This window comes from Pleurodeles waltl, chromosome 4_2, assembly GCF_031143425.1.
Source record: "Pleurodeles waltl isolate 20211129_DDA chromosome 4_2, aPleWal1.hap1.20221129, whole genome shotgun sequence".
Taxonomy (NCBI): Eukaryota; Metazoa; Chordata; class Amphibia; order Caudata; family Salamandridae; genus Pleurodeles; species Pleurodeles waltl.
This window is the reverse complement of record NC_090443.1, coordinates 461,815,146-462,968,578: the sequence shown is the minus strand read 5'-3', so window position 1 is coordinate 462,968,578 and position 1,153,433 is coordinate 461,815,146. Positions and strand designations below refer to the sequence as shown.

Here is a 1,153,433-nt window from a genome sequence, read left to right as displayed (position 1 = left end):
CACACTGACATGTTAGTTATAAAAACACTTCCTTGTCCTAATACACGCAAGAGGGAGATTCCGACCAGGGAACCACAACTAGACGCTGACTGCCTTGCTGCAGATGCTGAACCAGATCACAGGCCTTTGCTCAGGTATGAGGGTTGATGTCTTCCCGGGGAATCTGAAAGGCAAGTTAGTAGCTTAACATGCTGTGCTCGAAATATAACTTACTGAGAGAGAATAGAACCTATTAACACCATGATAGCGTTGTTCTTATGTTTCACTCTCATCGTGACTATTTCAATCCTACTGTGTTGTATGGTTCTGGTTATTGCGGCTCACGCCTTATTATCTAAAATGCAGTTGTTTTATTAAAAACAATATATAAAACTTAAACTGCCTATGTCATTTGTATATGAGATCATACTGTAAATGAGAGAGCTGGTTGGGACCTGAGTGACCACGACTTCCCTGAGAAGTTCTAAAGATGTCATGCGCTCGGCTGCCCAATTATCACTCCCCCTTGGGAGAGATGAGGCACTGCTAGTTAGCCGGAGCAAAACCGGATTGAGGGTGACAGAGGTCCTTCCAAGTGGGTCAGACTCAGTCCCCCACACCAGGAACGATCCTGCTACCTTGAAATCCAGTAGTCTCATTTAGGATAATGAGAGCCCACGCGACAATGCGATGGTGCAAGGGTGCCTGCGTTGGCAGCTAAATTTAGCACCAGTGCAGGGCGAAACGCAGGGGTGCGCCCTATTCCCTTAAATACGGTGCATCCTTGCGTTTCTAAAGTGGCACGGCGCTGTCAATTTTGGCACAGCTCTCAATTTTGGCGAAGCACCGAGCTGCGCCACTTTTCTTTAAATCTGGCCCTAGATGTATTCATGTGATAAACTTCTTATCCAGGTGCCCCCAGGCGGTAACGAAGGATTTAGAATTTCAGAGCCAAACTCCTAATCCTGGGACCGTGCTGTGTGATTGTGAGCCTTTCGCTTCATCTCTTCGACATTGCTCAGAAACATTACAGGCAGGACTAATCCATTTATTATAAAACAGTAAATGAAACATCTATGGGGAAATCAAAAATTCACCCACGATGTGAATGACACCTCGCTCTGACCATGAAAGAACAAATTCATCTCAGCGCTCGGGGAAAACCTGTGACAGGCAATGTTGGTTCGCCTCTTACGCACAGATGCGTCGAGTCCCCCCAGACAACAGATTCGCATCTTCGAGATAAATGATTCCGGTCTGTCACGTTTAATTAAAACCCGGTCCTTTGGCAATGCTTCTCAGCCCTCGGCGGAGCATAGCTCCAGAGTGACATAATCGAGCTGGGTGACTTCACTTCGGAAGCGGCAGTGGGGAGCCCACGGTGAAAGGAGCAGGTTTGTGAGAGCACCAGCCGGGGCTTGTACCGGGAAGTGCGACGCTGTCCGTCTACTCCTCCCATGAAGGAGCGCGAGGGATCCATGCCACACCCGCTAATGTACAGGTGCATCATTGGAAACCGTTCTAAACAGTGCTTAGTTTGTAAACTAAAAGGTGCCGGTGCCCAAAGCCTTCCTCTTACTAAACACGCGGCTGCTGCATATATATGTGCGAGCATAGCATACTGAGGCAACGTAATCCTGAAGCCATCTCGGGCCTCTTTAATCCATTAAGAGCCACTCCCTGCCCCTTTAGCTCACTCTTGGAGCTTTCGTCTTTCTCCCATTGGGACGCTTTTTCGTTTTTCTCATCCTCCGTCTTTCACATTTGTGTCTTTTGCTCGCAGTAAATGCTTGAGGCAAAAGATTAAGCCACGGCCCTCAAAAATAAGTGCAGGTGCACCGGAAACAATAAGCACAAATTAAGCACTGGTTCTAAAACAAACTACCATTTATCAACCCCAGCTCGGGTTTGGATCAGCTCTAGTGCAAAGGGTTTCGGGGCCATCAGCTAAATGACATTTTGCTGTTTAGGTGACCCCTTTGTCGTTGCTCAAAGGCCTTTTTTGGAAACCATTTATTGCCAGCTGGCGTCTCTCGCTGTAAAACAGCGGTGCCTGTGTGTAGTACCGTTAAAGTAGTTCTGGCCCTGTTATCACTACAGAGCGAGCGTGGATTGGAAAATGGATTCGAAGCCAGATGATTCCCTCCTGAGCCCCATCACACTCTGGTGAATTTCTCCTGGTCACCAAGTGACACTTCACCCGTCATATGCAGGACCACTGGAATTATGCGGCAGGGGTGGGACAAATAATGCAGCATTATGCAGCACATTGTGTGATAGTACTTGTTAACACTGTCTGGGCATTAGTTGTCCTTACTGGTACCAGTTAAACATGCAAATGTGGCAATAAACTACAGAAAGATGACCAGCCGACCTTTGCAAAGGGCCTTCCACTTCGTGGCAACACGTGTCGCTGCATTTTTACTAACTTTTGAGAAGTTTAAGCCAGAAACATTTTTCCACTCTACTCGTGCTAAAAGTGTTACTACAGCCTGGAGTGGAGCCACTCCACTCCTCGCCTCCTGGAAAATCTACCAAAGCTTAGGGGCAGACAACCACTACATCCCTCTGCTGCTCGAAGAAATACCACAACTTGGAGTAACCTACTACTCCACCCATTTTCTGCTGGAAAAATAAATACGACTTTGAGTAGATAAGCACTCCACTCCTCACCTGCTGGAAGGCACATCAAAGCTTGGGAGTAGACAACCACCCCATCCCTCCACTGCTGGAGGAAATACCACAGCTTGGAGCACACTACCACTCCACCCCTTACCTGCTGGAAAAAATAAATAATACAACTTGGAGTAGACAGCCACTCGATCCCTGACCTGCTATACGGAATACCAAATCTCGAAATTAACAACTATGATTCTGCAAGAGATACAGGTGCTTGGAGAAGACAACTGCTCTATCCCTCACCTGCGGGGATACATACCTCAGTTTGGAGTAGGCAAACACTCCTTGCCTGTAAGTAGTCATACTAGGCTGAAGACAACCACCACTTCGATAGCATGACCCCAGTATTCCTTACTCCCCACTTGTAGGAGTACATAAGCAAACAATGTTACCCATAACTTGTAGGAAGAAGTCCTTTGCTAGCAATAATCAACAATTCTATCCTCCTGCAGGTAGGTCATTATTTCGGGTGTCAACACTGTGGCATACCTATAGCAAAGCATACATCTGAATGCCTGTAGGTGGAAAACACCCTAACCCCTACCAGTAGAAGGAGCTCACCGCCATTTGGAGAAAGCAAGCAGTTTCGGACTTTCACATAAAATTACCTATCAAGCTTCCAAAAAAGATGCACCATCACTTTTCAGAGAACATTCCACTTCTTGCAGACATCCTTTCACCCACTTTATAGGAGGATTGCTTACTGTTATTATTCAAGAACCTTTTCAGTCAAGTAGCTGGATTTACCAGATCATGTAGATATTTCTTAATTTCGTGGTTCCATGTGCACTCCAAAGAGAAGAGCTATAAAAAATGTAAATTGTCCAGTAGAACACTCCACCAAGAGCAAGGATTTCTCAGCCCCCAGATCCCAACGGACTCACACAGTCAACATTCCCTACATAACATTCCATTCAGGCATCACAATACATACAGGCTGAACAATAACAGAGACGCAGGGCAAAGATAGGACACTTACCTGAAGATTAACCTCACCTAATATTAGCTAACAGCAGCAAGAAACAGTCCAAATCTGGTTCAATGACATGAATCTGAATGGATTTGAACTCCAGCTTCCACCCAGTGCCAAGTCACTAGGATTCTAAATGGATGCTGACTACACTCTTGAGACACACACTACCAAAAAAACACAAAAAAAACTGCATCATACATGCTTTCTCTAATAAAGAAAGAGACGTCATTCCTCTCAGAAAGCGACTTCACGGCTGCAGCTCAAGCCCTCCTTCTCTTGCATGTAGATAATAGCACTACCCTTCTCCACCATGTTATGTCAGATTACTCTACACTGTCCCTCCTTAAGGGCATCCTACACGTTGCAGCTCACCTCATCAAGGACCTTATGAAGTATAACTATGTTCTCCCACCATTATGGGACACCATCAAGGCCAGCCTTAGCACTGTTGGCACCCTGAGCCACATGTTTGTTGGCGCCCCCCAGTGACCACCTTTACTATGAGTTCATGAGTTTCCTAAGTATCACCCTTTAACAGTGCATTTCAAGTCTCCATACCTACTCTCTTTCAGATGCATCTAGTTAGTTTTATAGCACCACTCATACAATTGTAGGGTGTCAAATCACTTTATATTGCACACACATTATTCACAGACAATCAGTCATAGTTATGTAAATCGTTGTATAAGGAATGTGACATGACAGCGAACTACAGGCTGTAGGAGTCACGTGTCATCCATACTGGTAGGCTGTATAGTTTAAGAGGGCTTGGTCTGGAGAAGCATAAACTCAGAATTTAAAATGTAACACCATGGTTGTGGGTTCTCTTTAATAATAAGAATTGACTTCTGCCCAAATGAACACTTTTTGCAACATTAGGGTAATGAACGACTGGGAATAAACCATATCACTCTAATTTATATCTGGCAGTATGCATGTAGTTCTTGGAGTTAATAGTTCACTGTTCCTTATTAGGATTTTAACTTATAAACTGCAGGTAACAAAAGGACCTCTCTGACAAAAAGTATTAAACTACTGACCTATTTGTGATCTGCATGGTACATGTTCTTTGCAGCAGACATATTAACCCACTGCACTACCTTAAAACTTCCACTAAAGAGAACTCCAATCTCTCTCCAGGTAAAACATTTACCACCAGAGTTATCTGGATATATTTATTGTTGACTGAAAATTGCTGGAGGAAAGGAACGCTGTAGCAGGTGCTTCTAAAACCATAATTTACCGGCAAACACGGCGCCCCCACCTGAAGTCAGCACCTGGTGCAGTAGCACCGATCGCACCACTCTAGAGCCGGCCCTAAGCCCCATAACTCCATTTGCTAGTACACACCATCTTTAAAATGAGCTGCATCATCTACAACAATATCATGACTGGCACTGCTCTCTATTTGGCTGACAAGCTGACCATCTCTGATGGCTCTCTGCACGCGAACATGATAAAGCTGGAGATCAAGAAGTGAAAAAAGAAAAAGAAGGCACTATGCCTCCTCCATTTATTGATCTGCAATGACACCCAGTATCCATGAGAACTGCCCCCACCATGATCAGGGTTGGATTGGCAGGGAGGGCAATCGAGCACTGCCCGAGGGGCCAGTGGCGGAGACCACCTAGTGGGCCATTTTCCATCTGTGGATATTCAGCACCACATACCAGGGCTGATTTCTCTAACAGACTGCTGCAGCTAAAGGTGAGAGGTAGTCTGGAAAAGATACATATCAGGCCCATTAGTTGTTATTTGCAGAATGATCGGGCAGCTGCAGGGCGCACGTCATGCGGTGCCTTCCATTACCGGAATCAAAAGGTGACAGCAAGCTTCTGAGAAGGTCAAATAACAGGGGTTTGGTGTGGTGAGGAGGCTTCTGCCCCCCACAGAAGGTCACAACGATTGACTCAACAAGCCACAGGTGCCTGTGCCACAGGTGCCTGCTGCCACTTTTTTTCTGTTTGAGATTGGCAGGTTCATCCAAATACTGTGCAATGGAGTGAGAGAAAAACACACCAAGAACTGCAGACGTTTAAAATAAGTTTGCAATTTAAAAAAAATCTGAATAGAAACAGACAAATATAAAACACAGTTTTGGCAGTGTTGCTGTTATAAAACAAAAAAAGTATTTCACTCTCCATCCTGGAGTGACAAGAGAAAGGGGAGAGAAAAAGGAAATGAGAGACAGGGAGCTGAGCGGGCAGACAGAGTGGGGGAAGAGAAAAGATAGCATGGAGAAAAGCTTTGAATGATGGATTGATACAGACAGAGTGAAGAAATGGAAACAAAAGTGAAAAGAAAAGGAGATGGCAAAGGGACAAAAGGAGTGAACAGTGAATGATGAAACAAAGGGGGGATGGAGACAGGGCTGGCCTTGGGCATGGGTGAGCTGGGCTCAGGCCCAGGGCGTCCAGGTTTAGAGAAGCACACAATGAGCTCACCTAATCATTATAATAATTATTTTTGTTATTTCAACGAGCTCCTGTTCATTAACTATGTCAAACTTAACATTCTCTTCAGTTGTCTTCCTCCATTTTCTCGTCCCCTCCCTTCTCACTCTCGCCCCCTACCAAGACTTCTCACCACCTGTAATATAGCATATAAACAGGTGACTCTGGAAGGGGGGGGTGGTGGTTGGAATTGTGTGTCCAGCTGCGATTTGACTGGCCAGTGAACACAAAACACCCCATATTAGGATCATCTGCAGTAATAGTGTTGAAGACAAGGTCGGGTGCATTGAAGGTGGCAGGACATAGACTTTTCATAACCCACTAATGCCCCCTTTCCTCCGCTTGATCTTGGCCCAGAACAACCGCTGCTAGGGATCTTTTGATGAAGGTAGTGCTAAATACACCACTAAAAAAAGGTAGAAATTGAATTGTGAGGGGAGGGGAGGATGGAAATTGATGACGGAGGAACATAGAGACCCCAGATTTGATTTGGCTCAGTGTGCTTTTTGAGCAAAGGCCGGCCTTGGAGGGTGATATGTACTGGAATAAGTGTTTCCAGTCTTGGACGATGCTTCAAAACTTTAAAAATAATAATTTACCACACAAGTCTGCCCTAAATAAGTTTCTGATGTTAATGACACACTGATTCATGAAAGGTGTTGATCCACAAATGTGGGCCACTTTCTTTTGGGTGCCCGGGCCAATTTTGAGTCCCAATGCGACCCTGACCATGATCCAGTTTAGGAAAGAAAACTTAAGGCACACTTATTTTACATACAATAACTCTCCATTGTCCCTGTTAGAAACCAGATACCCTTCCAATAACATGCTGACTGAGTCTTTTCCTTCGACCATGTACAGAACTCTAACGTCCTTTGGCTAGGTTTGCCTACTTTCTGATGGCAGCCAAATAAGGGCCCCTCTTCCCTCAATCAAACGAGGAATTAATGGTGTAATTTGGAGAAAGACCCTCCAACTTTGGAAATTCATTGCAGCTCTTCCATAAACTCAGTGCAGTAGATAACTAGTTTGCTCAGATGTGTCTGAGAAGCAGTGGCGTGCTGCTGGGAAAACAACTAGAACACCATTTGAACTCCTGATGATGGTCACAATATTCCTATAGCCTTACAGCCGAAACTAATGGTCTAGGGTTCAGTAGCAGGAGGTACAATTGCAGCATTCTGAAAAGTTATAGTTGAAAATGTTAACATGTGAAACTGAAGAGCATACACTGTGGGCATAGGAGAGTTTAGAGATACACCTTCGGATTGAAAGAGTGAAGTAAATGTATGTAAATGTACCACAGTGAAGCTACTCACAGAAAGTGCACACATGCAACTTACAGTGGACTAAGGGACATATTTATGAAAAAGTGGCACATCATTCTAGCACCACATTCCGTCCCCCTAACAATACCATGTGTGCACTGTGTTTACAATGCGGCCCACCATGGCCGTCGTTTCCACATTAGCATAATAATTTATGGCGTGCTTTGCTGGATTAGCGTTATAAATTATGGCGCTAATGCAGCAAAGCACAGGGAGGCCCAATGTTTTCAAAAGGAGCGTCATCTTATCACCTGCCTTAGGTAGGTGTTAATAATGAAGCTAAAAATGGCCTAGCGCTGGGATGCCCTAGGTTAGCTATGCGCTCTATAAATCCATAAAACTAAACTAAACTATAGTGAAATCTAGTAAATTTAACTGTGCCATTTCTCTGCGCCTCTCTATGTGGGAACACCCCCCTTGTACACATTATGCCTGGCTCAGACATACTGTGGCACAAGGGTTTACAAAGTGACGAAATATGGCACATGGGAAATGCCACCTCAATGCTATATTTGCATTAAAAAATGACACAAATGTGCACAAGGTGACACTAGGGGTATTATAAATATGCCCCTAAATTACAAGATAGAGGCCCTCATTACGACTTCAGCAGTCTTTTAAACAGACCGCCAAAGCCACAGGTGACAGAAGACTGCCGGTGCTGGTGGTCCACCGACTGCCATATTACGAGTACTGGAGGATTTCCACCACAGTTTTTGGAGGAAATTCTTCAACAGTCGTGCTGGTGGTCAACTGTGCAGAAGCGCTTTCACTGCCATCATGCCAAAAGGACTCCACCCGCCATATTACGAGTAGTAATGCGGCGTGGCGGTATCCTGATGGCGGGGCACTGCCAGAGGTGGAAGCACCGGGTCCTGTTCCCTGGCGGAAGACCTCCTCACTGGACAAGGTAAGTCAATCATCCGACAGGGGAGGGGGATGGGAGGCTGGGGGGTGCTGTGTGCACGTATGTGAGTAGGTGTATGTCTGCATGTGTGTATGCGTATGTGCATGCATGTGTGAATGTAAGTGTGAATTCGTATGTGATTGTTGAAGTGAGTGCATGTTGGAATGTAAGTGTGAATGCGTATCTGCTGGTGCGAGTGAATGAGTGTATGTATGCGTGTTGGTGAATGAGTGTATGTATGCATGTTGGTGAATGCGTGTATGTAAGTCTTGGTGTATGCATGTATGGAAATCTTGGTGTATGCGGGGTGCGTGTGTGCGTTTATGCGGGGAGGCGGGTGCTGTCACGGAAGGGAGGTGGGGGAGGGGGTTGCTGTCACGAAAGGGGGGATGAGGGAGTATTGTATTTGCAGGGGGTGGTTGGGGGCGTCGTCTGACGGCGACCGGAAAGGAATTTCCTGTCGCCGGCAGCCTTTCTGTCAGAGTTTTTGTGAGGTGCTACTGCCGTGGAAACCGTGGCGATAAGCCGACTCATTATACCGCCGCTGTCTGCAGTGGACAGCCGGCCCGGAGGTGCTGTCATCCGGCCTGGCTGTCCTACCACCTTGGCAGTACCTGCGGAGATATGGCGGTTTGCCAGAGGCCAAACCGCCACACTTCTAATGTGGTGGTCTTCACCACTGGCCATTCGGTGGTGAGATAACCATGCGGCCCTGGCGGTCTTCGGACCGCTAAGGTCGTAATGAGGGCCAGAGTCCTTCCCTCACAACCACCATTTTCTTTCTCCAATCATGGACGGCCTAAATGGCAGTTCTTCCATAACTACCTCCTTCTCGATAATACTGGACATCGAATTCCTCTCGATTGAGTTACTGAAATCCATATGGGCGAGGACCGCCATGGAATGTATGCGGTTATTTAATAAATGGCAAATGCCTGTCTTCTGGGGTCAAAAGCACACGCCTCGCTCCCGCTCCGAGGCTGAACATATCCAATCCTTCTCAGTCTTGACACCGGCACGTCAAGGCTCCCAGCTGGGATTAGGCGAGTTGAGGCCTGTCCTCCTGCTGTTAGCTTTTCTTCAAGTGAAGCAAAAATAAAAAGTTCATCTCGTCATCAGCAGGTGCCCAGGAGCTGCTCATATGGTATGCTATCGATGAACGCTTCACCAAAGCATTCTTTATTTCCGACAAACGTCCAGAACATTTTACAAACCACAGCATGTACACCACATTACCGCAGCTTCTCGTAAGATCCAAGCTGTGTGAAACTGAATTCTAATGTTAGTTATGCAAGACCTACCACCACATTCAGCCTCAAACAAATGCCTGAAAATGCAGCAGTATTATGTGTTACCCGTACTCCTTAAACTACAGCCTTCAGTGCTCAGAACACCCAGAACGCTTCTAAAATACTAGAATGTGCCATTCTTAATTGTGGGGATTCCTTGTCAAAGCAGTGACATCTTGCCAAGTTCTCTGTCCATTTGTAGTTTGGTATTCCCCTTACTTCCGTTCTTTCGCCTGATGTTCCGGTAGCTGGGTGCCACTCGCGTTCCTCTTTGGTGACTACGTTGCTGCTACTTTCAGGAGGGACCCACACCGCGCTTCCTTCATATCTAGGTGTATTTATCAACAGAGGTTCACTGGCATTAATGTATGTAACTTATGCACTAGGGCGTACGCACCTTAGCCAGTAAGATTGGCGGTGAGGAGTGGGGGTTTTGAGCTTCAGATTTTCCAACAATCAGACTGGGATATAATGTTAAGATACAATAACCAACATTTTTGAGGACTTTCAAAACGGAGAGGGAGAGAATGTGTGTGCGTGTGAAAATCCTAGGCGAAACCCGACAGACATCTCAGCATAGCCGACTGAAAAAGCCCATAGTCCTGTACCCAACTATTTATCAGAAAGTACATTTCGAACCTATACTCCTGCTGATGCAAACCCGGTGCCTTCTCCTTCCATTCGTAATTTTCTCTGAAAGTTCAATTGAAAATAGTGCAAGCCCCTGTCTCGCAGATCCCAAAGAACAATGGCATTAGCACTGCTTTTTGCTTATAGACAATAACGTACTTTTCCGACTTACCTGTGCCTTACAAGTACACACTCTTAGTAGGGGGTGTACAAATCTTGCATAATTTATTTTTGAATAATTACGCAAAATACTCTGTATAAATGGTAAAGAAATGGTAACAATAGGCCTTGCAGGCAGCTGTTCTGTCAAGACAAATTTAACTAGGGAAGGTACAGACTCAAGCCGGACATCCTAAAATAAAGCCAGCAAATCGAAAGCAAGAAAATGTGTGTTACAAAGCCAATGGTGAGCAACAGGAGAATACATTCCTAGGTCAGCTTTTTGAATGTCCTTTAGATTTCCTTAGCAAGCCAGACAGCTGCACTGTCTGGTAGGCTGTGACCTAACAAGGAGAAAATTATGTACGGTTGTGTATGCCTAACATTGCTGCTGGAAAACAGATAGTTCATAACTTCTTGGCTGCCAGAATGTCCCCTAATAAATACACTGATTTCCCAATATCAGAAACCCTGTCTGTGCTATGAGATACATCAATCAACAGGAAATTGTCTTCTGTGTAGTAACAATAAGAAACCAAAGGCTCGGTGAGATTAAACTAACTCGGGTGAATTTGAGAAACTTTGCCCACGCTCATGTATTCAGATTTTGCAGCGTAAGTTTAAACCATTGTCTCCTTCTAGAAAGAAACAAATCAGACACCCACTCACTGAGCCTTGGCTAGGTGATGGATGACAAAGCTTCCATCATGCCAGGGCCAATGACAAAGCACTGAAAAGCAGTCAAATAACACTCACAAAAAAATAGATATTTTCCAGCTTTCAAACTTCAGGACAATTTTAAACTGGTCTTGCCTCAGTGAAGCTATTGAAGCCTCTGTCTATATCACATTAACCACATTAACGAAAACCATATGCTAGCACCAACCAGTATTCAAGGCAGACTTCAGTGCTGAAACATCTAGGTTGAAAGGGCTGGATGACATTCTCTCCATCCTCCATGTAGACAATTCTGTCCTGCTGATTTTACCAGCTATCAGCTGCTTCAGTTCAATCAAATCTCCGAAATTACTAAATTTTCGGGGGAATAGCATGAGATTCAGTTTAATATTAATAAACATGGGTACTACAGTTCATCAATACACTGATGACATAGATATATTTATAGATGGCCTCTGTAAAATATATCCTTACTTGGCGTACTTGCATTACTTCTATTCAAGCATGCGTGGTGGATAACTTACTCATGCTCAATCCTCAGAAAACTGAATTTTTACTTATCACTTCTAAGCACCAGAACAGTTTTGATCCAGTTCTCCTGACTGAGCAAATATTCATTCACTTTATCTAAAAAAACAGCACCTGCAGTTATCTTTCTGGGCTTCACCCTCAACAATATCTTTCCTGGGTCTGCTCACATAAATAAGGTATCCACATCAGCTAATCACTTCTTACATGGGCTGCCTCTTGAAAAAGATCACGTTTAAAAGGGGCTGCATGGTTTACAAGGCAGTACACTGGAAAAATACTCTAACTGGCTCACTGCTTTGTGGAAAGAGGCTTGAGGATCAAGGATTCCATTATGGTAGTCTATGTTATGTGTATATGTAAAGTGCACTATCCCTCGTGGGAGAATCCTGATGCTGAGCAAATGTGTGTGTGCCTAGTCTGCCTAGGGCAAGGTGGGTCAGTTGATGAGTCATGTCTTCCGTTTCATGTGAAATTCAACAAGAGAGGAGGAGGCTCTGATGTGTAGCAGGAGGTCGTTCTATGCTTTAGGAGCAATGGACTTATAATCTGTTTCTGTGTGTGTGTGTAATGTGCATGAGACATTTGACCTGGGTACATTTATGTCCTGGGAGCAAGTGGAGCTCTATATAGTGTGGTGTGATGTCAGTCTTGCGTGAGAGGTTGAGCATGAGTCTGACTGCCAAGTTCTACATAGTTAGTAGTCTTCTGATGAGTTGTGTGGCAATTTTGGTGTACAGCATGTTTGCATAGGCCAACTTGCTGATGATTAGGCATGGCAGTGTTTCTGGTATTTCTTGGGTATCATTTGAAAATCTTCCTAAATATCTTCAAGGTGTGGAAGCAGGATGCTGTGACAGCAGTGACTTGTGCAGTCATCTCCAGCTTGCTGTCTATGATGATTCAGAGGTTCCTCGTATGGATCCTGGGGAGATCCAGGAGGATGAAGGCCACTATACTTGCTCTGTCCAGTATCATGAGGATGTCATTCTTGATAGTGATAAGTGCTGTTTCTGTACTATGGTTGGGCCTGAAGCCTGACTGCTTGGCATCAAGGAGTTTGTAGTTGAGTGGGCGGTGAGATGTCTGCAGAGGAGCTCCTCTAAGACCTTGGCAGTGTACAGTAGGCATGCGATCGGTCTGTAGTTGGAGAACATAGTAGGGTAAGAGGTTGTTCCTTGTGGATGGGGGTGACAGTGGCTTGTTTCCAGGCACCAGGGAATGTGGCTGAGTTGATGAAGGCACTGTAGATGCATGTAAGAGCTTTGCTGATAGGTTGGAGTCCTTTGTTTCAGGTATGGGGTGGTGGTAATCCGAAGGGCTACCTCAGTGTATGGGCTTCATGGTAGCTCCTGTTTCCTTTGTGGTGAAAGTAGACCACAAAGCCAGGGTCATCTCTGCAGCCAAAATAGGGAGTCAAGTTGCTGGAGTCATATTGGTTGAGGGTCAACATTGCCATATACAGAGGTGATCTTGTTACAGGAGAATCCAAAGAGTTTGTTGCAGTGGTTTGTGAGGGGATAGGTTTGGGGGTGATGGCTGCAGGTGTGACAAAGTCTTTAATGATTTCCTTTCTGCTAATAATGTTGGGGTCAATGCTGGTGTTAATGTGGTCTATGAATGCTGTGCACTTGGTGATCTACATCTCTAAATATTTAGAGAACTGTAGACCTCCTTTCTATTGCATAAATAAGATGCAACATTGAGGCAGTGATTCCTTTGCCCTGATGAAGATCACAGACCAGTATCAGCGATTCTTTCATGGTTGAAACATATCAGCACAGAGAATGGTAATGTAACTCATAATGGTTAAGCATTGACACAATTATAAACAGTTGTTTTTATTGTACTAAGGGTACCCTGTAATAAAAGGATAATTATGGAGTATACCCTTAGGTATTTTTAACACTATCTGGACACCTTTACTGTCCAATTTTAAGATTTACCTAAGAACTCCCAGCCTTTGGTTGAGTCCACTGAAGTGGTGTTATTCTACTTTGGTGTGGGGGGCGACACCTATGATGAAACATGCCTGTTAGAAATAGGTTTTTTGGTTGGAAGTCAGGTTGCCCCATGTCCAAGCAAGGACCCTCACCAGGGCACTGGAGAAACACACCTGATTAAACCCCGCTCGCCCCCTTGGTAGCTTGGCATGAGCAGAAAGGCTTAACCCAGAGAAAATGTGGAAAGTATTTGTACCAACACACAGTAATATTGTGAAAACACTACAAACTAACTCAACACCAGGTTAGAAAAATAGACAATATTTATCTGAGCAAAACAAGACCAAAATGACAAACATCCAACATACACAAGCAAAGTTATGAATTTTTCAAAGATCAAACTTCAATATAGCGCTTAGAAACACAAATGCATCGAATTGGTGATATCACGGCATCATGACAGAGTCGTTCCCAACAATCCGATGCTAATGGCGCCGGTCAGGAGTCACCAGGTACAGTACCTTGTAAAAGTTAGGAAACAAGCCAGTACACGGAGTCGGAGATCATGGTGTCACTGGATCCGATCTAGTGTCGGTTCCTGTGCTGCGGAGCAGAGGCAGCACGAAGAGGCATTGGGTCCTGGCTGCAGAGCGGTGAAGATGAGGCGTCGGCGGTGTGAGGCGTTGGATCTGCGCACTTTCGGCAGAGTCAATATCCAGCAGTCATGGCATGGTACGGCGAAGTCAGGTGTCACAGATGTAGGTGACAAGGCACTTCAGGACTCACAGAGTCGCTGACTTTAGCAGGGCTGCTGCGGCATCGGGCCTGCAGGGTTGAACCACTCCAGTGAGGATCCTGGCTTCAGTTGTAGGCAGAGTTGCGGAATCAGGCAGCAGTGTCAGTCCGGGGTCGTCCAAAGTCGGTGCATTTAGTTTTTCTTGGTTTTACCACCAGCTTCTCCTTTCAAGGGCCCAGGGTCTGGATTAGGCACCACTTGGCAGGAGTCTCAGCAGAGAGTCCAGGTGCTGGCAGAGGAAGTATTTGATGGCCCTGAGACTTCAAAACAGGAGGCTACCTCAGTCAAAGCCTTTGGAGATACCTCTCGAGCAGGAATATCCAGCAAAGTCCAGTCTTTGTCCCCTTTCTCAGGCAGAAGCAGCAACTGCGTGATAGCCCAACAAAGCACAGTCACAGGTAGTATTTCTCCTTCACTTCAGCTCTTCAGGTCTTCTCCTGGCAGAGGCTCTTCTTGAATCCTTGAAGTGATCTAAAGTCTGGGGTTTTGGGTCCAATACTTATACCCCTTTCTGCCTTTGAAGTTGCCCAACTGTCAGTCTGACTCAGACAGGGAATCCACAAACAGGCAGAGTCACAGAATGGTCTAAGAAAGAAAATGCCTACTTTCTAAAAGTGGCATTTTCAAACTAACAATCTAAAAACAAACCTCATTAAAATATGTATTTTTAAATTGTGAGTTTAGAGACCCCAATCTCCCTTTTTCCTATCTGCTCTCAAAGGGAAAGTGCACTTAAAAGATATTTAAAGGCAGACCCCATGTTAACCTATGAGAGAGATATGCCTTGCAACAATGAAAAATGAATTTGGCAGTATTCCACTGTTAGGACATGTAAAAACACACCACTACATGTCCTACCTTTAACATACACTGCACCCTGCCCATGGGCTACCTAGGGCCTACCCTAGGGGTGCCTTATATGTGTAAAAAGGGAAGGTTTGGGCTTGGCAAGTGGGTACACTTGCCAAGTCAAATTGTGAGTCACACACAGACATTGCAGTGGCAGGTCTGAGCCATGTTTACAGGGCTACTCATGTGGGTGGCACAATCAGAGCAGCAGGCCCACTAGTAGCATTTGATTTACAGGCCGTAGGCATCTCTAGTGCACTCTACTAGGGACTTACTAGTAAATCAAATATGCCAATCTTGGAAAAGCCAATTACACATTCAATTTCACATAGGGAGCACTTGCACTTTAGCACTGGTCACCAGTGATAAAGCATCCAGAGTAGCAAAAACAGCAAAAACAGAGTCCAGCACACAACTACAACCTGGGAAACAGAGACAAACAGTTAGGGGAAACCTCGCCAAAGATGCCCGGTTTAACAATGCCACTGTAAGTTTTGGGTGGGAAGAACCCTTAGATATCTTTTTTGATGTAGGATAATTTTATGGATATGGATCTAGGCAACAATCGTGATGGGATACCAGCCCAAGAACATTTGGGATAGATTGCTAATATAAGGGTATGCCAGGGTCTGTTTTGTCTTTTATCTCTCTTTTAGTTGAAGAGTTGCATTTTAGGGGAGCCAGCCTGTCAGCGCATACAGCAATCCATCTTTTGAAGTTCTTGATGGCTTTGAACAGGCAGTTGATGTGATCTGGCCAGAGTGCGGAGAAGGTGGACGTCAAGTCCACTTCAGGGATGTTTTTCCAGCTACGACAGGCAGGCCTGGTGGTGGTAGGTTTGCAGTGGTGCAGAATGGGGATGCTGAAACTGATGAGGGAGTGGCCTATCCAGGTTAAAGGTTGTGTTTTGTCAACTGTGTTGTTGATGAGGGAGGTGAATTTTGTGACGAACAGGTGGTGTCTGGATATGTAGGTGGGTCTGGTCATGTGATGGGTGAGGCCACGTGTTTTGAGTATTTTTGGGGGAGGGGGCATAGAGATCTGGTCAGTACGATCTGGTCAGTATGATCCGTGGAGAAGTGTGGCTCAATGGTTAGAGCGGCAGACCCTGAAGCAGAGATCTGGCTCAAGACCAGGGTTCAAGTCCCGCTTCGGCAGGTCTTGGGCTCAATTCCCCTTGACCAGATAATTCTCGCCTCAGTGCCTAATCTAATTCATGGGTCCCACTCTGCAACTCTGGGCAATAGCTTGCTTAATCTCCACAACGGCCCCAACAGCGCTTGGATGCCTGGCTTCACCCTGGGTGTGCTCAGGAGTGGGCGCCTCACAGGGAAAAGCCAGGAGGGGTTCCATAGCGGTATGAGTACAGCGCCTTGAGACCCTAACGGGTGAGTAGTGCGCTATACAAGTGCTAATTACATTACATCCAAGCGAACGTTCAAGTCTCCAAGGAGGATGAAGATACTGGAGTCGATGATGAGAGGTGCAATGAACTCCATGATGTTGTTGCCTGGTCTTGATCTCTATACTAGGGATCTCTGCAGACTGAAATTTACTGTAATTTGTAGTTTGAACATGAGGTTTTCCATGTAGCTTCTGGGTGTGTCTGTGGAGGTGAAGCAGCTGATGCTATTCTTGAAAATGATGGCACTCCATCAGTGGTTGTCTTGATGGTCCTGCCTTGTGGTCTTGTAAATGGTGGGGATAGCTATGGTGATGCCTGGTGATGAGGCTGGGGCCAGTCATGTTTCTGCAAGAAAGAGATGTGGGTCATGGTTCTATAGCAGTTGCCAGATTTATGTTGCGTATTTTGTGAGTGATCGGGTGTTGAGGACCGTGCATGAGAGTGTGGGTTTCTGTGTGGGTGGTGTTTGGTTTGTATGTGAGTGGAGAGAGGTGGATGCTGTTGGTGCGGGAGTGGAGAGAGGTGTGTGGGTAAGTGCATGAGTATTTGCAGAATATGCCTTGAGTGTTGTGACGTGCTTTGCTCCAGCGGTGCAGTAAGCAGCGGCTAGTGCTGAGGGCTAGGAGGGTTGCGGCAGAGCAGCAGAGGGTGGGCATTAAACCAGAGGTACAATCCAACTGCATGGAAGGGAGCACAGCTTCGATACACCAATGGCGAGCCCGCTGCACGTGCCTGCTATTCATCCACACCCGCAATTAAGTAGGTACTGGGAGGGGGAGGATCACAGGGGCTGGTGGTGGAGCTGAGGTGGACACAGAAGGCAGGAGGCAGGAGATCAGGAAAGCAGGAAACAGGAATGCTGAGGGAAAGAAGACCGGGAAAAGATAAGGAACAGCAGAGGAAGAGGCATAATAACTGGTACAATTAGGACAAAAGGCACAAAACGAGGCACAAAAGCAGGAAAAAGAGGCATTAAAAAATGGGCAGAAAGATACAACGGGGAGGCAAGAAGCAAACCATCTAGAAAGAGAGAGAGGGAGGTGCTAGGCATGAGTGTCAAGGACTGTCAAGGTGTTGGAGCCGGATGAACAGGTAAGTCCTAGTGCCAGGAGGAACCTGCTTAACATTAAGTATGTCTTAGGAGGGGGTGTAGTGCACGGGTCACTGGACAGGGCTATAGAATGTGTGGGAAGCAGAAACGTGGGACAGCGGGAAGCAGGAGCTCTAGGAAAGAGAAAAGAACAGGAAAAATCAAGAGACAGTGCAGAGTAAGGTGCACAAAAATGGACACAATTAGGACACAAGGCAAGCAGCAAGGAGTACAAAAGCAGCAAAAAGTGGCATAAAAATGAGACAGAGAGAAACACAAAGGAGAACCAAGAAATGAAGTAAAAGACACAAAGGAGCGGTATGAAAACAAAAGGCACAACGAGAGGTAGAAATATGGACAAGGAGGTACAAAGAAGAGACAAGAAATTGAGAAAATGGTACAAATGAGTGTAGGAAAGTACCATCTTGCCTGGCACGTTACCCCCATTTTTACTTGTGTGTATGTTTGTTTTTGCCTGTGCCACTGGGATCCTGCTAGCAAGATTTCTGGGCAACTGCAGCTGCTGCCAACCCTTAGACAGGTTTCTGCCCTCCTGGGGTCTGCGCAGCCCAGTCCCAGGAAGGCAGAACAAAGAATTATCTCTGAGAAAGGGTGTTATACCCTCTCCCTTTGGAAATAGGTGTGAAGGGTTGGGGAGGAGTAGCCTCCCCCAGCCTCTGGAAATGCATTGAAGGGCCCAGTTGTTGCCCTCCATGCATAAGCCAGTCTACACCGGTTCAGGGATCCCCCCAGCCCTGCTCTGGCGTGAAACTGGACAAAGGAAAGGAGAGTGACCACTCCTCTGACCTGCACCTCCCCAGTGGAGGTGCCCAGAGCTCCTCCAGTGTGTCCCAGACCTCTGCCATCTTGGATGCAGAGGTGTGAGGGCACAATGGACAGCTCTGAGTGGCCAGTGCCAGCAGGTGCTGTCAGAGACCCCTCCTGATAGGTGATTACCTCTCTCTGTAGCCAATCCTCCTCTGAGGGCTATTTAGGGTCTCTCCTGTGGGTTTCTCCTTAGATTCCGAATGCAAGAGCTCACCAGAGTTCCTCTGCACTTCTCCCTTCGACTTCTGCCAAGGATCGACCGCTGACTGCTCCAGGACACCTACATAACCGCAACAAAGTAGCAAGAAGACTACCAGCAACATTGTAGCGCCTAATCCTGCTGGCTTTCTCGACTGCTTCCTGGTGGTGCATGCCCTGAGGGCTGTCTGCCTTCACCCTGCACTGGAAATCCGGAAGAAATCTCCCATGGATTGATGGAGTCTTCCCCCTGCTACTGCAGGCACCAAACGGGTGTTTCACCAGTCCTCTGGGTCCCCTCTCATCTCAACGAGTGTGATCCCTGGAACAAAGGAGCTGGATCCAAGTGACCCCCACAGTCCAGCGGTCCATCTGTCCAAGTTTGGTGGAGGTAAGGCCTTGCCTCCCCACGCCAGACAGTAATTCTGTGTACTGTGTGAACTGAAGCTGCTAGGGCTTCTGTGCACTCCTGCAAGGATTCCTTCATGCACAGCTTAGCCCAGGTACCCACCACTCCGTCCTGCATTGCCCAACTTGCTGAATTCACCTCCAGCTTTGTGGGACCTTCTTTTGTTTTGCAGAGTCGACCGTCGTGTTCAGCTTTCTTGAACACCTGATAAAGTGCTTTTGCTGGTGCTTGCTTCTTCTGCATGGGTTCTCCGTGTTGCTGGGCGCCCCCTCTGTCTCCTATTCCAAGTGGCGATCTCCTGGTCCATCCTGGGCCCGGGCAGCACCATTTATCCTCAACCGCAACTCTTGCAGCTAGCAAGGCTTGTTTGCAGTCCTTCTGCGTAGAAACAACCCTGCGTCCTCCAGCACTTCGTGGGACATCTTCTGACCAAAGGAGAAGTTCCTGGCAACCTTCCGTTGTTGCAGAATCTTTGGCTTCTTCCACCCGGAGGCAGCCTATTTGTATCTTCATCCGGGGTTTAGTGGGCTCCTGCCCCCCTGGACACTTTTGTGACTTTTGGACTTGGTCCTCTTCCTTTGCAGGTCCTCAGGTCCAGGAATCCGTCTTCAGTGCTTTGCAGTCAGTTGTTGTTCTTGCAGAATCCCCTATCTCGACTTTACTGTCTTTCTAGGGTAGTAAGGTAACTTTACTCCTACTTTTCATGGTCTTGGGGTGGGGTGTCTTGGACACCTTAGTGTTTTCTTACACTCCCAGCAACCCTCTACACACTACAGTAGGCCTGGGGTCCATTTGTGGTTCGTATTCCACTTTTGGAGTATATGGTTTGTGTTGCCCCTAGGCCTATTTTTCCCTATTGCATTCTATTGTGTTCTACAGTGCTTGCACTACTTTTCTAACTGTTACTTACCTGTTTTTGGTTTGTGTGTGTATATTTTGTGTATTTTACTTACCTCCTAAGGGAGTATATCCTCTGAGATACTTTTGGCAAATTGTCACTAAAATAAAGTACATTTATTTTTGGTAACTCTGAGTATTATGTTTCTTATGATATAGTGCTAAGTGATATAAGTGGTATAGTAGGAGCTTTGCATGTCTCCTAGTTCAGCCTATGCTGCTTTGCTATAGCTACCTCTATCAGCCTAAGCTGCTAGAACACTTCTAATCTACTAATAATGGATAACTGGACCTGGCACAAGGTGTAAGTACCACTAGGTACCCACTCTAAGCCAGGCCAGCCTCCTACAATGAGACTCTGAAAAACTGACAGAGAGGCACAGAAAACAAAGGATGCACACACACAGAGCCAGGTTGCAAGGAAGGTGCAGAGGCACAGGAACAGGCACAACCAACAGAGCACAGAGCAAATCTGAAGAGGAGCAAGAGGGAGAGAGAGCGAAAGAAAGAGAGAGAGAAAGAGTAAAAGGAAGAAAGAGCAGCCAGGGAGGAGCTAGGTAGAGCGTGAAGGTGATGAAGCAGGGTGCATAGGTAAGTCCTAGGGCTATGATGAACCTGCTTACATCATGGAAACCCCAACATTCAGAAATGCTTAAGCTATGTAACAATCTATCTCAAGTGCCCCTACAATCCTTTAGAGTTTCCTCCCTACCTCCTTTAGAAATGAACCCCTTCTGTTGCTTTCAGGAACTAACTGGGTTTATTGCTTTTCCATTCACACTGTGTTGGTACGGGAAAGTCCTCTGGATGGTAATGGGCATGTAACCCTGCCTTGAGTGCCTAACTGTACTGATGTCTTGATCCCTAATGCTGATTTTTGTTATCATAAATAAATACGGATCTTGTGTGTGTTCTGTGGCACTGGTCTGTCTCGCAGGTTGGGGTCTCATTGGACAGGGAGGGTCACACAAAGTGCTACCCTCATAGTGGTGGAAGGCTAATGCCTTTACCAAGAGTTAAGCGGCATGGCGGGTTTTGACCGCATAGTGAGTAGTGATCTGCAGAAGTGCAGAAGTTATTTTTAGCCTATGTCACTCGAGTTAGGCCCACAGGCTCGCTCACTTTTTAAAGTTCTACTGCTGTGTGCTTAGCTCAATCTTGGCCTTCATCAGTTCGATGTGTATTGTTGTGCAGTGCAGGAGTGGTGACTCAGCACTGGTTGTATGTGTGCCTGGGAGGGTACAATACGAGGCTAGAGCAGTGCTGTTCAGTGCATGCCTTGTAAGTGCACGGACTTGGTGTATGTGTACCTGCAAGGGGTACAGTACTTGAAGAGTATAATGTTGTGCCATACAAAAATGGTGAATTTGTGTGCTAGCTGCATGTGTGCCTGAAGTGGCAAAACAGAAAGGCTACAGTAGTGAGCAGTGTGCGCAAAGTGAATGTGTGTGCTGACTGAATGTGTGTCTGTGGTGGCACAATACATGGTGATAACAGTGCTGAATAGTGTGTGTTAATACACTGAGTGCAGGTGTGCCTGTAATTTTAGATTATATGGAGGACCATGGGTCCCATTTTGGGATGCCCAGGTCTGCCTTGTGCAGATGGTAGAGGAATCCCCAGACAGAATTGTGTTTTGCTTCATTCCTGTGAACTGGATGTGACACACTGGAGGAGAGAGAGTGAGGCCCACTTTGTAAATTTCAAACGGTGCTTCTTGATCAGTGAGATAATACACGGAATGGGCCTACACACTTCTCAGGAAGGAGCTGGGGCTGATGAGGGGTTTATAAAGAGTGGTTCTGAAAACCCAATATTAACATTTTGATGCACATATCACTGTGGCTGACATCCAGCTGTGAGGTCTAGTGGCTCCCACCACCTGTGTTGTGGGAATATCAGTTTCTGCGTTCTCTCCTGCTGTGACAGACAGCTTTTAAAGAGGGAGGGCAGGGGTAGGTACTTCAAAAGATGCAGAACCCCAACATAAAACTTCAAAGACCCCAACCCTACATTACAATTGGTGTTTGGAAATTAATTATAAGAAGAATAAGTGTACACCCCCAGAAATAGTCATCTGCCATGTAGTGTGAAGTGCTGTGTGAGGAGAGCAAGCTCTGCAACACATCTGCAAGTGACCAGGACTGTGAGCCAAGGTCTGCTAGCCTCCCTGTTGGGTGAGGGGACATCACCAAGGGAAATCAAGATTACCTGATCTGAAGCCTGGACACCAGCACATGCCTGCTTTCTTAGAACAGTGTGCCCTGTGAGGAAGTGAAGAGTGTTGGAGGAAGCGAGGTCCAGTGGGGAACCCTGTCAAGTGGGCTCCGAAGCCTGTTAGTGAGGATTTGGGTGTATTATATGATATGGCTGTGGGGCCATATTGTGGAATACACTAGCAAAAACTGTTGTAGGTCCAGTTAGGCTCATTTGAACAACCTTAAGCTTAACCCTGGGTAGTTATGGCTTTCTAACAGCAAGGCTTGCACAAGGATCTTAGGAACATATGTACAAATGTTTTTAGCATGAAGTGGGCCATTTGTGAATGTTAAATGGCCTTTTGCCATGTATGAACCATATTTTGCATTTCGGTAGCCAGTTACCGAATTGCAAAATAGGGTTTACAAGTCAGTATTTGGAAAGGGCGTGTTAAGGGCATTTCTTTCTAGTAGCGAGTCGCATGGGGCAACAAATGAATGTTTTGTGACTGGAATGATGTAGCAGAACATTAATCTTTTACTGACTCCATGAAGGAGGTGGTATCCCACTCGCAAATTGTGAATGTGGGTGTCAATATTTTTTAAGAGAAGGCAGAGGAGCCATGGACCACTGTCTACTCTTAAAACATGAAAATAAAACATTTTTATTTTTGTTTCTGTAATGAATCCTATTTTTCTCTAAGGAAAACAGGGTGCATTACAAAAATATGCTTTATTTAAAAAGCAATCACAGGCATGGTGGTCTGCTGATCCCAGCATGCCACCATCCCTGTAAGTGCGGAGCATTTCTAATGGGTTGAAAATTGTGACCTACCGCATGAATATTGGTGAAGCAGGTCCCTCCCGACTTATTTGGGAATCTCTAACAGTGTTAAACACACCGTAGTACATCACATTTTGCAACTTCCTAATTGTGAGTTGCAAACTAGGAACTCACAAAATGTTTTAATCGTACAGGTGGCCCTTAGTGTAAAGAATTTAACAGTAGCAAATAATTAAATAAGAAAGTCACAAAACATGAAAGAACCAGGAGAACAGTTTATGAAAATAGATTAAATATTTATGAATATTTAGGGACCTTGATAAGCAAAAGTCCAGGGGATACAGATTTTTAAAGATATGATCAACTTTAAATACAAACACAAACAAGCATTGGTCAATAAATATTTTGTAAATGCTTTAAAAAAGTTTGTAAATGTTAGTATGGCTACACCAGCCTGGTTAGGGTGACCAAATCCGACAGGGTGAAGGTCAGGAAGGCCAATGGAGTACATTTAGACAGTTATATGGCCACCAGTGTGTCTTCCAGTCCTGTTCCAAACTTCACAGCATGACTGCCGTAGACAATGATGGAGTGGTCCTGATGTTGGGGTGCAGGATGAAAAGATGCTCAAGGATGCTCTGGTTGCTGTGCGGTCAACGGGGGCGCCTTTGTGGTGAATCTTTGGTCCACAGGTTATGTGAGGTGACTTTGGCCGCAGAGGTTGGGGTCCTGTGAAGTCCTCTTTGAGCCAGTAAAAGGACAGCTGCTGCTGAACTACTGGGCTCCGAACAGCGCGTAATGCAAAAACCTTTGGTGGAGACTGATGTCCCTTTTGAGCAAACATTCTGGACTCTGCCCACCTTCAGTGGTCCTGCTGATTTAGATGCAAATTGTGGCCGGATCGGTCTCTTAGTACACCCAGTGGCTGGTAGCTATGAATCTGCTGAAGTGGCTATCAACTTGCAGGTTTGGGCTTCTTCAGCTCTTTTGTCCTTGGAGCTGCTTCCAGAGGATCAATCAACTGATCCTTGGAGCCACTGCTTTGATCTAGGGCTGAGGCATGACATTTTCCCACACCCGGGGCCACAGGCACAGTCCAAACTTTGCTAGCCCAAAGTGTAGCAGGTGCAGTGCAGCAGACTGTGCAGCCTTTCTTTGTGTCGGTCCAAGGGCAGCAGGGCAGTACTTCTTTGGCCTCTTTTCGAGTTCTGGTGTTATGTGACATTGAGGGTGCCAGGGATGCCATATTCATCCCATGAAAGTGCCCTAAGGGGGCCACACGGACACTCAATAATGGGCTACTAGGTCCCCTCCCTTTAAATGACATGTTTCCAGTGAAGTGTGGCCTATGGCAATCCAAAGATGCATTATTCTAGTCACCCTCAAGATGGCTTATCCTTCTTTAGACTGTGAGGAGCTTGGTAGCCCACCCTACAGGTGTGACTATCTGGGGACAACATGCCCATGGGAAAACTGGATTCTGTAGTGGTCTTCCCTCTCTTGCCCTGTCTCCAGCCTGTCTACCTGAACAAAGAGGAGCCTCTCAGGAGTGTTATCACCATTTGCTCACCAAAGGCAGCTTCCCTCTGAAGCTCGCCTCTTGGGCTAACACCCTGGGCGGCTTCCTTGCCCTGTTATGGATATTTATTGATCCCAAGCCTGGAAGTCATTCAGACTACTCCCCAGGCAGGCAGAAAGCTGTATTTTGGCCAGTGCTCATGTGAGGCCACTGGATCAGATGGGTCACAGAGCAGCAACTTTATACACATTGCAATTCTTTACTAGTGAAATTAAATTCAACCTGACCCTCAGGTCGGGTTTTTAATGCCATGATTAATTTGATAATTTATAGTACTCAGTTAGGTAGCTCCATTCAAAAGTTAGCCAGGCTGGGATGCCAGCCAGTAACCCTGTACTAGCCAATTGGGATGCTAATCTTTCCACAGCAAAACAGCAATTTAGAGGTGTTGCTGCTACAAAATATATAGAAAGATATGTCATACAGCTCCCTGCCATAGGGCTTTGTAGGCCTGCCTTAGGGGAAACTTACATATATTGTCAAAGGAAGTAGTTAGTGGCTTTGCCATTGGTTTAAATGGCAAAGGCGAACTAGCAGTGTAAACACTGCCCTTCCAGTCTTCAGTTGAACGTTATACTTTGTCACACTCAGGGTGGCACAATCAGTGCTGCAGCCCTGGGTGGACACTCTAACATGCCTTTGGTACTCTAGGTACTACATAATAGGTCTTTATAAGAAAGTCAGTACTTGCCAATTGGGAATAGCCAGTTTGACATACACTTTGTGAAGGGTTAGAGCACAGCACTGAAGTATGGATAACAGGCCTCAGTGCACACTCAGAGTTGCAAAACCAGCATCATCAATCCAAAAAGATGGGGGTGAACATGCAAAAAGAGGAATTTCCTTAAACTCTGCCATGTTGTAGTGGCAACCCTGTATTCGAGAAAGGACCTCCGTGATAAGGACTGCTATGCAGTAAAGGCCAAAGCTTTGTGTGGCAGTTGTGCTGCAACCCTGTTTGCCAGGAGATGCTGCCGGGAGTGATTATTCTGTGCAGACCAAGCAGGAGCCCACATACTGAGAGCAACGGTAACCCACAGGTCACTTTAAGCAAAAAGCAGTGCATCTGCTGCATCTGACCTGACCCTGTTGATCAAGTGAGTATGCTGTGGAAGTAATGCTGCCTCAGTGGGATCGAGATCTGAAGCATCAGAATCACCCACACCTCCCTTTTCGGGAGCTTGGAATCCTGCCCTGCTGCGGGAGAGTGGAAATGCCTATGATCGCTGCCAGAACATGACTGCTAAGGCTCAAAGAACAGCCTGCTCCTGCTGAGTGCTGCTATGACACTTGCATGCTGCCAACACACCTGAGTAGGACAGGAGACAGTGGCCAGGGCACCCTCCAAGATGCTGCACGGTTCCTTTCTGCCAGAGCGGATAAGACTTGTGACCAACCTACCGGGCTTCAGGGGAATTGCTGCTAAGAGGCCTTAACTTTTGAGTTAAAGGACTACTAACTGGCTTTCCCTTGGTGCAACTGTAGGAGGCTGTCCTGGTTTGTAGTTGGTACCTTGGGTACTTACACCTTATACCATCTCCAGTTATCCCTTATTAGTGAAGTAGTAGTGTTATAGCAGCTTAGGCTGATAGAGGTAGCTATAGCAGAGCAGCTTAGACTGAACTAGGAGCTTGCAAAGCTCAGGCAATACCACTTATAGTTACACAGTACTTATACACAAGTAAAGACAATACTCAGTGTTACCAAAAATAAAGGTATTTATTTGGGTGACACAGTATCAAAAATATCTTAGAGACAATACTCCTTCTGAGGTAAGTATTATACACAATATATACACTAGACACAAAAATTAGACAAGTAAATAGTCATAGAACAATGCAAACAATAGGAAATGCTATAGAATGCAATGGAGAAAATAGGTCTGGGGCAACACAAACCCTATATTAAAAAAGTGGAATGTGAATCACAAATTCCCCTCTAGACAAGTGTAGTGTGTGCAGAATCGCTGGGAGAGTAAGAATACAGTAAAGGTAAGTAAATTACCCCACCCCGGATCCCAGAAAAGCAGGAGTAAAGCACTGCAGGTTTCCTTAGGACACACTACACCTCATGATTGGGATATTGCAGTAACCAAATAAGTCTGCAAACAACAACTGCTGGATTCCTGGACCTGAAGACCTTAAAAAGACGGAGACCAGGTCCAGAAGTCGAAAGAAGTTCCAGGAAGGACAGGAGCCCCTGCAAACCCAGAAGAGGGTGCAAAAGAAGAGTCCCCGGTTAGTCGAAGACTGCAGAAGTGCATCCTAGGAAGATGCCAGCGGGTTCTTGCATAATGCAACAGATGTCCCACGACGTGAAGATGGATGCAGACGTGATTTTGTGTTGGAAGTCACCAACAAGCCTTGGTTACGAAAAATATGCGTTTTGTGTCAAAATGGCACTGGCTGGAACCAGGCGGGACCTGGGGGCCTCAACGCTATGTGAGGAGGAAGAGGGGGCTCTCAGCACTTTATAGAGCCCTTAGGATGCTAGGCAGCAACCACGGGAGTCCCAGGACATGGGGACAAAGGAGGTGCAAAACGTGGTTGGTGCAGCACAACAAAAGAAGGTCCCACGCCGCTGGAGAGCAACTCAGTGAGTTGAGCATCACAGGATGGAGTGCTGGGGACCTGGGCCAGGCTGTGCACTAAGGAATGTTGCACATAGTGCACAGATGCCTCAGGAAGTGAAGAAGACAAAGTACACAGGGGTAGCGTCGCTCTCAGGAAAGGCAAGGTCTTACCTCCTCCAAATTGCGCCAGCAGGACCTCAGGACAGTCTATGTCGATGTGGTCCAACCTCAATGTCCTTAGGAGCATGCTCATTGCTGTGAGAGGAGTCTAAAGGTACCAGTCGTTGTCATGGAAGGTGCCTGCTTGAGGAGGGGAGTGACTCCGTCACCCCACAGGAGATCTCTCAGTCCTTCTGGTGCAGGGTGAAGACAGGGAGTCCCCAGACCATGCACACCATGGAAACTGTTGCAGTTGCTGGCTGAAGCTGAAGTTGCAGAGGTAAATGGATACTTTGTTGGTGTTACAGCGGTTCCTGGAGCAGGCTGCGGTTGATCCGAGGTCAGAGGATGAAGTAGTAGTTGCAGAGGATTCCTGAAGGAAACCTGCAAGCAGAATCTGATTAGAACCCACAGGAGAGACACTAAATAGCCCTGAGAGGGGGATTGGCTACCTTTTCAGGTAAGGACCTATTAGGAGGGGTCTGACATCACCTGCTGGCACTGGCCACTCAGAGCCCTCCAGAGTGCCCACACACTTTGCAAAGCAAGATGGCGGAAGTCTGAGACACACTAGAGGAGCTCGGGGCAACCACCCCTGGGGTGGTGGTAGACAGGGAAGTGGTCACTCCCCTTTCCTTGTCCAGTTTCACGCCAGAGCAGGGGTCAAGGGGTCCCTGAACCGGTGTAGACTGGCTTATGCAACGAGGGCACCATCTGTGCCCTTCAAAGCATTTCCAGAGGCTGGGGGAGGCTACCCCTCCCCAGCCTGTAGCACCTATTTCCTAAGAAAGAGGGTGTAGCACCCTGCTCTCAGAGGAACTGCTTTGTTCTGCCTTCCTGGGACTGAGCTGCTCAGACCCCAGGAGGGCAGAACCCTGTCTGTGACGTGGTAGCAGCTGTAGCTGCAGTGCAAGCCTCAAAGAGCTGGTTTGGCAGTACTGGGGGTCCATGGTGGAGCCCCTAGGATGCATGGGATTGGCTCCCCAATACCAGATTTGGAATGGGGGACAATTCCATGATCTTAGACATGTTACTGGCCATATTCAGAGTTACCATTGTGAAGCTACATATAGGTATTGACCTATATGTAGTGCACATGTGTAATGGCGTCCCCGCACTCACAAAGTCCTGGGAAATAGTCCTGAGCTATGTGGGGGCTCCTTTGCTAGTGCAAGGGTGCCCTCACACTTAGGGCCAGATGTAGGTAGGTAACATTTTGTGAATCGGAAGTAGTGACTCCATGCAAATCGCTATTTCCGACTCGCAAAACCAAATGCAAGAAACACTCACAATGACAAATTGCGAATTGCAGAGGTGTCGCACTGTATTTTGCGACCTCCGTTTTTAGCGATGTTGCAGTTTGCGACCTCGCTAAAAGCGAACTCGCAATTTGCGCGAAGGGTGTGGTCCGATGTCACAAATTGCGACTGCCTCGCAAATTGCCTGCAGGTGCAACATAACAGTTGGGAAACCCACTTCCTGGCTCTTGGTGATGACATCAGAACCAGGAAGTCACCAAATAGAACTGGGAGGAGGGAGGACCACACCCATCCCAAACTGCTGAGCCACACCCAGGGGAGAGGAGCTGCAGCAACCATGGAGGAGACAGGCAGTGCTGGCAGGAGGAGAAAACTGAAATTCTCAGACAAGGAGTTGGAGGTCCTTACAGAAGAGTACTGCCTGCACAATGACAAACTCTTCAGCAAGGCAGCAATGAGTGTCCCTGACACTCAGAAGAAAAGAATATGGCAACAAATCCAAGAAAAAATCAATGCCATTGGGGTAAGCCACCGCACCCTAGAGGAAATCCACAAAAGGTGGTATGACCTGCGTTCCAGGACCAAGGAGAGGGTTGCGGAGTGCTTGAGGGAGATGAGGGGCACCGGAGGAGGCCCATCCACCGTACCACCACCCACAGCCCTGGAAACTATGGTGGAGCAGACGCTGGAGCCAGAGGCCGTACTGGGCATGGGAGAAGTGGACAGTTCCGCGCCTTGGACATCAAAAAGTGAGCATCATGAGATATGCTTTGACACCCGCAAATGCAGCATACACACTATCCTAGTACACAGCAGCAGGCACCCCCAGGCTAGCTCCATTCCAGTCTACCAACCTCTAGAATAGTGCATTATGGGCAATGTAGTACAGTGGTTCAAATATAGGCAAATGTTTATTATGAGGCATAAAACAGATGTGCAAGACTGACAGTGTATTCCCTATGTCCCACAGGTCTCCCAAAAGGCAACCCCAGCAGCGAACACATGCAGGGAGAGGTACATGGGCCAGATCCACAGCAGGAAACTGCCAGTGATACAGCAGGGCCCAGCAGAACACCACCAGAGTCCATGGAAGATCGAACGTAGGACATGGAGGCAGCAAGGGTAGCACCAGGGCCCAGCCCCACAGAGAGGCGCACAGATCCAGCAGGCGCCTTGCTACTCACACCACATGTCTGTCAAGGCGTACTGTCAGCCTGCTGGTTGAACTAGGTCATTTCGCAGGGGATGTGGCACGGGGTCTTGGCCACATCAGCCATGCGGTAGACCTAATGGAGACCAGGCAGGCTGCAAGGGGCACAGGGGATACCCCGCAGGACAGCAAGGAGGGCTCGACCATCAGCAGTGTGTCTGCCAGCGATTCCTGTGTGCTGTGGAGTAGCAGTGCATGGCAACAGTCAGGGGACCGACCAGGAATGAGCCATGGTGGCCGCAGTAGGAGGAGGATGTGAGCCACCAAAATGTACTCTTAATAAGGCCCATGCATTTAATGTTTCTTACATGACTTTTGATAATTCAAGACTGTGGCATACAGCACTATTCTAATTTTTTCATAGTTTAGAAATAAAAAGGTTTTGTTTGTGTGACTACACAACTTGGCTATGTGTGTCTGACATTAGTGAGTGTGGTCACGGTTGCCACGTACCTGCCAAAGTATTGGGCTGCAATGTGGTTTCGTCTCTGTCTGCCCTTATTTGCGATGCTTCTAACCCTAGGCTGTCGGTGTGGTAGCTTTTGCTCCTCATCCTCAGTGTGTGTGTTTTCAGGGGTGGGATATAGCCCACGTCTGGTGGCAATGTTGTGTAGGATGGCACAGGCGGCAACTATCTTGCATGCTGTTTCTGGGGCATACTGGAGTGCACCTCCACTTTTGTGGAGGCATCTGAATCTTGCCTTTAACGAGCCAAAGGTCCTCTCCACTACAGTTCTGGTCCGCCAATGTGCACTGTTATATCACCTCTCGTTCTGATTGCCTGGTGTTAGATACGGGGCGAGTATCCATGGTCTCAGAGTATATGCACTGTCACCTGTTTGACAAAAAAGGCACATTTTCAGGGCATCACAGGGTTACACAGTGACCTGTATGTATGGCTTCAGGGTGTAGTCAGCAGTACCTAATAGATATCCGTCTCCAAACTCCCCATGTTCTAGGCGTTGGTGTAGCCCACTGTGCCTGAATATGTATGAGTCATGTGCACTCCCTGGATATTTAGCTACAATGTCAGCAATGACATTATGGACGTCACATACCACCTGGATGTTTAATGAGTGGGTACATTTCCTATTGCGGAACACATATTCCAGATTTGCAGGAGGGCAAATTTGTATATGTGCCCTGTCCACACAACCTATTGCATGGGGAAAATTGGCAATTCTGTAGAAGTCCAACTTGGTGCTGTTCATTTCTGCCTCATTCCTGTGTAGGTATATATTTCTGGACATGTGTGTTAGTATGGCATCTAGGAAACATCTGAAGAATCGTGAGAGTGCACTTTGGGATACCACACCTGCCACAGCAATCACCCCCTGATAGCTACCCGAGGCCAAGAGGTGCAGTGAGCATAGCACTTGCACATGTGTAGGGATGGCGCTGCTGTGCATTGTCTGTCATTCAAGCTGAGGATTCAGTAGTTCAATTAAGATTACAGCACTGCTCAGTCTATATTTGTCATATATCTCCTCCTCAGTTTGTTGAAATAGTGTCTGCCTGGTTCGGTATATCCTCTCCTGTCTCTGCCTCCTCCTCCTCTGCTGGGCGGCCTGGACTCTCCTCCTCCATTTTGAGTCACCCAGAAGCCTTCTGGGTCTCCTTTTATACTTTGGTTCTGGTTACCACCTGCTCTGAATCAGTGGTAATCTGGATGTGCAAAAAGGGCTTTTTGCGACTGGTCGCAATTTGCAACTGGCTTTTGCATATGGTTTGCGACTCACAATTTGTGACTTCCTATCTGCCGGTCGCAAAATCAGGTCGCAATTTTTGCGAGTCGGTGCTGAGTCGCATCGCTATTTGCATTCCAGAAATGGGATTTTTGCATCCAATTTCGGATTTTGCGAGGTCGCAAATAGCGATTCTGGCCATTTGCGACTTGCAAAACTTTGCTACATCTGGCCCTTAGTAACTTTGCACCTAACCTTCAGCAAGTGATGGTTAGACATATAGGTGACTTATAAGTTACTTAAGTGCAGTGAAAATGGCTGTGAAATAACATGTGCATTATTTCACGTAGGCTGCAACGGCAGGCCTGTGCAAGGGTTTGTCAGAGATGCCTATGAGTGACAAAAGAAATGCTGCACCCCATATGGATCTCCTGAAACCCCTATGCCCTGGGTACCTAGGTACCATATACTAGGGACTTATAAGGGGGGTCCAGTCTGCTAATTGAAATTGGTAAATTAAATCACTAGCCTACAATGACAAATTTAGAAGCAGAGAGAGCATAAGCACTGAGGTTCTGATTAGCAGAGCCTCAGTGACACAGTCAAGCACAATACAGGCACACACATTAGGCCATAAACTATGAGCACTGGGGTCCTAACCAGCAGGATCTCAGTGAGACAGGCAAAAACACACTGACATACGGATAACATGCCAAGGAAGATGGTACTTTCCTACAGGAACCACCAGTGAATGAGGAATTAACCTCCGACCACATTACAAGCAACGGGTATGACAGGGACTTGTCAAAGAAAAACTAGAATGTTGACAACAAGGGTGAAATGTGTTGTTTTCTGTGAATGCAATAACCATTCTTTGAAAGAGAGTTAGAAATAAAATACTTATTTTTGTATAGAAGTAAATCTTTGGCTGGATATTGATTTATTTCTGCTGCTGCCTGCTCTTGAGTTATGAGCAGTGTTTGCTAATTTGTATCCACATCCCACCTGCCCCCCCCTCCCTGGAGTGAGCCTTAGACTGCTCGTTCACATCTACCACTGAGAGTCAAGTGCAGAAGGGGGGCTTGGTCCAGTTGCTCAGAATTCATAGCGGGTTGGGCCTTGGGATATCAGGAGTAAACAGCCTTAACACCACAGTTGAACCCAGTAGTCCCTGTGTGCCCCATGGACCTCTGAAATGGGCTTTGACACACCACTGCCCTTCATGCCCTAAGATAACTATAACTCTTCCCTTCACAATGAACTGCTAATTACTCCACATAATACATCACTCATGACATTTTCTATGGCAGCATTCATAATATTGCAACACTTGCAATTAAACTATTGATGAGGAAGATGTGCATGTCCTTGATCACAATGAGAGGTGCTATCTTTAATGCGTGATTTAAAGTGCATAAATATTACATCACACTACACAACAACATCATACAACCTGAAAGTGCTTGTGCTATTATTAACAATCTGAATAAAAACAGGCAAATACCTAGTGGTTTAAATATTTCAGACTAAAAATTACCCAGATAACTTGCCAGAGTTGGTCCATATTTTCAGTACTCATAAATTACATATGAATTACACTCCGATCAACATAAATATCAAAATTTGCATATAACTTTTCTAGTACTTTAATTAGCCTGGAATCACGGTGAGTAAATACTAAAATATCTAAATACATATCATTCTCAAGTTACTAGAAATGCAAAACACATTGAGCTCCAGTTGGCAAACTTTTCTACATCATCTTTCAATATTCCTCTATCTTAAACTTGAATAACACTAAGCATGCAAAGTGGCATTATTATCTTCAGATATTCTTCTTAGACCTGTTGTTTCAATCATGTGCTGTCCAAAAGTGACTAGGTACATAAACTAAAAGTGGTCAATATGGTAAAACTTTAAAAGCATCAACTCCAAAAGTATCACTGATATAATTTACTCCTCAATAGTTAAAAGAAACGGATGGCAGGATAGAAGATGTGCATAGAACTTCTCTTTTATATTCAATCCCCAGGGGTTCTTGGTGTTCAACTAGATAATAAATTGAGACTCCAATTGTCTGAGGATTCTTTCACTTTTTCTCCTCTATTACTTCTGGGAACAGCATCAATTACAAAATACATCAGAACGTTATCATTATTGCTATGTTTCACTTCAAAATTGCGGGCACCTGGATAAGCCCTATCCTTATTTTTGATTGCTCTTATATTTTTCAGAAAACTTCTAGGCACTGGTGGAGCTGTGCTTCCTACGTACATGAATTTAGAGGGACCTTTTAAAATATATACTGCATACTCAGTTTTACAGTGGTAATGTCCTCTAATCCTCTTCTGAGTATAGAGAAGGGTGACTCGCACTTTATTATATTGACTCCATACTGAACTTTCTAAAGCCTTTACTTTCTCCAAACCAACTCTTTTTTCTCACATATTCTACTAGGTTATCCTTTGTAGACATTGCTCTCCTAAGGTAATTCCTGGCTTCTTGGGGGCTATATTACCAATCACTGGATCATTTTTCACTAAATGTCAGCATTTCTGTATTATATCATGTATTGCTTCTTCTTGTTAGCTGAAAGTAGTTGTTAACCTAAATGGAGAGGTTATTTTGGTGTGTTTCTCCCTTCCTCTTTTAAATAGCAATTGTTCCCCTGTGCCTAATTTTGTTATCCTCTTTGCATCCTCCATACATCTATGAGTATCCCCTCACCTGGAATATGTCAAAAAGTTCTACTAGGGCTCTGCCTGCCTCCTCTTGTTCAGGAATACGTCTCACTAAATTTTGAGGATGAAAACCTATTGCATGAAGTAATGCATTGTCTGCTGTTGGCTTCCTGAAGAGTATGGTCCAAAATTTTTAGTTTTTAACCATTTCGGTTAAATTTAAACAGTTTATTGCTTTATCACTGATCGTACATGTAAAATAAAGATTTAACACATTAGTACTGATTTTTTCTTCAAACAGCTTAGCACTCTCTATTGACCCCTTTCAAATCACAAAATGATCATCAATGAATTGACACCAAAATACCACACATTCTGTCCATTCAGTCTGATATTTTTCTCGGAGCACCTGCTCCTCCCAACAACCCTTATGCAAATTACTATAGCTGGGGATAAAGCAGGTGCCCATGGCTGTACATTTGACTTGGCGGAAAAGTTCATTATTAAACAAGGAACAGTTGTTCTGTAGACATTTACAAATTACGAGTAGTAACATTTGTGCATGCTTCCACAATTGTACTGGCCCGGAGCTTTAAAAACATTCTACTGCTCTCAACCTATCTTCATGTTGTATGTTTGTGTTTAATGTAACTACTTTAATAGTCAATAATATCTACTCACTGCCCCAAGGAATGTCAAAGATTTTTTTCAGAAAGTCTCCTGTCTCTGGTATATAGGAGGAGTGATTTCTGACAAAACCTCTCAAACAATGATCCACATATTTCGATGTGTGTTTAAAAGCACCCTCAGTGCTGAAATTATTGGGTGATCTGGTGGATTTACTTTGTTATAGTGGATTTTTGGAATTCAAGAAAAGATAGGTGTCTTTCTTTGGATGCTCAATTCATAAAAACTGATTTTAATCTTGACTCAGAAGACCCTGATTACACAATTCTAATAAATCCTTGTTATGTTTGGTTCTTAAAGTTGACATTTTGTTACTAGAAATTCTTACATGACATGACTCATTATTAAACTGTTTACACACTTCATTTAAATATTTAGCCACTGGCTAAAGGATGAGATTCCCACATTTGTCTGAATTTATGATCACACAGTCTGTTAAACTGCAGAGCTTGTTAATCAACTTATAATTTTCCCTCAGTACATAATTTTCAATCTTTTGCTTACATTCTGTTTTTAATTGGCGTGATGATTTGTGGAGGGGGTAGGGTTCTGATGGGGTGAGGAGGATGTGGAAGTCAGTGGGTTTGGGCTCAAAGTTCTTGTAGATGGTGGATATCTTGCTGTAAAATGGTCAGATATAGCATTGTGGGGTTCCTTGAAGGAGGGATCATGTTCTCAGTGGCCACAGGGACAGCTGGCTTGTTTGATGGATCTGCGGATCTTGATGTGATCCAGGTGGTGAAGTTCTGGGCTGCTTGTGCAGGTTGGTTGTGGGGTTGGGGTGGGTGGTGTTGGAGGTGCCTATCTATGGGTCAGTGTTACTTTGTTCTAACTGCAGAAGGGGATGTTGAGGGAGCCAGTGGCAAAGCATGGGGATCCAGCGATGGTGAAGTGGACCATGGAGTGGTCACTCCAGGTAAGTTCTGTGGCATGGCTGAATCTGACTCTGTCCCTGGCTGTGGAAATTGGGTCCAGTGTGCATCCGTGTTAGACCTGGCATCTTTTGGCATAAGTTCCCCCAACTTTTTGCTTTCTGACATCCTGTTTTGACTATGGGCCTATGTACTGAACTTTGTTTTTGCTATCTTTAGGACAATTTTTTATTGCTGACCAGTTCTAAAATGCATGTGCTCTGCATCTAAAACATGGTAATATTGGCTTATTGATGATTGGCATATTTGAATTACTATTTGAGCTACTGGTAAGTCCTTAGTAAAGTGCACTAAGTGTGCCATGGGCCTGTAAGTCCAATACTACCAGTGGGCCTGCAGCACTGGTTGTGCCACCCACTACAGTTGTGCCACCCACTACAGTAGCCTTTAAAAGATTTCTCAGGTCTGCCATTGCACAGCCTATGGGTGCAGTTTAAACTGCTGCTTCGAGTTGGCGTTTTCTTACTTTAACCTTTTGGTGCCTTAGTCTGTCTCTAAAAACATGTCTGGGTTTAGATGACAGCTACATTTGTTTATTCTCTCCAGACAGCCACAAACAGGAAGGGCTGGATAGTCATGCTGGGCACACATATGGAGAGGTAGTTCACACTTAAATCTGAATAAGTTGTGTCTTGCCCTCACACAAAGGGCTGATTACACCCTGCTGATAGTCGGGAGCCAGGGCTGGGTTGAAAGGGATCCTTGTTCACTTCAGACAATTCTTCTGAAGTTATCACTACATCAAAGGATTTTGGGGGTATAAGTACTGGGCCTCTGACACCATATACTCAGAACACTTCTGGACTGGAGACATTCTACCAGGAAGAAGGACTGCTGTGCTGCCAGGAAAGACTGACACTTTGCTGTAGGCTTTGTTGTGCTGGCCTACTGCCTGCTGATTCTTGCCTGGGAGTGAGAGGACTGGACTTAACTCTCTACATCCTGTGATCTAAAGTTTCTCCAAGGGCGTGACTAAGCTTGCCTCCTGTTTCTGAAGTCTCAGGGATATGAAAGACTTCACCTGCATATTGCTGCCAGTACCTGGGCTCCTCTGTTGTGAGTCCTGCTGTGCTAAGTAGTGCCAAATCTAGTCCTTGGCCCCTGGAGGTGACTGTGGTGCTGCAACACAAGAAAGTGACGCATCGACACCGGAGCATTAACAGGAACCAATGCATCCCTCTGCAGAAATGATGCCTTACTGGTGCCTGCACTGAAGTCGCGGACACCGCTCGTCGGCTGCACAAAGCAAGGACCCTAACTTACAATGCAACACCTACTTGGGCTACACAGCACCGATGCATCAAAACTGATGCACATCACTTCTGTACATCAAAACATCAACGACATTGCCCAATCAGGAACTGGTGCATCACCTGCAATAGTGACACATCCCCTCCTTTGGATCAACACATCGTCCCGAGCATCGATGCAACCAATGTACTGTCTGTGGGTTTGTATGACTCCTGTACCCAGCCCACTCTCCTTCTCAGTTCAGACTGAACTTTTGGAATTGCAACGGTCCAGCGGAACCAGATAGTCTTGGTTGGAGCTACTGACTTCTAAGCAATGCATTTTGATTTCATCTTTCAAAATCAATAGCTGGACTTGTGTATTTTGGATTTTTGCCGTTCTGGTCTAGTTTGACAGATAAATATTGACTATTCTTCTAAACTGAAGTAGAGCCCTTTTGTGGTGATTTCAATGTGTTACTGTGTGTATGCACAAATACTTTACACATTACCTCTTTAGTTTAGCCTGACTGCTCTGAACCAAGCTACCAGAGGGTGAGCACAGGTACACGTTTAGTGTGTTTCTTACTTGCCCTGAATAGGATGCGGTCCCTACTTGGACAGAGCGCACACTTCTGACAACTAGAGACCCAATTTCGAACAGTCTTGCTCTGTGTGGTGGGTCAGAGAGCAACTGGATGAGACCAATGCATTCCAGAATGTTGGTGGAGTTAGTGTCTGTGGTGTCATGGAAGTTCAAGGAAGATGTAGCATTTGTCCTGATGGCCAGTGGGTTGATAAACTTGGTGAAGGTGTCGCACAAACCAGTGCGTGGGTCAGGGGATCTGTAGGTGAGTGTGCCTCTTATGGTCGTTTTGTCATCAGGGTGGTGTTGGAAATGGAGGTGTTCCATGGTCGGTTTGGTGGTGTCTTTGGTGGTGGTGTAGTGGATTGTTTCTTTGTGTATGATGGTGATGCCTTCTCTGTGTTTGTTAGTGCTCTCCCTGTGTATCATCTTCTAGCCATTGGGCATTGCGATGGTCATGCTGGGGAGGTGGAGGGGTTGAGCCAGGTCTCTGTGATGAAGATCAGGTGGGGGGCAAGAGTGGAGATGGTATCCCAGACTTCGGTGGCATGTTTGCAGAGAGATTGATTGTTGAGCAGGATCCATCGAAGTGCTTCCGGGGTGGTTGCAGTCAGCAGAGAGGGAGAAGTGTGGGTTTCTGTGGAGGCAGGAGGTTCTGGGTTGCAGGTGAAGAGACAGTGGCAGCAAGTAAAAGGACCTGCCATTGAGTGAGGAGATGCAAGGAAGCAGTTGATGCAGGTTCCGGGGTATAATACACTTAAGGAAAAGATAATACTTTGCATAAAGGAAATACTTGGCAAAAAAGCTGGACTTGACATTGGTATCTGGTATGCCCAAAGTTTAATTTTCAAGTTCTTGAAGCTCCTTTATTAGTCAGACATCAGCTATCAATAGCTGATGTTGTTGATTGTCACTTGTCTCCCAACACTTTTCTTCACATTTTGCATCATAAAGAATGTATTTAAACTTCATTGCTCTCACAACTTGTCATCTTCATTGTTTTCACAAATACAAACTCATTGTTCTCACAAACTCAAAATAATCTATCCTTGTTTGTGTGTAATTCATAGTCCGTTCATGGTAATAAGATAGCCCCGGTGACAAAATATCTCTTCCTCTTTCATTAAAGTATTATTAGTCAAATTTATAATTGCGTTGCTATCACTTTCTATTGATACTTTGTCCATTTTGTTTGTTTTCCTGTTTGTCTGTTCTTTTTTTCTCATTTCATCTTGCCTCTTTCCTCTCTTACTCCTCCTTTTTGAAATGTCTGTTTCTTTCTCATACTCTTGGGCGCAGATTGAGGTGACTGTTTGTAAAAAATGTAACTCATTCAAAACAGTGGGGGCTCCTCCCTTCGGTCTCCCTACTGCCCCTTTTTTTATATCAGTATCCACTTCTGAATTTAGCTCACTGCTCTGATCCACTTGTGATTATTCCTGTCTTTGTCTATTTATTCCTGTCAATCTTTGGGCCTGATTTAGAGTTTGGCAGATGGGTTACTCTATCACAAATGTGACGGATATCCCTTCCGCCGAATTGCGATTTCCATAGGATATAATGGAACCATAATACGGCGTACAGGACATCTGTCACATTTGTGACTGAGTAACTCCATTCTCCAAACTCTAAATCAGGCCCTTTGTCTTCTTAAATTACCAATTGTTTTTTGGGGCTAAAGTATACATTTGTCCGTTATCGTAATCTGTTTTATTGCACCTACATTTTTGGGCTTTTCTGGTATCAATAGACTCCTCCAGTTTACTGAAAACCATAAACTGTTCTGTTTATTTCTCACATCTCTTGATCCACCACACTGATAAGTGGTGACTCCCATATCACAATTACCACACCTTAGTTGTCATCACGCATGACATGGAAACACTTCCAACATAGAAACCTAACGTAGACAACGCCTTTCTAACCATACACGCTGCACAGCGTATCTTTCTGCCTTCCATAGGGGTAGTAAGCAGTATTTAATGCTGCAATACAATAAAAACATGTACCTTGATGATGTACATTTTTTCAACATATGGAGATGTGGTGTTATGAATTACAAATCTAGACTTGCCACTGTATACTTACCTTCACAAAATTATGGTAATCGATTTTTTGACTGGACAATATTTTTTATCCTCAATATTCTGATACCCCAAGTAGCTGAAATGAAATATTACTATATGCAGATGGTTGAGAAGCATGTGAGAGACAGATAAGAGATCTCAGTAAGGTCATCAATAGGCAGGTGGCCAATGTGGCCAATGTACAAAATGCATCATCAAGGCTTGCTCCAGTACCCCTCTTCTTGACACATTTGGCAGATAGCCCACAGCTGAACACACACAATATCTTGTCAAGTTCAACTTTTGTATAAACTGACGTGGAGGCATCCGATGAAGCACAGACAGAGAGGAACACTAGCGGCGCAGTGAGGCATCTTCAGTGCCTCCTTACATTTCCGTTGCAAAAGAAAGTGATTTAATGAAAATGAAACCTTGCATTCTTGGTCTGCTGAGCCAGGAAACGTGATGAGATCAGAAAAGCAATTGTAAATTATTTCCTGGGGCTAAAGGAAACCTCAACAAGTTTTGAAACATGATACTTTCCTTATTAAGAATGTTTATTTTCCTTCTGCTTACATGTTCTCTAGCACAGCAGACCACTGGCAGATGTCTCCCTTGTCTGGATGACTCAACGCAGCAAACAGATCAGGTTAAAATAACCACAAACCCAGTATACATCCGGGAAGCAAGACAATATCGATGTGTTTGGTTAAAAAACGGGTACGAACGATGTAGGGAGAGGGGGCATTAAATTTGCAACGTCTCCTTGGTATTCTTAGATGCTCCACGCACGTGCTTCTCTCCTGCATCCAGCATTTTTCATATGTCAGATGTTTGTCAGCAAAGGTGTTACTTCATTTGTAGAGGGCTACGCCTAAATGAGGAAACACCCACTTGACATTACATGAGTGAAATGTGCTCATGCATATTGCAAAATAAGGCACACAAGGATCTGTTCACCCTTCTGTACTGTGGAAGTGGGTTCACTGCGATCATAGGACATTCGCATTATCTGACTCCTGATTGTTCCAATAATCTTAATCTAATCAGATTTAGGGCCTCATTCTGACCTTGGCGGGCGTCGGAGGCTGCCCGCCAAAGTACCGCCGTCAGAATACCGCTGCGCGGTCAAAAGACCGCCGTGGTAATTCTGAGTTTCCCGCTGGGCTGGTGGGCGACCGCCAGAAGGCCGCCCGCCAGCCCAGCGGGAAACCCCCATCCACGAGGATGCCGGCTCCGAATGGAGCCGGCGGAGTGGAAAGGGTGCGACGGGTGCAGTTGCACCCGTCGCGATTTTCATTGTCTGCTATGCAGACACTGAAAATCTTGGTGGGGCACTGCAGGGGCCCCCAGGGGCCCCACGACACCCGTTACCGCCAACCAGGTTCTGGCGGTCAAAGCCGCCAGAACCAGGCTGGCGGTAAGGGGGTCGGAATCCCCATGGCGCGCTGCCTGCAGCGCCGCCATGGAGGATTCCTCAGGCCAGGGGAAAACCGGCGGGAAACCGCCGGTTTCCCTTTTCTGACCGCGGCTTTACCGCCGCGGTCAGAATTGGCCTGGATGCACCGCCAGCCTGTTGGCGGTGCATCCGCGGTCCCCGGCCCTGGCGGTCCATGACCGCCAGGGTCGTAATGACCCCCTTAATGTGGCACAAACCTAGAACATGAGAATGAAAAGGGGACCCTTGTCAGATACAAATTTTTTCCAGAAGTGACAAACCAAGTGTTTTTCAGGTGTATACTCTCTCTTGTCAAACATATCCTTTATTAATTCCCTGCATAAGAACTAATGGTGCACAAAATGTGCGTAATTTTCTTTTGCGTAAATAAGTGAACTTCAAAAGACATTAAGTGAAATTCCATCAAAACTAAACCAGCGTTTAGCTCTGTATTTCAGCGTGAAATACGTCCTTGTGACTATTTCCAATTCTTAGATGCATTTTGAGCTAAAAAATAGCGTACAAATACTAGTGTTGTGAAGAACAGACACTCGTATTCTGGTTATTTGCATTGACACCCATGATCTAGCACCATGTGCTGTAAGTGTGCAATTAAGGGAATTTTACTTAGCAAGTATTATGTGAAATTCCCCAAAAATTACCCAAATTATGCGAGATTACACTAGCATAAAGGAAATTTTGTTCAGGCCTATTTACCACACTCTTCTTGACCTAAACACCACTTGTAAATTGCAATGTATCCTGAAGGTAGAATAGAAATGGTTTGCAACCCATAACTACCATTATGTGCCTACCTTTCTCACCCAATTGAGGCAACTGAAAGGGAAAACCAAACACCACAGTAAGAGTTTTAGTGATTGCCAGGATGTGGAATAGTTAAATCTTGACGACTTTTGGTAAAATAGTAATGTACAACCCCTTTTTTCTGGTTTCGATGAACTCTAACAATATTTGGTTAATATCTTTACTCTGCAGAGGTCCATAACATCTCTCCCTTTTACAAAGATAGTCAGAATATCACTGGAGATTTTGGTTGCTTTTAGCAGGCTAAACCTAGTCGGTGAAACGCACAGGACCTTCGGTGTTTGTGTGAACCTTCTAATTCCTCATGGAACTGGTAACTGCTGATACGAGCCCAAATGGGAATTAAAGCATCCCGCTATGGTTCCTCAAGTGCGATTGGTAAAGAGGGCCTGATTTAGAGTTTGGAGAAGAGGATACTCTGTCTCATCGGCAACAGTGTACCCTCTCTACCAAACCCTTGGTCCACCTGCCCGATTTACAGGAGGGTGGACCCTCAGAATTTTGTCGACAGAGCCAAAATAGTGCTGTGACGGCCCAATGGAGCACTGGCCGTCAGAACTTTTGCTGATTCGACCGCCTGTCTGATTTACTGTGTGCGGTTGAATGACCAGTTTTCAATATCTGCTATCACTGGGTAAAACCTGGTGGTAAGGGTTATTGAAAGCATTTAAATGACCCCCACACCATGGGAGTGTTTTATTTAAAAAAAAAAAAAAAAAAAAAAAACTCCTGCTTTGGGAGTTTACTTTTATAAAACCAAAAACATGTTAAAGACTTGACGAATGTGTTTCATAGTACAATTCATCAGACTTTGAAAGCATTGACAGAAACTGCCATGATGGCTGTACCTGACTAAGACTAGAGATGTCTACAGGGCCTGCATCATCTCTAACTGCGGAGAACGGGTACTTGGTTAAGGTGGCAGACTACTTTACTGCATCATCTTAGTAGAGTACAAATGGTATTTCGCGCTCTAAATCAGGCAGAGTATAGTGGAGACCTAGAAGACAGAGGGCATTTGTTTTTCCACTGTGGTGTTCGTTCTTACTGAGTGCCTTTATGTGCATTTAGAATCTGTGGGGCAAGTAGATACCTTATGCAGGCTCCTCTTCTCACCAGTGGGCTATCTGGTTGAAGAGCTGGGGGCCTGCTCTTGGTGTGAACATGTGGGTTTAACAAGCGCTTTTTGTCTCAGTGTAACCAGTAGCATAACAAAACTTTAGGAGCTCAGTCAGGGGCCTGCTGGCGCAATGTTACGCCACTTTGCGTAACCATTTAATATGAAGAGATTTCAAGTGTCTTCAAAATGCTTCGCAAAATAAGCTGTAGGGAGATGCTTGCTACTTGAGTCTTTGGAGTAGGTCATAATTCAGTTTATATTGGGACGAGCTGAATGTACATTTGGAATATGTATTGTGTTTTGCCATTTCGAGCATGCCTATGAAATCAAGTTCTCCATAAGAAAACATATCACCCTTGACTTCAGATGTAAAGCATGCATCTTCCTTTCTTGCAGGTTCCTTCTCTTTGCATCATACAGTCTGACAAATGACAGCATATAGCTACCCTAAGGGGCAACGAGTATCAGAAAAGATATCACACTCCCTTCACTCCAATGACTTCACAGACTTAACTCTTCATCCCACTCTTAGAACCTCGCAGCCTCCTGGTCGTTGTTGAATTGTTAGAAGAGGAAAACACAACAAAAACACAGAAGGCAAACAAGGCTGTTAAGCCCATGCTCATTTACTCATCCTGCTATAATTTTCATGGCCACACTGAACCTAAGAGTAGCCTGTACAGGGGCAGTGGTCTCAAGGGCTAAAAAGGAGTAGGAGCTCCTGTGCATGCTGAACGAGTCTCTGTGTTATTCTCACTCTGCCAAGTGAATTTTGTCATTCACTACACCATATTAACCTAATCTTTCCAGTCTTCTATCCACCCACCAGCAATCACTTCTGTTAAAAGAAAGCCGATTAGAGGGGTTAAACCAGTCACAAGTCAAAAGAAGAGAAAGCTAAAGCTGAGGAAATATAACCCGCTATTTCCACAACCTCGCCATTACGCACATACAGTATCGTTGACGTGACGCTAGCGTGAAGGTCAAGTTCCTCTCATGGCGGCGCAGTGGGTCCTGCCGTGTCTGCTTAATCTGGCCAGCGACGCCTTCAAGCACACAACGAAGTGGGCATCGCCTTGGAAAGCACAGAGCCCCTTTTGTGGCGCAAGCATTCCACGACCAGAGCCCTTTGGAAACGAGACGACAGACTCTACTGCCAGCCAGAAAAGGAGCCATTGTCTCTCATTGACCCCTAACCCTTCCTTATATGGAGAATGACAAAGGGCACAGATTGTCATGGCACAAAGGTCTGGAATAGCTTCGCCAGCAATGATCTAACTACGTCCAATTCCCGGGTCAGGCCCTTTAACCCCTCACTGCTCTTTGTGGTCAGCAGCAAGAGTTCACTTTTGTTGGTTGCCAACAGACATGACAAGCGGTAAACCAGCGTGAGAGGGAATATGTTAACTGGCTCAAACGATGCTCACTGAGCAAAGGGAGACTTTGGCTGATAGGTGCAGGGAGCGACCTGGAATCACCCAGGATGGGTAGGCAAAAAATATGACTAATGTCTGCAGCCACATGAAGGAGCTTCATCCCTCTGTGGGTATCGACATTCTGACAACGCACGCCATGCCACACAGCTCCCACCACACCACACTGGACATTCCTGAGCTTAGTATGGAAATGGTTGTTTACTCCTGTTATTTCTATGTCCCCAGCGAATGAAAAGCAGAGTAGAAATACTGTGGCATGCCACATATATATGCCCAGCAGTATTTCTATGCCTTCCTTAGTCACCCATATAATTAGTTCGAAGGCAAAGAAACATTTGTGTGTATTAAAAACGAACCCTTAATATTCCAAGGGAGTATAATTAATGATGCAGACGCATTTACATACGGGCATCGCCAGTACACGAACCACACAAACAGGTGTATGCAATAGACATTAACCGTGAAATCTCATGGAGCACAAGAGAGATCATCCGAATTTTACTTCAAAGGGGTCGTCCAGCGAAAATGTTATATCGTAATGAATCACCAACAATAAGGGTTCTGGAACGTCCTTTTGTGGTGATGTCTGTTTGGGCTGGAAAATGTGTGTGATGTAACTCACTAGATGGCCCCTTTCACTAACCCCATTTTAGGGGCGGTGGGCAGGAGCGGCCATTGCTCTCTGAGGTAGAAGATAGTTTTCTGAGCCTTAATGTTGCCAGTCTATTCTTAGTGCGTTGGCAAGAGTTAGGTGTAGGAGGCTGGCCTGGCTTGTAGTGGGTACCAAGGGGTACTTACACTCTGTACCAGGTCCAGTTATCCCTTATTAGTGTAGAAGAGGTGTCTAGCAGCTTAGGCTGATAGAAGGTAGTTATAGCAGAGCAGCTTAGGCTGAACTAGGAGACATGCAAAGCTCCTACTATACCACTGGTGTCATATGCACAATATCATAAGAAAACACAATACACAGATATACTAAAAATAAAGGTACTTTATTTTTATGACAATAAGCCAAAAGTATCTCAGTGAGTACCCTCAGTATGAGGATGCCAAATATACACAAGATATATGTACACAATACCAAAAATATGCAGTAATAGCAAAAGGAAGTAATGCAAGCAATGCAAAGTTACAGTAGATTGCAATAGGAGCACATAGGTATAGGGGCAACACAAACCATATACTTCAAAAGTGGAATGCGAACCATGAATGGACCCCAAACCTATGTGAGCTTGTAGATGGTCGCTGGGGCTGTAAGAAAGCAGTGAGGGTTAGAAAAATAGCCCACCCCAAGACCCTGAAAAGTAGGTGTAAAGTGCACCTATATTCCCCAGAGAGCACAGAAGTCGTGATAGGGGAATTCTGCAAGGAAGACCAACACCAGCAATGCAACCAAAGTGGATTTCTGGACGAGAGTACCTGTGGAACAAGGGGACCAAGTCCAAGAGTCGCGACAAAGTCGAGATTGGGCAGATGCCCAGGAAATGCCAGCTGAGGGTGCAAAGAAGCTGCCACCGGATGGTAGAAGCTGTGGATTCTGCAAGAACGAAGAGGGCTAGAAACATCCCCTTGTCCCATATCGTGAAGAAGCTTTCACAGGTGTTCCCACGCAGAAAGACCACAAACAAGCCTTGCTAGCTGCAAGGGTCGCGGTTAGGGTTTTTGGATGCTGCTGTGGCCCAGGAGGGACCAGGATGTCGCCACTTGGATGAGGAGACAGAGGGGGCACCCAGCAAGTCAGGGAGCCCTCACAGAATCAGGCAGCACCCGCAGAAGTACTGGAACAGGCACTTAGAAGAGGAGTGAACCGGAGCTCACCCGAAGACACAAAAGGGAGTTCCACGACGCCGGAGGACAACTCAGGAGGTTGTGCACTGCAGGTTAGAGTGTCGGGGATCCAGGCTTGGCTGTGCACGAAGGAAATCCTGGAAGAGTGCACAGGAGCCGGAGCAACTGCAAATCACGCGGTACTCAGCAATGCAGTCTAGCGTGGGGAGGCAAGGACTTACCTCCACCAAACTTGGACTGAAGAGTCACTGGACTGTGGGAGTCACTTGGACAGAGTTGCTGAGTTCCAGGGACCACGCTCGTCGTGCTGAGAGGGGACCCAGAGGACCGGTGATGCAGTCTTTTGTTGCCTGCGGTTGCAGGGGGAAGATTCCGTCGGCCCACAGGAGATTTCTTCAGAGCTCCTGGTGCAGAGAGGAGGCAGGCTACCCCCAGAGCATGCACCACTAGGAAAACAGTCGAGAAGGCGGCAGGAGCAGCGATACAAGGTTGCAGTAGTCGTCTTTGCTACTTTGTTGCGGTTTTGCAGGCGTCCTGAGCAGTCAGCGGTCGATCTTTTGGCAGAAGGTGAAGAGAGAGATGCAGAGGAACTCTGATGAGCTCTTGCATTCGTTATCTAAAGAATTCCCCAAAGCAGAGACCATAAATAGCCAGAAAAGGAGGTTTGGCTACCTAGGAAGGAGGATAGGCTAGCAACACAGGTAAGAGCCTATCAGGAGGAGTCTCTGACGTCACCTGCTGGCACTGGCCACTCAGAGCAGTCCAGTGTGCCAGCAGCAATTCTGTTTCCAAGATGGCAGAGGTCTGGAGCACACTGGAGGAGCTCTGGGCACCTCCCCTGGGAGGTGCAAGTCAGGGGAGTGGTCACTCCCCTTTCCTTTGTCCAGTTTCGCGCCAGAGCAGGGCTGGGGGATCCCTGAACCGGTGTAGAGTGGCTTATGCAGAGATGGGCACCATCTGTGCCCATCAAAGCATTTCCAGAGGCTGGGGGAGGCTACTCCTCCCCAGCCCTGACACGTTTTTCCAAAGGGAGAGGGTGTAACACCCTCTCTCTGAGGAAGTCCTTTGTTCTGCCTTCCTGGGCCAGGCCTGGCTGGACCCCAGGAGGGCAGAAACCTGTCTGAGGGGTTGGCAGCAGCAGCAGCTGCAGTGAAACCCCGGGAAAGGTAGTTTGGCAGTACCCGGGTCTGTGCTAGAGACTCGGGGATCATGGAATTGTCTCCCCAATGCCAGAATGGCATTGGGGTGACAATTCCATGATCTTAGACATGTTACATGGCCATGTTCGGAGCTACCATTGTGACGCTATACATAGGTAGTGACCTATGTATAGTGCACGCGTGTAATGGTGTCCCCGCACTCACAAAGTCCGGGGAATTTGCCCTGAACGATGTGGGGGCACCTTGGCTAGTGCCAGAGTGCCCACACACTAAGTAACTTAGCACCCAACCTTTACCAGGTAAAGGTTAGACATATAGGTGACTTATAAGTTACTTAAGTGCAGTGGTAAATGGCTGTGAAATAACGTGGACGTTATTTCACTCAGGCTGCAGTGGCAGGCCTGTGTAAGAATTGTCAGAGCTCCCTATGGGTGGCAAAAGAAATGCTGCAGCCCATAGGGATCTTCTGGAACCCCAATACCCTGGGTATCTCAGTACCATATACTAGGGAATTATAAGGGTGTTCCAGTATGCCAATGTGAATTGGTGAAATTGGTCACTAGCCTGTTAGTGACAATTTGGAGAGCAGAGAGAGCATAACCACTGAGGTTCTGGTTAGCAGAGCCTCAGTGAGACAGTTAGTCATCACACAGGGAACACATACAGGGCACACTTATGAGCACTGGGGCCCTGGCTGGCAGGGTCCCAGTGACACCTACACTAAAACAACATATACACAGTGAAATATGGGGGTAACATGCCAGGCAAGATGGTACTTTCCTACATTAGGGCGATACTCTTATGAACAGCCTGGGAAGTGAGTTGAGAGGATATTCAAAGATCAAATTTACTCAAGATGTGCTTGTTTTCCGAATGGAACAAATAGCATTTTATCTGAGCATCCAGAAAACAAAGTACATCTCCCTGGCTGATGATTTGAAGGACCCATTAATCTCAAGTGATTGTCGTCTAACCCTTTAGAAACAACAATGCCTTCCTTTCTATTAGATAGTTGTGTTCTATAAAGGGCAAATAAAGTGACGAAAGCTATGGGAGGACTGGCCATTCTTCCACTCAGGACTTTTCCCAGTAGGTTTCAGGGCTGCTTTCAGAACAGAATGAGCATCCATGACACAACCATGACCTCCGCTCTTCTTGAGGCTTCCAGCTGTTAGGGGCTGCTTTGAACATTCTTGCCAGAGCTGAATTGGATCACAGTCCGGCCTTGGTGGGTGCAGAGAAGAAATGGAAAGACTCAAGAGTTTTCTTCCTCTAGTAGTGTCCCTCTCCCTTTAACCATTACAGCAGGGCTTGACAGATTGATGAATCTGGCTCTCTTCAAGCTTGAGCTTTGGAGTACATGTTAAACTGCAGACTGTTGGTAAAACTGTTCTGCAGGTACAGCCAGACCCAATGAATGAGCTGTTTAAAATGTTCTAATGTATAAAAGGTATTTTCTGTTAGAGCTGTTCCTATTCAAAAAGGAATATCCCTTTAATTTTCTTGGAAATCATCAGAGAGCCTCGTAGAGCGCATCTCAGTGTGTCTCAGTATCACAGCAAGAGAGACCTGGAGTAGGTGACCTTATTCATCTTATCAAAATCACAGATAAGAATCCGGTTAGCTGGGCAATAATTGTCTCTCACCCATTGGGAATTGGGCCCTTCACGTGGCCAGGAAGCCTGCTGGTGACCACATCAGCTATTCCCCACAGGGCATAGCCACAGCATTCCAGCAAGCAGGTGGCATTTCCTGTAAGAAGAGATACTTCTGTAGTCAAAAATCTCACCACTGATGGCCTCCAAATGCAGATCTATATCTACTAACATTGGCCTACACTTGTGAACCACCTCTCCACTGGCACCCAAGCAGGCTGCTACAATACAATACAATAGGAGGTGTACTGGAAGCATTCCATTTTAGTACACATTTCTATGCGTAGACAAACTCTGAAGGATCCCATGTATTGTATGTGTGCTGTGCTGTGCCCTGTAGCACAATGTAATGCTTAGGATGTTGGAGAAAAAGGTAAAGTGCTTCTGTCAAGCTGGTTTGGCTTCTCAGATTGAAAGAGATAATTTTACTTACTCACCTCCAGATAAGTGAACAGTCTATTCCTTTGACACGCCTTGTTGATCTTGGGAACAAGGAGAAGACAGGGTGAGGATGATTGGAAAAATATAGAAGGAACAAACCTGCTGAATAGCTGCTTCATTCACCCGGTAGAGTACCTAGGCATGTAGCAGGTATACAGGCATGGAACTAGTGAGTTAAGCTTGGAGAATTAGTTGAAGAGTCAGATCTTCAGCTTCTTGCCAAAATCAAGAAGTGAAGAGGGAGGTAATTTCAGGTTTTGGGTGTGATGTATGAGAATGTTAGGGGGATGAGTGAGAGTGAGGCTGAGTTCAGGTGTCTGGTGGGTTGTTGGAAGTGAAGGCTATTGTTAATGTATGTTGGTCCTGTGTTGTGCAGTACTCTGTATGTATGAGTGAGGAGTTTGAATTGGCACCTTTTATGTATGGGGAGACAGTGGAGCTCTCTGAGATGTGGTGTGATGAGGGTGGGTCATGGGTGGTCTAGGACCAGTCTAGCTGCTGCATTTTGGATGGTCTGGAGTCAGAGGAGGAGGTAGTTGGAGATTCCGGCATAGAAATGTGAAATGTATATTTATTTAGCGCGGCCTATAAACCGTGAGGGTCTCAAGGCGCTGTCCATGGGCACAGGCAGATTAAGTGATTTGCTGAGAATCACAGAATGTTATGCCAATGCTGAAGCTCAAACCTGGATCTCCAGCTCCCGAGGCGGTCACTCTACCGCTGCGCTACATCATAGTCTACTCTGCTTGGGATGAGGGCATGTGTGACGGTACGTCTGGTATTCCGGGGTAGCCATATGAAGATTTCAAGAAGCATCAGGAGGATGTGGAAACAGGAGGAGCTGACTGCATTGATCTGTGCTGTCATGTTGAGTTTGTCATCGGTGATGAATCTCTGGTTTCTTGAGTGGCTAGTTGGTGTGGCTTTGAGCTCTGGTGGCCACCAGATGGAGTCACAGGGGGAGTTCTTGTTCCTGAAGATCAACAGTTCTGTCTTGTCAGAACTGAGTTTCAGGAAGCTGGCTTTCATCCAATCTGCTATGTTGCTCATGCAGTCCAAGATATTGGACCTGGTGGTGTTATACTTGTTGGACAATGGTAGGATGAGTTGGGTGTCATCGGTGTAGGAAATTATGAAGATGACATATGCTCTGATGTTGGTAAGAGGAGTCATGTAAATGTTAAACAGAGTTGGGCTGAGAGTGGACCCAAGGAAGACTCCACATAACAGGTTCTTGGATTCCAACATGTAGGGTGGTAGTCTGACTCACTGTGTTCATCCTGGGAGGAAGAAGGATATCCAGGTGAGGGCCAGTCCTTGGATGCCTTTGTTCTGCAGTCTTCTGATGAGGGTGTAGTGTGATGCTGTATTGAAAGTTGTGGAGATGTTGAGTAGGATATGGGCAACAGTTTCTCCAGAGTCCAGTATTGTGGGAATTTTGTCAATGCCCACAACGAGGGCCGTTTCTGTGCTGTAGTTGCTTTGAAAATCTGTTAGGGTGTGGTCGAGTAGGTTGTGGAATTTGAGGTGGTTGGTGAGTTGTTGCCTTCTCTATCACTTGGGCTGGGTACTGGTTTAGGGAGATTGGTCAGAAGTTGCTCAGCTCGCTGGGGCCGGCTATTAATATTTTGAGCAGGGCCTTAACTGCTGAAATTTTCCAGTCTTCAGGGAAGGTAACTGATGTGGTGGAGGAGTTGATGATATGGGTGAGGATTTTGCTGATCTGTGGTCTTTCCATGTTGTAGATGTGATGAGGGCAGGGTCCACTGGGGCACCTGAGTGGACTGTTTACATGATTGCTGTGGTGCCTTCCTCGGTGTGTGGTGTCCAGCAAGTTAGATGTGTTCCTTGGTTGGTGGTGGATAGGTTGGTTATGAGATCCATAGGGTTGGGTTGTTTGAAGTTGCTGTAATTTTTTTGACTTTGCTGTGAACAAAGTTGGACAGATTGTCACAGAGTTCCTGTGATGGTGCAAATAAGTCTGCACAGTTCTTAATCCACTGGTTGAAATGAGTGATTTCTTTGTCAAGGTTGTCTGTGGTGATGGTTTGGTTTGTTTCAAGGACATTTTCCAGTACACCTCTGGTATTGTTCTAGTTACAGGTGGACAGGTTGATGCCAGTGGGTGTATTGGCTTGAGTTGTGGAGATTTGAAAGTGTATTATAGAGTGGTTGGTCCATGTGATCACTGAATTGGAGTTGTACTTGATTTTGTTGTTGATGATGAAGATTGTATTCGAGTGTCCTGCAAAGTGTGTTGGGTCTATGATGAACTGGAAGAGTCCAAAGTTGTTCAGGCTCTCGAGGAGGTCTAAGGAGCAGGGTTCTGTGGGGTTTTCAAGGTGGAAATTAAAGTTGCCGAGCAGTGTGAAGTCTTTAGAGTTGATGGTGAAAGAAGCCATGTAGTCTGTGATGAGGTTGCTTAAGTTGATCTGTGGTTTAGGTGCTCTTTATGCTAGTGTTCCGTTCAAGGCTAAGGTGTTGTTAGGCTTCAGACAGAAATGCATTTGTTCCATGAAGGGGTGTCAGTGTCCACCAGATGTGGTGCATTCGAGGCTGTCCTTGTAAGTAATTATGAGTATTCCTTCTGGTTTGTGAAGGCGGTCTTGGCATGAGCTCTTGTAGCATGCTGGGTAGGCCATAGTGATGTCGGGAGTCAAGGCTGGGTTGAACCAGGTTTCCTTAAGGCAGAGGCCGCCTGGCGTGCTGTTGCTGAGGAAATTCCAGATTTCAGTGGTGCTTTTGCTGAGTGAGTGGATGTTGAGAAGCATGCTTGTAAGCGGTTGCTGAGATGCCAGTGTGGTGTGTTGTGTGGTGATAGTCCGAGTGGGGGTGTTTGTGCAAGGGGTGCATGTGCTGATGTGTTGCTGCAGGTGAAACAGCAGTGGTAGCAGGCAAACAGTCCTTCCATTGTGTGGGATGTGGTGCAGCGGGTGGCTTGGTGGTCTGGGTTGAGCGATCGGAGCGTTGCTGCAGTGTAGTCGTGGGGCTGTTTGGACCAGGGGTTGTGGTGTGGGGCACCATCCAGGTGCAGATGAGCTTGCCTTTGGTATGCCTTTAAAACAAATACGAATACTTTTGTAGAGTGTGTGTTTGTCCATTGCAAACTAGAGTGGGGCCTGAGATGATTGGACAGATGGAGGACCCCTGCGGACCAAAACCTCAGTTTTATAGGAGCCGAGTTTCAGACAATTAGAAGACATCCAGTGCACAACAGCTTTCAGTTCACTGATGAAATTGGCTGTTGCAGCACCACCTGTACTATCCAATATCAGTGCTTAAAATGAGCCAGTGGTTGCATGTGGGGCACTCTGGCATTTATTTTTCTTAATCAGATTTTGAACCACAACCAGATAGAGAAAAATACAAAAGGTGGAAAGTAGGAGGAAGAGAAAGATGCCAAAACATTGACAAAGGGAGAAAGTAATGATAAAAAAGAACGTGCAGGAATGAGTTTGGTTTGACAAGCAGGCAGTGTCTGATGATAGATTAAAGATGCATGAGGGGGAATCATGACTGCAGACAAGTTGTTCGGAACCAAGGCCTTCTGCAGCATCAGCAGCAGCTTCTGAGCAAAGGTTTGGACCCTGGCACTTACTATTTTACAAACTAAGCAGTGACCAATCTCTAAACTATTTGAGTATCAACAGCGTAACATACACAGGACAGTTGATAATCCTTAATTTATTTAATCAGTGGGGCAACATATACTTTGAAAAGAGCTGGACTGAGGGAAATATCACTGTGGGACTTCACACATTAGTGAATTATCTAGCAATCTAAATGGATGCATGATAACATGAGGAAGCAACGTAACCAGTGAGAAGCAAGCCAACACACCAATCTCCACCAGTCTTTTTAGCAGCAAGGAATGATAAGGTGGTGTATAGGTCTAGAAGAAGGCCTTCCATTTCACCATGGTCCAATATCAGTCACAATTCATTCCAAAAGTGCAACTTCAGTGCCATGGAAGGGCTGAAGCACTGCATGAGATGAATTTAAATGTGAATCGACAGAAATGAGCTGAGACAGCTAGCTGCTTATTGACAGTTTTTCCAAAACTTTGCCAAAAAAAAAAACAGAACAGAAATAGATGGAAGCTGCTAGGGGTAGAAGGGTCTTAAGACCTATTTTGTAGTAATGGAACTACACAAGCCTGCTACCAAATTAATGGTAGCAAGCCAGACTCAAATGAAGAAATAATCAGCAGGCTTAGTAATTGCTTGATATATAGGGCTAGCACGTAAAATATTGTGGCTGAGCACAGGTCATTCATAGAAGTTGATTTGATGAACTTTAGTATTTGTAGAAACTTGTCCACCTTGGTGGGACTAAATTCAGCAAGACAGTGAGCAGTGTAGATGTTTCCCATTGATGGTGAAGGAGGAGCTTTCTTGAGATTGATAGATATTTTGAATTTTGTCCATAAAGAAAGTGAATAGAGTGCCGCATAATTCTTGTGAAAGCGTCCCCCCCATAGACTGATTGCTTAGCACTTGAAAATTCCCTACTCTTAGTGAAAAACATCCTAGAGGAGTCACTGCTTGGAAGAAAACAAATGACCACAACAAAGAACATCAGGAAACTACAACTCATCCAAAACGCCACCACCAGACTCGTCCTGAACCACCCCGCCAGGAACACATCTTCCAAAACCTAAGGATCCTCCATTGGCTCCCAGTGTAGAAGCAAATCAACTTCAAACTACTCACCCACACATACAAGGCCCTTCACAACATCGGACCGGCCTACCAGAACCATCACATCTCATTCCATAACCCCGCCAGACCCCTCTGCGCAGCCCAGAAGGCGCTAGGTACCGTCTAATTCATCCGGAAAACCACTGCCAGAGGAAGATCTTTTGCCTAAGTCGCAGCTGAGAGCTGAAACAACCTGCCCACGTACCTCATACAAAGCCCATCACTCAACATCTTCAGGAAGAACCTCAAGACATGGCGCTTCGTATTAGGCCCAGACCCACCACCAGCACCTTGTGAACCTCATGGGTAAGTAGCTGCGCTTTATAAAAACTGATTGATTGACTGATTGATTGACTTGCCTATCTATAGCATTTTACCGCATACTTATATGTGTTTTTATCTGTTAGAGAATAGCGCTTGTGTTGTTTCCATTCCAGAGCTTTGCACAAACGTTTAGCATTTGATAGTTCTCGGGAAAACCAGGCTGCTGGGGTTGTCTTGAGATGAGAAGTGGAAGTGACTATCGGATCAACTGCATCTTATGCAGCACTAATCCAGGCATTAAAAGTACTGTGGTTATTCCGAACATTTTATTTGATAGTATTTGTGATTTTTTGTTAGTTAAACAGTTACCAATTGTCACAACATCAATAGTCTGGCACACGTAAATCAATCCATACCTTCTGTCTGTCAACTAGGCCAGGAGTCTCCAAATTTTTCTTTAATAAATAAAAGCTACTTACGTTCAATGAAAATTATCTTAAGCTACTAATATTAATGTAATAGTGGTCAAATCAGACAAGATTACATTAGCGACCACAGAATGCAAAATTACTATCAGTGATCACCCCTAGTTTATCAGGCAGGGTTGCAGTAGTCATTTATAAAAGCATTTATGAATTTAGCAGGCCTTTACATGAGTAATACATAACAGCTATGGCTGCATCACCCCTCACACCAGTAATAACTCTCCTGGAAGCCAAATGATTTATCACTCAAATATCAACTTTAAATATGAATTGAAAATTCATCCTTTGTTCCAAACATCAGCTTAGTAGCTCTGAAAATACATTCTTTTTCATCTTGAATACACTCTTTTAAATTTTAGTCTACATATAATAATTCAGCTAACTCCAAACAAAAGATTCTGATTTAGTAGGCTGGGTGGCAGGCAGGAGAGCTACTTATAGGTAGCTGGAGAACTTCCAGTAGCTCACGAACTGCTCGTTGGAGAGGACTGAGCTGGACTCATTAATTTTATATTTCAAACAAATATTTTGTAGCTGCTACAACTCACAATAGGCCCATGTGCCTATCCTAATATATTCTGTCTCCCATACCTCATGTATACCCCAGACACTTTAACATCCTTCATTTCAATTTAACTGGGAAGCTGTTCCAGCAGGGCTCCTCAATACAGTGATGCCAAATATACATCAGATTTGTATTTTCCTACTGGGAGTTGTCAGTGAGGATCGCCTCTGATTTGTTAATCTTTTCTGCCCAGTCCGTCAGATCCTTTGTTGCTCCCTCATCTGTACTGACCTCGCTCATTCCATAATATTTTTTCCCATGCACTTTTTTGGGGCCTTTGGGAGGTAGCCAGAGTATTACTGTGAGGCGTTTCACCAGTAGGAGGCCCAATGCTGTGAATTTATGTTGTGGTTTCCTTTTTTGGAGTTCGAGTATAATACCTAGCCCTCAGTATCTGATTGTTGCCTGTTGTCAATAGAAGTCATGGCAAACCTTCTCCCCAATATTTAGATATTGTGCATAATATTTGTGCATGTCCAAGTAATATGTAGGAATGTTTCACGTCTACCCCCGCATTTTGGGCAAACTGAAGATCTGTTAGCGATTATCTTGGGCAATCTGGAGGGTGTCAAGACGGTACGATTTAAATAACTAAAATGCATTCGTTTTAATCTGGCGTTGCAAGCTGTTTCCTGTACTTACGCAAAGGCTTTTTCCCATTCTGCATCCCTCAGACATTCCTGTAAATCATTATCCCATTACTGTCTCGCTTTTTATGGTTGCTGTCTCTAAACATGATACCAGCCTATGACCCTACCCTATTTCTAGCAAAGTCTTTCTTGTTCTGGAGGTGAGCAGTATATGGCTGGAAGTCTGTTCAAATCTCTCTGATTGTTCTGGTAAATATGTCGAACTGGAGTAATGCCCAGGCCTGACACAGAAAACCTCCTGTCCCTTCTCCAAAGTGATGACTTTGTTTCAGGGGAACAGCTCCTCAGAATTTGCAATCCACTTTCTCTCCAGCTAGGCATTGACATGGCTACTCTTATTTGTTGGAATTGCTGTAACTACAATCTCTGGAGTGATCGGAAAAAATTGATGTAATCTCAAAACCATTTAAAGTGCAGTTTCCATCTCTGGCACTACATTACGTATAACATGAGCGCTCCCCTCTTGCAGGCTTCCTCTATTCATCAAAGAATTTTTCTTCATCCAAAAGCCACTGGGAGCCTTTTCTCCCAATTCTTCTCCTTAAGTGCACCATTTTGCTGCGTGTTGGAGCTATGTAGCCATATAATGAAGCTCCAGGTCCAATAGGCTGGCTGAATGCCCACTGTTCTTTATCTGGCTCTAAAGTGTCTAGTTGAAATTTGCATCTTTTCCTGGTTCACACCAGAAGCACCAGGAGGCTGTCGAATCCTTTAAGGGTTGATCTCAGAATTGGACACAAGGGGCTTCATTACAAGACTGGCGGTCACTATACTGCCAGACTCGTGGTGGCGGTCATTACAACCCTGCCGGTTGGGCCACCAGGGAACCAATAGCTCACCCAGGATCAGAGATCCCAGTGGTCTGGAGGTAGGTGGTGGTCCTAATCCACCAGGGCAGAGCTGCAAGCAGCACTGCCCTGGGGATTACAACCTCGTACTCTGGGAGCCTTTCCATGGCGGTAGCACTGCCATGAAAAGGCTGGTGGAAAATGGGTGCAGGGGGCCAGAGGGGGGGCCTGCACTGCCCAAGCACCTGGCATGGACAGTGCAGGCCCCACCCCACCCACCACCATTGCAGTGTTCACTGTCTGCTTTGCAGACAGTGAACATTGCACAGAGTGCTGGTGCACCTTGCAGGCTACAGCATTGCTGCTGGCTCGATTACAAGTCGGAGACAATGCTGTAGCCTGTTTCCCGCTAGGCCAGTGACCTGGCAGGAAATTCTTAGTAACTCCAGAGGGGAGGTCGCCGCGTAGGCTATGGCCACCCTGTTGGAGGTTTGGCGGATGGTGTTTTCCCTCGGCCAAAATTAAAATCAGAACCAATGCCCATCATTACGAGTCTGGCGCTCGTGGGAGCAGCAGACTTGTGGTGGAGATTGGACAGCCACCAAAGCAGCAGTCTGGCCTCCACATCGTAACCCCGGTGGAGCCACCATGGTTTGACTGCCGACACCGCCAGTTTGGTGCCAATCAACAACCTGGTAGTGCCAGTGGTCTTAATCCACCAGGGCAGCGCTGCAAGCAGAGCTGCCCTGGGGATTACGAGTCCCCTCTCTGCCTGCTTTTGCATGGCGGTCCCACTGCCATGCAAAAGCTAGCAGAAACCGGGTGCCAGGGACCACATGGGTCCCCATGGAGGCCCCTACACTGCCCATGCACCTGCCATGGGCATTGCAGGGGCCCCATGGACAGGCTCATGGTGCTTTTCACTGCCCGAATTACAGGCAGTGAAAAGTGCGACTGGTGCTGTCACACCCAAAGCACCGTAACATTGCTTTTGGCTTGATTACGAGCCAACGTCAATGTTGTGGTGAGTTTCACACTGGGCCAGTGGGCAGAAATGCTGTTTCCACCTGCTGGACCAGCGGAAATTTCATAATAGGGCCAGTGGGCGGAAAACCGGAGTGGCAGTTTTCCAACCCAAAGAGTCTGGCAGGGGGCCTCTGCCGCCAGCCAAATTCTTAATGAGGGCCAAGGTGTTTTGGCTTGTATGCAGACAGCATGAAAGAAACACTACTTTAGCAATCACTACTTCTTCCCTTATGGAGACTGGGAACAATATTCTCAAGTTGAATCGAAACCCTCCGATTCCTCAGTACTCGCCTCCCCTCTGAATGTATCAGATCCCCAAATAGTAAACTCATCCAGCTCTCACTGTATATCTGTCACCGGGAACACACCAAGTGTTTTCCCTACCATGCTTACCGCGGGTACAGGGCTGTTTTATTTCTGTTAATGTGCAGTCCAGAAAGGGCTTTCAAAGTTGTCTAATTCTTGTTGAAATAGGGGGTGGGGGACAGAGATCTGTAACAATATCTATATCTCTTTAAATTAAATAGATATGTGTGTGCGCAGCACCCTGTGCGACAGTCATTTTTGGCACCTGCCCACCAAATGACCACCTTCTTGGATTCCGTCACTACCACCTGGCAAATGTGCCCCTCATCTCTCCATAGCCCCCCTCAAACATACATTAATTTGTTTTAAAGAGCTTTTAATGGCTGGCTTTACTAATCCACATAGCTGTCCACATAAAATATAGTTCTGTTCTTTGCATCAGATGTATTAACCCTCTACGCTACTGTATGGCGAGTCAAAGCTGCCGCTAGACAAAACTCAGATCTCTCTCTCTAGCAAGAACATTAATCACAGGAGTTATCTTGGCATTTTAATTGTTTCCTGAAGGCTGGACGCACAAGGAACTTTTCAGTTACATAAGTTATTGCTAAACACAGTACCCCCTGAGGTCAGTGCCCCCAAATCCAGGTCAACACCCAGTGCAGCTGCACCGCTCGCACCGCCATAACGCCAGCCCTATATATATATATATATATATATATATATATATATATAGAGTGAGAGAGAGAGAGAGTTTTCTCATCAATAATTTTACTGCGAATGCTACAGTGATAATATAAATGATGTCAAAGATGATGTCTTGAGTGATGTAATATCTTGGGTAATTAGCAGTGTATGGCAAGGGCTCGAGTTATAGTTACATGAACGCACAAGTTATTGTTACTTGAAATAACACAAATTATAACAGCTGAATGTCTACAGTTTTGTGCATGACAAAATCTGAACCTAACTATAACGTCCCTGTAACCTATGTTTTTTTAGTGAATTTGTGAAGTTTTTTTAAATTCTATTTTCTAACTATAATGGCCCTGTAACCATTGTTTTATTTCAGTGAATTTCTAGTTTTAAAAAAAATGTTAAGTAAGCCTATTGTAATGCATGGTGGGAGGGAGAGGGTTGGACACAGGGCCTGGCTCCCTAATTTCCTCATTTACTGCAGTATCCTCAGTAGAAAATCCTTTCAGTTTTCCTCTGCAATTCAGTCAAGATGTCATTCAGATGTGGCACACTTTTGGTATAAATTCAAAATGTTAGCACGCGAGGTGCTCATTAGAATACCGTAAGCTGATGGTCACCAGGGAGTTAACTGGCAGTCTGCTGCTGGTGTTGAAATTGCATGTTTTAGTCTTTATGTCAGTATGTTTTAATGAAATAGCAGAGAAACATATTTGAGAACTCACTTAAAATGCACTACTTTTTCTTTCTACAGCACAAACCATAATTTATATGACAAAATGAACCCTCTTGTACTGTCCCTTTCTAAATTAAGGGCAGATTTTATGAAAATTGGCACTGCACAGAGTGCTGCACCACTTTTGTTGTGCCCCTGAGGTCCCAAAATCTCTGCGACTACTTTGTGAAGATTAAAAGCACGTGCATGGAGCTACAGAGCTCTGATTGGCTCTAAAACAGAGAGGGCCCCACTCAACCTATCACACCAAGGGGACAGGGCACCGTGTCACAGTGATAAAAAAAGTAGGAAGTGTTGGCAGCCAGGAAGTGTTGGCAGCCATCTTGGGGCTCGGCTTCAGCCGAGTCCCAGACAAAAATGTAAAAAAAACAAGGGGGTCATGGTAGAGTTGCCCTGACCCCTTAGCTTTGGTGCTGCCCCCCAAGCTAAAAAGCATTTTGTGTAACTTTTTACCACTATTTGTGCTTGATCCAAGGAACCAGGTAAAATTAAAAAAACAAACAAGCTTGGGATTCTGTGCTTTTTTTCAATAAGCCCCGGATGGGCCAGGTCCCGGGGTATTGCTTCTCTGATGCAGGGGGGCACCTGAGCCCCCCCCCCCGCAGCCCTGGGGAGAAACACCTCTCCACGGCTAAAACGTTATTAAATGTCCAGCTGCCCTGAGAACCTCCACCTCCCCAGGGCTTTGCAGTTATTGTGTGTGGCGTGGTCCGCCTTGCCCTCTCACAGCCCAGTGGACTGCCACCTCCCCATGGCATCCATGTAATGGTTTGCGGGGGCCGGGCAAAGAAAAAAAACAAGAAAAGAAGGTCGGTTTCGGACCCCCACAGTCCCTGGGACCACCACCTCCATGGGGCCATTTTAGTTGGAGGGGGGCCGTGTGGCCCCCTTCGAGGAGCCACTGATGGCTCTGGGGAGTGCCACCCCCCAAGGCCAGCTCCTGCTATGTGCTGGGGTGCCTACCCCCAGGACATAGCTGTTTGCTGTGGCTTGTCTGCAGCTTTACAGCTGCACCCAAGCCACAGAAAATACTCTTTTCGAACCAAGGGGGAGCTGTCAAACAGTTCTCCCTCACTGCAAGCAAAGGTTTCCTCTGTGTCCGTGCTTACAGAGATGCAGGCAGGAAGCCAGTGGAAACGATTGCTCTCACAGAGAGGGGACTGCTTTAGCAGCTCCCTCTCATTGACAGCAATGCTGGCTCCCACAGGAGTTGGGAAGCCAGCTGGGACCATGTGGTCCTTCAGACTCCCCCATTGGTCCCCACCTTTGTGACTGGGTGCCCTGGAGGGTGCCCGGATCACATGGCTGGGCCCCAGGGGATGAGGTCCCCGGGGTTGTGATCGGCCTGGGGAGGGGGGCCACGTGGCCCCACTCTGCCCACAAAAAAATTATGTTTATTAGACCACGCCCTGGTGGGATTTGGTTCCTGGGGCTGAGATCGGCCTGGTGAGGGAGGCCATGCGGCCCACCTCCCCAAAGATAAATAAATATATAGGCTGGGGTCTCTGGGCCGCGTTCCACCTGTGGTGGGGTCTGCCCAGCCCCCTCTTCCCAAAAAATTAAATAGTTAGGCTGGGGACCAGGTGATGGGGTCCCCGGGGCCAAGAATGGCCAGAGGAGGGGGTGCCACTCGGCCCACTTCCCCAAAAAACATTAAATATTTAAGATAGGCCCTGGGGGATGCGGTCCTTGGGGCCGAGATTGGCCTGGGGAGGTGGGCTGTGTGGGGTTGGGTTGTTATAGGCCAACCCCGCTGCACACGGCCAAAGACACAGTGCAGTGTTTGGTGGTTATAGGGATTGGCTTCAGGGCCTGGTCTGCTGCCAACCACCTCTGCGCACAGCCGATTAAAGGGATGGAAGAGAGAGAGAGATTGCTATTGCAATGGTCTCTCCTTACAGTGGCTTCAAAGAGTCAGACTAGCAAGATCTTTGTAAAGAAAGTTATAGTTACGTTTGGATGCAGAGCAGAACAGAGTCACTTCTAACTTAATGGTCAAGGTGTTGTTCTGTTACTCAGTGGGCTGAAGGTTCAAACCCTGTTATTGCTTGGCAGTGTGTCTCTTTATTTTCTAATGTTTTTACTGTTAAACTTTCCTAGTGATGGAACATTGAAGTCTTTTTGACCGGAAAGGCTGTGGGTTGAATGTCATAGCTAAGTCTCGACACTGAAATGTAAGAAGTCACCTCTGGCCTAGTGGTTAAGGTCTCAAACATGCACTCTAAAGATTAAGGGATCTATTCTAGTTGAATCTGTGGCCATTTCCTGCATTAGTTTCTTTTCAACTACAAATATTTAAGTTACATACTGAAAGGTGATCTCACTCTTTTGAATTGACAAAAACATTTTTCTTTTCAATTTGTCAAGAAATATCTCATTCTAAATATATAATTCATGAAAGCCTACATCACTCTCTCTCTCACTTTCTCTCTGTCTCTCTCTGTCTCAGAGTTGGGTGGTTAGGGGTGTTGGCTGCAGGGACTGGTCACAGGCCAGGCCCTGCGGCCAACCTCACTCTGCACAGCCAAATGCTGTCCATGGAGCAAGGTTGAGTGGTTATAGGGGGTTGGCCACAGGGCCTGGTCGCAGGCAAGGCCCTGCGGCCAACTGCTGCCGTACACCGCCTTTAGCCGTGAGCGGCAGTGGATGAGTTAAAATATAGTAATGAAATTTACTGTACGTTAAAAAAATTCACTGAAAAAAACATTGTTTGCAGGGACATTATAGTTAGGAAATAAAATTAAAAAAACACAAAAATTCACTTGAAAAAAAACAAACGTTACAGGGACGTTCTGGTTAGGCTCAGATTTCAACCGTAGAGAAAACTAGATAAATTCACCTGTTACAGTTAGAGTTATCTCAAGTAACTATAATTCATGCTTTAAGGTAGCTATAACTTACACCCCCACCATGCACTGCTAATTACCCCACAAATTATGGCACTCAATACATCTTTGATGACATCATTGATAATACAAATGTAATATTTTCAGTAAAATATTTGACGAAAAAACTGTGCCTGGTGGGGGCACAAGGCTACCACTGCTGTGACCTGATGACCTGTTGGCCAGCGAAAGAGGACAGAGGTATATGAGACTTTTTGCTTGAAAGCCCTGTGGTTTTCCCTACCCTACAGAAGGGTCTAACTGGCCTACAGACCCATTGGGTAATGTTAAAAAGGCTTCTCTGACAGATCAGTGTATTGGTGACTTTTTGTGGGCCAATTTAACGGTCTGGTGGGTCGATTTTTACTGTTTCTTTCTCTGACATTACTTCAAACATTACCTGCGGAAAGTACAAATGCATACAGTCTCCAATACCTTGCAAAACACCAATACAGATTGTCTTTACAAATTTAAGGCTGCTTTGGTTTACAAATGACGACCACTTTTTTAGCCAACTAATTCATGAATGTGGTCCACTTTTAATGTGGTGCCTAGGTCTATTTTCTGTCCCAGACAGGCCTTGTTCTGAAGGGAACTAAAACGTTTGCGTGCCAGTTTATGGCAGTGCTCTTGCTCTGCCAAACTCAAAGCAAGGGCTTAATATTTTTCTCTGCTGTAATGCCATCATGAATAGAAAAGCTCAGTAAAATGTAGGCTTGCAAAGAAAAAGTCTGCAAATATTTTACTGCATGAAATTACAATGCAAATATGCAGGTAGCTTGAATCTTACTTCATATGACCTATTAACTAGTGTGAAACTAGTGTGAAAAGTTTCTCACTAGTCATAAGGGCTTTAAGTAGGATATAAAAACTGTGGGAGTTTCTAAAAGGGGTGTGGTAATCTGGTGCAGTCATGGGAGTGGCCTAAATCATGATAACTAGAATTGTGTGCTTAAGAAATTAATAAAGTCACATTCAGCAAATGGTAATAAAAGACCAAAATGGTATATTTATGTACCATATACAATAAATTCAACAAAGCATATGCAAATGTAGGAATATAAATGAGAGCAAAATCGATGGTAGGCTTTTCTGAGTCCTTGCGGCCTTTCCTAGTAAACTATTATTTGATGCAATGTCTTGCGTTTTCAGTAGCCTTCCTCTTTCGATTCCCAGGCCCACATTCATTTACAGTTGCATATTCAAGAGCAGTCTGCATATGTTTTGGGTAGGTTGCTATCCACTATCAGGCCCCATAGATCATCTAAAGGCATCATCAAAGCACTTATCTGGTAGATTAGTCTCTAGCTTTAATTCCTGGTTCAACTGTTTGGTCCCTTGGACAAACTGGAATGGCATGCTGAGTGGTAATCAAACTGACATTAAAACATTGATGACAAATTGAGTTCATTATGTGACCTGTGATACCTGATTTAGATAATCTTAGGAAAAATATAATTGGCAAGCCATTAGTTAGTGCTCATTGTCTTCTGGAGAAAAAGTATCATATGTTTTATTAAAGTTCGAAATACCAATGTATCAAATTAGATTACTGCTACTGTAAATAATACAATTTAGAATGCCTCACATTGTAATCTTTTTTTGCAGGGAGGAAACAGGTGTTCACCCTTCCCCTCTCTCACCACCTCCAACATTCGTTAGCCTCCCCCCACCATCCTCTCTGACCCAAGACCTCATGCCAAATAGATGACATTTAGCCCCAATTGCTGTGAAAATGGTCCCTTTGTTTTACCAAGTTTTCTTTTGCGGTGGGGGAGGGAGGAGCATGAATTAGCGGAAGAGATAGGGGAAAACAAGTGACAACTCTGCACAAGCAAGTATTTGTCGTCCCCAAGGAGCCCTGACAGGAGAAAGAGGGTGCTGCGTTTACCCAGTGAGTTGGATCAACAAAATAAATGTTTTACGCGAGAGACAGTTAAAAAAGGAGAATTGTCAACTTTTGTGGAAATGGTCGGAAGCTTCCACCCTAAATAGACAGTTGGCAATCCTTCAACACATCAACCCTTTTATGGTGGGCCAAATGCAGATAGGCTACTCAAAATCATTTTGAAATCACATACTGGTTAGAGGTCTACAGCTTCCAAGCGCTATGTACATCGTGGATATGTAAACGTCCACTTTGAATACTCTGTATTATCCCATGTCCTTGTGCCTAGGCTTTTGTCAAACTTACCTAAATTTATAGTTTATTAGATAAACTAAGTGTTATTTTAAACATAACAGTAAAATACAGAGAATGCTCAACAAGAGAAAACAAGCATTTTCCTTTTCGTTACCATTCAACTGGTTCAGACATAGGGGGTCATTCTGACTCCCGCCGGCGCAGTAACCGCAGGGCCGGCGGGAGCCGCCAGAATACCGCTGCGCGGTCAGAAGACCGCCGCGGTTATTCTGAGTTTCCCGCTGGGCGGGCGGGCGACCGCCAGAAAGACGCCCGCCCGCCCAGCGGGAAACCCCCTTCCACTGACATTACTTCAAACATTACCTGCGGAAAGTACAAATGCATACAGTCTCCAATACCTTGCAAAACACCAATACAGATTGTCTTTACAAATTTAAGGCTGCTTTGGTTTACAAATGACGACCACTTTTTTAGCCAACTAATTCATGAATGTGGTCCACTTTTAATGTGGTGCCTAGGTCTATTTTCTGTCCCAGACAGGCCTTGTTCTGAAGGGAACTAAAACGTTTGCGTGCCAGTTTATGGCAGTGCTCTTGCTCTGCCAAACTCAAAGCAAGGGCTTAATATTTTTCTCTGCTGTAATGCCATCATGAATAGAAAAGCTCAGTAAAATGTAGGCTTGCAAAGAAAAAGTCTGCAAATATTTTACTGCATGAAATTACAATGCAAATATGCAGGTAACTTGAATCTTACTTCATATGACCTATTAACTAGTGTGAAACTAGTGTGAAAAGTTTCTCACTAGTCATCAGGGCTTTAAGTAGGATATAAAAACTGTGGGAGTTTCTAAAAGGGGTGTGGTAATCTGGTGCAGTCATGGGAGTGGCCTAAATCATGATAACTAGAATTGTGTGCTTAAGAAATTAATAAAGTCACATTCAGCAAATGGTCATAAAAGACCAAAATGGTATATTTATGTACCATATACAATAAATTCAACAAAGCATATGCAAATGTAGGAATATAAATGAGAGCAAAATCGATGGTAGGCTTTTCTGAGTCCTTGCGGCCTTTCCTAGTAAACTATTATTTGATGCAATGTCTTGCGTTTTCAGTAGCCTTCCTCTTTCGATTCCCAGGCCCACATTCATTTACAGTTGCATATTCAAGAGCAGTCTGCATATGTTTTGGGTAGGTTGCTATCCGCTATCAGGCCCCATAGATCATCTAAAGGCATCATCAAAGCACTTATCTGGTAGATTAGTCTCTAGCTTTAATTCCTGGTTCAACTGTTTGGTCCCTTGGACAAACTGGAATGGCATGCTGAGTGGTAATCAAACTGACATTAAAACATTGATGACAAATTGAGTTCATTATGTGACCTGTGATACCTGATTTAGATAATCTTAGGAAAAATATAATTGGCAAGCCATTAGTTAGTGCTCATTGTCTTCTGGAGAAAAAGTATCATATGTTTTATTAAAGTTCGAAATACCAATGTATCAAATTAGATTACTGCTACTGTAAATAATACAATTTAGAATGCCTCACATTGTAATCTTTTTTTGCAGGGAGGAAACAGGTGTTCACCCTTCCCCTCTCTCACCACCTCCAACATTCGTTAGCCTTTCCCCACCATCCTCTCTGACCCAAGACCTCATGCCAAATAGATGACATTTAGCCCCAATTGCTGTGAAAATGGTCCCTTTGTTTTACCAAGTTTTCTTTTGCGGTGGGGGAGGGAGGAGCATGAATTAGTGGAAGAGATAGGGGAAAACAAGTGGCTCCGAATGGAGACGGCGGAGTGGAAAGGGTGCGACGGGTGCAGTTGCACCCGTCGCGATTTTCAGTGTCTGCATGGCAGACACTGAAATTCTTGGTGGGGCCCTGTTACGGGGGCCCCTGCAGTGCCCATGCCATTGGCATGGGCACTGCAGGGGCCCCCGGGGCCCCACGACACCCCTTACCGCCATCCTGTTCTGGCTGGAACAGGATGGCGGTGAGGGGGTCGGAATCCCCATGGCGGCGCAGCGTGGAGGATTCCCCAGGGCAGGAGGGGACCGACGGTACACCGCCGGTTTCCCGTTTCTGACCGCGGCTGTACCGCCGCGGTCAGAATGCCCAGGGATGCACCGCCAGCCTGTTGGCGGTGCATCCGTGGTCCCCGGCCCTGGCGGATTTTACCGCCAGGGTCCAAATGACCCCCATAGTTACTTAACTAAAAACACATCACAAAAATATTTATTGTAGCCTCTGCCTGTCTTTTGATCACGTATAGAGCAAGGTGGAGATTTTGCGCCAAAACCAGCAGACACACAATTTTGTCATTCCTGTCTATTCGTACTGCAATTATTGGATTTTGAGGACCAGGATTTTCACAGTCCTACTCGACTGGGGTGTTCAGTGCTTATTATGATCTAATTATAAGGAAAACTCGATTATCTTTGTCTGTATTTGCCTTTCTTCACTTTAAGTGGGCTGATCCCTCGAACTGCAGCAGCACTTTTTGTAAATGTAATGAAAGTTGCATTGAAATGCACAGGGGCCTCCAAAATAGCCCTCTCAGATTGAAGGCAGAATCCAGTGCTGTCTCTGCCAAGTGCCCCACATGGCTCACCTTCTCCCATGCTGTGTCTGCCAAGGGATAATTCTAGTTCGGTTGGAAACACCACCACTTCCAACAGGAAAGGCGATATTCACAGGATCTCACGTGGCTGCTGCAGGAGGCTCCAAAGTTACTCTAGTCACGTTGAATCGAACAAAGAAAGGTGGCATGGCTGCCTGGCCTTTATGACACCAAATAAAGTGTTTCGTGTGGCTCATATAGTGCTGATGACCTATGTTTTTTCGGCCTGCCCTACAGTTTGCTTTGGCAGGACCGGGCATTAAAAGGACAGGAAATTGAAACAAACGCTGATAAGAACCTGATCAAGGCCCCCTTTTTAAAACTGCTGGTGCTCAGATCCGGGAAGACCCAGTCTACTTAAAGCTCTGTTAGTCAGGTAAAGCACTAGTGAAGGGAAAGCAGGAAACCTTTCATCCGTTGTCTAGGCTAAAAATTGGGACTGATAGCAGGCATTCTGGATGAATAAAAAATGTGCAAACCACTGCTGAGAAATTTCTCCATCTATGTATTTTTTCCATAATAACTGTTGGAGCGTAAAAGTTTAGTAATGTTTTTAGTGACCCTGATGTTAGCATCAGGTGACATTTATATTCGCATTTAAAAGCCCAACATAGAGAAAAAGCTGCATTGACATTGTATTTTAAAAGTGCTCACGTTTATTATCATGGTGGGCATTGTGCCTACCAGAATTGACAATGCGCTAACGAGCCTAAAATGATGTTGAAGTATATTTTATACATTAGCATAACTGCTGGTAGTGAAACAAATTTGAGTTATAATGTTTAATGTGATTTACTGGTATAAAGTTATGTGCACATAAAAATAAATGCACTTCTCTGTCATACTTTATGTAATTTTCTAACAAAGATTGTAATTATTAATGAAATGTTTTTACATATTTTGATGACATATTAATAATGCTGAATTTATACGTTTGCATCTTATGTGTCTTTTATTAATAACAATAATAATGCATTATATTGTGCTACATAACTAGGCCTGAAGAATTTTTATTTGCAGTCATGTTGAAGTGATCAATCATTTCTTTTACTCTAACATGAATTTTTCCGCTCAGTTGTTTCTCATGAATGGTAAAGAGTCCTGTTGTTTAATGTACAAGACTTGTTTCCAACTGACCTTGATTCTAGGACATTTAGACCTGGCGATTGAAAGCTAGAGTAGTGGATACTGTTAACCCTGGTTCTCAAGAGAACTTTTGAAATTGTCTTACTCTATCAAAAAATGCATATTGCAGAAAGTGATGTACAAAATTGTTATAGTCTTTTGGATTCAGTCAGAAAGGAAAGCTAGCTTCCTACCAAACCTGAGAATTTTCTGTCATGTGTGTCAAATTCTAGTTGGACATTGCCCTTTTGCATGATGTGGACTCATCTAACTGACCAATCAAACTGTTTGGAGTATTTTTATTCAGGGATGGACTTTTTAAGTTTCAGTCAGTTCCCTTTAGAATCTTGTTCTGTTTACTTGCCGCTTGGATGTTTCCTGATTTCTCTGTACATCCCGTGTTCTGCACTTTCCCCTGATGATGCTTCCTAACTGAGATTGCTGATGATCTACATGCTTTGCTGATGAACCTGAATTGAATACCGACCATGGGAGAGGTATATTCTAATGCAAATGTTATTTTCTCCCGACCAATATTTTTTTAGCAGAAGTTAACATGCTGACACCTGCCTATTTTTAGTTAGTTTAACTTAGCCAGAGATAGATGATTTTCCAAATTATTTTTGCCTTCCTTTTTGATATTTGCTTGCATGTGATAGCCCATTTCCCCACAAACGTGTCCTATTTTGGTTAGCAGTAAGGATGACAAATGTCTAAATCCTGATTTCTAAATCTTTGTAATCTGATTTAACTAGTGTATTCACAGTCTGATTTGGAGAATGTTTCTGTGTCTCAAATTATCTCTTTATTAGTATGCATTATTATTCTTGAATGTCTAATGGTGTTGATGATGAGTAGATTAAACTTGTTTCTTATATTTGGTCAATCCATGTTTTTTATTTATCTTTACAATTTGATTTTGCACACTATTTTCGTGACTTTGGTTTGTGGTTGTAAAATAAAACGTTGACATCTTAATTGATTGGAGTTTTCTTCCACAGCCACATGGGTCCTGGTGTTAAAGGTACTGCTGAGTTTGAATTGATTGTTTATGTTTAACCAGACTCCACACTGGTTCCAAAGAACCCGTCGACCTTGGGGAAGCATTTTTGTATCCTTCAAAAGATGAAAAGAATGCATTAACATAACATAGAACATAGAAAAGGAATATACAAGCCACCGCTGTTCTTTAATGGACTTCTTGAGTGTGAAAGCATGGTCAGGAATCTTTTTCCACTGGGATCAAAATTTATCACCCAGCTTGTAACCAGGGCCTCAGGCTGCAAAATATATATCCAAAAGATTTCCCAAAACTCTTAGCATTTCTTATTTTTTGTTTGATGGTCAAGAAATCCATGAAAGCAAATACAATATACAAAACATGATAAAAAAACGGAAGCGATGAAACAATATTAGCAGATAGTTAGAATAACACAGTTCTACAAGCTCATACAGCCTACTTTAAAAACTCCCCAGTGTGCAGAATAACTTCATCATGAGATAGCTGCAGTAAAAATCTAAGAGCAGGCCTACATTGTCTAACATAATAAAAGTTATTTTTTTAAACTGGTGTTAAAAAATGTTTTGTGTACCTGAGATAAAACTTGCAAAAAAAATGTAAAATGCAACATTGATTGACCTGAATTTTCATCACAAGGACAGGGCTTATCAAGGTTCTTCACAAAGCCCTATGGGAAGCATAACAGATATTTATTAGGTTCAGATCTAAATCAAAATAAAAGAGAATGCACCCAACAATCCTGAGTGCACAAAAGGTAATCATTCAAACAATAAGAGTCAGTCAAATTTAAATATACAGCAACACTAGTTTTAACTTCTGCATCTCTTAAGCGCCTAGAATGCTCAAAGTCATAAAGTGCCTTCTCAACCTTCTTTTTGCTTAAATTGTTACAAGATATAGGGTCCAGAAAGGCAGACTCTTCTCCAATATTACAGTACTCAGACTTTACATATGCCAGCCAGGGGATGTGAAGTCCTCTATCAAGAAACAGACAATCCCAAATTATATTTTTTGTCAAAGCAGCCTTCTCATTCCTCCAAATTGCAAGCTATTGATATTTAATTGTTTTTCTGAAACAAACTTCCAAAGTGGGAATTTTCTTTTGAAAAATGTGTGAACCCCACACCCTGGAATTTACCTCACCCCCAGAGTATGAGGATCAGTGATATTTTTTACCTGTCCCTCACCGCAAGGTTTCCCCATTTCCTGGCTTTTCCTGTTGTGATGGAGAGGAATAACAGGTATTTCACTGTCAACCCTAAACAGGGCGGAGAGTATAATGTCCTTCCTCCGATGGCCCTACTCCGTCAGGGCATTAAAATAATTATTCAGCCAACAGAGCCAACTGGGGCTTGTTTACAGAATATTTAAGATCTGTCCATCTCTAAATCAGGTGTGAGGACCGAGGGTTTAGAGGGAAGTGCACTCCATTGCACTTGCGATGAAGTACCCTTGCAGCCAATCTCTAAATCTGGCCCTAAATCGGCTGGTGCTTACTCTCCTGGACTAAGTTCAAGAAACAGGTGAGTGGGAGAACCACACCTGTAAATGAAAGACACTTTATACCTGGCATCCACTTCTGGCTTTCTTGAAGGGGACCTCTCCAATCTACTTTGGCATTTATCATGCTAACTGAACAAGGGGAACTGCTGCACTTGATCACTGCTTCTATATAGGTCCCCACACTGGACAGTGTGAAACAGTGTTCAGCTGAGTGACCCATCCTTGGTCACCCAAACGGGACATTTGGGTCTTGCAGATGCCCAAGATCACACACTTACTGGCGGGGATCAAACTGGAGGATGTACCCCGTAAATAACATTGATGCCAGCCTTGCCATTTAATTTTGCTCGGAAAATTTGTTGATCCTTATATAAATATGGTACTTGATCACACATTGGCATATGTGGTGCATCTCATCATTGGAAGACAACACATGGCTGGCATATAAAAATAGGGATACCTAGCTCACTGATGGTTCTGCTATGACCTCTGGTCGCTTCACACTAGTCTTTATTCAAGGCCCTGAAATGTATTGGTTTAATAGCAACCAGCAGTGGTCAGGCCATTGACAAAGTTGACCACCTTTAGGCAATCAACAATCATGCTGAAGAGCAATTTCTGATAGGCAATCAGATGTTTTCTTTGCAGTAAAAGTAAGAAGCAGATACTTGAGCAGGGCGATGGCTATGGGATCACTCATGCTATAAGCTTGGGAACAATGGCTCGACCTTACTTTCATTAGTCTCAGGTTGAAATCAATAGGGCCGTCGATATAGGTACGGAGAAGCTTGGGACAAATTTTACTTTACTTTCTATTCCATCACGCATGACACATATGCTGGGCTAGAATAATTTCTCATAGGGTCAAATGCTGCAAGTCAGGGAAAGTCAAAGATTCAACCATTGGTAATATTTCCCTTTCTGACAATGCACCAACTACTTTAGTGCTCACAGGGGCCCGTACGCTTAGTTCGTGAAAAATCTAGTGACTCATTGAAAATCTAATTCATAAGCCAGTACTCTGCAAGGAAATCTGGGAATCTATCCACAATTTCCTTATAGGCATTGTCAGGAAGAACATGACAAAACCAATGTTCTGGAAGAGACTTGGAATAAGCTCTAAGAGCTAAACAAAAATGCTCAATGTGAAAGGAAGGCTTCTTGCAGCCCAACTGAAATAGAAGGTAACTTAGGAACAAAATGAGAAATAAATGAAAAGGTTGGGGAGCCATACAGGGTGGAACGATATATTAGATACGTTCTATGCCTTCTGTCAAAGACTGTATGATGAGGAGGCTGCTGTAGTCAGCCTGGATGAGGCGAAATTAGACTGAGGTCTTTCTGAGAACCAAGAGTCATCGCTAGACTGTCAAATCACCTTGGAGGAGGTGATCTGAGACATTAATAGGTTAAAATTGGGTAAATGCCCATGTCCAGATGGTCACCCTAAAATATTTATAAAATATATTTATAAAATATGTGAACGTCTCAGACCCCCTTTTTCCTTTATGCAGAGCAGACCTCTCTGAAGTACAGACCTTATGCTTTAATTTGTATGTGGCTTCATGTCACCACACCTCTCTTGACCGAACCTTCTACAGAAGTTCTGTTATGCTGGCTTTTCTCTGAGATCCCTCTAATATTAGAATAGTTAGGAATCTAGATTCAATGGTTTGGCAGGAGAATTTGATTTTGGATTTCAATCATCAAACGCTTTTCTTGATTTTCGGCATTGTCACTCTTGAAATATGGGTAATACACATGTTAATTAGATTCATATTGCGCGATATTTTATCTCTCCTTTAGTGATGCTATATACTCATAATATGGTTCTGAGACTCATTTATGTGTTAAGTTTGACTTAGAGTCTGTAATAAAGCCCTTTAAAACATCTTGGCCCAGATTTAAGAGGGCCTTGCGCCATTGTAATGCCACATTAACGTCATTTTTTTATGCCACTGTGGCATTAGAAGGCCAAACACGCCATGCCGTATTTACAAAGTCATGCAATGCATGCATTGCACCACTTTGTAACCCCTTTGTGCCACATTATGCCTGCGCCAGGGGCCTACCCCCATTAGGGGGGGGCTAAAAATGGCACAAGGAAATCTAAGAGATTTTCTTGGGTCATTGTTTTCAGCCCTTTTAACACCTGCTCATAGCAGGCGTTAAAAGGAGGCTTCCATTGTTTTCAATGGGCCACTGAGTGCTTTGCAGGATTAGCATCAAAAAAAATTATGCTAATCCTGCAAATTGCTGGACTAGCATAAAAAATGATGACACTAGTACCCCTTACTACTGCCATGGTGCACTATATTTTAAATACAGAGCACACATGGTGGCGTTAGGGGGTGCTAAGGGGCACAAGAAAAGTGGTGCTGCACTAGGTGAAGCGCCTCTTTTGATAAATCTGCCCCTAAGTTGGTCTAAGAGATGGAATGTGTGACCATTTGGTTGCTCTGTAATACATTTGAATTATTTGATGTGAGTCTCTTCACCCCTCAAAACAGAGGAAGAATATATACATTGGACTCAAGACTTGGAGATAGAGTCCAAGCTGAATTAACCCCTTCCTTTACGCTCCTGTATGCAGGGCCAGATTTACTGAAAAGTCACACACCTCGGTACCTCGCCAAAAGTGGCAGTGCCTCGCTGGGTCACTTTAGAAATGCAGGGATGCCCTTTATTTATTAAGGGGCACCCCTGGTTTACCCCCTGCCCGGCGCTAAATTTAGCTGCCAACACAGCCATCCTTACACCATCTTGCAAGGATGTCTGCGTTGAGAGGTTTGATTGTTTATGTGCAGGAAGGTGTCCATTCCTGCACATAAATAATAACTGATGGCATACTGGCACTTCTGTATGTGCTGAAGTTTCAAAGCGTCATTTTGAAATTATTGTTTATGTGTAGGAAGGGACACCTTCCTGCACATAAACAATCAAACAATAATGTCTGGCATTTTGCTCTTTCTGTCCATGCTGCAGAATGCAGCACACATAGAAATAGCAAAAAACGAAGAAGAATAAAAGTATTCCTCCTCGTTGCGCCTTGCTAACGCCACCCCTGGGGAGGCGTTGTATTTTGGCGCTGCCTCAGGTTTACAAAAATGCGTAAATCTAGGGCAGCGTCAAAATGCAATGGGTGTTGCTGTGGCATACCCACAGCAGCACCCATTGCATGCACCTTCCACACAAAGTGCTGTGTGTGAAGGGGCCATATTTACAAGATGGCCTTAAACCAGAAAAAGCAGCTTAACTCCACCTCGTTAATATGGTGCATGGCATAGTGCCACCAGAGCATCACGTAAACTGACGCTCAGGTGGCGCTAAGGGGTCATAAATATGCCCCACAGTGCTTAAATAGGCAGGGACAGTCAGGTACTGTGTACTTGAATGTCTTTTATTTAAAAGGGAGAGTACCAGCACTTTTCAGTGGAAATGCAATATTTTAAGTGGGACAGAACCAGCACTTCTTGGTAGCCAAGAGGTGCTGTGAAATAGGAAGTATCTATACTTCTGTATTTACATTTCAAGCAATGCCCAGAGCACAGAAGGAGGACTGACGCTCAATGGAGGTTCCTTGTTTCCTAAAAGAAAGATTAAATCATTTGAATCAGTCAGTAAACATTAGGATTGCCAGAAACTGAAATGTTCCCTTGCTTCAGGTAAAACTTTGAGTCCTGCAACCTTCGATCAGGGGCAGGACAAACCACGGTATCATCGAGTTTGACAGCTTTCTGAAACATGGTAGCCATGATAGGCAAGCAATATCTGAGGCGTACCAGCGGATTTCGGAGGAATGGTTGAAACGTCAATGATAAAACATGAACATCTATGCACGATGTCTGACAGCGAGGAAAACACAACATAAACATCTCACCTGTTGTTATCAAACCCCAGGGACATGATCAGACTGGGGTAAGACAAGGACGAATACATGTTGGGGAGCATTTGGGACGGTGACAACCCTCTAACACATAGGTCTTCAAACTTTTTGATGCCGGACCCCCTCTTAAACATTTTTAGGTGTAAGGACCCCCTTCTGATAAAAATGTCTAGAACCTGGTACTCCTCATCATCAACAACAATAATAAACGTCCCCCTTTCCCCATTTTACTGTGAGGAAATAATATTAAACAGTGTTTGCCAGTGAGTCAGTGAGTGTGGGGGAGTGGTCAAGGGTGTGGCTAAAAACAAAGGTACTCATTTATGAGGATTTGGCATATGACAGTGCCACAAGTCTTCTTGCTACACTGCCCCAAGCCAATACAAAAGGGCAGGAATGCACCGTATTTATGAAATACAGTGCATTTCTGTCCTTTCCCCATGCACTGGCGCATAATTGTTGCCTAGCGCCAATATAGGCAGGATAGCATTTGTGCAGGAAGGAGCACCTTCCGGCACAAAAACAATCCAGAGAGGCATTGTACCCCTTTCTATATGTGCGGCAAATAGCAACACACATGGAAAGAGGAAAAAACAAGGAGAAATGAAAACATTTCTCCTCATTATGCCTGCTCTGGGGGGGGGCGTAAGGTTTTTGTGTGTTGCATGGGAACACCCACCACTACTCCCATGGAACGCCTCCTCGACGCAAAGTAAGGCAATGCAGCAGCTTGCGCTGCTTTGCTTTTCTCCGTATCTACGATGCCATTCAAAGCCACTCAGGGAGGCTTTGCGTCACCTCATAGGTATGGTTGAGAGGCTTGCGCCTCTGGAGCGTCAAAAAAAGTGATGCTCCAGCAGTGCAAGCCTCTCATAAACAAACCCAAAATATTCTCTACGTTTTTATTTTAGGTCTTTCACTGTCAAGTAGCTACATATAAAATAACAGCCAGCTTAAATGAAAAATAAATAAAAGAAAGTTGTTACTCATTGGTAAATGAACTGTAGTGCATTATGAAACCTCTATTAGTTAATGCACTGCAGAGGTCTGCGTGTAACCAGAGAGCGACAGAACTAAATCTTGGTTAGTGCAGTTGAGAATAGTGACTTCTGTATTTTTAGTGCCACGAGGTCACAGCCTGTCTCAGAAAGCACTGTAAATATGTAAGGCATTATTTTATATTTGCATTACACACAGTATAAGATAGGCCACTACAAAAAGGTTTAAGCTAAAACTGTGGTTCCAAAATGTAGATTTAAGTAATATCAGAGGATATGCAATACCTTTTTTTTTTTAATAGCTGTCCCTTCAACACCTCCAGGTGAAGTAAGCACTGTGGAAATACAATGACAATTAAAAGCACGCACTTCACAGCGCAGTTGTTAACTCTTTGCACTACCCTCAATAAATATTTGTTGTCGCAAAGCTTTGAGTGATTCGATCATTTAAAGCTGCTCCCAAGCACCCTTTACATTTGCAGATGAGCTCGTAGAGCACATTTGCATTTAATTCAGGAAGCAGACGCCCTGGGAAGGCCTCCTTAACTGTCTGTGCGGCTTTTGCGGGGAATGAGCGACCCCCTTTCCAGGACTCCACGGCCCCCCTGGGGGTCGCGACCCCCAGATTGAAGACCTCTGCTCTAACATTTCCTCAAGCTTTGTTCAAAGCTGTGTAGATAGGGGAATGGTGTTTTACAGGAAGAAAACAGTGTTCGAAACAGATGCACCATATGAACAGGGAGTTATCGTTCCATTCCTTATTTTCAAGTGAAACACTCTCCTAACTTGCAAACGGGTGAATACTTAATTTTGGCTGTGGTGTTAGCAACTCAATCCATATTAGCTCTGTGGGGAAGCACTTCGGGATGGAATTCAGGAAATGACTGGTTTGGCTGTGGAATGTCTTAGTAATGGAAAACATTATATACTCATTGGAAGACAAGTCATTTGGAGCCCACTGATAGCCCCTTTTGTTTTTCCTCTTTCTTCATAGAGTTAAGGGCGACCACACGCCTCTGCTTCCTCCGAGTACTACACATCATCTTCTCAGAACTGTCCTAGCTCCTCTAGACCAGATGACCACAACAGTCCCATGGTCATTTTCATTCTTGTCATGAACTTTGGAAAAAGTTGTAAATAAAATGTGACCTTTAATTTGGTCTTGAGCTGTTTTTTAGTTTATCATCTGACAAGCACCTTGGAATGTTGTGGTATGTGGGAATGGGGAATTAATTAGTAGCTCCAGGATTTCATTGATCTACGTTCTCCCTAACCAGTTGGTTATAGATGACGGTGTGTGCACTATAAAAACGAAAAAAGTTAATCCCAAATTATGAGGCACGAAACTGCAAATTATATGGTTCATTATGAATTTAAAGGGAAGTAATTGTGCAATACATATGTGGCATTGCTGTCTAGCCATTGTGACATTTGAACACACGGATACACATCCCAGTTCAGAGATATAAAATGATAAAGATAGTTTAAATAACTGTACATATTCACCAGATCCTATTCAAACTGTTATTCACTGAAAAATAATAGCTCTGTATTGCATGGAAGCACATGAACATTATTGTATTAACACATTTATGCAAGGGAGCCATTCCCCCCCCCCTCCCGACAACCACACACACACACACACACACGCTTTAGAAGTTGAGTGGGTGAGGATGTCACTGCACAGTTCTGTGTAATATGACACATTTAAGATGCTTTATGGCTCCTTTGGCTTTGATCACAGACCCTGGTCTGCCGGATACTCATAAACAGATCTCTTGCAGTGGAAGGAATGAAAGAAAGGAGTGCTGGAGAGAAAGATAGACGATTAGATAAAAGGAGAGAGAATAGATTAATACGGAGATAGATGAGTGGATAGGAGGATGGGGAGATGGCGGGAAAGAGAAGGAATGATGTATAGCAGGATGGAGAAATGATGGGTTGAGATGTATGGATGTAGAGTTGCATGGTTGCAGAGATGAATGGAAAAAGAGAAGGACGAAGGGATGGGTGAAGACAAGGATTTATGATAGATGGACAGTATAGAGTGATTTTGGAGGGCAAGAAGTATGGTAAGATGGATGAATGGACAGAGACAATATTGAAAACGGATGGATGGATGGAAGAAACGTAAAAGGGAAGCCTGCATGTTAGTTAAAGCTGAATAGGGAAACGAGAAGGGTGGATAAAAGGATGGATGGTATGACAAATCGAAAAGGTAGAGAAACAATGGCGAAAGTAGGAAAAAAAGTGAGGGGCATTGTATTTTTCTAGCTACTCCCTTGCATTTATGTTTGTATCTGTGTATGTACACACGTGGATATTTAGAAAGCGCAAACCTAACCAGGCACAACGGAGCACTGTACAAGTATTACAATTAGTGATCTATATTAGGGTGGAGAAGAGAAGAGCTGCTGTGCTCAGAGTGGGAAGGTAGGTCTTCTCAAGTGTTTTGCTGTAGCATTCTTTACAAAGATGCATCTTTGGTGTTTTCTGAATTAAAGCAGTACTGATGGTCGCAGAGGTGTGAATGGTGATTGCCTGTTTCCTGTTTTGTCTTCGTAACCTTGGTCCTTGGCGGACTGTAGTCTGTCAGTCAGAGTGGCTGAGGACAGTACATCCGCCACCATGACGCACTAGAGTCTGCCAAATTTAGGGATCACTGCTGTCCTGATGTGAGCGCTGTACCTTCAAGAGGTAGCGCCGTCATGGGGGTTCCTCTGAAGGTGCAAAATACTTTGGTGGGTGTCTGCCATCCGTTATGACATTATGGGGCATATTTATACTTTTTGGTGCAAAACTGCACTAATGCAGTTTTGCACCAAAAAGTTTAGCACCGGCTTGCGCCATTCCTGAGAACCAGCCGGGCGCAATATTTAGAGAATGGCACAAGCCGGTGCAAAGGGTGGGCTAGCGTAAAAAAATAACATTAGTCGGTGGGGCTCGCGGTATGCGAGAAGGGTGTTTTGCACCAAAAAATGGCGTTAGGCTGGTTAGAGTAAAAAAAGATGACTCTAACCAGCCTAGCGTCATTTTCTGAAGCAAAACCATCCATACCACATGTCTCCTGTCTTAGAAAGGCAGGTGTCATGCCCACCACCCAAATGGCCAGCACAGGGGACCAGTGTCACCTGGGCATTGCCATTGCACCCTGTGCCATGCAGGGGGCCCCAAGTGGGGCCCCCGATGGCACTTTCATAAAAAAAAAATGATTTTCCTATACTTAACTGAGATGGGTTCCCCCATCCTCCAGTGTCCCTCTGGTGTGGATGTTCCTGGGGCTTGAGGAGGGCACCTATTGAATCATTCCATTGTGTTTAACCATGGAAATGGGTCCACATGTCCCTTAACGCCTTGTCTGACCCAGGGGCTGAATAATGGTGCAAAGCAAGCTTTGCTCCATTATTTAGCCCCTCCTCCCACCCGTGCGTCATTTTAGCATGGGGGAATAACTATGGGGCTAGCACCATTTTTTAGATGGGAATACCTACCTTGCATCTCACTGATGCAAGGTAGGTTCACACATCTAACAAATGGTGCAAACTCCAATATTTTGACGTTACACATGTCTAGCGTAAAAATATAAATATGGAGTTAGTTTTGCGCTGAGTTTGCATTAAAAAAAAATTACGCAAATTTGCCGCAGATGCCCCTATGTGTTTCAGACATAAAATCCCAAGTGGAAGTTTATTTGTTAAAAAACAAAAAAATAATAACCCCCACAGCCAGGGAGATTTTTTCCTGTGTGTGGCAGTCATTATTTTAATTTTCTGTCCATGGGTCTTCTCCTGGTAGTGACGGACAGAAATCAAAGCCATTACATCATTAGCCCTTATTGCTTTTTCCCACTTGCTGGCAGAGGCAACAGGCATTGCCATCAGAAAAGTGACAGTCCGCCAGACTGAAGATTGTGCAGGCAGGCCAAGGATTTGGCCAAAAGGGTACTCTGTCAGATTTGTTGCTGGTGAGGTGCCTTGGGTGAGGAGCATTGATGATCGTAAGCAGTGGCAAAAGAGTTAGTCCACTAAATACTTTGATTAAGGATAATTATGGGATGTCATCATCACAAAAGGTGCTTTTATGGCATTTAGGATATCAAAGATTTCTTTGAGAGGGAAAAGATAGAAGGATGACTATTGCAGGGTGTTGTGTGTTCGGGTGAGTTGAGGGGAAAAGCAAAGTTGGCGTTGCGGATGTGCTGTTAGAACTTCAGTATTTTTCACTTAAGAAGAGGATGATGTTCCACTTGCTTTACAGGCACGGGGTTAATGCCATCCTTGGTTGTTTTGAAGAGAACTCTGGATACATTGATTCCATTAGTGCAGTATCTGACATTGGCTGACATGATGAATTGTATGTGTGTTGAGCAGTGATTTTAGTGGGAGATCCTTGGGGATCTGCTTTTCTTTCATTTTCATTATAGTTTGCAAATTGTTCACTTATTGTTCCTATGTTATTTAAAGTACTGTGAGATAGAACGTTTAAATCTGAACTTGTGTGCCTGGGTTTTAATTGTTGTACGGTTTTCCAAGAGTGTATTTCTGGAAGGGTAGGAGGATTATAGATGGCAGTGGCTGGATTTGTGATATTGGGTGAGATCAAAGTTTGTCATTTAGCTTGGGCAATGAGAAATCCTTGAACGATCTGATGGTTTCCATTCATGTCTTGGAATAACCTTGGTGTACTGGTTGGGCTTGACAGAAAGTAAAGTAGGTGGCAATGTGGTCAGTCCACTCCAAGAGTGTGGTGTCTTGCAATGAATGAGTGATGGTATTGAGAGGACAAGTTTGACAATGTGGCCCTTTACATTGATTGATTTAGTTACTTTTGCCTCACATTATACTGATAAGGTTGTGGCGGGTTTTCCTTGTTTTCTTTGTGCTGGAACTTTCAGTGAGGTGGTCTCCTAGAAGGGTGGTGACCGAGTGCTGGGTGGATGATGAGGTCTTAAAATGTATCTATGTGTACCTCCCCTAGTTAAACAGATCAGAGAAACAAAAAATCTATCTACAAACTTCTTGTAATGAAACATGTAACACATATATTCACTACATCCCAGTTATGTTCTAAAGCATGTCTTATGTGTTGTGTTTCCTGTCTGTTTCCGTATAGAGCCTAAGGAAGCATCTGAGTCCACTTAAAACAGATGGCAGAGCAGCATTTTATGCTTACTATGTCTCAGTATGATCTGTCATAATTTTCAAGACATCAGACCCTAACAAATAATTGCACTGTCTTTGAGAGTCTTTGAAAGCCAGGATGCCATCAAAATAGTTGCTGTTTTGAGAACAATGTCTAAATTGACTTCCTCTATTAGAACTTAGTCTATGATGTAAACATGAGTTTGTAAAAAATGAATGAAAACATCTTTATTGTGTTTGATTTTCTTAAATATATACAATACAAAAATATCATTTCGGTTTTTGAAAATAAAACACGGATAGAATTATAGTCATAGAACTAATTTTACCAATGGGAGTCCACATTGATTTTGCTATGATATACCATGACTTCCAGACGTATAAATTTCGTAATAGGACCGGCTTTGTATCTAAGAGGAGCCTTGAAAGGAAAAGACTGCAGCATCCGATAGTTTTAACTAAGTCTAGATTGGCACATGTTTAATTTAATTCTGGAAGATGTACCATTTGAATTTTGGATTTCGGCAGCCAAATGACATTGTCTTGGTTTTTGTGCAATTGATTTGTAAATTATTGTCAACTTTAATATTGTACACGCTGGTCAGTAGGCTTTGGAGGTTGATTTGAGACTTGGAGAGGATGACAAGATTGTCAGCACATGGGATCATGTTGCTTGCTATTTTCGAGGCTTTGCCAATAGTCTACAATAATATAGTTAAAGGATCTTACTTTTATACATTAAATAATAAATGGCCCAGAATACAACCTTGTTTTAGGTCATTATGAGCCAGGTTTAAGAAAAGTGGAGCTACACCCAGTGCAGTGGCACTTTTCTTATGCCCCTTAGTGCCCCCCTAATGCCACCTTGTGTGCGCTATATCTAAGATACAGCACACCATGGCAGTAGTTCGGGAAGAAGAGTCAACATTTTAATGCTTGTTCGAAGCTTTGCAGGATTAGCTTAAAAAATATTGATGCTAATCCTGCAAAGCCCATTGAGGCTTATTATAAACAATGGTGTGCCTTCTTTTAACCCCTGCTCTGAGCAGGCGTTAAAAATGCTGAAACAAAATGACGCAAAGAAATCTTTTAGATTTCTTTGCGTCTCTTTTTGGCTCCCCCAAAGGGGGGAACGCCCCTTTTGCATACATTATGCCTGGCGCAGCCATACTATAGCACAAAGGCTTACAAAGTGCGCAATGCATGCATTGGCCTACTTTGTAAATTTGGTGCAGTGATTTTGGCCTCATTGGGCCACATTAGCGTAAAACAAAAAATGACGCTAATGTGGTGCAAGGAGGTGCTAGGTGCTCTTAAATCTGCCCCTATATCTTTTATTTTTGGCAAACAGCCTCTGTAATTGGACAGTTTAACTTGTCCCCAAGTCTCACTATATAAATAAACTAATATGTCTAAAAGGCCTTTGTCAATTCTCTGATTCCAGTTTGCACAACAATTTGGTCCTGTCAACTTTGACGAAGGCCGTAAAGAAATCAATAAAACATGCAAAAGATTTCTGTCCTTTGCTCTGCAAGTTTTCTCTATCAACATTTTTAATGCTATGATGTTATCTGTTGTGCAACAGTGTGGGTGAAAGCCGGTCTCATGTATGTGATTGTCTTTGTTGTTTCTGCCCAGGTTTACAGCTAGTGTGACACGTTTGCTGGAGATTTTACCATCTGTGCCTTATAATGCAATGAACTGTTAGCAACTTGGAGAGTCTGTTGAACTTCTTTTTTTAATAAACTGGGTGGATAATGGCATTCTTCCAAGATGGTAAAATATGTCCTGTCTCAATCACTTAGTTGATAACTATGCAGGGGTGGCTCCTCCATTAGTGCTGGGGAGCAACAGCAGCGGCAAAACCTTTACAAGAAAACAATAATAATCTGTCTTTATTATCATTTTATTGTAAAGGGATGGGGCCACGGGGTGATGAGCAGTGAGAGGGAGTGCACAGCACTCCCCCTCACTGCGCATGTATGTTTGGCCGGCTGTCTCAGGCTGGCCAAACACACATGCGCAATGTGCTCTCTCCAGCCGGGGAGAGTAGGCACAGGCTCCCATTCTGCTTGGGAGCGCCCTGGCTAGGCGCTCCCAGCCAATCCTAATGCTGCTGTGAGCCGCATCAAGTTTGGCCACAGGTTTAAGAGAAGTGGTGCTGCACCCAGTGCAACTCCACTTTCCTTGCGCCCCTTAGCGCCCCCCCCCCTAATGCCACCATGTGTGCATCGTATCTAAGATACAGCGTACCATGGCAGTAGTTAGGCAACTAGTGTCAACATTTTTTATGCTAGTTTGGAGCTTTGCAGGATTAGCGTGAAAAATGTTGACGATAATCCTGCAACTCCCATGGAGGCCCATTGTAAACAATGGTGTGCCTCCTTTTAACGCCTGCTCTGAGCAGGGGTAAAGTGCTGAAAATAATGACGCAAAGAAATCTCCTAGATTTCTTTGCACCATTTTTTTGCCCCCCCTCATTGGAGGTCGCTCCCTTCGCATACATTATGCCTGGCACAGGCAAAATGTAGCACAAAGGGTTTCAAAGGGGCGCAGTGCATTTATTGCGCCACTTAGTAAATAGAGCGCAGCAATTTTTGGTGTCGTTGAGCCACATTAGTGTAAAAACAATGATGCTAATGTGGTGCAAGGCGGCCCTAGTGGCTATTCAATCTGCCCCTGATGTAGCAGGGTGGCCTCTGTTTAGATGAACTGCCTTAACTAGTTGCAGATGGTTCTTTAGGCCAACTGGATTTTTAAATGAATTGGATTCTCAAGTTTTAGAACAGATCCTTTCTTCAGATTTTAATTGCTAGAAAGTTGAATATCCCCTTAAGAACATTATAACAAATAGAAATGGCCAAGGTCACATTACCCATCCGCGGTTAACGTCATGTAAACTTTCATGGATACATTTTTGATCCCAGTTTTTTTTGCAGTCAGTTATCCAAGATGGCGTTCCAGACAATTTTCTTCCCTTTTCTAATCACATGTTCGTCACACCTGTAATGCATATCAGTGTCTACAGCTGTGTTTTTTTTTTAACCAAAAGTGATGTGTTGCAGACTATTATTGCTTTTCGACATAGTGATGATACGATAATGTTTTATGACATTGAAATCCGCGAGCTGAACAAATGTATAATCTATTGTCGTGTTTTTTTTGCCCATTAGCACTGAAAAGTGTTGGAGTTGGTTGGTCATTTGTAAATCATCCATTCAGGTGTGGCAAGCTGACAGAAGAGAAGGTAGTGCTTATTATTGTACTTGTCTAGCTGGACCTTGTCCGGGCAAATACTGCAAATACTGCACGACGAACTGACATAACCTCCTCAGAGCTGTCTATGTTTTCGTCTTCTTTCCCAGAATTGTTGCAGTCCCCATTCAATAATAGCGGCGCGTTTTTAATGGACTCGACCGAAGTTTCAATTTGCTCTATGAATCATTAAATCTTTCCTGCATTTGTTTCATTGTAGGGGATATGTACACATTATTTATGCATATCTGGAACTTATTACAAAACTTAATACGATTACAATAATATTTTGTGATTTAAAAAGAAAGCCATAATTACCCAATCTTTAATTGGTTTTGAGTAGTATTGAGAGTCTACCACTGGGTCTACCCATTGGACCTTTTACAGATGCTACTTACATCAAGAGTGACATAATTTTGGAGGATATTCTCTGAGGCTTTTCATTTTGGAGACAAATTATGTGGTATGTGTTGTAAAATGCTAGTACCCTCATTCATTGTTGTCTGGCGTTCTAAACCTCTAATATTCCAAGAACAGATCTCCACATTAACCAGCAATAAAACAAGCATTTTCAATGCAACGGGTCTTGCATTTGTTCGAGTTAGAGCTATTTGCGTTGTAAAGCAAAAAAACTCAGCGCGATCGCGCTATGTAAAATGCAGCGCAATCGCTAAACACGGAAAAGGCATGACGTATGCATGCCTTTCACAAATGAAAGCAAGCGGATTTTGAAAGGCAAGCCCACGAACCAATGTAGGTGACTGACGTGGCATGGGCGTGGTTTGAAGCCCAAAGAGAGATTACAGAATGGGCGATTACGGAATGGATTACAGAGATTACAGTTTTGCGCTCGCCCATAAAAACATGTTCATGACAAAAAAGAAATCCTTTAAAAAAATTGTTTTCCTTATGCGTACCTATGTAAGGCATTTGTTTCCTGCTGCCTCATACAGTTAGAATTTTAAACTAACTAAGAAAAATTGTTACCTATTTAAATTAAATGAGAACGTTTTTTGATGGTGTAATGCACACTGCTTTAATTTATGATCAATTTGATAACCTTTTCCTTAAACGCTAATTATCCAACAGATTGTGAATTAGATGGCAATTCCAGCAAATTCGTATGTATATATTAAGTGATATAACCACACAATCACGAGTTTCGAAAGTCACTGGATGCAGATACCAAGGGAGGTATAGGGATATAGTGATAGAGGAAAAGGGAAACGCCCTGAAGGCCAACTCTGGAAAAACGAAGTCGTGGGCAATGAAAGCGGAACTACTCTTTCGTTAACCACGACTTCGTTGTTTTGTGCCTTAACCACGCATGTGCTGAACAACGCACATGCGTGGTTAAGGCACAAACAAGGGAGTCGGCTGAGGAGGACGACGCGACGAGTCAGGTAAGTGGGGCGGGGTGGGGGGTTGGGGTTTTAGTTTTAGGGGCGGGGTGGGGGGTCGGGGTATTTTTAGTTTTAGGGGCGAGGGGCGGGGCGGGGCTAGGGGGGTTGGAGTTTTAATTTTAGGGGCGGGGTTGGGGTCGGGGTATTTTTAGTTTTAGGGGTGTGGGTGGGGGGTTAGGGTTTTAGGGGCGGGGATGGGGGGGCAGGTATTTTTAGTTTTAGGGGTGGGGCTGAGGTGGGGTTTTAGGGGCGGGGATGGGGGTCTGGGTATTTTTAGTTTTAGGGGCGGGGTGGGGGGTTGGGGTTTTAGTTTTAGGGGCGGGGTGGGGGACAGGGTATTTTTAGTTTTAGGGGTGGCGGGGTGGGGGTTGGGCTTTTAGTTTTAGGGGCGGTGGGGGTCTGGGTATTTTTAGTTTTAGTGGCGGGGTGGGGGTGGGGGGTTGGGTTTCAGTTTTATGGGCAGGGGTGGGGGGTCGAGTCAGGTAAGTGGGGCTGGGGTGGGGGGGTTGAGGTTTTAGTTTTAGGGGTGGGGGTGGGGGGTTTGGGGTTTTAGTTTTAGTTTTAGTTTTAGGGGCGGTGGGGGATCAGGGTATTTTTAGTTTTAGGGGAAGGGGGGGTCTTAATTTTAGGGGCGGGGGCAGGGGTGTGGGGGTTGTGTATTTTTAGGTTTGGGGAAGGGGTGGGGCGGGGGTGGGGGTGTTGGGTTTTTAGTTTTAGGGGCGGGGTGGGGGTCGTGGTTGGGTATTTTTAGTTTTAGGGGTGGGGGATTGAGGTTTTAGTTTTAGGGGCAAGGGTGGGGGGTCGGCGTATTTTTAGTTTTAGGGGAAGAGGTTGGGGTTTTAGTTTTAGGGAAGGTGGTGTCGGGGCGGTTTTGGGGCGGGGGTGGGGGGTCGGTGTACTTTTCATTCTAGGGGCGGGTGGGGGGTTGGGGTATTTTTAGTTTTAGGGGCAGGGTGGGAGTCAGGGGTTTTAGGTTTAGGGGCGGGGTTGTGGGGTAGGAGTATTTTTGTTTTAGGGGCGGGGTGTTGGGGTGGTTTTAGGGGTGGGGGTTGGGGTAGTTTAGGTATTAGGGATGGAGTGGGGGTTTGGGTTGTTTTAGGGGTGGGGGTTGGGGTGGTTTTAGGTTTTAGGGTGGGTTGGGGGGTCGGGTAATTTTAGGGGCGGGGTTTAGGTTTAGGGACAGGGTGGGGGGCTCGGAGTAGTATTAGGGGTGGGGTGGTTTTAGGTTTTAGGGGTGGGGGTTGAGGTACTTTAGGTTTCAGGGATGGGGTGGGGGTTGGGGTTGTTTTAGGTTTAGGGGGTAGGGTGGGGTTGCGGTAATTTTAGGGACGAGGTGGGGGGTTGGGGTAGTTTTAGGGGCAAGGGTGGGGGGGTTGGTGTGGTTTTAGTGGAGGGGTGGGGGGGTTGCAGTCATTTTTAGGGGTGGGGGTGTGGGCCAGGGGGGACACATGCTGGAACAATGCATGCCTATCACTAATGCCTTTACCAGGAATGCCTTTACAACGAAAAATCGTTGTTAAGGCATTCGTGGTAAAGGCATTAGTGGTAACAAAGCAGTCGTTGTTCCGACCTCGATTCATTCCGACATACATTCAGAGGAAAATGGTAAAGGTAGGGGTAGACAGGCAGGTGGGTAAAAATGGGAAATGGCTCGGAATTTGGAATAGGTAGATGGAAACAGAGACAGTGGTCAACAGAGTCGCTGGAATATACGTGGGGGTGGGTAAACATCAACTATGGGGTGCAGCCATTCTGTACCTCTAACATTACAAATCAGCTGCCACCAACCATTAAAACCCCTTGGTAAGAGGCTCAATGCTTGTTAAGGAAGATTTACAGATCGGTCTTTAGAGGGTCTCCACTTTCAAGGAGCAGCTTAAGCCTACACTGGGAAAAACTAAAGCGAGTATTTGGATGGTCCCCTGGGCATGGTCATTGGGCATAGTGGCATGTAGGTGGGCCCAAATCAGGCCCCCCTATGCCACTTAAAAAAAACTGAAAAAAATACTTACCAGAACTTACCTTTACTTCCTTGGGATGGGTCTCTCCATCCTTGGGTGTCCTCCTGGGGTGGGCAAGGGTGGCAGGGGGTATCTGCCACAGGTCCCTTAACGCCTGCCCTGACCCAGGCGTTAAAAAACGGCGCCCATCAGGCTGCGCGCCATTTTTTAAGGCCCACCCCTTCCTGTGCGTCAAAATGATGCCAGAGTATAAATAAGACGCACAGGCCTTAAAGTCATTTTTTGGAAGGGAACGCCTACCTTGCACATAACGCAAGGCAGGTCCCCCCTTCCAAAAAATGATGCACATGGTGGGATTTTGACATCCGCGGGGTCGGGCGTCAAAGTATAAATATGGGGCAGGGTTTGCGGCGAATGTGCATCAAAATTTTTGACGTACATTCGGCGCAAGCAGAGTATAAATATGCCCCTTTATCTCTCAGTTGCAATTTCCAGGGGGAGCAGTATGCAGTATCCTCAGCAACAGACAAGCAAGGATTTTTAAAGATTGCAGCAAAGTGTAATTTGGATGTTTGAGTGTCTCCCTCCCCTGGCACCAATGCCTTTATTAAAGCTGATCTGATAGAGTCTGAAACCCTATTGTGGCCATTTTCTGCGGTGACAGGAGACAGTAGCCTGCAGTAGCATAAATGTAATACGTGCTCTAACCGCTGGAGCCAGTGCAATAGAGGATTGGAGCTAATTGGTACATGCCCGCTCGGTGCAGTGAGTCAGTGGACCAGCGCATCCGCTTGAGGATCAGTTTCTGACTCTATGACTATAGGTGTAAATTCTAGTGGGTCCACTCTGTCATCTTTTCAAGGATGAATGCACTGCACCACTCTACAATACTCCATTCTGCACCACTCTATGCCACTGCACTCTATGCCACATGAGTCCACTCTGCACTCTATGACACTGCACCACTCTGCATTACTGCACTCTCTGCCACCCTATTGTATGCCACTCTACTCCACAGCACTCTACGGTGGAGTTGATGCAGTAACGTAAAGGTCTCAGTTCCTGCAGTTGGATGGGCTGTTGGGAAGTCTTGTGTTTTATTTGACCGATTATAGAAATGCAAAGCCCGCGTTCTACTCCCTTCTTCTATATTTGGGCAAAAAAAATGTGTGATTGTCGGTAACTTGCTTTAACTTCCTGTGCCTCATTTGCTTTCTGTTCGAATCCGGGCGAGCTTGATGACAGGGTGAATACTGATATTACTATATGTGAAAAAATTAACTATTCTGAGGTTGTAATGGCTAAAAGCGATGCTTACCTCTCACTTTTCCTCTACTCTGCACCACTGTACTCTACACCACTGCTCTCTGTGCCACTCTACATCACTGCACTGACACTCTGCTCTGGAACATTGCACTCTCTGCCACTGTACTGTACACCACTCTACTCTGCATCACTCCACTCTACGCGACTGCACTGTACAGTACTATACTCTACTCTGCACTGCACCACTCTACACTACGCCACTGCACTCTCTGCCACGCGAGTCTACTCTGCACTCTATGCCACTGCACCACTCTACACTACTGCACTCTCTGCCACTCTATTGTATGCCACTCTACTCCACTGCACTCTATGTCACTCTACTCTGTCCCACGCCACTCCATGGCACGCCAAGCCACTCACTGCACTCTACGCCAATGCACGCTACACAACTGCACTGTACCCCACTGCACTGTACTCTGCACCACTACGCCACTGCTCCTATGCCACTCTACTCCACTCCACACTGCTATGCCACTAAGTTTTAGCCATGCTGAACAGCAGCCACTCTGGTGTATAACATGGCTAAAACACATTAGCAAAGCCAATAACTCTTTAGTCACCGAGACCTACTGGCTTTGACAATGTTTGTTAGTACTATAAGGTACCAATGTCCCTGAAAGAACTGTGAATGTGTGAGTTCTTATTTTAAACATGCATTCAACGCCTTGTCAGGGGTAGTAAGCACTATATAAATACAATTACATCATAATATAGGCTGCTACAAAGTGTGCAAATACATTTCGGTTACATTTTAAAAAGTGCTCCTCAAATACAGATTTCAATAATATGCAGTTTATACATAGTTCTAACATTCTTTATAACACTCAATTAAAACCACACACTCCACAGCTCACCTTGGAACACCCCTAAGGTACCTCTCTAAAAGAAAATGCCTTTGCCATCAGAAAGCTTCCAGTGACTCCTTTGGTGAAAGTCAGTGCAGGTTTTCAAGCCCCTTTCCATTTGCAGATTGCCCACATTTGCATTTCTTTAGGGGAGGAGACACCCTGGCAAGAAGGCCTTTTCTTATCTGTCAGCCCCTCCCTCCCTCGGAGCACAGGAGACCCCCTGCCTTTCAGTCTAGCTTCGGAAACTAACCTGCGGTCATTTCGCCTTGCCTCCGTTGTCCTTTTGGTGAAAGGCTAAAATTAAGGACAAATGCCGTCCGTTAAGCCTTTCATCACGGACAACGGACGGCAGGGCGAAATTACGGGCAGCCCATGAAATTTACGGACGGGTGGTCACCCTAGTTACTGGATCATTGCCAGTAATTCACTACTGCACAAGCCCGACCTGGTGAGCCCTTCATTGGTGCGATGCTACCGTGTCCGACTCCCGTGGGGATCTAGGGGGGAGACGTACAGCGGGTGGGGTGCCTGGTTAGGATATACTGAGGTGTTGACTAAGGTGCGGGCTAGGTTAACAGTGCCCTTTCCTTCTTTCTTGCACAACTTGGTTGGTGAGCCTTTTCAAATTTAGTAATCTTCAGCTGCACAGCAGAGTTTTTAGAAGGGTCCATATCTTTGTAGGTGGAGGAGTATACAGAGGAGGAGGCGTTGGCAGCGCAGAGGTAGAGGTAGGCACACGAGTACTGCATCACTTTAGGCCTTATTTATACTTTTTTTAGCGCCGCATTTGCGTAATTTTTTTAAGCAAAAGTGGCACAAACTTACAAAATTCAATTACATTTTGTAAGTTTGCACTGCTTTTGCGTCAGAAAATTATGCAAATGCGGAGCAAAAAAAGTATAAATCAAGCCCTTTGATTCTTTTGGGCTTTTTTGTTGTAACTGTCATTTTGTATTACCTGGTGCCCTACAAGTTTTGACGTACATATTCCCTCATTGCCATTTGGAAGTAACCCTAGACCAAGGGTACTCACAAACATTTTCCCAGGGGCCACAAAGTTTGGTCTGTGGTGCGACCAAGGGCTGCATTGATGCTAGTTGCGTGACGATCAAAGGGAGGAGGGGCTCTGGGTGGAGAGTGGTTGTGGCGTTATGGTGGGGATGGGGGCAGCAAAGCATATAGATCTAGTGGCTGAATCGCACAATGTGAAACCAGAAAACCTGGCATTAATCTCAGCTTCCCCACTTTACAAAATTGTGTGATCCTAGGCAATTGTTTTATTTCACATTCCCTTCTTTTTCTTCATTATTGTATGTAGGAGAACCTCACAATGCATGACTTCGGTATGAGTGCTGTGCAAACCCTTGTCCTGTGTTTGATTTAATAAACTATGGAGTTGTTCATGTATAAAAGCAAATCAGGCCAATCAACGAGTGCAGGTAACTGACTTGCCTCTTAGTTCACTATTGGCATTGTTATCAAGGTGGTGGGAAGAATGAATGTTTCTGAATTTATGTTTGCAATCTATCGGTCTAAAACAATACTTCTATATGCACTGTTATAACCTTATGTACTAAGATGAAATGGTTCTGCGTGTAAATGAAATACACTTTTGGAATTTTTAAGAACAGTTATCATAGTTGTAGAAATTTTCTGCAACATTTCTGAAAGAATGAAAGTGTTCCTGCAGTTAAAGCGGTGCAGGACAACTTCCTTGCTTCCTTTCTTTATCTTCAATAATGCTTAAATAAAGTATCCCCTGTTGAGTCTAGTAAACAGCATCCTAGTGCTACTGCTGCCCTGAGGGCCGCATGTAAAGGTCAAAAGGGCTGCATGCGGCCCCCGGGTCGTACTTTGAGTATCACTGCCCTAGAATATTCCCTGCTATCATTCAGGTACCCAGGCTCAATTTTACTCTGTCTCTTACGTAGTACTACCCAGGCACTAAGGGGCATATTTATACTTGTTTTGCGCCGAATTTTCATCATTTGTTTAACGCATATTCGGTGCAAAACTAACTCCATATTTATACTTTGGCGCCAGACCCGTCAAGCGCCAAATTTATGAAGTTAAAGCCACTTTTTGGACGTGGAAACCTACTTTGCTTCAATGAGATGCAAAGTAGGCATTTACATGCATAAAAAGACTCTATGGCCATAGCACCATATTTATACCCCCGTGCTAACACATAGGAGGGAGGAGGGGTCAAAAAATGGTGCAAAGCTTGCTTTGCACCATTTTTTAACACATCGGTCAGGGCAGGGGTAAGGGGACCTGTGGGCCTATTTCCATGGTGGAACACCATGGAATAAGCCCACAGATGCCCTCCCAGGCCTCAGGGACATCCCCACCCACACCAGAGGGACAGCGGAAGATGGGGGACCTCATCCCAGGTAAGTTAAGATAAGTATTTGGTTTTTTAAAGTGCCATTGGGGGCCCTGAAATAGACCCCCTACATGGCACTGGGTGCAGTGACCATGTCCAGGAGACCCTGGTCCCCTGTGCTGGCCATTGGGGTGGTGGGCATGACTACTGTCTTTTCTAATACAAGAGTCATGTGGTATGGATGGTTTTGCCTCAGAAAATTACTCTAACCTGCCTAACGTCATTTTTTGATGCAAAACCCACTTCTTCCATACCTCCAGCCGCACCCAACTAACGTCATTTTTTTTTATGCTAGCCTACCCTTTGCACCGGCTTGCACCATTCCATAAATATGGTGCCCGGCTGGTGCACAGAAATGTCCCTTCTCTCTGGACCACCAGATTCCAGGGTTGAGTTTATATCGTAGCACCCCTTCAGGATTCTCTTTGGGAGGCCTGGGAACTTCAGATTCACCTGACCCGGAAGCTTTTGTGAATTCCTCTTGCAACTTACCAGCCCACTATGTGCGCATTCCTGAATCTCTCAAATGTTGGATAGGATTTTATCCCCCATTTCAGCTCCCCTTAAGAAATCAGTAAATAATTCTGATCACATTCAGGATACTTTAAGTTCGATGTTGAAAGCAAAGCTGAGATATAAAAGTGATGTTGTACCTCTCCACCTAGCAAGAAATCTCCCTAACTCACAGGAAAAATAGAGTCTTGTATCACATACAAAAAATCTGAAGAATCGTCTGCTCAGGCGGGAGTCAAGATTACTCCACCATCCCTGGAGATGAAAGATAAATTTTAAAATTGTGGTTCGCAAGCTGGCAAGTTCCAAAGCATGATTTCTTCGAGGGATCTTGTTTCTCAGGAGAAATTCCTGTTCCCCAATCTTAGCAATTCCTCATGTGAAGGTCAAGGCTGCCTGCTTTATGACTGATGCTTTTCCAATCTTTGGGTTTAAAGAAGTGCCTAAGCGCCTAAAAAGTCAGCAGGAGAGAGTTTGGAGTCTGCATGTCTTGAAAGGGAATACCGAACAAGGAAAAGCCCACCTATGAAAAAAGAAAAAAAGGAAAAAATGGAAACGAAGGATCCGGAAAAAGGGACCAAAAAGCTATGTTTCCAAGACATAATTAGGAGCATTTTGGATGGGGCCCCTGCAATTAAATCTTCTATGGTTAATTCTAAACCTCCAATGAGCCCAGATGTTCACTCTATATCTCTCTCGCTTATACAGAAAGTAACTTGGCTAGAGTTGCGAGCAAAGAGTCAACAGAAGTTTCATCCCCCATCCGTGTCCTGACACCTGTGACAATTTAAGTTAACAGGCGGATTGAGAAGATCTTTACCTGCCACAAAAACAGGTATAACATTGATCCCTCTAGTCTTGAGTAAATCACAGTTCTGCAAGATCAAACTTGTAGCTATCTAAGAATGAAACAGTATCCTTGTTTTGTTCCCTGTTGAAGAGAACAGTAACTTTACAAGCAATAAGATGGTACCTTGAAGCATCTTAAAGTCATCAATGTCTGCAATACATGCTAATAAGAAGGAGCGATTCAAAATCACATCATGGTCAAAGAGAGCCACAAAGTCTAGAACCGTCTAGTTAATAGCGGGGAATATCGTGAGACTCCATTATCTCTGTCCCTCTTGGGGTTTACAGCAGGTAGACTGTACAAAGAAAGAATCTGCAGGTGGGTTAAAATTAATTGTCTTACATCTAAGTGCCACTGGGCTTCTAATAGGCTTTCTGACCCTAGTTTCAAGTCCTTGTAGACCTCAGTAAAGGGTAGAGTGAGGCAAATAGTTAACTGTGGTTCTTGGTGGTTGAATTTTGTATCGCCATCAAAGGAAGAGGATGGTTCTAATTGGACCAGCTTCCTAAACGCTGTTAATGCAGCGGGTCTAGTGTTTATACCAGAAAGTTAACAATTCTTTAACACTGTCTTTCTATAATATAGCGGGTCTTTTGAATAATTCTGAATAATGTACGTTTTTAAATAGTCTAAAGGCCGATAAATTTGCATCCAGGAATCCTGGTGTTCCTCTCACTTTCTTTTTGAGGTTTATTATGTTTTATGCAGTAATGCGATTCCTTCAAGGAAAGGAAATGAGAAAGGAGAAATAGCCATCTTGATAAACAATAAACTAAAATGGACTCATAGTAGCTTCTTGGATCCCTCTAATCTTTTTCAAGCTAGAAAAATGTTCCAGGTTGAGGGTAAGCAGAGGTCTATATTAATAGTAAATGTGTATATCCCTCCATACCGGCTTTATAACACCCTTTAAACTAAACTTTTTTCATTTATACGCGAGGCCTTATGCTTAGAGGAAGACCTCCACAGTGTGTTAGTGGGAGATTTAAATTGTAAAGTTTTGAATCACCCCCTTAACCTATTACCATATGTAGACAAGTAAGAGGCTTTCCAAATCCGACCAAAATGCTTCCTCCCTAAAATAAAAACAGATAAGAGAGGCTGCCTGTTCCTCAGTCTGCTATGGAAGAATGATGGCCTCAATTTAAATGTCAGAATTGCATCTGGTTCTCCAGCCCAATTTACCCATAAATCTCCCACGGGGTCCTCCATAATTGATAACCTAATCACATCATATTCCACCTGTAATCTTATTTTGTATCTAAAAGCTATTGATACCCCTTTTAGCGATCATAGAACTGTAGTATTCTCTTCAAACTATGGTGTGCCCTCAATTGGTTCATGGAGTCTTGATGGCAGTATGTCCCAGTTTGACAAAATGACACAGAGATTGCATTGGTCATCAACTAGGATAGGTAATATTAAAGAGTTATTGGAAAGGACAATTAGTGTAATAGGCCTATGGAAGGAAGATATTGGTGATATTATGAAGTGGATCTCTTCCTCTGGTTTCGAAGCAAGGTCACGGTCCATCACAAATGTCAGTGTTGGCGGTTACTTTCACTGAATTAAGAAATAAACAAACTAGTTAGATCTCAATTTGTCTCCTTCATGAATGAAAGAGCAAGGCTACTATCCTTGCTTAAAAGGAGAACATATCATTTAAAGACTGGCCTAAAGCAAAGTGGATCAAGTTAAGAGAGGCTGCCTCCAGGAAAAACATGTAAAAATTCTGGAAAATTATTACAGATTGCAGTGATGCAAGAACAATTTCTCACCCTTTAACCATTAGTGAGGTAGTTTAGGGCAGTTTTATCACAGAATTATATAGAGGAGAACCTCACAGTTTGTATTCATATTGAAGACATCCCTGGTGATTCTGAGATGATCTTAGCAAGCTATGGTCTGCCCTTTTTGGGTGAGATCAAGCCCTCAACTAGGGCAATGCAGTCCTCAGGTGCAATGGGCCTGAACGGGGTCCCGATCGTAGTCTTGAAAAGGGGAATAAAATTATGGGCACTGATTCTGTTTCCTTTGATTACTTTTTCCATAATGCATGTGTTCCACCTTCATGGACTGGAAGTGTCAATATCCCCCTTTTTAAGAAAGGAGATCGACATATCCCCATTAATTAATGACATATCGCACTTTTAGATGCTGTGGGTAAACTTTTTGCCAGAGGCATCTTGGAGCACTTAAATTCTGGGGCTGAGTGTAACAAGATTATTCCGCTAAAGCAATGTGGTTTTAGTAAACAGCACTGTACTCTGGACAACATTGCCACTTTGCAAGTTAATACTGACACATATGTGTCCATCATGTAATACCTTGAACACACTGCTGCATTCATTGCCCTTTCCACAGCTTTTGATAAAGTTGATTGTGCAACTTTGCAGGAAAAAATGTCTAAGCTTGGTTTGCTTAGTATTTTATAATGTTTATTAATTGCCCTCTATTCTTCTACTTGGTGCCAGATTTTGTGAGGTGGCGATCAGGGATTATCTAGTCTTCCCTACAAAAAAGGCTTGAATCAAGTGTGTGCTTGTGGCACTGCTTTATTCCCTTTACATATCTGATCTTCCTAATTTGTTAGCTGAAAGTATGGGTTTTCCACCAAGTATAGCTGGACGCACAGTGAGTTGTTTGTTGTATGCGGACAACATTGTGATCCTTGCCTTAACCCCTAAATGTCTAGCTTGACACCTAAGCTCCTTGCAACATTTTGTTGATGCACATTTTTTAAATATCAATTCATCCAAAAGTAAGGTGTTATGCTTCTGGGGGAAATGAGGGCTCGTGGACACTAAGGGGCTTTTTTCTTTGTATGCAACGCAGTCAGTATTTTATTAGTGCGTTGCTTCCTTTCCTTTGCGACTCTCTCCTGCAGGGTGTGTGGGCCTGTTAGAGCCCTCCTCCTAACTTTAGGGACGTGCCATCTTGGGAGATTCACAGGTTAGCAGTCTAGCTAATAATCTGAGGTCATAGGGCTTTCATACCAGCTGCTACTTAATCAGCAGGGATGCGGTTGCGCAGCGGACGCAGGCAGCGGGCACGCCACTTGCGCGCGAAGGCGTGCCTAAGGCAAGCCCGTTTGCGCCCATCCACATCCGTTCAGGTCCGGGGGCAATTTTATTTCTTACTCTCCACATACACTTCTTGAATTGGAAGGTAAACAGCAGTGTAAGCACAAAGCAAAAGTTTCCCCTGGTAATCTGTAAGGATGAGTATGTGAACATTGTCAATGGCGTTTAAGGTCAGCATCTAACTTCACTTCCTCTCCCCCTCTCTCTACCTACCTCAAGTGACACAAGAGAATCATAAAGAGATAAAGCCTTCTGATACTAATATGATGACCTATGCTCTGATTCACACGCATTCTTTGATTAAACACAAGACTGACATATTAGACTTAATCTACCAGGAAAATTGGACTGTCTGTTTGGCACAGAAACCTGGGCTAAGGCAGACTCTTGTTCTGATTTTATTGCAGCAACCCCCCCTGGATATTCTTTTCTAAGATTGGATAGAACTACGGGGACTGGCACTGATTTGTAGGTCCACTCTTAGCTGCTGCTGGGAATCTCTAAAGGTGGCATCAGAAATTTGTGAGGGTGCATGTTTTAAAATTCGTCAGAGAAATCTTACACTTTTTAAAGGGCTGTTAATTTATAGACCCCCGGGCCCCTATTCTACTTTTTTACAGCATTGGCCATCTATTATTAAACCAATAACTATGAATTCTAGATCTATAGTACTGGGGGATTTTAACATTCATTTTGATGATAGTCAGGATCCCCACGTTGCTGATTTTCTTGCTTTTATGGTAGATTTTGACTGGACTTTGAAAATTACGTCAGCCACTCACAGGGCTGGCCATATACTTGATGGAATTTTTGCCCGTTACAATGATTTTGTTATTACAGATAATAGGGCATTAGATTGGACTGATCACCATCTTCTCAGTTTTAGAAAGATTAATCTCTTTGCCTCCCAGTCAGTTAACCCTCTCCCCCTAATGCCAGTCAGGCATTGGAACAGTATTAAAGAGCCTCAACTTAGGCCTGCTTTGGTCTCAGGTAGGAAAGCTGTTGAGAACCTCCCTCTATCGGTCTTAGAAAAATGTAATCAGGGGATCAGAACAGCCATGGACCAGCTGGTCCCCTGCAAACCACCTCGGTTTCTGAGGAGGAAAAAGGCTTACTGCCCGTTGTCCACGAAAGATGTTAAAAACTGGCAGAGAAAATACTGTCAACAAGAACAGAAAAGGAGGTTAGACCCTACTCCTATGGAAAAGGCAAAACTCAGAGCTATCCTTAGTTTGTATAAAAATGCCATTAATATTGCTAAAATTGAATACTGCTCAAGTAGAATTGAGGAAGCTATTAACAGTCCTAGAGAACCTTTTAGAGTAGTACGCTCTATCACCATTTCTGACATGCCTACAGATTTTGAGAATTCGCAAGATTTCTGCAATAAGGTTGCAACCTTTTTTTAAAGTAAAATCTAACATACTCAGGCAGACTTTCCACAACCCGCAGATACTTGTGATTTAAATGAATCCTCGAATAAATTCTTAAAGAGTGATAGCCTTATATTGACAAACTTTCAGCCTCTCTACTTAGAGAAGATTAAAAAACTTATGACAACCATTAAATCTGGTTCCCCTAGTGACCCCTGTCCACCTCATATTCTACAGCTTGTCCCGGATCTAGTCTCTACTGCCCTTGTCCCTATATTTCAGGACGTTTTGACCTCTGGTGTGTTTCCTTCCTCTTGGAAGGAAGCGGTGATGATTCCCTTAAAAAAGAAACCAGATGGTAAATGTAATGACCTTAAGAATCTAAGGCCTATTGCTTTATTGCCTTTTCAATCAAAGATCTTTGAAAAACACATTAATGAAGAATTGGCCACGTTTCCTGAAGACTCAGGCAGTTTATATCCTACACAACATGGTTTCAGATAGAGCCATAGTAAAGAATCTGCCCTCATTACCACTTTGGATACTAACCGGAAACAAGTTGAGGAGGGAGTAAGTACCATTCTAGTGTTCCTAGACTTATTAGCAGCGTTTGATACCATCTCTCCTCAAATTATGACACATCACCTGCATCACGAAGGCATTAGGGGCACTGCTATAGACATTGATGTATCCTGGGGAGTGCAAAGTAACAGTCTCTCAAGTCTCTCCAGTGGGTGGTTTGCCCACTGCTTTATCCTGGGGAATGCAAAGCAACAGTCTCTCAAATCTCTCCAGTGGGTGGTTTGCCCAACTGCTTTATCCTGGGGAGTGCAAAGCCACAGTCTCTCAAGTCTCACAAAGTGGGTGGTTTGCCCACTGCTTTATCCTGGGGAGTGCAAAGCCACAGTCTCTCAAGTGGATAACAGTCTCCACTGGTTCTGGAGGGGGCCTGGTGTCCAGAGTGCTTCATCCTGCCAAGGACTGAGGTAGTGGATGTATCTCTCCACTGGTTCTGGAGGGGGAATGGTGCCCAGAGTGCTTGATCCTGCCAAGGACTGAGGTAGCGGATGTCATTCTCCACTGGTTCTGGAGGGGGGCTGGTGCCCAGAGTGCTTCATCCTGCCAAGGACTGAGGTAGTGGATGTATCTCTCCACTGGTTCTGGAGGGGGCATGGTGCCGAGAGTGCTTCATCCTGCCAAGGACTGAGGTAGTGGATGTATCTCTCCACTGGTTCTGGAGGGGGCCTGGTGCCCAGAGTGCTTCATCCTGCCAAGGACTGAGGTAGTGGATGTATCACTCTACTGGTTCTGGAGGGGGCCTGGTGCCGAGAGTGCTTCATCCTGCCAAGGACTGAGGTAGTGTATGTATCTCTCCACTGGTTCTGGAGGGGGCCTGGTGCCCAGAGTGCTTCATCGTGCCAAAGACTGAGGTAGTGGATGTATCTCTCCACTGGTTCTGGAGGGGGGCTGGTGCCCAGAGTGCTTCATCCTGCCAAGGACTGAGGTAGTGGATGTATCTCTCCACTGGTTCTGGAGGGGGCATGGTGCCGAGAGTGCTTCATCCTGCCAAGGACTGAGGTAGTGGATGTATCTCTCCACTGGTTCTGGAGGGGGTCTGGTGCCCAGAGTGCTTCATCCTGCCAAGGACTGAGGTAGTGGATGTATCTCTCCACTGGTTCTGGAGGGGTCTTTGTGCCCAGAGTGCTTCATCCTGCCAAGGACTGAGGTAGTGGATCTCATTCTCCACTGGTTCTGGAGGGGGCCTGGTGCCCAGAGTGCTTCATCCTGCCAAGGACTGAGGTAGTGTATGTATCTCTCCACTGGTTCTGGAGGGGGCCTGGTGCCCAGAGTGCTTCATCGTGCCAAAGACTGAGGTAGTGGATGTATCTCTCCACTGGTTCTGGATGGGGGCTGGTGCCCAGAGTGCTTCATCCTGCCAAGGACTGAGGTAGTGGATGTATCTCTCCACTGGTTCTGGAGGGGGCATGGTGCCGAGAGTGCTTCATCCTGCCAAGGACTGAGGTAGTGGATGTATCTCTCCACTGGTTCTGGAGGGGGTCTGGTGCCCAGAGTGCTTCATCCTGCCAAGGACTGAGGTAGTGGATGTATCTCTCCACTGGTTCTGGAGGGGTCTTTGTGCCCAGAGTGCTTCATCCTGCCAAGGACTGAGGTAGTGTATGTATCTCTCCACTGGTTCTGGAGGAGGCCTGGTGCCCAGAGTGCTCCACGTGCAGTGTGGCTGGTACAATTCCCTCACCTGGGTGTGTGTGCCACAAGATTTGCGAGGTTCAGGTGGCATGATACGCCATGGAGGCAGTGACATACCCCACACTGCTCCGGCTGCACCTTCCACCTCCAGGTGTAAACAGTGATGGAAGAAATGCCTCATGGAAGCTGCCCAGGGTCCAGAAACTCTCCTCCAGCCTCAAACGACTGACCACTGGGGATGGTAGCCATGTCAGCGGTGGTGCCAGTGTCCGAGGACGCTGCGGGGCCAGGGGCGGTGCTTGTGGCGGGGTCTAATGCGGCGGTGCTTGCGGCGGTGCTGGCAGCGGTGCTGGCCGTGGTGCATGGGTCAGCACCTGCAGAGGGACAAAGCAGGATGTTTCCTTCAGCCTCGGATGGCTGACCACTGGGGGAGAGGCTGGGGACTGTTGCTGAGGCTGTAGACGTGCCGGGGCGGTGCAGGTGGCGGTGCTTGCGGCGATATCTGTTGCGGCGGTGCTTGCGGCGGTATCTGTTGCGGCGGTGCTTTCGGCAGTGCTGGTGGCGGTGCATGGGTCAGCACCTGCAGAGGGACACAGCAGGACATTTCCTGTAGCTTCGGACGGCTGCCCGCTGGGGAAGAGGCTGGGGACTGCCACTGAGACTGTAGACGTGCCGGTGCAGGTGGCGGTTGTGGTGTTCGCCACCGTACAGGTTGGCGTGGTCGTGGACAGAAAGTGTGACACTGGTCCCTCAGTCGGTGCCACCATGCCCTCTCCTGACCTGCACTTCAGCTTTTGTCCCTTCCCCAGCTTTGATGGTGCCGCAGTTGTCTTGCCACTATCCCCTTTGGTTTTTGCTGAGTGGTGGCAGGTATTTTCAGCTTCTCCCTCTGGGATGTGGGCACCTTTTTCACCTTGGCAGGTGGCGGAATGTCCTTGCCCTCACTACGTGGCACACTGGCATCCCTGATGTGTGGCGCACTCGATGACCTCGCAGTTGCTGGCACCACTGTGGCTGGGGATTTGGTGGCTAAGGTGCTGGGCTGAGACCTGGAAAGCCTGTCCCAAGGGAAGGACGGGGGGAGGTGTAGAGAAGAGGTCAATGTTAGCCAGGAAGAGTTTTTTAGACACACTGGGATGGAAGATGGAGGGGGTTTGGGAGTGGAGGTAGAGGTAGTGGTTGTAGGAGGTGTACGTCTGCTGAATATGGGTGAAGGTGCATGGGCCGGAGGCTGTTGTGAGGTGGATGGCTGTTGGGTGGGTGTGTGCCTGCGTTTGTGTACTTTGGGAGGAGGGCTCACTGACACACTGGGAGAGGACACTGGGGATGTGTGAATGGTAGTGGGGGTGGTGATTGCACGTGAGCGGTGCGTGGTGATGGGCGTGCTGGTGTTGGAGGTAGTGGCTGAGGATGTATTGCATGCACGTGTGAGTGGAGACGAGACAGGGAGGGAGGAGGAGGACGTGGAGGAGGGTGACACAGTGGAGGCAGTGGATGTTGCTGTGTCTGCATGGGGATGGTGCTTGTGTGAGTGCCTGTGGGATATGTGGTGCTTATGTTTGCCTGAGCCACTCCTGTGTGTTGATGAGTGTGCATGCTGGTCTGATGGTGTGCTTGGGATAGGCTGAGGTACAGGGGATTGGTTGGGGTGGTGGAAGTTGGAGGGGGGAGGCTGTACACAGGAACAATGGCTGCCCTCAGTGCTGAGGCCAGAGCCTGAAATGCTCTCTGTTGGGCTGCCTGCCCAGAATGAATGCCCTCCAGGTATGCATTTGTTTGTTGCAAATGCCTCTCTACACCCTGGATGGCATTCACAATGGTAGATTGCCCAACAGTGAGGGATCTCAGGAGGTCAATAGCCTCCTCACTGAGGGCAGCAGGGCTGACTGGGGCAGGGCCTGAGGTGCCTGGGGCGAAGGAGATGCCCACCCTCCTGGGTGAGCGGGCACAGAACACACGCTGAGGGGCTGCTGGGAGGGCGGTGCTGGTAAGGGGGGTGGCGGCTGTACCTGTTGATGCGGTGGGTACAGACATGCCTGCCACCGCAAGGGAGCTCCCATCAGAGAAGGAGTCGCTGTCACTGCTGTCTGCTCCTGTCACCGTCGTGGAGCTCCACTTGCCCTCTGTCCCACTGGTGGCTTCAGACTCCGTTGTTTTGCCCTCCAGGGCCAAGTGGGTTGCGGCTCCCTCCGGCTCCGGTGCCAATGCTCCACCGCCTGATGATGCTATTGCACACAAGAACAGGGAGACCGCAAAAAGGGGGGGAGACAGAAGAAAGACATGTTCAGTGCATGCAACGCCACTACCGTTGGCAGACACAACACACAGGGAGCAGCCATGCACTAACAGTTCCTAGAAATTTCAGCTGACCATGGGGTACAAGGCCTAAGACCAATTGCTGGACACCTGGAAGTCACAGGAGCCTGACTAGGTGTAGATGGCTCTTACCACTGGTGGGGTTGGGGTGCCACATAGCCTGCCTCACAAGGGACCTTGCATACCAACTTCGCCCTGGCCTAGGGGAACCCACTGCCCACCTCCCCCAACCACACACCTCGTTATGCGCGCAGAGTCAGCTGAATGAGAGTGTACTCACCCCCTTGTGGCTGCTGTGATGCCCACAAGCGCCCATCCAACTCCGGATATGCCACCGCCAGGATCCTGAACATCAGGGGGGTCATGGTGCGACGGGCACCCCTCCCGCATTGGGAGGCCATCCCCAGCTGGACCTATACTGTCTTATTGCTCCAGAGGCGCAGGTCCTCCCATCTTTTATGGCAGTGGGTGCTCCGTCTGTGGTAGACCCCAGGGTCCGGACGTCCTTGGCGATGGCACGCCAAATACCCTTCTTCTGGTGCGCGCTGACCTAGAGGAATGGTACAGGGGGAAAGGAAATTAGTTACCCGTCCGGACCGTCATACTCATTGCCCCCCAGTTCCCGCCCTGCCGCACATACACTCACCATCCGCACATGCAGACCTCAGCCCCCCCCCATGTATCTTCCATCCACACCACTCAAAACAGGAATTGCCTATGCAGCATACTCACAGTGTACACACCTGTTTGTCTGGAGGACCGTACAGTTGCGTGTACTGGGGAAGGACTCCTTCCACTAGTTTCTCCAACTCCTCCGAAGTGAAGGCAGGGGCCCTTTCCCCAACCACATGATCCATTGTCGCTTCCAGACTGAGGTCACAGCAGTACTTGCAGTGTAGGTCCTCTCCTGTTGAAGATCAGGTATCAAGTGAGTGAACAGACAAAAAATGGCAGTCATGTCCACGGCGGTGCGTACCGTCACCGCCGGGGTTCATTGTCTTTGGCTTCTGGGACCCATAGGGTCCAATGTTAACCAATGCAGAATTGCGCCGCGGTCTTCAACCGCCCACCGCGACGGTGTACAACGCCAGCGCAGTTACCTCATATCCCCTTGTCCCACCTTACAGGTCAGGCAGCCACCATTTCAGGAGGCCACATGGGATGGATGTGAACTGCATCACACCTATCTAGGCCGGGAATATAGACAGATACCGGCACATTGCGGATTAATAACGTTTCTGAAAATAAGACATTATGATACCTCAGTGTTGGGTGACTCCCTGCTCGCTGTTCTCCTCCATAGGGCACGTCCGCTGCGGCAGGTGATGAGATGGCGGCATCCTCCAGTGTACAGACCCCTGGTGGACCTGTCGACAATGGAAGAGAGTCAAATGCAGACTTGATCGTGCAACAATCCAGGAACTGTGTGCCCAGTTGGAACCGGACCTGATTTCAGCTATCCGCCATCCCACAGGAATCCCCCCTCTAGTGCAGGTCCTGTCTGTGCTCCTTTTCCTGGCAAGTGGGTCTTTTCAAACAACAGCGGCCATGGCATCAGGGATGTCCCAGCCAATGTTCTCTAACATGTTGTCCAGAGTGTTGTCTGCCCTTCTGAAACACATGCACAGCTACATCGTTTTCCCTCAGATGGAGGATTTGCCCATAGTGAGAGGTGACTTCTATGCCCTGGGACATATCCCCAACATCATTGGTGCCATTGATGGTACACATGTGGCATTTGTACTCCCCGCAGAAATGAACAGGTGTACAGAAACCGGAAGAGCTACCATTCTATGAATGTGCAGATGGTGTGTTTGGCAGACCAGTACATCTCCCATGTGAATGCCAAGTATCCTGGCTCTGAGCATTATGCTTACATTTTGAGGAATAGCAGCATCCCTTATGTGATGGGCCAACTCCAGAGGCACAGTGTGTGGCTAGTAGGTGAGGCCAAGGTCCCAATACAGTTGACATACGTGTCTGGGTATGGGGCTGTCCCTAAGGGTTAGTGTGTGTCTACTAGTTGTCCCTTGACATTTGCAGGTGACTCTGGTTACCCCAACCTGTCATGGCTACTGACCCCAGTGAGGACAAGGGCAGAGGAACGCTACAATGAGGCACATGGGCAAACTAGGAGGGTGATCGAAAGCACCTTCGGCCTCCTGAAGGCCAGATTCCAGTGCCTCCATCTGACAGTTGGTTCCCTATACTACTCACCGAAGAAGGTGTGCCAGATAATCGTGGCCTGCTGTATGCTGCACAACCTGGCTTTGTGACGCCAGGTGCCTTTTCTGCAGGAGAATGGGCCAGATGGTGGTCTTGTGGCAGCTGTGGAGCCTGTGGACAGTGAAGAAGAGGAGGCAGAAGAAGAGGATATCGACAACCGAAACAACATCATCATGCAATACTTCTAGTGAGGCAGAGGTAAGAAGATGCCACTGCTTCCCACATCTCATTCTATTGTTGGAACTAGCATAAGTGTGTCATTTCCATTTAGTGTATAGACCCTGACTTGTCACTTTGACTTTCCATTTCACAGATGTGGGTCCCACTTTGTGTCATCTGCTATGTTTACTGCTGGCCTACAGCTGTGTTACATTGGTATGTGAACAAGTAAACTGACATTGCTATATTCCATAGGTACTGCAATTACACATTTTTGAAAGCACAGACTGACTCCAGATTGTTTTGTGATTGAAGTGTGTTTATTCCTGTGCTAATAAGTGGAGGGGGTTGTAAAATGGGCTGGGGGGATGGTGGAGGAATGTCCATAGCAGAGTCCAGTCTATTTGTTCCACAGGTGCATTGTCCAAAGGGGAAAAGGAAGTGGAGCAATGGCAGTTTAAGGATGGACAGGGTGACATAGTGGGACAGAAGGGTGACATTCAGGGGGGTCTAATTTCCTGGTGGGGGTCTTGGCAATGTTCTCTGTCTTGTTCCTGGATCTCAGGGACCGTTTGCGGGGTGGTTCTCCATCTGAAGGGGGTGGGGTGCTGGTGTCCTGTTGTTCCTGTGGCTGTGCCTCCTGTCCACTAGCGCTGGCGGTGGTGGAGGGCTGTTCATCGTCCAGGCTAGTGTCAGGGTCCCTTGTTGTGCCACTGTGTCCCTCCTGGTGTTGACAAGGTCTGCCAGCACCCCTGCGATGGTGACCAGGATGGTGTTAATGGACTTCAAGTCCTCCCTGATCCCAAGGTAGTGTTCCTCCTGCAGCCACTGGGTCTCCTGAAACTTGCCCAGTACCCTTGCCATCGTCTCCTGGGAAAGATGGTAAGCTCCCATGATGTTGGAGAGTGCCTCATGGAGAGTGGGTTCCCTGGGCCTGTCCTCCCCCTTTCGCACAGCAGTCCTCCCAGTTTCCCTGTTATCCTGTGCCTCTGTCCCCTGAACTGTGTGCCCACTGCCACTGCCCCCAGGTCCCTGATTTTCTTGGGTTGGTGGGTTTGCCTGGATTCCCTGTAGTGGTAGACACACTGCTGATTGATGTGTCCTGGGGATAGAGGGATGGGCCCGCTGGGTGGGTGCTGTGCTGGTGTTTTCTGAGGAGGGAGGCTCTGTGTTGGCTTGTGACAGTGTCAGAGGAACCGACTGTCCCGAGGTCCCAGATGGGCCGGGCTAGTAATCTTGATCCAGTTGTGCAGAGCTGCTGTCATCACTGTGGGCCTCTTCTGTGGGGGGACTGGATATGTCTGGCACCTCCTGTCCGGTGACGTTGTGTAGGTGTCCTGTTGGGGTGTAAATTCATAATTATTGTATCTGTCTGTGCCATTGTGTGCAATGGGTGGTTGACCCTCTACTCCAGTGCTTGCATTATTGCCTTGGTCCTTGTGTGATTGGTGATTTTGTGGCATGAGTGAGTCTCTGTAGTGGACATGCTTGGGTGATGGGTGTCCATGCATTGGTGTTACATGCAGGGCTTGCTTTTGGGATGTGTGGGTTGTGTTGGTAGGGTATCTGTGGGTTGTTGGGGTGATGGGTGTGAGGGTAAGGGTGGGAGTATGTGATAGCATGCAGGTGGGATGTGGGGGATAAGGTAGTAAAGATTTGCCTTACCAGGGTCCAGTCCTCCTGCTACTCCTGCAAGGCTCTCAGGATGCAGTTTTGCCAAGACTTTCTCCTCCCATATTGTTAGTTGTGGGGGAGGAGGAGGGGATCCATCGCAAGTCCTCTGTACAGCAATCTGGTGTCTGGAGACCACGGAACGCACCATCCCCCGTAGGTGGTTCCACCTCTTTCTGATGTCATCCCTAGTTCTTAGATGCTGTTCCACTGCGTTGACCCTGTCGACAATTGTGCGCCATAGCTCCATCTTCCTTGCAATGGTGGTCTGCTGCACCTGTGATCCGAATAGCTGTGGCTCTACCTGGCCGATTTCCTCCATCATGACCCTGAGCTCCTCCTCAGAATACCTGGGGTGTCGATGACGTGCCATGATGTGGTGTGGGTGATGTGTGAGGTGGTGTCTGTTGTGATGTGTGAGGGGGTGTGTTGGTGTGTGTTGTTTGAGGTGCGTGGATGTTGTGTGAGTGATGGTGTTGTGTGTCTGTGGATGCGGGTGTTGTTTTAAGTAGTGGCTCTCTCTGGCGTGCTTTCAAAATTCTGGTAGTAAGGTTTTGTGTGTGACGTGGGTGTGTGCTTTATATTGGGTTGGGTGTGTGGGTGTGGTGTGTCTATGTGTACCAGGTGTGTGTATTTCAAATTGTCCAATGTGGTTGTGTTTTGTAAGTGTGTGTGTATTTTGAGCGCGGCGGTGTGTACTGCCAATGGATTACCACGGTGGAAAGACCGACGCATTGATTCATGGGTCGGGATAGTTTGGGCGTATTCCTGTTGGCGTGACGGTGGCGGTTTTGTTATCGCCAGTTTATCACTGACCTTTGGTGTGGCGGACTTGTGTGGGTGTCTGTACTGTGGCGGATTCCGGGCTGTGGGTTGTAATACCTGTAGCGGAATTCCGCGGCAGCAGAGGTATGTTGGCGGTCTTCTGCATGGCGGTAAGTGGGATTTACCGCCAGGGTTGTAATGAGGGCCTTAATCTCCCTTGTTCCACTTTGGCCAGTGCTACTCTGAGGCAACTACACTGGTTACCTGTGAAAAAACGTGTTGTCTTTAAGACAATATGTTTAACACATAAAGCTCTACTGTATATACCCGCAGCCCTGAACGTTTGATCGCAGGGCTTTGCTGTTATACCCCTAGCCGTCAGCTTAGATCTGCTGACTACAACTTGGCCAACGTACTACAGACTCGGAAGGCCAGATGGGGCGATTAGGCTTTTACAGTGGCGGCAGCAAAACACTGGAACATGCTCCCTTCCATGATGAGGAAAGAACAGGATTTCTTGGCTTTTAGAAAGAAGCTAAAAACGTGGCTCTTTCCACAGTAGACGTGACTAGGCTTTTCTTCCATCTGCTTTGTCCTTGGTGGCTCTCTCACTTTGGTTCCTAGCGCTTTGATACTTTAGCCGGAATGCACTTTATAAATACGAAATACATACATACATGCATACATACATATTGTCCTAAATGGCTAAGACCTCCCTTTTTAAGAATCTCAGCACTTTCAACTGCAGAGGCCTTTTATTTAGTGCCCAGTCCACCAAATAAAATGTTTTGTATCCATGTTTTTAACTTTTTTTAATGTTTTTTGCCTCTGTATTTATCAAATTTTGTGTTGTTTTTATAGTGTTTTAAGCGGTATTAGTGTATTGTATTTTTTTTCTTGTGCATGTTTCTCTTTTCATGTGGAAAACAATAACTGGTGCCTTCGCCATACACAATTATTTACTCCACGTTATATCCTTGATGACATATTCTATGCCATCGTTCATATTCTCACTGTAACATCTGTAATAAAATTATTGATGAGACAACTGTGCATGGTGAGGCTTTGAGGCATGGTTAGGGCGCAAGTTTTAGTTACTTGAAAGTACTCTAACTATAATTGCTGAATTTCAATGCTTTTGTATGAGTAAATTCAGAATCTAACTGTAATGTCCCTATAACCTTTGTTTTTTTCTGTGAATATATATATATATATATATATATATATATATATATATATATATATATATATAAATATATATATATATATATATATATATATATATATATATATCCTGAAGCAAGACTGGGTTAACGTAACACTCAGCTTCCTAGTAAACGACGTGCACTCCGGTCCGTTGTACTTACAACACTCCTCTTTATTCTAATAGAACAGCAACTGCAAAACTCCCCTAATGCGTTTCGGTGCGGCTAGCGCCTTGATCATGGGTGAAATAAATACAAACACCTAACGTTTTTAAAGAAATTTCAAGTGTGAATAACAATGACGGACAACACTATCTCCCCACACAGGCTGGAATTGCGGCAGACAGCTTGTAATAGCAAAGTCCCACATTTCCCCATGCAATGTAATTCAAATGGAATTTCAAGTTACATCGTACTGGTTCATGTTGTGTCAATAGTGTTACTGAAACTAATAATAATAAGAACAATTAATAATCCAGTTTGTTATTTAGTGAAAGCATTCGGGCTTTCATCAACATACATTCTCTTCCTTCCAAAAAATATATATACATAAATAAGAGCACAAGGCTGTCAAATAAATTACAAATTACCCCACACAAAGGGGATTTTTCCAGAAATATAGCCAGTCATGTCAATCATCATAGATCCATTTAGATCATTCAAATTAAGCTGTGGCCATCTTAGAGTATCGAGTTCACCACATTTTCATTTTTCCATTATTTCATGATGGGGGCCAAGAGAAAGAGGGGGCCAAAAAAAGTGTGCTTCCCTTGTTAATTCCCATAGGAGTTTTGAACACGACTACAGCCCGAACTGCTGGATTGACTTACACCAAATTTGGCAGAAAGTTAGCTTTTGTTCCGCAGATTACGCTTTTTGTTGTTTGGTGTAAATCCGTTCAGTCGTTTAGAGAAATTAAAAGAAAAGCAAATTTGTATTGCTTGGGCTGTGGTTCCTCCCCAATGACTTTGCGAATGATAACAAGCTCATGCAGAGCTCTGCAGTGTAGGAAAAGGGTCTCTTTTGACATGGTTACTCCCTCACCCCCCCACACTTTTTGCCTCACATCTGATGCTAACTTGACTGAGTGTGTGCTTGGATCCTGCTAACCAGGCCCCAGCACCTGTGTTATTTCCCCTAAACTGTACCATTTCTTTCACAATTGCCACACCTCTGGCACACAGCTCAGTCTCTTGTAAAAGGTACTAGTGGTACCAAGGGCCCTGTGGTCAGAGAAAGCCCCCAAGGGCTGCAGCATGTATTATGCCACCTAAGGGGACCCCTCACCAAACACATGCACACTGCCATTGCAGATTGTGTGTGTTGGTGGGGAGAAAAAGGTAAAGTCGACATGACATCCCTCTCTAGATGCTATTCACACAAACCACTGCCTGTGGCATAGGTAAGTCACCTATCTAGCAGGACTTACAGCCCTAAGGCAGGGTGTACTATACCACAGGTGAGGGCATAGCTGCATGGGCAACATGTCCCTACAGTGTTTAAGTCTATTCTTAAACCCTGTAAGTGCAGTTGAGCCATAATGAGTATATGGGCTGGGAGTTTGTCACTAGAAACTCCACAGCCCCACGATGGCTTCACTGAATGCTGTGAAGTTTGGTATCAAACTTCTCCACTCAATAAACCCAAACTGATGCCAGTGTTGAATTTATTGTAAAATACACACAGAGGCCATCTTTGAGATGCTCCCTGAAATTCACCCTACTCTCTAATGTGTGGCTGACCGGTTTATACCAGCCTGCCACTTCCAGACGAGTTTCTGACACCATGGGGTGAGGGCCTTTGGGCTCTCAGGTGTCAGTGACAAAGCCTGCTCTGGGTGGAGGTGCTTCACACCTCCCCCCTGCAGGAACAGCAATGCTTCACTGTGAGCCAAGAGGGCTCATGCCTTTTGTTTTGTCTGCCTCAGGGCACTCCAACTAGTGGAGATGCCCACTCCCGTACCAGGTCCCACTTTTGGCAGCAGTTTCAGCTGGAAAATGTGTAAACACCAGGAGGAGTGTCCACCCCAGCTGAGACCACCCTTAGGGTGCCCAGATCTGAGGTGAACCCTTTCTGGCAGAATCTACCATCTTGTTTTGGAGGGTGTTAGCCAATAGGTTTAGGAAAGTGCCCCTCCCCATTGGGAGTGGGCACAAGAAGGGTGTAGCCAACCTCAGGGTAGTAGCCACTGGCCAATGCCCTCTGACCTCTGTAATGCCCCTAAATCTAGTATTTAGGGGCACCCCTAAACCCTACTCTTCAGATTCCTGGTGATCTTAAAGAAGAAGAAGGACTGAAGAGCTGCACCAGCAATGAAGACTCCATACAACAACTGTCTTGACCTCCGCCCTACCGGCCTGTCTGCAGCTTCAAGACTCCTGCTACAAAAAGGCAACACATCCTGCAGGACCAGCGACCTCTATCAACCCTCAGAGGGCTGCATGCCTACCCAAGAACCAAGATCTCCTGAGGACACTGGCCCTGTCCACAAAGAAACCTACAATAAGGACTCCAGACTCTCCCTAGTTTCTGCCCACTCTGCACCTGACACCGACGGCCCGAGTCTAGGTGGTCCTCCTTTCCGGAGAAGGTCCCCAGGCGATTCTGACCTCAAGTACATCATGGGTTGACCCCTTCTGACCAACATGATGATGCCTGCAGCCTAGATCCAGAGGACACCTCTGACCGTGACCGGCTCTGGTAAAGATTTCCTGACACCTAAAGTTACCTCTGCACCGCAGCCCCCTGGCCTTGGGGAACCCAACCAATGGTCCAGGAACATCCAGTGGGTTCTCTACTTACCTGTCCAGCCATTGGTCTTATTCAGCGGCCTCTCTGGGCAACGTCGGCACCACTCTGTGACCCCCGCCAAGTCAGAGCAAACACAATTCCGCTCCCAGCAAGGGAGAGCTGTCAAACAACTCTTGCTTGCTGGGAGCAGAGGTTTCCTCTGTTTCTCTGCCCAAAACACAGGAAACAATTTCTCTCACAGACAGGGAGCTGCATGTTTAACAGCTCCCTGTCTGTGAGACCAATGCCAGCTTCATCAGGAGACAGGGAGACATCTGGGACCGGGCGGGCCTTGAGACTCACCCACGGTCTCATTGGATACTGGGTGCCCTGGAGAGCACCCAGGAGAGATGGACAGGGCTTGGGGAATGGGGCCCGAAGGCCAAAATCAGCCCAGGGAGGGGGCTGAGGAGTCGCCCCTCCTTTTAATTAAGGCCAGGCCCTGGGGGATTGGGTCCCCAGGGCTGAGATAGGACCAGGGGATGGGATCACAGGGGCCAAAATAGGGGAGGGGGGGCGTGCACCTCCCCCCTTCATTGAATAGAAGTGGGCCCCAGGGGATATGGTCTCTGGGGCTGAAATAGGCCGAGGAGGGTGTGTGCCCCACTTTCCCCATTTAATAGTGGTGGGCTCTGGGGGATGGGGTCCCTAGGGCTGAAATTGGCTGGAGGAAGCTGTCTGCATGGCCCCTCTCCTGGATAATGTGTATACTTATGATGATAGTTGTGTTGACTTATGATGATAGATCTGTTGATGTATGTTTGTGGGTGTGACGGGATATGATAGTTTGTGTAAATGGTGTTGATTGAGATGACCTGTGATGGTGTGTATGATGGTCAATGATGTTGTTTGTGTCATCATGTGTAAGTGGGTGTGTTCTCGTTTTATGGTTTATGATCTGGCATATAAGGGTGGGCGTGTAGAGAAAGATGGTTGATGTGTTGGCCTTTAACTACCTATGGTGCCTGTTGTATAGATGTATAATGGTGGGTGTGCTGAGTTATGGTACCTGTATGAACGTATGATTGTTAGTTTGTTGTATGATGTTGTTTGGGTAGATATATAAATATAGAGTGTAGTATGATGGCAGTTGTGTGGAGGTATGAATGTGGGAGTCTTGCCATAAGATGATGGGTGTATTTCGTTGTATGATGGTCTGTATCTTTTTTTTTTATATTGTCGTGAGTATGGCCCCAATCTATGTTGCCCCTCTCTGTGTCCTCTGCCTACCCTGCATCCTTTCTTTGTGCCCCTCCAGCCAACAGCCCCTGGGGACTTATCTGGCTGTAGCTCCTGTGTGTGACATCTACCCCCACGCCAGCTCCTCTATATGCCAGAGGCATGCCTCTCTCCGTACTCCTGGTGCCCTGCAGACTCCATGTGCCTTTAACACCTACATAGCGTCTCCCTCCACACCCTCAGTATGCCCCTCCTACCCTGCATCCTGATACTCTTCAGCTCATATGCCCTGTCACTGCTGATCAGTGTACCCATTCGCCCACCTACAACCTTTCCGTGTACCCCCACCCGCCAGCCCTCCAGCCCATCTGCGTGCTACCAACCCCTTCTTTTCCCTCTTTGTGCCGCCTCCTTCCCATCTACATTCGATCTTTTTGCCCCTGTGTACTTGAGTCTGCTGTTGGGGCTCCTGTCTGCTGGCCTGCCTTGGCGTCTGTGAGCCTCTCCCACATCCTGTAGCAGCTCTATGTGCTATTTTTGCAAAGTTCGGAAGATATTTAAAAAAACTCTTGAGTCCGGACATTGTCGGGGTATTTCTTTGACGCCCCAATCCATGGGCTTAATTAAAAAATACAAAAAATGAAAAAACTCTCCCGAACTATGCAAACACACACACTATGCAAATAAAGCATCTGTATATACATAAGCAGTATCAGTTTACAAACACACAAAGGCACATGTAGTGTGAGTCTACGCACACGATAGGGACACATATATATGCTAACACACCACATACATAATAAATACAGAATATCAGGTCACACTTTGAAAACCCAAATTATGCGTGACATGCCGTATATAAACGTAGCATGCACACTCACACAAATACTTTGGATGCTTATGCACATCATGTATTTTGGAGCTTACACACTTATAAACGTGAACATATGGTATGCATAAGTTGGATACAAACACACGGTATACACACACTGACTCACAAAAACACTGATAGTACGCATGTACAAAATACACAAGGAAAACCTTTGCACACATACACACGCAGTGTATGCAGACACACAATAGTTATAAAGAGAATGTACTCATACGTGTTTACAAACAAAGTATGCATACAGAAGGCCAATATAAATGTATGGACACACAATTTATGCTGCACACAAAGTATGAATCTAGACACATTGTACACACACTTTGTATACACATACATTATTTATTCAGCTAATATACACCCGAATACAGAGTACACATACACTATACATATACGCAATGTATACACACAGTCCCACACTCAAAGAGCATTGGATTTCCAGGAGAAGAACTTACAGCTTGTTCCAACAAGCCTAAGTATGCCAGAGACCGTGGAAAAAATGCGAGACATGAGAGTGTGTACGGTCTGGCCGCTCCCCGAGGCGTCTCCACATCTGCACGCGAGCTCGCCGTGGTACACCTCACTTACCGCCACTGCTGAACCGTGGACAGGCTTCCCCCGTGAGTTTCGAGGAGCAGTGGCACCGCTTCCGGTTCTCCACAGACATGCCACTTCTGTGCCCACGTTAGTCACTGGGCACCTTGGGGTTCGGGGAGGTACATCACGTTTCTGAATATCATTATATTAAGCAAGCGCCCAGTGATGTGTAAATGTGACAGGGGGCTCTAAAGCTCGAGATTTTGTTTCTGAACAGCTTTCAGATTGTAAAATGGTGGTTTACCAAATAGAAGTAATATTTATGTTTAATAAATTGAGTTTAGAGCAGAGGTCTTCAATCTGTGGGTCTCGTTCCCAGCCCATCGTTAACTTTCATTGATTGAGTATCCTGTGCCGTGAAAGGACGCTGCACAGACAGCTAAAGAAGCCATCATGCCCAGGGGCTGCTTCCTGAGTGAAATGCAAATGTGAGCTCCGAGTTGATCTACAGATGTAAATGGTAAAATATACAAAGGTAAAGGATGCTTTGGAGCTGTTTCTGGATTTTATTGATTGAATCACTCAAAGCTTTATGATGACAAAGATTTGTTCTTTTTGAGTGATAGTGCAAAGAGTTAACAACTGTGCGGTGAAGTGTGTGCTTGTAATTGTAATTGTATATATATATAGGGCCAGATTAATGCTGGCCTTGCGACATTCCAATGCCCCATTAGCATCATTTTTTTACGCTAATATGGCACTGGAAGGGGAAATACACCGTGCTATACTTACAAAGTGGCGCAATGCTTTCATTACTCCACTTTGTAACCCCTTTGTGTCACATTAAGCCTCCGCCAGGCATAATGTATGTGGGGGGGGGGGCGTTTTGGTGCTAGGTGGGCTGTAAAAATGGCACAAAGGAATCTCTGAGATTCCTTTCTACCATTTTTAATGGCATTTTTTAACACCTGCTAAGTGCAGGTGTTAAAAAGAGGCTCCCATTGATTACATTGGGCCTCTGGGTGCTTATAAGGATTAGAGTCATATTATTTTATGCTAATCCTGCAAAGCGCTGGACTAGCGTAAAAATGATGACACTAGTCACCCTAACTACTGCCATGGTGCGCCGTATTTTAAATACAACGCTACCATGGTGGCGTTAGGGGGTGCTAAGGACAGCAATAAAAGTGGCGCTGCACTAAGTGCAGCGCCACTTTTCATAAATCTGCCCCATAGTGCTTACTAACCCTGGGGAAGTATTGATGGGACACCTACAAAAAAATTATTACATATGGTCTGGTATTACTTAAATCTACATTTTGCAAATGTTATCTGTAACCTTTTGTGCATTTTGGAGTGGCCTATCTTATACTGTGTGTAATGCAAATATAAAATAATAACTCACATTTTCACAGTGCTTTCTGTCACAGACTAAGAGCTCATGGCACTAAAAATACACAAGTCACTATTCTCCACTGCACCAACCAAGAGTTAATTCTGTTGCTCTCCGGTTACAAACAGACCTCTGCAGTGCATTAACGAATAGAGGTTTCATAATGCCGTACAGTGCACTTACCAATGAGTAACCACATTCTTTTATTTATTTTTCTTTTAAGCTGCCTTTTATTTCTTATGTAGCTACATGATGGTGAAAGACTTAAAAAACTTACAGAATATTTTGGGGCTATCTGTGAGAGGCTTGCACTGCCAGAGCATCACTTTTATTGATGCAGTGGCGGCAGAAGCCTCTCAGTCATACCTATGAGGCGATGCACAGCCACCCTATGTGGCTTTGCATGGCCCTGTAGATATGGAGTCCGTCAAAGCAGCGCAATCCTCTGCGTTGCCTTACTCTGTGTCAAGGCGGCATTCCATGGGTGTTGCAGTGGGTGTTCCCACGCAACACCCAGGGATTTTGGCACTGCCCAGATTTACAAAATCACATAAACTGGAGTAGTGCCAAAACCTTACACAGGCAGAATGAGGAGAAATGTTTTCATTTCTCCTAATTTTTTCCTCTTTCCATGTGTGTTGCATTCTGCTGCACAAATCGAAAGAGGAAAATACCTCTCAGGATTGTTTTTGTTCAGGAAGGTGCCCCTTCCTACCCCAAAACAACCCTGCCGACATTAGTGCTAGGCAGCAATTTGTACGCCAGCGCAGGTGGGAAGGGCAGGAATGCACTGTATTTCATAAATACGGTGCATTCTTGCCCTTTTATATTGGTGTAGGGCAGTGTAGCAAGAAGACTTGTGACGCTGCGCCACGCCAATTCCTCATAAATGGGGACCTTTATTTTTAGCCCCACCCTTGATCACGCCCCCACACTACCTGACCTTTGGTTTGCTAAACACTGTTTCATATTATTTCCTCACTGTAAAAATGATTTGCAGTGGGATTGGGGATGTTTATGATTGTTGATGATGAAGTGTGCCAGGTTCTAGAATTTTTTGTCACGAGGGGGTCCTGGCATCAAAAGTTTGAAGACCTCTGGTTTAGAGCATGGTGCGGAAGTCGGTTGATTCTTGGCCTAGCATGGAGCAGGTATTGTCTGCAGATGCCCCAACACTAAATGACAGAGTATGTAAATCATGTGAGGTATGGCCAGGGTGGTAGGTTACTATTAGTGAATGGATGGGTTGGGGGGGCAGTACTTGAAATGGATATTCTGAATTGCTGGTACGGACTATCCCAGAGTACCTGTCTTCTGCTGAGTATCGCAGTACTCTGGCATTAGAAGTATTGTATCTCTACTGAGAAGTGCAGGTACTCTCCCTCTCAAATGAACGAAGTACAGATACTGAGTACCTGACAGTACTGGCCCATTTAAAGAACTGGGAGAGGGCACAAATAAATTGGGATAAGTGAATGATTTAACTTCACCCAGCATGTTTGTCGAATTTAAGCAACCTTATGTTGGGGAAGCTAACAAGGGTTTAAAACTTTGATGAAGTAACGTTTCGCCATCCAAGCCCTGCACAACCTGCTACAGGATGCTCCATCCGTAAATGGAGAGCTATTGTGTGAGAATAAAAATGGCCTCAGTGCAGCAGCGGCTGCTGCAAATGTCAATGAGGGGCAGGGGAATAACGGAGGAAACAATGAAAAAAGAACACTTACTTTTCCTGCCATTCACGCAGACTCCTGCCACCTCGCTCTTTGCTCCTCTTCTTGTGGTGTCCCCGCATTCACTGGGACACCAGCACAGACTCCCCAGCAATCCTGGTGCAGCTTTCATGCTAAACCTAGTATGAAAGCAGCGTTAGGATTGGTCTGAGCGACTCAGGCACAACCCTGGGGTCTGCGCAGTTTCTCCAGCCTGGCTGTGTACCCAGCCGGGCTGGAGAAATCTAAATGCGCATGTGTGGTTGGCCGGTCTGACGTGGCCTGAAAAACACACATGCGCATTTAGGTGCACTCGCCTACCCTGCCTGTCCCTTCACTGCTGGCTGAGCTTGCAGATAAAAAATAAAACAATAATAACCTATTGTCTTATTTTTCATCTCCTGGCTCTTAGCAAGGGGGGTGATGCCCCTCCATCATTGTGGAGGAGGCGCCCCTGCCTCAGTGTCCCAAGTATGGTGGAGAACTGTTTGGAAGCTGGGGCAGTGCAAACAGCTGGAGAAGTCTTGGGTGGGTTTTCCGGGGGCTGGAGCTCCAGCTTGACCTTGGCATGGTGACAGAGAAGAGGGGGGGCGTGAGCTGAAAAGGGACGTGCAACAATGGCTTAATACAGCATGGACGGTGGATCTCAATGGTGTGTTCCACTCCCATGGCAAAATACCAGAATGAGGAAGTTCCCATCTTAATCCCAAAGGGAGCAGATCATCTCCAAGTGAGCCCACCAGAACCCCAGGCGGGACCAACAATGATTTGTGCCTGTTAATATGCAGGCCTGCCATCATGCCAAAATCTTCCATGTGGGCTAGAAAAGCCGGGGAACAGCAGATAAAACAATACATCAAGTATATCCTCAAAATGTAAGGATATCTGGTGCATGACATCCCCCCCACAAGTATACCATAGTCAATCATAACTTTCCAAAGATGCAAAGCAAGGTGCTCCATTGTTAAGGCAAAAAGCAACAGCGAGAGCAGACATCCCTGCCGGGTGCATGTATGGAGTTTTAAACTGAAATTTCGACCTGGCGAAAGAAATCTTTTTGCCGGGCTCAAACCTTCTTTTTTATTGCATATGTCACCCCTAAGGTAGGCCCTGGACAGCCCCAAGGGCAGGGTGCATTGTATTTAAAAATATGTACATGTACTTTTACATTTTATATGCCCTGGTAGGGAAAACTCTTAAGCTTGTTTTTTACTACTGCAAGGCCCACCTCTCCTAGAGGATAACATTGGAGTTACCTCATTACATTTTATAAGTGTAATTTCCAAAAGAGAAGAGATAATCCCTCTGGAATGGTAATTTCATATCCTAATTCATGTTGCAGTCAGATTTTAAATTACTGTTTTGAAAATGCCACTTTTAGAATGTTGCAAAGCAAGAAAAAACAGTACTGATATTGATTTTCAGCCTAATTCATGCAAATACGCGAGCACACAAATCAATTGACATGATCACTTTTTTATTCTATTGTTTTCACTTTCATCGAATAATGGAGAGATTGCATTACACACAATGCAGCATACATTTTTAAAGACATACAATGACATACATACTTCATCAACCCAAACAAGGGAACCAAGTTTTAGAAATATACAACCTGGGTCCCTTTATAATGCCTGATTAAGAAGTGTTCTTACCTACCCCTAGTCAAGGTTCAGTGAAGGAGCAAGGGCCTATTGAATATCTAAATGTTGGCTCCTCCAGGTTTAAAAAAAAAGAAATTGAGGACTGTGATACAATTTTCCATCTTCAACGTTTAGTTTTTTGAGTTGATTAAATATTTCATTGTGTTGACCTGGCCCTTATGCAGGATTATCTGCACACTTTTTGCATTCTTCCTCCTATTTTATTTAGTTGTTTTAGTTGGCTTTAGGCCTCTGGGCACTTTACCACTGCTCTCTGTCTAAATTGTATTGGTGATTGGTTTGTCCCTGATTAGCATATCTGATTTACTAGTAAGTCCCACGCAGAGCTCAGCAAGTGTGCCCAGGTCCTGTAAGTCAAATGCTACTAGTGGCCCTGCAGAACTGATTGTGCCACCCAAGTAGCCCTGTACACATGTCTCAGACCTGCCACTGCAGTGACTGTGTGGGCAGTTTTAAACTGTAATTTCGACCAAGCAAGTGCACCTACTTGGAAGGCCCAAATCTTCCCTTTTACTACATGTAAGTCACCCAAAAGGTAAGCCCAAGAAAGCCACTTGGGCAAGGTGCAGTGTATTTAAAAGGTAGAACATGTGCTGGAGTGTTGTACATGTCCTGATATTGAAATACTGCTAAATTCGTTTTTCACTGTTGCAAATCCTATCACTCGGACAGGGTACCATGGGGATTGCCTTGAAATATCTTTTAAGTGTAATTTCCTATTGGGAACAGATAGAGATATGGAGTTTGGGGTGTCTGAACACACACACATTATAAAACCATCCTTTGGTGAAATTGTTTTTTGAACTGTGTGTTTGAAAATGCCACTTTTAGAAAGTGAATCTTTTCTTCCTGAAACATTCCGTGCCTCTGTCTTTCTGTGGAATGCACACCTGGGTCAGGATGACAGTTGGGCTGTTTGTGAATTCACTCTAGACAGTCACACAAAGGGAGCTGAGGTGTGCCCTGCATTTTCTGATGGGCCTTCATGAGCGCTGAGCTAGAGTGGTGTTAGGAGTTGACACTTGCACCTGAACAGGCCTGTGCCTGTCCTCACACAAAGCAGTCTCCAGCCCCCTGGACTGTGTCTGGAACCAGAGCAGAGAAAGGCAGGGTCTTGTGCACTACAAAGACTTCTCGTTGATGTTTGCCTACTTCAAAGAAAGAAAAGGTTATAAGTACTGGAACTCTGACACCACAGAGTTAGAATCCTTCTGGACTGGACTGAGGACATTCTGCTAGGAAGAAGAGCTGGATGCTGTAGGAGAGGTTGCTACTTTGCCTGTGGCTTTGCTGTGTTGGCCTGCTGCTTGCTGCTTCTGTCCTGGGAGTGAAAGGGCTGGACTTTGCTTTCTATATCGTGCTTCTAAAGGTTCTCCAAGGACGTGAACTGAGCATGCCTCCTGTTAAGAAGTCTCAGGGACATCAAAGACTTCATTTGCCAGCACCAGGGCTCGCTTGCTGAGAGTCCTGACTTGGCAGGTGGTGCCAAATCCAGTTCCTGGGCCCTTAGGAGTGAGCTTTGGTGCAACCAAGAAGAAATCAGGCACATTGACTCCACAGGGACTTCGGACCAGGCGCTGCTCTCCAACTCTGTGCTGCAGCGTGCACCAGAGCCATGGTCTTCACTGAGCGCAAAGACAGTGATATGCAACATAGGACCGATGCTGCTGCAGTGCCTCTGAAATCCAGCCACAGCGTAAGTCCGAAGGGCTGGACGTCCATGACACCCAACTCCAACTCCACCGCAGCACCTGCGGCCGGTGGTGTGATTGCAACACCACAAAGTTGATGCCTCGCATCTTGACCTGCTGGATTCATCGACCCCTGTCGGGTTGTAAAGAACTGATGCCTCGCTACTGATTCCACATCAACTCCCCTACAACCGTAAGGAGCTGATGTATCACCTCCTCTGCCTAACAGTAAGGAACCAACACCTTACCTCCCCAGTAGCAGGGAGAAACCAACGCTGCACTGGTTCCAGCACTGCCTCATCTCCCCGACTCAGTGCAACGTCTTTGTTTCCTCATCATTTTCCAAAGTACTGTAGCTGGGGTCTGTGTGACTCCATGGCCGGTCCACACTCCCTCACAAGTGCCGTTGGACTATTGGGATCAACTCCGCCAAGACGCTGTGATAGCCCCACTTGGAGCTTTGGTGTTTTTAAGCACTATACTAAGATTTAATATTTGAAAATTCCTACCTTTACGTGTACATGTTGGATTTTTGTTGTTTTGGTCTTGTTTTACTCAGATAAATATTGGCTATTTTTCTAAACTGTCGTAGAGTACTTTTATGGTGTTTTCACTGTGTTACTGTGTGTGTATGTATGTGTGTGTGTGTGTGTACAAATACTTTACACATTGCCTCTGAGATAAGCCTAACTTCTTGAGCCAAGCTACCTAGGGGGTGACCAGGGCTTATCTGAGCTGTGTGACTCCCTTATACTGACTAGAGTGAGGATCCCTACTTGGACAGGGTGCAAACCAATGTCAACTAGAGACCCCATTTCTAACATTGGTGATCAGCGGTGAGGATAGGTCTTGTATTTGGATTTTACATACAATGATTGATGTACACTACTTCCATATTGGAAACCATTACATACCAGCATACTATGTTTCTCTTTCTGTTTTGCCCACAATCATGTCCCAGTCTTGTAAGCCAGCAGCTGTAGCTGCAGATTTGGTGTTTGAGCAGGAGAGGTTTGAACCCTTTATGATTCCTCAGAACAAAGTGTTCTACAGGAGGTTCAAATGTCCTTTTAAAGGCCTCACGAGGAAGGAAGAGCTGCAAAAGGCACAGAGGGCCTGGTTGGCAGCCAGGGAGGCTGGTAAGCACACAGAGAAAGAGAATGATGTTGTGGAGGAGGAACAAAGTCTGCACCTAGGATGGCTGGAGGAACCAGCATCGCCTGTGAAGCAGGGTGCCAGCCGTAATGGTGAAAGGGTTCCATCCAGAGCTGGCAGCAGGCTTCCTCTCCAGGTCTGTCACCAGAGGAGCTGGAGAATAGGCAGAGACCCAAGAAGCTCGAGTTGGAGCTGGTCAAGCTTAGGTTAAAGCAGGAGAGAGAAAAAGATCTGGAGAAAATGAGACTGGCCCTTGAGGAGGAGAAAGCTCTTTTAGCTCAGTAGCTCAATCTGATGGAGCTGGAGGCCAGGAAGGCTCAGTTCAGCTCAGATGGTGGCTGCAAAAGTATCATGTCCAGTACTGAAGAAAAGGTCCACATACCCAGAGACTTGGACCCTCATTATGATCTGGTGGTCCATGGACCGCCAGACTCACGGTGGTGGGCGGACCGTCACAGTAGGGGCGGTCCGCCCGTCCTATTATGACTGTGGCAAAAATGCCACGGTGGAGACGCTACCACCGCCAGGCTCCAGCCACCAGGCAGCCTGGCTGTGGTGGCATTTCAGATCTGACAGGGCAGCGCTGTAAACAGCGCTGCCTTGCAGACTATGAGTCCCATTCCGCCAGCCTTTTCATGATGGTTTACACTGCCAGGGAAAGTCTGGCTGAATGGGTACCTTGGGGCCCCCCTGGGGGCCACTGCACTGCCAATGCGCTTGGCAAGGGCAGTGCAGGGGCCCCTTTTCACAGCCCCGTCGTGCATTTGACTGCCTGAATTACAGGCAGTGAAATGTGCGACGGGTGCTGCTGCACCTGCCGCACTGCCACATTGGCGCCAATGTAAAGGCCCAGCAGGAACATCATTATAGGGCCGGCGGGGGCTTTGCCGTGCTGGCAGTCTTCCGTCGACTTCCAGCCCGGTTATATAAATGGGTTCAGGCATATGAGGTAGCTCCAGAGGTGTGCGGGGTCCCTGGGGAGGATTGGCAAACTGGCACAAGGAGTCATATTTCTGATGGTAGGAGGGACATTCTACTGGCTCTAGAAGGGAATGACAGAGAGAGGTGTACCTCCATGGAGGAATAAATGGTTAGGACATACAGATTAACTAGAGAGGAAGGTGGATGAGTTTGAATGGCAATCAAATACTATCTCACCAGATGGGGGATAATATGGGGTACTTTTTCAAGGCACTGGATGGTTGGGTGAAGGGTAAAATGGCTAACACATGTTAGGGGCTCTACGGTTTGATTGCAGGAGAGCATATGTTCAGTCACAGTTTTCCAGGGTTATGCCAACACCTGGTGGAGTGTGATTTTTCTGACCCCAGGGAACTTGCACTGCAAACAGACCTCTGGTGAGTGCCAGAGGGTCTCAAGAGGCTTTGGGTAATAATCCTAAGGAGAGTGGCCCATGTTTTCCCCATCACATTGAAGGGGTGGGTGGCAGTGATCCAGACAGGTTCCAGTGTAGTAGATGTGCTGAAGGTTCCCATGTCCTTTCCAGCAGTAGAAGAAGAGGTGGGAGTCGGCAGAGGACCAGGGTGCCATATCTTCAGCCCCGGTGATTGGATTGCTCTCAGAGAGGACACACTCAGGGGGAGCTGGTCTGTACCAGGAGACCATCCACTGAAGGGAGTCCCATAGTGTCAGGAGAACCTGAGGGGTGGCTGCCACAAGTATACCACCAGTTCTGGTGTCTGGCAGTACCACTCCACAGAGGGGGCGGGAGACAAAGTCCAGATGGAAGGGTGAGAGGGGGAGACTGTCCACAGTGGGAGGACCAGGGGGTCAGGGGTTGCCTGCTCTGAGATCAGAGCACCCCAGTAATGACCCAGATGATGCTTCTTTTGGCCTGGAAGGTCTTGATACTCAGTCAGATGAACAGGGGTTTGGAGACCTGCACCAGGAAGATTCTCACACAACACACAAGGAATGCATTTCCTTGGGGGATGGTTGTACTCCACCAGAAGTCCGACTTACCAGGCACATGCTCAGCCTAAGGGTACAGACCCTGGTATGGGGGTTCCAGGAAGGCACTTCTTAACTGGTTGGAAAATTGTGCATGATGGCTGCCACAGGCACCCTTACAATTCTGGAGTCTTGGGGTATCACTTCCAAAAGGAGAGTGCAGAGCCCCGGGAAGAAGGGCAGGGAGAGAAAGGACTCACCCCTGACTCCTGTCTGGCCTAAGGGTACAGACCCTGAGCTGGAGTACCAATCTCAGGATACCACTCCTGAACTGGTGGGAAGGACAATGGACCAAAGGTGCCAGTCACATGGGGCTACTGCCCCCTATTCTGAGAAACTACAGAGGGTAGACCTAGCTAGCATCACTGACAGCTGTCAGTGGCATCTGTGGGCTGCTGTCCTTGTGGACAGAGTTCCCCAAGGGTTGGGGACAGGAGTCACACCCTGAGGCTAGAATGGGCACACCACTACACTGGCCATAATGGTACTGTCTGCCTACTGGGATACATCTGTGAGCAAGGTAAGGTTAGGTGCTGCACAAATGGAGTCCACAGGTAAGGAGAAGGATTCCCCATGGGTTATCTTACTGGGTCCTGAGATTATGGACAGAGGAATCCAACTGGGTTAAAAAAGGAGGTGAACTGGAAGGTGCCCCTGCTGTTGCGGGCCAGGGTCCAGGTCCTTTCGCCCTAAGCAGGAAAGTCCATCATGGTATTAATCTGTCTACCCTGCTGTAGGCAGGAAGGGGGTTGTGTTGGACCTGGCCCTTTTTGCAGGGTTACCTCCAAACATTTAGCTTTCTTCATCCTATTTTGTGTGACCTGTTTTTGTTGACTTTAGGACTCTGGGCACTTTACCACTACTGACCAGTGCTGGAGTGCAAGTACCCTATGTCTTAATTGTATTGGTGATTGGTTTATCCATGATCAGCATATTAGATTTACTAGCAAGTCCCTAGCATAGTGCATAATGGGTGCACAGGGCCTGTAAATCAAATGCTACTAGTGGGCCTGCAGCACTGATTGTGCCACCCACATGAGTAGCCCTGTAAACATGTCTCAGACCTGCCACTGCAGTGTCTCTATGGGCAGTTTTAAACTGCCATTTCAACCTGGCAAGTGCATCCACTTGTCAGGCCCAAACCTCCCCCTTTACTAAATGAAAGCCACCCCTGATGTAGGCCCAAGACAGCCCCTTGGGCAAGATGTAGCGTATTGAAAAGGTAGGACATGTACTGGTGTGTTTTACATGTCCTGATAGTGAAATACTGCTGAATTTGTTTCTCACTGTTGCAAGGTCTTTCTCTCCCAAAGGGTAACATGGGGATTGCCTTGAAATATCTTGTAAGTGTAATTTCCCATTGGGAACAGATAAAGATATGGAGTTTGAAGCTTGTGAACCCACACATTAAAAATACATCTTTTGTTGCAATTGGTTTTTGAATTGCGAGTTTGAAAATTGCACTTTTAGAAAGTATACATTTTCTTCCTTAACCATCCAGAGCCTCTGCCTGTCTGTGGAATACATGTCTGAATCAGGATGACAGTTGGGCTGTTTGTGAATTCACTCTAGACAGTCACAAAAAGGGAGATGAGGTGTGCCCTGCTTTTCCTGATGGGTCTTCCTGAGCTAGAGCGGTGGGAGGAGCTGACACTTGCCCCTGAGTAGGGCTGTGCCTGTCCTCACACAAAACCGTCTCCAACCCGCTGGAATGTGTCTGGGACCAGGGCAGGGAAAGGAAGGGTCTTATGCACTACAAGGACTTCTCTTTGAAGTTTGCCTACTTCAAAGACAGAAATGGGTATAAGTACTGGGTCTTCTGGATTGAGGAAATTCTGCCAGGAAGAAGAGCTGGACACTGTGGGAGGCACTTCCACTCTGCCCGTGGCATTGCTTGTTGCTTCTATCCTGGGAGTGAAAGGACTGGCTATGCTTTCTACATCCTGCTTTCAAAGACTCTCAAATGGTTTCGACTGAGCTTGCCTCCTGTTAAGAAGTCTCATGGACATCAAAGACTTAATCTACCAGCACCTGGACTTTCTTGCTGAGTATAATATAAGAGGGGGGAGGGACCGGGAGATTGATTGGTCCAGTGTACACTCTCCCTACAATAATGCAATATAACAAAAGTACACTGTTCCATAAAGAAGAAAAGAGTTAGAAAAGACCTGAAATATCAGGAGCAAGGACCCTCAAGCATCATAATAGATGTCTGGCATCATCATTGGGTAATGCTCCTCGTCAGGTCGGCAGTGCAATACCTGACGGGCTCCCCACAAGGAGGAGCACTGAACCGTAGTGTTCTGATAGTTACAGATGACCACGAACTATCTAAGGGGATCAGTATTATCATTTGAGCATCTGAACCCAGTGGAGAGAACAAGAAGGTTAAGGGTAAAATTGGTAAAACAGCCCTACATATATCATCATTTTAATCAATAGTCAGGGATGTAACCAAGATTAAAAACAGGGGAAAGTAATATAATGAGTATCAATGCTCCATTACTTTCGATAAGCAATAAACTAAGAGGAAAAACTACTAGGAATCCTCCTAAAGCAAGGTCAACATGTTTCGCGTCGTGTGGTCCCTGCGGATCCAATGACGCTTCATCAGGACCAAAATATTAATGTGCTCTTCTCCAATCAAACAAAATCATACTCACAAAATCGTTTGCTTGCTTAGTGGAGTAATAGGTTAAGTCACGGTCAGGTCGCCCACCCCTAAGTCGGGAACGGGCTCCTTGGTAAGTACGTCCCCAAGACTCAGCTATCAGTGTGTGCGCCGAGAGTCCAGATTCTGGACCTACCCAACGGGACGTCGAACCGTAGACATTGTATTATATTGCTTTCTTGCTGAGTGTCCTGACTTCTTGACAAGTAGTGCCAAATCCAGTGCCTGGGCCCTTGGGAGTGAATTCTGGTGCAACCAAGATGGAACCAGACACATCAACACCAGAACGAATTTGGACCCAGCACCACTCTGTGACTCCACGCTGCCCCCTGCACGGAACTGTGGTCCCTGCTGAGTGCAATGACCGCGACCTGCAACACAGGCTCAACACTGCCTCAGCACCTGCAAAGTCTTGCCACAGCGTGAGTCCTAACTGCCATGTCATTGACGTGTGTGACACCCGGCTCTGACTCTGCCGCTGCACCTGTGGCCCTGTAGTGTGATCGCAACACCACAAAGTCGAGGCTTCACATTTTTACCTGCTGGATTTATGTATCCTGCCGATCATAAGGAATCACGCCTCACCACTGATGTAGCATCACCTCCTATGCCAAGCAGTAAGGAACCGATGTCTCACCTTCCCAGTAGCACGAAGGAACTGACGCTCCATGAGCTCGAGAAACGCCTAACCTCCCTGACTCCATGCAACACCTTTTTTTCCTCAACATTTTCCAAGGTACCGTACCTGGGGTCCATGCGACTTCATGACCTGCCCGCACTCCCTTGTGAGTGGCGTCAGACTGTTGGGAATGTTGGAGCTATTGTTTTTGTAAGCTCTAAACTAAGATATAGGCCCTCATTACAACCCTGGCAGTTGGTGTTAAAGTGGCGGTAATACCGCCAACAGGCAGGCGGTAACTATTGCCAAATTATGACCATGACGGACAGATCTCCGATAGACAGCCAATGTACCACAACGACCGCCAGGACGGAAACAACAGCCACCACAGAAGTAGCCGTCTACAGCCAGGCAAAAGTCAATGTTTTGCCCACCATATTAAGACACTGCAATCCGTCACCTTTTCCAGGGAGGTACCAATGACATCAAAAGCCTGGCTGAAACTGAGCTCAGAAGCGAAAGGACTCACCATTGGAGACACAGGGAACAACCACACCGCCATGGAGCCCGAACTGCATGTCTTCCCCATGATCTTCTATGTGCTGCTCCACCAAGAACACCAACGCCGATGGTGAGTACAGACGCCTAATACACAAGGGAGGGAGGGAGGAAAAAGAGAGTGACACACACACGCACTCCCCCAACGCCATACACACAATCAGCTGCATTACGAAAAAATGTTACCCCGTAACTCGGATGAATAATGCAAGGACAAAACTATTTCGAAAAATTGAATGCAATGAGTTCAACACAGTATGAAAAATAAGTTAGGCAAGATAATAAATATATAAATATGTAGAGAAAAAGGGATACAGCCCAGTCTACAATGTTTGTAGGCCACATGGCCACAGGCCTAAGTCCAAGGCCACACATGTCACCTGCATCAACACGGAGCGAACACTGCAGGGGCATCAGTTGGTAAATAGGCAGGCACCTCAGGGGGACGGGGGCCACCTCAGCCGGGAGATGTAACAAGACCATTGGTTCTGGAAGGGGCAACGTGCCCTGTGCTTGGCCCTGGGGAGTGCAAGGCCTCCGTCTCTTGAGTAGGTGACTTGCCCACTTGCTCTGGAGGGGGACTCGTGCCCTGTGCTCTTGATCGTGGGGAGTTTTGGGTATGTGGGTGTTTTACCCACTGGTTCTGGAGGGGGCATTGTGCCCTGTGCTCTTGATCCTGGGGAATCTTGGGTATGTGGGTGTCTTACCCACTGGTTCTGGAGGGGGCATCTTGCCCTGTGCTCTTGATCCTGGGGAGTGCAAGGTCACAGTCTCTCAGATGGGTGTCATACCCACTGGATGAGCGGGGCAGGCCACACAGCAGCTCATGGAGACAGAATTACATACCGCCCATCAGAAATGACGGCTGCTCAGTGGAGGTGGTGGTGCTGCCAGTGGGGGGTGGCTCCTGCCCATCCCCTGCAACCTCGGACAGCTGTTCAGTGGAGGTGGTGGTGCTGCTGGTGGGAGGAGGCTCCTGCCCATGCCCTGCAACCTCGGACGGCTGCTCAGATAGGTGGTGGTGCTCCTGGCGGGGGAGGGCTCCTGCCCATCCCCTGCAACCTCAGACGGCTGCTCACTGGAGGTGGTGGTGGTGCTGCTGTTGGGGGGAGGCTCCTGCTCATCCCCTGCAACCTGGGATGGCTGCACAACCATGGTTGGTGGTGGGGGCTCAGTCACAATCCCTGCCCCAGGCTCCTTGCTCTTCCTGCCTGCTGGTGCAGGATCCTTGCTCTTCCTGACAGCTGGGGCAGGCTCATTTCCCTTCTTAGCAGCTGCTGCATTCTCCTCTGTCTTCCTGGCAGCTGGGGTAGGCTCTTTTCCCATATTAGCAGCTGCTGCAGGCTCCTTTGTTTTCCTGGCAGCTGGGGCAGGCTCCTTTCCCTTCTTGCCTGCTGGGGCAGGCTCCTTGCTCTTTCTGGCAGCTGGGGCAGGTCCTTTCCCTTGAGGATGCCTGGTGCAGGCTCCTTCACCTTCAGGACATGAGGGGTGGATCCTTTTCCAACACAAGTGGGTGTGGTGACGACTAGGCCCATGGACTGGGTGGCTGAGGTGATTGGCTGGGTTCTTCCTACCCTGCCCATGCGTGCAGAACAGGGTAGGGAGGGGTAGGTAAGAGGTCAAAGGTGAATAGGAACAGTTTTTTAGGGCGAGAAGAGGGAGAAGGAATGGGAGTGGAGGAAGGCATCTGTTTGCTCATTTAGGGTGCAGGTGCGTGGGCTGGATGCTGTTGTGAGGTGGATGGCTGTTGGGTGTCTGAGTGCTTGCGTTTGTGTACCTTAGGAGGGGAGACAGACACAGTGGGAGAGGACACAGGGGATGTGTGCATAGCTGTAGGTGTCTGCCAGTGAGGTGTGTGTTCTGCTTAGTGTGGTGATGGCACTGGTGATGATGCTGGTAGTGGATATTGATGTAGTGTATGCAGGTGTGGGTTTGGACATGGCTGGGAGGGAGGTGGTGGAGGAGGAGGAGTGGGAGACAGTGGAAATAGTGGATGTTGGTGTGTCTGCATCCGGATGGGGTTTATGTAAGTGCCTGTGGGATGAAGTGTGGTGCTTGTGTTTGCTTGTACCACTCTTGAGTGTTGTCTTGTGTACATGCTCGTCTGCCTGTGTGCTTGAGATGGGTTGGGGTTGAGAAGAGGAAGTTGGAGGGTGGAAACAGGGACAATGGCTGCCATCAGAGAGGAGGCCAGAGCCTAGATCGATCTCTGTTGGGCCACCAAGCCAGTGTGAATGCCCTCCAGGCATGCATTAGTCCTTTGCATTTGGGCTGCCATCCCCTGGATGGCATTCACAATGGTTGAGTGCCCTACAGAGATGGATCTCAGGAGGTCAATAGCCTCCTCACTCAGGGCAGCAGGGTTCACTGGGGCAGGGCCTGAGGTGCCTGGAGGCGAAGGAGATGCCCACCCTCCTGGGTGAGCGAGCATGGGCAACTCGATGAGGGGCTGTTGGGAGGGTGGTACTGGTATGGGGGTGGTGGATGTACCACCAGGGAGCTTTCATCGGAGGAAGCATCTGTGTCATAACTGTCCCCTCCAGTCTCTGCCATGGTGCTCCCTTCGCCCTCCGTCCCACTGGTGCCCTCACAGTCGGTGGCCTCTGCCTCCAGGGTCCTGTGGGAGGCAGCTCCCTCCATCACAGGTGCCTCTGCTTCTCCGCCAGATTATGCTAATGCACATAAGGACAGCATGACAAAACAAAAAGGAGGCGGGAGAGACAAAGGATACACTTGGTCAATGGCTGCACCAACACCACCGTTGGCGTACACAGCACCCTCACACACAGGGAACAGGCCTACGCAATATGGCATAGCACTACCAGAGAAATAGTTAGCAGCCAAGATATGGGGAAGGGCACACACCGCCAAATGCAGCACACCTGGGACCCATGCAGCCCTGACCAGTAGTGGATTCCTACGAGCTAGGTTGCAAGATTTTCCCTTCTGAACCCTAGCCACCAGGGGACCTATGCTGCAATGTCAGGCCTGACCTAGGGGCACCCACTGACATACATCCCCCAGCTGGATTACCATGAGTAAGTTGTAAGGATGGGCACTGTACTCACCCCTTTGTGGCTGCTGTGATGCCCCCTAAGTGCCCATCCAGCTCAGGATAGGCCACCACCAGTATGCAAGCCATCAGGGGGGATCAGGGTTCGATAGGCACCCCTTCCTCATTGGGAGGCCATCCTCAGCTGGGCCTCTGCCGTCTTCCGTGCCCAGCATCTCAGGTCCTCCCACCGTTTCTGACAGTGGGTGCTCCGCCTTGCCATAGACCCCCCCCCCCGGGTTCGCACGCCCTTGGCAACAGCATGCCATATACCCTTCTTTTGATGGGCTCTGACCTGCAGAGGCAAAACACACAGGAAAATGGAATTAGTCAAACTGTCCTGCCTGTTAAACTTATGGCCCACCATACCCCTTCACACCACCATTTACACACACATGGCCCTGCACACAACCAATACGCCACCCAGAGGACATCCACCTACCCCCTTACACAAGGCCTTCACACACACCACTCCATGCATTCATGCCACATGCATCATGCCCACAGTGTACTCACCTGTTGGTCTGGAGGCCCATACTGCAGTCCGTCCTGGAGTAGGACCCCATCTACCAGTCTCTCCAACTACGCCGAAGTGAAGGCTGGGGCCCTTTCCCCATTCACATGTGCCATGGTAGACTCCAGACACAGGTCACAACAGCACATGCAATGTAGGACCTCTCCTGTTGAAGATCAGGTAGCAAATGAGGGATGAGATAGAAAATGGCGGTCCCGTCTGCAGCGGTGCATACCTTCACCACCAGCGTAGATCATCATAGGCTACTGTAATCCATAGGCCCCAATGTTAACCAATTGAGAGTTGCACAGTGGTTCCCGATCGCCTCCCGCAATGGCGCACAACCTCAGCGGACTTACCCCACTTCCACGTGTTCCTCCACACAGGATAGGCGGCCGCCATTTCAGAGGGGGGGCAGGCCCTGGAAACTTGCTGTGTCACTGATGAAATTAGGACATACTGGACAAATCACACTTACCCATTACAAGTTAACAGCATGCAAAGTTCTGTTGTATCTCCATTGTTCAGTTTGTGACCGGCTCCTCACTCTTTTGCCCCATAGATTGCTACCACTGCGGATAGGATATGGAGACATACCTCCGTGTACAAACCCCTGGTGGACTTGTCAACAATGGAGGACAGGCACATTATCCCCACCTATAGACTTGACAGGGCCACAATCACATGTGTGCCCAATTTGAGCCTGACCTGATATCTGCTATCCGTCACCCCATTGGGATCCCCCCTCTTGTGCAAGTTCTGTCTGTGCTCCATTTCCTGGCAACTGGTTCTTTCAAAGTGACAGTTGGCTTGGCAGCAGGAATGTCACAGCCAATGTTCTCAATAGTGTTAACAAGAGTGTTGTTTGCCCTGATTAAACACATGTGCAGCTACATTGTATTTCCCCAGGTTGAAGATTTGGCCACAGTGAAGGCCGACTTCTATGCAATGGTACATATCCCCAACATAATTGGGACGATTGATGGAACACGTATTGCATTTGTACCCCCCCGTCAGAATGAACAGGTGTTCAGAAATCGTAAGAGCTTCCACTCTATGAATGCACACAGGGTGTGCTTGGCGGACCAGTATATCTCCCACATCAATGCTAAGTATCCTGGGTCAGCGCATGATGCCTTTGTCCTACGGAATAGCAGCATCCCAAATGTGATGACCCAACTACAGAAGCACAGGGTGTGGCTAATAGGAGAGCCCTGATTCCCACCCAGTATATGTTGGTGTATGGTATGGGCCATATGGGATAGTGTGAGGCTAAATGTTGTCCCTCAAAATTTGCAGGTGACTCTGGTTACCCCAACCTATCATGGCTGCTGACCCCTGTGAGGAATGCCAGGACAAGGGCAGAAGAACTTTATAATGAGGCCCATGGGCGAACCAGAAGGATAATAGAAAGGACCTTTGGCCTCCTGAAGCCAGGTTCCGGTGCCTCCATCTAACAGGTGGATCCCTGTGCTACTCACCCAAGAAGGTCTGTCAGATAGTAGTGGCATGCTGCATGTTGCACAAACTTACCCTGAGACGCCATGTGCCTTTTCTGCAGGAGGAGGTGGCTGGAGATGCCTTTGTGCCAGCAGTGGACCCTGTGGACTGTGAGGATGAGGAGGCAGAGGATGAGGATGAGGACAACAGAACATCAGTGATCAGACAATACTTCCAATGACACACAGGTAAGACAGTGTTACTCCGCATTTCATTTACATTTGTTTGAATTTCTGTGGCACTGGCATGCTGTTATTTCCCACTTATATGCCCACTTACTGTACCCTCTGGCAATTAATTTTGCAGATGTTGGTGACCTGACATACACTTCAGGTGTGATCACTGCAACCAGCTACAGGTCATTAATCTATGCTCATTTTCTGTACAGTTGAATTGCAATGTTTGTACCTGTTTAAATGATTACGTACTTGAAAAATTTGACATACTCCAAACTTCTTTTTTTCCCAAGGGTGTTTATTTGAGTGCTAAAATATTCGGGGGCAAGTGCAATGGGATAGGGTAATGATGGAGGAAAGTCCAGGGTATTGTTCCAGTCTGTTTGTAGCACAGGTGCCGTGTCCATGGGGACATAGGAAGGGGGCAGTGGCAGTTCAAGGTGGACAGGGTGAGAGAGTGGGACACAAGGGTGACAATCAGGAGAGTCTCATTTCCTGGCGGGGACTTGGCCAGTGTCTCTGGCTTCTGTCTGGATCACATGGAATGTTTGCAGGGTGGATCACCTTCTGCAGGGGGAGGGGTGCTGGTGGCCTGTGAGTCCTGTGGAGGGGCCTCCTGGCCACTAGCGGCAGCGGAGGTGGAAGGCTGTTCAGATGTCTGGCTAGTGACAGGGGCCTGCTGTTGTGTGACTGCCTCCCTCATTATATTGGCCATGTCTGCCAGCACCCCTGCAATGGAGATCAGGGTGTTGTTGATTGCCTGCAAGTCCTGGTACTGTCCCTCTTGCAGCCCCCTGTTCTCCTGCACGTTGTCCAGGATCTGGCCCATCGTGTCCTGGGAATGTTGATATGCTCCCAGGATCTCTGCAAGTGCCTCCTGGAGAGTCGGTTCCCTGGGCCTGTCCTCCCCCTGGTGCACTGCAGTCCTCCTAGTGTCCCTGGTGGCCTGTGCCTCTGTCCCCTGAGCCGTGTGCCCACTGCCACTGACTTCAAGTCCCTGATTGTCTTAGGTATGAGATGTGCCCTGGGGTCCATATAGAGGTGGACACACTGATGGTTGATGTGTCCTGGGGACAGAGGTATGGGTATGCTGGGTGGGTGCTGTGGTGGCGTTTCCTGATGGGGGAGGCTCTGTGGTGGTGTGTGACTGTGCCTGGGTAACCAGCTGTCCAGAGGTCCCTGATGGGCCAGGTTGGTCATCCAGATCCTGAAGACCAGAGTTGCTGTCATCACTGTGGGTCTCTTCAGTTGAGGGACTGGATATTGCTGGCACCTCCTCTCCACTGACATTGGCTGGGGTACCTGTGAGGATGTAAATCAGGTGTTATGGTTGCTGTGTCTGACATATTGTGCATCCGTGGCTTGACCTCTTTGGTTGTATTTGCTCTGGCAGCTTTCACTTGTGTATGTTAGTGTATGGTGGGATTGTTAGTTCTCTAGGGTGTGCATGCTTTAGTGATGAGTGTCCATGCAGGGCTGTGAGTGGTGTCCATGCATTGTTAGAGCATGCAGGGCTTGGCATTGGGATGAGTGAGATGTGATGGTGGGGTGTGTGGGATGTAGTGGAATGATGGGAGTGAGGGTGGGGGTATGTGATGGCTGCAGGTAGGGGCGTGATAATTGTTGAAAGTTGACTTACCAGAGTCCAGTCCTCCTCCTACTCCGGCCAGGCCCTCAGGATGCAGGATTGCCAAGACTTGCTCCTCCCATGCTATGAGTTGTGGGGAAGGAGGTGGGGGTCCACCACCAGTCCTCTGTACAGCGAGCTGGTGTCTTGCTGCAATGGAACGTACCTTCCCCCGTAGGTCATTCCACCTCTTCCTGATGTCATCCCTAGTTCTTGGGTGCTGTCCCACGGCATTGACAATGTCCACGGTTCTCCACCATAGCTCCATTTTTCTAGCTATCAATATCTGCTGCACCTGTGCTCCAAATAGCTGTGGCTCTACCCTGCTGATTTCCTCCACCATGACCCTTAGCTCCTCCTCTGTGAAGCGGGGTGTCTTTGTGGTGCCATGGGTGTTGTGTGAGGTGTTTATGTGAGGGTGTGTTGGGTAATGTGTTGGGGTGTGTGATGTGGGGTGCGTGAGTGGTGTTTAGGTGTGTATAGCATGTGGCTCTGGTTGTGTCTGTGGTCTTGATGTCTCTCTGGTCGCAATGGTTTGTATTTGTAAAGGGTTGTGGGTAATGTGGGTGGGTGTTTTTTAGTGGTGTGGGTGTGTGGTGTGTGTATGGGTGTCAGGTGTGTGTTGTTTGAATTGTCCAATGTGGTGTTGTTTTGTTTGTGTGTGTCCATTTTGAGCGAGGTGATATGTACTGCCAATGGTTTACCGTCGTTGAATGTCCACCGTGGTGATCCGTGAGTCATAATGTGATGAGCGTAGTTCTGTTGGCATAACGGGGTGGGTTTTGATACCGCCAGTTTATCACTAACCTTTGGTGTGGGGGATTTGTGTATGTGGCTGAATACTGACGGATTTGTGTATGTGGGTCATAACATGGTGAACAGATATCCGCCACTGTGGCGGTAAGTTGGCGGCAGTCAGCAAGGCAGTAAGTAGGATTTACCGCCAATGATATAATGAGTGCCATAATCTTTAAAAATGCATATCTTTACTTGTGCCTATTGGATTTTTTTGTTTTTGTCTTGTTTTATTTAGATAAATATTGGCTATTTTTCTAAACTGGTGTGGAATAGTTTTGTGGTGTATTCAGTGCATTACTTTGTGTGCGTACAAATACTTTACAGATTGCCTCTGATATAAGCCTAACTGCTTGAGCCAAGCTACCAAGGGAGTGAGCAGAGGATATCTTAGTTGTGTGACTCCCTTACCCTGACTAGAGTGAATGTCCCTACTTGAACAGGGTGGAAACCACTGCAAATTAGAAGTCCCATTTCTAGCACATTGTTTGTATTTAATAATGTATGTTGAATTGTGTGTTATACAAGCTCTCCATCCATTAGCCATGTTGGCTTGTAAATACTTGTGTCAATTGCTTTGCATATTTTGGGTTTTGTTCCAATGACAATATTATGGAAAAAAATTAAAAGTTCTTGATGAAAGTGAAAACGATACAATAAAATAGTGATCACATCAGTTGATTTGCATGCTCTCGAATTTGAATGAATTGAGTTAGAAATAAATGTCAGTACTGTTTTTCTGTTTTGCATTTTACAGAGGTCTAGCCTTAATGACAAAAAAGAGGTCCAACCCCTTGTCTATCTTACTTTTAGAAAGTTGGCATTTTATTGCCTTAGCCATTTGGTGCCAGAAGCCTTTCTCTGGGTCACACGGCTCGGTGTGGGTGACAGCTGGACTTTGCAAATTCCTCCTAGACAGCCACATGTAATAAGGAGTTTAGATGTGACTTGGTGGGCCTTCACTGGCAATGAGGAGGGAAGAGTTGGCCCAGCCCTACTTACACATGAATGGGCTGTGTCCTGTCTCCACACAAAGGGCCGAATAGCCCTTCTAGTTAGCCTGGAACCAGGGCCAGGAAGGAGGGGCACCTGTGCACTTCAATTACAAACCTCTAGAATCTTCAACCTGCTTCAAAGACACAAATGGGTATAAATACTGGACCTTAGATGCCAACTCTCCAGCACATTTGTGGACCTATTGATTCTCTGCCAGGAAGAAGGACTGCTGTGCTGCTGAAAGGACTGCCACTCTGCTGGACTGCTGCTTTTTGGAACTGCTGCCCTGCTGTACTGACCTGCTGCCCTATTGCCTGGATGAGGATAACTCAACTTAACATCTCTTGAACCCAGAATCCAGAGTGACTCCAAGAACTAGTTGGCTGACCTCCTGATCTGAAGCATCAAGGACACAACAGGCTTTCAACAACCTTGCATTTACACCTCGACTCTGCCATCTGTGGGTCTACCCTGTCAAGCAGTGCCACTCCAACCTTAGACACTTGAAAGTAAGCTTTCTGGGCAGTGCAACCCCGAGCAGAACTGACCCATCACCGCAGCTGCATGGATTGGACCGCTAGCAAAGACCTGCATTGTATCTCAGCTCTTTGGAACTGCTGCATTGCCCTGAATGTGCATTGTATCCTAAGCTCAAGCCCTCGCCTGCCTTGCAGACTGCAGCCTCGATGGCGACGGACTCTGCATTGCAGCCTCAGAGCTCTTTGCAACCAATGCATAACCCATGACTGCGCACCGCGTCCTCAATGTGGAGTTCTCATCCGAAGTCCAGCCGATAGGATCCTTGACGATGATGCAGACCCTTGCATCATGGCCTCGCTACATCTTCAAAGTGGATCCCCTCAACGCATCTTCAAAGTGGATCCTCTCAACGCTCCACAAACCAGGATTAAGGTACTTTGTTCAACTGAGATCATGAAAGCGGCCAGTGCTCCTTTGCGGTTGGCCTGAACTTGCAAATTTGTCCTGGCCCGGCACAACCAGATCTCCGCAGTTGACGCTTTGTGCTTTTTGGTGCTATCTTCACTAAAATCCTTAAAATGTCATATCTCCAGTTCTACTGATTGAACTTTGGTTGTTTTGGGTTTCTTTTACTGATTGAAATGCTTTCTATTTTTCTAACTTGAGATGGGATCCGTCTTTGTGGTGTTTTCATTTTATTACTGTTTGAAGTGTTGCAGAAATACTTTACACATTGCCTCTAAGTTAAGCCTGACTGCTCTGTGCCAAACTACCAGAGGGTTAAGCTCAGGTTAATTTAAGACAAACGTATGCCTCACCCTGACAAAGACTGTGGTTGATGCTTGACCAGGGCTCACACCTCAGTCAACCAACAAACCAATTTCTCACAACTATATTTGCTCTGTACGTTTAAATGGAGTTTCCAGCCCAAAGAACCACTATTCCTTGCTTCTCTAAAGCAGGAGACTTATTTCCATGTCATCCATCACGGTCTTAGTGCTAGCACGTGGCTACAAAATGGCCAGCTTGCGTTCCTGGTTAGGGATCTTGGAGAAAGACTACTCATTCTTTACTCAGAGCCCTGCAAACTAGGGGCACTTCCATTAGCCCATACCTAGACTGGAAGTCTAGGAAGATGTCACCATCCTGGGAATGCACTTCCTAGATGCACAGGTTTAATATGTCCACACTAGTATTACTTTCATATTCTGAGCATGCTGTGGATTTCAAGAACTTACTGATGAATATTCCAACCTTGCTGAAAGCCCCAAAGACCCCACACTAATATTCCCACTTCGCTATGAATCACTAAGATCCATGATTTAATATTCCCATCTTTCCTGGAATTCTGAAGACCACTGATTTAATATTCTGACTAATGGTGGGTGAAAAATTCTGTTCCACTGGTGGAGTTTGCAGAGTTTTCCCCACTCCGTGCTCTACGCTAAGTTCTGAGAAACTCTGTGAAGTGATGCTTTGTTAAGTTGGTGCATACGAGCGAGATTTTGGAACGCAAATGGCAGGCTGCGACCGCTCAAGATGAGAAAGCTGCTGCTCGCGTTGAGGAAGATGCCGCTCAAGTAGTAAATCTACTTGAGCGACAGAAAGAAGTTAGAACCCTCTGGCTCTCCGTGTGATGCCGTTTGCCCTAATTTTACAGAGCAGAAGAAACTCCTGGTGCTGAAAATCAGTGTGAACAGCGCAACCTATAGTGCAGCAGTTTTTCCTCACTTCATGGTGATCCGCATAGCAGAACCCTGTGAACTTCCCCCCAGGCCTAATTCTGACACCTAGAGAATGTTGTAGATCTCACTTTAATAGGTTGTCCTTGCCATGAACTGACAAGACTCCTGCTTTAATATTCACACTTTACTGTGAAGTTCAAAGACCATAATTTAATAATCTTTCCTCGTTGTCATTTTCAAAGTTCACTGATTTAATACTTTTCCCTCACTGGATTTCCCCATACAAGGTTGCTGATTAGATCCTTGGTGGGCAGACGCATATCTCAGTAGTGTGGCAAACGTGTTCTGGACCCTATTGCAAGCAAGAAAAAATATCCTGCATTCACAGACTTGACAGTGAAACAGCCATTGTTAAGGTGCACTTGCCCATTTGTCCCTGGCTCCAGTACCACTGCAACTGCTGCACTCTTAACAGCTACGCCCTTGGTTAATCTGCTATCTGACCCTGGCAGTTAACTTCCCAAACAGGAGGGATATGATTGTCTTTTGAGTGATCAGGATAACCTAGAAGGCTGGCTGTTGAATTCACTTGTCATCAATAGTTAAGACCCGGTTTTCTTTTGAAATCCCACTCCCTGACTTGCCAATCCAGATAACGAGCTATACATCTCTCTGCCAGGCACGCCAATGAATACCACATCTCTCTTCAGATTTAAAGCAAAAGAACCACTTCATCTTTGACATTTCTCAACTCCACAAACCAACGCTGGGATAAACAAACAAATGGCTCTCTTCTTCTGTGACACCAATCTCCCAAGATCAGACTTTTGGATACCCTTCAGTCTTTGCTGCCGTATTGGCCTGGGGAGCAAATGTTCTAATTTTTGTAGTGAGAGCTCTCAATGTTCTCAAAAAGGCAGAGGGAGATGCCAGTGATGTGACAGGTGTGATCCAAACTGAGCTTTCAAGAAAGTGATATACAAGCTCAGGTCTCACAATTCTGCAACAGTAACTTTTATTAATTACATTTAATCTCCCCCATGATATTAACTGGGATCCCTTCTGGAGCTCCCACTCAATTTTTTTTTCACGACGGGGTCAAATAGTGTTTAATGACACCCTAGGTTCAGGGTCAGACTGGGACAGAAAATAGGACCGTGCAACAAAATAAAAGTGCCCTCAATAGTATATTAGAAAGATAATGGGTCTCGCATTTGCTCGAGTTCGAACTATTAGTGTTGTAAATTCCTAACTGGACTTTTTTGTCACTTAAATTGAAAATGGAAAGTAAAACAGTTGACGTAAGCAAGCCAATTCAAAACACTATGGCCACCATGAGCATGTGCAGGAATGAGAGACATAGAAAAAGAAGTTTGCTCGCAGTCAAACGTATCGGCAATAATGCCATTATCCATGTAACAAGGGCAGTCTTCAAGGCGGTAACAAAACCGCCCCAAGGAGGGACAAATGTAAAGCATTTACCAATGATAACAAAGGATTTTTAAAAGGCAAGCCCACGAACGAGTGAAAGTGATGGGCATGAGGTGGTTGTAGTTAAAAGCCTACATAGACACCAACACGTCAGAAAAGTAATGCTTGTGCACTGCGAAGCTCGACCTAAAAAGGAAAGACAAGGGAATAAGATACAAATAAAAAGGAATCACATCTGAAAGGAAAACAAAAAGATGAACTGGAGGATGAAACAAAAACTGAAGGAGATAGAGAAACAAGATGTAGGAAAAAACTAATAAAATGAGGGATGAAGAAATGATTAAATTAAGGCAGGGAATAAGACTACAATGAAAGAGAGACAGGTACAAAAAACAAAATGGGAAAAGAAAGAAAGAAAGATAGATAGAAAGAAGGAAGGAAAGAAAGAAAAAAGAAAGAAAGAAAGAAGGAAAGAAAGAAAGAGAGAGTAGGTGAGTGATACGAGGAAATATTGAAGGTGCAAATTATGAAATCAAAAATGAAAGTCAAAGAGAAACTGAAAGTTAAAGAAAAAACCTAAAGAAAAGGGAAACAATGTTCTTACGGTGTGGCACTGTAAACTAACAACATAGAGCTGATCCTAGCCAGAAAGTACTCAGATGAAAAGATTACATTGTAGTTTAGCAGTGTATCCTAGCCTGAAAGAATTAATCTGAAAGGATTACATTGTAGTTTACCACTGTATCCTAGCCTGAGAGTACTCAGCTGAAAAGATGACATTGTAGGTTAGCCCTGTATCCTAACCTGAGAGTACGCAGCTGAAAAAAATATATTGTAGTTTAGCACAGTAAACTAGTGATGAGAGTACACCACTGACACTATTGCATTGTAGCTTGTTACTATAAACTAGCCATGAAAGTGTAGAGCTGAAGGATTACACTGTAGTTTGGCATTGTGCATCAGCCATGAGAATACTGAGTGTAAAGGATTATATTGTAATTTAGCACTTCAAAAGAGCAGTGAGCATGCTGAGTTGAAAGGATCACATTGTAGTTTGTTACTGTAAACTAGCCATGAAAGTATAGAGCTGAAATGGTTACACTGTAGTTCAGCACCGTGAAGAGCACAGAGCATGCATAGTGTTAAGTCGTAAACTCGCCTGAGTGTGCAGTATAGGACTGCAGTAAACTCGCTATGAGTGTGCAGTATAGAGCTGCAGTAAGCGAGCCATGATTGTGCAGTAAACAACTGTAGTGGTGTCTGCCAATGTAAACTGGTCACCAGTGAGCAGGGTAAGAGATTGCCTCTGGAGAGCTCACATAGATGGCTGAACGCCAACAGTGCATATGGGTTCCTGTGCATACAATGCATATTAAAGCACAAGTTAGAGCTATTAGCGTTGTAAATTGCTAACTGGACTTCTCTTGCCACATACACACAAAAGGAAAAATGAAAAGTAAAACAGTTGACATAAGTGAGCCGATTCAAAGTGCCATGGCCAGCATGAGCGTGAGTGCGAAGGAGACAAGCATCGGCAAATGTGCAAAAATCCATGTAACAGGGTTGGTCCACATGGTGGTAACAAACCCGTCCCAAGGAGGGACAAACAAAAAGCATTTACCAATGATAACAAAGGATTTTTGAAAGGTAAGCCCAAGAATGAGTGAAAGTGATGGGCATGAGGTGGGCATGGTTAAAAGCCCACATAGATACCAACACGTTGGAAAAGCAGCGCTTGAAAGCTGCTATGCTCAACCTAAAAATGTGGCCCATCTTTGCAAATTGTTGCATATTTGTGCTTATAAGGGTGTGCTGTGTTTATGTTTTGCGAGGTATGGAAGACTTCCTGGATTTGAGCTTGCTGCAGACAATGTTTGCTTTGATATCGAGGAAATCAGTAGTATAAACCAGACCCCAAAACAGGCCCACAAACAGCCATAAAAAAGGCTCACACACTGATCTGTGAGTCCAGCCCATATGGCATTGCCTGACTGTCCGATAGGCCAGTCCGACACAGCATAAGATTTCCAAAGCAGACCTGCGGTGTTTTGAAGGGGGGTTGTCTGGGGAAAATATACATTATCCACAGGCAAGTGGACAGGACAGGCTGTCGCTCTGAATAATCAAACAGCAACACCTTTTTCTATAGAATTACAGAAAGAATGTATCTATCAAAAATGTTCTGAGATCAAGCATCAACGTAGCAGTGAGAATATGCGTTATTACTAGCTCTTAAGCATGCACTTTAGGGTGGAAAACACATTGCCTTCCATTCTACCCAAGTCTTAAATACAGCCAGACAGACATATCTGTGAGGATTACTGCTTGATGTGGTTGTGAGTGCTTGACCTGTGATCTCAATACTCTGAAAGACATCAGAGGTACCTGCTAATCCTCAGATAAGTATCCAGCCCTTGCTTGGTCATGCTGAACGCACGGAAGCCACTGTAGCGACACTTTTTGAGACTGCTTGTTTATTGAAGTGCCTTCATTATCTGCTATTACGTCAGGTAATCCCCAACATTAGGTCCTTGTGCACTGCACACAAATCCCACACACAAAGGAAGTCAGATGTCAGGAACTGCGGCGTAGGATAAAAGTTAAGTTGGAAGTAGAATAATAGGAAGTTAAGCAACACTTTCTGCTGATGTAGCCCAAAGATCTAACAAGTTCTAAGAGATCTTTATTCCTTTGATTCATCAGAGGGATTCAATGACCAGTCACCCATTTTAGTAAGAACTACATACCCTTCAACAGCATGAGAGTTTATACAGATCCTAGGGGCTTCCAAGATCATATCATTCCAATCTTTCCTTTTTGTAATAGCTTTTGAAACAGCATTACTAAACTCCGATGGAGTGGCAGAGCTCTTTGCGAACAAGGGTACAGTAGGATAATATGTGAATGAAAGTGTCATTTAAAATTAGCAATATGAAACACAGAGGTAACAACTGTCCCTTGAGCATAAATACAGTTGGGTGTCTGTAGAGAATTATGTACATTAGTGGGTGAGAATATACCTGGATGACAGTGGGAGCAAGGAGGAGCTGTTAGGCCAGACCTCAAAGGGTGGGGGCAGCAGAGCATCTATTAAAGGTTTTAGGGAGGTCTACCGGAACTATGCATCAGGGAAGGACCAAATTATGTAGAAGGGTTTACTAAATTATACGACACGAAAAGGCAAATTATGCAGCATAATGTCGGGCGTTTTTGTGACATTATTGCCTCATCATTTTGCCATTTTTACACATGTTAACACTATCAGGGCAAAGGTTTCACCTTACTGGTACCAGTTTGACACATACACGTACAACAATAAGCAATAAAAAGATGACAAGGCAAACTTTGCAAAGGCCTTCAACTGCACAGAAACACGTGTTGCTGTGTTTTAGTCAATTGTGATCCCTTTGAGCTAGAAACATTTTTTGTTAAATCCATAGACTGTGCAGCAGATGATGGATTATGTGGTAAATGTGACAAATCTGACAAATCCACAATTAGGAAATCGGCAGTATAACACCTGCATCATTAAAAAAAGAAGGATAAATAGCAGTGATTAATACATAGCTCTCAAAGGAGTGAGACTTCGGCATAGATAGGCTTGGACCGAGCAAAATGTTAGGCCCTGTTCTGTGTGTATTCTTTCAGTTTAAATGTGAACATTTGCCGTGAAGGACAAGTCTAACAAATTATGGGTGCATACTCTGAGAAAGTGGTTCTGAGAATGGACACTTTTTTTTAAACATAATTTTATGAGGTCATGTTGATGTGCCTAATGCTGGACAGTTCCCCTTTTTGGTGAGATGCAAGGGATATAACGTATATGACCTTTCATAAATGGATTTCTGTGTAGGTGGAGCTGCTAAATCCAAGTAACAACCTATCCACGTTCTTATAGGTGCACCACACTGCCTGTGGTACAGGTGGCACACTGCTCATGTAAGGTACCCACACACTGCACGCATCACAGCTGATGCTGCTAACGCAACCACATTCAGTAAGGTACCTTCACACTGCACACACCACAGCTGCTGTTGGGGACTCAACCACATTCTGTATGGTGCCTTCACACTGCACACACCACAGCTGCTGTTGCTGACTCAGCCACATTCTATATGGTCCCTTCACACTGCAAACACCACAGATGATGTTGCTGACTCAGCCACATTCTGTATGGTGCCTTCACACTGCAGACACCACAGCTGATGCTGCGGACCCAACCACATTCTGTAAGGTACCTTCACACTGCATATAGCACAGCTGATGCTGCTCACTCGAGCCACATTCGGTAAGATACCTTCACACTGCACACATCACAACTGAAGTTGCTGACAGCCACGTTCTGTAAGGTACCTTCACATGGCACGCACCACAGCTGATGCTGCTCACTCAGCAACATTCTGTAAGGTACCGTCACACTGCAAACATCACAGCTGATGTTGGCGACTCAGTAATTTTCTGTAAGGTACATTCACACTGCACGTACCACAACTGATGTTGCTGACTCAGCCACGTTTTGTAAGGTACCATTATACTGCACACACTACAGCTGATGTTGCAGACTCAGCCATATTCTGTAAGTATGTTCACACTCCACGCACCAGAGCTTGTGCTGCTCACACAGCAACATTCTGTAAGGTACCTTCGCACTGTACCTACCACAGCTGATGTTCCTGACTCTGCCATATTCTGTAAGGTACCTTCGCACTGTACCTACCACAGCTGATGTTCCTGACTCTGCCATATTCTGTAACGTACCTTCGCACTGTACCTACCACAGCTGATGTTCCTGACTCTGCCATATTCTGTAACGTACCTTCGCACTGCACGCACCACATCTGATGTTGCTGACTCAGCCATATTCTGTAAGTATGTTCACACTGCACGCACCAGAGCTTCTGCTGCTCACACAGCAACATTCTGTAAGGTACCTTCGCACTGTACCTACCACAGCTGATGTTCCTGACTCTGCCATATTCTGTAACGTACCTTCACACTGCACCTACCACAGCTGATGTTCCTGACTCTGCCATATTCTGTAAGGTAACTTCGCACTGCACCTACCACAGCTGATGTTCCTGACTCTGCCATATTCTGTAACGTACCTTCACATTGCACCTACCACAGCTGATGTTCCTGACTCTGCCATATTCGGTAAGGTACCTTCGCACTGCACCTACCACAGCTGATGTTCCTGACTCAGCCATATTCTGTAAGGTACCTTCGCACTGCACGCACCACATCTGATGTTGCTGACTCAGACACATTTTTAAGGTATCCTCAAACTACACGCACTAAACTCAGCTAAGTTGTTAGTTGCCTCAGCAATAAATGTGCCGCAGGTGCTGTGAGGATCACTCATGGAAGGGCCTAGATTAATAGCTTTTTACCTTTGTGTGCTTTTCCGTCTTTTAAAATAAAATCGTTAACTCGGATGGACCGCTGTCACCCAGCGCATTCCTTACCCCAGCAGCACTGCTTCATGCCAGTGTGATATATGGTCTGAAAGGTGTTGAGAGACTGAAAATGGCAGCACCGTAATTAAACACAGCAAAAAGCAAGTGTCTCGCGTATATTCTCCAGAAAAAAGCTACATTCCACAAATAATTTTAGGGCTATTTTACTGTTAAGGTTCCATGTTCTGAAAGATATCTGAGGACTGTAAAAATCACATTTCGTGAATTCTCATGCTTCTGAAAAGTGCCAGTTTGACAGCTGTGGACTGTCAGGCTCTCAGGGGCATCACCAGCAATGGGAGTCATCCGAACACTCACTGCCAATCTTTCAACGCTGTGGTGAAGGTCCCCCTCGAGCCTCGGCACTTCGCTCTTCCAGAAGTCAGAGTGAATGGAGAATCGACGTGGAGATCACCTTCTGGTCCAGCTCTAACTTTCTGCCCCCTCCCCCTTCAGTTCCTGGGCCCCGTATGTACAGCTTCGACGAAAGAAAGATCATATAGTTGTGTTCTAGGCGCAGGAACAGTCAGGAGAGATGAGGTATTTTACTACCCTCTTCCCTGCACGACACACCCATTTGACAGGCTAACAAGCCTCATTTCTCTCACACTATGATTCGACGTTGCACTCGCGCGGTTACAGGCCCTGACGATTTTTTCGTCTGAGGCGTAGGCCAGATGTATTTTCTCACTCCCCATTTATTTCCCTCGACCCTTCTACCCTACTCCGTTCTTTCTTTTCTCTATAACACTCATTTCGCTTCCATTCCACCCCCTGACACACACACACATCCGCTTTAAGGCAGCCCCCACCCTGCAAAAATGTGCTGTACTAGCAACTCGCTTCATATAACATTTGATATAAGAACATTGTGCTATGGAAATCAATACACGGCCCTGACACGGTCAACATTCCAGCGCATTCATATTGTATCCTGACAAAAGTTATCTACAATATCTTTCAGTGTTTTTATAGTTTTCTGAGTTTCGCCGGAGCTTTCTGTTAAGCAGCAGAATTCTTTTTGTATGTGCTCCTGGCAGCCCAATGTCCCACTACCCTTTAGGCTGGTACTGGATTCAATAGAAACCGTTTGTAATTGGTCGAATGGAATTTCTTAAGGATAGATCAATATGGCCACACGTCAGTATATCGTACACACAAATTTTGTCTGAAATATTGTTTTTGAAATATCGTTTACAAAAATATTGTCCCATTTGGTGTTTATTTTACATTATTACCTCCAATGTGGTTATACTTTTGTGAATAAAATTTAGAACACCATAGCAGTATTTGGTCAGGATATTCTGGTACTATGTATATGAGGAAAATTAATCATATGAAGAGTTAATTTGTGGAATAGGCTTCTTTCAACTAGTGGCTGCCATACAGTGATTTTAGGAGTTCCCTACATTGGTAGGAAATAGTTTTTTGTTGGTTGAAGTAGAGAAGACTAAGAGGTGATCGCTGTGATCATGTCATTTCGGGGCAAGAAACATAATTATGTTTCTTTCTTTGGAATATTAGTAGTAAAGTTTATTTTAAGAATAAAATTGTTCCATGTATGTATTAATTGATAACAAAATAGAGCTCTGCTTAAATTCTGAAGACTGTGAGGAATCAATTTTTCTACTCCTTGCATTCTCTTGCTGCTCTATGTGACATTTTAGACGTATGCACTTGGAAAAGCATTGCAAGGAGCCACACAATCTAACATTCATCATTCTCAAACTGTAGCGTTATCATGGAATTGAGAGGAACAATAGCCCAAGCAGCTCAATGGTGTCCCTTGCCCACTCGAGTTAGATCATCAACAGACAACATGCATGAGGACATGGCACTAGTCCACCGGCAATTAGACTAAGGGCCTGATTTCGAGTTTGGCAGTCCATCGACCGCCATGGCAGCAGTGGCAGTCTGCCTGCCGTCAGGTTGGCGATCAGAATGACATATTAAGGCAGCACAGACCCTATGGTCACAAAGAAACACAAACAGGCTGGCAGAGACAGTGTTTCCGCCGGACACATGAGGTTGCACACGCTAATGTGACCGTGGCAGTCCAACCACCATGTCTCAGAAGACAGAAACGGACAGTATAAAGGGAGACACTCACCTCCAAGCATCTTGACATGTCCACTGGCGCCATGGAACCCATCCTGCACTTCTTGCCACTGCTGGTGATCATTGAAGGAGACCAAAATCAACACGTTGTGGATACCACTTACTATTAGTACACACACCTACATATGTGATTAATCTTAACAGCATATAGTAGTGTCATCGTACAAATCCTATGAGGGGCACGCTACAGGCAGCAAGCACACTTGGCATTGTGTCCCACATTGGAACCACATACCACGAAGGACTCATGCACAATCACAATAGACAACCTTTGGGCAAGTCACTCTCAGTGTATGCAACACTACAGTAAAACACACAGCCACACATCTCTGGCTAGGGACAGTGAATGCTACACAACATTCTCACACACATCACCAACAATACACAAACATCACATAAACAAATACAACTCACACTCCCACATTCCACACAGGTAGGGACTGCCATCACATGCAACACACATATGTATCAATGTGGCATTAGACACAAAGCAAAACCACCATTAAGCAACTTTGAAATGGACACACACATCATAGACAAAAATAGACAAATGGCAACATCCAGCATTATTATTGCACTATATGGATGACAGAACCAGGAACACTCAGGGAAGGAGGCCGCACTGGGGCACATATAACTTTGCATATGCCCATAAAACAACATGTGCACAGGACAGGGCCCTACATGTGTCTCAGGAACACACACTACCATACACAAATGCCACTACCATCTGCACAATGTGGAAGTACAAGTCTACAAAGCACATAAAACTCCCAATGCATGGGACATACCCCTACAGGAACCAGCTACAAGGGACAAAAATAAATGTACACATGCAGAGGCAACTACAAACCAATCTAGTATAACTGAACACACTCCATGTCTGTACTAACAAAACTCAAGCTGACAGATATCAAATGAATACATAAGCCATATCAGAGGACAAGTAAAACACTTTACATGCTCACACTGGACAAAACAAGATGAAATACTCACCATAACACACACCACACAATGCCTTGACACCACCATTGCATTCACACCCACATATACATACACTCAACATATACCTTCCTCTTGGGGGGCACCAGCCCTCCCACAAAGTAAGATAATGCAAACAAAAGCAAAAGGAGTAGCAAGCAGGCTGAAAAACACACAACTGTAGGCACACAACACAAGTCACTCTGGAACAACATTAGGGTAGTCTAGAAATTGCAGGACAAATGTGTACCTAAAACAAAACAGCTCTTTGGGTTTATTAATTAGTGGATTGAAAAAAGTTTAAGGCCATTGGCCAGTCCACATCATCCATAATAAATTAGCACAGAGTTGTGCATAAACCTAACTCCCAACTTCCAAGGAACCTCCACAGGAAGAGGCACCAAGGGGGCAGGCAGCCACCTCAGGGATTATCCAGGGGGATGGGTCGGATTTGAAATTGGAGGTTTGAGCTTGGGAGGGGTGGACTTCTTTTTGGGGGAGAGGTAAGGGTGTTTGCAAGGAGGTAGGGGAGGCATTGGAGGTAGAAGGGAGAGGTTGGGAGCTGTGTGGGGGCCTTTTGGGATTCGGATGGGGTGAAAGAAACAGGGCAAAGGTCCAGGTCAAACAAAAAAAACACGGGGATGGTCAGCAAAACAGTGTCGGGATTTGAACGTTGAGGGAGTAGTTGTTGGCTGTGTAAGTGTGGCTATCATGGGTGTGTGCTTTTGGGAGGTATGCTTGTGTGTGTTGGGTGTCTGTTGGGTGGGTGAGTGAAGACGTTTATGTGTGTTGAGTTTAGGGGGTGGAGTGCTGGGGATGCAGTGGTGGGTGGGCGTGTGTTTATTGGGGTGGTGACTGCAGGTATGGTGGATGTGGTGGATGTCAGTGTGTCTGTAGGTGTGGTGCCTGTCAGTGACTGTGGTGCCTGTGGGTATGTCTGATGTTGTTTTTGTGATGCTGGGTGTGGAGGGGGTGTCTGGGGAATTTGGATGTGTTGCAGTGTCTGTTGGTGGATGTTGTTTGTGCTCGTGCTGGTGTGTTTTGTGGTGCTTGTGTGCTCTCCTTTTAGGCGCTGAGGTAAATGTCTGCGGATCTGTTTGTGTGCTTTGGTTAGGAAGGGGAAGTGGGGATTTGGACTGGGACGTGGAAGCTGGAGTAGGGACGGTAGGTGGAGGGGGACTGACTGCCATCAGTGAGGAGGTCAAAGCCTGAAAAGATCTTTGTAGGCCAGCCATTGTACCATGAATGCTTTCCAGGAACGTGTTTGTCTGTTGGAGATGGGTCACCAATCCCTGGATAGCATTCTCCATGGCTGACTGTTCCACAGAGATCACTCTCAGGAAGAATAGCCTGCTCACTGAGGGCAGCAGAGGTAACAGGGGCTGGGGCAGAAATGCCTGAGACAAAGAGACACCCACCCTCTTGGGTGAGCGGACACAGCCCACTTGGTGGAGAGCAACAGGTGATAGAACGGGTGGTGGCAGACAAGGATGGTACTGGGGGATGCCCCGATGGGTCAGCCACCACGAAGAAGTGGCCACAGAAGGAGAAATCCAATAATGACGATGTAAATTTGGTCTCCCTCGTGGCACTCCCCCCACCCTCTGGGCCACTGGGTCTCTCTGTGTCAGTTGTCTCTTGACCCGAGGTCCTGTGATCATATACTTCCCCACTTGGCTCAGCCCCGCCTCCTTCACTTGCAGGTGCAGATGATGCAATGACAAACAGAAATAGGGTCATCACATGTCCATGAACAAACTTGAACAACAGCTCTGATTAGCAAACATTATCAAGTCAAGTAGGGCCCAGCTACTAACACCACCTAAGTGGCCCATACATGTTGCATACCAAATGCATGCAAATCAAATGAAATGTCAAAAGATGACCACAGGAAAATCAGGATCTATAAAAACTACAATGGCATGGCTGAAGTGGTGCAATCACAGTAATCAATGAACTAGTAGGAGACCTCATTACCAACAAGGTTTTTTCCACATGGAGCAGACCTCAGTTACCTGTTGTCACATAATTGTAGGCCAATGCCAAATGTATTCCCAGATTTCCCACAGAAGGGTATGCACACATCTATTTGTCACATGCATAAGGACCCATCATAAATAAATGATTCTCCAAAATCCTGCCATGTTAATGACAAAAGTAGAATAGTCTCGAGAAGGAAACAGGAAATATTCATGTCACACTGTGAGTAGCACACTTAACAAAGTGACATCTGTCCCAATAGATCGAAGGAGGTATCATTGATGTTGCTCAGATAAGCCACACATGTGGCATGGAAAAGAATACTGTAGACATCATGTGTAAGATGTCAGGGAGAGATGTCCACTGAGTACACAACAGTATGAATCATCAAGCACTAGGGTGATCACCACTAATGTCTAGCACCCCTTACAATGACATGCTCTGAGTGCTTCATAGAAGCCATTAGTCCTTTGCATGTTGGAGACAAAAAAGAAGTTGCAAGGACTAGTAGAGGTTCCTCAACAGTTTGCCCAGTGGGAAGCTATATCACGATCCTCATTTTGGTCATGCAAACCCAGATGTCTGGCTGTAGATGAATGCTTGCACTCAAACACGTGACTGAAACATTAATGCAAGCCACTCCATAATGCACACCAATAGTCAGCCAATAGACAATGGTGGCACATTACTGTATGTGTCATAACATGACATGTACCCCATTGTAAATGGCTTATTCCACATACAGATTGCTATGCATATATATGAGAATAAAGGCATCATCCCATCAACATAGTTAGACCATGCACGAAACTGCAGCTCATACATGTATACTAAAGAGAAAGGGACACATCCTGACATGTAGAGATAAGGAATGTTGGCAACAGTCAAGGCACATAAACCATGTAAATGAACAGTCCCCACTTACCAAGGGAAAGTAGTGATTCGTACCTGAATACAAAGTAAAATGTAAGCCCTGTCACAGGTATGTCAAACATCTTCACATTACAGATTACAGTGAAGCACCAGAACCCAACAGACACTGAAGAAAGTAAGCTTCTGGGTGGCAGATTCAAACATACACATTTACACAGACACATGGCTGAGGACAGTGACTCATTGACCTACTTACATTTGGCCTAGAACTCCGATGAGTAGTGGCCTGTTGCATAGAAAATACACACTCTGCAACAATAAACTGAACATGATTGATAACTATACACAGCCATTTGTGGTCCTTTTAAAGCTAGTGATTTGAGGTACCCAACCAGTGGAGTCCTCGGTCCTTGGTACAATAGGTCAAGGCACATCAGTCTAAAACACATGACATGTGAACAAAAAGATTATCTCATCTACTATGTGACACATGGCTCATCCCTAAATGTCAGGGAGAGCTGTCAGAACCTCACTCAATAACTTGGAAATGGGACAGGCAGTAATATGCCCTGTACTCACCCCCTTGTGGCTGCTGTGCTGTCCTCAAACGTCCATCAAGCTCTGGATAGGCCAGCGCCAGGAAGCAGGCCATTAGGGGGGTCATTGTCCAACAGGCACCCCACCCACATTGGGAGGACAGCCCCAGCTGGGCCTCTGCGATTGTCCGGGTCCAGTGTCTCAGGTCCTCCCACCAGTTTCTGCAGTGGGCAGTCTGCCGGCTGTGGACTCCCAAGTACCGCACCTTCCCAGAGATGGTTCTCCATATCTCTTTCTTTTGATGGGTGTTGACCTGCATGGATGCAAAAGACAAATCAAGAGATCATGTTCACCCATCCCATCCCAAATGGTAGAGTCACATACATGCCAAAAACATTAAGATTTGCCTTTCCCATTTTGTCAACACTCCCCAAGTGTGGAATATACAATTCAGTATGTCCTGGGCCATGAATGCAGACATACATTTCTCAATCTGCAGGGCAACCCACCACCCGGCTCTGGCCCTACAATGACTAGGCAGGCTTACTGACATCTTGTGGGACATGCTCTAGCAACCTGACTGAGATATGAGCCACCATGAGGCATTTCACACAATAGTGGCTTCTGAAAAGTAGACTCTTTAGGCATGACTGGACCAACACAAACACACACACTGTGAGAAAGATTTCCTGAATGCATTCCCTTCAGACGACTGGCAGAGTAGAAACTCATACAACACACATCAGTAACAATTAAGGGACTGGCCAACGTGGGTATAGAAAGTGTCTAGTCATTCCCTGTGTGGATCTTTGCAATGAAAAACGCAGACTCATACCACTTCAGGGGTGGGGTTCTGCATTATGTATCTGTACCACAGGCCACAACTTCGGACATATGTGTCCATCCTACAGCGATGGCATCCAACAAACCAAGGCATGCATTGCACTGTTTCTACTATGTGACCAAGCTACTGAGTCGCATATCATGGTCTCCCACGAAACAACAGACTCTATGCACTGTGGAAATGTCAGTTGTGTAATGAACCTGCACATGACATATATTACCTGTCGGAATGTGACAACAGGGCTCTGGGAGTAAGTGACTTGTCATGGGTCACAGACACACATTGACAATGATGCTAACTGCACTTTTGTCATAGAACAGTAACCTACCCCTATGTCTATTCCCAGTCTGATCAAAGGAAAGAGGCATTCAGGGTAGGAAATTTAAACATAGCCTCATGGTAGTCACATGACAAGATATGCTGTGGTACAGTGAGTAGGCACTGTGCCACAGTTGTATAGCCACAGTGACTCCATCCCAGCCTAGCCTAGGACTCATACTGGGAGATATGTGTGACAGGCCCTGGTCTCTGCAGGCTGAGTAGACTTTACCTAAATTACACTACATTCCCATCGCTACCATGCATTACAGTACATCATGTAGCCCACAGCAATTTGACATGTGGTGTGTGTGGCAACCTGAAGGGCAAGGAGAGTGGTGTCATACCTTACAAAAAAGACTAGCAAGGGCAGATGTCTGAAGTAAGCTCAGTGGCAACATACACATAGCTTACATTCCTCACAATTGACACATACAACATGCATACTCAACTCATGCTGATATGTATATATATGTCATGTTGTCTCACATATACAAGAATCTCAATTAAAAAGAAGTCAGTGGGTGGATGTGATGTCACCTAACCTAGGTCTGCATATCCAACCTAAGTTTGCTGAGGGAACACAGGAAACTGGAACAACACAATGTGAATGAACTCAACATATGGCACTGGCCACCAATACCTGCACATTGCCTCTCCCATTAATGCCACACAGACTGTAACAACAGGCACATAAGTGTAAAATCTGCCACACATGGGCACAATCTAGCCTGTGAGGAGGGAAAGGATAGTGTGGTACAGAGAAAATGGTGCAGATAAGGCACTTACCTTCTTCTCTGGTGGACCATAGAGCTCTTCATGTTGGGGTGAGACCTCAATCACCAGCCTCTCCAGATCCTCTTGTGCGAAGACTAGTGCCTTATCACTTGCTGGGCATGGCTTGATTGCTCCTAGATGCAGTACACAGCAGCTCAGTAGTGGAGGTCCTGCTGGCATCAGTATTGGGAGTCAACTGAGGAATCTTTCAGAGCACGAGTTCACGTCTGCCACATACGCAGTCGTCACCACCGGCGGCCACAGCCATTGGCCCAAGACGACCACTGGCAACAACGTTAGCCTATGGCTGTGTCCACAGTGTTTGCCACCATCTACGGCGGTGATGACTTCCCATGGCAGTCGCGGCTGCTTTTGAATGTTCAATGCAGTAGGTCAGGCAGCTGCCATGTTAGAGGCCAGTAACGCGGTGTTTAGAGTCATACACTGTATCACATCTAATATAACTTTGTTTTAAGCACTAAATTCTGCTCTTGTTGTTTGGTTATGTTGGTCTTACTACTCAAACACTATTGTAATATGTTGCTGGGCACATATGGAACTTTACACTGGGGCACAGTCAACCCTCATCGAAGGTCATTTTTGCGCTCAGGACATCCAGTCACATTCTGAGTGGAATCTGTGAGGCACAATGTTGCTTCCATTCCTGATTCATGATGCGTACACTAGTGTGGCAAATCAAGTGAGTTACACGTCACCCTTGCTTTTTGAGCTTTTGTGATCTACATTTTTTGCTGTGTCTATCCATTCAAAATTGTCATGTCACATGTAATCCTTGACATACATCATGTATGTTGCTGTGGACGTAATGACTAATGACAAATCTAATTTCTTGTCATGTATAGGTACCCAGGAAGAGGGAGGATGCAGTAACCACCTGTCTACCGTTCACTGCCAGACCCTGAGACCATAGAGCAAATGCACGTCATAACATGTTACCACTGGGCTAGGCAAACAATAGTGGACTTATGTTGTCAATTAGAGCCAGATCTGATTGCAGCTATTAGTTATCCAACCAGCATACCACCCATTGTACAGGTCATGTCAGTGCTGCACTTCCTAGCCAAGGGTCCTTCCAACATACAGTGGCCTTAGCTGCTGGCATGTCCCAACCTATGTTCAGTCGGGTGTTGAAGGATGCCCTTTCAGGAATGTTAAAACACCTGGACAGCTATATCAAATTTCCCTGACGTGAGGATTTAGCCCATGTGAAGGTTGACTTTTACGGTTTTGCACTTCTCCCACATTCAGTGGGGGCTATTGATGGCACACATGTTGGCTTGGTCACACCGCACGCCAATAAACAAGTATACTGTAACCAAAATAACTTCCATTCTATCAACGTCTAAGTTGTATGTTTGGAGGATTAATACATTTAACAGATCTGTGCCCATTATCCAGGTTCAGTCAATGATGCCTTCATAATGTGGAACAGCACAAACTCATAGTTGCACATACGTCCCATTCCTTAACAGGAGACTCAGCATATCCAAACCATCCTTGACTGTTGACACCAATAAGGAATCCAGCAACGCCAGGGGACGTCTGCTTCATTGAGGCTCATGGAGGAACAAGGTAGGTCATGGAGCGGGTTTTTAGGCTCCTGAAGGCCAGATTTAGGTGTCTAGACCGCACTGGTGGAGTCCTCCTCTACTCACCTGGCAAAGTGTGCAAGATCATTGAGATCTGCTGCATGCTCCACCACATTGCTCTGTTAAGGAATATCCCATACATCCCAGAAGAGGGGGATCCTGCAGTGCCACTGGGTGACCCTCCTGAAATGCCACTTGAGGATGACAGTGGTGTAGAGGAAGGAGTTGACTTGCGGGAGGACCTCGTCAATAACTATTTTTCATGAGTGTAAGTATGTCATGTGATGTAATGACTCTGACTCCGCAATGAACTGTAGTTGTCTGAATGTGTGGAGTAGAGTGAATTTGCAAGACAGTGAGGAGCTAATGCTAGCTAACATTCATCCAAAGGGTGCTTGTAAAGTTAGCCTTTGATATATCCCCACCTTGATGTAGCTGATTTGTTTGTGTCGGTCTCATTGCAATGTAACCTCATTTCCAGATGCTTGCTGTGTGATTTGTATTGTAGGAATGTTATTAAATCTATACTCCTTGTCTTGTCTTTGTCCAGGTATCTTCACCATGAGATCCCCATGTTGGTATTTCAGAGTTATGACATTGGCAGGTCTGATGCTTTTATGACATGTGACGTGGGCATGCACTGTTCCAGGCAATGTAGGTAACAGATTTGGCATGTACAAGACCTTTTCAAAGTCAGCTTGGCCATTGTTTGGGTGGGCGTTTGAAATGCACAATGTACCTGTATTTTTGGTGCTGTGTTGGGCCAATTGATTCATGTGTGTGAATATGTGGGCATGAAATATGTTGTCATCAAGAGCAAGCCAGGCATTCACCCTTCACATAGGCTAAACACTCTTCTTGTATGACCTGTATGTACCTGTAGATGTGTTTCATCATTTCATTCCACAGTGCACGTGCCACAAAACTGACATATGTTTGTGTCATACCACCAGATGCATGGTCATTGGAGTATGATGGACCTGTGATCAGGGACTGTTGTCCTGCCCTCTGTCTGTACCTCGGTTAATGTGATGTTGAAATACTTTGGTGTGGTATGTGATAAGGCTCAAGCTGGTGACCTCATTCACTTTTCTGTTTGCCTATTCTACAGGTCAATGTCTTACAAGGGCCTCCTTCTGTGGTCCGGAGGACTGTACTTTGGTAAATCTAACTTGACACAATATGAGTATGTCATTCTTGTCTTTGACGATTTTGAAAGCATATGTGCTGTACAGTGAAATAAAATGTTTTGTGTGACCAGACACTTGTACCAATGTGTTTGTGTGTGTTGTTATTAATCCTTATCATGACAATGTACCTGCTACATATCCCTCAATGCACTAGTTTATTGTGTCTTCCTCATTTGCTTCACATGGTCTTACATCTCTACATAGCAATAATTGAAACAGAAGTAAGCAGACATAAACTTTGTGATAAGTGGTATTTATTGTGCATAAGTGCATCGGGTGAAAATAAGGGACATGACGGAACATAACAGTGAGGGGTTCAGTCATGGTTGATGAAATCATTGTATTAGATGCCAACAGCATTTGAACTCCAAAGTCCAGTGTACTTCTCCCATTGGAAATGGAAGGTTGTTGAAGGACAGTCAGAAGAGTGATTATGTGGCACACAAAGGAGTTAAGTTTGGAAGAGGTCACTTGCTGGCAGTGGTGGGTGTCTTGCCATGTGACCCCCTCTATTCTTAGCTGGACGTCCATGCTTGCTGGGGCGGTGATCTGATGCTACAGAGGCAGGGGTGCCTGTTGTGGGTTCTTGCCTTTATAGGGCCTCCCTTCCACTGGCTGGCAGCAATGGTGAAGGTCCTGGTGCTGCTGGGCCAAAGGAAGGGGTATGGTGTTGCCCACAATCCATGACCAGGGTACTGCTAATCTCCCAGAACACCCCTGTTAGGGACGCTAGAATGGTATTTGTGGTCTCCACTTTTAAAGCAGCTCCTTATGCATGCCCCTCTGCAGCTGCTTGATCTTCTGGAATTCGGCAACTACCTGGTCCATCATGCCTTGGGACTTTGATTGACCCCCAAAGACTTGGCTCAAAGGTTCCTGGCCAGGGGCATTCCCCAATGCCCACATCCCATTGACCCACAGCATCCCTCCCATGTACCCTACCCGTACTGGCTTGTGCCCTTGCCACAGGATGCCCCCTACTACTGGTCCCAGGACCATAATTGCCCAAGGTTCACTGGTGGCTCAGGGTTCTGGGGGGGGGCACAAAATGGTTGCCACTGTCCTAGGGACAGAGGTTGGGGGAGAATGGCTGCCTGTGATGTTGATGCAACAGAGCTGGGATGTCTTGATGTGGACACACTGAGAGTCACGGTTGGTGTCTGACCTGGTTGCCCAGACAGGCCACCACTGTCCTCCACATCCAGATGTACAGGAGTGGTGTCGTCACTGAAGGCTTCATCCATAGGGACAGTGACAGTCTCCTCTGTGGGCTCTGCATGCCCAGTGGTAGCTCGACCTGTTGATGTGAAAGGTACAATGTTACTGGTTGTATTGTGACATCTACCTCCAGAGGTTTGCGGTGACATTTAGCAAAGACCTTGTAGTTAGTTGATTTGCAGTTTATTCTATTGTGACAAGTACCCATGGTATTGCTTGTATTGACCTCATATTTGTAAAACATGCTATTTCCATTGACTTGAAGCAGCTGCTGAATTTGGGTATTCATTGGCACCTGGAAGGATGGGTAGAAAATGCTGTCTTGCCACCAGCACAGGCAAAACAATGGCTGGGCAGGATGTGGCTTTGACCGTTTTGAGGCCTGGTTGATTGTTATGCAGGTAGACCCAGGTGTCTGTTGTATAGTGATTGAAGACACCATGTGGTCAGTTCATTGTGAATCTGTCTACAGCCAATACTATTCTGGTTAGGCATATTGAGGCCTTGTTGATCACTTATGCTGTACACTGGTTGTGCTGTCCTTCCTGACCTGAATAGTTTAATCTTGGCTTAGCAGTTTAAGGTAGAACTAGGTTGCCAGTCACCTCTCTGAGTTGATCATGATCTGTATCTTGGTCCCACACACGTGAGTGCACGTCATTTGAGAGTGTGCAGACAAGTGTTTTTGGACAAGTGACCACTGTTCTGCTATTTGGAGTCACTTGAACAGTGCCTCCTGTGAGCTGCATTCAGGTCACTCCCTCTACATCCCAACACTATCCAAATGTTATCTTCCCAGGTGAGTAAACCTCCTTTGAGAGTTCAATTACCTCGTTATCGTAAGTGTATACTGTGCTGGTGATTATAGTTAGCAAAACAGAGCCCATTGGGCTTGGCATTCAGGACACTTTCTCTAGTTCCCAACAGTAGACAAATGTTATCCCCCGAATTGGTAAACTTCATTTGGGAATTGACATCCAGTGGTGTTTTGAAAGGGGAACACTGTGCTGATGTTTGTAGTTACAGATACAGTTCATGCTGGCAGTTACAGTTATGTCACTCACTCTAGTACACATTTGACCAATGTTCTCCCCCTAATGAGCACACTTCAATTGAGAGCTGAGTGACAGATATATGTGGACAAGTGACTACTGGTCTGGTGTTTCGAGTTACAGAAACAGTGCCCGCGAGAAGTTGCAGTCAGTTACCTCTCTATACCACACACACTACACAAATGTTATCCTCCCAGGTGAGTAAACATCAATTAGGACTGACCAAACAAGGGTATTTGGGCAATTGTACACTGGGCTGGTGCTTGGAATTACATACACAGCCCCTCCTGGCCTTAGCAGTCCTGTCAGTCCATGTACAATATACACTATGTGTTAGACCCGGCATCCATGGTGTGCTCTCCCCTAACTTTTTGCCTCTGCTTCCCAGGTTGTTGCTGTGCGCTGGACTCTGTTTTTTCTGTTTTTGTTACTCTAGGTACTTTACCACTGCTGACCAGTGCTAAAGTGCAAGTGCGTCCTGTGTAAATTATATATGTAATTGGCTTTTCCATGTTTGGCATATTTGATTTACTAATAAGTCCCCAGTAAACTGCACTAGAGGTGCCCAGGGCCTGTAAATCAAATGCTACTAGTGGGCCTGCAGCACTGATTGTGCCACCCACATGAATAGCCCTGTAAACATGGCTCAGATCTGCTATTGCAGTTTCTGTGAGTGCAGTTCCAAACTCCCAAATTCAACTGGGCAAGGGTACCCATTTGCCAGGGCCACACCTTCCCTTTTTATACATGTAAGGCACCCCAAGGTAGGCACTAGGTGGGCTCATTGGCAGGGTGCAGTGCATGTTAAAGTTAGGACATGTACTGATGTGTTATTACGTCTTAACAGTGAAATTCTGCCAAATTCGTTTTTCACTGCCGCAAAGCCTATCTCTTTCATAGGTTAAAATGGGGGCTGCCTTTAAATATTCTTAAAGTGCAGTCTCCCTATTGAGTTACGGGTCTCTGAACTCACAATTTAAAAATACATTTTTAGTGAAGTTGGTTTTTATTTTGTTAGTTTGAAAATGCCACTTTTAGAAAGTAGGCATTTTCTTGCTTCAGCCATTCTGTGACTCTGCCTGTTTGTGGATTCCCTGTCTGGGTCAGACTGACAGTTGGGCTGTTTGTGGATCTCCTTTAGGCAGTGACACAAAGGGAGCTGCTGGGTTGTAGCCTGCAAATTCTGATGAGCCATCAGGGCTAGAGTGGAGGGAGAAGTGGTCACTTATACCTGAATGGGCTGTGCCTTCCCTCACACAATGCAGTCTCCAAACCCCTGGTGTGTGTCTGGGGTCAGGAATGGGCAAGGCAGGGTCTTGTGAACAACAGAGACTTTCCTTTGAAGTTTGCCAACTTCAAAGACAGAAAGGGGTATACACTGTGAACCCAAACCCCCAGATTTTTAAATTACTTCAAGATTCACTTCTGCAACCAAGAGGAACCTCTGCCAAGGAGAAGAGCTGAAGAGCTAGGGAGAAGCGCTGCCCCTGCCTGTGACTGTGCTTTGTTGGGATATCCTGCAGTTGCTGCTTCTGCCTGAAGAAGGGGACAATGACTGGACTTTGTGGTCTATTCCTGCTTGAGAAGAATCTTCAAGGGAATGTTCTGAGCTTGCATACTGTTCCGAAGTTTCAGGGTCATCAAAGACTTCCTCAGCCAGCACCTGGACTCTATGCTGATACTCTTGCCCTGCCAAGTGGTGCCTAATCCAGTTCCTGGGCCCTTGAAAGGAGAAGCTGGTGGAAAACCCCAAAATTCCAAAGAAACCGATTTTGGAGGACTCCGGACAGATGCCGCCGTCTGCAACCAAAGCTGCGGTCCTCAATGAAGTGCGACGACTCCGCAGGCCCGACACCCCTGCAGCCTCCCTGAAGTCTGCGACTCTGTGGAAGTCACTGCACCACGTCGTGACTGCCGGATATCGACCCCGCCGGAAGTACAAGGATCCAGTGCTTCACACCGCCGCCGCCTCACCTCTACCGCTCCACTGCAAGGACCCGACGCCTCTTTATGATGCCTCCGTTCCTTCTCTCCACAGTACCTGAACCGACACCTCATCAGATCCAGTGACTCCGCGATCCCTGACACTGTACACCAACTTGTTTCCTCTTTTTCAGAAGGTACTATACCTGGGGGTACGTGTGACTATGTGACCGGTGCCATTAGCGTCAGATTGTTGGGAACAACTCCGTCACGATGCCATGATATCACCTACTCAAAGCATTTGTGTTTCTAAGAGCTATATTGAAGTTTAATCTTTAAAAATTCATAACTTTGCTTGTGTATGTTGGAGTTTTGTAGTTTTGGTCTTGTTTTGCTCAGATAAATATTGGTTATCTGTCTATCCCAGTGTTGAGTCCTTTTGTAAGGTTTTCACTGTATTACTGTGGGTGTTGGTACAAATACTTTACACATTGTCTCTGGGTTAAGCCTTTCTGCTTGTGCCAAGCTACCAAGGGGGTGAGAGGAGGTTAACCGGGTGTGTTTCTCCTTTGCCCTGACTAGAGTAGGTGTTCTTGCTTAGACAGGGGGCAACCTGACTGTCAACCAAAGAACCCATTTCTAACACTATGCAAATGTTATCCTCCCAAGAGATTAAACTTCAGCTGGGGCTGTCCAAACAAGGGTTTTTTGACAATGGTGCACTGGGCTGGTGGTTGGAATTACATAAACAGGCTCGCCTGGTCTTAGCAGTCCTGTCAGTCCCTGTTCTACACACACTAAACAAATGTTATCCTCTCAGGTGAGTAACCTTCAATAGGGACTGACCAAACATGGGTATTTGGACAATTGTACACTGGGCTGGTGGTTGTAATTTTATACACAGGTCCTCCTGGCCTTAGCAGCCCCACCAGTCCCTGTACTATACTCACTATACAAATGTTATCCTCCCAGGATTGTAAACTTCAATTGTGACTGTCCAAACAGGGGTATTTGGACAATTTCACACTGGGCTGGTGTTCGGAATGACATGCACTGGCCCTCCTGGCCTTAGCAGTCCAGTCAGTCCTTTACCACACACACTATATACGTGTTATCCTCTCAGATGAGTAACCTTCAATAGGGACTGACCAAACATGGATATTTGGACAATTGTACACTGGGCTGGTGGTTGGAATTTTACACACAGGCCCTCCCGGTTTTAGCAGTCCTGTCAGTCCCTGTACTACACACACTATACAAATGTTATCCTCTCAGGTGAGTAACCTTCAATTGGGACTGACCAAGGAGGGGTATTTGGAAAATTGTACACTGGGCTGATGGTTGGAATTACATGCACAGGGCCTCCTGTCCTTAGCAGCCCTGATAGTCCCTGTACTACACACATTACACACAGATGTTATCCTCCCATGCAAGTACATTACAAATGTGAGATGCCCGACAGGGGTCATTGGACAGGTGGACAATGGACTGGTGTTTGAAGTTACAGACACAAGGCATACTGGGAGTTGCAGTCCTGTTACTGCTGGTACTGCACACAATATACAAACGCAATCCTCCCAGGTGAGTACACTTTGTTGGTGAATTAGGACACAGGGGTTTCTGGGCATGAGAACACTGGGCATGTGTTTGTAGTTGTTGAAACACAGCACCCTGGCCTTAGCAGTCATGCCAGTCCCTCTAATTCATACACTTGGTAAATATCATCCCCCCAGGTGAGTAGACTTCACATGTGATTTTCCAGCCATGAGTGTTCGGAGAAGAGGACACTGGACTGATGGTTGGAGTGACAGTAAGAGAGCCTCCTGTGAGTTGCAGTTATGTAACTCCTTGTACTACATACACAATACATATGGTTCCCTCCCAGGTGAGTAAACTTCAATAGGGAGTTGAGACACATGTGTCTATTGAGGAAATACCATTGAACTAGTAGTTGAAGTTGGAGGAACAGGGCCTGCTAGGAGTTACAGTTATGTCAGTCCCTGTACTACACACACTATACAAATGTTACCTCTCAGGTGTGTACACCTCAATGGTGAGCTCACAAACAGGGAAGGAGGAGGGAACACTCTGCTGGTGTGAGGAGTCATTATAACAGTGCCTGCTGGGAGTTGTAGTCCTGTCAGTCTCTGTGCTACACACACTGTACACAGAGGTTGTTCCCCTTGGTGAGTCTACTACAATTGTGAGTTGCCAGACAGTGGTCTTTGGATAGGTGGAGACTAGACTGGTGAGCAGGGTGATAGTAAAGGTGGCAGAGATGAGCTGTGAGCATGCATGGCATGGCATCTAGGTGACATTATTTATTGTTGTAACTGACCAGACTCCACACCCTCAGGTATTCCTGTCAATCCCTCAGGAATCAGGGTGGCCAAAACCTTCTCCTCCCAGGAAGTGAGTTGTAAGGGAGGAGTGAGGGTGCCACCACCAGTCTTCTTGGCCTGCAGCTGATGCATTGAGACCATGGAATGGACCTTGCCCCTGTGGTCGTTCCTTATCTTTCTGATGTCCTCCCTAGTGTTCACGGTGATGCCTACAGCATTGACTCAGTCAACTATCCTTGCCTACATTTCTATCTTCCTACTGAGAGAAGTTTGCTCCAAACAATTGTGACTCTATTCTTATGATTTCATCCGCCCTAACTCTTAATTCATCATCAGTGAAATGTAGATTGTTCATAAATGAAAGCAGGGAAGTGCAAAAGTGTGTAACTGGAAAATGTGTGTGCTCTGTGTGGTATGTGTTGCATGAAAAATTGAAGGGGTGCTGAGTCTATACATATGTATTTTTTAATGCGCTCTGTCTTGCTGGGTCTTTCTGTGAAAGTGCAAAGGATAGTAGTGTGTGAAGGATTGTGTTATATAGTGTGATTTTAAGGTGTGTAGAGTGTGGCAATGTGTGTCAGCTGTGTTGTTTTCAAATTCATCCAATGTGCAGTTGTGTATTACTTTGGTAACTGCGGACCGCCATAGTTCGGCTGACCGCCATGGTTGCCCGCCACTGTGACTTTGGACTTGTAATACGGCCAGTGGTTGGTCGCAGGGTTGTCGGGCGGGAGGAGAGACTGCTTATTTCCAGCCCTATGTGCCACTGATGGTCTTCCTTTTTTGGTTGGTGGTCAGCGGTCCTGCCTGTGTGACTCGTAAAAGGGTGGTCTGTAAGGCCACCAACATGGCGATCTTTTCAGGACTGTCAACATGGTGGTCTTGAAGTCCATCCGCCAAACCCATAATGATGTCCTAAGGGCACCAAGCTACCTAATACACTTACCAAATGCCAGAAAGGACAATTTTGGATCACTCTGACCTAACTGGTACCTGGACCTCAGTCCTGGAGGCCACCATGTCTTCAACAGTCCATCTGCTCCTGAAGGTTGGTTGTGAGACCATTGTATGAGGGCATGTTGAAAGCTCAAAATGCATTTGGCATCTCTGATAACCTTCACAGCACAGCTGCAACTCCATTTGCTCACTGCTGGAGACCGAAGAATTCTTAACAAACTAAGAAGCATTCTCACTAATGTTTGTTGTTCGAGGCTTGCAGCGAATGGGCACTTACAGCAATATCACTGCAAACCAACAAGGGTATATTCTTATAAAGCAGTGGTGTAACAGAACTTAGAGAGGCCCCCTTGCAAAGTACCTGTAGGGGTTCCCCTTCCCCCCCTGGACTGAGTCAGGGGCCTGTTGACCTTGCACATTGCACTATGCTGAGGGGGTCCCCTGTAGTTCACCCCCCGCAAACCATCAGTGCTGCAGAGGCCTTTGATACACCCCAGATGTAAAGTGACATCCCCAAATCTGTAATTCCGATATCCTAGCAATCTTAGAGATAACCTACATAGGAAAATGTGTGCTTTTTATTTTGCAAACATATTACAGAAAGCAGTATTTCACGCAGTTTGAAAGATTAATCATTGTTCAGGCAAACTGCTATAGTTACTATCAGAAAAGAAGCACTGCAGAATGCCTTGAAGTTCCAACCAACAACTTATGTTTCCGGCTGCTAATGAAAGTGGCTGGCTGGTGTCCATTTTGGTAACATATTTTCAGCTTCAGCACCTTGTTCTCTCCTTGTTCTCAACTGCACAAGGCATAATACCTATCTGTCTTGTTTCAGAACCTCGGAAACACCAAGTAATGTTACAGGAAGTGGTAATAGTGATAGAGCAGTTTGCTAGCTAAAAAATAGCCCACTTCTGTTCAGTATTCTATGGTTTTTCAACATATTGCTGAAATATGGGGATGGAAAGCTGCAGAAGACCTATTCCGATGGTTTATTTCACAAACATACTAACACATAGCAATCCATAGGAATCAACTTCTTGTTGTGTCAGAATGACAGATACAGCCAGTAGCCATTACATAGCAAAATGACAGATATGATTAAGTGTGCACTATTAAGTCTTCTTTGACAATATTCTTCAGTCTCTTACAATTTAGAACTATATACACAATGGTCATAGAAAAGAGCCACCTTTTTCTACTAATCTCTTTGGTGGGAGGCAGAATGTTATACCTCAAGTGTTGTCATTTGTCTTCACATTCAGTTGATGCTGTAGAAAAGTGAGCGCTTGTTGGTTCTCCAAGAAATTGTGATTCTAAAAGCATAGAATTAACACAACCATGACGTAGAATAAGCCTAAGACCATAGAAAACAAAACCATGATTTAAAATAACCTAAATAACATAGATTATCAAAGCCAAGACTAAGAAAAAGCTTATGAGGTCAGAAAAACACAAACATGACTTAGAATGACACGACTAAGCCGAGGAGTATAGAAAATGTACAACCATGTCATAGAATATGCCTAAGATCATATAAAACACAACCATGACTTAAAATGAGCCTAAGAGCAAAGATCAACACAAACATGACTTAGAATAAGCCTATGACCTTTAAAGAAACACAACCATTACTCAGAATAAGCTGAATAAGCCCAAGAACAAATGAAAAACACAACCATGGCTTAGAATAAGCCTAAGAGCAGAGAAAAACACAACCATGAGTCCAGATGGTGTGAAAGGTCACACAGATAAGTGAAAGTGCCTTGCCACTGTGGCCCTTCAATGCTTAGAATATACCTGCCAATTAAACAGGGGGTGAGGAGTAACTAAGTTATCTGTATCATTAAGTTGAATGATAGTGGCTGATTCTTGCTGAGGATTGTAACCCACGCAGAAGAGCCTGTGCCAGAAAGGATTTTTTTAGGGGACCCCAAGAGAAAGAAAAGAAAAACTCCCAGGGTGTAGTTAGAGGAGCGTCTAATTGGCAGTGAAATTAGTTTGAAATGTGTACAAAGGAAATAAGTTATTGATCAATAACTGCAATTGAATTACATGTTGACTGATGGCAATGTGAAGATGTGTTTTCACTGCAATGTTTCTCTGAATTATATGTGAAGTAGTGTAATAATTAATTGAATAAGTGAACTGTTTTTTGTGTTGTTTCAGAGTTGTCAAGAGCTGTTGAATTTTCTTTCTGTCTCTCTCTGTCCACTGCCTAACCTTTTTCTTCCAGGAGACGTTTTTGTGTGTCTATCTTTCCAGGTGTAAGTGCACATTGTGGAAAAAAGGCACATTTCACGGGTGGGGATCTCTGAGGAAATGATGGTAAGCCCACTAGAAAGTTGTTTAAACTGCTGACAGCCGAAAAAGGTTTTCACCAGATAGCCCTGTAGATAAGGAGGACACGGATTGTCTAAAATATGTAAAGTAGTTTGCGCACTAGCAAAGCCTAGATGTGCATTAAAAACAGACTGCATGAACACAGATCTGTAAGAGCAGATGAATAACTATGTTCTAGAAGTGACATTTATAAAAGAGTAATGATAAAACTAGCTTTACTAGTAAAAAGGCACTCATTATAAGAGGAGGAGGCCTCAGTAGTGAAGAAAAAAAAATGAATTTGTGTGTGAAACCACCAGGGCATGTATACTTAAAAGTAGATGATCCACCTTTAACTTATACAGCACCCTGCCATATTAGCTATCTAGCGCCTACCTGAGTGGTAACTTATATGTAGTAAAAAAGGAGTTTTAAGGATTGCCAAGTAGTTTTAAATGCCAAGTCAAAGTAGTAATAAACTGTACACAGAGGCTGCAATGGCAGACCTAAGACAGGTTTGAAACCCTACGTCTGTGGGTGGCACAATCAGTACTACAGCCCACTAGTAGAATATAATTTACAGACCCTGTGCACATGATATACTACTTTATAAAAATACTTTTAAACTACATTTGTGGTTCAATGGTAGATAACTACTTATTTGTAAAGGGTGAAATAAACATTTCTATGTTTCATTAAAAGATCATGTTTGCAGCAATAAATATATCAATATAAAATGTAAATTCGGAATAAAGACATATTACAGTGTAAAGCTACAACTTGAAGACCCTAAAATAGATTTCAATAATGACCAGGGCTAAATATGGCCTACTACCACAGAACATTCACAACATACATGCATGAAAATGATTCTTAAAATTCATTTTGCTAAAATCGTTTTTGCATTTTTATGATGTTTATAATGTCAAGTATCACTTCTGTAAACATTAGCTATGTAACTATTTCCAATAATTGTTTGCACCACTTTATTTTCATGATGCATTAAATGTAAGACAATAGAAATGCTAGGTCACATGATTAGAATTGCATTAATCTGTCAACAAAAACATTTTAAATTATCCTTTTCATAAGTAGTCTTCTTTAACCTCTTTGCATTTAATTTTCTCTCATCCTATGGTTTCAAGCACACTTTTAAGGTGCTGTTGCCTTTAAAGTGCCATTTCTTTCAACATGTGCAAATTACACATTCAAGCTTATATCTACATATCTTGTGTACAAAATAAGATAATTTTGAGTTCTAACAATCAATATTCCTGTATCTTAGTGACAAAATAAAAATGCAAATTTTAGTTTTAGGGTGGCCTAATGGCTGCAGTGTGTCTCAAGTATCCCAGCTCTTTGCCTGCCTTTTTGCACAGGAATTATGGCCCTGATTTATATTTTTTTGCGTCGCTTTTGTGTAATTGTTTGACGCAAGAGTAGCGCAAACTTACAAAACACAATTATATTTTGTAAGTTTGCGCCGCTTTTGCGTAAAAAAAATGACACAAATGTGGCGCCAAAAAAGTATAAATTAGGGCCTATATGCACATACTGGCATTATACATTTTCTTGAGCCAGTGCTTTAGCAGGATCCTTTTCCATACTGGTGTGTGTTAATGGGTGCTAGAGAGCGCACTGCCCAGAAATACAGAAAAAACAAAGTAGATCTTACCGTTACACAGACTGAAAATGTCGGCACAAAGTCATTTTCAGTCCTCATTCATGCTTCTGCTCGCGCAGAGCTCTGATGGGAAATTTGAAATAGGGTAAATCCTAAAAGGCATCTGATAACTGTGCTAAGACAGGGTATGTGAATTTACCACAACAGGTTTCAGTGTTAAAGTGTTGATGCAGAGTTTCTGTATTTAGTACTCACTAGCACTGCTGTTACAAAAAATGCTGTCACGGGTAGTTATAAGCATGTTTTCATCCAAAGTTATGCAACCAAGTAATGACAACTGTGACAGCCCTTATTTTACACCAGTATGTTAGCAGCACACTGATATAATTGATTTTATCTAAATGATTTGGTAGGGTCACACACACAACCTCGCTAGTGAAAGCTAAACACAGTAGAACTTTTATTTCTTTAATTTGTTTATTGTGGTAATGCTGAAGGGTCTACATTAGACTGTGAAAGCATGACATCAGGTCATCACCATATTTTAAATATGAGATACACATGTATATATACATGTACCTTTTTAATTGTGTTAATACAATTTGTACATTTAGTATATACCACAGGTAGTAATAATAAAGAAAATAAAAGGGGTGAGCTGGTTTGGAGGGGAGGCAATGTCTTTTCAGCAGCTTTGCTTCTATTTTCATGGTCTGCAACAGAAGCTTTGTGTAGGGAAGCTTGCAGCTGTGTCCTCATTTGAGACAAATCTCTCTGCCACACACATGCAAACAGTCTTTCTTTTGTTGTGTTAGGCTTCACCAGACCAAAGAAAAAATATGTAATGAATGCTTGATATTTTGAACAGTAGTTGAACAATATCTTAATTCCTTTGTATTAGATTTCCTAACAATTCCATGGAGGGAGAAAACACTATGAGTAATGTACAAACAAGAACATAGTAATTCAAAAGTGCAAATATAGAAAAGTAAAAAAAAAACTTGGCTCTTATAATGTCTTGGGGCTTTCAAGTGGCTAGTAAAAAAGATGGTCAAATTGATGCTGAATATATGTAAAAACTGTTAGGTTAGTAATATAAAATCATTTAATAAATGGAAGAATTTACATAGTGGTCACAATGTAACTCTGGCTTTGATTAGCCCTAATGGAACTAGCTTGGACACCACAAGTCCACTCTAGGTCCTGGAACGAAAATGATTGACATCTTGCAGTGTCAATAAAAATGAGATTAGAAGAATTAGCCGATCTCTCACTGGATTGTAAATTGCTTCAGGGACCGTCATTATGCAACAAATAAGAATTTTTTGGGCCCCATTACCACACGCCTTCAAGACTAACAAAGAACTAAAGATATTACATTTCTATTGGGACTTGTGTCTGCGTTGAGAGATGAGGAAAGATAGTGTTGGACTGCAGTTTATAAACATGATTAGAACATCGGAACGTTGGCAGCTCCATTGAAAATAATGGAGTGCTGCGGGCTTTTACAGGCCGATAAAAGCCCGCAGCGCCAACATTCCAATGTTCACTTTGTTCACAGCAACAGCTGTGAACAAAGCCTCACAGATCCCGAGGGGATTTTAATCCCTTCGGGCTCCGTAAGGAATTTGTTTTATTTAATACAACATTCTGCCCTGAGTGGCAGAATGTTCTAATGGCCTTGGAACCCGTCGTAGCGGGCTATAACGGCTATTAAAGGCCCTCTCCCTTGTTAAAGGCCCGAGCCGAAGCAGGAGCAGGCCTTTAATAGCCGGTAGAGCCCGCTACGGCGGGTCCTAAGGCTATAGTGGAATATAGATTTAAAGATGTCTAAAAACAAGGTTCTACAACTAGTGAACTGAAAGGTTTGATTAAAATAAGGCAGGATTGTTGAAAAAATGCCTTCCCCATAAAGTGATACTCGGGTAAAAAAAAGAGAGGATTTATGGAATTGCCTAATGCACATCAGGAAATGTCACCTCTGGCAGAGGAGGGAATAAAACAGCTGATTTAGTCCTTTACATCAGGGTATCATAAAAACTGTATTTTCCTATTATTCCATTGTCAAAAAGGCAATACAAGTCATACAGGATTTAAGCCAGATAAACAAACATAGGGTTCCCTTAACACCTGACACCAATATTTTCTATACCGGTAGAGTGTTCTTCTTTCTTCAGTGTTTTGAGCATTAAAAGTCCATCCATAGAGTGAGGACCTTTTTGTCTTCACCTTAAAAATACCCAGTACACTTCTTTCACTGGGAGTCCCACGGTCTATGAGCAGGCAGTAAATAAAGACTTCAACTGCCTACACCTGGAATGTGGTACCATAGTCTTGAAGTATGCTAATAACATCCTTGTGGCATTGCCATCACTTGAGGTCTGTGAAAAAGACACTGCATCTCTCCTGACAACCTCCAGGAGAGAGGACACAAAAGACTAAGGGCCTCATTCCAACTTTGGTGGGCGGCAACCGCTGCCCGCCAAGTTGTAACCGCCGTGCGGCCGCCAATGCGGCCGCACTCCTGCGGTGCCCATTTTGACATCCCCGCTGGGCCGGCGGGCGGAAACCGAGTTTCCGCCCGCCGGCCCAGCGGGGATGTGGGCTGCAACATGGGAGCCGGCTCCAAAGGGAGCCGGCGGTGTTGCGGCCGTGCGACGGATGCAGTTGCACCCGTCGCGCTTTTCACTGTCTGCATAGCAGACAGTGAAAAGCTGCATGGGGCCCTGTCAGGGTTCCCTGCACTGCCCATGCCAGCGGCATGGGCAGTGCAGGGGCCCCCAGGGGCCCCCGACTCCCTGTACTGCCAGCCTTTTCCTGGCGGTTAAAACTGCCAGGAAAAGGCTGGCGGTCGGGGACTCGTAATCCCCTGGGCACCGCTGCTAGCAGCGCTGCCCAAGCGGATTATCACCGCCGGGGCAAATGTGGCGGAAAACCGCCGGCCCCGGCGGTGCGAAATGACCCTGGAAGCACCGCCAGCCTGTTGGCGGTGCTTCCGTCATTTGACCCCCTAATTGTCAAAATGACAGTGCTGCCAAAAAAAAGAGGTGACCTACCTGGGTTATTTGGTATGCAAAGGCAGACACTGCATATCACATGACAGAATAAAATTGATTCAGGGCATGCAGTCCCTGTCTACCAAGAAATGAATGATGTCCTTCCTGGGGATGATTAACTACTGCCGCCAGCGGATCCCTGAGTACCAATCCTATGATGCTTATGATAGTTTCTCTAGCAAACAGATAGACGCTAATTACAGAGCAGGGTATGCTATTATAACAGTTGACACCGTAGGTGACAATGCAGCTCTGCCACCTGGCACGCCTGCCCAACAAGCTGAGCTGTTTGATGTAACAAGAGCATGCATCCTAGCTAAGGGGAAAACTATTAACGTTTACACTGACTCACATTATGCCTTTGGAGTTGTCCATGATTTTGGCGAGCTGGGGCAGTAATGTGATTTCATAACAACAGCAAGACGCCCCATTCAATATAGTCCTTTTTAGTGAAAGAATGTATTAAAAGACACACTACTACCTCTGAATGTAGCAGTAATAAAATGTGAAGCGCATATGGGGGCTAATCCTAAGATAACCAGAAGTAATGCCATGGCTGACACAGCAGCAATAGAGAGTATGTTACAGCCAGTGCACATGGTGCCTTCAATGGCCAAAAGTACACAGGAAATTCAGTAATTCAGAAACAATTGTTTCTAGCTGATGTGAAGGAAGCACAGCGGTCTGCAACACCAGATGGGGAAAGAGTGTGGATTGATGCTGGATATGAGCAAAACCAAGAGGAATTGTGATTTCACCCTAATGGAAGGCCGGTGGCCCCGTGCAGTATGTTCCATCCACTTACAAGGCTTGCACATCAACCCACACATATGGCACAAAGGGGGATGAATGCGCTTTACCAACCTGCAGATACATTTTTGCTTCCAAGTGAATGGATTGAAATATTTGCTGTTGTGGGTGGACCAGATTTCTGAATGGATGGAGGTATTTCCAACAAAGAAGACTGATGCTGCAACAGTTACGCAATGCATGATGAAAGACTTCATCTACAGGTTTGGGTTCCCCCAGGGCATAAAAAGTAATAGAGGGGGTGATTTTGTGGCTGCAGTTATGTAAAAGAGGTTTAAATGCTTGGGAATAGAGTGGAAAATGCATGTCCCATACCACCCCGAAGTTCAGGCCAGGTGGACAGGGTGAACTACAAAATAAGAAAAATAGATTAGTGAAGACAACTGAGGCAACAGGCCTGAAATGGCCTAGTACTATGCTACACTATTGCACGCCATAAAGGCGACACCACCTAGAACAACTGTTTTGTCCCCCATGACTTACTGTTGGGGCTGCCTATGTCAGTGGGGGTGAGGTTGCCTCTCACAGTGTCTTAAGCAGCACTAACCTTTCTGACTATGCTGTACAGTTGCTAGCGGTCCTGTGGCATCATCATCTTCAGGCCCCAACCGTCCTCAGAGCACACGTCCCCATTTTAAAACAAGAGACATCTGTCACCAGAGGAGCTGTGCAAAACACCAGACAAGGAGAAGACAGACCAGACCATTCCTAAGGGCCACGCTGAGGGCCCATCATCAGGTGTCACATGAACAGTGACACCAACTGAAAGGTGATGGTCTGCACCTGCAGAAAAATAGACTGAAGAAGACACCACAGGGCAGGCCTGTGAAACCACCCCTGAACAAGATGACTGCAGACCAGGAAGAGAAGCAGGTGACAGGACACTGTGTACCTTCACATTACTGACACTTACAGAAAGTCCCCTTGGGACTGAGTGACTAAGGGCCACTGTAGCAATATGCATTGCACAGACACAATTAGACACCTAACTATGTGTATGCTGCCTGCAACCGACTGATATCATAATGCAATAGGAAGTAGTAGCATTGAACATTAGTATATGTTTTTGTCTATGTTTCAATAATGCTTATCGTATCAGTGTATCTATGTGACAATATATGCATTTCATTTAACTGTGTAATGTCACCCAAAGATATGTAACTAAGGGCCAGATGTAGCAACTTTGCAAATTGCGAGTTGCAATTTGCGAGTCCGAGCGACTCGCAATTTGCAATGCAGAACGGTGTCTCAGACACCATCTGCGAGTCGCTATGGGGTTGCAAAGACCCACCTCATTAATATTAATGAGGTGGGTTGCAAATTGCGGCCCCATAGCGACTATGGGCACTCACGGGTATGGAGGCCTGCTGGGACCAGCAGACCTCCATGTCCGTGACTGCTTTGAAATTTTGAAATAAAGCAGTTTTTTTTTTTCAAGTGTAGCCCGTTTTCCTTAAAGGAAAACGAGCTGCACTTAAAAAAAAAAAAAAAAAAAACTTTAGTTTCGGATTTTTTCAGGGCAGGTAGTGGTCCATTGGACCACTGCCTACTCTGAAAAAATATTGGTGGGTCGCAAATGGAATTGCATACCACTGCGAGTCGCAAATAGGAAGGGAACACCCCTTCCTATTTGCGACTCTGAAATGCATTTTGCGAGTCGGTCCCGACTTGCAAAATGCATTTCTGCATAGCAAACTCCGGTTTGCGACTCGCAAACGGCGATTTTTGCCATTTGCGAGTCGCAAACTGGTTGCTACATCTGGCCCTAAGGCCCTCATTACAACCCTGGCAGTCGGTAAAAAAAATCAGCGGTAATACCGCCAACAGGGCGGCTGTAAAAAAAAGAGAATTATGTCCACAGCGGAAACTGCCAACACAGACTGCCACTTTAACACACCAACCGCCACGGCAGTAGCAACAAGCACTGCTGTGGTAACCGCCAACAGCCAGGCGGAAGACAATGTACCGCTCACAATATTACAACTGGCCTATCCACCACCTTTTCAAGGGTGGTACCAACAACCTCAAAAGCACGGCGGAAACAGTACACAGAAGGCAAAGGACTCACCTCTGGAGACTCAGGGAAGAACCACGACTCCTTGGAGCCTGAACTGCAGATCTTCCCCATGCTGATCTACCTCCTCCTACACCAGGAATACCAACGCCGGCAATGACGACCACGGTGAGTACTTCCACCTAGCACACAGGGGGAGGGGGAGGAAAAAGAGAGTGACACACACATGCAACACGCAACACGCAACACACAACATCCCCACCAACACCCCCAACACCATACACACAAACAGATGCAACAACATTACATATTCACCCCGTACTCCTCAGGAATAATGGAAGGACAAAAGGAAGTGATTTAAGTGAGTGTAATAAGATAAAATACGAGAAATACATCATCAGAAATCAAAACAGTATTTACTGATATTCAAATGGAGGGACACTGCCCAGTCCATAATGTTCGTGGGTCACAGGTCCATATCACATAGGCCATGACCCCACTCGATTCCTGCCTCAACACGGAGAGAACACTGCTGGGGCATCAGGTTGAAAATACTCAGGCACCTCAGGGTGAAGGGTAATGGGGGGGCACCTCAGCCGGAAGATGGTACAACGCCACTGATCCTGGAGGGGGCAACATACCCTCTGCGATGTCCTGAGGAGTGCAAAGCCACAGTCTCTCAAGTGGGTGGTTTGCCCACTGCTTGGTCCTGGGGAGTGCAAGGCCACAGTCTCTCAAGTGGGTTGTTTGCCTACTGCTTGCTCCTGGGGAGTGCAAAGCCACAGTCTCTCAAGTGGGTGGTTTGCCCACTGCTTGCTCCTGGAGGGTGCAAGGCCACAGTCTCTCAAGTGGGTGGTTTGCCCACTGCTTGCTCCTGGTGAGTGCAAGGCCACAGTCTCTAGTAGATGCCTTCTTCCACCCACTTGAACACTTAAACCTGTTGTGGTAAATTCACACATCCTGTCTTAGCACAGCTATTAGATGCCTTTTAGGATTTGCCCTATTTCAAGTGCCCAGTGTGCTTCATCCTGGCAAGGATGCTGTGAGTGGATGCCTTCTTCCACTGGTTCTGGAGGAGGCATTGTGCCCTGTGATGCAGATCTTGGGGAGTGCAAGGTCACAGTCTCTTACCTGGGTGTCATACCCACAAGGATTACAGTGGGCAGGATGCATAACACTCCATGGAGGCAGGACTACAGTCCATCCGCCGGCGGCGACAGCTGCACAAGGGTGGAGAGGAAAAGCTTCTTAGGGACACTGGGGTGGGAAGAGGGTGAAGGTTTGGGAGTGGAGGAAGAGAGAGTGGTTGTAGGAGGTGTCTGTCTGCTGTGTTTGGGTGCAGGATGCTGTTGTGAGGTGGATGGCTGTTGGGTGTCTGAGTGCTTGCATTTATGTACTTTGGGAGGAGGGGGCACAGACACAGTAAGAGAGTACACAGGGGACGTGTGCATGGATGTGGGGGTGGTGACTGCCAGTGAGGGGCGTGTAGTGAGAGGCGTGATGGTGGTAGAGGATGAGGATGCAGTGCATGCAGGTGTGAGTGTAGATGCTACTGGGAGGGAGGTGGAGGATGAGGAGGAGGGGGACACAGTGGAGGCAGTGGATGTTGGTGTGTCTGCTTCTGGATGGTGTTTGTGGGAGTGCCTGTGGGATGATGTGCAGTGCTTGTGTTTGCCTGAGCCACTCCTGTGTGTTGTCTTGTGTGCATGCTGATCTGAATGTGTGCTTGGGAAAGGTTGGGGTTTAGGGGAATGGGACTGGGTAGAGGAAATTGGAGGGGGGAAGCTAGAGACAGGGACAATGGCTGCCATCAGAGAGGAGGCCAGAGCCTGTAATTGTCTATGTTGGGTGCCATGCCAGAGTGAATGCCCCCCAGGAATGCATTTGTATGTTGCAAATGCCCTGCCAGCCCCTGGATGGCATTCACAATGGTTGACTGCCCAACAGAGATGGATTGCAGGAGGTCAATAGCCTCCTCACTCAGGGCATCAGGGCTAACTGGGGCAGGGCCTGAGGCGCCTGGGGTGAGGGAGATGCCCACCCTATTGGGTGAGCGGGCACGGGAAACTCACTGAGGGGCTGCTGGGAGGGCGGTGCTGGTTTGGTGGGTGGCGGCTGTACCTGTAGTTGGGGTGGCCACAGAGGTGTTCGTCACCACCAGGGAGCTTCCATCGGAAGAGGTATCACTTTCAGAACTGTCCCCTCCAGTCTCCGCTGTGGTGTTCCCCTCGCCCTCCGTCCCACTGGTGCCCTCACCGTCGGTGGATTCGGGCTCCTGGGCCCTGCGGGATGCAGCTCCCTCCATCTCCGGTGCCTCTGTTCCTCCGCCAGATGATTCTCATGCACAGAAGGACAGGGTGACAAAACAAAAGGGGGTGCGAGACAGAGGATACTCTTGGTCAGTGCCAGCAACAACTCCACAATTGGCGTACACAACACACAGGGGACAGCCCTATGCACTAGGCGATGCACTACCAGTCACAATGCTAGTCACCAGGCCATGGACAGTAATACCTAATGCCAGTTGTAGCATACCTGAGACCCAAAGATCCCTGCCCAGTAGTGGATGCCCACTAGCTTGTTTGGGGGTGGAGTGCACCAGCCCCTGCCCAACATGGAACCTACCCTGCAATATCCTGCCTGGACTAGGGGAACCAACAGGTGCACATCCCCCCCCCCAGAGACCACCCCTCCACGTGCAGGTAGTGTATTGGGAACTGTACTCACCCCCTTGTGGCTGCTGTGATGGCCTCAAGTGCCCATCCAGCTCCTGATAGGCCACGGCCAGTATGCGGAACATCAGGGGAGTCAGGGTTCGAAGGGCACCCCTTCCTCGTTGGGAGGCCATCCCCAGCTGGGCCTCCACCGTCTTCCTTGCCCAGCGTCTCAGGTCCTCCTACAGTTTGCGACAGTGGGTGCTCGGCCTGCCGTAGACCCCTAGGGTCTGCACGTCCTTGGTGTTGGCACGCCACATACCCTTTTTCTGATGGACGCTGACCTGCAGAAAAATAAAAATAGACAAAGGTATCAGTCATACCATGTGGCCTGTTACACTCATGGCCCACCATATCCCTCCCATCCCCTTACGCACAAACATTGCCCACCATATATGTAGCACACTGCCCAGGACCCCTCAACCACCCCCCTTACACGAGGCCTTCACACACAGCATTCCATGCATTCATGCCCCATGCATCATGCACAAAGTGTACTCACCTGTTGGTCTGGAGGCTCATACAGCAATCGGTACTGGGGTAGGACCCCATCCACCAGTCTCTCCAACTCAGCAGCGGGGAAGGCAGGGGCCCTTCCCCCATGAGTCAAGCCATGGTCAGTTCCAGACACAGGTCACAGCAGCACTTGCAGTGTAGGTCCTCTCCTGTTGAAGGTCAGGTAGCAAGTGAGTGAACAGATAGAAAATGGCGGTCACGTTTGCGGCGGTGCGTACCGTCACCGCCGGCATACATCACCATTGGCTACTGTAACCCATAGGGCCCAATGATAACCAATGAGGAGTTGTACGGCGGTACTCGACCGCCTCCCTCAACGGCGCGAAACATCAGCGGCATTACCTCATTTCCACCTGCCCCTCCACACAGGACAGGCATCCGCCATTTCAGGTGGGGTAGGCCATGGCACCTAACTGCGTCACAGCAGACATAGGCACATTTTGGGACTAAATATCAACATACTGTTTCTGGCACAACATGCAATGCATTGTACATTGAGGAAATGTCGGAAACTGACCTGTTGCTCATCGTTTTCCCCATAGATTACAACCGCTGAGGATGTATAGGAGATGGAGACACCCCCCAGTGTACAGGCCCCTGGTGGTATTGGCAACTATGGAGGACAGGCACATTATCCTCACCTACAGACTTGATAGGGTCACAATCCAAGAGCTGTGTGCCCAATTGGAGCCAGACCTGATCTCAGCTATCTGTCAGCCCACTGGGATCCCCCCTCTTGTGCAAGTGCTATCTCTGCTCCATTTCTTGGCAAGTGGCTCCTTCCAAGTGAGAGTGGCCTTGGCAGCAGGAATGTCACAGCCAATGTTCTCAAATGTGCTGAACGGAGTGTTGTCTGCCCTGATGAAACACATGCGCAGCTACATCGTATTCCTCCAGGTGGAGGATTTGGCCACAGTGAAAGCTGACTTCTATGCAATGGGACATAACATTGTTGGGGCAATTAATGGTACACATATTGCCTTTGTCCCCCCCCCTGGAGAAATGAACAGGTGTTCAGAAATCGAAAGAGATATCACTTGATGAATGTTCAGATAGTGTGCCTGGTGAACCAGTACATCTCCCATGTGAATGCAAAGTATTCTGGGTCTGTGCATGATGCCTTTATCCTGAGGAATAGCAGCATCCCATATGTGTTGGCTTAACTCCAGAGGCACCGAGTGTGGCTAATAGGTGAGCCCATGGTCCCCACCCAGAGTATGTTGGTCTATGGGTGTGGAGTTGGCCCGAAGGGTGAGTGTGTGGGTAACAGGTATCCCTCAAAATTTTCAGGTGACTCTGGTTACCCCAACCTCTTATGGCTACTGACCCCAGTGAGTAATCCCAGGACAAGGGCAGAGGAACGTTACAATGAGGTACATGGGCGAACAAGAATAATTATAGAGTGAACCTTTGGCCTCCTGAAGTCCAGGTTTCGGTGCCTCCATCTAACAGGTGGTTCCCTGTGCTACTCACTTAAGAAGGTGTGCCCGATCATTGTGGCATGTTGCATGTTGCACAACCTTGCCTTGAGACACCAGGTGCCTTTTCTGCAGGAGGATGAGGCTGGATATGGTTGTGTGGCAGCGGTGGAGCCTGTGGACAGTGACGAAGAGGAGGCAGAGGATTGTTGGGTAATATATATATATATATATATATATATATATATATATATATATATACATATACATATATATATATACATATATATACATATATATATACATACATTACATACATATATATATATACATATATATATATACATATATGTGTGTGTATATATATATATATATATATATATATATATATATATATATATATATATATATATATATATATATCCATATGTATGCACTACATGGATATCATACTTAGATATAGTTCTCACCTAAACTATCTCACTTCGCACTGTAAAAAGCTGTCCACAGCTACAGATGCTTCCAAATCTGACCTTGCATGGATAAGCTTCAACAGCTGTTCTGAGCCCACTTAGAAGTCACTTTGCTTTTCCTAATGTACACGTTAGCCTTGCTCATCAGGTTATTTATTTATGCCTACACTGCATTTCTGTATATGTCGAGCTGTGCCTTTGTTGCATTTCTATGCTTGCCCATGTTTGCCACTGTGACATTTTTGTTGTGCTTATGCTGCATTTCTGTACTGCATATAAGGCCCAAAAAACTGACACTCAGGGAAGAAAAATACATTTAATTTTGTTCCTGGGCAACTGCTGTGTATTGTGTGTTTCTTTCATTGCTCCCGGGAGGGTGCAAAAAGTATTAACCTAAGAATCAGCATAGAAACGCATTCATAGTATAACACCATAAAGACTTCATGTAAAGACTTCATGTAAATGAAAATCATTTCTATTGCAAAAAATTCAAATACAAGTAAATTATATGAGGCTTATAAAATTGATAGCTGTGAGTTAAGTATACAGTGATGTGTATGTGCTCTTTGTTTAATGAGATATAAGTAGGAAAACGATATTTTAGGCATATGTAATGATAAAAATGAGAATTTGCATGACACGTTTGTCACAATTTGTTTCATGCGCAAACTGGTTAGAACAGTATGCCTCTATAACCATGTAACATTGCAGAATCATGTTTTCAAGAAATCACCATTATCTCAGAGCATTAACCAAGTAATTATCATATAAAATATTGTATATATTTATATAATATTTTTATACCACAAACCCAACCAAACTGCAGGAGTGGTGTACAAGGTCAAGGATAAGTAGAAGGTCAATATGTGAGAGGAGAAATAGCTGGTTTGGGGACTGTTTATGTACTGTGATGTCATGTTTTTAATGAGCTGTGTCTTCAGATCTTTCCTAATATGGTGCAGCATTGGGGTGAACCTGGTGGAAATGGCTATGTTGGCTTTGGAAATTTCACTTAGTGTTCAATCAGGATTGTTTGTTCCAATATGACCTTCCTGTGTAAGTTTGTCTATAATTTTAGTACTCCATGATCTAATACTAACGTTATTGTTTACAATTAGCATACATGTTGGTGCTCCTTTGAATAATTAGTGTATTATAACTGCTCAATAGTGCCTACATAGGCAGACAGGTAGATGGTGCACTCTCATCAGACTTTGCCTTTTCTGATAGAAATACAAGGAGAGGCTTTGCCTCCCTCATGCTGTCACTTGGTTACACTATCTGTGCCCTATTTAGTATATTCCACATTCCCGAGTCTGATTCAGAGAAAAGTGCCAGAGAGAGAACGCAAAGGAATTGGACTCTATTTAAAATGCTCTATGAGTCTGTTAGAACTGGCATCCTTAAGGTGGTCTCCCCTGTCTTTTTTGCCTCTGCTTCCCATGTTTTGACTGTGTTCTGGACTCTGTTTTTGCAGTTTTTGGTACTCTGGGCAGCTTACCACTGGTGCTAAAGTGCAAGTACTCCCTGTGTAAGTTGAATTTGTAATTGGCTTTTCCATGAAAGTCATATTTGATTTATTAGTAAGTCCCTAGTAAAGTGCACTAGAGGTGCCTAGGGCCTGTAAATCAACTGCTACTAGTGGGCCTGCAGCACTGATTGCGCCACCCACATGAGTAGCCGTGTAAACATGGCAGAGACCTGCCACTGCAGTGTCTGTGTGTGCTATTTTAACCTGCCAATTCGACCTGGCAAGTGTACCCACTTGCCAGGCCCAAACCTTTTATTTTTATAGGTGTACGGCACCCCTAAGGTAGGCCCTAGATAGCCCCATGGGCAGGGTGCAGTGTGTGTCAAAGGTGGAACATGTACTGATGTGTTTTACATGTCCTAACAGTGAAATCCTGCCAAATTCGCTTTCACTGTTGCAAGGCCTATTTCTCTCATAGGTTAACATGGGGGTTATCTTTGAATATCCTTAATATGCAGTTTCCCTTTGGGAGCAGTTTCAAATGTGGAGCTTGTTGTTTCTGAACTCACAATTTTAAAATACATCTTCTAGTGAAGTTGGTTTGTAGGTGTTAGTTTGAAATTGCCACTTTTAGAAAGTGGGCATTTTCTTGCTTAAACCATTCTGTAAATCTGCCTGTTTGTGTATTCCCTATCTGGGTCAGACTGACACTTGGGCCGTTTGTGAATCTCCTTTAGACAGTGACACAAAGGGAGCTGGGGTGTAGCCTGCGTATCCTGATGAGCCATCTGAGCTAGAGTGGAGGGAGGAGTGGTCACTTAACCAGAATGGGCTGTACCTGCCCTCACACAAAGCAGTTTTCAATCACGTGTTGTGTGTCTGGGGCCAGGCCTGGGCAAGGCATGATCTTGTGAACAACAGAGACATCCTTTGAAGTTGGGCAACTTCAAAGGCAGGAAGGGGTGTAAGTATTGGACCAAAAACCCAGACTTTGGATTACTTCTGGAACCAAGAGGAACCTCTGCCAAGGAGAAGAGCTGAAGAGCTGGAGGAGTGCTTCCCCTTTGCCTGTGACTGTGCTTTGCTGGGTTGGCCTGCAGTTGCTGCTTCTGCCTGAAAGAGGACAAGGACTGGACGTTATGGTATATTCCCACTTGTGAATAATCTCCAAGGGCTGGGACTGAGCTTTCCTCCTGTTTTGAAGTCTCAGGGCCATCAAAGACTTCCTCTGCCAGCACCTGGACTCTCTGCTGAGACTTCTGTCCTGCCAAGTGGTGCCCTTTCCAGTCCCTGGGCCCTTGAGAGGTGAAGTTGGCAGAATAAGGACTGAAATCCACGCACTGAACACCGTGCAGGAAAAATTTCAGCACACCACCTGCAACACAGCTGACAAAAAAAGTGCCACCCGCTTCACGGCTGAAATCGACGCTCCACCTGCACAGCGGCTGGGAGATCGATGCATTGTGGCTGGAGAAACTACACAACACCCACTAGCGGCTACTGATAACAATGCAAACCCCAAGCAGCGTGATTTTCCAGCACCGTGTGGCTGGATTTCCTACTCATCATTGCTGACTGTCGAAAATCAATGGAAGACTGCACAGATCCAGGTACCCCGTCCGAAAATCAACACATTGCTCTCTTGCAGGAAATGCTAAATGGTGCATCACCTACCCAACCGAAGAACAAACGATGCACGGCCTCACTTGTGAGTAAGGTATCAACACATCACTGACTTTTTCGACACATGCGCCTCACCTGTGTGGTTTTATTTTTGACGCAAACCAGGTACTTTGTGTAAAACTGAACATTTCATTGTTTCCTGTGGAGTAAGACTCTTATTGTTTTGAAAATTCATATCTTGACTTGTGTATGTTGGATTTCTGTTGTTTTGGAGTTGTTTGATTTAAATAAATATTACCTATTTGTTAAACTGGTGTGGTGTCCATTTTGTAGTGTTTTCACTGTAATACTGTGTGTTTTGGGTCGAATACTTTACACATTGCCTTTGAAATATGCCTGACTGTTTGTGCCAAGCTACCAAGGGGGTGAGCAGGGGTTGTCTTAGGAGTGTAACTCCCTTACCCTGACTAGAGTGAGAATCCCTGCTTGGACAAAGTGCAAATGACTGCCAACTAGAGAGCCCATTATTAACATTGGTGGACAGCGGTTGGGATTGGACTTGTATTTGTACTTGACATACAGTGATTAAGTGTACACTACTGTTTTCAGTGCAGACCATTACGTGACCAGATATTGCTTCTTTTTTCTTTTTTTCTTTTTGGACTTCAATTTGTTTTGATTTGTTTGAATTTCTCTTGGGAACTCCCTGTTCTTTTTGGAACTTTGCATTTTTGACTGAACCTTACCAACATGTCTCAATCTGGGGATGCACCAGCTGTGTTTACAAAGGCTGTTATTGAGTTGGAGAAACTGGAGGAGTACACAGTGTCTCAACTAAAGCAATTTTTGTAAGAATCTTGCCTGCCAGGTAGCTGCTAAAGGCATTGAGGGCCTGAGTGGCAGCCAGGGAGGCTGAGGGGCACACAGAGGAGGAGGATGAGGGTGAGGAGGTGCAGAGTGTTCATAATGTGGTAGTGGAGGTACCTGCTCTACCTGGGAGGAGGATCTCCAGGGCAGGTAACGGTGCCATCCAAGGGTCTGACTCCTGAGGAGTTGCAGGACAGACAGGCAGAGAGTTAGAGAACAATAAAATGGAGATAGGAGAGACAAGGATGGCCATAGAGGAGAAGAAGATACTGCTTGCTCATGAGCTTAGTTTAAGGGAGATGGATCAGAAGATACAGTCTAGAAGAGATGGTGGCAGCGGTACCTCAGTGCAACCTGAGAGGAAGGTAGACATTCCAAAGGACTTAGTAAAGGATTGCAAGAGGGAGCATGACATCTATCGGTGGTGTAAGGGGTATGAGTAAGCTCCCCACATTAACATGATACCTGAAGCACATTGGGGGGGCTATGGAAGCACTTTGAGGTAGAGGGGAGGGACACTCTGACATCCTTAGGGAATCCTCAGGGGCTCACCTACTCTATTATGAAGGAAGCCCTACTGAGAAGGTATGGTCTCACCCCTGAGCAATACAAGGACAAGTTTCAGTCCTACAAAAAGAAATAATCCCAAACTTGGCTAGAACGTGTTGACTCTTACTGCAGGTCACTGGATTATTGAGCCAAGGGCAGTAAGGTGACTACTTATGAGGGGCTCTACAATTTGATTGCTTGGGAGGACTTGTATAGTCTTTGTTTTTCAGAGCTGCACCAGCACCTAATTGACAGCAAGCTGACTGAACCCAGAAAGTTGTCTCAGGAAGTGGAGCAGTGGGAAAGCACCGGGGTCCAGAAGAGGTTTAAGCAGGGACCCCATCAGAAGAAGTGGGGGAGTAAGGGTAAACAGGAGGAGTTCTCTAAAGGGCCCCAACCTAATTCCCAGGGTAAGGATTCCCAGCCCCAGATAAAAAGAAACCAAGGGTCTCTACGGTAAAACCTGCAGACAGGGGTTCTCACAAGTGCTTTGCATATGATTAGCTGGGTCACATGAAGGGGGATCCCAAATGTCCCAAGGGAACACTGGCACCCACTGGTACTCTGTCACATGGTTTGGCTAGTGCAGCTCTTGGGGAAGAGTTGGTTCCAGGTGAGTGGGAGCCAGTTTGAGATGACCTTTGTCTCACTAGGGGACAGTGAGGTGGTCTAGAGAACCCTAGTGCCTGAGAACACTAAGAAAAGCAGGCACTGGGTGACCATCAATGGACAGAGGGTGGAGGCTCTGAGAGACACATGAGTCAGTGTGACTACTGTGAGAAGTGACCTGGTGTCTGAGGAGCAGGTAGTTCCCCATGCACTTCACCAAGTAGTTGCGGTAGACAACTCAGAGTGCCTATGCTGAGTGTTGCAGGTTCCCTTGAATGGGAGCAGGGGTCTCAGGTTCAGGTTGTCTGCTTGGCAATGACCTGGAGGATTCCCCTTGGAAGGAGGTGGGACACAGATCTCACTTGAAGATGTAGGGTTTGCCTGGGTTGGTGTGTGTCCACCCGGTCAATGGTAATCCTTCAAGTGATCAGGAGACCCTGGAGCCTGAAAGAGAGGCCCAGGTGTCTGCCAGAAAGAGGAAGGGCAAGGGGGCATGGGAATCCTGCTCCAGAAGTTCCCACTCTCCGGGAGTAGCCTGAACCTGAGGGGGATGCCCCAGAGCCTATAGGGGAACAGGTGGCTGAACTGGGGGAGCTCCCTGAGCTGACTCAGTGGCAGCAGGAAGGGGGACCCACCAGGGAAGCATTCTGTGAGGCACAGAAACCATGCCCTACTCTGGAGGGTTTGCTGCAGCAGGCTGCAGACCAGGCATCTGGCAAGGAGTCTGGTTCACATCTGATTTATTGGGAGGATGGCCTCCTGTATAGTGAGCCTATGGTTGCTGAGGCTGGGGCAGGCTGTGTGCTGGTGGTACCCCAGTGCTTCAGGGCCTTCCTACTGGGCGAGGCTCATGATGTGTCTTTAGGTGGTCATTTGGAGCAGGACAAGGCCATTAAGAGGCTTGTCATCCACTTTTATTGGCCCCAAATGTGCAGGCACTCAGATGCACACAATAGGTCTTGCCAAACTTGTCAGGTAAGGGGCAAGAGTGGGGGGAAATGTAAGGTTCACCTCCAACCTTTTCCTGTGGTCAGCACCCCCTTTTAAAGGGTTGGTATTGACATTGTGGGGCCTCTGGATCCCAAGACAGCCATAGACTACAGGTTTATCCTGGTCTTAGTGGACCATGCAACCCGGTACCCAGAAGCCATTCCTTTAAGATCAATCACTGCCCCTGTGGTGAGATGTGCATTGATGTTTTTTTTTTACGTGCATGGGGTTCCCCTAGGAAGTGGTCTCTGATAGGGGTACCAACTTCATATCTACCTATTTGAAGTCCCTGTGGAAGGAATGTGGGGTAACCTACACGTTTACCACTCCTTACCACCCCCAAGGAAACGGTCTGATTGAGAGATTCAACCGCACTTTAAGGGCCATGATCATGGGCCTGTCAGAGCCCTTGAGGCATAAGTGGGACATCCTCTTGCCATGCCTTGTGTTCGCCTATAGGGAGGTGTCACAAAAGGGTATTGGATTTAGCCCTTTTGAGTTACCGTATGGCCACCCTGTCAGGGGACCTTTGAGTATGGTCTCTAGGAAAGGCTTGGAGAAACCACCAGTAAGCCCCCCAGGATGTATTCAGTTACATGCTGGCTTTTAGAAACCAGACAGTACTCGTCAGGAAGCTCCCTTTGGAGAACCTAGAAGCAAGCCAGGAAGTGCTGGTATGACTAGAATGCCACTTTGGTTGAGTTTCAGCCTGGCCAGAAAGTGTGGGTGATAGCCCAAGTGGAGCCTCGTACTCTCCAGGACAAATGGACTGGGCCTTTTGAGGTGGTGGACCTCAAGAGTAATGGCACTTATCTGGTGAACTTGCAGACTCCTAGGAACCCTTTGAGCGTCCTACATGTGAATCCCATCAAGCCTCATTTTGAGAGGACAGAGGTGACAATGCTCCTAGGAACAGATGATGGGGTGGAGGAAGAGAGTGAGCCTCCTCCTAACCTCCTGTCTTCTAAGAAGAAAGATGGGTGTGTGGAGGGTGTGAGCCTCTCCCCCTCAGTGACCCCAGAGGAACAGAGAGACTGTTGCCAGGTGTTGGGACATTTTTCCAATTTTTTTGTTCTTGATCCCAGGGGTCAATCATTTGTGTATACATGTTGTGGATACTCAGGACAGTCCTCTTGTGAAACATTAAGTTTATAGAGGGACTGACAAGGTTAGGGCCAACATTAACCCATTAGCTGCTGGGCCGTCCTCCAGTCCCCCCCCGAGTTGAGCCCTTTTTTTGGTTATTTGAGGTAGTTCACGCTTAGGCCTTCATAACGTTTTGTCCACATAAGCTATCCATGCCAAATTTGCATCCCTTTTTTCCCAACATCATAGGGATTCTAAGGGACCCAGAGTTTGTGGGTTCCCCTGGAGGAGACAGCCAAAACACAGCTAAAATGTTGTTTTGTTTTTAGAAAAATGGGAAAAAAGGCCTGCAGAAGAAAACATGTGTTTTTTCCCTGAAAATGGCATCAACAAAGGCTTTGCAGTGCTAAAGTTACCATCTTCCCAGCCTTCAGGAACAGGCAGACTTGTATCAGAAAACCACAGTTTTCAACACAATTTTGGCATTTTACTGGGACATACCCCATTTTCACTATTTTTTGTGATTTTAGCCTCCTTCCAGTTAGTGACTGAAATGGGTATGAAACCAAAGCTAGATCCCGGAGGGCTAAACACTTCTGAAAAGTATACAAAGTTCTGAGTTCAGCAAGGGGTGTAGATCCTACAATGTTTCCCTACAGAAAATAACAGCTGAAATAAAATAATATTGAAATGAAGGAAAAAAAAAACAGCCATTTCTGTCCACGTTTTCTTCTAAAACTTTTTCCACCTATGGCAGATTTTTCAGAATGGGGTGACTTGTGGGGATCTCCCTAGGTTCCGTTACCCAGAATCCTTTGCCAACCTCAAAATTTGGAAAACAACCACTTTTTCCTCGCATTTCGGTGACAGAAAGTTCTGGAATCTGAGAGAAGCCACAAAGTTCCCTCCACCGAGCATTGCCCCAAGTCTCCCGATAAAAATGGTACCTCACTTGTGTTGGTAGGCATAGTGCTTGCGACTGGAAATGCCTCAAAATGCAACATGGACCCATCAGATTTTTACATTGAAAACTGACGTGTTTTTTGGAAAGTGCTTAGCTGTGGATATTGGTGTCTATCTCAGCCGGTAACTAGGAAAACCTACCAAACCTGTGCATTTTTAAAAACTAGACACCAAGGGGAACCCAGGATGGGGTATATTGTGGCACTTTCACCAGGTTCTGTTACTCAGAATCCTTTGCAAACCTAAAATTTTGGCAAAAAAATAATTTTCCTTCACATTTCGGTGATAGAAGGTTCTCGAATCTAAGAGGAGCCACAAACTTCCTTCACCCAGCATTACTCCAAGTCTTCCAATAAAAATGGTCCCCCATTTGTGTGGTGTGGGTAGGCCTAGTGCCCATGTCAGGAATGGATCACACAATGGTCAATGTTAGTCCTTACATGAGGGCAACTGTTGACCCTGGGGTGATCCATTCATGAAACAGGCAGTAGGTACAGGCACTCAAGTGGGGTAGCATTTTTATCAGGATAGGTGGGAAACACTGGGTGGTAGGAATTTTGTGGTTCCCAGCATATTCCTGTAGTTTGTGTGACAGAAATGCAAGAAAAAATAGAGTTTTTAATCAACATTTCACCTATGCAGGGTATTCTGGGTAAGGAAACTTTGGGGAATCCACACAAGTCACACCTCTGTGGACACCCCTCGGGGTCTAGTTTCCAGAAATGTCAAGGTTTGGTAGGTTTTGCGATACGTCCTCCGAGCCCAGGACCAAAAACGCAGGTGTCTGCCTTACAAAACCATTTGTTTTGTGATAGATATTTTTGATGTCTCCACAATACGATTTGGGTGGTGGAATTTGGGGCTGAACTAAATTGGGGAGCTCCCAAGAGAGCTCTCTCTCTGTGCTTGCTGCCACATGCACCTGCTCTGTGGGTTGGGCTAACCCGCTATTCTCCCGCTGCACAGACTGTGCTTGCGAAGGGAAAGCAGGACTGTCCTCATCACCTCCCTCAGAATCACTGGAAGAGGAGTTGTCGGAAAAATCACTCCCAGAGTCTGTAGCACTGTCCTATCCCTTATATGCTGTCTCATTATCTGCTGTCTCAGTCTCTGATCCTACATCAGAGCTGTCCTCTATAACCTGAGTTAGGGCTTGAGCAGCAGTCATTCAACGAGATATCATCTCTGCTACTGGCTAAACTGTTGCTCTAAAACACTAGCCTACGTAGATAGTCACTAAATTGCTGGTGGGTGTGTGTGAGATGCGTGCATATGAGAAAGTACCTCCTTTCTAGCATGGTTACCCCCATTTTTGGCCTGTTTGTGAGTGTTTGTCAGTGTGTTTTTACTGTCTTGCTAGGATCCCGCTAGCCATGACCCCAGCGCTCATATTTAAAACCCTATTTGTCCGTGTGTTTTGCCTGTATCACTGGGATCTTGCTAGCCAGGACACCAGTGCTCATAGTTTGTGGCCTATGTGTGTGTTGTCAGTATGCTTAACTGTGTCACTGAAGGTCTGCTTACCAGAACTCCAGTGCTTATGCTCTCTCTACTTACCAAATTTAACACTATAGTTTAGTGACTCCATATTCCAATTCCAATTGGCACACTGCCCTCCCCCCCTTATAAGTCCCTAGTATATGGTACCTAGGTACCCAGGGCATTGGGGTTGCAGGAGATCCTTATGGGCTGCAGCATTTCTTTTGCCACCCATAAGAAGCTCAGATGAATCTTTCTTCAGGACTGCCGCTGCAGCTTGAGTGAAATAGTGCCCACACTATTTCACAGCCATTTTTACTTTACTTAAGTAACTTATAAGTCACCTATATGACTAACCTTCATTTACTGAAGGCTAGGTGCAAAGTTACTGTGTGTGAGGATACCCTTGCACTAGCAAAGGGGCCCCCACATTGTCCAGGGCCAATTCCCTGGACTTTGTGAGTCCGGGGATACCATTACACATGTGTGCTACATATATGTCAATACATATATGTAGCTTCAGAATAGTAACTCCAAATATGGCCCTGTGAGGTGTCTAAGATCATGGAATTGGCCCCCCAATCCAAATCTGGCATTGGGGGGCCAAACCCATTCACTCTGGGGGCTCCACCATGGACCCACAGTACTGCCAAACCAGCCCTCTGAGGTTTCCATTGCAGCTCCAGCTGCTGCCACCTCACAGACAGGTTTCTGACCTCCTGGGGACTGACCTTCTCAATCCCAGGAAGGCAGAACAATGAATTTCCTTTGGGAGGAAGGTGTTACACCCTCTCCCGTTGGAAATAGGTGTTACAGGCTTGGGAGGGGTAGCCTCCCAGAGCCTCTGGAAATGCTTTGAAGGGCACAGATGGTGCCCACCTTGCATAAGCCAGTCAACACTGTTTCAGGGAACCCCAGTCCCTGCTCTGGCACGAAACTGGACAAAGGAAAGGGAAGTGACCACTCCCCTGTCCATCACCCCCCCAGGGGTGGTGCTCAGAACTTCTCCAGTGTTTCCCTGGTGTTGGCCATCTTGGATTCCAAGGTGTGGGGACACTCCGGAGACCTCTGAGTGGCCAGTGCCAGCAGGTGACGTCAGAGACCCCTCCTGATAGGTGCATACCTCGGTAGGTAGCTAAATCCCCTCTCAGGGCAATTTAGGGTCTCTCCTCTGGGTGTTTCCTCAGATTCAGCTTGCAAGACTCCTACAGGAATCCTCTGCACCCTCTGCTTCAGCTTCTGACCGTCGAAACAACTGCAGGCTGCTCCAGGAACCCTGTAATTGCAACAAAGCATCAGGGACGACTCCTGTGAACTGCAACTTCAGCTCCAGTCAGCATCTGCAACAGTTTCCAAGGTATGCACGCTCTGAGAACTGCCTGTCTTCATCCTGCACCAGAAGAACTGAAGGAAGTCACTTTCCTGCTTCTGCAGGCACTATTCTGTGATGACAATCGGTACTCTGGGACACCTCTCCTGATGACGAGCGTGCTCCCTGGAACACAGGTGGTTGACCAACGTGACCCAGACTGTCCTAAGGTCCAGCTGACCAAATTTGGTGGAGGTAAGAGCTTTTCTCCCAGTGTGGCGACAGCACTCCTGTGCACTGCGTCTTCTCCAGCTCTTTGGGCTCCTGTGCACTCCTTCCAAGAATCCTTTGTGCACAGTGTAGCCCAGGTCCCCAGCACTCCATCCTGCGATGCTCAACTCGCTGAGTTGTTCTCCGACGGCGTGGGACCTTCCTTTGTGGTGCTGCGAAGACCGCACTTTGCATCTTCTTTGTCCCCATGTTCTGGGAGTCCCGTGGGTGCTGCCTGGTCTTCTGTGGGCTCTCTGAAGTGCTGAGAGCCCCCTCTGTCTCCTCCATCTGAGTTGAGACCCCCAGGTCCCTCCTGGGTTCAGGCAGCTCCATTTTGATGCAAACCGCATACTTGCGGTAACCAAGGCTTGTTAGCGGAATCCAGCAACGCAAACAGCCTGCATCCAACAAATCGACGTGGGACATCATCTGCACCAAGCAGGAACCCCCAGCCATCTTCTTTGGTGCTCTTCTGTACGCTTCTTCTCACCGGAGAATCCACTTTTGCACCATCTTCTAGGTTGGCAGGGGCTCCTGCCCTTCCTGGACTCTTCTTTGACTTCTGGACTTAGTCTCCTCTCTCCATAGGTCTTCAGGTCTGGGAATCCATTGGTTGTTGCTTGAAGTCTTGCTTGGTTCCTTCAAAATCTCATATCACGACTTGTAGTGTGTCCTGAGGAAACTTTCTGTACTTCACTCCTGCTTTCCTGTGCTCTGGGGTAGGGTACTTTACTTACCTTTGGTGCTTTCGTACACTCCCAGCACCCCTCTACACACTACACTTGCCTAGGGGGGAATTCTTGATTCTCATTCCACTATTTTAGTATATGGTTTGTGTTGCCCCAGGCCTATTGCAATCTATTGTATTTTCTACTGTTTGCACTATTCTATGACTGTTTACTTACCTGATTTTGGTTACTAGTGTATATATTTTGTATAATACTTACCTCCAGAAGGAGTATTGCCTCTAAGATATTTTTGGCCTTTTGTGTCACTAAAATAAAGTACCTTTATTTTTGGTAACACTGAGTATTGTCTTTTACTGTGCATACGTACTGTGTGAACATAGTGGTGTTGCAGGAGCTTTGCATGTCTCCTAGTTCAGCCTAAGCTGCTACAGCTAACTATAGACAGCCTAAGCTGCTAGAACACTGCCTACATTTACCAAATAAGGGATAACTGGACCTGGTATAAGGTGTAAATACCTTAGATTCCCACTACAAACCAGGCCAGCCTCCTATAGTGCAACAGTAAAGGTCAGTCACCTTATCTTTGCTTCTTCCCTCAATCAGCACGTTCTCTCAGGACACTAAAAAAAACAAAAAAGACACAGTATTACTACACCTTGCACATACCAATCGTCATAGCCTTTAGCGCCTCTGGCACCCAGTCCAACAATCATTATTGGTGCTCCCACTCCCATGACCTCCTCAAATTGATTCCCTCACTACCACCCAGCAAAAGTGCCCTTCATCTCTCCATAGCCCCCCTCGCATATACATTTAATTTGTATTGTAGAGCAGGTAATGGCTGGCTTTACTAATCCACTCAGCTATTTACATAAAATACAGATTTGATTTTTGCAGTAGGCCTATAAACCTTCTGTGCTACTTTATGGCATCAAAAATGCCACTAGACAAATGTCAGATCCTTTTGTAGCAGAACCATAATCACAAGAGTTACTTGACTTTTTTATTGCTGCCTAAAAGCTACAGTTGAAACGCGTCAGTTGAAGTATGTGCATTGCTTTGAAGATGCAAGAGAACTGGTGACAATAAATAAATAAAAAAATATATATATATATATATGTATATATATATATATATATATATATATATATATATATATATATATATATATATATATATCGTATTGCCACCACAGGGGGTCGCCCTGCACGGAAGCAACTCCATGTCAAGTTAATTTTTTTCAAATGTTTTTTTTTTTTAATGAACCGGGGGGCGGGGGTGCACGATTTCGCCCCACAAAGGGTAAACGTAATTTTTTAAAAATATGCTTCCGGGGGGCAAGGGGCCCTTTCCAGAGGTGCGCTGATGTCACAAAGTGGCAGATGGGGGGCTGGGGAGAGACATGGAAGCTCTTCTGTGTCCCCTGGGGTTTTTTTAAAATAAAAAAATATCCTCCGCACCAGAGGATATTTTTACCCCCTCCCTCGTGTCGCCCACTGGTCATGGCCCACACCAGAGAGGTGCGGGTGTCGGCCAGTGGCCGGCACCTAACACGTTAAGGATAAGGCCTCCATAATGTTAGCTCTTGGGTTTATTGAGTTCTCCAGTAGCTCTTGGGCTAGCACTATGGTCTTGGTCCCAAAAGCTGCTGCTCCTGGTGCCACTCCAGAACTCAGGTTCTGTATGGATTACTGGAGACTCAATGTGATCACTAAGACTGACCAGCACCCCATCCCGAGCTGATGAGCTCATTGATAGGTTTGGGGCTGCCAAATATCTAAGTACGTTTGATCTAACATTTGGATATTAGCAAATTGCTGTGACTGAGGGGGCCAAGGAGAGGTCTGCATTTTCTACCCCAGATGGGCACTACCATTTTAGGGTTATGCCATTTGGGATGTAAAATGTCCTTGCCACCTTTCATAGGCTGGTTAACCAGGTGTTGGCTGGATTGGATTATTTCAGTGCAGCCTACTTGAATGGCATTGCTGTGTTCAGCTCCACTTGGGAGGAACACTTGCAGCACCTCTGCAAAGTATTAGAGGCCCTGCAGAAGGCAGGCCTCACTGTTATGGCAAGCAAGTGCCAAATAGGGCAAGGTTCTGTGGTGTACTTGGGGCACCAGGTGGGGAGTGACCAGGTACCCCCCCTACAATCCAAGATTGACACTATTCTAGCTTGGGAGCCTCCCTAGACCCAGACTGATGTGAGAGCCTTTTTAGATCTCACAGTTTACTATAGGAGGTTTGTCAAGGGGTATGGCACTATTGTTGCTCCCTTGACTGAGTTAACCTCTAAAAAGCAACCCAAAAAGGTGATCTGGACTGAGGCTTGCCAGACAGCTTTTGATGCCCTGAAGGCAGCCATGTGCACGGCACCCTTGCTGAAGGCACCTTACTTCTCTAAAGAATTTGTCCTGCAGACTGATGCTTCAGAGCATAGTATGGGAGCAGTGTTGGTTGTCACAGCTAAATGAAGAGGGCCTAGACCAGCCTGTAGCCTTCATTAGTAGGAGGTTACTTCCCCGGGAAAGTAGGTGGAGTGCAATTGAGCGTAAAGCATTTCCTGTGGTCTGGGACTCTACTTGTATGGGACTCACTTCTGGGTTCAGACAGATAATAGGCCCCTCAGATGGTTACTATAGATGAGGGGTGAGAACCCAAAACAGTTGAGGTGATCTATCTCTCTACTGGGAATGGACTTTATGGTGGAACAACACCCTGGAACAGAACACACCAATGCTGATGGTCTGTCTAGATTCTTCTGTCTTAGTGATAAGAACTCCCATGAGGTTGGGTAGTTCCCCCACTTTCAGCTGGGGGGGGGCACATGTTGGACCTGGCATCCTTGGCATGGTCCCCCCCTGTCTTTTTTGCCTCTGCTTCCCATGTTTTGACTGTGTGTTGGGCTCTTATTTTTTTTTTTTACTGTTTTTGGTACTTAGGCCTCCTTACCACTGCTGACTAGTGCTAAAGTGCAAGTGCTCACTGTGTAAGTTGTGTGTGTAATTGGCTTTTCCATGATTGGCATATCTGATTTACTATTAAATCATCCCTAGTTAAGTGCACTAGAGGTGCTTAGGGCCTGTAAATCAAATGCTACTAGTGGGCCTGCAGCATGGATTGTGCCATCCACATGAATAGCCCTGTAAACATGGATCAGACCTGCCACTGCAGTGTCTGTGTGTGCAGTTTTAACCTGTCAATTCGACCTGGCAAGTGTACACACTTGCCGGGCCCAAACCTTCTCTTTTTATACATGTAAAGCGCCCCAAAGGTAGGCCCTAGATAGTCCCAGGGGCAGGGTGCAGTGTATGTTAAAGGTGGGACATGTACTGATGTGTTGTATATGTCCTAAAAGTGAAATACTGCCAAATTTGGTTTTCACTGTTGCAAGGCCTATCTCTCTCAGAGGTTAACATGGGGCTGCCTTTGAATGTCCTTAAAGTGCAGTTTCCCTTGTGGAGTTTGGTGTCTCTGAACTCACAATTTACAAATACATCTTTTGGTGAAGTTGGTTTTTAGATTGTTCGTTTGAAAATGCCACTTTTAGAAAGTGACCATTTTCTTGCCTAAACCATTCTGTGACTCTGCCTGCTTGTGTGTTCCCTGTCTGGGTCAGACTGGCAGTTGGGCTGTTTGTGAATTCCCCTCTAGACAGTGACACAAAGGGAGCCGGGGTGTACCCTGCATAACCTGATGAGCCATCTGAGCTAGAATGAAGGCAGGACCTCACACTTACACCTGAATGGGCTATGCCTGTCCTCACACAATACAGTCTCCAACCCCCTGGTGTATGTCTGGGTCAGGCTTGGGCAAGGTAGGATCTTGTGAACAACAGAGACATTTCTTTGAAGTTGGACAACTTCAAAGGCATCAAGGGGTATAAGTACTGGACCCAAATCCTCAGGCTTCCGATTACTTCTGGAACCAAGAGGAAGCTCTGCCAAGGAGAAGAGCTGAAGAGCTGGAGGAGGATTACTGCCCCTTTGCCTGTGCTTTGCTGAGTTGGCCTGCAGTTGCTACTTCTGCCTGAAAGAGGACAAAGACTGGACTTTGTGGTATATTCCTGCTTGTGAAGAATCTCCAAGGGCTGGGACTGAGCTTGGCTCCTGTTTCAAAGTCTTAGGGCCAGTAAAGACTTCCTCTGCCAGCACTTGGACTCTCTGCTGAGACTTATGCCCTGCCAAGTGGTGCCCTATGCAGTCTCTGGGCCCTTGAGAGGTGATGTTGGCAGAACAAGGACTGAAATCCACGCACAGGAGGCTTAGTGGGGAAAAGTGAGTTCGACGCACCACCTGCAACACAGCTGAAAAATGCCACGCCACTAGCTTAATGGCTGAAATCAAAGCTCTATCTGCACTGCGGCTGGGAGATCGACGCATCGTGGCTAGAGAAATTAGGCAGCACCCACTAGCAGCTGCTGATAACGATGCAAACCCCATGCAGCGTGGTTTTCCAACATCATGTGGCTGGTTTTCTTACGCATCAGTGCTGGGCGTCAAAAATCAACAGAAGCCTGTGCGGATCCGAGGTGGTCCGTCAAGAAATTGACACATCGCTCTCTTGCGGGCGAGGAAAATGGTGCATCTCCTACCTGACCGAAAAAGGAACAACGCGTGGCCTCACTTGCTAGTAAGGAATCGTTGCAATGCTGACTTTTTCTTTGGACGCTCGCACAAACAACTTTATTTTTGACGCAAACCAGGTACTTTGTGTGAAATTAATGTTTCCATTGTTTCCTGTGGAGTAAGACTCTTATTCTTTTGAAAATGTATATCTTGACTTGTGTATGTTGGATTTTGGTTGTTTTGTTCTTGTTTGATTTACATAAATATTACTTATTTTTCTAAATTGATGTGGTGTCCATTTTGTAGTGTTTTCCCTGTATTACTGTGTGTTTTGGTATAATACTTTACACAGTGCCTTTGAGATAAGCCTGACTGCTTGTGCCAAGCTACCAAGGAGGTGAGCAGGGGTTGTCTTAGGAGTGTAACTCCCTTACCCTGACTAGAGTGAGGGTCCCTGCTTGGACAGAGTGCAAACTGACAGCCAACCAGAGACCCCATTTCTAACAGAGTCTTTCATAGCCTATTTGAGAATCAGCTCCTGAATCACTGAAAAATTATTCTGAACCAAATATACAAAATGCTGTCCACATGGATGCTCTGCAAGTTTCTGCTAATTGAATATGCTGCAGCAGACAAGTGGCCATTGGTGGCACACACTGAACGTTGACAAAGCCACTAGATGGCTAACCTATCTTTTGAAATCATCCTGATGACAACCGTTAGCTAGCACCCTTCCCTACTTTTTTAACATCAGTCCAAAGTCTATTAGATTTCACATTGTCAGGCATTTCTTTTTCATCTTTCCTAGCTCTTTTTTATTAAACGTTTTTGTGTAGTTAGTGATATCTGTTGATTTCCTGACCCTGACTGTTATATGGAAACAAATATTCATTTTAAATGTTAGCCTCATATTCACCCATATTCAGAAGTGTATCCCTCACAACAAACATAGTTCACCAAAATAAAACTGGCACCTATTAGTGAATTAGAAAGCTAAAAATGTGGCTCATGTTTTCAAACTGGGTCAATTTTGGACTTTTGAAGACAAACAGCGCAAGTGTTTTGCAAGATATGTAAGATTGCTAGAATTTGAGCTTGCTGCAGGCAATGCTTGTTTTAATATTAGGTAAATCAACAGTACAAACCAGCCCAGCAGTCCATAAAACAAACCTACAAGCAGCCAAGCAGCAAAGCAGCCAAGAAACTGACCCGCATACTAACCTGTGAGACCAGCCCGCCTGGCCCTACCTGATTGCTCCATAGGCCCTCCCTACAATGCATGGCTTTCTTTTATATTATGCAGTGTAATTTCATGGATTTTTGTTGGGCCTTGGGAAAAACATATTTTGGGTCCCCCAGTCTGTAAATGTTGAAATTTATTACACATTTTATGCTAAGCCAAGGCCCCATAATGCCAAACAGTATAGAGTTATACAATGGAGAAATGAGGTCACACAATACATCTGAGACATGGCTTGCCTGATGTCCCAAAAAGCAGAGAATTACATTGGATAGAGAGAGAATGAGTAAGATGTAGAGCTATGCAGTGAGCGGAAGAGTGGGTAAAGTAAAGAAATAGAGGTAAGAGAAAGATCACTATTCCGGGTGGGCCTCTGAAAGCTGGAGGCTCTGGGCAATTACCCGCTTTGATCATGCCTTCAGAAACATCTGATGTAATCTATTATTTATAATGCACCTGTCAATAAAATGTAATATTTTAGTGTTTAAGTTTCTTTTTTTCAAGCATAAGAAAAAGTCTTCAACTTCAGAAGAATATAGAGGCCCATGGTCTAAAAGAAGAGGTGACAGAAGCTAAAATCTATTCACAAGTTTAATTGCACAGTTAAGGATACCATGGTCCTTGTCTTAATATGACCTTCTCTTAAGAAGGCAATACAGTAGTTTCATGACTCCAAGGTCATGTGGGGTGTTAGGTCTGAAGCCTTCAGAACAATAAGGTTACAAAATAAGGTAGGGGTACAGCACTGGCGAAAGCACAACGAGGTGTCGCATACAGCACTTAGAGGAGCAAATTTTAAAAGGACTGCTACATTCTCTAAATGGCTGCTTTACTATACCCCCACTAGGATAAGGGAAATGCACTCAGAGGCATCAGGACTCTGGCCACACTGCCAAACATCCCAGGGGGATTGGTTACATATGTGCTTTTCATGTACGTTTCTGGCTAATTACTGGGAGAAGAACTTTCAGAGTTTGAGTACTTTGATAGCCTATGAGATAGCCCCTAGCCCATTTGTGGCACTTTTGGGCATTACGCAAATCACAGATCTTCCCATTTCATCCAGACAAATGATATTTGTGGGTACTGTAATAGCCTTATCACTTATTCTTCAGGCGTGGAAATCACCAGTTCCTCCTACATACGCATTATGGGAGGTGAAAATGGAGTCTAGTAGGGTCAAAGAAAAGTTGTATGTCTAATGGATAGAAGCAATGCAAAGATATCAAGGGATATGGGCAAAGATGAATAATTTGGCCGCAGATCAGGCGGGGGGAGGGGAAGCTGAGGGTGAAGACTTAAGAAGTTTATCTATGGACATTGTGCTCCAATGAATAAGCTTAGCTTCAATGTATAAGGTATGATGTAAGTTGGATGAATATATGCAATGCAAATATTACCTGCTGAATAAAAATAAAAAAATAAAAATGTTATACAATATCCAAAATCTAGTGGTATGTGAAGTTCCAAAACATTCCTGCCCCGAACTTCGTAAAGTTTTTTCAAAACTTTAGAATGTTTGCAAACTTGACAATGTTTGAATGTAAGAATTTTTGTCCACAGGCGATGCTTGATGAAGTTTACATAACTTTGGAACATTTGTGAAGGGCTAAGATTGTAATTTTGCAAGAAAACTTGCTGTGTTTAAATTTCACCCACCCTTAAAAAAATAATGAATCAAGATGATCGCAACTGGGTGATCAACAGATAAAACGTTTTTAAAGCTCACATTTGAGTCAGAAATGGAGGCAAGATGAATTATTCATTAAAGTCAATTGCACATAACCTCTCAATTACATTTTTTTCACCATCGTTAATTCGAATATTTATTGACTAGCTCCAATAATATAAATATATCGATCATAGAAAGAGAATCTCGAAAAGGCAATTCAGATTTTTCCACACCACTATGATAAAACAAAAGAGGGCAGAAAGAGGAGTGGAAACATAATAGTCATGTACATAAAATACACTTGGTGGGTAAGTGCACTCTTCAGTTTGGCTGTTCCGAGCAGAGTAGGACGAACACAACGGGTTTTGCTCCTGCTAACAGCTACTAAACTGCTAAGAAATTGGTTGGTTCCATAAGATCTTAAGCACTACGTAAAGTTAAATTAGCTTATTATGCTGAATACTAATAAAAGTGATACTTAGGGAGTTAAAGAGATTTGAGAAACATTCATCGTTTAAAAAAGTGATGAATGAATGAAGACATGCAGTAGGAAGGTTTGAAGCTGTACAGTTGAAAAATATATAAAATTGCCTGACCCTCCTTCTTCTCCGACACCCCCGTTCCATCATATATCACAATCTGCTGGTGCAACAGGGCTTGGCAGGCTGAAGGAGGAGTACATAGCAGGGATTCTTTGGCGGGGAGCCCTGGGGCGACCGTCAGAGGACAGGTGGAGAAAGGAAAGTGAATCAATCTCACAAGTTATTGTGCAGAATGTCAGAAGAGGAGAGGGGAAGTATTTCAGCTCCAACAGCCCTCGAGCATTCTGCAAATGCGATTCCACCGTGCCAGAGTGGCAGTAACCTTCAGATAACAGAGCATGACTCGACTTGCCGCCATAAAAGAGTGTTATATTTTGCTATGATAGCCAGAGCACTGAGAAAATAAAATAACGCCTTATATGCTCCTAAATGTTTAAGGTAAGAACCCACCTTGTCTTGCCATGCCTCCCTCCACCCAAGTTGTGTCACGCCAGAACCCATGCCTGGCCCTAGCGAAAAGTGCAAGGGTGGATCCCATGACAACACGCGTGATGCCACTTAACACTGATTAGAATCGTGGGTGGATGGACATAACTATGGGGAGGTCTAGAGGATACTTGCACTGAAAATACCCCCACGTATTATGTGGGGGAGGGTTAGTGACTTGTTTTACCTCATGGTTTGGCCTATTTCTATGGTAGTTGACTAGCGAATGATTTGAGGCACGACTGTATCCTCTTTACAATATCAGTACTCTTGCATGCCAAAATCATTTGGGCCCCCAGCAGCACTTGAGTTCAGCACCAGATAACACATGCTCCACCTCACCAACTCCTGCAGCTCTGTGGAGCGCCGCCTTAGTTGCAGGGATATACAACTGCGCTCTATGGAGGTGGGTGGAGTACTTGGGGAAGCTCTAGATGACTATCCTTCAAGCAATTTCTCCTAAATACAGTTTTGGCAGACTGGTTTTTTGACTTCTATTTATGAATTGAGCCTCACCTCATCAGGGGTTTGAACTGCTATACAAATGCTTCAATACATTACAATGAGTTAGGAGGTACACTAGCAAATTTAGAAAATATATTTTACATTTGATATTATGAATACATTTTTACAATTATTGTGTTTTTTTTTTAGGTTTGTCAAGCATTGTGGTTTTTGGTCAATAAACGTATTTTGACTTTGAACTGGGATCATGTCACCAAGAGGACCGTGAAGGAAAATCGTACTTGTTAAAAAGTGAAACTGAAACCAAGAAAACTCATTAGACATCACAATGATACAATTAGTGATTTTAGAAACTAGTTCCAACATGCAGCTGTAGGTGGCTGGCCCTCTATGTAGTGGGCAAAACTAGGAACACTGTGCAGGTGGACCAGGCAACCACACGTTGGTCTACAGAGGTAAAAACTAGATCACCTAATGCTCTAATTTTTATGGTACCTTTTTCGAGCTGTTAGGCCAATCTTGCAAAAGTGCAAAACATTTGTTGGACTCACAGTATCAATCATGCGACTCACATATTCAAAGGAATATCTTGAGACCTATTTACAAAAATACTACAGATTTATATATCAATTTTAAGACCAAGATTATAAAAGTTGGTTAAGTACTTTTGGAGATATGGGCCCATATTTATACTTTTTGATGCAAACCAGCGCTGGCGCTAGTTTGCATCAAAGAACTTACCGCCGGCTAACGCCATTCCCATGCACCATGCAGGCGGCATATTTAAGGATTGACGTTATCCGGCGCTGAGGGCTGGTCAGAGTAAAAAAAAAATGACTCAAACCAGGCGGCGCAGGAGTAGGGGAAAATGGGGGTTGTGCGTCAAAAAATGGTGCAAGTCAGGTTTGAATAAAAAATCATGTCTCAAACCGGACTTGCGCCATTTTTTGGCACACAACCCCCATTGAAATGACGCCTGTCTTAGCAAAGACAGGAGTCACGCCCCCTTGCCCAATGGCCATGCCCAGGGGAATTCTGTCCCCTGGGCATGGCCATTGGGCACAGTGGCATGTAGGGGGGCCCAAATTAGGCCCCCTATGCCACTTTAAAAAGAAAAATAATACTTAGCTGAACTTAACTGTACTTACCTGGGATGGGTCCCCCCATCCATGGGTGTCCTCCAGGGGTTGGCGAGGGTGGCAGAGGGTGTCCCTGGGGGCAGGGAAGGGCACCTGTGAACTGCTTCCATGGTCAGAGACCATGAAAGTGAGCCCACAGGTCCCTTAACGCTTGCCCTCACCCAGGCGTTACAAAACAGTGCACATCAGGCTGGGAGCCATTTTTTAAGGCCCGCCTCCTCCTGTGCGTCAAAATGACACAGGAGTATAAATAAGGCGCACAGGTCTTAAAGTCATATTTTGGGCTGGAAAGCCTACCTTGCAAGTCATTAACGCAAGGCAGTTTTCTGCATCCAAAAAATGACGCACACGGAGGGATTTTGATGTCTGCGGGGTCAGGCGTCATAGTAGAAATATGGTGCACATTTTGCGCCGAATGTGCGTCAAATTTTTTGACGCGCATTTGGCAGAAACGGAGTATAAATATGCCTCCAAGTTCTTCTTTCGCAAGTTGGTCAAGGTTGTCGACGGGCACACTGTGCCAGCTGGAGAAATTCAGGCGGCTCCCCGTTCTGGTGGGAGCAGCGATTGAAAGTCTCTGGAGCTGGTGCAGGGCCACTGTGGGGCCCACTTGGAAAAGCACTGTACTGGTAAGTTTAGAGGTGGTTTCTTGAGTTCCTCTCGGAGTGTCGAGGTCGCAAGGAGTGAGGGATCCTTAGGGTATAGGAGGTTCTTTGTTGCAGGGCACAGGGTGGGCAAATGCAAAGCAAATTGGTGAGCCAGGAGCTGTGCGCAAAAATGCCCTTGGGATCTGGAGGTAGGTCAATTTAAGGGTTGCATCCAGGACAACGGGGGCACTATGGTGGGAGGTCCAGGATGTTCCTGAAGTCCCTCGACTGAGGCTTCCTCCTGGTCCTTTTTCAGCCCCGGGCAGACTGTTTTTCTTGGGGTCTGAATTCAGCTGACCAGTCTCCAGGGTATTAGTACAATTCGGCCACTGGAGTGCTCAGTGCCACCAAACACTTACAGGGATTGTCCTTGTGGTCGTTGGTGTGTCGTTAGGTCCAGCTGTGACTTACGGCTTGGGAGTTAGCGGCCGGTCAGTGAAGTGATCCTCACTGAGTTGCTGGTTCCTTCTTCGTTGCAGAGTGGTACCTCCAATCTGGAGGGTGTTTTTGGTGATTGGCGAAGCCTGGAGGTCCTCTGGGTTTCTTGAGGTCAGTCCAGTTGTCCAGCAGCTCCTCAGCGATGATTGTTGGATCCTGGGTGCAGCAGGCAGGGTTTGGTGCCTTTTCTTTGTGCAGCAGGTCCACAGTTCTCGTGCCTTGGATCTTCTGTGTGCTAACTTTCTTTGTGTCCTCTGAATGTGTTTTCTTAGTCTACGGATGTCCACTAAATTCTGAAGTTAGTGAGCATTTTAGGGGGTACCTGGTAGTGTCCAATGGGATACTTACCTTTGGGTGGCTATATCCACTATAGTGACCACTTCCTGTGGGAAGGGTCACTTCCCTATCCCTGATTGTCTATTTTCCTTCCATCTACAATGAAGGAAAATGAAATAGAGTGTCCACCTCACAGGCAACACATTAGGGGTGGTGCATGCCAGATGGGGCCACTCCTCTTATCCTTTTTGTGTTTTCCCACCTTTGCTCCTTTCAAAAGTGGAGGTTTGCAAAGGGGCTGACCATCTGCTGCTAGCAGCAGGCCTGGGGGTCAGGCTTCAAAGGAGGTAAGTACTTTGAAGCTCACCACCAAGGTTGTGCACATTCCTGAGAGAGGGGTGTTACCTCCTACATCCAGGAAGGGCATTGTTTTACACACCAGAGAGACAGGGCTCCCCCCCAGTGTTTGTAGATTGGGTGTCTGGAGGTGGCAGGCTGGATAGAACCAGTCAACAACCATGCCAGGGTAGTTAGTTTTTGCAGGGGGCACCTCTAAGGTGGCCACTGGGTACATTTAGGGATAAATCCAATACTGGGACCAGTTTGGATTGATCATTCTGAGTTGTTTGATACTAAACAACCCAGGGTTCAGAGTGGCCATCATGTAGCTGGGAAACTTGTGTTGACCAGTGTCTAGCACATGTACTAAAATTGTTGCTCTGTTCACTCACTATGTCCCAGGTTTGGCAAGGACACAGTGGGGGCATATTGCTCATGGAGTTATGCCCTCACATATTGTATGGTGCATCCTGCTGTAGGGCTGTAAGGCCTGCCAGAGGGGTGTCTTACCCATAGTAAATGCAGTGTATGGTGGACAGGGCAAACAGGCAGTGTGCTATGTCATGTTTGTGTTATAGATTTGCACCAGGACACTCTGTTTGCAATGACAGTGCTGGGTGCATCTGGACGCATGATCCTAGGGGGTGGCACAATCAGTGCTGCTGCCCTTAGGGGACATACCATAGTACCCCATGACCTATGTACCTAAGTACCCTTTTACTAGGGACTTATAGTGGCAGCTACAGGGGTGTATCCAATTGTGCCAATGCATTACAACAGTTTTAAGGCTCTGGCCCAGGGAATCTGTTTAGCAGGGGTCCTGGGCACTACAACTTTTAGGCTACATCAAAGACCAGGCAAAACGTGAAGGCTAACCTTGTCAAAAAGAGGCCTTTTCTCATAGCAGTTGGGAACGAGTGGATTGTCTCCAGTGGATTCCTAACATGGACCTAAATGGTGTTTTTAATGTCAAATCTGAGCCACCACTGTTGCTCTAAGGCTCAGCCTGAATAAAGGATTACATTGTTCCCTCATCATGTCAGTCTCACAAGTAGGATGCTTAATGTCCTGGACCATGCCATTTTTCGATTACAATGTACTCTTGCTTCATCCTGGAATATTCTCCCAAAGTCTACCCACTGGTGAAGATCTTGTGTGCAGGAGTGTGGGATGTTTTATGTGATGCCTGTAGGAGGCTGGCCTGGCTTGTAGTGGGTACCAAAGGGTACTTACACCTTGCACCAGGTCCAGGTATCCCTTATTAGTGTAGAGGGGTGTCTAGCAGCTTAGGCTGATAGAAAAGGTAGCTTAGCAGTGCAGCTTAGGCTGAACTAGGAGACGAGTGAAGCTCCTACAGTACCACTAGTGTCATATGCACAATATCATAAGAAAACACAATACACAGATATACTAAAAATAAAGTATGACAATATGCCAAAGTATCTCAGTGAGTACCCTCAGTATGAGGATAGCAAATATACACAAGATATATGTACACAATACCAAAATATGCAGTAATAGCAATAGAAAACAGTGCAAACAATGTATAGTCACAATAGAATGCGATGGGAGCACATAGGGATAGGGGCAACACAAACCATATACTCTAGAAGTGGAATGTGAACCACGAATGGTCCCCAAACCTATGTGAGCTCATAGAGGGTCGCTGGGACTGTAAGAAAACAGTGAGGGTTAGAAAAATAGCCCACCCCAAGACCCTGAAAAGTGGGTGCAAAGTGCACCTAGGTTCCCCAGAGAGCACAGAAGTCATGATAGGGGAATTCTGCAAGGAAGACCAACACCAGCAATGCAACAACGATGGATTTCCTGACGAGAGTACCTGTGGAACAAGGGGACCAAGGCCAAGAGTCACGATCAAGTCGGGAGTGGGCAGATGCCCAGGAAATGCCAGCGGTGGGTGCAAAGAAGCTGCCACTGGATGGTAGAAGCTGTGGATTCTGCAAGAACGACAAGGGCTAGAAACTTTCCCTTTGGAGGAGGGATATCCCACGTCGTGAAGAGTCGTGCAGAGGTGTTTCCGTGCAGAAAGACCACAAACAAGCCTTGCTAGCTGTAAGGGTCGCGGTTAGGGTTTTTGGATGCTGCTGTGGCCCAGAAGGGACCAGGATGTCATCAATTGTGTGAGGAGACAGAGGGGGTGTCCAGCAAGGCAAGGAGCCCACTCAGAAGCAAGCAGCACCCGCAGAAGTGCCAGAACAGGCACTACGAAGTGGAGTGAACCGGAGCTCACCTGAAGTCACGAAAGAGGGTCCCACGACGCCGGAGGACAACTCAGGAGGTCGTGCACTGCAGGTTACAGTGCCGGGGACCCAGGCTTGGCTGTGCACAAAGGAAATCCTGGAAGAGTGCACAGGAGCCAGAGTAGCTGCAAAACACGCGGTTCCCAGCAATGCAGTCTAGCGTGGAGAGGGAAGGACTTACCTACACCAAACTTGGACTGAAGAGTCACTGGACTGTGGGAGTCACTTGGACAGAGTTGCTGAGTTCAAGGGACCTCGCTCGTCGTGCTGAGAGGAGAGCCAGAGGACCGGTGATGCAGTTCTTTGGTGCCTGCAGTTGCAGGGGGAAGATTCCGTCAACCCACGGGAGATTTCTTCGGAGCTTCTAGTGCAGAGAGGAGGCAGACTACCCCCACAGCATGCACCACCAGGAAAACAGTCGAGAAGGCGGCAGGATCAGCGTTACAAGGTTGCAGTAGTCGTCTTAGCTACTTTGTTGCAGTTTTGCAGGCTTCCAGCGCGGTCAGCAGTCGATTCCTTGGCAGAAGGTGAAGAGAGAGATGCATTCGTTATCTAAAGAATTCCCCAAAGCAGAGACCCTAAATAGCCAGAAAAGGAGGTTTGGCTACCTAGGTGAGAGGATAGGCTAGCAACACAGGTAAGAGCCTATCAGAAGGAGTCTCTGACGTCACCTGCTGGCCCTGGCCACTCAGAGCAGTCCAGTGTGCCAGCAGCACCTCTGTTTCCAAGATGGCAGAGGTCTGGAGCACACTGGAGGAGCTCTGGGCACCTCCCAGGGGAGGTGCAGGTCAGGGGAGTGGTCACTCCCCTTTCCTTTGTCCAGTTTCGCGCCAGAGCAGGGCTGGGGGATCCCTGAACCGGTGTAGACTGGCTTATGCAGAAATGGGCACCATCTGTGCCCATGAAAGCATTTCCAGAGGCTGGGGGAGGCTACTCCTCCCCTGCCTTAACACCTTTTTCCAAAGGGAGAGGTAGTAACACCCTCTCTCTGAGGAAGTCCTTTGTTCTGCCCTCCTGGGCCAAGCCTGGCTGGACCCCAGGAGGGCAGAAACCTGTCTGAGGGGTTGGCAGGAGCAGCAGCTGCAGTGAAACCCCAGGAAAGGCAGTTTGGCAGTACCCGGGGAATCATGGGATTGTCTCCCCAATACCAGGATGGCTTTGGGGGGGCAATTCCATGATCTTAGACATGTTACATGGCCATGTTCGGAGTTACAATTGTGAAGCTACACATAGGTAGTGACCTATGTGTAGTGCACGCGTGTAATGGTGTCCCCGCACTCACAACGTCCGGGGAATTTGCCCTGAACAATGTGGGGGCACCTTGGCTAGTGCCAGGGTGCCCACACACTAAGTAACTTAGCACCCAACCTTTACCAAGTAAAGGTTAGACATATAGGTGACTTATAAGTTACTTAAGTGCAGTGGTAAATGGCTGTGAAATAACGTGGACGTTATTTCACTCAGGCTGCAGTGGCAGGCCTGTGTAAGAATTGTCAGAGCTCCCTATGGGTGGCAAAAGAAATGCTGCAGCCCATAGGGATCTCCTGGAACCCCAATACCCTGGGTACCTCAGTACCATATACTAGGGAATTATAAGGGTGTTCCAGGTGTTCCAGTATGCCAATGTAAATTGGTAAAATTGGTCACTAGCCTGTTAGTGACAATTTGGAAAGAAATGAGAGAGCATAACCACTGAGGTTCTGATTAGCAGAGCCTCAGTGAGATAGTTAGTCATAACACAGGTAACACATACAGGGCACACTTATGAGCACTGGGGCCCTGGCTGGCAGGGTCCCAGTGACACATACAACTAAAACAACATATATACAGTGAAATATGGGGGTAACATGCCAGGCAAGATGGTACTTTCCTACACAACCCTGTAGGAAAGTACCATCTTGCCTGGCATGTTACCCCCATTTTTCACTGTATATATGTTGTTTTAGTTGAATGTGTCACTGGGACCCTGGTAACCCAGGGCCCCAGTGCTCATAAGTGTGCCTGAATGTGTTACCTGTGTAGTGACTAACTGTCTCACTGAGGCTCTGCTAATCAGAACCTCAGTGGTTATGCTCTCTCATTTCTTTCCAAATTGTCACTAACAGGCTAGTGACCATTTTTACCAATTTACATTGGCTTACTGGAACACCCTTATAATTCCCTAGTAATTCCCTAGTAATTCCCTAGTATATGGTACTGAGGTATTGGGGTTCCAGGAGATCCCTATGGGCTGCAGCATTTCTTTTGCCACCCATAGGGAGCTCTGACAAATCTTACACAGGCCTGCCACTGCAGCCTGAGTGAAATAACGTCCACGTTATTTCACAGCCATTTTACACTGCACTTAAGTAACTTATAAGTCACCTATATGTCTAACCTTTACCTGGTAAAGGTTAGGTGCAAAGTTACTTAGTGTGAGGGCACCCTGGCACTAGCCAAGGTGCCCCCACATTGTTCAGAGCCAATTCACTGAACTTTGTGAGTGCGGGGACACCATTACACGCGTGCACTACATATAGGTCACTACCTATATGTAGCTTCACCATGGTAACTCCGAATATGGCCATGTAACATGTCTATGATCATGGAATTGCCCCCTCTATGCCATCCTGTCATTGTTGGTACAATTCCATGATCCCAGTGGTCTGTAGCACAGACCCTGGTACTGCCAGACTGCCCTTCCTGGGGTTTCTCTGCAGCTGCTGCTGCTGCCAACCCCTCAGACAGGCAGCTGCCCTCCTGGGGTCCAGCCAGGCCTGGCCCAGGATGGCAGAACAAAGAACTTCCTCTGAGAGAGGGTGTGACACCCTCTCCCTTTGGAAAATGGTGTGAAGGCAGGGGAGGAGTAGCCTCCCCCAGCCTCTGGAAATGCTTTGTTGGGCACAGATGTGCCCAATTCTGCATAAGCCAGTCTACACCGGTTCAGGGACCCCTTAGCCCCTGCTCTGGCGCGAAACTGGACAAAGGAAAGGGGAGTGACCACTCCCCTGACCTGCACCTCCCCTGGGAGGTGTACAGAGCTCCTCCAGTGTGCTCCAGACCTCTGCCATCTTGGAAACAGAGGTGCTGCTGGCACACTGGACTGCTCTGAGTGGCCAGTGCCACCAGGTGACGTCAGAGACTCCTGCTGATAGGCTCCTTCAGGTGTTAGTAGCCTTTCCTCTCTCCTAAGTAGCCAAACCCTCTTTTCTGGCTATTTAGGGTCTCTGTCTCTGGGGAAACTTTAGATAACGAATGCATGAGCTCAGCCGAGTTCCTCTGCATCTCTCTCTTCACCTTCTGATAAGGAATCGACCGCTGACCGCGCTGGAAGCCTGCAAACCTGCAACATAGTAGCAAAGACGACTACTGCAACTCTGTAACGCTGAACCTGCCGCCTTCTCGACTGTTTTCCTGCTTGTGCATGCTGTGGGGGTAGTCTGCCTCCTCTCTGCACCAGAAGCTCCGAAGAAATCTCCCGTGGGTCGACGGAATCTTCCCCCTGCAACCGCAGGCACCAAAAAGCTGCATTACCGGTCCCTTGGGTCTCCTCTCAGCACGACGAGCGAGGTCCCTCGAATCCAGCGATGCTGTCCAAGTGACCCCCACAGTCCAGTGACTCTTCAGCCCAAGTTTGGTGGAGGTAAGTCCATGCCTCACCTCGCTGGGCTGCATTACTGGGAACCGCGACTTTGTAGCTACTCCGGCCCCTGTGCACTTCCGGTGGAAATCCTTCGTGCACAGCCAAGCCTGGGTCCACGGCACTCTAACCTGCATTGCACGACTTTCTAAGTTGGTCTCCGGCGACGTGGGACTCCTTTGTGCAACTTCGGCGAGCACCGTTTCACGCATCCTTGTAGTGCCTGTTTCTGGCACTTCTCCGGGTGCTACCTGCTTCAGTGAGGGCTCTTTGTCTTGCTTGACGTCCCCTCTCTCTGCAGGTCCAATTTGCGACCTCCTGGTCCCTCCTGGGCCCCAGCAGCGTCCAAAAACGCCAAACGCACGATTTGCGTGTAGCAAGGCTTGTTGGCGTCCTTCCGGCGGGAAAACACTTCTGCACGACTCTCCAAGGCGAGAGGGATTCGTCCACCAAAGGGGAAGTCTCTAGCCCTTTTCGTTCCTGCAGAAACCTCAGCTTCTTCTGTCCAGTCGAAGCTTCTTTGCACCCGCAGCTGGCATTTCCTGGGCATCTGCCCATCTCCGACTTGCTTGTGACTTTTGGACTTGGTCCTCTTGTTCCACAGGTACCCTAGACTGGAAATCCACAGTTGTTGCATTGCTGGTTTGTGTCTTTCCTGCACTATTCCTCTAACACTACTCTTTTGTTCTTAGGGGAACTTTAGTGCACTTTGCACTCACTTTTCAGGGTCTTGGGGAGGGTTATTTTGCCAACTCTCACTATTTTCTAATAGTCCCAGCGACCCTCTACAAGGTCACATAGGTTTGGGGTCCATTCGTGGTTCGCATTCCACTTCTGGAGTATATGGTTTGTGTTGCCCCTATCCCTATGTTTCCCCATTGCATCCTATTGTAACTATACATTGTTTGCACTGTTTTCTAAGACTATACTGCATATTTTTGCTATTGTGTATATATATCTTGTGTATATTTCCTATCCTCTCACTGAGGGTACACTCTAAGATACTTTGGCATATTGTCATAAAAATAAAGTACCTTTATTTTTAGTATAACTGTGTATTGTGTTTTCTTATGATATTGTGCATATGACACTAAGTGGTACTGTAGTAGCTTCACACGTCTCCTAGTTCAGCCTAAGCTGCTCTGCTAAGCTACCATTATCTATCAGCCTAAGCTGCTAGACACCCTATACACTAATAAGGGATAACTGGGTCTGGTGCAAGGTGCAAGTACCCCTTGGTACTCACTACAAGCCAGTCCAGCCTCCTACATTGGTTGTGCAGTGGTGGGATAAGTGCTTGAGACTACTTACCACTCTTGTCATTGTACTTTTCATAAGAGAAAAATATACAAAACAAGGTCAGTGTATATACACATAGCCAAAAAGTTTTGCATTTCCTCTTTTCACTCTTTTCTAAGTGCTGAAAAGTACTTCTAAACTTTCAAAAAGTTCCTAAAAGTTTAAAAAGTTTTTTTCTGTCTTTCCAAAAAGTTCTGAAAACTTTTTTCTCTTTTTCTATCACTTTAACTCTCTCTAAAAAATGTCTGGCACAGAAAAAAATGTTGAACTGTCCAAACTTGCATATGATCACCTTAGCTGGAAAGGAGCAAGGAGTCTCTGCATAGAGAGAGGTTTGAGTGTAGGGAAGAATCCTTCCTTAGAACTGTTAATTAATATGCTTAGAGTACAGGATAAGGCCATAAGTGCCCAATCTGTAGAAAAAGTAGCTAATGGTTCTCAATCTGATCCAGGGACTCCCCCAGGAAAAGGTTCAGGAAAGAAACTTCTCAGCCTGCCCATTACTAGACAGTCTAGCATAGTTGGTACAGAGGTTGAATCACACCATACTGATGGTGTGCTCTCACATTATGCTGGTAGCCAAGCTGTTAGGGTGCCCTCTGTAAGGGACAGGTCTCCTTCTGTTCATTCCCATCATACCTCTGTATCTAGAAATGTCCCTCCCACCCACCCTGATGACAGATTGTTGGAAAGGGAGCTCAATAGATTGAGAGTGGAACAAACCAGACTGAAGCTCAAGAAGCAACAGCTGGATTTGGATAGACAATCTTTAGAAATAGAGAGGGAAAGACAGAAGTTGGGTTTAGATACCCATGGTGGCAGCAGCAGTATTCCCCATAGTCATCCTGCAAAAGAGCATGATTCCAGGAATCTGCACAAGATAGTTCCCCCTTATAAGGAGGGGGATGACATTAACAAGTGGTTTGCTGCACTTGAGAGGGCCTGTGCTGTACAGGATGTCCCTCAAAAGCAGTGGGCTGCTATCCTATGGCTATCATTTACTGGAAAAGGTAGGGATAGGCTCCTTACTGTAAAAGAAAATGATGCTAATAATTTCCAAGTTCTTAAGAATGCACTCCTGGATGGTTATGGCTTAACCACTGAACAGTACAGGATAAAGTTCAGAGAAACCAAAAAGGAGTCTTCACAAGACTGGGTTGATTTCATTGACCAGGCAGTGAAGGCCTTGGAGGGGTGGTTACATGGCAGTAAAGTTACTGATTATGACAGCCTGTATAACTTGATCCTGAGAGAGCATATTCTTAATAATTGTGTGTCTGATTTGTTGCACCAGTACTTGGTGGACTCTGATCTGACCTCTCTCCAAGAATTGGGAAAGAAGGCAGACAAATGGGTCAGAACAAGAGTGAACAGAAAAGTTCATACAGGGGGTGACAAAGATGGCAACAAAAAGAAGGATGGTAAGTCTTCTGACAAGGGTGGGGACAAATCTAAAAATGAGTCTTCATCAGGCCCACAAAAACACTCTGGTGGGGGTGGACGGTCAAAATCCTCCTTTAATCAGAACAAGGAAAAGAAACCATGGTGCTATTTATGTAAAATAAAAGGCCATTGGACAACAGATCCCAGTTGTCCAAAGAAAGGCACCACAGCTCCTACCACTACAACCCCTACTGCTACACCTAGTGTCCCTACTAATAGCAGTGGTGGTGGGAGCAAACCTACTAATAGCCAATCCAAGGGAGTAGCTGGGCTCACTTTTGGTAATTTAGTTGGGGTTGGTCTGATTAGGGAGACCACAGAGGCTACTTTAGTCTCTGAAGGGGCTATTGATTTAGCCACTTTGGTTGCTTGCCCCCATAACTTGGAGAAGTACAAGCAACTAACCCTAATAAATGGTGTTGAGGTCCAGGCCTACAGGGACACAGGTGCCAGTGTCACAATGGTGATTGAGAAACTGGTGCACCCTGAACAACACATACTTGGACACCAGTACCAAGTAACCGATGCTCACAACATAACACAAAGCCACCCCATGGCTGTTGTAAATCTCAACTGGGGGGGGGTAACTGGTCCAAAGAAAGTTGTGGTAGCTTCAGATTTACCTGTAGACTGTCTATTAGGGAATGATTTGGAGACATCAGCTTGGTCAGATGTGGAGTTGGAGGCCCATGCAGCAATGCTGGGCATTCCAGGGCATATTTTTGCTTTGACAAGGGCTCAGGCCAAAAAGCAAAAAGGACAGGGAAGCTTGGATCCTGGAACAATGGACCAAGTGCTCCCTAAAGCTAGGGCTAGTAGAAGCAAACCACTTCCTACTATCCCTCCCTCTACAGTGGATTCTACTTCTGAGGAAGAAGAATTCCCTCCCTGTGCAGAACCTACACCAGAGGAGCTGGAAGCAGACACTGCTGAGCTTTTGGGTGAAGGGGGGCCTGCCAGGGAGGAGCTGAGTGTGGCACAGCAAACCTGTCCCACATTAGAGGGTCTCAGACAGCAAGCTGTCAAACAGGCTAATGGGGATGTCAGTGACTCTCACAGAGTTTACTGGGAGGACAACCTCTTGTACACTGAGCATAGGGATCCTAAACCTGGAGCTGCCAGGAGATTAGTGATTCCTCAGGAGTACAGAAAGTTCCTCCTAACACTGGCACATGACATTCCCTTAGCTGGGCACCTGGGTCAAATGAAAACTTGGGACATATTGGTACCATTGTTTCATTGGCCTAGGATGTCTGAGGACACAAAAGAATTTTGTAAGTCCTGTGAAACCTGTCAAGCCAGTGGCAAGACAGGTGGCACTCCAAAGGCACCCCTTATCCCACTGCCTGTGGTTGGGGTTCCCTTTGAAAGGGTAGGGGTTGACATAGTTGGCCCCCTTGACCCTCCTACTGCTTCAGGCAATAGGTTTATCTTGGTGGTAGTGGACCATGCCACAAGATATCCTGAAGCTATTCCTTTAAGGGCCACTACAGCTCCTGCAGTGGCAAAGGCACTCCTGGAAATATTTTCCAGGGTGGGCTTCCCAAAGGAAGTAGTATCAGATAGAGGAAGCAATTTCATGTCTGCATACTTAAAGGCCATGTGGAAGGAGTGTGGTGTAACTTACAAGTTCACAACACCCTATCATCCACAAACAAATGGACTGGTGGAGAGATTTAATAAAACTCTCAAAGGCATGATTATGGGACTCCCTGAAAAACTCCGCAGGAGATGGGATATCCTTCTACCATGCCTCCTTTTTGCCTACAGGGAGGTACCCCAGAAAGGAGTGGGCTTCAGCCCCTTTGAACTTCTTTTTGGACACCCTGTTAGGGGTCCACTCACACTTGTAAAGGAGGGTTGGGAACAACCTTTAAAAGCTCCTAAGCAGGATATTGTGGATTATGTACTTGGCCTCAGATCAAGGATGGCTGAGTACATGAAAAAGGCCAGTAAAAACCTTCAGGCCAGCCAAGAGCTCCAGAAGCAATGGCATGATCAGAAGGCTGTTTTGGTTCAGTACCAACCAGGGCAGAAAGTGTGGGTCTTGGAGCCTGTGGCCCCAAGAGCACTCCAAGATAAATGGAGTGGACCCCACACAATTGTTGAAAAGAAGGGTGAAGTCACCTACTTGGTTGACTTAGGCACTGCCAGGAGTCCCCTTAGGGTGCTCCATGTCAACCGCCTGAAACCCTACTATGACAGGGCTGATCTCACCCTGCTCATGGCAACAGATGAGGGACAGGAAGAAGACAGTGATCCTCTGCCTGATCTCTTCTCTTCCACAGAACAAGATGCTCTTGTGGAAGGTGTAGTTTTGGCTGATTGTCTTACTGCTGAGCAGAAAGATAATTGCATAAATCTCCTAGGACAATTTTCAGAACTCTTCTCTACTGTGCCAGGCACCACTTCTTGGTGTGAGCACACTATAGATACTGGAGACAGTTTACCTGTCAAAAAATAAGATCTATAGGCAGCCTGACCATGTCAGGGACTGCATAAAGCAAGAAGTTCAGAAAATGTTGGAACTAGGAGTGGTTGAGCACTCTGACAGTCCATGGGCTTCTCCTGTGGTACTGGTACCAAAACCCAATTCTAAAGATGGAAAGAAGGAAATGAGGTTTTGTGTAGACTATAGAGGTCTCAACTTGGTAACCAAAACTGATGCTCACCCTATACCCAGGGCAGATGAGCTTATAGACACACTGGCATCTGCCAAGTATCTAAGCACTTTTGATTTGACTGCAGGGTATTGGCAGATCAAATTGTCAGAAGATGCTAAACCTAAGACTGCATTTTCTACCATTGGAGGACATTACCAGTTTACTGTAATGCCTTTTGGGTTGAAAAATGCACCTGCCACTTTTCAGAGGTTGGTGAACACAGTCCTGCAAGGGCTGGAAGCTTTCAGTGCAGCATATTTGGACGATATAGCTGTCTTTAGCTCCAGCTGGGATGATCACCTGGTCCACCTATGGAAAGTTTTGGAGGCTCTGCAAAAGGCAGGCCTCACTATCAAGGCTTCAAAGTGCCAGATAGGGCAGGGTAAGGTGGTTTATCTGGGACACCTTGTTGGTGGGGAACAGATTGCACCACTTCAGGGGAAAATCCAAACTATTATTGATTGGGTTCCCCCTACCACTCAGACTCAGGTGAGAGCCTTCCTAGGCCTCACTGGGTATTACAGGAGGTTCATTAAGAACTATGGCTCCATTGCAGCCCCTCTTAATGACCTCACATCCAAGAAAATGCCTAAAAAGGTATTATGGACAGCAAACTGTCAGAAAGCTTTTGAGGAGCTGAAGCAGGCCATGTGCTCTGCACCTGTCCTGAAAAGCCCTTGTTACTCTAATAAATTCTATGTCCAAACTGATGCATCTGAATTAGGAGTAGGGGCAGTCCTATCACAACTTAATTCTGAGGGCCAGGATCAACCTGTTGCTTTTATTAGTAGAAGGTTGACCCCTAGAGAAAAGCGTTGGTCTGCCATTGAGAGGGAGGCCTTTGCTGTGGTCTGGGCTCTGAAGAAGTTGAGGCCATACCTGTTTGGCACTCACTTCATTGTTCAGACAGACCACAAACCTCTACTTTGGCTAAAACAAATGAAAGGTGAAAATCCTAAATTGTTGAGGTGGTCCATATCCCTACAGGGAATGGATTATACAGTGGAACATAGACCTGGGAGTAGCCACTCCAATGCAGATGGACTCTCCAGATATTTCCACTTAGACAATGAAGACTCATCAGGTAATGGCTAGTCTTATTGTCCTTCGTTTGGGGGGGGGTTGTGTAGGAAAGTACCATCTTGCCTGGCATGTTACCCCCATTTTTCACTGTATATATGTTGTTTTAGTTGTATGTGTCACTGGGACCCTGGTAACCCAGGGCCCCAGTGCTCATAAGTGTGCCTGAATGTGTTACCTGTGTAGTGACTAACTGTCTCACTGAGGCTCTGCTAATCAGAACCTCAGTGGTTATGCTCTCTCATTTCTTTCCAAATTGTCACTAACAGGCTAGTGACCATTTTTACCAATTTACATTGGCTTACTGGAACACCCTTATAATTCCCTAGTATATGGTACTGAGGTACCCAGGGTATTGGGGTTCCAGGAGATCCCTATGGGCTGCAGCATTTCTTTTGCCACCCATAGGGAGCTCTGACAAATCTTACACAGGCCTGCCACTGCAGCCTGAGTGAAATAACGTCCACGTTATTTCACAGCCATTTTACACTGCACTTAAGTAACTTATAAGTCACCTATATGTCTAACCTTTACTTGGTAAAGGTTAGGTGCAAAGTTACTTAGTGTGAGGGCACCCTGGCACTAGCCAAGGTGCCCCCACATTGTTCAGAGCCAATTCACTGAACTTTGTGAGTGCGGGGACACCATTACACGCGTGCACTACATATAGGTCACTACCTATATGTAGCTTCACCATGGTAACTCCGAATATGGCCATGTAACATGTCTATGATCATGGAATTGCCCCCTCTATGCCATCCTGGCATTGTTGGTACAATTCCATGATCCCAGTGGTCTGTAGCACAGACCCTGGTACTGCCAGACTGCCCTTCCTGGGGTTTCTCTGCAGCTGCTGCTGCTGCCAACCCCTCAGACAGGCAGCTGCCCTCCTGGGGTCCAGCCAGGCCTGGCCCAGGATGGCAGAACAAAGAACTTCCTCTGAGAGAGGGTGTGACACCCTCTCCCTTTGGAAAATGGTGTGAAGGCAGGGGAGGAGTAGCCTCCCCCAGCCTCTGGAAATGCTTTGTTGGGCACAGATGTGCCCAATTCTGCATAAGCCAGTCTACACCGGTTCAGGGACCCCTTAGCCCCTGCTCTGGCGCGAAACTGGACAAAGGAAAGGGGAGTGACCACTCCCCTGACCTGCACCTCCCCTGTGAGGTGTCCAGAGCTCCTCCAGTGTGCTCCAGACCTCTGCCATCTTGGAAACAGAGGTGCTGCTGTCACACTGGACTGCTCTGAGTGGCCAGTGCCACCAGGTGACGTCAGAGACTCCTGCTGATAGGCTCCTTCAGGTGTTAGTAGCCTTTCCTCTCTCCTAAGTAGCCAAACCCTCTTTGCTGGCTATTTAGGGTCTCTGTCTCTGGGGAAACTTTAGATAACGAATGCATGAGCTCAGCCGAGTTCCTCTGCATCTCTCTCTTCACCTTCTGATAAGGAATCGACCGCTGACCGCGCTGGAAGCCTGCAAACCTGCAACATAGTAGCAAAGACGACTACTGCAACTCTGTAACGCTGATCCTGCCGCCTTCTCGACTGTTTTCCTGCTTGTGCATGCTGTGGGGGTAGTCTGCCTCCTCTCTGCACCAGAAGCTCCGATGAAATCTCCCGTGGGTCGACGGAATCTTCCCCCTGCAACCACAGGCACCAAAAAGCTGCATTACCCGTCCCTTGGGTCTCCTCTCAGCACGACGAGCGAGGTCCCTCGAATCCAGCGACACTGTCCAAGTGACCCCCACAGTCCAGTGACTCTTCAGCCCAAGTTTGGTGGAGGTAAGTCCTTGCCTCACCTCGCTGGGCTGCATTGCTGGGAACCGCGACTTTGCAGCTACTCCGGCCCCTGTGCACTTCCGGCAGACATCCTTCGTGCACAGCCAAGCCTGGGTCCACGGCACTCTAACCTGCATTGCACGACTTTCTAAGTTGGTCTCCGGCGACGTGGGACTCCTTTGTGCAACTTCGGCGAGCACCGTTTCACGCATCCTCGTAGTGCCTGTTTCTGGCACTTCTCCGGGAGCTACCTGCTTCAGTGAGGGCTCTTTGTCTTGCTCGACGTCCCCTCTCTCTGCAGGTCCAATGTGCGACCTCCTGGTCCCTCCTGGGCCCCAGCAGCGTCCAAAAACGCCAAACGCACGATTTGCATGTAGCAAGGCTTGTTGGCATTCTTCCGGTGGGAAAACACTTCTGCACGACTCTCCAAGGCGAGAGGGATCCGTCCACCAAAGGGGAAGTCTCTAGCCCTTTTCGTTCCTGCAGAAACCTCAGCTTCTTCTGTCCAGTCAAAGCTTCTTTGCACCCGCAGCTGGCATTTCCTGGGCATCTGCCCATCTCCGACTTGCTTGTGACTTTTGGACTTGGTCCCCTTGTTCCACAGGTACCCTAGACTGGAAATCCACAGTTGTTGCATTGCTGGTTTGTGTCTTTCCTGCACTATTCCTCTAACACTACTCTTTTGTTCTTAGGGGAACTTTAGTGCACTTTGCACTCACTTTTGAGGGTCTTGGGGAGGGTTATTTTGCTAACTTTCACTATTTTCTAATAGTCCCAGCGACCCTCTACAAGGTCACATAGGTTTGGGGTCCATTCGTGGTTCGCATTCCACTTCTGGAGTATATGGTTTGTGTTGCCCCTATCCCTATGTTTCCCCATTGCATCCTATTGTAACTATACATTGTTTGCACTGTTTTCTAAGACTATACTGCATATTTTTGCTATTGTGTATATATATCTTGTGTATATTTCCTATCCTCTCACTGAGGGTACACTCTAAGATACTTTGGCATATTGTCATAAAAATAAAGTACCTTTATTTTTAGTATAACTGTGTATTGTGTTTTCTTATGATATTGTGCATATGACACTAAGTGGTACTGTAGTAGCTTCACACGTCTCCTAGTTCAGCCTAAGCTGCTCTGCTAAGCTACCATTATCTATCAGCCTAAGCTGCTAGACACCCTATACACTAATAAGGGATAACTGGGCCTGGTGCAAGGTGCAAGTACCCCTTGGTACTCACTACAAGCCAGTCCAGCCTCCTACAAACCCCCCCCCCCCCAAACGAAGGACAATAAGACTAGCCATGCCCTGATGAGTCTTCATTGTCTAAGTGGAAATATCTGGAGAGTCCATCTGCATTGGAGTGGGTACTCCCAGGTCTATGTTCCACTGTATAGTCCATTCCCTGTAGAGATATGGACCACCTCAACAATTTAGGGTTTTCACCTTTCATTTGTTTTAGCCAAAGTAGAGGTTTGTGGTCTGTCTGAACAAAGAAGTGAGTACCAAACAGGTATGGCCTCAACTTCTTCAGTGCCCAGACCACAGCAAAGGCCTCCTTCTCTATGGCAGACCAACGCTTTTCTCTAGGGGTCAACCTCCTGCTGATAAAAGCAACAGGTTGATCCTGGCTCTCAGAATTAAGTTGTGAAAAGACTGCCCCTACCCCTAATTCAGATGCATCAGTTTGGACAATGAATTGTTTGGAGTAACAGGGGCTTTTCAGGACAGTTGCAGAGCACATGGCCTGCTTCAGCTCCTCAAAAGCTTTCTGACAGTTTGCTGTCCATAATACCTTTTTAGGCATTTTTTAGATGGGAGGTCATTAAGAGGGGCTGCAATGGAGCCATAGTTCTTTATGAACCTCCTGTAATACCCAGTGAGGCCTAAAAAGGCTCTCACCTGAGTCTGAGTTGTAGGGGGAACCCAATCTATGATAGTTTGGATTTTCCCCTGAAGTGGTGCAATCTGTTCTCCACCTACCAGGTGTCCCAGATAAACCACTTTCCCCTGCCCTATCTGGCACTTTGAAGCCTTGATAGTGAGGCCTGCCTTTTGCAGGGCCTCCAAAACATTCCATAGGTGGACCAGGTGATCATCCCAGCTGGAGCTAAAGACAGCTATATCATCTAGATATGCTGCACTAAAAGCTTCCAGCCCTTGCAGGACTGTGTTCACCAATCTTTGAAAAGTGTCAGGTGCATTTTTCAATCCAAAAGGCATTACTGTGAATTGGTAGCGCCCTCCAATGGATGAAAATGCAGTTTTTGCTTTTGCATCCTCTGATAACTTGATCTGCCAATACCCTGCAGTCAAATCAAAGGTGCTTAGATACTTGGCAGATGCCAGTGTATCTATTAGCTCATCTGCCCTGGGTATAGGGTGAGCATCAGTTTTGGTTACCTGGTTGAGACCTCTGTAGTCAACACAAAATCTCATTTCCCTTTTACCATCTTTGGAATGAGGTTTTGGTACAAGTACCACAGGAGAGGCCCATAGACTTTCAGAGTGCTCAACCACTCCCAGTTCTAGCATTTTCTGCACCTCTTGTTTTATGCAGTCTCTGACATGGTCAGGCTGCCTATAGATCTTACTTTTGACAGGCAAGCTGTCTCCAGTATCTATAGTGTGCTCACACCAAGAAGTGGTGCCTGGCACAGTAGAAAAGAGTTCAGAAAACTGACCCAGGAGATTTATGCAATGGTCTTTCTGCTCAGCAGTAAGACAATCTGCCAGTACTACACCTTCCACTAGAGCATCTTGTTCTGTGGAAGAGAAGAGATCAGGGAGAGGGTCACTCTCTTCTTCCTGTCCCTCATCTGTTGCCATGAGCAGGGTGCGATCAGCCCTGTCATAGTAGGGTTTCAGGCGATTGACATGGAGCACCCTAAGGGGACTCCTGGCAGTGCCTAAGTCAACTAAGTAGGTGACTTCACCCTTTTTCTCAACAATAATGTGGGGTCCACTCCATTTGTCTTGGAGTGCTCTTGGGGCCACAGGCCCCAAGACCCACACTTTCTGCCCTGGTTGGTACTGAACCAAAACAGCCTTCTGGTCATGCCATTGCTTTTGGAGCTCTTGACTGGCCTGAAGGTTTTTACTGGCCTTTTTCATGTACTCAGCCATTCTAGATCTTAGGCCAAGTACATAGTCCACTATGTCTTGCTTTGGAGCTTTTAAAGGTTGTTCCCAAGACTCCTTCACAAGTGTTAGAGGACCTCTCACAGGGTGTCCAAATAGGAGTTCAAAGGGCCTGAAGCCCACTCCTTTTTGGGGTACCTCCCTGTAAGCAAAAAGGAGGCAAGGTAAGAGGATATCCCGTCTCCTGCGAAGTTTTTCAGGGAGTCCCATTATCATTCTTTTGAGAGTTTTATTAAACCTCTCCACCAGTCCATTTGTTTGTGGATGATAGGGTGTGGTGAACTGGTATGTCACACCACATTCCTTCCACATGGCCTTTAAGTAAGCAGACATGAAATTGCTTCCCCTGTCTGATACCACCTCTTTTGGGAAGCCCACCCTGGAAAAGATTCCCAGGAGGGCCTTTGCCACTGCAGGAGCTGTAGTGGTCCTTAGAGGAATTGCTTCAGGATATCTTGTGGCATGGTCCACTACCACCAAGATAAACCTATTGCCTGAAGCAGTAGGAGGGTCAAGGGGGCCAACTATGTCAACCCCTACCCTTTCAAAGGGAACCCCAACCACAGTCAGTGGAATACGGTGTGCCTTTGGAGTTCCACCTGTCTTGCCACTGGCTTGACAGGTTTCACAGGACTTACAAAATTCCTTTGTGTCCTCTGACATTCTAGGCCAATGAAACAAGGGGACCAACCTGTCCCAAGTTTTCATTTGCCCTAAATGTCCAGCTAAGGGAATGTCGTGGGCTAGAGTTAGGAGGAACTTTCTGTATTCCTGAGGAATCACCAATCTCCTGGCAGCTCCAGGTTTTGGATCCCTTGCTTCAGTATACAAAAGGTTGTCCTCCCAGTAAACTCTGTGAGAGTCACTGACATCCCCATTTGCTTGTTTGACAGCTTGCTGCCTTAGACCCTCTAGTGTGGGACAGGTCTGCTGTGCCACACTCAGCTCCTCCCTGGCAGGCCCCCCTTCACCAAAAAGCTCAGCAGTGTCTGCTTCCAGCTCCTCTGGTGTAGGTTCTGCAGAGGGTGGAAATTCTTCTTCCTCAGAAGTTGAATCCACTGTAGAGGGAGGGATAGTAGGTAGTGTTTTACCTTTACTAACCCTAGCTTTAGAGAGCACTTGGTCCATTCTTCCAGGATCCAAGTCACCCTCTCCTTTTTGCTTTTTGGCCTGAGCCCTGGTTAAAGCAAAAATATGCCCTGGAATGCCCAGCATTGCTGCATGAGCCTCCAACTCCACATCTGACCAAGCTGATGTCTCTAAATCGTTCCCTAGTAGACAGTCTACAGGTAAATCTGAGGCAACCACAACTTTCTTTGGGCCAGTAACCCCCCCCCTAGTTGAGATTTACAACAGCCATGGGGTGGCTAAGTGTGTTGTTATGAGCATCAGTTACTTTGTACTGGTGACCAAGTAGGTGTTGTTCAGGGTGGACCAGTTTCTCTATTACCATGGTAACACTGGCACCTGTGTACCTGTAGGCCTGAACCTCAACACCATTTATTAGGGGCAGTTGCTTGTACTTATCCATATTAAGGGGACAAGCAACCAAGGTGGCCAAATCAGTGGCCCCCTCAGAGACTAACACAGCCTCTGTGGTCTCCCTAACCAGACCAACCCCAACTAAGTTACCAAAAGTGAGCCCAGCTACTCCCTTGGATTGGCTATTAGTAGGTTTGCTCCCACCACCACTGCTATTACTAGGGGCACTAGGTGTAGCAGCAGGGGTTGTAGTGGTAGGAGGCTTGGTGCTTTTCTTTGGGCAACTGGGATCAGTTGTCCAATGGCCTTTTATTTTACATAAATAGCACCATGGTTTCTTTTCTTTGTTTTGATTTGAAGAGGATTTGGGCCCACCACCCCCACCAGAGTGTTTTTGTGGGCCCGATGAAGACTCATTTTTAGATTTGTCCCCACCCTTGTCAGAAGACTTACCATCCTTCTTCTTGCCATCCTTGTCACCCCCTGTATGAACTTTTCTGTTCACCCTTGTTCTGACCCATTTGTCTGCCTTCTTTCCCAATTCTTGGGGAGAGGTCAGATCAGAGTCTACCAGGTACTGGTGCAACAAATCAGACACACAATTATTAAGAATATGCTCTCTCAGGATTAAGTTATACAGGCTTTCATAGTCAGAAACTTTACTGCCATGTAACCACCCCTCCAAGGCCTTCACTGAATGGTCAACAAAGTCTACCCAGTCTTGTGAAGACTCCTTTTTGGTTTCTCTGAACTTGATCCTGTACTGTTCAGTGGTTAAGCCATAACCATCTAGGAGTGCATTCTTAAGAACTGTAAAATTATTGGCATCACTTTCCTTTACAGTAAGGAGCCTATCCCTACCCTTTCCACTGACAGATAGCCATAGGATAGCAGCCCACTGCCTTTGAGGGACCTCCTGTACAACACAGGCCCTCTCAAGTGCAGCAAACCATTTGTTAATGTCATCTCCCTCCTTGTAAGGGGGAACTATCTTGTGCAGATTCCTAGAATCATGCTCTTTTACAGGATAACTATTGGGAATACTGCTGCTGCCACCATGGGGTCCAAACCCCAACCTCTGTCTTTCTTTTTCTAAGTCAAATGCTTCCCTGTCTAGATCCAGCTGTTGCTTTTTAAGCTTCAGCCTGGACTCTTCCACTCTCAATCTATTGAGTTCCCTTTCTAACAATCTGTCTTCAGGGACGGTGGGTTGGGCATGCTTTGACAAAGAAGAATGGTGTGAATGAACAGAGGGAGACCTGTCCCTAACAGATGGCACTCTAACACCCTGGCCTACAGAAGTCACACTCCTACTGTGATGTGAAGTCACATTAGTACCAGCTATGCTAGGTGGCCTGCTAAGGGGCAGGTTGGGAGGGTATCCTTCTAACCCTTTTCCTAGGGGTGCCCCAGAATCAGAGTGGGAACCATCAGCTAATTTCTCACCAGAAGTGCCAACTAAGGTCTTATCTTGTTCAATGAGCATATTAACTAACAGTTGTCTTGAGGGATTCGTCCCTACCCCAAAACCTCTGTCTACACAGAGACTCCTTGCTTCTTTCCAGCTAAGGTTGTCATAAGCTATGCTGGCCAGATCAAGAGTTTGGCCTGTACCAGACATGATAGAAAAGGTTTAAGGGACAGAAAAAGAAAGAAAAAGTTTTCAGAACTTTTTAAGGAACAGAAAAAAAACTTTTACAACTTTTTATGAACTTTTTGAAAGTTTTAGAGGTACTTTTCAGCACTTACAAAAAGAGTAAGAGAAGAAAAGCAAAGCTTTTTGGTTAGGTGTACATACACTGAACTTGTTTTGTATATTTTTCTCTTATGAAAAGTACAATATGACAAAGTGGTAAGTAGTTGCAAGTACTTATCCCACCGCTGCACAACCAATGTAGGAGGCTGGCCTGGCTTGTAGTGGGTACCAAAGGGTACTTACACCTTGCACCAGGTCCAGGTATCCCTTATTAGTGTAGAGGGGTATCTAGAAGCTTAGGCTGATAGAAAAGGTAGCTTAGCAGAGCAGCTTAGGCTGAACTAGGAGACGAGTGAAGCTCCTACAGTACCACTAGTGTCATATGCACAATATCATAAGAAAACACAATACACAGATATACTAAAAATAAAGGTACTTTATTTTTATGACAATATGCCAAAGTATCTCAGTGAGTACCCTCAGTATGAGGATAGCAAATATACACAAGATATATGTACACAATACCAAAATATGCAGTAATAGCAATAGAAAACAGTGCAAACAATGTATAGTCACAATAGAATGCAATGGGAGCACATAGGTATAGGGGCAACACAAACCATATACTCTAGAAGTGGAATGTGAACCACGAATGGTCCCCAAACCTATGTGAGCTCGTAGAGGGTCGCTGGGACTGTAAGAAAACAGTGAGGGTTAGAAAAATAGCCCACCCCAAGACCCTGAAAAGTGGGTGCAAAGTGCACCTAGGATCCCCAGAGAGCACAGAAGTCGTGATAGGGGAATTCTGCAAGGAAGACCAACACCAGCAATGCAACAACAATGGATTTCCTGACAAGAGTACCTGTGGAACAAGGGGACCAAGTCCAAGAGTCACGATCAAGTCGGGAGTGGGCAGATGCCTAGGAAATGCCAGCTGTGGGTGCAAAGAAGCTGCCACTGGATGGTAGAAGCTGTGAATTCTGCAAGAACGACAAGGGCTAGAAACTCCCCCTTTGGAGGAGGGATGTCCCACGTCGTGAAGAGTCGTGCAGAGGTGTTTCCGTGCAGAAAGACTGCAAACAAACCTTGCTAGCTGCAAGGGTTGCAGTTAAGGTTTTTGGATGCTGCTGTGGCCCAGAAGGGACCAGGATGTCGCCAATTGCGTGAGGAGACAGAGGGGGCGTCCAGGAAGACAAGGAGCCCACTCAGAAGCAAGTAGCACCCGCAGAAGTGCCGGAACACGCACTACAAAGTGGAGTGAACTGGAGCTCACCTGAAGTCACAAAAGAGGGTCCCACGACGCCGGAGGACAACTCAGGAGGTCGTGCACTGCAGGTTAGAGTGCCGGGGACCCATGCTTGGCTGTGCACAAAGGAAATCCTGGAAGAGTGCACAGGAGCCGGAGTAGCTGCAAAACATGCAGTTCCCAGCAATGCAGTCTAGCGTGAAGAGGCAAGGACTTACCTCCACCAAACTTGGACTGAAGAGTCACTGGACTGTGGGAGTCACTTGGACAGAGTTGCTGATTTCAAGGGAGCTCGCTCGTCGTGCTGAGAGGAGACCCAGAGGACCGGTGATGCAGTTCTTTGGTGCCTGCAGTTGCAGGGGGAAGATTCCGTCGACCCACAGGAGATTTCTTCGGAGCTTCTAGTGCAGAGAGGAGGCAGACTACCCCCACAGCATGCACCACCAGGAAAACAGTCGAGAAGGCGGCAGGATCAGCGTTACAAGGTTGCAGTAGTCGTCTTAGCTTCTTTGTTGCAGTTTTGCAGGCTTCCAGCGTGGTCAGCAGTCAATTCCTTGGCAGAAGGTGAAGAGAGAGATGCAGAGGAACTCTGATGAGCTCTTGCATTCGTTATCTAAAGAATTCCCCAAAGCAGAGACCCTAAATAGCCAGAAAAGGAGGTTTGGCTACCTAGGTGAGAGGATAGGCTAGCAACACAGGTAAGAGCCTATCAGAAGGAGTCTCTGACGTCACCTGCTGGCCCTGGCCACTCAGAGCAGTCCAGTGTGCCAGCAGCACCTCTGTTTCCAAGATGGCAGAGGTCTGGAGCACACTGGAGGACCTCTGGGCACCTCCCAGGGGAGGTGCAGGTCAAGGGAGTGGTCACTCCCCTTTCCTTTGTCCAGTTTTGCGCCAGAGCAGGGCTGCGGGATCCCTGAACCGGTGTAGACTGGCTTATGCAGAAATGGGCACCATCTGTGCCCATGAAAGCATTTCCAGAGGCTGGGGGAGGCTACTCCTCCCCTGCCTTAACACCTTTTTCCAAAGGGAGAGGGTGTAACACCCTCTCTCTGAGGAAGTCCTTTGTTCCGCCCTCCTGGGCCAAGCCTGGCTGTACCCCAGGAGGGCAGAAACCTGTCTGAGGGGTTGGCAGCAGCTGCAGTGAAACCCCAGGAAAGGCAGTTTGGCAGTACCCGGGTCTGTGCTAGAGACCTGGGGAATCATGGGATTGTCTCCCCAATACCAGGATGGCATTGGGGGTGGCAATTCCATGATCTTAGACATGTTACATGGCTATGTTCGGAGTTACCATTGTGAAGCTACACATAGGTAGTGACCTATGTGTAGTGCACGCGTGTAATGGTGTCCCCGCACTCACAAAGTCCGGGGAATTTGCCCTGAACAATGTGGGGACACCTTGGCTAGTGCCAGGGTGCCCACACACTAAGGGGGTCATTCTGACCTTGGTGGTCTTTGACCGCCAGGGTCGCGAATGACGGAAGCACCGCCATCAGGCTGGCGGTGCTTCCAAGCCCATTCTGACCGCGGCGGTAAAGCCGCGGTCAGAAAACCAGGACCGGCGGTTTCCCGCCAGTTTTCTCCCGGCTGGGCGAATCCGCCAGGGCAGCGCTGCCATGGGGATTCTGACCCCCTTCCCGCCAGCCTGTTTCTGGCGGTTGTCACCGCCAGGAAGAGGCTGGCGGGAACAGGTGTCTTGGGGCCCCTGGGTGCCCCTGCACTGCCCATGCCACTGGGCAGTGCAGGGGCCCCCTAACAGGGCCCCATGAAGCTTTTCATTGTCTGCCTAGCAGACAGTGAAAAGCGCGACGGGTGCAACTGCACCAGTTGCACCGCCGCAACACCGCCGGCTCCATTCGAAGCCGGCTCCTGTGTTGCGGCCCCCATTCCCGCTGGGCCGGCCGGCGCTAACTTGGTTAGCGCCCGCCGGCCCAGCGGGAATGTCCGAATGCGGGAAGCGGTATTTTGGCCGCATGGCGGCCAAATGCCGGTTCCCTCCTGGCGGGCGGCTACAGCCGCCCGCCAGAGTCGGAATGAGGGCCTAAGTAACTTAGCACCCAACCTTTACCAAGTAAAGGTTAGCCATATAGGTGACTTATAAGTTACTTAAGTGCAGTGGTAAATGGCTGTGAAATAACGTGGATGTTATTTCACTCAGGCTGCAGTGGCAGGCCTGTGTAAGAATTGTCAGAGCTCCCTATGGGTGGCAAAAGAAATGCTGCAGCCCATAGGGATCTCCTGGAACCCCAATACCCTGGGTACCTCAGTACCATATACTAGGGAATTATAAGGGTGTTCCAGTATGCCAATGTAAATTGGTAAAATTGGTCACTAGCCTGTTAGTGACAATTTGGAAAGAAATGAGAGAGCATAACCACTGAGGTTCTGATTAGCAGAGCCTCAGTGAGACAGTTAGTCATAACACAGGTAACACATACAGGGCACACTTATGAGCACTGGGGCCCTGGCTGGCAGGGTCCCAGTGACACATACAACTAAAACAACATATATACAGTGAAATATGGGGGTAACATGCCAGGCAAGATGGTACTTTCCTACAATGCCCTGGTCCATGTACTAGATGGTGCATAAGGGAGTTGACTGCACATTGTGGGGCATACCTGTAAAACTCGCACAACTCCTCTCTCGATTCCTGCTGAAGCTAGTGTGTTGCCGATAAAGCTGGAGAAGTATCAGTAGAGGCATGGAAGCTGCCATGGGGGCAGCAGAGACTGAGCTCTAATGAGGAGAGTAGTTAGGGCCGGCGAGGCATTGCACAGTCGGCTCAGAGGATCTGGCATTATTTCCTTAAGCCCCAGTGCAACTTCTAAAGTTGAGAGGGCTGAAACGCTATGAGAATATGAGGTCAGCCAAACATTCACAGCTTACACCAACTGCCAATCCCTTTTGCCTGAGGCTGAATCACTCTTCACTTGCACATTGCATCACCATCTGTAGCACCCAACTCTGGGCTTGAGCATGTTCAGCACGTTTTAATACGGCATCTACATTTTAGGTGGCACAATTATGCATTGCACCACCACCCAACTACACCTCAGTCCATTAAATCTTGAAATTGTATTTCTTTCAGTAAAACTGGAAACATGAAAAAAACTTACAGCAGTGATATTAAAAAAAAAGTGAAATTGCATGTGCAAGCCCGATGGATAACAGAGGCGTGGGCAACCACCATCTAAACAGCAAACACCAGCAGTTGCACCTCTGGTTCAGACAGAGAAAATAAAAAATAGTAACAATGGCAAGTTACCCCCAGAATATCTACCCTAAGCTCTCAGGGACCAAACTCTAAAGGAATATGACTGATATGTTTTAAACTGAAGTTCAATGTCCCAAGAGATTTTGAGGTTATGAGATGGTAAGCCTCCGACTACAACCATTCAGCTTGACAGACTCTCTCTACTACTGAAGAAATATTAAGACTTCAGGGGCAACATTAGGGCTAGAGGGGAGATTGAAGGATTCACAAAGAGAACACTGATTTGAAAACATGACAATAAATCCCGGTGTTGCAGGGGAATGAGCAATGATTGGTCAAAGCCTCATGACAGTCCTCTGCTTCAAGCAGGAGCCATCGGTTCAATGAGGTCCAATCGGAGAAACCAGGAGATGGGAATTGACCTGAGGACACACTTTGCATTACCACATCTCTAGGTGTTGAACCTAGAGACCCTGAATTGATTGAGCCAAATGAAAACCTACATCACTCCTACAAGGGTTCAGAAATACGGGGCAGCCAATTACCTAGACGGGCAGAAGATGAACTGTTGCTGGAACAATGAAATGCTCAATATTTAATATTTTTGGTCAATAGGCATATTTTTTCCTATAAGGCAATCCAGAGTCGGGCTGGCCTGTAGGGTAAGCAGGCAGTGCCGAATGAGCAGGTCTGGCAGATTAGTGTGTGGGCCATTTTTTTAGCAGTTTATGGGTCTGTTTTGTGACCGGATGGACCGAGTTACTGTTGATTTACCTGATATTACCAGAAACATTGCTTGTAGCAAACTAAAATGCATGCAGTCTTCCACACTTTGCAAAACATCTAAACAGTGTGTCTTTACAAGTACTTAATTTACCTGATTTGTACATGTGGAGCACTATCTACTTTACTAATGGGGGCCACTTTTATTTTGGGGCCTGGGCCTATGTTTTTGGCCCAGAATGTCCACGAGGCAGTCTGCATGAGAAATGCCTCAGTTATCCACTCATCTCTTTCCCTGACTGCAACGGAAGGCCATTTTCATCACCAGTAGGTCCCATGACACTGAGAGGGAACATTCCATGACCAGGATATTCCCCTACCCTCGGGGTGAGGTCAGCTCAAAATGTTCTGATAGGAATGTTCTGAAAGAAGCTGACAGGGTTGAATAATGGCCCAACCTTTGTTCATGTGGTTATTCACAGCCCAACGCTTGCAGCCTGAACTTGATTGTTGTAGACATAGGTGTAGTGTGAGCAAGCATTCAGATCATGGGTGGATACTGTAAGATTCTTCTGAGCTACTGTTGGAATTATTTGCAGTCTGAAAGAAACATGCAGAAACCCTAGTGGGTCCTTCCTTTGGAGGTTGATGAAATAAGTTCCCTTGAATTGACCAATAAGAAGAACTATCACTATAGGTAAAGATACAATTCATCTTGTGGTGCAAGCTATATACATAGCTAATACTATGAGTGGAGCAATGACAATTCTGAAGAGGGTCTAATTGGCCCATTGTCGTGAATTGTGAGCTGGGCTAAAAGTCACCTGTCTTTGCATCCTCTGGGCTGAATTATATTGGCTATTTTTGTAAACTGGCATGGAGTATTTAGAGGTGTTTTTACTGTATTACTGTGTGTGTGTCAGTGTGTGTGTGCACAAATACTTTACACATTGCCTTTGAAATAAGCCTGACTGCTTGTGCCAAGCTATCAAGGGGATGAGCACGGGTTATCTTAGCTGTGTTACTCACTTACCCTGACTAGAATGAGGGTCCCTACTTGGACAGGGTGCAAGTCACTGCCAGCTAGAGACCCTATTTCTAACATCCATTTTTTTTTACTGTGAAGTGATTGCCAATACCGCTGCTGCCAACCCACAGACAGGCAGCCTAGTCCCAGGAAGGCAGAACAACGATTTTCCTCTGAGAGAGGGTGTTACACCCTCTCCCTTTGGAAATAGGAATGTAGGAGGCTGGCCTTGCTTATTGTGGGTACCTGATGGTACTCACACCTTGTGCCAGGTCCAGTTATCCCCTATTAGTAGATTAGTAGTGTTATAGCAGCTTAGGCTGGTAGAGGTAGCTATAGCAGAGCAGCTTAGGCTGAACTAGGAGACATGCAAAGCTCCTACTATACCACTTATATCATATAGCACTATATCATAAAAATCACAATACTCAGAGTTACTAAAAATAAAGGTACTTTATTTTAGTGACAATGTGCCAAAAATATCTCAGAGGATGTACTCCTTTAGGAGGTAAGTAAAATACACAAAATATACACACAAACCAAAATCAGGTAAGTAAACAGTTAGAAAAGTAGTGCAAACACTGTATAATACAATGGGATGCAATAGGCCTAGGGGCAACACAAACCATATACTAAGAAAGTGGAATGCGGACCACTTAGGGACCCCAGGCCTAGTGTAGTGTGTAGAGGGTCACTGGGAGTGTAAGAAAACACTAAGGATGTCCAAGATACCCCGCCCCAAGTCCCTGAAAAGTAGGAATAAAGTTACCCTACTTCCCCAGAAACACACTAAAGTTGTGATAGGCGATTCTTCAAAGACCACAACTGACTTTAAGGCACTGAAGACAGATTCCTGGACCTGAGGACCTGTAAAGGAAGGGGACCAAGTCCAAGAGTCACGAAAGTGTCCGGGGGGGCAGGAGCCCACTAAACCCCGAGTAAAGGTGCAAAATAGTTGCCTCCGGGTGGACGAAGCTGAAGATTCTGCAACAACGGAAGATGCCAGGAACTTCTCCTTTGCACAGAAGATGTCCCACGGCATGCTGGAGGATGCAGAGTCGTTTCCACGCAGAAAGACCGAGGTTGAAGAAAATGGGTGCTGCCCGGGCCCAGGAAGGACAAGGAGATCGCCCCTTGGAGGAGGAGAAAGAGGGGGCGCTCAGCAACACCTAGAGCCCACGGAGAAGCAGGTAGCACCCACAGAAGTACTTGAACGTGGGTTCAAGAAAACTGAGCATGGCGGTCGTCTCACCACTACAAAAGAGGGTCCCACGAAGCCGGTGGTCAACTCAGCGAGTTGAGCAATGCAGGACGGAGTGCTGGGCTATGCTCTGCATGAAGGATTCCTTGCAAAAGTGCACAAAAGCCCTAGCAGCTGCAGTTCATGCAGTACACAAGATTACTGTCTGGCATGGGGAGGCAAGGACTTACCTCAACCAAATTTCGACAGATGGACCACTGGACTGTTGGGGACACTTGGATCCAGCTCCTGTGTTCCAGGGACCACGCTCGTCACGATGAGAGGGGATCCAGAGGACCGGTGAAGCAGAAGTTTGGTGCTTGCGTTAGCAGGGGGAAGATTCTGTCGACCCACTGGAGATTTCTTCTTGGCTTCCAGTGCAGGGTAAAGGCAGACAGCCCCCAGAGCATGCACCACCAGGAAACAGTCAAGAAAGCCGTCAGGATTAGGCGCAACAATGTCGCTGGTATTCTTCTTGCTACTTAGTTGCAGTTTTTCAGGCGTCCTGGAGCAGTCAGCGGTCGATCCTTGGCAGAAGTCGAAGAGAGAGATGCAGAGGAACTCTGGTGAATTCTTGCAAGTCGTTATCTGAAGAGAAGCCCACAGGAGAGACTCTAAATAGCCCTCAGAGGAGGATTGGCCACCTAGTCAGGTAAGCACCTATCAGGAGGGATCTCTGATGCCACCTGCTGGCCACTCAGAGGCATCCATTGTGCCCTCACACCTCTGCATTCAAGATGGCAGAGGTCTGGGACACACTGGAGGAGCTCTGGGCACCACCCCTGGGGTGGTGATGGACAGGGAAGTGGTCACTTCCCTTTCCTTTGTCCAGTTTTGCACCAGAGCAGGGTCTGTGGGATCCCACCACTGCCACCAATGTAGGAGGCTGGCTTGGTTTATAGTGGGTACCTGATTTCTTTTGACCTTGGCAGATGACATTCCTTTGGCTGGGCATTTGGGCCAGAGCAAAACTTGGGACAGACTTGTTCCATTGTTTCACTGGCCTCACATGTCAGAGGACACTAATGGGTTTTGTCGCTACTGTGTGACCTGCCAAGCCAGTGGCAAGACTGGTGGCACACCTAAGCCCCCCTTAATTCCACTCCCAGTGGTTGGGGTGCCATTTGAAAGGGTAGTGGTGGACATAGTTGGCCCCCTTGACCCTCCAACAGCTTCAGGCAATAGGTTTATCCTTGTGGTAGTGGACCATGCCACTAGGTATCCTGAAGCAATCCCCTTAAGGACCACTACAGCTCCTGCAGTGGCAAAAGCCCTCCTGGGAATCTTTTCCAGAGTGGGCTTCCCAAAGGAAGTGGTGTCAGACAGAGGTAGTAACTTAATGTCTGCATACCTCAAAGCTATGTGGAAGGCGTGTGCTGTAACTTAGAAGTTCACTACTCCTTATCATCCACAGACAAATGGTCTGGTTGTGAGATTTAATAAAACTCTCAAAGGTATGATTATGGGACTCCCTGAAAAATTCAGAAGGAGATGGGATGTCCTGTTGCCATGCCTCCTTTTTGCTTACAGGGAGGTACCTCAAAAAGGAGTGGGCTTTAGCCCCTTTGAACTCCTCTTTGGGCACCCTGTAAGAGGTACCCTTGCACCCTGAAGGAGGGTTGGGAACAACCGTTAAAAGCTTCAAAGCAAGACATTGTGGACTATGTACTTGCCTAAGATCCAGAATGGCTGAGTACATGAAAAGGCCAGTAAAAACCTTCAGGCCAGCCAAGAGCTCCAAAAGCAATGGCATGACCAGAAGGCTGTCCTGACCCAGTACCACCCAGGACAAAAAGTGTGGGTATTGGAGCCTGTGGCCCCGAGAGCAATGCCGGAAAAATGGAGTGGACCCCATCTCATTGTTGAAAAGAAGAGTGAGGTTACCTACTTGGTAGACCTGGGCACTGCCAGGAGTCCCATTAGGGTGCTCCATGTCAATCGCCTAAAACCCTACTATGAAAGGGCTGACTTAACCCTGCTCATGGCAACTGATGAGGGTCAGGAAGAAGAGAGTGACCCTCTCCCTGACCTCTTCTCCACCACTGAAGCTGATGGCTTAGTGGAGGGAGTGGTGCTTGCAGATTGCCTTACTGCTGAGCAGAAGGACAACTGAAAAAATCTCCTAAGCCAATTTTCTGACCTCTTCTCACTGATACCATGTACAACTAACTGGTGTGAGCACACAATCAATACTAGAGACAGTAAGATTTATAGGCAGCCTAACCATGTCAGAGATTGCATAAAACAAGAGGTACAGAACATGCTGGACTTAGGAGTGATTGAGCCTTCAGAAAGCCCATGGGCTAGCCCAGTGGTGCTTGTCCCAAAACCTCACAGTAAAAATGGTAAAAGAGAAATTAGGTTTTGTGTTGCCTACAGAGGTCTCAATCTAGTAGCCAATACAGATGCTCACCCTATAACCAGGGCAGATGAGCTAATAGATACACTGGCTTCTACGCACTTTTGATTTAACTGCAGGGTATTGGCAGATTAAATTATCAGAAGATGCTAAACCTAAAATAGCATTTTCCACCATTGGAGGGCACTATCAGTTAACTGTTATGCCCCTTTGGTTTGAAGAATGCACCTGCCACTTTTGAGAGGTTGGTGAACACAGTCCTGCAAGGTTTGGAAGCTTTTGGTTCAGCATATCTAGATGATATAGCTGTCTTTAGCTCCACCTGGGATGAGCACCTGGTCCACCTATGGAAAGTTTTGGAGGCCCTGCAAAAGGCAGGCCTCACTATCGAGGCTTCAAAGTGCCAGATAGGGCAGGGGAAAGTGGTTTATCTGGGCCACCTGGTAGGTGGGGAACAGATTGCACCACTGCAGGGGAAGAGCCAGACCATTATGGAATGGGCTCCCCCTACAACTCAAACCCAGGTGAGAGCCTTCTTAGGCCTCACAGGGTACTATAGGAGCTCCATTAAAAACTATGGCTCCACCCTCTTCCTTTGGAAATAGGAATGTAGGAATGTAAGAGGCTGGCCTGGCTTATAGTGGAAACCTGATGGTACTTACACCTTGTGCTCTGCTATGGCTACCTCTATCAGTCTAAGCTGCTAGAACACTACTAATCTACTAATAAGTGATAACTGGACCTGGCACAAGGTATAAGTACCATCAGGTACCCACTATAAGCCAGGCCAGCCTCTTGCACCGGAGCTCCAACAGTAAGCGGGAGTACCAGCAGCAGGAAGAGTACTCTATTCTGCACATAAATAGGTCAGACAACTAGCATTCATTGTCGGATGGGCATGCTCTGATCAGCAAGGACCCTGCTGCAAGAAAGAACAACTCTTCACAGATTCCAAATCTAGGAAGCCACAATTTCTCTTCTTGATCTCTCCACTACTAGAAGGAATGTGTGCTCTGACTGGCATGTTTTTTACTGAAAACATGAGCCCCGTAGGTACATTTATTATATAATTGAAGCACCAATCCTAATCTTTGAGTCAAGTACCTCTTTTTTATTGTAATGTGACATATCAATTCTGGAGGGATGCGATTGTGTGTAGTCAAATTTACACCTCTGACTCCCTCTCTAATCCAAAAATGGCAAATATCACAACATGTGTTCTCCCCACTTAAGCTGCCCTCCTTTTGTTGATCAAAGGAGATGTTCTAACTGAGCAGGGCCAGAGTCCTCACCTGATGATCTTTGTGACAGGTTTGCTCCTTGTGAGAACAGTAACCCCTACCACAAGGGTTTTTTACTGCTCAAATGGTCTTTCTGGTTTCAAATTGATGAGGCATTCCTGACAATGCTTTTCATGTAAGCTTATTTACAAAAGTCAGGCTGAGAAAAAACTGATACATCTTTAATTTAGAAACACATTTTTCTAAATTATTTTTTGACAAATAGACAGGGGAACTAGAAGTATGGGATGCTAGGTGTGGTGCAGCATTGCCAAGAATAAACACGCTGGAGTTCAGAAGGTGATTGAGCAATAAAGATGTCTTTAATTTTCTTTTTTTATCAAACTTGTTTTTATTAGGTTGAAATTTAGTACATGCAATACACTGGAAAATTTACTTTGTGCGATTTATCTTAACATGTTGCTAAATAGGTACACAGTATTTTACGAGACAGGGTCCATCATCAACACTTCCATATATCAAAGTTCCAACCATTTCCACTAGTGAATAAGGATAAGGAGAAAGAAGGTAAACTTACATAACAAAGAACAGTATACAAACATAAAATGAAGTTGGGAGATAATAAGGCCATATTCTGAATTCAATATTTCTAGGGCAGACAAAGTGATCATATATGTCTTCTTCAAAGGAAGGCTCTGGGGGAAATTGAAATTCCTACTTTATGGGCCTTTGGGCTGGGGGAAGGGATATGCCTCCACGAATGAGCCACCCATCTAAATTTGAAAAAAGTGCAGTGCTGTAGTTCTAGTGGGGCAAGCAAATAGTGGGAGGCCCCTTGACAAATATGGTACTAAGGGACCCCATTTATATTCAAAGTTCTTAAAGTCACTCGCAAAGATGTCTGCCATCCTCTTCATCATCAGTGCCCTCCACAGGTGATCATGCCATTGAGTAAACACTGGGGCTTCTTTCTTTTTCAAGGCTGCCGCTATCACCATTTTAACGGCATCTAGACACAGCCACATCACTGACCTGTCTGTCCCAGTTTGATACTGGAGAGTGTCATCTCTTGGTTTCAAGAAGATGCAATGCTCTATATTTGATATGGGGTACCCCAGCATGTTCTTGATGTGAGCTAAAATTTCATTCCAAAAGGGGCGGATCGTGGGGCAATCCCACCATATATGTCTGAGGTCGCTCCTTATCCCACACCCTTTCAGCACACATCCAAGGTAGCTGGGACTATTTTACTCAGTTTGGTAGGGTAGAGGTACCAATAGTACAGAATTTTATAGTGGGCTTCTCTCAAGGCCATAGAACAGTTATATTTTCATATGTCTTAATATAGTCTGTATCATTGTGTGTAAAGAATGTCTTCTTCCAGCTCACACCCCCAGAAGGCGTGGTGGTGGGGTCATGTTGCACTCCCTGTGGTAGATAATAGAGCATATAAGTGGGAAATAGTCCCTTTAGGGGGGCCTGCCCAGTGAATGAATTGCTCAAATTATGTATGGAAACCCTTGTGGCAGCAAGTTGATTTTCAGGCTTTAGTGCCCAGTGTCTCAGTTGTGTATATCAAAAGAGTTCAGTGTGTGGGAGATTTCTCTTGAAGTTTTCAAATGTCAGTAAGTCAGTATTGTTGAATAGGTCCGCTAGCACCAGGCATCCTCCCTCCCGTCACTTATCAAATTTCCCCCCCAGCAGGACTGGTAGATAGGCTGGGTTGTAATGTGGTGGTGTGTGCGGAGAGATAGGTCATCCATCCGTTCATTTTTGTCACCTCATCCCAGGTTTTGAGTGCGCTTTTTATTGGTGTGCTGAGCTACGCATTGCGGTGGTGCGCTGCCTTAGGCTTCCACAGATTACATTCCCTACTATGGTCCTATGCATGTGCAGCCAGTGTTTGTTGGACTCTCTAAGGGACCATTCAGTGAGTACTCTTAGTTGGGCAGCTTTGTAATATAGCTGGAAGTCTAGGAGACTCAGACCACCCATTTTCTGTGGCATGCTTAGTATTTTATGAGATAGTCTGGCTCGTCACCCTTGCCATATGAACAGTACAACGAGGGTGCTGAGAGTTGAAAATAATGTGAAGTCAACATGTGAAATAGGTAAAGTGTCATTTTTATGGCATTAATCCCCCCCACCATGTGAGGTAAAATGGTGCCCATTGTTTTAGTGTTTCTCGTATGCTTGTCAGCAGCAGGGGATAATTTGCCTTGTAAAGTTCCACTATATTTGGTGCGATTTTAATCTCTAGTTAGGTAATTTCCTTTTTTGCCATTGGAAAGGAGTGGAGGTGTCCAGTTGTTCCATCGCCGATGGGGGCATGGTCAGACTCATCATGTAGGACTTGGAAAGATTAACTTTGACTCCTGCCACCGCTTTGAAAAGTCAAAGTTCCTCCTGAAGGGAAGAGCTCGAGGAGGCAGGATCAGTCAATGTCAAGAGAGCATCATCTGCGAATCGCAATATTTTATGTTCTGTTGGCCCAAAGGTGACTCCATGGATGGTGGTTGATGCGCGACCGCATGCCGTAAATGGCTCTATACAACAATTGAGAGAGGGGTCATACCTGTCTCGTCCCACTGGACAACATAAATGGCGCTGAGCTAGTACCATTCACCATAACTCTGGAGTAGGGAGATGCATAGTTGGCTCTAATCATCATGATGATTCTCTCACAGAACCCATAGGTCCGGAGAACCTGGGTCATAAAGGCTCAGTCCACTCGATCAAATGCCTTTTTGGCATCTAGACTTAGTAGAATGGCTGGGACCTTTTTCTTATGGGTGTATCACCCATCAGATCAGCTGCGGCAGGGCTGGGGGCCCTGAAACTTCCTTGCCCAGACTCACTTGCGGCAGGAAGCCGCTCCTGCTGCTTCCTCTCGTGCCCGGAGGCGCTTATAATCTGACACTTTGGCCTCTGCGCGGGACCATTAGATCAGCTGCGGCGGGCTGGGGACTCTGGAACTTCCTTGTCAAGACTCACTTGCGGCAGAAAGCCGCTCCCGCTGCTCCATCTCGTGCCTGGAGGCGCTTATAATTGGACACTTCGTCCGCTGAGCGGGACCATCAGATCAACTGCAGCGGGGATGGGGGCCGTGAAACTTCCTTGCCCAGACTCACTTGCAGCAGGAAGCCGCTCCTGCTGCTTCCTCTCGTGCCCAGAGGCGCTAATAATCGGACACTTTGTCCGCTGTGCAGGACGCGTGTGAGCGTGCCCAGGAGAAGACCCGGCCAAGAGCAGGCCCATCTGCGCCTGTCAGGGACCAGATGAGGCCGGGCTGGGCCCCGTCTCTTGGCTTAATTAGGGGTATTGGGTTACAGTGTGGCTTTTACTGTGTTAGGCCTTAACAACAAACGTAGCTACGATGGGGAAGCGGAAAAATTCTAATGGGGAGGCAGGAGCACTTCCTGTGGACTTGGGCCAGAAATGAATAACCAGTTATCTCACCTCTGTGATGGGCACAATTGGAACCGAGATAGAGAGGGTAGAAGCTAGTCTGGGCCCAACTTGAAAGAAGTCTGGTTTTGGAGATAAAGAAGAAGTAGCCACCCTGTGAAGCCCCCCACGGCTATATCTAGGAATCCATGTGTTGTTTTGGACCAGGAGCATTCGCTTGAGTCTATTTAACTAGGAATTACTAATAACCCCCCTTCTACAAGGTCCTCAAAATGTTGTAAACCCCTGCCCTGGCCCAATATTGCTATGCCTAAAGACTACAATTTCACCTGCGAATCAGTGTTAAAAAGGGGTAAAGTAAGGCCTCAGTCAAAGATGCTTAAAAGGGCTATCTGTGAACGTGCTGCAAAGAGAAGCCATCTATCATCCCCTGTGACCAATTTAGCCAGATTGAATTTTATTTTAAAGATATCAGGCAGTTGTGCTCTTTAGTTCTTAAAAAAGTGGAATGTTTGGAAGGAAAGGTAAATGCCATTATAGCCACTGGGAAATCATCAACTCCTCCATCTCTAATGGGAGATCATTTCTTGTATGAAATTTGTGAGCCGATGTGCCCTCCAGTCCCTACTATTTCCCATCTTCAGAGAGGAGGATTAAATCATGGGCAGCAACCTTTTGATAGAGCTTCAATCCCTGTAACTAAAGAACTAAAGCGCACACAGAAAAACTATCTTATCAACAGAGGGCTGACGATCATGCGGCCTGCAAGGACTTTACACAGGCTTTGCCCCCGACAATTTCAAATATCCAGGCCCCCCACCCATGGATTTTTTCAGCTTGTGCTCTGTATATTTTAATTGTGGAAAATGTACCCAGATTGGACGCCCTGCACTCTGAGTCCTATTCTTCATTGCAAAATAAAGCTATGTATTGGGTTAGGAAGTACTCGGGTTGGAGCTCAGATCTTTCTGGAGAAATTTTAATTGTGAGAAGGGTACCATGGATAGGCCCTATTAGCAAAACTTCTCCAGGGGACTGTATTATCACTAATTTTAGGAACCCACAGTTAGTTGCCACTCTGCATCACCGTCTCTCAACATCAACTTTAGATCTGGGATCTATTAGGGTAAAATGGTTGTCACACTTTATCTCCTCACAGGCTCAGCAGTCCAGTTTTAGTAAACCTGGCAAGCAGAAACCTTGTCCCCCTCATCAGTCCAGGCCCTTTGGTCACCTAATCCCTGAGCCCTCGAACTCCCTGGAGCAATTGGATTGACCATCAACTATTGGGAACGCTCCAGGTGGAGGTCAGGAGGTAGATACGTTTTCTGCAATAAATTCATACTCCCCTAGTTTAACCAATACCTCTTCCGTTGCAACCTCTGGGATTAGCTCATGGAATGTGGAAGGATTAAGGAATAAAATGGATAATCCATATTGGCTAAGGCTTGTGGACCAATATTCATTCACCTGTTGTCAGGAAACCTGGCTTATAGATTCTCCTTATATTAATGGCTTTACCACCTATTTTGCCCCTGCAATTAAATCACCTTCGGGAAGGGCCAAGAGAGCTTTGGTTACATTTAGATTTGTATCTGCAAGAGGAGTAGTTGAACGTGTCATTGAAATAACACCACACTATCTGGTACTTCTTCTCCAACTGACTGATCCATATGATGTCTTGTTGATTAATTATTATAATAACATTTTTGATTTGTCAGACACCAGTGTGAATGATAGTTTGGAATCCAAGGTGCATAGTGACCTGAACGGAAGTAAGAAGGAAATAATGATTATTTGGACCAGTGACTTAATGCCCATTTATGTGATCCGGAACTACTAGAATATTTAGGTTTTTCGGATGAATATGACTGCCCTATGCAGCATTTTAAACACTCTCTTTATGGGAATACGCTTAATCATATGATGGCTGCTAATTTGTTGACATTTTCAACTCTGGAAATTAAGGGGGTTTCTATGTTTTTGGGGGGTAGTGTTCAATCGTCAATTGATTGTATAGTTTATTCTAAAGATCTTACCCCCTTCGTAGGGAAGTTCACAGGTGATTCCAACCTGCATGAGTGACCATAACCCCTTAACTTTAGAAATCAGGTTAGGCAGGGATAAAGGCCCCGATGGGGAGATACAGCGTCCAGTGCTAAGACTTAATAGGCACAAAGGCGTGATAACCAAGTGGGGAAAGATTGATAAACATAGTTTTTACATAGATTTTTTAAAGAACAAGAAGGAGGAGATTATGATTCCTTTGGGTGAACATGCCCCAGAACATAAAATTATTGAGGCATTTTCTGCCCTAACAAGTTACATGGTTGATAAACTACAGCACTTGATTATGAATAGAAATAGAAACCCCATTGGTTTAATCATGCATGTGCATCTGCCCTCAAAGACCTAAAGGAGACTACTAGCTCTATCCCACGTAAGCCAGTCTGCCATTAAAGATGCAAGAAGGATTTATCAGGCCACTCTTGCTGCTAGGAAGAAAGAAATGCAGGAGCATGCCTGGGAAGAGCTAATTGAGGCTAGCAAAAACAAAGATATGAAGGCTTTTTGGCAAGTGGTTAATTCCACCCCATTGGTGGAGAAAGATAATACTGTTATAGACACTGTCGTCCCACCGCAAGTTTGGTTGGAGCACCTTTCTAAAATCTTTAAAACAGAAATTAATATCTCCCAGGTTGACCTGATTGGTTCTATTGCCAGGAAGAATGCTCCCCCAACAGCTTTTTATAATTCATTAGAAGTTTCTGAGGTATTTCAGGCTATTCAAAATTGTCCCTCTGATAAAGCTCTCGGCCCAGATAGAATCTCAGCTGATATATACAAAGCTTTGCCCGAATTTTGGGCTCCTCTTCTCACCATCATTCTGAGGTCTGCTATGATGGGCCCCGTGGTAGACACCTGGAGTGAGGCGATAATCATGCCCATTTTCAAGAAAGGGCACCGAGCAGATCCTCAGTGTTATCGTCCAATCTCCCTTTAGGTAGTTCTGTTAAGATCTTAGGGCGAGTGGTATTGAGCAAGCTGGAACACTGGGAAAAGGAGACTAACTGCTTATCGAAGGTTCAGTTTGGGTTTCGAACAGGGCTGGGCACAATTGAACAGACTCTCAATCTAACACTGATAGTACAAAAATATACTAAGGTAAAAAAAGGTGTATCCATTTAGCCTTCATGGATCTATCCTGTGCCTTTGACACAGTTGGTAGACCTGAACTGTGGTCTGTTATGTCAGATATGGGGGTAGATAAAGATCTGATTTCCTTACTTAGTAGACTCCATGCCTGTACTACTGCCTGGGTCCGCTTTAGTCATGAGGGTGACCTCAGTGAGGAATTCCCATCTTTGAAGGGGGTCAGACAGGGGTGTGTGTTGGTCCCTTTTCTTTTTCTTCTCTATATATATGGCCTTGAAGATTTTTCATGTAAGATGGTGAAGGACCCGCCTCTTATTTATTCCCAGCCACTACCAGTATTATGATGTAGGAAGAATAGGAATACATCACATACAAACAAACATAAATTCCCAAATCCCAATACAAACATTTTAAGCTAGAGATAGTTGTAAACCAATGTAAGTAGTCAAAGGCTTAATACATGACATGTTAAAAAAGACAGACTGTGGGTTCAATAGAAAAGGCAGGTCATATTTAGGGCAAACAAACACTTATTACTTAGGAAACTTATACACATGCTGCATTGTTAAGTCAGCTGTGCTGAAACACATAAGAGGCCCAAGCCACATTAGAATGAGAGTTTTTCTTTAAAGCGGCACCAACTGTTGCTTTCAAAATGTTCACTTAGCACGAACATGGTGGAATAAAAGGGTGTATCCTTCCTTAGCACAGGGGTCCTAAAAACCACAAGTCATTCATATTGAGGTAAGGGGAACTGTGTAAGGGTCAGATAAGTATTTGCAAGGCAGGGCTACCATGAGCAGCATGCAACATATAGGGGGTCATTCTGACTTTGGCGGGCGGCGGAGGCCGCCCGCCAAAGTCCCGCCGTCAGAATACCGCTGCGTGGTCAAAAGACCGCCGCGGTAATTCTGAGTTTCCTGCTGGGCTGGCGGGCGACCGCCAGAAGGCCGCCCGCCAGCCCAGTGGGAAACCCCCTTCCATGAGGATGCCGGCTCCGAATGGAGCCGGCGGAGTGGAAGGGGTGCGACGGGTGCAGTTGCACCCGTCGCGATTTTCAGTGTCTGCTTGGCAGACACTGAAAATCATAGTGGGGCCCTGTTAGGAGGCCCCTGCCAATGCATGGGCACTGCAGGGGCCCCCAGGGGCCCCACGACACCCGTTACCGCCATCCTGTTCCTGGCGGCGAAAACCGCCAGGAACAGGATGGCGGTAAGGGGGTCGGAATCCCTATGGCGGCGCTGCAAGCAGCGCTGCCGTGGAGGATTCCCTGGGGCAGCGGGAAACCGGCGGGACACCGCCGCGGTCAGAATGCCCATGGAAGCACCGCCAGCCTGTTGGCGGTGCTTCCGCGGTCGTCGACCGCCAGGGTCAGAATGACCCCCATAATCTCTTGTTGTGCAGAAAGATAGAAATGGTGAATGACGTCAGTATAACTTACCCACCCATAAGGCCAACAAGTGCAAGTGCTTCTTTCCAGAGGCACCTCATTATCTTATCTGTATTGCTTGCAGTTGCTTACATCAATGCTGAACTCTTGACAACAGTTTTTTGTGGTTTTTACAGTATAAATGCTACTTGTGTTTGCACCAGAACTTTGAACTTTAGTCATGGCCTCTATGTGAGACTGCATGTTGTTACCAGCTGAAAATCGATTAAACTTACATTATTTTGTCAAAATGATTTGTTTTATTTTAATAACAGATTTCCCTCTAACAATTACTCTATGCGGACGACGCTGCCCTTATATCAAGGACAGAAAATGGCCAGCATTACTTATTGGATGCTTTTAACATTTTCATGGGAAATCTTGGCCTCATAATTAACAGAATAAAATCATTTGTGATGAAGTGTGGCCCAAAGTAATCAAACAGTAAAAGATTTGTTCTAGAAGGCGCAGAAATACTTAAAGTTACCAATTTCACCAATTTGGGAGTTCCCAATTGACGTTAATTTTAACTGGAAATTTCTAATAAATGTCCGCATTTTGCAGTTTCAAAGAGCTATTGATTTAGTTTTTCGATTTTCAAAGAAATTGGCACACAAACTAGTTAAGGAAATGCTGACTGTTTTTAAAAGTAAATGTCTCTCAATTGAGCCTACAGGTAGTGGAAAGTAAGTTTCTGAGAAGGCTGTTAGCAGTCCCTCAATCCACTCCGGCCATCTTCTGCCATGATGAAGTGGGTCTGAGGGATATAGCCGTCCATGTAAGATTGCAACCTTTATTGCTTTGGTTAAGAGTCTGGCTAAACCCTGAAGCCCACCTGTGTAGGTCCGTGATTATGAATTGTCTGTCACTGACTCGTTTTATGAACATTCCTTGGATTAGATATGTTAATCTTATGTTTTCCTGCCTTGGGGTAGGGAAATATTTCCAGCACCCCAATTCCTTACCAGGAGGGGTTAAACAGAGAATTAAGGACTTGCATTGACATTCTAACCATGATCCCAATCTAATTGGTAATATGCCTGGGGCTTTCTGCCAAAGTTAGTACTCCCTTAGCTATATCTTAATATGTTAATTTCTGAGCGGCACAGGTTCTTACTTCTATTTCGCTGGAAGTCCATACACTATTTATTAGCATTTCCAATTCAAGGCACTTGGTTTAAGAAACTCCCACCATGTGGCTATGATGGTAGATCGTGCCAAAGCACCTTTCATTTTATTCTTTTGTGCAATTTATATAGAGTTACTAGAAGAAGGTTTCTACGCCTCGTCCTTCTTCCCACAGGTATTTGGCATATTCATCTTGCCTTTTCTTATCTACAGGACCTGGGAAGAGAGGGGACAATAGAAGCGGTGCTAAATATTATAAATGCTGCTATCCGAATTCGGTAACTGTTATTAATTGTTTTTAATCTGTTATTATATTTGATATTTATTTATTTATTTTTTCTCTTTGATTATGATGTTTGCAATTGACTGTGTCTTTTATGGCTCTTGTGAGGTGAATAAAGTATGTTGATGATGATGTATCACACTGCGGATGTTGTTGTGTGTCTAACAACCCTTTATAAATCTCGATTGATCCGGGTGAACCAAATCAGGAAGCAAATCTTTGAGTCTAGATGTCAATATCTTCGAGTAGAGGTTTGCATCTAAATTCAGAAGTGCTATGGGTCTATAGGAGTTACACGCGTGGAGGTCCTTCCATGGTTTGGGAATGACCGAGCTGAGAGCCTCACCCATTTTTTTTGTAGTGACTCCTGATGTGGCTATGTAGTTAAACAGGGTGGTCAGCTAGGGCATCAGATCCAAGCCATAGGTTCTACAAAATTGTGCTGTAAAGCCATCTGGCCCTGGTGACTTGTGCGGTTTGAGGTGGTTTATCGCCATCTGTACCTCAGTCTCCACAACTGGCACCCCTAACTTATCGTTGTGTGCTGCCATGACCTTGGTAAGGTAAACATTTTCTAGACACCCTATTTGGGAGGTAATGGTGGAAGGTGCTGCTGTGTAAAGGCTTTGGTAAAACCTACCAAATATGTTTGCCTTCTCCACATCTGAATTAGTCAATTCATTAGTAGATTGTCATATGTCACCTATGTATTCTCTTTCCCTTTTCACCTGTAACTGTCTACCTAGATGTGAACCCTCCTTGTTCCCCTGCTCATACCAAGTTTTCTTTAGACATAGCATTGTACGTTCTGCTCTATTGGGTATATAGCATTCAATTTGCTTCTTAGAGCAGTCACCAAGCACTGGAGGGGTATGGTTTGGCAGTGCAAAGTTCCACCTCTAATGCAATGCATTCCTTTTTCTTCGGTCTGTTTAGTGCCTCCATTAAGGAAATACACTCCCCTCGAAGCACTGCTTTAAATGCATCCCATGTTATGCTCAGATTGGTGTCCTGAGGGTTGTTGAGTGTAAAACATTCCTGGATGGTGTTGCGTATGTCATCTCTAGAGGACTTATCTCTTATCAGGGAGGAGGGTAAGTACCATTGCGGGGTTTTCGAACTGCTTCCTCTCCAGTCTATTGTAAGCTCCACTGGGGCATGGCCTGAGAGGGTGATGGAGTGGATTGCTGCCTTATGAAGCTCCTGGACTACCCCCTGACTAGAGAACACATAATCAATCTTACATCACGGGTGTTGAGTGAGTGAGAAAACTGTGTAATCTTTACCTTTAGGATGAAGTGTACTCCATGTGTTCACCAATCCTATCTCTTTCATTGCTTGTTTTAGTGCATGTAAGAAGTTCCCCACTGGAGATCGGTGAGGGTAGGTGCTATCACGGATCACATGCCAAGTGAGATTAAAGTCACCCATCATGAACACATCCCCCTCCGCAAAGGCCCCCAGTGCCTCTAATCACCCATGTAGGAATCGTTCTTGGTTTTGGCTAGGCGCATATACTGAGGCTAAAGTGACTGGGCGTCCCCACATTTCCCCTTTTACCATAACGTAGCACCCTTCTTTGTCTGTGTGGAGGCCTGTGGGTTGGAATTGTAAGGCTTGATGAAACCATAGTGCCACTCCATTATGTTTTGTTGTGGCTGATGATTTGAAAATTTGTGGGTATTGTTTATGTTTGAGCTTATGGTCCAACCACCGCCTAAGATAGGTCTCTTGTAGCACTATTACATCATAGTGTTGATCCGTTAAGTATTTCCACATTTTATGGCATTTCGCTGGTGAGTTTAGACCTCTAATATTCCAAGTAATCAGTGTTAGAAATGGCCTTTCTGCAGGGTCAACCCAAAATTTTTGCCTTCCTCCTTATCTTTTTTCTGACCTCATTTTTGCTGGCTTTAGGACTCTGCTCACTTTACCACTGCTAATTAGTGCTAAAGTGCATATGCCCTCTTCTTAAAACATGGTGACATTGGCTCATACCCAACTGGCTTATTTAATTTACTTGTAAGTCCCTAGTCAAGTGCACTATATGTGCCCAGGGCCTGTAAATTAAATGCTACTAGTGGGCTGCAGCACTGGTTGTGCCACCCACATAAGTAGCCCCCTAACCATGTCTCAGGCCGGCCTCAGCAGTGCCTGTGTGTGCAGTTTCACTGCCACTTCGACTTGGCATTTAAAAGTACTTGCCAAGCCTTAAACTCCCCTTTTTCTACATCTAAGGCACCCCTAAGGTAGGCCCTAGGTAGCCCATAAGGCAGGGTGCTATGTAGGTAAAAGGCAGGACATGAACATGTGTGTTCTATATGTCCTTGTAGTGTAAAACTCCTAAATTCGTTTTACACTGCTGTGAGGCCTTCTCCTTTCACAGGATAGCATTAGGGCTGCCTTCATATACCGTTTGAGTAGTAGATCCTGATCTGAAGGGAGTAGCCAGGTCATATTGAGTAGATCCTGCTTACCTGCTTAATGGTGAAGTTGGATTTTATATTACTAATTTAGAAATGCTGCTTTTAGAAAGTGAGCATTTCTCTACCCTTAAATCCTTCTGTGCCTTCTAATCCATGTCTGGCTTGGTTTAGTTGACAGCTCCCTTGTGCATTCACTCAGACAAACCCCAAACACAGGATGCCTAGCCACACTTGCATACATCTGCATATTAAATGGGTTTTCCTGGGCTGGGAGGGTGGAGGGCCTGACACTTACATGTCAAAGGACAGTAGCCCGCCCTCACACAAAGGACCTGGCAGACAGGATGCAACTGAAAGGAAACCTTGTGCACTTCAAAGCCACTATTTGAAGTCTCCCCCACTTCAAAGGCACATTTGGGTATTTAAGGAGGGTCTCTGACCCTACCAACTTAAACACTTCCTGGGGAAGAGAATCTGAACCAGAACCTGCAGCCTTCCAAGAAGAACTGCCTGGCTGGCCAACTGACTGGCCTGACTGCTTTCTGAGAAGGACTGCTGCCTTGCTGTTGCCCTGCTGCCTTGCTGCTCTCTAGCTGCACTGAAAAGTGTTCTCCAAGGGCTTGGATAGAGCTTGCCTCCTGTTCCATGAAGTCTCAGGACCAAAAATACTTCATTCCTGCAAGAAGAAATCCCTATGCGGCAATAATCGACGCACAGCCTGCCATAAACGACGTACAGCCAGCACCGCGTTGAGAAAATCACTGCACGCCAAAACGGAACGACGCAGACCGACTTCATAAGGAGAAGATCGACGCAGCGCCAGGGTATTGCCCGGAAATTTTACTCACGGCCCACTGGATCGATGCACAGCCGAGCTGGAACAACGCAGGCTGACTTCCTGAGAGGAATCAACGCAGCGCCTGCCGTGCGGTTGAATTTTCCATAGAACACCCACTGGATCGACACAACCCCTGTGACTTCGTCCTGCCAGCACCAGAGTTCAACGCATCGTCCCCGGGGCATCCGAAAACCCTGCAACCCGAAGAGGATCCAAGTCCGAGTGCCGGGAATCGACACAAAGCCTTCCCTGCGTGAAAAAAACCTACGCATTGCTGCGTGCGGCCCGAGAAATCGATGCACACCTCCCTGTTTTCCACGCACCCCCTCCTCTGCGGTTCCTTGCAGAGATTTTGAACGCAAACCAGGTACTTTGTGCTTGCAAGAGACATTTGTTGCTTTTAAGAGATTAAAGACACTTTATATAATTTTAACAGTGATATATTTTAAAATATACTTATTGCATCTTAATCGTTTTGACCTGCATCTTACCAGATAAATATTATATATTTTTCTAAACACTGTGTGGTGTATTTTTGTGGTGTTCTACTGTGTTATTGCATGATTTCTTGCACAAATACTTTTCACATTGCCTTCTAAGTTAAGTCTGACTGTTCAGTGCCAAACTACCAGAGGGTTTGCACAGGATAATTTGGGTTGTGTGTGACTTATCCTGACTAGAGTGAGGGTCCTTGCTTGGACAAGGGGGTAACCTGACTGCCAACCAAAGACCCCATTTCTAACAATCAGCTTCACTACCATAATATTGTTAGTGGTACAGTTTTATCTCAGAAGCTGATATCAGGCTAGACTGCAGTCTACCCCCCTCTGCCCTTGTGACCGTATCTCGAGGCCCAACACCTGAACATAATGGATTCATTGTCTCTCTCCTCCCCCTTTATTATATGCCTCTTGTTCTCTGTAGACCAGACTGAGTCTCCCATCTCCGAAGAAAAAAAAAACATTAAACAACATAAGGACAACTTGTCCAGAACTTTGAAATCACCATAATTCTGTTAACAACAGCTTGGGATAATGCTTAATAGCACGTCACTTTGTAATCTTGTGATATTGGGCTTCGCTATTAGGGAAGTGAGGTGGCGGTAACTTGTTCATTCATTTAAACTTTGCTGCTGGAGGCATCATTAGGTGTGCACCTTTATTGTCTGTTTAGCTTACTCCTCTAACCAGACACGCAAGGAGATTAATCGTCAAGGAAGGGGGTCCTCCACCCCCCACAAGGAGGGGCTCTGATCGTGCAGATGATTGGACCTATTGAGGTATCCCAACAGAGGTCAAGCGGGTATCCCCCTTACCAGTCAGTGCCTGTGTGGTAGAGGGTTCTTTCGGGGTAACCACTGCCGGGTCTGGGGGTCTTCCCCAATCTTGGTGCGGTGGGGCCCTCCCCTCTGCTCCCTCCTGACTGAGGGATTCTAAGCACCACCATTGTCTTTGAGAGGTCAGTGACATGATGTGGTCTATTGTGTAGTTCAAAGGACAGACCAGAGGGAAAGGTCCAGCAATGCCTGACATGATCTTCCCTTAATTTGTCTGTGAATGGCATGAATTGTTGTCTCCTGGTGAGGGTGGCTGGAGCAATATCTTGGACAAAAGCACAGGATTCTCCCTGAAACATCACCTTGTCTGCCTTTCTTGCCCCTTGGAGGATGGCTTTTTTGACCCTGAAGGAGTGTAGCTTAAGGAGAACGTCTCTTGGCCGTCACTTGTCACTGGAAGTACTGCTGATCACTCTGCAGATTCTCTCTATCTTTATCTTTAGCTGTGTTCCACCTGTTATCTCCTGCATCGGGCCTGTCACAAACGCCTAGAGGTTAGGCCCCTCTGCTCCCTCCACAAGGTTCCTAATCCTGATGCTCTCTCACTGAGCCCTGTTTTCCATGTCTTCTTGCTTAAGTGTAGCTGCCTGAAGCTGCATCTGAAGTGATTGTGTGAGTGCATCTAGTTGGGTGGCACGTGCTCCCAACTCCTCAGTCTTCGTCTCTGTGTCTAGTATTCTAGAGCCTACAGAGTCCACATTTTGCCATAGTGCTGATAGATTGTCATTGAGATCCGCCTATAATTGTTCGAGTGAGGAGGCCATATCCACCCTCAGTTCCTCTCCTAGTTCCTTTTTAAAGTCTTTCAGAGAGGCCAGGAGGTCATCTTGTGTGAGAGCCATCTTAGAGACCTCATGCGGGACTGCCCCACCCCTTCGGCTGGGGCAAAGTAATTGGAGCCATTGATGATGTTGTTTTTTGGGAGGCATGTGTAGCAATAATATTAGTAATAATATTCTCTGATGACCTGCTTGTGTTCAATCATCGGGATTCATCCCCTCTTACTATAGCTTTTCTGGTGAGTCACTGCAGATCACCGCAGATCCCCGCAGATCCCGGCTGAGCCTGGGAGGGATCTACTTCAGTCCCATGATCAATTCACCTTTCCATCACCGTTGGTCTTACTTGTCTGTTGTTTCTGGGGGGGAGGCACCCCGCAGTCTTGTGCCTCGACCAGGCCCCTGTACTTCTTATCTAAGCAGTGCCTCCTATCCTCTCTTCACTTCATAACCATGGATCTTGGGAGGGATCCTCCTGCAGCCTTGCATCCTGATTAGGTCCCCTACTCTGTGTTCTGGAAGACTCCTGACATATCTGATACTTTCCGAAGCGAAATCATTTGAAGGATGTTTGGTCAATCCTCCCTTTGCGGTGGGGGCTCCAGGGGCCATTCTCCTACCTTTCCACCCCAGACTGATGCTTGTAGGCCATTTTACCCTGTGCCAGCACCCCGCTTTATTGCCATGCGGTCCTCATTTTAAGGTCAGGCACCATGCCTGACCCTCTTCTCCTGGCCTGGGATCCCACCGTAAAATTGATGGAGGGCTTTTCTCAATGGAGACATCCTGGTATTGCTGAAGAAGTCATTTTTTAAACGCTAGTCCAATAATGCATGAGTTTACAACTTCTGGTGCATCCATGAAAATGTGTGCCATGGAGCTCTATACTGTAAATACAATGCATCCATGGTGTCCTTAGGGGGTCAAAGGGCAGCGCAAGAAAACTGACACATTGGGGCCGATGCATCAGATCCTTATAAATGAGACTCTACATCTATACCACTCGCCTGTTGAATGGGCATGGCTAGTGAAATTCATACTTATTTAGCAATTTCAAAAGTAGTCCAGTGATAGGCAGGAAGATTCGTTCTTATATGCACACATACACTTTGAGATGTAAACTCTTAATCACAAATAAAGGAGGTCTATGTTTAATGCTTAGTGTGCTAATACACTAAGCAAGCACGTGCACATTAGAGAGAGATTCAAGCGAGGGATACAGCAGGAGTGGACAGTGAGGCCCATAGTTTACAGAAGTCCATCATGTAGTGCAATGCAAGATCTCAAATGGAGTTGAAAGGATACATTCAGTCAACAGCACCAGATATGAGATGAAACAATCCAACAGGCTGAGCCAAGGTATGATTGACAATTTGACTGTGAAAGCTGGCAAAATCCTGATCTAAAATGGTGACCCCATATTCAGACCAGTAGCCCTGACTCATACGAACCAATACACATATCACCAGTACACTTCATAAAGGAGCAAGGGTTTTGTCGATCAAGACAGAAAGCACATGAGAGTTGAGGCAAAATGCAGACAACAACCAAGCTCAAAATCTAGTTGCAGAAAAGTAAACATTTTCAGGGGAGTCTGCCTCCCACCCGTTTTATTTTAACATAAAGCTAGATCCACTGACATATTTGTGGCAATCGTGCATTTTTTTCCACCCCGTTACTAAAAATAAATATATAGGTATAGTGATTTAAACTTTATGGTTTTTGTAAAATGTGGATATTATAGATAAATGTTCGAATAATGCACGAAAGATTTTCATGTAATGGCAAGCAAAACAAAGGGAGACAACCCCATATAAAGCAAAGCATCGTAAAACGAACATTCCCCAGGGTAATTTGCTCATCACACCTGCCCCAATTGACACTTTTATAGAGACAAAAGATATGTGTTTCAAAGCCCTCATAGAGAAATGCCCATTTTTACTAACAGCTCTAAGCAGAATCTGGGAACTGGTTCTGCTTCAGTATGTGCAAATTAAAACAAGAGAAAAGGAGAAAATCAAACAATATTATAAATCGGAATTATAGTGTTTTCACCTTGAATAGATATAGTTTAAGTTCAGGATTTTACCAAACTGGACGTCAGATTTGCACATTTCACTGGTGACCACATATTCTTTCGCATTTTTGTGTATATGGATGTTTCGCCAGGTAAATCTAAAAAAAGTATTTGTAATTTATTTCAGAGCTTATCAGAATCAATGTTGTAGACATCTGTCTGTTAGATGTGCTTGCAGGTCAAAATACAAAGGCAGAACAAGGTTATGAGTGTTGTGCATAGAGCAAATCATGTTAAAAGGTATATGCCACAAAATATTATAACTTTTACTAATGCCAGCTAGCCTCGGAGAAGATGATGAACACAAGTGTGCATAAAAATAAACCCACATTTTATTGTGATAACGTGGCCCGACCTAAGTATTTTACTTGCACGGGGACTCGTTTTAGGCCAATGAACCTTTTGACCCTGATTGGGGACACCTCAAGACAAGATATCTATTCCGCATTTCAATCACTAGGTCAATAACCTCATCAATATTCACAATAACGAATCAATCAAATTAGTTAATTGCATTAATAAGAATTTAAACACAACATGACCTTTCAGCCATGAATAACCATACTCGATTTAGTAAGATTTATGAGATTTATTCCCTATTAGTTACACTCTACTAGCAAGTTTATTAGTCTTAATACCAGAAAACACATTAACAATGTCACTATGTGTCAACTCGAATATGACTTAAGCAAAGCAAAGATCATGAACATTAGAACAAAGCACGATGTGAACATTAATCAACTTTAGCAGAGTAGCATTAATACATTATTCAACAAAGCATAGATCCAGTCATTTGTCTATTCACACCCAATGTCAGTGAACTCCTTAACTAACCTCAAATTATCATCAGCATGTTGGGCTTCATGCAAACAATTTGAAAAACATCTAACTATGGTCTATATCAAAGAGCAGTTGGTACCTAGAAAGAAAAGGCAAACAGACAATTACAATTTCATTATCATATAGTTACCCTCCGTAATGGGTCAGCATACAGAATCAGTCTTCGTCCTCAGGACAGCAGTCGATTCGCCATCAGCCCGGACAGAACAGCAAAGTCTCAGCAAAATAGGGTAAGTAGGAATACTTCCCTCATAAGGAGGAGAAGCAAGTATTGGGTAAGGTAAACAGGGTGAGGATGGTTTAATGTATCAGAACAGCAAAGACTAAACCGGGATGTCAGAGTAACAGCAGGAGTGTCCCTCTGATGGCTGAGTAAGAGTGGCAGGATAAAGGCACCTCCTTGTGACACTTTGTTAAATTGAATCCGCCAGACAAGTCTCTAATTTCCAATTGGTCAGTATTTGGTGCACCATTTTCTCTATCCAATAGTCCGTTGATCACCTTACTAGAATTTTCACTTAAAACAGTTCTCATGCAGTTCATTAGCTCCTGTGATTTCTGTCTTCAACAGGTAGAATATCAGGTAGAAAAAGTAACACTCCTTGCTTAGTCAGTAGCTCTATTGTCTTTATCAGTTTGGGCGACCTTGTACCTGTTGCGAATTACACTGTTGCATTCAGCAAGAATGTCTCCTTGAGCAAGTCGGGTCTCATGAGAAAGAATTTACTACACACACACATCTCTAGCTTCTGGAAAAGTACAGCTTCATGTCCTTCAGGAAGACAGCACATCGCACATTAGAAAAACACATTTAATATGAGACCAGGCAGCTAGGCCCAGACCCTTGCTAAGGCCTAATGATTAATTCAACAAAACCTTAACCTATAACTCTTAATGCTAAAACAGAATCATACATTAGTACATTATTAATTCATTATTAGTCAATTTCATTAATCATCGTATATATTAGTGGCCACTCCCCGTGGGCACATTTCAAACGCGTATATTAATATTAGTCTGTCACGTTTTCTATGCAGCTTCATTACACATTAATTTGCAAGCAGTTCATGTTCATTTTTTATTATAAAAGCTACACTCTAACAGTGGCTACAAAAGGACATGTTCAGATAATATAACACGTTTTCCATTTATCTTGATTTGACTCTAACCTTCATTGCTGCATTGTTTAGAATGGGTAATAAATTCCTTCTCGTTCTTACACAAAACGAACGGCATGCCTACTTAAAGGTTTAGCTTTTCTAAAGCATGATTAGTTGATAAATTATTGTAAAATGCTATCTGAACAAGTATTTCGGGTCACGTGGCAGTCTTATATTACAAATTATTTCTATGGGCTTGCTTTGTAATTTTCAAGTCAAAAAAGTAGGTTTGGAAATGTGCATAGTATTTTAAAATCGATTCATTCGATTTACTTCTCAGAACTCCTTATTTCAAAACCATTGTCACAATAATTTATGGGAGCTGAAAATTCCCTCTGATATCTTTCCCTTTGTGGTTCAAAAGATAGTGGTTTGAGGTGGTTATGTTGCAAAGATTATTGAGATGCTGCCATTCCTCCCAGAAGTTTTTAACTTCTGCACTCTCAAAGTTGTTCTTTGTCTGTGCTGCACAGGGTCACCCAGGGACCCTCAATGACTGCTGCTTAAGGTTCTGAGTCATGCATTGCGCAATCAGGTCACCATGAAGGCTAGCAGTCTTGAGCATCACCGCAGAGGAAGTAGTGCGGGAAATTAATATTGTTGTGGAGAGCGGGGTCTCAGCTGGAAAGTCAAAAAAGGGAAATTAGCTGCCAAATGTTTACTATCCCCGAATTTTCCAGACAAAGCCACCTGGAGCCGGCCGCTAAAAATTCAAAAAGTTTGTTTGCAAAACCTACTTCTGTCACAGAAATTTGGATTTGACGCTTGAGTTGTCCAGAAGGATAAACATTCCAGCAGTGTTCTTGTTTCTGCCTGCGATCCCACTGTTGATTCGTGGCATGAGTTACATCTCCTCTCAGACACAGCAATGAGTTGGATCCCCATCAAGCTTTGACCTTCCTCCGATCGTAACAGGAAAATTATACAAGATGGATTGATGGAGTGCTCTTCAATGTTTTAAGTGCAAATATGATTGGAATATCTGCTTGAAATAAATATAAGCATTTATTAAAGAAAATACCTGCCACTGGACTACCAAAATTACCACTGCCATGGTTGTGGCACTCAAACATGCGACATGGGATGGGAACAACTCACTCATGGAATGTGGCATATTCTTACTTTAACTTTCTTTGGCTTTTGACTAGGAATAAAACCCAACTCTTGTCCAGAACCTTCATGACCGAGAAATTCAAAAAGCTGCCCTGTATTGGAATAAATCTTCCTTCTCATACAAGATGCTCACCGTCTAATAATAAGGTATTTATAAAAATTGCATAAATATATTTCCTAGGTTTCACCAAAATATTAGAGAAGATAACAGGAATTAAGGAATATATGGGAACAATGCAGAGGACCACTAGTAATCATGAGTTTTGAACAAAGAGCGGGCAGAACAATGAGTAGACGAGCTGGGCTTCGTTGTCCTCGTCTGCTATCAATTTCAATGTTTATGTAATGTGTTTTAAAACCAAGGATCTAGCACTGAAAGTAATGTATTTGTACTGTGCCTTGTGCAACAGTAGGTCTTTGTAGACTGTCTCTGCTTCTGTGCCAGACAGAACTTGTTTGGCTTATTGCCCTACCTGATGCGGTCAAGCCAGAGTTTATGCCCCAGGCTGCACTTCTCAACTTAGTGCCAGTAGGCATTGCTTGCCCTGAGGTTTGATCTTATATTGTGTATGCTGAAGACTAAGGTGTGATTTCTGAAACAAATAAAAAAAATATGATAAATTGGACTGAATTTAAATGAGCTTGTGTGAAGAACATGGTTAGTTTTAGAAGCTGTACATTTTTGTCAGGATGGGATTAAGTGAGTCCTGAGAGGGCTATCATTTTTGGCTTGTTTTGTAAGCTGAGTTCAATGGACAGATGTAGTATCCGGCCTGCTGGCATCTACTGATTCTTCACGGGCTGTGTTGATTCTCTTGGGAGTCCTCAGAGAGCCATCAGCAGGAAACTTAAAACATGTGTTAAGTGCATCTGAGGTCTCTGTGATGTGCTGCATTTGCAGTCCAAACCCAAACCAATGAGCACTTCAGATGTTCTACAAGAATGAGAGATTTGCAAAATGTTTCCACTGGTCTGGCCAGGGATACTTTTGTGCCTGCAAAATTACAATTGGGCATGGAGATTAACTCAAAGTTTTGGAGGAAGGAGAAATCACTATAGTCACTTGTTTGGGATATGTTGAGGGAGAAGAACCGGCTGTCATTACCAAACTAAATCACCCTTTTGAGCAATTGAGCGGCTGCATAGTCGCTGCCCAGGCACGTCTGCAAGGTTTCCACAGCAAAGAACCTTCAGGTCAAAACATAAATCTTTTGATTACTGCTGGACCAAAATGATTAGAACTGCATTCACTATAAGAATAAATGCTGGTGTAAATGATTGCATATTCAATCTTAATTAATATTGACCCAGACCATTCACTGCAGTTGAAAACAAAAAAAGATCCAGAGCTTCTGCTAAAATTAGAAGACATAAAAAGTAGGCCTGGGTGGAGTTTGCAGAGTTTGCAGAACTCTGCAAAGTAACCTAAAAACTCTGCCATGCTACACAGAGTTCCACAAGCGGTGGAGTGTGTCAGGTCACGTTGTTTTTGCTGATTTTAGGCACTGGGTTTTTGCCCTACACTGAAAAATCATCGCGAACAGCACCACCTGCAGCGCAAGAGGGCGCGGCTTTCTTTTTGCTGCTCAATTAGATTTTCTACTCTAGAGGCAACTTCCTCAATCCAAACAAATTTCTCAATGTGGGGGTAGCGACCATCGCAACTGGCCGCGTTGAAAAACCTCATTGGGAGGTGGTGATCTTCCTTACTCGTGCTCACCAGCTTAACGTTGGTGAGCACAAACAAGGAAAAAACTCCACACTCTAAGCAGAGCGCGGAGTGGGAAAAATTCTGCAAACTCCGCAAGCGGAGCGGAGTTCACTGCCCACCCATAACAAAAAGCAGTTTGCTATGAACGTCCTTCAAAGATCCTCATTTTTTTAAAGTCAAGCCTGGCATTAGCCAAGATTCTTTGTTTTTTAATATATATATATATATATATATATATATATATATATATATATATATATATATATATATATATATATATATACATATATATATATATGTTACAGGGATGTTATAGTTAGGTTCTGAATTTACTTGCACAAAACAATAGAAATTCAGCAATTAAAGTGAGAATACTTTCAAGTAACTATAACTTGAGCCCTAAAGTAACTATAATGCGCACCATTGCCATGCAGTTTTCTTATCAATAATGTTATTGCAATGTTGCAGTGATATCAAAGATGCCATACAAGATCTCATCAATAACATAATATGTGGAATAATTAGCTGTGCATGGTGAGGACTCACACATCCACTCACAGACCCACTGAAACCCTCACGCACTCACTCACAGACCCACACACACACACACTGACACACTCACTCACAGACCCACTAAGACACTGGCACACCTACTCTCACACCCAGACAGATACTCTCATAGCCACTTTCACACCCAGATACACCCTCTCACACCATAAAAAACCAAAGGTTACAGGAATGTTATAATTAGGCTTACATCTTAAACGTGCAAAACCATACTAATTCACCTGTTATAGTTAGAGTTATCTCAAATAACTATAACTCGTGCCCTAAGGTAATTATAACTCGCGCACTCGCCATGCAGTGTGCTAATTACCCCACAAACTACGGCACTCAAGACATCTTTTTTAAGATCATTGATAATATCAATGTAATAATTGCAGTAACATTTTTGAAGAATAAACTGTGCATGGCGGGAGGTGCGATTTATAGCTACTTAAGGCAACTCTAACTATAAGAGGTGAATTTTTATGGTTTTGTAGGGTTAGAATGTGAGGCTAACTATAATATCTCTGTAACCTTTGACTTTTTTAAGTGAATGAATGAATGAATGTAAATATATATATATATATATATATATATATATATATATATATATATATATATATATATATATATATATATGTATATCTATCTCTCTCTCTCTCTCTATATATATATATATATTTATATATATATATATATATATATGCTCACAGGGCCTGACTGAGCATCAACCCAATCCGCTCAGACCAATCCTGGTGCTTCCCTCATGCTGGATATTCCCAGCATGAGAGCAACGTCTGGGTTGGTGTAGGAAGTCTGGGAGCGTGTGCAAAGAGTGCATTGAGTGCCGGGAGTCAAGATGAGCAGAGGAACATAAAAGTACTGAAGCGGTGGCCACCATGTAAGAGTATTTTATTATTTTTCTTCTTTTTCTCCCCTCTGCTGCCCCCTGTGCTGCCACCCCCACTGCCCCCTGCACTGCCCACCCGCCAAAGTTTATTTCACAGCAGCCGCCACTGAGGTGATTGGTCTCCATTTGCTCTAATGGGGTTCTTAGCAAGCCAGAAAGTATGCAGCTTTGTATTATTGCCCCGGTACAGCTAACTCAAAGTTATTCATAAAAGTGTTATATATGGCATGCAATTTTCAGGCAATAAAGTGAATCCCAAATATAGTTCTTCCAGAGATCAGAATTAAAGATTTAAAGCTCTCAGGCATATAGGCCCTCATTACAACCCTGGCAGTAAATCCCGTTTTCTGCCATGCTGAAGACCGCCAACATACCGTTGCGGCAGCGTAATTCCGCTACAGGTATTACGACTCACAGCTCGGAATCCGCCACAGTACAGACACCCACACAAGTCTGCCAAACCAAAGGTCAGTGATAAACTGGCGATACCAAAACCCACACCGTCACGCCAACAAGAATACGCCCACACTATCACGACCCATGAAGCAACGTGGTGGTCATTCAACCGCGGTAATCCATAGGCTGTACACACCGCCGCGCTCAAAATACACACACATTTACAAAACACAACCACATTGTACAATTCAAAATACACACACCTGATACACATACACACACCACACCCAATCCAATATAAAGCACATAACCACAAACCCACAAACGCTTACAACCCAAATTTTGAAAGAAAGAAGGCCAGAGAGAGAGATTAGCTAACACAACACCAGCATCCACAGACACACAACACGATCACTTATACAACATCCACGCACCTCAAACAACACACACCAACACATCCCCTCACACATCACAACAGACAGCTCCTCACACATCACCCACACCACATCATGGCACCTCAAAGACATCCCAGATTTTCAGAGGAGGAGCTCAGGGTCATGGTGGAGGAAATCATCTGGGTAGAGCCACAGCTATTCGGATCACAGGTGCAGCAGACATCCATTGCTAGGAAGATGGAGCTAGGGCAGAGAATCGTCGACAGGGTCAATGCAGTGGGACAGTATCCAAGAACATGGGATGACATCAGAAAGAGGTGGAACGACCTACGGGGGAAGGTACGTTCAGTGGAATCCAGACACCAGATTGCTGTACAGAGGACTGGCGGTGGACCCCCACCTCCTCCCCCACAACTAACAACATGGGAGGAGCAAGTCTTGGCAATACTGCATCCTGAGGGCCTCGTAGGAGTAGAAGGAGGGCTGGACTCTGGTAAGGCAAAGCTTTACTACTATATCCCCCACCCTACCTGCATGCTATCACATACTCCCACCCTCACCCTCACAGCCATCACCCCAACACCCCACAGATACCCCACTACCACAACCCTCACATCCCAAAACCAAGCCCTGCATGTAACACCAATGCATGGACACCCATCACCAAAGCACATCCAGTAGAGAGACTCACTCATGCCCCAAAATCACTAATCACACAAGGGCCACAGCAATAATGCCAGCACAAGAGTATAGGTTAACTCACCATTGCACAAGATGGCACACACAGATACTAAGAGTTTGCATTCACACCCCAACAGGACCCCTACCCAAAGTCACTGGACAGGAGGTGCCAGACATATCCAGTCCCCCCACAGTGATGACAGCAGCTCTGCACGCCTGGATCAAGATGACCAGCCCAGCCAATCGGGGACCTCAGGACAGTCGGTTCTCCTGACACAGTCACAAACCACCACTGAACCTCCCCCCTCAGGAAACACCGCCACAGCACCCACCCAGTGGGCCCATCCCTCTGTCCCCAGGACACGTCAATCAGCAGTGTGTCCACCACTATAGGGATCCCAGGCAACCCCACTAGCACAGGACGATCAGGGACCTGAGGGCAGTGGCAGTGGGCACACGGTTCAGGGGACAGAGGCACAGGATAACAGGGAAGCTGGGAGGACTGCTGTGCGACAGGAGGAGGACAGTCCCAGGGAGACCACTCTCCACGAGGCACTCTCCAACATCATGGGAGCTTACCACCATTCCCAGGAGACCATGGGCATGGTATTGGCCAAGTTTCAGGAGACCGAGCAGCTGCAGGAGGAACACTACCTAGGGATCAGGGAGGACTTGATGTCCATCAACACCACCCTGGTCACCATTGCAGGGGTGCTGGCAGACCTTGTCAACACCAGGAGGGACACAGTGGCACACCAATGGGCCCCTGACACTAGCCTGGACGATGAACAGCCCTCCACCTCCGCCAGCGCTAGTGGACAGGAGGCACCGCCACAGACACAACAGTCCACCAGCACCCCACCCCCTGCAGAAAGAGAACCACCCCGCAAACGGTCCCTGAGATCCAGGAACAAGACAGAGAACATTGCCAAGACCCCGCCAGGAAATAAGACCCCCCTGAATGTCACCCGTCTGTCCCACCTGTCCAACTTAAACTGCCATTGCTCCACTTCCTATGACCCATTGGACAATGCACCTGTGAAACAAATAGACTGGACTCTGCATTGGGCATTCCTCCACCATCACTCCAGCCCATTTCACAACCCCCTCCACTTATTTGCACAGAAATAAACACCCTTGAATCACAAAACAATCTGGAGTCAGTCTGTGCTTTCACAAATGTGTAATTGCAAAACCTCTGGAATATAGCAATGTCAATGCACTTGTTCACATACAAATGTAACACAGCTGTAGGCCAGCAGTAAACATAGCAGAGGACACAAAGTGGGACCCAGATCTGTGAAATGGAAAGGCAAAGTAACAAGCCATGGTCCATACACTGAGTGAAAATGGCAGACGTATGCTAGCTCCAACAATAGTATGAGATGTGAGAAGCAGTTACATCTTCTTACCTGTGTCTCACTGGAAGTATTGCATGATGATGTTGTTTCGGTTGTCTACATCTTCTTCTTCTGCCTCCTCTTCTTCACTGTCCACAGGCTCCACAGCTGCCACAAGACCACCATCTGGCCCATACTCCTGCAGAAAAGGCACCTGGCGTCGCAAAGCCAGGTTGTGCAACATACAGCAGGCCACGATTATCTGGCACACCTTATCGGTGAGTAGTATAGGGAGACACCTGTCAGATGGAGGCACCGGAATATGGCCTTCAGGACGCCGAAGGTGCGTTCTCTAATCCTCCTAGTTCGACCATGTGCCTCATTGTAGCGTTCCTCTGCCCTTATCCTGGGATTCCTCACCGGGGTCAGTAGCCATGACAGGTTGGGGTAACCAGAGTCACCTGCAAATGTTGAGGGACAACTGTTAGTCACACACTAACCCTTAGGGACAACCCCATACCCAGATACCTATGTCAACTGTGTTGGGACCTTGGGCTCACCTATTAGCCACACACGGTGCCTCTGGAATTGCCTACATAAGGGATGCTGCTATTCCTCAAAATGTAAGTGTCATGCACAGAGGGAGATGTACTGGTCTGCCAAACACACCATCTGCACATTCATTGAATGGTAGCTTTTCCGGTTTCTGTACACCTGTTCATTCCTGCGGCAGGGGGGGGGGACAAATGCCACATGTGTACCATCAATGGCACCAATGATGTTGGGGATATGTCCCAGGGCATAGACGTCATCTTTCACCATGGGCAAATCCTCCACCTGAGGGAAAACGATGTAGCTGCGCATGTGTTTCAGCAGGGCAGACAACACTCTGGACAACACGTTAGAGAACATTGGCTGGGACATCCCTGATGCCATGGCCACTGTTGTTTGAAAAGACCCACTGGCCAGGGAATGGAGTACAGACAGAACCTGCACAAGAGGGGGATTCCTGTGGGTTGGCGGACAGCTGACATCAGGTCTGGCTCCAACTGTGCACACAGTTCCAGGATTGTTGCAGGATCAAGTCTGTAAGTGATAATGATATGTCTCTCTTCCATTGTCGACAGGTCCACCAGGGGTCTGTACAACAGAGGATGCCGCCATCTCATCACCTGCCCCAGAAGACGTGCCCTATGGAGGAGAACAGTGAGCAGAGGGTCATCCAACACTTAGGTATCACAATGTGTTATTTGCTGAAATGTTAGAAATTCGCAATGTTCCTTTATCTGTCCGTATTCCAGGCCTAAATAGGTGTGACGCAGTTTTTTTCCCTGCCATGTGGCCCCCTGAAATGGCAGCTGCCTGACATGTAAGGTGGGACAAGGGGAAATTAGGTAACTGCACTGGCGTAGTACACCGTCGCGGTAGGCGGTGGAAGAACGCGGCACAATCCAGCATTGGTTAACATTGGGCCCTATGGGTCCCAGGAGCCAATGACGATGTACACCGGCGGAGACGGTATGCACCGCCGCGGACGTGGCCGTAATTTTCTAACTGTTCCCTCACTTGATACCTGACTTTCAACAGGAGAGGACCTACACTGTAAGTGCTCCTGTGACCTGTGTCTGGAAGCGACGATGGCTACAGTGTCTGGTGAAAGGGCCCCTGCCTTCACTTTGGAGGAGTTGGAGAAACTGGTGGATGGGGTCCTCCCCCAGTACACGCAACTGTACGGTCCTCCAGACAAACAGGTGAGTACACTGTGAGCATGGTGGATGGCACATGATTGTACGGAGTGTCGTGGATGGAAGAGGGTGGGGAGTGGGACAGGCTAGCATGTTAGGATTGTGTGTGTATGTATGTCTGGGCCAGGGTGGGAGGTGTTTGGCAATGCGTGAGATGAAATGTGCAGGATAGAAACATCCATTCTAACTTTACTTTTCCTCCAGGTCAGCGCCCACCAGAAGAATGGTATTTGGCGTGCCATCGCCAAGGACATCCGGACCCTGGGTGTCTACCATAGACGGAGCACCCACTGCTGTAAAAGATGGGAGGACCTGCGCCGCTGGAGCAAGAAGACGGTGGAGGCCCAGCTGGGGATGGCCTCCCAATGTGGAAGGGGTGCCCGTCGCACCATGACCCCCCTGATGTACCGGATCCTGGCGGTGGCCTATCCAGAGTTGGATGGGCGCTTGAGGGCATCACAGAAGCCACAAGGGGGTGAGTACACTCTAATTCAGCTGACTCTGCGCGCATTACGAGGTGTCTGGGTGGGGGAAGTGGGCTGTGGGTTCCCCTAGGCCAGGGCAATCGTGGTAGGCTGGGTCCCTTGTTAGGCAGGCTCTGTAGCACCCCAACCCCACTACTGGTAATAGCCATCTACACCTAGTCAGGCTCCTGTGGCTTCCAGGTGTGCAGCAAATGGGCTTAGGTCTCGTCCCCCATGTGCATGTGAAATTGCTAAGAACTGTTAGTGCATGGCTTAGTGCATAGGGCTGCTCCCTGTGTGTTGTGTCCGCCAACGGTAGTGGTGTTGCATACACTGAACATGTGTTTCTTCTGTCTTTCACCCCCCTTTTTGTTTTCTCACCCTGTTCTTGCGTGCATTAGCATCATCTGGCAGAGGAGCAGTGGCACCAGAGCAGGAGGGAGCTGCATCCCACATGGCCCTGGAGGGTGAAGCAACGGAGTCTGAAGCCACCAGTGGGACGGAGGGCGAGGGAAGGTCCACAACGGGGACAGGAGCATACACCACCTCTGTGCCCACCACATCAACAGGTACAGCCGCCATCCCCCCACCAGCATCGCCTTCCCAGCAGCCCCTCTGTGTGTGTCCCGTGCCCGCTCACCCAGGGGGGTGGGCATCTCCTTCGCCCCAGGCACCTCAGGCCCAGCTCCAAGTCAGCCCTGCTGCCCTCAGTGAGGAGGCTATTGACCTCCTGAGATCCCTCACTGTTGGGCAATCTACCATTTTGAATGCCATCCAAGGTGTTGAGAGGCATTTGCAACAAACAAATTCATACCTGGAGTGCATTCATTCTGGGCAGGCGTCCCAACAGAGAGCATTTCAGGCTCTGGCCTTAGCACTGATGGCAGCCATTGTCCCTGTGTCCAGCCTTCCCCCTCCAACTTCCTCCACCCAGACCCAATCCCATGTTCCTCAGCCTATCCCAAGCACACCATCAGACCAGCATGCACACTCATCAACACACAATAGTGGACATGGCAAACATAAGCACCACACATCCCACAAGCACTCACACAAGCATCATCCCCATGCAGACACAGCAACATCCACTGCCTCCACTGTGTCCCCCTCCTCCACCCCCTCCTCCTCCATCCCTGTCTCGTCTCCACTCACACCTGCATGCACTACATCCTCAGACACTACCTCCATCACCAGCACGCCCATCACCACACACCGCTCATGTTCAATCACTACCACCACTGCCATTCACACATCCCCAGGGTCCTCTCCCAGTGTGTCTGTGAGCCCTCCTCCCAAAGTACACAAACACAGTCACACACCCACCCAACAGCCATCCACCTCACAACAGCCTCCGGCCCATGCACCTTCACCCAAATTCAGCAAACCTACACCTCCTACAACCACTACCTCTTCCTCCACTCCCAAACCCCCTCCATCTTCCCGTCCCAGTGTGTCTAAAAAACTTTTCCTGGCTAACATTACCTCTTCCCACACCTCCCCCCCTGTCCTTCCCCTAGGGCCAGTCTTTCCAGGTCCCAGCCCAGCACCTCAGCCACCAAATCCCCAGGCACAGTGGTGCCAGCAACTGCTGTGTCATTGAGTGCACCACCCATCAGGGCTGCCAGTGTGCCACCTAGCGAGGCCAAGGACATTCCACCACCTGCCAAGGTGAAGAAAGTGCCCACATCCCAGAGGGAGAAGCGGCACCTACCAGCCACCAAGGGCTCCTCCAAACCAAAAGGGGACAGTGGCAAGACACCAAGGAAACATCAAAGGTGGGGAAAGGACACAAGCCGAAGAGCAGGTCAGGACAGGGCACGGTGGCTCCGACTGAGGGACTAGAGTCACCCCTTCTGTCAACCACTACACAAACCTGTATGGTGGCGGACACCGCCACCTGCACCGCCACCTGCACTGCCACCTGCACCACCACCAACACCGCCACCTGCACTTCCACTTGCACTGCCACCTGCACGTCTGCAGCCTCAGCAACAGTCCCCAGCATCATCCCCTGTGGGCAGCCGTTCGAGGCTGCAGGAGACGTCCTGCTGTGACCCTCAACAGGTGCTGACACATGCACCACCGCCAGCACCTCCGCCACAGACACCGCCGCAAGCACCGCCACCAGCCCCGCGATGTGCTCAGACAGTGCCACCACATCTGACATGGCTACCATCCCCAGTGGGCAGCTGTCCAAGGCTGGAAGAGACTTCCTGGACCCTGCCCAGCTTCCATGCGACATGACTCTCATCACTGTTTGCACCTGCAGGTGGCAGGCGAAGCGGAAGCAGGGTGGGGTATTTCTCTGTCTCCGTGGCGTATCATGCTACCTGTTCCTAGGCAATCTCGTGGCACACACACCCATGTGAGGTAATGGGACCAGCCACACTGCATGTGAAGCACTCTGGGCACCGATCCCCCTCCAGAACCAGTGGAGAGATAGATCCAGTTCCTCAGTCCTTGGCACGATGAAGCACCCTAGGCACAAAGCCCCCTCCAGACCAGTGGAGAGATACATCCACTTCCTCAGTCCTTGGCAGGATGAAGCACTCTGGGCACCAAGCCCCCTCCAGAACCAGTGGAGAGATACATCCACTTCCTCAGTCCTTGGCAGGATGAAGCACTCTGGGCACAAAACCCCCTTCAGAACCAGTGGAGACTGTTATAGACTTGAGAGACTGTGGCTTTGCACTCCCCAGGATAAAACAGTGGGCAAACCACCCACTGGAAAGACTTGAGAGACTGTGGCTTTGCACTCCCCAGGATAAAGCAGTGGGCAAACCACCCACTGGAAAGACTTGAGAGACAGTGGCTTTGCACTCCCCAGGAGAAAGCAGTGGGCAAACCACCCACTTGAAAGACTTGAGAGACTGTGGCTTTGCACTCCCTAGGATAGACCAGTGGCCAAACCATCCACTGTAAAGACTTGAGAGACTGTGGCTTTGCACTCCCAGGATAAAGCAGTGGGCAAACCACCCACTGGAAAGACCTGAGAGACTGTGGCTTTGCACTCCCCAGGATAAAGCAGTGGGCAAACCACCCACTGGAAAGACTTGAGAGACTGTGGCTTTGCACTCCACAGGATAAAGCAGTGGGCAAACCACCCACTGGAAAGACTTGAGAGACTGTGGCTTTGCACTCCCCAGAATACAGCAATGGGCATGGAGCCCCCTCGTGCAGCAGTGGCGTTGTGCGTTCATCCGGCTGAGGTGCCCCCCTCCCCTTCCCCATGAGGTGCCTGTTTAATTTCGATCTGATGCCCCTGCAGTGCTCTCTCCGTTTCGAGTCAGGTATCTTGTGTGGGCTTCGCCCATGCATTTTGGGACCACTGGTCCAGGACAATGATTAGAACACTATCCGGACTTGTGTAGTTGGCGTACATATTTGTATATACTGATTTTAGAAGTTGCACTATCTGTTTTTTCTTGATTACACTTGTTAGAATTATTTCCTTTTGTCCTTGCGTTCTTCCAGGGGGTGAGGCGGCGTATATGTAATGTTGCTGCATGTATTTGTGTGTATGGTGTTGTGGGTGAGGGGGGTGGGGGTATTGCGTGTTGCGTGTCTGTGCACTCTCTTTTCCCTCCCCTGTGTTGTAGGTGCAGTACTCACCGTGGTCGTCAAAGGCGTCTGTCCTACTCCTGATACAGAAGGAGGAAGACCAGCATGGGCAGGACCTGTAACTCGGGCTCCATGGCGTCCTGGTTCCTCGTTGGGTGTCGAGAGGTGAGTGGTTTCCCTTCTGTGTACTGTTTCCACCGTGCTTTTGATAGCATTGGTTCCGCCCCGGAAAAGGTGGCGGATAGGCGTGTTGTAATACAGTGTGCAGTGCTTTGTCCTCTGCCTGTCTGTTGGCGGTGACTGCCGCAGTGTTAATTTCTACCGCCGTGGCAGTCGAAGTGCTAAAGTGGCTGTCTATGTTGGCGGTTTCTGCCATCGTCGTGATTCAATTTTTTTTTTCACCGGCCTGTTGCCGATATTACCGCTGCTTTAACACCGACCGCCCGAGTTGTAATGAGGGCCATAGTTTTTTTTGCCAGTTGCACTTACTTGAAGTGCTTCCAAGCAAATAATCGAAATCTTTTAACTCACTCTGGAATGTAACTGATGTAATCATTCTTTGTGTTGTTTCATATTTTCAGTTTTTTTCCAGTTCTGGTAATATCCACTGTTCCTTTTTAAACGAGCCCTATCTTTATAATTAGAGAGTGACACCCCTGCGCATGTGTAAATAACGCTTCAAAGCTGTTTACTTTGCTAAATCCAGATCTGATGTCAACACAGCCACTGCAGTTATGCAGCAAGACAGCTGCAAATAATGTGGCAGTATTGACTAATTTATGCGGCAAGAAGATGCAAATTATGTAGCATAGTGCAGCACATTCATTATAGTACTACTTCATTACTGTCTGGGCAAGTTTTTCGTCTCAAAAGTGCCCGTTTAACAAGCAAATACATAAATAAGCAACTGAAAGATGCCCAGTTAACCATTATGAATTGTCTGCCAAAACCTGCAAACAAATATCGCCACGTTTTTAGTAACTTTTGATACATTTGAGCTAGAAACACAATATTTTTGGTTAAAGTCAGCAGATTATGCAGCAGATACTGGATGCGGCAAATCCTTAATTATGGAAAAAAAGCCACGACAACAGAATCACATAATTCCAGTGGCCCTGGATATAGGAAGGGCAGATTCTCTATTTCATAATTTCTGTGGCTTCAGTAGCCACAAAAAGACTCAACCTGGATGGCCATCTTCGAGTTCTTATCAGTGAAAAGGAGTGCCTAAAATTTACAGACCTTAGAACACAAACTTGATTACCTCACCTTGACACTCTCCCAATTTCATACCACTCTATCCTACCTGCGCTCTAAGCTATCTACTGCATTCAACTCTTTTTCCCCAGACAAAAGGAACATTATTAACCACCCCTACAGTCTTGATCCCAGATAACTGAAACCTACAACAAATTCCCAATATTTTCCTGCCCCAATCCAAACATCACTCTCTCCGAAAGTGGACCCTGGCCAACAGAAATATCCTCCATAATACATTCGAAACTCTGGACACTCCTTCAACCAAATCATACACTTTGGCTCAGCATTGCATGCTTCACATTTGCAGATCAGCAATGAAACACAAGCTTGACATTTCTGACACCATTAGATACTATGAGTTATATCTATTGCTTCTCACAGAGACCTTGGCTAATGACACATCCCACACCATATTTCTCCTTCTTCTTCCTCCACACTACTCCATCATCAAAAAGTACCGTGTGAGTAGATCGGAGAAAGCATGGCTGCTATCTTCAAACACACCCTGCAATGCAAGGAGATCCCAACGGCCCGTTTTCCACACTCCAATGTCTAACCTTGGAACTGCATGTGCAACACAACTCCCCTTTCAGCCTTAGTTTCATCTAACACCTAACAGGTGCAAACTCAGCATTTATCGAAAAATACATTGATCCTACAAGTGACCAATCAGCACGAATAGACAAAGTTATCTTTCTAGTTGATTTTAATGTTCACTGGGGCAGTACAGAAGACACTGCAATCAACCAGCTTTCCACTTTACTCTTAGCAAATCTGCAATGAAGGTACTTCCACCCATTAATCCTGACACTGATGTCACTGTCTCCACTGCCCACTGCTTCAACAGTCTCTCTGTTTTGCTTAATGAAGAAGCCCCACTGCAAATCAAAAAGAAAAGACCAATACCATCTGTCTTTGGTTGAATAAGGCCTTATATGAGGAAAGAAAAACCTTGAGATCTCTACATAAGAAATGGATTCAGACTACTTCCACCACTAATATGGCATGCCTTGTAATGCAAGGTCACTTTAACAAAAGCACATATTTCATCAGAAATCAAACCACTTCAGATCACTGCATGACTCAACCAAGTATTGGCTGAAACAACTCTTTGATTTGATCATAACAGTTACCGGTACCTCTTCCCTTGCATGCTTCAATCAAACTCGATGACCCCTTCAAGAAAGCAGAATTCCAGAGTGAAATTGCTCCTATGCCAAGATGAACAACTTATCCACACCACAGTTTACAAAGGCAAGAGCACCTGGCAAACCTTTGACATTATTGGGTAGAACATCTTACTTAAACATTTCATGAAAACCAAACCCTCAAATTGCTTTATGGACCATATTCTGAGGAACATTTCCAAAGACCTTTACTGTCAGTGAGACCGGAACCTCGGGGTTTGCGCGTGTTCCCAATATGTCCACCTCTTGGCAGCTCCAAACTCTACTAACTATCATAGCACAGAGTTAAAGAATGGCCAAGCAGGGGATGGGGTTTTAGGTTGGGAACAGCGGGGAAGGAGACCTGTGGAAGCAAGAGTTAAGAACACAATAGCAAGGTTATTCACATAAATCTTCATGAACTTTGTTTTAATTATCTATGCTCTAATAACATGAGAGATCAAGAACTGTTCAATAAGTGACCTTTTTATAATCATATACTCTGAACATTGAACTCTCTCAAGTTAGTCCTTAGAATAGAAATTACGTCATAGCAAGAATCAATGAGTACATTTGTTCCCTAAGAATGAACTGCTTTAGGATTCATGAATGATACAGTAGAATAGGCAAACTGACTAAACTTGTTTTTGTTCTAGAGAGATCACACTCTGTTTGATCAGATTTTCACGATTCAATTGCCCAGAAATTATTGCGCACCTTCATGCCAGACTGCTCATCAAGACTCAAATACATGGAATGATCACGCGCTCTGCCGATCTGATATGAAAAGATGAATTGCCAAGAATGAATTGTGCACACTGTTGCCGATTCAAACATCAAGATTCAAATGCATCAAAAGGATCGCGCACTCTGCCGATCCGAACTGCAAAAGGTTAAATGCCAAGAATGAATCGCGCACACTGCTGCTGATTCAACCATCAAGATTCAAATGCCCCAAAATGATCGCGCACTCTGCCGATCCGAACTGTAAGGGTTAATTGCCAAGAATGAATTGCGCACACTGTTGCCGATTCAACCATCAAAATTCAAATGCCTCGAAATGATCGCGCACTCTGCCGATCCGAATTGCAAGGGTTAATTGCCAAGAATGATTCACGCACACTGTTGCCGATTCAACCATCAAGATTCAAATGCCTCAAAATGATCGCGCGCTCTGCCGATCCAAACTGCAAGGGTTAATTGCCAAGAATTAATCGTGCTCAATGTTGCCGATCCAACCATCAAGATTCAAATGCCTCAAAATTATTGCGCATTCTGCCAATCCGAACTACAAGGGTTAATTGCCAAGAATGAATCGCACACACTGTTGCCGATTCAACCATCAAGATTCAAATGCCTCAAAATGATAGCGCATTCTGCCGATCCGAACTACAAGGGTTAATTGCCAAGAATGAATCGCGCACACTGTTGCCGATTCAACCATCAAGATTCAAATGTCTCGAAATGATCGCGCACACTGTAAATCACAAGGCCAAAACTCAAAAGTTTCTAGAAATGGAGTCGAGGGATTACCCCAACCTCTGCCTTACCGCCCTGCTTGAAAATTAGCAAAATAATGAGGACAGGACCAGGTAAATGCCTAAGTAATCCTCTGGGACAGGAGTCCAGGAAAATGCTGCTACTCTGCACCGGGACCTCTGAATAGTGAGCACGTGGAGCTGGGCTGGGTCCCCTAAATAGACCCAAGCCCCACCCACATGCCATACCCAGCCAGGCTGCAGGAAAGGCTTGAAAATGAACAATACATTGCAAACATCATTAATGACATTTCAAGATAAATACCTGCAATGCAAAAGGTTATTATACAATATCAACACATAATGCATGAATTATTACATTGCCAATTTCTCTTCAGTTTTAAATTCCTGGACAAGGGTTACAGTTGGTGTTGAATTCCTCAAGGGTTTTCGGAATCACCTTCCACATTCAATAGGATATTGAAGAAGGATTTGGAGTCATTGGAGCTGCCTTTCCAATCGACTCTAGTGCAGTATATTGATGATTTGTTGGTTGCATCCAAAACAAGGGATGAGTGCAAGTATGATTCGATCGCCTTACTGAATCACTTGGGAAAAAACGGACACAAGGTGTCCCCAAAGAAACTGCAATATTGCCAGAAAGAGGTGAAGTACTTGGGTCATCAAATTGAGAAAGGGTCGAGGAAGTTATCCAGGGAAAGAGTAACTACATTGTTACAGATGAATCCCCCAACAACACGGAGAGATGTTAGGATGTTTTTAGGAATAGTGGGTTACTGTCGTCAGTGGATCTCGAATTTCTCAGTCATCTCCAAGCCATTGGTGAGACTGACGGTCAAAGAGGGACCGGATGTCATAGTGTTGGGAAGGAAGGAAATGAAAGCATTTACTGAGTTAAGAGAGAGCATGTGCGGGGCTCCAGCTTTAGGTATGCCTGATTACACAAAGCCTTTTGTTCTGTTTTGTCATGAACATGATGCGTGTTCTTTGTCTGTCTTGACACAGGTCCATGGAGGTGTAAACCGACCAGTAGCATATTTTTCAGCTACTTTGGACCCAGTTGCAGCAGCCTTACCGGGCTGTCTGTGTGCAGTAGCAGCAGTTGGACAAAGCCTCACACAGTGTGAAGGCATAGTGATGGGACATCCTATAACAGTCATGGTCCCTCACTTAGTTGAAATCCTGTTCACCCATACTAAAACGCAGCACATGACGAATGCAAGACTGACTAAATATGAAACGATTATATTGGGGTCACCAAATGTAACATTGAAGAGATGTACAGTATTGAACCTGGCAACTTTGCTTCCAAGTGAAAATACAGAGGTTGAAAATGTGGAAGATGTGGACCATGATTGTCTTGAGGTAACAGAAATGTGCACCAAACCGAGGCCTGATATTAAAGATACCCAATTGGAAGAAAATGACTAAATTATCTTTGTCGATGGCTCATGTTTGAGAGACTCAGTAGGAGTGCTGAGAGCCGGATATGCTGTATGCACAATTTCTGGCATCCTGGAAGCGTCTTGGCTTCAAGGAGTGTATTCTGCTCAAGTAGCTGAACTGGTCGCTCTTACTAGAGCTTGCCATGTCTCTGCCCAGATGAGAGTGACTATCTATACTGACAGTCGATATGGATTCGGAATTGTCCATGATCTTGGCCAATTATAGTCACAGAGGGGTTATTTGACTTCTTGTGGTTCGCCAGTGAAAAATAGTGAGAGAATTATTGAGTTGTTGCACGCGATTCAGTTACCTCATGAAATTGCCGTGGTGAAATGCAGCACACACCTGAAGTCGCAGGACTTTGTTTCCATGGGAAACTGATATGCGGATCAAGTAGCAAGGTTTTGCACATTGAACTGTATATCGTTTAAGGATCAATGGGAATTGTTGCCTGAAAAAGAAAACAAGACATGCACAGGTTACGCATTAAGGGTGATTGATACGTTAGAAGAATTGAGATTGTTGCAGGGTGGTGCCAGCAAGGATGAGAAGCGTTCTTGGGTTAGGATGCAATGCGTACAAAGGCCAGATGATTTGTGGGTTTCAGATGAAGGGAAAATGGTCTTGCCAAACAGTCTTTTGTCACAATTTGCAAGGTTTTACCATGGTCAAGCACATATTGGGAGGGATGCCATGATCAGGTTGTTCAAAATTGACTGGTTTAACCCAAAGTTCAGACAAGCTGCAGAAGTGATTTGCCATAGGTTTGTCATCTGCCAACAGATGAATGCGAGAAAAGGGACGGTGGTGAATTTGAGCCACATTGGGAGAGCTGGAGGTCCATTTAGCAGAATGCAATTGGATTTTATTGAGATGCCCGTGTGTGGAGGTTTGAGCTATGTGCTGGTGACTGTGTGTATCTTTAGCCATTGGATTGAAGTGTACTCTACACGCAGGAATGACAGCCTCACAGTAGCGAAGCTGCTGCTTAAGAAGTTGATTTCACATTTCGGTTTTCCGATCTCTTTAGAATCAGACAGAGGAAGTCGCTTCAACAACGAGGTGGTTAAGTTATTGTGTGCAGCATTGAACATTGAGCAGAAGTTGCATTGTAGTTACCGCCCTGAAGCATCAGGACTAGTGGAGCAGATGAATGGTACCCTGAAGTCGAGAATGGCGAAAATGTGTGCAGCCACAAATTTGAAATGGCCTGATGCATTACCTTGGGTGTTTATGTCAATGAGAAATACACCCAACAAGAAAACAGGACTATCCCCTCATGAGATTCTAATGGGTCGAGCTATGAGACTGCCCGCAGTGCCCGTAGTGCCTGCAAATGCTCTTGTGAATATCACGGATGACATTGTTTTGGACTACTGCAAGGGTCTGGCTGATGTGGTCTGCTCTTTTTCTCATCAGGTGGAAGCTACCACCCTGCCACTGATTAATGATCCAGGACACAACCTGAAAGCTGGTTACTGGGTTGTCATCAAGAAACATGTAAGGAAGACGTTTTTGGAGCCACGTTGGAAGGGGCCATATCAAGTGATACTAACGACTACTACTGCTGTGAAGTGTGCGGGAATTCCAAATTTCATCCACACCAGTCATACGAAAAAGGTGATGGGTCCAACTGATGAGGAAGTTGAGTTGTTGAAAGTACCAACAACAGAAAAGAAAGTCTCAGGGCCGGAGAGTGATCAAAAGGGAACTGAGACAGAAGGAGAGCCCGTTGAGGACAGCATGGTCACTCCAGTAAGAGACGAAGGAGAAGAGATCCAGAGGGGTGACGGTGAGCCTATCTCAACTGAGGCAGCAGGAGAGCCTAGTCAAAGGGAGGTTCTCCCAGAAGCAGACGATTATGGGAATGAACTAGAGCATTTGACAGACCCAGAAGGCGAAGGAGTTGAGGTGGAAGAGAGTCTGAGTGTCCAATCTCCTCATGAGCAGATTGCAGGTCCATCAAGTGAAAACACCATAGAGCCAAGAGAGGGCGAAAGGTTGCCACTGGAAAGATCAAAGACCAGAGAGATACTGAAAGGAGACAAGAGGCCAGAGTTGCAAGTGAAAAGGGGAGAAGTGGTTGTCGAAGATGCAATAGAGGAAGAAGTTGATACAACTAGGAGAGAAGATCTAAGTGATGGAGAGTTGCAAGGTGATCGCAAGTTGAAGAGAAAGAGAGTAGCAAACAGAAGGTACGCGGGTCCTGAATGGGCGTACGCAACGACAGCTGAATGGCAACAAGAGTGCTTGGCGTTTTGCTTTCATCGAGAGATCCCAGGTCAATACTTTGGCACCTGAGTCTGGCTGAAAGACTGAATTGGTGTAAAGATCGAATTAAAGTTGAAAATTGAGAAAAGAGATTGAGAATTTACCGGATGAGACTTTGAAAAAAAAATGAATTGACTTTGAAACCAGATTTTTACAAGCTGATAACCTGAATTGAAAGGATCCTGGGAGTGAAACTGAAAGCTGTAAATAATTGTTGAAGAAAGATTTTCGCTTGTTTTGACTTTGCTGCGAGAAAAAAAAAAAAGAAAGAAGAAAATGTTCTAACTGTCTTTCTGATTCTTTACAGATCATGGCTAACATTACACAGGATAATAGAGGTAGTAGGCGTTGTAAATATTTGGGTGTTGGTTTAGGTGTTGTGTGTATGATATTCATTATGGTTGTGGTTGTGGGTATGAAACTAATGGGTAAGAGTGGGACTAACAATGCTACAATTCCTGAGACTATTACTGCACTAACAGCTTGGGAGAGGTTTGAGCTGGATACAAGATATTTGCATGAGGGAACTAATTCGAAAGGGGAATATCAACTAACATTGCCTATTGCTTGCTGAGTGAGTATGTTGACACAATGGATGTGAAGGATTGCTTTGTATGTACACAGATTCCTGTTTCTGTACAAGAGGGGGTTACCTATCATAGTCTGCCACTAACTTATGGGATAAGTTGTAGTTTGTTACTAACAAGATTCTATAACCAGGAAGAGATTCAATACTTTTATTCAAACTATGACCTTGTGTTTTCTTATTTGCCTATAATAGAGGATTTGAGTGGGGTAGCTAGGTAATGTAGTATAAAGCTAGTTAAAGGATTCTTTGAGTCGACATTGACAATTAGTACATCTTATGCACATCGCAATAATTTGACATGCTTGCTTACACCTGTAGAGAAAAGCTTTTTAGATCACACAGAAGATAGAAGAAGGGCATTAAAGGGTAAATTAGAAAAAGGATTGCAGCAGCTGGCTTTTGCTGGTAGTGAAGGGTATGGTGCAATTAAGGAACAAGGGAAGCTAGCTTTAGATGCGTTACACGTAGGTAAGCTTTGCATATCTAGGCTGAAGTCATATTATGACAATGTGTTTGTGGGAATGAGTGAATGTAAGCATGTGTTTTTGTTTCCGAGTATATGGAGTTCATGTTAAATGTACAGGATCCGGCAATTCCGGTGGTCGATTACATATGTGGACTTAATGCTTATTACCGTCTACCAAAGGGATGATATGGGACACGTTATTTGGGGATAGTTTTCCCAAAGATATATCAACTTGACGATTTGAAAAGTTTTCCGAAATTGTCTGAATTACATCGTACTAGACAGAGGAGAGAAACTGCTGCTGGTGTAGTAGGAGACATATTTGGGGCGATAATTCCTTCAGTGGGAGTTATCTTGAACTCCATAAAGATTCAAAAGTTGTCTACTATTGTGGATAACATGTTGACACATTTTTCAGGGGCTATACTTCTGATGGATACTGAACTTGCTGCGGAGAGGGCTATGACTCTTCAAAACAGGCTTGCTTTAGACATTCTTTTAGTGAAAAATGGCAGAGTTTGTAGAATGCTTAATGAGCGTCATTGTTGTGCATATATACCAGATAATAGTAATGAGATTAGGAGTATGCTTACTAACTTGACTAGGGATAGTACAGACTTGAAGGAATTGAAAGAACCAGGTGTTTGGGAAAAGGTTGGAAAATGATTTGCTTCAGTGGGAAAATAGCTTAGTAAAATTTGGCATGGGATATTGTCTAAAATAGTACAGGGGATATTGATTGTTATAGCTTACCTATTTGGATTGTGGGTGGCATGTAAAATCAGCAAAAGAATAAAACTGAAGATGGCGAAAAATAATAAGAGGAGGGAAGAAAAACAAAGGGAAAATTGTATAGGGCAAAAACAAGGGGGAAGTCAATAAGGGAAGAAATCGAGTTGAGAGAATTTTAGGATGTAAAATTTTGGGGGAAAGTTTTGTGTGATGACAAGAGTCATCAGAGGAGGGATTGTTGGAGTGTGTTTTTTTAAGCAATATTAACATGAAAAGCTAGCAATATATTGTGTGATGGAGCTACATAGAAAATGTGTTAGCATAGAAAATAATGCACGCGTTTGAAATGTGCCCACAGGGAGTGGCTACCAATGCATATGAAGACTAATGAAAGCTGTTAATTCTGAATTATTATGCAACAATGTTTTAAATTTGTATTAGCGTATCATGATTAGAGTTGTGTGTTAAGAGTTTGTTTATTAATTAGAAGGCCTTAGCTTAGTGAGGGTCTGGGCCTAGCTGCCTAGTCTCGTAATAAACTGCATTTTCTAATGTGCAATGTGCTGTTTTCCTGAAGGACTCGAAGCTGTACTTTTCCAGAAGTTATGTGTGTGTGTAGCCGTAGTAAATTCTTTCTCATGAGAACCGACTTGCTCAAGGAGACGTTCTTGCTGAATCCAACAGTGTAATTCGTAACCGGTGCAAGGTTAGCTGGAGTAGGAGAAAACAATGGAGACACTGACTGCAGCGCAAAGTGTAACTTTCCTGCCTGACATTCCAACCGTTGAAGACATCAATAACATGGACCAATCCGCGAAATGAGAACTGTGGTTTGTAGAAAATTCTAGCAAGATGTGTGAAGAATTATTGGACAGAGATAACATTGCACCAATTTTTATCCAATGAGGAATTATGGGCTAATTAGGTCGTTTTGATTTAACAGAGGGACCCAAGAAGAAGGTGCGCAGAGAGACTGAGACTCCACTCACTCACAGAGGCTTATTACTCATTTGCTTTGTCCTAATACTCTAAACCATCCTCTACCCATTGTTACCTGATACTTACTTCTCCTCCATATGAGGGAGGGCCCTACTCCTTAGCTATGCTATATCGAGACTTTGCCCTGTCCTATCTCTGCTGATGGTGAATCGACTGATGTCCTGAGGACGAAGAATGACACTGTTTGCTGATCTGTTGGATTGGTAACTATCTGATGCAAAATTGTAATTGTCTGTTTGCCTTTTCTTTCTAGGTACCAACTGCTGGTTTGATAGAGGCCATAGTTTAGATGTTTTCCAAATACGTGTTTGTTAAAATGTTTTCCATGAAGCCCAACATGCTAATGCTAATTTGAGGTTAGTTGAGTTGTTCCCAAATATCTGATGCAAATAGACAAATGACTGAGTTCTTGCTTTGTTGAATTATGTATTACTGAGACTTTGCTAAGTTGCTTCATATTAATGACGTGCCTAATTACTGAATGAATATTCCCGATGCATTGATTAAATTGTGTTTCAATTGTTAATTAGAAGAGTTTCTGATGAGTTTTATTGCTAATCAGATTAACTGAGATGGCATTAGATTGTAACTAATAGGGAAATAAAAATCCTAACACTTAACTAACTTGGTGTGGTTATTCATGACTGGAAGGTCATGGTGTGTTCAACTTATTGATCTTGTTAAATGTTATTGATTGACTTGTTGTTTAGTTACTGTGATTATTGGTTGGTCTATTGATCTATTGTTTTGTGATGCCAAAAAGACATCTCGCCCTGGGAAGTCCCCGAACGTGGTCCAAAGGTTCATCGACCTAAACGCGTCTCCTTATAAGTTTACTTATTAAGGCTCTGACGCGCTAACAGATACACTACTGTCAGTATGCAGACAACACCCAGTTCTACCTAAAGATCTCATCCACAGATGACATCTCCCATCTTGCTGACACCTTAAACTCTGTTCTGGACTGGATAACCTCTGACAACCTAAAACTGAACCCCTCCAAAACTGAATTCTTTCTCATTTCCTCTTCGACTTCAAAACTGCCTTTACAATCCTGGATGTATTATTTCAAGATTCTCAACAGCAAACTCATCATTATTGACAATGCCAAATCTCTGGGAGTAACTCTGGTTAAAAGGTTCAACCTTCAAATCCAAATCAGCAGCATGGCCAGGAATGAGCAACGTCAACTATGCCATCTTTGGAGAATCCGCACCTACATTCCTGAGCAAGCCCGGAAATCTCTTGCTCAATCGCACATTTTCTCCAGAATCAAATATTGGAATTCTCTTCTGACTGTTCTCCCCAAGTCCCACCTCACCCCTCTGAAATTAGTTCTACATTCTGAAGCACGTTTTGTCTACGGGGTGAAAAGAAACAAACCATATTTCACCAATACTCACTGGCTCTCTGTAGAAGCCAGGGTGATATATAAGACAGCAGGCATCACCCATAAGGACTTGTATACACCCACTCCATGCTATCTAGCAAACAATTTGAATCTTTCAGGAGGCACCAGACCATCACAGAATGCAGAAGGAAGCTTGGATGCTGAAGCCTCCAACCTTTACATAAGAATGATTCGTGGCACAATCTTGCGACTAGAATATGGAGTTTAGAGCCCTTCTTCTACAAAGCCACTTTGACCAGTTGTCCCCTTAGCCAACCCTCTGCAGGATAATGTGCCCTTCCCAAGACTGAGTCCTACTGCATTACTCCTGCCTCTCTTTGCCTATCCTTGCTGCTACTACCCTTACCATCCACCTCCCCTATAACCTGTATATGATGCATGATTTTATACAAAAGAAACGAGCAATTACTTTGTTTTGATTCCCCACTTTGTATTTTTATTGTAACGTGGTCTAACACCTTTGTGTAATGTCTGCACTTTATACAAATGCACGAATAAATAAAGAAATTACACAAAACAGCCTATCTGTTTTACTTTCGGAAATCTCATATCGCCTTTACACTATCCTTTACACCCATAAATTGACTCACTTCACATGTAGGAGGCAAAACAAAAATGCCCCATGCCTCAAATGTTTCTTCGGACAGAGACATGTTAAGGCGTGTACAAAGTGGGCAATTGCCCCGACCCCCCGCCATCCAAAATGCCCTCTATTTGACCTCCATCAATTTATCTATCTAAATCTCATTCAGTTGGCCTGTGTCTGCCTCTGACTCTGTCTCTCTACTGAGTGTAATCTGGCCTGTCTTCCTCTGACTCTGTCTCCCTACTCAGTGTAATCGTATGGATGTTTTCGTGTCCTAGGCAAAACATACTTGAAATGTTTTTGGTGACGCATATTGTTTGACATCATTCAGGCTTGAAGTAGCAGGAAATGGGTAACAAAGTTGAGGTTTGTTCCAAAAAAAGAGTCCCCAAAATAAGTCCTGACCGAGGATCCTTAAGATGACACTGTTTCTGCAGTGCCAAGCAATGCTATCATTACTACTCTTCACAGAAAAAGAGAAATACCTGGCTATTCAATCAAATCGGTTTGATCTAAAAGTTTCTTCGTGGCTCCTACAGCATAATACATTTGTATTCATACACTAAATGCCTGCTTCTTCGAACAGTTTAGCTCTCTGAGGTGTTTGTTGTGTTTTTGATCAGTTTGCATCTCCCAGTGCTTGAATACTCAAAAACTGTATGAGAGGCTGTGAGAAGGTAGCCTCTTTCTAGCCTTGTTACCCCCACTTTTGGCCTGTTTGTGAGTGTATGTCAGGGTGTTTGTCACTGTTTTCACTGTCTCACTGGGATCCTGATAGCCAGGCCTCAGTGCTCATAGTGAAAACACTATGTTTTCAGTATGTTTGTTATGTGTCACTGGGATCCTGCTGGTCAGGACCCCAGTGCTCATAGGTTTGTGGCCTATATGTATGTGTCACTGGGACCCTGTCACACAGGGCCCCAGTGCTCATAGGTGTGCATGTATATGTTCCCTGTGTGGTGCCTAACTGTCTCACTGAGGCTCTGCTAACCAGAACCTCAGTGGTTATGCTCTCTCATTACTTCCAAATTGTCACTGACAGGCTAGTGACCATTTTTACCAATTTACATTGGCTTACTGGAACACCCTTATAATTCCCTAGTATATGGTACTGAGGTACCCAGGGTATTGGGGTTCCAGGAGATCCCTATGGGCTGCAGCATTTCTTTTGCCACCCATAGGGAGCTCTGACAATTCTTACACAGGCCTGCCACTGCAGCCTGAGTGAAATAACGTCCACGTTATTTCACAGCCATTTTACACTGCACTTAAGTAACTTATAAGTCACCTATATGTCTAACCTTTACCTGGTAAAGGTTAGGTGCAAAGTTACTTAGTGTGAGGACACCCTGGCACTAGCCAAGGTGCCCCCACATTGTTCAGAGCCAATTCACTGAACTGTGTGAGTGCGGGGACACCATTACACGCGTGCACTACATATAGGTCACTACCTATATGTAGCTTCACCATGGTAACTCCGAATATGGCCATGTAACATGTCTATGATCATGGAATTGCCCCCTCTATGCCATCCTGGCATTGTTGGTACAATTCCATGATCCCAGTGGTCTGTAGCACAGACCCTGGTACTGCCAGACTGCCCTTCCTGTGGTTTCACTGCAGCTGCTGCTGCTGCCAACCCCTCAGACAGGCAGCTGCCCTCCTGGGGTCCAGCCAGGCCTGGCCCAGGATGGCAGAACAAAGAACTTCCTCTGAGAGAGGGTGTGACACCCTCTCCCTTTGGAAAATGGTGTGAAGGCAGGGGAGGAGTAGCCTCCCCCAGCCTCTGGAAATGCTTTGTTGGGCACAGATGTGCCCAATTCTGCATAAGCCAGTCTACACCGGTTCAGGGACCCCTTAGCCCCTGCTCTGGCGCGAAACTGGACAAAGGAAAGGGGAGTGACCACTCCCCTGACCTGCACCTCCCCTGGGAGGTGTCCAGAGCTCCTCCAGTGTGCTCCAGACCTCTGCCATCTTGGAAACAGAGGTGCTGCTGGCACACTGGACTGCTCTGAGTGGCCAGTGCCACCAGGTGACGTCAGAGACTCCTGCTGATAGGCTCCTTCAGGTGTTAGTAGCCTTTCCTCTCTCCTAGGTAGCCAAACCCTCTTTTCTGGCTATTTAGGGTCTCTGTCTCTGGGGAAACTTGAGATAACGAATGCATGAGCTCAGCCGAGTTCCTCTGCATCTCCCTCTTCACCTTCTGATAAGGAATCGACCGCTGACCGCGCTGGAAGCCTGCAAACCTGCAACATAGTAGCAAAGACGACTACTGCAACTCTGTAACGCTGATCCTGCCGCCTTCTCGACTGTTTTCCTGCTTGTGCATGCTGTGGGGGTAGTCTGCCTCCTCTCTGCACCAGAAGCTCCGAAGAAATCTCCCGTGGGTCGACGGAATCTTCCCCCTGCAACCGCAGGCACCAAAAAGCTGCATCTCCGGTCCCTTGGGTCTCCTCTCAGCACGACGAGCGAGGTCCCTCGAATCCAGCGACACCGTCCAAGTGACCCCCACAGTCCAGTGACTCTTCAGCCCAAGTTTGGTGGAGGTAAGTCCTTGCCTCACCTCGCTGGGCTGCATTGCTGGGAACCGCGACTTTGCAAGCTTCTCCGGCCCCTGTGCACTTCCGGCGGAAATCCTGTGTGCACAGCCAAGCCTGGGTCCACGGCACTCTAACCTGCATTGCACGACTTTCTAAGTTGGTCTCCGGCGACGTGGGACTCCTTTGTGCAACTTCGGCGAGCACCGTTTCACGCATCCTCGTAGTGCCTGTTTCTGGCACTTCTCCGGGTGCTACCTGCTTCAGTGAGGGCTCTTTGTCTTGCTCGACGTCCCCTCTCTCTGCAGGTCCAATTTGCGACCTCCTGGTACCTCCTGGGCCCCAGCAGCGTCCAAAAACGCCAAACGCACGATTTGCGTGTAGCAAGGCTTGTTGGCGTCCATCCGGCGGGAAAACACTTCTGCACGACTCTCCAAGGCGTGGGGGATCCATCCTCCAAAGGGGAAGTCTCTAGCCCTTGTCGTTCCTGCAGTATTCACAGTTCTTCAGCCTAGTAAGAGCTTCTTTGCACCAACCGCTGGCATTTCTTGGGCATCTGCCCATCTCCGAGCTGCTTGTGACTTTTGGACTTGGTCCCCTTGTTCCACAGGTACCCTCCGTCAGGAATCCATCGTTGTTGCATTGCTGATTTGTGTTTTCCTTGCATTCTCCCTCTAACACGACTATTTTGTCCTTAGGGGAACTTTGGTGCACTTTGCACTCACTTTTCAGGGTCTTGGGGTGGGTTATTTTGCTAACTCTCACTATTTTCTAATAGTCCCAGCGACCCTCTACAAGGTCACATAGGTTTGGGGTCCATTCGTGGTTCGCATTCCACTTCTGGAGTATATGGTTTGTGTTGCCCCTATCCCTATGTTTCCCCATTGCATCCTATTGTAACTATACATTGTTTGCACTGTTTTCTAAGACTATACTGCATATTTTTGCTATTGTGTATATATATCTTGTGTATATTTCCTATCCTCTCACTGAGGGTACACTCTAAGATACTTTGGCATATTGTCATAAAAATAAAGTACCTTTATTTTTAGTATAACTGTGTATTGTGTTTTCTTATGATATTGTGCATATGACACTAAGTGGTACTGTAGTAGCTTCACACGTCTCCTAGTTCAGCCTGAGCTGCTTTGCTAAGCTACCATTATCTATCAGCCTAAGCTGCTAGACACCCTATACACTAATAAGGGATAACTGGGCCTGGTGCAAAGTGCAAGTACCCCTTGGTACTCACTACAAGCCAGTCCAGCCTCCTACATTGGTTGTGCAGTGGTGGGATAAGTGCTTTGAGACTACTTACCACTCTTGTCATTGTACTTTTCATAAGAGAAAAATATACAAAACAAGGTCAGTGTATATACACATAAACAAAAAGTTTTGCATTTCCTCTTTTCACTCTTTTCTAAGTGCTGAAAAGTACTTCTAAACTTTCAAAAAGTTCTTAAAAGTTTAAAAAGTTTTTTCTGTCTTTCCAAAAAGGTCTGAAAACTTTTTTTCTCTTTTGTCTATCACTTTAACTCTCTCTAAAAATGTCTGGCACAGGCCAAAAAGTTGAACTGTCCAAACTTGCATATGATCACCTTAGCTGGAAAGGAGCAAGGAGTCTCTGCATAGAGAGAGGTTTGAGTGTAGGGAAGAATCCTTCCTTAGAACTGTTGATTAATATGCTTAGAGTACAGGATAAGGCCATAAGTGCCCAATCTGTGGAAAAAGTAGCTAATGGTTCTCAATCTGATCCAGGGACTCCCCCAGGAAAAGGTTCAGGAAAGAAACTTCTTAGCCTGCCCATTACTAGACAGTCTAGCATAGTTGGTACAGAGGTTGAATCACATCATACTGATGATGTGCTCTCACATTATACTGGTAGCCAAGCTGTTAGGGTGCCCTCTGTAAGGGACAGGTCTCCTTCTGTTCATTCCCATCATACCTCTGTATCTAGAAATGTCCCTCCCACCCACCCTGATGACAGATTGTTGGAAAGGGAGCTCAATAGATTGAGAGTGGAGCAAACCAGACTGAAGCTCAAGAAGCAACAGCTGGATTTGGATAGACAGTCTTTAGAAATAGAGAGGGAAAGACAGAAAATGGGTTTAGATACCCATGGTGGCAGCAGCAGTATTCCCCATAGTCATCCTGCAAAAGAGCATGATTCCAGGAATCTGCATAAGATAGTTCCCCCTTACAAGGAGGGGGATGACATTAACAAGTGGTTTGCTGCACTTGAGAGGGCCTGTGCTGTACAGGATGTCCCTCAAAAGCAGTGGGCTGCTATCCTATGGCTATCATTTACTGGAAAAGGTAGGGATAGGCTCCTTACTGTAAAAGAAAATGATGCTAACAATTTCCAAGTTCTAAAGAATGCACTCCTGGATGGTTATGGCTTAACCACTGACCAGTACAGGATAAAGTTCAGAGATACCAAAAAGGAGTCTTCACAAGACTGGGTTGATTTCATTGACCATTCAGTGAAGGCCTTGGAGGGGTGGTTACATGGCAGTAAAGTTACTGATTATGAAAGCCTGTATAACACAATCCTGAGAGAGCATATACTTAATAATTGTGTGTCTGATTTGTTGCACCAGTACCTGGTAGACTCTGATCTGACCTCTCCCCAAGAATTGGGAAAGAAGGCAGACAAATGGGTCAGAACAAGGGTGAACAGAAAAGTTCATACAGGGGGTGACAAAGATGGCAATAAGAAGAAAGATGGTGAAAAATCTCAAGATAAGCATGGGGATAAGGGTAAAACCAAAGATCCCACTTCAAATCTTAAACACTCTTCAGAGGGTGGGGATAAAACAAAATCTTCCTCTTCTTCCCAACCTGCACACATTAAAAAGCCTTGGTGCTTTGTGTGTAAAAACAGAGGCCATAGGCCAGGGGATAAGTCCTGTCCAGGTAAACCCCCTGAGCCTACCACCACTAATACATCAAGCTCTAGTGCCCCTAGCAGTAGTGGTACTAGTGGTGGGACTGCTGGCAACAGTCAAGCAAAGGGTGTAGTTGGGTTCACTTATGGGTCCATAGTGGAAACTGATGTAATCAGTCCCAAGACAGTTTCTGTCACACCTAGTGGCATTGGCCTTGCCACACTGGCTGCTTGTCCCCTTACAATGGATAAGTACAGGCAGACAGTTTCAATAAATGGTGTTGAGGCCTTGGCCTACAGGGACACAGGTGCCAGTTTCACTTTGGTGACTGAAAACCTAGTGCCTCCTGAACAACACATCATTGGACAACAGTATAAGATTATTGATGTCCATAACTCCACTAAGTTTCTTCCCTTAGCTATAATTCAGTTTAGTTGGGGTGGAGTTACTGGCCCAAAGCAGGTGGTGGTATCACCTAGCTTACCTGTAGACTGTCTCTTAGGTAATGACCTAGAGGCCTCAGGTTGGGCTGATGTAGAGTTTTATGCCCATGCAGCCATGCTGGGCATCCCTGAGGAATTGTTCCCTCTCATTTCAAGTGAAATGAAAAAGCAAAGGAGAGAAGGCCTGAAAACTCAGGATCCCTCTCCATCAACAGGTAAAAAGGGTATCACAGTATCCCCTAACCACCCTACCATTCAGGATACTATTCCTGTGGTGGGAGAAACCTCTCCTGGGGTGGCACCTGTTCCAAGGGAATCATCAGCTGGCATAGCTGGACTCCCTGAGGTAGAAGTACCTCTCTGTGGGATAACTAACATTGGTGACAAAAAGAGCACCATTTTAGTTAACATGGAGCATCCCTCCAACCCTCCCAGAGAAACTTTAGTGCAGAAACCCTGTACTGCCTCACAACACTTAGGACAGCATCCCTGCCCTAGTGTGGAGCTCATAGGACAGCATCCCTGCCCTGCTCCAACTCAAGAGAAACAGCATCCCTGTTCTCTCTTCCAGCCAAATGGACAAAGTTTTTGTCCAGCTATGGCTTTACTGAGACAGCATCCCTGTCTGGCATTTCCATCATTACAAATAGGTTTAGTGGATAATTCCCACTGCTCTAAACTAAAACTTACTGATAGAAACTCTGAAAATACATCTTCACATTGTTGGTTAGCTAAAAAACTTCAAACAGGGTGGTTTACATCCCCACAGGGAAGTAACCATATAGTGGATGATAAAGGGAGTAACCAGTCTATTGCAGAGCTACTCTCTACTTATCACCACTTAGACAATAAAGTCTCAACTGGCCAAGGTTAGCCTTATTGTCCTTCGTTTGGGGGGGGGTTGTGTGAGAAGGTAGCCTCTTTCTAGCCTTGTTACCCCCACTTTTGGCCTGTTTGTGAGTGTATGTCAGGGTGTTTGTCACTGTTTTCACTGTCTCACTGGGATCCTGATAGCCAGGCCTCAGTGCTCATAGTGAAAACACTATGTTTTCAGTATGTTTGTTATGTGTCACTGGGATCCTGCTGGTCAGGACCCCAGTGCTCATAGGTTTGTGGCCTATATGTATGTGTCACTGGGACCCTGTCACACAGGGCCCCAGTGCTCATAGGTGTGCATGTATATGTTCCCTGTGTGGTGCCTAACTGTCTCACTGAGGCTCTGCTAACCAGAACCTCAGTGGTTATGCTCTCTCATTACTTCCAAATTGTCACTGACAGGCTAGTGACCATTTTTACCAATTTACATTGGCTTACTGGAACACCCTTATAATTCCCTAGTATATGGTACTGAGGTACCCAGGGTATTGGGGTTCCAGGAGATCCCTATGGGCTGCAGCATTTCTTTTGCCACCCATAGGGAGCTCTGACAATTCTTACACAGGCCTGCCACTGCAGCCTGAGTGAAATAACGTCCACGTTATTTCACAGCCATTTTACACTGCACTTAAGTAACTTATAAGTCACCTATATGTCTAACCTTTACCTGGTAAAGGTTAGGTGCAAAGTTACTTAGTGTGAGGACACCCTGGCACTAGCCAAGGTGCCCCCACATTGTTCAGAGCCAATTCACTGAACTGTGTGAGTGCGGGGACACCATTACACGCGTGCACTACATATAGGTCACTACCTATATGTAGCTTCACCATGGTAACTCCGAATATGGCCATGTAACATGTCTATGATCATGGAATTGCCCCCTCTATGCCATCCTGGCATTGTTGGTACAATTCCATGATCCCAGTGGTCTGTAGCACAGACCCTGGTACTGCCAGACTGCCCTTCCTGTGGTTTCACTGCAGCTGCTGCTGCTGCCAACCCCTCAGACAGGCAGCTGCCCTCCTGGGGTCCAGCCAGGCCTGGCCCAGGATGGCAGAACAAAGAACTTCCTCTGAGAGAGGGTGTGACACCCTCTCCCTTTGGAAAATGGTGTGAAGGCAGGGGAGGAGTAGCCTCCCCCAGCCTCTGGAAATGCTTTGTTGGGCACAGATGTGCCCAATTCTGCATAAGCCAGTCTACACCGGTTCAGGGACCCCTTAGCCCCTGCTCTGGCGCGAAACTGGACAAAGGAAAGGGGAGTGACCACTCCCCTGACCTGCACCTCCCCTGGGAGGTGTCCAGAGCTCCTCCAGTGTGCTCCAGACCTCTGCCATCTTGGAAACAGAGGTGCTGCTGGCACACTGGACTGCTCTGAGTGGCCAGTGCCACCAGGTGACGTCAGAGACTCCTGCTGATAGGCTCCTTCAAGTGTTAGTAGCCTTTCCTCTCTCCTAGGTAGCCAAACCCTCTTTTCTGGCTATTTAGGGTCTCTGTCTCTGGGGAAACTTGAGATAACGAATGCATGAGCTCAGCCGAGTTCCTCTGCATCTCCCTCTTCACCTTCTGATAAGGAATCGACCGCTGACCGCGCTGGAAGCCTGCAAACCTGCAACATAGTAGCAAAGACGACTACTGCAACTCTGTAACGCTGATCCTGCCGCCTTCTCGACTGTTTTCCTGCTTGTGCATGCTGTGGGGGTAGTCTGCCTCCTCTCTGCACCAGAAGCTCCGAAGAAATCTCCCGTGGGTCGACGGAATCTTCCCCCTGCAACCGCAGGCACCAAAAAGCTGCATCTCCGGTCCCTTGGGTCTCCTCTCAGCACGACGAGCGAGGTCCCTCGAATCCAGCGACACCGTCCAAGTGACCCCCACAGTCCAGTGACTCTTCAGCCCAAGTTTGGTGGAGGTAAGTCCTTGCCTCACCTCGCTGGGCTGCATTGCTGGGAACCGCGACTTTGCAAGCTTCTCCGGCCCCTGTGCACTTCCGGCGGAAATCCTGTGTGCACAGCCAAGCCTGGCTCCACGGCACTCTAACCTGCATTGCACGACTTTCTAAGTTGGTCTCCGGCGACGTGGGACTCCTTTGTGCAACTTCGGCGAGCACCGTTTCACGCATCCTCGTAGTGCCTGTTTCTGGCACTTCTCCGGGTGCTACCTGCTTCAGTGAGGGCTCTTTGTCTTGCTCGACGTCCCCTCTCTCTGCAGGTCCAATTTGCGACCTCCTGGTCCCTCCTGGGCCCCAGCAGCGTCCAAAAACGCCAAACGCACGATTTGCGTGTAGCAAGGCTTGTTGGCGTCCATCCGGCGGGAAAACACTTCTGCACGACTCTCCAAGGCGTGGGGGATCCATCCTCCAAAGGGGAAGTCTCTAGCCCTTGTCGTTCCTGCAGTATTCACAGTTCTTCAGCCTAGTAAGAGCTTCTTTGCACCAACCGCTGGCATTTCTTGGGCATCTGCCCATCTCCGAGCTGCTTGTGACTTTTGGACTTGGTCCCCTTGTTCCACAGGTACCCTCCGTCAGGAATCCATCGTTGTTGCATTGCTGATTTGTGTTTTCCTTGCATTCTCCCTCTAACACGACTATTTTGTCCTTAGGGGAACTTTGGTGCACTTTGCACTCACTTTTCAGGGTCTTGGGGTGGGTTATTTTGCTAACTCTCACTATTTTCTAATAGTCCCAGCGACCCTCTACAAGGTCACATAGGTTTGGGGTCCATTCGTGGTTCGCATTCCACTTCTGGAGTATATGGTTTGTGTTGCCCCTATCCCTATGTTTCCCCATTGCATCCTATTGTAACTATACATTGTTTGCACTGTTTTCTAAGACTATACTGCATATTTTTGCTATTGTGTATATATATCTTGTGTATATTTCCTATCCTCTCACTGAGGGTACACTCTAAGATACTTTGGCATATTGTCATAAAAATAAAGTACCTTTATTTTTAGTATAACTGTGTATTGTGTTTTCTTATGATATTGTGCATATGACACTAAGTGGTACTGTAGTAGCTTCACACGTCTCCTAGTTCAGCCTGAGCTGCTTTGCTAAGCTACCATTATCTATCAGCCTAAGCTGCTAGACACCCTATACACTAATAAGGGATAACTGGGCCTGGTGCAAAGTGCAAGTACCCCTTGGTACTCACTACAAGCCAGTCCAGCCTCCTACAGAGGCTGTAACACTTTCAGTATCATTCACGATTTTACCCTGCCTTAGACACCAACAGATATTAGCAGTAATAAAGCGCTACACAAACTCTAAAGAATTAAATCGATAAAATTATTAACTTGCGTAAGGACGCAAGATCTTAGTTGACTGTATGGGCTATTCCATCCTCAGAATCTTTCCTTTGTCCCTGAAGTTCTCCTGTACTTCTATTTTTCGGCTCAGTTTAAAGGTCACTTAATCCCAATGGATCCTACTGAATTAATCGTTGTGAGCTTTTCCATGAGTCCCCTTGGTGTACCCTAAAGCAGTTGAAACCCTATACTAACTATACCCCTCAGTCTGAAGTGAGTACCCCTTTTTAGATCGTGCGCTCAAGCACTTTGACCTGTGTTGAATATTGTGGGCTTTTAACCATGCCCACTGCACGTCCATCACTTTCACTCATTTGTGGTCTTGCTGTTCAAAAATCCTTTGTTATTGTTGGCAAATGTTTTACATTTGTCCCTCTTTTGGGGAGAGTTTGATACCACCTTGCAGACTGACCCTGTTACCTGGATAATCACATGATTGCCGATATGTTAGACTGGGAGCGAACTCCTTTTTCCTTTTGTGTCTCTCCCTTGCGCTCATGCTCATTGTGTCCATAGCGCTTTGAATCAGCTCGCTTATGTCAACTAATGTTTTACTCTTCATTTTCAATTTATGTGGCAAGAAAAGTCCAGTTAGGAATTTGCAACGCCAATAGCTCTAACTGGAGCAAATGCGAGACCCATTGAATTTCAAATGCTTGTTTACTCTTTGTAATAGGTGCTGGACTAATGCACGATTATACTGTGTTGGGGTGTAGTAGCTGCCCACAGTTGCAATGCAAACTCGTCCGTGGGTAAAATACCATTGACAACTGTACCCTTTATGTTTTTAATGAATGCAAATGTAAAAAATATTTTATGACTGGAGATGTGTGAATAATCACCAACGCTGGGAGAAGTACAAGTGGGGGAGTGATTGTGATAATCACTAGTCCTGTCTTTAGGGCTACCCATAATTGATTGTGAATATTTATTTATGCAAATGGTGTACTCAACAATGGGGATTGATGCTGCCTACAGAAATGAAATGGACAGGTCATCCTCCACTACTTCTTCAGGGCCTGTCTGGTTGGAAAACACAATGCTTCTCTCCAGTGCATCAGTATAATTCGTTTTGTGGTGGTATGTAATACCTAACTTTTGCAAATTATCATGAGAGCAAGGGAAGCTTAATTTATCAAGCATCCTCTCTTAAGTGGGAAAACCTCTCCTAACACAACTGTTTGCCTATTTAACTTTTAAAAATGGCTTACATGGATTGATTCAATCACTTGAATTGATGAGCAATTGGCTGTTGAGTATCTACAAAGAGCTCTGAATAAAAGCACAATGTGGATTTGAGAGAGCAAAGTGGTTATCTAACTGGGAGGATTTTGATGGCTATTTGGGTAGCTTAGACCTTACAGTTGTAACATGAGAGCAAGAAGGATCTCTATCAGCAGACATGACAGTACAAGCCATTCAGCAGGTGTTTGACCTGTCAGCCTTAGTGTGTCCTTCCCCCAAACATTTGCCTATTTACCTCCCATTTTTGCTGGATTTGTGCTTCTGTTTGGCATTAGAACTCTGTGCACTTTACCACTGGTAACCAATGCTATAGTGCTTGTGCTCACTCCCCTAAACATGGGTTGATTAGCATTTATCTGACTGTCATATCTAATTTACTTGTAAGTCCCTTGTACAGTGGTATACCATATACCCAGGGCCTGTAAATTAAATGCTACCAGTAGGCCTGCAGCACTTATTATGCCACACACCTATGTAGCACTCTAAAACTTATCCTAGGCCTGCCATTGCAGCCTGAATGCAGTGTCAGGCTGCTATGTCGACTTGGCATTTGAACCTCCTTCCCAAGCCTTAAACTCCTCTTTTATGACATATAGGCCACCCCTAAGGTAAGTCCTCACCCCTAAGGTAGGTCCCAGGTAACCCGTAGGGTAGAGTACTGTGTAGATAAAAGGTACAGCATAAGCTTTTAAGTTTTGCATGTCCTGGTAGTGAAAAACTCCCAAATTCGTTTTTTACTACTGTGAAGCCTGCCTCTCCCACAGGAGAACATTGGGGATTCCTTATTACATCTAATAAGTGCTTATTACTAATTGAGACAAGGTCATGTTTGGTACCTATGGAGTTGTACTGATTAAAGGTTAAATCAGATTTTCACTGCAATTTTAAAATCAACACTTTTAGAAATTTGTCATTTTCCATCCTTAGCCCTTTGTGCCTGCAACCTGTTTTGGGTCACATGGTTGAATGTAGCTGACAGTTAGACATTGTGAATTCCACCCAGACGGTCACACAAGAGAGGGATTAGGTGTCCTCAATAGGCCATTACTTGGGAGGATGGGGAGGTGGAGCTGAGCACAGTCCCACCTGCATCTGAATAGGCTGTGGACTGTCTCCTCACAAAAGGCCTAACAACCCTGTATTGTCACTGCAGCCAGATTAAAACCAGGGCAGGGAAATCAAGAAATTCCACGCAGTTCAAAGAATCTTTTCAGATGCTTCTCCCACCTTCCAGCAAAAGGGCACCAAGTTATAAAAATAGGGCCTTCAAACCTACTCTTCAGTTTACTCAAGACCTGCAGAAGGACTCCCATAGGACTGCATGCTGCTGTCAGCTGATGTGCCCTCTGCCAGACTGCTGCTGTACCTCGAAGGACTGCTTTGCTGGCTGGGGTTTGTCTTGATCACTCAGAGGCCAGTCCTGCTTTGAGCCCTGCATCTACACCTGCAAACAGGACTACCAGAAGTGACTACTATGACTAGTTTGATGGATGGCCTCCTGTTCAGAGCCACAGGGACATACCAGGCTCCCACCAATTTGAACCCACTCCTATATCCAGCCTGAGTGAGTCCTGAACTCCAAAAAGGTGTCCCATCAGCCTAGGGCCCTGGATTGTGCTGCTAAATGTGCCCAGGTGGACATTTTCCAAAACTGAGGTCTTAAACAAAATTTGGCCCCAAAATGCTCTGAGAACAAGGAGGAGACCAGACCAACCTGCTCACCTATCCGCCTGAGGTGCATCGCTTGTCGCTGGTGTGCAGCTTCTCCTATTATATTTTTCTCTGCAGCAGCAAATCTGTTTCAGCTGTCCTTTGCCAAAGGGGTATTCAACCTGAAGGAACTGTCTTGGGCTACATTCCTCTGCCTCGTCCCTCTGGAATTTGGTGACTAAGTCTAAAGGGATAAATCTTCATCACAGCTTTGCTCCAGGACCATCCGAAAACTATACCCATTCCTAGAACACTCTTGAAGCCTTGCCTCGCTCAACTTCTACTTTCTCAGAATTTTTCCAAGTCCAAAGGTAAGAGCTGACTGGGCCTTATCTAATTTTTGTATCTAAACTGTGCTCCATCGCGGTCAGCCTTAACATTTGACTTTGACCTGGCCTTGTGCATCTAGATGTCCATGGTTGGCGATTTGATCCTTTAGCCGCTACATTACACTTTAAACTTACATTTTCTTTTACTTCAGTTCTACTGATTACATTTTTGTTGTTTTGGTGTCAAATAACTTATTAAAATACACTCTATTTTTCTAAAATGCATTGGGCTTTTTCTTGCGCTTTGAGATCTATCAGGGTGGGCTGTGTTACATTCATCTCACATATCATTCTCACTATAAGAAGTTAAGTAGTGATCAGAGTATATACCTGGGAGCCCGTTGGGACCTGCAGGGCGAACGGTGTTAAAGACCTTTCAGTGGCCATCGGTATATATGATCATCATCATTTTGGTCATTTGGCATCCAGCCTGGTTGAAGAAGCTTGGTATTTGCTTGTGTAACCCAACTGCTATGTAAATATTTGGCCACTGCGCACACAATTGCCTCTATTGTTTCTGCTCCCACCAAGTTGTCTACAAATTGGTATGATTCACCTCTTCCTAGAGTGGCCATTACCCAGGAAGAAGAAAAATTTTACAAAAGTCTTATCTGCACATATGCAAACCAGGCATGTAGAACCCAAGCTCCCTAAACACCTCCATTTTTGGCAAAACACCAGCATGGGAAGTGTACCAAAATGTGATTGGATAGACATTTTCCCATTTCTTGGAGCAGTAATAAAATCTAAAAAAAATTTAAACTTACAGTGCAGCTTGTGGTCCATAAAGTCAGTGGTGAGGCACCCTATTCTTTTGTTTCTCAATTGCCCCATGCATATGTCCAATACTGTTCTTTTAGCTGGGTCTTGAATGCTGAAACCTAGGTGCCTCTGAGCCTCAGAAGTTTCCAGACCCAGTCTAGTGAGCATGAGCTTAAGAGAGGATAGACACTTAATCTTCCCACCCCTAAACCATGGACACAATGTCCTTGAAAGCTTTCTAATAACTGTCCAGAGCTGGAGTTAACCTCAATCTAAACCAGTAGGCTATTGGTCTAAATCTGGCCTTCTTTGTGATTGATTTTACTTCAGTATCCCAAAGCATTGGAATGGTTGGCGTACTCACATGAAGGCTTAGGGGTAAGTTTAAAATGTTATTCTCACCTGATATTCTCACCTTATAACAAGGGTGCAAGTTCCACATGGCCCCATTTTCTATGCCATACAGGGCTCTCCTTACTGCTTTTGTTTGCTAGCTGTTAAGGGCTAGTGAAACCTGCCTGGTTGTGGAGGTGTGGAATAGTCTAAATACCTCTGAAGCATAATGGGTCAAACTAGGAGCACTTTCCTAACTTGAGGGAGCCAGGACATGTTGGAAGAGAGCCTGATACCCAAACAGTTTAATTCTAATTCAGATACCATCTGCAATCTGGTGCCTTCTAGAGTGATTTGCCCTCTAAAGGATGGGGATTAATAACCATAAATTTAGTTTTACTCAGGTTAACGCCTAAGCCTCTATCCTTACAAATGACCACAGTCTAATTCATCAAAGGCTGTATTCACACCCGGATACTAACAGGTAAAATTGGTATTCTACACTCAGCTAGCAACGGTGCATCTTCGCTACACTGCCTCATGGATGCTACCACTTAGTTCAAACAAAGGACAAATGGTTGGTGCTAACACACATCCTGCTGCACCCCATGACTGACCTTGATCTTATCTTTGAGCTCTCCCCGTTGCCCACACCAAACCTGCGCAAAAGTGTCTGAGTGCAGGCACATAAGGATATCTAAAAGTGAGGCGTGAATCCCCTTATACCTTAGGGTTTTCCACAGCCTATCTTGAGGAACTTAATCAAAGACTGTTTTTAGGTCTGCAAAGAAAACATAAAGATGTTTCTTCAGGATGGCCACTGTTTTCCAGTAAATATACAAAAATCTGAAGACTTTATCTGTAGTGCTCACCTCCTTCCTAAAACCTGCCTGCACGTTGGGTAGGGCACCTGTCTCTTCAATCGATACTTCAAGGTAGGAGAGAATCTGTCTTGCAACTATTTTCTGGGAGGCGTCTATTAAACTAACAGGCCTATAATGAAGTGGACTATCCTTTGTGCCCTTATTATGAATATGCACTATCTTGGCTGACTTTCAAGAGTGTGGTATCTCGGGCCCCCTAGGATTGCCTGGGCGAGAATGTTCAGATACACAGCCCATTTATCGCTATTTGCAATAAAGAGGTTCCCAGGGATTCAGTCCAGCCCTGCAGCTTTCCCAGGGATAGTGCTTCTGATTGCACTCATGGTTGTCTCAAGGTTTATGCCAAGGGTAAGTTCTGTGGCGGGCCTCTTTAGAGTTCTGTGTATCCAAGTTACAATGCACCACTTCCCCTGTTACGTCATAAAGTTCTGTAAAAAGTTCCCACCATATCTGGGGTTGTTTGTGATTAGTCATGGAGGTTTGATGTGGACGCCTGCCAGTAGCCACTATTTTCCAGAACATCCTAGAATCCTTGGACTTGTCTGCATGGAAAATGAGTTCCGATAAAAATGAATTCCACTGCCTCTGGGCCTTCTGCTGCACTTCACATGTCACAATTTCCACTTCTTAGGGCTGCCAATAAATAATTTTTAGTTATTTTACAGTCCTTATTAAATGAAGAATTGATAGCAATAGGGTTAGGGCAAGCTCTCCTACTTGTGTTCTGAAAGTGGTTGCTAACTGTAAAGTATATGTACTTGTGTATATCAAGGATTATTCTGATTTCTTGTTGCAGAGCTGGGAAGTTTATCTATGTCCTCCAGGGCAGTCAAGAGGGCCTTATTTAAGCTATCTACGATCGCAGGCTAATTAGCAATGTGGGTCAATTTCACATGTGTCTATTGTTGCCGGTACCAACATCTCCACTAAGGGATAAAGGGGAGAGCTTGTAGTATAACATAGTGTCAGCAATTGTGAAATGGATAGCATAATGGTCGCTGTCTGTTCTTAGGACTATCTTTAAAACAAACACCGATCTCCTTAAAGGCAGGGATACAAGAATATAATCTATCCTGCTAGTATGTTCCTGTCTATTATATATGGGCTTGCGCTTGGGGATCTGATCTAGTACAGCCATTTCAGGCCTGCAAGCCATATGCTAAAATAATCAATAGCATCTGGTAGGCGACTTCTGTGCACCTCCTAAAGAGGGATCCCCCACTCCTCGTCCTCGGCTCTACCGGGATTTGGCCCGGGATAGTCAAGGGCTCGAAAGTGGTATTTAAACCCCTTGCAACAATCAACGGGTCGTGGGATCTGGTATATCCTCTATGTGCGATGAAAATCTTTAGTGTTTGCGATTATCCCGCCTCTTTAACCCCTCTATTATAGATATTCTAAATATAAAGCGGGTGCCCCCCTTCACAGATGCGCAAACACCTTCGATATCGAAGCAGCCGGCTTCAATTGGCCTTATGTCTAAATTCATTGAAAGCCCGATTCATATTAATAAGCCCCTGGAGGGGCGACCAGTGCTTATGTATTGAGAGGCGATGCTAAAACTCGAGTAGCCCATCCTATAACCTTGTTCCACACACCGCGTCTCCCGGAATAAGCATACATCAAATTGATTTATAAACTTACCCCACTTCGGCTCGCCCTTTTTATTCTGTAAACCTGCGACATTCAAGGATAATATATTAGTACATGTTTGATGGTTACAAGCTCCAGGGGTCAAAATGCCAGACAACCATTCATCTATGCATGCCTCAGCCACACCCCCAACTTCCTCCCCAGGGATTTTGGAGGGGTCACCCTGTTTGCGATCTCCCATACCAGGGTTGCAAGAAAGTAGGCCATGATCTCGCCCCGACATGATTTCGAGGGAGGGGACCTCAGAGGAGTGAATACATTGTAGAGGCCCTTAAAAGCTCATTATCATTTAAAGTGTCAGAAACAGAGGAGGTAGTCTGCTCATGGCAGTTTGGAGGGCTGTATTGGTATAGTATTGAAGAGCCCGACGAGGGGATTCTACATAAATTCATATTCCCTGACCCCTCTACCAATGACATGTGTTTTACTCTGAGCTCTATATAATCCCGACTTTCCATTGTGGGATCATGACATCTTGTGACTGGACCATGTGGGAGTAAATTACAGAGCAACATTTATGCACATGTCTAATTAAGCAGGTACACTTATTTTTGAGCGATATCCCATCTTCCTTCACCCCAGGAGCTGGCTTTGGGACATTCGATAGATAGACAACTGGATATCGAGGCTGGAATATTTTGGGGGAGTATTTTGGGGCTTCCCTTTGATAATAATGACACCTCTCTTACATATTGGATTTGCCGTGACCTGCATACACATGTAGGATGGTCAGGCACTGATTGTCTAAACTTCTCAACCAGCATGGGCAAGGCAGGACCGACTCCATGGGGTCTGGTATTGACCATCTGGGAGAAATACATGCTTCTGTTGGAAAACTATTGGCCCTTTTCTAAACTCCCTGCACCCACCGCTCCTTTGACTTGTGCGCTCATCAATAAGTGATGAATATGTACGGTGATAAAACATAACATGTTACCCCTCTGGGGCACTGATTTATACTTTTTTTTGTGCCGCATTTGCATCTTTTTTTACGCAAAAGCAGCACAAACTTACAAAATATAATTGTATTTTGTATGTTTGCATGCCTTTGCGTAAAAAAATGACACAAATGTGGTGCAAAAAAGTATAAATCAGGGCCTGAGTGCTTTCAGAAGATTTCAGTTTCCCTCGGTCACATGTTAAATCTGACATTCGTGCCTTTAAATTGCTGACCTGGAGGCTTTTTATTACAGCTAACAATTTCTCTAATGGTGGCAAGGGGCTGTGGGGCATAACCGGTGTGTCCAAATCCTCCTTGCCCACTCTTGCTACAACTGCATACTTACCGGTGTACTCGTCCAAGGTTTCTTCTGTGGGTGGTCTTTGGTGCTCGAGGGGTGTGGTGCTTCCCTGGCACCACATCTGTTTTCCCCTGTAAAAGTGGGGTGAGTTGGTTTGCCCGCGGTCAGGTGACCGCGTTGATAAAGTTGAAGGGCAGGGGCGTGGTGGCAGGGACGCGGCGCCAGACACGAGAAGTGATCGTATCGGGATGTTCGCTGCTGCTGACGCGTGCCGGCCCGAGCATTTGAAGAACACTTTAAAAGATCGTGTCTGTGTGTTTATTTCAGACAGAAGTGCCGGCGGTCGCCGACACTACAATTTGGCGACGAGGGTGGTCAACCCTCATAGCGTAAATTGCCCTGTGGCGGCCGCAGTACCTGCGGGGCTCGTGCCACGTGGGCCCCAGCACCTGCATCGGTGTTGCCCTTTGAACTGGTGAGCGTCCAGGCCGGCAGTTGATAGCTAGCTGCCACTCCCAGGTGCTGAAGAGCAGCCAGGACTACTCCAACCGTGTAGCACATCGTGTGGCTGCAGGCCTAGTCCATTGGCCACGCCCATGTCGTCAGACCCCGCCACAAAGGCTCCTGGTGCTGCTCAGCCGAGCAGTTTACGGCCACAAGTAAAACCACAGTGTCAGAGCTGTATTGTGCCAGCCACAAAGGACCCAAAAAGAGAGGCGTTACTCCAATTAGAAGGAGTCCCATCTCCAGGTGAGCCCACCGAGGACGCTCTGCTGCCATAGAGATGGCACTCAGGTACTGCCACAGACCCCCTGTTAGTCAGACTGTCAGCCCCACCATTGTCCATCATGTCTGTTGTTCCGCCCATAGAACCGTTTGTGGAGGAAGGACCTCCTTCAGCACAAGCTCCAAACTGGAGAGACTGGGTGGCAAGAGTCATGTTATTCATTGAGGCCAGTAAAGTGGAGGACGATCAGAAACGGCTGATGATCATCCATTTAGGGAGAAAAGATATTTATAACAAATCGAAGAACCTTCCGGAAGACGCCCCCAAAACACATCACACCCTGATAGCGGCTCTGAACAAACATTTTGAACCAATGGCTAACACGGATTATGAACGATTTGTCTTCAGACAAGCAAGACAGCAACTGGAGGAGTCTATCGACTCGTTCCACTTGCGGCTGCGCAGTCTGGCCAGCACCTGTTGATTCGCTGATGAACTGGAAGAAATACAAGGGCAGGTAATACAGGGGTGCACGTCAATAAAATTACGTGAACTAATTCTGGAGGAATTAGAGAGGTCTCTAGCTGACATCCTCATGATGGGACGCACTAAGGAACTGTCAAAGGCGTGAGCGTCTCACATGGAGGCAGCGTTGCAGAGACCCATCAAGGAGGAATCTCTAAATTTGGTAGCTGCACCCACGACTAGAACAAAGCCGAGCCCGCAAAGACAGCAGCAAAAGCAATGTGGGTAGTGTGGTGGCCCACCACATCGATCAACGGAGTGCCCGGCAAAAGGAAGAAATTGTGCAAACTGTGGGAAGTTAAATCATTTTGCGAGAGTATGTCGATCAGGCAAGTCACGTACTGGCACCGCAGCAGTCAACATCACGGCAAGTAAATCGGAACACAGGAGTGACATGGACGACGATGAGGCAGAAGAGCATGTCATTCATTCGCTGTTCACCATTGGAAACGCAGCCCAGTCATCAAAAAGACTTCCCAGGTGCCCAATAAAGGTGGACACTCATGATATCCTTGCTGTTGTCGACATTGGAGCGTCTATAAACATCCTCGCTGCTAGCGAGTACCAGAGGATGAGCCCGCTACCTGTGCTCACCAAGACAAAAATCTGATTGTATGCATATGGACAAAACACCCCGCTCACACTAAAAGATGTGTTCCAAACCACTGTTGTGCATGGGTCCAACACTATTGGTGCTAAAATATATGTAGCTGAAGAAGGACACGGAATGCTTTTAGGCTGCCAGACTGCGGAAGACCTGGGAGTAGTCACGTTTGCATTTGGCATACACCAGGAGACAGTGGAAGAACTCATTGCCCAGTATCATGAGGTGTTTGAGGGAAGTGGGTGTTTAAAGAACAAAGAGGTGAGGTTACATATCAACGAGACTGTTCAACCTGTGGCCCTCAGGCACAGAAGGATAGCATTCCATCTCCGGCCCCAAGTGGAAAAAGTACTCGAACAACTTGAAAAGGCTGGCATAATTGAAAAAGTGACGGGACCAACGCCGTGGGTATCCCCCATAGTGGTGGCGCGCAAACCAAAGCAACCAGGAAAAGTCCGCATATGTGTGGACATGCGCCTCCCCAACACCGCTATCAAGCGTGAGAGACATCTGACACCCACAATAGATGACCTAATAGCAGAGCTAAGTGGGTCATGTTGGTTCTCCAAACTGGACTTACGCTCAGGATACCACCAGTCAGTTCTGTCTAAGGAGTCGTGGTACATAACGACATTCTCCACCCATGTTGGTTTGAGGCATTATAAACGTCTGAGTTTCGGGGTATCGAGTGCTGCGGAGGTGTTTCAAAACACAATACAAGAACTGTTGAGAGATCTGCCAGGCACGATAAATGTCAGTGACAACATTTTGATTCATGCTCCCATGATCAAAGAGCACCACTCTCGGCTCCGCAATGTACTACGCCGAATTCAAGAATCGTGTCTCACGCTCCATCGCAGAAAATGTGAATTTTTAACTGCCCACATACAATTTTTTGGCTATGTTTTCTCTGCTGCTGGTGTAGCTCCCTCCCCCGCCAAGGTACGAGATGTCAAGGAGGCCCCTCCCCCTACTTGTGTAACTGAGGTCCGAAGTTTTTTAGGGATGGTCAATTATTGTGGCCGGTTTATCCAAGACTTGGCGTCATTAACACAACCTCTCAGAAACCTGACTAAGTCGTCGGAACCATGGACATGGGGCGAGATTCAGCAAAAAGCTTTTGAAGCAATCAAGAATGCTCTTTCTAGTGACACTACGTTGAGTTATTTTGACCCGAAGAAGGAAACCAAAGTAGCGGTGGATGCGGGCCCTAAGGGGTTAGTTGTGGGGCTATTTAAAAAACAGAACAGTGAAGACTGGTCCCCGGTGGCATTCGCAAGCAGGTCGCTGACGGAGACAGAGCAGAGGTACTCCCAAATAGAGAAGGAGGCCACTGCGGTGCACTGGGGCTGCAAGCATTTTCATATATATGTATATGGTCGCCTGTTCTTGGTCACTACCGACCAAAAGCCTCTTATACCTCTGTTCAATGGTACTGCCTCAAAGCCTCCGCCAAGGATTGAAAAATGGATGCTTCAGTTGCAGGATTACAGGTGCCAGCTTGAATATCGTCCTGGATCAGACAATCCTGCGGACTACCTGTCCAGGCACCCCCGGGCTGCCTCAGACAACGAGATCAATGACGCAGAGGAAACAGAGGAATACGTTCAGTTGATCTCCAACCAGTCCCGGCCCAGACCTCTGTCAGTAAAGGAAGTCGTTCAAGCCACGGCTAGTGATGAATGCCTTCAAAAGGTTTTAAGAGCCGTCCGAGACAATCAGTGGTTTGTGTTAAAGAAACTGATTCCCACTTTGACTCCTTTGTCCCAAAGTGTCCTGGGGAGTTTGTATAATATTCAAGATGAGCTGACCGTCGATGCTGAAGGATGCCTCCTCAGAGGGTGCTGATTGGTGATCCCGTCATCTCTCACATCCAGAGTGGTACAATTGGCTCACAATGGACGCCAAGGAATGGTGAAAACAAAAAGTCGACTAAGATCCAAGGTATGGTTCCCACTCATGGACGAATAGGTCGAAGAGGTAGTGAAAACCTGTGAATGGTGTCAAGCGTTGGGAGAGTCGAGCCGCCCCACTCCGGTTGAAACTGAGCCAGGCCCAACATCCCCTTGGAGGTCTGCTAGCCTGGATTTTGGGAGCCTTCCCAATGGCTGACACACTCTGGTTCTAGTGGATGATTTTTCAAAGTATCCGGAAGCTGAAGTAATCTCCTCCATCACTGCGGAAGTGGTAATCCCGCGTCTTGAGAAAATAATGGCGACTCATGGTCTCATAGCGGAGATCAAGACTGACAATGGCCCCCCATTCCAGAGCAGGGAGCAGTCAGAGTACTTTGAAAGATCAGGTGTTCAACACAGAAAGATCACCCCAAATAGCAATTTATAAGAAATCGCTATTTCCGACTTGCAAAGTGCCATGTATCACATTTGCGAATCGGTAATAGTGAGTTCTTAAAAATTGCAAATGCTATTACCGAATCGCAAATTGCGATACTGGCCCCATTCGCAGCTATGGGCCTGTTGGCCCATATCTGCGAATTTTTTGCATTTCCAAAATTGCGATTTCTGGACCAGAAATAGCAATTTTGGAAATGCAAAACCCCAGGGTGCTGGGGGCCTAAGGCCCCCTCTGCTGCATCCCAAGGACATGTAAGGTGCACCCATGCCAAAAGGGCATGTGTGCTTTACATGTACAATTTAAAAATGCATTTTAAATGCATTTTTAAAATTTGCACATTGTTACCACCAAGTTCAACTTTGTGGTAATTAGCGATTCCTAAATGCAAAAATCGCATTTAGGAATTGCTTCATACATGTGCTAAGGAATCGCAAATAAGGAATCCTTATTTGCGATTTCTAATTTAGAGAGTCGCAATTTGCAGGAATTGCTATTTTAGTGATTCCTTAAAATTGCGTTCAGAATGTATGTCACACATTCTGAAATGGCATTTTGCATTCGCAAATGGGCTTTCGCACCGTTTGCGAATGCAAAATGCTTTCATACATCTGGCCCCAAGTTCCGTATGCCCTTCGATCCCTCTCCATGGGTGATTGCGAGGCGAAGTGGATCGTTGGTGGTGGCTCAACGAGGTGTGGACGTGGTGACCCGAAATGTATCATTGTTCAAGAGGTTCCACTGTTCAGAAGGGCCCCAGGTGGATGTGGAAGTTCATGCCTCCGGTGACGACCTATCATCAATTGACAACGGCGAGGACAATGAAGAGTGGTGTACAGATGAGAGGGTTGGTATCCCGCCAGTATCCCTATCCGCAGATGTGCCTCCCAATGATACATTCCCCTCTGCAAGCACAGGGTGAGCCGATAGTACGAGGTACAATTTGCGCAGTAATCCTGCCCCATCTGTGAGACTACGTGGCCATGTTGTGGATGTGTAAACTGTTTGATCTGCATTTATGTAATTCGTTCTTTTTCAATTTTTAGGAGAAATGTAGTGTCGCGCCAGTGATGTAACTGAACGCCGGGCACTACAGATCTGTGTGGTGCTCGAGAGGTGTGGTGCTTCCCCAGCACCACGTCTGTTTCCCCCTGTAAAATTGGGGTGAGTTGGTTTGCCCACGGTCAGGTGAACGTGGTAATAAAGTTGAAGGGCAGGGGCGTGGTGGCAGGGACGTGGCGCCAGATACGATAAGTGAGTGTATTGGGAGGTTCGCTGCTGCTGACGCGTGCTGGCCTGAGCGTTTGAAGAACACTTTAAAAGATCGTGTCTGTGTGTTTATTTCAGCAGAAGTGCCGACGGTCTCTTGTTGATGAATAAGGGAGCGATTTAGAAAACTGATTTACTTTGAGACAGAGATATCAATTTGACACCCCCTCAACATAGATTCAATTTCCTCAATCGAATTGTCAGCAGTATATAACAGATCTCCTTCATTACTGCATATCTATCTAATTAGTAAAGAATAGGAAGTTGCAGTGGACTGGAATGAGTATAGTATCAGATGAAAAATATGCCCTGCAGGGGTCCCAAATTATGTCAATACAAGTGGGCCTTGCAATAGCACTTGTTATGCAGCGAGGGCTCCAGACACAATTAGTTACTGAACCACTAAATAGTTTGAGTATTAAATATGATCAGAAGAAGAGTAATTATCCAAGAGTGACTCTTTTCACTCCAGAACGTGATGTCAGAAATATTTACTATGCTATTAGTTTATGCTATTAGTCTGTGAACAGGCTGCAAGGTTAAGTCCTTCATCTCGCCAAAAAGGATGCAGATTTTCACTTGTTGTCGGGTTATTTTGGTATTTCTTGGAAAGAGCTAATTGGAGGTTAAGCTGTCTGGGTATTATATTCTATATATTCGCTGAGATCTTTATTACATCAGGCGTGGGAGGGTCCCATTGTTCCTTCTTTAGGTGGTTGACTGGCTGGAGCTGTTTAGTCTCTCTGGATCCTATTTGTACACTGTCACGTAAAGCTCTTCTGGAATAGCTGGAGTATGTGAAATTATCCTGCAAGACTCTAATAAATTGTAGTGATTTTATTAGTTCATGTTGTCAAAGCAGTAATATTCTTGTAATAACTAGGCCTGGATGGATTTCCGGAACTCTGGGAAGTGACGAAAAAACTATGCACCATTGCATAGAGTTCTTGAGTAAGTTGCAATGATTTTCAGCGACAGCAGTTTCTCCTGCGCTGTAAACTCAGCGCGACCAGCATCAAGTGGAACGGCTAAGTTCTTTATGCCGTTCGAGTAGATTTTCTACTCAAATGGCAGCTTCCTCAACGCAAGGGGCACCTGTCTCAATGCGAGCGGTAGCAAGCTACCACGACCACCGGTGCCCAGAAATCTCGCTCACGCTTGCCAACTTACAGATTTCTCTTGCTCACCAACTTAACGTTGGTGAGCCATGAGAGAAAAATCTCTGCTCCATATCGCAGAGGCTTTTTCAACTCCATGAGGAGTGCAGAGACTGGTAAGCTCTTCAAACTCCGCTGACTGTGCAGAATTCTTCACCCACCCCTAGACATAACTAGATCATCTCTTTTTCTTTTCCTCTTAATATAGATTCCAGGGTCCAGGAGTCTTCCCTGCTGATATTCCTCAGGAAAAGGAAAGGATGCAGGTAAGTCAACTATCCTAATTCATTTATCTTTCCTGTATAAGAGATCCCCTTGTGTCTCATGCTCTTAACGAAGTGATAATCCCAAGAGTGAGTAGGATAATATCTCTTTTAGTAAGAAAGCTTCCCTGTTATTCCTTTGTCTCAGATATAGAGGAGAGTCACACAAAAAAATAATGTGCAATAATATAAATAAAAGGGTCCGTATTTGGGGTATCACCAATCTCCACCGCCGTGTGCAAAAATATGTGATGTCAGAGTCACTTTTCCAGGTGGTTTTTCGCAAATACTCAGAGTGATCCCTCATGAGACTTTCCCCATCCCACCCTGCCTCGCGTCCTTGAACGCACTTGTGTTAGCCACGCTTCTCCAGGAGAGTGGCTGGGATGATCACAACACCGGCTGGTTGCTGCTTTTTCGGTACAGGTGACCTCTTCCTGTCTTCGCTTGGGTCGGAAGGTTTCTTCTTCCCTTGCTGACCATGCTTGATTTCCTTCTCCAGGTGCAGCTGGTTCAGTGTCTTTGCTGGATCTCACATTCTCACAGGAATTCCCCCTTTACATGGAGCTGGCTCAGCATCCTCTGTGGATCTCCTGGGAGACATGTCTCATTGATGTTCTGTCTCTATCTTTGCAACGTCTTCCATCTTTTCTAACGGTAAAGCTAATCCAGCTCCCTCTGGCAAACAAACCTTAAAGAGGCAGGGATCCAGATTAGCCTGTGAGAAAGGGAGAAGTCTGTCTAGTTAATAAGGAGAGAACCGGAGTAAATTGTTTGCACTGTCACATATCCCCTCCCTAGGAGTTTCCTGATCATGGAAAAGGGGAAAGCGAGAAAGAAAGCCAGCATTGCTCTGATCTTTCCCCTTGCTATGCCACTCCTCAAAACGGAAAGGCTGGAGGGACAAGAACACAGACTCCTATGATTATTCCCTTTATTCCGGTAAAGCCATGTAAGGGGAGAATGGTTCATATGGAGAACAAAGGGCCTTCCTTCTAGGTAGTAACAAAGTTTTTTGATGGACTACTTAACGGCAAGACTCTCCTCTTCTTTAGTAGGATATACAAGTTTAGGGGGAAACAGCTTCCTACTAACATAAACTATCGGTCTCCCATTGACCTCATTGTCTAATTGAGATAGTACAGCACTGATAACCATCTCAGATGTGTTGGTTTGCACAATGAAAGTCGCATTGAAATCAGGGGATACTAATAATAAGCTTCAAGAGCAGAAGGTGGTAGTTGCCTATAGGGTCTGTTGGGGTTGTTTTTCTTCAGGAAATCAGTTAACGGTGGAGCCAGTTCTAAATACTTTGATATGAATCTAAATAATATCCAAGTAGACCAAGGAAGGCTCGCATATCTCTTTTTGATGTAGGGAAGGGGGTTTCAGTGATGGCCTTAACTTTCTCTTGTAGGGGCGCTAACACTTCTTTTCCCAATAGTGTAGGTTAGCTCGCTGTAACTCTGCTAAGATTAATTGAAGATGATTTAGATGTTCCTGCCACATCTTACTATAGATGATTATATCATCCAAGTATGCAGATGAGTATTTGTGGTACTGTTGTGAGAGGGAATTCATGAGCCTCTGACAAGTGGGCTGAACCCAGTGGAGGCCAAAAGTCAAAACGGTGAACTGGTATAGACCATCAAGGGTAGCAAAAGCTGCTTTTTCTTGGTTGCTGAGATTTAAAGTGACCTTCCAATATCCTTTTATTAGATCTATGGTTGTGATATGGTGTGCTTCTTCTAATTTGTTAACCAGTTCATCAACCCGGATTAAGGGATAAAAGTCCAGCTTAGAGATGTTATTAACTGCCCTAATGTCTATACTGAAGCCGATACTTCTGTCAGGTTTTGGAACCATAATCATTAGAAAACACAAATTACTGGTTGAATGTACTGGTTCTCCCATTTTAAACATATATTCCACCTCAGCCTGTAAGGCTTGTTGTCGAGCAGCCGAAACTCTATAAGGGAACTGTTTTACGATTACTCCCACTTGAATAGGAATGAAGTGCATAATTCGGCCTGGCAAGAAAGAAACAATGTCTGAAAACAGTTCCAGGTTCTCTGACAGCTCTTTTCTTTCCTCTTCTGCAAGAGCTCCATTGATCGCAATGTCCCCTATAGTGTATTGTGATTGGCTTGTAGGTACTGTGTCTCTGTACTGCCCTGGGCGGTGGGCCTAGCCACTTCTTTAAGATGTATATGTGATAAATCTTGGTTCTGGTCAGTGATATCAGTAGTTGATAAATAACTCGTCCTATGTTTTACATTATTTTATACGCCCTTGCCATTCTGCTTTTAATTTAGTACCAGACGTAGGCACTAGTACGAGGACCCAGTCCCGTATGGCATACTCCTTCCATTTCCTTCTTTCATCATAAAAGTGTTTTTATCTTATTTGGCTCTTCTCTTGATTGGTATAAGCCAAGGATCCCAACTTGCTGATTTAGGATTTAAGCTAGTTAATATACTCTAATAGGTTATTTGCTTTGTTTGGGCCTCTTTCTTCCAGGCTTCTTCGCTGATGTCAAGAAAGTTTTGAGGTGGTCTACCAAAAAGGAGTTTAAAGGGTAAAACCCCTAAGCTGCTTTGTACTTTACCCCGTAGGATGAAGAATGCCAAGGGTAAGAGCTGGTCCCAATTTTTACCATCCCCAGACATCAAGTGTCAACTTAAATGGTTTATTATATCTCTCAATGAGAGTGTCAGTCTGGGGATGGTACACAGATGTTTTCAAGTGTTTAATGTCAAGTTGACACCAGACTTGTTTCATAAGATTAGAAACAAAAGACGTACCCTGGTCTGTGAGAATTTCTCTAGGAAATCCCATCCACAAAAATACCTCTATCAGATACTGGGTAATGATCTTGGTGGCAGCAGCCTTTAATGGTTTGGCTTCAGGATAAAGAATTGCATAGTCAACTAAGACTAGCACATACCGAAATCCTCTTGTGGAATGGGGTAAAAGCCCAATAAGATCCATACCTATTCTATCAAATGATTTTCCTATGATCGGTATTGGTTGTAAGGGCACTCTGGGAGGTTGGTATGGGTTTTTTCTTTGGCGTATCTCACAAGTTTGACAATAGTTTTTAATTTCAGCGTATATGCCCGGCCAATAGAAATGCTTTAATATTGCTTGGCTGGTCTTTTCCAGCGGAAATGTGCATAAAAGACAATCTGATTCCTAAAGTCAAGAGTTAATACTAGTTGGGGTTCCTGGTCTGCCTTACTAATATGGCAGAGTAGTCCCTCCCTTATGCTGAAATAGGCATATCTGGTGTTATGATTGTCTTTATTGTCTTTAGTACTTTGCCAGGCGTGCTGGAAGAATAGATCATTTATTTGAGACACTTCAAAACATCTATCTATAGTACAAGGTTCAGGGGAAAGAAGAACATGCTGATCTGATGTTTTGTACCTTTCGTTTCCCTCTTTCTCTTTGCTTTCCACCCATTTATTGCTGATTGTGTATTTGTTATTATAGCTAAAGAGGTTGTTTTGTAGAAGGTCCATAAAATGAGGATTGTTGGTTCCGGGGATCATACTCTCAGGATGGGTGGGAAGCCCTCCAACTATAACAACACTTTCATCTCCATCTCTGTTGGTTAAAGTCACCCTAGTGACTGGATAAGTTTTAGAGTCCCCGTGCACACAACATATTCCAAAATATCTATGGGGTATGATCTGTGAAAGAAAGACCAATTAATCTCAAACAACAGACTGTCTACAACTTGAGTGTAACAGTGCTGTTACCCAGTTGTCATTAATACGTAAACTCACGTGGTAAATGGGCCCCATCTCTTGGGTATAATAGATGGAGCAAGAGACACAGCTGATGTCCATGGGTTTCTCTTCTCCTTTCTCTTTCTTTTTTCTACAAAACCTTGTGAAGTTTCCCCATTCCCCGAATTTATAGCATACAGTTTTCCTGTCTTGGTTTTGAGAGGTTCTTGCGTTCCTTCGTGCGATTTCTTCTCTGGTTTGTGTTCTGTTGATAGGATGGCGGCATTCCTATCTTTTCAAAGTCTGAAAGAGGCCCCCGAGATTGAGCTCAAGAAGAGGTAGTAGCTGAAGTATGTGAAATTATAATAAGTTGTAGTAATTTTATTAGTTCCTGTTTCCAAAGCAGTAGTATTCATGAAATGACTAGATCATCTATTTTTCTCTTCCTCTTAATACAGGTTCTGGATCCAGGAATCTTCCCCGCCAGTACTCCTGGGGAAATAGAAAGGATACAGGTAAGTGAACTATCCTAATTCATTTATCTTTCCTTCAAAAGAGATCCCTTTGTGTCTCATGCAGTTGATGGAGTGATAATCCTAAGATTGAGTAGGATAGTGTCTCTTTTAGTAAATCAGTTTCCCTGTTATTCCTTTGTCTCAGATGTAGAAGGTAATCACACACACAAAAAATAATGTGCAATAATATACATAAAAGGGTCCGTATTTGGAGGTATCACCAATCTCCACCACCATGAGCAAAAATATGTAGCATGTGAGTCACTTTTCCTGGTGGTGTTTTCCTCAGCACTCAGAGTGATCTCTGATGAGACTTTCACCACTCCAACCAGCCTCGAATCCTTGCACACACCTGTGTTCGGTACAGGTGACCACTTCCTGTCCTCACTTGGGACAGAAGGGTTCTTCTTCCCTCACTGGCCATGCAGGCTTTCTTTCTGCAAGTGGAGCTGGTTCGGTGTCTTTGCTGGATCTCACGGTGATTCCTCCTCTGCATGCAGCTGATTCAGCATCCTGTGTGGCTCTCCTGGGATGTGTGTCTCATTGACATTCTTTCTCTAGCTTTGTGATGTCTTCAGACTTTTCTTACCTCATTGAAGGGTCCATTCTCCAGGATGGTAGAGCTAATCTGGCCCCCTCCTGCTCTGGGGAATACAACTTAAAGGGGCAGGAATCCAGATTAGCCTGTGAGAAAGGGAGAAGTGAATCTAGGTAATAAAGAGAGGACCAGAGTAAATCATCCACATCGTCAGATATACAGACATGAGTTGTTAACCCATATTACTAATGCTATGTAGTCACTCTAGGAACAATCATGTTTTCACCTCTCTTTTGAAATGTAAATGTTCTTGGGTGCATCAAATCTTTGCTGGCAAGGAGTTACGGAGCTTTGCTGCTTACAGTGATAGAGAAAGAGGATCCTTATATGACTTTTTCATTGTAAGATGGTATGTTGATCCAAGATGGTAGCCTGGGGCTTAGATATCTGTTTTCTGCAATGCTTGAATTTTAATTTAAGAAATTCTTGTCCCTTTCTTTGGGAGGCTCAGTGTTTCAGGCACAGTGCCTTGAACATAGATCTGCTTGTTAGGGCCTCGCAGAATTGGTGTGATGTTTTTTCTGGAATTAAGTTGGAGGAGGAATCTTGTCACAGCATTACGAACCCATTGTAGCTTTCATGTGATGAACCCATGGGCACTTCTTAGAGGCCACTGGCATGATCAAACTAGGATATTACAAGCTGCGGGATAAGTGGTAGTTTTCATTTGGTTCCTATACATGGAAAGAGACAACATGTAGTTTTCATTGTCTGGAAGGTGCTCCTAGTGACCCCGTTTGACATATTGTGTCAGGGGTATGTTTGAATCAATGGTCACTTCTAGGTTTCTCACTTCTTTGATGTAGCTGATGTGCATCAAGTTGCCTTGGCCCTGCAGATGCAAGATTGTGTTCATGACACTGTCCTCAGTCATGTTCCGTGTGTCTTTGCAATGTTGAACTTCAGATGGTTATTCATCATCCATGCATCTTTGATGCAGAAGCAGTTGTTGAGTCTTAATTCTACAGGTCTTCTGTGCTGTCTGTTCTAAGAATGATATGTTTATCATCTGTATAGCTGGAAAATGTGATGTTAAATGATCTGATAAGAACTGTTAGGGGAATTAGGTAGATTTTCAAAAGGAAAGGACGGATGATGGATCCATGAGGAACCTCACAGTATTGGTTATGCGGTGCTGATATCAAAGGTTGTAGAAATATCATGCTTTTCCTTTCTCTGCAGTAGGAGGCAATAGACTAGTCTCTTGTATGCTGAGCCTATGTAGTGAGGTCTGATTGTGGAATAATAAATACATGTGATTTCTGATTTTATCTTCCATAGGAAAGTTTGCTCACAATTACAGCAAATACCACTGAACACATTTACATCAAACTTGGCATAAAGTAGACATTATTCTGGAAGTGTGCTTTTGTTGGGTTGGAGAAAATATGTTCAGTAATTTATTTCACGTCAGTGTTTGAAAAGGGTGCAAGGTGGGCTTGAAAAGGTTACTTTTGTATGTCTTGTCAAATGAAAAGTCATTTTGGATTTGCTTTGCACTGTTTAACAAACACGCACAATATTTGGTAGATGCTTCTCATGTTAAGCTTACTCTTACTATTATTCAATTTGTGAAAAGTGCCCAGTTAATAAGGGGAAGTAAAAAGTATACGTTTGTTCATGTTCATAACCTCAACACTGCATGATGAATCTGCACAAGGTTTGCAGATGTTTAGAGCAATTACTTTTCTGTCTGATATCTCACATTTTCTGCCAATTCATTAAGGGGAGATTAGGTAAAAGGTGAGGCAACAAAAGTGACATTTTCTGATAAATAAGTGTAATTTGCTAATAACTTTGGCACTGTTTGATGAATCTGCATGAAATATTGAAGGAAGTTACCAAGTTACACACAAAGCAGATATTACTTGTTTTGTGCAGATCCAATACATGGGAGAGGATAGTTAAATGGGTTTTTCAGAACATTTTTTGATTTGCTAAAAGCTTTAGCATCGGATGATGGATCTATATAAAACCTGGCATGGACTCGACATTTTTAGTTACTTGTAGTGTTCTAAATTGTATGCAGGTTGGTCAAGGGTGGGCACATTTAAAGGGGGCATTAAACAAATGTTTAATTGCTGATAAACGTGCCACTGTTTAATAAATCTGCATGAAATTTGACAGCCATTTAGCAGGTACAACTTTCTGTGCTTATGTAAAGGTTTGGACAGATCCACCAAAGGTGAGAGTAAAGATAAATGGGAGCAATAAAAGTGAATTCACTAATACCATTAGTGCTGTTTGAGAGAGAGCAAATTAAATATGATGTGAGAATAACATGTTTAATGCAGAACAGACAAGGGAGGAGCAAAGTTGGAGGGGAGGATGAAATACGTAAGGGCCTTTGACCATCCCCTGCTGTGCACCAGCAAACACATGTGTAGTTGGGGTTGTATGCCTACACGGGTTGAGTGCATGGCCAAGCTAAGGCAAGGCCCTATGGACAATCTTGCTTTGCACAGCCATAAGTTTACACAGCTTAGCATAGGACATGGCAGTTGAATGCAGTACCAAAAACTAACAATTCACTTAAAACCCATGTTAAACGTTACTTATGGCTCAGCAAACAAGAAAAACAAAAAAGCTTAGGGCTAGATTTAAGAAATATGGCGCTACATTAGTTTTAGCACCACTTTTCTTGTGGCCCATTGTGCCCCCCCTACTGCCACCATGTGTGTGCTGTATTCAAAATATGGCACACCATGGCACAGGGGAAGGGGCAATAGCGTCAGAATTTCTGACACTATTGATGTACTGTTCAGGCTTAGTGCCAAAATCTTTGATTGAATACATTGGCATGACCCCTTTTAACGCCTGCTCTGAGCAGGCATTAAAAATGCTGAGGAAAATGATGCAAAGAAACCTCTTCGATTTCTTTGCGCCATTTTTGAAGCCCCCTTTGCATACATTATGCCTGGCGCAGGCATAATGTGGCGCAAGGGGTTACAAAGTGGCGCAATCCATGCATTGCACCACTTTTAAAATATGGTGTGGCGTTTTGGACCATCTATTGCCACATTAGCGTCAAACAAATGACGCTAATGTGTTGTTAGATGGTGCTAGGTCCTTTTAAATCTGGACCTTAGAATTTGCAAGCTAGTGTGTCCAAGGCACAATGGACGCCATTATTCATGCTCAGTACACCACTTTGCTGATGGCATATGCTAAAAAAACATAAGGCAACGAAAAGAGAAACATGGAAGAGGGATGAGGTATTGTATTACAACATTCATTTCATACAATAGCTCTGAATTTATGGTCTTTTTTGCTTTTGTATTTGTTGAACCAAAACTAATATTTAAATCTGTTTTTAGTGAATTATGCAGTTGTGCCTGCCAATGTATAGTTACAGTTAGGTCTCCAATAACTTTGACAGCGTTTGACAAATCTTTGCGAAAACTTTCCAAAAAAGAAATTCATCCACATCAGCTCCTTCCTGGAAAGTTTCAAGATGATCTGTAAATTAGGGGTTGATTAAAAAGGGGTGCCCCAAAATGCATTTTCCCCTTGCAATTTCTCATTGGAAATGTAGTCAGCTATGCAGAAAAAATGGCTGAATAAAATTACACCAAATTTGGCAGAAGGATACATTTTAATTTAGAAAGTGTGCTTCTTGTGATTTGGTGTAAATATGTTCAGCTGTTTTTGAGAAATTGAGATTCATAGGCTAGTACTATATGAAGGATTGGTCCTGTAGGACTCAACAGTACCACAAATTAAAACATAGAGTTTTCTGAATGCCATTGAGGGCTTTTTTCTCCTATTGGCCTCTTTGGTACCAATTGACTGGCACAATAAATGTTGCAGCTGCCATTAGGGGGGATGGTCCCCTTGTCCTTAAGTTAGAAAAAAAGTATAAGGGCCATTGTAGGGGTACCCTGACACTGGCCTTAGTGTGAACTCTCCTGGGGCCCGAAGTAAAATAACATTGTGCCAAGGGTCAGAGATGTAATCAAAGATGTAAATTGAGATGTCATCAGTGATGTCATGAATGATGTCATTGAACATCTCATGAGTGATGTAACATGGAAGGTCATAAGAAGTGCATGGCTGTGGCTCAAGTTATAGTTAGATCAGTAAACAATAACTGCAGTGTCATTTTTGTTTTAAAACAATAGATGTTATATTATTTCAAGAACTCACTATAATGTCACCTAAAACTTTTTTTCAGTGCATTTCTTGGGTGTTTTGTGAGCTAAAATCTTATTAGTTTACCTAATTACACCGTCACTTAAACCTTTGTTTTTTTCAGTGAATTTCAGGGTTATTTTAATGTATGATATGTACATATAATTACACAGTTTTAGCTATAGTTGCAGCTGGGTTTCCAAAGGGAATGGATTTGTTTGGTGCCATTTGCCGAATCTTCACAAAAATGTTCTTGAAAAAAATTAATCCACCTCAGTTCCTTCTCAGAACTTTTCAGGGGGATACACCAGACGATGGATAAAAAAAAACAGTAGGGATCCCAAAATGCGTTTTCCCAGTGCCATTTTCTAGAGGAAAATAAAACAGTTCTACAGCCCAGAAGGCTAAACTGAAACACATAAATGTTGGCCGAAACCTACATCTTTACCCAGAAAGCATGTTTTTTGTGATTCAAAGTTAATCAATTCAGTAGTTTTTCAGAAATTAAGGTTCACATTTTATGTACATATAGCAACGTTATACCACAGTGCAACAACTTAGAATAAGTTGGTGCCCCAATCTCAAACATGACCTACAACATGAAGAGGAAGTTGGGGCAGTCATTCTATGTCCTGAGGACTCGTTCAAAATAAAAATAAGAAACAAGGTGGTAGGGTATGGGTAGCCTGACCACTTTGCCCCTTGTGGTTGGGGTGTTGATCCCAGATGTACATCCCCTGATGCCCTGGTATCAAATGAAAAATATTTTTTTGCTGCACAGCGTTACAGTGGGGCTACTGCGACACACTGCACAGCATCTGTGTAGTTTCACAGTAGTACTGTAGTACCACAGCAGTGTGAAGGGAAAAAAAGCAGGTCATTGGAGTGCTGTAAGAGCATGGGGTTTGGCCTGCAGTGGGGTTTTGACTGCCCATGGGTTGGTTAGGTGCTAGTACTGCAGTCAACCCCTTTCCAGGAACAAACAAAGACTATGCATGGCACAGTGTAGTCCAAGTTAAGTAAGGTAATAAAATATTACTTTACTGAAGTAGCTATAACTTGCACCCACCTTATGCACAGCTTATCCTGTCACATATTATATCACTCATGACATGTTCTATAGCATCATTATTATCATCAATGCGTCATCTGAAATTATATCATTAATGGCCACATTGTACATGGGATGGGCACAAATTATAGTTAACTCATTTAAATAAAACTTGTGAATTTCAGTGTTTCTTTTATTTTAAAATCTAATGTTTGAACTGACATTTTCACCTCACTATAACGTCACGTTAACCTTAGATTATTTTGGAGGGGTGGAGCTTGCCGAGCCAAAAGATGGCTGCGTAGTAGTGGAGCTCTGCCGGCTACCTAAAGATCCTTCATAATCCTTCGGGCTATGCCCGATTCTTCAGACCCCCTGGGGAAGCAGCTGAAGCCCAGACCGCAGGGGTAAAGATCCGACCGTCGGTGGACCCCGGCGGGACCCGGTGTGAACACCAAGCCACGAGGACGCTCAAGGCGAGCGGGCCGGGCAGCCGAGGCCTAGAAATGGGGTGGGGGCGCTTGCGCTCGCCTGAAGATACGATGCGGGCAAGTTCCCGAGGCGTGTTGTGGAGTAACTGACTGCGCCCGAGGCGAGAGAGAGGTCGCACCTGGGGGCGGCCCTGGTCGGCGCGTCGGACCTACAGAGTTCCTCGTCCTGCGCTGGTACCGTGCGGCCGCGCTCCGCTCTCGGGATGGCGACACAGTGGAGCGGACTAGGGGCGCGGAGGACTGGAGGTGAGACTACGCGGTGGGGTGGAAAGGAACGTGGAACCTACCGCTTTATCGGGCGGCCCGAGTGAATTGCTTGGAGCGAACATGGCAATGTTGCGACTGAGGGTGTTATTTTAAAACTTGCCGGCGGGGCATGAGAAGCGGGCACAATTTAATGGAGGAGGGACCTTAGACGTGCTAAATCCGGCACGCTGGCGATTTTGGTGAACAGCGGAGGGGCGCCAACTGCGGAGAGTTGCGTCTTGTAAAGAGCTGAGCCGGGGCTGGTGCCCGGGGCGGAGCTGCTGACCCAGTGGAGGGGCCCTCGGTGGTGCGGGACCGCGTGATCTGAGATATCGGAAAGCGAGTTGGCTGGGAATAAGGAGTGGCCCGCGTGGGAAAGACAACTAAATTTTGCCACTATGGGAAAACATGACAAAGCCCAGCCTAAGCTGCACTTCGAGCGACGAAAAACTATGAGCCAGGCAGGGGAGGGCACAGAGGCTGGATCATAGAGGGCCCCAGAGAGCCCAGCTCATGAAGAACAAGACCTACGACACATTCTAACAGCAATGCAACAAAGTCTAACCCAAATAGATGGCAAAATCGACTCTCTATCTTATCGTGTGGACAGAATGTCAGAAAGACTAGATAAGCAGACGGAGCGCTTGGACCAGGTGGAGATACGTGTGTCGGCCGCGGAGGATGGACAAACAGCACTAGCTTCCAGGCAACTAAAAGTGAACACGGAACTGGATACCCTTAAACATAAAATGGACGATCTGGAGTCGTGCTCTCGTAGAAACAACCTTCGTATCGTGGGACTAGCGGAGTCTACATTGATCGCAAACATGGAAAACTTTATCGAGAGCCTGCTGATACAATTGCTGGGGCGGGACATCTTCTCAGCGTTCTTCGTGGTGGAAAGGGCACATATGTCGCTAGCGGTCCAGCCCCCGCCCGGGGCTCCACCTCGCCCGGTGATAGCGAGACTGTTGAACTATAGGGACCGTGATGCTGCATTGAAGCGTGCACGTGAGTTGAAAACATTGAGATAAGAGGGTATGACTCTCTCATTGTACCCCGACTTCACACTGCAGGTGCAGGAAGCGAGGAAGCAATTCCTGCCAGGGAAGAAACAGCTTAGAGCTCTACAACTAGATTACAGAATGCTATACCCAGCCAAATTAAGAGTAGATGTAGATGGAAATACAATATTCTTCACTGATCATAAGAAATTGGAACAATTTGTGAACCGCAAGCTAGCAGATAAAAGAAACGCAGCGGGAGCAAAGCCGGGGAACAATTAATCAAAGAGCTGCTCCTAGTTGTCAAGGTTCCATTGCAGAAATTGGTTCAGAACACTAACATTGTAAAAGATGTGTATACTGTAGATGTACATTAATGCCATGTGGTTGTCGCTCATAAGGCTTGGAAGTTCCAAGGACTGGAGGTAAATCATGCGTATCTTACACGCTGGGTGCGATGTGCCCCGAGATGCAGGGATGGTCCGAAGGACACATATATTGGTAGCCAACATAACAAAACTTTTGTTGAGGCGAAGCAACATCCGCCTTCATGTGTGTTCCACTTATAGCAAAGTTGGGGTTAGGATCCAGAGGGGCAGTTTGTGGGAGGATTTTGAAAGTTACAAACAGATGGGCAGGTTGGGGTTTGGCCTATTGTGGGAGGGGGGTGGGCGGGAGGGGAAAAGTTGCAGTAACAGTATGGTTGAAATGTCGTAGTAGACAAAGCAGACATAATGCAGATGAGTACTATGCACAATCGGACTTAGAAAACCAACTTAGAGAATAGATGGCTCCAGAGCATACAACTACTGACACACAAAAGGGGCACCATAGGCTAAGGTTGATCACCTGGAATGTGAGGGGACTTAATGATACACGCAAAACTCGTGGGGTGGTGGCATACTTACACCGACACAAGGTCGATATTACAGTATTGCAAGAGACACATTTGGCCCCGGACAGACCTATGCTCACCTCGCGCAGAATGAAGGGGCAATTCTTAGCTGCAGGTTACACAACTCATGCTAGGGGTGTCCTGCTGTGGGCCTCCCGCGCATCTGCCATTGAGTTCGAGAGTGCTGAGATTGACCCCGGGGGAGATATATAGTGGCAAAATGCAAAGGCAGGGCTTTCACTTTTATATTGATAGGAATATATGGGCTGAATTACGACGACGCCCCAGTTTTATAGAAATCTTGCAGCACTGGCAACGAAATGGAGAGAACTTCCACAGCTTTGGTGCGGAGACTTTAATTGTACGCTGTCTCCTACATTAGATAGATCGGGAGGTAGGACCAGGGGCCCGGCAGCAGCAGCGCGCAATACTAGACATAATGGTGGTCTTGGGCCTGAAAGATATCTGGAGAGAGAGGCACCCCGAAAAGGGAGGTTACACCCACTACTCATCAGCACATGACTTGTATACACGCATAGATCTCTGGCTGGTCTCCCACAATTTATCACATAGAGTAAGACCCGAATTGCCCTGGCCTCGAACGTATTCGGATCATTCACCGGTTCCGATATTACTGACAGTGGGTCAAATTCCACAGCCACCGTTCTCCTGGAGATTCCCACCATACTCGCTAACAGACTCCGTGTTTAGGGAGGAACTGACCAATGCAATTAAAGAATTTTTCCAACTAAACAAAGGATCAGTTACCCGAGTGGGCACAATCTGGGAGACATTCAAGGTGTACATAAGAGGGATTACCATGTCCAAACATGCAGGAGTACTCCGATCGATACGTGGGCGACTACAATTACTTGAAGGGGAACTATCCCAGTTAGAACAAGAGCATCGTGATACTGCAGATACACGAACATTGGGTCATATTTGTGCAAAGATGCAAGAATTTCAAGAGACAGCACTATCGGAAGTGCGTCATATGGGGAAGTATGCTGTGGCCCGAGCGTATGGGGAGGGGGACAGACCTGGCAAGGTCCTAGCAAATTTAATCCGCCCCAGTCGCAAAACAAAACGGCAGCAACAGATGGTAGCATTCTCACTGACCCCGAGGATGTAGCGGCTAGATTCAGAGAATATTACCAAACACTTTATATTACAAGAGGAAGCCCTGAACCTAACGCTATGAAAGAATATCTCACTCACATAGAATTACCAAAACTTTCGGAGAGCGACAGAGAGGCTTTGGGGGCATCATTTACGCTGGGCGAGATAGCAAAAGCGCTGGGAAGCATGGCTGAAGGTAAAGCCCTGGGCCCTGATGGCCTGACAGTGTACTTCTACAAAACATACATTAATACCCCAACACCTAAAAGAGGTGTTTGAGGAGATGGTTGCAGATGGTTGCATGCCTCCATCGATGCGGGAAGCCATGATAATCACACTGCTTAAACCGGGGAAACCAGAAGAACAATGCTCCTCCTACAAGCCACTATCACTGTTAAATGTAGATGTCAAGATATACGCGAAAATCTTAGCAGAACGTCTGGCCAAAGTGATGCCCCTACTAGTAAAACCTGAACAAGCAGGGTTTGTCCCTGGCCGTAATCTAACCATGAACCTACGCCCATTATTCGGCACTATTCAAAACATTAATCCTGATATACAGGCAGTGGCGGTGTTTATGGACGTGGAAAAAGCGTTCGATTCAGTAGAATGGGACTTCCTATGGGCGGCATTGAGACGGTTCGGAATAGGAGACACCTTTTTACATTTGATAACCACATTGTACAGGGAACCCCGGGCCAGGGTCAGAGTGAACGGGGTGGTGACAGAGGCAATGGACATCACCAGGGGCACTAGGTAGGGATGCCCACTTTCCCCCCTACTGTATGCGCTGGCAGCGGAGCCTCTGGCTTGTGCCCTGAGGGAATATTATAGCCATCGTGGTCTTAATTTCAAACATTACAAAGTAGTAATATTGGCATATGCAGACGACACATTGCTATATATCAAAGATCCAAAACGTAATGCTGTGCCGATGCTCCAAGAAATAGTGCGATATGGGGCATTGTCCGGCCTCAAAGTCAATTGGGGTAAATCGTTGATGTTTCCATTGACTCCCTCCACAGTACAGACAGAGGTAGGTTTCCCGCTAAAATGGGAGATCAGGTCAGTTAGGTATCTGGGTATTAAGGTACACACCGATCCCAACATTATTGTGAGGGATAATTATGATACAGCGATAACTAAATTGGCTATAGATGTTGAGAAGTGGATACGACTCCCTCTGTCCTTGCTTGGTCGGGTAGCGTTGATGAAAATGGTGGTTTTACCGTGCTTTCTCTTCCTGTTCCAGAATATTCCAATGGTGCTGCCTAGGAAATATTTTGCTACATTGAGATCACTACTAATAAAACTGGCCTGGGCAGGCAAACAGCCCCGTGTACAATGGCGTGTGCTAACCTTGCCATATGAGCTCGGCGGATTGGGAGCCCCAGATTTTGAAACCTATAGCGTAGCGGGCCGAGCTGCTGTAGCGCAGATCTGGCTCCATGGACCAGAGAATATCCCATTTCTTAGCATAGAAAGAGAGCTGACGTTGCCTGCCCCGTAACAGGGAAGACTATACCAGACCCCGAGCAGACAATATAAAAAATTAGCCTCTCTATGGTCGGTGGCAAAGGCATGGCAAGAGATTACGGATAAACAGAAATTGCCTATGCTATACTCCCCATATGTACCGTTTTATTGCTGTGCTTGGTTCCCACTCTGGCGAGACAGCAAACTGATATCTGCCCTAAGCGAACTAGGTATTAACACATTAGGGGACCTATTTGAAAACAATAGAATGAAAAGCTGGGAAACGGTGTCTAATGAGACCGTTGATTCTACACCCCTACACCGGTTCCAGTATCACAGGGCACGTCATGCACTGGCTCAACTATTGGGTGAAGACATGCAAGAACCCCCTGAGATCGCATCGCTCTCCATGATCCTGCAGGGGAGTTGTACAAGGCATTTGGTGTCCCGCCTATACGCTTCGATACAGGAATCAAGAACTTATGAGCTCTCAAAAGCCTGGGTGGAATGGCAAAGGGACCTAGAGGTACAAATTACAGACACACAATGGCGTTGCTGCTGCGCCAAGACATGTTCTATCTCCCTAAACGGCAGACATAGACTTATCCACTTTAAATTTCTCAACAGAATATATTGCACCCCACTCCGATTGCACAGATATGGTTTGGGTGAAAATTCGAACTGCCCTAGATGTGGAATGGAGAGAGCAGATTTTCTACACATGGCATGTGTGTGTGTAAAAACACAAATTTTTGGGAAAGCCGTATTCAAAGAACTAGAAGAACGAGTTACTTACCTTCGGTAACGACTTTTCTGGTGGATACATTAGCTACCTGTGGATTCCTCACCTGATGAATACTCCCATGGCGCCAGCATTCGACGGAAATCTTCTTACTAGTCTCTGCACGTCGACGAGGACGTCACTCTAGCCCACGCGACGCCGTCTGACGTCATACAGGCAATAAGAGGTCCTCGCCGACGTGCCGATGACAGTACCAACATTTTTTACGTGCATGAGAATAATAATAACCCAATGTAATGAAAGAGCAAAGCAACATCTCTTAATATTGTAAATCACACAACATTGCAATAAAATAGCTGTAGATTTAATATAACCAATATATATATAGATTTATATATAAATATACACATATATACAAATATCATATATGCAAAATGTATTGCAACTTTGAAGACCAAAAGGAGCACACTCAAGGATTGCTTGGAGAGACCAAAAAAGCAACGGGGAGGCGGGTGCAACCGTGAGGAATCCACAGGTAGCTAATGTATCCACCAGAAAAGTCGTTACCGAAGGTAAGTAACTCGTTCTTCTGATGGATACAACTACCTGTGGATTCCTCACCTGATGAATAGAGTCCCAAAGCAGTACCACGCCCGGCGGTGGGTGCCTAAATGGTCAAACCAAGAAATCCTGCAGCACTGACCGTGCAAAATGACCGTCCCTTCTGACCTCAGAGTCCAAACAGTAATGTTTCACAAAAGTGTGAAGGGACGACCAAGTTGCGGCCTTGCAGATGTCGACCACAGGAACACCCCTGGCCAAGGCCGAAGAGGCCGACTTAGCTCTGGTGGAGTGAGCTCTAATGCCCTCAGGCGGATCCTTCTTTGCCAAAGAGTAACAGATTTTAATGCAAAGAACAACCCACCTGGAGAGTGTTCTCTTGTGGACTGCCTTTCCTCTCCTCTTGCCCACGTATCTGACAAACAGCTGATCCTCCAGCCTGATATCCTTCATTCTGTCGATATAGAAGCTCAACGCCCTTTTTGGGTCCAGGCGATGTAGTCTTTCTTCCTCCTTTGAAGGATGAGGCGGAGGATAAAACGTGGACAAAGTGATTGTCTGAGCCAAATGGAAGGGTGAAACAACCTTCGGAAGGAAAGCAGCCTTGGTCCTCAACACCACCTTATCCCCATAAAACGTTATATAAGGGGGTTTAACCGATAAGGCCTGCAACTCACTCACTCTCCTTGCAGATGTTATAGCTACCAGGAATACTGTTTTAATAACCAAATACCTTAAGGGGCAAGAATGCATAGGCTCAAAAGGGGACCCCATAAGGAAAGTCAGGACCAAGGACAAATCCCATTGAGGCATAACGAATGGTTTTGGAGGATATTGATTCAGAAGACCTTTCAAGAATCTGAGAACAATAGGGGATTTAAATAACGATGGTTGGTCTGGAAGACAAATGAAGGCTGACAAGGCCGACAAATAACCCTTAATGGTAGCCACTGCACAACCTTTCTGCGCTAGAGACAGTGCAAAAGACAAAACATGTGACAGATGAGCATGTAAGGGATCAATCTGTCTCTTTCCACACCACATAACAAATTTAGACCACCTATTAGCGTAGATAGATTTAGTGGAGTGTCGCCTGGCCGCTAAGATAACATCCACTACATCAGGCGGGAGAGAGAAGGAACTCAGGTTGCCCCGTTCAATCTCCAAGCATGTAGGTGCAGACTCTGGAGGTTGGGGTGTAAAACCTGCCCCTGCGACTGCGAGAGGAGGTCTGCCCTGAGAGGGAGACGGAGCGGAGGGCACATTGAGTGTTGGAGAAGGTCAGAGTACCATACCCTCCTTGGCCAATCCGGAGCTATTAAGATGACTTGGGCCCGGTCTTGGCGAATTTTCCTCAACACTCGAGGAATCAAGGGTATGGGGGGAAACGCGTAAAGCAACTGGTCGCACCAGGTTATCTGAAACGCGTCCCCCAACGCTCCCTGCATCGGATACTGGAGGCTGCAGAATAACGGGCAATGCGCGTTCTCCCGAGTGGCAAACAGATCTATCCGAGGAAACCCCCACATCTGGAAGAATAAACAGACTTGATGTGGATGGAGACGCCACTCGTGGTCTGCCGAGAATTGGCGACTGAGACTGTCCGCACGTACATTCAAGACCCCGGCCAGATGATTTGCCACCAAGCAAATCTGATGGTCCTTTGCCCAGGACCATAGCCGAAGAGCTTCTCTGCAGAGAAGGTACGACCCTACTCCTCCCTGTTTGTTTATGTACCACATCGTGGTAGTATTGTCCGTCAGGACCTGTACCGACTGACCACGAAGGGATGGGAGGAAGGCCTTGAGAGCCAGACGTACAGCCCGTAACTCCAACAGATTGATATGAAACACCTGTTCCTCTGGAGACCAAAGCCCTTTGATCTCCAGATCCCCCAGATGAGCTCCCCATCCTAGGGTGGAAGCATCCGTTATGACCGTGGCCACTGGTGGCGACTGCGCGAACGGCTTTCCCTGTGAAAGATTGTTGCCCGCAATCCACCACTTCAATTCCACAGCAGCATCTCTGGAGATCTTGACAGTACCTTCTAAATCTCCCTTGTGTTGAGACCACTGCCTTCGGAGGCACCACTGAAGAGCCCTCATGTGCCAGCGAGCATGCGTGACCAACAGAATGCAGGAGGCGAACAGACCGAGCAGACGAAGGACCTTGAGGACTGGAACTACCGCTCCATTTCGAAACATTGGAACCAATTCCTGAATATCTTGAATCCGCTGAGGCGGAGGAAAGGCTTGACTCAATGTTGTATCCAGTACTGCCCCTATGAACAGGAGGCGCTGAGAGGGCTCCAGGTGAGATTTGGGCACGTTCACCGAAAAGCCCAGGTCGAACAACAACTGGGTTGTTGACTGCAGATGATGCGACACAAGCTCCGGGGACTTGGCTTTGATCAACCAGTCGTCCAAGTAAGGGAATACTGCTATCCCCTTCCTTCTGAGCTCCGCCGCAACCACTGACATCACCTTTGTGAAGACTCGAGGTGCTGAAGTAAGACCAAACGGGAGGACCGCAAACTGATAGTGCTGCGACCCTACCACAAACCGGAGATACTTCCTGTGCGACTTGAGTATCGGGATATGAAAGTAAGCATCCTGCAAGTCGACAGACACCATCCAATCTTCCTTGTTCAACGCCAAAAGCACCTGTGCTAGGGTCAGCATCTTGAACTTTTCCTGTTTGAGGAACCAATTCAAGATCCTCAGATCCAGGATTGGTCTCAACTGACCATCCTTTTTGGGAATCAGGAAGTATCTTGAGTAACAACCTCGACCCTTTTCCTGCTCTGGGACCAACTCTACCGCGCCCTTTGAAAGGAGGACTTGAACCTCCTGTTCTAGCAACAGGAGGTGTTCTTCTGAACAATAAGATGGGCAGGGCGGGATGAGGGGCGGGAACTCCCGAAAGGGAAGGGCGTAGCCTTTCCCCACAATGCCGAGAACCCAAGTGTCCGTGGTGATAGACTTCCACTTGTGGAGAAAATGCTGTAATCTTCCCCCTACAGGAGAGGAGTGAGTGGGAAACGGTGGAAGCCTAAGGCTGCTTCCCCTGCTGCACCCCTCCAGAGGACGAGGAAGAGGCAGAGTGCTGTTGAGAGGCTCCTCTGGTACGGGCCCCACCCCTCCCCCTCCCTCTAAATGACCTATAGGGGAGGGAAGAGGCGGGTTGCTGGAACCTCCCCCGAAAGGAAGAGGAAGAAGAGCCACGCCCAAATCCCCGAAACCTCCTGAAAAATCTAGAAGAGGCAGAGGAAGAAGGAGCTTGCAGTCCTAACGATTTGGCTGTGGCTCTGCTCTCCTTAAATCGTTCCAAGGCCGAATCTGCCTTGGCTCCAAACAGTCTGTCCCCATCAAACGGGAGGTCCAGCAGGGTCGACTGCACATCCGCCGAAAACCCTGAGTTTCGGAGCCAGGCCTGTCTTCTTGCCACCACAGCCGTGCCCATCGCCCTGGCCACCGAGTCGGTCGTGTCCAGCCAGACTGGATAATCTGGGTCGCGGCAGCCTGGGCGTCCGAGACCACATCCAAGAGACCCTGGGGAAGCTCCGTAAATGAAGACGAAATATCATCCATCAGAGCATGGATGTACCTCCCCAGAATGCACGTTGCGTTGGTGGCCTTCAACGCCAAACTGCATGACGAAAATATTTTCTTGGACTGCGCATCCAGTTTCTTGGAGTCTCTGTCTCCAGGCACCGTCGGGAAGGAACCAGGCGCTGACTTTGAGGAACAGCAGGCTTGCACCACCAAGCTCTCCGGCGTAGGGTGTCTAGAGAGAAAGCCAGGGTCAGATGGTGCAGCTCGATACCTCCTGGCCACAGCCCTATGAACGGCCGAGGAAGACACCGGCTTCTTCCACACCTCCAACACCGGATCCAGCAAAGCCTCATTAAATGGCAAGAGAGGCTCAGCTGCAGCAGAGGCCGGATGCAATACCTCTGTCAGCAAATTCTGCTTCGCCTCTGCCACCGGCAAAGGCATGTCCAAAAAGCTCGCTGCCTTCCTCACCACAGCATGAAAGGAAGCAGCCTCCTCCGTATATTCCCCTGGAGATGAAAGGTCCCACTCAGGGAAAGTGTCCAGCCCACTGGCTGTATCCAGACCATGTAGTCCGTCTCCAGAGTCCTCAATCTCTCCCTCCTCTAAGACTCGCTGGTACTCCTGCTCTTCTAAAAGACGGAGAGCACGCCTCCTCGAATGAAGTCTCTCCTCGATACGCGGAGTCGACATGACCTCCGCCGACGTCGAAGAACGGCGCCGATCTCCAGAAGCATCTGACGCCGCGTCCGGCGCCACAGGCAGCTTCGGCGCCGAGGTAGGAGCCGGAGGACGAGGTCTTGGAGCCGATGGACCAACCGGAGTCACAGGGCAAAATCCTGACTTCGACGGAAGGGCAACCTCCGGGGCCGAAACATCCGAAGCCACCGGAGCGGCCACCGGCGCCGAGCCCACATTCCCAAAAGGGAGAAAGGGCATAAAGGGTGCCGGCCGAAGAGGCGCAGGATCACCCAACGAAAAGGCCAAGGGCCCCGAAGGACCAGCCGGAGCAGCTCCTGGAGCCATCTGCTGAAAGATGGTATACATCGCATTAAGAAACGCGGTACTATCGGCTCCAGGAGTGGGAAAAGCCGGATACTGGGGTGCCTGGATCGAGGGCGACCCCGACGCCGGCCTCGACGTCTGCGACGCCGGAGAAAACACAAGAGGCTGCACCACCTCAATCACTGACGCCTGACCAGGCGAAGTCGGTGACGCCGGAGAGGGCAACGGCGTCGATGGATGCGGCGTGACCGTGGGGCTGACCTCCCAAGTCCTCCGACGCCGAGCCGAAGGTGACCTCGAACGAGACTCCTTGCTGGAATGACGTCGTGAGTCTCTACGGCGCCGGGAGTCTCGATGACGCCGGTGAGACCTTGGCGAAGAAGACTTCTTATGATGTTTCTCCTTCTTCTTTGACTTTGCCATGAATAACTTGGCCTCACGCTCTTTGAGGGCCTTCGGATTCATGTGTTGACATGAATCGCAAGTCGAGACGTCGTGGTCGGAGCTCAAACACCATAGACAGTCGGAGTGCGGATCTGTAACTGACATCTTGCCCCCACACTCTCGACAGGGCTTGAAACCCGACTTCCTCTGAGACATTATTACCGCAGAGAAGACTACGCAGCAGACAATACACTGTAACCACAAAAGTAACAGTTGCTCCCTCAAAGATAACCGTTTCGAATGCACGGAAAAAAGGGAACTGTCATCGGCACGTCGGCGAGGACCTCTTATTGCCTGTATGACGTCAGACGGCGTCGCGTGGGGTAGAGTGACGTCCTCGTCGACGTGCAGAGACTAGTAAGAAGATTTCCGTCGAATGCTGGCGCCATGGGAGTATTCATCAGGTGAGGAATCCACAGGTAGTTGTATCCATCAGAAACTATAATTGAGGAACCAATAGATGCTGGTCCACTCTTAGCACTAATGGGGCAGGATAACCACTTACCAAAATCGACTCGCAAACTGGTGGCTATGGGTCTGCTGCTAGCTAAGCGTAGGATCGCCATGCGATGGGACCGTGGACCGATCCCTACAATAGATGAATGTCATAGAGATATGACTTATTGTAACACGCAAACAAACAATTACAGTGAACTACTCCCTCCCACAAATAAGCCAGCGAAATTTTGGGACATCTACAAGCAATACCTTATAGGGAAAGAAACAGGAGAACCAGAGGGTGATATAACTGATTGATAAAACACAGCATGGTTGCAGCTATGTGTCCATTTGTTTATATACTACTGCATATGAATAAAACCTGGAAAGTGAAAATAATCATTAGAAATGTCGCAATAACATAGTTGTATCGTATGAGTCTGCAAATGCAAGATCTTATTGTACTGCTGCACTTGTTGTATAAAAGCATAAATAAAAGGTTAAAAAAAAAACAACAACAAAAAAACCTTAGATTATTTTTTTTGTGAACTTCTTATTTTCATAATGTAAAGTAAGATATTATAACCGTAGCTAACTATAATATCGCTTTAACCTTTGTTTGTTTTTTTAGTAAATATACAATTCTGTATATATGTGTGTGTGTGTATATATATATATATATATATATATATATATATATATATATATATATATATATATATCAAACAACAAAGTTGTCCTCATGTGAAAGCGCACTCCCAATAGGTTATATAAACAAGAAGAAAAAGCAAAGTCAGCAACTCACAGTGAATTCTTTAAGCAGTTTCATTATTCCAGGACTTAGGTTATAAAATCATCCCTGGACACGTGTTTCTGGGTCAATCCCTTCATCAGCAGAGAAAAATATAAAAGTGTTTCACCCTCGTAGGTGCAGGCAGTGCTGGAAGTGTTCCAGGCATTTCTTTCTAAGTGAAAAAACCGGCATGGCTATAGCTTGTCTAATTACAGGCACTTGATTAGTCTCTTTAAATACCAGTCCGCCCCAAGTTATCTCAAGTAACTATAACTCATAGCCGAAGATAACTATAAATCGCGACCCCCCCGGGCTTAAAATGCTCCTGCACTTGTTTTGTAAACAGCCCCCGGCTTTCCCACCTCCTGGGGGCAATTACATCTTGAATTGGGGCCCCCTGGCCCCCCTTGCAGGGGGCTAGGTGGTGGACCACCACCACCCAGGGGCAGAAGTAGATATCAAATGCAGGGGGGCTGCTTGCCCTCCCACAGCCCTGAGGGCCTCCTCCTTCCCAGAGCTTTAAACTTATATGATGCAGAGGCTGCACACTGCTCCCCCCCCTGCAGCCCCGGGCACCACCACCTCCCTGGGGCTTACAATAAATACAGTGCGGGGTCTGTTTCAGAGCCCCGTGGACCACCACCTTCCTGGGCAATTAACGTTGGAGGGGGGTCGGGCAGCACTCCTCATTGGAGCCAATAATGGCCCTGTGGACCGCAACTCCACCAGGGCAGACTCCTGCTATGTCCCATGTGCCCACCCCTGGGACATAGCTGTTTGCTTTTCCTGTTTGGGTGGGAGTTAACACCAAGCTAAAACAAACAAGGTCCGCTTTTTGACAGCTAGAGCTGTCAAACAGTTCCCGCTGTCAGAAAATAGAGTTTTCATCTGTTTCCCTGCATGCAAATATGCGTGCAGGGAAACAGATGAAAACATTGCTCCCACGAGCAATGACTTCAAGGAGTAGTCATTAGCTAGCAAGATGTTTGGTACAAATGTTATAGTTACATTTGGATACAGAAAAGAACAGAGTCACTTCTGGGCTAATATTCAAGGTGTTGTGCTGTCACTCAGTAGGCTGAAGGTTAAAATCCTAGTATCGCTTGACAGTGTATTTGTTTATTTATTAATGTTTTGAAATATCTCATTCTAAGTATATCATTCATCAAAGACAAAAAAATTCTCTACCACTCTCCCTCTTACTCTCTTTCTCTCTCTTCCTCATTTTCTCTTTGTAAATCTCTTTCTCCCACTCACACACCCGCTCAGACCCTTACGCACCCACTCACAGACCCACTCAGACACTCACACACCCATTCACAGACCCACTTAGACCCTTGTTTACCCACTCATAGCCCCACTCAGACCCTCACGCCCCAGACACAGAACCACTCAGATACTCATGCACCCACTCACAGACCCACCCACAGACCCACTGAAGCTCTCAGGCACCCACTCACAGACCCATACACCCATACAGACACTGACACAGTCCACTCACAGACCCACTACGACACTGATGCACCCACTCTCACACCCAGACAGCCACTATCACAGCCACTCTGACACCCATTCTCACACCTAGAGAGACAGGCCATGGCAATATCCCACCGCACATAGCCAAAGGCTGTGCCCAGTGTGGGGTTGGGTGGTTACAGAGGTTGGCTGCAGCATCTGGCCGCAGCCAAGGCCCTGCTGCCAACCCCCTGCTGTGCACGGCCAAAAGCTGTGTCCAGGTTTGGTTAAGTATAGGGGTCGGCTGCATGGCCTGACAGCAGGCCAGGTCCTGAGACCAGTCCCCGCTGTGCATGGCCCGAAGGCCTTACGCAGCGCAGTATTAAGTGGTTGTAGGGGTTGGCTGCAGGACCAGGCTGCTAGCCAGGCCCTGTGGCCAACCCATGTCGTGCATGGCCAAAGGCTGTACACAACATGGGTTTGGGTGGGTATAGGTGTTGGCTGAATATCCTGGCCACAGTCAGTGGTTGTATTAACGTATAGTAATGAAAATTACTTTACGTTTAAAAAACACAGAAATTCACTGAAAAAAAACTAAGGTTGCAGGGACATGAATTAAAAAAAACATAGAAATTCACTTAGAAAAGCAAAGGTCACAGGGACGTTATAGCTAGGCTCACATTTTAAACGTACAAAAAAATGGAAATTCACCTGTTATAGTTAGAGTTATCTCAAGTAATTTTAATTAACTTGTGCCCTAAGGTAACTATAACTCATGACCCCACCATGCACTGCTAATTACCCCACAAATAACTGCACACACACACACATATGTGTATATATATATATATATATGTATGTATAAAATAAAATCCTGCAACAGCTGACTACAACCACCAAGGGGGCCGGTGCCAGGCTCCGGATGCAGGCTCCGTAATTATACCCAGTTTTTTCCTTCAGTTTCTAATCTTGAAAGAGAACTCAAATGGAGTATACCCTATGGGGAGCTCTTAAGAGCAAGAAGGAATTGTAGCACAAAGACTAGATTTGAGAAAGAACAGAGTAACATGATTGCAAGGTTCAGATCCAGGAGTTATCCTGGTAGCGTTATTAGGGATGCTTGCAGCAAGGTAGCAAATATTAATCGGGAGAGTATCCTATTTCCAAAAAAACGAGAAAGTGCTGAGAAGGTGATAAGATGTATTACAACCTACAATGCCGGTTCCAAAGCAATGGTAAATATTCTAAAGCAGTATTGGCATTTGATTAGAACGGACAGGGCGATAGGTCCGTTAGTGGGTCCCTGTCCGAGGATAACATATAGGAAGAGTCAATCTCTACGGGATATATTAGTACACAGCTATGAGAATAAAAGTAAGAGAGAAAGTATGGGATTTTTGAAAGATAAAGGTTTTTACAAATGTATGAGGTGTAAGGCATGCAAACATAGTAAAAATTGTAAGACATATATGCTGCCCACAGGGGAGGAGAAGGAGATTAATAGATTTATAAATTGTAATTCGGATTATACGGTGTATGTTATCAAATGTCCATGTAACCTCTGTTATGTAGGCAGCACAATTTTTCCTGTGAAGAAACGGATATTGGAACATTGGCGGGCAATTAAAAACAATGATTCCAATTATCCCATAGCTCGACATTGTAGACAATTTCATGAGGGGAAAGTTGATGGTATGATATTTTTTGGGATTGACAGGGTGGTGTTATCCCCGCGAGGAGGAGACAGGGAACGGATGTTGAGGAAATTGGAATCGGAATATATCATCAGACTCAATAGTAGAGCCCCGTGGGGGCTGAACCAGGATGAAGAACTGTATGTACATGTGGGTTAATGGGTAATATAGCAGAACCAGGCGCTGTTTATGTAAGTTGGCACCAATACCCTCGTTTAGGAAATTAATTTAAATGTTTCTTTAATTTGCAATATATAATTTTTGATGATAATGGGAAAATAGATACCATAGTGAGTAAAAAGTCTGAAAATATGAAATGATGTAAAAGTGATGTTATTTGGAAATTAATTATAGTCATGAGATTGAGATAATGAATTAATGATGGAGAAAATACTTTAAAAATTATAGAGGATTATTTAGAATTTTAGGTGTTGAGGATTGTCAATTTGAATTATAGGATTTTTTCTATGTCTAATGGGAAACAGGATATAATGAGGGGGGAGAGACGGTGCAGTTTGTATATGTTTAGTTGGAATAAGGTGGGCTTTGACAAAGACCGTTCTGGTTGAAACGCGTTAGCCCAGAACCTTTGGATTGATGTGATCGCAATAAATCAATTATTGTGCAGCAGTACAGAGTGCCGGCGTTCTCTTTCAAGATTAGAAACTGAAGGAAAAAACTGGGTATATATGTATGTATATATATATATATATATACTGTATATATATATATATATACACAAATATATATTACTGTTGTGAGGTTATTTTAGCGTTTATGTAGGCACATTTATTTTAGCTTGGGTCTGAGACATTTGCCCTCTCACTTAGACACTTATCATTTTATTTCTCTTATTCTTTTCACAAGGCTTCATTTTAGTGGTGAAGCGTTATCATTTTTATCAGTTGCCCTTATCTGCATAATTTGTTATTCATTTCTTTGCACAACATTTCATCCTTTGTTTGCTCCAAGGCTGTACACAATAGTTTTACTGAGTATGTGCGGTCCAGAGAGTATATTGTCTACCCTACACAGAAAATATGTGTTTTCAGGGCAGTTCTCAGAACAATAAGATGTTTTATTATAAAACAACATGCTGCCCCCACCAACTTAAACAGGACATTCCAACCAGCCTGCCGCCTCATGCTGCACGTCATCGCAGTTTCTGCTGAAACAATGCGCTTCTTGTTCGTCCACATGGGAGGAGTCCCAGCAGAAAACAGACCTCATCCTTACCTCTGATCACAGGTATGAGGATTTGGCCTTCCTTCTTTGGACTAGAAGGGTGAATTAGGGCTACGACTGCTATTTGCTCTCATGTAGAAACTTAGTAGTGTAGGTAGAGATGTTAGACACACTATTATGACAATATGGTGGGACTCTTCCAGTGTTTCACTTTCTTGGTCCCTGCTGTAATAGTATTGTGTTTCATTATCCTTGTAATCGCAATGCATGCGTTTTTACATAGAACGCAGTTGCTTCAATAAAACCTATTGAACCAGGACCCTGCTTCTGTTTTGTCATTGCATGTATGAGACTTGTCTAACTGAGAGAAAGGGGTATGATCTGTTCTTCCACGACTTTCCTGAGGAGTCTGAGTATCATGTGATAGGCTGCCACAAATCGCTTTTACCTCGGGTACTGGTGTGGTGCTGCTAGCTAGCCGGAAGGGTTAGGCTGACAGCTGACACAATGTGTGGAATCAAACTCAGTCCCCCATGCTTGGTTGTGCTGCTGTCCAAAATCCAGCAGTCTTGTTACTACAATGGGAGTCTTAGGACATTACCTACCGGCTGTCACCAGTAGGTAGCTATAGTTAGGGTCTACTTTCCATAGAAAAAATAGAAAAAGTGTGTTTTGACTTGGCTATATCTTGGGCGCCATTGATGTATCTTCATGAAACTTTTTTAAAAAGTGTCAAGCTGGGTCTTGTTGTGTATGGACGGTTTCGGGGTGATCCATCAAGCGGAGCTCGAGAAAAGTGTGTTTCCCATGTTAATTTCCATTGACTATTTTTAGGCAGGCCTGAAGCCCAAACCGCTGGACGTAATTACACCACATTTTGCAGAAAGGAAGCTTTTGGCCCATAGATCATGCTTTTTGTTATTTGGAGTAAATCCATTCAGTGTTTTTTGAGATTTTAAAGGAAATCTAAATTTGTATAGCTAGAAGAGTGAATACTTTGCGAATAGTCCCGTGCTTCCTTCAACCAGGAAGTGTAGGCAGCCATTTTGGGACTCGGATTCAGGTGAGTTCTGAAGAAATGCAAAAAAAAAAAAAAGAAAAGGGGTCAGGATAGAAATACCCTAACCCCCTACCACTGGTCCATGGGTCCCTTTGGGACCTTCCAGAGTTAAGAAATCACTATTTTAAATTCACAGCAAAATTTGTAAATATTCACAAATTTTGTCATGCTTTTTAAAAAAAAGGAAGCAAGGTCTCCTGCACTTGCTCTTAATGATCCCCCGAGTGGGACAGGTCCTGGGGGGCATAATTATTTTTATAATGAAGGTGGTAGGCACACAGGCCCCCCTCTGAGGGCTGTTTAAAGCCCAAGTAAACTATGCAAGGGCGCATAGACTCCCCCCCCCAGGCCCAGGACAATCACCCCTCTGGGGCTATTTAAAACAAATGTAGTAGGGGGGCTGCACGGACCCCCCGGACCTTGGGGACACCCACCTTCCTGGAGCTACAACTCATTAATATACGGTACGCATGAACTCCCCCAGGCCTCAGAGATACCACCTCCCCAGGGCAAAATGAACACAATTGTCAGGGGATCTGTGCAGACCCCCCTGGCCCCAGGGACCACCAACTCCCCGGAGCCAAAAAGATATTTACAAAGTAGGAGAGGAGCCATGGGTCTGCTCTGACAGCTCTCACCAAGCAAAACCAAGAACTCCACTTCCAGCGAGCGGGAACTGTAAAATGCTCCCACTTGCTGGAAGCGGAGTTTTCATCTCTTTCCATGCCCACTAACATGCGGGCAGAGAAAGAGATGAAACTAATACTCTTGCGTGTAAGAAGCTGCATTTTTAGCAGCTCCTTTGCATGTAATATGAGGCAGGCCTTAAAGCTCCCCGCAGTCTCTTTCTTGTCATCTGCCACCGAGACCAGATATCATGTTATTCCTTTCCAAGGAAGAAGAACAGCTTACTAGAAGGACCCTCCTGAACCCACTTCCCATTGATTTTGTAGATGCATTCTTGATGAACAGGAATATGATCACATTTCCACCAAACAAAGAAACACTTTATATGAGCCCTGCAGCCATGTCCTGCTGTGCACAGCCGAAGGCAATGCATGGCACGGGGCTGGGTGGTTATAGGGGGTTGGCTGCAGGCCCTTTGGTCAACCCCCACCATCCACAGCCAAAGGTCGTGAGAGATGCAGAGTTGAGTGGTTATACGGATCACAGGCCAGGCCCTGCATCCAACTTCTGCTGTACGTGGTGTGTTATAGGGTGTTGGCTGCAGACCATCCAGCCAGCCACCACTGCCCATGGCTAAAGGCAATGCGCGGAGGTGGTTGGATTAATGTATAGTAATTAAAATTACTTAATATTAAAAAAACATAGAAATTCACTGAAAAAATCAATAGTTACAAATGAAATAGAAAAGGGACCAGGGTTGGGTCACCCTGCGCCGCAAGCCTTGGTCCCTGGAGCAAACTCATTATTCAAAATGAGAGAGGTCTGTAAGGCATCCCCCACCATCCCGGGGACCACCACCTCCCCAGTGCAAATTCAGAAATTTATGCTGGAGGGGCCTGCAGGGTCACCCCGGAGCCCTAGGTACTGCCATTTCCCCGGGGCTGTTCATTTAAATTAAAGGGGTCCACAGGGCCCCCTGCAGACCCAGGGAACACCACCTTCCCTGGGCTGAATTGAAATAGTGAAGTGGGTCTGAAGCAGTCCCCTGGCCCGGGGACCACCACCTCCCGGGGAAAATTCAAACATTGGAGGGGAGATGCCCAGCACCCATTGTGGAGCCTTACATATCGTTTGGGACAACCACCCCACCTCCCCCAGGGCTGGCTTCTGCTATGTCTGTCAAACAGCTCTTGCTTGCTGGGAGCAGAGGTTTCCTCTGTTTCCCTGCTCGTAGACATGCAGGCAGGAAAACTGAGGAAACAAATGCATATTTAGCAGCTCTCTGTCTGTGAAGCAATATCACTTCCTACAAGAGGTGGAGACCTGGCTGGGACAACAGGGGGCCTTCAGACTCCCCGTGCAGTCCCTTTGCACACTGGGTGCCCTGAGAGGCACTTGGGAAGGATGGCTGGGCCCAGCAGGATGGGGTCTCTGGGGCTCACAATGGGCCTGGGGAAGGGGCCGCACAGCCCCCCCTCAAAATATATATTTTTATGGATGGGCCCCAGGGGATGGGGTCCCCAGGGCCTAAACCAGCCTGGGGAGGGGGGAGGCGCAGCCCCTCGCCAAATAAAAATGATGATATTTTAAGGCTGGGCCCCAGGGCATGGGTTTCCTGCAGCCAAAATCAGCCTGGGGAGAGGAGCCACATGCCCCCCTCCCCCATTTAAAAGAGGTGCATGTTCTAGCACCTAGATACACCCTCTCACACCAAGAGATACAGGCCCTGCAGCCAACTCCCACTGCACATGGCTCAAGGTAATGCACAGCAATGGGTTGAGTGGTTAGGGGGTAGGCAGTAGGTGTCTGGCCACAGGCCAGGACTTGTGTACAACCCCTGCCACTCATGGCAAAGGCCATGTACGCCACACAGTTGAGTGGTTATAGAGGAGTTCGCCGCACGCCTTGCAGCCAACCATGCATGGATGAAGGCCGTGTGCATCCGTGGTTGGATTAACGTATATGTTAGACCTGGCATTCTTGGCGTGGTTTCCCCTGTCTTTTTTGCCTCTTCTTCCCATACTTTGACTGTGTGCTGGACTCTGTTTTTGCTGTTTTTGTTACTCTGGGCACTTTACCACTGCTGACCAGTGCTAAAGTACAAGTGCTCCCTATGTAAATTGTTTGTGTGATTGGCTTTTCGATGATTGGCATATTTGATTTACCAGTAAGTCCCTAGTAAAGTGCACTGGAGGTGTCCAGGGCCTGTAAATCAAATGCTACTAGTGGGGCTGTAGCACTGGTTGTGCCACCCACATGAGTAGCCCTGTAAACATGGCTCAGATCTGCAGCTGCAGTGTCTGTGTGTGCAGTTTTAAACTGCCAATTCGACCTGGCAACTGTGCCCCCTTGCCAGGCCCAAACCTTCCCTTTTTATACATATAAGGCACCCTTAAGGGAGCAGGTAGAAATACAGAGTTTTTTTGTCTCTGAGCTCACAATTTAAAAATACATCTTTTGGTAAAGTTGGTTTTTAAATTGTCAGTTTGAAAATGCCAATTTTAAAAAGGGAGCATTGTCTTGCTTAAACCATTCTGTGACTCTGTCTGCTTGTGTATTCCCTGTCTGGGTCAGACTGACAGGTGGGCTGTTTGTGAATCCCCTCTAGGCAGTGACACAAAGGGAGCTGGGGTGTAGCCTGCATATCCTGATAGGCCATCTGGGCTAGAGTGGAGGGAGGAATGGTCACTTACACCTGAATGGGCTGATCCTGCCCTCACACAATGCAGTCTACAACCCCCTGGTGTGTGTCTGGAGCCAGGCCTGGGCAAGGCAGGATCTTGTGAACAACAGACACTTTCCTTTGAAGTTTCCCTACTTCAAAGGCAGAAAGGGGTATAAGTAGTGGACCCAAAACCCGAGATTCTTAGATGACTTCTGGAACCAATAGGAACCTCTGCCAAGGAGAAGAGCTGGAGAAGGAGTATGGCCCCTTTGCCTGCGACTGTGCTTTGCTGGGTTGGCCTGCAGTTGCTGCTTCTGCCTGAAAGACGGCAAAGATGTACTTTAGTATGTTCCTGCTTATGAAGAATCTCCAAGGGCTTGGATTGAGCTTGCCCCCTGTTTTGAAGTCTCAGGGCCATCAACGGCTTCCTCTGCCAGAATGTGGATTATCTTCTGAGACTCCTGCCCTGCCAAGTGGTGACCTATCAAGTTACTGGGCACAGGAAGCTGTGTGGAGAAAATTCTGACGCACCTCCTGCAACGCAGCTTTAAAAATATTGTACCACCCGCCTCGCAGCTGAAATTGATGCATCAGCTGCATTGCGGCTGAGAAATCGATGCAGCACCCACTTGCCGCTGCTGAAACTGATGCTCAGTTTTCCATCACCATGCGGCCGTATTTCTCATGCATCATTGCTGGGTGTCAAAATCAATGTGAACCTGCGTGGATCTGAGATGCCCCGTCAAGAAATCGACACATTGCTCTCTTCCAGGAAAGAAAAACAATGCATCGCCTACCCGAACGGAGAAGAAACGACACACGGCCTCACTTGCAAGTAAAGAATCAACGCATTACTGACTTTTCTGAAGCACGCTCGCCCATGCAGCTTTATTTTTTAGGCAAACCAGGTACTTTGTGGAACAACAACGTTTCCACTGTTTTCTATGGAGTAAGACTCTTTTTATTTAAAAAAATCATAACTTTATTTGTGTATGTTGGATTTTTGCCGTTGTGGTCTTTTTTTATTTAGATAAATAATGGCTATATTTCTAAACTGGTGTGGTTTGCATTTTGCAGCTATAGTTAGAGTTATTTCAAGTCACTATAACTCGCGGCCTTGGGTAACTATAACTCGCCCCCTCCCCATGCACCCAGATATTACAGCACTCATGACAACGTATATAATGTCAATAAAAATATCAGTGAAACATTAGAAGTCAAATTATTGAAGAAAAAACTGTGCATGGAACTTTAACTATAACTGAATTTCTATGATTTTTTTGCGATTAAATTTAGGACCTAACTATAATGACCCTGTAACTTTTGTTTTTTTCAGTGAATTTTTATGTTTTTTTAATTCTGTTTCCTAACTATAACATACCTGTTAACTAAGTGAATTAGCAAACCGCAACCTTGTGAAATCTGTTTAGAGGTCGAACTGCCCCCAAACACAGAGGAAGACTGGAGATGGTGTAGGTGGCCAAAGCAGGGGTGAGAGTTCAGCACTGAGGGTCATTGGACTCTTTTAGAAGGGACTTTTTCTTCCCTGCAAAAGACTTGTCATTGGCTCTAAGGATTGTTACTGATGTTTTGAAGCAGGGCACCACATAGGCATTGGCCCAGCAGTGGGGAATGGAGACTCTTTATATCTATTGATTGATCAGACTTCACCAGATTTTTGGCTATAATTGAGAAATGCATGTTGCCCCATCAGCAAATGAACTGTGCTTCACTGCAGAATTTATTTTAGTTACTAACGATTTCGTCTGACTTTGGAGATGATCATTGCTGGTTACAGGGTGGCCAAAATGGATTAATTAGAGAGCGGCATGGGCTTAGTTTTATTAGCCTTTTGTTTGCTTTAATAATTAAGACCCATATTTATACTTTTTGATGCAAACCTGCGTTAGTGCAGGTTTGCGTCAAAAAGTATAGCGCCAGCTAGCGCCATTCCAGGACGCCAGCTGGGCACCATATTTAAGGAATAGCGCAAGCCGGCGCTAAGGCCCAGTTAGCGTCAAAATACATGACGCTAACCGGGTTGGGGGCCCGTAGGGAAAACTGGAGGTTTTGCAGGAAAGAATAGCGCTAGTTAGATTTGAGTCAACAAAATTACTCTAACCTGACTAGTGTCATTTTTTTGTTGCACAACCCCCATGGACATGACTCCTGTCTTAGTAAAGACAGGAGTCATGCCCCCAAGCCCAATTATCATTCCCAGAGGACTCAGGTCCCCTGGGCATGGCCATTGGGCACAGTGCCATGTGGGGGGGGCAAGTTAGGCTCCCCCATGGCACTTTTAGAAAAAATTTAAAATACTTACCTGGACTTACCTGGGATGGGTCCCCCTATCCTTAGGTGTCCTCCAGGTTTGGGTGAGGGTGGGGGTGCCCCTCGGGGCAGGGAAGAGCACCTGTGGGGTTTTTCCATGGTCTCCGACCATGGATATAGGCCCACAGGTCCCCTAACGCCTGCCCTGACCCAGGCGTTAAATAATGGTGCTAAGGAGGCTTAGTGCCATTATTTAAGGCCTTCCTTCTCCTGTGGGTGATTTTTGCACAGGAGAATAAATAAGGTGCTGGGCCTTTGAGTCATTTTTTTGCCTGGGAACGCCTACCTTGCATCTCATTGATGCAAGGTAGTTTTCCGCAGGCAAAAAATTATGTTAACTCCAATATTTTGGCGTTAGACATGTCTAGTGCCAAAATATAAATATAGAGTTAAGTTTGCGCAGGATTTGCATAAAAATTTTTCGCAAATCCGACGCAAACGGAGTATAAATATGCCCTTAAGTATGTTATCGATGTGTTATTTGCTGTAACTATGGATCTAATCAGAAACGGCATAATGTGAAAAAGACATGTTACTTGCTGAATTTATTAAGTATTTGCGATTTGTCATTCTATTCGGCTCAAGTTGTTTAAGCAATTTAGAGGTAAATATTACATATTTACCTATTGTAGGTTAAATTTATAAGTATGATTTATACTGGAACAGAGGTAAAGTATACCGTAAGCATGTAAAACTTGGAATGTTCGATGAAATGTTTTGCAATTTGAAAACATGATGCTTTACAAATATGTTTCAGATGCATTTAAGATCTTAAGGGGCATATTTACAAAAAAGTGCATGCCCCTACTGCCACCTAACGACACCATGGTTGTGGCGTATTTATAATGTGGTGCACCATGACAGACATTAGGATGATAGCGTTAAAAAATGTAATGCTATTCTGGCGCACTTCAGCTTTAGCGCTAAAGATTATGGCGCTAATTCTGCAAAGTAAAGGGAGGCCCATTGAAAACAATGGGAGCATCATTTTAAATCCTGCCTTAGACAGGCGTTTAAAATGATGCTAAAAATAGCGCAGTGAAAGCTTGTAAATTCAGGCCTCCAAACGGGGCAACACCCCCCTTGCATACATTATGCCTGGTGCAGGCATAATGTGGCACAAAGGGTTACAAAGTGGCTCAATGCATGCAATTCTTTGTAAATATAGCATGACAAAGAGGGTACCTAAATGCCATATTAATGGGAAAAAAATGCTGCTAATGTGATGCAAGGTGGCACAAGGGGTATGTAGGTATGCCCCTAAGTATAATTTGTTATTGTTGCAAACAAGCAGTATTTCTTCTATATTTAGTGTAATGGGAGTATATATGGTGAAACAAAATGGTGAGTGTCAGATTGGGAAAGACTGTTGACCAGCTAAAATGTGTCTCTGAGTTTTTAATGTCTGGAGTTGCTTGATGCAATAAAGGAAGTGATTCTCTTCAGTCTTCGAGTGAAGGCTCTCTTTTATCTGATTTAAGAGACTGTATATTAGATAGATAGATAGATAGATAGATAGATAGATAGATAGATAGATAGATAGATAGATAGATATCAAGTGCTCTATCGAGCGAATGGCCATATGTCACACTAATAATTACAATCAACCAATTTCTGATTGGCTAATGGATAACTGATGAGCACCAATTGAATGCAACTTACAACAACAAATGCCTGACATTTTGCCCCCACTCAGGTATATAACACAAGGTCATGCACAATGTGATGGTCCATGTGGGGTTGGGCCTGAGCGCTACGTTGCTGCATAAAATGCAACATGCACACTGGAACTCTGGTTAGGACAGAAGACCCCTAGCAGTCCTTGCCTGTTTATTTATTACCTCTGGCCACGCCTGGCCTGACGGTGTCTGCAAATGCTTCCTGTGTGCGGCTGGCAACTAGGCCGTAGCCCACCAGCACATTACATCTGTCCCCAACTTGGTTAAAAAAAAATCAATTAGTTGTAACATACAGATAATCTTTGAGCCTCTTACTTGGCAGTGGATTGGGTCGTAGTCCTGGTCGCCGGGGATGAGAGTGGCAAGTGTCCTTTTGCGTCTCAGAGGCATCCCCAGCCTTGGAGGTTTCATCCTTTTCACTGGGTCCTGTGTCATTCGCTTCATGGGCAATGGTTTCCGGTACCCTGGAAGCGACATCCCATGCATTGTTACTGGGCTCCAGCTTATCCGAGGGGTCTTCGGGGACTGGGACTTTCCGCAACCACAATATATTTTGGCGGACTTGTTCAGCTCCCTTTTGGACAGTATCTATTGTGGTGGTCACTGAGATGACTGTACACACTCCTGGCTCTAAAGACGTCTGAAACTTCCACCCGGGCCTCCGGTCTAGGATGATTTCTTGATCTCCAGTATTGAGGTGGCGGTCATACGCTGGCCGCTTCCTGCTGGCTCGCTCATTTATTTCCTGTCTCTTCACTTGGGTTGCTCTGGGGTCGTAGTGCAGTGGATTCCACCCAGGGCATGAGGGTATCGTGTCATGCCTGACTCCCTTTAACATCAGGGACTATGGAGTCTGGTGAGTCATGCACTGGGATGTCCCACGATACTCTCTCATGAACCGCTGTACACTTAATTTGGGGTCAGCTGCTTCCAGCATGGCAGTCCTTAGGGCTTTGTTGAGGGTGCGCATGAATTGTTCAACCTCCCCATTCGCTTGACATCATTGTGGGGTGACGCGCAGATGTTTTACCCCGAGCTGTTCGAGCAGTTCTTTGAAAACTGCCCCGTAGAATGGTGGTCCGTTGGCGGTTTTGATTTGAACATTGTGAAAATCTTTTCTAAGACTGGCACAATGTTAGTGAAGGCAGTGGTGTTAATTACCTCCACAACTGGATATTTCGAATATCCATCCACCATCACGAGGGAGATTCTTCCATCGGGGAAGCTTCCGAAATCAAGGCTCACCTTGGACCAGGCAGTTTTGCTTGGTTTATCAGTGATGACGGATACTGGGGCATCAGGGCTGCTTGTCAGCTTACAGACAGGGCACCTCCTCACATAGTCATCTACCATGTCTTCAAGATGTGGGAACCATATTTTTTATCGCATCCATGATTTAATTTTTACTGTCCCTTGGTGTCCTCCGTGGGCTAGGGTAACTACTCTCTATTGAAGGCTAGCCGGTGTCACACTAATCTGTGTACTCTTAATATGAAACCATTGGGGCCACACTGAGCTCATTGCGAACCCTCCACAGCTTTGTGAGTCTTTCTTTGTCCTGACAGGCAATTGGTGCGCGTCCTTCAAAAATCCTTCCCAGGATTTACCTGAGAGGGCTTCCTTTACCTTTGCCAACCCAGGATCGGTGACTACCGCCTCTGAGATTTCACCCAGTTGGAGTGCTTTGGGGAAGGCGTTCATAACAAGCATTTGAATGTACTTGTCCTTTGGGTCATCAATTGGTATGCTGTCGTCCTACGGGTGGCGCAACATGTAGTCCGTGAGATTTCTGGCATCTGGCCAGAAGGTAACTTCCATTTGATAGTGTTGCAACTGAATAGCCCAGTGTTCTATGCAAGGTGGGGGGTGCTGCGCCGTACTTTCGAACAGGAGAACCAATGGTTGATGATCTATAACTACTTTGAAAGGCTTCCTGCACAGGGAAAGATGGAAGTGACCACAAGCCCACTTGATTGCTAGGGCTTCTTGTTCGATCTGGGTGTAACACTTCTTGGTTGGCATGAGTGCTCGGCTCGCAAACGCTAGGGGAGCCCATTTACAAGGTTCAGCCTCTTGTGTTAGAACAGCTCCCAGACCCATGGGACTGGCGTCCACCACTAGTTCAGCTTCCTGTCTTTGATTGAAGTATACCATAGTGGTCTTGTTCAGAAGCGCTTCTTTGAGGTCCTGAAACACTCTCTCCTCTTTACAGCCCCATGACCAGGGTGTGTCTGTTTTTGTGAGGGCGTGTAGTGGTTCTGCTAAAGTGGCCATATTTGGGGTGAAAAATCCACAGTAGCTGGCCATCCCTAGAAAACTACGTTCTTCAGTCACAGTTTTTGGCGTTGGGGCTTGTTTGATCGCTTGAGACTTTCACAGCTCAACTTGGAATCCCCCTTGGTTAAAGATGTAGTCAAAAAACTGGACGTGTGGAAGAACAAACATTTTTCCTTGTGGAGGGTTAGGCCGTGTTCCCCGAGGCGCTGGAGTGTAGCTCGGAGGTGATGGTGGTGGTCCTCTGCAGTTGCAGAATGGATGAGGATGTAAACACTCTCATTCATGACTCCAGGCAAAACTTCTCTCGCCGACGAGATTCCAAAATTCAGTCTCTTGTACCTTCTGAGCCCCCGGTGCATGGAGAAGGTGGTGATATACCTGTTCTCTTCGGCCAAGCGGAGTTGATGGTATCCCGTATTGTGGTCCGGCTTGGAGAACGATTGTGAGCCATTCAAGTCGGCGATGATGTCATCAACCATTGGCATTATGTGCCTTTCTGTCACAGTGTCCTTTCCTCGGGATCTGCACGTCGCTGAACAAAAGGCCCACCTTCCGGCGTCACCAACTCAGAAAGCTATTATAGCATAGAGTTAAGATGAAGCCAGTCGGGGGAAGGGAATTAGGGTTGGGAACAGCAGGGAGAGAGATCTGAAAAGTAAAGGTTAGAACAAATATGCATTTACTCATTCATAGAAATGTAACTCATCTATAAACTCTTGACTAAATGCGTCTCCGAGATATCAGATGGAGAACCCTTTTGAAATTAGGGCAAAGCCCCCGTCTTTGAAACATGGAACAAGGGTAAACTACGACCTCAGATTCAAGAGATGGCAAGAACTTTTGACTATGATTATACTCAGAATATCAATCCTGTAACATCTATGCCTTCACAACATAAACCTTTGATCGTGACTTAGAAAATCTCAAAGAATTAAATATGCTTTTCACATCTTAAGCTTTTCAAAGAACAATGAAAACTATGATTTTACTTATCTCCAGAAATACTTCCACATTCACAACAATAAATGCCAAAAAGTTTTACTCTTTGAACTTGAAGCGCTTTACTTAGTAATACCAGGAAGCGCTTTTACTCAAGTAACCTGAATCATTTAGATTGTTGTGCCAAGAACCTTTTACTCCTGTGAATTGAAGCGCTTTGATTGTCGTGCCAAGAGCGCTTTAAACCTGAGGACTGAAGCGCTTGAGTTGCTTTGCCAAGAGCGCTTTACATCTGTGAACTAGAGCACTTGAATTGTTGTGCCAAGACCGCTTTACATGTGTGAAATGAATCGCTTGAATTGTCGTTCCTAGAGCGCTTTACATCTGTGAATTGAAGCACCTAATTTGTCGTGCCAAGAGCGCTTTACATCTGTGAACTGAAGCGCCTGAATTGTCGTGCCAAGAGCACTTTACATCTGTGAACTGAAGCGCTCTGAATTGTCGTGCCAAGAGCGCTTTACATCTGTGAACTGAAGCACCTTAATTGTGGTGCCAAGAGCGCTTTTACATCTGTGAACGAAAACGCTTTGAATTGTCGTGCCAAAAGAGCGCTTTACATCTGTGCTCTGAAATGCCTTTGATTGTTGCGCCAAGGCCGCTGTACTCTAGAAACTCAAAACGCTTTGCTTGTTATGCTAAGGGGCGCTTTTACCTTTTGGAAGTAATTACTTCCTCCAAACTTGGATTCAGCAAGGCCTTACCGCTGCGAGTACGACCCACTCGTTTTTGAATGCACATGGAAACAAGGATACTTTGGTTGGATGACACTCTGCCATTCAGGAACTCTGCTCTTCTCCAGAGAAACTCCCACGAGGTCTGGCTGGATCGAAGTCTTCAAAATAGTGAGCAACGTGCTTTGGTGTGGCTGGGCTATATAGGCCTGCCACACCCCAAGATGGCTGCTACCTCTAAAAACATGGGAATTGTAGTCCCTTCATAGAATAGCACTGATAAGTGCTTCTTGTCCACCAATGTCCGGAGCCTGCAGCTCTATGAGCTTTGCCACAGGGCAGACAACACTGATGGTCACCTTTGAAACAAGACGGGATGACAAGTGGTGCGCATAAAGCACCGCAGAGTCGCGCATCGGAGTTTCGGCCGAGACCTGGACCGCGCCTGGCCTTGTTCCTGACACTTTCATGTTTAATGGCTTGGTTGGGAAGGCGCATGTCAATGCATAGGAGTATTTTCACCGGCTGTTTGGGTTTCTCCATGATCACTATGGGGTTACCTTCCCGGTGACATCTTTTTCTTCAAGGTTGTTCAGTTCTTGCCCGACCAGTGGACGAAGGTGAAACAGGACTCACCTGGGTCATAGTGCCGTGGGTTTCACTGATTTGTCAATGTGTAACATGATGGGTGGGGCTTTCAGACACCCCAAGCTGTTGAATAGTGTGGGGAATTGGCGCAGTAGTTCGTCGACCTGGAAAGCTTTGACTCTTCTGGCAAAGGACACTAGTCCTAGGTCTTTGGCCAGATGGCTACCAAGCAGGATGTCTGCTTCTCTGTCCAGGATATACAATGTGGCTTGTGCTTCCTTGTGGTTCGCCTTCACAGGTATAGTTATCTGCCCTCTGAGTGGCAGCGGTGTGTGGCTCCTATATGAGAAAATCTTGGTGCTTGACGGTGTTATTGATGTGCAAGGTTGGAGATGGCGGTATTGTTGGGTGCTCATCACATTGACTGATGCGCCCATGTCAATTAGTACTTTCACTTGGGACCCTGCGATATCAACGGCACAGGTGGGTTGAGGGCGTTGGCACTTCTTCGGCCATTAGTGAATGAAACGAGGAACACCTCTTCTTCTTCCGGTGAGGATTCTCCATACGCGTTCTTCCACTTCCTTCCATGCTGGTCGATCTCAACTTGTCCTGAGTCTTCGAGTGACAGGTGTCTCACTATGCTGGTTACTGGGCATCTTCCATATGCTCCCCTTCCTCGTGTGCAACTGCGACAGACGGTTCCGAAGTGTTCTATCTTTCCATACAGTGAGCACTGCCACCCTTGCACAGGGCAATCCCTGATGGCATGTTCCTCTTGACCACATTATATGCAGCGCTGCCCTTGTCTTGCCGGCATCGTGGGCTTGCCTGTTGTGTGTTGTGTCCATACTGCATCCGCATGTTCCACCTTGATGGTCAGGCCTTTCTCCTGCATTTGGGTGATTGCTGTTTTCATCTCAGTCGCACAGGCTGAGGAGAGGTTGTGCGATTTGGCTAGTATCAAGAGGTCATCGAGGCTGATGTTGGGTTGCCTTAGGATGAGGCCTACCAGAGTTTTGTTGTGGCACCCTTGTGTGATCTGTGCATGTATCTCTTTTGATTGGTCATCCGCTGTGCATGTACTAGCTGATTCTCTCAGATGCATGTAGAATTGGTCTATTGATTCTCCTTCTTGCTGATGAGCTTGGCGGAGTTTGAATCTTTCAAAATCGGGGTTTAGTTGTGGATCAAAATAGGCATTGAAGGCCCTTGCGGCGGCGTCTTAGTCGTCTGTTGTGCCTGCGTTGAGTAGGTGTCTGAACAATTTAAATATTTCATCTCCACCAAAGTGCAGCAGCAGAGACCTCTTGACAGCCTCATCATGTTCTTGGGTGACGATGAAGTCGTTTTCCAGTTGCCTGCCCCATATTTTCCACCGGAGGAAGGCTATTACGGTCTCTGCTAATTCGCTGAATGGTGACAACGCTCCCACCATGGTGTGCTGTGGTAGAAGTCGCGCGGGAGCTGCCGGTCAGTCATCTGCCATGTCAAATGCGGTGTGGGGCGCGTGTGCAGGTGGTCTAGTACACAATATACTCAATCAGTTCATCATGTGGGTGCACGAGGGTGCTATGAGAGGTAGGCGCGTGGTGAAGCACTTACTGTACGAGGTACATTGGCAGTTGGCCTGGTTTACACCTTGTTTCAGTCAACAGATTGTTGTGCAATTGCATGCTGTTTCTGATTCTTCCCATGTGCTTAGTGAGGTGTTGTTGCTGCTAGGGGCCTGGTGATCTGAGGCGCATATGCGTGGAGGATGGCACGGGCCAGGAGAACCAAGAATTCTACCCAGAACAGTGCAGGTGGCAAAACTTCTGGTGAGGGTGTCTGCAAATGCTTCCGGTGTGCTGCTGGGCAACTAGACTGTAGCCACCAGTACATTACACACAACACCTAATGTGGTCTCTTGCCAGGACTAATTATCACAGGAGGGAGGAAAAAATTCTAAAAGTGTATTTTACTGTGGGAAACTTCTCCTCAAAAATGGTTTTCTTAGAAAAAAAACATTCTGAAAAAAATGTGTAGGACATTTCTCCACTGTTGCAAACCTTTGCCTAGCTCAATTTGTTTCACACTCCAGTCCACAGCCTATAGAGCTCTAAGGAACTCAAGGAAAATGACAGCTGGTGCAGATAGTAAAAGATTCTCCTCTGGATAATCATGGCTGAGCTTGGAGAGCTATTAGTGCTGTCATTTCTACTAGATTTGAGAGGCACAGACCTGTGAGGAATTCTGTAGATCTTCCTATCACCCCGTCCAGCTCCGGGCCAGTTGCATAAACATGAGAGATGACAAGGCCGACAAACGAGACATGAGCCGCTCATGGGCCTCTGGACCCAAACATGACAGCAGCATGTCAGCTACCCTGAGCGCGATGTTTCAAGTCTTATGTTTTTTGCCCGACCTCAAACCAGTTCAAAAGCTGCGTACCTACTGAGGAATGGCTGGTATGTGTCCACATTCGACGGCGGTAACCACTGCCTTCTGGGTACCACGGTCTATGTGCCGGAACCTGCCCAGAATGTGATGCATACTTCAAGAGTCGGACATCAGCCAGCCTGAAGACTGCTGTTTTTATTCTTGCTGAATATGAGCAATGTTACAATGAATGTGCATGTGTTACTTTCATTACTTACTATCAGTATTCACTGAGTGCAGAGATTGATTTACAATTTCCTGAAAGAGGTATTCTATGTACCATGCTACTTATTACGTCAGAACGGGAACATTGATTACTTATAGCTGTACTCTGGTTTCATAATGTCTTTTGCAACTACTGAATGTGAGCAGCAGTTCCACGAGAGAAAAAAAACACACAACTGACATTTCAGTATTTAATCAAATGTGTGCTTTTTCCACTTTCATTAAACAACTTCCGACATTGGATTACACAAAATCCAGGTCGCACTTTGGCATATTTTGTTATTTTGTATTATAATTTAACCTCGGTGTCAAAAGAATGGCTTTCGCGTGTCTCCTGCATTGCAAACCAACAATATATTTTGCATAAAATTACACAGGCTACCAAGGAAGCATTTTTATGTTCTAATTCCAGTGTATTGTCAGTTATAACATACCCTGACCTCATATAAGAAAGTGTTTCAAGCCATCTCAGAGTTGTATGATAATACCACTTCATTCCCCTACTCATTGTCTTGGAACACATCAGAATGAGCGATAGAAACTCTGTAGTTAGGAATAGGTGTGATTGCTGTTTGAAAAGGTGCTTTTTTGCTTTGCTCGTTTATTGAATAATTTTTACAAAACTTTACACTGCAATAACAAAATTGTTAAGTTTTGGCACGTTATAATCGCTGTATATTAGTCATTGGGAGGAAAAAAAAGAATGGAGAAGGGTAAAAAAACGAGCACATTCCATGTTAACTCCAACTGGAAACGTTGCTCTCTGCAACAGAAAAACTGCCTAACTGAAATATACAGAACTGGAGCACTAATCCGTGGTATGTGCTAATCCTACTTATGGGGAAAAAAGTCACATTTTTTTTTTTATAAAACCCTCATCCACCAGGGTTACCCCTTTGTGGCGTGCTTCATCATTGGGTTCTTCCCATTCCGCTGCGGACCAGGGCATGCTGCTACCTATGAAATACACAGGAGCACTGTATGGTATTCACAAATGATGGTAAATAGGAGTTGGATGGGTTCTTTTGAAATTAAAAATACCTGTCAGGTAGAAAAACTATGCTTTGCTCCATCCTCCAAATGGTATGGTTAAAATGGGATCAGTAAAAGTATATGTGGATTTGATGGCCCTACTTTCTAAATTGACTACAAGTTTCAAGCCACCCTTCCCTGTTGCTTTCATCAGGACTAAGGAATGTGCTCCCTGAGACCACTCCTAGTTTAGAGTATTTAGTGGAAGAAAAGTGATGCCACTTCATACACTCTGCATGCACAAAATAAAATGCACCTACTTGGTGGCATTGTCTGTGATATCTGAAAGATATAAGCAGAGAATAAGCTTGCCATAACACAATGAACATCTTAAAAAACAACACGCACTGCAACAGTGTGGCTGGCATGGAGCCTCATGCACATTGTTTAGAAAAACACCTTGAAGTGGTTGTGGCCTGTGCTGGCAGGTATATTTACTTCATAAAGTGAGGGAACACATCTACTAAAACAGTGATGACCCCCGTGATTGGGCACTCAATTGCAACACATGCATTACACAACACAATACATGAAAGTGAGACATTACATAGATATATAAAAAGCAGGATTATTGCTTCATAGCTCCTCCTGTGCAAGACAAGCCTGCAGTCACACTCTTTGTGCATAAACAAAGACAAATGAATTGATATGAGCAAGAAGAACATAGTCCTGCTATGAGAAAATGCTTTGGCTATGGCGTGTTTGCTCTATCAAGGTCACATCTGATCAAATTACCCTGAGGGTGTTTCACTGGGTCCTGAAGGTTACCTGTTCAGCCCGCTTGCCTGTTTTTAGATGATTCAAGTGAAAGCAAGCGCATGTATCGCATACGACTCGCTCTGATTGCTGGGTACCAGAGAACTATTCTGCGCACTGTTCCAAAGTCATCCTTTTGCCCTGTTCACTCCACTTTCTTTGCTGACTGGTGCTGATGGTAACTGACTCTGACTGTGCCCTCAGGCCTGCTAGCCAGACCCAGGCAAGTGCCATGTTAAAACACACGCATGTAGTAGAGTACATTGGGTATTAGGGTACTCTTACAATTGGTCTGACAGACCCTGTAAGTCCCTAGTAGCTAATGTGGCAAGGGGGTACAATCTGCCTAGAAGTCCCTAGTATATAAGAGGGCATGGAGATTAAACACCCAGCAGAATTTCTGCACTTGCATGTATGCTTTCTGTCCCTTTAAATGCAGGCCTACCTTGCAGCCTGTCTTTAAAAGTCAAATTCTTTCCATCTGTATGATAACCCCTATAAGTCCCTAGTAGATAATAGCACAAGGGAAGATGCCAAATACCTAAAATCCCCTAGTAGATAATGGGGAAGTTAGATGCCTAGCAGATGTGCTGCCCTTTGCATGTGGGCACTGCTGGAGGTTTTCTGTCATTTTGTAAATGCAGAATGAGTATGCAGACTACATTTAAATGAAAAAGGTGTTCCAATTCGACTTTGGTGCTATGGGAACTTTAAAAGTGATAATCTACATTATTCCTACATATTAGGTACCCCTGGGGTCTCCCCTAGGAGTCCCAGGGGTTGGGGGTCATGTAACTATAACCAGGGTCCTTATGAAAGATATTTTATACTCCCTGGTGAGGGAAAACTGCTCATTTCATTCCCACCCATTGTAGATACTGGGCTCTAGAGGCTAACATTGCAATATTGTATTTGAATGTAATTATTGTTAGGAATGACATAGAAATGTCGTTCCAGGAATTACAAGATTTGTTTTGATAAATCCAGCAATATGCTACTGGTGAATTTATAATAACTTGTACAGAAAAAAGTTATGAGTCCATTCTTTCTGTAAGCCACAATCCAGCCTTCTGGAGGTCCCCCCTGATTGGTCAGTGCTAACAGGATTAGGAAGGCTGCTTTGACTAGGTGCTAAGTGGATGTCCAGGGAGGAGGCTATCTGCTTAAGGGAGCGCTGCAGCGGCACATGAATGCCAGAGCAGGGGTAGGGGTGATAAACCATCCAGCCTCAAAGGAGAGCAGGACAGGCAGGGTATGTCAGGCCATCTACCCCCACATTCTCTGCCCCCAGCCAGATACCAGGCTTACAGAAGGAATTTGCAGATGTCAGGAGGAGGAGAGCTATGGAAATGAGACAGACTGGGAGTTTGTTTAGTTAGCACTGTCTGCTCTGCTGAAATTTCAGCTATCATGGATTTTGGAAGAATGGTGCTTTCTGGGACAGGCATATGCCACACTTTGGAGGAAGTGGTCACACATCTGGGTGTAAACCTGCATGCCATTGGTCAGGGGTGGCATCCTTCCCGATGCTCAGGAGCTGTGAATAAATATGTGAGAGGTGCATAGCCTCTCAGTTATGCTTCCTGAAAATACAAGAGAAAGAAGGACTGTCCTGCTGGAATCTGGATCTGCACACTTGGCCTGCACTTCTGAGCAGACAGTGCTGGCTGCAGAATCTGGTACTACAGCCTTAGGGACTGTGCCCTTGCTTCAAGATAAACTAAGGAGTGGACACCCTGCAGCTACAGGTTAAAAGAGATTCACCTGCATCGTCTCCAGCAAGAGTCCCCAGCCTGGAGTGCATCCAGTGGACTTTTATAGATTTGGTCAGGTGCATTGTGGGAATTGTGCTCCCAACCTTCCAAGGATCATCTAGAAGATTCCAGATCCTTAGAATTGTGTTTTGGACCCTTTGAACCTGCAAGGAGGACTTCAGGAAACATCTCCTGAAGTTTGGAGAAATTTGGAAAACTTTTGTGAAAAAGCTCTAGTAGGTGACCAACTCGATCTGGTAAGTCAAGCCTGCGAACCTTCACCGCGACCAGGCCTGGATTTCCAGTTCATCCTGCTGAAAAGTTACGGAGGTCCAACTTCCAGGATTAGACCGGCAGCTCCTTCAAAGTCAAGCCAGTGAACCCTCACCGAATCTGGCCTAGTGAAGAGCAGCAAGTGCCCTCGGAAGAAAAAGCTCCACAAAAGTTTCCAAGTGTGAAAGTAAAATTTCGAACGAGGCCTCAAGCTTAGTGTATCCGACCAGGGCTCCATCGCCGTCAGCATCAAACTTTGACTTTGTGCTGGTCTACCGTAACCAGATGCCCCAATATGGTGATTTGTGGTTCTAAGCACTAGAAAGTGTTTATTCTCTAAAAAATCATATCTCTGGTTCCCTACCTTGAACGTTTGTCATTTTGGTGTCTATTTACTCATAACAATATAACCAAATTTTTAAAATTGGTGTGGGAATTTTAGCTCTTATCTCCCCCTTTTTCTTGATACCTTGGTGAAAATCTGGTCAGAATTTTTAGAGAAATTAGGATTACAAAATAGTGCCTGGCAGGCTTTGAACGGTTGAATTATGATGTATATTTTGAACATTAATTAATAGATCCTCCATGGATTCATGAATCTAGAAATCTATAAAAATGTAGAGCCAGATAATTTTTTGTTTTTTTCTTACTTATTTACTCTATTGGTGTTTTCTAATGCTTTACACTCTTGTCTCCTAAATTAGGCCTGCCTGCTCAGTTATGGCTACAGAGGGATAAGCAAGGGGCTAATCTGCTGAGACCTTTACTGACCCTGTATTGTGTTAGTGGCCTTAGTGCCTGTGATAGGTGAGTACCAATGACTCACTTTCCAACACACACTTGGCCAAGATGGCGGCTCTCAATGGAACTATTTCCTGGTTGCCATTCGGCTGCTAAACTGCTAATGAAGAAGCATGTGCTATGCTCTCGTGTGTTGGGTGCCGCCGTGATTTTACCACAACCCCAAAATAGAGAGATATGGTTGAGTGGAATTGGTGCCTGGTTCCCCTTCAGCTGGATATATTTACACTATTTATGCACGGAGAATTCTCACAAAAAGTTGCTTTACATGAAACTGAGTACAAGGAAAAAAATATATATAAAGTAAGACATTTTTTATGTGGATGCCTGGACCTGACTTTATTACAATTTATGAATACAAATAAAAATAAAATAAAATCCTTCAAGTGTAGGGATTGAGTGGAAAAAAAAATACCAGGTATTGCAATTAAACTGTTAGTACAAAAGAGGAAGAGCCCCTACTCATTCTTCTGCTGGTGTTTACTATAACCAAGCCATAGTAACCCTCCTGTGGTCACTTGATGGTTGGTATACTCGGGACATTATGCTGCCCCATAATAGGATATTGCCATTAAGGTGCCACATTATGTGTATTACGTTTAAAAAGCCACCATTGCATTTGTTCCAGAAGTTTCTTTTTGCAGTTGGCCTTATCATACACCAGTTTCTGGACCACCCGTTGGTAGTTGGATACAGTGTGTTTCAGATATCACAGACAATACCACAATGTAGGTGTAATGTTTATTTTGTGCAGGCACAATGTGGGAGGTAACATCAGTTTGCTTCCACTAACTAGTCTAAACTGGGAGTGGTCTCTGGTCCTTGGTCCTGATAAAAGCCACAAGGAAGGGTGGCTTGAAACACGTAGACCATTGAGAAAACAGGGTCATCAAATCCACAAATACTTTCTACTGATCTTCCACTTTTTACCATATTGTTTAGATGATGAACCCCTTCAACTCCTATGTACCATCATTTGTGTATACCATACAGTGCTCCTGTGTATGTCATGGGTAGCATAATGCCCTGGTCCTCAGCGGAAAGGGAAGAACCCAATTATGAACCATGCCTCCAAGGGGTAACCCTGGTGAGTGAGGGTTATACAAGAAAAGCCTTCCAATGTTTTTTTCTCGTAAGTAGGATTAAAACATACAACGGAGTAGTGCTCCAGTTTTTTTATATATGTGAAATAAGGAGGACCAGCCATCCACAGGGAAATACTTATTATCTCCCTCTTTTTCCTGATACTTTGGTGAACATCTGGTCAGCATTTTTAGAGAAATTACAAACTAGTGTCAAGCGGGCTTTGAACGGTTAAATTATATTTTATATTTTATATTTGGGACATAAATTCATAGATCCTCCATGGATTCATGAGTCTACAAATCTATAAAGATATAAAAGCAGGCCATTTTTTTGCCACCTCATCAATGTAGATTAATGAATCAAGAGCCAGCACCACACATCTGGGTCCTCTAATTGGTTGGCTTCCACACTAACATTTCTGTTGCAACTTTGAGTACCCTGCTCAGTACACTGAGCCTAGCACTACTTTGGTGATAAAAATAAGGTATAAGAGGTTTGGATGAGCACACCCAGACCCATAGACCTATGTGGGCGGGCCCCAAGGGGCTCTCCAATACATTGAAGCATTTTTTTTACATTGGATACTGTGGCAGGAAATGCAAGTCTTGGGCTAGACTTGTGAAGAGAGGGATAGATTTTCAGATCCTAGATCCCTTGGACTCTGTCAAGGGATGGTTGCAGGCCTGGTCAAAAGGCAGGCAATGTTACTATCCCTTGATGCCATGGCTGAAGACCATTTGCAGTTGTGGTAGGACCCTAGCCGCAGGTAGACACAGCACACTGCCTAGGGCAAGAACCTGCTCGAAGGGCTTGACCCCAGGCCCTGGCTTATGGCTGTGTGCAGAAGGGATGGGCATCTGTGGGGGTGTGGCAGCAACACTGGTCTTGCTATAGTTAACCCTCACTAAACATGGGAGTGAGGTAAAAGCAGGGGTGGATACAAATAAGGCTGTGCATTTACGTCAGTTGAGTACTCTTGCAACCAGCACCCCATTATACATGGCCAAAGGAGGTGCACAGATCAGGTTGAGCATGTAAAGAGGTCAGCAATACCCTGAAATCATCCTATACTTTTTGCAGTGGTATGTCTTAGTGGCAGCCGGATGCAAATGGGTGCTGGACATGTTCAGGGGTTGAGCACAGGCCCTGGGTGAAGTCTGTGTGCAGCAGGAATGGGTCACAACAAAGCAGTAAGCAGTATATTATAAAAAATTATAAAAATGAGGTATACTTTTCTGGTAAACGTGGGCTGCCCTTGCATTAATTCTGTATGCCTGACTTACTTGACAATGGCAATGTAGATTTCCCTGAGTATGATGATTACATGCAGTGGGTCCATGGTCACTATGAATAGAACACCAGACTCGAAATCTTTATGCAACTTCCTGATCAACAAGCCCACACCTGGAAGGGCCCAATCAGTCAGCCTGGCACCATACACCTCTATCGCCTTCAACCTTATTTGCGGACTTCCCCAAGGATCCTCTCTAAATCCAACCCTTTTCAACTCATACATGATCCCTCTAGGCAGCATCATCCGCTCTTATGCCATCAAAGTCCTCCCCTGCGATGATGACACACAACTCATTCTCTCCCTCTTGGGCAAGACACCCAGTACCCGGATCACATTCAATGCCTTCTAGACTAAAATCGCTTGCTGGATGAAGGCCAACTGTCTAAAACTTATCACTGACAAGGCCGAAGGTGGGAAGAGCATTCATCATGTGATTCTACCTAGCTGACAGTAGCACTTTGAATGGCACACACCCCCTACGACCCACACCAAGACCCTCAGGACTGTCATCAACAAAAAATGTGACATGATCGTCCAAGTCAACGGTGTCACTGCCTTATGTTTCCATATCCTGAAGATACTGAGGAAGACTTTCAAATGTCTCCCAGTTAGCACCTGGAAAACTATCGCACATGCCCTTGTCACAAGCAACCTAGACTACGGGAACATCCTCCATTGCGGGATCAACAAAAAACTCACCAAATGGCTGCAGACCATTCAGAACTCGATGATCAGAATCTCTCTCAACCACCCGCGCCAAACTCACATCACACCACACTTGAAGGAGCTCCACTGGTTCACAATACACAAACAATCACAATTTAAACCACTATATCACACTTTCAAAGCACTACATAATACTGGCCCAGCATACCTCACCAATTACATATGCTTTCACAAACCTTCCAAACAGTTATGCTCATCTGGACTCCTACTTGTACACATCCAGTGCATGCAGAAAACCAGATATGGAAGTCAGGCCATCTCCTTCATTGCTCCGAAAGTGTGGAACAACCTATTGCTACACATAAGAGCCTCCTCCTCACTTCTTGAATTCTGCAAGACGCTGAAGATCTGGCTTTTTGAGTAGTCTCACTAGGCCTAGATTTACCTAGTCAGGCTGGACTGTTCCCCTGAGGAGCAGAGTCAAAACTGATTTGCATGGGACTGGGTCCAAACTGAGGTGGCATGGTGGGCAAAAAAGATGGATTGAGATGAGGCCTGAGCACTTGCCAGTGGCTGAGATTAATTCAAGCATTCCACTCATCACCCTGTTGTTTTTGTATTAGTGCCCCTAACTATGGCAAAACCAATCCTCAGTTGCTTGTGTTCTGCTTCAGGAAGGACCTGGCTTGGCAGTTAGGGCTGGACTGCACCCATTAGGACCAGGGTCACAACTGATTTGCATATGACTGTTCAATGCCAGGATTCCCTCCCGGTGATAGTGCACTCTACAAATTTGCATAACATGATGAAATCATGATGAAAAAACAGTTAATTGAAAAAGTCTCCTTGCACACATATCCCTAATATACATAGGGCTCGCTCTGAAATCAACTTACAACAGGAAGTGAAAATGCTTGATGGTGAGTTCAACATAAGACTGTGTTGATTTGGCAATCATGGTTATCTTCAGTGCTTAATTTGGAAAGGAATAAGTGCAAGTACCCAGAGTTCTACTCTGAAGCCGGGCACCATATACCAAGGCTGTGTGGTCTTGAATCCACTTAATGCCTCTTTAATCCACTTCCAGACACTCTCTGCCCCCTTATCTGACTCTTACAGGTCCTTGCTTTCTCCCTCTTTCCTCTTTGTGTCTCCCCCCACTTGCTCTCAGAAAATATCTGCAGAGGAAAATAAGTGCTGGTCCTTACAAGTGAGTGCCAGTGAACTTCACTAGCAACCTCAAGCTCAAATTAAGCTCTGAGTAGCTTTGAAAATACCTAATTTAAAGCAGTAGACACCGAAATTCACATACAACAGAGAAGACAAAAAGTAGAGAATTGGAAAGTGATTGTGGGTAGGGTTTATGGGTATTATTATAGATGAGTTTAGGGTTAAGTTTGTGTTTAAGGTTAGGCTTCTGGTGAGGCTTTAGGGTTATAGTTAGTAATTATTGTGGTTTTAAATGTTGCTCTTTTTCTCTATGCTTAGATTAGGTGGAACGCTGTTGACATAAATTCACAAATGTATCACATCATCTCATTTGTTAGCTTCTGTGCTTGACAACAAGGTTAGCAATGATTCTTAGAACAGGAAGATAAACCACAAATCCTCCGAAGAACAAAATTAAGATTCAGGAACAGACTGTTCAACACTTTCTCGGAAACTAATCTACATTTGGCAGTGAAAAGTTACATAGACCTTAAAGCAGTAACGTGCAATCCAGCACCCACTCTCAAAGAACCACACCATAGGTGTTTATCACTGAGCATGGGATCAATTTAGGAACGTCCTCTCTCACAGCTGTACTGTTCTAAGGCAACATCCAGTTTTGTGTCCAGTTCTAAAGATCGAATAAGTAGTAGTTTCCAAATTAAGTATTTGCATGTCGCCCCCTCCAAGCGGCACTCACTGAGGCCCAGATTTATACATGTGTTTGCGCTGAATTTGCCTCATTTTTTACGCAAAAGCGGCGCAAACTTACAACATACAATTATATATTGTAAGTTTGCGCCATTTTTGCGTCAAAAAATAGTGCAACTGCGGCGCAAAAAAAGTATAAATATGGGCCTGAATCTGTGGATATGTCTGAACTCCCAGCTTCAATAAACATTTGCGGGGGTTCGTCATTATTAATTAATCACGGAGTTAATTTCCTTTAGGTCCAGTGCCATGTGCTATACATTTAAGAAAGCAAAGGCAACAGTAGTGCACACTTACCCATAGAGCAAAAATTTTAAAAATAATTTTTTGCTCCATGGGTAAGTGTGCACTACTGTTGCCTTTGCCATTACAGCTCTGTGTACATGCGGTAAGCTTGCTTTGCCACTATTACTCTCGGACTTGTACTGTGTTTATGAGGAACTGTACCAGTGCTTTAAATGGGCAGATAGTGTCCGGTACTAAGTACCTGTACGTCTTTACTTTGAAATGGAGAGCACCTGTACTTCTCAGCACTGCTGCAATACACTTAGGGACAGATTTACAACAAATTGGCGCAGCACGTTGCTGCACCAAAATCAGCAGAGCCGCGCCACTTTTTAAATACATCGATGAGCTGTATTTACAAGAATATGGCGCACCCCTGCATTTCCCCCTGTGCTGGTGCTAAATTTAGGTGCCAATACAGACACCCTTGCACCATAGTGCAAGGATCTCTGCATTGAGGGGGTTGATTGTTTCTGTGCAGGAAGGTGTCTCTTAATACATAAACAATCATTCATGGTGGTTTTACTCTTTCTATGAGTGCTGCAGAATGCAGCTCACATAGAAAAAGCAAGAACAAGGAGAAATGAAAGCATTTCTTCTCATTGCGCCATGTTTTTGCCGCGGTCACAGGTTTACAGATTCTTGTAAATCTGGGGCAGCGTCAAAAGCAATTTGTGTTGCAGTGGAACAACCACAGCAACACTCATTGCACACCGCTGTGCCGCAGAAAACTGCATCAGGGGGCACAAAAAGTGGCTTTACGCCGCCTTGTAAATATGCGTAATGCACAGAGCCACCAGAGCGTCAAAAAAAGTGACACTCCGGTGGCGCTATGCAGCATGTAGATATGCCCCTTAAAGTGAGAGTATGGGAACTTCTCAGAAGCAAACAGGTTCTCTAAATAGTTACACCTGCACCTCTATGTTTCCATATAAAGTATTGAACTCTGCACTGTTGCTGCCTTTGTTGCTTTGAGGACGCAGGTTGCTGCTACTGCCACTTATACACCTGTTCTTCTTTTTGGGTTACTTGCCTTGGCTGCTGCCGCCACCTGTCTTGTGTTTATTCTGCCTCTTTGGAAAGCTTGCACTTCTGGATGGTAGCTGTTGTTCTGTTGTTTTAGAAGCTTTGACTATTGCTTTTCTCTGGCATTTTCTGATGCTCGTATGAACGGAAATAGTGTTAAGTATGAATGGGGATATCTCCTCGTACTATTTTTTGCTTTGACCCCACAGTGCAATCCCTCAACCATGTTCCTAGCAGTCAAGAGCTGTGCCTTCCCACTTTGCTGGATAAGTACCACCGATGAACTGCCCCCTCCCATCACCCCCCCAATTTCCTCTGGACCTCCGCCACTCACCCCCTCATACACACACACACCCACATGCACACCGACAAGGCACGCCCTGAAGGCGCATTACGCCGACTTTATTTAGGTATTAGCAGCATAAAACTGAAAAGCACCTGCTGGCACATACATATGCATTCCCTTCAAAGTTTTAAGGTGAACTATAACAGTATTTATGAGCCAACGATTGAGAGACAGCGCCCACCTTTTAAAAATAATATACATTTAAAACGTCATCGCTTCTGTGCGCATCAACTGATATTTTCAGAAGTGTTTTTACTGTAGTTAAAGTGTAGCTACCTTTCTTGTTTTTTCTTAAGTATACTTTTCTTTTCAAGATTTCCTTTTGACACAAACACTTCCCTTCAGCTTCACTGCATTGCTAGCGCCTATATTCTAACGTTCCACACAAGCTTTTCATTAAACAACCCACTTTCGGCTATGGCTTTTCGCGCTGAGAAACAGTTAACTGAATACCAAATAAATGACAGATCTCTAAGGCTTGAAGGGTGCGAACTCATACTCGGGAAATAACTCAGTGACAGCTGTATTTTTAGTGTAAAAGGTCATTTATTAGGACAGGGTTGCATAAGCAAAATAACCTTAACTTTTATAACGTAAACCGTAACTTTATTAACGCCCTCCCTTTAACATCTGCCTCGCTCATCCTTCCCCTTCAAACCCTTATTTCGTTTCCATTCCCCTACGCACTCCCCTTTTCCTTTCATGCCCCATTTGGATCGTGCGTACCCCCATTAAGAGCCTTCACCTGCTTGTTTATTCCCTGGAAGGGTGGCCAAGCCCGCATCTGGCTCACCACCCTCCCCCCATCTACTGCCAACCAGCACCAACCCACTTGGCGTTGTGCTGCCCCACCCCCTCCTTCAGACACGCTACTGCACCCCGCACTACTAATTTCTTGTTTGTAATCCACAAGTTCTCTCCCCACAACTCCTCAACCAGCAGTCTCAGATCTGTCAGATAATACGCATTCCCTAGTGTGGACAAGTGCACCCCATCATCTCTGAATAAAGCTACCTCCTGCTCTGTAATATTTTCATGCTTCAGTATCTTTATCCCCTGAGCCCAACAGAACACCCTCATCGCTCTGTTAAGTTTCCTTCGAGCCCGTTCCATGGCTCCATATTTTACTGCCCCTCTCCACACTCTTCGTGGAACAAACTCTGTCCAAACCAAGCATGTTCCATGCAGTTTTTGCTTGAGAATCTCCAAGTCCCTCTGCATGTGCTGCAGTAGCGTAAGTCCTGATAATTTTACCAGGTCATTCTCTCCCAAATGAATGATCAACAAATCTGGACATCCCCAGTTCGATAAGTTAGTAGTGATGAAAGGAAGCAGGTTACCCCACCGCATTCTGCTCTTTCCCCACCATAGCACCTCGTGCCGCCTGCTGGATAGTCCCAAGGCCCGACCATATATCTGCTTCTCCGCGAACTTCGCTGCCCAATGTACAAATGAATGGCCGACCAGCCATGTCACTGTCTTGCCCTGCGATGGACCAAGCGCATCTCCTGCAACGGAAAAATAACTGTAACATGTGTTTTTTAACATCAAACCCCCCCCCCCAACCAAAAACCTTGAAGCTATCCCACCTCACATCTCAGGGTCTAACGTATCGTTCACAACACCTTGATCTCCAGCGGCCTATTGCCCTAATCTTTGCCCAGTCCCAACCCAAATGCGCTGCGGCCGTGGCCGCCCCAATTCTAAATGAATGTGTGCCAAAATCCATGGCCTGGCGGCCCACACGTCCCAAAGCCATTCTCAATACTCGCAAAAACTGAAAACTGGTGAGCTTGGAGCCTGACCTGTGTGTGAAAACCCCTGCTTCTTTGTTCAACCTGCCTGAAGATTGCCACTTACTCCATTCCGCAACAGGGCAGGCCAACACGTTGCCCCCTTTTTCTAACCATACCCACTTACCCCTACCTAATTGGTCGGTTTTTGATCGTCTAAGCCAGATCCCTAAACGGCCGCCGTGCGCGCACACCTCCTTGTGGCGTACCCCCACCGCCCTCCCAACCCCCAGCAACTCTGACACTCGGAAAACATCCACACCATGCATAGTCGAAAAAGTGCCAATTCATAATCGTCTGTGCAGCATACCGGCAGTACGTGTAACAACTCCAGTAATAAATCAAAATCAATGGGTTCCCTGGCCGCTCTACCTTCTACCGATCTAATCCTGCCCCAACCTTTCAGCATCCTTCCCAGCAGATCGTTTCTTGCCGGGTCGTGATCAAAAAACAATTTTCCATAAAACGATACCCCTGCCAATTTACCCCCGATAGTGGCTGCTGACAGACCTTTCTGAATCATGTACAGCACAAAACGCAACGCCCGATGCTCTAGCTGTCTTTTGCTCTGTCCCCAAAAACTTCCTATAAACCGTTCAAAAAACTGAAAATCCAACCAAGCCAGCCGGTAACTTCGCCGAGTAGATTCCGCTAAAGACATCTCCACCAGCCCTGTGATCATCATGCCCCCCATTCCCAAATGTCTGCCGGGACCGATGTCTTGTTCTGTTCTGCTCCTGGCGCCAGGTTGCGGAAACGCTGCCACTGTGAACGAGACAGGGAATCCGCAATCTCGTTGAAAACTCCTGGAATATGTACAGCTTTAAATATCACATTCAGAGATAAGCATTGCAACATAAATCAGCGCAACAAGCGCAACACCCTCAAATCCCTCGCCTTCTGTCTGTTCACCAGCTCTACGATCGCCATATTGTCGATTCTGAATAAAACTGTCCTGTTTGCCAACTCCTGTCCCCATACTGCCATGGCCACCAGGAGGGGAAAAAATTCCAGAAAAGCAATACTTTTCCCTGTTTTAACCATAATGTTGGCCACGCCTCCGCGCACCACCGGCCGTCCCAGAAAATCCCAAAGCCATGTGCTCCCGCCGCATCCGAAAAAATCTGCACCTGCCACACTGTCTCTTCTTCACAGAACCACATAGATACCCCATTGAATTGTTTCAAAAATGCTTCCCACACCCTCACATCCTCTCTGAGTCCCGTCGACACTCTTATTCTGTGGTGTGGCAAAACTGCGCCCGACATGGACAAACCCAATCGCCTGCAGAAAGTCCTTCCCCCCCTAACTACCCTACAGGCAAAATTGAGATACCCCAACAGCTTCTGGGCTGTCCGCAAGTCGATTTTTCGTGCCTCTTTCACAAGACCCAAGAAAACCAGTATCTCTGTTACCTTCTATGCTGGTAATCTGGCCGTCATTGTATTGGAGTCTAACTCAATACCCAGAAAAGTTAATACCGCTGCGGGCCTTCAGTTTTTTCGGGTGCCAAAGGCACTCCCATCTGTTGTGCCATCTTCTGAAAGATTGTCAGGGCCCTCTGGCATTCTCCTGAATTCTTTTTCCCTACAAACAGGAAATCATCCAAATAATGGGTCACCGCATAATGCCCACTACTTTTGACATACACCCTCTGCATGAAGGTGCTAAAGGCCTCGAACAAAGCGCATGAAATTGCGCAACCCATGGGCAGAACCCTGTCCACGTATATGGCCCCTTCAAACTGCATCCCCAGCAAATCAAAATCCCCAGGGTGTATTGGTAGCAACCTGAAAGCAGATTGTATGTCGCATTTTGCCAGTTCTGCGCCATTGCCACACCCCCTGACCAATTTAATAGCATCATCCACCGACGCATACTCCACTCTGGTATCTTCTGCCGCAATGAAATCGTTAACCGATGTGCCCTCCGGCCATGATAGGTGATGAATCAACCTGAACTCACCCGGGGCCTTCTTCGTCACGACTCCCAATGGGGAGATCATTAAATTCTGACTTGGCCACTCATAGAATGGGCCCGCAATTCTGCCTAATAACAGCTCCTTGTCCAGCTTCTTCCTAACCACTTGAGGTAGTTCCTTCGCAGACCACAAATTGTCTGCCCAGCGCCTCTCCCGCGGGCCTTGGTAGCTGACTCTGAACCCCTCTTGAAAACCTACCGCTAACTTCAACGCAGCTGCCTCATCCGGGTATCTGTGCAGCCATGGTAAGATAAAATCTACCCTAACTGGTGTAGGCCCCCTTTGGAGCAGGAGCGCCCTGGGTCCCTCTGCCTTTTGAGGCCCTCCATTGCTCGGAGGGGCTGGAAAGTGAAAAACATTGTGTGACCGGGTGACGGCCCCCGCACTTGGAGCAGTCGTGTTTAAACTTACAAGGGTGTCTGGAGCAGAAACCCTTGTTGAAATTCCAGCACGCTCCTGTCGTGCTAGGTGTTGTTTTCTGTCCCACACCCACCCCCCCCCGGAGCGGGACGTGCCTGAAATGGCTTATAGATCACCGGTAAACCATTCGCTGTATGAGTTGATGCCGTGGATTGCGATGACGCCATCCATTGCATCCATAATTCTGGGTCGACATCCCCCCATGGCTTATCTGGGTTAATGCTCACTCGGGTTCTGAACTCTTCGTCGTAGCTCAGCCAGGCAAAACCCCCAAAATGCATCTGCGCTTTCCTAATAATGTCCATGTATTTAAATAGCGCTATAGCTCTGTCCGAGTATTTCTCACAATAAATACTCGCAAAAATCAGAAACGCCGATGTCCAGTTATCCATATTGATTGGGACCCTCGGCCTACGAGCCAACTCCCACTCCTCCTCTTTAGACCCCTCCTTGGCTTGTATGTCCCTATGTAATAGCTTAAAAACGTCCACATACTCGTGTCTCCATATTCTGGCCTTTGTTTTCTCCGCCACATGTGAGCCCAAAGGCATAGCCAAGCCCATATAGGGTAGCCTCTTTTTGTGCTCTCCCCCTTCCTTCGCTTCTGCGCCTGACTTCTCCCCCGTTGCCTTGTCTCCACCCTCGCCCTCGGACGTGGCTTTGGCTTGTGTCTCTGTACTTTTTTCCCCGCCCTGGTTATCCTTAGCTGGTACCGGGTCAAGTATCGAACCATCACCTACTCCTGCAGACTTGCAGATTGGCGCATCATCCCCTTTACCGCCATCCCCCCAGACCTACCACCATTGCTCTTTACCTCTTCCTTGTGTAGCAACTGGCCGCGAAACCTTCCGGGCCCCTCGGGCCCGTGCTTGCTCTTGCCTCCTTTCTTGTGGACCACTGCTGTAGTCCCGTTCCTGAAAAATAGAAGCGGAGAGGGGGGTTGCGCCGCTCCTGCGTCCTCTTCCCCTCCCCCTTAAGCTGAGTATCTCAGTCTCCCTGATCTCCCCCTCTTCCCATTCCTCCAGCTCCTCTTCATAATCTAGTTCCAGCACGTCATCCTCGCACACATCCATCTGTTTACTAACATTCCCACTCATCATCATATAGTTAGCAGGGTTATCCTCATGGCCCTCGTGGCGTCCGCCACCTCTGTGTTGTCCCCGATCCTGCGGAGTAGAGAAGGCCGCCGAAGACCCCTCTAGCGCTTCGGACCAACGTACAGGGGCCGTGTTGCGCCCCGTTGGCATCGCCTTCTTTCTGCCAACCTCCTGCCTTGGCATTGACCTTCCGCGCCCAGTCTGGCCGTATGCGCCACTGGTACCCACCGCGCTGCCTAAACCGCTATCTATCCCCATTTCCTGGCCCCTGTCGCTCGGGACCCATACCCAACTACCTTTCCCGGCGTCTAGCGGCATGGTTCCTGCGCTGCCTACGCTATCCGCTGGTCTCTTTAGCTGCCGGCCGTGTGGCACGGACATGTCCCACTCCAAGCACAATTGGGCCCACCTGTCCTCCGTTTCTGCCACTATGCGGCGTTGTTCCTTAAACCTGGCCTCTAGGTCCCAAGCCTCGTCCGTATCTAGCCTGCCGGACCAGGGGCCGGGGGCGTGGACTCCCCTGACGGCCCTCGTGTCTCTTTGGGCTGCCCCTTACTGGCCCTGCCCTTACCCAGCCCGCCCGTGAGTCTGGGCCCCTTGCCTTTCTTTTTGGTGTTGTTGTTGGCCCCGGCCGGGTAGGCCCCGCCCTTAGGCAGAGACAGGTCCATCGGCATGGGGTCAATAGGGGGGGCGGGACGCTCGAGCACTAACTCATCCTGAACGGGGGCTCCTGTCTCTAAAAGCTGATCCTGTCGTAGATCTATGCCCACCACCTGGTGCGCTGGTGCCGTGCCCTCGTCTGATGGGCCTGGCTCGACCACTGGGCCTTCCCCGTCGCCTAGTTGGCTGGTGGAGGAGGATGCGCCATGCGCCCTTTCCACCGCCGCTTTTTGGGGTTTTTGGGCCTCTCAGGGGATGTACATGCAGCTACTGCCGCCGCTACTCCGCTTGACGCGGCACGCGTCGGCCGTACCATACCCACCCAGGCCTGTTCTAAAACCCCAGGCCTGAGGAGGTCAGCCCGACCCGCTTCGCCAAGTACGCGAAGCGCGGCCTGTACCGCCTCCGCGTCGTGGCTGGCTGCCATGGCGCAGGGGCGGGCCTCTTTTTTTTTTTTTTTTTTTGTGCCCGAGCTTCTGTCTCGTTGGAAAATGAGGACAAGAGCTCTTTGTTAAATTATTTACCTTTTTTATTCCTATATATATATATATATATATATATATATATATATATATATATATATATTTTTTTGGGGGGGGGAGGGGGGGGGGGAGGGGGGGGTCCCTAAGGGGCACTGGCCCAACTACTTGGGCCCTCACCTGGCCCTGCCGGCCTGTGGCCCAATCCCCCATGCGGGGTGGCTGTTAGCCCTGATGTGGCCTTCTGGCCTTCTTTCTTTTTCCTTTTATTTAATTTTTTTTTTCTTACAATTTTCCCCCCTTTTTTTTCTTTTTATACCAGCGCGATGGGGAGAGCGCAAAACCATTCCCCAGCCGTTCCTGGCTCGCGTGGATGTTTCTAATCGGTTGCTTCGGCAACCGTTTTAAACCCCGGCCGCTGAGCCGCGGGGCGGCCTGGCCGGCTGCCAAGCACGTGCAGTGTCTGCACAGAGAGGGCGGCGGCCCGCGGAGGATCGCGTTGCCGCCCCCTGATTCTGACACACACCACGGGGGAGAGCGCGCGCCCACACCCGGCTGCCCTCCTTAAGAAATAGTGCCCGCAGGCACAGCCTAAACTTCCCGGGCCCCCAGCCCACCAGAAACAAAACCCCACACTACCTCTGGAGCTCGCGAAACCTCCAGGGACCGGCCAAACTAACCGCGCGATGGGTCAGCGCGGAAAGAGGCCGGTCCCTCCCCCCCCCAACCCCTTTTATTCCCACCCTTAAACCCACCCCCACTTACTTTTCGTCCAATCCCCAGTCCCGCCGTCACTTCCTTCCCCGAACCGGCCCACGGAGAAGACTAGAGCGTTGCTCTTTGCTTCCCGCGGGCCCCCTCATATTGAGTCAAACATTTTATAAAGCAGGAACATAGCCAAACAGTTGATGGAGAGCTGAGGAAAACTAAAACACAGGTGTGAATGTAGCATTTGCTTACATTTCTTTGGCTCACCAGAAGGTGGGTTGGAAAGGAATGGCGATAGGGCTCCCCCTTGAAATTCAAAGAGGGTCTCGTTGGAGAGGGGCTGCTCTTTACTAATTCTTCCTGGTCACTGCAGGTGTGGGAGCTGGGAAGTGTGAAGAGTGGGGTTGCAGTTTCTATTGCTCAAGTAACGATGTTTCTAGACAAGCCTTTCCTTTTGTGTGTCTGATTCGTGTTACAGCAAGACTGAATGATAGTCAGATACAGTATCTCACACTTGTTGTGCCTATGTTGTGGGTGCCTTAGACTGGAGACGACCCAGTGCTACCTGCCCTGAAAAGCATTATTTTACACAAAGCCACTAAAACAGACGGTTATGGTTCATCCTGCCCTGATCACCAGATGGAAAGTGAAAGAGCATCTCAAGCACAGACATTTCAAGCAAAACGTTCCTGTTTTGTGGTTTCCTTCCATCGGTTTTCCAGTAACATTAAACCATATTTATTTAACTGTATTACCTGGTGGCTGACGGGGGTGTGTGTGCATTGGTGTTCTCATGGCATACAGTGATAGTATAGCACATGCAAAAAACGATTGTTTCATTTTACAGTTTTTGCATACTACCTCAGAAAGCCACAACAATATGTCTAAAAGTCTTGCAAAAAAACCACAAACCTTGATTTAAAACTTTCAGTTGGACACTTTCCTTTTTCCTTCAAATTACTCCTTTCCTTCCTCTGCATTCCTCCCCTGTCTGAGCACAGCCTACTCTATGTCGCATCCATATTTGCCTTAATCCCTATTTTTGTACCTCTGCAAATTGCCCACACCTTTTTCAAAAATCTTAAACTCTCCTTTAACCCCTTCGCTGCCAGGCCTTTCACCCCTTGGGTGCCAAGCCTTTTTATGGCTATTTGGAGCAGTTCGCGCTTAGGCCCTCATAACTTTTTGTTCACATAAGTTGCCCATGCCAAATTTGTGTCCTTTCTTTCTAACATGGTAGGGATTCTAGAAGTACCCAGACTTTGTGGGTTCCCCTGAAGAAGACCAAGAAATTAGCCAAAATACAGAAAAAAATAGTTTTAAAAAAAATAAATGGAAAAAGGGGTGCAGAAGAAGGCTTGCGATTTTTCCCCTGAAAATAGCATCAACAAAGGGTTTGTGGTGCTAAAATTACCATCTTCCCAGCTTTTAGGAACAGGTAGACTTGAATCTGAAAACCACATTTTTCAACACAATTTTGGCATTTTACTGGGACATACCCCTTTTTACTATTCTTTGCGCTTTCTGCCTCTTTCCAGTTAGTGACAGAAATGGTTGTGAAGCCAATGCTGGATCCCAAGAAGCTAAACATTTCTGAAAAGTAGAGGAAATTCTGAATTCAGCAAGGGATAATTTGTGTAGATCCTACAGAGGTTTCCTACAGAAAATAACAGCTGAAATAAAAAAATATTGAAATTGCGGTGAAAAAAAACAGCCATTTTTCTCCACGTTTTACTCTGTAACTTGTTCCTGCGAATGTCAGAGTTTTTAAAGTATTATACCGTTACGTCTGCTGGACTCTTCTGGTTGCAAGGATATATGGGGCTTGTAGGTTCATCAAGAACCCTAGGTACCCAGAGCCAATAAATGAGCTGCACCTTGCATTGGGGTTTCATTCTATATTGGGTATACAGCAATACATTTGCTGAAATATAAAGAGTGAAAAATAGGCATCAAGAAAACCTTTGTATTTCCATAATGGGCGAAAGATAAGGTGTTGGGAACCAGTGGTTATTTGCACATCTCTGAATTCCTGGGTGCCCATACTAGCATGTGAATTACAGGGCATTTCTCAAATAGACATCTTTTTTACACACTGTCTTACATTTGGAAGGAAAAAATGTAGAAAAAGGCAAGGGGCAATAACTATGCTATTTTTGCTATTCTGTGTTCATCTAAGTCTCTCGATAAAAATGGTACCTCACTTACATGGGTAGGCCTAATGCTCGCGACAGGAAACGCAACATGGACACATCACATTTTTACATTGAAAACTGACCTGTTTTTTGCAAAGTGCCTAGCTGTGGATTTTGGCCCCTAGATCAGCCGGCACCTAGGGAAACCTACCAAACCTGTACATTTTTTTAAACTAGATACCTAGTGAAATCCAAGATGGGGTGACTTGTGGGGCTCTCACCAGGTTCTGTTCCCCAAAATCCTTTGAAAACCTCAAACTTTAGCCAAAAAAATACTTTTTGCTCACATTTCGGTGACAGAAAGTTCTGGAATCTTAGAGGAGCCACAAATTTCCTTCCACCCAGCGTTCCCCAAGTCTCCCGATAAAAATGGTACCTCACCTGTGTGGGTAGGCCTAGTGCCCGTGTAAGGAAATGCCCCAAAACACCATCTGGACACATCAAAATTATCAAATCTGTTTTTGCGGGGGCACCTGCGTTTTTGGTCCTGGGCTCAGCAGCCATCTAGGGAAACATATCAAACCCAGACATTTCTGAAAACTAGACACCCGAGGGAGTCCAAGAATGTGTGACTGGAGTGGATCCCTCAGTAGTTTCTTACCCAGAATCCTCAGCAAACCTCAAATTTAGCTAAAAAATCAAATTTTCCCACATTTCTGTGAGGGATCACCGCACCGAGACAAATTTCCTACCATTCAACGTTCCCCTCAGTCTCCTGGTAAAAATGATACCTCACTTGTGTAGGTGGGCCAAGAGCCTGTGACATGGAAGAGCCAAAAACATATCGAAATTGAAGGGGAACCAAAGCGGGTCTAAAAGGGCAGTTTCAAAACAAACATTTTTAGGCTGACAAGTGCAGCAGAATTTTTATCGGTATAGATGAGACAATGCTGGGTTGTAGGAATTTTGTGGATTCTTGCAGATTCCGGAAGGTTCCATCACAAAAATGTGGGAAAAATGTGTGATTTCCAGCAAAGTTGGAGGTTTGCAGGGCATTGTGGGTAAGAAAATAGTGCGGGGTGCATATGAAGCACACTACCCTGGAATCACCCAGATGTTTAGTTTTCAGATGTGTCTAGGTCTTGTGGATTTTTCTACATGGCAGTGCCCCAAAGTCCAAAAAGTGCAGCCCTCACCATTCCAAATGGGATGATTTTGAGAGTTAGCCAAGCTTTCCTGGCCCAAATTTAAAACCAAAACCCAAAATAATCAAATGTCCTCTTGCTTGCCATGGGATAAGATGTTTTAGTGTGCGGGGGGAGAGACGAAAGACTGTTACGCACTTCAGTTGGGGTGGGGGCATAACCAGGCCCATACTGGTTGGTAGCCACCATCTAGTATACTTTCTGCCCCCCGCGGGGTGTGGATCGGGGGTAATTGCCCCATCTACCCACTGGTGGCCTGGAGGGGCAGGCATCCGATGAGGTCAGATAACCAAGGGTACTCCAGAAAAGGAGAGGGTCCAAAGATACAAACTTCCTGTGTAGAATGCCTTTTTAGGGTTAAGCTTGCGTTGCATGCGCTTGCGCATGCGTTTCACAGCAAGACGCTTTAGTGTTTAGAAAAGGGCTCGGAGCCCTGTCGACGTCACGTCAGTGTTTTTCATTGGTTTGTGGGCTTCCCTATTAAAATCTGCTTGCTTTCATTAGTCGAAGGCATGCATACGTCATGCCTTTTCCGGTGGTTAGCCCTCCTCGAGCGCATTGACCAAGTACAGAAAACATGCAAAGCACGCTGTTTTCTGTCCGGCTCGTGAACTACTTTTTCTCTAATTTACTAGCGCGATTTCGCTTGGCAGGAGTCGAGCGCTTTACATAGTTAATTGCACTTTTTCGGTTACGTACATAAATGCACTTTTTCCGATAGGTGAAAAGTCGGGTTAGGAGTTTACAATGCTATCAGCTCCAACATGAGCAAACGCGAGACCCGTTGCATTGCAAATGCTTGTTTATTAATGTGGGAGCTTAACCAGAGGACGTGGGCCCAAATCCTCCAAAAGAAATACACTGATGAAAAGAAGGTAAGATCCCACTTGAAAAGTCTTTTTAAAGTCAATATGCCATGGGTTCAATGAGATTTGTGTACAGAATAACGAAAAGGAGCCTTTGTTGCTCCAATGGGAATTTTGATTTCTTTATATTTAGAAGACAAATAGCATCCAATTGAAATAAAGCAGAATAGGTTCTGTAGAAGAAACGGAGGGTCAGCCAACACGTGTTTCGCCCCAAGGCGCGTAGGCCAGGGCTTTCTCAAGGCTGGAAAAAAGGAAAAACAATATACAACTAGAAAAAAATCTGATTGCATTGAAAGAGAGAGGAAAATAAAGGAAAGCAACACCACGATGTGGGAGCCCGAGAACGTGCAGGAAGGTTAAATTCTCAAAAACACTTTAACCAAGTGCGTAGTGGTCCAAAAGGGTGAGAAATGCAAGAGAATGAGAGAGTAAACAATTAAAACAAAGAATAGTAATTACAAGTGCTAATGCTTGAATCCTTACAGGCTAAGAGAGATGTAAATAAGAAAAATATGGTAAAAGGGGAGGAATGCATAAATCACCTGCTGGTTATTAAAGGGGAATGTGACCAGAGAAACCACCAAGTGATTCACTTGAGAAACAAAGTTAGGAGTACCTACTACCCAGTGTGAAGTGGGGGAGAGAGAGAGGAAATAAGTATGCCAATTGGTGTTACACTAGAGACAAATGACCTAAATGAAGAGGATTTAAAACACGACATGTAACTTCAACATACCATGTAAACAATATGCAACTTGCAAAACAAACAGTTGTTTCAACATTATTCCATTCTGATTATCTGTAAAATAAATAAACAAAGTCGGCATGTAAAATTTACGGTAAAGTTTGACAATATCACAAATGGTGAAAGAAAAATATAATTATTGGAAAGCAGACAAAGAAATGATACCTCATATTAGCTGCCTTATTTTAAGGTAAGAAAGTTAATTTCTATGAGAAGTACGAAAATCTTAAAAAGACGTAAATGTGACCCAAAAACCACTCGAAGGAGAACATTACTGGTAAGCCCATCTTGATTGAAACAAATATGCTGGGAGAGCACTATTAATGTCCTTGAAGGATTCATGTTGTAAAAAGTAAAGCGTTACTCCTATTTGGAGAGCTAGTAGAAATGCGGCAATACTAGGAGAAAACGGTATGTAAAGCCAAAATATTAAGAATTGCAGTGTCGAGACCAACCCGACATGAGGCTAGTAATGGCTGCATATAATTAAACTAAGGGGGCACTGGATCGAAGCCCCAATATCACCTGTGTGAAGTCAGTGCAATTGGATAGTGAAACAATCGCGTCTGTCGCGATAATTTTTTGAAAAATAATGCGGACACCCCGAACTCGCTCCGCGTTTATAAAGCGTTACCATATGCTAAATGTCCTACCTCGATGTTATCATTGAGGTGTGGACAAAAAGAAAGGACTATCGAAAACAAAGATGGGCGGCGCCATCTTGGACTTGGGTAATGGGCGGCGCCATCTTGTTGCTTGCATATTACCTTCGTCCGAGGTGCGGACGGGGAAAAGGACAGGAAAAAAGATAAAACAGGGAAAAGAAGGAGAAAAAGGAAGAAGGGATAGTGAGCATTGAAGATGTTAAAATGAGATGTAAGAAAAATATATTTTATAGTAAAAGTGATAATAATTATACTCTCTCTTGAGTTGGAGCCAGGTTTGAAATTAACCTGGTATTGAAAGACTAATGTACTCACTAAACTCCAGACTACTCTAAAATAAACAGACTTGTTGTGACCCTCTTGTCAAGAGGGATGAACACCGGTGAAGTAAAAGCTATTTAAGAAAGAAAGAAATGTGATACAATGAGCGAAATACATCAGAGATGTTGATACCAAATGACTAATTGGTGTAAACATGAAGAAAAACAACAGCAACAAAAATGTGTAATTTGAATAAGAAAATGGGAAAGGTGTCCTGTCTGGCAAGAAAAGTCACCAAAGGTTAACAGTACATAACCAACATTTTACATTAGCCAAAAATGCCACTCATGATCTTTTTTAAGTCCATTATTCACTGTGTCATATCGAATTATCAGACGACTTTCCTCCTGGCACAGTCGTACAAGTAAATTGCCACCTTTTGGTGATGCTGTAATTCGTCGAAGGCCACTGAAAGTGAAGGTACGTTGATGAGGGTGGAATTCTGAAAACAATTCTACTAATGGTGCCTTCATATCCAGTTTCTCCATGTTACGATAATGTTCTTGGATCCTAGTTTTGAGTGAACGGGTAGTGCTACCTATGTAGGCTTGGTTACAGGAGCACCAGATTGCGTAGATAACATTAGAACTTTCACAATTTATGAAATCATTCATGTGGTGGCTGTGATTATTTATAATGACTGATCTAGATTTGGAGAGGCCCAGCTTACAAATGGAACATTTACTGCAGGTGTAGAAACCTTTAGGTTTTGGGGGTAGAAATGTAGTGGGTGACTTCACGTGGAAAAAAGATGAGCATAGTTTGTCTCTTAGTTTGTGAGCCCGTCTGAAACCTATTTGGGGGTAATTGGAGATATGTTGGTTAATGGAAGCATTGTTTTGTAGTAGGTACCAATGTTTTCTCAAATGTTTTTGAAGGAGGTGATGGCCATTGTGAAACTCTGTGATGAACCGAATGACGGAGTTCTTATTAGTCTGTTGAGGTTTATTGAGCATCTTGTTACGATCCGTTTATCCTTTGTGATCTTAAGTGAATTACAGTTGTAACCCCTAGCTGTCAGTCTCTCAGTCATTTGGGTAGAAGTAATTTCAACATCAGGTGTGTTGGTACTGTTCAGTCTAGCTTTCCTATATTCACCTTGGGGAATATTGCGGATGGTGCTAGGAGGATGGCAACTAGTCGCATGAAGGATTGAGTTAGCCGCTGTTTTTTTCCGAAAAAATCTGGTCTGTAGTTTATTGTCTTGGATGAAAATCAAGAGGTCAAGGTATTCCACTGAGGAGTTGGAGATTTGATATGTGATCTTAATGCCCCATCTATTGGGTGTTAATGTCTGTAAGAATTGGTTGAGAAGATCCTCCTGGCTTTGCCAAATTAGCAATATATCATCGATATAACATCCTCAAAAGATTATATGCTGTGAAAGATGCTCTGTTTGGTCATTCCAAAGCCAGGAGCCAGAATGCAGGCTTACAGTGGTGCAAATTTTGCCCCCATCGATGTCCCTTGGAGTTGTAGATAGAATTGCCCGTCGAAGAGGAAATAGTTGTTTTCTAAACAGAATTTCAACATCTCCAATATCATGGAGTTGCGTGCCATGTATTTCACGGATTTGATGGAAAGACATTTTCTTACAGCTTCTAAGCCATCGCTATGTTTTATAGATGTGTAGAAGCTAACTACATCAATAGTAACAAGAAAATAATCAAGTTGCCAATCAATATTTTGTAGCTTTTGTAAAATGTCTTTAGTATCTCTGACGAAGGAGGGTAAGTTTAACATAAAAGGCTGTAGCTCTTTGTCAATTAGAGTACCCAAATTGGAACACGTAGAATTAATAACTGATATTATCAGTCTTCCCTTTGGTGGGTGGCCTTTTTTATGTTTTTTGGCTAAAAGATATAGTGTACGGATAGTTGGAAACTGGAGAAAAAGAACATTTTTTTCCTTACTTGAGAGAAATTGACAAGAGTGCCAGTACTCCAGAAGGTCAGCCAGCCTTTGTTGGATTTTGGCTGTTGGATTATATGAGAGTTTTTTGTAGCAGTTCTTATCCTGAAGATTTCGATAGGCTTCCTGCAAATAGTCATGGGTATCGAGAATAACAATATTCCTGCCTTTGTCAGCCTCTTTAATAGTAATGTGACTATTTTTACTCAATTGTGAAATGGCCAGTGCCTGGTCTCTGTTGGTGTTGGAAGGTAGGTATTTTCGTTTATCACAGTACCATTTATATTCTCGCTCAAGGTCCCTCAGAACAGCTGTTAAGAATAGATCAATAGAATTACCTGCTGGGGGTAAAGATAGATTTGGGTCTTAGATCACAGGGATGATATTGATCGGTATCAAGATCGAGTTCTTGAGCTATTAAGGAAAGTGGGAGGTCAGGTTCAACAGTATTGGATAGATTACATAAAAGAGCAATATCTTCTAGATCCTGGACAGAGAAGTCACCCGAGCTTTGTGAGAGGGATGATGGAGTGGAGAGAGGGGAAATGGAGGAAAAGAAAGATTTAAGTTTGGGATGACGCATAAATTTAAAGAAATCAATTTTGGTTTGAGAGAAATTCCAATGATTGTTAGGACAGAAGGAAAGGCCTCGATTCAGAATGGATTGGTCAGTTAAGGAAAGTTCATAATCAGAAAGATTAACTATCAATTGTTCGTCTGATGTTATGGTCTGGTGGTTTTGCTACGAGCTCTTGTTAGTATGCCCGATGCACTTGGTACTTCTATTGAGGTATCTGGTGGTTTTGCTCGTGTGTCTTTTAAAGTTCCCAGGCGATAACGTCTTGCCTCTTCTGAAAAATTTGCTTGAGGTCTACTTGATAGACACCTATCAGAGTCATCAGAGGATTCAATTTCTGACGACGGAAGGGTGTCTGGACAGTTTTGTGTATCAGACATCCACGGGGGACAAGGGGAGACGGGATGGAAGTGGAAGCGATTCCCCTTCCATCCCTGTAGTAGGGGCGCTGAGGCGAGGCTACGCTCCCCCATGAGCCAGTACCAGGACGTAACGGTTACATCCTTGGAGCCTCAGCACCGCAGCCAAGGACGTAACCGTTACGTTCTTGGCTGTTAAGGGGTTAATCTTATACCCCTGCACCCTAGCAATACCTAATCTCCTGTAACACATATACTAATACTGCCAACTCATGCATTAAATTCTCATATACCCTCCCACTAAATATCACACCTAATTTCCTACTAATGTAATATACACACAGAAACAGGAATAGCATGAAGAGACTCTGGTTGAGCACAAGACAAATACCAATAACCAACAGTAACCTGGGACTTTGAGCAACATGCTTCCCAACATAAAGCACAACAATGCCACATCAGGAGTAGTAAGTGCAATATAATGCAATCGCAAACAATATATAAGCCACTCTAAAACTTGATACACTCAACAGTTAGACAGTAGGTTGCAATTGACACAGGCTGCCTATTAGTTCCCTTTACTACTTGACTCTTTTACACTCACATAAGACTAAACTGCTATGGGTCATATCCATCACGCAATAGTGTACCAATCACCAACAATAAACCACCCTTTACCATTTGAACATGCGTGAAAAAACTGAAGAGATATGCAACATATTGCTAGCCAATAAAGGACTCTTATTTAGCCCACAACTGCAGGTCCCGACACACTGCATACTGTGGCCACTTATTGGCATTTCACAATGAAAGTCAGATTTGGGATGATAGTAACAAAGCTCATCCCAACAGATCTCTCCACATCTATCCCCTCTAACCTATTCCTGCTCAGGACCATAAACGTTAAACAAAATATCTCAGAATGGACAACCCTGTGCATTAACCAGCTAAGTGTACTATGAACATAAGAAACGCCAACAAGGCACATGCTGAGCTGCTCAAAGCTGCCAGCTTTCAAAAACACATAAATTGTGCACCAGTCTCTCACACTTCTTCATCACTCACATTTCTAAGCGGTGTGTTCCAAAACATGATAACCACACCATGGTTGTTCTCACGCACAACATAAAAACTCTTTCCACGTAGGTTCAAAACAAACTCAATATCATTCTAACCATATATCCTTCACAGTGTAGTGTGCTACCCATGAAGGCAAGTGTTTCATTTAGCTCCCCACACAGAGGTTGTAAGCGCTATATAAATATTGTGTTAGAAGTTGGGTCTCTAGTTGGCAGAGGTATGCACCCTGCCCAAATAGGGACCAAAATTCTAGTCAGTGTAAGTCAGTTACACTCTCTAGGTTAACCTGTGCTCACGCTCTGGTAGCCTGGCACAGAGCAGTCAGGCTTCACTTAAGAGGCAAAGTGTAAAGTATTTGTGCAACACTTAATTACAGTAACACAGTGAAAGACACCACCACATCAGATTCTCTACACATCAGTTTAGAAAATTAAAGAATATATATCTGAGTAAAACAAGACCAAAATTATAAAAATCCAATAAGTAGAAGCCGAGATATGAATTTTTAAAGATTAAGGCCCTCATTACAACCCTAGCAGTCGGTGATAAAGCGGCGGTAATACCACCAACAGGCTGGCGATAAACAAATAGGAATTATGACCATGGCGGAAACTGCCCAGACAGACAGCCTCTTTAACATACCAACAGCCACGGTGGTAGCAACAAGCACCACGGCGGTAACCGCCAACAGCCAGGCGGAAGACAATGTTCCACCCACTGCATTAAGACAGGCCTATCCGTCACCTTTTCCAGGGCGATGCCAACGACAATAAAAGCACGGCGGAAACAGAACAGAGAAGGCAAAGCGAAGAGGACAACGGTGAGCACTGCTGCCTAGCACACAGGGGAGGGGGAGGAAAAAGAGAGTGACACACACATGCAAAATGCAACACCCCCACCCCCACCCCCAAAACCATACACACAACCACATGCAACAACATTACATAGCCACCCCCTACCCCTCAGGAATAAAGCAAGGACAAAAGGAATCGATTAAAGTGAGTGTAATAAGACGGCCACAGTGAGCACTGCAGCCTAGCACACAGGAGAGGGGGGGAGGAAAAAGAGAGTGACACACATGCAACACGCAACACCCCCACCCCCAACACCATACACACAACCACATGCAACAACATTACATAGCCACCCCGTACCCCTCAGGAATAAAGCAAGGACAAAAGGAATTGATTAAAGTGAGTGTAATAAGATAAAATAGTATAAATGCGTGCTTCAAAATCAAAAAGTTTATACATATGTACAAATGGAGGGACACTGCCCAGTCCTCAATGTCCCTGGGCCATAGGGCCACTACACGTAGGCCAAGGCCCTACCTCACTCCTGCAACAACACGGAGAGAACACTGCAGGGGCATCAGGTCGAAAATACACAGGCACCTCCGGGGACGGGGAATGGGGGGGAACCTCAGCCAGAAGATGGTAAATGCCATTGGTCCTGGAGGGGGCTACATGCCCACTGCTTGGTCCTGGGGAGTGCAAGGCCACAGTCTCTCTAGTGGGTGGTTTGCCCACTGCTTGGTCCTGGGGAGTGCAAGGCCACAGTCTCACTAGTGGGTGGTTTGCCCACTGCTTGGTCCTGGGGAGTGCAAGCCACAGTCTCTCAAGTTGGTGGTTTGCCCACTGCTTGGTCCTTGGGAATACAAGGCCACAGTCTCTCAAATGGTGGTTGGCCCACTGCTTGGTCCTGGGGAGTTCAAGGCCACAGTCTCCCTAGTGGATGGCTTCTTCCACTGGTTCTGGAGGGGGCCTTGTGCCCAGTGCCTCATCCTGGCAAGAATGGGGTGAGTGGATGGCTTCTTCCACTGGTTCTGGAGGAGGTCTTGTGCCGAGTGTGCTTCATCCTGGCAATGATAGGGTGAGTGGATGGCTTCTTCCACTGTTTCTGGAGGGGGCCTTGTGTCCTGTGATGCAGATCTTGGGGATGCAGATCTTGGGGAGTGCAAGGTCACAGTCTCTCACCTGGGTGTCACACCTACAGGATTTGCAGGAGCCAGGACGCACTACAGCCCATGGAGGCAGGACTACACACTACCAGCCGGCGGTGATGGCTGCTTAGTGGGGGCAGTAGCGGGGCTGGTGTCGGGGCTGGCAGTGGTGGGGGCAGGCTCCAGCCCTTCACCGGCAGCCTCGGACGGCTGCCCACTGGGGCTGCTGCTACTGGCAGTGGCGCTGCTGGCAGTGCAGTGGTGGAGGGAGGCTCCAGTCCTTCCCCTGCAGCCTTGGACGGTTGCCCACTGGGGCTGCTGCTGCTGGCGGTGCTGGTGGCGGTGCTGGCGGCAGAGCAGGCAGTGGTGGGGGGAGGCTCTATGGTTGGTGGTGGGGGCTCAGAATCAGTCCCAGCACCAGGCCTCCTGTCCTTCCTGCCTCCTGGTGCAAGCCCCTTGCCCTTCCCTTTGGCCGCTGGTGGTGCCTCCTTGCCCTTCCCTTTGGCAGTTGGTGGTGCCTCCTTGCCCTTCCCTTTGGCAGCTGGTGCAAACACACTTTCAGTGCTGATGCCTGGTTCCCTCGAGCCTCTCCCACCTGCAGTAGCTGTCGACACTACTGTGGCCGTGGACTGGGTGGCTGAGGTGCTGTGAAGTTCGGGGGGAGGGGTAGGGAAGAGGTTAACGGTGGAGATGTAGTGCATGCAGGAGTGGAGACGCTACTGGGAGGGAGGTAGAGGACGATCAGGAGGGGGACACAGTGGAGGTAGTGGATGTTGCATGTGTGCATCTGGATGGTGTTTGTGTGAGTGCCTGTGGGATGATGTATGGTGCTTGTGTTTGCCTAAACCACTCCTGTGTGTTCTCTTGTGTGCATGCTGGTCTGCCTGTGTGCTTGGGATAGGTTGGGGTTTAGGGGAATGGGACTGGGTAGAGGAAATTGGAGGGGGGAAGCTAGAGACAGGGACAATGGCTGCCATCAGAGAGGAGGCCAGAGCCTGGATGGATCTCTGTTGGGCCGCCATGCCAGAGTGAATGCCCTCCAGGAATGCATTTGTTTGTTGCAAATGGACTGCCAGCCCCTGGATGGCAAACACTATGGTTGACTGCCCAACAGAGATGGATCTCAGGAGGCCAATAGCCTCCTCATTCAGGGCAGCAGGGCTAACTGGGGCAGGGCCTGAGGTGTCTAGGACGAAGGAGATGCCCACCCTCCTGGGTGATCAGGCACGGGAAACATGCTGAGGGGCTGCTGGGAGGGCCGTGCTGGTACAGGGGTGGCGTCTGTACCTGTAGTTAGGGTGGGCACAGAGGTGTCCGCCACCACCAGGGAGCTTCCATCAGAGGAGGTATCACTGTCAGAATTGTCCCCTCCTGTCTCTTCTGTGGTGCTCCCCTCGCCCTCCGTCTCACTGGTGCCCTCACCGTTGGTGGAGCCGGCCTCCTTGGCCCTGTGGGATGCAGCTCCCTCCGTCGCCGGTGCCTCTGCTCCTCTGCAAGATGATGCTAATGCACATTAGGACAGGGTGACAAAACAAAAAGGGGGGAAGAGACAAAGGATACAGTTGGTCAATGGTGCCATCAACACCACAATTGGCATACACAACACACACGCACACAAAGGGAACAGCCCTACACACTAGGCAATGCACAACCGGTAGCAATGCAAGTCACCAGGCCATGGACAGGAATACCTAACGCCAACAGCAGCATACCTGACACCCACAGACCCCTGCCCAGTAGTGGATGCCTACTAGCTTGGTAGGAGGTGGTGTTCATCAGCCCCTGCCAAACATGGGACCTACCCTGCAATGTCTGGCCTGTCCTAGGGGAACCCACAGGCCCACATCACCCACCCGGAAACCACCCCACCATGTGCAAATAGTATATTGGGAAACTGTACTCACCCCCTTGTGGCTGCTGTGATGCCCTCAAGCGCCCATCCAGCTCCAGATAGGCCACCGCCAGTATGCGGGCCATCAGGGGGGTCAGGGCTCGACGGGCACCCCCTCTTCATTGGGAGGCCATCCCCAGCTGGGCCTCTGCTGTCTTCCTTGCCCAGAGTCTCAGAGCCTCCCACTGTTTCTGACAGTGGGTGTTCCACCTGCCGTAGACTCCCAGGGTCCGCACACCCTTGGCAATGGCACGCCATATACCCGTTTTTCTGATGGGTGCTGACCTGCAGAAAAATACACATAGAAAAAGGTATCAGTCAGACCGTCCGGCCTGTTACACTCATGGTCCACCATAGCCCTCCCACCATACATGCATCACGCTACCCAGAACCCTTCCACCAACCCCCCACACGAAGCCCTCACACACAGCACTCCATGCATTCATGCCCCATGCATCGTGCTCACAGTGTACTCACCTGTTGCTCTGGAGGCCCATACAGCATTCAGTACTGGGGTAGGACCCCATCCACAAGTCTCTCCAACTCCGCAGCGTTGAAGGCAGGGGCCCTTTCCCCAGTGACATGAGCCATGGTAGGTTCCAGACACAGGTCATAGCAGCACTTGCAGTGTAGGTCCTCTCCTGTTGAAGGTCAGGTAGTAAGTGAGTGAACAGATAGGAAATGGCGGTCACGTCCACGGCGGTGCGTACCATCACCGCCGGCGTACATCACCATTGGCCACTGTAACCCATACGGCCCAATGATAACCAATGAGGAGTTGCACGGCGGTACTCGACCACCTCCCGCAACGGTGCACAACGTCAGCGGCATTACCTCATTTCCACATGTCCATCCACATAGGACAGGTGGACGCCATTTCAGCGGGGGCAGGCCATGGCACCTAACTGCGTCACAGTACACATAGGCACCATTTGGGCCTATTCAACAATATACTGTTTCTGTCACAACATGCAATGTAGTGTAGTGTTTGGAAATGTGGAATTCTGACCAGCTGCTCACCGTTTTGCCCCCTAGATTACAACCGCTGTGGATGAATAGGAGATGGAGACATCCACCCGTGTACAGACCCCTGGTGGACTTGGCAACAATGGGGGACAGGCACATTATCCTCACCTATAGACTGGACAGGGCCACAATCACAGAGCTGTGTGCCCAATTGGAGCCTGACCTGATATCTTCTATCCGTCACCCCACTGGGATCCCCCCTCTTGTGCAAGTCCTATCTGTGCTCCATTTCTTGGCGACTGGCTCCTTCCAAGTGACAGTGGGCTTGGCAGCAGGAATGTCACAGACAATGTTCTCAATAGTGCTGACCAGAGTGTAGTCTGCCCTGATTAAAAACATGTGCAGCTACATCGTTTTCCCCCAGGTGGAGGATTTGGCCACAGTGAATGCTGACTGCTATGCAATGGGACATATCCACAACATCATTGGGGCAATCGATGGAACATGAACAGGCGTACAGAAATCGAAACAGCTTTCACTCAATGAATGTGCAGATGGTGTGCCTGGCGGACCAGTACATCTCCCACATCAATGCAAAGTATTCTGAGTCTGTGCATGATGCCTTTATCCTGAGGAATAGCAGCATCCCATATGTGATGGCTCAACTCAAGAGGCACTGACTGTGGCTAATTGGTGAGCCCTGGTTCCCTCACAGTGGATGTTGGTGTATGGGTATGGTGTTGGCCCCAGGGGTTAGTGTGTGTCTAACAGTTGTCCCTTGATATTTGCAGGTGACTCTGGGTACCCCAACCTCTGATGGCATAGACCCCTGTGAGGAATCCCAGGACAAGGGCAGAGGAATGTTACCACGAGGCACATGGGCGAACAAGAAGAATAATAGAAAGGACATTCGGCCTCCTGAAGGCCAGGTTTCGTTACCTCCATCTAACTGGTGGATCCCTGTACTACTCACCTAAGAAGGTCTACCAGATAATCATGGCCTGCTGCATGTTGAATAACCTTGCCTTGAGACGCCATGTGCCTTTTCTGCAGGAGGATGAGGCTGGAGATGGGCATATGGCAGCAATGGAACCTGTGGACAGTGAAGAGTAGGAGGCAGAGGATGAGGATGAGGACAACAGAACAGCAGTAATACGACAGTACTTCCAGTGACACACAGGTAAGACACTGTAACTTCACTTCACATTGACAGTTTTGTATTTGACATTGTACATGGCAGGCAGATTCTCCCAACTCTATGGCCACTTACTGTACCCTTTGGCATCTCTATTTTCAGATATATGTGCCCCACTCTGGCACCTGATGTGTTGACTGCAGCCTACTGCAGGCCATTACTATGTATTTATTCCTGTACAGTTGTATTGCAGTGTTTCAAGCTTGTTGACTCCATACTTGTATTTTTTTCACTGGTGTTTATTTAAGTGCTAAGAAGTAGGGGGCATAGTGGAATGGGCTGGGTTGATGGTGGAGGAAATTCCAGGATAGAGTCCAGTCTATTTGTATCACAGGTGCATTGTCCTAGGGGGCATAAGAAGTGGAGCAATGGCAGTTCAAAGTGGACAGGGTGACAGAGTGGGACACAAGGGTGACGATCAGGAGAGTCCTATTTCCTGGCTGGGATCTTGGCAATGTTCTCTGGCTTCTGCCTGGATCGCAGGGACAGTTTGCGTGGTGGTTCTCCTTCTGCAGGGGGAGGGGTTCTGGTGGCCTGTTGGTCCTGTGGCGGGGCCTCCTGTCCACTAGCGTCAGCGGAGGTGGAGGGCTGTTCATCGGTGTGGCTAGTGTCAGAGGCCTGGTGGTGTGCCACTGCCTCCCTCATGGTGTTGGCCAAGTCTGCCAGCACCCCTGCAATGGTGACCAGGGTGGTGTGGATGTCCTTCAGGTCCTCCCTGATCCCCAGGTACTGTCCCTCCTGCAGCTGCTGGGTCTCCTGCAACTTGTCCAGTATCTGACCCATCGTCTCCTGGGAATGGTGGTATGCTCCCAGGATGTTGGTGAGTGCCTCCTGGAGAGTCGGTTCCCTGGGCCTGTCCTCCCCCTGTTGCACAGCAGTCCTCTCAGCTTCCCTGTTGTCCTGTGCCTCTGTCCCCTGAACCGTGTGCCCACTGCCACTGACCCCAGGTCCCTGATTTTCCTGTGTTTGTGGGGTGGCCTGGGGTCCCTGTAGTGGTGGACACACTGCTGATTGACGTGTCCTGGGGACAGAGGTAAGGGCCCGCTGGGTGGGTACTGTGATGGTGTTTCCTGAGGGGGGAGGCTGTGTGGTGGTATGGGACTGTGCCTGGGTAACCGACTGTCCGGAGATCCCCAATGGGCTAGGTTGGTCATCCAGATCCAGGTGCCCAGAGCTGCAGTCATCCCTGTGGGCCTCTTCAGTAGGGGGACTGGATGTTGTTGGCACCTCCTCTCCAGTGACTTTGTGTGGGGGACCTGTGGGGATGTAAATGCAGTGTTATTGTTTCTGCGTGTGACACCTTGTGCATGGGTGTGTTGCCCTCTATGGTTGTGATTGCCCTGTCAGCTTTGCCTTGTGTGAGTAGTGATTTTGTGGGATAGGTGATTCTCTCTAATGTGCATCCTATAGTGATGTGTGTCCATGCAGGTCTGTGATGGGGGTCCGTGCATTGGTGTTACGTGCAGGGCTTGGGATGGGTGGGTTGTGATGGTGGGGTGTATGTGAGGTGGTGGAGTGATGGGATGAGGGTAGGGGTGGGGATATGTGATGGCATGCAGGTAGGGGGGGTGAAAGTAGTAAAGAGTTGACTTACCAGAGTCCAGTCCTCCTGCTACTCCTGTCAGGACCTCAGGATGCATGATTGCCAAGACTTGCTCCTTCCATGTTGTTAGTTGTGTGGGAGGAGGCAGGGGTCCACCGCCAGTCCTCTGTTCTGCTATCTGGTGTCTTGCTGCTGTGGAATGCACCTTCCCCCATAGGTCGGTCCACCTCTTCTTGATGTCATCCCTTGAGCTGTCCCACGGCATTGACCCTATCCACGATTCTCCACCATAGCTCCATCTTCCTAGCAATGGATGTCTGCTGCACCTGTGAGCTGAATAGCTGTGGATCTACCTGGATGATTTCCTCTACCATGACCCATAGCTCCTCCTCTGAGAACCTGATGTGCCATGGTGTAGTGTATGTGGTGTGTGTTAGGGTGTGTGGCGTGATGTGTTGGGGTGTGTGCTATAAGGTGTGTGGGTGGTGTATGGGTGGTGGTGTTCTGTGGCTCTGGTTCTGTGGGTGCTCTTGGTGTCTCTTTCTCTCTCTGTTGTCAATTTTTTGTAGTCATAAAGGGTTGTGGGTAGTGTGTGTGGGTTTTATAGTGGTGTGGGTGTGTGGGTTTGGTATGTGTATGTGTGTCAAGTGTGTGTAGTTTGAATTGTCCAATGTGGTGTTGTTTTTGTATGTGTGTGTGTGTTTTAGCCCTTTGTGTGGGGAGAGGCACAGCCCTATTCCGGTGTGAGGCCTAGATAAATACCGCCCCCATTAAGCCAGTTAATGGCCCATTTAGGCGCAGTAAGTCACACCTAAGCTCCCATTGTGTGTGACTGTCTTGAGGGAATGCACAAAGTCCAGCTGTCACCAACCCCAAACGTGTATTCAGAGACAGGCTGAGACACGGAATAGTTAAAGTAAGAAAATGTAAACTTTCTAAAAGTGTCATTTTCAGACGTACTATTTAAAATCCGATTTCACCATGAGTTGTGATTTTCAGTTGTGAGTTCAGAGACACCAAACTCCAAATTTCTATCTTTTCCCAACTGGACTTTACACTTAAAAGCTGCTTCAAGTTAACTCCACTGTTAACCTATGGTAAAGATAGGCCTTGAAGTAGTGAAAAAGAAATGTCATTGTTTCTCACTACCAGTATTTTTTAAACGTAAAGATACATGTGCAAGGTTTTAAATACACTGCACTCTGCCCTTGGGGCTAACTAGGGCCTACCTTAGGTGTGATATGTAATTAAATGGAAGGTTGGGGCCTGGCAAGTGGGTGCACTTGCCAGTTCAAAATGGCAGTTTAAGACTGCACACACAGGCTTTGCAGTGGGAGGCCTGAGGCATGTTTGAAGGGCTACTGTAGTGGTTGGCACAAACAGTGCTGCAGACCCACGAGTAGCATTTAATTTACTGTCCCTGGGCACATATAGTAAACTTTACAAGAGACTTACAAGTAAATTAAATATGCCAATTGTGGAGAAGCCAATGTTGCCATGTTTAGAGTACAGTGCACCTGCACTCTAGCACTGGTCAGCAGTTGTAAAGTGCCCAGAATCCTAACAGCAAAAATTAGTCAGAAAAATAGGAAGTCAGAGGGCAAAGATTTAGGGGGAACCATGGCAAGGATGCCAGGTCTAACACATTGTAATACAATTCTGTGTCGAGTTCTGGGGTCATGTCTGTGACAATATGTCAACTTCTAGGGGTTACTTCTGGAGTGCTGTGCTCAGTTCCAGAGTACAGACCTAGAGAACTGTCTCTAATTCATTCTCTCAGATCTGTACATGGTTCAGTATCGGAGGTCATACCATAGGTACTGTGCCTAGTGTTAGATTGTACATCTAGATCACTGTGTCCAGTTTCAGAGATCACAAATATAGCATAGTGTCTGGAACTAGAGGCTACATCTGGAGTACTATGTCCAGATCTAGAGGTCACACTTGAGGAATTGTACCCCATTTTAGAGACCATACCTAAAGTCCTATGTCCAGTTCAAGAGCTCAGCTCCGGAGCACAGTTCAGCTTAGGTCATTTATGGAGCACTGTGACAATTTAACAAACTACATCTGGAATTCTCAATCCAGTTTTAGAGGAAAATATGAAGAAGTGTTTCCAATTCTAGAAATCTTATTCGGGCTACTTGTCAGTCTTGAAGGCTTCTTCTTCTGAGAGCTATGGATTAGACACTGCCCAGAAATATGCACTTAAAACCGTCTTCCTCTTCACCACCAAAATTGCCACACAGATGAAAATAATTTGACTGAATCACAAGTGGCCTGAAACCTCTAAAATAGGTTATTTTAGAAGTTTGATCCATCTGTAAGTGTTACTGTCTCACACATTACAGACCTCCATCTCAGTTCCTCCTGACATCTCACAAAAGCTGCAGTTGTTGGGGACAAAAAGAACATCAAGGAGCAAATATAAACTCCTTTTCAAAACAGCATGCTTCAGTAAGCCATTCACCTCGAAGAGCTTTCCTTTCTGCACATAAACAATCAATTAATAATGACAATTTGCTACTTCTATGTGTGCTGCATTCTGCAGCACACATAGAAGTAACAAATCGCCATTGTGGATTGTTTATATGCAGGAAGGCACACTTTCCTGCACATAAACAATTATTCCCTTTAACGCAGACACCCTTGCACTATGGTCAAGGATGCCTATGTTGGCATCTAAATTTAGCGCCGGCACTAGGGTAAATACAGGGGTGCCCCTTATTTGTGTAAATACAGCACATCCCTGCGTTTCAGAAGTGACGCAACACAAAAATGCTAGTTTTGGCGCAGCGCTGCACCACTTTTGTGTAAATATGCCCCTATGTTTTTTGTTCATTAGTATAGATCACCAATTATGTTTTTCGGTGCAAACTCACCTGTACTGTGCGGCGCTGTGTCACCATTATGGGGTTTACAAATTCTATATAGGAAACCACTTAAATAAAAATAAACAAATACAAAAGTTAAATGAAGTCTGGCACTAGAAAGCAGATGAAGCAAGACACAGGCAGATTTATAGTGTTGCAGAGGTTTTTTTAATCTGTGCTGCCTGGGGTTAAAGAAAGAGAAGGCCCATGGTAAAATAATTAAAATGTGAGCAGTTCCAGTGAAGGCGAGCTTCCATAATACAGTGACATCTTATGGTGTATTGGAGGTGGGGGGTGGTGTGAAGAAACAGAATACAGCTCTGCATAGAACCTAGGTTGTTACCTGTAAGGTCGTATGATACATAGAGTGCACCAAAAGGAGACGGAGGGTCTTTCTAGAGAAGAGGAAAAGAAGATTGACAGAACAGAAATGTATAAAGAGGAGGGGAAAAAAAGAGATGAAGAGACGAGGGGTGAAGTGCTAAGGGGAGAGAAGAAAAGTAGAAGAGAAAAAGGAATAAGGAAGTAATGGGCACCAGAGGGGAGTGAGACAGAAAGAGCTACCGGAAAGGCGACTGGGAAGGAACAGAGGTCTAGACAGATGACGGCGAGAAGAAGCAGCAGATGCGAGAGGCAGAGAACGTGGCAGAAGTGAGAGCCAAAGAAGAGGGGATTTAAAACTAGCACAGGGGAGAGAAACACAGCAAACTAAGAGGGACAGGCGAGACTGGGAGAGATCAGGATCTGGGAGAGAGAACTGGAGAAGAAGGGTGGCAAGCTAGAAAAAAACCTCTACCATGTATCCTAATTCCCCTGACGAAAGCGGGAATGCTCAAAATTCTAAATCACGTAATTATTGCATTATTGTACTGGACAGATCTATTTCCTTTGGCAGCGGCTGCTACTCCTCTGTGCCAAAACAAGTACAATTACATTAGGAAGGAAGAGGAGTAGAGGAGACAGATGTGCATGTGTCAGAGAAGAGGGATACTGTTGTAATTGTTTCCTATTTTATTTACGTGTTCAAACATATGTATTGTATAATGTAGCTTCTTTCCCAGTTGCTTTTGAACTTTCCTACCTCTGTTAAACAATAAAATGTTCCTACAGTTGAGAGAAGGATCTGACTTGGAATGTTGTCGATATTCTACTTGGTTAGTGAAAGGCAGAGAGTACGGATAGTTGATGGTGGAAGAGGAGATGGTTAATAAAGATCACTTTTTCTACATATTGCCTTTGTCTTTATAACACTGGCTACGAGGATCCTCTGCGAAAGGGTGCAGATATCATCTCCTTCACTTCTGATTCGTCCACGGAGCAACTATATCCTGCATCGTATACTTCTATGACTGAAGTGTATCACTCTTCACACCTTCTATCAGGATAAGTAAGGTATAGTTGAGAAATGTATTGCCTGTTGCGACCTCAAATATATTGTCTGCATCACTCTTCAAAATATATATAGTGCATCAGTAATAACTTCATTTTCCAGCAGTCTCCTTTTTGAGGGCTAAATGCCTTAAGCTTCTTCGCACAACCTTACCGCCTCACCTTTGTGAGCGTCATCAGTCTCCTGCAGTGCATCTCACTGAGGTGAATTCTACCTGGTGCATCAAAGAACCATCATTTTGTATGCCTTCGCAGTGCACTCAGTCTCCTGCAGAGCATCTCCATCTTCTGGCAAAAACCACCCTGGCGCATTAGAACACCACGGTGATCGCCTTTCTGTGTATTTTCGAGTTTGCTGGCATAGACGAGCGTACCTCCCTTTTTCCATGTACATAGAATCAGTTCAGGCAGCTCCTCGATGTTCCCACCTTTAACCCTACCTTAGCCCACCCCAATGTGTGTCCAGCCACCCTCTATCCCACCTTAGTACCCTCCTTGACTCTCAGCTTATTGTTTTTATTCTGTGGTAAGCACACCATCACAGGCGTATCACAGTACCCGAAACACGCACACCATACAAGAACTAGTCTCTATTCTCATACATTTATTGTTCACGCTCATCCTGCAACATCTATTCATTATTGATGACAGCCACACCATCACGTAGCATGTCAAATTTACCAGGTTAAAGTCTTCTTCAAGCAGCTGGTCGCAAACTCACCATATTGTAGTATACTTGCAACGTAGGAGCATTATACTATCACGCTTACTTCGTCCTTCTTAAAGAGTAAAATTATCCTATGGTATGTCCTCTTGTGAAGCATGTCTGGCTTTAACTTTCAATCTATACTGTATTTTGGTGATACACACACCTTTCAATGTGTGTGTTCCTCATAGGACAATTACAATGACCCACCTCTACTCTGCAATTTACAGTTATAAATGTATAAGGAAACATTCTGCTTATTTCAATGTAATGTGTACTGTATAAAATGTTATTTATTACTAATAATCGTCCTTTTATAGTACTAGCGTTGTACTGCATTGTATAACATTATGTTAAATTGGAGTTTTCCTCCACTTTTGTGGTACAAAAATGTTATGTTATATTCACATATTACCATAATTTCCTCTTATATAGAGTCATACATTGGTTATATTCTTCCTTTTAGTCCTTCATTGCGTCCTCCCTTTGCCACCATGGCAGCTACAAATATGTCACAACCTCTACCATTCCTGAATGAACTGGGTGAACCCAATTTACCATGGAAGCAGTGGGTCACAAGTTTTTAATTATACCTAATAGCCATAGGATGAGAAAAAATCAGCCCAATTAGAAAACAGCATATTTTGCTCTGCAACCTGGGAACCCATTGGAGGTAAATTTATGAGACCCTACTAGGTTCAAATATACCAAAAGAGGTGAAAGATGGAGACCTAGATGCATACTAACTAACACATTTAATGTTGGAACGTCAATTTGGAGACAAAATAAATATTGTACTAGAATGTGACAAGATTTTCAGTAGAGTACAAGGGAAACAAAAATGTGTTACAAGTTACACTGCAGTTCTCAGGGGACTAAGTAAACTTTGTGACTTCAGCAATTAAAATGATTCCCTTGTAAGAGACCAGTTGGTGCAATGCACGAATAATCGAAAAATACAGGAAAAACTACTTGTAAAACAAGCTTAACATCAAGAAGCTATCAAAATTCCAAAATTGATTGACCATATTGCCCTTTGCCTCAAAGAAATCAAAACTCAGAATGAGTTACAGAAATAAAAAAAGAAAAACAGTACAAGAAGTATATAACATAAACACTTTTCTACTCCCACCAAACGAATGTAGTTGAACTAAAATGCTACCAATGTGGCAGCAGTAATCACTTGGATAATAATCCTGACTCCCTGGCCAGAACAGCCACTTGTAGAAAATGTATGAAAAAATGCCACTTTGCCAGAGTTTGTAGATAAAGTGGGAACAAAACATCTGAAAACAATTGTCAAGTAATAAAGAAAATAATTTTCCCAGTGAATGGAAAAAGCTTAAGTAATCAAATCAAATACTGAGAATGCAAGGCATACTTGAATCGTAAATATTAAACATAATAAACATGTTTATAGAATTCTGTTCTCTATTCACTTTAGTAAATAAAACAGATTTTAACCTCATAGCAGACAAGTAGAATACTATCCTACAATGACTTGATATCTCACCCAGCAGCTATAACAAGGATTCTATTCCCCTCACAGGCACACTAAAAACACATATCACTTTCAAATATCGCACCACAGTGGGTAAATCATACATAGTAGAAGAAGGATCCAACTTTTTAGGATGGTGACACCAAAATGAATTAGGAATTAGGCTAGATCCTAATGGCCGAGAACAAGTATTAGTTGTAAATAGATCTATTACAGGAGAGCTGGTATGTGAGGAATTCCAAGTAGTATTCACATAAAAATTAGGACTCCTATAAAATTATCAGATTAGAATAAAATTGATACCAAGGGTCTAACCGGGTAAGACCCGCCCTATACCACATCCACTGAAAGAGCTTTTGGAAAAGAAGCTCACTAGATTAAACAATCTATGTATTATACAACCAATGGAAAGTTCAGAATGGGAACCTCCATAGTATTAGCGAAGAAAATCTATGGAGAGGGAATCAGATTATATGTTGATTTACAAGACCTCAACAACAATATATGGGTGGAAAGACACCCATTACAGCACATTCACCAAATGTTAAGCATAAGGGGGGAAGACACGTGTTTCAGTGTGATAGGCTTATCTAGGACGTATCACCAAGTGGATCTACATTCAGAATCTATTTGGTTAATTGGATTCACAACACCCACGGGAGCTTACAGGTGCCTTCATGTTTTGCAGGATGCCATTTGGTCTGGCATCTGCAACTGCTGTCTTCCAAAAAATGATGCAGCATATTCTTAAAGATATAACCAATACACTACGCTTCCAAGATGATGATCTTATATATGGAGCCACAATTGAAGAACATAACACCAGTCTAAGAATAATACTTACCAAGTTGAAGTGGGGAGGGGGGCTTACAGTAAAGAAATATACATAGCAAATTGGAGTCATTTCAGTTGAATAACAGGGACACACTAGCTCAAAGGAAGGTTTCAAACCCAAAATATGTCTTTTATAAGCTATTAAGAAAGCAACTCCATCTAAGAATAAAGATGAGTTGAAATCCTTCCTAGGACTACCGGAAGACACGTCTAAATATGTTAATAACTTTGCTGATTTGGTAAATAACCTTATTAAAAGTGCCATCTGATTCAATTGGCAAGAAGAACATCAACAATCCTTTGAAAATCTCAAGGAAGCAATCCTAACAGCTCCATGTCTATGCAATTTTGAGCTCAAAAGGAAGGCTATATTAACCATGGATGCCAGCAACAAAGGTCTATGTGCTACATTAGCTCAAATCGTTGACGGAAAAGAAAGAATCATTGCCTTTGCCTCTTCCACACTTAATAAATTAGAACTAAATTACTCAGTTATAGAAAAGAAAGTCCTAGCTTATTTTTGGGCCACGAAACACTTAAAATTCTTCCTATGGGGTTTACAACACTGCATCCTCAGCAATCAAAAACCTCTTATATACATGTTCACATCTAAGGGAGCCTCCAACAGCTCTCCAAGAATAGCAAAATGGGTGCTAGGCCTAGAATGTTTTTGTTCAAAGAGCTTCTTTAAACAGGGAAGAGGTATTTGAAATCCCAGAATATCCTATTCTAGAGACCACACCCTGAGCTATTTCTTTAGAGGAATTGAATGAGTGTATCACAAGGGACAATGTTTTAGACTAAATCAGATCTCATGCATTGCTACGCTGGCCAAAAACTTGTAAGGATTTAGATGATCACATCAAAGGACACTGGGAGGTGAGGTACAAAATCAACATCAGTAGTAATTTGGTTCTAAGAAATGAAAAATATACCACCCACAGACGTGAGAGACAAAATCATTGATTTGGCTCATGAAGGCCACTTATAGAGGAGCTTAACCAAATCTAGCCTAAGGGCTTTTTATTGGTTCCCTGACATGGACTCAAGCGTTGAACTCAAAGTAAAAGACTGCACTAGCTGTGCCAGTAGTGACAAGTCAAAAATAACTTGCAACACCCCCATAGCTCCTGTATTCATACTAGACAAACCATGAAGAATGTTAGTATAGGACATCATTGATCCCATAAACTGCAGAGGTGTGTTGAAGAGGTTTATGTTTGTATCAGTAGATTATCATTCCAAATCGATAGTCACCAAGACGGTCAATCTACTTACTACATACTCACTCATCCAATTCTTAAAAAAGAAGTTTTTCACTGAAGGCATTCCATCCACACTCATTACAGATAATGGGGTACAACTCACCTTTTGTGCAATGAGAGAATTCTAGCAAGCTTATTGAACAACTAGCTTAAAACCAGGAGTGGGCAATAAAGTCAACTCCGTTGGCAGAGTTGGCAGGATTTTAGCCACTCCGCTTTACACTTGTAACATGGAGTTCTGGCCAAATTCTGAAAAATCACTGTATAGTGGTGGAGTTTTTTCTTGCACACAACTCGCTAATGGTAAGTTGGCAAGCACAGGTGGAAACTGGCTTCCCCTAGTATGATTTGCAGGCACTAGGAGGGTACCTGGTGACATTTTTCCAATGTGGGTGCTCGCAACTGTTCATGATGAGAAAGCTGCAGCTTGAGTAGAAAAACTACAAAATCAACTCATGCAGCAGCGCCCTCTTGTGCACTATGTGGTGCCATTCTTGCTGATTCTTCAGCATGAATAAGTTAATATCGCTAAAAATCAGCACAAGCAACGTGACATGCCGATTTCCACCCCTTTGCAGAACTCGGTGGAATCTCAATTAGTTTTCATGTAACTCTGTGGAATTTCACTGAGTGAACCTCTGTGAGTTTCACCCACCCCTACTTAAAATAGTGTTGTCCCCTTGGTTGAGAGAACCAACAGAATGATAAAAAATTGTATACTATGAGCATGTATTAACAGTATACCAGTAGAGAATGCCATGCAAGAAATGCTATGGGCATACCACACAACTCCCAAAACCGCCAAAGGAGTGTCACTATTCTCATCCATCCAGGGAAGGAAGCCGAGCAGCAAGTTTTTCCCTAATTGGTTGGGTGGAGGATATGAAGTAGGAAAATATTTGGCAAAATTAAGAAACATAATTAACAAAACACCAATCAAAATTTAAAGTCCACTATGGCACAAAACATGGAGCAAATCACCAACTATGAAAGATAGGAGATTGGGTGCAAAAGTTAAAAAAAACTTGGAAAATAATTTGGTCATGAATCTAAATTCTCTCAACTGAGGTATATTGTCAAAATCAAGCGTAGTGTGGCCACAATACACAATGGACAAATGTAGAGTATGGATAGACTAATAAAACACACTCCAACAAACGCATCAGCGGATTCTGGAATCCATAACTCTCACCAAGGACATATGAGCAAAACAACTGTGGGAGAAATGGACAGAACAAGCAACATAACCAAAAAACCAAGATTTCCACCCACTTGGCATATACACTAGGCTATGGGAAAATAAATCCATAGATTAAACCTACATCGTTATTTGAGGGAAGATGTGTAATTATTTCCTATTTTATTTTTGTGTTCAAACATATGCATTGTATAAGATATCCTCTTTCCCATTTGGTCCTGCCCTTCCCTACCCCTGTTATACAACAGAATGTTCCTACAGTTGATAGAAAAGTCTGACTTGGAATGTTGTCAACATTATTCCTGGTCAGGCAAAGGCAGAGAGTATGGAAACTTAATGGTGGAAGAGAAGATGGTTAATAAAGACCACTTTTCTACATATTGTCTTTGTCTTTAGTTACAGTTGGCAAGAGCGCAGAACTGGGAGTGAGAGGCCCAAACAAAGATAGGTAAAGTAATAGGGACTGAAAAAAGGGAGAAAATGAGACACATTGGTACAAGGTGGTGGGAGGAGACATTTAATGAAACACGGGAGGGTAAAGTCCCAAATCTCTACATCTATTTCTAGAGTTCTGAAATTGACAAACCATATACATGTTGGTGGAGCATCCAGACAAATGGAGCATGTCCCTGGTGGCCCATGTATCAAATAGAGAGGAGATACCCAGAAAGGAGCTAGTGTCCCATCTTATTTTTTGGACAGCCTCCACTAAGCTTGGTTCAGTTCAAGTCATTGTCCAAAAATGTGGAACAATGGTAATATGCAATCTACATGACAAAGAGATGGCAAGCAACAAAAATGCAACTCTGCGACCACATTAAAAAAATGAACAAAATAACCACAAAAGGGAAAACCATGAAAAAGATTTAGCACCTTACTGAGCGTGGAATTGCCACACAGTTATCTACTGGACAAGTGGATTGAAGTGCAGGTATTAGGTTTGAAAAAACGTATGGAACCTCATTCTATTACTTTATTGATAGGTTTCACCAATTGAAGAAGAAAAACCTTTTGTCTGTGCAAAAGTCAATAAAGATAAGAAACATCCACACTTTTACCAGATCCTTTAACCTGCATTATAGCTCCTTGCAGCTGTAGATCAAAGCACTTTGCTAGACATCATGCAAGGGGACAGCTACCTTTGAGCCAAGCACAACATTAGAGGTTAGGGTCCAGCTTGCAACTACTGCAGATTAAAATGTAAAAAATCACCAAGCAATGGCTGTGTGAGGCAAGGAAGGTATTCCTGCCTTGGACAGATACCCACTGTTGGTGATGCTATAGCAATAAATAAAACCATTACAAGTTGGTAGAGTCTGATTTCCTTTGGGCGTCTTTTTGGACTTCCAGTGGAACTGAAATCTTTCTAAGTTATTGCTCTTGGTTCACCCTACAGCCTAATTGCTCAGAGCTTCCCTCCCCTTATTTTGATGAGCATCACAAAAGTGATATGTCTATTGATAGTCATCTTTGTTTACAAAGTGACTCACACTTTGCTTTTGGTGTATCAAATAGTAAATCTATGTGCAAATTCTTTGAAAACTGAGCCTTTAATTCTTAAGCTCACTGATGTAGAAACAAAAACTGTTTCTTCTGATAGACAATTCACTAACCTTATCGAGCTGTATTAATGAATAGGGCCTTTCTTGTGCATTTTTACTTGCACAGCTTTCTAAACCACAAACTATTAAACGTTGCAGGATGGCAGCCATCTTACAAGGTGTACTAAGACACTATTGGAATGTTTTAGTGTCTGTTTAGTTAGACCTGCACATGCAAACTTTGCCACCTATCTATAGCTAACAGCAAGCTCTGCCGTGTCTTGGCTGAAAGTGTTTTAAGCTAAGGAAGCTTGTAAGCAAACTGTGCTCCAAAATCTGGGGGATATGTTTCTTTGTCCCCCCACTTGTACAGGTGTGGACCACTGTACGTTTTCTATGCAAGAGTTGTGTGGGTTTTTCTGTCTCATATTAATTATAGAGTTGGCGTGAGTCAATGTTAGTACAGTGAACACAGAAGCTTTAGGTGACATTGTTGGGGAGTAGTGTTAGCCATTAGTAATTTGTGTATTTAATTGCACGATTAATTCATATTCTATAATCTGATGCACTTGCACAGCAACAAAATTCTAACAAAAGCCTGGGCATTGAATGCTTGATGTAGTCTTTCAGAATTTAGACTGATAATGAGAGAGATCAAATTTTACTAATATATTAGTGGCATAAAAGTTGGCACATGGTGACTAATCAATCTTCATTTAAAACGCTTAACAGAGAAAATAACATAGAAATATAAACCTGAATATTCAAATTATAGTGGACAATGTGGCTGCCATTTGTATTTTGACATCAGGTTTTAACTTGGAGATATTGTGCACTTATATTTGAGTAAGTTATTGATATGAATTAACGTTGAGTGTTTTATTAGGTGGACATTAGGATTGAAGGTTTAAATGAACATTAATTCATTGTACTTATAAAAAAGTAAACAGATTTTATTAACATGGGTTATATGTGTGCAGAAAAATAAAAGCATGTTTAAACTGTTTCCAATATGTCGTAAATAATGTTTGCAAAATAAATTTTCATTTTGCTTATTTGATTTTAATTGTAAGGTGTGCAATAGGATTTATGTTTATTAATTATAATAATGTGTATGAATGCTTTCTCAGCTTGACTAGACCTGAAGATTCATTTTGCAGCAACAGAGGAAATATTATTTGCTTATTCTGTTCCCTCTGACCTAAATTCTTTCCCTAGGTTGCTGATGTGATATTGAATGTCCTATTGAAGGCAAAGAACATGTTTCAATGATAACTAAGTAACAATATTTGTTCTAACTGATGAACAAGACAGGAAACATGTAAATTTCATGTAAGTAATGTTTAGTTAATCCAGTGTATCGTGAGAAAAGATTATGAAGTAACAAACAACTAGAAAATGTAATATTTAGTTGGAACTGTATGAAATCATTGAAATGGCAACGCACTTTTTTTTAGAAATTCCAGAATAGTTGCAAACTTGATGGTGCCACCGACAGCTATTAGATATTGTATCTTCAGCATAAGATGAGCCCACCTGAAGCAACAATCAATAGGACCATGGATATTTCTAGTTAGTGAGAGACATTGTAACTTTGAGAGAGTCTGTATATTACCCTGAGAGAGTTAGGCCCTCATTCTGACCCTGGCGGTTCTCTACCGCCAGGGCCAACGGGGGCGGGAGCACCGCCGACAGGCCGGCGGTGCCCCCTTGGGCATTCTGACCGCGGCGCTTTGGCCGCGGTCAGAACGGGAAAACCGGCGGTCTCCCGCCGGTTTTCCACTGCCCGTAAGAATCCTCCAAGGCGGCGCAGCTCGCTGCGCCGCCGAGGGGATTCTGACAATCCCTACCGCCATCCTGTTCCTGGCGGCTCGCCCGCCAGGAACAGGATGGCGGTAGGGATTGTCGTGGGGCCCCTGGGGGCCCCTGCAGTGCCCATGCCAATGGCATGGGCACTGCAGGGGCCCCCGTAAGAGGGCCCCGCTAGTATTTCACTGTCTGCGTAGCAGACAGTGAAATACGCGACGGGTGCAGTAGCACCCGTCGCACCTTCCCACTCCGCCGGCTCGATTACGAGCCGGCATCCTCATGGGAAGGGAGTTTTTCCCTGGGCTGGCGGGTGGTCTTTTGGAGACCGCCCGCCAGCCCAGGGAAAAACTCATAATACCCTCCGCGGTCTTCTGACCGCGGAGCGGTATAATGGAGGGCGGAATCCTGGCGGGCGGCCTCCGCCGCCCGCCAGGGTCATAATGAGGCCCTTAGTCTGTTTAGTCTGTCTAGTCCGTCTAGAACTCTGTGAGAGTCAATCTACTCCTGCCCTAAGTCTGTTTTTGTCACCTCTTGTCTACTTCCAAGTCTTCAGTTGAGTTTTCTCTTAGTCTTAATTGCCCCATTTGCTTATGCTGTTCAGTACTAATATGTCCAATCAATTCTGAACTGCTTACCTGTCCTATGTGCAGCCCATGATCTGCACCGTCCTGATGTGCCCTCTACTGATGCCAGGAGAATGTGGGCGCTCTATCTGATGAAGTATTCCTGTCTACTGTTCCAAGAGAAGAGGTATAACTAAATGTGATTATTATCCCTCTTCAGTTTAGATACTTACACCAGCATATTTTTTATAGTAAGTTGCTCTAGTTAGATGATTTTCCAAATTATTTTTGTCCTTTTGTTTTTGCTTTTGCCCGCATGTGTTAGCCTGTTCCCACACATGCAACTCCAAATTTGTGTTCATAGTAGGAATGGCCCAGCCCTGAAATCTGAATGTCATTAAATGAATTGAGATGATATGCTGATGTCAACATCATTTGCTTTGAAATCTGATATTAATGTGCATATTGTGGTTTTGTTAATTTATATTATTCTTTTGGAGTGTTTAACTGTATTAATGTTTAGTAGGTTAAATATTTTAAATGTTTCGGTCAGCCAATGGTTTTCATTTATGTTTATAATTTAGTTTTGTGCACCATATACGTTACATTGATATTAAGATTGTAATAAAGCTTTAAAACTTTATTCGGTATGGAGTTTAATTTAGTGTGAAATTGTTCATGGTGTTCAAAATTGTTTATATTTTTTATGTTGTTGATTTGTATTGAATAAATCTGACTATTACACTCCTCACTAAGTCCAAAGATCCAATTGTATTGAAGAGTTGAGATAGGATATGTTTTCTCACCTGTGTGCTTGTGGATTCTGAACCCGAGGTGGGGGGAGACCTCCACGGGCACACCAGCAATAATATCACATTGTTGCTTTAATATGCTGGTCCTTTTCCAAGATCCATGAAGTTGGAGGCAATATTGTATGAGTAGAAGCTCCAAAGTCTCCTTGACTTTCCTTGGTCAAGTAATCATAGCCAGGGCCACTGGAACTATACCATTCTGTGGTTGCAACATTTTCTGCAAAGTTATGGATTTGCCGCACCTACCACATATTTCACCATCTCCTGCATAATTTGCAGATTTAAAAAAAAAATTTTGTTTCAAGCTCAAACTGATCAAATCTTGCTAAAATGCTACCACACATATTGCTGCAAAGTGGCAGGCCTTTTGTTGTGCAGAGACAGGCTACCTTCCAGTTGCTAATTGCTGTATTTAGGTGTTAAACTGATATTAAAGACATTAAACGTTTCCCCATAGAGTGTTAACATGTCTACTAACAAAAAATAGTTAAGATATTTTGCAAATATGTTTGGGGTTGTATCTCTTTCGGGTTCCGTTCCACAGATAAGACATTTCAACAGGTTTTTGATGCAAGCAGGCCAGGAGGGCTTCCTCTTCAGTGAGGGATCCCCAAGTCACGAGGTTCATGAAATTGCAACCAGTTAAGAGCAGCCACACAGGTTCAAATGTTCTGCATTTGCTAGAGAGACCCCCAAGAGGGTGGTGACATTATGAAACCTTCCCGTAACCCCAGGCCTTTTTTGAATTTCAACTCTGATGGACTAAAGTTTACAAAACAGGCTTCACAGTTGAAGCGTATAGTAAGTCTTTGAGATCATGCATGCTAGGCCCTTTGCGGTTCTGGGTGGAAACTAGACAGGAATTACGTAATCGGGTGGGAGGTGTTAAGGTGTGGTTGTGAAAGCTATGATGCAATGGGAGCAGAGGGCAGAAGTATGTTGAAGAATAAAGACGTCTGTATAGAGTTCATGTGTGGCGTATTCATTTACATGCTCGCCGGGTGGGGAAGACATTACAACTTGCAGTGATGAAGGCATCCATGCCCAAAGAAACAAAGCTGGCCTCCCTGAGAGTTTGCAAAGGTGTAGCAAACTGCTTGTGTCATGCCACATGTGCCCCAAATCAATGCCCAGCAATCAGCAATTGGGGTATGTGGAGTCAAAGCCCTATTCCAGCCCATACACAGCCATCAAAGAAGTTGACGTTCTTACAAGGAGCACATTGGAAAAGCCCACCGAAAACCTGCTGATGAGGCTGAAAGAAGAGACACTGCGCTGCACCATAACAGAGCCATCATTAATACAAAGCAAATGCTAAAGGCTGTGATGTTGAAAACAGAAACATACTTACCGGCACAGGCGACAAAAGTGCTGCACAACCTCGAATCGGGTGAGACGACCAGATCCAAGAAACGGGGTGTTGCATGGGGACATCTTGGGAATTATGGGGGCCCTGTTGGAAATACATTTTCATTTATGATTCAATTTCAGCTCTTTCAAACCCTCTTTGGCCAACTCACTGACAGTGCACAGGCACACTCGTCCGAATTCCAAATGTTTAAATCTAATATTCAGGAATAGTGATGTGTTTATTCAATACTGTAACACAGCAGCAGTTTACTAATATTACTGCAAATAATCTCTGTGACACACTCCCATTTATCAAATATGAGGTCCTATTTTCTTCTAAAAGAAACTTGTTTTTATGGATGAAGTATGAAACATAAATGCAACATTTTTCGGCAAAATGTATGTAATAGGATGTCACACATCACCCACATTAAACATAAATTAATGGAAAAAGGTATTTAAAACAACCTGTTTAAGAATTATTCAAGGTCATCCGGGCAAGACTTCAGGACAGAGCTGGCTCTTTCAGGAGGTCCTATGAACGGCTGGGGCCCTGCGCCAAAGCCCACCTTGCCCAAGTCTTAAAACAACTGTGGTGTTACCTGGAGAGGTTGCCAGTCTTGTGGGACAAGATGAATGCTGCCTGAACAGCACATGCTCTCAATGGTGGAGAAGGAAGCCTGAAGTATGATGCAGCTACATTCCTGAAGCCACCACCATTGTTTGATGTAGTGAAAAAACAAAACATTGGTGCCAAGTAGGCTACATGGGTCGAAATGTTTGATGACTTCATAGATGCGCTAGGAGAAGACAATAAAAAAATCATTAACTAATTAAAAAACCTTCCTGGTACATCTTCAACCAAGCACAACAACAAGCTGGAGAAACAATGAGTGAATTTGTTGAGAGACTTAATAAACTTCTTAAACGCTTTAAGTTCCGTCACTTTAAAAATGAAGAAGCCATGTGCCTCAGAATCATTGATGGCTGCCTTTCAGATTTCTCCAGAAGACGCATGTTGAGAAAGCCACCCATTTTAGAGAAAATGGTAATGCCTGAAGGGGCAGAAGAATGAGCAGATTGACAAGCTGCTGACATGGAAGCAGGAATAGTGCATAATGAATCAGCGTTGATCATGGAAAGCAAGCAAAAGCACAAAATACATGCACACAAGTCGACATCTCCAAAGAAAAAAATATTTATGCTTCCAGTGTGGGTTTTCATTTCCTTTATGTTGGAAAATGTATAGCAATAGGACAGCCATGCAGAGACTGCGAGAAAGAAAACCATTTCATAACGGTATGCAAAGTGAAAGAGAAACCAAATGCATCACAGCAAGAAGAGAAAATGGATGAAAGACGGTTCCAAAATCATTCTCGCCAAACAAACAAGGCCAAAAGCAACCTCAGTTAGGTCAAGTAGAAACCAAGCATAGTCGATCTTCGTCTAATTCAACATCTAAAGGCTCTTCACCATCATTATCAAGATCAATGTGGATTGATGATATCGACTAAGGAACAACATGCACATATAGGATTGACTGCTTGCAAAGAAGATCAGAAATCAAAAAATAATTACCAAACAAAGCTACAAAATTCATTTGGACACTTTCCTACGATTACATAAAAGATGAATGGTCACCATTCATTATGGAGAGTGGTGTGTTGATTAACATCATGCTAGTAGAAAAATTCAACAACAAGTCTCTTGTGCCATGCCTTACTCATTCAAGCATGAAAGTATACATGTGGGCTGCTTCTAAAACGTTAGAGGCAAAGGTAATTTACAGAAACTTTGCAACATAAAATGGCATCAGTGCAAGCACCAATTCATGTCCTTCAGGGAACTTCATCTAATGGATGCCTACTTAGCTTTGCCACTGCTGCTGACATCGGACTAATATCTCTCAATTACAACATCCACGCTCAGGCATAAATTGTGAGTCAGGTCCCATCGTTGTTTCATAGCTTAGGGAAACCCAAGATAATGAAAGTGCATCTTCATATTAATGAGGAGATTCGTCCTGTTGCCCAATGACATCACTGAGCCGCTTTTCACTTGAAAGCAGCCATTGAAAAAGAACTAGAAACACTGTTGGAACATGACATTGAATGCTCCACTGGTTCCACTCCATGGGCTTTGCCCATAGTTGTGCCAAAAAAGGACAGTGGAGGTGGAGTGTGCATTTGTATTGGTATGTGCCAGGCCAATAAAGCAATCGAGAGAGAGAGACATCCTGTCCCCCTCTCTGCCCCCCACCACATAGCAGACATTATCATCCTGCTGAATGGAGCTAAAATCTCCTGTCTTTACCTCAGGAAAGAATATCATCAACTCGAGCTGGAAGAGAACTGTTGGCATATTACTACTTTTTTGACTCTTGTTGGTTTGTTCAGATACAAAAGACTGTGTTTTGGAGTATTTTCAACTGCAGAGATGTTTCAGGCAGTTATCTGACAAATTATTCAACCTGTTACTCATGATTTCAATGACAGTGATGACAAACTGTTATTTGGGGCAACACAAAAGGAGCATGAAAAGTCTCATACGCCAGTGTGCCAATTATTGCTGATGCAGGGCTCACTCTGAATGCAACAAAGTGTGAGTTTCACAAAACCAAACTGAAATTCTTTGGGCATATATTCTTTGATGGGGGAATGACTCCTGACCTGGATAAGGTACAAGCACTGCCATCTATCTGCCGAATGCAAGATGTCACTGCGCTGCGAGCCTGCTTCTGCATGGCCAGTTATTGCTCAAGGCACATTTGTGACTTTTCTAAAGTGAGTGTCCTTTTGAGAGATCTGACAAAGTGGAAAGTCACATTTTAGTGGTCTCTCGAATGCGATCATAGTTTCAAAGAGATAAAGATGCAATTGATAATGCAACAGAACTGGCCTATTTTGACCCCAATAATTGATAATTGTTAGGCGATAAGATGAGCAGGCTCTGCCCCTCAACAAAAGCCAATGGCCCAATCTGGCTTAAATAAGTGGACAATAATAACTGCAATCAATTTATCCAAACCACATTAAAAGTTTCACAACTTTTATTGGAAATGTACATCTAAACTATATACCCATCTTCTCATCATTAACTAATTACATACAATCAGTCATTAATAAACGTGGCAATTTATAAAATAAGGCTAATTCTGCGTTGCTCTTTTGTTGTGGAGCCAACTTGACAACCTTCAGCCAATACGTGTTTCGCTGCAGAGTCTTCCGCTTCTTCAGCGCTCAAACTGGGTAGAAAGAAGTGGGCACAGCTCAAAAACAGATTCTTAGCTTCAGTTCATGTATTATCTATGGGCATATACTTCTATGTAGATTGTAAAAGGTTTCCCCCGATATTCTCAAACCGGATAAGAAGAAATGAGCACAGATCAAAAACAGATTCCTAGTTATGCTCAGGGTATTGCTGAAACTTCATTAGAGATTGTCCTTGGATCTCTAGCGGAATAGTTTCAATCTCTTGTAAATCCAAAGTTCCAAAAATTGGGAGTACTATAAGCTTAAAATAATGTGGAAGGAGTGTTCTGCAGACTGTCCGTATTAATCAGTGCTCATTTCTTATCCAGTTTGAGACACGGAATTAGCCATATTTTGTAAATTGCCATCTTTATACACTGATTGTATGTAATTTGTTAGTGAGGAGAAGATACTGTGTATACAGTATAGATCTACATTTCCAATAAAAAAGTGAACTTTATTAATGTAGTTTGGATTATTTGAATGCACCCAACAAATACAGTTATTATTGTCTATTTTGACCGGAAGTTACATAATGAGATCACAGTACATGCGAGCGCGGTGGGGCTGGGGGCAATCCTAACTCATAATGGCCATCTGAATGGCCAGAGACACACAGTGGCCTATGCCAGTAGAAGCCTGTCTGAAAGAGAACGTGTCCACTCTCAGTCGGAGAAGGAGAGTTTGGCCATAGTGTGGGCCTGAGAACACTGTCTTGTGTTTATATATGGGAGACTTTTCACTATCATCACAGCCCACCAGACATTGCTCACTATCTTTGGAAACCCAAAAGCTAAGATGCTTCCTTGCATCAAGAGGTGGGGGTTGCAAGAGCATGACTATATGATTGTACACAAGCCGAGAAAGACAAAAACCCTGCAAACTATTTTTCAAGAATGCCGTTACATCACCACAGTTCGACATCCAAAGCGGCTGAATAGTATATCAACTTCATTCTGAGGTTGAGCATGCCAGCTGCTTTATCCATTGAACAGACTACTGCTGCTACCAAAGCAGATAAAGACTAGGGGTGTGCGGGGTGCTCCGCTCCACTGGCAGAGCCAACGGAGATTTTTTGAACTCCACGTTCTGCTTGGAGCGCGGAGTTGTCCACACAAATCCGTTACCCCCACCAGCGGAGATGGATCACACCTGGTGCATGCTGCAACCTGGTTGGGCTGCACAGCGCAAGCGCAGACAGTCTGTGCTTGCAATGTGCAGCCCATAACTGGGCTGCAGCGCGCACCGGAGCAGAGGAGGGAGGCCGCCACTGAAGAGGAGGACCCCCCCTCGGAAGACCTAGGTCAATCCTGTACTCTCCTCTCCTCTTCTCTTGGTCATTGTTTGAGCACACTGGTGCACAAACAAGAACTGAAACAGTAGCTTTCTTTAATGGCCTATGGTCCTTGCCTGAATTTAGGCCAGGCCCGTAGGCAGCTAAAGAAAGCTACCGTTTGAGGTCTCTTGTGCACCGGCATGTCCTGTGTGCAATAGCAAAGAATTCAAGGAGTTTCTAGTTCACCTCAATGTCAATTATCAAAAGAGTACACCTCTCTGACCACAAGTCAATGGTGTTATTAAACGATTTATGGGCACTCTCAAGAGGGTAATTCAGCAAGCGTTGTTGAAAGGAATCAAGTTAAACCAAGCCCTGTGCCCAGCTTTTCGTACCTATCGATCAACTCCTCACTCCACATCTGTTGAGAGTTCTGCCACCTTGCTATTTGGGAGAGTCATTGGAACCAAAATACCACAATGGACACCGGGCTGATCGATGAATACAGATAAGGTTTGTATCATGGATGCATATAAAATGTGCAAAATGAAAGCATATGTTCATCAGTGCCAAAGTGTTATAGAGACAGTCTTTGAGAAAATAGGACTTATTACTGTTCAAGCAGAAAAAGAAATCGAAAATAAACACTTGGTTTGCTGTTGACCCTTTGAGGTTGTGACATTCAAAGTACACATAGTGACAGCACATCGTCCCAGATAATCCATCACATGTGACTCATCACACTTTAAACACCTACCTCAATGTTCATCAGCTCCTGAGATTTAAAGCGAGGTGACCCTTTCTGAACATCCAGATCGCACGTCTAAGCATACATTACTAATGCATGATGATGGTGCATCTCAACTACCTCATACCACTCAATCTGGCAGAACAGTGTAAGTGCCTCGGCGACTCACTGAAGACATATTATGCTAATGTTGTTTGTACTTTTTATTTGACAAAGGGAGACAAGTAGTGTCTTTGATTTTATGCGCTCTAGGACCTTTGTGGTCTTAGGTGGACTCTAGCCATGAATTACGTAATTGGATAGGAGGTGTTAAGGTGTGGTTGTGAACGTTATGACACACTGCGGGCAGAGCATGAAGGTATGTTGAAGAATAAAGACGACTGTTGTAGAGCTCCTTGTGTGGCATATTCATTTAGATGCCTGTGGGCTGGGGAGGATGCTACACGTATGAGCTTTGGATTGCAAGAAGAAGGCAGCTCAGTGCTGGACCTTGGCAAAGCAAAGGTTGGTGAGGGTGGTCATGAATATGTCTCTGGAACACCTATCTGGTTACCAGGCCCAAGGTGTAGTGGGTGCCTGTGCTTATTCCATGCAGCACAGATGCTATGGAGTACCACAAGGTGTGAACTGAGGAATTCTTCATTTACCAAAATGGAGTCTCATTGGTGAAGAGGAGCATTTTTGTCTGGTAGAATCAAAGCTCCTTGTAGGAGCTCATCTCTATTCATTGTTCTATCTACTGTTTCTGGTGAAGGGTCCTGCGAGGCATTCTGTGCTGGCATGCTGGTCTTTTTGGGTTTGCTGAAAGTCTTTTCTTGCATGCACTTCCAGTCAGCAGACAGGCAGATACTAGCATCACTGCCAGGGGTAGACTTTCAGACTTAGTTCTAGCCTCAAGGAGTCAGGGAGCACACAGATTTGGCTGTGGAAACACCAACAGTACACAAAGGTCCAGTTAAGTAGAGCTCTTCAAATTGCTGCACTCGAGCTGAACCTTATAACTGTTTCTTGCTGCAGGTGGACCAAAAGTCTAATGCCACTCAGGATGCTGATTCACTTGAACATTCTAAGCACCAGCCAATCACGTCTAAGGCATTATTAAAGGCTTTACTTTGCAGTAGAGAGGCCGGCTTAGACTCGGCCTTCAAAGTGTATTCCACATGCTATCTGACATGACCAAAACAGCTGCATGTAAGAAGATTTGTCTGATGGTGCTGATGACATTCTAGCTAGCCATCCTGTACTTCCGAGGGGAAGCTGTCTGTGTAAACAGAAGAAGAACAGAGGGTACTGGAAACTGTCCAGATTGTTTTGCTTCGCTGGCCGGAATCCAGCATGCAAGTCACAGAGAAATATTTTATAGGCCATTGTAGAACAGTCACCAGGACTCTCGCATTCAAGGGAAGATTGGGTTGCTGTTTCCTAGAGAAAACTGTTGTGTTCACCTCCTGGCAGTCAGAAGACCTCAGTCCTAAGGTACTGTTGACGCAGATATGCTAATTAGAAATTATTGATGAATGTTTATGTGTTTTGATTAACAAAGGTTCATTGAGAAATTAATTGCAGAGAAAATAATGTGCAAGTTTGAAAATGTGCCCACGGAGAATGGCAGCCACTTATACGAAAGTTATACTAAAATGACTAAACAATGTGTGAAATAATGAAAATGTGTAATAATAAGGTAGTAATGTGCCATGAAGAGATGTATAACCTATGTTTTGTGTTATATCGTAAGAAGCTAACTTAGCCGAAGTCATGGCCCACTTACCAGGCCTCATGCAAGAAGCAGAATTAATAAACGCACAAAGTAGAAGCTACTGATGCCCACGAACTAACCATGACCCATGTGCTTAGCTAGAATTTTCTGCAATGTACAGACGGACAGGAGATGATGAAGTCAATTTGATACAATTATATATAGAGGAGGCTAAATGTACTTTCCCAGTACTTGAACAATGAGAGCACTGACTGTAGAGGAACATGCAACATTTTCGATACCTGAAGAGTCGGATGATGAAGACATCGTACAGTGGACCAATCCATGAACTGGGAACGGCAAAATCTTAGAACTTATAGATTTGTAAAATGAACGTTATTGGTTAGGGTCATAGCTGCTGATTAGTGAACCAATTAGGAATTAGGGGGATGGACTGAAAAACTCTAATAAAAAGTCATGACAAGGGGATAAAACTTCAGATGCGAGGGGAGAATTGATGATGTCAGGAGACGCGGTTCGAGATTCTGTCATTGGGCTCATGCTCTTGAGAGCCTGATGCATTGCTGATGTATGGATGACCTGAAGACGAAGACTGACTTTATTGCTGATCCATTCTGTGGATAGGTAGCTATGACAATGTGACTGACTAACTTTGTGCCTTTTCTTCTAGGTACCAACTGCGCTGTTTTATAGTTTTTCTTCTAGCTAGATGTTTTCCAAATTAATGTTTTTCTAAACTGTTTTTGCATGAAATCCAGCATTCTGATGCTAATCTGGGTTAGTTAGGTTCTTTCTGGGTGACATTGATTGTGACAAATGATTGACAAACTAATTACTGAACTCTGCTATTAATGTTGATATGTTCAACTTTGTTGGCTTATGTTGAAGCTTTTGAGCACATGTTTTCCCAGGTTCTGATTAGAATATGTTATTGGTGGTCGCTAATAAACTAATTCTGAGCTGATTAAATAAAGTTTGAGTTAACCAGATGCATTAGAGTTGTAATCAATAGGGAAATAAAATTTGTTAAACGCTTTATTGAGATGTGGTTATTCATAAAATGTTGATTATAGTTGTCTATTTACTTATTAAGGACCAGGCGCACTAGCAGTACAAAAATTGCATACCCTTAAAAAAGTGCAAATGAATGCAAATAAATAAATAATTGCCACCAGACAGCAACCTTAAAGTAAGGGATCGGTCCATACTCGATTAAAAACACGTTGGGGTTCCCGTTATAAAACTCGTAGTTTAGGGCTCTACTTAGAAGCACTGGCCCTTGGTCTTTGGCATTCCCTTACTTTAGCTACTCGGCCACCTCACACAAATTATAGATGAACGTGTGAGTATTAAAAACAAACATTAGACTAGGACCCCTGGTACTAACAACTGGGCCCCTTAGTAACAATAGGTCTTGATTCCTTTAAAGCCTGACTTCAAATAGTGTTTCCCACATTGAACCACCACAGCATTGGCGGCCCCGGCCACCATCCAGAAAGAATAGCCATGGAAGGGTCGGCAGTGAATTTCTGTATCATTCAAGTGGCGGGATTGTGTCCAAAACACATTTGGCGACTAATTGCCAAAGAGCGGGAAATTAGCTGGTGACGCATTCTGCTTAGGGTGACCACCTGGCATTGAGGCAAATTCTGGACAGGACTGTAAAAAATTCAGGACAAAGGGTCAAAATTCAGGACAAAAATTCAGGACAAAGGGTCAGAATTCAGGACATAAATTCAAGAACAAACATCAGTTTTACAGACACACCCAAGAGTGGCCATGCCTCACTATGTTGTCAGTGCATTTATTTTCTCTTTTTTAACATAGCACTATTTATTTACTGTGTTTTTTTGTGTGATTTCCCCTGGTATGCTACATTCAGGTGTCACATTACGTACTTGTTCAGTAGTAAATTAATGTCCTTCAGCACTGTGTTTAGGCCATCACCCATACCCAAATCTACCCAATCTTTCTTGAAGAAAAGCTGACAGCAAAATTTTGATTATGTTTCTGAACATTTTAAAACCCCTGGCAAACAGTTTGGGAAAAATTAAGGTAATTAAACTTATGCTAGTTTAAACAAATTGAACAAAAACATCTGGCTCACCCCAACCGTCCATGGACTTTAAAATTAATTAGGCAGGGCAGATGGTGTGGATAGCAGTCTCACACCTAATGTCAGGATATGAGGTACCCACAACTTGTCTGTAGTCTCACAGCACTAGAGTGTATGTCTGGGACTCTACATTTATCTCAGAAATGGGAGCCCGGACTACCAATCAAAGATAATAAAAGAGGAGGATGACATCGAGATCAAATGGGAGATCCACTGCAAGTGATTCAAAAGGTTGCTGCTGAGAACTGGATTAATAAGGAAGAGAAGAACAAGGTCGGACAATTCCTAAAATCAGACAAGATGGGTCTACCAAGACTATCGGAAGGTATTGTGTACCTGTGGAGTTGTCTCTGCACAGAGGAGAGAAACAGAAGACGCACTGTCAAGTGGTTGAACAAGCAACACCCATCCACCTTGGCAAACTCTTCTAATGCAATGTTCCGCTGTTCGTGCTTGTGAAGGGTGAGCAGGGGCCAGACCCCTTGCAAGGTTGTGCAAGGCAATTGCCCACTTTGTCCTTGTCTTTAAATGGTTTTTAAATTGAGCAAAAGCCAAACTAGTGATCTGGGTTATCCTAAGTGTCAAGTACACATAGAATCTTCAAAATATTTAGGATGTAAATTGCACAAACAAAATGTAAAAAATGTAAAATGTAATTAGTGTTTCTTTAACATATGGCACTGTTTTCCCATTTATATACAATTAGATATCAGATTGAACTGGGAACCAGTTACCTTTTTGATATCTAGTGATTAATATCTACCATTCTCTCACTGATTTTCAGTATGGAAATTTTGGCAGAGCGTCACAGTCCCCCCAAGCCCAGTTTGCTTTTTGGTCTTCTCTTCTGCTTTCTGTAGTGGGCCACATGGCACTAGTGAAGATGGTGTGCTATCCCAATTATAGTATTATTTTGCAAACCTTCCCCTTCTTTTCCTTTATTCCTTCTTCAGACATGCCACACAGTTGATTTGGTTGCTGTGGTGCCATCGAGTAGCTCTTTCCACTCTAAAGCTACCCGTGAATGTGGGTGGATTAGGTCTTCTGGACTTTGAGTGCTATTATTCAGCTGCACAGGTCCAATGGGTGGCTCGCTGGCTTTCTGTCCACCTCCCTGCATGAGATGGGCTTTATCAGTAAATACTTTTAAGGAAAGCTTAATGCACTGCTCATTGTTTCCTACTGCCCATTCTACGGATCACCATCCAGGGTTATAATGCACAGCTTTCTCTTGCCTTGCTAGAACCTGTAAACTCACTGACATGAAGAAACCCTGTGCTCCTGCACTACTTTGCTAAGCCTTCCCACTCGCACAGGACGGCTGTGCTCAGAGCAACTCCATCAGTGGCATGCTGCAGGTGTCTTAAAGTTGGGGGATTTGTTTCTGGACGGTGAGCTACTAAATTTCCAAACCCTTGTGGCAGACTACCATCTTCACCCCGGACAACTCCTTAGTGACAACCACCTTAAATAATAATTAAATGCCCTATTTCATGTTTGCCACCTAGCACTAATCCTACAAGAGGTGTGCAATAAGCTCTACACCAGAGGAACTGGTGGCAAACTGGTAGAATGGGCGTACAGACCTTTCCTGCAACATGGAAACCCCTCTAGATCTTCTTGTCATACTAACTGGGTGATTGATGTGGCCAAACCTCTGCAAGATACAGAATGGACTAAAATACTGGACTCTCCCCCCAAAGTATCCCACGGCTGTCACTTTAAGTACATTCATAGTGCTTCCTTTGGAATGCATTCTGCCCATTGCTTGCCATTGGCTTTGTGGTTTCTAACTCACATGTTGTTGCTTTCAGTTTGCTAGCTTTATTTGTTTTAGGCTATGCAGCTTGAGTTTGTCCCTTCCCTTGCCCAAACCTTATTTACAGTACCCTTCCTAGTGCTCCCTTTCTGTAAACAGGCCTGTAAGTCTTGTTCTTATCTCGTCACATTTGCTGTACATTCAAAGAACAAAGTCAAATGTCAGGCTCTGTCTTCAGTGGGAACTTAGTGTTTACTTTTCTTTCTCTGACTTCAAAGTTAAAGGACTTTTGAGACAATCTTGCTTGATACTGGGGTTAGGAAAGATTTTTTCTATCACATGACAACATTTAAATTTCAGAATATATAAGAATTAGGAGTACAAATGAAGCACATTTTTGTTAATTCTGAACTGTTCTGGAAACAAGTACCTTTATATGATTAAAACAAATAATTGAATTAGGTGATGCAATTTCCACACATCACTGTCTGTGCAAATGTAGTGGTCATTTCAATCAAAAATGTGTTGTCTGTAATGGCAGTGTGTTACTACACCATGCATACTTCACTCCACTCTGCTCTGCACCACACCACTGCACCTTACTCTGTATCACTCCACTTTACACCACTCCATGCCACTGCACTGCACTCTTCTCCATTTTGAACCACTCCACATTATGCCTCTGAACTCTATGCTGCTTCACACTATGCCTCTGTACTCTAATCTGTACCACTCTGCTCTATGCCAATGAACTTTACGTCTCTCTACACCACTGCGCTCTGCGCCTCTGTACGCTATACCACTCCAGTCTAGGCAACACCAATCTAGGCCGCACAACTCCATTCTATGCCACTCTGCAACACTCCACTGTACGCCACTGCACTCTAAGCTAAAACACTCTATGCTAGTGCACTTTATAACACTCAACTCTATGATCCTGCACTCTACATCAATACACTGTACGTCACTCTACTCTGAAACAATCTATTCTATGCCACTGCACTATATGCCACTCTGACCACTGCACTCTAGTTCAATGCACTTTACACCACTGCATGCTGACACTCTACTCTGTAACACTGCACTGGCCGCCAGTATACTCTACAGGACTCTACTTTGTACTACTACATTCTGCACCAATACACTCTATTTCACTGCACTCTATGCCACTCTACTCTAACACCCTTTACTCTATGCCACTGCCCTCTATGCCAGCGTACTCTAAACTACTGCACTGGGTGCCACTGCCCTTTACTCTGCACCACTGTACAATATGCCACTGTTCTCTGTACCACTTTATACCACTGCACTGACACTCTACTCTGCAACACTGCACTCTACACCACTCTATTTGGTACTACTGCATTCTGTGCCACTGCACTGTGCATCACTGCACTCTACGCCACTGCACTCTAGGCACTATGCTCTACTTTGCACTGCACCACTCTACAATACTCCACTCTGCACCACTCTACGCCACTGCACTCTATGCCACGAGTCTACTCTGCACTCTGACACTGCACCACTCTGCATTACTGCACTCTCTGCCACTCTATTGTATGTCTCTCTACTCCACTGCAGTCTATGCTGCTCTACCCCATGGCACTCTATGCTGCTGCACTCTGCGCCAATGCATTCTAAACAATTGCACTGTGCACCACTGCCCTCTACCCTGCACCATTGTACTCTATGGCACTACTTTCTGTGACACTCTACTCCATTCCACTCTACATCACTGACTCTACTCTGCAACTTTGCACTCTCCGCCTCTGTACTGTACACCAATCTACTCTGTACTACTGTATTCTACACCACTGCAGTCTATGCCACTCTATCTTCACTCCACTCTACGCAACTGCACTCTACAGCACTATACTGTACTCTGCACACTACACCACTGCACTCTCTGTCACGCAAGTCTACTCTGCACTCTACACTCTGCCACTCTACTCCACCGCACTCTATGCCACTCTACTCTGTCCCACGCCACTCTATGCCCCTGCACTCTAAACCACAGTACTCCATGCCAATGCACTCTAAACAACTGCACTGTACCTAACTGCACTGTACTCTGCACCACTGGGCTCTATGCCACTGATCCTATGCCACTCTACTCCACTCCATACCACTATGCCACTAACTTTTAGCCACGCTGAGCAGCAGCCTATCGGGTGTATATCATTGAATTCAATTACATCATAATATAGGCTGCAACAAAATGCGACATACATTTCATTTAATTAAAAAAAACAGTGCTTCTCAAATACAGTTTTTTATAATATACAGTTTATACCTAGTACTAATATTTTTTATAACACTCCATTAACCACACACTCCACAGCTCACCTTGGAACACCATTACAGTACCTCTCTAAAGGAAAATATCTTTGCCATCAGAAAGCTTCAAGTGACTCATTTGACTAACGTTAATGCAGGTTTTCAAGACCTTTGCATTTGCAGATTTAAAAGTTGCCCATATTTACATTTCTTTAGGGAAGAAGACACCCTGGCAAGAAGGCCTTTTCTTATATGTCTGCCCCTCCCTCAGAGCACAGGAGACTCCCTGCCTTGCAATCCAGCTCGAGGAAACTGATCTGCCCGTAATTTTGCTCTGCAGTCCGTTGTCCTCCGGTGAAAGACTAAAATAACGGACAAAAGCCTTTCATCACGGACAACGGACGAAATTACGGCGAAATTACGGACAGTCCGTGAAATTTCCGGACTGCTGCAGTGGATATAAAACATCGTCATTACTGTCTGTGCCCCTCTCCCGCCACACCGCCACCCCACAGAGTATGACCTGATGAGTTTTTCAGTAAACTCAAAAAAATGCATTGAATGCACTGTTCGGTGCGTTTCAGGTGTGAACCAGAAAAGTAAAGATCGAATTGTGATTTGAATACTGCGCTCATGATTCTCTGTGACAAATGAAAGGAAAGGAACGGGAGGTAGACATTAGGCAAGTAGGAACAGGTGAGAGGCAGTGGACGGGCCGAGGTATCTAGAGACTGTGACCAGAGGCACTTAACCTTGCTACAGGGTCCACCGCGGGAGCAGGCAACGTCAAGGCATCCCGTGCGTTTGATGAAGTGGTCAACCAGGGGCGAACTGCACACAATCAGGTCAGCATGCCCGGGTCTAGTTCACTTCTGTCGCAAGCAACAGCTATTAATTACAAAGTGTTCACCGGAAGGGATAGCCGCCCTGCACTTTGAGTCTTCTTCGCCGAATGGAGGCTTTATGCAGGTGAGTGTAGCGGTAGATCAAAGGGGAACAGCGGCATAACACTGGGCCCTGCGGCCACTGCGGCCCCATGAGCCCTATCTCTACAGGGGGGTCAAAGCCCTTTAGGGGCCCTCTATCAGCCCACGGCTAATCAACATCTCTGATAAATGAGAGATTCAGGGACTGTATAACTGGGTTTAATATATGTTATGTATTTTACCTACGTCCTATGAGGTTGTTCTTAAAGAACTTAAACTTACCCGGTGGTCTGCCATCACCACAGGGGTTCTGAACACATTTTGCAGCGGGCGGCTTCCATTTTGTATTAAACCACTGAAGGGAGAGGTGGAAGGAATAGAGCAGGTATTCCTGAGAGAACATCTACCAGGTTCCCAGGGCTATGAGAGATGTACACAGCTATCATTAGTGCAACAGGGATGGTAGCACTGGCATCCAGTGGTGTGAAAGGTCCACCCGGGGCTAATGGGCTCATATCCATTGCCCGCATTAAAGTTCCCTTGTACCATTGCTACACCACAGGCTTATAAAGGTACGATAAAGTCACCGGCTTTGAAAAGTAAGGTAAAACTTTTGTAGCCCTGAAGATAAATACGTTTGTATTCATTTTTATTTTACAATCCTAACTTTTCTAAAAAACTTTTGAGAGGCATTTAGTCATTAATTCCATCTGCCTACAAAATCTTTAAAAAACATTTAGAACTCACAACAGCATGGACTTGTTTATTAAAAGTCCAAAACGAACTTTTCCAAGATTGTAGCAGATGCTTTGTTGGCTCTGTATTATAACGTTGCCTATACAGATGCTTCTAAAAGGTTACTTTCTGAATTAGTCAAAAGCACACGCTTGAAAAAAAAAAAGAGCAATTTATTCAACGCACAGGAGTATGTCATAATAAGTCGGGATCAAACAGGTAAATCCTGTAAAACCTATAGGTAGCCACCTACAGTAACAGCGGACCAAAAATGGTACTCACAACATTGAGACTCCAAATAAAATAAGTCTATCCTCATATCAGTTTGCTCGATACAGCACGTTTAATCCACTTAATTGCAAAGTTCGGGTTTAAAGTTAAAAAGAACACATAAACAGCAACAAATGTCAAATTTTTATTAGCTAACAGCCTTAGCCTTTGGTGGGCGTCCCACTGTCGGTCCTGCAAGGTGAGGCCGGGGAGTGATGTACTCCACACACCCTTGACCGAGGGCCGCTGACAATATTTAGAGATCCCCGTGTGCCAAGCAGGGATCTCTGGTGAGAAGGAATGCGCCGCGGCTCCCTTCACAGCAATGAAGTTTGCCTAGCTGGCGCCATGTTCAAAACTATCAAAAAAATGAGAGGGATTGGGAGAATTGTGGTCCAGTGTACGGTCTCCCGAAACCTAAGTATGCAAATAGAAATAGTACACTGTTCCAGTATATGTGTATGCAGGGAGAGAAAGTGTCAGTATTGTCAGGAGAGCCCTCAAGCATCCACTAGGATGCTGAGCATCATCATTGGGCTATCTCCTTCGTCAGACCGGCACTGCAATGTCTGGCAGACCATCCCACACAATGTGGTGGCACTCAACCAAAAGTATTGTAGCAGAGAAAATAAGGTCTGCGAAAAATACTGACAGGAAGAAAAAGGAGAAATAAATGAAGTTAAAATTGACTCTGACCCTTAGGCATCATAATTTAATAACTCAGAAAAAGGATCAAGCCAAGATTAAAAAAAGAAACACAAGGAGTTAATATGGGGAGTAATGTCACACTGTACTCCAGGGAAAGGAAAGAGGAGGTGTACCTAGTCCTAACACAGTGTGGTCAACATGTTTCGCGCCGCTGTGGTAAAAAAATGATCCCTTGGCGCTTCATCAGGACCATAATAACTACTTCTCTAATTATATACAAAAAGAGAAATAAGTGCTAAAAAGTAACTTACTGAACGAAGACAATTTTGTCACCGTCAATTGGTCAGTAGGTCGCCCTGCATGCAAAATAAAGAAATATAGAAAAATAGACATACATTGGTGTCTACCAGGTAAAAGAAACATGATAAAAGTGATCACCCCAAAATAAACTGTGATACCATAAGTATGACACATGAGGCATACCATCCCAAAATAGAGAAAAGGCATCCTAGGCACGTGCAAGCCTCAAGTCAAAGGGAACATACTGGATATAAAAAAACAATGTTATAGTGCAAGCAAATGGTATACGTTAGCCCATCGTTCAATAAGCAATAATGAGGACAACATGTACAAAAAGTCTCCAAGTTACACTTCCAAACGTGTTTAAAAACTGTTGATGTGTGTCTAGCTTTAAATGTAAACCTAAGCATCATGCCCCAAGGTAAGAAATGGGCCTCCGTTCGAACATCTCTGCTGAATGACAGCATATGCTGGAAATACGAAGACACGTACAATGGTCACTACATGTACAGTACACACTCCTAAAACCAATTATGGATTATAGGAATCATATTACCGCACACATGGAGGACGAGCCTCTGTAAAACAACTCAAAAGGACCAAATGGGTAGACAGAAAAAGGATTTAAGCAGACAGATCTCGCCCGTCACCAAATACGTGCGGGGAGTTAAAATGCTTTTTAAAGTACTTGTAATACAAACGTTGCCAGGACAGAACTTACTTCCAGTCTCCCTCCGATTTTGCGGTAAACCTACCCAGGGTCGCATGCCTGTAAACACTTGCAAAGCGTCCCAGTGTTTTTTAAATAGCCGGGATGAAACGCACGAACATTCACGTTCAACCCGGAACTCGGCCGTGACCGAGGATGATCAGGGAGATGAAAGAAGGACTACCAGAGGCAAAAACAGCAGCCATCTTGGTAGTAATAAATGTCAAAAGGGACAAAAGGTGAATACATGGAAAATATATGTATGCACCAGCAAAACAAGGAACTTGGGTATTAAATGCTATCCACTGATAGCATGAGAAGGAAAGAGAATCCAGGAACCGTACACAACTGATGTGGTTCATAGTATTAAAAAAATAATGTGAATTAATGTAAAAGAAAAATGTCAATAATCTGCCCAGTTTCCTAGCAATGTAGAAAATCCATGAAAAATCTCGGGGGCAGAGAAAGATGTAGAAGGCACGTCCTAACAAGCCAATATAAGTAATATCCAAACATATGTCAGCACAGAGCAGGCAATGTTTATTGATTCTGCAGTCAACAAGTATTGGGTTAGTGAAAGGGCAAGATTGTGGTAACTGATTTTACGGCGATAAAGTGCACTATGGGATCTCATCATTCAGGCCCTCACTAGATGTCTTGTGTCTGAAAATCCAACGTTGTTCAGTTCGAAATAGATGTTTGGGATCACTGTCATTATGTCGGGGCACCTGTAAAACTATCCAACATAAGTCGTCGGGACCATGGTGTGCCTCCAGGAAATGTGAACTTAATTTAGTGGTGATACGAGAACACATGATGTTGCTTCGATGTTCATTGATTCTCTGTTTAACAGGTCTGGTCGTCATGCCAATGTACTGCAAATTGCAGGGACAGGTAATCAAATAGATACATTGTCGAGTATTGCAATTCGTGTGTCTGTTCAGATGACAGGTGCCAACATATTTCAAATCTAATTGGTCAACTCGTTTAGTCAACCTGCAAACATTACAAGAACCACATGGGTAATGTCCAGTAACCGGGGGTACATCCCATAAAGTTGTCTGATTTGACGTATCCCGTTGTATACGTGGGCATGTGTATACAACTAAATCTTTAATATTAGGTGATCTTTTGAAAGCAAAAAGCGGTCTCGTAATCTGTGTACCCCCACACTGTAAAATGCTCCAACGTTTGTTAATGAGCTTTTTCACAGTATTAGACAGAGGGGTGTATGTGGATACACAAGTTATCCAGGCCTCTGCTCCCCTCATAACAGGTGCTAACAAAGCCTCCCTATGGTTGTTCCGAGCCCTCTGATAGGCGGGGTTGATAATCTTCCTGGGATAGTGACGGTTATATAGTTTATGTTTCAACTCAAGAGCCTGAGTATCAAAAGATTGCACCGAACTGAAATTACGACGTAACCTAAAAAATTGGCCCACAGGGAGATTGTCACGTAGGGCCTTTGGGTGGTGGCTGTCATATAAAAGCAGACTATTCTGGTCAGTACTCTTGTGGTAGGTGTCAGTCACAAGTTTGTCATCAGCAATCCTGATCATTAAGTCCAGAAAGGGAACTTGAGTAGTGGAAGTGTGAGCGGTAAATCTCAAGAAGGGGTCTAAAGTATTGACCCAGTTGGTAAAAAGATCAACCTCCTGTACAGAACCTTGCCAGATGATGAGAATGTCATCTATGTATCTTCGCCACAACTTGATGTTCTCATGGAAAGGAATAGATGCAGGTAGAATGAACAATTTTTCAAAGTGATACATGTACAAACATGCCAAACTCAGAGCGAATGTACTGCCCATAGAAATACCCCGGATCTGATGAAACAGGGAATCTCAAATTGAAAAAGGTTCTGCGTCATAGCTAGTGTGGCACATTGCATCACAAAATGTACAGGAGTGGAGGAAGACCCAGAACTCTGGAGGAGAGCAGACTCCACAACTCGTAGGGTGGCTTCCTGGGGAATGTTCGTGTACAAGGCCTCTACATCCAAAGTGATCAGTACCTGAGCTTGCATAGTGGAATTCACAGTCTCAATCAAATTTAAGACATCTTTGGTGTCTTTGAGATAAGTGCTGGAATCTCTCACCAAAGGTTGCAAAAAGAAATCACAGAAAGTGGATAACGGTTCCAACACCGAGCCAATACCGGATACAATGGGACGACAGGGAGGTGGAAGGATACCCTTATGGATCTTCAGAAGGCAATAGAAATATGGAGTTCGCGGATGCGCGGTCTTCAAAAATTCAGCCTCCTTAGAGGAGATCCAGACATTGCCACGTGCTTCTTCAATCATACTCTTAATTTTAGTCTATAAAAGACTGGTGGGGTCACGGGTTAAAGGTGCATAATATGTAGTTTCACTGAGGAGGCGAAGACATTCCTGGCTATAGTCAGAAGTGTTCATGATGACTTTCGCCCCTCCTTTTTCAGCAGGTTTAATCACTATAGAGTGATCAGAGGATAAAGTCTTGAGGGCATCCCTTTCAAGAGAAGGTAAATTAATGAATGGATGTTTTGGGTGGACCTGGTCAATGTCAGATAAGACAGCTTTTTCAAAGGCCAGGACCTCACATGGAAGGGAATGTGAGGGGGGCACAAAGGTGGAAGTTTTTTTTAAACCTGTGTCATCAACAGGAGGAGAAGCTGGATGATCCTTAAAGAAGAAGTGAAGGCGAACCTTTTTAACAAATTGAGACAGCTCACAATGTAAGCAAAAAAAATCCTCAGGTGGTGTGGGTACGAAACCTAGGCCTCTATTGAGGACACTTGATTCATGTACAGATAGTTGTCGGCTAGATAGGTTGGCAACACAAAACAATGATGGACGGAGTGCTGAACAATGCAAACACTCACCCCAAGTCGCAGATCTGGGTTTAATCCATCGTTCTTTTGCTCACCATGCCACCCCAGTTTGGACCCACCCATGTGCAAATCAGTCTTGACCCTGTTCTTTATGGGAACAGTCCAGCCCGAACTGCCAAGCCAGGTCCTCACTGGACCGGAAACAAGCTTTCGAGGACCGGTTTCAGGGTTTAACCCCACATCAGCCAGGCTAGCTTGAATCCAGTGGCATAGTGAACAAGGGACCCACGTCTGGGCATACGCTTCCCACTTAGGGCAACTTTAGCAACACAAAACGATGATGGACAGAGTGCTGAACAATGCAAACACTCACCCCCAGTCACAGATCTGGGTTTAATCCATCATTCTTTTGCTCACCATGCCACCCCAGTTTGGACCCAGCCATATGCAAATCAGTCTTGACCCTGTTCCTCATGGGAACAGTCCAGCCCGAACTGCCAAGCCAGGTCCTCACTGGACCGGAAACAAGCATCCTAGGACTGGTTTCAGGGTTTCACCCCTCATCAGCCAGGCTAGCTTGAATCCAGTGGCACAGTGAGCAAGGGACCCACGTCTGGGCATACCATTCCCACTTAGGGCAACTTTAGCAACACAAAACGATGATGGACGGAGTGCTGAACAATGCAAACATTCACTCCCAGTCACAGATCTGGGTTTAATCCATTGTTCTTTTGCTCACCATGCCACCCCAGTTTGGACCCAGCCATATGCAAATCAGTCTTGACCCTGTTCCTCATGGGAACAGTCCAGCCCGAACTGCCAAGCCAAGTCCTCACTGGACCGGAAACAAGCATCCTAGGACCGGTTTCAGGGTTTCACCCCTCATCAGCCAGGCTAGCTTGAATCCAGTGGCACAGTGAGCAAGGGACCCACGTCTGGGCATACCTTTCCCACTTAGGGCAACTTTAGCAACACAAAACGATGATGGACGGAGTGCTGAACAATGCAAACACTCACCCCCAGTCACAGATCTGGGTTTAATCCATCGTTCTTTTGTTTACCATGCCACCCCAGTTTGGACCCAGCCATATGCAAATCAGTCTTGACCCTGTTCCTCAGAGGAACAGTCCAGCCCGAACTGCCAAGCCAGGTCCTCTCTGGACCAGAAACAAGTATCCTGGGACAGGTTTCAGGGTTTCACCCCTCATCAGCCAGGCTAGCTTGAATCCAGTGGCACAGTGAGCAAGGGACCCACATCTGGGCATCCCCTTCCCACTTAGGGCAACTTTAGCAACACAAAACGATGATGGACGGAGTGCTGAACAATGCAAACACTCACCCCCAGTCACAGATCTGGGTTTAATCCATCATTCTTTTGCTCACCATGCCACCCCAGTTTGGACCCAGCCATATGCAAATCAGTCTTGACCCTGTTCCTCATAGGAACAGTCCAGCCCGAACTGCCAAGTCAGGTCCTCACTGGACCAGAAACAAGCATCCTGGGACCGGTTTCACCCCTCATCAGCCAGGCTAGCTTGAATCCAGTGGCACAGTGAGCAAGGGACCCACGTCTGGGCATACCCTTCCCACTTAGGGCAACTTTAGCAACACAAAACGATGATGGACGGAGTGCTGAACAATGCAAACACTCACCCCCAGTCACAGATCTGGGTTTAATCCATCATTCTTTTGCTCACCTTGCCACCGCAGCTTGGACCCAGCCATATGGAAATCAGTCTTGACCCTGTTCCTCATGGGAACAGTCCAGCCCGAACTGCCAAGCCAGGTCCTCACTGGACCGGAAACAAGCATCCTGGGACCGGTTTCAGGGTTTCACCCCTCATCAGCCAGGCTAGCTTGAATCCAGTGGCACAGTGAGCAAGGGACCCACGTCTGGGCATACCCTTCCCACTTAGGGCAACTTTAGCAACACAAAACGATGATGGACGGAGTGCTGAACAATGCAAACACTCACCCCCAGTCACAGATCTGGGTTTAATCCATCATTCTTTTGCTCACCATGCCACCGCAGTTTGGACCCAGCCATATGGAAATCAGTCTTGACCCTGTTCCTCATGGGAACAGTCCAGCCCGAACTGCCAAGCCAGGTCCTCACTGGACCGGAAACAAGCATCCTGGGACCGGTTTCAGGGTTTCACCTCTCATCAGCCAGGCTAGCTTGAATCCAGTGGCACAGTGAGCAAGGGACCCACTTCTGGGCATACCCTTCCCACTTAGGGCAACTTCAGCAACACAAAACGATGATGGACGGAGTGCTGAACAATGCATACACTCACCTAGATAGGTTGACCACTAGGTCCTTGGAGGGGGAATCCTGCCCTGACTCCGAGTGACCATTTGTGGTTCCTCTCTGCCCCAGTGAACTCTCCTGCCTCTTCCTCTCCTTCTGCCTCTTCCTCTGCCCTGGCCACGGCCTAAAAAAGGCCCATAAGGTAACATGGGGCGAGGTTGGAAGTATGGATAGGGAGGTTGCCAGAAAACATGTTGTTTAATAGGATATTGAGGGAGGTTGTAAAAAGGTTGAGGCATGCTATCATTAGTGCTCCATCCATTAGATGAGGAGCTACTGCTGTAGTTATGCACTTTCTTATTAGATAACATAGACTCATCTGATGAGCGGGATTGTGCATCGACCTCAAAGTCTTCCTTGATATAGGGATAGACCTTTTCCCATTCAAATTTATTAATGTCCTTTTGTAATTTAGAGATTTTTTGCTGGGTGAGGAACTCTTTGGTCTCATTGAATTCTGAATTAATCTCAAGAAGGCGGCTCTTGAATGCTGCTAGGGTGACTGTCATCTTAATTGTACTCTCCACACAGTTGATCTGTATGGTAATGGATTCGGCTAAACGTTTTGAAGTATTGATAATAAGGACAAGCCAATTGCGGGTGCACTTCCATGCACTTTGTGCCCAGTCTTTCCTAAAGGCCAAGTCCTGTAGAAAAATCCTGGGCACATTCGAAACCAGTAGGCCGTTCGGGGCAATGATGGCTCTAAGGTATTCCGTCATGATCGTACCATGCATTATGGTTTTGATCAATATACGCTTTAAAGAGGATAGTTTGTCCCAGACCTCCTTCAGGCTACCTGTAGGACCCGAGCCATCACTAGTAAGAATAGAGGGGGCCTGTAGTATGGACGAAACTACCTCGTCGTCATAGCTGAGACCTTGGAAACTATCCATAGTTCAGACTAGACAGACAGAAAAGGTAATTCAAGGATACAAGTTATCCTGATTGAGAAACAAAACAAGTCCCACAGCACAACTGCTGTCCAACCTATCAAAAAAATGAGAGGGACTGGGAGAATTGCGGTCCAGTGTACGGTCTCCCGAAACCTAAGTATGTAAATAGAAATAGTACACTGTTCCAGTATATGTGTATGCAGGGAGAGAAAGTGTCAGTATTGTCAGGAGAGCCCTCAAGCATCCACTAGGATGCTGAGCATCATCATTGGGCTATCTCCTTCGTCAGACCGGCACTGCAATGTCTGACGGACCATCCCACACAAGGTGGTGGCAGTCAACCAAAAGTAATGTAGCAGAGAAAATAAGGTCTGCGAAAAATACTGACAGGAAGAAAAAGGAGAGACAAATGAAGTTAAAATTGACTGTGACCCTTAGGCCATATTCAAAAAGCCAGTTTTTTTGTTGGAATAAAACCCAATTCCAGAGGGGCAGTTTATTTTCTCTGAAAAAAAAACTAACTAGTCCAATGCCCACTGAGTTTTCTCCTTATTGGCGGGGTCCATATAACATTTACCCGCCTCACATAGGGCATAGAACATGAGTCACGGTCGTCCAGCCTGTAATAAGGTGCTAGGTTAAGGGTTATGATTGGTGAAGACAGGGTGAGTTCTGCTGACAGTAACCCAGCAGTTACGCCAACACTAAATAGAGCGGGGAATCACATTCTTGTCAGGGTGGGAAAGAGTTAGTTTACGGGCTTCCTCCCACACTGCAAAACCCTAGGCGAGGCCCTAAGGGCCATATTTATACTTTTTGACGCAAAACTGCGCTAACGCAGTTTTGCGCCAAAAACATTAGCGCCGGCTAACGCCATTCTGAAGCACCATGCGGGCACCTTATTTATTGAATGGCGTTAGCCGGCGTTAGCCGACCGGCGCTGCCAGGTGTGCGTGAAAAAAAACAACGTACACCAGGCAGCGCCGGCGTAGGGAAAAATGGCGTTTGGGCGTCCCAAAATGGGGCAAGTCTTAACCCGATTTGCGCCATTTTTTTTAGGCACCCAGACGCCATTAACATGACTCCTGTCTTAGCAAAGACAGGAGTCATGCCCCCTTGCCCAATGGCCATGCCCAGGTGACTTATGTCCCCTGGGCATGGTCATTGGGCATAGTGGCATGTAGGGGGGCACAAATCAGGCCCCCCTATGCCACAAAAAAAAAGAAAAAAAATACTTACCACAACTTACCTTTTCTTCCCTGGGATGGGTCCCTCCATCCTTGGGTGTCCTCCTGGGGTGGGCAAGGGTGGCAGGGGGTGTCCCTGGGGAAAGGGGAGGGCACCTCTGGGCTCATTCTGAGCCCACAGGTCCCTTAACGCCTGCCCTGACCCAGGCGTTAAAAAGAGGCGCAAATGCAGGGTTTTTTGCCCCGCCCACTCCCTGGCGTCATTTTTACCCGGGAGTATAAATACCACGCACATGCCTGGGAGTCATTTTTTAAGACGGGAACGCCTACCTTGCATCTCATTAACGCAAGGAAGGTGTTCACGCCAAAAAATGACGCTAACTCCATGAACTTTGGCGCTAGACGCGTCTAACGCCAAAGTATAAAAATGGAGTTAGTTTTGCGTCGAATTTGCGTCGAAAAAAACGATGCAAATTCGGCGCAAACTGAGTATAAATATGCCCCTAAGTTTTCTCTGTGTGTGAACGTGATTTTTAAAAGTCCAAAACAATAAAAAAAGAGCAATTAGATTTGGTTGGTATCTCTTTTTGACCTCACATAACCTGAGAGATTCTTTTTACAAATGGAAAATCACCAAAGGGACCAACAAGTTGGACTTTTCCTCAAAAATCCGATCTGAAAAACACACCAGAAACGTAATCGTTTTATGAGATCTGGTCATGTTAGGGTTAACCAATGGTCCGCATGTCGCTCATCTAACTGTAACCCCACATTTGAAAGGTGCCGAAAAGCCTCTCTGGGTCCTTCCTGGGTTCGCCTGTTTAAATTCTTCAACGCATATTCTTAAATATCCTCAGACATTCGTCCATTGTAGAAGAGATCGCAAAAATCAATTTTTTTAAAAAGATTTCATGCTTGCCAATATAATATAATAACAGATATTCTTCCTTCAAGGACAAAGCCAGATTATTATTCGGCATTCCAAAAATTGCAAGAAGGTTGTTTAGCTTCGTGTCTTGGCCAAGAATGCTTGAAATTAGTGTACAGTACATTCTTACAGAATTCACCAAGGGCTGTTTACGTAAAATATGTTGATCATTAACTCCGAGTAAATTACATTTGGAGTATAATACATCTCTGCTGGAGCTGGTGATTTTCTCCAGCGCTCAGTACAGCCCATGGAGTATACCAAATTATTCTTCTGAAGTGTGACTAAAGCATATTCATAGACAGGGGCGTAGGAGACAGTACATTTCTGGGGGTACAGGGACAGCTTTGGGGACTTTTCTATTGATCCTATGCAAATCGCCTGTTGTTAACGAACTGCAGGCTACTATAAATGTACACAATCATATAGTTTGTTGTCACAGTTTGAAAATATGTTTTATTGTTATCTACATTCACAAAGTAATTAGACCAAATGTGAAAAAAACCATGCTGATTACCCTTGCATTTTCATGCACCAAGCAAATAAAAGTAGAAGGCAAAAAAAAGGAAGAACAAACCCTTTCTGCCCTGCACCAATCATGCCCCTCGCCTCATGTAAACTGAAACCGCAATGGAGATATCAAAAGCAATCAGGTACAACAATTGTAAACTGTGCTCTGAAACAGTAGTTCTAATAACACTTCTACCGCTGTGTGTGATCTTTGACAGCTCAGCTCCACATCAGTAAAAACTGGGACCATTTACACTAAAGAAGCTCTTGATGTTACTAGCCATATAATACCTGGGATTCTGTAATCCCTGTATAAACAGCAGTCCGTAATTTCTTTATAATCGGCTACTTGTGATGCACCAAATCACGGATTATAATAAAAAGACATCAGAGCTAGACTATTATAAAGTTATTACATTTGAGTTCTGATGTCACAATATCTTCTGCCAGAGCCAGCAGCCAAGGTGAAAGGCAGGTCAGATCACGGAGCATAATTAATGCAGCTGTTTAAAGCAACACACGGAATGTTGCTTTTCTTTCTTCTGCTCTATTTTAGTAGCTTATAATCACGAAAGCTATGCACTAAGGTTTTAAGTGATTTGTGCGAAAGTTTATGGTGAAAGTTTATGGTGTGACCATGTATTATGTGAAATAAAGTACCCCCATGGTGTTCGTAATGAGGATACTGCAAGTCACCTCAGAGTTCCATACCTTATAAACAGGCATTGACAAAGCCAATAGGTCCCACCTATGCAAGAGCTATTGGCTGTGCCAATGTGTTTTAGCCATGTGCACACTAGTGTGGCTATTGTTCAGCATGGCTAAAAGTTAATGGCGTAAAGGAGAATGGTATGCCATGGAGTGTCATCGATTGGTGTGGTGTTGAGTGTCACAGAGTGAGTAGAATGTTGTGGAGCAGAGTAGTGTCAGAGTGTAGTAGAGTGGCAGAGAGTTGTAGAGTGGAGAGGCATGAAGAGTGGAGTGGTGTTGAGTGGAGTGGAGTAAAGTAACACGGAGTGACGTAGAGAGAGCTGAGTGTCGCTGAGCATAGGACACTGTCATACAGTGGAGTGGCATAAAGTGTTGTAGAGTGCAGTAGCGTAGAGTGGAGATGACTATTGTAGATAGGAGACGTGGGTCATAAAATACAGTAGAGTAAAGTGGCATGAAGTGGCTTAGACAGTGCTCAATTTGTAAACAAAACGTGCCGGTGCTCAAAGCCCTCCTCTTAAACACGCGGCTCCTGCAATTAAACGTGGGAACACGGAATACGGAGGCAGCGTAATCTTGAAGCCAACTCGGGCCTCTTCAATCCATTTAAAGTCACTCCCTGCCCCTTTAGCTCACTCTTGCAGCTTTCTGCTTTCTCCCTTTGTGACGATTTTACATTTTTCCCTTCGTCTGTCTTTCCCATATGTGTCTTTTGCTCGCAGCAAATTCTTGGCGCAGAAGAATAAGCGTCAGCCCTCAAAAATAAGTGCTGGTGCTCAGCATCGGAAACAACAAGCACAAATTAAGCACTGGGCTGAGAAAGAGTTGCGTAGAAAGTCACAGAGTGGAGTAAATTGTCGTACAGTGGCACAGAGTGGAGTAGAATTTGATTGAGTAGAGTGTCAGAGTGTAGTATCAAGGAGTGTAATCTCGTAGAGTCGTCTAGAGTGAAGTGGCGTAGAGTACAGTGGTACAAAGTAGTTGGCATACAGTGCAGAGGCGTAGAGTGCATTGGTTTTGAGTAAAGTGGTGTAGAGTGCATTGCTACAGAGTGCACTGGTTTAGAGTGCAGTAGGTTGGAGTGGTGAAGAATAGACGGGCACAGAGTGGCAGCAGCATTGCAGCATTGCATAGATTTCAGTGGCACAGAGTGCAGTGGTGCAGAGTGCTGTGTCGTAGAGTGATGTGGTGCATGGTAGAGTGAAATGGTGCAAGTTAGAGTAGAGTGGCATAGAGTATAGTGGGGAAGAATGCAGTGAGGCAAAGTAGAGTGTAGTAGCTTAGAGTGCACTGGTGCAGAGTGAGGTAGACTGGCATAGAGTTGTGCAGTGCAGAGTAGATTGCAATGGTGCAGAGTACAGTGGCGTAGAGCTCGTTGTCAAAGAGTGCAATGTTGCAGGGAGAGTGTTGTGAAGGGCAGTGGTGTGGAGTAGCATAAAATGCATTGGTGTAGAGTGCAGTTGCGTAGAGTGGTACAGAACAGAATAAAGTGGCATAGTGTGCAGTGTTGCAGAGTAGAGGGTCGTAGAGTGCAGTGGTGTAGAGTGATGAAGAAAGCAGTGGCACAGAATGCAGTGGTGCAGAGTAGAATAAAGTGGCATAGCGTGCAGTGGAATAGAGTAGGGTGGTGCAGAGTAGTGTTTAGTGGTGTAGAGTAGAGTGTCGCAAAGTAGACTGGAGTGCCGCAGGGTAGATTGGAGTGGTGTAGGTTAAATTGGAGTGTCGTAGCAGAGTGGAGTTGCGTAGAGTGTAGTGGCGTGGAGTGCATTGGTTTTGAGTAAAGTGGTTAAGAGTGCATTGGCATAGAGTGCAGTGGTGTAGTGTGCATTGGTTAGAGTAGGATAGCTTAGATTGCAGTGGCATAGTGTAGAGTGGTGCAGAGTAAAGTGGCATAGAGTGGAGTGGTACAGCATAGTTTGCATTGGCGTACAGCGCAGTGGCATAGAATAGCACCAAGTGGAGAAGACTGACATAGAGTGCAGTGGCCTAGAGTAGATTGTTTCAGAGTATTGAAGTGGTGCAGAGTGGAGTGGTGCAGGGTAGAGTGCAGTAGCATGGATTGGTGTAGAGTGGATTGGAGTGGCATAGTGGAGTATGCGTGGTGTGGTAGCGCACTGCCATTACAGACAACACATCTTCAACTGAAATGACCATTAAATTGGCAGAGACCTACAGTTTTACTGCTAAAAGTACATAGCGCATAAATGTTAATGTGTGGAAAAGTCATTACCTAGTGTATTGATTTGTTTTGATCATATTATAATATTTGTTTTCATCACACATATTCTTAAATATCTGCCCATTTCATTTACAGGCATATACATTTTGTTGTGTGGCAGAAATCAATAGCATTCTCCAGCCTTCCTCCAGCACACCCCCTGTAGCCAGCAGGATTATCATATAAATCCTTTCACCTTTAAGCCTGAGAAAGACTGATAAGCACTATTTTCCTGTAACATGGTGAAATGTGTGCAGATTTATGCTAATGCAGTGATACGAACACTGTATTGCTGATGGCTTGGTTGGCTATCTACAGGGCCACTGGAATTATGCATTGGTGCGCTGCAGTGTTTTTTACATAATTATGGATTTGCCGCATTTGCCACAAAATCCATCATCTGCTGAATAATCTGCAGATTTAAGCAAAAAAAATAATAATTCCAAAACGGTTCAAAAATTACTAAAAACAGTGACACGAGTTGCTGCACAGTGGAAGGCCCCTTTGTAAAGTTGACTGGCAACTTTGTTTGTTGCTATATTTAGGTGTTAAACTCATACTAATGAGGTGTAGTCTAAGCCCAGAGAGTGTTAACAAGTGCAAAAATGACAAAATAATAAAATACTATCATATGCTGCATAATTTGCCTCTGCTTGCCGCATAATTTAGTCAACCCTTTTACATAATTTAGCCCTCTCCTGCCGCATAATTCCAGTGGACGTATTACCAATGTATTCACATGTAACTGGTATTCTTTATTTGCCAATCGTTTCTGTCTGTGCTCGTGAAACTTGAAAATGACAAAAAATAAATAAATAATGCAAGTGAAACAAGAATGTTAAAAACAGAAAAGATAATATACTTAAGTATACTTTAATATGCTAATGATAACAACATAGATAATAAAGCTACGCAAAATAAGGTTGTGATTTCTCCGTTACCAGCGTTGTAATATATCACTTCATTAAGTCGATAAAAAACATTAAGTGTAAATGTTAGCTTAATTGTGTAGTGTAAAAAGGTAAAATCTGGCCTCAATCTTGCCTTCCCTGTTTCACCAACTGGTGTGATCCGTGGGACACACAAAAACTGCATTTCCCAGAGTATCCTCTCTAGCCTGCAGGTGTCAGGCTGAGTGGGACCCTTCTCCCTATTTACTTCTTCCTCATTGTCCTGCACTGCTGGTCTTAAAGGTGGCAGGTGGGGGTAGGGCAGAGGATGGCAGCAATCAGCAACTACTGTTGTCTCCTCCTCTCTCCCTTTGTTCTCACACGTGCATAATGGGGGCAGATGTAAATAGGACAATTTAAAGGGCAGAGGGCGTATGTGTCCTCCTGAAACATCTTCATTCCGTGACAATCAGATCGGTCTCTGATAACTGGGGGCAGGTCAGTAGTTCAAGTGCAGGGCCATTTAAAGTAGCGACTTGCGCTAATGGCCCTGCAAATCATAGAAGTGAGAGGGGAAATCATTTTGTCCCCTTGTCCCCCCCACCCTTGTCTCCCACACTCCAAAATCTGGCGGAGATACATCCCCCATGTCCCCACACTTCCTACGCCCATGTTCATAGATACCTGCAATTTATTTTGCTACTCTGGCATTGACAAACAACAGGGTCACACTTTCTAAACAAGACATATCTTGTCTGTCCAGCCATAGCACATCACATTGTGCCTTCATACATCCTCGTTGTTTAGTTGATGGTCTGTGTTCCACTCAAAGATTGAAGCTGGTGAAGATTCATCTTGATATTCAATGGAGGATGCCAATGAAGTGACATGCATTTATTTAAATGTAGAAAAAATGCCCTTGGTTGCTGCTGGCAGCGATTCCCATACGTGAGCTTGGTCTTTTGCAAACAAAGTGACCCAAAGTTGTATACCATATATCTAGAGAAGAAGAAAGATGGGGGCATATTTGCAAGCCCCTAGGGCCACCTTGCGCCCACATAGTGTCATTTTATTACGCTAAGGCTACGCTGAGGTGGCTTTTCCCTCTTGCCGTATTTACAAAGTTTGCAACCCCTTGCGCCACATTATGTCTGCCTCAGGCATAATGTGTACAAGGGGGGCGTTCCGACGCAGGGAAGACCAAAAAAATGGCGTGGTGAAATTTACTTTTCACTGCACCATGTTTTGCCATCTTTTTTAACACCTGCTCAGAGCAGGCGTTAAAATGATGCACCCATTTTAATCAATGGGCCTTCATGTGCTTTGCTGCACTAGCATCAACATTTTTGATGCTAGTGCAGCAAAGCGCCACAATAGCATAAATTTGTCCTAACGACGGCCATGGTGCACTGAATTGTAAATATGGAGCAACCATGGTGTCATTAGGTGGGGCAGGGGCAACACAAGAAACGTGGCACATCGGGACCGATGCACCACTTTCATATAAATATGCCCCATGGTATTTTAATCATTCTTGGTTCCATGTAGGTTGCCAGATTTGCTGCTGCTTCCAGAAATATGGGATCCCCATGATTTTTCTGACTGCATACCGCATTTTAGTAACTGTCCGTAGGACCTTTAAGCGATCCTTCGTAAAATATTTGTGAGTAGACAAAGAAAAGGCAAAACCTTCAATGGATTACAGTAGGAACCTAGTCTGAGGAGTAAACACTGCTTTGTTTGTGTGAAAATATTACCTACGATTGAATAACTTTTAGCTGGAAAGCCCACTGGTACAGCTGGACGCCTGTCAACAGAAACTCCCCTTCTGTAAGAAAGCAGAATGTACTCAGAATCCAACTGGAGCAATCCACTCTTCTGCCCCTCACTATACCCACCACAATGTCACGCAATAGGTAAATGTTGAGACAACAGCGAAAATTGGGAAAAGGGAATGGAATAAGAGAATAAGAGAGAAAACAGACACTGGATATCACTCGCTGATTCGTCACTCTAGTGGGCACTGAGGTCTGAATGTCAAGAGAGGTATCTAAAGGCAAATGGATATCAATAATAATCAGTCATTTAAAACAAGACATGTAACTGAACAGTAGATATATATACCTTAACTGTATCCCTGTGTGGTCTAAATTTTGTGTTCTTGAAATGAAGATGACATTTCAGTAAATGAAACATAACATGATGGAATGCACTTGAATTTTAAGCTACCATGCAGCTTTATTAATAAGGTAACCACCTTGACATATTAGAATGTGCTCTCTATGATGTTGATGGAATTGGTTCCTAACTGTTCTCTGTGTGCATCTGCAAGGTAACTTTGGTTATTAGTATCGCCAACTTTGCTATGTACTAATCTTTAGCCATCTATTGTACATTGCACAAATCATGTACATATCACGAGGAATCAAATTTCATAAAAAATAATTCTTTTCATTCTGTCCTGAGGCCTTTTTGGGCCCACGTTGATTCTAAGTTTTAGTTTAGGTTCATATTTTATATTTTATACTTTTTGCTGACATCACTTTTAGCAGTGACATTTTACACACTTTTGCTTGCACAATATTATTCCAAGAATACATTGTACATGCTGCATGTTTTAGTTAGCCTTTCTCAACATATAATTTGTACACTTTGTTCAAGGCTAGGAACACAGTACAAGATAAGCTAGTGCTTGGGTTGCCCATTTGAATATAATGTCTAAAATCGAGGTATATTGATGCATCAGAGCTATGCCTCTAACACAGTGTGACTTTAATTATATAAACCACTCACTGACCCAGAAAGGTCAGAGGAGCACTCCAGCCATTTCTGTCCTGGGGTGATTGCTGTGCTCAACATGCAGCTCTGCTGATGCTTATGTTTTATCTGGTAGAGAAGGGTTACCAACTCTACTCTAGACCAACACTGTGGCCCAGCTTTCCAGGTATGGTGGGTCTCAGACTATTGCATTAGATGGGTTACAGGCAGAGGGTGCACCCACTGTGCTCTGAGATTGCAGATAGAGGTAGGTATGAAGCTATACATCTAAGATTGCCATGGTTGGACTGTTTATTCTTTCACCCTGTTAGTAACTCTGGTTACAATACTTTGTTTCATCTGCCTAATAATCACAGCTCATACTCTCAACAAAAGAATATGATTATTGCATTAAATATTTGAAAACCTTTTATTTATGTCTTTCTTGTGTTTACCAAGGGAATGCATGAGTAAAAAATGAAAAGGGCAAGATCTGATTTCATGACTTCCTTGAGAGTCAGAGTGTCCTGTTCAAGGTTGCTGTAATCATCTGTTACCCTAGGAAGGTTGGGGGTTTGGATGAGGCACTGTGAGCTATCTAGGAATTAGGTTGGCTGCTACTGGTGGTGCAGATGGACTCGGTTCCCTTGGCCTGAAGTTCTACCATCCTAATAGGCAGTCCTACATTTCAGTGGGAACCATATAGCTTTCCAAAACCAATGTTCATAGGTCAGGTACTTATTTAATAGCTCTCCTCAGTAGTTCTCTTGTGTGCCCACGTTCCGCTATCCACCTTAAAACAGAGACGTCTGTGGTGTTGGGGATTACATGCTCCTCAGCATTATAGGAACTACCTATATTTGTCTGTAGGGTGTTCAAGCTTCAGCATTTCAAAGGATATCCCACTATTGTATCTTCCCTCTCTGAATTCCATTTTAAAGTGGTGAATGAAATAAATATTGCTCCTGATTACAAACCTGCTCTTACAGCACATTTAACAATGCATGGTCTACCTAATGGGGGTGGAGACTTTATCTTTGTGGTTGAGGATGACAATGCTTACAAAACTGAAGTATTTCACTCATGGGTCAGTTTTCCTGCAGTCAATGCTAATACAAACACATTCTATGCATATACTGAAGCTGTCTTAGCTGGCCTTGACAGAGCTCACAATGACCCAGAAATACCATTGCTAGTTCAAGAACATCAAAATTGTTTCCCAGGCGTCTTACCACATGTTTTTGAAAAGATTAGATTGGGTCCACTCAACAACGGAGAGGCTACATGGCCAGTCCTAGCCAGTCATACACCTTATCCTAATATGAAACAACAAAATGCAGCACAATTACATCAATTATATAATGGTCTAGTGACATTATTCAGACGTATAACGCAGTTTGTTATGTGCACTATAACAACTGCCCCAGTGAGGGCTATTCAAGCTGTGCAGCCACAGTTAGCTGTGCCTGCAATTAGTCTAGCAACTATTAATGCTATAATGGATAAGACGGGATGAAATTCTGTTCTGGATTGCACACTAAACAAACCAGCTTGAAGCAGTGCTTCCCTATACTGGAACCCAATATAAACATAGAATTCTCATAATGTGCTTGCCACTTGGGATGTTCCTCTGATTGAGGATTGTGCAACTTGGGGCATAGTCATTGATGCAGTATATACCATAACTCATGGTACACATATAACAATTTGCTGACTTAAACAGAAGTGCTAAAACAGATTCAAAATGAGTACAGGGCTGCCAGTGCCCTGGACTTGACGATGAATCTATTAGAAAATGTTGCCATGGTACCCTCAATTATTATAAGCAATATTAAAGGGGAAGCAGCAATGGCAATCCGCCAATGCCTTGCCCAGGTCGCTGTTGCATGCCATAAGCCTGAACTACCAAATATTATTGCTGACACCTATACATCTTTAGGTCGAGATAATGCAGTTGCCAGACCTAGTATGCCACAGCTTAAAAGTAGTCCTAACAAGGATAAAACAAAACAAGCATCAGAGTTGTCTAAAAAATGATGGAACAGACAAAAGAAAATTTAAAAAATCACAGTGTGAATCTCTGTAACCGGAGACCTCAGAAAAACATAAAAATTTCAATAGCTGTGTTACATTAAAACAGCCCTGATAGGTATCCATATACTGATACATGCCCTTCTAATTCCTTTCAGGGCTCATCTGACAAAAGGTCTGCAAGAGCGTGGTGGTCAGATTGCAGACAAGAAGAGCATGTGAAACTGAAAAAGGGCTCACAATGCTCATCTGATATCATCATAAAAAAGGAAGAGACACTTTGTCAACAAAAAAAACCTCTAATTCAGAAAGAAAAAGGCTGCATGAATTTCAGTTAAATATGCCACACACATATAGAACTCTCCTTCAGAACAGGATGGGGACAGTGAATCTGCTGGACAGCGTAGAAGAGGTCACAATAGTTCATCAGAATCTTCAAGAGTTTCTGGATGTGAAAGCAACTAATTATTTTATAGAAGTCAAATCCAAAGATTAGCTGGCCAATCCTCCAGACAGACTTTACAAATTAAATATACAAATTGAGGGTGGCATAATGCACTATATTAAAGCAATATTCTGAGAAAATTTAACGCTTAGCTATGACATTCTCTTGGATGAAAGAGATTAGCCACCAGAGTTTGTTAGAAGACTCACAGAATAGAACCCTGCATATCTCCTATGATTAACCCTTTATTTACTGTAGTATAACTCTCTGTATCTCCTCTGAATAACCCTTTATTCCCGGTAGCTAAATCGGACCATTCCTACCGCATAGTCTTAGATTATAGACACTTAAATAGTCATATATGAACATTTGCAATACAAAACTCACGCAGTGTGGCTCTAATGAGCAATATTATCTGTAAAAAATACATAACAACCCTGGTTATATTCAACTGTTTTTTCTGCCAAAATACAGCACCTAAAAGCAGAGATTTGACTGCCTCCTCTGTGTTTGGCTTCCAGAGCCATTTTTGTCGGCTCCCTCAGGGGAATAATAACAGTCCTGCACTATTTGCTACCCCTATAACATCAATAGTGCATGATATTGACCCAGAAGCATTGTCGTATGCTGATGATATATATATATCTCACAAATGATTATTTAAACACGCATCTAGCCACGGTAGATCTCATTGTTTTGGGATTTGCTGAATAAATTTAATTTAAAGAAAGCTAAAATGCTTTTCTCAGAGTCCTATTTTTAGGACATGAACTATCAAAAGGGAAAGAGCCCGGCTCCACATTTCCTAGAGAAATGTGCTTTATTACAAACATCAAACAATATTAAACAATTGCAATCCTTTTTAGGATTCTTTAATTTTGGCAGAATACATATACCAGATTATGCACAATGCATAAAGTACTTATACAATTAAATTTGTCATGACTTTTCCAGGACATTGGGCATAAGAACATACACAGATTCTCAGATCACTACAAAATGACATGCTTGCATCCAAACACCGACGCACACATGTAAACAAAACAAATTTGGTAATTTGTATAATTCCAGGTTCCGGTGCCATTACATATGTCACAGTTAAATAGGGTAACAGTACCTATTGCATATAAATCACATTTGTATACTAATGTAGAAATGAATTTTGCATCTACTGAAAAAATACTGACTGCAGTTCAGGTGGATGTCATAAAGAAAAGATCACTGGCTCAAGGGAAATGCATATGTTTGTACGCTCATCCCAGCCTTATCTAGAGGCTGTTACAAAGATTAGCGTCCCAAACACGAAAGCTTTACATCATAGATGGATACAATACGTCACTTAACTGACAGTTACTGATGTAGACTATGGCCCTCATCACGACTGCAGCGTTCTTTTCCGAAGACCGCCACAGCCAAAGCAGCCAGAAGACTGCCAGTGTTGGCAGTCTTTCGACCGCCTTGTTATGATGCCACCGGATATCCGCACTGCCAGCGGTCAGATAGCCAGTGGCATTTGCAATGGCGGTCAGGGGCACTTAGGCAATTCCACTGCTAGCACCACCATGCCAGAAAAAAGACCGCCCAAAGGATTACGACCCATAATTCTGTGTGGCGGTCTTCTGTTGGCAGGGTGTTGCCAGTGGTGGGAGCGCCGGGTCCAGTCCCCTCTCGGAGAAGCACCACATCGGACAAGGTAAGTGTCACCCCAAGGGGAGGGGGTGAGTGAATGGGTGTGTGTGAGTGTGTGTATGCATGTCATGAGTTTGGGGGAAGGAGGGGTAGTGTTTGTGCGTGTGTGCATGTGTGTCTGTGTGTAAATGTGGTGATGGTGATGTGTGTGTGGGTGGGTGAAAGTGTATACTGGGCCAGGGTGCGTGTGTGTATGCATGTGGACGGGTGGGGGTGTGTGCATTGGTGAATGAGTAAGGAGGAAGGGGGATGTGAGTGAGTGCATGTGTGCAGGTGTGTGTATGTTTGTAGGTGTATAGGGTGTGCATGTGTGTGCGGTGAAGTACGATTGGGAGTGGGGATGTGATTATGTGAAGATGAGTGAGGGAGGGAGTGGGGGGATGGACAGTATATGCATGCATGTGTGATATGTATGGGTATGTATGCCTGTCAATGGGGTGAATGCTGTGAGTGCATGTGTGAGTGGGGGTGTGTCTATGTGTGATTGTTTGTGTGTGGGTGTATGCATGCGTGTGTGCGGAGGTGTTTGGGGAGTATCCTGATGGCAGGAACGCAAGTTCATGTTGTTGGGATACCTTTCCACCAGCATTTACGTGGCAGTGACACTGCCAGGAAAATGCTGGCAGTGTCCTGAGTCGAAATAACCTTGCCAGTTCTTTGACTCCTGCAGGGCTAGAGGTGGAGTCCTCCAGCCCGGCGGGCTGTGGTAAAGTGGCGGGATGGATGGGGAAGCGGCAGTTTGGCTGTGGCCAAACCACTGCGATCGTAATATGGTGGTCGTCACCGCCAGTCCTGCAGCGTCCATGGACCGCCAGCGTCTTAATGAGGGCCAAAGTCTTTGACCCTACATTACAAACTCAATAATGTATCCAATATGAACACAATACCACATGATCACTACCATATTGCCTCTTGAACAGTATAAACACCTAATATATACTGATGGTTCAACACAGCCTGCTTTTGGCACTAAACATTAATATTCTGCAACATGTGCCACAGTACATGGTGTAATGAAGGATGGAAAGTTACTTCGTCAAAAAACTCTCACGCAGTCCTTAGGGGATTGCACTGTACATCTGGCTGAATTGAAAGCATTGATTCTGACACTAGAGAATACGGATTCTGAATTTCCCACTCTTATAATGTGTGATTTGTATCACTGTGCCCGGTCTTTTAATGAAACGTACATTGCTGGGGCCTGAGTGGAGAGACTCAAAGAGGAAGTCTATAAAGCATCAATTGCTTTGAGGAAAGGTGGCACAACTCAAAGACAGTTGGCCATATGCTCATGTAATTCATACATTGAGTAATTAGTGTGATAGAATACACATTGTTGGGAATTCACTGGCTGATGAAGCAGCCAGATCTGCAATCAAGACTGCAACAGTAGCGGTGATTGCTTGTTCTCGTACAAGGATGGATGAAGACATCATGGTTGCCATCATGCTTCATGCAACAGCACCCCATTACCTAAAAAATATACAGCAAAATATTCCTACTACTTAAGTGCCCAAAACATTCCTTTTGCTACCATCCCTGGAGTGCGTAATCGTATGACACCCAATGAAGACAGCATGCTAAAATTAATAACATCTGCTCAAAAGGGTGTTGCATGGTATGGCAGCCACAGTTTCTTTACTACAGAAACACTATTGGTGGCAGGGTCTGTGCAAACAGACAAAACAATATGTCGTTAGCTATGACATTTGCCAAAAAATAAAAAGCTCCACCATTGCATGCCCACTGCAGACACCCCTCCTAGTTTCAAGCAATCCACTCCAATGTATATATCTAGTACATTATGGTCCCCTACATTAGGATGGTGCATTGAAATATATTCTAGTTGCTGTAGATTCTTTCTCCAGATTCATATGGGTGTGCCGACAGCGATTAGCTGGTGCTTGCACTGTTATTAAAGATTTGCAAGTCTTAATAGGGACATATGTAGTATCTGCATTCCATTTGGACCAGGGCCCTTCTTTCACCTCTTAGGCTTATAGGGATACTATGGGGATGTTGGGTGTGGCTGTGTTTTCTTCCACACCATATCATCCAGAGGAAAGTTCAATTGTGAAGAGGAAGAACCAAGACTCAAAGCAATCCTTAACAGCTAGAGTATTAGATTCAGGTCCTAATTGGAGCCATCACCTCTATTGGGTCCAGAGAGCATTAAATAATCTGCCTAGATGACCTTTGGGTGGTCAGAACACCAAAAGGTTATTTTTGGCACGCAGATGTATGGTCCAGATCGCAACCATCCTGGAACAGTGGCATCAGATACACCTTTTGAAATAAATGAACATTTTGATGTCTTACAGGAACTACAAGACTTCCCAGATGAGTGTACCAATGCTCAAATAAAATGTTCTGCCACTAAAGGAGTAAAGGAGCAACCAGCACTTTTGGGAAGGATTGCAAAAGTAGGGGGAACTAGTTTGAGAGAAGATTGCAGTAAAGAAGGAGTTTGGCTCATCATACCATGCACTGATGCTAGTCTTTGGTGTTCAAGGTACCAGAACTGTGACTTTCCCACCACTTGCTGGTTGTAAGGACAAAACATATGTTTCAATCGCTGAAGTAAAATTGCATCAAGTGGCCAATCCCACACAGTAATTCATTAGGGTTCCTGGGTAGTTCCCTAAACTCCTCTCAGTACCCTACAGGTAATAGCTCTAAAAGTATTGAATGACACCAATAATATTCCCCTGGGCTGGGGGGGTGGGAAATGAACTTTTGTTGATTCCTGGTACCTCTTCAAATATAAGGAATGCATCAGACGTAGGTCTATAGTTTTCTACTGATACTCAAAGCAACAGAGTTGTTTATGGTCACCACTTTCGGAGGTATCTAGCAGTTCTCTTTCAAATGTTGAGGCTCCTGCCTTCACACAGGCTGCTTCTGGTTATTTTGTCGACATTTCTACTAATTCTTCTCACATTTCAATTTGACGTGTACGTGATTTTCATCGCTGGTTGAAACACACTTATCTGACACCTCCATGGTCCTATTTTGGGATTATTATTTCATTACTTTCCTTGCTCATGTGGAGAGGATGTGTGATCATTTTATTCTTGATTATAAATGGATATTATCTTATAAAACACTTGGCTGTAGAACTGGTTGTGGAGGTGGTGAAACCTCATTTGTCTTCCCACAAACTGCGAACAGACCGGTCCTTTGTGAACATTTCTGCTTTTCCAGTTTCTGATGAAATTCGGTGTGATAAGGTCTCATATGATAATTTTGGTCCCATACAGATTTTACATATTCCTTATGTTTTTAAAGTTGCTATGGATGATGTAATAGCCCAAGGTGTTATTTCTGATGAATGGAATGTTAAAATAGTGACTTCGATGCTAACTGAGCCTGAATATTATACTGTATTTGATAGAGAGGAGATGTACATGAATTCTGCTAGTTATGGTGAAACATTTTGTTGCCATCACTATGCTCATCACTACTTATATAGAGTTAGTACTCCCCGTACAGTTTTCAATTAGGCACATTGGAAACAATGCCAGATGGTGGAAAATCCCAAAACGTATTCAGGAAATTTGCATACTGTTTTGGGCATGGTACTTCAAATTCTGTTTCTTGTTAATATAGATTAACACCTTCAAAAGCAAGGAAAAATATGCTACCCAGACAAAAATACATTTTTTAAATTTGTTTCCCAACTTGCAATTAAAGGCTGTGAATATCAGAAAGAAACAATTGATTTAAAATCAGTTTGGGGAAGAAAACATTGGCAAGTGCAGGGCATAGATGTCTTTTTAAAGGGTTACTAATTCCAATGCAGATGATTTTTCAGAATGGCACAGTGCAGCAGACTACTTGCTGGGGTCTAGCAAAAATTAAAGAAATGAATCTGCCTAGTATTCCCTCTATTGCACGTTTTGTAAACTGGTAAAACTTACCAAATTATATTTAAGAACAGCTCAACAACATGGTACAGAATGATACATTCAACCCTTTCGGGTCCTAAAGGGTGTTTATTGTGGCCAGTGGGCACAAATTGTTGTCATGCACATTTTTAAACTCTTCACAGGGTTTTAAAGCAAGCATACTGGACCCTCATTATGCCAATTCCCAGCACTCAGGGGTGGTCGCCAATTATAGCTTGGAGAAGTTATGCCAGCAATGATTACACCATTCCACTTTATCTGCAGTAAAAGAACACCTCCTTCTCCTTTCTGATAACATGGATTTACAGGATTTCTTGTTAGACACTAGACCACCACATTCCAACAGGTTTCTTTATGCTATCTATAATGAAATTTGGAAGCTTTCTCAAATGGATGCTGCTGCTCGTTTAAGGCAAAGAGATCAGGCTAGTTTGGAAAAAGCAGAGGCTGTTGTTGATAATGTAATTAATTTATTGTCCACATATATTTACACATTGAATAACATTTTATAATCTGCGATTGATATTATACAGAATTAAATGTCTATTTTACAACATGGACAAAGTCAGATTAGATCTATTATGCAGCTGAGTTGGACACTACAAGTTTTCAAATAAATCAGTCAATCAATATTTGTAGACTGCGGCTACTCACCTGTCATTCGAAGAGCCATGTCTTGAGGTTTTTCCTGAAAATGGTAAGTGAAGGGCTTTGTCTGAGGTGCAGGGAGAGGTGGTTCCAGCTCTGTTCTAGAGTGTAGGTAAAAGATCATCCTTTGGCGGTGGTTTTGCGGATGCGAGGGACGGTGGCCAGTGCCAACTGGGCAGAGTGGAGGGATCTGGCAGGGGTGTGGAAGGAGATGCGGTGGTTCAGGTAGGCAGGTCCTACGTGCCCTGAATGCACATGAATGCACCCAAATTATTTTTGCCTTTTAGTTTGCCATGTAAACATTAAATAATTGGCTAACAAAGATGATACTTATACAATACTGAGTATTGAGAGGTTAGAAAATTTACCTTTCACAGTTTCCGACACACCATCAGCAGTATGGCTAATTCATGGAGCTATCTCACTGCCAATTTCAATGTTTGAGTTCATATTATGTTTGAGTCACTTACAGTAGGCATATTTGAAGCTTCAGTGAAGAGTTTTATTCATGAAGTGTGGGAATTACCCTTTGATTACAAATGTGTGAGTAAGGAAAAAAAGTGTTTTTCTCATTGGAAATGAATGTGAAACTTCTCTAAGCCACTCCATGACTTTACAACACGTGACATTGCACTGGGTGTATAACTCCACAGGAGCCAATTTGGCATATTACTTGAAGGGAGTACCAGTTTCCTTGATTCACCCAGTATTTCAGTTAATTTCAAATGGAAGTTTTTTGATGATGACCGATCAAGGATGTTGTGGGATGAGAGCATGAGTCCCCTATGTAGTTCCTGTTTCTCAAATAGTGACCATCTGTAATAATATGCTATTTCCTTCCGCACATGAGATTAGAGCAGTGAGCACATTACCTTCCATTATGACCTTTATTATTAAGTTTGACGAGCTGAGCAGAATGAAGACCTTATTGTTTCAGAAAAATACGGCACTTACATCTGCCCCAGAAACGTTTGAACTGTAAGTTGCAAGGTCGTCCTCTGAAATACAATTGCTGCTAAACACAATCTTTCCTGGATGTTTCGATGAGTTTGTGAGTCACATTTTAATGCTTCTAACACCATGGGTGTTGTACACTTTTTTAAAGCGGTTGGATCTGGCTTTGTCAGCACGTCCCAGATTGTTTTTGGAGTAATATTATCTTTTCAAGTGTATTTGGAGGCATCACTTTTGTGTTATTCCTAATTGGTAGCATTTTGGTTCTACACTTGCTGCTCTACAATGGATGTCCCACCTCAAGGTCAAATGGTGATGGAACTACTGCACGTCCAGCTATGTCATGAACACATTATGCAATACTTTGGAGTATCTTTACTGGAGGAATTAAATGAAAACTGGTCCCTGTCTTTTGGGACAGTGTGGTTCTATTGTGTACAGCCTGTGTTCTGCTGTCTTTGGTGCCCTTTTGAGTGTGCACTTAACAATTGTCTTGGAAAATAATTGGTACAATATATGGATATGGACTGCTGATGTCCACGTTGAGGGTTAATTTTCAGTGTTGTTCAATGAGACCGCCATTGCATCAGGTTGCTTTCTATGTGCGATTTTCCCAATGCTGGAGGTCGCAGGCAGTCGCAGACGTTCGCACTGGAAAATCTACTCAAGCGGCAGAAAAAACAACTCAAGCAGCTGGGCCCTCTGGCATGCCACATGGTTCACACCGATTTCTCAGAGTGGACAAGCTCCCGGTGCTAAGAATCATCACCGGCAGCATGACATACTGATTTCCATCTGCTCGCGGATCTCCAAGGAACGTTGCAGAGTTTTTATGTAACTCCATTAGTTCCGTCCACCCCTACCAATAATCACACGGTCAAAAAATATCAAAGTTTATCTTTTTCCAAAACATGACATGATTTCTGAATACTTCTCTGAAGTTCCACTGTACTCCAATACTCTCTTGTGACAATAGTTCTCCAGACTGGAAAGAGGTGAATCCAATCTGAAGGTTCTGGCTGCAGCAATATTGTAGCAAGATTGTCTAGTAAGGACTCTGTGGAACATAAAGAATTTTATACTTAAAGATTCAAGATGGCCGCTTTCTTCTCCAAACCAAATGAGAGTTCAGCTATTTCTGGGAACTGTAATTCTCCTGTCGGATACAACTGCATAGTGCATTCTCCACAGGCGCAAAATAGAGCTGGCAAAATAGAGCCTACTCCCAGCCTTTTCTTAATCACAATTGTCTCAACATCTGTGGGTTAGGGTATTACACCCCCAAGCCCATCAAGTACTGACCAGTAAGTGACACACATTATTCAAAGACAGCCATAGTTTCTTCAATATTATCAAAAGGCAATCGTCCATTGGAAAGTGTTTGTACATCAGTGTATCCCTTGACATACAAAATTGAATCAGTCAATTGATATTTTGGAATAGGTAAATCAAAAATCAATTGCTTTTCTGCTTAATAGTAACAGAATGAGAAATGCTGCCTTATAATCAATAGACAGTGTAAAACAATTTGAATTGAGAATCATACAGAAATCGAAAATAATAACACACATCAGTGCAGTGCTCCAGAAGAGGGAGAAGTGCTTTACATTACAGATGCCAAAGCACTCTCAAATACAAAAACAATTATTGTGTTGACAGCGGTGTATAAAGAAAAGATAATTAAACTAATCCTTGCTTTTTCATGCATAATCTGATTTTAATTTCACTTGTAAATCAGTTATCATTTCAACTCAAATACATCTTGCTTAATTCGAGATTGCAAATCGAGGGAGTGCATTTAAGTAGAAAGATTTTCCAGATGGATCATGTTTTTATATATCAATGACGTACTTGGATTTAACTCTGGATTAGTGGCTCGTCCTGTTGTTTGCTACAAGCAGTTTCTTCGAGGACAGGCTGGCCAGACACGTTGTTATACCTTGCTTAATTCCTAGATGTCATTTTTGTTATCAACCCACAATGGATTGCAGCCGGTCAATTATTGTATTTGAGCAGGACCGACATCTTCAGTTGGTTGTTCCTATAGATAATAATCAAGAAGAGGTTCATCCGTTTTTTGATAATACCTTTAATTTACTGGTAGTTGTCTAAAGATTGTGAGACATTATGGCCCTTATTGGCGATCAATTCCATTGACTGCCAAAGCCAAACCTGCCATTCGACTGCCAGTATATTATGAGTGGTGGCTGCTCACTACCATTTTTGAGGTAGAGAGCAGTCATCATTGGGTCTGGCGGTCGGCGGTGCAGAGGCTGGTCCCTCAGTGGCACTGCCACGCCAGAAGGTCTCCGCCCGCTGTATTATGAGCCGTAATACAGCTTGGCGGTGTCCTGCTTGCGTGGTGGAGAGAGAAGACGGCCAGGACCCATCCCCTCTCGGACATCCTCCTCGATGAAAGGGGGGTAGGTGAGTCTGTGGTGTGTTTGGGTGTGTGTGTGTGTGTGTTTGCAGGGAGGGGAGGGGTGCTGAATGTATGCATGTCTGTGAGTGTATGTGTGTGTGCGAGTATGTGTGCGTGTATGGGGTTGTCTTTATGGATGAATGCGAGTGAGTGGGTGTGTCTGAGTGCATGTATGCGTATGCTGAATGGGTATGCATGTGAATGCTTGCTTGTGTGAAGGGGTAGGGGGTGCCTGTGAGTGTATGGATGGGTGGGGGTGATGTGTGCATGTGTGGTGACGTGTGTGTGCCAGTGATAGGAATGAAGATTACTGTCGTTGGATGTGTGACTGCCAGGCTTTTCGTGGCAGGGTGACCGCCACGGAAAGCCTGGTGGTGTGCAACCATTTAATCCGGACGGTGGCCTGAGGCCTGCGACCGGATTGGAGGAGGTCACTGCCGGCCAGGGCAGTGCAACAGCACCTGCAGGCCATGCCGAGTTGTGGAGGTTAGGCTTCAGCCAGATCTGCGGCGGTGAGACAGCCACGGCGAGTCTGGCGGTCTCAGACCACCAGACTCGTAATGAGGGCCTAGGTCTTTTGTGATCAATACACTCCAATATCTCTGTCGGATGTTACTTAATGCTCATGAGTAATTTACTTTAAGTAACTTTACTATTTTTCAATGTTCACAAAATCCGAGCCTAAAGTTACTCAAAATTGTAGAATTACACAACTCTTCCTATGTAGCAGAGGGTGGAGCTAAAGTTATAATTGTAAGTTACTTCTGTTAAGAAGTAACAGTAGTAAGTCCAACATCACACATGGCCAATCACTGTTAAAGCAACACCCTCCCATAGACAGAAATGGACGTACGGACTTAAAAACTCATAGGAAAGATTGTTAAATTAAATTTCTTCAAATAGTTAAAATATAAATAAAAACATACTTATTTAATTATAAAATATTTTTACAACTGTTTTAAGTCAATACATTAATGCAAGCAAATACTTAGAAAATATAATGAAATTACTTTTTATTGACATACCTCACTTTTAATAATTAATAATGCTCAGTATCTTTTGTTTACTTTAGGTGGAAATGTACTTTATAATTTAAACTTCAGAAAAATAATTTTCATTTAATTTAATATATTTGAATATATTCAAATTTATTTTACATTTTATCTAATGCTGCAGCATTTTTGTCTTCAGTTCTACATTTACAGTAAATATATAATATTAAGTAAAAATCCCTGACACAACAGGATAAAGCCATAAATGAAGACGTACTTGACATCATTAGTAAATGATTGTGTCATTATACCATGGTCTAGATCTGATAAAGGGAAAGAACTCTGCACTCCGAATCATTAAATTTAATCAATTCAATCAAATAAAGGCTGAAATTGCTCAATTTTCTGGGTGCAAAAGGGGGCTCACTCTCTGATCCTGGGGTGTAAGCACAAAACAGAGAAAGAAAGTGTCCCTCAAACCTCGGGGGCATCCCCCTTATGCACTCTCCAAAAAATCAAGTGTTCACCATCAAAATGTAAGAAAATTGTCATCCATTTGAAAAAGGAAGGTCATAGAAAATAAATTTATTGCAGTATCCCTGTCAATCAGTAAAGGTGAGATCCAACACGAATAACAGTGAAAACCTTTTGGTTCATCATGCCTTCAAAGCTCAAATATTCTTCATAGTGTTAAGACCAACAACCCAATGCATTTTGGGCAAAGCCCTTCATCATGGGAAACATTTCCGAAAAGAATTCCACAAAGAAGGATATTAGAAGAAATGAAGTTGATACCAAACTGAGATATACTTACTTAAACAATTGTGAAATGTAGAAAGTGCTATGCTTACACAAAACAAACAGAAAAGAAAGTGGTAGTGACTCAAATGAATAAAATACAAGGAGGTGCTCATACTTTCTGTGTCCTCGTGTTCGAGATCTGAAGCAGATTCATTCATTAGTCCAGATGGGAGATCCAAGTTGAGTGGCTGCCAGAACTCGCAAGCTTTGGTAAAACCCCTTCAGGTAATGCTGGGTTTGCAGAATTATCACTCCTCCTCCATCAGTGTCCTCAATTTAGGGAGACCACCTGGAAATGTCAAATGTAACAAAGCAATGTGTTTTCTACTCAAAACAATGCTTTGTAAATGGACAGCATGCTTCTTACCTTTTGGAGTTCTTGAGTAACGTGGCTGAGCAGTCTAAGTCTAGATCATGGTAATTGGTGTGAGAGCTGAGCCAGATACAACTTATTATTACCCTTAAAATGAAAATCAATGTTTGTCCAGGTTTGTTACATTAAAAAGGAGTAACATTTTAAAAAGACATTGGTATAAATAAGTACAAGAACCAAATTAACATTTGTAAAAAAGTGCAATAAAAAACAAACCCAACATTGGAAATGTGATATCTCTAGATCAAACCATTCCGGAAATGCACAGGGATAGGGAAATAACTTAAGGTGCTGGGCCATTTCTAAATTTATTTTGACAAAGCAGCTCTGCTGCTAAAGCTGGAAGAAAAAAACGCAGCTATGGAGATTCACAAGTATGGATTGAGGATGGGACCAATATTTCACAGATTCAAGTGATGTTTTGCTCTGTTTCCACTTTCTTTGTGTAATCTGCCAAAATCTCTCATTTCATACTAACAGTGGATAAAAGTTTACTAATATGAGTCTCCAATGTGAGAGGCCAATTACTTTTGGTTTTCGTGGTAGTTCTGGTCCCAATGATCTTGCAGCTAAGGTTAGGGGTCAACACTGTCTTCCTCCGAAAACATACAGGTGCCAGCTAAAGAACACCAGGATTCCAGAGGTACTGGAAAAAAGGGTTAGGACTTAGATGGGTTAGGATCAACCAAAGTTTTTCGATTATTGATTACAATTTGGCAATTCTAAAAACCTCTGGACTACCTTATAGTCTATTGTTGGGGTGGGGTCTAGTAACAGTAATTTGATGTAATTTCAGAACTTTGGGCAACTGCCTCATGATTTCAACATTGCAACATTGAAACATTGCAAAATTCAGAGGTTTTGCTATTAACGCGGAGTTTGATTAGGGAGTCTTCCAAACCACATAAATATTCTGATTATCTATTGTAGAAATAATTGATGACCATGAAGGTGCCTGCATGGAGCTCCTAGACCAATACCACACACTTGATATTTATCAGTGGCCACGATCAATTGATATTGGGTATATCTCCAGTAACAAAGGAGTGGGGAGACAGAGAGTGCAGTTTATCCTTCTCTTGCTGCTCTGAGGGCTTCACCCAATATCCACTATCCAAGGATACCCTCAATCCACAAATGGTTCTGCCTTCTGGCTGCCTCCCTGGCCTTCTCTCTCCTTACTTTCCTCTCAAACATACCTCCCTCTTGATATGCTTCTTTCAAAGAAGTTCTAAAGTGCAAGAGTTGGGACTCGACTGAACTCCCGCTGGGATTACACCATGTCCAACTCAGAAGGCCACATGTGTATTCTGGTGCGACCAACGGAGACACCATGGGACAGATACCCAACACCTAGGGCCTGATTTAGATCTTGACGGTGATCGATATCCCATCCGCTGAAATCTAAATCCCATAGGAAACAATGGCATTTAGATTTCGGAGGACAGGATATCCGTCACCATTGTGACAGAGTAACCCCTCCGCAGAGATTTAAATCAGGCCCCAATTCTGGGGCAGACCATCCATCTGGATGCCCCAAAACTCCAACTTCTTTCCAGATAATAAACACCCTTCTTCTAAAAACTCCAGTTACAACAAGGATTTACACAGATACAAAGACACTGGAAAGCAACCATCACAAAGGAGCCATAAATCACAATGTACTGGCAGCTGCCAAATATTTCCACACTAACAGACTTGAAATATGGATTTCTGCTGAAAACTGCGAGGCATGGGTGGCCATCTTAGAGTAGTCCACCTTACAGAGAGGAATCTGAGATGGTCCTAAGCACTCTTGAAAAGCATCCAACCTTTGATACTTTGTACAATATGTTTTTTGTAAACGTGAACTGTAACTAAACAATTGTCTTTGTATAATAAGTATGTTACAAGTAAAAGAAAGACTGCTCATTTATAAAGTGTTCAGTCACCCCTGGAGGTCCAGTTTGCACTGCCCAAAACTGTAAATAAAATTGAGGTCAGCAGCAGGCCTCATGGTCCCAAACAGGGCAGGCTCTAAGTGGCGGGAGTAGGGGGGCATTTTGGGGTACGCGGATGGGGAAAGAGCCAGAGGGCAACATTCCCTCCAACGAAAGTTCACAAGCAGAAGGGTGTATTTGGGCCCAGATGTAAGAGGGCCTAATGCCCCCTAGCGCCACATTAATGCTATTTTATGCTAATGTGGCCCAACAAGGCCAAAATCACTGTGCCAGATTTACAAAGTGGCGCAATACATTCATTGCACCACTTTGTGACCCCTTGCACCATATTTTATGCCTGTGCCAGGCATGATGTATGCAAGGGGGCGTTCCCCCGACGGGGCGGGGGGCAAAACAATGGCGCAAAGAAATCTAAAGATTTCTTTGCGCCATTTTTTGTGGCACTTTTAATGCCTCACAGGAAAGGCGTTAAAAGGAGGCACACCATTATTTATAATGGGGGTCAATGTGCTTTGCAGGATTAGCGTCAACATTTTTTACATTAATCTTGCAAAGCACCAAACTAGTGTAAAAAATGTGTTAGCTAGTTCCCTAACTACCACCTTGGTGCACCATATCTTAAATATGGCACAAACATGGTGGTATTAGGGGGGCGCTAAGGGGCTCAAGAGAAGTGGCGCTGCATTGGATTTTTTAAAATGCAATGATTCGATACAACGCACATGAATCACAAAGGAATCGAATGCTCTCTGCTGAACATTTCATAAGCACACATTTTAAGAGCCCATCAGCAGATGTCCTGGCACTTGGCTCCAAATGTCAACTGTTAACTGCCTAAGAACTGAAATGCCATGACATTGTTCTGTGGATAATAAAAGCTTGTGACACAGAAGAAAAGTAAACAAACAGAAAGTGGTAAGCAAGATAAGTGAAAATACGTGTACAATAATATGTGACATGATACATCTTCCTTTTTAAACAAATGAAAATAAGCAGAAGCAATAAAACCAGAATCAGAAGCAATAAAACCAAATTTAAAAAATTTAACATAGACATCCCTCAATTGATTTGGATGTTTACAAATGCAGCCAGGTCGGGTAACCAAGTAGTCCTGGGCATCTTTACAAGTCTTTTAGTTTATGTAGAACACCCTTCCATGACCAATTCATGAGAAATGTTTGCAGGTGTACCTTCGGGTGAATCCAAGTCAGAGCTGTATCAGATGTCACTATTTTTAGATTCACTACTATCTGCTGCATCAACAACACCCGGATATGTATCCATGTTATGACTAACAAAATGTTTATGGTGCACGGGTAACTCATTCACATTCTTGTTTAAAACTACAGCATCAAAAGGATACAGGAAGTTATCACAATCAGATAGCAGATTTGTAGAAATTGTTTAGCACTGCTTATCAAAAATGTAGTAAATTCACCTTTTTTGCACCATTACCCCTGAATTTTCAACTTTTGCTGAATCATGTGTCTTTTGCTGGCTTTAGAACATTGTGCACTTTAACCCTGTTAACCACTGGTAATGTGCTGTGCTGCACCTTCAGCCATCATTGAATTGTCATGTTTCTACTTGGTATATTTATCTTGCTTACAAGTCCCTAGCATTTGGTACAAAGTGTACTCAGGACCTGGAAGGTAAGTGCCATTAGTGGACTGCTGCACCTATTGTGCCATCCACAACAGTGGAAACCTAAACAGGGCTTCAGGCCTACCATTGTAGCCTGACTATGACAGTGCAAAGCATGTACTGCAGGCTAATTTCCTTTTAAATATTAATAAGTCACTGCTATTTAGGCCTTGTAGCACGCTATAGAATTTAAAAGTAGGACATGTATACATTTAAATTTAACATGGCCTTACATTGACTAGCACCTCAAAGCTATTTTCATTGTAGGAAGGCGAGCAATCTAATTGAAATACACTGGGAAGCAACATTAAAGACTAATAGAATACCCCATGATTGGGAATAGGTCGAAAAATAATTAAACTAGTTTTAATAGTTGTTAGAAAACAATTCAATAGTGAGGTTGAGTTTTTCATACATATTAGGGAAAAGGAGGTTTTATAGCATTATCCTTAATCTGGCTAAAGTCTCAGAACGCTGATTAATATTCTCTTCTCCTAGCTCCCAACAAGTGATTAGCCTTTGAGTCGGTAACAAATAGGTGTGAAATGCCTTCTAGAAACAAAAAACAGGCTGTCTTGAATAGACAGAAATGACCCCTCTGGGCTTGACTGCATATGCATGGTAGGAATGTGGGATTCCTTTTGACAGCACGCGGTCAAATCTTGCTTGACAGGTCTTCTGAGCTACATGTAACATTTAAAAATGGATGAACAGGATGACAAGTCAATTGTGTATTCATAGCGGAAGGACCTTGTTTTGTCCTTTCAGACTCCTTTCACTGAGTTTGCATCTAGCTGTTAGGGTGCACTTGAAAAGAAAGCAACAGGATGCCAAGACAAATCTTGTGTATCCACTATCTGATTGCTGATAGTTACAGTGCCTGCCTCAAACTGGATTTTAGTGTTAGATATGAAAGGACACTCGGGTTGCCATTGTAAACTCCCCAGACACACTCCCTGCCTCAGAGGACAAGTTTGGTGTGTCCAAAGATTTTAACCATCTGGAAAATGCTCAAGTGGGTAGATCTGGCCCCCGGAACTTTTACCACATTGATTAGGGCATATCGAGGAATCATTCCCATCCACTAGCTAGTGGGAGGCATGTATGTGGTGCCTCCAGGCACCTAGGGCCAGATGTAGCAAAGGGTTTTACCCATTCTGTGTCTATGGGAAAATGTGTTTGTACATATGGCCCCTAGTTCAGAGCACTGCTCAACCAGGAAAATCAGAAAAGGACCGGACCTGCTGTCTGTGACATAAGAGGATCATTGGATGACTGGATGTGCTCCCTCTTGCACCCAGGACAAAGATGTAGACTCCAAGGGCCACAAGGCTGACCTCCCATTCATATTACAGGAATACAGAAAGGTACAAAAGGCCTTTCCTGCAAAAGCTCAGCTGACTAGTGGGAACTGGACCTGGACTGGACCCTGCAGTGGCCTCTGCAAGTCACCATGTGACTCTAAATGCCTCCCCTGAGGTCCTGCGGGACTTTAGTAGCGTACTCCTGTGGTGGATTGGGACTTAACAAACCAAGGGCCTAATTTATTTGTTGTCAGTGTATATACTCTGCCGCAGTAACGATGGAATATACATTCTGCCAACATTATGGTCTCCCCACCCAAGTTAGATGCAGGAAGACCATATGTTTGGCCTCAGTCATGACTACTCCGTCTTTGCCATACACCAAAGGTCTTCAAACTAGGTGGCGTGCCCCCATGTGGGTCCATGGTGGGGTTCTCAGGGGGATGCACTTGTCAACTGAGATGGCCTAAAGAGCAACTTTATTTTTCATGTTTCCAGGCTGTCTACATTTACATGACAGTTGAAGTGCATAAAAAAGTAAGACAGTTGTGATCCTGAGCCCTGTGGTGCAGAGTCAATGTCTTGGCTAAAAACAACAAAATATTCTATTGTATAATATTTTATATGTATTTTGTTATATGTACACATTCACAGCAACTGCATTTAAAATAATGTACACACCTAAAAGTACACACCTAAAAGTGTAAAATAAGGTCTAAAATAAAGGCACATTAAACTAATTGATGAGAAATTCACGTATTCACACTATGAACGTGATCACTGCAAATGTCTGTATGGGAGACCAGAAAGTCAGAGAACTGAATACTGGTTGGTGCAGTGCATCAAGGTGACTTGTGTGTTCCCAGCATGTAACACAAAGCAAAGTAAATATGTAAGGCATTATTCTAAAATTGTAATACACACTGTATAAAACAGGCTGCTATTCAATGATTTTGTTTATGTCAGCAGGGCCACTGGGATTATGCGGCAGGGGAGCACCAAATTATGCAGCGGGGATTACCAAATTATGCAGCAATAAAAGGCAAATTGTGCTGTATAGTGTGGCACATTTATTGCTAGCATTACTTCATTATTTTGACATTTTATCACATGGTAGAGCTGTCTGGGTAACGATTTCACCTCATTAATACCAATTAAACACCCAAATGCAGAAATAAGCAACTGAAAGATGTACAGTTACCCTTTGTGAAGGACTTCCACGGTGCAAAAATGCACTAGCATTACGAAACTTGAGGGGGTCACCCTGCAAAGCACATGGATCCCCCTCCCCCCAGACTCACTAGGAGCTCTCAGGCCAGGGTACTGTGCTGAGCGGGCCCTCTAGAGCTCAGGGCCCACCTGCACCATGGGGGCTGCAGGGGTCTTTGTTGTGCCACTGCAAACATGTCACCATGCTTTAAGTAACTTTTGATCAGTTTGAGTTAGAAAAAAAATGTTTTTGTTCAAATCTAAAGATTATGCTGCAGTTGGTGGATTATGCGGTAAATGAGGCAAACCTATAATTATGTGTAAAATGCAACAGCTACAGAATCACATAATTCCAGTGGCTTTGTTTAAGATAAAACAAGCGCTTTCAAAGAACACACATTAGTAATAGCTAACCAGATTGTACCTGTTGAAGGAATTTGTCATAAGTCCATTAAAAGGACACTTTCCAAAACACAGCGTCCTTACTTTACCCCTAAAAAATAATAAATTTTTCTTATCATGGTTCTTCAAGTGACTTCATACATTAAATCACTTTAGACCCCCGCCTTTTTCTCTCACACAGAGGTACCTCCAGGTCCTTATTACCAAATCTGAGATGGTTGTTTTTAACAAAACGTATGGAACAGTTTTTGTAAAATTTAAAACATATGGGCACCTTAGTCCTCATACCCTCTGCCAACTTTGGCCTCTGTTGACATGCAGATATCCTTTCAGGTGAGTTGAGAGGGTCGAAGACAGGAGGCTAAATGGGTCATATTCAGAAGCCTGATTTTCCAGATCCCTGGGGTTTCTGTATAATGGAACAGGAGAAAGAGTAAGGGATTAAAATCCATAGATAGCATCAAATAGATGGCCCAGATGAGACAGCTTTATGTGAAATCGATTGTTTTGTTTATAAATAAGACAGCTACTGCTTCCTCAGAGAGATGCCCTGAAGAAGGTGTTGAGGAATGCAGGCACATTTATTTTGAAAGGCCATCACTACCATTAGTGCAACAGGTGCATTGACACTGGGATGATGGTGTGAGGGTCCACTGCTACAAAATAATAAGTGTGGTACTAGCACAAAGGGGTGGAAAGCCATTTTCCTTGTTAGCTTTGTGGCCCTGATTACAAGCAACGCAGGATGTGGATATTTCCACCTTTTTTTAAACAAAGGGGCAGTCAGTCTGCTTTGGGTCTCAGGCCTAGAAATAATGGGCAGTGGAATGGGCAGATGAGTAGGCATCATTGGTGCTACAGGTGCAGTGGCACCAGGACCCAGGGGTTTGAGGGGCCAACTAAACCCCTATTATAGCTGCTTTGCTCATTCTTTTCCAGCATGAAGTCTCAGTGCACCTTTGCTGTGCCATTGTTGTTTCCAGCATCAAACCAATGGCCGAATAGAGGGGATCATTGGAGCAGGGGAGACACCTTAGCATTAGGCTTCAGGGACATGGCAAAAAGGAGGATGGGAGGAGGACTTTAATAAGGTACAGAGAAGACTTCCTGCTGTGCAAGGTAGTAGGTCTCATTAGTGAACTCATTAGTGGAGCAAGCAAAGTGGCACTGGGGCCCAGGAGTGTGAAGGGCCCACTGCTTCATGATTAAGACTGACTTACTTTACAGTAAAGCATGGGAAGAGCATTAGCAATGAAGTTGGCCACAGGCGGTTGCTCATTTTTACTGAAAAGGGCAGACAATCTGTTTCAAGAATGGAGTGATGGCCAGATGTGGAGGGGAAGAGGTGAAAGAGGTAGAGGGGATAGGCCACTATTCAGGAGCTTAAGTTCATTGGTGCAGAAGGTGCCGCTGCATTGGGTCCCAAGAGCATGAGGACCCCAATTAATGGAAGTAGTGTTTGTGTCTAGTTCAATTTTTTATGTTTGTTCTTTTATATATCCCACATTTAGTGTGCTGTATGAGCTACTGCAAAGGTGTCCCTAATATTATCTCATAAGCCCCACCCTCAGCTCTCATCCCTTCCCCTCATGCTTACCCAAGACTTTCCATAAGGTTATGGCGGGGGCCATACTTCAAAATATTTTTGGTAGCGGGGACTCAGGGCAAAAGGTTTGAAGACATCTGCCACAGACAAACCTCTCCAATGACCCAATGGAGTAAGAACTGTCAGAAAAATAGCTATATGTCCACCCTCCAAATCAGGATGGGCGGACATATAGGCATTTTTTACATCCATCACCTCCAGGCAAACCCTGGCCATAAGGGACAATAAAATGCCAACAATGGCCCTCTTTGAATGGGAGATGACTCCCATGGTGAGAGGAGTAATACTTTTATTATTTTCAAACGGAAAATCCTGTTTCAGTACTTTCTTTTTCAAGATAAAAAAAGAAGGAAAAGAAAACTGCTTGGTGCTGGGCGTGTCATGCTGATGCACCACTGCACCAAACATCAAAATGCTCTGGCAGGAACCAACGTGGCAGCGGATAATGTCAATGCATTATAAATGTCTGCCTGCTTGGTGTCATTTATATACATTTGTCAGGTGGTCCCTCTGCCCCTGGTGGAACAAGGGGCTGTTCCCAAATTATAAATTAGGCCCTAACTCAAGAGGTAAAATCTTTGACCGGGGGAACCTAGTTAATGTGACCAACCCATAATTCCATTGTGGTCAGACTCAAATTGCAACTAGGTATTGGTCTACTGAGACCAGTGACGATCATTGGCACTGTGTGTTTTTAAGTGCTATTTCTAAAACTTTACAAATGTCTATCCCCATTTTTGTAATTTTTATGTTGTTTTATTTATTAAATTTCACTTTATTTCTTTCTTAATCGGTTTGAGATTTTTATTGTTTTGCATTTTGACTTAATTACTTTTTTAGTACTGCATAACTACTTTACACATTGCCCTATGTTACACCTGTCTGTTATGTGCCATGGCTACCCAGGGGCTGAGTTCCATTTTATCTAGTGACCTGAGTGATCACCCCGAAAAGGGTTGTGATCATTTCTCGAGGTGAGTAGTCTCCCATCCCTAATAATAATCACATTTTTTTTATTATACACACATGTTGCAGGAAGAAAGGGCGTAGATAGAAGTGTCCGAAGTAGGTACATAAGTCTGCAAATCAAACGGAGGTGTGTGACATTCCTGTTCACCAGCTACTGATACCTGACTGTAGGGGTAATCCTGAGGGAAGATCATGAAGGCTCTATGACCTGCTACCAGTTAATACCACCTCACCCATCATATACTGGAGTCCAGCTACAGGGCCATAACTGGGGGAAGATTCAGGATAAAGTAAGGGCCTTCTCTAAGGTGAAACAAAGTACCTCTATAGCCTTAACTCAGGCCTCCATTTTGGTTAACCAAGACGCAATTGTATGCCTAGTCAGTCAAACACACACACAGGTGCTACACTCACCCTGCCCCACAAATGTTAAATGTCTTCATCCATATCGTACAAATATGGATTGAAGAACCCTTGTAAGTGAAAACAACTGACATGTTACCAGTAGAGGCCAGTAAGCATCTCTCTGCTGAAGGTAAGAGGTGCTGACCTCAGAACCAAGCTCTGGTATTTTTTCAAGTCAACAAGACAGTAAACAGTGAACATGTAGACTTACATTTTTATGGAGGCAAACAAATAAAAAAAACTAAGCAACATCTAATAAGGGATAGGGAGACACACTCCTCAGAGGTCCTTAAGGGACCTTTTCTTCCCAACAGTAGTCAGGGATCAAGGGCTACATTCATGTGGGACTAGTTAGGTTACTCTTTTGAGTAATTGAAACACTAATCCCCTTGCTAACATATACACTACCTCCAACAACCCTTCACATGCTACTACCTTCAGTGGATGTCATGTCCCACAATAGGAGGGATCCCAAGAATTAAGTGAACTGTGAGTGAGGCTTTAATGCCTTCTTAATAATTATTCACACCACATTACAATAAATTAGAGTTCCACCGATTGGGACATCCTTCAGATCCCTGGCAGGAGTGTGGTTACAGAAAGTAGCACATTTAGGTATGGCCATGAGTTATGAGGGAAGATGTATTGCTTTTGCTTTAAAAGTTCAACTCTTGCCACCATTAAAACTCTATATAATGTTAGGGCTATTATACCGGGCTTCAAGTTGGTCTGGAAGGTTCTGTGGCTACCTTGCCTCACCCTGCCCAAGACCTGCTCATGTGTGCTCCACCCAGGAGCTGTGTCCTTCTCCTGGCAGCACCCCTAGCCAGAAGGAGATGAATAGCAAAGGGGCCACAGGCAGAATTTTAGGCTTGGTCCCAACACTAAGGTGACAGGCAGCACACAGGTCTGATCCACCAACCACCAACAGTTATTTGCAGGTCTTGTTTTCGGTTTCCTATTCAAACTTAAGGAATGGAACTCTAGAGCATATTTCTATATCATGGCAGATGGCATCAGCTAATAATGGTTGTTGCATCTTTTCAAGCTTAAACAGGCTTGCCAGACAGACACCATGAGTGGTAGTGTTCTGATACTGTGCAGAGAAGGGTGAGGCTAGAGTTCAGTAGACTAATTCACATCATTGACTCATATTGGAGTCTAGGGGGAGCTTGATAAAAAAATTGAATGGAAAAGTGGGAAAAAGTTAAGTTTGAAACAAATTTCATTCACTAAATTGGAACATTCATACTTTCAATTCAGAATTGAATATATTTGTAAGAACAAAATTGTATTTCCATACCTTCCAGAAGTAGTTTACCAAATTTTAAGGGGTCATTTTATGGACTATAGATTTTACCCTTTCATTTTTTGCTGTTTTTTTAAGCATCTCTTAAGGTCTGGATTGATAGTGCAGCTTTTCTCAGTCCTTATGTGATAAAAAGAAAATAGCTTTAGTAATCCCTACTGAGAGAGGGACTTTGGCTCCACTCAAATATTTATTCTCTTGAGTACAGATTTTGAGTGGGCAGAAGTTGACTGCTTCCACTGAAAAAGGGTGTTTAAATACCACCTTTTTACACTTGTATTGCAATTTTGCCTTGTGGTAAGGATTACACTCATTACAGCAGGATTGAGCATTGAGTTGGTTATGATGACACGCCATTGGTCAATGTTATAGGCTTGACCTGTATAACATGGAAAGTTACAACGCAAGCAGTAGGGCTGTTGTATTTATTGTGAAAAGCATATGTTACAGCCTTAATACCTATAAGGGTGGATTGTCATTGCACTTTGCGAAGCTTATAGATAGGTTGTTACCATAGCAGAAAAGGGTTTTGGCAGTGGTTACCCCCGTGACAAAGCATTCAGAGAAGAGGATTTGCAGTTTGAGAATCCTTGTTATGACATGTTAAGAGTGATTGTATATGGTTTTACCAACTGTAATGTTGTACAAATTTGATTTTGATGACTGTATACTGACCTTGCCTCATGGGAAAGCTCATGTAGAATACAGCAGGCCTGGGCAGGTTATGGTGACAAGCCAGTGATAACGACTACAGACCATATTGGGTCATTGAAAACATTATGTTAGAGGCTGTAGGTCTATTCTTTATATAATGAACATTTATAACAAAGACAGTTGGTCTGACTTATTTATTGCGAAAATCATTTGTTAAGGCCAATAGGTCTTTAAGGTTGGATAGTTATTACACTGTGTCAAAGCCTAAGGACAGAAACTGTGTTACATGAATTATTATGGATCACAATAATAAGCAAAGGGTCTGGTGTTGGTTTCCTCTCTGGCAAAACCCTGGAGGATAGAAGATATGAATTATGGGAAACCTTGTTATGTCATCTCAGGAGGGGTTGTATAGTATTTTACCAATTCTAATTTGGTAAAGATTTCTAATTTTAGGGATGTAAACTTGATAGTTATGAAAATGTCAACAAAGGCAGTAGGTCTAACTTATTTATTGTGAAAATCTTATTTCACGCCAATATGCCTTTGATGGTAGATAGTTACACTATGTCAATACCTGTAGACAGGTATGTTGTTACATGGAATCTCACAGATGACTATAGTAAGCAAGGATTTTAGTGTTCATCTTTCCTTTGACGAACCCAGCAGATAGAAGATTTGCAATCAGTATAAGTCTTGCTATACCTTCCTAGGAGAATGTGTTGCTGTCTGCTAGACCCTGGTAATAAAATAAAACATAAAAAACTCTACATATATATACATGATGGGCCTTTGGTTCAGCCCACTACTTTTATTATAATGTTTACTGAGTGGCCATCTTGGAGGGGTATTGTGCATAGTGTGTCATTGTTGTTTGCTAGAATATGACCAACCTGTTGCTTCTCAATGCGGTATCCATGTTGGAACTTTAAAACATTGGTACACAATGTACAATACAAAATAAGCAAAACGTATTAAGCACATCTGCATCTACACACTAAGTTATGAGACATTCATTTTTTCCTATATTTAAAACAAACTAAAAAGACATTTGCACTGGCAAAAGTATCCTCTTTTAAATTTTAAATACACCTTTTTTTTTAACTTTGATCTGTCCACTGTTTCAGTTAATTGTGGAAATTGTACTTTTTACTTGTAATGGGTTTAAGTAATCACACAATTATTGTTTCATTCATTCACTACATACAATACCATTGCAAAATGGCTACCAACTGCAACGTTTAATTTTATTTTTGAATTGCATGCATATGAAGGTGTTAACATGTTTTCTTCTTGTTCATGTGCTCTTTTATCTTCCAAATGTTTCTTAAGTTTGTTTGTCTGTTTTATTGTGGGTGAATTCAAGAATGAGTCAGTGGCAGTGCTTAATTTGTGCTTGTTGGTTCCAGTGCTGAGCACCGGCACTTATTTTTGAGGGCCGGGGCTTATTCTTCTGCCTCAAGCATTTGCTGCGAGCAAAAGACACATTTGGGAAAGACGGATGAAGGGAAAAAAGAAAAAGAGTCACAGAGGGAGAAAGTAGAAAGCTGCTAGAGTGAGCTGAAGGGGCAGGGAGTGGCTTTACATGGATTGAAGAGGCCCAAGATGACTTCAGGATTACGCTGCCTCGGTATTCTGTGCTCGCACATTTAATTGCAGCAGCCGTGTGTTTAAGAGGAGGACTTTGAGCACCGGCATGTTTTTATTTACAAATTAAGCACTGGTCAGTGGGTCGATGAATCATGTATGAGTGAAAGGACGAGTAATAGGGTGCTCTCTTATTAAGTGCCTAAGCTCATTAGAGACTGATGTTTTAAACCAGACCTAATGGCACTGCCAATGTTCATTTGCAACGTTTTCAATCTAGATCTGTGTTTTGGGTAGGCCCAGTCAAAATTACACTGGCGTAATTAGCATAACTTAGTGAATTTTCCATTACGTTTGTTAAGCACTATTATTGAAATTATACCATTAGGCTGAGTTGTATAACTAAGCCACCGTTCATGGCAAACTTATAGCACAAGAGTACACAAACATCACAAACAACCAAAATGGAAGCAGCTGTTGTTCGCTGTGTGTTTTTTGTGCATTTCTTTAGCGTGAAATGTTTCTTTGCATTATAAATTGACAAGAGGACACATTATGGCCAGGCAGTTGCCAATGGCCTTTGTGAGTCCTACCCTTGCCCCCCCACACCACCCACAACAGCCCACAACATTCAAATGGCAGATGACAGAGCAGGACACACTGGGATTAGGGGTCGTAGTTATTTACAAACATTAAACAAACATCAAATTTGAAACAGTCACTATGCAAAGTAACCCATATGTACATCATTGCTTACAGAGTTGTGTCATAACATTAACAAAGACCCTAATACACAGGAGTTTCCTATCTATAGCTAAATGTTTTGTGCCTGTGCATTCATCATCATTATTTCTTGATGAGTGAGATCATGACTGGTAGCTGAGTCTCCTAGACCCCATATCCAGTAACTCTGGACTTGGGCAGGTTCCTCCCTATGGATGGGCTGCACCTCCGATCCCCCCCACTGGGGGGTGATCCTGTGCAGGAGGCCCATTTGCCTGCTAGGATACCTACCTCAGGCACCCCCTGCACCCAGGTTCTTCCCTCCAAGGGTATGTGCTAGCTTGTGCCCACTGCGCAGGTGATTGCCAAATAAGGACCGTATGTCCACGACTGTCCCCAAACCCCCGTGCCCCTACAAACTCTATCATTGGAGCCAGCACCCCCTGGAGGATTGGTTGACCCCACTCTCACTTTGGTCTAAAAGGATGCCTTGCATGTTCCCGACCTGTCGTACCAATCATGACCTCACCCGTCACAGTACAGCATAGTTCACCTACTATCTGCTCTCCCCCTGCCCCCTCCCCCTGTTCAGGCAATGCACCAGCCAAGCTCACAAATCATCAAGAAACAGCTCATCACCCAGTTTGGATAGATGAACACCAATGTGTGAGACATAAATGCTCACCCTTGATGCAGCCATGCGATATTGCTAACAACTTGACTGACCTGAACAACTTACTGATCTTATAGTTCACCCGCTTCACAGAATCATGGAGGGCTTTGACCACCTTACCATCTCTATAATCCAACCAGGGTATCTTTTTTGACCAAGCTAGCATGGCATTGGGGAATCTCCTTGCCAGACAGTCCATCTCTGAAATGATCATCTTAAACAAGTCTTTTCTACCAATTACCTTTAGATCATTGCTCCAGAGATGAAAAATAACAATGCTTGGTGCGTAACCCCCAGAGCATGAGTGTGTCCAATGTAGTCCTTTGCTTAGCCAGATGCAGATCAACCTGACTGCAAAAACTGGAATGATAGCCCGCTGCCTCAGCTCTGGCAGCGTGTCCCCTTGAAGCATAGAACACCTTCCCTTGCCTTGCCTCACGTATGAGTGGCCTAGAAACACTACATCTATAACCCCATCCGCCTGTGCCAAGGTATCCAGTGGCTGTCCCGACTCATCACAATGTCCAACTGCTTCAACAGGAGAATAGGAAAAAAAGGTGGGTAGGAGAACAGGTATTAGACCAGTGCTACTACAACAAATTCAATTGCACATAACGTTTGTAACAGTCTGACTTCCACCTTCCAATCCTTTGCACTGCAGGCCCCTAAAGCCCCATACTTATTGCTGCAGTTGCGTCACCAATTCTGAACGAATGAGAGCGGTACTCAAATGGGTCCAAACTGGCCCCTCCCAAGACCTATCCAGCACCATACAAAAATCATATCTAGTGAGTGGTACACCATCAGCATGGACCAACAAGGGGCCCTTTAACCCCTGAGTACAGTGAGCCAGAAAGGCTTCAAGGTTTGCCAGGGTGCAGCACTCATTACCTGGCACCCTGTGTAGTAGAATATGCTCACTCCTTCCCAACTGATCATTCTTCAAATGGGCAATAGCTATAGCCAGAGAACCACTGTATGTCTGTATATTGAAATGCCCCGGTCCCATCCCCCTTGTTCAGGGCAACTAATTCACCAACCCTCCAAAAATGTCCATCCCATGTGGCTCCCGGCAGGTAAAGCTGGAGGTTGCTTGAAGAGTGCAGAGGGGAGGGAGAGTTGAAAGCTGCTGAGTCTGTGACCTGGAGAGGAGACAAAAGAAGGAGAGAAAGGAGTCAAAAAGGAATTTCAGTATCCCCAACAGGAGTGTGTGGGGGTCCAGGTGGTGTCTTCTACTGAGGCAGCAAATGTGAAGGGACCCACTCCTTGCTAGCCCCCGATGACCCTGGAAGCACTGTAGTGCTTCTGGATCGTGCTCAGATCAATGAATCCCCCTGGATCCTGCCTGAGGGCTGCAGGTACTGGCACCATGCCCCCAGATCCGGCCATGGCCACACCGCCATATGGACAACTACCCCGAGTTGGGGGAGCCTTTGCTTTTTGTGCTAATAACAGATTTATCTTTTGCATAATTACATGTAATTTTTCTGAATTTTCACATAATTATGCAAAAGCAAAATACGCAAAATTCACACACGCCTAGTTGTGGCCTGCCACCTCGCTCCATGTCATCAGAACAACATGGTTGTCTTTTGATATAAGTCCTACACTGTCATGTAAATTAACATGTTTCAATTGATGGAAGACTTTAGGATCAGGACTCTCACAATGCACCAGAGTGTCAGAGTGATGTTATGGACTGAAAACAGGGTTTTCTAACCACTAGAAACAAGGTGGTAACCATACCAGGCCCCCTATGCCTGAAGCGCCACATTTTAAATGACTAAAATAAATGGTTTACAATTCACAAGCTTGGACAATTTCCTCTTTTACTTTAAATTTGTAAAATGGGGCTTGTCATCTTTTCAAGCTACATTTCTCTTGAACTTTACATGACAAGCATGATTAATAATAGTCATACATATTAAGTAAAAAGATGTAAACATTCACTGTTTTAACCTTGTTGCCCCCTTATATGGGTGACTGTGCAAAGGAACTAATGATAATGCCCACCCAATACGGCTCCTCCTAAGTGAAGTGACCACAGTGGGCAACTTGATGAAGTTTCTAGTTAGCACTTTACTATCCCTAATTGGGTTGTGCATCTGCTAGAGTGATAAGCCCAACAGGCCGCAGGTACAACAATTACATTTAATCATTCCAATGTTAACTTACGAACACTGTCGTAACACAGGACCCTGGACCCTTGACATTTATTTCCTATCCTTGAACATCAGGGGCATCAACAACCCTTGAAAAGGTAAACAGATTCTTCAGTACATTACACAACATAGCCCCAAAATGTACTTTCTTCAGGAGACGCATTTCCTCCCGAACACCCACATACTTATGCCTCTGCCTGGGGCCCACATAGTTGCTTTTCCGCGTACAGCACCTACCCACGTGGGGTGTGTACCCTTCACTCCTAAGGCTAGCTTTGTGGATGAGGACGGCCAGTGCATTGTGATCACGGGCCTCCTAGCAGAACACAATACATTATTGCTCAGTGTCTAGACCCCTAAGACGGATGCCCTTTTTCAAAAGTTACTATCCTTATTGGGACAAGCGAACACTGGTCATATCATACTGCGGTGCGACTTTAATATGGTCACAAACCCTCAGCTGAATACTACCACCTTTACACCTACCAGTAAGCCATGCCCACTGCGCATCCTTTACAACTTCTGTGAAATGTATCTTCTTCGGGATGCTTGGTGCCATGTCCATGCAGACACTTTGGGGTACACTATTTATTCTGCACCACACAACACATTGACCCACATTGACTACTGGCTGCTCTCTCCTCTGACCTTTCGTTGGGTGGAATCCACATCACAGTTCCCTCACATATTGTCCAACCATTCCCCAGTCCAGATGACTTTATTGCTACTTCATGGCACTAGACCTGAAAGCCATTGGTGGTTCCCTTTTAATGCTCAATTAGATGATGCCTTCTGAAAAGAGCTTCACAGTTATTGTAGAATACTTTGAGCTGAATGTGGGTTCCATGGCCATGCAGGCTACGTTGTGGGTTTCCTTCAAGGCATATATCTCGGGGGGTCTGCATTTCAATACACACAGGTTTCTTGAGCGATGTTCGGAACTCTCTCACTTGAGTCAAATAAGAAATATGTGATATAGATAACATTGATGCTCAGCGGGGCCGAGAGTCACAATTGCAGCACCATTCTGCTCTGCTTGGAAAGTCTGGAGGTGACCCACCTGTGAAAACACACTTGCACTCGGAAATATGGAGGGGGTGATCTCCCGGGCCACATCCTAGCGTCCGCCACAGGGAACTAGCTGCATCCCAGAGCTTCTCCTGGGTGATGGTTCCTGCACAACTGATTCTCCTGCTATTCTTACAGAACTTCAGTGGTACTATAGTTAACTCTATGCATCCCAAGGCACAGATGTGACAATGACATAAAACCCTATCTCCCAGGGACTGCCATGGTCTTGCTATGGAAAGCTCAGAGGCTCTTCCCCAGCAAGCCCATCACTTCAGAAGAGGTGATACAGGCAATAGATACCTTAGATGGTTCCAAGGCTTCAGGCTTGGATGGCATCATGGTTGTGTTCTACAAAACGTACAAGGATGATCTTCTAGGACCGCACCTACTAGAACTATATGCAGAATCGCTTGAGACTGGCTCCCTCCCCCCATACTCCGAGAAGCAGTGGTCATCCTGCTATTGAAGCCAGGTAAGGACCCTCTGCAATGCTCATTCTACAGACCTTTTTCTTAACTTAATTTTGACAGCAAAATTCTTGCAAAAATCCTGGTGACTCATCTGGCCCTTTTACATCAAATGGTCATGTCACAATTGCAGTCTGGTTTTGTCACCCACTGCTCCACTGCCCTTATTTGCAAACACTGTTTTCAGTACTAGACAGAATATCCCTGGAAATGCCTGCGGCGGTGGCCCTACTTGATGCAAAGAAGACCTTTGACTTTTTAAAGTGGCCCTTTCTGCAGGCCATGCTCCAAAAGCTGGGCCTTCCCTTGGGAGGTTCACGTACCTAATATTGCTACTGTACTCCAGCCAATGGCTTGCTAACTTCCACTTTAGGCTTCGCCAGAGGGTCAAGGTAGGGCTGCCCATGTACCCAGTACCATTCATTATTGCCATGGACCCCCTGGTCCACCACCTCAAGGAGAGACACCTCAATCGTGGCCTTGAGGTTAGGATGGACCCTTAGTAATTTCCCTCTACACAGATAGGCCCATATTTATACTTTTTGACGCAAAACTGCGCCAACGCAGTTTTGCGCCAAAAAAATTAGCGCCGGCTAACGCCATTCTGAAGCACCATGCGGGCGCCGTATTTATTGAATGGCGTTAGCCGGCGTTAGCCAACCGGCGCTGCCCGGTGTGCGTGAAAAAAAAACACGTACACCAGGCAGCGCCGGCGTAGGGAAAAATGGCGTTTGGGCATCCAAAAATGGGACAAGTCAGGCTGAGGCAAAAAAATCGTCTTAACCCGATTTGCGCCATTTTTTTGGGGCGCCCAGACGCCATTAACATGACTCCTGTCTTAGCAAAGACAGGAGTCATGCCCCCTTGCCCAATGGCCATGCCCAGGGGACTTCTGTCCCCTGGGCATGGTCATTGGGCATAGTGGCATGTAGGGGGGCACAAATCAGGCCCCCCTATGCCACAAAAAAAAATTACAAAAAATACTTACCACAACTTACCTTTTCTTCCCTGGGATGGGTCCCTCCATCCTTGGGTGTCCTCCTGGGGTGGGCAAGGGTGGCAGGGGGTGTCCCTGGGGGCTTGGGAGGGCACCTCTGGGCTCATTCTGAGCCCACAGGTCCCTTAACGCCTGCCCTGACCCAGGCGCTAAAATCCGGCGCAAATGCAGGTTTTTTAGTCCCGCCCACTCCCGGGCGTCATTTTTGCCCGGGAGTATAAATACGACGCATAGGCATCGCAGTCATTTCTTAAGACGGGAACGCCTACCTTGCATATCATTAACGCAAGGAAGGTGTTCACGCAAAAAAATGATGCTCACTCCATGAACTTTGGCGCTAGACGCGTCTAACGCCAAAGTATAAATATGGAGTTAGTTTTGCGTCGAATTTGCGTCGAAAAAAACGACGCAAATTCGGCGCAAACAGAGTATAAATATGACCACATACTGTGTGAGGTTGTGCGGTTTGGTCGATACTCTGGTCTCAATATTAATTGGGACAAGTCTGAGCTGTTCCCCATTATGGATGCCACAGGTCCGTTGGTGGATGACTTCCTCCTAAAGTGTGGCGCAGATTCAGTGTAATACCTAGAAAGCCATATTCACTGCGAGAAGGAGCAAATCTTCTGTATGAACAATGGCCAGCTATTGACCACCTCTTGACACAAATTAAGCGTTGGATTAAACTACCGCTTTCAATTGCTTGATGGATTGCCATTATTAAGATAGTGGTACTACCTCGGTTTTTATATATTTTTTAAATATACAAATCTCACTCACAAGCTCCGTTTTTCTGACATTGCGTACACTGATTCTTTGGCTTGTGTGGGCGGACCACCGATTTCCTGTTAGCTGGGATATATTAACCTACCATACCAACATGGTGGCTTCTGTGTGCCGCACTTTCAGCTTTACTTCCTAGTGGCGCAATGCCAATTTGCTTATAATTGGTGACACAGAGACAGGCGACTACCATAACCCATACCCTAATAGGACTAAGCAGACCCATTGCCCCTGCGTGCTTTACTCCAGCAGGGGATACCGCTGGACCTATGGACAACCTGGCCTTATCCATGACCAGCTGGGCTTGGCGTAAACTCCTCTTGTTACTAGGCAAGGGAATACTGTATTCCCCCTCCTTAGCTATCACCGATAATCCTTGGATGGCACCTGCTAGCGAACTGCTGGTCAAGCGCACACTATCCCGCTTGAAATTGCACACTTTTGGGGATCTTTGTCCCAAAGGATACATAATACCGCACACTGACGACTCTGACTTTGTAGATGCCACCCTGTTGGAGCACTTCGTAATATGTTGTATACACAACACCCTACGTGCGGAGGTTGTACCAACACCTGGCCACCCAAGGAGTTCACACCTCTGACAACATTGATCAAGGAACCAAACAACAGGCGCATGGGTTCCAAGCTATACAACACTAGTCCGTCACTGCTGCCGACTAGGCATGGGAAGTTTAGGGAGACACGGGATCATGAACTGCACCGCCCACTCACAGATAAAATCTGGTATTACTGCTGCCAACAAACGACTCTCATATCCATGAATCACAGGCATAAACTCACCCGCTTTAAATTCTTCAGACGTGCCAACACTACTCTGAGTACATTGGCTAAATTTGACCCATCCAGACCCTTTCGATGCCCTAAGTGCCTAACAGAGGAAGCTAATTTTGCGCACCTAACGTGGCCTAGTGCCCGGCTTGGGGGTTTCTGCAAAGATGTCTTTTCTGGACTGTCTCTCACGATAGGAACCATCCTGTACCCGGATTCGCTTTTTGCTTTGCTGGGATATGTGTGGGAGGTGAGGTGCCAGAGGAGGTGTGCAGATTCACTGCGCTGCCGAGCCTATTGACTAAGCAGGAGATTGCTAAATATTGGGGCAGCCTCCGGGTCCCAAAAACATCAACTTGGCTTGCTAGCATGACTAATTGTGACACTTGCAGCGAATTCTATGCGAAAACATGTAATTGCTATTTCTTGCCTTGTGTCTTACCTCCATTGTTGCCTCTATTGTGCCTCTATATTTTACTCTGATAATCTGCTGCTGTTCTCTGCTTGCCTCTGTTTGCTTGTTTCTTGCCTTATTTCTTGCCTGCATTGCTGCCTCCGTTTTGACTCTGTATTTTACTCTATTTATCTACCGCTGTTCTGTGTGTCTTACTGTTAGCTGTTTCTTGTCGTGATTGCCTGTTTTTGCCATAGCTCTTTACTCTCACCTTGCGCTCTATCCCTTACTTTTCACCTTTCCACTTATTTCTCCGCTTTTTTCAGCTTTCAGCTCATATTTGCTTTTTTGCTCTTATTGTTCTCCCTATTCTTTCACATCTTGCCCATCTTCCTTTTTCTCATCCTGCTCTCTTCCTCTTGCCATTTCGCTCTTCCCCCATATTATACTTTTTTCCACTCTTTTTCCCCTCCCTGTATGCCTCTTCACCTTTTTTGGCCTCTCATCTGCTGCCTCTTCTGCTTTCCGCCTCCCTTATTCCCATCCAGGCCTTTCCACCACCCCATGCTCTCCTTTCCCCTCCAGGACCCACTTAATGGCGGCCACAGTGCAGTCGTGCAGCAGGTGTTCTGCTGGCATGCCAAAAAGTGCACCAAAAGCAAGTCTGTCTGCGCCCTCTCTGTATTAAAGGCCAGGTACCCTGGTCCTCCATCACCCCACCACTACCCCGCTGTGACCCACCATACTTTCAACCAAAGATGCTGCTTGCTGAGCTGCTGCTGTGCTGCAGCCCCCAACATTGACGGATCATTCTCCTGCACCACTTGCAAATTTTCCAGCAATCTTCCATACCCACAGCTTACAACACCTGCACCAACAGCACCCTACACCTGTTCCACACACAACCACAACACGCTCCACACTCTCCTGCATGCTCCTCAGCACCTGCTCTCTCACCACCAAAACCTGGGATCTTCCCCACAATTGCTGACCGGAACTGCCCCTCCTTGTGATAGAATTAATGACACCCACATCTGTCCACGTCATAACCAAGGCCATCCCAACTACAAGTTTGCCAAACAAGAACAGACAACACAAGCCAGGTGGCAGAATAGACACATCTTCAAGGAATCCATCAGCTGCACCTACCTCATATGCTACAGTCTGCAACATGGAATACCTGAGTATCAAGCTCTACATTACTGTCAACTTCACTCTGACAGACACCCTCATCTACTGACCATTGAGACCACACACACCAATTTCACCAGCACCATCATAAACGTTATCACACCTCTCATCCTCGACTCAAACATCTTCATCCTCCTAACTTTCATCTGGAAGAGCACACTGACCCGAACACTGCAGCCCTACATCAAGACCTCACAAACATCAGCCTCATGGAATATTTAGAAGAACCCATGCACACTGCCAGAAATCTACTGGACCCCATATTAATGACCTTCAACGACATCTCAGAATGCAAGACTATTTTGTTAAGTTTGACCAACCATGCTTTCTTCAAATTTATTATTCCAGTCCCACATCATCATAAAACCACTTCCATCAAACCTGCCTGCTGAGACCCAAACAAGGTTGCAGGAGAAGCCTGGACTACCGAACTCCTGGAACACCAGTCCGTAAACAGTATTAACCTGACAATTCCATCTCCAACTTCAACAACTGGATTACCATTTGCAATAGTACCTCGAACCCGACAAATCCTCAAGGTCCAGACTACAAGCCAGTTGCTACATGGAGGAGCTCAAGATGACCAGGCGCCTTTGCAAACAATTGGAGCACACACAGAAAATGAGCCAGACCATCATGGGCAGGAACGCTTACAAATCTGGCCTCCGATATTACCACTAGCAGCTCCTAGCCACCAAACTTGCCATGCTAGCCAACTCCATCAATGACAACTTCAACAACTGCAAAGAGATCTACGCCATTTTGTGAAAGATTTCACCTCCCCAGCAGCCAGCTGTTCCAGCATCACCCTCTCACAGAAGCTGAGCACCAAGCTCTCGCAGTTCTTCTGCAATAAGATAACCAGTAAATACAACTTTGCCCCTCAACTACACTCTGCTGACCTTGCAACACACAGCCTCATCTCACTCAAAGAAACCACACTGATTGACTGACATACCCTCATCATGGGTGAAACTGCCTCCACCCTGGCATCTATCCACTCCGGGGTCCCAACAGATGCTCACCTAGAGGCAGCTCCTCCACAATGGCAGAGGGATGTCGCCCCCTGGATAAGAGCCAGCAGATGAAAAATAAAACAATAGCTTACTATTGTTTTATTTTTCATCTGCTGGCTCAGCCAATGAGTGAAGAGAGGGGTGGGAGTGGGCCATGGGAGAGGGGAGGAGGAGAGAGTACACTTCTGGCCAAACACAAATGGGTACTTAGGTTTCTCCAACCCAGCTGTTTTGAACAGCCAGGCTGGAGAAACTGCACAGACCCCAGAGCAGTGTCTGATTGGCAGTCCAAGCCACTCAGACCAATCCTGACCCTGAGTTCATGCTAGGCTTAGCATGAAAGCAGCGCCAGGATCGCTGGGGAGCCTGTGCTGGTGTCCCAGTGTATGCTGGGACACCAGACGAGGAGCAAAGTGGCAGGAGGCAGCAGGGGCGGCAGGAAGTGAGAATGGTAAGTGTTTTCTTCTTTCCCTGTCATCCCCCCTGTCCTCCCTCTTGACATTTACGCCGGCCTCTGCTGCCCCTGCCACTATCACCCCGTCATCAAAGGGCTGCAACCCATTAATTCAACACTCACCCAAATCCTGAAGGCCTCGATCTCAACAGCCGCCTCCCTGCACACCTGGAAACATGCCACAGTACTCCCCCTCCTCATAAAGCCCAGTGTCGACTGGATGATGCTCACCAATTACAGGCCTATCCGTCTGCTACCATACCTGGCCAAAGTACGGGAGTAGTTAATCAACAAGCACCTAGCCAACCACTTCAATAAACACCTCCTCAACACCACTCAATCCAACGGCAGATTAAACCACAGCACGGAAACAGCCCTTGTTGCTGCAACAGATGGCATCTGTATGATCATTAACAGAGGAGACACTGCAGCACTCATCTTCCTGGACCTCTCTGCTGCCTCGACACAGTATCCCATCCCACCCACATCCAATGAGTGCATGAAGCTGGCATCCACAGACAGTACTACACTAGTTAGTCTCCTTCCTGACTGGATGGACACAGTCAGTGAGCCTGGCCCCTCACTGCTTAGATGCCTGCAACCTCATCTGTGGAATTCCGAAAGGATCATTTCTCAGCCCGAGCCTTTTCTATATCTACATGATCCCACTCACTAGCATGATATGTGCCCATAGTATCAATGCCCTATCCTAAACTGATGATCCCCAGATGACAAGCTACCTCTCAACAATATACTCAACTCCTTGGACCAAGTTCACTGCTTGCATGACTGAAGTCTCTGACAAGGTGAAGAGCAACTGCCTTAATCTGAACAGTGACAAGACAGAAGTCATGATTTTTGGCAAGAACTCCTCCTTGCGGCACTCCACCGGGTGGCCAGCAGAATTCAGACCATTACCCACCCCCAGCTCCCACGTCAAGAACCTTGGAATATTCATGAACAATCAACTCGCCATGACTGCCCAAGTCATCACCATTACTACTCCTACACCTGAAAATGTTGTGGAAGATCTTCAAGTGGATCACTCATTCTGCATCAAAGGCGAGGGACAGAGACACCCATGTAGAGGCTGAGCTCACAAAGTGGATCTAGGAATTCTGGGATCAGACGCTTCCTTGCATCCCCAAACTGTGTGACCCTTGGCAAATATATTTCACTGAGCCTTCTTTTTTTAAAAAATACGTGCGTTAAGGATGTGTAATCTACAAAAACCTCCTGTGTTTGATTTTAATACACTATAGTGTTCATGCATGATAATAACATTTTAGCCCACATATAGGGTGCAAATAACTAGTGGCTTGCATTTTAGTGCACCAGTGGCATTGTGGTCAGCGTGTAGACATGAATATATCTACATAAATGTTTAAAAAACTATCACTTCTAATAAATGCCCGTCAATGTGGTAATATAATCCGATATACTAAGGTGAACATTTTCTGCTTATGAATGAAATTTAGTTGTTTGAATTTTGTAGTGACTATCATATGTGCATACTAAATTTGCTGCACGAATAACCTGCGAGCAACCTTCATGGCTTGGCTCGTGCATGCGCTCTTACAGCCAAGCTAGACAAGTGCCTTAGCTCTGGCTCGGCTCTTCTTGTTAATTTCTTGGCTCGCCCACTTCTACCTCCACTGGGTTACTAGCCCTAATTCTGGCATCTTTTAGCACACTTCTGGGTGACTACCCTGAGGCACTTCCGCCGCATCGCACTGACAATCTCAAGCAACGGGGCTATGCCAGTGATTGTCAAACACCTTTAAGAGAAGTCCCACTTTGGCTGACAAAGACAGTTTCAGCTCATGAGAGTACTCTGAGCTTTAGTTCCAGCCAGTGATGGCAGAAATGGGCGTTCCTGGAGATAATTGTCACATCCTCACCCTGTGCCCTGGCTTGATTACTGCGTGAGAAGGCTGTCGACGAGGATCTGGCTGGTGGGAGCGTCGTGGTGTGGATCATCGGGGGGAGGAGGATTACATTTTTTTTTGTACCGCTCATCTTTCGCCACTTGCAATTTATCACTGAAAGGGTTTGGCGGCTTGTTGATCCCCGCCTTACACGAGAGACTGACGGGGGAGGGGGCCAATGGGGAAGATGTTCTAACTCGGTCCTCTATCCCAACCCTCACTGCCTACCCCACTGCCTCCCCCTCCTCTCTCTCTGCACATCCCTTCCCCAGTAGCACCTGAACTGGCCATTCTGGGGAGTCACGTTTGGCAGCAAGTTTTCCTATCGAAAATCACGTTATCGATCGGAGGAAATGTCCCCTTAAAGCATCGGCGACTACTTTATTTGTGTCTGCTTTCGTTACTCTGTTTTGCCGGAAGATTCAACAAGTTACAACAAGACGGGCCACCGAAGGAGAGAGGACTGCGATAAATAACATCCCCATGGTAAACTTGAGTTACATTGTCCAAGTTTGTCGTCGGTTGAGAGAGGTAACTACGACGAAACAGAAAGAGCCGAGCACCCCTGGCGCCCAGGCTTAGGCGCATGGGTTCTTAAGGCGCTAGCTCGCTCAGGATAGGGTGCCCGACCCTTAGCAGAGTGAAAACCTCCCAGGCGCTGTTTCTTCAGACATGGGTCGACGTACCCCGGACCCGAGTGGAAACCTTCCTGCGTGGACGGGCCGGACGCTGTCTTTGCTGCTGGTCGTGCTATTCATCTTGCAAGAACTACCGGGTGCAAGCACAGGTAAGGAGAATCTCCATATACATATATACATCTTTTTTTTACAGATCTCCCGTCGGCCTAAACCTTTCCTTTATTAAATTAATGTAGCGATTGGAGAGGGGAGTGGGCACTGAGATAGGAACATGAGGAACGTGTGCAGCGTCTGAGGTTGCGCTTTTCCTACGTTCGATAAAGGACAGCTAGCCCCATTGTAATCTAGAAAGGTTGTTTTGCACCCATTGGGTGTGCCACAAAGCTCGGTTAAGTGGCTCAAGGGTATCATGCTTGGTGCCATAAAACATAAATATTTACAGTGTCGCAATTATATAAGAAATATATCCGGACTGAGCACCGGCAATAAACCACATTCAAAGGTTGGCGGGATTTGGTGAGCCTTTCATCACTCCAGCGTTGATAAAGTCTGTACCGCTTACGGACACACCGGTGTAGTTGTCACTAAACCCCACACGCTTTAGACACACGTGCATGGCCAACAACCCTCTAAGCTTAAGCCCAAAATCACATACATTTAGTGCCACAGATCATGCAGTTTTACAGACTTATATGCAGTGTCTGCTACAGTGCAGTCATTACACAGTAAGGTACTTGCATACATACGCAGTACAGCGACACCAAACCCACAATCTCCACAGACAAATGTGCAGTGTCGCCCACATTGGACGCTTTAGAGACACATCTATAGTTGCTCCAACCGTGCGAACTTGCCAGACATATCATCAGTGCACCCAACCGTGGAGCTGTTCAGACACGCATTAGCAGTGCAACCAACCTTGGAGCTGTACAGACACACATCAGCAGTGCACCCAACCTTGGAACTGTTCAGACACACATCAGCAGTGCACCCAATCTTGGAGCTGTTCAGACACGCGTCAGCAGTGCAACCAATCTTAGAGCTGTACAGACACACATCAGCAGTGCACCCAACCTGGGAGCTGTACAGACAGGCATCAGCAGTGCAACCAACCTTAGAGCTGTACAGACACACATCAACGGTGTAACCACCCTTGGAGCTGAACAGACACACATCAGCAGTGCACCCAACCTTGGACCTGTTCAGACACACATCAGCAGTGAACCCAACCTTGGAGCTGTACAGACACGCATCAGCCGTGCAACCAACCTTAGAGCTGTACAGACACACATCAACGGTGTATCCACCCTTGGAGCTGAACAGACACACGTCAGCAGTGCAACCAACCTTGGAGCTGTACAGACACACATCAACGGTGTAACCACCCTTGCAGCTGTACAGACACACATGGACAGGGCTACTGGGCCTGCGCGGCTTACACGTGCACAGACACAAACCGTGCCAGCTTTACAGACAGAGGTGCATTGCCACCTCTGGTGCAAAATTCGCACACGCCTTCACTGCCACCTGTTTCGCAAACTTTGCAGACACACTTCAACCACAGCAAGTTCAATGTCAGTTTTACAACTTTCATGTTGAGTGCCAACAACCCTGCCTTAGAGGCTGGCACTTGCAAGGCCACATTTACAAACGTACAGTGCCAGTAAGCGGTTCACATATAGATTTTTGCCTCCAGCCGTGCAACATTTACACACACAACTCAAACTAACACTCATGGATACACGTCCAGTGGCTCAGGCATTGCAAGATGTATACAAGAGTGTAATGCAATTAACTCCGTGGGTGTCTGTCTTTCACACATGTGCAGCTCTGCCTTCACGGGCACAGGTGCCGTGCCACGTAGCACCTGAGCAGTGCCACTAACCCTGCATTACTTGCACACATACGCAGTGCTAGCAATGACACACAAATATCGAAGCACCATAAATTCTGCGATCTTTACAGATGCCCAAGCGCAGTGCCAGGAACCTTGACTGCTTTACAGACACACACGTTTTCAGCTCCACCAGTTATACAGACACATATGTAGTAGCACCACATCCACGAAATTTACATTCACACACGTGCGGTGCCCCCAGATTTTCGAGCTTTACTGACATGTGTAGTGGTACACATACCCCAGTGGGCTCTACAGACAAGTGTTTTGTCACCAACACAGCAACCTTTACAGACACCAATGTTCAGTAGCACAAAGTCTCCAAATTTTACACCAGCACACTTTTACACACATAAGCATGCAGTGCTGGTAGCCTTGCAGGGTGTAAAGGTGCATACAAGCACACACGTGTTGCTAATGCATGCAGTGGCAACGCCACCAAACACTTCAAGTTTTACAGACACACATGCAGCCACACCACCACCGCAAATTCTACAGATGCGCACGCGCAGTGCCACCAGTCCTGCAAGCTCGCGTGCAGTGCCACAAATCTTATGAGCTTCATAGGCACGAGTGTAGCTTCAGCAAACCTGTAACTTTTACAGAGACATAAGGTGCAGTGTAACCAACACAACAAGATTTACAGACACTAACCCGCTGTCCCACCAACTCTACAAACTGTACACACACACGCCGTATCACCAACCATCCAAGTTTTAGACACAAACACAGACCCATTTTACACGCATACACCCTGCCAGTACACGCTCACATGCACCAGCCTCGTTAGGTTCACAGACACACCATCCCGTGTTCCAACGCCTGCACCTGCACAGATTACAGACACGCGTGCAGCTTCGGACATATTTACAGACACGCACTTACAGAACGACTATCTCTGCAAGTTTCACACCCACATGCAGTGCCACGAACACTGACTGAGCTTTATAACAAAATAGTGCAGTGTTTACAACCTCTCAAGCTTTACAGGCACCTGCAGAGCCACCAGCACGAGGTTTACTTCACACACTTGCGATTCATCAAACGTGGCACATTTACACCTCACACACACCTATGCGGTGCCACCATGTTTATAAAATGCGCGTGCGGTGTAGCAGATGTTCGAAGTTCACAGTAAACGTTCAATGCCCTAGACCCTGTTGCTTGACTGACTCGTGTGCAGTGCCGTCATCCCTGCAAGTAAAGCACAAACTGATGCCTGGTCTTCTACAGCACACAAAATATCCTGCTTTACGTCCTAACCCTTGAGATTGCTGGCAGGGGTTACACGAACATTCTTTGAGTTAGTAGGCCCATGCATTGACATACCTGCAAAGTACCTGGAGGTGGGCCCCTCCCCATGGACCCAGTCAGGATTCTGCAGCCCGTGCACAGTGTACTGTGCTGAGGGAGCCCCCCTGGAGACCTGGGCCCTCCCCGCACCGCGGGGGCTGCGGGGGCCTTTGTTACGTCACTGCGGTGACCGATAAAATCCCAGTAACACGCACACTGTTGTGAACTGGAATAGCCGCAGTCAGTAATCTCTTTGTTAGAACATGCAGCTTGGGGATAAGAAACGTGTCTAATTTTCATTTCGGGTGAATACCACGAAACTGTGTAAAAATAACACGAAATTACAAAAAAATACCTGAAATGCAAATACCATCTTTAAGCGCTGCATTTTAGTTTGGAATATGATCTTGTCAATTTTGGATGCAAGGCCGCATTTCAGGCTAAAAATGATGCAAAATAACATAAGTGCAACGAACAACCATTGCTCTCGTTCTCGTGATTTCCATGCGTCCGTACTAAAAGTGAGGACTAATTTGGAGTATTTTGCATAGCATGAAATTCGCAAAATTACATAAGATTACTCCAGTGTAGCAGGAATTTTGTCTGGGCCTATGTTTTCACAGTGATGTAAATAACAGGTATTACTGTTATAAAAGCTCATCGCATTATACACGTATCCAAGTTCCTTTACCTGCTATGTATGACTTGTAGCACTAAGAAGCAGGCAAACCAGCAAACTGGGACTACTCATTTATTTTTGGTACCACCGCTCCCTTATATTGTTCACCAGTTCCTTTGAGATTATGGCCAGTTCAAAGAAAGCATCAATGTGTGTTGAACTTGACGCAAGAGCAACCTTTTTATTGGGGTTCAGTTGCTGCAGCTGGTCGCTGTAACTGCTGCAACGTCCACTCTGCAATATCAAGTTATAGGGTTGACATCACGACGCTCTTTCGTAGCATTTCATGCTTCTTAGGTCGATTAAATGAAAGCCACTGGGTGGGGCTGAGTGCAGCGTTGACTGTAACTATCACGATCATCTGTCTATCAGGGGCGTACCTAATAGTGGTTCAGCAGGTGCAGTGGCGCCGGCTTCTGAGGCTTGAGGGTCCCATTTGCCCCCCCCCCCCCATTCATTCTGTATTTTCTTATCTAATGAAAGGTTGGAGGACGTTTTCAATGCTTTCACTGGGGTCAATAGCACAGTTACTACTGCACTGCTGTCTATACAAACAGCCCTACCCTGAATGGTAGGTGCGACCATTACCAGATTTAGCTGAACTCAGAAAGATGAGGGTTTAGTGAGCCCTGCCGGACTCTGCACGGGGCCCTACTTGCATCCTTTGGGCAGGGACTGAGAGCAACTGAACTATCTAATTAATGGCTATGTACGATCTCAGAAAATTCGGTACGTTAGTGCTATGCAAAATACCAAAAGCTATTTTCATTTATTTCAATACCTTGACCCAAAATGGGATGGGGCATTTCTTTCCTGTTGCGCGTGGCTGGGGCGCCTCAACTCGGATGCATGTGAAGCAGAGGAGGCCCAATGCAGTGTCCTGCCAGCTCTCATTTGGAGACTCAAGCAGGGCCGGACCGGAGAATCAAAAGCGGCCCTGGCAAAAAATAGGCAAACCAGCCCCACTTCCTTCACTCCTTGTGGAATCTCTTTCTATTCATCACTTCTCTCTTAATCCTTTCTTCCTATCTCTCTCTTCTCCCTTAGGAATAGCAACAGCAGCGAGGGTTATGTCTCTAATCCTATCTAAATTCATTTTTTAATCATTTTAGCACTCAGTGTGTCTTTCCGCCAATCTTTCACAAACTTAAAAAAAGGTTTAATACAAGTTTAATACCAAGCAAGTTCAGTTGAAACTGTGTTAGTAGGGTCAAAAAATTGAAGTTAATGCCCCTCAAAAATTATTTCTTTATTTCTACCTCTATATATATTTTCTGTCCAACAGGACAACATCAATGTATATTATAGCTTATCACCAGATTAGATGTTCAGTCAGAAATTTCGACAACTTGAAAATATTTTTAGGTCTGGCCTTAAGACAGGCTTAGCTAGTTTGCCAGCCTCGTGTTTTAAAAAAATACATACATATGCATACATTTAGGGTCTTTCAGTGTGCACTCTTCATCTATTGAGCTGTCCGAGTGTCATTCACATTTTGCATCCGCCCACCACATACAGCATAGGGCAGCCCATTTGAGCATTGGCCCCTATTGCCCAGTGGGTGATGACACGTTGCCTGATCATACAAGTGGAGCTGCCGGAAAATAAGTGCACTCCTCTTGATCTGTTTAGGTTTTACTCATATTGCATATGCATTTAAATAAATAAATAATAATAAACGGCTGGTAAGGCCAAGCCAAGTGGCTTTGCCAAAGCTCGTTTAAATGACTTAGAACATCTCAGAAATTCATATAGGAAAAGCGAAAAAATGCAGCTTTATTTTCTGCCATTCAGATTCACAAATCGGCACTTCCTATTTCAAAATGAGCATCTGATTAGTTTGGCACATGATGAACAGTTACCACGACTCCACCATCTTTGATTGGAGTTCTGCCAATGTAATCACGAAGCTAAGGGGGGGAGATGTGTGATAGACACAAATATATCGCAGGATGACACTAGTCTGCACCAGAACATGACACAGGCATATAGTAAATCTTGATTTAGTATATATGTCCCTTGGGCCTTGTGATTCACACATCTGAGTTTGCAGAGATCATTAGAGGGGCAAGTGATATAGCACTGGGATCCGCTGCACCCCATTAATGCTGTCAGTCCATACCGAACAGAAGTGCATGGGCAATCTCCTCGCTGCATTGATGCCCCTGGCACCCTTGCTTTGTCACTGAGCAAAATCTTCCGAAATTTACCTGTCAAGGTGGTTGTGGTCTTGCAGATGTTCCTCGACCCAGAAACACTCAAAGAGGGGAAAAATGTCCTTCGGAACTGCAAAGCCAAATGAGGTGAAATATCCAAAGTTGCAGTCACCTCGGACATTGAGGGTGCCCAACCACAGAAAATAACCCCTCCAGATCCACAGAACGGCATAATATGTACAACTTTCAGAGGTAATGTACGCAGGGCCTGCACATTAACATACTGGAGCATGGCCGTGCATGCACATACCATGTTCAAGGCAAATTCACAACATCGTATGTTAGACCTTCTCTCTGCGTGCACTGTGTGCACCATACACACACAGGAAACGCCGACTGATGATCCACGGTCAAATGCATGGGACCGTTTTTGCGGTGGTCTGAAAGTGACAAAATGCATATGCAACAGGCATGCACATTTCATGTATAAGGAATATTATTCAAAGACCCCAAAACACTACTTTTGGCTACGTTCTAAGGTTTTCAGTGTAGCCTTAACTGTAGAGCATCTGCTGTCAACTTTAATATATGCATATAGTATAAAAAATACGTATGCAAATGTTCATCGTGGACAATGCTTTTATAACCATTGTTCAACGTAAAATGGATAACGAATTTACAATCCGAAAACAGCGTATACATGCAAAAATAAAAAAAACTGAATTGGGTTGGCTTGGAACAATGCGAGGCCTGTATAATTGCCTAATAGACTCAGCATTATTGAGGAAGACTCATAAAGCAATAGATTATGGAAGGATTCTCCACCTCCGTACAGGCTGTCCTCTCATGTGATTTGAAATGAAAAACCCTCTTTTACAGTCATCCAACCAGCCCACCTGGGAAATGTGTTATAGGATAAGACTTAAAAAAAAACACATTATATTTTCCATTCTTTGTTATTCTTTAATTCATGAGTGGAGCACTCTCATGTAAACCTATTGTGCAGACAAAAACAAAAGTTGACTTTTAAGGCTTTGAAAAAGTGATGAAAAGGCATCTCTCCTGCCCACCATCGCAAGCATTTCAAGTGTTTCCCTGTCAGGTGTGAGTAGCGCATTCAGTCCCGAGATTTCTTTGCCTTCTTGAGCTTTCAGTCCTATATTGATACTGGGAGAAGCCTAGCTACTACTCAAGCCTGTCAGAGCCAACTTGAGGAGCTAATTATGCAAATAGACGCCACTCTACGCCGGTGGTAGGTGGGGCTAATGCCGAGCAAAAAGTACCATTCGGTTGCATCATTTGCACTCTGGGTTTTGCATGAGGGTGTTCTTCATGCAAATATGCCTCTGCCCCCCTCCTGAATACTGGGACAGCTTTCCAGCTCCTGCAGTAGAATGTATGACACTGCCCAGTGATCTATCAAAATTCTGCATATGTAAACCTGGGAGAGATGCTTATAAGGGGCCACCCAGTGAGTGATGCCACAGTACATCTCAAAACCCCAGCTGACATCTCCAGAAAACTAAAATAAACAGCTGCTGTCATCCAACAGAACTTCATTCTAGAATACCGATTGTTGATGATTGTTAGCGACCGTACTGGGTATGAATAAAGTTGCTTTTCTTTTCTGTACTGAATGGGCTCCTTAAGGAGTACATACCAGAGACTCATCATCATGTGAAGATGTCATAGGGAAACCCAATTCACCCTCAGGGAGAAGACTACTGAAAGCCTATCTGTGGAGGGACATAACTCGCAATCGTCAGCTGTCTAGTAGAACATAAGGCTAACATAGTTTGTTGGGTGGGAGAGGAGTCCTCTCAGCCTTTCTCTCTACTCTACGGACAAAGAGGGATTACTATACTGGGGATGGAAATTCCATTCATCTAGGTGGTGGATGTTATTCAAACCATAATAAGGACCTACAATCTCTGCTGCAGCAAGGAGGAGCCTAGAGGCGATTCGGTTTGAGGTGCTGAGAATTATAAGTCTCCTCATTTATGAATTTATTCGGAATAGGAAAGCTGTATCCTATCTCCAGTGGTATATAGTTGTGTAACAAAGGCCCTCGCAGCCCCCTCGGTGCGGGATGCCCTGAGCTCCAGGGCCCCCACTCAGCACATTACACTGGCATGAGACCTCCTGAGTGAGACTGGGGATGGGGACCCTCCATGTAGTGTGCAGGCCCCCCCCCCCACTCAAGTTTCGTTACGCAACTGGTGGTATATAACTCACACCGTAAAGATAATCTTGAAAATAATGGGACACCAGATACTACTAGCAGGGCAAATAAAATGTGGGCACTAAGTTATGTGTGTTTTTGGTATTTGAGTTCGTATTGTAGAAAGAGTTCGCACTCCTCACCTGCAGTCAGTTGCAATACATCCTGAAGCTGAGGTGGCCATCTTGGAAACCGCTACAGGGGAAGACTACACATCCTGTAATTTTGTGTTCCATATTGAGCAGGGTCATGCAGGCTCTGTCACAGTCTAGCCAGTCGCTTCCGCTGTCGTTAGAACAGTTACTCCTCTTTTTCCACATAACTCTTTACCCATTCTACTTTTTTTGTCCTCTAGTCACTGTTCCCCGCCTTTCCATCTCTTTCCCCCACAGCTCTTTTCGTAGTCCTTGCTTGTCTTCTCTCAACAACATTCCTTCACTTTAAATCTATTGCCACCTTTTCTGTCAGTTTCCTCCAATCGCTTCCTTCTTTTCCTCTCCTCTCATGCATCTACCGCATTTCCATCTCTTTGATTTCCCAGTCCTCACCTCTCCCTTAACAGCCCTTTCTCCAGTCTCTGTACTTTCTTTCTCATCTCCTCACTTATCCCCTACTTTTATTTTCCCTAAAGTATTTCATCCAGCCTGTCACTTATATGTTCTGCTTACTCACTCTTCAATGATCCCTCCCAGACCCCGCTCTGTTCTCTCTCCCCTCCCCTCTGGCCTTCTCCAACTCTCCCTTTTGTCTGCTACTTCTCAAGCTGCCCTGGCCCACAGAGCTCCACGGAGACTTGCAAAAAATGCAGCCCTCCCCTTGGAAAGAATCTTCGAGTGTTTTGGGGTCCTTGTTTGCTGAGCACATATAGAACATACTAACCTCGTGCACACACACAGCCAAGCCGCTGCCTTTGTTTCTGAGGGGGCTTCTGAGAGAAGCACATTCAGGGCTTATTTCAGGGGTGCGGGGCGAAGAAAACTAGTGGCTGGCTCAGCTGCAACAGAAGAGGGGAGGCAAGGTTATTTCTGTACACAGGCGGTCACTTGTAGCGCCAATACCCAGGGATGCCCAACATGCACCACCAACAAGCCATCACGCACTGTTTTGTAGCAGATCCGCAGTGGCAAGAATGAAAACAAGCACTGTCAAAGCCAAAAGGCCTAGCTTGCAATTTGAGACCAGAGGAAATCATTGCAAACCTCTACTGCTGTGCATAGGCAAAAAAAGATTGATTTCTGTATGGAGTGCATCTGTGAGATAAGGAATATAATGTGTGATGATTCAGAGTACTAGAGTTAGAATATAAAATAATCCCTAAGGTATTGGATGCAAGCACTCCGTTGGAGGCTACCACAAACAAGAGAAGAGAAGCTCGGTTCAGGGCTACGCCAAAGCCTACTCTAAATGTATTTTAAAGAAATAGTAACATTAGGTCTCGGAGACCCCTCTTAGCTGTCAAACGAGACCTAAAAGAATGAAGAATGAAGGTACAAAATGCACCGTTTGTAGGATACAATGACAACTAGAGGGCTCTGGGGGGAGTGTGTGTATAGGAAGGAGAAGTAACATGCACAGTTGTCGAGGTGGATAATTCCATAAATGGCATATAAGATAGGTGAGTGGTTTGGGCCCCTGCTTCAGAGATCCACGTTTAGTCTGCAAGCTTCACATTCTGATTTCAAGGTGGCCAATACGTTTTTCATGATCTTGTGTTATGTTGTATTATTTCATATTATGTTATGTGTATTTGTGTAGTGCACAACTCACCTGGGGGGATATCCTGGGCCTGCAGCAGGATTTGAATGGACCAAGACAGGATTGGGGCTAGGTAAACAACAGGTCTTCAGTTTCTTGCATTAATCAATAACAGAGGAGGAGGCCCTGGTGTGCAGGGGAAGGTCATTCCAGAGCTTAGGAGTGAGGGTGTGTGTGAGTAGGAGTCTGGTTGAAAGGAGGTTGATTTGTGGAAGTTCATGCAGTTATTGTGGTGTGTGGGGCAAATGTTGTGTAAAGTTTTATATGTATGTGCGAGGAGCTTGAAGAGTGCTCACTTGTGCACTTGGAGCCAGTGGATCTCTTTGAGGTGAGAGGTGATGTGAGTGTGGGGTGGGAGGTCGGGGTGAGCATGGCTGCTGAGTTTTGTATGGTCTGGAGTCTTCTGGACAGTTAAGTGTTGAGTCCAGCATAGAGTGTGCTGCCGTAGCCCAGCTTGCTGGAGATGAGGGTTTGGGTGACAGTTCTGCGAGTGTTGATAGGGAGTTTTATGAAGATCTTCAGTATCTTGAATGTATGGAATCAGGGGTCACTGACTGAGTTCGTTTGGCCAGTCATGGAAAGTTGGTTGTCAGTTACTATTGCTAGGTTCCTTACATGTGTTGCCAAGAGGAATGTTGGTCCAAGTTCATCAAGCCACCAGGTGAAGTCCCACAGCGAGGTGCCATTGTGAAGATTACTACTTCCATTTTATCTGTATTGAGCTTGAGGCATTTGATTTTTATCCTTTTGTTGACTTCGATTATGCAGGTAGAGAAAGTAGTCCAATTGTTTGGCATTTTGTTGTAGAGGGGGACAACGAGTGAGTGTCATCAGCATAGGGTATGACGTTGATTGCATGGGTGTGAATGATTCTGGTGAGTGGGGTCATGTAGGTGTTGAACACAGTGAGGCTGAGTGAGGAACTCCGCAGATGAGATTGATGATATCCGAGGTGAGTGGAACCTGTAGTTCTGACACAAGTATAGAAAGCTATCAGGTCTGAGTACTTCAAGCAGTCCGTGTTCATCTGTGTATCATGGTACATGGAGTTCAGTATCTGAAACAGGAACATACCCCAGTAACAAGCTTCAAATGTAACAGAAAAATCAGGACTCTGTGAGCTATATAAAGATGGCAGGGGTAACCTTAGATCTTTGCTCTTGCTCTCATAGCTACCAAAAGAAAATGCTGCCCAGCCCAGGAGTTTGTTTTGTGAGGGGCATTGTGAGGTAGGATCAGCAAAGCAGCTGCCCCTTTTCACCAAAACAACCCACTCTAAGATAGCAGCTGATTATGGTGTTGGTGTGTTGCCATTGTGGATGTCATGGGCCATACATTGGTGCCCTGAGCAAGCATAAGCTCACAATACGTCTGCATGGGGGCATTGCTTGCCAAGGCTTTTCTGGGTGGCATGGGGTGTTTTTCTTCTTTTGTGATTTGGTAGGGTCATCACAAACTCTGGCTCAAGTATGGTAGGTCTTTAATATGACAGCATTCCAAAAGTAAATGAGCTGTGTTTTTCACCTTCTCTGGTTTGTTTTGGAGCAGCTGTAAATAGGCTGTTAGTGGGTTTTAGCTGGTTTAAAATACGATACTAGGAATTTCAATTTTTGTATGGCTTACTGGTGGCCATGGCTGCCCAACTAACCACCAATTCTGTAAAATGTAGACACCAGTGTTGCCCTCGCATGGAGGATTCACCTCACTCTAAGAGGACTTGGCAGTTGGTGGCATATCTGGACAACCTATATAGGACACAGGGCACTAGTTTGTTGAACTGTTGCATTGGTTGGAGTCTTTCATCCAACCTTATACTTAGATTAATTGTTTCTGCGTATCTAACCGCACATGAGTTGATTCTTTACCAGGTAAATCAGGTGAATTATTTGCAGTATTTCAAGTAAAAATCAGTTTATTCAGATCCTGGTGGGTGGCTGTAATCAGGGCGGTCCAGGGTGTGCAAGTTCAACCAGTCCCACTACAGACACAACTACAGACCCCCAACACCACTCCAACCTTGCTTAGATGCATAGCACTTGGCATACTAGTCTCTGAGACAGGAAGATCTCAGCAAATCACTTCTGTATTTTGAAATCACCACTTGTGCCGATCAAAAAGTGCACCGCAACTCAAAACTATCAGCTACATTGCACAAAAGCCCTGTAACTCAGCACACAGACAGACAAGAGATGCATCAAGCTTCCCACCACTGCCAAAAATTACACTATCTACACTAAACCCACAGTAGCAATAGCTGCCTGCTACATGTCCAAAAAAACTCTAGCCCCCTACTACAGACCCTCAACTTCAATAGCCACCCATTGCAGGTGTACAACAGTACTAGCCGCAATATGTAAAACCACAAGAGCACCAATTGCCTATTGCAAACCCACAACAGCACCAGTTGCCTACTGCAAACCCACAACAGCACCAGTTTCCTATTGCAAACCTACAGCAGTACCAGCTGCCTACTAGAAGCATACAGCAGCACAAGCCACTCACTACAAACGTATAAAAGCATCAGACACTTGTTAAAAAACCAACAGAGCAGCATCCTCCTGCTACAAACCCACAGCAGCAGCAGTCACTTACTCCAAACCGGTTAAACAGCCCCAGCTTCCTGCTATAAACTTGCAACAGCACCAGCCTTCCACAATAAAACAGCAAAAGCACTAGCTGCTGATTGCAAACCACAAGAGCACCTATCACCGTCTACAACCTGCACAAGCCACCTACTACAAACTCACAACAGTATGAGCCACTTGCTGCAAACATACACCACCAGCCACCTACTGAAAACATACAAGAGCTCCAGCCTCTTACTACTAAACCACAACATCACCAGCCTCCTCCTTTAAACTCACTAGAACACCAGCCTCCTGCTATAAATGCACTGTGCACCAGCCACCTACTATTCACTCCAAACATTACCAGCCGCCTATTGCTAAACCAGAACAGCGACCAATGAGCAGTGAGAATACCCCTCAGACCAAACATAGAAACCCCTCAATTGATAGGAACTGTGCAAAAACGTAGCACACAAAAGGACGAATATACAAAAATATATTATTTAATAAATCTAAACATCAAAATTATTACAAATACAGTTAAAACCACATATCACAGATCAAAGACAATTAATCTTATTCCAATGTACATGCAACTTCATTTGTTTCAAAAGAACTCGTTTCTGTGGATAATTTTGTACAAACCACCTTCTTCAGGGCAATTTTATAATATATTATTTGTATATAGATTCTTTTTCAATTAAAATTCACCTGTTAGTACACACATAAAATCACCTTCTAAAATAATTTAATGTACTCATTTTAAAATCAGTTTCCTTCCTCATGGGATCTTTACACCGGGACACCACCAAACCCCAAGTATATAAGCACTAGATAAATGAACCACTCAAAGAAATAACATATACGACTGCAGGGATTGTTTCACCACCGATAGGATGTTTAGAAATGAACCTGACGCTCCAAATAGAAAAATCACACTGATCATCCGTTTACTTTGAAAGGATGGTGTAATTTCAAAAGTCCTCTTCTTCATGTCAGCATAACGTAATCCATACAGATAGCTTGAGAGTGGCCAACCAACTTTCAAATCGACCACTTTCTGTCTCTGCGCCAATGTGTGAAAAAACACACCTATGCAGCGCAGAGGCCTCTATGCATCCACGCATCACAAAGAGGTTTACTGGCACCAAAAGAACCGCATCTAAAAGTATTTCTGAGGAAGGTATATTGACTTCACTAATCTGATATTCTAGGGCCGCCAAAAGAGAGGACTACAAATAGGCCGAGAAAACACCTAGAGCAGTGGTTCCCAACCTTTTGATTTCTAAGGACCCCCACTTTAACATTAATGGAATCCAGGGACCCCCACTGAATCATAATGGGAATCCGGGGACCCCCGCCTGAGTCATTACTGGAAGCTGGGGACCTAATTTGTCAATATTTGTTCATATTTTTTAATTTTTTAGGCTCTCGCGGACCCCCTGAGAAGGCTTCGTGGACCCCCCAGGGGTCCCCGGACCACAGGTTGGGAACCACTGACCTAGAGTATTCTAGCATGATAACAATTTGTATGCTGCCCCTGTCAGCCTGACTTCAACAGCAACAGGCAACTCATTCGAGTGGCCACATGGTTTCTGTGTTCAGTGTGATGCATTTAACATGATTTGAGTGATGGAATCAAAGGAACGCACACACAACACACACACACCGTACACCACCGCAAAATAGGAATGAAAATATTTCATCCCAGAATCTTACACTGGCAGTGCTGTGGACTCTATACACCAATCTTTGTAGTAAAAAAAGTTGAAAGCCCTTTCTGCCATTCCTTCAAGACCACTTTGCAGTGCCTACTCAGCTTTCTGTAATCTTTGAGCTAAATACCATCCTGTATGCAAGGATATAGTAGGCTCATCCAGAACTGAGGGCCAGATGTAGCAAAGGATTTGCTCCTCACAAACGGCGAAAATCGCCGTTTGCGAGGCGCAAATGCCTCTTTGCTATGCAGAAATGCATATTGCGAGTCGGGACCGAGTCGCAATATGCATTTCAGAATCGCAAATAGGAAGGGGCGTTCCCTTCCTATTTGCGATTCCGAGTGGTATGCAATACCATTTGCGACCGCATATGCGGTCGCAAATGGTGTCGCAGTTACCATCCACTTCAAGTGGATGGTAACCCACTCGCAAATTGGAAGGGGTCCCCATGGGACCCCTTCCACTTTGTGAATGGACCCACAAATATTTTTTCAGGGTAGGTAGTGGTCCAAGTGACCACTACCTGCCCTGAAAAAAAACCGAAACTAAAGGTTTCGTTTTTTTTTTTAAGTGCAGCTCGTTTTCCTTTAAGGAAAACGGGCTACACTTAAAAAAAAAAAAAACTACTTTATTGAAAGCAGTCACGAACATGGAGGTCTGCTGACGACAGCAGGCCTCCATGTTTGCGAGTGCCTAGACTCGGTATGGGGCTGCAATTTGCGACCCACCTCATTAATAATAATGAGGTGGGTCTTTGCGACCCCATACCGACTCGCAGAAGGTGTCTGAGACAACTTTCTGCATAACATTTTGCGAGTTGCAAATTGCGAGTCGCTAGTACTCGCAATTTGCAAGTCGCAAAATGTTATTTTGCTACATCTGGCCCCGAATGTCCAACACCTACCTCAAGTTTATCCCAATCAAGACAGAATTACTGTTATTTGCCAAAAACAACCTACAAAATACTCTACAAACCTGGCTCATTGACGTGAACCTTGACCACTTCAAATCCCAGCTTCAACAGAAGGCTAATTCATTTGGATTCACTCAAGGCACCAACCTCGCCCTCATAAAGCACATTGTCAAAAAAAACAACGATGACGTGTTACCAGCTCTCCATTCTAAAGAAATTCAAACAATTTCTCCCAGAAAACTTCTGAACTGCTGTTCCTGCCCTGGTAGTCTTGCATCTGAATAGTGATAAAACCCTGATGCATGGCCTCCCAGACTCCAAACTGGCACTGCTAAGGGCATCATTCACACCACAGTATGCCTCAACCACAGCCTGAAGAAATGTGATCATGTCACTTCCATCCTGATGGAACTCCATTGGTCCCCCTTACTGGCCAACACCATTTTCAAAACCAACTTAGAAAGTTACCTCAACCAGCACCCCTAATTGTTTTGCAGGGAAGCTGACCATCCCTGGTGGTTCTCGGGACACCTGTAGCAAGGACAACTTCAGATCATAGACTAAGAAGTGTAAGAAAGAAAAAACAAAAACAAGAAAGTGGTCTTTTTCCATCTATGCACCCAGTCCACTAGGACCAACCCGGTGCTACTCCAATTTATGAGAGTTTAAGACTTACTTCTTCAAAGAACGTTCCAACATAATGCATTAATAGTCCACAAAACAGCTACCTCACTCATCTCTCATTGTCATTTATGGTTGTCTTTGACCATGTACAGTGCTCAGCTGGCTTTTGACTAGGTTCGAGCTATCTAAATAATTTATACCTACCTATAAATAACATCCTCACAAACCCAAAGTGTTGGGTAAAAGTGGTTACAGCTCCTTGTCTTTACAAATCCCAGACAGAGCAGCAAATCAAAAGAATCATGTATGAGGGGGCAATCCGCACCACTCTCTGCCTTGTGTATGGCTGCATTAGGATAAATGAAAAGCTACATAACACAATCATGTTATTACCTTTAGTTTCACAAAAGCCTGTCCCAGCATTTATACCACTTTTATGTGAAGTGTGTCTATAGTTTCCCCAGACACATTAGAATATTTCTCCTCAGAGGTCCACGGGTGTACCGTTATTCAAAAAATGCCATAACTGTATCTCTGAATAGATTGCTATTGTTGTTGCTATCAAACGAGCCTGGTGGTTGATACATTAGCTGCACAGAGCTATGTGTTGGTAAAAGGTCCCTTCTTGGGTCATCCCCAAACTTTTTGCCTTCACCCTCCTATTTTTACAGAATTTGTTTTTCAATGGTCTTAGGTCTCTGTGCACGTTACCATTGCTAACCAGTGCTAAAGTCCTTGTGCTCTCTCCTCTAAACATGATAGTATTGGCTTATCCCTAATCAGCATATTAATGTAAGCTCCTAGTGAAGTGCACTACATTTGCCTCAGTCTTGTAAATGAACTGCTACATGTGGGCCTGCAGCACTCATTGTGCCACCCACATAAGTAGTCCTTTAACCATGTCTTAGGTCGGCCATTTGCAGAGCTTGTGTGTGCAGTTTTGAATTGCCTTTTTGACCTAGCAAAAAACCTTTTGCCTGATACATACCTTCCATTTTAATACATATAAGTCACCCCTAGTGTTGGCACTATACAGCCCAGATGGAAGCGTGCAATGTATTTAAAAAGCAGGACATGTACATTTAAGTTTTACATGTTGTGGAAGAGAAATACTCTTAAAATCGTTTTTCACTACTGCAAGGCCTATCTCTCCCATAGGAGAACATTGGAGTCGCCTTATTACAATTTATAAGCGTAATTTCCAAAGGGGAAGATATAATTCTTTCAAGATTGGTGTCTTTGGAATCACAATTTAAAATCTCACCTAAGAGTGAAGTCAGATTTTAAACTGAAATTCTAAAAATGCCACTTTTAGAAAGTTGACATTTTCTTACTTTAGCCATTTGGTGTCTGCTGCCTGTCTCTGATCACATGTTGTGACTGGGTGGCAGCTGGGCTTTGTGAGTTCCCCCTAGATAGCTATACACAATTGAAGCTTAGGTGTGACATGATGGGCCATCCTGGCAGGATGAGAAGGAGGAGCTGGACCCAGCCCCACTTACACCTGAATAGGCTGTGCCCTGTCCACACATAAAGAGCTGCATACCTCCTGTGGTGAGTGTAGAGCCAGGGCAAGAAGGGCATGACTTCTAGTGCACTTCAAAGGCCTGTCTTTGAAGTCTTTCCCACTTCAAAGGCACCACTGGGTATAAGTACTGGACCTCAGACACCACCACTTCAGTACACTTCTGCTGCCTTGCTGTACTGACTAGCTGCATGCTGCCCACTTGCCTGGTGAGAAAGAACTGGACCTGCATCCCATCTTGAACCCAGGACCCCAGAGTGACTCAAAGGGCTAGTCTGCTAGCCTCCTTATCTGAGCCTCAGGGGCATAACAGGCTCCCCAAGGCTCCTGGACCTGTCTTCAATGAGCTCCAAAACCCCAAAAGGTGCCTCTCAGGTCCTGGACCCTTCACGTAGCACTTGACATTAAACTTTTGGGATCTTCACAAATGCAAATGAGCTTGATCGCTCCAGAACCTCGTCGCTCACCTGGAAATCCAGTGTAAGCAGGCGCAAGTTTACCTCTTCACACAGCAAACACCGTCTGCATGTTGGATCGCCACACGAAGGCTCCAGCCCATCTGTCCATGACGCCTGGAAAACTGCTCCCCACAAACAGGACTCTTGGCAAAGTTCTTGAGAAGGTAAAACTTCAGCAGGACTAATCTGGAACTGTATCCATCATGGTTGGCTTGAAAATGTGACTTTTACCCAGTCCATATGCTTTTAGGTGCTATATTGCAGTTTATTATTTACAAATTCATAACTCCAGTTCTACTGATTGGACGTCTGTTCTTTTGGTCTTGTTTTCTTTATTAAATGCTGATCTATTCTTCTAACCTTATGTGGAATCTTTTTGTCTGGTGTTTTTAATGTTCTACTGTTTAAAGTGCTGCACAAATACTTTACACACTGCCTCTAAGTTAAGCCTGGATGCTCTGTGCCAAGCTACCAGGGTGTGAGCACAGAATTAAACTATGGATTGCCTGACACTTACCCTGCCTAAAGGTGCGATTGCTGCTTGACCAGGGCTTATACCCCAGTCAACAAGTAACCTAATTTCTAACCGTGTGCATTTTCTACAGGCCACAGGTTTTACCCTTAGCTTGGCACTTTCAGTATTGCAACCTTCTTGGGAACTTTATGTAGCTAACACTGATTTATAATACCACATGTGGTAAGTGCTATATAAATACTAAGCAAATATAATGTGTTACCGAGTCCCACCTTCCTGCAGATAAACAATCACACCCCTCAATACAGACACCCTTACACTATGGTGCAAGGATGCCTGTGTTGGCGCTGGCAACTAAATTTAGTTCCGCGTAAGGGGTGCACCGTAATTGTGTAAGTATGGCGCATCCCGCGTTTTCAAAAGTGGCATAGTATTGCAAATTTTGTCGCAGCACCGCGATGCACCACTTTTTCATAAATCTGGGCCAGAGTACCTTAGACCATCACACGCATGCCCAGGATTGGAAACAGTGACTGTAATGACGTGAAGGGAGATGAGCATCCTAGCAACATTTCAAGAAATGTGTAGAAAGTTCTGTCCAACAAACTAAAGATCTGCAGTTTGATCGAAACCAACAATTGTTCTCCTGCATGCTGTCTCTGTAGACTTCATTGGAATGAGGTCTTTCGGATGCCTTCCCCAGGGCCCAGAAATATGATTTATAAGCGTCAACTACACGTGGCTTGGAGCGACTCATGCAGTATGTCTCAGGTGTCCCACGGATTTCCCCTGAGGCACTGCACAGTCTCTGACAAGCTTGCAGATGTCTAAACCTAGTTACATCGTAACCAGTGAAGTAAATGAGTGGGTTGATCACCTGCTACTGAGGTATTTTCTTCACCGGCAGTTCGGAAGAAGTAGTCCCGGTCGATCCAACTTCAAATTTCATCCTCCTGGAGTCAGTAAAACAAGCACCATTGAGGTACAAAACAGTGCTTAATTTGTAAATAAAAAGGTGCCGGTGCTCGAAGCTCTCCTCTTCAACACGCGGCTGCTGCAATTAAAAGTGCGAGCACATAATGCTGAGGCAGCGTAATCCTGAAGCCACCTCGGGCGTCCTCAATCCATTTACATTCACTCCCTGCCCCTTCAGCTTACTCTTGCAGCTTCCTGCTTTTCCCCTTCTGACGCTTTTTCGTTTTTCTCTTCCTCCGTCTTTCCCACATGTCTTTTGCTCACATGAAATGCTTGAGACAGAAAACTAAGCGCCACCCTCAGAAATAAGTGCCGATGCTCCGCACCGGAAACAACAAGCACAAATTAAGCACTGGTACATAATTATAATTGATTATAGAGTTCACTAGTTGTGGTTTCCGCATATATTATAAAATGCTTATATTGTTCTGGTGTTTCGAACAGAGATGACTGACATTTTCATATGGACTGTCTACATGCCTCTTGAAAACGTTTTAGTTTTAGTATTCAGATTCTGTCAACGATAATTGTGGTTCAGGAGATAAATTGCTTTTTTTGGCAAAGACATTTCCAGCAGCTGGTAATAAATTCACTTCAAATTTGAGACAAAGCTCCAAACATCTTCAGGCTCCTACAACTCTGCTCAGCTGCTCAGCCTTCATTAGTCCTGAGATGGTGGAAGCCAGCAAACATTGTAGAAGGAAACGAAACAAGCACTAGAAAAGCCAATAGATCTAAACTTTGGAACCTATTAGCATTGATGATGCCTTTTGGCAATGCTGCACAGCATCTACAAGTTTTACCCACTAAGTTGTGTTGTGATTGACCTATGGTCATTTGTTAAAAGGAGTGTGACAACGCACTCAATAGAGGACTAGTATTTTTGTTCAAAGCAACTAAGCAAGTCTATTAAGCCTTGATGTCTAGCAGACTTTGGGACCAACACACTGATTGCACCACAAGTGTGGGGAAATGCTGGTTAAGTAAATCCAAAGCCAAAATGATCTCTTGTATGTCGGAGTAGCAAATTCAAAGGAGTGTCAGCCATACCAAATTCGAAATAGTGTAATTAAGTTCCTCTATGAATTGTAACTTTGAAGTTCCAGCTGGGATATCTTCTAAATGACTGGTAACAGCAGCCACAGATAGTGCCAGACACCGAAGGAACATTCTCCTGAGTCTGAAACCAATTGATGATATTGTTGTCTCGGTACGATCAAAGATGTACCCCTTCTGAATCCATCACACACAGCTAAAATCAAGCGAAATATCTGTGTGAAAAGCTTGGGGAAATTGAAGAATTACTGGAGAAATCAGACCTGGAATTACTGATCCCCATGGTAATGACTTATTTCTAAGGGGGCCTTCAAGGTCCTAATTGTAATGGCCTACCACTAGGTTTACTGATATCCACAGTATCAGAAGTTCTGAAGGTAGGGGAAATCCGGGCCATTTCCAGGGCCATTCGTAATGAGGGCCTCAGTAGTGACCTGAATCTTTAACAAATTAATATAAGAGGTTGTATGGCCAATTTCCTGTATTTTCTTGAGCGAAGGCTTTTACCTTGGGAAAGCAAATTGTATGGGTTTATACGGCTTTAATATCCTGGATATTACAGTGCAAACACTGTTTAAAGGGGACAGAAAGACAGCATAAAGATGGCAGTATGATCAGTCCTGTTTCCTTTCTTAATACATCATCAGTTCGAGCGAGTATAAGGTTTCACCATCACAAAATAAAGTAGGTACATTGCCCTGAATGCCTTTGTACAGATATATAAGACAAAGTCAAGCATGCTCGCACATATATATTGAAACATTCTTGTATGGTGCATGAAATTCTCCACCTGCGTTGTCCATCAGAGCTGTGCTAATAGCAGTTGTCTCGTCTTTCCCGGTTCTTCACTTCTTTATTCAGGGGTGGATGGACTTTTCCCATTACCCATAACTGTTGGTAATACGGCTGAAAGGACGTAGAGATTACTCGTCCTAATGAGAGCCACCTCCTGAGACCTTCCGTACCTTTCCTTCAAAGCTCCTGGCACAACTGGCACCTAGTGAGACATATTGTATGCCACCAAGATTTACTTCATAATTAAGCATCCCATGCCTAAAAGCAACCCCTCAAATGCTCCTTGATGATTAGGATTTTGTGGGTGGGAGTCATTTTAATCTCTATCACACAGGATTTTTCACTGTCTTTATTCGTTTTATAAGTAGAGGTGTGTAAAGAACTCAAACTTTTTCACATTCCCCTGAATGAAGGGGAGCAGACACTGGGGTATATAGATGTGACAGCTCAGTCTTATTTTTGTTTTCATCTGCCAAGCCTAATGCAAAATGGTCTCAATTACTCAATTACTGTTTAGCCAAATCATGTTTAGGGGTGTGCAAAAACTTATATACTTTCATTCTCTATTATTATGTCAAAATTCTGAAACATTCTGCTGAATTCCACAAACCACAAACACATCATTTAGTGCTATTTGTTTTAGGAAGAAATGTATTCTCATGTATATTTTGGACACAGGGACACATTTTGGGTTATAATAAAAAGCACTAAATCGCACATGAGCCGAACAGCAGCCACCTCACCTTTTGTTGTTCGTTTTAGCAGCCACATACCTTCTTTTTCTTCTTTTTGCTACTGTGCTCCCAAAATAGGATAGTTCCTAAAAGCATATAAATTACAAGCCTAACTTGAAATACCAGAAATTATGCAAGATTACGCCAGTGTTATGAAAATTTTGCCCAGCCCTAATCATGTTATAGCTTCAAAGGGCACTAGGAAAAACCCATTCCTAATGAAACAAGAGATATTCTTTTAGGTTGAGTTCAAGACAGTGCATTCACTGTCGCCTGAAAAACACTCACAGGGGGCTTAGAGGCTACCCATTAATTACCATTGGTTGACTTCATTCTCGTTTTCATTTAAGTTGTTTCTCTTTAGTCAGCTCGTTCCAGCTTCACTTCTTCTTCCTGTATTTGTCCCTACAGTGGAGCATGGCCCAAGAACTGCTTCCTTGCCCAGTGTGTCTCCTTCCACTGCTAGTCAGACATCGGACATCCCCTATGCTGTATTGCAAAGGTTATTGGGTGTAATACACTTGTAACATAGCAGACAGGCTATCCCTCAACCTTGCGACAGAATATTCTACCAGCTAACTACTAAGACCCTGATTATGATCTTGGTAGATGGGGTTACTCCAACACAAACATGAGGGATATCCCGTCCGCTTTATTACAATGCCATTATATCCTATGGCGATCATAATACAGTGGACGGAATATCCGTCAAGTTTGTGACAGAGTGTTCCATCCGCCAAAGTCCTAATCAGGCCCTAAGTCAGACCCACATTTCCATAAGAAAATAATGAGCAATGGTAAATATTTCAAACAGACTTTCACCATTATTAGCAGTGGGTTTTCCGCAGAAAAAAAATAAAAATAAAACATGATAATGCCTTCAAGGAGCAAATATTTTTAACCCCGTGTATCAAAAAAAAAATTCTATGAAGAGAATCCTTTAGCTGTCTTTAATATTTTTCAGTTTTGGATGTAACGTTTGGTTCTTAGTAAAAACACAAAGTCGGCTATCCAAAGGATAACAGGAAAGGAAACTTGTGAAATGCAATTTCGTGTTTACACTTTCGTTAAGTATATTACTTCTAAATGAGATAATATTGATTCTTATTTTTAGCTGAAAGGTCTGTCCTTATACTAGGTGTCTTTGTAAGGTTAAAAAGCAAGCCGCATGCCATTTTTGTGAATGGATAAGATTTGTCCCATAACGGGAGTTCATTGACGTACAGTGTCTGAGAGGCTGCCTAGGCCAGGAGTGAGAATGTACAAAGCCTCATTTGCACCCAAATGTAATTTAATTGCCTCGGCAACAGACATCGACACACCAAGAAAGACATATTTCCATGCGTAAAGGTTGGCTTCAGGCTAGAGTCTATGCCTGAAAATGTACAAGACCAGACTAGACTTTGCTTATGAAAGAGGAGGTACCTATCCAGCTCTAGGCAATGGTTGTAAACGTGCACGGTGATGATGGGCAGCCAGAGGTCAGGCTTCCAAAGGTGTAAGACTTTATTAGGTAGAGGTCATGCTTGTGATTTTGCATAGTAGGATAGAAAGCGCTGGTTGTGCTTGTAAACGTTCATGGCATGATGATAGCTAAAGTTCATGCTTATACATTTTCAAGTACTAGGAGCTAACTAGACCCCATTCTTAAACACAAGTCAAGCCAAATTGACAGCTCAAATCGAACTTGTAAATGTACTTGGCATGACAAGCATTCGGGGACATGCTTTGAAATGTGGAAGCCTTCCTTTTATAGGATAGTGGTCATGCAGAATATGTGCAGCTCCAGCCATATTTCTAAATGTTTATGGCTCTACCCAATGTTCGTAAATCTTCAGTTTCTAACAAAAATATCAAGGCCAACTTGACATCAAAAGGCCATACCTTTACATGAAATTAAATCCAATAGACAACAGGCCAGGTCAAAGAAGAACTTGGCCAAGTTTGAATTGAATCAGACCAAACCTATGCAGTGTGGGTGTCCTAGCCAGTGATTAATTTGTAAATAAATACGTTCCGGTGCCCAAAGCCTTCCTCTTAAACACTCAGCTGCTGCAATAAAATGTGCGAACACCGAATACTGAGGCAGTGGAATACTGAAGCCATCTTGGGCCTTTTCAATCCATTTAAAGCTGCTCCCTGTCCCTTCAGCTCACTCCTGCAGCCTTTTGCTTTCTCCCGTTGTGACGCTTTTTTGTTTTTCTCTTCCTCCGTCTTTCCCACATGTGTCTTTTGCTCGCAGTAAATTCTTGAGGCAGAAAAATAAGTGCTGGCTCTCAAACTTAAGTGCCGGTGCACCTCACCGGAAACAACAAGCACAAATTAAGCACTGGTCCTAGCCAAAGGAACGGAAGCAGGGTAAGTCTTCTTTCAATACATTGTTTATTTCTTACCCTAAGATTACCCTAAAATGTCAGTCACTACTAATAATGAAAACAGAAGCTATCAACAAGAAGAAAATTCGAGAACAGGCTTGAGGCCACCCACGTATGTAAATTAGAAAGAGCAAAGGTGACTGGGATGTAAATAAATATTGGGTTTACATAAAGGGTTAAGGCCAAAAGGGTAACAGGGGCTGGGCTGATTCGTTCTTGGGCTGTCAGCCGAGCAATCAACCCTTCCCTCACCCACTAACCTACTGTCTCACACTATCATCACACGTTTAAGGTACGAGGCAGACCATGAATTGATCCATGACCAGACTATAGTTCACCCAGCAGGAATTGTTGTATCCCAAGCTATTTGGCCTCGAGGGTGTAGGTTGAATCTGGGCCTTCTCACAAATTGTGTAGTTTCTGCACAGGTGGATAACTCTGATTGCTGGTCCGTTTCGTTCCTCGATTACGAGGTGTATATGTGCAACACTTAGCACACATACACCTTTAAAAAGGTGCATGGCTAATGTTCATGTTACCACCATACATTCTTGCCCATTTAACGGATTACTCATTTGACAGCATCTCTGCCTTGCATTGCATTGCCATATGAATTGCGCTCTCCAATTATCCCCCTTTTTTAGACCTGGGTTGTCAAAGACACTTTCTGCATGACCCATTGCTACCAATCCCTTTAAACATACAGAGTATGTGCTATGGCTCCTTCCACAAGCATAAACTCTCCCACCTCCGCTATTGCCTGGTTTGTGTGTCTATTATTCCACCTGCTTTTAAGTGCTTGCATTATAGTTCTTGAAGGTTAATTTAACATCTCAAAAATACACAGAATCATCATCATCAATTACATTATTGATTTCATAGATGTGTGTTTTTTATATGTATTAATTGTATTTTTAATTGTTTTCACTGCAGCAGGCTTTATTTACATATTTTAGACCAGACTCAAAATGCTAGCCAGACCTAATGACTTTGCCAATGTTTGTTTTTAGTGTAAACACACACACACACACACACACGCACCCTTCCCACTCCGCTAGGTTTGTGCTGTGTAACTGCACTACCTTTAACAGACCATCAATGGAAATCCCTACACCCTTCCTCTGCCTCTAAAACAATGGAAGCAATGAAACATAATACGTGACTTTCAGAGTTAATTATAACCGCTATAATTATATTATACATGCTTGTCTCTCACACCTATTCCGCCATCACATCACTAGGTGCAGCACAAAAATACTTTACTCTTAGGATCACAAAAATTCAAAATGATGCAAATCACTCACTCCACTGTTGGTAGTGTGTCACCCATCTGAAAATGCACTTTAGCATCCCTCCACAGGGTTTCAAGTGCTAAATGAATGCTGCGATACAAAGCAATATTTAAGTCTGCTCTGTTAGAAAGCTCAGACCACGCTTGTAAAAGCAGACGGTATGTTTTCCGAGCAGCAATGTGTAATTATGAACTCTATGTGCAGGGTCTGCCATCCATATTTGTCAAAAGGCATGTTCCAGCTTGATTCAAGGGCATGTTAATAGATATGCAGAGCTCTGTGTTCTAATGGTCAAGGCCTGCGAGGCAGCTCTGTGCGATGCTTGTGAATGTGCATGGTTTTACAGTCTGCTCAGAGCCAAGCTTTAAAGGCGCAGGAACTGATAGAGTTCTCAAGACAAACTAGTATATTTAAAAACCCTGATATATATAGCTCGTGACCTCTTAGAGCTAGCAATCAAGCTTCAGTCGGTGTCTAATGCAAAATGAATTAAGTCACAAGTAAGATGGGGTAGATAGTCGAGAACCTGCTGCAACATGGCATACATCATAGGGCAGTGAGTCAGCCTTTGTTACCCATTGGCTTTCTTCACTTTAAGTGAGTTCACAAGGCCTGCAGACGTTTTTCACACTTACGCCTAAATAGTACTGTTTTTTTTCTTCAGTGACAAATACGTTTTGAAGAGTGCCTTTTAATGTATAGTACACTTATTAACTTTAAATATCAGCTATTTATTTTGTCAGCACTTTGCGTGATGCGTTTGATGTAAAATTATTTCCCGTCTGCTTTTTAAAGTTAGAAAGTGTTTAAGTAACATTGTAGCTGCCTGGTTTTGTGGTGAGTTTTTAATGTCTCCATCACAAATAACAATGCAAAAATTCAGGGAAAGGATTATTATTTAAATTTAATGGCCACATCAGTGGATGCTATTTAAATATAAACCTTTTGATGTAATCACGTGCCAGCCACATTATTTTTTTTTCCTTGTTATGGCATATGCTTGCAAAAAAAAAACTCACAGCTTGCCAGGGCTGCACCTCGTGACTTTATCAATGATTGTTCTTTCAGTCATCAATAACTTTTGTATTACATTGTGTGATTAAACTTATTGTTTGAGCAGTTCAACATGTTTGTCTGATGTGCTCTGTACAAATAGTCAATATATGTCACATAACGTACATGTTTTGAGAATATATTTGCAGGACGTTTCCTTGGTGTTACTTAGTAGAACATTGTATATCTTGGGCTCTTGCTAGTGCTAACAGTTAGAGTTGCAAAACCCAACGAGAAAATAAAATAATGCAATGACATGCCAGCTAAAGAAAGACCTGAAGATATCTTAATTTAGCTGGGATTATCACGGAGCATAAAACACTGAAGATGTTCAATCTTAAGCACCACATATATTAGAATCAGTCATAACTTATTCCCTCTCATTAATATTGTATTGAGTAGGGCTGCGCTCATCGCTAAACTAATTTCAGTTTTAAAAAAAAGTATCAATGAAAACTATGTTGTCTTAGTTTTTTGAAGTAGCTAACCAACCGTAGAAATCACTGCAGATAAACAAAAAAATCCAATAGTTTTAGGTTTAGTTAAGATTTAAGGGGCATATTTATACTCCGTTTGCGCCGAATTTGCATCGTTTTTTTCGACGCAAATTCGACGCAAAACTAACTCCATATTTATACTTTGGCGTTAGACGCGTCTAGCGCCAAAGTTCATGGAGTCAGCGTCATTTTTTGGCGTGAACACCTTCCATGCGTTAATGAGATGCAAGGTAGGCGTTCCCGTCTTAAAAAATGACTCCCAGGCATGTGCGTGGTATTTATACTCCCGGGCAAAAATGACGCCCGGGAGTGGGCGGGGCAAAAAACCCCGCATTTGCGCCTCTTTTTAACGCCTGGGTCAGGGCAGGCGTTAAGGGACCTGTGGGCTCAGAATGAGCCCAGAGGTGCCCTCCCCTGCCCCCAGAGACACCCCCTGCCACCCTTGCCCACCCCAGGAGGACACCCAAGGATGGAGGGACCCATCCCAGGGAAGAAAAGGTAAGTTGTGGTAAGTATTTTTTTTTTTTTTTTTTGTGGCATAGGGGGGCCTGATTTGTGACCCCCTAAATGCCACTATGCCCAATGACCATGCCCAGGGGACATAAGTCACCTGGGCATGGCCATTGGGCAAGGGGGCATGACTCCTGCCTTTGCTAAGACAGGAGTCATGTTAATGGCGACTGGGCGCCCAAAAAAAATGGCGCAAATCGGGTTAAGACGATTTTTTTGCCTCAGCCTGACTTGCCCCATTTTGGGACGCCCAAACGCCATTTTTCCCTACGCCGGCGCTGCCTGGTGTACGTCGTTTTTTTCACGCACACCTGGCAGCGCCGGTCGGCTAACGCCGGCTAACGCCATTCAATAAATACGGCGCCCGCATGGCGCTTCAGAATGGCGTTAGCCGGCGCTATTTTTTTTGGCGCAAAACTGCTTTAGCGCAGTTTTGCATCAAAAAGTATAAATATGGCCCTTAGTGTTTGGAAAACTGGGCATTTCTTTGAAACATGCACTAGAAATCTCGTTAATCCATTTGTAATTACTGGCTCACAAAAAAGTATTGTGATTTTTAGAAGGCAACCAATTTGAGTTCTAAATCTGGTTGTTGAAAAATAGACACAAATTCGATTTGTCCACAACTTTAACTCTGGAGGATATTTTAATGTTCTATGCTGAGGTCAGCGTCAGTAGCTTGAAGAGTAACCCAAAAGCGCAGACAGGGTTTAGCGACACCCTAGTTACCTGATACAAGTCAACTCAAGTTACACTGCAATATCTCTCTGAAGCAGAGGTCCTCATAGGAGCAACTCCATGCCAAATCTTCTAGATATCTTCAAAAGGTAAATGTGCATCAAAAGGTTCTAGATGACACTCATTTAAATAGCAGTTAGTCTTATAATTTAGATAAATCTGGCACTCTTTCAACTATTTTGGGCTTCCTCATATGAAGTATGTTAACTGTGATCTTATCATGCAGTGGTGAGATGGAAATAAAATGTAATGCCTTGTGTAATAATATGGGAACCAGAGCCTGAATTCAAATCCTGGCTTCCCTGTTTGCATTCAGTCTGGGAGTTTGAGAAAATAACTTCATCTTCTGGTACCAAAACCGGGATATGCACGAAATAGAGTTTACCTCTACTGAAAAAAGAGAGCAAAATGTAAGTTTACCATGAATCGTGCTAGCAGCACAGTTTTGGTCCATGTTTTGAAATGCACTGACTTAGAATCAGGTCAACTAGTAATATTCCGAAAAGAATAACATGAACAGAGGGTCTACTAATTTGACGATACAGTCAAATAAGACAATGAGCCCATTTCCTTAACATTAGTAGAAATAAACGCTTGTATCTGTGAGATAGTACTGTATAATGCAACTACCTAAGCATCATACGACTTTTCCAGGTTCCAAAAATACTTTTTTTTGATCATGCTATGTTATCAATAATTTAATGAAGTATTTGATTATCTATAACTTATAAATTGTGATTTATTACTAACAATAGTCATTCAATAAATAATATGTATTTAATTCAGGCTCCACTTATCTGCATTTACTGTTCTTTTACATAGTTTTGCAGACAGGTAACATATTTATGCCTTTATTTATTTTCAATTAAAGGAAAAACAAATTATTTAGGCCTTTATTTGAGAGTCTCTTGATGCTGTCAGCTATGACTGCCAGACAAATAGCTGTGCTTATTAACAGCATGGGATTTACAAATAAAGGTTAAACAGCTGCATGTGTGAGCATCTGCTAGTGTTACAATGCCTTTTTTTTTGGGGGGGGGGGCTTGCAGGGTTTTATTGTTTGTGGTTCACTAAAATACTACAGATACCTATGACTTTGCCTTTCTCTGTTTCTTGTGAAAATATACAGTTTATGTGAATTTAGAAAGCTCAGGGCCCCGTTGGGGTTCTCTTATACTTATTCATGGTGAATACAGTTCTGTGGGCACCTCGGTTAGGGGGAGGCCCTGAACCCACCGTCACTCCCAGCAGCAGTCACGTCAGGGGACAAGCCATCCACCAGCACGGAAGTGCCAGAAGGCGCTTAAAGCCAGTGTCTTCTCCCCGTGGCCGGCCCAAGACTAGTCCTATCAGAGCGCAGAGGAGGCTGGGCTACCCCCTAAGATCTGCTGCCATTACAAAAGGTAAAGCAGGGTTTGAACTATTTGACTTGAGGAGGGAGTAGATCGTTAAGCTGGGTTTTGAAATATTTTCCCCTACAGCGTTATCTGGGCACCATACCCATACATTGGGAAGTTATTTCACCACTGGGCATAAGGGAATAACATCACTACTTCAGGCCTGTATGACAACAGGGAGACTCCTCCAGGCCTAGCATGGGCATAGGCGTACCTACGTAGCTCCACCTAGATAACATGACTGATTCAAGAGCTTAAGGATGGGCAAGAGAAAGCACACAAGCCCCAAAACTACACCTCTTCTCAGAGAACAAACATCAATATAAAAGTGCATTTCAGGTGCAACGGGGACCAGACACAAGCAATTGTAAGCGTAGAAGAAAGACTATTGTCACACAGGGGCCCTACAGCATCTCCAACAACGTGGAACAGCCCTCTCATCTCAACCCTGACTTTGACTATCAGATCGAGGTAATAGAGAGCAATATTAGTGATGACACCCAAAATGGATGTATTCAACATATTATCGAGGCCATACTAGCCGCTGATGATTCTCCTCCTCCACCTAAAGGGAACAATGATCCAAACATCATGAAAGCCCACTCTGGTAGCATAAGTATCCCACCTGCCGGGCAGATGCTAACCAAAGCTACTACAAGGAAATCCTCTCAGAAACCAACCAAAAATACATTAAAATTACATGTAAATATACAAGATACAATTAAAGCTTTAGAACTTACAGTTAAACTGTCACGTGATGCCCTATCAAAGCGTCTAGTCCAGGTAGAGAGTAATGTGGTGACTATTCTTGACTTACTAAAGACACAATCAGCTGGCTTAAACTCTACAACCACCCAATCTAATGGAATAATCCACTTAAATTCATGTCCTACAGTCGATTCGCAACCCTTGTCAACTGCAGGTTTAGTAAAGCAACCCTGTATTAAGAAGCCCATAAATGAGGAATGCACATGTAGGGCACTCCAGCCCATGGTAGCGCATAAAAGCCCTAGTAACCCTAGGAGGGAAAACACGTTTTACTCATCCTCTGATACACCAATCCTCCCAAGTGACATCTTACATCTTCCCCCCGCTGTGACTCCTTATGTAGTCAACTTGGCCAACGTCCCCACTATACCCGTTCACAACCGGGAATCATGGACTGCATCAAGGAATAAATCTCTAAGCTGGATAGGATCCCGAATGGAACCTGGCATGGTCTGTCCCCTTTTTGAAGATATAAAGATGGTGAGGAGAGTCAAATGGGTAGGTAGGAGCCGAAAATCATTAATGGGAGACTGTGTGGTACTCTCCTTTGAAGACTGGTAGAAAGAATTCTAAAAAGATTAAGTGCACAGCAACTATCTTCCCATGACATTTCATTATTACCACTAGGTTACTTTTACCAAGAAAATAGAGGGCAAAATCACTGTAGAACCCAGTCTCAATCATCAGGAGAAATAAGTGAGTGCAATAATGTCATATGAACTTGCAGTAGATTTCAAGTCCTCTCGTCTCTGGAAGAACTGGACTGACTTAACAGTGATCTCCCTAGGGCTAGTAGAGGAGTTGAATCTGTGGAAACCAAGTAGATCGGCATAACATTAAATATGGAGAGCAAGAAGAGGGAGAAGCTGATCATTCTTCCACCACACATCCCTTCCCTGTGCTCACCGATGCTAAAATGGCTATTACCAATACACATGGAGAGGGGGCTGTAAGATCAGTTTCAGACTTCTTGTTTTGGAACGTGGTAGGACTTTGCAACAAGCTCAATAACACAGTCTGGGCAGACTTTATAGGAGCATTTTGCTGTTTATGCCTCCAGGAAACCTGGCTTATGAACCCCGTACACATAAATGGATACAGGACATACCATACACCTGCCATTCCCTCTAGATACAGGGGCCAAAAGGGAGTCGTTCTACATATATTTCAAACAAACTTGTATTGACAAAAGTGACCATGCCAATTTCTAATCCATGCCACCAAATGATTGTATGCAATATACAAAGTTCAATCCAGCTAGTGATCATAAACTTTTAGAATAATGTTCCCTTGTGCGATGCCCCAAGTATAATTAGGCGAATGCAAGATGACTTAGGAAAAGTGTGTGACAATTCTAGGAGAGAGACTTTCATTTTATGGGGCGGTGACTTTCATATACACCTATGTACGGAACAGTTAGAAAAAGTCTGTGGCTTAATCGAAGAGGGTAATGGAGCTCAAGCTCACTTTATACATAATCACTATGGGAACATCTTGAATGATATTATGTATGGGTTTGACCTGTCTTCCTCAAATGAAATCTGTGCCAGCAAACCGCAGTTCAAACCTACCTATAATGGCAGAGGTGCATGCACTATAATTGATTTTATACTAATATGTAACCATTTCTCCTATAGCGTGCACAGCCAACAGACTCACGACATAGCACTTAGTGATCATTACCCTCAGAGTATACAGCTTACCCTATCCTTAGATAAACGGCTGCATAAAGAAACCCCCAAACTGCTTAACATAGAACTGGCATCACAAAATGGGTATTCCTTACGCTGGTCCCAGATCGAACCACAACATTTTATGAAGCAGTTAATTAGCAATCACGCTGAAGCCTTTGGGGTCTGCCTTGAGGATGATGTACACCCACAAGAATGAATTAGCGCCTACACCTCAATTACACGCGGCATAAAAAAGTGCCTCAGCATTAGTGGGGGAACACTGGGATCCTAGAAAAAAATAGGCTAGTTTGACTCAGCATGCACAAAGGCTCACAAAAATCTTAAGAAGGCCCTAAATAAGACATATAGATAAGAATGAGATAAGTGCACTTAGACAGACTTACAAGAATGCAGTAAAAAAAACGGAAAGAATGTATAAAGGAAGAGGCCTGGAATACTCTATACGAAGCAAGTCTCAAAAATGACAACGTAACATTCTGGAAGGTAGTAAACACTCCATTGTTGGGGGCAACGGAAACTCCCATAATAGAGGTTGCCATCACAGAAGAGGAATGGATTGCCCATTTTTCATATATATGTAGCTCCAAAATAGACCAGGATCGAGGCGTTTTATTATCGGACGTAGTCACTTATAAAGACAATTCCCTCACTGTTACACGTCCGTGTAGTAAAGAAGAGGTAATTGGTGCTATTATTTCAAGTAAGGGTGGGAAAGCATAAGGCCCAGATGGTGTCCCAGCGGACATACACAAGTCCAACACCGCACTCTGGGGCCCCTTACTGACCCTGGTCCTGAAGGCATGCTGTTCCTAAGGTTTCATCTCAACCTGGGCAGAGTCCATCATTGTGCCAAAAAGGGCGACCGCCATAACCCTGCCTGTTACAGGCCTATTTTGCTTCTTGATTCGTCAGCAAAGTAGCTGGATGGATTATTTTGAACAGACTACAGGGTGGAAACAAACAAAATCCTGTCGGATTTGCAATATGGCTTCTGCCCCGAGATAGGAATGGTGGAACAGGGTCCAAATTGAAACATCCTAATCGGGAAATGTATCAAGATTAAGAAAGGAAATTCTTATATGGCCTTTGTAGATCTGTCCTCAGCCTTTGATTGTGTTGTCCATACCAAATTATGGTCTATCTTGAAAGATCTGAGGGTAGATGCAACAATAATACAATTTATAAGGGAGTTATAATATGGATGCAGAGCAAAGGTCAGGTTTGGGGCCCGAGGGGAGTGTACCAGATTATTTAATATAAATAAAGGGGTAGGACAAAGTTGTATACTAGCACCGTTCCGAATTTCTTTTTATATATAAACAACCTTGAGTCAGAGCTAGTTAATAAATGTAAGGACCTACTCCAAATTGGTCACCGGGTGATCCCAGCCCTTTTGTATGCTGACGATGCCGTTCTTGTGGCACAAACTCCATTAGCCCTACAGCGCCTTCTGGCAACTTTTGTTAACTTTATGTCAGATCTAGGTCTTAGAGTTAATCACTCCAAAACATATGTAATGAAATGTGGCATTAAGACAGCTAAGAGCTGTTGCGTTACAATAAACTGAGAGAAAATCAACATTACAGCAACATTCTCGTACCCGGGAATCTTGTTTGACAATGATGGCTCTTGGTCGCAATGTATTAGCACTAGGACATTACAGATTATTAAAAGTCACAATGCATTAGCCCTAGGAAATTACAGCTTATTAAAACCAATACGGCCATGAAACTTTTTTCTAAGCAAATGGGTACGATTACCCCAAAAGACATGCTAAAAATGTATAGTGCTACATGCGTTCCTACTGCCATGTATGGGTGCAGGGATATGGGGACACACTAAGTGTAATGCGCTGCAAACAGTGGAAAATTATTTTCTAAATTCCCTTCTAGCTGTCCCAAAAACCACTTCATCATTTGTGTGTCACTTAGAACTGGGGGCCACATACATTACAGATTTAATATGGGTACAACCAGTACTTTTATGGCTGAAAGTCTGGTTGTCAGAGCATGCAGGCCTAAATTGCGCCATATTAAAAGACTGTCTAGATCTAAGCTGTTCTTTGAGAATCCCCTGGTTGATGTACATTAAGAAGTTTTTAAAGGAACTGGGCAACCCAGACTACTATGAGACACCAGAAATAATGGAAGGACTATGTAGGAAAGATCTGAGAATGGAGTGCCTCACTTATCTGGCGGAACACAGGTGCTCCACAGAAGCATTAAAACCCAGTGTCCGAAGGATCCAATTGATGCAGACTGTGGATGGCATGGAGCCCTACTTAATACATGTTATGAACTCTAGGCATTGGTTTGTCCTCACTCGTTTAAGACTGGATACATTTCATTGCCTGGTTAGTTTCCCTACAGTGAATGATTTGGGTGCTACCTTAGAGAACTGTCCTTGTGATTCAGCCTCAATACAAAGTACAATTCATGCAGTTTTATTTTGTAAATTGTACGTTAGATAGAGGAAGCGATTTGTAATGCCATTTTTAAGATATTCGCACATACAACAATGCCGCCCAGCTTATTTGTTTCTTCAAACTCTTCCAACAATTGAAATTTGTTATGGCCTCGCAAACTATCTATGTTCTGTACTGAAAGCCAGAAAGTGTTTTTAGATAATTGTGAATGTACTGTACTTATAAATTCTGCAATGACCCACAGTCAAGTTTTAGCTGCCCTGCATCATTTTAATGGATTACGCTTTTTTTCTCATCGTGATTTTTATTTAGCAAAGACACTTTATGATTGTGATTACATTAAACGATGAACAAAGCTTTTTCTTTTTTATTGAAATGCTCTTTGCATATAGGCTGCTCACTGGTATCATCAACTTGTTATTTATTGATGTATGGTTCTTATGGTCTTATTTATTAACCATTCTATGCTAAGTTTGAAACTGTTTTATATGTTTTAATGTACTTCTATGGTTGCCAAATACAACCTACTACTGATACTCATGATAAAACTAGGGACTGAATTGAGTTGCAAGTTACTGTTTTCCCCACCAATAAACAAATATAGCTAAGTAGCACGAAGATTAGTTTTTAATAATTGATAGGTGTAAATGCAAGTGGCAAAGTCAAAAGAATAATTAATATAATCTAACAAGAAATGTATATAATTAGATAGGAATAGGTATGGAAAACACTAAAAATAATAAATAATAAATAACTCCATGCCCAATATCCACATGTTTCAGGCTTGATAACTGAATCAGATCAGAAACAGGCTGTGACCCTCAGATGATCCACATTTGCATAAACTCCATACCTTTCACTGTTTCTATGATTTATACCCTGACCTTCACACTCCTGCCAATGATATCTTTACTTTCTGTACTCCAAATTTCTGAAAATAGGATTTATCACGGGCTTGTATTGAAATATCAGGGATCTCAAGTTGTCTCCTGAAGGAGCATGATAGAAAGCCAGATCTCCTGGAACTCATGATGGAAAGCAGATCTCCTGGAACTTGTGATATTCTGGTGTTGTTTTGCTTTTTCTAGTTATAAATACATAACTCAGTGTAATGACTGAGCAATTCACACCTCACGTGCATCAACCTGAGACGGTTGTATGATGGAACCACCCTTGCGGAAACCGCGCATGCCTGAATAACGTGGTCGGAACAACGACCACGTTGTTTCCACGCATGCCTTTACCACGCATGCCTTTATAATGATTTTTCGTTGTAAAGACATGCCTAGTAAAGGCATGTGTGGAAACGGCATGCGTGGTTGTCGCATGCCACCCCCCACCCTAAAAACAGAAGTACCCTGACCTCCCACCTTTAAAAACTACCCCGATACACCCACCCACTCTGAGCCCTAAAACCGACCCCCACCCCCAAAAATAAAACAACCAAACCCCTAAAAACAAAATTACCACGACCCCATACTTAAAAACCCACCCTCCACCCACACTAAATACAAAATTACCCCTAACCCCCACTCCTAAAAACCTGCCCCCACCCTAAATAAAAAATTACCCCTACCTCCCCACCCCACCCCTAATAACCCACCCTACGTGCCCTAAATACAAAATTACCCCAACCCCACACCCTAAAAACCCGCCCCCCCCACCTGCCCTGCATACAAAATCACCCCAACTCCCCACCCCTAAAAACCCGACCCCCACCTGCCCTGAATACAAAATTACCCCAACCCCCAAATACAAAATTACCCTGACCCCCACCCCTCTCCTAAAAACCCGACCCTCACCCCCTAAATACAAAACAACCCTGACCCCCCACCCCTAAAAACAAAATGACCCAACCCCCACCCTGCCCTAAAAACCATAGTACCGACCCCCTCACCGCTTCCCCTTAGAAAGAAGCGTTGTTCTGCTTGCGTGAACAATACAGGTGTGGTTCTGGACGCATTGTTCCAGATCTTTCCCACCTGAGATTTCTGGTACATTTTCTGCCTGTCACAGAACAGTTTTTTCCCTAAAAGACGCCTCAGTTTGTCACCCTTTCCACTCTGAAGTAGTGAAACATTTACATTATCTCCAACAAGGCCAAGGCTCAGGAGGTAACACAGGCCCCCACACCCCTGCGGAGCGGAAGGGACTCATTTTTCAGGTTCCCCATTCAGCCCAAAGCCACTGAATATTTTGTGAGATATGGAAGGCACAGGGACCCTTCAATCACAAAGAATTGAGAGGAAGGGGCAAACGAGGCAGTCACATTACCCCTTCAATCTAAGAACAAACACAACCAAATGTGACTGCTATAGAAGAGGAACCCAAATGTGGCTCTCTTTACCAAGAGACATCCTTTTGAGGACTGATTGGGCCCTTCCTCACATTCTGCAGGAGAGGCCCATCACTTTGCTTTACCCCACTGCCTCAACTCAATTACACATCCTTTGCTAGAGCCTTGGCACTTATTAAACTGGTGTGCATCAAACATGGAGCTAAAATCACAAGAAACGAAAACAAAATTTGCTTGCTCACTCGCAGCTGTACAACAGGCACAAGTCCAGCACCGAGCCGCTTTAGGCTCATATTTTACGACCCACAGCGCTTCTATGGATTTCAAGGTTCCAGAACATTTTGTAACGGTTCTCCTTTCACCCAGCGGACACTGTCAGCGCCTTTGTAAAGTGCTGCACGCCTATGCCATAAAAGACCAGTGTAAAATACATAAAGAGGCCTCAGGGAACACCACAACTTGGGCAATCCTACTGTTCTTTCAGGGGTGGGTCAAGTTTTAAGAGGTTTGCAAACTTGTGAAAAATGTCAAGGGGAGAGGGGAATTTACAAGTTATTCTTCCCAGAATCTATGTGCAGCATCTGCATAGTACTTGCACTGTACTAACAAATTGTCTTAACTCTACAGAGTCGGGTTTGCTCTGCCCCAATGCATTATAATTGTTTCACTTTTTACCTGGAATTGGATCAGGACTGGAATGCTCTCGCTTCAGCAATAGGTATGTCTGGGTTTATTTTAGGCTAAGAATAGAAAATTCATCCTATAGGTTGAACCAGTGAACCAGGTCAACATAAAGAGTCTAATGCAGGGAGTTCTATTCAAATTCGATGGGAGTGCAGCACGTATCAACAGCATGACCCCAGATTAGGGTAGAGAATAATATTAATATTAATCTGTGCACTGAGCTGCCATGTATGCCAGCAGCAAAACTGTTGTATGTGCAGGAAAACTGCAGTGAAATTACATGTTTGTTCGGTGGGATTGGGTACAATCAAGCAGTGAAACTAATTATTACTGGAGTGCGATCCACCACATTCATGTAGTAGAATTATATATCAGTGAAGCGTGAAGCAGTGTGCCAGCAGAAGCGGGGAATTTTTTCAGCATGATGGAGGGTGCGCTTGCAGTAGAACGGAAGATCAGTATACTGAGATGGAGTAAAATGGTACTATGACTGACTACCTCTGCAGTGTGAAGTAATACCAGTGCACATGTTGGAGGTCACTATGGGCCATATGTACGAACACATTTTCCCATAGACACAGAATGGGCGAAACGGCTTGCTACATCTGGCCCTATATCTTATGTGATATATCTCAGGGCAATAATATTGTATCCACTACATCGACCTATCACTACACTCACCGCAAGGCAAGTATTTAATACTATTCTGAAATCTACTTGTACTTGCCTCCCAAGGTAACAAGGTACGTATAGCCGGAGTTAGGAATAGTGTGTGTAAATAAATAGAAAGATTTAGAGAGAGATAGAGAGATTTAAATATATATACATATATAAATATAAATCATAAGTATGCACTTACATGAGATTCCTAATTACCTTGTGATGTATTAATAGGTGATTATTTAATGTGATATTATTGTCAGTTGCCATTGATGGCCTCTATTTACTGATATTAAACCGATGCTTATCTTGACCTTGTGGTTGTAGGTGAGGCCCACAGTGCTCTTTTTTAGGAACCTGCACTTCTTTTTCTCAGCTAACTCTATTTTTTTATTCTAATAGTTGTTATTAAGCGAAGACAATGCATACTAATCATCCAATCATCACATACAATACTATTCGCTAATTGCCCTTAATCGCTGTTATTATAACGCCCTTCGGCAACAGATCCCCCAACAAGCAGTCGACCACCCAATACGCACATGTAAGGAGCCCCTCCCTCCCCAGCTCGTGATGCTCGTTGCTAGTAATTCTAATCAAGAGCTCTTAGTCTTGGTGTTCTAGTGGAGAAGGTCCCAACGCTAGGTAATGGTCTATCACAGTCTGCCAGAGCTGTTTAAAACGTTCGTGCTGATTATTCAAGTCGTACATCACTTCCTTCATTGCGATCATGTTCCAGAGATTAACATAGCATCTAATTAATGTTGGTGGATCCGATTTCTTCCAGCCTGCTGCAATTAAATGTTTGGCCGCCTTTAATAAATGAATCACCAGGAACCACGTTGCTTTAATCATGCCTTTTGCTTTGGCCCCGCTAACACCAAGTGAATTACATCCGGAGTGTCCTGTGTATGGTAACCTATAGTCTGCTTCTTTGTGCTAAGAATATCTTTCACAGAATGCCTTAGTTTGATTTATGAAGACCAGATATGTAGCTTGGATCCATCCAGCGCTCTGCACCTACATCCTTCCCGTCTTTTATTTGGGTATATTCAGTCCTTAATTTGTGAAAGCGAGAGTGATGGTGCCCTAAGCTCTGCTCGGAAGATGGCAGATGGTGCACTTAAACATTAGCACGCCGAACACCAAGGGTGGTATTTTTTAATCCACTACTAGAGACTCTCTTCCTCTTTTTCATGTCTTTTGCCGGTTCCTGATTTCTGACGGGTTTTCCATCTTTTTTTTCTCCGTCTTTACGATCTGCATGTTTCTCCTCTCTTGCGCTGTGTAAATATCTCATACGGAAAAATAAGTGTTGGTGCCCCCCAACCACCTCAAATTAAGCACTAGGTTGATTTCTGTTTGGCGTGTAGCGTAAGATACCAGCCATACATTAATATGTATTCCTACTCTGTATGTAATACATTTTTGTGGTTACCTGCTATCTCTTACAATAGCTTCTAATATTCATTGGCTTTTATTTGCCTCCTCAGAAATTTCTCGCTTGTCAAAACCCAATTTTCCCTTTTCCCTTTTCTCACCAGCGTGTCTGTAACAGACTTTGATCCAGAGCGAGAGGAAACTACAAAATAGGAAAAGGAGGAGTAGAAAGTCCAGAAAACCAATGACAAAGGAATAAAGTAGGGATTAAATCAAACATGTAAGCATGAGATAAAAAGTCAAGAAGTGTCTGGTGGTGGATTAAAGGAGAATGACATGGAATCAAAGTTACACAGCCTTGGTGCTCATGACCTCAACTTTCGATAGACCCTGCTACAGGCTTCTAAGGAAAACTTTTGGGCCCGGCACTTACTCTTTTACAAATGAAGCACTGCATACAACCCTGCTCACTGGATACACTAGGAGCGAATTCAATATACCTGAATCTGAATGAAGCTAATTAAAGGTAGAACTTTGTTATGTTGGAGGTGGCATCAGACTGGAAGGAATACCAGCGGGTGTGGTATCCAATTAAGATTTTTCATTAAAAGACAACAAGATAATGTGGCATTTAATGGTGCGGATGTTGGGGGGAAGAGAGAGTTCCAGATGTTTGCACTGAGTCCAACATAGAGAAGATTGAGTATTCAGTCCTTGATATGATCATAATGAGGATAACCATGATCCTCTGCTGAATCAGAAGGATTGTCACTAACCAGAACTTCAATTGACATGTAGCTGCCTCTGACAATTCACTGATATTAGGCAGAAAGAACATGCCACCTTTATAGGTAACAATTGGTTTACGTGTCAACTGTTTTGTTCTAGTTGTCAAACTTTCAGAGGAAGTCTAAAAGATGATTTTAGTCATTTGCTGTGGACCACGGCAAAACATTACCATTCAAATATGTGATTACAATGATATAAACTTCTGCTTTAGAAATGATGATTAATATGGAGAAATGACCCATATGTGAGTGACAGTGGTACAGTACATGGTAACAGCCAAAAGGAATTCTAGTCCCATCAAATTGGCTGGTGCTTTCCCTGCGTACTAGATATCTACATAATAACACATGTTAAAATGTTTTAAAGCTGGACATAAAATTACAAGTGGTGATTTTGAAATTACTTTCTATAGTCACATTTCTTCTTTAAAATTTACAAACCAGTGCCCACTATTCATTTTTATAACTTATAGGCCTCTTTGTAGGCCTTGTTTTGATTAGGCTCCATTTAGGTGATACAAAGTGACATAAATTATGCAGAGCTACAAGAGTCGATCTGATTGGTGTGGGGCAGCTGGTGTTTTTCCAAAATGGTGTTGCCAAATTCTTAAGTTAATTCAGGTACTTTAGGGCCAGATATACAAACATATTTCACTGTGGCAAACGCTCCAATTTGGATGGCAAAATAGGTATTTCCTGTGTATCGATCACAATTTACTAGCTACTAAAATGGGGTTGTGACCCCATACCTATATGCTTTTGGAAAAGTTGTGTGATAGGTGTCCCTTCCAAATACTGAATCGCTATGAAATGCGTCAATATTCTGCAATGAGTTCAGGTTCCAGAACATAGAAAAATAACTGACTCTAGTTGGGGTGGCAAGCCTTTTGGAAAAGGAAAGTGGTCCCCTGGGGCTCCTTCCCTTTGTGAATGTACAACAATAGGTTTTTGGGAAGTAAGCAGAGGTCTAGGACAACCGACCAACTGTAATTCCCGTATTTTTCACATAGACAACTGCCCAAGTGTAATTCAGGTAATTTTTACGACACCTATGCATAACTGTGGGGGAAATGTACACATTTTTTGCATGCTTCTATGTTAACTTCAACCTCCCTTCCACTATGTTCCATGACTCAGATTATCCGTAGATGATTGGTTTGTTTCTATATAATTTGATTTGGTGCATATGCGTATTTACACTACTGAAGGAATTGATAATCCATTTTTCAATTGTATTCAAAATTTCAGCTGGAGTGCAACTGGGAAGTTTCTTACTTTTCAGAATACCTGAGAGAATGTGTTGGGGATCAATATCATTTGGGTTTTTCAACCATTTAGTAGCCTCTGGCGGGATCTTCGTGGTGTGCAGATGACACAGTTGACTAGACACGATGAGTGATGTAGGATTTGGTCAGCCCAGGAAAGCATCTTAAAGTTAGTGATGCTGATGTTGCTGTTTGGAAAACGTTTGTGAGTTACTGTAACATCTATCTAAATTTGCAACAGTCTATGTCTCTGACCACACCAGGGAAAAGATGCCCAGTTGTTGTGTTGTTGAGTGGCAGGTCATGCTTTAGAAGGTCTGTCGCTGACCAGGAGTTGCTTGATGAAAGAGTAGCACAGACCAGTAAGCTCTTTGCTGTAGATGACATCAGAGAAAATCTATGACATGCTGCCACTGATCACCAGGCTCTTGCTTCTATTGATGATGCTGTGCTGTAATATGGAAGCAGGATATTAGGGGGAAGATGGATGCAGCGTAAAAAAATCATGCTATGATAAAGAAAACTGTTGGTTTTAATGTCATGTTTGTTCTTGACTTTATTTGATGCCGTTGTAGAGGTATAGAAAGCCCCGGTGGGGTGGGGTGCGTCCAAAATGAAGTTTAGGTTTTATTATTACACCCTGAATATTGAATTTTCATTTTAAAAGTATTACATTTTTTCTTACTTTCTTTCTATTGCAGTAAAGCATTTAGGTCATTTTATATTGCTATACACCCAGACAGCATGAGTGGAAATGTTGTTAAGAAGCAGCAGAGTGCAAATAAAGCTTGTGTAATTGCCAAGAGGTATTTGAAAGAGTAAGGATACCAGTTATTGAGAAAGTGAAACTTGGCCCCTCTGTGGGCACCTTAGGAAAGATATGCCAAATCACATTAGTTGCTAATGATTGGAATGGCTCACTCTATGGTACAGTGAGAGATTAAGCTTCAGGGTGATAAAATAAGATTTTTGCCCATGCATGCTGTGGAGGCTTGTACAGTGATATCTGTCATCTACAAGCATCTCAACGTCTACCGTCAGGATTAATACTCACAGTCAAAGATAGTGACCCTATAAGACAAAGGGACGGATTTGAAAACAGTCAGGATGAAAAAAAAATGACAGTCAATGTGCTAAGCTTAGTTGTTGTGCTCTGGAGTAGTTGATGTCATTGCTGGTGCTCAAAGGATTAGTTTAGTGATTGTTCTGGGCGCTAAGCAGGGCATAAGAGGAGCACAGACTGGGAGGAGGGGAAGAGGTGAGCTTATTTGCTCTGGCTTGCTGATGCTTATGTGTTGGCGTATTTGTGGCTGTGGTGCCCATGATTTTGGTGTTTCAGTGCTCCAAGAGATATTCAGTGTCATCTGTGGATGAACACAAGGGGCATAATGAGAACCAAAGGTGTAAATGCTCAACCACTGCTCATGGAATGTGTGATTTGTGAGTCGAGATTGAGCCAGATGAAGGGTTGAAGCAGACAGTGGGGGTGAAGTGGAGAACAACGATCTTAGGTACTGCAGAGCAACTGGGTGTCATCTCAAGGTGTCGGAGAGCATGGGTAGAGCGTTTATTGCAATGAAGATGCGAGGTGAGGTGCAGCTTTGGGGACACCAATAAAAGGTGAGGTGAGTACTTGGGGTGTACTGTGTATAAGACTTATGTGCCATGTGAGACATGAGCATACTAATAGTTTAGGAGGAGCTGCAAACCAATTTAAAACACAAATTATGTAGCCTACAATATATCAGCAGATAGGGAAATGCATAAACTAGATGAGACTGGTAGTCCTTTAATGTCATTGGCTAACTACCTTCTCCACAATCTGAAGTCTGGGTTCAGACCTGCAAGGGACAAGGAAATAACTATAGCTAACGTAACATAGAAACTCCCTTCTCGATGGATGAAGATAGGAAAACAGTATTCATTCTATTTGGTGTGTAAGCAGCTTATACACAATATTGCTGGATAGTCTAGAAGCATGGCAGGCATCATGGGCAAATCCCCTATCCTGGCTCTACCTTTCCACTTCAACAGCGATCAAACAAATCAGGATTGGAGTAACTGCATTATCCACCTGGCCAGTACCCTGTGACAACAGCAAAGATTTATCCCTTTCCTGACTCTTGTTCAACATCTATGTATGTGCCTTGGCACAGTTTCTTGAGTAGTACCTATTAAATGTCTGAATATACACAGACGATACACAAACCAACTTCCAGTTTAAAAAAAAAAAAAAAAACACGGACGTTGCCATTTCCTTAGACCACATCCCCCACTGGATGACTGGATGACATAAAGTCTCTTCAGCATGAACAAAACCAAGAAAGTGAGTCCATCTCACTAGCATTTGATATGACTGCCCTGCCCACCACATCCCCCACAAGCGTTGAATGCTGGGATACCTTTTGTTGGACCTGGCCCTTTTTGCAGTTATCTCCAAACATTTTGGCCTTTTCCTCCTACTTTTTCTGACCTGTTTTTGTTGGCTTTAATATTCTGGGCACTTTACCACTGCTAACCAGTGCTTAAGTGCATATATTCTCAGTCTAAATTGTATTGGTGATTGGTTTATCCATAATTGGCATATTCATAGACAGAAATGGGTACCAGTACTGGACCTCTGACACTACATTGTTAGAAAACTTCTGGACTGAGGACTTTCTGCCAGGAAGAAGAGCTGGATGCTGTAGGAGGGACTGCCACTCTGACTGTTTCTTTGTTGTGCCGGCCTGCTACTTGCTGCTTCTGTCCTGGGAGTGAAAGGAATGGACTTGGCTTTCTACATCCTGCTTTCAAAGGTTCTCCAAGGGCTTGAACTGAGCTTGCCTTCTGATAAGAAGTCTCAAGACCATCAAAGAATTTAACTTCCAGTGCCTGGGCTCTCTTGCTGAGAGTCCTGACTTGCCAGGTGGTGCCAAAACCAGTTCCTGGTCCCTTGAAAGTGAGCTCTGGTGCAACAAAGAAGAAACTAAGCACATGGACTCTAGAGCAACTTCGGAACCGGCACTGCTCTCCGACTCCATGCCGCCCCCTACATTGGAGCCCTGGTTCCCGCTGGGTACAGCGACCGTAGCCTGCAACACAGGCTTGATGCCACAGCAGCACCTCTGAAGTTCCTCCACAGTGTGAGTTCCAAGTGCCAGGTCCCCGATGTCTGTGACACCCGACTATGTTGCAACACCTGTGGCCCATGGTGTGATCCCGACACCGTAAAGTTGAAGCCTCGCACCTTGACCTGCTGGATTAATCGACACCGCCTGGTCGTAAGGAACTGACACCTCACAACTGATGACACATCATCTCTTCTACAACCATAAGGAGTTGATGCCTCACCTCCCCTGCCTAGTAGTAATGAACTGATGCCTCATCTCCCCGGTAGCAGTAAGGAACCAATGCTGCACAGGCTCCAGTGACATCTGATCTCCCCCACTCTGTGCTACGTCTTTGTTTCCTCATAGTGTCCCAAAGGACTGTACCGGGGGTCTTGGTGACTCGGAGATCGGCCTGCACTCCCTCGTGAGTGGTGTCAGACTTTTGGAATCAAGTCTGTTAAGACGCTGTGATAGCCTCAGTTGGAGTTATTGTGTTTCTCAGCACTATACTAAGATTTAATCTTAAAAAATGTGTGCCTTTACTTGTGTATGTTGTATGTTTGTTGTTTTGGTCTTGTTTTACTCAGACAAATATTGGCTATTTTTATAAACTGGTGTGGAGTACTTTTGTGGTGCTTTCATTGTGTTACTGTGGGTGTGTACAAATACTTTACACATTGCCTCTGAGATAAGCCTGACTGCTCATGCCAAGCTGCCAAAAGGGTGAGCAGGGGTTATTTTAGCTGTGTGACTCCCTTACCCTGACTAGAGTTAGGGTCCCTACTTGGGCAGGATGAAAATCACTACCAAGTTCAGACCCCATTACTAACACCCTTTGTCTGTGAATTTTTATTAGTTTCACAAGTCATGCAGTTGTCAAAAGGGGCTGGTTCCAGCCCCCTCTACCACGCAAAATGTTCCCTTTATCCCAAAGCCACCATTGTGTAGAACTGATCAGAGTCTTTAGCATGCCCCACCTGGATTTTTAGAATATCATTTACTCTGCCTTCCCAAACAATTGTTATAAGGCTACAAATACTGCTAAAAAGGCAGCCAGAATGTGCCTTAAACGACTAAAGTGGGGCTATATGAAGCCCGTTCTGTAAACAAACCACAGATAGTTGTGAAAGCAATGATCAAATTCAATATTATCTGCATAGACTACAAGGCCTGCCGAGAAAGTGTCCCAATACACTTGCAAAACCTAATATCACCCTACTCCCCAACCAGAAACCTTTGCTTTTTTTAATGCCAATTTGATCCAGTAACAATCATTTAAACTGAGGAAAGAAGGAGGTAGATACCTGGGAGCACAGGATCCAAGACTGTGGAATCTCCTCAACTCCCCTGAGACCTCCATCCAATTATGTGGACTTCAGAAAACCTATAAAATGTAACTTTCTGTACACAACGACAGCAGTTTCCTGGAGTGAACCGTAGACAGTTTGTGGGTTCCAGCCCACCCATGCTAAAAGCCACAGACCATGCTTTAGGGGGCCCCAGACTACCTGATTTGTTCAGAAGGGTTAAATGCAAAGCCCAATGCACAATGGATGATTGGAAGTGAAACCAGAATTTTAAAAACAATATTCTCTTTTAGCCGACCTTCCTGGAAACTCTTCCGTCAATCAGAATTGGTCGAGGGGTCTAGAATATTCTGATTGAATTCTGAGTGGCCAGTCGAATATGAGGAGGGAGACATCAACTAATTTGACCACACAAAGCCCAGGGAAGCGACGTAGCCCGAAGAGGAGTATTTTTCTCTGTTCAGAAATGGAATTAACAACTTTCTTATTTGTTTCCCGTGCTTGCTCAGGAATATCGAGGTTATGCAAATGAAGTAAACCTGCAAGAGTGTAATAAACAGGGAAGGGGTGTCTTGGGATGACTAAAGAAGCATTCGGTCAAATCACAACAAGCCACCCTTGGTATTCGGCACGCCGACCTCAGATAACACGTCAGGGGCTTCTAAGCAAAACCTTAGGCTTCATCAGTTACTCTTTTAAAAATTAAGCACTGAGTCTCCCCCTAGATCTCTTACAAATTAGTAAACAAATAACACAGAAGGCGTCGATAGGCTAAGGAACTGGCTGATGTAGAGCTACAGAAACTATGTGAAAAAAAACAGTGTGGTTACTTCAGCGTGTCTGGTACGATCGTCTCTGTGCTCTCACACAGGGATGCTGATGAAAGTAAAAGAACAGTGAGAGAAGGAGATGAATAGCTTCAAATGGGATTGTTTGCTAAGTAAAGGATTGGTCCCGGACATGAAGAAAAAACATGGGAGCCCACATGACCAATGAGCTGCGTGCAAATGGAAATGTCAATGAGGGGTTAGGAGTCTACCTGTCTACCCATGGGCAAATCTGAAGCAGTCCAAAGAAAATTCCAAAGCAGAAGGCCCCAGGATGGCTGGTAATTGTAAGCACTCTGTACATGACATTCAACTATTCCTTTCACCACTGAGGAACCGTGACCTCTGCCACCTTACCTGTCTGCACCCGATGTTTCGATTTCGTGTTTCTCCAGGGTAGTAAGCCTAGAAGCGGAGGTCAAAGGTGACAAGCCCAAGGGTGAAAGAGTCCATATACAGAGCCTGGTGACAGTTAAGTAAGTCAAGGAGATTGCTGTCAGGGTAGGCAGATTAATGAGGACTCTTAAAGAAAAAACGACAATTTTCGGGGAAGAATGCTACAGAGCACAATAGCTGATAACATCCAGGTCGCTCTGCCTTCCACTCCAGGCGAAATGAGCGAGCTGGAAGCTGGAGTCAGCCTGACAGCCAGGGCTTCCTTCTCATCTTTCTACCACATTTCACTCCTCACTTCAGCTCGGTGTCCCTCTACTATGTTTATGATCTGCGTTTAGTATGCTTAACTTCTAAACAGTTTATGCAACAGACCTGCCCCTCTCAGTAACAGAAGCTCGAGTGGTGCGAAACTGACACACACTGGAATTTAGCAGCCAAGTGACTCCATGTCCCCTGTGACGCCTTCTCCAATTTTGGCTTTCTAAGAACATTTTTTAAACAAATGCTTACTGGTCTACACATAAAATGAAAACATTTGAACTATAGGCATAAAATCCATGATGTCATAGAACATGCCATGAGTAATGTAATATGTGAGGTGATTAGTAGTGCATTGCAAGGGCATGAGTTGTAGTTACTTTACAGCAGGAGTCATAAGTACTTGAGATAATTATAACTGGTAAATTTAAGTGGGTATTTTAGTTTAAAATGTATGTTTTAAATGATATTTATACCTAACTATAACATTCCTTTAGCCTTTGTTTTCTGCAGTGGATTTCTAGGATTTTGTAATGTAATTTAAGATATTGATTCTTGTGCATGGAGTGCAGTTAGGCCATGCCCTGCACCCAACACACATAGGCTGACTATGTAATGTTAGAATATAAAGGGTGTTATAAGTAAGGAAGACTTACTGACTTTTTCAAAGAGGAAAAACACCAAAATATAAAAGGCGGCCTACTGACTTTATCAAGGGGTCAGCATACCAACATATATACTGCAGACCTATTGTCTTTGTCAAACAATCACCAATAAGTCTAACCAAATGTTAAGTTCATTAGTACATACATTGCAATGTTTAAAGGAAGTGGTTTTCATTAAAAAAATGAATAAGGTTTTATTTAAAAAATCAACATATTTGAGTCTTCCGTTTAACATTTTTCAGCCCACAAAATGTAAGCATATAAAAACCACAAGAGGGCCCTGCACTCAAGTTGAAGAACATAGAGCTCCCTATAGGAGTGCTTTGAAAAAATATGGCAAGTTGTCCTCATGTCATGGATTTAATGAGTCAGGAGACTTACTGTTTTAATTTATGCTGCTGTGTGGGGGATGTTAAAAAATGCATGGTGGTGCCCCTGCTCCTCTTAGGGTCACCACCAAGCTAAAAAACACGAGTAAAAGGCCTTTGCAGGGTATTATGGAGTATTCCATGCTGGAGCAGTGAATATTTAATAAGTGGTTAATTTATTAATCATGCATTTATATATTTATTTATTTACTTTGTTTTGGGTGTCCCAGAGCCCACCCGGAAAAACACATGGCTCCCGGCTCCCTGCAAGCAGCCCTGTGGGGTGTGAAGGAGCAGGCAATATGCTTTATTTTATTTTATATAAAAAATGGGGTGCCTCAATGCCCACCTCAGGCTCCTATCACATTTTCAAGGTTGGAATTCCCAATGCCCCAGCAGCCATGCTGGCTCACTTGTCTACACACATCCTAGGTGCACCGGGAGCCGCCATTGCTCCTACCCAGTGGGAGCAGCTATGCTTTCGTTCCCACTGGGTGGGAGCAATTCTTTGTTCCTCTGCCTGCAAAAGCATAGGCAGGGAGAACATTTTGTGCTCCCACCTGGTGGAAGTAGTTGTCTGCTCCCGCTGGGTGGGAGCATGTAACACTTCCTTGACATGGATACTGTGACTGAGCTAGCCCCAAGTGATGGAGTACACACAGTGGCTCATTGAGGGGGGTCCACATGCTACCCTCCCCTTTTACTAAAATGCGTCTGAAGGGGATAGGATACCCAGGGCTTGTTAAAGGCTCAGAGAGGGTGGTGCAGCCCCTCCCCCTGTCATGTTTATTGGTCCCAGAGGGTGGAGTCCCCAGGGTCTCTTAGATGGTTTGAGGGGGGGGCTGCACACCCTCCCTCTTGATTGAATGCACAGTTTGCAGCCTGGAAAAGGCCCAGGGAGGGGAGGCCCACATACCCCATCTCTTTATTAATGCCATGTGCAGCCCCCTCTAGCCCTGGCCCTGCACCCCCCCCTCCCGGGTTTTGTTTTGAAAACCACAGGATTATTTAATTTTTATTTTACCTTAGATTTGTGGATCCACTGCAAATTTTCCCCTGTTTTTTAAATGTATGTTTTAGGCCCCAGAGACTCCCCCTGGGACCTCCACTAGTTCTGGGAGGACGAGGTGGATATCTCTACCCTGCCCCTTATATCTTTTTTAAACTTTTTTTCAGGACAGGAAACATAAACACTGAATCCTAAACTGGCTGCCACCTCATTTTTGTTGGTGTGGTGATAGCCAGTCAGATATAACCATAAGATCTGTTGGTTCCGTGTACCCTCAGTGACATGAAATATCTACATTTTTAACCTTATTATCTCTAAAACTTCTAAACAAGTTACTCCAAATCACAAAAATCACACTTTCTGGACCAAGGTCTAGCATTCTTCCAAATTTGATGTAATTCCATTCAGCGGTTTTTGCCTAATTAATGTTAAATTTTCCTATGGAAAAACTAATAGAGTAAACTTGTTTTGGGATCCCCCCTTTTTCCTGGTCCCCACTTGATAGATTACAGCAAAACTTTCCAGGAAGAAGCTGAGGCGAATAAGACTTAAAAAAAAAAAAAGTGAATTATCATCTAATGGCAACAATGCTATAAGCAAAGCAAAAAATGCTTTTCCTATGGAAATGTGGGCCTAACTATAACTAACCATTGGCGACCCCTACTGGGTAAGACACACACACACACATATAGACCTACATATATATATACATATATATATATATTTACTAAATGTGCAGTGATGTCATTATTGATGTCATCAGTGATGTTTTCTGTGATGTCATAGAACATGTCGTCAGTGATGCACTATGTGAAAGGATTAAAATAAAATAAAAAAAACACATGTTCTTGGTAAAGATCCAGCTTTCTACCAAAGATGGTGCCACTCCATTTAGCAGTTTTGGCTGTAGTTGCGTCAAATTTTCCTATGGTAAGATGAATCAGGAAAACACTTTTTAGACCTCCTCTTGATGGCTAAACCCACATTATTCCGGGAAGGAGCTGAGGTGGATGAGACTTATTTTTGGAAAATTTTGTAAACGTTCCTTAGACCTTGTAAGACTTTGTTTTTTTGTAAAAACCTGATTTCACTTTCACACTTCTATGCATACAGAGCACAATAATTCAGAACATTTGTGTTTTAATGCAGCTTGTACCAGTTTGGGGATACTGACAGAGCAACATGCTTAGTGACCCATATCCCATATCAGAACTCACCATATTCTAATTACATAAGATTTCCTTTTCAATACCTGCATGTGTTCAAAGGTGCCAAGTAATGCAGCACCAAATTTGATTTAGAATTTCAGATATATATCAGCAGTGTTCCACTCAGCATAAGGCGCGAGTGAGCCGTCTTTATCCGTTCCGAAATTCCCACAGCAGTAGATCTGTTTTTTAGGTCAAAGCCTACCAGACCATGCAACTGTCTGGTTTGCTAAAGATATCTCGGGGACACTTGTAAAGCTTCCCTGGAAATGCACTCTGCCCATTGCTTAGCATTCGATTTGCTGGTTTTATTTGTTTTAGGCTGTCCAGCTTGAATTTGTCCTTTGCATGGATCATAGCTTATTTACTGCATCCTTTTGAGTGCTCCCTTTCTGTAACCAGGCGTTTAAATCTTGTTCTTATCTTGTCACATTTGTTCTGCATTCAAAAACAGAGGTCAGATGTCAGGCTTTGTTTTAAGAGGGAGCTTGGTGTTTACTTTCCTTTCTCTGACTTTACAATGAGAAGATTTATGTTACAATCTTACTGTGAAAGAAAAGTTTTTTCTAGCAAAGTTTAAATGTTTGTAAATGAACTGTGTAGATATTTCAGAATCTATCAGAATCAGGAAAGCACAAATGAAGCCCTTTTTTGTAATTCTGAAGTGTGGTGGAAACAATATTTTAATTCAATTAAGACTTTTGTGTGCTGTATACTTTTATCAGTAAAATTGTATGTCTGTGCAAATGTAATGGTCATTTCAATTGAAAATGTGTTGTCTGTAATGCCAGTGGGCTAACACATCATACAGAGTCCATTTTACACCACTCCACTTTACTCTGCTCCACTCCATGCCCCTGCACTTTATTCTGCATCACTCCACTCTATGCCACTTCATTCTGCATCACTACATTCTACTCTGCAGCACTCGACGTCAATACAATCTGCATCACTACAATTCTACTCTGCAACACTCCACGCCACTGCACTCTATGTAATTTCACTCTACACCTCCCCACTCTACCTTACCCACTCTACTTTATGCAACTGCACTCTACGCCACCCTATTCCAAACCATTGCACTCCATGCGAATGCAGTCTACGCCACTCTATTCAAAACCAATGAACTCTATGCCATTGCACTTCACGCCAATCTACTGTGCACCACTGCACTCTGCACCACTGTACTCTACTCTGCAACACTCTGTGCCACTGCAGTCTATGCCACTACACTCTATGCCACGCTACTGTACATCATTGCACTCTATGTCACAGCACTCTATGCCATTTTATTCTACTCTGCACCTCTGTACTCTGTGCCACTCTACTCTACTCTGCACCACTCTACACTATGCCACGGCACACTATGCCACTCTACTCTGGAATACTGTGCTCTCAGCCACTGGACTCTATGACACTCTTCTCTGTATCACTGGATTCTATGCCACTGCACTCAGAACCGCTCTACTTTACTCCACTTTACGGCACTCTATGCAAATACACTCTATGCCACTACATTCTATGCCACTCTGCTTTGCATTACTCCACTCTATACCACTGCACTCTATGCCACTGCAATCTACTCCACTGCACTCTATGTCATTCTACTCTGCAGCACCCCACTCCATGCCACTGCTCTCTACTCTGCACCACCTACGCTATGCCACTACACTCTAAGCCCCTCTACTCTTCTCTGCACCACTCCACTCTACACCACTGGACTCTATGCCACTGTACCTTATGCCACTGCACTCTACTCTGCATCATTGCATTCTGTACCGTTGCACTGTAGGCCACTTTAGTCTACTCTTCACCACTCCAATCTAGGCCACTGCATTCTACAGCGATGTGACACTAAATTTTCTGCCATGCCAATCCACGCCATGCTTCTCTATGTCACACCACTCTATGCCACACCACTCTGCGCCACGTCTCACCAAACAGCAGACATGCTGGTGTACAACATGGCTAAAACATATTGTTAAAGCCAATAGCTCTTGAATAGGCAAGAAATGTTGGCATTGCCAATGCATGTTTTATCTACTGCAGCTTTAATGTACGCCCTTCTTGTCTTTACTGATACCACAATGGAATCTGCTATTGCAGCCAGTTGGCAGCCCATTACATTATTGGATCTGCCACCGTAACCTTCTACCTCCAGAACATAGTAGCCTGCCAGGCCTCTCGTGAAATTACTTAGAAATCTATTGTCCATAGCAGACCAAATCAGGGGAGAGGGTGTGGATAAGCTCAGCAGAGAAAAAATAATTTGCACTATAAGTATCTTTTTTTAATGAGACACACTAATAAACACGTTACAACAAAATATTTATCCTGCAAACAGAGATACTGTAGAAAGTTTGGTCGCAAACAGATTTGCCTGGGGAAACTCCACCTGCAAGTGAAATTGGGAAACAGGGCAGAATTGAAGAATAAAGTCTGAAATTTCTGCCCTTATATCTCAAACCTAGATTTAGTATTTTTAAATTATATTCCAGCCAGAAGAGAGAGGCAAAGTGAAAGAACACTGAGGAGCTATGACCACTGTCCTCAGTGTCCGGTCAGGAGCGAGAAACCACAACTGAGGAGAGGTGAGCCTGAGCTGAGTGAGCTGCTATATATGTGGTTCAATACCTTCATAGGCCAGAAAAGTAGTCTACCTTCACCAAGTCTGGTTACTGCAAGTGCTGCTTTTGTGGTGTGAAAACTATCCTCTGAGGCAGGGATTATGTATCATGCCTAATGTAGTACTGCGCACTAATTTATTGAATATTCAGCAGCACTATTTATGGCAGCAATGTGCAGCTTTACCTTTTCCTTAGGTTAGGCCCTGTTTAGAAGTGGGTGGTGATTCTGCTTACTGCTGTGCTTGGACACTTTGTGTTGTGTGGGAACTCTTTAAAATTGTGTGAAAGGCGTTGGCAAAGTAAAACACATGTTAAAAGTGTGATAGGTCTAACCTTTCAATGGCTAGCGTTGAGCGTAGATGTTTACCACAGACTTGCAGTCAAGTATGCTGGACCTGACAAGTATGCTGGACAATCCTTCAGATTGCTCATATCTTACAGGAACAAGCAAAAGAGCGAAAAAAAACTGTTCAAGGCAGACACAGGCAGGCCTCAGACAGAAGAGATTTCACTTAGGTTACACATATTCAATTTCCTAAATTAAATGGAAAGCAAATCTAACTCTCTGGTTAAGCAGGTTTTCAATAAGGTTGAAAACCACATCTGGGGTTGCACACTTCTTTTACTTCAGACCACTGAACAGTTCCTCGTATTACCTAAACCGCCCAGTCAAAGTCTTAGATGTCAAGAGAGCAAAACTATCTTTGAAGCTGTACAGATTCACATGATCTGGGTTGTATGTCAGAATTTTAAGTACAAAAGTAGTGCTTTACAAGAATATCATAGCCAATATATTGACTAGCAAGCAATTGTGAAGCTAAGAATGTATGGGTAAATTTAGGTTTAATATTGATAACTTCATATCTATGTACCTTGAAAATATATGAAAAGTCACGGTACATATATTTCTAGTTAGGTATACTGAATCTATACTTACCTATATATACTTGCCTTCAGAATATTTTGAAAGTCAATATTATGGCTACGATATTTTAGTAGCATGATATTTAAAACTCAATATTCTGGTTGTGTACCCTGGATAAGTCCATAGTCAGCAGAACCATGTTGATTTTAGCTTGGCAGCTTTGTCCAGTCTCCACAAAGGGAACACAGAGCAGGAATGCTCTTAAGTTGGTATTTTCTGCTCATTGACCCCCATTTGCATGGCTATGGTATGTGTCCCAGAACCGTTGGCAGGGACAAGGGCTTTGTCCTAGCCCTTCCATTATAAGGTGTTGGCCTTCAATGCACAGGGCACCATTGGTGGTCGGTACATGGGGTAGGCCAGTGGCAGCTACATTGCGTCATCCTCAAATCCCATGAGCCACTACCTCTTCCACACCTAGGTCTTAGGTGAGGATGTGCCGTTTCAGCTCTGGGCCACAGTTCCTCACGGTTCGGGAGAGGATGGAAAGTGGGTCCACTTGCCACAGGATCCTCTCAGCACCCTCCAGGAGAGGCGCTGTCCTTAGCAGCAGAAGGGTGTGAACGAGTTGGGAGAGTCTGTGTCTGAAATTGGGAACTCTTAGAGCTCAGTGCTTGGCTATGAATTCTTAGATGAGTGCTCCATCCTGCTACCCTCCAGTGAGTGTCCGGCAGCTGGTAGAATGTTTTTTTTTTCTTCCCCTCCTGCAATGGAGGCTGATGGATTTACCTTCCAATTAGGGCAGAAAAAAATATTTCCTTCCTCTTACGGGGCGATGTTATTTCATTTTCCCTGAAAATAATATTGAACAACTGATTGCTACTAATCTTTTTCAGAGGAAGCATTCCCATAGAGTTCACATCTATGGCTCAGCAGAGTCGCACCGTTCAAGCAAAAGGTAAAAGAAGGGAAGACTAGAGACACCCCCCACCACCACACATACACTGCTGAAGAAACTGTTTTTTTAACGTTCTGTGCACATTCCTGGATACTAGAACGCAAATCAGTAAGTGTAGATGTTCATATATTTTTGTAGGGAGAAGATCTTAAGAGTGACTGCCGCAGGCATCCCATGTTCATATGTTAAGGCTGATTGGTGCAAGTCCTGTTTTGCTGTGAAGTGAGGGCACCACACTGGTACAAGATCTGCATTGAAAACAAGTAATCTGTGGTTCTTCTTGCAACCCCTATATGCTGTGCCACTTCCCGCTGTACCAGGTGGAAGCTAAATGCAATACTTGCTTGTGGGTGCTGTTGGAAACACACGTTGTAGCTTAACAGGTGGAACAACTGGGATGAAGTATACCAGATACGAAATATTCCATTTGGGCCAGTTATAGGCACATACACCTATCTTGATTTTAGGCCTGTGGGGTACTTCCTTTCATTGATGTACATTAAGGCCCCACAAAGAGGATAACCACCTTCTTTATGCTGAGAGCAGCATCCATTAATGTCGTCTGCCACCCTGTCTAGCAATGGTGCCTGGCTGAGTGCATAGTGCCAGTAACACATGGTGGTGCTGGTAACACATGGGAGCCCTCTTTGGTCAGCAATCTGACCATTCTTCTGTTTGATGCTCAGTTCCAGTGCCAACTCCCAGTGCCCACTCCACCCTAGGATGAACGTTTCATTATGAGTGGAGGAAAAAGGATAGATACTACCCCACTGCAAACTCCAACTACTATGACAACTTCCAGGAGAGTCAGTCTCAAACAGAGTGACTGTTTCATTATATGCAGATATTCCTCCACTGATTTACTAGAGTTCTCATGAGAGTTGCCTGTAAAGGATCTCTTAAACAAATATATCAAATAACAAGTGACAGGCTGTTAAGAACTTAACAGAAACATTTATTGGGCTGCATGCTGCATCTCCTTCATAACCATATGTAATTTATTTTGTAGCCTGCAAAATTATCATGGTGGGGATGGTCTCTGCACAGAAGAAAGATGTAAAGTGTAGATGCTGATTTGACAATATTGCACATTCAGTGCTCCCTAACTCCCAGAATAGAGAACTTTCACACCTCCTCTTAAGCTTTGAGTGCTGAAACGTCCTCTGGGGCATCACAAATTATTTTGAGATACACAGGCTGAATTTTTCAAAATGACAAAAGACCAGGAGCGGTGGGTCGCGACAGTTAGCTAAACATTGGGAGTGAAATGTTTGGTATTCTTTTGAATTATATTGCTTTTATACATTCATTTTTTGGAATAACAGTCACGATATTCGAAAAGTAGACATACCTTGATTTCTTTGAGATTCCTTCCAAATTTGAGGTACATTTCCTTCAGAAAGGATTCCACTGTTCTCCCTGGAATGTGTGACTGCTACAGAGATGCAGGAGTAGTTTTGAAGTTCTTTGTGACTTTGATATCTTTCATGTGTATGGCCATTTCCGTAACCACAAATATACATGGCATTAATTTACTCCTGCGTATAGGATACGCAAAAATATATTAATTTTTGTGTGTCAGGAACATATATTTCTTTATAGAGAACCCTCCCGTCCTCCACACCAAATACTAAAAATTATTTTTTAAAGTCTTTTTTGATGAGGGTAATTGCTTTCAAATTTTTGAGTTACCACAAACGTGCAGCTGTGTGGATGTTCAACTACTCTTGAAGGCGTTTTAAGTCAGTAACGCCCATGATCTTCACTCAAGAGTAGATTCACTCACTTTAAATACATGCTTACCACAAGAAAAGTTTCACTTATAAATGCAGCTATTTTATAATGTTTTATATATAGGTGTGCAAATAGTTTTTTGAATGTGACACAGAATGTGTTCTTTGAAGAACTATTTTAGAATCAACAATGTAACCAAAACCCCTATAAATACAAAACACAGATCTCTTAAAAACATGGCATAGTTAGCGTAGTTGACCCCTTACTCCTTCCTTTCCTGTTGTTTCTTCAACTAGCCAACATCCAGGTATGGAGGAGGGGGTCTGGAAGTGAACTATACCTGTTCCTGCTCTAGGTATTAAACAACAGCATATACAGTCCCATAAACAAATACATTGTTGCGTTGTCTCTCAGTAACACTGAACAGAGCATAGAGGGGTGGTATACCTCGATTTTGGAAGCAAATTAGAAATGTGTGTAATTCAGTCCCGCTTCGAAATACAAAAATAATTTTTATTAATTTCAAAAACGTTCCTTTAGGCGTAACAATTTACAGAATTACTCAGACATCATTTAAATATATCATTGTGTTCAGTAAAGTTGGTCCCCTTCATCAGGAGGGATTGGCTGGTCTTTAGTTGTTGAGATCATTCATCACAGAGAGTTGTGTTATGTGTTGTCTCTGTTGGCAAGCCCTGTGGTCCATTCTGCAAGCTTAAGCTGTCCACCAACACTGTTGTTTAGCTCTGGAATCCCCTAGCCACATCTCTACTACAGCACACATCAATGCACCTATTAGACCATGCTTAGTCTTATCAACAGCAGCTTAGAATCACGTATGGGAAAGAGGGACTGGCCGCCACACTACCCTGAGTCCTTGTTGATGATGAAGTAGGTTTAGATAGCTATCAGGGATTCAGGATTGCTTGCTGTTCGAACTGTGTGTCAAAGAATATGGGAGCAGTGGGGATCACCATATAAATCACACTTTATTGAAATCTATCTTTCTTCTGAATTATAACAAAATTGATGATATATTATATGAACTAGTTTCAATACACTCGTCACGGTTGTATACTTGTAAAGCTTAATCTATAAGCATGGGCTATTTCTAAATATTAAAATCCAACATTTTATTATTTTAAAAATAATTTCACTTTTTCTCCTTGTGTTTCTTAGTGAAATATTAATGACAGAAAGAAAACATACATCATATTGAGTAGAAATCTGCATATTGTAATGCGTGGATCTTTGTACATTCTACAAAAAATAAAGACTAATATCAGATTAGTTGAGACAGTAAAAACGTCTTTGCATTTTCTCCATGTCCCTCAACCTATGCCCCAGAACATAAAAACAAGTAGTTCTTCATCTGAAGGAACATTAAGATAAATTATTTTTGCCTTTTGGTGTGTGTTGTAGAAGAGTTATTTTTAAGGTTGGAAATAAGCCAAGAAAAAAAACAGAATGTGTTAAAAGGTATCACCTGAGGGCTCAGATCTACAAATCACATTCAAAAGTCACCAGGTGCACTCCAGCAACTCTTCAATTGAACAAGTTTCAAAATTCACTTTCCTGGCCCTTGGCGCGACAGCTGGGCTAGCTCCACGAGACAGGAGCATTGTCAAACTCTACATTTGATTTTCAACCTTAGGCCCGAGGGAAAGGTTTTATTACATGCATTTTTGAGGGAGGCGGGTGGTACAATGAGGTCATGTTTTTCGTTCCCTAATTTTGTTGTTCCCAACTGGCAACTCATTAAAAGACTTGAGGTTCATTCTGGGTGTTTATTCCCTATTTATTTGAAGAAGCAAATCATTTTCTAGCACGCTTGAGTGCTGGTAGGTGGTGAAGCAGCATGCAGCATTAGTTAGCATTTGAAAGAAAAGAATAGAATTATTACCCAGCAGTTTTATAATTAGTTTTAATAATCCACTATGGTCTTGTATAGTGTTGTATTTTAATTGTATTTATGTAGCTCTCACTACGCATGATGAGGCGTTAACATGCTCGCTGCTCCGCAACACAAGGTTAATGGTTAATCCATTAGTTATTGGAATTAGATTTACGCTCTCAGTGAGACCATTCCTTGCCTTTTCTTCTGTTTCTTTGAGGTAGATGTAATTGATAGGTGAAGGTGTTAACGTTAGTTGGCCTCTCTGAGTTCATACAAATGATTGCTGCAATTAACAGTAATAGAAATGTATAAACAAACATTTAAATATAATTAGTACAAAGGGAAACATTTGCACATTTTGGCTTCATCTATACTAACAAAAATGCAAGACAGAATTTCTCTGTAATGGACTAGAACTTAATCAGCCCAGGGCCACAAATAAGATACAACCCCGGATTTACTCTGGAGAAAATGTATGTTTACGTCTAGTGTTAGCCCTAGACCATTTGATTTGACTAAAATTATATGTATAATATATTCACGGGTATGGGGTTTTAGCCAGCCTTCTTCAAACATTGGTCTATTAAGATGCCTTTTACATTTTTCTTCTGCCCACTACCTCCTACAGCATGGCGCAATAGGTCAACGCACTTCTTCAACCACTGTCTGTGAGTGAAGTTTTGCAAAAACCACGATGAAACAAGACTATTGTTGACACAGTCTACAAGCTGTCAGCAAAGTCTAACGCACTGGCTTTTCCAGTGCTTGCTTTTTGCTGGTCCTTAACCTTTTTGTTGCGGTTTCATGCACGTCCTACTAATTACCGGTGGGCAGAACTAAAATTCTACCAGTGACAAAGTAACCTCCGCATTCGGGCAAAACTCCCAGTCAAAAAATACAAGAAAAAAACGTAGCGTTTCATTTCTTCCTCCAAAACCTGTTTTTGGAGGGATTTTTTGTTCCTGTTGGCAGGGTTTTACTAAAACAACAAGGACGACATTGGAAAGAGGGAAAATGTCAAGTTCACCAATTTCGCACTCTTCTATTTCCAACATGAAATATTACCACTAACTCCCAGAAATGTTTACACGTCCATAATGCGCGCTAATGCAATACAATCTGCACGTTAAATATCCTGGTGGGTTCAGCGCCTTCTGTGGACATTTGATCGAGGCCTATAGGCTGTAGGGTGAGCTCAGAGTTTATCATTCGGAGCTTGATTAACTAGTAACAGTGAAATAGAAAACATGGCGTCTGTTTTGCGAACTCGAGAGAGTACTGTGGTCTTCAGGACAGATTTATACACTTCCCGGATATGCAGATGGCATTACGGTTACTGCTCTCAAACTGACTGTCTGAAAATGGTGTCGCCCTTCGCCCTCTGCTCATGTTTGTGCTGGTCTGTCGCATTAATATAATATTCGGGCTGGTGGGCCGTGCTTAGCTATCACTACAGGGAGGTGAGGAATTTCCCTCAAGCCCTGGGATACTACTCACTGGAATTCGGGACATTTCCAAGCGCTGATTTGGCCTGAAAATTCTTTACAGAAAGCTTGACCATTCACTGCTCAGGCCAATCATTAGGTTTGCACCCCAAAATTGTTGCCTAAAGCACGCTTTCTGAAAACTGAAAGCAATTGTTTTTTTTTTATTTATTTATGTTAAAATCTTCGAATTGCACAACTTTGCTATGTATTGCACAGCGGCCTTTCCTCAAGGCTACTCCAAAGCCTGGTGCTTAGGGTAGGTCAGTGGCACGATTTAACAAAATATATCAACTACTTAACGTTCAAAGCACGTCTCTTGAGCACTTCAGAGCCTCATAGGATGCTTGTAGCCAATCACAACACAGATCAACGGTCGAAGCCTTCTCCTAAAAACAGTGTAATCTTAAGGAATTTTGGGGCCCCTAGCAAGATATATTTTGGGTCCCCTTGTTCAGAACAAGATGGAATTTTATTGCCACTTTTCTGATAATTCAAACGTATTGGACACCAAACAATAATATACTTAAACTTTCACACAAAAACAGCTGAAAAATGCCTTAATTGCAGACCAAAAATCTTTAAAATTAGGCTGGGTAGAGAGAAGGACAGAGGGAGAGGAAATAGCAGGAAAAGAGGGAGACGTTCTGCTAGAGAAAGCATCACAGGTGAGACAGAGGCAGAGAGATTGAGAAAAAAACACTATACAAAGACACTCCTTGAAAGGTGAATGCCCTGGACTTAGTTTGCCCATTCTTGAAAACATCTGTGTGGATGAGTGTACATATATATATATATATATATATATATATATATATATATATATATATATATATTATATATATATATATATGTCTGTATACATGATACAGCGTGGAGCAAATTAAAGTACATACGTAAAGGAGACTTTTGTCAACTTTGGGGCAGATTTACAAATATGTCAGTCATATTTCCAGTGCAAAACACGTTTTTGTGCTGGAAAGTAAACGCGTAAATAAATATTTTGCTCCGATTTGTGTCACTTTTGTGATGCAAACCTAATGCCATATATTAATAAATCTGCCTCTTTGTGACTTTGTACAAGTGCGAAACCTTGACAAATCAGTCCCTTTTGGTCTATGACCGAGATGTAATACATCACAGGTGAACATTACCCTGTTGCAAAGGCAGGACTGGGTAGCAGGTAAAACATTACCAACACCCTCTGACAATCAAAACAACACACAAACATAGCATCTTTAAATAGTTATTTTACGACCACTATGCCACAATGCACCAGTAGTCCACAAACCAGCTACCTCTTGTATTACTTTTTTACTTTATGCTTGTATTGTTGCCCTGTACGGTGCTTTGGTGCCTTTTGGTTAGGCTCATGCTACAGAAATACCACTTAAATTCACAAACATATACACATACAATGTTGTTTAAAAATTGTTTAAGAATATTTTTTAAAAGCTGTAACTTACAGATGGAGCTCCAGTGTGGCACAGATTTTCAACCAATTTGAAGCTGCCCAACAGTTCTTAAACATAGTGTGCATTTTGTGTGCTGTTCCATTAAGCCATTGCAAAGTTATTGATGCTTCCGCAAACTGCTGACCCTATGGTTGCTGCTGTGTCTTAATGATAGGCTACAGCAAATGTTTTCCTGGTACGGATAGTATTGGTATGTTTAGTCTGTGGTGCAGTTTGTTTCCGAGATTGGGGCATACAGCACTGTGCAGCAAGACTATGGCCCTCATTCCGAGTTTGGCTGGCGGCAGTAGTCGCCAGCCAAACGGGAACCGCCACTTGGCCGCTCCGCGGTCAAAAGACCGCAGAGGCCATTCTGGCTTTCCCGCTGGGCCGGCGGGCGCCCGCCAAAGGAGCGCCCGCCGGCCCAGTGGGAAAGGCCCTGCAACAATGAAGCCGGCTCCGAATGGAGCCGGCGGAGTTGCAGGGGTGCGACGGGTGCAGTTGCACCCGTCGCGATTTTCACTGTCTGCAATGCAGACAGTGAAAATCTTTCTGGGGCCCTGTTAGGGGGCCCCTGCACTTCCCTAGCCAGTGGCATGGGCATTGCAGGGGCCCCCTGGGGCCCAACGACACCCGTTCCCGCCATCCTGGTTCTGGCGGTGAAAACCGCCAGAAACAGGCTGGCGGGAAGGGGGTCGGAATCCCCATGGTGGCGCTGCAAGCAGCGCCGCCATGGAGGATTCTCCCAGCCGGGGGTAATCCGGCGGGAAACCGCCGGACCCGGCTGGGAGACTGCGGCTTCACAGCCGCGGTCGGAATACAAAAGGAAGCACCGCCAGCCTGTTGGCGGTGCTTCCGTGGTCGTCGACCGCCATGGTCAGAATGACCCCCTATGTCCTTTGCTGTATATATGACCAGTGGCATAATACAAATTGATGGGGGACCCCTGCAAAATGTGATGAGGGTCCCCTGGGTCCCCCATATCTCACAGGTATTCATTGGCTTTGGGCTGAATGTGGTCCCCTTGAGGGGTTGTTTCCCCCATCCACCACAGGGCTTTAGGGGCCTGCATTACATCTCTGTAGATGGTATGGGCAAATTGTGGGGACAGACTGCAATAGAAGCATCATACTCTAGTACTTCCATTAATGGTTGGTCATTTGCCACTTGAACACGTCATAACCTTTGTCGGGCCACCCGTTCTTTCATCTCAGAAAATTCCCATGTGTTCAAGACGCTGCTGTCTGACTGCTCACCAGAAATAAAGAAAATATGACATAACTCTTCCCTTAAAGTTTACCTACAATTGAGCAATATAATTAGTGTTAAAGGCATCTGCTTTGGCCCAAGGGCTGCGGCATCGAATTGTTGGAGTTTCAGAACAACACTCATAGGTGGTGTCAAATTACAAGAAAAGACCCAACATTACTTTACTATTAGGTGACAGTGCCACCATGGTTTTTGCCACTAAGACTTACCTTCTGATGGAGCATTTCGTTATGCTCTAAATCGAGGTCAATAAATCTTTTCACCCTAGCAAGGTGGGGGGAGGGGTAAATCAATTAAGCACAGCATCAATCAACATTCAGTTTACAGTATGACCAATTTGACCTCACAATGAAAACCCAAATTGAAAAATAAGGTAAAGGGGTTTATTGCAAAGCAATACTCAGGTTAATGTAGATAATCCTGAAAACAGTCTACAGAGATACAGTAACTCCATTGGGTATCCAAGTACAGTCTAATCAAAATTAAGCGAACTAAGCACTCAATTACAGCTATAAAGGAAAACAACAACAATAGTTGGTGTTCAGAAAATACGCATTGACTAATTTGTCTAAACATTACTGCAAAACAGAATCATCTAAACAGCTAGCTAATGCAAAGGGAATCTTCCAGTTCCAGCATGTCACTAATTGATGTGCGTTGGACTACAAAACACGGGGCTAAAAAGTAAAAAGGAAATATAGGACAAAAAGAATGTGTAGAAAAGACATCTGGGGCAATAAGAAACTAACTAAAGTAGGTACAAATAGGTAAAAAATGAAGGTGTCAGCATATCAGAAGCTTGGTCAAGAGTCTTCTCATGGGTCAAAGAAAAATCTAAGTTCTCTCAGCAAGCATTTAGAAAAAGTGCGGGGCAAAGGCAAAGAGGTCTATACCTTTCAAAATCCAAGGGAATCTCCTCAGTCCAACCAACTGAAATCAATTAACTAACATCCAAAATTAACGATGATTCATCCATTGGTAATATCTAGGGATCAGAAGATTCAATTTTCCATTCCCCTCACATTATACGACAGACAGCTGCTTGAGGGTTTCCAATACAGTCCGGGGAGGTATCCATCCTTGGTGTCCTGTACGACTTTGCAACAATATGAATAGGGCTAGTCTTCACATTTTCAGTCTTTCAGTGTACCGTCCTCAAAGTTGCTTTTAAAGGCTCTGTATGACAAGAGCAATATCACATCTATTTCCAAACTTACATTTTCATGTGAAAGGTTTCTGAAAGAAATGACGTTAGCAGAAAAGAAAAACATTTTCCCACATTTTATGAGACTGGGGGCTAGGAGGCCTAGCATGGCTAAACTAAAGCAGAATTAAAATAGCACACTTTATTCAGACTAATCAGAACATATAAACATCTCAATTATAAAATCTTCCTATTCAGACCTCATGTTACAGTAAATGCAGAATTAAATAACTTGTTAACACACGTAAGTAAATATGATGGGGAACTTTATTTCTCTGTATTAGCCTATGACATTTAGTGCACATTGGTTATGAACTTATTATCATTTCAAGAGTAAATACTAGGCCTCTGCAGGGAGCTCTGCTCTGCTGGTGGGGCTAACAGAGTTTTTGGAACTCTGCACTCCGAGTTAGCCCAAAAACTCTGCTAGCCCCGCCAGAGGAGCGGAGCACACCCAGTGCGCCTGAAGCCTAGTATGGGCTTTACACTGCAAGCACAGACAGTCTGCGCTTGCGCTGTGGAGCCCATAACTGGGCTGCAGCGCTCACCGGAGCAGAGGCCAGAGGGAGGCAGCCGATGAAGACTCGTCACTATCAGATGACGAGGAGAGGAGGACCCCTGGGAAGACCTAGTTGAGTCCTTGTCTCTGAGTCTTTTATCATTGTTTGTGCACACTGGTGCACAAACAAGGACTGAAAAAGCAGCTTTTGCTGCCAATGACCAATGTCAATTCAGGCCAGGGCCGTAGGCAGTAAAAGCTGTTGTTTCAGGCCTCTTGTGCACCGGCCTGTCTCGTGGTAGCCTGGCAGCTTTTGCTGCCTACGGCCCTGTCCTGAGTTCAGGCCAGGGCAATAGGTAGCAAAAGAAAACTTCTGTTTCAGGCCTCTTGTGCACCGGTCTGCCCCGTGTGCACTTCACATGGGGCAGACCGGTGCACAAGAGGCATGAAACGTCAGCTTTCACTCCCTACGGCCCTCTTGAATGCTCACAATCTCAGAAGCGCTAAGCAGGGTCGGGCTAGGCTGACCAGGCTCGATCCTGCTTAGCCTTTCCGAGATGGGTGCATTGAGGAAGATTCAGCGGGTCACAGAATTCCACCTCAGCAGAATTCCACTGAGTTTTTTTCCAACTTCACGGAATTCCACAAAGCCGGACTCTGTTTACTCCACCCAGGCATAGTAAATACTCTCTATTACTATCAGGATTAACATAAAATCATAATCAATGGTCACACTTCAATTAATATGATTATACAACACACATTTCATTACTACACTACCGTGAATGCACCTTAATATAGACGTTTACTGCATCACTTCACAATTGGCTCGTTATAAATCACACATTATAATGCCACTATGGTCACATATAAATCAACATTGTGACATCAAAGTTAACAGCCATTTCTCTGCTGCACCACTTCCTTCAATATAACGTCCACACAAAGGCTTGAAGAGAAACCTTTTTACTCTCTCATTTTCCCCTTTTTTACAGTTCCGGGCAAACGGGACATGTATTATTGGTCCCAGGAGCCTCTATTTCCTGGTCAACAGTACTCTGGAAAACTTGCACCACTTCCTCTTCCTCAAATTACTCAAGGCACAGCTCTCGACCCAGCATCTCTCTTTTCTCTGAACGTACTCTTTTCTCCATACTCCTTTGATTTTGGGGGAGGCTGGGCACTGACAGACAGTGCATGTATTTCTTATAAAACCTCGAGTGAGCTCTGGTAGAGTAGTCCATGTCTAGACCATAGGAGATGCTTTGAAGGCTGGCACCAGATCTAAAATAATGAAAAGCTATCAAAATCAATAAAGGGTAATGTATTGGTTTAATAAGTAATATGTGTTTCATTCACACTTTGACTGACAGAATTGTTAAAATGATGGTTTCTAGTAAAAGCACAAGTCAGTAGTTATACAGTTGAAAGGGACTGATCGCAGATACGTTTTATTGAAAAAGGATGAACAAAAGATGGCCACCACCTAATAAAATCACTTCAACAATACTAACTTGTAGGTGTCAGGCGTACAACAACTATACGGCTAAAAGGGCTTCAGCCCTCCCAGTCAGATGCTGGGGGCTGGGCTGAAGCTGCTGGCCCCTACTCCAGGTCCATTCAGAGTATTACTCTGGCCATCCGAAAGCTCTGCGTTCACACAAAGACTTTGCTTTTATTTTTTTTTCTCTTTTTCTTTCTTTTAGCAGCACCCCCTTCAGGGCTTTTTCAGGGCTTAATCGCTGTATCTGCACAACAACAGCAACGAGATTGGCAATTTTAAAGGGTTCATAGTTGTGAAGTAAAGTCATCCAGGAATGGATAACAGGGTGCCCTGCAAACCAAAAGAAACACACCCATATGACAACAAGCATTGCTCCTTTTGCAGAGATTGGAGGGGAGAAGTGAATATATGATAGATGTATATAGTTTTGCCAGCATTTTCAGACACAATTGAGGAGGCAGCTGGTTTGTGAAATGTCTTTTTGGAGATCTTAATCACGCCTGCTAGCATTTACAATTATTCATTGATGAGAATTTTGCTTGTAAATAATTTTGATGTGATATATGCAGGGACACTGGAATTCTCCGACAGAAGAGATCCAAATTATGCTGCAGGGTTGAGTAAATTATGTGGCAACAAAAGCCAAATTATTAGGCATAATACAACACACATTGTGATTGCACTAAATTGTCATTTTTACACTGTCTCAGTATTGGATGCACCTCATTAATACCAGTTCAACACCCAAATACAGAAAGAAGCAACAGACCAATCACCCTTTTCAAAGGGCCTTCCACTGCACAGCAACAGGCGTTGCTTGGTTTTTAGTAACCTTTGAAGCTTTGGAGCTAAAAACTATTTCTTTCTGTTAAAATCTGAAGCTTTTGCAGCAGGTGATGGATTATTAAACAAATGCTTGAAATCTATAACTATTCGAAAAACACCACAGCCACACAGTCACATAATTCCAGTGGCCCTGGATATATGCTTACATTAACTATTTAAACACTTTATTTCAAACAGGAATAAGTGCAAACTTTTGTTGCGTTTCATGGGTTTTTATCAGCATTTACGTAAAAATATTTTCTATTTGGTAACAGACTGGCCAGGTGGCAACCCTATGGAAAAATACAGCATGGAGGGGAAAATAGATGTAAGTGAGGCAGAGCCACTGAGAGAAAGTAACAGGCTAGAGGAGTGAGTTAGGGGCCAAGGGGAAAGGTGAGTGTACGAAGGAAATAACCAGTAAGAAAAAGTAATGGGCAGAGAGAAAGAGGGAGACATGCATGTAAGGTGGACAGAACCAGCGAGAGACGGCAAAAGGCTGGGAGAGATGAGAGCTGAAGATTAGGGCAAAGAGGCAAGAAGTGAACTGCAACTGTGAACATATTGAACCTAAATTGCTGGTTATACAGGATGCTCATACAGCACTTGTAGCAAAGATTGACACTCTAGTGCTTGATATAGGGTTAAATCGAAGAGGATCAGAAGAAGCTGGCAGATTTAGTATCAGACGCCGAAGCAAAACTGATGAGAACTGAGTCCTCAGGAAGCACTTTGAGGATGCGCAAGACAGAATCTCATTTCTTAAATATTGTGCAGAAGATGCAAAAGGAAAAGCTATGAGGACAAACATTTGGATTGGGGGCCTCACTGAATGAACTAAGTGATTAAGCACTGACCTTTTTTGGGAAAGATTACTAAACATGGCACTTGCAACCAATTGCTTGATCAGGTTCTTCTCAGTTGAAGATGCACATAAGACCATAGTATGACTACTTTTGTTCAGAGGGCTAGCCAGACCTATAGTCTGTAAACAGCTAAATTACAGCCAGAGATGCATCATGCTGCAGGGTGCTTGGTGACGGCCCCACCACTGCTCCTTGTAGAGGCCCTGGGATGCGCTACGGGTGAGACTACCTACATGATGCCCAGCAGTTATATGTAATCATAGTCATGCTATGAAACAGGCCATGCCCATGCTGCGACAAAAGCCTCACTTCCATTTGACAGGTTGGGGTAGGCTTAGGTAGGTGTTTTGAGTTGCTTATATAAGGCCTATGTTGTTGCAGATGGAGCAACATTATGGCCCATTAAATAATATACAAGAGAGGTTTTTGTATAGTTTGCATCCTTAACAATTATTTCTAGGTGCCCTCAGATATAATGATCATGGAAAGGGAGTCACAGAGAAGAAAAGCAATTAACCAGGTTCATCCAGTTCAGTCATTCAATCAGTTTAGTCAATCATAGCCTGTTTCTTTGAGTCAGGACACCAAAAAAGCTTCAGATTGGCCTGGATGGCCCACATACAACTGATGAAAAAGTACTTATTCTTTCCTGATTACACTCCAGTGATGCAACAACAGAGGAGGAATTTAAGAAACAACTCCCTGGATTACACCTCAAGGACATGTTCTCATTCTAAGAGAACCTGAAAGTCTTGCAATGTGGGAAATCTCACATCTTCACCGACCCATCAGCAGTATGGAAATGGGCTGAAGCACTGACAAACTCTGGGAGCCCTATCTACTGGTCACTCCAGAACAGACTGAAATCTAGACTGCAGAGAAGGAGAAAAATACAAAAGGTTGACAGGCCATCCACTACTCTGCACAAACTGAGAGAGCTGTCACAGCAGTGAAGTCACTCCATGAATCGTTAGGCTTGACTGTCAACAGTGGCTTACGAGACAGGATGTTGGTGATTAGTAGCAACATAAATGACCTGGAAACCTCTCTGCATATGAGACTTGTGGCAGAAACCCAGTACTTATGCAAAACAATAACAAGCCACTGGGTTCTCTTAGTTAAACAGGTATGGAGTGCATTGCCTATTAGTGTTTCACCATGGAAACCTTGAGTGGCAGCGCTGTGAGTTGCAGCTTTTTTGAGGGTGGAGGAAGGAAATGTGAGGGATGCAAATGTGGACTATCTTAGAGAAAATGAAATTACATCAGAGAGCGCAATAACGGAATCATAAATGTTAAAGGTAATGATTCAGGGAATGTGTATCAGGATAGTAACTGGGGCTTGAATGCTGCTAGAGAGGGAAGTATGCAAGACAAAGACTGCTATGTGTACCCTACCAAGGGATTCTGGGGTTGACATTAATAGCAAAGATAGATAACTATCATGTTGGGATGGGTCCAAGAGGATCATACATAGATTGAACTGATTCGCTTATAGGGAATTCACAGCCAAGCGACCCCTGAGAGGGTGATAGATCAGGCAGGTTGTTAGCAAGCTTCCTGATCTGAGAGATGCCCCAAATTCCAATGGCATGTTATGAGGAGATAACCCAGAGTGTGCACTATGCACAGACTGACATCAATGACATTTCTATTAATTATTACACCTCCTTGGGTGCGCTACCATGTGAGATGTAGATAATACCTACTGAAGTTCTAAGGACATCAGACTCTCCCCACTTCATCAGCAGATCAAAGATTTGCTTTGAAGGCACTACTGGCCCTGGCTAAAACTAGGAAAGCTATAGAAGTGACAAGTAGTGGCAAGAACCCAGGGTTGGATGGCATGCCAAACACATTTTACATAGCATACAAAAGACTGCTGGCTCTCCAGCTCTTGGCAGTCTATAATCAGGCTCACACCTTCCTCCTGCTTCCACAGATGACAAGGATTCTAGTAGTGATTCTGAACTCTGACTGTGATAGTTTTGTTAGAACTTTAAAGCGACAACTCTCTGTCATGAACATAGACTATAAAATCCTGCGGAAGGAGATAGCAAATAGATTGTTGCCCTTGCTCTCTGTCTTCGTTCATGGGTGAAATGGCTTAATTTTGAGCAGGCAAACTTTCTTGACTTTTAAGAGATTGGTCCACTTGATGACGGCCCGCCTTGAATCTGACCACTTGTGAGCAGAAGCACCATTGCCCTGTTCAAATTAATATAATTCATGTTTCTTCATAAAAACTATCTCACCCCAAGGAAACTCAGTAAGATATGGACTTTAAAGATTAATCTCACAGATATGAAGGGCCTAAAGCCAGATTTGATCATACATTGTAGGACTGTTTGAATTTATTAGACTACTCGAAATGTGTGACTGAAACAACCACAAAATCAGTGGGTGGAAGAATGGACTGTACTTTGAGGGTGAGCATGCTAGGCCTGCTGTCCAGAGCCAAGTGAAGGAAGAATAAATGCAGGCATACAGATTTGACCATAGTCGTACCAAGCATTGCCATGAAGATCAATAACAGCACAAACAAAACAGTTTGAGAGAGACAAACAAAATGGGTGGAAGCAGAATGTACAACGGTGAGAAACGTAGCTATACACTTACATGGACCAGATAATGGAACAAATAATGTTGAAAACTGAATTACTTTCTGATGTTAGGCCACCCTAACTGACAGGCCCTCCCAACTGTACAACACACTGTAATTATGAATAGACTCTATATAAGGCAGAAGAGAATCAAGAAATAGAATATACGGCTCTCACTGGAAGGGCAGAAAAAACTTTGAGTGTAGTAGGCTTACCACCGGTGACAGACCCAGTTTACCCTGGGTCCAAATCAGTACGCTATGGTATTGCGTAGTTGTGACCAACCACTAGAAGCAGATTAAAGCACTAGCGGTGAGTGCTGTGATCCGACGGAAAGAGTATAGGGGACTCCGCAAATGACCAATAGCTCTACAATTGTACACTATATTAGAAAAACTTACCCCACAAGACAGCAAGATGATAACGTCTAATGGGACACCATAAGTCTAATGCAAGGATTTGTCATTTATCCTACCAACTTCCAATATACCCTATGCTGTTTGCACTAGTATTTGTTGTGCGTATGCCCAGACCAGGACTCCTGGTAGCATCCTTTGCCTACCCAGTGTTCACTAGAACATATATCAATAAATTACTGCGGCAATATGGATTCACGTATATTCATAATACTGTACATGCTTAGTCCCCCAATGATTTTATAATAGTCATGATTGTATGTCAGCTAAGGGAGGTAATGTGGTTAAGTTAGTGGGTTAAATGTTAGGATTGCATAGCGAAATTATACTGCTAATCCTTGTATGCTATTGTACGATTACTTTTTGTATATAGCACGGTTGAAAATGTGAAGAAATACAGGTCTCCTGTAACAGATGTGCTTTGATACAGATTAAACATGCTATTATACTTGTAAAATGTAAAATGCAAAAAAGATGTGTTAAAAAAAATAAAAGCAGATTAAAGCTGGCCCTCAACAGAGTCTGCTTGCATTGTTTATTGAGGTCTACAGCTATGAAAGAATAGCTATGTCACATGAAGAGTAAAAGTTAAAATAACAATGTATGTGCTTTAGGGTGATAGTCTTTTTTTTGTAATAATGTTGTTGTTATGACATTTCTAAAAATGTTTAATAAAAAATAAATCATTTGGAACGCTGTTACATTGAAGGTACTGCCCTCATTTGGCTTACCTTGTTCTATTTGGCTTACCTTGTTCTATCTGAGAGTGCATAACGAGTCCACTTCCCCCTATTTTAGTCATGCTTGAAACCTCTCACTAGCGGAATTCATCAAGGCTTCTTTCTGAGCCCTACATAATATACTCTTTATCTTATTCTACTAGTTCATTCATTCTACTATTCATTTATGCAATCACATGTTTTTTCTGTGATGTTCTACACAGATGATATCCTACCAATCATTTTCTTCAACAATGGTCTGCCAAAGAGAATTTATGATCTTGCTGTCTAGCAGTTGCCTACTGGGTCAAGTCTAATTAAAACTCAGCAGTGACAGCACAGAGGGACTCATCTTTAGGGAACCTCTTTGGATATGGTCTTCGCATTCATGGTGGTGAAGCAGGGCCAGTCCCTCACTCCGGGTTGACTCAGCGAAAAATCCAGGATTAGTTTTCAGCTACTTTTTCTTATTACTTCAATAGATCAGGCATATTTTTCCACTTGTTTTAACAACATCAGCATGCTCTGCTAAATCGTCTCTTTTTCTCCCCTTCATAAAATGTGCTGTAAATTCAATTATCTTCTCACAGCTAGATAATGGAAAGTCTGTCTTAGACTTCCTGCTTTCAAAGCCCTCCTGCGTGCCTCATCTAAGGAATGCCCCCTTGCTTCACCATCTCTTCTCACTGTTCTTCTGTCCAATCCCTTCTGATTGTCAAATGGTGTAACTTCAATGTGTTGTGCCTAGATCTTTGTGCTCTCCATAAAATGGGCCTTTTGCTTCTTTACCATTGCATCACTCTTTATATTCCTTTCAGAACCCTATGCTTTGCAGTAGCCACATTCCTGCATAATTATGCCGGTACTTATTGGACGCTGGTCCTTCTCCTTTATGGCATCAAATCAGTGGAACTCTCTGCTTCAAGATCTCCAGTGACTTTGCACCAGGCTGCTTGGCTAGGGTAGAAGTGTGCTTTGCATATTATTTTCAGTCATTTGTTTGCTTCAGTAGAACAATACCTAAATAAATGTACTTGAACTGTACCTTTTGCCACAATTTTTCGAAATGACTTTGGCGGTGGGAAGATGAAGAAACCCAAATAACTTCTAAAAGTATTTTGAAGGGCTGGTGGGTTGAGGCCAATGCAATTGACCTCAGGTGTTTTACAGCACATCATATGTCCCTAATTGATGACACAACTAGAATTATAATCAAAGATTTCGCATTAGAGTAGATAAACACATTACATATGTATTAAAATACACCTTTTCTATTTGCTCTGCTAAAATTCTTCCGAAGAGAATCCTAAACTTCCTGTAAAAATGTTTAAGTCCTTTTATCCACACAATAATGTTAAATGCCTAGAGTGCTTTCAATTGTGCCATCCTTCATATATTGGAAAACAAGAACTCCTGTGTATTATACAACTACAATGACAGGATGCCTGCAATTAATTTTTAGTCTGACTGAACCTGGCTCTGCCTCCAGCATTTTAGGTGCTAGGTGGTAGCCCCCACCAAAAGTTAGGTCTAGTGGCAATCTTGATAGGTGTGTTTTGGAAGCTTCAAAGAGAGATTCTGGCCAACAGTGCTTGGGAAGCCTTAGCTTTGAGAACCTATTCAGAATCTTCCAGAGTATACTACCTGTACAGTGAGCCTTAAATATCCTATGAAAATATCATAGCCAGAATGTTGACTACAAAAATACTGTGAAGGAAAGTATAGATTTCTGTACTTAACTCTACATATGTGTGCCTCGAAAAAAAAAAAATATATATATATGTATATATATATACATATACATATAGATAGATAGATAGAATAGTAAATCAATGCTTACCAATATATACACAACGTTTTATTTTGTATTGAAATTTGTCAACCTTAGCACACAGTGAGCGTACTAACAGTTTAACATAAGTACCTTTTGCAATTTAATCCAATTCAAAAAAAGTTTCATATTAAGGCAATATGATGAGGAACACATATCTGATCACTCATTGCCCTATGCATATTCTTAGTAGCACACAATTAGATTGATTTTCCAGATATAGCTTGACAGTCTCCCTGTACTGTTCGTCAGTTCTTCCATCAGCCTCTTCTCACATCCCCGACACTGCATTTCCACCCTCTCTTGTACGGCATCCTCTACATTGTTGCTCTGTGACTGATCTCTATATGGTTTTAGGACTATGGACTACGGTGCACATTGGTGCATTAGAAATGGCTTTAGTGGTTCCCACATTTGCTGCCACATTAACGCAAGTAGTAATAATGCAGTGTATATGTGAGATATGTTAACCAATCTCAGACGTTAGGATGGGGGTCTTTGCCCCCATCTTATCTCCACCTATCATTTCTCCAAGAGAAGAGCCATTGCATTGTATTAAATGTACCTTGAGGGACTTCTTGCCAACAGCCCAGCAGACCCAGCAACGGAAAGGGAGTTAACACCACTGCTATAATCAGTGGCATATCGTGAAATACGTCATTCAGGAATGCTACTATCATCAGGAAATTAATTCTAGACCAGAGGGATGAAACCTGTGTTTTCTGCAAAGCACCATCAACAACTGGTGTCATTCCTAAGTTCTCTCTCCGCCAGCGCCTTTCAGTGTATGATATATTCTATGGAACAACGTGCAAAGAAGTAAACTCTGTCATAGAAAAAAATCCTCTTTATTCAAGCATTTATCTTTGATACTTAAATAAAGAGAATTTTTCTTCGACATAAGACGTGTGATTTCCCTTTTTTGATCCCGAAGACATCATGTTGTCATAAGACTCTCACTTGTTTTAATTTGGATGGACTGCGAACTATACAATGCAGACTGGCCATTAACATAAAACAAAATACTAGGACCGTTCGAGTGATTCACCTTACAGTTTTGTTTTTGCAATTGTCATGTTGAGTTTTGGCCTCGGCTAAACCCACGGGGGGATAAGCACCGATAAAACGAATGCCATATTTATAGTAGGTACAATGTGAGTATGCTGTAGCGGCTACTCCTCTAAATTAGGTCCACACCACAAACTCTTACCTATGAAGTCCTGCTGTCCGTCTGTCTGCTGAGGAGGCGCCCTGTCAGCTCACTTGGTCCGCCACTCGAAGCTAGCTCCCACTCGTTCGCCATCTCTCTTTTCAGCTGTGGGTTAAAGGGAGGATGATAAGACGACATGTGAGCCCTTTACCAAAAAAATGGTAGCATCAAATATTTTGTCATTACGCTGCAATAAAGCAACACGACTGTGCCAGCAAGCGCCACTTGGAAGAATAGTTATTATCCTAAATAGTGCTAGAGGTCAGTGAGACCCCTGGAGGCCCGCTGCTGCTCTCACGAGGGCACACCTGTCCCGTGGCTGGGAAGGGCGTGGAGGGGCCTACGAGGCCTTTGAAGTGCGGCTGGGCTCTGTGCGCCGAGGGTGACTGCGCAGACCGCACAGCCCCACACAATAGGCACTCGGAGGCTTTAGAACATAATCGTTCTAATCACAGCTATTAGGCCTCTGTATTCACCACTGATGGCAGTCTGAGATCTGAGACACTGGCATCTCCCAGGCCCGTGAATGCCTTCCACCTGAAGGGACAAGCCCTCTGCACTTGCCAGACAGTTGTGCTGGAGGTGTGGGTGAAAGTTAACACCTGGGAATTTCCCCTGCATTCAGCCTGCAGACATTAGAGCCTGGCTCGCCTGCCAGGGCGACAGTGACTGACATACAGGGGCTGGAAGTAGGAAAACTATCTGACAGGCTTTTATGAGACAGGGGAGGATCAAAGTATCTACTGTGTAGGGCAGCCCGTCCCCAACCATAGACAGCGCTGAGACACATTCTTTAGGGTATGCTTGGCACTTTACAAGCTTTGCCTTCCATCAGTTTCTGTTGCATGTTCCCAAGGAGAGTGCCAGGGGTATAGCAAGAGTGTCACGTGTCCTAATGCAAGGAAGCAATGAGCCACCCGTCCCATTGTTTGGCAGTAAATGCCATCCACTAATTGGGGTGCAATGAGCCCCTCAGACCCCTATCCCGGTATCACTGCACTTACTGCACGATGGATTGCTACTCAGCGGAGTGCTAAGATTGGAATGCTGACTTCTAGTCTAAAAACTCACATCCTACCAAAGTACTACCACACAGACCTGCACCTTGACCCCAGATGGACAAACCATCTCAGTGACGCTGTACTGTGGAGGATCCTGTACCCTCAACTTATGACGTCACCAGACTCTTTCACCCCACCCGAATGTCCTTCTTAAGAATGACATTAAAGAAACACTGGCAGGCAAACAACATCACTACAAGGCCTTATTGTTGCACACTGGCAACTAAAGCCCTGATAATATCTGGAGCAGTGATCTTCAAATGTTTTAATGCCATGTTCCCCAGTGGAAAAAAGTCACCCCCCCTCAGAATTTTTCACAATTATTCTATTAAGTTGCCAATGTTTAAATATGTCTAGACTTATTCAAACATTGCAGTCAAGTTATGTTACCTTTTCAAAAATTCCATCAAATACATGATTACCAAACATACTATTCTGGTCAGGTAGACCTTACTCATGTGTAAGAGTATCCACAGTGTGATTATTAGAAATAGGGGGTGGGGTTTGAAGAATATTTGGGCTCCTTTTGGCCAGAGCCTGGCCCCCCCCCCCCCCCCCCCCAAGATCACTTGAAGTCCTCTATGGGATGGGGGGCCCACTTCCCAGTTTGACAACCTGTGATCTAAAGTGTTAAATTACAATTCCTGTGCAAATAGGGAAACTATCCTGCTGTTTTACCAAACAGATTTCACGGATATAAACTTAGTGAAGCTTATCTGAAAAAGGGACCAGTAAAACAACAAAATATACATATTTTAATACTAAAAATACCTACTCCATATGATATGCCTCATTCTCAAGACATAAACTGACAATGGAGGTATCAACAGAACGCAAAGTGAAAGTATTTACGCAGTGTTTTAAATAGGTCATCCCATTCTCTGTCTCTTGTAATCATGGCTTAAAAATACTTTTTCAAGACTGTCCAATGGGGGTATTCCTCCTTTAAATATGATAAAAGCAGAGCACTAAGAAGTGTACCCACAGATAATAGTCTGCTTCAGAAACAAAACTTTACTAAATTTTGATCACCTTATTATGAGTTGGCTGAAGAAGTATCACAGGTTATACCACTTCCGTGGACCAGTGTTGTGCTACTGGAAAATGCTGCATGCGGGAATACCAGGTCTGGTTTAACCAAATGCATTTCTATACCCAGTAACACCACCTGTGGGCCTGCTGAAATTGTCAATGGCTTTGGGTAGGTGGAAAATGCAGTAAGGTCTCTAGAATTGGGAATCCATATGTAGAAAAGGGGCTCGTGCTAATGGGTCCACATGTTATTGCCCATTCTCGAAACATTAACTCATATTGCTGAGATTTAAGAATCGTTAATTTAATCTCTCCCCTGATTTCTGGGAAATCACAGTGGGACCCTCAGTCTTTGAACATGATACTCCCTTCAGCCTGGTGTGGTGCTCGTCATTACTAAAGCACAGTCCCCTAGTACAGTGTTCAGACATCAATCTAAAGCTTGATGGGCCTGAGGTATTATAGGGGTTAACCCTTCCTATTTCTATGAGGTAATGTGTTGATTTAGAAGGGCCTACATAAAGTGCATAATACAAAAGATGCTGTGTTTAGAATGTGTATGCCTGCTTGCCTTAAACAGGTTATAAATGATGCATGCCAGGATGTATATGGACCATTGTACAGTCTGAATCTGACTGGCACAGCTCTAAGCACGTGATGCAGGGGAGCGTGGTGTTTATAACCTGTTTTTACGCTTCCCTCTCTAGTGTACTCAGTCCTGTATATCCCCCCTTACCCTGACTCAGTTCCCATTCCACATTGCTTTGTACAACACTGTGTTGCTCAACACCTAAGGGTCTCTGTGTAAATGTCAATGGATATGTATCCATCGAGCTGTAGGCTGGTAATATCGAGTTCCGAATCTTGACGGGTCAGAATATTGTTACAATAATATCGAGGGTCAAAATATTGAAAAGTCAGTTTCAATATCTCACTTAACATACATACCTTGGTGATGTATGTATATATTCAAGGTACACGGTTGTGGAGTTAAGAATAGTAATTCCCTACCTCAATCTGTGCACTTACCTTTTGATATTTTGTCCCTCAATATTGCAGCTGCGTTCTCTCCCATTGAAGTTCAGGACTTGATATTCCCCACTAGAGTCATCCATTGACGATTGTGGTTACCTGGTTATGTTAATATGCTGTGAGACAGAGAGTGAAAATAGTCTCAGTCTTAGCATATGATACATCTAAGCTTTGGAGTGCATTATCAGAGCTTCAATGATTTGACCACCTAGGGATTCATTGTTTCGACTTCAACAAGAAGAAAGGCTAAGCCAGCCTACTAGGGATTCAAACCCGCAACCACCTGTGTATCAGTTGTTATGTGTTGTGGGTTTTACATCACTATGCATTCCTACCCGCTGGCATGCAGGAAGTCAATGTCTGGCTCTAACCTTCTCTCTCACTGCCCCTCCCTGTCAGTATCTCTGTCTGTTTATCAGCTTTGCTACCCTTATCTGTATGTCTCTCTCACTATCCCCACCCCCCCCAGATTGTCTCTCCTATTTTGTGTCTCTATATATGGAATATGCGCACAATATTGTTAGTTACTAGTCAAATATAATATTATCATGTAATTGGCCAGTACGCCCTCTCAGTGGGTAGACTGCCACCACAATTCTCACGCTAGTGTTCTCACATACACAAGAAGAACACCTTCTTAAACACTCTAAAAGGTAGATTATTCAGGTATCTCTATGTAAAGTGCATTAAGAAGCGAAACATCTAAGGAACTGTGGACCATGTGTGTATTTACTGGTTGCAAAATACTGGATGAAACTTGAAAAAACGAATTCACAAATCAAGTCCAATAGGTTAATGAATTTTTAGAAATGGCATTCCTTAAAAAAGGTAAAAGATGGGAAAAACCCTCTTTTGTGTGACTTAATGAGACGTGACAATGAAAGGTATGTGTAAATCACTACAATTCTCTACTGTTGCTTTGAGTTTTCTCATTATTCCTTATGTTCTACCTGTGTCCACCACTCTCATTGTTCATTAGATGTGGTTGGTTGGGAATAGCTCTGACCAAGCAGTCAGAACGTGAAATAGTATGATTTCCTGGAAGTTTAATGCTTCATAAATCAGATATAGCAGTAGTGCTAGATACCAGTAACTTTTTTGTTTACAAGGGGCACTTGATTTGCGAGGTGCTAGCACTTCCACCAGTTAGCGCCCACCACAGGTCTACTTTGATGGCCCACAGCGTTAGTGATGCACAGATCTTAATTTGTAAAAAAATAAGTGTGGATCCCAATTTGTTCTCAGAAGCCTGCAGCCGGCACTATAGAATGTCTGTAGGGTGGAATAGCAAGGCTGTGTTGTCTTCATGCCAAATTATGACTCTTTATTGTAACACCAGATACTCCCTACCTCTTTATTTTACTCTTCGAGATTCATTTTGTATCCCCGCTTTCTCCTTTTGTCACTGATTTCCATCTCTCTCCTCAAAAACATTTCCCCCTTGTGTGTTTTTCTCTCTCTTGCTCTGGAACAAAGTTTGTTGGGAACCCCCATCAACCCCCACCGGCAATCATCTGCTCAAATTAATCACTGGTGATGCAGGCACTCTGCCACTAGACAATGTGATTGGTTCTGCTGGGCTTAATATGAGAGCCAGTTAAGATGGCTTACTCAATTTGCATCCTCCACAGAATTACACGCACGTCTCGTAAACGTTGGCACTGAGTTTTTTCCATGAACAGGAGTTTGGCATTTTGTTAAGACAGTAAGCAGACATGGCATCCTAGTGCTCAGCTTTGAACTCTGTGCTGTCCCTAATTTCATCTTTCTGCTCAGTGTCTAAGCTGAAATTAATTTTTCATTCGCCTGACAAGGCATTCTTATCATCCTCCTAGTTCCTTCACCCATGGCTGTGACAAGGCAGAGATCATAAGGGTTATTGTTTCTCAGACCACACTTGTTTTCTTCAGAATTTATAAATTTAAGAAACAAGCCTGACATGTTCTATTATTAATGATAAGGCAGCTAGCAAGGAAATGCCCTTGATGGTGCCAGGACCTGTATAAAAAACTAGGATTAGCTGTTCTCTTTATCCTGGGCCACATTTTTACTTTGAATCAGGTGTATCTGCTATAATTGGAAGAACTGGGGACTAACTTGTGGATGTTTACCCGGGCCCCGCAAAAGATTCCGATAAGGCTGACATTGCCTCCTCTCATCTTCATATCATTGGGTTTCATTTTCCTCAAATCTTATCATTTTGCCATTACTGAAATGGTTTTGTGTTTATTTAATTGAATGAATGAGTAAATAAACTCCTGACCATGGCTCAAACCTTGCAGTACTTCAATGAATTGTTTTCAAAGCCACCCAACCCACTTTTTTGTGGTGAACGAGTATCTACATAAGAAAAGAGGCGAGCCACCCGCTGACTTGTTCATCTCCCACTGCTCAGCAAGGCTGTCACTACAATTGTCAATTTTGGTCATATTTCAATATATTCAATGAGGAGCGTTCTAGTTGTGTTGCGCTTCTCAGACAAGACACGCCGATCTGTTCTTAGAAAACACACTGGTGTGACTAAAGGACACAGATCAGACGGTAGGGAAAAAGACGTAAGACCTTTATATAAACTTCCGCAGGACTCAACAGGTAGAGTTGGCAGCTGATCCAGATGTGTAGAACGGAGACCTCGGAGGAATCTGGGTGGATGTCTGTTTCTGCCAGCCCTGTGGACATGGAAATACGCCAACATGGCTCCACTCCAAGGGCTGATTGCTCTTGGCCTTTCATGTGGTTTAGGTTGAGAGGCAGCCGCATTCATCATTTGAGAACACTTCAGACAGCAACTTGTCTGCCGCAGCCTAGTGTGGTCAGATAAGTTCATTGAGGCAAGGATTGCCTCTTTGTGGCGCCTTAATGTGCCATTCAGAACCAAATAGTTGGCTGGAATTCATGCTAGAATAATAACATCTCCGAGTCTGATTGAATTGTATGTAAAACATTAGAGTACAAAAACGTAAATTTTCAAAAAGTAGAGGTAAAAAAAGTGGTGGCTAACAGGCATGACGTTGAAAAATGCAAAAACGCAGAGGGAAAAAAGTCACGTTTTTACAACTATAATCTGGACAAACAGATATCCATTAACGTTTACCTCTAAGAGTGGGTCAGCAAGGGCAGTGGAGGCAGACAGCTGTCCTTACGAATGTTAGTGAATAGGAACAGATTGGCCTCCAGGGCTACCTAAAGCAAAGAAGGGTGAGGATAGCTCTGCAGTGAACAGATGGCCATCAGCATCATGGCAGGTCTAGTTTGCTGTCTCTTCTAATAAATGAACACCTTCCATTCTCTCACCTTAGCCGGCTTCACTCTCCACTAAGGATAAGATGGACTGGTATAAGACGCATAACACACAATGGGCCAGATATACGTAGCTTCATTTTTGCGATTTCCTAATTGTGAATCTTTGCGATTCGCAATTAGGAAATCGAAAACAGCTATGTACTACTGTGTGTTTTACACTGTTTGCAATTCCCACTGGGTCGCAATTGACCTACCTCATTACTATTCCTGAGGTAGATCGCAAGTTGCGACTCATTGGGAATCGCTAAAAACACAGGGATGGTGGCCTGCTGGGGACAGCAGATCACCATGTCTAGGTTTCCTTTTAAAATAAACAACTTTTCTTTTAAATTCAGCCTACTTTCCTTAAATGCAGCCTACTTTTCTTAAAGGAAAATGGGATGCATTTCAGAAAGAAAAATGAAATATTTGAGTTTCATTTTTTAATTAAGTGTAGGCAATGCCTGCCATTAAAAACGTTTTTGCATGTGCACACAAAGATGAAGGGTTTTCTTGGGAACTTATTCCCATTTGCGAATGGGTTATCACCAAATTGAATTTGGTGGTATAAAGCAAATGTTTTGCGACTGCAATTCAGTTGCAAATCATTCATACATACCACTGCAAGTCCCTATTTATTAGGGACTCCCTGACCTTTTTCTAAAAGGTTTCCTAACTTTTTTTGCAATTAGGTAATAGGATACCAAATTGCAAAATAGGGTTTGGGACATAGGAAACTCCTTTCAAAAAGCTGGATTCTGTGAATCAACTCCTTTCAAAAAGCCGGATTCTGCGAATCAGCCGTTAGTGACCCGAAAAAAGCGTTGTACATCTGGCCCAATGTTCTTAAACTTTATGCTCATTAATGCTTCTAGTTATGTAGCTCCTTCACCTCACATTCATTGCAACTCCTCCTCATCCATATTATTCTTCCATACATAACACTCCTTTCTTCTTCAACCCACTTTTCCTGTCACTGCTGCTAGACACTTCTTGGAAAACAAGCCATTATCTTTGTGAAAAAGCCAGCAACAAATTCAATGTTCCTTGATGACAAACTGGAACATGATGGTTGCAAGAAATTAGGTTTTTGATTGAGGGACTGAAACACTTCTCAAACAGCAGCCACAATTCCTCTTGCTGTAAAGTCACATTTCAACCTCAAATTAACCTGTCTTTAACCCTCTGGTAGCTTGGCACAAGCAGACAGGCTTAATGTAGAGGCAACATGTACAGCATTTATGCAGCAATTCAAACTGTAATAAAGTGAAAACACGACACAAGAAAAATCCCACAATTTAGGAAAATAGGTTATATCTTAATAAATTATGTTGAATCAAGATGATAAAAACCCAATCATTTGAGCTGGAGATCTGCAGTTTTAAAGATTTAAGTGAAAATAGTGCCTAAAAGCACAACACGCAAACTGTGGTTATCAAGTCATGCCAGACCAGGATAAAGTCATTAGTTCAGGCCGTCCACGATGGAGCGTGGGCTGGGTACATGGACCAAGTCAGGACTAGTGAACAAAGTCCCTTAAATCCTGGTTGTGGAGAGTTACGAGATCCCACGCCGAGGATGTGTTGTGCAGCGGCAGTGCCGAAGAGGTGCAAAGCTGTGATGCAGAGTCCTGCATTACATTGAGGATGCAGTCGACAAGGGGTTTGCAATGCAAAGTCCTGCATTAAGGATGGGTCGCACAGTAGCAGTTCAGAGGAAGCGGTAGGGCAGCGATGCAACATCCTGCATCATTTTCAAAGATGCCATCGACGTGGAGCTGATGATACGAAGGCCTACTTTGAGGATGTGTTTCACAGCAGAGGTTCAAAGGAAACTGCGATGTGGGGTCCTGCATCAGGGATACATTGTGCTGCAGCAGATCCAAGGCAGCTGTGAGAAGATGCATCGCAGTGCGCCAGTTCTGCTAAAGATTCAGAGCAGGCTGGCAGAACACCTTCAGGCCCACTTCCAAGGGTCCAGGACTTGAGTGGCACCAATTGGGGACAAGATTCACAGAAGACAGAGCCCAGGTGCTGGATTCAAGATGATTGGAGATTTTTCTGTCCCTGAGGCTCTGATCAGGAGGCCAGCCGACTAGCCTTTGAAGTCATTTTGGTGGTCCTGGGTTCAACACAGAGGACCATTTCTTTTCACTTAGTGAGAGGGCTGCGAGCAGTAGTTTGGAATTTCGTAATTCCCTTCCCTGGCCCCCACTTGTCTAGGGACACAAAAGAATAGTGTCAAACCATTTGTGAGTGTGCTCAGGCATAGCCTTTGTGATGTGCAAGCATAGTAGTTAACAGCTCCACACCCTATTGAGTTAGAGATGGCTCATCCTGAAAACACCTACTCCCCATTTGCTTCACAGTCTGGGGGCAATGCACAAAGAACAACTGCCAATGACACCTGGTCACATGACCCAGATTACAGGCTTCAGGCACCAAATGGTTGGGACAACATAAACCCAATTTCTAAAAGTGGCATTTTCAGAATTGTCGCTTAAAATCATACTTTACCATTAAAGAGGGTTTTAAATTACAGTCCTTTAGGCACTAAACTCGACATTCCTACTTGAGAGTTGTCACTTATTGAATTTAATAAGGTAACCCAACATTATCCCATGGGAGTGGTAGGCCTTACATTAGTGAAAAACAAATTTAAGGATTTTTTACTAAGAGGACATGTAAATGTTAAAGGTGCATGTTCAACATTTTAATTATACTGCACCTTGCCCTATGGGATGTTTAAGGCCTATCATAGGGATGACTTTTTATGTGTTAAAAAGGAACGTTTAGGCCTGGTAAAAGATTTATTTTACAAGGTCGAAACAGCAGTTTTCTGCTGCACACACAGGCTACAATGGCAGGCCTGAGACGTGCTTAAAGGGCTACTTAAGTGGGTGGCACAATCAGCGTTACAGACCCACTAGTACCATTTGATTTACAGGCCCAAGGTGCATGTACTACCACTTTACTAGGGACATATGAGTAAATTAAATGTGACAATTGGGTGTAAGTGAATTGTACCATGTTTTAGGGTGTGAGCACATGAACTTTAGCACTGGTCAGAACTGGTAACGTGCACAGAGTCCTACGGTCAACAGAATATCAGCAAATATGAAGAGTAAGACAGAAATGTTTGGAGAAAGACCACCTTAAGGCTGACAGTGATCCTCAGCGATACTACCCAAACTGAAGTTTCAATGTCCCATCACTTTACTGTAGAAAAGTTACAGAAGACGTAAGCTATGCTACACATTAGACACTTTCCAGGGAATTAGTCCAGTCTACAGGCAGTCCTGACTTGAGCCAGTGGCTTGCTAGGGGGCAACAAGGACTTCTCCATGGCAAGCTTTTGGAAAGAGTTGATCTGGCCTGGTGGAAACAATGTTGATTCACCTTACAGGATGAATTAAACAAAAAATATGGATTACACCATTGCTGAAGTAATGAAGAAATGAAACAGCTTTCATGAGAAGATGCCTCTACACAGAGAAACAGCAGACACTCACAGAACTATGCTTCATTACATTCAGGAAGCAGACAGAGTCAAACACACCTCCAGCTAATCAAATTGTTCACCAATCGACACACAATATCACCTTCTATTATTTTCTTGTAGTGTCCCTGTCAAATGGACAGTGGTCACCATTTCAACGCATCCGTTACCACACAGGTACGTTTTTTTTTATTGACTTAGGCACATGGACACATGCACACACTCACAAATATGTGTGAATATCTTTTTGTATATATGTGTAAAAATGTGTATATAAATACATACTTGTACACATATATATATGCATACAATTATATATAAACATATATATGAAAATGCTTATGTCAGTTAAAACAAATGAGTTCTTTAGGTTTCAGTGATGCTTATATCCATGCGTTAGTAAAGGGGTTTTAGTTTTTAAGGATAGGCAAGGGCTAGTAAGGGATTTTAGGGTTCCGAATTGGTAAGGATATAGGGTAGTACATTTTGTTTTGTTTTCGGGGATAGGTAGAGGTAAGTGGTAATAAGGGGTTTAATGGAAAGAGGGATGAGAAAGGATTTCAGATAGTCAGGGTTTTTAGGGTCCAGAGCTGGGCAGGGGTAAAGGGTAGTAAGGATTTTTAGGGTTCAGGGATAGTGAGGGGTTTTAAAGGTTCAGAGATGGCTAGTGGTAAGGGGTAGTAAGAGATGGGTAGTGGTAAGGGGTAGTAAGATTTTAGAAAGTAAAGGGTTTTATGGTTCTGGGATTATGTGAGTAAAATGGCAGTGAGGTTTGTTTTAGGGTTAAGGGATGGGGAGAGGGCTTTCCATTAAAATATTTACATGGTAAAGTCTGATAATCATTGTGTGAATACGAATAGAGAAGTTGCAGTATTTATCTCAATTGCTTTAGAAACCCCTGAGTTTTGCTGTTCCTTATTTTTCTCAATTTGTTGAAATACCTACCTACAGGAAGAAAAAAAAAAAAAGAAAAAAACATTACTAGTGGGTAACAAACTACTCGCACGGACCAAAAACGTACCATAATAAAAAAAAAAGCATAGCATCAGAATGGCATGGCTGCATAGACATGTGCATATTATAAGGCACCCAAAGTAATATCCAAAGAACAGTTGATGGATTGAAGCAAACGATTGCTACCATCTCTAATGAAAGGTATGTCATGAGATTTTCTCCAAAACTATAAATGGGACTCCAACCTTTAAAAGTATTGTACACTTACTTAAAAGTGTTCCTTAAAGATTACTGCCCAGCCTAGACGAACTGACTCACTTGCATAGAATTGCAATACCTGTATTATTTACATATCCTAAACATCAATTGCGATCCTAGGAAAGGATGACAACCTTGCACTGTCTCTCTGGTTTATTTATTTGTCTTCATTTTAAATGTCCATGTCTGATAAAATTTACGTCTTTGACTTAAAACATTTCGTGAATTAGTGGAACCAGCATTACTCTCAAAGATGCATTACCAAAAAAGAGCACTTGGGTGTCATGTATACCCAACCAACCTTGAATAATAACTGTAATGTTAAAGAATATTAATTTTAATAGAATTACTCATTCGTAGTTGATAACCTAAATCATAAAGTATTAATACCAAACTACAAAAATCAAAATACACGATCAAGGATATCATCAGGGCCTAAGTCGCGTTGTTCATAATTGTGGAAGCCACACATAGCTGAGTGGAAATCAAAATAAAGAGTTTCTCTTCTAAAATAAAATACATAGGTAATATGCTCAAACGGTTCAAAAGGGCCACTGAAAACTTCAATATCGATAGGACATGTGATAAGTTCTGAAAAATTTGCTTCCTGACGGCTATATTTTGTCAGCTACTTTTGAGGTTTTAAATACGTGGATCCTAAAAGGTTTCTAAACTATATGATTGATGTGCAGTCCTTGTTACCAATTGTCAGTAGGGCTCACAGGGAATCACTGAAGCAGCTCTCACAAATGATGTTGTTCCCATCAAGCTCACAAGGACCCTGTGCATAGTCAGTGCTTAATTTATGCTTGTTGTTTCTGGTGCGAAGCACCAGCACTTATTTTGAAGGCCAGCACTTATTGTTCTGCCTCAAGCATTCACTGCGAGAAAAAAGCCACATATGGGAAAGACGGAAGAAGAGAAAAACGAAAAAGCGTCACAATGGGAGAAAGCAGAGAGCTGCAAAGGTGAGCTGCATGGGCAGGAAGTGGCTGTAAATAGACGGAAGAGGCCCGAGATGGCTTCAGAATTATGCTGCCTCAGTATTCCGTGTTCGCACATTTAATTGCAGCAGCCACTTGTTTAAGAAGAGGGCTTTGGGCACGAGCACGTTTTTATTTACAAATTAAGCACTGTGCATATTTAACTTGCAGCATCTTAGTATCATTTAATGACTTAACAATTAAAGATGACAAGTTTAGACAGTACCCAGTGATGCTTTCTGGTGGCATGTAATCTTCACCTCAGGCTCTTACTAATTTACTAAACAATCATATCAGTGTTCACTTGCCAAGATTAATCTGTTATGAAAATATTTTAGTTGGGTTAAACACTAACACTAATAAAATAAGTAAGGATAGATTGGATAAGCTGATGAAGCAGCATAGGCCAAACTGAAAAGGAGCTTTGTGGACACAATTCACACCAGGCACAGCTTCTTGTAACCCTAGCTGAGCTTTTTGTAAGTCTATAACTACACAATTTAAAGATGAGGAAAGAAGGAAGACCCCGAGTGGGGTCTGGACTATTGCTTAATTTATAAAACACAAAATAAGTAAGCACCAGGACCCTTCTTGGAGGCCACTGCAGCCTGCACTACCCATTGCCCCTGCCAGTGCTGCTAATGACAATACCAACACAACACAAAATGGCAGTGTGATAATTCAGACTATTCCAGGCCATCCATAGGTATAATAATGGCATGAGCTGCAGATATTGTTGTTTTGTAATGTATATTGACTCAATGAACACTGTTGTTGTTTTCATCTCAAAATTAGATAGACAGCACCACCATGTAGACTGTCACTAGAGCCAGTGCTGACAATTAAGTGCCCATGCCTAGCACCTGAAACTACCTACTCAAATTAAGCACTGGCCTGGAGTAGAATAGTCACTTAAAAAAATTCTAAAGCAAATAGAAAACTATGGACCTGATTTAGAACTCGTGGATAAGTTACTCCATCACAACCCAAAATAAAAAATCCATTATATCCTATGGGATTTATATTTCAGCAGACAGGAAATCTGTCAGCTTTTTGACTGAGCAACTCATCAGCCGAGATCTAAATCCGGCGCTAAGTCTGCACCAGAAGGAGACTCCTTCCCAGGAATTTTATGCTTAAGCTATAATATATCAAGGAATTCACGTAATGTAATGTAGGAAACCCTTTTTCGGATTAGAAAGGAAATGGTGGAGAAACTAATGAGGACGCTAATCATTTGGATCTGTATATGTGAATGAAGAATTATATCAGGCACCTGCCACTGATAAGCAAACAATAGAGAGAAAGGATGCCGTCTCTTTAAAATGCAGACTGCAGTTTGAAACGGGAAAGGCATAGTAGTAGGACAAATTCTGATACCCACTGAAACATCAGTGAAAGAACTGAGAATAAACATGTAAATGAGGTGTTTTGAACCAGTTACTATCCAAGGATAGGAGCAAACGCTCTCATGAGTAATGAATGTATGTCAAAAATTGAAAAAACATCATACTCATACGTATGCATAAGTAGTTTAAAACATGTACATATTGTTTCAATATGTATGTCCTGAAAAAAGTGGGTAAATCAGAAAAGGACCACAGAAATGCCACATTGACAGATTTTTAGTTTCTTTACCCTTCATATTTTGAAACCGATTGTAGCTGGTTAGATTTTATTAAAATGAGGTTTGTTAAAATTTTCATTGTCTGATGAATTGCAAGGATATTTAAGAACTGAGCAAAATGGAAATCTAACGTTTACAGTGATGCATGTGATTTTATGTAATCCTAATGTAGGATTACTCCACTCATATGTAAATTACTTTTGCAAGCGTGTTTTTCTCTGGTACCTTTTCTTGCCTCAGTTCAGGGTTTTGCATTACACAGTTGAGCATCTCAAGCAACTACAATGTTTTTCTCAGCTACCTTAAGAATATATTATGGTAAATAAGCATTTGTAATTTCTGTGAGATGTTTAGCCCTCCCCTTCCCCCCCGAGTTACTAAGTCTCAAGAAGCATTTTAGTTGAGTTTCCTTCTTTACACAGAAGTATTGGCAGAACCTATATAGAGTCTAGATAATTCCTTCCATTGACAGGTACCAGCATTTTAAAGATATTCACTATTGCAAAGACAGGTGCCACCACTGGAAATATAGGAACCAACATTCAAAATGTAGACACTGAAGATCATAGGCACCAGCTTCCAGACACTTGATGCAGTGTTCCAGAGCTAAGAACCCTAGTTTTGTTGTAATGCGGTTCTGGATTCTCCAATGGCAGCGCAATCTAATCCAACATCCTATCCTATCTTTTGACCGAAGGCCTTTTAATTATATCTGGACGACTATTTTAGATATGTTATGTCAAGGCCAGTTATACATGTCAAAAAGTCTGTACCTGTTAGTTCCATTACACTTATAAATCAAGAAGCAACACTTCTGAACAATTTCCCGTTGCACACAGAACTATCATAAAGTCCGCTGGGCAGTATGTACAGTTTAAATGAAATCGAAAGCAACAAGTGGCACTATTGTTACACCTATATGAGTCTGCCCTGTGCCTCTCAGGAAACGTACAGGTCTCCCTTTAACACATTAAGCATAGGCTCAGCCTGCAAAACCTCTTCATTCGCTCACTTGAGTTACTGTCTAATGATGCTGACAACTAAATATGCACCAAATTGTCATATGTATGACACTTAAGTAGTCACCATTTCTAAGTATTTCTAAAATGCTGACAAATGACGTGCCACCACCTTCTAAAAATTAGTGGGTCTTAAGCTTCACAAAGGATTAGCCCCCAAAAGAGCTTTTTGACCTTTGGCACATTATATATATATTCTGAGCCAAATTTGGCCCAACTTACGTAAGACACCAAGAAGTTATCTTAGATAGGACACATTCATCTGTTAAAAAATGGCTTACCTGTCACTAGTCATTAAAGACAATGTGATGCAAAACAATCCAATCAAAAAGAGAAGCAAGGAGTGATCATCAGTCGTCGCTTGTAACCAAATACTTCTTTTTCTATGTATGCAAAAATAAATGAGCAGCAAAAAGGAATCCATGGGAAATCATAGAAACACACTAAGAGAACAATCATCTGTTGGTGATGCATGAATGAAGTCCAGAATCGATTGTGAAGTAGACACATACATATACCCTCAAATATAAAGATGAAATATTGTTTCATTTTCAACAAGCACTCATCTCTACATCTCTGACTGAACAACCCTTAACCTCACAAAGTGTCAGAATGGAAGAATTCCTCTATCTATTTCAATGTCTTGGAGGACGCAAACCACTGAAATCAACACTTGTCCAAGACTCCAAAAACTTTTAAAAAATACATAGCCATGACTACTCTACAGTTCTCAATCTTGAATTATGTAGTACTTGAGTTTCAGCATAATGTCTTCTTGGTCCTGTTAGTGTTCCTTTATTACTTAATGGTACCCTTGGTTCACTTGCCCACTGATCTATTGTTGGCTTCTTGATCCACTCAAAGCTTCTTCATTAATTCCATGTCTCATTGATCCACTGAAGCTCTTCTTCATCCTCACAATGGCCCTTTGGTTCATTTTACTACTCTTGAGGCCAATCACTTTTTTTTTATCTGCCCACTGGCCCATAAGTACACCTGATGGCCTCTTTGTCCCCTCAAAGGCCGCCACTTACTGTCTACCCTAGCTCTATCAACCTTCCTTTTCTGTCCTGTTGACCTGGTTCCTTTATCAGATTCACCTGAAAACACTTTTCATAGCAAATTCAACCTCTTCTCTGCTGATTTAGTTTTTTTTTGGCCCATTCACCCTCTACTCAGCTCATTCACTATTTTCTCAGTCTGTCAGCCATCACCTTATCTCCATGTCCTGTTCACTGTCACCTGCATATGTCTAGGAAACCATGATAATATTGTGCTGAGTGTTCTATATCTAAAACATTTCATGATGAGGACTATCTGAGGCACATAATGTCAGAGGGATCTTCATTATTTCACAATTGAGCCACAGAGCCCTAAGAGGATCTTAAACTCCAGGGGCCGTATTATGAATCGGGCAAGCATTCTCTGTTTGCGACATGGTGCACCATTCAAAAGGTAAACCTAGCATGAGAGCAGCACCAAGATTGGTCTGAAGGGCTTGGTCTGCCACTCAGACACTGCATGGGAGTCTGGCTGGCCTAAGACATCCGGCCAAACAAACATACACACTTAGGTGCACTCCACTCCATGCCCACCCCCGGCACATGCTGGCTCAGCCAGCAGCTGAAAAATAGAACGATATTGAAATATAAAAAAAAAAAAAGCTGCTGCTCAGCCAGTGGGGTGACGCTCCTTCGCCATTGCAGAGAAGCTGCCCCTAGTCCTATCACCTCAGCTACATTACACAATTTACTATTCATTCTGTACACCTCTGATGAAAGTTCCCAAGATGTAATCTGAAAAGGGGAGGGTGTGTGAAACATCCACTTCTTATGTTTAATGACGGATATCCTTGGCTAGGGGCACAGTAAGATCCAAACTTAGTTATTCATCGGGTGAAGTAGTGGAAGGAAGAAAGGACTGAGTTTTGGGGCATTTTGCTGAGGTTATGTTCAATGTGGAATCTGACCGCATTTCTCAAGGCCCAACTAGTTCTTTACCTTCTCAACCCTCCCCTCCCTTGCTTCATCCTCCTCCCTGTGCTCATTGAGTTGTTTGTCTCTAAACCTCCTCCTAAAACATCTTATCCAGACATTTACTCTTTGTGGAAGGGCTCTTCTATACCTTCTCGGACACGCCTGTACCCTCCATGTGACATTGAATAAAAATACTAGTAGATCAGAAACTTTATTGCTAGAGATTTGAATAGTGCTAAAAACTTTCTTTCCTGCAGCTTATTTCTCCATATCTGTATGTCCCCACAGAGAAGCCATCCTACTTTGAAGATTATTATAGCTCACAGATTACGTAAATATGCTTGTTTCCATTTTTACATACTGTTACTGGCAACCAAGGCTGTCACTAGAGTCTGTAAAAAAGGGAATTAACAGGGGTGAATGGAGACAATTAATTAATTAATTTATTGGTAATTTTTAAAAATATGTTAAATTAATATAATTTGAAAAACGATAAGGAACAAATATTTTCTTAAGATAATATTTTTATAACACTTCTTAAATCTAAAAATAAATGTAACTAATTAAAAAATTCAATCATTACACTAATTCTGTAGATACAGTTTTGTACTTTTTTACGACAAAATAAATACAAATAAAATGTTGCTTTATGTGGAATTTTTTAAATACATTTTGAGAATAACTTTATTTTGATATATTAAATGAATTACATATTTAATTAAAAACTAAGTGAATCTGGCTGCAGCATTTTTAGTTTGTTCAATATTTACAATAATATGTAGCATAATAATACGTGTACTATTTTTTTTCAACTATTATAATAGCTGCATACACACCACATATAAATTCAAATTAACCTAGATGTGGAGTTAACTATTGTAATTAAAGTAAATCTATATTCACCCACTTAAACGTACTTTCATGTTATGATAGTAGACAATATTCTGGCATGATAATTTGGTAAAACTAGATTTAAAACTCGAAATTCTGGTAGGATCTGACTTAGGTGACATGACTATAAGATGTAGCTAAAATTATATATAGTCATTGTGATTATGCTCACGTCTTGGGCCTCAACTGTCAATGTTGCAATGATAATGAATTGATGTTTCTCCTTGAATTATAAAACACTGTGTTGACTACCGACTCCAAACGTCAATAGCTGGAGTTTCAGCTTAGAGGTGAGGTGGTGAAGATGTACCAGACCCAAAGGACCTCATTTACCACAAAATGTCAGAGCGTGCAGCTGCACCAAATTTGGAAGCGTCATGCTTTGACATTCGAAAATGCAGGGATGTGCCGTATTTACAACAATACAGTGCACCCCATGTGCGTTCCCTTGCACTGGAGCTAAAATTTGCTACTTAGTGCCAATGCAGGCACCTTTGCACCACAGTGCAAGGGTGCCTGCGTTGCAGGGAATGATTGTTTATGTGCAGGAAGATGTCCCTTCCAGCACTTAAACAATCAATAATGGTGATTTGCTACTTCTATGTATGCTGCAAACTGCAGCACACATAGAAGTAGCAAGTAGCCATTGTTTAATGACTGTTTATGTGCAGGACGGGGCACCTTCCTGCACATAAACAATCATTAATGGTGTTTTGCTCACAGCACCCATAGAAAAAGCAAAAAATACAAGGAGAAGTAAAAGTATTTCTCATTGTTGCACTACTGTAACAGCAGCCCTGGGGTGGCATTAGTTTTTGGAGCTGCCTCAGATATACGATTTCTCCTAAAATTTGGGGCAGTGTCAAAAGCAATGTGTGTTGCTTGGAAACGACCACAGCAACACTCATTACATGTGCCTCTGCCGCAGAAAACTGCATTGGGGGGCCCATATTTACAAGGCGTTGTTAAGCCATGCAAGGTGGCTTAGAGCCACCTTTTAAATTTAGAATAGGGCACAGCGCCACCGAAGCGTTACTGAAAGTGATGCTCAGGTGGCGCTAGGGGCTTGTAAATGAGCCCCAAAGTGTTTTGGGGTTTAAACAAAACCATAGAGATCTGGCATCCTATTAAGTCCAGTTTGTTCTATTTTGGATAAGGTGTCGAGTGCAAAGCACTAGCTTAGTGCTTGAAAGTAAAAATCCTTGACTTTACCGACCTCCATAGTTGAGCAATGGCAGTGCCCACAGATCAACAGAGGATACTGCATTTTGGCAAACACTAAGAGCTCTGCAGTTTCCCCGTATTGCTTTTAATAAGATCAAAATAATGTAAATCCCCTACTTTTTTTAAGTGATTCTTTTTGCTGTGCTGAAAAACAGTGTGAGCAGTGTTTCCAACACCTGCTTGAAACGCTGATTCTGGGAATTGGATCGATACAATGCAAACTGGTCTTGCCCTTAACTTCAGAAGAGAGCACATTGCCAGGAAGCTATTCCAGCCCACCTGCTGGCAATTTTCAAGTTTGCAATTCCTGGAAAAGGGAGTACTACAGGAAGTGGGGATGAATGTAAGCTTGGCAAAACAGTCAATGGAAGTGTGTGCTTTTATTGTTCTCAGGTGGTAATATTAAGAACTTGTGTTGGCGGCAGAATACCTGATCTGGGAAGTTAACAGCTAACATGCTAGCCTGCACAATGGTATTAGCTGATGAACTCAAGTCACATAACACCTTCTGATTTCTACACTCAACATTTGTCAGATGTTTCCCTCAGCAGCAGATGCAACTCAGATGAAAACTTGTTGAAGGTAGAACCAGGAGTCCTGAGATGTATCCTCCCCAACCCTACCCCCATCAGAAGGTCAAGCTCTGTAATATTGGAAAAATCACTTTGTTTTTATGTCGCCCCACACTTCCAAAACTGATCTTGCACACAAGCCTTCAAAAGAGACGAATTAAAATGTTAGGAGCTTTTTCAAAATTTGACCTACAGAGTTTGGTAAATTAAGATGTAATTCTTTGTGATTCATTAAAGTGCCAGATGCAGGTACTCTTAGGCCCCGACAATTGATGTTGTTGTGTTTGGAGCACGTCTCATGCTGCACCATACTGTCCTGGGTTAGTATTTATTTATATGTGTATGTGGTAGTTCTATAGCACAAACCTAGCTACAAGACAGAGAAGTGCTTTACAGTGTCAAAGGAGAGGTAGTTGGTTTGCCAACAGTTATTGCACTGTGAGTATTTTTCCTTAGGGAGGAGCATCTTCAACCCCTTCCTAAACTGTAGCAGTGTTGAGGCAGTCCTAATGGATACAGGGATATATTTTTATATCCTGGGTGCAAAGATGGAAAAGACCTGCTGCCTTGTTCTTTCATTTGTAACTTCTTTGTCTGCAGTATGGTGGTGTCCTTGCTGGAGGTGTGCCAAGACAAACAAGTGAAGGTGATATTGTCTGCAAGATAAGCAGGGGTGCTGGTCGTAATACCTTTGTAAGTGATGCAGCTAATTTTGAAGATGACACAGCATGGCAAAGTCCACCAATGGAGTTCCACCAGGATATAGGTAATATGATCATATTTCTTCAGGCCCTTGATGAGATGCCCTTAAGGGGTACCAGTGTGGAGTCTGTTAGGTCATGGAGGAGGGTGTTATCACCATTTAGATGCATGGGGTTAAACAGCAGTTTTGAATTTAGTTTCTGCAAGAAATTGTTTTACCTTCTTTAGAAAAGAGAGCGTATGCAAACTCTTCTTTGTTTTTTGGCAATGTATTCCTTGGTGGTAAGGTTGGCATCCAGTGTAAATCCAACTTACTTGGCATTCGGTGAAAGTTGGAGTTTGAAGCCATCAAGGTTCATGTCATTGAGCCAGGTTTGTACTATTTTATGTTTGTTGTACTTGGTGAATCACAGAAATTCTGTGTTGTTTGGGTCAAACTTAAGGTAAGCGCTGGACTTCCAGGTCAAGATGATATTCAGGCAGTGTATGAGGCATTGGATGTCTGAAGCAGAGTAGAATTTCAAGTGAAGTTGTGTATCATAGAAATATTGGCAAAGCATGATGTTGTCATCTGTGAGTAGAGCACCAAATTGCTCCATTTAGAGGACAAAGATGACAGGAGACAGTATGGAATCCATTGAGACTCTGCAGGTGATGGATATTTTGAGACCTTGAGGTGCCCATGAGAACAAACTGTTCAGTTGGAAAGAAAGAAGAAAAACAAGTGAAAGACGTTGCTGGTAAATTCTAATCTAAACTCCAGGATAGGTATGAGGTTGAGATAATCAACTGTGTTGAAGGCAGCCAAAAGATCCTGCAGTATTAGAAGGCAGGGCCATCTCCATCTGTAGCAAGAGGGAATTTTCTATGATATGGAAGGTAGCAGTCTCTGTGGTGCAGGCTGATCTGAAGTCAGACTAGTAGTCGTGCAGGAATATTTGTATTATATTGTATCTTAATATCTATATAGCGCTTACTACCCCTATGTAGGACGCTGAAGCTCTTGCTCACATGGGTAGCAGGCTACAAAGTGTAGGGTGTGTGGCCAAGGCCGGCTTTAGCACTGGTGGCACCCTGTGTGACAGTTTTATTTTGGCAACCCCCCCATGACCGCCTTCTCAGATTCACTCACTACCACCTGGCAAATGTGCCCCTCATCTCTCCATAGCCCCCTTCACAGATATTAATTTGTTTTAAAGAGCTTGTAAAGGCTGACTTTACTAATCCACTTGGCTATCCACATAAAATATAGTTCTGTTCTTTGCAGCAGGCATATTAACCCTCTACGTTACTTTATGGTGAGTCAAAGCTGCCGACTCTCATCTCTCTGTTCCTAGTAGGAACATTATTCACAAGAGGTATCTTGACATTTTAATTGTTTCCAGAAGGCTGGACGCACAAGAAACTTTTCAGTAGGTGCTTTTAAACTGCAAGTTTCGTAAGTTATTGCTAAACACAGCGGCCCCCTGAGGTCAACGCCCCGCAATCCTGGTCAACACCCACTGTGGCCGCTCTGCTTGCACTGCCTTAAAGCCGGCCGTGTTTGTGGTAATGGCATGCAGTTTTTGATTTTCATGAAGTCCCTTTGTGGTATTTGTTATATTCATAGTTCACTTACCTGGTTACTGCACTATGGGGGTTATTACAACTTTAGAGGAGGTGGTAATACGTCCCAAAAGTGACGGTAAAGTGACGGATATACCACCAGCCGTATTACGAGTCCATTATATCCTATGGAACTCGTAATACGACTGGTGGGATATCCGTCACTTTACCGTCACTTTTGGGACAGATTAACACCTCCTCCAAAGTTGTAATAACCCCCTCAGTGTCCATTCTGAGATATTTTATTTAAATTTTATGGTCCTGAGCAGGCATAGGTTAAAGGGAGGAATGGTGAAGAGATCTGCTGGGATGGACCTACATAGCTAACATCATCACATATCTAATTGTCAATGTGAGCTAGTTGGAACCTGAAGTGGTGGGCTAAACTAAAACCCTCCAGCATGTGGCATGTGGCACATATCTTTGATCATTCAATGACTATGCAGTTGGTAATTAATGTTTTATTTGCTGTGGAATGGTACTGTATTGGGTAGTGAATATGCCCCTTGGAAGTTTTTTCTTCTGCGAAGGTAAGAGTTTCAAGCAGTAAAAGTGAATTATTATGCAGCCTGTATGAACTACAATTGGCTACCCATCAATTGAGTGGCATGATATTACCTACGATGTCAGTTATAATTGCATTTATATTGTGCTTACAACCACATACAAGGTGTTGTAGCTGTTTATGCTGGGCAGCACGCCAGTCTGGATTGCAGGGTTAGTAGATTTTTAGGTATTTTTGGTTATAGAAGTTAGTCTTGCACTGTTAAGGAAAGGATGCCATGCCTCTACTCCATAAACTGGATTACGTGATGGATTATAATAGTAGGCATTAGGTGTGATCTTTAGTGAGGGGTGGGAAATGTGAATTCATGCTTTCGGTGACGGTTTTAATAGATGAGGTACTGAAAATTCGGTATTGTTAGAATGCATGAGAAGGACTTTTAAAGCAGTGGTTGTGATCTTTGAAATGAGGTGTGCGTAATCTTCACAGATACAATAACAGGGGTTGTGGCAAAGGAGAAGAGAGAGAGAGATTTTTTCTAAAAGAAAGGTGAGTCGACAATCAGAAAGTTTAAGTCGATGTCAGTTTTCATGTAGAATTTTTCAGAATATTGTGGAGGCTTTATAAGACAACATGCAAAACTGTAGAAGGAAACACTATTATCTTCATGTGTTAAAATGCCATTGTTCACCATGAGAACTTGAGGATGCACAGACACTGTCACCATCCACAGGTAGATACAATTTAAGTATGGTTTTATTTTCACATATAATCTGAGGGAGGACATCACTGAAACAGGCATGTTGTATTTTAAATGTTTGTGCTAGATATGTTCATCCTCTTTCCAGTTAGCATTGGTTTGATGTTGCAGTTGAACATAGAGTGCCTTTTCAATGATCTTGCCAATTAATGGGCTTGTCAGAGAGCCAATAAAGGGAATGACAGACATTTCTAGGTACAGACCATTCACAATTAATTTCCTCACAACACAGTACAAATAGTTTGAGCCTGCTAAACTTCTAATGTCCAGAACATTTTGTACCACTATGGTGATTGTGTCTGGTTTAATACAGGGCAGCTGTTTTGGAATCACATTCACATGAGGGTTGGACATTTGGTTTGTTAAGTTTGAGAAAGGATTATTGGAGAGTGAAATCCAGTAAGAAGAAAAGGTATGATTGTTTCCAGAGCAGGTCACGAAAGCTATGAAGACCCCATGATTTCTACACCACATCTTGTCGACAAAGATGATTTGAGTCAGTTGGTATCAGATAGAACTCAAAGTTTAACGATTTACTGGCTACTTTAATCCATGGTTTCACTTTTTTTTTTTATGAGGAAGGCAAGCCTCTCCATGGCAATGGTTGTGTTGTGATGGATGACTTTAAGCTGGTACTTTTTCGCATAGAGTGTACAAACCCAGCTTGTGCGCTTCATACTGAGGAGTCAGAAGTTGGGAAACTACTACAATGCTCTGAGGGATCCATAGGTTCAGCGTGCGGCTTACTCTTCATACGGAACATTTGACTATGTGGGCTTTGACGTTATTGGCTTCTTTGGCACCTTATTAGCTCCTGTAAACATCAATGCTTAAATTGTCCTCTTTTGCAAAATTATTTTTCCTTGGATTCAATATGTGTCTATGGACAACAGGGGTGCTACGCCATTGTTAAACTAGGTAGCCGTCACCTACCTCCTCAATTGCCTTCACCGCCCTTGAAGACAGATTCACTGCTTGCAAATTGCTTCTTATTAAAACAATCAATGGCAGGCTTTCAGAAGGATGACTATCACACAACACCGTCCCTTCCCCTTTGTGTTTACACAGCCCTCCGTCAGCATTCACAAAAAGTCCAGCCTTCTTGTTAATTTTGAGTAAATTCACTGGGGTAATAGATGGTGATTCCGAGGAAGATATGTAGTTGGGTAGTGGTGATCACGGTGGATTGGATTCTAGTGAGATCAAAGATAAGAATGCTGACAATCGTGGGATATAATGCGAAAGAATTATTTATTTTTTCTGTTTGATATGTCTCAGTTAGTGCTGAGTTGCCCAGTTATTCTATTTGTAATAAAGATATTTCAATAATTCTTTATGCAATCTGTTAAGAATGCACCCGAAACAAAAGATGAGATCCAATAAAAGGGATATGTTATAGGTACCCCAATACACTTAGCTTATTTTTACACATTCCTAAATGCGATCACTTAACAATCTTAGGGCCAGATGTAGTAAACTCAAATTTTGCGAGTTGCAAATTGCGAGTTAGACCGACTCGCAATTTGCAACTCGCAAAATTGAATGCAGAAAGGTGTCTCAGACACCTTCTGCGACTCGCTATGGGGTCGCAAAGACCCACCGCATCAATATTCATGAAGTGGGTCGCAGTTTGCGACCCCATAGCGAGTCCCTGAACTCACAGGGATGGAGGCCTGCTGTAGTCAGCAGACCTCCATGTCTGTGACTGCTTTGTCAATAAAGCAGTTTTCTTTTCATTTTGCAGCCCGTTTTCCTTAAAGGAAAACGAGTTGCAAAATGAAAAATAAACCGAAACCATTTGGTTTCGTTTTTTTCAGAGTAGGCTGTGGTCCATAGGACCACTGCCTGCTCTAAAAAAAAAATATTTCGGCATTCACAAAGGGAAAGGGGTCCCATGGGGACCCCTTCCCTTTTGCGAATGAGTTACCACCAGTGTGACACTGGTGGTAACTGCGAGTTGGTTTGCGACCGCATTCGCGGTCACAAAGCAACTCAGCATGGCGATGCGGTCGCAAATAGGAAGGGAACATCCCTTCCTATTTGCGAGTCGCATCCCCAAATTGCGAGTCGGTACCGACTCGCAATTTGGGGATGAGCATCGCGTTCAGCCTTTTGCATGCCGCAAACTGCGTTTTTCGCATTTTGCGACATGCAAAAGGCTTGCTACATCTGGCCCTTAATACCTTTGTGCGTATGTTCTGCTGGCTTCTCATTGTCCACGGTTCCTTTCCTGCTGATCGAGTTTGTAGATGTGTACCCGAAAAAGTAGACATGACAATTGGTCTGCAGAACAAGAAGAACAGAAAGTTTAATTACTGTTTAAGCCTTTGCTTGTGCTCTGGCTGTGCTTTTATTTTTTACACCGTTGGCCATCTGGAATAGGAATTCGCTTATTTTCTGTTTGTGACAAAATGTTCCCTATATTTTTGATCGTTTCTGGCTTTTTTGTTTATTTTTGTTGACCTCTATTATATATCTTTCACGTGGAAACCACCAGTTGTACTAGATTGTTGAAATAAATATAAAAAAATAGAAATTGAATGCTTAAAAGGCCCTTGAGAAAATGTTTTCCTAGTGTGTTCAGAGGTTATGATATTACAAACGCTTTATGTCTGTCTATGCAGTGGTAAAGAAGAGTGTTTTTATGATATCAAACAACACTGTCGTTTGATTAGAATTCTTTTGAGCTGAGAGCTTGTCGCATAAAGATATGGCATGCACTGTCTTTTGTAGTAAGGCATATTTACCTACACGTTTTATAAACTCTCACCCCTCCATTACTGTTGTGTGGATTACTGCCGTCTTTACAAGTGGTGTTATATTTAGTTTCACATGAGTTTCAGTGTTGGTTATTTATTATGGTATGCCACTGACATGTGGTAGCAAGAGATGGCATCACAGCACTTTTAGTAGACTTCCAAACCATGAGTTTTCCATCGCAGACCAGATTCTATTTCAGCTTTTGAGAATGTGGTATCAGCACTGTTAAAGGTTATATTCCATGTGAGACACAGTGGATAATTTGTGCTTGTAGATACTGGTGCCCACACCAGGACTTATTTTAGGGGACCAGGGCTGCTTTTTGTCACTCCAAAGGGGAATCACTGACATAATAACTAAGCAAACAATATCATGCAACAAAAATACCATGTTAAAAATGTTAATAACAAAACAAGGTTTTCCGGTAATTATAATGGTAAGTAAAAAAATATAAACATATGTGCCTTTTAGATTAGGGAATTTAAACAATAAAAATTACTACAATGCAAAATATATATGTTTAATAATTGTATTATATATATATACATATATATATATATATATATATATATATATATACACACACATATATATATATTGCATTAGAGTAATTTTTTAATTGTTTCAATGTACTAATGTAAATGCCACACACATATGTGTGTGTGTGTGTGTGTGTGTGTATTGTTTACATACAACATTCAAAAATACAAAATTAACAATTAAATTCCAAAACATTATTAAAATTATTAAACAAACAAAACAAAAATAAATAAACAATACAAACAAATCTAAAAACTTTGAAACAAATACAAATGAAAGCAAACACTATAAAATGTTATTTTTAAACAAATGTCAATAATAAATGTATTTAAACAATATTGAGATGTATATTTAAGCCTGGAAAAGTGTTAAACTTCTGACAGATAATATTTACTATTCCCACTCCAGTCTGTGCAACAGTAGGGGAAGATTTGGACTTGGGAAAAAAAAGAAAAGAGAAAGGAGGAAAAAAATGAAAAGGGGTAAGGAAAATTAAGGAGGGAAGCAGGGAGACAGATAAGGAACTAGACAAAGATAGATTATGTATGAATTAAGTGCAAAGAGAGAAAATCAGCAAAAGATATTCAGAATAAAGTAGACATAGGGGGTCATTAGGAGTTTGTCTGAAGGAAACATCCGTCCGCCAAACTCCCAATGAGGAGAACGCCACTGTGCTGGCGGTCTCCCCATAGGCCCCATTACAACTTTCCCACTGGGCTGACTGGCAAAAACGAAGGTTTCCACTGGTCAGCCTAGTGGGAAAGGTGCAACAGCATTGTCCTAGGCTCATAATTGAGCCAGAGGCAACGAGCCACAAGCCGAGTGCACCAGAACCTTTGAAATGCACACTGACTGCACAGCAGACAGTGCACATTTCAAGGATTCTGGGCAGGGGGACCCCTGCACTGCCCATGCCATGGCTCGCTGTAGCCCCCTGCACTTGTTTTTGGCTAGCCTTTTCATGGTGGTGAAACTGCCATGAAAAGGCTGGTTGAGAACAAGGTTGTAAACAGCCAGGCAGTGCTGAGTTGACCACCATCCTGGCTGATTACAACCATAGCCCACCATCAGCCCGTCAGGATCTTGGATCCTAGCGGGGACGGTGGTAGGTTGGTGGGTCTGCCCGCCAACCTCGTAATGTGGTGGTCGGGTCACCACAGCTGCGACAGTCTGACCATCACCACGAGTCTGGCGGTTAGTGACAGCCAAACCTGTAACTGGCCCCTTAATGTCTTGTTGTGTACTACTAGATGAAGCAGAATTAATTCTGTGTTCATCACATACATACTTTCCACCATGTGAGCCAGAGAGTTTGGAGAAATCCTTCCAACATGAGAGCATAATTTTAAAGGCAAACACAATAAAATATCCTATAACATATGTTTATGTGGCAAGCAACCATAATCAGATGATACAGAACCTAGGAAAATGTTAAGTAGTGCAGAGGTGTATTGCATTTAAGAATCTTCAAACATATAGATCAAACTAGAATCCAGAAACTGTGAATATGTTGGCATTCATATAACACATAAACTAATGTACCATCAAGGTCAGAACAAGGCCAACAAAGAGAAGGAGTTGAAACATCATATTTAGCAACTAGCTCTGGTGTATACGAAAAAAGTGGCTATGTAATATGCACTGCCTCAGAAGTTTTAACATTTTTAAGCCATATTTTATCCCATGATTGAGGAGATAAAGTAATGGCCAAGTCCTCTTTCTAACAAACTCCAAAGCAGTTTTAGCTCTAGACAGAATATGGGATAATAAGATATTGTCAATTATCGATGCCTTCCAAAGAGGTCTGGTGACAAGGTCATCAAGACATAAAATCAGTGTTGACAACACAGACTCAGATGTCATGGGAGAAAAAAGTCAGAGAAAAATATAGATTGAGGTATATTCCTTTAAAAATGAATCAGGTAGATTAAGTTTTGTGAGAAAACTAGGCTGATTGCAGAAGCCCTCTAACTTTTTGCCTCCATTTTTCATTTTTGCTGGTGTTTTCCTGACTCTGATGGTGCCCTGGGTACAACTAACCAGTCCCAGGATCTGTGATCTGTGTAAAATGAGTATGAAAATTAGGCCAATTATAATTGGTTATGTCAACCTACCTATACTTTCCTAGTCTATGGTAGGGCATATAGGTTTAGGGACCCCAGCATATGTGGTGCACCTATAGATGCACTGCTGAGGTGCCCAGTGTCATTGTAAAGGCAGGCCTGGCCTGCTGGCTTCCTTTAAAGTAAACTTTTATACAAACTCGACTTTGGAATTAAAAGCACTTCCAAAGTCTTAATCTACCTTATTTTTACATACAAGTCTGTGTGGGCTCTGAGTGCCCCTAGAGGTCAGTGCTACGTAACTATAAGCAGGGACCTTATCAAATTGTTTTATAAACCCTGGTGAGGTTAATTAGCCAAATTTGTTTTCCCCTCTGTTGTAGTGAATGGGCTCCATATGCTCAAATAGAGACTTTATTAATTAAAATAAATACATCAAATTGATTATTATAATAAATGCAACAACTTGCCATTGTTGAATTTAATATAACTAGTTCAGCGAAAGAGTTTTAGAACTCTACCTAAAGGTTTGCCAACTTCAGCTTTGTAGTGCCCTTCTCTGATTGGCCAGCCTCTGGCAGCCTGGCCAGGTTGCCTTGACGAGGTGTGAAGTGGCCTGGGTTAAAGACAAGGAATGTCCCTGGGGGAGAAGATCTGCCTCAGCAGATGATGAAACAGGATGGGGGAGTGCAGCTAAACTGGTCATCAAAGAAGGGAAAGACATTTGAAGCAGCTCAGGACATTCCCCATTTCCTTCAAACCCAGACAACCAGGTTAGATTAGATTAGGGGAGGGCAGGAGAGGGGTGTGTTAAGGATTTCTAGCCACACCAGTGCATGGGCTTAGCCAGACCTAACCTCCAAAATTAAGTTTCAACCATTTTGGATTTTTAACGAATGTTGCCCCCTGGGATTGATTTTTGCCACCCTTCCCAGGAAGTGGTCATCCAAGAGGGTGGTTTCCTGCCAGTGAATGGACAGTTGCCTCCCCCTGCTTTTCTCCCCAAGAGCAAGGATACATTTGGCAAAGCTGCACCCACACCTCAGATCCTTCCAAGGAACAACATTGGAAGAAGAAGGGACTCCCTGCTTGATGCAGGTGAAAAATAGCTCTCCAGAGTCCCCTGCATCAAAACGTGAACAAGTGACCAGCTGACCAGTGGCCATTTTTGGATTTGAACAAAGTGCATTCTCAAAGTTGGAGTCCTAACCCTCAAAGAGCAACTCAGAGCTTCTGGATCCTTGGTGTGAGCTGTGGACTCCTAAAGGACCTTCAAATACCTTCTGGAAGAAGATCTAGAAGTTTAGAGAAGTTTGGAGAATGTTTGGAAAAAAACTCCATAAAGGGCCCGACCTGATGTGGTGAGCCAAGCCAGCTTACCTCTACCGCGACCTGGCCTGACTTGCAGGGTCGTCCCATTGAAAAGCTCTGGAGACCCAGACTTCCAGGATTTTACCAGGAGCTCCTAGAAAGGTGATCCAACGACCTTGCGTCGAAATCAGCTTGCAGTGGAGGGTCAACCCCTGTAGGAAGGAAACAGCTCCAAAAAAGCGACAAAGTCCAAATGTAAAAAGTTGACCGGGACTTCCCAGCATATCTGAGAAGGGCTGCAGCTATGTCAGATCAAGGTTCAGCTTTGGCCCAGACAAAGACTTGCATCCTGAAAAATAGTTTAAGCCCGAAGGTAGAATTCTTCATCAAGGAGTCCTGCATTGCATATCCGAAGAGGGCTCCAGGTAAGTCGGATCGGATTGGTGACTTCGCCCTGCTGAAGGAAAACTTCTGACCGAGGCCTCCCGCTTGCTGTAGCCGAGCATGGTTCCCTCACGGTCGGCCTTAAACTTTGACTTTGCCCAGGTCTAGTGCGACCAGATGACCACATTGGTGCTTTTAGTTTCTATGCGTTAGAAAACTTGAATTCTTTAAAAAATCAGATCTCTGGTTCCCCTTATCTGATTTTAACCATTTTAGTGTCATTGTAACAATAAAAATAGGATCTATTTCTGTAAATTAATGTTGGATTTGTATTGTGTTTTGTGTTTTACTTACTCACTGTTTAGTGATTTTTGAATACTTTACACACCTGTCTCCTAAGTTAAGTCTTGTCGCTCGTTGCTAAGCTATCAAGGGTTGAGCTGGGATTCATTTATTGAGACCTAACTGGACCTAGTGGGGGGTTAGTGGCCTATTGCTAAGTGCAGGTACTTAAGAGCCCTTACCAATAATCCACCTTCCAACACATTTTATCTGTAAAAAAGTCAAAAGTAACAATAATATTATCATCCATGCATTGGGAAACATAGAGGATACCTTTATCTTTTCAATGTTTGAGGTAAAACTATCCTAAGACGTCTATTATACCAAATAGAAGAGTTTAAAAAACATTGGTGTGGGAGCTAATATGTTAAAAAAATAAATCTTGTATAACAAAAAAATATGGTATTTGGAAATAAAATGCAGTGTGATAAATAGATAACTTCATTAAAATAGAATTCATAAAGTAAACTTCTTTTAAGAACAGTCCATGTGGGTATTGGTTCATCATGTAAATGATGTGTCAAGGAAAGAGTGGTGTGGTTTAAAATCAGAAAATCTACCACCACCCTCAACTTTCAGTTGCTTAAGCTTACGCTTATGAGGAACAATACATAGAGGTTATTATTCCATAAAAAAAATGTTATCTTAGGTTTTAGCATTACAAAAGTATGCCTTACCATTTCTTTGATAGAGGAAGAAAAACAGGTACCAAAACAGTTTATTTTTGAGGGACATCATTCAAAATAAGACTCAGTGAACATATACTGAAAGCATAAGGAATTCTACTGTAAAGCCTTGGTTTTAGTGAAGTCAAGTTTTTATCTCAGAGATGCTATAATGCTAGGAACATTCTTGTAAAAAGTGGTCTTATGAGGTAAGAGGAAGAGGGTTGGTCATGTATTTCAAAATATCATCAGCATGTGCAGACAAGTTAGCTTTTTGGGAACCACATTTGAAACCCAATATGTTAGTATTACAACACATTCTTTCTGAAAAGGGTTCTAAGCATAAAACAAATAGTAAAGTGGATAAAGAGCAGCCTCGTCTGGTACCTGTCTGGATGAGACAATATGGGTAGAAATACCCATTTACAAATACAATAGCAAGAGAGTTTGAATATAACAGTCACACAAAGGAAAAAAAAATTAGGACCAAACCCATGACCATTTATTAAACATATATTTAGAATTGATGCTATCAAAAGCCTTTTGAGCATTTAATGATAATACAACTCCTAGGGATTTCACCCTATTTGCTTGACTGATACTACAGAACATTCATGCATTATCAACAGCCAGCCATCCTTTCATAAAACCACAGTGATCAGTTTTAATAAGAAGATTCTAAACGGAAAGGTAAAATGGTGGCAAAAATTGTATGGTCATAATTAATAAGGAAAATAGGCCTTTAACTTGTACAAACATTTTGATATTTATCTTCCTGGGGTATGAGAATAAGTAGTGCATCTAATAAGGAGTCACTAGCTTTGTAGTTTGAAATAGAAGATTTGAAAAGTTCCAATAGTTTGGGTGTAAAACGCAAGGAGAAAGAAGAAATAAGCTCAAAGAAGACTCCATCTGGACAAGAAGCCTTTGTGTTCTTCTGTACGCTAATAGCAGGGAGAATTTCCTGAATAGTATTGTTAGACTCCAAGTCTGCAAAGTTATGGAAGAAAGAGTGGCAAAGGAATGCCATCAACAAATTTTTGAACGTTAAGTTCACATGAACAAGAATCTTCAGCATATACAGCTTTGTAGAAGGATTGAAAATAATTAGAAATAGCAGCATTAAAAACTGGCACATTGTTATCAGATTCATTCAGAATGGAATCAATTGGATTTCAAAAGATTGGCAAGTATCTTACCTGCTTTTTTTAGCACTATCAACATTTGGATTTAATTTTGAGCCAAACATTAATTGCATCAATAGTGGCAAATTTATTTAATCTAGATTTGGCTTTAAGTAAATAATATAACTTAGCAATGGATTTGGAGGTGAAGTGTTGTGTTCAGGTGCTTTACTTTTTTGTAGTTAAAGGCTATATTGATTATTTATAGCATTATTCTTCTTAGCTAAAAAACAATTGTGAATGTTCAAAAATAGGCTTTGTGAGCATCTCAGTTATTAGCTGCAGATGTATCAGAGGGAATATTGAATTGAAAACAATAATAGAAATATTTTGTATTCCACTCCCAGACCTGTTAAATTCTTCAGAGTTTCTGCTAATCTGCCACTTTTGATTTGAAGGCAGTCCAGTTACTGGAGAGAAGGAGTGTCAGCCTGTGCATGATGTTATTGCCTTGTTCGACAAAGGGCTGGCACGTTTCCAATATTAATGTGTAACTGGTTGTGGCAGCCATGTTAATGTTATTGATTGAGACAGGATAGAGATGCTTGTGAATGCTTTTTTATTTCATAAACCGTTTTTATTGAATTTTGTCACAACACATTTAGCAGAAATAGACACTGAATATTTGACACACTTACATCTCATTATATATACTGGATATGCAACTACAGAAATCACTGGCTCCTAAACAATACACCTTTGTTATAATAAGCTTCTTCTGGAGCGTCACAAACATTATGGGGGTTATTCTAACTTTGGAGGAGGTGTTAATCCGTCCCAAAAGTGACGGAAAAGTGACGGATTTACCACCAGCCGTATTACGAGTCCATTATATCCTGTGGAACTCGTAATACGGCTGGTGGTATATCCGCCACTTTACCGTCACTTTTGGGACGGATTAACACTCCTCCAAAGTTAGAATAACCCCCTATGTGTGTTAGCTGACTTGGCCTAACCATTTGCCTCAAACTCAGTCGTGTTTACAAGGGCACCCCATGGCCTCATAGACTACTCATTCCTGTTGTGCACATCAGTCCACCATGAGTTGCCATTGCCATTCTGACAGTGAGGCAGGGGAGTAGGACATGCAGCACAGCTATATCTTGCTTGGCCAGCAGGAGAGCTGTGTCCAGGAATGATCTTTCAGCTCTTGTGCCCCGAGCCCTTCATCACACCAAGTAGTATCAGTAGTGGGGGAGCGTGGCTCCTCCCACCCCAAAACCTTCATCAATTCCTGTGTCACCCCAGTTGAGTAAAGTGTCCAAAACGCATGATTGAAGTCTTCTGGCTCATTGTCAGACCTGGGGCAAGAGGGATCGAGAAACAGGCCAGCTTTATGCATCTGATGGGGCGTGAGGTAGGCGATGTATAGAACTAACCATGACCTGGAGGAAATAATTAGCTCCTGTGGGGCCATCAGGGCATCTCGCCAGTCCTCCTCATCCACAGGACTCAGCCACTCTTCCCACCAGAGTTTGAGATGTTCTAATGTGTCAGATGAAATAATGGTTAGAGCACGATAGATTTGAGAGACACCCATGCGCCGCAGGCCGGCCATGAAAAGTTCTGCCTCTAAGGGACTGAAATCTGGCCGTGGTTCTGACAATGAAACCTGGGCCTGAAGAGCGTGTGTCAGGTGTAGGTATTTATAGAATTGGGAATGCATGAGGACGTATGTACTCTGAAGGTCTTGAAAAGAGCAAATCTGCATTCCAGACCATATGTCTCCCAATCGTGTAATGTCTATCAGGTCGCAGGCCCTAATCCCCTGAAGGGTTGCCACCTTCCCTAACAAGCTGCCGTGCCAGAGAGGAGTCTGGTGCCCAATATTTGTGTCTGAGTACAGCTCTCCTGAACAGAAAGACTATTTTGGTTACCTGGGACATGGACTCGGGCACCGAGGACCCATAAGGCATGGCCTGTAGGCGCAAGAAAACCCAATATGGATAGTTCCAATCTATAGGCTGGGCCAGCCCATCCTCCATTAAACCACTCATTGATAAAGGTGGGATGCTATGTAATATAAATATATGTTATACATTAGCAACCCCCCATCGTACGGACCTCGGCAGTACCTGAAGGCGATGAAAGGGTGTGACCCATGCCATAGAAAAGTCGCTGCTGCGCTATCCAGTTCATTGAACCATGATCAGGGCAAGTGAAGATGTAGGTTTTGTACGACATATAGAAACCTTGGGAGAAGCATCATCTTATAGAGAAAAATATGCCCCATAAGGGAAGGGATTGCCATCAACCAAGGTCACTCTTTGCCTTCCGTTCAGAGGCTGAAGGTTGCGGGTCCAGGCGAGCTATGGGTGCAGTGTGACCTATATTCCCAGGTACTTAAAACTGAGCCTGGTGAGTTGTCACGGTCCGCTGATGGTCAGCCAGGCTATACATTTCCTAAACCCTTATTTTCACATCATACATCTTCAAAATTATTGGTCAACTAACAAACCAATCAGAAGGGAAACAAATGAAACAAAAATATGGTTTGGCAGGGAAATCAGTGAAAAGAAGCATGAGCAGTTATCTGGTCTGGACACACGTCGTCTCTTTACCATTGTATATGCTTTTAAGAACATAACATTGATGGGTTTGTTTAAACAAATGCTTTTATCATGATTATACTGACATTGTAAATTGTTATTAGATTTAATCCCGAAAACAATAAAGTTGGTTCTTGTACGTTTAAGAATGGTGACAGAAATACGTACATCTCTTGGAGTAGTGCACCAGAAAAACTTCCAATTTTGACAGCGGTTTAGCAGCAATACTGTCAATTCTGGCGGGACTGAACCAGATAAATAGCTCATCTAGGTATTGTTAGCCAGATGAACTATTCATTATGGAGAGGGAAGCGTCATGTAAATTATTCATTCTGAGGAAGCCTGCACCCGAGGAATCTTTAATTGCAAAATATGTTTCATTACAGTGACAGCGCTGGTTCTGGCTGCACATTCAGCGTGTCAAAAGTCCCACCCCTCATAGCTTACAAAGACTCTTTCTTTGTCATCAGCTTTACACTTCTGGCGGGCTTAGTCAAGCATGTGGGCAGAGGCCAACGAGTTGTGATTCATGCAAACATCGGAGTGAGCCAATTTCTCAGTGAAAAGATTCAACAGGGTGGAGAATGGAATTCTTCTTCCCAGCAGAATAGGGCTTAGGAAAAGCCCTATTTTGTGTTGCAAACCAGATGTGTTTCGGATTTAGAGTGTCATTAAACATATGATGGGTTGCCTGCCAGCCTCTAGGTCAACTGTGGCCACATTTATAGATACCCGCCTCTCTGGCATGGATCTCTGTGATGAAAGTGTGCTGGTGCAGTGCAAAAACCTGGAACAGCCTCCATACGCACCTCCGGACTAACACCTCACTTCCAGGATTCCGAATGGCCCTCAGGACCTGCCTGTTCGAATAAGCCTCCAGGATCGGCAAGCGCCTAGATACCCTATCAGGTGATTAGTCAGGCTTTTTAAATCTTGATTCATTGATCGTTTGATTGTCCTTTACTGTTCAGCAACAACCCCCGAAGCAGGGATTTGTTTAACAAAACAAAAGACAATTGTCTGTGATGTAAAGGGACATTTTCACAATCTTCTTCCAGTGACTTACCTGAAGATCCCCAGAAGGAAAGATTTGTGATGGTCTCTCAGTCCTATTCAAGACTGTTGGCCCGGGGCTGTGACCTGACTGACTAGTGGTGCGTCAGGGTTTTCTGATCGAAGAGCCAGCTGAGGCTTCATTGGTGAAACCAAGTACTTCCCCAGATGCTAGAGGAATTGGGCCAACCACCAATTTGGCCCAACAGGAACCAAAACGCTCTAACTGAGGTACCTGGTCAGCTAACGTGAGGCCTGGATTCAAAGAGTACCAATGAGACTATTCTGATGGCTTATCCGTGAGCTGTCCAGCCTAAAGACTTACAGGGGCAGTAGGGCAGAACCCGGTCCTACTATAAATGATCTTTTCTAAATTCTATGTAGGTTGTTTTAGTTTTATTTGCAGAATGCTGAACATGTTGCCTTAAAGACACTTCAGAAAATATGTAGCTGAGGAGAATGACAGATGTGTATAATCATGGCTGGACTCAAGTGGGTAAACAACAATAAAGAGATGGATGGAAATATCTGGAATACTGGTGTGTACTCGCAGCCAGTGGCAGCTCCTCTGCTATGGCAGAGGAGCCCCCCTCACCATCAACTGCAAAACTTTAGAAATAAAATGATAATAAGCCATGTTTATTGTTGTTTTAGTTTTCCGTGGGGGGGCACCATGGAGCGATGTGCACTCCCCTCAGTGTGCATGTGTGTTTGGCCGGCTGCCTCAGGATGGCCCAACCCACATGCTCAGTAAACTCTCTCCAAACCGAGCTGTGTTGCAGGGCTGGAGACAGCTGGCACAGGCTCCCAGTCTGCCTTGGAGCTCAAAGCCAGGGTGCTCAGGCCAATCCTAACGCTGCTCTCATGCTGCACCACTCTTTGCATTTCCCTGTTAGCCACCCTAGGTTACATGGCATGTCCAGACCTAATGTAGATGAGGGTGATTGAAGCACTCTACCCACACATTTAGTGTTACTGCACACCCAAGCAGTGCCTCTTCTTTGGAGGCTCTTAATAAATTATGGTTCCATCATAATTATTATGTGGTGATATGTTTGGAAACCATCTCAGACATGCATCTGGTTTAGTTGATCTGCTGGATAATCGACCACAGTGTCAAGACAGAGAAGCTTAGTGACCAATGGGGCTGAATCTATCATTAAATATTGAGTGGAGGGCAACTGGGGTAAATTTCCCCTCAATAGATCACTATATATTTATGACTACCTATTTCAAAATGGTCAAATTTCAACAGACACTGAAACAGACAAATATTTAATACATTTATTTTACTGTAGTTGTATGTGATCAAGTCTGTAAACTTTGATCCTAAAAATGTACTCTCTGCTCTGTAGATGGCAATTTACTTTCTTCTCTTGCACTTCTATGTACCAATGTAATTGTTAACAAAGTGCACAAGGGAAGGGACAATCATATTTTCTTTTCTCTTAAATATGAAGCAGGTCTGTGCAGCTCATATAAGATAAACAGAACAGCTGCTGTCCATGGAACCAAAAAGTACATGTACATCTTGAGATTGTCTTACAAGGAAAATGGAAGAATTCACTAAAGATCTGATATACTGGCAGTTTTAGTGTTCGCAAACCTTCTGACCACTGACTATTAACCACTCACTACTTCTCCTCTACTTCTAAAAACATTGTTGGGAACTTTCACAAAGGGGATAGGTCCTTTGGGGACCACTTCATGTTTGTGAATGGGTTATCACCTCCTTTAAATTGGTAATAAAATATTATTATTTTGGTAACAGATTTCGGAACATACCGTAATTATTCCGTACTTGGGAAGGGTGGCTTAACATGCTCTATCCAAAGAACGATTTCTTATTGTTTCCTTAATCCATTTAATGATTTGTTAGTTAATTTAAGTACATTTCAGAAAGTGTTTTAGCAGTATCAAACCCTCATATGTATAGCATCTGAGGGTTTGCTATAAATAAAACAATTTGCACATGAGGCCACAGAGTGGCCTCAAATTACACACCAACTTTTATCAAATTGTTTTTGATTTTACAAACCAACCTATGTGCTAATTGTCCTTTCACAAAACACAGAATTGTAGTAGGTCACAATTCAACCTACTTCATCAGTATTCATTAGGTAGATTGTAAAGTGAGACCCACTATGATTGACCCCAATCACAGGGATGATGGCCTACAAGGTCAGCAGACCACCATTTCTGTGACTGAATATTTTTCTTAGACCTTTGTGAATGTGGCAAAACCTCCATACAACCAAATATCAAAAGAAGAAAACTATGTATTAATGAAGGTCAAATACAAATGACTGAAAGCAAAACAAAATAGAGCTAATATAAAAAAGGGGTATTTATGTTTTATTTATGTAACAAACAGACTCCCACTTTGGGAGGTTTGCTTTTGAATAATAAAATTCTCTAAACATGGCATACTCTAGTCTGCCAAGGAAGGGAAGCATAACCCTCAGGTGCCTCGGCAGAAAGGAACACATTGCACCAAACTCTAAATAAGCCCCACTGTGTTTTACAAGCTAAGAAAATCTTTGTTTACATGGCTATGAATCACAGGACAGAAAAGATGGACTTCATATAGAACACAACAACACCATAACATTATTAATATTTTTGACTAAAGAAAAGCAAGTAAATGAAAATAAAGGTGAAAGTTGGTTGCACTCAGGACTAAACAAATATGTTCAATCAATTAAATATTGTATACTAAATGGAAAGAAACCAGTAGTGATTAAGAATCATTATAATTATATAATTTTAATGCACCTACAAAATATTTACTGCATATGATATTTTTTTCAGAAGTCCTAAATAAAAAGCTATCATCAGTGATGTGGTAAATTGGAAGCCACTGGAATTTACCTCCAAATCATACCCCTACCCATCAGCAGGTGACACATTTGAAAATAACATGAAAGAACAAAAATAATTAAAAAATTCATTTATAAATGACGAACATAGCTGAAAATGTTTGAAAAACATCTATAAGGAACCCTGTTTAAAACAACACATCACATGAAATTGATCCATAGTCATTGAGAGATCATAATCAAATTGGTAACTCAAATCCAAATTGTATATCTGGCCACGATCTTAGTCATAAATCTACTGATATTACATGTGAATCAACCAATTGTGACAGAAACATTAAGTCATTGACTCATTTTATAAAATCAGATACCTTCAAATGTGGTGTAAAGCTATAAAGTCACCAATATATATACCCAATTTGACAAAAATAAAAGGATCACTATAACCAACCCATTTTACAAATAAGTATGCCATTTTATTCAAACCATCAGCATACTAAGGGGATCATTACGACCTTGGCGGGCGGCAAACCAAGTTTGCGCCCGCCGGCCCAGCGGGAATGAGGCCGCAACATAGGAGCCGGCTCCTAATGGAGCCGGCGGTGTTGCTGCCGTGTGATGGGTGCAGTTGCACCCGTCGCGCTTTTCACTGTCTGCTATGCAGACAGTGAAAAGCTGGCCGGGGCCCTGTTAGGGGGCCCCTGCACTGCCCATGCCAGTGGCATGGGCAGTGCAGGGGCCCCCAGGAGCCCCAGGACACCCCTTACCGCCAGCCTCTTCCTGGCGGTGCAAACCGCCAGAAACAGGCTGGCGGTAGGGGGGGTCGTAATCCCCAGGGCAGCGCTGCAAGCAGCGCTGCCCTTGCGGATTACACAATGGCCCCGGCGGTGCGACCGCGGCGCTAACGCCGCGGTCAAAATGCGCCAGGAGGCACCGCCAGCCTGTTGGCGGTGCTCCCGTCGTTTTGGCCCTGCGGTTATAATACCGCCAGGGTCATAATGACCACCTAAGTGTATAATTTTTCAATTCATCATGTTCCAGTATGTAGGTCTTATTTGTATTTCTCCCCTACATAGATGTCTGTTCACCACTTCACATAGTTGGTACCTCAACCATGACACATTATGCGTCATTGACAAAAAGAGTCTGCCACTACTGAATTTGAATTTGTGTTTCTGCTAGTTTCATTTTAATTGCCCTAGACATTTGACCTACTTAAAGTTTCTTACTTGGGCATTTAAGTAAATTTATTACATTGACAGTTTCACTGTAGCTTATGATACCAAAAATAAAAAATGTAAATAGTCTTCTCTAATAATGTGCTTTTATATTGCATGAACGCAAGGCACTGGGAAGTTCCTTTAGATTTTGTGATTAGGTAAGTCTGTATGTATAAGCTCCTCTTAACATTTGTTGCAAGTTTTATTTCTAGTTAGTACCATCATAGGTTTGTATATGGCTAGTTCCCTCATTGTCTCATCATTTTCTAGTATGTTCTGTCATTTCTGGAAAGAATTTGCAATCATAGTACTCCGTCTGGAATATGGTACAGTCATCTTCATTCTTTCTTTCTTGGTCTCCTTCTTTTTTCCCCCTTTGTACCCTTTTTCAGTCAAATTCTGCTATTTTAACACTTGCTGTCGACTCTTTTAGGAAAACCTCACCTGAGCAATTTGTCTCCCATTTCACTTTCACTTTTTTGTGTCTTGATTATTCACTATTTTTTCAACTTGAGAAGTTGACTATATGGTAGAATTTCAATAACAGTATGCATGTCAAAACGTGTGGCAAGCAATATGCTGTATTTGTCTGTCTCTTTAATGTATAGTTCTGTATCAAATTCCTGATCACCCATCTTAACAAAGTAATAAAGAAAGTTCACTGCTGTTGTCCTATGTTAAGTGTGAATGTATTGTGATTAAAGTGTTCAAATAGTTTCCAAAGTTTTCTTCTCTTTTTCTGTACAGTTCCAAAATGCCTAGAATATAGCCACTGAACCTCTACCATTGAAATCTATAATATATCCACTGATGATTCTGTACTAAATTTGTTTTTTAGATAAAGTATATGGAAATATTGGAATGTGCTGGTGCCATGTTGCTTCCTATCGATACTCCAACTGTTTGAAGATATAATTCATTTTCAAAACAAAAATATGCATGATACAGTATTAAATGTAGCAAATGGAGAAGGAATATTTCCTTATCTTGAAATGTTTTGCATCACAAAATCATTGTTTCAACTGCCTCTTTGCCTTCCTCATGGGGTGCATTACCATGTAGATTGACCACAATGAAAGTGAAAAGTATCTCATCTTTCTTGATTGCACATTCCTCTGGTTTCAACAATACATTTAACATATCTTTTACTAGTATCCATATGTATTTCAGAAATTAATTTAGATATTCACCTATGCATTGTCAGTGGTACAACAGGAGGCTATGGCTCACCACTATGTGAGGAAGTGGCAGATTCCTTTTATTTTAATCAGCCTCTGGGACATTATGCAGTACCAATGTTCATCCTCCATTTTCCAATAAGAATATTTTTGCATCTTCATCAGTGATTTGATTGTCAACTATTTATTTCAGCAAGTTTTATATGTTTTTGATTTCCCATTTGGATCATGACATTAATATACTGTTGACCTTGCATTGGGATCTTCATTTTATGTATATACCAACTAGTCCCTATCCATTAGCACAGTTGCTTCAATTTTGTCTGCATTCTTAACTACAAGATCTTCAGTCATTATAGTAATTTCTTGCTGGTCTGACAGTGGATCTAGAGGTCGTGCCATATGGACTGATCTCCTCCATCCTCTCTGTGGTGAAGTCTAAGATGATGTTGATGTGGGTGTAGTGGTGCAGGAGATGGAGTTGTACTATCACTTGTAGAAAACGGTGTCATCTGGGACAAAAACATTCTTTTCTCTCTGGCAGCTTAACAAGTATGTTAAGGACTGAACCATTTGATGAATGGCCTCCAACCATTTGATGGCTCAGAGCCAAAATTGACTCAGTCATGCAGTTAGAGCAGGGTGTTTGAACACAATAGGGCGCTTTCTGCAGTCTCTGCCTGCTTCATGTGGAACACCAGTGCCTTTTGTTTGTCTTATTTCTAGGACCTTTGATGGTGACTCTGCTTGTTTACCAAAAGACTCCAGCAGTGTGGCCTGTCCTTTCCACTGGTTAGTCATTTTCAGACTCAATTCATTTGTAATCTGCTTGGAGGTAGGCATTGATTGAGATTCCTATTCTGGTGCTGCACCTGGTCTTCTCTTATAAAATGAGGTGGATTCCACTTCTTATGTGTTCTAGTTTTGGGCATTACCTTCACTGTTAAAACCTTTATGGTCTCTAATTAAGGATGAATGAACACATGTGGATGAATTAATGTGTCTGCTTCCTTGCTGATATCAACAATTACCACAGTCTTACTTTGAATGGAGCCACTGGTTGTGGGTCCGGCAGTCATGGTACAGGCTGTAGTAGGTGTTTTTGTAGTCATTGTCATGATGGATGTATTACAGGTGGATGTTGTTGAAGTGTGTCTGTGACAGTGGGTGTTACCATTGATTTAGTATGCAATGTTGATACTGTTAGATGGGTTACTTATACTGTGGGAACTGAATTGATGTTTTTATCATAATTTTCTCTCATACCTTGCAAACTGACAGCAAGAGTCTTCCTTGATATGTCATGCTGTTCTGGTAAACTCTTCGAGATAGTGCTTGCTGACTTCTTTGGTGGTAGGCTTTATCTGTGATGTAGGCCATTAGAAAGAGAGATGCAACTATTACAAATATGGAAGTGTATGTGAAACGTTAGATATCTAGCATAGGGAAGATAAGTGAGAGAATAATTGTTCAAAACTCTCGAGGAGTTTTAGCATGCATTCAAAACAAATTGCTGTTGCTCTGGTTTTTCCAGAAGCTGACATGCAGGCTGGCACCTCACAGTGTTACTTGTATTTCACAAGTAAGAACTTTATTGGACACTTGTGACTAAGATGTCAAATAGAACAGTGCCATTGGTACAGATGCAATCTAGTTGTTGTTCATGAATACATTGTAATTACACTCAGCACTTCACACACAGGCCCAGATTTACTAAGGGCTTACTATGGCATGCAGAGCCACGTGAGGTGATGCATGGGCAATGCACTATGCCACTCAGAGCCACCTTGCATGTCTCTGTGCGGAATAGTAAATCTGGAGTAACTGTTACTGTTCTCTGGGAAAACATTCCATGGGTGGAATGTGGGGGTTCCACGCATCCAGCCATGGTTTATTGCACATTTCCAGATTTAATAACATTAGTAAACCTAAGAATGTATCAAATGCTACAACCTCCTAAGAAAGGCATAATGAGGAGAAAAAACATTTTTTCTCCTTATATTAAGGTAGCCCGTCCTGCACAAAAACAATTCTGATGATAACGCAGGCACCCTTACACCATGGTGCAAGGGTGCCTGCATTGGCATTTGGCTGCCTGAGTCCGCCAGTGCTATGACAGAGCAGAAGTGTGTCATACCTTAGTATTTATTGCACATTTCTGCTCTCCCCTTTCATGTGTTGCAGCAAGTTGCCTTGCTACACTGCAATGTGTGAAAGATTAATAAATCTGGCCCTCAGTCTCGTTGTCTGATGTTGTAATGTGGTGTCCTTGTCAATAATCACATGGCACCTGTAGCTTTACATTGACACCACCACTTTCCATTTAAATATCTTACACTTTACCCCATCTCTTCAGTTTAATGAGAGCCTAATGACTTTGAGAAGACTTGTTCATGACAGTGTTAACAATACTTCTGTATAGCTGGGGGACCACTGAAGTGAATAGCAAGCTGTCCCACCAAGTGAAAACAGACTGTCCCTGACTCATTTCAGGTATGTGGAGCCTCTCTGAGGGCAGAGGAATGGTCTGGTCAACAGATGTGACCACTACATGAGGCCTTGACTTGGTTAAATAGATGTGGATGTCACAGCACTTTTGTCTGCCATCTGGCTAGATGACTAAACCATCATGAGTTTAAAGGTACCGAGCTCGTGCTCAAAGTGTTCATAGACTGGGATGACATTGAAATACTCTACTTTATCCAGTTAACACACAGACCTTGGAAAGGCCTAGCAACTTGTGTTTCTAATTGAACATGTTTACAATTACTGTTATATCATGCGCTCAGTGCAACCCTGTGACACAACTTTATTTGCACCATGTGCTCAGTAGATACAGAAAGACTGCAAAGCCTTCCCTATGTGCTTTCAGTCAGGCAGACATGGGTCATGTTCCTGCAAATGTCACCTATTCTGGGCCTTTTCCACTTGTGTGTGGCATTTTTACAGTGTCTGTACTATTAATTATCAACTCTCAGAATTTTGTGGCACAAGGGTATCGAGGACAGATTATTGAGGGATAAAATATTGAATGGTAAGTGCACATAGGGCAGTATAGATGTACTATTCCTAACTCCACATCTATGTACCTTGAAAATATATATCCCAGCACCAGCACACAAAAAGATGTAGAATGCACCTTCAGAGTACCTCCTGTTATTGACATTTTGAGCTTCATTAATCCAGGCCATGATTCCAAGTTCTTCCCCCGTTTCAGTTTCATTATTACCTTATTGTTACAATACCTGAAACATCTAATCAGGCTTCTAGCCAGACTCACCATACAAAATAGCAGATTACATTATCATATACAATAGGAGGGGATGCTGACTTCTTACAGGACTGAACCTCTTGAAATGCATTTAATGTCATGCACATTAATTGATCGCTGCAGGATAACCAAAAGTATAGGAAGGCACATCAGGGGGAAATAGGGGCAACTTTGTCTTATCACATATCTTTATTAAGGTCTCTACAGAACCGAGAAACTACTAAAATACTTCATTTAAAGCAAAATAGCAGGCTGGTGCTTATAAACCGCTTTTAATCAAATTGCTACATAAGATGTATATTTACAATTACTAGTCCTTGATCGAAAGTTACACTGTCCTGTTTTGATAGGCGTGAAACAGCTAATGTTGTTACAGTTAAACAACTGTTTAAATAGTGCATGCCCACCAAACTGAATGATTTCTAGGTCCTAGAATAATACAGCACAATAACCCACTACTGGCGGCTAAAGGAGTGTGCAGATGCCCTCTGGTTGCAAGAAAATAAGGGCCAATGCAATTATATAGTAGGGGAAGGGGAACCAAAATATGTGTCATGATTCACTAAATTATGTGGCAAGGAAATGCAAGCTATTATGGTGCAATATGGCAAATTGTTAAGCTATATTACTTCACTATTCTGTATTTATTTTACAACTGTAAACACTGTCTCGGTTAAGGTTTCACCTTATTCATTTCTGCTTAGCACCTTGGCAAATACAGTAATCAGCAACTGAAAGGAAACAAAAAGGCCTGCCACTGCACAGACACACATGTGGCAGCTGTATTTAGTAACTTTTAATTTATTTGGCATCGTAAGAAAAATTTCTGTTGTTAAAATCTGCAAATTATGCAGAGGATGATCGATTATGTGTCAAGTGTGTCAAGTTCAAATTATACAGAAAACACCACAGTTACAGAATCGCATAATTCCAGTGGTCCTACAAGCGACAGCATTGAATGAATGGTCCAGCCAAAGGCAGATTGTCTATAACGCTCTTAAAACATGCCACCGATTGAAAGCAATTGGAAGTAACATTAAAAGAAAACACTGAAATGTTGGGTTAGAAGGCTTATACAATTCACTACATACCCTCAACCACTCAATTGTCTTTTCGTGGAGCTTTTATTAGTTCAGTTCCTCAATATATTGTTTGCAACTTCAAGGAGGATAGCTATTCTCCTTTCGCTTTGTTGTAAATATGAATAAAGCATTTCCATGTGGGATATGGCAGGGGCTTTTTTAAAGGTACAGGGTCTGGGGGGCGCTGGAGCCAATTACTTTTATGAGGTATAAGAGCAGGGCCAAAGAGAGAGGGTGTGGCTTTGTGAAGAACGCTATACCTTCATTTCCCCCTCCAAAAAAGAGGCTACCTCTAGTCTCCTGAGGAGTTTACCGACGCCTCCCCGCTCTTCGAACCCACCCCCCCCCCTCCAATGGAGACGTCAGATGTTCTCAGCCTCCAAACATAAACTAGAAACCCACACTGTACCGTGGGGCGGGGGGGGGGGTGGAGGGGTGCAGGTTTCCAGCTCAGATATCTTCCACCGTTTGGTATCGGCTCCACACCCAGGGGACTGTGTGAGAAGTCCCTATGCCATATGACACACGAGGGCACCGTGCGAGTTGGCCGAGTTCTGTTTATCGTTCCTAAATGAACCTGGGGTTATATGTAATTTAGCCTCACAATTGACACATTTAACCCATACAGCGTAACTGTATCTAAAGCTTGTTTAACAACATCGCCCTTGTTAATTTATGTACCATCAGCAATGCTGTGTGAAATATTTTTTAATCAGACTGTTCCTGCTGTCATATAAATAAATTAAATATAATAAATTGCCTATTGCTGGGCCATTTCAGGTGCTTTAATCCCACCTCTGATATGTATATATTCTTCAATTGCAGGCAAAGGCTCCAAAAAGTGTCAGAGAGCATTTATTCACAGTTATATCTCGAGGGTGAAGGAACATAACGCCATAACCAGGGCCATTAGAATTATGCAGCAGGTGAAGGCCAAATTAGGTGACAGGGTTGACTAAAATTGTGTGGCAAAAAAAGTCAAACTATGCGGTATAATGTGACACATTTTCTGACAGTATAAATTCATTATTTTGGCATGTTTACACTAGTTAACACTTTCTGGGGCTAGTTTACACCTGATTACTACCACTGTAACACCCAAACATAGCAACAAGCAACATAAAAGGGAACCCGTCAACTTTTGACAAGGGCCTTTCACTGTGCGGCAAAGCGTGTTGCTGTTTTTTTTGGTAACTTTTGAACCTTTTGAGTTGAAACAATTTTTTTGTTAAAATCTGCAGATTATGTTGCAGATGATGGATTATGAGGCAAATGCGCAAATCCATAATTATGGGGAAAACGGTGCAGCAGCACAATCGCGTAATTCCAGTGGTCCTGGATATAACAGAATGTTCCAACCATTTATGCTTGAATATTATAAATTAAACCAGGAGGATCCCAACAAGGAGTGCTGAAATGTGGGAGCAGTCGCAATGATTCACTCTCTGCGTATTGATTGCCAGTTAAAGAGCTTTCATTAATCTATAATACTAGTAAGTGTTCAGAGCTCTCATAAATCTATAATTCTAGTAAACGTTCATATTATGTAACTCAGTGCCACGCATGGCTGCAAAATGAAGGAAATAAAAGGGTGAGTCGGCCCTGCTTACCTGTGCACCCACTAACCAATGTGATCAGCCCAGGGTATGAGAGTTCAGCAGAAAAGTCAGAACTGGCACTGATGTGGAGGACTAGGCTTCAGAACAGAGGCCCGACAGATGCCATCCTAGGACGGAGGTTTAAGAGATAATGGGGCTAGTGTACTTCATTAGCAACAATTTGTAGAAGACACTCCTGAATAGAGTCCACTAGTCTTGGGTCTCAAAGGGCAGGCTCAGCATTGCCTAATCCCAAAGTGATACTGTGATATATCAGGTAGTTTTTCTCATACAAAACAGTTATCTACCTTCTCACACAGTCCATGAAATGGAGGTGCGGGGTTGATGACACAACTAGAAGCAACAAGATCCCTGATAATGGCATTACTGCATTGGATGCTGGAGTGATCTCTCTGCTAATAAGAGGTTATTTTTGTTAAAAAAAGGCTCCGTTCATTCATCTCAAACGTAACAGGTATAGAGATATGACTTTCTTTTAGTAATCATGGTGCCATTTATGGTCTTTTCTACGAGTTGCGTTGACAAGTTTTTCACCCTGTGAGTAGGCGTAGACCACCAATTATGTAGCTTTGTGAGCCACTTAACTTTCCGAACAAGTTTACAGCATGGTCAAAGTGCAGCTTGAGACCATAATAAAATACCTGCTGTTAGGAGCCAAGTGAATTGAAATGGTGACAGTCGATCATAGGTATTAAAAAGTCTTTGTATGCCCCTCGATACAAGTTTATCCCAAAGGTAGGACTGGCTGGGATGAGGACCTTCCAGGGCAAGTATGGCAGGTTGCAGTGCATTAAACCGAATTAGGGAGTGATCAGCCACCACCGTTTTTGATGTTATCCACATTCATTAAATTTAGAGAAGAAAAGATTAGATGTTCTGTTATGTGTGGGCCAGGAATGTGAGCAGCCTAAAAAAGCCCTAAGGGCCAGAAATTCCGAAAGAGCTTGAGCTTAAAAAGCCATTGAGTCCACAAACCAAACATTGAAATCCCTGAGAACAATAACCCTAATAACCTTACTATTAGTCTGCCCAAGAGGTCCATGAGTTTATTTAGAAAGTCTCGGGGAAAGAAGGTGGGGCAGCCTTTCAGCACAAAACAATTGCAGCAGGTTACAGAAAACATTGCTGTCTAAATCTCGCTGATCACCACTTCACACCTCCCCTCCCCACCCTCTTCAAGTAGCTACTGGACTAGACAAGTGAGCTGAAATCCCAACTTACTCTTCAAGGGTGCTGTAATCCTTTACACCTGCATCCCTCTAGGCAAATTTATCCTGACAGCCTCTTCCAGAGCTGTGCTTCCAAAGCCCACTGCACTTATTTATTTTGGCTTCAAGTCATCTGAAATTAAATCTCAAAGTCAGAAGCTTTAATTCAGAGAAATACCACAGTAATGTCTGGATGATTCGATAACTTAGAGTTACAGGGCCATACTGTTTGACTAGGGATTATTTTCCCCAAGTTAACATGCCAGATAAGGGTGGGGACGCTTAAGGGCAGTCTTGGAAAATGTACTATTTCTTTGTTTATTGAGCAGCAAAGCCTTTCGATACGGATTTTGCACATAACAATAATATGATGGTACATAGGTCGTCATCAGTTTTGGGTAACTAATTCCGGTTGTAAGTATGATGGTTGGTAGTGATAACTATAAACAGCGTTGGTTTATACACAGCCACAATGGCACACTCTTAATAGAAATAGGGCCACACTATGGTCAGTCATTGTAGCACTTTTCGTGAGCAGAGGCGTTCTTTGAGCAATCTTGAAATAAGGAAAAACCATTGAATATAAGTAAGTAGGAAGAGAATTTCAGCGACGATTCCCACTGGACTGAGAGACAGGAACATCGATGCCAAACATGGGGGTTTGGGTGTGACTGATTGTTTTGCACAGCCAAGCGCACGTTTTGAGACAGGGCATAGTGCCAGAGTTTCAAATAGTTTGGGGACAAACCATAAATGTCTTTGAAGACTGGCATCAGAATCTTGAAGAAACCTATATTTTGGCCAGTTAAAGTGTTGATGATATTAGGAAATAGAAAGGTGCCTGGGAGATTGTAAAGGGTAATTGTAGTGAAATTTCGAACTTTATCCAACGACGACAAGGGGAGAAGTACAGGTGGAACCTACCAGTAGGCTGTTGAAATAGTGGAATTTGAAGCAACACACAGCCTTACCAGTGTCTTGGCTGTGTGGAAACAATGTTTGAGGTGGAAGAATGTGGAGGGAGAACCAACTCGATAGGGGTATTCTCGGTGTGACAGTTGGATGGGAACAGTTGCTGGACTTGGAGCAAGCTAGCACCGCTCCTTACTTGTTGTAGCTTTTTCCTTAAAAAAAAGATTTCTGTCTACAAATTACCTTTAGTGAACCTGTTCTTAACAATGGTGAAGGGGATGGGATTCGGAGCAGTGTTGGCAGAAAATGTGTGACTCCCTCTAGGCCGGTGGTCGCCTTCAGGTGGCTGGTTGGTCTCCTAGTGGCAAAATATTGCATGCTCCATGTTTCAAATTATTAGTGATGGGGTGGATTATATAATATTAGTGAATGCTAGTGGGTATGGTGTTGGAGCGGTTTTGTCTCAAAGAGAGGATGGCACTGAATGAATTGTAGCATATGTATTGCGTCCTTTGACACACGCTGAAAGGAATTACCTGATAATTGAAAAGGAGATACTGGCAGCCATGTGAGCTGTGGAACAAGTCCGATTGTATGTATTGGGGAGAAAAGTTAAAATTTGTACTGACCACAAAAAGTTTGTCAATATTTTGAAACCAAAAGGTGGGGAAAATATCACTCCACAGTTAGCACGTTTAGCTTCAAAATTGCATATGTACCATTATGACATTGTATACATCCCAGGAAAGGCTAACTGTTTTGTGGATCGTTTATGACGTCTACTATTAGAAATAGGTAATACCTGTGTAATGGGTCAGAGTGAATGTGATGGGGCTTTCACTTATGATAATGTTATGTGCAGCAATGGCATGGAGGTGAAATGTGGTCAGGAGTTATCTGAAATGATACGACTGCAGGAGCTGGAAAACCATTGTGTTTTGTTGGCTATCAAAAAATACATTTGGTAAGGATGGTCACCTGAGCATCAGTTACAAGGTGAGTGCACTACATTCAGAAAGGTGAAGGATGAATTGTCTGTCTGTAATGATATTATTTTGAGAGGAAACAAATGGTCCCTCCCAATGGTGTATAAGGGAGTATCATTAAACTGGGCCATAAGGGACATGGAAGGATGTCAAGTACTAGGAGAAAAATCAACGAGTCCTTTTGTTGGCTATGGCTGGATGCCATGGTGGATTGATGGATGAGGAGCTAAAGTGCTTGATGCTCAAGTGAGAAAGTGGTTAAATCTGAGGTTGTACCTTTACAAACTGTGGAATCACCATCTGGACCATGGAAGAAGTTAGTGATTGATTTTTTGGGGCATTTTGCCAAATTGCCGTCTAAGGAAGCATATGCTATTACGCTCATTGATTACTATTTTAAATGCCCAGAAGTACGTATGTTTGATAACGTTACCACCGAGGTGGTTATTGAGTTTCTATTAAATGTTTTCTCAAGAGAAGGTATTTTTGGATATATTGGTTTTGTGTAACGGTGTACAACTCACGTCAAGTAAGATGCAGTAATTCTTGAAGTTGTGTGACATCATACACCTGATGGTGTCTTTGTGTAGGAAGCTGGCCTGGTCTGTGGTGGGTACCTATGGTACTTACACATTATACCAGGTCCAGGCATCCTCTATTAGTATAGGGTATGCAGTGTCTAGAAGCCAGCACTTACACATATGAAAGAAAATACTCAGTGTTACAAAAATGAAGGTATTTTATTTTAGTGACACAATACCAAAAAGTACTAGAGAGGCAACCCTCCGACAGGAGGTAAGTAAACACACTAACTATGTACACTAGTTATCAGCAATATGCATAGAAAGTGATAGAAAACAGGGCAAATGCAATACAATAGTGACCCTAGGGGGAGACCAAACCATATACTAAAAAAATAGAATGTGAGTACAGGACCCCCACCTAGGTAAGTGGAATATGTAGAGGGAAGCTGGGGGGACTAGGAAACCCTAAAGGTAAGTACCACAGTGCCTCCTATCAACCAGGAGGAAAGGAGTCAATTAAACCCCAAACCACCCAAAAGGAAGAAAATGAAGAAAATGCAACATCTAGACAAGACTGCAAGAAACCAGCAGTGGACTCCTGAAGGGGAAGACCCGTGGAAGAAGGGGACCAATTCCAGAAGTCACAGAAGAGTCCAGGGGGAGCAGGAGCTACCATGCACCCAGCTGTGCTTGCTGGAGTTGGTCAATGGCAGGACGAAGACGGTCAGGAATTCAGCCCTGGAGCAGGTGAAGAATTCCTGGAGGATGCAGTCGATGTCCCACAAGGGATAGAAGGTAGCAGTCGGTCAATGACTTGGAAAAGCCACCAACATGCTTTGGCAAAGGCAGAAGTAACAGTGAAGCACAAAGTGGAGCTGCCGGGGACTCAACCCACAGGAGGAGTCCTAGGGGGACCCTCAGCCAGGCAGAGAGTCCACAGAAGAAGAGGTAATCCCCACAGGAGACCCACTGGGAGTGGAACCAGGAGTCACAGAGAAGCCCATGCAGCACAACTGGTGAAGGGTCCCATGCCACAGGAGAAGCACGCAGAGAGCTGTGCTTCACAGGAAGGGGTGCTGGGGCTGTGGCTACACAAAGCCTGAAGATCTCTTGGAGGAGATGCCAATAAGCCTTGGTAGCTGAAGGAGACATGGTGCATGGGGATACTGTCCTGCATGGGAAGGCAAAGGCTTACCTCCACCAAAGTTGGACAGCTGGCAGTGACGACCAAGAGGACTACTCCAGACTACCACCCATGATGCAGGTCCACGCAGCTCAGGATGGGAGGATTTCCATGCTGCCAGTTGTTGTTGCAGTTGGTGCTTGCAGATGCAGGGGAGTGACTCCTTCACTCAAGGGGAGATTCCTTCTTCCTTCTCATGCAGACTGAAGACTTCCCATCCTCAGAGGATGCACAGCTGGGGAAATGTTGCAGAAGCTGGAAGGAGCCGTGGAAACAATGTTGCAAACAGGGTCTTTGTCGTGGATGCAGATTGTCAGTTCCTGGAGGGTCCAGTCGTGGTTCCAGTGTCTAGAAGTCATAATAGAGTTTGCAGAGGTGTCCTGCTGGAATCTTGCGAGCCAAACTTAAGGACCCACCAAAGAGAGAGACCCTAAATAGCCCAGAAAGGGACATTGGTGATCACCAATGAGGAGGGGGTCTGACGTCACCCACCTGACCTGGCCACTCAGATGCTCCCAGAGGTTCATCAGAGTATGTTGTTGCCATACAGGGTTACCCCTCATTCAGTGACTGGCAGGATGCCATTTGAGTTAAGAGGAAGAAAGCCCTCCTCCAAACTAGTTCCTTAGTGGTTGAGATACAAGAAGGAAGTAGGGGACGGAACAGAGGTTGACCACCAGATTAAGAGAAGAGTGGAAGCCTATCATACACAGGTTAAGGACAGGCTTAACAACAGTAGGATGATAGGTGTCATATTTTGTAAGTCAGTATGTGTGAGTGAAGAAGCCTAGGAGCAGATTTAAAAAAGGTGGCGCTGCACCCAGTGCTGCTCCACTTTTCTTGAGCCCCGTAGTCCCCCTCTACTCTCACCATGTGTGCGCCATATATAAAATAAGGTGCACCATGGAGCAGGGTAGGGGTCAATAGCGTCAAAGTTTTTTATGTTATTGATGTCATAGGGGCCCATTGTAACCAATGATGTACCTCCTTATAATGCCAGCTCTGATCAGGTGATAAAAATGCAGGAAGAAATGCTGTAAAGAAATCTTTTAGATTTCTTTGCACCATTTGTTCTGCCCCCACTAATGTGGGAAAGCCCCCCTTGCATACATTATGCCTGGTGCAAGCATAATGTGGTGCAAGGGGTTACGAAGTGGCACAATGATTGCATTGTGCCACTTTTTAAATCTGGTGCAGCAATTCTGGCCTTGTGGGGCAACATTAGCATCAAAAAATGATTCCAATGAGGTGCAAGGAAGCGCTAGGCCCTCTTGAATTAGGGCCCTGGTTTTGTAAAGAAGAGTGCATTTCATTGGTCGGATTTGTTGAGGATTTTGAAGGTCTTTGCTCGTGCTGTTAAACTTGCGGATGTGAAGGTGTGGCATTTGTGTTGTGTAAGTTTGTGTGAAGGCACTGGCACCAGGAGTGAATATAAGAGGAGTGCAAGTGGTGATGTGAAAGGCTACATGATGAGTGATGACATGTGCCCAAGGGTTGAAGATAGGGGCATTTTTATGAAAAGTGGCGCTGCCCCCATATGTGCACTGTATTTAAGATACCATAGTGGTAGTTAGGGAACTAGTGTCAACTTTTCTTACGCTAGTTTGGTGTAAATCCTGCAAAGCACATTGAGGCCCATTATAAATAATAGCGTGCCTCCTTTTAATGCCTGCTCTGTGCAGGCGTTAAAATGCCTCTAAAAATGGCACAAAGAAATCTTTTAGATTTCTTTGTGCCAATTTTTCATCCCCCCCCCAATGGGGTAACGTCTCCTTGCATACATTATGCCTGGCACAGGCATAATGTGGCACAAGGGGTTACAAAGTGGCACAATGCATATTATGTTATTATTACTGAGGGAAATGTGTGTGATAGTTGGGAATAGAATGTCAAGTAGGTGCACAGAACACAGAAATCTACAACACATCTCTCCCGGCATAGTGGGAGAGCGGATACTACAATATTCACTGCACTCGGGAAAAGTGACCCCATAATGCTTTGCAAGCATTCTTTTTCAAAACATGTTTGCCCATAACTCAGCCTGTGATGGTCCTACGACAATGGGACCACCACCAAAACGTTCAGCATGACACACACTTTCTGTGTAGGTCATCGTTGGGTGCCCACGCAAGGTTAGTAGAGATCCCAAAATAATAACCCCTCCCACCATTCCGTCCATTCTAAAGTTCTCTTATGGCTGGACCTTTTTGTTTTACAGCCTGGAGTAGTTTGTGCTCTAAGAGCCTTAGTGATGCAGTAGGCCTGCTAGGCCTGAAAATCTGTGAGGCACTATGTCTTCTGGGGGATAGAGATATGGTTGCATTAAATTCCTTTGTGCCATTGTATTTTCATGTAGTTATGTTTTCTAGGGGTTAATTATATGGATACATGACCACATTTCTTACAGATTATATTTTTGTTGTGGTGTTCTCTAGTGGCTGTTTTGAGCATTACAATCAACATACTACAATATATGCTGCACTTGGTCATCCTAGAATGCTTTGCATGGCATTCTTTTACAAAGCATTTCTGCTCTTAAGCCTGTGGTGGTCCTAGGACAATGGGACCACCTTCAAAACGTTCACCACAACCTGCTCTTTCTGTCTAGATCTCTGGGTCCCTACACTAGGTTAATAGGGACCCCAAAATAATAACCCCTCCCTCTATTAAGTGTCTTTTTAATCTCTCTCATGGGTGGAACTTTTGTTTTAGAGATGAGAGTAATTTGTACTTTAAGGGTCTTGTTTGTAATATCATTGTAGTAGGCCTACTAGTTCTGAAAATGTCCAATGCACTGTGCCCTCTAGGGACTAACTACATGGTTGCAGTGCAATACTTTTAGTCATTTTCTTTTCATGTGATTATTCTCTCTAGGGGCTAACTATATGGTAACATGACCATGTTTCTTACAAATGCTACTTCATTCTAGGAGCTGTTCTGAACATTACAGTCTAATGTCAAATGTTTATTTATGATAAAGCTTTTTATCGGATTTATATGATATTTAAATATATTTTATTAATCTCTCCTTATTGCAATTATAACCATGATTCAGGCCAACTTAACATCCTACACTATGACTGTTTGAACACTCTTAATATTTTGGGGTAACCCTTCAAATTTATTTCTCTTGTTACTCCTCCATGGCTGGCTAGTTTTGGGAATTGTGTTAGCCAGCAAGCAACTCTGATGGTGAGGCAGTGAACGTGATATTCTATTGGAATTAGCATGGGAGATTTAAATTAGAAAGCTAAATGGCAACATTTTTATTTTTGCCTGCAGATAGAGGAAGAGTAAATGGAAGTGGTTTAGTTATATGAAGGGCCACTGGAATTATGTGGCAGGAAAAGACCAAATTATGAGACAGGATTGACCAATTTATGTGGTGTGAAAAGTCCAGTTACGAATTTACAACACCAGTAGCTCTAACACAAGCAAATGCGAGACCCATTTCATTGCATATACTTGTTTAATTTACCAGTCCTCTCAAAACCCAGATAACAATCCTTTAACATCATCAGGCAGGCTGACTCTTCATCTTCAAGAATTCTTGAACAGTTCTCTGCCTACTTGTCCTCAGATCCGTTAACGGCCTAATCTCTAACCTTTATGATTTAGAAGCTGTATATCCTTCTGTTGTATTCCAAAAGCTCTCACATCCTGACAACAGCCTGGAAGAAATCAGAAGTGTAGCATGATAACAGCAACAGTTTAGTTTTACAAGTATACCTAACTCACTTGGGGCCAGATTTATGAACTATTTAATTGGTCGCAAATGGACCATAGGGCCGTTTGTTACTGGTAAAATGCATTTTGGTATGTACCAACCCTATTCTGCGAATAAGTAATCTACTACCAGCTCATAAGAAAGGGTTTGCGAGTCGGTATTAGGAAGGGGCATGTAAAGGGCGTCCCTTCCTAATAGGGGGTCCAAGGGCCATGTATGAATATTTTGTGACCCGAATGCGGTCGCAAAACATTCATACTCTACTGACTCTGTGAAGGAGTGGTGACCCATTTGGAAACGGAAAGGGGTCCCAAAGGGACACCTTCCTCTTTGTGAATTACGGTGCCAAGATTTTTGAAGAGCAGGCAGTGGTCCCACAGACCAATGGCCACTCTTGAAAAAACAAAAAGAAAACTTTTCATTTTTATTTTTTAAATGCATCACATTTTCCTTTAAGGAAAACATGCTGCATTTAAAAAAAAACAAAAAATGCTTTATTTAATAAGCATTCATAAGCATAGAGGTCTGTTGACCCCAGCAGGCCACCATCCCTGTGAGTGTAGGCCATTCCCAATGGGTTGCAAATTGCAACCTGCCTCTTGAATATTGATGAGGCAGGTCCATTGCGACCCATTTGGAAATCTCTAACAGTAGCACAAATTTGCTATTAGGAAATCGGATACAGCTTTTTAAGTACATCTGGCCCTTCATTCCGTGTAGTGAAATTACTCAAAAATTCTGCAACATTATCGATTACTATGCAAGAAGAGTAATTCTGCACCTAGCACCATTTTCTTAGCACAAAATACATCCTCATGTCCATAGTAGGCACAAGGGTACATTTTGCTCTAAGGAACAGCACTAAATTCCGAAAAAAATTAATTATGAAACTCACCAAATGTGCATTTAGGGTAGGAATTTTCCCCCAACCTGCTTCTAACATTTAATGCTAAGTCCTTATCACAAAATGCATCCTCACATTCAAAATGGATGTGTGAATGCATTTGCACTAAGAGTATTGTGGAATTACCAAAATTACTGCAATTACTCCAGCATAACTGAAATTCTGCCCAGGTCCACTTATTTTCTTTTCACTGGTTGTGAAGTTTTATAAATACTTCAGAGCATAAAAAATAAATTCCACCCTAACAACTGTAAAAATTGCAAGGTTATGTCTACAGAATACAGTGAATTATATTATGATAGAAGAGTTGTACGTTTCAGAGACTAAGGCTATTGAGTGTCTCGATTATTTCTGAGGAGGAAAATAGCCACTTAAATAAACAAGAATTGGCAAAGCCAACAAATCTCGCCTATGCAAGAGCTATCGCCTTTGCCAATGTGTTTTACCGATGTTGTTCACCAGTGTGGCTTCTGTTCAGCATGGCTAAACGTTAGTGGCAAAGAGGAAAATGGCATGATGAGTTGTAGAGTGGACTGGCAAAGAGAGGAGTAGAGTGTTGCAGAGTGGAGTGGCAGAGAGTGTTGTGTATTGCAGTGGAATAGTGTAGAGCTGTATAGAGTGGCATGCAGTGGAGTGGCACAGAGTAGAGTGGACTGGTGTAAAGTGCATTGGCAAAGAGTGTTGTAGAGTATAGTGGCATAGAGTGCAATTACATTGAGTGCAATGGCAGTAAATTCAGCAGCGTAAAATGCAGTGTCATAGAATTCAGCGGCATAGATTAGAGTGGTGCAGAGTAGAGAGGACAGAGTAGAGTGGAGCAGAGTTGAGTGGTGCAGAGTCAACTGGGGCAGAGTGGCGTAAAGTTGAGTGATGCAGATGGCAGTGGCACAGAGTAGAGTCAAGTGGCATAGAGTGCAGAGTAGAGTCGAGTGACATAGAGTGCAGTGGTGTAGAGTGGTGCAGAATTGAGTGCTGTAGAGTTCAATAGCAGAGAGTGTAGTGGTGCAGAGTAGAGTGTCTGAGTGTAGTGGTGTAGTGGTGTAGAGTGGAGTAGAGTGCCGTAGAAAGCAGTGGCATAGAGTCCAGTGATGCAGGGTAGGGTGTAGTGGCATTGAGTGCAGTGATATAGAGTGAAGTTGTGTAGAGTGCATTTGTGTAGAGCGCAGTGGTTAAGAATAGAGTGGCATACAGTGCAGTGGCATAGAGTGGAGTGGTGCAGAGTGTAGAGTGGCATAGAGTGCAGTGGCATACAGTAGATTGTATCAGAGTACAGTAAACATGTATATAATGGAGCAGTGCAGGGTAGAGTGCAGTTGCGTACAGTTTATAAAGTCTAATGGCGTAGAGTAAAGTGGTGTAGAGTGCAGTGGCATAGAGTGTAGTGGTGCAGAGTACATTAGAGTGGCATTCATTGGATTGACATAGAGTGCAGGGACAGAAGTGAGTGTTACAGAGTGAGTTGGTGTAGAGTGTATTGGCATAGAGTGCAGTGGCATATAGTACTGTTCAGTGGTGTTTTGCAGCGTAGATTGGTGTGGCCTACACTGGAGTGGTGTAGAGTGTAGTGGTGAAGAATGCAATGGTGTAGAGTAGATTGGGAAAGACCGCATTGGCATAGAGTAGAGTGGTACAGGGTAGAGTAGAGTGGAGTTGTGTGAAGTGGTGTACACTGCAGTGGTATAGAGTGAAGTAGTGCAGAGTGTAGTGGCATGGAACGGTGCAGAGTAGAGTAGAGTAGTGTAAAGTGGAGTATTCAAGGTGTGGTAGCGAACTGCCATTACAGACCTCACTTTCAATTTAATGATTTTACATTTTCACACACGTACAGTTTCACTAGTAAAACTAAGCAGTTGACAGACGAATATGAGTGGAAATTGCATCACCTAGTGTAATGATTTGTTTTGATCATATTGAAGAATGCGTTTCCAGCACACTTCAGAAATAAAAAACTGTGCCTCATTTGTGTTTCTAATTCTGATATATTCTTAAATACTTACACAGTTCATTTAAATGTTGTTATGTGTCAGAAAAAATACTTTTCTAGCCACAGTATCCAGCAAGATTGTCACATAAATCCTCTCACTTTGACGTAAGACAAAGAAAAGTAAATAAGCATCCTCGGAAGACAGCGCCTGACATTTGATCTCAGTTTTTGAATGCACAGCAAATGTGATGAGATAAGAACAAGATTTAAAGGACTGTTTACTGAAAGGGAGCACCTGGAAGGATATTGTAAATAAGGTTTAGGGTAGGGAAGGTACGAGTCCGAGGGGACAACCTAAAACAAATAAAGACAAGAAATGGAAAGTAAGAAAATGTGAGTTACAAACCAAAAAGCCAATAGCAGGCAACGGGGAGAATGCATTCCTGGGTCAGCTTTCTGAAAGTACCAAGGCTGTTTTGGGCAAACCAGACAGCTGCACTATCTGGTGGTCTGTGAACTAAAAAGTTGACATAACAAGTGGCACAAGGACATCAGCGTCGGTAGCTTTACCATGGTGGCCAAAGATGCAATAGCAAAATAACCCCAATTTGCTTTCCATGGTTGCCTTTTGGTGAGGACAACATGCCCTGATGCAGCCAGTGTTTTAGCAATCCAAAGCTGTCAGGTGTTATTAGTTTTGACGTTATTGTTTATAGGGTCAAACCTGCAAGTGCATGAGTTGGCACATATGTCTCGCTTGCGAGACTCTGTTGTGTACAGGAAAAGGCTTGGAGCCCGCTTGTCATTCACCATTTGTTGGCTTGCATGGCTCTCTTCTTTGTAGCCTCATAATTCATTGCTGCAGACCAGGCATCATTTTGTTCCTCTCTGTAGAGCCGGGACCAAGCACTTATTATATCAACTTAATCAGTGCCAGTCCGCTGCTCCCGACATGATCGAGGTACTATTTTGTTCCTTTTAACTTCTAGTCCCCTGCAAACAGAAGGCTTGTGACTGGCAAAAATGTGCCCAACAAGAAAACAAAATTGCAAAGTTTTATTTTTTTTATAGCTTACTTTCTTTTATTTTGCCAAATTTTTGTTTCTGTTCGTGGGCACCCTTCTCAAATATCTAAAATGATGCTTTCACACATAATCGTGCAGTACATCCCAATCCAACCTACTCTAATCCGCCCCACTACAATCCACCCCAATGCACCCCAATTTTTCTCAAACCAGTCCAGCCGACTCATTCTTATTCAGTCTAACCCAACACACCCCAAACTAATCTGCTCCACTCAAGTTTGCCCCAATATAATCCAAAACAGCCTGCACCACTCCAAAACAATCTGCCCCACTCCAATCTGTCTCAGTCCAATCCAAAACAATATGCCCCATTCCAATCAGGCCCACTTCAGTTTGCCCCACTCCAATCCAAAATAACCTGTCCCACTCCAACCCCCACTCCAATCTGCCACACTCAGAACCAAAACAATGCACTGCACCTCACCCCAATCCAATCCACCCCACCTCACCCTAGTCCAATCCACCCCACCCCACTCCATCCCAACTCACCCCAATTCAATCCACCACACTCAATCCAAACCAATACAATCTGCCCCACTCCAATATGCCCCAATCCAATCTGAAACCATATGTCCCACTCTAGTCTGCCCCACTCCAATCCAAATCAATCTTCCCCACTCCAACCTGTCCCATATCCCATCCAAAACAATCTGACCCACTCCAATACGCCCTACTCCAATCCACAACAATCTGCCCCACTCCAATCTGCCCCATTTCAATCCAGGACAGTCTGACCCACTCCAATCCATTTCAATCTGCCATATTCCAATCTGCCCCACTTTAATCCAAAACAACCAGCCCCACCCCAACCTTCCCCACTCCAATCTCAAACAACCCACTCCAATCCAAAACAATCTGCACCACTCCAATCCATTTAAATCCACCTCACCGCAACCCCAATTCGATCCACCCTACTCAATCTCAATTCACTCCAATCCAATCCACCAGAATCCACCCCACTAGAATCCAGTCCAGCCCACACCAATCCAATCTACCCCAAACCAATTCAATCCAGCCCATTCCGATCTACCCGAATCCAATGGAATACACCGCACCCCAGTCCAATCCACCCTACCCCGATCCACTCAAGTCCTATTCACCTCACTCCAGTCCAGTACACCATACTCACCATTCACACTCCAGTCTGATCCACCCCACCCCACTCCAATCCAATCCAACCCACTCCAATCCAACCGATCCCATTCTAATCCATCCCACCCCACTTAAGCCCAACCCAACCTACTCCAACCCAGTCCACCTCACTCCAGTCAAGTCCACCGCTACCCACTCCACCCACACCACCCCAGTCCATCCCATCCCACTCCAGTACAATTCACTTTAATCCACCCCACTCCAGTCCACAATAATCCACCCAACTCCAGTCCAACCTACCTACTCCAAACCACCTTAATCTACCCAACTTCAATCCAGTCCACCTCTCTCCCATCAATCCACCCTGCCCCACTCCAATCCACCCCAGCCCAACTCACTCAACTCCAATCCACCACACTCAATCCAGTCCACCCCACCCTAATCGATCACACCCAATTCACCCCACTCAATCCAATCTACCCCATGTAATCCAATCCACCTCACTCCAATCCACTCTACTCCACCCCAATCCAATACACCGAAATCCGATCCACCCCATTCAAGTCCACCCCACCCCACTCCAGTCCACCTCTCTCACTCCAATCCATCCACTCTATCCCAATCCCATCCACCTCACCCCAACCCAGTTCAGTCCACCCCACTCTAATCCATCCGGTCTGTCGCAATCCAATCCATCAGACCCCACAATCCAATCCACCCATCCCACTCCAATCCACTCCAATCCAACCAACCCCTCTCCAATCCTATCCATCCCATTCCAGTCCAATCCACCCCATTGCAATCTAAAGAATCCAATCCATCCCACACCAATCTAGTCCACCCCACTTCAGTCAGATCGATTCCACCCCACTCCAGTCCAGTCCACCCCACCCCACCCCAATCCGATCTAATCCACCCCACTCAAATACACGCTAATCCCATCCACTGCACCCCACCCCACTCCAATCCAACCCACCCCACACTAATCCACCCCACCCCACTGTGCCCCAATCCAAACCATCCCACTACCTCAATCCACTCCAATTTATTCCACTCCACTTCACTCTATGACACTCTTTGTCACTGGTCCACTGAACTCCACTCCCCTCTACTCAACTGTATGACACTGTTCTCCTCCTACTCCACGACATTCAAACAAATCCACTCTGCGGCACTCTGCTCGCCCACTCCATGCCACTGACTTATAGCCATTCTGAACAGCAGCCACACTGGTAAACAACATGGCAAAACACATTGCCTACGCCAATAGCTCCTGTATAAGCAATACTTATTGACTTTGCTAGTGCTTGTTTCCTTTCCATTCTGAAATACGCAGCTCTGTATTTCACCTTCATTAAGGTAGGGCTGTGAGAACCAGAATGCACAGAAAATATTAGGGGTGAACGTGCTATGCATAATTTATTACAAATAACTTTTGCTGCTTAGAGTGTAAGCTTCCTGCACCCTCAACAAGCCACCCTTCCAGAGTATGAAAAAAGCAGGAGTGCCAGGAGGCCTATCCTTTCTGCTTTGGTTAAACTGGCTGAGAATTGTAACGTCCAAGCATACACGACTTTTTATCTAAAAACAACTTGCACCCTGCGGCTTGTAGCCTTACTTTATCCTAATTTCAGTTATGGCATACAATCCCCAGAACGCTAAGTATTTTTGTATAAAAATCCATTTATGTCTCTAACCATCACACACGACTTGGGGTCACGTAATAAAGTGTACTCCTTTCCTAAATGGTAACACCTTCATGCCCCACTACAGAAACATCAAACCCCCCGAGTGCAGCTAATGTGTGGCGAGGAGCCCAAATTCTAATTCGCTGAGCTGACGAGTTCCCTTCTTTGTGGAACCTAATTTGCCTTCGTCTGAGAACATATATCGAAAATTGCACTTTTCACCCTGTCCGCTCATCTCATGGGCTCACTTTATAGAGAGCTTGCTCTCCCAGGCCTTTCCCAGGGGTCCCACATCAGAGAAACAAACACGCACAACAAACCAGACGAGTCCTGAATGGGGCTGGCAGACATTTGTCATGTTCTTCCCTGCAGCTGCCATTGTGCACTGGCAATAGGGGTTGTGAAAGGTCCTTCGAGGGGGGTCCTGGCTGCTGGCCTTGGCAACCTTTTAAGGATATCGCAATAAAAATACTGTAAGGGTAATTTTGAAGGAATTTGTTTCAATTGGGGCCTTTGTGCCAGATATGGAAATTATTTGCCATTGCTTAAGAGGTTTATAGGATAGCAGTTTATTGTTTAAAAGTGCAGGAGAGGGTTTGAGGTCGCCAAACTGAGACTTTTATTTGCAGATGTACATGTATCACAAACGTTCTGGAGTTCTTTTCACAAGCACCAGTTATATTATACAAGAACACATTCATTGTTGTAGGCACAGATAGTCTAAGGGCCTGATTTAGAGTTTGGCAGAGAGGTTACTCTGTTACAATGGTGACGGATATCTCGTCTGCCGAAATATAAATCCCATAGGATATAATGGGATTTATATTTTGGTGGAAGGGATATCTGTCACCGTTGTGACGGAGTAACCCCTTCGCCAAACTCTAAATTAAGCCATAAGTGATTTGCACAGAATCACTGCCAGTTGAGCCAACAGCACGACTGAATCAGGTTCCCTGTTTCCTAAGTGCAGTTCAGGCCATTGCACCACATCTTCTCTCTTAGTCAGATATGCACTTTGATCGATGACAGTCATCACTCTGCTATAGACTATTCTCCAACTAGGTCACATGACTCAGTGGACCCATGAATACACTGCAGGCATCTCTGTTTGGCCCCGTAGCCGGAGGATCAATTTCAGGCAGGTACTGGCAGCAATTCACTCTGCTCTGGTCAATAAAATGAGTAACATTGAGCTGGGTAAGAAACCTCCGTTATCTTTCAGTAGCACAGACAAACACATGGGGTGAATATGGACCTTATTCTGCAATGTTTGATTATGTTTATAGCAACATCTTTTGCTCTACCTCTAGTGATCCCAATGTTTCGAGATAATACAACAGACAAATGGAAATATTAACTTTCATTATTATGCACATAAGTTAAGTAGGGAAGCATTGATTCTCATTCCTCCATGGACAATTTAGGCACTAGGCCACATGTCCTGGTAATGCTGGACAATTTTCATGTATGCTTATTCTGATCTACGTTGTAGAAACACTTGTCCAACCCTCTTGTTTTCTTATTCTTTGCCATCAAGTGGCGTCATCAATCTCGTGTCTATCTCATTCTATATGTGGGCTTGTGCTTTATTCCCTTGTGTGGTTCAGTGACGTTACTTGCTGTCTTGTGCCTAAGATGCAGGAATTCTATAACGCTCAGGAAGAGAATGCACCATTACTATGGTATATTGCTGTTGTTTTAGCCCTCTGAGGTGTATTTGCTTTTCTATACTAACAAAAAGTGGGGCCAGCTTTTAATTCACTATCATGTGTATCTTTGATGCCTACAGCGCTACCATGATTATCCACCTTCTTTAGGGGGTATTTTCTTTATGGATGAAAAAGCCTCACCCACTTAATCGTGGCATGCTTCATCATTGGCAAGTACAACCCACTGGGTGCAGATGAGACTGACCCGGTGGTCTCCAGCGTATCTCCAGAAGAAAACTAGCTTCTCCAGGAGTGGAGAGATCTAGCTAAATTGTCTCCTGGTCAGTAGGGTACCAGTGTGGTAAAAGAGATTGAAGTTAAAACTATCTCACTATCTATCCAAAGATTATCTTTATTCAGAATGATATTGGGTAGGATTAAAAACCAGTTCTATACGATGGGGTGTCCGGGTGTCTATTGGATCTATGATGGGTCCCTATACCCTCTTTAAAATGCCAACATGTTTCAGCCATCATAGAGGTACTTGCTGGGGAACTTAATTCTCAAAGCATGTGTCCTCTGGCCTTCTTCAGGGCAAAACGTCTTCTATTCCCTACTGTCTGTTGCATGCCTGTTATATCCAGAATGCATAAGGTATGACTAATTCATACCTGTGTCCTCTGTTTCCTGAAAATTAAATACCAAAGGGGGGGGGGGGTTACCATGATAGATTGGTATGTCATACGCCATAAGTGTTAATACCAACACCTGATGTGTATAACACGTATTGAGTAGAAACACTGCACACAGTGTACTTTCTGGGTGTGAGGTTATCCCCCTTATACCCTGTAATACATGTGTACTCAGAGAGCCTAAGCTCATGCAACATATTCCTATCACTTACCCAGCAACTGTCAGGGAAGGGCCTCATCAGTCTCTGGGGGGGAGTTTCCCTTATTGTCACACACTGGAAAGTCAGAACATATTCCTTAGTATCCAAATCATAGTTACAATCTGGGACTAGTTTATAGGCATAATTCGGCATCCCATTTATTACCACTTTCTTTTCCATTAACTCCCTTTTCTTGGTGATCCTTCCAAATCTTATATTTCCTCATACTCCCACCTTATATGTGTTGACTTTCGATACATCATCCTGCTGTCCTCTGTGAATAGTATCCCCACTAAATTAATTGATTTTCCATAAGCTGTATTTAAAGCTACAGAAGATACAGACTGAGAAAGATGTTTAATAATTTACCTAGAGGAGAGAGAGAAGCTTTTTACTCCCTATGCAATAAAGAAGATTTTATCACAAAGGCGTCTGACAAAGGCAACACAATTGTTACAAAGATTAACAAGACTTACTGAAACACATACCTTCAGCCATTTGCAGATGATAAAACCTACAAAAAACCCATAGATACACTCTGGTCTAAAAATTACAAGACTTCTGGAAGAAGCTGAAATGGCAGGCTAGATAAGTATGAAGGAGGTACAGTGCTTGAAAACAGCAAAACCAATAGTCCCATACTTCTACACTCTTTCAAAGATTCAAAAAGGAAAAATCCTATAGGACAGCCTATTTGTCTAGAATTGGATCAATATTAGACCACTTTCTAAATTTCACAATTTTTTCTTCAGGTCACTTGTGAAAAAAAGCCTTTATTTGTAAAAGACATTAAGGGTGTGTTGGAAATTGGGTTACTGGTTGAGGGGGTGAAACCTTACTCAAGCAGGAGCCACAATCCTTGTCAGGGTGAAGTCACAAGAAGAACCTAAATTAACTTGTGCTCATCCCTTAGCTATCTTGGCACAGAGCAGACAGGCTTAACTCAGAGGCAATCTGAAAAGTATTTGTGCAACACTTCAAACAGTAGCATAGTAAAAACACACTACAAAAGGATCCCGCACCAGTTTAGAAAAATAGAGTAATTTTTAATAAATGAAACAAGGCCAAAATGGCAAACTTCCTATCAGTAGAACTGGAGATATACACATTTAAAGATTTTTGTGAAAATATTGCCAAAAAGCTCTAGGTGCCATCTGTGGGTATCTGGGTGCGCTGGAGGAGGACAAAGTTTAAAGTTCAGGTCGACCACGATGCAGCATGGGTCAACTACAGGGACTCAGTTAGGCCCACTAAACAAAGTACTTTAGAGCCTAGTTGTGGAGTGTTGTGAGGCCCTACACTGAGGATGAGTGTGCAGTCCAAAAGATGCATCACATCTGAAGACCTGCGATGCGAGGTCTTGCATTGCTTTTGAGGATCCCATTGATGAGAGCTTGCGAAGCGAAGTCCAGTGTCATGAATGCATCGTGCAGCCAAGGTGATGCGTTAGTTTCGATGAGCTGCTAGTCTGTGATGCAAGAACATCCGTCATCATCGATGCGGCCGTCAGGTTTGTGATGCAGAGCCGTGCATCAGGAAAGCTTTGCACAGGCATCAGTTCTGATGTGGTGGGATCTATGAGGAGTCATTTGCATTGGGTGAACCTTACAGCAGAGGCGATGCTTTCGTTGTTTTAAGCTGAAAAAAATCAGCAGCAGTAAACCGCTCTGTAATGGGCCATCACTAACATGTTTTTTTTTTATATCCAAGCTGGGAGTATGTGTCAAAAAGGAAGGGATGCCAAATACTCTTCAAAGCTCACCACCACCCCACTTCTGATAATTACATGGTGGATACTTTGACATGTTATTAAGGCCTGAACTGAAATGTTTAAATAAGTCTACACATATTTAAAAATGTTGCCAATTTCATAGAATAATTGTGAAAAAATAAACAGGGGGGCAATGATTTTTTTTTCACTGAGGGCCTTGTCACTAAATGGTTTGAAGACCACTGTTCTAGAGGTTTCCATTTGAAGTCCCCAGGCTTCCTGCCTTCCATGCCCTGGCTCCAGACTAACCACAGGGGATATGCAGCCCTTATGTGGCGGCAGGACACAGCCTTTTCAAGTGTAAGTAGGTCTGTGCCCACCTCTGCCCCCCCATCCTGCCAGTTAAAGCCATCCAGGCACACCTAAGCTCTCTATTGTGTATGCCTGTCTAGGAGGAATACAGAAAGCCCAACCTTCAGCTACACTCAATCATGTGACCAAGGACATGCTACAAACACTAACTAGCTAAGGCAGGAAAATGACAACTTTTCAAAATTGTAATTTAAAATCTGACTTTACTAGAGGAGAGGATTTTTTATTACATTATAAATACACCAAAAATTAGTGGTTACCTGTTCCTATTTGAAAATTATAAATCCTAAAGCTAATAAGGTAACTCCAATGTCATCCTATGAGAGATGCAGGCCATGCAATAGTGAAAAACAAATTTAGGAGCTTTTCATGATCAGGACATATAAAACTGAAAAGTATATGTCCTGCTTTTTAAATACATTGCACCCTGCCCTCTACGCTGTCCAGTGCCTACACTGGGGAAGCTTATATGTATTAAATTGGAATATTTGGGCCTGGCCAAAGGTTTATTGTGCATTGTCGAAATGGTGGTTTGAAGACTGGACACAGGCTGCAATTGCAGGCCTGGGATATGTTTGAAGGGCTACGTAAGTGAGTGACACAAAAAATACTGCAAGCCTGCTAGTAGCATTTCATTTACAGGTCCTGTGTACATGCAGTTCCATTTTATCAGAGACTTACAAGTAAATTAAATATACCAATTGGGAATAAGCCAATGTTACAATGTTTTAAGGAGTGAGCACGTGCACTTTAGCACTGGGTTTCAAGTGCAAATACAAAAAGGTGACGGATGCCATGCTTAAATTAATCTCTGCCACTACAATCCTTCAGGCTCACCATGCCACCTCACTTAGGGCCCGGCTATATGCAAATCATTCTTGACTCTGCTCGTCATGGGAACAGTCCAGCCAGTCTATCCATCACTGTCTTGTATACTTATTGTGTCTCTCTAAGTGGGAAGGGTATTTCCAGATATGGGTCCCATGCACAGTGTGTCACTGAGACCAAGCTGTACCTAGCTGGTGAGCCTATAACTAGGGCATAACTGGTCTTAGTTTGCTTGTGTTCTGGTTCAGGGAGGGCCAGGCTTGGCAGTTCGGGCTGGACTGTTCCTAAGGAATGCATGGTCAAGACTGTTTTGCATATAGCTGGGCCCAAAACTGAGGTGACTTGGTGTGTAGAATATCAGTGGATTGGGATTATTTCAAGCATTCCACCCATCACTGTTTTGTATACTTATTGTTTCACCCTAAGTTGGATGGGTATGCTCAGGCATGGGCCCTTTGCATACTATGTTACTGGAACCAAGCTGTACCCGGCTGATGAGCCCATAACTAGGGTAAAACTGGTCCTGGGCTGCTTGTGTTCCAGTTCAGGCTGGACTGTTTCCATTGGAGTAGGGTCAAGACTGACTTGCATTTAGCTGGATCAAAACTGAGGTGGCATGGTGTGCAGAATAACGATGCATTGGGATGTGTCCCCGAGTGATTACCAGTGGCTGAGATGAAATCAAGCATTCCATCCATCACTGTTTTGTATATCTATTGTGTCACTCTCATTAGGGTGGGGATATGGGTGCAGTGCACAATGTGTCACTGGAACCAAGCTGTATTAGGCAATAAGCTCATAACCTGGGTTGCTTGTGTTGCAGTTCATGGAGGGCCTGATTTGTCAGTTTGTGCCAGACCATTCCTATTGGAGCAGGGTCAAAACTGATTTGCATGTAGCATGGTCCAATCTGAGGTTAATTAATGCAAGCATTCCATCCATCACTGTTTTGTATACGTTAGCACTGGTCCACAGTGGTAAAGGGCTTACAGTCGTCAGGACAACAAAAACAAGATAGGCAAAAATGGAGGAAGAAGGCAAAATGTTTAGGGTAAGACCACCCTAAGGCTGACAGATCTAACCAAATGTATTGATTGTAGTAAAGAATTAGAATTTCGTCCCTAAAAATGAATTACTGATTACCCTAGCATTATATACCAATATCCCTTGGGAGATACCCAACTGGAAGTGTACAAACTACTCAAATTCAGTGATTGACAACACTCGCATTAATTTCATCATGGACTGCAGAGAATTAACCCTATGATTCATCTATTTTAAGTATGAGACAATTATTACGTACAAGGTAAAGGTACTTCTATGTGTGTCTGGAGAAATATTGAGTCCAAAATATTGTATGAACAAATTATCATGTCAATAATGAGGACAATAATAATGAGAAGTTAAGTTTCCACTGGTATGCAAAGTTTTACTATACTTAACTTCACATGTACGTACCTTGACAATGTATATATATCTTTAAGGTGCATTGATGTGGAAATGAGAATAGTACCTCTATACTTACCTATCTGCACTTACCTTCTTGCTATTCTGAATCTCTATATTTCTGACATGTTATTCTGTTCACACTATATTTTTGTCCTCAATATTCTGGCAGTGATCCACTTCTATGGACATTTCATTCATCCCAAGCCTAATGAATCTATATGTGCACCAATCTGATAGCATGGACATTTTTATTGACACTATGTTGTGTATGGACATAGCATACATAGGTTTTTGGAGAAGATACTTATACAATATATTGATCATCTGGATGGACAGTAGCCAATATACACTGGAATTCATCAACAGTATCAGTATCTTGGACCCACACCTCAAATTCAGTGTGACATGGATTACAAAACAAATGCCATTCTTAAATATTTGTATCATGGCGAAAGATGATATTCTCAATAGTAAAGTACATTACAAACCTACAGACAAAAACACCCTTTTAATCTTTAACAGCAATCTTCCAAGAGCTATACAAGAAAATCTCCCTTTCCGACAGTTCATCAGGAATTGCCAAAACTGTTCTGAAATCAAGAATTACTGTTGACACACTGACTTTCTGGACAAGAAATTATAAACTGGATGTTACTAAAAAAAGGATCATTAAAAAAAAGCAAGAAAATGGGCCACTAACAACAACCGAGACGATCTTTTGGATATGCATGTGATGAGTACATCAAAAAGAATGGAGGCCCAGAATTACTAACAGTTCATGCAACACAGGGCAGGAAGGCAAGTTGCTGCACTACTTTGTGCAAAGCAGAGAGACCTTTATTGCACCGCTTTTGCAATAAAATGGCGCTGTTGCGCTCTTATCCTGTTCTTGTACCCTTTTGGCTGCCTAGTGCCAATGCAGGTACTCTTGCGCCATGGTGCTAGGATGCCTGCATTATTGGCAAGATTGTTAATGTGCAGTAAGATATACCTCCCTACAGAAAAGCAATCCAAATAGGTTTATTCCTCTTTTTATGTGTGCTGTAGAGTGCAGCAAACATACAAAAAACGAGGAAAAATAAAGTTATTTCTTCTTGTTACACCAAGGTCGGCAGATGCACCATTTTGACACAAACCTACCTTTGCTAACTTTAGTCAATTTGGGTTTGCGTCAAAATACATAGGAGGAATCACTGGACTGCCCATGTGCCACCCATGTAACGTCTCCCCAGTGTAGCATAATGCATGGCTGCGGAAGGTGCTACATTACGTTACTTTGCAAGTGAAAGGTGACGCAAATCCTGCAAGTATCTATTTGCATGGCTTTGTAAATGTCTCTAAAGCACCTGTGTTTCTGACAAATAAAATGCTTAGCAAATGTTGGCCTATGTTTGTAGCTACTTATTGAGCAATACCTAATCACCTTAAAAATCATTACCAAACATTGGACACTATTGAATATCAGTAACTTGAAACTGGATAATCCCTTTTCCTTGCATTCAAAAGAGGCAGTATTAGCCACACCTGATTGCGACCCTCCTACACAAAAACCACACAGAACACTCCACAGAATCTTCCTCCTGTCATATGGCTCATGTGGGGTCTGCAGATATACTGCCTCTACCATAACCATACAAATATATCTGTCTGCCTGGCTCTCTATTTATCTACCTATCACTTGTCCACGAAACCTGCAATTTGTTTGTATGACAACTAAGAAAATCAAATCCCTGATCATGGACACAAACGTGGTTTAACAACATTTATTACACTTTCTTTATAGCTCTAACACACAGAGGAAGACATTTAGGGCCAGATGTATCAAACTGTTTTGCCCATTTTGTGTCTATGGGAAAATGTGTTCATACTTATAGCCCCAAATGTACTGCTACTCCTTACATAAAGACAAGTAATAACCAAACCCTCTTGCGGCAGCAACAATGTTGGATTTTCCCTTGGTTCACAGAAAAGTTTTCAAGATGAATAAATTCCTGGATAATAGTAACATAAATAAAATCCTGAATCCTATGTCCTATCACAAATGACCTGTATTTAAATAGAAGATGTGAAAAACACAACAGTTAAAGTTCACCTTATTCTTTTCTTGAGGAAAGCAACATTAGAACAAGCATTTGCAATGCAATGGGTCTTGCAGATTTCCAACAAGTGTCATCTTTTGACAATAGCGCCCATGAGGAAAAACAGAAGAAAACATAAGAAGAAACTGAGAAAAGACGTCTTTGCAAATTAGAATAAAAGTTAGCATTAAAAAATAAAGCTTCACAATGTTGTGCTTGATGGGCATGTTTTTGCCAGTCACAAGCATTCTGTATGTGGGTCACTTGCAGTTAAAAAGAACAAATAGTACCACGAACACATCGAGGGCAGCGGACGGGCATTTATTAAGGTGCATCAATTAGTGATGGATCCCTGCTCCACAGAGAAATGGAGGTGATGGCAGACATGCCTTGACAAATTGCAAGGCTGTAAAGAAGAGTGCCACACAAATCAACAAACGGTGAGCGATAGATGCACTCCTTGTACAGAACACAGCAGAGTCTCACAAGCGAGACGCATGCGCTAGCCCAGGCACATGCAGGCTCGAGCCTAAAAATAACAAAAACAAGGTAGTGATAAAAAATAAAGAATTAAGGAGCATTCTACTCTAGTCATTATGGCTATGTTTAGAGAACACATGGCTCATCATCTGTTAAGCCACTAGAGTTCACTTGTGAATACCATAAATCTGAAATATGACAAGTAAAAGGTGGAAGGATTTGGTAGGTGGCTTATCTATCAATAGCTTCCAATACCATTCACTGGAAAAACTAGAGCCATCACTCACCAGCCCACACTACGTTCCCTTTCATCACTATGTAAACACTTACGAGTACAGCATGTTTCAGCATCTGATTCATTTTAAAAACGACCTTTCATTTAACTGCAATATGAATCAAAATATAATGATGAATCAACATATCCAATCACAGTGTAGTACAATTCAAAAACGATAATTAGAGATTACGTTCCACAAACACAGTACAATTCAATTCAGTGATGCTGGAAACCACAAATGAAAGGCAAAGGTGGAATCCGATAGGCAAATACAACATAATCTTTGTTCCAATGGATGTATGACTAGAGAACAATGTTTCCCAATTGCCCTGCACCAAGTAGAGCTATGTGATAAGAGCACACTCCTGTGATCATGCGCCTGCTATAATACCCACTGGTCATGAACTGGTCTCCCGCTGGCCAAACATATTTCAGCAAGCATCTAGATATCCTATACTAACTAGAAGGAAAGGTTCTAGCTCGGTCAGTGAGTCTGGGAGCAGGGTTGGTGTATTGGCAGAATACACCTCTCAAACAAGGTTTAACTTACCTCACTCCGACTTGCTAAACTATTTAAAACTACTTTATGGTGAGTCCTGCGATACTCATTTCTTTCTCTGATCAATGTGTAGCTCTATTGCTAGCACGCTTCCCCAATTAGATAATATAAAAAAATAAGGCAATATTTAAGGTACGAATATTTTATCTAAAAGAACCTACTGATCACCTAACTCCCCTTGCACATTGAGTGGTCACTTGACCAGTGTGTTGGTTTCCCTAGTATATTGTAAAAAGGTGATTAGTATGTATTATCCAATATGTCACCATGTGATATGCATATTTAGATATAGGGCAAGCTGTTTAGTCATTGAGAAGGAGGGGCATGACTAGCATGACTGCACGCTTACTAGAAGCGTATACTAATTCTTTTGATCTTATTGTATCAATTATTATTATGTGTTTACTATTTATGGCACCAGAACTGTAAATAGCACAAAATACGCCCCCTTCCTTTCAGTTTTCCTTTCACTAGAAAGACAAGGACCAACATCCTGATGAAGTCTAATGACCAATGAGGGTGCAGTCTAGAGACAGAAAACTACCGCCAAACTGAGATAGATTGAAATCTATCAAGCAGGACAGGTAGGGTCAAAATAGACCTAACAGTTAGAATTTTTAACACCGTGCAAGTGGGAGAAAGATAACATTTATCACCCACCACTATACAATTTTAATCTAGCGAGGCCTGCTGTAGAAGCAAGGTCAGCAGTAAACCCCAGCATAGCTCATCTACGGAGAGATCTCAAAAAACCTGAATACGATCCATTTTAGGCTTGAGTCCCAGATGAGGAGCGACCCTTTGATGAAGCATGCCACCTTCTGTGAGTGAGGGTTTGTGTCCCTATAACTGCTAATAATCTATACTGTAACAAATGAAAAAATGCCTCACCTCACACATATACCCAGGGTAACAAGACAAACTTAATTGCATTAGAAAAGCTTGTTTTTTAATATTCTTCATTGCAGGGTATTAGGACAAGATGTAGGTTTTCTTAGAAGGGAAGCTGTTTCAGAAGCTGGTTTCGTGAATGATTTTGAAACACAGGTAACTCTAGATTATTCCTCCTTGTTAAAGTTTGAGGCAAGGTGTGGTTTGGCTGTACATGCATTTGTGAAGAACACAGCCATTCTTGAATTTTATTCAAATTTCAACCGTGGGCCTGGGCCAGTCAGTGACATTTCCCTTTGAGATTATGTCATTGATTGGTAGGTTTCTTCTGCATTCATAGTCCTTGAAGACTGGCAATGACGTTTTAGAACAGGCTGACAATGAGGGAGTTGTCAGGGCTGGCTTTAGCAATGGTGGCGCTCTGTGCAACTGTCTTTTTTGGCGTCCCCTCACCTCATGACCTCCTCCTCGGATTCCCTTACTACCACCCACCAAATGTGCCCCTCATCCCTCCGTAGCCCCCATTTCACGCACATTCATTTGTTTTAAAGTGCTTGAATGGCCGGCTTTACTAATCCACTCAGCTTGCCACATAAAATACAGATTGATTCTTTGCAGCAGGAATATTAACCCTCTATTCTACCTTATGGTGAGTCAAAGCTGCCCTTGGACAAAACTACATCTCTCTCCCTAGCAGGAACATTAATCACAAGAGTTATCTTGACATTTTAATTGCTCCCTGAAGGTTGGGCGCACAAGGATCTTTAAAGCACAACATGAGTATTTGGAAAGTGCACATTCAATTGGGGGCTGTTAGCACTCGCTAACAGATGTGCATTCTGCCCTACTCATTGCAGCTGTTTTTATCAAGCTCCGGAGGATGAGAAGTTAAATAGAATCATCATGATTCGAACCTGTGATTGCAGTGTCATGCACAGAACCCCGAAGTAGACACCTTAATCAACTCAGCCATCATGCAAAACATATTGTCCGCTGTTCTTTTTGTATTCAATGCCAGATCATTAGTCATCCACTCTGAATGTTGCGCTACAAGTCAACATAAAAAATGCTGCTGCCACTAACAATTCATATAGGAAGCCAACAGGATAAATATCTGGGAGCATATTTACCTTCCTGAACAAAAACAATCCTGGGAGGCCTTTTCCCCTTTCTATGTGTGCTGCAGAATGGAGCACACATAGAAAAAAGAAAACATGAGGAGAAATAAAACATTTTCTCCTCTTTGTGCCTGGGGAGCATAAGGTTTTGGCGCATCTCCAGGTTTACAAATTCTTGTAAACCTGGGGGTGCATCAAAATCCATGGATGTTGCATGGGAACACCTACTGCAACACCCATGAAATGCCTCCCTAGCGCAGAGTAAGGCAACGGAGTGACTTGCGCTGCCTTGCCTTACTCCATATCCATGAGGCCATTCAAAGCCACTCAAAGTGGTTTTGCTTGGCCTCATAGATATGATGTGACAGTTTGCGCTTCTGTTAGATCACAAAAAGGGATGCAACGGAAGCGCAAGTAACTTGTATATATGCCCCCTTGTTTGCTGAACAAAACACCCACCAGCTGCTTGCACAGGCATGATACTATCAGATCTCGAGTCTACAACATATAATTCTTATCTGTTGTCCAATATACTGCTGGATTTCCAACACTACACCTATGTCTTCTGTCCTCTGACTTCACATTGCCTTTCTATCAGTGTAGCCTTAGCTACTAAGCGCACTCCTGGTACCACACTCAGGAAGTCATTCACAGTTAGGCAGCAAGGGTGTCATGGGGCCTAAGAAAGACATTTTGGCTTACTGCCTTCCACTGTGTGGAAAACCAGGCATGATTGGGTGACGTGGGTGTCTCATACTCTCATACACTCCACTCCTGGCCATTTGGATTGCATGGCGTAAATGACACTACCACCACACCCGTTGTGGACAGGCTCACTAGCTGAAAGTAGTCATCTGTGTTCAAGGACATTTTTTCCCAGAACAGCTTCCATGTACATCACAGCAGTAGAAAATAGTATGAGCAATCAAACTAGCCGTGCCAGCATGGCATATTTCTCATCATTGTGATTCCTGGAGAAAGACTCATACCGGGGGCATAGAATTCATGCTCCTTCATAATGAGCTGATCTACCAATGTGCAAGGCACGTTTGTCGGATTTTTCTAGCCATGATGGCGATCTCAGAGAGAAGAAATGCCAGCAAAAACACAGATGGAGGAGCACAACTACCGAGGGTTTTCCCACAGCACTTCCACTGGTGTCTGTTTTGCAACAGCAGCAATGGTGGCAGCTTTGCCATCTGAAACAACGTGTTCTACATGAGGCAGGGGAACAATGATGACGGTGGAAGAGAACTTCACCTGTCATGGCAGATGCCCCTTTCTTCCCGCATCTAAATCAGACCTTTACTATCTCCACTCTTCAAAATATAAAATCATGCCCAGTACCATTGCGCCAGAAGGTCACCCACATGGTTAATGCAAAAAGGAAAAAAAAACAGGGTAGCCCCAAATGCTTTTTGGCAAATACCGCAATAAAGCAGAGCCTGTGATCCAGCAGCAGCCCAAAATACACGAAGCAAAATAAGTACACAGGCCCATATTTATACTTTTTGACACAAAACTGCGCTAATGCAGTTTTGCGGCAAAAATATTAGCGCCAGCTAACGCCATTCTGAAGCGCCATGCGGGCGCCGTATTTATTGAATGGCGTTAGCCGGCGTTAGCCGACAGGCGCTGCCTGGTGTGCGTGAAAAAAAAACACGTACACCAGGCAGCGCCGGCGTAGGAAAAAATGGCGTTTGGGCGTCTAAAAATGGGGCAAGTCAGGCTGAGGCAAAAAAAACGTCTTAACCTGATTTGCGCCATTTTTTTACGACGCCCATCCCCCATTGAAATGACTCCTGTCTTAGCAAAGACAGGAGTCATGCCCCCTTGCCCAATGGCCATGCCCAGGGGACTTCTGTGCCCTGGGCATGGTCATTGGGCATAGTGGCATGTAGGGGGGCACAAATCAGGCCCCCCTATGCCACAATTTTTTTAAAAAAAAAACACTTACCTGGACTTACCTTAATGTCCCTGGGGTGGGTCCCTCCATCCTTGGGTGTCCTCCTGGGGTGGGCAAGGGTGGCAGGGGGTGTCCCTCGGGGCAGGGGAGGGCACCTCTGGGCTCATTCTGAGCCCACAGGTCCCTTAACGCCTGCCCTGACCCAGGCGCTAAAATCCGGCGCAAATGCGGGTTTTTTAGACCCGCCCACTCCCGGGTGTCATTTTTGCCCGGGAGTATAAATCCGACGCAATAGCATCTTAGTCATTTTTTAAGACGGGAACGCCTACCTTGCATATCATTAACGCAAGGAAGGTGTTCACGCAAAAAAATGACGCTAATTCCAGGAACTTTGGCGCTAGACGCGTCTAACGCCAAAGTATAAATATGGAGTTAGTTTTGCGTCGAATTTGCGTCGAAAAAAACGACGCAAATTCGGCGCAAACGGAGTATAAATATGCCCCACAGTGTCGGCCCATCTTTCTGTCTTTAAGTCTCTTTGTTCGTCACAATCATTTTACATCGCTTGTGTGTGTCAGTGTGAATGAGCATGGAGGAACATCTTAAGGAATTCGGGGGCCCTGGGACAAAAGGAATTTGAAGGGCCCTCTTCGGAACAGCTTTGGATCTATGATCCAATTTCAGCTCTTTCATGCCCTCTTTGTATAGGTCACTGACAGTGCACAGACACACTGGTCCAAATTATACATATGTTTATATCTAATATACAAGGGTACCGACCTATGTTTTCAATATTATCATACAGCAGCAGCTCACTAATATTATTGGAAATAATCTTTGTGACCCCCACCCATTTTTCATACCTGAGGTCCTCTTTTGATCAAAAAGTGTGTTTATGGATATTGCATGGTGTTGCAAAACATAAACATTTCTGTGCAAAATGTGTCTTAAAGACCACCATACATCACACACATTACAAATAAACTAAAGGAAAACGGTACTGAGAAAAAATCTTTTAAGAATTATCCAAGGTCATCAGGACATGACTGTCTGCAGAACTGGGCTGCTTCTATCAAGGGCCCCCTGAAATGCTGGGGACCTGGGCCAGAGACCACTTGGCCCAGGCCTTAAAATGTTTCTGTGAACACGTGTGAATGTGTGTGTGTGTCTATCTCTCCATCTCTGCATTTCCCTTTCCTACAAATGTGTACAGCTGTCAGGACGATCTCCAAATATGTAGAGAGATATATTCACATAGCAAAGTTGTGGAGAGCGAGTGTGGGGAGCAGTAGTGTTCTTTCTTTCCATTTAAAAAAAAAAAATCTTTTGGTGGACAATACTTCAGGAGACTGGCTCCTCTTCAAGGAGAAATGCTATTTCACCAAGTACCCATTTCTCCACCAAAGCAGAGCAGAGGAGTTTCCATCTGTACTCAGCAACAGTACATCTTCAAGCTGTACAGTATGTTCGGTATTTAAGTCTCAGTCCCACTAGACGACTGAAATAAGAACTTCTTGAGAAACAGCTGTCCCACCAGAACTTGGTTAGGTGCCCAGCTTTACTCCCCTAATCTCTTGCATAATAGTCTATGCTATCTGTACAGCGTGTTGAGTCATTGCTGCAGGTGTTTATTGATCAACATCTTGGACAGTGCCAATTTTCAGATCTCCAAAATGTTTCAGGTTTTCAAAACCATGACATTTCTTTTTTTTCGGGTTATTACCTTTCGAGACAAATATGCATGGTAATAATCTAAACTGATAAAATGAATACAAAAAATGGGAAGTGATACAGGCAAATTTTAACAATTGAGTTTTAGGGTAGCAGTCAATGTAATACACATTTGAAATGTAAAGATCTGTTTTTTTTACAATTAAGAGAATGCATGGTCAAGGCGTGTCCTTCGTAAATTAGTTTTTAAATAAACAGAATTTATAAAGCTAATTATTAGGCGTTAGGGAACCATAGGGATATGGGTAAGTTAAAAGGAAAGTTAGGATTTATGGGGAGTCACGTACATTAATAAAAAAAAAGATAATTCTCAGACTACTCTCAGAATTTCCGTCAAAAAAATACCCCGATATTTTGGAAATATACAAATAAAAGGTTTACATATTAAAACTTCACTTAAAGCATAGGAAGCTAGTCGTCCGAGACTTTTCTCTAAATCATTACTGAACACATGAAATAAACACAAAGATCCTTCTAAACAGCCTTAAAGGAAGAGCAAACATTGGCCCTTCAAGGTATGTGAAGCCCATTAGCTTAGAGAACATCATGGTAATAAGAAACGAATTATATCATCTTCCACTATGTCTGTTTAAATTATGAGGCAACGGGTTCCCCTCCTCCAGAAAGCTAAAAACCTTTCCTCTTTACGCTGCATTTCTTTTTTTACTAAGCTCGACTATTTTCAGTAAATGTAGTATTGTTTTTGCTTTTGTATTTTCTGGTTTTATCTTGACTTAGCAAAACATGTGGTTACCCTTATGGGAAGTGTGGTACTGTGAGCAAGCTTCTCAGTAAAAACAGAAAAGCTGAGCTCGCATTATGACTCCTGGCCAGTGCTTAATTTGTGAATAAAAAGGGGCTGGTGCTCAAAGCTCTCCTCTTAAACAAGCGGCTGTTGCAATTAAAAGTGCGAGCCACCTCTTCAATCCATTTACAGCCACCGCCTGCCCCTTTAGCTCACTCTTGCAGCTTCATGCTTTTCCCCTTTCTGATGCTTTTTTGTTTTTCTCTTCCTCCGACTTTTCCACGTCTTTTGCTCGCAGTAAATGCTTGAGACAGAAAACTAAGCGCCGGCCCTCAGAAATAAGTGCCGGTGCTCCGCACCGGAAACAACAAGCACAAATTAAGCACTGCTCTTGGCCAGTCACTTCCCCTTCCATCTGTTTTATTATCTGCTACATTTGTATGCGCAAAGGAACAGCAAACGCCTGTATTAAGAAGTGTGCAAAAAGGACATTTAGAAGTGCCATGTTCTAAATAGCATCACACATTAGGGCAATTTAATATGTGATCTGACAGAGATCTTAGAAAGTGATCGTGTTCGCGAAATTATAGGCAGAAGGTGTTTCCACAGATACAGTGTTATTATTGGTGAGTGGAGTTACGAAGTGACCTGCTAGGAAAGAGCATGCAACAAAATACCTCTGGGGTAGATGGGTGATTTTGTTGTATTGTGAATTACAGCAGGATGATCCTAATATATTCAGGAAGACAGACATATGTGATGTTGCCACGTTTTCCTCTTGCAAACCTCATACAAAGTTTTAAATCAAATTCAGGATTTTCAAGCCCAAGATCGCCATCATTCATTCAATCAGTTTTTAAGTCATGGGGAAAACTGTTTCTAATTTACTTGGCAAAAAACAGGACATTCACTTTCAGCAAACACTACAGTAGTACTCGTTAAGAAATACTCTCCAGGGTCTAGACATAAGGAAATAATGAATTTCAACATTAGGCAGACTATGAGGATATTATTGGGCCAGTTATTGGAATCATTGGGTTATTAATTGGGATAAGCCAACCTTTGGGATCTACTCATGACTTCATGTGCATGATAACAACGTTGTGGTCCCCTACTGATGTTCCTGTTTTAAGACAACCATTTCAGACTGGTGGCAATAGTTTTTGATTGGCTGGCAAATGCACCCAGGGTTCTACCTACTGGTGAATTAGGTTCAGTAAATTGTTTGTCAGCAAGGTCCTTATTTGTGCGTTTGTTTTAGGAATGTGGGTAATTAGAAATATTATTTTCTTAGGCTTTGCAATAATGATCAGGATTTCCTGAGAGAGTGCAGGAGACAGATCACAAACATCTTTGGTGCTGTTGAGTTAGAAATGGTGAGTGCAAGATGGAACATGGTTGCCACCCACAGAGAAACACCAAGGGGATCCTCATTCCTCACTTTGACCTCTTCTCCCAGCTTCTTGTCGCCAGACCATGTTTAAGGGGAGTACACAAGGTTTAATGCCATAAAAGGCTCTAAGATTGATGTTACATGACTCAGACTGCCACAGTGCATCCTGAAAGCAATGCACAGACATACCCTCATCAGAAAATCCTCAAAAAGGGAAACCCTGTCTCAAACGCCCTGATTGCCAAACTAGAAATGTAAACTGGAATTACCCTCCAGTTGAGTGAAGACCTCTGTCGCTAGACGTGGTGTGGTGGTTACTTAAAATAGAGCTGCGTGCTGCCTGTTCCTCTTGCCCAGGTCCAAGTTCCCACTTTCCTTCATCTGGGGAAGTATTAGTACCATTTCACACAAACCTACCCGGTGTGGGTGCTGGAGGCTGTACATGAGGGATCTTGTGACCCTGCCATACTGTGCAGAGGTTCAGCACCTTACTGGGGGGCAGATTAACTGGTTCCAGTTAGTTTGAAGAGGTCTTGAGTTACCCAGGAGTGTGTCCTAGAATGTGGCCTTGTGCATGACTGATTCCCTTTTGGTCAGACAACACTCTGCGCTCACTAGAACTGGTGCCTCCTCCATCACCCTGCGATCGTGGAGACATTGACCCATTGTTCTCATCATGACTCCCAGGTGGCAAGACATGGTGTTTTTATGGAATCCGTAGATTTAGTCAAACCAGAAGATAGGAATATTTTTCCAAGGGCTACAGCTCTTGTCATTCAACACTTATGTGCTGATTCCAAATCCGCCAGGAGGAAATCCTAGGAGGTGGTGAGATACCGAATAATCACAACAGGCTTGTGATCCCTGCTGTGGGAGTTGCATTGTGTGGGAACGCCTTGCTGGATTTTACCCTCCAGAAAAGCTAACTGGAAAAGATTACATGTGCATCTGGTTTGGGCTGCAGGAACAACCACTACTTGCCCCAATTGACCAAAAGTTTGCCCTATCCCATGAGACCATGCCCAGCTGTGCAATCCGCACTAGCACCCCAGCTTCCATTTAACAATTGCTTAGAGCAGTTGATAAATAGGAGTAAATTTGTTCTTGCATAACCATGCAGATTTAAACAAGGCAATGTTAGTCCTGCATGCTTAGTCCCAGTACCATAGAAAAAAGTCATAATGCTGATTGCAGATGGTAGATCTGTATGTAACATGAATGTTCCCTGACGCAACTGCACTTCCTTGGGATTTAAATAATTGGCTGCAATTTTTACTGTACATTCAATTGCATATTGTGAGGTACTATTAAGGTCTTGCACTTTTACATAAAATAACTCTGGCTGAATATTCCTAACTTTCCTGCAGATGTGACTATTATGCCACATCACACCGCAACTTAACCTTCAGACCGCCTCCTTTGAGATAGACCTTGCTTGCTAGACTAAAATACTCGATGTTTCAAGGAGGTTATGTGGGCCAACCTTCCATCATAGTCTTTGAACCCAGTATCCTGCTGGGTGTGAAATACCAACAACTTCACCTTTGATGATACTGGGCTGTCCCTGCAACAGCAAAGATGAGTAAAAACTTGGTGCTTACCATACTCTTCTTTTACAATGTGGTAATTGGTTAGAAGGAAAAGATGGAGTTGACAATTGTCATCATCATACTGGACAAGTTCCCAGCTCCTTCTTCTGCACATTTTGATTGGGATCTCTGAACTGATTGCTGGAGGTATATTGATTCCAGACACACTGAGACACAATGCCATGCAATAATAAAACGAATATGTATTTTGCAGCAGGAGTTCTACCAAGTGGAGTTACTTTTAATTTCAGGAAAGAGATAGGAGAGACTTCCAAGTTTGTGATTTGGGTTACTCGACATTGCCCTTTGGGCATCAGTTTCGCAATGATGATCCTCATCAGAGGCACCTCCTTTGGGTCTGTTAAGCATAGATAGCTTCTTCCATCTCGTCTTGAAGATGGACTAGGCATTTGGATATTTCTGCTAACTCCACCAGTACTGCCTGCCCTCCAGAAGTACCAGCCTTTTGGAAACATTCCCAAGTCCTCTAATGACCACTTCTGCCTCCTTCTGGAAAAACATTTTTTTAAAGTCCTAAACCACGGTGTTCACATTAAGTATTTAATCTGTGATTACTTCCATGGCACTGCACTGCCCCAGTCCCGTGCAATCTCTCTCATCAGTGTAATGCTCCAAATTTAGCTTGCTGTTAGACATTTCGCTCCAAGCACCAATTTCACAGTGCTGATGACATTTCACGGTAGATGGCAGAACTGCATTGACACAATTTCCTACACAGCTGAATACTGTGAGTCATTGATAGGGTGCACCAACCTTCTGGGCATAAAGTCCGCATTGCAATGTTGTCAAGGAGTTGAAAAATAGAAGTCTTTGACTTAGATTGCCAGGAGCAACAGCTGCTGACATAATGGATTATTTCCTCAAAATATCACTCAACTCAAATTTTCCTGTTCGTGGCTCCCCAATCGTTTTTCGTTCCATGTAGCTGGTGTTGAACATGCTTGGAAGGGTTCCCCCTCGCCAGCTGTTGCAACTCTGGCATTGCTTCCAGATGTTTTGGGTGGTGCTGGGAAACAGGCAGTCTTCCAAGTGTGTGGGCTGATGAGAGAAAGAACTCAAGGGAAACATGGTCTGTGTCCAGAAAAGTGAGCAAATAAGGAGCGCCTTCCCCCGGTGAATATACTTTGCATGCTAATCAGATTTGCCATAGAACGCACTCAGCAAATTGTCTCCCATAATCTTGAGGAGCTTTGCACATTGGCACTCTCCAGGATAAGACTCTGTGGGCTGTGTAGGAGTTAGATAATTGCATTATTAGATAAACGGTTCTTATACCGCATCATGCACAAAATAATATGACCTCAAGCAATCCTACCAGAAAAGAAGTATGCCCAGTGGCTGCCCTCAAAACTAGAACTCTTGTTGAGATGGACTATTCCTATAGAAAATATCTTAAATGTGTTATCTAGTGTAGATAACAGTTCTCTTTGCCCAGTACTGCATATCTAACAATCTGGACCAATAAGCATTCTACAAACTTCGTTTGTTTGATGATGTCAGCTGGGGTTTTGACATCAACTGTAACATCCTTCACCAAATGGCCATTTTAAGTGAATAATACTAAGCTGATTACCTCCAGACCCGAATGACACGCACACTGTAAAATACTTTTCTAACATCTCAGAAATCCTTAGGATGTCTCCGAGTCAATACCAGCTTTTTCAATGGCTGATCCTTGTCTATGAAATAGCATCTCGCAGTCTCTTAGTGGCATACAGGGCAATCACAAGTTCACAAATGCCCTACAACGTCACAAGTTTGTGTGTATTTTTTGTGAAATTGATCGTATATAATTAACGTATTAACTGTTGGTGCGAAGGTGCACAAGACAGCAACCACACTCTGCACCTGCGGTAATATCTAATTTTTGAAAAGCACTGGCAAATTCATTAATTCACGCCTAAGAGACCTTTTAACTTTGCCTTTTGTTCATGCTGTATGAAGCTGAACGGAGTGAACAAAAGGAAAAAAGGCACAATGACATCGCTGTGATGACCGCATCATTTTGTATGTTCACATGTGTCATGATGTTCACATGCACATACATGATGATGCATGCTTGTGAAATGAGTGTCATTTTTTTAAATGTTTTTTATTTACTGATCGGAGGTGGGTCAGTAAATCGAAAAAATATTAAACTATTTCTGAAATGGTAGCGCAGACAGCAATTTACAGCCATCGCTACAAAAACAAATATATATATAAAATGGTACTGATGTCGTGGGGGTGGGTGAAAAAGAAAAGTGAGTGTGGGTAGCAGGTGAGGAGAGAAAAGGAAAAAAAGCTAAAATTGGAGAAAGCAACATGGAAGGTGGGGAAGACTATCTTGAGGGATGGAACAACATGAGAGAAAAGAGAGAAACATATGGGTGAGGACAAAAGTGAACGTGAAGGGAGGGAAGCAGATAAGATAAATTAACAAGGAGTGCAGGAGGAGAATCGTGTCAGGGAGACAGCTGGAAAACACATGCAATCTCCTGGCATGTATAAGCAAAAAGAAATAAAAGTAGCACCCAAAGAGTGTGCAGTGGAAGGACGCAAGTAAAGAATCTATGAACCTGAGACTGTACAAAAAACATAATTGGAAAGCAATTAAATAAGAAGCAAGCAATTGAGAGTGACAATAAAGTCAAACAAAGGGAAGAAATTGGTAGGCTTTAAGTCCACTGTAAATTCTTGGTGAACTGACAATAGGTATTTTTCTAGGCTTGACATAAAAGCACAAACACTTAGATGTGGTATTGCTGAGCTCTACTCATATTGTAGTAATTCATAATAAGTCCTATTTTATCATTTAAGGGTGAGACGGTAACATCCACCATCTTGTTACAATAAAAGTAATAATCATTTTTCACAAAGCACCTACTACAGTGAACAGACTTTACGCTTGTCAAAGTGAGCAAGAAGACGAAGTCTTGTTAGCTGATTACTTAATAAGATATTCAAGATTTAGGAGGCTTCACTGCGTAGTTTGATTGTTTGCTTGAGTGTCAAGTTCCTTTCATGTGACAAAGAGGACATACATTGGCATTAGGTGACATTGAGTTTTTTGAGGATGGAAAAGTCCGTCCGCAAAAATCCTGTGGTCAAGTTACCCCCTTCCCACAGACCCCATTAAGAGTTTACCGCTGGGTCGACAGGTGGAAACAGAGTTTCCGCCCACTGGCACAGCGGGAAACAGCCTACAACATTGATGCTGACTCATAACAGAGCTGGCGGCAATGCTGTAGTGCGCAGGGTGCACCAGCACCCATCGCTATTTTCACTTTCTGCAAAGCAGACAGTGAAAATCGCGATGGGGCTTGCCGGGGGGGCCTGCACTGCCAATGCCAAGTGCATGAGCAGTGCAGGGGCCCTCCCTGGCTACCCTGCATCCCACTTCCACCAGCCTTTATATGGCGGGGCTACTGCCATGTAATCACCGGTGGAGAAGGGACTCGTAATCCCCAGGGTAACACTGTTTGCAGCGCTGCCCTGGCGGATTAAAAGCGCCAGCCCCTCCAGTGGAGGAAAACCGGTGGTACTGGCAGTCAGACCGCGGCGCAACTGCCACGGTCGGAATGTTGCTGTCAGACTGCCACATTGGCAGCGGGCCGACCGCCACCGTGGTGCTGGCAGTCGGGTCATAATGAGACCCTCAGCCTTTTTCAAAGTGCTGCCAGTGTTGATATATAAGAGAGACAAATTGTTGCAGTCAATCTCCCTCAACCACTTATTCAACTCTTCCATTAGCCACTCTCCTCCAAATGACAGAGTCCAGACAATAGTAACTGTGAATGGTCATCTGGCTTCTACTCTGGCTCCTGTAATTATCAGGCACAATTAATAGTATTTACTGCACAGGCCAAGAACTCTTAAAACTAGCTCAGAATTGTGTAGACCGGAGGCTAGAGCCCTTTCGATGCCCCAGTTGACTTTAGTGTGTGGCAGTCAAGAATCAGCTCTTGGGAGGAAATGTGAAAGTTGATCCTGGATACAAAAGAACTGAATGTTACCTGTTGCCAACTAACTTTTTCCTTGTCAGATGAGAGGAATCTGACCCTCGAATACCCAAAGACCTCACACACCAATAACCCCTACATTTTGAATCTTCTGTTAAGCAACCAGCCACCCAGGCTAACCAAATCTTTCTTTTGTACTCCCTTTGACAAGCAGAGGCGCTCGAAGTATGGCTGTGGAGGGTGCTACACCATCCCCAAAATATGAAGTTCACAGAGAGAATAAGCAATAATGATGGATTTTAAATGTTGTTTTTATCCTATTACATTTGCTGTGCTTCAAGACAGAGGTCACATGTGAGGCTATGTCTGCTGACAAATTGCTGCTTATTCTTTTAAGGTGGAGTTTTTTGTTTTTTTTTACTATTCTTTCTCTGACTGCAAGGTCAGAGGATTTTGTAAAGAAAACTATCTGACATTCTTGCTGGAGTACAGAGAGGCGAAAGGAAGGGATGTATGAACAACATTGAAACACATCTAAAGGAACTGTACAAATATTCCAAAATATATTGCAGTTAAGAAAGCACAAATTAAGTGAATTTGTTTTGTAATCCTGAAGTGCAATGGGAACAAAGATTTCAAAAGGATAAGAAAATCAAGACATGTTAATTGGCTGTGTACAAATGATAAATGTTGCCTGAAACCCTTTTCTGCACATTATTATTTGTGCGCTATATTGTTTTATCACCATGGAACTCTATGTCGCTGTGAATTATTTGCCATTTCAATGGAAAATGTGCAGTCTGTAAATTATAGTGCACTACCACACAGTAATATATTTGCAACAGTGTGCTCCAAAATGCACCACCAGCTGCATATCATGCACTTACCACTCTCCTGCTGTATAACATGTCTCATTTGCTAAGTTTGTTCTTTGTGTGATGCTTGGATTTTTCACAGTTCCTATGATGTCAGTTATATAACATTGATGGCAGCCCCACCCCCTCCACTCTGAAAATAGTTCCAGCATCACTGTGATATGGGTGAAATGTGCTCATTTATGCTCATTAATGATACTGAGCATGGTCTTGCTGGATTACTCAGAGAGAAAATATTAGGTCTTGTCAGGCTTTTCCAGAAACCTAGAAGCTTGAAAAAATCTGTCACCTATTTCTTTAATCCAAACAGTCTCTCGAAATGACATTTGGAAATCCCAATGTGTAATCATGCATTTTTGTGCATGCTTTGTTTTCACTTATCAATGAAAGTTGAATTAAAGATTAAGATATAAATAACACAGCTTTCATAAGTTCCAAGCTGTCGAATTGCGCTGTGGACACAAGGAACAATTTCCGATTTAATCAAATGTTAGAGTAATTCCTTCACATCTGTAGAATTATGCTGCAGAAGCTTCCTACAGCAGTTGCCCTTTCAGAAACAGGTATAGCACATTCATTATGCACATTGTTACGTAGGCCCTAATTTTGAAAATAGCGGGATAGCCCACTGCCGATCATGCTGACGGTCGACAGAAGACCGCCAGTGGCGGCGGCAGGCATCCCGCCATATTATGACTCATGGAGCATCACCGCCATTGATGGCGTGAGGCCTGCCATGCGCCATGCTGGCGGTCGGTGGCGGGGGTGGATGATGCTCCACCCTCACCGCCACATCAGTCCATACCCAGCCATGCCTATAATGATGCAGCTATAGGTGATGGTGTATGGAGACGCAGTGATGCCGGCAGAGCAGCATACAAGGAGCCCGTTCCCTCCCGTTCCCTCCCGGAGCAGCGCAATGGAACAGGTAAGTGATGCCCGAGAGGGAAAGAGAGGGGAGTGGTGAGTGTGTGAGTGCATGGGGGTGTGCATAAGTGTTTGTGAAGGGGGATGTGTGTCTGAGTCTATGAATGCATGTGTGCATGTAGGTGTATGGGTGCATGAGGATGTGGGGGGTTGGGGTTTGAGGGGACCTGTATGTGTGAGGGGGTGGGGGATTGCTGGGAGTCCTACAAGGAGATTTGGGGAGGAGGGTTGGGGGGGTCAGTTTTTGGGGTTCAGGCAGTGGGGGGTGGGTGCAATTCTAGAGGCTTGGGGGGGTGGGTGAAGGTAGTGGCAAGGGGGGGGCGGTATGTCACACACAGGTGACAGGAATGAGGATTCCTGACACCCGTATGCTTTCCGCCAGGGATTACCTGACGTGGTATCCCGCCAGGAAATCCCTGGTGGAAATGGGATCATAATCCCACTGCCGGTCCGGCCCTCACCATTGGGTCGAATGTGCCTACCGTCGGCCTGGCGGTCGATTCTGGCATGGCGGTGGGTGGTGGAGAACAGGCTGCTTTGCTGCCAGTTCAATACTGTGTTCAGAATATGGCGTCTGGAGTGCCATGCCGTTGGTGGTAATGACCGCCGGCATGGCGGTCTTTACCGCCATGTTACTAATGACCTCCATAGTTTCTTCACTGTCCAGCTATGACAGGAGAATACAGGCCCCGTTTAACATTCTACATTACGAGCAGGTGCGGCTGCAACAGATGTCTTTTTCAACCACGAGCGCAACTAGACCTAAACTTAAGGTGGGGAGGAGGGACTAACACTTAAAAAAAGGGGGTAGCCATTTTTAGAGGTGCATTAAAATTACTTGTGGGGGCCCCTTCACTCCTCTGGTATAATACCATGATGTGTGGTGTTATTATTCTCAAAGATATACATCCAATAGTGCAAGAAGACTTAGTAATATTTACAGTGGTTTCAGGGTTCTCCCTCAAGGAATTTTAGCAGAATTCATATTGCGGTGTGACACATTCAGCCATTTTGAGTCCTACTCCACTAAGCCATCAGAGGATGTATACAACCAATGTAGTCTACAAGGGCTCTGTTGACGAAATACATATGGACCCTCTTTCTCTAAATAAGTTGGACGGACAAAAGGTTTGGCAGGAACTGTACTCCATCATGTTTGCAACGGACTACCCTCCCACCAAACACTTAATCAAGCCCTTAGAACATGAACCAACTTTTTTACAATCAAGGGGAAAAATACCTTTTGTCTGGGATTTGTAACACATAGAATGTTGAGTCTGTATTTATATCATTCTAAATAGTACTCCTGAGTTTTAGCTGTTACCAAATGTTATTTTTCTTTGATGTGCTTAGGCACATACAAGGCCTAAAATACAGCACACATTTGGAAAGATGTTGACTGTACAGGCAGTCAGGACACACAGAAACTGAGCATGAAGTGTGATTATCCAAGGTGCTACAACAACACAGAATCAATGTCAAACATCTTGGTACCTGTAAATTATTAAATACACAACCTAGGTAGATGCTTACTCGAACACCCCAAAAAAACTTTGAGGCATTATAAAGTGTAGAAAAGTGATGTATAAAGGCTACAATGTAACATAGTACTCTACAAAGCCATACGCAAAGCAAATTCTATAGGTATGGTTATTGTCCAATGACTATGATGTGGCACTGCATAAAGAAACCCAAAGGAAGTCCTCTTCATTAACTATCTGGCACATAGGAACTGAGCTTAAACAAATGTATATTTATTGTAATGAGTTCACAATCGGCCAAACTACTAAGGTAGATTCATTCTAGCAAAAAGTCACATTTTGAGACTAAACATCTACATACTACCTTCTACTTAACTTTACTGAGTCATCATTGTCATTCACTAAACACAAAGTTTCTGTTAGGAGAAAGACATAATGCAAGTATTTTTGGAGTTACAGGAAAACATGTTTTGTGGCTGTGGACTTCTCAAAAGGGGTATATTTGCAGCTTCCCACTGCAACATGGGACTCTTTGATCCCTATTCCTTGTAGTGCAATTAGACAGTTTTACACCACTTAAGATGCATTTGAATAATCACATTAGAGTTGAATACTCATATCAAATAACATCACTTCATGCATTGTTTAAGAAATATTATGCTTTGTATAGTTCTGTCTTTAAATTAAAAAGGCACTTTAAAATGTGTTTCAGAGTATTTTAAACTTTTTGGTCTCATATTGTATCCTGTAGCCATTGTAACACTAACTTTCATTAAAATCTTTTTGTGAAGTAACACATGTATTGTATTGCAATTACACTTATATAGCACCTACTACTCCTGATGAGGTACTAATGAGAATTTGAACAATACTACTGTTAGTCGAGTAGATTAGATTATTGATTCTTAGGGCTAGCCTTGTGCTTTCAATGAAATAATTCCAAGTATGTTATTCTGTTCCCTTGAAATAAATTAAAAGGAATTAAATGACAGCAAGAGCTTTGTGGCATCATATAGGTTATTAAAGAGATACATATAGGAACTAGAATGCACTATGTATTACTGAATTTCAGAGGACGCAGTATTTTCATTTTTTTTTGCAGTTTTACTCACAGGCAGCATGATCAGGAGCAGCAGGGGGGGCGGCGAGAGAGACAATGAAGGCCTGATGCGCTATAAACGAGCAGGTTAGAGCAGCGCTATGTTACTTGGGAACCCGGTTCCCAGCCCTCGGAGACTGGCGACGGAGGAGGAGAGAAGCTCTCTCAGCCAGCCCAATGGGTGTTACACGCCTGATTCCAACAGCCACACATACAAGCTACACCCTGAATTATCCTTGAACAAATCAATGTTTGGATGAAAGCGTAAAGGGTTGAAGCCACAGCTACGTCAAAAAGAGGATGCAGTCAGGTGACAAAACCTTAAGGCAGGACAGAAGCGAATTAACTTGATAATTGGAAGGTTGAAAGACCGGGTCCTAACTTGTGCCTTGAGAGTTACATACAGATCTATACGCAACACTTCTTCACTGTGATCGATGGGGTGCGGGTAAAGATGAGGAACTCTGGATAAGGTGCCACCAGGAGCTGGCGCAGGTTACAGATGTGCATGTATCCAGCACAGGACGTGGGTTCACGAAGCACTAATGTTGTGGCCATTAGACAAGAGGGGGCTTCAATAGGAGTAGGCGGACGGACCACCACGGCCACTGTGCTGGCCATGCCTCCCACAAAACACAAACGCACACAAACTTTCAAGTCCAGAACATTAATGACAAGTGCCTCTACTGCGATAACATTGGGACGAAATGTTCAGTCACAGGCCACTGAATCAGGATTGAAAAGCATGCAGTTGGTATTGACATGCCTTGTCAACGATGTAGCCTGTTCCATAACCATGCATATTACATATGAGTGTAATCCTTCGAGCGTTCGCTGCCATACTCGGATCTTGAAGATATTGGGGAATAAAGGCAATTCACATGATGAGGGCGATGAGGGCGCAGCCTTAGGATTCCAGACTGTGATAAGTTACAACACTGCAGACAGTAATTATGTCATTAAAAAGTTACAATTTAATCTAATGTAATAAAGTACTTCATGTTTTTGAGTTTGTTTAGATGTGACAGTCTTCTTATACACTTCACATAGCATTATTAAAAATGAGTAATTTAAATTAATATTTACATATTAGGTTACATCACAAATGATGTCTTCTGGGATGGTGAAATGAAGAAATAACAGATGGTCAGTATGAAAACTGCTGTTCTCCATCTTCTAGATAGGATACAACAAAAGATTTAAATGATCGATGATGACAGGTCTTCCGAAAGGATGGCCAAGGCCATCTTTGGCTCTCAGAGCCAATGGAACTTTCCCATGCCGCTCTCCCATAAAAAAACATAGAGGAGGGGCTTGGCACAGGAGGATGACGTATATGAAAAAAAGTCCAAAAATGGATGCAGAATTTCAGTGGGTCTCTTTGGTGGCCATGGCCAGCTGTCATGCATTAGAGGGAGACAAGAAAAGCCACATCAAACATTTTCATCAGTAGTGAAGCTCAGCCATGGAATAATTAGGATATCTTTTTGCAACATTTCATAGGAAACCTTGGTAACGAGTTGTGTATCCTCTGGCACTGAATAGAATGAGATGTGGGTCACTTCTGTAGATTGCTGTTCATGTTGAAGAGCAAAGTAAGTGAACCAATCTGACAAAGGGTCTGAATTAAGTTTAGCGGATAGGATACTCAATTATAAATGAGACAGATGTACTTTTATGTTGTGTTACAAGCACCATGGGATAAAATTGAAGCTAAACTAGCCTTTTAAGTCAGTGGGCACCTTGCTGGTGGACGGGAGCTAAAGAGGGCCAATTCTGAAAGCCCTGTCCTGCTTCCGGTGCCTTTATCACTTTCTCTCCTCCCCAGGACTGTTTTTGGTTTACCAGTCCAGCCCTAGCTATAATGCACTTGTAGTAAGACAAACATGATGTTTGTCATTTTTGTGAGTGAGTAATCTACATGCTAAACTCTAAATCAAGCCCAAAGTACTGTATTTATTTAGACAAACCTTTTTGAACCTTCACTGCCTCATCTTCACAAAAGCTATTGTATCTTGCAGAATGTCTCTGATTTCTCTATGGAAATATCCACAGAATCTTCTATTTTATTTGCTACATCTTTTTGGTCTGCTTGTGCAACGTGTAATGTTTTGTAATTGTTGCGGTGCCAACTTTATGCTTGCTATTCACAGATCTATCATATAAATTTATGTGAGTATCCACACCAAGGGAATCGGTGTCACAAATATTGCAGCCAGGGCAAGACAAGATTCAACCATTATGAAACAGGCACAACCATTGAGAAACAGACATCTTTGATGCCTCCAGTGTATGGTCATATTAGGTGAGATGTACCTGTGGAACCACTCCAAATGCCATGTATGCATCTTTGGAGCACACAATTGAGGTAGTCTATAGTCAACATCTCAGCAGAGATAGGTAGGTGGAGCCAAGAGCAGCATCAAAGGCCCAGGGCACCAGGAGCAGAATTATATGGCATGTGAAGACTACATCCAAGCTGGGATCATTCAGCGACCTTCATCTTACATTGAGTTTGCGTAGCCCAGAGCCAAGATAAAATGGCCATTTATAGTCCATATCTAAGTTACTATGGGTTTGTGGAACCTACTAACAAGTTAAAAGGAGTGTGTGCAGTCATGTACAAATCAAGATCAGTCTTCCGAAAAATGTGCAGTTTGAGGTGGGACCGTTAAGCCCATAACCAGGGTGAGACAGTTGCATAGAGCCGGTATGCCTTGTGAGATGGATATTTGGGGCTGGCCAGTCTGTTCATGACGTGAACAATAATCGCCATGTCAACACATGTAAATATGGCATTATGTGTCAAATGGGATGGTCAAATCTTTGTATATGTCAACACAAAAAGCTCTTATTTGTGTGAAATCTTGTGTATATTTATAGTACCCCCTTCATTAGAGGACCATATGAATTTGAAAAGTGTTTAGCATTGAAGGACATAACATATTTTTATGCCTCTTTTTAACAGTATCTTTTGTTTTTTTATTTTACAGGTGGTCCAGTCGATTTTCTACAGGCACTCGATCTCAGGGAAACAACCGAAGGGGTCACCATCGCTTCCGGACTCTGCACGCAGCGGAAAGGTGTTGAAGAAACTGACATTGCATTTCGCATCGAAAACAAGACTCAGTTCAGCGCACCAACAAAGCAGCTTTTCCCTGGTACGTTTATTAAGGCGTGAACCACGTGACTCTAGAGGGCGTGAGAGACTGAGATCTGTAAATAGATGCTTCTACTCAGAGGAGTAATTTAAGGAGAGGCGTGAGACTGCTTCCGGTATCCTAGCCAGAGTGCCATAGGCCCCAGTGCAAGAAAATAAATGGACCGCCTGGCTGCCATTTAAATTATAAAATACAGCAATAATCTGGGTTATTTTGGGCCACTCAAGTCTCTGGCATCGGTGCCACTGTACCTGCTGCACTATTTAAAACTATGCCCCTTGATTGGCCGCCTCACACGATATCCTTCATCAAAGTATTCTATTTTCTGCCGAAAATTATGATTTATTGGCAATGATAGTGAAATAAATACGCCCATAGTCAAGTATATTTCACTCATAAATAAACTACACATTCAGAAGTTCAAACTGCTGCATGTAGGTGTCTCCTGTGACAGAAAAGTGATTAGGGAAACCAAGCAAATGAACACCCATTTAGGTTTAACTTAGAGAAGAGTGACAAACATTTGAAGAGATCCAAGTTACGCCAGAAGGATTCAGATGGAAGTGTTACTGAAACAGTGAGAACCTGCACCAGACACTAAAGTGTGTAGGAAAGAAAGACATCCTACTGAAACATTACTTGAATTTCTTAAAATTTCCTAAGCCTGTTTATGTGTTCTGTTCACAATGCAGAAAGCACAAACATGTGAGTTTCGATAATAAGAGTAGGTCAGTTTCCTTATTAATTCCAATGATTAACGGCTTAATTATGAGTATGTCATAGGTGTAGTATGGATATATAAGTTGAAAAGTTGTGTTCATGAGCTAGAAAAGTGTAACTTACTACTGTGTGTAGGCAGATCTCACACATTGGATACATTGAACCTGTTATTGTGAATCAGACCCTTTGACTTTTATGAAGACTCCTTTCCTCAGCAACTCAGACAATGCAGAGCTTAATTCACATCCGTCATTGGAGAGTGAGGTTTACCTCACACATCCTGTTACTGGCCCTCTTGACATTATTAACGCCAAATACTCTACAGAAGTTACTTTCATTTTCCAGTATTAGTGGAATTTATGCTCAATTCTCACTCAAGCAAAGAAAACTTTAGGTATTTCCCATATTTTTTTTAAGTGATCCTTTTGAAAAGTATAGCAGATGATGAAGCTGCAAGGAAAGATGGTACAGGGTGGTAAACAAAAGTCAGCATTACTTGTATAGCTTTTATCAACCTCTCCAAACATTCAAAACTTATAAAGATTATTAGGAGATTCAGAAAAAACAGTAACTCTTGCTCAACTGGTAAAAGTGAGATAATTATATGAATAATTCAATCACGATTGTTGTTACATATTTTTGATCTTTGTCTCACTAGAAACCTATTTTTGATTAGAGTTCACCATACCTTGCAAAAGTAAAAAATAAATCTAATAGATCCCAAAATAAATAATATTTGAGCACATCTAATTACGTTTGAAAAACAATTCTAGTGATGGCTCCTAATGCTCTCCATTGCAGACTGTGTATAACCATAATAAAAAAGGAAAGTAAATCAAACCTACAAAGCCGTATATTTAATCAAAACTACCATACCTAAGAAAGAAAAGGTCTTAGACCATGAGAAAAACATGAGAGACAAATGAACTTCTTTAACACGTTAGGTAGTTTTGAGTTTTCATTTTCTAACCATTTTCATAATCTATATTTTGAGGATTTGCTCATAATATATCCTCTAAATATAACAACTCTATTCAATTGAATTAATGCAATTTTTAGCGTTGAAGGTGGTGTAAAAAAATGGGGGTACATTTGAAATGTGTAATGCAGTAGTGCTTCTACCACTTGCATAAACAAATAATGAGACCACCCAATACTAGCTACCAATGACATATCAATTTTAACAAGAACAATCTTGCAGCCCAAGAGCTGGTCTAGTCTTTTTAGAAGTAACATAGCTCAAAAGATAAATGTATTAGTTCATGTTAGCAGTGTTATGTGTAATTTCACCTATTTCCCACTCCTGCAGCGATTGTCAACATTTTCTATAATTTAACATTAACAATTAAAGTTGGCAGTGCTCAAAGAAAACAGCTTAGATCACTTATTTTATTTTATGTCAAAATTACCCTAAATGTGGTGGTTGACACAAAAAACACATTATTATTACAGAAATGATAACACTGCTAGTGGTAATAGTTGCCATTAACAGTATTAACAGTTGCCAAAAATGCAAACTTTTGACATATTTTCTAAATGTTAGCAGTTATTTCTACAGTGGTAGTGCAGACCTTTCACTACAGTCTAAAACCTACTACACTGTATTATGTCTGTGCGAATATCTCGTTTGGTGATATTTGATTAAGTAGTTATGGACGGCTAAATAAAACATAATCTTTTTTTTTCTAGATGGCCAATTTCCTGAAGATTTTTCTATACTTACAACACTAAGAGCAAAAAAGGGAACTCAGTTTTTTCTAATTTCCGTGTACGATGAACAAGGCATCCAGCAACTGGGTGTGGAAATTGGACGCTCCCCAGTTTTCCTCTATGAGGACCAGAATGGGAATCCTACTCCAGAGAACTACCCTTTTTTCAAAAAGATCAACCTTGCAGATGGAAAGTAAGTAAAATCCCTACCTTACTGACTAAATGATTTGAGATGAATTACCAGACCTAGTTTGACTTGTGGCTTTAATGTTTCTGAGCACGGCTATGGATGAAATCAGAAGTGTCAAAAATGATAAATCCTGCCATTTGATTGGATGAAGGTTTAAGAAATGTTTCAAACAAACATTGTAGAGATGGAAAGCAAGGTTTCATCAAAGCACATGACACTTGCAAATTGTTTATTAAATTAAAGACATGGCATTTCCAAATGATCTTAAGCTTGCAGGAAAGTATCGGATCAAAAGTGTCCTAAATACGAGTTGTGCCGTATGGTTCATTTCTGTGCTAATCAAGTCTCTCTACGATAATACAGTTTTCCACTGAGGTTAACTGATACTCTTCTCTCTAACTAATTGTAACAGGGTGGCACTCACTTGAACTCTGGATTGAGACTTCACATAACCATCATGACAATTCTGATGAATATGTGATCCACTAATGGAGGTCAAGCAATGGATAGCAGGAAAACTTGCTACCCAGTGCTTGACCTTCGGACCCGCTGGCATTGCCTTTGTCTTACCTGGTTTCAAAGAGCAAGATTCAAGTGCCAAGAAGAGAAAATAAAGAGGCTCTGTGCTTTCTGTAGTTTGCATTATGACCTAATTTTCTAGCTCGTCTGCTGCAAATAGGCTGTTGAGAGGCAATGGGCAGGTCATAAATTGTCAAGGATACGCAATGTCACTTCTGCTACCCCTAGCATTTTGATGACTCAGCCTCCATTAATACAACTCCGATAAAACCATAAATATTACAGAATATTAGGTAGAATGGCTTTGTATGTATAGGGGCGCAGGGTGTACTTCCAAATACAGGCCTGCTTTGATTAAAAGCATGGTAAATATGCGTCTAAGTTAAAATGCCATTTGGAGAACCGCACATATTTACTCCTTGTGCAAGATATACTATTTTGTCTGTTATACTCCTTCCAACTGACAAAGTAATATGATTAATTCCATAGCATTACCATGTCGTGTCTGAACTAGTACCCCTGACCTAATAGGCATTTTCCTTCATTCATCTTAGACTGGCTAAGTAGGTGCAACATCCAGTAACAAAGTTATATTGCAGTGCTGTTCTACTGTGTAATGTTCTTCATTGAAATTAGATTTTCTATCATTCGGTTCTTAAAAGTGACCCCCTTGCATTCTCGAGAGAACCCCATTGTTGTGGAACAAATGTTTCTGTGGCTCACGTCAGACTAATGCATATGTCTTGTACCTGGCTGGCCAGCATTTGTTATTGTAAACCCTTAATGCTTCTCGAACACTGGAGCAAAGCATATAGGGGCCTGATGAAAGGAGAGCACAACGACCCCTAGCCAACATCCAGTAAAATGTCTGAACTCGTTTACAATAAAATGTTATTTGAAGCTGAAGTAAAACCACTTTGTGGATTTTTGAGGCATTATTCCGTGTAATCATGTTTTATGTACATTTGTCAGATAATCACCCATTTTGGAATTGTAAGTATAGAGGCCCCTTTGTAATCTCATTCAGGATATACAGGAACTGCGATTACTATCAGGCTGCATTAAAGGCACAGGGTTTCCCTGTGAATACTCATCTCATTTACTTCCAAGGCATGCGGGTAACAGCATCATTCTCCGGTATGAAAATTGTTGATTCCCACAGCCATGAGATCAAAAAGAATTAGAAAGAAGGAAACTCCTGTGCATGCGAAACCATGGATATCCTCTATGATTAAGAACATCAGTTTTCTAACCAGGATGGAGCAGCCTGGTAGATGTAGATCTAAGGACGGGCCCTCCTGCTCACACATCTTGTTTTTATTACTTGTTCAGAGATGAGCGCTCAGGCGCTGTTGCGTAAAATAAAATTTTCTGATTGGCCACTTTCTTTTCCAGCAGCGTTTGAGTGCATTTGTGAATTTTATTCTCTCTGTTTTAAAAACTTACACATCTTGGACATTTTAATCCTTTATATTGAGAGACAGAGGTGGGAACTTGTTCAGGAAGTCTCAAACTCCAAAATTTGCTCTATTTCTACACTTGGTCCTTGAGCTGTCACAGAAGGAGTCCTTGCCAAGTCACAGTCCAGGCAGTGTCCAGCAGCACAGCTCTTGGGAACGGGGGTGTCCGGTGCAAGAGAGTGTAGACCATAATTTGAAAAAACTTCTCCCTCCTTCACCTGACAACCTCTATTTCAAAGGTGCCCAGGGCAGGGGGGCGGTGCTCGGGCGTGGTGGGATTGGTGATGGAAGAAGGACCAGATAAGTGTCCCAGGGATGCTTTTACATGTTGCTTTATGGCCACTATTGTTACTCTTCTTCTCAGCACTATTATTACTCACAGCACGTCCCTCTGCTGAACTCTTGAGATGGCAGGAGAACATGTTATATATCTCATCCAGAATAAGTAGTATGTGTGGTTCTCCCTAACCGGAGGTCGATGGGAGTGTGTGTATATATAAACAACTGTCCCTCCCCGACACTCCTCAGTGGTCTGCCTCCTCTGTATCACAACTGCAGACCTTAGAGTTGCCCAACCCCCTTTCTGTGGGTTTGAGGTCAGTCAGTTGGAATCACCGCAGCATTGCGGAACGGAAACTCTGACTACTAGACAGAAGGTTACAAAACGTGTGCTTGGTGTATGCCCTGTAAATATGTTGTAAAAGAAGAAGATACTTTAAAATGCTTGCCACTTATTATTACAATTGCCTTGCAAGTGTATCAGGGCAAACATATGTGACCCACAAAAAGGCCCAAATCCAGGGGCTTTATCCTTTGGTGGAGTGCATTCATCTAGGAGAGCCTTGGTCCTTCTTCCATGTGGAATCAATGCAGTACTTTAGATAGTAAAGGAGTCAAGGGGCTACAAGGGAATAGTAATCCAACAAGACAAAGGGTGGTTGAGAGGAAGGAGGTCTGGGGAGACAGGAAGGTAAGCAGAGAGCCATGTCCAGCCTGTTAGCACAAGAGGAGAAGACCTGTGCTTCTATTTGAAAATGTTAACAGACAGGCAACAGAGGAACCTAGCATCACTGCCAATTTTTACAGGCACCTATGTAAAAATTGAGGTATTTTTACAGAACTGACAGTTTTGCAATTTTTTGTGATCGCACAATTGCCAAATCTTTCAGAGGTTTGATTAAGATTACCATAGAAGCGTTAGAAATGCACAGGGAGCAGAGTAGAAGCTTAAAACAAAAGTAAAAAGGAAACTAACATTTTAATGTTTTTATATAGAAATGTATAAATAGGGTTTCCTTCTTTATATGATACCCTATATATTGGTTCTTTGTAAATCCCCAGTTTATTGTATTACATTTTAATTCAAAAGGTTGGCCTCTTTTAAGTACTAAAAATTTTGACAAGTAAGGAAATGCAGAAATCTGAAGTGATCTGCTCAAAATCGTACAACTTGGTCAGTTCTAAAGCCTAAAATTATCTGAAAACTAAGTGCCTGTTTTAGAGTTTGGCAAATGGGGTTACTCTGTAACAAACATGATGGGATTCCTGTCCGCTGTAATACGATCCCATTTTATCCAATGGGAATCGTAATCTGGGGGGAGAGATATCCCTCACGTTTATGATGGAGTAACCCATCTGCAAACTCTAAATCAGACCCTTAACAACTATACTGCATCTTCTCAGCATTGGCCCAGGAGAACTCATAAATTAGAGCAAGATCCTCCGTGATGAACAATAACTAAGAAACTGTGGAAAAACTGGTAATAATTTCATGAAAGTTGAACCTCTGCTAGGGCATATGAGCTGAATACAATTGCTAGCTGTCCAGGCTGGACGTGTCAAGGGTGTGAAGAGTACAGCACTAGCAACAATCAGACTTTTAATGACTGTACTAAGACATATTGAAGCTTGGACTATTGAAATACACTAATGTTGTGGACACTAACATCACAGACAGAATATTAAGGAACAAAATGTAGAAAAGTAAGTGCATACAGAGGTAGCATAGCTTTACTATTGTTAATTCTACATCTATCTATCTATCTATCTATCTATCTATCTATCTATCTATCTATCTATCTAAAGTCACTTAAAAAAACAAAGCTTACAGGGACCTTTTAGTTAGGCCCTCATTTTAAATGTACCAAACCATAGAAGTTCACCAGTTATAGTTAGCTCAAGTAACTATAAGTCGTGCACTAAGGTAACTGTTATTCGCGCCCCGACCATGCACAGTTTTTTCCTTAAATGTTTTACTATAAATATTAAATTGATATTAGCAACGATGTTAGCAAAGATGTTAAGGGTGCCATAATTTTTGGGGTAATTAGCAGTGCATTGCGAGGGGTGATCCGTCAAGCAGGGGCTGAGAAAACGGGAAGTCCCAAAATGTGTTTTTCCTATGTTAATGCCCACAGGGATTTTGAACACGACTAAAGCCCGAACCGCTGGTCGGAAATACATAAAATTTGGCAGAAAGGGAACTCTTCATCCAGAATGCGCCCTTTTTGTTATTTGGTGTAAATCCATTCAGTAGTTTTTAAGATATTAAAGAAACTTCACATTTGTGTATATATAGGGATATAAAGGCTGCAAACCCTCCTGATCTTGTGCGGAGATCTGATTGGCTGCCATCACTTCAACAAGGAAGTGATGGCAGCCATCTTGGAACTCGGCTTCAGCTGAGTCCCTAAAAAAATGATTAAAAATAGAAAAGAGGCCAGGGTAGGGACACCTTGACTCATTAGCTCTGGTGTTGAAGTCGCAGCGGATCCATTGATCCAGCAAATTAAAAAAAAAACAAGTGGGGGCTCTCACACTTGTTTTGGTAAAAGCCCCAGCGTGGGCCAGGTCCCGGGGACATTGTTTAAAAAAAAAGGGAAGGGGCACACAGGGCCCCCCCTCCTGAGACTCATTGAGCTTAGGGGACCACCACCTCCCCGGGGCTAAGTAGTTGCAATGGGGTGGCACCTGCCCCTGAGCCCTGGGGACCACCACCTCCCAGAGCTATCTTCAAAGTAATGGGCTAATTGGGGGCCATGAGGATCCCCCCTGGGCACCCAGGGACCACCACCTTCCCTGGGCCAAATAAGCAGTAATATGGGGCATCACTGACCCCCCCATGCCCTGGGGACCACCACCTCCCAGAGCTATCTTCAAAGTAATGGGGGGCTCACCGACTTCCCTGTACTCCAAAGACCACCTCCTCCCCAGGCTAAATAAAAAGTAATGGGGGGGCCTCGCAGACCTCCACGGCCCCCTGGACCACCACCTCCCGGTGCCAAAATAAGTTTTGGAAGCAGGAGGGGGGGCGAGCGCCACCCCTCCTGTTCCATATATGGCCACAGGGACCACCACCTCCCTGGGGCCAGCATGTGAAAACAGAAGGAGAGGGTCATGCTGCCCCCTTCCTGGAGCCTGAAATGGCCCTGGGGACCACCACCCTCTAGGGCCACCTCCTGCTTTATCCCAGGGTGTCCCCCCCAAGGACATAGCTGTTTGCTCTGAATTGGCAGAAGTCAGAGCAAACACAACTCCACTCATAGCAAGCAAGATCTGTCAAACAGCTCTCGCTTGTTGGGAGTTGAGTTTTCTTCTCTTTCCCTGGCCAAATTGATGCGGGAGGATAACAGACAAAAGGATTGCTCTCACAGACAGGGAGCTGCTTGTTTAGCAACTCCCTGTGTGTGACAGCAATGCCGGCTCCTGCAAGAGGCAGGGAACCATCTGGGACCACAGGGCATTCAGCCTCCGCTCTCTGTCCCCCTCTCAAATAAAAAAATAAAACATTTTAAGGGTGAGCCTCGGGGATGGGGTCCCCAGGGCCTCAATCATCCCAGGGAGAGAGGCTGCACAGATGCCCTCAGACACTCATGCATCCTCTCACTGTCCCATTCAGACACTCACGCACTCACTCACAGACCCACGCAAACACTCATGCACCTACTCATTGATCCACTCAGACATTCACACACCCACTCACAGATCCTCTCAGAGATTCATGCACCCACTTACAGACCCACTCAGAGACTCACACACTCATACTCACAGACTCCACTCAGACACTCATGCACCTACTCACAAACCCATTCAGGGACACAGGCAGTCACTCACAGGCCCACTTAGATTAGCCATTCGTGCACCTACTCACAGCCCCACTCAGATGCTCACATACCCACTCTCAGACACACAGACACTCACACTTACACTCACAGAGACACTCTCACACGTACTCTCCCACCCAGAAAGACACTCACACCCACATAGACTATCTCACCCTCACTCTCACACCAGACAGACACTCTACACCCACTCTCACACCCAGAAACAGCCACACAACCCTATTCTCACATGCAGAAAGACAGGCCCTGCGGGCAACTCCCGCTGCGTATGGCTGAAGGCTGTGTGGAGCGTGGGGTTGGATGTTTATGGGGGTTGGCTGCATACTGACTGGCACAGCCAGAGGCTGTGCCTACACTGGTTGGATTAACGTACAGTAATGAAAATTACTTAGTGTTAAAAAAAATTAAAAAAATCACAGAAAAATACAAAGGTTACATGGATGTTATAGTTAGGAAATAGAATTTAAAAAACATGAAATTCACTTAAAAAAAAAAAGGAACTGGTACCTTATAGTTTGGTTCTAAATTTTCTCTCACATATCCACAGAAATTCAGCAGTTAGAGTTATTTCAAGTAAAGATAACTTCTGGCTAAGGTAACTATAATTTGCGCCCTTGCAGTGCACTGCTAATTACCCCACATATTACAGCATTCATGACAATTTTTTTAACGTCATAAAAAATGTCAATAAAACATTAGCAGTCAAATTATTGAAGATTAAACTGTGCATGGCGGGGGCGGGAGTTATAGTTACCTTAGGCCACGAGTTATAGTTAGTGGAAACAACTCTAAGTGCTGAATTTCTATGGTTTTGTGTGAGTAAATTCAAAACCTAACTATAACATCCCTGTAACCTTTGTTTTTATGTATGGTTTTCTTAATCTAAAGTAATTTTAATTACTATATGTTATTCCAACCCCCACTGTGCACATCCTAGGGCTGTGCGTGGTGGGGGTTGGTCTCAAGTCCTGGCCTGCAACCAGGCCTTGCAGCCAAGCCCTTATAACCACCTAACCCTGCGCCATGCACAGCAGCATAGGTTCACCACAAGGCCTGTCTCTGTCAGTGGATCTGTGAGGGGGAGTGTGAGTGTCTCAGTGGGTCTGAAAGTGCATTTGTGAGTTTATGAGTGTGTGTGAGTGGGCACATGAGTCTCTGAGTGCATACATGAGTGAATGAATTAGTCTATGAATGAGTCTGTGCTTTTTCTTTTAAAAAAATCCATAATCGTGAATATGTAGTGAATAATTTGTGTAAATTCATGAATTTTCATGAATATCGTGCATGACAATGCAAAATTATTTTAAACCCATAATTTACCCCTAAAACACACCTATATCACCTGACCCCTTATGCCTCTTTCAATTAGGATTTTCAACCCCAGGGACTGTGTATCACAAAACAAAAAGACAGCCACAACTTTCAGGTCAGTTTGCAGTCTCCAAAAATACTGACCAGATTTACACCAAATACGTGAAAGCACAATCTGCATACCGAAAGCTAGCTTTCTGCCAAATCTAGTGAAATTTCATCCAGCGGTTCGGGCTGTAGTCGTGTCTAAAGGTCTTATGGGAATTAACATGGAAAATGCAACTTTTTTGACCCCCACCCTTTTTCTTGGCCCTTGCTTGATGAATCACCCAAAAACTTTATGTGCGCAGCAAGACTCACTGGGGTACTTTTTTTGGAAAATTTTGAGAAGATTAGTCAAACAGCACCAAAGATATAGGCAAGTGAAAAACGCTTTTTCTATGGAAACATGGTCCTAACTATAAATATCTAGCTGTGAACGCCACTAGTTAATATAATATATATATATATAGTTATATATATATCACCAAATACATATATGTGAACTTAGGTGTAGAAAATATCAGTGCTTACTTACCTGATATTTTGTCATTCAATATTGTGTCCACAACACTTTGTGCCATTGAGATTCCTACCTCAATATTTCAGGGACACACTTTTTATACATATGCTCATTATGAGTATTGGTCTTCCTTCTTCTCCTTAGGTGGCACCGGATAGCAATCAGTGTGGAAGGAAAGAATGTAACGTTAATTGTGGACTGCAACAAGGAACAATCACACCCTTTGGATCGTGGCGACAATCCAGTCATCAGTACGGAGGGCGTAACCCTGTTTGGGACTCGGCTACTTGATGAAGAAGTGTTTGAGGTGAGTTTCCTTCTCTCGCATATAATGGTTCATCAACACTTGCCTTACTAACGAAATATAAAATACATAAACAAAGACCTCTGATTTGTACTGTTACCGCCTGTTTAGCCTTGCAAGGCCATCATCCTCTCCTGATCACCAAACTCGGTCTTCTGCCTTAAACTAGTTTTGCCACAGCGAGGTGCACTTCATCGTTGCCACAGAGTTATCACTATCAGCATCTACTGATTAGCTTTGATACAATGTACCTCAAATGCCTTTGAATGCCTTGGTGGCTGGTTGATCTGTCACTGGAATGTGCAACTGTTAGAGGTAGCAGTGAATTTTCTGAATATGCCAGTATGTTTAATAATCACCCTTTTGTCAAATTGTATTTGGTCTTGAACGGCTTTCTCTATTTTGTATTTTTCTCAGCTTTTCAACAGAAACAGTGCAAACATCATATATCTTCTAAATCTTCTAAATGTTTGAGTCCACGCTGATTCTAATCGTAATTAATTTATTTAGTCAAATAAGAAGGCATATTATAGATAAACTGAAAGCTCCTTTCCTGAGCCTCTCTTATTTTACAACGCATACATTTTCTGCACCTCAGATTTTGAATCGCAAAATATCTATGAGATACATTTTAAAGGTACACTTCAATAGTCATATTGCGTTCATCAAAAATAAGCTTAGTGCCCCCTCATTTTTATCAAGACTCGTTGGTCTCCATATTGAAGAACTTGAAGCAGACTGTATATCAAAATAAATTTAGACTGAGTAAGATAACAAAGACTATTGTCCAAAATTAAATACATTATTTTCCATCTATGTCTATTTTTTTAACAACCATAAGCAATCAAAAACCAAAACAAATCTTGGCTAACCTTTGTGTGCAATAGTGGCCAGCATCTGCACAATAGTGAAGTTCACTCTTGACATCACTAGGTGCTCTCTCAAACCAATGGGATCTGGAGGAAAATCTGACCAACAAGGATCTTAACACTCACAGATATTGGTATGGTGCTTTGCCGAGTTGTATTATTTGAAAATGGAGTAAGCACGAAGTGAAGGAATTTTCATTTTTTCTACCATTTTTTTAATGCTATTTTCTTTGGGGCAACTTTAAAGGCATCATTAGTTGTGCAAAGGTGGTTCTTTTCTTCTTTACTTCATACTACATATTGCAATTTGCAGCATGTTGAATGCATTTGTACAGACAAGCCTATTTCATTTTCTGTGACCCACATAATCGAGTCATAAGTGTATTCTTCAGCTATCGGTATTTTCAGAGATTCTAACAGCATGTTGCAAATGGTCCTTTTGTTTACATAATGAGGTTCTCAATGTAAATTGAAATAATTTTTAGCGTTTAACGAACGGGCACTCATTTTGATGACAAAATAAACCAAATGTATTAAATACCTCAAAGTCCAAGTGGCTCCTCATAACATTTAGATGGACTACATAAGTAGTTATAGATAACCATTTAAATAAGTGTGGGGCGGGGGGCTTTTCTTCACAAATCTTTGCCGGTGCTATCAAAGATCAGGGTGCCAAATCACAAAGCGGTGTAGCCTTGAGCCCACCTCGTGTCTTTCTAATTCACCACCAGGCTTTCCAAGTCCTTTTATTTCACTCTTGCAGGTTGTTTCTCATTTCTGCTTTTTCCCTTTGCCACTGTTTTCCGTCGTTGTCATCCTTCTTCTTTGCCCCTAATGTGTCTAAGGTCCATTGAATAAAAATGGGTGCCGGTCCCTAAAAAATGCGTGCCTGTGGGTCCCACCTTCAGCTGCGGGCTCAAATCAAGCACAGATTTAAATGAAACTACATATTCCTCAATGATCCTACCAAATTATTTAAAACACTTACAGAGTATATTTGTGAATAGAGTGCTATGAGATGATATCTTATGCTTGAGGAAAAAAAAACTCCAAAAAAACTCAATTTACAGCATAGGTAAAAGATAGCACAAATGAATTGTTACAATAGCTAGGGACACGTTTGGGATTCAGATTGCAGTACATGTGATGCACTAAACCTTGGTATAAAACAATGACTGCACAGAGACATTTCTCATACAGTATTCATGTTATATTATCATATACCCATACAGTACAGGCAGGGTAGTGCTTTGAAGAACGCGCCAAGATACACCAAACTGGAAATGAAAATACAGGTGGTGTTCTTTGCTCACATAGAATAGTGAAGTATATGTCAAGATCTGCAATTCCATGCTTATATTTTTCTGCATCTTCCATCAATCACCGGCTCACCAAGAAATGCCACATAAAAACATATAATTAGGAGACAGCTTTCACAATGGTCGTAAACTGTTTGCGATCACTGATTACAAAAGAGGCCTTTGCAACAGATAAGAGAGAACAGCAAACAGATACACAAACACGCACATTATTTTGGAATTAAAACAGCACAACTGTGAAACAACTGTTTTTTTTCTCCTAACAGTTCTGTGTTTTCAGACTAAACCATCACTTTATAGAGATTAGTGTTTTAAATGGTTTGTTTTCTTATATCTTGAGTAGTGCACTGGTGTTTCTAAAAGCTGCAGTAAGCTGCAGTGTTCGTATCTGTTTGTCTGACCTAACTTTATTCCAACAAGGGCCTTACTTGATATAATATTCCACAAGTTTGCCTTCAGGTTCGGGTTTGGGGTTTAGCTCGCTAGTGCTGTGGTGCAAACTTCACCTCAACCGAAGACAGACCAAACAAACACCCACTCAGTACATAATAGACAGACCCTACCACATGCACCCAACACAACACTAAATTGACATAGCCAGCAACCGTGTGACACCCAATCTCACTTTCCATCAGACAATGCCCTTACACAACAGCCCTCCAGTCTGTCTTAAAATGCAGCATTCTCCAATAGAACACACTAAGCACAATCCTGACACCAAGATGTTCACAACAAAGCATATAGGCCCTCATTATGACACTGGCGGTCTTCTGACCGCCAGGGCCATGGTGGCGGTTTCACCACCAAGAGGCTGGCAGTGAAGACCTCCACATTTTGAGTCTGGGGGTTGGTCTCTGCCAACCCGCCACATCCCCGCCTGTGCCGCCAGGGTGGTTTGACCTGCCGGGCCGGAGATCAGCATCTCTGACCCGGCAGTCCAATGAAGACCACTGGCGGTATTAGGATCTGGCTTTCCACTAGGGTTTCCGCTGTGGTAGCTCTGCCATGAAAACCCTGGCGGAAAGGCTACCAGTGACAGGACATTTATTTCCTATCACCGGCTGACCACTCCCCCACCCCCACCTGCAAGCCCAATACCCCCTCCATACCGGAGCCCCCAACCAGAACAGCGCCCTACTCCCCCATCGCGCACCCTCCCTTCTAGTGCAGCACCCCCAACCTCCCCTTCTAGTGCAGCGCTCACCAACCTCTGCCCACTTCCCGCACCACCCCCTATTGGTGCAGCGCCCCCCACCCACCCTCTAATTCAGCGCCCACTTCCCCATCCCCTGCATGTACGCACACAGACTCACACACACACCCCACATACACTCATTCAAGCACCCCGCATACACTCATACTCTAACACTGACATACACGCATTCACTCACAAGCATCCATACAAGCATACACTCACAAGCATCCATACACGCATATACTGACAAGCATCCATACACGCACTCACCTCAACTTTCATACACGCATCCAACCACGCATACATATATTCATACACCCTTACACACATGCATATACACACCTATGCACACATGTAGACAACACCCACTCACACATGCACACACAGCACCCACCACCCTTCCCCCCCTTCCCCTGTCGGGCAATCGACTTACCTTGTCCGGCGAGGAGGTCGTCCAGCAGGAAAGGGGCACTTCTACCACTGGCAGCGCCTCACCATCAGGACTTATTACTGTTAGTAATATGGCTGGTGGAGTCCTTTGGCAGGGCGGGCCGGTGGTGGAAACGCCCATGCGCCTCTGACCACCAGCACGACACCTAGAGGATTTCCGCCCAAAATGTGGCGGAAATCCTTCAGTGCTCGTGATCTGGTGGGGGGAAGACCTCCAGCACTGGTGATCTGCTGGCACCCGTGGCTTTGGCAGTCTTGGCAGAAGAACGCAAAAGTCAAACTGAGGGCTATAGTTTTTAAATGCTGCCAACATAAAAATACCACCCGCATAAAAGAACCACTTAGAAAAAGTGTGTGTCACTTTCACATGCCCACACAGTTGCATCCTGGCTAAGCACCTGACAGCTGAAGTCTGTTTAGAAAATAATCTGCATAGGCTGGGCAATGGACAACTAATCACATTAATTTAGAAGAACAAATGGCCCTGTCCTGCAGTACACCCATTTATGCACATAATTTACCCCAAAGAGCGTTTTCTGGATCAAATTTTTTTTAGTTTACATTGACCAACTTGGTTAACCATTTATAAGTCACACATTTAATAAGTGTCTATTAACCAAGACGGCCAAACAAGTATACACAACATATCGATGTAAATCCCCAAGCATTATAAAAAGAGCACCAACTTTAAGAAAGAACTGCTGCGACACCACACAACATAACACAACAAACACACCACAGCACAATACAACATATATCATAAGATAACATAAAAAGTCCAACAGCCAGTTTAGTGGCTGGGGTGCATGAATGTGTTATACAGAGGCACAGTGCAGGAAGAGAGATAGACTTCCCACAAGGCAGTGGGCTTCCCCAGTTACTCGTGCCTGAGGATTTCCGAAGAGAGAGCTGAAGGTCGGAAAGATTTCTACATTAATGTGGGGCGGCTCCGACCCTTTTCAGATGGTAATTAGATTCCTGGAAGCTTTTTGGTTCCCTCGCTGCTTCTGGCAGGCAAGCCCTGGGAAATGGGCTGCAGAGAAGCTCGAGGGGGCGGAGTGGAAAAACCAAAGGGGTACATTAGTGCCCTGGGATTGGTCACCTTTGTTAACCCTAGCTATGTGGCTCAGGATTTGTTGGTCACTAGCAGCAAATCTCACAGATTTTGTTTGAAATGTAGCGTGAATCTGTGTTTACAAGATTATTCGTATAAATCATCAACTCATGCATGGAGGGAATTCAACAGGATGTGTTCGTACTGTTCCACTTTTTTTTAAATAAAAGTAATAATAGTTTTAATGATATGGTTATGAGTTGGATGTTTTTGTGGAGCCAGTTAGCCGCCTTCTGACTGCTTCAGTTATTTTTCAGTTGCTGTTATTATGAAAAAAAGAAGAGTGACGGATTTCGGGAAGACCAGATATCAGTATTTAGTAGTTTATTTCTGATTGTATATATCACTGATGTAACCCGCCGGGTGTGGAGTGCTGGGGACCTGTACGCAGAATAATCGAATAGAGTGCGAACTCTGTAAATACATAGAACAATGCAATAATAACAGACAGGTGGATCAATGTCTGCAAAATACGCAAAATAATGCACCAAGACCCAGTCAGTGAGAGGCAATAGCATAGCAATCATTTTACATGGTTCTATTTCTACATTTACTTATTCACCACGTGCCTGAGTGCTGCCTCTCAGACACTTCACAGCACTAGTTTCAGCCTCATAATGCCACCATATTACCACATTATCTTATATTTACTTTCCTACTAAAAGTCGAACTTGCACATTACACTGGCAATTCAACTGTCTTCAAAACATCATCTTTTATTCAAAATATTTTAGGTGACAAAAGTTATTACTAATGATACTGAGTGCTGGTATCACTAAATCTAATCTTAACAATATATATATATTTTTTTGTAAACATTTTTTGATTAAATTCTCTGTTTATGTGTGTTGGTTTCTAAATGTGTGTAAGCTATATGAAAAATGTAGGTGTTTGAGCGTGAATACAAACCTGCCGACTAGCCAGTGTCATGCGTCCCCCTTCTAATCCATCTTTTTAACCAAAAACGCTTTGCATGATGTGATTCTTGGACGTAGTTCAACATTTTGTGAACATGCGCCTACAAATGTGGATTTTATTGTGATTGAATTTAATTTAAACAAGTGGTTACTAGTACATTCAAGTTTCAAGCTACAAAACAGCATAAAAATACAAAAAATATTCATGTCAGAAATTGTTCCATGCTGTGATAAGCCACAAGTGCTTTCAGAATGCAAAACCTGGTAACTACATACTGTAAATAGTATGTAAAAGTTCTTAGTCAGCTAGAAGCACAATATTACAAGCACCCATCATGAGCCTAAAAGTCTCTCCACCTTTAAGGCTCTCGCTTCAAAGCCAGGTGTGGCTAAAGGCAGTGCTTAATTTGTGCTTGTTGTGTCTGGTGCGGAGCACCGGCACTTATTTCTGAGGGCTGGCGCTTAGCCTTCTGTCACAAGCATTTGCTGCGAGCAAAAGACACGTGAGAAAGACGGATGAAGAGAAAAACGAAAAAGCGTCAGAAACTGGAAAAGCAGGAAGCTGACAGAGTGAGCTCAAGGGGCATGGAGTGGCTTTAAATGGACTGAAGAGGCCCGAGGTAGCTTCAGCATTACGCTGCCTCAGTATTAAGGGCTCGCACTTTTAATTTTAAGAGGAGGGCTTTGAGCACCGGCACCTGTTTATTTACAAATTAAGCACTGGCTAAAGGTAACACTCATGACATGAGCCTGTTATATGGCTGTGAAATGCAATGAAATTGCTGCCACCATTTTTGAAAAAAATATTTTATACACACAGTGGCTATTTTGTAAAAGTAGAAGTGCCATTGCTCAGATGTTCGCGGTCGGTGCTAAAATGTCGGGTGCCAAATACCAAAGCTAGAAAGCCTTGATTCCAGCTCATGCCTCATTCACCCACCGCCACACATTCACTGTCTCTCTTATCCCACTCTTACAGGTTCTTTTTCATGCTTGCTTTTTTTCCTTTTTCACTGCTTCTCTGACTTCCCCTTCCTCCCTATTTTCCCTATTGTATGTTTCTCTCTCATATTCGAAGTCTGAAGACAAAAAAATGAGTAGTGATTCCCAAAATTCAGTGCTGGTAGGTGCTACCTGCAACCACCTTCTCAAATTAAGGACTGTATATAAGTCCTATGGGAAGTCCACTTCACTTACATCTAGTCTAACACATTTCTTAAAAACTGTGGAGTTATGAACCAATGTTCAACTCATTTCACAAATCTATCAACATTTCCAATAAGAATATTTGAAAACTGACATGGAGGTGTAAATCTGTATTTACTTATGGAAATTAAAATAAAACCTTGAATAGTTAAACCATATTGGTGGCATTCAGCAGCACATTAGTGTCAGCAGATCTGCATGTAGAGTTTGTGCTGAAGTAATGCAGTTGATATACCTAGGCTCATGAATGGCACCCTTACTTCAATGTTCCTACATGCACCAACAAAAAACATGGGTAGAACATCTTTGTCTCTTCAAGCAGCTAAATTATGGAATTCACTACCCACACACATAAGATCCACTGACAATCATCCCAGATTCAGATTAGTCAAGAACTGGCTTCTCCCCACATGATAACTATACTCAAAGCAGTATTCACAGACATGAAAACCTATGATTCTCAGGGCATAGAGATTAAGTTGTCACTATATATGTGTCATTGTACATTGAACTCAGCTTAATGTTATAAGCAGATACATTTATTTAGGGAAAACTGTATATTACACCACAAGATCCATGTGTATTGTCATAATTTCTGCTTCTATGTACATACATAGAGGAGTTTACGTCCGCTACCAACCTTAAGAAATGTGAAATATTTGCATGCTTCACCAGAAGATAAATGCATACATCTGATCATGTAAATATTGCAGGCTCAATGCACATGTTGGTATGTATGTAGAGGGGATTTTCACATCCAATAAAACCTTAACAAGTGTTGTGTGTTAGGATATATACATATATCTATATATATATATATATATATATATATATATATATATATATATATATATATGTACATATGAAAATGTAAGTTTTTTGCTATAAAAAATACTCCTTTTAACCTTTGTCCCATCCCTCCCCTCCTCTCTCTGACTTATCCCAAACCATTCTATCTACTATGAACCCACAAACATCCTTCTAAAACCTTCACCTCCTTGCACTTCCCTTTTCAAATCTGTTTCCATCATCCCGTCCCTACTCTAAACTCTACTAAACACACACGAATTTTAAGGACACACACCTAACACAACTAATGCCAAAAAAACCTTCTAGTTATCTATTATTAACATCTAATCTTTGGTTTGGGAGTAGAATGCAGAGCGCTTCAATGCCGTGTCAGGGGTAGTAAGCGCTATAAACATACTATAAATACCATTATAATTTGCAATTACGTCATACGTTGTCATTGAATAGGCCTTGCACACAAGTGTAGTTAGCTATCCATAGTGCTGTTTTAGCAGTAGCACTAGGCCCCCAGGAGTGTTTGGGGCCCATTTGCACCCCAGTCATAGACAACAGCTGTTTTTTAACCTTCCAGACGTTGAGCGGAGGGACCAGGAGTGAAGGTAGGGGGCTGAGGAGATTGCGGGCTATTTCCCTTGTTCGCATAAGACTCAGTGGCACTTTAGCGATGCTCCCTCCGAGTCATTCGAAAATAGCTATTGTGTAGTCAGAAGCAAGATTTAGCAAGATAGACTTTATTATGATAACATTCAATTGAACCTTTGCTCTGTTATAATACCCATGCCAATGTAAATTATGAATAACCTAGTTCCAGATAACAACTGTATTGAGCCCAGTGGGTCGCATTTACTTCCAGTGGCACAGGACGAGCACACACGCTAGTATCTTCCCACGAGCACACATTGACACCCAGACACAACTTATTAAAACATTTTCCATTCCTCCAAAAAACTGCATCAATTCTAATCTTGTAGCGATCTTCATATACTGTCTTCTTTAACAGTGGGTGACAGCTGACCAACTGGTACATTTGTTTCCCAAGGTGGACTGGATTGTTGCTGTGCCTTGTTTACAGAGCCTTCTGCCGTCTTCCCTTAGCTGTGGGTTGCAAAACATTTTCAATCCCCCACCGCTTTTGTTTGTTCTCAGACTCTCAGCGGGCAGAGCTAGCTTACAGATAATTAACATGGAAAAGGCATGTCGGCAAGCAACTTGTCCAGGATGAGCACATATACACTGACTGTTGATTGGGCCAATGCCCTTCACAACCAAGCAGCTGAAGAGGGCGAAGAAAATGAAAAACTAGGGATGGAAAGACAGGAGGAAGGAAAAACTGTTCAAAGGAAGGAAACATTAGAACAACTGCCCTGTGGGAAAATATGAAATCGCATTACACGCTCTGTCCAGCTGGTTCTTTATGCAGTAAATGTAAGAATGAGTCATTGGATAAGTATGTATTTCATTTTAACTGAACTGTCATGATGTTTGTATTCTTTTGTTAATTTTCTAAATAAACGTGAATATGCAACTTGCAAAACTACATGGTAGAATCCCAGATCTCTCAACTTTTCAAATTCCAAATTTGAGTAGCTTAGCCGGTGAAGGCTTTTCTTAGAATTTTGGTAGTAAGGCTAATGACACCCCAGGCAAATCATGCTCAGCTATGTCTATATGCATTCTAGTTGATCAATGCTGATTATGGGCAGGGCAGCAGCCAGGTCTCAGGATGTCTACACTTCCTGGGAGCTCCAATTGGGCCCTGTTTGCCTCCCCTTTTGGGCTCTTCTGGGGTCTAGGTGCCACTACAGATAAGGCCCTGGCCCTGGCCGTAATCAGCCTTTTAGATAGGTGATACTGTTACCCTGCTCGTACAAACATCCCTATGTGATGGACTGGGGGAAATAATTTTGTCTGCAGCAGGAAACTGACATCCTGAGGCTCCTTTGGCTCACCACCATCCTAGCTGCAGTGCTGCTTAACAAACTGTAGATCAGCAGAGCGTCTGAGGTATGTGTAAGAGGTATTTGGAGATTCCAGCGCAGTGTGTGTTGCCATAGTCCATCCTGCTGGTGATGAGTGCATGTGTGTCAGTCCGTCAGGTGTTCTGAGGCATCCACATAAAGATTTTTTTCAGGATACGTAGAATGTGGAAGCAGGAGGTGCACACCGAGTTGACTCGAGTCTCCATGTTGAGCTTGTCATCTAGGACGATCCCTAGATTTCTTACGTGATCTTTGGGTGTGAGTGTTGGCCCTAGCTCTGACGGCCAGCAGGTAGAATCTCATCGACTGGTCTTGTTGCCGAAGTCCCATGCTTCTGTCTTGTTGGAGTTGAGCTGCAGGCACTTTTTTATCATCCAGCCTGCTACCATGGACATGTAGTTGGTGAAGATTTTCTGGTGGTGGTTGTTTTGTCCATCAGCGAGAGGATGAGTTGATGTCAAGTGATCGGATGACGTTGGTGAGTGGTGATATGTGTTGGATGAAAAGGGTGAGGCTGAATGATGATCCCTGTAGGACTCCGCATATCAGTTTCATGGTTTCTGATGTGAAAGGTGGCAGTCTGACACTTTGGGTTCTTCCTGTGAGGAAGGAGCAGATCTATTGAGGGTGGATCCTTGTGTGCGAAATTTGTGGAGTCTTCTGATGAGGGTATTATGGGAGACAGTGTTGAAGGCCACAAAGAGGTCGAGCAGGATGAAGGCTGCTGTATCTCCTGAGTACAGGATCATCTGCATCTCATTGGTGTTGATGATGAGTGCTGTTTCGATGCTATAGTTTGTTCCAGATCCTAATTGAGTGTTGTATAGAAGATGGTGGAGTTTGAGATGGATTGTACGTTGCTTGTTGATTGCCTTCTCAATCACTTTGGCTGGATAGGGAAGCAGGGAGATGGGTTGGAAGTAGCTCAGTTCATTTGAGTCATCTCTGGGCTTCTTGAGGAGGGTGTTGATTTTTGCAAGTTTCCATTCATCTGGTAAAGTAGAAAATGCAATGGTGTTGTTGACTTGGGTCAGGGTGATGCTCATTGGAAATTTTTACAGGTTGTAGATGTGGTGGGAGCATGGTTCATTTGGGCCACTGGGTGGATGGTCTGCATTACTGCCACTATGTCATTTCTGGTGAAGGTTGTCCATTTGGTCAGGTGGCTGTCTTGGTTGGTGGTGCGTATGTTAGTAATGAGTTCTCTGGGGTTGGGTTGGTGTGTGAAGTTGCTGTAGATGTTTGCAATTTTGCTGTGGAAGAAGTTGGATATGTTGTTCCAGAGTTGCTGGGAGGCAAAAATGTTGGTGACGGTGGCTAAGGGCGAGGTGAAATCCTTAATGATCGAGAAGATGCAGCTGTTGGAGTTTCCTTCAATACGGTCCACTAGTGCATTTTTCTTGGTTCTCCTATTTGCTTGTGATAGTGTCTGAGTGCAGTCTTGTAGGTAGTTCTGTTGATGATGCTGTGGCATGCTCTACAGAGGGACTTTTTGTAAGAGAGGTGGAGTAGTGGAAGTATCCAACTGCTGAGTCATCGCTGTGTGTCAGAACTGTGACACAGCAAAGTGGTACTTAGCAAAGCGATTGGGGAGTAGGATTTAGTAAACAGTTCCCTCAAGATCACCTGGACTTGTGGTCCCCCTACAAGACAAATTGGAAAGTTCCCCACCTTCATTGTGGCCCCCTAATGGGGTATGATCTAGAAGGCCTTCCTTTTTACTTTAATTTCAAGGGGCAGTGCCTGGGCGGGAGACACAAGGGTTTGACTCTGTCAGTAAAATGACATGCCACATAATGATAGTGGCAAGTAGTTCTGTAGGGCTGGAATTGTTGACCTGAATGGTTTCTTTTGATTTGTTTCACTTTAGCCTGCTGTACACCAGCCATCTAGTGGTTCCAGGGAATATACAGAGTTAACTGGGGGTGAGAAAACATTTGTGAGGTCACTTAATCCCCTGCATGGAGATTTATGTGAGGAAACAGGAGCAGTTAAAAAGTGGTGATGGGCATGGAGGAGAAACATGAGGGCATTTTCACAGAATATTGAAGTTGGATCAACGGCTGGAGACTACCAAGTGCAAGGTGTAGACATTAGTGGAAGAGAGTGCAAAGACCCAGGCTGTGCTCAGTGACATGGATACATCTAACCAGAAGACAGTCGAGTCCCTTATGTTCCTGGCGGGGGAAATCAAAACTCTGGCTTGTCTTCCGACGAACACCTGTCTTATGGTGTGTTGGGTGTACCTAAGGATAGCGTGTAAGAGGCCCGCCATAGAAGAGGAACGATGTATTCGCTTTTGTATTGCCCCCGGAATCAGATGCTGGGAGGGCTTGAAAATAAGGCTTACAGGCTCTCCACCAAGTAAATGAAATCTGATGCCTCCTCTGATAATTCAGTGCTTGTAACAGTGGAATCTGAAAATTGCAGATCAGAATCTCTATACAGTGATAAAGAAGACAGTGTTGACACTGGTGGAGCAGGAACAGTTATTTTCCCCAGATCTGAATCTTCACAGTTTGGCTGGGTCAGCAATTCTTGTGACACTGAAAAAGAGACTTGGCCTCCGTGGGCTTTCCTATGAGTGTGAAAATAGTGCAGCATTTGTTTTTCCTCACGCAGGCTCGGCTACTACCTTCCTAGAGGATCTGGATCCTCCTCAGGCAAATGTGGTCTGTCAACGGAGTTTGGTATATGGCGTATTCTGGTTGGGTACATGGGAATGCGTCTTTCACGTATTGTTAGTCTCCTAGCGCTCCTCCATCGTAAGCTGGAGATTGGCTGGCTGGGTTTTATCAGAGTTTAGTTTTCTTCCTGTTATCTTTCTGTTTTCCTTTTCCCTAGGTTGTTATACTGACTAAAGTGACTTTTCAAGTGATAGGACTTTGGTAACACGTCCACTATATACAAGTAGCAGGTAGTATAAATTGTTTGACTGGAGAACGGAGCTAAACTACATTTAATTTGAAGATTTTCGTGCCTGAAGAAGTTTTTGTTTCTACTCTGACTCAAATGATTTAATGCCCTATTCATACAGGCATTTATGGTGGAAAATGTCTCCGTTTATGCATGCCAGGAATTCACTGAAGGACTGCTGGCAAGTGCAAATGGATTTACAGCTGCAGATTTTTCACCAACAGTGCTAAGAAACCTGTTTTACTAAATCCCCCTAAAGGAATGGGATATGGGTGTTCCAAGACATGATCTTACTTTGAGATTTGGAAAAGTCCAAAAACATTATATTTATGGGCTTTGCAAACTCCTACCCACCCTGTAACACCACGGAAATTGCTGATGACTTACTCTAGCCAAAGTTGGAGTAACTTCCCTTCAACGGCTGGAAGGTAAACAGGTCAACTCAGCACCATATTTGGTGGAGGTGTAGGGAAAAAGTATGCATTTACACAGGGTTCCATTTCTTCTGGACTGAATTCAACCTTGCTTAGAATTCTGCGTAGGAGGACTAAGACCCCAAAGGACACGTTGCATATCAATTCTAGAAGAAGGTCTCAAAGCCTGTGTCTGGTGCATCACCTCTTGGATAGTTTGTGAATAGAGTCCTTAATCTCTTATAGGTTGATTTCAGCATTTGACAACTGTGAGGTTACTAGTTAAGTTGTGCAGTCTCTTTCACGGGACTGCGCTCTGTGTGCAGAATTAAAAAAAAAACTGTAGATTTTAATTTGTTTATGTGTGGGTTTCGGGGATTGGGGTTCTATCTCCACTGGTATGGAACACATTCATGTTGCAGAAGACAGTCATGATTTCATTAGTCTTCTAAGACTCAACTACAGCAATGCTTTTTATCTGGCCATTCATCAAGCCATCCTCAATAAATTGCAGAGGCTGCAAAATGCAGCAACAAGGCTTCTCAAGAAAATTCAATAATTTTACTTAGTCTCGAAAACATTGGAGGAGCTTCATTATGTCCCGGTAAGAAAGAGAGTGACTTAAAGCACTTTGCATAGCTAATAAAGCCCGCTATAAAACTGCCCCAAAGCATCTAAAGGACACATTTCTCTGGTACATCTCAAACAAATCCCTGTGCTCTGGAGCAGCTAAAAAGATCATTGTCTCTAAAATCAAAAAAGTCTCATGGGGGGAGGACATTCGGTCTAATCATCCTGCCTACTGTAGAATTGGTTGCCGAGACACCTCAGAGGACTGCCACACCTGAGTACTTTCAGGTAACATCTGAAAATCTGGCACTAATCAAACTCCTTGTAGTTCATTCACAGGATTCTAGCGCCAAGACGCCTTCGGGCATTCATTGAGCTTTACAGATTTATCAATATCACTTGTAGGATTTGACTACATTCTGCTTTAGCCGTCTTAAGAACCTCATGCTGGTCATTCTTCAAAACAAAAGGTACAATAAGATGTATATAGTGAGAGAGCAGGCTTTTGGTCAGCCCCTTTCAGTCATTGGCTTCCTCTGTTTTCATACTTTGCTAGTACTTGAATGGGTTGTCCGTCAGGCCATGGTATATTGCCCATTTGTGTTCCGGCTGAGTTTTGGTGATGTGGCCATCAAGTATGCTTCTTTTTAGGCTGCAGATGTGACATGTAGCTGGATACCAAGTATATATTCTTTAACGTGTTTAAGTTGGTGACACAATTACATTTTAGTTGCTGGTTTATGACTTTTTTGTTTAAAAAGTGCTTACATTTTGGACGCCTTATTCTGTCGTGATGACCCAGTGCCATTCACCAATCACCCTTATGAGTTCATTGGTTTTACTTCTCTGTCATAATAGCTTTTTTTAACACGCAACAAGTTACTGAGACCTTGTCAAGAGTACATAAAATGTTTTTCTGCTATGTACGCCTGTCAAGCTCACCACTTATAACAAAATCTTCACTCCTTTTCGTTATATTCTTCTTTGAGTGTTGCCTTCGCTGATGCAGTCTGTTCTGTCAATGGATCGGGCTCTCGGACGTTACAGCTCAAGATTTAGCTTCATTATTTTCTTTTCTTTATAGGCCAGCCGAGGGACACGCACACCATCGTCAAACTATTACAAGTACTGCCCCTAACAAAAATCCCGCCCATAGATTTTTCCAGTGCCTGATTTTTTATTTTTTTACAGCTGTGAATAATTTCAGCTAGATATGCATAGAAGCTCATGCAGAGTGGGTTTAATTTCTACTGCAAAGGTAGAATCAACAGTCCCAATGGCACAGTCCTTGAATTGGCCTCATTCACTTGTAATTACTATGGCTGCGTTCCAATCATCACACATGTGTTCACAGAGCCATTTCATTCACCACTTTTTATGTTTTTTTCAGTGTGATGCCCCAAAGACATAGGGTATGCCCAGGTATTGGTTCCTTGCTGCTGTTCCACAGGGCTCATGCTGCACCAATCACCTATGTTGCTGCGTGGACGTCATGTGCCTTTGCAGTTAAGGCTAAATTGGCTATACATGGAGCTGGTGTGAGACAGGCAAAACTCATTTGTTTACGGTTGGTACCCATCAGCCAAAAACAATGGAAAATAATGTGGCCCAGAATAGTTACCAGTGGATGCGATTAGTCAATTGCTTTTATTTTTCTTACTGTCTTACTGCAAAGCACCGCAGGCAGCTCTTATCTCACGGTTGTCCTGTCTTCCTGGGGCACATTGCATTATAGCAAATGAGCATCCCTGGAAACCATTGTGGTGTGTCAGTATCCTGAGAATGCAATCCAGTTTGATGGGTTAGTGTTGCATGGGTGCAGTGCCATTGGCTGGTATCTCTAGGCTGCAGTTCAGAGTGGCGAGTTGGTAACCTCGGGATGCAGCACACTATGGGTATTTGTGTCCCTAGGATGCAGTGGTGTGTAGTAAACTGATGTCACTAGAACGTAATTTAACAGATATTCTTTCAAAGTGTGCACTCTAGAATGATAGGTTGGTCTCCCTAGGATGCCGTACAGTGTTGGCTTTGGTGTTCACAGACTGGAATGTATTGTGTTGGACTGGTATCACTGTGATAAAATGTGGTGGCCTGGGGTCCCTTGAATGCAGTTTAGTGGTGTCCCTTGGATTCAGTGCACTTTTGTGCGTTGCTATCTCTAGAATACAGTGCTTTGGGGTTAGCTGCTGCCACTAGGAAGCAGATGGCTGTAGCAAGATAGTGATTATAATGTGCAGGATTCCAGAATAACAATCTTGTATTCATATGCATCTGCATAGAGCTTTTTTTGTTGTACGTGCATTACATCAAAAGCGAGACTTAAAGCTCTCTTTGGCCACACCAAAAAAAATGCACAATACTTTCTAGTGAAAATCTCGAGTGCTGTTTCAGCATTCTCTTCCTTCTTCGGACCAGTTCTCCGCTTTTAATGAACAAAGATGTTTAAATTGTGCAAGGAAAGCAAAATTCACTTGATGGTTCATCGCTAAAAGTTCCTGGCCCTCATTTAGAAAGCTCTGGGAACACAAATTACTGATTCCCCTGTCGAGCTGTAGTTTCTGCCTTCCGGCAGAAAGCAATCTTGGTGTTCAGCCAAAATCTACATGTTATTCATCTCCATAAGGCGCTGTGCGAACTCTGTGGTGATATTCGAGGCAGAGATGTATGAATGACCAGGGCACTGAGGTTTGCGGTCCAGCGATGGAATCGAAATCTGTGACAAAGCCTGTGGTCTTCAGACTTTCCCATGTATGCAAGGCAATCAGTAGGGGTTTTCAATCTATTACAATAGTTGCTCCTAGCTGCAAGCTAGCCTAACATTTAAGATGAAAAGAAGTGTATGTTGAAGAAGCAGTCCAAAAACCGCTGTTGCTTATTTATCATAAATTCATTAAAACATAATAATAATATTAATAATATTGTGAATGAGGGAACCAATAAGTCTAAATGGGTTTGAGGGCTTAAGGGCAGAAGAAGTAGAAGAAGTGGGTTTCTCCCATGGACAGAGTGTATTTGTTTAGGAATAATTGACCTCTTAAAGTTGGGCGAGTGCAGGTTGAGTATCTGTGTTTCTATTTGGCAGAGGTATGCACTCTGTCCCAGTAAGGACTACTATCCTAGTCACTGCAAGTAAGATACACACTAAACGTTTACCTGTGCTCACCCTCTGGTAGCTTGGCACAGAGAAGTCAAGCTAAACTAAAGAGGCAGTTTGTAAAATATTTGCTCACACACAGAGAAACAGACAGTGAAAATACCACAAAAAGACTACACACCAGTTTATAAAAGTAGCCATTTTGTATATGAGTCTAACAAGGCCAAAACATACATAAGTCAAGTTACGACTTTTCAAAGGTTAGATCAAAATGCAGTGCTTAGACAATAGCTCTAACCAGAATGATCAGGTCCCGCTGGACCGGGGCAAATTCGAAAGTGCAGCTCGACTGAATTAGAGTGTGGGCCAGGTAGAGGAGTCACACAGACCCACTGACAGTACCTTTGTTGCATCGATACTCAGTGAGGAAGCTTTGATCCAAAGGAGGGCATCTGTTGCTCTTGCAGGCAATGCATTGTTTCCTGATGGGCAATGTCATTGATGTGTCGATGTCCAGAAGCAATGAGTATTGGTTCTGATGCATTGGCGCTGCATTAGCCAAGCTGGGGCTGTGTTATAAGTCGAGGTCAATGCGTCAAGCAATCAGTGAGCGGTGTCTGCAGCTTTGGTACAGGCAGCAGCAAAAGCTGAATTTCTGCAGTGGGATGCGTTGGTTCCAAGTGACGCGTCAGCATTGTTGTGTCATTTCTTGTGTTGCTGCACCACACTCACATCTAAGGGCCCAGGACTGGATTTGACACCACTTGGCAGAGCAGGACTCTCAGCAGAGGAGTCCAGGTGCTGGTAGCAAGATGCAAGTGAAGACTTTGATGTCCTTGAGACTTCAGAAACAGGAGACAAGCTCAGGCAGGCCCTTGGAGAAACTTTAGATTTAAGGATTTAGAGAGTTGGATCAAGTCCTCTCACTCTCAGGCAAGAAGTAGCAGGCATCAGGCTAACACAGCAGTTCAAGCAGCATAGTGGCAGACCCTCCTGACAATACTGTGGTCCTTCTTCCTGGTAGAATATCCTCAGTCCAGAAGTGTTTTCAGTATATGGTGTCAGAGGCCTAGTACTTATACCCAAATGTGCCTTTGAAGTGGGGGAGACTTCAAAGACTGTTTTTGAAGTGCCCCAGTTCCCTTTCAGCCCAATCCTGTCTGCCAGGAGGTCTGTGGGTGCTATCAGCCCTTTGTGCAGGGCCAAAGCCACTACCATTTGAAGTGTAGGTGGGAGACCCCCCGCCCTTCCTACCCAGGAAGACCCACTGGTATGCAAATAGAATTCAGAGGAAGTGGAATGTCCTATGTATTATGGCTGTCTGGATGGAATGCACAGAGGTAGCTGCCATCTAAACCTTACACAGACCAGATGTGGATTTGAAGGAAGCTACGGCACAGAATGATTAAAGTAAGAAAATGCCAACTTTCTAAAAAGTGGCATTTTCAGACCGGCAATTAAAAAACTCTCTTTACCAAAATATGTGTTTTCAAACTGTGAGTCAAGCGACACCTAACTCCATTTTCTATATTTCCCAATTGGAAATTACCCTTAAAATATGTTTTAAGGCAATCCCCATACTAGCCTATGGGAGAGATAGTCCTTGCAATAGTGAAACATGAATTTAAGAGTTTTTCACTACCTGGACATGTTAAACTTAAAAGTACATGTCCAACTTTTTAAATACAATGCACCCCGCCATTGGGGCTAACCAGGGCCTACCTTAGGGGTGTCTTACATGTTATTAAAAAGATGGTGTGGGTCTGGCAAGTTGGTATGCTTGCCAGGTTGAACTAACAGTTTAAACTGCACACACACAGGCAATGCAATGGCAGGCCTGAGACATGTTTGAAAGACTACCATAGTGGGTGGCACAGCCAGTGCTGCAGGCCCACTAGTAGCATTTGATTTACAGACCCAGGACAAACACAGTGCACTTTACTGGGGACTTACTAGTAAACCAGATAAGCCAATCGTGGAAAAGCCAATGTCACCATGTTTTAGACACAGAGCAAATGCACTTTAGCACTGGATAGCAGTGGTAAAGTGCCCAGAGTCCTAAAGACAACACAAACGGGGTTAGAAAAAGAGGAGGAAGGCAAAAGGTCTAGAGATGAGCCTGTAGAAAGGGCCATTTCCAACATTCTGACATTTATAAATGTTGTCAATTAGGTTGTTTTTAGCATTATTACTTATGGCTTTGTGCATGAGTGGTTGCATGTCAGCTTATATTCCACAGTTTCATTACATCATTCAGCTTTTGTGAGACTGGTGAGACAGGAGACAACAATGTGTCTCCTCTGGTTTTGACCGATCAGTCTCTTATGGTCTACAACCAAGGGATGGTTTGCTCCATTAGTATTGGTTTGTTTACCTCAAGACTTGTACAGGATTGTTGTGCAGCCTCTACATTGTTGACCTTAGTGTGTATTTTTTGAGCTCAGAAGATTTACTGCGATGCCAGATGGCACTGTATTGAAGTTCTTTGTTGATGGACCATGAAAAAAACTCATGGTAAACTTGATACTGTGGTGAGCTCCGTAAATCACTCAATCTGCTTGTCACTATGCCTTTGTTCTATAATTGGTGTTTGTTTAGTGCACTTTGTAGCATTATGGCATTTCTAGGGATGTGTATAAGCTCAGCTCTTGGTCGTCATTAACCCTGAAATGTACCACTGCCATCTTGATTTGGGAGAAGAGATGGACCTGTAGTAGAAGATCCATCTTGAAAAATTATGGAACTGAGAAAAGCAGAACATTCTTCCAAATATTTTATTGACATGAATCAACAATAGCATGTGACAGAAAAAGATCTGCTCCAAAGAAATGATTCCTGTGCCTGAAATAGTCACCTAAATAACGTAAGGGTGAAGATATTGTGCTGCTGTATGCTATTGGTCGTGGCAACGCATAGGTTCACACGAAGTGATGAATGGAGTGCTTGAATTAATATCAACCATTGACTCACCTCGGGCTGCATCCCAATCTTTTTTTTTTGCCCACCATGCCACCTCAGTTTGGAACAAGCAAAATGCAAATCAGTTTTGACTCTTATCTTCATGGGAACAGTCCAGCCCAAACTGCCAGGCCAGGTCCTCCCTGAACCAGAACACAAGCAACCAAGGGCCAGTTTTGCCCTAGTTAGGGCTCTTCAGCTACACATAGCTTGACTACTGTGCCACAATGTGAGTGTACTCAGGACTCTTATGTCAGTAAATGCAAGTGGCTGAGATTATTTCAAGCATTCCATCCATCACCTTGTTTTTGCATGCTTGGGTTCAGGCATACTCTGAAGTAGCAGCCTGGATCTACAATGACATGTCTAAAGGTGATAAAGCAGGGGTACATGACCGACAAGCTGGAGGGAAAGGAAGTCTATGTAGTGAGATAATGCACAGCTGGTGAGTGATTAGGGTACGGGTGACTCATGCAATGGCAACACCTAAAGAATTGTAAGCCACAAGGCTATAAGAGTCTACCAGTGCTTCGGCATGAAAATGAGGATAACAAGTATTTTGGCACTCCTAGAAATAAGCACTACTCAAAAGGCTTAAGATTTAGAAGGACAGGTTAGCAGTCTCAGAAATTGAATGGATTTTGGTTTCTTGAGGTAAAAAGTTAACACTCTCAATATAGCTTGTACGACCAATCAGTGAATAAGGCTGTTTGAACTTACTGTCTTTTACAACCTTGCTCAGCCAGGCTGACTTCACAATGACGCTGTATGTGGATTTGTAATGAACACGGCAAACAAAATAGTGCTGGCAAGAAACAGCTCTGATGCTCACTTGATGCTGACAGAATCTGAAGGGGATAACAAATGTCTCAATGTGTCTCATGTCAAGCGAGATGTTAGCAGTTCCTCCAACCCAAGTCAATTTATGCTTCACTTTCTTGTATTTGCATTATTCCCTTATCCATAATAAATGCTTAGCTACATTTTCAATGCAAAGACAGCAAACATTGAGAAAGTAAATAGGTCTGGCACTGCCCGCCATTATTTATGGCTGTGTCATTGCTTTTTCGGTTTTGTCATGGTGTTTCTAAAACTTTACGGTTTGGAGAGGTGCCAGGCACTCACCAAAATATAAAACAAAATATTGAATAAAGCCAAAACTGTAGTCCCTGGCACTAAAGGGAACTGGGATGTGCTCAATGTGAAAGAGCTGAGTGCCATCACTCAGAGTGAAGTCAGCCAATGCCTGAAGTTAGCTGACCCAGACCCAGACTGTTTACTGTAGGTGGTGGAAAGCCCTGATATGAAAGTACATTATCCATATTCTTTTAACACTAGACCTTAAAAGTGTGAGAGGCATGGCTCTCACATCTGACATCTTGAGGTCCTTGAAATATAGAAAGACAAGGGGCAGGAATACAATCTTCACCTTAAACACAAACACAGACAGGGAAATAGAGGCTGGGTCAACCAGCCCCACGGGTGTGAAGAAGTCAATGCTTGCCTGACTGAACTGTCATTTGGAGGGTTCAGAAAAGCCAGACTACTTCATGCAGGAGTAAGAAAATACCATATCCTTGGTGTAGGATGATTTGATCTCTGACATTTTTTCAGGATAACCAGTACGCAAATGAGCCCAGAGGATGTAAATGTATCTTTTGTGTTAATTCTTAATATCCATTAGAGATTTGACAAATTCTGGCACATGTCCGTCTCCCTTGATTTCATCTGAGCTTCACTTAGCCCCTAAAAAAGAGAAATGGAACCCCTTCACAAAGTTACATGAAGGTAATATTAGAGGGAAGATTTGCCAAAGTATTTAGTGTTGATGGAGAAAAGAGCTGTGTCATGAAAGAGTGGTCCTTTAAAGAAGAAGTGGTCAAGCTGCTGAAAGCTCGAGCCAGGCTCAAGCTTGAAGTCTGGCGCCAGCTCAGGTCAAGGTCCCGCTAGAACCTCAACCCCATAACGAGCTGAGTTTTCATGTGGCATCTCCCTGCCTCCCACCCTCTATAAAGGATGTGCCATTAGTATCAGCGCTACCAACTGGGGAGCTAGGTTTGAATCTTGGCTTCAGCTCCACGTCCTGTGATTCTGGGCACATCACTTAATTCACCATGCCTATGCACAATGCATGTGGCCCTGTGTAATGTAACTGGTGTGTGTTTAAAGGGCTCTGCCTATGGGTCGAGTTTGTGTTGTTTTTAGAAACTGCAGTAAATGAGCTAAGAGGTCAAAACAAAGCCTTAATATAAAGAAAACAAATAGAGACCAATTTCCTGGGTGATTTGTACAAAGTGAAAGCAGAACACCTGGATAAATTGAAGCTTCCTGCTTAAATTGTGTGATCTAAAGCAAATACTTTATTTCACCAAAACTATTTTTTTTCATTATTGCATATGAATGCACTTTGAAATATGTGAGTTCAAACTACCAGTTGTACAAACCTTTCACTTTTAATAAGTACTTCTCAGTGCAGTGCTGTGATGTGCCTTATTAAAGCTTTCACATGTTAAAGAAAACTCTCTTTTGAAGTCTGAAAAGACTTTACCATATTTCACATGATGCTTGTAGTATGATTTGCATAGCAAATATTTTCAGCGCTTGGGTCGTGTACATGCTCTAAGATCCGAGCCAGACCCTTCGGTTGGCTCTGGCTCGGCTCTCCCTGTTAATTTGTTGGTTCACCCACCTCTACATTAAAGGAGCGCAGCCACATGGCTTCTCCATACTTAGGGGCGCTGAGTCTACATCCAAATGTGGGGCAGCGTCTGAAGCCAAGCACATAAGACATTTCTTGGACACCCACACCAGTCACCTGGCTATGCAGCAGAGGCTCCCAAATAGCCCTTCTGCCTCGAAATATACAGTTTTTTAAAGGTTCTCTTCCTCGTTGTAGTTTCTCGCCTGCATTGGGCTCATAACTCAGGCACAGGGGGGGTTATTCTAACTTTGGAGGAGGTGTTAATCCGTCCCAAAAGTGCCGGAAAAGTGACTGATTTACCACCAGCCGTATTACGAGTCCATTATATCCTATGGAACTCGTAATACGGCTGGTGGTATATCCGTCACTTTACCGTCACTTTTGGGACGGATTAACACTCCTCCAAAGTTAGAATAACCCCCAGGGTCTTTAACGCACCTTAACTCAGCAGCGGGCTGCAGTGGTACATTATATTGCTTGCAGAACACAGCACAGATTATTGCTGGCTTCTCCACATTAAAAGGCATGGGCAAATCTACCCGATCATCCACGCAATCAAATGTTTACCCAATCAAGAATAGACTCATTAAGTTGCTCATTGACAGATTCACTCATTAACTAAGTTAGTAATTTAATTGGTTACTCAGATGTTCACTCGGTTATTTGAATAGCTGCCAACTGGATTTATGCTGTGAAGATTTTTTCTCTAGTCCTGTTTTTTGAGAGTACAGCACAGAATGTTCTGCAAGACTAGCAACGAGAAAAGTGAAGCCACAAACCCCATGATTGGAAAACCAGGACTGGCTGGAAGTCACCTTCATGACGTGGTCAGCTGATAGTCACTAACTTGGCTATTTGCTCATCTCGCTCAAGTCAGTCTTCAGGCAACCCATCACGATTCCGAACTTCAGTTCACCAATTCAATGATTTAACGATCATTCACTTTCTCCTCTTCTCTAATGATGTCTCTCTCCTCTCTGTAACCCCCCGCCCTCCTTTCACGTGCTCATCGAGTCGCGTCTCGTGCCCACGTGACAGCTCGGATCTTCAGTCACTCATTCATTTGTCTGAGCCCTGCAATACAGCGGCCACACTGAAGTACTGCAGTGCCGCGCCCCCTTCCATCTGCACGGTTCCCACTGCTGACATCTGGTATCGATGCAGAGTGCGTAGTGTCCCGTTTGAGTGGCCGGTGTCCAGCTCCCCCACTGCTGTGTTAGTCCCCATGGCCCTGCTGCAGAGGACAGCGCCCTGAGATTCCGGGGGCAAAGAAGAGCTTCTCAGCCCACAGCCAGAGGCAGGCCTGGGTTCGGCATGGGAAAGGGTTAGGGGGCAGGGAGAAACTGCTCATTCTCGCTTTTAATACCGATGTGTGAGTCAGAGCGCAGCAGGCTTCACCCAGACACACCCTAGCAGCTGCGAACTATTTTATCTGAAGAGGCGGATTTGTCCGTTGGGATGCAGGCCGTACATCTGGATAGCAATGGCTGCTGCACGGAGGGAAAACCTGAAATGTGACAGACTGTCTCCCAGATTCCTCATTACTATCGAAGGGCAGTGGACTGATGGCGGATGACGTGGATTAACGTGGGTCTGCTGACATCTGCATCCTTGAACGCCATCACATTTTCCAGAGTGCTGTGATTCAAAATATGGAATTGCGTTTCTCGACCTAGAACATGCATGTCTGACGCGCATCTGACACTTTCCCGGACCTATCTAGCTAGAAGTCGCCAGCTTGTTAGGAATTTTGTTCAGTCGCGGCTTGCGAGGGCTTCAGGGGGCGGGTGGAGCGCGGGGGTGGTGGTTGGGGGGACATTAATACATTTTAAAAAACGTACCTTTGTGCCGCCGATCCTCCGTCGTCTCCGCACCATGCGAGGCAGTCACAGGCTCCCAGTCTCCCATGCTGCTCAAAGCAGCATTAGGATTAGCTGGGAGCGCCCAGCCAGGGTGCTCCCAGGGAGACTGGGAGCCTGTGTCTGCTCTTTCCAGCCCAGAAACACAGTGCCGGGCGCACTGTGCATGTGTTTTTGGCCTGCCGGAGACGGCCGGCCAAACATACATGCCCAGTGAGGGAAGTGCACTACCCTCACTGCTCGTCATCCCACATGCCTCGCCCCTTTAACAAGGAAGGAATAATAAACTTAGTTTATTATCCTTTCCTTCTTAAAGGCTTTCCAGCGGTTGCTGCTGCTGGTGGGGGTGGGGGGCGACACTACTCCGCCATAGCGGAGGAGCTGCCACTGAGTTTGGCCCATATTTATGGGCTTTTGATGCAGGGAAGAGCAGCAAGTCACCTTGTTGTGCTGCCCTGCATCAAAGGGAGAGGGCAGGAATGCACCTTACCTATGGCATACAGAGCATTCCTGTCCTTTCCCACTGCACTGGTGCCGTTTTGGCAGTATTGCGCCAATGAAGGCACCATGGTGGAAAGTTGCTTGCCCTGCATGCAGGAATGTTTTTGGGCAGGAAGGGACACCGAAGTGATGTAGGATACCCCAAAGACGGTCCCAGGATGCTTATTTCCAGGATGCTTGGCCTGACAGTTCGGGCTGGACTGCTCCCATAGGTAGCAGGGTCTAGACTAATTTACGTATGGCTGGGTCCATACTGGGGTGATATGGTGGGCAAAAAAATGATGGATTGAGATGTGGTCCCGAGTGATTGCCAGTGGCTGAGATTAATTCAAACATTACATCTATCACCTTGATATTTCCACATTCCCCTCCTTACAGCAGCTGATTACAGGGGCCTGGACCTGTTCTCTCCAGCTTTGCTGGTCTGTGATCTGGAATCTTTCTGCTAGAAGCATCCCAGGGTCCTCAGGACACTATCAATAAGCACCCATGCCATTATTGACTTCACTTGCAGAGTTTGTCTAGCAGGAGCCTTTAGCACCTGCTCTGTCAAAGGGGTTTCTATCAGAACAGCAAGTCGTCTCTCTACTGGTCTGGAGAGATATTGAGCTAGTACCTCTAGATACACTCCAGATTGGGATTCATCAGCCATGCTCATCTATCTTCTTGTCTTGCTCCTTCTATTCTTAAATCCTCTTCACTATTCAGGGGTGTAGAAATAGGCAATTTCCCCTACTAAATCATGTGATGCCACATCACCCCGCCAATCCCAAATGACACTTCAAACAATCAGCCGACTGGCTTTCTATCTGCCCGGCATAGAGTTCTGGGAAGCCGCGGACACTCTAACCCCTCTCCGGCTGACATCGGCCAAACACGTACCTAAGAAGGCCTTCTGGTTTACCACTGAACTGCAAGAATCAAAGCGTACCCGCCGACGTTTAGAGAAACAATTGAGGAACAGCCAATCCAGCGAAGACTTCGCCTCATTCAGAGCCACAACCGCCGCCCACCGACAAAAAATCAAGAACGCAAGGAAGGACGCACTCCGGGAGGTCATCAACTCCTCTGCACACAACTTGAAGGAACTTTTCTCAGTCATCAAGGAATTCACAGATCCCCCCTTCGAAGCCACCTGCATCCGCCCGTCACAGGACCTCTGCGACAAACTCGCCTCCTTTTTCCACCACAAGATCCAGGACATTTCTGTCACCTGGCACAGGACACTCACGCCTTAGTCACCAGCAAGCTCGACTACGGCAACGCCCTCTAAGCCAGCACCTCAACTAGTTACATCAAAAAAATTCAACTCATCCAGAACGCCACGGCTAGGCTCATTCTGGACCTTCCTTGCCGAGAACACATCTCCCAACACCTGAGGACCCTCCACTGGCTACCGGTTGAGAAGCGAATCACCTTCAAGCTTCTCACCTACACGTAAAAGGCCATGCACAACACAGGACCAGCCTACCTCAACCACTGTGTCTCCTTCCACACCCCCGCCAGATCCCTCCTCTCTGCCCAGATGATCTTGGCCACCGTCCCTCTCATCCACAAAACCACTGCTGGAGGATGATCTTTTACCTACACTGCAGCAAAGAGCTGGAACAACCTCTCCCTGCACCTCAAACAAAGTCCCTCGCTCACCATCTTCAGGAAGAATCTCAAGAAGTGGCTGTTTTCATGAGGCCCCTCCGTCCCCCCAGCGCCTTGAGACTCTCACGGGTGAGTAGCCGTGCTCTATAAATAGTGATTGATTGATTGATTGAAAGCTGGTGGTTTGAAGTGAAATTGCAGGACACTTCTCTGAGCCCAGCTCTACTGAATCAGTACTGATTTCTTTCCTACAATACTTAGATCCACAGGCCTGCCTTTTCTCTCTATGCCCATCTGGGAACATCCTGTAATCTACCTGACAGGGAGATGCTTTAAAATTAGCTTATGGTGATTTCCCTTGCACATTTCCTCTGCCAGGAGAAACTGAATGTCTCTGTAATGGGCCTGTTGTTTCTGGAGTGCCTTTAGTTGGCCAGCATAATAATTCACTCCCTGGCCCTCAGCAGAGCTGCTCAAAGTATGAATGGTATCAATTTCATCAAGGCTGGCTCAAACATATCTGCTCAATTTACCATTTCATGAACAAACATGTGTCAAGTAAAACATTCTCTTAATATGAATTTGTGATCCAGAAATTGATAGAAAAGTACTCTTGTCGTCTGTATCTCACTGTTACATTTAGGAACACTTTAGGCAAACTATAAACACGTTAACCACTACAGATTTACACTTTATTCAAAAGGAAATGAGGCATTTATTTTTGGATTCCCAATTGATTGATAATGTACAGCAAATGTAGTCTAGGTCTCATCTGCAACAATGCTATGTGTATGTGCAGATTCCTGGCTGATACGGGCATCAGTCTTCCTTGCTGAGCCTAAACGTGCTTGCACGTTTCCACAAAGCATGTTACTCCAGCAGTGAACCTTATTTTCAAAGGTGGCCATTAAGGGTTACAACTCAAATCAATTTGACAGTAGAGCTTACAGCACGTGAGACTACCATGAGGGGTCCCATACTACAGAACAGGTCCAACTCCAGAGATTCATAGGCATAAAAACTTGAGGTTTTCTTCGGTTAAAATCTGCTTAATTACTGGTGCGCTACATACAACTGAATGGACAGTTTTTGCCAACTAGATTTTTGATAATGGAAGCAGTGACACACGCCTATATAACATTTTAACGTTCCTTAAGGTCCCATTGAAATTTCAGCTATTGTTTCTTTGATGCTGACCATTGACCTCCTTGTTAACTTGAAATTCATGGAAAGCACTAGTTTGTGAAGCCTCGGAGAGACTAAGGTCAGCATTCATCCCGAAACCCCAGCATTCCAAGTTTGCAAATCTGCAGGATTCATGAATTCACATATATTCTTTGAAAACTCTCATGTTTCACAAAGTGCAAAGCTTGTAATGTTAAAATAAAGTAGAACAATGTAATCATACCTTTGCACAACAGGGAAACCATTTTACCCTGCGAAGTGGGAATCGTGCAGCATAAAATCCACAGCAACACTTCACACACTAAGCCAACACAAACCAACGACCTTTCAGGTAGTCTGGTTTAGGGGTACTATGAAAACCAACAAGACACCATACTCTAAAACTTTAGTCACATAATGCAAAGTGGGAGGTGCACATGCAACGTTTCCAAGATGGCATGCACCCAATTGGTAGACCTTCTTCTACACATACCAAACAAAACTAACCACTACAAAATAGCTACGACCAAACATGCACATGCAAGCAGCACATAATCCAGTCCCACACTACAGAATTCAAGTCACACAATGAGAAATCAGACTCCTGTCTGTCATAGAATCTTCTAGACCAGACTTTACACGTAGCCACACTCCGACAGCACTGGAAGGCCACACTAATGGCAGAGCATCTGCTGCACAAGCATCATAGCCTCTTTAGGTCCTGGCTATTCGTGGTGAAGTTACTCGTCCTGCTTAGGACCCATACCTGCCTCTTGAGCTTTTGGTGTTACTTTTGTGGCATTGGCAACAGGTGGCCTTTGAGATTTTCTCAGCATTGGTCAACTAATTGTGTGAGATATTTGTCACAGTGTGAAAAAGCAATAGTGATGGATGTAAATGGAGCCCAGCAAAGGTCAAAATTGAGGACAGTATGCATCGGGATCACAGCACTACACAATTCCAGCCTAGTTGGAGTAGGTGCGCTGTGATAAGAAGGCAAACTGAGGTATCATTAGATAACGAGATGAGGGATAGGGTTCAGGGATAAAGCATCTGTTTTTTGGTGCAGTGAGTGAGTGATTCTTCATTTTCTCTTAAAAAAAGACAAAGAGGTTATTGAAGTCCTGGTCACTATAATGTCCATGTAATTCTTTGTTTTCGAATTTAGAGTAAAGAAAACTGATTTAGGATCCAGTAACCTTTTGCCCTCAAACATGTCCATAAACAAACTATTTGTCTCGTGGCCTGATGTGCATTCTGCAGAATCTTTTGTGGACCATTACTCTCATCGTGGGCCTGTGGTTACTAAGAAAACAAGCAGTTCACTTCCTTGCCATGAACAGATGCCAAAGTGGTACCAGTACTACCAATTTCGGATTCATTGTCTGATGTCACCCAGGCCACCCCACACAGAGGAGGTATAATAGGGGCTAGTTCTAATACACTCATGTCCCCAGTGCATCTGCAACGGTGAAGGTATCACCAGCGATGGTGCTATGCAGGCTCTGCCATAACATGCTTCTTAACATCATTGGCTTGCTGTGGTCTTTAAGTAGTCCTGGAGTGCAAGATCTTTGGCTAGAGCAAAGTCTCTCGGCCCACCTGGCTAGTTGACTCAACTTTCGATTCTGTACTTCACCTTTGAGGGTATATGTGCCCGCTGAAGACATTTGTATGTATCCTGCAGGCCATAAGCTTCATTACCAGAATGGCCAAAATGGAGCTGAATAAATGAATATCAACGACTTGGTTACTGTTAGTAACTATAGTGAGTGAATGCCAGACGGGCCGATAACTACATTTGAGGCCTGATATGGCTATTGCACTGTTACCCTTTTGCCACCTTGTATTATCCAGGGATCTCAGATTAGTGAAAATGATGTCCAAGCGACTTCTGTGAGACAGTTACTAATGTAGATAAGTAAAGGTATGTATTCTGGGTCAGTACTATTATCGACTACAAACAGTGAACAGGTTAACAAATTGTGTTTCTATTGACTTGAGATGCTGAGCGGCCACGTGAACCGTAAGGATGGAGGTCATGAGTGACACTATAGTGAAAAATACATGTGTTAATATAGCAGATTTATTACATACCATACAGTGTTGGCGGTAGGAATGGGGGAAGGTGAAGATAACACAACATGATATAACATAACATGACGCGACCTAGGATGACATAGCGCAACAACCATCCACGGTTCCACAGCTGTATTTTCCTCAGGCTAACTGGCCATCTGCAGTTAGAGTTTTAATGAAGCAGATTCCTCCTGGGCGCTTGGCCAGCCCTACGCTCCTGCAAAGATAAATGTTTAAATTTTTCTCCAAGTCTGGTCCAAGAACAATGTTCCACCTCCCTCATAAAAACCCTTGCTCAGGCTTACTGCACTACTATTTTTCATATTGCTTATTGTTTAATTTTCGGGACAGTGCTGCGCCATCTTCGTAGCAGATTTTCTGAGAGCCGTGGAGGAGGACAGCTCTTTAGGTTCTCAGGAGTGTCTGTACACTCAGTACACGAGTATCCAACCGCTTCTCCAGCGCTAACAGCTACGACTTGGCACACTGGTCGCAGTGTTCACCCAGATTCAGCAGCTGGGTATCTCTCTTCTTCTGTTTTTATCTTAAAGTGTTCTTTTAAGGTTTCCCTTGAGCTGAAAAATAACAATTGTGTGACAATTACGGGTCCCCTTAAATTCCGAGGGCCCGAGGGTCAGATCCATGTCGGATCTTCATGAGTGACAAATAATCTGAATGGAACGCCTTTACATAGTGGACACCCTGGAAATCTTGAATGGACATGGCCGTCTTGGGCCTATGTCGGCACCCCCATGTAAGGCATCAGATCTTTGCAATCCATGCCATGCAGACAGGGATGCTCAATGTAATGTTTACATCTTTGCAACTGAAGGGGAAGAATTGTTGGAATCTCAGGCAAAGTAGTGTTTGCTCATCTGCAGCCCAATTACAAGTGACCTTTTCATTCTGATGTGGCTGGTACCAGCTTTAATCACTCCATTCGGATTTATGAGATTTACGAGATCCATGGGAATACTACAGATATTCTTACATTCTGCGCGAGACTTTGGCTGCTGAAAACAGCAGAAATGTCTGTAGCTAAATACATGGAAAACGGGGAATTATTAGTGAAATTAGACCCGAAAATACAGATTTCCAGGTGATTTCTAATGTTTCAGTCGACTTTCGTGGTCGAACTTGTAAATGGCCTGATTGTCCCCATTCCAGAGTTACTAGCACACCCTGTATCTGTAACTCTGGATGTGGGGGGTATCCAGTCCATTTACCTCACCACTCATAATGACGACCTTTCTCCACTTATAACAGACCCTTATTTGAGACATTTAGTTGCCATTGCCACATCCTAGTGTTAGCAACCAAAAGGATCTACCTTTGTCAGGATTATGCAAATCAGGTACTTCATGTTTGCCAGACTACAGTGTCTTGTGGCAATTCCTAACAGCTCATGGAAGGGATCTTGGTGCTAAGTTATACACATCACAAATACACGTGCTGAAAGGTCAAAACACCTCTGACCGATTTAGTTTTGCTCTGGAGTGTTTAGTTGACCTGAATGCTGGCTGGTGGGGATATTCTGAATATTTTAGCCAGAGTGTTTGTTCTACAAAGACTTTCAGAAGAGGTGACCTTTTATCCTTCTCAAGGTAGAACCTCACCTTATACAAATAACAGCCACACTATCAGTTGTGGTTCTAACCTTTTTGGGTTATTGCCTGTCACCATATAGTTGCTAAGCAAGTTGCAACACGACTAATGCCTGCCCGTTATGCACATAAGGCCAGTGCTTTAAATGGGCTGTCCGGTACTGAGTACAGGAACTTTTTTATTTTGAGAGGGAGAGTACCTGCACTTCTCGAGAAAAACTTAATACTTTTAATTGGGGAGTACCAGCACTTCTCAGAAACAAGCAGGTACTCTGCTACAGAGTACCTGCACTTCTACTTTTCCATTTCAAGCACTACATAAGGCTCAATCCCTACTTCTAGCTACAAGCCTCAAAATCAAGAACGCTTATTGCCCTGTGTGCTTCCTGATGGAAATGTACCCGGAAGGCATCCCAGATGCCTTCTTGACTCATTACATACCTGATATTACAGTAAGAATCTATGTATGTATTGGTATAGTGCAAACCTAGTCAAAAGACAATGAAGCGCTGTACAGTGTCAATGACAAAGATACAATCAGCATGTGATTCAAAAGCTAGTTAGGTACTCAGAGCAGAAATGACTGTTACTGCATCATGATCTAGTGTTCTTTAAGGAGGTGTGTTTTCCTCTCTTTTCTAAATTGGAGCAGGGATGTGACATTCCTAATGGGCATAGTGATGTGTCTTCAGATCTTGGGGGCTTAGATGGAGAAGGCCTGTTGTTTTGTTTCTTTCTGTTTTGCACTTCTGTACCTCCAGTCTGAAGGTGTCTTGGGTGTAAATGTGCTGAGAGAAAGCAGAGATGCTAGCTTGTCAGCCAGACTTTCTGTGGTGATGGTCGTGATTATGAGGCACTGTTTTTGAAGTTGGAGCTAACCTGCAGGGGATGCCAGTAGAGTTCCATCAGTAATGCAGTTATGTAGTCATATTTTTGCATGCTGTCATGTGTAGTATGCCCTGAGGGAAGGACAGGGTGCAGTTTGGGAGGCAAGGAAACCGGGCACTGCTACCATCACGATGCAAAAGTATGAGTGCTTTAACAGCAGTTCTGGAGTTGCTTTCTGGGAGGAATGATTTAAATTTCTTTAGGAGAGAGGCCTGGTACCAGGCTATCTTTGCTTCCTTGGAAATGTATTCCGTACCGGTGAGGTCAGTGTGCAATGTGAATCTAAGTGACATTAAGTTGGATGAAAGTTGGGATTTGAATCCGTTTAGTTTTAAGTCATTCAGACAGGATTGGACTTGTTGATGCTTGCAATTTTTTTTTCACTGATGCACCAGAGGGTTTAGCAGTGCAGTTATAAAAGTTTTCCTTTCTCAAAATGACATTTACATTTCATATGTTCTTGCAGCCACCGCCGAAAAATCACACAAAAGATTTCTTTTAGTGTAGGCATATTTTAGATGGGCAAAAATTGGAGTGAACAGAGGATTTCAAACTGGGAGTGCAGGATTATAGTAAGCTGCAGATTTTCTAAAAGCAAGCTTCTCCAACAAGTAGCTCCAGAGCTATTGGTAGCTCTCTAGCTATTTGGAAATAGCTCTCCTGGGCACAGCCCAGACAGCTAAATTAGAAGATTTTTCTTGTTTGAAGTAATATATATATATATATATATATATATATATATATATATATATATATATATATATATATATATATATGTCCAAAAATGTAAAAAGTGCTTGCTCAAGATCAATCAATCAATGCATTTTTAGAGTGCGCTCCTCACCCATGAGGGTCTCAAGGCGCTTGAGGAGGGGGCGGCTGCTACTGCTCGAACAGCCAGGTCTTGAGGAGTCTCCTAAAGGCCAGTAGGTCCTTGGTCTGCCGTAGGTGGATGGGGAGGGTTTTCCAGGTCTTGGCCGCGAGGTAGGAGAAAGATCTGCCACCGGTTGTTGTCCTGTGGACATGTGGGACGGTGGCGAGGGTGAGGTCGGCGGAGCAGAGCTGACGGTTTGGGGTGTAGATGGTGAGACAATCGTTGAGGTATGCTGGTCCGGCGTTGTGGAGTGCTTCGTGGGCATGGGTTAGGAGTTTGAATGTGATCCTTTTGCTGATGGGAACCCAGTGTAGGTCTCTCAGGTGGTCTGTGATGTGGCTGTGTTGGGGGATGTTGAGGATGAGGCGTGCGGAGGCGTTCTGTATCCGTTGCAGTCTTTTCTGGAGAGCTGCCATGATTCCCACGTAGAGACCATTGCCGTAGTCCAGTCTGCTGCTGACGAGGCCCTGGGTAACCGTCCTTCTGGTTTTGGTAGGGATCCACCTGTAGCAGGTGGAGGGTGTTGAAGCAGGAGCATGAGACGGCGTTGACTTGTTGGGTCATGGAGAGCGATGAGTCAAGGATAAAACCCAGGTTACAGGCGTGGTTGGTGGGCGTTGGTGCAGCTCCCAGCGTAGGCGGCCACCAGGAGGCGTCCCAAGCGGAGGGGGTGGGACAGAGGATTAGGACCTCTGTCTTATCTGAGTTTAGTTTTAGTCAACTGTTCTTCATCCAGTTGGCAATGGCCTTCATACCCTCCTGGAGGTTGGTTTTGGCTGTGGCGTGGTCGTTGGTGAGGGAGAGGATCAGCTGGGTGTCGTCGACGTAAGAGATGATGTTGAGGTTGTAAGAGCGGAAGATTTTGGCGAGCGATGCCATGTAGACGTTGAAGACTGTCAGGCTGAGGGAGGAGCCCTGTGGCACACCGCAGATGGTCTTGGTGGCTTCAGATAGGAATGGAGGGAGGCAGACTCTCAGTGTTCTGTCAGAGTAGAAGGAGGTGATCCAGTCCAGGGCCTTGTTCCAGATCCCTGAGTCCTCAAGGCGTGTGTGCAGGGTGTGGTGGCAAACGGTGTTAAAGGTGGCCGCGAGGTCCAGGCGGTTGAGGGCTGCGGTTTTGCCTTTGTCCAGGAGGGGCCGGACATCGTCAGTGGCAGCGATGAGGGTGGTCTCGGTGCTATGGTTGCTGTGAAAGCCGGATTGGAACAGGTTCATAGTGTTGTTTTCCTCCAGGTGGTGTGACAGTTGCCTGCTGACGATCTTCTCAAGGACCTTTGCCAGGAACGGAAGCAGGGAGATGGCCGGTAGTTTTTGAGGTCCTTAGGGTAGCCTGGGGTTTCTTGAGTAAGGTGTTGATCTCGGCGTGCTTCCAGCTTTCCGGGATGGTGGCGGTCTCGAAGGAGATATTGATGATCATACAGAGTTGGGGGGCGGTGATGGAGCTCGCTCTGTTGTAGATGTAGTGCGGGCAGGGGTCAGATGGAGAGACGGAATGAATGGTGTTCATTACTTTGATGGTGTCAGCGTTGTTGACTTGTGTCCATGGTGTGGTTGGGGGGGCGATGAGCCGGACGTGTTGGTGGCTGCTGGTGGGTTCTTGTTGTTGAAGCTGCCGTGGATGTCTGTGATCTTGCGGGGAAAGAAGGTGGCGAGGGAGTCGCAGAGGTCTTGCGAAAGTGGAATTTCGTTGGTGCTGGAGCTGGGGTTGGAGAGTTGAAAATGTGTGTAATTTCAGAACTCACGGCTGATGTGTGGAGTCAAATAGATTTCCCAAATATATTTAGGACATATCTGAGCGATAAATCATGCAATATTGCTAATATTACCTTGGTCCCAGGGGCACTGTACATATGGCAATCATACATTAACCGTGCAGAGGCATTCCAAATTGAAAACAGCTTTTTACATTACTTCTGGCAGTCAAGCATATGTCACCAAGTGAGGGGATCACTAATGGTAACGTGGTCACTAATTTAAACTAGTCTGACGTGGTTACCATTACAACACTAAAAACAGTAGTAGCTCAATGCGATTTGTATTGAATGCAATTAGTTCTTGTTACAGAAAAGGTTGGAGATTATGCCTAGAGGCTAAGGCAAATGTCCTTGAAGTGGGAGGCTCCAAAATGAGATAAACATTTTATAAAATTGATTACAGTTCAGCCCTCATCTGCCAGAATGCCTGGACACAGTAGGAGATTTGTTCAAAAAAGGAAAAACAGGAGAAATTCCTCTCACTTGTAAGGATGTGTGGCCAGGGTAGGACACTTACACAAAAAAGGAAAACAAAAGAAAAATGCGTTTTCCTGCAAAAAATGAAAGTAAATTGTTTTTTTCTGCATTTAAGCTCTTTTACTCCTCTGTGTCTTTTAGTAAGTTACTATTACTATCTGTAGCTGTATGCACCTGTATCATGTGCCACATCGATCACCCAAGATATAAATATACTGCCTGCTTGTCAAAATATGTATAACAAAAATGTGATGAGACATAAATATTTCGGCTGGTATTGTTAGCAAAATAACCACTCGGTTGGGTGTAGATTTTCTAATACTAACTCCAATGTTACTATTTTCAGATGATATTCAAACCGTAATATTCTGATAACTAACCAAGTATATATATATATCATATCCATTCTGTTGAGAAAACGCCTGTTTTGTGAGATAAGTACACTAACAAACTGGTGTGACTGACTCAATGGATGAGTAAAGTACTCATAGTCGAGGTTTATTGGTAAGACCACGTCTAAAACACGACAACAATTCAAAATTATGGTTCATAGTGCTTGGAACAGTCCATATTCTTGTTGCATATTGAGTGACATTGTTTGGAGGTTAAGCAAGTTCGCATTATTTTGGGTTGAAGCTCTTTGCTCAGGAGTTACTCCATGTTTTTTGGGAGTCAAAGGCAGTTCACATTTTACAGCATGCTTGAATAAGAACTCTATTGGTGAAATGCAAATGTCAGTGGTGTGTTCAAAACTCATGTCAATGTGCTGATGTTTCCAAAATGTGGTTCCCTGGGCTCAAAACTGATCTTTAAAAGTGAAGTAGGATGTACACTTGAATTGACCCACCAGGTTCTCACAAATGTGGACTATTGTGGAGTAATTTCCGACCAGGTGGTGTCTCAGAAAGGAAAGTAAGGCTAAAGCAGAGCCAATAAACACTCTGCCTGATTTGCCTTTCGCAGGTGCATCCTGTCCGGAGATTTGATTTGTTCCCTATTGGCTACTTCCATTCAGAGCCCACAGTGCTTCGTAGGATGTATGCACCACATGTTGCCTAGTGTCTGAGCAATTCTTTAGTCAAACCCAATTGAAGTTGGCCCCATGAAGATGTACTATGCTTCCTTTACTGACCAGTTTTTCTCTTCCCTGTCCACAGGGTGATATCCAGCAGCTGATGGTTGTGCCGGACCCCAGGGCAGCCTATGAGTACTGTGAACATTATATGCCAGACTGCGACTCCCCACTTCTTTATGCTATCCAGTCTCAAGACCCCGAGCCCCCTCAAGAGGTAGGAATTTTTGATTGGGTAAAAAGGTATGATTACATGTGTAGCTCTCTCTTCAGACTAGGTGGCTCTAATTGTTACCCTCACCCATGCCTCAGAGAAAGACCTGACGATGTAAGAAAAAAAGCTGTTAGCGCAGCGTTTCCCAAAATGTAGGTTGTGACCAACTGGTCACTGGTGGGTCACCAGATGATATCTGGTGGGTCACTAAACAGCAAAAAATAAAGATGTCTTTACATTAAAAAAAATTCTTGTCACATTTGCTGTGATTCAAAGACAGAGGTCAAATGTCAGAGTATATCTTCTTACAAATTGCCGCTTATTTTTTTAACATGGGGACTGGTGTTTACTTTTCCTTTAATGACTGCAAATTGAGAAGAGTTTTGAGAGTGAACTATTTTGAAAGTGAAGTATGTCAATCATGCTGTGGTACAAGTGAAAGGGAGTGTGAAAGGAAAGGCTTTATGGGGTCATTTTTTGAAGCACATAACCAATTTAAAGACCTGTAAATGAACAGTGCACACATTTCAGAATATTTCATAATTTAGGAAAGCAAAAATAAAGCACATTTTTGTGTAATTCTGAACTATTCTGAAAACAAATATTTTATTTGGATCAAAATAAACCAAGATACTTTTACTTGGTGATGGGCAAATAATATACACTGAAACCTGCCATCCACACATTATCGGTTGTGTGCTACATAGTTATATCAGAAAAGCTGTATGTCTTTGTAAATTTAGTGGTCATTTCAATGGAAAATATGCTGTTTATAAAGGACAATGTGCTACTGCAAGATGCTTTAGTAATGCATTTGTGACAGTGTGCTCCAAAATCCACCACCAGCAACATGCTACGGCTCAAACTTAAGAGGGCCTAGCACCTCCTTGCGCCACATTAGTATCATTTTTTTATGACGCTAATGTGACTCAATGAGGCCAAATTTGCAGCGTCATATTTACAAAGGGGCGCAATGCATGCAACCCCTTGTGCCACATTATATCTGCACTAGGCATGATGTATGCAAGGGCGGGGCTTTCCCCTGTTAGGAAGAAAGCAAAAATGGCAGAGGGGAATCTGTGAGATTCCACTGTGCCATTTTTAGTGGCTATTTTTAACACCTGAACAGAGCAGGCATTAAGAAGGGGCACACCATTTTAAAAAATGGGCCACTACGTACTCTGTAGGATTAGCGCCAAATCCTGCAATGTACTATCATAGCGAATAGCATCAAAAATGTTTATGCTATTGTCCCTAACCTGCACCATGGTGCCGTATGTGTTTAATACAGCACGCACATGGTAGCATTAGGGGGCGCTGGCGGGTGCGAGAAAAGTGGTGCTGCATATAATGCAGCGCCACTTGTCTTAAATTCGGGCCTACATGCTCACCACTCTTGAGCTGAATACATTTGCTACACTTTCTGTGAAGATGGGACTTTTCACAATCCCTTTGATTTCAGTGATGTAACATTGATGTCAGCAATACTTATCTGTAGAAACTATAACTCAAGCCAGAAAGTAACTTTAAGTTACGAGTTATAGTTTCTTAACAGTGTAACTATATAACTATACATAGAAGATGGTAATAGTGGTTGCATCAACTGCACATCCTGTGTGTGTCATATAGTAACATGAACAAAATGGTAGTTATGTTCAATCAAACATGTAAGGATGATGCTGAATGGTTACCTATGCCCTACTACCCCAGGGCATAGACGTACTCAACAGAGTACAACTGATACACAAAACAAGGTAAAACCACAGCACTCAGTAGAAGTCCAATCTTTGCAGGTTTGCAATAAAAGAAGTCACAAAGATTCAATTCTGGTCCAATTTTTTAATAGGCGACTGTAATTTCTCCATACAAGGTAAACAAAGATCGACAGTCTTAATCTGGTGATAGCTAGTCCTACATATATCAAAGCACTCATTGACTTGTAACGCGGCCAAACCGTTGGCTGTCCAGCTCGAATGGATTAGGACATATTATGGTCTGCCTCTACATACTAGCAAATACTTACTACCACATTTGGTTCATAGATTATTGGCCTCTTGAGAACTAGCATTAATGTACCGGAAAAACATACATGCGCACTGAGGGGGAGTGCTGGGCGCTCCCCCTCTGTCCCTGTCACACCCCATGGCCTGCCCCTTTTGCAGTAAAACCATAATAAACATAGTTTATTATGGTTTTACAATGAATGTTTTGCAGCTGCCGCTGTTAGAGTCAGGGGGGTTGACACTTCTCCGCCATAGCGGAGGAGCCATTCCTGCCTTAATGCATTTGCAAGGGGCAAAACAGGCTTGAATCTTCACTCGGTGTTCACCAGATCAAAGCTACCACAGTCTGAAATCCACAGCTGAGCCTCGTGCACTTCATGCCCTCCCAGCTGCATTTGCTAATAAGGAGGCCAACAAAGCAATGTTTTCTGTCCGAATATCTGCACTCCAGGTTCTGGTAAATAGTTGGCTTCTGAGTTTATTTATCATGCTCTTCCGGCTCAGCTTCGAATTTTTGACATTTGGCACCCTTAGCTTCCACAGAGCCAAATTCAGAGGCCTGGCCTTCTGCATGCGCCTGAGCCTGACAAGACAGCCAGGGCTGGAAGTGCGCTTCCAGTGTGGGGCTGACCACACGTCCAAAGTTATCTACGCATGGGAGCGTGACGCATGATTACAGAACATCAGAGGGGTCATTTCCGGTACCGATAGGGAGAGCGCTGTGCAGGTCTCGCTGCTTTCGGATGCGAGAGGAACTATGCTTGTACTATCAGCAGTAATCGCACAACAGGAGTTAGCGTGCTTAGGAATCGGAAGGGCAGTGCCTGGAAATAATATACACCGAGCGCGCCATACTGGAGGCATAGCGCTCACATATCAGAAGGGACAAGTCCGGTTTTAGCAGCATGAAGAGCACTGTGCCGCAGTCAAGGCACTCACCTATCAGAAGGGTCACTGAAAACATTATGGGCACAGAGAGTGCCATACAGAGTTGGGCATTCCAAAGTTAATTTCTGGAATAAGTGGCACAAACTGTCACACCACTGCCATGATGCCGAGACATGTCTGATAGTATCTGTACTGAGAGCACCCTACACGTGTTGGGAATTTTTTGGTACTTCTGACAAAGAACGCGCTGTACTGGGGTCGTGACGCTTCCGTATGACATTGAGTCTTCCTGGTATCGCTAGACTGGAGAAGTTGGAACAAATGGCAGGACACACGGATGTCACCGCTGCTCTGTCCAGGGTTTATGACAGGAGTCGGAACAGTCGAATGTCACAGTGGGAAGAACAATATTACTTTAGAGAATATGATGCATGAGCCAGGGCAATCGAATGGGCAGAAGGTCTACCCAGGAGAATCTGTCTGGATCCTTTGATACAGCTGACAGGGGAAACTTGTGTCACCGGGAACACTTCCAACAGTATCTGCAGAACGTTCTGAAGCAAGAGTCAAATTAATACCACAGCTGACTTGTCCATAAATATCTGCGAGAGGATGTTATAAAGAAGAGAGCCAAATAATTATCACACTGCATATATCCAGCCTATCCAGGAGTATATACAGGAGGATGTAATCCGGAGAGAATTAAATAATATTACAGTGGACGTGTCCAACGATATCTAAAGGAGACTGGGACACAGAAGAGGGTCAAACTAATTAATGTCACAGTAGGTTTGCCCACTAACACGTGCGGGAGAGTGTGTTTCAGAAAAATAAAACTAATCTCACAGCGGCTTGTTCTATCATTTTGGTTTGTGGGGTGTAACACAGGAGAGAGTCAAACTAGTATCACAGTGGACTTGTCCAATATTATCTGTAGGAACGATTCATGCTGGAAAGCCAAGCTAATCAAACTAATGTCTGTGGGGATAATTGAACAGGAAAGAGTCACAGTGGATTTGTCAAACAGAGTCTGTCCGGAGGGTTTGATACAGGAAACAGTGAATTCCTATTTCAAATTAGCATGCCATTTGGAATCTGCAACCATGGTATAATGAATGAGACGGATAAACCTAAAGCCCCTGGGACTTGTCCAGCAGTACCTCCATGAAAAGGCAGGGAAACTAATAAGACATGACTTGATCAGTGGCATTACCACGAAAGATATGTGAGGATTTAATCAGTGCCATTGACCTCAGATAACCTTTATCTGATTCTGCTCAATGCTTAACCAAAGGTAAGCGTTACAACCCAGCTGAGCCCCAATTATACTCCTTAGTATTACTAAAAACAATGAACTTCTTCAGTATCTGGGGCTTTAGCCCACCAAGAGATTTGTCATTGTAGAGTCAACGAGTGATTGGGCACCAGTTCATTTTTCATCTGACAAAATTTATGACCGGGACTCATGTTCATCGAAATTAGTTTCTTACATAAAACAAGAAGGTTTTCCAAAATATAACTTCTGAGAGAGAGCAAATGCTTTCAACAATTTTCAAAGCCTTCTTCAGTAAATCTACAATGAGAGCTAACCTAAGTATCAACCAACGCCATCTTGAGTGTACGATGATGTCAAAATGCAGTAAAAGGTGAGTGGAATATTGATTTACTACTAGTAATTTCAGGACAGGGTCATGCGAAGTTGTAGTGAGTTCCTCTGCAAACCTGGTGAAGTTTCAAAATTTTAAAAGGGGAAAAATTCCACAAAAGCAATTTTTTCAGAACATAATCTCAGCAAAACAGACTATTGTAAAATTAATTTGCAAAAAATCTTTGGACTAAATTATTTTTCCAAATTTGTTTTTGCTAAATCCTTTCTCTGAAAGTAAAGTTTTGCAAAGTTTACAAAATGTCACAACCTTGGAAGAGTAAAGATCTTATAGGTTCTTGGGTGCCAGAACCCCTGGTGTAATGAAAAATACATGGTAAGATAAAATCATGTGTCTCACTGAGTACACCATTCTGCCAATCCCGACAATCACACCCAGATATAGGTGACCCAGATACTAACACAGCATTTGCACAACACATAGACCTAACCTCATAAACATCCCACTAACTAATGCACAACCTCAATCTACAGACCACACATTCCAACATTCAGGTTCATTAACTCTCACTTTTAAGTACGCCATACACCAGACATTGCAGACCTTAATCTTAAGCTTGATGCCCTCTTCATCAGAGAAACATGAACTACCCCCACATTTTCAACCATTCTCCTTAATCTCACAGGCTACAGCATCCATTGTGTGGATGATACACATAGGAAGGAAGGAGGCCTCGCTGTCATCCATAAGTTTCCCTGGTCCAGAACTATAGCCAAGCAAAGCTCAACAGCATGGTGAGCTGACATGCAATTTCCCATTCTCTGCAGTACAGACCACCACGTTTCATCGCATCGACATGCCTCTTAGGCAGAATAAGACTATTGATGATGAATTCTCAGATTTTCTCACCACCGTGTCCAACTGACATGTCAACTATTGGTCAACTTCAAACACCCAGACAGCACAAGCTCAAAAATACAAGAGACCCCTTCTTCAACCTCAGTGATACGCTCAACATGGTACAGCATGTCACACAACCAACACACTCCAAAGTCAACCATATTAACCATGTCTTCTCAGCATCACTAACAATCCAATGGAAGCCCCCATACCTCTAGACTAGACCGACCACTTTGCCATTGCTATCTTCCTACTAAGTGTCCTACAAACAAAACAAGGTCAACAAAAAAGAACACCAAACCTTTAGAACTTTCAACAACTTATCCTCAGTCAGCCTAATGCTTGAATGCACTCTGCAGTCTAGAATGGGATTCACTAGTAATGTCCTTCAGTGGTTCCTTCCCACTTCCTTTCCAATTGACACCAGCTTGTTCACATAGGCATGGTTAGGTCACAGCATGTTACATCTTGGGCCAAGAGAAAAATGATCACTTTATCTCCATGCTGATGAAGCTCCATTGGCTCTCCTTGCGAGCCCTCACTATCTTCAAAACCGGGTGTATCATTTACTAAGCCACCATGATCAGCACCCCACACTTATCCTGAAGGCAAGCTCACCATCAATGATGGTTCTTTCCACACCCACAGCCGGGACACCATCATACTGAAGATTAAGAAGTGTACATAAGAAAAAAAACAAGAAAGCAGGCCTTTTCCCACCTCTGCACAAAGGACCTGAAACTACATCCCCGTATTTACAAGGACCACCCCAGCACTGCTCCAATTCATGAAAGAGTTGAAGACTCACCACTTTAAATGACACTATATCTCAAGCCATTAACCATCCACAACCCAACTTCATTCTTTTATCGCTTGTTGACTTTTTGCTTGTTTTTGACCACATACAGCGCTCTACTGCCTTTTGGCTAAGTTCCTGCATACATACATACATGCATACATACATGCATACATACATACACACATACATACAGTGCAACGTATGCACAGTTCACAAGTACATTTTTAATTTTGTCCATTTGTACTCTTGGGTTTAAAAGCTTGTGGAAGTCAAACTCAGCCACCACCGTTGGTCATTAAGAGAACTCTGCTGCTTTGGACACCTGCCCTTTGAGAAGTAGACTGGACTGAGGTTATTGGCACCGGGGGTAAAAAGGAGGTATTCTTGAATGGTAGTCCTGATTAGGAGCTCCCTAGCACGAAGAAGCCTTAATTGGCATTGTAACTACTGAATGCAGGACAAGGTAGCCTTGCCTTCCCAAAGAACTCCAGTACCATGTGTGAAATTCCTTACTACCCAACACCACTGAAAGAGTTATCCTTCTAAGCTTGGCTGTGCTACCCATTGGTGAGCCACTGGGCATCTTAAAGAGGATTTTAAATTTTACTGTTATATTTTACTTTATTGGAGCATTGAGGGAGCAAAACAAAGTCATGTCTCAAAGTCTCTAGACTATTTCCCATATACCTTCAAGGGCAGGAAGTTGATTAAAGTTCAGTTAGGGACATGTTTGGCACTATGAGACCAAAGAGTCTTATACATAAATCTGATGCGCAATACTATTTTCAAAGAAGATAAGACATATGAGTCACAACATTCAGATACTCGAGAGAGAATAAAGATCACCAGTAAGTACTCAGGCCATTACATCATCCTCTCTCTTCTTCATAAGAGTCAGAAAATATTGAGGGTATGCCAAGCAGTGGCAAACAACCACCTAATCTAAAGTGAAAGACAACAAACTCCCCGAGTGCTCCAAAATCCACCACCAGCAACATGCTACGGCCCAAGCTTAAGAGGGCCTAGTACCTCCTTGCACCACATTAGTATCATTTTTTTATGACGCTAATGTGACTCAATGAGGCCAAATTTTCAGCGCCATATTTACCAAGGGGCGAAATGCACGCATAGCGCCACTTTGTAACCCCTTGTGCCACATTATATCGGCACCAGGCATGATGTATGCAAGGGCAGGGGGTTAGGAAGAAAGCAAAAATGGCACAGTGGAATCTGTGAGATTCCACTGTGCCATTTTTAGCGGCTATTTTTAACACCTGAACAGAGCAGGCATTAGGAAGGGGCACACCGTTTTTAAAAATGGGCCACTACGTACTCTGCAGGATTAGCGCCAAATCCTGCAATGTGACTTGTGGGAATGGGAGCAAATACCCCCTTGCTTCTAGTCACCAGATTAGGCAGCCACGGACATCTGTACAAGCATGTCAGGTCGTACCTGTCAGGTTGCAGGGTGAGGACATAGGGTTGTGGTGTACTAAGGTCTAAGTTGGGTGTGGCTGTCAGGCAGTAGAAAAAGATGGGGGTGACTGTAAGTAAGCTGTAGTTTCTTGGTTCTCTTTGTGCGGAGGCAACATACTACAGCACAGCTGATCTGCATTTGGCTTAAAGCAACATATGGGGTGAAGAAACCAAAACCAGGATGGCTCCTGGCACAAATATGTGTGGTGGCCTTCAGGGCCACCAAAGGCAATAAGACTATAAGTAATTTCTACCTCATTAGTTGATGCAAAGCAACATTGCATGTTGCATTGTTTCGCTACATTTTACCATTAAACATGCCCTGCCCTTCACTGCTTATTGGCCTTTTCTCACCTTACTCATTTCCCACCTTGTGGTTTTTCTCTTATTCATTTCCCAGCATTCCCTCATTCTGTTAGAATGCTAGATACCGTCTTCCTGGACTATCTGTCTGTAGTGTCTTACCAGTTGTATGGCTTTTGGCTCTGAACAAACTCTGTAGAAGTGTGACATAGTTGTTAGAGCAGAATGCAATGAAAGCTTGGTTTAGAATGTTGACTTCACAGTTACACGCAGAAGAATAAAGATGTGCCGGACTGGGGAGGGCACTACAACTGGTGACAAGATTGGGAATAAGTAATCCGAAGAACGATTGTACTCTCCTTTCAAGTTTGCAGTGGGCCAAGTTAACTGCTTGTGCATGCCACGTGTATTGCTTTGGAAGTACAGAATCAATGCTTTGTGCATATGGACTTAAAGCGCAACTCCAGTCAATGTAGGGCATTTAAAGATAAGGAAAGCTTTATTGAGAAGTCTACACATCACTGGTCAAGAAGGTACGAACAAGGCCATACATAAAGGTACCACACTTCCATGCAGGTTAAAATTGTACACTATATGGAGAGATAACACTGAAGGTGGAAACAACTAGGTTTACAAAGCCCCACCAATGATACTCGTAACTTGCCAAATAACACCGGGAACAGAAGCGCTGCAAGACAGAGATGAACCAGGTGTGAAAAGAAAGACTGAAAACACAACCCTTCAAGTACATGAAAGGGTCAACAGCTTATCTGAACTGATTAGACATTCATCATACTCCTGCCAAAGGTGACTCCAAGAGAAGTGTCTGGGGTTGTGTTTACAGAGCCGTCCATACCTGCAGTGATGAGAAGTCCAGCAGAAAGTACATGAAAGGCTTATCTGCTTACCTGAATTGATTAGACAGTGTCATCAAACTGCTGCCAAGGGTGGCTGCAAGAGAAGTGTCTGGGGTTGTATTTACAGAGTCAGCTATACCTGCAGTGATGAGAAGTCCAGCAGAAAGCTGTTCTGAAGATGGAGCCGATCAAAGACGACCCTGAGGCCAGCCCATCGCAGGGCCAGGGAAAGAGTATGAATGGAACAGATCCTGATTTCTGGCAAGTAGAGCTAGAGAGAGCTCCGGTCACAGTGTCAACCAGTCCTGTGAATAGTTGCAATGCTGCCACACTCCTGAAACCACCACCAACTTTCAATACCACCAAAAAGCAAAATATTGGTGAAAGATGGACCACTTGGATAGAGACATTTGATGATTTCATTGATGTACTTGAAGAGACCAATAACAGAAAGATTATCAAGTAACTCCAAAATCTTGCTGGTGATGGTGTTAAAGAAGTCATAAAGAAAATGCTAAAAACTGACAAAGAAGTCACATACGGTCAGATTAAAGAAGCGTTAAATCTCAAATTACTTCCAAAACCAAAGATACATTTTCAGTCAAGAATGCCAAAATGTTGGTGGAACCATTGATGATTTCATGGAAAAACTTGATACACTCACCAAACACTTTAAGTTCAATTAATTTAATGATGAAGAAGCTATTAATCTTAGAGTTATTGATGGATGCTTGTCAGTTTAATTCAGACACTGAAATTCTTAGTCTGGAGTGAGTGTTAATGGCTGGAGGAGCTGAAGAGCATGCTGAAAAACAAGCTGCTGAATGGAGGCTGTAGGTGCCCAGCATGAATCAGTTATGAGTGTGAAAAGCAAGCCAAAGCAAAAAACTGAAGAACACATAGTGATGTCTACTTGTAAAAAGAAGTTATGTTTTAGATGTGGATTTTCACTTCCACACAAATGTAAACATCCCACCAGTGGACAGACATGTAAAAGCTGTGGGAAAGAGAACCATTTTGTGACAGTTAGTAAAGCGAAGGAAAAGTAAATGTGCCACGGCGTGAAGACAAGATGGCCACTAGAGCATTCTAGAAGCAACTCTCAAAACAATAAACAGGCCTGAAGAAAAGTAAAATTAACCGTTTCCATTACCGCGGCTTACAACATCAAAAACCAATATGTGTACATGGGCTGCATCAACACCAATGAAGAGTCGAGGTTTATTTGAAGTGACAATGAAACGCAAGAAAAAGAAGGTGCAAGCACCCATCCATGTGTTTCAAGGTACAGCATCAAGTGCCTCTTTACTCTGTTTCAGCACAGCCGCTGTTATGGGACTAATTTCTGTGAATTACAACATGAATGCTCATCACGAAAGAGTAAGTCAATTCCATTTATTGTTTACTGGTTTAGGAAAGCTTAAGGCTATGAAAGTAAAGCTGCATATTAATGAGGATGTCCGTCCTGTTGCTCAGAGGGATAGAGAAATTGCTTTTCATTTACAGGAAGCTGTTGAAAAAGAGCTTGAATCGTTACTCAAGCATAACATTATTGAGTGTTGCACTTGTCCATTGCTATGGGTTTCTCCCATAGTGGTAATGCCCAAGAAGGACAATGATGGAGCTGTATGTATATGCATTGACATGCGTCAGGCAAACAAGGCAACTGAACGAGAACAACATCCAGGTCTTTATATTGCTGAAATGATTATGCAATTAAATGGTGCAAAGGTCTTCTCTCAGCTTGATTTAAATAAAGATTATCGTCATTTGGAACTTGAAGAAAAATGCAGGTACATTACAACCTTTCCTACACATGTGGGTCCGTTTAGATACAAAAGACTTAGGGGGTCATTTTGACCTCGGCGGTCTTTTTTGAAGACCGCCGAGGGACCGCCGTGCGGAAGACCGCCAGTGGTGGCGGTTTGCTGCTCGGCCTATTATGACCGTTGGCAGCTCTCCGTCCTTTTACGGACGGAGAGCCGCCAACAGCCATACTGGCGGGAGGCGGGGAAGTGGAGGTTGCTCCACCTCCACCGCCACGCCAACAGAACACTGCCCAGCGAATCACGTCCTGTGATTCGCCGTGGCGGTGTTCTGTTGGAGGTGTGGTGTCGGCGGAGCTGCCCCTATGGATCCCGTCCCCTCCCGGAGGATCGTCGGACCAGGTAAGTCGATCGTCCGTGAGAGGAGGGAGGTGGGGGGGTGTTGTGTGTTGTGTGGGTGCATGGGGGTGTGCGTGTGTGTATGTAGAGGGGGTGTGTGAGTGCGTGTATGCTTGCGGGGGTGTTGTGTGTATGGGAATGAGTGCGCGTATGTCTGTGGGTATGTCTGTATGGATGTGTGCGTGTATGTTTGAATGTGGGTGTGCGTGTCTGACTGTGTGTGTGGATGTAGGCATGTATGTCGGCGTGTGTGCGTGTAAGTGTGTAGATGGTGCCGGAGTGCGTGCCGTGTGGGTATGGGTGATGTGATGTTGGGGGTCGGGGTGGGGAGGGGGGCACTGCCACCTTTGGGGGGTGGCAGGGTTGGTGGGGGGTGTAGGGGAGGGAGTCGGATGGGGTGGGGGGTGGGGGAGACCCCTATCAGTGCCAGGGAAGGAATTCCCTGGCACTGATAGTGCTTACCGCCATGGATTTTATGGCAGTTCAAACCGCTGGAAATCCACAGCGGTAAGCCGGGTCCAAATACCGCCGGCGGTCTAATGACGGCCGCCGGGCTGGAGACCCAGGTCTCCAGCCCAGCGGGCGGAACGGAGAACCGGCGGATGACCATGGCAGTAACCGCCATGGTCATAATTCCACAAAGTATGGCCTGTTGGCGGTCTTACCGCCGGTTCTCCGCCTTCCGCCAGGGTCATAATGACCCCCTTAGTGTTGGTGTGTTATCATATGCAGAACTTTACCAATACGTCATTTGACGTATCATACAGCCTCTTGTGAATGCGTTCAATTGTAACAATGACATATTCGTTTTCGGAGCTACACAGAAGGAGAAAAATAGAGCTCTCACACAAGCATGTCATTTAATTACTGAAGCTGGTTTACATTAAATGCAGATAAGTGTGAGTTTCACAAGACAAAGGTAAACTTCTTTGACCATATCTTTTTTGATGGGGGTATGACATCCAATTCTGCAAAAGGGCAGGGACTGTCAAATGGTGATCCCCATGAAATATTTCTTTGAAAGGTTCATTTCTTGGCTTGGCCTGTTACTGTTCAAGATACGTACAAGACTTTGCCACTGTAAGTGCTCCATTATGAGATTTGACAAAGAAAAATCTTTCATTTCAATGGTCACAGGAATGTGAGAGAAGTTTCAAGAGAATCAAACATGCCATGGAAAATGCTGCTGAGATGGCATACTTAAATCTAAAGCTTCATATAGAGGTTGTGGTTGACGCTAGCTCAGTCGGGATAGGCACTATTCTTGCACAGCACAGTTGAGACCCAAATGCTTGCAGGCATATGTTAGTAGAAGTTTGCCCCTAACAGAATGTGCTTACTCACAACCTGAGAAAGAAAGTTTGGCCGTGGTATGGACATGTGAACATTTCCATGTATTCCTGTATGGAATGCCTTTTACACTGGTACCTGATCAACAAGCTTTACTAGCCATCTTTGGCAAACCAAAAGTGAAGGTGCCTCCACACATTGAATGATGGGTACTACAATTACAAGAGTACGATTATACCATTGTGTGTCATCCAAATAATCAAAACCCGGCTGACTACTTTTCCAGAGTGTCTATACAAAGTTAAGGTACTCAATTCAACACGGCTGATGCCTACATTAACTTAATCGTAAAATCAAATACCCCGACTGGCCTAATTAGCCCAGATCATTACTGACATCAGCCATTATACAGTCATGCTGAAGTTAAAAGACATAGAGCCTGATTCAGAGTTTGGCGGATGGACTACTCTTTCACAAGTGTGACTGATATTGCATCTGCTGTATTACAATTTCCATAGGATATATTGGAATCGTAATACGGCAGACGGGATAGCCATCATATGTGTGACGTAGTAACCCCATCTGCTAAACTCTAAATCAGACCCATAATTACACATCAGTCATGGAACCAACACATTCAACCTCTAACCAATGTTAGTGAATATCAAAAATATAAAAGTGTCAAAGATGAACTGACCATAACTCAAGAGGGAGTTATGCTGTGAGGGTCAAGAATCCTGATTCTGGAGAGTCTGCGAATAAAGTAATTGACGTGGCAGACGAAGGACATTATGGTATCATTGCCACAAAAAGAGTTCTCCAAGACTGAATTTGGTTTCCGTATTTAGTTAAAAGGGTTGAAATATAACTCAAGGCCTCTCATCTATGCAACTGCCTTTCTACAAATGTTATTCAATTTACTCATATGAACATGTCAGAATTCCCCATGCGTGCATGGGTGGAGAATAGCCATTGACTTTTCAGTCTGCTTGACAATGGACATCACCTGATGATGATTGTGGACGAATACTCACATTTTACATTAGTTGAAGATCTCTCATCCACAATTCACGAACGAGTCATTGACACACTAGATGGCATCTTTCCTACGTGGGGCGTTCCAGGCATTTTGAAGTCTGATAATGGCCCACCTTTTAACAGTTGAGAATTCAAAGAATTCCTGGAGCATCTGAATATAAAGCATCAAAAGAATACACCTTTGTGGCCACAGGCTAACTGAATCGTTGAGTGTTTTATGAGTATGTTAAAGAAAGCAGTACAATGTGCAACTCTTGAGAAGGACAGTTTAAAGACTGTATTAAACTATGCCCCACAAGCTTATCGTTCAACACCTCCCTCGACCACAGGTGAAAGTCCTGCTACCTTGATGTTCGGGAGAGCAATGACAAACAAGTCGCCTCATTTGACCAAAAGGAGAGAAAGCAGTTAGAACACGATTCGTACAAGAGATTCGGTTAATAAGCAGAAAATGAAAGCCTATGCTGACAAGAGCCGACTTGCAAAAAATATCGCTTTTAAGAAAGATTTAGTGATCGCCTGACAGATGAGAAAAAAGGAAATCTGATGTTTCATATCATGCTGAAACGTTCCACGTGGTGTCTACCAAGGAGCACATGGTGACTGCCCAGCACCCTGGGAGATCTGTTACCAGAGACCCTTCTCACTTTAGGCCTTTGATTCATCAGTTTTCAGATCAAGATGGTGAAGGAAAGACTGAACCTGAGAACTCAATGACTGCTGTTACCTCTTCATTGTCTTTAAAAATCTCTTACACAGAAGATGACAGCTCCCAGCTTCCAGTAACCAGATCAGGTCAACCGATGAAAGCGCCAAGAAGGTTAATTGAAAAGATATAGTTGTACCCATATATATATATATATATATATATATATATATATATATAGATATATATTTATATATATATCTGTAATATATGCATATGTATATGTAATATATGTATATATATATATGTATAAATACATATATATATATATATATATATATATATATATATATATAAATATTTTGTTTAAAAATTTTCATTTTTAGTTTAACAAAGGGGGAGATGTAGTGTCTTGTGAATTTTATGACGGAACCCTTTTTGTTCTGAATGGACACAGTGCAGTAAGCAGTATGATGCAGTTGTTAGAGTGTAATTCAATGAAAACTTGGTTTAGAAATTTCAGTTCACATTTGCACTCAGAAGAATAAGGATGTCTAATATTAACCTCTGTGTTAGGCGTAGTGATTGGCGGGTACCCAGGCTGGGGAGGATGTTACAACACCCAGCTTTTTCACAAAGATGTTTGAAACACCACCATTTGCAAACACTTCAGACTTTATTTGCAGTTCTGTGATCCAGTTAGCTTTACCTGTCTATCTCTGTCTCCCTTTTTGTCCCAGTTTCTCTATCTCTTTCCTTCTCTCTCTTGAATCCTCTCTCTCTTGGTGTCTCTAGTCGCTCTCTCTTTCCTTTTCTCTCTCTTTTGCTCTCTGACTGCCTTCCTGGTGTCCTTACCATATATTTCCTCTATGAACAATCATGCAAGCTATTTTCTAGAGAAGAGTCATGTTTCCAACGGACACAGACAAAACTGGTTATCTAGGGGGAGGGGCTCGTATTAAAGCCATCTTGCGTCTTGGGTGTCAAGTATACCTTTGGATCAGTCAACACTGTGACGAGAATGTGGAGGTGGTTTGGAGGCAATTCTTATAATAATATTGTTAATGCTGTGTCTGAGAGCTGTCCAAACTTAGATAGGACTTCTTCTCTTATTGCAATTGTTTTCTCCTTCTTCTTCTCCTTCGTTCAGTGCTCCATTCCCTCCCTCTTCTTCCTCTTGTTCTTCACAGTTCCAGTGGCATTTCACTGATACTTTTCATTACGAATCACAGTTAGGAGGGGGTGCCGCTTTCCCACTTTTTCATTATTTTTATTCAGAATTTTGACAATCTGGAAGGCTTGTCGGATCTTGAAAAACGCCTCTGATGAGTTTCATTTTGCGGTGGTAAAGCCTGTGATTTCTCAAAATGCAATTAATCATCAAATGAGGAGAGCAACAGCAACTGTTACTAACTGATGACATGAGGGCAGGAAACTTTACACACCCACCCCCATAATGTAAGCAGTAGAAAATGTTAAGTGTTTGTGTCCGCTCTGTGCCTCCACTGAACCGAAACGTAGGCAACCCATGGGAGTTAATGAATGCTGCAGTTTTTATTATTAATTGTATTACTATGATTTAAAAAATAAATTCACTTCTATTGTGATTACTATGTGCACTACTGACAATATTATAATCATTCTTATTAATTTAATGTTTAGTATGTTTTTATAATGCTAACGATGAACGTGATTGTTATCCTTTTTCAGTTGTTTTCACCACTACTCTTATGACAAAATTACCTTTCGCTATTGAAATAGGACCCCTTTGATGGAAGGGATTGTCATCACATTCTGTTTGGAGTAGTTTTGTGCAGATGAATAATTCTGCAGCCTGTACTGAAAAGGAAGTCATTACATGTTGCATATACAACTAATTAACAATCTATGGTTTACAGTGGGTGGTTTCATGCCATGACACATTTCATTCAAGATTTGTAGAAGGATGTGGCGGAAAGGCTGTGTCATGGTATATCGAATGTTTCTTCAGTATATCCTGGTTAAATGTACAAAGAGGAAGGCTGATGTTGCACGCGCATCGTGCTGATAACGTTAATTGATGTGGGCGAAATTGTGGATGCCTTGAGCTGTCAATGGGTAGCAAGGGGGTCAACCATGTTACTACATGTACCCACACGCTCGCTGCATATTATCGTATACATCACTAGACATGGAAATATTTCCACTCCTAACCGAGGCTTCTGCTTAGTGGGCCAAAGTTTATAAACTGAGGTGTGTGGTGTGTGCAGGTGAAACATTTTACTTCACACACTTAGTGCAGCTTTCATAAAACTTGGATATTTCGCAACCTATGGACTGTACCCAAAAAAGCTACTGACAGACTTACTCAAATCAACTACTCTCCACATCAGGTGAGAATACTCACTAAAGGTCACCAGGGTCGGTAAATCTACCCTGTTCAGCAACAGCCAGGCCTCGTTGATATAAATGTTGGACAGTGGTACAGTTGAACAGGGAAACCAAGGACAGAACTGAAAACAATGGGCCTGATTACAACTTTGGAGGAAGGTGTTAATCCGTCCCAAAAGTGACGGATATACCACCAGCCGTATTACGATTCCATTATATCCTATGGAACTCGTAATACGGCTGGTGGTATATCCGTCACATCTGGGACAGATTAACACCTCCTCCAAAGTTGTAATCAGGCCCAATGTGTTTTGCCCCTTCTGCTAATTTCAATTTACTTCTGCTAATTTCAAATTAAAACTACCATATTGGCTAGAACTGTCAGCTTTGGAAGTGAAAAATCATGTTGGAGTCACGTCGTCGGCTCAACATCCTGCGGTTACACGTCAAATCACTTAGGGTCTGATTTAGAACTTTGATTTTGGCGGACGGGACATCCGTCACTACTGTGACAGAGTAACCAATTCACCAACTTCTAAATCAGGCCCCTAGTTCCTTATTTCGATCTTGGCAGAGGGGAATTCTACATCACAAATGTGACAGATATCCCGTCTGTCACATTATGATCCCATTATATCCCACGGAGATCATAATAATGTGACAGGATATCCATCACATTTGTGATGTTGTATTCCATCCGCAAAGATCTAAATGAGGCCCTAAATCTTCCCTTGCATAAAAAAATTGGATCTTGTGTGATGTAATGTGGAGCTCATGGAAACAGTTCTAATGGCCTCGGGTTGAATTCACGCTATAGAAAACTGCAAATAATAAACAAATAAATAACAAGAATTTTCAATGCAATAGGTCTCGCATTTGCTCGAGTTAGAGCTGTTAGCGTTGTAAACTCCTAACCCGACTTTTCTTGCCACGTAACTTGAAAATCAAAAGTAAAACAGTTTCACATAAGCAAGACGATTCACAGCACCACGGCCACCACAAGCATCAGCGATAAGTAGAGACACGAAAGGAAAAAGAAGATTGCTCACAGTCAAACTTATCAGCAAAAGTGCAATTAGCCAGGTAACAGGGCCGATACCCAAGGGGATAACAAAACCTCCCCAAGGAGGGACTAACCTAAACGATTTACCAATGCCATCAAAGGATTTTTGAAGGGCAAGCCTACGAAAGAGTGATAGAGATGGGCGTGAGGTGGGCGTTGTTAAAAGCTCAGATACATACCAACACGTCGGAAAAGCAGCGCATGGTCGCTGCTATGCTCAACCTAAAAATAAACAGTGGCGTAACGCAAAATAATGGGTACCCTACCAAGGATTTCATTAGTCCCTGAAAATACATTGATTTAAAAAAAATGCATCACACACCCATTTGGTCATTGGCATCATCCCGAGTACAGTCAGGGTACATTTTAGTACCCCTATATTCAGAAATATTCAGTACATTTCAAACAAGGCAATGTGAAGTAGCCTGGGATTCGTTCTGGGACATCTACTTAAGGCAGCAGGCAGTGCCCTAAGATTGGTGGATACATAAGGACAGATCGCATATTATGGGAACTGTTCAGGTGCACAATATACAGAGCCCGGGGCTATTTCACACATATAACAACAAAGGCCTCTGGCGCTATCAGAGATGTTTATGGGTAAATTTACAGAAACAGCAAACAGTTCCCTGAGAATTCCAGCCTTTTTTCCCTTTACATTTGCATTTCGAAGTTAAACTTTAGTAGAAGTTTCGGAGTTCTGTTTGTCCCTAATATGGAACACATTAATGTCTGAAGATGTCCAGCGCAGGGAAATGAGTCATGACTAATTAACCCTGTTTGCTGCGATGGGGAGGGGTCTACTCCCAGCACACCCCCACCTCATTTTCTGTGCCCTAGCAAAAATCATCACTGTGGTAAACTCCTTTCCAGATTTTTCTCAAACCGCCTGAGAAGGGAGCCAGTTCTGGTCCCAGGGAATGCTAATCAAAAAAAGCAAACAAACGTCCCGTCTAGGTTTACATTACACATTGGAGCCACCTCCTCCTCTTGATAGCCAGGGTGGGAAACAGCATGTAACTCACAAGAGTCCTTCAGTGGCCTAGCATAAACTAACCATCCATTATCAAAGCAATTATGACCCTCAGACCTCGAATGACGCACCGCATTGACTAACTGCCAGTTAAAATTGGATTATGGGATACTGTCCAACTACTGCAAAACCGCCTAATCCAGCTAGTAGCGCGAGCTGGAGCTGGGGCGTAGCTATCCATGCTGCAGCAGGTACAGTGTGTGAGGGCCCCACTTCACCCATACTGTATTAGTGCATGTTTTTACAACTACATCAAGGGATGAGTGGGGCAGGGGAGGGCAGTTTCCTGCTTGCACTAGAGCCCATGGCACACTTCCCACTAGGGGAAGTAGGCGTGTTTGCATTGTTAACTGGTTCAGCAGGATGCTCCATGATATTGCCGGAAAATGCTAAGGCAAACATTTATTTTTATATAGCGCCTAATACAAGGGTTAAGGCACCCTAACGTTTGTTAAAACATGCAACTGAGATCTGAATAGATTCCTTTGTTGGCCCATAATCTCTCACTGCATCCAAGCGTAAAAACTGTGATTCCAACACTGGTTTCCTGGTTCAAGAGAGACAACTTAGCAACGAGGCCTCAGGCACTTACGGGGGGAGAATTGTGCCCGTTATGCGTACTGGGATATTTTACATAAAATTAAGAGTCCAGTCTAATGAGGGTCTTTAGGATGGTTAGTTGCTTCCTTAACTAGTGCTGCAGGATTCTAGTACGTCAAGGTGACAGCAGCGTTCCCAGCTCTACATTTTCTTGAAGCAGTGTACTAACCATCTGCCTAATTTGTACAAATTAGTGGTATCGATGACAGCATATTACAAAATTAAAAAGTATGCATTATTTTCCAGATTTTTTTTTAAATTCTCACCACCATTCCAACCTTAAAATAAGGGTCGGCTTTAGGGCAGTGCGAGTGGTGCAGCCGCACCGGGTACTGACCTGGACTGGGGAGTGCTGATCTCCTGAGGGGGAGCGCTGTGTTTAGCAATAACTTATGAAACTTGCGATTTAAAAGCACTTTCTCAAAAGTTCCTGGTGCGTCGATCCTTCAGGAAGCAAATAAAATGCCAAGATACCTCTGATAATTCAAGCTCCTGCTAGAGAGGGAGATGGGAGTTTTGTCGAGCGGCAGCTTTGACTCGCCATAAAGTAGCGTAGATGGTTAATATGGCTGCTACAAAGAACAGAACTATATTTTATGTGGATAGCTGAGTGGATTGGCAAAGCCAGCCTTTACAAGCACTTTAAAACAAATTAATGTATGTAAAAGAGATAAGAGGCACATTCACTGGGTGGTTGTGAGTGAATCTGAGGAGGTGGTTATGCGGTGGGGAGGGCTCCAAAAAAGACTGTTGCACAGGGCACCACCAACGCTAAAGCCAGCCCTGCATAAAATGTTCATTTATTTTAGGAACCGGATCCACTTCACAGCTTAAACTGTGCCACCCAATGGCCTGCACTCATGTGCAGTGTTTCACTCACTTGCTTTAATCACAAAGCATGTTGGTGATTCAGTTGAGTAGCCCCAAACATTTTGTACATTATCTTGAAAGTAAGAACTATTTAAATTGCCCAAAGCATCTACTGAAGGTTTGGGTGAAACCAACCCACAGTGAAGATCTACTGCAGAAAACACTTTGCCAAATGCTGTGCGCTGGGCCACCTTCAGCCCAGTAAAAGATTAACAATGACCCTTTTGTAATAAGTTTAGAAATCACTCAACTATAACGTCCCTTTTACCCTCAAAGGCGCTGTTAAACAGGTGACCTAGTCTGGGAAGTGCCTAAAGTCAGACTTCATCAGTTGGCACCCCTAGAGAACCTCACCACAGTATTTCTCCCCCTCTGCCATATACATTTCCAGCTACCCGCCCCACCATGTCCTGTAACACATGCATTTGAGTGCTTCAAAGCAGTTTGTGCTGCATGCAATGCTTGCTGTAACAAGCACTGGCAAAGCTAATTGGTCGTTGTTGACTTCCACCCTTTTGGCTTTTTTAATGTTTGCTTTGCTTTGTTACTTTTTTTGTAAAATGTTATGTTTGGGAAGCTACTGGGCAGTGGAGTAGTGCAAAATTATGGGACCCTTCTGCAGAATGTGAAGGGGCCTCTAAGTCTTCCATAACTCACAAATATTTATTGACTTTCAGCTGAATGTGTGTCACTTAAGTGGTTGGGAGCCCACCTGGAGGTTGTGGGCCCACTGCACCACTGGAGCTGAAGGGCCTGCCGTCCGCCCATGCTACATGGCCCACATCAATTTAAAAAAACATTGGCTAAAACATTTTTTGTTCTCAAAAAGCCATATTAGTCCCTAGTCCTTAAGGGAAGTACATTGTGTGTGGATGTGCTCCTTGTGTGAGTGTGGAATGCCATCGCTCACAGTGAAGGCAGCCAATGGCTGAAGCATTGCCCTATACTGTATGCTGTAGTGGGGAGAAGAAAAATGTGAATGGCGCAATAACAGATCAATGGATGGGGAAGGCTGGCTCAAAACCCCAATTAGTAAGTATATTATACATATAATTTTAGAAAAATCAAAAGGTCTTGATTAATACCAGCACTAAAAAGACTTCAAGTATAAAAAACAGCAGGGTCATTTTAACGATTTTGGGGGCCCTGGGCCAAATGTATTTTGTGGGCCCCTGTTCGGAACAGCTTTGAATTTATGATCCAGATGCAGCTCTTTAGTGCCCGATTTTGCAAGGTCACTGACAGTGCACAAACACATTCGTCCAAATTCTAAATGTCTTTACATCTATCATATTCAGGGATAGTGACATGTTTTTTCAATACTGTAATACAGCAGCACCTCACTAATATCACTACAAATTATCTCTGTGACACCCTCCATTTCTCATATGTGAGTTCCTGTTTTGATCTAAAATAAACTTTTTTTATGACTTGCATGAAACATAAACACAACATTTCCCTGGAAAATGTCTGTAGTAGACTCTCATATCACCCATTTAAAAAATCAATTAAAGGAAACAGTATTTAAAACAGTATGTTTAAGAATTATTTAGGGTCATCAGGGCAAGACTCTCTGCAGAACGGAGATGGCTTTATCAAGGTCCCCCCCCCCCCAGAAAGGCCGATGCCCTGGGCCTGTGCCCACTTTGCCTATTCCTTCAAACTTCTCTGCAAAACAGGACAGCATTGGTTATTGGAATTACTGTATTTCATATGATCCAACGTCTGCTGCCCTTTGCTGACCAAGGGCCAGCTGCAACCAAGGCAATAGCACATCTTCAAATCTGCATTCTGAACTCTGAGCAGAGCCCCTCCACAAGATAATATTTTGAAAAGACCTTTGACAAATCTCTTTACGTGGATTACATATAGAGTGCCCCAACTTTGGCCCTGGGTTTTGGATCAGGAGGTTGCAACAATTCCGAAACTTCTATATTCACTATCGCTACTTTCTGGTTTCCTGCCAGTGCAAAACCCGTAATGATTCAAACGACGCTGGTCTGGAGAATGCTCTTGATTCGAGCTGTTCTAAGGGATATGAGGTTTTCCTAGTTACTTATAGAGCATTTTCTTGTGATGTAATGATGCCAGAGATAGGTTTGACCACGCCAGTTGTGTTAGCAAAGACCAAGCCAATTTAAAGACTTCTATCCCAGAGATTACGTTTTTCTCAGGCCCCAGAGGATAGCAGGAAGTGCGTAAACTGGAGAAGAAAGGAAGCTGAAAATGGAACAAGTCCCCCATCTTTCTTAAATACCATATATCATGGCCAGGTTGTCTCTTCTCTTGTAAGGGCTCACGTTGAGGAGATGATGTACTGTATGCATGTCTTAGGCTTCCACTATTTTTGTTGATAGCCAGTGCGAGAGCCAAGATTACATCAATCTGACAGAAGCTGAACATGTTTCCAAAGGCTTATAATCCTACTTCGATGGTCTGACTCAACTTGTCCGCCTGCCTCAGGACATCACATTCGGCGCAACTGGCGCTCAGCTAGATTTCTCATTTGAGCAATGGCTTGTCAGGAGGCGTGTGTGGGAACGTTGCCACGTGGAGTAGCGAAAGATCCAGTGTGTGACCTTCACCACGTCATGCTTCCCTTCATATTTCAATTTTTTTTTTTTTATTATCTTAAGACTGGATTTATGCTCTTTTTGGGTCATTCATCATTTCGACATCAAATATTGTGAAAGTGCTGCCTATTAAAGATTACAACTTTAATGTTATGTGAGAGGCACCGACAAGAACAAATGAGAACTGTCCTGCTTGTTGATAATACACGTACATTTGTGTTGGAGGAATACATAATTTTTCCATGCCACTGTAGCATTAGAAGGTTGAATTAAAGGAAGCCATTTCACGGTACCCGTCATTGCCTATTAGTATCAGAACTGGATTTGAAATTTAGCACACCCCATTCAGTAGGCCATGGAGCAAGCAGGAACTACTGGGCTTAACCGTGGGGGTCGAGGCTTTTTGCCTCTGATGCTCCAGGGTCTGTCCTATTATGACTCTGCACACTGAGCCAACTACTACCCCTTCAGCACTTTACTCTCAGTGCTAGCAATGGCAAGTAGTCACAGTCTTCTGAGAGAGTACAGTGAGGGTGCTCAAGCTTCGCGCTCAACAAACATACATTTATGTAATAAAGGATTGTTCAACCAGTATTTGACTTTCAAAAATAAAAGTACTTTAATGCACACTAAAACTAAACACTACACATATTTAATGAACAAGATACAACTTAGTGTCCTGGGCACTTGAGATTGCGCTGTTTCCTATTATTGACCCCGGATGCCATTACGGTCAATGCAATACCTTTGCGGGGTCAATGTCTAGGTTGATTAGGCTAAGGTGCAAATTACCCTGTTACTCTCTTAGGGGCATATTTAAGAGCCCCTAGAGCCATTCCAATGCCACATTAGCATAATTTTTTTAATGCTAATGTGGCGTTAGAAGGCCAAAAATGCTGCACCGCATTTACAAAGTGGTGCAATGCACGCGTCAGGCATAATGTATGCAAAGAGGGCCTTCCCCGTTTGGGAAGGAGTGGGGGAATGGCACAAGGAAATCTAATCCTTGCACCATTTTTTGGAGGCATTTTCAAAGCCTGCTAAGAGGAGGCGTTAAAAGGAGGCTTCCATTGTTTAAAATGGGCCTCTGGATGCTTTGCAGAATTAGCGTCAGACTTTTTGACGCTAATCCTGCAAAGAGCCGGACAAGCATCAAAAATTCTGATGCTAGTCCTCTAACTAACGCCATTGTACGCAGTATTTTAACTATGACGTACATATGGTGGCATTAGGGGAAGTGCAAGAAAAGTGGCGCTACACTGTGTGCAGAGCCATTTTTTTAAATATGCCCCTTACTGTTCACTTCTATTTTACCAAGTGAGGTCTCTCAGTTCATGTTAGGGTTAGCACGCTTGGGCTATCAACTGGTTTCTCTTCTAGTCGCCTCCTCTACTGCTTCCGAGAGAGTGTAAGGCTCCAGTTCCCATTGAGAACTTAGAGGGTGGTCATGCCTCCGACAAGGCAGCTACTCTGTATTCTCCAATGCCAATGACTGGGGCATTTCCTGGGGACTGCTGATCAGGGAGATTCATATAAGGACTGGCAGTCTCAGGGTGGTGTGGACATGTACAGTCTGTTCTTGGTTGGATGGCATGGCCTACACAGGCCTCAGTCCTGGGACTGCATGGAACTGCATTGAACTTATCAGTACTTCCCCATCTGAGAGCATTTCATTGGTTTCCGATCAAAAAGTGCATCCCTTGAAGTCATTGAATTTCATTTTTTTATTCAATGCCTCCTAAAACTCAATGCAATGGGCTCTGTCATTACCAATCTGGGCTTGTCTTACAGTCTGAACATAACTGATTCTTAAAATGCCCTTGGTTTTGCCTAAAGACTAGAGACGACCAATCGTTCTCTGTTTTGGTGTCCAAGGATTGGAATATGCTACCATTGGCTTTGTGGCTTCTCAAGAAGGAAACCCTGTTGAGGTCTCAGCTGATTGCTTGGCTCTTCGACACAGACTGATTTGACCTGGTTGGTTCCTTTCTTGTGTTCTAATGCAGGGATGACTTTTAGTAGCTGTGTGCTCTGTAACTCTATTGGTCTGATTGATTGACTCCCTCACGAATGCAGCATAGTTCATGCTGCAATCTCTTCATTCCATGGGTGCTACAGTTCACACTGCAACTTAGATTCTGGCATACAGGCTGTAGTCAAACCGCAACTCTGAATCTAGCATATTGGCCTGTATCACAATGCAACTTCAATTCTAGCACAGGGGTCAGGTCACACTGCAGATTCAGGGTTCCTGCAAGGAACCCCAGTGGTGGGTCTGATGCATACAGATCACCCTGTGCTGGCAGACTCACAACACTCAGGTCACTCTGCATCTAACTTCCCTTTGATAGTAATTCCTCCTTGGCAGGCTCCTTAACCCTCTCAGCAGGCAGGTTGGCTACAAAGCACTTCAGGACAGGTAAACAGATCTTCCAGCAAGGTAATGCCCTCTCTCCTCTGTGAAGTTGGCTGTCAAGTGAGCACCAGCTCTGGTTGCATAGTAGCCCTCTAAGTTCTCTGCCAAGTTCTCCCTTCCTTGGTCATGGATATTTTATCCAATGGAACTGGAACACCAAGTGGGTAAATGAGTCCGACTTTTATACAGTGAAAGCAGAAAGGAGATGTGGATACACTGTCTTCACTTTCAGAACTGGTTTAGGGTGGTTCTTCTTTCAAATGTTCTCTCCAGGCTGCTCTCCAGATATTGCCTTTGTGAAAACTGATGCTTTTCACGGTCTCCAGCCTGGAACACCTACAACAACCACACAAAGAGTAGTGAGCTTTCGACACCAGGCTGACATAAGCCACACTGAAAGAGTAATCAGGGAAAGACAAATGACTGTCCTCTTTTAAGGGGCCCCTTCACCTTCTACATAACAGTCTTCAATCCCACCCTCTACCTCCACCATCTAATGAATGGAAAGGCTTCAAGAAAACTAATAAAAAGCTCCTTGCTTCCCAAAAGCCTTAGATGAATTATTAAATGATGCTTGAATCCTACCTTGTGCAAAAGGCCATGAGAGGGGCATCCAAAATAGATCACACAAACCTCTTTTTCTTTAGTTCACTTCACCACACCATGCATGTACAACACAGGCCACATACACAAACATGCAAAAAAAACTCTTGGGATGTTAGCGCAATAATTAGAGGTGGGCGGTAAACTCCTCTCCACCAGCGGAGTTCACAGAGTTTTTGTCACTCCACGCTCTGCTTGGATCTCCGCTTACCACAGCATGGCGGAATTTACCGCCCACTGTATGATTTGCAATATGTTTTTTTAAGTTTATTATTGATGTGATGTTTTCTTTTCTGTCACATCATCTGTGTCGACTGGTGGGAGGGGCTTGTTTGCAGCATGTTTTTGGCAAAGCTGCACTGGTTTGTAGTTTTTTGGCAATTGTGGTCAGGCTCCAAACTGGGAAGAGGAGTCAGGATGAGGTGAAAGTTTGAAAGTGAAAGCAAGTGGGGAGAGCAGCGGGCTCTCTCAAAGAGCCTGGAGTAGTGTTTTAGAGGTAGGTGCACGATGGCACCATTTTGTGCAGGCAGTGGAGAGAGAAGGTTAAAGGCCATCTGAGTGGCTTGGGGGGTGAAATTGGGTGTTATGGAGTGGACGCACAATCGTACACAGGGAACAAAAGTTGCATTAGAACAGTGCTGTGAGTCTAGGTTGGACAGAGTGAATGGGGAACCTGTCCAGGGGGACAAGAGCCAAGAAGCTCCAGGGCTGCCGCACCAATGTAAACAGAGGGGAAGTCACACTGTGAAGTTGCTCTCTACCAGTCTCTCTCCATACGTCACTCAGCGGGGTTGGCGGAACTCCTCTGAATCATGCAGAGTTTTTACATGACTCAGCAGAATTTCTAGAAGATTAACTTGTGAGCTCCACCCACCCCTAGCTATGATCTAGGTAAGTGCACAAAATTGGAACTATACTGGAGTTGGTCAGTAGGCCTCCACTCCAATGGCACCAATAGGAATGTCTGGTTATCACACTGGATTCGTAAAACATGGTATGCTGCCACCACTGCTCTATGTACTAAACCCATGAGAGGGACAGTGTCCACTGTCTGTACAGTAAGGGCACACTTGGTGCGCACCTCCAGGTCAAAAGAGTGATGCCTGACCATACTCATTTCAAGGGACAGTTCTAGGGCTCCACACACATGCTAAATTAAAAAACAGGATACAAGATGCACAAAGTCAGGCATTCAGGGCAGGAGAACACAAATGTACAGAATACAGTGGACATTTAAACCCAACAAAACTATTCAGCACTTCTTAGAATGATCTTCTGTTGCACCAATGCATGTATTCATTTGACAAGCTCCCTATGGTATGAAGAGTGAGTTTCTCCTGAATAAAAATCCCTGTTTCCTTTGGAAAGCCACTAGTAAAAAGCACAAAAACTTCACAAACGTTTTTTGATACCCACTTTCAAACCAAGGAAGTTTATGATGCCTAGTTGAGGATCATTAACATTTCCAAAGAGACTTTATATCCATGTTTGTGACTTATGAAAACAAAAATGGATGAAATAAAATTCCAAGGTAGCGGAATGAGGTAACAGGTGCCCCGGTGGAAAAGAAAACAAAATAACATTAAAACACCTAAATGGTATGCAAACCTTTCTGTTGGAGCAATAATGTTTTGAACAGGGACAGCAGGTCTGCCCATTGGAAAAGTATTTGATTTCCCTATGGACTAAGCCAGCTCATTCAGCAAATAAGACCTTTTTTAACTAAATAGTTTTGTTGGTATTGAACAAACATGATGACCTGCAACATGTCCAATTGATCCATTGCAGAATTTCAGAAAAAAACATCTCAACAAGTGACTGATTTCAATTTAGCTTCAATACATGTAATTCATCAAGCATTAACATCTTGAAACGCTGAAATGGATCTCAACCTCCTGGACCTATGTTGGACACTCCTGAAGTAAAGACTGTCAATGCCATTTAGAATTTCTCAGAGCATCTGCACAGCTAAACTTAATTTAGAGGTGGGGGAAACTAGTACTTTTGTGATGATTAAGCCTCAGCTGGCTTTGCCTTCATAAATCCTTGGCCCAGTAGTCAATTTGCTAAAGAACCAGTGGGCAACAGTGGTGGCAGGCCCACCCTATTTAGTGTGTATCTTTCTCTACTCATTTCCTTAAAGCAATAAATTGTACCCGAGTACAGGGACAACACTCAGTGATTTAAGGCCATAGTCTTTTTTTCCACTAAACAAAACCCACCTCTCGTTTTTTTGTGAAAAAACAAAAAATGAATGCTGAGCAGGCCGAAAAAACTTGCCGGCTCGGCATTCAGAGTTGCCTAAAGTGCCTCCGTCACACCAGTGAATACGCTTTCATCAAAGTAGTCCTCTTTAGACAGGTGGGGATCTATATATTCAAGTGTACTCCTCTGGGGCACCCATGCTGCTGGCTGTGTAGCCCTGATTGAGGGGTGCTCTCTGGGTGGGTTTCACAATAAGATATCCACTCTTAGCCGTTTTACAGGAAGCGAAAAATCTCAGACATCTCCTTAATTTCATTTTCTTGCTTTCTTCAGCTCAGCACAGGTTGGCAAGTATCAACTAAACATGATCAGAAAGATCCTGTTGCTACCCCCATAGAAATACCACTTAAACCTAATTATCGCCTTGATTCCCCAAAGCTTCAAGAAAAGAAAACAAATATGGAAACTAACACAAATACATAAGAAGGTGGCCAAGCTGTTCTTCGCTCTCTTGAAGCAGAATCACATGACCTTTATCGAAGGCTCCTCACTTGCAGCAAAGTGTGACTCATGCGTACCAGTCACAGGATTATTTGGAAAACGTTTTTTCCTACCTTCCACAAGAGGCACCTTCAGAAACTTCTGAATTAGGCATTTGAGACTGATTCCAGAACAGATACAAGGTAAAAATAACTGATGACACAAGGTGAGTGTTAGAAATGGGGTTTTTGGTTGGCAGTCAGGTTACCCTCTGTCCAAGCAAGAACCCTCACTCTAGTCAGGGTAAGTCACACACAATCCAAAATTAGCCTGCGCCCACCCTCTGGTAGCTTGGCACGAGCAGTCAAGCTTAACTTAGAAGGCAATGTGTAAAGCATTTGTGCAATAAATCATACAATACCATAATATAGCACCACAAAAATACACCACACAGTGTTTAGAAAAAGATATAATATTTATCTGGGTATTTGCAGGTCAAAACGATTAAAGATGCAATATGAGTTTGTAAAGATATCACTTGAAAAGTGATATAAAGGGGGTCATTCTGACCCTGGCGGCCGGTGCCTGCCAGGGTCACCGACCACGGGAGCACCGCCAACAGGCTGGTGGTGCTCTCAAGGGCATTCTGACCGCGGCGGTTCAGCCGCGGTCAGAAAGGGTAAACCGGCGGTCTCCCGCCGGTTTACCGCTGCCCCATTGGGATTCAGACACCCCCTACCGCCATCCTGTTCATGGCGGGAAACCCGCCATGAACAGGATGGCGGTAGGGGGTGCCGTGGGGCCCCTGGGGGCCCCTGCAGTGCCCATGCCAATGGCATGGGTACTGCAGGGGCCCCCGTAAGAGGGCCCCACAAAGTATTTCAGTGTCTGCTTTGCAGACACTGAAATACGCGACGGGTGCAACTGCACCTGTCGCACCCCTGCAACTACGCCGGCTCAATTCTGAGCCGGCGTCCTTGTTGCAGGGGCATTTCCGCCGGCCCAGCGGAAATGTTTGAATGGCCGCCGCGGTCTTTTGACCGCGGTGCGGTCATTTGTCGGCGGTACCTTGGCGGACGGCCTCTGCCGTCCGCCAAGGTCTGAATGACCCCCAAAGTGTCTTAAGTCTTTAAAAAGCAAACAAAGTCTCTTTCAAGCACAAAGTACCTGGTTTCTGGTAGAAAATCTCCGCAAAGGGCCGCAGAATAAGAGATACGTGGAAAAATGGTGTGTGCATCGATTTCTCCCCAGCACACACGGACTTGCGTCGTTATTTTTCACGCTGGGAAGTCGTGCGTCATTTTCCGGCGCGCGGACACACTCTTTCTATGGATCGCGGGGATTACCAGATGTCTCGGGTCTGTGCGTGGATTCTCCTGCTTGTTTTCCGGCTGCGCGTCGTTCCGCAGGGCTGTGCGTCGAAATTTCCTTCTCACGGCAGGCGTCGCGTCGATTTCTCCTTGGAAGTCAGGCGGCGTTGTCCTTGCGAGGCCGTGCGTCAAAGTTTCGGTTGTCCCGAAGGCGTCGCGTCGATCAGAGTCGGTGGGCGACGTTTTTCTCGCCGCGGAACAAGCTGTGCGTCGAAAATTTCGGCGCACGAAGTGTCCAAGTGAAAAAGAGAAGTCTTTTTGGTCCTGAGACTTCAGGGAACAGGAGGCAAGCTCTATCCAAGCCCTTGGAGAGCACTTTTACAGCCAGACACGAGTTCAGCAAGGCAGCAGGCCAACAGCAAGGCAGCAGTCCTTTGTAGAAAAGCAGACAGGTGAGTCCTTTGAGCAGCCAGGCAGTTCTTCTTGGCAGGATGTAGTTCCTGGTTCAGGTTTCTTCTCCAGCAAGTGTCTGATGAGGTAGGGCAGAGGCCCTGTTTTATACTAAGTTGTGCCTTTGAAGTGGGGGTGACTTCAAAGAGTGTCTAAGAAATGCACCAAGCCCCCTTTCAGTTCAATCCTGTCTGCCAGAGTCCCAGTAGTGGGTGTGGCAGTCCTTTGTGTGAGGGCAGGCCCTCCACCCTCCCAGCCCAGGAAGACCCATTCAAAATGCAGATGTATGCAAGTGAGGCTGAGTACCCTGTGTTTGGGGTGTGTCTGAGTGAATGCACAAGGAGCTGTCAACTAAACCTAGCCAGACGTGGATTGAAGGGCACAGAAAGATTTAAGTGCAAAGAAATGCTCACTTTCTAAAAGTGGCATTTCTAGAATAGTAATATTAAATCCGACTTCACCAGTCAGCAGGATTTTGTATTACCATTCTGGCCATACTAAATATGACCTTCCTGCTCCTTTCAGATCAGCAGCTGCCACTTCAACAATGTATGAGGGCAGCCCCAATGTTGGCCTATGAAGGGAGCAGGCCTCACAGTAGTGTAAAAACAAATTTAGGAGTTTTACACTACCAGGACATATAACTACACAGGTACATGTCCTGCCTTTTACCCACACAGCACCCTGCTCTAGGGGCTACCTAGGGCAAACATTAGGGGTGACTTATATGTAGAAAAAGGGGAGTTCTATGCTTGGCAAGTACTTTTAAATGCCAAGTCGAAGTGGCAGCGAAACTGCACACACAGGCCATGCAATGGCAAGCCTGAGACAAGGTTAAGGGGCTACTGAAGTGGGTGGCACAACCAGTGCTGCAGGCCCACTAGTAGCATTTAATCTACATGCCCTAGGCACATGTAGTGCACTCTACTAGGGACTTACAAGTAAATTAAATAGCCAATCATGGATAAACCAATCAATAGTACAATTTACACAGAGAGCATATGCACTTTAGCACTGGTTAGCAGTGGTAAAGTTCCCAGAGGTCAAAAGCCAACAACAACAGGTCAGAAAAAATAGGAGGAAGGAGGCAAAAAGTTTGGGGATGACCCTGTCAAAAAGCCAGGTACAAAATGACCCCCTACCAGCCTAAAGCCAGGGGAGAACAATCACTATCCTGATGTACTTCCCTGTTTGAGGCGACAGAACAAGGACCCAGGCCCACAACAGCAGGGGCATGCTCCAGTTCTTCGCCTTCCTGACTCCAATTGGATCCCTCTGTCCATACACTCAGGGCCCACTAAGCCCATCCATGGGGAACCTTTCTCCTTACCTGCGAATCCCATCTGTGCAGCACCTAACCTTACTTTGCTCACAGATGTATCCCAGGAGCAGGATAGTACCACCAGGACTAACACAGTGGTGTTGCCCACTTTACCCTCGGGGTGTGACACTTGTCCCTTCCCCAGGGATACCTCTGTCCACCCGGACAGCAAGCCACGGTGGTTACTGACAGCTGCCAGGGATGAGAGCCAGGCCCCAGGCCTCTCAAAGCTCTCCCACCACTGTGGCTGTGGAGAGTGGGGGGCGGTAGCCCCAGGTGCTGGGCACCCTTTAACCACTCTCCCTTCCACCAGGTCAGGGATGACATGACAGCCTGAACCTGGTTCTCCCCTCTGGGGCTCTGTACCCTCAATCCTGGAGCGGTACCCCCAGAGTCCAACATGGTCAGGGTGCTTATAGAAGTCGCCCTGTACCATTCCTCCACCAGTGCAGGGCTGTTAACCTGCAACTGGCCCTCCAACCTGGGGTCTGTATCTTCAGGTTGGACTAGGGCCCGGGGTGAGGCTCCCCTCCCCCTGCCCTCCCTTCTGAGGTCCAGCACCCTCCAACTAGGAGTGGCCTCCTCAGAAGACAACATGGTAGGGGCACTGTTATCAGTAGCCCCTCCCTCCAGGTCCGGGAGGACACCCTGAATCTGGTCTTCGAGCCCAGGGTCTGTACCCTCAGACTGGATCACTGCCTGGCAAACCAGGATTTTCTGGGGGCACGTCTACCCCCCGCCAGGTCAGAGTTTAACCTCTGAACCTGGTTCTCCAACCCAGGGTCACCACCCTGAGGTTGGGCAATTGCCTGGCACACCAGGACTTTCTGGGAGGCACACCTACCTCCCACCAGGTCAGAGTTTAACCTCTGAACCTGGTTCTCCAACCCAGGGTCACCACCCTGAGGTTGGGCAGTTGCCTGGCACACCAGGGCTTTCTGGGGGGGCACACCTACCCCCCACCAGGTCAGAGTTTAACCTCTGAACCTGGCCATCCAGCCCATAGTCAATACCCTGAGGTTGGACAATTGCCTGGCACAGCTGGACTTCCTGGGAGGCACACCTACCTCCCACCAGGTCAGAGTTTAACCTCTGAACCTGGGTATCCAACCCAGAGTCACCACCCTGAGGTTGAACCATTGCCTGGCATACCAGGACTCTCTGGGGGGCACACCTACCCCCCACCAGGTCAGAGTTTAACCTCTGAACCTGGTTATCCAACCCAGAGTCACCACCCTGAGGCTGAATCTTTGCCTGGCATGCCAGGACTTCCTGGGGGGCACTCTCACCCCCCACAAGGGACACACCGTCCCCAAGGGCCACACAAGAGTCTGGTTGCCGCAGGTCTCCCGACCTCTGCCCATCCGGCAGAGTCTGGGTTTCCCCCAAACCAGAAACGGTTTCACCTGGGTCATTCCTGGGGGGCTCTGCTCTCAGAGCTGACCCCTGACTCTCAAGTTCCTCCACTGGGGTCTGCAACCCCCTCTCAACCCTATGTCTGGACTTCTGCACCCCCTCACTAGGAGTGGTACTGCCAGACACCAGAACTGTTGGGATGCTGACTACAGTCACCCCCCCAAGTTCTTCTGACACTGCGGGGCTTCCCTCAAAAGGTGGCCCTACGGTACAGGCTTCCCTCCTGGTGTTCCCTCATGGAACCCTCTAGGACCTGGGACCTACCTGGGACACTACAATCCTCTCCCACCTCACTTGGTTGGGAACCACCTAGACCACTCCCTTCAGGAGCACCCCCAAATGCCTCTTCAGACTCTCTGGTACTCACCCAGAAGTCTGCCTCCATTGTAAGTTCCCTGGGGTCAGAGAACTCACACTCCACCTGGTGTTGGCGTAGCTCTGGAAAATAAGGACCAGACATATGCTCTCCAGCAATTACATCACTCTGCCCTTCACATGTATTAACCACAGTACCCTTCACCCAACCACCCAGTAACTCAGCCTTGGAAAAGCACTCTACATCACCCTCCTGAGACTGGTGAGACAGTATCTGCCTGTCCCTGACACTCAACCCATACTCTTCTGGGATGTCTCTACACTCTCTATCCAGGACGTCTACCAGGGGGGAACCCTTTTCTCTGTCACTCTCTGCTAGAGTCAGTAAAGTGTCCCTCCCCCCAGTAGGAATATGACTCCCTGTGCCAGTTCCCCAATCCTTCTCATGGACCCTGTGCATAACGGGAACTACCTCATACCCTTGAACCACCTGGGGTGTGTCAACTCTCTTCTTCAAGTTGGGCACCACATCTCTGGGCTTGTGCCCTTCTTCAGCAGTACTGGATGCAAGATTTTTGCTGCCACCATCTGAACTGGACTCAGCCCTTCCGGCCTCCAGTTTCAGCTCTTCACAGCTCAGCTCTTGAGCTGCAGTCCTTTCTTCTTCTAGGGCTAAGAGTCTTGCTGCCTCAGCCCTTTCAAGCTGCTCATCTAGCTCTTCCATCCACCGCTCTTGAGCTAGGAGCCATTCATCTCTCACTGGTTCTCTTTCCTCATCTGAGTAGTCTTCCTCCTCATTTGAGCAGTCCCCCTCCTCATCTGAGGGGTACTTAGTCATTTGGTTTTTTTCTGCCTCTCTCTGTGCCCATCTTTCTTCCCCCCAGACTATATAGGCATGTAGCATTTCCATCTTAGTAGATCTCCTTGATACAGGAAGGCCCCATTTTCTGCAAAGCCTCCTTAGGTCAGCCTTAGTGAGGTGGTCAGTAGGCACAAAGAGTGAGTAGGTAAGCAATCTCATTGCTGATAAGGTCTTACCAGCAAAAACCAAAATCCAAAGTCCAAAATATCAATAGTATATCCAGGAGGACATCAGAGAACGAAAAGCAAAAAGATGAAAAATCAAGTTGACCTTCAACTGTGGGTAGGTAGTGAAATACTTAGCTACTGTATGTCACTGCACAAACACAAGTCCTATCCTCACCGCTGATCACCAATGTTAGAAATGGGGTTTTTGGTTGGCAGTCAGGTTACCCTCTGTCCAAGCAAGAACCCTCACTCTAGTCAGGGTAAGTCACACACAATCCAAAATTAGCCTGTGCCCACCCTCTGGTAGCTTGGCACGAGCAGTCAGGCTTAACTTAGAAGGCAATGTGTAAAGCATTTGTGCAATAAATCATACAATACCATAATATAGCACCACAAAAATACACCACACAGTGTTTAGAAAAATATATAATATTTATCTGGGTATTTGCAGGACAAAACGATTAAAGATGCAATATGAGTTTGTAAAGATATCACTTGAAAAGTCATATAAAGTGTCTTAAGTCTTTAAAAAGCAAACAAAGTCTCTTTCAAGCACAAAGTACCTGGTTTCTGGTGGAAAATCTCCTCAAAGGGCCACAGAAGAAGAGATACGTGGAAAAATTGTGTGTGCGTCGATTTCTCCCCAGCACACACGGACTTGCGTCGTTATTTTTCACGCGGGGAAGTCGTGCGTCGTTTTCCGGCACACGGACACTCTCTTTCTATGGATAGCGGGGATTACCAGATGTCCCGGCTCTGTGCGTGGATTCTCCTGCTTGTTTTCCGGCTGCGCGTCGTTCCGCAGGGCTGTGCGTCGAAATTTCACTCTCACGGCAGGCGTTGCGTCGATTTCTCCTTGGAAGTCGGGCGGCGTTGTACTTGCGAGGCCGTGCGTCATAGTTTCGGTCGTCCCGAAGGCGTAGCGTCGATCAGCGTCGGTGTGCGGCGTTTTTCTCGCGGCGGAACAAGCTGTGCGTCGAAAATTTCGCTGCACGAAGCGTCCAAGTGAAAAAGAGAAGTCTTTTTGGTCCTGAGACTTCAGGGAACAGGAGGCAAGCTCTATCCAAGCCCTTGGAGAGCACTTTTACAGCCAGACAAGAGTTCAGCAAGGCAGCAGGCCAACAGCAAGGCAGCAGTCCTTTGTAGAAAAGCAGGCAGGTGAGTCCTTTGAGCAGCCAGGGAGTTCTTGGCAGGATGTCGTTTCTGGTTCAGGTTTCTTCTCCAGCAAGTGTCTGATGAGGTAGGGCAGAGGCCCTGTTTTATACTGAGTTGTGCCTTTGAAGTGGGGGTGACTTCAAAGAGTGTCTAAGAAATGCACCAAGCCCCCTTTCAGTTCAATCCTGTCTGCCAGAGCCCCAGTAGTGGGTGTGGCAGTCCTTTGTGTGAGGGCAGGCCCTCCACCCTCCCAGCCCAGGAAGACCCATTCAAAATGCAGATGTATGCAAGTGAGGCTGAGTACCCTGTGTTTGGGGTGTGTCTGAGTGAATGCACAAGGAGCTGTCAACTAAACCTAGCCAGACGTGGATTGAAGGGCACAGAAAGATTTAAGTGCAAAGAAATGCTCACTTTCTAAAAGTGGCATTTCTAGAATAGTAATATTAAATCCAACTTCACCAGTCAGCAGGATTTTGTATTACCATTCTGGCCATACTAAATATGACCTTCCTGCTCCTTTCAGATCAGCAGCTGCCACTTCAACAATGTATGAGGGCAGCCCCAATGTTAGCCTATGAAGGGAGCAGGCCTCACAGTAGTGTAAAAACGAATTTAGGAGTTTTACACTACCAGGACATATAACTACACAGGTACATGTCCTGCCTTTTACCCACACAGCACCCTGCTCTAGGGGTTACCTAGGGCACACATTAGGGGTGACTTATATGTAGAAAAAGGGGAGTTCTAGGCTTGGCAAGTACTTTTAAATGCCAAGTCGAAGTGGCAGTGAAACTGCACACACAGGCCTTGCAATGGCAGGCCTGAGACAAGGTTAAGGGGCTACTGAAGTGGGTGGCACAACCAGTGCTGCATGCCCACTAGTAGCATTTAATCTACATGCCCTAGGCACATGTAGTGCATTCTACTAGGGACTTACAAGTAAATTAAATAGCCAATCATGGATAAACCAATCAATAGTACAATTTACACAGAGAGCATATGCACTTTAGCACTGGTTAGCAGTGGTAAAGTGCCCAGAGGTCAAAAGCCAACAACAGGTCAGAAAAAATAGGAGGAAGGAGGCAAAAAGTTTGGGGATGACCCTGTCAAAAAGCCAGGTACAACAGTTAGCAATTGTGGAGCATCTCTTCATGGTCCCTAATGAACAAATCGAATCAAAATTCAGTAGAGGGCTAAAACATTTGCTGTCTGACAAGCAGTATGCTACATTAAAGGCTTAAAGGCACAGCGATTAATCAAGATTTCGTAGTGTGAATCAATCGCGGCTCATGGGTCGCAGAGGGGGTGGGGCGGCCCACGCTCGGGGTGGGGGGGTTGGGACATGAAACACATTATATTAGAAAAAATATAGTTTTAAAACAACTCTGCTCCTGCGCCATTCCTCTGCTCTCTGTCTAGCTGCAGGCACAGGATCGAAGCTAGGGTGCTCCCAGGCAGACTGGGAGAGTATGCAGCTTCTCTACAGCCTAACAACTGTGTTGTTGGGCTGGAGAGACCGATCAGGGCATGTGTGTTTGGTGGGCCCGAGACAGCCGGCCAAACATACATGCGCAGTGAGGGGCAGTGCTGAGCACTCCCTCTCACTGCTTGTCACCCACCCTTTTTCCCCCAAAACAATATTAAACACAGTTTATTATCATTTTTGGGAAAAAGGTTTGCAGCTGCCACTGCTGGTGGGGGGACAAAGCTCATCCACACTTATGGAGGAGCCATCCCTGGTGTGAATAAATAAGAACTAGTACACACAAAGATCATCATAAAATGTCTTGAGAATTGACAAACGGGCAAAACATTTGTGAGCAATGGTGTAACAAAGGCCCCCTCACCCCCGCGGTGCGAGTGGGGTGGGGCAGAGCTCCAAGGGGTGCCCTCCGCACAGCACCTGGCTTAAGTGAGTCCAGAGGTGGAGTGGGGGCCTCCATGTTCTTTGCAGGGGGGGTGACTCCAGTTTTGCTATGCCACTGTGAGGTTCTATGAGGATACACAAGGAAGGATGGGAAAGGATCTGGGGACAAAAGTAAGAGGGAGGGCTATGATATAAATAGCATTCTGGGAACCCTAATTGATGGGGCCATCACTCTCAGTTCATCAAGGGACGTGGCCCCAAGGATCGCCTCGATGATGCTGGCCTCCTAGCGGACTGAATGCCTCTCTCGCATGCATTTGCTACTAACACCTGAAAGATGAAAGTGGAAAGCTGGGCCTTTTGTCTTTATCTAAGTTGCTAACATAATTTAAATTGAGTTAGCTAGTCACACCATATGTTTAAGGATAATACATTTGTTACAGAAAAGTGAGCTATTTAGCATTTGCGGCCGGTGGTAAAATACTGCCAATCACAGCTAGTGAGCACAGTGGCCAGCTGTAAACTCTCCCCAGTCAGGTTACTGCAGGAGAAAACATTGCAAACAAAGGTAAATACAAAATAGATTACAGGGCCACAATAGTCTAAGGTGAGGACGTTGGAGCGCTTTTAATTTCCCGGTCATGGCCCTCAGATTCCAACATCATTTTCTAGCAGTATTTTTTATTTTATACAATTGTTTGTAAATATTTCCTCTGGCAATGTAAGGGAAACGCTGGCAGAAATATACAATGGTGTGTTTTATCATTTTTTTTACCAGTAGATGTCAGTTTCTACTACTACTAGTGAGATTGCCACTTGGTGGAACAGTGTTCTCAGTGTAGTGGTTAATTACAACTATTGTTCCATTCATTCAAACATCCATTCAACCTACATACATTTAACATTCATATAAAACAATTTGGCATAAATAAACTCAGACTGTAATCTCATACGGCAGATTATTTTATGAGGCAATTGACATGCGCCATTCAATCTATCATTTTGACTAATCCCTTTACAACAATGTGAATCCGCCATGCTTTTGCAAATATCCCTTGAAGAAGTTTACCATTGTCTGCAAATATCTTAATTAGTCAAAGTGGCTCTGTTTGTTATTGGTAGTCCTTATCACCACTTCTTTCTAGAATCATTTCTTTTTAGTATTGTCACGTTTTACTCTTTCATTTTTACTCAGACTCTTCATTAGAAGTCAATTAGTTTATCTCTGTTGGTTGGAAAAATAATGCTAATAATAATGCAATGATAACATAGTTAATAGTGAAAATAACAAAAATACGCATTTATGTACCTCACAGCACAGACTGAATGCCTTTAAGGGCATTTTTATTAGTAGAGTGCAGCAGGTGGTAAAAAAGCAGTTCTATGCAGGCATGGCTCACCAGAGGATTTCAAGGCGAGTCCTAATATGTGCTGCCAGTGTTCGGGGTTGCAGCCATTCGGGCACCACAGAGGACAATTTAATAGGCTGATTCACGGAGTGATCTGAGAATCAGTCCATGTGATTACTTAGTTCACGCTGTAATTGCTGAATCACAATGTTTAGATCACAGGCTCAGTCTGAACACTTTCAGGAGACTCCTGACATGGTGGGCATTGCTGCTTGGATTTTACTCAGGAGCTACAAGGTGCCTAGCTGTGACTAGCATTAGAACATGTTCTCTCCCTCTCTGCATACTTTATCCAATGGTTTCTGCCTTTTTAAACCTTGGTGGTGAGTTTCTTGTTTCCTATCTCTAGCATCTTTTCATGTTACTTTCTCCTAGGTATATGGGCTACTACAATGCACTGAATATTCCAATCTATGACTTTAATGTTGCTTCATATACTCACGTGGAATTATCTTTGGTGTATCCCTTTATCCTATTTTTCTCTCTTGTGTTTCTGTCTCTGTTCTTTTCCCCCGGGTTGCAGGCTGGGCTGGACACACGCCCACGCAAAAAGGGTAAAAAATCTTCCAACAGGAAAGACAGAAAGGGCAAGAAGAAGAAGAAAAAGGCACTACCTGAGGACCCAACAGTGATGCCAACCACAATGATGTCCAGCACAGTGATACCTACCACAGTAATGCCTAGCACACTGATGCCTAGCACAGTGATGCCCACCACCACAGCGACCTGGGTGAAGGTAGAGCTTCTGCGAGTTGCTCGCTGCCATTATCATCATCATCGTCATCATCATAAACATGCATGGCCCTGGCTAATCCTATCTGAAAAATGCTGCTAAACATTTAACGCTTCACCTTAGTTTCTGCTTTATTGTAGATGTCAGCACAACTCCTAACTTGATGCGTGCAAGGAAAAAGCCTACAATGTCTCGTTTTCATAGCTACCTTAGTGTTAGGATCTGTTTCACCCACTGGAAGGTGGTGCAAGTTGAGGCACACACAAGGTATCTGTGGGTGGTCTGTGGAAAAGGGTAGGCTAGACTTTGTATACTTATCTTGAACTTCAGTGGTCTCTTGGAGAAGCGAGAATGTCACCATTGGGCGCCAAGAGTTTAGATTGTATTTCTGCTAAGCACCCTCTAATAGCTCAGTAATTAGTTGTGAATGCTTTGTGGACAACTTGCTGAAAACCTGTTTCTTTTAAAGAATTGCTGTCACTGGTTGATAGCGTTCTGTTGAGTTATGGATGTTTCTCAGCTTCCAGCACATCGTTTGAGGAATTTAGCCGCAATACCGATCTCAGAAGTAAACCGAAAAAGACAAAAGCAGGGCCATTGGAGTTATGCGGCAGAGGAGGACTACATTATGTGACAAGGGTGACTAATTATGGAGCAGGAAAAGGCAAAATATGCTGCAAAATACGGCACAATGTATGACAGTATTACGTCATTATTTTTACACATGGCAAATGTGTCTGAGGAAAGGTTTCACCTTAATTAGTACCGATTTAACACACAAAAAGAACATTTAGCAACTGAAAGATGGGCAGTCAAACTTTACAAAAAGCCTTCCGGTGCGCAGAAATCCGAGGCGACATATATTTTGTAATGTTTGATCTGTTTGAGCTAGAAACATTTTTTTTTTTTTTTTAATCCGATGATGGATTACGAGACAATGCAGCAAATTCTAAGTATCCGAAAATCACCAGGCCGCAGAATCACATAATTCCAGTGGCCCAACAAAAGCATCCTAATTACAGGTTTTGTGAAAAACTTGTATATTGTGTTTGACAGGTGAACTCAGCATCATTTTTGTATAGAACTATGTAAAATTTTAAACCATTCTTGCGATTAAATTTCACTACATTACCTCCTGTCTATGTACGCATTTGTAGCTACAAGTGTGTCAAATATGGGAAAGCATGTTTCCCACAATAAACTATGAAGGTCACCAATTACCAATAAATTCCCCCAAAATTGGGCCTCACAATTTTAATCAATTATCAGGCACTGTAGTCATGAATGGCTCAGTTTGTGAGCTATATACTCTACCTGCTAGAGGATAGAAAACCATTGCCCATTGAGCAGGGGTTCCCCGCTTGGAAGCATGTCTTTTCCCAATTTTATATCATGACTTCTCCTATAAGAAATAAGAAGTATAGCATAATGATCCAAAAATGCCCTCTTATGATTAGTTATAACAGACCTTAAATTACTATCTTTAAAATGTTTCAATTTGTAGATTGTTAGAATTCTGACTCCTCGGGAACATTTCTCCAACTGACTGTGAAAGTCAGGAATATGACCTCAATATTCAAGTATGAATATTTCTCAAACTTACACCAAAATACATCTGTCAAGTGTCTTCCAAGAATGGTCACCCATTTATCAACCAGGAGTATTCCACTGAAAATCAAGGAAGAATTTTCCCCTCCAAATGCCAATCAGAAATACCCCTAGGCCTGGCCACAAAAGCTCCTCCACTTGGCAGCCATTAACATTCCCCCAACCAGTAGGCAGATTACACTTCCCACTTGAAACCTAGGGGGTATTCTGATAGACAGGTGATAAAGAAATTGTCCTCTACTACTCAGCCTGAAGGAGTCAAATGTTTTGGTAAATTGTAATGCACAAGGACCCTCTTTCTGACTCCCAAGTAATAATGTTATATCCAGAGTCCCATACCCAGAGAAGAGAAAACAGACAAATACTTTGATATATAAGATGGAGACAGAACAGAGGTTACTCTTGATATTTGCAGGCTATAGGAAGGTGGTAGATGTCTTGAAACACCAGCGCATATCAGACCTCCAAGTTTATTCTATTCATGTGCGAATACATACACACATACATGGCAGGAAATGTGACCGAGTGGCCAGAGCTTCTGACTTTGGAGCTGGGGAGCCAAGTTTGTGTCCAGGTGTCAGCTCAACATCTTTTGATTCTGGACACATCACTTAACCTTCCTGTATCTAACAAACTAAAATTAATCTGATCTAGCGTAACGTAATTTGGTGCTCATGTAAAGCCCTCCAAAGCCTTTGGGCCCAGTTTGTGCTGTATACAACTACTTGTTTATAAGCAATAGTGTTGCATCTCCTTCGCCTCACTGGTAAAACGGTGTATTAGGTGAATGTAATGTATTGCCAAAGCATTATGAGCTACGTGTAAAAAGAGTAGGAATAGTGATTTCCTAATTGAGATTTTCTGCAATTCGCTACATGGAAACTCTATTTCTAATGTACGAAACTCTTCTGAGATAGACATAACTCATGAATATTAATGAAGTAGGTCGCAATTTGTGGCCCACTAGGAATTGCAGCCATCACAGAGATGGTGGGATGCTGGGGTAAGTAGACGACCATGTCTGTGATTGCTTTTAAATAAAAAAACGTTTTTTTTTTTTAAATGCATCCCATTTTCCATAAAAGAAAATGTGATGTGTTTAAAAAGAAAAAAAGAAAACATTGAAGTTTCATTTTTTAAGAGTAGGCAGTGGTCCAAACCATTCTCAAACTAGAATGTGTCTCTTGGACACCCCATCCCATTTGCAAATGGGTTACCATAAACGTTCCATTTGCAGTAAATTGCAAAAAATGTTAGCCATATTTAAGTCACAAAAGATTTTACATACCTTTCTGATTTGGTATTAGGAAGGGGCATCCCCAACAAGGCCCTTCCAAATACCAAATCTCAAAACCTAAATTGCGATTCTGTAACAAGTTACTGAATCTCAGTTTTGGATTTGTACATACCAAGGTGTGTTTTTGTGGTTGCAAACAGTCAGATTCTGTGAATTTGGCTGTTTGGGAGCTCAAAAATGCTTCATACATGTAGCCCTAAGTCCAAAAGTGCAAAAACCTACCAATTTCAGAGCAGAATTTGTATTTGCTCACTCATCCAGTGAACAGTGGCCATGTTGTTGTTTTATGGATCAAAGGGCCATATGTACAAACACTTTTTCCCATAGACACAGAATTGGATAAAAACCTTTGCTACATCTGGCCCAAATTCCTTTGTTTGTAAGGGGTCTTGTTAAATCTGCATTTGCAATGATCTGGTTGCTGCCTTTTTTAAGTACTGACTTCAGGACAACTAGTGCTTGGATTTCTACATAAGGCCTGATTCCACGTTAGAGCTAAATTCCGATCCCTATCGCAAACATGTTTGAGTTGTGTGATAATCATCACATCCTCTCAGTTTTCCTCTGACAAAATAAATGGGTCAAACCTGATGAAATTTATCAGGGGAAAAGGCCAGTAAAAAATGCAAAACGTGGAGTTTGCTGTGTAAAAACCACCTCTGAAGGTTTTGCCTCATTCATAAGTTAAACATTTGGAACAGGAGCTATTTACCACATGTGGTAAACATCATTACCTCCAGGTAAATTTCAGCTGTTTTAACCTGCTAGAATTTATAAGAGAAAAAAAAACTGCAAGGGTGTGGTAATTATCACACATCTCCGTAATTCCACTGTGCAAACACATTAGCACAGGGATCTGAATTTAGCCTTTCACATGTAATTAGCGATATAGAGTTTTGGTGTTCAAGCAAAAAAGATGCTCATCACTTGACAGACTCAGACTGCTGACGCAGGAATAAGAGCCCAACTATAAAGTAATATTCTAGTTTTGGTACTATATCATATCGAAAATATTGTATTACAGAAATATTGTGTCCGAAATATCGTTTACAAAATATCACAGCACTGAAGTCAGTAATAGAAAATCTGCAACCAATGCAACAATTTCTTTGTTGTTTTGCATTTCTGTCACAATGTTTCTGTGAGAGGATATTTTTGCTAACAATTTTCTAACATAAAACCATACTCTAGGCATCTTGCTTTGTAAGGTCATCAACTCTCAGGGTCATTCCTAATGTCCTTTGATATTTGGCCCAGCACAATATGGCTAAAGGCCCTTGCCTGGGCTACATCCTGTCTCATTTTGTGTGGGCCTTCCAAGATGTATACTGACGGCCCAAGTATAGTTTTATTACCATTATATGCATTAATGTGTACATGTGTCCTTCACTGTCTCTGGGCCTTGTAAATCCCTCTATCAGCACCAGTGATCTCCTAGCTGTCTGTACTGAGCACAGATAATATTATTATTCTGGGTAGCAGGCGATGTGTCCACTAAGTCTGAACAATTTCCACCTCTTTTTTCTCACATCCCTTCCTAGTCAACGATTGGTTCTCAGGACCCATTTTGAGACCTAGCACAACCGCAACTCAATAAAATTTAGAGGAAATGGTCACTCAAGCTTTTAATGAGGCTGGCATAGGCATTGCTACAAAGACTACAGTAACACCCAATGTCCAGGAGTTTGTGGGGACATCTACACTACAAATGTTGTTGTTTCTTACAATCAAACTAGGAGATGGGGGCATCTTCCTTGATTGCAAAGAAAATACCCCCATCCCCTTGGCACCTCTGCTGCCCCGCTGGAAGCATATCACTCATTACTGAACATACTGAAGTAGTATAGTTTCAGTCTCGGGTAGGCGAGATGTGAAAGGGGTTCTCATTGGAAATTCTCTTCACACTTTTCCCAGCTTCAGCAGTCTGGCACAACATTTGAATTTCTCCTGTGACAAGTAAAGCCTCCATGGTCTGATATCTCATTTTTGCACCCCCTTCTCTCACTCTACAAGGAGACAAAGCGCACTCAGAGACCCGAGGAAGAGGAAGAGCCTTTCACGGATGATGATTATTTTGCAATTCCAACTGAAGAAGTCATTGTTTCCACGATACTGCCGACACTCAACCCAGAGTATGAGGTAAACTGTGGAATATCGTGTTACAAACTGTTTTTGGGGAGTGGGGCTGGTTGTAGTTGGAAAGCTGTGCATTTTGCTGAATTCTGTTTTTCAGAGAAATCGGAGAAAACTTGAAGTGGCACCACCATAGATACCATCCAATAACAGTGGTTGGCTGGCAGCTTTAGGAGGGAGGGGGCGGGCGGGAAGCACACACACACACACACACACTCACTCATTCTTTCACGCACGCACACACGCATATCCATTAACAACACTCATAACATTCAAACATGCATGCACGCACCAAACATTCATTTTAAAAGTTCACACACACTCATTCTTTCACACACACACACGCACGCACATCCACTAACAAAACTTATGCCATTCAAACATGCATGCACGCACCAAACATTCATTTTAAAACATCACACACACACTCATTCTTTCACACATGCACGCACCTCTATTAACACTCATAACATTCAAACATGCACTCATGCACCAAACATTCATTTTAAAACATCACACACACACACTTACCCTCAGCCTCGAGGTCCAGGAGGGTTGGGTCTGCTGCTTTCCCTCATTGGCTGACCTTAGGTCAGCCAATGAGGGAAGGCAGCAGTCCCAGCCTCGTCACAGAGTGGGATGGGGTCAGTGAGACTGCTGACCCCACCCCACTCTGTGACGAAGTGTCACTGATTGACACTCGCCCTGGGCGCTTCAGGGCTTAAACCTGAAGCGCCCAGGGCGAGTGTCAATGGGAGACACTTTCCTCGTCACCCAGGGGAGGGCCTCGAGGCACCTTTGCTGAGCCGAAGAGGTCACACCCACAGGAGCTGTGACCTCCTCAGCCCAGCAAAGTTCAGCTCAGGCAGCCAGGAGTCTGCACAAATCGCATATGTCTCACTCCTGGCTGTCTGAGCTGAAAATGAAGAGTGTCTGTCAGGCTGACCTTTGTTCAGCCTGACAGACACTCTTCATGAGGGGCAAAAGGTGGGGGGGCGTGGATCCTCTGCCCTAAAGGACGGGCTGCGCCAGTCCAGCCAAAAAGTAAAAGCTAGTTTAACATCGGCAATTAATATCCCATCCATAGCCCAGATTGGAATACTTTTGGAATTCACAAATATAGCTCCTAAAAAGCCTATTGTCATGTTTATAAAAAATGTACTAATATTACCGCCTTTATGTAATATTAGGTAAATATGCTAATTTTCGTCATACATTAGCTCAACACTTTTTGACAGTAGACTTGATTTGCACTCAAATTGTATATTTTCACTTTGGTGATATCTAGTGATGCCAAACAGCAGCTAGTCATTACCTGGGAGTTTACTGTTTCCACAGATATCAGTTTGACATATTCTGAAAATACTCAGTTTGCCCCAAAAAGCAGCTTCTCCATTTTAGTCAATGACTCATTTGTCTCCAGGCTGAGCCTCAGAGCCCAAGTACCTTATAACCTTTTCACATTCTCAGATGGCGAAGTACACTATCACATGCCAGGCACAGCATCAGATGCCCAGGTTCACCCAACCAGGCAGAGTGCAGTTTCCTGTGGCTGACCATGAATTGAAGGGACCTGGTGATATCCAGGCTCAGCTGCACATCCTTGGTGCACATTATATGTCACTTTGAAGTTCCAAAAGTCCAAAGAACAGCATCACCTGCCAGGGTTACAAATGCTCTGTTTCAGCATCACTCCCTCCATAAAGCCCCATAGGTTCCTTAAAACCCCATACGAAAGCTGCAGGGATGACATGGGACAGAGAGACATAAGGAAAGGATACCAGAGGCCCACTCTCTAGCCCAAGCTCCTTTCTCCTCAGCTCACTGGCTACATTTGGTAGACTATCAAGTTGGGGAAGTGATGATTTGAGTGTTTTTACCTGCACCTGCAGCCCTTGTGCTACCCTGCATGTGCCCACCTACTGTCCTCATATAGTTAGGGGCATATTTAAGCACCCCTAGTGCCTCCTTGTGCCACATTTGCATCATTTTTATTTAAGCAAATCTGCCCCAACGAGGCCAAAAACGCTGCCCCATATTTACAAAGTGGCACAATGCATGCGTTGTGCTACTTTGTAACCCTTTGCGCTACATTATACCTGCACCAGGCATAATGTATGCAAAGGGGATGTTCCTCCGTTAGGGGGGGCCAAAGAAATAGCACAAGGCCCCATTTTTTTCAGCACTTTTAACACATGCTCAGAGCAGGTGTTAAAAGGAGGCTTCCATTGCTTACAATGGGCCTCTGGGAGCTTTGCAGGATTAGCGTCAACATTTTTGATGCTAATCCTGCAAAGCGCCGGACTAGCATCAAAACGTTTGATGCTAGTCCCCTAACTACCACCATGGTGAGCTGTATTTTAAATACAGTGCACACATGGTGGCATTAGGGGGGCCCTAAGCGGAGCAAGAAAGGTGGCGGTGCACTAAGTGCAGTGTCACTTTTCATATATCTTTCCCTTAGTACTTACTTAAGTGTTGTAATTAGGCTGAACGACTAATCCAAGGTCAGCCATTGAGATCGGAGATCAGTGGCGATTGACTGGTGAGAGTTTGTTTGCCCTGCACATCCTGATGGTGAATTACTGCCATAAATTATATATTCTCTAGACATCATACTTTTCTCAAATGTACTCACATTCTTTTGTGTAATTGCCACTGGTCGTGCACTCCTTTTCATCCCTTAACCATGCCATCTCTTGTTTCAAATGCAATACCCCATTAACCATTTACAATCAATTTTATCACTTAAGAGTTTCACCTCCTATTCTGTTGTATCCTTTGGGTGACTTCACCTTTCTAGTTTGACATTTTGACTTTCAAACTGAGTCTGGGGATTTTAACTTCTCGTTTTTAAGTGCAGTGCCTTATTGCTATTAGATTGCAACTTATTTGAGTAAATATAACACATATACCCTCAAGGTCATTCATATAATTAATTAATGATTCCAGCCCTCATAAAAATAATTGAAAATTGTGATGGTCATATATGCTGGGATGGTTAACAGTACGTACAGTGATTTATACCAACTGTCATCCTGAATTACATAGCTGCTGCCAGAGACCTGGGAACACAGTCCATAAATTTTGCTGCCAGAGCTCATATTTTGTGATTGTCACCTTTATCAAACAGCTCAAGGACATCCGGCATAGAGCGGAAGTTATGAGCATTCAATACTCGCCTTCGTATATCAATTAAACTAGGACCAAGAATGAAAATATGAGCATTAGTGGAGCACAGCCTACAAAGCTCACTAAGTGGTTCTTTAGTGAGCTCTGATGACAACTCCTGGGCTGGCACCAAGTGCAATAAAAAGCTCATACAGCCCTCCTGCTCTCTGATAGCTAAAGGTTCCACGGTACACATTTGGGGATTTAATAATAAATATAGAATTTTCAAATGAGATTTAAAAAAAACTAATTCCCGAGCAACGTCCTATCAGAGCTGAAACTGAGCTCTGTGTCCTATTCCTTTAGCTATTTTTTCAGTATTATTCTATAAAGAAGACAATTACCGCACAAATGTTTGCTACAGAACATGCCCTGTGATTTTAGGACATAGGCTAAAAAACGTCTTTGAATGGTGTCGCCATCCACTTTGTTTTGCACCCAAAGCCAACCTGGTAATAGGGAAATAGCGCTATTCACGTTTGCCCAGTAGAGTGTTGTCAACTTGGCCGCCATTAGGTAAGCGGTGGCCTCCAAATAGCCAGCACAAGTAAGGACTTTGGATACGACTTCAGCACGATTAACACACGTTTTAGCCCACTGCACAGGCTCAGATACAATCGGTAGTCATCACTACAGATGTAAGCAACTACAGCATACATCAAAGCTACGTTTACTTGTGACCCAAGAGCCTACAATGTGAGGCAATCGAATGACCTACAAATTGTCCATTGAATAGTTTCAAACCAGTGATGGTGATTTATTCGTTCTGTGTCAAAGTTAAAGTCCCAATCTTGGTGGGATTGAGAACCAATCTCACACATTTGTATGTTTTAATCTACTAAATAGTAGCCCCCTTCCAAATACCCAAGGTGAAAAGTCTCAGAATTATTTTGTCTTACTCATATCAATATTTAGATGTTTTTTTTAGTAATGTTTGTAGCCACTAACATTTCAGTAATTATCAGTTGCTTTTCAAGGCCAATAACGTGATGTGACATAAAAACAACAACCAAATATAAAAGCCTATTTGAAACTATTTAAAACTACAGTCCGAATTTACCGATCATCGTGAATGTGTTTAATGAGAAAATGTCTCAAAACAATTATGGTCACTTTTTTCGAGTAAACATGATTTCTGAAAGACACCACTAAACCATTGTCTTGTTTAATTCTTCTGTTCATGACACAGGAGATTATTGAAGAGTACGTAACTGGCGAGGAAGAAGATGGAGGCCAGAAAGGAGATGAAGATGAGTATGAGATACAGGAGTATGATGACAATGAGGAAGGGGACTACTATGGTAGAAGGTCTGAAGATAAGGACAGGTTTGGCCCTGTTGAACGAGGACAGGTGGAAACCCAGGAAGCACCGGTAAGTGTGCAGTTGTGTTTCCAAAGTCACCACAGGAAGTTGCAAAAATGTTCTGTAGATCACAGAATATGTGATCTTATGAAGATAATGTACAGTAAAAAACTCTCCAGTACGGAATTTTCGCATCCCTATACACAGGCATCCACTGTAGGTTCCCTGCATACTCCTCTCAAGTTAAGTGCAACAATAACTAATTCATATACAATTACATGTTGGCACACCACTCTACAACGTCATGGCCTGATGATGCTGTGACCAGGTTAGGGAAGTGACAACATTATTGAGGGCAATTTTTGGAGGCAGTTCTAAACATTATCTTGTACAGGAAGGATAACCTGACAGTTTCCTAGCAACAGGAGGGTGCTTGATGAACTACATGGGCAGGACTTAGCTGGTACTGTGCATAAGGTGGGGGGTGTGAATGCCCGAAGTTAGACAGGGATGCAATGTTCTGCGGGGAAGAGACAGTTATTTATTGGAGTGCCTACAGAGGAGGAAGGTTCCAGGGAGATTGATGTTTATCTACTCCAGGGGTGTTGTACTAGAAGCGACCCTCAGGATTGGGAGAGACTTATAGGGCTGTCCTGAAGTAGCGCATGTGTGAATTAGGCCATAGTGAGCTCCTTGTGGGTATTCTACTATGAAAGCCAGATTCCCACCACTCTGAAGGCCACAAAACCCATGTTCCATTAGAATAGAGCACCATGAACAACAGAAGAAGAGCAGTAAGTGGTCAGACATGTCTGGTCACCACTACAGGATCAATTCCCTTGCCCTTGGGTCAGGTCACTATGCAGTTCTTTCCCAGGTCCCGGAAGGGCCCTGGATTAGACCCACAGGCTGTGCACTATCCAACCCATGAGAAAGTGTTCTTAGCATCAAGGATGGCTGAAAGACTGGGAATCAGAGAAACCTTTGTTGCAGTGTGAGTGAGAATAAACCTATGGGAGTTTTCTAAGCTCTTTATCCTATTTCACGTATGTTTAGCTGCAACTAAGGCCTGTATAGATGGGTATGTCATGCACGGACGTTCACATTGTGCTGTCATAGATGGGATTTGGAAACTTTGGATTGACCTCATCTGAAGAAAGAGACGAACCATTACCCTATGGGAGAGAATCAGAAACCCAGTTGTGTAGAAATAAATGATGTGTACATGGTACCAATATCTGTGATGAATGGGCAAGAATGACAACTCAGTTGCTAAACTACTATGCTTCTAAAATCCATGTGGCGACAGAAGGGTAATGTTCCTTAAGCACATGCATGGACCATTGCTAAATGCTATACCGTGTGTCAGCAGGGATCACATCACCTTCAGTTCATTCCAGGGCACCTGAGAACAACTTACTGCCCAATGACCATGACTGAACTGGTGGGGTAGAGAAGTGTACATAACGAGGAGCAATGAGTTTTATTCATATGCATGAACAAATGTATTTAAATATGGACTTTGATATGAATAAAACAAAGTGAGGGGGTCTGTTAACTGCATGGCTTAAACAAACAAACTACATTTCTGTGAGTCCCATAGAGTGTCTGCCAACCTATATTTTGGTTCCTCTGAGCTTTGTTACTGCATCCAGACATATAATACAACTGACATGCACCTAAAACCATCCAGAACTATTGGCTTTGTCAATGGGTGTTAGCTGTTTCAGATAAGTGAGTTACAACAATAATTTTGATCTCTCAATTGTAGCCCGTTATAATTTAAACACCTGGAGGCAACTCTATTTAAGGTATGCACTTTCTGAACTAGTTGGGTGGATGAAACAAATAGAAACCCAACATATGGGAAATTGCGAACACTCTCAGAGGATGCAAAATGAAGTAAAACAGTTATTTACAATATAAATGGGAAGTAAATCACTGATGTGGATTATCTTAGCATTTCCTACATTCATTGTTCAAAAATCGATCAGTGGTTTTGATGCCAAAAAATAACTGAGACGAACAGCAGCCTGATAGGAACTAATTTCAGTGTCCATTTTTCATTAGTGCTGTGTATCACACCTGGAGAATCAATGCTCATTCAAAGCCCTGGACGAGGGCGCACCCGTAATGGCATATAACATACCTGCACAGGACTAATATGACAGGGGTGGGCCACAACTAGTTGTAGTAGTTCATTTTGTCAATGCCATATGAGAATGTTTTTAGAATATATATCTTAATGGTGCTTCAAACATACTTATAAAAATCCTGTAGAGTTGTACTACTTATAAAGAAGATAAAACCACCTGTCTTCACTGTGTTTAATTCTAAGAACTATTGCTAAAAACATCTGTTTGTAAGCACTTGAGGTAAAGATTTTTGACCGACCACAAGCCTGAACTACAGCAACTTCACTTTAATTGAATACAATCTCACTATGTGTTATTATTAATAAGTACTTATTTTATACAAACGTTTAGTCAATTGTGACATTTTCTCTTTGTCTGGATGCTCACACACAAATGCAGATTTTATCTCTTTGTTGGCTGGATAACAGGTTTCAAACACTGCCTTAGCCTTTACCGGACAGCACCTGGCTATGTAACAGTCTAAATATAAGTTGTTATAAAAAAACAAACACCAAAGTTTTGTTGCCAATTGTTGCCACATCAATACATAAATAACCAAATTTAGAACCTGGTTTTCAGGATAGCGGGAGCCATGAATAATAAAAACTTTGTACATATTACAGTGAGTTCAATCCAGTGTGTGAGGAGTCTCTCACAATGACAACTAAGGTTTCTTTGCAGCTATCCCGTTATAACTAAGTTGTGATGTTCTACTTAAATTATCCTGCAGCAGAACCAAATATCAGGAAATTACCTTTGATTCACAAATTTGTTGAATAAGATCCCTAGTTTACAGTAGATGTGTAAGCGAAATGTTTGGAATTGAAGACCTTAGTGGTAAACTGTAGGAAATGTAACAAGATGTAAATGGGAGAGGTGACTTTTCTTCTACGTATAAAAAATAATTGAAGTCAGTGCCTTTCTACACTGTTGAGATTCATTCTGCCCGTTGTTATTACAGGAAACCAGCATGAAAGGAGAGAAGGGTGAGCCTGCAATCATAGAACCTGTAAGTATTCCAAAAACTGCTGAGGGAAGGGATTCTCCCTTTTTCTTTTAGACCTTATTTTTGTAATGGATTTCTTATCAATTGTTTTTCTTATTTTCATGTTTTCTACTAATTAATATATAGCTTTGAACCTATTTAGCTTTGTTTTTAATAAAAAAAAAAATCTTTTAATCTCATACTTTCCTCCCTGAGGAATCAATGCTCTACCAATTTTAGAAGTTGGAGGGACTCCCCATTCCCACCCCGGATACATACTCCTGCATTTGACAAATCTCCAACTGGATCTAGGGTGTGAATGTGCCTGCTACAACTAAGGTGTTAATTCAAAACACACCACTGTAGCAGATTTTCTCCTACAGGATTAGTAGCACAGTTTTATGTTCCAGCATTTACGAGTGCAAAGTCAGGTCTTGTGATGCATTGACCAGAATTCGAATTCATAAATGATGGTGTTTGTGTCTTTAAGTACAACCCATGTGTACACGTGCCTTTATGAATTAATGTTTTGACCGACAGCACTTCTAGTTGAGCCCCTGTTCCCTAAATTAAGTACTTTTTGAGTTATTTGTATTTTCTAACTTCGTTCTTGTGAACAATGTCAAAGCGTCCCCTCCTTTTTAGGAGTATTGCTCGACTGAAAATGTGTGCTCTGTTTACCTCTTAAAATTCTAAGTGTGCCGGAGAATCCCTCTCTCCTTCCACAACCGCCCTCCCCACCTGCCTGCTGCCTTCATACTGTATCTACAAGTAGCAACGCATACTTCATTCCTCGACTAGCAGTCATTCTGCCACTCAGCCCAAGGAAACTTTGAGTTCACAGATCCCTGATGTAAAATGACATCTGGCATTGTGTGGCCCAAATAATACATCCTTCTGTGTATCCTACAGAAACTATTTCATGCTTCTGCATTGTGGCAATTCACTATGCAGCTGAAACAAATATAAGCATTGTAACAGGGCTAAAACCAGTACAGACGTTGCTATGCCAACACTACATAAACACTGGAAAAATGTAGAGATGAAGTCCAGATAAGCATTTATTTCACATAAAGAACTGGCAATTCAAAGCCATGTAGGGATAAAGTTAAAGATCTGCCTGCTGCTCTTAAATATAAAATGTTAGTAAGAAATGCTCTCAAATATTAAAATTTTCGTAAGAAATGTTTGATAATTGTATGCCTTATATATGTTTTCACTGTAAATCTTGGCGCCTAGTAAAATCGTTTTTTGTGTAATGTATATGAGAAAGTTGCCATACTTATAAGGAACGGTAATGAATGCAAATAAATGGCAACAATGAAAATGATTGCAAGTAATCTGTGAGAACAACGCCAAGCAGCCATCTTTAGCAAGGTCAAGTTGTTCTGAAAATTAGTTTTCATCTTGCAGCCTAAGGAAGACAATGAACTTTGTAAGACTTGACACTGTAACTATTCCCTTTGTGTTTAATTAACTGCACCTCCTTTTCTTGCTATAGGGAATGAGGATTTATGGTCCACCTGGGCTCCCAGGATATCCAGTAAGTACATGTTTTACAAATGCAAACGTTTTCCAAATGCCACATTTGGTTCGCCCCAGGCATACCGATTTCAGCCTGTGTTCTGACAAGACTTTATGGTGAATGAAGTCAGTTTTTAGAGCAGGAGACCCACTTGGTGCTGCCACAATGAGCTATCTCTTGACCACAGGTTATTCTGTCCCTACAATCGAGTCATGCAGCATCGTTGGTAGGCTCAGGTAGGGGAAAGACCTATGGAGACCCAATAAATGTTAAATGTTATATGAAAATTTTCACATGGTCAAAATTCTATATGGATAACTGTTATATAAACAAATGGTGTTAGTTTCAAGTGGAACTCCAAGGATTCATTGTGAATTACTGAGCACTCTGGAAGTTGTGCCAAATGCAAGAGTAATGCTAAGGGAACCAATTTCTAACGTTTTGAAATTGGCCTTGTATGAATACATAGTGTATGACTTCTATTCAGGACAAATACTTAGGCTCATATTTTATGGGGAATTGGTATAGGGCAGCGCCACAAGTCTTCTTGCTGCGCTGCCCTACGCCAATTTGAAAGGCAAAAATGCATCATATTGATGAAATGCGGTGCGGTTGGCTTCCTAGCGCAAATGCAGACGCGTTTGAACCATGGTGCAAGGGTGCCTGAGTTGCATGCAGGATTGTTTTTGTGCAGGAAGGGGCACCTTCCTGCATAAAGACAGTCCAGAGAGGCGTTTTCCTCTCTCTATGTGTGCTGCACAATGCATCACATATGGAAAGAAGAAAAAACAAAGAGAAATACAAATATTCCCCCTCGTTCTGCCTGCTCTAGGGAGGCATAAGGTTTTGGCGTTGCCCCAAGTTTACGTCATTAAGTAAATCTAAGGCAGCGTCAAAATCCATGAGTGTTGCGTGTGAAAACCCACCACAAGCCCCATGGAACGTCTCCCTTGTGCAGAGAAAGCAACGCAGTGACTTGCGCTGCTTTGTCTTACTCCATATTTATGAGGCTTTGCGTGCCCTGATAGATATGGTTGAGAGACTTGCGCTGCCGGAGTGTCAAAAAAAGTGAAGCTCCTGCGGTGCAAATCTCTCACAAACATGCCCCATAACACATTCAAAATGCCACACCTCAGCTCTTTATCATTGCCATTTAATTATCTACATATCTGTCACTGAGAATAGTCTGAAACAAAAAAATTTAATCTTCAGGCCGATTTGAAAAAAATCAAATTAATATTTTTCCTTGGGACTCAAATTTAAATCCTACAAACCTGCCATGTACTTCATATTTCTACTAGACCAGCAATCACATAATTGTTTTGAAAGCCATATTGTTTTGATGCCACAACTTTAAATATACAAATTAGTCTCCCACCAGGGAATATAGTAGATTCCCTGGTCTTGTCTTTCATGAGTCACTTTTCGAACTTGTGATTTTGGACTATCAGGCTTACCGTCTCTCAAAATGCCAATTGCCCCTATATGCCTGAAGTTTCGCCATTCACTGTCTCTCTGGCCCTAACAGTGATACAATTCAACCTCCGCGGACTACAGTGAAAAATACTTTGTTCCCTGAGTGTGGTCTTCTATTTTCATCTTATTTTTACAGCAGGTGAAAGTTTTTTGGTTCTATAATGTATTTTTCTCAATATAAATTGAAGACATACTGTTTTTAAGGTCAAGAACTGAACAAACTTTTCACGGCAATTAGGAATTTTACATATTAATAAAAGAGGAGCTGAGTTCCTGAAAACATGTTACTGTTAAATTCCACACATTCATTTTTAAGTCAATCCAAATTGTATAATTATAGCAATTTTAAGACAAATTTATTGTTTACTTATCAACTGAAACAAGAACTGGAAACAAATACTGGGCCACAAAAAATCCAGGTGGTTTTATATCTACAACCATGTATCAACAAATATGCTCTGAATCAATGCACAGTTGAAACACTTAACTAATAAATTGGTTGAAATATGTGTGAATATGCATCCAGAAACATTGCAGAATATGTTTAGGCATAATATTCTTTACACTGATGTCATTTTTTTCTGAACGTGTGAGGTGAATAAAAACCAAAGAAAGAAGGGGAACCATTAAACTTCACCTGAAGAGTAGAAAAAGACAAACAATTGGAATAAAAAACATGTGCACTACAGTATAATACATAGTGAATCAGGCCATATCTTTTATATTCTTAAAACAAAACATTCAAAAACTTCATGAAATATAAGGCACACACACACACGTTTTCAGGCCTGCCCACCCATTGCTTGCCCAACACAGAAATTCATCATGTATAAATAGATTTATATTGTTATTAACTGCTGGTAATGATGGTTTTGTTGAGAGCTCAGCTTGATGGTACACAGTGACACAATTACTTTATTTTTAAAGAAGGTATAAGCCATATTTAGTTAATATTTTGCCACTTGCCAAAATCTCTGCACTTTTCTATTGGTAATTCACAGAACTGAGGAATGGAAAAACGTGTGTTACCTTGATTGCCCTTCCAGAACTTTTAGGACCAGATTTAGAGTTTGGTGGGCAGCCTGACCACCCACCGGGCCAGCAGCTTCTGTGGCCTGTCTTCCTTTTAGGGAATGACTGCCTGCCGTACTTAGACATTCCAGCCAGGCTGGTGCTGGGATCTCTGTGCCTTCAGCAGAATTACCACTGCTCCACTCAAAGCATGGACTCTTCACCACTCAGATTCCATATTTCATGCACCCGCTCAGCAAAGTTTTTGTTTAAAAAAAAGGAGTTTGCTATGAAAAACTAACAACTAATGGACCTGACACACTGAGGCCCTCATTATGAGTGCAGTGGATGACTTACCGCTGCAGGCCGGTAGTAAAGACCACCGCATTATGACATTGGCGGTTTGGCCAAAGCCAAACCACCACAATGCAGTCAGTACCGACAGGGCGGTTGGACCGCCAGGCCGGTGTTGAGGACCTATGGCCCGCTGGCAGTCGTAAGACCACCAGCGGTATTTTGAGTTGGCACACCACCAGGCTTTCCGTGGCTGCCGCACTGCCACGAAAACCCTGGTGGTAATGCACCCAGTGACAGGAATCTCCATTCCTGTCACCGGCAAACGCATCCCCACACGTCCACACACCTTCAGTCACCCCCTCATCCGCACACTTGCACACAACCCCTGTCATCCGATCACTTGCACCCCCATCCGCACACTTGCACACCCCCATCCGCACACTTGCACACACACCCCTCATCCGCACGCATCCACAGATGCACCCCCACTCACTTGCAGACTTGCACACATGCACCCCCACTCACTCTCAGTCTTCCAAACATGCACCCCCACTTGCATGCATCCCAAAACACACACCTACTCACTCGCACCCTGACACACACCCTCCCCTCTGCATACATGTAGACACTCTCCCAACCGCAGGCATACATCCAGACACCCCCATTCACTCACTCACAAACATGCACTCAGACACCCCGATTCACACACAAACACGCACTCAGACAGATACCCCCACCCCTCTGCATACAAACACACATGCACTCGCACCCCGACACCCCCTCCCCTCGCTTCTATTCGGACACACACCCTCCACGCACGCATACATACACACACACACTAATGCACACTGATACCGCTAAACATACATGCACACACCACACACATGCACACAATCAATCAATCAGGGTTTATTGAATGCTTCTACTCACACGTAAGGGTCTCAAGGCGCTAAGGGTGGGTCATGTAGCGCCATCATTGAGGTGGTTCTTCAAAATTCCATGTCTTCAGCTCCTTTGTGAAGTTGAGAAGCGGGGTAGTCTGTCGGAGGTGGAGCGGGAGGGTGTTCCAGGCCGTGGCTGTGATGTGGGAGAAAAAGCGTCCACCTGTTCTTGTTTTCCTGATGCCGGGTACTTCGGCGAGAGAGAGCTGGGCTGATTGAAGGGTCCTGTGGGGTACGTGGAAGTTCAGTAGTCTGTTCAGGTAGGCTGGGCAGATGTCATGGAAGGCGTGGATGAGAATCTTGAAGGTGATTCTTTTTTCTATTGGAAGCCAGTGAAGTGCTTGCAGGTGTTGAGAGATGTGGCAGTGTTGAGTCAGGTCGAGGACCAGTCTGGCGGCGGCATTCTGGATGTTCTTTAGTTTGCGGGTGAGTTTCTTGTTGATCCCGCGTAGAGCGCGTTGCCATAGTTCAGTCTGCTGGTGATGAGGGTGTGTGTGATAGTCTTTCTGTGTTTAAGGGGGATCCATTTGAAGGTCTAACATAGGAGGTGGCGGATGTGGAAGCAGGTGGATGTGACTGAGCTGATTTGGCGGTCCATGTTGAGTCTGGAGTCCAGGATGATCCTTAGGTTTCTGGCTTGGTTCTTGGGGGTGGGTGGGTTTCCGAGGGTGGTTAGCCACCAAGAGTCATTCCACACATCAGGTTGGGGGCCCATGAAGGGGAACTCTGTCTTGTTTGCGTTGAGTTGGAGGCAGCTGTTGGCAGCGGTTACCGCGGCCGGCGGGAGTCAGAATGACCCCCTCTGTCTTGTATTGCATTTCTTTTGGTGCTTCTGATGAGTTGGTGGTGTGCGGTGGTGGGCTTCTGTGGGTTTGGTGTTTCTCCAGATTTTCTTGAGGCGACAACAGGTGCGTCTGGATTCTCTGAGATATGCGGGGAACCAGCTGACTTTCTTGGCGTGGGTGTTTTTGTTTTTCTTGAGGGGGGCTATGTTGTTGGTGCAGTCGTCGATCCATTTGTGGAAAGTGCGTGCTGCGGTGTTCAGGTCATCGTTGTGTGCGATGGAGGTGGCGGAGTGAGCGAGGGAGGTGGTGAGCTGGTCGTCTGTGATTTTTGCCCAGCTTCTGCGAGATGGTTGGTGCTGGAGTCTGAGGGTGGTGGGTGGGTTGAAGGTGAAGGGGATGCATTGGTGGCCTATCCATGGAAGTTCGGAGGTGTGGTTGAAGGTGACTGATGTTCCTGTTGTGAAGATGGGGTAGAGGGTGTGTCCTGCTGAGTGCATTGGTTCCATTAAAATCTGTCAGAGCCCTAAGCAGTGGAGGTTGTTTATGAGGGATGCGGTGTTGGGGTCTTGTAGGTTGTGGAGGTGGAAGTTGAAGTCTCCTAGCAGGCTGTAGTTGGTGGCTGTGATAGCTTGTGTGGTGATGCAGTCAGTGATGGATTCAGAGAAGGGTGCGCGGGGTCCCGGTGGGTGGTAGATGAGGGTTCCTCTGAGGGTGGATGTTGGGTTGGTCTGTAGTTTGAAATTAAGGTGTTCCATCTGGTTTGTGGGGTCTACAGAGTGTATGCTCAGACGGATGTTGGACTTGTGGGCGGTCCTTCTGGGTGATCTTGTTTCCTTGGGGAATGGCGATGGCGATGTCCAGGCCTGAGGTGGGGTTGATCCCGGTCTCAGTGAGGAAAGCGACGCTCGGAGTAGTGCTGTCAAGGAGGTCCCAGATTTTGGTGGCGTGTTTATGGAGGGAGCGGATGTTGAGGAGGATGCATTTCAGGGTTTTTGGTGTTGGTGTGTTGCTGCGGGTGGATTGTGCTAGGTCCAAGGTCTTGGCGGTGGTGAAGGATTGGCGGCAGTGAAGGCAGCTGAAAGGTCCGTGGGTGTCGTTTGGAGACGAGAGCTTGCAGTTTTTGTTGTGTCCTGGGTTGAGTGCGTGGAGTGCTGCTGGCATGTAGAGGAGGTCCAGGGGTCCTGGCAATGGTTGTGGTTGGGTCACGGATGGGCGCAGACGGGTTTGCCTCTGGCACACCAGAGGCACAGCTGCGCAGCCGTTGCCATTAAGTAGGTAGAGGGGGGAAGAGAGGACAGCTGGGAGGCAGGAGCTGGAAAATGGGCTGAAAAAGGGGGGCAGGTCCGTGGGGGCAGCAGACCCAGGGAGAGGGAAGCAAAGAGGAAAAAAACACAAAAAAAGAGAGAAAATAAGAGTGAAAGCGAGAAAAGGAGATAAAAGATAAAAAAGGTCAGAAAATGAAAAGGCACAAAGTGGCAGCCTAGCAGAAGAGCAGAGCTCTCCCACTAGACACCAGGGATGCGGCGCAGGCAGGAGCCTGGGGATGGCAGAGGGCCTCGAACTCCTGACCGGGGTCAGAGTTCAGACAAATAGGAGCTGCTCTTGATGGAGAAGCTGCACAGAGGCAGAGCAGTTCACTGACACAACACCCCCACCCACCTTTTGAATGGTCCACCTACCTGTCTTGGTGAGGAGGTCGTCCGCGAATGGAATGGGTCCCAGTGTTTTCCAGCACCGTACTGCGGTACAGGAAACCACTGTGCCGTATTGCGGCGGGTGAAGTCCTGTTGTTGTGGTGGTGATGGTGGTGGAAACGCCTCTCTTCTGCCGTCAGCGAGGCCAATGGTGCCAGATTTCCACCTGTAAACGGGCAGAAATCCGAATGAACTCATAATTTGTCGTCCTTTTGGCGCCCACAACTTCGGCGGTCTGTTGAAAAGACCACCGAAGTCGTAATGAGGGCCTGAGCGTTTCTCACCAGCACGTGGGGATAATATTTCTTATTTCCTGCTTGGGGTGCCAAACGCTTCCCTGAAATCTCCAAATGGGTACAGAAGCTTGGCAGAGTGGACTCCAAATTTCATGCACCAGCTCAGCAAAGTTTATTTTATTTCTTTTAAATCGATCATTTGTAATGAAAAACAGACAAAAGTAACGTGCCTGACACACTGAGAACTTTCTGCTGGTGTGTAGGGGTTAATTTTTCTAGTTTCTTATCTGGGACTGACACATTTCTCCTGAGACCTGCAAAGGGATGCATGTATCTTAGAAACAACCACCCTAAATTGGGTGAGTGTTCTAATATACATTTACCAACTGCTGTTTGGCAGGTGATCTGTCACCCAAAGATTTCCAGTGACCAAAATGATCCACCTCCACCAGAAACCTTGTGCTGCCACTGAATCTACACAGAGATGGACAATCTGCAGTTTGGTGGGCGGGGCATCTAAATCAGCAGTTGCTGTGTAAATGCCAGACCAGGGCTTGACCTTGTAAAATTATTGAGGGCTAATATTCACTTGTATGACGAATAGAGAGATGAAGGAAGAGGAGTGTGCAAAACACCCCGTATGTTTGAGGAAAACTCCACTGGAGGTTCAAGAGAATGTAATGTAAGACAGCTATTTAAAAGAAACAACCAAAAAGAACGGACAAGAGAAGGGGTCTTAGGCAGAGAGTAATGAATGGTCCTATTACGGTTTAGAGAGTCAGAAGGGACCGCCAACATTATTTCAGCAGAGAGGCTGAATGCCGGGTTATTCAATCTCAAAGGGGCAAGGAAGGCTAAAGATAAAACGCGCATTTACCTTGATCGATCCCTGACTTGGAAATCGCTGGGCGCACAAATACGCTTGGGGAAGTGGACGGCGTTTTGATTTTCTGAAAAGAAAACGTGCATGAGAGCAGGTCCATCAACCATCCTGCTGCGAGCAGATACGGTGCTGATCCATGGTGGCGTGCTGCGTCATTCCACCAACATACGCTCGTTCTTGCAGCTTCCTCAGATTCATCGTACGCAAACGGTGAAAAGTCTTGGGACGCATTCCTTTCGCTTCGCAGCGAAAATAATGGGTTATATACAGTTTGAATTATCGTATATTATTTAGAAACCACTAACAGTGACTTCCATCATTGCTCAGAATGAGAACCCAATTTTATGTGACGTCCTTCGACAACAAAGTACTCCTTTATTTAGTCTTTTGAGGGAGCACAATTATAGCATTTCAACTGTAGGAGTCTCGCATTTTCACTAATTTAAGTCGATGGAACTCATGATTAGAACGTTCAGGGTTCCTGGCATTATGGCATTTATCTTTTAGGGATATTATCTATATGTATTCTGTGCTCTTAATATCTGTATTTAACCTATTTAGTTTATGTTCTACGAAAAAATGATCCTGATGTCTCGTGTTTTAGCATTATCAGACGCACCATATAATACATAACGCATACTCAAAACACGCATATGACATTCACATTTTAGTACTCATGCAAACTGAAACGGTTGAAAATTTCAATAGAAAAACTGGCCCATTAATTCTCCTGCACGTCAGTCTATACAGCCATTGGCCTAGCGGTCATGTCTGACAGTATAAAAAACTCAAAACAAGAGCTATGCTCCTTATTTGCACAAATTTAAAAATACATAAAGAGAAACAAAAGAGTTTCTGTCTGCAGCTATACAATTCAATGAAAACGAAAAATCAGAAATCGCAATTATGAAGTAAACCTGCCCGCCAGTGCAAAGCTCTGCACTGGTAGGTCGATGCCATTTTTTGGAATCTCAACTCTAAAAGAGTGACTGTTAGAAATAAATTAAGTTTACTTAATTTGTCACCTCAGCTCAATTTCTAGAATGAGAGGTGCACATAAGATTAAATACAATTCTAAACACTAGTCAGGGACTAGCTCACGCTTGCAGGTGGGACGAGGGAGGAGTGTAATTGTTGATATTCAATAACACCAGCATAATCAGAGGTTGCATCCAATCACTTCCTCAATGTATTTCCTTTTGTGTTTGCTCAACAGGGTGAATCAGGTATTCCCGGACCCACTGGCCCCCCAGGACCTCCTGGTGACCCTGGAGAAAGGGTAAGTAAATCTTTTGTTTTCTGAGGTGCACTGCATGCTCTTTTTTTGTACAGCATTCTTCCTGTTCTATGAGCCCTCCCAATATCGGTGAAAGAGAGTGTTGGACCTCTTAGAAACACCTGATTTGGCCAAGTGAAGAAGAAATGGGTAGATTCGATGTAATTTGGTTCCACAGCAGACAAGGAGGTCTTATGTCTTGGCTCCACAAAAGATGCTAAGCCTCAGATGTGCCCTGTCTCGGCTAGCAATCTCCAAACCGGGCAGAGTGCAAGGATAAAATCTATTAACATTACCAAGCGTTTGAACACTCAACCTGCCTAACCAACTCTGGGAAATGTGTAAAATCCCCCATCAGACTTTAAGCCACTGTCACTGACCTTGTAATGAGGCCTGAAGACGTTCACAGGTGAATGTAGAAATATTTAAGATATCTCAGGTCTGGTAATTTAATTTTGATCCAATCTGTGACCAGTCAAATACCCATGCCTTCATGCAGTACTGTTACTATGTATCCAGAGGAATATTTTGGACACCAGCACTTAGGGCCTGATTCTAACTTTGGAGGACGGTGTTAAACTGTCCCAAAAGTGGCGGATATACCACCTACCGTATTACGAGTCCATTATATCCTATGGAACTCGTAATACGGTAGGTGGTATATCCGCCACTTTTGGGACGGTTTAACACCGTCCTCCAAAGTTAGAATCAGGCCCTTAGTCTTTTGCATATTAAGCACTGGTTTTAGTTGCTATATGTCATACTATCCTGATCAAATAAATCTACCTGGAAAAATATTGACTGTGCAATTTAACTAATATTAAATTGTCAAAGTAAGTTTATATAGAGAAGTGCAAATGTACTATTCTTAACTCCGCATAAACTTACCTTGACATCATATTGGCTACTGATATTGTGGAATAGATATTTTGCAGGTTAATATTTCAACCACATATCTATGACCCTACCTTGTTAAGAACACAGACCCTGATTTAGAGCTGAGCTGTAACAGAAAAGCGTCCAATCTGTGGAGGCAGTGCTAATTCTGGTGTACAATTAGAGATGGTAAGGCAGTGGAAATTATTTTCAGGGCCTATTCATAGAATATAGCACTGTCGCAAAAAATATAAGGGTTTTCCATCCACCCAAATGCACATAAGACACATGGGGGGTCATTCCGACCCCGGCGGTCAAGGACCGCCGGGGCCGGGGATGCGGGAGCACCGCCAACAGGCTGGCGGTGCCCCGCAGGGCATTCTGACCGCGGTGGTTTGGCCGCGGTCAGACCAGGAAAACCGTCGGACTCCCGCCGGTTTTCCGCTGCCCTGGGAATCCCCCATGGCGGCGCAGCTTGCTGCGCCGCCATGGGGGATTCTGACCCCCTCACCGCCATCCTGTTCCTGGCGGCTCCGACTGCCAGGAACAGGATGGCGGTAAGGGGTGTCGTGGGGCCCCTGGGGGCCCCTGCAGTGCCCATGCCAATGGCATGGGCACTGCAGGGGCCCCCGTAAGAGGGCCCCACTTTGTATTTCAGTGTCTGCTTTGCAGACACTGAAATACGCGACGGGTGCCACTGCACCCGTCGCACATACCCACTCCGCCGGCTCCATTCGGAGCCGGCTTCCTCGTGGGGAGGGGTTTCCCGCTGGGCTGGCGGGCGGCCTTCTGGCGGTCGCCCGCCAGCCCAGCGGGAAAACCAGAATGGCCTCCGCAGTCTTTCGACCGCGGAGCGGCCATATGGCGGCTCCCGCCGCCCGCGGGGGTCAGAATGACCCCATGCTCTTGTTCCAAGCTGTAACACTTCCGATGTGGCCTGTTATTCTGTGCAAAGCCCTGTCTATTCCAAAATGCTCAACTTTTTGTGGTATTTATTTCACAGAGTAGTTTTCTTCAGATATCATAAATGTGCTTTCAGAACACCCCTTTCCTGTAATGCTGATCCTGGGCTTGGAATCATTGATGTTCACATTTTTATGGTCTGGCATGACAGCTCAGCTGTCGAGAGACAATTATGTGAGAATCACCAGGAGAGGGGCTTTGGCTTTGCCCACATGTTGGGAGCCAGGAGTACCTGTTCTGATTGGACAGAAGTGGTGTGCTTCCAAAAAAATGGCTTGCTCTCCACACAGCTGTGTTTATCTGTCCATCTGCCTGAGCTTGAACCTTTAGGGGCACATATATGCCATTCTAATGCTATGAAAGTGCCTTAGATAACTAGATAATTTATGGCGTTTCTCTCTGGCAGCAGCATGTACAGGAAAAAGGCAGTCATTAATGTACATGGATGTTTCGGTCCATTTTGTTTAAATGTTTCAATTTGAAAGTTGCCCTATGTAGAAAAACTGTGTCTTGTATGTCACCTTTTCATGACAATCGAAAAACAGCAGTCGTAGACACATGCAAAGATCAGAATCCTTGCCTTTTAAAAACGATTGTCGTGTATTTTACACAAAAAAACACTTTTAACATCTGTGGCCTTTTCCTGTGGCCAAAATTGAAAAGGATGATTTCAGATTTAAAAATGTTTAGCTTATTAACAGAAAAATCAATTAACCCCATCCACTCTCCAGTCTCACAGACATAATCCCCACCATGCCCAATGGATTTGTGCGCTGGTGTGCTGTCGCTGGAACCCAGGAAGCTTTGTTTTGGAGAAAAGATATGGCCACAACAATGGTGGCTATAGACCATAAATTTCAGTATTCTGACCCCATGGTGTGGGTCTGCTAAGAGAGTCTGGTCTAGATGCTGCATAAATCATTTTTCAAAGGAGAGATATCTAAGCATCTTTGCTGGTGAGAAAGCGGAAGATCAGACAAGGCTTTAATTTCAAGACATTTCACCATTCCTCAGTATCCGGTGTAAACTTTCTGCATTTCTTTTCTCAACAGATATAACAATGCACTAACCCTGAATGTAGGATGATTGTCTTCAAACCTATGCCCTGCCAATTCCTGATTTTCTGTTTTTTAATCCCAGGGTCCAGCAGGTCGGCCAGGCCTTGCCGGAGCTGATGGTATCCGAGGCCCTCCAGGGAACACTGTCATGTTGCCAGTAAGCATCACTTTTGCTTAAATCAAAAAACAAGGTGATATGAAATGTTAATTTCCAATTGATCACTGTAACACCATTCGATCTTAGATTATTCTTGGATCCAGAGTTACATATCTACAGAAAATGATATAATTACTGTAAAAATCATATCTATCCATCTATCTATCTATCTATCTATCTATCTATCTATCTATCTATCTATCTATCTATCTACCTATGCTATACTATTCATATATATTTATATATCATGTTTTCTGCTTTTATTGCACAAAATGTAGTGGTGTAAAAACCACATTTCACAGAGAATAGTTAAATATGGGAAAAAAAAATCACAGTTCCCTGTGAAACATAGGTTTCATCATCATAATGACAGTCCCCAAGCCGTTTTGAAAAGCTTTATCATTGCTAGGGAGGCTAGGATTATGTTACAACATTAACTAAATTATGAAAAAAGGTTATCTAAATTATCAAGCTCAAAACAAACTATGCAATTCTATTTCAGTATTACTTTCATCAATTTAGGCTAGAAACGGTCTTCACGCTGAAATCTGAAAAATGTGCAAATGATGTGACAAATTATGTGACCAATGTCATAAATCCATAATTAACCACAGCTTATGTGCTAAAGGCAGCAGCTGTAGAATAACATAAAACCGTTGGTTCTTTCCACTTTTCCTTCAACAATGTAGTCATGAACAATAAATTGAAACATTTTAATTCCAATCAATGTCCACTTTAAGTTGCACTTTGGAGTTAACAGCTTTTTCAAGCTAAGTAAACTCAAATAAAGATCTAATATTAATAAGACATACATGATAACAAATGTAATATGGTTTTATAGTCCTAAATTCCCATCTCGGCGTTCTGGTGAGCCTTACAACCAGTTGGTCTTCAGCCTCATGATTTATGATGTCATCAAAACCCCTTGATGGTATGTATATATATATATATATATATATATATATATATATATATATATATATATATACTTAAAAAAAACAAAGGCTACGGGGACGCTATAGTTAGGTTCAGAATTTACTTATACAAAACCATAGAAATTCAGCAGTTATAATTAGAGTTCTTTCAAGTAACTATAACTGGTTCCCTAAGGTAAATATAACTCACGCCCGCCATGCGCAGTTATCTGATCAATAATTTTACTGCAAATGTTACAGTGTCATTATCAATGATGTTATCAAATATGTCATGAGTACTGAAATTTGGGGGTTATTAGCAGTGCATGTAACCTGTAACCTTAGTTTTTTTCAGTGAATTTCCACATTTTTTTAATGTAAAGTAATTTTCATTAATATTCGTAAATCCAACCACCGCCATCACAGCATTATGCCAGACCCTTCATCTAAACCCTATGCAACCCAACCCCGTGCTGTGCACGGTCGAACAGCCTGTCTCTCTTCATGTGAGAATACATGTTACATGGTGTCTCTGGGTGTGAGGGTGTCTGTCTGGGTGTGAAAGTGGGTGCCTGAGGGACTGAGTGGTTTGTGAGTGGATGCATGAAGGTCTAAGTGGGTCTGTGAGTGGGTGCCTCAGTGTCTCAGTGGGTCTGTGAGTAGGTGTGTCAGTGTCTGAGTGGGTGTGTGAGTGGGTGCATGAGGGTTTAAGTCGGGGGTCTTCAAACTGGGGGCAGATGGCCCTAGGGGGCCTCAAGTGATGCAAGGGAGTGCGCCAGGCTTTGGCCATCAGAAGCATTATGCAGACAACATTGCTTTTTTAAGCAGAAAAACACTTATTGTATTTTTAAAAAGGTAACAGAAGTTAATTGCAATGTTTAAATAAGTCTGTACATATTTAAACATTGCCAACTTAATTGAATAATTGTGAAAAATTCTGAGGTGGGGCTGGAGATTTTTTTTCCCCCAATGGGGGAACGCCGCATTAAAACACTTGCGAACCACCGGTCTAACTGGATTTGTGAGAGGGTACCCGAGGGTCTGAATGGGTCTGTGAGTGGGTGCATGAGGGTCTGAGTGGGTCTCTGAGTGGGAGAGTGAGTGTCTCAGTGGGTCTGTGACTGGGTGTATGAGGGTCGGAGATGGTATGTGAGGATCTGAGTGGATCCGTAAGCGGGTGCGTGAGTGTCTGAGTGGGTCTGTGAGAGGGTGTGTAAGGCTCTGAGTGGTCTGTGAGTGGGTGTATGAGTGTCTTAGTGGGTGTGTGTGTGAGTGCATTAATGTTTCACTGGGTCTGTGAGCGGGTGCATCAGTGACTTAGTGGGTCTGTGAATGGGTGCATGAGGGTCTGAGTAGGTGCATAAGTGTCTGTGGGTGTGTGAGTGGGTTCATGAGTCTCGGAGTGCATGTATAGGTGAATGAATTACTGTCTGAATGAGTCTGTGGTTTTTCTTTCAAACGTTTTTCATATTCGCAAATATTTTGCAAATCATTTGCAAATATTCACAAATATAGTACATGGTGATGCAAAATATTTTAAACCCATAATATGCCCCTAAAATACACCTATATCACTCTCCTGGGGTCAGGGTCCCTCCACCCTGACTCCTTATGCCACTTTCAGTTAGGATTTTTACCCCTGGGGATGTGGCCCATGAAATAAAATGGTGGCCACAACGTTCTAGTCAGGTTGCGGGAAGCCAATTACAGCGCAAATTTGCAAATATTTGTGAATGATTCATGAGCCCAGATAAACAATTTTGGATTTCCTTTAATATCTCAAAAACTACTGAACGGGTTTACACCAAATAAGCAAAAGCGTAATCTGCATACCGAAAACTAGCTTTCTGCAAAATTTGATGTAATTCTGTCTAGTGGCTATAGTTGTGTCTAAAGGTCCTATGGGAATTAACATGGGAAGTTGCAACTTTTTTGACCTCCCCTTTTTCTCGGCCCCCGCTTAACGGATCACCACCAAACTTTCCAAGTGCTCCAAAAATCACCATGGCACTTTTTTAGGGCAAACTTTCTTGAAGATTTGTTAAACGATGACAAGTAAAAAGATGCTTTTTCAATTGAAACAAGGTCCTAACTATAACTAGCTACTGGCGACCACAATATATATATATATATATATATATATATTTATATATATATATATATATATATATATATATATATATACATATATATATATATATATATATATATATATATATACAGTGCTTTAAATGGAAAAATAGAAGTGCCGGTACTCTGTGATAGAGTACCTGCTTGTTTCTGAGAAGTGCCGGTACTCTCCAATGAAAAGTATTACGTTTATCTTGAGATATGCCGGTACTCTCCCTCTCAAAATGTGCCGGTACTCAGTACCGGAGAGTACCGGCCCATTTAAAGCACTGTATATATATATATACATATATATATATAGAACCCCAATCGAGTTGTCACCCAATACCACTACAATGGCTGCAGTCATTCACATCACCAGAGGACCTTAAAACTGCTCTGAATGTATTTCCTAGTCACAATACTGGGATAATACCATAAAGCTGAGTATTCGGATAGGATGCCAATAAGGTAGCTGGTTCCTGCAGTTGTCGCTCTTATCTGCAAAGAATGATCGCATCAGACAATGGAGCAGGTGAATTAATTTTATTATGATGTATAATGAAGCATAAAAATGGATAGAAGCTTCGCCTGAGTTTACAGTTAGGCTTTCTCAGAGTTACCAAAATAACATTCTGTATCATGCACATTAGGTCTAATTCTTATTTAATTGTAATATTTTTTAGCATTTGCAGCAGAATCAGTTATATAACGCCCACAAATTCCATAGTCAACTTCAGAATACCACCAGTTCTATTAATTCTGCTCCATTGTTCTAGCACGTTGTGGAATTTCAAGACAGACAAATTTGTATAAATGTTTCCCACATATATTTCCTTGATAATTGTTGCCACTCAAATAGTGACTGCACCAGCCTAGGTTCTAGTCTTGAAATAATACAAAGAACTTCAAATGAATATGCACCCCTCCACCACATTGTTATATAAATGAAGACTTTAATAAGTGTACAGCTGCAGCGCGGGCAATTTAGCCAAATGACATCATCACTCTTAAATGAGCTTCCTATCTACTTAAATGAGTTTGACATTGGCATTCCGTTTCCCTGACAATACAAAGGTAAACACCTTTTTGTAACAAAGAGAATGTAAGGGACTAGTCGAGATATTTGGATACAGCAATTATAAACCTTATCTTTTCAGATGATCTCTCTTCAGATATATAAATTGACATTGATATTGGCATTTCCATTTGCAGTTCCAGTTTGGAGGTGATCAGCGACACGGGCCAATCGTTTCGTTTCAGGAAGCCCAGGCTCAGTCGATCCTGCAGCAGGCCAAGGTAAGTAATGATGTATTATTTCAATAGAGGCATCAAATAGTCTGAGAGCTTATATCCTTCTCCACCTAGTAGTGGAATTCACCATTAGAACCAGTACTCTTGTGAAATATGAAAGTGAAAAGAAACACAGTCTCTAGATGTTGCTCAGCAGATCAAGTCAAAGCATTGATCTAGACAATAGAGCAGGGATCTAGATAAGGACTGGCATCCTTATGTATCACCTAGCAAGACAAATGAATAGTAAAAGTCACAGACAACTTGTAAGGGGGTGCGCAAGGAGAAATGAATTTGGTATTCTTTATGAGTGTGTGAAATTCCTTTTTAGTAATTCTGTGAAATTTTTGAAAAGTTACACAAAATTACTTGAAAAGCAAATATAGCATTTTGAGCCATATTTTAGGGCAAAATGAATTTTCATCTACATTTTTGATGATCAGCTTGCGTTCTGTCCATTCATGTTGTTGTGGTGATCCTGCGATAAAATATTTACCTGAACACCCCCCAATTACATTATGTGACATAATGACGTAATTTCATGGAATTTCAATTTACATGAATTATGTGAATTACATCAGCGCAATTGAAATGTCACCTGGGCCTAGTATTTTCCTTCATCTGTCCTTCAGCAGTAAAACTTATGTGTTGGTGACCCAAACAACTGAACCGTAATCTGATCAGTGCACTTCTGTCCTTCTCCACCTACTGTTCAGCAAGCTAAGAGAAGAAGTTTACATTAGACTGAATCCTGATGTCCTTCTTTAGTGATTTCGTGGCTGGCAAGTGGACAAAGCTAATGTCCCTAGAAATGCAAGAGCGAACTAGCCCAGACCTGTTATCTTTCCTCTTGTATCCATCAGTGAGCCAGGATTCATACCATTATCCGAGGCAGTAGCGGACTCAACTGGGTCAGACACCATATTCTGTTCCATCCACCATTCAACATGTCAAGGTAGAGGCAATTGTCACAGGCAATAAGAGAGTGTGCTTGATTAGACTTGGAAACCTCCTCAGCTACTCTTCAATAGGCCAAGGTATGATGTTCCAGTTGAGGAGACAGCGGATTGGTCTAAGAACAGGTCTGGTACTCATTGTGTTGCATGACAGTTCATGGTAGAGGTTCATGGAGCTGCTAACTTGTAAACATATTTCACTGTGTGAGGAAGGACTGCGGCCTTTGTGAGGGGCAGGGTCTTGTGCCAAGCGCTAGTTAACAGGCACTCTGCCCTCCACCAAACCCACTATGCCCTGCCCCATCAAAAAACTTAAAGGGTCGCAGAGTCTGTGGCCAATGTCCTGAGGTGTTTTCACATGCTTTAATGAACACTGGTTGCTTACAGTCTCTAAAGATAAGCTGGAAAGCCACCTTCTGCAGTAGTTCCCAGCTCATCTTTGCTGCCACTGTGTGATTTTGGCTCTTCACCGGGAGACTTGTGAAGGGAGTCAAAATTGTGTGACACACAGTGGCACCATGTGAGTTGGCAGGTTATTCAGAATTTCAAGGAAAGGCATGTGCTGGGCAGTTTTATTCTGCAAGTATGTAGTCTGAAATTCTGCTAAAGTGAGTAGAAAGTGCTCCAGAGCTTTTGGAATCTAAAATTCAGTTGTCATTGGCAAAGGCAACAATTCCGAATGTAGTTCAGTCTACCTGCCAGGTTCAATTACGTTTTTCATCTTATCAGTTTTCAGAAGACCACTGTGAGTATTCAGTTTACACTCCAATACATAATCATCAATCAGGCAAAAAGAAAAGCTAACACCAACCAAGAAACAATAAGGATAAGTACAATGTATCAACCTTTTCCTTGTCAAAATAAAGCAGATGGACACGCTCTATTTCCAGATAATTATTTATAAAGAAGATAGTTGATAGCTAACATGATGTATGTGCTTTGGTAATTGTTTGAAATGTAATCATTGTCTCCATGTTTCTCCATCCTTAATCCTCCACTCAGCAAAGACAAGGAGCCATATCACCAATCTATATATAATCAACCATGGTTAAAGTTAGGAATCCATATATGATTTCCACCAAGTGCTTCAGTAATCACCGTTCATTAGCTGAGTCACTCCTTCCTTAATGTAGTCACCCTTTTTTTTGGGCAGGTAACCCTTCTTTCAGCAGGTAATCGTGCCCAAATTCATTATTTGCTCTGTTAGGCCAGGCATGCCTCCAAAGAAAAAATGTTTAATGCCAAAAAAAGAGATGAAGCAAACACCTGTTGTAATAAAACCTCTATTTGCACAATGGAAGAAGCAACCTCCATTAATCTTTCACCAATGTATTGTCCACCTGCCCAATAGAAAATATAAATGGCACTACAACTAACATTAAATATTTGAGTCAATGGAGGAAACATTCTCAATCAAACATCATTTTAAGTCCACCCATTTAGATGAATTGAAACAGGTTACCCTGTGTTTCCCACCAACATTTCCTAGTTAGAACAATGAAAGATATATTTGCCCAAAATAAACCTTGCCTCAATAAAAGCATAATTAAAACAGTGACTAGGGCAACTGCCTCTCAGTTTCTTCCAAAATTTTCTTCCCTATGCTAATGAAAAATGCAACTACAACAATTATTTTCCCCATCAATATTTCTCTACCAAATAAGATCTAAGAACCAGGATCATTTCATGTTATCTTTTTAAAGTTAAAGAAAAAGACACTTGCATTCAAGATCCTTCCAACCAATCTTTTGTCAAGGCAGGGGAAGGTACAGTTGCTTTCAGTCTATCTACAACCAGCCTTGCCTGACATCAAAGAAAGAAGCATATCCATTACTTTCCTCTGAAGCAATTCCCACATGTTCCAAAGAGAGGAGCAATTGTTCCCAAGTTCCTCCTAATCAGTTACTTGTGTAAATAGTAAAAGAACCTGCCACTAAGGCAATCACCCAATACAATCAACTTAATATATGATCACATTTATCAACCACCTTGCTTCACTTATCATGAATGTGACTGCCACAATGATTGAAGCTACACAAATCTTTTTATCATAGTTTGTTTTGGTTTTACCATACACATGCACATACATTTATCACTGGTGGTTTCTTTTCTAGCTTGCTATGAAGGGTCCACCAGGACCTATCGGACTCACAGGAAGGCAAGGCCCTTTGGTAAGTCATCAAGGTTTCCTCTACCTGTACTTTCAAATTGTCTGGCAAGAGATATGAAGTAACATGACCAAAATAATCACTGCATCTTGAAAGGTACCAATTTACATTGAGGCACATTCAGCCTTAGCCATTTCTTTACTTTTAAGTGCTATGTTCCCAGATTTGGCATGATCTGTTTTGTAGCTCAATAAAAGAGTCAAGCAATGTTGTAAATGAAATACAAATCAAATTTTATCCTTAAAATGCTTTTTTATGGAAAATTTTCACACTGCATCATTCATTTCATTCTTTCCTATCAGGGCTCTTCAGGGAATCCGGGTCAGAAAGGTGATGCAGGAGAGATGGGGCCACCGGTAAGTCACGAGGAGAAATGACCAACAAATACATAAGTAGGAGGTAGGGAGACAAAGATGGAACACATATAACTCAAGAAAAGAGGCATTTAAAATGACTTCTTGAGCATTCAGAAACACTGTACAATGAACGTTCAACTCACTGTCACAATACACAACATGTGACTCAAGGCAACATTTAGCTTACCATCAGGTCATTATTTTCCTTAACAGGTCATCCTTCTCAAGTCATACCCCTGCACCATGATAAACACAGTTACTCACTACTGACAAAAGACACATTTGTAAATTGTGAACCACCTGGCTTGAATCTCAGTCACCTCGTAATCTTACACCCCACAAACAAACAGTATCAAAGTCAAATTCAAACATTAAATCAAGACAATCCTGGAATCCAAGCATGAGAGCAAATTCCTCTTTAAAGGTTTAAAAAATTGCACCAACCCACTATCTCCACAATCTTCCTACACTCAGCACAAATTTCAGTGATGACAGAAACAACTACATAATAAAAAAAATCAACATAATTATCACAAATACCTCTCAAGCACACCACCTATGCTTGCACATATATCCTCTTCTTAAGTCCCATAGACTCCCACAAAAGTATAACCAGCATTATCAGCTTAATCAAAGTTATCATCTTCAAAGAATACATCTTAAAAGCATATGTAATCCGAATAAACTGTATTGATGCCGTCTCCAGCATCAGCACATTATAAATTCCTTTCTCCAGGTTGATAGCTTCCTCACTACATTAAAAATCATCCAGATCTTCAAAGGCATACCTAGTACACTAATGAACTGGTCCATTTCTTTTCTCATGGAAATGGTAAAACACATGATTTTTTAACACTTGTTCTCTTTAGGGACCTCGTGGTATGCACGGTGCAACAGGGCCTCCTGGTAAAGGCGGAAAGCGTGTAAGTATTCTATTTTAATATATCATTTGAGAATAATCTTAGAAGTCTCCACTGCTCCAGTCTGGTTGTTCTGTCTTATTAGTTGCACAGATTGTCTTCCTTCTTTTGGGTTTTCATTGGTATTGTTCTGCTCTTGTTTCATTGCTGCACATTTTCTGTGTCAAAAGTTGACAGCTGGAATTTCCTGGCCATTTTAGAAGGTAAAGTTCAATATATATTTCTTTTAAAGTTATGTAAATTGTATACTAAAAAAACAATACAACAAACAAGATATCCCACAAGGATCCACAAGGATCTACATTTACATAAATGCAGCATTTTCTCATAACAACCTTGACTAGAATAACAAAGCATTTTGTTTTGCAATTTTGCTGCAAACCATAGTCTAAACTCCTATATTGTCACTCTGTGACTTGGTCATCTCGAGTCCCCAAGTATGGCACACAATGTCCCTTCATCAGGCTTCTTAAACATAAGCATTTCCTGCTGGACTCCCACTACACTATTGTCATTTATGCCAGTCTCTCTCAATCTCACAGGAGGTTGCCACACAGAGGGCACCCCATGTCCCAACGTTGAAATGTGAGTGGTAGCAGTGTTACTGTAGGAAAGTGGAGTGTTATACAGTGATGCTGGTTAGGTTTCACTATGCAATACTCTCACAATACCCCAAAGATGGTCCCTCGGATTTATAATAATAAATCCTTAGCTCAGTCCTGGTAGTGGGGCAAAGACCAGTCAGGCTTTACTAGAGGAACGTGTGTTAAGTATTTCAGGGAACCAACATGGACAGTAAGTAATTGACATGACTCAAAAGAAATCTGACACCAATTTATAAAAACAGAACAGATTTTTACATAATTATAGACACCAAAAAAAAGCAAATCAGTTACATATAACTGGAGTTATTGATTTTAAAGCAGAAATAAAATCAGTGAATTTACAAGCTGTCAAATCTCACCATTGCAAATAATGGGAAAAGTCACAAGTGACACTCGATCACTTGCAGGGTGAGTTCAGAGGAACCCACAGGTAGTTAAGGTTGTGCGAGTCCCAAGACCAAGCTGCGACAGTCAGACCAGTTTTACCTAGCTAATGGGGCCCGGGAGCAGAAGTGTCCTGGCTGTCCTTGGTGCTGAACTCCAGAGCCGCGGGTGTTGAAAAATGGAACTTGTGACACTCAATCACTTGCACGTCAAGCTCATAGGAGCCCACTGGAGGGTAGGTTTGTGTGGGTCCCTGGACCAGGATTCACCACGCAGAATAACTTCACCTAGTCTTGGCTTCTCGAGTGCCAAGTTGTGTTTGGTTGTCCTTGTTGTTGACCGGGGTCCGCGGTTTCTGGGTTTGCCAATGGGATGATGCAGGTGAGGAAACAGAATTTGACAACGGAGCCACAGGTGACCTCGGATGAAGGTGTTGCTGTGTACCCTCGAGTTTCAGGGTTGAATGAAGGTGGTGATGACTGGACTACCCACTAACTAGCCTTGGCAGTGTTAAGGTGGAGCAGAAGCTATCTCCCCCTCAGGAGGTCCAGTGGAATTTTTTAGCCGGCTGTAACCTGGCAGGGACCTGGAAAACAATTGCTGGTCCACCTGTCTTTGGATGACCCCTCAGAGGGCCCGATGGATAGCTCTTCATTGTATCTGGTGAGAATGTTTTACCTGCCGTGCAGGGAACTAGTGCCACTAGTCCAAGAGAGTCTGGTCTTGCCTTTGGATCACAAACGGTTCCCTCTTGCTGGGGAAGCAGTCTTTGGTCCAGCACTAGCCGCAGTCGAGTAGTTCCAGGAGGTTGCTACAGGTTCAAGGTATCACAACATTTGTGAGTGCAGGTTCCTGGTATCATCGATGTGGGTCTTCTCTTGTCCTCTTGTTGCAAGTTCTTTCAGATCTGAGGCCCTGATCCCAGGGGAGCTCCTTAAATTGTTGTGGCACCTTTTCTACCCAGAAACGTCTATTCTGCCTCTTTCCAAGATAGCAGAAGTCTTCCTCAGCCGTAAAGACCAGGCTGCCCACCCTAGAGGTGTGGCTAGTGTTCTGGGGGTGTAAGCCTCATGATTAACTAATTACTACTAACTACTGGGAGACAGCCTGCTTCCATAAGAGAGGCTATGTGCCCTTTGAAGCTCGCCACCTTGATGTGCCACTTCACTCGCCTTCCTGAGAGGGATGTGTGACCTACTTCTAATTCAAGCCATTGTCCTGCCTCCTTAGAGTGTTCACACCTCTGGCCAGGAGGTCAAAATCCTGTCTTGGTGGGCAGAGCACAGGAAAACTGGGGTAACTCTAAGGTTGTTTTCTGGGTACCTGCCACATTGCCCTAAACTTTGTGCCTTTTTGTCAGTGGTGAGAAGGCATGTTGTTGGATACCAAACATGACCCACTTTGCCGGTACCATAATGGAGTTGGCAACTTCAGGTTTGCTCTTGTGCCTGCCCATGTTATTCTATGGACTGTCTTTCACTTATAATAGCCTTTAGTGTAAAAGGCCTCTATAGGGACGTATAAGCTTACATTTATATGTCTACACATTTAATATAATGCACCCTGCCTTTTGGGCACAGGAGATCTACTTTATGTGAAACTGACATTTATTAAAGACAGTGCTGGGGCTGTGCCACATACAGTCTGGGCACAGTCGAGTTTGAGAAGTATGCACTGCTCCTGCAGTCTGCAGTGGCAGGCCTGCTGTCAGTAATTTACATTATCACTCAAGGTGGCACAAGTAGTGCTTCGGGCCATGGTAACTGTAGGAGGCTGGACTGGCTTGTAGTGAGTACCAAGGGGTACTTGCACCTTGCACCAGGCCCAGTTATCCCTTATTAGTGTATAGGGTGTCTAGCAGCTTAGGCTGATAGATAATGGTAGCTTAGCAGAGCAGCTTAGGCTGAACTAGGAGACGTGTGAAGCTACCACAGTACCACTTAGTGTCATATGCACAATATCATAAGAAAACACAATACACAGTTCTACTAAAAATAAAGGTACTTTATTTTTATGACAATATGCCAAAGTATCTTAGAGTGTACCCTCAGTGAGAGGATAGGAAATATACACAAGATATATATACACAATAGCAAAAATATGCAGTATAGTCTTAGAAAACAGTGCAAACAATGTATAGTTACAATAGGATGCAATGGGGAAACATAGGGATAGGGGCAACACAAACCATATACTCCAAAAGTGGAATGCGAACCACGAATGGACCCCAAACCTATGTGACCTTGTAGAGGGTCGCTGGGACTATTAGAAAATAGTGAGAGTTAGAAAAATAACCCTCCCCAAGACCCTGAAAAGTGAGTGCAAAGTGCACTAAAGTTCCCCTAAGGACAAAAGAGTCGTAATGCAGGAAAGACACAAACCAGCAATGCAACAACTATGGATTTCCAATCTAGGGTACCTGTGGAACAAGGGGACCAAGTCCAAAAGTCACAAGCAAGTCGGAGATGGGCAGATGCCCAGGAAATGCCAGCTGCGGGTGCAAAGAAGCTTCGACTGGACAGAAGAAGCTGAGGTTTCTGCAGGAACGAAAAGGGCTAGAGACTTCCCCTTTGGTGGACGGATCTCTCTCGCCTTGGAGAGTCGTGCAGAAGTGTTTTCCTGCCGGAAGGACGCCAACAAGCCTTGCTACATGCAAATCGTGCGTTTGGCGTTTTTTGGACGCTGCTGGGGCCCAGGAGGGACCAGGAGGTCGCAAATTGGACCTGAAGAGAGAGGGGACGTCGAGCAAGACAAAGAGCCCTCACTGAAGCAGGTAGCACCCGGAGAAGTGCCAGAAACAGGCACTACGAGGATGCGTGAAACGGTGCTCGCCGAAGTTGCACAAAGGAGTCCCACGTCGCCGGAGACCAACTTAGAAAGTCGTGCAATGCAGGTTAGAGTGCCGTGGACCCAGGCTTGGCTGTACACAAAGGATTTCTGCCGGAAGTGCACAGGGGCCGGAGTAGCTGCAAAGTCGCGGTTCCCAGCAATGCAGCCCAGCGAGGTGAGGCAAGGACTTACCTCCACCAAACTTGGGCTGAAGAGTCACTGGACTGTGGGGGTCACTTAGACAGAGTCGCTGGATTCGAGGGACCTCGCTTGTCGTGCTGAGAGGAGACCCAAGGGACCGGTAATGCAGCTTTTTGGTGCCTGCGGTTGCAGGGGGAAGATTCCGTCGACCCACGGGAGATTTCTTCGGAGCTTCTGGTGCAGAGAGGAGGCAGGCTACCCCCACAGCATGCACAAGCAGGAAAACGGTTGAGAAGGCGGCAGGATCAGCGTTACAGAGTTGCAGTAGTCGTCTTTGCTACTATGTTGCAGGTTTGCAGGCTTCCAGCGCGGTCAGCGGTCGTTTCCTTATCAGAAGGTGAAGAGGGAGATGCAGAGGAACTCGGCTGAGCTCATGCATTCGTTATCTCAAGTTTCCCCAGATACAGAGACCCTAAATAGCCAGAAAAGAGGGTTTGGCTACCTAGGAGAGAGGATAGGCTACTAACACCTGAAGGAGCCTATCAGCAGGAGTCTCTGACGTCACCTGGTGGCACTGGCCACTCAGAGCAGTCCAGTGTGCCAGCAGCACCTCTGTTTCCAAGATGGCAGAGGTCTGGAGCACACTGGAGGAGCTCTGTACACCTCCCAGGGGAGGTGCAGGTCAGGGGAGTGGTCACTCCCCTTTCCTTTGTCCAGTTTCGCGCCAGAGCAGGGGCTAAGGGGTCCCTGAACCGGTGTAGACTGGCTTATGCAGAATTGGGCACCTCTGTGCCCAACAAAGCATTTCCAGAGGCTGGGGGAGGCTACTCCTCCCCTGCCTTCACACCATTTTCCAAAGGGAGAGGGTGTCACACCCTCTCTCAGAGGAAGTTCTTTGTTCTGCCATCCTGGGCCAGGCCTGGCTGGACCCCAGGAGGGCACCTGCCTGTCTGAGGGGTTGGCAGCAGCAGCAGCTGCAGTGAAACCCCAGGAAGGGCAGTTTGGCAGTACCAGGGTCTGTGCTACAGACCACTGGGATCATGGGAGTGTGCCAACTATGCCAGGATGGCATAGAGGGGGCAATTCCATGATCATAGACATGTTACATGGCCATATTCGGAGTTACCATGGTGAAGCTACATATAGGTAGTGACCTATATGTAGTGCACGCGTGTAATGGTGTCCCCGCACTCACAAAGTTCAGGGAATTGGCTCTGAACAATGTGGGGGCACCTTGGCTAGTGCCAGGGTGCCCTCACACTAAGTAACTTTGCACCCAACCTTTACCAGGTAAAGGTTAGACATATAGATGACTTATAAGTTACTTAAGTGCAGTGTAAAATGGCTGTGAAATAACGTGGACGTTATTTCACTCAGGCTGCAGTGGCAGGCCTGTGTAAGAATTGTCAGAGCTCCCTATGGGTGGCAAAAGAAATGCTGCAGCCCATAGGGATCTCCTGGAACCCCAATACCCTGGGTACCTCAGTACCATATACTAGGGAATTATAAGGGTGTTCCAGTAAGCCAATGTAAATTGGTAAAAATGGTCACTAGCCTGTTAGTGACAATTTGGAAAGAAATGAGAGAGCATAACCACTGAGGTTCTGATTAGCAGAGCCTCAGTGAGACAGTTAGTCACTACACAGGTAACACATTCAGGCACACTTATGAGCACTGGGGCCCTGGGTTACCAGGGTCCCAGTGACACATACAACTAAAACAACATATATACAGTGAAAAATGGGGGTAACATGCCAGGCAAGATGGTACTTTCCTACAGTAACCCCTTTAACATCCATGCCCTGGGTACCACTGGAACAATTTACTAGGGACTTATAAGGGGGTTTAAGTGCATGCCAATTAGGATACTAATTCATAGTTACGAATTTAGAGTGAGCACTGGCACCGGGGCCTGGTTAGAAGGCACCAGTGCACTTTCAGAGTCATAACCAAGAGCATCTAAAGCAAAAAGTGTAAGAGTGGCCATCCAGAAAGGTCACTTCCTACAGATACATAAACTTACATTGCATAATTACAATAGACTAGATCATAGATTGAGGATTTCAGAGTCAGACAATTACTCTTGCACAGCAGATAGCCAGGCTCCATACAACAGTGCCAAGGATGTGCACCTGTAGCATGGGACAGGGAAACGGCTAACATGACCAAAATGTGCAAGAAATGGAGAGCGAAGCAAACTGAAGTCAATTGTTTTCTCACGTTCCACAAGAACTACACTAAAAATGCTTGGATTGGAGGACAGCCCCCAGCAAGGTGCAGTAAATCACCTTCAGCAATCACACATCTCTGGCAGGTGGTGTCTACAGGAAGAACAAATTAGTGGCACCCTTTTTGACTATAGTCCATTCTATTGAGAAAACTACAATCAACAAAGCTCTACCTATTTTTACAGAAATACCCTTAGGGCACAGTGGCCAACACTGATGAATCCACTCTAATATAGTTATGGGCTGAGAGATGCATCCATTCACTCGGATTGGTGCTGTAGAGCGAAAATACAATGGGGACTCTAGTTATAGAAATCATCTCGATAGGCTGGATGGAAATTATATGGTTTTCATAAAAAAATATGGCAACACTACAAACACACGCTGGAGGCACAGGGTGCAGAAGAAAGAAAGGTCACTGAATTATTATCAATAAAGTATCTAGGATTATGGAGAAAGTGGCTGGTATGTCATGTGGTAAAATAAGGGGTCAGGACAAAAATGGATCACAGATTAAGGTGGTACATTATGAAGGAGAAAGAAGGTGGTAGATTATGAAGGAGAAAGGGAAATACATTTGTGGTTCAGAAATTATGTAGAAGAATGGGATATCTGAGGTTGTAGGCTGGGCAGAGTAGGCGTTAAGTGGAAAATGGGTTAAAAGGGGAATCGAAGAATGCAGTTGTAAATTAACAGTGCCTGCATAATAAGTAGATCATACTAGAGAGATAAAAGTTGGGACTGAAAAGCATGAAGGTAAGTCCAAAAACATGTCAGAGGACATAAGGCCTGATTACAACTTTGGCGGAGAGGGTTAATCCGTCCCAAATGTGACAGATATCCCGTCCGCCCTATTACGAGTTCCATAGGATATAATGGACTCATAGTTCGGCGGGAGGGATATCCGTCACTGAACTCGTAATAAGGCCCATAGTGTGTATCAAAAGAGAATCAAATGCTGAGGACAGATCACTCCACAGGATTGGAGAAAAGGTGAGGGAAAGAGATAATAATAATCAGAAATGGTATCTGTTTGTGTTAGGGAGTGTAGGATATCTCATAGAACAGGGAACTCACAAATTGATTACAAAGCAACATGCAGCAGAAGCACACCTGCTACCATTTCACTAAGTGTCCATAGTTCAGATTTCACATGGTACGTGTAAAATCGTGCAAATCACAGCATCATAGTTGGGAAACTGCATTGGAATCTTCCTCAAACAAAACACCCCAACAGTGCACAAGAAACTGAACAACAATTTCTGACCACATCATATATTTATGACTGCCACTACTGAGTAAAAAGTGCACGCCTTGCACTTACAATGCATGGAATTGTTATAGATTCATGACTAGTTTTAAAAGACGCATGGTTGGGGAGATTTGCCGAACAGTTGTTTTGCCAGGCCTCTCCCTCACCTGCCAGAATTTCCTGTCAGATCACAAAACACTTTTGATTTGCACTTAAAGTTGCTCTAACCGCCTTTTACCACCGTATTAAGAAAAATGGGTTCTTGGGGTGGAAAAGTGTGAGAAGAACGTTTGTGCACATTTGGTGTGTGACATTTTGGTGTGTTCGTGATGTGTTTTGTTGTTTCTCGTGCTGTTATCTTTTTGTGCAGCATTATTCTGATGTTTATGTTTACTTTCGTTTTTGTGTTGCATTCGGACTATTTTGTTGTTATGTGCCATGTTTTGTTTTAATAGTGGTGCTATGTTCCTTTGTGTATGGTATGAGTTACATTTAGTAGTTCACCAAAGATAAGTCAACTAACACTGCTATATTTCCAGCCAAAAGCAGCACATGCTTTAAAAGCTGGTATGGCAAGCAATTATTTACTTCATTCTAAGGTGGTAAAATGACTCCGCTCCAGCCCTTCAACTACTTAAAACACAAATCAACCTAAAACTGTGACGCAAGTGCACAATCTCTGTGGATAGGCATCTTTCCCTTTACAGAGAAAGCCATCTCTTTTCAGTCGTTTTTAACACCGGATTTAAAGCCGCAGGCATGTAGTTTTTTCACATGGCGCTCACATGAGGCAGGCTCTAAAAGTGACTTAATAATAAGCCACCCTAAGACATTTCCCTGTACAGGGGCCTCTCTTCAAGGGCTTGGTACTATGTACTGTAAGTGTTGATAGAGCCCCTAAACCACAGTAGTAACCAAGAGCAGGACCAGACAAAACCCCCAAACAAACACAGAGACTGTGCTTCCAAATAAGGAGCCTGTTTCGTCAGCGAACTGGGTGTTGTATCATTCTTCTTGCAGGCATATTCAAAACAACTTTCTCAGAAATGTTTATTTGAAACAGAGCCTTGAGCACTTTCACCCGTTTCTGTTTACTTAGCACATTATTGGTTCTTCATGGAGGTCTTACAGATTGGTGGAGCAAACTGGTGATTCGCTGTAGGTGGACAGATATTTGTTCATCTCAAAGCTCACTGTCTGTATCATTCTCAGATTCACTAGAATTATGCGGCAGGAGAGGAATAGATTATATGACAGGGTTGCCTAAAATATGCAGCAAGAAAAGGCAAATTTAGCACAGAGTTTGTCAAAAACTCCACCAAATGGGGGAGTTTGCTGCCCACTCCTACCCATGCAGAAAATGCAACGCTGAAACAGAACACATCATCATAAAATGCCATACAAGAAATATGCACAAACATTCTTGTCACACATTGCCAGCTCCAGAAACCTGCTTTCATAAAACGGTGATCCAAGCACTGCCTTAACTCACAATCAAGGACATGAAATAGCACCAGTCAATAATCCAGTCACTAGTGTCTTCAGGCTCGTGCCTAGCAAGAACTCAAAGGACAGTGGGCCTAGAAATAGAGAGGTGTGCCTAAATGTATTCCATATGCTTTCACGAACTGAAATTCTTCTAGAAAAAACAGTAGCAACCCTTAAGATCTGAGTGCATCCGTAGTGCCTACGAATTTGGACACATAGAAGAACATTTGGATGTGTTTACGGTCAGACCTCAGTAAGTTAAAAAACTTTAGATTTTCATTAGGATACTTTTTTCAGTAGTTCTTTCCTCTTTCAATGTAAAAAAAATAATTTTCCGAGTGTCTCTGATGCAAAACTGATCTTTAAAGAGAGTGATAATGTTTGTGTTTTCTTGTATCTGAATCCAAAGCTGTGGCAGCCTTCTCCTAGAGTAAGCCTTGTCTGCTCAATTCCAAATACAACTGAAAAGCCAAGGAATCTAAGGGAGTCTTGATTAACCCTTACAAAGAACGGTATTTATGGTGAAAGGACAATGGGTGAGAAGACAGTTCCAGGCCCTGCCCATCACTATCCTGTACAAACTTCTGAATTCTTCTATCAATCTAATTTAGCTAGTGGATGAAAGATTGAGTGACCATATCAAACACACTGATCAAAAATTAGATGCTCAACTAAGAACAAATGTTCTATTTCTTCACTTAAAAAAGTGATTTATAAGGAAACAGCTTAAACAAGTGGTGAAGTAGCAAAGGATTGGGTGACCCATAGGGCTCTAGGACACTGGCACGCCATGGCTTCTCTTAAAAACACAGTGTTCTGTATCTTGTGATGCAACTGAAATTGGCCAGAACTTTACTTGAGATTCAATAGTAGTTTGGTGTCTTCAAAAACCGCATAAGGACAATCCAAATATGTGTAGATTTGCTGCATACCAGATTCAAGGGTGTGTCTGCTTCATCACCAAAATCATAAGCATTTCTTGTGGCAGCTCATTCCCTAATGCAGTATTTGTCTTATACTAGTAGGTTTTGGAGAGAAAGGTGTCTTGAGAAAGTCTGTATGCAGCTCTGCGGTTTAGGTGTCATAGGGGAACAGGAAGTGTGACCATAGGATACTCCACATCGCCCATTAATGTGTCAGGGCAGCAGTTTGTCAATACTTCGTCACAGGAAGGATTCCCAGACTTCTTCTTTGGTGAGTCTTCCTTGATGCAAGAAAGGCAACTCCTTGAAGACTGGCGAAAGTGCAAAGTGACTGTATGTGCATCATCAAGGCCAGCCCAGAAACCTCTCCACATTCTGCAGAACTTCCATAGAAGGTACCTTAAGTCCTTTGCAGTTCTCTGAAGGACTTTTGGTCTCATGTACAAAGATGGGTACCTGAGTTGCCCATTTCCTTTACTGTGCTAGCCACTTTATTAAGAAGGAGACAACTGCAGCTACAAAAATAACCAACCAAAGCAGACATTCTCCTCTTATTCAGCGCCAAGCCATCAAGGAAACATTTCTTTTGACATTGAAAACATACACAATATAGAGAACAAATTTCTCACAGACTCTTGCTACAAGACAAATTCCAGAGTCAATAAAGACCTTGTTATGTTGATAAAGGAATACAATTGCATAGGGGAAAATGCTTACATTAATCTATTTTCAGGGAAAAGTCTCTGAAGAAAATGAAAGAGACCCAAAATGTTTATGAAGCAAAAACTGCTTCATCATTCAATGCTTGTAAAATGCAAATAGGCTGACTGACGAGGGACCAAGGCCCTCATTTACTACAAACTAGCGCATTGGCATTGATGCACCAGTTTTCTTGCACCAGCCCCAGACCCCTTAACGACACCATAGTAGTGCTGTATTTATGATACAGCTCTACATGGCATTTGATTCCACAGATGTTCTAGAAATTCTGGTGCAGCTGTTGGTGCAAAAGTGGTGAAGTGATGGGGTAGCGTTGGTAATCTGATGCTTCTCCAGCAATGTGAGAGGGGTCCAATGTTCAAAAGGCCAGCGTCACTTTAACGCCTGCTCTAAGCAGGCATTAAAAAAGTGATGCTGCGTAGACAGAATGGCGCAGTGACATGTAGTAAATGTCACTGCACCAATTCTGTGTGTCTTTTAACACTGGAAAACCTACCCTGCATACCTTATACCTGGCACAGGTATAATGTGGCGCAGGGCTTTACAATCTGGCACAGTGGTTCCATTGCACCAGTTTGTAAATGTGGCATAGTGTAGGAGACTGCTTGTGCCGCTGGTGGTGCAAGGGGCTTGTAAATAAGCCCCCAAGTGCCACAAAGAAACCTGGCTTATACATTACACTATTTGCACACTAGACATATGTATGTGGCCAGTACATGTTGAGTATTTTGGATTTTTTGCTCGGATTCTTAGACTCTCAGGAACGATTTTGTTATTGTTTGCTGTTTCAATAATTTAGGCAATGTGTTTCTGTCTTCTATTGCTCAATACAATAAGTGTTGAAACATGCAACACAGTACACTGTTAATATCCATGAGAATGTGGTGAAGCATCAAACACATTTCAATTAATGACAGTTCAATTGAATACACTACTGTTCATATTTCAGGGGCGTCCTGGTGCTGATGGAGGAAGAGGTGCCCCAGGAGAAACGGGAGGAAAGGTGATTTCTAATTTATTCTGTAAAACTGTGAAAAAATACCTGAAGCTTTTTAATGGAAGTTTGACCATTGAACAAGGTCCCCACCCCCACAATACTAAGCTATCATGTATTGTTGAAATACATAAACAGTCCATAATCCTAAAATCAAACATAACCATTACATGAAACAGACAAAACAAGATAAAAATGGTAAACTGAATACAGAAACACAAGCATTTAGATGATAGGGTCAGCTTTCACAACTTATTTTATCAGACATGAGTGATAGTAATGCAGAAGATAATACGCACACTAATAAACTACTTCTGTAGAGTCGTGGTGAAAGTGTTTAACAGTAGCAATTTTAAACATCTGTAGTCACACAGTTTGGAAGTCCTGCTTCTTTATTCAACTTGTGCTACATATATTGAAAACATTCTTATGGTTTTTGTGATTTTGTATTAACCTCAAGGAACAAATAATGAACTTGTAACAATGAGCACCGCAGCTGAATTGGATCTGCAAAATTACAAAATAGTTTACACAGAGTTCTGCGATAAAAGTGCATTGTGTAATATAATTATAATTATCATAAATAAAATATGCATTATATTTTTCACAAAATACCAAGCTTTTGTGTTTTACATCACCTTCAAATTCATTTAATTATTTTGCTGAGTAACCTAACATACCCTAATATTTTCTTTTTAAGTGCACAGACAGATAACACCAGTACAGCCAGAAGTGATTCATAGAAATATGATTATAATTATCAAAGGAATATGTAGGTGCTTCTAGAATGCACCTGGAAAATGCTTCATAGCAGTTCTTTAGCTTTGTAACATTCTAGAAATTCTGAAATGTTATCATTCCCAACCCACTGAAACACCTATACTAGTAGTATTCTGCAGTATGTATCTCATACATTATCTAGAAAACATGATGTCCACAACACCAAAGAATGCTGTTAATGTAAACAAAATCAATAGAGTACAGGTAGTGTATAATTACTTGAAATAGGTGATAAATGTACACGTACACGATATTCCTCTTAAGTTCCACAGATGAAGTAACATGACTGGGTGATGCAAATTGGACCGCAATCAAAACCTGATTTGCCAGAAATGCAGTTTCAAGAAGATGCATTTGAAAGTCTGTTGTTTTATATGGATTAATTTGAGGAGATGTATCTTAACTGCATGACTATTCTCATTTATAAATAACATTTTATAATAACGTTTTATACCAGGAAAATTAAGTTGTATTATTTGTTGCTGACAGTTTTATATATGTTTGGTTAAAACATAACGTCTGAATCATTTTATCCAAAGAATTATGAGTTAATCTTATAAATTCAAGTCCCCTATGCAACTAATTTTATATGTATAGGTCCCAATGATAAATGAGTTATTAGAGACACACTTGATCAAACTCCACGTATACTAACACCTATGATATAGTGAACATATTTAGCAAGTTAACATAAAATTCTGTGGCTATAAATATGTTCCAATTGAAATTATTTTGCTTCAACAAACACTACTCTGATGTTTGGGGGATTCATTGTGGGAGGGGTTTGTTTTAAAAAGGGCTCATAATATAATTGGGCTTCACAATTATTCATTATTTGTTCGGAGTTGAAAAAACTCCACACTTTCATCATGTAAGCTTCCATGTACTGGTTTAAGATTTAAATGTTAAATTTTGAATATTGATATGGCAAGTCTTGTCCTTCCCTTATTTCTCCATTCTGATTTCTTTTTTCTGTGCTGCTTTGGGAATTTCATTTATTTGATATTCAGTCTTTTTTAATTATTTCTCCGTTTTTCTCATTAACTTCCGGAAAAATAATGCAAGCCTTATTTGAAGTAATAAAAAGTGTCATAAATGAACTGATGCCTTCTGTTGAAGCCAAAACACTTAAAGGAGGTGCAAATGTGTCTTTTATGAAAGGCATTTTTACCAAACTCCCCTTTTTATCGGCTTCTTCATAGAGACTATTTACTCCATAATGGTACTGAGAAGCATGCTTCTTCACTCAGGCACTTTCATGTGCACACAAACACACACACATTCACACACAATGTGCACAGAGATGGAATCATTTTAACTGACAGTTGATACTTATCTAAAACTGCATCTCTACTATTTTTCCAAGCTTTAAGCCAATTTTATTTTTCTAATAGGGTGACAGAGGTTTTGATGGCTTACCTGGACTTCCTGGTGAGAAAGGACACAGGGTAAGAAATAAAACCTTTGCAAAGCTTCTCCAATTCACTTTTACAGTTTTGAGCTAATTTGCCAAGGTGATTCTTGAGAGAAAAATGTAAAGGAGGCAGGCTTAATCTACACCTAACTTATTTGGCCATACTAGTACACTGTCTACCAGCTTACCCTCTCCTCTGATTTTGAAAAGCATTTATGCACAGTAATTGATTTGTTTGGATCTGCTAGCATGCTCTTTTTGTGTATTTGCCTCTGCTGACAAAGCCAGAAATTAAGTTATTGCCAGTGGACTGAGTCACAGCCCCAAGTTTTAACAAACTTAATAATTAAATTGGTCCAGATTGTTTATGATTTTCATGCTATGAGAACAGAGTTTCGCTAAAGATTAGTTATACATCTTTGCACGTATGCCAGAAAAGTCCAATCTAACGAGAAAATGGTCAAACAAAAAGTAGGTATTAGGATTCATTTAGACCAAAAGTTGTCCATAGAACAAAGAGTCAAATAAACACTATGAAAATATTAGCACCCATCCTCACTGAATTAATCCACTTGTTTGCAGTGCCTTTAATAGTCCCAACCCTGCGTATTGGGATGTTTCACGCAAACTATTGTACAAATTGAGAAAGGAGGTTTGATGCATCAATGAAACTGTGAGTGGAAATGCCGAATTCCCATGTACAATACAAAGATTAGACTTGTTTTATTTTTCTTCTCAGGGAGAACTGGGGCAGCAGGGCCCCGTGGGACCTCTTGGAGAAAATGGGGAGAAGGTATTTGTTTATATTTTAATTTGGCATTTATTATTATTATTATTATTATCATTATTTTGTGTTCTATTATTGTAAGCAGCAGTAGCAGTGCAAAGTTGCAAGATGCTATTTCTCTGGATTATTATAATTAGTATTGTATTACTGTTATGAATGACAAAAAGGAGAGGCTGTAAGAAGAATCTGCACCAATACCTTTATCTTCAAATGCCTTTACTAAATAATCACCATGCTCCGCACTAAAAATCTGCGACAACACTTTCTCTTCTGCCTCATCAAAGTTTTATTGTTACTTTGAATCATGCTTATTTTCACAACTATCACTGTTATTGTCGTCATTTTTGATATTAGCAATATTTCATGTTTTGTATCAGTCAAGAATCTAGCAAAGCTCATTCAAAGAGTTTGTATAATAAACTCACTGAAACACTGTTAACAAAGAACTCTTCCTGTTTTCTAAACTGTTCTAATTTATAATGCAGAAAATACTGTAGTGCTGCAGAATGGATTTGTGTGTCTCTTGCTGCCAGCAACTGATCTAAAATGGTACTTATTCAGGTGCATATGACAATCTTACCAAAAACAGTTTAGGAGGAGTAAATCTAATCCAGATATTAAAGTTGTAGTCCTGAAATCTCCCTAAACCCAATAAAATGAATGAGAATGTTCAATAATCTCACCTTATTTCAATGTCACAAATAAAGATGGAATAAGAAAAGTTGATGCTCTCCCTTGGTCCCTCCATCAAGAATTTTTCTGAACTAGAAATTTGTAAATTGCCCTCCCTTATATCATTTGAAACCTCTCTACAGACATATTTATTTCAACTGAGAGGATAATGGCTGCAAGACTCGCACTAAAAACCCCAGTAGGGTAATGAATGTTAGTCAGCAATAAAAATAGCTATTAATCAGTATTTGTTAACTATTCAAATCATCTAGGATTAGGATTTATTATTGATCGACATTGAAAAAGATGACTTAATGTGGTTGTTCTAAAAAGACATCTTTACTTTTACGACTCCAATGAACATTGTCCACCCAATTTTGGCCACAGAAAAAAGATGCAATAATGATTTATAATGTCAACAAATTGTTACTGTGTATCAATACAATAAATGTGTTCAGTGATTCATAATTGTGATATACTCCAGTTGAAAATTGAAGAATTAATAGCATTCAATAAACATATATTGCATACTGTTTCCTTACTAATGTAAGATAAACAGATGACCAGTATTGACATCATTATTTGTTTCTCTTTATAGAGTGTCAATGCATTAAAAAACCAAAGACCTCATTATGAATTTTTTACTAATGCAGGGACCTGTTGTAAGAATAATATTTTTTTCGATAAGTCTCTTAGTCTTACAGCATCCCATTTCCCCTCAATATCTCTGATTAAAATTGGGCACACAGGCTCAACAAAATTATGAAGACTCTACAGCAGTATACAATGTTGCAGTTCCTACAATAAATGTGAAGACGTAGCAAGCAACTTTTGATGTTTATCCATAGAGACGCCCCTAAGATTATGCATTTGTGATGTGGACTAAATCTGTAATCCATTGTTGCCAAAGTCTTTATTATAATCATTTATTTTCAAGGGATCAGATGGACAACCTGGACCAAGAGGCTTAGCTGGTGAACCAGTGAGTACATCCTGAATGTGTTGTGAGTCACATTGTGTCTTTGCATGTTATCTTGGCCAAACTAAGGAATAAAATGTTGCAGTGAATTAGCAAATGTCACACGCCTAGCATATAGGTTTCAGTTAGCATTCTATAAAGTGTATACCTGCCGCATGCTGTTAGCTTGCAAACCTCAGGTTATTGGATGCTGAAAAGCACATTATAACCTGTGTGTTTGTTATGATAGGAGTCCTCTTCCCTGTAAATCACGAAAATTAGACAATCTGAAATGGATTAAGTGAAAGAATGATGTTATAAACTCCAACATGCAAGATAGGCAACGGCAATGTGATGAATGCTTTAATGCAAGTAAGCACCATTGTGGTGCCTATGACTGAAGGATCACATGCACCCAACAATACTTGATGCTTCGGTAACCCACAAAGGGCCTGCCACCTCACAGTTTCTATTACCGTATCACATCATTTCTGTAATCCTTCCAGGGTAAATTAAAATAGTCCCTTCATTCCCAAATTACATAATTTCTGTTTCTTTCAAGGGGCTCGTTTAGTAGGATTACTGGCAGATCACTCTGGCCATTGGTCCTTAGTGAGCAGTTGTTCTCAACAGCATTACTACTGTGTTTCACTATAATCTAACCAATGTTGTTTTTCATTCTAGGGGCCGCGTGGTTTAGTGGGTGTGAGAGGTCTCCCTGGTCCACCAGGACAACCGGTACGCTTGGCAGCCTGTCATGATCATCTGTCACCATTTTCATAAGTAACTTAAAACTTAACTTAAGACACTTAAAGAAACTTACCTCTTGTTTTGCATATTTCAGGGAGTCAATGGGATCGATGGGCACCCAGGAGCCAAAGGAAACTTGGTAAGAAGTGAAAGGGGGGCACATCGAATTGTCTTTCTTTATTATTTTAAGTGAGAACAACATCAGGAACTGACATATTATGTAGCAACACATACAACTTTACATAGCACTCCAAAAATGCCACACGTATGCACATTTTTGTTTTACTTCCAGTGTTTTAGTATTTTATAAAGTACACAAATAATAATCTCTGAATATGTGTCACTGTGAAGCCAAAATAAGGGAAAACCCCTCACAAACCTTAAAGTACAAGTGAAACTGCTAGACACAGGTGAGAAAATTGGATGCCAAGCAAGCAGGCAGGACAGGTGGACTGTTGGCACACTCACTTTATACTTTTAAACTTCATCATGCGATTTGTAAAACTTCACGTCAGCATGTAGACTGTCCTGCATCATACGCTGTGTCCAAAACTAAGTGGCATATTTACAAGTCCTTAGCTCCTCCTACCACCACCCTAGCTTAATTTTCTTTTATGCTAAGGTGCCCTCAAGGAGGCCTTTTCCCTGTGCCAGGTTTACAAAGTGGTACAATGCAAGCATTGCCCCACTTTGTAACCCCTTGCGCCACATTATGCCTGCGTCAGGCATAATGTATGCAAGGGGGGCAGTCCAACGTTAGGAAGCCCAGTAAAATGGCGCAGTGAAATTTATGATATTTCACTGTTCCATTTTTCCCGTAATTTTTAACATCTGCCTAAGACAGGGGTTAAAGTGACGCTCCCATTCTTTCCAGTGGGCCTCCCCATGCATTGCTGGTACTAGCCATAATTTTTGGCGCTAGTCGATCAAAGTACCACAATAGCATGAAGACTTTTGGTGCTTTTGTGCTAACGTGCGCCATGGTGCCCCATAATGTAAATATGGCACTACCATGGTGACGTTGGGGAGGCATAGGGGTAAGCAAGAAAAGAGGTGCATCATAGCTGATGGGCCACTTTCTTGTAAATATGCCCCTAAATATTTTTTTCCAGCCTAACTTGATGCAAAATACACCAACTGTTTTGCAATTTCATTTAAAATAATGCATATATGTAAAAATATCTACATATTTAATTTATTGCAATTGATAATATATTTGGGATCAAAATTATTGTAACAGTCATACAAATGGTGGAAACTGGTTCAATTGTCTTTGTTTAAGAAGGGCTGCAGTTGCAATGTATAAAGAAGTCATCAATTTATGACAACGTAAGAAATTGATAAACCAGGTTTTGTAGACGTGCAATAATTATCGCATCACGGGCCGGAAAACTCTTAATGAGGGCCAGTGTTAATTTGGTACCCAATGCTCTCCTCAAACATGCGGCTGCTGTAATTGGAATACGGAGGCAGCCTAATCCTGAAGTCACCTTGGGCCTCCTTAATCCATTCACAGCCACTCCCTGCTCCTTCAGCTCACTCTTGCAGCTTGCTGCTTTCTCCATTTGTGACGCTTTTTCGTTTTTTCTGTTTCTCCGTCTTTCTCACGTGTCTATTGCTCTCAGTAAATGCTTGAGGCAGAAAAATAAGTGCCGGCCCTCAAAAATAAGTGTTGGCCCTCAAAAATAAGTGCCGGTGCCCCCACCGTAAACCACCGGCTCAAATAAGCACTGATGCCGCCTAAGTGAACGCAATCAATATGCCATTGCTTTACCAATATGCTTTGTGCGTGATGCACTACAAATAGACACACTGGTTGGAGGGTGCAAAACATGTGAGGCATTTCGTTTCTTTTGTCAATAACATCTGCGGGCATACACTGTCTGACTTAACATAGCTAGAACCTGAACGGCGTTTTTATATCCCAGCTTTTGGAACATGCAGAGGCAGAGTCTGCCATCTGCTGCGCTGAAGAGGTACTGCATCTGGACGCTGCACTCAAGGGGACCTTGTAAACACAGCCACCGCGAATGATGTTTGCAGTACTTCACTGTATCTGTTTTTAAGTGTTCATTTTCAAGTTGTGATAGAAAGCATGCTTTACTCTGTTTTAGGGGATACAAGGCGAAGTTGGTGCTCCTGGCCAGCAAGGTAACCCCGGCCCCCAGGTGAGCATCCTAAAATAAATTGCAACCGTTGCATTTAGTATAAAACTTTGCAGTTACTCTAAAAATGATAACCACCGGTATTGGGACTCAGTGTTCAGTCGACTTCATACTCGACTTTCTCATTTTTTCTCAGAAATAAAACATTTAAAATATTCTGCCATATATCAGATTGAGTTTGTATTTCTGCCTGGTATTTCTACATCCCAGACCAGACATTGCTGCACAGTGTTTATGGTCTTCTCTGTAGGGGGTGATACTCATATGAATGCCTCCGCATTTAATCAATAATAACAAAATACATCTCTTTTTAGAAACTTAGCTTGGCTACTGGTCAGCTTGTCTTTATAGCTACGTACTAACAGTTAGAAAATAATGGGTCGACAGAGTATAAATGCTGCCTTTCCCTACCTCCAAAAAAATTCCAGTCCCGCCTGGATTTTCCATCCCGTTAAAATGTTATTATAAACTGCATTAAAAAAGTATAAATTGCATTAATTAAAATGTACTCTTTATAAGGTGTACTATCAATTGGTAAAAATGTAAGTACAAAAAATGCACTTTGTTCTCAGAAAGCGCAAAAACTTGATTTGAGAATAAAATATTATAATGTGAATTAAAAATTAAAAAAAGGAATTTTCAGACAAAATGAATGACTCGTCAAAAAAATCAAAAGGTGTGAAAAAAATGTCTAAGAAAACGATTTTTCATTGTTAAAGGTTAGGAATTATTTGGCCCAAAAAAGGTAAACATCAACACCTTCGTATTTCAAAATGTACCTGGTGTGAAAATCAAATACGCAGGTAAAGTAAGTTGGATTTGTAATCGAAAAGTAAAAAAGTAAGTTGTAATCAAAAAGAAACGTAAAGGCATATAATTAAGTGTGGATTAAAAAAAATGATGCAAAAAGAAGTGTCTCTAATGAGTCTCCTCGGTAGCCAACAGTACTGATTTCTCTGACTAAATGGAAAATACGGTTTTGACCGCTTACAGCAGCCAAGATAATAAAAACAAGCTAGAACGAAAGACATTGTCTCCTTTATCGAGTATTATGGAGAAACATATGAGACTCCTGCCTCCCCTACAGTTTATAAGGTTACTCAGTCATGGCCAAACATACTGGTGGTTTACTGGGTGGTTTCATCTAATGTGATGGCAGTAGTACTCTAGACGAGCGAGCAAAATCAGTGGGAGGTTTGATTAGCATAAAATCTCAATTTAAATGCTGAACACCCCCAATTAAACTGTAGGCTTGTAAAATGTATGTGCATTACAACTTCTGAGCTTCACGCAACAGTGTAATTATAGCGTAGTGTAGGTTCTGGACCCCAGACTGATAACTTTGTTATTACAGATACTGTATATTTGCAACTGAAAAGGCTGGTTGGTTGGCTGAAAAGACACTTGTATTGTTCAAATGACAAGTTTACAAGAAGTTGTTATTCCTTTTTTTAATTAGAATTGTTTAATATTTATTAATTTGTAAGTATGGTGTGAATTTGTAATTCTTTTAATTACTCTAACAATAAAACTTACCTGGTACGGACTGGCATAAAAGCACCGAACTTGTGTACCACAGTCTTGCTGAGGACACCCCTATTGTGATGTCCATTTGATCAGTTGTGGACTGTGGATAGTCATGGAGTAGAATGATGCAGCGTTTGATATCTTCCATCCTGTGGCCACATTTGGCATATTGTGTCAAGCTCTGGAGGCCACAAGAGGGTGTTGCCCTAGGCTTGGAAGTCAGATGTATCTTCAGGCTTAAAGGCCACGTCAGGAACAGGGTGCCCAGTTCTGGTGATGAGATCCCCAGCAGGATCAGAAGAACAGGAGAGTATCCAGAGAACAGGTCCCAAGATTGTTTATTTTTTACCATAAATGTCACACAGAAAGATGTAAGGGGCTAAATGTGTGCTAATGGCAGAAGACTAAAAATAGAAAATATTCAGTGTCTCCATTAGAGAATTATAGTAGATGCAGTGAGCCTGTTATAGCAAAGAGACACGAGAAGAGGCATGTGTTGGAGAGCCTGGAAAGTAAGATAAGGAATTTCTGTTTTTATGAAAAGTGTGTTTGCATGAAACTGTATTCACTCAGGAGGTATGAAGGCAAACTTAGAAATTTAAAAAGCTGAAAAATACAAAGAAAACCAATTAGGAGGTTCTGCAATTGAATAAGGGTCTATGTTGTTGCTTGATGCAGAAAAATAGAAAAAACTTAATCATTTGGTGGTCGATGTCTGTGTCATTGTTTCTGTATGAATGAAACTGTCCACATTGTCAGATGGCAGGAACACATGCATCTGCAACTGTTTAGGACCCTTCAAATTTGAGCTCATCTGACTGTATCTTTGCCATTTATTGCAGGGTCTTCCCGGGCCACAGGGACCCATTGGAATGCCAGGAGAAAAGGTACGTAGCAAACTTGCAGACAGAGGCTAAGCCTTTCTGGGGGCTTCGTGTTTTTGAATGTGGCCGTGCTCAGCAAGGTTCCAGGTTATTTCTACTTCTTCACACTGTTGAACTGTTAACATTACTTCCTGTGATTCTGTTGGCATCAGACCTTCTACAAGAGCCTCAAGTTTATAGAATCACTTAGTGGGATTGCTTGGGAAACTGTGGCTCAGATTACCCAACATTCCGGCAGAGCAGCACTGTCTACTTGCTATGGTGCATGAATGGAAAAACATTGTGCAGCCCCATATTTATAAGGAACCATTCTCAAACTAATAACAGTTTTACCTCAGTGCTTATTATTGTGTTAAGAGATAATGAGTGTCTCAGTACCTCGATTGAGATCTGTACTGATCCTATATCCTCCCATAAAAGTTCAAAGGGAGGACGTCTACTATAAGATAAGCCATGTAAAATGTGCAATTGTGTGTTAATCCTAGCATGCTATGAATAGGTGTGCCACACGATATGCCGCTTACCCCTTGTTTGCACTTGCTGTAACTTTGAGTTAGAACATCCCTCTAAGCCATGTCACACTATTGAAGTAGATCAGGCTTTGCATGAAAGCTTGTGGGTCTTTATGCTAGCCCAGGCCTGCAAGACTGTTAGATCCCCTTTTCATTTTTGATAGGGGTGTTGGTCCTCCCGGTTACAAAGCAATTTTTGCACTGCGTTTGCATCAGCTTTAAACACAAAATAGATTTTGTAAATGAAAGATGATCAGTGGTGCCAATTGTGGCACTTTCTGCCAGCAAGCAATGCTTTGTATCTCGCAAGCGATAGTGCAGACATATAATAGATCTGGGCCTTTATTTGTACAATAGTCATCAGGTTGCTGGGTATTTGGTCTGTAACACAAAATTGAGTATTTGAAATACTCTCCTTGGTAACTTCTCCATCCAGTTGAGATTTTGCCCTCTAGAGGTGTTTTAAAGGTTGAGTCAGATCAAGTATTATCACACGCACAATAAATATCAATGCCCAATTTCAATAACTACGTCCGCCTTTAGCTCGTACCTTAAAAGTAGAATAAAGTGGAAATTAAAGTCATTATTGAAAGCATCAGGGGTCTATCTTTTGCCAATCCAGATGGATTCAATTTAGGGCCCTTTTCCACGATTCATAGACTGCTGTAAATGTTGGGTCCACAGTTTTGTTTTAGCAAAACACCTCCAATATGAAATAATGGGCCAATGCATCCTCATGAGATCTGTGAGAATTCAAGAATTCCTCATGTTTCAAATTTTAAAGGCTGTGGAGGAAGCTATGGAGTTTGAGGGATTAGTTACTCCACCACAAATGTGACGGATATCCTGTCCACGTCATTACAAGTGCCATTGGATTTAATGTGCTTGTAACAAGGAAGGAGGGATATCCGTTTGTGATGAAATGACCCATCTGCCAAACTAAGACCCTATGTCTGCTTTTACTGATTGTGGTACATTCTTTTAATCCTCATCATGAGTTTATACTTCTTTCTGGGTCATTCTGAGCCATGGTCAATAGACTAAAGATTTAAGAGTAAATTCAAATAAAAGATCAAACACACCACTTCCTTTCTAATACAGCCAAAATGTTTCAGCCACTTTTTAGATACTAAGGTCTCTTAAAACTATGTATTCTAGATACAGGAGGCCTGTGTCATCCTTTACTAGGAGGCTTTATAAACCTATTGATTACTGCAGGTCAGTACGAAAGGTGGTAGTGACATGTTATCAATGCTCCTGAATTCCTAAGACATCTTTCTGGAAAAACAGGGGGTTTGGAAGTCTATGTTATTCCAAGAAACTTTTTTGTAATTCAGACCTGCTTTGGTCAAAGTCACTAATCGATGTCCTTATTGTGTCAAAAAGCTTTAGATCCTTGGAGAAGAGACCAGGCAGTTGAGGACATCTTCAAATTCTGGCAGGATAAAGAGGGGTCCAGAAGTTGCCCCAGGGCACTCCATCTAGCACCTGGGCCCTTGTTTCCCTTGCATGTCATTACTGGGCAATTGTTCCCAATCACTGGTTAAATTGTCCCATAAAGACTGCTAGCAGTTTTGGTTTACATTATCTGTGTCTCCTCCTTTTGCGTAAGGACATCGCAAAGAAGAATCTTAGATAAGCAGCTTATATCCCTATTGTGGGCAATTTATACAGGATACTACAATCAATAGGAGAGACTGACTAGGTATGGATTTGGGATACCAGTGAAGTCCTTAAAATGGTATCTGTGTGTGTTTTCTACTTCTCTTGTGTGTATTGGACCAGCTGGAACTAGGTGAGTTCTGTATTTCAGGCTCACCCTGTCAAACAGTGGATAAGAAGTCCTTGTATGGAGTTCCTTCCAGCTTGGAGCATAGGAGCTGCATTTTTAGCAAAGCCTTTTGGCCAGAAAGTTTTGTGGGTTGCCCTTGATAGATAAGGGAAATAAACCAGTGGCTGCAAGAATGGTGAAAACAATGTTGCCATGCTAACAAGTGCTCCCACAATTACAAGTAGTCTGCCCTGTTCCAAACAGCACAGCTGCACAACACACTTGAGTCAGGGGAAAAGTGGCCCCTAATTACCAAGGGTTTGCTGAACTTTGTTAGGGGTGGTAATTCTCAGTCCTATGGTATGGCCAGGTTATGACCACCAAAATCTATGAATTAGTACCACCAATCGGGAGTGCTCTTGTAAAGGGTTTTAGTGGGGCTACCCCCTTAAAGCCAAACTTAGTGGTACTCCTTTAGGGCCCTCATACCTCCAGTAGAAACCAAGGGTGCTTATGGAGGATGCACTGGAGTTAGTGTCCAATTGGTCCCCTAGATTAACAGTAGAGTTTCCTTTATATACTAGGACTTTGTGGTCCTTATTGTGTCTTTGTAGGGACAATTCAGAATGTTTAAGAAATACATATATGAAAGTTAATTGGGCTGATGTCTACCCTATTATTCTTGTGTCTGCCATTACACAGGCTGACACACATGCATTATTCATTCATTGAGGGCTATTTCTAGAGCATGGACTTAGCCTCAAAGCCATTAAATGCTGTAAGCAGTAAGATTTGAGGCCTGTAGAGAATAATGCAAGCCATCATTGACAAATATGCACAGCACCCTAGAAATAGGAGTCTCAGATAAGTCTAGGTCACTGGGCATACAATTCTCCGGTTGTAGACTTTCATATCTATTGCACACTTAGAGTAGTACTGGGTCTGAACAGGACAGACTGGAATATCAAATCACATTCATTTGATAAAGAAACCTCATAACTTGGCTTTTGTGTCCATAGAATAACATGGTGTTTCTACCTACTGTGTGTGCAAAAATTGTAAACATTACTGATCTACCCTTTTCCAGGTAATCAGTGTAGGCCACACTTCATAAACACACTTAAGACATTTCTTGAACATTGTACTTCTTTGTGCTCTGAAAATATATTCTTTCTGTAGGTCACTTATATACAAATAGAGTACCATGAATAATGTAGTTGTAGTTGGTGGTAGTTTGAATAGTTCTTGTTTGTGTTTCAAAGCTGTCTGAATGCACAGCAGATACACCACAGTTGGAACTTTGTAGGTTTTCAGAAATGTTTTGCAAGGCCACTCCAACCCATTAAAATTTGTGCAAAGATATTTTTAGGAAAGGAAGAGGCCTGATTTACTTTCCACAGGATTCAGTTCAGCCATTTGACCTTTCAGAATATCAGGAGCAGATTATTAGGCTTCCAGGAGAACTGGCAAGCTAAGCATTGCTTCTGCCTCAGAGACCAGCTGATTGAATGCAACACAAGTCCTTTCCCGCAGCGCAATGCAAACTTTTGTGTGCCAAAGCTTGTGCTTTCATGCAATGTGTGGAAATCAGGAGATAGGCCAAAAATTATCCTTAAAATCCGCTCTTCAGCCATATCCAGGCAAAATATTCCTGTCACTGTGCTTGTACAGACAGACTGGGAGGGGTGTGGACCAATACTGCTTTGGAGAGGTATTTAACGGGTGAAGCAGCACATGAGGGTGGCAGCTGGAAAACATATACACTGTAAGGGAGTGCTGCAAGAAAAATGAAAGTTTGTTAAATGTGATCAGTAGAAGGATACAAGCCAATCAATCAAAAGGATCATAATGAGGCTATGCTTCAGGGGATGGACACACAAAAGGAGACAAAGGAAAGCCATTGACAAAGAAGAAAGCAAATGAGAGTGACAACAAAGACAACCAGCTTTAACCCAATTGGTGGTTTGTGGACCCACTGTATGCTTACAATAGGTCTTGTGCTCTCTGGAAGGGTCAAACTGAAAAGTGTTAATGAGTCTAGTTATAACCAACTTAACCTGTGTCTAAAGCTCTGTCACACCTAAAAGAATGAGGTTTACACTAAATAAGACTCTGTCCAAATAGAGTGCACTCCATCACAGGTTTGGTACCTGATCCTGAAATTTGACTAGATGAACAGTTTTGGGGTTCTACATCTGAGGTCATTTTTGCATCATTCTATGCAAATGTGAAGGAAAGGTTTGTGGTGGCTCATAGCTCCTTGTTATCAAAACATTATGGCTGTCAGTTTAAGTCCATCTCAAGGATGGCAATGTTCAGAATTGATTGTTATTTGATGACAAATTCAGTAGCCAACACCATTTGTCAGTCTCAGTGATATTTCAAGTAAGCAACCACTCCATTTGGCCCTAATTACAAATTGGTTATCTGCCCCATTTGTGCCAGAGTACACGTTTAACTATGTGAACCTGGTGTGGACCCAGATAGTGCATTTGATTACATTAAAAAATATGCTCTCCTCAGTGCAGGCATTAACTCTGACAGTTCATGCCTGTGGTCAGAGTCTGTGCCTTCACTGAGGAGAGCACATTAGACACAGTGGTTTGAAACGTGTCTCCATCTTTCACTAGAGGCATAATTACCTCTGATTGGATAAGTACAAAGACATCTCCTTGCAGGTGGGTACAGTGTGTTAATTCACCTCCCTGCACGCGAAAACCTGGGATAGGCCTTGGTAACCTTTTTCCACTCTTGGAAGAAGTGTCCTTGGGGGCACACTGACTGTGCAACACCTCATGTGTGGTGCACATGCCTCCTGACAACTTCTATGCCATTGCGCCTGTTTCTGTGATAGGGCATGGGTGGATTTTTACAAGGTTTCCTCATTTGCTTGGGACCAAGCCCCCATGAAGGTAAGGAAATGTCCCCTTGAAATTATACTGGTGCTAAATGTGGGACGGCACAATTCATATTATTGATTGGCCCCTTCTATATTCCCTTCTATGACATAGCACTACCCAGAGGGACCAAAACACAGGTGCAAATGGAAGTTGCACACTTGAGATGGGACACATCCGGAACAACGATGCCGGAACCACAACAATGCTGTTAACGCAAGCGGAACCACACTTGCGTTAACAACTCCCTGTTTCTCTGCCTTAACCACGCATGTGCAGAACAATGCAAATGCGTGGTTAAGGCAGAGAAAAAGGGAGTCAGCATCAGGAGAGGACATAATCAGGTATTAGGGGCTAGTTTTGTTTTTGGGATGGGGTAATTTGTTTATAGGTGTAGGGTGGAGGGGTATGGGTAATTTTGTATTTAGGGCGGGTGGGGGTGGGTTTTTAGGGGCAGTGGTGGGGGTTGGAGTAATTTTGTTTTTAGGGGTGGGGGTCAGGGTAATTTTGTATTTAGGTTGGGTGGGGGGTTGGATTTTAGGGGCTGGGTGGGGGGTCGAGGTAATTTTGTATTTAGGGCGGGTGGGAGGTTGGGTTTTGAGGGGAAGGGGTGGGGGTTGGGGTAATTTTGTATTTTTGGGAGGGTGGGGTGTCGGGTTTTTAGGGCCGGAGTGGGGGGGTCAGTGTAATTTTGTTTTTAGGGGCTGGGTGGGAGGGTCAGGGCAATTTTGTATTTAGGGTGGGTTTTTAGGGGTGGGAGTGGGGGTGGGGGTGGGAAGGGAAATTTTGTTTTTAGGGGCGGGGTAGTTTTATTTTTGGGGGTGGGGATCGGTTGTTTTTAGGGCGGTTGGGGAAGTGGGGTAGGTTTAGGGCTCGGGTGGGTTGGGGGTATCAGGGTAGTTTTTAGGGGTAGGTGAGCGTAGTAGGGGGTAGTTGGGGTAGTTGTATTTTTAGGGCGCGTGGGGGATGGCATACAAAAAACACGCATGCCGTGCCACACATGACTTTACTAGGCATGCCTTTACAACAAAAAATAGTTGTAAAGGCATGCAAGGTAAAGGCATTTGTGGAAACAATGCAGTTGTTGTTCCGACCGCGTTGTTCAGGCATGCATGGTTGGTGCATGCGTTGTTCCATCATTCAAACAAATGGGACATATCTGTAATAGTCACCACGTTTCATTATTAATAGTATTAGGAGCGAAGCATGGAAAAATGCATGCAAAAGTTTAATGTGACTAGGCTTTATACCAGGCATCTCCAACCCTTCATGTAATAAGAGCTGCTTATCTTCGATGAAAATCCTCCTGATCTACTAATATTATCAGCGATGTAGTAGTAACCGCATAAGAAAGATTACATTAGTGGCAAGCACATGCCAGATTACTAGCACTGATTACCTCTGTACTTGTGCATGAGCCATGGTTACCAGCCAAGCAATTATGTTAAAAAATGTTTTGTCAGAGTGTAGTGTCTCTACATGGGCAATACAAACATCCCATAACTGCAGTGCCCCTTGTAACAAGTTAATATTATTAATATTAGGCTCCTCAACAGTGTTTGATATTCATCACTCAAATATCAGCGTTAAAAACATTTTAGAAATTCAACAATTTTTCTCCAAACATCAACTTATGAATTCAGAAAATACACACATTTCTCTTTCAAATGCACACTTCACATTTTTACCATTTATATATTAACTCAACCAAGCAAAAGCTTCTAATTTAGTTTACTGCGCTACACACAGGGGATCTACTTACGGGTAGCAGGAGAGCTGCCAGTAATTTACAAGCTACTTGTAGGAGAAGGCTGCTTTATACAGTCAATATGCTGCTCTTAAACACAACTGTGAATATTCCTAACAGGTATCACTGTCTCTGAAAATGAATTTGATATATGCTCTATTTATGCTTTACACAGGGCCCACCAGGCAAAGCAGGACAGCAGGGCCTTGCAGGGGCAGATGGACCAGTGGTAGGTACCCACTATGTGAACATGTGCACAGCTTGGATGTCTCCAGGTCCCACATTTATTTGAAAATACATGTGATGTGATATGTATTACAATGTGCTCCGTAGACTGTTCGTATGGAGAAATGCAAGCGCCCATTAACAGTCTGTATTGCCCTGCATCTTCTTCCATCCCATATCTTTTTCTTCTAAGTTCTTTGCGCCTTCACCCTCATCGTTCCCTGTGCCTTTTGGACCACATATTTGATTCTTCCTAGCTCATCTCCTTCTTTCTGCCCTCACCCCATTTCATTATCAGTTTCACTTACCCCTTGTTACTCGTTCCATGTACCTTTAGTTCCCTGCATCTCCTTCCTTCTTGTGTCTATACTTACTTTGAATGCTGTCTCCCTCCTCCAAGTTTCTCATTGTTCCCTGTACCCCTTCTTCTTTTTTCCACCTATCACTTTTGTGTTCAGAAAATCAGCTGGCATTTCTACCTCTGAAGGATACAAGATATGCAGACATTGCTGATATTCCTTGTTTCAACTAAACTTTGTGTATCATATCTCACGTAAGAAATGCCTTGAGCCTTGTACACAGTTAAGCTCTGACTTGACAGTGTCCTACCTGCAGGCTGCTTATATGCAAATAAAGCTGAAGAAAAAAACAGGGGAAGGTTGGTAATTATTTGCTTGAAGGGGTATTATGTTAGTGTTTCAAGACTACCTGGATGCATGCCAAAGACCAAAGACACCACCGATGGAACGTTACAGGTGTTCACAAATATTTTCCAAGGCCATTTCCACTCTATGAACTTTGTGCAAAATTTATTTTGCGAAAGGTAAGAGAAATATTACTTTCAGGTTGGCAAAGAGTACAGAGCACTTTTGTATTAGAAAATAGCATTTTCACCTAGATGGTGAAAAAATAAAGCTACAAGTGCTGACGCAGATGTAAGCCTTACTCCTGTGGATCCCATTTAAGTACACGTAGAGCAAAGGATTTGAGCATGGAACTCAATGATTCATCCACCGTCTGTGTTCCTTCTTGTTTCCTTTGCTTCCTCCCTCCTACCACAAAGCTTTGCCTTATTCCCTGTGTGTTCTTCCTCCCTGTTTCCATTGGTACATTATTTCCTCTTCTTTGTGCTCTCTTGACCCCTAGGTCTCCAATGTCCTTCCTGCCCATTTTTTTTCATATTCCCATACTATTTTTAGCTTATTTTCGCAATTATCGGTTTATCCTCTCAAATTTGTTTAAATTTGCCATTAAGGTGAGCTCTTTCTTTGAAAGGGCCATATATCAAATGGGCATGGAACCTGATGTCCCCTTTCACTCACCAGAGCTTTTGTGAGAGGTAGTTTGGGGAACTGTGAGAAGATAATAATGCTGCGAAGGGCTCCAATCTTTAGGGCTGAAGGTCGGGTCGTACGCTCCAATTCAACACTCTAAATGAGGACACTTTTAGCCCAAAAGAGCAAGATCCATGGGAACTTGTAATGATAGCTATATAAAACAAATTTTACATACAATGAATCTAATGGAAACGGACACATTCAGTGACTACCCTAAAAATCTGGTATGGATCTGGCAACGGTAGGACTGTGTTGAAGCATTTGCGCTCTACAATCACAAACGACAGTGACACGTGAATCATTTCCCAGTGTGTGCTTCATGAAGAGATCTCTCTGTCTCAAATTGAAAACTCTTAGTCAACTGAAGTTTCCAAAAGCAAGAAAGCCAATGAAAAACCAGAACTGACCTAAAAGCTGAATGGAAGGCTGGAATTCTTTCTATAAGGAATATTAAATATCTGCCCACCCATAATTAGCTATTTCAAGAAAATGTAGAAAAAATATGCTAGATTAGTTGAATGCTGTTTTCAGATTAAAACCTATTTGACACTCTTCTTTGGTTTTCAGGGCCATCCTGGACGAGAGGGACCAGCGGGCGAGAAAGGCATTCAGGTAAAAAAAGAAAACTGCTGTACACACTCATCCGAGCATAAGGAGGTGACTTTAGGTGCCATGTTGCTATTGTTGTTATTGTTTAATCCCTATGCCATAGAAATCAGCCGCACGGTTATTACACACGGACACATGAATACAAACAGAGGCCGACAGAATGTAACATCGATAGAAAAGTTAGGTCTGTGCACTTTGTTTACATAATTACATCTTTCCATCTTTCAAAATTCTAAAGGAAGCTCTCAGATATATTTCTCACTTTTGGCGGCTTGGTTCTCCAAAGTACCATGCCTATGTCATTATGGCCTTTTTTTCTGGCAATCCTAAGAAAGTATTTTCAGAGTACAGAACATTGAACATCTGTGTTTTGTGTTCTACCCAAAGACAAGACACTGGATTTAAAATCGGGATTTTCATGATTTACACTAAGACGCCTCAGGCTCACTTGTGATCTTGTAGAACCCACTGCTACTCAGAGATATTAACACATGTTGATTTCACTCAGCAACCACCTGTGGCGATTACAAAAAACAGTGTTATGATCTGATAAAATCACAGAACGAATGTGTGACATAATATAGCAAAATAAAGGAGCAAAACATAATTAAACCTATTTTTATTTAACGAAAATCTAGAAAGTGTTTTTCCTATCATCATCTTTTCTTCCTGTATGTCCCACCTCAGTATTAATGCAGTAGCCTTCGTAGGTGGAGCTTTTTTGCAACTAGAAACGATGTTATGCACCTGTGTAATCCTTTTCAAAATTTGTGGAGATTTCATAGAAAGCCCAATAGTATTTTTTTGGATAGGATCGGTGGTAGAGAAGACATGGAGGAACTATGGTGGAAGAAGACTTATGCCCTTCCCTTGTCCCTGCCCACAAGCAGAAACTAATAAAGTTGCTAAATTTACAGCGCTCTTCCATAAACTACTTTTACACAGAACTCTTCTCACAGTTAATATTACGCAGTATTACTCAATCACGTGTTACTACTTTTATTAATCCTAGGCGGATGGAAAATACCTGTATGTCCTAGTGGGATTCAACTTGTGAAACACTGATCTCTTAGAGAAATAACTCAGGCCAATAGGCTGTTGACTGATAGCCTGACAGAGATGCCCCAAGCTCCCCTTACTTCTCCATACAACCCCACTATGTCGAGCGATGTATAACTACAATAGCTCTTATTCAGTTTCTTAAACAAAAGTTTATTTATTTTTCAGGGGGCTCCAGGTTCTGCAGGGCCTATTGGCTACCCCGGTCCTCGTGGTGTTAAGGTAAGTGTTGCCAAGTTCCTTGTCTTACTTCTTTGCCAACTTAACTTTGAGTGTTCATTTTCTTTTTCAAGTAAAATTTACCATGACATCTTAGGACATTTCAGAGTACATAGTCTGTTTGTGATTCGGAATATCAGAATATGTGGGATTCGATCCTTTCCATGTGATTCACCCAAACAGAAATTTTGGGCCTCATCATGAGTTTGGAGGGTGGCCTCTGCCGCCTGCCAAACTCTTTGGGCCAGAAGACCACCACTCTGGTTTTCTGCCCGCTGGCCCAGCGGGAAACTCACCACATCATTGACGCTGGCTCGTAATCGAGGCCCAAGCAGATTAGGACCACTGGCAACTTCAGGCCGTCGGCCAGGCTAAAAGTGGCGGTCTCGGCGCTCTGACCATGACACTTTCACTACGGTCGTAATGTGGAGGTCGAACCACCATTTTGGTGGTGGTCCAGCCACCACCGCGAGTGTAGCAGTCTTAAGATCGCCATACTCGTAATGAGCGTCTTTGCCTTTAAAATGGGATTTTCAGCTGAGCAAGCCTGGCTAATAAGTTTGTGGGCAGTCCATGATTGGCCAACTTGCAAAGGTTGGAGGATACAAACACACTTCAAGCACATATTAACACCAGTTTTGCAGGTAGCTCTTTTGCCTGAATACTCTTGTACATATATTTATGAAGAGGTCAGGGATACATGTGTGTTCATTGTGGAAGTGGAAAGGGAACACCCTCACACTGTTGTGGTGTTGTGGAAGGAATTCGTTCACTGAAAAAATGTTTTATTTCCACAACGAAACTATAAAGGTGCAAAGTCTAAACCTACTTTCATGTTACACATATGAATGCATGAGTTCCTGAGCAGTGCTTAAGGATTTATTTACAAATTCCAGAAACGTAAGAAATCTGATACAAATGTAGGTGTAGGCATAAGCCTACATGAGTAAATTTTCAATTTTTATTCAGGTCTTACATATCTATTGTGAGTAGAAGGTCCTAAATTAAAGTGTATGCACACACACACACACACAAGAAAATCAGCCAACCACGGACAAGCTCAAGAATATTGTATGTTGTTTTTCTGTGTTTCTTGGCATCCAGGATATCAATGATCTTTTTAAAGCTTGAAATTATCTATTCTTTGCTAATGCTGAAAAATGGTGCACACATATTAACACAAGGCCCTGGTTGGTACCACTCTAAAGAGATGATCCATCAAAAAAAGACGTGAATGATCGTTGCCGCATAGAAATGTGGACAACACAGATCCTCGCTGTTTAAAGTTCTGCCTTATGGGCATACTGGGGTAAAGTGGGTTGGGACAGAGAGCCACAGCTAAAAATGCAATTACATTTTTTAAGGTCTGAGGAGGTTGGTACATTTCTTTACATAGTGCTACTCAAGAATAATGATAAAAATAATGCCAAAATATACTTTGAGCCTATATCATCAGGAGGCAGATGATTTAAGTCTAATCTTCCAGTCACACATAGAATATTGCAGGTAAAGCAGTAAAGCATAAACCCTATGAACTATTCCCTCCATTTTAAATTTGGTAATACAAACTTGAGCAATATATGTTATACATTTTGTTGTCTCGACCTATCATCCAGGTAGTTCATAGGGTACTTAATCTTCCCTAAGTTAATAGACATTTAACTCTATGAATTCAAGTGAACTTCAGCCCCTGAATCCTTAAACACAGCAGCATATATAGTGCTTGTCTTCAATATGATATTAGATTTTGCTAGTATACTCTTGCAGGTTATAAAGTTGTCTAAAAGGTACTAGAGATGATTACGATTATTTATGAAAATTAAAATAGTTTGCAATCAATATATGGTAATTCCAGCATGTAATAAATGGTTCAGGAGTAATCACCAACAATTGCAATGATGCATAGAAATCCTGCGTGATACTCTGACAGACTTGTTAACAGTGATCAAACTACCTGTCTATGTAAATGTTGTTTTCTTGAAATCTCATAATCTGCTCTGATCTTCTCTTTACTTAGGGTGCCTTTGGAGTGAGGGGGATAAAGGGCAGCAAAGGAGAAAAGGTAAGAATATGAGATACAGTGTTTTCTTAGCCATTGAGACTTTTGGCCAAATAAGCTTGTCTCTGTAGGGTGGGATGTGGTCGTCATTTCTGTGTAGTTTTCCAGTATCCTTTTAGATAGCGTGACCTTGGACAAGAGAGATGTCCTGTAATCCCCATAATCCACTGCATTCACAGTAGTGCATTTCCTCTGATTGGACACAGGTATGTGTAATGCCATAATCTTGTCTAAGACAATAACCTGGTTGCCGAAACCAGAGAGGGAGGAACTCATTGTTACTGTGTGGGAGAATAATTTGTGAGAGAACTATTAAATCTACTCATGTTCTGACTGGCTGTCTACCATATCACTGGGTCATCATGTGTACAGTGAACATGAGAAGTCTAGTTTGGGTTTACCAGGATAATTAGAAGCCACTGGGCACCAACTACATCAGTGGCGGCAATATACTTCTTGAGCCTGAAACTGTGAACCATGTACCACATTTAGCACAACTAAAATTTAAGGATAGTTTGGCAGAGAAGTCCAAGACTGACTAATGGAGGTGCTTTGGACTAGAAAACCAGAACTCAGCAGCACACACAAGAACACTCAAAATGGCAGTGTTCAGACAATGATTTTACTTTGAACTGCAAAGGTACGGTAAGCACACAACGCTAAACACTGCATACAAAATCAAAAATATAATGAACATTTTACTGTTGACAAAATAAATAGATATCCTTGAAAGGTAGTCACAGATTAATGCATTTTAAATTTCTTTGAAGGTACAATGACACCATATGCAATAAAAGGTGTCTAAGTAAGGCATTGGAATGCACAGACTTCATGCACTTGGACTGGGACGCATGGCAGTCCAAGAATATTGGCTTGAAATAACATGAATACTGTTTCAAATGTTTGACACTGAGATAACGCTAATTTCATTGGAGGCTGTTCTGGGGTCTGTTAAAATCTTCCCAAAATCTGATCACAAAGAGAAACAAAGCCATAAATTAGGGTAGGAAACCTGTCCCGAAGAGTATGAACTAGATAAAGGATTTTACCTTTTGTACAAGCTGAAGTACTTATGTCATTTCCTCTACACCCCTTGTAACTCAAAACACACATGGGCCTATTCAGGTCCTCCTTTAGCGAGAGGGCAATCACAGCAGGTGATAACACTCAACGAATAGATTTAAATATGCAGTTAACATAGTAACCTAATCTGTGACATGATCACAATAGGTTATGCTCATTCTTCATCTGTAATTGAAGTAATTTATTTTGTCATTCTGGAATTATTGCTTGTGGATTCTGGAGACGTACTACATCTTGATGTCGATGTAGAAAGTACATTGTCTATGTTGCTAGTGCAAATGAGTTTGTAATGTTGTATATCATTGAAAGTGATAAGTAAAACTTTAAAATAAAATTACAAATATGTGCAAAATTACTGTAGGCAACATATTTTCAGAGCATTTCTTAAGGGCGGCACAAGATTTACCAGATTGACAATCAGCCATGCTAAAGATTTATCTGAGGAGGTAACTAGCCTCCAAAACCTTGACTGTTTTAGCAATCTCAAGTTTCCAAGCAAAAAACAACTTTAACAACTTTAACAAAACAAGACACAATGTTTTACTAAAGACTTAGGGCCAGATGTAGGTAGAAACCAATTTGCGAGTTGCAAATTGCGAGTCCTTCCGACTCGCAATTTGCAACTCGCAAGTTGGTATGCAGAAAGGTGTCTCAGACACCTTCTGCGACTCGCTATGGGGTTGCAAAGACCCACCTCATAAATATTTATGAGGTGGGTCACAGTTTGCGACCCCATAGCGAGTCTAGGCACTCACGGGGATGGTGGCCTGCTAGAGACAGCAGACCACCATGTCCGTGACTGCTTTTAAATAAAGCAGTTTTTTTTTCTCTTTGCAGCCCGTTTTCCTTTAAGGAAAACGAGCTGCAAATAGAAAAAAATACCGAAACCTTTTTGTTTCGTTTTTTTTCAGAGTAGGCAGTGGTCCATAGGACCACTGCCTGCTCTGAAAAAACATTATTGTGAGCATTCACAAAGGCGAAGGGGTCCCATGGGGACCCCTTCCTGTTTGCGAATGAGTTACCATCCACTTGGAGTGGATGGTAACTGCGGGTTGATTTGCGACCGCTTTCGCGGTCACAAATCAACCCTACATCGCGGTGCGACTCGCAAATAGGTAGGGAACGCCCCTCCCTATTTGCGAGTCTGAAACACATTTTGCGAGTCGGTACCGACTCGCAATATGTGTTTCAGCATCGCATGAGGGCATTAGCGCCTCGCAAACGGCGTTTTTCGCTGTTTGCGAGGTGCTAATGCCTTCCCACATCTGGCCCTTAGTGCCTTTAACATATGCTTTTTACTAACAAAAGTACAGGCCTACAGGTTTGTTATGCTCTTCACATGACAATGCACAGTGCATGCCCAAAGTTTTGAGTGAAACCCTTTATAATTCTTAAAAACAAGCTTTTTCATTACATTAGGTCCTTTCTCTGGGAGCTGAATCGCACACAAGCAGACCTAAATATAACAATAAAATTACTTGGCATACCAATGGGAAGACCTAAATGTTAACATAGCACATGGTCTTACCCTAGAGAGGCAATTTTGATCATAGTTCATTTTCACAGCTTGCGATCATAGTTGTTTATTTTGGTTAAGTGGCAACGAAAAGGACATTTATTTTATTATAACTTTCATGTACTTTAGCCACACTAACAGCTGTTCTATGTGGAGTTTAAGCTTTCCACTGGTGCTTCTGACTTTGAGAGTAATTCAGCAATCTCCTTGGACTGCCAGTTCTTCGGCTTGGGGCTAAACTGCTTGGCACACCGCTAGTCCCTCTCCTTAATACATATGAATTGGTAAGAGGATTGGGTATGGGCTGTTGCAAGAGTGAAGGGTCACAATGGAAAGGGCATTGAGACTTGCCCAATGGGAGCAGCCTCTTCTAACCTTACTTGAGCCCTCTGGTGTCTCACCAAACTTTATTGAGGGCTGAGCTTTGGATTGTGCTATGGTTCTCTGGAGAACCTTCTCCACCAGGGATACCTTTTACATTAAAGTCACAAAATGGCTTGTGATTTTCTGGTGTGATCTGCTTCAAGGGTGCTAACTCAAAAGCGTGTGGTTCTCCATAATTATTTTTTGCAACTGGCTGGTAACATCATGCCCCGGCCATATGCTGATGATGTAGAAAGCTGCATTTGTAATATTTGATGTATGTCAGTACTGTAGCTTATCATTCTTTCTTCTTTTAAGGCCCCTTCTAAGTTCAATCTACCTCTGCAGAGGCCTTTGGGTGGTGGTACAGAATTCTGAAATGTGTGAGACCCCCACCAAATATAGAGATGCCTCATTATCTCACCGACAAGTCAGCACTAAGAGGAATCAGCCCACTGTCTATCCTACTTCTACTGGGTAGGATACACTAGGCTGGGAGTGATTCAACATAGTGAATCCACTAAAATCAGATCAACTTTCTTTGCATGTCTCAGCCAACAGAGGAACTTTCATTCTCTCTCTGAACTTCAAAGGGGGCTCCTGCTGAATACTGGTGACAGGTGTGTGACCTCTTCTTATTGTTCAGGTCAGAAGCTTACCCTGCCCTACGTAACAGGGAGGTGCTAACAACAGCTACTAGATTTCATAATCCCTCACCTTTCCAGCAACAAGGAGACTTGTGCCACAACAGAGATCAAAAGTTAGAGGTCTGAAAGGATAAAACTGGGATTTTCACTATTGAACCCACTTCACTAGAGTCATCTTTTAAACCATTCCACTCTGCAATTTTAGTCTAATCTGTGTTCACAATTACAGCCACTGTGATGCAGGTATCAGCGACTAGAGATGTGGTATGCTAGTGAGATAGAACCACGCATTTACTTCAGCTGTAGAGAAACACAGCTTTCCGAACAGGATCCTGAGAGGGCAAAGGCATAGGAGGAAGAACCAGATGCACATGTAGGCTTGAATCTATACCTTCCTCCATCCTACCATCCCTCTAAAGGCAACAGTTTATTAAGACATTTCCTCTGTACTGTACAGTCTAGTCAACTGTTATGTCAGTATATATGGGAATTTAGTATGGTGCTGTAATTAATTTGAAAGACCAAGTTAAAATATATGATATTCAAAATATACCTCCAACTCACCAGGTTTCCGCCATCCTTATCTTCTCAATAGTTGATAAATACACCTTCCAAGTTAGAGATCAAAGTGAACTTTGTTATTTACATTATTGAAACATTTATGGGACATTCATAATATATCTAAAAAACTGGCAAGTAACTTATGCTTTCCTTTCTTAGATAACAAACCCAGCTTTTTAAAACTTCTAAATTACTTGCCCACCCTCTTTTTTTAAAATTGCTGAATTAAGGTGTACCTTTCACAGTGTTTTAAGAACAGCTAAATATGTGTCCATGTTTGAAAATGTTTAATAACCGTCACAAATAAAAAAAACAACTGTATGAAAATTGTGAAAAACACTTGAATACTTTTAGAAATGACATTATCAACGAAACACTGCATGTTGACTTTTAACAACCCAAATACACATATTACTCAGAAAATCACTGAATTATCAAATAATAACTTAGTTATTAGAACAAACTATTCCATCTTTTTGAAAACTTTTAAAATAATATTTTACATTTTGCAACAGCCAAGCTAGCTTTTGTTAATGTCGTACATGTTATCAGAGGCACTCACAACTTTGAAAAATGAAAAGTGAGTCAGCCATTTAACAAACAATCTTTCAAGAGAGCAACTGTATGTAGGCTATACAGTTAACAGTATTTGAACTGTTTAATGATCAATTACAGATCTCTAAAGTAACCTGTGTATATTTCATAACAACAGTACTTAAAAACAAATCTTATTCAAAAAAGTTTAAGGTTCCAGCTAAAACCTTGTTAAAACAACTACCAAAAATGTGTTAAAAGCCCCAAGTACTCCTTTATCTTTTAAACTAACATGTAACATATTTTAAGGTAATATAGATTTTTAAACATGTCATATCCAAAATTGTAATGATTTAAACATTCATAAGTATCTTTCAAAATATTTAGCAATCACAAGGTTGTCAAACGATCACAAATAGCATTTGAAATTTTTTACAGATAATCCAAGCATTTTCAAAACTATTTGTAATGTTTTTTGCCACATTAAAAAAAAAAAATCAAATATACTAATTTATTTTAGCAGAAGGTAAGAAATATTGGATTATAATTTTAACTTTTGATTAATATCCTAGCTTAAATGCATAAGGAATTACTATGTATTTTTAAGACACAATCCCACTAATATGCATCTTAAATTAGTATTCAGCTTTACCCAGTTCATAACCATGTGAGCATTTTAAAAGCTGATAATTATTTTAAGAATGATCACAATTTATACAAATTCCCATAAAAATGTTACCATTTTAGAAAGCACCATGGCTGTTTTGGAAAACTCTCCTCAAATGTTCGTAACTATATAAATATTTTAATTTTCAATCACAACTTTTAACACACCTCTAAATAACTTGTTGATGACAACTTTAGGCATGTATTGACCATTGTTAACTAGGAATCCTTAATTACTGTTAAAGTAATGAGCATTTTTTTATTTGAGACTTGACTTCAACAATGGAACAAGCATATTGGAAAAGCTGCAATGTCCCACATATGCGGTGTTGTAAACTCCTACTCATAATTAAAATGTTGCTTTGGCTTCCTTTCTAGGGTGAAGATGGCTTCCCAGGCTTCAAAGGGGACATGGGCCCCAAGGGAGACAGAGTAAGTTGGGATTTCAATCCCCATGTCTGTGTGATTGCAAACAGACTCAAGGCTTCATTACGTGTTTGGTGGTCTAACCGCCGCGGACCCGACAGTAAAGACCACAGCATTATGAGTTGTGCGGTTTGGCTGAAGCCAAACCACAACAACGCTGCTAGTCCCGCTGGTCGAGTCAGACCGCTGCGGCTGGCAATGAGCTCCTCCGGGCCGGTGGCAGGCTTAGGACCACTGGCCGTATTCGTTGGCAGCAAACGCCCAAGCTTTTTGCAAAGTAGCCCCACCATGAAAACCCTGGCGGTAACACACCCGGTTACAGGAATCCCCATTTCGTCGCTGGCACACACACCTCCACATGTCTACACACTTGCAGATACCCCCCCACTGGTCCACACACTTGCAAACACACCCCTCACCCAATCGCACACATACATAGAGGCACCCCCACCCGACCACACGCATACATACAAAAACTCCCATTCCCTCTCACACTGACATACACACACCCCCACTTGCACTCACACATACACACCCCCTCTGCATTCATTCACACACTCACCCCTCTGCATTCATTCACACCCCATCCCCTCCACGCACGCATTCATTCACACTCCCGCTCCACGCACACATTCATTCACACACTCCCCCTCTGCATACGCATACATGCACACACTCCCCCTCAGCATACGCATACATGCACACACGCATGCACAAACATTCTGACACACACACACATGCTTACACACATACACGCACACACCACACACATGCACCTGTCACAAACACTCCCTCCCTTTTGTCGCTACACTTACCTGTCTGGGTGAGGTGGTCGTCCGGGAGGAAATGAGTGTTGGTGTTACCACTGCCAGCACCACAACAACGCCATGAAGGAACCATCATGCCGTATTACATCTCATAATACAGCGGGCGGAGTCCTTTTGGCGTGGCAGTGCAGGCGGTGGAATCGCCTCTCACTAGCCGTCGGTCAGCCCAATGGTGTCGGATTTCCGCCTTTAAATGGGCAGAAATCCTTGGGTGACTCCAAATACGGCTGTCTTTGGGCACCTGCGCCAACGTGGTTCTTTCAAAAAGACCGCCGAAGTCATAATGAGAGCTTCAGTGTCTCACACATGGCTATCCACATGGAAGTCAGACAGCACACTCCTGTTTAAAACATCACAGATCCCTTGGTAATGCAAGAGTGTGGTTCATTTCTCTGTTGTTCTCAAGAAACAAAGGGCCATATTATGAGTCTGGCGGTCTCAAGACTGCCAGACTCGTGATGGTGGTGGGACCACAGCGGCTGTGGCTGTCCGACCGCCACATTATGACTCTGATGGTCAGACCGCTAAAAGACCGCCGTCTCTGCCAGGTTCTTTGATCCTGACAGTATGACGGGAGTCGTGGTTGTAATCAGCCATGCCAGCGCTGAAGTTAGTGCTGCAGTGCTGAGCACAACCGTGTTCTCCCCCAGCCTTTTCATGGCAGTTCAACTGCCATGAAAAGGCTGTCGGAGAACAATTGCAGGGGACCCCTCCCCAGCACCATAGGAATGGCCACTGTCTGCTCTTCAGACATTGCACACTTCGAGAGTGCTAGTGAGGCCCCCGGTGCAACGACATTGGACTTTGCTGCATGTAGAGCTGAGTCCAGTGCCGCCACACGTTTTCTACTGGACTGACTGGCGGAAGCATTGGTTCCCACTGGTCAGCCCAGTGGAAAACTCATAATGCGGGCCGGTGGGGAGACCACCAGTGCCATGGCGGTCTCCTCATCAGGAGTTGTGCGGTCGCAAAATACAGCATACAGTTCTGATGAAATGTGTGCACTAAATATTAGAACATTGGAATGTTGCAAGCTGCATTGGAGACAATGGAGTGCTCAGGGCTTTTACTGGCTGGTAAAATCCCAGAGCGTCAACATTCCAATGTTCTTTAATCACAACAACAGCTCTGAACAAAGGCCTCACAGAGCCCGAGGGGATTGCAATCCCCTCAGGCTCCGTGAGGACTTTAGAACATTCTGCCTTCTAGTGGCAGAATGTTCTAATAGCTTTACTAGCAATTAACATCCTGCTCCCTTGTTAAAGGACCTCACCTTTGGCTTGAGCCTTTAACATTGGAGTGGGCCTTTACGGGCCAGTATAGCCCACTACGGAGGGCTCTAAGGCTATATTGAGCACAAATTAAAGCACACTAAACCAATGTAATATGCCCGTTTCCATGCTTTATGTAGGTCTCCAGTTCTCTTTCCTAGCACTTACATATGATTATATCTTTGGCCTGTTAAAGGTCCTGCTGCAAATTCTGGACAAGTGCTACTATGGGAACTCTATGAGGCTGGTGACGAAAACCTATTCTGCTATTTTTGTCTCCCCTACAGGGTGACCCTGGGCCTTTAGGAAGTCGAGGTGAAGATGGGCCTGAAGGACTGAAGGGACAGTCGGGGCCACAGGGTGAAGGGGGCTCTCAAGGGATCACTGGGGAGAAGGTGAGTGCTTCCCTGTTTTCTACCTTATGTAACATTTGCATATTTTTGTTTGCTCTGTTATATTTTGTGTTCTTATGTCCAACATTACACGTCACCCAATATTTCTGTAATCCATGTGTTGTGTTGCATTGCATCATATGGTCTTACAGATACCATAGAAAACCAAAACTAGATGAAAATGAAATGTGTTCAATGTTCTTAAGTTGTTTTAACATACAAACCTGTGTGGGTTTTCTTTCCCCTGTTTATTATTAGTGATCATACATACAGCTCACCCCACAATCTAATTGTTGTTAACTCACTTTGAGAAAGTTGTTATTATTTACTAAATGACTGCTAAACATTCTGTTGCGCTCACAAGCATAAAAAGGTGCACCAACCATTTCAGTATGAAATCTGTGAACCTTAAGGTAGGCTTTAGGAGGAGTTCGTGTTTGATGCAAAGGCTACTATGGCTATTTTTATAGTATGGGCTTTGTGTCAAAAACTGTAAGTGCTTGCGAAGGTCTGCCCAAGTAACACCCAAGAAATGCCCCAAAGTGGCACAAAGCAGCTCAAAGTTCTATAAGAATGGAGGAAAGGGCATCTCTCTAGTGTAAAAACCTTTTACATTGCAAAGAAAAAACCTTGTAAGACTTGCGTCAATTTGTGTGACTTTGCATCAGAGCAGAGTATTTTTAAATCTGGGCTCCTGTTTCATTGGCTGTGGATGCCCCTATGTTCTCCATTAAGCAGTACGCTTTGCAGGAGTTTGTTTTTTAAGATTTCAAGGTTCATTTTGATGGCATTACTTTTTTTTCTTATTGCAGGGAAGTCTCGGTGTTCCAGGACTTCCAGGATATCCAGGACGTGTGGGACCAAAGGTGAGCACAAGGAAAAGTTGAGATGAAATGTAAACAATCAAAGGCCCACAAAGCACACTCACTTAGAGTGATGATGGGATTCAATGAGGAGAAAATAAGTATATTTCACTTTTAAACATCCAGCAATTTGTCTGCAATCCAGAAACCCTGGTGGCAAAATCATCAACTACCTGCTTATCTATACAGCTTTTTGACAAAAGGCAAATTAACTATTTAACTATAAAAGTACAGAAAAATCTCTACTTTCGTTTTTTGTTTTGTTTTCCACAACATTGTGTCATCCCATAAAAACTATTGTGATTTCCATGACTCTCTAACAGGATTGAAATTTAACAACAGAATTTGGGGACAGTGTGGATTGTAAATATTGACTTCAAAATATGGCATGGGCAGCAAAAAAACGATGGATTTAGGCCCAGATGCTTTGTCGCCCTAAGTGGGAAGGGTATGCCCAGACGTGGGTCCCGTGCTTCCCATGCCACTGGATTCAAGCTAGCCTGGCTGATGAGGGGTGAAACCCCGAAACCGGTCCCAGGATGCTTGTTTCCAGTCCAGGGAAGACCTGGCCTAGCAGTTCGGGCTGGACTGTTCCCATGGGGAACAGGATCAAGACTGATTTGCATATGGCTGGGTCCAAACTGGAATGGCATGGGCAGCAAAAAAACGATGGATTTAGGCCCAGATCACTGTACTGGGGGTGAATGTTTGACAATGTTCAGCATTCCGTCCATCACTTGTTGTTTTTTTCAAAATATCGTAGGGCATGAATATTGAAGACAGAATAATAAGGGGCAAAATATCGAAAGGTAAGTATGAATATATTTTCTATACTTAACTCCACATATATGTATCTTGATGATATATATCTCTATAGTTAAGGTATATAGATGTGGAGTTAAGAATAGTAATTTGTTACTTTCCCATACGCACTTACCTTTCAATATTTTGTCCCTCAATATTTTGTCTAGGAATTAGTGTACCACAATATTCTTGTACTCAAAATTCCAGAGTGCAATTTCTGGGGACTTCTGGGTGCTTTGCCTGCAACCACTTAACATGGTGCAGTATTTTCGGCACCTAGAACCAAAAGACCTGTACCAAATTGCTTTGGGTACAAATAGGCAGTGGACTGAGTATAAATGAAACTGCCTGCATTAAACAGCAGTCATGTAGTAGGAACACTGTTTATAAATACTAGATTATAGTATTACGTCCAGTTCACCCTATGACCCTGCTTCTCCAAACTAAATGCCTCAGATTCTAAAGATAAGAACAGGAGTTTTAGCTTTTTCCATCTTGGCTGTAATAATGTGGATCCAGTTTCCCTATTAATGACAGCCACGGTGAATCTTTTGATTATCCAAAGACTTTGCAAATCTGGTTGTTGTCATGACACCTTAGGAACCTTGATTCACAAAGCCTTTGCCTTGATTAGGTGTGACTTACTTTAGGCTTACTTGTGGAATTCAGGAGTACTGCAAGACTAGATCACAGCCAGATCTTTGTGCATTGGGGCCTTATACTCTGTAAAATGCATCCCAACATCCATAGCTAAAGTAAGTTTATGTTTACATTTCTAAAAACTAATGGCATTTTAAGAGATTAGAATATGTGTCCTCTCTATTATATCAACGTGCAGGCTACTCTAAAAGATTACACTTCAAGCCTGTCCACTTCACTATTAAAGAATCAGTCTGCAACATTTGGTATTTGTCAAATATGAAACCGCCACAAGAGTCTCATGCATACTCCCTTTGAGGTCTTCCAAAGCATGGGTCACCAGAACAGGCTCCCCAGTAATATCTTCAGAGACTGAAAAAGAATATGCTAATGTAAGAAACTAAAGTGTGCTACTTTGTGATTCTGGCAAACCCCATAACACCAGAGACTCAAGCACACTACCTGAGTAATCTGCCAAATCGCATGTCATCATGTGAGGCTCAGACATGCTATTATAAGGGTCTGCCAAATCATGGACCACCTGGCAATGGTGATTGGATCATTTGGTCTGATTTTAATGACCTATGTAGATGACACAAAGATTGACAATACTTATGATCTCAGTTAAGCGAACTTCCAAACCTGCCTGGCTACTGCATCCACCTAGGTGTGTGTGAATAAACTAAAATTCAATACAGATAAGATGAAAGTCTTAGTAGCCAAAGGTAATGCTTCCTCTTGGTCCAACGAGTGGTGGAAAAATAACCTGGTTCCACTCCTAGTACCAGCTTCTTCTACATGCAACCTGAACATTGTTCGAGACAAACCTAGATAAAGCACTTCGTTTCCTTATTGCACAAGACAAAAAAGTTGATTTTGTCTAAATTGATAGAAAGGTCTTTCCTCATCTAAAATAATCAACCAGACACTAATTCTTTCCAGTCTGATTTGTGGCAACAAGTTGTAATTCCAAAATATGTATTATTGCCACTGTAAACTGTACAAAACATTGTGACTCATTTGGCACCTTCCCCATCGTTCCCGTATGACTCCTCATTTAGCCTTCATTCACTGACTTCCAATCGCTGAAAGATGCATTTTCAAAAGCTGATGTCTCTTTAATTAGGCCATCTAAAAATACATTCTCTCTCTTTCTACATTCTAAGTTTCACATCTGCTGTTCCAAAGGAGTCTGCAATCCACCTGTAACAGGGTTCCAGTAATTCCATGTATCCGCAGAAGTTCTGTATGGCACCACTCCTTTTTGCAGTTGATGGCCAAGCAATGGAACACCTGAATTTTCAATAAACATTTGCTTGAATATCACTTCTACCTCTACAAACACTTAAATCCTGTCTTTTTTCCAACTAAAACGCTATTCCTTTTGCTTCAGCTAACCAAGGGCTGGGCTACCTATGCTTCTGCTAATCTAGTGCTAAGAAACCCTTAAAGCAGGCTGCAAAAAAGCACAAAATAAATCAAATGACTCAAATTGAATGAGGTGCAAGCATCCTACTGTTAGAGTCTGCCACACAAGTCTCAACAAAATTGCCTGTACGATCTATCCAAATCCACCCTTCAGCAATGGAAGCTCAAAATCCATGCCACTAGGTAAGGCTGTCTTTAGAGTCTGCCAAATCCCAAGTGACTAGAACTACCTATGACTCAAACATGCAACTTTCAACCTCACTATGTGAGTTTGAGCCAGCCACATTAGGAGATTACCAAAGCAATCTCCTAATGTCCCATTGCACACTCATTGACCCACTACGCCAGATGGGGATCATTCACAAGGCACTTAGGTGGATGGCAACCTTGCTCATCGGACGCACCCAGCGAGTTCGCCTCCCCCCATTCACCTCACAAGCCAAGCACACCATATGCAGCGCTCCCCAAGGATCCTAACTCAGCCCAACCCCCTTCAAGAATTACATGACACCACTAGCAGACTTCGTGAGAGCCTTGACATCAACATTGTCTCCTACGTCGACGACATGCAACTCATCTTCTCAGTCTCAACAGAGCCCACCCGAATGAGGATACATTTCCACAGCTGTATGAAGAGGGCCTCCACCTGGATGAGGACAACTGCCCGAATATCAATATGGACAAAACAGAGGTGCTGATCTTTGGCAGAGACTCAATGCTCTGGAACAACTCCTGGTGGCCAGGGGAATTCAGACTGGCCCGACTCCTAAGGATCACACCCAGATCCTCAGCATAATCCTCATCAATGAACTCTCCATGAGACAACTGGTCAATGTAATCTCCTCAGCATGCTTCCACAAGCTCCGCATGATCTGGAAGATTTTCAAATGGCTCCCCCTTGACACAAGAAAGACACTGACACAGGCCCTCATCACCAGCTGTCTAGACTACAGCAACACACTCTACACGGACACCACCACCGAACCCTGCAGCGACTCCAAACCATCCAGAACGCAGCTGTCAGAGTGATCCTCAACCTGCCAAAGAGAACCCACATCACCCAGCACCTGAAGGGCCTCCACTGTCTCCTGATCCAAAAGAGATGTATTTTCAAGCTCCAAACCCATGCCTACAAAGCCCTCCACAATCTCGGACCCATCGACCTTAACCACTTCCTTCACCTCCACCAACTACCCAGGAACCTCTGCTACGCACACCTCAACCTCGCAAAAATACCACACATATGCCGCTGCCACACAGGAGGATGCTCCTTCTCCCATCTCGCCACCATGGCCTGGAACACTCTCCCCCTCCACCTCCACACCGCACCATCACTGACCCACTTCAGAAAGGGGCTGAAAACCTGGCTTTTTGAATAACACCTGAAGCAAGTGCCTGGATACCCTCTCCGGTGAGAAGCTGCGCTAACCAAACACTTCCTGATTGATTGAATAACATAGAACTCTCTTTTGCTTTCTTCTTTAAACAAACTCTCTCCTTTTATTACACAGATTTGGGTGCCACAATTGTTGTCAGATAGGCAAGGATAGCTTGTGAGAGGAAGAAAATCTTGTTCTCCTGTGTAATACAAACTGTACATTTCAACTGCCGTAAGTCCATATCTGTGGACCACAGTAAACAAACTTTATAGGAAAATGTGTTGCATCCTAATTAGCACACGTTTTCACCCTACACACAGAAAGCAAAGTGATTCTTCTCATACTTGTCATGTATTTATGCTCCATTGTGGTGTAATGTTGCTCAAGCAAAATTATTTGTCAATACCACCAGAAAACTGCTGATGTTAATTGTGTTCAGAAAGTATGCAGAAATGTGTGGGTGTGGGCTGGGTCAGCAACATTCTCCCTATAACTCTACCATACAATAACATATTTATTACTGCATGGGTGTACCTCTGGATGTAGCTCATACCTTTAAATGAGGCGGCTAATATCATGTCATACAAGACAATGGATGTTTGATACCTTCTTTGGGTGTAGAAAGTCTCAACAACAACAAAAAATGTTTAAGGGATTGGAAGCAGCAGCAAAGATGCGTGTAGATTTCCTAACAGTCTTTGTGTTTTAAGGGAGTTTATAATTACTTGCTATGCCTTGCTTGAAAACATCTTTTTAAGACTGTAGTGAACAAAATGAGAAAAAAAACACCGCTGTATGTTTTTTATTTCTATAGGGTAAGTACCAGATTTGACTCTTACCCTGACTTTCTAGGCGAAATCCATGACAGGAATCATTCTAGATAGAAAGGTGACTTGTTTTAGTTGCATCTTTTACTGGAAGGGAACAGTAAATATTATGTTTTTGAATTCTTATCAAAAGGCTGGTAAAATTAGGTTTTCTGTTATAAAACAAAGTTGCTATTTCAGTGACCAACTCTTTAGCTAAACCACACATGGACAAGTGAACACATCATTAACTTTGTCATTATTAGGCTTCCCTGTTTTTATGGTATTTGGTTTCTAGACATATCCATATACATTTTTACCTGTGTATTTCTTTTACTCCTACAGTCATTATTTTTTGTGTGTTTTTTACACTCTGTAAAAGATTTTGGGCCAGATGTACAAAGCACTTTACCGGTTGCCGTTTGCGACTGGTAAAAGGTTTTTTGCCAGGAACAAAAGGCAAAATGTGACTCGGTAACTTATTACCGAATCGCATTTTGCTTTTGCAGTTCATTACCGAATCACACTGGTATGGATGAATGTTTTGAAACCAGAAAGCAGTTGCAAAACATTCATACATTACCATCTCCATAGAAGAATCGGTCACCCATTGGCAAAGGGGAAGAGTTCCCCAAGGGACCACTCCCCTTACTGAATAGGGGCACCCCCATTTTTTAAGAGCAGGCATTGGTCCTACCCATCAGTGCCTACTCTTTAAACATTAAAAAAAACTTTTCATTTTTGTTTTTGTAATACATCCTGTTTGGCAAATGGGATATTCCATCAAAACATGACACATATCCAGTCCACCGTATTATAAGTGCTATGGGCTAAAATGCACTTGTAATATGGCGGGCAGGACATCCGTCACATTTGTGATGGACAATCCCATCCACCAAACTTTAAATAAGGCCCTTAATGTTTCCAACACCACTTCCTATTGAAACCCATTATACGCCCCTATCCCTTCTTTAAGAATAAACCTCTCTGGAACCTTTGCTCTGCATCTCACTACCAAAGACCAATATTCAGGTCTTGCCAAGGATTACTCAGTGGGAGCATTCAACTACTGCACTGTTTAGCATTATCTTATTTGCCGTTATTTGAGTTACCGAATATTTAGGCCTTACACCTGCCAAAGTGGACTGTTGTCACAACTACTAATTACCTTAAGATTAGTCCATAACCCTAACCCCCAGCAAGAATATTTGTAAATTGTTGATCGCAACATAGCTCCTACGTTGAAAACATTCTCTAGGAACACAATATTTCCCTATCCTGCTCCTCAATGTACCTAAAGCCAACCCTTACACTTGTCAGTACACGTTTTTATCCTTACTCAAACCTACTCCATTTCCCTAACTCTTAACCTAAACCAATTCCTTGTGACCCTTGTTGTGTACTCTTCTGTCAGCTCTAACCCTCCGTCCCTTTGCCTTGTCCCTCATATCACGGCCAAGTAATGTTAACACGATTTTGACGGCTAGAGATTTATTTAACATAATTTAAAGCATAAGATTAACATTTCCAATAATCTTTTTTTTTTTTTCACAGGGCTCCACCGGTTTTGCAGGATCGCTTGGGTTGATGGGAGAAAAAGGCAAACGGGTGAGTGATAAACATTTTCGTATAAGATATGCCACTTATTGGCATCGCCAGGGTCTTGACAGGAAGGCAGGTCGGCTTGAAAGACGACCCAAGATATCAAAACGATTTCCTTCATGCACAAGGTTGAAAAAGCAAGTAAAATGTTAAAGTCAAGCAAATGTCACAGACACAGAAGTGGCCGTGGACTAGATTTACCAAAGGATGTGTATACCATGTGTCACTTAAGGTGACACAGGGGCAACACAATCCTTAGGTCAGATTTACCAAGCCACACAAAATCACCTTGCATAAATCCAGAATAGCGCAAAGCAGCGAAAGTCACTGCCTTGCGTTACTTTGCGCCAGGAAAGTGTTTACATGGATGGAGTGTTGGTGTTCCCATGCATCCACCAATGCTTTTTGATGCATTCCCAGATTTTGTTTTGATAAAGAACTTTATTGGTTTTTCCAAAACAATAAAATTAAAATAAACACAACATGATACCAAATGGTACCAAGAGACAGTCACCTCCCATGCCCCAAACAAGCTACCATAAAAAACTTTACATCCAATGTACAGATGCACAGACATATTCTAAAAGAGAAAAGAAGAGAGGAAAAGGGAGAAAAGAAGAAGACCCCCCACGAGTTGCTACTAGGGGTGGGCTCCCCACGACGGGCTGTGCAGCTCATGAGCGAATTAAGTACACCACGTGGCCTCCCATTTGCCCCACACTTTGTTGTATTTGTTTGGGCACCCCCTGGCTTCATATACAGGTTTTTCACATTGAGCACACCAGTCTACTCCTCTTCTCCGTCTGGCCAGCACCGGTGCCGCCCCTGCCTTCCAGTCCACCATTATGGGGGTCATTCGCACTCACATGGCCCCCATTCCGACATTCCCGCTGGGCCGGCGGGCGCAAACCAAGTTTGCGCCCGCCGGCCCAGCAGGAATGAGGCCGCAACACAGGAGCCGGCTCCTAATGGAGCCGGAGGTGTAGCGGCGGTGCGACGGGTGCAGTTGCACCCGTCGTGCTTTTCACTGTCTGCTATGCAGACAGTGAAAAGCTGGCCCGGGCCCTGTTAGGAGGCCCCTGCACTACCCATGCCAGTGGCATAGGAGTTTCCCATTCTTGTCCTCCCAACCGTACACCCGGGCTGCTGATGCTCACTAGAGATGCATTGCAGTCTCCAGCATTAAGTGTCTAATTTCATCTTTGACCATGGTGAGTTGCCTCGAGGTAGAAGCTGATGCGGAGACCGCAAGTCGATGTTCAAGTTGCAATGCTCTAGCCTCAAGTTCTGACACCTGCAAGTTGCGTGCACATTCTCGTATGCGGAGGAGATGTTTGGCGTGTCCCCGAAGGGTAGCTTTACATGTGATCCAGACCGTGCCGGGCGACTGCACCGACCCTAAGTTTTGCTCGAAGTATTGATTAAGGTGGTCTCTAACCGCTAGGGTGTACTCTCTGTCTTGCAGATGCCAGGCGTTCAGGCGCCATATCGGGCACTGGCATTCCCAGATTAACCAAGGGAATTAAACATGGGAATGCATAAAAATTGTAACCCTTCCCAACAGAGACACAACTGATTAATATCTTTAGTTCTCCCTGTCATTTTGTCTTTCTAAGTGTGCTGTTGCATTCTATAGCACACTTAGAAAGAAGAAAATACCTCTTAAGGATTGTTTTTGTGCACGAAGGTGTCCCTCCCTCTACCAAAGCAATCCTACCTGCAATAGTGCAAGGGTGCCTGCATTGGTGCTAGGCAGGACATAGGCCTGTATTTATACTCAGTTTGCACTGAAATAGCATCATTCTTTTAATGCTAATTCAGCACAAACTTAACTCCATATTTATATTTTGATGCTAGAACCGTCTAGTGCCAAAAAATTAGAGTTAAAGTCATTTTTTGGATGCATGAAACCACCTTGCGTCAATGAGATGCAAGGTGGGCGTTCCCATCCAAAAAATTATTCTAAGGCCCTAGCGTCTTATTTATCCTCCTGAGCAAAAATGGTGCATGGGGGGGAAGCGGTCCTAAATAATGGCTCTAAGCCTACTTAGCGCCATTATTTAATGCCTGGGTCAGGGCAGGTGTTAGGGTACCTGTGGACCCGTTTCCATGGTTAAACACCATGAAAAAAGGCCAGAGGTACCCATCCCAAACCCCAGGAATGCCCCACCAGAGGGACACCGGAGGATGGGGGACCTCATCCCAGGTAAGTAGGGTAAGTACAGGTAAGTATTTTTTAAAACATTTTTAAAGTGCCATTGGGGGCCCTGAAATGTCCCCTCCTACATGACACTGGGTGCAATGGTCATGCCCAGGGGACCCTTGTCCCCTGTGCTGGCCACCGGGGTGGTGGGCATGACTCCTCTCTTTTATAAGACAGGAGTCATGTAGTATCTATGGTTTTGGGTCAGGAACTGACGCAAGGCTGGTTAGAGGCATTTGTTTTGCCTCTAACCAGCCAAACGTCATTTTTTGGTGCAAAACCCACTTCCTCTATATCGAGATGCCAATCCAGCTAACGTCATTTTCCAAAACGTTAGCCCACACTTTGTGCTGGATTGTGCCATTTCACTCGGCGCAAGCCAGCGCTATACTTTTTCATGCAAAACTACACAAATGCAGTTTTGCGTCAAAAAAGCATAAATATGGGCCACAGTGTGCCAGCAGAGGGAGTGAACAGGAATGCTCCATATCTTGGTTGATGTGGTGCATTTCTGCTCTCTCCATTTGTTGCAGTGCATCTACATGGCTTGCTGTGCTGGGCTGTATCAAATAGTGATAAATCCCCCTCCCCCATCACTGCCGGTAAGGCACAGTTGAAAGATATTAATGTGATAAAGCTTAGAGCTCGGAGTCTTGGAGCTGCCCGGGCAGGCCAGTGTTCCTGCAGCCTCTGAAAGAGGCTAAATTACCTCACTCCTCACCATCTGTGCTGATGCACTTTTGTACTGACCTCTGAACCACAGTGGCTGGTACCTCAATCATATCAATAACTCCTGCCCTTGAAGTCTGGAAACACATGCAGCGCGTAACGGGGGCTCAGCGATGTACTGAACCGCTAATCACACACATACTTTCAGCACATGCTGTCTTTAACCCTACACTACATGCCTCATATAAATGCCCTTCTTAGCCAGTATCTGATGAAATACATTCAGCATTATCTAACACCTGACTCTTCCAATCGCTTTCTTGTGTAGGGTCGAGCAGGACAGGCTGGAATCGCTGGACAACGAGGGCCTTCGGTAAGTGTTATGGGATCAACACTGGTTTGATCTGGATACTTTTCAGATTGTCGTAGTGTTTGTTAGACTACAGATTTTGTTAGACTACAGATGATGTATCTTAATATTATCGGACCTGACTGGGATTTTGAATTTGATCCGTTCATTGGTGTGCAATGCCTTACTATTTGTCTGGATAGAGAACAGCTTTGTATTTTTAACAATTGTAGAAATATATATCTGTTAAAGCATACTATGTTGTATATGCAATCGAACAGACCACCAACAGAATAAACATATTAAATGTACTGTATATTGTTCAAGAAACAGTCAGTAAAACAAAGGATGAAATAGTGACTTCTTCTTGCGCTCAGTGCTCCTGCTGGTCCCACACATGGTAAAATGAATAGTTCATTCACGAATACAAGGTGCAGCAAGTAATATGATAGTTCATTAAAGTCCCGTAAAGCATAGTGACTATCACAGCTTGGTGTTCCCTATGTCTACACATCCAACTTTCAATCTTCAAATAAGTCTCCAGGTCATCATTACATATGTGAAAAGTTTCTGGGGTTCAATGTGTGTCAGCATGATGGCAGGCCATGCGTGATACGTAAAAGGGAAACTGTCCTTCACATAGTAAATGTAGAACAAGTGCAGTAGAGAGTCCCAATAGATTCAGAATTCCTTCATTGACTTTGATTCATGCCCTCATGTATCATTAGTTCAGTTAGTTGATATAAATTCAAATCAGTGCCCATCCATTGTATATTTGGCAGTGGGGAGTGTTGAAATAATCATTACATATGGAGGTGCGCACACTCCCTCTCAGGATAGCAGGACCATCTCCGTTGAAAGACTTTCTAAAATTCATTTAATGGCAACCTAGTTCCTTCCTGTCTTTCTGAAAGATATGGCGATTCCATGTTCAAAGTAAAATACCTCCTAGAGATATAATGCAGTGCTTTCAGTGGTGGGGAGTGCCCAATTGTCCTAAGTCTTGTCATATCACCACATACTTCGGTAGAGATCAGACTGGATTATTCTGATTGGACACTGTGCAGTCAATCATTACTAAAGTATATATTAAAAGTTGTCTTGTAGGTTTTTATAATGGCCTTGTCCCAAATACAGCTTCTCATATTTGGTGCTCCTTTGGGGCGGGGGAGGGTTGGGGGAACAAATGAAAATCCTAAACCAATAGAAACATTTCTAGAGTTCGGATATTTTTGGGGCTTCACGAGACAGGTTCTCAGGCACTAGATTTGAGAATATGGATTTTATGCAATCCGCCTTGTGCTACTTAGCCCATCGCATGGCATTTAGAATGATCTTCGGGTACCCCAAATAAATTACCAAAGGCTGGCATTCCTGAGTCTGCCTTGATGCAGATGGAGCAGACATATGGTTTCAGTGTTAGTCATTTTCCTTAGGAGTGAGAATAGTGGTCACGAAGTAAAGTGGGGGATACCTTCAATGCATCATCTGATGATTTGCGATTTATTAGTGATAGCCTGTGTTTGAGGGAGTCACTACTCTTCTAGGTCGGTATCAGAGCTACCTACAAGCCTTCAATATGCACATAATCAACAATCGCATACTAATTCTTAGGAACACGGACCACCTCTTCTAGTATTTTATTCTTAGAAAAGAATGAAAAGAGTGCCTATGCCACCTTTAACACTTTGAATGTCTCAACACGCTACCAACCTGCGGTTGGACAAGAGGCTAGATGTGTAAATGAGGGAAACGGGAGGTAAGCACGGGCATTAATAGCTGTGTTTACTCCCACATGGGATATGCATCACACGTCTTGGCCACTATTAGCCAGCCTCTCCACATTCTGCTCAATGATTATGTTGTCACCAAATGAGAGTGCTGCTTCCCTTGAGGATACAAGCAAGTTTATAGAACATATTACCAATAGATTAACTTGTGAAAACGCAACTGTAGATTTTTCCCATTGCATTTTTCCCATTGCTGCAAGGAGCGACGTTCCCATGCATAAAATGGATATACAACAGGAGAGGTGGTAGTTTCCTGACTCAACCTTACCTAGTTTGTGATTCTTTTCTATAGGGTCCACGCGGAGAACGAGGGCAGCGGGGGCCAACAGGCAAATCAGGACCAAAGGTAAGCAAAAATTCATATAAATCTGAAAATAAGGTATCTTTTGACTTTCATATGTAATCAGGTCGAGTTTTGTGCTAGTCTATCACTCTCAAACAGGCCAGCTCAGAGTGCCACAATGTTATTTGTTTATGAAATCTCAATAAGCGTATCAGTTGTTGGGCTTGCCCTGCTCACAACACCTTGTGATGTAGGCCACACTGGCCTTTATAATAAATTGTCATTAACTCAGTGGGGAGAGGCTAGAACTGGTGATTCCTGATGGCATCTTCCCATGTGTTTACAACAGTTATGGGTTTTATTCCTCATGATGGAGAATAACATATGGACCTGGAATTATGGCCTATATATAACAAGTTTTCCACTGGACTATTCTGCTCGCATTTATCATCTGCTCATAGCACACAGAGCGCGTCACAGAAGGTTGCTGTGCAAGGGCTAGGAAGAGAGGGTGCTGTGGCAGCAGTGGCTAGGGGATGTTGGAGGGAGCTTTGCAAGCTCCCCTACGGGGTGGTAGGGATTCAGATAGGGGGCAGGCTGTACCAGGTGAATGCCCTGCTGGAGGGAGCTTTGAAGTCTCTCCTACGTGGTGGTAGGGGTTCGGATAGGGGGCAGGTTGTGCCTGTGCTGGGTGAATGCCCTAATGGAGGGAGCTTTGCAAGCCCCACTGCAGGGTGGTAGGGGTTCAGACAAGGGGCAGGCTGTACCTGGGTGAATGCCCTGCTGGGGACAGGCTGTGCCTGTGCTAAGTTAATGCACTAATGAAGGGAGCTGTGGAAGCTCCCCTACAGGCTGGTAGGGCTTCAGATAGGGGGATGGCTGTGACTGTTCCATAGTCTGGTGGCTTTACTCAGTGCAGAAAGGCATCCAGTAAAATCTGGCCATGTACTCGAACACGGGAACTCTAGGCCTCTTGTGTGCATGGATCTTCGACTCATGAAGAGTCAGGCCAACACAACATCAGGATTCCACAGAGGCTGACAGATTTACCCACGTTTATTAGCAAACATGGGTTCTCTGTACATATGTTAATGAGGCATGCATGCTATGCTGTGCTTATTTAGACTCCCGAGCATATTTTTTAAGTGGGGTGTGCATGGGCTGTTGTAATCTCTCTTTGGGCTTTTAACCACGCCCATCATTTTCATTGGTTCGTGGGCTTGCCCTTCAAAATCTGCTTGTTTTCATTAGTGAAAGGCATGCATACATCATGCTTTTTACAGTGTTTAGCCCTCCTCAAGTGCACTGGCCAACTACTGAAAACATACAAGGCTCCATGTTTTCAGCCTGGCTTCTGCACTACTTTATCTTTTTATTTTTCACACATCGCGATTGCGCTGGGTTTTACATAGCATTATCTCGCTCTGATTTTTGGTTTTCAACTTCAATGCGATCAAGCTGGGTTTTACATAGCGTGATTGGACTTGTTTTTTTGCTTCAATTTATGTGTCAAGAAAAGTCTGGTTAGGAGTTTACAAGGCTAATAGCGCTAACTCGAGTAAATGTGAGACCCATTGCATTGCAAATGCTTGTTTAAGAAATTCAGTTCATTCTGTTGCAGATTACTTACTTTCTTAGGCAATATTTAACAGCAATTTACAAGCACCATAACAATATTTAAAAATAATGCTTGAGAATATAATTCTTCTTAAGTTTTTTCAGATGTTGAAGTGTTTTCACAATACTCCTGGGCTCATTTTAAAATGGTGTTTTCAGGATTTAAACTTCTGAACTAACTTCAATGACACGGTTATTTTAAATACATGTTTATGTTTAAAATATATGTGTGAGAAAGTAGCCTCTTTCTAGCCTTGTTACCCCCACTTTTGGCCTGTTTGTGAGTGTATGTCAGGGTGTTTTCACTGTCTCACTGGGATCCTGCTAGCCAGGGCCCAGTGCTCATAGTGAAAACCCTATGTTTTCAGTATGTTTGTTATGTGTCACTGGGACCCTGCTAGTCAGGACCCCAGTGCTCATAAGTTTGTGGCCTATATGTATGTGTTCCCTGTGTGGTGCCTAACTGTCTCACTGAGGCTCTGCTAACCAGAACCTCAGTGGTTATGCTCTCTCATCTCTTTCAAATTGTCACTAACAGGCTAGTGACCAATTTTACCAATTTACATTGGCTTACTGGAACACCCTTATAATTCCCTAGTATATGGTACTGAGGTACCCAGGGTATTGGGGTTCCAGGAGATCCCTATGGGCTGCAGCATTTCTTTTGCCACCCATAGGGAGCTCTGACAATTCTTACACAGGCCTGCCACTGCAGCCTGAGTGAAACAACGTCCACGTTATTTCACAGCCATTTTACACTGCACTTAAGTAACTTATAAGTCACCTATATGTCTAACCTTTACCTGGTAAAGGTTAGGTGCAAAGTTACTTAGTGTGAGGGCACCCTGGCACTAGCCAAGGTGCCCCCACATTGTTCAGGGCCAATTCCCCGGACTTTGTGAGTGCGGGGACACCATTACACGCGTGCACTACATATAGGTCACTACCTATATGTAGCTTCACAATGGTAACTCCGAATATGGCCATGTAACATGTCTATGATCATGGAATTGCCCCCTCTATGCCATCCTGGCATAGTTGGCACAATCCCATGATCCCAGTGGTCTGTAGCACAGACCCTGGTACTGCCAAACTGCCTTTCCTGGGGTTTCACTGCAGCTGCTGCTGCTGCCAACCCCTCAGACAGGTTTCTGCCAGAACAAAGGACTTCCTCTGAGAGAGGGTGTTACACCATCTCCCTTTGGAAAATGGTGTGAAGGCAGGGGAGGAGTAGCCTCCCCCAGCCTCTGGAAATGCTTTCTTGGGCACAGATGTGCCCAATTCTGCATAAGCCAGTCTACACCGGTTCAGGGGACCCCTTAGCCCTGCTCTGGCGCGAAACTGGACAAAGGAAAGGGGAGTGACCACTCCCCTGACCTGCACCTCCCCTGGGAGGTGTCCAGAGCTCCTTCAGTGTGCTCCAGACCTCTGCCATCTTGGAAACAGAGGTGCTGCTGGCACACTGGACTGCTCTGAGTGGCCAGTGCCACCAGGTGACGTCAGAGACTCCTTCTGATAGGCTCCTTCAGGTGTTAGTAGCCTATCCTCTCTCCTAGATAGCCAAACCCTCTTTTCTGGCTATTTAGGGTCTCTGTCTCTGGGGAAACTTTAGATAACGAATGCAAGAGCTCATCCGAGTTCCTCTGCATCTCTCTCTTCACCTTCTGCCAAGGAATCGACTGCTGACCGCGCTGGAAGCCTGCAAACCTGCAACATAGTAGCAAAGACGAGTACTGCAACTCTGTAACGCTGATCCTGCCGCCTTCTCGACTGTTTTCCTGGTGGTGCATGCTGTGGGGGTAGTCTGCCTCCTCTCTGCACTAGAAGCTCCGAAGAAATCTCCCGTGGGTCGACGGAATCTTCCCCCTGCAACCGCAGGCACCAAAAAGCTGCATTACCGGTCCCTTGGGTCTCCTCTCAGCACGACGAGCGAGGTCCCTCGAATCCAGCAACTCTGTCCAAGTGGCCCCCACAGTCCAGTGACTCTTCAGTCCAAGTTTGGTGGAGGTAAGTCTTTGCCTCACCTCGCTAGACTGCATTGCTGGGAACCGCGACTTTTGCAGCTACTCCGGCCTCCGTGCACTTCCGGCGGAAATCCTTTGTGCACAATCCAGCCTGGGTCCACGGCACTCTAACCTGCATTGCACGACCTCCTAAGTTGTTCTCCGGCGACGTGGGACTTCTTTGTGCGACTTCGGGTGAGCACCGTTTCACGCATCCTCGTAGTGCCTGTTTCTGGCACTTCTCCAGGTGCTACCTGCTGCTGAGAGGGCTCCTTGTCTTGCTCGACGTCCCCTCTCTCTCCTGGTCTAATTTGCGACCTCCTGGTCCCTCCAGGGCCACAGCAGCATCCAAAAATGCTAACCCTAAAATTTGTAGCTAGCAAGGCTTGTTGGCGTTCTTTCGGCGGGAAAACACTTCTGCACAACTCTCCACGGCGAGAGGGATCTGTCCACCAAAGGGGAAGTCTCTAGCCCTTTTCGTTCCTGCAGAAACCTCAGCTTCTTCTGTCCAGTAGAAGCTTCTTTGCACCCGCAGCTGGCATTTCCTGGGCATCTGCCCATCTCCGACTTGCTTGTGACTTTTGGACTTGGTCCCCTTGTTCCACAGGTACCCTAGATTGGAAATCCACAGTTGTTACATTGTTGGTTTGTGTCTTTCCTGCATTATTGCTCTAACACAACTTCTTTGTCCTTAGGGGAACTTTAGTGCACTTTGCACTCACTTTTCAGGGTCTTGGGGAGGGTTATTTTTCTAACTCTCACTATTTTCTAATAGTCCCAGCGACCCTCTACAAGGTCACATAGGTTTGGGGTCCATTCGTGGTTCGCATTCCACTTTTGGAGTATATGGTTTGTGTTGCCCCTATCCCTATGTTTCCCCATTGCATCCTATTGTAACTATACATTGTTTGCACTGTTTTCTAAGACTATACTGCATATTTTTGCTATTGTGTATACAGTATATATCTTGTGTATATTTCCTATCCTCTCACTGAGGGTACACTCTAAGATACTTTGGCATATTGTCATAAAAATAAAGTACCTTTATTTTTAGTATAACTGTGTATTGTGTTTTCTTATGATATTGTGCATATGACACTAAGTGGTACTGTAGTAGCTTCACACGTCTCCTAGTTCAGCCTAAGCTGCTCTGCTAAGCTACCATTATCTATCAGCCTAAGCTGCTAGACACCCTATACACTAATAAGGGATAACTGGGCCTGGTGCAAGGTGCAAGTACCCCTTGGTACTCACTACAAGCCAGTCCAGCCTCCTACAATATGATATTCATGTTTTAAATGTTTTGTGTATTTTAATTTTTTTAAAAACATTTATATAACTATATTTAATGGTGTACATGGTTACTAAATATTGGCCAAGATTTACAAGAATCAGGTGCATCAGTGATGATGTGCCAGATTTCTTGCGTCCCCCACCGCCACCTAACGATACCATAAGTATGCTGTATTTATAATACCGTGCACCATGGCGCATGTTAGGCAAATAGCGTCAAAAATGTTGATGCTATTTTGACGCTTTGCTGCACTATCATCACAAATGTTGATGCTAGTGCTGTAAAGTGCAAGGAGGCCCATTGATTTCAATGGGTGTGTCCTTGCTGAGCCAAATTAGTGTAAAAAAAATGGCACTAATGTGATGCAAGGAGGTCGTAGGGCCTTGTAAATCTGGACCTTTGTTTGGTAACCATGCCCGTGATTGCACATGGAAGGAAGTTTGTCCATTGCACAAAATAATAAAGTCTTAACATGGAAACACAACATTTTTAAAAGGGGTAGGATCGACCTGTGTAGTCTACCCGACCCTCTCATACGGAGGACACACCACCACCAATTGCACCGTGGATTTTTATCAGTGCTATTTTCTTGTGCAAGGCAATTCATGATTGTCCCCGACTTATGAATGAATGTCGATGCTTTGTAAGGCTCTTTGGCTGGGGAGCTACCTTCCATCCATTCTAGACTTTTATGAAGTCATGAAATGTTAGTGTTACCATTTCTGCTGGAATGTTCTTCCATGTTATCCCTATTTTTTCCTGTAACAAGGGAGTATTTCCTATTGGTTTTTATGAGTCTCCTTCTTACTGTCCTTTATTTCAAACTCTAGCTTTAGAAGAGCACTTATTTACTGTAAATATTTCTTCAAATGCAGGCATTTATTGGACACTTGGTATCCCTTTCACTGCCACATTGGACAACTTAAACATGTCTAGTTTTTCTAGCCTCTCCTATGAACTCTTAACTTTTATCTTCTCTTTATAAATCACTCATGCTGCCAGAATTTATACATTGGATGCTTTTACCCAGGTACCATTCTGCGCCCATCAAATAAATGGCACAGCATTCTCAAGTTGTTGAGACAGTCTTTACTTTTTTTGTTCACACCAGTGGTATTGTATACTTATACTTTTCCCATTAGTGCCACCAAGCACTGTGATGTGAACAAGAAGCCATGTTTGGCTTGGTATCACGCCTTTCTGCAAACTAGACCTGGGGTCAATTATTTTTCACTCCACAGCAAGTGAAAGTGTTCCAGAATGAATCTTCTTTTTCCAGAGGATCTGCTTCGACTACCATGAGATAAAAATGGCGAATTGTAAGTGAATATCAGAATAGTGGACAAAAAGCTCTGATACCAATGATCTGGATTTAAGTCAAGTGAAAGTCATGAAAGGGCTGCTCTTATTGGCTACCCATAGCACATGACCACAACCTCACTGGTTAAAAGGGTTGGCAATCGGATTGTTGAAACAACAATAATTTGATTTACGACTCTTTCAGCCAACCAGAATATTTTCTAGCATAAGATCCACTCTGAATAGCTCCTGGGAGCCATACATACTGTTACAGGACTGCGTTACGCAGTCCAGGAAGTGGTGGGATGCCCAAAAGCAGGCAATGTTTTGTTTGGGTCAGACATTCACCCATTTTTCAAAGTCAACGTGAAAAGCGGGATTTGACAATTGTTCAAACTAAATTGTGCTGTGTATGTATTCTTTAAAAAGAAGATTTCACCAATTTCACTTTTTGGCAAAAATTGTTTTCTCACTGATACTAGGGACACCTCTAATGCTCTAATGATGGTAGATGTGATTAAGTGATGATATTAATCTTCCATCTTGTCCACCCCAAGTACTTGTTTTTCTTTATCTCAGAACCTCTTGTTTGTTTTGTAGGGAGATTCAGGCCATGATGGGGTGTCTGGTGGTGGAGGGGAAAAGGTAAGTGCTCTGGAACCATATGTCTCATTCTCAGCCTAACAGTAATCGTGTTATCCCTGTACAATGGTTATATATTCACAACAATGAAAAGACAACTTGGTGTGTAATAGGCAATGGACTGTGCTACCACCTTGGTAATGTGTACTACTCAAGGCTCTCTCCCCTGCACAATCACTAGCTTTCGTTCATCTTTAGTTCGTGTGATCGAACCAGCTCACACTTGTGCAGAGGCTGTATAACATTTCATTAGACAGGGCCACCCTCCAACATAAGGGGTCTAAGGTATGAGCAAATCAAGAAAATGAACTCCTTAAGGAGCCAGTAAAACAAAGATTCAACGGTTTAATGGGGTGAGTAGAGCCTTAGATCTATACACAACATTATAGAATCTCAAAATGTTGTGGAAGTAGTCTGATTGGTAATAAGCGTGTTCACATCCGCATCTTTCTGCCTGCCCAAGCCAGATCAAGTCCCCAGTAGCCCAATTCCGATTTTGGGCAAAGTTAACTTTGCTTCCTGAGTCCAAACAATTTTCCAACTGCCAATAACCGCAAAATCATTGTTGTCTGTTACTACTCCCTTCCCCACATTATTTTATCCAGAGATAAGCGAAAGCGCTCTAACACAGTGTTCATGTTTAGAACTAAAGTACAGGGGCTCTTTTGACTTTTCGCAAACACCTTCAGGAAACATGAAAAATGCACATCCCGCTAACAACTGTTGCAAGGAACCAGGACATTCTTTATCTGCATTTATTTAGCATTTGTATATTGAGAGATAGGGCATTCAACAAATGTCTCACAATTTATTTGTCTTTTGTGATTTATGATGTGCAAATCTGGAAACGGTTAAATGAAGTAAGAGAAAAAGTGGCATTGCAATAGTGTCTCTCAGGGCTGTGAATGGGTCACTGCCAATCAGAAATCCAGACAATACATTTCACCACTGCGGAAAGACCCACCCCACATGGGCTTACGGACATGCAGAATCACCAATGCCTGCTTCCTAAGTTTGTAAGGACTGTGGACAGCCCTGAGACGTGGCAGGTAAAACGCTGATGATAGGTAGTCAGTGCCGCAGTTTCCAGCGGCTGAAAGACCCACCCTTCCGGGCAGAACATTTGGCTCCTGGAATTCTTCCACTTGCTAAATGTACGTTTCATCTCTGGTGAAGTTGGGAAGCTTCAGTCACCTTCTAACATTGCTAAAATGTCCCAGCTTCCCTGATGAGGGTCAATATTATGCCAACACCAACTAAGAGTGTAGACATTTCCAAACATGGTAAGCTTTGCATTGATCAAGTCACTCCATACTGGTTCTGTTAATAGATGAGATTCAGAATGTGACCATGATGTAAAGTTTTAACTGCAATTCACTCTTGAAAGTTACATTATCTATAAGTGGGCAAATGCACAAAAATGGATAGATTGATTGATGCAGGACATCGAAAACAGACATAGGGCATGATTTAGAGTTGGGTAGATGAGCTACTCCATCACAACAGTGACGGATAACTCGTCTGCAGAAATATAAATCCCAATATTACCTAATGGATTTATATTTGGGTGGACGGGATATCCATCACCTTTGTGGCAGAGTAAACTGTCCGTCAAAATCTAAATCAGTTCCAAAGTTCCTGTGCTCTGTAAGAAGCAGATCCCTGAAAGAGGAAGAAACCAAGCTGTTTAGAATGTCGATAGTTGCATTTTTAACACTGCATCTAAATGTTTTTATTTCTTATTTTCAAAATGATTTAGGGCCCTCAAGGACCCCAAGGGCCAAATGGATTTCCTGGAACCAAGGGACCTCCTGTGAGTAAATTGTGCGACCGAGGGTGATACGAAGTGAAATGTTGAGATATTTTTTTCATGGGTTACTATGTAAGGCGCATGCACAATCACTTGCAAAGGGGCTTCTTGCAGCTAAACATTTGAGACACATAACTCCCATACTCCCCATCTTGGAGCATTCCTTTAGAGGAAGCTCATTTTGAGTTCCCATTCCTGAATGAGATAGTGAGTATTTTCCATTATTCCATTATTATATATATATATATATATATATATATATATATATCAGAAAGTTTTATATAGTAACATGTTTTATTGATTCACAGTATTATTGTATTTGCATTTATATGTTTCAGTAGGAAAGGATAGAATTTGCACTGAGGGTTTAGCAAAGTTATCTTTGTTAAATGAGGCATCCCACCTCAGCCCCCAAGCAACAGATGGCCTTTGAGTTTAGCACCTCATCGCACCTCCTTCCCCACAAAAGGTTGGGTGAAAAGAGGTGGGGATTTGGGGACAGGGTAGTTGAGTTGTGCAACGTACTGCTGTTCTTAGCCACAAATTTCTAAAATGTCTGTCCAGTCCATGCACTTGTCAACACAGAGATGCCCAGACAGTGGTCATTTTCTTTACATTAGCTAACAACAGCAATACTAACATTAAAAACCGAAAGGTTAAAAATATATTGTCACCCCAGCATCGAGGCACTACAATAACAGCTCTTGTCAGTCTGGCGACTGTGTAACCAAGATATCCACATGACTCGGGCCTCTAGGGTGGACAGTTAATATAACTGCCGACATCACATTTTGCTCTGTCAGACTACATTTCGAGTTGGAACAGTTGGATAGTGAAAAAAGCGTTGCAGTTTTTGAAAAAAAAAACGTGGCAAGGTTGATTTTTTAAAATTATTTGCAAAGGAAATACACGGGGCATATACATCTAGAGCCTTTTTGGATCCGAAAATTATAATTTCGCTGGCAAAGTTTTGTGAAGGTGACACTTTTTTGAAACTTAAGCAAAATGAGAAAATTACCTTCTTTTCAAGTTTCTGAAAAAATTGCAAGCAAAAATCATTTTTTTTAAAGAAAAGGCCTACTTTTTCGCAGATTTTTAAAAAAAAATTTTATACATTAAGTTAGACTATGTTTTTTGTGTGCTGGGTTGGAAAATGCATAGATAGATTCCTTTCCCACACACCTCCGCACTTAAAACATCAGGAATTCAGGGAGCAGCAAAGTCAATTTGGCCCCCAGCAATTCCTGCACGTTTAAAAAGTAGAAAAGCTAAATATTTAGGGGCGTATTTATAGGCCCCTACAGACACAGAAGCGTCACTTTTCGTGACACTCCTGTGGCTCTAAGCACTGCTCCGTATTTACAAGGTGGCGTTAAGCCACTTTTTGTGTCATAATGTCACCTTGTAAATATGGCCCCTTCCCACGCAGCACTGTGCGTGGAAGAGGCGTACAGTGGGTGTTGCTGTGGGCGTGCCACAGCAACACTTATTGCATGTTGACGGTACCTCAGATTTATGAAATTTCGTAAACCTGAGGCAGCGCCAAAATCTAGGTTTAACGAGAAGGAATACTGTTATACCTCCTCGTTTTTTTGCTTTTTCTATGCGTAATGCATTCAGCAGCACACATAGAAAGAGCAAAATCCCAGAAATGATTGTTTATGTGCGGGAGGTGTCCCTTCCTGCACATAAACAATCATTTGAAAATGACACTTTGGCACTTCTCTGTGTGCTGCATTGTGCAGCACACAGATAAGTGCCAAAGCACCATTAGTGATTGTTTATGTGCAGGAAGGGACACCTTCCCGCACATAAACAAACACACACCCCTCAACGCAGACCTCCTTGCACGATGGTGCAAGGATGCCTGGATGGCACTGGCAGCTGAATTTAGTGCCAGCGCACGACAAAATAGGGGTGTGCCATATTCATTTAAATACGGCACATCCCTGCGTTTCTGAAGTGACACAGCACGGTGCTGCCAATGTTGCCACAGCACCCCGCTGCCTCACTTTCCCATAAATCTGGCCCTTATGATTTGAATTTTGAACTTGTGGAAATTTCAAAAGTTCCCCGTTGAAAAGTTTAGAAAAAATAAATGTTGCATAAAAATAATTTAATTTATATGACGCTCTCTTGTACCAGGGTTTGTTTATTTCATCCAGCCTGGTTTCTTTCGTATATTTCCCCTACATTATTGTAAATGCAGGACGACTTGTTACAACAGAATGCAAAGAAAAACTATAGGGTTGCGTGAGCTGCTGACATCAGACGTGAGAGTTCTTAAGCAGTTTGTGGTTTGAGCAAAAATTCAAAGCCACATCAAACACATGCTATAGCGAGATAGGAGGAGAGTAGAATTTAGCAATTACGCTACCTCATTAACGAAGACTGTGATCCATTAACTGAAGTACGGTGAGACACTCATCCTAAGAGAAGCCTGTCTGATCATTGCTAGATAGAGATAAAAGAAATGCTCCGAGGCGCGCGCGCACAGAAGGTGCTTGTGCTGAATTCTGGGTTAATCATTCATTAAAAGGCTCCTGGGAGCTACTGCACTTTGCAGTCCTCGTTTTATTTCCCCTGTGCTTGCTAACTCTCCATACCATTGGAACTATTTTCCACTTAGTAGAAAGTAAGGAAACACTGACATCCGCTGGTACAAAAGGGTTCTGCAATAGTTTTGTGAAGCTTTTTTTTTAGTGCCCGGTGCAAAGCAAGGAGATGTATGCAGTGAAACCAATAGGATGGACCAACGCATTTCGTTTATTTTATTTAGGCTCCAGACCACATCCTCAATTTGTCCTTAACTTGCAAAAGACCGTACTATTAGATTGCAAATAGCTGCCATATGTAATTTAACTTCGTGCCACTCAGGGTTTTAAATTATAATGCAAAGTTCTTTATCAAATGTTTGTTTAATCTTTAGATGATGGATGTGTCAGGCAAAAGCAACATTCCCTTAAGAGAAGACAACATCACAAACAGCAGTATTTGAAACATTGAATGGCTATGTATACTTAAAAACACTTTACAGTTTTATAGTGAGAGATAACGCGCTATATTGTGCACTAGAAAGAAACATGTTTTATCTTATGTTATGTTGCACCCAAAAATGTCACAGGAAGACAAGACCTGGTGCTGCTGCCAGTGATGTCTCTGACAGGATGTAATTCGTTCATTCATGGCAATACCTGTATAAATTAGAGTATGGTGTCTTCGAGGCAGCAAAGCAGGAGACGTCTTGCCAGCATAGTTTTCTATATTAATTTCTGAATTTATATTTACTTCAGGGACCTCCTGGTAAGGATGGCTTACCTGGACACCCAGGACAGAGAGGAGAACCGGTAAGTAGCTTTTCTTGCATTAATGTAACTTTAATTCATGCTGAATGAATGCACCTTTTTTAAAAAGCAGATACATTTGACTAGTAATAAATATCAGAGGACCCAGCCTGATGATCATTTATCACTCCCACATTACCTCCACAAATTCTACTTTGCTACCAACCTTTCCTTCACATCCTTAGTGTCAGCTTCTGATAAGAATTTTCATTGCTTACAATAGCTTTTGCTGAAAGCAAGAACTGGTCAATTGCTCCTAACTACTGGTGGGTGGTGAACTCCGCTCCGCTCGTGTTTTTCCCACTCCATGCTCCGCTTAGAGCGTGAAGTTGAGAAAAACTCTGCATAGTGGAGTTTTTCCCCGTTCCAGCTCACCAATGTTAAGCGAGTCAAATCTTACTCCAAACCACCTCCCGGTGGGATTTCTCAATTTTTGCTTGAGGTCGCATATGATCGCTTGCATTGGGAAGCATTCTGTTGATGTTGAAGCTGCCACTCGAGTAGAAAATCTACTCGAGCGGCAGAAAAGAAGTAGCACTCTCTTGCTCTGCACATGGTGTTTGTGCTGATTTTACAGCATGGGACAAACACCCAGCACTAAAATCAGCGTGAATGGCATCACCTAAAGCACCCCACTGCTCATGGAACTCTGCGTAGCACGGCAGAGTTTTTTGGTCATCAAAAAAACTCCACCCAGGCCTACTTCTAACACGAGTCTCTTCTTATGGGCATCCCTCCTCTTGCTTTCAGATCTTTTTGGCCGCCTGCTGGAAATAGGAAAACCTTTAACCCATACAGCAGTTGGTGACTAGTGCATTCTGAAGCTGTCCTGCCTGTTGTAGCAAATGGTATTGAAAATTACAACTTTATTAATGTACATCAAAAGTTCCCTAGCCTAACCTTATTTCACAAAAATGACACATTGATTAAATATTCTGTTTTTTATTGTCAAGTTTAGTTTATAAACCTGCAGTTTCTCCAAAATATTTGTACCCTGTGTCTGTGACACCTGAATGATAAATACATTTGTAAATAACATTGTACTTTTAATGAAGAATAGCGATTTCTTTTTTATCAGGTTGTGAAAGGGGATTTCCCTTTAGCATTGTTACTTTTGAAAATTTGCATTTCACTGTTTTCAAATCTCAATTCATTATTAGAACATTGAAATGTTGAGAGCTACACTGAAGACAAAAGTAGCTCATGCCCAATAATGGCTGCTATGCTCTTGCAGTTCCAGCATTCTTTCTGCTCTTCCCTCTTGAATTTAGAGCATTCTGCCCTTAGAGAGTGACTTTTTAATAGTCTTGTAGCCCTTATGACTAAGGTCACAAATTGTTAAATGCTTACACTCTTTTTATAGACTCTCACCTAAGCCTTAAGCATTTACTGTTGATTCAGAGCCTTTAAGAACCAGTACGGCCCTTCTCAGCGGTGTTTAGACGAAATAGTGTGAAAAAATATTGCTTGGATAGAATATAGAGGGCAAAAATATAATGAAGGTAAGTTTCTCTAATTAAACAAACTTTTACTATAGAATAACCCCAAATCTGTGTACCTTGACAATATATATATCTTCAGGTACAGGGATGTGGGGTTAAGAATAGTTAATCTATACTTACCTATTTGCAATTTCTTCTCAATATTTAGGTCCTCATTTTTTTTGACGCTATTTTCTGTCCACACAAAAGTTTTGTTACCAACATTCTGTCAGTGGTACCTTCTCGGCATCAGGCTACAAGGCTATAAAAAGCTTTTCACTACTGAAAATAAGGATCCCCAAATTGAGACTGGCTTTATTATCATGACTTGCTGTAATCTTACCTCCTATCGAAAGCACAGACACAAGATATACTCCTGACCAATAGGGCTGGCTCACCACTATTTTAATTGGCATGTCCTGGTGTCGTACGTCTGGGGATAACCATGTGTCATGGGCATAAAATGATGTGCTTTCTAGTCCATCCTGTACCAAAGGAGAATGCCCAACTGAAGCAAACACTGCTTCCCTTCCGAAGTCCTGTTTGGTAAAGCTATGATTAACATCATCAGGCATGGTCGCTCAGGCATAAAATACCGTCAAAGAAATTTGGTATTTTAAAAAAGTTGCTGGTGTTACAGCCATGGGAGGGGGGATTTGCTGAGGTGTATAGCTTCCTGTGTATTAAGGCCCATATTTATACTTTTTTAGTGCCGCATTTGCGACATTTTTTGACGCAAAAGAAGCGCAAACTTACAAAATACAATTTTATTTTGTAAGTTTGGGCCGATTTTGAGTAAAAAACTATGCAAATGCGGCACTAAAAAAGTATAAATATGGGCCTAAGAGTCATAAAACCCTAGTGTATATGTGATAAATTAGTAATAACGTATGTTATCATAGCACAACATTATGAGCAGGTCTGAATTGCCAGTGGTTGCAACTGAAGCATGAACAGCAAAACTGACCTTAAAACATAGGTCTCTGTCTGACACCCCATTCACGGATGCTGTCTTTCAGCCTCAAAAGAATTTAATGCATGTGTGGTTTCGCCATTTAATCTTCTGTCCCTGAAAATTAGGTGAGCAACATTAGGAAGATTATGATGATGATATATCAATGAGGAATGTATTTAGAACCAACATTTCACTCAGGCAGTTTCTAGGCACTGGAATCAATCAAACCTAACTGTGAGAGAAAAAAAAAAAACAGAAAACAAGTCTAAAGCACATAGGAAAAAATGAAAGTGGCAAAAATAGTTACGTGAACCAAATCATTGGATATTTGCAACTGTTCAGTCCGAATGAATGTTGTGACTACAAAGCGCTATGGCGCAACGAGTAACACAGGGGGAGGTGGAGAGCCTGCATGGCGATACACCGGACATGCCGGAAAGGATTTGGGGCCAGATGTACGAAGCATTTTTCCAGTCACAAACAGCCCATCGGGCCATTTACAACCTGAAAAAGGCTTTTTTCTATGTACCAAAGCAAAATGAGACTATGTAACTTGTTTACTGAATTGCATTTTGCTTTTGCAATTTGTTATTAGGAAGGGGCGTGTTTAGGACGTCCCTTCTTCTTAATAGCGAATCCCACTGGCATGTAGGAATGGTTTGCACAACATTCTCAGTTACCATCAACTTTAAGTTAGTGGTAACCCATTCGGACTCAGGGGACTCCTTATCCTTTGAGAATGGTAGCAAAACGTTTTTTAAGAGCAGGCAGTGGTCCCACCCGCCACTGCCTACTCTTAAACGCTAAAAAAATTAAAAGAAAACTTTCCATTTTTATTTTTTAAAAGCATCCCGTTTCCTTTAAGGAAAAAGGGCTGCATTAAAAAAAAAGATTGCTTTATTTAAAAGCAATCACAGACATGGTGGTATGCTGCCCCAGCAGGCTATCGTCCCTGAGATTGTGGCCATTCCCAAATGGGTTGCAAACTGCGACCTGCCTTGTGAACATTAATGAGGCAGGTCTCTTGCAACTGTTTTGGGAATCACAAACAGTGTTAAACACACTGTTGTACATCCCAGTTTGCAATTTCTTAATAGCGATTCGCAAGGATTCTCTATTAGGAAATTGCAAACTACTTTTTTGATACGTCTGGCCCTTGGAGAGGGCAATCCATGGCTTCGAGCTGTGAGTTGTGGCTGCAGGTGCCGCTAGTGCTGCGGTACTGCAGGAGGCAAAACAGTCACGCCAATGGGAGGTAAAGCAGTTACCTCCCGCAGTGAGGAGCATCCTGCATCATTGGCGTACTACTATACCTATATCTCAAATGTTGGTATGCCTGTGGCACCAGTAACAGAAGTGGGTAGAAGCTGGCATACATCAGCCCACTAGAGGGCCAGGAGGGCTGCTTGAATGGAGCAGAAACATGAATGCAGAGAGGTGTATGTGAACAGGCACAAGGTGGTAACCCCTGGTGGGCAGAAGTGGCCGACATTAGGCCTATGCGGCATGCTCACCTGGGGACGGCCCTAAAAACCTCTGCCTCTCTTGGTTGCCAAAAACTTCTTCCTTTTGGCCTACAGGATCCCTCTAGTGCCACTCAGCACCCTTTGCTTCACTGCGTCGTTCTTATTGTCTCTCTGGCACACTGTCGCACTGTTACTAAGTGGGAAAGCCGAGCTGTAGAAACCTTTTGCTTGCACTTTGTGATTCATGACTTATGTCTTCCAAAAGACTTTAAGCTCTAAATCTAAGTAGCACTCTCTGACATTTCCTCTTTAAAAGCTCTCACTGGCTTGATAGTAGTTTGAGAGCAGATACCTACAGCAACCCACAGCAATTACTGCTTTCTTCAGTATATTTGGTATATCCAAGAACTGAGCTGCAATCTACTAGGAAAAAAACCCCAAACAAGGTTTATAAGCATGCTCACATTCAAGTTTTCTCCTTTTCACAAAGTCAGAATCCCCGACTGCTCTCAGTGCATCATTTCCATAGTAACCAACTAGGAGTATTGCCAGGAGACTACAATTGTATCCTGGATGGCTGTATGGATAGATAGCCGCTCCAACAGGGCACTAATCCACTGATGTCAACCTCGCTCGCAGCAGTTATGCGTGACTTGGGGTTCAGGGATAGCTGGTGGGATTTACATCCAGAGGGTCATAAATTTACATGTCATTCATTGACGCATAACACTTATAGTCGCCTGGATCGTATATTGATGAGTGGCATAGATCTGCAGTCCTTGATGAAGGTGACATATTTGGGTTGGTTCCTATCTGATCATGTGCAGGTGTTGTTGGCATTGAAATGGGGTCCGCTTGGGTGGCATGTCCGCGGCTGGCGCATGCCTCCGGATCTTTTAGCAGATCCAGCTTGCCGAGAGGCTATTGCGGGTGTGTTGATGGATTAGTTGGAGTTTAATTGGCAGTCTGCGACCACCAAGACATTGGGCTGGGAGGCACGTAAGGCTGTCATGCGTGGGGCCTGTATGGGTGTGACATGTGGAGTGCTGGGCCAGCTAGAGGCAACCTTGGGGGCACAGGAACACAGGCTGGCAGTTCTGTAGGGCTCTGGGGAGACATAGCAGGAGGTGCACCAGGAGATGCTACAAGTGCAGCGTGAAGTGCAGTTGGCATACGACTCATTAGACAGGTGCACGCTAAGGGCGTATCGTCAGCGACTCCATAAAGAGGGGGACAAATCAAGGAAGCTCCTTGCATGGATATTGAGATGGAAACAGGAACTGCTCCCTATCCTGCACATCTGCACTCTGAATGAGGAACTTGTAACTAATTGGCGGGATGTTCTGGAGGTATTCGTGGAGCACCTTCATGGGGTGACAGTGCTGGGGTGGCATTGGGGGTTACCTGGATGGAGTTGGGATGCTCAAGCTGGCCTCTGTGCTTGTCCAGTGAGTTAGATGTGGAGGAACTGAGAATGGCTATTCAGGCCCTCAGCAGATCCAGAGCCCCGTGGGGATGGATTTCCTGCAGAGTTTTATCAAGCTTATTCTGCCACACTGACAGGAAAGTTGTTGGAGGTTTTTTATGAGGTCCGGGAAGGCGGGATACTACCGCGTACGATGAGGGAGGGGTTTTCTGTTTGTTGCCCAAGCCTGGAAGGGATGCAGCCGACCCGTCTTCGTACAGGCCCCTTGCGATGATCAACATAGATGTAAAAATATTGTGCAAAGTGTTGGCAACGCGGCTGTCGACGATGGTTCACACACTGGTCATGAAGATCAATGTGGCTTTATGCCTGCTCGTAGTACCACTCTTAACATCCACAGACTCACTCATGTATTGCATGAAACGATGGACTGTGCCTCCGACTTGACATTAGTATCACTCAACTTGGAAAAGGGATTTGATACAGTGGAGTGACCATGCCTTATGGCTGTGCTGCAGGGAATGGGTTTTGGTCCTGTCTTTTGTAGTTAGGTGCACCTTTTGTATACTAGCCCTTCAGTTAAGGTTCAAATCGGGAGAGACATATCGGGGGAGTGGGAGGTAGGGAGGGGCACAAGGCAGGGCTTCCCCCTCTCGCCACTACTATTCGCCCTTGCTATTGAGCCACTGGCGATTCTGCTGCATAGGGAGATGGAACAATGGGGTATTAAGCTTGGTGACTCTACACATGTCCTCTCTTTATATGCAAATGATGTGTTGCTATATGTCCTTACCCCTGCCTGGGCGGTACCGGTCTTGCTGGGGCTCCTTGAGACCTTTGGCATGGTCTCGGGTCTCCGAGTAAATTTTGGGAAGTCACTTCTGTTTCCAGTGGGCAGCTTGGTGGAGGTTCCTGCTGATCGATTGCCTGAACTTGGCCTCTGCTGGGAATTGGAAGGTTTTCGATACTTGGGTATATGGGTGGCCCATACGGAGGAAAACATATAGACACCTCAACGAGGATGAGGTTATGACCAATCTCAAGGGGTCGGTGGCCTCTTGGAGTAGACTGCCCCTGTCTGTGATGGGAAGGGTAGCGGTGGCAAAGGTGGTTTTTCTCCTGCATTGCCTTTCTCTGATTTAGAATGCCATGTTCCCGATCCCTTCCTCCTTTTTCTGGAAGTTAGACAGTTTACTTATTTCCCTGGTCTGGGCCGGACATTGTAGTAGGGTGGCGTTGCCGGTTCTTAAACAGGATATGGAGGATGGTGGTCTCGCCCTGCCTGAGGGGCAGCATTATTAATATGCAGCCCATTTACAACATGCAGCGCGATGGCTGATAGTATCAGATAATTAGGAAAAGAGGTTGTTCCTCAGTATGTTGGGTGGTGACACCCTGGTGCAATTACTGATGAGAGGAGGGAGGTCGACGGAAGGAACTCCTTATCTGGTGAGGCAGACCATGGCAATCTGGGAGACGTTTGTGGCTAAAGTGCTGGGTAAGGTGCTATTCGCATTTGGGATCTTGCTCCATTCAGGTCCATTGACACTGATATGTCTATGGACCATTGGAGGGCAGGTGGCTGCCAGACTGGCGGGGATCTTTACCCCAGGGAGGTATTTATCGAGTTCCCGGAGGCTCAGGAAACTTTTGAGGTGGGGCTGCGCAAGTTTCTGCAGTATGCCAAGGTGGAAAGTGTGGCACGGGAGGTCTTGGTTGGGTTTCCGGCTGCCCCGCAGCCATTCCAAGTGCTGGGAGGCTTGCTCCGATGGGGAGAGGGGGTGCACCTCATTTCATTGTTCTATAAAGCTGTCAGAGGTGATCAGGTGCTACCCCAGTGTGTGGCATGTGCTGCGTGGGCGAGGGAGTTAGAGGAGCCTGTAGCACATGCGGATTGGGCATAAGCGTGTATGCTGGTGAAGAAAGTGTCCCGTAATCACAGATTTAAGTTGCTCCATTTTAACTTCTTGCACCGCGCATATGTGACCCCCAAGCGCCTTAATCGAATAATCCCTGATAGGGAGGCGAAGTGCACACAATGTGGACAGTTAGGTGCCAGTTTTTTGTATTTAGCCTGGACATGCCGGGGGTTCTGAAGATAACAGAGAGGACTGGCATAGCGATACTCTTGACCCCAAAGGCTTGCCTTCTGGGAGTGGTACCTAGACCAAGGGGACTAAAGATACATCATAAAATGGCCCAACTGGCATTGCTGCTAGCCAAGAGATGAGTGACCATATGCTGGAGGAGTGTTCGGGTTCATCATGACAGAGGGATCTCCTTGAATGGGGAGTAGTGGAAGAAGTGCATGTGCTTAATGACCACAGGGATGGGGGGCCTCGGAGGATGTGGTGTTATGGCATTGTGGGGGACCCAACTACACAACTTTACATAGGGGAATGAGTATGATTCTCCTGACGGCTCAAGTGAGGGGGAGTGATGTGTGGACACCCTTGTAGTGTTCTTTTCTATTTATGATCAAAATGCTTGTTGACAAATGGTGATGCTGGGTGGTCCCCATGTGTGGTTGTTGGGTCACCTGGGCATTAATGTCCCTTGCCAAGCATGGGGCCCAGCTCCGGAGGATACGTGATCCAGATTGTATGTACTGCCCTTGTCCATGCCTGCGCCTCTGAAATTGTTCCATCATTGAATTGCTGAAATGTACTGCGTCTTATGTTTTATGTTACTGTAAGGTTCAATCATGACTGATGCCAGACGTGATAAAAATACCAATAGAGAAAGTTTTAAAAAAAACAGCTTGGAGTACTGCAGTGTGCAAAACAAGGGCTAAAGTAAGGGCTGCCAAAATGAAACAGAAAATTTGTCACTGTGCAGAGATAACAATAACTGACCAACTCGGGGAGGGTACTTTCACAGCAAGTACCAATGCTAACATTAAAAACAAAGGTACAACAGTCACCGTGAAATATCATGTGCACACTACCATGAAGTGCAAAAGCCCATTTATTAGGGGAGGGGTGTATAGCAGTTATCAACCAGAAACAACATAAAAACAATGTCCAACATCTTTGATACGTATTCCCTTTCCCAACAATTCTCATTTCTCACCAAACTTTCACCCCCAGCATCCCATACCTTTCTTCATTCTTTACTCTTTCACTCACTGACCTCTTTCCATTCCCAATCTCTCTCTCACTTCCCCTACCAAACATCCTCCAACAGAGCCTCCTTATCCAGTTCCAAGAACCCCACACACAGTTTTCCTTCATTTGTGCTTCCTTCACCCCAGAGAGGTGGATATGCTCACATCCGACTCATCTCCTGCTCCAACTACCAGCAAGACCCCTGCAACCTGTCCTGTTATGGCATTTGCTGCACAAAAACAGTCCTACCACTGTCTACCTAAATTGTGTAGGGCAGGTGGCTGGTCACAGTTCTCTAAACCCCCTTTCCTCTGGTGTGGAGGAGTCAAGAAGAGGTTGTCCCCACCTTCCCTGACTCCTTATAAGCTCTCTCTAATACCTGCCCCTTCCCCTGTCCCTACCTACCCCTGTCTGACCATCTCTTTTCCATGAAGATCCCAGCAGGAAGACTAGGCTGCATCTTTCACTTCCCTCATGTCCCTCCATTGTGAAATAATCATGCATCACACTACAGTGAAGTGTAAAAGGCCATTTATTAGGACAGGGTTGCATAAAAGTTGTCTATCAGAAACAAAATAAACATAATGTCCAACATCTTTAGTACATAATCCCCTTCCCAACAATTCACACTTCTCACCAAGAACCTGATTGGTCTTTACCTAAGAATGATGAGGAGCCAATCAAAGTGAAATGTAATGACAACTCAGAGATGTAGCTGAAAGAATTACAACAGACAGATCTACAGGGGATCTTTTAGGGTTTTCCTCCCTTTCAGACTTGGATAACAACAAAGAAATGTGGCTCAAGGTATACAAGACAACCTCTGCTCAACCTATTCTAAGTCTCATGAAAGCTACATGCAGAACATTAGACACAATTACCACTGCACTGACATCGCAGTCATCAAAAACAGATGAACAAATGCAGGTACTAAAAGAATCCCAAGATTTCCTAAATGCTGTTGCTCAGATCAACTGAAGAAGGACTACAGTTGAAGAAATTATGAAAAATAAATTGTCCGGCATCAGTGTCAACTGAGGTGTGCTCATGTGCCCCTATCTTTAACAAAATAGTTACCTAGGATAGCCAGCCAGGCAGCCAAAACCGTGTCTCTGGATCAGTTTTCATCAGAATACGACTCAAGCAATAAAGACCAACGATTGGGACCTGATAGCGGCCAATAAGAGCAACACTCCCAGACCAACAAACTAAACAATACGCAGTGCAGGAATCCCTTGCCCCACCCAGGTTGAAGCTGATCAAACTCAAAAAAACAAAAAAAAGGCAGTGCAGGGGGCAAACGGGCAGGTTATCACAGCCTATGAATCCACAGAGCCACCCACCAATGGACAGCATTCACCACTGGTTACTGCACCCATCCCTTTGGAAGGTGAACCCATCACCGCAGGAGCCTTATGAAACAATCCACAGATATCCCAGGCAAATGATTTATCACATCAGCACTTGTTTACTACTTCCTCTGGGTTGCTATGTGATAAGCAGTGCAAGATACATACACACATCAACAGATTTCCCACATGCCAGAGAACTGCACAAGCAACCAGCCCAAGGTTTACCAATGGAGAGATAGTCCCTCAAGCTCTCAGCACTACTACTCCAGATATTTGTAGCAAGGGATTAAAGCCTCTCTCTCAATCAAAACCAAGCTCGGATCTTATGGCAAGGGGATGCCACAACCACCTTAGTAAGGCATCCTCACATGGGGCCTCCAGGTGTGTGCTGGGTGACTTATTGTTGCCACAAGGGCCCGGTGCGGGATTGGATCGGTCTCATCTGATGACAGCCCCCACAATCTCTAAGAACCAGTCCTTGTAACATTGTCCAACAAAGAACAGGTGCAACAAGCCAAGTGAGGATGGTGGCTGGTTCGGGAGCTATGGTGGCACAGGAACATACTATAGACCATGAGGTTCCACCTAAGGCTATTCCACTACACTCTAACACAGCATTTACACAACCCTGAAAGCAGTTTAAGTTGAGAAAGAGTTTACATGATGACACCCCCTCACTATGTTTAAACAATCTGGACATGTGGCTGGACCCCTTGCCAGTGGCTTTTAATGCATTATTGGCAGAATGTGTGGTTCTTGACTCCTGGAGGTCCTCCAATATAGTGCCAATTCACAAAAAAGGGAGGCGCAATGACACTACTAACCATCTCCCAATTTGTTTACTGGACGATGTAGTCAAAATATTTAGCAAACTACTGTTGTGTCGGCTGGAGTCATGGATGGATGACAACCACTTTAAATTGCACCACCAAGCTAGTTTTTGCAAGGTTCAGAGTACAATAGACCAATGGCAATGTTTATGGGCTTTTGGCGCAGGGCAGTGAGCAAGTCACCTTGCTGTGCTGCCCTGCGTTAAAGGGAAAGGACAGGAATGTGTGGTATCTATGACATGCAGTGAATTCCAGGCATTTCCTACTGCCCTGGTGCCGTTGTGGCAGCCTATCGCCAATGCAAGCTCCTTGCACCATAGTGCAAGGGTGTCTGCATTGAAGGCAGAATTGTTTTTGTGCAGTTATGGAGGCTTTTTCCTCTTTCTATGTGTGCCGTATTCTGCAGCACACATAGGAAGAGGAAAAACAAGGAGAAATAAAGATATTTCTTCTCATTACGCCTCCCCTGGGGAGACTAAGGTTTTTTGTGCATGCCCAGGTTTACAAGTTCTTATAAATTTTGGGATGTGTCAAAATCCATTGGTGTTGCACATGGACACCCACCACAACACCCATGGAATACCTCCATTGCGCAGAGTAAGGCAACACAACAATTTGCACACTCTTGCATTACTACATGTCTATGAGACCATTGAAAGCCACCCAAAGTGAATTTGTGTGGCCTCATAGATAAGGTTTGCTCCACCATTGCATCACAAAAAGTGATGCAATGGCAGCGCAAAGGGCTCGTAAGTACGACCCCAGGTTTTGAGACTGTCTATGATCTACCTAAATTCTTCAATTTTTCTCATCTTTATAGACCTGAAGACAGTTTTTGACAGTGTTGATCAATCAGTTCTTTGGAGCTTCCTGCCAGCAGTACCTAATAATCTATACAGGTTGCTAATCCATCACACCTTTGTTAATACCTCACCTGTTGGCGCTATATGAGGGGCCGCTCCTCAATGTTTCACTCCCACACTACTTGAGGTGAGCAACCATACCAGTGATTTTGAAACCAGATAAGCCCCCTAAGGACTGTGGCCCAGATTTACAAGCAAGCTGCACTGCCGATGTGTCACTTTTTTGAAGCATCGGCAGTACAGGCTGTTGACCCATATCTACAAGGCCACGCAAAGCCACTTTGCATGGCTTTACATGGCTTTGTAGATACGGAGTAAGGCAATGCAGAGCCAGACTCTGTGTTGCCTTACTTTGCGTCGGGGAGGCATTTCCATGGGTGTTGCGCGGGTGTTCCTACACAACATCCATGGATTTTGCCACATTTCCGGATTTTCAAGGTTTTGTAAACCTGGTAATGAGTCAAAAGCCTACGCCACCCCAGGGGAGGCATAGAAGTGAGGTAATGGGGAGATGTATCTTTTATTTTTCCCCAATTTTTCCTTTTGGGATTGTTTTTGCGCAGGAAGGTGCCCTTTCCTGCACAAAAGCAAACATCCCCACAATGCAGGCACCCTTGCACCTTGATGAAATGGTGCGTGCATTGGTGCATGGCAGCAATTTGTATGCCAGCACAGGGGAAAAGGACAGGAATGCGTTGTATCTTGTAGATACAGCGCATTCCTGTCCTTTTGTTTTGACGCAGGGCAGCACAGCAAGAAGCCTTACGGCGCTGCCCTGCACCAAATCATTGTAAATTTTGCCCTGTGGGTCTTATCAACTCATATCTCTAATTAGGCCGGAAGTGAAGATCCTAACTAAGGTGTTGGCTACCCGCCTAGCAGCTGTGGTTCGCTTAATAGTGTATGCAGATCAGAATGGTGTTAAGTTACATAGGGGCACCAGCCACTGTTAACAGAAGGTCCATGTAGCCCTGGCCCAATTGGAGGAGCTTAGAGGTGATGCACTGCTACTCCTGGTGAATATAGAGCCGGCGTTTGATACAGTGCATTGGCCCTATCTCTTTGCACTCCTTCACAAGATGGAGTTCAGTCCCCGGTTCCATTGGTGGGTGTCAGTTCTATACACTGATCTGTAGCCTCAAATTCAAGTCAATAGGGGCCCTTTCTGTATGTTTTCCGTTCGAGAGGGCTATTCATCAGGGTTGTCCCTGTTCTCCTTTGCTGTTTGCTTTAGTAATGGAGCCCCTGGCAGAGCTCATTCTGCTCGACACCAGAGTCTGCGGCTTTGATTGGGGATGTACGTGAACGACATGCTCTTTTTTATCCAGGAGCCCCCATATTTTCTCCCAGGCTCATGGAAATTCTGAAGATTTATGCAGAGGCCTAGGACCTCAGGGCCAATTGGACCAAATCTACCTGTGCACCCGTACAAGGGACGGTGCCAAGTGAATGGATGGATCCTTGACTAAGGATAGTGGGGAACAGTTTCTGGTGTTTGGGTATGTTGGTTGCCCTCTTCCAGCCTAGGTACTAGGACCTTAATATTCTACCCTTGGTAGCCTGGATGCAGAGACATAACTGAGTGGTCAAACTGCCACTGTTGATCACAGGTCATGGGGCCTGTTTAAGATGGTGGCTCTCCTCCGCTTCCTTTATGTGTTGCGGCCCCACCCCTATGCAATACCACCCTTGTTATTTACTGAATAGCAGTCGCATATCATCACTTTCCTTTGGGCAGGGAAGACTCCTAGGGTATCTTTTGCGAATTGTCAATGCTCCCCTTTTGAAGCTGGTCTGGGATGGGTAGATGTTCGTCTATATTATTGGACCTTGCAGCTGGTCACCATTAATGAATGGTTCCAAGCGGATGGGTGAAACTGGCTAATAGGCTGGATTTTATGGTTCTTCAGCCCTATGGTTTACTCTCCTTGCTGTACGGTCGGGGCACCCGTGCTCTCTTCTGCTAGTTACCCAGTTCCATATCAGCTGTTGACACTATGTGCTCTTCCACATGCAGTATTATGGTACACACAGGGACCATTACCCGTGGCATGGGACATGGTTAGCTGCGCTTGCAGTGATGGATGGACTTTGATTGTGGGACTTAAACAGCATCTCCAGATTGAGAGATGTCTGGAGGGAAGGCCACATGCTGTTCTTTCAAGAGTTAGCAGACAACTTCAGCCTTCACCCCTCCCAGTTCTGCCATTATCTGCAACTGCGACATGCCTTAGAATGCTACAAAGATAGGCAGGAGACAGTCTCCGAATTTAACCTGCTTGAATGGAAGTTAGTGACTGATGCACTGGGCGGAGGTGGTATATCTAGGCTTTATAAATCCTTAGTCATAAACACACTCCTAAAAAAAACCAAAGCCGACCCAGAGATCTTCTCCAACTATCGCCCCATCTCCCTCCTCCCCTTCCCCGCCAAGGACGCCGAGAAACTAGTCAACACCCGCCTATCCCACTACCTCGAAGAAAACAGCACTCTTGACCCCTCACAATCCGGGTTCTGCAAGAACCACAGCACGGAAACCGCCCTCATCGCATGCACTGGCAACATTTGGACCAAAGTCGACAAAGGCAAGACCATCGCACTCATCCTCCTAGACCTCTCCGCTGCCTTTGACACTGTCTGCCACCACACACTCCGCACATGCCTCCACAATATAGGAATTCACCACAAAGCCTTAGACTGGCTCACCTCCTTCCTCACTAACCGGACCCAGAGAGTCCGCATCCCACCTTTCCACTCCACTACCACCAGGATCATCTGCGGAGTCCTCCAATGGTCCTCTCTCAGCCCCACACTCTTCAAAATTTACATGATCCCCCTAGCCAACATCCTCAGATCACACGGAATCACAATCCTCTCCTATGCAGATGACACCCAACTCATCTTCTCCCTCACCCGCAACCCCACCACCGCCAAAACCAACCTACACGCAGCTCTCCTCGACACCACCAACTGGATGACAACTAACCACCTCAAGCTTAACTCCAACAAAATCGAAATCATCATCTTTGGCCCCAACAAAACCATATGGGATGACTCCTGGTGGTCCACTGCCCTAGGACGAGCACCCACCCCTGCAAACCACGCATGGAACCTCAGCATCATCCTGGACTCCTCCCTCTCCATGACACAGCAAATCAATGCTCTTACCTCCTCCTGCTTCCTCACACTCCGCACTCTAAAAACATCCTTCAAATGGATTCCCCCAGAGACCTGGAAGACAGTCACCCATACACTCATCAGCAGCAGACAAGACTACGGTAACACCCTCTACGCTGGCACCACACTCAAACTCACATGCAAACTCCAGAGAATCCAGAACACAGCCGCGCACCTCGTCCTTGGCCTCCCCCGCTACGAACGAATCTCACCACACTTTAAAACCCTTCACTGGCTCCCCATAAACCAGAGAATCACATTCAAGATCCTCATCCACGCACACAAATCCCTCCACAACACCGGCCCGACATACCTCAACGAAAGAGTGAACTTTCACACTCCCACCCGCAACCTCTGATCAGCCAACCTCGCCCTAACCACAGTCCCCCGCATCCAATGCACCACCACAGGAGGCAGGTCCTTCTCCTACCTCGCCCCCAAAGCCTGGAACTCCCTCCCCACCAACCTCCGCAAAATCAAAGACCTCCTGCTCTTCAGAAAGAACCTCAAAACATGGTTGTTCAAACAGTGACCCTCCTGCCCCCCCAAGCGCCTTGAGACCCTCACGGGTGAGTAGCGCACTTTATAAATTTTTTGATTGATTGATTGATTTACCCGAGACTCTGGGTGCACTGAGGTCCAGGTGGGAGGAGGATGTAGGGGTCCTTGAAAATGATGACTGTGCCAAGGCAAAAATGGCTCTGAGGATACAAGCAATATTTGTGCATCTTTGCTTGGTCCAATGCTTGATCCCAAAATTTTTATACTGAGGAAAATTGCTTGAGTTGGTGACTTTAGAGCAGTCCGCTTCCTTCTTGCGACTGCATATATGGTGGGTAAGAGGGATCTTGCTAGACATTGTAGGGATGTGCAGCCCCCATTCATACATGAGTGAATCTGAGGAATGGATTCCTGTGCAGCACTTGAAAAACTGGTACATAAGGCAAGGGGCGTCCCACAGAAATTCAACCAAATTTGTGGTGTTTGGACCGAGAACTACATGTCCGTTTTTGAGACTATGGTTATTCTCTGTCGTAATGCTTATTCCTTCGGTGGTGATAGTGACAGCTGTCATCTTTGTTACTGTGAATGACTCAGTGTAATTTTTCTGTATTGCTTGATGCTTTATCTGTGGCCCACATGACTTGGGCTTGATGTTTGTATTGATTGTGTTGATGTATCATAAACTCAATAAAATATGTTATTAAAACACAAAGATTGCTAATCAATCTATGAACTGTTAACACAGCAGCAGTGAATTATGGAAGCACAAGGAAATACACAACTATGTTTGGTGTACACACACACATTAGACAGTGATGTGTTTTAGCCCTAGCCCTGTTTAACATCTACACCAGTGACATATGGAAGTTTCTTGCTGATCTCTGCCTCGATGTACCTAAGCCAGAGAACGAACATATATCATTCCTGATGCTCTCAGATGATGCAGTTATCCTGGCACGAAAATAATTATCAATGCATTGGCTGTTGAGGCTTTGAGCTCTTTTGTAGAGGAATAAAGCTCACCATCGACACAGAAAAAACAAAATTAATGATAATAAAATCTAAAGCTAAGTTACATTGACCTTCAGGATCTACAGGAAACCAAGGCCCATATTTATACTTTTTTAGTGCCACATTTGCATCATTTTTTTACGCAAAAGCGGCACAAACTTACATAATACAATTGTCAAAAAGCTGCGCAAATGCTGCGCTAAAAAAGTATAAATATGGGCCAAAGTGAGCAAAATAAAACCTGTGACTACTCAGGTATTCGGATTGATGACCATCTGTGTTGGGGCACCCAAGCAGCCAAATCCTAGGTAATATTGTCCCAACAGAATGGAGCAATATGGAGATTCACAAACAACTGCAATTCACAAACAACTGCAAAAATTGCATAATAAAGCTGCATATATCACAAAAGCTGTGGCTGCAAGTTCTTATGGTGCCAAAACTTTGTGTCACACAAATGTACAGGCTCTACAAAAAATGCAAAATTCCTTTTTGAGGCAATTATTACCTAAAGGCCCAGCAGCTCCAATGGTAATACTCAGAGCAGAGCTGGGAGACAATATCTGTGGAGGACTTTATTGCCTTTCGTCCGGTAGGCTACTGGATTCGAGCCCTCATAGAGTAAGGGGATTTCCTGAAGACATATTTGTAACAGACTACATTGGTTTATACACGTGGGGCGCATTCGCGCGTTAATAGTTTGCTCAGATCTATGGCGCAACCCAGAATTGTTGTCTAAAGCCACATCACAGATGGTGAAAAAAATATTGGGCTTATATGTGGCAGATGGACAAGGCTAAGAAAAGTGTTCTTCTGACAAAATATTTGACTCTGAAGCCTGAACCTCGGTGGGAACCTTCCTTGACTTCATTTGATCAGAGAAATGGGCTTTATATCTCAGGTTCAGACTAGGAACCCTACAGATCTGGGGCCGTATTTATACTCCGTTTGCGCCGAATTTGCGTCGTTTTTTTTGACGCAAATTCGACGCTAAACTAACGCCAACTAACGCCATATTTATACTATGGCGTTAGAGGCGAATAGCGCCAAAGTTCCCGGAATGTGCGTCATTTTTTAGCGTGAACCCCTTCCTTGCGTTAATGATATGCAAGGGAGGCGTTCCCGTCTAAAAAATGACTCCCAGGCCTTTACGTGGTATTTATACTCCCGGGCAAAAGAGACGCCCGGGAGTGGGCGTGGCTAAAAACGGCGCATTTGCGCCGCTTTTTAACGCCTGGGTCAGGCATGGCGTTAAGGGACAAGTGGGCTCAAAATGAGCCCAGAGTGCCCTCCCCTGCCCCCAGGGACCCCCCCTGCCACCCTTGCCCACCCCAGGAGGACACCCAAGGCTGGAGGGACCCACCCCAGGGACATTCAGGTAAGTATTTTTTTATTTTTTTTTAATAATTTTTTTTGGCATAGGGGGGCCTGATTTGTTCCCCCCTACATGCCACTATGCCCAATGACCATGCCCAGGGGACAGAAGTCCCCTGGGCATGGCCATTGGGCAAGGGGGCATGACTCCTATCTTTACAATGATAGGAGTCATGTTGATGGGGGATGGGCGTCGAAAATAAATGGCGCAAGTCGGGTTACGACGATTTTTTCGACGTAACCTGACTTGCCCCATTTTAAGACGCCCATGCGCCATTTTCCCCCTACGCCGGCGCTGCCTGGTGTACGTGGTTTTTCTCGCGCACACCAGGCAGCGCCGGTCTGCTTGCGCCGGCTAACGCCATTCAATAAATACGGCGCCCGCATGGCGCTTCAGAATGGCGTTAGCCGGCGCAAAACTTTTTGACGCTAAACTGCGTTAGCGCAGTTTAGCGTCAAAAAGTATAAATATGGGCCCTGGTCTTTTACAAAATATTGGTGCTAGGTTTCCGAGCCGAGTGCTGACTCGTGAGGCTGTTCTTTTGGTGGCTAAGAAACATTCATGCATTTTATGCTTCTATGTGTCACGTCATTCCTCTGTTCTTAAAACATAATACGAGGAATTGCAAGGGTCCACTAACACTTTGCTACAGAACAATTTGTTCAGAAATGTATCAGGCTGTAGCGTTCTACATCTACGCTGCATGAAAAGCCAGAATATTGGGTAAAACACAGAGACGCGTGATTAACAATCATAGCAAGCTTGCTCAGTAAGCAAGACCACTTACCACCATTGCTTTGAATTTCTGCTTTTAAAATTGCATTTGTACAATCGTCAACCTTGTTAGAGGTGGTAGTATTTTAATATTGACGCATGCATGTTTCACTATTTTAGAGGTATTTGAAACGATTATGAAAGTTTCCTAACTGTCAAGATTTACTCTTCGACAAAGTTTACTTCCGCGTTCCACTTTATACGCGAGTGACTTGCTATTAGTAAGAATATAATAGTGTAGCCCTTTTGACTGGCAGCGCAGGTTCACCACTAGTATGGTCATGCTTTGAAGGAGAAGAGTATACATTCATCTAGACAAGGCAGTTGGAAAGGATTAACACTTTGGGACAAATTTACAAGACCCTAGCACCACCAGAGTGTCACTTTTAGTGACGCTCCGGTGATGCTATTCACTGCACCATATTTACAAGTACGCCTCCTTGTAAATATGGGCCCCTCCAACGCAGTTTTCTGCTGCAGAGGGGCGTGCAATGGGTGTTACTGTGGGCATTCCACTGCAACACCCATTGCTTTTGACGCGGCCCCAGTTTTACGTGAAATCATAAAGCTCTGGCAGCGCAATGCGGAGGAATGCTTTTACTCCTCCGCGTTTTTGCTTTTTCTATGTGTGCTGCATTCTGCAAAGGAAGAGCACAAGGCCATGAATGATTGTTTATGTGCAGGAAGGCGCCCCTTCCTGCACATAAACAATCATTCAAAATTGAGTTTTGGTACTTCTATGTGTGCTGCATCCTGCTACATAGAAGTGCTAAATCACCATTGTAGGTTGGGGACACATTTCCTGCACATAAACAATCACACCCCTCAATGCAGACACCCTTGCAATATGGTGCAAAGGATGTAGGTGTTGGCGCTAGGTGGCTAAATTTAGTGCTAGCGCCGGGGGAAAAACAGGGTGCACAGTATTTTTGTAAATATGGCTCATCCCTGTGTTTCAAAAGTCGTACGGCACAGCAAATTTTGTCTCAGCTCTGCTCAGTGCCACCGTTTTGTAAATCTAGGTCTTTAAGTCATAAAAACTAGTGTTGTTTTTTTTTTTTTGATAATCCCATGTGGCACTTTATTAGCTTTTTGCAAAGGATACCAATAACTGTTCTTTTTATTTGTAATTTTTGTATAGTAGGTAAGTTGTCTCCCTCACCTTTTAGTAGACAGGATGTATCTATCTGCCTAGCAGCAGCCCAGGCTTTTATCGGTTAGGACGCCCTGCATCTGTAGGCAATACTTTATATGAATGCACTTTAACAGCTATTTGTCCATACCAGGTCAGTGAGAAGGATTATTATTTATCAGACCATCAAAGATTACGGTTGACTTATAATACTATCATACACAGCACTTCATCAGTTATCCTGCACAATCAAGAACAATTACTGCATGGTGTTATGCGTATGATCAGTTTTTTTTTGTTTTTATGTATTATTGTACCTAGGGAATCTGTAGTTTGTTAACTTATTGATCATCATTGTATGACTTACTTGCAAGTTGAAACAATAAGTAATCTGAAACAACTGTTCAGTCTAATATTTTATATCTAGAACTTTGACATCATTGTTAATGTATGTCCTTTTATTTTTATAGGGATTTCAAGGCAAGACTGGGTTACCTGGACCCACAGGCGTTGTTGGACCGCAGGTAAGTTGGTTGCATCACTATGCAATCGAGAAGTTTAAAAAGGCAATGTAGAGGGGCCTTTTGTTTGGCTGCGCTGAACTTGTGCACAGTATGTAAGAAGGTGAATATTTAGTCAACAGCTGAAAGGCCTGAACCCACCTTGAATTGGGGGAAGAATATTCTTATTAGTAACCAAGCCATCTAATTCCCTGAGAATTATTTTCAATAATATTTTGCAGTCAATAAATATTTACTAGACTAATTGGCCAGTAAGATTTTGGGTCATTTTTCTGACATTTCTTATAGATTGGAACAATAATACTATTTCGCCAAAATGAAGGGCACCGAACCCTTTTGTTTTTTTCATGAAAATTTCTGTTATTTCAGTCCACCAATCCGGGTCTGAGAGATACACCTCTATGAGTACCATTTGGGGACTGGAGGCCTTCCCCTTTTTCAGGTCCATTATCACATCCCTCACTTTTTCTTTATTAATGAGAAGTAGCACATCTTTTCAGGACCAGGATCTAGGATTATGGTTGAATGTGTGGGTATCTAATGTCATTATCTTCTAGTGTAGGGCTGAAGTTTGAGGAGTAGTGGGCTAGTCACACGTCTTTGCTAATATTGTACTCCAGATTTTCCCTGGCTCCCAAACTTTCACCTGTTTTAAGCCAGAAGGCCCTCATATTCATGGCAGCTTGTTCGATTTAACTATAGTTTTTAATCATGGCTTTTCCCCTATATTAGCGCCTCATAGCTTGATCTCAATGCGGCAAATTTTGGCCCTGATTTATGCCACAGTGGTGCAGTGCGGTGCTGCGCCAATAGTAGCAGCGTCGCACTGCGTGACTTTTGAAATGCAGGGGTGCGCTCTATTTGCAGGAATACGGTGCACCCCTGAGTTTCCCCCTGCACAGGCGTTGCATTAAGCTGCTTGCACCAATGCAGTGGAAGGGGATAGATGATTAATGTGCAGGAAGGTCTTCCACATAAACAATCTCTAATGATGATTTGGCATTTCTATGTGTTCTGCAAAATACAGCACACATAGAAGTACCAAAGCGTCATTTTGTAGTTATTGTTTATGTGCAGAAATGGACAATTTCCTGCACATAAACAATCATCCATGGAATTTTCCTTCTTCAGCACACATAGAAAAAGCAAACATCTAGGAGGAATAAAAGCATTCCTCCTCATTTTGCCATGCTAATGCCATCCCCGGGGTGGCGTTAGTTTATGGCGCTGCCACAGATTTACGATTTCTCGTAAATCTGGGGCGCGTCAAAAGCAACAGGTGTTGCAGTGAAAGCCCACTGCAACACCCATTGTACACCCCTCTGATGCAGAAAACTGCGATGGAGGGGCCCATATTTACAAGGATTTGTAACACCACAAAAAGTGGCATTACACCTCCTTGTAAATATGGAGCAGTGGTTAGCGCCACCGGCGCATCACAAAAAGTGACGGTCCGGTGGCGCTAGGAGCACTTAAATCTGCCCCTTTGTCTTTTGCTGGCTCAGTGCGCATGATTGACTGAAGCTCTGTGTTTTAAAATTTTTGCAGTCGTTATCCTAGTGGAACATTTACTTGAGACAACTGGGGTTAGTGTATCCAATAATTCACCACAAAGGAGACATTTTGAGTCTTCTGTTTGACCTTCCAAGATGTATATTTGTAGGGCAACCACCACTGTTCGTTCTTTCAAGCTGTTATGGTCACTTTCTACCTGCCAATGTAAATGCAAGTTTTCAAGTTGTCCCAGTCGGTTTCCTTTGTTAAGACATAATCAATGCAGATTGGCCCTACAGGCATTACATGTCAGTGCATTTTGCTAATACATTTCATAGGAAGTTCAGTGCTGATATAAGACCCTCGTTTGAGCAGAAAGGAGCCAGCCCTTGCCACTTGCATCCTTCTTTTGGAAAATGTGGTCAACTGTTGGGATCCCCAATGCTGATTTTATCTCGATTGTTGATCATCATGGACTCCCCATTAACCTCAGGCTGATTTGTGTTTGACAGTACTCCTTTAATAGAGGCCAGAAGCTTTAAAAAGCCTTGCTTCTTTTTCTGCAGAAGGTTTGCATTTATTATTCTCAGTGTGGAGTTGTCCAATAGTTTGGCGTCACAGATGTGCAGGTTGTCATGAAGGTTATCCCATCCTTTGCACTCACTACACATGTTGGTCCTACACGCTATCTGCAAACAACCACTATTCCTTGTTTAGACCAATGCTGTCGTGCCTTTGAAATTTTTATGTGACCAGTAAGTTTTCATGGTGTTGCTATTCATGTTTCTTGAAGAATCATGATATCATATTTTGGTAGGAAATTTACAAAATAAATATCCACGTCCTTCTTAGGGATACTAGCCATGTTACATGAAATAATCAAGGTGTTTATTTTCCGTCCAAAGGGTAGATTTGCATGCCATCAATACTGCTATGCTAGTCAATCAGATTTCCCTGAGCCGCTTACTTTTGGGCCTTCCTTTTTCTGCCTCATTGAGAATGCTTCCATCCATTGTCCACTGCTTATTCTCTTTCCACTGGCCGGGCCACGTAATACCAGTTCACTTACTGTCATTTACCGATCAGTTTTGGAAGTTGCTGAAGGTTTCTCCCAGAAACTCGGGTCAGCATTGATCATTTGCTGCACATGTTGGAATGATTTTGCCTCTACAGGGTCTGGGTGGATGAAGACTCTTTATGCCCCTGTCATAGGACTCAGCACTAGGTAAGGCTGTCTCCTGACTTGGCTCTTTGTAGACAGTTTGAGCACAGTTATGGATAGGGAAAAAAGGTTAGTCAGAGGTTTGTATTTGCACATGAAGTCAATCAAATTTGTGGATCCAGTACCAACTAAAATACAACAGTTCTTGTCCCATATTCCACTTGTATATCATCTCAAAATCTGAAGATGGCCCATTCAAATTGTTGAGTCTCCCAATTTTTCAGATAACCACTTGTAAACTTTACACACCACAAAGTTTCACTTCTCTAGGACCCATTTCAAAATTTCAGGATCTTCATCAGTACTACTTGCATCTTGTAATAGCATGGACCTCTCAGGATTTGTATATTAATAGTGATGGGCTGGTCCGTCGCATCAAGACTGTCCTTCAAGTAAAGAGCTGTTTCTGCTTTACTACTTGGTTGCTCTGGCTGCTGCCTCCCTTTAGCGTTTAATGAGTTTGAATAGTGTTTGCTTTTTTTAGGTTATATTGGTTTTACTCAACAGGATCCTCTCTTGTCTCTCTTGTAGGGGAAGAGCAATTGGCATTCATTGTGCTTGTGGTCCAGTCAGCTTGCAGTGACACCCTACTGGTATTATAAAGAGGCTTGGACATATGAATTTTTTTGTGCAGCTCAGACACTTGTCTACTTATTACATTCAGCTCTGTATTAAAAGTAGCTAGTATAATGTCTGCACATCTGAAATCCTGAGGATCCATATTGCCACTGAGCCGGCCAGAAGGGAATTTGGTGTGCGCACAGGCAAAGCTCACACCAGCTTCCACATATTCAGCATCATCCACTAGGGGTTTAGCCTCACACAGTCTTTTAGACTGATGGTTGAGGTTACTACAGGTGTTGATATACCTGACTTGGTTCTGTAGGAGTCATGCAAGAGTTTGCTTGGAGGACAACCTGGTATTCTATGTCTCCTTTTGTTGTCCTCGTAATCTCTTCTTGACTGACCAAAGAGAGTAATCTCTGGCTTGGAGCCACCGGCTTGCACCAATTGCAGAGTATATGATTCAGGATTTTGGAGTTTACCTGTGTTGCTTTAGGCACTTTTCCTCTTTATTTAAACTTGCATTCCTTTCTACACTTTCTGCCATCAGTCTGTGCAAAGGATTGATCTTCTGAACTGATGTGTTTTGGACTGTGATGTCTGAGTATTTAGGAGACCTGAAATATCCCATGGGCTCCTTGTCCTTTAGTCCTGGATTGATCCCCATGTTGACTGGATGAGAGGACTTGCAAAAGGGGATTCAGTCTTGAAAGGTTGATACTAGATACAGATTGGTGATGTTTACAAGGTCGATTTTCTGCGTTTATCCAGTTATATTCCTCTCTCTCTTGGCTCCTTTCCCAGCTAGCAAATGTCAAGTTTTGTTGCTTCATCTGCACATGCCATTGTTACATCTTTGTTCTGCATCACAGCAGTAAGACTGAATTTCCCCACTGTAGATCCATTCAAATGTTCTAGGTCATACAAGGACAGAGAGTCTAGTGTGGGTAGTGGATATGATTGAGACAGCTAACGCGCCTCAAAAAGAGTGGAGACTGTTGAATCAAAGGCCACTGTATTTCACTGTAGATCGATACCTGGATTATTCATCTCAAATGTTTAGCGGCTATTTCACCCCAGGAATTTTGCCTTCAAAAAGTTAGCTGCTGACTTAGAGGCAGATTTACTAAAGTGTCACCCAGCGCAGCAGAGCAAACAAAAATGCTTGACTACCTTGAGTGACAGGGAGAGAGCAGGAGAGCACCAGATCTACAGAGATATGGGACTCTACTTTCCTCTTCCTAGCCCCGGCTCAGAATTTTGCTGCTGTGCGCCATACACATACCTTTGTACCATGGTGCAAGGATGTGTGTGAGAGTCTAGCATAGGTTTTGTACTGGAACAGTTACCTTCCAGTGCAAAATACTATGCCTAGACAAATTCTTAAACTTTTCCTACTTTGTATGTGTGCTGTACAGTACAGCACGCATGCAAAGTCAGACAAGAAAGGAAAAATGAAAACATTTCTCCTTATAACGCCTGTTTCTATTTGCATTATTTTTTTATGCTAAACCCTGTGTCACATTTTTGGTAGATGTCTTTTTGTGTCACAAATGGTGGGTGATTGCATGGGAATGCCCATGTAATGCTTCCTTGACGCTAAGTAACTTTTGGTTTACTTTTAGTCAACTTTCAGTGCAAAAAAATTTTGCACGGGAAAGTAAATAATTAAAAAAAAACAATTTGGTTTGCATCACTTTCATGACACAGCCCAGCGCAAAATGTTAGTAAATCACCCCCTTAGTGTTTTCACACAGCCATGCTGTAAGCAGGCCGGTCATTCTAGGAGAGGAAATTGCACTCTGAAGGAAACTGGTGGTGTAGTCATGATGGTGTCTACTGACACAGGTTGCAAAACCTGCTTCTGCCTCTGTGAGTACTCCAGTGTAGACTTGTCACAGATGCCACAGCTATCACCTATCATAGGAGGTTTCCTTGGGCATCCACTTCTGTCTCCACCTCTAAGTGCTTCTTTACTCTGTATCCATGCTCCTTCTGTCCATCCAAGAACTTCGCTGTGTGCAGAGCAACATCAATGGATTTTTGCCCATACCCTGTGTGATGATTCTCTGCTTGGACTATGATTCTAAGTGGTCATGGAGCCCAGTCTGAGGCTTGAACTAGTAATGGGTGATCACTCCCACTCCCACTCATTTATTTGTCTAATGCTGCTATTTTCAATCTCTTTTCTGGTTCAAGTGGTGACGTCTCTGGAACCTCACTCCTTGCCCATAGTTTTGAGAGTCTTGTCTGAAGCTTGAATTGCTTTATAGGAGCTTGAAGGCCTGGTACCATTACTGAAAAGCTGTTTTCTGAGCTCTCCACACTCTCCTTCCAGCCTTTAGGCCAACCACCTAAAGGCACCAACCGTACATGACCTTTGCCTGTCGGCAGTAGGTGTTGCCATTGAGAGTTGGCCTGCAGTCAGTCCCTGCAGCCAATCCCCCCAAACCACCCAAACCCATGCTCTTGATGAGAGACTGTCTGTCTGGGTGTGAGAGTGCATATATCAGTGTTTTAGTGGGTGCATCAGTGTTTGGGTGAATCTGTGAGTGGACGCTTGGGGGGAGTCAGTGGGTCTGTGAGTGAGTGTGTGAGAGTTTGAGTGGGTCTGTGAGTGGGTGCGTGAATGTCTGAATGGGTCTGTTATTGGGTGCGTGAGGGTCTGACTGGGGCTGTGAGAGGGTTCACAATGGTCTCAGTGGGTGCATGAGTGTCTGAGTGGGTGCGTAAGTGTCTCAGTGGGAGGGTGAGTGAGAGAAAGAGGGGAAGAGAGAGACAAAGACTTTTTAGGCTTTGATATATGATATACTTAAAATGACATATTTCTGTTCAATTTAAAAATGAAAATGTATTTTTTTAAATCATCTTTAATTTTATTTTTAAACATTTGTACTTTTTTTTTTTTTTTTAAAGAGGGAAACGAGTCCACCTGGACTCAAACCCTCAGTGCTCAGTGTGAAAGTCCATGACCTTTACGCCAAGCTATTACTTTTTTAATTTCCTTTTTTTAACCCTCTATTGCCAATCTGGACCGTGGGGGAGCCCTCAAGGCACCCCAAACCTCTACATGTATTTTTTAATTTTTTTTTTTAAACAAGCCCTTTACGGACTATCTGGGACTACAGAAGAAGCCTCAAGGCCTCCCCTGTATTCCCATTGCTTCAGCAACCAAGGAACTGCTTTAAGAAGCAGCTCTGTGGTTGCTGAAGCAAACCTTTCATCTCTGTCCCCTGCAAGAGTGCACGCTACTTGACAGGTTCTGCCGTCAACAATCGGACTGTTTGCTTTGGCTTGGCTGCAGTTGCAAAGCTGCAGCCAAGCCACAGCAAACAGCTATGTCCTGGGGTAGGCACCCCGGGGCATAGCATGAGCCAGCCTTGGGAGGTGGCAGTCCCCAGGGCCATCTGTGGCTCCACGAGGGGGGGCCATACAGCCTCCCTCCCATGTGCACAAAACCCCAGGAGTGCTAATGAGGGTTTAAAACTGACCCCCTTTACATTATTGAATATGCCCTCATAATTCATAAAGCCCCAGGGAGGTGGTGGTCACAGGGGCTGTGAGGGAGGCCATCGGGCCTCCCCCACATGCAAAAAGCATTTTTGCCACAGGGGTGGTAGTACCTGGGGTGCGCGGGGGCCACACGGCCCGGCTCATAATTTATTTGCCTCAGGGAGGTGGTGGTCCCCGGGGCTGTGAGAGGGGCAGTAGGCCCCCTATTAAAAAGAAAACAGTGTCCTCAGGACCTGGCCATCCCTGGGGCTTTTTTAAAAAACAAGCACATGAGTCCGCACTTGGATTTAAAAAAAAAAAATTACCACAGATTTGCGACCCGTCACAATTTTGTGTAAACATTTTTTTAAAAAGCTTTTTTGCCCTGGAGGGGTTCCTTTGAGAACCCAGCACTAGAGCTATGGGATCAGGGTGGCCGTACCCTGGCCCCTTTTGTATTTTTTATTATTTATTTATGACTATTATTTATTATAGCAGAAAGCTAGCTCTTGGTCCAGAAAGCGACCTTTTAGGGATTTAGTGTGAATCTGTTCAGTAGTTTTTTAAATATTAAAGGGAAAACAAATTTGAATATATAAGGATGTGACGGTTTTGTGAACCCTCCTGATCTCGTGCTGAGGTCTGATGGGCTTCCAACACTTCAACAAGGAATTGTTGGCTGCCATCTTGGTACACGGCTTATAAAAAAAAGAAAGGGACCAGTGTAGGGACACCCTGACTCCTTAGCTCTGGTTCTGGGGTCCCAGTGGGACACACCAGTGCAAAAAAACATTATTTTTTTTCATTTTTGCCCTGAATTTGCAATAGGGTCGCAAATCCACTGCAACATTTTTTTTAAATACAAGCGCAGTCTCCAACACTTGTTTTAGTAAAGCCCTCAGGTGGGCCAGGTCCCAGGGACATATTAAAAATAAAGGAGGGGGGTGCATGCCCCTCCCCCCTCATAGGGCTCACTAAAGCTGCAGGGACTGCCACCTCCCCAGGTCTTAATTTACATTGAATGCACGGGGGGAGTCACACATCTCCCCCAGTGCCCCGGGTACCACAACCCTTCCCGGGGCAAAATGCTTTAATTGAAATAGGGGGGGTCCTGTGGACCCCCCTGTGCCCCAGGGACTGCCTCCTTCCCGGGCTGTTTTGGTGATATGCGGGGTGGGGACCACACTGCCCCCCACAGCCCAGCGGACAGCCACCTCTCTGGCGTTAATACTGAATATTATACCAGGCCCTGAGAGGCCCCTGCCACCCCAAGGACTGCCATCCACCCAGGGCAAATATTGAATTCATGAAGAGGGCCATGCTACCCCTCCACAGCACTGGGGACTGCCACCTCCCCAGAGCTAAAATTGATTATTAAGCAGAGCTGCACAGCCCTCCCACAGTCAGGTAACAGTCACATCCATGAGGCTAAAATTAAATAAAGAAGGGAGTCTGCTGCTGACCTCTGGCTCCGAGGACCACCTACTCCCCGAGCTATTATTTAAATTAAGGGGAGGGAGCGGCCCCCGCATCCCTGAGTACTGCCACCTCCCCGGGTCTGAATTTAAAGAATGAAGGGGTTCTGCTGCGGGGCCTCGGGACCACCACCTCTTCTCAAGGAGCCAGCACCTGCCATGTCCCAGGGTGCCCACCCCGACATAGCTGTTTGCTCTAACTTGGCAGGAGCTTTGACAGCTCTGCTAAGTCAGACCAAACATTCAGTTTGCAGCTGTCAAATAGTTCTCACTTGCTGTAAGCCAATGTTTCCTCTGTTTCCCTGCTTGTAGACGTGGCTTGGCCCCGGGGGATGTGGTCCCCAGGGTAGGGATGGTCCCGGGGAGGGAGGGCCAAACAGACCCCTTCCCAAATGTCTTTTGTAAGGCCAGGCCCCAGGAGATGGGGACCACAAAGCCAAAATCAGCCAGGGGTTCGGGCCACGTAGCCCCCCTGCTCCATTTAATGAAGGCCAGGACCTGGGAGAAGGGGTTCCCCAAGGCCGAGATCTGCGCAGGGAGGGGGGCCACGTGGGCCCACCTTCCTCACATTGGCCATTCACCCAATCAGGTAGCGCTTACTAAATAACCAGTAGAAAGTGCTCCCTCTTACACCCACTCTCACAGTCTCATAAACCCTCTCAAAACCACTCTCACACCCAGACAGACATGCTCACAGCCACTGCCATACCCAGAAACACCCTCTCACACCCAGAGAGACAGGCGCTGTGGCCAACTCCCACTGCATCACGGCCTAATACCATGCGCAGCATGATGGTCAGGGGGTTTGGCTGCAGGGACTGGGTGGTGGCCAGGCCCTGAGACCAATCCCCACTGCACATGGCCAAAGGCTGTGCACAGCGCGGGGTTGGGTGGTTGTACCGCAGGGCTAGGCCCTTCGGCCGTGCGCGGCGGTGGTTGGATTAATGTACAGTAATAAAAATTACTTTGCGTTAAAAAAAAACATAGACATTGACTGAAAAACCCAAAGGTTACAGGGACATTATAGTTAAGAAATAGAATTAAAAAACCCTTACAAATTCACTTAAAAAAAAAAGGTTATAAGAACGTCATAGTTAGGCTTTGAATTTACCGCACAAAACCAGATAAATTCAGCAGTTATTGTTACAGTTATTTCAAGTAACTATAACTCATGTTCTACAGTAACTATAACTCACCCACTGGCCAGGCACTACTAATTATCTTAGATATTAGAACACTCATGACAACTTTAATACAATCAATGAAAATATCAATGAAACATTAGAAGTCAAATTATTGAAGAATAAACGGTGAATGGTGGGGGCGCCAGTACTTGTACTCAATAGTTCCAAATGACATTGGAACTGCAATAGGAGAATCATAAAAATCAATCATGTGAAGGTGGTTGAAGTGAAGGCAGGAAGGACAGTGGAACCAGTTTGAAACAGAGAAACAAAAAGATGAAGGAGGGTGGCAATGACCTCTAGAAAAAATGGTGTCTTTTGCAGAGATGTGGTGAGACAAACAAACTGATTGCCAAATTGTGATATTTTCAAATTAGCACTCTAGCATCTGTGTTTAATAAATTGAGAGGGCGGTCACCAATATTAGGCAAAACATGTGTGAAGTGCCACGCACTCTTTGATGATCTAAAAGCAAAATGTTAGACAGAAAAAGGTGAAAGGATACATCTTTGTCATAAACGACTCTTTATACCAGGGGAATAATGCGCCCGGACCGAGCCCTCTCACTACCAAAATGCGGGACCTACATTTATTAGACTTGCTTCCATCTGTACTTCTGCCTCTATGAGATATGTAATAGATACTCTTAGAGAATTAAAGAAGGGTGTCAACAGACGGATTTAGATATGCTACAACAAACCAAACAGAATTACGTTTATATATTTTAACGGTTCCTCGAAGTACTTTTAAATGCCCACCAGAGGACTCCCTATCTTCTTTCAGATGGAATACACACGGCGAATATAAACACCTCTCCTTTTTTTGTAAAAAAAATCACGAAACTCTTCCACTAGAAAACGATTTCGAAAAATGTTTAGAACTAAAAAGACGTGGAAGCTGTACCTGTAGTCACCCCGACTTTCTCCTCCATCCTAGCGCAGAAGCCGTGAATATGAATTTACCATACCATGACAAGTGAATACAATGGCCTAAAATTCCGGGGGTAGTGCACAACGCGCAGTATTTATACTTTCTTTGAAGGATTCAATATTCCAGTAGCTTCCTGAGATGATAGGATAGCATGAATGTGTTCAGCTGGTGTAGCTACACCCTTCACTTCCTTTAACCTTGAGAAGCTGACTTGGGAAGTTCTGAAGTACTTTAATGCCTACCAAAACCTTTGATGTGTTCTACATGATACATGTTTCCATCTGAACTGGGGTATTTGGTATTTTCAAGCACACAAAAGGTAATATGAGACATGGGTCCTGGGGTCGCTGAGTTGCACAAAACAGCAGCATATTTATGCTTCTTTTGCGCTGAATTTGCGTCATTTTTTTTTAACGCAAATTCAGTGCAAAAATAATTCCATAATTATACCTTGGCGCTGGACCCATCTAGTGCCAAATTTATGGAGTTAAAGTGATATTTTGGATGTGGAAACCTACTTTGCGTCAATCAGATGCAAAGTAGGCATTCCCGTGCAAAAAATGACTCTATGTCCTTAGCGCTATATTTATCCCCGTGCTAAAATCACTCATGGGAGGTGTCAAAAAATGGTGCAAAGCTTGCTTTGCACCATTTTGTAACGCCTGGGTCAGGGCAGGCATTAGGGGACCTGTGGGCCTATTTTCATGGAGGTTCCCTCCCAAGACCACAGGGACACCTCCACCCACACCAGAGGTACAGCAGAGGATGGGGGACCCCATCCCAGGTAAGTATAGGTATGTATAGGTAAGTATTTATTTTTTTAAGTGCCATTGGGGGCCCTGAAATGGGCCCCCTACATGGCACTGGGTGCAATGGACATGCCCAGGAGACCCTGGTCGCCTGTGCTGGCCATTAAGCGTGGTGGGCATGACTCCTGTCTTTCCTAAGCCAGGAGTCATGTGGTATGGATGGTTTTGCATCAGAAAATAACTCTAGGCAGGTTAGAGTCATTTTTTGTTATTCTGACCTGCCTAACATCATTTTTTGGTGCAAAACCCCTTGCTTCCATACCTGCAGCCCCATCCGACTAATGCCATTTTTTTTTACACTAGCCTACCCTTTGCACCGGCTTGCAACATTTCATAAATACATTGCCCGGCTGGTGCACAGAAATGGTGCAAGCAGGTGCCAAACTTTTTGGTGCAAAACTGCGTTAGTGCAGTTTTGCACCAAAAAAGTATAAATCAGGGCCATAGTAGCATAATGAAACATGAGGGCCCTCCTGCAAACTACCTGGAAGGGGATCTCCCCCGACTCAGTCACCATCTCTCAGTCCAGGGGCTGACACCCATGTACAGTGGGTGTGTGACTGTGTGCACAAGCGTAGAAACCTAAATGCTTCCAGACCCAGTCAATGTATTTCACTGAGGTGGGCCCTGGAGCTCGGCCTCTGGGGCTTGGCCCTTCCCCTCGCACCACAGACGCTGTGTTGGCTTATGTTACGCCACTGAAGCTTCAAGCATTACCTCACTGACGAGCCCCAAGTACGAAACTGGTTTGTGTTGGAGGGCGTAGGCTGGACTGTTCCTGTTGCATACATGCCAACCTTTTAGAAGTGGAAAGTGGGAGATTTATTAAAAAAATAATCGAGAGAATGTACTTCCCTATTGATTTCTGTTCAGGACAAGGCAATTTCAGGCAGTAGACAGCCAAAATATGCAATTTTTAGCTTAAAAAAACGGGACTCATCAGCCTGTATTAGGTCCATTTGCATGTATGACCAAAACTGATTTTCTTGTGACCGGGCTCTCTCTAGAATTCCATTGTGGATGAAAAACGATGGACTATGATTCGGCTCGAGCACTTGCAAGAGGCTGTGATTAATTCAAGCGTTCTATCCATTACTTAGTTGTTTTATCACAAACACTTCTAATCGCTGCTTGTTTTAAAAACACATTTAGTTATATTTTTTAACTTAATTATGTGGGGTTGTTTGTTAAACCTCTGTCTGAACAAGTTATGTTCATGCAAGAGCATCTATCGCATGTTAGACATTCAGTAGATTTTGAAACTGAGGGTCATATTTATACTTGTTTTGCGCCGACTTTGCATCATTTTTTATGCAAATTTGGTGCAAATCTAACTCCATATTTATACTTTGGCGCTAGACTAACCTACACGCCGGCCTCCTCGCCATCGCTAACTGGATGACAGCAAGCCACCTCAAATTGAACTCAGGAAAAAACGAGATCATCATCTTCGGTCTCAACAAGACAGCATGGAATGACTCTTGGTGGCCCACCACCTTTGGACCACCACCCACGCACGCACGCAATTTTGGCATGATACTGGACTCATCCCTTTCCATGACTCAGCAATTCAACGCCATATCATCCTCCTGCTTCAACACCGTTCGCATGCTATGCAAGACTTTCAAATGGATTCCTTTAGAAACAAGAAGAACAGTCACCCACACCCTCATAAGCACCAGACTGGACTACAGCAACGCCCTCTACGCAGGGACCACACCCAAGCTTCAGAGAAAACTCCAGCGAATCCAGAACGCAGCCACACGTCTCATCCTCAATCTCCCTCGCCACAAACACATCTCCGCCCACCACAGATCCCTACACTGGCTGCCCATCAACATAAGTATAATTTTCAAAATCCTTGTCCATGCTCACAAAAGCCCTCCACGACACCAGACGGGCCTACCTCAACGAACGAATCAACTTTCACAAACCAACTCGACAGCTCCGCTCTGCCGACCTCGCCCTTGCTACAGTCCCCCGCATCTAACGCACCACCTCCGGCAGCAGATCCTTCTCCCACCATGCCGCCGAAACCTGGAACTCCCTCCCCACCAACCTACGCAAGACCCAGGACGTCCTAACCTTCAGAAAGCACCTCAAAACATGGCTTTTTGAGCAGTAACTCTCCCCCCCCCAGCGTCTTGAGACCCTACCGGGTGAGTAGTGCGCTTAAGAAATTTGTTTGATTGATTGATTGATTGATTGACCCATTTAGTGCCAAAGTTATGGACTTCAAGTCATTTTTTGGACATGGAAACCTACATTGCGTCAATGAGATGCAAGGTAGGAGTTTCCGTGCAAAAAATGCCTCTATGGCCTTAGCGCCATATTTATCCCCTGTGCTAAAATCACGCACGAGGGGGAGGAGGAGTCAAATAGCTTTGCACCATTATTTAATGCCTGGGTCAGGGCAGGCGTTAGGGGACCTGTGGGCCTATTTCCATGGTGGAACACCATGGAATAAGCCCACAGGTGCCTTCCCTAGGCCCAGGGATACCCCCACCCACACCAGAGGGACAGCGGAGGATGGGGAACCTCATCCCAGGTAGGTATAGGTAAGTACAGTTTAGTATTTTTTTTAAGTACCATTGGGGGCCCTGAAATGGGACCCCCTACATGGCAATGTGTGCAATGGCAATGCCTAGGGGACCCTGGTCCCCTGTGCTGGCCATTGGGGTGGTGGGCATGACTCCTGTCTTTTCTAAGACAGACGTCATGTGGTATGGATGGTTTTGCATCAGAAAATGACGCTAGGCTGGTTAGAGTCATTTTTCTTTACTCTAGCCTGCCTAACGTCATTTTTTGGTGCAAATCCTCCTTCTCCCATACTGCCACCCTCACCAGGCTAACGTCATTTTTTTGTTACGCCCTTTGCGCCGGCTTGCGCTATTTCATAAATATGGTGCCTGGCTGCCGCTCAAGAATGGTGCAAGCCGGTGCAATACATTTTGATGCAAAACTACGTTAGTGCAGTTTTGCACCAAAAAGTATAAATATGCCCATTACACCGCTCTTAAAACTTTGATAATGGAGTAAAGAAGTAAATGTTTTGAAAACTTTTCTGCATCAAATGCTGCAGAATTTCGACTACATGAAGCTCTAGTAGTGAGCTATTTTCAGCACATCTTTAATTGATAAGTGGTAGACGGTGGCAAAAAATACAATAAGCCAAAGGTAGAGCTTCTAGTCACAAAGAGAGGTTCCTGGCACACTATCAGGATGGGTATTGTTGAAAGATTCAGTCCTAGGCCCTGATGCTGTAAAAGACCTGCCAAATAAAAAAATAAAAAAAGTTTACCATGTGTGGAGGTGGTTGGGCTTTGGAGTAGGCAGGGCTCGTGGTGAGAACAAATTAAGAGGCACTTCTGCCCTATCACCCTCAAATACCTGTCTCCCCCCCAAAAAAGGTTGAAAAAACTGGTGCTGCTGTCCTGAAGAGTGTTCACTCCTCTTCAAGGACATTGACTGAATAAAGCCTCTAAAGACGAGACAGAAATCCACTCTGTAGTGGTTTCCAGCTTGTTTTCCCTGCCCTCATGTGATACCTACTTCCCATAGCATGACTGTGCAAAAGGAACCAATCAGCCACAGCCCGTCCATAGGGGCTAAGGGGCCACCCCTGTCACCATTTGCCCATCAAGAAGAGTGTCTGTAAGGCTGAGCAAAGGTCATCCTGATAGACCCTCTTCATTTTCAGGTCAGGCAGCCAGGAGCCGGACAAGCGCTAAATGTGCAGGCTCCTGGCTGCCTGAACTGAACTTTGATGAGGATGTCACAGCTCCTGTGGGCGTAACCTCCTCAGATCAGCAAAGGTTGTCGAGACCCCCTGACTAGGGGGTGCATCACTCATTAACTCGGTCCTAGGCGCTTCAGTTTTAAGCCATGAATTCCCCGGGGCCGAATGTCAATTAGTGACTAGGGGTGTGCAGGGAGCGCTGCTCCGCTTCTGGAGCTAATAGAGTTTTTGGAACTCCGTGCTCAGCTTGGAGCATGGAATTACCCAAAAAACTCTGCTAGCCAAGCCAGCGGAGCTGAGCTTACCCGGTGCTTGCTGCAGCCCAGTGCGGGCTATACAGCGCTAGCGCAGACACACTGGCTTGCGCTTTGCAGACCATAACTGGGCTGCAGCACGCACCGGAGCAGACCAGAGGGAGGCAGTCGTGCTGAGACTCATCACTGCCGGACGACAAGGAGAGGAGGACCCCCAGGAAGACCCAGGTAAGTCCTTGTCTCTTTTGTTGTCGTTGTTTGTGCACTCACCCCTTCGCCATGCAGTGCACACGGGGCAGGCCGGTGTCTGAATTCAGGCCAGGGCCTTAGGCAGTGAAAGCTGTCATTTCAGGCATCTTGTGCATCACCCTGTCCCGCGTGCACTGCACATGGAGCAGGCAGGTGCACAACAGACCTGGCAGCTTTAGCTGCCTACAGCCCTATCATGAAGTCAGGCCAGGGTCGTAGGCAGTGGAAGAAAGCTGCTGTTTCAGGCCTTTTGTGCACCGGGACAGGCCGGTGCACAAGAGGACTGAAACCTCAGCTTTCACTGCCTACAGCCTTTCTGAATGCACCCAGGCCTGACCCTGCTTAGCGCTTCCCAGATGGGTACATACTCCGTGGGGCATGGAACTCCAGCTTCACAGAATTCCATTGAGTTTTTTGTTTTTTTAACTCCGCGGAATTCCACAAAGCCGAACTCCGTTCACTCCGCTCGGGCCTATCAGTGACACCTCATCATAGATTTGGGTGAGGTCAGCAACTTTCACAGAACCCATCACACTCTGTGATGAGTAGGGACTGCTGCCTTCCCTCCATCCCAACCCTCCTGGGACCTCGAAGGCAGAGCTACAGGTGTGATGTTCTTATTAATGTTTGGTGTGTGCTTGCATGTGTGTATGAATATTTTGTAGTGAGTGTTGTGAATGAATGTGTGTGTATGTGTGTGTGGGTGCATGGGTGTGTGTATGCGTGCATGTGTGTGTGTGTCCCATTCACTCCTTCCCTTCTAAAATTACCAGCCAGATCTGGAAACAATATTGTGTGACACCCAGTGACATGTGAGTTGGCAGGAACGATGTAAAGTATTATTAAATCTTTGCTCCAGGGACACAGAGGATTGATACTTTTTTTCCCTCCCTTACAGGGTAAATCTGGTGAAACTGGACCTATGGGTGAGAGAGGACACCCCGGCTCACCAGGCTCTCCAGGAGAACAGGGCCTGCCAGGTGCTGCAGGCAGGGAAGGCGCCAAGGTAGGTTTATCTACTGATCTCCATGTTTTGTTTCCCAGGGGTCAATTGAGACTAACTTGAGTACTTGTGAGACCACTTAGATGAAGGTTTCCAAAAAGGGTGAAACAGATAATGTTATATTACTTACCGGTAATCTTCATTACTCCTAGTCCTGTTGTCCTCGTCATATATAGTTTCGGTTGTGTGTTGTGTTGTGCAGCTCTGCAACAATTACACTAGAAGAACATTTGACAACCTTGCATGCACACACAGACATATATTAGTTTGAAATACAGGCATGTGTTGGCAGAATAGTGTTATAACAGAATTATGGTTATCACAGGTATGCACTATGCTAGGCATACGGGGCAGTTAGCAATGGAAAAATAATATATAGGAAGTAGAAATAGAGCTGAAAGCTTCTTAACTACTTTAAGTTTTCCAGACATCTTTGCTTTCAGTTGTACCTTAAATATCTGGCTTTTCCAAAGACCCTGGGTCTTATTTAGAAGCCCTTTGTGCCACCACTGCATAATTTTTTTTTATGCAGCGGTGGCGCTAGCAGTGCACTAAACTGCTATATATTTATAAACTGACGCATTGGGCCAGATGTGTCAGTTTGTAAAGCCCTGCATCCCATTATACCTGTGCCACATATAATGACTGCAGGGTGGGCATTCCCACAGAAAAAGCCAGGCAGTGAAATTGACAAAATTTCACTGCTTCAGTCTGCGACTTCACTGCATCAAAAGTTTACCACCTGCTAAAAGCAGGCATAAAATTGACGCAGGATTTTTTCCTAGGGGAGACTCCTCGCATTGATGGAGTTCCGTTAGTTTAACAACGCTACTCTAGCAATGCGTGAGTTTAGTGCCAACAGATGCGTTAGAATTTCTGACGGATCTTTGAAAACGTGCACCATGCAGCTTAATATTGTAAATACATCACATCCATGGTGTCCTCATGGGATGCGTGGGAAGTGCAAGAAATCTGATGCATCAATGGGAATGAATCAGGTTATTGTAAATGAGCCCCCCATGTCACATTTATGGTATTAACACTACCCACACTCTAGTCACTTTTTATTTAGGTTAAGGAATAATGTTAAACCCACCTAGCCTCAGGCACCTTATAGGCTGTGTGATATATTTCAGAACAAAAGCATGTGATATAATATAAAGCTTATCTCACAGTCAGTGACGGTAATGATAGTGATGGATAGTTTGTTTTCTTTTCATCAGAACGTTAGAGAAGCCAACATATGATAACAATGAGTGTTGCAGAGGCCCTAAACTCATAAGGCCTGATTTAGATTTTGGCGAGCTGGTTACTCCATCACAACAATATCTGATATCCCATCCGCCGAAATATAAATACCATTATTTCCTATGGGATTTATATTTCAGCGGATGTGATATCTGTCACCATTGTGACGGAGTAACCCATGTGCTGTAATCTAAATCTGGCCCATAATCTCATCTTTAGCACTGCCAACTGCAGATGTTGCTCCAACCAGATGTAGAATATGTTTTATGTGTCTTAGATCTCTCATTATATCTGTCATAGTTTGTGATCATTTTGAGGCTGCAATGGTATGTTGCATTCATAAGACATATGTAATGAAGAGTGTGATGAAATGTATGATTGTCCAAAGTGGTTTGCTGAACCACTGTGCCACCATTTTCCTGGTTACCCATCATGACAAACACTGACTAACTCTTCATCATGTAGGGAGATCCCGGTCCAACTGGAATCGCAGGAAAGAGTGGACCTGCTGGATTACGAGGCTTCACAGGTGCGAGAGGCGTCTCCGGAGAACCAGTGAGTTCAGGGTGCTTGTTTCCAATCCACTATCAATTATCTTCTTTGAAATTGCAGATTCCAAAATGTAACCGTTTTACTTCCTGAGTTTTCTCACCAAATACTACATTATTTTGTTGACTCCAACTAAAACGAAGTGTTGAATCTAGGGTGGAACCAGATTATCGCTGTCAGAATATTATCAGAAATAAATATTGTGTCCTAAATATTCTTTACAAAAATATTCGAGTTAATAATTGAAAATCTCTACCCAATGGGAAGATATATTTGTAAACGATATTGACAGTTTTTCTGACTGATATTCTTACACATAAATAGGGAATCCAAATAACCTTTATTACCAGAGGGAAATGGGGGTTTAACACATATTTTTAAAGATACTCTAAGTGAACATAGGTGTGAACTTTAACTAGATTTTTTAAGGAGGGGCGAAAATAATTTTGTCTGAAGTTTATTGAACATAACAAAATAACTTAATGTGATTTCCGAGTCAGAAGGATAGACTCAAACTGAAGCTAAAGAGGGAATTTGGGTGCCTTTGGGTTAATTATATATTTGCTGACTAAATACATGTCAAGGGTAAACTAAAATATGTACAAGTTCCTCTCTCGTCTTCAGCTCAGGCAGGAACAGGCAGAAGCCTTACAAACGCTATTTTGACTTAAATTGAAATCTCCTATTTGATCCATAGTTACCAAAGAGCACACCTCACCATTACCATGTGCATTAGTGCAATATGAAGTGGGTTTTCCCCATGTTTATTAACCTCCAAATAGACTGTTGGTGGCAGTGCAGTGATGAAAATGCTTCCTTCCACAGTCTCAGCGGGGCTTTAATATAGGAGTGGAAAACCTTTTAAATGAGTTTCCAGAGATTGTGTGGATGATTGTCATGGCATGGTATCTTTTACGCTCTACTAATTTCAATGAAATATGAAAATGCAAAATATACATCAGAACATTCAGGGAACCACGGAGCCCGTTTTGGTGCTCTGAAGACAGTGACCTTTTCTCTACACTTCCAACCTTTAATGTGCTGTATATTACCTCCCTGCTGATCCATAATGGCTCATTTATGACCATTCGGTATTACCACCCCAAAGAGAATTTCAACTTACATATGTTTTCTAGAACAGCATATAATGAGGAAAGCAGCCCAAGACTTCCAGTTCCAGCTCAGTGGTATCAGGTCAGACATTGCAAATAGGTAAATTCTCTAATCAGGGCTATTTTTATTTTTTCTGTGCAGGGTCCAGCAGGATTAAAAGGAGGTGAAGGTCCACCCGGAACTGCCGGCCCCACTGTGAGTAACAGCACTTCTTGGCGTAAACACATGTTCTAGACTGCAACTATATATGTGATCAGGATCCAACACTGTACTAGTTCTAAATCAAATCTCATCTTTCTCGGGCTCCATAGTCTGTGTAAACGTGAGTGAGATCTAAAAACTTGTGTATTCATACTCAAAGTTTTAGTCCTCTCTGGCTCCAATGTCAGTGTAAACACGATCAAGCGCCAAAGCCTTGGGTATTCATACTCAAAGTCTCAGCAAACTCTGCCCTCAGTGGAAACACATACATGAACAATCTCCTATGTCTTTCCTGTGTATTCTGTAAGGACACCATTTGACCTCCCACTCCTTAGGTCCCTTGGCTGCCACAATATGGAAGAATCAGAAAGAGGCTAGCTGTAGCATTAACCTCTGTACACATCTAGTAACCCACATGCAAGGACAAATAGAAGTAAAAATTGTCAAAAGTGAATTCACCTTTGTCAACAGAGGGAACAGTGGGATACACCAAAACAGGCACAACAGACAGACATGCTGATTTTTAGACCCAGACACCCACCCACAAACCGCCTGCAAACATCCACTTCCACACTGTCTGGCACAAATTAACTTATCCTGACGATTCAGTAAAATTTCTCAGCATGGGTTGAGGTCACCTTCACATCTTACAGAACGTTGTGCTCCAAAACCACAATGTCAGCGAAGAAAGCTGGATTTCCACCAACGTTCACACCGAACCCGAAAATCACGTTAAAGAGAAACGTCGTGGAAGTACTGGGACATCAAAAGGACACTCAGACTCGAGTGGCTGTAACCTCAAAGAGCGAGAAACATAACTCTGATCTAAAACTGCCTGTTATTTGGATCAGCTGTGCCAAGCTGCAAGGCTACGTGTTGTTTTTGTAGCCCCTGTGGACAGTATTATTTCTGGCCCTTGCCTCCGTGGCACAACGACCTCTCTTCTGGTTAAATGGTACCTTGGACATCAGCAGGCAGCGCCGTGAGAACATCAGTGGTTAATTCGTCTTTTTACAAAATCGAAGCTGTTTTCTTTAGAGCTGCTGCGCCCCAGCGTGCTGGCGGTGAGGCGCACTAGTGGTGGGGAGGGGCCAATCCATGTGTAGACTCAAGGGCAGTGCATGTAGATATAGTGACTGGCAGAGACGGTTGCCATAGACACCTCTAACAAGATGAGCAAAACATCTCTCCAGGGGCCCACCCTACTGGGGATAAAATGGGCACAGAAGAGGAAGAGACCTCGGAGAGCTGTCACATAAGAGGATATGTGGCTAGAGGGTAGGCAGGCACGTAGGGAGCCGAGCGAGACATGACAGCTCATACACGTTGCTGAGAAAAGAGAAAAGGGCAGAACATTGGTCTCTGTGGAGCTCTTCCACATGTGGACAGCTGAAACGTGGATGCCTGTTTATTCGACTCTTGCATAGCTAGTAGTGAAAAGAGCAGAGGAGAGTCTGTCTCAGGAGTCAAAACTTGAAACAAACTGGGAGAAACTGAGTGTGTCGGGGGAAACAGGCGTGTGGTCAATTAAGGGAGAGAATGCCAGGAGAACTGAGGTGCACTGCCTCTGCGGTCCAGTACGTCTCTCCATGGCCAGTTCTGAGTGAAGAACTAACAGGGATAGAGAAAGTGAGACAGGCCGGGGACCAGCAGGCAACTCTCCATGGTTGTTTCTGACTTAAGAAAGAGGGCGTTAAAAATGTTCGGGGGGATCGAGACATCTTGAGGGCCAGAATGTGGAACCAAAAGCAGCCCTGGCAAAAATGTTCAGATCAGCCTCACGCCCTTCGTCTCTTTCATCCATCCATGTATTCTCTCTCTGTCTCTCTACACTCTTCTCCCTTCCTTCCTTTTGAAGCGTCTCCATGCGTGCTATAATTAACGACCGGGAGAGGAGGAGAGTGACAGCGGCACAGGGAGATTCACCCCCTTCTCACAAAAAAATGGCATCCGGGAACTTCCGCCCACTGGGAAATCACCAGGAAATAAAAGGCCCTGGACATCTCTCCTTGGTCAATACTTACTGAACATGAAAGAGAGTGAGAGAGGGGATAGAGAGATAGAGAGATATCTGTCTGCCTACGTATGAAAGAGATATTGCAACAAAAGTTGCTGAACTTTAAGAATACTCTGGGCCAGATTTAAGAAGGACTAGCACTTCCTTGTGCCACATTAGTGTCATTTTTTTTAGGCTAATGTGGCTTATGGAGGCAAGTTTTGCTGCGCCATATTTACAATGTGGTGCAATGCATGCATTGTGCCATTTGACGTCCACTTGTGCCACATCATGCCTGTGTCTGGTATCATGTATACAAGAGGGGCGTTCCGGTATTAGGAGGCCCACAAAAATGGTACAGTGAAATCTACCTGATTTCACTACGCCATTTTTGGCGTCATTTGCAGCGCCTGCTCAAGGGCAGGCGTTAACATGCCTCGAAGACGCGCCCCAGGGTAGGTGCAGTGCTGACCAGCGACCATTCCCAAAGCGGCTCCGTCTCTGGTCGGGATTTTAGCGTCCTCATGAGGCCCTTTCTCAAAATGGGATGGGCGACCTAATAGACGACTGACAGCGACTATTTAATGCATACACTAAAAAAAGTAAGTGACCTTCCAGCACTTATTGTTATTTGTCTTTAAGGAGAAGTTATCTTTTCTAAGGTCCTGAAGAAACGCCGCTGGATCTTTAACAGACCATTTAGGCGTGAAACATGTCGACCCCTTAATGTTAGGATTGAGCAGTTCTCCTCCTTTCCTCACTTTATGTTAAGGAGTGTGGGGCACATTACTCCCCTTTAGACTCCTTGATTCAATTTTTTAATCTTGGCCTGACTCCTACATATAGTATTAAAGACATTTTGGTGTTCAGAGCCAATTTTAATACACCGTTCACTCTCCTTTCTTATCACCACACATTATCATATTTCACTGACTCTACTTGATCAGTAACATCATTTTCGGTCATAGAGCCTACCACTTTCGAGTGGTGGCCCGTCGGATATTGCAGTGCCGGTCCGGCGAGGAGTCAACCCGATGATGATGCTCAGCATCGTAATTGATGCTTGAGGGTACTCCTGATGACACTAATTGCCCGTGATGATTAACATAGGCAGACACCCTTGGAACAGTATACTTTTTGTTATATAGGCTTATATGTAGGGAGCACGTATACTGGACCTTCAACTCTCCCAGTCCCTCTTTCTTATTAGTTAACATGATGCACCCATTGCAATCAATGGGCCTCCTTGCACTTTACTACACTAGCATCAACATTTTTTACGCTAGTGTAGCCAAGGGCCACAATAACATACCTAACTACTGCCATGGTGTGACGTATGTTAAGTATTGGCCATCCATGGTGTTGTTATGTGCCGGTATGGGGGAGATGAAAAAGTGGCGCTTCAGAGCTGATGTGCCACGTTTTCATAAATCTGGGCCTCAGTTTATAAACAGGGATACTGGTGGAATGATTCTGTCCTGATTGCACAGCAAATCACAGATACCACACACAAAAAGAAAAACCTTGCCCACAGCAGCCCGACGTTGATCCCCTAACTCAAAGATCAGGGACAGTGCAGACTTCTTTCTGAAGTCTGCATTTTTCCCATACACATTCAATGACCATTGATAGTATTATAAATGGCACATACAAATATGATGCTGAAACATTGTGTATTACAGGCACAGACAAAAAATGAACTGAGAGAGCTCTGCTAACTCAAGGCTGATTCACTTTCTGGGATGGACAGCGTATGCTGTTCTGAAAGCAGCCCCTGGTTTTCAGCTTTGGCCCAGTTGTACCCCCAATATTACACCCAGCAGCATGCCACACCACAGAACATCCTACCAATAGATGTAACAAAGCATGACACACCACACCAGTCTACATTATACCACTTTACTTTACACAAGTCGATGACACATGAAATTGAATCATACCACACCACACTATGTAAAATTGTACATCACAACAAATTGCCACATCACATCAGGGCACACCATATTACCATAATACCTCACACCAAACAAATCATCCAATATTCTTCAAATATTATCCTGCAGCATACCGTAGTGATTCACACTAAACCACAACTTATATCTCTCTACCCCATTGTGCCACACAATAGCCCAGGTAGTTTATTATTAACTCACACTACACCACATAGTAAAACATCACATAACACAATGCATCACAGATCTCAATGAACATTACCATGCAAAAGCACACTGAATCTCATTGCACAACCCTGTGTCACAGCACCAAATCCCACATCATATAACATCACATCAGAACATGACAACCAGCCACCACTCCACCACTTATTATAACTACATACTACTATATCATAATACAATGCTGTGCTTTAGCATGGAAGATTATTCTCAATTGTACTGCCAAGCACCACATAATGCTACATCATAACTCAGTATACCACAATATGCCATTGCCACCAGGCCACACTAGATCACATCATACAAGCGTACAAGCCAGCCGATCACACCATACAATACCACTTCACACCATTAAGCACAACAGTGCCCTCGTCTCATATCACATACTACATCACCAAAACCAATTTCACATCACACACTACACCACATCACACCACCCAACACCACATCATACTGTCATACTGTACTATACAGCACTTCGACATTTTACATCACCAAAACCACCTAATATCAGACATATAACATCCTGTAATAGCACACCACAGTTACAACACTATACTACCATATAATACACAACACTAGACATATCATAATACACTACCACACACCCACTTGAAAACACCACCCACAAATAACACAAAACACCATGCCACATACCGCACCATCCATCTACGTATTAGAGCACACCACAATAAGCCACACAAGCAACACTGCTACTTCAACATATCACACCTCACAAAACAAAGCACCACTCTTCACTTTAACACACCACACAAGGGTACATAGCATTTTCAGACACTGCATAATATTGACAATGAGGGGTCTGGAGTAGTATCATCAAACAGCTCATGGAACTATAGAGATAAGAAGAATAAGAGATATGAGGACGCAGAGCAGGAGAGACCATGATTCTGGGTCACAGACCTAGTGAAATGCCACCACAAAGGTGCTAGAACAAAGAACACAATAACATTAGAGATCTGTGGGAAATAAGGGTAGGTTAGACTAGGAACACAAAAACAGGGACATATGATGCTAATGAAACTCTGCGACTAATAGAGAGGAAATTCAAACTGTTTCTTGGTATGAGTTGATGAATCATAAATACTATACTACAAAGACTCTGACATGCACTTAAATACAAGTCATATGAAGAGTAAGACATATCCTTGAGAGACCACTGAATTTCCCCAAATTGAAGAAGTCACTGCAAGACCATAACAGGTTAGGAGGAGGGCTGTAGGACACAACCCCCTTACCCTTTATATCCTAATGTGCATGATAAAAAGGACATACATCCCGGAACTTGTATAGCATAAGAGTCCTTGAGCCACTAAACCCCAATGCAAATTAAGGAACAATCTACAACAACCACTAGGGAATGGACTGCGGGTCTAGATATGAGTCCTGAGTGACTGTAGTGTACGTAAATGTAGATAAAACGTACACTAAGAATTCTTTGAATGTAAGAAATCTGCTGAAGCCATATAGATGAAAGAAGAAAGGTCCCTTAATGAAAATGACCCACAACCGCATCAGCTACCAATCAAGTCCAGGACAAACAGGCAACTGCCTCAAAGTCCAACAAACTAGAACCTGGCCTGCACCTGATGTAATCATTGTTCCAAATAAATACATGAAACATAAACAACAGACTAGAGCCAAAATAACATGGGGCCATGTGATAAAACATCACATATTACATCATCCCCCTTCCTTAATAAAACAAAGCATAAAACATATGCAAGGAAAAACATGCTTAACAAAATTGCATTGTAACAAAAAGCCTGTACAAAACTAAAAGAAGTTAAGACATAATGAAGTCTTCAAACCTTGCTAGTAATTTAACTGTGCAAGTACTGCATGTGCCGTAACCATGACTATCTGAATTGTGATCAACACACACCTCCACAGAAGACCTGTGAATATACTTACAAACTTTGTCACCAACCAAATGGGTTGTGGAAACCAATTCATTTTCATCATGGTTCTCACTTATAGTAACACTGCGTGAAGTGGTTTGAGCATTACTCCCATCAATCACATCCATGCATAACATAGTGCTAGCATCAGGACTGCTATCCCTGTCAGAATACACCAGCCTCGAAATGACAGATTAAGAGCTAGATATAGGAACAACACTGTCCATGGTCCACCACCCTTTCCCTTCCAGTAACACATAACTCTGGTAGCTCTCAACACTTTTATAGGCAACGAAAATTTAAATTCTCCTTTAGAAACCCTATGTAGTTTCCTAATAAACACCCAATCATTGATGTTCACCTGTACCTCCTTAACACATTTCCTGACATCATAGTTGATTTTTTGTGACATTCCTTTCTCCAATAATCTTTTTGTTGTTGTTGTAAAGATGTAATTCCAGTGTTACTAGGCAATTTGAGTTTTCCTGCTCAAATATGAGATAGCCAAAATGGTACCAGTTTGGTCCTGGCATCTCTACATCTGAGAAGTGAAACTAAAGGTAACTCAGTAGTAGAATGAGGTGTGGCCAAATATGCCCATATTTTTTGTCCTGAAGAAAAAGGAAAACATCAATATTGATTGCTATCGCAGTTTGTATACCATCCTTCAAAATGTGGTTCGCCCTCTCTACCAAACCGTTGGACTCAGGGCTATACAAAGCTACCTGAGAGTGTTTAATATTTTATTTTTGCATAAAATTAGACATTTTCTTATAAACAAAATGTACTCCATTGTCAGGGACAATATTAGACGGAGAGCCCTCCATTAAAAATGTCTTTTGAAGGAAAGATATTACCGAATCAGAATCAGCAACTTCAACAAAAGAATAGTATATCCATTTTGAAAAATAGTCAATTGTGGCTATCAAATATTTTTTGTCTCTAGGCAACAAATTAAATGGCCCAGAGGAATCCAAGGCTATTTTCCCCAAACCTTGTCAGGAACCAGAACAGTAAACAAACGTTTGGTAGCTGTCTTTCATTGTTTATCCAAAACAACACAATGTGAACATTTGTCCACAAAGGCTGGGACTTGTTTGTCTAAAGCTGGCCACCGAAACACCTGTCCTAATTTTTTGCAATTGGCAGAGGACCCTATGTGTCCCTCGTGTGCAATGTTAATGATTTTGTTTCTTAGTTCAGTCAGTGGGACAAATAACCCAGCTTGCATACAAATGTAATTTTCACAAGATACTTCCATGGCTATTTGTCCGAAACTCCTGAGATCTTCTGAGAGACTTATCTCTGAAGGCCAATCATTCCTAATAAAGTGAAGTACTTGCAGTAACATTTCATCCTTGGTCATGGCCATTTTTCACTCATTCTCTGTGATGAAACCATCACAAGCAGACATGGCATCCACAAGAACTAACACACATTCGGTTTCGTGATCTACACTTCCAATATCAGAAGGAGGTAAAGGCATAAATGATAAACAATCTGCACAAATGTTTTTCCCCCTTTGTACATATCTCACCACTAAATCACACTCTTGTAGCCTAGAAAGTAAATATACTGAATGATCAGATGCTTTTCCTATCCATTTTCAACTCAAAATTACACTAGAGGTTTATGATCAGAATATATTTCACAAGTGGTTATTCCCCATATGTATGTTTTGAACTTCTGCACCACCCATACACATGCCGGAGCCTCCCTCTCGATGGTGCTGTAATTAATTTCTGCCTCCAAAAGTGCTCTGGATGTGAAGGCAACTGTATTCTCCCGCCCTTTCACCTATTGTCCAAAAACATCTCCAAGTCCTTTAAGACTGGCATCCACAGTTATAAATGATCTTCCCAAAGGAACAAAGGACTGCAGAGTAGGAGCAGTGATTAATAAATGTTTAATCTTCTCAAAAGCTCTACTAGTCTGGCCATCTCAATCAAACTTTTCTTCCTTCTTGAGTAGTATTTTAAGTGTCTCCATAGTTAAAGCATACCCTGGAACACCCCTGGCATAATACTTGCAGAGTCCCAGGAAAGAACGCAATGCATCTTTACCTGTGGGTGAAGGAGCATCCTTAATGATTTCCAGATTACAAAGTTTAGATTTAGTGCCTTCCTCAGAAATATATGTCACCTAAGTACTCAACTTTTTCCACCATAAATTTACACTTCTCTGCTTTAACTGTTGTACCATGAGATTGAAGAACAAGAAACACTTTTTCCAAAAACCTGCATGTGTTCCTCAGCAGTGTCAGTGTAGACTAATATATATTCCTTGAAATCATGGACATTTGCCATTTCCCCAAATATAATATCCATATTTTTTTAACAAAAGGGCTTGCCACAGATGCAAGTCCAAATGGTAAGCGTAATTAATTGTAAGCATCATATGGACTCACAAATGTGGTAAAAATTTGAGAATTTTCACTAAGGGGAATCTGATGATAAGCAGTGACCATTTACTGTATGTGAGGAAGGGGGTGAAGGTCCACCAACATATTCTTATTAAGGTACCTTAAGTCCCCACATAATCTAAGATCCCCACACCTCTTCTTCATAAGAACAATTGGCAAAACCCATTCAGATGAATCTGTGGGCGTGATGATTTCCTCAGAGACCAACTTGTCTCATAAGTCCTTCAAATTCTGCCTAACACCCAAAGGCACAGGCCTGACCTTGCGTATTAGGTGACACCCCCTCTTCAATTTGATACAAAGTTCAAAACCTTGAACAGTTCCCAATTTATATTTAAGGACATTAGCAAACTTAGAAACCACATGTTTAGTTACTTCACCAGCTACATTTACAGACATGACTGGACCAATCTCACTTAGATTTGGCAGCTCTCCCAGTACAACAGGCACATCATCACAAGGACGCAGTATAATGTCCAACTACAGTATCTCTCCCTCTGATATACTTTAGTGACAGTAGGCCTTCCCAAACATTCCAATGTTGACCAGAAGTACCCTATAAGACCAATGTCCTGGTCACCAAATGCTTTTGGGGTAATGTCAGAGTGTTCTAAAACCATAGATTTAGGCCATAATCCATGATAGGTGCAATCTGCCAAAATAGTAATAGGTGCCCCTGAATCTGCCATGAGAGTAACAGCTTTACTGTTGATGATCGCTTCACACTCTGGCCCCTTGATGGATTTAGTGCACTTGTGCGCAGACACATCAGGCCAATCAACTGCCAACAGCACATTAGAAAATATGCACACTCTTGTGTTACACCATCCAAAGTATCATTGTACACATTATTGATCTTCACCTTACTAGTGTTGTTCGCAACAAACTGGGAAGACTTTTGCATACTTTTGCATCCTCCTTGAAAATGGTCTATGACATTTCAAACAAGAATGATTGTTCCTAAATTGACTGAGGGAGCCACAATAGAAAACTCTCAGATATTGAGCTTGTGATCCTTTTCTTATAAGACTGCTTTTTGACAGCAGAAATCATATATTCCTCCATCACACAACTGATACTTGATTGCCCCACATGACCAAATAAAAACTTTGGATATAACAATTGACCTTTCAGTAATTTTCACTATATCAAATGTTTCAGCTAAAGTGGGATTGCAACAAGTTAAAAGACATTATTGCACCTTTTAAGAAAAGCAATAAAATACAAATTGATTGCATACATAGGTATAAACATTGTTACCAAAATTATCCTTGGCAGCCAACACATAAAGATATATACTCTTCTACTGACTTGTCAGCAGACTGTTTACACATGGCAAAATTGAAACTTTCTAATACACTTGAGTCATCCAAGGACTGTCTCTTAACTCTTTCTTTTCCTTCTAAATAAACATTCCATGGAACATCTTCACTAGGTGGCGCTGGGATTGGTGCTAAGTTATCAAACATACGTTGCCCTGCAACCCCCAAATTATTGAACAATATGGCAATTTTCCTAACTGGCGCACAATGATTGGCATTGATTGCTGTGAGATTATTTACAAAAACACGTAAACACTCAAACCATTTTATTTCTGGTTTCCCTGCTTTCTGAATAACTCCTTGATTCACAGTCATCAAAGATATTATAAACAGGAGTGTCTTCAAAAAAAAAAACATAGGAGAACAAGTCTATTGTCACAAAAATGATATGTTATCTTAAGATACAAACTGAGCTGCTGAAACAAAGGATGTTCTGTTACCTCACCTCAATAGCCAGACTCTGCGATGTACACGACGTAATCAGGAAGAAAGAAAAAATTGGCAATGTTGTAACAAACACCAGTGTAAGTAACCCCCAGTTCATATATAGACATCAGGAGAAACACTCCTTGAAGAAACTAAGGGGCAGATTTATGGAAAATGGCACTGCACTGAGTGTGGCGCCACTTTCCCTGCGCCCCTTAGCACCCCCCTACCGCACCATGTGTGTACCATATTTAAAATACGGTTCACCATGGCACAGGGTAGGGGGCAATAGCGTCATTTTTCATTATGCTATTGATGTACTCTGCAGGAATAGCGCCAAAATATTGGCGCTACTCCTGCAGAGTAGATAGCACCCCATTCTAAAGAATGGAAGCCCCCTTTTAATGGCTGCTCTTGAGCAGGCGTTAAAAGTGCCGTACAAATTGGTGCAAGGAAATCTCATAGATTTCCATAGACCATTTTTCCGACTCCTCTAACAGAGGAACACCCCCTTTGGATACATTATGCCTCGTGCAGGCATAATGTAGCCCAAAGAGTTACTGAGTGGCGCAATGCATACATTGCGCCACCCTGTAAATAAGGCGCGGGGATTTCAGCCTCGTTGGGCGACATTAACGTAAAAAATAATGAAATTAATGTGGCGCAAGCTGGCGTTAGGGCAATATAAATATGCTGCAAGACGCTGCCAGAAACGAGGTGCGTCAGCACGACCTCACAGTTGCAGCATGATGAAAGTGAAGACGATGCTCCAAGGCTCCAATAACATCACAAAGTTGGCCACAATACACTTCTAGAAACAGGCGCGTTGGCACAGCACCACAGATGTAGCACGATGAAATGACGACGCTGCTCAAGGGTTCCCATGACGTCACAAAGAGCTGGTTTATCGTAGGAGGATTCGAAGAACGGGGACGTTACACTGCTAACTCACCAAACGCTGCTCTCTTCAAAACACGCCCTCGAAACATCAACAGGAAAGATGCTTCTCACAGGAACGAACATCAGAGCAGACATGCTCCCGCAGCAAAGAAACACACAGATAGAAACCTGCGCTAAGAATAACACAGGTGACTGACCTCTGAAATTTCTAGTGATGAAAATCTCTGGGTTTAAAAAAAAATAGGAGGCAAGCACAATCGTAGAAATGTGCAAGTTTTAAAACAAACCGCTGCACCAAATAAAGCTGAAGAAAATGTAGGTAGAGACGTCCTTAAAAAAATAACAATGTTGTCAGTGGGTCTAGAATGGGCTCAGCGAGACCCCACTCCTGGTACCAAGGGATGTAGTATACCACAATGTAGATAAAACGTACACTATGAATTATTTGAATGTAACAAATATGTTGAAGCCAGGGAGATCAAAGAAGAAATGTCCTTTAATGAAAAGGACCCATGGACTCAATGTCCAACGTCCAACAATCTAGATCCTGTCCAGCACCTGAGGTAATCATGATTCCAAATAAATACATGAAACATAAACAACAGCCAGAATAACATGAGACCACGAGAGAAAGCATCACATATTATAGTGCCCCTCTCCAAATCTAATTTTTTGGAAGCATGGCGGGTTTATGACGATGTTGTCTCAGTTTCACACTAGTACAGAGACACAGCCAACATGTTTTGTATTTGAATTAATTCTTTTTACTGATGTTTTGTTATTACAGGGTCCCACAGGAGAACGTGGCCCACCTGGAACCGCAGGCGGAATCGGTCAGCCAGGACGCCCTGGTGGCCAGGGACCCCCCGGACCTGCTGGTGAAAAGGGTTCTCCGGTTCGTAATCAAATGTCTTACTTCTGCTTCTCTGTTTTGTAAATTTGAGGTTCAGAACTTTGGAATTTGAGGTTTAATTAATACTCCAGGGGCTTCACTCTGAAACATGAGGTGTACCTAGGCAAGAAAGTTGCACACTTGTCGATAATTAATTAGGGGCGCAGGGAGGGGGAAGATCCGACTTTACCAGTCTTCCATGCTCCTACCGCACTGACAGCCTTTCTTCTGCAGTCACCGGAGTCTCCTTGCTGGTGTCTGACTTCACTCTGGCCAGACTGTCTGCTGAGAAAGTTTTACAGCTGGGCCTAAGCAATGTGGGAGCCTCAGAACTTACACCAGAGGTCAGGGATCAATGCAGGGATGCTTTTGCAAACTCACAACTATACATCATTGGCAAAGCATGAGTGGTTTAAACACATGGCTTTAAACAAGATCGCAATGTAAAGGAATGCCATTTTGGGTTAAATAAAAGTTAAAAAATCTGGACTCGCCCACCTAAAGTTAGCCCTTGAATGGATGAGAGCACATACTGAAGTCTCACTCACCAAGCTGGTGCAAAAGATGGAGAGGTGTACAGTTCTTAATTTGTCAATAAAAACGTGCAAGTGCCCAAACCTCTCCTCGATAAGACCTGGCTTTTGCAATCAAATATGCAGACACAGAATACTGAGGCAGCATAATCCTAAAGCCACCCTGGGCCTCTTTAATGCATTTACAGCTACTCCCTGCCCCTTCAGCTCACTCTTGCAGCTTTCTGCTTTCTCCCATTGTGACACTTTTTCGTTTTTCTCTACCTCCCTCTTTCACATATGTGTATTTTGCTCGCAGTAAATGCTTGCGGCAGAAAAATAAATGCCATCCCTCAAAAATAGGTGCTGGTGCCTCGCACCGGATACCACCGGATCAAACTAAGACCTGGAGGTGTGATTCAATGCTGAAGCTTTTTAAAATACAAAGCTCCGCGTGAAATTATCACAATCAAATATTTAGAGCTTGACCAATTTATGTGTAAAAGACAAAGTCGAAATAGAGCTGTTTGGCCCGACTGAACTTATGAGAAATCATGCAATTTAATTTTTGCATAATGAGCCATATGTTCAGTGGTGCACAGAGAAGGTGCCTGACTCAGGTTCTGCTACCCAAATGCAGTTCTGCCCAGGAAGGAGCACTTAATGGAGTAGCTAATGCACATTGAGGCAGATTTTCTAACTATTCATGCAGTGCAGTTCAGCAGACAAATTTGCTGCGCTGTGTGGATGAGAGAAAGCACAATAGTACCATATCTACTGAGATATTGAACTATTTGCCTCTCTCCCAGTGCTCATGCATCTTCAGACTTCCATGCACCAGTGCACACACCCTTGCCTCATTGTGCACGGAGCTGTGCATTCTATGCAGTATAGCCTTTGTACTGGACAGCAAGGAGAGCCCCCAGTCCAAAAACTAGGCTCTAATACTTTCCTCACTTCGTATGTGTAATGTACAGTGCAGCACACATGCAAAGTTGGAAAAATGTGGCTAGTTTTAAAACCTACTCTACAGTTACACCTACCTTGAGGATAGCAGTATGTGTTAATAGATATGGATTTGCATCAAAACCCATAGGTGGTTGTGTGGAAAGTCCCACGTACCACTGATGGAACGCTCACTTGACTCAACATATTAAAGTAGGAGCTATTATGTGATACTTTTGCCAGCTTTCCCACGCAAATCCTGATTTGTGCTGGAAAATAAATAGCACCACAACACTTTGCACCAGATTTACATTACTAAGGTAATGCAAACCTGACCCAAGTGTAAGTGTGAACATGTGTTTCTTTTCTTCATTTTACCTTAAAACCACAATAAATGCACTTGTGAAAACATGCAGTTATCCATTCTGTGGAGATTCATTCTTTGTAGTTTCACTCAATAATCTGAATTTGAGGGAACTGCACTAGGTTCAACCACCACTGGTGGAGTCCTTCAGTGACTCGGCCAGTAAGAGGTACTGCCAAGGCCTGCCTTTACGTTGCAGCAGTGGCCTTAATACCACTGTAATGGTTGCAATATTGCTGCTAGGCCTGAGACACCATGTCTATTGAACCAGAAATTACTGTACTCCGCCCATATCATGTTTGGAAGCAAGTGGCACTTTACTCTAAAAGCAGCATACATGTATCATAGTCCTGACGTGGGGATTCTTTGTTCGAAATGCTGCTCTTTTGTTTTTCAAGGAGAAAACATGGCACCCTGTATTCCAATGGATCTATGGTAATAATGGCATTATGTACAATAATGTTCCAAGGGGTCAGGGGTTATCCCTTTCAATGTCCCTGCTGTCACAATGAATGTACTGCCGGTCTCTAAAATTATAAATGTAAACCTTCTGTACATTACATAAGTAAAAAGACAATTCCAATATGTGAAATGGTGTTACAGGTGATGGCGCAGTGTGAGTAAAAATAAGTGAAGACTTCTGTCTCACTCATATTCGCAATGATTGCCGGACTTTAAGAAGCCTAATCAATTTATTTTTCGAAAGAAGAAGTGATTGGTGAGTGTGACGAGAAGCTCACAAAGTATGAATTACCAGCCTACAGCACAAACCATTACCTAACTCGTCCATCTTCCTCCTCCCAGTCCTAGCAAAGTGAGCACTCCATGTCTCACCCACAGAATTCACCAAAACAAGTAAAACAATTCAGATATACCCCACATAACAATGAGACCACAGGAAGTAACTGACAGCTGACCAAATAGGAGAGGCCAAAGTAACATTTCTCCCTTCTTCTCTTTCTGTGTCTTCCAAGAACTAGAATCATCTGGACACAAGTTAAATGTGATTTATTTATTATTATTTATCGTTACTTATTGTTTATTACCATTTATAGAATATGAAACGAAGGCCTGCTCTTGCTGCCGAGGTTAAACTACATTGAATCGCGTCCATGTGCAACAATGTTTTAATAACTAATGACAGGAATGCAACTTCCTTCACTGAGCAAACATGAGGTAGCCACTACCCCTGCATAGCGCAGTGCCTGTTCACTACATGCTTTTATTTCTGCCATTTTGTTTATTTGATAATAAGTTGTGAGACTGCAGCACTTGTTTTCAATATGACTGCAGTCTCGCGTTTTGACTGAATCAACACAGCCCATGACTTAGTGATGGGGTAATGTAGAAATGCCGACGACGTTTGGACCATGTGGATAAAAATGCTCACGTACCTCCATTCCTCGCTTGCAGTGTGAACAGAATGGAATGGGGAAAGTGAATTGGTGAAGTGAGCTTCCAAGTCAAGCCACAGTGTGCCAGAGGCTAGCTAGCTCGCAGAGGAGAGCTCTGCACCATCTGCCCCCTTGGAGGATCCTAGTGCCAAAATGGACCTCCTACAACACATGATTAATATTATGGTTGAGGCTGCCTTTGCAGCCTTTGAGGGACAATCATCTGTTAAGGTCCCCAGGATTACTTTTGTTCCAGATCCTGACTCAAATATTTTTCAGCATGGTGAGCGAAACGGGTGGTGCATGATTTAAAAAAAAAGGTTCTATTGCATCTCAGTGAGTACTTTTCTTTCCCTGCTACGTTATCGCAATCATTTGAGGATGGCTTTTGCAGTCAGTACAGAAAGAAGGTCCGTGAGGCTCTACCTATTCATAAACCCATTGGGGGATTATTAGCAAGAGAATGGATTGCTCTGGAGAAAGCTAATTTTCCAATTTTTCTTGCAAAAAGAAATCCACTTCAGAATTTTCAAGAAAAATGTCCTTCGAACAGCAAAATTGACTTTCTAATGGCAGACTTAGCCTAAAAAAACACTATAATAGCGAAGGATGCTTCTCCTTGATATCAAGTTTACAAGAAGATGATAGTAGCTGTGGAGAGAGCATATTCAGCATCCAGATTTGGCATCAGAGCTGGGGCTTACACAACATACCCAGTTCAATCACTTCTTTATGAATACCAGGCACTGGGCTCAGAAGCTTCAGCAATTTGAGGATGGAAATACCAGATTGTCCATATAAGAACAAAAGGTCAGATTATTGCCTGATATAACCTTTGATGGTTTTATCCGCAGATTGTGCAGCTTTAGGGTTGGTAATATCTGCCTGTCACCATATATGGATGCATCTGTTGAAAGACAAACAACTCTCAGAAATCTCTCTTATGTCAACTTCCATTCAATGGGTAAAAGCTGTTTAGTTCATAACTTCATGATCTGATAAAAAGTCTTTGGAAAATTGCAAACTTTTGGCCCTAATTAAACTTCCATCAAGAGGAAGTGGTTTTGGTCATTGGAAAACCTTTGGTCAACCATCTACTTCTAGGGGTACAAACAAGCACTTTCCCAGAAGAGGACATTGCTGCAAAACTCCCTTCATTGATAAATCTGAGCAATAGTCCTCTGTATCTCCAGCCTCTCGAACCAGACCTATGGCATGACTATCTGGGAAAGGTGGGAGGAAGGATCAAAGGATTTTACTCATTTTGCCACAGACTTTTGAATTCTTGTAAATCTGGGGCAGCGTCAAAAGCAAAGGGTTTTGCGGTTGAACACCCACAGCAACACCCGTTGCACACTCCTCTGACGCAGAAAACTGCTTAGCGCCCTCTTCTAAAAATGGCACAGTGCACATCGCCACACAAAAAGTAACTCTCTGGTGGTGCTAGGGGCTTGTAAATATGCCCCTAACTCTTTTGGTTTTCCCTTATCAGGGCGATTGGCCAATATGTGCTTCCTCTTCTCTTAAGCATCCAGAAGCTATCCAGATGGAATGTGATTGCCTGGAGAACCAAGGTTTTATTCTCCTTTCCAGGAAATCAAATCTGATTCCATCCCAAGAACTCCAGTAGATCGGTGCCTTATTCAAGGCAATCTTTGGAAACGTCTGTCTCCCCCTTCTCGGACAATAGAAATTGATGGCGCACCTTAGGAGTCTCCTATAATCTCAAAAAGCACCTGCAGGGAACGGTTGAGGATGTAGGAGGGCATGGCTGCAGCCCTTTTAATAATCTCTTGAGCTCTTGTTTCTTACTTGTGCTCTCTCTACCATGCCAACTTGCTTGGAGGAGTGATGCAATGGGTTTCATATGGCCCTCAGGTCTCCTCTTCACTTTCCTTTCCTTCCTTCTCACCAGTAGGGCCTCGTCCAAGAACAAGAAGCAGCAGGTAGAGGTGTTGCTAGTGGTTCCCACTGGGAGCTGTCAGCCCTGGTACCCTTTGCTATCTCATCTATCAATTTTACATCTTTGAATTATCCTGGTGAGACCATCTCCTCTCTGATTTCTTCTCCCCCGGAAGAGCTCTCACAGTTAACTCTCTAGTTAGAGCTAGGCTGTTCCACAGAAGTCATTCCTTCCATACCGAACTCCAGGACCACTTTCAAAAGTCTATGAGAGACATTGGAGGAATTTCTCGAAATGGTATTCCTTGAGAGGATTGTTTTCTGTGTCTTGTGAAGGAGGAACATATTATTAATTCCTGAGAGATTTAAGTCTGTTGGGCTTACAAGTATCCATATTTCACAGCCAATGGGCAGCGATTAAGGCCATCAGGGTCCCATCAATGGTACAATTCAATTATCTGCCCTATAAGCTTCCAGTTGAATAGTCCATTCATCCATTCACCGGCCCCTTTGGGTCTTGTCTATGATGTTGAATATTTAGCAGGAAGCACCATTTGATCAAAGGCCACATAATTCCTTGAAATATTGGATGTAAAAAGTATTTTTTTTTGCTGCCATTACTTCAGGTCACAGGTTGGGTGAGCTTGGGCCCTTGCTATATCATGATCCCTACCTAAGATTTTTGATGACAAGGCACTACTTAGACCGTATCCTACTTTCTTACTGAAAGTATCATTCTCATTTCATCTGTCTAAGGATGTAGTGCTTCCTGCCTTCTTTACATCTTCATCTACAGAGCAGTTAGTACTTGCCCATACTTTAGACCAGCTAAGAGCCCTTTACGTTTATTTAGAAAAAAACTCTTCTTTTAGAAAGAAGGATTTCCTCTTTCTTACGTTTCGTATGGCTAATAGAGGCCACCGTCCTATGACCTCAACTTTGAGTTTCCCTTCCTTCTTATGTCCAAGGACATTCTACTAGGGGAATATCAACCTTGTGGGCAGCCTTCGGAGCACTTCCCCATAGGACATCTCTGCTGCAACCACATGGTCTACCCCACATACCTTTGTTTCACATTGCAAACTGAGTATGGGGGACGTAATTTCTTTTGATTTTAGGACTGCAGTTCTTACATCAGTCCATTGATGGATGTATTGGTTTACATTTTCGGTTTGAGATTAAATTCTTCTGGATGTTGCATTACCTTGTAGTATTGTCTGTCAATTTGTTCACAAATAGCTTTGCTATAAACTCACTTTGTTAAGGCTGGGACAAGGAAGACGGACAAGGAAGGTAATGACTCTGTAGCTACCAGTAATCTTCATCACAGTCATTGATTTCCCCCTTTGCGTTCCCTGATTCTTACAAAAAAGGGGAACATTTACTATTTTGTATTTATGCATGGTATTTTCAGGAAGAACTATTGTTGTGGTCCCATCTATGTAATCAACTGTCAGCTGCTTCCTGTGGCTGCCATGTTTGGTGGTGCATGCATGTATTATTTACTTCTACTAGCTAATTCTGTGGGTAAGACTTGAAGGACTCACTTTGTTAGGATTGTGACTATGACTCGGAGTACCGAAGATTACCAGTAAGTAACCAATTCCTTTCCCCATCCAGCCTGTGCCTGCTCAGGGCCATATACTTTAAAGAGAATATCTTAGATTGGATAGCCCAGTGCAGTAGCCAGTTATGTGGACTATGATCATAAGAAATACCATAAATGCCCCTACAGAGCCTTTGAAAGGTTCCAGTTTACTGAAAATCATAAACTGTGCTTCTCTCTCTTACACTTGATCGTCACACAGCTAAGCACTGCGTCCCATACCTGCATCTCAGTGGTCCTCACACATGACATGGAAACACTTCCTACATAGGATCAAAACAAAGACAAGACTATTCCACCACACACCCTATGGGCGTAGTATGCAAACCATGTAGGCAAGTGCCTCAGCGCCACACATAGTGATCATAGAGATATACATTTTGCAATACAATCAAAGCCCCAAGCTTGTAACTTCACTGCAATTATTACTTTGCTGAGGTTTGTGAAACTTCCCTCCATGATTGGGTTATTTCTTCAATTTCTGCAAGCCACTGGGAGCCATCACTGCCATTCATGCAGCCTGTCTGTAACATAACCACTTCACAGCTATTCTCATCATCTATCCTTCAGAGCTGTAAAATTAAAGTCATGCCCATAACATCACTATCATTCCTGTAGCTTCACCATCAGTTTAGTAGCTGCACTATTATGCCAGTAACATTACCACTGTGTCTGTTACACCATCGTCATCTCTGTAATATCAGTGTCATGCCTTCAGAATGGTAACCGTTCTTGCTCCTGTAGACTGCCGAACCTGTAACATTGTAATCATGCCTTTAGAATCAGTGCTAAAGCTGTACCAATTTTGGTATTACTAATATTCTAATAAAGCTGTTGATATACCTCTAACATCCTTCACTCCTGTTCCTCTAGTAACCTCCCATCCCCGTAAATTCGCTGTTATTCATATATAATAAATGGGAGCCTCCAATCCTTATTACAGGTGACTTGTGACTTTTGTACCCACTTGACACTGCTTCATAATTGTAGTAAGGTAATACAGTTCACTGCTGATGTCATAATGCCTGCTGCCCGTAGCCATGGTGAAACGCAGGTCGCGTCGCATAATTACCGGTACAGTTTAAATGAAGTAAATGGAAACTGATTTTCCCTATTTCTGCTATCTTTTACTAAACGAAATGATCCAGACAATAGGCCAAAACAGGCAATATGATCTTTGCATGTTCCTCCCTTATCTGAGTCACATTGTGTTTTTATCTGATTTACGTTGAACTGGTTCTAAATCTTTTTTTGCAAAAAATACTTATTGCTTTTTTAATGTGTTTTATTTTATAGTGTTAGCTTTGCTTTTATTCTCTTGTTGGCAGTGAAAATTAAGCAGCAATACGCCAAGGATTTAAATGGTTTGTGAGAAGGGTGATGTTATCAATATGTGTTACAAGGAATAAAGTACCCCCTGAAATCCACCTCAGATTTCATGACCACAAAAAGGAAAATAGCTTTCAACCTCATACCTCTACATGGTCAGGGAACTGTCAGTGACTTGAAGTATCCTTATAATGTACAATAGGGAGTACTTTATCTCATATTTCTCTTCTATATAACACCACAACAATGCCAGTAACACAACGGTCATGCCTGCAGCATCACTGTCATGTCTGTAAGATATTTTCATTCTTTCTTGCAGGGTGAAAAAGGCCCAATAGGCCCCGCTGGGCAGGATGGTATACAAGGCAATGTTGGGCTCCCAGGTGCTGCTGGGACACAGGGTACTGCAGGAGAGGATGGAGACAAGGTACTGTGAGAAAATGAACTTTGACTGTAACTGAGTATTAATTTGTGGCTTAGAAAAAGTGACGGAAGACCTTCATAATGGTGCGATATGTGACATCCTTTGTGACAGTGCTGCATCTTATTGGCTACCCTATAATTGCCTATGTGTGCTTTTCTGTGACTCTCTCTTTGAAGCTCCCTCTTTCTTCATTCTCCATGACTGCCACTTCACACTATTGTCTATAAGAAGCCGTTTCATGATTGTTTTTCTGTACCACTACTTCTAAGTGTCTGCCTTTTTGTGATTGCCTCTTGATGGCCGTACTATCATTGCTTCTTTGTAATTCTCTTTTAGCGCCCATTTTGTGACTGCTATTTGTGCTGTTTTGTGCTTGCATCTTTCTAATTGCCTTAGAGCCTCATTACTAGTTGCCCACAGCAGTGTCTCTGGGTCCATCTCCGAACAGGTACATATTCCCGGTGTGTCCAGGCCTGAAATTACCAGGAATGCAGATTCCACTGATAATTCCAGGCCCAGAAACATCAGGCTCAGACTTCCCTGTGGAGCTGCAGGAGTTGTGGGTAACTGCTGAGCCTGCCCCCCACTCGCCCTTATCCTTCCGTATGTGGAAACAGACGAAGTTTCCCACTGCAGAAATAAAATGGGTCATGCCCACCTGCAACCCCACCCTCTCCTGCCCCAACCATGGAAGGAGGAATAGCGCCTGAAATATTTATCACCTCCTCCAAGCAGATGGTTAATGTTGGCTGATTTGGGCCCATTATCTCACATGGAAGGTGGAAACGTGGAATGGACCTTGTATTCCAGTGTCAGCATACTATTCCCCACTCTACTGAGAACGAACGTGTAATTCCTATTATCTCACACGAAGTCACCACCCAGCAAGGTTAATACCCGGCCAGTATCTCTCTTCTGAGATAACAGGCAACTGGTAATGGGGTTCTTAGTGGGCGCCCCTTGGGTGTGTCTCTGTGCTTCTCTGGTACTTCCTTTTTTAAGCAGTCTTTTTGTGAATGACTGCTTTCATGTCATCTGGCTGTGTTGTCCTGTAATATAGCTGCTTCTCTGAGACCGTCTGTGGTGGCCTCTTTCTTCTAATTGGTCCAGTAACAGTAGCCGAAATTATGAGCTCTGTGGGAACACTGGCGGAACTCTCAACTTTCACTTTGAGATATCTACTACTAAACACATCCACTCCAACATTTCTGGATGAAAGTCTGGCCAAAAATGAGGATTTACCAGGCATTCTGAGGCAGAATTACCACTTCAGTTGGTAATTCCTCAATTCTAAGTGGGTCAACAGGGTCCCATTGGTAATGACCCAGATTTTCCACATACCCTGAGTTAACCAGTACCTGCAGTATCAATAACATCAGAAGTGGGAACATTTCCACTATTTACCTGGCCGCCCGTCATTTGGACCCTACTGGTGGCTGTCCCGTGTTGCTCTCCATGAGCACCTTTTGTAGCTGCCATTTTGCAAATGCACTGTGACTGCTTTTGTAGCTGTCTCTTAGTAACGCCGAGGCTGCGTCTTCGTGTTGCCTCTTTGAGATCAGCCCCCCTCCCCCTGTAATAGCCAACAGACAAACCACACTCTGCGTAAGTCCATTTTTTTCTCATTAGCATCCTTTGCTGCTGCCCCCTCCGGCCCCTTCACGGTCTCGAGGATGCGCTGTAATCCCGTCAAGGAGAGCTTGCATCCAGCTCCAGTAAACTACCATCTGAACAGCTTCGTGTTGGCGATGAAAGGCTGGAGACGGATGTTTCAAACACCCCTGCCTCCTTTTCAGCTTAACACTGGGACCTGGCAAGGCGACACACTTCCAAGGCATCAGGCGCCCTAAGGATGAAAACTCCAATTAGGCTTCAAAAACCCAATTAAAATTCCTTCGGACCTAAGAATTGCTGCTTTGGCTGGATTCTGAGCGCAAGGTGACCTTGACTGCGGACTTGGGAAAGCCAGCACAACTAGTTATGTTGTGAGTTTCCAAAGACCCTAACTCAGCTGAGACCAGTATTTGCTAACAAGAAAAGCCGATGCTGGCAGGTTTGCAGCAAGCAGGCTAATGGGAAATAGGGCAGTGTGTCAACACTGCACTGGTTCTAAGTCACACAAAGTGACAAAAATCAGTGCAAACTCTTGATAAATTATTTACTTTCCAGCTTAACACTTTTTTTGTGCTGAAAAGTTGTCTGAAAAGTAACGCAAATAGTCCTTTGCGTTACCTTGCATCAAGGGACGTCTTTTGAATGGTACATGTACGTTCCCATCCTATCACCCATGGTTTTTAAGAGACAGAGCGAAATCTGCTAAAACTGACAGAGAGGGCTTTGTGACAAACAATAACACCACACTAAGGAAGGCATTTACAAGGAGAAATGTTTTCATCTCCTAACTTTTCACAAATTGCACACCTTCTGCACTGTACAATGCACATCCAATATGATCAAAGTTAGTCAAAGCATATGATTTTGTATTGGAAGTGAATCCTTCATTCTCCTAGTACAAAACCTAATCTAGACATCACATACACCCTTACGCACTACAGTACAAAGGTGTTTGCATGGCAGTGGCAGTCTGTACGCCAGCATTAGGGAAGAGAGCAACAGAGCTACACCTTAGTAGATATGGCTTTATGATGCTCTCCCTGAGTAAAATGCTGCACAGCAACTTTGGTTGCTGTGCTGAACTACTTTTTTCTAAACCTGCCTCTTCTTTGAAATGCACATACTTATACCTAGAGCAAGTTACCTGAACTTAGCCTTTTTATAATTTTGGCAGATGAATGAGGCACATGGGTTTGCAAGGATCACACAATCCATTTCAGGAGCATCTTTCCCTACTGTGACTCCTGTCCTCCTTCCACCTCCTAGTTAGTGGTGGACAGAGCTCACGGAGTTCTACTCCAGGGAGTTCTGCGGAGTTGGGTAAAAACTCAGTGGAATTCCACAGACTTCTACATGCGGAGGAGTTCCATCTGCTCTAGCACCCAGGTGCTGAGTGTGCCTGATCTCGGAAGAGCTCAACAGGGTTGGGCCCAACCCTGCTTAGCGCTTCAGAGATGAGGCGCATTAACACCAGGGTATGCTGAAACGGCAGTGAAAGCTGTTGTTTCAGGCCTTTTGTACTAACACAGCCCACCGGCCTGCAGTCTGCTGTTTATTCTCAACCACACCGGCACACTTCGCTTCACCAACTACCCTCCTTCACAAACTTGCTTAAGAGGGTCAAGCACACCCCCGTCTTGCACCAGCCTTGCAATTGCTTCGTCTGCACTTACACACAGCCTCAGACTGTCCTTTCTTTAGGGCTCCGCACTTGCAGCAGCAAACCAGCTCACCACCAGCAGCCTTGTATTTTCACAAAGGGCCTAGCCCTGCTTGCCACTAGTCTCTAAGGCACTCCCTCAATCCACACACATCTCCATCTGTGGGGGCTGCCGGACTACCACTCAGCAGCTGATGCTCCCCCAGTCTCCAGCGCTCCCTGCTGGCCTCAGCAGCACTGTACCCCATTTCTCCACTTCCTTTCCCAGTGACTCTGGGGAGACAGGTTCTTTTAAGTAGTTTCCTGATGGCAAGTTTCCTTTTTTCCAAGCACAGACCCTTCCACTTCCCTCATATGCATGCCCTGTGCCGGCCCCCTTGTGCACATAGAAGAGAAAGCGAAACAAGGGTCTTACCTGGATCTGGAACTCCTCACTCCAGGGACCCCGTTGCCAGCTGCCTGGCTCTCTACCTTTGTCTGCCCCCTGCTCCCAGGATGCTGAGGACAGTGAAATGAGTCAGGTGCTGTCGCCGGTGCAGCTCCTCACCAGCAGCTTGTAGCAGGGCCATGCCCAGCCGCCGCAGACCTCTTTGGACCCAGTGTGTACTACAGCCCAGTTATGCGTCACACAGCACAAGAACAGACTGTCTGCACTGTGTAGCCCCTAACTGGGCTGCAGTGAGCACGCGGTAGGCTCCGCTCCGCTGCCGGGGATAGCAGAGTTTCTGGCCGAACTCTGCGCTCCAAGCAGAGTATGGAGTGCCAAAAATTCTGTTAACTCTGCCAGTGGATCAGAGCTCACCACCTACCCCTAGTCCTAATGGGTTTATGGGCTTAGGAAAAAGCACCTGCAACAGTTATCACCTGATATAAGCAGGTAGTAAATGTTTTCGGTTTTGGTTGAAATATTTTGCAATACACAAAACAGGAAGAACATGCAGAATTGGTCCTGGTATTCCAAGACCTAACTGTTATTCCTCATTCCAGGGGAAATGATTTCTTTAACTGGTGCACAGAAAGCTGAGCTAAGGAAATTAAGATTAAAGTGGAGTGGGCCTAATAGCACACAGTTTGGCTTAGAGCAGAATTTGAGTCAGCAAAGGCATAATACCGTAAAGCATAATACTTGAGTCCAGTTTCAGCAATACCATACCTAGTTAAAATCTGGCCCTAGGCCTGCAGGCTTCAGCCCATGTTCTCATTCACACGTGTCTACAGTAGCCTGGTAAGCTTAGCTCAATTCGCATGATACAATCGTCTTCACAAAAATAGAACAGTGAGCAGTTTGCAAGTTTAGTAGAAGTCTTAACAGAGATGTTAGTGGTTGCGTGTGAATGGAATTTCAGCCTTACACTTTCCCGCATGTGTAGATGCCCAGAGCAAGTTAGGGTTGCTCACTCTGTCATCATGCTGGTTTGTGCAATTGGCAAGTTCTGGAACCTGGGACACTCTCCGACACTAAGAAAGTCTATGTGATGGGGCAGAGTAGAGGTCGTGTCTGCTGCCAGTACAGTTGAAGTCTTTTTCAGATCTACAGATCATTATTTCTAAAAGCTCTCAATCCAGGGTTTTGTCGCCAAGGCTAGTTACACACAAACGCATGTATGTGTAAATGTGAAGTATGTGCCACGAAGGTCCACTGCCTAGAATCATCTCACTTTTGGACACTGAAACTAACATATTCATCCTTATGCACGCATAGAGTACATAGACTATCATTTCCATTTCAGTGCATCTCAGATTAAACATTCATTTAAAACGAATAACTGTCTTCATTATTGTATTATGAGCGTTTGGCATGGATCAGTAATCCAATCCAGTTGTATCTTAGATAGGCTGAAGGGTCAGTGTACGTTTCCCGTTCTAAAACCAGCATGTGTATTCAATAATAAAAATACTTTCTGTTTTATATAGCGGTTCATACCACAATTCTGCTATTCTATTTCTAAATACTGTAAATAACAGTTGTTACTGACACCTGAATTACTGGCATTCTTAGAGAGTGCAATCCTCATAAGGAAGAATGATTTAGAATAGTGTTTCTGCCATTCAGAAGAAGGCTCCGCTGCAAATTGTGACCAAAACATGCTGCCACTGTCTAATCCCCTTCAGTTTAGGAGCCTAGATCTCCACTGGCATAGTGACATCACCCTTGATAAGCATTCTGGGATAAGAACAAGGGGTTCCCTTTGTTGAAAACCAGAATTAGACTTCACAGCTGTATATTTCTAAAAAGAAATGGTGAGATATTAGGACGTCAGGAAGTCTATGAGAACCTTGCCACTCTGTGCATTCAAATGATACCAACAAAGACCACGTTCTACCTATGCAAGAAAATAACACTAGCTCTGTTGTTTTTACCTTTCAGGGTGAAATGGGTGGACCGGGCCAGAAGGGCAGCAAAGGAGATAAAGGAGACGCTGTAAGTATTACATCCACTGATCGTCTAATGAATATCACAAATTAAGGTGCTATGTTCCACGAAGAGATTCACTACCCTATGAGCAGAAATCATGAGTGCCCACTTTCGCACTCACTGGACTTTCGAAAATAACCTTATCCCCTATTTCCAATCCTGCTTCTGTACTGAGCAAACAGCTTCAAAAGAACAATGTTAGTGATGCTTTTCCATGCAGAAGAAACATTTCGTAGAAAATTAATGTGTCATTTTCAAATCACAATTATTCATCTATACATTATTACTGCCACCGTATATCATTATAGTTTTGATTAAAAAAAGTTTTTAATCAATGAAAATTACAAATTTAAATCATAAATCTTGATTTGTTTGAATTTACATTATCAAAAAAATGTTTTAGTTTGGCAGAAGATCCTTGCAAAATAAATTACTTTCCACCAACTCATAGCCAGGCCCATCCACCTACACAATGCAAAAGGGGAAATTGAAACTCACCCGCAGCACAACTTAAAATACTAAAGCCCAGCATAACATTTTTAAATAAAGAATTGTAAAATATTTGCTTTTTTTTAAAACAAGAAGAACGTTTTTTCCCCCCAGCCCCTTGCCCTCTCCCTTTGCCTGACCTCTCCACATAGTACTACGGGGCATATTTATACCCCATTTGCGCGAAATTTGCGTCTTTTTTTACGCAAATTCGGCACAAACCTAACTCCGAATTTATACTTTGGCATCTAGCGCCAAACTTTAGGAGTTAAAGTAATTTTTGCCTGCGGGAAACTACCTTGTATGTTCCTGGGCAAAAAATTACGATTTGGCCTTAGCACCATATCTAACCCCAGTGCTAAAATTAAGCACAGAGGGAAGGGGGCCTTATTAGCGCCATTATTTAATGCCTGGGTCAGGGCAGCCGTTAGGGGACCTGTGAGCCTATTTCCATGGTCAGAGACCATGGAATGGGCCCACAGGTGCCCTTCCCTATCCCCAACCCACACCAGAGGGACGCCAGGGGATGGGGGGACCCCATCCTCTGGCAAATAAGGTAAGCACAGGTAAGTATACAAATATTTTTTAAGAAGTGTCATGGGGGCCTAACTTGGCCCCCCCTTCATGGCACTGGGCCTAATTGCCATACCCAGGGGACATATATCCCCTGGGCATGGCCATTGTGATGGTGGGCTTGCCTCCTGTCTTTACCAAGACAGGAGTCATGTCCATGGGGTTGTGTGTCAAAGGATGACGCTAGTCTGGTTAGAGGCATTAGAGGTTAGAACCTCCTGCTCCCCCACCCAGGTAGCATCCTTTTTTATAACGCTAGCCGGGCCTTACCTCCGGCTACCATCATACCAAAAATATGACGCTTTGCCGGTGTCTTGGGATGGCGCTAACCGGCGGTATACTTTTTCACACAAAACTGCTTTAGCGTAGTATTGCGTGAAAAAGTATAAATCAGGGCCAAAACACTCCACAACTTTCAAACTTTTTGGGTGTAGAAGCCAAAAAGTACATGGCTTGTCCACATACAACACTCTCCTTGTACTGTGGCACCTAGAAGCACAACTCAAGAAATTCATCAAATGACTAAAACCCATCTGCTTTAAGAGGCTTGTAGGCCTCATCTTTGCTAAACTCAACAAAAAAACGCTGTCAACAAATTTTGTTTGACCATCACATATGGATTCACCTTGCATAAGACTACCCTGTTATGGTCCTTGGCGACACCTTCCCTACCCAAACTTTATTTAAGTGACCTTCAAGCTGCATTGAAAGCTATATTTAAAAATACAAAAATAAATCCAAATTGACACAAATTGACATCTTGTTTAGTAGATTCAGCACAAAAGGCAAAGCCAGAATGAATATTAAGCTCTCAGCGTTGGCCACCAATCTGTGCAATCATGGAGGACATCACTGCCCAGGATCTCTGGCACATTATATAGCTACACAAATTCTACTAGAAAATAACAAACAAAAACATTTGAAAACAGGGGTTAACTATGGGTGGGTGTAGTTTCAACCATTCTCCTCGAGGCTTAGCAAAATTGTCAAACGTTGGATTAGTTGAGGTTTACAAACTTTTCTGCGTTTTTCCAGTTTTGCTTGTAAGAACATTTTCTTTCCAGATTAAAAGATTTAGCAAGATCATTTGCTATTTTGCGACGGAATCACAATCCTAGACGTTGACCAGTTGCGGAAGAAAAACCTAGAAGTAGTTGAGGAAAGACTTTTGCAATACACAGTTTTTATTGCTGCATGTTGCCGAATTTGCCCTTTTTGGAATAAAAACTGCTTTTTGCGCAGTGAAAAAGCTTGTCTATAATGAAAGACAGACATTTGTACCACAAAATCAATATTTTTGCTATGGAGAAATAAGTAGTTTCCATGTGAAAAGAAATTACATTTTGAAGATGAAATACCGCCATGTTTGTGAAAGAATATTTTTTTAATCGCATTGTAGCCATCAAATCTGTTACTGATCATTTTTTTTATCTGTATCACTCAGGGTCCCGCTGGGCCAGTCGGCATACAGGGCCCCATTGGTCATCCAGGGCAAGCGGTAAGTGAAGCCACGACTCTGTATTTAGGCCAAACACTCACACGCCACTACATATTTGCGTGCTGGCACATGGTGTTTGCATGTAAACAAACATGTGCATGCACATTCACACCACATCGAGAGTAATGGAGCAATGGATGAATATAGAACTATATATGACAATCTGTAAACACAAACCTATTTGTATGTTTTAGACATGTACCCAACATCTGCACAGAGTAGTTCACAAAGACACAGGTACCTAAAAGGCTATGCTTTGTTGCATAAATACACCTGGGTGTGCACAGACAACAAAGCACATTTACAGAGACACGTACCCCAAAAAGCACGTTTATGCAGGAAGTATGTATAGAGTTTTGTAAAATGTGCATACGCAGTAAAAATGCAGAGTCAGTGCAACAGGCGTATAATTTATAAAGATATATGCCTTTAAGTATGCAAATGTACACACAGTCCTTCAAAGAACCTATGTAAGTGTGCATGCAAGGATGTGAGTACATACAGAAGAGGTGTGCTCGATTGTATGTGGGCAGAATCCACAAATATACTTGAATTGACTCAGGCAAATCTTCAGACAGATGTACTTAGGAAAAAAAACCATGGACAGAAATACACAGATATAGGAATATAGACGGGCTGTACGTATGGGCAGAAATAGACATAGACGTATAGATACAGAGTCATTTCATACTGACATGCCTTAGAAGATATGGAGGGGTGGAAAGGCATACACATGGATAGTGTAACACAAAACACACACACACAAGTATAGACAATTCACACACAGGTGGGGGAAACATACATTTAGACAGAGACGGGAATAGAAGTCGACATACAATATGGAGAGACATAAGTGACGGGCTGGTGCAGGAACACACACCCCATCAGATTGATAAACATGCACATTTTTTAACTTTTATTTGGCATGAATGTAGGACGCAATCAGCCATTAGTATGTCACTGCAGTTCTTGTCGGTAGTGCAGGGATGACACGCTGACTCCAGCGGTGGCTGGCATATAGGCAGATGGGTAGGTGGGCAAATGTGGGTGGTGTAAATAAAAATAAAAAATCATTTGCACTGCTTGCTGCATGACGTCCGATGTCCTCCTTGATATGGTCTCCTTTCTGGCTCTAGCAAATTCCCTGAAGCTATCCTGGCGCAGCTCTCATGCTTGTAACCAGCATGAAAGAAGCATCATGACTGAAGGGTGCGACCTCTCTCACCACTCACAAGAGCACTGGAAGCCTGTACTTTCTCTAAACCATCTGAGTTAGAGAAGTTTAAAGTATTCATGTCTAGCTGGCCCTCGCAAGACAGCCGGCCAAAAAGGCATGCATACATTAAACTTAAGAGCCCTGTCCCGTCTTGAAACTCAGTTCAGCATGAGAGAATGGAGAATAAAATGGTAATAAATGAACTTTATTACCAGTTTATTTTTCATCCCTTTAGGGCATTTAGGGCAGAGGAGTGTCGAGATCGATCTATCTATCTATCTATCTATCTATCTATCTATCTATCTATCTATCTATCTATCTATCTATCTATCTCATACATATATAGATGCACAAATATATATGCGTTGAGAGCGAGATAGAGAGCTCACTAAAGGACAAACACAAGGATAGCCAGGCAGAACCCCACATTTAAATACAATCAAATGATAGATGTACACAAGGAGAGCCACACATCCCTTCAGATAGGCACAGGTGCCCCCACACTCTGACACAGTTTTTATTGTTCCAGGGCCAAGATGGGGAGCCGGGCCGGCGTGGTCAGCAAGGGATGTTCGGGCAGAAAGGAGACGAAGGCCAACGCGGCTTCCTAGGGGTGAAAGGCCCAAGTGGACTGCAGGTGAGTGTGGGGGGGGAGGAGGAGGGCCTGGAGCCTGGAAGCAATCCATACTACAGAAAGAGTTGTACACCGAATACCCTTCATGCCATCCTCCACCTGCTGTCAGTCAAATGGGAAGGCATCCTTTCCCCAACCTTCACGGTGTCACGTGTTTGGAAACTAGAGAAGTAATGATGACTTTCTGCTTTGTTAAAAACAGAGGCAGATGGCTCTGTTTCTCTTGCCCAGTAGGTAGGCACGCTTTTCAGATGGAATAACAGCTTAGTGAATAGGACCAGCAGAGCCAAAGTAGTGCCCAAATTGGCCACTGCGGCATACCGAATTGATTTATTTATTAAGTTCAAAGCGCAGTGAGATAACGTTTTTTTGTATGTCTATTTACATGTTTATATGTGTTGTTATTTGTTGCCTTACATAGTAATGACTGAATCGACTTTATTTTAGGATTTTTTTTTAAATTAAACATTTCAGTAATAATCATTTTGTTTTTAACAAATAATAACCATTAATTTCTTATTATAATTCTCAGAATCATTCCAGTGAGTCGGTCTCCTTCCATTAGCTCACTGAACTAGGGGCCAGATGTAGGAAGCCTTTTGCACCTTGCAAATGGCGAAAAACGCAGTTTACGAGGCGCAAAAGGCCTTACGCGATGCAGAGTCACATTTTGCGAGTCGGTACCGACTCGCAAAATGTGATTCCGACTCGCAAATAGGAAGGAGTTTTCCCTTCCTATTTGCGACCGCATCGCGATGTTGAGTTGCTTTGTGACCGCAAAAGCGGTCGCAAACCAACTCGCAGTTACCATCCACTTGAAGTGGATGGTAACTCATTCGCAAAAGGGAAGGGGCCCCCATGGGACCCCTTCCCTTTTGTGAATGCCACAAAAAGAATTTTTCAGAGCAGGCAGTGGTCCTATGGACCACTGCCTACTCTGAAAAAAACGAAACTAAATGGTTTCGGTATTTTTTCTTTTTGCAGCTCGTTTTCCTTTAAGGAAAACGGGCTGCAAAAAGAAAAAAAAAAAGCTGCTTTATTTAAAAGCAGTCACAGACATGGTGGTCTGCTGTCTCCAGCAGGCCACCATCCCTGTGAGTGCCTAGACTCGCTATTGGGTCGCAAACTGTGACCCACCTCATTAATATTCATGAGGTGGGTCTTTGCGACCCCATAGCGAGTCGCAGAAGGTGTCTGAGACACCTTTCTGCATTTCCTTTTGCGAGTTGCAAATTGCGAGTCGCTAGTACTCAAAATTTGCAACTCGCAAAATGAAACCTACCTACATCTGGCCCTAGGTTATTCAACCAACAGATATCATTCAGTGCCTCTTTCTGCCACAACTCTAGTTTGCTGACAGAGCAGGTGTGGTAGCCTTGCACTCTAAAAATAACCTCAGAAATGTGGAAATTTACCAGTGCATCAAAGGCATTCTGTGACAACAAAGAAGTGATTGTTGTTTTCTGTGCGTAATCAGTGTTCATCGGAAAAGCTCAATAAAATTGTTAGCAATATAGATATCTTGCAAGATATCACTAGCATATATTTTTTTGATTTTATATAGTTTGAACTCGGCTCGAGGGCATTAGAGTGCTTTACCTTTGTACCAGATTGTTTCTTGAATTATTTTTGGACTAGGAAGATTATGTGATTTGTCCGGAAACACTATGATGAGTTGAGGACTCGATTCAAACATGGTCCCCCAGTTCCAAAGTTGGCCTCGATAGCCAATAGGCCACTTCTGCTGTTTTACTTAAATTGCGCGTTTCCTTTTTGGTTAATGTATCTTCCATGTCAATGCAGCCTCCTGTACAAACAGGGAATGGGCCAGATGTATGTAAAAAGAGGTTTGCGATTCTCTAATAGGGAATCTTTGCGATTCGCTATTAGGAAATCACAAACTGGAATGCAGTACAGTGTGTTTGACACTGTTTGCGATTCCCAAAAGGGTTGCAAGAGACCTGCCTCATTTTGTGACCCATTTGGGAATGGCCACAATCACAGGGATGGTGGCCTGCTAGGGGCAGCAGACCACTATGTCTGTGATTGCTTTTAAATAAAGCAGTCTTTTTTATTTTGAAATGCGGAATGCAGTACAAAAAGAAAACTGAAACATTTTCTTTTCATTCTTGAAGAGTAGGTAGTGGTCCGTGGAGCCACTGCCTGCTCTTCGAAAATGTTTGCACCCCCATTCGCAAAGGGGAAGGGATCCCTTGGGGCCCCTTCCCGTTTTCAAATAGGTTACCACCTACTTGAAGTTGGTGGTAACTGAGAATGTTTTGTGACAGCATTCCAGGTTGCAAAACATTCTTACATGGCCCTGCAACTCGCTATTAGGAAGGGATGTCCTTGGCCCGCCGCTTCCTAATAATGACTCGCAATCCCTATTTTGCGAGTTCGTAACAAGTTACTGACCCGCAAAATAGAGATGGTACATGTCCAGAAGCCTTTTACTGCTCGCAAATGGCCCAATGGGGCTTCATACAGCTGGCCCCATATCCTTAGTACTGCATGATGTGAATATAATAAATTACTAAAAAGCAAGCCACCTCCATGCAAGCAAGGTGTGAGTCACTGCCGCATGAGTAAAAAAGAAGGCAACGATAATAAGAAGTACTTTTTTTAAATATCCCTTGGATCAGCACCCATAGGGGGCAGCGCTGCTCATCAACACACAGGAGTAAGATCTAGGTTGTCCCCCGCAGACATCACACAGGCATGTCTTCTGAGGAACCCCCCTCCCACCTTCTGTGCCCCTACGCTTCCAGGGTCACCTCACATCCTGAGAGTTCTGGTTCTTGCTTTTAATGAGGCATCTAGACTTCAGATCGTCAGTCACCCTCAGAAAAGGAAGGAAGCTTTGTCATCTTCCTTCCTCCCCTGCCTTCTGGGTCTCTTTGCGCGAGCGATCCCATCTCTCTTATAAAATATAGACTTTTCAAGCATAGGTGAGCAGGTGAAGTATCCGCTGCTAATGAAGCAAGACAGCATGGCGACCAGCAATAGCAAGGAGAACCGATCTGGGTATTAATGTGTGAAAAGGAGGACAGGAAGCACATAACATGCATTACAGCGAGCTGCAAGGAGCCAGTGAGACACGAGCCACAGCACCATAGTCACAAAGCTAAAGCCCCACTAGCCATTGGTTAGAAATAGCACTCCTACAAGGCAGTTGACAATGTATTTACAACAGCACTTTAGAAGTTGAGTGGTCGGTACTTACATAGACCAACCGGTTGTTGGGAAATGAGGTAACAGAGTGAGTAGATGGGGGACAAATTCCATGCATAAGCAATCTAATTGTCGAAGTGAGATGGGTATTGAGTTTTGTACTGAGTCTGATTTGGCCATGAAATGACCTTGGGACATTTCTTAAATGCAAAATGTAAGGGCTTCCTTAAGGTTCAGGGACGAGTACTCCAATACAGGAGAGCCATAAGATGAACGACTCTTATCAACAATTCTATGTAACAGGGTGCTGGTGGCTCCTGGGTCCTGGGTTGCAGAGCACACTTTCCAGTATAGGCTCTAATACTGGCAAAGAGAAAGGACCTAGGACCAAGCTTTGGGGGGACATTTTATGAAAGGGAGAGAATTAGGAGTTGCAAGAAAAACAGGTGATGGAGGACTGTTTGGAGAAATATCAGGCCAGAGCTGTGAAAGTGATCACTCAAATGGAAGCTAGCACAGGGTTGTTGACTCTGAAATGATCATAGAGAAGGAAAATGGTGGTGATTAATGAAGTTGGGAACCTGGATGAGAGTGGTCCTGGGCAGAGGAGATGAAATAATCCTAATTTAGGTGGTTGGATAGTCTGTGGGAGGAGAGTGTGCATCAGGTAAATACTCGCCAACCCAGAGTTTTCAAGAACGGGAGCTCAAGGGAGACCAGGCTTTAATATATGGTGGTGACGGTCCACTGTGGACATTTTGAGTATTGAATTACAAATGCTCTGTTTTGAAGCAGAGGAGGAATCTACCAGGTAGGAGGGATTGCCTAAAGAGCAGGCTGAAATAGATCTGTCTGTGGAGCTGCACGGAGTTCATCATTAGTGTGCTGAAAGAAATAAAGATGGCTGGCATAGCCTAATTGTGGAGCTGGGGTGTTAGATATAAAACCAGAGAGTATACAGGACAGGTGAGTGAGCAAGAGGGGATGAGGAGGAAAGTGCCATGCTTGGGTCGTATAAGTTTCATCTTGGGCATACATTTGAGGGGAACTAATTCTACATAAACTGTGCAAGGATTGTGCGGTTCAGGAAGAGGCGAGAACAGAGGCTTTTGGATAGTCTGAAGCTGAGAAGACAGGGTAAGGTGTTGGCTGTAATTGGAACTATATTGTGCAAAGGCAGCAGATTAAGTTAATGGCAACTGATGCAAAATATATTCTGCTGGCATACCCTTAGATGACTGGTTATTAATTATGGGTCTTTCAGAGTGTGCTGCAATTACTGCATCAGTGTTTCACCAAACAAGGGTATCATGAACCCTGCTGTGTGCACTGTTTCTTGTAACAGCGAGCAATCTAGAAAAACACTAGTTCGGTGCAATAGCCCCACCATATCTCTTCTCAGATCAGCCTCAAACAGTCTGCTCAACTTCATGCAAACAACACAAAGACGTTGATCTGTTTGTTTCAGAACTCCAAAACTCTGTTATTTGCTTGATCATAACCTAAGAACCCAATATACTGTTCAGGTTATCTTTTAGCAGATACATGTAGAATGATGGAGCAAACATGGCCAGCTACTTATCTCTGGATCTCATTTGGACTAGCATTAAGACATGGTAAATGGCTGTCTAAATATTTTATGTCTTGTGGTCTGTTATGCCACATATTGCTCTGACGTGGAGGCCAAGCAGGCTGGAGGCACACCACAACACTTAATAAACGCATTATTAATGAAGTAAAAGGGACATATCGTATTCTATGATTTGGCAAGAAAAGTGAGAGGTGTTGCCACTGCGACCATGGAAATAAATGGTGGGTAATGCTGATTTTCAAAAAGCAAAAAGTGACCAAGTGAACGGTACGACTGTTCCAATTTCAGGAAACAGAAATGTTGACCTGGGTCTGGTTCACTCTGATAATGCCATTTTAAATAAGTAAACTGCTTCTCTGCACTCTCCACTCAACACATTGTGGGCTCACAACTTGGAAATCAATTTATCACACTGACTCAAACAATGCTCATACTGTCTCCTGCAAGGCAGTTGTAGGTTAAATTTGAGCAAAATCTTTTCAGGATTTATTAATGGCTGGGCTCTTCATATTGTGCTTCTAAATTTCACAAAGTTAAACAAAATGGATCCCTCTTTCCCCTCCAAATAAGTCATGGAGCTAAATGCATCTTTTGCTGTATTAATCAATTATAATTGTGTACTTCCTTATTAAATGAACTCTGAAAAGGTGAGTTCTGGGCATGAACAGTCAGAATGATTTACCGCTTAGCGTGTTCACTCGTGTTATGCGCTGTTGCCTTGATAATGAAACTATGCTATTTTGTATTCAACTGATCTAGACATTGCGATGTGCATTAGAAAAGACAATTATTGTTACATTTATTGTCAGTAGCTAATCATTCACGGGAGCATACAATATAACTTTGAACATTTGAAAATTGAGTCTCAACATCATCTACTGTGTTTCAGTTTACTAACACGTTTGCCTTCTTTATCATAGGGAATGCCCGGACCCCCAGGAGAGAAGGGAGAAAGTGGGGACGTCGGCCCAATGGTATGTAACTGATCTCTGACAGCTTGTCTATTTTTTTGTGCTACAATTGCCTTTGATTATTCTACAGTTCTGAGGAACGCTGCTGATGCTCACATGATTGTCACTCATCTGGCTCTCTTGTCACTCATCTGTTGGAGTATGAAAATGGGGTTAGATAGAGATGAGAATACATTTAGAGGGGCACAGGAGTTTGAAAATGGGTTTAGATAGTGATGAAAATCCAATAAATGGGGCATAAACATTAGGATTTCTACTTAAGCAATTGCTTTAACTTCCCAAAAACAAAAAGGCAATTTATCCAGCCCTTTAGAAGGATGATATGAATGCACTTTCTATAATTTACAAGACAAAGTGGAATGTCTTCCTACGAACTTTGACCGGGGACCGACCAAGACTGCACATTGCCACCTGGTCGATATTACCCCTGCCTAAATCTGCCCATTCCGTACATGTCCTGGCCATCTCCATGCCCTACCCTAATTTAGCCGCCCCCACACTTCTCCTGCGCCCTACCCCCTCTCTTTTTTCCTTCACCACTCTCTCCCCCTTCCCTTCCACTGCTCAGTCTTACCAGTCTCTCCAGGTCCCTCTATGTTAGTGTCTTACAAGGTATCCAGATGTTCCTCAGGCCCTCGGTTGGCCCCCTTATTCCTCCTCCCTACCACATTAAGCAGGGTCCTACTACTGTTCAGCAGGCATGCTCTACCTCTACTCCACCAAGGTTCTTTCCCCTCACCCAGTTGATATGTGGCCACCTCCCCCGTGTCTAGACAGACTTAGGGAAAGTCACCACCTCACCCCTGTGGACGAGACCCCTGCACGAGATACCTGCCCCTTCCCTCCTTGCATCAGGAGCTGTGTTTCATGACCCTTAGGGGCATATTTATACTCTATTTGCGCCGGATTTGCGTTGTTTTTTTTACGCAAATCCGACGCAAAGCTAACTCCATATTTATACTTTGCCGTTAGACCCGTCTAGCGCCAAAGATCTTGGAGTTTGCGTCATTTTTTAGCGTGGACACCTTCCTTGCGTTAATGAGATGCAAGGTAGGCGTTCCCGTCTAAAAAATGACTCCGAGGCATGTGCGCCATATTTACACTCCCGGTCAAAAATGACGCCCGGGAGTGAGCGGGTCAAAAAAAATGACATCCAGCCGCTTTTGTGTCATTTTTTAACGCCTGGTCAGGGCAGGCGTTAAGGGACCTGTGGGCTCGGAAGGAGCCCAGAGGTGCCCTCCCATGCCCCCAGGGACACCCCCTGCCACCCTTGCCCACCCCAGGAGGACGCCCATGGATGGAGGGACCCATTCCAGGGAACTGAAGGTAAGTTCAGGTAAGTATTTTTTTTTTTTTTTGGGTGGCATATGGGGGCCTGATTTGTGCCCCCCTACATGCCACTATGCCCAATGGCCATGCCCAGGGGACATAAGTCCCCTGGGCATGGCCATTGGGCAAGGGGGCATGACTCCTGTCTTTGCTAAGACAGGAGTCATTTAAATGGGGGTTGGGAGTCAAAAAAAATGGCGCTAATCGGGTTGAGGCGAAAATTTTGCCTCAGCCTGACTTGCCCCATTTTTTGACGCCCAAGCTCCATTTTCCCCTACGCCGGCACTGCCTGGTGTAAGTCATTTTTTTTAAGCACACCAGGCAGCTCCGCCGGCTAACGTCATTCCATAAATAAGGCGCCCACATGGCGCTTTGGAATGGCGTTAGCCGGCGTTAAATTTTTTGGCGCACAACTGCGTTGGCGCAGTTGTGCGCCAAAAAGTAGAAATACGGCCCTTAGTTCCCCCGCCCCCTGCATACACCCTCCCCATCAAGGTAGTCTTCCAATCTGCCCTCTCAGAATTGAGTCCTCAAGCAGCCGCATACGAGGTTTCATTGTATTGCCACGAATCGAGCTCTTTTATACGTGATTGATGCCTCTTACTTTGCTGTACCGGATATGTCTTTTTTGACTATGCTTTGATTATGTGTTCAACAAAAGAAGGATGAATTTCAGGAAATTTGTTTTAATTTTCCAAATTCTGCAGGTGATAAAATGCCTCGACAGAGACAGCACTAATCTGTTAAAGGGAAAACAGTTGCATTTCTACAGTATGTTTTTCAAATGGGGTTTCTTGTATTTTGACTTATCATAAAAAGCGGAAAAAATAAAAGCAACAAATCATTTTTGGGATCATGGTAGACAAAGGGATGGCTTACACAAAACCAAAACGTGTGTATCACTGTGTGCCTCATATTTTGATTCAAAATATCTGGACATCAATGACTAAGAATGTGGCTCATTCCAAATTGTGAGTAACATGTCTATGCCATAGGCAACTATACCCAAATGCAGTTTAGAAGGGGAAAAAATGTAAGTCTAGAAAAATGTTCATTAGCGGTTGACTTAGAGAGGACCCAAGTTTAGATAACACATCAAGTTGACATAGGTCACAATAAAAGGTTAATTTCCTTATATATGTAAGTGAGGAGTATCTGTATCTATGTCCACTCGATGTCTCATTGATAGCCTAATTTGCAGACCAGTATGTACAGATAGTAGAACAATAATCGCATATGATGCTCAGGTCCAGGAATCTCTTCTGAGGACGGAATTTTGTTTTTAATTTAAATAATCAACACGTTCATAGAGGCATTTGACAGGATCAATGTTAGTTTGTTAAGTTATTCTTTATCAAGTTACATTTTAGTAGAGTAAATTACACCATCTACAACTAACTTTCACACGCATTGATGTAAAAACAACTAACCACTGTTTACAATTTAGGAAATAAAAACTCTAGTTTTGTAACTATGATTATGTCCCAAGATCTTCTATTTTTATTTTAATAAAACATGTACAAAAATCTTGTTTCCCCCATCCTTCTGGATAATTATGCCGTCAACATTCAACAGAGTCGGATGGGAGGAGAAACTCTTAATGCAACGTTCTAGTCCTTAGCAGCATTTTATCCCAAACTCAAATCAAAATCCATGAACTAATGCTGCCACCCCATTAACACATCAGTCTTACGAAGTAGGTCCATAATTCAGTGTACATGAATGTTAAACCTGACAGACTTAGGATGGTATTTTCCCCAATTGTTTGCCTACCTCCTGCATGTTTCTCACCTTGTCTTTCCTGGCTTTAGGACTTTATGAATTTTACCACTGCTAACCAGTGCTAAAGTGCTTGTGCTCTCTCCCCTAAATACGGTAACATTGTCTTATCCCCACTTGGCATATTAAATTTACTTATACGTTCCTAGTAAAGTGTCCTACATGTGCCCAGGGACTGTACGTTAAATGTTACTTGTGGGCCTACAGGACTAATTGTGACACCCACTTAACAAGACATTTTACCATGTCTCAGGCCTGCCATTGCAGCATATTTATGCACAGTTTGACACTGCCACGTCGACCTGGCAAAATAGCCCATTTACCAGCCCAAACCTTCCCTTTTTATACATATAGGTCACCCCTAAGGTAGGCTCTGCACAACCCAGAGGGCAGAGTGCAATATTTTTAAAAGGCAGCACATGTACTTTTAAGTTTTACATCTCCTGGTAGTGAAAAAACCCCAAAGTTGTTTTTCACTACAGCACGGCCTATAACTCTACCATAAGAAAACATTAAGATTACTTTATTAAACCTTATATGTGTGATTCACAATCTAGAAGTGATAAACTTTTCAAATTTGGTGTCTGTGGAATCACAATTTAAAATCATAACTTTTTGTGAAGTCGGATTTTAAATTGCAATTCTGAAAATGCCACTTTTAGAAAATAGTCATTTTCTTACTTTAGCCATTTGGTGCCTGCTGCCTGTCTGTGATCATTTGTTTGGGGTCCTTGACAGCTGGGCGTTGTGTATTTCTCCTAGACACCCACAGACAATGGGAGCTTAGGTGTGACTTGATGAGCCTTGATGGGCCACCCTGGCAGGATGGGACAGAGGAGCTGGCCACAGCCTCACACCTGCATAACCCCCTGTCGTCACTATGGAGGCAGGGCAGGAAGGGCAAGGCATCCGTGCACCTCAAAAGCCTGCCTTTGAAGCTTCCCCCACTTCAAAGGGCCAACTGTGTATAAGTTAGGGGTGGGTGGTGAACTCCGTTCTGCTCACAGAGTTTGCCAAGTTTTCCTGCTCTGTGCTCCGCTTAGAAAATGGAGTTCCGAAAAACACTGCAGAGCGGAGTTTTTTCCTCGCTCGCCAACTTTAAGTTCGCAAGCGTGGAAAATCTTACTCCAAACCACCTGCCAGCGAGATTTCTCAACGCGGGTGGTCAAAGATTGTCACTACCACTCGTGTGGAGAAACTTTCTGTTCGCGTTGAGGAAGCTGCCGCTCAAGTATAAAATCTATTCGAGTGGCAGAAAAGAAGCAGCACCCTCTTGGGCGGCATTTGGTGCCATTCGCGCTGATTTTACAGTGTCGGACAAATACTCGCCACTAAAATTCCGCGTGAACGGCATGACTAAACACACTTCACCACTTCACAGAGCTCCGCGTGCGTGTCAGAGTACACAGAACTCCACAAACTCCGCCCAAGCCTAATATAAGTACTGGACCTCTGACACCACCAACTCAGTACACTTCTAGACCTGTGAGTACTCTGCCAGGAAGAACTGCTGTGCTGTTAAATGACTGTCACTCTGCTAGACTGCTGCTTTACTGGACTCCTGCTTTGCTGTGCTGCCCTGCTGCCTATTGTTCCCCTGCCTGGGTAAGAAGGACTAGGCCTGCATCACTTGAACCCAGAGTTATTCTAAGGTGTAGTCTACTGGCCTCCTGATCAGAAATCTCAAGGACATAGCAGACTTCCAACCTCCCTGTTCCTGTGCCTGGAGTCTGCCATCCTCGAGTCTATCCTGCCAAGTAGTGCCACCCCAGTCTAGGACACAGAGTCTGTCCTGCCAAGTGGTGCCACCCCAGTCCTGGATCGAAGGTGCTTGCTCCATTGGAACCAACACATTCTCTGCTGTGTGGGCAGAATCAACGCATCTCTACCATTGCTTGGGCAGAACTGACGTGTCACCAGTGTTGCATGGAACAGAACCGGTGCATCAACTTCAGAACCAAACTGTTGCACTTTCTGCAATGCATGGTCTCCACATTCCTCCGCTGACCTTCCGCATCCCAGTCTCTGTGCTCTTCGAACTCAACGCATCACCTTGACGTCAATGCAGCTGGAACCCACACTCAAACTCCACCGCATCTCGGCACCGACGCATCGCCACCATTGTATAGGGAACATTGACGCATCTCCTTGACTGCATGGTTCGGGGAAAACGTGGTGCTCCATAACCAAGATTTAAGGTACTTTTGTTCAGCGGGCCCAAATGGGTCCCTGTAGCCGAACCGTGCTCCATTGCAGTCTGCCTGAACGTTTGACCTTGTGTCGGTCCAGTGTGACCAGACATCCCCTCTTGGTGGTTTTTGCTTCTAAGCACTATTCCACAGTGTAATCTTTATAAATTCATAACTGAAGTTGTCATAAGTGGATTTTTTGTCCCTTGGGTCTTGTTTTATTTATTAAATCTTTCTCTATTTTTCTAAACTGGTGTGGATTCTTTTTGTGTGGTGTTTTCACTGTTTTACTGTTTGCAGTGTTGCATAAATATTTTACACACTGCCTGTAAGTTAAGCCTAACTGCTCTGTGCCAAGCTTCCGGAAGTGAGCAAATATTTATTAAGGGTTAGCTAACACTTACCCTGGCTAGGACTGTGGTTGCTGCTTGACTATAATTTGCACCCCAGTCAACCAACAACCCAATTTCTAACAATGGACGAATTAGATGTCATATATATATATATATATATATATATATATATATATATATATATATATATATGTATATATATATATATACATATATATATATATATATATACAATAGTGTAATAGGGGAAGAGCTTTGCATTTTACACAGATTGCATGAGAATCTTGCCCATTGAAATATTGCTGCAGATGGATCGCTAATATGTATATCCTTGTCTAGAGACACTGGCACAAGCAGCTACTATCCCTCTCTTAGGTAGTTTATAATCAGATTTTGGAATCTACTTTTAGAACAATTAGTGCATTTCTTAAATTCTAAAGGGACATTATAGTACCATTTGTTCTCTTCTGTGCCAAATGTGCAGGAATGCTTTACATAGAAATATCTTCTCCAAACATGTTGTTACTTTGAAGAATATTCAGTAAAACCACAGGTAATTGTTCATCCACACACTCAGGCCTCACCCCAGCGATGCATCATCAAACAAGCCCTTCCAGTTCCATATTTTACCTCTTTTGACACGATTTAGCTCCTTTATGTTAGCTTTCACTCTCTTGAACAGTAGTTTTTCATTGTTTTACTTTTTTAGCACCACCTCTCATTTCATATCAATATCTTCTGTCTTTTAATTGATTTTGATATAACACACATGGTAGACAAAACATAACTTTCTCTCTCTCCGCTGTATGCGGTTGATGAACGTTTCACACAAAGCACTGGATCCTGGAACCATTTTCTTTATCTGACGAGCATGTGTTTCCTTGAGGGCACTGTTCATCTGATGACCATTTATTTAGTTGTGGGATGCAGGTTTTACACCAATCTCAAAGGAGCTGGTACCAAGTACAGTATCTGATTCTATAGTGCTTACAGCTTACAGTGCTTTAGTGCTCGACCTGTCCCAGTACAAACCAAAATCCATTTAGAGTGTTCTTCCTCTCCATGCCCTCATTTTCAAGTACCTCTCAAAGGGAAATATTTTAGGTGAGGACTAGGATACCTCCAGTATTGGGTCACCTCCTCCCAAAAGATGAGAGCATCTTGTTGTATGCCTTTGCACAATTTTCCTTTCATAACAGGCACACAAAGCAAAGTAGATAAAATATAAAAATAAAAAGTGCAAATATGTTCTAGGCATCTATTGGACTTGACCCTTTCTGCAGGATCATCCCCACACGTTTTGTCTTCCTCCTCCCTTTTTTGCTGAATGTAATTTTGTTGGCCTTAGGACTCTTTATCACTGCTACCCACTACAAAAGTGCTAATGCTCTCTTCTTAAAACACGATAAGACTGGCTTATACCCAATCAGCAAATTTAATTTGCTTGTAAGTTCCTAGTAAAGTGGTACTACCTGCGCCCAGGGACTGTAAATTAAGTGCTACTAGTGGGCCTGTAGCACTGAAGTATCCACTTAGGAAGCACTTTGAGGATGTCTTAGGCCTGCCATTGCAGCTTGTGTGTGCAATTTAGACTGCTATGTCAACCTAATAAATAAACCTTTTGCCAGGCGCAAACCTTCATTTTTAATTCAGATAAGCCACCCATAGGCTGGCTAGGACAGCACAGAGAGCAGGGAGCAATGTACTCAAACATAGGGAATGTACTTATTGGTTTTAAATGTCCTGGTAGTGAAAACCTCCTATTGTCATTTTTCATTACTGCAAGGCCTGCCTTTCCCAAAGGATAACATTGGAGTTACCTAGTGACATTTTATAAGTGTAATTTCCAAATGGGAACAGGTGGCTTTGGAATTGTAATGAAAATCCTAACTGGTGAAGTTGGATTGTAAATTGCAATTTTGAAAATAGCACTTATGAAAGTTGCCATTTTCCTGACTTAGCCATTTAGTGCCTGCAGCTTTTCTCTTGATCAGATGACTGGGTGTAGTTGAAAGTTGGGCTTTGTTTTCCTCCTACACACCCGGAGACAATACGGACCTTAGGTATGTTTGGATGGGCCATCACTGGCAGGATGGGATGGAAGAGCTGGATCCAAGCCCGTGTACACTTGAGTAGTCTGTGTCCTACCTCCACACAAAGATCTGCACAGTCCCTGTGGTTAATCTGGAGCCAGGGGCAGGAAGGCTGGGCACATGTGCACTTCAAGGACATGCCTCTTCTCCCCACTTTAGAGGCACAACTGGGTATAAATACTGGACCTCAGACACCAACTCTTCAGTACACTTCTAGACCTATGGCTAGTCCGCCAGAAAGAAGGACTGCTGTGCTGAAAGAACTACTACCATGGTGTGCTGACCTGCTGCCTGCTGCCCTCTTGCCTGGGTGAGAAGGACTGGACCTTCATCTGTTGAACCCAGAGTGACTCCAAGGGCTAGTTGGCTGGCTCCCTGATCTGAAGCCTAAGGGACACAAAAGACTTCCAACAACCTTGCATCTGCACCTGCACCTGGACTCTGTCATTTGTGAGTCTACCCTGCCAAGTGGCATCACCTCAGACCTGGACACATATACATGGGCTTAAGATGCTCTGCCAGCCTATGTAAATCCAGCGCTACAGATGCACCTCCTCTGCTGTGTTGCACAACCGCGAGCAGAACTGACACATCTCTGCTGCAGCATGAATTTGACCAGTTGCAAAGACCTGCATTGCCTCTGCAGCCTCCAACGCCTTTGAAACCACTGCTGCATAACCCATCCTCACCGCAGGCCCTCCCAGCTTTCGTCGACAACAGTATTGATGATGACGCTCAACTCCGCATCGCAGCTTCACAGCTCTTGGAAACCGACTCATCCCCCCAACTGTGTAGCTATTTTTCTAACTTGGTGTTGGATCCTTTGTATGTGGTGCTTTCACTTTATTACTGATTGAAGTGTTACACAAATACTTTAACGCATGGCCTCCAAGTTAAGCCTGACTGCTCTATGCAGAGCAACCAGAGGGTTGAACATGGGTTAATTTAGGGCTGGTTTTGCCTCACCCTGACAAGGATTGTGATTGCTGCTTGACCAGTACCTGTAAATGCTTAACCCAATCTCTTACACCATCATTCTCGGACACATGCTTGTACTCTCCTCCAGCCAATTGGACAGCCACCAGTTTCTGGTCCTTGGTGCTGAGGACCTAGTTTTGACATTTTGGCAATTTTTCTTCTTTTGCTCTTATTCAATCTGTATGCAAATTCTGTAGCAGGAAAGAATATTGGCCCTCAAAACTGTTTTTTATAGTTTCTTCAAAAGTACATTTTTCATTACCCATGTGATGATTGTCCTGTTTCTCAAGTTGCTTACACTTCTTTGGGCCTCTGTTGCCCTCCGAAGAATTTGAACCACAGTCAGATCCACCTTTTTCCCTAAGAAACATTTGGATGTCAACACTCTCATGTTTTTAATTAACATTTGGATGCTAACACTCTCTTGTTTTAACATGTCTTAAACAACTATTAATTGTCTGACATTGCTGAGCAGCTGACACTTGTTTAACTGCTTCTCCAGTATCTATCTACAGACATTAAGCATTTTCCAAAGCCTTCTGCCCAAGATGTGGCTGGGTAAGGTTTTGATTTAATCTTCCCTCCTGCACCCTCTAGCAAGCAAGCATCTACAGAAAAGCAGCCTGCTACACAGGTAGATTTGTTTCTCAAAGATTTTTCTCAAACTGCCCTAATAAATATAAGTTTCCAAGTAAAGTATGTCCCCAACTTACAAGCCTGTTCTTTTTTCATTACAACGGAGAGAACAACTAACTAGTAGTAACAATAACAAAAATACAAAGGGCATGTTTTAGAGTTTGTAAAACAGAGTCCTCTATCGTGGCATTTAAATAGCCGTGTATGCACTGCTGTGGCTGCAGTTACTGTGGATTTATAGAGTTTACTGGAGGGCTGGCAGTGAACTCTAAATTTGGCAGGTGGAGTAATGGCAGGGTGGTGAACGTAAAGTTCCCTCCCACCCTGATGGCCTTTACTCCATCTGCCAACCTCTAAATCAGTCCCTCAGATAATTATTGCACACCCAAAATACCAGCTTTAATGGAGGTTTTCTCTTGACCGAGAACCCTTTGAGAATATCCTCAGGTTTGATTGCTTTGTAAGTAGATGCAGCTCAAGTGGTCATTGTGGACCTCAAATGGACAAGAGCAGAAATTCACTGTTACAATACACTGTCGTTATTGACAGATTTTACTTTAAATTGGTGGGTGGATGTCTTTTTACATCAACTACATTGAACACTTCCTAGGCAACTGTAGTTGAGATTGCATTACATGATGTTGAAATATTGTATTCAGTTACAACATCGGTTGTAACTGAATACAATATTCCATTTGCTACCAGTCTCTTTGATTAGAAATGGAAGAGTTAGTTAACACTTTAACATTGTGGTCCATCAAACCTGTACTTGGTTTGTGTTTACCTATTTTTGAATCCTAGTGCAAGACTCTACACGACTATGTGTTGGAATCCCCACATTTTGCCCCAGGACATAGCCATCTTGGAAAAAGGTTTATTGGACAAGAGCTGTAGGTTAGATGTATTGTAAAGCAAGCACTACTTGCTATGAGTACTATTGCTTGCAAGTCATATTTGAAAGGTCCTTCGATGCCTATCTTCATTAGATGCTCTGTTCCAGAGTTGCCAGTTGTATACATGCTTCGGCCTGGGGACAATGCCATTGGCCGTGGCCACAGGCAGCAAGATTGGAAGCAGGTTTTCCATTGACAGCTGCTCTGGCTGTCTGCTCTCCCTATCAGAAAGTGAGATGGGCAGTCAGATAAGACAGTTCTGCATTTCTCTTTCTTGTGGTGTCATTTAATCTGTCTTTGTGCAAAAGAAAGTTTAAGAAGCATGTCTTATTTTGGCAACTCAATGAAAACGACATGATAGTATGGTGTGGCCCAATGCTTGTGGTTTGTATGGGCGCAGAGAAGCGAATTCCCATGCATTTTATATATATGTCCTTGCTTCATATTGATATTGACATCGGACTGCCAACAGCCTGCTTTCCATTTTATGTCTTGTTTTTAGTTGATATCTATATGCGTTTTGCTCTATCTTCTCTTTTAAAAATATTTTTTTGACAATCTGTTTTTTCTGTTTTCTGTAGGGTCCTCCAGGCACGGTCGGTCCCAGAGGCCCCCAGGGCCCTAGTGGCGGCGACGTAAGTGACCATTTCTTATTATTAGATGTATAGTCTTGAATCCCAACCTCTCAGTAAATGCCGAAAATGCTGATCTGGAACTTGCTTGTGCTAACGTAGACTTATAAGTAAATATGTAGAATGAAATTGTTGCTTTATCAGTGTCATCTTCATTATTGTAGGAAACAGCATGTAGCATTAGGGTGACGGCGATCAACTATGAATGTGTGTAGGGGTTTCACTGTTAGTGATACTCAGGAGCTCAATCGCCATTTCAGGCACTGTGCCTGATGGCTTCCGCCCCTGCTGCCGTACAGAAGACAGGCTGTCAAGATCACCGGTGCACTCCTCCAACCCCCCCGCCGGGGCTTACTCTTCATCCACTCCAATTAATTCAGGCTGTTTGGTTGGCCTTGGCTTGGGTCCAGATGCTCCTTCTGGGTCCCGCGGCAGGCGCATGCCTCTGCCGGAACTGACAGCAGATGGCAGGAATTTGTTGGGCGGTGCTCTCTTGGAGGGGAGCGGAGGGGACAGAATAGTGGATTTGAAGGGGATTCCCAGCCAGCACAGGAGGGGATCCATGATAATGCCTCCCCATGCCTCTAGCCTGGGGCTACCTGCAGCTGCACCAGGCAGGCCTCGAGCTGTCTGCTACTCACACTGAGGCATCAACCTGGCACACCTACTAGTTCTTCCCTGGAGCAATATTCAGAGAGCATCCAATATGCAAGGACGAGTTTAGTACAACTCATTACCGAGCAATAATTTGGAGGTGCGAATTTTGAAGCATCCTGCTTAAAAGAACAACCAGTGACAAAGATCATGCGCCTGGCTTTGTCCTTAAACATTTTAATTATAGAGAACACTGTTTGAAACATATGTTTTATGCAGCTACTCCACAGGCAATCTGTAAACATTGCACATTTTAGCAAATGCTCTGTATAGCAGAAATCGGAGCTTTTAACACTGCTCTGTTTGTATTGTGTGCTTAATGCACACGGAGGCACATACAGATCGTAAATACGACACCCTGTGTCTTATGATATGCTTTGTGGAGGATATTGCAACCAAGGGCGTATTAAGAAAATTAAAATACACCCCACTTTGAACCAAAGCTCTTATGGCACAAAGCATGCAAAGCAACTAATCGCGACCCTCCCCAGAAGAGCTTACTTGTCTCTTCCATCAAAACATCTTTCCATTCATCTTTTCATTCTTCCATCCACCCGCTGATAGTCACCATTTCACTTTTACATTCTGTTATCCATTCAGTGCGTCATCGAACATTCAGTCTGTCAACATTCTGTCCCACTGAGACCCATCCATGTCCAGATCCATATATCTTTAAACCTATCCATCAAACATATCCATCCGTTCACTCTGTCACATACCCTTTCACTTATCCATCCCCTTTCATCTATGCATCCACCCTTTCACTCATTCATCCATTCTCCATTTCACTTAACCATCCATCCTTTCGCTCATCCATCCACCCTTTGACCCATCTATCCCCTCATCCATCCATTCACCCTTTCACTCATTCATCTGTCTGTTCACCCTTTTACGCATCCATTCGTCCACCCTTTCACCCAGCCATCCATCTACCCTGCCTTTCACTCATCCATCTATTCTTATACTCATCCATACTTGCATTCATCCTTTCACTCACCCATCTGTCTATCCTTTCACTCAGTCCATCCATCCATCCATCCACATCATACATCTACCATTTCACTCCTGCATCCACCCTTTCACTCATCCATCAATTCTTCCTTCCTTTCACTCATAAATTCCTTCACTCATTCATCCATGCATCAATCCATTCACCTTTTCACTCACACATCCATCCATCCATCATGCATGCATCCAGCCATCCATTTATCTTTCACTCATCTATCCATCCTTTTTCTCACTCATCCATCTAACCATTCAACCTTTCACTCTTCCATCCTTCCACACTTTCATCTAGCCATCCATCCATCTTCACTCCCTTTCATTAATTCATCCATTATTTCACTCATCTCTCCTTAAATCCATCCTTTCACCCTATACATCGGCTCATGTATTTATCCACTCACTCACCACCATCTGTTTAACTTTCACTCCTTATCCATCCTTTCACTCACTCACTCATCCAGCCGTCCTTTCTCTCATCATCCACCCATCCACCCTTTCACAAATCAATCCATCCATTCAAACATTCTTCTTCCCTTTTACTCATCCATTCTTATTACCATCCTTTCACTCGTTCATCCATACAGCTATCCATCCACCCTTTCACTCACCCACATACCATTTCACTCACACTCCATCCATCCATCCATCCACTCACCTTCCCACCCTTAAGCGTTAATTAAGAGCCTTTGCCTACCGAGTTGTGGAAAGAAGAGGCCCATCAACTGCTAAAGTGGATGTTGAAGGCGTCCCTCTTGCAAACACTGCATTATTTTTATTATGTGCGTAGGATAGGTAGACACACAAACAGAATGCAAACAGTGCTATGTTTGTGTTGTGAATGGCACGTATGGAAACACACAGTCTATTAAAAATCACTTTTTGTATCAAGAAAATAGAATAGTCAAATTCGGGAACTTTGCACATAATCACGTGCTTATTACAAATTGGCACACTGGATGAAAACGCTGCAGTATGTATCGTGTGTTTGATGTGAAAAGGCACCCAAATATTCACCATGGGCTGAGGGGGTTTGAACATGACAAATGTTCGTGAAAACATCTTTGATTGTAAAATATTGCCTCTCACGACTTCCTGCAATGTGACAGCTCCCTGTCGTGTTTCTCATTAGGATTCCTTACTGTTGCACATACTAACTTTTAGCCAGACCTAAATAGGCTAGCCGTTACTCTCATACATGTAGCTTCGAAAGAGAATAGTTCTGTTCGTGGGAAACATTCTGAGTGCCAAGGATGGGGCAACAGAGACCCCAGAGCCAATAGTTCCTATCTGTGAACAAATAGTAATTCATCTACTCCTTTTAGTCAACACCCCCATTATATCGCACAGTTGCTCAAACAAAAACGTTTTGAAATTCATATGTGCACTCCCCTTTATACAAAGGGTAAAATATAATTATAAGTCTAAGTAACTCGTCTTCTTATGTGTAAAAACAATTGTATATACCCTACCTGATATACTTAGGCCTAAAACAACTGTTAATTTGTTGTATTAATATAATATTAACAGCCCTTCAGGGCTTAAAATACAGAACATTAAATCAGGTAACTTGGTCATTCACAGTAGAATCGTGTAAATAATTTCAACTAACTACAAACTCATCATTAGTTGAATCCCGACAATAATCGACTGACAGCGCCATCTTATTTTCAGCAAGTTCCATATCTCACACTAAATATGCTTTTTCTACTTTGCCGTAGATCATAAATTCAGTGGCCTCCAAAATTTCGCAAGCCACAAAATTGTTCCACAGCTAATGTGTCTCAGGTCACAAAATGCCAGTTAGGCACAGCCTATTTGAGACATTTCTTCTGTATCTCATTTGTAAAAAGTAAAAAAACAATAATTGAAGAGTGTCTTGACTTTACCGAATGCAAAAAACCCAACTACAGGATTCCATGCCTCTCTCACATATTTGATTTTCTGCAGGGTCATCAAGGGATGCCAGGAGGGACTGGGCAGCCTGGAGCAGTTGGTGACCGGGTTTGTATTTATTTTTATTTAACTTTATGACACTGCTAGTCTGCTAAATACTAGATACAGGTTTAAGACCCCTTTTGCTGAATGAACAACTGGGTAGCAAAAGTTAAACGAAGAGTGATGAGTATTAGTGAATTGGACCAGTGAAGGAATTCGGATTCAAGCCCTATTAGAGTAGACAAGGTTTAGACCCACTGCATAACACTAAGGCATTGAACAAGAGCTTCTACATCTTCACTCATAACTTCATACTGGCATTTAGTCTGATCCTGAGTAAGTATTTACTGCCCTATGCGCCAGATAAATGTCTTACAATGTTTGGTATAATACGTTACACACTCATTTAACCTGAAAGACGCTGACATTTATTTTGAAAACAATCAAGCTATGAAAACTAATAAAAACCCAGCATGTGGAGGCTAGAAGCAGGTAATGTGATGAAGAGGGTGGACAAGTCAGGATAAAAAAGAAGCAACAAGGAAATAGGAGACAACTTTAGGAGAGAGAGTTGGAGAACTGTGGGAGGTGGAGTGAAAATGAGACAGAAGAATGAAAAAGAGAGCCTGGAATTACTGTCGGAAGTGACGGGAAGAGTGGACATAGAGGAAGAAGTGAAAAAAATGGCAGTGAGGGAGACCATTGTTAATGAAGTGGGATATCATGATATTGCAAAGAGAGAGGTGGAATTGGAAGGTATTCGTGCGGTGGAGGGAATTCCAGAGAGGTGACAAGAGTTTGAAACTAATAAAGAAAGTAGACAGAGGGAGAGAGAAATGAGGTGCAAGGAGGGAGAGTCGGGAAGTGGCAAGTAGGTGGATAAAAAGTTGGGGAAAGAGTGGTGAAAGTGATAGGTAGCAGGCTGCGCAGAGGGATTTGTGAGTTAATAAGCTAAGGTGGGGGGTAGTGCAGTCTGAGTGGGTAGAAAGATCTGCTACTCATGATTCAATTACGCCTCCATTAATATGCGTCAGTGCTTCCAATGGTCAAATATTATTGACTTCTGCACCACAGTAGCTGCTCGTGTTTCAAGATGGGACATTTTCTGGAGTGCCTTTCAAGACAGCATTCAACTACTCCCTGTCCTTATTGTTTTTGCCAACAGTAATATAGCTTTTGAGTCTTCTTGCTCCTCTTTTGTATGCTTATTAATTTCTGCTTTCACGCAGGGCGAACTTGGTGAAGCTGGAGACCCAGGATACCCAGGAGAAACAGGACCCCCAGTAAGTATTGCAATATTTAGACTTAAGCGGGTGATTTGTCAGATCAGATCACAGAGTCTCCAAGAGCTGATTCTTCACAAATGAATACAGCACAGTGAAGAACTGATGAGTTAAGGAGGTGCACTATCAAACTGGAGAAAAGGCTTTGATGGGAGCATATATTTAGGGATCATAGCCGCTTCTGTGGGTGTAACCCTGGTTAAATCTCGGAACACGATTTACAGTTCCATGCTGCAGACAAGGGCCTATAACAAGGGAGAAGGCCTTTAACAACCAGTATATCCTGAGGCAGAAGGGCTTTTGGAATAATCAACCCACTGAGGGTAGAATGTTCTGAAGTAAACAAGTAGAAGTAAGAATACAAGTGTTGCTTGAGAGTAATGCCATAGGAAATTGATAGAAGGGTACGGAGGTGGTCTGGTGCCACATTGCTAGATAGAAAGACAGCTTCATCATGTCCTGCCTTTCACCCATAGATATATACTCTTGTCTTTTCTAGGGTACTAAAGGGGATGTTGGAGAGAAAGGAGACACCGGGTTGTCCGGTGCTGGGGGGCCTCCTGGAAAAAGAGGATCGGCTGGTGAAGATGGAGCCAAAGGAAATCTGGTGAGTGAATGGCACTGAGACCATTGGTCAAGGAGAAACACCTGCCAGACTTGATTAAAACAAAGGTTTCCATCAAACAATGGCGAATTTATTCATGGGAATTTTCCACTATTCTAGATGTTTCATAAGAAATAATAATACGCTGTCCTTGCATGTTTCTTTTTGTTTTGCCATCATATGACTGATGAATGGTGGAATATTTAAGCTTTCTCAAAGTACCGTGATATTCAGTTACCAGCATACAGTCTTCACATAACTGAGCCAGAAAGCCAAAGCCATCTTCACAATAAAACTGTAGTAGCTGCAACACAATAAAGTCCAGCAGAATCCCTACTCACCTTGGTTGAAGAGATCGAACAGTTCGGAGAGCTGCAGACTTCGAAGCTAGGGAACCAGGTTTGAATCCCTCCATCAGTCCAACATCCTGTGATTCTGAGCAGATCACTTAAGTTCCTCGTCCCTAAAAAAAAAAAAATGTATCATGGGTCCAGATGAGATTATCAAATAGCGAATTTTTGTGATTCGCAATTTGGTAATTGCAAACACCCATGTAACAATGTGAATTTAACACATTGTGTGGGTCACATTGAGTCGCAAATAGACCTACCTCATTTACATTCATTAGGTAGTTCTGGCTTTGAAACCTATTGGGAATTGTAAAAGTCACAGGGATGGTGGCCTCCTGGGGTCAGCACCACCAGGTCTGCGATTGTTCTTGTTTAAAAAAGAAAACAAAAAGTTTTCTTTTCATTTTTTTTAATAGTCCCATGGACCACTGCCTGTGCTTAAATAATGTTTTTACAAGCATTCTCAAAGTGTAATAGTTTCCTTGGGGACCCCTTCCTATTTGCAAATGGTTACCACCTACTTGACATAGGTGGAGAAATGTGAATGTTTTTCAAGCGCATTTTGGTTGCAATGCATTCACACATACCACCGCAATTCGGTATTAGGAAGGGATGCCCTAACTATGCCCCACCCTAATACCGAATCGCAAAACCAGTTTGCGATTTGGTAATAGGTTACCAAATCCCAAATAGGTCTTTATACTTAAAAAAAAAAAAATTCTGGTCCTTAACGGACTATTTCTACAAATCAGACAATTTGTAACCTTAAAAAAAGCTTTGCACATCTGGCACATAATCTCTTTCTCATGTAAAGCACTGTTATGCCCTCGGGCCAAGTTTACTCTTTAATATAACTGCAAACATAACATACATAAGCAATCTGCACCCACAGATGAGCATGATGAACCCCAGCTAACCATGGATTCTGATGTAATAGTGTGTAGTCTACCTATGGTTGTCCACAGTGCAACAAACGCAATAATCTTAGGGTTAGAAATTCCGACATTAGAAATATCAATGTTCTAATTGTGATTCTCTATGAATCACAACTTGGAAATCTGTGCTCCTTATGTATGAAACTCTTTTCAGTTTCATTAGTGATTCCTAGTAGATTGCTGATAGGCCTACCTCATGCATTTTAATGAGGCAGGTCGCAATTTGCAACCCATTAGGAATAAGGGATGTTGACCTGCTGGGCTCAGTAGACCACCTTGTCTGTGATTGTTTTTTTAATAAAGCAATCTTTTTTTTAAATGCAGCACTTTTTCCTTAATGGAAAACAGGATGCATTTAAAAAGAAAAATGAAACTTTGTAGTTTCATTCTTTAAGAGTAGGCAGTGGTAAAAATATTTACATTCTCAAAAGGAAAGGTGTCCCTAGAGACCCTTTTCCCTTTGCGAATGGGTTACCACAAGAATCATGCTACTCATGGTTAGTTTGAAATTGGTGTTCAAGTATTACTGTTTTGCGACTGGAAATTCAGTTGTGAACCAGTAATACATACTATACTGAATTAATGTCGTTGTAAAAGCATGAGTGGTAAGGGCTTATGCATTGTACTGGTGGTAAATACACCGGTGTGGTAAAGGCTATCGGCGTTGTTAGAGGAAATGGAAAGATCCTTCCATTTCCTCTAACGACCTGCGGTGCACCTCAGGAGAGCTGGCTCATTGCTGTGGTGAGTGAGGTGAGGAGGGAACAGTTGTATGGTGGAGGGTATGATTTTATGGTGGGGTGGGGGCGGTTTTGGGACAGGGGTACGGTGTTAGGGCCGGGGGTATGGTTTTAGAAAGAGGTGGGGGGAGTTGGGTTTTAGGGTGGGGGTACCGATTTAGGGCTTGGGTTGGGCAGCAGGAGTACAGTTTTAGGGCTTGGGGAGGGCCGGGGTTGAGTTTTAGGGAAGGGAGGGTACGGTTTTAGGGCTTGGGGCCGGTGCAGTTTTTGGGTAGGGGTATGGTTTTAGGGTTGGGGTGGGGGTACAGTTTTTGAGCGGGTACAGTTTTAGGGTAGGACAGGGGTACGGTTTAAGGGCAGGGCAGGGTTTTAGGGCAGGGGTACAGATTTAGGGCTTGGGGCAGGGTGAGAGGTACAGTTTTAGTCCTTGAGGACGGTGTGGGAGTTGGGTTTTAGGGCAGGAAAGGTACGTTAGGGCTTGGGGCAGGGATACAGTTTTAGGGTGCGTTACGATTTTAAGGTTGGGCGGGGGTACAGTTTTAGGATGGGCAGGGGTACGGTTTTATGTTGGGCACGGTTTAGGGCTCAGGACAGGTGATGGGTATTTTTTAGAAGGGCTGAAGGCTGGGGGCTGGCACTGGGCGGTGTCCTGTTTTAAGGCTCAGGGTAGGGTTCGATTTCTTTTAGAAGGGCTGGGGGCTAGGGGAGGATAACGCTGCGGTCCAATTTTAGGGCTCAGGGCAGGGGTCAGTATTTTTTAGAAGGGCTGTGAGCAGAGGGGTCGCGCTGGGGTCCTGTTTTAGGGCCATGCACAGGGGTCAGGTATTTTATAGAAGGGCTGGGGGTCTTGGGATCATGCCGGAGGACCACTTTTAGGACTCAGGGAAAATATTTACCATGCATATGCCTTTGATTCAAGTTTTTACAACAAAATTTGTTGTAAAGGCATTCTTGGTAAAGGCATATTCGTTGTAAAGGCATGCGTGGTAAAGGTTATACGGTGTAATGGCATTCACACTGTAACACACTTGTGGTTATGGCATGTGTTGCAATGGACTGCATTGTTCCATCATACAACCCAATGTTCATGCATCGTCTTCCTCCTTCTAGAGCCAGGTCAACCCTACTCCTTCAGTGATGTGCCATGCACTAGAAACAGCTGTTCTTGACAGAAAAGAGAAGTTAAACACACTATTTTGTGCCATTGGTTCCAAGTGTTCACTACTAGTGACCAGAGATAGGGCTGACCATATAGCAACAGATTCTTTCTAAAATAATATTTATGTAGCTGTCAGATTCTCCTTGACCTTCATTTATTATTCCAATAACAGCAGAAATGCTACTGAACTAAATATATAAAGGGTGTAAGCTTTCATGAGACAAAATTGTAAATGACATCATAGTTTGGAATTTTCAAGACAGCTTGCGCTCTAAATTGAATTCATATGCAGCTGTGCTTTAATAGTTGCACTGTGTGTTGCATTGCCAATATATTGATAGTTTAATTTTAAATTGCCGTCTTTTCTTTTAAAAGCATGACAGAAATGTCCAAACCCTCCTCAGTCCAATCTGCAAATGAATGGTACTCAGGGTGCTGGGTTTTACTGATAATTCCAAGCACTCTGAATTACCTGTCCTGAGACATGGAATGAAGGAAGGCACTCCTAAGGGGCTGTAGGAGGCTGGACTGGCTTGTAGTGAGTACCTAGGGGTACTTGCACCTTGCACCAGGCCCAGTTATCCCTTATTAGTGTATAGGGTGTCTAGCAGCATAGGCTGATAGATAATGGTAGCTTAGCAGAGCAGCTTAGGCTGAACTCGGAGACGAGTGAAGCTCCTACAGTACCACTTAGTGTCATATGCACAATATCATAAGAAAACACAATACACAGATATACTAAAAATAAAGGTACTTTATTTTTATGACAATATGCCAAAAGTATCTCAGTGAGTACCCTCAGTATGAGGATAGCAAATATACACAAGATATATGTACACAATACCAAAATATGCAGTAATAGTATGAGAAAACAGTGCAAACAATGTATAGTTACAATAGGATGCAATGAAGACACATAGGGATAGGGGCAACACAAACCATATACTCCAAAAGTGGAATGCGAACCACGAATGGACCCCAAACCTATGTGACCTTGTAGAGGGTCGCTGGGACTATTAGAAAATAGTAAGGGTTAGAAAAATAGCCCACCCCAAGACCCTGAAAAGTGAGTGCAAAGTGCACTAAAGTTCCCCAAAGGACATAGAAGTCGTGATAGGGGAATTCTGCAGGAAAGACACAAACCAACAATGCAACAATGATGGATTTCCAGTCGAGGGTACCTGTGGAACAAGGGGACCAAGTCCAAAAGTCACAAGCAAGTCGGAGATGGGCAGATGCCCAGGAAATGCCAGCTGTGGGTGCAAAGGAGCTGCTACTGGACAGTAGAAGCGTAGGTTTCTGCAAGAACGACAAGGGCTAGAGACTTTCCCTTTGGAGGACGGATCCCTCACGCCGTGGAGAGTCGTGCAAAAGTGTTTTCCCGCCGAAAGACCGCCAACAAGCCTTTCTAGCTGCAAATCGTGCGGTAAGGGTTTTTGGATGCTGCTGTGGCCCAGGAGGGACCAGGATGTCGCAAATTGCGTCAGGGGACAGAGGAGACGTCGAGCAAGACAAGGAGCCCTCTCAGCAGCAGGCAGCACCCGGAGAAGTGCCAGAAACAGGCACTACGAGGATACGTGAAACGGTGCTCACTCGAAGTCGCTCAAAGGAGTCCCACGTCGCCGGAGAACAACTTAGGAGGTTGTGCAATGCAGGTTAGAGTGCCGTGGACCCAGGCTGGACTGTGCACAAAGGATTTCCGCCGGAAGTGCACGGAGGCCGGAGTAGCTGCAAAAGTCTCGGTTTCCAACAATGCAGTCTGGCGTGGGGAGGCAAGGACTTACCTCCACCAAACTTGGACTGAAGAGTCACTGGACTGTGGAAGTCACTTGGACAGAGTTGCTGGATTCAAGGGACCTCGCTCGTTGTGCTGAGAGGAGACCCAAGGTACCGGTGATGCAGTTCTTTGGTGCCTGCGGTTGCAGGGGGACGATTCCGTCGACCCACGGGAGATTTCTTCGGAGCTTCTAGTGCAGAGAGGAGACAGACTACCCCCACAGCATGCACCACCAGGAAAACAGTCGAGAAGGCGGCAGGATTAGCGTTACAGAGTTGCAGTAGTCGTCTTTGCTAGTATGTTGCAGTTTTGCAGGCTTCCAGCGCGGTCAGCAGTCGATTCCTTGGCAGAAGGTGAAGAGAGAGATGCAGAGGAACTCGGATGAGCTCTTGCATTCGTTATCTAAGGAATCCCAAGAGACAGAGACCCTAAATAGCCAGAAAAGAGGGTTTGGCTACCTAGGAGAGAGGATAGGCTAGCAACACCTGAAAGAGCCTATCAGGAGGAGTCTCTGACGTCACCTGATGGCACTGGCCACTCAGAGCAGTCCAGTGTGCCAGCAGCACCTCTGTTTCCAAGATGGCAGAGGTCTGGAGCACACTGGAGGAGCTCTGGGCACCTCCCAGGGGAGGTACAGGTCAGGGGAGTGGTCACTCCCCTTTCCTTTGTCCAGTTTCGCGCCAGAGCAGGGCTAAGGGGTCCCTGAACCGGTGTAGACTGGCTTATGCAGAAATGGGCACCATGTGTGCCCGTGAAAGCATTTCCAGAGGCTGGGGGAGGCTACTCCTCCCCTGCCTTCACACCATTTTCCAAAGGGAGAGGGTGTAACACCCTCTCTCAGAGGAAGTCCTTTGTTCTGCCATCCTGGGCCAGGCCTGGCTGGACCCCAGGAGGACAGATGCCTGTCTGAGGGGTTGGCAGCAGCTGCAGTGAAACCCCGGGAAAGGCAGTTTGGCAGTACCAGGGTCTGTGCTACAGACCACTGGGATCATGGGATTGTGCCAACTATGCCAGGATGGTATAGAGGGGGCAATTCCATGATCATAGACATATTACATGGCCATATTCGGAGTTACCATTGTGAAGCTACATATAGGTAGTGACCTATATGTAGTGCACGCGTGTAATGGTGTCCCCGCACTCACAAAGTCCGTGGAATTGGCCCTGAACAATGTGGGGGCACCTTGGCTAGTGCCAGGGTGCCCTCACACTAAGTAACTTAGCACCCAACCTTTACCAGGTAAAGGTTAGACATATAGGTGACTTATAAGTTACTTAAGTGCAGTGTAAAATGGCTGTGAAATAACGTGGACGTTATTTCACTCAGGCTGCAGTGGCAGGCCTGTGTAAGAATTGTCAGAGCTCCCTATGGGTGGCAAAAGAAATGCTGCAGCCCATAGGGATCTCCTGGAACCCCAATACCCTGGGTACCTCAGTACCATATACTAGGGAATTATAAGGGTGTTCCAGTAAGCCAATGTAAATTGGTAAAATTGGTCACTAGCCTGTTAGTGACAATTTGAAAGAAATGAGAGAGCATAACCACTGAGGTTCTGATTAGCAGAGCCTCAGTGAGACAGTTAGTCATAACACAGGTAACACATTCAGGCACACTTATGAGCACTGGGGCCCTGACTAGCAGGGTCCCAGTGACACATACAACTAAAACAACATATATACAGTGAAAAATGGGGTAACATGCCAGGCAAGATGGTACTTTCCTACAGGGGCACTTCCACTGTAGGATATTACATCAATCCTTCCAAGGGCACCATGTAGGAGAAAAGAGACTGAGTCCCTCATTATGACTTTGGCGGTCTTCCTTGAAGAAGACTGCCAGTGCTGGCGGTCTTCCGCCCACCATATTATGGGTACTGCTGGATTTCCGACACATTTTTTGGCGGAAATCCAGCAGTAGTCATGCTGGCGGGCAGAGGCACTGGGGCGTTTCTGCCACCGGCTCCACCCTGCCGGAAGGACACTGCCTGCCATATTATGTGCAATAATATGGCCTGCCAGTGTCCTGATGGTGGGGTGCTACAGGAGGTGAAAGCGCACATTCCCATTCCCTGCCAGATGACCTCCTCCATGGACCAGGTAAGTTGATCATCCGACAGGGGAGGGGGCGTTTGGGTGTGCGTGTGTGAGTATGTGTTGTGTGCATATGTGAATGAATGTGTGTATGCGTATCTGAAAGTAGAAGTGAGTGTGTGTGTGCATGTAAGTGTGTATGTGTGTGTGTATGAGTAATGTGGTGAATGTGTGTTTGTGTGTGAGTATGCATGTTTGGATGGGTGTGAGTATGCATGTTTGGTTGGGTGTGAGTATGTGTGCTTAAGTGCGTGTATGTGTGCTGAGGTGAATACGAGTATGGATGCGTGAGAGTGAATGCATGTATGTAAGTGTATATGAATGAGTGTATGCATGGTGCATGTGGGTGTCTGTGTGCGTGTACATGTACGCAGGGAGGGGGGCGCTGTGCCTGGAGGTGGGGCGCTGTGCCTGGAAGGGGGTGGCGCATTTTAGTGCTTCGCTGGGGGCGTCACCTACCAGTGACAGGGAAGAGATTCCCTGTCACTGCTAATCTTTCTGCCAGGGTTTTTCTGGCGGTGCTACTGCAGCAGAAACCCTGGTGGAAAGGCAGCACCTAATACCGCCGGCGGTGTTCTGTGGACCGCCGGGTCGGAGATGCTCATCTCCGGCCCAGCACATCCGACTGCCATGGCAGTATGAGTGGGGATGTGGCAGGGTGGCAGAGGCTAACCCGCCACATTCATAATGTGGCGGTCTTGGCTTCTGACCACCAGGGTCATAATGACCACCTGAGTCTCCTCTTGTGGAATGTGACATCTACTCTCAGTCGGAGACAGCAGTCCTCACAGACGACTCAAGAGAATGCCCAGCAGTGATTAGGAATATTTATGTATTTACAGGTATTAGTACTGGGTATTTGGCATGGAACTTCTGTGAAACTGAAACTCCACATTAGAGGAAACATTAGAGGAAACCTATCATATGCTTGTACATAGGTACTGACACACAATATAGCCATCAATAACCTATGGACAATTATTTAATAATTTCTCGCCAGTTCTTATCTTAGAAGATGAAATCAAAATTAGAGAACTCACTCAACAATAATATAGATGAACTCTGAAACCTATCATGATGCGCTGTGCTGGGTCAGCTCATAAGGAAGCACTTATCTTTATGCTCCTGCATGGTGTAAAATGAATTCATTTTACTCTATTGGACACATTTACAAACCCCTAGCTCCACCTGAGCATCACATTTTATGACACTCCGGTGGTGCTGTGCACTGTGCCATATTTACAAGGTGGCAATAAGCCACTTTTTGTGGCTTAATTCTGCCTTGTAAATATGGGCCCCTCCAACGCAGTTTTCTGTGACAGAGAGACATGCAATGGGCGTTGCTGTGGGTGTTCCACTGCAACACCCATGGCTTTTGATGCAAGGAAGTGTAAATCTGACACAGCTCCAAAAACTAACCCCAACCCATGTGTGGTATTACTATGGCACAGTGAAGAGAAATACTTTTATTTCTACTCGTTTTTGCTTTTTCCATGTGTTCTGCATTCAGCGGCTCACATAAAAAGAGCAAAACGCCATGAATGATTGTTTATGTGCAGGAAGGTGTCCCTTCCTGCACATAGACAATCATTCAATAATGACAATTTGATACTTCTATGTGTGCTGCATTCTGCTGCACACATAGAAGTTCCAAATCAACATTGTAGATTTTTTATGTGCAGGAAGGGACACCTTCCTGCACATAAACAATCATTCAATAATGCCGGTTTGCTACTTCTATGTGTGCTGCACTTAGAAGTGCCAAATCACCATTGCAGATTGTTTATGTGCATGAAGGGACACCTTTCTGAACATAAACAATCATTCCCTTCAACGCAGACACCCATGCAGTTTCGGCAAGGATGCCTGTGTGGGCGCTAGGCAGCTAAATTCAGCACTAGGGGAAGGACAGGGGCGCGCCGTATTATTGTAAATATGGCGCATCCCTGTGTTTCAGAAATGACGCAGCGCAGCACTGCCAATTTTGGCACAGCACCATGCTGAGCCAGTTCCTTGTAAATCTGGCCCTATATTTCACCGAGTTAGTGCATTATTTTAGATGGCACAACTCAGAAACAAATCAAGACAAACCCTACTCACGGTTTCTAAGATTTACAGTCTAAAACTCGAGCCCTAACTGGCAGAAATATTGGTTATATGAATTAATCGGACACACAGCAGGTGCACAAAAACAAGTGCTTAGCCTTGCAATGAGCCAGGGCAGCCCATAATGATATGGCACCAGGTGTTATTAATCCTGAGCACTGCACAAAGGCATTCATGTGCATGAAATTAACAAACAAAATTCTGGAAAACATTTTGTTTGATCAGTTTTTTTTTTAATAAGAAGTTTTCCTTACAAGTAAATATGAGTGTCCGGATCCATCCTTCCACTTCAGATGGTTTTGTATGTGCTGAATGACACCCGACACACTTCCAAGGTGGCTGTGAAAATTCTAAAGTCAAGAATTCAACCTTTTGGTGTCAAAAACTAGATCATTTAAGTGAACAAGTATAGACATCGTACATGTACTATTTACTGTCACCATTTTAGGCTGGTTTGGCAATGAAGGCTGGACTGGGAAAAAAGATGAAGTGGTGCCTAACGTGACTTCGTTTGGTTTTTCTTCAGGGTGTCATTGGCTTTCCGGGGGACCATGGAGCATCAGGAGAAGCTGGCCAACCGGTGAGTGATATCACATTCTACAAGACCTGGTCGATGTGGTCTGTAAGGGAGAAATCTCGATACCTAAATGTTTTTAAAACGTCACCCAAAGTACCTCCCCATCAATAACTCAGTTGATGAACTCTTATTGACTTCACATGGCCAAAAATTCAAAATGGCACTGTTCATGCTGTCATAATGCCTTCTCCCCATTCAGCTTGGCCTGTTACCCCACGGGTAGCTTGTTAAATGCATCAGCTGTTCCTGATTTCCATAAGATAATTAATCACACGAATGACAAGTAATTACCATATGAAGATTTATATGCTATGTTGAGTAAATAAGTGATAAATCATTGGTTAAGCAAATTAGTAGCAGGATAACCGAGAAAGGGGCATGTTTTGGCTTGTTTGCACAAGATCTGGTGCAGTAACATGACCTTTACTTTTCCTGAGTCTTACCTAAATTATGGTAAACTTGCCTAACTAATGCCTTTGTTTATTAGGAAGAGAGAAACATGATGCTCATGATTAGGCACATAGCCAGGAATATATGTTTTGGGGGGCCTTCCACTAGTTATGACGGCAGCACAAAAGAAGTTGAGGGTGTCAGGTGCAGTGTTGATTGTAGTCACTGGGCAGAATCCTTCCACCAGCAGGAATATCCTAACAGCATGTTGAAATGTGTTTTTAGATTTTTAAAGCACACAATTAATTTGTTGTTGTATGTTTTTTGATTATGGTGTACTTTCCCTTAAACATTGTTTGAAAAGTGTGGCAAATGTCGAGTTATAATGCAGATCGATCAACTTTAACTGTAATTTAAAAATACATTTTCAATGGTTGAATTAGGGTATTTGGCGCTTGGTTAAAAAGTTGTGCAATTGTGAAATAATTACCTTTTCTCGCTGTCCAATACTAGTTATAATATCCCGCCACTCCCTATCACAGCATGTTCTTTTATGTGGACCGCCATATATTGTTCATCTCATGGTGTTTTCCTTGTTCATTACTTTTTAAGTAATATGTGTACAAGGGGTTAAATCATATTCAAGAGACCTCATGACTATTAGTAGTGTTATTCTCCTGTATATAGTTAATGTAACATGAGTCTGTGAATCACTAAAAGCACAGTGGCTTATTTACAAGCCCCTAGCGCCGCCGGTGTCGTCACTTTATCCCACATAAAAAGTGACGCACCGGCGGCGCACGGGCCTCTAAATAAGCCCCACAGTGTTTTCTCACGTAAATTTAATTGTATATAGAAGTAACATAGATCAGCTCCTACAAAGTCAATGCTGTATATATAAATATCATGTAGGATAAATGTAAGTGATATATATTTATGTGAATTGTAACCGGGTAACTGTAACCGTGCAATGTGGTCCTATATTGCCTTTATGGTGTTCGGGTGCAAACTATGAGGCAAAAAGCTGAGTGGTTTCTAGATCACAAGCTTTAAGGTCTATAACGTCCCAAAACTATACTAACGGGGTTGTGATCGCTAAAGATAGAATCATGCAATCTATAATCAATTCCAAACCTGAGCAAAATAGGGGAAACAAAAATATAACCAATGATAGCGTTACAACCTCTCCCAATAAATGTAGGAGGAATAGTCATGGCTCCTTTAACAAAATACACCTTAAGAATAGGGACCAGATCAAATTGATAAATTATTTAATTTATAAATTCACCTTGGTGTGTGTGTTCCATATGCACACAATTCCAACTTAAAGGGCAGATGGCACTAGAATTTGGAACCCGCATCTCCCCTTGCATAAGTGAATATTAAAGTAATCTAACAGAAGGTTATGATTGGGGCTCCTGGTTTTATGGTATGTATTTTTTTTTTTTAAATCCATCTGTATTTATCCATATTTATTTTCTGCACATTTTATATGTATTTATCCATATTTGTTGTATGCCGTATGTAGAAAAACAAAGGTGCAATGGGTATATTGCCAAACTTATTAGGTCAACAAGTATTTACTTATATTTGAATGTTCAACTGGGTTTTAGCCATTTACAGTATAATACAATTTGAAAGCATTTGCAATATAGAAGAGCATCAACAGCTGCTCTGCTGCAGCTACATAAGTTTCATTAAGAAATAGTTTTCATTTTTCTAATTCCCCCTCCTGTAAACCTGCACAGCTATTGATCTAGCATTCATGATGGACAGTAATGAAACTTATCCAAAAGAAAACATATTTTACATATTTATCCATATTTAAAAATAAATACAGGTAGGAAAATATGTGTTTGGCTGTCTTTATCTGTAAAAATCAGTAACAACAGAATACTGGAAGGCTTAGTTATGATACTTCTCAGAGAATTACTCCATAAAAGTGAATAACTCTTGAAGATTGCATAACAACACAATGGCATTAGAAAAACGAACCAACAAAAGGTTAACACACTTTGAAAGCCTAGTCAACACTGACTGTGACTATTGCTATGAAATGGGCATTGATAGATAACAAAATGAATATAATCTTCCCAACCCACAGGGGAGGGCATCGCAGGTACTTGGAAAGCTTTAAAACCATCTAACCAAAATGAAGTTGAGGGCTCCCAGGTCTCCTGGAAATGATTGATAAACTCCAGCCAAATCAAATCAGTGATATTTTTGGATGAAAGGCCCACTATGTTCCAGTGTAGGATTACAAGATTAACCGCACCTCCATCAGGCATGGTCACCGAGCCATGAGGGGACAAAACAGCTCTATTATCATGACACCGTCAATCACATTTTGCTACAGGACTGATAGAATCAAACCTGCTGGATGCTGGAAATGAATCCAATAATATAGGACCTGAAGTATGACCTGGGGGTCATGGAAGGGAGTTATGGGCAGTGCTATTTTTTTGATTAGACAAGGTTGTGAGGGACATATCAGAGTAGGTCTTTACTGGCTACTGCATGATGCTAACAGAATCACTACAGGGTTTGTGAAAATACCCTAAAGGCATAATCTTGTATGAGCCTGACCCCTTCAGAGCTACTGACTGTGCCAAAACAAGTGCTGCAACACCAAGGCCCTTATTAAGAGTTTGGCGGGTGGCAAAGGCAGCCCCCTAAACTCTTTGGGGCGGAAAACTGCCACTCTGGTTTTCCGCCCGCCGGCCCTAATATGAGTATTAGGAAACTCACAACAACGTTGACACCGGCTTGTAATCAAGCCAGTGGCAATGTTGCAATGCGGCAGGTGCAACACCACCTGTCGCTCTTTCCACTGCCCGTAATTCGGGCAGTGAAAAGTGCGATGGTGCTGTCCATGGGGACCCCTGCACTGCCCATCTCAAGTGCATGGGCAGTGCAGGGGCTTCCAGGGGGGCCGCCAGCACCTCGTCTCCACCAGCCTTTGCATGGCGGTGGGACCGCCATGCAAAAGCCGGCTGAGAGAGGACTCATAATTCACAGGGCAGAGTTGCTTGCAGCGCTGCCCTTACAGATTAAGACTACTGGCACTGCCAGACTGTTGACAAGGGGGAACCTGGAGGTGCCAGTGATCAGACCGTGGCAGCTCAGCCAGGGTCACATTGTGGAGGCTGGACCGCTGCTTTGGTAGTGGTCCGACCTCCACTGCGAGTCTGGCGGTCCCAGGACCGACAGACTCGTAATGAGGAGCCAAGTGTGTTAAAATTAACCAAAATGCAGTCACCGTGAAAAGGCTTTACCGAATCCATCCCAGCCTCCTGGTCTTGACATTGTGGTGCACTAATTGTACCCCTAATCCGATATATTGCCTATCCAATTCATCACCTTATTTTTATCTTACACAAAATTATCTCTTGAGCCCTCCTCTAACAGGGGAACATTACACAACACGACCACATATGACATAGCGTCAGGGGGCAGATTAATAGTGGATTTAGCTATGTAACAGGTGCGGACTTGGTAAGAAGAATTAGATATCCGTGTGCTCCTTTCCTCGGGCAACCTAGAGGAATCCTTCCACTGCCACAAGCTAGGCCACAAAGGTCACTTTTTTTCTGGTGATTTCCCTGATCTAATTAAGCCCCAACTGAACCCTCATCACCCACTTTCCTGATCTAAGTAAGCCCCAACTCAACCCTCATCACCCACTGCTCCTCCCGTATTCGCCATCACTACAAGGTTAGATGCTTTGCCCCCAAAATTCATGGGTAGAGACAAACTGGAAGGTAACTCCTGGGCTCTATTGGTAGTAGTAGTATTCAGAGGAGGCATCTGATTTTTTCAACACATTACCAGGTCACACAGAGTCTTCTCCACTGCCCTGATTCTGGCTATACAATCATCAAATGACCTGGTAACCAGGCCTACAATAGTACAAAATAGTTAAAGCTCTAGCACCAAGAGGACTACCAGGATCACCCAAAATCTACCCCACATTAAAGTTACCATGTGTAGAATTTAAAATCTTAGAATCCCCACAAACCTCCTATGGAGTTCTGATCTAGCCCAGGTAGGACTCTTCCCAACTTGTGTTCCACTGTGGAAACCTCTTCAGTCACTGCTCCCAATGCTGAGGCCAAAAAGGACATAATAGATCATTTGGGGCAAGAAATTGTACTTGGTAGAAGCAGTTCTGAGAAGTAGCAGCAGACTTACGATTCCCCATCTTACTGGGCTTTCCTGAAATAGGTGAAAAAGGGGTGGCCTGGCCCAGCTGAGTCCAGCCACAGACAGGTGGACCCGTCTTGGCCCGGGCATATGACCAGGCACGTCACACGCACGTACTGTGCTGCAGAAAGCTTCTTGCCCTTAAGAGTGGAATGTGGTAGAGCCCCGTTTCATGGGCTCAAGGTTGAAGAGTTATGGAGGATAAAGTTCCCGAACTGGCAATACCACGTCCTGCTCTGCAGAAGGTCTCCTTTGATTAAGAGTGCAATGCTGTAGAGCCCCACCTCCTAGCCTCACTGTTGATGAGTTATGGGTGATGGAGTCCCTGAACAGGCCATGGCATGTCCCACGATGCAGAAATTCTTCTGCACTGGAGAGCATGATGTGGTAGAGCTCCGCCTCCTGTGCTAACGGTCGAAGAGTTATGGGAGATGGAGTCCCCAAACAGTCAATGGCGCGTCCCATGCTGCTGAAAGCCTTCTGTTTTTAAGAGTGTGATGCAGCAATCCCCCACCTCCTGGGCTCACTGTTGAAGAGTTATGGAGGATGGAATCTCTGAATAGCTGATGGCGTATCCTGTGCCGCAGAAAGCCTCCATGTTATTTTGTCTATTGAAACGCACACCACAGCCACTCCAGTCCTGGCCATGTTAGATAAAGGAACAAGCACTTATCTTGTAAATAACACGTTCATTTTCACAAAATGTTTCACTCGATCTAGCGTTGCAATATAGTCAATATCAACATTTAACAAAAGTGACCTTCAATTTACACAGTGCTTAATTTCTAAATAACAAGGTGCAGGTGCTCAAAGCTCTCCTCTTAATCACGCGGCTTCTGCATGTAAATGTAGGAACACGTAAAACTGAGGCGCCGTAATCCTGAAGCTATTTCGGGCCTCTTTAATCCATTTACAGCCCCTCCCTGCCCCTTCAGCCCACTCTAGCAACTTTCTACTTTCTCCCTTTGTGACGCTTTTTCTCTTTCCCCTTCCTCCGTCATTCCCATATGTGTGTTTTGCTTGCAGCAAATGCTTGAGGCAGAAGAATAAGCCCCGGCCCTCAAAAATAAGTGCTGGTGGTCAGCACCGGAAACAACAAGCACAAATTAAGCACTGAATTTACACAAACTCAAAAGTATGCATCAGGTTCTTTTGTTCACCACTCAAACCTGTGAACTTTAGGTTACAAACTGAAAAGGGCAGCAGGCATTCAGGAGATCTACCAACATTTTACGCTGGGTTTGCATAATGAAAGTGATGCAAACCAGTATGAAATATTTTTTCTATTATTTACTTTCCAGCGAAACACTTGTTTGGTGCTGGAAAATGATGAAAAGTAACGCAAAGTGGTGCTCGGTGCTGCTTTGCATTATGTTGCATCAAGGAGGCATTACATGGGTGTCCCCATCCAACCACCCACCCTTTTTGATGAAAAACCCTATCTACCAAAAATGTGAGAGAGGGTTTTGTGTCAAAAACTAATGCCTTTTAAAACCAGACGTTAAAAGGAGAAATGTTGCCATTTCGCCTTTCTTTTCCTACTTTCCATGCGTGCTGACTGTGCATTACTCATACAAGGTAGAAAAAGTTTTAGAAGTTCTCTAGGCCTGGTATTTTGTACTGTAAGGGTGACCGTCCCGTGCAAAACATATGCCAGATCTTCACACGCACCCTTGCACTAAGGCGCAAAGGTGTGTGCGTGGCACACAACAGCTGAAATCAGCACTGACACTAGGGAAATCTCTACAGATATGGTGCTCTCCTGCTCCCTCCTTCTCACGCAATGCAGCACAATTCTTTTTGCCAGCTGCGCTGCGTTGCGTTGCCGGGAAGGATTGTAAATCTGCCCCTGAGTCTCTTAAGATCAAGGATGCAATGCAGGCCCCTGCAGACTCTTTAGCATGAGAGGGCCCTAGGCCCTTACAGGCCACTTGACCTCTCCTGGGAGCCCTATTCTACCCAAGGCTAATGTATATCTGTCAGATATGGAAGGAGCAGAAACCCTTCATCATTTCAAATTATGCCACTGCCTTAAATAGCTCACGAGGATTGGTGGTTGTAACATCCAGGTAACAGGACTTGCATTTATGGAACACTAAGCTCTCTTGATGAATATGAAAATATTTATTGATGCTATTTGCTTTTAATAATGCCCTCCTCCATCACCCTGGTAACCTCAGGCTCAACCTTCCAATACGTACATGCCTATCACTCTGAAATCAATATCCCATTAGACCTGCACACCATCCAGTCCAACTACCAGCACTTGTTGCACTATCCTTCATCAGAACTATATATTAGGGAAGTATTCTCAGATTACCCCTCCATGCTCTGCACTAAAATATTATTACTGATTTACGTACAGCATCACCCTCTCCAGGCAGACCGGGTTCCAATTTTGGAGAGCTACTCAGCTCCTCCCTGATTCCGACTCTTTCCTGAGTTGCTGTAAGCAAGGGCATGTCAAAAAAGAGTTGTGGGTGTGAAACAAATGTGTCCGGCGACTGAAGCACTGCAAGCAGACACCGGACTTCAGTCCCATCCAGGGCACTTTGTGGCAGCAGGTACTGGTGTGAGATGGGAAACAATCAATGATACACCAGACCTTCCAACATACATGGTGCCACTGTGTGTCACACAATATCGGCTTCCTTCACATAGTCATCAATAAGCAGACGATATCGCACTGAATGTGAACAAATGTGTGAGCAGCGAGCAGGTCTCCCGTTAATTGTATGGAGGCTCTATGCAGCCGATAGCCATTACGCGCTGTGAAACCTCCCTAGGACATTGGCGGTTGCCTCTGATGCTTTGTGTTTTTTGGAGTTGGAGAGGGTGATAACGCGTACAGCCCTTATAAATTTACCTGTATCTGGACACGTTGGAGGTCGGTGAATCTTTTAACCGAGTCGGGTTCTCCTCATCCTCAATAGTCGAGTCACTCAGATCAATAATCAATGACTATTGTAATCGGTAATCAATACTCAATTAATAGGTCAATATAGCACATCAGAAATCAATAACAGTTGGTATTTCGGCGCACCATGACCTTTCAGTCATGAATAACCACACCAGTTTATTAAAAGTTAGTGAATTTATTTTCCTATATTAACAAAGCTAGCACGATATATATATGTCTCAAAACCAATTGATATATGTATATGAACATTACTAGCTGTCCATAACGGCGGAAGAAACGCAATCTACGCAAAATCTGAATAATGATACACTCTGTTATAGCAATGCAAATTACCAATGTGACTAACTGTATTTGACTAATTGCATACATTCGGTCAGCATAACAAGATTTCAATTCTTCATGATACATTGAATGAATACCTCAACTAACCTCTAATTAGCATTGGCATGTGGGACTTCATGCAAAACGAATTTAGTCAACACAAATTTGGAAAAGTTCTAGCTAGGACCCTATCAAAATAGCAGTTGGTACCTAAAAGGAAAAAAAACACAATGCATAATACATTTATCCTTTCATATTTACCAAATACAATCAGCATTCAAGAAAAGTCTTCGTCCTTCAGGTACCGGTTGATCAGCATGGGGCAAATTTCAAAGGGGCAAAGTTAAGGGCAAGCTTCCTTGCAACGGCAAGGAGAATAGGGCAAAGTTACTGCATGGGCAAGACGGGGGCAAATCAAAGTTAAAGTCTCTAGGGTGAGAATTCTTAAAGTCTCTTTCTCTCGGATAGAGAAAGGGGCATCAGGGTGTCGTCCCAAAATGGAGTCTGGCATCAGGCTTCAAACTGGCATAGAGGAAAATGGCTGACTTCCCTTTGTCCGGTGGGTTTAAGTAAGAAACATTCCAAATTCTGTAGGGTCTTCCATTGGAGGGTTCATAGGTTGGCTTCAAATTGTCCAATCAAAAATTGTCTTTTACTAGCGCTCATTTATGCATACACTGTCCTTGGCGCCTTGGAACACAAATTGTATCATGGTTTGCCAATTATTTTACTATCTGTACCTTCATTGTCCGCACCTGCAGAGACTGACCTTGTATCAAAGGGGATGTAACCGGCCTAGCACGAAACCTTGGAGATAAGTGTACCAGCCAGTTTCTACTGGAAAAATACAACTTCAAGCAAGAATATAGTTCATTAATTCAAGGAAAAAAAGAATCACGCAATTAGAATTTGAAGCCAGGCAACTAGGCCAAAGCCTGTACTAAATTTAAGCTAAGCAAAACAGTTTTCAAACAAGAAATCATGGCATACATTTGCGATTATGACGAATTAGTACATTTTTAATACTTCATGATTAATAAAGCTCGTTTATACTGATGGCAAACTACACCGAGGGCACAATTTCCCTCGTACATTATTTCGTTAATTTAAAATCACACTTAAATATATATGTCGGTTACACGGTGTACATGAATATATGTCGAACCTTCTTTTCTGCGTCATCAAGGGTGACACAGTGAATTAAAGTGTCTCATGCTGTGCTTGGCAGAAGGCCAGCTCCCCACATTCCGCCCCGCTCCTCAAATTGTGAACATTTCTCACAGATTGGCAAGTCTAAACTCCATTCATCCGCCTCAGTACAAACTCATGCTGTACCGGCTTATTGGAGGGAGGTGCAGCAATACCAGTGCTGGACTGGGGAACCAAAATCAGCCCGAGCAAAAACCTAGCTCAAACCAGCCCATTTCCCTTGTCTCCTTGTGCAATCTCTCTCTTTTGATCTAGCAATTCTCTCTTTCCCTCCTGTCCCTCTCATCCCTTTCTCTCCACTCTCCCTTTCTCCGTCTCTTTCACCCTCTCCTAAGCCTCTCTGTGCCAAGCTGGGGAAAGTGACAGAGGCACCAGGAGGCTCTGGGCATTCAAAACCGGCCTCCAAGCCCACTGGGGAATGGCCAGTGAAATAAAAGGCCTGTCCATCTCTGAGCGCCATATTCTGTGCACGCAATGCAGTGCAGCACACAACAAGCCTGTGCAGGAGTACCCTGGCTTGGCAAGCTTCTTTTACAACAGCACAGTGGCTCCTCTGAATATTTCCAAACCAGGAAAAACTCCACACTGTTAATTGAATTAAAACATGCACCCTATCAGAACAAAGGATATCACTCAATGAAATTCAAGCAAACTTGAATTATGCTTTGGGCAGGTATTAACATTAGTTCTGAGGTGCAACATACATTGATTAAAGGCATTGATAAATAGATTTAGTCGCTTGACTAGTATGCTTTCATAACTAGTAGGGAAGTAAAATATCATAAGAAACCAGGACCCAAAATACCAATAGTGTAGGGTGAAGTACTTACTAGGTGCAGCATTCCATCCTACTCTCAGCTGCTACCAGTGGCAGCTGCTACCAGGCAGGGCTGGTGGGGCAGAGCATGGAGCAGGGGCGATGGAGAATAATATTAAAAAACACAATTGCACTTACCTGCTGCCTTGCCTCTGCCTCTGCCACTCCCTCTGCCTCAGTGCTTGCTTTGCTTCCCCCCAAGCCCAATCCAGGCACTTCTCTCATTCTGTTACACAGCATCAGAGAAATGAGGGATTGGCCTGAGTGGGTAGAAATGCCGCTGAGGGAGGGAATGGGAACCTGCACTTGGGGCCCACCCAGCTGTGAAATGCAGCTCGGGTGGAGAGTTCTAAGTGTGCATGTCAGTTTGGGTGGCCTCAGACAGCTGGCTAAACTGATATGTGCCCTTAGAATGCACCACTACTCAACCTCCCTCCTGACATGGAGGATGCTGGCTCTGCCCCAGACAGCGGAAAAATAAAATGATAATAGTGTATTATCATTTTATTTTTCTGCTGCCTTATTAGCAGTGAGGCAACGCTTCTTTGCCATAGTGGAGAGGCCGCCCCTAACGTCTACTGCTCATACTATACTGGTGTTGAACAGCTGGGCTGAAGAAACTGCACAGACTCCAGGACTATGTCTGAGCAGCAATCGAATCCTGATGCTGCTTTCATGCTAGGATTAGCACGAAAGAAGTGCCAGGATTGCTGTGGAGCCTGTGCAGGGTGACTCAGTGAATGCTGGGACATCAGAAGAAGATGAGCGTTGAGTGAGGCGGCAGGAAACAGTGACGACGGGAAGAGGTACTTTTAAAAATGTTATTGATTTTTTTATTCCCCCATCATTACAGCCACCCACCCCTCCCATTGAGATTTGCGGCGGCTGCCGCTGATTATAGGTCCTCTGATCACCCCGGCTATCACCCATTTATAACAACATAAAGATTAATCCATTGCATATGCAGCCCTCCCTTTAACTAAGGGAATCAACCATTAAACAAAACTGCTAAACATGTATTTGATTATAGACATTAATAAAAATAATAATTTTAACCAAACAAAAATGGAATGGAAGGATGGACTATAGAAGCTAGGTCAAGGGGAAACGTGTAAAGCCTCTGTTCTCACTTGTTGTACAGTAGTCAAAGAAAAGCAGGCAAGTCAAAGATGCAAATTTCACTCCTCCTTAAGTGAGTAATAAGGTAAATAGTACTATTCTTCCTTTTTAATTGTGGTTCGGGTTAATGAAGTCTAAGACTCAATGAAAAGAAACGTTACAGAAAATAAATATCATGATCAACTTTGCTAGGGACCAACCCATGAATAAAACACACCCAAGGAGTACACTTACAGATACAGTAGATCAGAAAGTATTCTTAAGAAAAAGAATTATGCATCCGTAGCAGTAACTGCTGATCATTTATTGTGCAATAGCACCAGTGTGCTACAGAAGTGTTCTAATAAGTTAACTAGATCGTGGGAATATCTTTTATTGAAAAACTATTATGTTTTGTAAATTGGATTAGAAGTGATTTCAAATTGAAAATTCTTCAGGATTCTTCGATAACTACACTCATTGACAATGAAAATCAAATACTGACATACATAGAGTTCTGCTCAAAGAATGTAAAATATCAATAATGGAACCCTGAGTAGTTTTTATAGTTTTGTGTCTTTAGATAGTCACACATAACAGATACAAAACCAATAACACTCTAATTCGTCCCGTATCAAATGCCTGCTTTTCTAGCTATAGCTATATAGCTCTAACCTAACGACCATAACACTGAACAAAAGTGATAAAAACAAAATATTTTGTCATTTTTCCGGAAAGGCTTGAAATACAGGATTCGCAAGAGTGCTAGTCATACCAAGCAAAGAAAAGACAAAGACGAGCCTTCCAGGCAGAGAATAATAGTTTTGGATTAAGTGTAATAATGTCCTAGCCAACCTGGAACAAGTAAAATATTCTTTTGGTGCATGTTTTACTCTCTCTAACGCTCATCTAAGAATCAGTGTTGTCTAGACATTGGCATTGTCCTAGGTTTTCATTTCTCTACAGACCCAACCCTACAGTGAGAAACAGGAGGGAAACATGGAGTTTGGTGTATTGTCCCAATGTATTATTGTAAAATTAAAGCTGCCTTTGATAAAGTCTCCCAGGACAAATAAGTGGCCACGGTTAAAAACAATGAATGCTATCTTACTTTGTAGGATCCAAGAGCAATGGCTGAAGATTATGCCACCAGAAGCCATACATTCTTTGTCACATAGGTCAGACATGTTGGAGCTTCATCCAGGAACACTGGTTTAAGAATTTAAATGCTCCTCCCAAAAATTATGTGCACATTAGTTTTGCATCCTATTCAAGTATTATAAAAAAACTTTTTGTGTTTTCAGGCAAAATATGTTGCTTTAGTGACCTCAGCTTGTGTATTCTCTGAAAGTAAACCATACTTTTGATATTTTTACAGGGTATTGATGGGCCTGTCGGAGAGAAGGGGGATGCTGGAGATCCTGGAAATCCTGTAAGTTGATTAAGGCTATTTTCCAGGATGAGTGCATTAGGTTTGGGAAGCTTGGCTTCCCCTTCTTTTGGAAGTAATTTCTGATCCGTTTTTAGACCAATACATGTTTTTTAACAAAGTTTGATTTTGCACAAAAGCATTCAGCACTAATTAGGAACTTTTGTGAGACATACAATTCTGACATAAAGAGAAGGCATCAGTTTACTCAACTCCTTTACTCAATATTCCTTCCATACAAATTTAGAGCACACATCTTTACTTGTGTCATCACAGAGGAGTCAGGATGGGGGTCAGCAACATATCAGTACAATGTGCCGGCACATACATTGAGTTTGCTGAATATAGCAAATGACATTTGTTTGTTTAACAATGCGTTCTTAAAGTACATTTTATAATTAACCCGGGGTTTAAAATCCATTTTAGTTGGAAAAAATGTCTTGTCACAAAAAAGAGTTGAGAGATTCTGTACTGCAAATAATTTCACTTTATGAACCTAAGAGTCCTGAGCAGAAAACAAAGGTTATGCAAGAGTGGTCATGCAGGTATTATGATGCAGCAAGGAAGCACTTAGGATATGGCTGCAACTTGCAAACCTATCACAAACTGTTTCCAGCATCAATAAAAGTCTCTTCGTTTTTTCGTCATGCCCCTCCTTCAACAGACATTGGGGAAAGGTTACAGCAAAACATATACCAATATATGCAAGAAGTAGAAAACGTGCACAGATAAGCACTGTCTCTTCCAGACAGTGGGATGTTAAACTTGAAATTTGATGTCTTAGGCATACACCAACACTGCCTGGAGTACATTATATAGGTTTCAAGAAAATTAACACCCCAGTGCCCTGAATGTAGTTGAGTAGAACAGTATGGTTCCCAGTGTAAATCTTTCAGAATCGTCTTCCTTTGGCTTACTGACTTGTGTTTCTGCCTTATGATACTGATGCTTTTTTTTCTTTACAGGGTCCACCTGGACCTTCAGGTGAGCCAGGCCCCCCTGGACCGCCTGGAAAAAGGGTAAGTTATCGATTATAAGGGTGTATTTGGAAATCAGATACGTTGCATACGCCATATGTAAAAGCAATTGACTTGTTTTTATTTTGTTGTAGGGGCCTATTGGGTCAGCGGGAAAAGAAGGAAGACAAGGAGAAAAAGGTGGTAAGGTAAGATCGTCTACAACACAGTGACTAACCTGACACAAGACAGCCACATGGACAGTCAGTGTATACAGATATAATGTACACTTTGGTGCCCATATGTACATGTAGAGAGATGGACAGTTCAGAGCAGAGGATGTTGCCAATTACTCTGCAGTGCAACAAAAATTGACTCATACTCTACAATTTTTCGTTCATGACAGTCTTAACAAACATCTTCCTCCTTTGGGGGTACACCTGACTGTTGAATCTAACAGTGGATTCTCATTTCTTGAAACACTTCAACTGTTTTCCTGCATAACTGTGGTGTCATAGTTATGTGAATGACCTTGTTTTGAAAGGTTTTCCAAATAATCTGTGATGCTAAGAAAAAAATCATATAAACAAATACCCCCATTCTTTTTACATCATAATTACTGGCTCATACGTGCCATTAGGATACTCTGGCCATTAGGATTACTAAGCCTTAGCAATTATATATCCATACTCAGGTGCTGCATATGTATCGTACATGTTTAACCATTTTCTTAATTTTATTTTAAAAGTATGTGATTTCACCATTCACATTATTATCTGTTTTTGATCATGTATGTAGAAGGTTTTATTGCATAAAACTACCACTAGTGCATGGCCCAATGAAAGAATAACAGCAGCATAAATAGGGTTTTATTAACCTACACTTTCTCTTTCTTTCCTACAGGGACAAGCAGGTACAGAGGGGCTCCCTGGGAAAACCGGACCCACAGGCGTCCAAGGGTCACCCGGCAGAGCGGGTGCTGAAGGTCTTCGTGGCATTCCTGGACCAGTGGTAGGTCCTGGCTGGATATCAAATTATAGCCAAGGCAAAGTATGAGAAATACGGATATATATGACCATCTCTCATCCAGATGATCTCAATGTATTTCTGCCTTTTCTATATCCATGCAACCAGTGCATTTTATGCAGATATATTTTCTTGTCTGCAACTTCTTTTTAAGCCTTATTGGTTAATTTCATGCAGCTCTCCTGTACCTCAGTGGTTAAAATGTACCCTCCACTGAGTGTATTAGTTGTAATTAAAAGGAATGCCACACAAGGAATGTAGTTGAAAGGTACTTAGCAGGTAAGTGCGCCAAATTAGCTTGTCACAGAAGAAGTGTGGCAAATACTCCAACGCTTTTAAGTACTTTAATTCTTGTCACAGTTCAAAGTGGATAGGACCAATCCACAAAGCATTTTTGTATATGGGAAGTTGTACTACAGAAGTGCTTTTTATGTACTCTTAAGTGCCCTTTTGAATCTACACAGAAATGTCAAATTGCTTATTAATAAAAGTGTAAAGTACATACAGTTGTTTCTGTTTCTACTAACTGCACATGAATGTTCCCTGGATGTTTCCATTTTGTTCCCACTTTAGATGTTTTAGGGACAATTTACAAATGCATAACAAAGTCTGCTAAAGAGTACTACCTAAGTACTACTTTATACATTCCTAAATGCCTTTGTGGATAGGCACCTAAGTATTTTCCTGTTCTGTTTCTTAAAAAGATGTATGGAGCAAACATTTTGGGCAAATGCTCAAATAATTAAGCAGAAATCCCTTTGGGGTCATGTATGGCTTTTCATAGAAAGAAATAGCTGGTATATAGAATGAAGCAGAAACGTTAAACTGTATTGAATAGAGGGAGTTATTGTCCATAGAAAGATTAAAAGCATTTTTATGATGTGGCTTGCACATTTTAATATTCATAGGGTAGGGTATTTGTCAGAAGGATGGTTGCATTTCCCATCCCAAATAATAAAAAATCATCAAGACTTTTGATTATTCAAACCTTTTGGGTACTCACAAGAATTTAAAAAGTGGAAGGTAAAAACTCTTCACAGCTTTGAGGCGTGTATGTCAGGAGATGCCTGGAACACATTCAAAAGTCCATCTAAAGGTATAAAGTGGATTTTGGAGCAGTGGATCTTAAACTCTAACATCAAACCCTTATAAAAAATTCACTTGGTATCTTAGCTAGTATTTCATCCCCTCAAACAGAATCCCAAGGCTGAAGAACATGAATATGGTAAAGGATTGATGCTCCACTTACTTATAAGCCACTCCTGTGAGATTAACACACACCTCAAAACCTGTAAGTACGCCGTTGAACTGAGAGCCAAGCTAACTGGGTCTTTCATTCTTCTGAAGTGAATAATCTCAGTACCATTAAGTTAATTTTTCAATTTTATTTGCCAAAGTTATTCCATGAGCTTGTTCTTTCTAGAGGCCCTTATTCCTCAATGATCTTACTTTGCCCCCATTTAATCTTCTACTGGGGTTAAGCCCATTTAAATGGGCTTGTGCAGGTGCATAACAGGGTTTTGGTCTAATAACCCCTATCTAAAATGGAACGACAACATGGATGCAGAGAATCCAGAATATGAAGCTGTCAATCATTTTACAGATTTCTTGACCCATTACACTTAATTTAGGCCAAATGTATGAATATCTGGTTGCAAGATACTGGTCTCAAATTCCTACCAGTATTTGTGCAACCAGCAGATTTTAAAGACCCAACTGTCAGTTCTTAAAAATCCGAGTCATAGTATGTCGCAATTTGACCTACTTCATAAATATTAAAGCGCTAGATCACAAATTGTGACTCACTAAGATCGGAGGCCATCATGTGGATGGTGGACTTCTATGGGCAGCAGACCACTGTGTCTGGGTTTGCTTTTAAATATTGCAATTTAAATATCAGCCCATTTTCCTTTAAAGAAACAGGGCTTTATTAAAAAATATTTTTCTTTTTTTGAATCTTAGTTTTAGAGTAGGCATTTTTAAATTTAAAATGGGAATGGCGTTCCGATAGGACAGACCCCTTTCCTTTAGCAATTTCATTACCACCTTTGAGGTGTTGGTACATTTTCAGTGTTTTGCAACTGTATTTTGGTTGCAAAACATTGATACATGTCACACAAATTTGGTATTTAGAGGGAGCATCTACAACATCCAACTTCCAGATAAAGAATCAACATCCATGAAGAATCCCTTTTTAGGGGATCAGAAAATGTTTTCTGACCCCTAAAATGAGATTTGCACATAGAAAAGGCATTTTTATGGTTGCAAACACCATATCAAAGTATTTGCAACAGTAAAAGTTGTTGGTACATATCCTCATTGTTCTTTTAACTTGCTATTTACTATGTACCTGATTAACAACTCTTTTTTATAACTAAATGTGACTTGCTAAAGAATTTCCAACAAATGGGAAAAGATCTTTGTGAATTGGGAGGCCACTTCCCTGCCTTCTTTACCAAGCTTGAATGCTTGCATCACCATAATCATACTTTGAAAAATTACAATGGGAACATAAGGGATTTTTGACACCCATATGAATCAATAAGCTGGGTCTGCTCATTTAATGGACTGGTGCATCCTATACATGAGTCTGTGTTTGCCACAAGGATCACAGGTTAAAATCCCACCAATGCAATGGAAGCTTTCGTTCTCCTGAGGTTGATAAAACAAGAATCAATGATTTAGATAAAGATAAATATCTGTACTTCACTGCCCATATACCCATGGGTGAAAATGTGTGTTGCACTGTGACCCCTTTTTGGGTGTTTGGTTCAGTTTTAACATTTATTGGGTCTCACCTGCCGATAATCTTGAACTTGAACACTGGAACACAACTATATGGTCCATAATGTATGTATTCTAACTCATAAAACATGTTGAAATTGGCCTAAAACCCATTTAGCACATACAACTTTCCTATAAGGCCATGGGATATATTGAACAAATAAACCTATGGCATGGAAGTTATATGCCAATTATTGTGGATAGCACCTGGTGCCATCCACTACAGTGGCCGTTAAAGTGTATTCGAGACTACCCTTAATATGTAAAAATCACTATTTTGACAGATAGGAAACTAACTTTTAAAGATTAAACAAGGCACTCTTACCACACGCTTCTGTCCCCAATGGAGGGTCCATAATATTCGAGAGTGTAGCATGTGAGACATTAGAAATTACATGTTCCCAAGTGGCTAGGCCCAAAATGACATGGTCACTCGTCAAGCAGTAACTGGTACATAGGAAAAATGAAAGTCTAGATGATATACTTAAATCTATAACTATTGACCGGTATCAGCCACAGACTCCATGAAAATGCCTATGTTTATATTTCATACAGATTGAATTTGATGGTGACGTCAGATGTTTATTAAATATATTGAAAACATAACTTTTAGAAAGATACATTCACCCTGCCTAACGCTGCTGGAAACTAACTTTCATTAGCACTCTAGCGATTGCCCAGTCTGCACTTGGCCTAAATTAGTTGTGAAGGAGGTGCGTGCAGAAATTGTTGAGGAGAACAGAAGCAAAGGACAGGAAGTGGAGAGTTTTTTTCTTCCCCTGGCAGGAAGACTAGTTGAGATGGGCGCAGGAACTTAATTTACTTCAAAAGGGCCTGTCACAAGTAAATGTTAGGTGATGCCTAGAAACGTCTCAGCTCTTATCCCCCTAGCTAGGCTGGCATCAAACCCAGTGTGAGGAAGGTTACCCGAATTCCCAGGAGGGGACTGCATATTATATTGTCTACAACTCAGGGTGGACATAAGCTCTGTACAAGTGGAGAACAGTTTACCCATCTTGGATTTGGAAAGTGATGTTCATTAAGGGATTATTTGCACTAGGGCAATCTAAAATGCTAAAAATAGGGGGGTAGGGTTATCTTTGGGAACTTGGGAATCCCTACCCAACCCAATTGGCTAGATAGTGTACATGAGTCATCCACACCCACTATCTGATGCCAGTAATAAATGTGGCATGCAGAGGCACCTCTTTAGAGCACTTTTTGAACCTGCAGAAAAACAGAAGAGGATTGGACCTGCTGTCTGTGACCTGAAGGGAGCCCTAAAGAACTGGACCCACTCCTCCTTGCATCCAGGGCATAGAAGTGGACTCCAGGGGTCAGCTGGCTGACCTTCTGTGTGGCTCTAGGTGTCTTTTCCCAAAAGACACCAGCTGACCAGTGGAAACTGGATCTGAACTGGACTTTGCTAATGTCCCAGGGCCCTTAGAAAAAGGTACACATTTGGTTGTATGAGCAACAGAAGAAACTTTAGAAAACCTTTTCTCCAGAGCATCAGCGGGTCCCATTGACAAAGGTAACAGGCTAGCAGTTTTGTGGTGTTGAATTGAACTTCATCCTGGTTAAGGCTTCCAGTACTTCTGAAAAATGACTCATTCTCTGTAGCGACACAGAAAATTTTCAGTAAAAAATCTCCACATCTCTAGAGCTACAGGGGGACAAAACGGCTTTAAATATCTGGCCTTCAGTTCCATGGTGCTAGTTACAATTTCAGCAAAGGCCCACAGAAAATGGATGTTTCTTCTCAGAAAGTGGCAAAATACCATTTCTGCATTGGTATTTAGAAGAAAGGTTAGTGCTTTCTTTCTTTTCTTAAAAAGTGACAATTGTGGTTAGCCTCAAATCGCCCAAGGACCTGGTCTACCTCGTCTGTAGTTGGCACTTTGTGCTTCTTTATACTATTTCTACATGCATCTTGAAAAAATCATATCTCCAGGTTCCCTTCTTGGATTCTTGTTGTTATCATCTTACTGTACTCATACATTGCTTCTCATTATTTTAGAATTCGGTGTGGAGTTTTATTGTGTTTTGGGTGACTTTCTAGACTGTTTATTTACTGCTTAAATATTTGACACCTAGCCTTTGTTGTGTCACATTATGAGGGATTGAGCAAAGGTTTATTTTTATTTGATTTGAGTAACATGCAGCAGGCAGTAGCCTTATTTTTGAGGTGGACACATGCCCAACCCAAATAATACACTTTCCCAAAGTGTGCTATAGAAAAATACAGTAAGGGCCTTAAGTAGAACTTGGCAGGCAGGCTATTCTGTCAAAAATAAGGGTGGGCAGAGCTCACAGAGTTCTACACTGTGGAGTTCTCCGAGTTAGCTAAAAATTCCAGAATGTCACCTGCCGTACGTGACATATGCAAATAAATAATGTCCAAGCCCAGGACCCCTACCCCCATCAAAGTACTACCCAGGCCCAACCTTGTTTAGTTTCTGAGACTGGGCTCATTCAGGGTGGTATCTATGGCCGCAGGCAGCAAAAGCTGCTGTTTCAGCCCTCTTGTGCTGACATAGCCCACCGGCCTGGAACCTTCTGCTCTCAACCACATCGGCACACTTCCCTTCACCAATGGTTCACCTTCACAATTATGGCATGGAGGGCCAAGCACACCCTGTGTCTTTCTCCAGCCTTCCAGTTGCTTACTCTTCACTTACATACAGACTCAGACTGCCCTTTTTTAGGGCCCAGTATTAGCAGCACCAAACCAGCTCACCACCAGCAGCCTGGTATTTCCACAAAGTGCCTACCTGTACTCACCACTGAGCTCTAAGGCACTCTCTAAGGATGCTCACATCTCCATGTGGCAGGGGCTGCTTTTCTACCACTCAGCAGATGATGCGTCCCCAGTTGCTAACTCTCTTAGCTGGCCTCAGCACCATACCCCATAGGACCACTTCATTTCCCAGGGACTGTGGGAAGACAGGTTCTTTTCAAATGGAGCTCTGACTGCATGTTTCCTTTTTTCCAAGCACAGACCACCCTCTTATACAAATCCTGTCCATGCCCAGTGCCGGATACCGTGTGCACATAGAAGAGAAAGCGAAACAAGGGTTTGAATGCTGTCAGGGTCCCTGTTTCCAGCGGCCTGGCTCTCTGCCTCTCTCTGACCCTGCTCCCGGCCTGCTGAGAACAGTGAAAGGAGGGAGGCCTGGATCCGGAGCTGGTGCCGGTGCAGCCCCTCAGCAGCAGCTTGCAGCAGTTCCACACTGACCAGCAGAAAGCAAAGCCTTGCCTGTCGTAGGTCAAATGTTGTCTTCATTTTTGGCCGAGTGTAAAGTACAGCCCAGTTAAGGGCCACACATCGCTAGAACTGTGTGCACACCGGTGAGCTCCATTCCTTTGCAGGGTTAGCGGAGTTATTTTGGGTGAACTCTGCACTCCAAGCAGAGCGTGGAGTGCCAAAAACTTTGTTAACTCCGCTTGCGGAGCGGAGCTCACCATCCACCCCTGGTCAAACACAGATATCCTGTCTGCCATATTACAAGTGCCTTAGGGTATAATGCATGTATAATATGATGGATGTGACATCCACCACACTTGTGTTGGTGTCTCACTTTTTTCCAAAATCTAAATAAGTCCCTAAGTTGCTTTATTAGCACCATCAATTCCCAAAATCTATAACTACATATTTCTAAATATGTATACATGATAGTTCAGTTCGAAGAACCAATGTATGCTTCTCATCAGTCTGATGTTGCTAAGAAATATCTTAGTGTTCATGTTCTTCGTAAAGCAATTCCTTATTTCCTATATTTGCAAGTTAAGTTGGACATTGTTGGATCTTTTTAATGACTATCACTGCAGCTTGGACTAAAGAATGTATTACACACTTTTCCAGTTTGCTACTTTAAACAGTCCCAACTGATAACTCCTTGTGCAAGTGGAACATTATTTTAACATTTATATTTTCCTTTAGGGTGATCAAGGTCTGGTCGGCCCGCCAGGTCAAACCGGACCTCCAGGCCCCATGGTGAGTTCTGTTAATTTGATGCTAACATTTCTGATATCACATTACGTATGCAGGAGATCTGGCATAGAGCTATTTTCAACTGGTTCCCAATTGGCAAGCAGAGTAGACAATCCATAATGAAACATTAATAATCCACGAACATCATTAAGGTCCCATAATGAATCTTACAGAGTGTTATCTTTAGCAGATTTGGGGGGTTTTCAGGTGCTGGAACATACCCAGTAAAAACTAATGGGCCAAAATTACAAGACCCTAACCCACATTGCACCACATTAGCGTAATTGTTTTACGCTAATGTGGCTCCACAAGGAAAAAATCGCCACGCCATATTTACAAAGTGGCCCAATGCATGCATTGCGCTACTTTGCTACCCCTTGCACCACATTATGCCTGCGCCAGGCATAATGTACGCAAGAGGGGTGTTCTGGGGTTAGGAGGCCCGCAAAAATGGCACAATGAAATCTGATAGATTTCATTGCACCATTTTTGGCATCATTTTTAATGTCTGTTCATAGAAGGCATTAAAAGGTTCCATCCATTGAAGACAATGGGCCTCCTTACACTTTGCTGCAGTAGCATCACAATTTTCAATGCCAGTGCAGCAAAGTGCCACAATAGCACCAAAAATGTTGACGCTATTGGCCTAACGTGCGCAATGGTGCTCCGTATTGTAAATATGTGCACCCATGGTGTCGTTATGTGACTGTGGGGGGCACAATACATCTGGCACAGAGTCTTGTAAATCTGGGCCAATGTGTTTCTGGAGACATTTTCCTCTTTCTGAAGGCTGGAGGAAGATATTTTCAAAAAATTGCCCAGAACCAGCATTCACGTTTGGCAATGGACCTATTTATTTCAGGCTGAGTGTGGTATTCTCCATGTAAGGGTTCATACATAATAATGACAAGTAACTTGAGTGGAGGTACTGGTCAGAATTGGTAACACTAGACCTGGCATCTCAACCTCCAATACTGCCCAATGTTGAATGGGGGTCTTGGTGTCAGCTAGTAGTTAGGATTAGATAGTGTGTTAAATGCTCACACCCTTTAATAGACACAGCCATGGATTTTGGGTGTTACTGAAGACAGTGTTAGCTGCTTCAGGCAGCCCAAGGGTAAGTAAATAGAGAGAAAATCTCAGAAAAGGACGACGGTACATTGCAGGAAGTCAGCTGTAAGACTCCTTCCTACCTGTGTCTATTTGTCAACACTAGACATCAAAGCCAAACCTTTAGGCCCAGATTTAAGAAGGCCTAGCACCTCCATGCACCATATTAGCATACTTTTTTATGACGCTTATGTGGCTCAGCGAGGCCAAGTTTGCAGCACCACATTCACAAAGTGGTGCAATGCAAGCATTACGCCACTTTGTAACCCCTTGTGCCACATTATGCCTGGGCCAGGCATAATGTATGCAAGTGGGGGAATTCCCCCGTTAGGGGGATGGCAAAAATGGTGCAGTGGAATCAATGAGATTCCACTGCACCATTTTTAGCGGCTATTTTTAATGTCTGCACAGAGCAGGCATTAAAAGGGGGCACACCATTATTCTTAATGGACCCCCTATGTACCTTGCAGGATTAGCGCTAACATTTTTGGCACTAATCCTGCAATGTACTACAATAGCGTGAACAATTATTACACAATTGTCCCTAACCTGCACCATGGTGTGCCGTATGTTTAATATGGAGCACACTTGGTGGCATTAGGGGGGCGCTGAGGGGCGCAAGAAAAGTGGTGCTGCATACAATGCAGCAACAGTTTTCTTAAATTTGGGCCTTAGCGTATATGGTTGCCTAAACTAAAGAACATGCACGGAGATAAAAGTACATACGACATAAGGACTGGGTGGTAGCAGACTGCACACACTTGAAGAGGAAACACTTAATTCATATCTATTGAATATACAGAGGTCAACCCTCAAAGATAGACTTTTGAAGCAGTCATATTTGTAATGCAGTTAAAATGCTTGAGCATGAACGATCCCCTTTTTTTTGTAAGAGCCAGTTGGAAGGGCCGTCTGGCCCTCTTCATAGTTATGTTATAGTGCTTTCATCTTCCGACATATTTACGTACCCTAAGCTGAAAAAACAGCTGCCCAGCTGTGGCACGCCATACTGAAATTTTAACGAGCATTGTATTTTTTAGGGCCCTGCTGGTTTACCCGGCCTGAAAGGAGATCCTGGCTTCAAAGGTGACAAGGTATGTACTCCTTTTATCAAGTAACAGAAGGTATTCTTGTCTGTTCTGGCTTCAGAAAAACAAAGCTTCTTAGACCCCGCTTGCAAAATCCTGTTGGGAAAGTGTTCCCTGCATAGCAAGCATCAATTCCTCTGCAGCCATACGTAAACTCAAATTTCCTATAAAAAATATTATGAACTGTTAAATTCCTTCGATTTGACTGGCTGAAATTTGCTTCGAAACTGAACACGTTTCCCTTGCTTACTGTGCAAGAATTGTGCAGATTTTAGGGCATGTAAATAAGTGCATGGAATTATGTTAAAAAGTGTCCAACAACTGCGTGAAAAGCGCATAGAATGTGAAAAGGAGTTTCTACATGTCTAGGTCTTGGTCAGAACTCTGGGCGGGGATATACCTAACCGTAACAATTGTACAGGAAACGTGTAAAATGCCGGTGGTGCGTTTTCTAGCATATTGTCAGTAATTTCACGTTAATCTTATTATGGGAAGAATGTAAACATTTTTGTTCGCGGTGGTTGCTCTATATTTTTAATCGCATAATACATCCTTGCATCTAAAATGAACGAAAGGACACATTTTGCACTAAAATACAGCACCAATTGCCAGTTCTGCAGATCACATAATCACATGTAATATCACCTAATTTTTCCAAAAATGTGCATATTGATGCCAAACCAAATTACACAAACTTCATACACCTCTACTGTAGAGGAATAAAGGTCATCTGCCAAAGTGACACTGACCTTTGTCAGATCTAATCTATATGTGGCCACAATTGTCAGCCACACATGAGCAACAACCTAGGAAGCTCTTAGCCTTTAGCCTGGTAAGTTAATTTACATTTGACATATATACTCTATACGTTACTGGGCACTAATATATATGAGTGGTTATACCTTCTCAGAAGTGGTTGCCATTACTTCGCTGAATCGCCCCTATTAAGGCATCAGTTCAGATGACACTGGCTTTAATAAGGTTTTCACCTTAATATTGACATCACAGAGAGGGCAGTACTCACCTGCCTGTGCTCTTTTCTTCTTCTCTCTTTCTGCATTTTTTTCTGCTGCTGTGCTTGGACAGATAGTTCTAAACCTGACTTGAAAGTTTCAATTGCAAAAATGGAGTTCAACCCATCTTTCTTCATCCAAAACTATTGGCCTTTTGCACATCGCTTATGACCCTTGGAAATTACAATCTGTTGATCAGTTCTTCTTATCCTCATGCTTATAATTTTAGGGTATTTAGTGAAAATTCACTGCCATTTAGAACGTAAATCTCTAATGTAAACGTCAGTATCCCACCAGGTTTTGATCTTTAATGATGGTAATCAGGGAACAATACCCCAGAGACATGTGCACTAATGACGTCTAGAAAGTAATAGCCACTTATTTTTCCCTGCTGCTTGCAACTTTCTTTTCACCATCTCCTTCATTACATTTAGGACAAAGTTGTCCAAGGGCCCAGTCGGCCTGAGCTGAACCCTGGCAAAGAAAAAAAAAAAAAGCATTGGCAAAGCCAATAGGTCTGGTATTGGAAAGCTGGTGCAATATTTGCTTTTATTTTTATTGCAAGTACGTGCCACAAAACTAGCTTGGCAGCTCAGACTGAACTGTTCCTATTGGAGCAGGGCCAAGACTGATTAGCCTGTTGCTGGGTCCAAACTGAGGAAGTATGGTGGGTGAAAAATGATGGATTTGCATGAGCCCCAAAGGATTTCCAGTGCCTGAGATTAATTCAAGCATTCCATCCATCACTGTGCCTCAGTTGACACCTTAAGTGTGACGGGCATGCCCAGACATAGGAACAATGCAACTGGAATCAAGGTATACCTGACTGATAAGCCCTTATCAGGGCGAAACAGGTCCTAGGCGCCCTAGCCCAATCTATCGTTTTGAACATTCAAATTTATAGGCTCCCCCTAATGCACTGAGAGGTTTCAAGAGTAAAGGAATCTACCACAATTTTCTAGCAGGGAGAACATTTGAAAAAAAATAATAGGTAACTCTATTTCAATGTTTGGGAACTCCAGAGAAGTTCATGGGATAACACCTATACTGTGAATTAAGGACCTTCTTAGAGTTTAATGGTTAGCATACTCCATCAAAATGTGACAGATATCCCGTTTGCCACAATATCATGGGCCATAATGCACTTGTAATGCTGTGGACAGGACATCCACCATGTTTCTGAGGGACTATCCCATCCACCTAACTCTAAATAAGGCCCATGTGTTTGGAAAGAAACACTCTTCATGTAAAAGTATCATGAAAAAAAAACGCATGTTTCAATTAAATGTTTTAATCATTTTTTGAGGTATCGCAAAATACTTTTTAAAAATGGTAGTACTACCATATTCAAGGTCAAATGTCTGCAGTATGCAGTATTGAAACAACAGCATGCAGTTTTTCAAACTTTGTTTTTATGTGATATTCATGGATTTCTTTAATAATACTTTAAAAAAAAAAAAAAAAAGGCTTGAAGTTTGCTAGATTCTGCTCCAGTCATTTGTTGTACGAAAGCAAAAGCTTCTTCTGGGTCCCAATAAGCCTGGTTTCTTCCATCCTGTAGGGCCACGCTGGGCTGATAGGGCTGATTGGACCTCCTGGCGAACAAGGAGAGAAAGGAGACCGGGGTCTGCCGGGAAACCAGGGGGTACAGGGCGCTAAAGGAGATGTGGTGAGTGTCATTTAAGAGTGTGCAGGCCAATGCTTTCCAAAAAATGTTAATAGATTAAGATATGGACAGATTAACAAGATCCATAGTGGTAGTTTTTTACAAATGAGAAGTTAGAGCGATGCTGTGAGAATTAAAATGTCTGATTTATTTCTCGTGTTTTCAGGGTCTCTCTGGGTTACCTGGCCCAACAGGTCCTCCAGGTCCCTCAGGACTGCCCGTAAGTACTCACTCTATTCATCTAGGTTCCTTTGAGTGTTGTCTGTACTAATCAGTAAAAACTATAATTCCATGGTACTTTCACAGTTAAACATCCAAATACAACCTGCCTGTGGAAGAAGGAGCAATCTTGCCCTACGTTTATTCAAAAGCTAAATCCAACTCAGTGTTAAAGTCAGTGTGTGCAGGACAGTCGTCCTGAAACTTTTGATGCTATGGGCCTAACGTGCGCCCTGGTGCAGCCTGTTGTAAATACAGCGCACCCATGGTTTTGTTAGGTGGTGGTGGGGGCGTAAGAAATCTGGTGCATCAGATTCTTGTAAATCTTGGCCTCAGTATGTTTAATACTCTTACTGTTAGTATCCCTAGTATCCCTAATACTGCATCCTCTCTACTTTGCACATTCAGCATGGCTAGCACTGCAGCACTAGGATTGTTAAACAGTCAGTATATTTCACACTTTAAAACTCTTTCTGTCACAAAGTCAGTGTATCTAACTATACATCACTGTCTATTGCACAATCTGTGTATCTAGCACCAGAACACCCTCACTTCTGCAGCTCAACAACTTCCAGTCAGAGTAGCAAACACTTGCACTCTCTCAGTGTTGCAATGTGAGCATATATAGTACTTTTTCAATGTTACATACATATCTAAGACTGGACCTTTCCAGTGTTACACTATCAGCATAGCTAGTGTTGGGCACTCTCACTGTCACTCTGTGGGCTCAGTTTGTCAAATGCTCAATCACTTTTCCTATTACAGTCAGTATATATATAACACCAGAACACTCCCACTGTTACACAGTCAGTATATCTACTACTGGAGAGTTCGCACTGTTTCACAATCAGCATGTGTACTCTCAATGTGATTTTAAGACTGAAGCATGTTTGCTGATGCACAAACAAATTCGTACTCATAATTCAGGAACAGTGTTATCAATCCTAGCGGATGTACCTTTTCATTTTTAGAACTGAGCATACCCTTAATACAATAAGTTCAAATATCTGCCTATAATAATGACATTACTTCAGCATTTTACTTAACAGCATTAAACTTGGAAGAGCAGAACTATTCAATAACATATTGTATATATTTATTTTAGTCACAGTGTTTTCTCTACACAGTAAAATAAGGCCCAAGAGAGCACCTTTCTAGATTAGCAGTAGCAGTGAAGGAGCATCCTCATGCCACATTCAGCTCCCACTTTCCCATGGCACAACCAAGTGGTACAGGCAAATGCAGGTGGGCCAATGCAGCCTGCATCCCAGCCCACTATAACAACCTGAGGGTCAATGGCAGTTCTTGTTTAAATAAAAGACACAGGGGTATATTTATACTCTGTTTGCACCGAATTAGTGTCATTTTTTTAATACTCTAATTCGGTGCAAAACTAACTCCATATTTATACTTTGGTGCTAGACCCCTCTAGCGCCAAATTTATGGAGTTAAAGTCATTTTTTGAAAGTGGAGACCTACCTTGCCTTAATGAGATGCAAGGTAGGCGTTCCCGTGCAAAAAATTACTCTATGGCCTTAACGCCATATTTAGGGGCATATTTATACTCTGCGGCATATTTATACTCTGTTTGCACTGAATTAACGTAATTTTTTTTACTCTAATTTGGTGCAAATCTATCTCCAGATTTATACTTTGGTGCTAGACCCGTCTAGCAGCAAGGCCCTGATTTATACTTTTTTTGCGCAGCATTAATGTCATTTTTTGATGCAAAAGTGGCACAAACTTACAAAATATTGGCCCTTATTTATACTTTTTGCTGCAAAACTGCACTAACTCAGTTTTGCACCAAAAGGTTTAGCACCGGCTTGCACCATTTCTGTGCACCAGCCGGACACCATATTTATGGAATGGTGCAAGCCGGTGCAAAGGGTAGGCTAGAGTAAAAAAAATGACTTTAGTCGGGTGGGGCTGGCAGTATAGAAGAAGAGGGTTTAGCACCAAAAAATGACTTTAGGTAGGTTAGAGTTTAAAAAAATGACTCTAACCAGATTAGCGTCATTTTATGGTGCTAAACACACCATGCCACATGACTCCTGCCTTAGAAAAGGCAGGAGTCATGACCACCACCCCAATGGCCAGCACAGAGGACAGGGGTCCCCTGGGCATGGCCGTTGCACCCTGTGCCATGTATGGGGGCCCATTTCAGGGCACCCTATGGCAATTAAAAAAACAAAAAAAAAAAAATGCAATCTTACCTGTACTTACCTGGGATGGGGTCCCCCATCCTCCCCAGTCCCTCTGGTGTGGGTGGGGGTACCCCTGGGGCATGGGGAGGGCACCTGTGGGCTTATTCCATGGTGTTCCACCATGGAAATAGGCCCACAGGTCCCCTAACGCCTGCCCTGACCCAGGCTTTAAAAAATGGGGCAAAGCAAGCCTTGCCCCATTTTTTGACCCCTCCTCCCTCCCTTGCACCAAGTTTGCATGGGAGTATAAATATGGCGTTAAGGCCATAGAGTCATTTTTTGCACGGGAACGCCTACCTTGCATCTCATTAAGGCAAGGTAGGTTTCCTCTTCCAAAAAATGACTTTAACTCCATAAATTTGGCACTAGACGGGTCTAGCACCAAAGTATAAATATGGAGTTAGTTTTGCACTGAATTAGAGTTTTTAAAAAAAATGACGCTAATTCACTGCACACAGAGTATAAATATGCCCCTTAGCGTAAAAAAATGATGCTAATCTTGGCAGAATCATTTATTTTGACTCAAACCTGCCTAATGTCATTTTTTTTTAAGCTAGCCTACCCTTTGCACCGGCTTGCACCATTCCATAAATATGGTGCCCAGCTGGTGCTAAAAAATGGTGCAAGTCGGTGCAAAACGTTTTGGGGCAAAACTGCGTTAGTGCAGTTTTGCACCAAAAAGTATAAATAAGGCCCACAGTCTTTATAAAGTTCAGTGTCTTACTCTCTATGACTCGCTGATGTTTGTTAAGTGGCAATGGTTACCCAGTACAATGCAGAATTTGTGAAACAAACATTACATTAAACATTATCTAAAAAGTGGTTGATGGATGAGAAAACACAGTGGGGCATATTTACAAGAAAGTGGCAGATTGGTCCCGATGCGCCACTTTTCTTGCGTCGCCCCTGCCCTACCCAACAACACCATGGTTGTAGGGTATTTACAATACGGCGCGCCACGGCTGTCGTTAGGGCAATAGCGTCAACATTTTTCATGCTATTGTGGCACTTTGCTGCACTAGCATCAAAAATGTTGACGCAAGTGTACCAAAGCACAGGAAGACTCATTAATTAAAATGGGTACGTCACATTAACGTATGCTCTGAGCAGGAATTAAAAATTATGGATAAAATAGCGCAGGGAAATGTTGTAAATTTCACTGCACCATTTTATAAGGCCTCCCTGCTCCGGAACGTGCCCCTTGTATACAATACACCTGACGCAGGCATAATGTGGCGCAAGGGGTTGCAAAATGGTGCAGTGCAAGCATTGCACCACTGTAAATACGGCGCGGGGATAAAGCCACCTTAGCACTGCCTTAGCATCAAATAAAATGACGCTATGTTGGCGCAAGGTGGCGGTATGGGTTTGTAAATATGCCCCAGTGTGTGGTTGGGAAAAGAGATAAAAATGGGGAGCATAAGGTAAAGGATTAAGTAGCTCAGACTATGAGCCTAGTTTCTATGCAACCCACCATTATCCCGAAGCTGGTGAAAAAAAAAAGCCTTTGGAGCCACAAATAGTTGGCAAGAAAACAGTAAAATGCTAACGGTCTGGGGACCTTCACCAACTTATACTGGGTACCATTGCACGGTAAACCATGTGGACTGTATTAGTAACAAGCACATCCATGACTCATCAAACACAATTACCCTCCTTCTAATAGGAAGATGTTTTGAAAACAAATCTTTATGATTGTGAGAGTTGCACAACTCCTCTTGTTACAATAAGTGAGAAGAGAGGCTGACTTATCACAATAGTAGCAATTTAAGGCATCTTGTGCAAAACTGATATTGTCAAACTCATTCTTTTTTCCTCTTAATACTTTTACCAGGGGCCACTCGGACAAAAAGGATCAAAAGGAGCACCGGTGAGTATCATTATGTGAAAAAAATATTGTTTCTTAGCCATGGCATTACAGCACCTATCAGAGTTACTTTTATTGTTTTCACATTTAGTTAGTGCAATATATATGCACCTGTGAGTGTGCTTAATCTGCTCAGTGCCTATTGTACTGTGTAATTTATAAGCAGCAGTAATGGTCTTTGTACTGGAAGGCCCATGATATTACACACATTGTAATGTGTTAACCAAGATTTGTAAATAGCAGCCATCTTAGAAAAATCTTCATACCCATAATAGTATACCACTACACAGTACATAGTGTTCGGAACCTAGTTGTATTGTCTGTAAATGGTGCCTAAAGTAAACATTAAAGGCCTAATTTAGATGCTGGTGGTTGGCCCATTTCTCTGTCAGGGAGTCTGAGTAAATTACTCTTTCTCCCTGACGGAGATGCCACCCGCCAAATTTAGAAATCACCACCAAGCTGGATTTTCTATTTGAAATGAAAAAAAGAAAATGCTCTATTCAACATGGGAGCTTGCTCTTATGGCAAGGAGAGCATTTGGTAGTTGTCACTGTTCTTTACCACCAGGATTTTCCTGCAATGAACAGTGAAAACTGACCTCTAATCCTGCTCATCTAAATGAGGTGGGCAGACTTAGAATTCTGCCTCCAACGGCCCTTATTCAGCAGGATTATTGGAAAGGTTAACCACCACAGGGACTGAGCAGTCTCCTCCTTGATTAAACCTATGGTCCGGCTGCTTCTAAATGTTTACCTTTATCTTGTTTGTTTGGTTACTCTGTCACCATTGAAGCAGAGTATACATAACTCCAGGATATAAATTAGGCCCTAAGTTATAGGTATGTTTTATATTCCGTATATACTGACCTTGATTTTTATTTACGACAGGGTACAATAGGAACACGAGGGGACCCTGGTCCTGTTGGCCCACCAGGTCCTCCGGTAAGTTGCAGAAATCTCTCTTCCAGCTGTTGCAGGCAATTAATCACATGCTTCCAATTGTTGATGTGAAAGATTTAAATATTAATTGACATTTTCTTTTGTGAATTGCATGATCCCTATTTTACTTTCTAATTTGAACACTGGTTGGATTAACCATTTTTTTGTGGGATTTGGAAAGAAGATGCATTGGCCTTCAAAATTATTTTGTGATTGTGAGTGAGGATATACAGAGGAATATCTTGAATGCACACCCGAAGCAACTATCATGAGCTCTTATTTATTGATTTTAGTATGGTGTCCTTATTTGTTTATTTTTTCATTGATTTCTACTATAGTGGAAGGTATTGCAGTCAACACCTTTTTTTTTTTTGCTTCAGGACAGTCTCTTGGAGCCTGTAATGTTACATGCTCCTGCTGCAACATTTTCATCTTTCGTAGCAATCAGTGCTCACAGAAATCGAAAGACCTTTTGACCCAGCAGTAAAGTGTGATAGAACCATTAAGCAAATTACAATTACCATTCAATATATTTAAAGAGCATGACCCATTTAGCCATAAAAGGAAAACTCAAAGATAAGGTTCAAATATTTATTACAAGCTCAAAATTAAAGTCACATAAGTTATTCTCAGCATGAAGTCATACACGTACATTATCACAAGGGGTTGCCCAAGGAGCCAAAAGAAGATTACTCAATCTAACATTAACAAAACAAAAAATTCCAGAAGAACAATACACAATATTAAAAGGAATACCTGAAATACAGAAATACAGTGCTGCTAAGAATAAGCAATCTTCTGTGAATTCAATTTAATAAAGTCATAAATTTAGACTGGGCAGGGGAATGCCCTACAACTGACCAAATCAGGAAAAAGCATGCGTGGGGCGAAACACATGTGGGCAAAATACAAAAAGCACAAAAAGTGAAAAAATAATTTGGAAAAATCTAGCCTTGGGTCTAAAATTACTAACTATAATAAGGAAAATGTAGATAAACAGGGATAGTGTCAGCATATCAGAAGCTCGGTCAAGAGTCTTCTGAAGGGGTCATAAAAGGATTATTAAGTCTAATAGGGCAATTCAGAGGGACAAGCAGAGAGGGAGTTACCTCTCCAAGTATACAGCATTCAGGGATTCTTCAGCAGCAAGACATCAATGAGCATCTGGAGTTCTCTGGAAGCTGCTAAGAACTGCCGGGGACTGTTCAAAATTCAAAGGTCCATCAATATTTTAGAGTTCCCAAAGCACTCTTATTTATCAAAGGTATCAGTCCATGTCATGTTGAAGGGGCATCATCCAATAAAATCAGTCATACAATTCCAAGTTGTACCATCTCAATTCTTTCCCAGGTCTGTCATGGGAACATCTTCCATCCATGAAACCCATTCAAGTTTGAAACAATTGTATACGATGTCAATCCATGTTACACACTGTTCTTCCATCAAGGACACTATGCTACATTCTCTTTTTGCTTAAACAATAGAGCATATTACCAACTTGCTAAATTTCTCATTTGATCTTAACCTACAAGAAAGATCAGATTAGAATGAAATCAGAATTTCCAGCACAGTCACAAATTACAAGCCTCAATAGGCCTCACTTATGCTAACACAATAAATTATATCAATACATTTAATTAATATGTTTCAATAATATACATATAATACACAAACTTATAAATTCAACATTAGTAATGCTTCAATGATATGAACAATATATTTCACTTTAAACAAAAAACTTTGCTAACACATTTAATTTAGTATAACAAAGAACTGCACTTCTCTCATTTTTGCACATATTTTTAATTCATTAGTCATTAAAAACTCAATATCATTTTAATATATTCTGTTAGTTTAGAGTCTGCATTACATTTTAAAGTAATTTTTGTTCTAATAATATTCAATTAAATTCAAATACCACCTAAGTCGAACTCTGCATTATAACAAGGCACATTCATAAGCGTCAGTGCAACTTTCTACATTTAAACTATTAGTGCTCAGAATCAAAATAAGTCACACTGAGGTGACTTTTGTGACACGAAGGACACTACTACATTTCAACCTCTATCACTCCCATCTTATTATTGCCTTTAAAAGTCTCCCTATTATTTAAAACATGTATATACACTGAGAAATCCTCGAGGCTTAGTTGGTGAACTTGGTGAGCTGCTCTGAACATGACCAACAAGCATTTAATCTGTTTATAAAGTCAGGCAACGGGAATTACACAAAAATTAAGCTTACGTGTCAACGAGATATAGCTGTTCTTGGAAAGAGAATGAGAAGTTACTTATCTGTACCAATGCTCTCCAAAGGGATTATCCTCTCCAAATCTATGTATTATAACAATTAACTGTTGCAAGGCTGGGAGTATGGAACCCTTTCTGTTCTTAAATACTGCCATCAAATATTTTTTCCATATTGTTTAAAAATAAACAGACCTAAGTAAAAAGAAAAATATTCAATAGTCTCTGAGAATGTGTCCTTTTATGTTCTCAGAACCACACAAGGCTCAGCACTTTGGAAGCCATTTTATGATCATATTTTAGTTTACATGTGCCACCAATCCCGTGGCATGAGAGCAGGTTAGAAAGATTGCTGATGAATCCTGGGAATATACTCATGCTGGTTAACCAGTCTTTAGGCATACGACGTATACTCCTGAACCGATTCATACATTTAGAGCAGACTCTTCAACAGTTCTTTTCCAAGTGGTGGAGGAGACATTCTAGAAAAGGAGGATGTTTGCAGAGATAGCATTTCGTGAACAATATTGTGAGGGTAGCACCTCTTGATTCCCATAAGTGACAATATACAGTAATAATACCTACAAGAGGTGGTGACAAACCTCAGATTAGTCGATTTCAGCTAGTCCAACATTTCCCCAAAATGCTGCCTTAGCTTTTTTTTCAGAGTAGAATGTGCAAACGTCATATTAGTTTATCATAACATAATTCAAGGCCTATAACATATTCCAATTTCAAAACTGTTTGGCCAGTATTAACCACACAGCCATTATTGATCATGTTTAGTGTCCAAGCTGGGACAGGCAAACAATGGAAACTAACAGTTTTTTCAGGTTTTCAAAAAAATCTTAAATGACTGGAACCTTAATGAAAGATTCATGTATTTATGATGTTTTGTTGAAATATATTGTAGGGGGATGAATTGCCAAAAACTGTTGCTTTCCCATGGCATGATAGAAGAATAGAATTGTTACACAAGTAACAAACACTAAAGAACTTTCATTTTATGGAGCAACACATACTTGTGAATTCCCATAGGGGAGCAATTGCGGGATTTGAGGTACCCATGTAGCAGCTGTAACAGAGCATGGAACAAGTAATTTTATGGCCAAACAAAAGCAATATGAGTCTTAGCTGACTTGCTTTTGTTGAAAGTATGTAGTGTTGCTATTGTCAGTGGCAGAGATGGAAAATCTCATTGCAGTTCCCAGGGCTAGTCTGTAAAAGGTACACAGAGACCACAGTCTTTAGATGTTATAGTGTAGCCATTAAGAGTGGGCGTTTCCTGCCTTCTAAAGTGACAAAAAGTATATGTCTGGCCATCCTCCAGAGCATTGAAACAATCATGATCTAAATGCTTCTCTCACCCAAGAGTGTGCTGCCAACCTTAGAAAGCTGCTTGTACATTTCAAACACCTGAAAACTATCACACCAGAATGCATATTTAAAGTCAGGGGAAGTGCCTGCATAGGCTCTTCCGGTGAAACACTTTGACCTTGCAGCCTGTCTGCTAGAGAGCTGTCAGGTCACAGTGATGGTCCTCCTGCCCTCTTGAGAACAGGGCAACAATCACTAACTTTCCCTGCACATTTCCACGTTGTTAGACGTGACGGAGATGGGCAGAGAAAATTGAGAATGGCCATACGTACACAGAGATAACCTGCTGCATAATGTTTCATTTATATTTTGTTCAGCGAAAACAAACTCATGCTATGGGTGTTTGAGTTCCCGGAGCATAAAAGTTTGTTAAGCGGATACTTAGAACATGGCACCCACGCAGCAATTTTTTAGGTCTGCAAGGGAAGCCACTATTGTGGCGACTTTTTTAACAGCACTGAGATCCCTGCCATGCAACCAGAGATCTGTAAAAAGTATGGATGCTCATCTGCCAGAGTGGCTGAGTTTATGATTTTCGCGCCTGTGGGAGTAGTGGACTGTCCACCAGGGTCGAAATGATGTCCTAAATGAATATTCTGGAAAATGACTGTGGCCTTCAACAAAGGCTCATCTGTGATGAGTTCAATTAATTTCTGTGCTTTGTCTCTACTAAGCTTACCAACAGTGTTAAAGTCTGAAGCACCTTTCTAATTATTGGAGCAGATACCTCCCAATATAGCTGACAAAAATGAGAGTTTAATCAACAAGTCAAAATGTCCTTTTTTGCTCTTAAGTGAAGCACTGCTGATATTGGCAGATCTGTGATGGTTAAACTGCACCACTAGCTTCCTTGGAACACAACCAAGGAGCCGCGAAGTCAATATGTTTTAGTTTGTTGGATTGGTATCTGAAACTTTACCAATGTCCTTTGCACAAGATTTGAAATATAGGCTAAGCTTTGAGGGGAAGAAGACTGGGAAGGAAGTTCAAACCACACAAAGGCTTTGAATCCTCCCATTGTTCTTCTGTATCTGGATGCCAAACCTTTGACAAACATACACTATTAACTAAAGGAAGAAAAAAGCCACTCAAAACATACAATTCCTTAGTACATTTCTAAACCCTATTTATAAGTACTCAGTGGTACCAATGCAAATGCCCACAATAGAAATGTTTTTACAACCTTTGTTACAATGGTCTCAAAGAGCTAGATGGGGGAGCCTTTCGCACAAGAGTCCTTGAGGAGCAATATTCACTTCTGTGTTCAAGTTGATAAAGAAATAGAAGCCAACACAGTGTATTGCCTTTGCCTAAAGATTTAAAGGCTGTAAAGCAAGCAAATGTTCTCCTTCATGCGACTTTCCATGTCATTTTAATGTGCAGGGGCCACCAGCAGAGGTTGTGCAAACACTGCCACTAGAGCTGCCAAGGAAACGACGACGAGAGTTAGATGGTGAACAAAGAGATGAGTCGGTGGATGGGTCCGACTATCAAGCAGATGGAATGGAAGAGGTCTATGCTTCACTTGGCTCCCTAAAGACTGAGGTTGAACAGATGAGGCGGCCTGTGGGTACCCAGGAGAGCCCAGCGCGCACTTGCAAGGAACTGCAGATGTGCCATCCACACTACACAGATGGTGAGATGGGGCTTACATGTTCTTCATATAAAAATGACATCTCAACCTTTTCAAGGGGTTTGGTGGAAGAACAATACATGCCAATCAAATCGGCCGTGCATTTTCTTATCAAGGATGCCAATTCAATATCTTTGCAATTGACAAGGGCATTTCTATGTTCAAAGCTGATAAGCTGACCTCAATGAAGAATATGTTCATTGTTTGTTCATGTGAGCTTGATATTTGACAATGATGAATAATTAGTGACATGATATTACTGTCAGCTTAGATAAAATTGTGAGTGACTTCTCTCCAGTGAACATACATATATGGTGTACGTCAGAATGTCGAGGACAGAAATACCATCCACAGAAAAAATGTTGCCTAAACATTGAGAACCAAATAATAATGAATATGAGTGAATATGGGCAAAAATATGGGCAAATATAGACACTATGCTTAACTTGGCAACCACATTCCTTGAAGATATATGTATACTTGCCTTTTGATATGCTTTTTGATATGCCGTTTATAGTGGGGGTGTAGTGTCTGATAAGCAATGGTCTGATGCAAGTTATAGAAAGAGCATCTTAAGTTTAAACGTGGGAACCAAACTACAAGATATTGTACCAGAATAATATTAGATGATCGATTTGACAAATAATACCAGAACATTCTAACACATCATGCATATTGATCCATGGTTCATATACTTAAGATCACCTTTGAACGTGTTATTCAATAATAACGTAATTCCCAGGAACAGCATGAGCCAAATGGATCGTTTGGCTGACATGGCTGAAGTTAAAGATAGGGAACCACAATGTACCTCTATATACTTACCTTCACAATATTTTGGTAGTTAATATTTTTGCAATGCTATTGTTGTAGAAAGATATTTCATCCACATTATTTCAATATGCTACCGGATTCAAAGCCATGTCAGCCAAACGATCCATTTGGTTCATACTGGCTCATTAATGGGAGATTCCTGGGAATTACATTATTAGTGAATAACAGGCTATTGTGCCCATACCTTTTTAAATTTATCTTTATAAACAAACCATTACTACCTACTCAGGTTGACGGTTTTTGTTCACAACTTTAAACACAAATTTTGAAGGCATTCACACTCCTCCAGGTGATTCATTGATCCATGGACCACTCTGTGTTCATCACAGATTTTCGGTGTCTCCAATTGAACGAGTCTTGTTTTGCAAATAAGTCAATCTAGTTAGGTCAACACCAGGAAAAAAATATATATATATATAATCAGTTTGCCCACATCTAAAATTCTGGTTGCAGAAAGCCCTGCTGTCCTCCATCATAATGACACTGACGCCAAGTTCTTTTAATCTGGCAAAAACAGGCTGGGTTTGTAACAAAGAAAGTGCCTTTAGTATTGTTTTGTGACTCAGTGCTTGAAGCACAATAAGACTGTTGAGCTACACGTGGGAGAAAAACAGCAACAATATTTCCAGTATTCTTCGGCTGAATAACTCTGTAACAATGGACTGATATGTTCTTCTTGTTCAAGGATTTTTCAGCTGTTTCTATTCTAAATTATTTTCCATGATCTCACTCATCCCGCACTGTTCTTTGATTCAGTGTGACAATCTCACAGTCTGGACAACAAACACCCATTTTCTCTTTGGCTCAGTGATAAAGACATCGTGCAGCATCTTTTAGACAACAATTTTAGATATTTTTTCATCCCACATAGTTGATTACTTGGACAGGCAAGGGTTTCGAAATCACCCAAAAGGTAACTCAAAATTTTCAAACAACTTTGCCTCTTCTGAATGACCTGGGACTTCAGATCAATTTTCCAAAACCTTCTGTAAAATTGATCTGTGGTCACAGGTCATTCAGAAGAGGCAAAGTTGTTTGAAAATTTTGAGTTACCTTCTGGAAAATTTTGGCTTTAAATACTAATTTGTTTTGGCATGTATAGAATGAAAACCTTTTCCGTCAAGTTTACTGTCCTCACTGCAATGCACTTGGAGCATGTCCTGAGGGCTAACCTAAATCCAAAACTAAAGACTCTGAACTGGTAATGAGGTTTCCCTCAGAACACATTGCAAGTAATTGTTGTGTTTTCTGGAATGTGGATGCACACACCTTGTAAAGCTACAAAAAACATTCAGTCCCTTCCTTTAGGTACTGAAAAATCTGACGTGGGGACAGCTTCTGAAGTGTGTCTTTTTTAATCCAGTTATTGTTGTTTTTCATTTTTTGATGGTGTGACATACTGGTTGGTTCATATCATCAGCAAGATGTATCAAGAAACGTGCCACATTGGACTTTGCTGCTGGCCCTTATGCTATTTGAAACCAATTAGCTTCCAGGATGGCATAAAACAGGTTATTGGCTGCCCCCAACCCATTTCAATATTTACATGAGTAATTTATCCAGGGAGGAAGGGTTTTCTAGATTTCCACAAAAACATTAAGGTAAGCACATTGGCTCACTATTTTATGCTGAAGATGGTGCTGTTGGATAGGACCACAGTGGGATTAAAACATAGCCATGGCTGTTCTAATGTCTGCTCAAAGTCAGTCTCAAAGTCAATTTAGATCATTCAAAGATCCTATGGGGCATATTTATACTCTGTTTGCGCCGGAATTGCGTCGTTTTTTTTGACGCAATTCCGACGCAAAACTAACTCCATATTTATACTTTGGCGTTAGACGCGTCTAGCGCCAAAGTCCATGGAGTTTGCGTCATTTTTTAGTTTGGACACCTACTTTGCGTTAATGATATGCAAGGTAGGCGTTCCCGTCTAAAAAATTGACTCCGAGGCATGTGCGCCGTATTTACACTCCCGGGCAAAATTCACGCCCGGGAGTGGGCGGGTCAAAAAAAATGACATACGCCCGCTTTTGCACCGTTTTTTAGCGCCTGGACAAGGCAGGCGTTAAGGGACCTGTGGGCTCGGAAGGAGCCCAGAGGTGCCCTCCCATGCCCCCAGGGACACCCCCTGTCACCCTTGCCCACCCCAGGAGGACACCCAAGGCTGGAGGGACCCATCCCAGGGACATTAAGGTAAGTTCCGGTAAGTAATTTTTTTAATTTTGTTTGTGGCATAGGGGGGCCTGATTTGTGCCCCCCTACATGCCACTATGCCCAATGACCATGCCCAGGGGACAGAAGTCCCCTGGGCATGGCCATTGGGCAAGGGGGCATGACTCCTGTCTTTGCTAAGACAGGAGTCATTTCTATGGGGGTTGGGAGTCGAAAAAAATGGCGCAAATCGGGTTGAGGCGAAAAATTTGCCTCAGCCTGACTTACCCCATTTTTTGGCGCCCAAGCTCCATATCCCCCTACGCCGGCGCTGCCTGGTGTACGTCGTTTTTTTCCACGCACACCAGGCAGCGCCGGCGGCTAACGCCGGCTAACGTCATTGATTAAATACGGCGCCCGCATGGCGCTTCAGAATGGCGTTAGCCGGCGCTAATTTTATTGACGCAAAACTGCGTTAGCGCAGTTTTGCGTCAAAAAGTATAAATATGGCCCTATGTATTGACTGCAGCAACTGATAGGTGACAGTGGAAGTTAAATGATTCATAGAATTACATGGGATTAAGCATCAATAATAAACTGACTTGTAAATCAATGATTCGTGAAAAGAAATGATCTGTTGTCATTTTTGCTGGATGCCCAGCTTAATCAGGAGCATGGAGGTGTCTGCAATCTGGCCTTGAGGAAGGTGTACTTGGCAAAGGTACTTGCAACCATGGTATATGCACCAGAAGTATAGTTCACCTGTTGTTAATTTGACCTGGATGGAATTGAAGCTTAAATCTGGAGGGCCTCCAGAACACTGTCCCACCTGATGCCATTAACATGAAGGTTTCTGTGAGATCAGCTTGGATCAATGCCTTGCTCATATATCTAAACTGTCAGTACAATATATTTTCTGCAGACCCTGATTCATTGCTGTTTTTACTCTAATCTGACCAATGTAATTCAACTGTTTATTCAGAAGCAAGAACATTATAAGAAATACACTACAAGTTAGACTTGTTGGGTCAGAAGGAAGCATTTTCTGACTGCTGATTAACAAGACTATAGTTTAAAACAGCACTGAAATATGTCTTAATACATTTTCCAGCTTTACAGATATATCTTCATCAAAGAATTGCTGAACCCAAGGGGTACATATATATGTATGTGTTATTTCTCTAGCACTAACCTAGCCAAAAGGCAGCAGAGTGCTGTACAGTGTCAAAGTCGGTGAGTGACAGATGGGGCCACTGGTTTGTTGTTGTATTGTGATTTTAAAGAGGTGCCTTGTCTATTCTTTAGTAAATTGGAACAGTGTTGGGGCAATCCTGAGGCATACAGAAATCTTGATTCAGATTCTTGGTGCATAAATAGGAAAAGTGTGCTACTGTGTTCTTTTTTTACACTTCTTAGTGTGAAATCAAATAATGTCCTGTCTGCAGGTGTGCAGATAACCACCAGAGATGTTGTGCTTGTCTGTGAAGATATGCAGGGACTGGTTGTTTTGGCTTTGTGAATCATGTAGCTGGTTTTGAAGATGGTGCTGAGCACCAAGGCGAACCAATGGAGTTCCATCAGGATGCGGTGATGTACTCATATGTCTTCAGGCCCTGAATGATGCATTCTGTGGCAAGTAGGATGCACTTAGGGAGTGCCAGTATGGAATCTAGTAGGCCTTAGAGCAGGGCAATATCAGCATCGAAATGCAAAGGTTTGAAGGCTTGAACAGCAGTCCTGAAGTCACTTTCTGGAAAATTGTTTCATTGTCTTTGGTAGAGAAAGCTGGTTGTCTTTGTATTTTTGACAATGTGTTCCTTGAGGATGAGGTTTGTGTTCAGGATGAACTAAAGTGACTTGTCAAACAATAAATCTGAGTTTCAAAGCTACCAAGTTTCATTTCAGTACACCCATTTGAAAGGTTTCTTGCATTTTGTCTTTGTAAACAGCTGACATTCTCGCTTAATTTGGTTGAGTTTAAGTTGTGCACTTTGCATCTAGCTCTGAAAGATGTGCAGGCAGTGTTTGAGACTTTGAATGTGTGAAGTAGGGGAGACTTTCAAGTAGTATTGCGTATCATCGGAATGTTGGTGCATCTTGATGCTGTTATCTGTGAGAAGAGCATCAAGTTGTTCTATGTAGAAGTTGAAGAAAACCAGGGACAGTATGAAACCCTGGGGGACTCTACGGGTCTTAAGGACCCTTTGGGGTCAGCTCTTAAGGAGAAGTGGAAGTATCTTTCTCGCCATCCTGTGCTTTGATAACAAAGATATCATGATTGAGCATTTTAATTAATACCTCGACAATGATTAGTGTCACATTAAGTGATAACTCCTTGACACCAAGGACGTTTGACATTGAATGATGGGGTCTTTTTAATGTTGTCTTCTATGCTATATTGGGTCTGTAAGTTGGAGCACATAGAGATGTCATCAGCCTTTGAAGTTGTTGTTGACAATAAATGGGCACAGTGCCAGTATTTTATGCCTCCTTCTCTATCTGGATCGTTCTATGATGCAGTCTTTGGGGTTAAATTGCCCTGTGTTTTTGGAAGGAGTAGCGTTACTGAAGACCTTTCATGCTCCTGTGCATGTATGACCTCTACCTCTTGAGGTTGCTCTCTATTTTACCCCGAGGATGCTTTCTTTTTAGTCTTCCTGAACATCTTCTTTCAGTAAAGTCATTCCCCCGTGGTGTGGGAGTTTGTCAGACAGACCATGCTCCAATCATTCAAAGCCTTTTTGCTTTTCCAAATGTGGCGTTAACAAGAAGAAATAGCATTTTTGAAAGACTAAACAATTCCAGTAATTTATGTCTGAAAACACTGAAGACTCACAAAAGAAGTGAAATGAGAAACAGGTATTCCGAAAAAATTGCTTTTCTTTCACTGAATAGTCTTAAAACCCAGGCAGCGTTCAGGCATCTTTCTACATGAGCTGCTTAAAAGAACTGAAACTGTGAGGCAGCTGCTTGTACAAAGTCTGATTGATCATCAGCACTGCTGGCTCCTTAAAGGAACAGTATTCAGTTGTCAGTTGTGCATGATTGCTGTGATTCTGGCTGCATTTACTGTCTTTTACTGCATATTTTGTAAGCTGTTTAGCACAACAAGATTAAAGCAATGCTACAAGGTTGTTTTAGGCACAATTTATTGCTAAATAGAGTTTAATTGTGCAGTGATAAACATTTTAAATTTGGACAGTTTCAACCTGATTTATTGATCTGGGTAATGCAATTAGTGTCACTTATAGCACCAACACGTTTCAATCCATATCAGTCTTTATCATAGTTTATATATATGGTGAATAGTTGTTCTGAAATGGCCATGAGAGCACAGGTGGTTTTTGTGCTCAGACCATCATTAAAGAGCCTACAATGCACGAACTCATGCTTTTGAGGAAAGAAGTGGATGGTACATTTAGATATTCCTAATGCATAAATTGGCTTTTTATATATGGCTCTAGTGTACATACCAACATTCCTTGAAATTGAGGACCTATTTCCATATTTTAATGACTTCTACCATTAATATCTCCTACTTTCTCTCAGCCTAGGGAATCTGTCACTTAGATTTGTATCTACCAAATGGCTACAGAGCCAGTACAGAAAAGAAGTTCCAGGCAGGCTAATTCAGAAATGCAGTTTTGGAGTAGTACGAGGTGTCTGTGGGATATGATACATCAGGTCAGTGAACACCCAAGACTGCCAAGGGCTGGATATAGGGGTCTGTCCTCCACCTCTTTTGTAACTTCTCTGAGGAAAGTGTGGCCTGTTCCAGCAGCCATACTGTCTATCATGGGTTTTAAAAAGTTGTGTTGCAGAGAGGGTTTTCCCAGGAAAGTGGTGTCTGATAGAACAAGGAGGAAGATGCCCAAGGTTACAAAACCTTAAAAGTTACCGGGCCCTAATTGCAGTAGAGGTCTTGATAAGCAGAAGTTTCTGATCTAGGTAAGATTATGACTGAAGCAGAACTGAAGACTGCAGGACTGGAGCAGAGATGTGGCTGGCAAGAATGGGCCTGGCAGGAATGAAGTAGAACTGAAGCCGACATGAATGCTGGGAAATTGGAGCTGGAGCTGACCGGACTGGACCACAACTGGATTTGGCAGACTGGGTTGCCAGAACTAGATCAGATTTAGAGTATGGAGGACTTGGGAAAAACTTAAGTTGAGGTAACTGAAGCAGAACAAGAGTGAAATATCCAACAGAAACAGCAAATGAGAGGTATTGAGATACCTTGGTTTACTGACCACAGGCTCTTTTCATACTGTAGAATAAGATCCCCTGAGAAGACTGGCTGGTCTCAGAAATGGACATATTGAAATGGTACTTAGGTTTGGTAGCCATCTTGAAATGGCAACTGTCTACTGTCTACTGGCAACTCTGTAGTGGTGTTACACTAAAGGGAAGTTGAACTGATGCTCCCTATTGGCATATGTGCCTCTTGTTAGCATAGAACCATAATGCAGATCAACTTTAGCTACCGAAAAGTTATGTATACTATGTGATAGGTAATCCTCCCATATATGATTCTTAGTTTAATAAAAGTTGAACTTCAGAGTCAGCAATGATGAGCCTTAAAGCTCCAGCCCAAATGCCAGTCCCACAGTATCAGTTCCTTTTTGATGTAGTTGTAAATCAGGCAGGCCCGCTATAGGTCCAAGAGGGTTGGATGCATGTCAGGTTATGAGGATATCACTATAAAATATATTTACATACAAGAATATGAATTGAACATCTGTATTTAATTAGTCCTGAATATCTGACATGAATTCAGCCCTCCAGGTCTTATGTTGGACTCCCTTCTCTGATGAAAAAGCCTAGATGACTATGTGCATTGTCTCTAACACAAAATCTATTTGCTGCTCCCCACCAGCCTAGAGACCAATTCCTGATTAATGATGATTCAGCAACGAAGAGCATGTCATGTTGTTTCCATAAAAATAATGAAAAAACTCCTTCTTGAAGGGACTCTGAATAAGACAGTCCCCTGAATTGCTGCCATCACTGCCTCACAATTCTGCTTTGCCCTTCTCATTCCATTGTAATAATCTGATGCTGCATAAAATTGTGACATGCCTGAGAACCTGTGAATTAGCACTCATGGGCCCTTGTAGACTCAGCTCTTTCTTGAGTGGCTTAAGATGATTGTTGTGAACTAAGACGCACTCCCAGTTTTGGGGCTCAATTGGCAAAGCTTTTTTATATGAATAATAGTATCTTACTCCCTTTTTTTGTGAGTGACACCTACGTTTCCAGGCTTTATTTAAACTGCATTTTCTGTAAGTAGTTACAAAGAGTAAGATTTGCTTGCTCACTGAAACCATGAGTAGCAGCAGGATGCCATGGGCCCTGGTACAAGCAAGGAAAATGATGATGGACGTGATTCACCAAAAAGCCAGGGGACGTGGAAGTGACATCATTCAACCTTTGACCTTAATGACATCACAGGAACTGACATCATATGATATATAACATCTGACTCTTCCTAGAAAGTGATGTCACATGAGCTTATCCATGATGATACCACAATAATTGATTGCTTAAATTCCATAATAACTTATGATTAATATAACAATCCAACATAGGCAAATGTCTGTTTTAGATACCAACTATATTAGGGGGCTGACATGATCTCTGAAAGTGGTAGAGACTAATACTTGCTGTGATTTGCAGCGAACAGGTGAAGCATGTGAGTCAGACCTATCCTTGGAGGGCCCAAGTTCTTTTAAGAGAACATTTAAAAACAATTGGGTCATAGCTTGCATTTGCAGCACGATTGTCACACAAATTTGCTAAGATACCATAGGTTCTGAAAGGTCTCTCTTTAAACATTCAAGCCCTTTCAAAGTATGCTGAGCCAATGAAACCTGGCACACTTCTTGAGTGGACCCCATTTTTGTCACAATTTGCTCTGTGCACCCTAATATCTCAGAAATTACCTCCATTGAGCCAGGGCCAGCATTTTGTCATTGGAGCCCCTCATATGCCATGGATGTTCCTATTGCCAAAAAGTACATGCAATATGCCAGAGTTTTGTCATTAATGCCTTCTATCTGCCATGAATGATCCTTATATCAGAAATTACACATTTTGGTTGCATGGTTACTTCCCTTCCAGATGCCAGAACTGTCTTCTCCTATTACAAAAATAATCTCCATGGAGGCAGCCCAATCATTTTTCCACGGGTGCCCCATATGCTAACAATCACCTCTAGTATGCCGGAATTAGTATTTTATCATGGAAACCCATTATGCCAAGAATTACCTCCAGTATGCTAGTGAAGGTATTTTGTGAAAGGTGCCTGTCATGCTAAGAATTGTCTGGAACATACCAGCACCAGTATTTTGCCATGAGTGCCTCTATAAGCCAGGAATGACCTTCAGTATGCTATGGCATACTGCATAATCACAAGCATAACACCATTTGCATACTAACTCTCAAATTAACACACTCATTCTTGCTCAGTCACATTCTTTTCCACTCACTTGCACACATTCATTCTCACTCTGTTGCACTCAATCCTACTCTCACTCATTCATATTCACTCTGACTCATTCTTACTCTGGCCCACTCATACTTTCTCACTCACGCACACTCACTTCCACTCAGTGATACTTTTGTTCCGTCATACCCACTGACTCTCACTTACTCTCAGTGTGACTCATTCATTATTACTCATTCATTCTCATTCATCCATTTGCATTCACTTGCAGTCACTCTTACTCTAATTTACTCATTCTCACTCCTTGTGACTTATACTAACTTATTGAGACCCAGTCTTACTCATTCTCACTCACTAGCTGCTACAAACTGACACCGACTGATTTTCATTCACTTACACTTACAGATTCACACTGACACATACACACTTTGGCCTAGATTGACTAATGCTTTGCACTGGGTTTGCATCACATTTGCTACACAAACCCACCCCAGAGAGCTGGGCTGCAATTTACCATCCAAAGTAAACCAGGATTTGCATTAGAACGCATTGCAAATTTGCGCTGTGCACTCCTTTGTGTCAAGGGCGTGTTCCATGGGTAGTACATGGGCATTCTTATACAGCCATCCATGGATTTTGACACAAATCTCTATCCACCAACATTTATAGACAGAGATTTGTACCAAGACCTTATGCTTACTCAAGGTAGGAGTAACAAGGAGAAATGTTTTTGTTTCTCCTTACTTTTCCAACTTTTCATGTGCGCTAAATTGTACAGCATACATACAAAGGGAGAAAAGTATTAAATGAAAGTTTTTGTACTGGAAGGGTCCCTTTCTGAGAACACACACACACCCTTGCACTGTGGCGCAAGGGTATGTGCTTTGGTGCATGGCAGTCAAGAATTATAGTAGAGAAAAAAGTGCCACATCTTAATAGATATGTCACATTTTTCCTTTCGGTTTGCCGTAAGGCAGCTCAACAACTTTGGTTGCTGCTCTCCCTTGCATACAATATGAATAATTCTTGGCATCTGTCTCACTCAGCCAAACAAACTCTCACATGTGAACATGCACACAACATAAATTTATAAGTAGTGAAAGGTGAGTGAAGCTCCAACGAAAAAAAGTGTGAGCTAGTCTTGTTTTCATGGCACTGATCTTGCCGCCTCTGAGGCGAGGGGTCGCAAGAGTAGTGGCAGAGGTTGCAAGGGGCAAGCCAGAAGCCACAGCTGCGACCCCTAAGTTACATCAATGAAAATAGCCCCTTTGACAGCTTTTGGACAGCAAAATGTAACAATTATCAGGTCTCAATGGGCTACTGAGAGCTCTTGACCACGGGGCCACTGCACCTGCTGCCCCCACTGATAGCTACGCCCCTCGGTCCTATGCCTAGCAAGTTATGGTTAAGTCAAAACTACGCCTGGTATAAAAATCACAGAAAATGCATTGTGAGTCTTGCCTGGATATTCAGCTGTAACTCACATGGAAGCCTGGAGAAAGATTAACTTAACTCACAGAAAAAAGCTTTGTAAATCCAACCCTTGTTCTTTGATAATGTGCACCCACTGATATACTGTTTTGAACATTAGACATTTCCTTAATCATTTGTTCAAACAGACAAAAAATCATTGCTGTTCCATTTTGCAAATAAACTTGTTAATGTTTTTCATTATTGTTTGGGAAAACCTTGAATATGATAAGAGCAAATTACTTGGGGGGCATGGTCTGGCCATGGACTAAGATGGCCGCTTGAAACAAGAGCTCCACCTGCCTGCGGGCCCGAACATCGGAAGGCGGCACCCCATGTGAGAAGGGAGAGGGACATTTGCCATGGGAGCCACCCGGAGTGCGAGGACCGTAGGGTGACAGTGTGGGGAAGCTTTAGAGCTGTACCATACCAACGCTCCCAGAGGTGCAGGCCTAGGGGCCTGGGCGCCACTGCAGCAGTTTCTTTAAGCCACAGTTGCCCTCCCCTGACCAGGCCGACAGGCTTGAGTGGCTCCCGAATGGTAGGGCAGACTCAAGGGGGATACCGCAACGGAGCCTCCCCCCCCAAAAACACATAGCAATGATCCACCTGGCCATCCTGGATGCAGGCCGAGATGGAGGGTGGGGCCAGGAGAGGTTTGACACAAACTTATCCTAGCCGGTTGGGAGAAAGGCGACGGGCCTCAGCACCATCCTGGGCCCGTACCTCCATTCTTGCCGCCCATCTCGCCTGTGATGGAGGTCTGACAAATGGCAGTGAACCTGGGGGCACAGCGGATGGATAGCCCCCCCAACAGCGGTTCCAGCCATCTGGGGTGAGTTTGTAATAGTTACTGCCCCAGACTGCTGAAGAATACGCCATACATCTATCCTGCGGTACAACATGACAACGCGACAGTGATCGGCCTTGAACGGTCAGGACTACTCACCTCTTTGGAGCCCAGGTACAACGGTCCCCACTCCAGGCCAACACCCAGACCACATTCCCATCTTTGCGTGGGCGACGCCTCCACTTAAGCCATAACCAAAGCGCTCTTAATTGCAACACCCCTACGTTGAGTGCTGGGTCTCAACTGCATCTTTGGGTCAGCGGTGAGCGTCTCCCATATCTCGGACACAACCTGTTGATGGGAGGGCCCCCAACTCCTGTGGTTGTGACCCCAGAGGTTAGCTGATAGATGCACTCAGGAAAACTGCACAGCAAAACTGCCTGTAAACCTCAGACGCAACTCCTGTTCTCAGGGGCCCTTCAACAGCCCCAATCTATGACTGCAGCAGAGGAAGCAACATCCATGGGCCCTGTCTCAGACCACTCCAACCCATCACAGGATGCAACTATGGAGTGAATCCTGCAAGAAATCACTGCTGTGGGCCGCAGAATAGAAGGACTGGACACTATTATCTCTGCCCTTGTGGCTGAGACCAAATCCATACGTCAAGATATTGTGGGATTCCAGGACAGAGTCGCAGCTTTAGAGCAGTGCATTGCGTTGGTGGATGATCACCTCAATGAGCTACCTGTATGCGGCCAGGAACTTCTCTCCCTGTGTAGCAAAGTGATTGACTTGGAGGACAGGAGCTACTGGAACAGCACTCACTTCTTTGGATTTCCGAAGCAGTTGGAGGATGTAGGAGTCACAGCACTTCTCTGCAAGGTTCTCCCAGAGATTACGGGGCTCACATTCCACCCACCCTTGGAGTTCCAGCAAGCGCACCACATGAGCCTGAAATGCCCCTACGAGGTGAACAGGCCTGACCCATCATTGCCTGCTTTCTAGGGCATGATCAGGTCTGCCAGCTCCTTGCCATGACCCGATCCCAGGTTCCATATCACTACGAAGGCCAGGTACGCATTATAGCAGACTTCTCCAAAGAGACAAATGACCGTTGTAAAGCGCACCTATCCCTATGTCCCCAGCTCCGTCAAATGGGCATAAAATATGGCCTATTTGAACCTGCACGGATGTGGATTACTAGCAAGGGCAAATCAAGAGACTTTTGTGACCCACAGGACCTACGCCTCTTTTTGGACAATCTTCTGACTCAGACTATGGACACGGAATAGCCGCAGCTTCAACGTCTCTAACTGTGACTCCCTCGTCCTCTCCACTAATCCCTGTGCTCTGGGATACCCACTGGTTCATCGCTCATGACCCCCACCACAGAGGCAGAGACCTTGAGAGACCCTACCAACCTCAGGCTGACCGGGATCAGGCTTTACTGACGGTGGTTAGCCTCACCCAGTCCCAGGATAGGGACAAATCCCGTTCACCACTGAAGCTTCACTCATCCTCTGAATGAGACTGGAGCTCTACAACTACAACCCCCATGCCCCTGAGCCCTTCCTGATCACCTGTATCCTGGAACAGCATCCCAGAGGACAGATAAATACTATACTGCATATTTAGAGCCCCCTTTACTTTGTACTGGTAGGATAGACAGGGCGCTTGAAGACTGTAATGCCTTTTTGTTGATTGCACTTTGAGTCGATTCATACCAAAATGCCACCCATAGCTCTAGATAGCTGTTGGAGAGACTTCTTGGATCCTGAACCATAATAAGGGTGGGACCCTAGGTGAGACCCCCTCTGCTGTGCCCCGGTTACACTAGGCAGTGCATAGATCAGTCCAGAAGCCACATATACACATGCCGAACACTTACACCATATGCACAGAAGGGTTTAAGGTTATGTTAATACTGATCGTTCAGAGTGTTGGATGGACACCCTTACCTCTCAGGTAGAGCAATTGCGCTGAGATTACTGTGGGCATTATACTAGCTCAGATGGTGACCACATCTACTTCCACGACTACCCTCTCCAAAGGCTATAACTAACTACATGAGGTCAGTTTCATGCTACACACCTCTTTAGAGGCCAGTGCCATTTCAAGCGAGGCTCCACATACGCTGAGTCTAGACAGTTTTATAATATTTAAAGTTGTGTTGATTGTCATGCTGTTTCTGTGTGATTTTCATACCTGACTGCTACATCCTCTTACCCACACTCCTCTATCTTCTTCCCTGCCTCTCCTCCTCTTCTTCGCACCTCCTACATTTATTGTTCTGGCTCCATCGCTCTTCAAAGTTACACCTGCATATGCCAATATTCCCTTTAGAGACATCATGCACACTTAAGCTTAACCATGTTTGTTCTGGTCGTTTTGGAATCTTACATTGATACAACGCCCTTGTCAAAAGGTTTTCCCCCTCACTCTCCTCTCCCCCTTCCACTAGTCATTTTATTATTACACCAAGGACATCTAGCTCTGTTTGTCTGGAAATCTTCCTGCCCCCCCTACTATGTCATAGCCAAACAAGAGCCACACCCCTGGTTTGCACCTTCCTTCTCTCTTTCCCATCCCGCCATTTTCCTGACAATGCAAACTAGTAACAAACTATTAACTGTGGTGGACTCACCCTGATTCCTCAACATCCCCCCTCCAGAGGCATCAACCACCACCTAATGGATATCCCTGGGGTGCCCTTCCTGCTGGGCTGGGCCAGTCCGGTGCGCTGACTCCCCAAGTTTGGACCACCAGTCTACAGTTCTGAACCCAGGTGGCTTGAATTTGACAAGTGTCAAGGTCTCCCCCCCTCCTTGTCAGACCCCCCACTTGCTACCATTCCCCTTACCACTTCCCACCACCCTACCATAATCTCTGTATTCTTGTTTGGCCACTCCCATTCTTCCTATTTGAGACTAGCAGCCGATGGTCCTACCCCTGTCTTTCAGGTCGGAGTCTGTAGAAATTATCCTCTACCTCCCCAATCCTGATAGGCACGCCCGCCCTCTCTTTCCCTCCCTCTCCACCTCTATTCATCACCTCTCATTCACCTGCCAAGTGTTACCCTCTCATCAGACATTATTGCCGGCCATCCTCCACCGCCCTCCTCCCAGCGTCCTGACGGGACTGCCACCACTATCCCCCGCACTCCCCACCCACTCCGAGTTCTGACATGGAATGTCCATGGTCTAACCCACTACATGAAACATAAGAAAGTGCTCTCTTACCTTCAATCGAAATGGGTCAATGTAGCGCTCTTGCAGGAGACACATTTGAATGATCTTGACTCCAAAAAGATGTAGCATGACTGGCTGGGGAAGGTCTTCCACAGTAGCTACCTGAGCTCCTCGTCATTGAAGAATGAGATTGCCAGGAAATGTGGAGTGGTACTCCTGTTCCGCAAAACTCTACCTATCACTATAGTCAGGACATGGTCGGATCCTGAAGGATGATATGCCTTTGCGAAGCTGAGAATAGGGGACAATACGCTTTGTCTGGGGTCTGTCTATGCCCCTACAGCTGGTATATCGACTCTTGCCTAACTGATCACGGAGGACGGGTTCAATCCATTTGAGAGCCTACATGAGGAATATGGTCTCCCTTTCCAGCAAAAATGGAGACACATGCAGCAATTGCATTGCCTACGTCAATGGCTCGGGGCTGACCTCCGGCCTCTTGCGTCCTCACCAGTAGTGTCCTATCTTGTGACATGGGGCCATAAGAGAGTGATCTTTACGGTGTTCTCACCGGCCACCGTTTTTCAAAACCCCTTATTGGTAGCCTTCGCAACAAGTGGCTCACTAGGCTGCAAGTAGACATGGAGGAGGAGGACTTGATGGACCTTCTAGAGCCACTGGACATAGGCATATGTGAAGCGCAACTGAAATTCTGTCTATTTAAAACGTACGACTATCATTGGACACTGGCGAAGTTACATAAGGCAGGACTGCTGCCGCATGAGAACTGCTGCCGATGCCACGGCTACGGGTGTGACATAACAGATATCCTCAGTGAATGCCCTTCTGTTCGGTCCTTTGGGAGGAAATTCGAGACAAACTAGGAACTGTGATGCCTATATGGACCCCCCTGGTTCCTCCGCTCATCCTCGTCCATGACCTTGGAGATGCTCCGGAGTTGTCATGCTCTTAACACCGCCTCCTACATACGGCTCTCAAGATGGCCAAGACTTGTATTCTAAGACTCTGGAGATCCCCTACCTCTCCGACACCAGAAGAATGGACAGTAGCAATGACACATAATTCATCCCATGAAAGTTTCATATATGCCCCCCAAAGACCAGGAGGCACTCTTCACACACACTTGGGTACCTTTTATCAGAGATACATACTAGAGCAGGGAAGGTCACCTGTTCAATGCTTCTTATGTTGATGCCCCTGCTCTTGCTCTCCCTGTTTGCACTATCCCCCCAACTTCACCCCCCCAATTCCCCTTCTACAGACCCATTGACCACTACAGGGCTTGCCCCACTTGACTATAGGGATGCCCTTCTGAAGCTCAGGATTGCCTTAATAACAGCCGCCTCCTTATACCTTTTCATTATTTCTCTTTCCGCTCCCTAGCCCACCTCCCCCATTACTTATTTACACCCACAGGCCATTCCTTCCCTTTCACACCTGACAGATGACTCTGAGCCCCACCCGATGCGACCCCTGTATACAGATTCCATACACCAATGGCTACCACCCGACCGTGAGGCCTGTTCTCCCGTAGAGAACCTTACTTCATCTTACTCGCAAAACCTAAAAGGAGCTGATGTCCTACCTAGGAGGTTGGTTTGAGCCTGGGGTTCTGGGCTTTGAGTTTAACCCCTCGACATCCCAACTCTGGACTTTGACATTTAGAACTTGAGCTCTAAGTTGTATCATCATTGCTCTCCATTCTCGTGTCCTTGCCATTACCGTCCTCCCTTACCCTCCCCTCCTTCTATTTCCTTCCTCTTCTTTCGATGACTAGCCCGGTGCAATGTATGACTGTTCATGTTATTTTCTTACAATCATTATTGTCATGTAATTGCATCATGAAGCACTGCTTATTCAATAAACAATTACAGCACAAAAAAGAGCAAATTACTTAGAACAGTGATAGTTGTTTTAAAATAAATGAAATAATACAAAACTTTCATCAGGCCTATCTGTATAATCCAGAATTTTAACAAAGCAATAGCAAGAAATGAATAGTTAAAAAAAATAAAAACAAAAATATCGATTGCTTTCACTTTGTGTCTTTTTAGGGGCAAAATTTAAGTTGATGCAAGAAAAAAAACAAAATAAAATTCTCCTGCTTAATTGCTCATAAACGCTTTGTTAAAGGGAATGCAATGCACTGAAAGTGCAAAAAAAAGAAAAGAAAGGGTGGTTGAAATGGCAAAATTACACAGAAGAAACGTCAAAAATGGAGGCAGGGCAATACATGTCGTAGGACTCCCTGTACCTGGAAACAAAGTGGAACACTTGAACTAAAAGGCAGCCAAAGTTCATGCTTCTCTAATAGCAACAGTCCAATCTGAACTGCCAGGCCTGGACCTTTGTGAGCAGGAACACAAGCAACTCCAGAATAGTTTAGGCCTGCTAATGCGTCATATTTTGAGTCCTGAGGCACAGTAAGCATGGGCATCATACTGAGGGAAATTGGTTGGTGGTGGGTTTGAATTATTTTTAATTTCTCGTGCCATTACTCCATCATCACCTGGGGTGGCAGTTCAGGTTGGACTGTACATATTGGAGCACAGCCAAGCTTGATGGTCTCTGTTTAGATTGGTATAGTGGGAGAAAACTGATGGACTAAAATAAGGGCCTGAGCGACCACCGATGACTAAGAATAATTCAAGAATTCCTTCCATCACTTTGTTGTTTGTTGCAGTAGATGTTCTAAGTGCAATGGCTATGTCCGGATGTAGTTGCCATGCTTCCTGTGCCTCAAGGCTCAAGCTGTACCACGCTGACAAAACCCAGGTAGGTAGGAGCAGGTCTGGGGTTGCTTGTGTCCCCTTTTAGAGGGGGCCTGGTCTGGATTCTTCCAATTGAAGCGGTACTAAGAACAGTAGCGGCTCATGAGGGCTTCAGGGGGAGCAAGGCGGGGGGATTTATTAATATTAACAAATAATTTTTGTTTTAAAAACGTACCTGCACGCCACACCGACGATCTTCCGTCGCCTCAGCAGGCAGGCACAGGCTCCCAGCCTGCCTTGCCGCCAATCCTGACGCTGCTCAGAGCAGCGTTCGTATTAGCTGTCGGCGCCCCCAGCCAGGGTGCTGCCAGGCAGACTGGAAGTGTGCACCTGCTCTCTTCTGCCTGGAAACGGAATGCCAGGCTGGAGAGAGCACAGTGCACATATGTATTTGGCTGGCCTGAGACTGCCGGCCAAACACACATGCTCACTGAAGTGAGTGCAAAGTGTACTTCCCTTGTCCCCGTCATCCCCAATGCTGCTTTGTCAATGCAAGGATGATAAACTTAGTTTATTGTCCTTTTGTTAAAGGATTTGCAGCAGTTGCTGCTGGCGGGAAGTCGACGCTATTCCGCCATAGTGGAGGATCTGCCGCTGGTGAAGACGTATTTACATATGGCTGGCTCTGTCTAGAGGTGCATATATGGTGAAAAATTATGGATTAGAATGCAGCCCTGCTTGATTGCTTGTAGCTGAGATTAATTTATGGATTCCTGCCATCACTGTGTGTTTGACATTTTCGTTTCAGCATTTACTCAACCACTGATACAGCTCCAAATCTTTTTATGCTAAATAATGCATTTTCAAATGCAGATCATAAAAAAACGTTATTTCTAAAGACATTTACACCTATATTGAGCTCAGCTCACTTGTGGTGTCTTTTACTGGATCACAGATCTTAAGGGATATAACACAGTAAATCATATTCCTGTTCTTATTGAAGATTAGCATATCTATTTGTAAATGGGATAAGCACCACAGTTGTCGCTGCACCATATATTCTATCAAAGATTAGAAAATACCAGTGTCTATTAAAACATCTGATAACATGTCTCAGCAGGAACTCTGCCCTACTGGTCTCTCTGAAAGACCTCATAAAATTCAGATGCTCTCATCCTGATTTCCATTATATTTCTGAGCAGGTGACTATTGGATTGACCCTAACCAGGGATGCCATAGAGATTCCTTCAAGGTGTTCTGCAACTTCACGGCTGGAGGAGAAACTTGCCTTTACCCAGATAAAAAAATTGAATCGGTAAGTGAAGGATTCCTTTTTATTGAAGCAGATACAGTGGGTGTGTAGCTTTTATATTGCTACTTGAAATTCAGTACTTCTGAGCAACACCAGCATGTGCTTGAAACGGCATGCACAGGGTCAGACTGGCCTAGAAGGCAATCTAGTAGTGCCAGAAGAGCTGGTATGACAGGCCTGTGAGTGGGTCGGTTTTTCGGCTGCTTCTGCCCCCATCTTATGACATCAGAATAAGTCTTTATGTATTGTGCCCAGGTATCTTTCAAAACAAAACCACTGTCTACCCGTATCAACTCTCAGAACTTTAGTGTCCGGACCCTTCACTCAGGGGTGCTGTCCCTCATGACAACGTTGATGATCAGCCAGTCCACTGTACCCAGACCACCTGCACAAAGGGATCTTCTGGGATCCTCCTCCTTGAGGGCGACTACCCTTATTCATTAGTCACTGATTCTTTCCTATGATGCCAGACCCTTTCAAACTTCCAGGGCACCCTCTAGATCTACATATTTGCTCCTCCGCCCGCGTGCACCAGCTAAGATTCCACTTCCACTCCTGCAGTGTTGGTAGGACCGGGCTTCCCCAGAGCCTGGCTATGTCAATCCTCTCCAGGGTCACACAGCAGAAGAGCAGAGTACCCCTTTCCAGAGTGTGCTACCCCCCTGTGCCCATTGTGACCAGCTGCAGCGTGAGCCGTATGCATACCTCCATCACCTCAGTTAGTCTCGACCTCACCCGCTCCCAATTCCTCTGCATAAACGGGCATTCCACTAGTGTACAAACCATCGTACCTCTCTGGCCACACCCTCTCTGGCAGAGGTCAGAGTCGCATTTCCCCAGTCTGTACAGGCATTCCCTTATGAAGTACACTTTGTGAAAGAGCATCAGCTAGACCTGATGAAAACCACAACAATGCCTGTTCAAGCTCAGATTCATCCAATCTCCCATACCTTGTAAAACACCTATATAGAGTCTCTCTGCATATTCATAATTTCCCAATTTGCAGATATGGGCCACTTTTTTACTCTATCTGATTCTCTGATGGGACCTCTTTTATTTTGTTATCTGAGCCCATATTCTGTCCCAGTCCAACACTGGACAAGTTGCAAAGTGTTAGGTTGCGCAAGTGGATATATGATGCCACAGCCCATCTTTTCCTCTTCCTCCACCAAATCTCCTCTGTGTTGTCTGTATTTGTTTATTGACCCAAGAATTCCATGCCCTCTTATTGTGAGAAGGTTCAACATTGCAGACTTCATTCATATGTATAACCTTAGAACTGGCCCATGAATGCACCGTTCGAAAATGAATGTTGTTGTTTTTAACTCCATCATTAAAAAATAACATATCTATGACAACTCTCTATTGGTCACTCTAAATACCACTTCTCCGCCGATGGTTAGCTGAGAATGCTGCAGCCAGATTTATCAAAAAGAAAATACCCTGGCAGTGCAATGCACAAGTCTTGAAAAAAACTGCTTTCTATTCTTCTATGTCCAGGCCACATATAAGGCATTCTTCAATTGACCTACTTATACTCTGTAAAGTACAACACTCTGTAAAAAGACCGAGAGGGTAGCAGTGCTTAATTTGTAAATAGAAATGTGCTGGTGCCCAAAGCCCTCCTCTTAAACATGCGGCTGCTGCATTTAAATGTACGAGCAGAGAATACTCAGCCAGCAAATCCCTAAAGCCATCTCGGGCCCCTTCAATTCATTTACAACCACTCCCTGCTCCTTCGGCTCACTCTGCAGCTTTCTGCTTTCTACCTTTGTGACGCATTTTCGTTTTTGTCTTCCTCGTCTTTCCCATATGTGTATTTTGCTCGCAGCATATGCTTGAGGCAGAAGCCTAAGCGCCGGCCCTCAAAAATAAGTGCTGATGCTCAGCACCTGAAACAACAAGCACAAATTAACCACTGGAGGGTAGTAAACTTAACGTAAATGTATTATTTGCAAATGGAACCTCTACAGAATCAGAGTGACAGACACCAGCCGATGCCCAAGGATCTGCCAAAGTACTCTACACTTCAAGTCCTATACACTTAAACCCACAACACTACACGTTTCCCACCATTGCCATTTTCAGATATTTTCAAAACAACTCTTCAGGCATCAGAAATGTACGCAGGGGTGAAATAGTGAAGATAAGTACAAATTGTTAAAGTGTAGAATGGGAATGTTGAGTCCCATATCTCAACAGGACAGAATATCGTTACAACAGTATCGAAGGATAAAATATCGAAAGGTAAGTTTCTATACATTTTTTCTATTCCTAAATCCATGTACTTTGGTAATATACATATATCTTTAGGCTACGTAGATGTGGCATTAAGAATAGTAAATCCTTACCTCCCTAATTTATTTTGGTGTCTGGGCCAATATTCTGTCCCAGATCACTCTGGACAAGCTGCAAAGTGTTGGGTTCCGCGAGGGTTGGTTTATGATGTCACAGCCCATCTATCGCTCTTCCTCCAGTTAATTCCCTCTGTGTTTTCTGTATCTTTTCATTGACACACACACATTCCATGCCCTCTTATAGTCACAAGGTTCAATATTACAGATTGCACACATGTTTATAATCCCCAAACTGGCTCATGAAAGCACTGTTGGAGAACTAAGGTTGTTGTTTTTAACGCCATCATTCAAGCCAAACAAAACTATAACAACTCTCTTAGTCACTGGAAATAGCACATCTCAGGCCGATTGTGAGCTGAGAATGCTGAAGGTTTATCAAAAATCAAATACCCTGGCAGTCCAATACATAAGTCTTGAAAAAGAAATACTTTTTCTTGATCTGACTCCAGGCCACATTTAAGACAGTCTTTAATTGAGCTACATATACTCTGCAAAGTACAACACTCTTTAACAAGACCAAGATTAGTAAACTTAAAGTAAATTTCTAATTTGCAAATGGCACCTCTGCAGAATCTGAGGGACAGTCACCAGCCGATGCCTTCTGATCTGCCAAATCATTCCCATACACTTAGACACACAAAACTACACAGTTCACATCCTTGCCATCATCAGATATTTAAAAAGAACTCTACACGCGTCAGAAATTTACCCAAGGGAGAAATACAGTGAAGATATGTACAAATTATTAAGGTGTATGATGGGGATATTGGGTCCCATATCTCGAGAGGACAGAATATAGTTACAACGGTATTGAGGGACAAAATATCGAAAGGTAAGTTTATATACATTTTCTATGCCAACTCTATGTATATGTAACTTGGTGATACATATATCTTTAAGGTATCTATATGTGGCATTTATAATAGTAAATTCTTGCATCCCTCTGTGTGCTTACCTTTCAATATTTTGTCCCTCGAAATTGTTGTAACAATATTCTGTCCAGTCGAGCATTGTAACTCGATATTCCCTACTACAATCAATCATTAAAGATGTATATTAATACACATGTATGTGGATAAGCACATTAAAGGTTTCATCTGGATTATTTCAGTTCTCCATGTAGTAAACAAAGAAGCATAGCCAGAATAAACATTTAAAACATTTCAGAATTCAGCATTTACCACAAAGTTGTTTTAGTTATTTTACTAACTCTGAAAACTGTTTTTCTTGATTCCTCCTTTCACAAAATGGTCAGCTTCTTCATCGAAACATCAAGCAACTTATCTGGCACCTGAATCACTATACATGTGTTCTACATATTTACACCAGACAACTTCACTGCGTCTCTTCCCACGTGGGCAACAAGCAATGGTTATGGGAATTTTGACATGTTTTCTTACCTAGCTATGCTTGTATTTCTACTGCCCTTTATTGAAAACACAACTAAATGATTTCACACCACCACAATCATCGTTTGCACTGTCTCCACCACCAACTTTTTCATTCCTCTGTCTCAACATCCTACCTTGTCTTATATGAGAAAAAAATGTATGCATTGCGATCAACTTGCAAGGCATTTCATGGGTTGCCACATTGTGAGCTGTGGTCAACGTTCAGCCAAACATCCAGTTCGCCAACATGTAGTCTTTCTTTTGACTTTACACCAGCTGAACTCCCTTCTCCGCCACACAATGTCACCTCTTCCACTACTCGTCTGCTTTTACAAACAACTTTGTTATGGTGCACTTATAGTTCAGACAATATTACTTCATTCCCCTTGAAACGAGCTGCAAACCATTATCTCTTACTAAGCCAGTTGGAATACACTATTAACTCCTCCAAAGATGAAATTGTGACTTTACTTTCTATATGTCCTACAAACCTCACCGCAAGACACACAATGAGTAATAATCAACCACTTCTAGGGCATACGTGGGAGAAATGCTAAGAGTGTCAGACAGCCCTGAACTATTTAACATAATGTTCCACCTAGGCCCTCCAGGCTTAGTTACCTTCACCGCAGGTCTGTCCACCGCCATTGAGTTTTGTCACTCTATGTGCAGAACACATACATGTACCTCTTGTTTATCTTCTCTGTCGAGTTTCAACCATTGCGATGATCAAAACATCATGCCATCTTAAAATACAATCTGTGTCTACATTGAGATAATCCTTTTGCCTTCCAGCAAAACATGTTTCCAACAGTAGCCAATGGAGCAGAACAGTCAGCATAATAACAAGTCTTGCACAATAGATTACCTGAGATTTAATATGACACAGTTCAAACAAGTTCTAAAAAGGGCAAAATAAGCAATATTTGAGATTATTAACCAGCTGGGGGATCATAATTGCAACATGAGGAATGTATAACATATTTTGAGGTCATAGAATGGCAATGAGACATTAGTATAGGTACTTACTGAGTAGGTGGACCTTCAGTTTTTTCGAGAAGATAGTGAGAGGGGTCAGAGTTCTAGGATTAAAGGGCAGGGAGTTCCAGTCTTAGAAGGCCACACCAGAGAAGGATTGCTTTGGCCTGAATTTGAGGGTTTCTCGAAGAAGAGTTTTGTGCCTTCTTGGAACCCTTTATCTACCAGAAAGGGTAGGAACCTTTAGCTCCTGCAACATCATGGGGGTAGGACATACCTTGCGAACCTTTGGTATAGCCCCACTTTTGAAAAACGTGATCAGAGCACAGAATATGTGGAAAATTATGTGTCACATGTGGTAAATCTATAATTATGAGGTGAATGATATAGCTACAGAATGGCTATAATGCACTATCTCGTACTGATGACCATTGTCCATTGTTTATAAATAGTTTATTCATGAATGGTAAACAAGGTTGAATACTGTCATACAACTTTAGGAAAATGGCTGCAGCTGTCAAGTTCCCTACTTAGGAATAAAATGTCATAAATACAGAATGTTAGTACCCTAGTTTATTAGAACACTGTGGGAACCTGCAGTAGAACACTGGGAAATCAACTACAGGCCACTACTGCTGAAAGTACTTGCTCCACTCAGAATATCAGAATGTATTCTCACATGGCTGGTATAGATAGTCTGAACTTTTAGAAAATATCCTCTCAACTTAGCTTCCGGAGCTCCTCCCATTACCTTTATGAGCAATCATGAGAGAAAACAGTATTCACAGGTTAAAATCACCTGCCAACCACCTGAATTCCTAAAATGACTATAGTACCACCAATAAAAATAATTATATTGTGACTAGAATGTGTTTGTACCCTTTATATGTGCTCCATATTGTGACTCTCAACTCCTAATATTCACTGCAATGCATTTCAATGTGCACCATATCCCTGAATCCTTTAATGTCTGCCACAACATCTTGTCCATGTTGTGGTCAGCCAGTCAAGATGTTGCGGTCCCTTTAGAACCCCCCACATGCCTCTAGAGGGGTCGGATCTGGTCACCCTACCCTCTTACATTTTTTTCAAACTAATTTTTAGGATGCAGGGAACATGTTCCTGAATCCGGAGATGGCTGCAAGAATACATTGCACTTGTTGCCATCAAATCAGGATTGACTAGTCTCATTTAAATGGCCAATCAGAGCATAACTAGACACAAATGTTCCAGATACACCTTACTTTTTAACTTCTTCATGCACATTCCCTCATTAAATGCTAGTTTCTTGAAAATAGTTAAACGGATTTACACCAAATTTCAAAAAGCTTGCTTTTTGAAAATTTGGCTTAGATCAAATGAACCTTTTTTTCTATACTGGAGAGAAAAATATTAACGTGGGAAATCACACTTTGGGACTCACCTTTTTGGTTGGCTCAACAGATGAGTGCAAAGCTTCATAAACAATTCCAGGCGGATGAACGTCTACATTTGGAAAGATTTGTGCAGCTTCGTCATATGGTTCCAAAGTGTAACTTTGAAATTGTTTACATCTAATATACACACAGACCAAAACAAATAGCGAAATACACACTTATTTTAAAAGGTGAGCTTTAATCATTTCCCTGATAATCAAGCATTTTTTGACCCACTTAGTATTGAATTCCACTTTCGATTTGATGCCTTAACTCACAGATTGACTTTGATTTATGTACGATATGGATTTCTTAACTAGACATCACACATAAAAAGAAAGCAACTGAATAACGTATTTACTTCAATGAAGTAATGCACGAATACAACCTAATTAAGTGGGCAAGTTTACCAATTTTAATCTTTTTGTTATTCGTAACCCTACTTCAAGTACAGTTTGAGTTACACTATACCGCATTTCCTTCCTAGCCAGTTTTTACAGCATTATGAAACTTGAAAAAGTGCGGTACGAAATAATATATTTACATGCTAAATGGTGCGATAAAACAGGAACACTTCTTCAACTGGCCACCAAATTTGACCTTAAGTGTCCTCTTGCTTATTCTGTACTCTTCTTGAATGCCAAAGGCTGGTGGAGAGCTTTTCTTTCTAGCAGGAAAGCGTTCTAAAAGTACCGTGGCATTTTTAGATCTATAATGATGGAAATGACTCAGTAAAAGCCGCTTTCAAAAATCTCACATGCTATATCTCCTCAGGCATGGAACGGAAATCTGCAGGAAAAGGCATTCATCACTGCAGGAGAATGTTTTCCTAAGATGGAAGCTCGAAGCTGATGACAATGAAACGTTTGGTGTATTTAACTCTTTTAAGAGGACATCCATGGAATACTGTGCAGGACAACATGCTAATTACTGCAGATACACAAAGGGTTTCAAGTTTGTGGAGAAAGAGAATCACAATAAAGCTACGCAACCGTTTGCAAAATCTTTTGAAACAAGTAATACAACAGAGCTGTCACTTTAAGTCCTTTTGATAACGTAGCCAGACATTTTACAGCATATGCAATCTTGAGAATTCAGTGGTACCACTTGCTAATGGGCGTTTCAAATATAATTTAGAGGCCTATTAAAATTGGGAGTTTATTGGAGAAAGGTTTGAAGTATTTCTTAGTTTATTTTGGGTATTGAAATAAAGCTGGAAATGGGGCGGTCAATCAAATGCTTCGCTACTGTAAACAAATAGGGTGCCAGACAAGTGGCGAAAGCTAAATGGAGCGCCCTCAGCATTTTATGGCAGAGACAATGTTATATTTGTAATTAAGACGTTGGCCAGGTGTATATGATTATTTCTGGAATTGTGGTGAAAGTCACAGACAACCCACAGCGATTCAAATACATAGTAAAGACATATTGTTAATGACACTAACATGCCATGAGTGAGAGGCATAATAAGGCAGAAGGTTGCCTCAAGCTGTGATACACATGGAGCAAACAATTGACATGGTATGCCAAGTGAATATTACGTGCCACAAAATCAAAAAACGGTATTTGGACATGGTAATTATAAAATATTTTGCAGTTTTTGACTGTTCTCTCTAAGAGGGTGTGTTTCTTTAAAAAAAGGAGGGTAACCCGCTAACCTAGGTTGAATGCATTATCATTGGGTTGCTCGCATCCTTACCACATAATTGCTGGAACAGATGGGCTCTCAGATGTTAAGAGCCATTGGAGGTGTTACTGCCTCCTTTTGATAGTGTTGGAATCCAAATAAAACATAATGTTCACCAATAGATCACTAAGAGGACTGTTATTACATAAATCTGTGGGTAGGTCGAAGACATTTATTTGCCCCCCTGGTTGACATGTTTCAGCCAATTTCTCTGGCCTCATGCAAAGTCCACGGCTTTCTTCAGGACCTGGATCTCTGCTTACAGTATAGCCAAAATCAGCTCTATTTATTAAGTTGCTGATGGTGAGGGCCATCCCTTCATATTCATACTTGTGCACGCACTCATGCACAGTAACATTATACTCATGTCTTGAGCGAAGTCCTTATAGGGAATTTTAAGGGCTATATATCAGAAGACTTGAAAGACCCACTTATGTAGCAAATCAGGATGATCATTTGCCATACCTGCATTGTATATTCGTTTGGTGTCAAAATGTGTGCTCCAAAAACACTCACAACGTTACTGCATATACATGATATCTAAATATGAACGCATATATCTGACCCCAAATAGTGCCACTCCAGTGAGAGGTACGTTCCTCGAAAACACAGCATTCCTTTCCCCTAACGGGCTCCGTAATAGGTCCCATGGTAGTAAAATACTGTGGGAGCACTCTGTAATCACACGCTAAAATAAGGTAGATGAGGATTGCTGTCATATTCGTAAGGATTTTTTATGAGAAATTTAGAAAGATAAATACTGGTTTATGTGTTAAAGACGATCTCATACCTTTGTACCTACTGGTGAATTTCCTCTGGTTATGTCTCTTGCTATGTCCCTCTTCTTTGTGTATCATTCATGAGTAGAGGGTCTCACACAGCCTGCAAACATATTACTGACAGAATATTGTGAGAAAAATATAGTTGACATAAATATTGTGTCAACTATAGCCTTTACCACAATATTGTGCTCCTATACTTAGAGGGCTCAGTACAGCAATATCAGAAGACATATAGTTGACATTAACATCATCCACAAATATACAAAAATATTGATTTTTAAATATAGAGTGTAAAGTAGTAACTGTTAAATATGTTTTAATATATACATTTATTATAATGTAAATTATATTCCAGTAATATTTAATGCTATTTTATAAATATATACTTATATCAACACACACACATATACATGTGATTGTTTTTATATAAATGTATATATATATAGTATCATAATTATTAAAATATTTACTTTAAATTATTTATTTTTTAACATTTTAAACTTATTCCTATGAAAAAAGACACACACACACATATATGTACAATAAACTATAAACATATAAGCTCTAACAATAAATATAATAATTAATTAATTAATTAATGTAATTTAGGCAATAAATAAAATATTAGTAATTTAAAATCCCACAAAATAGAATTACTCAAAATACTATAAACATTAAAGTAAACTTCAAAGATGTTTTATATTATTATAAAAAATAATTAATGCAAAAATATCTATTGAACCTATATTATGAAAACTATTAGAGTCTAATATTATATACTATTTCCTCTCTAATTTATGCAACAGTAGAAAAAGTGTTGGACATCAGAAAGGTTAGATTTTCTATTACTAACCCGGTCACTGCAAAATTAGGGAAACCGTTGGACTTTGGAGGGGCTCAAATTTACCATTCCCACTCCAGTCTAAGCAACAGTAGGGAAAGCATTGGACTTCATAGAAGTGAAATTGAATATGCCCTATCCAGTCTAAACAACAGTAGGGAAAGTGTTGGACTTTGTGGACGTTAAATTTACTGTTCACATTTCAAACAGTGCAACAGTAGGGAAAGCATTGGATTTCGTACAAAAGTAAATTATTATTCCCACTCCAAACAGTGCAACAGTAGGAAAAGTGTTGGACTTCGGACTGGTAAAATGTACTATTCCCACTCCAGTGCGTGCTACAGCAGGATAAAGCAATGGAATTCGAAGGGATTCCATTTACTATTCCCAAGTTATGATATGTAATTCTCAGGCACTGTATGGAAGGTAGAGTCTCCCTCAGTGTGGATCTAAGAAGGCTATTGGTATCCGTAGGTTTGTGATACACCTCTGAAACACAACCACCATTCCTGGCACTTCTTTGTAGACCTAGGAAGGCCGAATATATAAGAATAAAAGAGTGAACCTTAAGGATGTGTCCCTATTTGTGAGCGATTTGGTAAAATCTAGGGCATGAATGTCCAGATGATAAGGATATCAGCAGTGAAGTGATGCTAGTGTTTTATGTGTGATTTGTGTGGATTTTCATTCACATAGATTGTTAGTTCATATGCATGAACACTCGGGGGAAAAGTACTGCCCGTTGAAGTACTCTGTATCTGATGGTGTATAGTGCTCTCAAACTCATTAAAGTTTTCTGTGAGGGTGTGGCACACTCCATGACAAAACTTTCTGAGAGTGATATATTCCAAGTGGTATTGATTAATATAGATTTTAATGTCTGTAGGGTTTGTTCCTGCAAGACACTGGTATACAGGGCTTTAGGGTCAAGGTCTAGCAAGAATTCTATTTTGATGTCAAAAGTAAGGTGATGTAAGAGAATGAGAACTTCCTTGCTATTCTTCAGGCATGAAGGCATAGTGCTCTAAACTGGGCAGAAAAAACACAGTCACAGAACCTGGGTAGTGATTCTAAAACGAAGCCAATAAGAGACACAACAGGTCTTGTTTGTAGCGATCTCTATGGTTTGTGTATTTTCCGGAGTGTCTAACAGTAAGGAATGCGTGGCCCCTTTGTTATTAAGAATTCTGATTCCTGTTTGACAATCTAGCCAGAATTCACTGCGTCTTCCACCATATTTTTGATAGTTCCTAGCATTTTGTTGGTAGCATCTTCTGTTACGAGCTCATAATGGGCACTTTCTGAGAGTAATATTAAAGCCTCAGTCCTTCAGTTGTACTACAATAACTCAGGGACGCATCGCTATGTCTTCAAAATTCTCTCTTTCTAATTTAGAGAGGTTATTACTGATGTGTGTGTCATTTGTGAATATGATTTTGACTTTGATGATTACCACTTGTGCAAAAGTCACATTTTCCGAAGGAAGGGAATGTGTCAGAGGTTGTGATGATTATTACGTGCCAGCAGCTTGTAGGTTTTGTTGTTTGTGAACAATCTTTCTTCATGGACTGCAGGTTGACAAAGAAAGGTGTCTATTTCTTTTTCCACTTTACATATACCCATTTCCTTTCCACTTATGGAAGGGATGTTGACTTTAGAACTAGGCACATTTATTTTGCCTAAGGTAAGCAAATGCAATCACATCTATGAATTTCATGAGATCTGCATTTAACTACAGTAGGTTAAAAAGTTGAACTGAAAGTGGCAATGCCAGATTGGTCCATAAACAACTGCAAAATAACTAAAGTTTGGTGTTGCACCACTATGGGAATTTTGGGCAGGTCACGCTGGGAATCTACCTGGGCATGTTCACTCAATCCCATTCTTTAGCTGAAGCAAGAAAAGGTTGGATTTCACCCAATTCGATTTTCTGTGAATTTATCTGCTCAGCTCTACTTGATTGTCCAGTCAAAGCACAAATAACAGATGCGAAATAACGTTGCTTTAAAAGCAGAAAGAGATATGGGTCAATTTAGCGTTTGGTAGAATGACGCATCCTTCATCAATAGTGGATGCACTTTTCTTCCACACTAGAGACTCCTGTCTCTGCATTTAGATGTGAGGAAATCACTGGGTTTCTGCTGGAGTAGTCTCAACTGAATTTGCCAGTGGAAAACTCTAACCCAATGGTACATCCACAAGACTGACTGTTTATAGTGTTGTTTACTCACCCTATATTGATTTGGGGCAACAATACATTTTTTTCTCCAGCAGAGACCAATAGTTGAGAAATAGTGGTCTGGGGCTATGACAACTGCTCAATGTTCAACATTGAGAAGATGAAAAAACTTTGGGCCATATTTATGGTCAAGTGGCAAATCGCAGCATAGTAAATCACCTTGCTGCACTGTGTCACAGGGAAAGGTAAGGAATTTGTTGTATTTATCCCAGTATGGAGCATTCCTGTCCTTTTACCCAGTGTTGGCACACATTGAGCTGCCCAGCACCAACGCAGGCGCCCTTGCACCTTGGTGCAAGGGTGCCTCTGTTGCATGTGGGATTGTTTTTGTACAGGAAGAAGCACTTTCCTGCACATAAACAACCCTCTGAGGCGTGTTCCTCTTTCTATGTGTGCTGCAGAATGCAGCACACATAGAGAGTGGTAAAACGCAGAGAAATAAAAATACTTTTCATCGTTACATCTCACCTGGGGAGGGGGTATGTTTATGCCACTTTTCCAGGTCTACCACAATTTTATGGATGTTGCGTGAGAACACCCACGCAACACCCATGGAACGCTTCCCTTGTGCAGAGTAAGGCAACACAGCGATTTGTGCTGCTTTGCTTTACTCAAGATTTATTAAACCACACAGGGCCATACAAGATGGCCTTGTGTGGCTTTATGAATTTCATTTTGGGTTTAGTCGCTCTTGCATCACGTTACACAGTGCAACCCCGCTCATAAACACGCCCTTCTGTGTTGGGGCTATTGTTACTTTTTTCTGGAAGAATAAATTCCATCATTGGGAGTTTGTTTTAGCGGAACAAAATGTTTGCTCTGTATGTATTTTAAGTATGGCATAGACTTGGCGAAGGATCAGTGTATGGCAAGCTCGGATCTCTAAATCTGTGAGGCGATCATCTGCCAGGGGGACAGAGGCCATAACCTCAGCTGATCTAATGTGCGTCTACTAGTCCAGTCACTTTTTCATTTTCAAAGAAATCCTTCATCCTCATTATATTTTTGTAATATTGGCTTACATGAAAGTTCCACTAATATAATAATAGCACACATACTGTTGATCCAATTGGCTTAGTTATGTACAGAGGATATCAGTTGTTCACTCTCAACGTAAGTGTGCTTATTGCTTAATGTGACATATGTTCAAATTAGCCTGTTATGTATTGGAAGGTTGAATTGCAGCCCGCCATCTTGAAAGGAGGAATCTAACAGTGTCCTGGCTCTCTTTGTTATCAGGTCAAACTTGCTTCCTGGACCAGGGACAAGCCAGGGAACTGGTACAGCACATTTAAACGTGGCAGACAGGTACATTGCAATGACTTCTTCTGTTAAGAATAATAGTAACTTGCTCTAGCAAATCACAGCACTTCTGCCATTTGTTAGCAATACAAATTGCAGATGTTACTGATACTCAAACGTCGTTATATAAATGACCATTTTGAATTATCAATAATATTTTAAATATAGGTTTTCTAATGTTTTTCTTTTATTTTGATATGCTGTATTATGCCAATCAAGCCAATCTGTAGCCGTTTCAAGGTGTACTGTCGTGAAAATCGTGACTTGTGTTAATGGATATTCATGTGTGTACTGTGCACTTTATTTTATGGTTAGTTAGTCAGTTCAGAGAAAAACAGACAAGTGCGTACAGTTTGACTCCTGATTTGTGTTCTGCCCCAATGTCCCTGAATAGAGGATAAGTGGTAGTGATGAGAGTGAATGGTCGTTAGTGGCGTGAGATGAGAATAAGGGGAAATGCTCATTCTTACGGAAAAGCTTGCATAGATGTTGCACTTTTCAGCTTTTTTCTGAATAATACTTTATTTGGCTGTTTTTCCAAGGTTAATTTAATGAGATGGCGGGGGGTTGGGACCAGAGACACCCAAAAATATCATCTGAACCTAGGTAGGGGTGGCAGGAATTTAGACATTGGAGTGATGATCAAAATCTGAGAGTACCCACAAGGGCAATGTTTCACTCAGGCCTCAAATATTGACATCTGTTGATGGGCATCCCCCCTGCATTACTGATATCCTTGCAAAATGCTGCTCTCATCCTTATGTAAAAGTGTAGCTTTTGTGTTTGCTGAAAAATAAGGAGTAGCATGTTCTGAGCACACAAGAAAGAAATTTGTAGTCTCAAACGAAATCTCTTTGTTGTCATAGTTCTTTTACTTAGATGCTGATGGCAATCCAGTGCACATTGTTCAGTTGACCTTCTTGAAACTACTGAGTGCTACCGTACAGCAGAACTTTACCTACCACTGTCAGCATTCAGCAGCATGGTACGACTCCACCACAGATAGCTATGAGAGGTCCTTGAAGTTCATGGGAGCAAACGATGAAGAGTTGTCCTACACCAAGTCACCAGACATCAAGGCCCTTTACGATGGCTGCCAGGTATGGGTCTGTTTTATTATCCTAACTTTATCCCTTGTAACAGAAATTTTTAGAGGTTTGTAAAGCACTGTACCGCCATGATTACACCCTCAAAGTTCATAGTGGTGTTGTAAGGAAATGGGTGTACTATATGGCAAAACTCGGGGCTTTGTCATGCAGTGCCCTCACATTTATCTCCTTGGGTCCAGTCACAGTTATTCACTCAATCCTCAGCTCAACCCATTGGTAGATATGGCACAAAGCAGCAAGGCTTAGCAGAGGAACAACATGTAAAGCATTTAACAACACAAAATAAGGGGGCATGGCTTGGATGGGCAAGATGGCAGGCGCAAGTTAATGGAGCTACATGGTGGGGCCCCGATCCAGTGATCTTCTTAATGCTGTGTGGAGCGTGAGACTGGAGCTTATGGGGCGCTGGACGGGCCACTCGTGAGGTGGCTTGATACACCAGGAGCTGTGCTGGCGCGGCCGCGGTCCACGCGGTAAGAAGACGCGCATCGGCCCTTAAGAGGAGCCCTCTCCTGCAACCAATGTGGGTGGATGGCATGGACCAGATGCACCTGCATCACCATGACGGCTGGTCCCAGGTGGGACTGAATAGATTGGCCCCGCTTGCCCTTGTGAGTGGGTGAGGAGCTGGTGGAGTGCGTCACTGGGTAGAGAGCTGCGAGCGTATACCTGAGAGCGTTGCTTCTCCCCGCGCTGCCTCCGCCAGCTGTGCATGGTGTGCAGGCCCTTACAGGTGGGTCGACGGACCAATGCAATTTGAGGCTCTGTCCTACCTACCTCCTCCCTGTCTCCTGCCTTGCTGACTGGCCCACTGTTGAGGAGACTGAGGCCTTGAGTTGATACTGAGCTGCTGCCCCTCCCCCCGACTCGGCTGTGAACTTGATCGTGCTGGGGGCCCGCACTAGAGTTGCATGTGTGAGGGGCCCCCGGTTAAGTAAGAATCGCGTGTGGCTGTGATGTCACAAGAGAGACCCTGTTGATTGGAGGCAGCTGAGGAGCGCATCTCGGATGCTGTGGCTTGGATGCTCATTTAATCAATGGCCCTATTATTACTCTCTTATAATCGGGCCCCTGGAACAGTGGATACCACCGGTTGACCGACCCACCTGCCTAACACGCTTTTGCTGTCAAGCGTGAACTGTGCCTTACCACCTGCTTGCTCTGCTATCGCACTGGTGTAGGCCGCCTCATCGACAAGCTTGCAAACTCACAACTTAATTGCCCCTGGCGCGGCAGTTGGCCTTATGCATATGTGAAGGAGGGTTCACCTCCTGGATCCGTCTTTGGGGGGCTGCTCGTGCTGCTGCACAGTGGGACCCGCTCACCGCGCACGCAAGCAGGCCCCCCTGGGCGACAAACACCTGATGGCCTGTCCATGTGGATGCAGAGCCCTACAGTGTCTCAATGAGCCTGGCACTTCTAAACCATGGCCCAACAGACATGGACCGTCTACTTAAGAGTGTAACTCTAGACACTGACATCAGCAAGCTGGATTCAGTGCTGACAGCGGTGGAATGCATCAGGGCCTCACTGGATCAGGCCCATACCTCGCTCAAGGGTAAGATTGACAAAGTAGCTAGCGCTCTAACTCTGCTCCACGCTGATCACCGTAAACTGGCAGACAAGAGCCATTCTCTGGAGACTCGCCTCCAAAAAATCACCCCATGCTGGAGCGCCGAGCAGAGGACACTGAAAGACGTTCCAGTAGGAACAATCTCCGTGTCGTGGGTCTCCCAGAGGGCATGGAGGGCACAGATGTGGTCGCCTATGCCCCTAATTGGCTTAGAACGCTGGTTCCTGTGGACACACTGACATCTTTCTTCTCAGTGGAGCGTGCCCACTGGGTCCTGACCAGGGCTAGACCACTGATCATGGGGACTTGCCCATTCATTATCCGTCTTTTGTACTTCGTGAGCAGAGACAGCATTTTGCCGGAGGTGTGATCGCTCCCAACACTTCAAGTAGCCAATATGCAATTCATGATGTTCCAAGACTACACCATCGCTGTGCAAAAGCAGCGAGTGTCCTTCCTGTCAGTGAAGCGCAAACTCCATACCCTCTATCCATCTTACTCCCTTCTCTTCCCGGCCAAGTTGCGCGGAGTGCACCATGGAAAAATGCACTTCTTCAACACTCCGGACAATGCTTGGAAGTGGTTGGAGTCCACAAGTCTGAGTGGCCAACAAGAGGCATCTGTAGAGAGTCCCACATTAGAAAACTCTCAATCCCGCAGGCGGAGAAGTCGCAAGCGACGTAGAACACCCCGCCACCTCCGGATGCTTTGCATGGTCCCGACTTCAAGCAGATCATACTGGAACGCCGGCAGGCATTAAAGACAGTGGCAGCTATCAGTAAATCACCGACCACACCTGACCCAGAGCCGGAGCTGGCAAATTCTGACGCTGAAATTGGCTCCCACGCTGACTTGCTTTCGGATGCCAGCTCACCGGCTCTTCCTGTTGTAACACCTCAAACTGAAGACAACATCCTCTGACTAGCCTTGCCTAATGTGGTTGGACACTGCAGTCCATTGTCAGGAATGTGCTGCTGTTGTACAGAGAATTTAGCAGGAAGTGCGATGTTACATGTTCTACTTTCCCCTCACGTGGTCCAGTGGGGCACGGCTGTGTCGTGCTGCTTTTCACAGTTGCTTGGGCAGTTATAGCGAGCTCCCATATGACCTGTTTAGGGCCATGCTGGACGCCATTCGACACATACATTCGCCTCCCAAGTCGTCAATATGTTCGGGGCCCCCACCTTCTTGGGCTCACAGGTTGCCATCCGGTCACCTCCCCTCACATCTTACCTGTTAGCAGACCCTTCCCGCTCACATTGGTGATGCCAATGGGTACTTTTTTGTTTTCTTAGTTTAGGTGGATACCGGTTGTCCCTCTGCTCTGATGACATTGTACACTTTTATTGTTAAGATAGCAGTCAGTTCTGCACTGCGCAAGTTAAGTTTTGGTTGGAGTTTGGGGTCCCCTCACTTTTGCCCGTCTCCTCTGCGCCCTTCCCGGCGGCCCTGCGAGTCTGACCCCACTGGGCCCTGAGGTCTAGGGCAATTCTTACAATCCACCCAGCATGTTCTCCACCAACATCCTGACATGGAATGTGCATGACATTCTGTTAGAAATAGGGTTTCTGGTTGGCTAGGGTATGCACCTCAGCCAGGCAGAACTTACCCACTCTAGTCAGGGCAAGGGAGTTACACGTCCAAGATAACCCCTGCTCACTCCCTTGGTAGCTTGGCACGAGCAGTCAGGCATAACCCAGAGGCAATGTGTAAAGCGTTTGCACAACACACGTGACGCAATATCCCCACCACAAAGGAAACACAACACCAGATTATATGAAAATATACTGTATTGTACAGAAGGCAATTATCAGACCAAACATCACATATCAGTACTATCGTGCTACCTTAGCAGTTGTCAGAACGTTACACATTAGTTACTCTGCAACCTAGCAGTAGTCACACATAACACACAGGTTACTCAGTATTCTGCAACATAAGCAGTAGTCAGGAAAACACGTTATTACATCACAGCACTTGTCATAAGAATATCATAAAATGCCCATAGTAGGAACATTAGAAAACATATGGCAAGTTAGAAAAACATATTAGCAAGCACGTCCATAAAAGGAACATTTGCATACACATATGTAAAAACATTAAACGCAGGTAAGTAATATATGAATCAAACAAAAGTCTGTAGAAAGAACTTTGGATTGCAACTATATTGGTCCTTTAAACAGTACCTGGTTGGATGAAGGCACCTCCAGTGCCTAGAAGGCAAAAAATGGGGCCCCTGGCGCTCCTATGCGCAAAACGGGGGCTTCCCTTATACTCTGGGGTCAGAGGAGGGCGACATGCACCTCCTCTCTTTTATAGACAGGCCCCTCCGTGGACCGTGATTACTGGGGGCCCACCAGGGCCACAACCGGCCCTCACGAGGGGGGCCAAAGCCAGCAAAAACAACTTAGGGCAGGAGGGGGGCACCACGCACCCCCTCCGGTTTAATGACAGGCCCCTCCCGGGACCTGCGATCTCTGGGGGCCCCCCCAGGCCTCCACTGGCCCTTCCACCAAGGGGGGGGGGCCACAATAATGCCCGTTTTACCTAACAGTAGAAAAGGAGCGTCCTGCTCCTAACGCAGAGGCCAGGGGGAAGGGGGCACTCCCCGCGCCTTCCCCTGGTCCTGCCGTGAAGCCACAAGAAGATCAGACCCCTCCTGGGGCCCGAGCAGACACTCGCCTGCACCCGATGCAGTGCGCGAGTGTTCTTCCAGCTTCCCGGGCCACTTCGGTGATCTTATTTAAAGGGGCACAATGCAGCAAGGAGCCTACGAACTCCCAAGGCTCCATAAGCACGCTGCAATCAGCGCTATGGCAGCCGCAACTACAGAGAAGCACCCCTCGTGAAGAAATGGATGCAGGGGTCAGGGGCCACAGCACCCTGCCCCTGGGGAGCAGAATCTTAGGACAAGGTCCTCAGGGGGAGGGCCCAGCTACAGGCCAGCACAAGGGAAAGGCAGCAAGTGGCAAGTCCTTCACAGTGACCAGGCAGGTCACAGGTCAGCGCAGCAGCAGCAGTCCATGGCGGTTCCTGGTGAGTCCTTTCAGCCTTTGGTGTCCAGTTCCAAGATGATTCCAAGAGTCTCCAAATTGTGGGGAAAATTCCCCTGTACTTATAGTCAGTTCTTACAGTGTTTTACAATGGTAGGGAGAGGAGGTTCCAGCCAGTTACAACTGGTTCTGGGAGTGCCCCCTCTCTCCTTTCAGCACAGGCTCCAAACATCAGTGGGGGGTTAACGACCCAACTGTGGGAGGCCAGGGCACAGTCTTTACAAATGCAGGTGTGCCCTGCCTCTCCCTTCTCTCAGCCCAGGAAGACTATTCAGTATGCAGATGCACCTCTGTGACACCTCCACCTTCCCTGTGTACAGGCTGTCTGAAAAGTATGCACAAAGCCCCAACTGTCACTCTGCCCAGACGTGGATTGGAGTCAAGCTGCAAAACACCAGAGTCATAAGCACAGATAAATGTGCACTTTCTAGAAGTGGCATTTCTGTGATAGTAATAAAAAATACACCCACACCAGTAAGCAGCATTTATTATCACCATCACAACCATACCAAACACGCCTACGCTACCCCTCATAAATCAGACAATACCCCTTAAACATAAGGCAGGGCATTTCTAATGCAATCCTATAAGAAGGCAGCACTCACAGCAGTGAGACACCAATTAGGCTGTTTGTCACTACCAGGACAGGCCACGCAACTTGGCACATGTCCTGCCTTTCTACATACATGGCACCCTGCCCATAGGGCTAGCTAGGGCATACCTTAGGGGTGACTTACATGTAGTAAAAGGGGAGTTCTGGGCCTGGCAAATAAATTTAGATGCCAGGTCCCTGTGGCAGAAAACTGCGCACACAGGCCCTGCGCTAGCAGGCCTGAGACAGGTTTGAAAGTCTACTTCAGTGGGTGGCGCAAGCAGCGCTGCAGGCCCAATAGTGGTATTTAATTTACAGGCCCTGGGTTTAGAGATACCACTGTACAAGAGACTTATAGGTAAATTAAATATGCCAATTAGGTATAAGCCAATCATACCAACTTTAGATGGGAGAGCACCTGCACTTTAGCACTGGTCAGCAGTGATAAAGTGCTCAGAGTCCTAGAGCCAACAGCGAGAGGTCAGAAAAACCAGGAGGAAGGAGGCAAAAAGACTGGGGATGACCCTGCGTAAGACAAAAAGTCCAACACATTCACACACCAGTGTGCAGATATTCCATGTACTCATACCTTAGGAGACACTTAATTCATATAGCACTCTTACAGGAAACCCACCTCATGCACCTATAGGCTGTGCAGTTGAGGAGGTGATGGCAAGGGCAGCTGTTTGTGACTAACTGCTCTACCTATGCCAGGGGAGCCTAGACCTGGGTTCACCCAGGCACTCCGTTTGTGGCTGACGCCTATGAAATTGATACTGAGGGGCGTTATGTGTTGGTGCGCGGACAACTGCAGGGCAGGATGATATTATTGGGATCCATTTATGCACCAAATGTGGACCAGGCTTCTGTTCTCAGCAGACTCTCTGATCCTCTCTCTACATGGAGTGACCTCCCCTGGCTGCTGGGAGGAGACTTTAATAGTGTCCTGGACCTTCAGTTGGACCGCTCCTTCACCCGATGCCTGCTGCACCCGCAGTGACCGCTGCACATGCTATGCGAGAGTGGCTTGAACACTGGCAGCTGCTGGATTTTTGGCGCCAGCGTAATCCAGATGCTAGAGAATACTCATTCTTCTCAGCCCCACATCAGCTTCATGTGAGACTTGACAGATTTCTATGTACTCCCAACCTGGACTCTGTGGTCTTAGGGACGGATTACCTAAGCCGCACTCACTCTGATCACAACCCACTTTTCCTGCGGCTGGAATGGGACATATCTCTCCCTGTAATCCCCACATGTAGCCTGCGTCCTGAGCTACTAGAGAACACTGCATTCAGGGCATCCCTAGACAAAGCGATCTCTGAGTATTTTGAACTCAATGCTGACTCCACCTTGTCGACTCTCACTGAATGGGAAGCGTTCAAGGTCTTTATACGAGGGCATTGTTTGGGTGGGCAGTGGAGCGTGCGCAGATCTGTTGAGCAGGACCTGGTTCGGGTGGAAAAATCCCTTCTCATATACGAACAGAGGGTCATACACTCCCCCACGGCCGCTTCGGAGTTAGCAACTGCTTGGGTGGAGCATGTGTCAATACTGAAAGGCTAAGTTGTTTAAACCGTGCAGCAAATTCGGCCCACACACATGCTGCGGCTGACCTGTTAGGTAGACTATTGGCCTAGCTGACCCGTCAGGACCAGGATCATGGCCCTGTGATAGTGCTGCGCTCGGCGCTGGGCGTACTGCTCCATGCTCCAGGTGAGATACATACTGAGTTCACCCAATACTAAATGGCGTTATATCGCTCCTCTGTGGTGGCTACCTCAGCTGACTATAATGAATTCTTCTCCCTCAAGACACTTCCATGTCTGACAGATGGGCAGTGTGAGGAGCTGGATGTACCTCTAGTGCTCCTTGAACTGCAAGACAGTATCCGTGAGCTGACTACGGGCAAAACGCTGGGCCCTGATGCCCGTCCGTCAGAATTCTATACAGCGTTCTCCTCTGCCATTGCCTCTCGCCTTCTCGGCCTATACGAGGAGTCACTAAGAACCACGACCCCACCTGCATCACAGCAGGAGGCACTGTTGGTATTGCTCCCCAAACCTGGTAAAGATCCGCTGATGCTGGGCTCTTACAGAAACCTTGCCATGTTAAACACTGATTACAACATTTTGGCCAAAACTTTGGCGTCACGATTAATGCCCCTAGTACACCAACTGGTACATCTGGACCAAAACGGATTTGTGCCAGACCGTAACACGTCCTTGAATATCAGGCATCTATTCAGGGTCATGAAGCACTCTACTCGAGACTGGCCCCAGGTGGGCTGCCTAGTGCTTGACCTTGAAAAAGCCTTTGACTCCCTGGAGAGGCTCTATCTGTTCAAGGCATTGTGGCACTTTGGACTTGGCCCCCACCTGACGAGACTGCTGAATACTCAACCACAGCTCAGGGTTAAGATTGGTGCAAACATCTCTGACCCCATTGAAGTGGGCAGAGGGACCCGGCAGGATTGTCCCCTCTCTCTGTTATTATTCTTCCTTGCCATGGAGCCTTTGGCAATCAAACTTCGCCAGAGGGGGCTAGCCTGGGGCATCCCGTTGGGAGATGGCACCCATGTTGTCTCCTTATACGCGGACAACCTCCTTTTATATTTCAGGGACATTATGAACATCCCAGCTGACATTACAGATATCCTACAAAATCTTGCCGCACTTTCTGGCCTGCGGGTCAACTGTGCCAAGTCATGTCTTTTTCCTTTCGCACCTGACACGCCTGACCCAGGTATCTACTTGTCCGGAATGCCTACCCCTTGGCAGCTTACTTCGTTCCGTTACCTGGGCATTAACATATTTCATGCGGACGATGACTTGCATGAGGGCAACCTTAAACGGGCGGTGACCTCCATTAGAACCCAGAAGACATTCTGGCAAACTCTGCCCCTCTCTGTGATGGGTAGAATAGCTCTCCTAAAAATGGTAGTTCTCCCCCGGCTGCTCTATTATTTCACTAATTTACCCTACTATGTCCCAACTAAATTGCTTTGGAAGCTGGAGACTAGAACCAGAGATTTTTTTTAGGGTAAGGGCTGCTGCAGAGTGGCACTGCGTGAGATGTACCTGTCCCTTGATAGGGGAGGCCTGGCGGTTCAGAATGTGGAGCAGTACTATCTAGCCTCCCAGCTTCAATGGGGGGCCGATGGCTATGTGGCGGACAACTGGCGGACACGGTGACTAAAGCGCCGCCCTGGACAATGCTCAAAATCGTACACCTTTTTCACCCTCTTACAAGAGCAAAGCAGCCTGAATCGCCCTTGCTGGGTGTGGCAGGTCAATGCTACTACAAGAGCCTCTACCTCACACGCTCCAGCACCCCCTACGCACCTGCTGTGGCGTTGCTGGGCACGCCACATGGCTTGCACCACACTAGCAGCGCTGAGCTGGGACTCTGGCATGCAGCAGAGAGCCACACATTAGGCAACCTTTACGAAGAGGGCAAACTTATTCCATTCCCCACGCTGGCGGCGGAGATGGGTCTGTCCACAGGACAATTCTTGCTGCACAGCTCCCTGATAGCAACGTTGAGGAGGCACTGGGGGAACATAACAACTGAACTGCCAATACACCTACTACTGCAATATATGCACGTCATGGGGCAAGGTAGACACCTAATGCGATGTCTTACAGATGCCCTCCATTCACACGCGGTTCATAATTGTGCTGTGCTGCATACCAGATGGGAGGCAGATATGAACGGGCCTTGTTCCGACACTACATGGGCTGCAATACTGTCTAGCCACACTAACATCCCCTGTAACTCTAGGTTCCACCTCATCCATTTTTAAATTCTTCACAGGGCCTATCTTACGCCGGCCACCATAAACAAATACTACCAGCAGTTAAATGCAGCATGCCCCCCTTGTGCGCTGGCGGTAGCGGATGTACTTCACATGCTTTGGTCCTGTCCCTCTCTTGGTGCCTACTGGTGTGGCGTAGCGACACCACTGTCGGACTGCACGTCACGCCCATTCCTGTCCACATGGGAAGCTTGTCTGCTGGGGCTATACCCCAGGAGCAAGAGACACAAAGCCTTGTCGAGATTTATTGACCTTGGGCTCCTAGCCACTAGACATCTCTTTACCAGGGGTTGGAAAGCCACATCCCTACCTACATTAACGGCATTGGAGAACTCCTTTGTAGTGTGGGCGGAGGTGAAGGGAGTGGCACTGTGCAGGGAGAACAACATGGGTCTCTGGAAGTACTCCTTGGCCATTATTTGGGAGGTGATGCTTGATAAACTGAGGGAGATGAAGCAATCATCGAACTTGGGTACCACTGTGCCAATTGACAGATAGCCATCCACTGATTGACATGTCTGTACATAGGGACTGGATGTTGCAATCATTATACTGCTTGCACGCTGTCTTTGTTCTGGCTTGGGGGGACCGCCTTGACGGGGGGAGAGATGCACCTCCTGCAAGTAGTCAGAAATAGATGATGGATGCATGAGATATGCTAGGATCAGGTGGGGCTTCACTAGGGTGTGGGTGCTCGAAACAGACTCCAAGTTGTTATCTGTTCTTTGTTATCTCTCTGTTAATGCACTACAGTTATGCTGACTCTCCACCTTGAAGCATAGTTGAATGGTGAAGCTGCCTGAAATGCAATGGCCCTCCAAGACATTCTGTATTGTACTGTGACTTTGCATTTAAAGCTAAAACAATAAAAAGATTCAAGCAAAAAAAAAAAAAACACAAAATAAGAAAGTCATCAAACAAGAAAGAGACACAACAACAATTTTTTAAAAAAATAGAGCATATTTATATGAATTTTTATAGCCCTTGATGACTGAAATCCACGAGAGGGTTCCTGGAGATGTACATTTTTGAAAGCATTAAAGAATTAAAACATCAAACGCAAACAAGCATTGGCAAGTCAAAACTTTGCATACTTTTGCAAACCTTGTAAAAGTTTAATACACTGAGCTTGGCGACTCTGACCCGAGTCGGGATACCCACATCTGACAGTACAGAGATCTAGGAGTCTAGAAAGGAAACTTTGGACAGTTACCTGGCCACCAGAGCATCTTTGAAGCGAGTTCCAAACTTTACAGGACAACTGCCCTTGACTTCTATGGAGTGTACCTGATGCTGAAGGATGCAGGCTTAAGGATGCATAATGCATGTCTCAGATGCCGTGTGGCCCATGAGTGTGAAGTTTGGTTGAGTCCCCGGTCCACAGGCGAGTGCGGGCGAATCCAGCCATGAATCTAAGGATCCCACAAGGTCCTCAATGCAGGGGTCAAAGGAATGCAGATTCAGACCGTCTGTTCTTGCAACACAGTAGTTTTGGTGCCAACTTTTAGTGGGGCTAGTGTCCCTTGGGGTGAATGGATCTGGTCACAACCAACACCCACAGATCCAGGTGCCACTTTTGGCTATTCCCACATTGTCTGTCGAAGTGCCCGGTGTCAGGTAGTGGCAAAACAGCTGCAGTGGCTATTAGAGATGAGGTTTAGGCTCTTCCAGTCTTAATGTCCCCATTGCCATTCTGGGAGGGCAGCCAACTGACCTTGGAGTCTCTGCTTTTGATTGAGGCCAGGAATCACTGTTCCCCAAGTCAGGCACACATAATAGGATCCAAACTCCACTAGCCAAAAGTGCAGCAGGTGCAATCGCTTCAGTGTTGCAGCCTCTCTTTGTGTGGTTCCAATGGGGGCAGAATTGTCTTCTTCTCGTCCTTGGTAAAAATCCAGCAAGTACTGAAGTCTTGGGTGCTGTGGTGCCCATTGGATCCCAGTAAGATGCCGCAAGGGGACAAACCGGTCACTAGCCATATGGCTAGTAGGTCTCCTCCTACCTCATTTCACAGTTCCTGTGATGTGTGGCATCTGGCTATCCCATAGTGTAGCTTGCATTCCACAACCGACATGGCTGAAGTCTTCCTCAAGTGTGAAGACCTCAGTAGCCCACTCCTGGGTGTGTGGCTACCATGGGCAGTACACTCATGGAAAACTGGTTCTTACATTGGTTTTCCCTCCATTAGCCCTGGCTCTGCCCTGTCCAGGGGGAACAAAGGGCTTCCTGTGCGGGAATGTTCTCATAGTGGCCCTTTAAAGGTGGATTCACCCTTTGATGCCTGCCTTTCGGGTTAATACCCTTTGCAGCCCATCCTGTGGGTGATGATTGCCCCTTTAGTGTGGCAACAGCTTTTGTTCTCAGCCAAGGAGTTGTTCACATATCTCCCCAAGTGGGTGGAAACCTGTCTCAGTCCCTGTTCCTCTGTGAAGCCACTGGACTAGCTAAGTCAAAGGTATGACAACTTTCGCAAAAGTGGCCAGCATTAAAGTGGACATAAATTTTAACTGCACCATTGAGTCACATTTGATTTCCCCTTTAATTTTATTACCTTACTTGTTAGGGTAAGGTAGCTTCTGTCAGTAGTTAGACACATTGAAGTGCCAACCATTAATTTTGCAATTACATAATAATGCTATTAACCATTTGCAGCAAAAATCAGTACTTTAGAGCTTTGCTGCGTAGACATACAAGGAAACATAAGACTATCTTAACAATATACAGCCCCTTGCCATAGGGCTTCATAGGCCTGCCATAGAGGAGTTTTACATATATAGCTATGGGACTTGAAGGTATTTGATAATACTGCTAATGGCAAAGTCAGGTGTGCAGTACATGCACAGCCTCTTCAGTCTGCAATGGCAGCTGAAAGTCATTTTTTTCACTTTGTCGCACACAGAGTGGCACAACTAACACCACAGCTCTTGTGTGGACAGCCAGCCTTACATGCCCTTGGTACCTGGGTACCATACATTAGGGACTTATAAGTAAGACAGCACATGCCAATTGTGGGTATCCAATTCAACATAATACTTTAGAAAATGAAAAAACACTGGCAATGAAGTCTGGAAAGCAGGCCTCAGTGCACTCTCACAGTCGAAAACCAGCAGCTAGTAGTCCAAAAAGTGGCAAAAGGCTGGGGGACAACCCGCAAAAAGCCTGTTTTGTTACCGCTGTACATCTGGGACATGCATAATTACAAACAAATAACATGCCCCAGGCTAGTCACCAAAAAGAAATGCAGCATCAACAAATGGCAACAAGCATTCAGTGAAATTTCCCAGGTAGCAAATGGTCCTTCAGAGGGATATTCATTGTATAAAAATGTTGTCATTAATCAAATAAAGAATCCACATCTTGAAGAAGGTTTTCAGATCTCATTCACTAAAGTCCTACTTTCGGATTTTTTCATCCCTTCCTTTGATGACAAAGACAGATAATCAGCTAATAGGGCAATTACAATGAGTGAACTCTCAAACTAATAAAGGTCAAAACAACTTAACGGGCTAAAATGTTATCTATGTTCAAAACATCATTAACCGAATTACCAGAGAACTTCGACACACCCTGGAGCTACCCCGAAGGGAAGAGTCCACTTATGTGATTTTCTTACGTAGTCCTTAGTTGTGCTTTCTCTGGGTCACGGTGTCCAACTAAAATAAAACAGGAGGATGTGATCATGCGATTGTTGGAAATGTATCATCAATTGCAATTTTTTCTGTAGCAGACCACAATCTCCAAAATTTCTTTAAGCATACATATCTTTGCTGCTCCAAAAGAAGTGAAATGCTCAAGATTCTATGACTACCATCCCGAGGAGAAGGGAAAAATGAAAGACTTTGAGAAAAGTTCAAAAATCGAAGAAAATGGAATGCGAACTTATGAGGAAATTAGCTAAAAGTTACATAACCCTAATAGAAGTCACGCAAGATACCCTATTGTAAAGAGGTGAAAGCAAGAAAGACATGGGGCTGATTTAAGAAAAGTGGTGCTGCATCCAATGCAGCGCCACTTTTCTTTCGTCTCTTAGAGCCTCACCTCTGCCACCATGTGTGCGCTGTATTTAACATACGGCGCACCATGGCGCAGGGTAGGGGCATGAGCGTCAAAATTGTGGATGCTATTAATGTGCCAAAATGTCGGCACTAATGCTGCACAGTACACAGGGGCCCATTGAAAGCAATGGTGTGCCCCCTTTTAACACCTGATCTGAGATGCCATTAAAAGTAGTTGCAAAAAATGACGCAGTGGAATCTCTTAATTCCACTGCACCATTTTTGCAGTCCCCCTAACAGGGAAACACCCTTCCTTGCATACATTATGCCTGGCATAGACATAATGTGGCGCAAGGGGTTGCAAAGAGGCTCAATGCCTGCTTTGTGCCACTTTGTAAATATGCGCAACAATTTTGGCCTCCTCGTGCCATATTAGCATAAACAAAATGCTAATCTTGCCAAAGGATGTGCTAGGCCCTCCTAAATCTTGGCCATGGTTTTTTGTGGAGTCATTACCACACATACAGCTCTAGTTTCTGATTGCATGTATTTTTTCTTTATTCTATCTCGAGGATAAAAATCTTTTTTATTACTTAACAATATGAAGTGAATGAGTGTGTCTCTAAATGCCTTGTTTGGATAACCTGTTAATCTCACCTATTTTATTTGCTTTTTCCAGCTCCGAAAAGGCAACGAAAGGACAGTGCTGGAGATCAGGTCATTCAAAGTTGAGCAGCTGCCTCTCAAGGATGTAGCCGTCTTAGACTTTGGAGACCCAAACCAAAAGTTTGGATTTGAAGTGGGTTCAGTGTGTTTCAATGGCTAAATTCTACAGCAAAGGGATTGTTTACTAAAACAAACAAACACAAAAACTCTGTGAAATACTGCATCAATAGCCACTCGTGGTATTTATCTCTGTGTTTGTTACTGTGGGAAATTTGTGGTATGTATAGTTACTAGTATGCAAATTGTTCACCCTTGTAGGGTTCGAAAGGTCACATGGATTGATGACCTAAAAGGCTCAATGGCTTTCAACCTAAGAAAGTCATTGGCAATGTCTTGTATTATAAAATTAAGAGAATAAGAACAACCAATGTTTTCATGCCATTCAACTGTTTGTGTTGGGGAACTCAGATGACTACCCCCAACAAAGATTTCGATGGTTCATTGATTCTGATGGAACAATGTGCAGGTTTTTTTCTACGACTTGGCGTCATTCTTAGTGGAAACATTTCAGTTCTATAACAATTTTTCAGGGAATTTGGTGCTTTTGGAAGGTGCTCAGAGTGCACCACTGGTAACTGAAGATATCCACAGGGATCAGCGAAGAGAGTTAAGGCATGTGATGTGGTCATCGATCCACACTTCTGCACCATGCCTTGCCTGTATACTTCAGATGCACTGGGAAGAGGGCTTCTCAAAGTGGAGGATTCATTTCTATGACCAGGATGCTGGAATGCAGAAAGCAACAATAAACAGGGTCAATGGATTCAGATATAGTGATTAATAAGATACATATTAAATAAATACAATACACTACAAGGAAAATTGAGACACATCTGAAAAAAGGACCCAAATCCTCTTTCTTCATCTCTTGCTAAGACTGGAAGGAAAATCAAAAGGATTTATGGTGAGGGAATCAAGGCAGAATACTGTTACACGGACAGCTTTCAGAAATATACACACTTCTCATCAGATTTGGAAAGCAACTAAATGGCAATGACATGTATTCACTGTGTGCTGAGGCCTTTAGTTACCACTTTAGAGTCCTAATATGTCACAGCAAAAACATGAATCATTCCCTTGCCCATCTTCAGTGATTAGACCAAAACATTACACTAATATCCATCTTAATTATTCTACTACACAGATAATAAAATGACATCATAACAATTACTAAATTGATTTAGATGAACTGAAACACAAACTGTGTTGGTGCCCTAGTGACGGTATCTGCAGGTGATAATATACTGGCCAATTATTAGTTGCAAGAAGTTACTACACCACACGTTTTTTGTTTTGTTTTTCTTTCCCCATTAATACAGTTTAACCCCCATTTAATGTGTACAAGCTCACGTTCGAGTATTGACATTTCAGGTTTGCCCAATATAATGACTGTACTCGTGACAGTATGCTTTCTTTTTGCCCGACTTTATCCAGAAATTGTCAACAGCCCACGATTTCAGTTCAAACCTTAATTGGCTTTGCTTAGTTCTAAGAAATAACTATTCAGAGGACTCATTTGGGAACACTCTGCAACATTCAGTTCGTACACTTGTAGCTTACAATTTCAAATCCCAATTCAAGGTTGAAAGTAATCATCGTTCTCCTTTATAGAATGTATAGTTTTTTTGGTTCCCTAAACTAAATTATTTAATAATGCACTTTGTCTCTCTGAATTATACAAGACCTCCATATCTGCTGTAAAATATTATTTTAGTCTTGATTTGAAAAGGTATTGTAGCCAACTCCATTAAGTCCGAAATCCAGTCTACAGGAAAAGCGAGTACTATAGAATTTTCTGCAAGTAGCAATATACAACTTGACTAAACTCCCTGGTAAATAAAAGTCCGGGGCTTATTTACAAGCCCCTTGTGCCACTGGTGTGTCACCTTTTATATGGGAGAAAATGACGTACCAGCGGTGCAAGGGGCTTGTAAATAAGCCCCTCAATGTTTTACTACTGGCCCTGTGAAACGTTTTCCACAATATTATGTGTTAATTCCAAAGGGGCCAAGTATATTGTTACGACACAATGAACCTCTTTGATGTGGCACTTTAAAACTATATAGCTGCAAAGAGACGCTGTGATACACATAGCAATGTACAGCAGATTGTGGCAGAGAATGACCATCTCGCATTTTCAGGCAAAATCATTAGCAGACAAGAAATGAACCTGAAAACTATTGACTAGTGACACAATCACTAAATATCATGAAGAAGGTGACTATGTATAGAACGCAGAGGACATGTTCTTCAACCCCAAATGTGTCAATATTAATCCCCATGACATCTCACCTACATTGGGTTTATGTGCCAGGGAATGACAAAGAACACTGGTTTGCCTACTGCACACTGTGGAAGAGGACAGAAAGGGCCAAAGACACTCCATGTGACCCAGGTTTTAGAAGGTGTCTGAAACCTTAAATGAAACCTGTGTTAACGGCCTGTGAGTGCCTCACATGGAATAGGAAATCTAGCAGTTACTAATTCCTGCTTTGCTCTTGTTTCACATGTTATCAAGCTCACCTCTATGAGGACTTTTGAACAAGGAAGGAAAAAGCTAATGTGAGGAACAGCCAATACCTGCAACATCACTTAAACTGGACATGTGCACTGGTGTCTCAAAACCCAATCAGAACCCCGTATTTGCTATCCTGCAACACATTTGCATATGTAAATGCCAGTATATCCCAACTGTCATGATCACATCCTTTCTCTCCAAGACCTGTTTGTTTGTGCAGCTGAAACCCATAAAGCCGTAAACAGCCATAAAATGGCATATATTTGTGTATGGGACAAGGCCGAGCAAGTGCAATCTGCATTTTTTTTTTCAAGGAGGAATCCTGCTTTTAGAAGTGTGCAAAGGCAGGTGAGCATCATCATCAACATTGTATATACCGCAAAAATGGCAAGGCAGGCAAAGACGTTAACGGTGCATTGTGGTGCCATAGCCCTTTGTCGATTGCATATGGTGCTAAACTTCACAATAAGAATTGCCTTATTTGAAGCACTGGAATACTTTCTACGGTTACATGTTTCACAAAGGGCAGAGGAAAAGACACAAATCAGACTGGGAGTGGGTTTCTGCTCCTATTTGTTCTTGAGGTGGTGTTCGGCATTTTCCACAGAGTTCCTAAAATAAATTTTCAAACAATGAATGATTTCATAAAACTTATTGATACAACCATCTGTAACCACAATGCATCTAAAAAAGAGAATTATCTCAAAGAAAACTGTTGTCATTTATACTATTGCTTAGGGAACTGTGTGAAACCTGTGGTATCAACAGAGAACCAGCCCAATCCATGATATCAAATGCACTGCAGAACCAAATGCTACTTTCACTCCCCCACCCCGCATGTTCCAGCCAAAGAATTGCTTTCTCACTAAATCCAGTAGAGTACATAACATGAGGAATCACCAAATCAAGAAGTACAGTTCATAGCATAGACAGACCCAACGCTTAATGTGTGCAAGAATGAGTGCTGATCCATAAAGCTCTGCTCAGAAGCCACGGCCGGGGAATTAAATGTCAGTGTGTCAAATACCAAGGATCCTTAGTGTTGAATCCACCTCATTCCCATTTAATCCACTTCCAGATACTCCCTGACCTTTTATCTCACTTTTGTAGGTTCCCGCTTTCTTCTTTTGTGGCAGTTTTTCCGTCTTTTCCTTCCTACCTATTTCTCCTTAATGTGTTTTCCCTCTCTTGGTCTTGGTAAATGTGTGATGAGTTAAAATAAGTGCTGGTCCCCAGAAATGAGTGGTGGTCCCCGTCGGCAACTGCTTCTTCAGATTAAGCACTGGACAGACCTTTTGCCCGACCGTCGAACTTCACAAAGTTCTAATATAAAGTCTGCCTATGTCCAATATACCGATGCAAGAGAATGGAGAGAGCTATAACTACTGGTGCCCCTTAGATTGCATGTATAACAAGATTAAGACACAGTATTAGCAGATCACACTTCAACATAAAACAAAATATAGCTGTCAAAGAATAGCGCCCTTTGATGCTTAAAATTCATCGTATTAAGGGAGAGAAAACACTAAAGAGCAAGAAATTATTATACGAAGAGCGCGTGCACACAAACACACACACACACACCCACACACACACAATACATAGCATTATCAAGAACGTGGACAAATCAATGTCCAGACATTAGCCCTGCATTGTTAACACTGAACACAGCTCCCCAAAAGAAAAGTCTGACAGGATTTGAGATGTAGGCCTTCACCCCACTCTCTGGTTTCAAGACCTTTTGAATATGCCCTCCTTATTGACCTTAGTGTCACTGAACATTGACTTCCTAGTTGGTACTACCCAACCCACTCTCAGTCTGCCTTGCTCCCTTAGCAATGAAAAGGTGCCCTCATGTTTAAACCAAAGCAGCAAATATTTTGAGCGTTTAACTTGTTTTTATGGTGCTAGCATTTGATATACCAAATCTGTATTAAAGACTAAACTCCAACCTAATTTCAGACTTGCGTTTTTCTTCAAGAATATTTTATTATACATTGGATGTGCTAGTTCTGCATCTGGAGTACAGAAGATTGATTGGAATATGACTCTGGCGTGCAAGTATTCCCCCCGCAAGCAGAACAGCCTTAGTAAGAGAGCAGTACGAGCTTTTCTGTACACACACAAAGGGCACAGGACAGTCAGCAGCAGCAAACGTGTCATCACAAAAATGACACACAACAGATGCAACAAAGAAAGCGGCAGGTCAGGTTTTCTTCCTAAAGACATGTATAATGCTGATAGTGGCGGTATACTACCCACACACACGGAAAACAGACAGAGCGTGGTCAACGGCTATGCAAACGTCCTTATGAGCATACAACAGGAACAACATGGCAGTGTCGAGTCAAACACTACCCACAAACATACACAACTGGTTCTGAATGGGTAGTAACAGTGTAAAATTGCAGCACAAACAAAGCAGAGGCAGTCATTTAAGTTTCCTCACACATGCATCACTGGTACAGCTTGAAGGCTATCCGGAGAAGTTTCCCTTAAACACAGCTCAGCAGTATTTTAAAGCCCCCCTCTCTCTCTCTCTCTCACACACACACACGCACACACCCACACACTTCTCTCTCTCTCTCTCTCTCTCTCTCTCTCTCTCTCTCTCTCACACACACACACACACTCAAATACACACACACACTAGCATGGAGAGAAACAGTGGAAGTTTCCATCAAAACACAAAGCACAGATATCATGGGCAGTATCAGAACAAAATTAAATAGACGTGCAGACGTGTGATATAAACGGAGGGTGAAATGCAAGCCTTGATCTGACACATAGCATATCACATGAACAGCATAGGCAGCGGCAGTGCAAGATTCCTTCAGGATCTGCACAGACTGAAGTGGGTAAACCGATTCTCACGCATAACATCACTGACAACAGCAGTACTTGCTTGCCTTTCCTATACTTCCCAAATACACCAGCGGCAAGGCAGGATGTATGGCTATTGTACTGGTGCAGCACGAACCTAGCTGAAAGGCAGTGGAGCATAGCACACAATCAAAAGCATAGATACCGCCAATAAGTCACTGGCGAAGTAGTAGGGTTCTGAGAGTGGAAGTGGGCTCATACTTCATCGAGATAAGATGTGTCTTTAAATCTTTCCTAACTGGAATAGGGCTTGGGCTAGTTCTAGGGACATGTGGATGTTGTTTAAGATTTTATGTATACAAATGGAGAAAGCCTTTATCTTGTTTTTTCCCCTTGTTTTGCACTGCTTATTCCTGAGTATAATGGAGTGCTCTGCTGGAGTGTGCCAAAAGCCACCGGAGGTGGTTAGCTTTTCTGCTGGAAGAGCAGGGGTGTTGGCCATTGTGGCTTTGTAGATAATGCAGCCAGCATTGAAGAGGGTGGGGTCAAAGGGAGTCAGTGGTGTTCCATCAGAGTGGGGGTGACATTGTTATAATTTTTCAAACTCTTAATGTGGCATATAGGATGTCCTTAAAGAGAGGTAAGTGTGGGGTCTAGGAGACCATGGAGTAGGGAGTTGCCATCATCCAGATGAGTGAGGATGAGTGTGAAAAATTGGGTTGTTTGTTGACTGGGTTATGAGCTCGGGCCAAGCAGCAACCACAATTTCTGTCAGGGTAAGGCACAAGCAAACCTCAAATTAACCTGTGCGCTCTCTCTCTTTCTGGTAGCTTGTCAAAAAACAGTCAGGCTTAACTTTCAAGGCAATGTGTAAAGTATTTGTGCAACATTTCAAACAGTAAACCAGTGAAACAAACACACTAAAGGATCCCACACCAGATTAGAAAAATAGAAATTAAGGTAATAAATAAAACAAGACCAAGATAACAAAAATCAAATAAGTAGAACTTACATTTTATTTTTTGAAAGAATAAACTGTAAAATAGCACTTAGAAGCCAAACACACCAACCAGGAATATCTGGTTGCACCAGACGGAACAAAATCTAAGGTTTAGATGGGCCACTATGGAGAGCAGACTGACTACTGGGACCCAATTGGGCCCGCTGAACCTAAGTACCATAAATCCGGTTTGCAAAGTGTTGCGTCAATTCCGAACCACTTTTCTCCATGCAGCAGCAGCAATGCATTGGTTCTGAAATGCAGTGAGGCTGTGGTGCGAGTTCCCAATGCGTCGACATTGAGGATGCTTTTGGTCAGTGAAAGCCATGCGTTGCTCCCTATTAGCGCAGATGCTGTGATGCAGAGTTTTGTCGATGTTGTGGAAGCTGCTGTCGACAGGGATACAAAGAACTTGCCCCAAGAAAAATGCCACAGTGACAGTTCTGAAGGCAATGCACTGGTTTTGAGATGCAAGTTACAGTGGTGGTGCGATTCTGGTTGTGCTGGTTCTGATATATACAGTAGAGGTGATTTGTTGATTTACTCCACGCATCAGTGGCAGTGCATTGGTTTTGCTCCTGCAACAGAGGATGTGTTGATTTCCCTGAAGCAAGCACCTGAGGCCCACTTCGAAGGGTCCAGGACTGAGTTGGCACCACTTGGCAGGACAGACTCACTAATGGAAGAGTCCAGGTGCAGGACTGTGGTGGTCGAAAGTCTGTTATGCCCCTGAGACTTCAGATCAGAAGGCCAGCCAACTAGTCCTTGGAGTCACTCTGGGTTCAAGTGATGCAGGTCTAGTCCTTCTAACCCAGGCAGGGGAACAGCAGGCTGTAGGGCAGCAAAGCAGGAGTCATTCGCACTCCCAGGCAAGAGGGCAGCAGGCACATATCAACACAAGAAATCAGAAATCCAGCAAAGAGCAGTACAGCATAGTGGCATGCCATCAGCAGCACAGCAGTTGTTCTTCTTGGCAGAGTATTCACAAGCCCAGAAGTGCACTGAAGTGGTGGTGTCAGAGGTCCAGTATTTATATCCAGTTGGGCCTTTGAAGTGGAGAAGACTTCAAAGACATGCCTTTGAACTGTATAGAGTACGTGCCCTTCCTGCCCTGGCTCCAGACTCACCAGAGGAGGGTTATGCAACCCTTTGTTTGTGGACAGGACGCAACCTATTCAGCTGTAAGTGAAGCTGTGCCCAGCTCCTCCCTCCCATCTTGCCCAGGATGGTCAATCAAGACCCATCAGGTCACACCTAAGCTTTCATTGTGTTAACTGTCTAGAGGGAATACACAAAGCCCAGCTTTCAAACCCCCCCCTAGGCATGTGATCAGAGATAGGTAGGAGGCACCAAATGGCTAAAGTAAGAAAACACCAACTTTTTAAAAGTGGCATTTTCAGAATTGTGATTTAAAATCCGACTTCACTATAAGTTAGGATTTAAAATTGTGATTCCAGGGACACCAAACATGGGAGGGCAGGGCGTATCTCTTCCCATTTGGAAATTATGCTTATAAGGTAACCACAATGATATCCAATGGGCGAGATTGTCCTTGCAGTATTGAAAAAACACATTTAAGAGTTTTTCAGAACTAGGACATGTAAAATTCCAAAGTACATGCCCAACGTTTTAGATTCATCACACCCTGCCCTTGGGGCTGCCTAGGACCTTTCTTAGGGTTGACTTAGATATTAAAAAGAAGGTTTGGGCCTAGCAACTGGTTTATCTTGTCAGAGTGAAATGGCAGTTCAAAACTGCACACACAGGCTCTGCAAAGGCAGCCCTCAGGCATGTTTAAAGGGCTACTTAAGTTGGTGGTACAATCAGTGCTGCAGGTCCATTAGTAGCATTTAATCTACAGGCCCGGGCACATGTACTGCACATTACTAGGGACCTCCGAGTATATTAAATATGCTAATTGGATATGTGCCATGTTTTAAGGAGAACAACGTTAGCAACACAAAAGGATGATGGACGTAGTGTTGAAACATTTCAAACACTCACCCCCAGTCACAGATCTGGGTTTAATCCATCATTCTTTTGCTCACCATACAACCCCAGTTTGGACCCAGCCATATGCAAGTCAGTCTTGAACCTGTTCCCCATGGGAACAGTCCAGCATGAACTGCCAGGCCAGGTCTTCCCTGAACCGAAAACAAGCATCCTATGACCGGTTTAAGGGTATCACCCTTCATCAGCCAGGCTAGCTTGAATCCAGTGGCACAGACGTGGGTCTCTTGCTCATGTGGAACATCTCAAAACACAGGTGTGAGTTTATGCTCTTTCTAGATGCAATGGACTGTCAGAGATCGAAACAAGGCAAGAATGTCAGAGATTCTAGGCCAGGTTTTCTGTTTATAATTCTGCCTTGTTGGACATGACTTTTCAATTTTCCCTATGTGAAATATTCTATTTATGTAAGCGAGGAAGGCATAGAAAGAAAATATACACCTTTCAATGCAAGATGGGTCACACCTAATGATTACATAATAGTTTGACAACCTTGAATCAACATCTCCCCAGATTGCCACAGGTTTTCAGGAAAAATTAAATTTAAACATTTATAAAGACTTTATATTATAAGTGTCATTATTTTAATCACTTCATTTTTTTCTAAATATTGAAAACCTTGTAGATTCTTAAATAATTACTTAACATGAAAGACACAATATTTGCTATTGTAATTCATAGGAAAGATCACCATTTTGAAAAGGTCACTAAATTTGCAGAAGGTACAGGGAAACAGTATGAACTACATACAGGTGGATTAAGAATTCATTTTCACACCTGTAAATGCCCTATTGCATGGTGCATTCATTGTGGAAGAAAAGCTTACAGCAAACGGTGTATGCATGACACGGACCTCACCTCTTTACTACCAATGTGACACTGTGCCTTCTCCAATATAGGTGAATTTTCACTTAAAAATTATAAAAATCCCCCTACTTTATTTCCCTCATTGTGGAAGGGAATGCATTGTTGAAATGGTATTATCTTCAATCCCTGTGGAAGGAGATCTGTTCCTGAAAATCAACCTTATACGCAAAAGTATTTTACAAAGTTGTCACTATTCTCTTATAATTGCTGTTTTGTACAGAAGACATCTAATTTGGTATAAAAAATAAAATACCCCAAAAAACGGTCTGGAAAGCTGTGGAACCTAATCTTAAATTGGACCACATTATCTGCTTCAGATACTCGGTTGTCTCCTAATTGATTGTCACATGAAGGGATCCATGCTCCTTTTCTCTTTTTACATTAATCAAATCAACAGATAACTTATCTAAGATGCTAATAGGTCCATTCCATAGAGCAAAAGTAGCATCACCTCAAAGATTTAACAATATATCAAAACACATCTTGCCGGTGTTTCATGGCATAGCTCTCTATCAGATGTAAATGGTTCTTAGGAAATGCAGATTTAATTTCTGATTTATTGCCTACTCTCAAGCTTATCATGCTGTGATTATCAATGCACAGGATATCCCCATTCAGGAATTCCCCTCATATCTAGCAGTCACCGAGGCCATGAGGCAGTTTTTTTTAAATCTCAAATACTTGACATTTCAAACAGTTAAAAAACTAATGAGATGGATCAGAGTTGCCCATAACTCTAAATATATTTTTTAAAACTCTCTACAAATCAAAATGTATAGGTAGAGTGAATTTGCATGCAAGGAAGAAAGAAAAATAAATATGCCTGACTAAAACCTTTTGCAAATTTAGATAAAGTTTCAATAGATTTACAGCCCAGTCTCCATAACCCCCACACATAATGACTTATTTAGAAGGTTCTCAAAGACACCACCAATTCTCTTCTCTTCTAGTATTTATTTTTTATTTATTGGAACTTTCAAAATATAACTTGCTATTACAAACCTACCCACAGTTTGAAAAATGAAATCATATGGAGAAAGCTATTAGCTTCCCAGACCAAATAGTTTTTCAGCTTGATCTATATATATATATTTTTGCTATTTTGATGATTCAAACCTTTCTGAGACTACTCTCAACTTGGTTTAGAAATCTCAAAATTACAAATGGAAATTGGCTCCCAAGAACTTGCTTCACTGCAGGTAGAACCAATTTAATTGTGAATTGTTCAGTGGATTTTTTCAATTTGATTACATTTTGCTATAGTTGTTATTGTTTATGTTCGATTGTTTTTTCATTTGATGTGGAACATAAACATTTCTGAAGAAGAATAGAGTGGAAGATTGACCTAGAAAGCGGAATATCTTCATCCACTGCCAGCAATTGATCAAAAGTACCATATCCTATCTGATAGTGGCATAGAACTGGAGAAAAAACAGCAAACACAAAAACATGGAAACAATAATAACAATATTTTAGCATTTGATAATCGTAGGCAAAAACTCCTGCAATTTGCTAAGAGGTACAATAAAACACTTAAAGTTGTAATTTTACCAACAAGCTATACTTTCAGAGTGGGAACTGAACTGTGTAAAAAGCGCAAAGATGAATATAAACTGATGGCAGTAGATGCAAATAGAAGGAACACACAAACAAAATAAAAGGTATAGAAACAGGAACAGGGAAAAGCGTGGTAGTGTCCCCTTTACCCAAAATATATATATATGTATATATTCAAAAGCAATTAACCATCCAAAAAATTACGCCACTAATAGATTCTCTAAAGCTTATTTTAAGAAATAACTCTTATTCTACCTGCAAACTAGAGTTTAATTTAATGGACTCTGTTGGAAATGGCCATTTTTGCAAGGTTATCCCCAAACTTTTTGCCTTCTTCCTCCTATTTTTTTCTGACCTATTTTTGCTGGTTTATTGTCTCTGCACACTTTACCACTGCTGATCAGTGCTGAAGTACAAGTGCTTCCTATGTAAATTGTATTGGTTTATCCATGATTGGCATATTTGATTTATCAGTAAGCCCCTAGTAAAGTGCACTAGAGGCAGTAGCAGCTCACTTAGGTCACACGGGGCGGGGCAGGTGGGGCTCATAGGGGGTAACATTTATTAAAACATTTTTTTTTAAATAAACACCTTACCGCCATGCGTCTCTCTGCTCCTCCGTCTCCTCTCTGCAGGCTGCAGGCACAGGCTCCCAGCCTGCCCTGCAGTCAATCCTGACACTGCTCAGAGCAGCGTCAGGATTTGGTGGGAGGGCCCAGCCAGGGCGCTCCCAGGCAGACTCGGAGCCTGTGGAGGCTCTCTCCAGCCCGGCAACTGTGTTACTGGGCTGGAGAGAGCCTACTACAAGTGTGTGTTTGGTCGACCCAAGACGGATGGCCAAACAAACATGCGCTGTGAGGGGGAGTGCTATGCACTCCCCCTCACTGCTCTTCACCCCATGGCCCCGTCCCTTTAACAAACGAAAAGATAATATTATAATTTTGTTTATTATTTTGTTTGCTGCTGCTGCTGGTGGGGGCGACGCTCCTCCACCCTAATGGAGTAGCTGCCCCTGACTAGAGGTGACCAGGGCCTGTAAATCAAATGCTACTAGTGGGCCAGCAGCACTGGTTGTACCACCCACATGTGTAGCCCTGTGAATATGTCTCAGACCTGCCACTGCAGTGTCTGTGTGTGCAGTTTTACACTGCCAATTCCCACACCTTCCCTTTTACTACATGTAAAGCATCCCTAAGGTAGGCCCTAGGTAGCCCCATGGGCAGGGTGCAGTGCATTTAGAAGGCAGGACATGTACTGGGGTGTTTTACATGTCCTAACAATGAAATACTGCCACATTCGTTTTTCACTGTTGCAAGGCCTATCTCTCTCATAGGTTAACATGGGGGCTGCATTTAAATAACCTTTTAAGTGCACTTTTCACTGTGAAAGCAGATAGAGGAATGGAGTTTGGGGTCTCTAAACTCACAATTTAAAAATACATCTTTTAGTAAAGTTGGTTTTTAAATTGTCTGTTTGAAAATGCAATTTTTAGAAAGCAGGCATTTTCTTGCTTAAACCATTCTGTGCCTCTGCCTGCTTGGGTATTCCACATCTGGGTCAGAGTGACACTTGGGCTGTTGTGAATTCCCTCTAGACAGTGACAGAAAGGGAAGTGGTGTGTAGCCTGCATATCCTGATGGGCCATCTGGGCTAGAGTGGAGGTAGGAGTGGTCACTTACACCTGAAAGGGCTGTGCCTGCCCTCACACAATGAAGTCTCTGACCCTCTAGAGTGTGTCTGGGGCCAAGCCCGGGCAAGGCAGGATCTTGTGAACAACAGAGACTTTCCTTTGACATATGCCCACTTGAAAGGCAGAAAGAGGTATAAGTAGTGGACCCAAAGCCCCAGACTTTTAGAATCTTTCTGGATCAAAAGGAACCTCCGCCAAGGAGAAGAGCTGGAGGAGGAGTATTACCCCTTTGCTGTGTGTACTTTGCTGGGTTGGCCTGCAGTTGCTGCTTCTGCCTTAAAAGATAGCAAAGTGTGAACTTTGCTGTGTATCCTGCCTGAGAGAGTTCCCCAAGGGCTTGGAGTAGAGCTTGCCTTCTGTTGGAAGTCTCAGGGACCCCAAAAATTTCAGTTTAATCTGCCTACAGCACTGGGAACTGTGTATTTTGTGCTGTTCAGGAAATAAAACCACCATGACGCCACCAACAATGCCACAGGCCTGCACCGTGGCCTGCCAATGCCGCACTGAGTTGCACCGCCCCACTTCACACTGCAACCGTGGTCTAATCACCGCAGCCATCTAATGCTGTCACAGAGCCCCTGCATGCACTGGGACCTGTGGGCCCCACGCTCCGACATTGCCTTGCTCACACCACAGCCTGGGCATCCCGACGATGCCGCTCTTGCTGACACCGGCGCCGCTGCCTGCACCTTTGCCTGTGGACACCGCTGGTGAGGTACACGAAGCACCGTCCCGTCCCGTACCGCTGCCCTTGTCTATCGATGAAAGCACTTTCGACTCCAATGTCGTCCCAGGTGTCCCTGTCTGCACTGTGACCTATGGACGCCACACAGAGCCCATCCCGCGCCTCCAACTTGGGCCTACTGATGACATTGCTTCAGCAAAAACAACGCCGTTGCCTGCACTGTGACCTGGTGACACAGCACATCACACCCCAGCTTCACACTGCAGCCCTGGTCTCACCGATGCCGCAGGATGCCATCACCGAGCCCTGCATGCTCTGTGACCTGTGGCCACCGCACAGCGCATCATCCCACTTTGCAACGCAGCCCCGACACCATCCACACCAGCGCTCCTGACTTCATCAGCCCAGAGTTCAATCCGCAATGCGTGTGACTTCATGGACCCGACGACACCAGCACCAACCTCCAGAACTGACAAAGCGAAGTCTGCTACGCCGCTCTCCGGATCTCATTGTGAGGATCACGATGCCCTGCAATTCCAAACGTACTGTTTGGAGGTCTTCCTGACACCGTAGCTGGCCCATGATGCCCCAGCCAGCCTCAACTGTTGGTTTTTTTTATCACGAGACCGTGATAGCCCCAGGTGGAGCAATCGATTTCAAGGAACTGTCTTTTTTAAGTAACTTTTGCAGAATTCATATATTTATTAGTGTATGTTGGGTTTTTATCGTATTGGTCTTGTTTTATATAAATATTGGCTATTTTTCTGAAACTGCTGTGGTGTCCTCTTGTAGTATTTTTCCCTTATTACTGTGTGTTATGTGCAAATGCTCTACACATTGCTTCTGAGATAAGCCTGACTGCTCATGCCAAGCTACCAAGGGGTGAGCAGAGGTTATCTGAGCAGGTATCTCCCTTATCCTTACTAGAATGAGGGTCCCACTTGGACAGGGTGAAAACCGACTGCCAACTAGAGACCCCATTTCTAACATTGGTTGTCAGCGGTGAGATGGACTTGAATTTGCACTTGACCCACAGTGTTTGGTGTACACTATTACCATATCGCAGACCACTACGTGCCACATACAGATTTTTATTTAATTTTCCTTTGCTCTATTTTTGGTCTTGAGTTCAAGGGAATGCCTCCAACATCATGACTCATTCAAGAGCATCATCATTTGCATCCCAGGATTTAGTATTTGAGGAGGATAGGTTGGAAACCTACAGTGTGAAGGAACTGAAGGAAGTTTGCAAAAACCTCAAAGTCCAAGTCAGTGGTCTCACAAGAAGGAGGAGTTACAAAAGGCACTGAGGGTGTGGGTAGCAGCCAGAATTGTGAGCAGTCTGAGGATCCAGTTGGGGAGTCATAGGACTCAAATCCTAGTGAAGATGTAATGAGGGTGCAGGAGCTGCTGAGGGGGAGATACTCTCCAGGTCAGACAGCAGGGGTGGTTGTAAGGGCCTGACTTTAGAGGAGCTGGTGGACAAGAGAGAAGCCAGGAGGCACCAGATAGAGTTGGAGAGGTCAAAAATGGAGGATCAAAAGGAGAAGCGGGCCAGGGAGGAAAGGAAGATGTTTTTAGACCATGAGCTCAGCATGAAACAGCTGGATCAGAGGAGCAGATCCAGCAATAATGGTGACAGCGATACCTCAGTGCAATCAGATAGAATAGTACACGTTCCCAAGAATGTAGAGAGAGAGTACAAGAAGGGATATAATACCCAGAGGTGGTTTCAGGGATATGAGGCATCTATCCACATGAATGGAGTCCCTGAGAAGCATTGGGGAGCAGAATTGTGGAAGTACTTCACAGAGGAGGGGAGGGACACTTTGCTGGCTTTGGGTACGGGATACAACCTCAGCTATGCTGCCATGAAGAAGGCCCTTCTCACCAGGTATGGCCTCATTCCTGACAAGTAAAGGGATCAGTTTAGAGGGAGTAAGAAAACTGATTCACAGACCTGGTTAGAATGTGTGGATTCCTTTTGCAGGGCATTGGATGGTCAGGTGAAGGGCAGTAATGTCACATATTTTGAGGGTCTGTACAACTTAATTGAATGGGAGCACTTGTCTAGTCTGTGTTTTGCAGAGCTGCACCAGCACTTGACTCATAGTAAGCTGACTGACCCCAGGAAGCTTGCTATGGAGGCACACCGCTGGGTGAGTACCAGGATCCACAAGAAGGTGTATGTGGGATACTAAGCCAAGGGTGGGCAGGGTCCCCAACAGAAGAAGGAGAAGGAGGTCATAGGAGACAAAGACAGGTCCAAGGGTAGGGGGAGAAAAAGGGTCCCAGGTCCCTCCTGACAGGAAGGAGGGAGGTTCTGGTGGACGGTGGCCCTGGGTACCCCATTTTCAACCCCAGTACTTTGAGTGTTGCCAGTTAGAACACATGAAAGGGGACTCTGACTGTCCTAAGACAACCCCCACTGATGGCCCCTCCACTGAGGTGGCCAATGTGGCTTTAGGGAGAGATAGCCCCCAGGAACATGTCATAGACCATGCCATGATATCCCTTAGTTGGGAGGTAGACTCAGAGGGTGAGTTGGTGATCTCTGGGGGGGGAGTCGTCACTTCAGCAGGTGACATTGAATGGGGTCCCAGTCACTGATCTGAGGGATAGTGGGGATAGCCATACGATGATGGTGGAAAGTCTTGTCTCGCCGTAGCAACACACCAGCCAGGTGTGTAGAGCAGGACGTCTTCTGCCCTGTGGCCCTGGTATCGCTAGAGTGGGGTGGGGAGGTGACCCAGAGGTGGGTCATAGTCAGTCCCCAGATGCCCATAGACCGCCTTCTGGGAAATGAGTTGCCCAAGGTGTCAGGGAAACTGGGAGGGGTGGCCCCCAGAGGTGCCCTCACAGGTCTTTTGTCCGAGGGTACCACTCCAAGGCAGAAGGTACAGGGCCCTAGCAAGAGAGACAGGAGGAGGGAAAGTCTACCCCTGTCCTCAACTCATCCTGAGGGTACAGACCCTCAGTTGAGTAACCAGTCTCAGGATACCACCCCTGAACTGGTGAGAGGTGAAGTGGAAAAAGGGTGCAAGTCACCTGGGGTTACCACCATCCACTTTTCAAAACCACAGAGGCTAGAGACCCCTTGATGGCCTGGGGCTTGGGGCCTGGCTCTTGACACTGACAGCTGTCAGTGGCCTCTGTTAGTTGTTATCCTTGTGGTCAGAGTTTTCCCTGGGAGGGGAACTGAAGTCAGTCCCCAAGGGTGGAAAGGGCCACATCACACTGTTGGCCATGGTGGTACTGTCTGCCTACTGGGATGAATCTGTGAGCGAGGTAGGGTTAGGTGCTACACAGATGGAGTCCTCAGGTGAGAAAAAGGGTTCCTTCAGGGTTAATTCAGTGGGCCCTGAGATTGTTGATTGAGGGATTCACCTGGGTTGAGAGAGGTGTAGAACTGGCGAGAGCCCCTGCAGTAGTGGACCATTGTCCAGATTCTATCGCCCTGAGCAGGGAAGTCCAGCAAGGTATTGCTTGGTCTACCCTGGCTTTAGGCTGGGAGGGGGGGTGTTGGAAATGACCCTTTTTGGAGGATTATTCCCAAACTTTTTTCCTTCTTCTTTCTATTTTCTGTGTCCTGTTTTTGCTGGTTTATTGTCTCTTCGCACTTTACCACAGCCGAGCAGTGCTAAAGTGCAAGTGATCCCTATATAAATTGTATTGGTGATTGGTTTATCCATGATTGGCATATTTTATTCACTAGTAATTCCCTAGCAAAGTGCACTAGAGGTGCCCAGGGCCTGTAAATCAAATGCTACTAGTGGGCCTGCAGCACTGGTTGTGCTACCCACATGAGTAGTCCTGTGAACATGTCTCAGACCAGCCACTGCAGTGTCTCTCTATATAGTTTTAAACTGCCAATTTGACCTGGCATTTTTTTCCACTTGCCAGGCCCAAACCTTCCTTTTTACTACATGCAAGGCACCCCTAAGGTAGGCCCTAGGTATCCCCATGGGCAGGATGCAGTGTATTTATAAGGTAGGACATGTGCTGGTGTGTTTTACATCTTCTAACAGTGAAATACTGCCAAATTAGTTTTTCACTATTACAAGGCCTATCTCTCTCATAGGTTAACATGGGGGTTCTTTTTAAACAACGTTTTAAGTGCAGTTTCACTTTGAGAGCAGCTAGAGATATGGAGTTTGGGGGCCTCTGAACTCAATTTTTTAAAATGCATCTTTTAGTGAAGTTGATTTTTAAATTGTCTGTGTGAAAATGCCACTTTTAGAAGGTGGGTATTTTCTTGCTTAACCCATTCTGTGCCTCTGCCTGCTTGTGTATTCCACTTCTGGGTCAGACTGACAGTTGGGCTGGTGTAAATTCCCTCTAGACAGTGACACAAAGGGAGCTGGGGTGTAGCCTCATATCCTGATGAGTCTCCTGGGCTAGAGTGGGGAGTGAGAAGCTGACACTTACACCTGAATAGGCTATGCCTGTCCTCAAACAATGCAGTCTCCAACCCCCTGTTGTGTGTCTCGGGCCGGCCTGGGCAAGGCAGGATCTTGTCAACAACAGAGACTTTCCTTTGACTACTTCAAAGGCAGAACGTGGTATAAGTAGTAGACCGAAAACCCCAAACTTTTAGAACACTTCTGGATCATGAGGAACCTCAGCCAAGGAGAAGAGCTGAAGGGCAGGAGGAGGAGGAGCACTGCCCCTTTGCTGTGTGTACTTTGCTGGGTTGGCCTGCTGTTGCTACTTCTGCCTTAAAAGAGAGCAAATGGCTTGGATTAGAGCTTGCCTCTTGTTGGAAGTCTCAGGAACACCAAAGACTTCAGTTTCATCTGCCTACAGCACTGGTAACTGTGGGTTTTGTGCTGTTCAGGAAGAAAAACCAGTGTGACTCTGCCAACAACACCGCTGGCCTGCACTGTGACCTGCCGACACTGCACGGAGTTGCACTGCCCTGCTTCACAGCGCAACCCTGGTCTCACCAACGTCGCCATCTGATGCCACCACCGAGCTGCTGCTTGCCCCGTGACCTGTTGGCCCGCACTCTGACATCTACTTGCTCACACTGCAGCCTGGGCATCCCCTACAACTGCCTGCACCTTGGCCTGTGGACACCACTTGTGAGGTATACGAAGCACCGTCCCATCCCGCATCGCAGCCGTGGTCCACCAACAACAGCACCATCAACTCCAGTGTCGTCACCAGACGTCCCTGTCTCCAATGGAACACGTGGATGCCGCATGGAGCCCATCCCGCGCTGCCAACTTGAGCCTACCGACGACAGCGCCTCAGCAACGACAATGTAGCTGCCTGCACCATGTCCTGGTGACACTGCACATCGCACTACCCTGCTTCATAACGCAGCCCTGGTCTCACCAATACTGCTGGATGCTGTCACTGAGTCTCTGCCTGCACCGTAACCTGTGGGCACCGCACATCGCATCATCACGCAGCCCCGACGCCATCCACGCCAGTACTCCTGGCTCCATCAGCCTAGAGTTCGATCCACAACGCATGTGACTTCAAGGGCCCAGTGATCCCCGCACCGACCTCTGGAACCGACACTGCGACTCCAGCAACCCCGCTCTCCAGATATCATCGCGAGGATCACGATGCCCTGCAATTCCAAAGGTACTGTTTGCAGATCTTCCCGACACTGTAGCTGGCCCGCAACACCGCGGCCGGCCTGAACTGTTGGTTTTGTTGATCACAACTCCAGCTGGAGCTATTGACTTCAAGGAACTGTCTTTTTAAATGACTTCTGCAGAATTCATATATTTATTACTGTATGTTGGATTTTTATCATATTTGGTCTCGTTTTATACAAACATTGGCAATTTTTTTGTAACTGGTGTGGTGTCTTTTTGTAGTGTTTTCCCTTATTACTGTGTGTTATGTGCAAATGCTTTACCCATTGGTTCTGAGATAAGCCTGACAGATCGTGCCAAGCTACCAAGGGGGTGAGCAGAAGTTATCTGAGGGGGTATCTCCCTTATCCTGACTAGAGTGAGGGTCCCTACTTGGACAGGGTTCAAACCGACTGCCAACTAGAGACCCCATTGCTAACAGCCGCTAAGAAGAATTCCATCTAATTAATGATCTTTTCAAGGGTCAACATTACACTAGTGCATGATGGTGCAGTTTAATTGAACCACTGCCTCTAGCATGCTCACATATTGACTTACACAATTAACAGTTTCAGCACCTTTTTACTTTTCCTCTGGACTGGAAAAACAAAAACATCGTCAGGATAAACAGGCAAAGTTATTGCCTTCTCTGTGGTACAACAGGTTATAGAGCATCAGAGAGTGCCTATTGCAATTTTTTTTATATGTGCTCCAACAGTCCGTGGGGAGCCCACTTTGGCCCATATTTATACTTTTTTAGTGCCAAATTTGCACCACTTTTTAATGCAAAAGCGGCGCAAATTTACAAAATAAAATTGCATTTTGTACGTTTGCGCTGCTTTTGCGTAAAAAATTATGCAAATGCAGCGCTAAAAAAGTATAAATATGGGCCTTTGTTCCTATGAAGAATCCAGACATTCACATTACACGAAGATTAGCATCATGGGAAATCTGGAACTATCTAACTGTCTCCTGCATGCGGTGCATACTTGGTAAACTTTGCTAAAACACAAGAAATGTAGAGCACTTTCAGCATTTCAAAAAATCATCCTAGAGGTGAGAAAAGGCGCTGAAAGAGGTGTAGTGTAGGGGAGAGGCATGTGAAACTCAGCATCTCATGGAAAGCTGGATTAAGAATAAATTCATGGAACTCAGAACATTATGGGAAGGTTGATTACGAGTGAATGAATGAATGAATACAAGTGGAGCAAATAAATAACTCTTCCACAGAACACTCTACGCAGTGTCCCATCTCTGCAAGAGTACCTCAAACACTACATAACCTCTTTGGAAGAAAGACAACCACAGAGGTTAATGAGGTTAAATTCCAGGAGATTTCATAAACCTTTCTGCTACAGGGCTACAAGTTCTATAACATGGCACAAAGAGAGAACTGTGTCTGTGTCCCTTGATGAATATTCAAAATAGAGGTTGATTTGACTTTTGGGTGGGGTAGGCAGGTTGGAACTTAGCATAAAGATTACAAGAGCAATCTAACACCTAAAAAACACTGCTTAACTGGAACCATACGATGGGATAGTTGTGATATTATGTATGGAAGGAGGTTTATCAATATGTACTGTTCCACTAATATAAATATGGTTCAAATGTTGAATTATAGCATGTCTCTCTCCTATTATCAGACCCGGGTGAAATAATTTTAGCAATTTCACATTATGCTTGTGGTGGAAAATTCCTGCAATAGTGTGCATATGGTGTAATTACGTGCCGTTCACGCCAAGGCGTACGGGGAGCACATTTGGCATAACTATGTGTGATTTTTGCTGGGTTCTTTGCGTGAATATTTCCCAGGCATCAGAGTGGAATCAAAAAACTCGAAAGCATTACTGCGGACGCCAATAGATGGTGTTGTGCTGCTCTGCACTGACCTTGCTCTGCTCCAAAAAGTGACCAACAGAGCAGCATATAAGAACCACCCTTGCAAACTGACGTCAGTTCTTTCTTTCCGCCCCTTCGGATGTGAATCCAGAGGTGTACTCTTTTCATATCAGATCAGAATTTTCCCTAGAAATTTCTCAAAAGACTTTTCCAACATACAAGACAATTCTTCCCTTCTAAAACAACAGGGTTTATTTAACAGATCCCCACGAGATGTGCACCTGGTGTCTGGGGTAAAATACTACTCCAAAACTTGCAACAACTGTGAACCCAAAGGCCATGCAAGATTGCAAAAGTTTATGGCACAAACCATTGCAATGCTCCATTCTGTTCCCAGTTGAAGTCGAGAACATGGTCCCATTCACAAATTTGTTCCCATTACAGATCTTCAGAACAGTTGAAGCCTTGTGGTAAGTCAAAGAAGAAGCACAAAAAGTTGGAAGTGTCCTCGTCTCACCAGTCTCAATCTCCAGACTAGGCACAAGGGCATCATAAAGCCTCATGGTCTTGCTCCTCATCTCCTGAGGAGCTGATTCCTTATTCCGAGTCTGGTATCAATGCACCTCACCTTTCCTGGACCGTCAGCACCATTGCAGCGAATCAAGGCCTTTGGGGAGGCCATGTTCCTCATTTTGGGCACATTTCTTGCTCCCCCTGGTGTGCCACTGGGCCAAAGGACCCACAAGGGCTTACAATAGGGCTCCTGCCGGTGGGTTTGCCATCAGCACCATCTGTGCCCTTCAAACTTGCTTTGGGTTCTGTACTGGCTTTGGCACCGACTTCAGTTTCAGCACCATAATCTGCACTGTTCCCTTTGGCTTCAATGCCAGCACCTCCTGGAGAGAATCCAAAACCTTTAAGAAAAGTGGTGCTGCACCCACTGCAGCACCACTTTCCTTTCAGCCCTTAGCGCTCCCCTACCGCCATCATGTGTGCGTCGTATGTAAAACCTTGGCACAGGGTAGGGAGCAATAGGGCCAGATTTTTTTACGTCATTGATGTTTGAGCAGTATATAGGGGTCCATTGTAACCAATGCTGTGTCCTCGTTTAACACCTGCTCTAAATAGGCATTAAAAATCCCCCAAAAATGGAGCAGAGAAATCTTTTGGATTTCTTTGTGCCATCTTTTCAACCCCCCCTTGCATACGTTATGCCTGGTGCAGGCCTAATGTGGCGCAAGAGGTTACAAAGTGGTGAAATGCATGCATTGCGCTACTTTGTAAATATGATGTGCCGTTTTTGTCATAATATCGCTACATTAGCATTAAAAAAATGACACCATTGTGGCGATATATGGCGCAAAGGGCTCCTAAATCGGCCCCTTAGTGCTTTCTGATACTGAGCCAAATTTGTCTCGACCTTTGCCAAGGCCTTTGCCTTATCCCATTGCGGTGCCACCAAAAGGCAATCCTTCTGACTCCAACACACTACCTTACCGCAAAATCGCACACAAACACTGCTTCAACTTTTCTGCTCAGATTCAGACCAAAAGCACACTTTTGGGGATGATGGGGGCAAATTTGTATCACAATATAATGAGGAAAACTGGTACAAAGAGCTACAGGATACCAGTGGCATTGACATCTCCCCAGACCCTGGATTTGTTTTATCTCCTAGGTGAGTCAGAGGTGGGAGTGCATCGTTTGTGGTGGTAACTAGACAATCTACAAGTCTCCTTAACCTACAGCTCTGAACTATGGAGGTCAAAACTAACATTCCTACGGAGGTTCTCCAGCCAAGCCAGGCTTCTATCAGACCTCTTTTGGCATTTAATTGAGCCCTTATGGATAAGCTTTAGGCCACTTGAGCAAAACTATGTTCTGGGCCACAGGTCAATTAATAGGTGGTGGCTCATTGCCAAAGACTGGCTCCAGGCGACCTTGACTTTCTTAGACAGCATCCATCTATGACCACACAGCTTAGGTTTGCAGGCATCCACCAACAAAGTCAAGCTTAATGTATTTCCTAGAATCCAAGTGTATGAAGGCATTCAGTAAACACGTTTTCTCTCCCAGCCTTGCCCTCCTTTCAGTAAATGGCAGCTGTCTCCTTGGATGCTACACTTATGCTCTGTGGGTCATGGCCAGTCAAATCTTAACAGTGGTCACTTTTTACTTTTGTGCATCTTTAGCTCAAACTATTTAGGGAGGCTGTGCTGCAGCAAAATTTGTTATCCGGTCTGGCCTCAATACAATGGACTACGTGGGTCGGACAACTGGCATGAGCTTGGTGCTTCAGTGCCATGCTTGGATAGGGTCCACAGGCTTCCCAGGGGACATCCAAGTATCCTTAATAGATATGCCATTCAATGGATCTTGCCTCTTTGGTAAGAAGGCAGACTCAGTCCACCAATGGTTCAAAGAAAGTCCTGCACAACTCATTAATTGGGTCCCTCCATGCCTGACAGGCAGTTTCCCCAACAATTTCACCCGTTTTGCTGATAAGCCAGGTGTTTATAAAAAATGCCAGACCCTACCACCAGAGCAACAAGTCCCTCAGTCCTTTCGAGGTCAGGGCAGCAGCTCCCAGACCCAGAGACAACATCCAGGGCATCCGGGACAACACACAGCTCAGTCCCTCCCCCTCCAGCCACAACCTCTAAACCACTTTAGTGCTTACTTTGCTACACACCACCACCCTGTAGGATGCCCCATTTTCTTTAGGGCTGACAAGTCATCACTTCTCACAGATGAGTTCTCCATATTGTCCGACACGACTACACCTTTTAATTTCTTTTTACCCCTCCACACCTTACACCACCCCTACCCTACCCCATAAGCCACAGCTAAAACACACATCAGCACCCACTCGCATGCATGCTTCTCAACACACAATCACTCAGAAAACACACAAATAGAATATGGGACCTGCTGAGTAGTGACACATACCACATCCTCGTTATCATAGAGACCTGGCTCAACCTCTCTTTGGCTCCCAAGAATTCCCCGGTAATCCCAGTGGGCTACAACATAGCTGAACAGAATTGCAGTCACAAGCCAAGAGGAAGACTCACTATCATCTATATAGAATCCATAAAATGCACAGTATCCACAGAGAACACCACTCCATTAATGGAACAACTGCACTTTAAGCTGCAAACCTCAGAGAACTTCACCATGAACGGAACACTTGCCCACTGACCACTCGGACCAAGAGCCACCTTTACCAACCTCATCACCAACTTTGTTGCTCCTCTCAATCACCATCGATTCCAGAGCCTACATACACCTTGTTGACCCCAACTTTCACCTTGAAGACCAAAATGACCCCTGCTCCACAGCACTTCTCAAACGTTTGAGCAACATCTGACTCACCAAGCTCGTCCCAGAACCAACAAACACAGCAGGACACACACTGGACGCCATCTTCAACACAAGTGACAGCATCAACTACAATTCCACCACACTTCTCACATGGACCGACCACTCCATCATCCACTTCCAAATCAACGCACTTCAAGCCAACACCCCTACTAGGTCCTGCATTCCAAGCCACAGCTGGGGCTAAATCACAGAAGCAGACTGGCTCAGTGCCCTCAGCGTGGATCAAGGTAGCCCCACAGACAACCTGGACAAGGACAGCAACAACTTCAACAACTGGATCAAGAGCTGACCAGACACCCTCTCACCCATCAAATCTAACAAGCATAGTAGATCATACAAACAGACCAGCTGCTATACAGAAACCCTCAGAAACACCAAACAACACTGTAAACAGCAAGAAAGGAAATGGAGAGCCAGCCACGTCACCACAAACAGAACTGCGTACAAAGCTGCACTCAGGCGCTATTACCAGCTAATAAGAGACATCAACAACTAAAATACTAGTGGACCGCATCAAAGGAAGCTCCAACAGCTGCAAAAAGATCTTCTTAATCGTTAGGAATTTCTCCTCACCCCCAGCCACTGTCACCAACATCACTGCTTCCCAACAACTCTAAGACAACCTGTACAACTTTTTCAACAGCAAAATCTCAAATATCTATAGCAACTTTGCACACCAACTCAACCCCAGAGAGCTAGTTGCTAACATACCCACCACCAAACAAGACGGCCATCTAATGTAATCGACAATCCTTACCAGAAATGACATAGTGGCAATCAAGGGGACCATGCACTCAGGAGTCCCAATGGACTCATGCTTTGACCACATATGTAACCAGAGAACATCACCAATGAGCACCACCTGACCCACATCATCAAAACATCCATCACATCCACCACTTTACCAGGTAAATGCAAATTTAGGGAAATCAATGCCCTCCTCAGAAGCCCACAGCTGACCCGAATCAACTGAGCAACTTCCGACCCATCTTCCTGCCTCCCTATCCAGCTAAAGTGATTGATAAGGCCATCAACAAGCAACTCACAAACCTCCTCGAACTTCTCCATCTTTTAGACAACACTCATTCAGGATTCAGAAAGAGCCACATCACTGAAATAGCTCTCATGGCAGCCGCTGATGACATTTGAATCATCCTGGACCGAGGAAAACAGCGGCCATCATCCAGCTCAAACTCTCTGTGGCCTTCAACACTGTGGGCCTTATTACGAGTGTGATGGTCTTAAGACCGCCACACTTGCAGTGGCGGTCAACCACCATATTAAGACCTTGGCAGAGCTGCCACGGTCGGACCGCCATCACTGCCAGGTTCCCGCTAGTTGACAGCCTGGCGGTGCCAGTGGTCTTAATCCGCCAGGGCAGTGTTGCAAGCAGCGCTGCTCTCCGGATAATGAATTCTGTGTCCCCCAGCTTTTGCATGGCAGTTCCACGGCCATGCAGAGACTGGCAAAGACGGGGTGCCAGGTGCCCCCATTGACAGCTCTGTTGTGTCTTTCATTGCCTGCAAAGCAGGCAGTGAAAAGCACGATGGGTGCTAACGCACGCAACACACTGCAACATTCCCACCGGCTCGATTACGAGCTGGTGTCAATGTTGTGGCCTGTTTCCCACTGGGCCAGCAGGCAGAAATGTTGTTTCCTCCTGCTGGCCCAGCAAGAAACTCGTAATAGGGTCAGTGGGCGGAAAACTGGAGTGGCGGTTTTCCAACCCAAAGAGTTTGGCGAGCGGGCTCCGCCACCTGCCAAACTAATAATAAGGCCCAGTGTCTCATAACACGCTCATCAGAAGACTTCACAGGATTGGCAAACAAGGATTACAAGGATCTGCTTTCAAATGGATCCCTTCCTTCCTTACGGGAAGAACCCAAAGGGTGAGGCTGCCACCCTTCACATCAGAAACCAATAAATTGATATGTGGAGTCTCACAGGGATCATCCCTCAGCCCCACCCTTTTCAAAATATACACGTCAGCGGTTTCAAACATCATCTGATCAGAAGACATCACCATTACCTCCTACACTGATGATCCTCTCCCTGACCAACAAACCAACCACTGACAGAACCAACTTCACCAACATCATGACAATGGTAGAAGACTTGTTGTGAACCAGCTGCCTGCAGCTCAGCTCTGACGAGAGGGAAGAACTGGTCTTCGGCAACAAGGCATCCTCCAGGGACTCCACCTGGAGGCCGACAGAGGTAAGACCAATACCCATCCCCACTGACCCTGTAAGAAATCTAGGAATCATCTTAGACAACAAGCTCAACATGACTGCTCAAGTCAACACAGCGTGCACCTCCTACTTCCACATCCTATTCATCCTGCAAAAAAATCTACAAGTGGTTGCCTCAGAGCACCAGATGGACGATCACACAAGCTCTCATCACTAGCAGGCTGGATTACGGCAACACACTCTATGATGGAATCTCTAAACAACTCCTACACAGACTCCAGATAATCCAGAACACCATTCTAAGACTTATTATTGACCTCCCTTGCTGCACCCACATCACACAGCACCTTAGGAAACTTCACTTGCTCCAACATTCAAAAGTGCAGCCAATTCAAACGTCTCATGCACAGATACAAAGCCCTACACAACACAGGATAATAATACCTGAACAACCGCATACACTTTCACCGACCCACCAAACACCTATGGTCTGCCTCATTCACTCATTCACATTCACTGCATCTGCAAAACAAAACTGGAGGTCGATCATTCTTCTACATTGCACCAAACACGTGGAACAACCTCCCTCAATACATCACAGCATCCCCCTTACTTCTTGAGTTCTGCGAGAAGCTGAAGACCTGGCTTTTCATATATGCATCTTAGGGACCACAAACCTACACACCTGCCCAAGCACCTGGATACCCTCTTGGGTGATTAGTGCACTATACAAATCAATATAACACCCCATAAAATACCCAATAACAGGATGGCTAATAGAGGACCAAATGTCCGTTTTGCAGCATGAAGTGCAGGACCTTGACACCAAAGAGGCCATGGAGAGGGTTCCGTCCCAGAAGTCTGAACTGGGTGTTATTCCTGCTAAGCCTCTCCCCTGTTTTAGACCTTCACCTTCTAAGCACCTTTCAGTGAAAGGACAAATTCAAAAAGCTCATGCTGGCCGAGGTTCTATCTGCCCTTGATCTCAGAGACTGGAGGGTAGAGTTTGACATGCAGGACGCTTACTTCCATATTCCTGTCCTGAGGCCCACAGGCGCTATCTTTGGTTCACAGTAGGCCAAGAGCATTTTCAGCATGTGGTGCTACATTTTGGCTTCACCAGTGCCCCTCGAATGTTCATGAAAGTGATGGTGGTGGTTGTAGTACAGTTCGGAAGGTATGAGGTTTCAGCTTGCCCATACCTCGGCAATTGTCTGATGAAGGTAGGCTCACCCTAGACAGTCATAAACCACCTTTAAACACCTGACTCTTTAATAAATGGTCCTATTCAATGGAGCTAATCTAGATAAAGTACACATCTGTGCCTTTCCCCCAGAGATATGAGACCAGGACATTTGGGGTATGATCCTTTTGTTTTAGCCTCAGTCCTGCATCTCAGCGAGAGAGGCTCTTAGGCCTCCGTGCCTTTTGGTCTCCTGCATACAACTGACTAACCATGCCAGGTAGCATATGTGGGTTCTGTACTGGAATACCAATGGGTGCAACACCAAGAGAACTTATAGGATTGCATCCAGGTTTCAAGGGATACTGTAAAAGATCTGGAGTGGTGGCTGATTGACTGTGATTCGAGCAACAGCAGACTTCTCTATTCACCCCCAGAAAACTGACAGCGGTGATAGATGCATCATTGCTGGTATGGGGCTGCCATCTGGGAAATGTTGCAATCAGAGGACTTTGCGCTCCAACAGAAACCTGGTTACACATCAATCTGTTGGAGATGTGGGTTATTCACTTGGCACTGAAGGCCTTTTTGCCAACTGTCAAGGGGCGAATGGTTTAGGTTCTCATGGAGAACACCACTGCCATGTGGTACTGCAGAAAGCTGGGCGAGTTGGGGTTTTGGTTCCTGTACCAGAGTCTCCTCCCCCCTGAAAATGCCAGAGTTGCCAGGGCATCTCCCTGATCGTAAACCAGATGGCTGAATCTTTCAACACCAGGGCTGATAATATCTGCCACCAGCATCTTGTGGATCACAAATGGCAGTTAAACCCTGAGGTGGTGCAAAGAGATTTCCAGTAATGGCTTGATTCTGCTACCGCTACAAAAAACACAATGTCAACACTTTTGCACACTGGAGTTCCCAAGAAGGCTCTCTCTCTCTCTTTGAGAAGCATCCCACCTAAAGTGGAGCTCAGGACTCCTGAATTCCTTCCTGCACCCACCTCTCCTGGCTTGAATTCTGAAGATCATCAGTAATGACAAGGCCCAATTCAAACAAATGGCTCCTGACTGGCAGGCAAGAGCATTTGTCCTCTGATCAAGGTGACACTTTTGGAGGTTTTTTGTCGGAGCAGGTGAGCAGGGTCCTGCGCTTGGGCATGGACAACCTGCACATCCAGGCATGGAGATTAAGTAGTGGCAATTGATCCCATTTGACATTCCTACCAAAGTTGTTAATGTTATCCTGGCAGCCTGGTGCTATTCCACTAAGTCAGTATATGCCAGATGTTGGGGCAAGATTTTGACTTTTTACATCAACTGCCAGTTGGATACATTATAGCCCATGTTTTGTTAGTATTGTTGTTTGTTTTGTTCTTTGACCAGCAAGGACTTGCTGTGGGCACTGTTAAAGTCTTTTTGTTGGCTCTCATTGTTCAAATCACCTGTTGGGATGAGATTTCTTAAAGGTTTGCAACACGTTTCTGCTGAAGACCTCTGTGGTGCCACTTAAATGTATTTCTCACCTCTTTAATATATTCCTCTACTGAGCTGATTTACAGTTGTCTGCTATGCGGTTTGACCCTGAAATGTGTCTCATCAAGTGAGTGAACTGAATGCACTCTCTGTCTAGTTGCCTTACACAACCTTTTTTTTTCAGACAGACAGGTGTTAAGGACTCAAGCTGCTTTTCTGGCAAATGTATTGACATATTTTCATGTCTGGCAGGCTATGAGCATTCTGGCATTCTTTGCCATGCCGCATCTACTGAAAGTGAAAGACAGACTCTATTGCACCTGAGCCCATTAGATGGACAATCAGCTCTTTGTGGCTTTCCCAGGAGCAAAGACACGCAAGGTGGTGCAGAAAGAAACCATTTCAAGATGGATAGTCCTCTGCATTAAAATCTGCCACACTATAGATAAAAAGCAACTGATGAGGGGTTAATTCTACCCAAACCAAGGCTGCTGCTACTGCGCTGGCACACAGAGTGCCTAGTGGGACCCCTGTCAGGCTGCTATGTCATCTTCGGTGCACACGTTCACAAAGCTCTACTGTCTTGACAGTCAGGTTCCTCAGGAGGGGCATTTTGCCCATGTGGTCGTCCAGAACGTTTTAGTTTGAGTCATTTCATGGACCCACCACCCTGGAAGGTTTTGCTTTGCTATCTATTCACAAGATAAGGAATCTGTGGTCAGAGGTATCCATAGAAGATCAATTTACTTATCTTAGGTAACACTCTTTCTGATTGATACTTTATCTAACCACAGATTACTCACTGCCCTCCTACCTCCCTTTTCTGTGGTATGAACTAATTTTGTCCATCTAAAAGGGTTTAAATCTAGACATCTGCACAATGGTCAAACCAATTTGCTGATCGGCTCTGCGTCTCAGGGTGTAGCTCAAACAATCAGTAGATTTGTGGTACTTGTCACCAGTGAGAGTATCCAGGGGCTGACAGGGTCCAGTTGACTGGTCGATTAGCCAGGTCTTCAGGGACTTTCAGAACTCTGATAGAGATGTGGAGGTCTGTAGATTAAAGAGTTTCTCATTCCATGTCTTCCCTGCTAGGTGGGAGAAGAAATGACCTCCGCATCTGCTATGTCGGATAAGGGGACTGAGGATTAGAGAAAGGGTCGTGGAGTGGAGGTGTCCAGTGAGCTGATGGAAGTTTAGGTAGTGGTTCAAGTAGGTAGGTCCTCAGTTGTGGAGGGCTTTGTATGCATGGGTCAGGAGTTTGAAGTGGCATCTTTTCTGTACAAGGAGCTAGTGGAGTTCCCTAAAGTAGAGAGTGATGTGGGTTCATCTAGGGAGATCCAGGACGAGTCTGGCTGCAGTGTTTTTTATGACCTGTAGTCATTAGAGGAGGTGAGCTGCGATCGGAGCTGGATTGGAGTGGGGTGGATTGGGGTGCATTGCATGGAGGTGGGATAGACTGGAGAGCGATAGGTTGGTTGGATTGGATTGGAGTGGTTTGGGTATGTACGGAATTGGGATGAACTGTAGTCATCAGAAGAGGTGAGCTGTGATCCCTGCATATAGAGTGTTGCCATAGTCTAGTCCTGTCGGATGGAGATGACGACGTGGGTGCTGGTGCTTCTGAAGTTTTGTGCTAGCCATTTGATTATCTAATGAAGCATGCAGAGGATAAAGAAGCAGGAGGAGGAGACGGACTTGACGTGAGTCGTCATGGTTAGCTTGTTATCCAAAATGATGCCCAGGTTCCTATCGTAGTCTGTGGGATTAGGAATAGGTCTGAGTTTTGAGGGCACCAGGATCCGTCCCGTGGGGGAGCTTTTGTTTCTGAAAATCAGTACCTCTATCTTGTCAGTGTTGAGCTTCAGGCAGTTGTCCTTCACCTAGTTGGCGGTGTCTGTCATGCAGTTGTGGAAGTTGGTCATGGTGTTGATGATGTCTTCGGAGAGGGAGAGTATGAGTTATATGTCGTTGGCATAGGATATGATATTTAGTCCATGGGTTTTGACGATGCTAGCTAGAGGTGTCACATAACCATTGAAGAGGGTGTGACTGAGCGAGGATCCTTAGGGTACTCTGCAGACGATTTCCTTGGGTTCGGATGTGTAGGGGGAGAGGTGGGCTTTTTGCATTTTCCCAGTAAGAAATGAGGTGATCCATTTGAGGGAGGCTCCTTGGATGCCTAAGTTGTGCAGCCTTGTGATTAGAGCGTTGTGGGATACCGTATCGAAGGCTACCAAGAGGTCTGGGAGGATCAGAACCCCAACCTCTCCTTGGCTGAGTAGGGCTCAGATGTCATCATTAGCTGTGATGAGGGCTGTCTCACTGCTGTGCTTGCTGTGGAATCTAGATTGGGAGGTGCTGGGTAGGAGGTTGTATTCCAGATGTGAGGATAGTTATTGATTGATGGATTTCTCTAATACGTTGGCTGCGACCGGGAGCAGGGAGATCAGTAGGAAGTTGTTGAACTTGCTGGGGTCTGCCAATGGTTTCTTTAGAAGGGTGTTGACTTCTGCATGTTTTCAGTTCTCAGGGAAGGTGGCAGTGGCAAGTGAGGTGTTGAACAAGGTGGTGAATATGTGGCTGATTCTGGCTTCACCTAGGTTGAAGATATGGTGAAAGCATGGGTCAGTTGAGGCCCCTGAGTGGACCGAGTTCTTGATGGAGGCAGTGTTCTGTGGGGTTAGTCGGATGTCTGTGGTGTTTGCAGGGCTCTTGTGTTGCTTGAAGAAGCGGGTGGCCTTGGGCTGGGTCTTGAAGTTTCTGTAGATGATGGCAATCTTGTTGTGGAAGAAGTTTACAAGGTTGTTGCAGAATTCCTGTGAAGAGGTAATGTTGTTTGTTGCAGCTAAGGGGTTGGAGAATTATTTGATGATGCTGAAGAGCTCTTTGCTCTTACTGGAGCTTGATTTGATGAGTGAGGCTAAGGCATTTTTCATTGATTTTCTCAAATGTCTGTGGTAGAGGCTGAGGGCTGTCTTGAAGCAATCTTGTTGGCTGTGTCCCTACTGGTGCGCCATCTCCTTTCCAGCTGTTTACAGTGCTATCTAGCTGTTCGATCTCTTCGGCGTACAAGCTAGCCTGCTTGGTGGGCTTTCTGTGGGTGCTGTTGCTGATAGGAGCAATGCTGCTGCCACATTTGATGATCACATTGTTGAAGTTTCTTTCTTTCTAGTCTAGGTTGTTGGAGGAGAGGGAGCGCATGGTGTAGAGAGCGTTGATCCATGTGTCCTTCGAGACTTTGCTTCAGCTGGGGTAGGGGGCGTTGGACAGACTGGGGGCAAAGGTCTGTGATATGGTGATTTTGAAGTGGATGATAGAGTGGTGGGTCCAAGTCAGTTCCGTGACTTGGCTCTATCTGATGCGGTCGCTGGAGGTGAAGATGGATTTTAGAGTGTATCCTGCGGGATCGTGGACGAGTTAGGTGAGTCTGATGTCATTGTGGTCGTTGAGATAGAAGTTGAGGTCGCCAACTGAAATGTAGCTGTTGGAGTCTATGGCAAGGGGGGCGAGGAAGTCATCAAAGAAGTGGCAAATGGCTGGACGTGGACCTGGAGAATGGTAGGCAAGGGTGCCCCACTTGGTGATTTTGCTGTCTGTTTGAAGTCGCAAGTTGAGGTGTTTCATGGCTGGGGTGATGACATAATTTGTGGTGGTGCACTGGATGAATTCCTTGAGTATGATGGCCGTCCGTTCACCAGGCTTGTTGATGCAGTCACGGTGGGTGATTTTGTGTCCTTCAGGTTTGAGGTGGTGATGTTGAGCACGGAAGTGGGGTTGCACCAGGTCTCAGTGAGGAAAAGGATGTCAGGTGTGAAGGTTGGGAAGAGGTGCCAAATCTCTGTGGTGTGTTTGCATAGTGAGCATGTGTCAAGAAGAGTGCATGTAAATTGGTGTTTTTGTTCAGGTGGTGTCTGTGGTATGTTTGGGATGGGGCTGGTCGGTTGGTTGGTGTGTGTGCTTTTGCAGGTGAAGTGGCTGTGGGTGAAGGTGAAGTGGCTGTGGGTGCAGGTGAAAGGTGCGACAATGGTGCATGGGTTGGCGCGGTGGCACTGTTTGTTGCAGTGTCTGAGGTCGAGGGTGTAGAGTTCGGTGATGGTGTTTCTTCGGGGGCTGGGAGGACCAGGGGTTGTGTTTCTGGGCGCAGTCCAGGTGCGAATGGGCCCAGACGGGCTTGCCTTTGGTGCCTTTGGTGCCTCTGCTGCATGAGTCCACTGCACGGTCGTGCTGAGACCTTCATTAAGTAGGTCCTGGGATGGGTGTGGCTTCTGTTGGGATCAGTGGCAACCCCCTGGCGGGAAAATCCTGGAAGCGGAGCTTTCACTGGATCAGGCTGGAACAAGAATGAACTGGAGGCCAGAGGCAAGTGGCTGGCTAGATGTCCAGGTGCCTACTGATACGGTCACATTGTGGCCTGCATTAAGTAGGTCCTGTGGTGGGTAGGGCTTCTGTTCATGGGAAGGACAGTAAGTGAGAAAACCCAAGCTTGTGAAAGAAACTGGCATCAGCAAACATGGATGGCATATGTATGCAGCTCACTTCCAAAGCACAGTGAGGTTGTGACAGCTCCACCTATTGGTGCACAGCAGTACTGCTATAGACTTTCCAGATCCAGTCTGACACATGAGGAATATTCAGAAGGTGAGGAATCTGCTGTTACATAAAGAAATTACCAGAAAGAGCATTCCCGAAGGTAAGTAACTTGTTATTCGTGTAATTTTCTCAAAATTTCACTAAACTACACACATGCCAATTTCACTCACTCCAAATATACCTCGGCAAACACTAGCTTTCATTGTTACAGGAAAGCAACAGAACTGATTTGGAAAGCCTAAATTTCGTGGTATAACGTTCTATAAGCAAGTATAGATTCTAATTCGCAGAAGAATGTCTTCGTTCCTTTTATTTCCTTTGACCCGTGAAACGTTGGAAATGTTCCACTTAGTTGCTAAGTAACAGTTTGAATAGCCGCAAATTTCAGTTGATGCTGCTTGATGCGTATCAGTCAATGCGTGTCTCTATGGATATATAAAGCCTTTTATGCCTCCCTGCCCCTTCCCACCCTTCTACACACACCCTTTTGATGACTTCCACCAGATGGTTATGTGGGATTAATGAATGGACACTGGCTTCAGATGACAAATGCTTGCAGGTGGTAGGAGGGCACAGCTGGGGCAAGCAGCTGCCTCTGATCACATGACGCAGCCATAATGCACGTGTACTTGGTGCATACAGGCAATTCGGAGAGCCTCCCAACAAGGAGGTGATGGAATGGAACCATCGCAGCATTGTACCTTAAAACACGGCCTACCAGTCGACCTGCGCAGACGTTTACAAGCCACATCAAAACAAACTCTCTACCCTTGACTAGAGAATCCGTTAGCATACCTTATACATCAACACCTGTCGTGCACCAAGGAGGTGATTTCAGGCTAGCCTGGAGTCTTCAATACGTACTGAGGGAGTTTACAGTATACCATCTACTGGTCGCTCAGACATGACGTACACCCGCCATCTGCAGTGCACAGTGTAACCAGGGCCGGCTTTAGGGCAGTGCAAGCGGTGCGGCCGCACCGGGTGCTGAACTGGATTGGAGGGCGCTGACTTCAGGGGGTCGCAGCGTTAGGAATGACTTAGGAAACTTGGGATTTGAAAGCACCTGCTGAAACGTTCCTTGTGCGTCTAGCCTTCAGGAAACAATTAAAATATCATTATACCTCTTGTGATTAATGTTCCTGCTAGGGAGAGAGATGGGAGTTTTGTCTAGTGGCAGCTTTGACTCGCCATAAAGTAGCGTAGAGGGTTAATATGCCTGTTGCAAAGAATAGAACTATGGCCCATATTTATACTTTTTGATGCAAAACCGCACAAACGCAGTTTTGTCTCAAAAAGTTAAGCGCCGGCTTGTGTCATTTATCAGCCCCAGCCGGGCACCATATTTATGGAAAGGCGCAAGCCGGCACTAAAGAATGGTCAGCGTCAAACAAAGTGACACTAACCCTTGCGCCGTGTCGTAAGGCAAAATTACGTTAATGCTGCAAAAGTGCCGCTAGCACATTTTGCGGCATGTAAATATGTCACAAACGGGTCAGCACCATCTTTACACTACATTAGCGTCAAAGTTAAATGTACATGCAGGAAAGAGTGCAATTGCAAGGGAAGATTGAAGCAGCACACTAGGAGAGACCCCAGGAAGACCCTTACGCCAAAGTACCAGCCAGGAGGATTCACAGAAGTCCCAGGAGAAGGAAAAGAAAAAGCGAAAGTGTAGGTTCCGTGAGGAGGAGCACGACATCCTTGCACCAGCTCTTCGTCAACTCCAAATTGTCAATTGGTAAGAGAGAGGCTATATGACAGCAAATAGTGGACAAAATCAACAGTGTGGCAGAGGTGAAGAGAACTGGCTGTAACCTAGAAAGGAATGCTGTGCTGGCCATCTCAGAAACAGAACAAGCTTTGGAAAAGCCAATAGGCTCCACCTATACAAGAGCTATTGGCTTTGGCAATGTGTTTTACCATGTTGTTTACCAGTGTGGCTCCTGTTTAGCATGGCTAAAAGTTAGTGTCGTGGAGTGTTAGAGTGGAGTGGGGGAGTGGAGTGTCGTAGAGTGGATTTATTTGAATGTTGTAGAGTGTAGTAGGAGGATTAGAGTGTCGTAGAGTTGAATAGAGGGGAGAAGAGTTCAGTGACAGAGAGTGTCAGAGTGGAGTGGGGTGGAGTGGAATAGAGTGGAGTGGTTTGAAGTAGTGGGGTGGATTGGATTGGAGCAGAATGGGTTGGACTGGACTGGGGTACACTGGGGTGGATTGGTGTGGGTGGATTGGATTTGAATAAGGTGGATTGAAATGGGATGAGGTGGATGGGATTGGGGTGGATTCAAGTGGGGTGGATAAGAATGGATTGGGTGGGTGGTTTGGATTGGAGTGACAGAGTTGGGATGGGTTGGACTGGGGTGGTGTGTGGTGGATTAGATTGGACCAGAATGGGATTGACTTGATTGGACTGGTGTGAGGTGGGGTGGAGTGGATTCGATTAGACTACATTGGGATGGATTAGATTGGAGTGGGATGGACTGGATTGGAGTGGGGTGGACTGGGTTGGAGTAGGTGGATTACATTGGAGTGTGTGGATTGGCGTGGGGTGGGCTGGACTGGATTGGTGTGGGCTGGATGGACTGGAATGGGGCGGACTGAACTGGGATGGGGTGGATTTGGTTGGGATAGAGTGGGTGGACTAGAGTAGAGTGTGGTGGACTGGAATGTGTGAGTGTATGGGGTGGGGTGGATTGGAGTGGGGTGGGATGGGGTGGACTGGATTGGGGTGGGATGGGTTGGATTGCAGTGGATTGGATTGGGATGGATTAGAGTGGGGTGGATTGCATGGAGGTGGGGTGGATTGGAGTACAGTGTGGTGGATGGATTGGAGTGGATTGGAGTGGGGTAGGCAGGATGGATTGGATTGGAGTGTGGTGGACTGAACTGGGTTGGGGTGGGGTGGACTAGAGTGGACTGGAGGAGGTGGATTGGTTTGCGATGGGATGGATTGGACTGGGATGCATTCGACTGGGGTGGATTGCAGTGAGGAGAGGTAGATTGGATTGGCGAGAGGTGGGGTGGAGTGAATTGGACTGCAGTGAGGTGGACTGGAGTGGAGTGTATTAGATTGGGGAGTATCAGATGGGGCAGTGGAGTAAAGTGGATTTGATTGAGTGTGGTGGATTAGGGTGTGGTGGGTGGATTGGATTGAGTGTGGTGGTTTGGATTGGGGTGGGGTGGATTTGGCAGAGGTGGATTGGAGTTGAGTGGATTGTGGTGGGAAGGACTGAAGTGGGATGGTTTGGATTGAAGTGAGGTGAGGTGGGTTGGATTGGTGTGGGGTGAAGTGAAGTGGATTGGATTGGTGTGGGGTGGATTGATTGGAGAGGGGTGTACCGATTGAAGTGGGGTAGATTAAGGTGGTTGAAAGTGGGGTGGATTCAACTGCAGTAGGATGGATGAATGTGGCCTGGACTGCACTGAGTGGGGGGGAAGTGGATTATTATTAGGGTAGATTGAATTGGAGTGAGGTGGATTGGGTAGCAGTGGACTTGATTGGAGTGGGATAGATTGGAGTGGAGTCGGTTGGATTGGAATGGGATAGGTTGAATTGGATTAGGGTGTGTTGACTGAAGTGGGGTTGTATGATTCCAGTGGGGTGGGCTGGATTGGAGTAGTGTGGATTGGATTTTAGCAGGGTGGATCAGACTGGAGTAGTGTGGACTGGACTGAAGTGAGTGGACTGGAGTGAGGTGGATTTGGGTGTGGTGGAATGGGCTGTGGGTGTATTGTATTGGAGTGGGGTAGATTAAACTGGGTTGGATTGGGGTGGATTGGATTGAGTGGGGTGGATTAGATTGGTTTGAGGTAGACTGGGATGTAGTAGGGTGGATTGTGGTGGACTGGTATGGGATGATTTGGGATGGAGTGGGTCTGATCGGGGTGAGGTGAGGTGGAATGGATTATATTGGAGTGGGGCAGATTGTTTTGGATTGGAGTGGGTTATTTGGGATTGGAGTGGGGCAGGTTCTTTTGGATTAAAGTAGAGCAGGTTGAAGTGGGGCAGATTGGAGTGAAGTAGATTGTTTTGGATTGGAGTGGGACAGATTGCTTTGGTTTGGAGTAGGGCAGTCTGGAGTGTGAGAGATTGTTTTGGATTGGAGTGGGGCAGTTTGGAGCGGGCCGATTGGAGTGAGACAGATTGGAGTGGGACAGAGTGGAGTGGACTGACTTTTTGATTGGAGTTGGGCAGACTGGAATGGGGCCGATTGGAGTGTTTTGGATAAGAGTGTGGCAAATTGTTTTGGATTGCAGTCTGGCAGATTAGAGTGGGGCAGATTGTTTTGGACTGGAGTGCAGCAGATTGCAGTGGGGCAGACTGATTTGGATTGGGGCAGATTGCAGTGGCACAGATTATTTTGGATTGGAGGAGGGCAGATTGTTTTGAAATGGTGCAGATTGTTTTTTACTAGAGAGGGGTGAATTGGAGTGGGGCAGATTATATTGGGGTGGGTTGGGAGGACTGAAGTGGGGTGGGGTGGAGTGGATTGGAATCGGTAGGATTGGTGTGGGGTAAAGTGGGTTGAACTGTGGTGGATTGTAGTGAGACAGATTGGAGTGAAGTGCATTGGGGTGTACTGCACAAGTAGGTGTTAAAGCATCATTTCAGAGATTACACATAATAAAGAAACACTGTTACTTTGCAATATTTCAAACACATCTTTTGAGAAGAGCACCCACAAGCAAAAACAAAAGAAAACATGAGTAGAAAGTGAGAAAAGACGACTTGGCAAAATAAAAGAAAGTTAGCTTTAAAAAATAAAATTTTGCATATTTGCTTGTCCTGCTGGGCATGTTTTTCCCGTTCATACACCTGTTTGCAGGGCACTAGAAGTGAAAAAGATCAAGATAGTACCTCGATCACGCTGGGAGCAGCAGATGGCCACTAATTAAGTTGAATCAATCAGTGCTTGGTCTCTGCTCCACACAGATCAATGGAAATGATGCCCGGCATGCCTTGAAGAATTATGAGGCTGTAAAGAAGAGTGCCATGCAAACCAACAAATGAGGATTGACAGGCAGGTTCCTAACCTTTTACTGTACAGAGTCTCGCAAGTAAGACGCATGCGCTTGCACATGCACTCACAGGCTTGACCCTAAAAAGCGCAACCACAAAGAATCTAAAGTGCGCAAAGCTATAGTCTCCCTGAAGGCCAGTCAGTCATTTATAGAAAGAAGAAAGGGGGGCAAGCAGTTCCACAAATGGGCGGCTTGTTCAGAAAAGAAACTCCCTCCTGCTCGTACCTTTTAAAAGGTAGAGACCATCATCAGATTGGCATCAGCCGCACGCAAAGTCCTATGAGGACGATAATGTTCAAATTTGTGCTGTAAGAACAAAAGGCCAAACCCAATGGAAGGCTCTGTGGACTATATAGAGGGATTTGATTTTAACTTGAGCCTCTTAGGCAGAGGAGGCCAGTGAAGAGAGTTCAGGGAGGATGATGCAGATGCATGATGAGTAAGAGAGAGAGGTAGTTGGTGGCTGCAGCTTTAATGTAGTAGATGAGCTGGAGAAGATGGTCTGGGGCACCTAAAAATAATGAGTTGCAGTCGTCCAATCTGTTATAAATAGCAGACTGCACCACAAGAGGGTGAGAGTGACTGGGAAGGAGAGATAGAATCTGGTAGGGGATCCATATTAAAGAAAAACAGGAGAGGATAACTTATTCACATGATTAGTAAGAAAAAGATCACTATCCGTGTAGACTTCTATATTATAAACAGATGCTATAATGGATAGACCTGAGTTATCCTCTTGAGGCCAGAGGTCAGTTGGCAATGAGAGCATAGGTTTGCCTCTAAAGCATTGCAAAACTTAGCTCTTTTCATCATTGAATTTTAGAGAATTAGAGCCCAGCCAGACAGATAAGTCACACATACAAATAGGGAGACCCTCAAATGGAGATGGAATTGAATGATCCACTGTTAGATGAAGCTGGGTGTCATTAGCATAATTCATAAAACCAAATCCCTGGGATCTGTTCAAATGAGCTTGAGGTCTTAGATAGATATTAAACAATGTCAGGCTCAGTGAAGATCCCTGCAGTACCCCTGTCCAACTACATTGAACTGAGAGTAAAAAGGCACGTCTTGAACAGCTTACGCTCTGTCCGCTGAAGAAGATTTACACCAGTCCAAAGCCAGTCACCGACCTCCGTTAGCTTGGTGACCAAGAAATTATACCTGGCTGTGTCAAAGGCAGCAGACAAATCAAGTAAAACAAGGGCCACTAACTGACCCTTGACTACCAACATTCTGAGGTCCTGCGTGCGGAAGGAAAGCCAGATTGATCTTGATTGAACAAAGAGTGGGCTTAAACACTGACATCTATTGTGCATACAGATAGGGCTTAAACATTGACGTACACAGTAAATACACAATGGGTTTATACACTGGCATAGACAATGCACAAAGACAGGGCTTACTCACTGGTATCTACAGTGCACATATGAGGGGCTTAAACACTGAGGTGTGCATGGAAGCGGAAGGTAGTCGCCATCCGATGGACCTTGTAGTTGATTTGTGAGCAAGAGAGTTAGCAACAGATGCACAATTAAAATTTTGTGAAGCACATTTGGTCACACAATGCTGACCAGGAATCGATATGGAAACTTAATAAGTTTATTAAAAATTAGTAATCAATCCAATATAGGAGCACATCAAAATCAAGTTATAAAGCTTCAGAATCAGAACTGGCAAGCTGAAATGCTGGAAAAAGTTCAGTCTCAATTGCATAAGGCATACAGGAACTACTGTCACAGTGATACAAATATTAAGAAACAGGAACTGATATTCCTTAAAGGAATTTGGATTACTCCTCCTAAACATGAACACATCTAAGGTCATCTAATTCAGGTTCTGAGCTAAAACCGTTAAGATGGCAACCTCGCATATAAGATCGTTTTGGGCACTTCTTCCAAGAGTCCTTCTTGGCCTTCGATTGTAAGTCCGCCCTTACTTAAGCGAAGTGTCTTCGTTGCTTCATTCACTCCCGTACTAACTCAAGCTTTTAGTTAAACATCAACTTCGCAGGGTGCCTTTTGCATTTATTTGTGATTAGTTGTAGAATTGAGAACATTATTTGTTTTAATTTGATCTTGTTAGGCTTATCAGTGCCTCTGTCTACTTACCTCTACAATATCAGTGACAGGTCAGGACAAATATATCTCACCTTGTCACCATTTTGTACACCGCTTGCTAGTGAGTGTTTACTGCTAGATTCTCATTACTACACGCAGTTTAATGAATTGGTATGTATCTTTAGAAACAGTTGGATATTATGTTGCGTAGTACTTGGAGTTTTCCTATGCATGTTCCCACAACCATTTACTTGTTCTCCCGCGTATTTATGGGCACCATAGACACCATTTACACTTGCATGAATTCCATATTTGTTGACGCATTATTCGTGTTCTATTCTCTATCTGTGCATACTCACTGTGACTTTTTGAGCACGATTTTAATCTTCAGTTTCATTATTTTGGGTGTCATACATTGGTTACTCCTTACAGTGTACCATCACCCAGTACTTTTGCGGTTCTAGTGCTGTCCTGTCTCGCACAACATACGGGTGTCATTTGCGAGTGCATGTTTGTTTGGTTGGAGTCACTGTTCTCCCTCGTAATTTGCAGCAACATTTACAGCATTCAGCTGTCCGTGTTGTACGATTTGCATGCCCACCTTATGTGGGCTGTTTTCTAGCATTACGGCCTCCACGGTGGCAGTCTAGAACATACTCCTATGCCTAGTACCCCAGGCATGTGGTTTTGTTGAGCATGTTTGACCCCACTTGTAACTGTAATCTCATACTATATGCTCCATGCTCTATACTTTTGTTTTGCACCATGTTAGAAATGGGGTTTTTGGTTGGCAGTCAGGTTACCCTCTGTCCAAGCAAGAACCCTCACTCTTGTCAGGGTAAGTCACATACAATCCAAAATTATCCTTTGCCCATCCTCTGGTAGCTTGGCACGAGCAGTCAGGCTTAACTTAGAAGGCAATGTGTAAAGTACTTGTGCAATAAATCATTCAATAACACCATTTAGCACCCCAAAAATACACCACACAGTGTTTGGAAAAATATAGAATATTTATCTGGATAATTGTAGGTCAAAACGAATGAAGATGCAATGTGAAATTGTAGAGATATCACTGAAAAGTGATATTAAGGCCCTCATTCTGACCTTGGCGGGCGGCGGAGGCCGCCCGCCAAAGTCCCGCCGTCAGGTTACCGTTCCGCGGTCGAAAGACCGCGGCGGTAATTCTGACTTTCCCGCTGGGCTGGCGGGCGGTCGCCTTCAGACCGCCAGCCAGCCCAGCGGGAAAGAGGCTTCCACGATGAAGCCGGCTCGGAATCGAGCCGGCGGAGTGGAAGCTGTGCGACGGGTGCAGTTGCACCCGTCGCGTATTTCACTGTCTGCGCAGCAGACAGTGAAATACATGTAGGGGCCCTCTTACGGGGGCCCCTGCAATGCCCATGCCAATGGCATGGGCACTGCAGGGGCCCCCAGGGGCCCCGCGACCCCCCCCTACCGCCATCCGGATCTCGGCGGTCCGACCGCCGGGATCTGGATGGCGGTAGGGGGGGTCGGAATCCCCGCGGCGGTGCAGCAAGCTGCGCCGCCGCGGAGGATTCAATGGGGCCGCGGTACACTGGCGGGACCCCGCCAGTGGTGCCGGTCCGACCGCGGCTTTACCGCCGCGGTCGGAATCCCCATTGGAGCACCGCCGGCCTGTCGGCGGTGCTCCCGCGGTCCTCCGCCCTGGCGGTCAAAGACCGCCAGGGTCAGAATGACCACCTAAGTGTCTTAAGTCTTTAAAAAGCAAACAAAGTCTCTTCCAAGCACAAATTACCTGGTTTACAGTGGAAAATCTCCGCAAAGGGCTGCAGAAGAAGAGATACGTGGAAAAATGGTGTGTGCGTCGATTTATCCCCTGCACACATGGACTTGCGTAGTTATTTTTCACTCGGGGAAGTCGTGCGTCATTTTCCGGCGCGCGGACAGTCTCTTTCTGTGGTTTGTGGGATTACCAGATGTCCCGGGGTCTGTGCGTGGATTCTTTGGCTTGTTTTCCGGCTGCGTGTCGTTCCGGGAGGCTGTGCGTGGAATTTTCGTTCTCACAGCAGGCGTCGCGTCAATTTCCCCTCTGGAAATCTGGCGGCGTTCTCCTTGCGAGGCCGTGCGTCGAAGTTCCGGTCGCCCCCAAGGCGTCGCGTCGGTGAGCGGTGATTTTCTCGCCGCGGAGCAAGCTGTGCGTCAAAATTTTCGGCGCACGAAGAGTCCAAATGAAAAAGAGAAGTCTTTTTGGTCCTGAGACTTCAGGGAACAGTAGGCAAGCTCTATCCAAGCCCTTGGAGAGCACTTTTACAGCCAGAAAAGAGTTCAGCAAGGCAGCAGGCCAACAGCAGGGCAGCAGTCCTTTGTAGAAAGCAGACAAGTGAGTCCTTTGAGCAGCCAGGCAGTTCTTCTTGGCAGGATGTAGTTTCTGGTTCAGGTTTCTTCTCCAGCAAGTGTCTGAGGTGGTAGGGCAGAGGCCCTGTTTTATACCCAAATGAGCCTTTGAAGTGGGGGAGACTTCAAAGAGTGGTTTAGAAGTGCACCAGGTCCCCTTTCAGTTCAATCCTGTCTGCCAGGGTCCCAGTAGGGGGTGTGGCAGTCCTTTGTGTCAGAGCAGGCCCTCCACCCTCCCAGCTCAGGAAGACCCATTCAAAATGCAGATGTATGCAAGTGAGGCTGAGTACCCTGTTTTTGGGGTGTGTCTGAGTGAACGCACAAGGAGCTGTCAACTAAACCTAGCCAGACGTGGATTGTAAGGCACAGAAAGATTTAAGTGCAGAGAAATGCTCACTTTCTAAAAGTGGCATTTCTAAAATAGTAATATTAAATCCAACTTCACCAGTCAGCAGGATTTTGTATTACCATTCTGGCCATACTAAATATGACCTTCCTACTCCCTTCAGATCAGCAGCTGCACTTCAACAATGTATGAGGGCAGCCCCAATGTTAGCCTTTGAAGGGAGCAGGCCTCACAGTAGTGTAAAAACGAGTTTAGGAGTTTTAAACTACCAGGACATGTAAACTACCCAGGTACATGTCCTGCCTTTTACCCACACAGCACCCTGCTCTAGAGGTTACCTAGGGCACACACTAGAGGTGACTTATGTGTAGAAAAAGGAGAGCTTTAGGCTTGACAAGTACTCTTAAATGCCAAGTCGAAGTGGCAGTGAAACTGCACACACAGGCCTTGCCCTGGCAGGCCTGGGACAAGGTAAGGGGCTACTTGAGTGGGTGGCACCACCAGTGCTGCAGGCCCACTAGTAGCATTTAATCTACAGGCCCTAGGCACATACAGTGCACATTACTAGGGACTTATAAGTATATTAAATAGTCCAATTGGGTATAATCCAAAGTTACCATGTTTAAAGGGAGAGATCATATGCACTTTAGCACTGGTTAGCAGTGGTAAAGTGCACAGAGTCTAAAAGCCAGCAAAACAGGTCCAAAAAGTGGAGGGAGGCAGGAAAAAAGTTAGGGGTGACCACCCTAAGGCATGTCAGGTCTAACACACCACATATTTTGTACTACTTGCACTTGTTTGTACTGTGTGTTTACTATCAAGATTCCACCTGTGGGGCCATTTATAGAAGGACACGTTCTTCGGTTTACTGTACAGGTATGGTTAGTTTGCGCTTCTATGAAGTTATTTTGCTTTCTCGTACTTAGCTAAGGGTGTTCGTGATCTTTTATTTAATTTCTATACTGTTTCTTGGCATGTAATATTTCTACCTTGGTGTTTTGGTTCTTGACTTCACACCTACTTCACTACAGCATTACCTCCTTTACTAATGGGACACTACACAATATACAGGGAGTGCAGAATTATTAGGCAAGTTGTATTTTTGAGGATTCATTTTATTATTGAACAACAACCATGTTCTCAATGAACCCAAAAAACTCATTAATATCAAAGCTGAATATTTTTGGAAGTAGTTTTTAGTTTGTTTTTAGTTTTAGCTATGTTAGGGGGATATCTGTGTGTGCAGGTGACTATTACTGTGCATAATTATTAGGCAACTTAACAAAAAAATATATATACCCATTTAAATTATTTATTATTACCAGTGAAACCAATATAACATCTCAACATTCACAAATATACATTTCTGACATTCAAAAACAAAACAAAAACAAATCAGTGACCAATATAGCCACCTTTCTTTGCAAGGACACTCAAAAGCCTGCCATCCATGGATTCTGTCAGTGTTTTGATCTGTTCACCATCAACATTGCGTGCAGCAGCAACCACAGCCTCCCAGACACTGTTCAGAGAGGTGTACTGTTTTCCCTCCTTGTAAATCTCCCATTTGATGATGGACCACAGGTTCTCAATGGGGTTCAGATCTGGTGAACAAGGAGGCCATGTCATTAGATTTCCTTCTTTTATACCCTTTCTTGCCAGCCACGCTGTGGAGTACTTGGACGCGTGTGATGGAGCATTGTCCTGCATGAAAATCATGTTTTTCTTGAAGGATGCAGACTTCTTCCTGTCCACTGCTTGAAGAAGGTGTCTTCCAGGAACTGGCAGTAGGACTGGGAGTTGAGCTTGACTCCATCCTCAACCCGAAAAGGGCCCACAAGCTCATCTTTGATGATACCAGCCCAAACCAGTACTCCACCTCCACCTTGCTGGCGTCTGAGTCGGACTGGAGCTCTCTGCCCTTTACCAATCCAGCCACGGGCCCATCCATCTGGCCCATCAAGACTCACTCTCAATTCATCAGTCCATAAAACCTTAGAAAAATCAGTCTTGAGATATTTCTTGGCCCAGTCTTGACGTTTCAGCTTGTGTGTCTTGTTCAGTGGTGGTCGTCTTTCAGCCTTTCTTACCTTGGCCATGTCTCTGAGTATTGCACACCTTGTGCTTTTGGGCACTCCAGTGATGTTGCAGCTCTGAAATATGGCCAAACTGGTGGCAAGTGGCATCGTGGCAGCTGCACGCTTGACTTTTCTCAGTTCATGGGCAGTTATTTTGCGCCTTGGTTTTTCCACACGCTTCTTGCGACCCTGTTGACTATTTTGAATGAAACGCTTGATTGTTCGATGATCACGCTTCAGAAGCTTTGCAATTTTAAGAGTGCTGCATCCCTCTGCAAGATCTCTCACTATTTTGGACTTTTCTGAGCCTGTCAAGTCCTTCTTTTGACCCATTTTGCCAAAGGAAAGGAAGTTGCCTAATAATTATGCACACCTGATATAGGGTGTTGATGTCATTAGACCACACCCCTTCTCATTACAGAGATGCACATCACCTAATATGCTTAATTGGTAGTAGGCTTTCGAGCCTATACAGCTTGGAGTAAGACAACATGCATAAAGAGGATGATGTGGTCAAAATACTCATTTGCCTAATAATTCTGCACTCCCTGTATACATTATCATATCACTTTGTTTATGCCGATAGACTTGGACGGTACACACTATCTTCACCAATTTACTACAGGTGTTTGACTATGAGGCTTTGGGAAGTCACATTTTACTTCCCAGGGTCATCTTTTTGGTCATATTTTAGCTGTTGTATATCATTTGCAGCCTTGAAAACGTAATGGTGATGAAACACGTGTCAGCTGCCCATTCATAATAGATTATGACCATTGATGCAATGAAGTGTGAAGAATAAAATTCAACTACACGAAGCTACAAACTTATATTTGTTTTTCTTGCTGATTGCACTACCTATGTGTGCCCCGGTATTTGGAATTATTGATGCATGGGGCTATACCCAATTCTGGGCCCATATGTGTTCACCCTAGGTGGCATGGTGTTCTACCGGGTAGCACTAGCCTTACGTGAGACTTAACCCATATTACATGTGCCTTATATTGGTAACGGGTTGGATGTGCATACACTGTGTCATTGCCACAACTATTTTGTTGTTATTAAGAGGCTTCTTCTGCTCATTAAATTGTCCTGTTCTTGCCAAGATTTCTCTTAGACCTCTCTATCTCTCATACACAATACTTTTGTCTCTAACTAAGAAATCACAAATGCACACTTACAAAAGAAGAACATGTAGAGCACGAAAACATACATTTTGAATTAAAATGAAGGCCTAGTCACGCTAATTTAGTTAATCAATGTCAGTGTGCACTTCTAATATACAATTATAGGTGTCAGAATAAATGTAAAACATGAATAAATTAATTCATGATTCTTATCCAATGTGCTTTCAATAAATGCAATATATCGAACTACAAGTGTAATTGTGAATGAGAACTACAAATCTTCATGTTAAAGTTGAACATTAGGACACATGCATATATAAAGCTCTGACTTAAAATCTCCAATAATATGTTTTTTGTGCTTCACTTACATTAATAATGTTAAGGCACACAGGGTATACGATGTTAGTTACACATTTGTATTGCTGCTGTAAAATGTAGGGGTGAAGCCGAAAATGACTCTGCTTCACTGGCATCTACAAAGCATACATATAGGGCTTAAACTTTGTCATCCGCAGTAAATACACAATGGGCTTGTACACTGGCATACACATTGCACAAAGACAGGGCTTACACACTGGAATCTACAGTACACATACGAGGGGCTTACACACTGGCATTTAAAATGCTTACAGACAAAGCTTAATCCTTGGCATCTGTAGTAAATACACAATGGGCTTATAGACCGGCATGTATCGTGCAAAAAGACAGGGCTTACACTTTGTTATCTATAGTACACACACTATAGCTTGCACACTGGCATCCACAAAGCACACAGACAGGGCTTAAACCTTGTTACCTACTGTACACATTCATGGAGCTTACATGTGGACATCTGCGGTGCACATAGAAAATCCTTACATATTGGCGTTTTAGTGCTCATTGAAGGGCTTACACTCCGACACTTACAATCACACAAACAAGGCACCCAAACAGACGTCCACAGTGTACACAGACATAGCTTACACATAGGGGCAGATTTACAAGTCCCTATCGCCACCGTATCGATGCCTTAGCCTCATTTTCATGGCGCTAAGGTGGTGTTAAGGTGGCCATTCCTCCATGCCATATTTACAAAGTGGTGCAATGCATTCTGCAGCACGCATAGAAAGAGCAAACTGCCAGAAATTATTGTTTCTGTGCAGCAAGGTGTCCCTTCCTGCACATAAACAATCATTTGAAAATGACGCTTTGGCACTTCTGTGTGTGCTGCACTGTGCAGCACATACAGAAGTGCCAAAGCTCCATTAGTGATTGTTTATGTGCAGGAAGGAATACCTTCCCGCACATAAACAATCACACCCCTCAACGCAGACATCCTTCCATGATGGTGCAAGGATGCCTGCGTTGGTGCTGGCAGCTAAATTTAGCTCCAGCGCGGAGGGAAATGCAGGGGTGTGCTGTATTCACTTAAATACAGTGCATCCCTGTGTTTCTAAAGTGACACAGCGTGGCGCTGCCAATTTTGGCGCAGCACCGCACTGCACCACTTTTACTTAAATCTGGCCCTCAGGCCCTGATTTATACTTTTTGGTGCAAATCAGCACTAACGCAGTGTTGCACCAAAACGTTTAGCACCGGCTTGCACCATTTCTGAGCACCAGCCGGGCACCATATTTATGGAATACTGCAAGCCGGTGCAAAGGGTAGGCTAGCATTAAAAAAAAATGTCGTTAGCTGGGTGGGGCTGGCGGTATGGAAGAAGGGGGTTTTGCACCAAAAAATGACATTAGGCAGGTTAGAGTAAAAAAAAATGACTCTAACCAGCCTAGCATCATTTTCTGATGGAAAACCATCCATGCCACATGACTCCTGTCTTAGAAAAGACAGAAGTCATGCCATGATGCCAACCACACCAATGGTCAGCACAGGGGCCCCTGGCATGGCCATTGGACCCAGTGCCATGTAGGGTGGCCCATTTCAGGGCTCCCAATTGCACTTTATAAAAATAAAAAATACTTACCTGTACTTACCTATGCTTACCTGGGATGGGGTCCTCATCCTCCGCTGTCCCTCTGGTTTGGGTGGGGGTGTCCCTGGGGCCTGGGGATGGCACCTGTGGGCTTATTCCATGGTGGTCCACAGGTCCCCTAATGCCTGCCCTGACTCAGGCGTTAAATAATGGTGCAAAGCAAGCTTTGCACCATTATTTGACTCCTCCCGCCGTGCGTGATTTTAGCGCGGGGAATAAATATGGCGCTAAGGCCATAGAGTCATTTTTTGCACAGGACCCCCTACTTTGCAGCTCATTGACGCAAAGTAGGTTTCCACGTCCAAAAATGAGTTTAACTCCATAAATTTGGTGCTAGATGGTTCTAGCGCTAAATTATAAATATGGAGTTAGTTTTGTACCAAATTTGCGTAAAACAAAATGATGCAAATTCAGTGCAAAACAAGTATAAATATGCCCCTATGGGTCAGATTGATCTCTTGTCAAGGAGTGAACTCCGTCGCAGAGCGACAGAGTTCCCTCCCCAACAAGAGTATAAAAATGCAGACAGATTACTCTGTTGTGGTCAAACTCATCTAACCGCCTGACAAAGTAAGGGCCTTTGGAGGCTTGGTTATATGTCCACTCACCTATTTTAAATGGGTAGGCATATATTTGTTATTCACTGCCTGTCACCAGCAGGAAAAACCTGGTGGTAAGTGGCACTGAAACTCCCATTGTGAGGGGGGAATTTTTCATTTTTATGGAAATAAAACCAAATTGTAAATTCGACGTACGGCTCCTTCATGTTTGAACGAGCTGGCCAGCAGAGTTACAATGTAGTGGCAGGAACCACCTTGATGGCAGTTCACCTCAATGTTTGAAGTGTCGGTCGAGGAGTCGGACATTTAAAAATATGGCAAGCAGCACCTTCAGCAGGGTGATGGATTTATTTACTCTGTGGCCATGGAGGAGGGACTGTCCGACCAAAAAATCAGGCCCTAAATTCTCGAACCGTCCTGCTTTACGACATGCATTTGCTTAAAAATCGCTCACTATTTGAAAGTGTCATACATAACTAGGGACTGCTTGGCAGGTAATGTTCAGCCTCCCCAACAGGGCACTCGCTCTTGACAACCAGCTTGTGAGCTTTGCATTAACAGCTGGTGCAGGTAGGAGCTTGGCAGGTAGTCAAACTCAGGACTGGACACCCAACCCCCTCCTTCCCCAAGAGCTGTTGCCAAGCAAAGACCCAATTATTTGAGGCAAATGATATGCTCGACTGCAAGCGAGGAGGTGTTCTGCTAACTCCCCTTCCACCATTAACAGCAGCATAAATTTCAGAAGACATGTGTTAAAAGTCTGTCTCATTATCAGGAGGATTCTAATAGACCTTTTGAGAAGTGCTTCCGTTAAGTTCATTTCAAACTCTTTTAATAAAGTGGATTCTGATCTGCAAGTCTATCTGTATGTGGGAGGCACGATAGCATCTGCCAACTGGCTGTCATTGACAGGGTTTATTTTTCTGACTGTACCTAGCTAACAGTAATCAGTATTTCTCATAATGCCCTGTCTGCCACAGCTCTATAATGTTGATTCATATAATAATAAATAAATGTATTGATGGTATAAGCTAACTTAATGATTCACCACTTACTCACCTGGTAAGGATGACAAACTGAGTTGGCACGGCCCTGATTTGGACATATGACTTACATGAGAGTAGTCCAACCCCAGTCCAGGAGAGCCTGATCGATGGCAGGTTTTCAGGCTAACCACAGAATATGGAATTGCTTCCACTAATAGTGTTTTATATACCTTTAGCCCATGTGGAAATCCTAACTATATGGAACACAACTGGTTCTCTGGCACTTAGGTGGACATCACAAATCTACACAATGGATGTATGGGTGTCAAATTCAGATCCAGTAGTGTCAAATCAATGCTTGATTTTCCGAAATGCCACGTAAAATAAATTTGCATGCAAGATATCTACAGTAACCCCATTATACATGTAGCTCATTAATAAAAACAACCATTAAGAAGTAGATAAGAAGCCTTCCACATAGTGTGCAAATGTGCAGTGTGAGTACTGTACTTCTTTCCAACAGAAAAGAGCAAGGTGGCCTCACTTACTTCCAGTATAATTATTGTTTTACTACTGCTTCTCCAAGACCAAGTCCTCCAACTGGACATGCTCCTTCGAGACCATAGCTTTTCCACCAACCATGCCCTTTCCAAGTCAAGTCCTGAGTGTCACTGTTTTAGGACAGCCTGCACCCCTTGCATAAGACACCATTTTGGGGAAGTTCACATATCAATAAGAAGACTCAATTTGGAATGTGGAGGGCGTACTGATACAGTCCATACGCCCATAATGGAGCCAGTGTGATGACCAGTAAAGATGTTCAAGGAAACTGTGGAAAACCCGAAATTGTCTGATATTCATTACCAACCAGCCTGCTCAATAACAGTTGTCTTAATGCAACAAGTCTAGAGTGGGCATCTGCAGGGCGCTCCAATCTTCCAACGGTTTGTAAGTTCTCAAGTTCGTACGTTTTAAGAGGAGAATCAGATTTACATGTTTACTTCAAGAGTATGAGAACTAAAAGAGCTAGTAATGGTTACTCAAACATGACTCTTTTGTGTCCCCTCTAAAATTTCAGACAGCTACACTTAACCAAGCCACTATGTCAATGGTGCTCATTAACCAGTCTGAAAACCCCAATAAGAGCTAGACGTTGGTCTGTTTTTTTAATGCAAAGTAATTTCAATTACCGTACATTAATCCAACCACCGCTGCGCATGACACCCGCACAGTTTACATCACTTGTGCCCCAAGGAGGTTGTGGCCTCAGGGGCTTCTGAAAGCCCTAGGAGGGAGGCACGTGCACCCCCTTCTTTTTTTACACCCTAATGCCGCCTGGACCTGGCCCTCCTTGGGGCCAAAAATGTGCAGCGTGGAGCCTGCATTTCTTTTAAATCACTAAACAATCTGCAAACCAATACACTGATTTTTCAGAGATTTCTTTAAAAAAATGTTTTTTAGCCCCGATGGTGTCCCTGGGGGACCCCTCTACCAAGGCTAGGGGCTCAGGGTATCCATACACTGCCCCCTTTGCTTTTTTAAAATGTTTTTAATGTTTTTTTGTTGAAGACGAGTTCTAAAATGGCTGTCAACACTTCTTTGTTGAAGTATTGGCAGCCAATCAGATATCAGCAAGGGGACAGATATCGGCAATCCTCTGCGGCCCTAGATATCTATATTTTTTTAGGATTAATATCTTTAAACTACTGAACGGATTTACACCAAATCACAAAATGCACAATCTGCACCCCAGGATGTAGTTTCTTGCCAAAATTGGTGTCGATTCTTTAAGCGTTTTGGGCTGTAGGCGTGTCTAAAGACCCTATGGGAGAATGAACGGGGAAAATGTATTTCAGGACCCAATTTTTTCTTGGCCCTGCTTGACAGATCACTGTGAAACTTCCAAGACACCACCTGAACTGACTGTTGTATTAGTTTTGAAAATTTTGTGAAGAATCGTGCAACGCCACCAAAGTTATTGTCCAAACAAGAAATGCTTTTCCTATGGAAAGTAGGTCCTATCTATAAATACCTACTGGCGGTTATATATATATGTACCAAACAAGAAATGCTTTTCCTATGGAAACTAGGTCATAACTATAACTACATACTGGTGGTTATATATATATGTACACACATATATATATATATATATATATATGTATATATATATATGTTCACTGAAAAAACAAACGTTACAGGGACTTAAGCCCTTCGCTGCCAGGCCTTTTCCCCCTCAGGTGGCAAGCCTTTTTTGGGCTGTTTGGGGCAGTTTGCGCTTAGGCTCTCATAACGTTTTGTCCACGTAACCTACCCACGCCAAATTTGCATCCTTTTTTCCAACGTCCTAGGGATTCTAAAGGTACCAAGAGTTTGTGGGTTCCCCTAAAGGAGACCAAGAATTTACCAAAATACAGAATTCTTTTTGTTTTTTTGGGGGAAAATGGGAAATAGGGGCTGCAGAAGCAGGCTTGTGGTTTTTTCCCTGAAAATGGCATCAACAAAGGGTTTTCGGTGCTAAAATCACCATATTCCCAGCCTTCAGGAACAGGCAGACTTGAATCAGAAAAACACATTTTTCAACACAATGTTGGCATTTTACTGGACATACCCCATTTTTACTATTTTTTGTGCTTTCAGCCTCCTTCCAGTTAGTGACAGAAATGGGTGTGAAACCAATCCTGGATCCTGGAAAGTTAAACATTTCTGAAAAGTAGACAAAATTATGAATTCAGCAAGGGGTAATTTGTGTAGATTCTACAAGCTTTCCCTGTAAAAAATAACAGCAGAAATAACAAATATTGAAATTGAGGTGAAAAAAACAGCCATTTGTCTTCACGTGCCCATACTAGCATATGAATTACAGGGCATTTCTCAAATAGACGTCTTTTTTACACACTGTCTTAGATTTGGAAGGAGAAAATGTAAAGAAAGACAAGTTGCAATAACAATTGTTTTGCTACTCTGTGTTACCTCAAGTCTGTCGATAAAAATGGTACCTCACTTGCATGAGTAGGCCTAATGCTCGTGACAGGAAACGCAACATGGACACATCACATTTTTACATTGAAATCTGACGTGTTTTTTGCAACGTCGCTAGCTGTAGATTTTGGCCTCAAGCTTAGCTGGCACCTAGGGAAACCTACCAAACCTATGGATTTTTTTAAAACTAGATACCTAGGGGAATCCAGGATGGGGTGACTTGTGGGGCTCATACCAGGTTCTGTTACCCAGAATTCTTTGAAAACCTCAAAATTTGTCCCAATAAAACTTTTTCCTCACATTTTGGTGACAGAAAGTTCTGGAACATGAGAGGAGCTACACATTTCCTCCAACCCAACGTTCCCCCAAGTCTTCAGATAAAAATGGTACCTCATTTGTGTGGGTAGGCCTAGTGCCCGCAAAAGGAAATGCCCCAAAACACTACGTGGACACATCAAAATTATCAAATACAAAGCTGCCTGTTTTTGCAAGGGGGCACCTACGTTTTTGGTCCTGGGCTCAGAAGCCATACAGGGAAACCTACCAGACCCAGACATTTCTGAAAAACAGACACCCTAGGAAGTCCAGGGAGGTGTGGCTTGCATGGATCCCCAAGTGTTTTCTTACCCAGAATCCTCAGCAAACCTCACAATTAGCTAAAAAATCACATTTTTCCCACATTGCTGTGTGGGAACACTGCATCAGTACAAATTTCCTACCACCCAACGTTCCCCTCAGTCTCCCGGTAAAAATGATGCCTCACTTTTGTAGGTGGGCCAAGTGCCTGTGACAGCGAAGAGCCAAAAACATGTTGAAATTGAGGGGGAACCAAAGTTGGTCCAAAAGGGCATTTTGAAAAATAAATGTTTAGGCTGACAAGTGGGGCAGAATTGTTATTGGTATAGATGAGGCAATGCAGGGTGATAGAAATTTTGTGGATTTCTGCAGATTACGGAAGGTTCCATCGAAAAAATGTGGAAAAAATGTGTGATTTCAAGCAAAGTTGGAGGTTTGCAGTGTATTGTAGGTAAGAAAATGGTGTGGGGTGCATGTGAAGCACACCACTCTGGACTCACCCAGAAGTTTAGTTTTCAGATGTGTCTAGGTCTTGTGGATTTTTCTACATGGCAGCGTCCCAAAGTCCAAAAAGTGCAGCCCTCACCATTTCAAGTGGCACGATTTTGAGAGCTAGCCAAGCTCTTATGGCCCAAATGTAAAAAACCAAAACCCAAAATAATCAAAGTCCTCTTGCTTGCCGTGGGATAAGATGTTTTAGTGTGCGCGTGGAGAGCTGAAAGACTGTTACCCCCTTCAGTTGGGATGGGGGCATAACCATGCCCATACTGGGTGGTAGCCACCACCACACTATTTTTTTTTTTAATTCCCTGGCATCTAGTAGACTTTCTTCCCCCCCCGGGCTGTGGATCGGGGATAATTGCCCCATCTGCCCACTGGTGGGCAGAACAATTTGGCCCCATTTATTTGGGGTTGGGGTATGGCCATACTCCCACCCTCTTATTTTGAAAAAAAAATCTTCCCTGGTCTCTGGTGGGCTTTCTGCCCCCCTTGGGGGCAGATGGGCCTTCCAAAAATAGGCCAATCTGCCCCAAGGGGGGCAGATATGGCCAACAGTAATGTGCCCCCATGGGAAGCGACCCTTGCCCAATGGGCTGCCCCCCCAAACAAAACACACACATATATACACACCAATCCCTGTGGCCTAAGTGGTTTCTATCACCCCGGGGGCAGATAGGCCTAATAGAAATAGGCTGATCTGCCCCAAGGGGAGCAGAAATGACCTCAAATAAATTTGGCCCCCTAAGGGAGCAACCCTTGCCTAAGGGGTCACTCCCCTCGTGTGAAATTGGTGCAAAAAAAAAAATCCCTGGTGCCTAGTGGTTTCTGCCCCCCAGGGGAATGACCCTTGCCTGTGGGGTTGCTCCACATATATAAAAAAAATAAATTAAATAAAAATATATATATATCCCTAGTGCCTAGGGGTTTCTGCCCCCGAGGGCAGATCGGCCTAATTATAATAGGGATATCACCCCTCATTCAATAATATAAAAAAAAAATCCATGGTGTCTAGTGGTTTCTGCCCCCCTTGGGGGCAGATTGGCCTAATACAAATAGGTTGATCTGCCCCCAAGAGGGGCAGAAATGGCCTAAAAGTAATTTTACCCCCCCACCCCCCCCCAGGGAGCGACCCTTTCCTAAGGGATCACTCCCCACATATAAAGAAAATAACATAAACAAAATAAAAGATTATCCCTGGCATCTAGCGTTTTCTGGGGGGAGGCAGGGGTAGAAGGGAAAGCGATTCCCCTTCCATCCCTGCACTGGGGGTGCCGAGGCGAGGCTCATGGGAGGAGTACTTGGTGCCTCAGCACTGCAGCCAAGGACGTAACCGTTACGTCCTTGTCTGTGAAGGGATCAATAGGCTCACGTTTTAAATGTACAAAACCACAGAAAGTCACGAGTTAGAGTTACCTCGCGCCCCCACCATGCACAGTTTTTTCATCAAATTTGTGGGGTAACTAGCAATGCATGGCGGAGGCATGAGGGCCTTAACCCCAGCATCAAGTCAGGCTAGGGACCAAGGGACAGGCTGGGGTGCTCCAACATCAACAACAGCAGTTTAGGTAGTGTATATTTGTGAAGCCCTCAACACTGCCTCACAAATACACACTGCACTTGCAAGTTGAGGGCGTTCATCTCATCTGCTGCTGACCCCACCCACCTTTTGTTCACTGAGGACTTTGTATTAGGGGAAAGTACAGTCACGAACCACATGTGGCTGATGTGTCCCAAGGATCAGGAATGACTAAAGATGTCAATTTAACGCTGTTAATGGCCCCGAACCCACTGGTCATTATTATGTTGATTCCTGAGGACAATGTACTTGTGCGATGATTTACTGTGCCTTGGTAGTTGTTATTAATTCTTATCTTTCCCATTGCCGAGGGGTTTCCTCATGGATCCGATGCTCAAGTGCTTGCAGGTAGAAAAACAACTAATGTTGGATTCAACCTGGCAGGGAAGGCTTATTGACGGTGCTACTGACGCAGCCTCACCTAGTACTGGCGTAGGGGTGGGGCCGGAGGCTGTGTTTGGGAATAATTTATGGGTTCAAAAAGCACCTGCTGCAGAGGTCCTTGTGTGCCCAGCAGTTTTCAGGCAACAACAAAAATGCCAAGATATCCCTGGTGACTTAATGTTCCTGCACGAGAGGGATCTGAGTTTTGTCTATTACCAGATATGACTCATCATACAGTAGCGCAGAGTTAAATGTTTTCCATGCAGGTCACAGAACTGTATTTTATGTGGATAGCTAAGTATGTTACTGCTTTTGTCACATAGATCCTTTTGTTACCTGCATTTCATAAGTTTCATTTGTAGCATAGCACAGTGACCTATGAATTTTCATCAAAGAGCTGCATGCAAACATCGTGGTGTAGGTCAGAACTTGTTTTTCCCCCCAGTCTAACAGTATCTTATTGTTGCTAAAAAAGCATTAGTTTTGGGTAGAAATATATTCGTACTAGTAATACCAACCCTAAACACTGTGGTACAGTTTAAATCCAGAGTATGTGCTTCTCCAGCTCAAGCGCACTTAAAATATACTGCCAACTAGTATATCTACCATGTGATTCCTACACTTTGTAATCCTCATTTTCTTAAGTAACATTCCCTAAACACTGATTTACACATGCACGATTCATTGCCTTTGTATAATGTGTGCGTGATGTAAAGTTCTCTGACATTTGTATGAGCAGTGCTATAAAACAAATGCATGTGAGAGAGAAGCTATGGAGAGTTGAGGGGCACTGTTGGAGGGTGGCAGTGATGGAATCCATGGACAAGTAAGTTATTGGGGAAGGAGCAAAAAAAGATTGTCACACAGGGAGCCACCAGTGCTAGAGCCAGCCCTGCAACCTATATTTTAGTGTTCTGGCAGCCTAAACGCTCCACAGTCAAATCTCAGAAAATCATTTTCAACTTATAAAAGTTGAAATAGGCAGAATAGGGCAATTATCATATTCTGCATGAGGGCTGAACAAAGCCACATGCGGTTCAGCCAAAGACAGAAAACTGAGTTGTCTAAGAATTTCTCGTAGAATTAAAATTAGAGTTAGGCTGAAGACTATTGGACAGGTTGCCCCAATTGTACCTTCATACCCAGACTTTATAAAAACTAAGGCCCATATTTATACTTTTTTAACGCTGCATTTGCGTCGCTTTTTGACGCACAATTGGCACAAACTTACAAAATACAATTGTATTTTGTATGTTTGCGCCGTTTTTGCATCAAAAAGCGGCGTCATTGCGGCGCTAAAAAAGTATAAATACGGGCCTAATATTACTGCCAAGTGACATAGATGGATTCTAAATAACATGCGCCAGGAGGAAAACCTACTGGGCTGGTGTGCCATGAAGGTCATTTACTGCAGCTGCCTTAGAGCATCACTACAAACGACCATAAGAGTACACCAAATTGTAGCAAATAGTGTCAAAAATTGTTCTTGCTTTTAGAAAAAAGTAAATGAGCATCTTAACATAATTCACCCGAGGCTCACAAAAGCCCTTGAACTAGAGCTGAAAGCATAGGATATTTATTTTCTTTTGACTCAACATCTAACCCCTAAATTTAGAAGGTTTCTGGTTGGCCAGCATACGTTATGCTAATGCTAGCTATGTTGTGTTATGTTATATGGAATGTTATGTTATGTACATTTCTAAAGTGTACTATCACCTGTGAAGTTATCCTGGTGCTTAGTAGGTGTTTATCCCTACTTATGATTGGTTGATTAATTGAAAATGCCAGGTCTTCAGCTTATTGTGGAATTCAAGAAGAGAGGAAGAGGTTCTGATGTGGATTGGGAGGTTGTTCCACACTTTTGAAGCAATATAAGAGAATGCCCGCCTCCTGATCTGGTTCTGTGTGTGTGTGGGATATGTGCAAGTACGATTCCTGTGGAGGAGAAGTGAGTGGGTCGTTGGCAGAAGGAGATGCCACTGTTCAGGTAGGTGGGACCTTGTGTAGGTGGGGTTTGAGTTGTGTAGTGCCTTGAATGTGTGTGTGAGGAGTTTGAGATGAGTATGTTTGTTTCGGGAGCCAGTGTAATTCCCTGAGGTATGGTGCAACATGAGTGCTGTGTGGGAAGTTGAGGATGATTCTGGATGCTGAGTTCTGGGTCATTTGTAGTTTTCTAGTGAGTTGCATGATGATACCAGTGTTAGGGGTGTTCCCATAGTCCGCCTTGCTGGTGTCTAGGAAACTTTTTTCTATGGTTGCTTGAGAGCTATTTGAATATCTTCCTCGGCATCTTCAGTGTGTGGAAGCAAGATGCAGTGATGGTGATGACTTGTGCAGTCATGTCCAGTTTGCTGTTGGTGATGGTTCTGAGGTTTCTGGAGTGGAATCTGGGTGAGGGTCTAGGATCAGCAAACCACCAGTTAGAGTCCCATTTTGAGTTCTTGCTGAAGAATACTACTACTACTATCTTGTAGGTGCTGAGCTTGTGAGGCTTTCATCCAATTTGCGACTTCGGTCATGCAGGTGGTGGACTTGTTTCTTATGTTGGGGATCTTGTCCAAGTGGGAGAATCTGGGTAGCATGTCATTTGTGTAGGAGATACTGTGTGCACCGAGGTCGTTGGCCAGAGGGATTATGCTTGCATCAAAGAGGGTGGCTCTGAGCGATGGACGCTCAGGCATTCTACAGATATGTTTGGGGCTTCTGAGAAGTAAGGCGCCAGGCTGACAGCTTGTGTTCTATCCGTCAAGGAGGAGCGGATCAGTGGAGAAAGTGATGCTAATCTTGTACAGGCACCGGATGAGAACAGCATGAGACCTTGCAAATATTGCAGAGAAGTCCATGAGAATGAGGGCAGCCATGTCTACTCTGTCGAGGATTGTGCGGATGTTGTCTATGGCAGCAATGTGTGCTGTTTCTGTATGGTGGTTGGGCCTTAATTCGGAATGTGTGGTGAGGAGCTGACGGTTGCGTAGGTGGTTGGTATAGCGTTTATTAGTTTCTCTAAGACCTTTGCTGGGTATTGTAGAAGGGAGGTGGTTCTCTAGTTGGAAAGCGTGGCTGGGGCAGTGGATGGTTTCTTGAGCAGGGGCATGGTGGTGGCATGTTTCCAGGTGTCCAGGAATGCTTCTGAGTTGATGGACATGTTGAGTATGGGTGTTAGTGTTTTTCTGATCAGTAGGAATCTTTTGATGAAAGTGTGCTTTGGGTAAGGGTTAAAAAGAGCCCCTAGGGGATGGCCTTCAGGATAGCAGTGGTTTTGAAAGTGGTGAAAGCAGGCCAAGAGGTCGAGGTTTGTTCATTGCCGTTCATGGGAAATTCAGTTGTGACAACAACAGGGTCCGTTGAGGGTCAAATTTGCTTTCTATGGAGGTGATCTTGTTACAGAATAAAGACAAGAACACATTGCACAGGTCGTGTGAGGCAGTGATGTTTCTAGAGATGGCAGGAGTCGCTGTGAAATCTTTGATAATGTTGAAGATTTCCTTGCTGCTGTTATGGCTGGTGTTGATTCAATCTGCTGTGTGATTGGTGTTTCATATGTTCTGGTGGTAGCGGCTTAGAGCTGGTTTGAAGATGTCTATATTTGCAATGTTTTGATTTGCTCTCCATTTGCTCTCAATTTGCTTGCAATGGTGTTTCATTAACCTGAGCTCATCTGTGTACCAGCTGGCCTGTAGTTGTCCTCTTGCCTTTGGGTTGTGCTTGAGGGGAGCCAGGGTTTCGGTGCATGTGGTGATCCAGCTGTTGACATTTGTTGTGGTTTTGAGCAAGTCGCAGGTGTGCTCGGCCCAGTGCTCAGAGAGGGTGGAAGCCCACTCCTCTCCATTCCAGTATAGTATACACAATCATTCCCAGCTTCCGCTTAATAAGTAATTGGTGCTAATCAACACATAGGCCTTCATTATGACATTGGCGGTAAATCCAGCTTACCGCCGTGGTGATGGTGCCAACATACCGCCGCGGTGGTGAATATCCGTTCACTATATTATGCCACACACACCAATCCAACAGCATACAGACTCATACACAAATCCGCCAGCCCAAAGGTCAGTGATAAAGTGGGGTCCCAACACCCATACCATTACGCCAACAAAACAACGGCCACTACATTATGACCCACGAATCACCACAGTGGACATTCAACAACTGTAAACCATTGGCGGTACATACCACTGTGCTCAGAATGGACACCCACATACAAAACAACACCACATTAGCCAATACTAAAAACACACACCTGACACTCATACACACACCACACCCACACACCCACAGCACTATAAAACACATACCCACAGTACCCACAACCCTTTACAAACAACAATTACTGCCAGGAGATTGACATGAACAGCACAGAGACAACTAGACACACACACACACACACACCACTTACACCCATACATCCCTCATGCATCCCACATCACACACACCACCACATTACTCAACACACTCTCACCATTACACACCACACAACACCCATGTCCCCACAAAAGCCCCCCTCTGTTTCACTGAAGAGGAGTTAAGGGTCATGGTGGAGGAAATTGTCAGGGTAGAGCCACAGCTCTTCGAAGCACAGGTACAGCAGACATCCATTGCAAGGAAGATGGAGCTATGGTGGAGAATTGTGGACAGGGTTTACGCCATGGGACAGCATCCAAGAAAAAGGGACAACATCAGGAACAGGTGGAATGACCTACGGTGACGGTACGTTCCATAGCAGCAAGGCACCAGCTTGCCATACAGAGGACTGGCGGTGGACCCCCACCTCCTCCCCCACAGCACACGACATGGGAGGAGCAAGAATTGGCAATACTGGATCCTGAGGGACTCGGTGGAGTAGCCGGAGAACTGGACACTAGTAAGTCAGCATTTACTACTTATAACTCCCCATACCTGCATGCCATCTCACAGCCTCACCCTCACTCCCATCACTCCACTCCATCCTGCACACTGCACCTACACATATGACTAACCCCAATGGCAAAGCCCTGCATGCCATACTAATGCATGGACACCCCTCCCAGCCCTGCATGGACACCCATCACCAAAGCATGCAAAGCATAGGGAAACTAACAATCACACAATACATCACCATACACAAGCAAAAGTTGGCAGGGCAACAGCAACGATAGAGGGAAGAAAGGATGTACAATATGTCACAGACATGAAGCATAATACATCACTTACATCCTCACAGGTGCCCCAGCCAATGTCAGCGGCGAGGAGGTACCACGAAAAACCAGTCCCCCAACAGAAGATGCCCCCAGTGATGACAGTTACTCTAGACTTCAGGATCTGGACCAACATCCTGGCCCATCAGGGACCACCGACAGCTAGTCACCCAAGCCCACTTACAGTCCACCACAGAGCCTCCCCCTACGGTATTCAACACCACTGCACCCAGCCAGCTTACCCACACCTCTGTCCCCAGGACACGTCAATCAGCAGTGTGTACAGGGACCCCAGGCCACAGCTCACACCCAAGACAATCAGGGATCTGGGTTCAGTGGCAGTGGGCACACCGTTCAGGGGACAGAGGCACAGGCCAACAGGGACACTGGGAGGACTGCTGTGTGCCAGGGGCAGGACAGGACCAGGGAACCGACTCTCCAGGAGGCACTATCCGTGATCCTGGGGGCAACCAATTTTCCAAGGACATGATGAGCCAGATCCTTGAGAACAGGCGGCTGCAGGAGGAACAGTATCAGGGGATGGGGGAGGACTTGCAGACCATCAACACCACCTTGATCTCCATAGCAGGGGTGCTGCCAGACATGGCCTACATCACGAGGGAGGCAACAGCACAGCAGCGGGCCCCTACCACTAGCCAGTCCATTGACCAGCCCTCCACCTCCGCTGCAGCTAGTGGGCAGGAGGCCCCGCCACAAGACCCACAGGCCACCAGCACCCCTCCCCCTGAAGAAAGTCAACCACCCTGCAAGCATTCCTTCCGAACCAGAAAGAAGCCAGAGACACTTGCCAAGACCACCGCTAGGAAATGAGACTCTCCTGATTGTCCCCCTTGTGTCCCAAACTGTTACCTTGTCCACTTTGAACTGCCTTTGCTCCCCTTCCTAAGGCCCTTGGACACTGGACCTGTGCTACAAACAGACTGGAACAATACCCTTGACCTTCCTCCATCATCACCCCATTCCATTGCACTTTTCACTCAATTTGATAGCAATACAATAAACAACCTTGATCACAATTTGACTACTAGTATTTTTTGTTTTGAAATTGTGCATTCATGGAAATAATCACATCTAGTGCAAATGATCTGAGCACTATGAGATCATAGAAATAAGGACCTGTAGCTGTCTGCAGCCAGTAAATCAGTACACAGTTGTTATATCAACAACATCTGTAAAATGACAAGCCATAGGTGACAGTAAGTTGAGATGCAAAGGAAGTTATTTACATCATGCTACAGCCACACAGAATACAACAATAGTCATAGGAATGGTCAGTTGCACTGTCTCACCTGTGTGTCATTGGAAGTATTGATGGATAACTGATTTTCTGCTGTCCTCATCCTTATCCTCAACCTCTTCATCCTCACTGTCCTCAGGGTCTATTGCTGCCACAGGGGCATCTCCAGTCTCTTTCTCCTGCAGAAAAGGGTACATGCTATCTGAGGGTCAGGTTCTGCAACATGCAGCATGCCACTACTATCTGGCAGACCTTACCGTGTGAGGAGGCACCTGAACCTGGCCTTCAAGAGCCCGAAGGTCCTCTCGATGATCCTTCTGGTTCACCCATGTGCCTCATTATAACGTTCCTCTACCCCTGTCCTAGCATTCCTCACAGAGTTCAGAAGCCACAATAGGTTTGGGTAGCCAGAGTCACCTGCAAGTTTTGAGGGATAACAGTTAGCCTCACACAATGCTATAGAGATGACACCTGAAAGCATACACTAACATACAGTGGGTGGGGACCAAGGCTCCTCTATTAGCCACACCCTGTGCCTCTGTAGCCAGGCCATCACATTTCGGATGCTGCTATTCCTCAGAACAAAGGCATCATGTACTGACCCAGGATACTTAGTATTGACCTGGGAGATGTACTGGTCTGCTAGGCAGACCATTTGCACATTCAGTGAGTGGAAACTCTTACTCCTGAACACCTGTTCATTATGGCGGGGGTAGGGAGACAAACGCAATATGTGTTATGTCAATCGCCCCAATAATATTGGGGATAGTTCCGATTGCATAGAATCTGGCCTTCACAGTGTCCAAATCTTCCACCTGGGGGAAAGAAATGTAGCTGCACATGTGTTTTACCAGGTCAGACAAGACTCTTGCCAGCACAATTGAGAACATTGGCTGTGACATTCCTGCTGCCAAGCCCACTGTCACTTGGAAAGAACCTGTTGCCAGAAATGGAGCACTGATAGCACTTGCACAAGAGGGGGGATCCCAGTGGGATGACGGATGAGCAGATATCCATGTCAGTTATTGTGGCCCTGTCCAGTCTATAGGTGACAATAATGTGCCTGTCCTCCAGTGTAGCCAAGTCCACAAGGGGTCTGTACAGGGTTATGTCTCCACTTCCTATTCATCTGCAGTGGTAGGTATCTAAGGGACACACGAGTGAGTAGGCTGTCACAATATGAACAATGGAACCACAACTTCAGTGTACATAGTGCATTTATGTTATGGGACAGTGTGAATGGTGAGGTATGTGCTAATCTAGTCTGTGGTGCAGTTAATGTCCATCCTCCTGCATGAAATGGCGACCGCCTGTCCTGTATGTAGGGACAGGTGGAAGTGTGGTAATTCCGCTGACGTTGGGCATCGTGGCGGAAGGCGGTCTTGCACTGCCGTGCAATTCCTCATTGGATAGTATTGGGCTCTATGGAGTACAGTGGCAATGGGGATCTGTGCCGGCGGTGACAGTGTACACCGCCGTGGACATGACCGTCATTTTCTATCTGATTCCTCACTTGTTTTCTGACCTATAACAGGAGAACACCTACACTGCGTGTACTGCTGTGACCTGAGTCTGGAACCTACCATGGCCTGTGTGACTGGGGAAAGGGCCCCTTCCTTCACTCTAGAGGAGTTGGAGTGTTTGGTGGATGGGGTCCTACCACAGTACAGACTGCTGCATGGGCCTCAAGACCAACAGGTGAGTACACCTTGGGCACGATGCATGTGGGAAGGATACATGGAGATGTGTGTGCAAGCATCGTGTCATCGGTGGGTGTAAATGTCTTGTGGAGGTGTACATGGTGTGCGTCGGGCGATGTATGTGCCAATGGTGATGGAAACGGGATTGGTGGGCCATATGTGTGACAGGCTGGATTGTATGTGTGATGGTGTTCTCCTGCCTGGATTACCTCAGCAGGTCAGCGTCCATCAAAAGAAGGGGTTATGGCGTGCCATCGCCAAGGACAGGTGGACCCTGGGAGTCTATGGCAGGTGGAGCACCATCTGTCGGAAATGGTGGGAGGACCTGAGATGCTGGTAATGGAAGACTGCAGAAGCGGGGGATGGCCTCCCAATGAGGAAGGGGTTCCCGTCAGAGCCTGCATACTGGCAGTGGCCTACCCAGAGTTGGAGGGGCGCTTGAGGGAATCACAGCAGCCACAAGGAGGTGAGTACAGTGGGCATTACTGAAAAATTTGGCAGGTGGGATTGGATCCGGGTGGTGTATGTGATTAGTGGGTGCCCCTAAGGCCAGCCCAGACATTGCAGCATGAGTCAACTCTGGGGTAATGGGTGTATGGCAAATGCAGGTAACCTAGCTTGCTAGCATTCCATTTCCGTCAGGGCTTTGTGGGTCCCAGGAGGGGTTCAGTTGGTGGTGTGTGGCCCTCATCTTGCCGTGGCATCTAGCCAAATCACTGCCAGTGCAATTGATAGTGCTCAAGCCTGATCCCTGTATGTGACGGTGCTGTGTATGCCTACAGTGGTGTTGGCGCAGTAATTGAACCAGTGTTTCCTTTTTCTCTCATCCCCCTTTTTTCTTCTGTCATCCTGTCATCCTGTCCATGTGTGAATTAGCATCATCTGGTGGAGGAGCAGGGGCACCTGTGACAGAGTGAGCTGCATCCCACAGGGCCCAGGAGGCAGAGTTCACCGACACCGAGGGAACAAGTGGGACGGAGGGCGAGGGGAGCACCACGGCGGAGACAGGAGGTGACAACACAGACTCAGATACCTTCTCCGATGGAAGCTTCCTGGTGATGGCGGACACCTCTGTGACCACCCCAGCTGCAGGTACAGCCACCACCCCGTACCAGCACCACCCTCCCAGTCAGTAGCCCCTAAGCAAGTTGCCTGTGCCCGCTCACACAGGAGGGTGGGCATTTCCTTTGCCCCAGGCATCACAGCCCCTGCTCCAGTGAGTCCTGCTGCCCTGAGTGAGGAGGCTTTTGACCTCCTGAGATCCATCTGTGTAGGGCAGTCACCCATTGTGAATGCCATCCAGAGGCTGGCATCCCAGATGCAGCAATGCATTCCTAGAGGGCATTCACAGTGGTTTGGCAGCCCAACAGAGATCGATACAGGCTCTGGCCTCCTCTCTGATGACAGCCATTGTCCCTGTTTCTACCGTCCCCCCTCCAACTACCACTTCCCGGTCCCAGTCTCCTCAACCCCAACCCATCCCATGCACACACACAGATGAGCATGCACAGAAGACAACACCCAAGAGTGGCACAGGCAAACACAGGCACCATACTTCATCCCACAAGCACTCACGCAAACACCAGACAGTTGCAGACACAACCACATCTACTGCCTCCACTGTCTCCCCTTCCTCCTCCTCCACCTCCCACACAGTCACATCCACACTCACACCTGCATGCACTGCATCAACATCCACCACCATCATCACCACACCAAGCAGCACACCCACCTCATTAGCAGACACCTCTACAACATCCATGCATGCTCCCACCCTGTCTGTCCCCCCACCCAAAGGACACAAATGCATGCACTCACACACCCAACAGCCATCCAACTCACATCAACATACCGGGTTCTGGTCTGACAGAGACTGGTGCCCAGTTACCTGACTTTGCCCTAGCTACTACTGTCCCCTGGAGACAGAGCTTCAGACAGCAGCTATCTGCATCCTGAGCCAAGGGGAGGCCTTATCTCAGTATCAAGGAAGGCTAGGGCCACAGTCAGCCAACATTCGAGACTCTAACCAGTCTCTATCCAGATTTCATCAAAAGTGAAGTTAAGTCTGGGTATTGTGTGATGCCTCGGACACTGCCTCACAATTGCAAACTGCACATCGAAGTATGGGGCATCTAATCTGTTGGCTGTACCCTACTTTCGTTCAGTGGTGTTCTGGAGACCACCATGCTGCTATTGAACCTCACTTTGCTTAAAGAGGACTTTATGTTAGGGCAAGTACTGGGTCAAGATCCACTGCTGCCTGCCAATCTCTCTCTGGAATCCAGAATAATTGAAGATAGCATGTTATTACTCTTAATGCCCCTCAACCAACTGAACATTATTAGGTAGGTTCTTTAGTGTGATATGTTTGTGTGATGATTCACTATGTCTTGGGAGTTGTTATTAATCCATTTATTTTTCCTTGCTGGGAAGTCTCCTCATGGATGAAAGGCCCAACTGCTACAAGAAGAATCCTGCAGTGAAGAAGTCCACATTAGGGCCATATTTACAAGTAGCCTGTGCTGCCAGTGGGTCACTTTTTTGATGCACTGATGACTGAGGCTGCAGGTCCATATCTACAAGGCCACGCAAAGCCACTTTGCATGGCTTTACATGGCCTTGTAGATATGGAGTAAGGCAACGCATCGCAAGTCGCTGTGTTGCCTTGCTCTGCATTATAGAGGCATTCAATGGGGGTTGCTGTGGGTGTTCCCACACAAAATCCATGGATGTTGAAGCATTCCGAAGGATTTGTAAACATGGGAATGCGTCAAAAGCCTATGCCTCCTCAGGGGATATCTTTATTTCTCCTCGATTTCTCCTTTTCCTTTGTGTGCTGCATTGTGCAGCACACATAGAAAGGGGAAAACGCCTCTCGTGAAAGTGTCCCTTCCTGCACAAAAACAGACATCCCCACAACGCAGACACCCTTGCACCATTCTGCACCAGCACAGGGGAAAAAGACAGGAATGCACTGTGTCTTGTAGATACGACGCATACCTGCCCCGTTTCTTTTGATGCAGGGCAGTGCAGCAAGAAGGCTTGAATGTATAAGGAGAACCCTGGATTTGAGTAGGATAAACATGAGGAATGATTGTTAGGGTACATGCCGAAGTACTGGGGTCCAAATGTAGACCGCTGAACTTCTAAGATATGCTAGGTGTTTTGGCACATAAATAGTTAAGGAATTCAAAAGACAATCTAGCAAGTATAATAAACTTGAGGCTGATAATATATATGTAGCTATTAGAAATGGACCGAGCTAATCTAATAGAAAGAAACAAGGATGTGTGATGACAAACGTTCAAGGTATTTCTAATGTTCACCTTATTCTATATTACGACAGCTGAGAATACCGTAAATATGGATAGTGCATAAAAATATATTTTTATTGTAAATAGAAACAACTGGGTGTGTCTGCTGTTTCATGGGTCCTTGGTGTGAATCTGTATCTTTATACAAAATTCCCTCTGAGTGAGAGACACCTGCCTGCACTCCTTTTTCCCAAAGATGTGGTACGTCGCGTGCAACTCCTCTTTGGGATTAAGACATCTAAATGGGTGTGCGCTACCCTGAAAGTGGGGTTCACAACAATGGTTTAAAAGGTCCATCTTATTTGTCTATCCTCAAAGCACAGTAACAGATCTGTAAGTGGCAGTGCTGGTAGCATTACAAATGTGTGCATATAAACCATTACACAAACCCAATAATTGCAACAATTACTTTGCTAAAATTAATGTTTTACTAGGTACGAGGAACAACAGACAATAAGACATTGACACATAATCACTGGTTATGCTAGTGAAGCAGATCAATTGATGCTAATACACACACTTGATAGAATGTAATAAGATTAACCATTTTAGTCTCTTTTTGGACTGATAACTGAGGAAGAAGAATGGCACGTAAAGGGATGTGGTGAAAAGGATGACATCTAAGAGTTCACGATAAAACATCTCAGGATGGAAAAGGAATAAATTACCCCACTCAAGATTTAAATAGATTAGAAAACATTGTCAACGAGAAATTCTATTATCAGCTACTGGAAAGGCACACTCAAGAATTCATATCAGGAGCATAGAAAGGAGCAGATAAATATTAATCATACCATTGCATACATTAAGGGGCAAATTTATGAGGATTTGGTGTAGGGCAGTGAAACAGTTCTTCTTGCTGTGCTGCTCTAAGCCAAAATGAAAGGCCAGGAATGCCCTGTATTTTTCAATGTGGTGCATTCCTGTCCTTTCCCCCTGTGCTGGTGCTGTTTTGGCAGCCTAGCGCCAATGCAGGCGCCTTTGTACCATGGTGTAAGGGTGTCTGCTTTGTATACAGGATTGTTTTTGTGCAGGAAGGGGCACCTTCCTGCACAAAAACAATCCAGAGAGGCATTTTCCTCTTTCCATATGTGCTGCAGAATGTAGCACACATGAAAAGAGGAAAAAACGAGGAGAAAAAATATTTCTCCTTGTTACGCCTGACCTAGAGAGGCATAAGGCTTTGGTGCTTCCCCATGTTTACATAATTTTGTAAATCTGTGGCAGTGACAAAATCCATGGGTGCTGCGAGGGAAAACCCACTGCAACCCCATGGAACGCCTCCCTGGTGCAGATAAGGCAACACAGCAACTTGCGCTGCCTTGCCTTACTCCATAGCTATGAGGCCATTCAAAGCCACACAAAGTGGCTTTGCGTAGCCTCATAGATATGAACGAGTGGTTTGCACCACCACTGCAGCACAAAAAGTTACACAACGACAGTGCACAACTCTCATAAATATTCCTCTAAATGCCACTGAAAAGCCAGTAGCACAGACGAGCGTGCAAATCTTTAGAAGTTCCGGTTCTCACTTTCTGTCACATTCCCAATATCATTGTGCTACACTGTCCATGTTAGGTGTTACATTAAGTAGAAACTAGGCAGTTGTCTTAAGGTGCCATCACAAGAGATATTAAATTAAAATTAAGCGATTCCATTCTGGCTCTATTGCTACGGGGATTGGAAAGCTAAAATTAAAAAATGTAATTTTGGAAATCCAGTTTCTTTGCTCCTTTCAACCCTTTGTGGCAGCAGCATTAGCTCCGAATGGCGTTTGAAGGCATATGTGAGTTGGGGCAGGGTGGATCATCAGTAACATGAAAGTGTAAGAGATTAAGGCCCATATTTATACTTTTTTAGTGCCGCATTTGTGCCATTTTTTTTACGCTAAAGCGGCGCAAACTTACAAAATACAATTGTATTTTGTAAGTTTGCGCCGTTTTTTCGTCAAAAAGCAGCGCAAATGCAGCGCTAAAAAAGTATAACTATGGGCCTAATTTTGCACGTTCTATGATTAAGCAGTCCACACTAAAATTTGTGTTTACCAGAGCATGGGTTCTTGTTCATCAACTCTGCCTACAGAACCTCTCATGGAAGGTGCACAAATCCCTTTTCAGGCCCTAATACTGCAGTTCACTAAATCCAAGGGTTTGGCACCACAAAGGTGCTTTTTACAATGTCCAAAAGCTGTTTTACAAGTAGGAAAAAACTTTTGTGATGTTTTTTGAATTATAAGCACTCCCTTCTATTTATAAATTGGAAAGGGATCCATTAAGCCCTTAACTGCTGGGCTCCCGATCTCCGCCAAGGTGTTGAGCATTTGTTTGGCTATTTGGGGTACTTTGCACTTAGGGCTGCGTACCTTTTTTTCCAAATAAGGTATCCTTGCCAAATTTGAGTCCTTTTTTTCCCAACATCCTGAGGATTCTAAAGGTAACTAGTGTTTGTGGATTCCCCTAGAGGGGACTGAGAAAATAGGCAAAAATTGCAACATTTTGAATTTGGGGGAAAATAAGAAAAAAGTGCACTCCCGATAAGTGTTTTGTTTTGTTTTCTAAAAATGGCAACAACAAACGGTTTGCTGTGCTAACGTCACCATCTTTCTAGCTTTTAGGAACATGTACAGCTTAATAAAAAGCTTATATTTTACCACAGTGTTGGTATTTCTCAAAGAGGTAGACTTTTGTCCCATTTATGTCCTCTCAACCTACTGCCAGTTTGTGGTAGAAACTAATGTGAGCCTGGAAACCTACATATTTCTGAAAAATATACAAAATTCCAAATTCAGCAAGGGATCATACATGTAGATTCCTTAAGGTTTCCCCAAAGAAGCAAACTGTTAATATAAAGAGATATTGAAAATGAGTAGATAAAAACATCATTTGTGACCATGTTTTCATCAGTACCTTTTTGTCACAATGGCCAAATTACAAAAGCAGTTTAATAATATATGTGCTAAACCTTCTGGTTGTGGGGATGTATAGCGTTTCTAGATTCTCCAAAACCCAAGGTACCTGGAGCTAACAACTGAGATGTACTGTGCAGTGGTTTTTCTTTCTGTATTAAGTATACCCCAATTCATATAGGCATATGTAGACTGAAAAATGGGTATTGGGGAAATCTGTTTATTTCTGAAATAAGCACAAGATATGGAGTTTAGGAGTAGTGGTTGTCTCTACATCTCTGAATTTGTGGGTACCCGTACCAGCATATGATTTAGAGGGTATTTTTCAAAGTGTCTTCTTACACACAGGCTTACATTTGAAAGGCATAAAGGCAGTGAAATATTGAAAACAACAAATATTCTACTGTTCTATACTCCCACCTCTTCTGATAAAATTGGTATCTCACTTGAGTGGGTAGGACTAGTGCCTGCAACAGGAAACAGGCCAAAACAGAAAATTGACACATCACATTTTCCGCTGAAAATTGACTTTTTTCCAACCTGAGTAGCTGTAGATTTTGGAACCTTCATCAGTCGGTACCTAAGGAAAACTAACAAACCTGTACATTTTTTAACAGTAGACACCCATGGTTATGAAGGTTGGGGTGATTTGTGTGGCTTTCTCCAGGGTTTTTACGCAGAATCCTTTGCAAACCTCAAACTTAGGCTAAAAAACAAATTATCCTCATATTTCTGTGTTGCAAAGTTTTGGAATCTGCAGGGAACCACAAACTTCCTTTCACCCAGCATTCCCCGAAATATCCAGAGAAAAATTGTACTTTTGTGGGTAGCCAAGTGCCCGCCACAGGAAACGACCCAAAGAGCAACATGGATACATCACATTTTCCCACTCAAAACTTACTCTATTCCTCCAAAGTGGGTAGCTGTAGATTTTGGGTCCTAGCTCAACTAGCACCAAGGTTAATCCTACCAAACATGCACATTTTTTAAAACTAGACACATGCGGAATCCAGGGGGGTTGACTTGCATGGCCCTCACTAAGTTATTTTACCCAGAATCCCCTGCAAACCTCAAACTTTGACTAAAAGTTTCCTTCCACCCTGAGCTGCAACATGTCCCGTGATAAGAACGGTGCCCCACTTATGTGTGTATGCAAAGAGACCATAACACAAAAGGCATTAAAGCCTGTATTTAGGGTTGTGGTGGGTCACTAGCCATGCAAACCTATGAACCACAGACATTTCTGAAAACTACATAACCAGGGGATTCTAGAGTGGTGTGTCTTGCATGGATCACATGAGGGTTTCTTGCCCACAATGCCCTGCAAACCTAAAACATTGCCTGACATCAACACATTTTCTTTTTATTTCTCTGGTGGAAACTTCCAGAATCCACACAATTGCCAGCACCCACTGCTACCCCACTTATGCCAAAAAAACACTCCATCACTTGTTTGGCTAGGCCTAGTGCCCGCCACAGAAAATGATAAAACCAAGGTCAATAGGAGCCCTTGCAAGGGGACTCCTATTGACCTCAGTTTGATTTATTCATGTCACAGGCACTAGGCCCAGCCACACAAGTGGTGTAACTTTTTTTCGCCACAAGTGAGGTAACGCTGGGTGGTAGGAATTTTACAGATTTCTCCTGATTTCAGAAGTTTCAATCACAAAAATGCAAGGACAATTTCTGATTTTAGGCAAAGTACTGGCATATCCCCTTTGCGGTAGCAGTGTGACCAATGCCAAGTTGCACTGCTTGTGTCCCCTTCTTTTGTCCCAAATGCAAAATGGCTAATGTCTTGTAGGCGTTATACTCACCTGCAGGGGGAGATTTGGGGCAACCTCCTTAACTGGAAATATCTTACAGACTGCCCTGGGAGGAGGTTGGTGGGGGTTCGGGCAGAAAGACAATTTTACCCCTTCTAGAGGAGGGGTATGGGCCGGATAAGCTGCCACCTCCTTTTGTTTGTTATGGCACAATTTTGAAATCTCTGGTGTTTACTGTGCTTTCTGCCCACCGAGGAGAAGGCAGATTGGTGGCGAGGGCAGGATAGAGGTGAATACTGGTATCCACCACCCTGAGGACAGAAAGTCTATGGGCTACGGAGAGCACAGGCCCTTGCCCAAGGAGACCCCCAAAAGGAATACTGCATAAATGCAGTCCATCATGTCCAGTGAGCTTTCTGCCCCCCGATCAAAGTGAATTGGGGGCAATTGCCCCATGCACCTCCTGGGGGGCTCAGAAAGACTGTTATGCCCTTTTTTGGGGGTGCAGGACATCATCATGCCTGTGGTGGGCAGCCTCCACCCCAAAGTTTATTTTTTTTCAAAATATACCTGGTGTCTATTGGGCATTCTGCTCTCCAGGGGCAGAAAGACTGATGCACGTATATTGAGGAGAGCATGGCCATGACCTATTGGGTAGTCTCAACCCTGATATTTTTATATATATCAAAATAAACCCTGGTGTCTAGTGTGCTTTCTGCCCCCTTAGGTGGCAGATAGGGGGACTTGCCCCATCTACTCCCTAAGGGGGCACAAATTCTGTTGCATATATTGAGGTGGGGGCATGGCCACACCCTGGTGGACAGACCTCACTGCTATATTTCCATGTATAAAAATAAATACTTGGTGCCTAGTGGATTTTTGGCCCCTTGTTCGGGGGCGGGGGGCAGAACACAGTAATTGCCTCATATGCCTCCCACGGGGTCAGGGCAGAAAGACTATTGCTTGTCCATTTGGGATGGGGCATGGCCATGCCCTTGCAGGCAGCCCCCACCCCTGTATTTTTCTATATTCGTAAAAAAAAATCCCTGGTGTCTTTTGGGATTTCTGCCCCTCCCTGAGATGGCTGATGGGAGCAATTGCCCACATCTGCCTCCCAGTCATGCAGAAAGACTGATGTATGTATATTGGGGTGGGAGAATGGCCATCCCCTGGTGGGCAGCCCCCATCCCTATATCTTTATATATATATGCTAAACAAATTCCTGATGTCTAGTAGGCTTCCTGACCCCCACCCCTAGAGGGGGGTAGATCAGGGGTGATTGCCTCCATCTGCATCCCCAGGGGAGACAGAAGGACTCATATAATGAAATGTGCTGGGGAAGCAAAAGCCCATGCCTAAGGGCTGCTCACTCTATCAGTGGTATCTGGTGGGTGGATCCCTGCTTAGGAATCACTCTCCTGTGGCAATCCCTAAGCATCGATCCACTGGGAAGAGGTACCATTGGAAAGGGGCGAGTCTTCCCTTTACAACAATACCTCTCCCGTAGGAATCAGCACTTAGAGCTGGGATACCCCCTGAACACTGATTCAGTAAAAGTGAAATGAGCCCTTTGGCTTATTTTACGTTCACTTTTGTAATGCAATGACTTCAGCGCACCCTGCTGCTGATCGTCAATGCAAAAAATGCACTGGCAAAGCCAATAGGTCGAGTCTATTCAAGAGCTGTTGGCTTGGGGAATGTGTTTTGCCATGTTAAACACCAGTGTGGCTGCTGTTCACCATGGCTAAAAGTTAGTGGTGTGGAGTGTAAGAGTGAGTCAGGGAGTAGAGTATCAGAGAGCTGATTTGTTGTACTATCATAGTGTGGAGTATGAGGAGTAGAATGCCGTAGAGTTGAGTAGATGGGAGTAGGCTTCAGTGGCAGAGAGTGTTGTAGAGTAGAGTGGGGTGGAGTGAGTTGGAGTGGATTAAGGTAGTGGGGTGGACGGGATTGAGTAGAGTGGGGTGGATTGGATTAGATTGAATTGGGTTGGATTGGAGTGAAATGGATTGGAGTGGAATGGATTGGACTGGGGTGGATTGGATTGGATTGGATTGGTGTGGGGTGGACTGGATTGGTGTAGGGTAGATTAAGGTGGTTTGGAGTGGGGTGGAGTGGACTGGCGTGGGATGGATTAATGTGGACTGGACTGGGCTGGAGTGGGTGGAATATAATGGATAGTATTGGAGTGGAATGGATTGGGGTGGTGTGGGTGGATTGGACTGGAATGAAGTGTATTGGGTAGCAGTGGACTTGATCGGGGTGGATTGGTTTGGATTGGGGTGGCATGGATCGAAGTGGGCTAAATTGGAGTGGGGTGGGGTTGATTGGACTGGATTGGGATGGGATGGATTGTATTGGGGTGAGGTATATTGGATTGGATGGGGGTAGATAGGACTGGGCTGGATAGGAGTGGTGTGGGTGGACTGGATTTTAGTGGGGTAGATTGTGGTGGATTGGATTGGGGTAAGGTATATTGGATTGGATTGGATTGGATTGGGATAGATAGGACTGGGCTGGATTGGGCTGGACTGGATTGGTGTGGGGTAGGTTGGATTTTAGTGGGGTATATTGTGGGAGATTGGAGTGGGGCAATTTGGGATGGAGAGGGGAAGATTGGATTGGGGTCAGGTGGATTGGATTCGAGTGTGGCAAACTGGAGTGGGGCAGGTTGTTTTGGATTGGAGTGGGTTGTTTGGGATTGGAGTGGGGCAAGGTAGAATGGGGCAGGTTGAAGTAGGGCAGATTGCTTTGGATTAAAGTTGGGCAGATGGGAGTTTGGCACATTAGAGTGGGGCAGATTGCAGTGGGGCAGACTGTTTTGGATTACAGTGGGGTAGATTGGAGTGGGGCAGATTGTTTTGGATTGCAGTGGTGCAGACTGGAGTGGGGCAGATTGTTTTGGATTGGAATGCAGCAGATTCAAGTGGGGCAGATTGTTTTGGGTTGGAATGGGCAGAGAAAAGCAACCACAAGCAAAAACAAGAGTGCAAATTGAGAAAAGATGATGTGGCAAAATAAAAGAAAGTTAAGTATAACAAATAAAACTTCATGGCCCTGAAAGTTCAAAAGAACAAAATAGTATCTCAATCACATCGGGAGCTGCGGACGTGCACTGATTAATTTGAATCAATTTGAGTGAGGTCCTTGCTCCACACAGCGGAACGGAAATTATGCTAGGCCCAGCAGTGAAAAAATTACAATGCTGTAAAAAAGAGTGCCACGCAAGCCCACAAATGGTAAGCAATGGGTGGGCTCCAAGCCCTTTATTAAACACAACAGAGTATTGCAAGCGAGACAATTGTGCTAAAGCATGCAGGCTCGACCCCAAAAAAGCTCAGGCTGCTCGGGAACTCTTCCCAAGCCACCTGAGCCTTCGGAGAAAGAAAGGGCATCAGAGGGCCCTTTCTGACCTTCCCCTGTGTTGGCCAATGATTAGCAGATGCACAGGGGAGCGAGTGGGGCTGTTGGCTGCACTTAAGGAGTTAATGGTGTGCAACCATAACTGCAGCTGCAAATCAAACCACTGATCACTTACTGGCACCTGAGTAGGGGTGGTGACTAACTTGACAAAGAAAGCTATATCCACTAGCATAATAATAGCCCCCGCATTCTCCACATTACAGGGGGACCCGAGCTCTAGGGTGTCCCCTCAGCACAGTACACTGTGCATGGGTGGCAGCCTCCTGGCCTAAGAGCTCCTGAGTTGGGGAGGGATGCACTTCCATGTACTTTGGAGAGACACCGTCAGATTTTGTTACACAACTAGCTATCTCTAGGGGTTGCCTCTTCTTTGAGAATCATGTTGATTGGCTTAGAGGGAGGCCCAGACCAGTGCATTCTTCTCTCAATGTCTTCCCAAATCGAAAATATTTTATTTTTAAAAGGGCCATCATTCCCTCTAATGAAATGGGTTGCTTTAAAGAAATAGGAAAGCAAGCATAGGAATAGGTGTCTGTTAATTTCTTTCAGTTTAATTCTGAGAAGACAGTTATTGGTGGTAGGCAACTCTATGGTTAGCTAGGATACGTTCCTCTGGCCCAGGTCCCTTGGTCCTGCTCTCTCTCTTATAAATTCAAATAATTTGAATTTTACTTTGATGAACAACTTTCCATCAAACATCAGATCAAGGTAGACTCTTCAGTTTGTGTTTTTTAACTTTAAACTATTATGAAAGTCCTTTAAATTCTCCCCAACTCCTTGAATACTCTTGCAAATTTTGCAATCATGTTACCAAGATTGCACTGTTGAAATCTACATTTCCTAGACACAATTGTTATGAAAAATTTAAAATTTGACACTTAGGTCCTCATTACAACCCTGGCGGTCGGTGGTAAAGCGGCGGTAAAACCGCCAACAGGACAGCGGTAAAATAAATGGAATTATGACCAGGGCGGAAACTGCCAACATAGACAGCCACTTTAACACTCCGACCGCCATGGCGGTACAAACAAACAGCATGGCGGTCACCGCCAACAGACAGGTGAACACAATGTACCGCCCACACTATTATGACAGGCCAATCCGCCACCTTTTCCGGGGGCGAATTCAACGCGAACAAAAACACGGCAGAAACAGGACTTGGAAGGGAAAACACTCACCTCTACACACCCCACGAGGAACCAGGACGCCATGGAGCCTGAACTCCAAATACTCCCTGCAATTGTCTTCCTGCTCCTCTACCAGGAGTACGACCTACGACGGCGACGACCACGGTGAGTACAGCACCTACGACACAGGGGAGGGGGGGAGGGAAAAGAGAGTTACACACACACACAACACGCAACACCCCCACCCTCACCTACAACAACACACACACCAATCCATGCTGAAACATTACATTTAGACCCCCAATCCCCTCTGGAAGAACGCAAGGACAAAAGGAAGTGATTGTAACCATTGTAATCAATAAACATCCATTAGTCCAAAATTTATATACACTATAAACAAATATGTACACCAAAAATTCAAGTCCAGGTACTGCACCTATATAGTCCGTCGACCACTGGGCCCAAAATGCATGGGCGAGGCCCACACAAGATACCCGATCGAAACAGAGAGAACACTGCAGGGGCATCAGATCGAAATAAAACAGGCACCTCAGGGGGAAGGGAACGGGGGGCACCTCACACGGATGAGTGCACGATGCCAGCTCCACGAGGGGGCTCCATGCCCATTGATGTATCCTGGGGAGTGCAAAGCCACAGTCTCTCAAGTCTCTCCAGTGGGTGGCTTGCCCACTGCTTTATCCTGGGGAGTGCCAAGCCACGGTCTCTCAAGTATCTCCAGTGGGTGGTTTGCCCACTGCTTTATCCTGGGGAGTGCAACGCCCCAGTCTCTCAAGTGGATAACAGTCTCCACTGGTTCTGGAGGGGGCTTTGTGCCCAGAGTGCTTCATCCTGCCAAAGACTGAGGTAGTGGATGCCTTTCTCCACTGGTTCTGAAGGGGGCTTTGTGCCCAGAGTGCTTCATCCTGCCAAGGACTGAGGTAGTGGATGCCTTTCTCCACTGGTTCTGGAGGGGGCTTTGTGCCCAGAGTGCTTCATCCTGCTAAGGACTGAGGTAGTGGATACCTTTCTCCACTGGTTCTGGAGGGGGCTTTGTGCCCAGAGTGCTTCATCCTGCCAAGGACTGAGTTAGTGGATGCCTTTCTCCACTGGTTCTGGGGGGGGCTTTGTGCCCAGAGTGCTTCATCCTGCCAAGGACTGAAATAGTGGATGCCTTTCTCCACTGGTTCTGGAGGGGGCTTTGTGCCCAGAGTGCTTCATCCTGCCAAGGACTGAGGTAGTGGATACCTTTCTCCACTGGTTCTGGAGGGGGCTTTGTGCCCAGAGTGCTTCATCCTGCCAAGGACTGAGTTAGTGGATGCCTTTCTCCACTGGTTCTGGGGGGGGCTTTGTGCCCAGAGTGCTTCATCCTGCCAAGGACTGAAATAGTGGATGCCTTTCTCCACTGGTTCTGGAGGGGGCTTTGTGCCCAGAGTGCTTCATCCTGCCAAGGACTGAGGTAGTGGATGCCTTTCTCCACTGGTTCTGGAGGGGCTGGCTCACTGACTGCGGTGCTGGGGGCTGGCTCACTGACTGCGGTGCTGGTGGCTGGCTCACTGACCGCGGTGCTGGCAGCGGTGTCAGTAATGGTGGTGCTGGTGGCGGCCTCACTGACCGCAGTGCTGGCGGCGGTGTCAGTAGCGGCGGTGCAGGTGGCGGGCTCACTGACTGCGGTGCTGCTGAAGGGCTCTCTATCTGGGCTGCTGGCGGCAGTGTCCTTGGCGGCGGTGCAGGTGGCAGTGCTGGTGGCGGTCTTGTCCACCGTGTAGGTTGGCGGCGACGTTGACTTGCCTTTCTGCTTCAGGCCCTTCCCCACCTTGGATGCTGGCGCAGCTGTTTTGCCACTCCCCACACTTGTCTTGGCTGAGTCCCTAGTGGCAGGTGTTTTGGCCTTCTCCCTCTGGGATGTGGGCAACTTTTTCTGTTTTGGAGGTGGGGGAATGTCCTTGGCCTCGCTCCTTGGGACACTGGCAGCCCTGTTGCTTGGCGCACTCCAAAAACTGGGTATTGCTGGCACCACTGTGCCCGGTGATGTGGTGGCAGAGGTGCTGGGTTGGGACCTGGAAAGGCAGGCACTAGGGGACAGACGGGGGGGAGGTGTAGGGAAGAGGTCAACATTTAAGAGGAAAAGTTGTTTTGACACACTGGGACAGGTAGATGGAGGGGTTTGGGAGTGGAGGAAGAGGTAGTGGTTGTAGGAGGTGTTCCTTTGCTGACTTTGGGTGAAGGTGCATGGGCTGGAGGATGTTGTGAGGTGGATGGCTGTTGGGTGGGTGTGTGACTGTGTTTGTGTAGTTTGGTCAGAGGGCTCACAGACACACTGGGAGAGGACACTGGGGATGTGTGAATGGTAGTGGGGGTGGTGAGTGCACGTGAGCGGTGTGTGGTGATGGGCGTGCTGGTGATGGAGGTAGTGGCTGAAGATGTGGCGCATGCAGGTGTGAGTGGAGACGTGACAGGACGGTAGGAGGGAGACGTGGAGGAGGGGGACACAGTAGAGGCAGTGGATGTTGGTATGTGTGCATGGGTATGATGCTTTTGTGAGTGCTTGTGGGATGTGTGGTGCTTATGTTTGCCAGAGCCACCCTTGTATGTTGAGGTGTGTGCATGCTGGTCTGATGGTGTGCTTGGGATAGGCTGAGGTACTGGGGATTGGATCTGGGTGGAGGAAGTTGGAAGGGGGAGGCTGGACACAGGGACAATGGCTGCCATCAGTGCAGAGGCCAGAGCCTGAAATGCTCGCTGTTGGGCTGCCTGGCCAGAATGAATGCCCTCCAGGTATGCATTTGTCTGTTGCGACTGCCTCTCTACACCCTGGATGGCATTCAGAATGGTAGACTGCCCAACAGTGAGGGATCTCAGGAGGTCAATAGCCTCCTCACTGAGCGCAGGAGGGCTGACTGGGGCAGGGCCTGATGTGCCTGGGGCAAAGGAGATGCCCACCCTCTTGGGTGAGCGGCCAAGGAACACATGCTGAGGGGCTGCTGGAAGGGCGGCGCTGGTAGGGGGGGTGGCGGCTGTACCTGTAGATGCGGTGGACACAGAGGGCACCGCAAGGGAGCTCCCATCAGAAGAAGAGTCGATGTCGCTGGTCTCAGCTCCTGTCCCTGCCGTGGAGCTCCCGTGGCCCTTCGTCCCACTGGTGAATTCAGACTCCCTTGTCTGGCCCTCCAGGGCCATGTGGGATGCTCCAGTGGCACAGCTCCTCCACCTGATGATGCTAATGCACACAAGAACAGGGAGACCACAAAAAGGGGGGGGGAAGAAAGACATGGTCAGTGCATGCAATACCGCTACTGTCGGCAGACACTACAGACACAGCAGCCCTCTGCACTACGCCATGCACTTGGAGTTCCCTAATTAATCACAGGGACACGGGGTACATGGCCTATGCCCGATTGCTGCACACATGGAAGTCACAGGAGCCTGACTAGGTGTAGATGGCTCTTACCACTGGTAGGGATGGGGTGCCACTTAGCCTGCCTCACAAAGGGTCCTTGCCTACAAAGCTCGCCCTAGCCTAGGGGAAGTCACTGCCCACTTCCCCCACCCAGACACCTCCAATGCGCGCAGAGACAGCTGAATGTGAGTGTACTCACCCCCTTGTGGCTGCTGTGATGCCCTCAAGCACCCATCCAACTCCGGATACGCCACCGCCAGGATCCGGAACATCAGGGAGGTCATGGTACAACGGGCACCTCTCCCACGTTGGGAGGCCATCCCCAGCCTGGGCCTCCGCAGTCTTCTTGCTTCAGCGGCAAAGGTCCTCCCATCCTTTACGGCAGTGGGTGCTCCATCTGTGGTGGACCCTCAGGGTCCAGACGTCCTTGGCAATGGCATGCCAAATATCCTTCTTCTGGTGGGCGCTGACCTAGAGGAATAGTACAGGGGAAAATTTTACACTTTTACCGTCCGGACCGTCACCGTCATTGTCCCACGTTCCCATCCTTGCCCTGACTCACATACACTCACCGTCCGATCATACAGGCCTCATCTCCCCCCCAGTATCTTCCATCCACACCACTCCAAACAGGCATTGCCCATACAGCATGCTCACAGAGTACTCTGTTTGTCTGAAGGACCGTGGAGTAGCGTGTACTGGGGGAGGACCACATCCACTAGTTTGTCCAACTCCTCCGATGTGAAGGCAGGGGCCCTTTCCCCAGACACATGAGCCATTGTCGCTTCCAGACTGAGGTCACAGCAGCACTTGCAGTGTAGGTCCTCTCCTGTCGAAGATCATGTATCAAGTGAGTGAACAGAGAGAAAATGGCGGTCATGCCCGCGGCGGTGCGTACCGTCACCGCCGGCGTACATTATCATTGGCTCCTGGGACCCATAGGGCCCAATGTTAACCAATGCAGGATTGCGCCGCGGTCTTCGACCGCCTACCCCTGCGGTGTAGAACGCCAGCGCAGTTACCTCATATCCCCTTGTCCCACATTACAGGTCAGGCAGCCGCCATTTCATGTGGCCACATGGCATTATTTTTTAATGCGTCACACATATATAGGCCTTGCACATACACAGAGGCAGGCAAATAGAGTATTGACAAATGTGTGCAGTACTTTTTTTTTTCCTACCTCAGTGTTGGCTGACTCTGTGCTCGCTGTTCTCATTCATAGGGCACGTCCGCTGGGGCAGGTGAGGAGATGGCGGCATCCTCCGGTGTACAGACTGCTGGTGGACCTGTCCACAATGGAAGAGCGACATGTAATAGTCACCTACAGACTAGATCGTCCCACAGTCCAGGAACTGTGTGCCCAGTTGGAGCCAGACCTGATGTCAGCTATCTGCCATCCCACAGGAATCCCCCTCTAGTACAGGTCCTGTCAGTACTCCATTTACTGGCAAGTGGGTCTTTTCAAACAACAGTGGCCATTGCATCAGGGATGTCCCAGCCTATGTTCTCCAACTTGTTGTCCAGAGTGTTGTCTGCCCTGCTGAAACACATGCGCAGCTACATCGTGTTCCCTCAGGTGGAGGATTTGCCTACAGTGAAAGGTGACTTCTATGCCCTGGGACATATCCCCAACATCATAGGTGCCATTGATGGTACACATGTGGCCTTGGTACCCCCCCACAGGAGTGAACAGGTGTACAGAAACTGGAAGAGCTACCATTCTATGAATGTGCAGATGGTGTGTTTGGCTGACCAGTACATCTCCCTTGTGAACGCCAAGTTTCCTGGCTCAGTGCATGATGCTTACATTCTGCAGAATGTGATAGGGCAACTCCAGAGGCACCGTGTGTGGCTATTAGGTGAGGACAAGGACCCTATACCGTGTGAATAGTTGTCTGGGTCTGGGGTTGTCCTAAGGGTTAGTGTGTGTCTAACAGTTGTCCCTTGACATTTGAAGGTGACTCTGGGTACCCCAACCTGTCATGGCTACTGACCCCAGTGAGAAATCCCAGGGCAAGGGCAGAGGAACGCTACAATGAGGCACACGGGAAAACTAGGAGGATTATTGAAAGAACCTTTGGCCTCCTGAGGGCCAGGTTCAGGTGCCTCCATATGACAGGTGGTTCCCTATACTACTCACCAAAGAAGGTACTGTATGCTGCACAACTTGGCTTTGCGATGACAGGTGCCTTTTCTGCAGGAGGATGGTCCAGAAGGAGGTCTTGTTGCAGCTGTGAAGCCTGTGGACAGTGAAGAAGAGGAGGCAGAAGAAGAGGACATAGACAACAGAAACGCCATGATCCAGCAATACTTCCAGTGAGACACAGGTAAGAAGACATCACTGCCTCCTACATCTGATAAAATTGTTAGACCTATCACCTGTCTGTCACTTTCACCCAGTGTATGGACCCTGATTTGTCACTTTGCCTTTCAATTTCACAGATGTGGGTCCCACTGTGTGACCTCTGCTATGTTACCTCATGGACTAGAGCTATGTGACATAGGTATGTAGACATTAGAATGGACATTGGGTTTTTCCTCAGTTATTGCAAATACACACTTGTGAAAGCACAGACTGACTCCATATTGTTTTGTGATTCAAGTGTGTTTATTTAAGTGCAAAATAGTGGAGGGGGTTGTAAAATGGGCAGGGGTGATGGCGGAGGAATGTCCATGGCAGAGTCCAGTCTATTTGTCTCACAGGTGCATTGTCCAAAGGGGCATAGGAAGTGGAGCTAGGGCAGTTTAAGGATGGAAAGGGTGACAAAGTGGGACAGAAGGATGGCATTCAGGGTGGTCTCATTTCTTGGGGGGGGTCTTGGCATTGTTCTCTGTCTTTGTCCTGGTTCTCAGGGACCGCTTGCGGGTGGTTCTCAATCTGCAGGGGGTGGGGTGCTGGTGTCGTGGTCCTGTGGCGGTGCCTCCTGTCCACTAGCGCCGGCAGAGGTGGTGGGCAGTTCATCATCCAGGCTAGTGTCAGGGGCCCCTTGGTGTGCCACAGTGTCCCTCCTGGTGTTCACAAGGTCCTTCAGCACCCCTACAATGGTGCCCAGGGTGGTGTTGATGGACTTGAGTTCCTCCCTAAACCCCAAATACTGTTCCTCCTGCAGCCGCTGGGTCTCCTGAAACTTGGCCAGAACCGTTGCCATTGTCTCCTGGGAATGATGGTATGCTCCCATGATGTTGGAGAGGGCCTTGTGGAGAGTGGGTTCCCTGGGCCTGTCCTCCCCCTGTCGCACAGCAGACCTCCCAGTTCCCCAGTTTTCCTGGGCCTCTGTCCCCTGAACTGTGTGCCCACTGCCACTGCCCCCAGGTCCCTGCTGTTCCTCGGGTGGTGGGTTTGCCTGGGGTCCCTGTAGTGGTGGACACACTGCTGCTTGACGTGTCCTAAGGACAGAGGGATGGGCCCGCTGGGTGGGTGCTGTGCTGGTGTTTCCTGAGGGGGGAGGCTCTGTGGTGGCCTGTGACTGTGTCAGGGGATACAACTGTCCCTAGGTCCCAGATGGGCCGGGCTGGTCATCTAGATCCAGTTGGACAGAGCTGCTGTCATCACTGTGGGCATCTTCTGTGGGGGGAGTAGACATATCTGGAACCTCCTGTCCGGTGACATCGGGGTGGGGTCCTGCAGGGGTGTAAAGGCATGATTATTGCATCTGTGTGTGCCATGGTGTGCAATGGGTGGGTGACCCGGTACCCAGTGCTTACATTCTTGTGTAGGACCTTGTGTGATCATTGTTTTGGGGTCTGTGTGGGTATCTGTAGTGGACATGCATTGGTGATGGGTGTCCATGCTCTGTTGTTGCATGCAGGGCTTGGTGTTGGGATGGTGGGACATATGTGAGGAGTTGGAGTGATGGGGGTGAGGGTGAGGGCGGGGGTATGTGATAGCATGCAGGTAGGGTGGGGGATGTAATAGTTAAGATTTGACTTAACAGAGTCCATTCCTCCAGCTACTCCTGCGAGGCCCTCAGGATGCAGTATAGCCAAGACCTGCTCCTACCATGTTGTTGGTTGTGGGGGAGGAGGTGGGGGTCCGCCGCCAGTCCTCTGAACCGCAATGTGGCGTCCTGAGACCACGGAATGCACCTTCCCCCGTAGGTCGTTCCACCTCTTCCTGATGTCACCCTGTGTTCTTGGGTGCTGTCCCACTGCGTTGACCCTGTCCACGATTCTGCGCCATAGCTCCATCTTCCTAGCTATGGAGGTGTGCTGCACCTGTGATCCGAATAGCTGTGGCTCTACCCGGATGATTTCCTCCACCATGACCCTGAGCTCCTCCTCAGAAAACCTGGGGTGTCTTTGCGGTGCCATGGGGTGGTGTGGGTGATGTGTGAGGTGGTGTGTGTTGTGATGTGTGGGGTGATGTTTAGGGGTGTGTATTGTTTTGTGCGTGGATGTGTATGAGTGATGGTGTTGTGTGCCTCTGTCTGCTGGTGAGGTCTTTGCTTTTCTGTCTCTCTGCTTCTTCCAAATTTTTCGTTGTAAGGGTTTGTGGGTAATGTGGGTGTGTGTTTTATATTGTATTGGGTGTGTGGGAGTGGTGTGTGTATGTGTCTCAGGGTTGTGTATTTCGATTTGTCCAATGTGGTAGTGTTTTGTATATGTGTGTGTAATTTGAGCGTGGCAGTGTGTACCGCCAATGGAATACCGCGGTTGAAAGACCGCCGCGTGGATTCGTGGGTCGTGATAGTGTGGGCGTATTCCTGTTGGCGTGACAATGGAGGTTTTGTTATCGCCAGTTTATCACTGACCTTTGGTGTGGCAGACTTGTGTAGGTGTCTAGATTTTGGCAGATTCCGAGCTGTGGGTCATAATAGCTGTGGCGGAATTCCGCGGCCACGGCAGTGTGTTGGCGGTCTTCTGCACGGCGGTAAGCAGGATTTTCCCCCAATGTTGTAATGAGGGCCTTAGAATGGTATATTTGTTAAAGCAATATGACCATGTCTCACAGGCTAGGATTGTTTTGCGTTAGTTGCCTGTTAAGGAAAGGGTGGCATTCAAAGCCTTTGTTTTAATGTTTTAGATTTGTTTGCAGTACGGAAAAAATCCCTCTAGTTATTTGTTTCCAGGAGTATTAATCATCCAGGCACCTTTGTTTTAACTCTCAGCTAATATCATTAGTAAAAGTCACAAAAAATAATCTAGGTACGTAGGTAGAACTTTGTCTGCCTTGGGCCATTAGTATGGAATAATGTACTTTTGGGAAATCAAATCGATTAGTTCCTATTTGTCATTTAGGAAATCACTAGAAACTCATCTCTTATGAATCAGTTTTGGGGTCTGTTTTCAATCCTTTAGTTAGATGGTCTGTATTTGTGTTTTAGGTGTCACTGCCAAGATGCCCTTGTAAGGTAAACATGTGGTCTCTGAGGGTCAGATTTGCTTTTCTTCCATGCAACGCAACACAGCAAGGTAGCTTGGGGGAGAGAACATAAATGTGCCATTTCTATTAAGGTATGCCGCACTTCTGTTCTCTCCCGGGACTGGTGCACTGTGTGATGCCTAATGCCAACTCAGGCACCCTTGCACTATAGTGCAAGGGTGACTGCATTGCAGGCAGGATTGTTTTTCTACAGGAAAGGATACCGTTCCACACAAAAACAATCCTTAGCGTCATATTCCTCTTTCTATATGTGTTGCAGATCGCAGCATCCATGGAAAGGGGAAGCAACAAAGAGAATAAACATATTTTCCTTGTCACAGCTCTGTCGGATAGGCACACCATTTTGGAGTCGACCCCGATTTGCAAGTCTTTGTAAATCTGTTTTTGTGTCAAAATACATGGCTAGATGTATGGGCTTTTTAATGCTGTTCCCTTGTAATGTATACCTGATGCAAAGTGACGAAAGGCAGCACTATGTGCTGCGTTACATGACTTTGCATTTGCTAAACCACGCAAAGCCAAGCAAATAGACTTTGCATGGCTCAATAAATGCGTTAGGGCTGCACCACAAAATTGCCACAGCCCTGATGCAAAATCTTTCTAAATTTTGCCTAAGTTTTCTTTGGATTTCATTCCGTTCTATTTTAGATGACTCCTATCCATTGCAAATACAATCCTAGCATTTGCCGCCAACCACAGGAGGTTGCAAATTCTGATGTGCTCAATTAATATTCCTCAGGCATGTCGCCGGTGACCCTTTGAGAATGAACACTTTGTGATGTGACCCACATAGGTTGCAGCTCAAAGTTGCATTACTATTGGTAAATGAATCAGTGTGCAAGTTGCAAATCTCTGGATCGCAAATGGGAATAGTACATCTGACTGTATTTTTTTAGTTTCTATGAATAGCTCCAACCTGGTAACATGTTGGTGCAGACTAGAAACAAAATAGTTTATCTCTCGAATTGACATGATGCTGTGATTTACTGAGTCTATAATGCCATTATGAGGTTCTGATGACATCTTAAACCAGGATGCCGAATGATAAATGGTTTAGTATAGTCGCCAGAGCCATGAAATGTTAGCATCAACTTATAATTCATGGAGAACCAGTCATTTATTTTTATATTACAGATCAATATAATTTTGCTTAAAAAAACACAAGAGGCCGATTCAGAAAGGAAAACCTACTTGTGGAGTGATCACTGCAAATGCATATTTCCCCTATGCCTTGGCATAAATCTCTAAGTAGATTAGGAGTTAATAACTTCAGCCAGAGATGTTCACCCAGCAGTAGGAGTGAATGTCACTCGACTAACATGAGGCGTGACTCAAATATGGTTGTATAGTTAAACCAGCTAACTTTCTGTGGCCATAAATGTACAGTATACCTAATCCAGACCACAGCTCCCTATAGTACAGGTGGCAAGGACTGATGCTATGCAAAATTATGAATCAAAAGCAATAGAAAAACAGTCATCACTTCATAAAAATAACAAACATTACGCAGGAAGCACATAAATGCAGCCCACAACCTGGAAGCTGCCCTCTTCCTCATATGTTGCAGCATGAGAGAAGTGTCTGGATTGAGTGGGGAGGGGAGAAAGCGTGGACATCAATTGGAGGTTGCCCGGGGTCGCAGCTTGCCATCCCTGGCACTACTTTTGCACAGGAGCACCTCCTCCTAATGAACATCAGTTGGGGCTGCAATCTCCTTGTTGTTTGACAATTTTTATTACACTAATAGTGATTTAATAACATAAATATTATTCAATATTAGTATAATAAAAATGGAGTACAATTAGCTGAAATATGAACCTCCCCAGCAGTTGAGGTAAGTAAAAACGAATGTTGCATGCATGTGTGCTGTGAGAGTGTGTTTATTTGTGAGTGTGTATATGTGATTGTGTGTGTATATATAAGCATGTGTATGTGAGAGAATGTAAAGATTAAACTGCGTATGATGTTGCTTCCGCTATCCCTGTTTTTTTGGTGAATTGACTTTCAAGGGAGCAAGGCATGAACAGAAGAATAGAGGTGTTGGGAACCATGGAGGCGAGACGGCAGGTAAATGTTTTTTTTTTTTTATTGTTGCTCCCTCCCCTCCCCCGCTCCACGCACTGCCCCCACCAGCCCTTCCTGGCAGCAGCTGTCACCATCAGACAAAGGGGCCAGGTGACAGGAGGTCACTGACTGTATTGATGTGTTGAAGTAGAGGGAACATCAAGAGAAAATGGCAGAATGAGAGGAGGTGGGTGAAGGGCAAGTTTCCCAAGATGGAGAATGCAACATCTGTCTGGTGGTATACCCAGAGCACATCTCTGCTTCAAACTCTTAACATTTTCTCTCCGACCTGCTCCCTGACCTCTAGTATGGACTGCTGGTTCCAGGGTATGCCATGTCATGCCAGGCACTACACATATTTCCCAACTAGCTACTTACTCCAAGCTTACGTCACACTTTCTGCAAACAGCAGACATCCCTCTTTTCAGACATAAGCACACATTCCATGCATTCATTCACACAACACTTGCCCCCTCCCCACAGAGTAAAGTTTGAATATAATAATGAGGATGTTCTTTATCTTTTTTATAGTTCCCTTGCAGGATACAGCTGCATCTGGACCATTTTCTACTTTGTCTGGGCAAGCATCAAAATACACCCCTCCTTTGCCTCAGTTCTATTCCTGTCAAACTCACTCACCAGGGAAGTGTTCAACCTAAAGAGTAATATCTCAACACAGCCACTAATAAATCATGTCTGCATATGAAAAAACAATGCCCTCTCTACATAAGGAAAGTGCCAGCGAATAGCCCTCAAACATGGTCCTCCTCATAACGCCATTTGATCATTTGCAGGTCTTGTGTTCCCAGCCCGTTGGACACTGACACGACTTCCACTGCTGCTCCACAGTCTGCACTGCCATTTGGACTGTCCTAAGACATCCGAAATATATTAGATTTGGGTAATTCAACATGCATGCCAATCGATAATAGTCTATGGCCCAAATTTAAGAAGGGCTTAGTGCCATTTTTGTGATGCTAATGTGGCGAAAATGTTGCACAAAATGTACAAAGTGTGTCAATGCACGCATTGCACCACTTTGTAAAACCTTGTACCGCATTATCCCTACGGCAGGCATGATGTATGCAAGGGGAGCGTTCTTCCGTTAGGAGGCCCAGAAAAATGACACAGTGGAATCTATAAGATTCCACAGCTCCATTTTTAGCATCATTTTTAACACCTGCTCAGAGCAGGTGTTAAATTGAGGCACACCATTGTTTATAATGGGCCTCTATGTACTTTGCAGGATTAGAGCCAACATTGTTGCTGCAAATCCTGCAAAGTGCCACAATAGCATCAGAAATTATGACACTATTGATCCTAACATGCGTCATGGTGCACCGTATCATTAATACGGTGCACACATGGTGGCGTTGGGGGGGGGGGGCGCAATGGGGTGCAAGAAAAGTGGCGCTTCATGTCATGCAGTGGCATTTTTCTTAATTCTGGGCCTATGTATCTCTCCCTCTGTACATATGTGAGGACAATGAAAATGAATCAATGACTTTGCATGGACCTCTTGTTCATCGTGTCTCACCAAGACGTATACTGGGTGAAGTAATAGGTCTGATCGCTGAATCATTGGTGCAGCATTTACAACTTAGAATGTTACCATTCCATTGATACAAAAATATGCAAATGCCTCCTTTCACCTCTTCGATCAATCCAGTAATATGTCCTTTGTCACAGTTTCCAACATTGTCTCACATCACACGGATGTCTGCCTCTAGCTGACAGCATTCTCACACTAGTTCTCACTGTCAACACAACTCTGTAGATGGTAAATCACTGGATAACTCTGACGTTCCCATATCAACTTACTGTTTGTGTTGGGATATTTCAATACACAGTATGTGTCTCTCTCTATAGCTGCAGTAGCCCGATAACCCTGGTGATCACACTGGGGCCCGCCATATCAGGAGACCTCCATCAAGCAGCAATCGCACTCTTCCCTCCGTTATTCAGTTAAGATTGTGGTAGCAGTAAAACTGCTATTATTTATACCCATGAGCAACTCATTAATTCCCTTTCTCACAACCAATGTCTGCCCCATAATCGATTTCTTCATGTGAAAATAAAATACCTTATCTCTCTCTAATATTTATCAACACTTCTTGTGGCATCTATAGAAGCTGTCCTCATTCACAGTGTCATAACTCTAAAGTCTTTTAATATTTTTTTACGCAGCTGCTAAATCAAGCGACACATTAGATGCAAATATATGACAAGGAAATGACCCATCCATTTATTCGAAGTGTCGTCAGTGTGTTTAATTTATGGTACAACATGACTCATCGACACCCACTCCCCAGCCTCCAGGCACTCCAGTTGCCTCTCCTGTTCCAGTCTTTCACCCAGGTGTAATTACAGTTTTCTCTTTATCTACTCCAGTAAAGTGAAAACTCAGATGAGGCTGAGTTCTCTAAACAGTCAAAACATGACAGCATCCTAGGTGTCAACTCTCAACAAGGAGAGCAACAAGGTGACCGTGTTAGCCGGTCATGCATGAAGGAGGATTTGTCTTGGGTAAGAGCTGCAATCTGGGAAGATCAATTCTTCAATCAACAGTCCTCTGAGCTATTGGAGATCCATAAAAGGAGGACACAATGGGCAATAGAAATAATTCCACCCACCTGATTAAAGTGAACATCCAACAACAAGATCTGCCAAGATTGATGGAGGGACAGAACCGGGTCTTAAAGAACTTAACCAAAAGTCTCCTGTAACTCGATAGGTTGCAACAGAAAATCTCTGGGTGTTGACACAGGAGAAAGCATGCCAAGGTCTTGCAACTCAGACATGTCCTCACTTACAGGGGCCCTTCTCAGGCAGACGGGCAAAAGTGAGGTGTCACCAACAACTAGTCATCAGCAACCACCTGTAGGGTTCACCTCCCCCATCACTGGACCTGCTTCCACTTCAAAGAGGGTGTGGACTACCCTCCCATGGACATTGACAGATTACACCACTCACTAACACTGAGAACACTGTTCTCTTCCACATCTTCATACATCACCACTGTACATTTGTATCAATACATCCCACAACTGTAAATGTGTATCAGTATCTTCCCTGCACGCATGCACTTGATAATAAACACCTTTTGAACCTACATTTCTGTTGTTCCTTAATTCATGTGTACCAGTAACTAAAGATGGAAGCATGTTACAACGAGGCCTGGGCAACATTTTAATTATGCCAGAGTAATTGGACTAATTTTTATAATTTCTCGTTACTCTTTTGATGTGGAATTACAGAAAATCATGCAATTATGCCCATTCGCGTAATTATGAGCAATTCTGCACAAAAATCCAACCTTAGAAGCATAGGAACAAAAAACTTAGAATGCATGAGCAGGTGCTGGCTGCTGCTATTCATGTTCTGTTGTATTTCGCACTAATTAGCGCAAAATGCCTCCACAGGTCCATTATGGGCGGGGGCATTTTGTGCTAAGAAAATAGCACTAAATGCTGGGTTACACTCCTTCATACAGTCTGTTACACTCTGTAATTCAGCATTATCTTATGTAATTTAGCTTCAGCTTTGCATAATTACTCTACATCAAATTATGCAAGTTACATGCGTAGTCACTAAGGTCATCACACATCACAGTCGTTTTAAGCATGGGCCGAATGGGCAATTGCCCAGGGCTGCCACCTTCCTGGGGCCCCCCAGTAGAGGGACCGTACACTGTATAGCAACAGATCTTTAGAACTGGACAGCTGACAATGCACATCCCAACTGTTGATTTATCAACAAATTGGGAGCAACTACTGTAAATTAAAAAGCAATTTTCATGTTTCTCCCTCTCTCTACTTCACCTTGCCTCTTCTACCTCATCCTACCTTTTTCTTTCTCTTCTGTCCTCTGAGTATCTACCACCTCTCGCTTGCTCAACAGTCTCTGCCTCACCCATGTTTATCGCATCTCTCTCTGAATTCACCTGTCTCTAACCCAGCTCTGTAATTCTGTCCACCTCTCTCTCACAAGCTCAAATATCTAGCTAGATCTTTCTATACCTACCTCTGCATCAATTACCACACTACCTCCCTCGCTCTACCTTAGCTTTTGCAGTAATATAATGCCATTATAGGGTTCTGATGACATCTTAAACCAGTAGCCAAATTCTAAATAGTTTATCATAGTCGCTGTATTGTTGGGGGCCCTAGGCCCTCATGCTACATGCTACTAGTAGAGGTGACACGGACACAGTATAGTGGGTTCATATAACTGGCCTCTGGCACATGCGCCCAGCCCTTTTTATTATCAGGGTCACCTGACTGGTGACGCCTGTGATAGGGGTGTGGGGTGAGTGTGGAAGCCAGCCCTCAGCAGAGTGGCTTGTGGAAACGCTAGAATGAGTCCAGCCGGACTATACATCCCTCTTATACTTTAGTTAAAAAAAACAACCAAATCCAACCGGTGGGAGAGAAACATAAACAATAAAATAAACACTGTGGTGGTCATTACAACCCTGGCGGACGGTGTTAAAGCGGCGGTAAGACCGCAAACAGGCCGGTGGAAAAAAAAAAGGGAATTTTGACCGTGGCGGAAACCGCCAACAAAGACAGCCACTTTAACACTCCGACCGCCACGGCGGTACATACAAACAGCGCAGCGGTCACCTCCAACAGACAGGCGGGAGACAAAGTACCGCCCACAGTATCACAACCTACCAATCCGCCACCTTTTCCGGGGCGTATTCACTGTGGATAAAAACACGGCGGAAACAGCCATTCCAATGGGAAAACGCTCACCTCTAAACACTCCACGAGGAACGATGACACCATGGAGCCGGAACTCCAAATACTCCCTGCGATAGTCTTCCTACTCCTGCACGATCATCATCAACGCCGGCGCCGAAGACAACGGTGAGTACTGCACCTACGACATAGGGGAGGGGGGAGGCAAAAGTCACGGACACACACACGCAACACCCCCACCCCGACCCTCACCCACTACAACACACACACCAATGCATATCAAAACATCACAGTAACAACCCCCAACCCCCCCGGAAGAATGCAAAGACAAACGGAAATGAGTTCAACCATTGTAATATATCAAAATACAGTAACCAAATATATACAGATATATATACACATTCAACAAAATATACATCACAATTAGTAGTGCAGGTAATGCACCATTCAATGTCCGTGGACCACTGGGCCCAAAATGCAGGGGCGAAGCCCACACACGATACCTGGGCAAAAGGGAGAGAACACTGCTGGGGCATCAGATAGAAATACAACAGGCACCTCAGGGGGAAGGGAAGGGGGGGGCACCTCAGCCGGATGACAGCACCACACCAGATCCACGAGGGGGCTCCATGCCCATTGATGTATCCTGGGGAGTGCAAAGCCACAGTCTCTCAAGTCTCTACAGTGGGTGGCTTGCCGATTGTTCAATCCTGGGGAGTGCAAAGCCACAGTCTCTCAAGTCTCTACAGTGGGTGGGTTGCCCACTGTTCAATCCTGGGGAGTGCAAAGCCACAGTCTCTCAAGTCTCTACAGTGGGTGGCATGCGAACTGTTCAATCCTGGGGAGTGCAAAGCCACAGTTTCTCAAGTCTCTACAGTGGGTAGGTTGCCCACTGTACCATCCTGGGGAGTGCAAAGCCACGGTCTCTCAAGTCGATAACAGTCTCCATTGGTTCTGGAGGGGGACTGGTGCCCAGAGTGCTTCATCCTGTTAAGGACAGACAGAGTGGATGCTGTTCTCCACTGGTTCTGGAGGGGGACTGCTGCCCAGAGTGCTTCATCCTGCCAAGGACAGACGGAGTGGATGCTGTTCTCCACTGGTTCTGGAGGGGGACTGGTGCCCAGAGTGCTTCATCCTGTTAAGGACAGACGGAGTGGATGCTGTTCTCCACTGGTTCTGGAGGGGGACTGGTGCCCAGAGTGCTTCATCCTGCCAAGGACAGACGGAGTGGATGCTGTTCTCCACTGGTTCAGGAGGGGGACTGGTGCCCAGAGTGCTTCAAGCTGTTAAGGACAGACGGAGTGAATGCTGTTCTCCACTGGTTCTGGAGGGGGACTGGTGCCCAGAGTGCACCACTCTCCCCGTGACTGTCCCAGTTCCGTCACTGCCCCTGCCGCACATGGGCTAGTGGTGCTTGAGTTGGCAGTGCTTGCCCTGTTCAGCGGTGCATGCCATGGCGGTCTTTGCCCTGTTCAGTGGTGCTTGACTTTGCTGTCTCTGACCTGTTCAGCGGTGCATGCTATGGCGGTCTTTGCCCTGTTCAGCGGTGCTTGACTTTGCTGTCTCTGACCTGTTCAGCGGTGCTTGTCATGGCGGTCTTTACCGTGTTCAGCGATGCTTGACTTTGCTGTCTCTGACCTGTTCAGCGGTGCATGCCATGGCGGTCTTTGCCCTGTTCAGCGGTGCTTGACTTTGCTGTCTCTGACCTGTTCAGCGGTGCTTGCCATGGCAGTCTTTGCCCTATTCAGCGGTGCTTGACTTTGCTGTCTCTGACCTGGTTAGCGGTGCATGCCATGGCGGTCTTTGCCCTGTTCAGCGGTGCTTGACTTTGCTGTCTCTGACCTGTGCAGCGGTGTTTGCCATGGCGGTCCCTCATTGCCCAGCGGGGCTGTGGCTGCCGGGGCCCTCCTGGGCACTGACTCTGGCGGTGGCCTCCTGGCCAGTGAGGATGGGACTGCCCTCCTGGGCACTGACTCTGGCGGTGGCCTCCTGGCCAGTGACGATGGGGCTGGCGGTGGCCTCCTGGGCAGCGGGGATGATGGCAGGCTTCTCTGCCGTGCTGCTCTTCCCAGTCTTTGGCGATTTCTTCTGCCCCTTCCCCACCTTGGGAGGAGTCACAGCTGAGTGGACAGTCCCCCCGGGACCATTGTGAGCGGCTTTGCCGGCAGGAGTCTTCCCCCTATCCCGTCGGGCACTGTCCAACTTCTGGTGCCTCACAGGGGGGGGACTGGCTGTGCTGTCGCTCCGTGTCACACTGGCGGCCCTGGTGCCCGGTGCACTCCACATACCTCTAACAGGCACCACTGGTACCGGAGATTTTTTGGCTGAGGTGCTAGTACGGAACCTATGAATTGGAGGGGGGGTGGTGGGAAAGAGGTCAAGGTTGCTCAGGAAAAGTTGCTTACGAACACTGGGACAGGTAGCTGGAGGGGGCCTGGGAGTGGAGGAAGAGGAGGTGGTTGTAGGAGGTGTAACTTTTGTTGATTTGGGTGCAGGTGCATGCGCTGGAGGCTGTCGTGAGGTGGATGGATGTTGGGTGGGTGTGTGCCCGCGTTTGTGTACTGTGGGAGGGGGCGTCACAGACACACTGGGAGAGGACACAGGGGACGTGTAAATGGTAGTGGGGGTGGTGAGTGCAGGTGAGCAGGGTGTGGTGGTGGGTGTGCCGGTGCGGGACCTAGTGGCTGTAGTGGTAGTGCATGCAGGTGAGAGTGTAGACGACACTGGGAGAGAGGAGGGAGACGATGAGGAGGGGGACACAGTGGAGCAGTGGATGTTGCTGTGTCTGTATGTGTGTGATGTTTGCGTGAGTGCCTGTGGGATGTGTGGTGCTTATGTTTGCCTGAGCTTCCCTTGTGTGTTGACGTGTGTGCAGGCTGGTCTGATGGTGTGCTTGGGATAGGCTGGGGTGAAGGGGATTGGGTTTGGGTGGAGGAAGTTCGAGGTGGGAGGCTAGACACAGGGACAATGGCTGCCATCAGTGCTGAGGCCAGAGATTGCAGGGTTTGATGAAGGGCAGCCTGACCAGAATGAATGCCCTCCAGGAATGCATTACTGTGTTGCAACTCCCTTTCTACACCCTGGATGGCATTCACAATGGTAGACTGCCCAACAGTGAGTGACCTGAGGAGGTCAATGGCCTCCTCACTGAGGGCAGCAGAGGTGACAGGGGCAGGGGCTGAGGTGCCTGGGGCAAAGGTGATGCCCACCCTCCTGGGTGAGCGGGCACGGGGCGAAGGCTGAGGGGCTGCTGGGAGGGCGGTGCTGGTAGGGGGGGTGGCGGCTGTACCTGTAGAAGTGGGGGGCACAGATTTTGCCGCCACCACAAGGGAGCTCCCATCGGAGGACGAGTCTGTGTCGCTGGTTGCTGATCCTGTCCCCGCCGTGAAGCTCCCCTCGCCCTCCGTCCCACTGGTGTATTCAGAGTCCGTGGTGTGGCCCTCCATGGCCATGTGGGATGCAGCTCCCTCCTGCTCCGGTGCCACTGTACTTCCGCCTGATGATGCTGATGCACAAAAGAACAGGGAGAGCACAAAAAGGGGGGGGACGACAGAAGAAAGACAGGTTGAGTGCATGGCTTACCGCTACCGTTGGCGGACAATACAGACATAGCAGCCCCCTGCACTACGCCGCGCTGTTGGGCTCTACTGATGCAGTTCCTGGGATATGGCCTACATGGCTATGGTGGACATCAGCACACATAGATGACACAGGGGCATGTATACCTGTACTTGTCACTCTACAGAGGTGGGGTGGAGTGCCACATGGCCTGCATTACGGAGGGGCCTAGCCTACGGAACTCGCCCTGGCCTAGGGAAACCCACAGCCCTCCTCCCCCACCCATACACCTTCACTGCACGCTAAGTCCGCAGAATGATGTTGTACTCACCCCCTTGTGTCTGCTGTGATGCCCTCAAGGGCCCATCCAATTCAGGGTAGGCCACCACCAGGATCCGGAACATCAGAGGGGTCATGGTGCGACGGGCACCCCTCCCACGTTGGGAGGCCATCCCCAGCTGAGCCTCCGCCGTCTTCTTGCTCCAGTGGCGAATGTCCTCCCATCTTTTCCGGCAGTGGGTGTTCCGTCTGTGGTGGACTCCCAGGGGCCGGACGTCCTTGGCGATGGCACGCCAAATATCCTTCTTCTGGTGGGCGCTGACCTACATGACATGTACAGGGGAAGAAGAGAAGTCATTACCAACTGCACCGTCAAAGTGAGAGGCCCACATCCCTACCCTTGCCATGTGGCACATGCATTCACAGTCCTTCATGCTCGCAGAACTCTGCCCCCTTCCTTCTTACAACCAGCCCTCTCCACCCAGGCATAGCCCATACAACTTGCTCCCTGTGTACTCACCTGTTGGTCTGGAGGACCGTAGAGTAGCGTGTACTGGGGGAGGACCCCGTCCACGAGCTTCTCCATCTCCTGAGCAGTGAAGGCAGGGGCCCTTTCCCCAGACGCACAAGCCATTGTCTCTTCCAGACCGAGGTCACAGCAGCACTTGCAGTATAGGTAATCTCCTGTCGAAGATCAGGTATCGAGTGATTCAACAGATAGAAAATGGCGGTCACGTCTGCGGCGGTGACGTCCGCGGCGGTGCGTATCATCACCGCCGGCGCACTTCATCATTGGCTCCTGGGACCCATAGGGTCCAATGTTAACCAATGCAGCATTGCGCAGCAGTCTTCGATCGCCTACCACGACGTTGTACAACACCAGGGCAGTTACCTCACATCCCATTGTCCCAGTTTAGAGGTCAGGCAGGCTGCCATTTCAGGGGCCCACATGGCTTCATTTTCAACTGCGTCACACATACCTAGGCCTGGACTCAACACACATACAGACAACTTTTTGGATTATGTTTTGTGTTCTGTGTAGCTGTGGGTACATACCTCTGAGTTGCTTGACTCTGTGGTCGCTGTTGTCCTTCCTAGGCACCGTCAGCTGGGACATGTGAGGAGATGGCGGAATCCTCCGGTGTACCGACCACTGGTGGACCTGTTGACAAAGGAGGAGCGACATTTAATCATCACCTACAGGTTTGACCGTGCCACAATCCAGGAACTGTGTACCCAGTTGGAGCCTGGCCTGAGGTCAGCTATCCGCCATCCCACAGGGATCCCCCCTCAAGTGCAGGTGCTATCAGTGCTCCATTTCCTAACAAGTGGGTCTTTTCAAACAACAGTGGCCATGGCATCAGGGATGTCCCAGCCTATGTTTTCCAACGTGTTGTCCAGAGTGTTGTCTGCCCTGCTGAAACACATGAGGAGCTACATCGTTTTCCCTCAGGTGGAGGATTTGGCTACTGTTAAAGGTGACTTCTATGCCCTTGGACATATCCCTAACATCATAGGTGCCATTGATGGGACCCATATGGCTTTGTTCCCCCCCCACTGGAGTGAACAGGTGTACAGGAACCGGAAGAGTTATCATTCGATGAATGTACAGATGGTATGTTTGGCAGACCAGTACATCTCCCAGGTAAATGATATGTTCCCTGGCTCAGTGCATGACGCCTACATCCTGCGGAATAGCAGCATTACTTATGTGATGGGTCAACTCCAGAGGCACCGGGTGTGGCTATTAGGGGATTCTGGTTACCCCAACCTGTCATGGCTACTGACCCCAGTGAGGAATCCCAGGACCAGGGCAGAGGAACGCTACAATGAGGCCCATGGGCGGACTAGGAGGGTGATCGAAGGCACCTTCAGCCTCCTGAAGGCCAGGTTCAGGTGCCTCCATATGACAGGTGGTTCCCTATTCTACTCACTAAGGAAGGTGTGCCAGAAAATCATCACCTGCTGTATGCTTCACAATCTTGCTTTGCGACGCCAGGTGCCTTTTCTGCAGGAGGATGGTCCAGATGACGGTGTTGTGGCAGCTGTGGAGCCTGTGGACGGTGACGAGGAGGAAGCAGAGGAAGAAGACATTGACAACAGGGACTCAGTCATCCAGCTATATTTCCAGTGACACACAGGTGAGAACACTTTCTTGCCTACTACAAGTACTTTCACACTTCTACCTCTATCCTGTCTGTCAATTTCAAGCAGTATTTGGTAACTGAGTTGTACATTTCCATTACGGTTTCACAGATGTGGTTACCAACGTGTGTCATCTGCTTGCATTCTTCATGGACTTGTGATGTGTGACATAGGTATGTTGACATTACATTTGAGAACGGATTTTGTCACTGTCATAGCTAATACACATTTTCAAAATCACAGACTGACTACAGATTGTTTTGTGCTTCAAGGGTGTTTATTGAAGTGATAAATATTGGAGGGGTGGTAAAATGGTGAGGGATGATGGTGGAGGAATGTCCATGGCAGAGTCCTGTCTATTAGTCACACAGGTGCACTGCCCATATGGGCATAGGAAGTGGAGCTGGGGCAGTTCCAATATGGACAGGGTTACAGAGTGGGACAGTGGGATGACAATCAGGGTGGTCTCATTTCTTTGCGGGGGTCTTGCCATCATGCTCTGTCCTGTTCCTGGATCTCAGGGACCGCTTGCGGGGTGGTTCTCCGTCTGCAGGGGGTGGGGTGCTGGTGTGGTGGTCCTGTGGCGGGGCATCCTGTCCACTAGCGCCGGCGGAGGTGGTGGGCAGTTCATCGTCCATGCTAGTGTCAGGGGCCCATTGGAGTGCCACGGTGTCCCTCATGGTGTTCAGTATGTCCTTCAGCACCCCTACGATGGTGCCCAGGGCGGAGCTGATGGTTCTGAGTTCCTCCCTGAACCCCAAATACTGTTCCTCCTGCATGTGCTGGGTCTTCTGAAACTTGGCCAGGACCGTAGCCATCGTCTCCTGGGAGTGGTGGTATGCTCCCATGATGGAGGAGAGGGCCTTGTGGAGAGTGGGTTCCCTTGGCCTGTCCGACCCCTGTCGCACAGCAGCCCTCCCAGTTCCCCTGTGTTCCTGGGCCTCTGTCCCCTGGACCGTGTCCCCACTACCACTGCCCCCAGGTCCCTGTTGTTGTTGGGGTGGTGGGTTATCCTGGGTTCCCTGTAGTGGTGGACACGTCCTGGGTACGGAGGTATGGGCCCGCTTGGTGGGTGCTGTGCTGGTGTTTCCAGAGGGTGGAAGGTCTGTGTTGGGCTGTGCCTGTGCGAGGGAAACCGACTGTCCCGAGGCCCACGATGGTCCGGGCTGGTCATCTGAATCCAGTTGGCCAGAGCTGCTGTCATCAGTGTGGGCCTCTTCTGTTGGTGGGGTAGAGATGTCTGGACCCTCCTGTCTGGTGACGTTGGGTAGTAGTCCTGCAGGGGTGTGAAAGCATGATTATTGCATCTGTGTGTGTCATGGTGTGCAATGGGTGGGTGAGCGTGTACCCCAGTGCTAGCATTCCTGTGTGGGGGCTTGTGTGATGATGGTTGGGGGGGTGTTATGGGTATGTGCAGTGGGCATGCTTTAGTGAGGGGTGTCCATGCTTTGTTTTTGCATGCAGGGCTTGGTGTTGGGATGTGTGGTTTGTGTTATTAGTACATTAGTGAGGAGTTGGAGTGATAGGGGAGGGGGTGAGGGTGGGGGTCTGTGATAGCATGCAGGTAGGGTGGGGGATATGATAGTTAAGATTTGACTTATCAGAGTCCATTCCTCCACCGACTCCTCCGAGGCCCTCAGGATGCATAATGGTCAAGACCTGCTCCTCCCATGTTGTTAGTTCTGGGGGAGGAGGTGGGGGTCTGCCGCCAGTCCGCTGAACCGCCTGGTGGTGTCTTGAGACCACGGAATGCACCTTCCCCCGTAGGTCGTTCCACCTCTTCCTGATGTCGTCCCGATTTCTTGGGTGCTGTCCCACTGCGTTGACCCTCTCAACTATTCTTCGCCATAGCTCCATCGTCCTAGCTATGGAGGTATGCTGCACCTGTGATCCAAATAGCTGTGGCTCTACCCGTACGATTTCCTCCACCATGACCCTGAGCTCCTCCTCGGAGAACCTGGGGTGTCTTTGCCGTGCCATGGGGTGGTGTAGGTGATGTGTAGGGTGGTGTATGTGGTGATGAGTGTGGTGATGTGTAGTGGTGTGTGGTGTTTTGTGCGTGGAAGTAGTGTGGGTGATGGTGTTGTGTGCCTCTGTGTGGTGGGGTTGTCTATGCTGTGCAGTCTCTCTGGCCTTCGTCAATAATTTTTGGTCGTAGGGGTTTGTGGGTGATGTGGGTGTGTGGTTTATATTGTGTTGGGAGTGGTGTTTGTATGTGTATCAGGTGTGTGTATTTTGAATTGTCCAATGTGGCGGTGTTTTGGAGATGTGTATGTATTTTGAGCGCGGCGGTGTGTACCGCCAATGGAATACCGCGGTTGAAAGACCGCTGCGTGGATTCGTGTGTCGTGAAAGCATGGGCGTGTTTCTGTTGGCGTGACAGTGGAGGTTTTGTTTTCGCCAGTTTATCACTGAACTTTGGTGTGGCGGACCTGTGTGGGTGTCTGAATTTCAGCGGATTCCGAGATGTGGGTCATAATAGCTGTGGCGGATTTCCACGGCCGCGGCGGTGTAGTGGCGGTCTTCTGCACGGCAGTAAGCGGCTTTTACCGCCAATGTTGTAATGAGGGCCTGTGTCTCTTATGGTGGTCCACCAGACAGGCTGCATGGAACAGGTACAGCTGGTGCACTTGGTATTACGGCACACCTCCATCATTTAACCAGACTGCTCTGGACATGAATGGCAGTGTAGATGAACTCCGAATACCACAATCACTTGTCCACGACATTACAGTTCACTTGGGGACTGTCAGTCCTTTCCCCCCTGGGCTCACAGTGTTGCAGTCTATGTACAAAGTTTGATGCAGGTGCATCAGGAGCAGTGGAGAGTCCACTTCAAAGATCTCTGGGAAGGCATTGAGGCTCCAGGGCTAGCACACCTCCAAAGACTGAGGATGACCTGGATTAAAATGCGTCATCCTTGAAGGCATTGGGGCATCCCAGCGTCCTCTGGTAGAGCAGCTTCAGGTTTCTATCTCGTGCCAGAACTCTATCGGGCAGGATTCTCCTCAAGACCCTTTGGCGGGCTGCCACAGGAACATGTGGACTGTGCTGGGTCTATCGCAGGCCAAGCGGAAGCGTCACTGTGGAACTGCCAACAGGACCACAACCAAGTCGCGCTTGGAGCCACAGCGGTGGTTGTCACAGGGTTTGCCTGCTCTGGCTGTCAGGACTCAGGTGCTCTGGCCTTTATGCAATAGTCTTTGGATGACCAGTCTCCATCCGTGACCTCTGTGCTTTCCGGTGCCTGTTGTGGAGCTGCCTCAGACACATCTCTCTTGGGGGGATACCGCTGTCACCGGAATTCCCTTGAGGCCCTTGCACCTAGATTACCACAGGACCGCGTGGGCTGTGCAGGCCGTTGGTAGGCCGCACCACGGGGTCACTGCGGAACCCCCTACAAGGCCACGTCCAAGCTTTGTGCAAACCCCAAGGGTGGATGATCCAAATGGTCTTGTCGGCAGGTGTCTGGTTCAAAGGGGCTCATGGCAGGTTTCTGGGTAGTTAGCCTAGCACGGTGCCAAAGATGCCTGGTCAACTTCTGGCTTATTGCTATCTTTGGCTCCACTGTGGTGGCGCTGTGCTCCTTAGATGGTTTGGATGATGCACCTGGTAAGGATGACGATCGTACCATTTGTTTGTTCAGATCAACAGGTGGCTGTGTTGTTCTTACAGAAGGGATGACTTGAGGGACTTCACAGCCTTGTGCAGTTCTTGCATGGCATGTGCAGTTGGTGGCAGGGACGCCATTGATGTCAAGCAGCGCGTGACAGGTGGCAGGATGGTCACACTGAGAAGCGTGGGGCCTAGATGCGGTTTGCGCGTGCTGGTGGCTTACACTTGGCCATCTGTGGAGCTGTCTCCAGCTACGTCTGCTCACCCCGGTGGCTGGAATGTGGTGATGGATGCCCTCTCCTATGCTGGCACGAGTCCTCAGTCCTACTGCTCTTCTCCCTTCATCTTGTGCATCTATGGTGTTCTTGATCTTCTGTGTGACTGGTCTGTCACACCCTTTCTTCTCCTCAACCATCCACGTCGTGGTGTCATGCCATGTTCTTCCTCTTCTCTAATTTCCTTCTTGATGTGGCATTACACCTCAGGTTGCATGTTGTGCCATATGGACCTCTTGTGGGCTTGTGCAGCACAGCAGAGGGCGCATCATCTTCTATCACAGCCTCTCACTGGCTTAGTCCTTTCAGTAGGACTTGATCTGCTCTCCTCAAGGACCTCTCACAGTTCTGGTCCATTCTGAGATCTTTTTGATGTTGCACTCCCTCACTGGAGGGTCACCATTTTCTCCTTCTCTTCACTCAAGGGTGGGCACTGCTGCCCTTCAACTGTGGGCACAGCAGCTATCTTAGAGCTGTAGTCTGTTTATTTTGGCTAATGCTCAGTTTATTCTTTGAAAATCGGGGTTGAGAATGCAGGTGCAGAACCAAGCGATGCTGGGGCAGCTCCTCTCTCCTCCCAGGCAGTCTTGGCCGGGTCCTCTGCACACAAGTGGCACAGGTATGGAGGGCAGTCTCATTGTCTGCAACAGCCGCAGCCTTTGGGCCGTGCTAACCCTCATGGGCTGTCCTCTGCTTGTTGTAGGGGTGGGGGAAAGCATTGCCATGCAGCAGGACTGCCTCGTTCCTATCGAGGCAGCGTGTCCCGATTCCGCCATCCCTCCCTACCGCGCCCATCGTTCCTTGTGTTGCGTCCCTGCGTTGCAGGTGGGGATATGGTTCCTTCATTGTTGGGGTGGACTCAGCTCGCCTTACAGTGGGGAGGCAGGCAACATTCTGTGGGGGTCAGTCCTCACGATGAAGGCCGTCGCGGGCCGATCGACAGTCCTGCTGCCTGTTGAGGTGGCCTTGGGCACTTCTCTCTTCCTTCTTCGCGGAATCGAACGGCAGCAGACAGAGCCACAGGCGAGCTCCAATTTTGCTGTACTCACTTTCTTCACCCCAATTTTGCTGTCCTTACTTTCTTCGGACCTGTCCTTGAGCAGGCTCATGGCAGGCGTGGCTGCCGGGGCATCACAGGGTTCACCAGTGTCCACACTGTGCGGCCATCCGCTTGCCTTGCACCAGTGGCCGTGGGCACTGGGCTGCCTTTAGGCACAGGCATTGCTTCCCCCATGACCAACTGCAGAACTGCTGCTAGCATGCAGGTGGGGTCAGGCCCACTCGTCGCCATTGTCGTACTGGGGGCCCTCATGCTACTAGTAGAGGTGAGACGAGCCCAGTATTATAGGTACATATAACTGGCCATGGGGCACGTGCACCCGGCCCTTTCTAATAGCAGGATCACCTGACTGGTGACGCCTGTGATGGATGGGTGTGGGGTGAGTGTGGAAGCCAGCCCTCAGCAGAGTGGCTGGTGGAAACACTGGAATGAGTTCATCCTGACTCTACCGTCGCCAGAACCATGAAATGTTATCATCAACTTGTACCAAACTACTTTGTTTTCACATCTCCTTTTGTATCTCTCATCATTCACATCACCTCTCTCTCAAACTCATCTTCCACTTTTACCTCACATTTTTATCTCTCTCAATCTCTCTCTATACCACACTTCTGTGCAACTCTCTCAACCCTCTCTTTACATCGCCATTCTATACTTCGTTTTTACCTTCTATCTCTCACCGCCTCATTTTCCTCCTCTCCATCCCCTTCCAAACTTCTCAATTTACCTCAGTATTTGTTTAGTATCACTTTTCTCCTCCTCCCCTCTCTCTTTATACCTTTGTTCCCTACACCCTACCTCTCTCACTACTACACACATTTCATGCTACCACTCTATGTTTAACTCTACCTCTTTTTCTCTGCCTGCTTTTATCTAGTCTTTCTCCCTCATCTCTTTTTATCTCCTTCTTTATTTCTTCTCACACACTCTAGCTCACCTCACTCTTTCAACCTCTCTATAAACTAGCTACTGTACCTCAAGCTCTCTCCATACCTCACCATCTCCCTCTACCTTTGTATCAACATCACTTATTTACTCTCTACATTTCATCTCTCTTTCTACCCTTTAACCATCTCTATTATTCTCTCTGCCTCATTCGCTGTAGCTGACCTGTCTATGCCTCCTAACATGTTGCCCTCTCTCTAGCTTATAGCTCTCTAGTTTGCATATTAATAGGAGTCTCACACTCTCCCACCTCTGTACCTGCCTACCCCTACCTCTTGCTGCATCTTCCTTTTTCCAAGTGAACTCTTTCTAGTTAACCTCACTTGTTACCAAACCCCCTGTTAAACTCATGTCTCTCCTCCATTTCCTTCTCCCTAGCTCTGTACTTTGCTATCGATTCTATCTCTATACCACTCTTTCTCAACCAAGCCCTCTCTATGTCTAACTCTCTGCATCTTTCTTTTTGGCTACCTTTCTTTGTTTACCTCACATCTGTCTCTCTAACTCATCCTTGTTTTTGCTTCTCTCTCTTTCTACCTCACCTTTCTCATTATACTTCTCTTTTTATCTCTCTACCCTTCTGTTGACCCCAACACCTCCCATTTCTCATTCCGCTGAGATGGCAGTCAAAGTCATGATTACAAATATATGTCAATTCAATCCACGATTAGTAGCGCTATGTGCATATGTCTTGTTTTCATATAATGCACTAGTCCAATAAACACCTACTAAGTCACCCTTACCATGTCTTTACCACAATGAGAGGAACAGGCTTGTTGCACTCTGAATTCCACATCAAATATTGTTGTTGCATGACAAGTAAATCTAGGTCAAAGATAAAAAAGAAATAGTGTTATGAAAGCTGTTTAAAGTCTTCTTTCGGCACTATTTGGCTTGTGAATACTGAGCAGTTTGAGTTTTTGACTGTTTTTACGTAGCCTGTTTCAGAACTTTTAACACATGTATCAATATTGTTTGGCAGGATAAGAACCTGAATTACCTGAAAATAAAAAAAATAAAAAATAACAGTAGTTCCCTAAATGTGGTTTGCCTAGGGCTCAACAAAACACAACAAAACACAAAGGGCCTGATTCACGAATTGCATTTGGTAGTATGTACTTACTACAAAACGCAATCCACAAACCTGAGTGTAAATCTCCACTTACACCTCTGCCATCTTTTTATGGGAAGTTCCTCACATATGTTAATTAACTTCTTAGTTGCAAATTTGTGAGGGACTCCAGGGAGCAGCTGGAAAAGAGCATATTTTCTATGAAATTGGAGGGGTAATTAAGGGAGGTGTAAGGTGGAGTTTAGGGGGAATTATAAAGGGATTTAGGGAGGGACATGCACCCACCCACAAAAGACTTAGCCAATTGTTATTCACAAACTGCACTTCTAAAATTATCACAGCCAAAAAGGAACCAAAACAGTAGTGAATGTACCCCAGCTCAGAGCTGGATTAAGTCCAGCACCACACATCGCCAACCACTGGTATTGCAACACCCTCCAAAAGAAAATAAGGTAGGGACTTAAAATAAAACCCCAAACTCAATTGAAATTAAATTATTAGTACTAGTAAAAATGTATACAAAATTAGTTTAATGTTACTAAGGGACATAACTATACTTTTTGACGCAAAACTGCGCTAACGCAGTTTTGCGCCAAAAAAATTAGCGCCGGCTAACCACATTCTGAAGCGCCATGCGGGCGCCGTATTTATTGAATGGCGTTAGCCGACCGGCGCTGCCTGGTGTGCGTGAAAAAAAACCACGTACACCAGGCATCGCCGGCGTAGGGAAAAATGGCGTTTGGGCGTCCAAAAATGGGGCAAGTTAGGCTGAGGCAAAAAAATCGTCTTAACCCGATTTGCGCCATTTTTTTTTGGCGCCCAGACGCCATTAACATGACTCCTGTCTTAGCAAAGACAGGAGTCATGCCCCCTTGCCTAATGGCCATTGGGCATAGTGGTATGTAGGGGGACACAAATCAGGCCCCCCATGCCACAAAAAAATAAAATAAAAATACTTACCACAACTTACCTTTTCTTCCCTGGGATGGGTCCCTCCATCCTTGGGTGTCCTCCTGGGGTGGGCAAGGGTGGCAGGGGGTGTCCCTGGGGGCTTGGGAGGGCACCTCTGGGCTCATTCTGAGCCCACAGGTCCCTTAACGCCTGCCCTGACCCAGGCGCTAAAATCCGGCGCAAATGCGGGTTTTTTAGTCCCGCCCACTCCCGGGCGTCATTTTTGCCCGGGAGTATAAATACGACGCATATGCATCGCAGTCATTTTTTAAGAGGGGAACGCCTACCTTGCATATCATTAACGCAAGGAAGGTGTTCACGCCAAAAAATGACGCTAACTCCATGAACTTTGGCACTAGACGCGTCTAACGCCAAAGTATAAATATGGAGTTAGTTTTGCGTCGAATTTGCGTCGAAAAAAACGAGGCAAATTTGGCGCAAACGGAGTATAAATATGCCCCTCAATGTGAATATAAATAAACAAAAAAGTATTTTTATATGACAAAATGTTTTTAATGACCCTTTTTATTGAAAGTTAAATCTATTCAAACTAATGACTATTTAATTCAAAATTAAGTCAACTGTTTTCTTCCACAATTCCAATAAATATATACAATTAATTTAGAGTAATATTTAACATAAAATATTCTATTTTTTTAAGTTTCATAAACTTCTTACTTTTTCTTATACTTTACCATAGATTAAGTTGTATTAAAGTTACAGATATTTGTAAGTGTAAAATGTCTATTAAGATATTGTATCATAAAATAATATTTGTTAATTATGTTTGCATTTATGTTTTCAATTATGTTTACATTTAATTATGTTTACATTTTTAACATTAAATCAATTTTATATTGTTAATCGTGACAGCTTAAGGATGGTCTTCCCCCAGCCTTTTTGTCTGCCTCCCTCCATTTTTCTGACATCATGTTTGTTGGTTTTAGGACTCTGTTCACTTTACCACTTCTGCCCAGTGCTAAAGTGCTTGTTCTCTCTCCCCGAAACAAGTTGGCTCAGACCCATTTGTAAGTCCCTTGTAAAGTGGTATATCAGATACCCAGGGCCTGTAAATTAAATGCTTCTAGTGGGCCTGCAGCACTGATTGTGCCACCCACACAAGTAGCCTTTCAATGTGTCTCAGGCCTGCCATTGCCAAGCCTGTGTGTGCCGTTTACTAGGCATTTAAAACCCTTTGCCAAGCCTTAAACTCCCTTTTTATTTACATTTTGTCACCTCTAATGTAGGCCCTACTGGCAGGAAATGCACTTTCAAGTTTTACATGTCCTGGTAGTGAAAAACTCCAAATGTCGTTTTTCACTACAGTGAGGCCTACTCCAGTCGTAGGTCAGCATGGGGAATTCCTTATACACTTTTAAGTTGTAATTCCTGATCAGAAAGGATTAGCTGCAGTTTCATATCATTGGAATGTTAATGATAAATCCTCTTTACTGGTAAAAGGTGGATTTAACATTACTATTTTAGAGATGCAACTTTTGTAAATTGGACATTTCTCTGCTCTTTCAGCTCTGTGTGCCTGCAGCGTGTCTCCAATAAACACTGGGGTGGGTGATGGCTACACTTTGTACATTCCCTCTAGACAGCCACAAACACAGGAAGGTTCGGTGTGTCTGAGCATTCATCTGCTTTCTAATGGCTCTTCCTGGGCAGGAAGGGTGGAGGGGGAGCTGACACATACCCCTGAATACTGAATTCCTATCCCCACACAAAGGGATGATTATCACCTACTGATAGACTGGAGACAGGGATGGGAAGAAAGTTCCTCTGTGCAGTTCAAGGATCCTTCCTTGAACTCTCCCATACTTCAAAGGCATAACTGAGAATAAATACTGGGTCTCTGACCCGACCAAATCAGACACTTCTGGACCTACAACTGGACTCTGTCAGAAGAACTGCTGTGCTCCAACTGTTACTCGGCCGGACTGCTGACCTGAAAGGACTTCTATTCTGCTGTACTACCCTGCTGCTTGCTGCTTTCTGACCCTGCCGAGGGAGAGTGGGCTCTGCCTTGTACTATAAGTGACCTCCAAGGATTTGCTAGATTGCCTACTGTTGCTTGAGACTCAGGGATATCTCATCCTCTGCTCCTGTGCCTGGTTCTCTGGAATTGAACCCTGATGCCTGCATCATGGAAATTGATGGATCTCCTGTCCACATGTAGCAGAACCGATGATTTAACACAGTTGATGGAGCTGAATCAGCGCATCCATTTTGAAACCAACTAATTGTCTTGAGAGCCCGACACATTGGAACTGTGATTTGCTGCTGCAGTAGTCTACTGAGATCAGCTTATCCCTCGAATGCGTGGAGAAAACTGGCGCATTGAACTTCAAAACCAGTGCATCTCGGCTCCAGATCTTGTATTTGGAACCAACGCATCGGCATCACTGCATGGGACAGATTAAAGCATCGCCACCCCTGTGACGACCCATTCGATTAATCAGACCATGGATCTCGGTGACCACGGTACTTTGTTCCTCGAGGCCTGTGTGGGTCCTCTAGTCGACCTCCACTCCATTGCAGTCAGCCTAAAGTTTGCCCAGGTTCGGTGTAACCTAAAGTAACCCCTAAAGTGTTATTTGCTTCTAAGTGCTCTTTTGCATTTATCCTTTGAAAATTCATATCTCAACTTCTTCGCATTGGATTTTTGTCATTCTAGTCTTCTTTTATTTATAAAATCATAACCTATTTTTCTAACCTGGTGTGGAATCTTTTTGTGTTTTTTTTCACTGTGTTACTGTATGAGTTATTGCACAAACACTTTATACATTGCCATCTAAGTCAAGCCTGCCTGCTCTGTGAACATGCTTCCAGAGGGAGAGCGCAGGATGATTTAGGTTGTGTTGTGACTTACCCTGACTAGAATTCTGGTCCCTATTTGGACAGGGTGGATGCCTGTGCCAACTAGAGACCCATTTTTTAACATTGATACAAATGTTGAAATAAATTGATTTAATCTATTGTTATTTCGTATGCCATTCTAGTTTCAGCCCCTGCTCCTTTTTTTTTATATGGGAGAATATTTTAAAATGACCATGTGTAATACTGCAAAAAACCAAGAGTACACTGTTCCATCCAACGAGAAGAAAAGAAAACTAGGGAGACCTGAATCATCAGGAGCGAGTGCCCTCAAGCATCACAGTGGATGACTGGCATCATCATCGGGTAATGCTCCTCGCCAGGCCGGCAGTGCAACGCCTGACGGGCTCCCCACATAGGGGGGGCACTGAGCCATGTTGTACCGATGGTAACTAAAGAAGTAGCACCATCTAAATGGACATGCCTACACTCAAGCACCCGTATAAAAGGAGAGAACAAAGAAAATTAAGGATAAAATTGGTTAAACATCACTGCATATATCATCATTTTAATCAATAGTCAGGGATGAAACCAAGATTAAAAACACAGGAAAGTAATAAAATGAGTATCAATGCTCAATTACTTTCAAAAAGCGATAAGAGCGGAGGTCTGACTATTCACAAAACTTCCTCAGACAAGGTCAACATGTTTCACGTCGTGCGGTCCTCACGGATCCAATGACACTTCATCAGGACCAGAACAATCAATATGTAAACTCCTCTCCAAATAAACATCAATAGTTAATAAAGGCTGGTCACTTACATTGAAGTACGCTAGGCTAGGTCACAGTCAAGTCGCCCTAGAAAACAAACAGTGAGAACAAACACCAAAATATACCCAAACAGTGGTCATCGGTGTAATGGTGCAAACATTGTGCAATATATCGCAAAAAAAGGGGAAGAGGAAGATGACAAAAAGTGGGCTTACCAACCCCAAGTCGGGAACGGGCTCCTTGGTAAGCACGTCCCAAGGACCCGGCTAACAGCTAAAACATGGTGAACATAAGTAGTCAATCACAGTAGATAACAATTTGTTGTCATGATAGAATGAAGTACCAACTTGGTTCCTCATTCGGTAATCTGTATAATACTGCAATTACCCAGAGAATTCTTATAACTAGATGTATGTGAATAAATACAGCCAAATAGATGGACAATAGTCCAGTGACAATACAGGTTAACAAGTTGTGCACATTTGGTAAAACTCACAGCCAGTACAGTAATGATTATTACAATAAGTCTAACTAGCTTCAATATTGTGCATACTGTTCATGCAGGCATTCCATTATGTCAGTAAACTAACCAAAGTTCGGATCATCACATTTCAAAAGTTGCCCGTAATGGTAAAACGAGTCGTCATTAGATCGTTATATATAGAGAGCAAAAGTTCATAGTCCTTACTTATGTCGCGCTGGTCCAAATTCTTAGACCTACTCTCCGGGGCGTGCAACCGCAAACAAACGCGGTGAGACGCCGCCGGAGTACATAAGCTATCACGAACCCGGAAATCGACAAACGCCTCACATCCGAGAGTGACTCGGAGTGGGTAATAGACACTAATGACGGACTCCGGTTCGCATTGGAGTCACAAAGGTTAATCAAAACTGAGGAAGGACTCAGGTCTGTTTCGTCTTCAAGAGGAATCGATAAATGCACAGAGTAGTCAAATAAATTATTGATTTTAAAGACCAAAGTGTTCATTCAGAAAATAATGAACATTTCTCATTAAAGGCTAATAAAGATTAGTTGTTGCTCTCAACCGGGGGCAAAGGAAATAGCACTCCGGAAATATATGGTAAAAACGGCATAGAATCACGAAAAGGGAGAATATTACACGTCCCAATTAAATAAAATAAAAATGAAAATGAAAAACTCATGATTAGTATCCCGGGGGGGTTGTTTAATATGGCAATTCAATAGGTACTCAAAATCACTGAAGTTTCAAGTTCAATAACTTCATTAATGGGGGGTCCAGAATAGAGTGACGTGATCAGGACAACGAGGTCCAGGGGATGTCATCATTAAGACCTCGTATGTTAGTGCCCAATTTGAACACCCATCTCTGTTCTGTCCTAAAAAGGTGCCCTGAGTCATGAGGTCGAATCTTGGGTGCTTCTAAAACCACCCACCACAGATCATCAGGGGAATGTTTTTCCGCCAGGAAATGTGTACTAAGCTTCGTAGTAATCCTATTACACCGGATGTTACTTCGGTGTTCGTTATTACGATTCTTAACAGGTCTCGACGTCATACCAATGTACCGTAGATCACAAGGACAAGTGATCATGTAAACACAGTTCCTTGTGTTACAGTTGGTATGTTTATTTAGATGCCATGTGCCTATCGGGTCCAGATACACAGTAGATAAGTGTTTGGTCAAGGTACATACACTACAATTGCCACATGGATGGTGACCTACAACAGGGGGAAGTCCCCATAATGTCTTTTGGGTATTGATAACAGAAGGTGGTCGCGGACGGGTATGGATGACCATATCCTTAATATTAGCTGAACGCTTAAAAGCGAACAGAGGCCGAGCAATCTCATACCCTCCGCTAGTCAAAATAGACCATCTTTTATTAATCAGTTTTTTAATAGAATTCGATAGAGGAGTAAAAGTGGATACGCAAGTAATTCTAGACTGAGAATATCTTATCAAATGTAGTAAGTAAGGCTTCTCTGTTGTTGTTCCTTGCCCTTTTCCGTGCTTGATTTACAATTCGAGGCGGATAGTGCCGTTCGAAAAGCTTCTCTTGAAGACCGTCTGCCTGACAATCGAATTCAAAAGAGGAGCTACAATTGCGCCTAAGTCGTAGAAATTGACCCACAGGTAAATTATCCCGTAATGATTTTGGATGATGGCTTTCATACAGTAACAAAGAGTTACGATCAGTAGGTTTTTGGTACACCGAAGTAGTTAGTTTACCATTATGGATGGTAATCATCAAATCAAGAAAAGGTAAATGAGTGGCAGATACCGTGGTCGTGAATCTTAGGAACGGATCAAGAGTATTGATCCAAGTTGTGAATTGATCCGTAAGTTCCAGAGGACCATTCCAAATGATGAGAATGTCATCAATGTAGCGACGCCATAATGTTACATGTTTCTTGAAGGGATTCAAAGGTGATAAGATACATTTCTTTTCAAAATCAAACATGTATAAACAAGCCAAGCTTGGAGCAAAAGTACTGCCCATTGATGTTCCCCGAATTTGATGGTAAAACTGGTCCTCAAATTGAAAGAAGTTTTCAGTCAAAGCCAGTCTGGCAAGGTGCATAATAAAGGTGACAGGAGTGGAAAGGGCAGTTGATGACTCTTGAAGAGCCGATTCTATAACTTGTAACGTGGCCTCTTGTGTGATGTTGGTGTATAGTGCTTCAACATCCATGGTGATTATGCCTTGTACAGTGCCAGAGGTGTTGACCGGCTCGATCAGATTCAAGACATCTTTGGTGTCCTTCAAATAGGTGGAGGAGTTCTTAACTAGAACCTGCAGGAAATGATCACAAAAAAATGACAGTGGTTCTAAAACTGAACCGATGCCCGAGACAATGGGACGTCCGGGAGGTGGTGTTATGCCCTTATGAATCTTGGGCAGGCAATAAAAGTAGGGAACACGGGGATGTGGTGTGTCCAGGAATTCAGCCTCCTTTGGTGAAATCCACTGATTATTCCTGGCTTCCTCAATGAGAATCCTAATCTGAGTCTGTAATCTGGATGTAGGATCACACATGATTTTGGCGTAATAAGTCGAATCGCCTAGTAGGCGGAGACATTCCTGTTTGTAATCCGTGGAGTTCATAACAACAATAGCTCCACCTTTATCAGCTTGTTTGATGGTAATCTGTGGATCAGATGCTAGGTCAAGGAGAGCCTTCTTCTCTTTATTGGGAAGGTTAATGAATGGATGTTTAGGACATAATTTATTTATATCAGCGAGTATTGCTTTCTCAAAAGTAACAACTTCGCTGGGCATGATCACTTGTGGTTGTACAAAGGTCGATGGTTTTCTTAGACCAGAGTCAAACTGTGTAGGTTGTACTGGCTTATCCTTAAAGAAAAATTGTAATCGGATTTTCCGAAAGAACTGAGACATTTCGATGTGTAGACGAAAAAAGTCCTCCTCAGGGGTAGGGACAAATCCTAGACCCCTATTGAGTACATCTAGTTCAACAGGCGTGAGTGATCTAGATGATAGGTTGACAACTAGGTTCTCACTGAGGGGTTTTTTGTTTGGCTCCTGGTCAACATCTGGGGTTCCTCTCTGGACCACTGCACACGTCTGCCTCTTCCTCTTCTTCTGCCTCTGCCCCTGCCCCGGCCGTGGCCTAAAAAAGGCATGTATGGCATCATAGGGCGGGGCTGAAAGAAGGGATAAGGGGATTGCCAAGGCATAGGTTGGTGTACCGGGTAGGAAGGATAGTTATAAAAGTTGTGTGGTGAGTTATCATCCGTACTCCACCCGTCAGATGATGAACCACTGCTATAAGTGCGAGTCTTTTTAGGAGCTGTCACAGATTCATCAGATGATCAAGACTGATTGTCAACTTCATAATCATCTTTGATGTAAGGATACACCTTTTCCCTACTAAATCTAACAATATCCTTTTGTAGTTTTGTGATCTTTTGTTGTGTCAAAAAATCTTTTGTCTCATTCAATTCAGCTGTGATTTCAGAAAGGCGGCTTTTAAAAGCTGTTAGTGTTATCGTGATGATTCAGGTCTCCCTAGTTTTCTTTTCTTCTCGTTGGATGGAACAGTGTACTCTTGGTTTTTTGTACTATTATTGGGAGAATGTACACTGGACCAAGTAATCTCCCGGTCCCTCTTCTTCTTCCTTCACATGTGTAATACTGGACTTACTATTGTTCCTTTTTTTTCAGGGGTGGAGACACACAAGTCTACACTTTTAGGTAACTTTACACTTGTAAATGGTGAATAGCCAAAAGTAATGAAGTTACACAAAAGTGGAGGAGTAAAATTACATGTATAACTTACTTAAAAGTGTAAGTTACCTTTGTGAAGAGCCCTGTAAAATGGCATGGTTGCACTCCTCCATCAAGATGCATTGCTCATTGCGCACACAATGAAAACTTACCTATGTGTTATTTTTAAAAGAACACTTTTTAAATATTAGAAGAAATGTATAATCTAGAAGCATGAGGAAAGGGGAATGGTGGAAGGGCTTGGCGTAAATCTGTCCATTAGGAATGAAATGCCTAAATAAAATAGTTGTTACGTCTAGGTAGAGAAACTAATCTTAAAGTGTGATAGGGTGGAGGAGGCCAAGAAGAATGTTGAGATGTAAGTGCAAAATCTATACACTAAGGGATAACTTAAGATAATAAAAGACAAACATAGATATAAAAGGTCCAAACAGAAGTTCAAATGTGCAAAATAAACTTTTAATGAAATGTAAAAGTCTAAGAGCATCGAAAAGAAATATAGTGTAAATTTGCGAACCCAGAGATATTGTCTCCTGAATATCCTGGTGGTAGAAACAGGGGTTTCTGGTTGTCAGACTATGCACCCTGTACAAACAGGAACCATCACTCTAGTCAGGAAAAGTGAGATACACCTTTTAAATTACTTGTGCTCAACCTCTGGTAGCTTGGCACAGAGCAGGCAGTCTTAACTTAAGAGACAATGTGTAAAGTATGTGTGCAACACACACACACACAGTAACACAATGAAAACACCAGATAAAGACTCCACACAGGATCAGCAAAACAGAGAATATTTATCTCAGTAAAACAGGACAAAAACGACAAAAATCCAATAAGTAGAAGTCAATTTGATGAGTGTTTTTAAATTCAATAGTAACACAGTGTTTTACAGTCTTGAGTGCGGAAGGGACACTAGCATTTAGTAGGTTACTACTGGTCACATTGCATTGAGTCCGATCCCAGTCATGGAGATCTGGATAGGTGATTGAAAAATGAGTATCTGAGCGTGTGTGCCCAAACCACAAACAAAGGAGGTGTCCATTGAGTTCCCCCTTGAGATCGGCAACCTGAGTGAGAGTCAGCGGTCTGAGAGCAGTGCAGTACAGCTTATGGGGGCTGCCAGAATCTGCTTTCACACAATACCTTCATCAGATAGGGCCGCAGGGTTGGGGCGAACAGCCGACACTCTCAAGTTCCAGGATGAGTGTAGGGGTTGCACCAAATCACGCTGGACTGGAGTGTGCTGCTGAATGCTGGAAAGATTTACAATGGTCTCCCCCAGCAGAGTAGCAGCCAGTGCCAGACGTCGCTCTGTCGATGCTTCAACACAGGACAGCAGCAAGAGGATCTGACGGACTGCCACCTATCCAGACTCCTACGCAGTCACGGGGAAAAGAGGGGTCCTCTGGTGAGACACATACAGAGTGCGCATGCCTAGCAGATGATCGGGCAAGCACTGACTTCCCAGCTCCCAGGCGTTTGCAGCAGTGTAGTAAGAGCTGCAAGCATAGTCTTTGATGAGTTAATCACATAGCGCTAAACCGAGAAGGCAGTTATGCAGCACTGCATTTCACAAACACAAAGATCTTGGCTCCTGTAGAGCGGAGTGCTGGTTCTCACAGCACAGCCTCTGAAGTAGTGTAGGGAAAGCAGGTAATTAAGCCTTTTATGTCCCTGAGTCTTCGGGAAGAACAGGGGGCAAACTCAAAAACCCTTGGAGTCACTCTGGGTTTAATACTTGGTCCTTTAGCAGGGCAGAGGTCAGCAGGCAGAAGGGAAGCTCAGCAAAACAGAAAAGCAGTTTCTCAGAACAGTCATTCGCAGCAGAGTGCCAATTCTTCAGCACCGCAGCCTTTATTCCAGCAGAGTTCTTTCCAGGACCCGTAGTGTCTGAGTTGCTAGGGTCAGAGCCCCAGTACTTATACCAAGAAATGTCTTTGAAGGGGGATGACTTCAAAGCAGCTCCTTGAAGTGCACAAGTCCCCCTTCAAACACAGTCCTGGCTCCATATTATCAGTACGGGGTAATCAGTCATTTATATAGGGACAGGCACTTCCCTATTGCAGTGTAAGTGTGAACTCCCCTTTACCCTTCAGCTCCCCTCACCCTTCCAACCTAGAAGGCCCATCAGAATGCAGATGAATTCAGACAAGTCCTTTGTCACACCCACCCTTCCTGAGTTTGTGGCTATCTGGAGGAATTCACAAAGACTAGCCCAGATGTATATGAGAGACAGGCTGAAAGGCACACAGAGCAGTAATAGCAGAGAAATGTCCACTCTCTAAAGGTGGCATTTCTAAAATAGTAATGTTAAATCCGACTTCACCATTAAAGAGGAGTTATCATCACCATTCCAATGATATGAAACATGATGCAGATACTACTTTCTTATCAAGAATTATAGCTTTAAAGTATCTTAAGGAATTCCCAATGCTGGCCTATGAGAGGAGTGAAAAAGAACTTTGTGAGTTTTTCATTACCGGGACATGTAAAACTTACAAGTACATATCCTTCCTTTTACTTACATAGCATCCTGCCCATTGGGCAACCTAGGGCATATTTAGGGGTGACCTATATGTAATAAACAGGGAGTATAAGGCTTGGCAAGAGGTTTTAGAAGCTACGTCTAAGTGTCAGATACTCTGCACACACAGGGTCTGCAGTGGCAGGCCTTAGACATGTTTACAGGGCTACTTCTGCTGCACCCGCCGCACAACAACATTGGCGGCGGCTCCTCCTAGAGCCACCCTCAATGTTGCGGCCGTGTTCCCCACCAGGCTGGCGGGTGGAGACACTGTATCTGCCCGCCAGCCTGCCAGGGAGTTCATTTTACGGCCAGCAGGTTTTCCAGGACGCTGGCGGTTGATGGAAAGACCGCAAGCCCGAACACGGTCGGAAATCCCGCCGTGTTCGTAATTAGGCCCAAAATGTCTGTGTGTACTCACCACCATGCTGCTGCTTATACACTTCAAGCTGAGCATGGGATTCAAGAAAGAACTTTTCAAGAACCTTCCTGTACAGTGGGCTGAGCAGGAGATGCCTGGTGAGTGGCAGTGAGGCCATTACTAGAATGTCCTGGGCCTTGAGGAAGGCCCAGCATTGGAGCTTCTCTCAATGTTCTCAGTGCTCCCCACCATTTCTGGTGCGAAACCCCACTACCGTGAACTCCCTGGCAACAACAGGTTAGCTTGCTCAAAACGAAGTTCAAGGCAACAAATAAATTCATTGATATGTTGAAAATATGGTTTTGGCTGTGGCTTGCCTTCCTACGTGGCTAAGCTGTATGTGATTGGTTGATGATTTTCTGGGTTTCGCCAGATGATGAGTGTGTTAGAGTCACATTTTGATGGTTCCTCAGGCCCTTGTATTGGCAGGTGAGCTCAATAGGAAGGTACATTTGTATTTTGCTACTTCTGTAGGTGTGCATATGTAGTGTATGTGACTTGTTCAGGATTCTGCACTTATTTAATTTTATTTTAAGAGTTTCTGCTTTTAGGAAGTATTTATATTTTTTTACTTTCCCCTTTGTGCTAGTAATGTACCTGTGAGTAGCCATGTGTGGTGTGTGATCGAGACATTTGAGTCAGCTTGGGCTGAAGTACTTCTGATGTGGATGTAGATATAACGTTTGTGAATTACAAGTGATTAACCCCTTTGCAGCAAGGTTTTTTGTATGTACATGTTCTTCCCTGTGCCCTTTAATTTTACATTCCACATCTCACTTTGTATTAGATAATCCCAGTTCTAACCACTCCTCCTTGCCGCTCTCACACTCACTCCTAAAATGGTCACTTAAGTGTGCAGAGTTCTATGCACTTGTGGCATAGAACCCCACACGTGAGGCATGGGAAATCTTCTGACCCCTTCGTAAGGAGCATTTTGATGATGTACAATAGGACTACTCTAGTACTAATACTTATGGGCCCTGATTATTTGGGGGCTGGATCTATGTGCAGGGACAACAGTGTATCAAGTCTTAACTTTTAGGGCCAGCTTTGAAAAAAGGGGGCAATATTAATAGTCTGTTGCTACTGTATGAAATTGTTCTGAGGAGCAGGTTGCCAGCAGATCTCGGTAAATCCCAACCAGTGAGAGTTTCTGCCACTATGTTCCAAGTGTGTGAATCCCTGTTCTCCTGGACAAGGGCAACTTGGATTATAGGACAGTGAGCGCCAAATTATGTGGCAAGAAAAGGAAATTTATGCAGCATAAAGCAGCACATTTTTTCATAGTATTACTTCATTATTTTGTCGTTTTGAGACATGGTAATAGCATCTGGGAAAAGATGTCACCTCTTAATACCAATCAAATACATAAATTAGCAACTAACAGATGAGCAATTAACCTTTCCAGAGGGTCTTCCAACTCCTGAGACCGTTTCACAATGTTGTTTGTAGCTTTTGATCTATTTGCACTAGAAAATCTGTTAAAATCTGCAGATTATGCAGCAGATGATGGATTATGTGGCAAATGTGGAGAATTCTTAATTATGCAAAAAAGGTTGTGGCCACAGAATTGCATAATCCCAGTGACCCTGGAAATACCTAAAATTAACCACAGGAGTATTACTGATGGGGTACACTCGCCTTCTTTGCGACACAGCGCATCTTTCAACAGGTGCACTGGGCACAAACGGGGATGATGCAAGTTATTATGATGAATGTGATGCTGTCAGGGCAGATGTGAACCCGCGCTGCCTGGGGGCAGCACATTTAGTGAAATACACAGCAGCAACTTCAAAGCAGCTGAATGTTTCACAGTGCAGGTAGTTACCCACCTCTGCTTTAAAGTGGGATAAGACATCCCCTGCAGGCGGGTGCAGTGAGTGTCTAGCATGCCAATTTTGCCAAAACTTCGCGCATGGGAAAAAAATAATTAGTTCCAATTTTTTGTCCCTTTGGAAGTTTTGCTTGTGCTTACAGAAAAAGAAAAAAACACTGAACAGATTTACATTAAACTTGGCTCATAGGTTTGCTTTAAATCCATTCAGTAGTTTTTAAGATATAAGCATTTTAAAAAGTTCTGTTTTCTTGGACGTATGAGTCTGTCACAAACTTCAATGCATTCAATTCAAGAACAGTGACCATGTTAACATGCAGCAAGTGAACTATAGGAAAGAGGTGACTGTGCTTCCAAGTTCGCACATCCAACGTATATCTACAATTGCCGGGGAAGATTGTGTCTTATTATTGTGAATAATGTTCATTGGGTGCCGTACTGGTATTACACCCAACCACCAAGGGTGTAGACTGTACAGACTGGAGATCCAATCAGAACGGAGAAGTTTATTTTAAAATACCAGGGCACGCCAAACCAGTCCACAAAGCCCATTTTGTATTAGAGTATATCAAAGAAAGTTCTGAAAACGTCTTGTTAATGGTTAGCATTTATTCTTTCCAAGGCACGATGAATCCAAGAAAACAGCAGGCACGTGTTTCGTCATCCAGACTTTCTCAAGGCTGCAAAAATTGATATGCGAAAGGAAGCTCAATGAGATAAAGTGACGATAACAGGGAATCATAAATGTTGTCAAAGTTCCATGACACCATTTGCGACTCGTGTTCTTCATTTGCAAATGATGGGAAAGTGACCCCCCAAACGAAGGCAGTTTTAAATTGAAACAAAATAATCACACACCTATTGTTGTTCATGCTGCTTAATGGCAGGGTTAAATGAGATTTAATGATACGGTGTGTATGCAAAACATAATCACTGTGTCCACACTTGTCAGGCCGAAACAACCGTAGATCACGAATAGTGAAAAGAAGTGATGTTAATCCAAAGAAACAACCACAGTCCCGAGTGGTGAATATACACCCATGTTAGTGTGATACCAGGTGAAGTCAAGTCAGTAAGAATAAAGAAAAGGCATACCATATATTAGTAAAGACAACGTCCAAACGTAATATGCAATTCGTACTGTCTTAAAGTGTTCGTAGAAAAAGGGGGAGAACAAAAGGGTCAAAGAAGGACCACTGAAATGTATGAACATAAGTTCGATGATATCTCTCACCATAGATCAAAAGACTATTCAGTAACTAAAAAATTTATTATATCCACATATGGAAGAAAGTAAAGTGATTATTGCTGTCAAGTGATAAATTACTGCATATAATAGTAATGTTTAATCTGTTTCTATAAAAAAGTTCAGTAAAAAAATCAAAGTCTGAGATAGGTTAACAAGAAACACTTATAACAGGGTAAATTTGCTACTGCAAGTGTATAAACAGATATGAAAAGAAAACACATCTATAGTAGTCTGTTGGCCAAGTAATTGAAGGTTGCAAAGAAATTCCAGGAGAGGTGGCCATAATAAGCCTGTGGTGAACATAATAACCAATATAAAAAAGAGCGATTGTTGCTGTGAAAAATCTTATTTTTCAACAAGGATATAGAAAAACCTGATACTCCCCATGGTTCTTTTAATATAGTAAATTAAGGTATCATAAAAATAATAAAGGGGAGGCGAGTCGAGTATGCCATACTTACACAATCAAATGCACATTTCTAATATCCTCAGTGTGAAAACTATTGAATACAATAAGTGAATCCGAGTTGTATGTCTATGACAATAAGCATGCTACGCCTATGGCGTCAGTAGCGTTTGCACAATATGCCAAACTTAGGGGTACGAATAGCGCTAAATGAGACAAAATTGAATAAGGAGAGAGAAATCCAATGAAATAGCAATCGCAAGCAGCGCTAATACCACAAGCAACAGACCAACACTTTAGACGTAGACACCCGGAACATAAAGAATCCCAGTGTTTGTAAATTGAGGAGACTTATTCCCGAAACAAGTAGCGTCTAAGTTAAAAGCCAACAAGGCATGTGTTACATTTGACATTGTATAGAAAAGATTTGTCTCACATGTGAGTAAGCAGCATGCCTGGTAGCACCTTGGAGATTACTCACAAAGAAAGCAGTGCCAGTAAGATGGACACCATCTTTGCGAAAAGAGGTCAGGAATGTTGAATAATATACTGTTGTGATAAATACTGTCTAATGTTTATTCTTCTATTTCTGTTGCATGATTCACATTGTGTTATGCACCCTCTGTTTTGGAGCTGTTGTTGGAAGTGAATAGCCACTTTTGATGGTGGGCCATGCCTGTGAAAATTAAGGGAGAATGGTATGTAAAGAGACAAGCTTGTCCTTCATTGCAAAGCATACAAGGTAACGTAGAATATGTACCACATCATTACCGGCTATGTTTAAAATAATTGGTTAGGTTGGCAAAGAGTGTGCATATATTGTGTTGTAGGAACAACTGCAGTCGAGCTCATACAATAAAATGCAAACTGCTTTACCATAACTTCTTCACAACCCAAACTGTCTCCAGGAATCTCCAAAACTCCACACATTAGCAGACTGTGGGTACTGTGAGAAGCCATATTAACAGTGTAAAATGGAATTTAAATGGCCATACAGAAAAAGATAAAGCCACCAAATTGTTTTCCTGATAACTAAAAAGCAAAGCTCCCAGATATCCCATTATACATTCAAAACACAAATGTGGTACACAAAAGGGATAAATGATATTCATAACTTATATGCAACAAATGTATGCCCCATCAACATCATCTGATGTGACAGGCATCTTTAGATATTTAGAAGCTGGAAACGTGCCACATCTTTCAGAGGAACAGTGACTATTCTAGAGGAACATCTCTCCAGGGAAGATTTGTTGATTAATGCATTGGGCATAAAAAATGCCAAGCCATCTGGAACAGACAAATGAATATTGGACCTCTGAATTTTGTAGATCTCATTCTGCAGTCTTGTCTAATACACCTTTAGAAGTATTCAGTGAAGCCACTGCACTGAGCAAGCTACCAAATACAACACGAGAGACTCTAATAGCAGGAATACCTAAACTGGATAAAGACAACACACTATGTGAATCTTATTGATCCCTATCAATGCTCAACGTGAATGCCAAAATACTGAGTAAAAGCATAGTGAATTGATTGTCTCCAGTCACCCATTCATGACAAGTTCAAATCAGTTTGGGTTCTCGCTATAGTGTCCAATGTAAAATATAAGAAGCTTCACAAACATGAAACTGTGTTGGATGGGAGCGAGTATGCGATGGCCTCATTAGACAGAGAAGTATCTATAATTTTTTTGTCCTGAGGTTCTTTCTGGTAGCTAGAAGCAGTAGAATAGCGGGGCAGGTTATATTACGTTTAATGCTGGGATTGTGGCCTACAGGTCTCACAGCTAATTATCTTGGCAACAAGAACCGACTTAGTAGGTTATCTGTTCTGCACCCAAAATCTATTCAGGCATGTTTTGTGTATGTGTGCACTGATCTACAGGTTACTGCTTTAAAAATATCTGAAATCTGCACATTCCACATCAGAGCAGAAGTCGCTGCTTTTCCATGAGCCTTGGACTTGAGTAGGGGGCTTGTTAGGCTTTTGATAGGTAATTATACATACACATTTGTTTAGAGAAAGCCAATCCCATGAGAACTATATGATAAAATAGAAAAAAACGGCTTTATCTGTTTAACAGCCCTACACTTATCTCATATTTCAGAGCCTTTTTTCTGTGTAGATTATTTAGTGATATTTCTGCTGGAGATAAATGATTTAAATGAAATTTGGAAGTTACATTATTTTACTTATGTAAAAATCCAAATTACTTCGGGTAATAATGAAGGATAAATTCTTCAGGAAACCTTGTTAGAGTGGAGCAAAAAATATAATCACTCCAAGAGTTTGAAGCTCACAAGGAGGTCCTATTGATTTAGAAATTACTGTGTAAAGTTCCCAAGGTCGGGGTTTCTTGATAGGGGAAAAACAATACTCAGACCCTGAAAAAAAACTAAATCACTGAGGTGGTGAAAAAGGAAGTCTGAGAAGGACTCTTACAATAAATATTTGTGACCGCCAAATGTACCTTACAAGAAGAGAACTGAAGGCCAGATTTTGCTACGGAAATAAGATAAAGCAATACCTTCTCTTCTTGATAGGTTCTCGAGTCCTTCTGTCTCTAAAGGCACCTTACACAGAATACGTCCCATTTAAAAGCAGATGAAAAGTGAGTGAGGCCTTCTTTAGCGTCTCTTAGCATTTTCATGCAGTCATCTTGAAGATTCCTGTGTGGTCATGCTGAAGGTACACTGGAACCAGATACTAAAGTGCAGTGAGTACAAGCTGAGATAAAATATTCTGTCTGATATCCTGAATAGCAGATTAGGCTTTTGCATACGTCTCTTTGTTTGCTGATATGACATGTGAAGCATATCTGGAACTGTGCCTCATCTAATGTGGAGACATTAGGATCACTGTCATCTTGTTCTGCATCATTTTGATGATACCCTTAGGAAGCAAGGGGATCAGAGAAAAAGCCTGAGCGATGCCCTTTAAACAGTCTATCCAAAGGACATTGACTCTGGATCATTTTGTATTTTCTCTGGTTGCAAAGAAGTTGATCTGCAGAGTGGCCTACTCATGAACAATGTCTTGCTGAATGCCGTCACCTGTTACCCACTTTGCTGCTCCAGAAGATGCCTGCTGAGCTTGTCTGATTTCGAGTACTGTAACCCTGCTAGATGGATCAAAGCCATTGACAGTACAGAGGGAACTGTTAATATAGCTGCACATATGCATTTCAACAGACTCAGATATCCTTTATACTGATAATCTAAATCCTCTATTGCTTAGTATAGACACCCACTGGGATAAAAGCTCCCCCCTTTTGTATTAAGTCGATCCGCACTGTATAAAATGATTGTCCTTTCACGCTTCTAACATGGCATCCCACCTGAACTTTGAAGAAATAAGATGACCTGGTGCGATTCTTAGGGGCATATTTATAGGCCCCTAGCATCACCTTGCGCCACATTAACTTCATTTATTTTGACTTTAATGTGGCCCAACGAGGCCACAATCCCTGCGCCGTATTTACAGCCACCATGTAACCCTTTGCGCTACATTATGTCTGGGCCAGACATAATGTATGCAAAAGAGGCGTTCCCTCGTCAGGGGAGCCGTTGAAATGGTGCAAGGAAATCTATGAGATTTCCTTGCGCCATTTATTACTGCACTTTTAATGCCTGCTCAAGAGCAGGCGTTAAAAGAGGGCTTCCATTCTTTAGAATGGGCCCCTATGTACTCTGCAGGAGTAGCACCAACAGTTTGGCACTACTCCTGCAGAGTACATTAATAGAGTCATTAAAAGAATATTCTATTGCCCCCTATCCTGCGCCATGGTGCGCCATATTTAAATACAGAGCACTGAAGGTGGCAGTAAGGGGGTGCTAAGGGGTGTAGGGAAAGTGAGCGCCACTTTCCATAAGTCTGCCCCTTAGTTTGAAAGAAAATCCCTCCCCCTAATAGCATATCAACACTGCCCAGTTCATGCTGAAAATATGAGGCAATGCAGCTGCTAGAAGTGAATGAATCAGCCTACGCACCTCAGATCAAACCAGCACTGACATTCAATGGACATGCAAAGGGTAGGAAGGGATGTATGCAGTCATGGAGGAAGGCGGCATTAGCCAGGAGACTATTAATAAAAAACTTGGACAAAAGCTACCAGAGATATCGATCGAAGGGACAGCTCATGCTTAAAATACCACTGTGGACCAGCCCTAGACTGCTACGGCTAAATAATCCTGGGAATTTTAAGGGTTGGGGCGAAATTGAAATACTCACACAGGTTAAGGTATGGTGCTACATAGACAGCAAAGCATTTCCAAACTACAGGCAGAATATTCATTGGAAGGCTCTCACATTTTGTAAACACTCACTTAAAAATGCATTGAGGTCATGTGTTCATATTCCCACATACACTCCAGATGAGTGTCCCTCAGAAGTATGTATTTAATAAACCAGAGAATACCTATTTTTAGGTGGAGAGTATTAAATATCTTTTTACAGTTTCATTACATAGTTGTCTATAAATAAGTTCACTTTAGAATATATATGTGGTTCAATAATGCAGTTTAATTCATAAATGTATTTCAAATTGGATTATAATATACCAGATACATTATACATTTGAAAATAATGCATTGTGCTACAAGAAAAAACATTTGTTTGAAATGGTTTGACTGAATAGGCAAATCTCGCGAATCTTCTTTATAACGGTCAAAGTTTTTGTGTGATGCAGCTGGCTCTTCAAAGGTTAAATAAAGAGAGAACATTACTGGTTTAGTCAGTTACATTTCCACAATTCTTGAGTGTAGTTAAATAAGACACCAACATCTCTTTCTTCTATAGATCAAGAATCATTTGGAGTATTCTCATAATAAAAGGCCCATCTATATTCTCTGTGGAAATGCTGCAAATGTGGCATTTATATTCATGGCATTTGTTAGCTTCATCACAACACTTATGTTAAAAATAAGTTCATATTACGACTCGTCAAAAAGCAGAAAGCTCATAAGCCTAACGACCTCTGGGTGCCACTGAAAATTCCTAAGCAGTTTGCATAAGGGCCGAGGGCCAAATTTAGATTTTGGCAGATAGGCGGATATCCCATCTGCCGCATTATGAATCTCACTGAATATACCGCACTTACATTTCTGATGGAATATCCTATCTGCCACACTCTAAATTAGGCCATTAGGGCATATTTAAACTTTTTGCTGCAAAACTGCGTTAACGAAGTTTTGCGGCAAAAAGATAAGCGCCGGCTTGCTCTATTCCACAGCGCCAGCCGGGTGCCTTATTTAAGGAATGACGCAAGATGGCGCTAAGTTTGAGCTATTGTCAACAAAAATGAAGCTAGCCAGGTGGGGGTGGCGGTATGGGGTGAGGAGATTGTGCGCCAAAAGATGACGTTAGGCTGGTTACCAGCAAAAAAAAATCCGCTAACCAGCCTTGTGTAATTTCCAGGTGCACAACCATCCTAAGACATGACTCCTGTCTTAGAATAGACAGGGGTCATGTCAACCACTCTAACGGCCAGCACAATGGACCAGTGTCCCCTGGCCATGACCATTGCCCCCAGTGCCATGCAGGGGCCCCCTTGTTAGGGCCCCCAGTGGCACTTCAAAAACAAATGCAAACTACTTACCTATACTTACCCTACTTACCCTACTTACCTGGGGTGGGGTTCCCCCATCCTGTGGTGTCCCTCTTGTGTGGGTGGGGTGTATCTGAGGCTTGGGGTGGGCACTGGTAGGTCCAATCCATGGTGTTTGACCATGGAAATGGTTTCACAGGCCCCCTAACGCCTGGTCTGACCCAGGCGTTAAATAATGCCACTAAGTAAGCTTAACGCCATTATTTAGGGCCACATCCCACCCATGCATCATTTTTGCATGGGGGGTAAGTATGGCGCTATGGGGATAGTGCAATTTTATGGATGGGAACTCCTACCTTGCATCTCATTCACGCAAAGTAGGTTCACGCATCCAACAAATGGTGTAAACTCTAATATGTTGACGCTAGACGTGTCTAGCGTCAAGATATAAATATGGAGTTAAGTTTGCACCACATTTGCTTTAAAAAAATGACGGTGCAAGCAAAGTATAAATATGCCCCTTATTCTGTTAGACCTGGGGGTTGATGACTACAAACATATGCCTTTGATTCTCTAAATTACCCTGACTTTGCTCCACCTTTAAGGCAATCTCTTTCATATACAATATGGTAATGAAAAACCTCCAGAAAGAATTAGAGAAGCTGAAGTCACATTAGGGACTGATGTAGGCACCCTCGAAGTGAGAGCATGGGAAGAGGACTTGAAGCATCTCAAAGATGTTTAAATACAATATATTTTACTAGGGTCAAACTGTACAGATTTAATTTTTAATTAAGCCAACAGAAAGATATACCAGCCTGAGAGGTCTTTTAGTGACAAAAAGATACGTAGCACAGCATTGGGGAAACAAGAAAATGACAACAGTTACACAATCAAACTAAACCTGGATCTTTGCAAGGCTGACAAGGTAGCCTACAATGGCAAGAGTTGTCCCAAAAAAATCAACAAAACATGAGGGACTCTAGAGAGAACAGCACAGTTTGACCTAGGACTGATCAAAGAGGAGAGCTAGGTGGCATGTTCAAAATACAAACCTAGACTCTCAACAGAGGATGAAATGTATCACTCACAGTCGTGGCTCTCGGATGTTAAAGGGGGCGTGGTGGCGCACGGGGTGAGGGGGAGAAAATATTAATCAAATGTGAAAAAATATATATATACACTTACCGAGACGCTGCTCTGCGCCACACTGAGCCCCACTCCTTTGCTGGATGCAGGCAGGCACAGGCTCCCAGCCTCCCCTGCTTCCAATCCTGACGCTGCTCGGAGCAGTGTCAGGATTGGCTGGGAGCACCCGGCCAGGATGTTCCCAGGCAGACTGGGAGCCTGTGCAGGCTCTCTCCAGCCAACAACTGTGTTGGCTGGAGAGAGCCTTGTGCGCATGTGTGTTTGGCCGGCCCAAATGTGCTGACCGAACACACATACGCTCTGAGTGGGAGTGCTGAGCACTCCGCCTCACAATCATCACCCCGTGGCCCCACCCCTTTCAAAGAAAAGCATAATGAACATAGTTTATTATCCTTTTCTTTGAAAGGTTTTGCAGCTGGCGCAGCTGGCGTGGGGGTGACGCACCTCCGCCCTAATGAGGAGCCGCCCCGATCACTCAACTATTTACTATACATACTGTGCCCGTAATGACTGGATTAACGGTATTTATTCTATTAGGTACTGTCTAGATGTAACCAAATTGATTGTACACTTTAGTCGCTATATACATTACTATATACTGCTGGTTAATATATTTCAGAGAAAATTCAATATTAGATTTGATAACTAAATAAAATCTAATAACACATAGTTTAAAAGAAGCACTGAATAGAATCTATTTTGTTGAGTTGACCTGTAGGCCCAAGTCAAAGAGGGTAGACACCCAAAGCCAAAATTGGCAGCGCCACGCTCCATCAGTTTCACAACGCAAAGATGTGCCATACTTAATTGAAGATGGTGCACCCCTGTGTTGTCCCCTGTGCTGGTGCTAAATTGAGCTGCCTACTGCCAATGCAGTCCTCCTTGCACCATCGTGCATTGAGGGGTTCGATTGTTTATTTACTGGAAGGTGTCCCTTCCTGCACATAAACAATCACTAATAGCGATTTGGCACTTCTGTGTGTGCTGCAGAATGCAGTAGACACAGAAGTGCTGAAGCGTCATTTTGAAATTATTGTTTATGTGCAGGAAGGGGCACCTTCTCGCACATAAACAATCATGTCTGGAATTTTGCTCTTTCTACGTGTGCTGCAGAATGCAGCACATATAGAAAAAGCAAAAAACAAGGAGGAATAAAAGTATTCCTCCTAGTTGCACCTTGCTAACGCCATCCCTGGGGTGGTGTTAGATTTTGGAGCTGCCTCAGGATTACGAAAACTCGAAAATCTGAGGCAGAGTCAAAATGCAATGGGTGTTGCTGTGGCACGCCCACAACACTAATTGCACGCCCCTTCCTCGCAAAGGACTGCCTGTGAAGGGGCAGTATTTACAAGGTGGCATTAAGCCACAAAAAAGGGGCTTAACGCCAACTTGTAAATGCGGCGCAGGGCATTGCGCCACCGGAGCGTCACAAAAAGTGATGCTCCGGTGGCGCTAAGGGATCATAAACATGCTCCTTAATGTTTAGCTGGAGTTTTGATGAACAATTGGCTTTCAATCACCAATTGTCCCAGTATTTAGCAGACCAAAATTGCCTTCTTACGAAACTTTGCTGCCATAGTCTTGGAAAATAAACATGGAAACATCTGATGTGTATTGCACATTGGAATTGACATGCAGAAGTGATTCATTGCTTGATTTCTCAGGGTGATGACGTATTTGATATCAAGACAATCAGCACTGATGCATTCAATATCAAAGGGGTCAGGAATCTTTAATTGGCTTCAGGAGAATATTCTTCCTTGAGATCTTTGTAAATATGAAGGGCACTGGAGGGAGTAATGAAGCAGGTCTTCTACTTCAAGTTTTTCTCTTTTTCTTGAGGAGGTTAAATTAATGTCGTTGGTAGTACTGCTAACGCGTCCCAATCTAGATAATTTACTCACTCTGGGACTCGTTTTAGGCCGATGAATCTTTTGACCTTGATTGAAGTCTCCTTAAGACGAGATAACTGGTCAACATGTCAATCAATAATCAATAACCTCATCAATAATCACAATAGCAAATCAATCAAAGTAATCAGTAACGTCAATAAACTTGGAACGCACCATGACCTTTCAGTCATGAATAACCACACCAGAATTTAGTAAGATTTATGATATTTATTCCCTATTGGTTACACTCTACTAGCAAGTTTATTAGTCTCAAAACCAAGAAGCACATCAACATTGTCATAATATGGCAACTCAAATAAGATTTAATCAAAGCAAAGATCATGAATATTAGCACATAACACGTCGTCAACATGGGTTAGCTTTAGCAGAGTATCATTAGTGCATTATTCAACAAAGCATAGATTCAGTCATTTGTCTATTTGCGTTCGTTTAGTGAACTCCTTAACTAACCTCGAATTAGCATTGGCATGTTGGGCTTCATGTAAAACAATTTAGCAACATCAATTTAGAAAACGTCTGTCTATGGTCTCTATCAAAGAAGCAGTTGGTACCGAGAAAGAAAAGGCAAATAAACAATTACAATTTCATCATCATATAGTTACCCTCCGTAATGGGTCAGCATTCAGAGTCAGTCTTCGTCCTCAGTACATCAGTTGATTCGCCATCAGCCAGAATACACAGCAAAGTTCAGCAAGACGGGGCAAAAGGGAATACCTCCCTCAAAAGGAGGAAAAGTATGAATCGGGCAAGGCAAAGTAAGTGAGGATGGTTTGTAAAGTTCAAGTAGCAAAATCTCTGGGCAGAGTAACAAAGTGGCTTGCAAAAAGGCATGCAATGGCATATAACGCCTCGGAATGGCGTCCTTTCAGGTACTGGATAGATCATGTACTTCTAGGCGCACCTTCAGTAGTTGTGGTGTCCCTCAGGGGTCTGCTCTGAGTCCGCTACTCTTTAACATCTACATGCGGCCATTAGCAGAGATCGTTGAGCCATTTGGACTGAGTCTGGTGTCCTTTGCAGACGATACTCAACTGATCGTTTCCCTCTCCAATACTTACCCAGATATGGGTACGGCACTAGGTCCCTGTCTGAAAGCAGTTGCTGCTTGGATGACGGGAAGTAAATTGAAGCTCAATGATGAAAAAACTGAGGTTAAGTTCTTTGGGAAAAAAACTTCCTTAGTCAATTCTAGCTTATTAAGAGGAGTGCCCACCCTCCCACCTCCTAAATGTCTTAATAAATGCCTTGGGGTATGGTTGGACCCCCAACTCTCAATGTCCCAACAAGCCAATAGAATAGCAGGAACCTCGTTCGCTCTGCTTAGGACTCTGAGGAAGGTTTTAACTATACTACCTTTTCTTGCCAGAAGACTGGTTATTCAGGCACTGATAGGTTCTCGGATTGATTATGGCAATGCCCTGTTTGTTGGATCACCAAGATATGTGATACAAAGATTACAAAGGGTACAAAACACAGCTGCACGTCTGCTCTTAAATACTCCTAAGCAACACTCCATACGGGCCGGAATCGCGTCCCTACATTGGCTCCCAGTAGATAAAAGGATTCAGTTCAAGGCCCTATGCCACATTCCTAGAGCCATATTCGATCATGGTCCTGAAATGCTCAAAACGCTGGCATCTGTCTATATCCCAGCCAGGCCACTCAGATCCTCCTCAGCTAAGCTGGTCATAGTGCCAACTGTGAAGAAAGCAAGATGGGGAGGAAGATCATTGGCATATCAAGGTGCTTTACTTTGGAATAACCTTTCTCTTAATATCAGATCAAATTCACAAGAGATTTCTTTTAGGAAGGACTTGAAGACTTGGTTATTTAAAACTTAAATTCCTACATGAATATAAACAGTTACAATCCCACTATTGCAGTATAAGCGCTACGAGGCCTCTGGGCAGTTTAGGCGCTATATAAGCAATTATAACATAACATAACATAATTACCCTCCGTAATGGGTCAGCATTCAGAGTCAGTCTTCGTCCTCAGTACATCAGTTGATTCGCCATCAGCCAGAATACACAGCAAAGTTCAGCAAGATGGGGCAAAAGGGAATACCTCCCTCAAAAGGAGGAAAAGTATGAATCGGGCAAGGCAAAGTAAGTGAGGATGGTTTGTAAAGTTCAAGTAGCAAAATCTCTGGGCAGAGTAACAAAGTGGCTGGCAAAAAGGCACGCAATGGCATATAACGCCTCGGAATGGCTTGTAATGGCTGGTAATTCTCCTTTGTCCTCCTATACAAGAATTGTATATTAATCTTGTTGTACAGTCCCCCAATTTCCAATTGGGCAAGTTATAGCGCACCATCATCTCCATCCAATAGTCCATCGGTTACCACATCACGATTGTCACCCCATAACAGTTCTCACATAGTTTATTAGCTCATGTAATTGAGGTCTTCAACGGGTAGAATGTCAGGTGAGGAATAACTGACATTTGTTACTCAAGTCAGTAGTCCCATTGTTTTCCCTAGTCTAAGTGATCTTGTACCTGTTGCAAATTACACTGTTGCATTCGGCAAGAATGTATCCTTGGGCAAGTTGAATCTCATGAGAATGTTTTTACTACAGTTACACTCATCTTCCAGCTTCTGGAAAAGTACGACTACATGTCCTTCAGCAAGTCAGCACACTGCACGTTAGAAAAATACATTTAATATGAAACCGGGCAGCTAGGCCCCGACTCATGCTAACTAAGGCCTAGTGATTGATTAGCACTTTTTAATAGATATAACTCTTAATTCTAATACAAAATCATACATTAGTACACTAATATTTCATTATTAGTCAATTTCATTAATCATCGAATACATTGATGGCCACTCCCCGTGGGCACATTTCATACACATGCATTAACGTTTACATTTTCTATGCGATTTCACTAATCATTATTTTGCAAGCTTCTCATGTTAATTATGAGGTTTTAATCACACTCCATCAGTACTGTAGTTAATGATGCATTTTTAAGGTTGGTGAGAAATGTGCATGGGACCCAGAGATTTAAACAGTTTGTTTTATGAACTCTAGAACTATTAAGATGATTGGTGTTATCATTCAAATATATTGTCCAAATACTACTAAATGGATCTAGTTTTTTGTGACTAACGATTGAGATTCCAAACTGTCCTTTTTAATTGTTTGCTATATAGGCTCAGTTGACCCAAACATGTAAAGCTAACAGTAAGTGTATGGAATCTCTATGTTGTTTTGATGTTTTTCTTTACTGTTTCTGTTCTGGTTAGCCAGTTCTTTCCATCCTTTTGGGATGGGTTTTTGTGAAGTAATTTTCGGAGTAGGCTTTTACTTACTTCAATTTTCGTGATCAAATTTTGTGGTTTTAATTGTATATAATTTTTTAATTTCCAGCCTTTGTAAAGCTCATGATATATGAGCGACATACATTGGCAGTGTGGCTGTATTTTATAAGAAGAATTGGAAGAATGATAAAGGATTCATTTTCACAACAACTTCAACAAAGAGTTTTGGAATACTTTTCTTGGAGTTAATGAGCTGCATCCATTGGTTTCCTCTCCATTCCTGTATTATTTCTAGAGCTTGGGTTCCAGGCAGCTGACCCCCGTTGTCTAATAAGGACAACTAGCTGGTTAGTGTGGTTTGAGAGCCCTTAGATGTCTAGGGGTATTGTTTATTCTTCTTGGAATGTCTGTGAATTGAAAAAAGTAAAAGTACATTGCGGCAGAGATGTAAACCTAGACCCGTATTTTTATTCGTTTTTCAAGAGTCAGCCTGTAATCGTGTCAAGTAAACTATAAGTGTCAACTAGTTAAGTTAACCCAATACATAAACTTATAGTCAAGTCAGGGAAATGTGTCAGTTTCACTTGAAAAGGGAGCAAACTTGTCAATTAGCTAGTAATCATGGAAATCTGTTAAGTACACATATCAGTTGACAGGTTTACTCTTTGTGGTAAATTGAGTCAGTGGTGTATGCACCCACCTTTTGCCACATTGTTATAGGCAGGTTTCTGGAGGGAGTAATGTGTAACGACACTGTGCTTATTTGTAGTGGGCTTTTTTGTTATGGTGATGGTTGTTCTTCTGTTGTTGTTTTTGTGTTGCATAATTGCAATGTAATAAATTGTGTTGTATTGTAGTTGTGCTTGTCTGATTGTTATGTTGTCTTGGATCTTAATATGTTTTGACTATCCTAAACTCTGCCCAGATTTGCTGTCAGGATTGCTGCTTTGCCAAGGGACTCACAGTCCCACAACCACCAGAAACAAGACTAGAGGAGGGGCTGCGCCGATTCCCCTGTGCCACGTGCTTTAATAAGCACCCACCACCTCCAGTGGAGGAGGGCGAGCATGGGCCACACCTGGGTGAAGCCCAGGCCTAGGGCTGGCCCGCCCTGTGCCCGTCAGTACCAGGGCAGGGCCACCACGCTTTGCTCTTCTTTTGAGGAATCCCTCTTCATTCTGGTAACCCCCTTTTCAATGTTTAAAATTCAATAGGCATGTTCAGCTTCCAGCTTTACTTTAGCCCTAGACATTCTGTAGGGCTTTCTTTGAGGTCTTGGAGTAGTGTCTAATGCGCCGGGCTGCCTGGTTAGCATGGGCCCTTGGATTGCTTGTTGTTAAGGCTACGTCTTACTGCCCTCCTCTCTCTTAAGTTCCTGATTGTGTCTAATTGTGTCTTGGTGGGACCCAGTTGCACATTTTAACTGCACTTGCAAAGGCATTTTACCTTTTGCCCAGAGCGTGCTCCTGTTTTATTTGCCCTGGTTATTTCACAGGCCAGGGTGGGACTTGTGCTACCTGCTACAGCGAGCTCTCTGTGACCCCCAATTTGGCCTCTTCACCACTTGGGAAAAAGAGGAACTGTTGCAATCTTTCCTTAGCACTTTAAGTGTGCCATGCTTCTACCACTGGGCAGCATGCTTGAACCTGGGTGGACCATCCTTGTTCTTCATCCTGTGAGGAACACCTCTATATCACCCTATAGCCCGCAAGGTGAGCCCTTGCCACTACTTTGACTATCTACAGTATAGTAGCCTTGCTTGATCCACAGCTTTATTTGTCATGCTTCGAGATCTTCTAGCTACTCATAATGGGCAAATGCAAGGTCACAGAATCCTCGGGTGGAGGGGACGTAAAAGCACAAAACTGTCAACTCCTGATGCATTGCCTTAATCCTCGCAAATACTACTCTTGAAGACATTGATAATTTAATAGAGGAGGTGGAGTCACTGCTGGGAAACGATAAAACTAAAGATAAGTGCACAAGAAAAGAGAACTCTTCACCTAAGGTTGCTCTCCTTTATAGGGAGAAAATGGAAAGAAGTGTACATACCTCCAGTGCTTGAAATGGAAAAAATAAAGTGCAGGTACTCTGTGCCAGAGTACCTGCTTGTTTCTGAGAAGTGCCGGTACTCTCCAATTCAAAGTATTACGTTTTTCTTGAGATGTGCCGGTACTCTCTCTCTCAAAATAAAAAAGTGCCGGTACTCAGCACCGGACAGTACCGGCCCATTTAAAGCACTGCATACCTCTAAAGCAATTAAGTCCACTATTGAAGCTCAAAGTCAAGCTCAATCACAGGCATCTGATGTTGTGGGCTCCAATGATTTTATCTCTGTCTACTGCCCTACTATCCCTCTAGAGCCAAACATAGTATGCTCAAATAGCTGTGCTGTCCAAGCAACAAATCGTCCACCCTCTCAACCTGATGAGACATGACTTGACACACAACAAGGGGGGACCTCCAGCACAGTATCCATCGCAGGCTATCAATGATCAGGAGTCAGAGTCACCCAGCTTACTAGTGTTAATTTGCGGTCTACGAGACGAGATCAGTGGGCTGAATGGAAAACTTGCAGCTTAAACAACAATGGTTGAAAAATTGCAGACTTATAGGTACTGCACATGTATGTGTCAAGCCCCCGTAAATCCATCATATTTGGCACCCCACTCCCCCACAGTTAATTGGCAGGCATATTCTAACCAAGATCATGGTATTCATACTACACTGGGGTAGATGCACCAGATGACGGTCGCCTCTAGTTCTAATTTACATGCAACACGAAGACCTGTATTTTCATCTGCATGGCTGCCGGGCCGAGGCAGGTCCAGGGACTCTGTTTTGGATCATAGGGTGCTTGAGCCAGACAGTCATGCTTACCTCCATTCGGAGCCCTCCCAGCAGTGTTTGGAGGAAATAATAGTTACTAGCAAGAGGCATGTGGAGAGCCCTGCCCCCCCCCCCCGGATATGTAACTTGTCACTGTTACTGAATGATCCGTTCAGATATTGGCTATGCAAAAAGGTTCCCTGGGGAGGCTATTGATTACATTGAACTAAAGTTTAGCCTGGCTAATGGCCTTGTAGTTCTTGATTACGTAAGATTCCCCCACCAGGCTACAATATTCGTTTTAAGTATAACATTCTAAGTCTTTTCACACAGCCCTGTTTTACTCACCCAGTCCCTTCAAGATCAAGATCAGATTCAAAGCTATCCATGCTTGGTTGACTTAATGAATGGTCACAGGGCATTCTGGGTATAGCCAGGGGGCCATGTCTAACCGAGCATTGTAGGGTTACCCTTGATGAGACTGACTCCCCATGTCGGTCCCCACCAGGCGCACCATCTAGTTCTGCATCAGAAGCCATCTCTGGTAATCCAACTGTTAACATTTTATCTTAGGATGTAGTCAGTTTGAAGTCTAAACTAAATTACCCTGATTGGGGTACATTCATAGATCAATTTGGCAAATGCATGTTGCAAGAGACATGAGGGTGTATTTACAAGTCCCTTGTTCCGCCGGTACATCACTTTTTCGTGTATATATAAAAAGTGACACACCAGCGGCCTATGGGGCTTGTAAATAAGCCCCTTGGTGTCTAGAATCTGCACATAGGTATGGTTATGTGAACTTTTTTGCCCTGCTCAGTGTAAGAGGACGGGTTGTCCCTCCGGTGGCTTAATTATTTTGGTCTGTGCCTCCTTAAATTGTAAACTAAGCTCTCTCAACATTGCTTCACCTGGCATCATGGGGCTAGCTGCCTCCTCAAAAGATAGTCATCCTCTTCATGTATATAACATCTACAATAGGGGAGTTAAGGGAGGTGGTGAAAGTCAAACTTTAAAACCTTCCAAGGTCCATAGGGATCAATTTGATTCAAATACTTCTATGATTCTAGCAGGAGATTTCAATACTACCTTTGAACCCTATGGCAACTCCCTTACGTAGGCTGAGGATGAGGAATGGGACATTCTGGTAATAGACATAGCACACTAACTGCTAGCCCTGAACTAACTTATGGTTTGACATATTGTAATGGCCAAACTTGATCAGGCCGACAAGCTCTCCAAACTTATAGTCGTCCAGGAAATTCCAGCAGAATGGACTGTGTTTTGATCGCCTGACCTTTATGGAAACCTATTCTAGACATGAAAGTTGTACCCAGGAGATATAATGATCACCAGGTCATCCAGTGTACCCTTCTAGACATATTCAAACATCCAGTCAAAGGTATATTTCAAGTTCCATAAGGAGCAATTTAATTCAAATACTTCTATGATTCTAGCAGCCGATTACAATAAGACCTTTGAACCTTTTGGCAGCTCCCTTATAGAGGCTGAGGATGAGGAATGGGACATTTCGGCGATAAACATATCTCCAGTGAAACGCAGGACTGATGCAGCACTCTAACTCCTAGCCCTGAACTAACTTATGGTTTGCCAGGTTGTGATGGCCAAACTCGATCAGGCCAACAAGCTCTCCAAACTTATAGTCGTCCAGGAAATTCCAGCAGAATAGACTATGTTTTGATAGCCTGACCACTATGGAAACTTATACAAGACATGAAGGTTGCACCCAGGAGTGATAATAATCACCATGCTATCCAGCGTACCCTTCCATATGTATTCAAACATCCAGTCAAAGAGGTATAGTCATTATTTTGGGATCTGAGGCCAGCTAAACATCAAACGCAGAAATGGTCATGCAGTTCTTGCCCAGAGTTCATGGCCTTCATAACTAAGTCCTTGCTTGGTGCTTAAGTGAAGCTAGACAAATTACAGCCCTCTGGCCTTGATATTCACTCTGTCCTGACTTTCGTGATCATTTTTTTCACTGTGGGTCAGTGCTTTTATTAGAACTATCAAGGGGCCTAGTTAGTTAAACATTCTGAGAGAACATGGTTCAACAAAGATTACAGGAGAGCCAAAAATGATCTTTACAAGGCCCTGAAAAGTGCTGATACCAATGCCATCAAACTAAAAGGGAAGCACTATAAATTAATGTAGGCAAGGGCTGACAGGAGCAGGGATACACAACTTAGGACAGACCTTTATGATGCCAACAGGAACAATGATTCCAAGATATTTGGAACATAGTGGCCAACCAGGGCCAGTGTGAAAACAAACGCTTGGATAATTCTATCCAGCCTCAAATATCATATAATCATTTCTCATAGTTTTATAGTACAGGCTTACAGACTAAAACTCATCCTAGGATACTTTCTGTCTAGATAGGCAATTAGAGATTAATCATTCTAAAACCAAGTTCATGTCTATAAACCCCTACAAATAATTTAAAGGATCTATAAGGTTGGGCGTTTCCATCCTGGAAATGTCTCCTATTTCGATTGTCTAGGAGTCAGACAAATCACTTATATGTCCTGGTCCACCCAAGTAAAGAAAAGTAGCCTTAAACAATGCCAGCACGCTGCATGGGTAACAAAGTTTTATTACTCCACCAAGACAAAGCATGTCCCTCCAGCTATTAATGTATACAACGCAATGGTGGTAAGAAGTGCCCTTTATGTGGCTGAATTGTGGAGCCATTCAGGGCTCACCTCTTTGCCATCTATTGCAAATAGTTTCTTGAGATATTTATAGTCCTTGCCTAAAAGTACTCATCTTATCCCATTACATTGAGACTTGGACACTAAAGCTAATGAGCCCAAGGCCACCTTAAGACGTATTCTTGATTGGTGGCAGTTGAAGCATAGCCCAGCCCTTGAAAAAAATTATAATGCCCTTCATGAAGTAATTGCTCTTGATAAAGGCATGAAAAGCAAATGGATCTGTTACATCAAGGATTCTTTACCCCAACTGGGCTTTACCAATGTGTGGGTCGCTCGGGGGCAAAAGCTGATGGTTACTAAAAAAAAAGTGCCAAAGATACTTTTTGGGCATTCTATTTGGGACTGGAAGAGTTTAATAAAATACAAGGGTCCCTCACTTCTAAATTAATGGCCCTTAAAAACCATAGCAAATTTGTAGACTTCCTTTATTATGATTCTGTTCCACTAGCCAGGCACTTGTTTCTAAAGTTCCAGTATGAAACTCTCCCAGTTTTTCTGTTCAAAACAGGAGATTTACGGAGCACGGAATGACAGCTGCCCTGTTTGTTTGGGGGCAGCTGAAACATTGCCACACCTTTTATTTTTCTGCCCAGACTACGCTCCACCACAAAAGCGCTGGATAGTGCCTATCTATAGACAGCTAGCCTTTAGGTAATATTTTGTGGCGCTGAGGCTCCTGCAAGCAGAAACTAAAGAATCAATTGTATGTAGCGTTGTTAAGTTTCTGCATTGGACCTGGATTATAAGGAGTAAGGCTCTGGTGTAGCCTCAATTCAAGGGCAGGAGATCTCTAGGCGCTTTGTGGCTCTCTGCAATATTTTGTGGTGAAGAATCCAAAATGTGTCAGGATTAAGGTCATTCTTTCTTTTTTCAAGTTGCTTTAGTTATACCATTCTTCAATGCTTATTACAATGATGTTGCCCTTATTCGCATGTATTGTATTCTAAATGTACAGCTGTGCAGGTTTGACTATTACTTATGCACTCTGTTGAAAGCATTGTTTTATGTTTAGATTTGTTACACAATGAAACCTGCATGTCATCTTGAGGGGGTGATAGATGACCATCCTTTCAAGTTTTACATATGTACTTTATTGTCTTAAACTTGTTTACATAGTATGCTACCCTGGCACTAGTTAGCGTTCCCTCGTCACCATTAGCTTTTGCCTAGCTTAGTGATCTTTGTCCGTTATGTGCATCCGTTTGACACACTTGTGTTTTGCTCTAAGTATCAAATTTTGTCTCAATTTGTATTAAACTTTAATACAAACTGTTTATGAGGTGACTAATATTTTTTAAACTAATTTTTTGACAGTGGATGCACGTTTTAAACTTTATAACTTTTTTCTTTTATTTTTTATCGGTTGTGTATGCTGTTATGGTTATGCAACCGAATAAAGTTTATATACTGTGTTTTGTTGCTTTATGTATGTTATTGTGTTATGTTCTGTTGCTTACTTTAGATATGTCAACAAATGTTGAAACATGTTCATCTAACAGCAGCACACGCCTTCCAAGGTCCAGTAGCAAGTAACAGTTTACCACAGTCTGAGGGGGTAAATTAGCTCTGTTCCAGCTCTTCAGCTATTTACAACACGAGTCAGTCAAAAACCGAAGCAGAAACTATGCCTTAAATTAGCATTTGCAGTGCTTGTTTTATATAATACAGTCCATGTATTGTTTTGAATGTATATTTTGCTTATGCCTCAGCTGTTCCACAATGATAAAGTGAATTGTGGGAATGTACAGCTCAAACATAGAGGCTTATTTACCAGCCCCATGGCGCAGGGTGGCGCAGCAAGTGTCTTGCTGTGCTGTCCGTGCGCCACAGGGAAACGGCAGAAATGCGCCGTATCTGCAAGATATGGCTCATTTCTGTCCTCTCCCTCTGAGCTGGTGCACAAATTGCAGCCTAGCCCCAACGCAGGCACCCTTGCACCAAGAGATGATTGTTTTCGTGCAGGAAGGGACACCTTGTTGCACAAAAAAAATCAAGACAGGTGTTTTTCTTCTACATAGAAAGAGGACAAAACAGAGAGAAATAAAGATATTTCTTCCTGTTGCATCCCTTCTACACCATCTCTGAGGTGGCATAAGAATCTGACACATTTCAGACTTGTAAATCTGGGAATTCGTCAGATTCCTTAGCGTTCCATGGGTGTTGCATGAGAACACCCACGGCAACACCCCTGGAACACCCCTTTTACGCAGTTTTTTACGTGAAAGGGGAATGTATTTACATGGTCATGAAAAGCCACGCAAGGTGTCTTTCTGTGGCCTTGTAAATATGGGATGGTACACTGTGCCACAGGAGCATGAAAACAAATGACGCTCCGGTGGCACAGTGTGCAGATAGGACCTAGTAAATTAGGCCCATAGTGTTTACTTGTTCACTGTTTACGCAAAACAGCAAGAACATCTGCACGAATAAAATGTTAATTTATCAGATGCGTCTTACATCATTGAGAATACTGATCACAGTAAGATGCACATTTAGGATTCAGCGCTGAACGCAACAAACTTTTGAAAATTCCATTAGGATGAGTAAACATTTCAACAAGTAATCCTTAATTAGGAAAAACAAAAGTCTCTCCAACGTATTAGCAGCTCCAACGCTGTTGAATAAAAACATAAATTATTTAGGTGTAAATGCAACAAAGAGGAACGTTCTCCCCTTGCTCATATGGAAAAGAGCCAGGGCATTAGCATATGACTTATGGTGCCATGGTATTTACTTCACTTAATTGCAAACAGCAACTCTGCTAATGAGAACAAAAACTGTGAATTTGCATATGCCACTGAGATAACGAATTGCTTACAGTAGTGTGCGCATCAGCAGACCAATTAGTAAAATAAAAACTGGATACTCCCCTCCGAATAATTTAAACAAAGAGAAGACAGATTTACAGACATGGGTGTGTGGTTTTTCATCAAAGCCAACCGCACAAACGCGATGATGTGTTGGAAATCAGGCTATGTGCAGAGGAAATTCGAGGCTGTGATACCCGTCATGATTTCCCGCTTCTATTATCAGTGCCGAGAGCAAAACGGCTCACACTTTTTTGTCTCCGTGAATAGACCATATATATCCCCAGCGGGAACCAAGGCTTGTCACCACGGGTCTAACCGATCACCAGGTGAACACAACGTTACATGTTTCCAGAAGCAGTTCAACACCCACTTCCTCCTCCAGATGTTCACCCGAAGTAGCATTTCCTCCCACTTTTCCTCCTTTCCCCTGGTCCTCCGCAAAAAAACTGTAAAATGAATAAATCAACAAAGGTGCATCAAATACGTCAGGGCCCACCAGGAACATCACAGACAGCATCCTTGGCTGGCAGTTGGTAAGCAGCAGGCCCAGTTAAATCTCTTATACTGGAATATGATGTGTAGCAAGGTTAGGAGCATAGGAAATTTGCTTTTGCATAATTTCACAAAATTCTGCAAAATATATACAAATTTATGTAAAATACAAAGCCAGCAGTTAGTGCTACATTTTAGCACTAAGGGCCAGATGTAGCAAAGGGTTTTTCCCATTCTGTGTCAATGGGAAAATGTGTTCGTACATATGGCCCCAAATGCGTTCATTTTGAATGCAAGGACGCATTTTGCTCCAAAAATACAAGCGCCACAAACAGCAGCTCCTCGCGTTCTGATTCTTCACTTTATTCTTGCGCTAAAATGATATAACTGCGTAAGTTTAGGAATTTTGCGTAACAAGAGCAACATGGAATTTGTGAAATTATGAAAGATTACGCCAGCATAACAGAAATTTCGCCAGGCCCTAACTATGTTAGGACTAGGGGGCGGACCTGCCACTCCTGTACTGTGTCTTTAGAGGCATCAGCCCATGCCAGGTG

General features: G+C 44.2%; 1 protein-coding gene across 2 annotated transcripts; it reads left to right on the top strand.

The window, feature by feature from the left end:
* The first annotated feature begins 469,480 nt into the window (after positions 1 to 469,480).
* COL5A3 (collagen type V alpha 3 chain) lies at positions 469,481 to 1,016,283 on the top strand. Of its 2 annotated transcripts, XM_069231785.1 has the most exons (67): positions 469,481 to 470,265; positions 638,133 to 638,300; positions 640,710 to 640,923; positions 649,038 to 649,200; positions 685,662 to 685,793; positions 724,771 to 724,983; positions 729,899 to 730,024; positions 734,379 to 734,561; positions 737,589 to 737,636; positions 739,114 to 739,155; positions 747,677 to 747,739; positions 750,716 to 750,790; positions 755,029 to 755,112; positions 758,177 to 758,233; positions 758,533 to 758,586; positions 759,456 to 759,509; positions 771,026 to 771,079; positions 773,245 to 773,298; positions 774,004 to 774,057; positions 775,661 to 775,705; positions 776,366 to 776,419; positions 776,526 to 776,570; positions 778,546 to 778,599; positions 780,966 to 781,010; positions 788,110 to 788,163; positions 790,064 to 790,108; positions 791,333 to 791,386; positions 793,401 to 793,445; positions 799,191 to 799,244; positions 801,624 to 801,731; positions 802,541 to 802,594; positions 809,202 to 809,255; positions 812,450 to 812,494; positions 814,553 to 814,606; positions 821,357 to 821,401; positions 823,158 to 823,211; positions 826,502 to 826,555; positions 846,476 to 846,529; positions 862,837 to 862,944; positions 864,655 to 864,744; positions 865,993 to 866,046; positions 878,002 to 878,109; positions 886,478 to 886,585; positions 892,225 to 892,278; positions 894,779 to 894,832; positions 896,578 to 896,685; positions 902,365 to 902,418; positions 913,247 to 913,300; positions 916,904 to 916,957; positions 918,121 to 918,174; positions 918,674 to 918,781; positions 928,463 to 928,516; positions 940,850 to 940,903; positions 941,866 to 941,919; positions 942,012 to 942,065; positions 942,760 to 942,867; positions 949,610 to 949,663; positions 951,811 to 951,864; positions 954,433 to 954,540; positions 954,704 to 954,757; positions 958,798 to 958,833; positions 959,721 to 959,774; positions 964,778 to 965,030; positions 983,843 to 983,955; positions 996,882 to 996,950; positions 997,811 to 998,044; positions 1,011,763 to 1,016,283. In XM_069231785.1, exons 1-67 carry the CDS (start codon positions 470,151 to 470,153, stop codon positions 1,011,907 to 1,011,909), a joined length of 5,478 nt encoding a protein of 1,825 aa, XP_069087886.1. In that variant the 5' UTR covers positions 469,481 to 470,150; the 3' UTR covers positions 1,011,910 to 1,016,283. The 2 variants fall into 2 exon arrangements, with proteins under 2 accessions (XP_069087886.1, XP_069087887.1); XM_069231786.1 differs by lacking the exon at positions 724,771 to 724,983.
* The last annotated feature ends 137,150 nt before the right edge of the window (positions 1,016,284 to 1,153,433 follow it).

Excerpts from the sequence above, each read along its gene's own strand:
- COL5A3 (XM_069231785.1), top strand. The coding sequence starts at position 470,151 with ATGGGTCGACGTACCCCGGACCCGAGTGGAAACCTTCCTGCGTGGACG. Across the intron at positions 734,562-737,588 it reads TGGAAACCCAGGAAGCACCG|GAAACCAGCATGAAAGGAGA; the intron begins GTAAGTGTGCAG and ends TTGTTATTACAG. Across the intron at positions 755,113-758,176 it reads CGATCCTGCAGCAGGCCAAG|CTTGCTATGAAGGGTCCACC; the intron begins GTAAGTAATGAT and ends TTTCTTTTCTAG.